The following is a 1,132,456-nucleotide window of genomic DNA, read 5'->3' on the forward strand; positions in this document are numbered from 1 at the left end:
ACTTAGTTGTGGAGGGTGCCGTTCAGCTTCAAGTTGTTGTCCTTTCAGTCTTAGTTGTGGAGGGTGCAGCTCAGCTCCAGGTCCAGTTGCCGTTGCTAGTTGCTAGTTGCAGGGGGCGCAGCCCACCATCCCTTGTGGAACTCGAGTCGTTGAACCGGCAACCCTGTGGTTGAGAGCCCACTGGCCCACGTGGGAATCGAACCAGCAGCCTTCGGAGTTAGGAGCATGGAGCTCTAACCACCTGAGCCACCGGGCCGGCCCGAGTTCCGCTTTTTTAGAGTCCACATTTAAGTGATATCATATAATATTTGTCTTTGGTGTATCTCACTAAGTGTGATGCCCTCAAGATCCATCCATGTCATTGAAATGGCAGGATTTTCTTCTTTCTCATGGCTGAATAATACTGTGTGTGTGTGTGTGTGTGTGTGTGTGTGTGTGTGTGTGTGTGTATGTACCACATCTTCTTTATCCATTTGACTATCGATGGACACTTAGGTTGTTTCCATGTCTTGACTAATGTAAATAATGCTACAGTGAATACAGATGTGCACTATCTTTTCAAATTAGTGTTTTTGTATCCTTCAGATAAATACCCAGAAGTGGAATAGCTGAATCATATGGTAGTTTTTTTGGTCTTGTTAATTTTTTGAGGACTCTCTATACTGTTTTCCATAGTGGCTGTACAAATTTATAATCCCACCAACAGTGCACGAGGGTTCCCTTTTCTCCACATCCTCGCCAATGCTTTTTATTGTCTTTGTGATGATAACCGTTTAACAGGTGTGAGGTGATATCTCATTGTGGTTTTGATTTGCATTTCCCTCATGATTAGTAACATTGAATATCACTTCATGTGTCTGCTGGCCATCTGTATGTCTTTGGAAAAATGTCTGTTCAGGTGTTCTGCCCATTTTTAAATTGGATTATTTGGGGTTTTACTGTTGTTGAATTGTACGTGTTCTTTACGTATTTTAGATATTAGCACCTTGTAGATACATGATTTGCAAATATCTTCTCTCACTCAGTTGGTTGCCTATTTGTTTTGTTGATGGCTTCCTTTGCTGTGCAAAAGTCTTTTAGTTTCATGTAGTCCCGTTTGCTTACTTTTGTTTTTGTTTCCTTTGCCATTGGAGTTAAATCCACAAAAATATTGCTAAAACCAATGTTAAGGAGATTACCACCTATGTCTTCTTCAATGTATTTTATTGTTTTAGGTCTTATGTTCAAGTCTTCAATCCATTTTGAGTTAATCTTTATGTATGGCGTAAGATAGTGGTTTATAGTTTCATTCTTTTCCAACACCATTTATTGAACAGATGCTTCTTTCTCCACTGTATGTTCTTGCCCCTTTGTCATAAATTAATTGTCATACAGGTGGGTTTATTTCTGGGATCTCTATTCTTTCCCATTGGCCTATGTGTCTATTTTTCTGCCAGTATCATACTATTTTTATTATTGTAGCCTTGTAGTATAGTTTGAATCATGAAGAATGATGCTTCCAGCCTTTTCTCAAGATTGGTTTGGGTATTTGGGATCTTTTGTGGGTTTTTACACATTTTGTGTGTTTTTTTGTTGTTGTTCTATTTCTGTGAAAAATGCCATTGGGATTTTGATAGGGATTGCACTAAATCTGTAGATTGCTTTGGGTAGTATAGACATTTAAACAACAGTAATTCTTCCTATCCATGCATGAGCACAGAATATCTTTCCATTTCTTTGTCTTCAATTTCATCATGTCTACAATGTCTTATGGTTTTCATTGTACAGGGCTTTCATCTCCTTGATAAATTTATTCCTAGGTATTTTATTTTATTTTTTTGTAGGTGTAAATGCGATTGTTTTCTTCATTTCTCTGTCTGATAGTTCACTGGTAGTAGAAACACAATAGATTTTTGTATACTAATTTTTGTACCCTGCACGTTTACTGTATTTTTTTTAAAGTTTATTGTTAGTAAAGTTACATAGATTTCAGGTGTACAATTCTGTATTACATCATCTATAAATCCCATTGTGTGTTCACCACCGAGTCAGTTCTCCTTCCATCACCATATATTTGATCCCCTTTACCCTCATCTACACCCCCTCGCCTCACATTTACTGTATTTGTTTATAATTTCTAATAGTTTTTTTTTGTGTGTGTGGAGACTTTAGGGTTTTCTATATATAAAATCATGTCATCCACAAATATTGACAATTCTGTCCAGCGCTTTCTAATGTGTTCACCTCACTTAGTGAGTTCTTCAGCTTCAGAATATCTGGTCCTTTTGTAGAGTTCCAATCTTTTTGGTAAAGTACTCTTGTTCATTAAATTTATTCCTGAGCTCACTGAACTACCTTTCTGAGTTTCTTCAGGAAAGCCATTTCGAATTCTCGACCAGTTAAATCAAAATCTTTCCTGACTTTACCGGTGGTTTCTGGAGAACTGAGGTTTTATTTTTGTGATAACATGTTGCCATGATTTTCACTGTGCTCGGTACGTTGTTCCTCTGCCCTTTGGGAGTAGGGAACACTTTTCTTTTTTTTCACCCCTTGGCTGCCAATTCTTTATTTTGCATAATCCTTTTTTTTTTCTTACATAAAAACTGAAACAAGGAAATTTTGGGTTGGTATGCCCCTGTGGGATGACAGCATGATCGACATGTGTGTAATAAATGCAGACTTCTAATGTACAGATACAGTCACACTTTCACACTCTGACATTTCCCCGCACCCCAGACTTACATGTTTTTTTTTTTTCAGATATGTTATTTTTTTATTATTATTATTTTATTAGTTTCAGGTGCACAAGACAAAGCAAAACTTAGACGTTTATCATTTATATCCCTCACACTGTGTGAACCCCCCTCCCCCCATCCACTATCCCTCTGTACGTTCCCCAAATTAATTTTCAAAACCCTGTGGCCATCTTGTGGTTACCGATTATTTTCTAAACCTCTCACCTTCCCCTTATCCCCACCCCCCCGCCCCTCTAGCAACCCTCAGTTTTTTCTCCATGTTTCCAAAACTGTCTCTGATTAGTTCATTCACTTATTCTTTTCTTTAGATTCTGCATATAAGTGAGATCATATGTATTTGTCTTTCTCTGTCTGGCTTATTTCACTTAGCATAATGTTCTCTAGGTCCATCCATGTTGTTGCAAATGGTAAGATTTCTTTCTTCTTTATGGCTGCATAATACTCCATTGTATAAATGTACCACAGTTTCTTAATCCAGTCATTTCGGTTGTTTCCATGTCTTGGCTACTGTGTATAATGCTGCAATAAACATAGGAGTGCATAAAGATTTTTGAATTGGAGTTTTGGATTTCTCCGGATAGATACCTAGGAGTGGGATTGCTGGATCATAAGGTAGTTCCATTTTCAGATTTTTGAGATACCTCCAAACTGTTTTCCATAGTGGCTGCACCAATCTGCATTCCCACCAACAGTGCACCAGCGGGGAACACTTTTCTTATTCAGTTAAGCTGTTTACCTACTTTGATTCTAACAGTTGAAGTTGGTAATTAGAGGCCTTTTCCAGCAGGGGGCGCTATAGCACAAGATTTCGGTTTCTTTTACCTGCATTGCCTCTGTATTTGAGCCCCGCTTTCCACTCTGACCGCCTCCGCCAGAGGTGCACTGGTACCCTCCTCCCCTCCGCTTGTGCCCCCGGGGTCGCTGGTACCTTGCTGCTGCAGCTGTTTCTGCTCGTGTCTGCGGGATGTCGCGCCTAGATTGGGGTGGGGGAGGGACCTGGAGGAGGAGGGTGTGTGGAGAGTCAGGGTTGCAGGCTCCTGGCTTCCTCCAGAATTGTGGAATTTGAAAGTGCCGCAGCAGGAGGGGGGACCTGGGTCGTGGGCCCCTGACACCGCCTCTGCTCCGTTCTCTGCGGCCACAGGCGCTTCTTCAGCCCGGGGGCGGGAGTCGCGTGTGCCACCTTTCTGCTGCTACCGGCTTCTCTGGGGGTGCGGGTACCGCCGCAGCCTTTGGGAGCGAGTCCTGGCGCCTACCCTGCTGCCGCCTTTAAATTTTTTTTTTTTGGGGGGACCGTATTGTTTGTGGGTGCGGGGGTTGCTGTGTCTCTGTCACTGCTACCTTTTTTCCCTCCGGCTGCGGGCTCGGCCATCATGGCTGGGCCGGGTCATGGCACAGCTTTGGCTGTTGCAGTTTCTGTCTCTTCTGTGTTCCAATCCACTCACCGTCTGATGTACAGGAGTGTTATCTCCCAGCGTCCTGGTGTGTGAGCAGCGGAACCTTTTTGAGTTATGCGTTTCCTACTAGGTAGACGCAGACTGAAGGGGAGAGATAAAAGGTGCATCTCTTGCTGAAGTAACTGTATTCACCTTTTGAACAAGTAAGTTTCTCTAGGGAAGTTGCCATAGGCCCTGTAGCCAAGACCAATGATATTTTCAGTAATTGAGCAATTTCTTTTGAAAGTTCAATGTACTTTTTGTTAATAAGCAAACAATTAGCTTACATAATGAATTAACATCATTATGATTTTCAGGAAAGCAGAGGACTGATCACAGGAATTAATTAAAAATCTCAAGTTTGCACTTAGGGACCAGATACTGATTATTCTTCAGAAAGTCACATTTCAGCTTCGAGGAACCGGGGAAATGCAAACACCGATGGAGATTTTCCTAGGTGACCACCAACTGCTAAAGGGAAGCAAGGTGTTGCTCTGAGCAATGATTCTTAGCAGACAGTGGTGGAGACTGGGGGTGAAGATAAAATTACCCGCTGTAAATTTTCCATCTAAATCTCTGACTCTGACACAGCCTCCTTGGCAATGGTTCTTAAACTCAGGCATGAAGAAACAGCTAGGGGTTTTATAAATGGGGCTGAGGCCCTGGTTTCAACCCCACAGACTAATTCAGTAGATTTGAGGCGAGGCCTTAGGTCTTTAACAATTGAGAACAATACTGTCCCAAGGGTGGTGTGCACGTCAGTGAAACGCACTTTGAAAAACAGTTGGGTTAAGACTCACTGGAAGGCAAATATATGGTGATGGAAAGAGACCTGACTCTGGGTGATGAACACACAATGTGACATATAGATGATGTATTACAGAATTGTACACCTGAAACCTATGTAACTTTACTACCCTAATAAACTTTAATTTTTTTAAAAAAAGAATCACTGGAAGCTTAGCAAATGATTGGCAGATGTGGTGTACCCTCAGGTGTGTGGAGGTTGAGAACAACAGCTGTAAAGAGAAAACAGCTTCAAAGTCAGAGGAGTCAGTATTAGTATTAAAATAATTTGGTTTTCAACTGAGCTCAAGTACAAGTCTGGAATAATGTAGACTGTGTTACAAAGTCAGGCTCTTTTTCTGGGTTGCACTATTTTACTAAGTACTTACTGTCTGTGGAAGACCTGGTACACTTGGCATGAGGATTCAGCCTGGTCACCATTTAGGTAATACCAGCAGGAAGGGTGAGGAAAGGGACTTTGGCTCTTGTGAAAGTGTCCATACTTAAGAAAATCCCACCTGTTGGCTGAGGTTCTAGCCAGTCTACCTAGCGTGATTATGTTTTTTATTCTTCAAGTCTGAACTAAGAACAAAACCATGCATTTCACTTTGGCTTCCTTCGTGGATAGTGCATGCATAGAGTGTTACATTGTGAACGGGTCCTGATAAAGACAGGCGATTCAAACGTTTTAAAGAAAATTTAATGTGCATTTTTTAAATCATGAAAGTGAATTAAAAAGTGAATGTTTAAGGAATGAGGGTTATGCACCAACTTCTGGGAATGACCCGAATCCCAAAAGCAGAAAGAGGAACTTCATCTTTGAAAAAACCAGCCAATCCCTCAAACTCTATTGTGATGAGGCGATGCTAGTTCAGAAAAGTTGAAATATGTGGGAAAATGCCCAGTGTGGGTGGTAAAGCACACCTTGATGGGAAAACCCAACCACCCAGGTTGTCATGAGCTTCCCCCAACTAGTCTATTACCAAAAAGACATGACAGCAGCAGGGCTAAATGACACACTGACAGCCCTATGTACAGGAAGCCATCAAGAGGCAAAGTGACCTGGAACACAGAGATTCTGCGTGGTGAGCAGCATGGGAGATGCTAATCTCTTTTGGTTGTGAGAAGGAAAAACGTACATGTCACTCACTCACATAATCCTGCCTCACAAGGGACTTCCTGCCTGCTTGGAACCTAGTACTGGCCTTTTCCAAAACTCCTGCAGAGTTGCAGAAAGAACTCATCTCATTTGAAGATCATTGATAGTCAAAAAGGATAGCATTTCAAAACAGATACAAAAGAAAAAAAAAAAGAAACAGGAAAAACAAGTGGCAGGTAAGGATATCTCACGAGAAAAAAATGTTACCGAAAAACATAAAAATGTAGAACAATCATCTCATCACATAATCTAAATCCTTTTTATCTAAACCTGGTTACAGGTAAGCAAGTGGTCAAAACGGAGAAAGGCTCCGGAAAATTAATGCTGGTTAAAAAAAAAGAGATGAAATATCTATCAGAAATGGGGTAACGCAATGAAGAGTAAAAATTTTTAAAAGGTGTTTTGGTTATCTGTTACTACGTAACAAATCATCCCAAATCTTAGAGGCTTAAAACCACAACTAAAGAATGCTTGAGAATCTGCCATTTTGCTTGGGCTCGACAGAGATGGCTTATCTCTTCTCTACATGGCATCAGCCATACAGCTCACGTGAACTGGAGAATCCACCTCCAAAACGGCCCACTCACTCATGGGGATGGAATTGGTGGCTGAAAACCAAGATAGGTTTGTTGGCCAGGAGTGTTGGCTCCTCTCCACCTGGGCTTCTCCACAGGGCTGCTTAAACCTATTGGTTGCAGATGTTTGCACAACATGGTAGCTGGGTCCTAAAAACAGTGTTTGAGAGTCAGAAAGTAGAAGCTATTGGTCTCTTAAGACTAGGTCCTGTAATGTGCAGTGTCCCTTTTATCATTTTCGATTGGTCAAAATAGTTACAGAGCTTACCCAGGTTCAAGGTGAAGAGGCTTAGACTTCCACTTTTTAAAAAAACTTTTATTTAAGTGTGTTTTTTCAGGACCCATCAGCTCCAAGTCAAATAGTTGTTTCAATCTAGTTGTGGAGGGCGCAGCTCACAGTGGCCCATGTGGGGATCGAACCGGCAACCTTGGTGCTAAGAGCACTGAGCTCTAACCAACTGAGCTAACCGGCCGCCCTAGACTTCCACCTCTTATGGGTGGGATATCAAAGGCACTGTGGCCATTTTTAATCTGCCACAAAAGACATTGTGGAATCAAAAATAGAGATATTCTGAAAAGCTGGTTAAGAACCATGGAGGACAAAATTGAGAAAGAGGAACAAACTAAAGTATACAAAGTTAAAAGGAATTAGAGAGAAAATTTTGTATATGGAGTCCAGACATAGGCAATCCAAAATAGGCACAATTGGTGACCATGAAGAGAATGGAAATAGAAGGAAAAATATATAATTCAAAGAGATTTCCATATTTGGCAAAATTCATAAATAAAAATCCTGAATATATTTCAATTCTAGAAGTATAAAATCTAGAAATAATATAACAAATGTTCTCCATTTAGAAATGTTTGTATTTTTGTTCTCATGGCTATCCTTATCCAAAGCCTTTTTATAAAATTCTATATTCCTCTTTTAGTCACTATTGGTGCCCTACCTTGAACAAGAATGAAGTTAACCAGTAACATTTTTTTCCCATCCCTTACCCAAGTTTATCATTTGAACTAATGCCCACCTATAAGGAAATTAGTGAATTTATTCAATATATTCTCTGTCCTCTCTTTATTTTAAAAAGTATATTGCATCCATACTGTCGGAGCACATAATGATTACACACTAGTCTGTAACCCTTATTTTCACAATTTGAACTTGGGTTTTTCTTTTAATTGAGGTGAAATTCACATTACATAAAATTAACCATTTTAAAGTATACAATTCAGTGACAGTGAGTACATGAACATTCAAAATGTTGCACAGCCAAAATTTCTACCTAGTTTCATAACATTCCCAACACTCCAACAGGAAACCTCGTACCCATTAAGCAGTTACTACACACTCACTCTGCCCCCAACCCCTTGCAACCACCAATCTACTCTATGTATTTACCTATTCTAGACACTTCTTTCACTTGGAATGCTTTTGCAGTCCATCCATGTGGTAGCATGTATTAGCACTATTCTTTTTTTGTGGCTGAATATTGCATTGTATGCATATATCACAATTTGTTATCCATTCATCTGATGATGGACATTTGGGTTTTTCCCACTTCTTTGCTCTTATGAATACTGCTATTAACACGCACATCCACGCATTTATTTGAGTAGCTCTTTTCAGTTATTTTGGGGGATATACCTAGGAATTCAATTGCTGGATCACATGGTAATTCCACACTTAACTCTGAGCAACCACCAAATTGTTTCCACTGCAGCTGCACCATTTTACATTTCCTTATAGATGTCCAGGGCTTCCAATCCACAACCACACTTATTCTTTCTTTTTTTTACAATGATAATCATTCTAGTGAAGTGGTATCTCATTGCGGTTCTGATGTGCATTTCCCTGATGACTAGTCATGTTGAGCATCTTTCAGGTGCTTGTTGGCTATTTGTGTTTCTTTGAAGAATTATCTTTTCAAGTCCTTTGCCCATTTTTAAATTGGGTTGTTTGTCTTTTTGTTGAGTTGTAATTCTGTATGAATTTGAGGATCGGCTTTTCCACGTTTGCAAAAAGGCCGCTGGCATTTTGATAAGGATTGCATTGAGGCTGCAGATTGCCCTCAATTATAGTGCCATTTTAACAATATTTTATTTTCCAATTCATGAACATGAGATGTATTTCAATTTTTTTGGTCTTATTTAAGTCAGTGATGTGTAGTTTTCAGTGTACACGTATTTCCTTTGTTAAATTTATTCCAGTGTCTCCACTGTAGGTACCCCCCACCCGTTAGTCACTTAGTAGCTGTCTGGGTTATTACAGACTGTCACGGTATTGCAGGGCTTGTGTTCAGGTAACCCTTCTTTTACTTAATAATGACCCCAAAGTACACGAGTAGTGATAGTGGCAATTTGTATGTGTCAAAGAGAAGCAGTAAACTGCTTCTTTGAAGTGAAAAGGTGAATGTTTTCAACTTAATAAGGGAAAAAAAAAACAAAACACCTGTACGCTGAGGTTGTGAAGATCTACAGTAAGAACAAATGTTCTACCATTGAAATTAAGAACAAAAAAGAAATTCATGCTGGTTTTGCTGTTGCACCTCAAACTGCAAAGATTATGCACAGTGCGTGGTAAGTGCTTACTTAGGATGGAAAAGGCATTTAAATTTATGGGTGGAAAATATGAACAGAAATACACACACACACACACACACACACACACACACACACACACACATATATATTGCCATTCACTCATGTATATACTAGGGGTGCCAAAAAGATGTATACATATGACTTGTATTCATCTTTTGTTATTGGTATATATTGAGTATTACAATTTTAATAGTTTTTTCCTTTCTTAAAATGTGTATATATTTTTTGGGCACCTTCTGTATAGAAACAAACCATTTGGTACTATGCATGGTTCCAGGTGTCCACTGGGGACCTCGGAACATATCAGGACTATTGTACTGTGTGGTCTCACTTCCTTTCAACTTGAATAACTTCCTTTAGCATTTCTTGTGTTTCCTAAAACTGAATTATTGAAATTTGAGAATGTCCTCATTTTGCCTTCCTTTCTGCGAGTTTTGCTAGAAATAAGATTTCTTAGTTGACAGTTTTTTTCCTTTCAGCACTTTGCATGTATCTCACTGCCTTCAGGCTTCCACTGTTTCTGATGTCAACTATTAATCTCAATGGGGTTTTCTTATACATCATGAGTGGTTTTCCCTTTGTTTTCAAGATTTTCCTTTCAGCATTTTTATTCTGACATGTCTGGATGTGGTTCATTCTACTATAAGAATTTGCTGAGCCTCTTCGATTAATGTTTTTTCATCGAATTTGGATTTTTAGGTATCATTCGTCTAATAATTTTTCTGCTCATTTTCTTTTTCCTCTCCTTTTAGCACTCCCATTATACATATGTTGATGTTCCACATTTTTCTGAAGCTGTTTATTTCTCTTCATTTTTTCCTGTTCTTCAGATTGCAATATCTGTATTGACTGATCTCGACATTTGCTGATTCCTTCTACTCCAAGTTCAAATCTGTTGTCCTTCTAATGAATTTTTCATTACAGTTATTGTACCTCCCAAGTCCGGAGATTTCCACTTGGTTCTTTTAAAATAATTTCTATTTATTAACATTCTCTATTTGATGGAATATTATGCCTTTCTTTACCTCCAGCATAGTTTTAGTTTAAAAAAAATGTTATTTATAATAGCTGCTTTGAAGTTTTTGTCAGCTTCCAACATCTGGGTTCACTCAAAGGTAGTTTCTTTTGATTGCTTTTTTCCCCCTTGTGAATGGGTCAGTTTCCTATTTCTTTGCAGGTCTTACAATTTTTGTTGAAAACTGGATGTTTTAGATAATAGAGTAGCTCTGGAGACTCATCCTCCCCTCTCTCCCAGGGCTTGTTAATGCTCTGTTCTGAATAGCCAGTCCCCTTATGAAATGTGGTGAAAGCTGTTTTGAGAGCTTGCTTCTCCCACTGGGCAGAACCTCTGTGCTATTCCCCTGTAGATGGGGGTGGGGATAGTAGAGCAGTGGCTGGGAGCCCCTGGTCTTCTCGGCTTGCCTGTCCGTGTGTGGAGACTCCATCCTAATCACTATTGCTCCAGCTTATGAGTAAATCAATTGTTCATCTTAATGGGGTTATGAATAAGCTGGGACAACAGTGATCAGGAAATAGTATTTGTGGTCTGTCTGCCATTCCTGGGGTATAGGTTCTGTGCTACAAGGACTGGGTGGAAGAGAAGTGCGAGCAGTCTGCTCCTTCTAGGGAGAAATTGTAGGCTGAGGTTGGCAGCCAGGAGAGAGGGAGGATGCAGAGTCATGGCTCAAATACCACAGAGACTCACCATTCTTACCAAAATACAGTATTTTCTTGAATAAATGTTTTTGTTTGCTGTATGCTCTTATGACAATTTCCAGAGACTTTAAGTTTTTTTAAAAAAAGTATTTACCACATATGGTTATTTCACTGAGTGTGTAGATCTCCTCAGACTGCCAGTCCAAAAGTGCTTCCTGGCTTTTTTTAATGCGTGTCTTAAAATACAAGCAACAGGACCCTTTAAATAAAGCAATCTGTTCACAACCTGAAAAAGCTTTTTTCTGCCATCAGTTGATTCAACATCAATGTGCAGCATACAGAATAAGCAGTTCTTTAATAGTTATTTAAATATATTCCAGAAGTGAAGTGTTTTTATAATTCATTTACAAGTGCAGTCTGTTACACCAGTAAATGTCACTTGACCTGTTGTATAAAGTAAATAATGTGTGAGAATTAGTCCTGGAATGGTTTTCTGAATTTCTATGTCCAATCCAGTAGATTAAAAACACAATTGTGAATGGTATAAAGATGCAAAAATCATATTGTGATAAAATCAATCACAAAAACAGAATCCAGACCCTTTCCCCAAAATTTAAGAACTCAGAAGTTTTCCTCAACTTAAATATGAGCTCCTCACAGAAAATATTAAAGATGTCTTTCAGTGTGATGCAAGTGTATAAAACTCTAGAGTTGGACTATTAGATGACCAATGTATCAAAATCAATAGAGTTTAGAAAACAAATCTAATTCTAAAGTGAGCAGAAATAAAAAGACAATTTACAAAGAATTATAACTGATCTCTAATCATCATCAGAGTCTGAATCATATTTCTTGCCTCGGATCGTTTTCTTTTCCAGCTTTGTGAAGTTTGTTCCAAATTTCTTTTGGCTCTGAAATGGTGGCTCCATTAAACTTCCACTAAAAATAAAGCAAATATGAAATGCATTTATCATTTATAAGATAGTAGTTGACATACTAAACTGCACAAAAATCTACCTTTTCTTCCTCACTGTAACATATGGAATTTAGTAAAATTTTCTTAAAAATGCTGGTGTCAAGGAAGAGGTACATTATTCATACTGATGGTTAATAGTAGTAACCTTATTTTGTACAACTAAATGTTTTAGATCAGTGTTTTATTTTTTTTTATCATTAATTACTGATGAACATTTCACAGGATACACCAACGGAATTTCTGACTGAAAAGTATAGAAGGAAATCAAAGGTGTTTTTCCCAGGTGTTTTGGATATGCTGAACCTGTACCTGATTAGATTCTTTTTATTGTGAGAATGACAGAAAAATGGTGCTCTATTTCTAATAGCCTGTTGTGACTGGTTTGATCCTGTTTAACATCTTTTAATATTTAGATTTCTACAGATATCAAAATTCATGGAATTCATTATCATCAACCCAGAATTAGTATGAAACTCTTTTCAATGATGCTTGAGAAATAAGTAAGACAATTTCGTCTTTCCAAAATAGATGGGAATATTCCTAGTACCTAGATCTTGGTTTTGAAATATTATCTGCCACTGAAAGGAACTGTGGCTCCTTGGAGAAAAAGCCAATGCTAGGGAGAGTACAACATGAGTACCCCTAAAACATCTTATTTGTACCAGAAAGAACGTGCTCAAACAATTATGGGGACATGTACAAAGGACATAGAAGCCAGCATGAAAGTGGCTCTCATTGGCCAAACCTGGGACAATCTGAGCTCCCAAGTAAATAATATTAGCAGGGCTACAACCCATTGAGTAAAATAATCGATAGCTGATTCTAATATAAATAAATAAGAAGGTAAGTTAATGTGAGATATGGAAAAGTTCTTCCTTAAATCACCATTTGGTCTGGTAGATAACTGGTTAACCAGTGCTTAGTTATCACCACCAGAAATGAGACAAACCATTATATGCCTCCTGACATGGTGTACTGTGAAGGAAGAATACATCACTTCTACAATACACCTGTAGAAAAATGCATAATCTGAAATCTACTCTTGAAACATTATATAAAACAAAATTGAGGGTGTGCTATAAAATAAGTAGCTTGTATGCTTCAACAGTGTCATAGTACTGAAAAACAAAGGCAGGTAACAAGTTGTCACAGGTTAATGGAAACTAAAACACATACTAACTAAATGCAACATATTTTTTTTTGATATGGAGGACATCATTGGGACAAGGGCAGAATTTGAATAAGGTCTGTAAATTACATACTTCCTTTTAAATAATTGTACTGTGGTTATATAAGAAAATATCTTTGCTATTAGAAAATACACACAAAAATATTTAGGAGTAAAGGTACAATACATCTACAACCTCCATTCAAATGGTCCTGGGAAAAAAAAGTGAGTTTCTAGAAAAAGAATGATAAAACAAATATTAAATGTTTAAAATTGGGGAATATGGGTGAAGGGTATACGAGCATTCTTTGTATTGTTTTCCAGCTTGTTTAAAATTTGAAATCATTTCAAAATAAATATTAGTATTTTATTTAACATTCATAAAACAACACCTAAAACTCCAAAATCAACTTCAATGATGTAGGAATGACTCAGGCATATGTAGGAGTGATTCAGAGAAAAAGGGGGAGGGGAAGTGAAAAGATGAGAGAACTCTATTTATTGAAAGGCACTATAACTATGCAATGGTAACTGCATAGTTTTACCTGTTATTCTTGCAAGTCAAGATCAAGCACAAAAGATGATATGTTCTAATCTGTGGAATTAGATAAATTATTTGTCTGGAGAAGTGGACAAAGAGATGAATGAAAACTGGAAGTTGGCTTTTAGATTGTTTTCAAACTGAGAGTGTTCCCCATAGTAAGTAACTTAAGCTAAGCATAGAAATGAGATTCTATGTATCTGATCAGTTTCCACAAGTGAGATAGGAATATCTATGTTAAAGATCTAATGTCATTATCAATTTGAATAATTTGGTTCAAATCAGGCGAGAATCAATTGTGTCATTTTGCATTTCCAGATGACTACAGCATTAGAATTGGACTGGATCTATTAGGTTGAAAACTTTTATAGCTAGGTGTACTCCAAGACTTTATTTATAACTGATTTTAATGTGAGGCCACACGAATAATGTACATTTTAAAAAATATGCTTTTCCTTTGTGAAAGTTTTCTACATCTCAGCCAAAAATATCTAGTCCCATTAAAATAAGTGCTAACATTAAAAAATCCTCTCTACATATATCAACTGAATATGTGAATTAAAATACATTTATTGTTTGGTTAAAAGTTACCTGTAGTTAAGAATATCAGAACAACCGAGCCTCCATTCTAAAGTTTCTGTGGTGAAGTCATCGGTATTTCCTAAGTCAGTGAATCCGACAACATAATCTTGTGTTTTTCCATCTTTTACCAGTGCTAGTGTGGGAATGACTTTGATACGCAGTCTCTCACAAAGGAAAGGTGCTTTTTCCACATTCAGCTTCAAAAACTTGGTTTCAAGATGTTTCTTGGACAGTATCACCAAGTGTCTGTCTAGTATTTTACACCTGTAAATAACATGTAGAATATCAAAAGTTAAAACAACAGATTTCTTTTTAAAAATAAATATCATGAAGGTACATCTAATTTTATGCTTTTTCTGTCTGAGTCTCATGATCTGGCAGCCAATCTGTGCTGGTATCAGATGGCCTCGTTCCCATTTCATAGGTCAGCTGCCTGATTAGGACAGGTAGAAAGGCAATTTAATATTGTAGAAAGTCAGATTCACTCTAATGATATTTATAAAAAACAAAACATTCAATACAGAGGGTGCCAAAAAAATGTATACACATTTTAAGGAAAAAACTATTAAAATTGTAATACTCAATATATACTGATAACAAAAGATGAATATAAGTCATCGTTTGACTTCTGTAATTACAAGAAGTGCTCAAAGTGGTTCCCATCAGTGTTCAGATACTTCTGAGTACGGCAAATTGCTGCTTGAGCAATGATGCCCAAAGTGTCCACTTGTACACATTTTTTTTGGCACCCCTGGTATGTGCTTAAGTTGTAGGTGGTTCACAAAATTGCCACGTTTATGGGAAGAACAAAAGTTCATTGTCATTGCTCTTATGTATGTTTCCTGGTATCTCATACAGGCAGCCTGAGGGGTGACTTGACAGAACTCAGAAGAGACTTCTCAGAATTAGAAATGTACATATGGAGCCAGGTTTGGAAGTCATTAGGAAAGACTAACGAATGGTGTTGCTGAGAAGGAACTCCTCTAGCTGTACGACTCCGTCACTGAGAAGCACATTAAGGTTAAGGCTGTAAATATGGTCCCTATGGTTCCAAAGAAATGAAAAGTACCAGAGGCAACTTTCATTAAGCCACCTTCAATTGAAGAGGACAATGGAAGTGACATTTCCTTTAAAGTAGAATGTATTTTAAACTGGTCAATCCTCTAACGTTTCTGAAACAGACTACTGCAATCATCTTTTTGAGCAGCAGTTCTTAACTGTTGGTGTTCATTACAACCAACTTTTAAAATATACAGAGCAATTCCAACTCCTCGGGAGTGGAGCAGGGAGACATGCAGGCAAGTCTCAGGCCCAGTAAAGTTGAGAACCACTACTCTGGATGACTAAGACACCAGATGTTTCAGAGCTGTTTCTACTAGGCTTTTGGGGCACTTCTTGGTGTAGTATTTCTTGAGTGAGGTTTGGGCCCAGCGAGTTTCCTGTATCCTTAATGCCTCGTCACTTTCCCTCTGAATATATCTTTTCATATATCACCTACGTAGCATAGCAATGAGATTTCAGTAAAAATCGTAGAACAAATTGTTCAATGGTATTTGAATGAAACTCAAAACAAATGATAACTGTTATATGAGAAATATGTTCTTGAACATTTGTATATAAGTCAACTCTATGGTTTTACTGGAGTAATACAGAACCTATTTTAAATAAGGCTATATACCACTTGTCAATCCATTTTTTAAAATACAGAAGTAGCAGTCATGGTGTAGTTAAAATAGCATTAGGTTTGAATCCTCTTATCATACAGTAACTGAGTGACATTACGTGAGTCACTTAATCTCTCCAAGTCTTGGTCTCTACATATGAAGCATAGGAATTATACCTACTTACCTCAATGGGTCACTAGGAATATCCTAGGATTTTATATATGAAAATATGCAGCCTATTATGTGCTGGCAATGTTCATATATGTACAGGGGGTACCAAAAAAGTGTATACAAGTGGACACTTTGGTCAACGTTGCTCAAGTAGTAGTTTGCTGTAATCAGAAGTATCTAGACACTGATGGTAACCACTTTGAGCACCTCTTGTAATTGCAGAAGTCCAACGTGACTTGTATTCATCTTTTGTTATCGGTATATATTGAGTATTACTATTTTAATAGTTTTTTCCTTCCTCAAAATGTGTATGTGTTCTTTTGGTACCCTCTGTATACATAAATTAACTGATTATTTAAATTTTGACTTCTTCAGTTTTGTTTGGAGGTTAGCACTCCTGGTGCTGCACTGTTTATACACCTATCAAATATATTTACTGAGCACCTACTACGTGTCAGCCGTTGCCACTCTAGAGCTAGGAACCCGGAGCACAGTGGGCCATAATACACACAAACTTCCTGCCTTCATAAAACAAACAATCTTGTGGGCGAAGACATCTAATAAACAAGTGAACAAATAATATCACCTCTTCATATATGTCAGAGGTGGTGTGCCTTTGGGAGATGACAGTGTACCGCAAAGGCAGAGGGTTTCTTTACCTTTCTAATCCCTTCTCCCATGATTCTACCTTCTCAATATTTTCTTTTATTTTTGTTTTTTAGTCAGTGAGTCTCAGCCAATCAATCCATGAAAGGTGTTAATAGCCAAGTTGTTGGGTGGTGAGACTAAGACAGGGCCAGGCAGACTATCAAAGGAAGAGGCATGGCTGAGATGACAGTGACTGATGGAGACTCCACACTGGGATGTGTGACCATCTAAGAGCGGCAGCTCTACTTAGCATCAGCAACTGCCTTCATATGGAATTCTAGATCTATTATTACCAAGTTTGCTGACTTTTAATTCTGAAATCTAAATTTTCAGAAAATGAAATCTTTCTCAGTTTTTAAATGTTGGCAACTAATCAAATCTTGGGGCTCCAAAAAAGAACGACTTGAGTCCTTTGGTTTAAGGTACAACTTCTCCTGGAGGTGTTTTATTTTACAAGGGATCTGCCTCTGTAGAGAGGTTTGCGGACCTGGGCTGGTTTAAGAGAAACCACTTTCTTCTCCTTCCAGCCAAACCTGGCAGTTCCAACTTCTGGGGAAAAGCCTGGCCAAAATCATTGTCTCCTCATGGCTACATCATTAAAGTGGGGCAAAAAAGTATAAATAATTCTTGTTCCATTGATAAAATACTCAAGTGTACACTTGTAAGTTGTTTTTCAAGTTAGTGAAAATATAATTTGGAAAACAGCCACTTCTATGGAGTCTTGGTTTTCAATAATGTTCATTTATACTTTTGTATGTCACTGGTTTTTAAGTTAATCTTTAAAATAAAAATGACCTAACTTTAATGTGTAGACTTCTAGTACAAAGCAACAACTTAAGAAGTAGTTCATTTTTCTTAATTTCTCTATGTAGTCAGTGTATCTCTCTATTCAGATCTCACCATGTTTAAAAAAGTCACTGAAGGAAACATAGTTACCTCAATGTGGAGTCTCTGTAGAAATGGCACACCACTTTTTTACTCTCCTTGACTTCTTGAAAAAAGTCCCTCTCACTAGGGATTTCTCTGTATTCCCCATGTCCTTTCGAAAGCCATTCCTAATTTGAGGAAAAGGGAAATATTACACATTTCCAATATCTCTTTCAGTACCACTTTACAGTTTGTGTCCGAATCACCCCAATATTTTGTAATGAAGTCGATTTTACCTTGCAGAGAAATAAATTCCTTTTAGTGATTTCCTTTCCTGTTTCTAGTGTCGATGCAAAATGGTCTGCAGTCACTATCTCCATAGCATGGCTCGCATTTAACACAATTATCTGTCTTACTAACTTAAAACATATCGTTTTCTTAGAACTTAGGAAATAAAAAGTTAAGAGTCAAGAGACTTAGAATGTAAACATCCATTTCTTTGCATGCAAACTATTAAAATCAGAAGCACTTGGTCCAAGTTACTACAAAGCTTTTCAAAATAATGCTCATGAGATAAAGCCAGTCAGCCTGTGAGGGTGGGGGTGGGGCTGAGGGAGGGGTTACTGTAGCTCTGAAGCTTCTTTTCTATTTGTTCTTGACGACCTCGGAGAGCCAGGAATCTCTCCTATACTGGCCACCAATGGGCAGTATCCCAGGAAGCAAAGTTGTCCACTCACACAATGGCCAGAAACAGTAAGGATCTCACAAGTCATCTAATTCAACTTCCCAAACCAATGTATCAACCCTTATCAATCATGCCTAACAGACCTTTGAGCCTCTTGAAACTGTCCTGTGGCGGGATGGTTATCACCTCAACTGGAAGCTTGTTTCTTTTTTCAGGCAGCTGGTTTTAATAAAAAGGAACACTGGACTTTCAGGCAGAAGGCATGGGCTTGAATAATTAATTAATTGTTCTACCACTTACGAGGCTATGGACTCTAATAATCTGAGTCTCAGTTTCCTCATTTGTAAAGTGGAGATCAAGAAGCAATGATCTCATTGAGTAGTTGTGAAAACAAGACAACATGAAAATAACTAAAGTATCTGGCATGTGCTTAAAATGCATCTGTATATGTACTCTGTAATTTTCAGAAAGGTCTTCTCACACTGAAGTACCATATATGTGTAACTCTGGTCTGTGGACCCCAGCTTGGATCTAAGATTAGGGAGCAAAGTTCTAATCTCTCTTTCACATGTTAGCCTTCCAAATATTGTTTCTTGCCTATGTCCTCCCTTCTGCACACTGAAATTTCCATTTCCTTTTGACTGTTTCTCGTAGGAAACAATTATCTAGACTTCTTATTCTTCTGATTGTTCTCTGAATGGTCTAATTCCTCCATGTCCTTTTAAAATGTGGCAGACATCTGAATGCAACCCTCAAGAAGTGGTCCAGCTGGAAAGGGGCCAGTGCCATCTCCAGTCTTCTCATATTTGAACACAGCCCTCACGCAGTAATAGTTTGCTATCCATTTCACATCGGCTCACACTCAGCTAACACTCACAGAAGGCTCCGGTATCTTCACCTCATGTGACATTTCTTTGGCAAAGCTCCCATAGTTTAAACTCTCAAATACAGTTCCTTAATGACATGTGACATTTCATGATTCCTTTCTTGACTCGTCAATGACATGTGCCCTTAAAAAAAAGTGTTTGTTTTTTAAGAAGCTGTTATTTCTTTTCGTTATTTATTCTGTGTTTAACCAATAGGCTGAAGACCTGAACCTGCCTCAGAGGGAGGCCAGCCCACCGGGAACCTGCACCAACGTGCGGCATCTCTCCCATGTCACTCTGCACACGTGGTGCAGTTCTACAGTTCCCTCCACAGAGCACATGTGCCACAGATACATGCGGATGGGATCAGGCAGGATGGGCGCAGGTCACAGGTCACGGCTGGAGCCTACCTGATGCCTGGCCGCTGGGCAGCACCTGGTTCTTACTGGCTATCACCCAAGGCCTCTGGAGGGCTCCTCCTATTTCTCACCTTGTTCTCCTGCTCCCCAAGTCCTACCCTGTTTCCCCGAAAATAAGACCTAGCCGGACCATCAGATCTAATGCGTCTTTTGGAGCAAAAATTAATATAAGACCGGATATAATATAACATAAGTACCAGGTCTTATATTAATTTTTGCTCCAAAAGACGCATTAGAGCTGATGGTCCGGCTAGGTCTTATTTTTGGGGAAACACGGTACATCTCTAGCTGCCATAACAGAAGGAAGGTGCTTGGATAACTGATGAATGTTGATTAACACAGGCCTATTAAGTGCTTATGTCACTGCATACACTGATTTCTCCAATACTCTCATGGATCAGAAAATCAAAATTACTATACAATCTATACTACTCTTTTAAAAAGAGTAGCCAAAATACCATTAAGGTTTCTTGCCTGCTTCCTCACTAAACGTTTTAATAAAAAAAAAATCTATTAAAATGCAATGAAAGCTCTAAAATAAGGCCCTCTAGGTACTCCACGACAAATTCATTTAACATTGATTAGTACAGTATTTCAAAAAAGCCCTAAAGGCTGCCTGCCTCAATTCGTTTTTAGCTATAAATACTCAAGACTATTTTTTTAACTGCTGACAACTTCATTTAAGGCATTAATGTATGTTCCTCACTGCAAATCAGGTGGATATGGACTTTGTACAAAAATATCCTAGTTATGACAACTTTTTTTAATTGAGCATTAACAATCAGTAGGGTGCTTAACTGTGATCATGAAATAATGAGTTTGTAATAGAATCTCATTAGCATCATATTAAGAAAAGTAGCCCAGTTTCAAAACCAGATACACGCCCTATTTCAGAAAACTCAAAATCGAACTCCGTCACATTATAAAAAGAGTCTTTTCTTTTGTAGCGATTCTTCTAAACAGTGAGGGTATGAACATTATCAGAGATGCAGCACAGACAAAAGCTTTCTTCAGAAAAGCTAAAGTTAAGGTTTTAGTCTCAGCCAACTGAAGAGGAACCAGAGCGCGTGAGAATGTATTTCAATTTAACTTAAACCTATGGAAACCATTTCCATTTTTAATCCTAATTCAATTTACAGAACTTAACCCATCAGAGTCTACAAGTCTTTCCCCACTCACACTCTAAGAGGTCAAGGAGGATAGCACTGTGGTCACCTTTCCTTGTGACCCAGCCTGCATTCTTTTGAATAAGTAAGCCACATAATTCAACGATACACTGGAAATGCCTGAAATAATTTCTTCCATGTAAGTTGCCTTACAGCTCTTATTTCGCTTGCTTTGAGGACAGCTAAATTATGAAAGGTATTATACCACCTAGAAGGGAAACCACCGACTCCTATTGCTCTCAGTGCTCTTTTACTCCCCTCTCTCCTCAAGCACACTAACCTGAGCTCAGAAAATGGTGCTGGGCACATGTTTCGTTTACTGGAGATTAATATAGTAACCAGGCTAATTTTCAACGTGTCTTTAAAACTATTTTTTTTTTCCAGGCAAACTGTTAACAGCGATAGGTACTTTCAGGCCAAAAAAACCTTACAAATTGGACTGAAATGAACTATTGCCACATGCGTAATGTAAGTGGTCAGGCGCATACTGTCAAAGCAATTTCAGAAAGCAGGGCAGAGAGGTTACTTGTTTCTGCTGCTGAGCTTTCCTCAGCGCCTCGAGTCTCTTTTCTTTGAGGTGTTCCAGTTCATCCCCGTCCATCTGATCCAGTTTCTGAATTTCAGAATCCAGATGTTCTTCCACTAGCTTGGTTGTTTGCAGCAACTGATTCTCCAGGACTTTTGAAAACATGTTGACAGACGCATTAGCTTCCATCCTTCTAAATGGTACAGCTCAGCCTTGCTGCTGGGCAGAAGGTTTAAAAAGGAAAAAAAGTGCAAACAGTATGTGAGGTTTCTCTCTTACTTTCAAAAATTCTAGCAAGTGCATAATTTGTAGTCTACAAAGTATGCTGCTGACAGCCAAGGACTTCACGTTAGGCTTAATAATTTTAGTTAAGTGTTTTAAAATTTAACTTTCAATACATTATACCATGCAAAATAGTCACACCACTCAAAACCTAATTAGAGCAAAGTTTAGGTGCTCCTGATTTTGTTCGTGTTTTACTTTGTTAAAGCAAAGTCAAGTCTTTAAGACCATCACCGGACAAGAGAGAAATGGGTAGTTGGAGTTATACCCAGTGATTACAATCACTGTTCTTTACCGAAGGAAAAGGGAAGCAAAGCAGAAATGACTGTGAACCCTGACCAAGTTGAACTGTATTGAGGTTTCACAAATACACATCAAACTTTGATTCAATACAGAGCAGAGTTGAGCAAAAGACACATTTTTCATGGCCTTTGCCTAAATGATTTTCATTTTCTTTTTAACTCCTATGAGGGCCCATTACAATTTATGTAAAGAATGGAACCTGGTGTTCCCTAAGCTTCAGTTCCCACTCCTGTTCTCCCGTTACCTAACAAAATCTAAGACCACAAAGATTGATATTGGTATTGATTTACTGACTCAGTGTTCTTCACTTTGATGTAAGACAATATAATTGTAAATATTAAAAAGAGTATCAATGTATTCTATGTTAGTTTAAAAACAGAATCTAATTGAGATTAGAAAGGAAGACCTCTGTCAATTACCTATTTTAAAAGAAATGTAGTTCTATTTTCCACCAGCAACAATCAGATGGCAATTTTATGTTTACTTCTGGCTTATTATCATAGAAATGTGATTTATAATTTGCCTATCAAAGCAGGAGACTGTTGCATCTCAATTAACTATGATACATTTGCAAACACTAACCAAGCACTTCAAAAAAATTTGAATAAACTGTGAACTCATCCATCCAGCTTCTGACACATAGCCTGGTCCCCAGAGACCTCTATAAATGTTGAACTAAAGAGAAACAGTTTTCTTGCAAACTTCACTTCTGATTCCTTTTTCTTCACAAGAAAAGCAGTTGAAACGCATACTTGATTTCACCTTTGTATTCCTAGAGCTAGCAGTGCCTGGGACACAGCAGGTTCTGTGTCAAGAAAATGTTAACCTTGAATGAACCAAATTGTAAGTTTCCCACAAATGCTGTAAAATTTTAAAGGAGCTGTATTTCAAATATAGTAAAAAAAAAATTTTACAATCCCTACCTCCCAAGAAAATTGTCACTAAGATTGTGACCTTCACTTTTGGAGCTGGATGAGGCAGAAAGCTGGATAGTAAATCCTAGCCTGCATGTCAGAACCTGTTCTTACCAGGGACACGGCGGATACTTATCCCTGGAGTTTTGCAGTATGAGCTCAGAATTTAATGTTGGGATAACTGGGAGCAGAAGCGATTAACAGGGCACCTCTGGGGGCAGGTTGGTGGTGTTCTAACGCATTCAGAAAGAAGAAAGGAGATGCTTTAGCGATTCTGATAATTTTCCATTTTTCAAACCTCAAGCCTCTGATTCTTCCTTTTTTCAGTTCAACTAGAATGGTGGCAAGGGCCTTGTCCTCAAATTATCTAACCATTTCCTAGATCCCCCTACGTGCACCCGCCGAAATAACCAAGAGGCCTCCTCCCTAACTGCACCCCAGGTACCTTCTCAAAAGTATGCTCGTCACTCCGAGTCCGCCCCCCACCCCCGACCCACCAGGGACAGATGAGGGCAGAGTTCAGGGGCCCCGACTTCAACGCCTCCCGGGGCGCATGCGCCAAAGCTGCCGCCGCTGCACTGACACCCGCATCAGGGCGGCGCCCACCCCTGCCCGGCCCGGATGTTGAGCGGCGGTGTGTCCATTAGCACCGGAACCCGGTGGCCGGTTTCTTCACACCATCTCTGTCTCACCTGAACTCTGGATGATACCTGAGAAGTGACGGACCAGTAGCTCCAAGAGAACAGTCTACTCTGGCTTCAGCCTCGCAACAGCTGCTAGTGGCGGCGAACCGGCCGTGCCTCCCTCCTCCTCATTGGCTGATGCCCTTGCGTGATACAGCCTGCGACGCCAGAGGGAGTGATGGGAGGGGAGGGCGGGCCTGCGACGAGAGCCTACGCGCGTGCGCCTCTGTCGCCGCGGCCTGGAACCCGAGGTGTCGAATCCATTGCCCAGAGGGCGCGGGAGCAAAGCATGCTGGGAGTCATAGTTTTTTATTGCTCAGCCTAGAGTTGTCAGACTTATTAGGCTCAGATTCTCTGCACACGCAACGTTAAGTCAAATGAGATAGCTACGCTCCTGCTCAGGAGTGAGTCTCCAACTTCGTTTACATCCTGTTTATTGAATATTTTCCTTTCCTTTTTAAAAACGTCGAAGAGTAACATACAGCACGATTAGCTTTTGTATAGTTAACACCCGTAATATTACCGTCCAGATCCTGAAGTAGAACATTTTCACCACCCTCGTGAGTTCCCTAACAAATTTTTAGAACTTGCTCTCCTAAACATTAAGACCCATTCAGAGGACTTAATGGGTATCCCCTTGTTTTATATTTTTAGTGACTGTACATTCATGGACGTTACCGAGGACCAATTTTGTCCAGGGTTTATCTGCTTTGGGAATAATCAGAGCGCTTATCTTCGGTTCATTGTGGTACTTCACTGAACTTCCTGCGGCTGAGAATACAAAGGAGTAGAGGTTGAAAGGTGAAGGGAAGCCTAAGGTCTACCTCTGACCAAGCTCCAGTGCCCACGTCTGCATTCTCTGGCGAGGAGGGGCGGATGTGGGGAATCTTCAGCCTCATTGTCCGCTTGTGGTTCTAGAACCTGGAAACGGTTCGGACATCGGTGCGCGGCGGACGCTTGCGGGAAGGGGGCGCTGGGGCTCCCGCCTGGCGAGCTGGTCAACTGGAGACGCTCTACCCGAGGGGCAGCTCTCGATGAGCCGCGCCCTGCGTCCCCACGCCGAGGCGGCGGGGCGATGCGCTTGCGCACTGCGAGCTCACACCATATGTGCCCTGTCCCAGTGCGCGGGTCTGTGGAGAGCCGGGTGCGAGCGGCGGCAGCGCGGGGGGAACGGAGCCGAACGGAGACCGAAGTCTGTGGGATCTGTGAGAGACCGAATAGAGGGGCTGGGACCACGAGCGCCGCTGTCACGCGATGGGGAAGAAGCAGAAAAACAAGAGCGAAGACAGGTAGCTAGTGGCTGGGTTTGCAAGGCGGCGGCCAGCACTGCTTAGTGGGTCGCGCGGGTCCTGCTGGCGCGGGGTGGACTGACTGAGGTCGAGGCTCGAGGCCAGTCCCGCGGGGAACCGGGCCTGGGCCTGGAGTGGGCGGCGCGGGGCGGAGACCCCAGTTCCGGGCGGGCGCGGAGGGCCTCGGTGGCGGGCGGGTTCTCCCAGCCGACACTCACTCCCACCGCTGCCCCTAGCCCGCCTGGGGAAGAGGGGTCTCTGGCTGGAAGAGTTGGGCAGTGGTTAAGGGGTTCCCAGCCCCGCGGGGAGGATCTCCCAACCTGGTCGGGGCGAGTGGGGGTTGTTTTTACGGCGCTACTATTGGCGAGGGTCAGGAAGAGTTCTCTTTACGCCTTTGTACCTGTGAATCCTTGGAGAGGGAGGGGAGTTTGAATCAGCCGTACCTACTGCCAGGGTTTTCCACTCTTTGAGCCGCTCAGGTAGGTTGAGGGTTTAACATCTGACTCTGTCTTAACTTCATCTAATTTGGATACAGTTCTCAGTTATTTGAGGACCGATTGTCCAGACTCCATGCTTTTCGCTTTCCTTCTTCCGGCCTGTCTTTGGTGATTTTTTTTTTTCTCTCTCTCTCTAGCACCTCCCCTAAAAAAGGAGGAGGAGATGAAACAAACCAACCGGGGTCGCACATTCCTAATCATACTTAAAAGGTTTTGGGGGGGTGGGAGTATAAGGATGTTTGTAGAGTTACATACCCCGAGATTTTGGGAACTTTTCTGTGTATCATATTCGTTTGAGACTTGTACACTTCTCATTGAAAGCGATTACTTCCTAGGACAGAACAGCATCTGTTACTTTTCACCTTTGTATACCACCCACCAAACTTAGTTCAAATACTAAGGGGAGAATAAGTTAAAAAAACAAAAACAACCCGTGGTAGTTCATCTTTCTAACTCAAAATAGATTTGTGGTCTTGAAGTTAAAATAAGCTCACCTGGCACTCATCTAGATATGAGTGGAATTAAAAGACAGCAAGGTGAGTCTTGTATTTCAGTTACAGGTCTACTGGAGGAAGTTAATTGGCTTGAAGAATAGAACTTATTGTTAATTAAACCAGAGAAATAAAAATATGCAAAATCCTGGGTGATTTAGTGGGACAAAATTTTTTCTACTTTTGACAGGATGTTTTGATGCATAGGAGACCTTTTTCTTCAACTGTATACAAAGAAGAGATGAATATAGTAAAGCTTCATGTACCAATTACCCAGCTCCAACTATTGTTATTACATGACCAATCCTGTTTCATCCACCTGTTGGATATTTTAAAGCAAAAATCTCTGAATCCTTTCACGTGTAAATCCTTCAGGTGTATCTGAAAGATAATACTTGAGGGAAAAAAACAAGCACAATGCCACCACCACCAAGCCTGAGGGAATTTTGAGAATGATTTCTTAAATATTATCAAGTAGCCAGTTAATTTTCTAACTTCACCGCTTGTCTTATTAAAAATTATTTTTTAACAGTTTGGTTCAAGATTACAGAAGTCTGTTCTTTAGATTAAAAAATACATGTATATGTTGTTATTTTACTTGGTTTTTACTTTATAGGCTCTTTCCCAATGGAGAAAAGCTACTCAGAGGAGAGAGATTTATTCTTGTCTGTTTATGTTTAGAGAAAAATGTGTCTCTTATTGATTCATAAAGATTTTCATGGATGATGTAAAGTTTAAATTGCAAACAGTAGAGCCTGTTGTTAAATGTTTGGTTTTAGAAGGAATGCTAATGTTTTTTTCCCATGCTCAAGACTAATTTCTAGGCTTTATCTTTGGCTCATGTTGAAGGGAAATGGTGGCAGCGAAATTAAAAAACAGTTATCTCATGTCATGTTTTTAAAAAAATTTTTTTTTATAATGCTTCATGGACTCCTTTGCTTGAATGTCTTTCAAATTGTACCTAAGAAATCCTAGGGTTTTGACCAGAGCTGCTTGGACTTTTTACTTTGATGTCCCATGTAAGAGACTTTGGAGGGGGAGAGGGGCATGGAAGTTTCACTGCTTTGTGAATTAGTTTGCTTTGAACTTTTGTATGATTAGTACAGGCAGACCTCATTTTATTGCGCTTTGCAGATACTGCGGTTTTTACACATTGAAGGTAAGACCCAAAAAGATTATGACTCGCTAAAGTCTCAGTTGGTGGTTAGCATTTTTAAACAATAAAGTATTTTTAAATTAAGGTATGTACGTTGTTTTTTTTTAGATTTAATGCTATTGCACACTTAATAGACCACAGTATAGTGTAAGCATAACTTTCGTATGCTCTTGGAAATCAAAAAATTTGTGTGACTCGCTTTATTGTGATACGCACTTTACCACGGTGGTTTGGAATCGAACCCGCAATATCTCCGAGGTATGTCTCTCCTTCCTTCAAGGGTATTTTAAATATTTGTAAAAGGAACAAAACACAGTCTGGGAAGAAAGTCTAGAAGGAGAAAGTTCTATTTTAGGATTAATATTCTTTGTGTAAAATGAGTTATTGATCTGGTTTACTCTCTTGCATAAAGATCCCCACTTTTAAAGATTTTACATTTATCTCACGTCCCCTTCCCTTTCAAGCTGTCCTAGCCTAGCATGTTTCTGGCCAGGTAGAACTGTGTGAGAAATGAGCAGCTGTTTATCAGTTCTCAAGATGAGGCACTGAGCCACTTTTCAGTTCGAGGAAAGAACATAAAATACTTGACAGTCAAGTATTTGATTAATTAATCTTTATATCAGTCCTTATGTTTAATTAATCCTTATTTTAACTTTTTAGCCACTCAATGTTAATTTAAAATTAGATTTTATTATTTAATCTGAGTATCTAATTCTATTTGGATAGCATGTTTTGTCATATCAGTGACCTTTGTTGAAAGACTAAATTACAGAATTTTGTTCCAGCTTGTGTAATTCTGAGAATGAGGTTTTGATGGGCTGCGCAGCAAGCTTCCCTGACTTTTTTCATTTGGGGAAACTCTTGAGACAGGGGGTAGGATTTAATATTAACAGATCATACAAAATATAAGGCCAGTATTTTCATTTCTTCCGATAACCTTCTCAGTCATCAGTTTACATAAGGGGACCTTATGGGAGTTTGTGTGCTCTAGCGATGGCCTACTGTTTCCTTTTACACAATAGGATGGATTTTCTTTTACTGATCTGTGCAGAGAAGACAGCATCTGGATTATCCAGATTTTCACAGTTAGTCTTCAATTCTTCATTCTAGTCCCTTTTTTTGTTTTGGATTTCCTAAATGTGGTAGTTATATTTTTTGGGTTATAAGGAATCTGGTGTATTAACCCTCCCTTCCCCCACTCCCAGGGGAAAAAAAGGACATAGAGGGAAGAAAGATTACCTACCCCATGGTCAGATATGGAGGTGGGGATATCATTCAGGAACTAGAAGGTCTTTTAGGATGCAGTAGAGTTCTGGGATATCTTCAGCATCAGATTATTTGTTGCTGTGGTTCTCTATACCAGTGGTGAGCTGGTATAGTGACTCCACTATTCTTGGCTTTTAACTACAGGTAATGCTCCTGTCATTATTGGCAAAACCCCCTTTCTTGAGAGTTCTGGCTGTCTGAGACAGCTGTCTGCCTTTAAGTGATTGCCCTAGTGTCAGACATTCTTCCTGCTCAGTCAGGGTAGCATGGTCCTTCCCTTGTGATAGAAAACGTGGTGATCTGCTTAAGGAGCCTGTCCAGGAGCTGTGAGGATAGCAATACTCCAGAGCTTCCCAGAGAGGGAGTGGTCCAAGTGGCAAATAGGCTAAATAATCTAATTCAACAAAGAAATTTCCCATTTGTATATATTAATAAAAAACCTCTATCTGCATACAAGGTGTGACAATTAAGTTCGTGAACTTGTTGCAACGATGTCGCTAACCTTTTTTGATATCAGAGGGATTATTCATTATGAATTTGTACCAACTGGACAAACAGTTAACCAAGTTGACTATTTGGAAGTGCTGAAAAGGCTGCGTGAAAAAGTTAAGACGAAAACGACCTGAACTTTTCACCAACAGTTCATGGCTCTTGCATCATGATAATGTACCAGCTCACACGGCACTGTCTGTGAGGGAGTTTTGAGCCAGTAAACAACTGGATTGGAACACCCTCCCTACTCACGTGATCTGGCCCCCAGTGACTTCTTTCTTTACCTGAAGATACAGGAAATATTGAAAGGAAGACATTTTGATGACATTCAGGACATCAAGGGTAATACGACGACAGCTCTGATGGCCATTCCAGAAAAAGAGTTCCAAAATTGCTTTAAAGGGTGGACTGACGCTGGCATCGGTGCATAGCTTCCCAGGGGGAGTATTTGGAAGGTGACTGTAGTGATATACAGCAATGAGGTATGTAGCACTTTTTCTAGGATAAGTTCACGAACTTAATTGTCTGACCTCATACTTTAGATCAGAAAAAGAAAAAGGATGCATAGTCTGAGAATTCTCTTGGCTTAGCTTGTTCCTACATTGTACTTTGGGAAATTATTAGGTGGCAGAAGAGGAAGACCTAGTTTGCTATAAATGAATAAGCAGATGATAAACTTTTGTTATTATCTTGTTCTGTACTGGTGAACTCTACGCTGATACATCTGCTTTTGATGTTACTTGCCCATCATTGTATCATTGTGCTTTTTTAGTTATCCTAAGCTTATGCCAGTCCTGCAATTGATCTATAAAGGTGGGCAAGGCATTGTTTAACTGAGGAACTGCACGTCAGTGGTTAGGTTAGAATAGCAGTTCTCAGATTTTTTGCCCTAGGACCGCTGTACATTCTTAAATTCCTAAGGAATCCCAAAAGTTTTTGTTTATGTGGGTTATATTTATCAATATTTACCATATTACAGTTAAATGGAAAAGTTCTTAAGGTATTTATTAATTAAAAAATAAACCCATCACATATTAATAACATTGTTAAATAATCATTTCAAAAAGTAACGAGAAGAGTGGTATTGTTAAATATTTTTGCAAACCTCTTTACTTAGTAGACAATAGTTTGTTTCTCATCTGCTTGCGCATTCAGTCTGTACATAGCAGTATCATACCTCGTGTGACCTCTGGAAAACTCCACAGTACGGTTGGGAGAAAGTGAGAATGAAAAGGCTAATAGTCTCTCAGTATTATTTTGAAAATAGTTTAGACCCCCTGAAGAGGCCTTGGGGATTACTTTGAGAAATGCTGGGTTAGGGACTCCTAAACCAGATTCAGGCATTTATGAGACACTTTCCAAGCTGGCTTGCCCATCAGGTTCTCAGAGTGCTTGCGGATCACTCAGGACAACGTGAGACACCTGTGGGCATGTTACTGTTCTTGCTCTTTTACCCACTTATATGTATATTTTTAATGTAATAGGTGAATTTATCAAGGTTATTAAACATCTGTTGGGGTTGATTTTAATTGGGAATTCCATTAAGATTTTAGATTATTTGGGATACTTGACATCTTTAGGTATTGAATTATCCCATTCAAGAAATGTATTGGTCTACTTGAGTACCAGATACTGTTCTAGGTACTGAAAATATAGTGGTCAAGAAATAATATGACAGGCTTCTCTGTTTGGTCAATCTTATTTTCTTTACTTAGTCTGTAGAATATTTATTTTTATTTATTTATTTTTAAAGATTTTTATTGGGGAAGGGGAACAGGACTTTATTGGGGAACAGTGTGTACTTCCAGGACTTTTTTTTCCAAGTCAAGTTGTTGTCCCTTCAATCTTAGTTGTGGAGGGTGCCGTTCAGCTTCAAGTTGTTGTCCTTTCAGTCTTAGTTGTGGAGGGTGCAGCTCAGCTCCAGGTCCAGTTGCCATTACTAGTTGCCGTTACTAGTTGCAGGAGGCACAGCCCACCATCCCTTGCGGGAGTCAAACTGGCAACCCTGTGGTTGAGAGGACGCGCTCCAACCAACTGAGCCATCTGGGAGCTCAGCGGCAGCTCAGCTCAAGGTGCCATGTTCAATCTTAGTTGCAGGGGGCAGAGCCCACCATCCCTTGCGGGACTCGAGGAATTGAACTGGCAACCTTGTGGTTGAGAGCCCACTGGCCCATGTGGGAATCGAACCAGCAGCCTTCGGAGTTAGGAACATGGAGCCTTAACCGCCTGAGCCACCGACCCGGCCCTGTAGAATATTTCTTGTTTGGCATTTTTCTAGGTATCTTACAGTTTTGGTTGCTGTTAATGTAATAAGTTTTCTGTTTTTGGTAAATAGGAAAAATATTTTTCAAGATAGTTTTGTTTGACCAACTTATTGAATTCTGTTATTAGAAGACTAAATCGTGATTAGGTTGTTACTTTGTAATATGTAAATAGTAAAGTGGGGGAGAGTAGGGAGAAAATTAAAGATATTACAGCAACATTCAAACATTTTAGTGACACACAGATAACTTCTTTTTCCCGCCTTTTCTAACTTATGCCTTGTAACAAATATGTGCTATTGAGAAATTATAGTACAAAATACACAGTGGCACGTCGGTTTTCGAATGTAATCCACGAGTTCTGAAATGTTCGAAAACAGCCGACAGCTAGGCCTCAGGATCTTGCACTCAGCGGAAACTGTGTGACATGTTTGATTTCCGAGGCATGTTCCAAAACTGAAGCATTTAATTCCGGTTACAGCGTTCGTAAAGCGAAATGTTTGTCGATGGAGATGTTCGAAAACCGAGGTACTATACAGGTATTTTGAACCCTTATTAAACAGTATTGAAATAATCACAGTACACTATTTGCCCTAGCAGTAACCACAATATTCACATAATTTCAATAATGAAAATACTTAAGATAGAACCAATAACCGTGCAGTAACTAGTCTGAGACACTGAGCGAAGGGAAAGGAATAAAGATCTAAGAGTTACTATGTAACTTACATAAGTGGAAACTGGGACTTAGCCTAATAACCTTCTTGAGGCTTAGAACCTCTCAGCTGTGAAGCCAAACCTGACTCAAGAACCCATGGTTTTGTTTTGTTTTACTATGCTGTACTACATGATTGAAGAAATCTTGATATTTCAGAATATAGACTTTAAATATCTACATAGGAATTTTACTGGTGAAGCAACTGTTAAAGATTAAGAATTTAAAGAAGGAGGGAGAATAGAAAAATGACAGCCATTGTATATAGGTCAACCAGTGCCAAATTTCTTTTTTTTAAATTAAAGTTTATTGGGGTGACAATGGTTAGTAAAGTTACATAGGTTTCAGGTATACAATTCTGTAAATACATCATCTATATATCACATTGTGTGTTCACCACCCTGAGTCAGTTCTCCTTCCATCACCATTTGTTTCGAGAATTTCTCTCTCAACCAAGTAGCTCCCTATCTCATAGCCTGTCTGTTTAAAGTGAAGTCAGTGATGATTTAATGTTTCATTCCTTCACATTACAGACATAGTATATAAAATTTCAGATATTCTTTCAGAGGAATGCATACTTTTCACCCAAGTAACTCATTTATTTAGAATCATTGATTTTCAAACCTCTCTTTGCTGATAGAAATATACTTTCTATTGTTATTTAAAATGTTTGGTTTTTCTGTTTCTGAAACTTCATTTAAACCATGAACTTTATATAGCAGTCCCTGAAAGTACAATTGTGTACTGTTTTAACTCAATTTAATTAAATTTATGTCATTAGGTTTTAGGTACTGAACTCTGGTGAAGCTAATAATTGTTACTGATGATAATTGCAGTTGGAATTTCTTCTAAGTCTGGAATCATATGTATTTTCTATTATATAGATATACTACATTTTTATCCCTTCATACGTTGATGGACATTGGGTTTTAGTTTTGGGCTGTTATGAGTAATATTCCTGTAAAAAAATCCCTGTACACATTTTTGTGTGGACACGTTTTCGATTCTTTGGAGCTGTGCAACCCTTTTTATGTGTTCTTGGATTTGGTTTGCTAGTGTTTTGTTGAGGATTCCATTTCTTTACTTTTAACCTTTCTATGCAGTACTTGTTTTAGGTCTGTCTTTTGGCAAACAGCGTAGAATTGAATTTTTATAAATATAATTTGGTAACATATCTTTAAGAGCTTCAAGTCACATTGCTGCTTGTGATTCATGGTATATTTGACCTTATTTATTCACCTGTTTTGTTTTTATTTATGCCAATTCTGCCATGCTTTCTTTTCTTTTTTTCTTTTTATACTAGGTTAGAATTTATACATGCTATTTCTATTTTTTAAGTGGTGAGACTTGAAATTTTACCTTATATATATACACAGTCACATTTAATGACCTGTAGAACAGTACAAGGGCGGTAGTGCTGTTGTCCAGTATTTTAGTTTTATTTTATAGTCCCCCACTCCAGCTTGGTGACTTTTTACTTAAGGTTGGATGCCATTTTCCTTAAAGGCAATACTTGTAAGGACTGAACCTAGGAAAAAGTAGACACATGCTTAGTGGATTTTCCATTGCTCTCTTAAGAATTTAATTCTCTACAAAGTCAAAATGATTATGGAAAATGATTTCCTTGTTTTAGACACATTAATAGCTAACAAAAGTTTTAAAGAAATGAAAAGTTGGGAAGGCACCACTTTACCAAACTCTGGAAATAATGAGTCAAAGTGTAGTTACCTGATTCAGACCAAGGTTTACTTTTGGTTTATGCAACTTTGTAACTGTTTTAATTTAAAAATTTAACTTTTGTTACAAAAATTTCAAGCACACAGAAAAGGGAATAGTGTAATGAACCCTGATACGAGGTCTGACGAGTTTGTGAACTTGCCCCCATGCGCTTACATTGGCAGCACTGTGCAAACAACTCAGTGGGATCTCTTAACCATGGTATGTCCGCGTCTCACAACTGTGTTAGTGTCTTGCTGAGTGGCGTTCATTATTGTTGTTGCGTGTCTTTGTGTGCTGTTGCGAGAATGTCTAAGCTTGAAATAGAGCAATGAACAAACATTAAGTTTCTTGTTAAACTTGGCAAGAGTAGAAGTGAAATCAGGGACATGTTAGTCTGAGTTTATGGGGATAATGCCGTGAAGAAGAGGGCAGTGTACAAATCGATTAAATGTTTTTCTGAGGGGAGAGAACGTATTACTGAGGAAGAGTGGCCAGGGCGGCCAGTAACAAGCAGAATTGATGAAACATTACAAAAATTCGTCCAATTGTGCGTTAAAATTGTCGGCTGACTGAGAAGCATAGCAGACCAAATAAATATCAATAGAGAAACAGGAAGATCTTAACTGAAAATCTTGGCATGAGAGAGGTGTGTGCAAAAATGGTCCCTAAGGGGCTCACCGAGCAAAGGAGAGTCGAAATTTGCCAAGACTTTTTGGAGAGGCAAGACGATGTTTTGGGTCGTGTTATCCCTGGTGATGAAACATGGGTGAACCAATACAAGCCTGAAACAAAGCGTCAAAGTGCACAATGGAAGTCAGCCAGTTCTCCACGACCAAAAAAGTTCCATTAGTCCAAATCAGGAGTCAAAACGATGTTGCTAACCTTTTTTTGATATCAGAGGGATTATTCATTATGAATTTGTACCAACTGGACAAATAGTTAACCAACTTTACTATTTGGAAGGGCTGAAAAGACTATGAAAAAGACAAAAATGAACTGAACTTTTTGCCAACAAGTCATGGCTCTTGCATCACGACAATGCACCAGCTCACATGGCACTGTCTGTGAGGGAGTTTTTAGCCAGCAAACAAATAACTGTATTGGAACACCCTCCCTACTCACCTGATCTGGCCCCCAGTGACTTCTTTCTTTACCCGAAGATAAAGGAAATATTGAAAGGAAGACATTTTGATGACATTCAGGACATCAAGGGTAATACGACGACAGCTCTGATGGCCATTCCAGAAAAAGTTCCAAAATGGCTTTGAAGGGTGGACTAGGCGCTGGCATCAGTGCATAGCTTCCCAAGGGGAGTACTTCGGAGGTGACCATAGTGATACTCAGCAATGAGGGATGTAGCACTTTTTCTAGGATGAGTTTGTGAACTTAATTGTCAGACCCCGTGTACTCATCCACATTTAGTCATTATTAGAATTATTGTCCCCATTTTTGTGATACATATTTTATAGTCATCTTGACATTTTCTCTCCAAGTATTTTCTTTTATAACCACAGTACTCTTATTCACCTAGTGCAGTTAGCACAAATTCTCTTAATGATTAATATCCAGTCCATACTTCAAATTTTCAGCTCCACAATGGCTTTTCACAGTTGGTTTGTTCAAACCATGCTGCAACGTTCATACTGCATTTTATTATGTAGCTCGAATTTATAAGTCACATTTTATTATAGATATCTGGCTAAAATTGCTTTTTTTTTTTTTTCTGTGTAAATATTCTCTTCACATTCTCACTCTGAGAATTCTCAAAACTTGGTTATATCAGCCTACTGGTAATATAATTGAAGGGGGATTCTTAGACTTGTAAGTGGCAGTTGCATTCTGTGCTAGTGTTTGGTTTAAGGACAAAATCCGTATGCAAGCCTACAAACTGATCACTCCTGAATGATGAGTAAAGTGTTAAATTATATTAATGTACTCCTATTTGGGTTGGTGTGAAAGAAGTAATTGTGAGAAATTATTTTGGGGGAATACGAAATTCATGTAACATAAAATTACTCATTTTAAATGCACATTCTTTGACATTTAGTACATTCACAACGTTGTGCCATCTCTGATCTAGTTCCAAAACATTTTCACCACCCCCAAAGGAGATGCTGTATGCCACTCATTAAGCAGTCAGTCCCCACTGCCGCCACCTCTGAGCCCCTGGCAACCCCTGGTCTACTTTGTCTTTTCCATGTACCTATTCCGGATATTTCATATAAATGGCATCATACTATGTATGACCTGTTGTGTCTGGGTTCTTTCACTTAGCGCAATGATTTCAACGTTCATCCATGTTATAGTACATTTTGTTTAATTTATGGCTGTATAATGCTCCATTATGTGTACCACAGAATGTTTATTCATCTCATGATGGACATTCTGATTGTTTCCACCTTTGGGCTTTTGTGAAAAGATCTGCTACTGGTACGAACATTTGTGTACAGATATTTGTTTAAGTTCCTGTTTTCACTTCTTTTGAGTATATACCTAGGAGTGGAATTGGTGGGTCAGATGGTAATTCTATGGTTAACTTTTGGAGGACCCACCAAACTTTTCTACAGCAGTTGCACCATTTTACATTCCCACCAGCAATGTACAAGGGTTCCATTTCTTCATATTTTTGCCAACACTTTTTTTTTTAATAGTCACCCTGGTGGTTGTGAAGTGGTGTCTCTCTCTGGTTTGGATTGACATTTCCCAGGTTCTAATGATGTTAAACATCTTTTTATGTACTTTCTGGCATTTGTATAGCTTCTTTGGACAAATGTCAGTGCAAGTTTACTCATTTTAAAACTGGTTTGTTCCTCTTTTTGTTGAGTTGTAAGACTCCTTTATATATTCTGGATACTTGACCCTTATTAGATACGGTATATGATTTGTAAATATTTTCTCCCATTATGTGGGTTGTCTTTTCACTATCTTGATAGTACCATTTTTACAAAGATGTTCAATTTTGATGAAATCCAATTTACTTATTTTTGTTGTTGTTGCTTGTACTTTTGGTGTTGTAGTTAAGAATCTATTGCCAAGTTCAAGTACTGTAGTGTGAATTTTCTTAAATGAGAAATTTCAAACGTGCAGAAATAGAATAGTTTAATGAACACGTGTCTGTTAACTCAGCTTCAAATATTACTGATTCATGGATGACCTTGTTTCATCTTATCCTCTCCCCATTATTTTGCAACAACCCCAGACATTTGTAAATACTTTAGGAGTTTACATAATTAATTAAAAGAAAGGTTTATATCTTAAATATAAATTTTAAAAAGTGGTGCATTTCCATGCATTTGGAAAATTCACATACAGTAGAATCCTTGTCTGTGTTGTTAAAGGAAATGTTATGTACTTTTCTCTCAGTGGGCTTTTAAACTGGTATTTGAAGTTATTATTCAGAAAATTCAGTTTGGAAGTTTTACTAGGATCAAAAGTACAGGGACTGTTATAGCGGTGGACATGATTTTTATTAAGCTGCTGTGATGAAACTGTTGTGTGCAAGTGGTGGTTGCCATTCCAGAATAGAGTTTTTTCTTTGTTTAATAGTCCCTATTCGGAATGGGTTACAGTCCCTGCTGGTTGCTAATTGCAGAAGGGAGGTGAATTGGGCATACAAAAAAGGAGTTTTCTGTTCTCAAAGGGTCTTACATTTTAATATAGCAAATAGGTGTATGGACAGACAGACAGAGAGGAGATGAAGGGAGACTGTGGAGTTGAGGATAAGTATGGGAGTGCCACCCATGAGATTTCAAATTTTCCCTCCTAAAGTTACTGTGTGTATCTTTCAAATCCCTTTCCAATTAAATCTGCCATCAGGAGAGCAGGCCAGGTGGGAAGGAACAGGAGTGTGCAGTGTGTGTCTGTCTCCTGAGTATTAAGGGTTGATGAGGATCCAAGAGCTTCAGGTGCCTAATCATTCTGTACCCAGGAGCCGCCACACCGTTCTGATGATGGTGTGCAGCAGTTGGTCATTGAGAAGTACCCTCTCCTGAGAGTAGTTACCTGTGTCAAAGTTTTATTCACTGTCATTTGGTTATGCCAGGCGCTATAGAAAGTAAATTGGGTGGAATAAGCTTTTAAGAGTGATTAAGGATGACCGGAGTTACTTATACAGAATACAAAGACTATGAGTCACTTTCATTGAGCGCTGAGTGGTCAATGTGATCGATTAGATTAGAGCATAAATTGAGTCCTTTCTTGAGGTGTTGAGAATGTTGGCCTAAGTTATCAATATTGCCGACATGTGTACAGCCATAATGCTAGGTATAAACTCTTATCTCTTATGCAATTATGAAACCCAAAATACTCTGACATCAAATAGTAACAAATACACATATTGTTTTTACAATTGAAGTTTGCAGCATTGATGCAAAGGATGATACTGTGTTGATTCTAAATCGGTCCTTGTCAAAATGGAATGTGCGCCTGGTTCACCTGTGCGTCTTGTTAGAACAGAGATTTGGGTTAATTAACTCTTGGGTGGGACCTGAAATTTTGCATTTTTAATGAGGTGACACCAGTGCTGCTTATCCTGGAATTCTTTTTTTGAGTAGTAGGATCTAGATGGTCATTTTATTGTGAATGTATTGCTTCCAATAATGGACTTCTTTTCAGTTCAGTGTGCTCGTACATACTAGGAAGGACTCAATTTTTTTAATACCTTTTTCAGGTTGAACTCATGATTTTGAGCTTTGCATTATATCACCTTCTCTTGGCAAAAACGTTTAGTTTACATATTAAGTCCGTTCTGATTTGTTCTACCAACACGAAGCAACTTAGTGGAGGTTTATAAATGAAAGCTTGGGTTGATGCTCTATCATAGTACACCATGATAAGGTGGCCATCTGTGGGGTACACGGCATGTGCATCTTAAATCTTTATCATCAAAATTAAAAACAAAGATAAAAGTTACTGGGAAGTCGTTTCAGGCTTCTGAAATCACCCACAATCCTATGTGTGCCCCCCCGCATTGAGGGTCCTCACTCCAGTTTGAACAAGCCGTCCTAGACAGATTTTATAGTCAGACACGTTGGAACCTATAATATGTATGAACTTAGGTGATGTATATTTGGGAGTCTACAAGATGATGCTTATACTTGCTCATGTATTGTCACTTTGACGTATCAGGTGTTTAGAAAGTAGAGAATTGGGCCGAATTTTTGGGAAGGTAATAAGACACATTCTGCTTCCCTTGCGTTGTACAATGTAAGGAGCAGTGTGGTTTCATAGCCCTTTCACAGGTGTCAAGACTTAGTTCACAAGGAAATTGTAAGCATAGAGGGCATTTTTTTTTTGAGATGTGAATAAATTCAAATAGCTCTGCATTTATTAGTGGGTCATAGTACTTAAGGTAAAACTCCATTGAGGGAGTGGGAGTGAGAAATGTTGGGGTCCGTGGTTGTGCAAGTGGTGGCAGCTAGTGAGGAGCAAAGGCGTCTGTGCCTTTCCTTCTTTGTCGTGTTTTCCTTCTTTGCATCTGTAACTGTGGATGATCACGGAGTGAGTGCTGGGTGAGAAGGGGTGAAGGTTGGCGGAGATGAGATGCCAAAAGGCCTCTGGAGGAGAAGGCAGGACTGGGGTTCCCTGTGTCCCTCATGGCTACTGGCGCTACTGGGATAGAGTTAGGCGCAGAGAATGGGATTCCTCCTTATGCTTTTTCTCTTGTTTGCTGTTAAGAGTCAGGGAGGAGCAGAAACCAAAGTCAAGTGAAAAGGGGTAGTAACCATTCCTTCTCTCAGAGATTACACAGTTTATGATTGTCGACTTGGGGGCTGGAAGCGAGGAAGGAGTGGTGTGGTTTGGATTTTACCGCCTTTCATCATCGATGCGCTTTCTGTTTCTATACGCCCTGGTACTGATTAAGAATAGGAAAAAATATATGGGTGCTCCAGTTATTATTGTATCATATCAAGTCCTCCCAAACTTAGCTGCTTAACAATAAAAATCATTCTCTCTCGGTTCTGAGGGTTGACTGTTCTCACTCAGTGAGGTGGATCTCACTTGGGGTCTTTCATGTAGTTACAGATAAATGGTAGCTGTGATGGAGTCATCTTAAAAGCTCCCCAACCTCACTCACTTTCTCACGCCTGGTGGTTGAAGGTGGCTGTTGGTTGGGACCTGAGCTGGCACCACCCACTATATTGACCTCTCTGTGGCCTCACAGCCCTCATTGAAGGGGAGGGGATGTAGACCCCTTAACTCTCAGAGTGTCAGAGAAATTTTGGGCCAAGTTTTGTAAAACCTCCTCAGGGAGTAAAGAGGTACTGGAGAAGAGGGGTTGGTAGGAGAGTCTTAGGAAGCTTGGAGATTTTGAATTGTTACTGATTTGGGAAAGGAGTTGGATTTCCTTTGTTCTTATCTAACTTTGCATTAATTAGACAACTTTTCAGTGGAAAATGCCTGTCATCATGAAGTGATGTTTGCCAAGTTTGGAATTGAAGATGTTTGCACATAGGTTCATTTTCTGTGCAGTGAAAAAAATTTTTGTAATGTTACATGTCTTTAAAAGGCTTTATACTATATTGCTCTCAAAATGAAGTATGTCTTATTTTCATGTATGATTTTTATTTAATTATTCCGAAAAGCCAAACACCAAAGTTGGGTACATGCTTGCATACATAATTAATAAATACCATGTTTTAAAAAGATTTCATCATAATAACATCATTTTAGCTATATATTACCCTGTTAATAGAAATTAAGGTATTAGGAAAATATTACAGATTTATTCTTATTTTGATAACGTATAAAAATGTATAAATGATTTATATTAGGTTTAAATAATTTTAACCTGTTTTCGGTAAACTGATAAATGTATTCTGTAACTTTTCAACTGTTTTTATAATATTCCTAGAAATTCAGATTAACACATTTTTTTGAGGTGTGTAATTGACCTAAAATTAAATTCACAAATTTCAAGTGTACAGTCGATGAGTTTTGATAAATGTGTACAATTGTGCGTCCTTCAGCACAATCACTATACAGAATATTTCCATTACCCCAAAAAGTTCCCTTATGACCCTTTGTAAATAGTTCTCTCTCACTACAGCTGGCTTTGGCCAGAGATCACTGTAACTTTTGCCTTTTTTTTTTTTTTCCCCCGGTTATCGTAGTTTTCCGTTATCTAGAAAATCATGTAAGTAGTTGAAGCCTTGCTTGATTGGCTGGCTGGGTTTCACATAATATACTTTTGAGATTTATCCATGTTGGTGTGTGTAACGTTAATTCTTTCCTTTTATCATTGTGTGGATAGATGACAATTTGTTTAGCATTTACCTGGTAGGTGGATATTTGCGTCGTTTCCAGCTTCTTGTATGACTAAAGCTGCTATGAATATTTGAGTACAAGTCTGTGTGGACATATGTTTTCATTTCTCTTAGGTAAATACCTAGGAGTGGGATTGCTGGGTCATATGGTAAGTGTATGTTTTACTTTAAGAAACTGCCAAACTGTCTCTTCCAAAGTGGCCGTGCCATGTTTGCATTTTCTATAGGGATGTGTTCCCGTTGCTCCACACCCTCTCGCAACACTTTGTGTTGTCGGTCCTTAATTTTAGTCATTCTGGTGGCTGTGTATTGGCATCTCATTGTGATTTGCATTTCCTTAGTAGTTCATGATATTGACCATCTTGTCTATGTTTGCCATTCTTTTATCTCATTTGGTTTTAAGTGTCTGTTCGTATCATTTGCCCATTTAAAAAATATGTTTTACAACACTGGATTATAGGAGTTTACTACATATTAGACAGATCCTTCATCAGATTTCTGTATTGCAATATTTTTTCAGTCTATGGCTTGCCTTTTTATTTTAACATTGTTTGATTTTTTAAAATTAAACTTTGGAGATAATGTAGATTCACATGCAGGTGTAAGAAATAATATGGAGAGTTCCCTGTACCATTACCCATTTCCCCTGTGGTAACATCTGGCAGAACGGAGCAGTCTCACAACCTGAATGTCCACCTTGTACAATTCACTGATATTCTGCAGCTTTGACCGGTTTCACTTGTGCTGGCACATGCCCGTGTGTGTTTAGGACTCTACACTATTATCAAGTGTAGATTGTATATTTACTACCGCAGTCAAAATGCAGAATGTCACTGTAAGGCTCCTCATGCTGGCCGTCTGTAACCATCCCCGCCTCCTTGTGCACCTCTCTTCCCTTGCGTGTCCCTGACCCCTGGTATCTATAAATCTGGTCCACATTTCTCAGATTTTTTTCTTTATGTGTGTAACACTTGGGAATTGGCCCCTTTCCACTCAGCCTAATTCTCTTGAGATCTACCCCTGCTGTTGCATGTATTGTTATTTCATTCCATTTTATTGCGGAGTAGTATTCCATGGAATGGGGATGAACCACAGTTTATTTAACCATTGACCCACTAACGGCCATGTGGGTTGTTCCCAGTATTTCCCTATTGCAAAGGAAGCCACTACACACACTTGTCTACAAGTTTCTGCATGAGATACATTTTCATTACTCAGGGATCATTGTGTAAGAGCATTGCTGGGTCAAATGGTAAGTACATTTTTAGTTTTACAAGAAAAGGATGGACTCTTTTCCGGACTGGCTGTTCCACCAGCAATGTATGGGTGATCCACGTTCTCCACATCCTCACCCATCTTGCTTATTATCACTGTTTTTTGCAGGGGGAAGGGATTCTGATTGGTGGGTAGTGATAGCCCATTGTGATTTTAAGCTGCATTTCCCAGATGGCTAATGATGTGGCACATCCTTTGTTTGCCATCTGTAAATGATCTTCAGTGCAATGTCTTTTCATACCTTTTGTCCATTTCCTAAGGATTGTTTGGACTTTTACTGTTGAGTTTCGAGAGTTCTTTGTATAGTCTAGACACTAGTCCTCTTTTAGATATGTGGCTCGCAAATATTTTCTCTCATGCTGTAGCTCGTTTTTTCATCCCCTTCATATGGCCTTTGCACAGAAAAAGTTTTTTATTTCGATGAAGTACAGTTTTTTGGATTGTGCTTCTAATTTCAAGTCTTAAAAACTCTTTGCTTAGTGCTAGATCCCGAAGATTTTCTACTTTTTTTCTGAAACATGTATACTTTTAATGTTTTTCATTTAGGTCTGCCATATATCTTGAGTTCATTTTTGTGTAAGTAGTGAGGTTGAAATTATTGTTTTTTTTGTATGTATGACTGTCCATTTACTTCAACATCATTTGTTGAAAAAGGCTGTCTTTTCTTTCCTTCAATTGCTTTATTGCACCTTTGTCAAAAAACAATTGGCCATCCTTCTGTGGGGGCTATTTTGAGGTTCTCTCTTCTGTTCTGTTGGTCTCTGTGTCTGTCCTTCAGCCAGTACCACATAATTTTGGTTATTGTAGCTATATATTTAGTCTTGAAATCTGGTAAAGTGTTTTCTCCTATTTTATTTTTTCAGATTATTCTAGCTATTTTAATTCTTTTGGTTTTCCATATAAATTATAAAGTAGTCTTGTCTATATTGGCTATGTCCCAAAAATCTGCTGGGATTTTGATTGGAATTACCTTAAACTTGAATGTCGTTTTTTGGACTTGATGTTGAATTTTCTGGTCCATGAATATGGTATATCTCTCCATTTTGTTTAGGTTGTTTTGGATTTCTTTTATCAGCATTTTGTAATTTTTAGCATATAAGTCCTATGCATGTTTTGTTAGATTTATACCAAAGTATTTTATTTTCTTTGAAGTGACATAAATGATATGGTGGGGTTTTTTCCCACAGGTTTTAAAATTATTTTTTAGAAGTTTAGATTTACAGAAAAATTGTGAAGTACAGCATCCTCATATATCTCATACCCAGTTTTCCCTATTATTCATATCTTACGTTAGTATAGTACATTTGTTAAAGTTTAGGAGACAATATTGATGTTATTAACTAGGCTGCATACATTATATAGATTTCCTTAGTTCTCCTACTGTCCTGTATCTGATCCCATACAAGATAGATACCACATTACATTTTAGCCTTTTCTCCTTGGACTCCTCCTGTCTGTGATAGTTTCTCAGATTCATATCACTGCTGTTGACCTTGATCACCTGAGGTAGTATTTGTCAGGCTTCTATACTGTAAAGTTAGTCTTTTCTTTTTCCTCACTGTACTTCTTGCAAGGAAATTACTGTGCAGTCCAGAAGTGGGAAATTACAATCTACTTCCTTGAAGGTGGAGTGTTTGCAGACTAATTTAGATATCTGCATGGGAGATTTGTCTCACCACCATTTATTCAATCCTTTATCTGTATCATAATGGATTTGTGGATAATATTTTATACTTTGGTTTATAATCTAATGATATGTTAACTTGTTGCTTTAATTAACAGATTAATTTGTTTCTGTTATTGGCCAGTGAGAGCTCTTTTAGTTGGCTTCTACATTCCTTTTGTTATACACTTATCATTGTGTGTGTGGAGGACGGGAGGGGTTAATCACGTCCTTATTTTCTGACATTACAAGATGCTCCAGGCTTATCTTGTATATGTCCTGCTCCATGCTTAGGATCAGCCATTTTGCATTGTCACCAGCAATTGATGTTATCAGTTTCTTGGACTTGAGCCATTCTGATAGGTGTGTAGTGCTGTCTCCTGCTTTCATTTGCATTTCCCTAATGACAAATGATGTTGAGTATTTCTTTGTGACTGTTAAGATCTTTACCCATATTTCAATTGGCTTCTTATTGTTGAGTTTTAAGATTCTTTTTTCTATATTTTGAATACAAGTCCTTTAGCCAGTAGTGTTTTACAAATATTTTCTCCTAGTGTGTGGTTTGTGTTTTCATCTTTTTTATCAGTAGCCTCAGAGCAGAAGTTTTTAATTTTAATAGTCTAGATTATCATTTTTTTATGGTTCTGCTTTTCTTTTCTTTCTTTTTTTACATCTTAAACCTCATTGCCAAACCCAAGGTCAACAAATTTTGCATCTTAGTTCTGTTTTTCTTTTTTGGCATATGGGCAACCAGTTCTTCCTGCACCAAATAGTGAAAGGATTATCCTTTCTCCCTTGAATTGCCTTTGCGCCTTTGTCATAGATCAGATAACAGTATTTGTGTGGGTCTATTACTGAGCTGTCTGTTCTGTTGCATTGACCTACTTGTCTGTTCTTTCACCAATAGGCTTCTGTCTCGCTGTTAGTTTTATAGTTTAGTCTTGAAATAGGGTAGTGGGTGCTCTGACTTTGTTCTTCATGTTGTGTTGATTATTCTAAGTCTTTTGTTTTTGCATTTAAACTGTAGAATCAGTTTGTTGATATCCACAAAATAATTTACTGTGGTTTTGGTTGGGAATGCATTGACTCTAGATTAAAGTGGGAAGAATTGACATCTTAACAATGTTAAGTTTTCCAGTTCATGAGCGTGGACCAGCCGTCTGTGTGTTTAGGTCTTGATTTCTATTTCTTGTTTACTGAGTGTTTTTATATGAATAGATGTTGGATTTTGTAAAATGTATTTTTCTGTGTCAGTTGATATGATCATGTGATTTGTTTTTTTTCTTTAGCCGGTTGATAACATGGCTTTTTCATACATTGAACCCAACCTTGCATTTCTGGAATACATTCTACTTGCTCATGGGTATAATCTTTCTTTTATATGTGGCTGGGTTTGGTTTGATAGTATTGTTGAGAATATTTGCATATGCATATAAATTATTCATCTGTACTTTTCTCGTGACATCTTTGTCTGGTTTTGTTATCTGGATAATATCAGCCTTAGTTCTCCTTCCCTCTTTTTCTTTTTGTTGGTCGAGTTTGTGAAGGACTGATGTTAATTTTTTTTAATGTTTCCTAGAATTCACCAGTGAAGCCATCTGGCCCTGGGCTTTTCTTAGTGGGAAGTTTTTAAGTTAATAACTCAGTTGCTGTACTTGTTATAGGTATATTCAGATTTTCTGTATCTTCTTGAATCATTTTTTTAGCGGTTTGTTTTTCTAGGAATTTGTCCAAGTCATCTAACTTACCTAATTTGTTGGCATACGGTTCACACTATTTCCTATATTCAAACCTTGCACATCTGGAATAAGTCCCATTTGATCATGGTGTTAATTCATTTTGTACATTGTTTGATTCAGTTTGCTAATGTTGAGGATTTTCACATCTGTGTTCATGAGAGATGTTTGCAGCTTTCCTTATACTGTTTTTGGTTTTGTTAATGGGACTATGCTGGTCTCATAGAATGAGTTAGGAAGACTCTGCTTCTGTTTTCTGGAGAATGCAGAGAATTGATTTCATTTCTTCCTTAAATTTTTGCTGTAATTCACCAGTGAAATTATCTGGGCCTAGTGTTTTCTTCTTTTGGAAGGTTATTAATTAGCGACTCAGTTTATTTATTAGGTATGGGCTTTTTTCAGGGATGTAATTTTTTCAGGGATGTATCATTGTAGATGTACAGCAAAAGGATAAGAAGAAATACTATGAATAAGTCTCTCTACGGACATTTGATAACTTAGATGAAATGGACTAATTTCTCAAAAGTACTGTCAAAACTCACCAAAATGAAATAGACAATTTGAATAACCTTATACCTGTTAAAGAAATTGAACCCATAATTTAAAATGTCTTGAAAAATAAATCTTCAAACTCTGATGGTTTTACTGGAGATTTCTATCAAATGTTTAAAGAATTAACATCAACTCTGTATAGTCATTTCCAGAAAATAGAAGAGGAGACCCTCCCAGTCTTTTTATAAAATGAGTATTACTCTGATACCAAAGCCAGTCAAAGATAGTATATAAAAAAGAAAACTACAAACTGATATCCTCTATAGATAGCAAAAGTTGCTAATAAAATGTTAGCAAGTAGAATTGAGTGCCAATACATCTTAGCATTATGTAAAAAGAAATATATATCATGGCCAAGTGAGTGAATTCAGGGGTTGCAAGACTGGCTCAATATTCAGAAATTAATCAGTGTAATACATCATATTAAAAGTAAAGAGGAGGGCCGGCCTGGTGGCTCAGGCGGTTGGAGCTCCGTGCTCCTAACTCCGAAGGCTGCCGGTTCGATTCCCACATGGACCAGTGGGCTCTCAACCACAAGGTTGCCAGTTTGATTCCTTGAGTCCCGCAAGGGATGGTGGGCTCCGCCCCCTGCAACTAAAGATCTAACATGGCACCTTGATCTGAGCTGCCACTGAGCTCCCAGATGGCTCAGTTGGTTGGAGCGTGTCCTCTCAACCACAGGGTTGCCGGTTCGACTCCCGCAAGGGATGGTGGGCCATCAACTAGCAACGGCAACTGGACCTGGAGCGGAGCTGCGCCCTCCACAACTAAGATTGAAAGGACAACAACTTGACTTGGAAAAAAAAGTCCTGGAAGTACACACTGTTCCCCAATAAAGTCCTGTTCCCCTTCCCCAATAAAATCTTTAAAAAAAAAGAAAGTAAAGAGCAAAAATTACATGATTACACTGATTGATGCCGAAAGCTGACAAAATTCATCACCCATTCATGATAAAAACACAGAAAACTAGGGATAGAGGGAAACTTCTTCAACCAGACAGAGAATATCTACCAAAAAATTCACAGCTAACATAGTGGGGTGCCAAAAAAAATGTATACAAGTGAACACTTTGGTCAGCATTGCTCAGGCATTAGTTTGCTGTAATCAGAAGTGTCTGGAAGCTGATGGTAACCACTTTGAGCACCTCTTGTAAATGCAGAAGTCAAACGTGACTTGTATTCATCTTTTGTTATCGGTATATTGAGTATTACAATTTTAATACAGTTTTCCTTAAAATGTGTATACATTTTTTTTGGCACCGTCTGCATTTAGAAGTGAAAAACTGAATGCTTTCCCCTGAAATTAGGAACAAGGCAAGGATATTTACTTTTACCGTTACTATTCAACATAGCACTCTATAAAGTTCTAGCTCATGCAGTAAGGAAGGAAAAATAAAAGACATGGATCTGAAAGTGACAAATAAAACTGTTCTTACGTGCAAATGTCATGATGTACGTATCTAGAAAATCTCAAAGAATATTATAGAACTCTTAGAACTAATAAGGGAGTTCAACAGGGTGACAGTGTACCAGATCAACAAAAAATTCAGTCACACTTTTGAATATTAGAAATGAGCATGTAGAAACTGAAATTAAAAATATACTTCCAATTAAAAAATACTAGTTTTGTGAAAACACTGATGAAAGAAATGAAAGATCTAGATAAATGGAGAGACATTCTGTGTTCATGGATTGGAAGACTCAACATAGTAAAGCTGTTAGTTCTCTTCAAATTCACATACAGCTAACATAATTTCTATTAAAATATCAGCAAGATTTTTTTTTTGTAGATGTATACAGGTTTATTTTTAAATTATTTGAAAAATCAAAGGAATTAAGAATAGGTAAAACAGTCCCGATAATGAATAAAGGGGAAGGAATGACTGCCTGATTTTAAGGCTTCTTGTATAGTGATATTAATCATGACTGTTACTGCCAGAGGGAAAAACACACATATAGATCAGTAGAGCAGAATAGAGAACACAGAAATAGACTCCACAGGTACCGCCGATTTTTTTGACAAAGGTGCAAAAGCGATTCAGTGTAGGGATGAATAGTCTAAAATGTTGCTGGAACAGTTGGGTGCCCACAGACCAAAAAAAAATCAAAGTGGATGATAGATTTAAATATAAAATGTTACGGTATGCAGTTTTTAGAAGATAATATACGTAAAAATCTTCACGACCTATAATTGGTGAAAAGTTCTTAGTCATGACACCAAAAGCATGATCCATAGAGAAAAACCTCGATAATGATACTCATGAAAATTCAGAATTTTTGCTCTGATTGAAAAAACCCTGTTAGTGGAGGAAAAGGCAAGCTACAGACTGGGAGAAAATATATGTGAACCACATATTTGACCAATGACTCATATATAGAACATATAAAGAGTTCTTCAAACTCAACTTCAAAAGAAAACCAGCCCAATTAGAAAATGGGCAAAAGATAGGAGACATTTCACTGAATAGTATATATGAATGTCAAATAAGCACATGAAAAAATTTCATTAGCCTTTAAGGAATTGGAAATGACTATGATGAGATATCACCACACATCTATTAGAACAACTTAAAGGAAAGGTAGTCATAATACCAAACACTGGCTGGGATATGGAAAAAATTAATACCTCCATATGTGGCTGGTGTGAATATTAAATGGTAAAGCCACTTTAGAAAATACTTTGGCTGTTTCTTAAAAAGCTACACATACAATACAGTATTTTTAATAGTTTCAGTTTTTAAAGCCATTAAGTTGTAATGTTTTTCTATCTTAATGGAAGAATGTGGCATATGAAAACACTGAGTTGAATACAATAGAAAATTGCCTTTTATTCCTGTATGTCTGTAGTAAATTTAGAATGAAGGATTAGGGGCTGTAATGGAAAATATTAATAGGAATCTTGTAGCTTTGATAAAGGAAAAAGTAAGTGGTCTGCAGGAAGACACACCTGCAGAAAAATATTTTTACAGATTCCTTAAAGATTTTAAAGCTTTCAGTATCAGCATGAATGTATTTTACATTTGAATCTAGTGTCCTGAAAGCTTAAAGCTGTAGTTTGTAGTGGGTAAGTACAGAAGTAGGTAGAGTATGGTTTGAGGTTTCAAATTAAGTCACTGATTTCATATGTATGTCACCATCATGCTGTCAGTAACATGGTTGACTTTAGGACCCTGTGTCTGGGGCAGGAAGCGCAGTGCACATTGAGGGAACTCTTTAGAAACCATTGTAGTTAACGTTAAGTCATGTTGTATGTCACTGATACAGTTTGTAGCTGTGTTTGAATTTTTCAAACAAATAGTTTTCAGAAACTTGATGATTTTCCATTGTATAGGAAGGTAGTATAATTCTGGTATCAGATTTGGGCTTGAGTCCTTAGTATGGTACTTTCTAGATGAGTGGCCTTTTGTCAATTCTTTATCATTTTTAAGCTTAACTTCATAGAGTTGTTATGAGCAATAAATGACATACAGTATTTCTAGTGGTTGGTGAGCACAATGCCTGATACACGACAAGCACTCAAAAACTGTTAATCTTTTACTACTGGCCTGAAGACTTTCAAAGTCAACAGCATACAAGTGTAGTACTATATATCATGTTATTCTAGAGATGTTTGTTAACGACTACGCTGGAAATACAGCCAATCACTGTTGTGATGAGATGCATATAGTTTGGGTGAGGGCTGGCAAAGTTTTGGAGGTGAGGTGTCAAGCTTCAGTCATTAACCACCTTCCCTTCACCCTCTGTTCTCAGAAGCTGTGAAATGTTGGCAGAAATGTTTTTGGAGACACTGCTGGTTGATGCTGGGCCAGACTTAGGTGTCTGTTACTGGTGAGACCTAGGAGTTTCCCTTGACTCTTCCCTTCTCTCTCTACGTCCTGTCCTGTCCCGTCCTGTCGGTCACCTCAGTGTTGCGGTCACCTCAGTGTTGCCGACTGAGCCCCTTCGTATTTATCTGACTCACGTCTTCGTCTTGCCTGCCGCTGCTGCAATCAGGCGCACATCGCTTCTCCTCACAGTTAACTGTGAAAGCTCCCTCACTGGTCTTCCTGCTTCCTAACTAGGTGGCATTCTGCCCTGCCTCCTATTAGACATAGCTTCCTAAGACGCACATTTGATGACGTCAGCAGGGGTAAGAGCTCTTAACTATAGCATCAAACTTTCCGAGTTCAAATCCTATCTCTGCCTTGTGTGATCTGGGCAAATTATCTGTGCTTCAGTTTCTTCTTTTATTAAAGAGTAACTGTTCAAATCTGACCCACAGTCACCTGGGATAGCTTAAAAAAAAACATGTTGCCTCGCTCTCACCTGTTTCTGGTTTCCTAGATTTTGGGTGGGGACAGGAAATATATAACGTATAACACGCCTCTCAGTTGGTTCAGATATCCTTTTACGAGTCCTCCTGTGGCCCCATGCACGTGATTGCCTCTAGGTATTTGTACTCTCCGTGTCTGGCCAACAACTTATAAAAGCATTAAATTTCTTTATGGCATTTAGCATTTTCCAATTCCTGGTTTACTGGTTTGCTGTCTGTCTCTTCAAAGCTTCTTGAGGATCAATCCTGTATCTTCCATGTCTTGTAATGTAATCTTAAAATTTATACAGTTAAGTCATTTTCTTGAGAAATTCTCTTTACTGAAATGAAGCCTCTTTATAACAAGGTGTCCATCACTGGGGGCCATGTTGCATGAGGTCTTGGTTTTCTTACTGTCTCATTTATTTGGATTCATCTACCTTTTCTACTGTGCATCTCTGACTGATCTCCTTGGTTTTCTGTAGGTTTTAACTGAAACTTAGTTGGGTTTACTTCAAGAAATATTGTTAGGTGAGGACATTGTATGATGGAACCAGAAACAAAAGCAGAAATGTAAAAGGTTATTAGCTGGTTTGTTCTGAATATTTGGGTATTTCGTGTGTTTTATTTAGTGTGGGGTCATGTTTTGCTCAAGGCGTTTAAACTTTGTGCATCTTAGTTTTCCCATTGGTAAAGTGCAGTATTAGACTAGCTGATCTCTAAAGTTCATTCCAGCTCTAAAATTTCCATTATTCCAAGTAGAAATGCATAGGTGTCCAAATATTTAGGTTATTGATAAATTATTAATAATCACGTAATAAGGCCTGTTTTAGCTTTTAGGTTTTCTCCGTTACGTAAATAACTCCAGATACACACAAAAACTTTGGTATTAACAAAAGTTAATTTTCCTTTCTTAATTACCTGGAGCACTTCATTATAGCTCTTTCTGATTTGAATGTAACTCAAAAATTTTATTCAAGCAGATGGAGCAAGGCTGATAAGTGGTAATAACTCAAGTTGTCATGAAAGAACTTGCCAAATGGTTTTTTTCAGTGGACTGCTGACACATGAAAAAGATTAAAAAAAAGTCTCTGTAGGTGAATGTGCTAGTTTTGCCCTTGAGTAACATTTAGGTCTTCTTTGTTTTCATTTAAGTGCCAAGGATGACATTGATCTTGATGCCTTGGCTGCAGAAATAGAAGGAGCTGGTGCTGCCAAGGAGCAGGAGCCTCAGAAGTCCAAGGGGAAGAAGAAAAAGGAGAAAAAGCGGCAAGACTTTGAGTAAGTATATTTCAAATACTTTTTGAGTATTTCAGATTGCTTTTTATTAGATTTGGTGCTGGATTCACTTACTAAGCTAATTCAGTGCCTCAAAATATATTTTAATCTTTTCTAGTGAAGATGATATCTTGAAAGAACTGGAAGAATTGTCTTGGGAAGCGCAAGGCATCAAAGCGGACAGAGACACCACTGCAGTAAAGGTGAAAGATGGTTGCTCTCCCGCTGGCTGCCAGTGCCGGCCTTAGGGAGCTGCTTTTGGAAACTTGGGGCAACGTGTATATGTCAGTTAAAAGTTTCTACAAATTCTGATGCCAAAGGGGGAAAGCAATTTTTGGAGTAGAAGTAATGTCATTTAAAACCTTTCACAGATAGAAAGATGCTTTATTTGGGAATCGAAAGATATTTTGGGGTATGTTACCTATTCATAAAATTGTCACTTTTGGAGCTAGAACATTTCTCACCTCTACCTCCGATTTTCTGTATTATTTCTTCTTCATCCTTTGAATTTGGAGAAACCTCAAAAAACTGGGAAAGTGATAGATCTTTTTTCTTCTTTCAGTTTCCCCCTTTGGCTTTGTGTGCCCTTTAAAGAAGGTCGTAGATGAGAACTGTGATCAGTGCTGGCTGCAGAGCACCTGGATCTGACAGTCTCAGTGAATGTGAAGTGTGCCCGAGGCCTGGGCAGCTTCTGGTGCTTGGTCGAGTTTTATATTCTTTTATATTCTTATGAAAAAGGACCTTATTTTGGAATTATTTTGCGAATTTTTCCATGTGTACTTAATGAAGTACATGACTCTGAGGAGTCTTATTTATTTTTAAAAATAAAGTGTAATTCTAGTAATATTTCTAACAATGGAAATTTTTTAGCCAACAGAAAATAATGAAGAAGAATCCATCTCCAAACAAGATAAAAAAAAGAAAGGCCAGAAAGGCAAAAAACAAAGTTTTGATGATAATGATAGTGAAGAATTGGAAGATAAAGATTCAAAATCAAAAAAGACTACAAAACCGAAAGCGGAAATGTACTCTGGGAGTGATGATGACGATGATTTTAATAAACTTTCTAAAAAAGCTAAAGGGAAAGCTCAAAAGTCAACTAAAAGGGGGGATGGGTCAGAAGAGGATGAGGATAACAGTAAGAGAACTAAAGAGCGTGCCAGAGTAAATTCTTCAGGGGAAAGTGGTGACGAATCAGATGAGTTTTTGCAGTCTAGAAAAGGACAGAAAAAACCCCAAAAAAATAAGTCAGGTCCTAACGTAGAGAGTGGGAATGAAGACGAAGATTCCTCCTTCAAAATTAAGACAGTGGCCCAAAAGAAGGCAGAAAAAAAAGAGCGTGAGAGAAAAAAGCGAGATGAAGAAAAGGCCAAACTGCGTAAGCTGAAAGAAAAAGAAGAGTTAGAAACTGGTAAAAAGGATCAGAGTAAGCAAAAAGAACCTCAGAAGAAATCTGAAGAGGAAGCTATGAAATCCAAAGTGACTCCTGACCCTGGAGCAACCCCTGCCTTTGACGAGAAAGGAGAGACGCCCACAGCTGCTGAAGGTTGGTGATCTGTTGAGGAAAGGCAAGAGGTGTGGATTCATACTTAGTCTAAGTTTTGATCATTATGCCCCAAAGTCATTTCCTTATTTGTCCTTGGTTATAAAGGTGCTTAGTTGTAAGAAAGCCTTTTAAAAATGACATCTAAATGCTCTGAATTGATGTTTATTATTAAACATTTAAATATAGTCTAAAATGTCTTTCAAATGGTTTGTGCACAGAGCAGGATTTTTATAGAATTTCACTTTGAAAAACAATTTTTTGCTGTTGATGGAGAGTAGAAGTTGCCTAATGAAAAATTTGTTCTTCCTTTTGATAACTCAATATCAGGTAATATCTGAATTCTTTCTTGTTTTTAAAAAACCCAATTCAATCTATGAAATCTAAAAGTAAAAACATGCTAAAATTAGTTAACATCTTTTCAGCAGTAGTGAGCCACTGTTTTGTACCAGAATCAATTAATGAAAAATAAGCTTTCTAGCTAAATGTCCTCGTCTTAGTTGGAATAAAAGTAGTTAAAGATAAAATGATTCACATAGTGTTTCTTTAGACTAGAAAACTTTTAATGGGAAAATTGACAGGTTTTTTTAACCACTCGAATTATTATCTGGACGTATTTGAGGAGAAACACCAAGAAAGTAGCTTTATAATCTTTAGTGTTTTAGCATAATGCTGCAGAGTTCTTAGAATATAATTATGTTTTTGTATTCTCCTAATATCTCCTTAAAGTGGGCCTCAGTCATATCATCCCCATCTTATACAGATTCAAAACCAGCTCCAGAATTGAGGCAGGAATTCTGACACCCTGGATTAAGAGCTACGTTAGATACAGTCTATCTTGTCCCTCCTGTCTTCTTGTATCCCTCAGGACAACTCAGAGCAATGCCAGCATTGTAGGCTTTGAAGGAGGCCGCCTGGGTTGTTCTGACCTGTTCTGGGCACACGGGGACTCACAGGTAACTGGAGGCTTGTGCCTGCTGCTGGCGTGAGCCGCGGCCCATCATGGTCCCAGAATTCTGGGGTTTGCGCATCCCCTCAGGAAGAAACGTTTTTTAAAAACACTTTACCACTATTCTTTCTTTGGTAGATGACTATGAAGGAGACAAAAAGAAAAAAGATAAGAAGAAGAAGAAAGTAGAAAAGGAAGACAAAGAGAAAGAGAAGAAAAAAGGGCCTAGCAAAGCCACAGTGAAAGCTATGCAAGAAGCTCTGGCTAAGCTTAAAGAAGAAGAAGAGAGACAGAAGAGAGAGGCGGAAGAGCGAATAAAACGGCTTGAAGAACTGGAAGCCAAGCGTAAAGAAGAGGTACGTTTTCATGAACATACGTTCATGACGTTACATTGTGTTTAACCTAAAAATTGCTTCTCTATAAAATTTGTCTAACCACTAGACATTTCATAATCGTGTGACAATTCAGTTACATTATTGTTCTGATTTAAATAATAATATGAAAAGGTACAGAAAGTCCTACCTCTATTTCCTCAGGTACAGACAGAAGTTGCAGTGTATCATTGCCAGCACACAGTCTGCTCTCTGTGATACTAATTAATAATCATTATGTACAACATTTAAAATATTTTCATTTGGAATCTCCTAACATAATACTTTGCATGTACCTTAAAAGCTTTGTTTGGCATTTGGCTTGTTTACATTTAAGTTTTATAACTGATTCAGCCAGTACAGTTTTGTCTGACATGTATTCTTTTATAGGAAAGATTGGAACAAGAAAAAAGGGAAAGGAAAAAGCAAAAAGAAAAAGAAAGGAAAGAACGCTTGAAAAAAGAAGGGAAACTTTTAACTAAATCCCAGAGAGAAGCCAGAGCCAGGGCCGAGGCTACCCTCAAACTTCTCCAAGCTCAGGGTGAGTAGTGTTTCCCCTTACCAGCGTGGTCTAGACACTTCTTGTGTAATTACTACGTCTCAGATGGTCAAAGGAGAACTGACCTGAACCAGAAGGCGAACTCCTATGAAATGCTGTGAAAAAGTCCAACAAAAGTGTAAGCAGTAGATGAGATAATTTCATTATTTAATGAGGTGACTTCTACAATAAAAACATACGTGTAAGTGATAATATGTTTATAAGTAAGTTTTTTTGTCTCTCCAAATGAAGAGAAATAGAGAAGATAGTAAAATGAGTCTCCGTGTACCCATCACTCAGTTTCAACACTTGTCAACATTTATCATTCTTGTTTTTTCCCCTTCCACGTGCTTTTTTCCCCCTGGAGTATTTTAAAGTAAATTTCAGGTACCATATTATGTTACTCGTATTTTACTTTAGTATGTATCGAAGGACATTTTACTTTTTAACATGAATAGAGTACATATTACATCTAACAAAATTAATTCCTTGATACCTGATTTTCTGTCTATTTTTAAGTTTTTCCTCTTGTCTCCAAAATGTCTTTTATAGTTGCTTTGTTCAAATCAGGATCCAGATTAGATCCATGCATTGCATTTGGTTGATAGGTCTGTCTCGCTGATAGATACCATTACCATCCTGTGTTTGGCATGCCATTTATTTGTTGATGATACTGGATTATTCTCTGTGATTTCTCATAGTCTAGATTTGTCTAACTGCGTTCTCCTTGTGTGGGCTAATAGCCTTCTCTATCCCTTGTAATTTATGAGATCTGGCAGCTAGGCTACTTCCTAGTGGTGCTGTACACTTCCTGTTGCCTCATTGATCTTCACTTCTGTTGATGTCAAGAGTGATGAGTGGGTTTAGCTGTTGGCAGCCTTGTCCATTATAAAAGTTCACCATTGCCTTTTCACCTCGTAATTTTAGTGTCCTGTTGGTGATCATTGCCTATGTGCAGTATTTCATTAGGAACTGCAGAATTGTGATATTCTGTCACTTCTGCATTTATTAGCTAGAATATTTTTCTAAAGAAAATCTTTCCCTGAAATACTGTTCATGCAGGAAAACCAGGATAATTACTTCATTTTTTCCCTTTCTTTATTAATTTTCAAAATAATAGATTGGTGTTCTAGCAACCTCTAAGGATGACCAATGAGTTTAATTTTGTTTTGAGATCATATCATTTTATTTTAATAGAGTTTTATACAGTTGACATGTTTTCATCTCATGAAGTCATTAATGTTTTTGATACTCAAATTGTACCATCTTTGGCCAGTGGGAGCCCATTCTGACTTGTCCCGTGACTGTCACATGACCACAGTATTCTTTGACCTCTTCCTTGTTTTCTAACACAACAAGATATCTCAGGTTCATCGTGTACATTTTATGCCCAAGACCTGGAATTAACTTTACCCAAAGAGCCCTGGTTCCTTTTAGTTTAGAGACTGCAATCTGAACATATAATTATGTTTTGACAGGTGAGATGCTTTAAAATAGTGTTTTTGTTTCATTGAGAAGAATTATTGGAACCTCCCTTAATTTCCTATCCCTACATTCCAGGGACTTTTATATTACAGTAATTTTGGTGCTTTTGCTATGGTTACAGTGATAGCTACTGTTTATTATATGTTTAGTATGTAACTAATGCTGTAATAAACTTTTGACATTGTTTCCTCATAAAAATCATACAGATATTTTTCCTCATAAAAATCATACAGATATTTTTATTCTCATCATATAGATGAAGAAATGGAGACTCAGAGAGCTTAAACAGCTTGCCCAAGGTCCTAGAGCTGAGATTTAAACTGATCTGTGTGACTGCCTCTTTATTCTGCATTATTATGTTCAGCTGGGAGCAGTAAATGTAGAGAAACACAGTACTTAGATTTCAGAAAATTTCATGCTGAATTGGGGGAAAATTTCATTTGAAAAATAAGAAATTAGAGAACAAATTGGAGTACAACTAGCACTCAAATCGTCAGGTTTGACTGGTGACTGACTATCTGAAAGACTAAACACTCTCATGCAGTAATTAAGATGGGACCAAGCAGGAAGTAACTTGCCAGTCTCAGAAGTGCTGTTTTATGGAGTAGTTTGACTTGTACTTCTGAGATTGGAAGAAGATTACAATATAAAATGATGAATTTAGCATCAGTCTTTAGGACGGGCTTGAAAGAGATGGCCTTTCCTGTGGCCTGTCTGGCCCCAGTCTCCTATTCTTCACAGTGCTGCCTACTGTTTGCCTTCTTGTTGGCTCCCTAATGTCTATTAACAAAAAGGCCAAGCTTCTTAGCATGATGTTAAAGACCTTCTGCAGTCCACTCACTAAGTCATCTCATGGAAAGATACTGCCGTGTTATGTGTCACCATATCTCAAAGCAGCCGTGTTTGGTAAAGATCACTTACCACATTCATTACCTAGAATAATATAAAATTTATTCATTGAACCCCAACTCTGTTCTTAAGAGAGTGTAAGGTATCTGCAGGTATCTGTTTTCAGGTATTTACTCTGAAATGTGTAGCAGGTTACCTTTTCAATCTGTTTTGTAGCTTGTAACTACTAACCATATATAGCAAGTACTTTATAAGTAATTTGGAATTAACTCACTTCAGGCAAAGAGCTTCAGCAAGAATTTGATTCCCTGTTTCCCTGAAAATAAGACCTAGCTGGATCATCAGTTCTAATGCGTCTTTTGGAGAAAAAATTAATATAAGACCCGATCTTATTTTACTACAAGCCAGATCTTGAAAAAAATCAATAAAATTGATGAACTTCTTGATTAAGGAAAAAAAAGACAAATTATTGATACCAGGAGTGAAAGGGTAGATAGGGGTATCATTACAGATCCTACAGGTATTAAAATGATAAGGCAGTACCCTGTGCAACTCTGTGCTCATAAATTTAAAAGCTTAGGTAAAATAGGGCCATTCCTTAAAAGATGCAAACTACCAAAACTCACAATGAAATATATAACCTGGATAGTCTTATATCTACATTTCTCCCTTTAACTTCAGAGGATACTATCCCTCATGAACAAATATGCAAAAGTTCTCAACAAAATGTTAGCAATTTGATTCTAGCAATACACATGTGTATATGTGTGTATGTGTATTTATACGTATTTATAGATAAGGATAATCTGTTATGACCCAGTGGGTTTTATCCTGGGAATGCAAGGCTGGTTCAGTATTTGAAAATCATTGACTGTATTGACCATACTAACAGACTAAAGAAGAAAAAGACATGATCATCTCAATAGATGCAGAAAAATCATTTGACAGATTTCAACATCCATATATGATAAAAAATTTAGAAACTGGGAATAGAAGGGGGGTATCCTTACTATGATAAAGGACATCTACAAAAATCATAACTAATTTCACTTAATGGTGAATGACTGGATGCTAAACCCTAATATTGTGATTAAGGCAAAGATATTTAATTTATAAATTAGGCATAGCAAGAGATTAACAGTAACTAATAATAAAATACAACAATTAATATACTGTTATAAGAGTTATGTGAATGTGATGTCCAGTTTTAACCACAATCATTCCACATTGCACTGGTATGTCCTTAGCTCGAGCAATGAGGCATATAAATGGAAGGAAGAAGTAAAACTGTCTATTCACAGATGACAGTTGTCTACACAGAAAACCCCATGGAATCTACACTCCAAAAACCTCAAAACCCTACAGCTGGTGAGTGAGGTTGACAAGGTTGTAGGTAAGGCCAGTATGCAAATATCAATTGTATTTCTGTATGCCAGCAAGTAACAACTGAAAATCAAAAAATTTTAAATATTTACAGTATCAACCCTCCAAAAAGAAAAACATTGAAATAGTTATAATTCTAATATTTGTGGAATTTATCTGCTGCAAACTATGAAACACTGGTGAAAATAAAGATCTATATAAATGGAGAGCCGTTATATTCAGGGATTGGAAGAGTTGATATTGTTAAGCTATCAGTTCTCTCAAACTGATTTGTAGATTCAGTGCAATCCTATTTAGAATCCCGCAGGATATTTTGTGGCTATATATAAGCTATTTCACAAGTATACACGAAAAGATGCAAGTATTTAGAATAGCCAAAATATTTTTGTAAAGGAAAAAACTTGGAGGACTCACAGTGTCTGATTTTAAGACTTACTATAAAGCTGCTATAATCAGTATAGTGTGATATTGGCAAAAGGATAGACAAATAGATTAATAAAACAAAACTGTACATAGGTGGTCTGTTGTTTTTTCCCCCCTTGATGGTAAAAGGCAATTCAGTAGATAAAATACAGTGTTTACAACAAGTAATAATGGAACAATTGGACATCTGTATACAAGAAAAATCTAGTCCTAAGTCTCACTCATTATTTAAAAATTAAGTCAAAATGGATCATAGATATAAATATAAAATACACAGCTATAAAACTTTTAGAGGAAAACAGGAGAAAATCTTTGTGACCTTGTGTTAGGAAAGGAATGCTTAGTTACAACTTTAAAAGCATAATCCATATAAAGAAAAAAACTGATAAAATTGAAGTCCAGTTAAACACTTTCTTTCCACAGAAGATACCATTGATAGAATTCAAAGACCATACCTGAAAATATCATATCTGACAAAGCATTAATATCCAGAATATATAAAGATAAAATTGAACAATAAGAAAACCAACAATCTTATTTGAAAATGGGTGAAAGATTTGAACAGACACTTCACCAAGAAGCTAAGCCCCTGAAAAGAATGCTCAGTGTCATTAATCATTAGGGAAATTCAAATTAAGACCACAATGAGATATCACTACACACTTATTAGAATACATAAATTCTAAATACATTAAAAGACACCTGTGTTTACCAAAATGCCTGCAAGGATGCAGAACAATTGGAATTTTCGTACATTACTCGTGATAATGCAAAATTGTAAAGCCACTTTGGAAAACGGAGCCGTTTCTTACAAAATTACATATTTATCTAATGTCCCTTTATCCCGACTCCAAAATATTTACCCCAGAGATACATTTGCACAAAAACCTACATACAAATATTCATAGCAGCTTTATCCATAATTCTCAAAAACTAGAAACAACTCAAATGTCCTTCAACTATCTATTGAATAAAGGAACTGTGGTCCATCCATACAATGGAATGCCACTCAGCAGTACAAAGAAACAAAGCATTGGTACGCACAGCAACGAGGGTGACTCTGAGATGTCTTATAATGACAGCAGCCAGACTGTAAGATTTTTGTTCCTGCGGCATTTTGGAAACTGCCAATCTTTGGGGGTGAGAACAGGTCAATGGTTGCCAGGGGTAAAGGATGTGAGTAGGATGTGACTCACAAACACCTGCATCTTCATTGTGACGGGCTGCATAACTACGTATTTATCAAAAGCTGTAAAACTGGACACCAAAAAAAATGGAATTTTAATGTGTGTAAAATATGAAATACCTGATACAAAAAAGAGGTTTTTCTGTGAATGTTCTTTTGTAGTTTAGGGTTTGTATCTCTGAGGTGAATAAAATGTTACCTGTTTAGCACTTCTTAGGTGACATACAGGTAGTAGAAATCTGATCTTTTCCATTTTTATCCCTCAGGTGTTGAAGTGCCATCAAAAGACTCTTTGCCAAAGAAAAGGCCAATTTATGAAGATAAAAAGAAGAAAAAAACACCACAGCAGCTAGAAAATAAGGAAGGTTTGTTGTATACAAAATAGCCTATGATTTAGAAGCAATTTTATTTGCCTTTTCCCACACTTTTAAAACAGAATGTCTTTTAAAAAGAAATCAACAAATCAGAATTGCATAATAAAACTTATTCCGTATTTCTGATTATTGTTGATCATTCTCAACTGATTCAAATGACAGGGTGATGGAAAAGTACTTTTGTTTGAAAAATCTGGATCCTACCCTGTGAATAACTATCTTTAACTCTGAAAAGCACAACTATCATTCTTATTTTTTCTTTGTTTTTTTCTCAACCTTCTGTAATTTTGCATTCTTTGAGCAGACAGAAAAACTGCTGATTCCTGTAAAATACATGACTGATATTTAAACATTTTCCAAACTTGGTAAAGAATTTGGGTTTACACTCGTTGTTATTCATACTTAACAGAGTAAGTATCCTAACAAATTACACACTGCAAAAGTATTATTAACTTGGTTTCTGCCCTTTATTCAGTGTCTGAACCAATAGAACTAAGTGCTGCCATAGAAGTTGTGGAACAAGGAGTGCCGGAAAAAGAAGAGTCCCCACCTCCTGTTGATCCAGGCCAGTAGTGTTGGCTAATTAATTCCTATTAAGTAGTGTTGATGTATAACAAGGTGGCTTAGTTATCATTAGTTTGGGGAACCAAACATCTGGCAGGATGGCCTTCTTTCTTTATGGTTCTTTCTAAACCATTTCTTTTCATTTCCACTTTGGAAAAGTGTAGTAGTAAGATTTGAATCAATCTTGTTCTTTTCAGAGGTGATAGTAAAATGTTTTGTAGAGAGGATCGAGGTTTTTGGATTTTCTCTGATGTTTGTTTATGGGTCAGAAATCTTGGGTGGTGCCAAGAACACATGAAGATCTTTAATCCTTCTGAAGCAAATTGGAACATTTTACATTAGAACTTAACAGTCATAAAGATTGGGATTTTTAAACCTTAGATATCAGCCTGTTTTTAGTAAATCAATAAGAGGATTGAACTTGTTCATTGTATGTGTGTGTTTTGAGGTTGGAGAAAGTCTCTGGCTTTCTTTCTCATTTTTAAGATAAACATTGTACTAATTCATGAGACTGGTTACTGATAGGAGATCTAGAGGCTATCCTAATCAAGGTAAATCCAAGAGAATCTTGAATGTTTAAAGACAGGAGTGGAAGTGAGGTTGTAAGAGGATGTCAAGAGTAACCCACATTGCGGAAATTATTGATAGTGCCTTTCTTTTCCCCCCTCCTATTCTCAGTGTAAAAAGGATCATTTACCTGGGCACATCTTCACTTAGCATGATGAAATTAGAGAAATTCAGGTTGATATGCTTAATAGCAGCCCACTGATTTAGGTGACATTTGCAGCAGCAGAAAGAGCTGCTAATAGAAGGAAGTTTTGAGCACCTGCTCCTGACTCATTTCCCCCTCAGCATGACTTACGCAAACTTTGGCAAATAACTGGTTATTTCAGGGAAGCAGATACCTGTGCAACCCTCATCTTCTTTTTATTTGAGAATAGTGTTTGCTTGATTGAATCCCAGTAAAAATAGAGTCATTGTTAAGGAAAGGAGTAAGTTTTTAATATTCAGAGTTACACGTTTCTGGCAGTTTTGGGTTATACACATAGTATTCTGTTCTTACTTTCAACTGGAGTAGAGATGTAGCTTTGCATCTCCAGCTATGTGATTTGAGTAGTATTTGTATGTATCTATAGAGGCTAAAACAAAATAAATAATAAATTCTTAGGTATAAAGTTGAAAGATCAAAAAGAAGATACATGTGAAATTTCATTTGTTCTCAAGAACTGAGTGATCATGTGCCCTTTTCAAGATCTGAAGTACCAGTTTAATGCCTGAGTTTCTAGTATTTCAGTGACCTCAAATACGAAATCTGGGTTAAGTTTAATATGGTATAGTCAAAACACTAGGAAATTGTGAGGCATTTAGTAATAGTAAATTAGGACATGGTAGCTATATTGAAAAAATAGTTCCAAAGGTAATGAAATTGTATACATATTTTCTATATAGTGAAAACGTTTCTTTTTATGGTAGCATAATTTTCTGCTTTTTTCTGTGTTTTTAATGAAAGCTTTTATTTACAGAAGAGGAAGAAGACACCGAGGATGCTGGACTGGATGACTGGGAAGCTATGGTCAGTGATGAGGAGAGAGAGAAAGGTGAATAGCTCATTAGCACACGCTGATAAATCCAGTGGTATTACAGGTGTTGAGATGTAAAGGAACAGCCGGTCTGCTGATGATAAGCCACCTGAGCATTCCTGTGCAGAGGGGCTGGTCCTGCTCGCTCCATTGCCCTGGTTCCTAAATCCTCGTGTAGAGTCTTATTTTATGAGTAAATGGGTTTTCAGCAAGTCATTTGTAAGATAACTGCCTGGGATTTAGAATACATTTTTTCAGAGTGATAATGTTATAAATAGTGTTAGGTTATTAAAGCTAGCCTACAAAAAGCCCCTTTAAACTTAAAATATAATAATACAAAGATAATACAAATAATAGTATAGTTCCTAACCACTACGTATGAATAAAAATTGCCTTTCTTTGTCATTACTTTCTGTCTTTTATTACTAAAATCCACTTTCTTTGGGTTTAATTTGCTGCCTTTTTCCCTAACTCCTTGAGGTGGATGTTTGTCTCTGGTTTTTCAGCCTTTCTCCCCCCAATACATATTTTTAAAACTGTAAATTTTTCATTAATCGCATGGCTTTAGCCCAATTGCACAAGTTCTGGTATGTTGATATTTTAAAATTTCCATTTTGATATTTACTAACTTATACCTATGATTTATTTAGAAGTGTATTAATTTACATGAGTGGGAACTTTCTAATTATCATGTTACTTCATTGTGATCAGAGAACATATGTGGTTCTATCCTTTGCAAGATGTTGAGACTTAATTTACAACCCAGTAAATGGTTGATGTTTATAAAAGTTTCACATGTGATTGGAAAGTGTATGTTCTGCAGTAGTTGGGTGCCTTGTTTGCTGTATTTAGTCACGTTTGCTGATCATTTTGTTCTTCTTTATGTTGTTCTGAGTTTTCGTCTGGTGTACTTCTCTGTTGCTAACAGTGGTGTGTTAAAATCTCTCATCGTGAGTGTAGGCTGGCTGTTTCTCCCTGAGTTCTGTTAATTTTTGTGTCGTATATTTTGGTGCTATATTATTAGGTGAATATGGGCTCTAGCTGGTGAATTGACTTTTTTTTATCATTGATTTATTATTTTGTTTATATTATTATGTTTTATTTTATTTATTCATTCTTAGCAATGCTTTTTGCCTTAAAGTTTACTTTACCTGATAGTAATATAACTACACTGTCTTTGATTTCCATATCTGTTTCTATCTTTATCTCTTTCTGTATCTTAAAGAGGATATAGTTGAGATTTTAAAGTCTAGTTTGTCGGTTTTTGTATTTTACCTGGTGCGCTTAGCCCATTACATTAACATTTGATGTAATTAATGAAATACATTGTTTTTATATTTATCATCTTACTAAGTCCTTCTTACTTGTTCTGTTTTTTTTTTTTTCTTTCTTTTCTAACCATATTTTAGATGGTTGGATTTTGTTTTTTAACATTTTTTCTCTCCTTCCATGAGCTTGGAAGTTGTGTACTCTTCCCCTTACTTTCAGTGGTTAATTTAGAGACTTTTTACATGGATCTTTGAACTATCAATATCCATTGTTACCCTCTCTCCATACAATGCAAACAGCATTGAGTACATGACAACAGTTATCAATTCTCAATTTATGTATCGTTCTCATTTATTTTAATTCTCTATTTTAAACCTCATAATAACTTAATTGTTCTTTTTTACAGTCAGTATTTACGTTTGCCCATATTCTTAGCTTTTTGTTGTGTTTAATTTCTTCCTGCATCTCTGACATTCCATTTGGATCATTTCTTCCTGCTTGAAGAACTGTTAGAATCTTTTTAATATGACATTTGTTAATGAGGCATTCCATTTTTGCTTTTCTAATAATGTCTATATCTTTTTATCTTTATTCTTGAGGTCAGTTTTTCCTGAGTGAGGAATTCTTTGTTGAAATTCTATTTATGTAACACTTTGAAGATATTATTCCCTTGTCTTGGCTTTCATTGTTTCTATTGAGAATTCAGGTATCAGCCTAAGTTTTTCATGTGTCTTTGGTTTTTAGCAGTTTCATTATGATGTGGCCAGGGTTGATTTCTTTTTATTTATTCTGCCTGTAGAGCTTTATGAATGTATGGTTTTATGTTTTTATAGTTTTGCAATGTTATGAGCCATTATTTTCCCTCAGAGATTCTAGTTATGCCTACTATGATAGATAGACCTTACTATATCATTGTATCTTTTCTTCTTTTCTGTATTTTCCACCTTATTGAGTCTCTGTGGTTCATTCTAGATTATTTTTTGTCATTTGTCTTCTGGTTCATTAATTTTCTCTTCAGTTGTTTTTATCTCCTGTATTCAAGTTTTAGAATTTCCATTTAACTATTTTTTATGGTTTTTATTTAGTTTCTGAAATTTTGAATCTTATCTTTTGCTCCCTGGATGTTAGAAACTTTGTCGTTTTTAAATTTTAGTTTTGTAACTTCAGTATGTGGAAGGCATGTTGGTTTCCATGTGCTGGCTTTCCTCATGTGAACTGTTTTTTCACGTAATTTGTTATTTTTATATCTTGTGCTGGATATTAAACTTGTAAAACTATGAAAATAATGTGTGGTCAAGGTGTTTTCTTTCTCCAGAGAATATTTATGTGTACCTCCACCAGGAGTCTGAGGGAACGCAGGAGGGAACTCCAGGAGGGAACGCAGAGAGAGTCCTGGTGGAGGTACATATAAAAATCCAGCAGTATGGAATCACCTTGTTCCAAATTTAGAGTTGAGAGAATCTGGAGGTGTTCTGCAAGAATGGGGAGGTTCTGTTTACTTCCTGTTCATCCTTACCGATCGGGTACTGCTTGCTTCAGGATTTCACCCACAATCAGTGCGTTACCGAATGTTGGTCCACCTTGTCCCCCTGAATCCTTGGGAGGCCTGAACTCCTAATGCCTGGACCCGTAAGCACTGAGGGTCTAGTAGACGCTCTGCCTGGCCTTCAGGTGCCTCCGCCTGCATCAGCAAATGACCCCAAGGGGAAGGAAGTGTTTACCTTGTGTTTACATTGTGTTTACCTCCCTGGTGGCTGCTCGCTCTTGTATCCTGGCTCAGTAAAGCTTTTTTATTACCTCACGCATGGATGGGGGCAGTAAGTTTTCACTGGTCAGTGAAACACTGTAGCAGTTCTTCATGGTAGCATGTAGGGCCTCCCTTACCTAAGTCGGAATGCTGACTGCGTCATCTTGTTTTTCTTGTGTTCTCCAAAGTTTAATGTGCTCTTTGAGTGACGGCGTGTAGGTATGTGTGCAGAGGTATTCTCAGCACGTGCCCTCTCATTATGCACATTCGTTAGACCCTTTGCATTTAGGATGCATGACGTTAGTCTGGAATTCCTGATCCAGTGTGGCTGCCTTAGTGGGTATACTTTCAGTGTTGCTTTCACGGTCTCTCTTAGCTTGATGGAAATCACATTTTTAATTTTCATTTATTTTAAAATGTCCCTGTTTTTCTGAAGGAAACACGGTGCATATAGAAGTAAAAGAAACCCCTGAAGAGGAGGAAGAGGAGGAAGAAGAGGAAGAAGAAGATGAAGAGAGTGAAGAGGAAGAGGAAGAGGAAGGAGAGAGTGAAGGCAGTGAAGGTGAAGAAGAAGATGAAAAGGTGTCAGATGAGAAAGATTTGGGGAAAACATCAGATAAAAAACCCAGTAAAGAAGTGAGCTCAGAATCTGAGTATGACTCTGATGATGATCGAACTAAAGAAGAAAGGGCCTATGACAAAGCGAAGCGGCGGATTGAGGTATTTCCCGTTCCCTTTGCTCCTTTCTCTCTACTCCCCCTCTGTGATCCTTAGAACTGCACTTGGAAAAACGTAGTCTCAGAGTAGCATCTTGTCCTGTCCTATTTCTGTAATGTCGAGACATGATAGGTCTGGCAGCCCCTTACCTATGTCAGCGTGCGGACTGCTGCATCTTATTTTTTCTGTGCTCTTTGAGTGATGGTTTCTAGACACACACAGGCGTTCTGGGCACATGCCTGCTAGTTATAAGCATCAGGTAAGTGTTTGCATTCATTGCATATTTGCATTAGTCACTGGGAGGCATCGAATCACTTAAGTTGTTTGGCTTCTATCTATTAAAGTCCACATACCTAGCAGGCTTACTACATTTTTGCTACTTAATGTAATAGGCCTCAAGAGAAAGTTTCTTTCATTATGTCAGCTTAGCAATAATACACTAAAAACGACTTCGGTTTGTTTGAGGATGCTAAACTATTTTAAAGCTATGAACTATTTTAGCTTTCCTTTATCTTTTCATGTATAATTCTAATTTTCATTTTTTGTTTTCATACCTATATATCAGTGTTTGCCTTTTCCTTCTGTAAAGTCTAGACAAGGATACAGTTTCTGAATTTCTACAGGACTAAGATCTTCTGTTGTACATTGGGGGCTCTCAGACCCGGCCGGCACTGTTGACATTTGGGGGCCAGATCATTCCTAGTTGTGGGGAACTGTCCTCTTCATTGTCGGGCGTTGAGCAGCATCACTACCCTGTGCCCACAAGATGCCAGAGCGTCCCCGTCCCGTCCCCCGACTGGGACTGCCGCTTTCTGCAGCACGTGCTCTGGCAGCTCCCTAGCTCTGTGTCCAGTTGTGTGAGAGCGTTTGTGCTGCGTTTGATGATTTAAAAACAGCAAACAGAATGGGTATACAGCAAGAAGTAAAAGCTCCCCCATTATCTCACTCCCCATACTTGTTCATAGTTCTGTGTATGAGCTGCAAGTTTTTAAAAATGTTTAATTAAAAGTAAGATAATTTTGTAGAGACATTTTTTTTTCACGTAACAATATGCGGTGGACGTCTTAGCTCACCACATTTTTAAGCAGCTTTGTTGAGATATGCTCTGTTTTAACTGTACAGTTCAGTGACATTTTATAAATTTACAGTTGTGCAACTATCAACACAATTTAAATTCAGAATATTTTCATCACCCCAAAAGATTCCTTGTGTCAATTTGCAATCATTCCCCATTAGCACTAGCCCCAGGCAACTGCTAATCTACTTTGTCTCTATAATCTCTGGAAATTTCATAAAAATTCAATAATATGTGGTCTTTTGTGTCTGTCTTATTTCACTTACCCTGTTTATCTGTGTGGTAGCTGTATCAGTACTTTGTTCCTTTTTATTGCCAAATAGTGTTGTGTTGTATAAATATACCATATTTTATTATTATCCATTCACCAATTAAAGGACATTTGAATTTTTTCCACTTTTTGGCTGTTCTGACTAGTACTGTTACAAAATTCTCATATGAATGTTTGCATAGAAATGTGTTTTCATTTCTTTTGGATATATTCCTAGGAGTGAAATTGCTGAATCGTATGGTGGATTTGTGTTTAACTTTTTCAGAAACTGCTGAACTATTTTCTATAGAGGCTGCACAATTCTGAATTCCCACCCGCTGAGGGTCCTGGTCTGTGCATCCTCACTAACACTGTTACTGCCTCTCTCTTCAATTGTAGGCATTCTAATGGGTGTGAAGTGGTACGTCTCGTTGTGGCTTTAAATTAGGCTTCCATTGCCCCTACTGATGGTTGGTAGATTTTCCTGAATGAAATGTTTATCAATTTCTTACGTGCCTTTGGCCAGTTTGTAGAGTCCATCAGTGGTTTTGACTATTTTGTCCAGTTTTACCTTTTCTTTTTGGGGAGAGGATTTGCTGAGCTTCTCATTCCATCATTCAAGAAGTCCTTCCTCAACACCTTTAACAGTTACATATTGTATTCATTTTCTAGGACCCTAATTTAACTTTGTATTAGTCTGCTTGGACTGTCATAACAAAATACCACAGACAGGGTGGCTTAAATGACAGCTATTTATTTTCTGACAGTTTTTGAGGCTAGAAGTCCAAAATTAAAGGGCTAGCAGGGTTGTTTTCTGGTGAGGGCTCTCTTCCTGGCTTGCAGAGAGCTGCCTTCTCACTGCGTCCTCCCATGGCCTTTCCCCTGTGTGTGCTGAGAGAAAGAGAGGGAGAGATTTTTTTTATTTTTCCTCCTCTTATAAGAAGACCAGTTATATCAGATTAGGGTCCTACCCTCATGACCTCATTTGACTTTAATTACCTCCTTTAAGGCTCTCTTTCCAAATACAGTTACATTGGGGGGTTAGGGCTTCAATGTATGAATTTGGGAGAGATGCGTTTCAGTCCATAACAAACTTCATGGTTCCCAAACCCCAGACTTCTGAGCAAGTGTCATCATTGTGGATTGGGGTCTCCACTTCCATGATTCTGTGTAGACAGATAGGTATCGTCAGCCTTAGGTTTAGGAAACACTCATTGAGAAATCCTCCACTAAAGAAGATAAAGTGGGGCTGGCCCGGTGGCTCACGTGGTTGGAGCGCCGTGCTCGTCTTTTCAATTCCCACATGGGCCTGTGAGCTGTGCCCTTTACCCCTAAGATTGTGAACAACAGCTCTCCCTGGAGCTGGGCTGCCGTGAGCAGCCGGAGGTTGGTGTGGGTTGGCGTGAGCTGCCGTGGGCTGGCTGCTGTGTGGCCGGCAGCCAGGGAGAGCTGCTGTGAGCGGATGACTGGCAACCGGCTGCCTCAGCTGGGGGAGCACAAGGCTCATAATCTCAGCAGGGGCCAGGGAGCTGTGTCCTACACAACTAGACTGAGAAACAACGGCTTGAACCGGAATGGGGGGGGAGAGGGGAAGGTGGAAAAGGCGTGAAAAAAAAGATAAAGTGCTTACTAATTTTCACTATTATAAACAACACTGTAGAGAACAAATACTGTTTTATGGGTGCATCTTTGTGTACTTGTCGTGTTGTTGCTTCAGGACAAATACTTAGGAGATAGAATTTCTGAGTTTTAGTCTATACTACATTGCCTTCCAGAAAATTTTGACGCTTTACTAAGTATGGGTGAGAAGGTAATTTTCAACCATATAAAATCCTAAGGTCACGATGTTTGTATTTGAGTTGTACATACTAGTCTTTGTTTTATTAGTCTTTGCTAGTAGTAATAAATACTCGCGTCTTACTTTGACATTCCAGAACGTTTTGCATTCCAGTTTCTACAGAAAGATCCAGTGTCTGGTGGTAGAAATGAAAGTAAAGAGTTCTTAGAAAGAAGGTTTTTAGATGGAAAGTAGTGCTGTAAATGACATTACTTCAGAATTTGGATGAAAGTTTTATCTCATTTGAATGCCAGCTTTGTTGTGCTTGAAAGGTTTTCATATGAAAGAAGAATTGCTGGCATGTGATTTTGTTTGGTTCTCAGAAAGCTGAAGTGTTTGGGTCAATGCTACAGAGAAACATTGTGGCTCAAGGACAAGCTTTCTCCCCCTTAGTGGTAGCTTAGGAAGGTAGGATGGGCCCTTGGATGTCTTAGGCTGAGGCCTGAGTAAACTTGCTCCTAATTGAAAGGCTTTATAGTGTTTGTACACTGGATAAAGTTTTGAAATAAATTGCTTTAAAATGTTTTACAACTGAAGTTCTAATGAAATTGTTTGAATGCAGGAGTATACCCATTTTTATATAACCCCTACATAAGTTAGAGGTTGTACTGTATAGTAAGGATGACAGAAAGATCAATTCCTTTTCTATTCATTATATTCCATTAAATTAGCCATGTGCAGAAGTGTTCAGAAGTTTGAGCCCACACTTTACACCATTCTTATTCATATTATCAGTGCTGTTCTGAAATTTCCTCGAACCAGGTTTCTCCTTGTGCAGAGGTACTGTGATGGGGATTAGACTGTGAAGCTCACATTGTGAAATGTACTCATATGTAGTTGTATCAGCAAAGAACTTAGATGAAGGTTGTGGCATTTTCTTGACAAGGCAAAATAATTTAAAGGAAAATAATGATAGGGTTTGAAATAATGAATTTTGAGAGCTTTTTTTTTCTTCCTAGAAACGGCGACTTGAACATAGTAAAAATGTAAATACGGAAAAGCTAAGAGCGCCCGTTATTTGTGTACTTGGACATGTGGACACAGGGAAGACAAAAATTCTGGATAAAGTAAGAAAATACTGTTTTGCATTGATACAACTTTCAATAAATGGATGATATCTCATAAAAAGCTAATAGAAACCACAGCACGCATAGGCGATTCTGTTTACAATAAATAAGTTACTACTTATTGCTTTGCTTCGTTTTGCATTTTGAAATACAAATCTGAATGTGCTGTCTTATCCCAGCTCCGTCACACGCATGTACAGGATGGTGAAGCAGGTGGTATCACGCAGCAAATTGGGGCCACCAATGTCCCCCTGGAAGCTATTAATGAACAGACTAAGATGATTAAAAATGTAAGTATACTGTGTTTCATGTGTTTTAACCTCTAACAAAAATGAAAATACAAACTATTTGAAACAGAAAAAAAGAACAGAATAATATAACAGACCCATATGCTTACCATTCATAATTTACATTTATGCAATTTTGCCCTATTTGCTTCCAATATTTTTTTAAAGACATAAAACATTAGATGTAGGATCTCTCACATTCCATTTCCTCCCCTCTTGCTCCAAGAGGCAATCGCTATTCTAAAGTTAGAGTATGTCATTCCCTGCTGTATTTTAACATTTTTGCCATAGATCTTCATGTTTCAAAATTGGGTTCCCTCCCCATTCGTTTTTTCTTCTATCAGATTGATTATATTTTTTATCTCTCTTATTTGCTCTGTTTTGGAGATACTCCATTTATTTATGTTAAATTGAACACTTTACAGAAAACATCAGATCAATGCACCGCTTAATGAATCATTATGATTAACGCAAACACCCTTTGTGTCGCACATGTGAGGAGATAAAACGTTGCCAGTCCCCTCAGAAGCCCTCTCTGTTCTAATCAAAATCCTCCTCTTCTACCCAGGAGTAACTTTTAAAGTAATCTCTACCTTTTAATGTGTTAGGGGTTACAAAATGTTGATATTCCAAGCCCATATCCATCTTTATTTATTGGATTACTTCTCTAGAGAAATTGGTCAGATTACTTCTCTAGAGAAACTACCCAATCTACTGTTTTGTTACTCAGTGACAGTATGTCTAAGAAAGGCAAAATAGCTGATCCTTTACCTTTATTTGCCAGCTTTTATAATAGTGTCCACTTTGGTTTGGTTTTATATTACAAACTCCTGTATTCCAACATTTACTGTGGGTTTTTTGTGTTTTTCTTCATATTTACTGTATTTTAATCCATCTCAGTTATATTATGCTGAGATTGTCCCATCTTTGCCAGGTGGTTGGCTTCTGAGTCTTTTTGATATAATTCCGGTGGTTTTATTGGTCTGTGCTTGCTGTCTGGCACAGCAAGATGTTCTAGGCTCATCCTTTACATAACATGCTCCAGACCTGGAATTGGGCCTCGTAAATAATTCCCCAGTTCCATTGTCACGGAGGAGGTGACAGTGGTAAATTAGAACTGAGAAGCAATGCATAAGTGACACATGTAGCATGTATTATCACATGTGACCCTTACTTAGTCTTACTTCTATACACAAAGGGTCAATGACCTTGTCTCTCCCGTTTTGTTTGCTTGTGTTTTATGAAGCTCGTTTTCTGGTAGATTCCTAAGGAATAATGGGAATAATATTCATTGAGTTTTTTGAATATTGGAGAGTTACTTTGTGGCCTTCATCCTGGAAAGTCAGTTGGCTACAATAGAATCCTTGATTCCCATTTTCTTTCCTTCAGTATCTTAAATTACTCCAGTTTCTCACATAAAGTGTGGCCTTTCAGGTTTGATCACAGGCTGATTTTCATCCTCTTAATATGTAATGTGGTCTTTTTTTCATCTTGGTGTTGGTTATTTTGGATCAGTTTTCCAGTTATGTGGTCTTCTATTTTAGTATGTAGTCAAAATCTGTATTTTAGGAATTTTCTTTAATTATAGTTTTTCAGTTGTAATTTCAAATTTATTTTGGTTGCATTTTACCTGGTATTTCTTTGTCATTGGGGAACGTATAACAGCTTATTTCACTAGTTGCCAGAACTTGAAGTTTGGTGTTATATTAGAACTTAAAGAGCATGACTTTTTATTAGGCCTGTATTAAAGTTCTCCGGATAATATTTATCTGACAATTGTGTTTGTATTCTAGACACTGGAGTGGAAATAATTATGGTGCTCAGTGAATGTTGGTTTAGGATCACCAGAATGCAAATTGGAAATGTTTTACATTTGAATCACTTTGACCTAGATGAGGAGATAAGATTTTGAAAGAAATCTTTTGAAGATTGTCAGAAAGTATAGATAAGCAAAGTAAAAATGATTTTGTGAGTTGATGGTCGGTGCTACTCTGGAGCTTAAAAGAGAATGTTCGTATCAGGCCTGTCCTAATGTTTCCATTCATTTATGTACTTTTGTCCAGAAAATCAAGTGTTTGTCATGTGATTTGAATAAAGCAGAATATGAATTTATTCTTTAACATTTTAAGTTGGGGTATTTTTCATAGTTTAGAGTGGTTTTAAAATTGGACCAGAGAAATTTTCCAGATTTTGAGAATGTCTTCTTGCAGGTCAGCTTTTTCTAGATAATCTCTCAGAGAATCACTCTGCGTGACTGCTCTGTCGTTGTTACTGATAACTCTGCTCACATTTAGACTACATCATAGTTTTATGACCTTAACAAAGGGAAGATTTTCTTATCTCTGTTTTTTTTCTGCAAAATTCCTTTTTGTATGAATGAAAATATTAACTTGTGCTTTGCCGGTTGACTCACTGTTTTCAAAACAGTTCATTCATTTAGAAAAGGAAGTGGTGAGAGTTTCAAGTTCTCAAGGCAGAATAATTGTTTTGTAAAGAAGCTGTCATTGTTCTGGCTTCCTTCAGCTCTCCACTTTCCCCCACTTTTCTAGTTTGATAGAGAGAGCGTGCGGATTCCGGGGATGCTGATTATTGACACTCCCGGGCATGAATCTTTCAGGTAAGAGCAAAGTGAGTCTTGTCCCCAAGCAGCCTGCTTGAAACCAGTGGGAAGGTGTGGCTGGGCTTTAATCTTTGGGTAGTATTTTATCTGCGGTAACTGCCAGCCCTCCCCTGTGCCTTACTGATTAGTAGTAGTTTGTTTGGACACGGTTTTTTTTTTTTTTTTTTTTTTTTTTAAGAGAGAAAAGTCTTTTCTCCTTTGAGAGAGCAAATCCTAATACATTCGTGAACTATCTCCAGTTAAGTCCATTACAGGTGGAATTTTATCTAGTTGCCTCTTGGCCATATTCCTTAGTGCAAAAGCTTGGTCAGTACAACTGGCAGAAATACTGCAGTAACTTCTGGAACTGACTCATTCCACGTGACGTCACTTCACTGTCAGATAAGCATTTGGCAAGTGAAGGGCTAATGACACTTGAATTTAATGCATGTACTTCATTTTGTTCTTTTTGTTTAGGTTTTACAAAGAAATTAAAATTTTAAGTTTAAGTAAAATTATTAATTTCAAGATTTCTATTTATTCATCCTTTTCAACAGTAATCTGAGAAACAGAGGAAGCTCTCTTTGTGATATTGCCATTTTAGTTGTTGATATTATGCATGGTTTGGAGCCCCAGACAATTGAATCTATCAACCTTCTGAAATCGAAAAAATGTCCCTTCATTGTTGCACTCAATAAGGTAAGTTCTCCTTCTGAAAACTTAAAGTGTGAAAACATGCTTCTTAATTTTTTGTGATTAAATAAAAGTAGTATAACTTTCAAGTAAGAATGCATTTGTGCTAAGTTCAGTGTATTTTGACAGATTTATAAACACACACATACCCACCACCATTCAGAATATAGACCACCGCCATATTCCCAGAGTGTTCCCTCAGGTTCTTTTGCAGTCAGTCTGCCCACTTCTCCAACCCCAAACAAACTGATCTTCTTCCTGTCACTATAGACTAATCCCGTCTGTTTTATAATTGTATGTTAAAGGAATTATACAGTATGTAATGTTTTTACGGTTCATGTTATTATAGAATTCTCCATGTTGTTGCGTGTGTCATAGGTTGTTCCTTTTTGCTGAGTAATATTTCATCATCTGAGTAATAACACGCTTTATTTACCTGTTAGACATTTGGATTGACTCCAACTTTAGGTTACTTATTAATGAAGCAGCTGTAAACATTTGTACACAAGCCCTTGTGTAGCCATTTGTTTTTGTTTACTTTGAATAATACTTAGGAATAGAATTGCTGGGTCATATGGTATATGTATGTTCAAGTTAATGAGAAATGAGAAAGTGAGTAAATTTTCCAAGGAGATTGTGCCATGTTACATTTTAACCAGCAGTGTGTGAGAGTTCGTTTCTGCACGTTCTTCCCAACGCTTGCCCTGCCTGTAGCCATTCTATTAAGAGTGCAGTGCTAAATTGTTGTGGTTTAATTTGCATTTACATGATGACTAAATGGCATCAGACACCTTTTTTGTACTAATTTGCCACCTCTTCTTTGTGAAGTATCAAAATTCTTTGCTTGTTTTTTAATTAGATTGTTGTTTTAGTGTTGAATTTTGAGTTCCTTAGATATTGATATAAGTCCTTTGTCAGTTATGTATATTGTAGGTGTGTATTTTTGTAGTCAAGGACTTGACTTTTCATTTTCTTGATGTGTTTTGAAGAGCACAGATTTCTAATTTTGGTGAAATCTGATTTATGAGAAATTCTTGTGTTCTTATAAGTAATCTTTTTCTACCCCCAAGTTTGTGAAAATTTTCTTCAGTGTTCCTAGATATCTTAACTTTTAGATTTGTGATGTTTTTAGCTAATTCTGGTGCATGGTATAAGGCAAGATTCAGAGTTTACTTTTTTCCATATGAACATCCAATTCGAAACCCTCTGTTGAAAAAATTGTATTTCCCCATTGAATTGCTCTTGAATCTTGGTTGAAAATTCATTGGCTGTGTGTATATCCATCGGCCTACATGTCCATCCTAATGCAGCCACTGCCCGCCTCCATTACTGTCGTTTCATACGTTAGGTCTTCAAAGCAGGTGGGGGTAAATTCTTCATCTCTTTGTTTCTCAAAATTGTTCTGGTTACTTTAGAGTCTGAATTTCCATGTAAAGTTTAGAATCAGCTTCTTAGTTTCTGCAAAAACCTTTCCGGGATTTTGATTGGGATTATATTTAATGTGTAGATAAATTCTGGGAGAGTTGACATTTTAACAAATTAGAGTCTTCTGATCGATGAACACAGTTATCGCTTCATGTTCAGGTCTTGTTTACTTGCTCTTGGCAATATTTTATAATTTTATTGTCCATGTGTTGGCCATATTTTTCTAAATTTATCCATAGTTTATTATAGTGTCATACAGAGTAGTTTCACTGCTCTAAAAATCCTCTGTGTGCCTCCTGTTCACCCCGACCCCGCCTCCCATCCCCTGACAACCACTGATCTTACTGTTTCCCTAGTTTTTACCTTTTCCAGACTGTTGTATAATTGGAATTACACAGTATGTAGCCTTTTCCGATTGGCTTCTGTCACTTAGTAATATGCATTTAAGGTTCCTCCATGTCTTTTTGTGGCTTGCTAGCTCATTTCTTTTTAGCGCTGAATAACATGCCATTGTCTGGATGCCCCACAGTTTATCCATCCATCCATTGAAGGATATCTTGGTTCTTTGAAGTTTTGGCAACTATGGGTAAAGCTGCTGTGAACGTCCGGGTGCAGGTTTTTGTGTGAATATGTTTTCACCTCCTCTGGGTAAATACCCAGGAGTGTGATGGCAGGACCCTATGGTTAGAGTGTTTAGTTTTGTGAAGAAACTAAGAAACTGTCTCCCAACGTGGCTGCACCATTTTGCATTCCCGCCAGCAATGGATGCGAGTCCCTGTGTCACCACATCCTCACCAGCATTTGGTGGTGTCCGTGTTCTGGGTCTTGGCCGTTGTGCTAAGTGTGTAGTGGCAGCTCATTGTTTTAACTTGTGCTTTCCTGGTAGGCAACGAGATGTGGAACATCATTTTATGCTCTCATTTGCCATCTGTGTATCTGTGCTGAGTTGCCTGTTAAGCTCTTTGGCCTATTTTTAAATTGGCTTCTTATTGTTGAGTTTTAAGAGTTCTTTCTATATTTTGGATACTATTCTTCATCATAGATCTTTTTCATGTATTTTCTCCCAGTGTGTGGCTTCTCATCTCTCTTGACTCAGAAGTTTCTAATTTAATGAAGTTGGAACTTATCAGTTCTTTCTTTCATGGAACTTGACTTTGGTGTGACCTCCAAATAGTCATCACCGTAGCCAAGGTCATCTGTTTTTTTCTGTATTACAGAGTGTTAGCATTTTTGTTTTACATTTAGGTCTGTGGTCCATTCTGAGTTAATTTTGTGAAGGTGTAAGGTCTGTGTCTAGATTCAGATTTTTGCATGTGGATGTCCACTGGTCTGGCACCATTTGTTGCTTATTATTAATTTTTTTTAAATGTTAAATCAACCTTGCATTACTGGAATAAACCTTGGTCATGATAACTGTATTTGGTAATGATATATTTTTCATATATTGCTAGATTTGATTTTCTAATTTTTTGATGGTTTTTGTGTTCATGAGTGATTTTGATATATAGTTTTCTTGTAATGCCTCTTGACTGGTTTTGATATCAGAGTAATGATGGACTCAAGATGATTTGAGAAGTATTTCTTCCTCTATTTTCTGAAAAAGTTGAATAGAAATATTATTTCTCCTTTAAGTGTTTGATAGAATTCACCATTAAAGTCACATCAGCTTATCGTAAGTAGATGTAGGTTATTTAGGTTTTTAAAATTTTTTTTGTTATTAGAGAAATTTGTGTCTTTCGAAGATCCAGCTTTTAGTTTTGATACTCTCTGTTGTCTGTCTATTATTGTCATTGATTTCCAGTGTTGATTATATCATTTCCTTCTTTTTACTTTGTTTTCATTTCCTCTTCTTTTTCCAGTTTAAGGTGAAAGCTTAGATTGTTGATTTCAGATTTTTTTTTCTAACATAAGCATTTAAAGGTATGCCTAGCACTGTTAAAAGTGCCGCTTAGAGATGTTGTGTTTTTGTTATTTAGATCAAAATATTTCTAGATATTTTCATTTAATACAGAATTGTAGGGTTACAATATGTTTTTTTTCCGTCATTATCATGGCTTTCTTGCTTTTATCTCTAGTCATTCTTTGGTCTGCTGTATGTATCTTTTTCTGGCTGCTTTTAAGACCTTTTTAATGGTTTTGTCCATGAGATTATATAATAGTTTGTTTAATCCTATTTTGTTTTTCTCAGATTTATGAATTTATAATCGATCTAAAAAATTCTCAGTCATTCTGCCTCATCCGGGGGGTGGGGGATGGAGGTGGGGGTGGGGAGCGTAAGGCTCATAATACCAGAATGGGCCAGGGAGCTGTGTCCTACACAACTAGACTGAGAAACAACGGCTTGAACTGTGTGGGGGGGAAGGTGGAAGAAGGGGGGAAAAATTCTGTCATTATTCAGATATTCTTTTGTTCCCTTTTCTCACTTTAAGTGTTTGATAGAATTCTAGTATTTTTTTAGAACCTGAGTTACTTAATATTGTCCCATAAGTGACAGAAGGTGTTTTCCCCTTCATTCTTTTTTCTCCATATGCTTCAGTTAGGATCATTTTTATTGTTATATCTCCAAGGTCACTAATGTTTTCTTTTACAATATGTAATTTGCTGTTAAGCTCATGCAGTGAATTTTCCATTTTCAGTTTATATATTTTAGTTCTACAAGTTTTATGTTTTTTCTTAAAAGTCATTGTGTATATTTCTAAGTATTTTAAGGACCTTATATGTTGATTATATCATCTTTGTCATTTCTGAGTCTATTCCGACTTACCAATTTTTCTTCTTAGTAGCATTCAGATTGGTGTGTTTCTTTATATTATCACCCTAGACTAGGCCAACAGGTTATGATTTTTAAAAACTATTAAATAATTTTCCTCTATATGCATTTATCACTTTTTTGAAAAGTGAGGGAAAATAGGTTATTTGATTAACCTGATTTGAGCAATAAAACAATTAAAATGGGCTATTTTCTGCGATAGGGAATATTTTCCATTTTTCAGTATATAATTTTCCTGGTGATGGTACTTGCTGTAATTAATCCTTGTTCCTATATACTGTTTATCCCAAACCATTTGGAATCAAGCAAGTTAGTGGTCCTAGGATCACTCCAGGATCTCATCTTTTGCAAATGAATATATAATGTACATGAATATAAATGAATATATAATGTACAGTAGGAATTTTCTGGAGTCTGTAGCCTGAATTAAATTTCTGAGTGTTCTGAATGTTTTAGAGACGCTTCTGATGAAAACCCTTTCCCAGATTGATAGGTTGTATGATTGGAAAAAGAGCCCCGACTCTGATGTGGCTGCCACTTTAAAGAAGCAGAAGAAGAACACGAAGGATGAGTTTGAGGAGAGAGCAAAGGCGATCATAGTGGAATTTGCACAGCAGGTAGGAAGAGCCTGTATCACAGAGACATTTGTTCTTTCATTTACAAGGTCTTTGTAATAAAGTCAACATTTTCATTAATATTGGGTCTTTTCTCCAGTTAGTGGCAGTTAGTGTTTTTCATTCTTTTCCCTCATTCATTTTCCTTTGTAAATCAGAAAGCTGATATATCAGAGCTCTGCCTTTGCAGTCTGAGTGTTTAAATTTTAAAAACCAAGTTGACTTGGAAAGGGACTATTTTTCTGTAACATAATTAGTGCCTCCAGGGTATGTCCGACCTTTTCTTGAGTGTTTTTGAGGAGTGTCAGAGTGGTTAGCCATTTGCTCACCTAGATCTGGTTCGTTGTTCCTGTCCTGGATGGATGCCTCCTTCCACAGCTTGGCCTTTGAGGTGATTTTGCTTTTTATGTCTTTAGGGATTGAACGCGGCTTTGTTTTATGAAAATAAAGACCCCCGCACTTTTGTGTCCTTGGTACCTACCTCTGCACATACCGGTGATGGCATGGGAAGTCTGATCTGCCTTCTTGTCGAGTTGACCCAGACCATGTTGAGCAAGAGACTTGCACACTGTGAACAGCTGAGAGCACAGGTGATGGAGGTAATGCCGGCTCCTTAGTTTATTGCCTTTTTATTTTTAACAGAGAATTCTTGGGTGGGGATGTTTACTGCTTTTAGATTTAATCAACATGGTACACTGTAGCGTGTATTTCACCCCCTTTGCAATAATGTCTTTTAGGTCAAGGCTCTCCCAGGAATGGGCACGACTATAGATGTAATACTGATCAATGGACGTTTGAAGGAAGGAGATACAATTATTGTTCCTGGAGTAGAAGGGCCCATTGTAACTCAGATCCGAGGCCTCCTGTTACCTCCTCCTATGAAGGAATTACGAGTGAAGGTAAGCCAGGTGGGAGGCGGTGACATGTGGGGACTTGTACCATGTTTGGGGGTTCTGCTGAGGGCGCTTCCTCACTTGGAGAGCTGTTTGGCTTACTACACACACACCGCTCACTCCTCGTTTATTTCCAGTCTTCATACAGGAGGGACCATCTGAGCATGGCGATGTGTGATTTCATAAAAATTCAAGCACATTGTGGTTTTACACTGCTAATTTTTCAGTGACATTTTTTATTGTGAAATAAAACATTCATATAGAAAAGTACACATAACATAGAAGTTAAATTGTTAGGAAACAGATGCCCAGGTCAAGAACCAGAACATTGCCGACCTCCCCACAGCCTTCTGTGCGCCTCTTCCTGGTCGTAGCTCCTCCCTCTAAGTTAACCTGCTTCCATTTTTATGATAGTAACTAATACCCTTGCTTTTTTTTTTTAATTTTTTTGTTGGGGAATATTGGGGTACACTGTGTTTCTCCAGGGCCCATCAGCTCCAAGTCGTTATCCTTTAATCTAGTTGTAGATGGCGCAGCTCAGCTCCAAGTCCATTTACTGTTTTCATTCAATCTTAGTTGCAGGGGGTGCAGCCTACCATCCCATGCAGGGATCGAACCAGCAACCCAGAGCTCGTGCACTCAACTGAGCCATCTGGCTCCCCTTTTTTAAAAATGTATAGTTTTAATACCTGAGAGTGCACCCCGAAACATATATGTGGACTTTATATGGATAGCGTCATTCTCTTTGTTCCTTTGTATCTGCTTCTTTCAGTCAAAAAATAATTTTTTTTTTTAAATTAAAGCTTATTGGGGAGACAATAGTTAGTAAAGTTACATAGATTTCAGGTGTACAATTCTGTATTACATCATCTATAAATCCCATTGTGTGTTCACCACCCAGAATCAGTTCTCTTTCCATCACCATATATTTGATCCCCCTTACCCTCATCTACCACCTCTCTCCCCTTACCCTCTGGTAACCAGTAAACTATTGTCTGTGTCTGAGTTTTTGTTTCTCATTTGTTTGTCTTGTTCTTTCGTCATTTTGGTTTATATACCACATATCAGTGAAATCATATGGTTCTCTGCTTTTTCTGTCTGACTTATTTTGCTATACTCTCAGGATCCATCCATGTTGTCACAAATTTCATCTTTTTTTTTACCACCGACAACAAATAGTTCTAAGATTTACCCATGTTACATATAGCTATGGTTCATTTGTGTTGCGGTGTCATGGTTAATTTGTTCTCCTGATACCGGAACGTGTAGGTGCACCAGGTGAACGTTTTCATTACTGGTGCTGTTGCTGTGGGCGTTCTTGAATGGTCTCCTGGTGGTTGCGCAGGTTTCTCCAGGTGTGTGCCGAGGAGTGAATGGCGCGAGTTACTACCAGTGCTTAGCTCCAGTTTTACTAGAAAAGACCTCACTGTTGTCCAGTGAGTGGAATGTTACACTTCTATTCCAATTTTTAGAATTTCCCGTTATTTCATCTCTTCATCGGCTCTTTGTTGCTGTCAGACTTTCAAATTTTTCCCATTGTTGAGGGTGTATAGATTGTTGCTGTTCGGGTTGGCACTTGCCTGATTGAAGTATGGCTGGTCATTATTTTATGTTTATTAGTTATTTAAATTTCCTCCTTTGTGAAATGCCTATTGTGCTCTGGCATTGTCTGTCTTTAGTACAGATTTATGAGTTGGTTTATATAGTCAGGATACCAGTCAGTTATTGGTTGGTAAGTGTTGCAGCATTTTCTCTTACTCTGTGACTTGTCTTTTTACTTTTCTGTGGTATCCTCAGAAAGAAATAATTTTAATGCCGAATTTATCAATCTTTTATTTTGGCCTTTGTGTCTAGTTTAAGAAATCTTTCTGTACCCCAATGTCATGAATATACTGTCTCTTTCATCATCTCTGACTGCTAACTGCCTTTCAAATAAAAGTGGTAACACATGCTTTGATCTCTACAGAACCAGTACGAAAAGCATAAAGAAGTAGAAGCAGCTCAGGGCGTAAAGATTCTTGGAAAAGACCTGGAGAAAACGTTGGCTGGTTTGCCCCTCCTGGTGGCTTATAAAGAAGATGAAATTCCTGTGCTCAAAGTAAGTTATTTTTTTCTCCTCTGAAGCTATTTGAATTGTGTCAGGTGTCAGGAGGGCACACGCTAGGAGTGGTGGATAAAAGGGGTACCTTTGTCTTGTGAAGCCTTATCTGGTGGCCTCTTAGCAGACAGTTGCTGTTTTAAATTACTTCAGTTTGTGCAATTACATGAATTGGTATAAATAATATATAAATGACATGTACACTAGAATTCTAAAATATACCTTTTATTTAAATTAAAAAAATGAAACAAAAGCTAGAAGTTGTTTATGTTTTAGATAACCTGAATATGTGCACAGAATTAAAGAAAACCTTATTAGGAGTCATCCGAAAGCCCGAGTCCAGCACCGCTTCATGAAAGCATGTGGGGCCAGGTTATTTGTTCACGTGCCTAAGAGAAGACAGCGCTGTTCCCAGCCCAGGGCTCGTCTAGGTCCTGGGACCACCGTGGTTCTTTAGCAGCATCAGGTCGCAACCCTCAGGGAGTCGGCCACCTTGGGGCCACTGAGGGCAGGGCTGGATTCCCTTTTTGGCCAGTGGCAAGGATGGCATGGACTTCTGCATCTTACTGGCACCAGCGTGGTGATTTTACTTAGAATCTCTTCATCTCCAGAGGAGCGATGGCAGAGGAAAGGGCTGCAAGCTCAGGGTATTCTGTAGTTAAGACCATCAAGCAGGGCGTTTGGGTATCTTAACACATTTCATTTGTATCCTGCTTTTAACTTTTAAAAGATTCGTATTTATTACTTCATTCCGCTCACCTATCTACCTTATTTGCCACGTGGAACAGAGGTGAAAATACCAGGGGTGCCAAAAAAATGTATACACGTGATTTGTATTCATCTTTTATTGGTATATATTGAATATTATAATTTTAATAGTTTTTTCCTTTCTTAAAATGTGTATATGTTTTTTTTGGCACCTTCTGTATATTTCAATGTTAGTAAACCTCAGACAGACACAGAAGGGGATACAGCTTGGATACAGCCCCAAGCCCCTCCTTCCCAGCTCAGGTGCTGCTGTGCCTCGCTCTTTGTAAGCTGTGGTTTCGTGTTTTCAGATAAGTACTTCATGAAAAAGAGAAACACAGCTTCATTCTAGGCTGCTGATGACAGAGATGTACTTACAACCTTGTCAAATCCGATTTCTTTTCAAGGATGAATTGATCCATGAGTTAAAGCAGACACTAAATGCTATCAAACTAGAAGAAAAAGGAGTGTACGTCCAGGCATCCACACTGGGGTCTCTGGAAGCTCTACTTGAATTTCTGAGAACGTCAGAAGTGCCCGTAAGTAGCCACGCCCAGCCGCGTCAGGGGTTGTGTGGTTTGTGGTGTCACTTCTGTCACTGTCACAGGAGCTAACAGTCAAACTCCCTCTCTGCAGTACGCAGGGATCAACATCGGTCCAGTCCATAAAAAAGATGTCATGAAGGCTTCAGTGATGCTGGAGCACGATCCCCAGTAAGTGCTTTCTCTCCTGCTGCAGGCTTGTTGCCCGCCTGCTGTCCTCGCACTCTCCCTGACACGCCCCTTCTCACCGCTGCTCTGTGATGTGTTCTCACCTTTCAGGTATGCAGTGATTTTGGCCTTCGATGTGAGAATCGAACGGGATGCACAAGAAATGGCTGATAGTTTAGGAGTTAGAATTTTTAGTGCAGAAATTATTTATCATTTATTCGATGCCTTTACGAAGTACAGACAAGACTACAAGAAACAGAAACAAGAAGAATTTAAGTAAGTTGGTGATTTTAACTTACTTTGGGTTTTGGGTAATGAAGTTGATTATTGAATTACCAAATACCAGAAAGGTGTGGCAAGTGTGGCATTGGCTCCTCTGCCCAAGGCTGGATTCTGAAATGGTCTGACGTACCCCAAGTCCTGCCCACCTGCCACGGTCCTACAGTGCTGGGACAGTCCTTCCTGGAGCCTTTCTGGTTGGTTTTCCATTTTTAATTTGGCAGACCTAGGTCTCACTCATGGCGAGTAGTTGCTACATTTGGTGCCTTTGTCTTGCTTTAGTTCCTTACTTGGGATTGCATGCAATGGAAGTAACAAAATTAGTGTGGAAAATCGGGAAATGAGGCGAGGCATCCGTGGGAGTAAAGCTCATCTGTCCAGCAAACTTCACCGAGTGCCCAGTGCCAGTGGCGCTGTGCAGGCACTGGACGACTCAGCAGTGACCCTGGCCAGGTCCCCTCCTCTTGGAGTGCAGGGAAGAGAAAGTGAGCAATGAGAAGTGGGATGATTGCTGAAAAGCGAAATAAAGCAGGGAAGGGCTAGAAAAGGAGAGGAGAGCTGTGACTGGTCGTGCCATTGGGAGGCAGCTCGCCTCTGAGGAGAGATCTGAAGGGAATGAAGTGAGCTGCCCAGACACCGGGGTGTCTAGGCAGGACGGCGCTGGAAGGCTGTCCTTAGGGACCCATGGGGAGGTGAGGTCAGTTGGCAGGACCCAGAGCAGGTTAGGTCCCTGTAGCCATTTTAGAGTCAGCGATGGATGAGACCGTCAGGAGGTCAGATGCGCTGATGGCTAAGGACAGAGTGGCCACAGGGAGGGGTGGCTCAGTCAGGGGCATTTTGATGGTGACCGGTGAACATTAGGATTTTGATCGGGACACCTACAGGGCGACTTCAGTTTGATGAGGCACTGCTAGAAATTGGAGGCACTTTTAGCATAGGCTTGATAAGCAGGAAACAGTGGCATTTTGGATCAGCTGATTTGGGAACATGGTGGGGACGAGGATGTGTTTTGGTGCCCGTGTGGTCCCCAGTATAGACCAGACATGTGCCACACCCGACAGGAGGTCCCCCCGCTGAGGTGCTAAGCTCCATCCTTGGGGCAGGGCTCAGCCTATTAGTCTGGGTACCAAGTGCTCCTGTGAGGCGGCTCTGGGAGACTTGGGAAGCACCCAGGGGACAGAGTGTGAGCCACAGAAGGTGGCCATGGAGGTGCAGCCTTCCCGTGGTTCCTGGGGTCGAGGAAAGGTGCTCTACCTCATGTTCACCTGGGTTTGTGTGTCGTTATGTCATCTTGAAAGTTTAAAAATTCTTTTTCCTCCCTTGTAGGCATATAGCGGTATTTCCCTGCAAGATGAAAATCCTCCCTCAGTATATTTTCAATTCCCGAGACCCGATAGTGATGGGCGTGACGGTGGAAGCGGGCCAGGTGAAGCAAGGGACCCCCATGTGCGTCCCTAGCAAAAATGTAAGTGCCAGTTGTACTTGAGAAAAATGTGCCATCTCTTAAAGCAGTAAATGGGAGTCAGAATGGTGACGGACAAAAACTTAAACCAAGCAGAGCTTGTTACCTTTTGTAACTTATTCCTCTGGCTTGCTAAATATCAGCGTTGATTCTTAGCACTTGATACCAGTGCTTCAGTTAATGAAAATTGCAATTTACAGGCCTCATTCACATTTCACCAGCTGTCCCCCAAATGGCTTTAATAACGCCCCCTGCTGACCTGGTCAGGACCCCTTTCAGGTGCACTGCCTTTGGCTGTGACGCTTCAATCTCAGTCAGGAACAGGCCTGGTCCTTTTTGACGAGTCCAGACATTGTGTCAGATTATCTCCCAGCTTGGATTTGTCTGACCATTTCCCCACGATTAGACACAAGGTTAATTAGCAAGGACCCTGCACAGTGTCCCCTGTACTTCGTGCATTTCACTGTCACTGTCGCTGACACTGACGCCTTAGGAAGGTGCATGCTGTCAGCATCTGTTAGAGACAACTTTCCCCCTTTGTGATCACTAAGTGATCCATGGGGTACTTTGTGTCCGAGTCGCCGGTTTCTCAGCCTTTGTCCCAGAAGCTTCATTAACATTGACAATCCTTGTACAAATCAATTATTACGTAAGTGGTCGTCCTTCTGTAAAGGACGTTTGTCCCTGTGACCTTCCTTTAAGTATCTATACACCCAGTTTTAAAAAATCTGGTTATGTTACAGTTCAGTACAATATGCCAGATTGGGAACCATTCAAGCTGGCTCCTGTACCCTTGCCACATGCTTTGGCGTTTTCTTCCTTTCTGGGGCAGTAAGATACCCCCGACCCAGTTCCTTCGGTGGTGAAGGGTAAATGCACTTGGGACCCATCACCCTGGTGCCATTTCAGTGGGCTGAGCTAGGATGCTCATTGCAGCCATGACCTCCTGTGGGGCTTTGGCCAAACCGAGCTCCCTGTTCTCTCTTCCCCTCCTGGGTGTCCCAAGGCAGGCAGCAGAGGCAGTCCCCGCCCGCCCAGAACTGTAATAGAATAGGTTGGCCATTACTCTCAGAAGGAAATGCAGAGTTCTAACCACAACCTCCAGGGCTCACGTGTCCCCAGCTGCCTCTGACTGTCCCTGCTCCCTGCCCCCACTTCGAAGCTCATTTCTGCTTGGCCTGCTGTTTCCTTTTGCTACGGCACCTGTCATGTTGGATTGACAGGGCACTTTCTGTTTCCCAAAGCACATCAATGATCCCCTTTTCCCCTGTGGAGACCCTGAGTGATTATGGAGGGTCACAGAGCCAAAGCTTTGAACTTGCCCTCTGCTCAAAAACAGCTTTGATCTCAGCTCTCCAGCTAGGGTGCCTGTGACTGGCAGGACTTCTGTGCTCACAGTGTAGTTTCTGTCCTTATTTTACAGTTTGTTGACATTGGAATAGTAACAAGTATTGAAATAAACCATAAACAAGTGGATGTTGCAAAAAAAGGACAAGAAGTCTGTGTCAAAATAGAGCCCATCCCTGGTGAATCTCCCAAAATGTACGGGAGACATTTTGAAGCTACAGACATTCTCGTCAGTAAGGTAAGTCTCCGCCCAAGTGGCTGTTTGAAGGGGGTGGGGGAGTCAGCTCTGCTCTGGTCACCATCTCTGGTGCAGCTCTGAGGGCTGGGAGTCCTGTGCTTTTTCTCTGAGGAAAGTGCCTTAGACCTCCTCCTGGACTCACCCAGCAGAGGTGGGCAAGGCCGGCAGCACACCTGGGCTCCCTGTGTAATGAGCAACACCAGGTGACACGATGGGGCCACCTGCTCTTCTCGGGCACTTGTTGGTTACATTCTGTCCTGTGTGCTGTTTGTTGCGGACCTTGCAGATCAGCCGGCAGTCCATCGACGTCCTGAAGGACTGGTTCCGAGACGAGATGCAGAAGAGCGACTGGCAGCTTATTGTGGAGCTAAAGAAAGTATTTGAAATCATCTAATTTTTCCACATGGGGCAGAAATCGGAGAAAATGCAAGAAAAAGACAAAAGAGAGTGGACATATGTGGACACTGATGCACTTAAGTAGGAAGGAGAAAAACAGATGTATAAACGTTTTCCATGAGAAACCAAGACACTTACACTGGTTTGACAGTGGTCGATTACATGTCCCCACAGCTCCAACTGCCTGTGTGCGCCCAACCCTCTACTGGCTGCTGTTTTAAAGTTTGCCCTTCCCCAAATTTGGATTTTTACTACAGACGTAAAGCTCTTCCAATTTTATACTGATTAAATCAGTACTGCAGTATTTGACTAACCAAGCTTCTACAGGTTTTGTGATTATTGGGGCTTTTTTGATGTAAGAAATACTTCTTTATTTATGCATATCCTCCTAGTGATTTCCCCCCCAGCATTCTTCTGCCACATGCCCTTAGGAGTTTTTTAAAATAGAAAATTAGGCATTCTGGTATTTTCTTTATCTGCCTTGTGTGAAACCATGGTGTAAAGCATAGCTGGCTGCTCTTTACTGCTTGTCTAGTCAATGGGAGTCCACTGTAATGAGCACAACTCTGAACCACCAATAAAGAAAAAGATCGTCACCGGTGAGCTGTTAGGCTCCATGTTAGCACAGCTTCTCCCCCACAGTCACCAGCTCCTTCTAAGGAAGAGAAGTACTTTATTAACGATCCCACTGTGTGCAGTAGCACATGTTAACACGAGGAATTTTTATACACCAATCTTGGTCTATTTTGTCCTAGAAAATTCTATTGTGCATATTACATTTTCTGATGAGACACTTCAGCAGGGAATGAACTATTTGGGCTTAGTGCTTCTAAGTTTTTAGATCATAATGATTTAAGCCTATTCCTGATCTAATTAGAGCTAGTTTGGTTTTCCTGCAGAAAAGTGGAAAGTGGGTCCCCATGAGGATGTAGTCCTTTCCCAAATGTAAGAAATCTATTAGCACTAGATTAATCCTTATTACATCTCTAATATCTGACTACCTATTTAGCAGTGTTGAATGAAGTCAGAGTGGGCTGTTTGAAGAAAATATCCCCAAGTATTCAACTGGCATAGAATTATAAACTGTTTTTGGAATGTGATGGCATAACGTAGCATAAAAACACTTGATTCACATTTGAAAATCTCCCATTCTTCATTATCATTGCAGTTTCTCAAGGGCCAATAGAGGCAAACGTAACACCTCTCCACTATCTGTGGGATATAATTTTCCCAGGAAAAACAACCTTTAATTGTGTGTAGTGTTGTAATTCAACATATGTCAATTCCTCCACTGGGAAGAAGTAAAGATTTTCTTAACATGCTCCTGTGTTCATGGATAAGATTGTTTAGAAGCTTTACCCTCACTTGGAAGATGTGAAACCCCAGCCTGGGACCTCTCAGGAATAATTACAAAGCTTAGCATGGAGTCTAACAGTCTGGCTTGGAGGTTTTCGGCCTGTAAGTATAATAAACAGTTCAGGATTTGTTTCCTAAAGGATTCACAAAAAGGAACCTGTACAAAATATACATACAGTTCTTTATTAAACAACTGTAAACACTTCACTGTAAAAATCCATAAAACTTTATAAACAAACATTTTGTAAATAGAATCTATACTACAGTAAAAGAATTAACACAATTATTTACATGCAATACTGACAAATTTGGCACTTATTGAAAAGAAATGTACAAAACACTTGCTCAAAAAGAAATTTAAAATTATAAAAACTTGGAGCATTACTATCATGCACTTTGCAAATACCGCACAAGCACTTATGGCACAGCCAGCGGCGAGCACAGGCGCTCTGGTAATATTCAGGTGACTTTTAATGTGCTCCCATAAGTTTGTTGTAAAACCACCTGAACATTGTCAAGAATAAAGTCAAACGCCATATTCCAGACCGATTCCACTGACTGCTGCATCAACCTGAAGGTGGGGAAAGAAGAGCGTCAGGAAGGACTGGATTCCCTCAAGCATCAGGTGAACAGAGCTTAGAGTGTAAGGCTTTTACTGTTTTACTTTCTAGGGTCTTAAACTACCTAAACCTCGAGGGGAATGACCTCATTTTGACCTTATTTACTAACCGGTCAATATTACAGTCTTTCTTCCTCCTTTTTCATTAAACCTAAAGAGCAGTTAATGTAACTGATGCCAGAAAGTACAAACCTCAGCACCTCACCTCCCTCGATTAGCCCTTGTGACAGGCCACTTCTTCCTTCTAATAAAAGTACTAATTACCTTTTCATATATTTTATGACTAGGTCCAGTTTTTCCAGGTCTTTCTCCTCTATGAGGTCAGTACAGTACTTCACAACTTGCAGAATGTCTTCTTCCATTGGCTCTAGAGAGGGGAGAAGTCTAGTGAGCAGCAGCAAGCTGCAGGGTGACGGAGACCATGTCCCACCCATGGGCTCCGTGAAGGCCCAAACCTGAAAAGGCAGCTGGCTGCTCCAAGCTTATCAGGTTTAGGACTGCGCTCCCTGTGCAGCACAGCTGTCCCTGTCCTGGAACCCCAGCACCATTACACACGTCACTTTGCAACTCCCGCCCGTCGTCCAGGCCAACCTGAAATGGTGGTGATCCACTCTCTGAGCAACGTCTTCACGTCACTGAACTCCACCGCTCCAGCCAGGTTGGGGGCCGGGGGTCTAGTGCAGCCAGACGGCACAGGCTGCAGATCACCAAGGCCTGGCACGCCGGACGGGGAAGCGGAGCGTTCTCCCTGTGGAGCAAGCACGGGAGAAAGTGTTACGCTCACGCAACATCAAGTACAGTAAGACGCGGTAAAAGGTCAGTGTAGAGAGCGTAACAAAAGTATTACCAGAGGTTTCTCAGGAATAGGACCTTCGTGTTTCAGAAAGCCATCGATCAGCTTCTGGGGATCCCCGCAGGCCCCTGGCACAATTTTAGCAGGACTACTCGGCAGCTTGTTTTTCAGAGGACTCTGAATCTTTTGGGGGGAACTCATGGGATTTTTCTTCTTGTTTCGTTTCTTTTCTTTCACTGCTGCTGGTTTTAGCTGAAGTAATGGATTCTTTGGCACTAAAAGAAAAGCATAACGCTGACCCAAAGCTTCTGGACAGCGCATGGGTTCTCTCCTCCCAGGTGCAGCCCTCCTCGCATGTGCACACCCAGCAAGGCCTCGGGCAGGCTCTCTGTCTCCTAGTGTCCTGTCACGCCCTCACCTGCCCTTGGGAACACTGCTGCTCTGCAACGGGGTGCTCAGAACGATGAAATGAAACCCAGCAGCTCAGCAGGCATTGTTTTTACAGTGAATGTGTGTGATCCAAAAACCTTCAGATTTTGTTTTCAAACTACATCCTTTGGCGGATCAGCCTCAAAGGACAGTGGGCTTGACAAGTATTCCAGAAGATGTCTGGTAATATCTTGTTCAGGTTGTTTTTAAGTCGGGAAGTTAAAGATGCAAATCTAACGGGGACTGGACTTCGTACCCACGCTGTGTACTTAAGGAGCTCTTCCCCCAATAGAAAGGGCTCTTAACATGAGTGACAGGCAGACTTGGGCCCTCGCCACCACAGTGATCACAACGCTCACTCCATCTGTTACGCGTCGCTCCGGGGCTTACCGGCCGCGCGCTCAGCCTGCCTGTGTCTTTGCTCACACGCTGCTTTCAGCTCCCTCTGAAGATCAGCGGGAAGAGCAGCGAACACGTCAGGGTCCACCTGGTGGGGAACAAGGTTCCGTCAAACCTGAGTTGGTTCTGGTGGCAGCTGGCGGTTCACAGAATAGATTGTTTTTAAATCCCACTTCTCCGACCTGTATGAATTCTTAACAGGCCCTCAATATCAAGGCTCATTAAATCCTCACAAGGTTGTAAGATGAGAATAAGTAAAATTTTGAATATGAAATTAAAAACACAAAACCAAAACCACAGACCGACCAGGGACAAGAAAGCAGGCCCATGTATGATGTTTCTGAAACATCCGACTTGGATTGCTCTTGTCCCCAGTGTGGGTGACACGCCTGCACCCTGCTCTGTGTGAGTACAGCCCAGTGGTCTCTGGCCTGAGGAGCAGGATGTGTCTTCTGGGGGGAAGGCATGAGCATTGCACGCCACAGCCTCCCTCGTCTGCCCTTGGCAGCCACACGCGGTTGCTTCAGGAGAGGCTGCTGTGACTCCTGTAGGTGAGATGAGCCAGTTCCTCCCCCAATCCCCAAGGGGCCTGGTGTGGACTCCTTAGAGTTTGGGGTGCAAAGGAAAGGGGACATGCCAGAGCTGGAGTGGGACGGGTGAGAATATTTAAACTATGGCAGGAGGCCCCGAAATTGAACTCACCTGTGAAAATGCTGGAAGGGTTATTACATTAATTCCTGTGTCACTGTTAGATTCTTGAGGTTCTGGTATTTGTAACAAAACTGTCCCAACTGGTTGAGGCAAAATTCCTGTACTACAGCCATTTACTGGTTCTTTCTTTCTGTCGCCACGTGGTTCTGCCTGCTGCATGGCACAGACTTGCTCTACTTGTTCCCGGAGATCAGGGGGAAGTGCTTCTAGAACGGACTGATCGAGCTGTAACATACATACGTATGGTCTGCAGTTAGGCCGTGCTCAGAGTTACTGTATCACTTCCAGGTGCAGATAACCAGGCTAGAAAGCATGTCTTTGCAATATCTCCGCCTTTGGCCACTAAACCCAAGTATGATGTGTGGCCTGGGGAGATGACCAGTGCACAGGACCAGGTGAAGTCCAGACACGCTGAAGCCCACAGGAGGAGCAGACAGAGCCTTCGTCAGACCCCACCCACGGCGGGCCCATGCTGAAGGCATACGTCACCTTTCTGGGTCAGGAGTTTACCTTTCAGACAGGAAACTGCCCCCAAATCCAAATAATTCTAGTCTCATGGCAACCAGCTAGAGAAAGGTATTCCAGAAGCTAACTTCTCTGTCCTCCATACCAGAATCCTCTGCTCCTTTGGCCAGGTCTTCCCGCTGCCCGTGCATGCAGGTCGCTCAGGAAACACACAGGCCGGGCCCTAGGCTGGGTCCGCTGGGAGCAACCATTTCGGGGTAACTCCCAGCTTCCCTAGTCTCAGCCTCCTGCTCAGTGCGGCTTCCAGTGCTCAGGATGCCAGGAGTGAGCATCCCAGCAGTGCCCCCCTCAGCGCCCACAGCTGCCAAGGGAGTGTGTCCATCAGGAACATTGCGCTCTGAGGGCACGGCTGGCGTGTGCTGCGAGAAAAGCCTCTGACCTACGGCCTCCGCGAATCACAAAGCTGCATGTTGTCACGAAGGGGTGATGTGGCTGTGACATTTCACAGAACTAGTGCTCACCAATGTTTTAAAACTTGCAGGAGTTGCAAATTTACAAAAGCACCATCTTTCATCTAAACTGATTATTTCCCTTTTGGAATTCAGCAACACCATGAGCCATCCTAACAAGTCACCCTCTTTTCCTTCCTTGACTTTACTGATAAAGAAATTAAAAGTACTGTAAAGCTACTCGAGCACTTAAACTGTATCTAGAACTATAGAAATATACCTGGGAAGGTGACGGGACCTCTATGCTCAGGTTAAGTCTTGATTTGAAGCTGACAGGAGAATGCAGACCATTCCACTTTCCCGAGGACTCGGCTTTGCTAGTGGCAGGATTAGTACTTGGCGTCACATGTGTGGGAATAGATGGTAAGAACGCGCACGTTCTGGAGGCCGATGATATTTCCAGATCCGTGGCGGCCACAAATACTGCAAGGACAGGAAATACATAAAATAGTCTCTTTCGATCATTTGGGAAAATGGGGGTCCTTCAATCAACAAGTGTCATTAGTGTTCCTAACGCAGGGGACAGTTTGTTTCTTAAAGGTCACACAACCACGCCAGACGACTTTTACGTTATCCGCCTTCCTAAGGATGAAGAGGCACCGAGACGAAAACCACTGACCTTCCTTGTGCTCCCCTTCTGTGGATTTCTTAGCTTTCTGAACTTGGAAGAGATCAAGGACAGAATGAGACCCAGCAGGAGACTGGCCTGGCTGACCTGCTGGGCGACTGGGGCACGTGGATGCGTTGGGATTAGCTGGGACCAACTGGTTCACGTGAATCCCAACCTGGAATCAAAGAAAGAATGTGTTTCTAGGAGAACTACAGCAAGACAAGGTATGAACTCAATGGAACAAGATTCTCAGCTAATCCTTCTTACCTCTTCTAGATTCTGTTTCTAGAATATAAGGTTAAATGAAAGTATTCAAAAGCCTCTACATGATTACAAAAACGACTTCTATACTAGCTAGTAAGCAATTATCGCCCTAAATCATCAAGTAGCCATTTCTACCCAAATAAACCACAATGTCTTCAAAACCAGAAAATCCAAGAAAATGGGATGGTGTATCCACTGAACTTCTAGCCAGCTAAGTTTTTAAAACAAGATTACATAAAATTTATATAGGGGACAGTGTATACCTGCAAGTTTACTTCATATAAAATGCCATGAAGCTATGGGTTGATGGTGGAGTGGGCACCTGTGCAAGCAAGCGCCCCGACACCACCATAAAACCTTAGGACACTCCTGACAGGTTTAGTCATGGCTGCCTTAAGCAGCTTTTTAATCCTTCCACAAAACCCACACCAAGCCAGTTAACTACCCTTTACTTGTGTACACAAAAACACCTGCACTGACCAAGGTTAATCTTTTAAGAAATTAAGGTGTTCATGTTTCTGATGCCTTCACACTCATCTGTTCCAAAGGCATCTTCACAAGCCTGTGGTGACATCTCCCTTCTAGATCACCCTTCATCAATTTATGCGAATACATTTCTGATTTAAAAGGATCTTGCAGGTACAAGAATTTGCAGATTCACTTCTCCCAGTTCCATCTACTTCTAGGGGAACGTGAACAGGATGCAAGATAATGTGTGTAAAGTAAGTCCTTGGTTAATTAAAAGAAAGGTGCTGTAAAAACTCAAGATATAAAATTACTATTCTAGGTGGAAAACAGTGTTCAGAACAAATTTGACTCTTCTCTGAAAAATAAGATCAGGTCAGATGAGAAAGTTAAGTTTTTCAGTTTCTATTCTGCTTGCATTATATCAAAGCAGCTGAAACCTACACATAAACACCTACCCCACCATAACGGTTCTCAGATCAAGTCTGAAATGACAAAAACATCACAGAAAGGATTTTAAAACATTATATACTCACCCCTCTCATGTCCGATATATTTAGTTTCATTGTATGAAACATGCTCAGTGTTGCCTTTCCAATTACTTTTACACTATCTGTTGCCTGGTCAAGAGTTACGGTCCTGTAAGTGGTAGAATTAACTTTTTAAAAGGAGCAAAAGCTGCATTCCATATGTATTCACTAGTATCTCAGTAGTACTGAACTGTTTAAAGAGTTACAGAAAAGTTGTAAAAAGAAGCTACAAAAATTTAAAATAATTAAAGTAACTAAATATAATCCTTAAAAAGGAATGAGATAGTCTTCCTTCAAGGAAGCCAGTAACACCAAATTAATTACATTGACAGCAAGAGGAGAAGAAAAAGCATATAGAACATTGGGACTTTAAGATAAAAACTAATAGGAGACCTGATCAACTGAAAATAAGTTGGTACTTATTTTTTAAAAAGATGTATTTTAGTTAATACATATACAAATTTAAACATAACATGTTGCAACCAAAGCATGAATGGTAAGTACAATGTTTTAGATTGCAACCAGTTTTGGGTTCCAAGGTTATCTATGTTGAAGTCTGGCTAATATTCAGAAAAGAAAGATGAATCCCCTGTATTTTAGTTCTTGACACTCTTCATTTTGTCGGAGGTAAAGCCTTGCTTAAGTTCAACGTGTGAATATGCTCATTACAATCCCACTTCCTGTCGGAGGGTCTATAAATAGATGAAGGTGCAGAAAGCTCTGACGAAGGCTATGGCGGTGCCCTGTCTAAGCCTCGGGAGGCTGGAATCAAGTTCTCAGATCTGTAAGGATGCGCCAGCACTACTAGGGGCCACAACACAGTTACTATGTTGTTTTTTTCACGACACTAAGTATTCATCTATGAAAAGTACTTGTTTCTTTAAGAAAACCATTTGCAAAATATTGATTTGTTACCTAATAATTACCTTCAATTTATTTCTCACAGATAAATACAGAATAATTTAAAAGCAAAATTTTTAGTGGATCACAGTGGCTTAAACATGTTTATCTTCATTTCTTTCTAAAATGCCACTGAACTGACTTGAAATGATTTTTAAAAGGTATAAACTCTTAAAAGATAGAAATGGGAGAGGAAGAGACAAGAGAGGAAAAAACACTAACCATAAATTACAATACTGAAAACAACTCAGTAAACAGGAAGCTGCCAAATGCCTGCTAAAAGCCTACAGCCAGGCACCAACTTGAGATGAGCCATTTTAGGCGCTGTAATTAGAGGTACCAGGTTATCTATGAGAAGAGGGGGAGAGAACGGGGGCTGAGAATGTACAGAAGTGGCTGCTCACAGATCCCCTCGCTCCTTTGTGGAAGACTTACCACGACCAACAAGCCCTGGGACCTCCCGCACAGCTAAGGCAAGAGTGAGGCACCTCCTGTCACAAGACGCACCCCCCTCCCCATCCAGACCCCCTTTCCTACTGGGTAACCAGAATGCACCCAGCCCTGAGGCAAGAGACCGGAGGTTTCATTCTGGGGAAGCTGATGAGCCAAACAGAAAAGATGGAGAGGTGGCCAATTGGTTGTGGAAGCCAACAGCATGCCCCTCCCAACCGTTCCCTATGCGGAGCCCATTGTCTACACCTCCTACCAAGAGTCCAGAGGCTCCACAACATCGCAGCAGTTCACATATGAAGAGACAGCCAAGAACTATTAGACAGATAAATCGGTGAAGAAAACCTCCCATATAAAAGACAGCAGCCAAGACAGGCAAAAAGGAACTTGGAGAAAGTCTGACAAAGAGGACTAGAAAAGTATTTAAGAGATAAGAGAGAAGACTGCATCTGTGAAACAAGACATGCTAGGAATGTTTAAACATCCAAAGAATAAAAGAAAAACACTCAGAAATTTAAAATGTTACTAGAAACAAAAAATTTAATACTGACAAAATACCTGACACAAAGACAAAGACCAAACAATAACATTCCAGAAGCCCAGAGATACAGAGAAGATCCTAGAAGTTCCCGAGGGAAAGAACCAACCCTGTAAGAAACGCAATCAGAAGAGCACCGCCTGTCCAGTGGTGATCCTGAGAAACGACGGAGCCCTCACATGGTCTGAGGAAGAGCGATGTCTAACTCTAAGTGACATTTATAACCGTTAAGCCAGCAAAACCAGTGAGCGTGAGGACAGACACACAGCGTGAAAACAGTTTACATTCTTCCTTAGTAAGATACGAGGAGGAGGACAGGGATCCAGCACAAATCACAGAGAAGGGACCCGCATGACTCCCCCTTTGCAGGAGGTCTTAAAATAAACCGCCCTAGACCGGAGCTGCGGAGCTGCGGGCAACGAGAGGCCTCTGGAAAAAAGATCAAACCAGTAGATTGCTGATATAGTGAAACGTACTGGAAGGGAGTTGGGGGCTAAACGGCAAGTTCACAAAAAAGCAAACAAGCAAAACAAGACACTCAGTAACTCCAGGAAAAACCAATTCAACAGGAAAGGAAAGTGACCACAGTGGACGACTCGATCAGCTCTGTACAGTATGCACATGGTCATAACAACGCAACACTAGACAGTAACTGAACCAAAGACTATCGACTTCACTGGGGCAAAGGAAACAGGCGCATAGGGAAAGAGCAACAGCAATGGGAGAGAATAAACCCTCATCTACAGTAAGAAAGTCAGTAAATAGCTGCAAAAGTGAAATAAGCTAGAAATAGCAGTTGAACTATGTATCTAGAAACATGGGATGTAAATACCAGAAGAAACCATTAGAAAGTTGAAAATGGCCCCCAGAACTGGGACTAAAAGCTCTGTGTGTGTGTGTGACACCTTTTCAACTGCACTTATTAGAAACATATACACAAAAGAACTCTAAGGGGGAAAAAATTCTTTTCCTACAAGGAAAACAAAAATTTTCCTAAGTGATAAGCCACAGACCTCAATGTACAGTGGCTCTTTGACATGCAACTGAAAATCTGTCACTTCTGTTACAGTATTATCATGTATCGGGATCTGTACGTCACGACTGCCATGTAGCGTCTGAGTAAGGCCAGTTACAAGATGACGGAATGACAGAACGTGGAGCAGACTCCTTTAGTTACACTACTGCAGGGGCCCACACGCTTTTCTGTGAAGGGGCTGGCAGTAAACAGCTGGTGCCTAGTGGTCCCTTTCCTCATTCTTCACTTTTCACAACCGTTTATGTAAAAAGCATTCTCCCTCACGCCCATCATATAAAAATAGGCCACAGGCTGGATTTGGCTCACAGGAAGTAGTTTGTAAACCCGAGTTAGAGGAAATAGAAGATCAATATTATAATATTTCATAATCGCTCACCTGAAGCATTTATGCAGTTATATAACCCCAGCATGATGTCAGGTTTAAGTTAAAGGCTTATGATTGGTCTACGATTTGGTGACACTGATGACATTTGTTTCAATTAATCATGTACCCCTTTTGCATCATCACGTCTCATCCAAAGTTAGTATTTTAAGGACACAGCAAAATATAGTTTATGACTGAGTGTACTAAACAGAGTCTTTACCTGGTTAGAGAGAAACACTGAGATACTGTGAAGAAATGATACAGCACCTGAGATTTGCTTCACAGTAACGGGGAGGGGATGAAGCCGGGTGTAGCGAGCTAACAGCTATCACTGGAACCAGGTGATGGGTGCATGGGGGTCATTATACTATTATTCCTACTCTTGTATATTGTATGTTTCAAGTTTTCATAAACCTTCCCCCCCGTTCCTCTGCCTCCTCACCCCCACCCTCTGGTTCAAGCCGTTGTTTCTCAGTCTATTTGTGTAGGACGCAGCTCCCTGGCCCATGCTGGGATTATGAGCCTTGTGCTCCCCCAGCTGAGGCAGTTGGTTGTCAGTCGGCCACTCACAGCAGCTCTTGGCATCTCTCGCCGGCTGCTGGCCGCTCACGCTGGCCACCGGCCACTCCTGGCAGCCCATGGCAGCCCACGGCAGTTCATGCCGACCTCCGGCTGCTCATGGCAGTCCAGCTCCAGGGAGAGCTGTTGTTCACAGTCTTAGCTGTAGAGGGCGCAGCTCACTGGCCCATGTGGGAATCGAACGGGCGGCCTTGGCGTTAGGAGCACAGTGCTCCAACCACCTGAGCCACCAGGCCAGACCAGCACACCCATTTTTTTTTTTTTTTAACGTTTAGGACAAAAAAGGAACAAATACCAACAACAGCAAGCAGATATGTGCTCATAAGAGCTGAATGAATATTATCCTGAGTTAGGGGAAAGACAGTATAATTAATCCCAGCTTGTTAAAGGTTGTAGCTGAATATTTGGAGAACCTGGATTTTCCAAAGAGGATGACACGAAGGCTGGTTTCTAAGTAAGACGTGACAGGGTGAGCCCCCGGGCCCTGCTGAAGGCTCCACGGCGCACAAAGCTAAGTGACTATGAGACATTTAAAACTGCAAATACAGCAACAGGAAACTACCTACTACCAGTTCTCCTCCCAAAGGAAAATTACTTCATTTCTGGATGATCCTGTCCATGCATTGCGGGAAAAAAATAATAAAGATAATAAAGCTCCAGATTACATTCCCAGAAAAAGTATTATACACTGGATCTGATTTTCCCATAGAAACCATGTTTATGAAGAATTCTATCCAGAGTAAGGTCCTAGTAACCAATGTATAGAAACGACCATTTACACTGTATTTAACTACCATTTGAAATATAGGTACATCAAAATGTTCATTAAAATAGGTAAGTTCAAGATTCCCAAGTGCATAAAATGTATTTTAGAAAGTATGTTGTTTAATGTATAATTTAGAATCCCTGTTTTCCTGGGGAACAAAAGCATTAATGATAAAGTTGGAAGTTTTCTGTTTCAGAGTGTCACTTCATTACTCTTAGCCACATCACGATAAATATGGGAATGTAATATATATGGTTGGCATTATCGCTAACCCTTAATTAAAATATATTTTAGAATTCCTTATATGGCTTTCAGGGTCAAAAGTCTCTCAAAGCTTTGGTTCACTGAGAGAGAAAACACTGTGCATAGTGGTATAAAATGGCATGCAAAACTATGTATTTTCATATTGGTCACAAATCTTAACTGAAGTTTTATACTAGTCACCTTCTCATTAAAAAACACAATACAAAACAAAAAACAGGGTTTTTAGATGCTTTCTACCAGTTTTCAGAGACTACAATGATCAATCTTTTCACAAACCAAAATTAGACCTCCCTAAACGGAGCCAATGTCTCCTTCAAATCATTTATTGAGTTACTATACTGAAATTTCCCCACAGGCTCCTTCCCCCAAGTTCACAACCATGTCCATGGTTGCAGGTGTTGTGCTTCTCTCTTTCTGTCCATGCACTAAAATCAGCCTGAAGACCCCAGAGGAGGAACATGACAGGCTGACCTGCTGCTGCAGGCTCACGTGACAGGCATTACCATAATTCAAATGGCCTGGGCTCCACAGAATATCAACATCAAAGCTTACAGATCTTTATTCATATTCTTCCTTGGTTTCTATTAATTGTCATGACCTACATTGAAATATTAATATCCAATATCCTTTTGAAGATAAGCTTACCTGGTGATGTTATCACAAATTCCATGACCTCCAAATTTTGCTGTTTCTATAGGGGCCCCTGGCTTTCGTACCATGATTTTGAGAGTCAGGCGTTTACCCTTCATGCCAGCAGCTTCAAGTCGTCTTTGAATTTCTTCTGAAAGGTTCAGAAGAAAAGCTTCTGCTTCTTTTGGCTATGGAAAGAAACAAAAACTCCCATGTTATTTTCCTATATACCCAACAACTCTTCAAGTATTTTAACTTTCAGTATTAAACATGTACATTACTGACTATCCTGAGAAGCAACTGTTAAACACACAGATTCTGCACACTCTGGGAACAGCAAGACTTAAGACTTAATTTCAGGCATCAAGAGACCGGTGTAGTTGACAAGACAGAACTATTTGACAATATAAAGGACAATATGAGGTAAAGCCTGTTAAGAAGTCAGTACCTGGGTAAACCTTATTCCATAGTTGATCTCGGCTGAAACAGATTTTCTTTCCTTTTCAGTTCGAACGGGTCTATCATCCAAGCCACGGCAGAACCTATAAAGCATCTGACCTATTTTGGGACCAAATTCTTTTTGGAGTTTTGCCATGGTCATATGTTGCAAATCTCCACAAGTTTTAATTCCCAAAGATGCCAATTTGGATTCCATCGAACGGCCAACTCCTAGGAAAGGGGATTTATACAGTTGTTTTATTCTGCACATAAACTACTAAAAACAATTTATCAATATGAAATAACTATCATTTGTACATAAAACAACTAATTTAGAATAATCTCCCTTGAAATTCGTAAGTGACATAACTGAAGCATCTCAGAGATTAAAGAATTCTTTAGCGCAAATCATACTACCGCGTTTCCCCGAAAATAAGACCAGGTCTTGTATTAAGGTTTGCTCCGAAAGACGCATTAGGGCTTAGGTTCAGGGGATGTCATCCTAAAAAATCACGCTAGGGCTTATTTTCCAGTTAGGTCTTATTTTCAGGGCAACATAGTAATAAAGTTATTTCTAGAATCTTCTTCTCAATCTGGGCTCCACATATAGGTGAACCAGAATTTCTCAAATACATATAAGTTCCTTCTCAAAAGAATGTGATTTTTTCTAGTACTAACAGCAAGATTCCCATCATTCACAAAGTCAACAAAGTTCCAGACTTGTTTAAACGAGTCTATAGTATGACTTACAGAGGAGAGGAAACTCACGGAGGTTAGGGTTCTACTACGATTTCACTGAGGGCCAAACTTTACCACATAGCCTCAGCCACACGTTCTTTAAATAGGAACCAGAACAAGGATTTACGACACAGGCCCAAACCTGAAAATGTCACTTACCATCAGAGTGGGCAAATCAATAACCTGGGGATGGTGGTTCCGAAGCAAAGTGGCCACGGACAAAGATTTCTTTTATTAACGATTATCTCCCTGAAAAGGCCCTGCCATTCCTATAGCTAGGTGAGCAGGCAGCCGTCCCTGTGTCAGTCACACTTTTTGAGACGCAAGATTTGAGCCTCACCCAAAGGATGCTGATGGGTGCTGCTGTTCTCATTGTGCTCAAAAGCTTAACAAAAGTCTACATATCTAGGAGAGATATTTAAGAGTGACCTAGAGAAATGAAAATTCTTATTAAAATCGGTATTTTCTGTTAATGAGGAAAAGTCTTCAGCAGGATCTTATCAGAGCTGACTGCAGTCTGACATCTCCGCTCGTCACTGTTACTTGGCGCCTACCCTCTGAGTGTCTTCAGTAGCAGGAACAACCAGTTTGGTCCAAGTTCTGCCAGAACCTCTTGAAGCAGTCATGCACCGCACAAGGTTAGGAGGTTAATTCAAAAGACCATGGAAGGGGGCGAGACAAGTTTAAACCAACGGAAGTTAGATTAAAGGTGTTAAGGGCACTGCCTCCCATTTGTGCCATTTTGTTTTATTTTTTTAAGTTTATTGGGGTGACACTGGTTAATAAAATTACATAGGTTTCAAGTTTACGTTTCTATAATACATCATCAATGTATTGCATTGTGTGCTCACCAGCCAGAATCAGTTCTCCTTCCATCACCATATATTTGACCCCCTTTACCCTCTTCTGCCACCATCCTCCCTTACCCTCTGGTAACCACTAAACTGTTGTCTGTGTCTACGAGTTTTTGCTTGTTTGCCTCGTTCATTTGTTGCTTTCAGTTTTATATCGCACATGAGCAAAGTCATATGGTTCTTGACTTTTTCTGTCTGATAATCTCAAGCTCCATCCATGCTGTCCTAGATGGCAGTATTTCATCTTTTCTCATGGCCGAGTAATGTTCCACTGTGTATATATACCACATCTTCTTTATCCAGTCATCTATCTAAGGACATTTCAGTTATTTCCACATCTTGGCCATTTGTGCCATTTTAAAGTTCAAGTCCAAACAAAGAACAAGTAAGAATACCAGAGTTTGACTTGATAGCAAAAAAAAAAAAAAATCCTCCAGAGGCTTATTATTCACACAAAGGTGAAATTCTGAGTGAAAGCTACCCGAGGATTTTTCAAGGTGGGGAAGAGAAACCGAAGGTGAAGAACAACTCATATGTTAGGTTAGCCAAAGTCAGACAGACAAGGCAGACACTTTCCACAGCTATTCATGTTCATCAGGGAAGGATCTGTCTCTACTTTTCCCTCCCATCATTGCCTTGCTCCCCACCCTCGAAATGTGATCATGACCTTTCCTTAGAGACCTGGGAGCCGATCTGTTCTGACTTGCAAAATCAGCAAGAGGTAGTAATAATCCTGGAATTGTGTGGGGAGAGGTTGAAGGGTCGTGGGTGTGGGGGAACCTATAGTTTTTGAGTATCTTGAGTACCAAAAAAGAACTATTACTAATAGGTACAAAAGAAATGCTATTATATTAAACATCACCAAATTAGCCACAACCAACCTGACCTCACTGAACTGTCCCTGTGGGTAAGGAAAGACTCGCCACTGCAAGCTCATCTGTGCAACAGGGTGGGCCTAGAATCAAGTGTGGGAGGAGGCGAGGGGGCATCTAGCCTCTCACCCTTTCACCTGGAGCTGGTGGGAATGGTAAGCTTGGAATCAGCACCGAGATCCCGAGAGGGTGGCTAGTTTACCTGACTGCCTGCATCATGTAAGTGTTTATACGGAAAGGGGGCACATCTAAGGACAGTAGCAGGGTCTTAGGGTCACAGTGAGTGCAGCCACCTCCAAGGGAAAAAGTGAAGAAAACGCTAGCTCAGAACCAAGTCTCCGAGAAGGGGAGAGGAAAAACAAAGATGTGGAAGCTCCTGGTCAAGCCACTGGGACAAAGACTTGGTTTGTGTCCTTGAAGGGGAACAATTACTCAGATGAGAAATGGCCAATCAGGTCCTCCCTGGCAGCCGGAATGTGACGGCCCAGCAGAGACACAGACAAGTTTCAGGAATAACGTTTTCACCATCTCACCATCTACATGAGCGCTGTCCAACAGAACTCCTGTGCTTACCTGGTTAGTGTGGAGCTGGCCACATGTGGCTACTGAGCACTGACATGTGGCCAGTGCCACCGAGGAACTGGATTTTAGTTTCATTTAACTTTAATTTCACTTTAAATTTTACTAGCTTCACTTGGCTAGTGGCTACCGTGTCAGGACAGCGTAGATCTTTACATTCACCCCAGGTCATGGTGTTTCTCTGAGAATACAATGAAGGCATGGAAATCACAGGCCGGGTGCACAAACCCAGCGTAGGCTGAACAAGGTTCAGAAGGGCCTTAAATTAAGGGCACATGCACAGGGTGGAAAGCCTTGCAAAGACGCAGAAAAAACGCAGAAATAGCTATTGTACTAACATGGTTTTTGGGAACAATTCTGTCTTTCATTAGATAAACAGCTCTCATCGGGTAATTTATTTGTTGGCCTAACATATAATCATTACTCTGTGGAGTCCCCTAAAACCACCTTACTAGTGTGTTTTCCTTACGTCGCTACAGTAACTGTAGTACTGTGTGTGAGGCACACTATGTGCTCAGAAAACACTTATGGGCACAGAGAGCGAAAAAGCTTGTGGAGGGCAAGGAGCGAGGTGTGGTAACTCTATTTCCTCTGGTTACTGGTTAGACAGCAACATTTCCTTAAAGTGTGTTCCAGAAGATAACAGGCGTTCTATTCATCTTCAAACCCCTTTGTGAGATTACTAGTTTTTAACAAACATAAATAGGTTTCTTTATGTTAAGAGTCCTCAGAACTTTTACCGTGTGGATCCTGTCCCGCAAAGGGCTTCCACACTTACGTGAAGTCCCTTTTTAAAGAAAAGCTTGTGCTCTGTAGCACACATTTTGGGAAAAGATGTGGATTACAATGCCATTTTCAGGACAGGGATAATGACAAAGCTGACATTTTGCACACCTGAAATGTTCTCAATTGATTAAGAATTGGGGGATTTCATAAAAGTTGAGAGTTTAAACACATGAAAACCACTGGTTTTGAAGGAGGAGGCTGCGTGAGGAGAAGGTGGCTGCTGGAGGACACCCACCTTGCTACCCCATCACTCAGATACCCCTTAGGAAATTCAAGGCTGAGCCTAAGAACTCAACTAGGTGATGTAACCTCACACTTGCCCTTCAAGAAATGAAGCCCCTCCAGCCAGGAAGCAAATAAAAGTGAAAGGTAAGAGTACTAGGTTGAGGAACTAAAAATTCTCTATTTCTATGTAAAAAAATCCAAGAAACAATAATAATAATAAAAAGATGGTGTTATGGACTGAAATATGTTTCCTCAAAATTCCCATGTTGAAATCCTAATTCCCAAGTCCTCAGAACTGTGACTATACTTGGAGCTAGGGCCTTGAAAGGTAAAATGAGGTCACGAGTGGCCCTAATCCAATATGACTGGTGTCCCTATAAGAGGAACAGATTAGGACACAGACATGCACACAGACAAAAGACCTTATGATGCCACAGGGTGAAGATAGCCACCTACAAGCCAAGGAGAGAGGCCTCAGGAGAAAGCAACCCTGCCGACACCTTGACCTTGGACTTCTAGCCTCCAGAATCTTGAGAAAATAAATTTCTGTTGTTTAAGCCAGTAGGTATTTTGTTATGGCAGCCTGAGTAAACTAATAGGGATAGCTAGTATCATAAACTCAAACTCAAATTTCATATGCAGCCTTAAATATACTGATTCCTTTTTATATAAAACTGCAATAAGAGGTGTAATTAAACTGTTTAAATTGTGTTGTCTAGGAAGGTACCATGAGTCCTCACTCACGTCGTCGACAGTCTTGGAAATTGTGACTTTAAGTGAAATAAGGTATAAGAAAAACAGTTTTACCCTACGCTAATTGACACTGTGTTTCCCCGAAAATAAGACCTAGCCAGACAATCGGCTCTAATGTGTTTTTTTGGAGCAAAAATTAATATAAGACCCGGCGTTATATTATATTAATTATGTTATGTTATACCAGGTCTTACAGTAAAAGAGCTGATTGTCTGGCTAGGTCTTATTTTTGGGGAAACATGGTAGAAACAAGAGTTACGTTCCTATGGCATATTAGTCACAAAAACATCATCAAACTTCTAAATAAAGACCCAAGACACTTCAAATATTAAACATTAGACTAATGTGAGCTAGATACACAATGAAGAAAAATGAGTGAAAAAAAGCAAGACCATTCTTTTCCAACCCACTGATTCTAGTTCAGGGTCATGGTGGCTGGAGCCTCTCTGGGCAGCTCAGGGTGCCGGGGGGACCCACCCTGGACAGGACGCCCTTCCACCTCACGGCCACTCACACGCCCCCACTCACTCAGACAGGGACAATGCAGACATGCCAATTCCCCTCACTGGCACGTCTTTAGGGTGTGGGAGGAACCTAGTATCCCCGGAGAATACCCACGCAGACATGGGGAAGACATGCAAAGTCCACACTGACAGTGAACTTGCCAGGAATCGATTTTTGGCCTCAACGTTGTAACGAATCAATGATGAATGAAATGATGTTATTTGAGGACCTGTTGTAATTTGCTACCTTGATTTTATAAGATTAATTATTCAAAATGTCGTATTTCACATTTCTGACACTAATACATTCTTTTGAGTTATTTACTAGAGAGTCAGGAAGCCTTTAAAGCTAACCCATTGTAAAATGGGATTTGGGTCAGTTAATACTTTATGGCTCATAACGGAAATTTCTTAGTTCAGATATACTTTTATTAGGTTTAAGAATATGCATCTAAAAATACCACTAAATCTACTTTTAACAAATCAATTAAAAAAACTTTCATCAAAAATGTGCCTTGAACTTTCCCCACCACAAATACAGGGAGCTTTGTGAAGCTAACACAGGCTGCTCTTTGGCAAACAGGAGACGGTTATCTAAAATAGTATCAGGACTGCTATACAGTTTAGAGACACTGCTTAGAAAAGAGGCATCTACCACAGAAAGCAAGTCTGAATACTCAGTAACTGTGAGATGAATTGTCCTACGACAAAAATTTATATCTATTCAAGGTCCTTTAAAAGGCAACCATTTTTCAGTTATAATTAATAATACTTGATTTCTCCATAGAAATATTTTTACATGCTAGGTTAATCACACAGTAACTCTACAAAAATATAAAATAACTGAACATCCTGCTCCTTAGGCCAAAAAGATGTAGATGGAAGTTTTACATTAATCTTTGAGTTAACAAAACACAGTATTTCATCTTTAGGTTTTACTCTTCCAAATATGATTCATGTATTTTATACTTTTTGGGGGCATTAATTCACATTTTTTTTATTAGTTTCAGGTGTACAAAACAACATAATGATTAGACATTTACACCTCTCACAAAGGCATTTTATACTTTTAATTAAAACTATCTGCTTACTAAATTCAGAAAACTGTCATTATAATTTTGTAAATAGAGGGCTCAATGCTCAAAATTTTAATCTTTGGCTTAGAAATACACTATTGCAATTATGATTTATTTAAAGGATCAAAAGTCAATTTCATCATATTCCTTTAAAATGATTTCTTAGAATTCTTTAATTTTGCTACTTGTGAAATACTTAAAGTAAAACACTTCAGAAGAAAAACTAAAATGTAATATTAAGGTCCTGATAAATCAAATGAGGAGATAGTCAGTATGAAATTTCAAATTTTCTAAAGATGTTCGACATCACTAATAATCAGAGAAACGCAAATCAAAACCACAATGAGATATCTCCTCACCCCAGTCAGAATGGCTATCATCAACATGATAAATAGTAACAAGTGTTGGAGAGGCTGTGGAGAAAAAGGAACCCTCATACACTGTTGGTGGGAATGCAGACTGGTGCCACCGCTATGGAAGGCAGTATGGAGGCAAAAAATTACAAATAGAATTACCATATGACCCAGCAATCCCTCTCCTGGGTACATACCCAAAAAGTCTGAAAACATTAACCAGTAAAGATATATGTGCTCTAATGTTCACTGGCGCTTTACTTACGGTGGCCAAGACAAAAGAAAACAACCAAAGTATCCTTTGATAAATGTATGGATAAAGAAAATTGTGGTATATATACATAATGGAATACTATTCTGCCATAAGAAAATATGAAATAGTACAATTTGCAACAACATGGATGAATCTTGATTATTATGCTAAGTGAAATAAGTCAGACAGAAAAAGTCAAGAACCATATGACTTCACTGATATGTGAGATATAAAACCGAAGGCTACAAAGGCTACAAACCAATAAAGAAACAAAAACTCATCGACACAGACAATAGTTTAGTAGTTACCAAAGGGTAAGGAGAAAGGAGGGTGGTAGAAGAGGGTAAATGGGGTCAAATATATGGTGATAGAAGGAGAACTGATTCTAGCTGGTGATATACAGGTGATGTATTACAGAATTGTACACTTGAAACCTATGTAATTTTACTAACCATTGTTATCCCAATAAATCTTGATTAAAAAAAAATTTCAAATTTTCTCATGGCACTCAAAAATAAACAAAAATTTTACTTCATGTTTTGGAAAACAGATACATTATAGAACATTTAACACTAGTAAGTGTTTACAATAAATAATTATTAAAAAGAGAAGATTTATATATACCTGGTAGATTAGTAACTAGCTGACCTCTGATAAAATCATCTACTTCTTCTGGTTTTAAGTGGTACTGGCCATCTGGTTTTGCTTTTCTAGTTGCCATTCTAGCCAAGAGAATATTAGAACCTATAGTAGAAAACAAAACAAAAAGTTGTTCAATAATTCACCAATTATTTTTGAAAATTTCTTAACAAATACATCTATCTATAGACAGGTTACTGACCAATTTCTAAAAACAATGAAAATAATTAATTTGCAATTTTGATCATTTCAACTACAGTACAAAAGTGGGTGAATTTTGTTAGGTGTCACAGATTATAAAGCAGCATTATTACTGGACAGAGGTAACTCTTTGCTCCAAAGTAAGTGCCATTTCAACATTGCCTACCCAGGTTTAAAAAAAAGGTGAAAGCAGGCCTACCGACTGTGATGTATAGGAAGTGAGGGCAATGATCAGAAATGAGTGCATTTTACCAACCAACAGATCCAGGCTAGGAAGGGAAATAAGGCCAAAGGAATGCCTTTGGACTGGGGAAAAAAGAAAGCCCAAAGAACCAGAAGTCTCATTGTAGGATCAGAACATGTGTAGCAGAAAGTGAAGGTACAAGAGTCTGAGACACAGAGACGGGTAGGGTACTTGACAGAGGGGTCCACGATGTGGGTGTGGACTCGGAAACTAAAGCAGAGCAGAGGAAAAGGCTACTGGGAACTGGGAAGGTACCCAGAAACTAGGACGTCAGGTGAACTTGTATATATATAATGACATCTCAGAAATTATGAAAGACTTATGTAAGAGCTACTGCGTTTCCCCGAAAATAAGACCTAGCTGACCATCAACTCTAATGCGTCTTTTGGAGCAAAAATTAATATAAGGCCCCGTCTTATTTTACTATAAGACCCGGTCTTATATAATATTATATTTTATAATATAATATAATATTAATTTTATATTTTAATATAAGATCCGGTCATATATTATATATTAATTTTTTCTCCAAAAGACACATTAGAGCTGATGGTCCAGCTAGGTCTTATTTTCGGGGAAACAGAGTATGTGTTTTCCAAGGATAAACATATAGATATCCATGAAGATAAAAAGTTCTAGAAAGTCATATCAACATGATAAAAATGGTGAGCTCTGAAGAAGAAAAGGGGCTGAGGAGTGGAAATACCATGTGGGATTTTTATATTAATTATATGCTTGAACTTAAAAGAATGTATTCATATCATCACAGCTGTAAGGAACTAAGCCCATGCCTGCCACTGGCATACAGCAGGTTAAGTCCTACATGAGTGATGAGACAGAGCTGTAGGCCTAACACCAGGGAGTACACTGGCAGGCAGGCCAGGCAGGGGGGTGCTCTGAATGCATGAGTCATGTTGTTCAGTTTCTGGATCTTACAATGTTCTGGCATCTTAAGTCTTGCTGGCTGGCAGTACGCCCTCCCAGGGCTGGCGAGAGAGAAGACAGCTTCCCTGGAAGGACGCCTGTCAGATGCAAGAGCTCCTGCAACCACCTCCTTATCAAACTCACACACAAAGCCACTAATTCTCCTGCCTTAAATCATCCCAAGGCCGGGTACCAAGCAACTAGAGACCACCCCGATAGCCCTAAGAACACTGGAATTATCCCAAGTAGCCAATCCTGAACTGCTTACTCTGCCCTGTCTGGCCCTTCCCTAAAAAACCCCAGTAGTGACTGTGGCCTAGGACTGCCCCTCACTCCTGCTTCTGCCTCCTAACCAAAAAACCTCGTGCTCCCTCATGGGGTCCTGTGTGCTGTGGCAGGCCCTTTCCTCCCTGGGGGAAATGTAAATCATGAAAATCTTCCATCAATAGCATTGGCTTGTGTGTCATCGCTCAGTTTCTCCATCAATGAAAATCCCAAGGGTACAAATGAAGACAGCTGAAGAGCCAACAGAAGAAGGATAAATGGCAGGAGTAACTGAGGAAACCAATTGCAAGGCTTCAAGATAAAAGAGATAAGGGGTGGGAGAGATGGGACCCTCACTGAGGGCACTTGTCAGTGAAGGTGGCTTCTGGGACGGCGAATGAGCAGGACTGGCTGAGCATTCCAGGAAGCTGAAGTTCTGAAAGTAACTGAATTACAGGCTCAAACTTAGCAATACAGAACTCCACATTCCCCCCACCCACCGCTTTAAACATGGCTTCTGTCCACTTCTAGAAAAATAAATTGTTTACAAATACTAAACTCAGTTCTCCCCATTTGTGAAGAACAAGAAATAGTCCAGCTTGTTTATGTCAAAGATATTATCAACCATTTACTAGCATTTCTGACATTTCTATCTCATGTATTCCACAATGGTGGGCAATGCTAAGACTCGTTTTAGAAGAGGCCTATGCAGTAAGGTAACAAAAACAAGATGTACAAACCACTCCTAAGAATTAAGTGATATTCAATGACTAAAGCAACGCTTTGAGAAAAGTGAATAGTGTGAGATGAGCTGGACACTAACCAATTCCAACAGAGGCGGCACATTTAGTCTGCTCTTTGATTTCCATGCGGACAACATTTGCAAATTCATCAGGGGTGAGTCTGGTCTCTGCCAGGATTTCGGTGATGTCCACCAGTGCTTCATCACAGCTGACTGCTTCGATGTTATGTGTGTAGCTGTCAACACAAACACACGCAATGACATACAGCCACAGCTTGCCATCCAGAGACACAGTGCTGCAAAAAGTCTTCCCACGGTATCTTTCTTCAACATGCCCTCACAAGACTTAAGATGCTAAAAAATAGTAAGTAGCATTTTCATTAAACTGGCCCGCTTCAGTGCCATTTTTAGTCACCTTTTAACCACCAAGTTAAATAGTATTTTCTGTTTTTCCATATTATCTACCAAAAGCACAGCAGAAATTATCACTGCAGTTTCTCTATACTGAGAATAACTTTGTAAACCACTGAATAGTTGAAAACTGGTGGGTGAGCTAGAACTGTCAAAACATGTAATCTAAAAAATTTTCAAATATGGTTTACCAGATCCTCACTGAATAGGAAAAAAAAAAAAATCACACAAATCAGTTAAATAAGTAATTATTTAATTACTTTTACTAATTAATTTTAGTAATCTATTAGATTACTTTTAACAACAAGTAATTAATGCTGTTCTAAACAAAAATACCACAATTAAATACCATTCACTGTAGCAGGCCTAAAATACAGGATATAATAACGGCTAATCACCTCAAATGCCTGTCTAAAAGGACAACTGTATGTGGAAATATATTGGGGTTTTGTTTTTTGGTCATGTTTTAATTAGCTAGAGAAGAGGAAGGGGAGAGTTGCCATTTGGCTCTAATGCTAACTAAACACGGACTACAAATGAGAAGCCACCAGAGAGGCCTCAGGAACTAAATGTATCTTCAGGAATCCACTTGGTAACAACATATACTCAGGACAAGCCTCATCTTTCATCTACACCTTCCTGTAGGTAACAATTACAGTAATTAATATCTATATTTACCCAAGAAATGAGTGTTCTCTCTCGCTCGTAAGCCTGTGGCATACCGTGCATGGCAGGGACATGCACTGTTTACATTAAATAAAGGGTGACATTTGATGGAGCAGAGGTTACACCTGACATGAGGAATCCTGCTTCAGAGGGAAGGGTGCCCTGAGGCCGGAGGCTGGGAAGCTGAGGCAGGATTTCCAAAGCGTGGTAGGAGAACAACATACATGCTATCCCCCCAAATAGGCAGATGCCACCCAAAATATCTGGACAGACTAAATCTCCATCAGGACGAGCTGTGCATGGTTTTCCCTCACCCTCCTGCTCCAAGGCTCACGCTGAGGTTGTGCTCTGGGACGGGAGGACAGGCACTCCGTCTTGTCACCCACTCCCGGCCCTAGATCTCAGCTTTGGAACGGGATTTAAAAAGCACGCTTTTCCCTTGGCAGTGGCAGGGCTGCCGTACTTGGGTCTTGAGGATAGCTGCGATGACGCTTGGCTCACCACGCAGCACTCAGTCCTACAGTGATGCCAGGTCACTTCATCTGTTCTTTCTGGTTTCTCTCTACTGCTAAGGAAGCGCCCGCAAAGGCAGAGACCGGATCTTATCCTTCCCTGCGGACTAGCAGCATCAGCGGTTGTCTGGGTTAATAAAGACTCAATCAATAGGTATTCAAAGCGATGCGTGAGAAAGTCATGCAAGAGGTGCAGACAGAGGCAAGACGCCTCTCTCAGAACACCAATACATCCCCAGGTCGACACACCTGGCCCACAGTGCAGATGCCTGTTGCCATGAAGACGCGATAGGACACAGCCATGCCCCTTCACTAACATACTGTCTGTGGCTGCTTTCGCTCCACACCGGAGCGTGAGGAGTCAGAACAAAGACCTGACTCGGCCCTTTATAGAAAAATGTGCTGATTTCGGCTTTTGAGCACTCATGGCCTGGCATCTTTAAATTTTGAGTTTTGAATTAATGTTAAATATACCCACAATGTAAATATTATATAAGCTAATCTCCTTTTCTCAAGCCAACTAATCAGTCACTTTGAAATTCTTACTAAAAATTAACTTTTACAAAAAAGAACTCTTGCCACACCTAACAATTTTAGAGGATAAAGAGTTTTAAAGAGTCTCTACATGTTAACAAAACTATCATTCAAATGTAATGAAAGAGAATGACTAGGTTAAGAATTCCAGTCCTTTATCTGTCTGGTTCCACGAAAGACTAGCAGTTAGGCAGGCAATCAAACCTGACGTCTGATTCTGAGCATGTGCGCAGCACTAAAAGACGAGCTACCGATTACGGGAGCCGCTCAAAGACAGGAGAGGAGGTCGTCATACTGGTTCCTGAAAGAGAGGACAGTCCAGCAAAAGCGACCCTGACAATCCTAAAGAAGCTAGACTCAGTTTAATATCAGACAAAGAAAGTAGAACACACACACACAGTGATGATGACATATACTGTACCTTGCCAATGTTTCATACAACGTGCGTGCTACCTCCTTATATGCATGAAAATCATACGGCACAGCTTGAAGACTGGGACAAAGTTGTTTAGCGTACCCAAAAAACATTCCATTCTTAATACCAACTTGTCTAGAGGAAAAATAAAACACAATGAAGGTTACACTAAAAAATTTTAAATGCAAAAATATATATATCAAATATGTTGATATCATCTCCCCATGCTACTAATGTACAGTTTTCATTTAACTCCATTCTCATGAGGGGTAAAAATAATCAGTAAGAAAACTTACAGGTTCGTATACACCCCAAAGGAAAATTATACAATTGTCTGATTAGTGTAAATGATGTGTAGATGTGCCAAAATGTCTTATTAAAAGACCAGGCTCTTGTCTATATCAGAAGATTTCCCCTAAGACTCAGATTTCTGGCCCCTTTGCAGAGGTGCCAGCTGCATATGCTGGTGATATCAACCACCACAGAGCAGGAATGTGCTGCCCAAAACTGGTTTTCTTCCCCTGACACATGGCACAGTTTGGCCAGCGTTCATCCCCCGAAGACAAAGAATATAAACGAAAGAACGACACAAAACGGTGCTATGTGACTGACAGACAAAATGTACTCATGCTATTACCACCCAATCCCCAAGTGACAATTCCATGCTCTGCAAGTGGCCACAGCGGTGAGATGCCAAGAGCACTGTGAATGGCAGGACATCACTGTGGGCTGGAGCCAGGGTTCCACAACTTTGAGGGACCTAACTAAAAATGGGAAATTTTAAATCTTTTGTGTCTCAATGCCCCATGTTACCTTTGACATTTGGAGCATTCAGCCCAAAAGTATAATTGTGGAATTATACATAATTAGTAAAATTCCATTTTACCACTCTGCAGTGAATCAATAAAAACATATTAAAGTAAAAACACAAGCAAAATAACAGTAACATTTTCACCAGATTACACACTCCTATGGAAATACACAAAATGATTGTTCTTTACTTTAATTCAATAGATATTCACTAACTGCTCATTTAGTATGGAGGTGTGCCCTGTTTTAAGAAGCATATACAAATGGTCCTTAATTATTCTGAGGCTTCTGGCACCCTCCCCATCTCAGACCACCAATACAAACCAAGAAGGAAAAGACCCTCCAAGTTACTCAGATAGAAAGTAAAATCACATGCATTTCTTATGTATACAAAGACAGTAATAAGGTATCTGACTGCAGTGCCCCTAGCACAAATACCTAATGTAAGGAGAAATGATGGTGAAGGAAGTGATGATTGATAAACATGGTAAAAAAAAAAAAAAAAAGATTTCATTCATTCACCAAACCTTATGTCTTGGGCATTATGCAAGGTGTAGGTAAAAGACGGTGAACAAAATGAACTTGAGCGCTCAGAAAGCTGGCCTTCCCTCACCCTTCTGGATGGATTACAGTCAATGCACCTTGTTGGGTGAGGCAGGGAAGCACGGATAATAGAAGTCTATGTAGAAGTACATTAATAGAAGACATTTTCAATAATGCCACACGTATATGCTCAGCATGGAAAAGCTAAACTTACAAAGATAATTATTTTGAAAGGAATGGTACATAATTCCTATATCATATTCTTACGTTTACAATGATTTCACTTTACAAGGTTCCACTTACACAGAACTGTTCAGAGGCATGTCACTTAGAAAACTAGAACACACCTGCTCAAGTACACGGCCACATATACATCCTGGAGGGGAATGTTTAGGAGCCACGAGACACTATAAGGAGGGAACAAACGAACGAGCAAGACCAAAGCTTCCCCACCACCCACAGAGGTAAAGTACCATGAGTCGATGGTTGGGAGGCGAGATTTGTTTCACATAAAACAAATGAGTCAAGACAATTACAAAACAGTGATTTGCTATTCCTTCCATTAACTCCCACACAGGGCACACCACCACCTCCTCCTGAGTGGGGCAGAAACTGCCTTTCCCACTTTCCAATGTACACTGCAGGGAGCCTGCTCTTCCTTGCAATGTGCTATGCTCGGACAATTGTTCTTGGTGCTGGATTAGACAATGTAAAAATTTGCCACTGAATCACCATCACTGTCCATTCAATAGACTAGTAGACATCCACATTGCTAATTAGGAGGAGTGGAGGGACCTTACAAAAACCTGTGAAAAGAGGTTTAAAAATGATTTGACCTTAAAAACCTGTGATTCTAGGATATTTGTGTTACCATTATGTATTCATCCATACATCTGCCTTCTCGCTCACACACAAAGCTTGCTCTTTGCAGTAAGTATTGATGGAACTACTAAGAGTAACGCGTACTGACTGACAACCTATCTTTCTGTAAGTTCTACTACCTCATGTTCCCTTTCCACCTTTTGCTGACCCCACGACTAGTCCATCTACTGAAAACTCACCAATGCAGGAAACTGGGGTGACCATCCCCACAGTCCAGGCCCCACCACAACCCCAGAAACATCTGATGCAATTGTTAATATGTTTATTTAAAAAAAATCTCGCTTAAAGAAAATATAACTGTTAAACACCCACAACAAAAGGGTATCCAACAATTATTCTCTGGAGACCTTCGTTAGCATCAGCCTTCTAGAAAATGGAAAATTACAACTGAAGGACAAAAATCCCATTGCTGTGGGTTTTGTAGAGGCTATTTTACAAAATACACTCAAATTCATTTTAATCATTTTCTGCATCTCTAAAATAAACATTTGCCTTTTAAGTGGCACTTAAAGGGCTCACTACATATTATTTGGCCCTCATAGATCATCACCCTAATTGTTTTATAGAACACTCAGCTTCACAATTGCCACCTGTGACACAACACAAATGCATCATCCAATCCCCAACCTACACCTAGAATCCAGACACAGCTGTGGCTACCAGAATCCAAACCACCAGGAGATGGTAACACCCCGCATCAGCTTGGGGGGCTTAGTGACAACAGAACCTGCAGAGGCAGCACAGAAAGGGTGCAGCTTTCAATTCACCAACTAGCACAATCCAAGGACTGAGAGTATCTGGGCTTCACATTCTCCAGATCCAGAACACACTGTCCAGCCACAGAAGCACAAGTCACCACGCCATAACATGGCGGGGGAAAGGACTAGGATACTGAGCACAACAAACTAATAAAAACATAATAATCCCAAATGCATTTGTGTTTCACAATTTTTTTATTAAAGTAAGTTTCAATTCTTTGGCTACATTATCAACTAACAGTGAAAAAAATTAAAACAATTCTGTCAATGAGAAAGGTAAAGGTAGTCTGGGAGTAAAAGTTTGACATTTCATAAGTGGAAAATAATTTAAAGTATTTTATAATGATGCATGTGTGGATATGATACTTTTTCCTTATTCTTTTTATAAAACAATTGGCAAGATTTTAAACAAACTATTCCAGTTAGATGACGCTGAGTCGAAATATTTTTTGTTCAGATTAGACTTAAACTTGAGTAAACCCACCTTTTGATCTAGACTGAAAAATGTTATATATATCAAATCATTATGTTGTGCACCTGAAAAAGGTACGTTATGTCAATTATATCACAATTAGAAAAAAGTATGAATGACAAAGCCATAAAGACATTACCTAACCTCTTTCTCAAAATAAAATAAATAAATAAATAAATAAATAAATAAATAAATAAATGGGAAGTCTGAAAAATGTAACTAAGACGTCGTTTTTTTTAATTATTAAATTAAGTACTTTAACACTTGCCACAATGTGTAAATGCCTGCTGTGTTACAGAGGTAAAAATGTCTGTGCTGGGTTATCAGGAAATGAAAAAAAAAAAAAAGACTGCTCTTCTTAATTAATCAATTCATTATTACTCCCTTTAATTTTACAATTATTATACTAGATTACTTTTAAATGACTGATTTTTTTTTTTAAAGTATGAGGAACATATATATAGTATGTCTGTTTCTTCTCGTAGTGAGTAGTCGATTGTAATTAGAGTTTAATGTTACTGAAAAACAAAGATCGACACACCAAGTTGGTGCCACCAAGTTGGCAACACTGCAATGTTATATTAGGTATGCCAGTATGGACTTATTGACTTAAGGGGCAATTAAGTTTTAACAGCATTTAAAAAAGACAGTGATATTAAGAGGTTTAAATCACAAGGGATTTTTCTTAGCTGTTAAAGGAATGATTAAATAAAAGCCCTCTCCCATTCAAAAATATCTACTTCTTTAATTCCGTGCTTCAAAAGACAGTGGTTTAAAATGACAGTGTCCAATTTCTTTTGGTTTCCACTGAAGGAACTACTGGTTCATCAGGAAACTAGGTATTTATTCAAAATTATCTACCATTTGTGAGGTGAAAAAAAAAGAGAAGGAACTGAAGGAATTAAGGCTAGAGACATTTTCTTTTCATAAAATGTCTGTAACATATTAAAACATAAGCCTGACCAGCATGTCTGAATTCACTTAAAAAGTTTATATAAAAATAATTAAGTAAACAATTATTCCTAAATATTACAACACACTTAATTTCTACGTACCTGGCTTCATAACTACAAGATGCAATTTCAGCCTTTGACAAAACAGAATCAATTCCATTTGTTTGTGCAGAATCTTGATTCTCCCACAGTGATGAATCTGGTATATCTGCTTTAAAAATAATAAAATGTAATGATTACATGTTAAAAACTGGTTTTCCTTAACTTCCATTCAAGAAATATATTTTCCATTTCTTTTCTATACAAATAAATTTATAAAAAATAAATTTGTATGTAAGTTTAATAAATTACAAATACAGCTATACCCATGGTATTTATCTCCTTATTTAATAAAAGAAAATCTGTAACTCTAAAATGGTTTACTTCCATTAAGTTCTTCCCCAGCAGTCAGATAAAAACTTAGAATAAACTGAAAACATTTTGTTTTAGTAATAGTTTTTTAAAAACATTTCAAAAGATAAATATAAAATGTCCCCTGAACCCAATCTCCTGAGATGGACAAGGATGAAAAGTGATGTGGAAGACCAACGCCCTCCTATAGCCTTAGAAGGTTTATACAGCTCTCCGTAATGGGAAACATGTTAATGGGAAATATAAATCTCTCTGAATGTTCTTTGTTATTTCCTAAAAAGAACTATCTGCAAAACTTAAAGCTAATTAACAACATGTTCAACAAACATCAAATTCCTACAAGTCATTTGATCAAACAGTAATTTAGTAGGTCACATACCATAAAGAGGTTTCATCCTAAATTTAAGATTGGTCTTTTGAAAACTCATCAGGTAAAAGAGCGTCACACTGAAATCCTACTTTTGGTTTAACAATGCACATTCAATGAAATACATTCAAGTGTGATCAGAATACCAACTGCTTCACAGAATACAAGTCTAGCCTGAATAGTACAGCTCACTGATAGGTATCTCTTCACATCCCAAACAAATTTACAGCTTTACACAGAGTATAAAAGCACACAGTGCAGAGAGCCTACAGAATGAAGCCACCTCACTTCCTTTACCACCGTCAGCTTCACTAATAATTGAGAAATAGATTAAAACACAACTTTGGTTATAAGTCTCTTAGGACTATTAAGTTCCAAGAACAATATGCTTTAAAAAGAGAGTCTAACAACACAATCTCAGCCACAGTTCTATTATGAACAAAAACACCATCAGTTAGTAAAACAAGACCAAGATACACCATGTTACCTAATTTTAGACAAACCTATTCTGGGTACATTGCAATAATATATAACAAACTCAGTATTTTCTATTTGAGACATAATCTCCAAGAAAAATCAGCCAAGTTAAAGCATCACCAGAAAAACATGGCAAAATGTCTCGCTTTGTGGGCTAAAAAACTCTTCCTGGTTTGACTCCAGTAGTGAACATCGTTTACCCAACCACGCAACCCATACAAGCGTTTCTGGATTCCAGCACCTATACACACAGAGCATAAATGCAAATCTAATTCTGAGGACTGCCACCTTAATGAGGTCAAACCCCACTTGCTCCAAAACTAAAAACAGCTGAGTATATAATATGAGCTATGATTTCTGATATATTGTGACTAACATATGCTGACTATGAAAAATTAAAGACAGAATGCTGAGCAGACTAGCCAGTGTTTCTGAAGGGCCTTGGAAGGCTAAACACCCACTTTAATAGTCCATTATTCTAAGCTGAAAATCTTTTAAGAATTTCAGGATTGTGAGTACCACAGTTCAAGAGGCTGCTACTAAACCAAAATAATAATAATAATAATAATAATAATAATAATAATAACAACAAAGAGCTAAAGCTTGAATGGCCACAACCAGCTTCCTTTCAGAAAGGTATAACCATGAGTTATGCATTAAAAACGGGAGCTAGGTGACTTTATTTGAAGGGCTAGTTAAGTAAGATTCCTGTCTTGACAGTTACAGACAACCATGCTTGAGGTGAGAACAGTGTGAGTTCCCTGCGCTCCCAACGCCCTGCCGGAGGGGCTGCGCCTTGGGTCCCTCTGGCTGGGCTGGCTGACCTTTTCCACAGTGCAGCAGAGTGCGAGGGTCCCTCCACCAGCGCAGTGAGTTGCTTCAAGGGAGACTCGGGGAAATGCAGGGACACACTGTCCTCACTGGAGGGCAAAGTAGAGAACTGCTCATCAAAACTTGACAAACTAGACGGGCACATGGAGAAGGTGGAGGAACGGTTGGAGAAATCAGAGGCCAGGACCCAAGTCTGTGAAAAAGAAATCGCTGAGAATAAATCTATGGCCAGTACGATTTTAAAAACTGTTGTTTTTAGAATGAGCACTGAAGGGCTAGGAAATATGTGCATTCTGGAATCCAGTCACGAAATCTCGAGAATCAAAGGATTCCAGATAATGAGGTCATCAATGAGAAGTGTCACCGCTGAACCCCGCTCAGGAGGCAGCCAGCTACCAAAGGAAGCCACAGATGGAGAGCCCCTGCTTGTCCTGTCTGTTTGACAAAGAGTTTCTGAATATGACGAGTAAGAAACTAAAGCTTCTACAAAGGACTAAAGATGCTACTTATTCTAATGCTTTGCTAGACATATAAGCCAAAACATTATAATTGGATTTTTTTTTTTAAAAAACAAGCTAGTGTGCAGAAGCTTAAGATTCTAATTCCTAAGTTGATCCACAATATTTTTAAATTTGGTGTCATACCTAATAAGGACCCAGAGAAAGAAAGATAAGGAATAAAAAGAAAAAGGAACAAAGGTACTGAAAAAACAAGTTCTAACTACAAGCTTAGTTGCAACCAAACTTTATAGTACAGGACAATCTATTCATTTTATATGTGGCAAATATTTTGGTAAGCTCTAACTGGGCCAAAAGGCTTAGGACATAAAAGTGAATGACATCAAGTTAAAGAAAGAATATAAAATACAAAGTACCATATTCACCTTTTCTAGTGACAGGAAAATCTATTGACAGTTTTCAAGGGCAGGTGAAATTTTAATACTTCTAATATTTACCTTCTGGTTTACCACCCATACTAGAGGTGGAGGGATGTGAATTATAAAAGGTCATTACAATGTTATGAAAATCCAGTGGCTAAATTGATGAAGACAATTAAGTAACTAGTGACAGTAAGTATTCTGTTAATAAACTGTTTATAGTCAGATCATTTGTGATGGAAGGAAAGACATAAGAGGACTGGCTCTCTGCTACTCCTAAGAAATGTGCACTTGCCAAGGCCACAACTCCAGATGCAGACTGCTGAAATAGGACGCGTGTAGCAAACACAAGATTCTACCCACTGGAGAAACTCTGAGCACTGAGTAACTGAGAGATGTTAATAAACGGTTATGCACATAGTACTTTTTCCTTCTTTCAACCTTCATTCAGTAAGGTTTTACTGAGTGTCCAATATGTGACAATAATTGTGTATTTTCCATCAAGCTATTAATTTGTTGTTTAGAACTTAAGATTTCATCTTTGAATGTCACCAGAAAAATAAAAAGAAAAACCAACCTACCACAAAACCATACTACCAATACCTAAGAAACTACCCATATTGTCAAATACAACAAGACAACTAAATTCCAATGAGCTCATATTAGTCAACATCTACTCATAACATACAAAATGCTAGAATCTCAAAAATCTCTTAAAAGATTTAAAGACCAAAAAAAAAACTTTAGGAAATTTGGAAAACATGGATACACATGAAGCATAAATATGTACAATTATTTTCTTATGTACTTATATCATGTAAACAGATGACCACAACAAAAAGACTGTAATCCCAAAAAAACGTCCAAAGCGATATCCACTAGCTTTCCTTTGGCTTTAATTTCATTTAGATTACTGCTAAAATCAACCCAAGATTTTCAGTTTTATAACTGAAAATTAGGTACCTGAAATTGGGCTGAAATTTAACAGCATGCCTTCCATTCCACTGTGTATCTAATTTCTGGCTACTAGATTCTGATTAGTACTTTTCTCAAAAACTAGTTAGAAAAATTTTTTGTGGCTTTGCAGACATCCACGAGGAAACTGATCAATGTCAAAGAACTCAATTTCTAAGCAAATATTTCTCAGGGAATTCACTCATGGGAATAAAAAAAGATATGAAAATCTTAACAGCATTGTGATTAGTATAAATGTATGATTTTTATTTATTAGTAGCCAAAATTTAAAAGCCAGAGAGGTAAGAAAATGTTTCTCATATGAAATGGGTTCAACAAAGGTATGAGGAATGATTGCCGGTATTTATCTTATTCCAATAAACTAAACTCCCACCGTTTCTTACAGCTCTTACATAAATCTTTAGCAACACAAACTTTAGCGTCTTTACTGTCATCAGTGACCAAACAACTAGCAATTAACTCTCAAGTCTAGAAGCTTCCACAAAATAATGTACATGATTTTCCTCCCAACCTAAATTTCTACAAACTAATCACAATTTTTAAAACATCCTTTACTCTCTGTCCCAGGAAAATATCATCATCTAATTCAAAAAAGCATAGCTATAAACCAGTTGTTTGTATCATTACATTCGGATTTTGCTTTAAGTTGTCACTGACATCCTTAAAACCCTCGAATAAAAAAGCTGATTATTTCAGCTCTGCTTTCGTTTCTGTAATAATACCAACAGCAAAATCCAGAAGTCTTCAACAGCAGCACTATGACTTCAAAGAGAGCTCGTTATGTGTACCTGCTTTGCCTTTCAGGATTTTATTCTGGTAATACTGCCACTCCAACTGGGGGTTAGCGCCAGGACGTAAAGGTGCCCTTCCCGTGCCTCTATTACTTGTAACAGCCACTGGTTTTCCTGTGTTGAGGAAAAGAATAAAATTATTTTTAAATCTAAGTACAGGGATGTTAACAACACTGACAGCATGTAAGGAAAATTTTTCAAAGGATTTTGAAAATATGGCATTTTCTCTTTAGCTTTATTTAGGTGTTAACCCATAAAAGAGCTATTATCTCTAAAGATTATCATGCACCCCTACAAAACTATTCATGATCATTTGGATGCATTTCTTCAACTTGAAAGCAACACTATCACTTAACTTTCCATGGTTTTTATTTGGTTTCTTACAGTTGGAAAACAGGTAACTTAGAGTCAGACTGGAGGGGTGGGGAGAGAAAGAAAAGCTAAGTATATTTAGATTTTTAATATTTCTGGTTATCAAAAAAGTAAGGTAACAACTAAAATAATCTTTAATTTTACAGCAAGAAACACAAATTAAATATATATGCAGAGGAATCACAATCTGACCTACTATATAATACAACATGAGTACACAGTCCTTAGTTTTTGGTTTAGTTATAACATTTTTCATGTATCACTTCCCTGTGTGTAAATTACAAGATAACTATAACTTCTGAAGCGATACCATGAAAACTTCATATATATTACACTGAATTCATTGTTTTAAGCAAAAAAAATAATGCATCAAAAAGTCACTCATGGGATAAAATCCATTCTTTAACATTCTAAATATTCCTTGCAGAGCTGAAGTTGCAATCACTCAGGACAAAAATAAAGCCCCAGTATTAACCCCAGCAGCCTCCGTGCTTTTCTTAAAGGAAGAACTGACTCTCAGAAGAAAATGCTAACAGTTACATCTTTCAGAAACAGACGGAACCACTGAAAAATCCAGAATAAGTATTTAAAAAAGTACTGATTAGCTTACAAATATCTGAAATTCCATTAAAACAAAGACCGCACAGATGACAACTATTTTAATGGTATTCAGTAACAGTTATTCTACAGTCAAAAAGTTGGAATGTTCACCCTGTACAGGACAGTTTAGTCAAGAGAAAGCCTAGTGACTACAGTTGCAAAGACGCTACCATAAAATTCCCATTTATTGGGGCCGGCCCGGTGGCTCAGGCCGTTAGAGCTCCATGCTCCTAACGCCGAAGGCTGCCGGTTCGATTCCCACATGGGCCAGTGGGCTCTCAACCACAAGGTTGCCGGTTCAGCTCCTCGAGTCCCGCAAGGGATGGTGGGCTCTGCCCCCTGCAACTAAGACTGAACACGGCACCTTAAGCTGAGCTGCCGCTGAGCTCCCAGATGGCTCAGTTGGTTGGACGGGCTCTCAACCAAAAGGTTGCCAGTTTGACTCCCTCCAAGGGATGGTGGGCTGTGCCCCCTGCTACTAGAAACGGCAACTAGACCTGGAGCTGAGCTGCGCCCTCCACAATAAAGTCCTGTTCCCCTTCCCCAATAAAATCTTTAAAAACAACAACAACAAAAAACCCTCCCATTTATTAACAAATAGTAAATATAAAAGAAAGCAGGTCCCTGCCTACATTAGTCTCAGATGACAGAGCCTTCAGCTAAAGATGAGTGTTCTTCCTTAAAGATCCAATTTCTATTGGGAGAAAAAAACTTTTCAAATTTCCCTACGTCTTTCTTAACAATGAATATTTGGAAGCAGGAATTGATTCTGCCAAGGAAAATTAGAATATTTCCTTAAAAAGATTTTGTGATCCCTTAGAATATATATTTATAACAATGTATCAATTTTCTTAAAACATAAACAAGAATACAGACCTTTGAGATCTGGTCTATTTCGTATACCCACTGACACAAAGAAGCAATCCATATCAACATGCATTATACAGCTCTGATGTCTGGGTGAACTCAATACTGACATATTTCCTAGAAGGAAAAAGAAAATGTTCAAACACCAAACTAGTTTTTAATATATACATTAAAAAAATCAGGTCTAGTTAAATTTTAGAAATTGTGTTTTTAAATGCTTACAAGTAGAATGAAGTCTTAAAAAAAAACCCAGACTCTATTAATCTTCTATCACCTCAAGAAAAGTCAAATTTGTTTCTTTAGCTCTAAAAATAATTCAGAGATCAGAATGAGCTTCCAAACATAATTCAAATCAATTCTGAAGATATTAATACCATGTTTCCTAATCTATATTCTAATAATTCTCTAATTAAAAGTTTGTCTAAATACTTATACTAAAATTATTTGTGTGTCATTTTATAAAGATACCTAAAGATGTTTTCATATATTTCGGTAGATGGAGCTAAGTAACTTTAGGTGGACACTATTCCATGCAGTCTACAAACATTCCTTGGTAAAATAACAAAAACTGCTACTATTATTGAGTGCTTGGTAGGTGTCAGCCACTGTTGTTTCAATAGCACTATGAGACAGGTAATCCTATTATCCCCATTTTACAGATTAATAACTTGCCTAAGTCATACAGCCAGTAAGAGGCTGAGCTGGCATCTAATCCCAGGCAGTCTGATTTCAGAGCCCTCAAACCACCACCCTATTGTTCTAAACAAATAAACTTAAAAAACAGTCTATAAAGCAAAAATCTGTGTACAAATTCTCCTTATGCCATTAAACACAATTGAAAATCAGCTCTGAAGCTTACATACCACTTTTAAGGAGATAAAGATCAGTGTCCTCTCCTAACGTCTCTGGTTTCTAATTACCTTGAGCTATAAGGAGACTCATCAGAGTTATTTTAACAGGTATCCAGCCACAACCAAAGCTTTCTTCTCCATCGCTCTCGTCCTTTTCCTTTCCCTTGGTCCTCTAAGACACACAAGTCTTGAAAATAAGAACCCTGAGCTTGTAAAAAGTTCTGATCTCCTAAAAGCGTTTTCCTCTGCTGGATTTAAGGATACTTGTACTGAAGGTTACTCTTCATAACAGGCTTTGACAAACTTATATTTACTCTCCCAAAAGGTTCAGATGACTCCATTCACTAAGTTGTGACTGAAAGCATTTACCTAGTTCTCAATACGTGTGAGGCCCTGAGCCTTGGTTCATGTCATCTTCCTTAAGCTCACGGCCCCACCAGGGCAGCAGCATGGACTACCGCTCAGGCCACTGCCGAGGGAAACTGAGACTCAGAGAGGTGTCGACTTGCCCATGGTCCTGCTGCATGCGAGTGGCAGAGCCAGGACTGGGGTTCAGGCTATCCTACCTAACTTCAAAGCCACACCCTTCCTGGCTCCCCTCTATATTACCTTGAGAAATAATTAGTACAATAAATCTTAACAATCATAATTCTGCTGTATAAAAGTATTACATAAACACAATGCAAACAACCCAAAACAATGACTTTGAACATTCAAGCAGTACAGGAGGCATATACCAAATACCTACTGAATGCTTTTATACAACACAAAATTTCCTCATTTAATTCCCATTCACGGAACTAATGCATAAGACGTCTTTGAAGCTCTCAAAATTAAATGGCCTTTAGGTTACAAGGCTAAGGCATGATGTCAGGATAATCTAATACTTACAATATTATTCTGAAATACTTCATAAATAACAAAAGCATTTAGAAACACATCAAACACAGGACAATATGACAGAAAAAGCCCACACGGAGAGGCTCTCACTTTCTAGGACAGAACCATGAGCTTCTCTCTGCACCTCAGTTTCCACAGCTATAAATTAAAGGGTAATGTTAGAGATTCTCTGAGATCCCTCCCCTGGAAAAAAAAAAGTATAATCTGTAAAAAGAACTAAAACTTCAAACCAGGTACCAATTTGTAACTGGCACAGAAATATAGCCTGTAACTGCTGGTTTTGTTTGTTTTTGATGACAGGTATTAAAAACAAAACAGAATTAACCAATCTACTTAAGTATGAAAATACTTAATCTCACTCAAAGTTTACCACTATAAAGATAACAGCTATGTCAGTTACTTAATTACTTAAAAATCATTAAGATGCAAGCTTCTTGAAATCAACAGTTACTCTTACCAAACCAATTCATTCTTACAGGAGTTTAAGCACTGAATATAATACACGTTATATATTACAAAGTTCAAAACTTCAACAACTTATAAAGTCTACATGAGGAATGAATGTTAAGAATCCCAAGGCTGTTACTGTTTAAATTTAAGAAATATCAATTAGCCACACTTAAATCTAATTAAGTAAAAAGTATTTTCACAAATAAGAAAGTTTTCTATAATCCATTATACTTATTGTAACTTACATAACCTGACATTCCTAAAGACTTTTAGATTATGAGAGCTTGATATTAATCCGAATACCAATGATAGCTTAAGAACAAAATGAACAAGCATGACTGTTTCTTAAGAAAACAATTTTAGTAAGTATCTACCTGTGTCAGTTACAAGTGCAGACCTGCCTGTTTTCATTTTTTTTAACTTTTCCCTTCCTGGAAAGATACCATTACTTTGTCTTTGTAGGGTATTGACAAACTCAGTCAATTCACACTTCCACGTTGATATGTGATGCAGTCTTGAGTGAGAATAGAAGTCTGAAATAAAACTGCAGTCGGAGGGTTTGAATGGCACTGAAGGCGTTGCCTTGCTAAGAGCAGGTACCGAAGAAGTGCTTTTTGTGCTTGAAGGCCCCTGGACAGTGGAGTGGTGAGCACCATTTATTTTTGTGTTAGTGTGCAAAGATGACAACGAGGAGGAACTAGTTCTGTGTGGATTCCGCAAAGCATCTGTGTCTCTGGTGGAGAGTGACACCTGATGCCCACCGCAGTCTCTTAAATCAGAGCTGCTGTGCTCAACCTTCCCCTCCTCCTGGGCAGAGTCTGGGGACAGCCTGCTGGCAACACTGGTGCCCATGGGCACCAAGCAAGCCTGTGTCTTTAAGGCACCGTTAGAGCTATGAGTGTGTCCATTAAAAATGGCAGGGCTGTCTCTGTGATGCGGAATTCCGTTTTGTTTCCTTCCTGGAAAGATCTGCTCCAGCTCTACAAAACTAAAATCATTATTTGCATCTTCTTCATTGCAACTGTTCATTCCATTGACTTTGACTTCGTTTTCTGTCTCAATCTTCTTAATTATATGATTTCTAAAGCAGGAAAAAAAATTGTTCGTAAATTAATGATGCCTGACTTTAAAGCTAAAACAATTTTTCATTTAAATACTGTCTTAGTAATACACATTTTGACATTTCCCCCAAAACACTAAAGATGAAGCCACAAATTTTATATTCTTTTTCTTGAGATAATTCTTTGCTAAACCAAAGTAGCAAAAGAAGTAGGAAAATTCTAGAACATTAACAGTCTTTTAGTTTTGTTTTTTAAAATAACTTCACACACTCCCAAAGAAGAAATATAATGGAAATCTTTTAAGATTGAAGAAAAAATCCAAAAAAATTATTTCAATTACTTTTCCCACTAAAATTAATTGGGTTCTGTAAGCTCTAAATATCCAGTTTGTAGCACAGCATCTGGAACATACTACGTAGTCAATAAAAAATTGCTGAATTAACATATATTCATTATGGGGCCTTAATGGGGCCAACTGTTGCACAACTAGAGAAAAAGAAAGAACCAGGTCAATGTGTATAGGTAAGTCAGTAAAGTTGGTCCCTAGAAAAATGAGGACGTTTGCCCTAATAACAAGGGAAATGGCATTTCATTTCTAAGAAAAGCATATTTAGATGCCAAGGAGGTCCAAGGCAACCTGGACCAAGTTTCCTGATGTCAGGTTTATAAATAAATGCAGGTCCTATGGCAAATGTGATGCTAAATTCACATTCTGGCTCCTCTAGAGGTTTGCTTGGTAGTACTCTATAATAAAAACATAACTAATTTGCAGTCACAAGAATCATCTAAGTAACAAAAGCAAAAACCTGAAGTACAGAGCATTAATTCATTCTCAGAAACACCCAAAGCATTAATCCAATTCTGTTTCAGGCTCCAGATGAGGGTACCATACACAATACTAAGGCATAAGAGAGATTACCACATTATTACCAAGTTTGATCTAAAGTCCCTCATCCTAATACCAATGTGGTATATTAGTGAAGGCAGTCTGAATACACTTAAAAGTCATGCGAGTCAGATGCTAAACATTACCACCCATTTCTGGGTTGGCTCTAGCTGACCATCTCATGGAATATGACGGCCAACTCTGAGTAGGTCCAGTCCTCACAGATGATCACACAGTGAAAGGGAAAAAGACGACCAACTGGAAACAATTAAAAAAGGACAAAAATCGAATTTGTTACATGTCAGAGAAAGTCTGGCCCTTGACATAAAGACAAAGGGAGCAAAAAAAAAAAATCACCTGAAAGAATTTCAAAGAAATTTGCAAAATGTATTGAACATACCAAAAAATAAGGATCACAGAAAGCAACAAAAGTGAAGTCAGAAAAGTCTTACATCTATTTTTCTGTGTCGCAAATATTAAGATTCCTTACATTTATAGTAGCAATACGTGCAACAGAAATGTGTATACTGGCAAGAGAACACAGTGCAAATATACATTTTTTTCTGTACTATAGTTTTTTAGCCTAGACAAATGGATATATTTACAAAGTATTGGAAACATGTCACTGGTAAATATACATTTATTAGGCAATAGAGTAAATATATGAATATCAAGAAGTAAAATCTAATAGGTAAATTCTTCCTAAAATTGACACAAAGAAGAATTTCAAAAAACACGTACAGTAGTCCCCTCCTTATCTGCAGTTTCACTTTCTAGTTTCAATAACTTGTAATTAGCTGCAGTCTGAAAATATTAAAATGGAGAATTTCATTTTAAAATACAAAAATATTAAAGTATTAAAATAAATAAAATTAAATAAAATATTAAAATAAATAAAAATATTAAATGGAGAATTCCAGAAATAAATAATTCTTAAGTTTTAAATCGTGTGTCTGAGTAGCCTCATTACCTAGGCATTTTATCATCTCACATAATCATAAGAAGGGTGACAGTACAATAAGGTATTTTGAAAGAGAGAGACAAACCTTATTGACTTAACTTTTAATACAGTATATTACAATTGTTCTATGTTATTAGTTGTTACTCTCTTACTGTGCCTAATTTATAAATTAAACTTCACCATAGGTATATATGTATAGGAAAAAACGTAGTGTACATGTTTTTAACATAGTATACATTATATTCCAAGACTCCCCATGGACAGTATTGAACCGTACCATCCACTGGGGTCTTGGAATATAATCCTCTGCAGATAAGGGAAGCTACTCTATTTTCTACTTTTATTAGTGTGGGAAAGAAAAAAACATGAAGTTGTGTATCGAAGAGGTTTTCTAATATTACTTGTATATCTTCACGATACTAAAACAATTAAAAGTTTTAGGCAATGTAAAAACATTTGAATATGCTTAAAGTGGGTACAAATTAAAGAACAAATGACAACAAAAACTACAGAAAGTAGTGATATCGGATCCTCCCAGATTAATTAGACTCCTGGTCTTTTGGAAAAAATATATACAACTCCCAAAGCAAGCAATTTCACAAATAAGGAGAAGGCTGATGATAATGAGCCACCTGATAATACAAGTTAAGGTCCACACCAATTAATTGTAAAACCAATTTACCTAGGATTATTGTAATTAAAGCTTAAATAAATATATTTTTAAAAATCGGTCTCAGGAATAAACTCTAGATTCACCTCTAACTCTGTAACAACTAAATTTTAGGGTCAACAACTACATTTTCATTGATATAAAATATTTACAAATTTATAATTGTTATAAATTTAGAATTTTTCAAAAACAAACTAGAAATGTTAATATTTTTGTTAACTATCTTTATGCATGGCACATAAAAATATAGTTGGTGTAATCAGTTCATTTTCTGAGAAAGCAACACTCTATAGCAAATTTCTTGTGTGGAAATACTTTCAGGAAAATCCATGGAAAATTTTACTTCTAATTCAAGGTCCATTAGTTTAATGTGAGACTCTAAAACAACTGAAAAAGCTTCCCTATTTACATTTGATTTATGGAACTTTCACGATAAAAACAATTTTTAGGGAAGACACCCACACACCTATTTCAACATGTTTAACACAGATGAATGGCCAGGTTTCATATTTGTTTCCCTCCTCAGCAGAGCAGGGGCCATACCCACTGCTAACACCCAGCTCGGTAGCCTTCCCTCTCCAGACAAACTTACACCCTGCTGTTGAGCTGTTTGGCTCTATTGCTTGGACCAGGGACGGGGTCCTCAGGTTTGCATACAGGATTGAAGCTGAGAGCTTTCTGCACAGTGGACTGCTTGCTGTACAGCTGATAGGGGATGTAGGACAGGAGTCGTCCAGCTTTGATGCTGAAACAAAAAAGTAACACCTATTTAAGAGTTCAATACTAGGGGAAAATAAGCTTCAAGAAAAATCAGTGTTCTTAATAATGACAGTATTTCAACAAGTCACCTGTTTTCCTAGTTTATTCCTTCTCCCTCTGCCTTAGTGGTCCTAATATAATCTTACTTAAACACTTAAATTAAGAATGAATGACATTCCAGTCATAAAAAGATACATATGAGATTTAAAAAATGAGTGGCCAACAATCCTACATGAGACAAAAACAACTGTAGAGTAGGATGAGCAAAACTACAAGCAGAGTTGAACTAGTCAGTATTTTCATCATCATGATTTTAATATTTACCACAATTCTCCCTCAAGCAACTGACACAGAATCACTAAGCCTTTCTCAAATCCCATCTCACATACTAAGGTTTCCCAGAATAAGTAAACTGGATGATGATTCTCAATTTCCACAATTCTTGTTAGTTCTATTAAATGTGAAAAATTACAAAACAAAAAATAGGACAAAATAAACAACCTCAACTTTAATAGTAATAAATAATTTATACTATTCTTATGTATTTAAGACATCACCAGAAAAGACCAAGGCAACACCTGGATTACTGTAATATTAAATGATACTGCTGTCACATTAATTCCAAACACCTCTTTCCTCTGTACTTCTTCAGAACTAAAACTAACTTGATTAAGTGGTCTTAAACTAATTTCTGCTTTCTAATAAATTGATTTATACATGGTTACTATACTGTTTAAAATATCATTTTTCAATTCAAATTTTAAAATAGCCAACCAATATATCTATGCTAACATACACACTTTAAAACAGGCCCCTTAAGTATCAGGAAATATTCCTAAACACATCTTGGGCTTTAAACCTAAAATATACCCGAAGGAAGTCGTATTTTAATTATTCTGGAAGAAATTATTAAATAGACTGAAAATAGTTTTCAAGAGTTTTGACATTTTAATTTTCTCAAAGGGCACTACAGAAAACATTTATTTAGAAAAGTAACAACCAGGTAAGAAATGACTGAATTGGCTTACAAAAAACCAATTTAAAATACCGAGTCAACTGTGAATACAGGAAAACATATATACTCTAAAAATGGAACTACATAATGTTTCAGACTATGGCCTTTATATATTAGTAGGTAGTTAGTCATTCTACCTCAAGTGCCTAAACAGTATCCAAAATGCTAAAACTACTAACTTATGATGGTAAAGAACATACTAGTGACAACACCTCAAGTTTCATTTACTTAAATAGACTTATTATTGGACTAAGTTAGTTTTATGAAGATTACAGATTATATTCAAATATTACAATCAAAATCCTAAAATTAGACCATTTATTACTTTATTCTGTATCAAACTTTTCTTCCTTCAGCAGCTGGTCTCAACTGTTGTGATCTCTCTCTTCCGATAGTATTCTCTCTCACTTGCCCTCGCCTCCCCCCAGAAATAGAGGCACTTAATACCTGAAGCAGGACCCTAACCCTAGCCTCGCCTCGCACCCTTCTCCTCACATGTAGCTGTAACTCAGGGGAAGCAGAGAGTGAAACTACACCTGAAGGAGGCCAGAGGGCAATGAAGAGAGGAAATGCCTGTGATCGTGCTCGTTTCTCCCACCCACTGACAGCACGCTGGGGTGACGCGGCCTTTCAGGGTGCTCTCTACTATGGTCAACACTGATCACACACAGGGTGTAGGACCTTGTCCCACTCCTAACAACAGCCATGTCTCCCAGCAGAATTTTTAGGCTTATGTAACTAAGTCCATGGAGACTGATACACAATGAGAGCCAATTTAAATACTGCAGGTCTCAAATCAGATCTCCTCAGAGACACCTAGTAAAAGGAAGTAAAGCCCAATACACTACTGTTAGACAAGAAATTCTTTTAATCTGAAGCTAAAACCACTACATATTCATTGTATACTGCTAATCATTCCTGCTTATCTATTTATCTATCTACAGATACACAGCCAGAAACATAATCTGAAAGCATATTTTTAAAAGATCTTCTTTAATATCTCTCAGGGATTAATTTGTAACAGTTTTTAATTTTGCCACTTAGAAAAAATAGAGCCAAATATCAAAATCAAAATTTCAAAAAGGAGCTTCATTTTACCAAAAGACGACTTCCTTACCTACTGAGCTTTCGATGTACTGTACACTGAAAATATATTCTGATTTTTATGAGTTTACATTTCATACAATGGATCAGACACATATTCATTGTAAGTGAAATACTCACCTACTTTGAAGAGTCTTAATTTAGTTCTTGCTTGGTCCTACAGCCCACTGCATTAAAGTTATATCTAAAACAAAACTTTGTATCTAATAGTTCTCTAAACCATATCCTATTTCTACCAAATCATAATGAATTTACACTGACAGTTATAACCAGATTTTGGGAAATTTTACAAAAATGAAGATGCAACAAAATCATCACTACATTAATTTCTATTCCAAACCTTTCTTGCTGGCTTGTAGTAATAGCACTTTCTTTATAGGACACAATTCTGTCCATCAAATGTGTTTACAGTTTCAGTCAATGTCACGGTCATCTATTAGAAAAGCAGCATCTAACATTGGTATCCCCATTGTCTATCCATTCAGGTATCCAAATTCTTCCATGTTCAAAAGTGATTTAAGGTAACAAAAGATGTGATTATGTGCTAAGGAAAAAATGAAGCTGTTTTTGCCTATTATTCCAGTATTATGCAAAAATCATCCTGATGTATCAAAATTAAAATTCCCTTCACCCCACCTCCACTACCTAAACTTTCCAACCACTCACCAAGACAAATGAGCTCAGAGAAGGAAATAAACAGGTATGAAAATATGTACATGACTTCTTGCCCTTTCTCCTACAGGGTCCAGATTGTATTTTTTTAGAGTCATGCACATTTGCTATGGAGAATAAATTGAGGGAAGACACAAAAACACAAGGGAAATGAAAAAAATCATGAAAGATAAAGTTGTAATCAGGTGAGTTGAATAAGCGCTGTAGTATTGACACTGCATGTAATTAGAAACAAAGTTTCAACCCATATGAAATATGGACCCTCAGAGTATCTGAATATATGACAAATGTGCTAACACAGAGTTTGGGAACTTAAAAAGGACAAACTGAGACTCAGTCACTCCCATGGAAGACCCCGGTGAGCGGCAGAATTGGAACAATGGAAACCACAGCCCTCCACTCACAGCAGAATCACGAGAAGAACCTAACCACAGGAGGCAGGCTCATATGCTAAGAAGACAACATAAAATGAAGAACAAAAACAAACTCGACCTGTAATAACTTAGGGCGATGTTTTCAAACTGTGTTCCATGGCACTCCTCAGGCTTGATGAGGCCATGGGTAGATCACAGCAGCTTCTCATAAACTATTTACTCTACACCTCAAATTTCAATGTAAAATTATTTGAAGAAAAGGAATATGGCAAAAATGTGAGCACTACTAACTTATACTATATGCAAGTGCAGGATTTGCAGGGCAGAGGTTTCAGTACAATAATCTCAGGCCTCACACTAATGCACACAAGGCTTCTTCTCATTAAGGACTGTCCTGCCCCTCGGCGCCCGGGGCCCTGTAATCATGCGTACATTAACTCAGGTTTCATGGCACACGCACAGACACCAGAGAATTCTAACCAAAGCCAAGTAATCACCCCACACACTAAGAAGTGGTAGTTGCTTTTAAAAATACTCAAACTAAAAACAAGAAAGGTAATCATAGAAATACTATCCTGTGTCATCCATTAAACAGCTAATACAATGTCGAAAATTTTAAGTAGAATAAAATCTCGTTAAAACACTGCTTAGAAGAAGAGATTAACAAGACTGGGATTAGAGTGCGCAAGAAAGCAGCACTGTGATTTAACCAAAAGGTCCCATGTTATGACACAGTAGCCACCGGGCATTTATTTTATGTATTAAGGTATATGCGCAGACTGATCCATTTCCACACGGGCCAGTTCACCTACAACAAGCTTAATTAAAGGACAAAGAACAGACCCAAGTAGGAGACAGAAAATGTGGACCCAAAGTCCTGCTGCTCTTGGGCAAATCAGGTAACCTTATTAGCCCTGCCTTCACATATATAAAATGAAAGAAATAGGCCATGTAATCATGATATCTTAACTCGCTTCAGTTATTTAAAAACAGATGATTAAGCCTGATTTCCCAGTAAAATGAAATCCATTAAGGTGAATTTAAAAACCTGTAACTGCCACAGTTGCTTTTTCTATTGCATTATTTCTCTAGTTGCATTCAACGCCAGAAGAAAGGGCAGGTGTAAAGAAAACAGCTGTAAGAAAAACACATTTTCGAAGCAAATCAAGTCCTACCCAGCAAGAGCCCTCTTTACCCCCATTTTCCTACTGTCCATGGATCGTCCCATTCCCTCCAAAGCCAGACTAGTATCTCCAGATCCAAATTCGAGACGTAGCACAAGGACAGGAGGGGAATGTCTGCGTGTGACAAGGCACAGCTGACTCTGGAATGATCCTTCTTATACTGAAAATGCCACCGTTCCTTTTAAAGGAGACACACACAGCTCAAGGCCATGCTCACTGGTTTTATATAATGAATGGACAGTGGTGCGGTCTTGAGAACACAGCCCAAAGAATCAGGGAGATGCTCTAGGGATGGGCCTTCAACTTAATCCCCCCAGGTTTAAAAAACCCTTAAATCTATAAAATCCATTTGGCTTTCTGGAAACCAAATGAACTTATTTTAAAATGTACTTTTCACCTTTTGGAATTTATTTTTTAGTATTTACTGATGTCTACAGAATAAAAATAACAGCAATTACTTCTCATATATACGCCTCTGCAATGTACCAGGCGTTGTGCTAGCTTGCACAAATTATTTCCAGTTCTCACATAACCATAGCAGGTAGATATTAGCCTTCCTTTACAAATGAAGAGATGAAGTACAGGATGACTGCATAACTCTTCCTAAAGTTACACAAGATGACAGGGACACTCAATTCCTGAGTTCTGATGTGAACCCAGGTGTTTCCAGGGCCCAAGCCACAGCCCTCCCACTGCTCTGCTACTTCCCACTGAGTCTGCGCTGCTACACCTGCTATGCAAAGGAACTGAGCAGTACTAAATCTGCTGAATAAATTAACAGAAAGTGTCCAAGTTAGTGGAACTTAGGATTTAAAACAAACTGAAGTTGACTAAAACGAATAGTTTTAGTCAATTAGCACTAGAATTGTTTCACTAGCACCCCATTATACAATTTGACCATTCTTTCATAAAATGATTACAATCTATTCATACATAAAATTATGATTTTTAATATTTTTACTTTCAATTTTTATAAATCTAGCAATCACTCATACAGTAACATACCATTTCAAAATATAAGTCACTTAAGTTATGGCTCATGTCCAAAGGTACAGATGACATATAAATTTAGGTAGTTATGATGAATGGCCAACACCGACTTACAACATATCAATTCCAAACCAAAAGAAGAACCATACTATAATAACTAAGAAATATATATTAATACTGCAAATTGTTCTTCCTCTTTGCCCTCATTCCTACACATTACCTTGATCTTCTTTTTCCCCCTTAGCATGTGATACAGTTTACTCATTAACTTTTAACATGTGATAGTTTACTCATGAATTAAGCATATAGTTCAGTATCTGTTTCCCCCCAGTAGAATGTAAACTCCAAGTGATAGAGAAGAGATCTGTTTTGTTTGCTGATATTTCCCCACTACGTGGAGCACTGCCTACCCCATAATAGGTGCACAAATATTTGTCGAATGGATGACTTGCTTCATCAGCTCCCTCCCATCAGTGCTTCCTGCTGCTTACGTGAGTCATCGCCCCTAATTCCTGGCAGCTGAGGTTCCAAGAACACTAACGTACTACTTGACATCAAATCCTAGGCCACCGGAATTACCAATGCGAGGTTAAAGAGTATGGTAGTGTTGTTTAAGAAATTAATTACTTTTCACTCTTAAGGTAAAAGGCAATGTAAGTATCTGTAAGAGAACTAAAATGTATTCCAATTTTTAAAATTTTTTAATTAAAAATATTAAACTTACCTTTCCACAATCCATTCTGGCCGAATTACTTTTTCCCCCTTTAATTCTTTAATTTTGGCAGTAGGAAGATTTGTGGCAATAATGTGTGTTGTTTTGGATCTGGAATAATACACATGGTATTGGCCTCCATGCAACATCATTAGCTTCCTCAATTCCTCAGCAGAAGGATCTGTAAAATCAATTATTAAAATATATTAAGAACTTTATATATAAGAAAGCGGAGTCCTAGCTGAATGATCCCCTAAACAGGCCATTCAACATTATCACTGGTTCACTTTCTCCTGGGCTGTGTTGCCAGTAAATGAAGTCGGGAGGTAAATCACAAGGTGACAAAGCTGTTTTGCCTCAGCACATCCTCTTCCTCTGGCTGCTGGAGACAGCCAACCAACACAAAACATCTACTGCCACGAGGTGCCTAGAAGAGCAAATAGGGACCTCAAGTAATGAATCAAATACGCATAATGGAGCAAGTATTTTTAAATTTTGACTACATTTAGCAACATGATATGGTACCTTATGTTTTTAAAAATTCACAACTATAAAGTCATTTATGGATCAGTTTACAGAGACTCTAATCCTACAGCTCCTTTAGAATATAGCAGGTCCTCAAATAAGGTCATTTCTTTATTAAGTTGATGAGATGCCCTACGAACTTAATTCTTGTTTGTATTAATTAGCCTGTGGTAAAACTGGTTTTGTTATATGTCATTTTGCTGAAAGTCACAGAACCTATCGATGACATTAAGTGAGGACTTATTTTAACACAGTCGTTGTCAGATAAACTGCTCATACTTACTATGAGCAGACTTACTGTAAGGTTTTAACAACAGACTTCACTCCTATGAAATAATTTTAAATTTTAAGAAAATATAAAAGCTAAAATAATCTTATTCAGTTTCCTAATATGAATTTGCATCAAAGCCAAAAAACAAAGTTCACCAATACAGAAAAATATACTGCAGACCAAGAAACATAGCTTTCTTAATTTTGTTTCAAAATACTTTATTCTTAATAAAACCACGGAAACATAGCTTAAAACAAGAATCAATGTATTTTATGCTTTCCCATAAAAAGAAAGTTTTGACTCACTAGTTTGACTGACATTCACTATTATCACATTAAGCTAATTATTTTCAACAGAGTTTCTATTCCTTTCACCTATTATCCTAATGAAAGCTCTAAATCACACCACCCCTGGCAACAGCTGTACCCTGGTGGAGGTGGGGTATCATAGGAGGCTTATATATCTACTTTGCTATTCAAGCAACATATTTTCCTCAAGCCCAAGCAACACAGGTCCAAGTATTTAAATGACCACTTTTATAATAATAACTATCTAATTAGGTGAGTTCTGGTCTTTAGAAAAAGGGAAAAAACTAACAAAGCACATATAGATATGCCAAGCTTTGATTAATTCTTGTAAATTCTTACACCGTGGAATTCATTTTATGTTATTGATCACATATACTGGCAACTGTCTGATAGAAATATAATGTGACACAGAAATGCAAGCCACATATATAATTGAAAGCTTTCTAGTAACCTCATTAAAAACAGCAAAAGGTGCAACTAGTTTTAATACTATTTTTACTTAACCCAATAGATCCAAAATATTATTTCAACACGTAATCAAATACAAAACATTGGGATATTTCACATTCTTTCTTTTCATACTAACTCTCCAGGAATATAAGTGTATTTTACATTTACATCTCAATTTAGACTAGCCACGTTTCAAGTGCACACATGTGGCTAGTGGCTACCAAACTGGACAGAGCACCAGAAAGAGAAATGAAAACAACTTTTGAGTGAAATTAATTCAGATTCTTAATGGAAGGTTTTCAGGGCTTGGGGATCACAAAATCTAAACCAGAGCATCACAGTGACTTAATGTAAAATGGTGGAAATTAAACAGCTAGCCAGCCAGGAAACTATAGTTTACTTCTTTCTTTCCCTAAGACTAAAGAACCTGGCTTACCTTAAATCTACAACTTTCCTTAACCAACTGCAATTGCATTAAATGAAATGGAAAGTAGCAGGCTGCCAGGAACACATTACCTTTGCATATACACACTCATGAAGCACTCTGCCTTCTACTAGGTGCTCTTTGCAATCTAATGACTGTAGAAATTTGGAACTGGAAAACCTGGTGAGTTCCTTGTCCTTTTACGGGATGAAGTTAAAGTGGCTCCTTGAAGTTCAATTTTGAAACTTCTTACATTTCTTCAGTTTGAAGTGGACCATGAAAACCTACCTATTAAAAGGTGAGATCACAAACTATGGTGTCAGACTGACATGGGTTTAATCTTGACTTTAACATTCTTTAGCTGTGTGACTTTGGACAAGTACTGAATTCCTTAAGCTTTCTTCTCTTCCTTTACAAACAAACAAATAAGGCCATAACGACAAAGTAAGTTTGGCACATAGGAAGCACTCAATATAAAAACTGTTATTGTAAAGCATGATGAACATCAGAACTCCTTTCAGGCAATGTCTAATGCTTGAGACTACTGCCCTAGACCCTATGAAAAATGGTGGAAGACAGTACATATGCTGACCCATGGTTGGTGGCGCTGTCAAACCAAACAGAACCAACAACGGTGCACTATGGACAGAGGCCAGGAACCACTCCGTCAGCCCAAACAGCCTGGCATACATTTAGGGAAATTCTATCCTCCAAATCTTTACAGTTAGTGTTACACTAGAGAATGTCAGAACTAAAAGAACATTTAGAGATCTAATAACCATTTCATTTCCCACATTGGTATAAACGAGATTAATCCAGTTAAACCGACTGGACCAATTCAAGTAGTTAGTAAATAAAATTCACATTCCTCAAACCTCATTACACATCTTCACCATGCGTATTAAGTTCATTAGAGTATTCAAAAGGCAACTGAATCACCAACAAATATCATCACCACTGATTATTACTGACATTTTGGTAAAGAAACTTTAAGTAAAACAGTGTCTCTGAGGCTTGGCAGCTCCCAAAAATACTTTATCAGAAAAAAAAAAAAAATTGGTTCTCAAAAAGATTTTTAAAGGGACATGTGCCAACTGAATTATTTCCTTAAAGTTCTATTACATTTTTAAACAAGCAAATTATTATTCATTAGTGCACTTAATAAAGTTTCTTATAAATAACATAAACTTTAGGCAGATTAATGTACAGAAAAACAAATCCAAGATTGGAGAGATTAAGGTAATTTTCCAAAGTCACACACAGCTAGTGGGAGAGCCACAACTCAGGTCCAGGTTTGTGTCTCCAGAAACTCAGACTTGATCAAGCTCCACACGATGCAAGCCTGGACAGAGGATCTGCTTTCCAGCTGCAGGTTAACACTGAAAAGTCACTGACATCTTGGCAACTGACTCGTCATGAGGAAACAGTCTCAGTTTCCTCATGGACAAAATGAGAGGCTAGACTATATTGAAGATCCCTTACAAAGCTACAATTATAAGCACTAAAACCATTACCGCCAGCAAACAAAATTTGAAAACTATTTCACGAGTTTATGAGGGAAAGCAAAGCAAGTCACATCACACCCAATTTTACAGATAAAAAAACTAAAGCAGAAAAATGTAAATGAGGAAAAACATACACACATACAGAAATTAGCAAGACACTGGAAAAGGCAGGTTAACAACTTACATATCTTGATTATCTAATAAACTACAATGTCTTATACACAAAACAGATACAAAATTTAAGAAGTTTAAAAGTCACAGAACAGAAAGTACTTACAGCAAATATTTTCTCTATTCTGGCCAATAAACAACATGATTTAAGGGAAAACACAGTGAACAGGAAATCCAAAGTCCTGAGTCTAGTATGGCTCTGCCATAATCAGCCAGGTGACATTAAGAAGTTTTCTAGTATCTTTGTGTTTTAGTGTGACAGAGGTCAAATGGGATGATTGAGCACATGATCTCTAAGGTTCCTTTTACACCTCAACTATTATAAATCTATTTAGCTTCTAGACAAATTCTATGTTTTACCGCTGCTCATATTCCATTATAAGTAGGTTCCATTACATCAAATACTATCACAGAAAACAAAATCAGTATTACAAAACCAACTCTACAACCCATCAAAAAGTCAGCAAGAGTGTTCTGACAACCTGGTTAAAGTAAACCATCTTTAATGACGTGTGTATTATCAGAGCCCCAGCTCAATTGAGTTCATCCTCTATAACGGAAGTTCTATATCTGATAGTACTGGATACTAAGAATATTTATGAGTAGAAGGCAAAGATTTAAGGGGTTTTCACTTCTACTATTCCCTCAACAAGCAATATTGTCCACATTATCATTTGTAGATATGCATGCACTATGTATTTGTGTATCTGTATGTACATATCATCATACATCCCTTAACAGCCTACACCAACTTCCAGAAAGTCTATTAAAACACCAGTACAGAAGATCTAGGACATTTGAAGAGAAGGTGTAACTATTGTTTATATTTGTGGCTTCACGACTGAGTCTAGGCAGTGGTGGTCTGAAACACGATCAAGAAGCTGAGAAAATCTCCTCTATGACAAAGCAATTTGGCAATCATTTTTACTAGCAATAATCCTAAATATTTGATCTAGAAATTTAAGATTAGTTATCAGTTTCCCTAAGCCATTATATTTAACAAAATATGTTTTTAAAGAGATACACAATACTTGGCATATCCTGTTATAAAGTCGAGTGCTTTCAATACATGTTTACTAAACAACATAATAAAGGTAAACTTTACACATGACAAAACTTAAAAATATTATTTTTTTATTTCCTGTAGGCACTAGACACTCATGTGTGTCCACTCATGTCAATCTTATTTAGAAAAAATCCACCTCTTTATAGAGCAAAATAACAAACTGTCAATTTTATAACCATGGCAGGTAAAGAGAACCGAGAAAAGAAAATTAACCTTCACTTTGCGCCTATTCCAGTCGGGTACTTTACATACTTGATCTCACTTAATCCTCACCAGCAGTGATTCCTTTATGGGACTTCAACAGTACAGTCTCAGAACCACGAGTTCTCTGTGAGATTATTAATGTCACTTCAACACTATGCTCATGAAACAGACAAACAAAACCAAGCGCTTTGGGGGATCACTTGGATAACCGTTTCATAACTAAGCACTGCCCCATGACTGCAGTGCCCAGGTTTTGTTACGAAGGTGCTGGTGCCCTCACATGCACTGCTTTAAATGGCATGGACTCCTCTGGCCTGTACACACATTGGTGTATTATTCAGCCTTAAAAAGGAAGCAACTCTAATACATGCCACAAGGCTCTGGATGAAGCTTAAACACATTATGCTAAGTAGAATACGCTAATGACAGACACACACTGTATGACTCTGCAAACACTATATGATATTTGGAATAGTCAAACTCATAGAAAAAGTAGAATGGTGGGTGCCAGGGGGTCGGGGATGGAGAACTAGGGAGCTACTTAGTGGGTATAGTGTTCCCCTTTTGCAACAAGGAAAGGCTCTGGGGACCAGTTGCAAAACAAGGTGAATATAGCTAACACTACTGAACTATAAACTTAAAAATGGTTCAAGTGGTACTTTATGTTATGTATAATTTATCATAATTAAAAACTTTTTTAAAAACCACACTTGGGCAGCCATTCCAAACACAAAAGAATACACAATGTACTAGTTAGTACCACATATGCACTGTAAGCAGCAATTTTGTTTCAGCAAAACAGTATCACTCACGTTAATATTAACTTGAATTTTAGCCATATTTAATTTTCAATTCTGCAAAACCCATAATTGTGAGAGCTTGATAAAACACTCTTATTACTACTACCATTTTAGAGATGCTTGTGGAAATTAAATAGGTTAAAAACCTCAGCTGTAAGAAAAGATGGGATTAGCTAATAAATACAAAAGACCTGGAATTAAACTCTTGTCTTCTGATCCCATGCTTATTCTCCAATTTATTACCTCAATTAATTTTTTAAAAAATCCATATTCTGCACTGCAGAAAAAAAGTTTTTATGCAAAAGATCAATAAAAATAAAGGGAGCCACTTGCAGAATAAAAATTTCTATATTAATCCTAGAATCAGCACACACTCAATCAACTTCTCTAACTTTTTAAAACTTTGATACTCTAACTGGAGAACTAGAATTTGCTACATGAAAACTTACTATAATATTTCAACAGAAGTGAAATGATGAGTGTTTCTCATTACATCCTTTGAAGCCAAAATTCTTAGCTCCTTCAGTACCCTGCATGGTTTTGTAAAGCAGACCAACTTCAAATAAAAGGGGACTGTAATACAGCAACGTTTTCAAGTCTGAACAAATTTAAAAACAGGTTCTATAACTATCTTACATCTTGAGAAGACACATACTCCCCTTTCTTTGCTATGTACACTTATAATGTGCACCCTTTCTTGACAAAACACAAGATCCAGCAAAGAACAACTGATCAACAAGAAAATGCTTTTCATTTAAAACTGTATTTCACACTGAAAGGATGGTACAATTTAAGAAACTTACAAATATCTTAGAAAGCTTTGCAAACCTGTAACGATACACTTTCTAAGGACAGTGTTGGTAACTCAGCCAATAAAACACCACCGGAGTGCTGACTGACTGAAGAGAAGAGGGTCTGTCTCCTCTACGTAGGGGGAGGTGGGTGTGCCGCTGACTGCGCTCAGCTGTCTGCACAGTACTGCAATGCAGGGCTTGATAATGAAGAACACAGGTGGCCACATTTCTTGGGCATCAGAATGGGGAAAGTTGTTAACTTATGCAAGAGACAAAGGAATTTTGGTCAAAAAATACCTCAATGAGAAAAATCTAACTCAAAATTAAGGTTGCCCACTTTATTTTAAAACAACTGTACCATTTTAGGATGTAGGGGAACTGGTACAATGGCAACATGGGAAAAAGAAGTCTCAAATACCTGAGTTAAACAAATGTCTGTTCCTTTGTTTAAAATTTAGCCCCACGAGGCTCTTTTCCCTCAAAACAGTTTTGTCGGATGATGCCCAATGTGGAGGGCAGAACAAGGTGGGACAGTTCTACTCTACTTCATGTAGGTCAGACTATGCACCTCAAGAATTTATTCCATTTATGATTCAATGTATGCAAGGCCCTGACCAATGTCATCAGAGAAGTACAGTAAAAATCAACCAGGAAGAGTCCTCTACAGACCTCAAGCCAAGTCATACTGGCTAATAAGCATTTACTGATGTTCAGTCATGTACAAAACACCAAAGGAAACAAATTAAGAAACTGCTTGGCCTTAATGAAGAAGACAGATGGAGACATTTAAACCAGGGATTTTAAATTTTTTAAAATAGCAGAACTTTTATTTCAAGTGAAACCCCAAAATACCAAGCAAATAAAAGTAGTATTGTATAAGACAATTTTATTATGAAAATTCAACTTATAACTTGCTAATAACCATTCTGCATTTCAGCATAGTACTGAGAAAATTCTGATTCACACACTTCAGAACTATTAACATTTCCAACTATTTAAAAGATTCCAAGGTCTGCGTAAAAACTATTAACCTGACAGCAAAAGGTAAATAACATATTTGAGTATTTGTTTATCTGTTTTCAGTATACTTAAAAATACTGTAATTTTAAGACTGAAACTGTTAAGGCATTTTGGAACTCAAGTTGATAACCAATTCAAAACAACCAGCAGCTTTAACCAGGCACCTAATAGCATTCATTACTTAATGTTATCTGGAGAGATAGGAACCTTATTTACTTATGAGTGTATCCTTAGTACCCATATTTTCAAGCATCCCACTTATAATTTAGTCAAGATTCTACAAATGATTTTTAACACAAGTGAATAATATGATACATCAGAAAAAAAGGTTTATGGGCACATAGAACTGACAAACATTTGATTGGGCTGAACCTGAAACTAAGCTGGATTTTTACATTAAGATAAACTGAGGAAAGATGAACAAAGCTTTAGGGGCCTGGGGAAAGATGTGGCCATAGGGTTCAAAACACACTTTCAAAACACTGGGAATAATCTAGTTTTGGAGGGTTGTGGGGTGAATTAGCATGAAGACCAGACTGAGAGGACATGACAGGGTTTGGATCTATGCTGGGGAGTCCAGAGAAAGCACTAGGACCAGTGGAGAGAAGTTACAGAGAGGCACGCTAGCTCACTCAGACAATCACACCTGTTTGACCTGGCTTGCCTCCCAAAAGGTAGAGCACCCCTGGAGTCATTTCAAGAGGCTAAGTGTGGTCTGTCAACTTATCGACGACAGCGAAGAAGGATACTCACAGAGACAATGATTCAAGTCCCCCGCAACCCCAAGTTTCTGAGCCGGTGATCTACAACAAGGGTCAGCCAAACCCGGCCCACCTGACCTTGTAAATGGAACTCTGCCACTCTCATCACTCACATGTTGCCTCGGGATGCTTTGGGGTGACAAGAGCAGACCCGAGTAGCTGCGACAGAGTGTGCATGGCCCACAAAGCTCTGGACTTTTACAGATAGTATGCCAACCCCGACCTAAAATACAGCCAAAGATGACCACTTTAGGAGACCCAACGCGAAACATACTATTTGATTTAAATATTTCTCTTAGCTACCATTTCAGATTTCGCTAAGAGAGGAAAAGGGCAGGTTATGCTGCAGTAACATACTCATTTGACCTCAAAATCTCAGTGACCGACAGCAAAGGTTTATTTTGGAGCATGTCTAGCTCATGCTCCAAAATGTCCATGGAGCTGTGGTTCCATGTCATCTTTACTCCAGGGTCCAGGCTGATGGAGCAACCTCTATCTGAAGCACAAACTGGCTCTTAAAGCTTCATCTCCAAAGTGATACACTATACCATTTCTGCTCGTATTTTGTGAACAGGCCAACCCTGACTTCAGCAAGTAGGGAAGTAAAATCCTCTCCCAGGAGGGCAAGCAGATTTTGGGGCGGGGGGGGAGGGGGGGAATACAATCCACCATACAGTGTATTCAGAAAAATTTACATCAGTAATTTGTTTTCCTTATTTCTGCAACCTATCTGATCAGTAGCATATTTCTATTTCAATGTCTTCAGCCTACAAGCAAAAATGGCTCTAATGTCATTTCATGTTTTTTAAGACAAATAATATTAATGCTCAGAATTATTTAAAGGTTATTCTCTATTCTAATAAAAGATGCCTAGAAAAGAATTTGGAAAATAGCAGAAAATACATCACTCAGATCTATGCCCAAAGAAAGGAAATACGGGGATATATTTACTTCCAGCATTGTTTTCTGTGCTTTTCTTTTTTAAGTTGGGTGATCCCCTACTTTTCATCGTACATCCTTTCCTCATTTCCAGTAAGTTTTGTTATTACAAATTATACAGTTTGCTTTTGTTTTAAATCACCTTGTAAATGGTATAATTTATAACTAAATTTCCATTCTTATACAATGCTTTGCTTTTAAATAAAACAATGTGATGAGATTATCTCTTACATAAATTGTATACTAGGGGACCAATTAGGCTTATTGCCTTAGAATGGACTCTTAGAGTAATTACTGAAAGTGGCAGCATATCAAAGGCTGTTCATATATTTCATACATTGACACTTTCCAAAGGAAGTCTACCGTTATACTACTACTCTCACTCCAACAACGAATGGAGCGGTTATTTCATCATCCATGCCTATACTGGGTATAATCATGTAATAATTTTTAAAAATAAATAAACTTTGCAAAAAACCCATCTTGATTCGTTATGCACTTCTCTATTAATGAAGTGGAACCTACTTCTATGTTTGCTTCCCAGGTCTACTTCCTGAAATATATTGTTTCTGAAATCTGCCTTCTAATCAGTTGGGATCTTAGTGTTTTATTTCCTATTATTTTGATATATAAGCTTTTTCCAGTCATCCAATTTGTTGTAACAAATTGTATTAAATAATCCTCCCATTTTCCTCTCTGATCAATGGAAAACTCTTCTGTAACTTAAAATATTTAATATAGTGCTGATGTGTTAGGCTGTTCTAAGTGTTTTAGAAATATTAACTCATTTAATTTATAACAAATTCATATATACACCGAGATCTAATTTACATGTCAAATTTATATACATAGCCTAAGCTACTCTAAACCACATATCTGTCTATTTTTATACCAGTTACACAAAGTTTTAAGTGCGTATAACCTTCTATAATAGGTTTTGAGATGTCAGAGCTAGTTCTTCTATCTCTGTTCTTTTTTTTTTTTTTCATCACTGTTTTAGCTAGTCCCACCTGCTTTTTAAGGTAGACTATTGGGGAAAAAATAAAATGGAAACCAGACAATTTTCTATAGCAGGTTGGCTAGTGGCAAATGGCACTAACAAGGATGAAAGTGCTGGGTTTGAAGAACCATCACTACGGCAATAAAAGGATTTCTAACATTGTTAAAAGCTTGAACTACTCAGTAGACTTTCTTACATAAAATAATGGGTGTTCCTTACACAATGAAGGCACTCTAGGATACTAAGTACCTTCTAAATCAAGTTTAAAATTATATTCCATGATATTCCTACTGTGAATCGCACAGAACATTCTGTATGTAATGAAATTTCAGGATTAACTAAAACAAACCACAGTAAGTAATAGACAACTAACCATGGTGAGAGTAAAAGGCACATGTCAAGCACATGCCCTTATATAACACCAAAGAGCCACGTGAAGGCCACTCCCACAGCTCCAGCCGCACCTTGTAAAGAGTTTTGCTCATCTGGTTAAAACAAATTCTATAAACAATTTTTACACCTCGTACAAAGCTTTCCTTGATACAATTCTATTGAGAGAACATTCGTTTTGTCACCATTCCATTCTGCATAGCCAAAGAACTTAATTAAATGCGGGTTGTGTTACATACATGGCAGAAAGAAGTAAGACAAATGGCTGCTTATACCTTCTTTGGTCCTACAGTAGTAATAGCCTTCATTATTTCATTTGAGTCTCACAATCCTATGAATTAGAAAAGATAATTTTGCATAGTTACTGATAAGGAAATAGAGGAAAATTAGGTGACTTGTCCATAGTCACACAGCTATTACGCAAACCCTTTTGTCTTCGACTCCCATCCACTACTCTTCCTCCAATATCCGTACTTCCTCTCTTGACTCCTTTCCTCCCTAACTGCCTCACTTACCACATTCAACTAAAAGCCACAATGAAACAAAAATGGAAGAAGTTTCAAAAGCCCAGAGAACACATTTTGGAGTACCTAACCGATGCAAATACCTATCAGACACTGGCAAAATTACAGTGGGTTGTATTAATACAGCAAGTCTGTCCCATGTTGGAGGTTAAATTCCTACATCCTCGATTTACAAGATCAGAGTCTCACAGGAAATGGAAGACATGTATATATCCATAGAAAATAATTCTCAGAAGGCATTCCTTTTTAAAAAACTAGATTCATCAGCATTAAATGGACTCTTTTCCTAAATCACAAGCATATGCTCAGAAAACACTAACATGAGGTTAAGTTTTCAAACACATCCCCATCACTTGGAATGTTAAGTCTGTTACACTTGCACGGTCCCTTGTCCATTATGCAAATCATACCCAAGCATCTGCCTATCCACCTGCTTCTTCACCAACGTTGGCAGTACCAAAGTCACTTGGCCTGGTCTTCTATCTACATGTTAAAAAAAGTAGAAAATAACCAGAATACCTCTTTCCGTATCACCTATCCTGATCCCACTCCACAGAAGAGAGCAATTAAAGTTCACTAGACTGAAGCACTAGCTCACCTTGGGAGTTTCCACCCACATAAACATGCCCAAGGCCTACCTCCCAGAGATTACAATTCAGTAAGCCTAAAATACAGCTCATTTCTTAAAAACTATAAATTCAAGAAGACTGAGTTGAATTAGCATATGAGTGACAATACTCATGCTAATATTTTTATTTAAAATACTTTAACGTTCCAATGTATGAGGGTCTACTCTTTCAAATGAATGAAAACCCTGTTACACATTCACTCACTTGAATAACATTTATTGAGAATCCTACAAAGTAAGTGCCAGGTAGGGTTCTAGGCACCTGGAATACAGCAATGACAAGACTCAGATCTGTGCTCCACAGAACTTCAACTTCACTGAGCAGACAGAACATAAGTCAGATAAATAATACCATTTCAGGTACAAATAAAGTCTATGAAGAGAAATCTAGATAGGGTTAGAAAGCAACTGCAGGGCAAGGTATACCTATTTTAGATAAGAAGTCAGGGAGAGTCTTTTGGAGGAGGCGATATATGAGCAGAGATCTGAATGATGAAGACCTAGAGAAGGCAGAAGAAACAGAAAATGTAAGGCCTTATGGCGACATCTCTGATCCATGTTTGGCTAGGGGCTACTAAATAAAATGGACTTTCTGATTCCAAAAAACGAAATACGTAAGACCTGACAATACAAGACGAAACTCGCGTGTTAAAACAAATGTTTCTAGCAATAATGCTATGACATTCTAAAACTATGGAATAGCTAAAACAGGGAAGGAGACAAAATCTAATTTAATCTGGGTCTTAATGAATGAATATAATTCCAGTTCACAGAAATGATGGAAGGAGCTTTTCATCAGAGGCAAAAGCACAAAGAGAAACACGGAAACGAGAAAGTACAAAGACAAACCTAAAATATCAGATAAGCCTATTGATCAAATTAATAAATGTAAATGTGAAAATGTAGGTTAGATTTAGGACAAGAATGTCTTTACTCATTTTCAGCTAGAAAACACCTATTTATGCAAGACCCAGCTAACAAAGTCAATTTCTCTATGAAGAAGGATACACTCTAACTGTCAATTACTGCTCTTCTGTGTTGTCCCCCACGTCCCTCTGGTCATGTCTATCTCCCAGAGGTTACTTGTCACAAAAATCAACATTCTCCATTAACTGCCATCTCTGTTCAAACACAACTCCTAACACACAAGCAGCATACAAAATATATTTGTTCAATCAACTAGAGTAAAATAGGATGGAAGGTCCATAGATTGGAAAATTCAACATAGTAAAGATGTCAATTCTTCCTAAATTGATCTACAGGTTAATGTAATTCCTATCAAAATCCCTGCAAGGAATTTATTTTGTAGACACAGACAAGCTTATTCTAAAATTTATATGGAAAGGCACAGGTCCTAGAATACCTAAAACAATCTTGACAAAGAAGAAAATGTAAATAATCACTCCTCCCCAACATCAAAGCTTACTATGTAGACACAATAGTCAAGATCATGTGGTGAAGAGACAGACATGAATTGATGGACTAGAACAGAGAACACAGAAACAGACCCACGCAAACATGCCCAACTGATTTTTGACAAAAGTGCAAAAGTAATGCAATGGAGGAAGAATAGCTTTTTCAACAAATGGTGCTACAGCAGCAACTGGATATTATTCACAGGCCACACAAAATTATTCAAAATGGATCATGAACTTAAATGTAAAACATGAAGCTATAAAATTTTTAGGGAAAAAAAAAATCTTTGGGACCTAGTGCTAAGCAGACTTTTGACTTAAAAGCACAATCTATAAAAGGAAAGATTGATAAATTGGACCTCATCAAAATTAAAAATTTTGCTCTGCAAAAAACTGTGTGAAGAGGTTAAAAAACAAACTATAGACTGGGAGAAAATATTTGCAAACCACTCATTTGACAAAGGAGTACTATCTAGAATACATAAAGAACTCTCAAAACTAAACAATAAAAAAACCAAAAAATCCCATTAGAAAACGGGCAAAAGACATGTACAGACATTGCACTGAAGAGGACATATAGATGGCAAATAAACACATGAAAGGATGTTCAACATCATTAACCATCAGGCAAATGCAAATCAAAACTGCAATGAGACACCATTACACATCTGTTAGACTCCCTAAATTAATTAAAACACAGAACAAAAATGCTGGTGAGGACGTGTAGAGATTGTTTTACAAAATAAAACCACAATGAGATATCACCACATACCTACTAAAATATTTAAAATAAATACACTAAATACTGACAAGGATGCTGAGAACCTGGATCACTCATAACTTGCTAGTGGGAATATAAAATAGTACAGCCACTTGAGAAACAGTTTAGCGGTTTCTTTTAAAAATATTAAACATGTAACCAGCAATTGCACTCTTATTTACACAAATGTTCATAGCCAAAACCAGGAAATAACCCAGCTGCTCTTCAGTGGGTGAATGGTTAACAAACTGTGGAACATCCATATAATGGAATACAACTCAGCAATAAAAAGGAAAATATTACTGATACATACAACTTGAATGACTCTCCAGAGCATTATGTTGAGTAACAAAAGCCAATCCCAAAGGTTATCTTGAAATCAAAAAAGTATAGAAAAGGAGCCCAGATTAGTAGTTGCCAGGGGTTAGAGGGGCTGAGAGAAGGGAAGTAGGTGTGGCTATAAAAGGGCAGCATGAAGGCTCCTTGTGGTGTGAAACTCTGTATTTTGACTGTATCAATATCAATTTTCTGATTGATATTGTTCTATGGTTTATAAGCTGTTACCATTGAGAGAAATTGGGGCAAAGGGTTCATGAGCTCTCTGTATTACTTCTTATAATTACATGTGATTCTACAATTATCTCAAAAAATTTTTTTTAATTATAAAAAAATGGATGGAAGGCAAAGAAGTTAACCTTAACAAGGATAAGATGCTTTTGAGGGGAAAAAAGAGAAGAAAGAATGGGTTGACAGAGGACGATTATCCAAAAGGCAGGGGTATCTTATCTGTAAGCTCAAGCTCAATGCTAACTGGGTTAGAAGAGATGAGGGTTATCAAAGAAGCTCTGAGGGCAGAATTGGGAGCTTTAAAATAACCAAGAAAACTTGGAATATTAGTCTGTGGGGAGCATGGTTAAGAATTAACAAAACAGCCTTCACTACTTGTCTTATAGCATGTAAAGCACTTTTCTTCACTTGCTAATTCATTACACAGATGTTGTTGATTCTGTTTTATCTATAAAGCTGTTTGATCTAAAACAGAAAATTTTTCTAAAAGCATTGTCACCACAATTTGCATGTCCCTATGCAATTCTACATAATGGAACTTTACCTGTAGAATTGTAACATAATCCTAACAATAACAAGAGTAACAATCAGTATATTATCCTTACCCTAAAGCAAGGGATAGGGATAACAATGGGTCCAAACAAAATGGGTTCAAAGAGAAAATGTCTTACGGTCACACAAAACTTAGTGACAAAAGTAGAATTAGATTTCCAGATTCTCAACCATAGCAGTGATTACTACAACACTCATTTTTTCTCCCTCCCACAAATAATCTCTTTTTCTTCCTCTTATGTGAAAAAGGGTACCCTGTGAATTGTGGATTGCCATAACTAGCTAACATAACAAGCAATGTTTATTTTTGTTAATATTGTAAATATTTTATAGTGCATCTCGGGAAAGTGTGTGGAGCTTAAATGTTCCAGGTTACCTAAGTAGAAAAATCACATGTGAACCTTTCCAAAGTTGTACCTGCAGTTCATTTTAAGATAACATTCGTAGGCTAAATGCATTGTCAGTGATACCTGATAAAACTTAACTAGGCCAATGTATCAGTTAATTAAAACTCAACTTTAATTCAACAAGTACTTCCTGAGTGGTGACACCCAGTCACTATAGAAGCACTGAGAATACAGCAGTAATGAAAATACAAAACGTAGCTCTTGCTCTCATCTAATAACAGGCAACTATAATAAGATCATATAAACGCTAAGATGCGGATAAATACAAGGAACCACAGCCTCACAGGAGCATGAGACGTCAGCCACACCAGTAGGAAGAAAGCCAATCAAGGGAAAGCGTTGTATAAACAGAGACCATAAAGATAAACAGGCATCAGCCAGTTGAGAAGTGGAGAGGGAAAAAATATAATAGACTGACACAAATATTAATATATGCAGTCATTCACTTCAAAAATACACTAAAATGATCTTAAGAGGAGATCCTAAACAGAATGAAGAGAAACTTGGGCAGTAAAATTTGACAACCAATACACTAGTGGTAATTGACTTTATAGATCAGAGAAAGAGCTAAGCTGGCTTTGTGGAAGCCCAGAAGAGGCTGCTTGGTACCAGTGAAACCAAGAAAAACTTAGGAGTCAGCAGGCACTTCCAAAGGTGGGCATGGAAAGGTCATAAAACAAGAAGTTCCTGGTTGAAATTCTGTGTAAGAGACAAAATTCCAGATACCCTCTCCCACTGATGAAGAAAGACTATCCTGTCCCTTCCAGATACTGGACTCAGTGACAACAGGCATAGCAGAGGGGAGAAGTGATATAGGGGATTAAAAAAAAAAAAATAGGGAGATTAAATAGAATTCTACTTTCTAGACTGTGAGAATTCTGGCTCTTTCCTTCTCTGTTGGCAACCAAAGTGCTGGCAGCTAGGTTTACACCCATCTTTAAGCAAGATTCCGGGAAATCTGACACACACACCACCCGCTTCCTCCATCAGCCCAAAAGGACCTATGGGTTATTACAGTGGGAGATTCACCAATGAGGTGGCCTTATTGATTCCCCATATTGAAGCTCACAGTTTACAATCCCCACATGTGTGTGATAGCTTCCAATCAGCTACTTAAGCAAGACCACTACTAGTTTTCATTTTAAACCTCATTTGACTTTTTAAAACTAGGTACTTTGATAAAAATTAAAATAAAAGACAATGGCAGATACAGGTGGGATGGAAGAAAAAGTGAAGGATTTTTATCATTTTTATGTACAAGATAAATAATTAAAAACAGAATTTAAAACAAACCACTCTCAATCTTAATACAAGTGCATGCCAGAAAAGGATACCTAAAAAGTAAAAAGTACTCAACCTGTGTATCCATTAACATAGATGGCAACTCCACTGAAAATCGTAGATGAAGTTCCATCCTTCTGCAAAGCAGCATCTGATCGAAACTGTTCCTCCAATTTCTGGACCTTGGCAGCCATATAGCCACCCTAGAATTAAAGAAAAGGTAAACTAATCACACAAGTTGTATTTTCTTCTCCCGCTATAAAGAAACTTCTATTTATAAATAAATAGACAGAAAAAAAAGACGGACCTTATTCTGTGCTAGTGACCAAGGTATAATGATGACATAAGTTATAATTTTAAACATGAACCATAGGGAAGGCAATAAAACAGGCAAGTCAAGGAAGACTTTTCCCTCTGTCAACTCAATTTTTAATAATTTTATCACATTCTTATGAGTTACTTTAAAAAGAGGGAAAACGTAAGTCAAGAATAGTAACTTTATTGCCACAAAATATTATTCTTACCTATAAAATCAAGCAAATGTTACACCAAAGTTTAAACCAATTAAAATTTGACAAGTGGTCAATAAGAGTATATTTCACATTCCACTATCTTCTGTACATAGGAAGCTTAAAATTAATAACTTCAAGTAAAATAAAGCAGTGTGACAAACTATTAGTCCTCCATACATGTAGATAAGAATACATAAACCATTCAGTGGCTAAATTCTGGATCTAATCAATCTATTTGATAGTAATACTAATTTTCATTAGATAACATGAACCTCAAAAAGAATATAAAAACACTATTATTTTTCCTACTACAGACCTCTACAAATCTATGAATTCAGCTACACTTTTCCTGAACACTGAAATAAACTAATTGACTTGAATTATCAATTCTTTATTGATTTATCTTTATCAAAAAGAATTATCAATTAAGTCTTTGAAATAAAGTTACAGGTAGGCAGAAGTGGTATTTATTATTTTCAAAATGGAAATGACTTTATTGTTACTGATTATTTGATTACCACATGCTCACTGTCAAAAACATTCCCCCCCCCAGAAAATATAAAGAAAATTTAAATTAGCTATGATGCCATTCATTGTTAACATTTTGGGATTTTATTTTCAAAGTTTATTTCTTTGTCTCAGAGCATAGTGGTTTTACAAAAATAGAATCACATATATATGATTCATATGATATATATATATTCCTTTATATATAGAATCATGACATATATATTCCTTTATAACATAACACATTTTATATAATAGAATCATATGATATATATATTCCTTTATAACATAACACATTTTTAGTCAAGGCCATCTTACCAGGTTAAGAAATATAAAGCTAAATAATGGTTGCAGTGTTCCACTGCATAAAGAAAATTTATTTGACCAATCCCCAATTATTGGTTATCTATGTTTTCCTGTTTTTCACTTCAGTATTACTAGCAATGCTGCAATACAATTATCATACAATAAATGTTGTGCACTAGAATATTTCTTCAGATAAAATCCTGCAAGTTTAGGGGTTAAAGTTTGATCTTTCAACACACTGTGAAAACTCAGAGTTGGTGTCTAAAGTGATTTACAAATTAGAAAATGCTTTACACCACATTATAAACTAAAAAAATGAAAAATACCTAGACTGTTCAATATAATTATTTTTATTCTTTTAAAACACACCCAGTTTTCCCAGCCATCATTTTCAGCTCGCCTCCTCCATCCACCCCGTCTCATGGTGGAGCTTCTGTATTAGGGGAAACAAACAAAAAAAATGTCAATTTTATAACATAATGTGTCAATCAATAAAAATGAGAAATTAACATAAATTCAAATGTTGAATTCGTAAAAATTAAAAGTATAATAGTGAGAAAACTTTTTCCAAAGCATATCATTCTCCTGATTCACAAGTCAAATTTATTCCTAAAAACACCCTCCATAGATAGGTATCAACTTTAAATCATAATTACTTTAAATTTTAACAGAAAAAACTTTTATGCATTCCTGAGCACCAACCCTAACACCCACTTACATAAAACATCACCAAATCAGACTAACATTGTTGCACTTACTTGTAAACAATTAATTAGTGTTAACAGAACCTAAGAAAATATACTTCTTCATGAATTCACTTATAATATGGCTCTCAAACTCTGTCGTTGCTATTACATACTGGACACTTAAGAGGGCACTCATAGTGTAATTCATCGACACAAAAATCTCTAAAAGAAGTCAATTAAAACAATGCATCTAAGGGGATATCATGCAAAAGACTATCACTGATAATAAACTAGTAATTCTGGCATTTTCCTTAAGGCAACACTTGACCAACTGAGTTATAAAATCATCAACATGACCAATGACATATCATCTCAAGTGTCAGCTGCCTTAGTGGCTAGCAAGGCATAAAACAATTCATAAGTCAAAGCCTAACCCAAATGGCTACATCATGAGACATGACTGCATTATCCTTTACAAAATTAACATCGTCTTCATTTAGGCATTTTTCTTCTAGTAACTGGATATAGGTTAATATCAAATGGTTACCATATATCACTGGAGAAGCCTTATACATTATCCAAGTCAAATCAGCTTTGATACGGTTTATAAAAATTTGTTACTGAATACCTTAAAACATGACACTTTATTCACACACATCAGCAGATACTGTCTTTCAAATATGTCTATTTTTGGTATATTGTGAGATGTATAGTTTCTCCTTGCTGACATTTATATTAATTATGAATTTTTCTGTCTACTCTTAAAAGGTGCCTAAAAGATATGTAGAGAGATGCTCAAAGAGTTAAATTCAACAGAGAGACAGGAACATGAGCTCTAAAAACCGGAGGCAAAGTGATTAACCCTGATTAGGTGCTGAGGGAGAGAAGAGTTTTGTTTTTTTGAAGGCTGACAACGTAGGGGCACGGCTCCCCAGTGTTCATCATGAGTCCCAGAACTGCCATCTTTGCTCTGCTAAATTCTTGTTTTCAAAAGAGGCTTTGTCCAGTCCCTCAAGACTTCTCCCTTACCATAGAGGAGTCAGGGAAATGTGCTAACAAAGTTCTTGACTTCATATAAACTGAGCCCATACATCTGCTCTAACAAGTGAAGAGTCTGGAAGTTCTGGCCATTACAGGTTAACGCTGCATACTCACAAAAATTAAATTGAACAATTAATCTGTTAAATGAGGTAAATTAAAGAAAACATATTTTTAAAGTTTAATTCATTTTCCCAATTATTTAAGAGCCTCACTTAAGATCTATTAGAGGTATCTATTGTGAAAGGCCAGTAAGAAAATTCTTATCAATGGCTTAATGAGGGTAGGCAAGTATGAAACAAAGCTGTAATAAATAAAAAAACAAACAAACAAAAAAAATGATTTTAAAGGTTCTTTCCCCATTCCCAAGTAATAAAGCTGTCCCAGACAAATGTTTAAAGGTTTGAAAAGTAAAAGAAATGAAGGAGTGAAAATAGTAATTTTATCATTTCCTCTAATTTGACCCATGTACAACAAACTCCCGTTGGTCCAGGATTCAAATAAGATCAAGAAAAGGGGAAAAGGAAACAAGAAACATACTTCATTTTACACATTCAAATCCTACTTTTGGGAAAATCCCGTAACAAATAGTAAACTAGATAATTTGGACCAACCTTCCTGCTGAGGAAGAGGAAAGCTACACAAAACATTGTTTTTAAAAACTTGCCTCAAGGCAAAGAAGGCCTTAGCAAACAATGAAAAATTACTGGGCCAAGATTTAGAAGATGACAAAGGACACCAGCCACCTCACCTTCCCTCTTCTTCCCAAACTGGGACAGCTTCTCCTCTGAGGGTATTTGTCAATTCTAGAAGAGTGGGTGAGAGGCTGGGCAATGTTTCTGAGAAGCACAGTGCTAAGGGAACAGAAGTTGGAGTTCAAGGGTTTTCCAAAGATATAAATCGGCACACTTGGGATGAGGACCCTAGTCGTGAGAGTGAGCTGACAGTAGGAAGACCACACTTTGCAGAACATGTATTTTGCCTTAGACTATTTCAGTCTTTGAAAGCAAACTGAGGTAATCCTGGACTGCCAGTGCCCAGAGCATGTGGTGGCACAAATGTAAATCCTCAGTCAGAATGACAACAACATCCTAAACTGTACATCCTTCCGCAAACAATTTTGCAATTAGAATGTCTGGCACGCAAATAAAAATAACCAGGCACACAAAGAAGCAAGATCACATGAGTGAGAACCAACAGGAACAACAAAATAAACTCTACATAGTCAAATTAAAATAGACTTTAAACTAACTATGCTTACTGTGCTCAAGGAAATAAAAGACAAGTATTGGAATATTGGTAAAGAACTATAAAATATACAAAGTAACTAAATGCTAAAAATAGAATTGAAAGATACAATACTAGCAATAGGTAAGAGTAAGTTAACAGATAAGAGCAAATAAAGAACAGCTGAAAACTAAGTCATTAAGAAAATATCCCGATAAAGCAGTGGCACAAAAGGATGGAGAACATGGGTGGGGAAAGAGATACAGAGGATACCTGAGAAGGTCTAACAAGTAAATTTGGGGGGAAAGGAGGAGAAAAGCAGTTATATTTGAAGAAATTATGACTAAAACATTCTAAAACTCATTAAAGACATCAAGCCACAAATTCAAAAAGCCCAATGAGTCCCTAGCCGAAAAAAATCGAAAGAAATCTTTATCTAGACAAATGAAAGTATGGAAAAACAAAGACAGAAAAAATCTTAAAAGCTGCCATGACTGGGAAGAACAGGGAGATTCCATTCAAAATACTCCAAGGAGCAAAAATTGAACAGCTGTTTCTTTAATAGAAACAACAGAGCTAGAAAACAACAGAGCTGAAAGGAAATACTAACTAACTTAGAATTCTATACCCAGAAAAAAATTCAGTCAACAATGAGGAAATAAAGGTATTTCAGGCAAATAAAAACAGAAGCTAATGCCACGAGCAAACTTGCACTAAAGGAAACCCTAAAGGATATCTCTCAGATGGAGGGAAAATTCTCTTACATGGAAGGTCAAAACTGCAGAAAAAAATGCAGCAAGGAAAACAGTAACTATCTGGGTACATCAATGTCAAATACTGACTGAATAAAGATACAATAATGACAATCAGTTATAGCTTGTAGCATAATATACAGCACAAGTGAATAAAAGATCATGAGAAAAGACTAGGGGTACAGGCAACCATTTCCAGTCCAGTCTCAGCCACTAACTGGCTTCACCGATCTCTGGTCAATTTTCATTTCTCTGGGTCTCAATTACAGTATTATCTGGGTCTCTTACTATAACTCTAAGAGGTTTGGGTACTTGAGTTCTGTCAACCTAAATAAAGAGGTAAACTGAGGAAAGCTCGAATTACCAGAAACTTGAGTTTATTTGGGAATGGCAGAGGAACTGCATGCTGTAGCAAGCTACAGGCGAGTCCGTTGAGGGATTGGAGGTGAGGGAGCTATATTTATGGGCACAGAGTGTAAAGAGGGGGAGTCCAGCCAGAGTCCAAGCAGCAAATTCACTGGCTTGAGGATGAGGAGCAATTCTCGGCAGATGTTCACTGGTCAGGAGCTAAGTCTCAGTGTTCTGTACATCAGGCATTTACAGGAAATCAGTATCGCCGTTCTTAAGTTCGTTCTTCTACAAGATACTTGCACAAGATTCTCCTTCTCATACCTTTTGGTTCAATTTTAGATTGAAATCCTTTCACAGTTCCCTTTGGTGCTCTACACAAGACACATTCAAGGCCTATTTTCAGAAATTAAATATGAAAAGTGAAAACCACTACATCCGTATCCTTCAGCTGCAGGAATGTGCCTGTGTACAGTGCTGGTGCTCTTCAGCTGTGGTTCATGCTGACCCCTTTACTTATTTCAGAAAGGTTTAAGGCAACTTTTTCTATAGCAAATTCATTTAAATAATCTACGTATAGACTAAGATGGCCTATGACAATATATTCGGAGTAAAAACCTAACTGTACATCTGGCCTTTACTGAACACCAGGAGTGGTAACTGATCAGCCCTGTCACTGTTGGATGACATCAACTGTGCAACTTTTTTTTGTCAGATGACAGATGCTAGATAGTTCTGTATACAGCTGTAGATTACATTTAGCACAGATAATTATGGCGTCTAAGAAGTAATCCAGAGCTCATGTCTAAGAGACACCACACTAGACGACCTTAGATCACAGAATACGACTGTGTGTAAAGCACTGTACTGTACTAGGAACTACCGAGACAAATGAAAGAGGCATTTTTGTATGAGTTTTAAACTAGCCCTATACACTTAAGGGAAAGAATTTAGACTGGAAGAGTAAGGGGAAAAACAAACAAACCCTGGAGCACAAAGCAAACTACGTGACCCAGATCTATAATGCTGGCTAAGAGCAAGAACAGACCTACCTGGCATGCAGCATAGCTACCTGCAAACCTGAACTGTACAGCCAAATAAAAGGCTGACACTCAGGTGACAGGATGTAAACGGTAAGTAGGTTTATCACACTGCTGTTGATATGTGCATAGCATCAACGACTGTTCATACGGCACTCATTTTGGTTAGACCCACATTCATTTCCTTTTTGATACTCCAAACATTTTAGAACGGAAATATGAAGAATATGTTATACATAAAAAATTGCCATTAATCTTGTATATGATAGGAAGTCAATAAGTTCCTGTTGAATAAAGAAAATGAACGTATATGTAAAGCATGGTAGCAACAGTAATATGTCCCAAGTACAGTGTACCCCAATGTATCAATATTCAAAATTCTACCTTGCATATTTAGTTTAATCTACTATTTCTCTTGCTTTAAAACAGCTTTCCAAAGACTGACAATAGAACTCCGTACTGTTTAATGGAGAGCAATATGATAAACACTCTGTCCCCCCAAAAGTGGCACACAGACAAGATTAGCAAATGATACACACACTTTTGGTGCTAACAAGAACCACACAACAGGTGGGATTAAGTATAAATCCTTTAGAGGGTTCTAAAGACTCCAGTGCTTCCCTAGTAGTGTGAAATCAGAAAGTAGCCAACATAAAACAGTATTCTCGGAAACTGGTATGCCATAAAGGCTTATGTTTCTGCAAACCAGGAAGGATCTTCAAAAAAGGGGCTTTGCCAATGCCTCTGAAGCCATATCCAGGGCAAGAGTTCTCCACTCTAGCTGATTTACTTCTTCAAATAGGACTTTCCCTAGCATGGAGGAGGGCAGTATGTCAGGATTTCACAGCTGGACAGAAATAACCCTCAGAAATAAAACTCTCTCTGTTCTTACCCTCTCGGTTCCCACAACCTTCTGAATCACAATGTGTCGTCCTGACTAACCCCATTCACTAAGAGGATGCCCTTTATGGGCAAGCCATCCAATTACCAAGGCAGACTTGTAAATAAAAATTGCCTTCTAGTTTTCAGATGAAATTCTTGCAGACTGGGTTCCCAATTTAGCTCCAGTGCTTCATGGCCTTAAGGAAAGTGAGAAACATTTCTGAAATTGTAATGTGCAACCTAAAATAACCTACCAACTTCTCCTTATCCAGCAGCATTACTGTAGAAGGCAATTACTGGATTTTAAAAAATTAATGAAAAAAATGGATGAAGAATGAATTTGTATATGCAAAAGTACCCTTAGCCCCAGCATTTAGGGTATGCCCTACTCACTACTCATACTATTATACTACTCACTCACTATTATACTAACAAACACTATGATATTAATCTACTCTGCCAGACCAGAGTGGAAATCAAATGAGAGCATATTATGTGGATACCTTCTGAAGATTGTGAAGTACACAACACGGTTATTTTAAATAAGTCAATGGTCTACCACATAATGGAAGAGCAATAGATTCAGTGACACAAGATCTGGGCTCTCATCCCAGTTCCACGCCTGCCTCGCTATATGATTTGGGGTGAGTCCAACAGCATTGAGGCTCTCACCTCCACCTATAAAACGAGGTCTCACTGATTAGCACAGAGTAGAGTCCCTATGGGGCCATGAGCTGGGTGCAGGGTGCATGTGGCGGGAGGAAACAAGAGTTGGGGGCAAAACAACAATCAAGTAAGATTCCACTCTCTGAACCCACTTCAATTTTGGCAGCCCTGCTTTTGTAAGTTTTAGATTATTTAAGGTCTGAATAACAGTATTTTTGAAGAAAAAGCTCAAATTGGAAAACATGAGAACTACAACTAATGAACTAAAACCTAAGTCTAAAAACTATGGGCTCTGTCCTGTGTTTCTATACGTGACTACAAAAAGTAAATGTCACAATCCTTGAAAGGGTCATCAGCTAAACTCACCCATAAGTCCTCAAGCAATGAAATAAAAAAGACCAACCAGATTAGAGGCTGTCGGTGCAGTCAGGTCAGGCCCCCGTGTCCACATGAACAGCCAGCCGGGAGAGCCAAGTTTAAGACCAGGGAGAGCAGCTCTACCTATAATGAGCCCAGGGACCCTGAACACCTACAATGGAAGATTTCCTGAGTCTTCCATTCTCCTCGTAGGGATGTTCTATGAGGAGTCTCATGAAGGTCCTGCTTATTAAAAAACTGTATCAAAATTATGTATGCATACTTTTCCCTTAAGTTTATTTCATCTTTTGCTGGAGCACACTGTTATTGTTTCACTCTGGACTTCCAATGTGCATTTTAAGAGGCTCATCAGGGCCGGCCCAGTGGCTCAGGTGGTTGGAGTGCCATGCTCCTAACACCGAAGTCCAACGTGAGCGGCCGGCAGCCGGTGAGAGCTGCCGTGAGCCACTGTGAACGGCTGACCGATGACCAGTGACCAACTGCCTCAGCCGGGGGAGCGCAAGGCTCATAATCCCAGCAGGGGCCAGGGAGCTGTGTCCTACAACTAGGCTGAGACACAACAGCTTGAACCGGAGTTGGGGGGGAGGTAGAAGAAGGGGAGAAAAAAAAAGAGGCTCATCAAAATCCCACTAAAGAGAACTTCCATTGTTTCTTTTTACTGATTATTTATGGAGTTTAATATCTACCCCTGGAATGATGTTAATCACATGGAGCAATCACCTTCATGCAAAAGCAGTATTTCATCTATTTCCTCAAGAATTATTCACATTAGAAGGTTCCAAACAGTTCATCACACACCACTCAATTCCCACTACATATCCAGAAAATGCCCTTAAATAAACATTCATCAGTGTTAATCTGCTGGTTACACATTTGTAACTCTATAAAGTATACTATTAAGTAATGAAGATGACTTTGAGTGGCTTTTATTCAGTCTCATTATGGTAGTCATATCTACACGTATGAGTTTATCTTCAGTTACTTAAGAAACAGTTGCAAAATGAATTGTTATATACAAATGAACATGCAACGAATGAATGAATGTGCATATTACAGTAGTATAATTATTCATGAATATGACATGAATGCAAAGAAAGCAGCCTGCGGCCACCCAGACCATCACTAGGCAAGGGTGAAACAAAACGTTTACCTTTGGCTCCCTCCCATATTGCGGCTACTCAACACCACTTTTCTTCTTCATTGTCTTGTTCTTTACCTTAGTTAGCTGTCAATTTTCTGCTAAGGCATTTACTAACAATTAAGGAACTGGTTAATAACTGGCTTAAGGTATGTTCCATCCCAGGGACATGTGTATTTAAAAGGACTTCTCCACAACCATTCAATGAGGGAAAGAACAGCCTTTTCAATATATGACTCTGGGAAAACTGTATGTCCACATGCTAAAGAATGAAGCTGAACCTTTGCCTTACAAGACACACAAAAAGTAACTCAAAATGGATCAAAGACCTAAATGTAAGACCTAAAATTATAAAACTCTTAGAAGAAAACATAGGAGAAAAGCTTCATGACATTGGATTTGACAGTAATTTCTTGGATATGACATCAAAAGCATAGGCGACAAAAGGAAAAACAGATAAGACTGCATCAAAATTAAAACTTCTATATATCAAAAGGACACAATCAACTAAGTAAAAAAGCAACCCACAGAAGGGGAGAAAATATTTGAAAACCATCTATCTGATAAGGGATTAATACCCAGAATATATAAAGAAAGCCTACAACTCAACAATAAAAAACAAATAAACCAATTTTAAAAATGGACAGAGGATCTGAATAGATTCCTCTAAAGACATACAAATGGCCAATAAGCACATGACAAGATGCTCAATATCACTAAGCATCAGGGAAATGCAAATGGAAACCACAATGAGATACCACCTCACACCCATTAGGATGGCTACTATCAAGAAAACAGAGAATATCAAACATTAGCAAGGATGTGAAAAAATTAGAAGCCTTGTGCACTGTTGGTAGGAATGTAAAATGGTGCAGCCACTATGGAAATTGGTGTAATAGTTCCTAAAAAAAATTACAAATAGAATTATCATATGATCCAGCAATTCCACTATGGTATATACCCAAAAGAATTGACAACAGATTCTAGAACTCATGTTAATAGCAGGATTATTCACAACAGCCAAAATGTGGAATCAGCCCAAGTGTCCAGTAATGGATGAATGAATAAGAAAAATGGGGTATATACAGAGGGTGCCAAAAAAATATATAAACATTTTAAGAAAGGAAAAAACTATTAGAATTCTTAATACTCGATATATACCGATAACAAAAGATGAATACAAGTCACGTTTAATTTCTGCAATTACAAGAGGTGCTCAAAGTGGTTACCATCAGCATCCAGACACTTCTGATTATGGTGAACTACTGCTTAAGCAACGTTGACCAAAGCGTCCCCTTGTATCCATTTTTTTGGCGCCCTGGTATATACAATGGTATTATTTTCAGCCTTAAAAAGAAATTCTGCCAGACCCTGCAACAAGGATGAACCCTGAGGACATCTTGCTAAGTGAATTAAGCCAGTCGCAAAAAGACAAATACTGTATGATTCTACTTATTATATTAGGTACCTAGAATAGTTACATTCATAGATACAGAAAGTAGAATGGTGGTTGCCAGGGGCTAGGGGAGGGGGAAATAAGAAGTTGTTTAATGGGTATAGAGTTTCAGTTTTACAAGATGAAAAAGCTCTGGAGATTGGTTGCATAACAGTGAATATACTTAACACTATTGAACTGTGTGCTTAAAAATGGTTAAAATAGTATTTTATGTTTATACGAATTTTACCACAATAAAAATTTTTTTTAAATAAGACAAATTTTAAAAAGAAGAAGGAAAAAAAGACTTTTGGCAGTGGCAACACTCCACAGGCAGCCGGGACCACAGAGACAGACTGGAGGAGAGCTACAGGGAAGGGGCACCTGGGACGTTCAGTTGGGAGTACAGACCTGGGAAACAGGCTGCTTCCCCTAGAAACTTGGAGGCATCGCTTGTATAGGATAAGTGTGACTGAATCACAAACGAGCCATGCAACCTTATCGAGCATTTTGGCCTTTTCACCCTAGAAGGCAACTGTGTGCAAAATAACTGGTACTTGGCCTACCTGCTTCTTCCGCAGATGTGCTGTGAAGATCCCTTTGAAAAATAAAGCACTATGGAAATATAAGATACTACTAGGGGTGTGTTTAAGTTCAAAGAATTTAAATTTAAATGTTAAAAATTTTACTGAAACGAGGAAAATAGAAAGTTATCAGTCAACAGGTGAATTTTTTCAAAGATTGTGGGAACGTGGGCTATGCCTGTACACAGTATCTAGGATTTTTTTTTCTTGGAGGGGAAGGCAGAGGTAGACGGAGTATTATCCTTATAAGTGACAAAGTAAATGAAGTACTGGCACAGTTGCTAATGAGGTCAACAATGCCTGTCCTAAAGTGCTCTTGTTTGTCCTTAAATGGAAAAGGCTGCAACACCAGATAAACAGCTTGTTATATAACATTTAGAGATGAAAATACAGCTGTTTTGATGCCACCACAGAGACCATCACTGCCTAAGGTGACAGTCCCCAGACTGCTGAAGTCCTCAGGCACAACAGAGATTCTTGAGTTTCATAACCCAGGGAAGTACTCATAGAACCTTCTTCCAGCCCCATCCACACACTGCAGTCAGGTTTGACTTTGAAAAGACCCTCACTCACCAAGCTATTTAAAACAAAAACAAAAATCAGACACTTAGGTGAAGGAAATGAAGTCCTTGTAACAGTTGCCAAGAAGCACAACTACTGGCTCTAGTCTTTAGCACATACTTTTAGGGATAAACCAAGATGACGGTTTACATTCTAAGAACAAAAGCTGTGTATTTATTATCCTAAAAAGCTGTATTTCAGAGCAGCTGGTTGGCTCAGTTGGTTAGAGCGCAGTGCTCATAACACCAACGTCTATGGTTCGATTCCCATACGGGCCAGTGAGCTGAGCCCTCCACAGCTAGACTGAAAAAACAATGACTTGACTTGGAACTGATGGGTCCTGGAAAAACCCTATGTTCATCAATATTCCCCAATAAAAAAAATAAAAAAAGAACTGTATTTCATGTATTTAAATATATATATATAAATATACACACGTGCAAGATATTTAAATCAGATATTATTCCTAACCTAAGAGAACCCTTAATATTTTTAAAATTTATTTTAACATGGTTTCTTCACCATCAGTATACTGACACACTTTCCTATTACCCATTTTTCCTGCTACAACGAAATAATTCCTGAAACTAATAAAAAAAAAAGACCAAATGAGCCCCCAAGATGAAAATCTACCCAAAAAGATTATTTTATAAAGTGAAATATATTCAGTAGAAGTGTGCTGAGGAAAAAAAAAGGAACTAATTCCTGCACTATATTACAAATCATCTCGATCAACACCAAATAAACATAGCATTCAAAGAACTTTAATCCACACAATAAAAGTGGCTATAATATATACAGCACTCTCTAAACAACGAATTATACGCTTAGATACTAAGCTTTTCTACAAGTGAGTCAGGTCTTTCTACCTTTCCTTGAAACATTCGCCATTATCTCCCAGTTACTGACTTGTGTTTATACACCGCTCTGTCATGCTGCCAGTGTTCATTCAGTCTGCTAGGTACTACTCTTCAAAATTAGTATTTCCTGCTCTATTTATAAAAGCACATGTTTACTGTAGAAAAAGGAGAAAACACAGGAAACAGAAAAGGTGAAAATTACCCACATTCCCACCATCTTTGAAAAACTTCACCTATTGACTGATACTGTCTATCTTCCTCCTTAAAATTCCTTAAATTTTTAACATTTAAATTTAAATTCTTCAAACTTAAACACACCCCTAGCAGTATCTTACATTTCCATAGTGCTTTATTTTTCACAGGGGTCTTTACAACTATCTATCTTCACAGCACATCTGCGCAAGAAGCAGGTAGGCACGGACGTACTGGTTATTTTGCACACAGTTGCCTTCTAGGGTGAGAAGGTCAAAACGCTTGATAAGGCTGCACTGCTGGTTTGTCGTACAGTCACAATTATCCTTTACAAACTACGTCTCCAATTCTTCAGGGGAGAAATTAACAATGCTATAAATACAATAAACTGTCGAAAAGTGAGTAAGAACACTGCTATTTAATTGAAACAGCCTAATACAATTCCGATGCGTCTTCATCGGGGAAGCTAACACCTGTCTGGGTCACACACAGTAGCTGTCATGAATGTGACAGAAGGACGAAGGAAGAAAATAATGCCCTATAAACTGGTTCCATCTAGACCCCAACCGCAAGTCGTCCATATTCATGAGAAGTAAAGACCCAGAGACAGTACCAACTTTGTTACTAACTGGTTCTCTGACCTTAAGCAAGGCACAAGCAGTCAAGTCAGATCTTCGTTCTTTCATTTGTGGACAGAGTTGGAACTGATAAATTCTAATCTCTTGTTTTAAAACATGTATGATTCTATGTATCTATGCATTTTTTAAAAAGGGGCTTGTAAGAGGAAAAGCACACATATTATGTAACTGTCTATACTTTCAAAAAACAAGATATGCTTATCTACAGATATGGCTGTATAGTAAAGAATTAATCTTACTCAGAGAGGTCTAGGTGATCGCTAAGCCCTTGGAACATCCTCCCTGATAAATGTCTTTATTTATCTAGGAGTTAGGAGCCTCTCAGATAGTCTAACAATGTGATTTATGCCAGCCGTGCACTATCAACGTCCTCAGAGGCTGGAGACTAACGGTCAACCACACGAGAAGTTAACTATATCTATATGGCCAAACTCCAATAAAAACTCTGGACACTAAGTGTTGGGTGAACTTCCCCGTTGGCAATACTTTGTACATCTTGTCCCTTGTTGCCAGAAGTTAGCGCTGTACCAGACTCAAATGGGAGAGGACAACTGAGTTCCACACATAGAACTCTGCCGTGTGCCCCATGCATCTTTTCCCTTGGCTAGTTTTAACCTGTATCCTTTCAATGTAATAAATTGTAATTATGAGTACAACAGCTTTCAAAAGTTCTGAGTCCTTCTAGTTATTTACTGAACTTGAGGGTGGTCTTGAGGAACCCCCAAACTTGCAGTTGGTATCACAAGTGAGGGTGGTCTTGGAATTCCCAAAATATGGAGTGACAGAATGACAACTCTCCTCCAGTACTGATTCTCCCTTTCTTTCTTTTAGTAATAAAACACCTCTCCCACCCCTCTTAGAAGGGAGCAGGGTTGCCAATTAGAGGTTACATTTCCTAGGCTCCTTTAAAATCAGGAGAGCTCATGAGCAGAGTAATGTAACAGCATACAAAAAACAACATGCAAAAATCTGTTCCATATTCTTAAAAAAAGTTGTTCACTTCTTTTTCTGGAACGCAGCTGAGAGGTAATTTGGCTCAAACCATGAGAATGAGGACAAGCCCCTAAGGGACAGCTCAGCAAACAGAAGACACCTGGGATCCTAAATGACCTAAAACAGGGGGGGAGAGGGAACTCACCCACTGTAATGTCCCAGTCTGAGGATGATCTTATTAAAAGGAAAGTTTCTATTCCAAACAACTCAATGTAACAGAATTTTCTCTCTTGGTTATTATTCATAACAACAAAAATAAAAAAAGATGATTGATTTAACAAAACCAGTCATTTTGTAAGGGTGCAATTCAGTGAATCAATAATGCAATTAGACTTAGCTAGTTTGCAGTTTAACTCACCGCATAGCCTGCTATCTAGCCACTTAGGTTTAGTAATTAAACCTAGCTAGTTTGCAGTTAGATCCGCCCTGATATTCAGCTATTTCCTCTTTGTTTCTCCCAGCACTGATTAACTGAAGAACTCTGTTTTGTTCCCTTTCTCAAGGCTATACAAACCTCGTTAATCCATTTAAAATCCTAACCTGGAAAGGGCAATTTCTTAATCCTCAGGCGCCCATACGATGGAATACACATAAAGCCCCAGGCCGAGGTGACTGAGTTGAGTTGGAGTTCAGAGATAATACAGTGGTACCTCGGTTTTCAAACATCTCTGTCAACAAACATTCTGGTTTATGAGCGCTGCAAACCCGGAAGTAAATGCTTCGCTTTTCATACACGACTTAGAACATGTCACATGGCTTCCGCTGAGTGCAAGATCCTGAGGCCTAGCTGTCGGCTGTTTTCAAACGTTTCAGAATTCGTGGATTACGTTTGAAAACCGAGGTACCATTCACTGTATTATCTTAAAACAGACCAGACCCCAGGAAGCATGTCAGCCCTCGGACTTGCCTGACTGACTCCCCCTTTCCTTTCTTCTTCCTGTGTCCCTATAAAACCTTCTGCCCGTTCTAGGAACGGAGGGGTGGCCTTTGGACAGGAGTCCACCATCCTCCCAGAATGCCGGCATTCTTAATAAACCTACTTTTCTTTCCACCAAACACGTCTCTTGATTTTCAACTGTTTCAATCGGCAGGCAGCTGGACCTTCGCATGGTATCAATTTGAATACAAGCTGAAGGAGACCTTCTAATAATTTGCTTCCTTATAGTCACCGATTTCCACAGAAGGGAAAGGGAAAAAACAAAGACACTGTTTTAATAAAGTACAGCAAACTGCCTTCTTTGGTTTTCAAGCAAGCAGCAAAATTAACTGGCCTCCAAATACCTTCCCTCAATTTCTCTGCCTTCCTGACCTCCAATCCACGTGGCCCTAGTTGCTTATCAAGCATTTTTACTAGGATGTCCCACATTCACCTCTAAATCAGCATGCCCAAAACTAAGGATTAAGCTACAAAGGAAAACAAAAAGAATGTTCTGGAAATGACATGATAAAAAAAGAGTACAGAAGGAGGGAGCAAAAAGCAGTGGTCTTCACCAAGGAGCAGTGGTCTTCACCAAGGAGCAGTGGCCAAATGATTATCAGTAGAAAAGTGCAAGGTTTCAGGAAACAAAGAATTCCAAAGACCACTGTAGAGCTTAGTGGTAGGAACAGAAGTCAGCTGGAGAGTAAAGAAGGTAATGTCAAAGAAGAGGGGACTGTCTATGTCCCGAGCAGCGGTTCTCTACTTTAAGAGGCATCAGAATCACGTGGAGGGCCTGTGAAGATGGAGACTACGGGGCTCTAACTCCCAAGCTTCCCACTCAGTAGCTTTGGAGTGGGGCCAGGAATCTGCATTTCTACAAAGTTCCCAGGTGTCATGCAGGATGTCATGTGGGGTCTCGGCTCCCGCTCCCCACCTAAGAACACAGGACATGGTGAGGCCAGAAAGGAACACCCACGGGGCCACGGAGCCACAGACGGGAGTCATACCACTATATTCTTGCCGGCAGCTGGGTTGGAGACACAGGGAGCAAACATCCACCAGTACCCCAACAAGGGGTCTTCCTTAACCCCCGTCTCGCTGGCGGCCGGGCAGGACACTGGAAGTAGAATCCACACCATCCGCATCCCCTGTCCGCTTTTCTGCCTGCCAACCAACCCCACTTGCTAACTGCAATCCGCGTTTGCTAGCTCAGCCACCATCGGCTGCTAGCGTAGCCACAGCAGTTATATTAGTGGCCAATGGCTCACTGGTTACAGCTGATGGCCAACTAGCCACAGCTGATGGCCATCTACTATGCAAGTGAGCACCTTTCCACGTGAGGCCGAGAGCCTGGAAACTGCACTCCTGGCTCTGTCCCCACACCAGATAATGATGTCGCTGGTGTGAGGCACATACTTTGATAACCACTGATTTTGCCTGTAATGTATCTAGAGTGGGAAGTGAGAAAAACCAGTATACAAGTTCACAGGTAATGTCAGAATATGTAAGTAGAAAAACTATTGCTACAATGTACGCTAAGTAGAAAGAATTTTACAGTAGGACCAAATGCAACTCACCCTTTGAAGGCTCTGATTAAACAGGTGACACGATCTCTCGTGTCCTGCCTCCCATCCCTTTTCCCCCAATTCCAGGTATGATCTAATACTTTACCCCACATTCACTGAGTATTCGTTGTAATTTGCAGTTTTCAAGGTAAGAAAAGTAAGTATAAACCACAATTCAAAGGTGTCAGAGAAAATATATTTGCAATAATAAAACTACAATACAGGAGCCTACATTAGGGGCACTGATAAAATGCAATAAATCCACAAAGAAAATAGCAATAAATCTCCTTTCAGAGAAGATATCCAAAAAGGCTTCACTGAAGAGGTGCATCTAAGCTGAGAACAATGAGTAGGATTTTAATGGGCAGAAAGGGGTCAGAGGGAGATTTCATGAAAAAGGAAAATGCATGATCAAAAACAAAACAAAAGATCGATGTTTAAGGCAAGATTTGGGATTGACTGGTATTTCGGACACATGGCCAGACAGTGATAGAGGAACTAATAAGGTAGTTGATGAAATAACAGAAGGCCCTGAGTATCTTACTAAGAAGTTTGAGCCTTCCTCTGTAAAAAGTTTGGAAAGGAAGTGTAAATGTGTGTACATAAATGGTGAGGAATGGGATGGCTGTGGGAGCAGACGTTCTGGCTCCACTACGATCTGAAGTCTCTCCCAGCAGAAGTCCTCACCGTCTGTGTGCCCTAGCCACATACGCCTTAGCGCTCTGAACTCACAAGGTAAGCCGGCCCACACAATGACACACAATGAAAAACAAATCCCTCTGTGGAACTGCAATTCAGAAACATGGTCAAACTCACTCGTTTCTAGATCTATCAGTTCCATCTTTCACAAGTCTCTCCTCACAAATCCTAGTATTAAATGTAACTGCAAGTGAAAACAAAGGGAGTAACAAAACCCCACTTTTTAAGATGATATGACATTCTAAGGAGACGCTACATTCTTCAAAAGACACTAGAAATCCTATTCAATGTAACAGTTTATTTAGCTCTCTATACCTTAACTAATAGATTCTGTTTCTGAGAAACATTCAGTGAGTTCCAAGAGAAAGTAAGGTAACTTTTATGTAACAATTAGAAATAAGATTTTCCTGTTGGACATAAACAATATGCAAAAGAACATTAACCTACACCTGCAACATTGTAAACTTGAACTAGAGCTAGTAACTTCAACTCAAGTGCTAAAATTCAAAATGGCAACTAAGTTACTAAAATGTTTTACAATTCGAACAACAAATACATTATCAATCCACCGACCTCCAACAAGTCTCATTTCATAGGTTTATATTTCCTTTCACTTAGCAGTATGAGTAATAAATAAAATTCCCAATTCCAAAATAAATACTCCAAAATAAAACTTTTCAGTCAAAATTATAGAACTTTTAAAATACCAAAAAGTATGTAACCCGACCTACAACACAATTTATGTATTTGGCTCAAACAAACATTAGCCAGTTTTAAATACTATTGTATCAATTAAAAAAAAAAAGTTAGATTTTCAACAGAAGGCAATCCTTCTGTATGCACAGTAACCTGTTCCAATTTTCAGTATAATGAAGATCACTAGGCTACAAAGAGAGATCACACTACAAAGATGTGTTCTAGCTTCAACTGTCACAAACTGGGCAAATCTCCTACTTCAGCTATTGCTGTATAATAAAGAACCTGGATGGCCTTTGGCCCTGGTTCCTGGGAGGGAGACTACAGATGCTTAGAATTTTACAACTCTTAGGAGTGTCTCTGACATTCATGGTGGGACACTGGGACTACATCTTTTATATTAATAGGTGACTCCCAGTGAGTCCCTAGTTTCAGGATGGGCTGGATCATGACAGAAAGGTCAATTATGTGACTAGAGGGTTGGGGTTTTGTTTGAGCTGTACAGCGGCCGGACCTCCTGGAAGAGGAAGGGGGCTGCAGGCTGAACTCAACCATGCCTATGTGATAAAACTCCAATAAAAACTCTGGATACTAAGGCTTGGTTGGGTGAGCTTCCCTGGTAGTCATATATCAATGTAGTGAGAGGATGAGAGCAAAGAAGCTCCATGTATGGGACCCTCCCAGGCTTCTCTCCATGTATCTCTTGATTTGGTTGGTCCTGATTTGTATCTTTCACAATAAAACCATCAACTGCAAGTACAGCACTTTCCTGAGTTCTGTGAGTCCTTCTTCCAGTGAATTATGAAACCTGAGGGGGTACCGGGAACTCCCAGATTTGTAGCCAGTTGGTCAGAAGTGCAGGTGGCCTGGAAGTCCTGGAGCACACGACTGGTATGTGAAGTGAGGGGAGTCTTGTGGACTGTGCCCTTAACCTGTGATACCTTGCCGAACTCTGGGTAGTTGTTGCCAGAATTACATTGCAGCTATAAACTAGGATATAGTGCCCTACCTCTTTCCTCAGGACTCTTAGGGAAACTGAATGAGAAAAAGTCGAGTAAAAGAACTTTTTAAGGCATAAAACAAAAAGGAGAGGAATTTTTTGGTTATGCTCAAAAATATTAAAGGAGAAACTGTTAAAATATTTTTAAAATTCAGGACTGTCCAGCTTAAATTTTTAAAAAGGCTTAAACTAAAGAGCCAATAGATCAAGAAATAGAGCTTATTGGGGTGGCCAGATGGCTCAGTTGGTTAGAGAGCTGAACAGTTCGATTCCCACAAAGGCCAGTGAGCTGCGCCCTCCACAACTAGATTGAAGACAACGAGCTGCCGCTGAGCTTCTAGAGGAGCGGCTGGATGGCTCAGCTGGTTAGAGCATGAGCTCTCAACAAGGTTGCTGGTTCAATTCCCCCCATGGGATGGTGGGCTGTGCCCCCTGCAACTAAAGATTGAAAATGGCGAATGGACTTTGAGATGATGGGCCCTGGAGAAATACACTTTCCCCCAATATTTCCCAATAAGATTTATAAAAAAAGAAAAAAGAAATACAGAGCTTATTATAAAATTCAGAACTTTGAGGAAAACCATTTAAAAGAACAAGGAATCTAAATCATAATTTCAATTACATAATTAAGACTAATGCCTAAATGATAAAAATATATTGTCCATTCTTATTAATCTCAACTGTAGAAATAGAGTTTAGAAAATGTAAGATTCAGGTATTTTCCGATTAAACCTACGAAAAGCTCATTTTAGCCTTGGCTATTACCAGGAATGATTGAAGTCAATAAGCAACATTTTGGTTACTCAGATATTGGGTTCAAATAAAAACTATTCACATCACAACTGACTTCGTGCATATCCCTAACTAATCTTTCAATTCTAGCATAAAGCCAAGAAACCAGACTGGTCTTTAAAAGATTTCTCAAACCACCTTTTGTGCCTAAGGCAGCTACCTGCCTACATGAGAAAGCATAATTTCTAAATGCACTATGGAAGAATTTTTTTCTATTATTTTAAAGCCAGTGATTAAGAAAAAACCCTCAAGATTTTAAATCACAAATTTACAACAATATACTGCTCAATTTTCTACCCTCTTGAACATAAGATACTAAGCACACACTGATCTTTCTGTGGGTGACAAAGGGGGGCAGTTTATTAGTGTAGCAGAAAAAAGCATGGCCTTACAGTAAAAAACAAAACCAAAAAAAAAACACCCATTAGGTTCTAGTCCTATTTCTCCTCTTCATCAAGTAAATGACTCCTTTTTATCAGGTGGATGACTCCTATAAAATGACTTCTCATTTTCCTCCAGGAAAATATAAAGATATGGTCTACAGAATCTGTAAGTTTCATTCTAGCACCAGCATTCTGAATCTACTTGTGTTGGAAGTCAACAACTCATAATTTAGATATTTTTCAAATTTTAAGTCTCGCAAGTAGATGTCAAAAATTAATAAAGCTCACTATGGTGCAAAAATGTTCTAATGTGTCCCTCCTTATTAAAAATAGAGCTAGCAAAGATTTGTTCCATAATCAGCAGAAATACATCATTAATTTTTATTAAGTATGTACTTGCTACCTAAAATTTATTTTAGCCTTAAGCAAATTTAAAGACATTCATGTTTTCTTAAATCTGATGTATCACATAATTATATACAAAACCTTTTCAAACTATTTACAAAGCTGACCTACCATGATACACAATGCTTTGACTTATTTTTAATGAGAAAAAAATAAATGACTGTGCATATCATCAGCCTATTAAAATGTTTCACACTTATAAATAGTATAGTGCTTAAATCCAAAAAACTTAGCCACAAACGATGATGAAACTGCCAGTAGTTAAGAGGAACACCACAAATAATGTGATAAAATAACTGGTAAGTTTCCAAACAGAAACCTTGTTTTTAGGTGCCTCATAGCAGTGGTTATGACCTTGGGTTATGGAACCACGTCAAAGTAGACTGAAATCCTGGCTCTTTTCTTACCTGTGTGACCTGGCCAAGTCATATCATCTCTCTAAATGTGTTTCTTTATAACTGTGCCTACTTTACGAGGTGCTTGTGAATATTAAATGAGACACTGCACTTAGCAAAGAGCCTGACACACTGTAAACATTTAATAATTTAACAATTATTATGAAATTTTGGAACAAATGTTACACAGAAGGGCAGTGTTTTGATTTCTTTTTACATTTAAGGCCCAAAGATTAGGATCCTATTGGCTGAGGTTCAAACTTAGAAATAAAACATAATGAAACAATGTTCCTACAAAGAGGCATTTTACTAAAGAGAAGAGGACTGAGTAAAAACAACTGGTTTGATGCAAGCGTAATTACCACAAGCAGAATCTTAATTTTTAAGAATAATTCAAGGTGCACTAGCTCAAAGGAACTATTATTACTAAGTTGCTTGTCCCCATCAATTCTTTCCCCTCGATTTCTGTAAATGCTAGAGAAGAAAACAAAATCACATTACAAAAATAAGAGAAAGGAAAAAGAAGATATGAAGCACAGGGGTTTACTATAAGCTTTAATTAATAACCAAATGCAACTGGGGTGGGGGTAGGTGGGGGGAGACCTATAATGAAAGGCAGAAATTGAACACACTGAAGATGACAAAACATCTTTCCTTTCCCAAATACAAGACTCATACTTCAACTGGATCTTCAAGGATACTCCTGTTTTCAGCCTCCAGCAAGTCCTTTCATCACCACAATCATATCTCCAGCTGAACTTCAAAGGGAAATATATAAAAGCCACTCTGGTGGGCAGCTGTTGAGATAATCACTCTTAGCATCTTCTACAGATCTAAGAATAAAAAGGGTGACTTACACATTAAGACCAAATACTGGTCATCATTCTCAGCAGTTGATTTTGTAATCTGTTCCAGACATCCACAAACTGTATTTATTTTAAAAAAGTGTTCCATAAGTATAACTTTGGTAGCTAAAACAATTCAGCAAAAGTAATAAATATAAAATTCAAGATTACATTTTTATCTCATACAAAAACAAAAAATCTTAAGCGATACTCCAAGCTAATTCCAAACATCGTTTTTAAAAACTATAAAATAACCTGGTGCTAAGCACTTTACATATATCAACTCAATTATTACTCACCATACTCCTACGAGGTTGATAGTATTATCCCCATCTTACAGATGAGCAAACTGAGGCACCAAAAGACATTTACCCAAGACTACATAATCAGTAAATGGAAGGAGTCAGGATTCGGACTCCAGAACCAGTGTTTAAATCAACTACACCAGTCATTTATTTAACAAGTTTTACTGAGAACCTACTATGTGACAGGCACAGTTCTAAGCACTGGGGACAAAGCCATGGACAAGTTAGATGAGGCCTCTGCCCTTTAGTGGGGGAAGGGGCCTTGGAGCAAACAAGTCTAATGGAAGAAATTGATAAAAAAGTGAATAGTGTATCTTCACCTAGTGTAATAATAAATACTATGGAAAAAATAAAGTAAAATGAAAACAGCAGAAGGCGACAGAGGGAGGGGCTGGCTTCTATTTTAGGGATCAGGGGAGTCCTACCTGAGGTGATGACATCTGAGCAGCAAACAGAAGATATAAAGGCAAGAAAACTAGGAGGAGGGGTGGCCCAGCTAAAAGCACAGCAAGGATAACACCTCTATGGTAGGATGTTTGGTTTGTTCAAGAAACAGCAAAAGAACCACAGGCCTGAGGCAGAGTGATGGAGTCATGTGGGAGGAGGTAAGGGTACAACTGGCATCTGCCAAATCACGTAATGCCCTGATGGGCTGTGGTAAGGAGTTCTGATTCAATTCCAAGAGTTATAGGAAGCTTGGGGAGGATTCTGAGCAAGAAAATTGATTTATGACTTTAAAAAGATCACTCTGATTATTATGTGGGGGATTAGTGAGGGAAGGTGCAAAAACAGGGACAGCAGGGAGGGCACTGTTGCAACAATATAAGGAAGAGACACTGAACCTTAGACTAGGATTCACGTACAGATTATATGTAGATGAGATACTAAAAGAACACGAAACCTATCTCTAAAAAAAGACTTTTTTTATATTCCTCCTCCCTTCATCCCCCATTCCTGACTTGAAAATCAGATTCTTCTTTTTCAATATCCATGTTAATGCTTCAGTTGGTGCTATTCTAGGAGGAAAGGAAGATTAAAAGGTATTTCCTTCATTTATAAATGTCCTGTTTAATATACTCTATGATATATAATACGCCACACACTCATACATTTTTTTTTTTTTTTTTTTTTTTGACTTCATTGGGGAATAGTGTGTACTTCCAGGACTTTTTTCCAAGTCAAGTTGTTGTTATTTCAATCTTAGTTGTGGAGGGCGCAGCTCAGCTCCAGGTCCAGTTGCTGTTGCTAGTTGCAGGGGGCACAGCCCACCATCCCTTGCAGGAGTCGAAACAGGCAACCTTGTGGTTGAGAGCCCGCGCTCCAACCAACTGAGCCATCCGGAAGGCAGCTCAGCTCAAGGTGCCGTGTTCAATCTTAGTTGCAGGGGGCGCTGCCCACCATCCCTCGCGAGACTTGAGGAATTGAACTGACAACCTTGTGGTTGAGAGCCCACTGGCCCATGTGGGAATCAAACCGGCTGCCTTCGGAGTTAGGAGCATGGAGCTCCAGCCGCCTGAGTCACCGGGCCGGCCCACATACATTCTTGAGAAGTTGAAAGAGGGTTACTGCGATTTAGTTTAGGACTTGTTCATTTATTTGGAGACAAGAAGAGGTATGTATCACCTCTTTTGATTAGCTTTCTTCTCATGCTTTGTCTCCAGCACATCCTGGTTCATTCTAGATTGTAAATTTCAATAAAGAGGCATTCCAAAGGGAATATGTATGTACTAAGCATCATCGTCTAACAGGGACTCACTAGATGCTTTACATTTAATCTTCAGCTACCCACGGTGGGAATGAGACCTTTTCTACGAGAAAAAAATCAGAGATATTAAAATTTTAAATTGTCCAAGGTCACACAGCTAATAATGGACAGAGCAGAATTTAAATCTACATCTAACTCCGAAGTTCTTGTTTTTCTACTACAGCAGCTATCAAAGAAAGGACTATCAAGTATGTATTATACGAAGCATTCCTAATTTATTGACTAGGTAGTTTCTGGTGAGGACAGGGTTTCTTTCTCTTATGTAAAATCTGAGTTTTGAAGTTAGAGGTGAGAAAAACGATCTTACATATTCAAGCACATTATTTAAAAAATATTTTCTACTTTAAATTTATCCTAAAATAGTGATTTGCAAGTTAAATGTTAAATATGTATTGTTTAGGAAAAAAATCTTAAATATATATTGTTTACCATAAAACAGGTGAAAAGTTCTATGATGAAAGACAAGTGCAGTTCAGACTCTGCCCTCGAGACCTATAAGACAGTCTGAGAAAAACAGGATGTGGATGAAAAGATAACCAAAAGTGGCAAATAAATAGCCCAAGTACTGAATGGAAGATATCCTTGTAGATGGAGAAGGATTCCTGGAACAGGAACTTTGAGCGAGCTTGAGGAGTCCAGCATAGGAAGTATGGGGAGAGAACATGCACCGGTTAAGACAAGACTATGTGGGAAAGCAGAGACGGGAAGTTTGGAAAAGAGGGAATAAACAGTACTACCCTTAAGATGGGTTACTGCGCATGCCATAGGAAGAACCAAGGTTATGCTCTGTCCTACCCTATCTACAGAGGAAATGGCTATTTCTCCAAGGCTGAAGTGGAGAGACCAGAGAAACCAGGCTGATACGCAGAATTAAGAACAGTTACATAAAGCCCTTAATAGCTGCAAGTCCTTTCATGGTATGTGCCGGTCCATATTTTTACCTAAACGATGCCATTTCTACTCTGTACGTGACTTGAGCAGACGTGGAAGACAGAAAGAGTAGACTTATACCATCTGCAATTCTTTTTTAAAATAAAGAGGAGTCAATTAAGGAGTGATATATTAAGGTATTTCTTTACAAGCTGGGTTTAGGTAGTAAGAGCAGCGAACTACATAAGGAAATGTCCCTTTCCGTCTATAGTTGGGTTGACTTGTTTCAACAGTGAGTGCAAGTATGAAAGGGACTCTCGTACGGACAGGTGAGGAAAGGTGCCCTTCACATGAAGGCAACAGATAAGTAACAAGGAAAAACAAGTGAATAAAAGGTGCCTTCGGGAATTCCGACCCCGATTCCGGGATCCAATGGGGCGGGGGTGTTTGATAGAGAAGTAACGGAGAGGAGACGTAGTGGCGGGAGATGGCAGAGAACACCGCGCTCGGCCCCCGCCGACACCCTGCGCTGCTCCAAGAACCAGCGACCCAACGCGCGCACCAATGAATGGCGCGACGCTGAATGGCCGGCGAGGCGCCGGCGCAGGAAAGGGAGTTTGCGGCGCAGTCGGAGTGGGGCCGGGAGGCGTCCGCCGCGGGCCGCGGAGGGCAGGGCCGCGGGCACCAGTAGTCGCGCGGCGCCTCTGCGGGTGGCCCTGTGAGGGGCCCGGCAGGTCGCGCCATGGAGGAGGGGGAAGGGAGGTCACCGTTACATAACACGGCGACCGCCGCTCTCGGGACGCGGCGGGCCGTCAGGCCTCCAGAGAACGGCCGCGGTGTCCGGCCGGCGCGCCCTCTCCGCCCCGCCTCAGCAGTTCGTGTTCCGCCGCCGACGCCGGGCGGGTCTGCGGCGCTTCTGGGATGCGCGTGTCCGGTTCCGCCCCTCCCCCACCCCGCCGCCGGCCGGGGGTCGCTCACCTTCTGCTTTGCCCCAGACCACCATGCCCGGCACAGCCGCCTCGTCCGGCTTCGCGGACCCGGGCGCCGCCGCCGCCGCTGCCGCCGCACACTGTCGTCGCCTGGGCCGGGAGGAGGGCTGGGGAAGGAGTCACACCGCCGCGCCGCGGTCCACGCTCGCCCCACGCTCGCAGAGGCCGGCCTTGCGCGCTCCGCGGCGGTCCCCGCCCCTCCCCCTCCGGCGGGCGCGCGCGTCGCAGCTCCGCCCCGCCCACCTCCCCTCAGCGGTCTGCGCGCTCCCTGGCTCCGCCCTCACACCGCCCCCTGCGGGCCGTGTCCTGCTCTGAGCGCGCGGCCGGGGAGCGGCTGGCCCCACCCCGCCCGCACTCACCCCCGCGCGGCGCACACGCTCGCTCGCGCCCTGCCCGAGGCGACCCGGAACGTCGGGCGCGGCGCCGCAGAGTTCGGCAAAGGCCGCCCCGCCCCTCCCCGGGCCCGCCCTCCTCTCACGCAGTTGTCCGCGGAGGCAGCGCCGCCGCGGCACGTGACCGTCTCGTTGGCGGGGGAGTGGGAAAAGCAGCGCGGTCCCGCCTACCGCGTCGCACAGCGGGTCCGGCACCTTGCGACCTCCGCACTTCGCGCTCGAGTCGCAGCCTGTGACTGGGCACTGCTTTCTTTCAGCGGGTCCCCGCCGCCCCTGCCCCACTCTCCCCAGTCGGAGAGGGCAAGCGCAGGGACTGACCATGCTTAAAACCCTGGTGCTCTCTGAGCATACTTAAAACCATGGGTTCCCCCTCCACGAGCGATTGATTTACAGTGACATCTAGTGGAGAAAAGGACACATGAACTGACACTTCACAATGTCGGAGAAGCTGAGAGTCACCGCCCACATGGGTTGGTGGGAATGAACACTGCGCCGACGGGTGTAAGCGATTCGTTGTCAATTCCCGCAGGGGCACAACAAACTCCTTTCCCGGTCCACCTGGATATCTGCAAACTACGGCGGATATCCCATCTCACATGCAGCACTGGGGTTACACGCGAAAGCAATTTTCTGCTAATATTAAAAAATATATGTTGTACACGATGTAAGCTTAAATACAATTTTAATTGAGGGCCTTCTAGCAAGACGGTTGTCCCATAAGGACCATTTCCCCCCTCTTGGCAATGTCGATTTGCCAGGAGATCCCACATTGCCATCATAATAGTCTTTATTGTTGTAATGCACAAACGTGAAGCGAACCTCGGTGCATGACGACACTTTCCCCCCTTATTCCCTTACCTAAGGCACCCGAAGAGTTTGCAAGTACTTATAAAACAAACAGTACTCTTTTGAAAGCTGATTTTGCGGAGCTGGGAGAACATTCACGTGGCTTGTTTTCTTTTTCCAAGTCCTTTTGTTTTGCCATTTGATAGACTTTTATAAATGCGTTTCAACTTCAGTACTTTCGTCTCTAACCCACCAAATTCAAGTTGCATGCTTTTCTGAGACGTCATAATTTAATACAAATTGGCGTAATTTCAACAGGCTCACAAACAGCTGTCCACTGCACCATCAGGCTATGATCTACTGAGATGCCCCAGAAAAACAGGGGTAACCCCTTATTATAATAATTAAGTTTTTTAATGTATATTTCTAAATGTCAGTATTTCTATTAACAAGAAATGACAAAGCTCGATTTTCACATTGAAAATAACCTGTGAACTCTATGGGAAATGTACCATTGTATTTAAATTTCCTTTCCCACTCTCTCCTTTTCCAGTCAGCAGTATTTTTTAAATGTATTTTTCTCAAGAAAGAAACACAACATTGAGCTAACTGACCTTGGCAGCACCTTTATAGAATATAGTAAGATGGTATTAACTGAACTTTAGTGCAAACTAGTAGGCAGCCTCCAATTCACACTGCTTTCTAGATAAATAGGATAAAAAGAGTGATGAAGAGTACATAAATAAAATGTATACCAACTCTAGAATCTTGGTACAATTTAGCCCAAGTTTTATTTTTGTCTATTATAGAATATTATGTTATGCTATCCTATATATAGTACACAATGTCTGAAGAGGCTTTTATTTCAATTTTACCCAATCACCTACATTCATTCATTCATTCATTCATTCATTCATTCATCTACTTCCATTTATTCTCATGAGGACTATCTTTCCCATTCTAAGGGGGGGCTGACCTGACCTTTCAGGTAAGGCAACTGAGATGTCCATCCTGGACTCCCACATTTCAGGGAGTGCTTTGGGGCACTCCACCTTATTCTTCTTTTCTGAACTTCATTAAAATTCATTTTTGAAATTTATATTATTACTGACGTCTCAAAGGACCTATGAAAGTGCAGACAAGTGACCCTTGTAGGGACAGCCCTGGGTAAGGACATGGTTCTGCTATCCTTTAATTGGCAGTAAACTTTTCTTGGAAACCTCCACATCTAGTCTCTCAAATACCAAAAACAGAAAATAAAAACATGAAACCATTAAAGAACAGAGGTTTGTACACAGGTCCCTTGGGTGATGTACACACAGTAACTCATGTGATTTACTTGTAGGAAAGAGCGATAGTGGTGATTGTTATAAGTCATTCAGCCCATTATGCTGAAATATGATATAATAACAAGGCAGGATGAGCACAAGCCTACAGAAACTTAGAAAGGAATTTGGAACCAGAATTGGCCAGAAGAGAACACTTCCAAACTCGTTTTATGAAGTCAGACAAGGGCAGTAGAAGAATAGAAAATTACAGGCCAAAATCCCTACAATATATGATTGTAGACATAAGAGAGCAGACTTTGATCATTCTCAGCGCGCGCGTGCGCACACACACACAATGGAAACTGTGAGGTGACAGATACATTAATTAACTTGATTGGTAATCATTTTAGAAAGTATACATATATCAAATCATCACATTGTACACTTCAAATACATATAATTTTATTTGTCAATTATACTTTAATACAGCTGGAAAAAATTTTCTTTCCTATTTTCTATTTGTTCTGCCTTCAGTGAGATTTCCTCAATTTTGTCTTCTAAATCTTCAATTAACTTTAAACCTTCCTATTGTATGTTACATTTCAAAGAGCTACTTTTTGCACTGTGACAGTTCTTTAATTGTTTAAAATTACCATTCTATTTGTATTGCTGAGATCTCCTATTATACCTCTACGGATAGGAATGATATAAATTATTTCAAAAGTTTTCTTCTGTTCCTTATGTTGCTATTTCTTCTCCTCACTATTTGTTTTGGTTTGGTTCTTTGCTTTCACATTAGACATTGTATTAGTCTGCATAACAAAATACCACAGATGAGTGACTTAAACAACAGAAATTTATTTTCTCACAGTCTGGAGTCTGGAAGTCCAAGATCAAGTGCCAACAGGGTTGGTTCTGGTGAGGCCTCTCTGATAGGTTTGCAAACAACCACCTTCTGGCTATGTCCTCACATGGCCTTTTTCTGTGCATGTACATTCATGGTGTCTCTTCCTCTTTTTATAAGGACACCAGTTCAATTGGATTAGGGTCCCACCCCTATCTATGACTTCATTTAACCTTAGTTACCTCCTTAAAGGCTCTATCTCCAACTATAGTACCATTTTGGGTTAGGGCTTCAACACATGAATTTGGAGAGTGGGATACGATTTAGTCCATTGACACCTTCCACAAATATTGACAACCATGGCTATCTGTTCATATTTAAGCATGAGGCCCTAAAAGTGCTGTCTGGCATGGAAAGGCCTTTTGAGTGATGGGTTTAATTAGCAGACAATCAGAGTGTCAGCTGACTTCTTGGCTGGGGACATTCCAGTCCTGCTGAGGGAGACTAAAGTTCTGCTAGCTCTATGGTACAAGTGGAGCAGGACGGGGGTAGGCAGGACCCTGGGCATCTCAACCTCTGCCATGTACACTTTCATTCAATCCCATTTTTATCCAGGCAGTCCCACCTTCAATTTGCCTTGTATCCTTCAATCCTGCCTTTCTGTAGATCAGCCTCTCCAGGAGCAAACTCTTTTTTGTTGTTAAAAAAATAATAATAAATTTTTTAAAAATTTACTTTAAGTATGTTTTTCCAAGACCCATCAGCTTCAAGTCAAGTAACTGTTTCAATCTAGTTGGGGAGGGCACAGCTCTCCCTGGCGCGTGTGGGGATCGAACCGGCAACCTTGTTGTGAATAGAACCGCACTCTAACCAACTGGGCTAACCGGCTACCCCACTAGGAGCAAACTTTTATTCTTCCTCTGGGGGCAGGGAATGAGCAGCATCTGAATGCACCAGCTGTGAGGCCATCGAAAGGGCTTAACTGATTTTTGGTAGATTCTTCCTAGGTCTGTTCTGACTGTTGGAGACATGTGGCCGTGAACAAACTGAGTGAAGTCCCTGTGCTGCTAGAGCTTACTTTTTAGAAGGTAAAGGTGATCAATAAGCAAAAAGCTATGTCAGTGAAACATCAGTGCTAGGTAAGAGCTAGGGAGAAAGGTAAAACAGGAAGGAGGATGGGCTGGGGAAGGGTGAGTATATATACAGGGGGTGGTCAGTAATGCCCTCTCTGGTCAGGAGTCTTTGGTGCAGAGTCCAAAGGCAATGAGAGAAGAAACCATGCAGGTATCTTGGAGAGAGGCATTTCAGGCTCAGAGGATAGCGAGGGCAAAGGCCCCAAGTTGGGACTATGCCTCAATATTTAAAGACAGTGATGCTGGATAAGAGTAACCAAGAGGGGATTGGTTGGAGATGAAGCCAAGGGGATGGCAGAAAGCCAGTCGTGTTGGGCCCTGGACCTATATACTGAGTGTCATGGGGTTTTGAGCAAAGGAGCGATGATAATCTGATTTACTTTCTAAAGGAATCCCTGTGGCTGTCATATGGGGAAGACTGGAGAAAGAGCAGGTTTTAGAGGGAAGAATCAGGAGTTTTGCTTTAGTCACGTTAAGTTTGAGATGTTTACCTATTAGATATGAAAGTGGAGGTGGCGAATAGGCAGTTAGATATTCAATTGCTGAGTTTGGGGAAATGCCTAGACTGGGGTACACACATTTTTGGAGTTGTTAGTTTATGGTGATGTTTACATGCAAACAGCTAGATCAATCAGGGAATGGCTGTAGAGAGAGAAGATGTTTGATGACTGAAATTTGGAACATTTTGATACGAAGATGTTGTTGGTATGATGGGGAGCCAGCAAAGGAGGCTGAGAAGGGGGAGCTGCCAGTGAGACAGAAGGAGAAGGGAAAGAGAGCAGTGTTCTGAAAGCCAAAAAAAAAAAAAAAAAAAGGAATGTTTCAAGGATGAAAGGAAGATCAAATCAACTGAGTCACACACTGCTGATAACCAAGAATGGACACTGAACTCAGTAATATGACTAGTGACTTGGAAAAGTCCTATGGTGAGGTGGGGACAAAATCTTGATTGATGCAGCAGGAAATGAGAGGAGAGGAAGAAGATGGATGCAGGTGAGAGGTGATGTTGGCTTGATCGAGGCTGGTTGTGGTGGAGGTGGTGAAAAGTGGTCAGATATGAAGATGGTTTTAAGATGAGTCAATAGGATTTGCCCCATTTAGCGATTGGGAGAAAAGAGGAGCAGACTTTCAAGCAGTCTTCCTGTTTGCAGTCTCACCCTCACCCCTGCCTTCAGAGGGGCTGAATGCTTCTAATGCCTGAGGTTTCTCAGATTGTTCCTCCTGTCACCCCACTGAAGTCACTTAGCTTTCAGCTTCTCCTGGTCGGCCAGGTCAGACACCACGCATCCTTCTGATTTCCAGCCTCCAAAGTGTTGTTGACATGTCTTCCCTCCCATTCTCCTTTTCCTTGTGTGTTTTAAGTACCTTTTATGTAAAACAAAACAAAACAAAAAATCCTTTTGTAGTCAATTTTGTGGGATTTGACAAGGGACAGGGAAAATAACATATGCTCAATCCAGAGTTTAACAGGAAGTCTCCATGTTTGACTTTTTTTTTAATTAACATGATTTTATTCCAGTTTGGTCAGGTCAGTTGGTCCTTCAGAGACTATGTTTCCTGGATGAGAGAAATCAATAATCTTTCTGAGTGACGATTTTCTTCCTGCCTTTCTCCTCTCTCATTTTCTAATTCTCCTTCTCTTGAATGAAGCGGCATGTTCTAATTATGAATTGCTTGGGAATACTACCACTGGGCACCAGCCTGGAAAAAAGTATGCCATGCCATTTAAAACCTTGAAGAGCATTTACTTAGGCAATGTGAGCTTGTGTGAGTGTGTGTGGGCTTATGTGTATGTTTAAATTTGAGGCTATGCCCTAATGAACATTTATCCTTAAGATAGAGTCACAAAGAATCACATATATTTAACTGCATTCCTCCTCAATTTATCATAAGCGCTGTGGGGGGGGGGGGGAGAGGGGGGCGGGTATCTCCCTGGGGCATTCGACCCTGGGAGCCTATTCTTGCAGATTCTTGCAGATGATTCCTGGGCTCCCTCTCAGGGCTTTTCCAGGCCCTGGCTTCCAGCCCCATCTCTGCCCTGAGCAACAAGGACCCGTGTCCTTGGAGTGGATTTCTCTTTCCGGTTTGAGCTGACTCGAGTTGCTTTCAGTAACTTGCAACCAAGGGGTACTGACTAAGATTAAAGATCTTTGTCTCACTGATCTGGAAGGTTGATCAAACTTTCCATGGAGAGTTAAAGCAGTCCAGCTCTTCCTACTGACATCATAAAGATCCAAGGCCTGAGCTTAGGACCCACAGCTCCAACACAAATTTCCTGGGGGCTAGCAAATTCCCATGACCTTGGACAATTCATGGGGCTTTAGAAGAACTTGGTCTCAATGACTAGCCATGTCTCACCATATGGAGAAAGCTGCAAAAGGATATAGGCCGAATTTATCAGCATTTCCCTTCCCCCTTCACTAGAACAGTAAGCAAATAGGAACATTCTAAATTGCCCTGAATCTTGGGCTTAGTGGGAGAGGATTAGGAATGTACTCCTAACGAGCATGGGAGACATGAGGATCACATTTCTGGATTAAAAGTAAGTGTATTTCCCCGGATTTAATGTCCTAAAAATGCTACATATCTTGTTTTTAGACTGTCTTTGACGAGGGCTTTAATAAAGTCTGTCTATAACTAGAATCCAACACATTAGGAAAGCCCAAGGGGAAAATACTCCCAAAATTATACAACAAATCAGCAGGAGAACCAAAAATAAAGCCCAGAGACTTTTACTGCCCACTGTATCAATACCGACTCCCGAGACCTGCACGGACCTTGAAGGATGGAGTCTGTGGTTGATCTAAGGTTACTCTTTCCTTTTCCTGTTGTAGGATGAGTTGTTGAAACTGATGTGACAGTGGCTTTGCAGAACATTTAAGACTCTGGAAAGGATGCATTTACATTAGCCAACTGCTATACAGGCAATTACCAGAAGCACAATGACTGTTGGTTGCTGTAATAGGGCTTGAAGCCATAGAACTAGATTATGAAACCCAGGCAACGAAAGTGTGTCCCATAATCCACCTGAGTGTGTTCAAGAGAGCCAGATGGCTTTTCCTTTTAGTTAGTCATAGACTGTTCTGTTTACCCTGGAGTATTTATATAGGCACAACAGAGTGTTTACTATGGCACCAACTCCCTCTTGGCTGGCTAAGAGGAAATTAAGGGATAATACGATTGTCCATGACAACTCTAGCCAGTGGGTCTACATCAGCTCTTTGGGTTTTCAGAGGAGTTGTGTCATTTAAAACTTCTGCTAAAGGTAGAGACAAGTCTCAACCCACTTTTCTAATTGTATCATCTCTATTGTGGAATGCCCTTGGAAGTTCTCCCCAATAATCTGTGCTTACCTCATTTTGGAAGCTTTAGGTATACTTCTCAAGAAAATAGGATCTGGGCCGGCCCGGTGGCTCAGATGGTTGGAGCGCCCTGCTCCTAATGCTGAGGTCGCTGGTTTGATTCCCACATGGGCCAGTGAGCTGCACTCTCTACAGCTACGATTGTGAACAATGGCTCTCCCTAAAGCCTGGCTGCTGTGAGCAGCCGGAGGTTGGCATGAGCTGCTGCGAGCTGCCGTGGGCTACCGTGTGCTGCCACGAGCGGCCAGTGGCCAGTGTGAGCGGCTGGCAGCCAACGACTGGTGACTGACTATCCCAGCCGGGGGGAGCACAAGGCTCATAATACCAGCAGCATGGGCCAGGGAGCTGTGTCCTACACAACTAGACTGAAAAACAACGGCTTGAACCAGAGTGGGGGCGGGGGAGGTGGAAGAAGGGGGGAAAAATAGGGTCCAATTGCTCTGAATATACAGATCAGTGAGTGCGTGGTAGAGAGGCATGAGCCTGAGGGTCCATATAAGAAGACAGATTGAATTGGGAGTGTGTCATTTGTTATAAGAGGAGTGAGTCTCTATTGTGTCCCCCAAGATGAATGGATTTCTTGAGTGGAATTCCACAGTTTCTGCAAAGGAGGCTAAAGTTATCTCTGAAGAGAATAAACGATCATGATCAGGATAGCTCCGATATTAGTGCCTATTCCTGACTGACTAGGCTTTGCTGATAGGATTGTAATGATCTCAGCAGAAACATTTAATGATGGAAAGGTCAAAGTCCAACTTTTGCAAGATTGGAGGTTGGAATTAATGATGTGAAGGAGATCCAAGAACCAGAAGGGATCTGTTAAAGGGAATTTTCCTTCTAAAGGATTTAAAGGATTAGCTATTAAGTTTTCATCAATGGGGTCGGTTAAGGAGTTACAGATCCAGCAATCCATTGGATTCAGAGTAGCTGCTATGGTCTGGAAAAAACATGTAAGAGAGTTTTGCTTTTCCTTAAGGGGTAGAAGAAGGCCATGGGGAATGGGGGTCAGAAATAAAAGGATGGAGATAAGAGGGATTATATTAGTGTTTTGTTTTGAAAGGTGTTTAAGTAGAATAATAGGCAACCCTGTGTAGTAAAGAGAAATCAGAAAATTCTTGAGGAATCTGAAAATTCATCTTGTTCTATCAACTTGAGTGGGACTTGTCCACTTCTGAGGTCCATTATTTGTTCCACCCTCTTGGGTAGACCCTCTCAATCTCTGAAGTTGGCAACTTCTGGAGCATTGCCAAGAACCCTTGGTTTAAGGTCTCAGATAGAATAAATGTCCAGTAGTCAAGAGGAAGTAACGTATATCTTTTGACCTGGGAAGCATGAAACCAAACGCCAATACCTTGGATGGTTTTTGTTTGTTTGTTTGTTTGTTTGTTTGTAAGTTTTAATCTCAGATGCCTTTAATAATGATGTTCCCTTAAATAAATTGCAACAAAACATAAGTCAAGCAACAACAGGTAGAATCTAAGATTGGGGATGAAGCTTGCAAGCACATGGGGTAACCTGGTGCTTATAAAGAGATAATTTTTGGGTTTCATCTTGTAGACATCAGAGCGAATGGCAATACTTTAGGCTATAGGAGTTAAGGGTTTCTGAGAGCTTTGCTTTGGAATTCCACTAGTTCAAAAAAATTTTTTTTGAGGATTGTGGACAATTAGTTTTAGAGTAAAAGAAAACTTTACAGAGTTTGTTAATAACAATTCAGTAAAACAAATGTCCCTCTGACTAGAGAAGTGGGAATTCTCCAAGTTGGAAAAACAAAAGCAAGAATTTTTTCCTTTCTTTTTTCTGTTTTTCTTCTTCTTTCTTTCTTTTTCCCTTTTGCCATAGTTACAGCAGTAGCTCTCTGGCCAGAAGATTCAAACTGCTCTGAAAATAAACAGACAACAACCAGAATATACTTATACCCCAGTGCAGGAGGCACTTATAGGAAGTCCATATGGAGTGTTTAAAGGGCCATTCAGGTTTGGTTTCTGTCCACATCTGGTCTTCACAGTTTTGCCAGGATTGTGTCACTGGCTGGTAGGATGTATTTTGGAAACATCCTCTTGTGCCTCTAAAATTTCCCCACTAATGTTAATTTAACACTGTTGCCAACTGATTTCTATTATGTGTAATATCATGAAGGGTTTTTGGTAAACTCCATTTTCAATTTTTTTTCATGCTACCAGTTGACCATCCTGAGTGCCAAATGTTATCTATGTGCAGTGAGCATCCTGCCTCTTGCCACTTGCATTTTTATAAATCAGGGGCTTGTCTCTGGTAGTTAATAATAGCCTCTTTGAATTTCGCCATGGTCTTTCTTTTCTGTGTGATTAGAGGAGCAATTATCTTGGTTAATGTTGCCCTTTTGGGCATAGTGGTCAGCTAAAGCATTTCCATGAGATTTAAGGTCGTTGCAGTTTGACTGACCTTCCACTTTTATTGCAGCTGTTTCCTTAAGTAAAACCAAAGTGTTCAAAGTTCTTTAATCTGTCGTCCGGTTTTCATAGGGGATCCTGTCAATGTAAGAAAACCTCTTTGTTTCGGAAGCATCCCAAAACTGAAGTTGTAGACTACTCCAAAAACATACCATCAGTGTAAATATTTGCTCTTTTATTCTTTTCCAGTTGGCGGCCGGGATGAGGACCATTAACTCAGCCATCTGGGTTGATCTGATTTCTGGGAGTAGTTTATGTTCCACAGGTGAATTCAAGTTTGTGATCGCCTGACTTGGTTTCATATTGCTTTGCACTATTTCGTTTCCAATAAGAAGATGACCCCGGCTTCAGGGAAGCCACGGGACTGTTTCTGTTTTCTGCTCAGAAATGCATCAGTTCAGCCACATCTAGGAGCCTCCTGGGCAATCCAGTTCTTCCATCAGTATCGGGGGTTGGGGGGTGTGGGTGGGGGCAGGGTAGAGGAGGAGGAACTTTTGCAGGTCCAAGGGGATTTTGAGCACTTAACTGATGAAGCCAGCAGACGGCTAACACAGATCAGAATGGAGTGAGCAAACGACAGTAAAGAGCCAGTGTGGGGGCAGGGCGTGCTCAATGCAGGAAGTAGGTCTGAGGGGCCTCCATAGTCCTGGCTGGGCACTGAGGGGGTCCCCCACCTCACACTCAGAGGCAGCCACCAGGTCATCACTGCCAGGAGCACAATAGGCAAGAAGGGACACCTGAGAAAGGTCAGTGTTTGAATCTGGAATAAGCAATAATCATCAGGGAAAGGGTAAAGTGCTTTGGCTGGGATTTGAAAAAAAAAAAAAAGAAAAAAAGCCCAGCAACTGATGTCAGCACTAAAGGCCTCACTTTATTGACATATATAGTTTTTATGAGGGACCAGCATTTATTTTTATGGCTGAATTAATGGACTTCTAGAAATAAAAATTGACTATAGAGAGGAGAGCAACATTTACTACTACTCATGTAACATCAGAAAGATCTCTAACAGCCTTTCTTCTCCTTTCTCTCCTTCCTTCTCCCCCCTCCCTGCTTCTCCATCTTTCCCTCCCTCCCTCCTCTCACACTCATTTATTCAATATCTATTAAGTGCTAGACATTGTGCTTGGTACTGCAGATCAAGAGATAAAAGACAGGGTCCCATCCTGGCCTCGCAGTCTAGCTCTCCATCTGGTGTCATAAAAGTTTGCACACAGGTGATTGCCAGGTAGTGCAGGCAGGGGTGGGATGGAACCCTGAGCAAGGAGCTTCAGGAGTGCCAAAGTGGGCCCCTCACCCAGATGGCTAGAGGGACAGAAGTAAAGGAAGGTTGGATTTGGAGGTGGGTGAGCATGTGTGTTTTGAAAGAAAATAAGGAATGGGCTGAGGGAAGTTGGACAAAGGTGGTCGAGGAAGTGGGAAGAAGGTGGACAAAGGAATGGAGGCATTGGAGTCTGGCTCAGTTCAAAACGCTCAAGTAGGCTCAGCGTGATTGGAGCCTCCTAAGGGGGGGAGTGAGTAGGCTGAGATGAGAGACAAAGGCCAGGTCACTGAGTGTCTTGTATAGCAAAAAAGTTGGACTTTCTTCTAAAGCAGTGGTTGTCAACGTGTGGAGATTTTGCCCCTCAGGAGACCCTTGGCAATGGTTGGAGACAATTTTCATTGTTACAACTGTGACTTGCTCTTCTGCCCTCCCTCCCTCCTCTCCCTTCTCCCTCTAGGAATCAGGAGTGTGTGACAGTCAGCAGGTCTCAGTAAATGGCAGGTGTGTGTGCGTGGGTGCATTACCTGAAAGGCCAACATGGGAAGGGAGCACAGGGATCATATAATCCAACCGGTTGACCTCCCAGATGTGGAGACCATGGTCCACAGAAGTTATTGCACTTTTTCAAGGTCACAGGTAGTTTGAGTCCTGGCACCATCCCCTGGATATTAGATGTCTCCGCGAGAATTCTTAGTGCCCCCCACATGCTTGGAGCAAATAAATCGAAACCATTTAAAAACCTGCATTCGTGTCTTGCACACATTCTCGGGGGTGTGTTTTGGCCATTGCTAAACTCGAGGTTTGAAGCTATCATTTTCAGACCAAAACAAAACAGAATAAAACAAAACAGCCTATTCAAGATGATTTACAAATCAAAGACAACTCATAACAATACCTGGCAGTTCTGGAGAGCTTTTTATCTGCAGTGTGCTTCTCGGACAGTAACTAACGAAATGTCTGACTCCCCCTAGGAACACAGACACACGCATTCCCACATGCACCAGCAATTTAATTTACATGAAACGAAGAAAAAGATGTCCTGAAGTGGCATTCCAGAAAATCATCATTACAACCTCAAGCCCAGGATAAACGTGTTCAACCCTCCCACAAAGCCCACTGGGCAGTTGCCACTTAGATTCCAGTGCCGAGGACAGAGCAGGAGTGTTCACATAAAGTCAACTATCTCTGGGATCAAGGTCCCATTTTTAAAGGCAACTGACCTTTGGTAAATGACTTGTTAAGGAGCAAAGGCGGGAGCAGTGGTCAGATTTGACTGTGGGCCTTCCTCCTCCGCTGGGCCTCTCCCCTGCTCTCTGCTTCAGGCCTGTCTAACCTCCCTGGCATTCCCACCTCTCCACAGTCTCCTCCTGCTAATCAGGGGAAACAGTGTGATAAGATGTCAGGGATGTGTCAAGACTTCCTGTGGGACCCCTGTGGGAATATGGGCTTTTACAAAGAGGAGCCCAGAGGTGGACTTCCAGGAGTTTTCAGTCACCGAGGGCAGTACATACAGCCGTCTGCCCAGCACTCCACAAACCACACCACCTGGCTGTCACCCACCTCCACTTCCCCAAGTTCTGGTGCTGTGGTGCTGTGACCAGGCTCATGTGTCCACCTTCATGCTCAACACCCTGGACTCTTTGCATGGTCCTTGCCCTACTTACCTTGCTGACTTACTCGCTTTGAGATGACAGCAGCCACCAACTGAGATGGCTCCAAGTCCTATGTCAGAAGTGTCCTGGGCTAAATGGCGGTTCCCTTAGGGGCACAGTGGCTGAATGCAGAACTGCCCTCCAGGTCAGCATGCTTAGTCAGGATCATTCTGGTGGAAAGGATAGAACCTTTTACTTGCTCTCTACCTTTCAGCCTTTCCCTTCCCATGGCTGAGGCCACGTGACCTCCACCTGCAGGCCACCTACCCCAAGCTCTGGTCTCTACGCTATCGAGAGTCACATCTCAGTGTCCGGACAGCTCACGGTCGAGTCCTCTTGCTGCTGGCCCAGCTCTTGGGTCACAGCACTCATAACTGATTTCTGTCATTGTTCCCAGGATAGGTCCCTGCTTTAGACCAGGGGTAGGATGCCTTGTGCTGACCAACAGTGGTTGGAACCACCTGGCCTGACTTCTGAGTATGGCTTTTTCAAGGCCAGTCTAGAAATGGTCTCAACATGGACTATGATGGGAAGACACTTGTTTTCAGGGGGCATTTTTATGGCTAAATTAGGGGTGGATGCCCCAAATCCACCTCACATTAGACTCATGGGTGTGGCAGAGACAGCAAAGACCAAGTGCAGCCAGCAGGGAGGGGAGGCCTCCTATAGGTCCCACTAGGTGTACTGACCAGAGCCTTGGGAGAGCAGCGGCAGGAATGAGAAAACCAGAGCTTGTTAGCCAAGGGGGCAGCCAGGGGTGGGGGGCGGGCAGCTCAGTGAGGCTGTCAGCAACGTGGAGTCCAGAAGTCCAAGGCCATGTCAGAAAGTGAGTTAGATGGAGTGAGAAGGAATGCAGACCACAAACATGCTGGACAGCCCATCAGAAAGCCTGACTTGCATCAAGCTTATTCCCTATATGGAAATTCTCCTGCCACTGGCAAACATTAGGGCTCAATTTTATTAAAGGAGAGAGAGAGAGAGAGAGAGAGAGAGAGAGAGAGAGAGAGAGACAGAGGATCAAGATGGCCAAAGAGATATACTACTACTACTAGTAGTAATAATAACAATAAATCCACAACTGCACTAAAAAGCAAGAAGGAGTACCTTAAAAGGTCCAGGAACTTTGAAGGATAGGTCCAGGATATCTGAAGGAAAAAGGCTAGGATCATCAGGGAGAAGGAAACCACGATCCTGAGGTTTCCTCAGGACTAAAAAGATGGAGGGCTGCTCCAGGATGCAGCGAGCTTGGAGGTCAAGATTATTGGGAGGGTCTCTGGTGAGGGGGAGGGGTAATCACTTGTGATATCATATGGGAGCCACCTCTCCACCCTTAGGACAAGAAGCAGGTGACAGAGGTGTCAGTTTCCCATATGGAGCAGGGGGTTCAGATGGTTGTGATGGAGGGGCTGAGTGGGGACCTGGCAACACCCAGGAGGGATGGGGTGCTCGCTACATCCAGGAGACAAGATGCAGTAAATACAAGGAACATTGGCGGAAAGGCTGAAAACTCAAATGTGAAGTTGAACACAGCCAATAACCCCGAGACATTTGAAAAAAGCCATAAAAGAGAGGTACGAACCCCAAGAAATGGAAAAGTTTACATTCAAAGAAGCAGAGTTAATAGAGCAAACGGAACAAGAATTTGGCACATATATAATTAGAATCCTCAGAGAGAAATAAAATGATATTGCACCCATAAAAAGGAATGTTTTAGAAATCTTGGAAATGAAAAATTTGATGATTGAAATAAAATTCTCAGTAAATGGGCAGAAGCATTGAAGCTGATAAAGGGAGTAAGTAGAAAGGCTGAGCCAAGGAATTTCCTCAGAACAGCAAAAACGGACAAGGAGACAGAAAGTATAAAAATAGTCAAGAGAATTGGAAAATAAAACCCCAACGTTCCTAACATTCATGTTAACAGACCTTCGGAAGAACAGAGACCATAAAGGAGAGAGTATACTCAGGCAGGCAGGGAGAGGACAGACAGTGTCCCAGAGTGAGCGTAGGCACAGGGCCCAGTGTGCAAGTGCCCAGGGACAGCTGAGCAGAATCAAGGAGAAACAAGACAAAAACAGACTCTTATTAAGCAATGTCCTGGTGAGATTCCCAACATGAACACTAAGGAGAAAACCCTAAATGCTCCTGGGAGGAGGGCATGGGGAGTAGAGGGAATATATTACCACATCGGTAACACCAGATACAAGAAGAAACCAATGCAATAACTTCCAACTTCTGAGGAAAATCCTTTTGAATTGGCATTCCACAACAAGCGAAACTAAGACACAAAAAGGAGGGCCCAAAGGGAGGTATTTTCAGACATGCAAGGATTCCAAAGGTTTACATCTTAGATCTGATCTGAAAGAACGAACTCGAGGAATATGATACAAGAAGCAACAGATCAACTGGGAAGCCTCATGGTTAAGTCTAAATAAGTATTGACTACTTTGAAAATTGAAATATAATTCACATACCATGAAATTCATCCTTTTAAAGGGCGCAATTCAGTGGCTGTTAGTATATTCACAATGTTCTGCAACCATCACCATTATCTAATTCTAGAACATTTTCACCCCCCCAAAGAAATCCTGTTCTCATCAGAAGTCACTCCCCCTTCTCCCTTCCCCCCGCCATTGGCAACCACTGATCCACTTTCTGTCTCTATGGTTTTGCCTATTCTAGACATTTCATGTAAACGAAATTATGCAACAGGTGACCTTTTGTATTAGGCTTCTTTCACTTAGCATAATGTTTTCAAGGTTCATCTACCTTGCAGCATCTATCAGTATTCCATTCTATGGGTATACCTATTTTGTTTATCAACATGTCAGTTTAGAGACTGTAGAGTTGTTTCCACTTTTTGGCTATTATGAATAATGCTGTTATAAACATTTGTGTACACGTTTTTGTGTGAATATGTGTTAATATATGTTTTCAGTTCTCTTGGGTATCTATATAGGAGCAGAATTGCTGGGTCATGTAATAGCACTGTGTTTAATTTTTGAGGAACTGCCAAACTGTTTTCCATAGTGGCTACACCATTTTATATTTCCAACAGCAATATTAGGGACCCAATTTCTCCACATCCTCACCGACAATTGTTATTGTTTGTCGTTTTGATTGTAGCCATTTTACTGAAAGTGAAGTATGAGCTTATTACGGTTTTGATATGCATTTCCCTAATGACTAAGAATGTTCATTTCATGTGTTTATGGACAATTTTGGTATCTTCTTTGGAGAAACCTCTATTCAAATTCTTTGCCCATTTTAAAATTGGGTCATCGGCCTTTTAGTAAGAGTCGTTTGTATGTTCTGACTCTATTAGATATCTGACTTGTGGATATATTCTCTGGGTTGTCTTTTCACTTTCTAGATGCCGTCCTTTGAAGTATGAAAGTTTTTAATATTCATGATGTTCAATTTATCTATTTATTCTTTGGTTGTTTGTGATTTAAGTGTCATATCCAAGAAACCAGTGCCTAATCAAGTGTCACGAAAATTTACAACTATATTTTCTTCTAAGAGGTTTATAGCTTAAGCTCTTACATTTAGATCTTTATTCCATTTTGAGTTAATTTTTGTATATGTTATGAGATAGAGGTACAAATTCATTCTTTTGTACATTAATATCTACTTGTCTTGGTACCATTTGTTGAAATGTTGATTATTTTTAAAAAGTTCGACCTGGAACTAAAAATTCCCAAATGATATCAATATGGGAGCTTGAGGTGGGGTCACCTCAAATTTTTTTTATTGGGGGTCTATTTTAAAAAAAAAAGATTTTATTGGGGAAGGGGAACAGGACTTTATTGGGGAACAGTGTGTACTTCCAGGACTTTTTTCCAAGTCAAGTTGTTGTCCTTTCAATCTTAGTTGTGGAGGGTGCAGCTCAGCTCCAGGTCCAGTTGCCTTTGCAACCAACAGCCATCCGGGAGCTCAGCGGCAGCTCAGCTCAGCTCAGCTCAGCTCAGCTCAAGGTGCCCTGTTCAATCTTAGTTGCAGGGGGCAGAGCCCACCATCCCTTGTGGGAGTCGAGGAATTGAACTGGCAACCTTGTGAATGAGAGCCCGTCCAATCAACTGAGCCATCTGGGAGCTCAGCGGCAGCTCGGCTTAAGGTGCCGTGTTCAATCTTAGTTGCAGGGGGCGCTGTCCACCATCCCTTGCGGGACTCAAGGAATTGAACTGGCAACCTTGTGGTTGAGAACCCACTGGCCCATGTGGGAATAGAACCGGCAGCCTTCGGAGTTAGGAGCATGGAGCTCTAACCGCCCGAGCCACCGGGCCGGCCCTGGGGGTCTATTTTTATTGGGGGGATATAAATATTAATTCTAGGCACTGACAGAAAAACATACAATTATGTTTGTGTGTTAAAATCTAAGAAGAAACCCATTAGAGGAAAAATGGAAGAAATAAAACTAGATAAATTCAACAAAAGACAGAGAAGAGAAAGAAATTACAAAAAAGCACGGCAAATAAACACATGGCAAGATGGCAGGAAAATCCAAACACATCAGTAATCACAATAAATGAGGCCCTGTGAAATTCATCTATTAAAAATGTGGACATACTCACAGTGGGTAAAATCATAAGTCCAATTATATGCTCGTTTCAACCATTATGTAACAGGCAAATCTAAAGCAAAATCACAGAGGAAAACAACTGATGAAAAAATGATACGTGCAAGCTAACATAAAGAAAGGAGCCATAGCAATATGACATGGGACAAAATAGAATATGAGGGGTGGCCATCTTGCTGGGAGCTGAAAAGGGAGGCAAATCTCATGGTCTCATGAAGCCCTGATCAAAACCACCCAGGTCTTCGTCCTAGTTTAACAAGGTGTTAAAATAGGGCTCCTTTTCTCTCGTTAAGAGTTGTTAGTGTGCTGTATGTCCCACTCCATTCCAGGGCATTTCTCCTTTACCTCAAATATAATGAGAGGGGCCGAGTAGAAAGCTTAACCTGTGTGCCTGCAGTTTGGGGAGCACAGTGATTTCTCACATTTGCAGGTGTGGGGCCCAAACCTTCTGTGGCAGCAGAGACGGGGCCATATTTGGGAGGTAACTGCTGTCTGTCACACTTGGGTCAAAGATGGGTCCACATGCACGAGACACCCAGTGTGGGCTTGTCTGAGAGCCTGGCCTCCAATCCTGCCCAAGGAGGCCTCAACAGGCACAGGCTGGGGGTCACGCCAGTCGAGCCTCCTCCCGTTGCTTCAGGCCAAAAGAGTTGGAAATCAAGGAAGGAACAACAGGCAAGGAAACAATGGAGAAGCCGACCAAAACTCTTTGCCACCTGTCCACCTTCCACTGGACATATAAGGTGGGCCCTTTAATGACTAAGATGAGATAGCTCTTGTAATTAGATGACTAGAGATTTCTTATTATTAGATGACCAGAGATTTTTTATTATCTGAGGGGGCCTGGCGATGTTATGGGATCAACCCTAGATCTCATCCAAGGGTCTAGAAAAACTGACCCTCTTGAGGGGGCTTGAATGGGCAATGGTGGGTGGATGCTGGAGGTTGGAAGTAACTTTTCCTGATGGTTCCTTACGGATTAATTCATTGTCTATGTTCCCATATACTAGCAAGGAAGCAAAATCCACATCCTTGATGATCACAGGAGAATCTGTCAGACTCCAGAAAGATCTGGAAAAGTGGCCAGGAAGACATAAAACATGCATGAAGCAAAAGTCCTAAAGAGATATGAGGTCAAGCCTGCCATCAAGCCCTAGGAAATCTGGCAACCTCAGTCACATTGAGCCAGGTGGTGCCTTTGAGTAGGAGAGAGTGACCAAAGCACCAGGCACATACTGGGTGAGGGAAATCTGAGCAGGGAGCACTGAGGCAGAGGGGAGCTGCTGGCGTCTGGAGACAGAATTACTGGAACAACTCTGTACTTCTATTGTACCCTCAGAAATATTTATGACATACATAAAATGCTCCAGCTTGGTGGGGGACACCCAAATACCTGCCCAAGAACCCTGGGATAGGCCTTGCCTCTTGGAGAAAGGCGGTTTTACTCAGAAGTTCTAGGAAGAGATAGGATGTTTTTGACAATGAGTGATGTTGATTTCACGGTTTATTAATATATTAAAAAGTAATCTCCTTGAGGCACTAATATTTACTTTTAAATATAAAAGTGCTTATTCTTATAAATCCTTAAGGCTCGTTCTGTTACAGTGTGATGTTTTCCCAGCAGAAACTGTGCTGCATGCGTATCATGCAAAATCTCCAAACAGTAAAACAAATGGTCAATGATTCTATCATCTTTGTACATGGTAATTTAAACTCAGACAAAATATAAGACCCCCTAGACACATGTTAGACAAACTCCATTCCTTCCTGATATCTTGTCAAAAGAATTCACTATTGAATTAGTCACGATTTGACTGGGGGTTTTTGTTTATTCGCAATACGATAAACGCAGCAGAGTGGGAGCAACTTTTACTCTTACACGACAGGGAGACAGAAAAGGGGGAACTGACATTTGCACTTCCTTTATACAGATATGAGCCACCACCAAAGTGAAGCACTCAGGCTCCAGGCACGCAGACCACTTAGAAGCAGCCTGGGAGAAGAGACCCTCTTCAGGGGTTGGAGATCTGGGGTACCTAGTGGGGATCTACTGGAATTTCCTTGGAAAAAGTGTTCACAAATTTTGAGAAGCTGAAGGGAGGGATCCTTACTAAAGCCACTGGTCTTTATTAATTGCTTGGGTTAAGGTTTTTCTCACATACTTAAAAGCACAGGGAAGAGCATACAATTTCATCAGTAGTAGTGGTCTGTAATGTCTAATGATGCTTAGCAGACCACTGCGACTACTTGGATTAAAACTATCTGGGGCGGCCGGTTGGCTCAGTTGGTTAGAGTGCAGTGCTCAGGTCACCGGTTTGATTCTCACATGGGCCAGGGTGCTGCACCCTTTACAACTAGATTGAAAACAACGACTTGACTTGGAGCTGATGGGTCCTGGCAAAACACAGTGTTCCCCAGGATTCACCAATTAAAAAAACACAAAACAGTGACTATCGGTACAGATTCTGGACTTTCTCCATAACCATCTCCAAATGCTCTAACAAGGAGCCCAAAATGAATATACATGACAAAAACGGACTTAAGTTATTTTAATATTGAATAGCTAGACAAAAATGAAAATGGCATTGGACCTTATAAACACAGCACTTTAATAAATGCTACACTGTGTACCTTTTTACAGCATAAGTTACTTTGCAGAATTGGCCTTTTAAAAAATCTTCTTCAAGTCTGGAAACAATTCTAAGACCAGTTCCTGTAAGAGGAGAAGATGAAGGCCCTGCCATTTGGTTTTGTGGCCGCTAAAACTGGATCCCTGGAAAAGTCCTGCGGGACATTAGCACGTTCCCGAGTTGCTGACAGCTTCCTCAAGACCAAGACGCAGAATTTGAAATGATGTTTGATGTGACACACGAGGCCTTTGATGTGGGAATACTGAATTAGAGTTGCCAGCTCCATGAATAAACATCCAAGATGACACAGCATAAGAAAGTGATAGAATTTTAAATTCTTGCTCCAATAACCTGGGAGTCTTTAAACTTGGTTCCACAGAAGTGTAGTACAGCTAAGCCGCCTCATGTTAATAAATCTTGTGTTACCATTCCACAATGTTTTACCTAAATACCTGGAATTCACACTGGATAAGGTGTTGTGCTCCTGTGGAAAGGGTGTTAGAATTAATTTGGGCTTAAAACATTAAAAGGCTGGATCTTTTCAGGACCTTCAGCCACTGCTCTTTTGTACTAAGAAAGGTTAGCAAGGGCGTTTCCAGTGAGTATGCAACACAGGTTTCCTTCTGAATGAGTTCATAATTATTTTGGTGAAACTCAAAGCACTGGTTTAGGGATACAAGGAAGCCCTGTGTCTAAATAATATAAATACTAGATGAAAGCTGAAAACTTCACTCCACCGTTTAGGACCTTGAGCTCAGTGGTACGAAACATTCAGATCACTGGTCAGATGTTTGGGGCTCAATGTTCAGTCTCTAGTTGGGCATCACGAAAATCACTAAGTTGACTTTTCTCCTTGTACACTGACTAAGGTTTAGCCTGCAATTAAGAGATCATGTTGAGGCAACCACCTAACTCACTCAAGAAAAAAGATCCATTCATTTTCCCAAGAGAGGTTTCCTTTTTCCTGAAGCTCATGACATACCCAAGTCCCTTATGACAGCTCTCCTTCCTCAGGGACAAACCTCCCGGAGCAGGTGTCCTCCAGACCCTGGCCCCAAACAAAAGAGAAAATTACCATCAGAGGCACAAGACCCACGTGAAGAGAACCCAGCCTCCTGACATTCAAAGAAACACCACAAGAGCACAGGAAGTGAGACTGTGCTGTATGAGGATGTTGGAAGCAAGGTGTTTAACAGGCCAGTTATTTCCTCACGGCAGATACCACATATTGGAGACTGTGATGTAATGGTCCTTTCTCCCCTTTCCATTTGGATACCCCGATTTCTGAAGGCTGGGATTGGATGAGAAAAGAGGATGGTGGGATTGTACCACCAAGTCTGGGGAACTTGGCATCCCTGTCGCTCCTGGCAACAGACCACCCCACCCCCTCACTGGTCCATGAGAGCTCTGCCTACAGGTAGGACAGACTCCAGAGTGATAACAACAAAGGCTGAGCAGCTCCGTCACCCTCTTGCCCCACAGAGGACCTCACTGCCATCCTCTTGGTCCTCCTGAACCTACTCAGGGCTGGGACAGGGTATTATCTCCCACATCACACATCTCTACACAATGATGCCCTTCCATTGTCTGTTCTGACAGTGATGTCTAACTCCTGCTGAGTGTGACAGCTGGGATCTCAAGACGCTTGCCAAGATCTGAGGTAGTCAGATGTTTTGATTACTTTACAGAGAAGACGCTAGCATAGCGAGGAGCTTTATTCAAGGGTTGGGTACAGCAGGCAAAGCAGGAGAGTGTTCGGGCACCCGTTATTTTCCTGACTTCACATCTCCAACATTAGTAAGTTCTAATATTGAATCTTGGTTTCCTTAAAGCCCCCGCTACCTCCAACCACTGTTTTTCTAAACAAGTCAAGATACTAAATCTGGCTTACAGAACTGAGTAGGAAAAAACCCCAAAAGAACATGAAAAACAAACAAACAAAAAACAACCCAGCTCACAGAGAAGGACGTTCTGGCTTGAGTGGGCAGTTCTGGGAACTGCAGGGGATGAAGCATCAGTTTGCAAATTACGCAAAGGAGAGTGTTAATGTTGCTATTTCTGCACACAAGGGGGGCCCGGAGATGGCTGGTGACGCCATGAAAATGTCCACCACTATAGATTGGCGTGTTCTATGCTTAGAATTTTTGACATCTCAGTGACACAGCCTTTTTTTTTTTTTTTTTTTTTTTTTTAGGCTTTGATATTGATCACTCACGCTGTAGGATGAAGGTAACAGAAGAGACTCAAAGGGTGTTCTTTAAAAAGTCATGTACCTTTGACTACTGTGGGTAGAATGCTGTTCAGTCAAGTAATGCACTTTCCTCAGTATTAAGTATTTTCTCTTTGCTCATCTGGACTTCTAGAAATAAAAAGATGATAAATACTGGGGGGAAAATCAGTTTTATGAAAACTAAAAAAGTGTTGAACAACAATATGGAAACTCGAATATCATAATTAATTTTCTAACTAGACAGTACTGTTTGAAAACCCTAAACATTGGTTTTATTTTACATCATACTTGGATAGAAAGATTCTCTGATGAGCTATCCCTAGGTTAGAAATGAGTGGCAAACAAGTCCTTCATTCAGCTTGTCAGGCCTCACCAACAACTGAGCCATCCGGGAGGCAGCTCAGCTCAAAGTGCTGTGTTCAATCTTAGTTGCAGGGGGCAGAGCCCACCATCCCTTGCAGGCCTGAGAAGTTGAACCGGCAACCTTGTGGTTGAGAGCCCACTGGCCCACGTGGGAATCAAACCAGCAGCTTTCGGAGTTAGGAGCATGGAGCTCTAACCACCTGAGCCACCGGGCTGGCGGGCCAGCCCCAGGGTAGGTCTTTATGTACTGATAACGAAGGCTGCCCAAGACATTATTCAATGATAACAGCAAGTTTTAGAACACAGAAAAGCATGCACAATATGACCCTATTTGTGTAAATACACACACACACACACGAATGTGGACAACTACATTCAACTGACAAAAGTAGCTCCCTTTGGGTGGAACTGGATGGGAATTAAGGGGAACTTTTCTCTATTTGTAGTACATACATTTTTAAAACAAAAACGTATTCTTGTATTGTTTGAAAATAAATTTTAAAACACAAAAAGGGAAAAAAGGTAGTGAACTAAAAATGGCCTCAGTCAGTCTTAGCATCAAATATTTCCAATGTTTGTTTGTGTTCTAACCCCATCACAGTGTAACAGTTCCCACTTGTGCACTGCTTTATAGTAAACAAAACTTTGACATGTAAAAATCCAAACAAAACAAAACACTGAAAACTCTTTTAGCAAGAATATTCCAGGCTCTATCATAGGTGGATTTCTTTTTCACTTTAAAGTGACACCTAACATTTCCTGCCAAGAGCATTTTTAGAAAAAGAGCCTTTTCTTTAAAATGTTATCTTCCATTTTTAGTATTTGGATGGATTGAGGAAAATGTAGTTTGTCACTAGCTGACTATTTTAAAAACAAACTACTGTAACACTACGGTGAGAAAGGCGGTTTTACTCAGAAGTTCTAGGAAGAGATAGGATGTTTTTGACAATGAGTGATGTTGATTTCACGGTTTATTAATATATTAAAAAGTAATCTCCTTGAGGCACTAATATTTACTTTTAAATATAAAAGTGCTTATTCTTATAAATCCTTAAGGCTCGTTCTGTTACAGTGTGATGTTTTCCCAGCAGAAACTGTGCTGCATGCGTATCATGCAAAATCTCCAAACAGTAAAACAAATGGTCAATGATTCTATCATCTTTGTACATGGTAATTTAAACTCAGACAAAATATAAGACCCCCTAGACACATGTTAGACAAACTCCATTCCTTCCTGATATCTTGTCAAAAGAATTCACTATTGAATTAGTCACGATTTGACTGGGGGTTTTTGCTTATTCGCAATACGATAAACGCAGCAGAGTGGGAGCAACTTTTACTCTTACACGACAGGGAGACAGAAAAGGGGGAACTGCCATTTGCACTTCCTTTATACAGATATGAGCCACCACCAAAGTGAAGCACTCAGGCTCCAGGCACGCAGACCACTTAGAAGCAGCCTGGGAGAAGAGACCCTCTTCAGGGGTTGGAGATCTGGGGTACCTAGTGGGGATCTACTGGAATTTCCTTGGAAAAAGTGTTCACAAATTTTGAGAAGCTGAAGGGAGGGATCCTTACTAAAGCCACTGGTCTTTATTAATTGCTTGGGTTAAGGTTTTTCTCACATACTTAAAAGCACAGGGAAGAGCATACAATTTCATCAGTAGTAGTGGTCTGTAATGTCTAATGATGCTTAGCAGACCACTGCGACTACTTGGATTAAAACTATCTGGGGCGGCCGGTTGGCTCAGTTGGTTAGAGTGCAGTGCTCAGGTCACCGGTTTGATTCTCACATGGGCCAGGGTGCTGCACCCTTTACAACTAGATTGAAAACAACGACTTGACTTGGAGCTGATGGGTCCTGGCAAAACACAGTGTTCCCCAGGATTCACCAATTAAACAATGAAAACCAAAACAACCACGGTCAGATATCATTAGTTTGAGAACAGAGTTTTATAATTTTCCTCATGCCAAGCAAACAAATTCACCCCGCTGATGACAAATACAGAATCATTCAGTTTGGACAAAGAACACAAATCTCAAGTCTAAACATTTCTTGTGCTGTTTGTCAGGAAGTTGTATTATTGAAAGACTGTGCTCTTCTGGGAACGTGAAAACGAGGAAATAAACTCTGGCTCCAAATTGTTGGAAATGCAGTTCATGTTGTTTTTTTCCTTTCATTAAAAAAAAAAAAAAAGTCTTTCAAGACTCCAGTTGATCCAGGTTTCATCAAAAATGTGTTACTTCTTAAAAATATGATTCTGATAAGAACAGACTTCAGCTGGGTAGTAGGCAAAACTGCGTAAGAGAAAGACAGTTCTTGAAAGACTGCTGGGCGTCTCTTTGCCCAAATCATCTGGGAAAGAGTAGCAAGTCGGTGGTCCCTGGAGTAAGCATAGCCAAGTCCCCGGTCCTGGCCATCTTTGGGGGTGAGGCGGTCTCCATGGTGATGCAGATCTATGTTTCTGCTTCATGACAAGGCATATCTGAATCTAAGGAGACGGGCTGGGTCAAGTGAAGTAATCAGGTTGTTTTTGTTGCTCATTCAACCTCTTCGCTTAGTTTAGTTTGGGGAAGAGGAGAATGAAAACGTAAAGAGAGAAGACTGAAAAATGAAGTTAACCAAAAACCCTCCCACCAAGGGGCTCTATCATGGCAAGCCACTGGTCTAGTGTTTGCACCTATTAGTTCAAAATTCTCTTCTTTTCATCCACCAAATATTACAAATATTCCACCATGTAGGTTTGAGTTGGAAAAACCCGGCACACACAAGTCACGGAATTAACCTGTGTCATTCAGGAATGTCGAGTGGAAGTGTGTCCCAGGGCCACTGGTTGGACAGGCATCAATGCAGTCGTCAATATGAACCCCTCAAGCCTCCTACTCAGTGTTCGCTGGGACCTTGGGTGTATTCTCATGCACACGTGCGCATGTGTGTATATGGGCTGGGAAATGGGAAATACAAGCAGTAAAAAGTATAACTGTAACGAACAAAAACATACTTTTTCTTCTCATGAAAAATAGCAGACTTGGTAATGACAATCTGTGGGAGCTACATTAAAAAAATTCATGAAAACAACAAGGTCACTCTAAAGAGATTATGACCTGGGGACCAGAATACTTACTCAAACATATTTTGATTCTGAAGGTGACTTGTAAAAATATTCACAGAGAATGGTGGATGTTTTTTACGTACAACTCAATTTCTCTCGTTTACAACATAGATCATTTAATGTAACATTTGCAACCTTAGGAAGGCAGACATATTTAATCCAAGTCAGTTTATAAATTCCAATTTCACATGGATTAAGAACTGCAGATAAATTAAGTCACAATAATATCCTGTACATGCATTAAGGCTGGTGACTGCTAAAGTCTCTTGGGTATCTACAAACAGGAAATCACACACAGATTACTGGGTCTGAAGAGTGTCTATATCATTAAAAAAATCTAGTTTTTTTTTTTTTTTTTTTTTTTTTTGGTGGTACAGATTTCAACAGTAACTCTGGAAAACTGTGAAAAATGTTATTTAAAAATATATATGTATATACTACTGCACAGTTTCAAAGATGTGATTCATAAATAATGTTGGCTGCACTGATTAATTTTATAACAATTACTGCACTTCCAATGTGATGCGAACACGCAGTGACTTATACTCAATATTAGGCACTAGTAATAGCCTTCAGGCATCCTACAGTTTTATGGTAGCTGTATTGTACATATATATTTTTAAATGTATGCATTTATACAAACTGTGTATATCATGTATGGGATGTCAGAAATGTACACATCACTGTTATATAATACACACATCATTGTTGTACATACGAGGATAAGTTTGAGTGCATAAAGTCTCATTGCATTGTGTTCACTGTGTTCAATCTAGTACACAATTTGTCAGCTCTTCAGGTTGTTTTTCCAGTACGTTCCTCTTTAGATAGTGGGTCCAAGTTTCCATTTGCAATTTGCAAGTTTCCAGACATATCTGTTTTAACCAAACCTCTCTGTCCAGGCACAACTCTGCACATAAGTCTGATCTATGTAGAATAGTAACAAATCCCAAATTTTGATCAGGAATGTATTTGGGTTACTTTCTTTGAAAGGTAACTCTAGCACTGTGATAAAACATGGCATCCATTCAGGTCATGGAAGGATAAGGTCAGTTGAACTTGTGTTGAACTTTTGAGGAAATAATATGTTTTCAAATAGAAAAAATGACAATAGACATTATGTATTGAAATGGGAGAATCTCTAGAAGGATGTACACAAAACTGTGAGCAGTGGTTGTCTCTTGGGGGTGGGACTTATCACCTTCTACTTTCTACAGTTCTGTATTGTCTGAATTTTTACAATGAGCATGTATTGCTTTTATAATTAAAAAACACGAGATATTTCTACTTTGAACAAAGATAAATAAAAGGAACAGTTATGAATGACTTTCACAAGCAATGATCAGAAGATGGTTCCTTACCAAAATCATCTACGTCCAAGCAAACAGAAATCACGGCCCAGCATTCTCTACCGAAGAAACACAAGGCAGTGAGAGGAACTGCACGCTCTGACCATCCCCGAAATGACCAGTGGTGTTTGGTTGGGAAACATCGGTCACCAAAGGGCTGATAAAATGCCACTGGCACAGTCACCTAGAGGCTACATGTGTGTCAGCTGGAGGCCATCATGTGGATACCACACAAGGCCTGCAGCTTTAAAGATGGAGGAGGCCAGCAAAACGCCCTGGGGATGCAGGACAGACCCTGAGGGACCCTTTATGTGACAGTTTGAACATTTCATCAGAATTCAGCAAGAGCAAGCAGAACTAAGCCTCAGTCCTCCAAGAAAACAATTTACCATTTCGTAAGTTCGACACAAATTTCCAACATCAAATGGGACCATAAACTCTGCGAACAACAACTAGTAGGAGGGATGGGAGAAGCACCTCAGTTGGATAAATGCAAACTAGAAATTCTGTTAATAGTTCAAGATGCTTGAAGGCCAAAGCCATATGCAAATTTCATAAACCCTTGACCTGCTCGTTTTAAATGAATTTCAGATCACCAAAGTGCTTCAATCATTTGTACAGTTTTGAATCAGTGTTTACCTAGGGAATTACAGCAATCTTATTTCCCACCTATGATCAACTGACAAAAATGCTAGCGCTGCAAGCAGACCAGATGTAGGCTTCCACTGAAGGAAGGTTGTTTAATGAGACCACCAGTGAAAGCATACATCCATATCTGTTATAAATGCTTTGTGCCACCATCACCTTGAAAAATGGATTGCTCCACTTATTTTTCTCAGACTGTCCTGGTACAATGTTGTCAAGCGAGAGGCCTCAAGGACTTTGTTTTGTTTTTAAAGTGTGGCAAGGGATATCCTTTTTGTTTTCCAGGAGTTTTTCTTTTTAACCAATATTTTTATATCCAAGTATATTTCACAAGAAGACTAAATCTAGGGCGTGGCAAGAGACTATCAAAGAAACAAGTTTCAGACAAAAACTAAACAAGATGTTAAAAAACAAACATAAACTTAATCAAAGAAAAAAAAAAGAAGAGAAAGGAAAAAGGAAAGACTCAAGGGCAAGACAGAGCAGACGCACGGGATGGAAGTGCAATGTTCTGGTCGTTGCTACCCAAACAGCATTGCGACCACCACAGGAATAACTCCCCCTGGGCAGTAAGCAGCTTGCTCATCAAAGCCTGAAACATACCCCCCAGTTCAAAATGCATTAAAGGGGCACATTCTGAGAGGGTTAGATAGTACCATGACAGCAAGTAGTTCTCAGCCAGATAAGCAACAGATACAGACTCCTAGTGAAGGGGCCTTCTAGGTAATGTCCTAATTTGGCCAAGAAAATTTGTAAGAAAGCTATTATGGAAAGAAAAGACTTGAAAAAATATCAGTGGACAAACGCCACGTGGCTGTACAGCCGCCATATCACAGTGGCAGGAAAAAGAAACAAACACATGTGCTGGGCGGGTTTGTTGCTACATGTGCAAAAGATTTCAATTCCTAACTCGGCTCCAAGATGCAGCTGTTGCTGCTTTCATGTTGGTTCACGGTCAAAGACACTGAGTCCTTACCAAATCTCAGTGCCATTTTCATACTGTTTGGGGGGCAGGGAAGGCCTGTGGGAGTTGAGCCATTTGCTTATAACGTGTTTAATTGATAATACAGGTGGGTGAAGGGGTCAGGTGTCTGATGAGAGGCAGGGTATTTGGTAACATGCAACCTAGTAAACATCCAGCACAAAAATAACTGACTTATTTTCATTATTCAATTACCCATTAATATACACAATTAAAAAATAATTGGGGAATAGTATATTAATACTGAAAGTAATCAATAATATAAGGACTAGGTTCATCCTAACTGGCAGTTAAGCTTTTGGCGTGGGGCACTGCACCTGGCTAACTAACCCATCGGATTTTGGTTGAATGTTCTAAGAAGTCATGGTTGAGCTTTGAAATAGAGAGTGCGTGCGTGCGTGCGTGAGAGAGAGAGAGAGAGAGAGAGAGAGAGAGAGAGAGAGAGAGAGACTGATTTTGTGTGTGTATGTGTGTAAGTGTATTTTCTCTAATCAGAAAGCTCTGATCACTTTGTCTAGCCTGGGATTATGGAAACCAGACAAAGAAAATGTGTTCTAAAGAACTGTGTATCTTACATACACAGGCAGCTTCTTCTACACCCACACATACAAACACACATGCCCTGGGAAAAGACCATTGTTCGATGCTGAGAAATAGTCACTGCAGTTTGATAAATGCTGGGGATTTCAGTAGCACAGTGTCCTGAAACATTGAGCCATCTGTGGAGAAGAGAGCACAATCCAGCTCAAGGGCGAGGTCCCTACGACAGGTGGGTGCTGTTCCGCAGCCAGTGCAGGCCCTGCTGGGAGTACTGGACCAGGTGTTCCATGCTGCTGTGCAGGGTGACAGGCCCCATGAGCAGGTCCAGGTCGTTGAAGAATTCTAGGGGACAGAGAGTCGTTAGCGTGCCACACATGCCAAGTGTGCTACCCTGAGACACCTGGGTAACTTAGGAAACTATTCCATTCGTGGTCTATGAATCACGCATTCTAGGTTCCATCATGTGACCTTAGCATGCAGTTGTACAGAATGAAACCCAAAGGTGGAGAACGTGTTCCATATCCATTCTATCGGCCATTTTGAATTCAAATGAATAATAGTTACTTAGCCAAACAGCAAAGAACACTGATGTCCTCAGACTGTGTTCTCCTCGTGCAGTAACGCATCCCTCCCTGTACGTGGGCTCTGTCATCCTGTATCCTGGACTCAGCTGTGGTGTGTGCTGAGCCCCTGGAGCGAGTCTAGGCTCCTGGGGGCAAATAAGAGATGGCTCTGACACATCTCTGCTGAGGTCACCTCCTAGTCCTCGGATATTCTCTGCATTTGCCCTGTCATTAAACACTTATTGTGTGCCAAGGCATTATGCTGGGCACAGAGGCGGGGGATGGGGGGGTAGAGGCAAAGAGTGTGCCAAGATGAACCATCTCTCTCAGGAGTCACAGCTTAGTGGCTAACAGAGACAAATAAATTCATATGGCTGCTATGCTGTCATAACTGGATCATGGAACACTACTTCCGAAAGGAAGGGATGGGAGAAGTTTCTCAAAGGTGGTGATCTATATGCTGGGAAGACAAAGGAGGGGTTAGAGAAGACCCCTGTCCAGGTGGCTGGGGAGGTGGCCATGGCAGGGACCCGGGAACAGGACAGGGAGGAGGAGCGGGTGGAGAAAATGCTGACTTCACGTTGGACTTGTGGCACTGAGCCCTCTGGTAGGAGACGTCTAGCGGGCAGCTGGCAGTACCAACTGGAGCCTGGCCTGCTCAGTGTTTCCCAAATGGGCCACGTAAAATTTTATACATTTGTCCCTGCTGTTTTGTGTGCCTGTGACACCCACCCCACTGCCTCTCAGGTACTCAACTACTACTTGCTTTTCAAAACCCTGTTCCATGCTGGCTTCCCATTGGATTTTCAGGGTCACCACCTGTGGGCTGAATGTCACATACTATCTGGCTTTATTATCAATTTCATGCAGTCAGCATATCTGCCTATCTGTGCCATAAATTCCTCATCTCATTGTGGGCATCATGGTCTTGTCCTCAGAGGCTTATGATATCGTGGGAACAAAATTTGCATTTAAAGGTTTGACGTGACCTCAAATTTGTACTCTCACCCATTGCTAAAGGGAGAGTAGTAAGTTGGTGTAATCCTTTGGGAAAAAGGTTAACAGTATATACCAAGATATTTAACAATATATATTTTAAAAGAATCTATACCTCTTGACCCCAAAATTCTACTTCCACAACTCACTCTTATGGAAATAATAAAAAATATGGACAATGATTTATATAAAAATATTTGTAACATAATTTGTAACAGTGGAAAAAGATTGGAAGTAACCTAAATGTCCAGTAACAGGGGAAAGGTTTGAGAAATCATGTTTGTTTATGAATGCATAACCACTATTATAACAATATTGTAAAACCATTATAAAGGATATTTTTGAACTAGTTAGTGCCATGGAAAAACACCTAATAGAAAGTTAAATAAAAAAGACAGGATATAACAGTGTATATATACTATGATCTTATTTTGGCAAAAATCATGCATATTCAGAGGAAACTAGACGAAACTTAAGTTAGAATGTTAACAGTAATTATTTCTTGGTGATAAGACTACTATTGATGTAAAAATTTTTTTCTCTATAGTTTTTTGTACTTTATAAATTTAGCCATGCAAATTGTAAACATGTATTCCTTTCAGAATTAGTAAAAACAAACATTTAAAAAGAAATATAGCTTACTGCTACACGTAAGACAACCTCTTTTCAGTGGTAAGCAGCTATCACTTAAACAGCTAGTAATATTCATACTCATTAATCAATCAATCAGTAGTTCAGATCTCCAACTGTATTCTAGGTACTGTGCAGGTCTTGGGAACACAAAGTAGAATAAAATATAATCCTTACCTTCAAGATGTGGTCATGTGTGTATCTATCTATATCTGTATCTGTATGTATTTATATCATCTGTGTCTATACCATTTTTACCTCTACCTTTGTCTCTAATTTTCTACAGTGAAGACAAAGGTAGGTAAAGGCATAGGAGGCCCTGAGTGAGGGGAAGAGGTTGGGACAAGTTTCACACAGTAGGTGACAGCTTCTACGATTTCTTCTTGGGTGAATGATGACTTGTTTGAAGATGCCTAAGGCTCACGCTGTCTCCCTGAGCTGTGGCCGAACCATGCACACACTCCCAGAAGCACACACCTCTGTTTTCCTTGGCCAGGTTGTCCGCCATCTCCCAGTAGTCATAGCTATGGAGGATGCTGTTGGTGATGCTGACGTGATTCGCTGCCATCTGGTGGATGCGCTGCGGGATGCTGACGATGGTGGAAGGGGAGAGGGTGCTGGTGCTCGAGAGGCTCCCCTGAGATCCCACAGAGCTGGTGGGGGAGGGGTTGGGAGACATGGGGGATGGGGTTCCAGTGCTCCTGGAAAAGCAGAGCGTAAAAAAACAAGGGTGGAGAGGTTGGCACCAGGTGAGGTGGGGCAGCCCCTCGGGGCATTGTAAGCAAAGCAGCACGCTGCCCAGCATCGGGCACTGACTTATTTATTGCCTTTACTTAGAAACAAATGAACTTACTTTCCACTGGCCCCCCATGGAGATGGGGCTTGGGCAGCTTTAGACGAATTCTGCAGGAAAAGAAAAACATTGACAGTGAGTCATCTGCTGAAGTTTAAAGAGCTAGCAATAACATGTGCTCAGGTGACAGCTGAGAGAAGTCATGGCAGACACGGCAGATAAAATGCAGATTCCTGGAGACTGGATCTGGGAAGTCACACACAGTTTTTAGGCTGGAACCTGGGCAAGGGCAGCTGCCTGACCTGTGGGGTTCCACAGCTCACCCCACAGCCTGGGAGTTCCATGCACCGAATGAAATCATAATCCGGAGGGGCTGCTGAATCCTGAACCAGTCTAATTCTTTCATCTTAAACTTACATTTAACTGCCATAACATTTAATGCCTGAAAATATACGAGACGTCAAATTCCATTATTTTAACTTATGAGGCTTAAAAGTATTTCTCCTAAAGGAAGTTGCTCTTGAATATTTCTAAAGAACAGATTAAAATATATTTCCCTGAAAGATAGGGTCATCAAAAATCCTGCTTTACCTGAATAGTCTGATTTGGGGTGTTAGGTTGAACGAGCCAGCTGTTGGCATCAGGCCATTTACAAGAAGTTCTGCCTTAGCAAGGAAAGTTCCTAAGTGTACAAACAGATTTCCTCTCTGAGAGCCCAAGAATGCTTTCTTGGATCCAAGTCTATGGGACTGTTAAGGAAAAAAAACGGTCTTTATGATGCTGATGTGAATTTTTCCTTCCAGAGACATAAAGAGTCTCAGGCTGGTTCCCCAGAGACAAAGCATTTCTTTTGGTTAAAAAGAACTTTATGAAGCAGCGATTGATTTTTGGTTTTCAGTGGGGGTATTATCAAAATAGTAAGAAATGGCCATCCGGGTGGCAATTTTGTAATTGCCTTCAGGCTTCTTCCACTACCACTAAAAAACCTGGGTGGGAACAAAGGCCTCTGTATAGAGACAGCTCCATACCAAGAAAGCACATTCATTATGGACAAATAATCATTGTTACCTGAGGGTTTCATAATCTCTGAACTTTAAGAAGCATTTAAATAGCTTTTGATTACAGACAACTACCAATAACTCCTGGATGAAGAACTCTGATTTCTAAGTTGTGATCTCTCCCCATTCTGTACGTATTCACGGACTGCACACACACAGTAATAACTTCTTGTAGTGTTTAAAAGTTCTGTTGTAAATTCTGTGGCCTACAGAGCTCAGATTCCTTCTTTAGTCAAGCATCTGTCTTGACTTTCATAACTCTTCTTAGTTATCAGCTCTCAGACCCAAAAATTTTGAAAACGACGTCGCTCGACCTTAGGTACCCAAAGTGAAGGGAAAGGCTTTGTGTCAGTTTTTGTTATTATGACACACGATGGTCAATGGGCCAAGACAGTCATCTCCTTGGCTGAGTACCTGTTTACTCTCCACTCATGACCAGGAGGGAGGCGACATGCTGGACACAGCCCATGAGAACCCCAACATAGCCTGGGCATCAGAGATACTCTCTAAGAAGTGGAGACTGGGGATTAAAGGAGCTGAAATGATGGTTGTGTATCTGACAAAGGGTTGGTGGAGGTAGAGACGGAGTAATTGCTTGCTTCTATAGCCAAGTGGACAGCGAAGAGGCGCAGAAACCTCCAATTAATTATTAGTTTAGGTCCACTTCACCATGGCACATCAGAGAAGGTTTTCTTGTTTTATTCTCTCAGTGAAAATTATTTCATTCCTTGAGACAGGTGAAAGTTCTAATTCTACCTTTATAGTCACACATTGCTATTGTCCCAGTGCCTCTGAGTTCTAACAAGTCATTTCTTATCATTTAAAATAACAACTTTATTAACATTAAAGGAGCTCCTGGCGATAGCTGAGAGGAAGTTCTAAGTAGTTACTTGTAAGAGATAGAAGCTCGACGTGAACATGAGGAATTTATGTTAGCTATCAAGATGAATTTCCTAGGATATGGAATGGGTAACTGGATCTTCTTTCTCTTGAAGCCATAAAAATACTTGGACTCAAGGCAGGGAGATAAATCAGATGGGTTCTGAAGGTCATTCTCTGAGCCCTGAACACCACGGGTATGCATAAATGGTGTTAATGTGGGTGTCAGAGGGTCCCCGGATCATCCCCAAAGCTATGAAATCTACCAGGCTCCTCAAAAATGTCCTTGACAAGGAGACAACTGAATATAAGGAAAAATGTCACCCATTAGCCAGACAGTACCTTGAAATAGTCGATAAGTGCTTTTGAATACTTTACAGCATGATCCCTTTTGAGGCGAAACATCCGCCAGTACAGGAGAGCCAGGCATCGATAACTGCAGCAAAAGAAGAGAATTGAGCCCTGAAAGCATGAGTGCGTCCTTTGCAAACAAGACTTGAAACAAATCTTGTTCCAAGGCACTCAATATTTATACCATGATATATATACAATCTATCTATCTATCTATCTATCTATCTATCTATCTATCTATCTATCTAATCTATCTATCATCAATCATTCCTGTACATAAGTATATGTCTGTAAGTATTCCTTTTGTTCAAAATTTCAAGGAATTACTCCCTAAATACAGAAGGTGCCAAAAAAAGTATACACATTTTAAGAAAGGAAAAAACTGCATTAAAATTGTAATACTCAATTTATACCGATAACAAAAGATGGATACAAGTCACGTTTGACTTCTGCAATTACAAGAGGTGCTCAAAGTGGTTACCATCAGTGTCCAGACACTTCTGATTACGGCGAACTACTGCTTGAGCAACGTTGACCAATGTGTCCACTTGTACACATTTTTTTTTTTTTTGCACCCCCGGTATATTTACCGTTAGGTCACTTAGTACTAACTCTATTACTTTGTTGGGGCGCGGGGCTGGCCGTTTCTTCTTTCGCCACTAGGGGGCAGTGTCTCTCCGTTAGAGGAGTGAGGAAGCTCGAGAACACAAGCTTTCACCGCTTTTTGGGGGACTTTCAGGCCAGAGCCACCTTACTCGGATTTCCCTCTGAGTCCCTGGACTTCTGGCAGCATTGGCTTTGCTGAAAGGTAGCCTTCCACCTGTTTTTATTCCTTTACTTTTAAACGACTTTATTGGATTACAATTAGTTCAAATAAAATGAACAGATATCAAAGTCTTTTATAAACAATAAAAACTCCATGCTGAGGGGTAGTTACCATTATTTTATTTTATATGTTTATTATTTGCATATTAGTATGCTGATATATTATTAATCATCATTATTAATCCTAATACATAGCTTAAAGTTTGAAAAGAGCACAGAAAGCATGTCCTGAGACATTTCCTCTTTTCCTGGGCTCTTTTCCTTCACAGTTATTTGCTGATTCAGGTGTGGTGTTGACATGCTAGATTACCACCATGCCAAACACAACGCAATGGTTATTATTATCACATAACCATTATTATTGTAACCATTATAGATATAGAAAAAAATCTATTCCATGTTAGTTAACATTTTAAAAGAAATGTTTTTATCATCACAGTGTAGTGAACTTCTCCTCAGTTCAATGTGGTGAGAACTTGAACGCGTCACCTTGACTGAGTCATACTGATCCCACATGTAGAAAGGCAGAGGAATTATTTTCATTGCAAGTAAGATGTTAAAACAAGAGACGAGTTACATTTGGCCCAATCCACATTCAAATAATTAACACACACACATACACACACTGAAAAACTTATCTTTGCATTGTGGACCTGTCTAATGCCTCAATGCACACCAGGCCTGGTACAGCGGCAAGCAATGGGGTGGGCTCTCCCAGGCCACCCTGAGAACTGCATTAGGTTTTGCATGTTAGCGGGCACTAGAAAAAGTTATGCATTTCAGCACCTGATTTGCCTATGAAGGTATATGGGCTGGGGAGGTTATTTTAAGCTGATATGATGCACTCACCATAATGCGGCCAGTTGCTTGTCCTCTGGTGTGGCATTGGGGCCAGAGTGGGTTTTTAGTCTCATAGCATACCTAGAAAAAAAAGCAAAGAAAAGAAAGCAAAACTAAAGAAATTGAAAAAAAAAAGGCTCTCTTAGTCACAACAGATTTCTCTCTCTCTGTCCAATACTTAAGTTCTCCTAGTGCTTGCTCATAATCCTTTTCTTTTTTTTTTAAGCTTTTATTTATTTTAAGTGTGTTTTTCCAGGACTCATCAGTTCTAAGTCAAGTAGTTGTTTCGATCTAGTTGTGGAGGGCGCAGCTCACGGTGGCCCATGCAGGAATCGAACCGGCAACCTTGCTGTCAAGAGCACCGCACTCCAACCAACTGAGCTAACTGGCTGCCTCTTATAATCCTTTCTTAAAAGCTAGCTGATGCTGCCCATTTTCCTTAAACATCATATTATTATGATGACTAGAACAAAATGACTTTTGTGACCATCTAGCAACCTTCTGCTCTTTAACAATAAAAGTTCAAATGCTACAGAGGTGAAGAGTGATACCAATTCAAGCATTACCCACGTATATGGTGACACATCCATTTTTACAAATTTTGATTTATGGCCGAGTGGCTGACAAGATGGAGGCAAAATTCAATCCTTCCAGGTCAACCTCCAGAAAAAAATATTCATTTGTTGTACCTCAGATGGATGCTTGGACTTACCCTTTTTTCATTATGATGGAATGCTTACTTTGACAGCAACATAAGTGTCCCGAGTGCATAACTAGTGGCTTTTAGGAATTTTACTTAATCCCACTTATTTCTCGGCACCAGGGGGACTATGGCCATTTTTTTCTCCAATAATTACTAAGTTATTGCAGACTCTTGGAGATAGCTGAGGCAGTGTGTAGAATGGTGAAGGAGTTCTGGGTTCAAATTCCAGGTCAGACACTTATTAGTTATAAGAGTTTCGACAAAGGAATGTCTTTAAGTCTCTGTTTCTTTACTTATAAAGTAAGAGTGATATTGCTAATAACAGTATTGTTGTAACATTCACTGAGACAGTATTTGTAAAGCTTTTGGCATAGCAGGCTGGCTCCTTGTAAATTGTTCAAGAAATGATAGTGTTATTACACTATTTCCACAACATGCAGATTTGTAGTGTTTTTGAATGTATCTCTTTGCATAGTTTTCCACAGTGGTTGTTCTGGGTATTATAATATATGTTAAGTGACATCACAATTTACTGGTATCAGCTTTTCCCACTTTGGGTGAAGTGTGGAAACCTTACTTCCATTTAGGTCCCTTTACTTTCCCTACTTTTAAATAACACTGTCTTGAGTATCAGATGGTGGTATAAGTTTTGTTTCAATAATCCAATATGATTTCTAAAATTAATCACGACAGTTTACTGCATGTATCCCAATTTCCGTTTTTCCATTGCTCTTTCTTCCTTCCTGATGCCCCAAGATTCCTTATTTTGTCATTTACTTTCTCTGTTTGAGGAACTTCTTTTAGCCAATTTATAAGGGTGGGTCTGTTAGAAATAAATACTTTTAGTTTTCCTTAGGCTGAGAATATTTTTATTTCCTCTCCATTCCCAAAGAATGAAGTTTCGCTGAATCTAGGATTCATGGCTTGACAGTTTTTTCTTTCAGCACTTGAAAAATGTAGTGTCACTCCCTTGTGGTATTCATGGTTTCAGCTGAGAAGTCTGCTGTCACTTGAATTGGTGCTTCCCGCTAGGTAACATGTTATTTCTCTTGGCTGCTTCAGGATTTTTCTCTTTAGTTTTCAGGAATGTAGTTATGATGTGTCTTCACGTGCATTTCTTAGGGTTTATCCTATTTGGGTTTCTTCTTGAGCCTGTAGGTTTATGTCTTTTGCCAAATTTGGCAAGTTTCAGACATTACTTCTTCAAATACTCTTTCAGTGCTACTCTCTTTCTCTCCTACTGGAACTCCAAAGATACACATGTTGGATCTTTTGTCATTGTGCCTGAGGCTCTACCCTTTTTCCTTCTTAGTCTATTTTGTCTCTGCTGCTCAGTTTGGGTAAATTCTACTTCCTGTTCATTGATTTTTATCCTCAGTCATCTCCACTCTACTACTGAGCCCATCCAGTGAGGTTTTCGTTTCTGTTAGTTTTGGGAAGAATTATTTTACATCATGGTTCTAGACATTATCCAGAGCACTTGAACTGGCTAAAAACATAAATCATATGACAAAGGTTCTCAACAGGGTTAGTAGAGGAAATTCCCTTAGTGGTTCATTAAAGAGACATTAATGATGTGCCTTTCCAGGCCTCCGTCATGGATGACAAGCATCTCCCATCAACCCTGTGATGTGCTCCCATCAGAAACCCTGCTCACGTTACGTGTCTTTATCCAGGTTTGGGGAATGATGCTCACACCCAGATCTTAGAGAACAACGCCAGGACCCTCTGAGATAGTACAGCATACAATGAATTTCCTTTCCTAAAATCCCCATGAATTCTCTTCCCCTTCATTAAATACTCCTGAGTTGTGTTTTGGTAGACTTAGGACTGAGAGTATACTAACCTGGATTGGATACAGAAAAAGCAGCATAGAGGTGGAATGAGTTAAAAATCTGTCACTTCCTAGGGTGAAGTGGGCATTCCTGGGTGAAGTGGGCATGTCATGTCTCATCAGACTCAGCTTCCTCCCTGCAGGTTATTGGAGCTGCCCTACCTCACTCACAGAAGAAAGGAGGTGGGTGTGTGTGTGTGGCAAAAGCTCCATGCAAAACCTCACAGTCTTACTTTTTGTTGGTTCTTGGTAGCTGAGAGTGCAGGATGACATTCTTTTCTCTGGCTTCAGAGGACTCACATACTTTCCTCACCCCCAACCCCTAGCACGAAAACACAGTGCTTACCTGATGAGCTCCACTGTTTCTGAATACATGGTGTAAGGAGATTTGGATTCCATTGGGCCCTGCTCCATTGCATTTCCACACTCAATGAATGACAAGGCCGCTTCGGCGTAGTTCAAGGCCTTTCCAAACTTCTCCACCTGATCAACAGAATTAAAACAGTGTTTTCCTTAAGCATACAGTTTTTAAAATGCCCTTGTCAAATAGTCTACACATTTTGAGAAACCTGACTTTTGAGTTCTAAAATCTTGTGAACGGAGCTGAGAGAAAAATAGGATACTTCCTTCTCTAGTTATCTGCTACTGGTTTAGGCAAGTGAGCGAATGGCTACATACAGAATTGTATCAAATCTTTATAGTGATGGCCAATCAGAATTGCTTAGAACTTCACGGCTGCTCTAATCTGTTTCCCCCTTATAACCCCAAATAGCTTCATTCCTTGTCTTTCCATGCAAAGCTAATATACCGCAATGTTGCTGTGTCTGATTCCACATAAGAGTTTTCATACTTTTTTGGGCATACTCCAATTTTGACAGTTGACCGGCGTTGGTTATTGTCTTTTATAATATCTTATAATATCTGTGACATTTACATCTCCATGCCTTTCTCTTATTGTGCGGGTTTTTATTTATTTATTTATTTTCAGTTATTTTACCCTTCACTTAAGGGTGAGAGTGAGGAGAGGAAAAGAGAGGAGATAAAACCCAAGGCACTATTTCAGCTTAGCTAAAATGCGACATAAGAGTTGAAATTTAATAAAAAACATTATTTTGGATTACATGAGGTTGTCTAAATTGATGTTAACCTTTCCCCACATCAGCCCAAATCAACTTTATATTCTTAGGTCCTCATAAATCTAAACTTACCCATCAAGTTCCTGGTTCCCTGTATTGTTACTCTCTGTGGATAACTACACATCTTAAGTTTGAATGACATAATCTCCCCAGTTTTCAAATACTCATTCATCATTCAAAACAGAATGACACAAATACTGTAATTACTAATGTAAGTCTTGCCTCTAAACAAAAATCTCACTCATAACGATGCCTTAGAAAACAGAAATGTAGAGCACAACTCTTCCTCATTAGCAAATCACATTTTTAAATAGCTTATAACCCTAATAGGATACTGAGCAATATTTCTTGGCAACGCTTTCAGATGAAGGAAGTCATTTCATTCAGTAAATATTTTCTGAAGCACCCAATTCTGTGCTACGCACACTTGATACACTCAAGTTTCCTCCAGGAACATAGAGTACATTTGGAGAGAAAAAATGTGCACCCACAAGACAGTTCACAGCACAAGGCAGTCTGTGATTAACTAACAAAATGCAAAGCCAGGAGTCCAGGGCACAAGAGATGATAGAAAGGGAACAAATGATTGGGCTGCAAAGAGGCCTGGGGAGGAAACCTGACAAAGACACTGGGAAGGAATGGTACCATTTGGCTGGCTTTGGGGAGTATGCTGAAGGTGTGAGCGTACATGAGAGTGTGGGTGAGTATGAGAGTCTACAAGTGCAAAGGTCCGGTGGCTGGGTGGTATCAGCAAGGTGTGCTTAGAGGCCAGTAGGGGACCACTCTGGCTGGAGCAGAGTGTCGGGCTGGGCAAGATGACACTGAATGAATAATCCTGGTAACCCTTGGATGATATAGGCAGAAAATTTCATTCTGCTTTCATGTTCAATGGTCTTCTGCTATAGCGGCCAGGCCGCAGCTTCTTTAGGTGACTGGCCCTCGCCAGAACTGCACCTTCCATTTCCCTTCTCTATCTTCTGACAGTCAGGCTATTTCCCCTGTCCACTAGTGAACCGAGGCAGTGACCTTCATCCAATAAATATCTGACGGGCATCAGCAGCAGCCCTGGGAGAAGCGTACTGTTAGGGTTTGAAAACCTTCAATACTGGATGAGAACAGCGAAGGGCATCTGAAATGCCGTATTCATCTCCAGCTGCCCCCCATCTCAGCTATAAACGCTGGAGGGAATCAGAGCTGGCATTCCCAGGCAGGTAGGAGGCCCTTTAGATGAGACCTCAAGATGGAATAACCATATGATTTACTTCAGGAAAAAACAGAAGTTTTTTTTAAATCTAATGCCTGAAAAGCTTCAAGCTTTCCAAAACAGGAGATTCTACCAGGAAGAAAAGCTATTTTTTGTAAACATCAAATCGCGGTGACTTTAGAATCTTATGTGCAGTATAACAGTTTCTGTGCCATACAGTTTCTGAGAGATATTCATTTTGGCAGGTACACACGAAGAACATGAATCTTTTTGCAAAGGGATTAGATCCTGGGACCAAGCCAAGGGTTGGCCAGGCTAACGAGACAGAAAAATGCAAACCTAGATTTCATTTTTAAAGGAAAATAATACTGCCACCCACTGACTCCACTGCCTCTAGTTACTATTCAAACCTTAGGACTAAATCAAAATACTCATTTATCCAGAACTTTCTCCCAGTCAGACATTATTGGTTGAAGTAATAATTTATTGGGCTATGAGCACTTGATTATATATAAACATTTCTCCATGTAACAGACCCAGCCATCCTTGTAATAGATTTTATAATTACCCCAGCTTATATTGTCCCAGTGATGAAGGTGCAATACAAACATAATTTGGAAGAACGTATCTGGAAAGAAAAGGAACATACCATTGCATCTGCTTTATGCTTCATCCGTTTAGCTTCTTGCATAAAATAATCTGCACTACGTGGCCTACAAGGAGAGGATGATATTAAATGTCATTATTGTGGAAGTGTAAGATCTTTTGAAAATAACCTTTCCTTTTGCTCAAACCTGAATCACAATGTAAAAACTCCGCTTAATACAGAATCAGGTACTGTATGCATTTCCCAATTACTGCCCATATATAAAATATCACAATTATATTTCTCTTAAGTTAGCAATTTAAAACACGTTCAGTACATGCACATCGTTTACGTTTACAGTGATTTTTAACAGGGTTCCCAGTACCTAATTTGGGCACCAGGTTTTTTATTGCATAGTTAAGAAAACAAGTGAAGAAATCTTATTTCACATGATACTTACAAAAAACACTCGCTTTTTAATGTAAAGATTGCAACTATGCCTCGTAATAACTGTATGCGCATGTTTGGGTGAGTATATGCAAGTATCCTTATGAAAATCAGTGCCATTTACATGCATAAATGGTACCTAGAGTTGTATGTATCTATCCATATATAATTATTTAAAGCTTCATGGTGAGAAATTAAAAGAGGGAATGCCGTACGATTACACTGCAGTTATAATGAAGTTCATTGTAAAATGATGTCTGCCTTGTAAAGCTGCCAATGTGGCATGTATTCTCTAGTGCACTGATTAGCTGACTGGTAAACATTCACAGCAGACATGTGCATTATTACAGCAATAACCCTGGCCAGCACTGATTCTGCTGGGAGATGAAAGCAATTCACCCAGAGACTGATCTGAGTGGGTGTAATGACCACAGGTTACAGAAAGCTACTCACCAGACAGTATTTAAATGCTTGATCTGAGAGATTTAAAAATATCTGAATACTTTAGGTGCCATCAGCCTAAATTTTTTTTTTTTTTGGGTGTATTATGGGTCTTTATGTAATCAATAACCTTGATCTGCTCATGAGTATCCAATATAAGCCAGGACTCACTGAAAGGGAGGTAAGATGGAAGCAGGGATATTAACTATGGGCTATTTAACCCATGCTTATTTTGAACTGCCTTCTTTCACATGCTAATAGGTCTTTCTCCTTACCTGCAGTATTAGGTTGTCAGAGCATCCTTTTATCCAAAAGAGGTCAAAATGCTTAGGAAAACCACGAATACCAGGCCAGTAACATTGCAATCCAAAGCTATTATTCTCATGTTAATGGTTTTAATCAATCAAACAAATAAACAACCCGGGATCACAGCAAATAATTAGTTTTGGGTCCCGGGTCCCAAACCACGGAATCAACAGGTGTTGGTTTTCTATCTCTTCCCCACAAAATACTGTCAGGACTGTGGGACCATGCTGGGTATATTTAACTTCTCCAACAAAGAAATAAGGACCACAGTTGCAGGATTTCCTTAATGGATATAATTAAACTCCTATTTTTGGCTCGTCATCCTGTCACCATTCTTCCTGCCACTCAGGAAGGCCTGCGACCTTCCATCCACCTTGGTGGGTCTTCACTGGTGGGTGAAGCCTGCAGTGTCCTTCACAGGAAGACGCTGCTCCTACTGCCTCTGCTTTCTCTAGTTCATCTCCTATCTAGGAGCCCATACTGCTTCCATTTGAATGGTTTTAGTGTCCTTTACGTGGTGGGCTTTCCTTCTTTGCCCACATACTGACCTTTGAATACATATTGACTGTCTGGTTGGTCTTTGGTTCCAACTCTGGCAATTTACATTATTTTTGTTGTTGTTTTTGAATGGACTTACTGTATGTTTCTAGAGCTGTCTTAGGTTGACAGTAAGCAGTGCGTAAAGGGTTTTCCCAGGTATCTCCTGCCACAGCTTCCTCACAACCAAAACCTCTCACCAGAGTGAGACATTTGCTACAATCAGTGAACCTACACCGACATGTCATTATCACCCGAAGTCCATAGGTTACATTAGGGTTCACCCTTGGCATTGTATCTTTTATGGATTTTTGACAAGTGCATAATGACATACAGCTACCATTATAGTCTCATCCAGAGTAGTTTCACTGCCTGAAACATCCACTGCATTCTTTTCTGGTTTTCCTTGTGTTTCATGCCCCAAAGTGGAAGACTACCTCTAGCCCAAACCCAGATCAGACTCCTGGGCTTCAGATGGGGTCCCAGAGCTGATGTGTTCAAGAGAGGAGTTCAGGTATTTCCACCCATTTCTCCCGTTATCAAATGCCCTGAATGCTTCCTTGTAAAATTCCTTCCTTTTCCTAATGAAACATCCACCACAGAAGCCGAGGTTGTCACCACCTTGCTTGGATTATAGTTTCACTCCCCTCCAGTCTATCTTGGGCTTTAACTGTTGACCAATGTTTGTAAAATATGGCTTTCATTACATCACCACTCTACTCACAGACCTAAATTAATCTCCAGGGCCCATGAACTCTCAGTTCAGGCCTCCAGTAAACTTGCCCAACCGTCTTACCCATGTCACTTACTCACCAAGGCCCTCACCCAAAGGATGTCTCCTTCCTGTCTTGTAACATGCTGGCCCCATCTTAGAAGCTCTGCTCATACTTTTCCTCCTGCCTGGAACATTCTCCTCTCTGCTCATTCACAGAGTGCTTACTCACTGAGGGCCTACTATGTGTCAAATGTCACCATCCCTCAAATTCTACTGCCATGAAGCCATCCTGATAACTTTGGTCCATGTTCATGTCTGTCTCTGGTGATTTCAAACGCCGGTTTTTGTTTGCACTACACTTCTGGGCATTGAATTACCTTCTGAGCTACAGCCATGGTGTATGTGCTACTTAGCAGCTGGCACACTTTCAGTGGGGACTACGTTGTAGACCTTGTTGATCCTCCCAACCCTGCAGTTTTAGGCACATGGGAGAAGGTGAACGAATCCCCCCTGAATAGCACTGAATTCATTTTGAGCTTAGAAGAGAGTGGTGGCTTCTGATGGGATGCAGCATCACAGCCAATGAGCCAGGGAACGTCTCCATGGCAACCTGAAATTCTCTACATCATTATCTGCTCTACACCCCAGTGTATGAGTTTGGTCCTTTTTTTCTTGCCCTGTTTGGTAGGCCTTGTCACTAACGGATTATCATTTCAAATGCATTTCGTTTTCATGAAAGGATTCTCTTGGTAATAAGCTATGGCATCTTAGTTTTTACGAGCTTTCTAAGTTATCCTTATGGATGGCAGTGGGTCCTAATTTCTAATATGGGGTCCTCAATGAATGTCGTTTTTATCTGCAGCGTATGAATGTATTTTTAAAACCTGATATGGAGGCTGAGTCACAAACTCTCACAGTAGTATATGCGGATAAGTAACACATCTAATTTTCTGACTGTATCATAGAAGCTACAATGGAGACCTGAGAAACTGGGGGGGGGGGGGTGGGAGGGGGATGAACCAGCCAGAGGCCATTTATGAATCCATTAGTTAGAATTCTTTCACTACATAATGGAGGGCTCACTACACTGAGTCACTGAAGATTGCCTGACGATTGGCCCATTTTCTCCTTTTAGGTGATTTCTAGCGGCACGCTCCTAGAACGGATCATTATAAAGGCGAGGGGACCAATGGGACATCATGGGTTGTCCAGCCGGGCAGTGGATGCATGCCAGCATTAGGGCTCACTCTGACGGCAATATTCAAGTCAGTAGGAAAATACAATTGATGTCACCGGTGTGGCAGTTATAGACTATCACATATGGCAAAGGTACTAAAATGAAATTGAATTATCGCAGTGTTCAAACAGATCCATCATCGAATCTTTTTTTTTTTTTGTAACGTGGACGATCTAGAGTTTTTGTTACTCATTTAGATAATAATATTCTTCACATTGTTTCTCACAGTGATGGTATTTCATGAGGATACATGAGCAAACCTAATAAAAGTTCAATTAAACATCATACATGTAACTGTGCATCTTGGGCTCTTCAGAAAGGGGGCTTGAGGGATCTAAAAGGCAAAGCGTAGCCACGTCTGTCTTTTTTATAAGTGCTCTCTGCAACAGAAACAATCTGAGCACTTGATCCAAACAGAATCCATCCTTTGCCTCACCCTCCCAGCACCCCCACCTACAAACACAAGGCTTTAGTTTTCAGCAGCAGTGGAGTTTGAGCTGCCCCAATATTTCTTCTGGCACAGGAGGATGAAAGCAAGCTTGCTTTTTGTTCTCCTTTGTGGCTGAGATCCAGCTGAACGGTCCCCCATGGAGAGGCTGGCAGATTTCTTTCTGTAATTCCTACCCCTGTGAAACACCCCCCTTCAGCAGGGCCAGCCTGTTTCGTGAAACCTGGCAAGGATGAGAGCTCAATGTGTTTGAACAAACAGGTTCCTTGGCACAGCAGAAATCTGGATGATTTTCTTAGGGAAGCTGAAATCCAAATCAGGCAAATAGGCAACTGCATACCAAATGAATTCATCATCTGACATCCTGTCAGCTTGTCATTTGATAAGCCCCAGAGGTGTGACTGTGTCCCAAGCTTTGAGGTACTTTCTCCACAAAGAAGAATGTGTAAGAAGTTAAGTGATTATTTTGATGCACTGAGTAAGTGATACTATTGACAGGGCACTACAGAGTCAGTGGCTTTGGGTGGGGCGTTGGCTCTGAGCGCTTCCTGAAGGAAGCAGGACTGCATTTGGGCAGCAAGGATTCAGATGCAGGTTTTGTGTCCATAACCTTGATGTTGGCTGGGACCCCAGAGTCCCTGCAACCTGGCTTCGCAGAGGCACCACCGATCATTCATTGTCTCTTACAGGCCACAGGCTCTGGCTGACGACTGCTTCCCTCTTGGCCACGCACAGAACATAGCATGTGCTTTCCAGGATGCACAGGCGAAGCGCTGCAGGGTTTTGTCATTCAGTCAAAAGCAACTTTCTGGTGAAATGGAAACTCATCAATTCGATGGTTGTTCTTCTCTGAGTGTGGCACTTAAAATAAAATCATTGTACAAAACCCTTAAAATGTTCAGAGAGCTAAGATTTCAATCAGGGAGATGTGAATTCTTTGTGTCCCCGACCTCACATAAGCTTAGTCTTCTCTCTCTCTCTCTCTCTGTTTTCGTTAGAATAAAACAAGAACCTGGCTGAGAGACAGGGACCGTAATTCCCCGAAAATAAGACTTAACCGGAAAATAAGCCCTAGCATGCTTTTTCAGGATGCTTGTAATATAAGTCCTACCCCAAAAATAAGCCCCAGTTAAGATCGTCAGCCAGATGGACGCATTTAGTATGTCCGTTGCAACACATGATGGACGTATTGAATTATAAAACAATATTAATATATAATTAAATATAAATAAATAATATTGACATTAATACTTAAAATAAATGATAATATAAATTATAATTAAGTATCTGTAAATACCCAAGCGAGCGCCTTTGGACAAGAAGTAAACATCTATGTAAACAGATGAACTCAAGACTTATTGCCGAATGACCAATCGGAGTACAGACACAACACATAAATAATGTGCACATTTGATAACGAACGGACGTGGTTTTGTGTAATATGAATCTTCATAATTCAATATGTTGTGTGTTCTTATGGACGTACTTAATGCACTCGTGTGAAATAAAGAAATGTTTTCTGAATTTTGGTGCTTGCAATTTTTCGTCGCTTTTGTGTGGACCATTATTCTTAACTGTCGTTGTTTTTATTGCCACTGCTGTCTTGTAAGTCTTCAATTAACAGTTAATTTGATGGTAGATTTTAAGGAAATAATATTTTGACCTCCAGACAAGATGAGTGCAAAAAGAAAGAGCTATTCCATTGAGTACAAGAAAGGAATTGTGGAGGACTCCCAGGGCAAGAATCTTACAGCTTTCTGCGAAGAGAAGTTGGATCGCTGAATGGTCCGAAAATGGCGAGCAGAGTACGATAACCTCAGTCAACAGGTAGATGAGGGAAATGCTAAGAAGCACAAGTGTGGATCAGGTTGGCAACCATTATATCCTGAGCTAGAAGACATCACCTGTGAATGGATTGCTGACAGGAGAGCAAAGGCTTTGGTTGTGCGCAGGGCTGATATTCAAGCACTTGCCCTTGCAATGGCACCACAGTTAGAAATATCCCCAGAAGAATTCAAAGCACAACAACACTGGTAGGATGGCTTCCTTCAGTGATATGAACTGTCTCTAAGAAGATCGACAACGCTGTTCAAGCTGGAAGATACTGAAGTTATTAAACGTGCACTTGCATTCAAGTCCTTTGTTGAGGGCATCGACTTTTCTAAATACCAACTCTCCAACATGATTGCTATGGGTGAAACTGCAGTGTTTATGGGCCAAGGATTTCAAATGACAATTGATCAGAGGGGTGCCTCGTCAACCTACATTCCTTCTACTGGTTACGAAAATGCATGTGTTACCTGTGTTTTGGCAATTCATCTGGATGGAAAGAAGCCCCACCTCTAATCATCACTAAGGGCAAGAAAGATAAGGTTGAACGTGTTTCAGGCATTTATGTTCTTGAAACCAAAAAAGCCCGGTGCACACAAGCAGTTATAAGGAAGTGGGTCGATTTAATGCTGCCATTTGTTTTGTGAGGTGGCCAAAGAGGTCTAGCAGTTGGATTCAGCCAGCACTCACCGTGCTAAACACATGAAAAACTTCCTTGCAGAGAGAAGAACAGATCAAATAATGATTCCTGCAGGAATGACTGCTTATCTCCAGACTCTTGATATTGCAATAAACAAACCATTCAAAGACCATTTACGCATGGAAATCAATGACTACATTGAAAACAGAATGGAGAGAAATCAGTGTGGAAACTGTGAAGCCTAGTCCGCAAGAGGTCGTGACTTGGGTGAAGAATTCATGGGATAAAATCACTGACAGCTGTGTTGCCAATGCACTACGAGCAGGACAAGAAGTGCTCATTTAAGGAGAGCTCTATGGCTGGACATGAGAGATCGGGGCCAATGGTTCTACAGGGAATGGAGTCGCAAGAAATTCAAGCCGGAATTCGGGGTTTGGAGATTTATGACGATATTCCAGAAGAAGATGACATCACTGTATTTGAATAAATGTAAATTTCTGTACATGAATAAGTGAATAAATGTAGATTGTTGTACATGAAAAAATAAGACATCCTCTGAAAAAAAGCCCTAATGCGTCTTTTGGGGCAAAAATTAAGACCCGGTCTTATTTTCGGGAAAATAACGGGATTTCATACAGAAAAAATTCCATATGAAGAACCTGAAGGCGTACTAATGGTTTATCGGGAAAGGTGGGATCCAGCTTTGAAGCAACTGGGAAAGGGAGCCCCTCAGGAGAATAGCAGTGGCGTCGGCAAGCCCTCCATGGCAGTGCCTTGCCTTGAGGTCACATCTCCTACTCAAGGATTTCAGTTGGTGGCCTTTGAGTAAATCATGTGGCCAGAGAGCCCACCTTTCACACAGGAATCTTCCCATTTCCTATAAAGTTAAAATCCTCTTAGCTGTGAGACTGCTGAGCATAATTACATTACAAATGCCGAGTCCTCTTCCTTCCCCACGGCCATGTTTCACGGCCACAGTGGCTGACGGGGGTCTGTTCTCACTGTCACATGTTTATGGACAGGAGCTGGGCTCCTGTTACTGGTGCCATGGGGACAGATGAAACGTTGGGTAGTTTGGCTGAATGCGATGATCGTGACTGACTCTCACATCCTCTGGGAGTGCAGGCAGAGCTGGCGCGAGAGGTTCGCGGGCTTCCCAAAGCAGCAATATGGTTGGTGGGAACAGAGGCTGGATTTTCAGCCAAGCATTTCACCACCGAGCTCTGCTCAGGACTACTGTACTGAGGCCTTCATGACACAGTTGCTCCCTCTCAATCTTCCCTGGCCAGGAACTCGCCGGTCACTAATTAGGACACCAAGCAATTTACAGATCATGGCTTCGCAATAATAAGATCCATTTCTTGGCTTTGAGTTGAATGAAGTGTTGTCACTCCTTGACATAAATTCTTATGATTTCTTTTTTAAATAAAATTTTGGTAATCATACCAGTGTCACCTTAGGACCCAGGCTACCAAGTAGTGAATGGCATGTGTGCCTAAATGTCAGGGGAGGAGGCGTGGTCACAGTGCCACCAACCTGAGCCTGCAATTGACACAGAACAAGCTGACCTGGATCATGTTTTTAAAATAAGTGTTATTTTGCATCCTGAAGGCACAGACTGGTGCCTGTTTAATTGGTGAGTCACACAGGAAAAAGGGCTTGGAAGCCTATGAATTTAAGGTTACCTGCGTGCAACTCCCTTACATTCATGGATAAAGAAAAAAATGCAGGCAGCACCCTCCCCCACGCTGGGTTCATTCAACACTGGATTCAGCTGTTGTTTGAATCACATGTTTATTCAACCATTAATGAGTATTTATAATAACAAAGGAATGAGTTTACTTGTTTTTAAGAGCTGCATGATGTGGCTTTAAAAATTAAATGACAGTGTGGCATCTGTTACTTTCTGGATCACAGTAACTGACTTCCATCAATGCTACATTACTCCAGTGCCAATTCTCTAGCTCTGTCTTTCCTTCTCCTGGTGGCCTCTGTGTGGTCATTTCACTGCTTGTTGACACCATCAGTGAGAAGTCAAGGAAAGTGACTGTCAGCAAGCCTGCTGGTGGGGAAACTGCCTTAGAAGGTACACCGGAGTGGAGAGGGAGCAGGAGGAGGCTGAAGTTTTGGGGTTCCAGGGAACCTTTCTGGGGAGGCCACCCATGTGCCTCCCTCTCCCCCGAGTTAATAACTGAGAATTAATTAATCGCGTCCCTAGCTCCTGCCACTGTACCTGGTGCTTAGTTAGTGCTCAGCACACACCGACTGAACCTGGGAGGATTTTATAAGACCTCCTCGCCACTGATCTCTTAAGGGAACTTATTTTCATTGTTTCGAGGAAGAGGCAATGCCCATTTTTGCTTTTCAAGCATGAAGCACCTTCCCAGGACTTTCTTAGGTCAGTGGTTGAGTGGCTGTTTGAGTCACATGTTTATGTCACTGTTACGGATTTCAAATCAGTTGGGACACAGAGCAATTGGAAGATGCCATGTCTCTCTCCATATGATGGATGTGGAACGGTGCTTTTTTTTATTCAATTCGATCTATATCCATAAAAGGAGAAACAGTTGTATTGTCGCTGTCAGCCAGAAAAATTAGTCATACTGCTAACGGGAAGAACCAATGACAACAGGCTCTTCACTGATACATAGTGACAAAATTATATTAGCCTCAGCCCCAGCAGATTGAGAAACACTTCCTCTTGTAAACAGCCCCAAGAAACTGCAGATCCAAGCACAACTGTTTAGTTGTTGCTGTTTCTGAGTTAGCTTTCTAGTCCAAACATTAGAAAATTCCTTACATTTTAATTTTCCGTGTGTGAGTGTGTGTGTTTAAATACCATGCCCGTAACAGCACCTGCTGGAAATGTTTAATGTTTTGACCACCTCAGTGTTTAATTGTGTTTGATCAGGTTGTTTGATTATGACTTCCGAATGCAAATTTCCATGTCATCATTAAACACAATTCTAATCTCCTGTTTTTACAAATGGTTAAAGCCCATGTGAATACTTTATACCACTGAACCCTCATTATATTGGTAGTTGATCAACTGATTGTACTTCCATTACATGTCCCCCTCCCCCCCACCCAGGGGATTAATGATGACAAAAGAAAAATTCTGAGATGTCTCCTAAAATAAATTACAGCGGGTGGAGAGGAAGGGATGATTAATTAAGCAGTTAATAGCAGTGGGCCAACTAACAATAGACTTCTCACATTCCCAAATGTATGTTGGACCTTTGAATCAACTTCTGTAGTGACCACCGGATGCCACCGAATCCCGCGTTAAGCGTGAACTTCGGGACTGTTGCCTGTAACCAATCAAAAGGAGTAAATATGTCTTCCTTACTGACTGTGCACCTGTCCTAGAACCAGCCCCACTTCACTTTCTCCTACCCACCTTATCTGCAGCCAGTGTAAAGTCTTTCAAAACAACTTACATCTTTCTGCCCCAAAACATAAGGTATAAAAGAGCCTGTCAGCTCCAGGATGGCAGACATGTTGCCAGCTCTGTCCAGCCCCGCTGCTGGTGTTTTAGATTGTACGCCCCAGGACCTGGTCCTTTTCTGGCTTGCATTTGGCTCAATAAACCCTTTCTTACAGAAAAGCTTTGGACCATGAGAGTTTCTTGTTTAATAATGACTACCTCCCTCGCTGCTTAGGGCAGTGGAGAAGAGGAGGGAATGGGCACATGGTGAGGGCCAGGAAGAGAGCGTGTGTGGGGTTGCCAGGGCAGCTGCAGCAGCCATGGGAAGAGGAGAACACCTGTCCTCCTCGGCCACCCTTAACCTTTCATAAATTCAACTATCTTGGAACACAGCCAGTAAATGAAACACAAAAATGCAGATCTGTCTTTCAACCCCCAAATTCTGTGCCCGAATTAGCTTATTGAGGCCCAGGTAATGCCTGAGGTCCACGACGTAGTCCCATTTCTCAGAGACGTCTACAGAGGAGACAAATAGATCTTGTCTCTATATGGGTGAAATGAGGGCTGGAGAAGAGGAGGGGAGGAAGGTGAGGATGGAGAAGCCATCACTCTGCACAGAGTTTTCATTTCTCCAGACCAATACTCTTGCCAGAGAGTCCTAGGAGAACTGGGTCCTAGGAGAACCCCTGGGAGACAGGTGTCACAAATACGTTTTTTTCTGGTAAGGAAGCTGGGACTTACAGACATTTAGCACCCTTTAATTTTCTGACTTTGCGTGGGGTTAGCGGTTTATTGTCTGTCCCCTTAGCCAGACTGAGCAATCTGAGGGCAGGATTTCTTATTGTCACACGCTGCTCCACCCCAGCGGTGCCTCACACAGACAGGTACTGGGTGCTCAGTGAACAGCTAAAGCTGAAAACAGGTGTCAAGCAAACTCTAGAAACCATGTCTTCCGCCTTCCAGGCTTGTCCTTGACCTCGACACGTATTATTTCCTTAAGAATCTAAATAATTTCCAGTGTCATTTAAATCATTTCTCATTTGTCATTTTCAGCACCACAAGGGCATTCTAGGAGGTTATTTTTATTCATCTGTTTCTCTTGTTTCTGCTCCTTTTAAATTGATGCTGGGAATGGAAGTTATACTTGGGTTTTAGTGCGAGGACTGGCTGAAGGGTGACAGGGTATTTTTCTCCTGTATAAGAATTGTTTATAGTGTTATAAAGAATATATCATTTTAGAGGAAGGGAGCTTTCATGAGTAAATCACTATCATTCTTTGACTGTGATAATTTACAAAAACAAAAATGCTTCTCTTGCTGGTAGCATACAACCACCATCAGTCCCCAAAATGCTTGGAAATGTAAGACTCATCAGTGCCAACTGCCTTAGCTTTCTGACATTCTGGATGTGACCCCATTAAGACTGGTAGTTCTAGCTGGTCAAAAGTCGCGCCAGGACCCAGGGGTCCATTCAAAGTTAAGCTGCAATTCCCTTCGAGGAGGGAACAATTCAGTGACCAAGCCACGCTGCACATGGCCACAGTGTAATTTCTACCTCTGATGTTTCCATTTCACCTTGCCCCTCACCGTATCAACAAAGAGTCCACACTTACATGTCATCGAAGATAAGCCTCTGCCTCTTGCAGTCCCGGTGGCCGTTGGAGCCTGGAGACCACGGCTCTGTCTGTGGCCGTGACTTGTGCAGCACGTTTTCTGAATTGTTGTGAGTTGCCTTCTAAACAACAAACAACACACCAGTCTTTCAGAAGCTGAAAGGAACAACCCATTACACAGACTATCTTGTGTTCTGTGTTTTACCTTAGAATTGATGGTGCTGTTTTGTTTAAATAAAGAAAAAGAGATCATGCGTACCAGTTGTAGAGCTGAGGGCTTTCACACATGTTTTCCTGTCATTCTCACAACAGTTATCTAAAGGGAAGTAAGTCTCAGAGTGGCCAACCTCAGAGGTCCAGTAACTGATGCTTGTGAGGTTAAGGAATTTGGCCAAGCTCAAATCGTGGTTGAAGGTGGAGGCCCAGAGCTCAGCGCTCAGGCCCCTACTTTGCCCAGTTGACTAGCCCCGTGGCTCAGAATCACCTGGGGGCTGGTTAACACAGAGACAGCTGGGCCCCACCTGCAGAGTCACCACTTCAGTCGGTCTGGGGTAGGGCCTCAGAACATGCATTTCTAACGAGTTCCAGGTGAAGCTGACCCAGGGCCAAAGCTCTCAGAGCCACTGAGCTGTAACCTACAATCCCTCACAAAAGAGAAGTCACACAGGTCGCAAATTGACTGGTTCTCACTCACTGTCTGCGAAGACTAGAAAAAGCCAAAGGGACTTATGAGAAATTATTTCAAATGTGTTTTAAGAAGGAACACTATTGATCTGTGGGAAAATTAAAAAAAAAAAATCATTATTTCCTGGGGATAAAAATATTTACAGAGCATAGCATCCACTGTGTGCCTAACACATGGATCAGAAAACAACCATCTTTGGTCATGAAATTCAAATCGACTCCTCTGAGGTAATTAAAATTGAGTGTATACAAAGGCTTCTTTAAATATGGACCGATTTTATGTGTCAATCAAATCTCCTTGTTATAAGAGCCTCTTGTAGTCTGTGCGTTTCCTTCTTGGCAGGCATGGCCGTCAATTACAGATGTGTGTGATCCCTCATCCAAGTCATTGTCCCCAGTTAGGCTGGCAGGTGTATGTAGGCATGGACAGAAGTCATTAGGGCATCACTGAATCTCCGCTGCTGGGCACAGTGCCACACAGTAAGTACTTGCTCAATAAAAATCTGCACGCTGAAAGGACAACTAAATAAAGTCCTTAATTTAATTTTATTTTTTTTACAATTCTCTGCACACCACAATTGCTTGTGACATAAGGATCTAGAGGCACAGAAAGGTCTGGTTTGCTTTTAAATTTGAATTGGTAGCTTTTTATTTCAGGGTTTTCTAGTATGGTCGTCTCAGATTCTTGCAGCTTAGAATTAAAGATAATTGTTCCCCAATGAGGGTACATAAGGGGGTTAATTGCCTGATGATACAATAAGATTTAGGCTCTTGCAGGACCTTCTACCAACTCCTTAGCTGTTTAATTTGTGGGCTGAAGCATCAAATACTGCCTCCCATCTCTCTTTGCAGGGTCCTGTTCTCAAGTTGCCTCTCTCACTGCCTCACAAAGCCCCACTGGTTTTGACAGGCACTGTGACCCAAATAACTGAGTAGGGCGAGTTCAGAGTGAACTAATGTACCCCAGAGGAGAGGACGCCTGGTACAGGGCCCCAGCTGGCAGACAACGGGGCGGGGGGGGGGGGCGCGGGGAGAGGGCAGTAAAGAGGAACTAACAAGTGGTGTTAGTTGCACAGGTCCATAGGTGTCAGGTTCTTTAGATAGTACCATTTCATTTAAATCTCATGACACCGTTTTGCAAATAAAACAGGCTCAAAGTGATGAAGCAAGTGGCCCAACGTTACGTGGTCACTAAGACACGAGGCTAGACTGACTGTGGACCCAAATCCCCGGCCCTTCCCGGGCGGTGGGGGGATCTGCAGGGCTCTAGAATCACCTGAGGAGGTCGCTGGAAGCAGGGCAGTGGCGGGGGTACCACACTGTGGCTTCTACACTGGTCGCCAAGGGCAGAGAGGGAGCCCCGACATTTTGGCCTGGGGTTTCCATTGCAGGTTTAATTCTATCCTGGGGCAAAGAATCTTTTCAAGTGAAAAGGTGGGTTGGTCTAAAAGTCCCCGTATACTTTGTGAATATAGTATTTACTGGATAGTGTTCTAACAGTTTGGGGGGATTTCTTTTCAAACTAAGAAATGAAATCCTACAAAGAGGCTTCCTCAGCAGAAGCGGCTAGCCTCCGGCCCCTCCCCACAGCTCGCTGTGGGGACTAGGAGGGGGGACAGAGGGGCATACTCCTGTGCTAGGACTTCCCAGAGCAGCCTTGGGGATCCTCTCTGGGACCTCCAGCTTGTGATCTGACTGTGCTGGGCTGGAGATTCAGCACAGGGGTGTGCACAGCTTTTTATTTTAATCATCGGGACGGGAAGAGCATCAACGTACCGCGACGTCTCCAGTGTGAGCCTGCAGCTGGTTCTCAGCCTTATGCTTTTTGTTGGAGGTGGCAGAAGTGAACAAACCATTGCTGTTGGATCTGCTGGAAGACGTCAAGTCGTCACTGGAGTATTTGTGTTTAGAGGAGTCGGAGAGGGGTGAGATGGGCGACCGGAGCATTTTTTCATTTTTATTTATGGGTATTGCCAAGCTGAAAAAGGAAATCACAGTAATGGAATGTCACCCAGGCAGTACAGGGAGAGGTAAATGTTTTATATATGACCCAAACCTCCTATTTAAAACCTGCTGGTAGGAAGACGTTTACGGGGAATTATTATACCAGGAAACAATTTTATGGCATTAGGACCATAACAAACAATAAGCAAATTTCACTCACTGATTCTTTCACTCGTGGGTCCTACAGCATGAAGAGGAATTCTGCAGTTAAATGACTAAGAATAATAAGACTTTCATTTTCTGAGTTTTTCATCTAAGGATTTCAAAATCCACAACAAACAATTTCCTGTTTTCCTAGCAAGTGTAAGCAGCAAGTAATGGGGAAGTCAATCAAATGATATATGCGTGCCCCATTTCCAAAAGGACTTTTGCTAACACCTGAGCTGGTACTAATTATTATGTGGAGAATCACAGAATGACCTGCAAAGCAAGAAGCAAGTTTCAATTGTTAGGTTTCAACTTTCATTATGAGCTAACCAGGCACTGATCCGAATAACCACAGAATAGAAAACTGTCGCCAAAGTTACATTTTCTGATTCCTATCTGCTTATTTTACCTTCAAAACTACTGTCTATAACTCTCCCCAAAATTAACCATAAGAGAAGGGAGTGCCTTCCATTAGAGTCTTAGCAACATATATTATATCGATAGAACTCTATTACTTAACTTTGAAACAAAAAATAATTGGGGAAAGACACATTAGCCTGAAATAAACTCAAACACTACTAATCTGGGATGCTCACAGAAATCACGTGACAGAGTCAGTTAAAAAAAGGTAAATCCATTTAACAAAGATTTAGGACTTTGTAATTGCATGCGTTGGCTATCACTGCAAACAAGCCATTAAAATCACTTCAAAAAGCGATTTCCTTCGTTTGGTGGGGACAGTGTAGAAACAAACACAGGCCTCCAACGATAAAGCCAAGGTTCTCAATGTTATGCAAACAGATATGTGGAGTGACAGAACATGTGGTGCTGGATTTCTAGTTCAAAAAGCGTTGGATGTCTAACAACTCAAGTGGGAAGACACATTCTGGAAAACTGCCCTGGGCCAATCAGCCAGGGATGAGGAAGGCACTGATGCTGAGGATGGATGAACATGTCCAGTATAATTTTTTCTTGACATGGGCGTGAAAGATGTCCTCTTTCTAAGTCTCTACTCTTTTCCACACTATGTGATTTTAAATGTTCATGAACGCTAAATGATTACATTAAATATTATGGTCATGGATATATGATCATTTCTTCTTCATTATTATAAGTTGATATATATTCAAGTTGGCCAAAGAAAGTTTTGTTGGATCTTCTCTTTGGGACGGGCGATCATCTTGTATATGTAAGATGCGGGTGTCTTACTTATCACCTGGGTCAAACCTGACAGCACAGTCAGCACAGAACACCTCTCCGAGACTGTCCCCAAAGCACTTTCATAAGCATTGTTTCCTTACTTAATGTAAGACCATTGGAGCAGGCAGGCTCTGCCTGGCAAAGGCTCTAGAACAAGAGCTTCTATCCTGGGGTCCAGGAACTTGGATGGGAAAAAGTTACATCCTCACGTTCATGAACCTCTCACTGACATCGGACATATCCTTCAATTATGAATGAAGGCAAGAAACCAGAGGAGTGGTTTGGCAGGAGCAGTACTGGCAACACTTGGGACTGTGTCACCGGTAGAAATCACCGATATATCCTGTCACATGACAGTTGTTTCAGACGTCTTGAAATAGGGTTTATATTCGTCACTACTAGAATTTATGGCAGTTACCAGATCTGCTAGTTATTTGATGCATTAATGAAACCGCACATTTTTGAAAGATTACTTGGAACCACATTTTCCCCACTGACATTTTCCCAGTAGTGTGGGGTACCATCCACTTGGCCCAGAATCTGTGGGAGAGGCCAGCTTCATGTGCAGCGCCCCTCCTGCTCAGACCCCCGGAGCCCTGGTCTTCTGTGATTCTGACCCTGCAGGGGGCCTGGCTCCAGTGCCCTCGCTCTCCAATTTCCGCTCCGGGTTTTAGTGACACTCTACATCTTTTCCTAACCTTCCAGTTTACATTTTTATGTGTTGTGCTGAAGCATTAATCTCCCCTTAAAAATTCTATGTACAAGTCAGGGAGAGTGAGGGGTGTCTTGGCTGAGGGAAAGTGGTTTCTGAGTTGTGGTATTTCTAAACAGAAAGAGCTTCTATGACTGATGGTAAGCTACTTGCTTATCATAAATACCTGGGACCTTGCCTTGCTAGAAAGACATTTGTCACAGAGGATTCAGTGCAACATGGATCTGCCTGGCACCCCTGCAGAGGAGTCACTAGGTGTCCGTTTAACCTTGGAGACACAGATCCTGTCTAACACCACAATTTTAGTCCAAATCTAAGCACTTTAGAGTCGTCGTATGGAGGTTCCATTCAAAGTTTATCTTTCCTCCTCTGTGTAATAAGCTTAGTGTTCTTACAGGTTTAGCAGCTGTTAAAACAGTGGTTTAAAAATTCAGTTATTAAGTTTTCAGAGGGAGGGTGTGTCTTTGCGGGTACAGAACTGTGTGTAACAACAAGTAACTGGTCTGCATTATTAGCCTTGGGTTCAACCAAGGGAAGCATGTCTGGAGACCCAGACCAGAGCAGTCATTAAAACATTCTGACTGTCCCCCAATATGGATCATGACATTCAGACCCAGAGATCCCTCCAGCTCACTTCTATCTTCAAGGGAACATGCATACCTGTTGACGTTCATGTTGCAATGGTTAGCAGACAAAGCATTACTGGCAGAGGTGGTCAGTCGTGAAGAGCTGTCCTTGTCTCCCTGGGCCTTCTTGATGTCCCTGTAGTCGTCTTCGTTGTCACACTGTGTGGAAATAAGCAAAAACCAATCTGCTTTGGATCTCAAGGGCACGTCATGAGATCCCATCACCAACTTCCACAAAGCAGGCCTCCCAGGAGACTAGCTCACCTGGCCTCTCTGGAAAGCATCCAGCAGCATGCCTGGCCCTTGGCCCAGGTTACCAGTCAGTTCCTCAATGAATAAGGATGAAATCTGTCACTTTTACTATCGACTGTTTAGTGAGAGGGAAAGCGTGGCACTGCAGAATATTATGGAATTTATATGTATATCCTTCCACACATTTCTGTCTCTCTATATCTATGTATACCTACATAGTTATCCATATTTCCAATATATGTGTTTATCAATTTCTATCTATATATATTTTTCTTGTATATATATATATATATATTTCTCTCTCTCCCCCCCATCAGTCTATCCATTTATCCATCAATCCCCACGTGAATAATTGACTGATTCATTCATTAATCAATTAATCACCTGGGGATTGATGGATAAATCAATCCAAAAGTAATGAGGGGGGCAGGGTATCTAGAGGACCACAGAAAGACAGAGGGGTAGGGAAGTAGGGAGCTGACCCGTATTACCTGAATTATATTGTTTGTATATGACATCACCCCTGCAAAGGTTGACACCATTTTACAAATGAAGAAAATGAAGTATAGAGAAGGTAAGGTCACCTGATTAAGGTCACCCAGGAGGCCAGAGATGACTACATAATTTGCAGGTTCAGCTCAAAATGAAAATGCTAGGCTCCTTGTTCAAAAAACAGGAAAAAATTCTTGTCGTGGTGATGATTTTTTTGTATTTGACACCAAAAGCAAAGGCAAGAATAGCAAAAATAAACAAATGGGACTAAATCAAACTAAAAAGCTTCTGCACAGCAAAGGAAACCATCAACAAAATGAAAAGGCCATCTATGAAATGGGAGGAAGTTTTTGCAAACCATATATCTGCTATGGGGCTAATATTCAAAACATATAAAGAACTCACAGAACTCAACAGCAAAAAAACCAGACAATTTGATTAAAAATGGGTAGAGGTCCTAAATAGACACTTTTCCAAAGAGGACATATAATTGGCCAACAGACACATGAAAAGATGCTCAACATCACTAATCATCAGGGAAATGCAAATTAAAACCACAATGAAGTATCTCCTCACACCTGTCAGAATGGCTGTCATCAATAAATCAAGAAACAAGTGTTGGTAAGGATATGGAGAAAAGGGAACCCTGATGCACTGTTGGTGGGAATGTAAACTGGTGCAGCCACTATGGAACAGTATGGAGATTCCTCAAAAAATTAAGAATAGGACTAGCTTATTGATGAGACAAGAGTTAACAGGAGTGGGCTTGTGAGCTGGCAGGAACGACCTTAAACATTAACTGCTTGGCTCTGAATCCCCTGGCTAGCACTGCACCTGCAAGCTGACAAACACCTTACATCCATCATAGGTGGGAGCAGAACACTTCATAGGTGGGAACAGAATAGTTTCCAATCACAACAGCAACCCCATGCAAGCTGACATCCATCATAGATGGGAACAAGACAGTTCCCAGGAGAAGACAATTGTAACGGCAGCTCCCCTGTAAGCTGACAAGCATCCTACATCCTTCATGGAAAAATATAAAACCCCAACACTCCTTCTCATTGGTGCTATTGACCCTATAAGACTCTGCCCTGATAACACTCCTTTTGCCAGTATTTCTCTTCCAAACAGAATGTTCTCTCTCTTTCTGTCTAACTTTCAATAAATCTTTTTTTTGCTCTTATAGAGTCTTGTGAATGCTTTCACATTCTGCGAACAACCAGGGGTTAAATCCATGCCAATACACTTATAACCCAGCAATTCCACTTCTGGATATTCATTTGAAGAAAATGAAAATACTAACTCTAAAAGATATATGCACCCCCATGTTCACTGCAGCATTATTTACAATAGCCAAGACATGGAAATAAACAAAAAATTCATCAGACTATATATGAGGTGTGATCAAACAATACTTCCAGGACTGCTTCAGAAAGTGTCAAGAACGATGGGATAAGGGTGTTCGAAACAATGGGGAGCATTCTGAGGGGCATTAATGGCAATGTGTCTTTTACTGTAATAACTTTTTTTAAATTTAAGCATTCACTGTATGTTTTGATCACACCTCATAATTACTGTATTGCATATTTGAAAGTAGCTTGGAAAGTGGATCTTGAAAGTTCTCATCTGGAGAAAAAAATATTGTAACTATTGTATTTTGCCGTGTATAATGCACACCCATGTTTTTGGCCCAAACTTTCAGGGAAAAAAATCTTTTGTTTTTATTTTTCAATTCAAATTTTTATTTGTTTACATTTAGGTACTGGTTTTTTGTATTATAAAGGAATTTTAGCATTTCTTTTTTAACATATTATGGGACAAGAAATTTTATGTACTGGTAACAAATTTATGATATTTATGCATCACAGAAGGTCAAGAACTCTTTGTCGTTGCGTTTGTCGTAAGTTTGAGAAAACCAATTATCGTATTCCAGAGTATTATTTTGCATACAGATATTGTTATTGATTTCTAGAGTTACACTTTTAACTCATAAGCATAAATAAAAGAATTAAAACATTTATACAGATACGGACTTAGTACTACCCATATATAATGTGCATCCTTATTTTTCCCTCACAAATTTGAGCAAAAATGTGTGCATCATACATGGCAAAAAACAGTATGTATGGTGGTGGATGTTAATTGGACTTATTATGATGATCATTTTGCACTAGACACAAATGCATCATTACATTGTATACCAGAAACTAATATAATGTTATGTCAATTATACTTCAATTTTTTTTTGTTTTTTAGAAAAGCAGGAAGAGTATTGTATAAAGTATTAAAGTAGAAAACATTTTCCCGTCTTTCAAAGGCTCTCTCTTGATTTGCCACAGTGGTGTTTATTTGCTGTTTTATATTGTGCTCCTTGAGGGGTGGGGATACCTGGGGTGGGGGTGGTGAGTACAGACTCAAGTGCCCAGGGATCCTGTCCTGTGAATGGGCACATGTGTGGTCCAACAGTAGAGGGTTTCCACTGCCCACCAATTGTGGAACCCACCTGTAGTGGGGTCACTAACTCCAGTCAGGCATTTCCCCTTTTCATGACCCACCCCCCAATCCAGGTGAATTGGCAACCCTAGGGGACTGCGGTCTCCTCTCTGAGACCCCTCAGTACTTGGATTGGGGTTGGGCAAGATGTCCCTCCTGACCCTGGCTCTCACTGTGCCTGCCCCTTGGCCCCTGGGAGGCCAAGGCAGCAGCCCCGTTTCTGGAAGGAGATGGGGAGGGAAGGCTGCACAGGACCAGGCATACTAAAGGCCAAAGGGCAGGTAGAACCTGTCCGGGGGAACAGGGGGACTGTACATGGGTCAAACTCCACATGCCCCCACACATGCTCTATTGTCCCATCATGCTTCACTTACCAAACACAAACTCGAAGATAAAATGAAGAATTTCAAGATGGTAACCACAAGCATTAAACTGCAAGCATGAGCCCTCTGAGCAGGGGCCCTGTGGGTAAGTGCTACACAAATCTCAGGCTGATTTCTTATTGTAAGACCCTGAGTCAGACAACCTTAGTTCATTTTTGGATCTGTCCCTTATCACCTAGTGAACCTGAGGCAAGTCGCTTTAACCTCTCTGCCTCAGTTTCCTCATCTGTAACATGGGCATGACAATAGTATTTGCCTCATAAAGTTGTAAGAACGAAATGATTTAATATGTACAGAATGCTGAGAATAGCATCCCTCATAGGGACATACATATGTGTTAACTGTTAATGATTTTGCCCTAAATTTGGAACCATCCACAATTATTGCAACCTGTGGTTTGTGCCCCATTTAGTTTTCACTGTGGTCCAAGTTACTTTTGAAGGTACGATAATAGGAGGGGATAAAAAGCATCAAAATTGGCTTTAATTTATTATGAAGTTACTCTCATGTTCAAAAATCTTCAAAAACTGCTGAGCATTTGGGTCTGCTTCCAGATGATGTGTCTCCAGCTCTCCCTGTACGTAAACTGCCTTTCTCACTCCCGTGCTTCCCTTGTTTCCCCTTTTCCCCATTTGATGCAATTTAATCCCTGACCCTCTGATTATACTCACGTGCCACATAACGTTTTAGTCAACAATGGAGCACAGATATGACAGTCGTCCCATAAGATTTTCATGGAGCAGAAAAATTCCTATCGCCTAGTGTCATTGTAGCTGTCCTAACGTCACAGCACAAGGCATTTGTTGTGTTTGTGGCGATGTGGGTGTCACCGCATCAAACCTACTGTCCTGCCAGTACATGCTACTTGATAATAAACGACTATGTATTTACCATATTACATTTTTTTCATTAGAACATATTCTTTCTACTGATAAAAAAGTTGCTAAAACAGAAGGCCGTGTTACGCCAGCAGCAGCCTCATACATCTAGTGTTCACCATGTTTCTTGATTACATCACTTTCTCTTGTGCTGGATTGAATCCTGTGTTGCTTTGAACAGTACATGCTGCACAGGCTTGGAGCCCAGGAGCAGCAGGCTAGACCACACAGCCTCGGTGTGCAGTGGGCTAGACCACCCGGGTTTGTGTGAGTGCACTCTTGAGCAACACCACTCTTGATGCTCTCCTTGAGCACCACCACCAGGAGCAACGGTGGCTGGTTCTCTGATGCCGTCAACGTCACCTCTTCCCTTCCATCAAAGAATGGGGTTTACACAGTGTTTTGCTTTTCTACAGGCCCAGCAGCCTCCAGCTTGCCTCAGCACACTTGATAAAGATTTCCTGTATGCCTACTTCAACATGCAGTGGGACAGGAATTATTAATCGAGAACTGTAAAATGGGAATCATAATAGTACTTCCCTCCCTGGGCGGTTCTAAGGACTTAACTGAGTTACTGTATGTCAAGTGCTCACAACAGTATCCGGTCTGTATAAGGTACCATATGAATGCTTGCTGAGTAAGGACATGCCAGACTAGCAGGGGACTCGCGCTCCACTACCTCACCCAAAAGTTCAGGGACAGCCCTCCTTCCCGGCTAGGCCCTCAGCCCCAAGCCTACCTTGCGTTTCCTCTTGGACTTTGGCAAAGCCTTTTCCACGGGTGTGTCGGCTGGATGGCTGGGTGGTGCGCTTTCAGCGTCCTTGGCTGCAGGAGCACTTAAGACCCCCGGCTCTGGGGGCAGGTGTTCTGGGATCCTGGACAGAAGGGTCAGGTCAATTTTGACCCACAGAGACCTGACCTCGTCACTGTCCTTCAGTGGGGAGAGAAGTTCGTTGCGGCCAAAGGGGACCAGCGTGTAGAACTGCTCCTCCAGCTCCTTGGCGATGTCACTGGTGGTCCTGGCGTTGATGGAGCCCACAGAAGCGCGCGTCCCACTGCCACCGCTGATGTTGCTGGCAGCCTCCTTGAGTCTCTGTTCACTCGTGGAGGCAGCGGTGGCCACCGCCTGCGCTTTGGCCAGAGGGTACACCTCCTGCTCTGACTCCAGGTCCGAGTCCGAGGAGGAGGACGAAGATGAGGACTCTGTCTCAATGAACTCCTTGGACTTGGGAACGATCCTGCTCAGTCCGCGCGTGCGCCGCTTCTCGCAGGTGACTGAGGTGCGTAGCTCCTTGCGGTGGCTCGTTCTGCTGTTGCCGCAGGGCCTGGCTTTGGTGGGCTCCGCAGGGATGGCCGTGCCAGCCCCCAGTGCGTCCGCGGGCTCCTCAGGCCGGTGGCAGTTGGCGCTGTCGCCAGCCAAGGTCCTCTCCGTGCGCCTGGGGGGCTTCTTGCCCGCAGACCTTCGCGCGGGCGCGCTCTCGGGTGGCGCACCAGGGACCGCAGGCGGTGGGGCGGCTGCAGTCACGGCCACCGCCACGGCCGCTGGCGGGGACTTCTGCTTCACACCTTTAGTCCCGGGGGCCTTGTTCGCTGTCCTTGGCCTCTGCTCCTCCTTGCAGGCGCTCTTGTCCTTCTCTCTCACGCCGGCTTGGCACCCGTCAGCGAGTTTCCCACAGTCCTGCACTTGGTCTTTCCCCGGGGGGTAGTACTGATTACTCTCCGGCCCGTGGCTTTCATTTTGGATCAGAATAGGAGGCTTGTGGGGATTAACTTTGTTGAGCCATTTATCCAGCTGCCACTTGTTCGAGGACGCAGGCTCCGCCTAAAAGCAGAAAACCAGCAACAAACAAAACATCTTTTATTACAGACTCACTTAAAAGGGCCTGGCTGCTCTTATCTTCACTTACTCCTTTAGGCGTGTGAGCAGAAAACGCGTGGGCTGGAAGCAAAGGAACATGGGCACAGCAAGGGTGTGGGGCAGCTCTCAGCTGGCACACAGGATGTGGGATGGTGTCCCTTTCCTGTCCCCGGTCACTTAAATGTCAGCGCCGTTCTTTGAAGCCTATTAGGAAAAATTCGGGGATAGCACTGTGCTTCGTTAGAACCCACTTCTAGCACTTCTGAGTGTTACACAATGTATATTTTTAATAATTATACATACATACATAAACTTGAGATCCCTCAAAAGTTAACTGGGAACTGTCTGAGGGCCCTGAGTGTTACAGCACTCACTTTTTTCTAAGATCTAACATTTTTGGGGGAATTAGAAGAGGGGGATAAGTGGAACGTATATAATCCCACAAAGAATTAACATATAGTTTATGTGGTGAAGGCAAGTGGGGCGTAGTTGTTTACGAGTAGAAGCAGTAACTTTGGGAAGACGGTATACCATTGTTTAGTGGTACAGAACTCCTATTTTCAAGGGACCGGGTGTATGTCCTGTGGGCTCTGGCAGCTGAACTTGGCTAGCCCATCCTCAACCTGCTTTGCCAGAAATGTTTCAGACATGGAAATGACGATGGAGACCTTTCCGGTAAACAGTTTTGCTGACTTAGAGCAAATCATGGATATGACAGGTTTCAAACTCTGCCCCATAGATTGGTTTGTCACTGAATGCCCCCAAAACAGAATATGAAACGTTGTGTAGATGCATTTTTCCAGGAGAAGGCCATAGTCCTACGTCTCATAAAAAGGTTAAGAACTGATGATTTTATGGGGAGTAACTGCTTGATCGGTTGATTTCTAATAAAAGTCCATTTATCCAGCATCTACGATTATTAATAGAAAAGAGGTATATAAATGTAGAAGTCCAGACAGAGTGATTTTCAGTTTGTGACTATATGTAAAATGGGGGAAATATTTTGAGTGATTAAGGTGATGTATTTTTTTCTACGGCCTCCCACCTTCTGCTGTGGCAGCCATTGCTTCAAGGGGAGAGTATATACCAGCCTAAAATAAAGAAGACATTGCATTTCCAATATAATTGGTTAAAGTCTAGATCAAGTCAGGCTCCCTTGTAGGAGAAAAACTTTTTTTAACATAATAATTTCCAAAAGCTCGCTTTTATGTGTCAAGATCTGCTTTTCAATAGTGAGGTCCATATTAAGAGCAGAGCTTGGGGTATAACCACATGAAGGGAGTGAAGAGAGGGCAGGGTCTTAGACACAGGGGTCCTGGCTGAGTCTGGGGGAGTCTGGGGCGTAGCTCAGGGAGATGGGAAGTGTCTGATGGGCCAGAGGAGCTGGGGGCCAAGACGGAGAGGACACAGAGTATGGGCGCCAGGCACTAGAGCTTATGGCAGGGACCATGGTCATCCTGCTAGTTCTTCCAAAACTGATGAGACCAACTGCACTTCAGGGAACCCCAGCATGGTGTCCAATGACTGAGAAGGACAAGTAACACTTCACTGGAGGCCAGCATGAGGATCCAAGGCTCTTGCCCTGGGGATCTGGGATAGAAAAGCTTCACTCTGGGACACAGGTATGGGAAGGGAAAACCTCATGGCCCCAACGGGGAGTCTGGTCTCTGACCTGAATTTTGCTATGTTTGTTTATGTACCAGAAGGACCAGGGCTCTAGAGTAAGACGCAAAAGAACAAAAAGATCTATCTTTTCGGTGCCCTTGAGAGGTTATATGTAAATCTTACCTCGCTTTACTTTGGCTTCTCCAGAGAAAGAGAGCACACGAAACATACAGAATGATAGCAGATGCATGCACTGGAGAAAGTGGGCCATGGAATAGCTTTTGCCAAGGGGAAGCTCCCACCTTCCCTGAAACTAGCTGAGTGTGGCCGAAAGCTAATATGGTGGCAAACAGTTTATGGCTTCTGATATTGTTTCCTCCCGCCCCCATTTCTCTCACTATGTGACCACCGATGAGTCAGTGACTTGTTTGCTTCAGTAAATAGGAATGGATGCTGAAGGGCCTCTTGCAGAAAGGGGACCGATACTGGGAGAAGGGGCAAACATTTAAGGCAGAGTATACCATTCACATTGGCCCTACCACCATGTTTAACACTACCTCTCCTTCCCCCTACCATCCCCAGCCTTTCTCAGCTCACATCTCTGAGGCGAGAGCACACAGATGATTGCCTGGAGCGAAAAACAGCTGCACATGGGGAGATTCGCGCTAAGACTTCCTGGTGGGAGCGTTAACAGCGGAGGGGAAAATTTAATAAATTTAGTATCGGGCCCATTGCCTGATGTGCTTTAGGGTCATTTTTTTCTGCACTTCACAGCTGAAGAAATCAGTCTGAAGTATCATTTTCAACACATCACTAAATCACACTTCCTTTCTCAAGGATCTACGAAGACCTCCTACTGCCTCTCAAAGGAAATCCAAATTCCTCGGGCTGGTGTTCAAGGGCATTCATCATCTTACAGTCAGTTGTCTTCCACTGTGCGACACCCGCAACGTACCTCCCACTGCACGTATGGCATCTAATTTAATCCATGCTGGTAAGAAATATTATCAGTCCTAGTCTGTAGACGAGGCTCAAAGAGGTTAAGCGACATGTCCAAAGCTGCAGAGCTGTCAGGCACCAGTGAGACGAAACTCGTATTTGTCGAGGTTGAAATACCAGGTTCTCTCTCCTGCTGCCTCACCTGAGCTCCCATCACTGTCTGGCACAGCTTCATGGAAGGGGCACCTCATGCCTTTGAGAAATGTCAGTCTTCAACCTAAAATGATCTAATTAGGTCTGATTTGGGGAGAATACCACTAACTTTCCAAACAGTACCTGTGCCCTTTATTATCCTCAAAGGCACAGTCTTTTCTTGTTCATATCTGCTTCATGTGTGTATGACATCTGACAATTAAGTTTGCGAACTCATCCTAGAAAAAGTGCTACATACCTCATTGCTGAATATCACTACAGTCACCTTTGAAATATTAATACTCCCTTGGGAAGCTATGCACTGACACCAGCACCTAGTCCTTCAAAGCAATTTTGGAACTCTTTTTCTGGAATGGCCATCAGAGCTGTCGTTGTATTATATTACCCTTGATGTCCTGAATGTCATCAAAATGTCTTCCTTTCAATATTTCCTTTATCTTCGGGTAAAGAAAGAAGTCATTGGGGGCCAGATCAGGTGAGTAGGGCGGGTGTTCCAATACAGTTATTTGTTTACTGGCTCAAAACTCCCTCACAGACAGTGCCATGTGAGCTGGTGCATTGTCGTGATGCAAGAGACATGAATTGTTGGCGAAAAGTTCAGGTCGTCTTTTTCACGCAGCCTTTTCAGCACTTCCAAATAGTACATACACTTGGTTAACTGTTTGTCCAGTTGGTACAAATTCGTAATGAATAATCCCTCTGATATCAAAAAAGGTTAGCAACATTGTTGCAATTAAGTTCACGAACTTAACTGTCAGACCTCAATGTCTTAATGTTGGGTCTGCAACAAAGCCAAACACTTCTTTTAGGTGGGGGCTGGGTCTGTTTCTTTGTGTCCTTTGCAATGTCTGTCATAGGTTAGGGAGGCAGATTGCCATGACTGTGCTCCTACTAAGCACAACTCGTAGTGGATACAATTTGATAATCAAATTGTATTATTTATTACTCCGGACGTCCTCACAGATTAGGCCACACAGGAATATCTGCCATTCCGGGGAGGAGGCAATTGTGGCTAAGGAAGGTTAAATGTGAAAAGTGGCAGTGAAGGGGGGCAAACTCAGGGCTTGGAACCCTCATCCACGGGCATGCTGCTGGTATGGTCAACCTCCTGAGCTGTCCACCAGGTTCTGCTCAGTGTTTTGTTTGCTCGCTCGCTGCTTTATATTTTCAGCCACGACTCTCCTCCGTGATTAATCTCTGTATTCATGCCTAAGCGTCCACCGTGCACTGTAGTTCCTGCTTCATCTCCATCCTTCACAGCACCCACTGCCATGTACCCCATGGACACCTAATTAAGGAGAAGCTTGTTGGGTCATTGAGTAACTTGCATCACACTTCTGCTGATTTCCATGGTCAGTTAAGGGAAATGCACAGTGGAAAACACAGCTTACCTGAGCAACATTAAGGGCTGGGTGAAGCCCTAGTGTAAAGAGATGGGTTAAACCTACTTAATCTCGGCACGCCTCAAAATCATGGGACCAGGCTCTTGTTTCCTCCAAGTAGTACCTCTGATGTGGGGAGCACTGGTCTGGGGAGCTCCGTGTGCTGGCTGAGGGGTAAGGCGCTTTGACATGACAGGATGTACCATGCCAGGAAAGATTAGTCCAAGAAAAATGAGGCCCTCATTGGGCCATCGAGAGGGGATCTGCAGAGATGGAAATACCGTGTTTCCCTGAAAATAAGACCTACCCTCAAAATAAGCCCTAGCTAAGATCGTCAACCAGATGGACGCATTTAGTACGTTATGACGATGTTCCAGAAGATGACGACATGAATGTATTTCAATAAATGTAGATTGTTGTACATGAACAATTAATAAGACATCCCCTGAAAATATGCCATAATGCGTCTTTTGGAGCAAAAATTAACATAAGACCCGGTCTTATTTTCAGGGAAACACGGTAGTGTTTGCAGTGGTTCTTCTATGCTAGCTCGCATATATGGCATCGTATATACTACTTTGGAGGTTCAGCTGAAATGCAGTGGTTTTTTACAACCACAGCCATCAAGAACAGTTCAGATGAAACTCAGTGAAGCCCCACAGGTTTCCAGTGCTGGCACATTAAAGGGGAGAATGCAGGTGGTTTGGAACCTCATGAGGGTCTCCTTCTATCCCCCTACCCGCGCTCTCCTTCCTCCCCCCGTCAGGATGTTACCAGTAGGGGAAGTGACGGCCAGAAACACTTTGCTTCAAAGCAGAATAAACTGGTGTGCACAGTGGAATGTGAGGTGTGGGGCTCTACAGAGCCCCCCAGTCACGTGGGGGTCAGGAAAACAAGCCTCACTGCTGTCTGTGAGGTGATGTGGGCCAGTGTAGTCAGAGGGAAACAGTGACACTGTGGACAGCCAGCTAGAAAATGCTACTTCCCTTCTTTGCGATTTTCATTCTGCAAAGGTGCTTTGTTTCCAAAGGGCGTGTGTCTGCATTAATCTTGGGGAAAATGTTAAGAGACACCTGACTTTTATTCCCACTCGTACATTTCTTTCCAGCAGAAAGAAGTGGTGGGCAGCAGGGCTAACACCTCCCTTGCCATTTCTGCATTGTCTCCGCAGAGAGAAGCAGGAATTGAAAACTAGATGTGACCTCAGGCAACCTAAACTTTTAGGCTGGCTTTAGTAGACTGGTGCTCCCTCTCCTCAGCCAGGGGCCTCTGACAGCTGCTGGAAGAAATGACAAGAGCTTCCTTTCATCACCAAGAGGTTTAAATCTTTGTAATTATCTCGGTGACATTTGGAAAGAATTTGCTTAAAGCACCTTATAACTACTTTTCTTAGGCTACTTTCAGCCTCATTCATGAGCTCTAGAAGTCACAGTTCAGCAGGAAAATAAGACTCAACATTCATGAATTTAACCTTCAAAGTCTCAAAGAAAAGCCTGGGGGGTCTTCATAGATACACTTTTTGTCCCCATCCACTCTCCTCCTTGGCTGTTGCAACGTGCCTGGAACCCAGTTATTTCTTGTAATACTATTCTGGAGTTTCTCAACAAGTTATAGCATAAAGCTGACTTTGAAGAATCCTGTTTAACTCCTCAGACTGAACTCCTGTATTTTTTGTTTGTTTGTTTCAAATTACTCCCATTGTTATGCCAGTTCTATGAAGACCTTTCCTGTCAAATAATTGTTGTATCCTGGAGCCAAGCTCCATGTTGGTGGCAAATGCTTAATAAATATTTGTTGAATGAATACTGAATGACTGAATGAATGAATAAATGAAATTATAAAGAAGGAATCATACTTTAGTTTCTGGGACGAGCCAGGGTTATAGCAACCTCTGGCTTTTATAGGTTAAAGGTGCTAAGAGCCTTCCCTCTACTACAGGTAGGTAGGTAGATAAGTAGGTAGATAGGTAGGTAGATAGATAGATAGATAGATAGATAGACAGATAGATAGATATAGCAGAGGACGTAAGCCTCATGGAATGGGGAGAAAAGTGTTGGAGAGATGGCTTATTTCAGGATGAGTGAAGAGCTTTTGGTGCAGAGCAGAAAGGTGCTGGAGGAGAAATGAGGAGTGTGGGGAAATATTCTGTCCCTGGGTTTCTCAGGGATCCTGCCCAAAGCCCCAGCTTCCCGAGAGGACACCGGAAGGGGGAAAATCCGAGGGAATTTAAGGGAATAAACTCGAAGGACTTCAGATGAAAACACCACTGCTTTTGGGTGTGATAACATCCGAAGGCACAGGTAGAAAAGCTGGGAACAGGACTTGTGCTCCTCTCTCACCACCGTGATTTGCCTCAGGGGCTTTAGTTTTATTTCAAAGCCTATTTAGAAATGTGGGCCCCAAGTGGTAAAGAGGATTGTAGGCAAAAAGTTGAATCTTACTACCCATGGTAATGCCAAAGGTTTATATACTCAGGAGGAAACTATTTTATTCCTTCCTTGGAACTCAGTCTACTCCTACAGAAGCACGGACTTGAGAAATCGGCTCCCAACCCTCTCCCAAGAATCTCTATGCTCTGAATTACTCTTTATTTTTCCCCTTTCCCCTTTGAAGTAGAAATAGCACTGTTTTTATTGGTGCCTTATAATGTTTTTATATGAGGCACCTAAATCTTCCACACAGATACTCATTATAGCTATAAAAGGTTTCATTATTATTTGTAGGTTGATGCTAATTTTTCTTTTTATATTTTCACAAAGAAAACACAGTTAAGAAAGTTTTATTAATATTTATAGCTCTTGTTCTTCTAATCCGTGACAAACTGCAAAAAAAGTAAGATTATAACCATGTTTAACCCATAAAAACTCCTTTCCCCGTGATTTATGGGTGACCCCATTTCCCAGGCGGTAAACTTCCCTCGCTGGTTACTTCCTCGCTGACCCTTAGGGAGACTTGATCCATAGGGTATTTCCAGTCAGTGGTAATTATAGAATATTTGGAAATTTCTGGAAGTCAAGAGAGAGCTTTTTGGACAACGAAAGATGAAGTTTCTGTACTCCCAAGGAAGCTGTGTAATTAGGAGAACTGTGGGGAGGGGACAGAGTGAGGGAAATGATGTCCAAACAAACCCTGACAGGCTGCCCAGGGGTGGTGGCCCCAGGGGTCCCAGCTGTCACAGCCCAGAGTCCACGGGGGAGAAGCCGCCAGGGCAGGGGCTCAGGGGCCAGTGCAGGTCTTACCTCGGGGCTGGAGTAGTGGGCAGTGCCCTCGCTCTCACTGGAACTGCTCTCGGTCTCTGAGTCTGATCCGGAGCTGCTCTCTGAGTCGCTGGACGAGCTGCTGCCGCTGCTGCTGCTGCCACTGCCGCTGCCCTTGCTGGGAGGCACCGAGGCTCTGCAGTTGGCCTGCTGGACTACAGCACTGCCAGCCCACAGGGTCCCCAGGGAAAGACAGGGAAGGAAAGCCAAGTGAGCAAACACGAACACCACCGAGCACGCTGCCACTTCAGCACAGCAGACGGGGGGCCCAGGCCACACATCTGTCAACCATCCTTTGGCCCATGAAGAGTGATCACCAAGGTCAAAAGCATTCTAATGGTTAAAAGAAGTATTAAATAAAATTGGGAGTGAAAGTTGGTGTCCCTTGGTGGTCGGGCATGTGTTCTTTGCGTGGCCATTTTAGAAGGGGAGGTGGTGTAATTCCAGAATGACTGTTTCTATTTTGCTGCTGTTGTTGGGAATGGCTTTTCCAAGGCACCCCAAATCTAATCATCTACAAAACTGCAAGGAAATCCAAAATGCCTGAAATATTTTATAAAAAATGAAAATGTCTGTTTGCTTTATTTTTGGACGTAGGCTGTGAGGACACGCACAGTATTTTGCTCTGTGCTTTCATGGCCTGCTGGAAGGTTCTGGAGACCGCAGGACCGGCAAAGTTACAGTCTGGCTGCCCACCTCTTCCTGCTCACAGACTCGAGGGCTGTTTCCCTTATAGGAGCTGGCTTGTTAAACAAACAGTCATCTTCCTTTGAGTCCTTTATTAATGAAGATCCATTACTTACACATTTTTATAGATTTCAGGCTTTAAAATTCAACCCCAGTACAGTGGCTTAAAGCAATAGCATTTCAAATGATACTTGATGTTCCCACCTACACTGGAACTTGCCAGGAAGTTATACACTCCAATTATATACTCAAAGAGAACAGGAAAATGGACACTTTCGAATGGTAATTAATTTACCACAAAACTTCAAATAGCACACATCCACCCCAAAGAGAGTGTGAGCCAAAAAAAGTTTCAGTACTCACATAACATTCAACATCTGCAAAGTCTGTATTAATTGCATTGAAACACACCTGAATTTGTTTTTTTGAGGTCAAATTCTAAACCCAGAAAATGCAGTGACTACGTTTTTTTTTATGTTGAATCAGCATATAGTTGCTTGTCCTTTTCAAATGTGACTACTGCTTCAATAGGACTGAATATTAGTGAAGGCCATGGGCTGGGGGGCTTGTCAGGGTTTAGGGTCTCAAGTGCAAAGCAGCCTGGACAAGGTAAAGGGCCCGTTTTACCCTCCCCTTAAATCTTTGAGCAAAAAAAAAAAAAAAAAAAAGCTTTGCCCACGGACAGATTCTCATAAATCCTCAGTGGGAGGGCAGCGAGGGGGTTAATACTCATTGGAGCCTGGCTTCTAGAAGAATGAAAAGACAAGAAACTGTCTTGCAGGATATATCTGGAAATAAAAGCACCTTCTGGAACTGCAGGGTTAGGGAAAGAACATGTTGGAATATAACCTTCCATAGTGGTTTTTCTGTCCACCACCAATATCATGGTCCATACCTACTGTGTGACAAAACTCTTCAACATCAGACAACATCTGCACGTTTATGTCTTGTCTGAGCTGAAGTGATTTCTTTGGCAGCCTCTCATTTATGTCTGGTGTTGAGTGAGGAATCCTGGCTCTTTAGACAGAGGCAGGGAAGGGGAGGTTAGTGACCAAAGGGCTGTAATATCGCTTTCTTCCCTTATGAACTAAACTCCAACAACCCCCCCTGCCCCCCGGTCATAAGACCAAACCCCCAAATCTCCCAAAGTGAAGCAACACATGGTGGAGGAAAGGATATGTGCGCCCCCACGGTGCTTTGGGTGACACTGCCGAAGACTGGGAAACTAAGATGAACAATCAGCATTCTGATCGGTGTTGTGTGACGGCCCAAGGCTTTGATCACAGGGCACTACAGCCCACCTGCTTCCGCTCAAACAACGAAGCCCCTGTGATGAGGCTGTGGTGTGTGCACGTGTGAGCGCAGAAGCAGTAACACGTGTGTGGTTCCCTGGGGCTCGCACTGCAAAGTGGCTGCCTGCCTTTGGAAAAGCAGCACTCTAACTTCCGGGAAGACGTCCATTCACCAGTCACCGCACGGCCTGCCTTTTCCAAACGCCTGTCCTACAGGAATGAGACACTGGCCCAAGGAGACAGAATCTCTGATCAGATGTAGCTCAGTAGAAAAGCCTTAGGCTTTCATGATTTCCTTCCTTAAACCAGGAAATTCACTTCCAATGAGTTTTACTGGCATAACTATTATTTGCTTTATAAAACAGTTGAGCGAGCCAAGAGTTTTAGGTTTTTCTTCATGCTTTGCTTGTAAGGGCTGTGGGGCTTATGATGCCTCTGGGGTCAGGATTGAATATGTTCGTGTTTCTGTGGTCCAGGTAGAGAATATGTCACCAGAAAGAATCCATGTTACACACCCCTAGCCTGAAGGGCTCTGGTGGCTCCAGTTGTGAGATCAAGAGAACTACCCTACATCCATTCACTAGTCTTTGTGTGGGTCCTTTCGGGCGGGGGGGGGACTGGTTGTTCGGCCTCAGTGTAATGACCCCTCTTGTCGGGAGCACATGAGGCTTCTGTGCTTCCGCTGGCGGGTGGCAGGGTAAAGCCTAGAGAGCCGGTGGGCATCACTGCGGACTAGTGCTAATGAAGGACTGGCTCAGCTCCGCCGGCAGCGCTCTCTGGGGTCACAGAATCAAGAAGGTGAAAGAGCCTTATCGGAAAGACCTTCCTGAAAGAAAACTAGGCTGTATATATTTAAAAGGGCCTAATGAAAACTTTAGTGTGCCAGCGAGGTGTCATATTGTTGTACCAAAGATGGTAAAAAAAAAATTAAATTAAGAAATTTTAACTTTTCCCTGAAAGGATAACATAGATTGGTTGACATGATGACACAGCCTTCGATAATTTTTAGGAGAATTCTTAGACCTCATGCCATTCCAGGAACATGGTGCCATTGAGTCTGCAGACATGAAAACATCAGTGAGATCATGGAATAAGTCTTTTTGTCACCCAACTTAGCACAGTGCCTGGGACATAGCAGTCGTTCCCATGTGATTACTAAATAATAATAATAAAAAGCAATAGAAAAAAAAATCCATCATTGGGTAAGGTTTTTTTTTTTTTTTTCCTCTTAACCTTTCAAAAAGGTTAGTTTCTCTTTTCCAATAAAAAAATATTTAAGGGGATTTCAGCACCTCTGTACTCTTCCAATTTTAACACTTCTTCCTTTCAGAGAATATTTAAATGTTCTCTAAATTTAATCTGCTGTAATTTAAGCCCAGTTCTCTTTTGGATGGTGTATTTAATTTCTGCATTTTGATTTCATGAAATGTTTTGCTGGTTTTGTGAGTGGTCAAGACCAAGTACACCTTTGAGAGAGTCCTGGCTTTACTCTAAATGACCTGTTTGCTGTGTACCTTCCTTTGGCTACAGCAACATACTCCTTTCAGAATCTGGCCTGGGATAAGTCTGAATACAGACAGTAAAATAAAAGATCTGGAACCTAAATGACAAATCCTGGCTCTCACAGTCAAGGGTGCTCCTGCCTGCCAAGTGTATTGTGGGGCCTGGATAAATATCCACAGTTGTCCACAAGCTTTCAACCAACAAGTAGCTGGGAGGCAGGCTGTCTGCCTGGCTGGCATGGTGTGCATGCTGTGATGCCCAGCATGGTGCCTTGCCTCCTGTGGGCACTGCACTGGTCTTGGCCGAATGATAATATTATGGAAGAGGCTACAGCACCTCCTCTGTTGGCCCTCAGAATGAACTCAACAAATGCGTAACTTGCAAACTGTCATCAGTCCCTTGGCAACAGCAGTCCTGCATGGAAAGCATCTTTGTTGATATGAATTGATCTAAAACTATAACCACATTACGAGAAGAGAAAAATGGTAAAAGTTGGCACCAGAAGGTTCACTGCTGCTGGAATTCCCTTCCAAAAAACAAAACTGATAGGACCATTGGTTCCGATCTAACATTTCTGTTTGCTCTGCATTACCACCAGGAACAATTGTTCTGTGAAACGTGGCTTTTGGAGCTCTTCATGGTCTGGCCTCAATCACAGCTCCAGCTTACCCTCAGTGGGTCCATCTCTAAAGCACAGCCATGACAATTTATCATCATTTTGACAATCTTCGGGTATAGCTGGGTGTCTTTGCTCATGCCATTTCCTGTGCCAGACAATCCTTTCTCCCTTTCTTCTTCTGGTTATTTCCTACTCACTCTCCAGGACTGAGTTGCAATGCTATCCTATTCTGTGAAGTTTTTGCCAATTTCCCCACACATAATGGATGTTTCCTCCCTGGGCTCCTAGCACATTGCCCATTTCTCTGTTGGAACCCTTACCATATTAAGGATAGGAATTATCTAATTTATCCTTGTAGTCCCCAAAGCTAGCAGAGGGTCTGGCATAAACAGACTCTCAACAAATACTGATTGACTTAATAAAAAATGATTCTTGATACAGTTGTGTAAGTCCATGTATTTTGTTATACTAGCCAATGAGATGTTTATATATACAACATAGGTATTTTTTTCTGTTGCTTGGTGCTGTCTAGGATTTCATAAAACAGAAATGTTTAGAAAGCTACCATCTATATTACAGATTACAAGGGCCAGGAAAGTACCGTGTTTCCCCAAAAATAAGACCTAACTGAACAATCAGCTCTAATGCGTATTTTGGAGCAAAAATTAATATAACATCCAGTCTTATTTTAATATAATATAAGACTGGGTATAATACAATATAGTATGGTATAGTATAATATAATATAATACTGGATTTTATATTAATTTTTGCTCCAGAAGACGCATTAGAGCTGACTGTCCGGCTAGGTCTTATTTTCAGAGAAACACGATAGCATACATGAGTGAAGTGTCCAGGTATGAAAAAAAACCAAATGCCTAACACGTGAAGATAAATGATAGTGGACCCTTGGCTCCACGGTGGGGAAGGTGTCAAACTGGAGAGCCCCATGTGGTCTAACACTGCTCCCCATGCCAGCATCTCTGACAAGTGGAAAGGAGACCCCAGTGTTACCAAGTCCTTTGATTTTCTAGAGGAAGCCCCAAATCTTGGTGTTTATAGCCAATCTCCTGATTTTTAAAATGTTTATACCTAATTTGAAAGATTCTAACAATGAGAAGTTCCATTGTATTTTAGCAATGAAACACATGTGTAGGGTAGATGAGGCCTGTGGAGCACCAGTTGGAGACCCCTGAGCTCTGTTCTATTATTACACATTCTGAAAGCCTCAGATGGTTCCACTTAAAAGTGATGGACAAAACGGACCACAACCAGGAGTTTTTACTCCCTTAGGGATTTAGATTAGCAGGGACAAACAAGAGGTTAACCACATCCATGCACTCTCTCAGTCCACTTATTTAAAATTTGAAATAATTACTGATCCACCAGAAGCTGCAAAATCGTAGAGATGTCTCATGTACCCCTCACTCAGCTTCTCGTGTGGCTCCATCGTATGTAACTATGGTATAGTATCAAAAGTAGAAAACTGACAATGGTACAACGTGTGTATGGTTCTGTCATTTGACCACGTGTGCAGATTCATGTAACCACCACCACAGTCAAGATACTGAACTGTCCCATCACCATAAGGACCTCCCTCTTGCTACCTCCCCCTTTAGAGTCACACCCATCTCTCAGCCCCACCTATCCCTAATCCCTGGCAACTACTAATCTGTTTTCCATCTCTAAAATTTTGTCATTTTAAAATGGAGTCATATCATGTGCATCTTTTTAAAATGAGATATGATTTAAATATCATAGTATGTACCTTTTTGAGATGCGTTTTTTTTTTTCTTTTTTTTTTTTTTTTCCGGTCAACACAATGCCCAGAGATCCATCCAAGCTGTTAAGTATATCAACAGCTAGTTATTTTTTATTGATTCCATGGTATGGATGTTTAACCATTTGCTCATTGTTTCACCAATCAACCAATGAGGGACATTTTGGTTGTTTTTAATTTTTGGCTATTACAGATATGTCTACCATGAATGTTTGTGTATAGGTTTCCGTGTGCACATATATGTTCATTTCTCTGGGACAAATGCCAAGCAAAGAATGTGACTGCTAAGTTGAATGATTCATGTATTTTTCAGCTCTGTTGTTTGGTGCATACACATTTAAGAATGTTATGTCTGAGTGAAAAGGGTGAAGGGATTAAGAAGTACAAATTAGTAGTCACAAAACAGTAAAGTACAGCATAGAGAATATAGTCAGTAATGTTGCAACAACTATGTATAGTGTCAGATGGATACTAGACTAATTGGGGGGAATCACTGCATAAATTATATAAATGTCTAACCACTATGCTGTGTACTTGAAATTAATATAAAATAAGATCATATAAAATTAATATCAAATAATATATTGAATGTCAAATGTAACTGAAAAAAATAAGTAATATTAAAAAAAAGGCATATTACATCTTTTTGCTGGCTTGACTCTTATACCATTATGTAATGTCCCATTATGGCCCTGGTAATTTCCTTTGCTCTGATGTCTACTTTATCTGATAGTAATATAGCCATTCTGGCTTTCTTTTCATTAATGCCTTCATGGTATATATTTTCCATCCTTTTACTTTTAACATACCTGTATCATTTTATTTGAATTGAGTTTCTTGCAGACAACAGGTAGTTGGGTTATTTGTTTAATCCTCCCTACCAATCTGTCTTTTAATTGGTAAATTTAGGCCTTTTACATTTAACATAGTCATTGATATTGTTAGAGCTTACACCTGCCACTTTACTTTTTGTTTTGTTTGATTGCTGTTTTCTTCTTCCTGCCTTCCTGTTCTTTAAAACATGTTTTAGAATTACACACGTATGTGTGTGTGTGTGTGTGTGTGTGTGTGTGTGAGTACATATTTAAATTCAATTTATTGAAACTAAAAAACAAAACAAAAACAGCTCACCAATTTCTCCCACCACTCGCTTAACCTCTGGCAACCACCAGAATGAAGCAGAATTATAAAAACATAAAATACAATTATATTTTGATTTACTTACAGTGTTTTTGAATGTATATCTTTGTACAGAGTTTTAAATCTTTTTTCCAGATGCTACATTACACATAACTTATCATGATCTACTGGTATTGTCATTTTACCAGTTTGAGGGAAGTGTAGAAACCTTGCCTCCTTAATTGTCTTAAGTATTTCTTCTATATAGATTGAGAACCACATCAAACAATGTTTCAAAATTTCCTTCAACTGTCAAACACCTTTAGAAAACCCAAGAGGAGAAGGAAAATTTATTGTATTTTCCCTACTTTTACCCTTTCCATTGTTCCTTTTTCCTTCTCGACTATTATTGATTTTATCAAGGTTCCTTCTTTTTTTCTAATTTATTGGGGTGACAATTGTTAGTAAAATTACATAGATTTCAGGTGTACAATTCTGTATTACATCATCTATAAATCCCATTGTGTGTTCACCACCCAGAGTCAGTTCTCCTTCTATCACCATATATTCGATCCCCCTTACCCTCATCTCCCACCCCCCACCCCCCACCCCCCTTACCCTCTGGTAACCACTAAACTATTGTCTGTGTCTATGAGTTTCTGTTTCTCATTTGTTTGTCTTGTTCTTTTGTTGTTTTTAGTTTATATACCACATATCAGTGAAATCACATGGTTCTCTGCTTTTTCTTTTACAATTTCTTTTCTGTTTCAAGAACTTCCTTTAGCCATTCTTTTTGGGTAGGACTGCTGGTGACAAATGCTCTTAGTTTTCCTTCATCTCAGAATGTCTCCATTTGTCCTTCATTCCTGAAGGAAAATTTTAGTGAATATAGAATTTTGGGGTTAACAGTTCTTTTCTTTCAACACTTGAAAAATGATGTGCTATTTCCTTCTTGCCTCCATAGTTTCGAATCCAGTGTCATTCAAATTGTTTTTATTGTTTTACCCCTACAGTAAGGTGTTATTTCTCACTGCTTCCAAGATATTTTTTGTCTTTTGTTTTCAGAGGTTTGACTATAATGTATCTTGGCATGAATTTATTTGGGTTTATTGTTGGGGTTTGCTCAGCTTCTTGAATATGTAGATTTATGTCTTTTGCAAAACTTGGACAATTTTCAGCCAATATTACTCTGAATAATTTTTTAGCCCCACACTATTTCTCTTCTCCTTCTGGGACACTGAGGACACAAATGTTAGGTCTTTTGTTATAGACTTACAGGACATTGAGGTTCTGTCCTTTTTCTTTTCTTTAGTTTATTTTTCTGTTTTTCACATTGCAATTTCTATTGTTCCATCTTCAGGTTCACATGTTCTTCCTTCTTTTCTCTTCATTCTATTGTTGATCTCATTCATTTTATTAAAAAAAAATTCAGTTACTGTATTTTTCAGTTCTAAAATTTCCATTTGAATCTTTTTTACATCTTCTCGTTCTTTGCTGAGACTATTTTTGCATTTGTTTCAGGTATATTCTTAATTGCTTGTTGAAGCATTTTATAATGGCTCCTTTAAAATCCTTATCAGATAATTCTAATATTTATGTCATTTCAGTATTTGTTGACTGTCTTTTCTCATTCAAGTTGACATTTTTCCAGGTTCTTGGTGTGATTAATGATTTTCTATTGTATCTTGAACATTTTTGGTATTATAAGACCTTGGATTTAAAAAAAAAAGTCTGCTTGTTTTAGCAGGTCTCCACTAACACCAGACCAGCAAGGATGCACAGGGGTCTCTCCTTACAACTGGGCAAGTATGGAAAAAAATCTATGCTTCCCAGTTGGCCTTTGCTGATGAAGATGGGCCACTTTGTTTTTTCTTTCCATGGTGGTTGGCTGGAATAGAGCAGTTATTGTCTAAACGTTTTCTTTTTTCTAGGATACCCATTTCCTGTTTTTTTTTTTTTTTTTTTTTTTTTTTGACAAGAGGTAGCTGGATTTCCTGGGGTACTTAAAACTCTGTGCCTGTTGGCAATTCCAGGTTGCCAACTTCTCTAGCAGTCACTCTGGGCTATTTGAGGAAAAAAGAAAACCCAGGGAACTCATTGTCATGTCTTTTTAGCTGTACTTAGCAAGAGGAATAGGGAAAAGTACATCAGTATCTTGTCCCAGAAGAGGTCCACCCACTTGACACTTACCAACTGGAAAGGAACCCTCTTTCAATATTTCCAACCTCCTGCTCTGGTTAATTGTCTCAAAGGCTGATGAAGGAATCATGCAGATCTCTGCTATAAATCCCTGCCCATTTTATCACCCAGTCAAATTAGGCATTAATTCATTTACTTAAAAACCACTGATTGTGGAAATGAAGCTTAGGTTTTATAACTATGTGTTCAAAGCTAGAAAGAACATGTGTCAGTAATGATGCGTATAGCCTTGTGAGAAAAATGACTCAAGTGAAATGAGGCTATAAAAATGTTAAGGACAAAAAGGTGAGTACTTTAAAAGTTATGTTAAGAGTAAATGGCATGGGGGTAAGAGATGATATTGCTGTGACATTTGTTAACAGACCACTTTGTGCCAGTACATCAGAGTGATAGCACGTGTGTGTGTGTGTGTGTGTGTGTGTGTGTGTGTGTGTGGAGGAGGGAGGTGACAGACACCCTGCCATGTACAGAGCCTGGAACAGAGGAGTCAGCTGGTCCAGACTTCTCCAAGGAAAAAACCTAACCACCAGACACAGTTTGGAATCATAAAGAATAGATGAAATAAGCTATGAAAACTATAAAGCAAGGTCCAATACTGCTTGTTGACAATGCAAAATTGCACATTTTTCATCTAGAAAAACCAAAGAAAAGCTCTGTAAGTCAGAGTGGAGCACCCAGTACCCAAGGGGAGGAAAACAGTCATATTCCTACACAAAACAATGACTCAGGACAATAGATAATACCTCCCTCCCTCAAGATCCCAGTGCCCCAGGATTATTTTTGTTACTCTATGCCTTTGTTGCCTCCTTATAGGGTATTATTCTGCCACTTTATAGGTGAGGACAATAAGGTCCCTAAGAAGAGACATTCTACTTCCAGAAATGTACCCTATGAAAATAATCAGGGACATTTCAAAACATTTATCTACAAGGATATATGCTTTTATGTTATTTGCAATAGGAAAGCATTTTTAAACAACCAGAGTGCTCAACTATAGGGGATTAAATAAATAATGATACGCTTTTATGAAGGACTACTTTTCAGCAGTATGTAGTCATTATAAACACATTAGCAGAATACTTTCTATTGTGAACAATTCTCACAGTATATTTGTGAGGAAGTGGGCTTTTCAGTATGCCAGTTGTCTGAGGGCACAGAAATTGATCAGGAATACCTAAATTTTGACTCTGCTTTTTCGCTAGGAGAGGATGGGGTTTTGATGACACTGGGTTTCTTAAGAATCAGAGGGTCCCCATGACTACACACATGCTCTTACATGGGATTATTAAACACACAGATTATGTAAATCTTCCTGACTAGTTCTGTGAGGTCCAAGCATCAAAGGACTGACGTCTGAGCATCCTTGAGGGGTACCTGGGGATCTGTGATGGTGCATGGTGCACCTGTTCTGTGAGGCACCTTTGCCTCAGCTGTGCTTCTGTATCCTTTGACAGATAAGTTGAGGACCTAACTTAACCTAACTTAAGGGTATATGTGTGTGGTCTTTCCCTGTTGGCTACAAAGCAGCATGATCATAATTACATTAAAAATTTATACATACAGAAAAAACACTAGAAGGATATATACTCAAATGTTAACTGTGGATACTTTTGGGTGGTAGAAATATGAGGACTGAATATTTTTCAACTTTCCTATGTTTTCCAATTTTTCTACAATAGAACATATGGTACCCTTTTCAAGTCTATTTGATTGTGGAACTGATTCTATTAATACAGTATTGAAATTAGCTTGCTGGTATTTATTTAGGAATTTGGAAGGATCTATATTTACCGGTGAACTTGATATATATTTACATTTCCCTATTTTGTACTTTGGGGGCAATTTTTGGCAGGTTTTGCAGCATGGTGGTCTTAGCTTAAAATAATAAATTGGATAGAGTTTTACCTTTTCATAGTGTTTTAGAAAAGTTTAAATAGTATAAGAATGATCTGTTCTTGAAAGTTTGGAACTTACAATCAGTAAAACCATGTAGTCCTAGAAACTTTTAGAATGGCAATTCTTTGGTACCTTTTGCAATTTATTTCTTGGTTATTGTCCATTTCTTCTTTCGGCAACTTTGCTAATTTGTATTTTTTTCCCAAAAAATTCTATTTAACTTATATTTTCAAGTTTATGTATTTCCTAAAATTTATATTCTCTTGAAACAGAAAACATTGCATCTAGTATATCACTTATCCTAAATTTTGCTTTCTCTTCCTTTTTACTTCATTGTATTTGCCAGAAGGTTTTCTATTTTATTTTATTCTCAAAGAAACAGCTCTTGATCTGTATAATAATTCTAGCATTTTCTGGCTTTGCTTTCTTCTACATTTTTTTCAGGTCTATTTTCTACTACTTTTCCACATTTCTTGAATTGAACGCTTATTTCAGCTATTTTTATTGTTTCTTAATAATGGACACACTTGAGACTATCATTTTGCCTCTGAGTGTATCATCCTCATTATGTTGTGTTTTTATTTTCTTTACTTTCTAAATAGATTGTTGTAGTAGTTTTAAATTCTCCTTTGATCAACTAGTTATTTAGAAGACTGCTTTTCAATACAAGACAACATTTAAGAAGGACAAACACTACATTAAGGTCCAAAAAATAAACATGGGGGATGTAGCATATGTGAACACTTCAAGTGGAATGGTGGCTTTGGCCGGAAGGGGACATCTTTTTCTTAAAAAAATTATTCACTTATTTTTTCAGTTACAATTGACATTCAATAGTACTTTATTTTACTTTCAGGTGTACAGCATAGTGGTTATACATTTATATAACTTATGCAGTGATCCCCCTGGATTAGTCTAGTACCCACCTGACACTATCCATGGTTGTTATAATGTTACTGACTAGATTCCCTGTGCTGTACTTTACATCCCTGTGACTATTTTGTAACTGCCAATTTGTACTTTTTAATCCCTGAAGGAGAAATCTTATTGCTCAGGTAAAACAATCTGGCAAAGATGAGAAGAAAGGGACAGGGAGCACAGCTCCGTTACTGTGAACTAGGATGGGATGGGATGGGAATTGGGAATGGCCTGGGGAAGGGATTAAGGCTGTGAAGAAAACTTCTACAGCACTGGGCATATCCCAAAGGTCTCCAAAACCTTCTCGTGGCCTTAGGGGAGGATAAAAGTCAACAGAAACTGTCATAGTTAGCAGGAGACAAATTCAGTAACACAGAAGGGCTATGAACTTGGACATAAATTATGCCTCATCTTTCACTGCTGATGCTGTTGTAACACATGGAATTATTTCTGTCACATACCAAAGAACCCAGAGGCCCTCCTGAGGGGCCAACTGGACCATTTACATAGTCCTACAGAGAACAAGGGACTAATGTCCAAATTCCACTTCTGTGAACAACTTTGGAACATAAGGCTTGACCACTAATTCAGATACCAGAGCACAGATGTCACCTCACGGGGCCCTTGTCATTTTCTGGATTTCTAGCCTTTATGACATCACATGACATAGATGACAATAAGCCATGAATTCTTAACCAGCTGCCTGCCGCTCTGCTCCCCTAGCTTAGATTGGGGCCATGGCTTCAGAATGTATGTGAACAGCACCACAATTCTTGAGTTTAGGATTTCTGAATTTACAGCATTACCACCTGACTAATGATACTTGCTAAGGAACATAAATTCTTTTGTACTGGGGTCAGTCCTGCTTTTGGATTTATCAGATTTCCTTTTTAGGATGGGTGAAGAGTGTTCTCTTCTAGATGGGCGAAAACAAAACAAAAACAAAACAAACCAAAAAAACTCCAAAAACTATGGCTTGGAGTTCTGGGTCCTATTTGGAACAAAGTTTTACTTTCCATTGAATAAAGACTCACATGTGACCCAACCAAGGAGAAAGGCACTTCACAAATAAAGGAAAAATACAACAATGTACACATATACATTGGTTCCCACATATTCCTGAGCTTGTTGATAGATTTTGTCTATTTCTAAAATAATGTTTTATTTATCTATCTTTAACTAAAGGCCCACCAGAGAACATTCTCTACCCAGCTATCTTCTCTGGACTGAAAGCTCTGAACAGGGTGGATCCCTCTGGTTCTTTCTTCAGATGGAAGTGGTCTTGGTGTGGGGGCATGTAAATATCACTGGGAAGCAGAGAAACATCCGCACATCTTGTTAGTGTAATGGGCAGGATTTAAGCTGGGAGCCCTGCTGGATGAGGGCCCTAGAGGATGGCGGGCTTGTGTCCATGTGAAATGCTTCTACGAGGTCTGACAATTAAGTTCGTGAACTTGTTGCAACGACGTTGCTAACCTCTTTTGATATCAGAGGGATTATACATTATGAATTTGTACCAACTGGACAAACAGTTAACCAAGTTTACTATTTGGAAGTGCTGAAAAGGCTGCATGAAGAAGACAAAAACGACTTGAACTTTTTGCCAATAATTCATGACTCTTGCATCACGACGATGCACCAGCTCACAAGACACTGTCTGGGAGGGAGTTTTCAGTCAGTAAACAAGTAACTGTATTGGAACACCCTCCCTGCTCACCTGATCTGGCCCCCAATGACTTCGTTCTTTACCCAAAGAGAAAGGTTATATCAAAAGGAAGACATTTTGATGACATTCAGGACATCAAAGGTAATATGACAACAGCTCTGATGGCCTTTCCAGAAAAAGAGTTCCAAAATTGCTTTGAAGGGTGGACTAGGTGCTGGCGTCGCTGCATAGCTTCCCAAGAGGAGTACTTCGAAGGTGACTGTAGTGATATTCAGCAATGAGGTATGTAGCGCTTTTTCTAGGATGAGTTTGCGAACTTAATTGTGAGAGCTCGTAAGAAAGCCCTGCCTGAGTTTGGCCGGGCCAGCTCTGCACTGCATAGCTAAGCAAGACCAGCTTGCAGCTGCCTTTCCATCCTGTCCTTGGGCACCATTTGAAAGACTGCACCAAAAAGCACCTGCCTTCTGGTGACATAAACTTGCTTCCCTTACAGTCAGGTGGGTGGCACCACCAGTGACACTGATTTGAAATGTCCTTCGTGGCCCAGAGACCACCTGAAAGCAGGTAATTCAACATCCTTTTTTTGACAATTGGGATGGGAGAAGCAATGTGGCAACAACTCTGGAAGGCCTGGGCCCAACTGCCAGAAAGCTAAAAGACCCAGTAGCACAACCACTCCCCTGGCAGAAAGGGCTGAAACGTGGGTTAGGTGAAGACCACCTGGATGGGAGTGAGGGGAGACAGAGTGGGTGAAATGAAAGGGTGCCGGCCTCTGTGAAGCTCAGCTACCTGGGTGACTGGTGGGGAGGGTGCTCCCAGGGGGTGGTGGGGTGCTGTCAGGTGGGGAGGGTGCTGCCAGGTGGGGAGGGTGCTGCCAGGTGGTGGTGGGAGGTGCTGCCAGGTGCTTCTAAGAGCGACTGGCCACCCAGATGAACAAGCTCAGCAGTGTTTCGTTTGACCTGCTCACAAGATAAAGGCCGCTCTTCTGACTTCCTCAGCGTATTTTTTCCCCTGACTCTTGGCTGCTGGATGTGGATGGGGAACCTTCCAACTCAACTGCTTTTCAGCCATCTGGTCTACAATGCAATGCAGTGAGATTTGGACCTATCATAATTTAATGCTAGCCCAGCTTCTTTCTCACCCTGTCGTCAGGGGTAGGTGAAAGCATGTTGTGGGGACATGCAGGACCCCACTGAGTTCCATGCTTCAGGATGACAGTCCCGGAAGAGAGAGGTTCTACTGTGAAGAGCACCTCTTGCATTGTCAAGCAATTTAAGTATTTTAAAGCAATAGCTCATCAGGGATCCTACTACCCATGTGCTTCCTTATCTAGTTCTGAAATTCACTTATGTATATTTTCAGTTCATGGAGGCCTTTCCACAGTGCAGCCTCACACAGCGGCCCTCATGGAGACTCTATCATCCACGTGGCAATAAAATTTCACCTGAGCTCCCTGACTCCTTTTTAAGAAAATCAGCTTCAGTGAGATATAATTTACATGTCACACAAGTCACCTATATAAAGTGCACAACTCAATGTGTTTTAGTACATTCACAGGACTGTGTAACCATTATCACAATATAATCTTGGAATATTTTTGTCCCCCTTTAAAGGAACCCTATACCCAGAAGCAGTCAACCGTTCTCTCTCCCACCTCACGATCCCCTTGTTCCAGCGCCAGGCAACCACGAATCGACTTTTTATTGCTATGAATTGGCCTATTCTGGACATTTTATATAAATGGAAGAATACAGTATGTGGTCCTTTGAGATTGGCTTCTTTTCCCGCCATAATATTTTCAAGGATCATCCATATTGTAGCACATATTAGAACAATATTATGGCTAAATCATATTCCACTGTATGGATAGATCACATTTTGTTTATCCATTCGTCTGTTACTGGTCATTGCGCTGTTTCCACTTTGGGGTGATTATAAATACAGCTATGAACATTTGTGTACAAGTTTTTGTGTGGACATACATATTCATTTCTCTTGGGTATACAGGTAGGAGAATTACTAGGTCCTGTGGAAACTCTATGTTTAATCATTTGAGGTATTGCCAGACCGTTTTTCAAAGCAGTTGCACCGTTTAGCATTCCCACCAGGCGTGTATGAGGGGTGCAATTTCTCCACATGCTTGTCAACACTTGTTACTGTCCATCTTTTTGATCCTATCCATAGAGGTGGGTGTGAAGTGGGAGCTCATTGTGGCGCTGGTTTGCACGTCCCTGATGACTAATGGTATTGAGCATCTTTTCATGCACTTAGGGGCCATTTGTATGTCTTTTTTGGAGAATGTCTATTCAATGCCTTGCCCTTAAATGATTTCTTATTATTGATTTGTAATAGTTCATTATATATTCTGGATCAAAGGCCCTTATCAGATATACAATTTTCAAATATTTTCTCCCTCTCTGTGGGTTGTCTTTCCACTTTCTTGATGGTATCACCTGCAGCAAAAACATTGTTAATTTTCTTTTTAAAGGGTGTTTTCCCAGGATCCATCAGCTCCAAGTCATGTAGTTGTTTCAATCTAGTTGTGGAGGGCGCAGCTCACAGTGGCCCATGTGGGGATTGAACGGGCAACCTTGTTGTTAAGAGCACTGCGCTCTAACCAACTGAGCCAACCGGCCACACCAAAACATTTTTAATTTTGATGTGGTCCTAATCTGTTTTTTCTTGCGTTAATTGTCCTTACTGACTACTTTTAATAGTATAGATGCTTCACTTTATATGATTCTTTAGCATTTTTCAAAGCATTTTCTTTTTAAGTCCCTCCTCTGAGCTTCACAATAAACCTATAAAATAGGAAAGCCAGGTATCATTATGTCCATTTTACAGAAGGCAAAACAGAAGTGAAATTGCCCACCCAAGCCTGCACACCTGCTTAGTGTAGGGGAGAGGCTGGAACCAGGTGTTGGGTGCCTAACGCTAAGCTTTGCTCTCTGAGGAGCCAAACGTTCCCAGCAAGTCGGGTAGATCATCAGCCTTTTAGGCCTCAGTCACGAACATTTAGATAATGTTGCCACATGAGGCAGAATGATGTGTAAACTTTAGAATCTGACAGACCCAGATGGATATTTTACTTCCTCTGTTTGATGGCTGTGTGACCTTGGGAAAGTTACTTAACCTCTCTGAGCCTCAGCTGCTTCATTGGAATTAAGGGGGTGATAACAATGCCAACCTCATAGCATTGCTAGGTGAACTAAGTGAGAAACACATGTAAGGTTCTTAATTAGCACAGTGCCTACCGCACAGCAAGTGCTCAATAAACACGAGTCAACATTATTCTTTCATTTTTGATAACTGCAATAGTTCTTCCAACATGGTAGCCTCGACAAGTAGGAATTCCTCCAGGTTGCCTGCATTCTTATCTTGCATTATCCATCGGGTCATTTCACAGGATTATAAAATGTTTGATCAGGAAGGAGCCTGGGCGCTCAGCTAGTCTGACTCCCCAGAAAAGGGAAGTAGCATGACGTGTCCAAGTCCACACAGCATGTGGGCTTTCCAACACTACTTGCTAGAAGTCTCCTCTTTCACTTCCATAAACCTGGCTGTTTTAGTGCAAAGCTCCAGACAGCTATGATCTTGAACAAGGTCAAGGGAAGCTCCCAAGGGAGGTTAGAGGGGCCCAGAGAGATGGCAGCACCCCTCTCGGCTCTGCAATCATGTTTGGCCCCTGAAAACCCTCCTCCTAACCCAACCTCTATCTGAATAAACCCATTCCATTCCTCTCGTGTTTAAAGCAAATAAAGTGAGCTTCTGAATGTCAGCAGCATGTGGTGTTTAATTTGAATCTCACCAAGGAACACATGACTTAAGGATGATGAGCAAAAGGGATTTTTATGGAAACCAAATTAGAGCATCTGAGACGTAGGCTTGTGGCCATACCAGCTCAAGCTGTGATCTTGTTAGCGTCGTAAAGCAGGTTCCTTAGATAAAGACTCTCAGGGAAAATGTGTAAAATGCTATTCAGGTGTTTCTGCGGGAAGTGCTGGTCCTCAGTGTCTTTTCAAAGGCCACGTAATAGAGCATAGCTGATAGATTGTTCCCAGATTTGGGACAGCGACCACAACTGAAGTAAGCAAAAACACAGGAAGGCCATGCGTGTCTCTTAATAAGAAGCCCCGAGGAGAGGCATTTCCAGGCCACGCTAATTCAGAGGTTCCGGGGGCTCCTCAGGGTCCAGGTTCTTTCCATCTTTGCTCATTGCCCTCCTCGGCTTGTCTCGGCTCTCTCCTCACTGTCCCAAGATGGCAGCTATAGTCATCACACGCAGATGACGATGTCCAGAGAAAGGAACATTTCTCTCTGGTTTCCTTTGTTAAGGAGACCACCCCTTGGGCCCCACCGGCTTGAATTACAACACACGTCCATGACTAAACCAGTTCCATAGCAAGGCTAACAAGACCTCTGAGATTGGCGGACCATCAAGGCTCAGCCCTCAGCACTGGAGATGGACCAGCCTCCCCTGAAGAACCTGGCACTCAGTGTACAGTGAACCCAAAAGGGGCTCTCTCTGCAAAGAAGAGGAGGGTAACTGTTGGATAGGCGATCAATGGTGTCTTCTTCCTACAGAAAGCCTGCCCCTCAGTGAGATCCTGGGCATATGCAAGGAACCCCGCTAGCCCGATACTGGCTACATGACCAACAAGCGTAGCTTGGCAGGTCATCCCAGGGAAGATTCCAGGAGAGCGCCGTGCAGCTTTAAAACCTGCACACCTGGGCTCTGGTCATAGCTGTGCTGACAACGTCCCTGGGGGTGTCCACCTTGTCATCTATCAAGAGATGGGCTTGGACTAGATGTCTAAGGTGATCCTCATTTCCAATATCCTGTAACGAATCCACAATTAATTAAAAAGAAAAAACCTGGTGACGCTCATTTTAGTTACTCATCCCTACAAATGCCTAATATCAGAATTGCTAACTAGAAGCAACCTTAATTTCCTGTGTTAATGCTTTTCCTTTCCCCTGTTCAGGATGATGAGTGGTGGGTGGACCAAGAAAAACCCAGAGAACACTGGAGGCGGAAGGTACGGATGGTAGTTCAACCAGAGCTGACTGTAACAGGCTGTCCTGTGTTCTCCTCCTGACTGTGCACGTAGAATGACTTTGTTACCATTAAGCCTATGCCGAACGCCTAGCCTCACCACTCTTGGAGTTTCGGTAATCAATCAGAAACACTCCCTTGGCAGCAATGCCCTGAGCCTCTGATATGCCAGGCGCTGTGTTGGGCGCTGGTGAGTCTTCTCGTGCTGTGTAAAGTGACGTGGAGGATGCGCCAAAGGCATTATCTGCCTGAAACCCAGTCACTTCCAGAGCGCTTTTGACTTTCGTTTCAGGTCAGTGAGGGTTTTTCTGCCATTAAGGAAGGACAGTGCCCTTGCCTTGTACTGCTGCTTAGCTCTCGCTCCCTGCCTGGCACTGTTCTGAGTGCGGTGGGGGCAAGAAGCACCACGTCCACCCACGGCCTCAAAGCTGGAGGGTTCGAAGGAGGACAGTGCATAGCAAGTGCTAAATTCTGATAAAATACTTCATGCTCAGCGTTTAGAGACCAGGGGAATGATGAGGGCTGAACTTTTCAGGCCAGCAGTCCCTGGAGGAAGTGGTACCTGAGCAAGGCGCTCAGTGTGACGCAGGATTTAGCTGGGAGAATGGAGAAGGGGTGGGATTAATGGGTGGGAAGCCAGAGCCAGCCATGACATGGGGACTCGGAAGGCAGACGAGCAGGGTGAAGTAAAAATAGTTCAGACCCGGCGGTGGAACCACTTATCCTTTGATTTTATAGAGTCTGGCACCAAAAAGCCCTTCTATTTAGACATATGGGTGATGATGAAAAAAGCTAAAAAAATAGATTGGGAGTGACTGATTTCCTATACCATGGGAAACGGAAATTCTATAAGGAAATACATGTGATTTAAAATAGGAAGATTATTCTGAGTGGACTCTCGTGGGAAAAACGCTGGATCAAGGGTCTCCAGCCCCACTTGGGTGCGGCCACTGCTGGAGTGGGAGGCAACTGAGTCAAGGAGGTGGGTTCTCCTCCAAACACTGTGGGCCCCCCAACACACTCTGCGGAGGCTGAGCCCCCAATGCAATAGATTGACGTTCATGACACAAAGCGACACCCATATGCAGAAGCTGAGAGCTGAACCTGGGAGAGGGAAATTATGACAACGAGGTTTTATTCAAGGAAAGGAACATCAGAACCAGGCCTTTGCTTCTTTAAGGTTTGCTGACAATAGAAAGGTTGTTTTAAGGGCAGGCTGAGCAAAGAGGGAGAAAGGAAGGGAGGAGGTAGCAAGAAAAAGAAGGGGAGGGGAGAGATAAACTAGAAGGTGGTCAATAGAATTTTATTGGCTTTATTATTCCTGAGTATGGTGCCAATAAGTCTGAGCGCTGTGTCTCTCCAGCTCCACAGTCACAGAGAACGGGAGCAATCCTGCTCCTGGAAACGAGCTCTCCACTAAAGGGAGCAGCATAACCAAGCATCGCACAACAGTTCAATGAAACCTCAGCCCAGGCCCAGCCTGATTTCATGGCATTCTCCCAGCACGGTCTGAATGGGCCCATGCATTCAGGCCTGGGGACAGGCCAAGGCTGAAGGGCCTCTTCTCTCGCTGAACACACCTCACTGGCTTAGCAATGCGTCAGGCCCCAGCTGGGCTCTGGGGATCGGCAGGTGGGCTGAAATGTACTGGACAAGGTCCTTGCCTACGGGGAGTTTCCCACTGAATCTTTGGCTTGTTGCCTCTTTGATAAGAATTTCTCTGCTTCAAAGGTAGTCCCACTGTTTTTCTAATGAAGAGCACATGAGTTAGGGAGTTCACAGGGGCATTTGGGTGACAGGAGGAAGAGAGGACAGGAGGAAGGACGCAGTCAGACATCAGAGCATGCCTGGCAGTGTGTGCCTCAGTGAATTCCAAGGAGCGAGTGCATTGGGGAGTGTCATATGAGAGAAAACACTCCATCAGAATCTTAACACCTTAAAAGGCAGGCCTTTCCAGATGCTAAATAAGGACAGTGACACAGCTTTCCCAAGCCTTGGAGCCAGGACCTGCCACATCATTTGCAGGGCCCACTGCAAAAGGAGTATATAAGCCACTTGTTCAAAAAAGAAGGAAAAACATAGAGTCATTACAGGTACTAAAATATAAAGTTTCCTCCTTTCTTCCATGGTTTCTCCACTGGCCACGGCATTTTGTATTCGCTGTTTCCTGTCACGCTCTCTGGGCACCGGGATGCTCACGAGTGGGGATGGGCCTTACAGGCATCTGGGGAACTCATCATGCAGTGTCCTGGCCGGTGTGTGTGTGTGTGTGTGTGTGTGTGCGTGTGTGTGTGTGTGTGTGTGTGTGTGTGTGTGTGTGTGGGCGTGAAGTAGAGCCAGACAGCTTCCCTACCCACAGTCCAACACCTCAACCAGCCTGGGGAAGGCTAACCCCCAAGGGTATTGTGACCTTCTCACCAGGATGTACTACGCGCCTGCATCAGGGTAGGGGAGAGGCTCACTCCTGGAAAAGCCGCCCATTGAATGGGCCCCAGCGCCGCCAGCTTCGGGCAGAAAGGGCCACCACAGTGCCCCAGGCATGGGTGCCCCACCCCAACCCCTAATGTGCTCACACTCCCCTGGGGGTGCAGGATGGCAGCAGCCGCTGTGGAGAGTGGAGAGGGGAACACTGGTGGGGCCAGGGCGCCGGGCAGGGGCGTGCACAGCTGACAACCCAGCCCTGGGTGGCGGGGCTACACGTGAGCCAAGGTTCCAAGCCACTGCAGCCTGCTCTCCTGTACCATTAGACTTCACTCATGAAACACAAATTCAAAGATCAAACTATTAAGAATCTCAAGAGGGCAACCACAGAGTATGAAGCCCAGTGTGGCCCGTCTGTGCATGGGGCCTTATGAGACTGCACAGGTTGCTGGCCCGGGATGCTGGTCTCGCCTGGAGCCACAGGTTTCTTCTACCTGCGTCATGCTCTAAAACAGCATGCCTGCCACACAGGTATCTTCCAGGCTCCCGGGATCCTAGTCTCCTGAAGGGCCAGGTCCCGCCTATAACCTACCCAGCCACCTCTCTGCTTGCGCTCTCCGAGTTGCTCACTAGTGTCAAGATGGAAGAAAATTTCACAGACTGTCTCCAGGTCACCAAGGTGGTGACAGTTTTGGAAGCTCAAAGAGGCTCTGTGGAGACAGGATTTTACACAAGTGGGAGTCTCGTGTAATTAAAATAACTCTGAATTAAAATTGCCACTTTGGTAATTGATTTTATCTTATAATATTTATGATCACTGCCATTGTGTAACTTATTAATTACTATTGGAGAAAAGTTAGGCAATGAATAATTAACATGATGTGATAACCGAGGGAGTCCTAGTGCTTAAGAAACAGAACTTGACAGTGTCACCCATGCCCAGTGCTGTGAATGACAGCCTCACAGCCCTGCGGGCCACGTGCTGGGTGGTGACACTCTTGGCCTGTCACCTGCAGTTCTAGGAGGTCACCAGAAAGATCTCTCTGGCCTCATTGCAGATGCAGAGGAAAGGTCAGGAGTTCTCCTCAGTGGGGGCAAGAAAAAGCTTCCTTTATCAAAACAGACAGCACTTGGTACAAACAACTCAGTGAAATACAAATTAGAAATGGCGCCAATAGGTCAGTATGGCGCAGGGACAACAACCCATGCCCACAGAGTAGATGTCTGATGTTTTCCATCAGGATACACATGGTAGGAGTTGGGGCAGGGAGGCCGAGTTCAGCCAGATGCCTCCACCCTGCAAATGATACCTCCCCCTACTAGATTTCCAAACAGGCCTCACACCTGCAGCAAGTATGACACACACCATTTACACAAAGATACATGTACGGAAAATTAAGAGGAACCACTGTGCACAGCTTCTACTGAAAGTAAGATGCTTATTCTACTGAAAAGAGCAAATTAGTTTTTAAAGGAGCCCTCTTGTAGAGTGAGACAGAATTTTGATTAAAGTTGTACCTGCAGTTTGAATACAGATGTCCCACCAAGGTTTTGACCTTTTCTTATGGAACGTCCAACAAAAATCCAATACTTTTACAGGACCTTTTTTTCTTAATGGTCTTTCAATTAAAATATAGTTTGTGTAGGATTGCCACATAAAATACAGGGCACCCAGTGAAAGCTGAATTTCAGATAAATAATGACTAATATGTAAAATTAGGGATATATTCATACTAAAGAATTATTCATTGTTCCTGTATTTTTATTTGGTAAATCTAGCAACCTTAGGTGTGTGATTTTCTTATCCATCCAAGTTAAAAAAAAAAAAAAAGTATGGTGCCAAACACTGAAGAGACACTCCTGGAAGGTTTGTGGATGGATGACCCAAGGAAGATGAATGACCCCTGGCAACAGTATCACTATTAAATGATGTGCAGTGACTTCTTGCTTGCAAGTTCGTAGTGTCTTCTGGGTTATATGACAGCATCCCAGACGGAATGACACGTGAGAGGATTAATTACAGTTAATCACAGATGGAAAAGTTCGGTGACCTGGCAACTCATCTTAGGTTGCCAAAGCTATATTTTAAGAGCAGTGTAATACAACAGACATTATGATGGAAGAACAGTCAGAAGTTAAAAGTAAGGGGGAGATAAAGTATCATCTAAGTCTATTACAAAGTCACAAAATTCAGGGTTAAAATCCTGCCTAAAATCCTGCAGTTTAAAGCTTTTGAATGAGTTGAAAGGGGTAGAAAGTGAGCCTACCTAACCACTTTCCCAGTGAAACAAAACTTGTTTGTATCTCCAGAATTGCTACACCCGCCAGCTAATTTAGGATCCTAAAGTGGCCATATAAAGAGATGACAATTTCTATGAAAAGAAAGGTAGGGAATTGCCTTGCAGTGCAGGTATAGAGAGTGCCAACACCAAGGGTCTTTAGTGAATCCTAGGTAGCCAAGTTCCACTGTGCAAACCTGCCTTCTGTAGCATTTGGACAATAGAACATTGAAAGCTGTCATTTTAGTTCAACAGGACAGGTTTGATAACAATGTTGCAGTTAATAGAGACCCACCCCACAACCTTGGGGGTGTTTTGCTGAAGCAAATTGGTATCTGCAAACTTAGAGTCCCACCCTCATGTTGTTACTGTTGCCAGTTTCATTCTCATAATGCGTAAAAGGTAGAAAATTCCTTTGGGAAGCAAATCATCTCCTTTCGACCCTATTATTCAGACCTTCCTACTGCACTGGATGCAGCTTACCGGTCTGAGAATAGGTAGGTAGGGTGGACAGATGACGTTGTCTACACACACCACGTTTCTCACTCTAGCCCTCTTTGGGCAGGGGACCCCACCCCTCAGAAATGCGAAAATGCAACTATCAAGGAGCAGAGAGCACCTGCATTTCCCTTAGGATCTCTGTCTGTACCAGAGTTTCAGCATGAAGACCTCCCACAGGTGATCTTCACCAGAAAAGGCAGAGATAAGGACATGGATGAGGACGCCTCGCATGAAGCTTGAAAAGGGGGAAGGTTAAGACGTAGACATGTTAAACACCAACTAAGGAATGGCAGTGGCGTTAGAACAGAGTCTACAATAACTATTGAACACCTACCACAGAAATCAAGAGAACTCGATGACAGCGTCCTCACTCTTCCTTCCCTCAAGAAGTTAAAGAAGGGGATTAGGCCAGTGGACAGAGGGCCACAGGCTTAGGGACAACCCACAGGGTGCTTTGACACAGTTGTGGTACAGCTCAGGGGCCTACACCTTGGAGGAAAGAGAAAGGCCTGGCACGTCCTGGGCTCTCCTCATGGACGAGGGGACCTTTTAGAGGGCATGGGGTTCTCCGTGGAGCTGAGATGGAGGAAGGCATTTCAGAAGAAGGCAGCTGCTGACTAAGTCTTGAAGACATAAGTCCTGGGGGCTGTTGCAATCGTGAAGCCTCATTGAAGGCCCCACCCACACAGCTCCTAGGAGTGGCCTGGATATATGCTCCGCCCCCTCGACCCTCCAAAGTCTGGGACTCACACTCTAGAAACTGCAATGAGCCTTTCTTTCCCAAAGAACCCCAGCCCCAAGTCAATGAAAGGGTAAGTCGGATTTCCCCTCACTGGTGGCCTGATTCTTGTGTGAACTGCTCCTTAGCGTGTCACACAATCTGAACAAGTGTCCTTTAAACCCACTCAATCTGCCTGCCTAGAGGTGAGATTCCTTCATAAGAAGAGCTTTTTATTCCCTAGTTAGAAATAAAAGGCCTCCATTGAAAGTGTTTCCTTGAATTAACACTGACTGACACACAAATTCAAAATTAATTATAATTAGGTTGGCCACACAATTTATGGTCTAAACCAGGTTACTTGGTTTTGCTACCATCACCACTAGCCATCTCTAAAATTCTTCTTATCTTACAAAACTGAAACTCTACATCCATTAAGCACTAAGATCCCCTCCCCCCCACCCCCAGCCCCGGGCAACCCCCATTCTACTTTCTGTGTCTGAATTTAACTACCCTAAGTACTTCACATAAGTGGAGTCATACAGTATTTATCATTTTGTGACTGGCTTATTTCACTTTGCATAATGTACTCAAAGTACATTATGTAGCACATGTCAGAATTTCTTTCCTTTTTAAGGCTGAATAATATCCCATTGTATGTATAAAACATACTTTGTTTATCCATTCACCCACTGATGGACACGTGGGATCCTTCTACCTCTTGGCTATTGTGAATAATGCTCCTATGAACATGAGTGTGCAAATCTCCCTTTGAGACCCTGCTTTCAATTCTTTGGGGTATATATCCCAAACTGGAATTGCAGGATCATATGGTAATTCTATCTTTAGTCTTTTGAGGAACTGCCATACTGTTTTCCACAGCGTCTGCACCATTTTACGTTCCCACCAACAGTGCACAACGGTTCCGGTTTCTCCACATGGCTTGATTGTAGCCAGGTGACATCTCATTGCAGTTTAAACCAGGCCACTTTCAGAGTGAAGGAGGCATTACGCATACACGGGGCACCGCATACACTGGGGTGCACGGTGACTATGGCTACAAGCAGCCCGGGGACTCGCACGGGACACGCTGCTCCTATGGCCTCCGACTGACTGTGGCTGGGACACAGAGAAGCCCAGAGTGCACGGCTTTGGAGAAGAGCCGCCTAACAGTCTTCTGAGGGGCCAGGTTCCACCTGTCATCTTCCCAGCTTCCTCTCCGCTTGTGCTCTCCGAGTTGCTCACTAACGTCAAGACGGAAGAAAATTTCACAGCCTGTCTCCAGGTAACTAAGGTGGTGACAATTTTGGAAGCTCAGAGAGGCTCTGCGGAGACAGGATTTTACACAAGTGGGAGTCTCGTGTAATTAAAATAACTTTGAATTAAAATTGCCACTTATAAGATAAAAGTAATTGCTTTTCTCTGGTAATATTTACTACCGCTGCCATTGTGTCACTTATTAATTACTGTTGGAGAAAAGTCGCCAGCCGACCCTAGCTTGGAATGTAAAGGGTAAGGGGAAAGGAGGGAACAGGGTGTTTTGACTTTACCCTTTGTTACTCATCAAGGGTAACGGCTGATATTCAAGTTCTTTTCTTTATTTTTCTCTTTTTTTTTGTACAACTCTACTACTATTAGTTGGTGCAAAAGTCATTGCGGTTTAAGAGGTTAAAAGTAATTGCAAAACCGCAATGACTTTTGCACCAACCTAATCAAAGCGTGTAGTTTGTAGTCAGCTCTTTGTTTCACGTAGTTCTTTCGCAAAACTAGTCTCCTAAGGCCTGACAAAGGCTTCCAGGTGGATAGAGCGAGTATTATTATCTCCACCGAACAGATGAAAAGGACTCAGAGAGAGCAGGTCGGCCAGGAAGTGTTGAGGCTGACGTGCCAGGCACTGCACTAGGTGCCAAGATGTGACAGTCACAAGATGCAGCTGGTCTTCCCTGGGAAGGCGGGAAGTGAAGCAGCTCATTACAGCAGCGCTGAGTGGCAGCATGAGGTGGGTGCCACGGGAGCAGATGGCAAAGGGAGGCAGGCTTGATGGGACCCAGGCTGTTTAGGCTGTCACCTGCAGGATGGGCAGGAATAGGCCAGGAGTGGAAGGGGGAAAGGAGGGATAGCGTGGGTGCAGGTGTGGGGGGAGAACGCAAGCATCTGTGCCTGGACTCACAAAATGAGCCTGTGACAGAGCCAGGGCTTGGTGAGGACATGAGGTGTCACGGTGGTTGAGTCCCTACTGTCACAGACCTTCTGATATACAGAGACAGTCTGTGTGGCCTCCACCACCCTGGGGCTTTACTTCTCTTGGCTGAGGCCAAGGAAATGGGTGACGGATGACGGTGCCCAAAGGAACTATATGTGGGAAGGGTTCACAATTTACAGGCCCATGGGGTACAGAGTTGCTGTAGAGACGTGAGCACAATTTGGCCTTGATTTTGAAATGTTAGTGAATAGCTAATATTTCTCCAGCCAGCTGGAAGGAAAGAAAACCTTTGAGAAATATAAGTCTTAGGAAATAGCGTTGGCTTGGCTCCCCTTTCTTCATCATATAAATCTATCTAACATGACCACAGCACTTTTCAAGTTTTTTGTCATCTTCTATTGCAAGTGTAGAACATAGCGGGGGGAAGGGGGGTTGGAAGCACCAGAACTACTCTCTTGGAGAGAACAGCACTAGATAAGGAAGTTTCTACCAAGCCAGTCCCCAGCAGAATCCTTCATGGGTGCACGTTCCTTTGAGTCACATTTGAATGTGGAGTGAACCAAGAGTGCCCCCTGATTAAAGGTGACTATGCTTTGACATGCGGGGGAGAGCAGCCCTGGGCCCTGTGTGCAGGGCTTACACCTGTGCTGTGTGAGCGCACGGCAGGGCTGGATTTTGTCCTGTTTTAAGGGGATGCAGTGGGATGCAGCAAGGATGAGGCCCTTGGGCCACCACACAACGAACAGCGTGCCTTCGCCACCAGCTCGGTCTGCCAGGCCCTCCCTGCCCAGGGCCACACTACCACCTGGAAACCTGGGCCCCAACCAGCTCGAGCTTGTGATCAACCTTAGGCAAGTGATTCCATCACTCCAGGCTTCAGCTCTCCCACGTACAAAATGGGGACCATGGCACCTACTCCCCGGTGCTGCCGTGGCATTAGACAGCAACACCAAGTCCTATCAGTGGGCCCAGTGCAGCAGGCGCTACTCTGAGAAGCAGAGGGAAGAGAAGGCTCTGAAGACCATGTGCCAAGGTCAGAGAGGGTGGGTTAGCATCCAGCTTTGTGTTCAGAGTCCAACAGCGAAGGCCCATGCCGGCTCTCCTTTTAGAATTACATTAAAGAGCTCAGTGGCTGGGGCAGTGACTCAAAGAAAATAGGGACCTCCTTCACATCCTCCCTCAGAAAAGGAACCAATACCCAGTTCTGTGCCTGTGTAGCGCTCAAGGTTGGACGTACCCACACACACATTCCTTTCCTTCTCTGCTCCTAGCACCAGCATTCAGTCCGCTACACAGGGGTTACTGTGTCCATGGCCTAGGGTGCTTCTCTGAGTCACTAGCCAGGAGGAGGGCAAATGGGGCCACACGAGGCCGAGTGGAGAGCTGCAGGCCTTCAGTCTCTTGGCCTGGGCTGGGCGGCCTGAGGTCTCGTCCATTAGCCTGACCGCGGCCTGCAAGCAGGCAGACCTGGTCTGCAAAATGGAAACAGGGGCCATGAGCTATCCCTCCACAAGTAGTCGGTTTGGTTTCAACACTTAACCTAACTGACCTATAATTAATTAAGAAACACTGACATACTGAGCACTGCCTCTCAGGATGAGGGGAGCGAGAGGGCTCAAACCCAAAGCTGGAGAATTTCAGAGAGAGGAGGGGAAGCTGAGAAATCTGCTCCGAATTTGGCAGCTTGGTGATTGTCCTCAATGACAGGGATGCAGATGGCCGGGCTCTGATGCTGGCTGGTGAGGGCAGAGGTGGGCGATGCATCCTGCAGGCTGCCGGGGCACATGGTGTGGCAGCTGGCCCGCCAGCCACTTGCCTGAGAGCCAGCACAGGGAAAGGAGTTGGACGGAGTCAGGGAGGTCAGGCTGCTCCAGCTGACGGGGAGCACATTAACCTTTCAACAGCAGCAGGGAGCTTATCGGGCTGCAGAACAGTCAGTAAAGGCCAGCTGGCCAGCTCGGCCAATGCTGGCCCAAGGCTGCCTTGGGGAGGCCAACTGGGCAGTGGAGGGGAGGCAGGAGGGGCAGGCCCTGCGCCCAGAGTCAGCAGCTGGAGGGGCCCCTCGTTCCAGCTGGCTCTGGGAGTCTGAAGAGTGAAATGGCCTGGGTGGAATTGTCTGGTAGGAATTTCCTGGGGAAGGGGGGATGGAGGGGATAGGAGTGGTGGGTGGTGCTGGCCTGAAAGGCTCTTAAAGCAGAGAAAGGCTCCAGGGCTTTGGTTTTCCCCAATAAATGGAGATTTAAGAAACTAAAGCAAAAAACAATGGTGCGTCACAATTTAAATAAACTTCATCAAAAGCAGCTAAGTAGTTGGGTTGTAAGCAAAACAAAGCAAAAAAACCAAACTGAATCTATCCACTAGTCACCCAGCCAGCCACCGCAAATGTTTCTCCAGCTGGCCCGCCACTTAAGCACAGACACAAGTGATATAGCCAATGACAGTGGCATCAGTGTGTTGAGAAGTTTACATGTGTGTTAAAAATGCATCTTTTTTGAATTTTCTTTCTTTCCCCCCGTAAAATAAATATATAAATTTCTTGCCATTGGGTTTCTTTTATGTTCACTCCAGTTTCCCAGAAGGGATCAGTGAGAATGGTGACCACATATGCAAAATTTGAAAAGTGGGGAGGGAGAGACTATAGATTATCTTCATTTGTAACTGGTTTAAACATTTTAATAGAGCTGACCACTAATTAATCAATGGCATATTCGGTGAAGGACAACAAGTGCTTAATTCAATCTACGTAGTTATTCAAGAAGGTACAGGTGTAATTCTACTTCAAAAATGTATATTTTGGGGGCGGCCGGTTGGCTCAGTTGGTTAGAGCGCAGTGCTCATAACACCAAGGTCGCTGGTTCAATTCCCACGTGGGCCAGTGAGCTGTGCCCTCCACAACTAGATTGAAAACGACTTGACTTGGAGCTGATGGGTCCTGGAGAAACATACTGTTCCCCAATATTCCCCAATAAAAATAAAAAAAACCCCACAATTATTTATATATATATGTATACATATACACACACACATATATGTATATATTTAAAAAGTAGACAGCAGTGACAAATATTGATACTATGTTAATTACCCAAGAGTTTTATTTCTCTTAATTCCAACTTTGAGATGTCTCATTTAAAAGTGTTTTTGGCTGCATTAAAAATTAAACGAATACCAAACATCCGACACACAGTGTACCGTTGTCCTTGGTCTAGAAGTGACAGTGACACAGTGTTCAACAGGAGTATGATACAGTGGTGAAGACTTTCAACAGAAGTAACTCCGAGTTCTTTTGTTTACATTTTACCTCTAACAACTTTATCAACTTAGAGAATGAATCCAGACCAAGGCAACACTGTGTGGATGGCAGTGGGTCAAAGCGAGTCATTTAAAGTATGGGCCTCCTTGTCATGTCACTGCTCTTAGGGGGTGTCTGGTTCCCTCTGGCCCTTTTCCTGAGGTTGGTTAACTCTGGTGATGTGGATGATTAGCTCACAGGAATAGGGGAGGGCTGGTGGGTCCCCCCTCCCCCCGACACACAAGAGACCAGGGTCACCTGCTAGAGTCCCTCTCCACTAGCAGAGAAGGAAGAAAGATACCGCCAGGCTAGAACGCTAGTACCTCAAACCCGTGACAGAGATAACTGCTTCCCACTCCAGACATGTAAGAAAGGGGATCATCCTGAAGAGTCTGGAATGTTAGTATGTGCAGAGATGTACAGTAAACATTTTTTTTATCATGGTAAAATATGTATAACATAAAATTGACCATTTTAACCATTTTCAAGTGTACAATTCAGTGGCATTAAGTACATTCACACAGTTGTGCAGCCGTCACCACTATTATTCTTTTTTAAGGAGATCAAACCCTTTTAAGTCTGACCCATCTCGAGTCACCCTATCTGTTACTGAAGGCCCGTGGCCATAGTGGGCTTTGACTCACAGAGTTATAACTTACTTTTGCCCAGAGGACCCCCCTGCTCTGTCCTCTCTGCCCAGCCTGCAGGCAGCAGATCCACACGAATCCTCGGGCATCCCCAAACCCACTAACCCATCCTGAAGGGCAATTCTTGGCTTCATACAACTTATTTATTACTCAAAAGACGGTAACAGTTTCTTCCAGGCTGCACTGTTCTATTGTGTAAAATGCAAGTTTGGGACCTTTTAAAGTGTGTTATTTACCTGATAGAATTTAATGGCTTCTCTGGAGCTATTCAGTTTTATTGGGGAAATTAGTGCTAGGGGGGCTTTTTCAAAGCTGATTTTTTTAGACCTGATAGCCTGCATTTGCTCACGCTGTTAATGCAGTCGATTAAGCTAACAGCCACCAAAGGGCCACGGTGAGGAACACTTATGTGGCCTCTCCAGGAGGGTGAGGCCGAGGTGTCCACTTCTGTGAAAACAGATGGGTCTCACCGGCCCCGTGGGAGAGGAGAGTGCAACCACTGGCTCAGTGTTTTTTCTGTCTTCTCACGGCCCTCAAACAAATCTCTACCAGCGACCCCCCCATGTTATCTGAGAATTCTGGTTTGCTTTTGAAAATAATAAGAGTTCTCTACTTTGAACTAATAAAAGAGAATAATTCTTTGGCCGTCAGCTGGACAAGGTGTCAGGAAATGCCCCGGATGACTTTTCCAAAAGAGTGAAATTGGGAGATGGTTTGGAAGAGAGGCTGTAGCCTCCTCGCAGGTGCATGGGACCCTCACCGAGGACCCAAAGACCCACGGGTGAGCTCGCGGGGCAGAGCGGGCTGGATCAGGACATATTACAAAGTGGGGATGGAAGGAGCAATGGCAAGGATTTGTTGATACTTATTTTTCTATAATGTTGATGTAAAAACTTGCCCCACACGATTAGTGATTCAGGGTTTCATGTGTGAAATCCATACCGATATTTTGCTTTTCTTGGTTTTTAAACTTCTTGGTAGAACTGAAAGGTACATAAATGTTAAATAACTATGGTGTACACCTAAAACTAATGTAACGTTGTATGTTAGCTGTATTTTAATAAAAATCTTAAAAACAAAAAGAGTATCTCATGGTATCCTGGTGAGGGGCTTTTCTATGTGGTGCAACAGAGTGTTAGTGTATGGCTAGATCAACAAAGCTATTTTTCTACTTGTCACCTCATATAATCTGTCCATGAACCTAACAAGGGGGGTACTCTCATCATCCTGTTGATGCAACTGAGAAAGTTCAGACTCAGATGGGTCAATACTTTGCCCAAAGCAAATTCCAGCCCAAATTTAAGGATTCAAAATCCCCTGCTTGCTTCATGATATCTTGTATTGTGTTTCCCTGAAAATAAGACCTAGCCGGACCGTCAGCTCTAATGCATCTTTTGCAGCAAAAATTAATATAAGACCCACTCTTATATAATATAAGACCGGGTCTTATATATTATAATGTAAGACCGGGACTTATATTATTTTTTGCTCCAAAAGACTCATTAGAGCTGATGGTCCGGCTAGGTCTTATTTTCAGGGAAACACGGTAAAAGAAAGGGAGATTACGGAAAGCCAGTCTGGAGCGTGGTATTTGTTCTCTCCTTATCAGGAGAGCAGAGATGACTGGCATAATTGGAATTCTTGGTCTGGCTTGTTGGAAAGGCACTTGGTAAGTCATTACAGAGCAGTCATTTTGTATACAGCGCTACCTAAAAGTCAAGATGTGATTCCCAGTTGCCAGTCTGTTGTTGAGACCATAAATTCAAAAAGGAAACCGAGGGCAGACGCACGCCTGTGTCAGCAATTACACGAGATGCTGGTGGAACAGCTGTGGGAGTCGGGTAAGGTTTCCGTGGCAGGTGAGGCCTGATCCACATTTGAAGGAAGCATGTTGGTGCTAACGGTGACCCCCCACCCCCGCTTGGCCTTGGCAGCTGTCCAGAGCTGCTTCTCAGACACCTTTCCTCATGATGCCCACACCTGGAGTCAGGAAGGGCCTGCTGTTCCTTGCTCACCTCTGCAGCCTTGCCTTATCAGGCCAATCTTTCTGCAGAGAAGGCCGGCTCTTCCCTTCTCCATCCTGGGTCACTTGATGCGACCCATCCTTCATGTGCCACCTCAAATGCCCCGTCCCTGCTCTCTCTGTGCTCTGAGAGGACTTCAGTGTTTTACCTGCACCCCCGCCAGTGACATTTACTATTTCTTCATAATTTGATGGGGGTGGGGGGTGTTCCTGAAGCAGGATGTTGCTGACATTGACTAGAGTCAGACCACTCTGGGCTTCATGGCTGGAAGGCTCTGGATAAGTTATGTATCTCTGGAAACTCGGCTTCACTAGGATGTTAGGGAGGGTATTTGGAAAAGGAAATGAAATCAAACGTCATTGAAAACATCTCTTTAAGGCCCTAATGTTGAATTCCTCCGTTTTAGCTGAGATGGTATTTGTGAGAATTAAATGAAGTAATGTATGAGGTGTGACAATTAAGTTCGCAAACTCATCCTAGGAAAAGTGCTACATACCTCGTTGCTGAATATCACTAAGGTCACCTTTGAAGTACTCCCCTTGGGAAGCTATGCACCAACGCCAGCGCCTAGTCCAGCCTTCAAAGCAATTTTGGAACTCTTTTTTTGGAATGGCCATCAGAGCTGTCGTTCTATTACCCTTGATGTCCTGAATGTCTTCAAAATGTCTTCCTTTCTATATTTCCTTTATCTTTGGGTAAAGAAAGAAGTCACTGGGGGCCGGATCAGGTGAGTAGGGAGGGTGTTCCGAAACAGTTTTTTGTTTATTGGCTAAAAACTCCCTCACAGACAGTGCCATGTGAGCTGGTGCATTGTTGTGATGCAAGAGCCATGAATTGGTGGTGAAAAGTTCAGGTCGTTTTCATCTTTTTCAGGTAGCCATTTTCAGCACTTCCACATAGTAAACTTGGTTAACTGTCCAGTTGGTACAAATTCATAATGAATAATCCCTCTGATATCAAAAAAGGTTAGCAATATCGTTGCAACAATTTTGCGAACTTAACTTCGTGTGTGAAATGCTCAGCGTAGTCCCTACACATGACGGCTGTGCTCATGACACCTGGGATGAGGTATGTGTATGTCAACATTGAATGTACCCAGTCGTTATGGGGTCCCCGGTAATGAACTTTTGGGTCTTCCATAGAGACCAGCACAATGCCTTTCCCAGTGTAGGAGCTCAGAACTGTAATGTGCACCAACTGAATGAAGGGTAAAAAGAAGCATTAATAATTGGTGGAGACAAGATAGATGGGGGAGCGTTTTAAGTGTGAAACACTGAGTGAGGGAGGGAGGAGTCCGAGGTCATGGGCTTCACTCCCTCTCCCTTCAGGAAAGCTCTCCACGGCGACACACAATTATCTTTTGGTTACCGGTTTCTAATTTAATTCCACTCTAATTTAATTGCACTGGGTGATTTCAATCTTTTGAAGTTTTTTTCTTGAGGCTTTCTTGCCTACTTTTGGAGTGATTTTTAAAAATCATTCCATTCACCCCCTCTGTACCTGTGTGGCCATTCATAGAGTTTCTCAATTCTATAGCCTCTTACAGGTGTGGACACCTGCTTGAAACCCTTACTGATGAGCCCCTGACCATCCAACTCTGCCTCCTGAGGTGGTCGGCTGCAGTGGCAGACAGCTACAGTTTCTGAAAAGTCCAAAGGTGCCATTCTTTAACCACAAAACATTGGTCCTAGCTCATTTGTTCATGTTCTCTTTCATTCATCAAATAACTTATTGTGTCTCTTAATTGTCAGGAACTGTGCTCGGTGATAGGGATAAAAAGATAACTAAGCCAGACGTGTTGTGATTATTGCAACTATTAGTGGAAACAAAGAAAATTTTAGTGCAGACGGAGTAAACTCTTTGTTAAGATGTGGCCTGAGCCACCTGCTGCTGACCCCTGCTTTGTGCTGTGTGATGGACAGGAGGAGAATTACTACACACATGGTGAGTCAGAGGGCCTGGACTCTAGTCCCAGCTCCGCCACTTGTTCCCTTGTGACCTTGGGTGAGTCACATCACCTTCTCAGGCTCAGTGTTTTTGTCTGTAAAACGGGCCCTTCCCATCTACAGGGTGCTTGTGAGGATCATAAAAGAGAGTCAATGTGACAGTGTTTCTAAACTCTAAAGCCCTTAACAAGGTTTTGATTTACACGGTGCACCAAAAGAAGTCCATTACAAAGAGCCCTTAGCAGCGGCTGCAGGTCTCCAGGGTTGACACATCCTCCAGATGCTTCCTGGGCATCTTCCAAGTTGGAAATTTAGAACTTTCTTTAAAAGTACTCCCCACCTTGCTATGGGGCCATTTCCAGTCCTGCTTCCAGAGATAGATCAAACTCCCAGGGAGGTAAAAAAAAAAGCCCCTTCATTTTAGGCTAGTCCTCACTTAGTTACTTTCATTACATTCTCCCTAATGGGAAGAGGAGATTTGATAGATGACATTTATTTGAGAAAGGACAAAATTGAGAGCAGCAAATGCATGAGGCTGAAAAGGTCTTTCTCTTTCCACAACAAGCCCCACTTTGACGGGGAAGTCCCGAGCAAAGGTGAAGGGCCGCTTCTGCTCACCCTTGCACGCCTGCTGCAGTACAGCGCTGGGCGGTGCTCACAGGGCGCGCCCAATAAATACTGGTGGCATAAATGAATAAATCAATGGCAGCTGTTTGGATTTCAATATAAATGGATCCAGGACTGAGATATTGCCAGATGGGCTGACAGGGTACAGTCTAGCGATGCATCACCAAGGCTATAAAAATGTAGCCATTTCTGGAATCACAGGCTGACATTTCAGAAGGTGATTACATGCACAATTTAACGACACGGCCATCCGTGCCCTCCGAGTGCCATCGCTTCAACAACTGTTTTCATGTTGGCTTTCTTGTTCCTTCTCTGTTTTTAAGTTGAGCACAGTTTTTTTCCCCCAGCTCCTCACATTTCTAGCTGAATGTGATTTTTTCACATGAAATTAGGCTCCATTTTTATAAAACCTAAGCTACTGCCGACGATGCTTGAGGTTTCACAGCAAATAGGGACTCCTGGTCGGCAGCTGCACAGCACCGCTGCTCGCTCTGCAGTGGCAACGTTGCTCCAAGACAGATGGAAGCGGTCCAAGGGATGATTAACTTCTGGGTCCTCTCAGTGTCCTCACGCGCGACTTGCCCTAGATTTCAAGATTGACCTCCAGCTTCTCTGCAAACGCATAGTTGCTGGGCTTGATAAATCACACGGATCCTTCTTTTGATCACAGTTATCTACTATTTACTACTCAGGAAGGGAAGTTAATCACACCCAGAGGCACTTCATATGCTGCACACACGCCCTCCCTCCTCCCCCAGCCCTTCACACACACTACCAGCTACTCTGTGGCATTCTCAGTGCTGCCTCCACACCAGACACACCTTTAAAAGTGACCCTCAGGCCCACCTATCCCTGTTGTCTTCTGCCTTTGTCTACCTCACCCTACGCAATCATCCATAAGAAGAAAAGATATTTGATATATAGATGATACATTACAGAATCGTACACCTGAAACCTATGTAAGTTTACTAACAATTGTCACCCCAATGAACTTTAATTAAAAAGAAAAAGACACTTGAGAGGCACATTCTAAGGAGTAAGGAGCAGGTAGGAAGGATGGTGTCTCGTTGCAAACTGAGGGTTTTTTTTTTTTTTGTAATTGGCTTGTTTACCTTGTTGGGAATTTTGCCCCCTTTTCCTGCACTGGTGTCCTGATATTTTCTCATTATTTGGGGCAATCAGTGGGCCTCTGGTAGGCCAGGTGACGCTCAATGGCATCAAATAGACAGATGAAAAACTCGGCAGTCAACAGAACAAAAGAACAAAAACAGTGCCATCCCACCTACAAAGGATGACGCTTCCTGTCACTGCAGAGGATTGGGGTGGGGGGGTGGGGGAACACAAGTGAGTTGGGCTGAAGCAGATTTGCCACTGGGATTCCATGTGGAACCATGGACACGGGCTGTTTTGGCTGAATCATAAATTAAGCCCGTTGCTCAGGCAAAACCAAACCAGGCCAGAGGTTTTCTTTAGGGGTGACCACAGATGAGTTTTAAATTAACACGTTGCATACGGATCACGAGAATCTTCACAAGGGATTTAAACCCCGCCGTATGCAACGTGTTAAGTAATGAACTACCATAGTTTTAATTGATCAGGGTTGTGTATTAATTACTGAGGACTCACTGAACTTAATGCATACATTCTTAACTGCCAGATACTGGGTTCCTGCCAGAGCGCCTATTTAAGCCAGGAAACCGGAGAAGTGAAAAGACAGATGAGATTGGCCTTCAGAAAACATCTGGATATTCTCTCCCCTCTGACACCCGACAGGGATGAGCTTTCTATGGCCCTTAGAAAGGAAAAGGAAATGCCACCCCTCTGCCTTACAACTAGTCTCATTTGGTCTGAGGGAGCCTTGGAAGGAGGCTTTCTTCGGGGGAGGCAGAGAACAACAGGCTTCCTCCACTGAAAACTTACATCCCCCCACAACCCCTAGTCACCCAAACTATTTCATCACCAATTTGCACATCTTGAAACAAAACAGCCCCAACTCCTGTATGAAACGTACTTGTGTTTAGCAGGTACTCAAGGCTAAATGGAAGGGGGTCGGGCCCACCGCTGAACCTCCGAGACAAGGAGCCTGTGCTGGCACAGCTTGAGCCAACCTGGGCTACTCTGTTCAACTCCAGAACGCAAAACTCAGGAAGCACCTGCGGGGGTCTGAAAGTGCTTTCTTTTTCTAGGACAAAAGTGAAAGTGCTGCCTACTCGTTATGGAATTTTATATCCAGAGGTGATTCACAGACTGAAAAAAAAAAAAGTTCAGGAAACCAGGATAGTTTGTGTAAGTGAATGTGTAATAGATGAATACCACCAGACTGTAAGTGACCAGAAATATCGGGGTTAGACCTCTACCTTAGGAGGGTCACAACCTGGGGGGAATTTTTTACTCAGTTCCATTCCCAACCCTGAGGTACTTCCTCTGACAGACAGAACAGTAGGCAAGTTAGGCAGTGGTCTGAGCAGGAGTCATGTCGAGTATTTTCTAGAAAATACTGGTTTATTCAATAGACTAGGTAAGGTGATAGAAACTGACTTCCGTCGCTTGGTAAGTTAGCATTCTCTAATTTAAGCAACTAGAAAACATGAATCCAATCAATGCAGTAGGTGTTTTAAGCCCTTATTTTGAAGAAGAGTTTTAAATTGTATCTTCAAATGGTTACCGATGCTTCTCGCTAGGGAAATTACTCGTGTGGCCCTGAATGAGTGGGAAACATAGAAGAGAAAAAGCACAGAGAAGGTAGCTTTATTTACACAACCGCATTGTTAGAAAGGCACATTCAACTCATTACTTTGAAGTGAGCCAAGATCTCCCAGTTTTGAACAGAAAACATTGTTAGATTTACGGGGGAAATGCTCTATTACATTTGAAGACAGAGACATTTGTAAGAAGAGTCCTCACAATGGGAAGCTCTGTTTCTGTTTCTAGGGAATGGACTTTTTTCTCACAGTCTCTGCACTTAGCAGTTAGAGCATCAACAGGGGCTGAGATGCTAACTTACCAGTTCATCAACTCTTGGGCTTGACCGGGGTTGGAGAGAATATCAGAAAAAAGTCAAAAGGAATAATGTTGCTCATCATAAAATCCAGGCACAGTTTCTACCCAGGACAGGGTCAAACATCTTTGGGATGGAGCCTCAGGATATATTGGTTCTAGTTTCTGATTTGTGATTCTATTTTGCAACCAGGTCTTCAAAGGGAGTCCATACTTTCCTAAAATAGGTTTCTATTCATTCTACCAGAGGTCATAGTGACATTTCATATCTACATAGGTAGCTTTATTGAAATATATCTTATACACCATAAAGTTTACCCATTTTAAAGCGTGCAAGTCAATGATTTTTAGCATATTTACAAGGTTGTGAAACCATCACCATAGTATAATTTTACATTTTCAATACTGCAAAAGAAACCTTGTAACCACTGGCAATTACATACTGAGGGCTTTCTCTCGCTTCTCAGTGCATTTTGTTGAAGGAATCACTTATTTAAGAAGTCAGAGAGAAAAAAAGAAATAGGTAGATGAAAGGAATTAATGTGTCAGACTTTAAATGTTTTGATCCAGTCTCTCCCCCTTCTACCAACAGACTCAGAAGCAGTACAGTTGTCAGCTTTTGTGAAAACCCCAGAAGGAATTCCAGAAGATCCTGTGGCAGCCACTCTTAGAGCTCACAAGCTTGTGTGGTTGTCATGGGAAGGTTTTTCAATTGAAATAAAAAGACTCAGGCTCAGCCTGCCATCAGAGGACACGCTTTCCACCCATGCACACAGATAATTTGCTTAAGTGACAGGTTTTACCTTGGAGAAGCTGAACTGAGCTAGTTGACAGTGTCAATTATTGCTCATTCCACAAACTAAAGAACTGGGAAAGAAGGGAGGGCAGTGACAGGTCGCTAGGTAACACTGAGGTGCTCACCAGCCAGCCAAGGGGACATTTCCAGCTGTTTCTGACACTGCAAGAACCTCACTTGTGGAGAGAAACAGGGACTTGGTCTTTACCTCTTGATAATCCTTTAAGAAACGCCCCCCCCCTGCCCCCAACCTTAGCAAATGAAAAAAAAAATAATAAAAAAACAACCAAAACAAAAAAGGGTCTGGTCTGTGCTAGAAAGTAACTTTCTCTATCCCTCTTCCACTTTCTTTACACAGCAAAGTGGGATGTGAAATACAACTTGACTATGTTAGTTGATTAGGTTTATACATCTCATTCAATAATACCATCCAAAAAACCCAGCTGAAGCACGGAGTAAAAAGACAGGAACGCAGGACCATGAATTGGGTTATGTGCATAAAGTATTCCAAGAGAGAATCTCATCAAAACACAGATAGCTCCCGGGGAAATGAGATGGAAAAAGTCTGAAGAAAACACCTCAAAATAAATGAAGTACTTATTGCTGAAAAATGAGTTTACATCTCAACCAATTCTAAAGTTCAGAATGTACTGTGCCATTCAGGCCTTTTCCTCTAGTTCCTTGTCTCTTGTTTCACTGTACAACGAGGACCTCGCCACACTTTCTGTGAAATACAACAAGGCGATTTTTGCAGTAATAAACTCCACACGTGCGTGACAAATCCAAGCACACAAAAACATTTAACACCCCAGTTCCCAGACACTTGAGGGACAAAATCCGATTATGAATTATATGCCACAATAAATAGGGCTCAATGTTTCATAAAGCAATTTATAGTTCATAAAAATGACAGAACGTACCTGTCAGACAGAGCGTGGAGAGCCGTTCTCTGGGCTGCCTGCTGGAAGAAAGGGCAGAGATGTTTATTTAATATTCTGACTTTTAAATTATGTGCTCAATCAACATTTAAAAAAAAAACCAAAAACCGGTGTCACATACATTTTTGCAGTATGGCCAAATATTAAACTACTAGGAGCACAGTAAGACTCCTGTCATGCTATGAAAGGGACATTCCTGAAGTTAACTAAAATCCCTGCAGTGCCCACCTGCCATTAGGGGGCAAGCTTGGGGAGGCAGGAAGTACCAACAGGTGAGGTTGGACAGGTCTCAGGAGACCCAGTGAGAATGAGAGCTGTTTCAATTTTACTCCCTGAAATAATTTTACCATTGTTTTATTCTGCAGGGCAAAAAGATGTGTTTTGGTTCCTTTATAGTTTTTCTCCCAATGAAGGTGTAATTTTTGACCCAATTTTCAGATTTATTGAAAAAAGTCACCACAATTGGAAATTGGAACACTGACTGAAAAACGTGATAATATTATGAGATTAATGATTTATTTTAGGCTTAGTAATGATTTTGTGGCAATTTTTAAAAGAGTCTTTAGAGAGTCATATTAAAATATTTATGGATACCAATTTTATAATTTTTTGGGATTTGCTTTAAAATAATATATTTGGAGGGAAGAGAGAAAGGATAGGCATATCCGAGTGAAACAAGATAGCCTTGGGTTGCTAACTGTTGGAACTAGGTGATGAGTGCACTGGGGATTATTATATTATTCTAGACATTTTCGTATGTGTTTGAAATTTTCCATCAAACAAAAACTAACAGAAAAAAGAAAATAAAAAGTCCTCCATTTCTCCATCAGATTATTCCCATTTTGTACTCACTTTCCTTTTGTCTGCCTAGTCTATATTTTTGTCCATTTGCCTTCTACTGCTGAACACTCTGAGACTTTGGAAGGTCGAAGGAATACTCTGTTATGTTTCAGAAGTCATAAGTGGGAAGGGATCAAAGCATGGCCTGTAAGATCGAGGCTTACTCAGGGTGCACCAGGAAATAAGACATGTGTACGGTCCGTTTTCACCTTGTACACTACCCATGTCAAGTTCACTGTTTACCAGGGACACCAAAATGTATCTCATGCTAGTCCTCACTACATTTGGATAGCAGACAAAACAGATAGAATCTTAAAATTAGGAAAAACATGACCCATCAGAAACATGTTCCCTCTTGCAGAGATGAAATCTACCCTTGGTGATAAATGCATGTCAGTCCAACAGTCTCTGAATTCCTACCACATGGAGACTGTTGCACCGGGCTCCAGGAAGGAGAAAAACAAAGCAGAATGCTATGGAAGGCAGTGTGGAGATTCCTCAAAAAATTACGAATAGAATTACCATATGACCTAGCAATCCCTCTCCTGGGTATCTACTCAAAAAATCTGAAAACATTTATCCATAAAGACAAGTGTGCTCCAAGGTTCATTGCAGCTTTATTTATGGTGGCCAAGACATGGAAACAACCAAAATGTCCTTCGATAGATGAATGGATAAAGAAGTTGTGGTATATATACACAATGGAATACTATTCGGTGGTAAGAAAAGATGATATAGGAACATTTGTGACAACATGGATGGATCTTGAGAGTGTAATGCTGAGCGAAATAAGTCAGACAAAAAAAGTAGAGAACCATATGATTTCACTGATATGTGGTATGTAAACAGAAAACAACAAAAGAACAAGACAAACAAATGAGAAACAAAAACTCATAGACACAGACGATTAGTGGTTACCAGAGGGTAAGGGGGGTGGGGGGTGGGGGGTGGGAGATGAGGGTAAAGGGGATCAAATATATGGTGATGGAAGGAGAACTGACTCTGGGTGGTGAACACACAATGGGATTTATAGATGATGTATTACAGAATTGTACACCTGAAATCTATGTAACTTGACTAACAATTGTCACCCCAATAAACTTTAATTAAAAAACAAAACAAAACAAAAAAACAAAGCAGAAGAAGCAGTCATTGTCTCAGACGAGCTCAATCTCCAGGCAGGAAGTCAGAACAGAGGTCCATGGATGGCTTGAAGACACTTGTGAAATAGCACGCAAACACAAAGATGAAGCTAGGACCGTGCCAGGAAGGTGCGGATGTGAGCGGTAACTGATGGTGGGTAGGTCAACAGCAACTCAAGACAGTAGTGTCTGGGACTGTGAGCTCAGCAAACATCCGCTGAGTGAACGTTAAAGAATGACTCCATTAAGTAATCCTTCCCGCTAAAATTTGAACAAAACTGTAAAGACAAGGAGGGATGAGGCCAGGGAGAAGAGGCATTGGTCGTACTGGACGAGAAGGCAGAGCAAGGGCTGTCTGAGCCTCTAGCAGTGGTTCTGAATTTGAGGGGGCACCCCTTCCCCCCAACCCCAGGGTGTCTGGAATTGAGTAGGGGTGTTTCCGTGCATCACATTCACAAGGGGGAATCACTATTGGCAATTAGTACCTGGGGCCAGGGATGCTAAAGCCTTTCAAAAATCAGAACTCCTTGTAAGAGGAATGGGCCCCATAAAATGACGAGGGTGTTTCTGTGGAGAAACATGGCAGCAAAGTAGATCTGACAGAAGTGACACAGGGAACATTAATTTCTGGGCCTCGCAAAAGGAACGGAAACTGAATTAATAACAGGAACTTAGATAGTTTCCACAAATGAAATAACCACACTGATTTAGGAAAAGCCATAAAATCTGTTGAACTGGGCATGTGAAAGTCTTCCGTTCTGGGAGACGTTCTGCCACTCATTTATGTTATGGGTCCTGAGTCTGGCCCTCAGTCTATGTCTCAGCTTCCAAACTGCTCTTTCTGCCATGAATGGGATGATGAGGAAGCTAGTCTGCCAATGACCAGGCTACGGTGGACCATCTACGGGGTGACTGCTCCTATTCCCCTGGATTCCAGTGAATTAAGGCCCCAATGCCCTGGCATTCCAATGTCACATAGTCAGTTCAAGAGAGGAAAGAAGAATACTTGCAGAGCTTTCTCTTGATGAGGACACCTGAGGCAGTAGAATGAGGGGAGGGAATGAGGTGAGAAGCCTGAGGAAGGCTTGGAGACCAGGAGACTCCTCCAACACCTCAGAGGATGGGCACTTCCTTCTCTTTCCTCTCACTCCTTTCTCTGTGCTCTCCCAGAGGGCCAGCCCAGGAGCATGCTCACCGTAAGCACCAAGCAGGTGGCGGGGCGGCCATCATTGTTCCCACGTCTGTCTCCTAAAGGGTTCTCCTACCACTCAACAAAATGGCTTGGCTTTCACTTTTGGAAACTACACTTGAAAAGAAGATTCCTGACTCTGTTTCGCTAAATATACACAAAGTATTTGGAACTTCCCAAAGAAACGGTGGCATGTGTTATTAGGACAGTCTCTTAACACCCTCTCAGCAGAGGCTTTGGACACAGACTCTTCCTGGAACAACCAAAATCATGACAGATGTGACTGAAAGTTCAACAGAAATCTCCAACATGGCATCTCAATTTTCCCCTGGCCAGGGCTGTCAGTATTTAAAAAGTCTGTTCCCTTTTTTCTCCCCTGCCTCCAAACATTCCCCGCTGACTTCTGTGATAATGAAACAGCGCTTGCTGATGTGAAGACTATAAGAAAATGGTTTCAAAAACAAAACAAACAAAAAAGAAACAGCTGCTCGACCACCACTGGAGTGGTGCATCCCAGACGGGGTAATGGCGTCAGACTGCTGTTGGCTGAGTCCTCTAAAGAAGCTGAGCTGGGAGCTGAGAGCAGGGCTGCTTTCCTTAGCACATGGACGTGATGTTGGGACCAAAAGGTCCTTGGGGCTTACACTTCGGGCATCCCACCAGTCACTAAACAATGACTTTCTGTGAGTCTCACCCTTTAATCTGTCCCCACGACGTATGTTTCTGGACACTTAACACCATGGTAACTTAGCACAATCACCTGCCTACACTACAATTTTTAATGCCTGATTTTGATTATGCTATTTAATTTGCAGTTACTCTACATTATGAAAAAACCCCGCAGTGGACGACTCATCATCCATCAAGAAAGGAGATGAGAATATGTTAGATGTTTTGAATACTACCTTGAGGGAAAAAAGCTCTATGTCACTAAAGTTATATGTCATATACCAAAGCAAAGACTGACAAGTTTGTATTTATTTACTTTCTCCTCTTTTAAATATATTTTGGCTTTTGGACACTATTTTATTTTTTACGGTTGGAAAATAATAAAATAAATAAACACTGGAATTAAATCTCAGAGAAAAAATTACTTAGGTGACTCATAATTGAAGCCTGAAAAACAACTCACAGTAAACTAGATGAATTGCCCAATTTCCTTCTTTCAAGAGTTGTATGTTACAGCAACCATATTTCTCTCTTTCTAAATCATCATCCCCTCTAGTAGCTCTCCTCTCATCCAGTTCTCAACAAAATAGGTTGAGAGGGTTAAGCGAATGCTTCATTGATCTTTCCTGAGTTCATTACTCATTCATAAATGACTCTGAAGCGTAAGTCTATGAGACAAAACAAGTTTTCTGCCAGAAATAATAATTTTCCAGGCTCTCTTCAAGAGATAACATGTTTTCTCTGTCTTTATTGTAGCAAGTTTGTTCCTTGGGAACATAATCAGTAGACATTCAGGTTTCAAGGTATGCTAAAAAAAATTACCAGTCACAATCTGTTATTGAAGGGCAACCAAAGAGGAAATTAAGTGCCCTTATTGTAATTGAGTCGAGAACAGGACAACCCATTGCAGTGGGGAGAACAAAGGGAAGAGGCTGAAATTCAGAGGGGTGCCAGGATGATCCCTGTTCTTTCTCACTTGATAGAAACAGAACTAACAGGTGGACAGCTCCGTAATTCAATCTGAAGTACCTATTCTGTGCAGGTAACAGGCTCGGCTTGGGTGGCAATCAAAATAGACAGAGCCCCTCACCACATTGTACCTAGGGTCTAGAGGTGAGTCAGACATAAAAAGATAAACATACACACACATTCAAGATTACAGGGGCTATGACTGAAGAGGAGAGGGTGCTATGAAATAGATTGTGAAGGGGACCTCACATGGAGTGTGTGGTCGAAGAAGGTGCACTAAGTAAGGGGTAACATACCTAGCGGGAGCCTGAGGGATAAAGAGCTATTGAATCAGGGAAATGGGAGGGGGCGGGGAAGAAAGGGCTCCAGACAGACCTACATCCTTGCATCAAGAACTACAAGAAGGTCACTGTGGGGGAGCTCAGTGAGTGGTGGGGATACTGGCAGATCCCAAGGGTTTTGGAGGGCAACTTAAGTGTTTCTGATACTATCCACGGGGCAGTAAGAAGTCTTTGAATGATTTACATTAGGAGAAACTGGGTGAAGGATGAGACCTGCCTGTACACTCTATGCATGTTCTGGTGAATCTAAAATCTAAAAAAAAGGAGTGGGGAGTGAGGCAATATGATTTACATTTTCCAAATATTGCTATGGCTTCTGTGTGGCGAATGGATTTGGGCAGGAAGGCACAAATTTTGAGGTTGTTGCAGTAATCCAGGCAAGAGAAGTGCATGGTAGCACTGGAGATAGAGTTTATGTTACATTTTGGAGTCAGAATGGAGGAAATTCATGATTGACTGGAGGTGGCAGGCCAGGGGAGGTGGCAGGAATGAGTCCCAGGTTGCAGCCTGAGACCCTGGTATGAATGGAGAGCCATTGACTAGGATGGGCAAGATTGGGGCAGGAGCAGGGGGCAAAGGTAGTGTTTAATTTTGGGTGTGTGAAGTCCCAGTTGCTTCCAGGACGTTCAAATGGACATGTTGAATAGTAGATAGTAGGATACATGAGACTGCATCTGTCAAGTGCCAATGAAGTACAAAACATCAATATATTGTTAACAAATACGTCATAAAAAAGGAGATATAAGAATTAATTTTCTGGATCTATATTTTTGCTACCATTCTAAGAGAAGTAGTTTTAGGGTTCAAGTGGTTGGAAAGCATCTTTGTTTCTCCATTTCATATACATGTAACCTCCATCTTTGCTAGTCACAGTGTCAGGTTTATTATACTAACAATAAAGGTGGCACCTCTATAGCAGGGATTTTAATCATTTTGTTCCACTTGTGTTAGCTTCTGTATCCACATTCAATTACTTGAATAAATGCCATCACAAATGGCCTAATCTTAAGCCATTTGAGTTTTGCTGTTATTGAGGCATGCTGGGAAATTTAGATCGAATCCCGTATCTTTGTAGGAATTCTGTTTGAGAAGGCCTCACTTTTTTTCTTGCCATTCTTCTTAAGTTTAGACTCGTATTTATTAATTTATTTCCCTCTTTAACTTCCTTCTACATCTACTAACGCATTTTAGGTTTCATTAACTTAACTTTAATGTGGTTGATTTTCATTTGAGTCCTAGTTAATGAACCTCTGAACTTTTTGTGTTATGAGCTTCCATTTGGTGTTTTTCAATCCATTCAGTAACAGGTACAAGACAAAGGAAGGAGTCTTATTCTCTATTTTTTTCCTCTGTAATAATGAGTACTCTGCATTTTTAGATTTCCTAGAAATGCTGTCTAGGAAGCATTTTGTTCAGTAGACTTTGACCTTATTCTGTTCTCTGCAGGGGTCAGGCTGAGTCAGGGGTGACAATATAATTTATCATCCATATAAAAATGTTTTTGAGAGAGAAAGGGGGTGCTAACTAGTTTGGGGCTAGAGGCAACGAGAAAACACTGTTTTTCTGAGCACACTGGGCTGTTTGGCTGCTCTACTAACAACTACTCTGTGCAACTATAAGTAAAATCAGGATGAGAAAATAGGATTGCAGAGGCTGAGGAACTTGTCAATAAAGAAAGCAAAATTAATATATGGTGATAGAAAGAGAACTGACTCTGGGTGGTGAACACACAATGTGAGATATTGATGATGTATTACAGAATTGTCCATCCGAAATCTATGTAATTTTACTAACAACTGTCACCCCAATAAACTTTAATTTAAAAAAAATTGAAAAAAAAAAAGAAAGCAAACAGCTGAATGGGGTGGACAAATTACTCTGATTCTTGATGTCTCCGTAAGTCAAGACAATGCTTATGCCATTTTCCCATTCTGTCTCCAGCTGCTCCTCCCTTTAGATTCTGCCTATAAGTGTTCATTGCTCACTCAACCTTTTGCGGACCTTCCTCTCTCTCAACTCCTTGTCTAGAACATGGACCAGCACTGGGTTCTTTTCTTTCTTGAGGAGTTTGCCATCTGCTTCATGAGAATTTTAGTCTTGGCTCCTCAAGTCCCTTGAAGGCAGAGATCCTAGCTCATTCCCAGCCCCCCGGCCCTGCCCCCCATCAGAAAGAGCTTCCTCATGACTGACAACACTCAGAGTGTGATTCACAGGCAGGATATGAGGAGGTAACTTCTGCAGATGACGACAATCACTACTATTTGCCATGGCTCCAATTGGCTGAAATGCATTTTTTTCCCTCTCAGCTGTATATTCATTCTCCATTTTACTTTTTTAAAAACTAGGGTACACTTTCATCTTTGGAGAAACTTTGACTAGTTTTTTTCCCCTGGATTGCTTAGATTTGTTTATGTCTACCAAAAAATTGATAAGTGATAAGCATTTATTGAGCACCTATTATATCCTATGGAAATGCTGATTAGGGTCAGCAATACCGGATGAAGTTTGCCTCGATAACATTATCTCATCATTTGGATCCTGTTACCAACTGACTGACTTGGGGGCCTTGTTTGAGGTCAGACTGTCCGTGATGGTCCTAATTTAGCAACTCATGCCTAAGAGGGATTAAGAGCATTTCCAGGACATTTTCCTCACGAGACACACTATGAACAAGTTGTGACATCTGTTGTGTGGCCCCCTCTGCTTCCAGGCCCTGGAGGTTTTGGCCACTTTGATTTAGGGGTGTGTGTAAACCTGGAATCCTGTTGAGCTACCGTGTTTCCCCGAAAATAAGAGCGGGTCTTATATTAATTTTTGCTCCAAAAGATGCATTAGGGTGTGTTTTCAGGCGGTATCTTATTTTTTCATGTACAACAATCTACATTTATTCAAATACAGTCATGTCGTCTTCTTCTGGAACATTGTCATAATGTAATAAATGCGTCTGTCTGGCTGACGATCTTAACTGGGGCTTATTTTTGGGGTAGGTCTTATTTTTGGGGAAACACGGTAGTAAGGTAGTGGTGGTCCTGACAAATAGGATGTGTTCTCTGATAAGCAGGATGTCTTCCTCCGTTCCCTGGCCTTTAACAACAGCTCTGATTTAGAGGTATGTGTAAGCCTGGAATCCTATTGGGCAGCTGCAAGGGGTCTTGACTCAAGTAGGAGCTGCAGCAAGGGGTTTTCTCACTGGGGTTAAGTCTCTCCTCCTGCTCATTTCTATCCACCCACCTAACCCATTACCATCACAAATGAAAATGTTGGGCAGCTGTTAGGACTTAGGAGAAAGAAGGGAAAGGTGTGGGGACAACGTGAGCACGTCATGGGTCTGTACCCCATCCACAGTAACTAACATCAGACTACTTCCAGAGGGGCTGGGGCTCCACTTTGGAAGATATAAGACACCCTAGATGGTGGGCCACACTGGCTGCCACAAGGGCAACGCTATGGGTCAGAGGGTCCCAGTGGGTTCCTGGAGGTCTGTGGGGCAGGGAGACTGGTGTGGGAGTGGTAAGAAGTCAGTCTGCAGTGCAAGGATGATGGTATGAAGACCCATGGCCATGCGTGAGGCTATTAGTGTTCGCCACAGCGTAGGGGGCGTGTAGAAGTAAGCTGGGTGACATCCAGCCCCAGGCCAGGTCGTGGGGAGCAAGTGGTACTTCAGGAGATGTGGCATCGTCGTCCCATTGGAAGTAGCTGTTTCCACCTGGGCAGCTGGACACTTACCCCATACAAGGCACGATGTAGGGAGGGTAGATACCAGTTTCTTGAGGACAGGAAGTGGGTACTGATAACATTATTGAACAGCCCTTGGTACAAGTTCTAACCAACAGCTCAGGGCACACAAATGCTTGACAAATATAATATCACCAGATGACCAAGCCCTAATGGTGCTTCTCCTGAGCCCCTGATGGGTAATGTATTAGCCTTCATCTCATCCATTCACTCAATTTGATCTCATTCCAAAATCCTTGTTACAGAGAATGAGAACTAAAAAACTGGGCTTTAGTCTTTAACATAGGCTCTAATGTTTATTCAAGCTTCTGTTACTACAGTGAAAAACCAAGCATTCTGTTTTTTTTTTAAGGAATGAACAACAGTATTTTGCTTTTACATAGCTACCACCATCCTTCAATTGTCAATTACCCTTTTAGGTCAAAGGACCTGACAAATCTTTGCTAAACTATTATTTTGTTAAAAACCCAAACAGCACCCTCTATGAAACTGCTTTCCTTACAAGAAATTAAATTTTTCCTTGTTGTGTTTTTCAGCAACAGCTTCTATCAAGGTACAAAATAGGTGACTATTTGGAGCCCCCACTGGACAGGTGGTAAATTACCAGTCTCTAACCTTCTGTTCCAAACATAAATATTTTGTCCTCCTAAAGAATATGTTCACAAAACTATGTTCAGTCCCCATTAATTATGGTCTTGGTTCTTTTGTTACCTATGTTCTCAAAATATTTGGTTGCTTTGAGAGAGAGAGTTGACAGTTATGCAGAGAACAATGCGTAACATCTAGCCCAAACCCTTCAGATTTCAAACTTCATCTGCGTCGTATACATGTGACACATAATCAGGGGTATGAGTTTAAATTCCAGACCCCTAATTTTTATTATAATTTTCAATTGTCCAAGTGTTATATGTTCATTATAAGAAAAAGGAATTAGTATATATACCAAGCAAAACCCAAAAACCAACAAACCAAAACAGAAAACAACCTCCATTTCACCGCTGGGGTGACAGCTACCACTAGCAGATTGGTGTGACTCTCTCCCTATTTCACCTGTAACCCAAATACTTCAGGGCTGTCTTGGGGCCAGTCTGAGCGTGGTGTTGCATGGAGAGAAACACAAAAATGCTATGAAATCCTTGAAAAATAAGTACCAAAGATTCTTGACAAGCGAGGGTCAAGGGGGTGTAGGCTGTTAACACCCTGTAGAACACCCTCAGAATTTTCTTTACTCAGCTGACTTCTCACCATGGGGCAGTGCCTTGTCTCCTTCTCCTCTCTCTGCCTCCTCCTCACTCTCTCCTCTAAACCACCAGTCTCTCCTCCTCCTCCCACCTTCTAGATCCAGTCTTCTACAACTAGCTCCTCGCCTTCTCTTATATACATCAATTGTCTTGTAGATGATGGTGGCTATTTAAAAGCAAAATATCTCATAGTATTTTCTGTCAATCTATGGTAGTATTTTTGTCCGGGTACATTAAGATATTAGAACAGAGGTTCAGTAAAGTTGGCTGGCTCACAGTTACAAAGCTGGTATGTGATGGAATCAGGCCGGCGAGGCCCCATGGCACACCCAGCCTGGCCTCGGTCTCACTGGACTATTTGGGCAGAGGGCGAAGGGAAGGGGACCAGATGAATTTTGAATAATGCCAGTCTCAGTGTGAAGAGGACCAGTGGGACCCTGAGTGGATGCTAACACACACAGGGCAAACTTTCTCTGGGGCTAAAGAAGAGGAAGCATAGGCGCCATGTCTTACGTATTTGCAAAGGAGATGGGAGGGATTCAGGTTTCTGAGTAGAATTTCTGTTCCTTAAGAGGTTTATAGGTGGAAATGTATTGTCTATCTCAGAGCCTGCCCAAAACTCCTGGGGGAAGAATTCTTTTTACCCCTGGGCTCTGCTTGACAGGACTACACTAAAGGAAGTGCCTGCCAGGGTCAGGTCCGGGCAGCACAGAGATTGCTGAGGCTTCCTCAGGCAAATGGGGCAAATCCACAGCTAACGTTGGGTGATGGTGGAAGATCTAAGCTGGGTGGTCAAGTCTCAGAATTGGGAGAGGGACAGAAAAATGTAGACTCTGGGACAGCATGTTGGCAAGGCAACAGTGCTTCCACGTGAGGGAGTGTGCCTGTGCAGTGTGCAAGCACTTGTCCAGCATCTACATTTTCAAAGTGAAAGCAAACACACCATAGTAACCATTGCAGCTAATGATGGCTGAGCTGCTTGGAAATACTCTACAGGGAGCGTGTGGATTTAAAATCCTGGTTCTTGGGAAAAGAAGGGCAAATTGGGGTTTGGAAGTTGATGTGCTCTAAGCCCTGCAGGCTGGCCCATGGCTCTGGGGCCTGCCATCACCACACGCTCCTGGAACTCATCTCGTAGGCCAGACCCTGAGCACCGCCAACATGATGATGGCCTGTTCGTGACGCTCATCTCTGGCACAGCAGGTGGATACTGGGTTTAGTCACTTCCCACTTGGTTGCGTTTGCCAAATGCCTCTTGGAGCTCTTAACCAAGTCCTTATGTGACCTCGATATGATGCTTTGGTGGAATCCCACTCACTTTCCGTGGGTCTCGGTAGGTGGTTGATTATTTTGAATGCAAACGGAGCCCAAGTTGTGGAATGCAAATGTTACTTTGTATAAAGACAAGATGGAAGTGACATAAATGTTTTGATTTGTTAAATATGCAACCAGTGTTTGAAGAACTAAAATCTAAATCTGGCTTTATGTTTCACTTAAACATCTCTTTCACTCAGACAAAATAGTGATGTTTGAAGGTAAAAACAGGTTTGTAATGGTTAGGAAAGATTCTCATAATTGTGCCTTGCAAATCAATTACATAATATTAGAGAAAGCTGAACCAGTTGAGATTATTTTATTACTGGTGTTAGAATGTTCACCTCTCAAGTGACCACTGCTTTATGGTTTATGCATGAAAGTGTTTTCACATATAATATGTTGTAACCACATTCTCTTCCTTGACCTGCTTGGACTTTTAAGAGTGAAGAACAGGTTGAATGGGAAGGTACCCAGAGACAGGTTGCTGACCTAGATCCCCCGGAGAGAGATTCTGGCTCATCGCACTCCCACACTTTTCTCGTGTGGAGAGGACCACGTCTGGCTGCCTGCCGTTTCAGGGGCTGTCTGGTCCACCTCTTAAAGATAGTCTTGTTTCAGTCTGTTGGCTGCAGATCTGGTCAGGAGGGAACTGGGAAGTGCCAAGGGGTGCTGCATTACCACAAATGATTGTGCTTCTTGTAGAAAGAACAGGCTGGGAGAGTCTCCTGAGAAAATGTGCTCATGAGATAACCAGCCCACCTGGAGAAGGTATGGGAAAACACAAACAAAAACAAAACTTTCCAAGTGCCTATCTGGACCGAACACCTGAATGATTCGGGTAAATCCTTTACTATACGAAGCCAGCCAAGCCTGGACCTGAGTGATAGCATATACTCCAAGGAGCATCCATTCTTGAATGGCTCCCCTTCTGAAAAAACTATTGAAGAAAAAACCCACTAAAGTCACAGGACATAAACAGCAATGTCCCCTGGAGGGAGAATTCCACTTCCTCTGCCAACCAGCAGCCCTGCTGGCAGTTGTATCTGAGAAGAGCATGCCTATCAATAAATGATGCATGGCCCTTCTTCTGTCTTCCCAACGGAGAGTCTATAGTTTGGAGGTACCGATATGCACCATTAACAAAAACTTGGCTTAGCTTAAAAAATTTATCTCCTTCCATGAATTCTTCAACTTAACAAAGCAATGATTCTCCGTTTTTTTATTCATTATATGTTTGCCCAAATTTAATGGATCATCTTTTACTTGTATATAATTTTCCAGATTTCCACTCGGGGTCCTCAGACTGAGATTAGTCACAATCAAACCTACATAAAGGAGGCATGAGAAAATGTTTCAGGCAACAGGATGTGGGCCTTTGTACATCTGTGCTTGGTGACATTTAAGCTGGCCGACCATTTCAATTTTGGAAACTGCAGCTCATGAACATGAAAAAAAAAGGCAAAAAGGCAATTACATTTTTGTGTATCTCCACCTATGCGAGTGCTTTTTACAAACATTTATAGAGTGGCATGATATAATACAATTGGCCACCTTAAGAGAATTTTGCATTTGCTTCTGGTGACAGTAACATTTTATTTATAAAATATGATTACTTAACTAAGTTTTAGGACTTAGAGAAAGAAACGAAACCCTTCTGCTGAATGTGTGGGTTTCACTGATTGTGACTGAAGGTTCAAATGTATGATCACTTCATATACAGATGACAGATCTGATAGGCAATAGTTTTCAATTAGAGTTACTATTGTTTTTATATTAAAAGTAAATAAATTTGTCAGTATCATGAAATTGGGTATCTAGTTTAGGCAAAACATTGATGCAAGATTAAAAATAAACTACTTTTTTTGGGGGTCTATTTTGCTATGAGGTTTACTATATGTAATACTATATACTTATTCTGTATAGTCATCGAGGGAAGGGCATTTCCTGGCACTTAAAGTTTACTTTAAATTTTTCAGGTTAAATTATCATAGTCTATATTACTAATGTGTAAATTCATCAGGACCAACAAGCCAGCATCTTGCATTGCAATGTTTGATGCTTTGTAGGCATTCAAGATTATTCTCAGAATGACTTTTACATAAAAATTTTCTACCTCATGTTTGGCTACAAATCACATCTACAAAACCGTTCATTTCTAACGCGGGACAAACTGCATTTTGGAGCCTTGCCCCTCAAACCTGGTCCTGATTACTGCTTCCACTCCTGTTTATATAATTCTCTACAATGTTGGCAGGATTCAAGAGCACATACCAGGGTGTTGGCTTTTAATGAATCTCCTGGGATGTGAATGTCAGGCTGACTGGATGAACTCTGGCCACAAATCCCAGACAAGCACAATGACTCTATTTATTCAGACTTGGCCGCCTGAATGCAGATTGACTCTGTGGGTAATAAATTTTCACAGGCCAAGAACTTCAGCATCCAGCAAGCTGATCCCGAGAAGAAAAATGCACCCAGGGAAGTGCAGTTGGGCTGCAAAAGCCTCCAATGTTTTTATTCCACGTCTGCGTATCATCCAGCTAATTCGTTTGGCTGATGATTGACATGCACACCCAGAGGTTCTTTTTAAAAGCTCTGCTTTCTGTTATGCAGTTGTCAGACGAGAAAGGAACAAGGGTAAAAATGAACAGCGCCCATTGTGGTGGTCAATCGCTTTCAATATTACGCCCCAAAGTGATGTTCGTTACCCAGTGACCTCTATGGTAAAGAGCAGGGAACTGACACAGGAATGTTCCTTGTGCCTCTCCACCAGAAACCCAAGGTAACAAAAAGCAAGAAGAAGAGTAATTCAGTACTCAGAGCAACCTCACCTACAATCCTGACATCTCGATGCAGCCAGGCTCTTAATTCATACTCAGATGCTTGTCGAGAGACCCAATTAGTACTCCGTGCATTAAAATAAGAAGAATTGGCCCTTTAACTTGAAGATTTATGTTAACTACCTAGATCTCTATTAAATTAATCATGCTCTCCAAATATTGATTGGGGATTAAAAGGGAACATTTCTTCATGGCAGGAAGTAAATTATGCCAGTAGGAGAATTTCCCTGTACAGATGCTATCCAGTGATCACGGCCTGCAACATTACAATTGTCAGTTTAAGTGGATAAACCATGCTCATTTGAAGAGAAAAATGCAGTTCTATAATTAAAATGAAAAGACTGCCTAATATGTGTGGATAATGTAATTACTGGAAGCTGCAGGCACATACGTAGCCATGCAATTTGGATCCTGCTCCCTCACTTTCCCTGAGCTTGTGTATTTGCCATCTCTGAAACAGTCTGCAGCTGACACTATCTAGGCTGCTCCTTGTTGGGAGCCTTAATCCCGTGTCCCTCTGCTTGTGCTGTAATAATTTCATCTAGGTATCTGCTGTGTCCAACCTCCCAAGCTTACCCTCACATGACAGGGAAGACATGCAGTATATAATGCATCTCTCTCCTCTAAATCCATTTTTAAAACTCCTTTAGGGACTTAGTACCTTTAGGAAAAATTTTGTCTTAAACCTTCTAATTTCTTCATATTCTCCCAGGGAAATGCTGGCCTTTGGACTTGTTAAAACCAAGAGTGACCGAAAAGGGGATTAAACAAAGTACTGCATGTATCACGTGTCCTCATTCACCCAGACAAACAAGAAAACCAATTCTCACATCATTTGTCCTATTTCCGGGATGAACCCCATCGACTATGAAAATTATAGGAGCAAATATGAGAATATGCTTCCATTTCCATTATATCTCCAAACTTTCTGGGTAAATCCTGTCACAATCCCTGCTCTAGAGGTTACAAAGTTCTGCTTTCCTTGAAAGGGAAGGCTGTGGAGAAACCCATTCTCCTGGTTTTGGAGACTTCTGTTTGAGGTAACATCTGACAAGTCACAACTTCAATACAGCTTGGCATTAAGCATATTAAAGAAGCAACGACAGACATTTCCATGGAGATTGAATAGACGTTTTTCTCCTCAATAGATAGATTACTTGTACATTAATCTATATAGCCAACTTATGCTTTTATCTTCCCAGCCAACAACTTGATCTTTGAATGAGACTAATTTGAAAAATCACAGTGTTCAGTAAAAGAAAGAGAGGTAGAGCAAAAGTCATCTTTGATATTGGACAATGGGCAGCAGGAAATATTCTCAGTTCATCTCAGCCCTATGCATTTACTTACTCATGCATCCATTCAGCAAGTACTTAGCTCCTCTACTCTGCCCGACACAGCCCCCCACAGGAAACACTCAGTCTTGTTGGTATGGATAGATATCTTAAAAACTCAACACAACACACAACTAGAATTATGAGGAGACTTAAGAAGAAGGGTTAAGGTTATTGTGAGAAGGCCTAACCAGGGGAGGATCCTTGAAGAAGTGAAACATAGGCTGTACTTACTAGATAAGTAGGTGTTGGTTGGGGAAAAAAAATGAAGGAATCGAGGACTTGGCGGCTATGAGACACCTGAGTTGGAGGAGCTGAAAGAAGGCCCGTGTGGTTGAAGGGCCATGAATTAGCTCAATGTTAAGTGACGGGGAAGAAGTGGGTGAAGCCATACTATGGGCTCTGGATTCTTACCCCAAATGGAATGGGAAATGTATTTAAGATTTTAGATAAAAAAATGACTTGATCTGATTTACATTTTTAAAAGATCACTGCGAGAAGAGTTGTATTTTAGAGAGGGATGTAAAGAAATATGCTAGTGTCTACTAGACTGGTTTAGATTAGCCAGGATGGACTAATATTTAATTTTGGAGGTTAAATTTATAGGATTTAGAGATAAAATTAAAATTTAAGTGAGGAAGAGGAGTTGTCAAAGATGAGCCCAATGTTTCTAGGCTTGAACTACTGGGCATCTGGCAGAACCACTTTTAAAAATGGAAACAATTACTAGAGGCAGATATCTGTGTGTAGGTGGATGAGAGGTGGTAAAGACCAGAAGTTCATTTTGGCACAAGTTGAATGGGAAATATTTGTGAGACATCTAAGGTCTGTGAGACATCCAATGTCTGTGAGATATTCAGGTAGGTCTGAAGTTCAGAAGAGAGGTCTGTGCTGATGATATAACTTTAGAAATAGTAAGCATATACAAATTGAAGGTCATCGGAATGGATGAGATCATCTAAAGAGAGAGAAAGTGGAGAAAAGAAATCAGGGATAAATCTGAAAAGCTCCAACATTTGAGATTGGATAGAGGTGAAGGAGTCAGCAAAGAAGCCTGAGAAGAAACTGTAAGAGGGCTAGGAAATAAACCAGAAGAGTTTGGTGTAAGACACCCAAAGAAAAGTGGGTGACCAATAGTTTCCAGTGATGTACGTCTTCTGGTGAGATGACAGACTGAAAGAATTCAGCACGTTGAGGTCTGTGGAGGTCACTGTTGACCCAACAAGTAGTTCTGGTGGACAGGTGGGGCAAAAGGAGTAAAGGGAATATGACCCCAAGTAACTGAGAGGAAGTGGGATGGATTTTAGATAAGAGGAAGGCAGTGTTTTCAGTACTAGGAGGGAAGGAAGAGGATGAGTGAGGATAAAGGTGGTTCTGTGAACCTGGTTATGGGAAGATAAGGATTTCCAGTTAGGTGCCAGTCAGCCCTGGTAGGCAGTAGGGAAATAAAGATGAATAAGATACAGACTAAAATTTAGGTTGCTCACCCAAGAAGTCAGAAAGCTAGAAAATCAAATCCCATGTTATCCACATATTATCAATTATATGATGGAGGTACTTATAGGATACCAAGAGAGAAAACTTGTAAAATGCCATCACCAGTGAACTGTTATAAGTTATGTATATGTAATACAAAACATAGAACAGGCACTAAAAAGCTACACAAAGAGATACACTCAAAAACACTATAGATAAATAAAAATGGAATTCTACACAATGTTCAAGGAACCTACTGGAAGCCAGGAAAAAGAAAGTAGGAAAAAAAAAAAGAGAGAGAGCACAAACAGAAAACAAACAATAAAATGGCAGACTTAAGCCCTAATGTAGCAATAATTACATTAAATGGAAATGGTCTACATACATCAATTAAAAGATAGACGTTGGCAAAGTGGATAAAAAAATAGGATGATTCCATGCTGTCTATAGAAACTCATTTCAAATATAATGATATAGGCAGGTCGAAAGTAAAAGAATGGAAATAGTTACATTATGCAAACATTCATTAAAAGAATGCAGCAGTGGCTATATTGATCAAGTAGACTTCAGAACAACAAAATTACCAGAGATAGCGTGGAATATTACAATGATAAGAGGGTCAATCAAACAAGACGACAAAGAAATCCTGAATGTTATACACCAAATAACAGAGCTGCAAAATATGTGATACAAAAACTGATAGAATGGAAAGGTAAAGTAGACAAATTGACACTTATATCAGAGACTTCAACACTCCTCTATCCAATGATTGATAGAGCAAGTAGACAGAAAATCAGCAAGGATATAGATAACTCAACGACATTAATCAACAGGATCTAATTGATATTTATGGAACACACCACCCAACATCAGCACAATACACATTCTTTCAAGTGAGCACAAAACAGATATCAATATAGACCATGTATTGGGTCATAAAAAAATAATAAATTTATAAGAATTGAAATCAGACAGAATGCATTCTTTGACCACAATGGACCAAACTAGAAATCAATAAAAGTAAGATTACAGGAAATCTCCAAATATGTGGAAATAAAACAACACATTTCTAAATAATCTATGTGCCAAAAAGGAAGTCTCCCTAAACTGAATGACAGTGAAAATACAGCATATCAAAATTTGTGGGACCCAGTTACAGCAGTGCTGAGAATGAAATGCATAGCACTAAATGCTTACATTATAAAACAGGACAAGTCTCAAATCGATAATCTAAGCTTCCTCCAGAAACTAGAAAAAGAACAGCAAAATGAATCCAAAGCAAGCAGAAGGAGAAATAATAAAGATAGGAAATCAATGAAATTGAAAGCAGAAAAACTGATAGAGAATGTCAATGAAGCAAAAAGCCAGTTCTTTGAAAAGATCAATAAAATTGATAAACCTCCAGTAAGACTGACAAAGACAAAAATAAAAAAGGTCAGTATGAAGAATGAAACAGAAGCTATCACTATAGCCCCAGAGACAGGGCAATAAAGAAATACAGCTCTACACACATAAATGTGACGACTTAAATGACACGATGGACTAATTACCGTAAGAGCATATACTACCGTCACCTACCAATGTGAAATAACCTGAAGAGTTAATAGCCTTGAACTATTAAAAAAATAGAATTTGTGAGTTTTTAAAATCTCCAGGCCCACATGGTTTCAATGGAGAATTCTGTCAAACATTTAAAGAAGAATTAACATTAATTTTATACAATATCTTCAAGACCAGGAAGAGCAGGGCACTTCTCAATTCATTGTACAAGCCAGTATTTCCCTTTTACTGAAACCAGAGAAATACAAAAAAGAAACCTTTGGGACAATATCCCTCATGAACATAAAAAGACAAACGTGAGGCTATAGAATAACTGGAATTCCGTTACATTACTGGTGGGAATGCCAACCGTACAACCACTTTGGAAAATGGTTTGGGATAATCTACATAAGTTGAACACGCACACACCCTACGGCCTAGTATTTCTACTGTTGGGCACAGACCCAACAGAAGTGTGCCCATCTGCTCACCAAAAGATGTGTACAGGGAGGTTAATAACAGCACAATGCTAATAGCCCCAAACAGCCTCGTGCCACCAGCAGAATAGGCACAGCTTACGGTACAGACACAGAATGAAATACGATCCAGTAATAAAATGAACGAACGTCAATGACATGGAACCTAGATGAGTCTCACAAAGATACCGTGGACTAAAAGAAGCCAGAAATAAGAGCGCACCTCTGAAATAATGATGCCTCTGATATACAGTCCCCAAACAAGCAACGTTATGGCGTTAGAAAACAGAAGGGGTTATTCTCCTGAAGGGTGGTGACTGGAAGGGGACACAGGAAACCTGAGAGGTTGGTCATGTCTGTATCTTGCTCTGGGGCTGGGTACATGGGTACTTTAGTTGTAGTGTGTGATTTATGAATATTCATTAAGTTGTATCCTTGGGTTATGTGCTTTTCTCTCTGTATGTCTTATTCAATTATAAGTTGACTAAAAGAGGGGGGAAAAAGCCTGTTGGATCTGGAGACATGAAGATAACAGGTGAGCACAAGTTCAGAGGGAGTGGCCAGGCTTTGGGGACCTCACATCAATTCCTGTTTTACAAATGGTGACACTGGAGCAGAGAGCAGTTTAGGGACTGGGCCAAAGTTGCAAAGCTACTGAGTAGCAGGCAAATATTTGAGCCCAGGGAGCAGGGATGCTGAGCCAGTGCTTATCTATGAAACTACCGTGTTTTTATCTCTGAGAGCACAAAGGCAATAATGACGAAGAAAATATTAGGCAGCAGAGTCTGAGGCTACTTTAGGAAGGACAGGCAGGTGTAGCAACTTGACACTTTCATGGATGTCTCTTTATCACAGTGGCTGTACAGGCCAGCGACCAATGTTCACAAGGATGACCAGGTATCATGTAAGAAAAACAGTTTAGTATACTATGTTTACCAAGACAGGGAAACATACAATATATTTTTGAAAGGCTTTGGGTTCAAAAGTATAGTTAGGGATAAACTCTGATTATATTAGAAAAAAATCATTTGTGTTAATTGTTTGTAGCTCCCAATGCCAGAGAAATGCAGTGTGTGTTTGTGTGTTGCACGTGTGCATGGGCTCCATGCACTCTTTCAGGCCACATGTATATTTTGGTCTTGGAGAGAAAAACAAACAACTGTATTGTTAGTCTTTTTGAGAAGCATAGGAATTATGGATCTGTGATTAGGCCAGGGGATAATTATAGGCCAGAGCTGGATAACTTAATATAATTAGTGGTAGCCCAATTACTGAAGCTACCACAGAAAACCACTGTGTGCGGCCCTAATTAAAAGAGGAGATTACTGGATAAAAGTCATTGGTTCTGTCAGCTGCTTTCATTGCAGAAGGTGGGAAGGTGCACACACACAGGAACCAAATGCAAGAATAAAGGATCTGACCTGTATATTCACAACACAATGTTATCAATGGCTGCAGACTGGAAAGACATCACTGCTAAAGGCAGATGAGCCAACTAAAAGTTCTTGCTGCCTTCGAGAACGTGTCTAATGCATCCTCGACAAGTAGTTTTTTAAAACTGAGTTTGCAGTGGAAATGTTTCCTGGAAATAACTCAGGAGATTCTGTCCAAATTTAGAAAGGCTTTCTGAATGAAACAGCATGCAAATCCCTCTTCTAATAGAAAGTGTACACAAGCTATACGTTGGTCGTGACTTCACCCACAATGCACCTATTTGAACCTCTCCTTGGGGAAACAGACACACACAGAGATGAAATCACTTGCTTATCATCACTTAGATGAGGAACCAAAGTGAGGCGTGAAGTTGTTCTCCCTTTCTAGCAACATAGCTGTATTATGGATAGCAGAGTGCCCTGATGCATGTACCTAGCGTGAGTGAATCCATCTCGAAACCCAAGACCTGAGCCAGTCTCCTCGCTTAGTAACCTTCCTTCCCTTGGTGTTTACTCTGTGTGTCAATGCAGTTTCCAGATTCACCGAGTTCCAGCTCATGTCCAGTCCCTTCTTTGGTGTCCAACCTTCTCCCACAAGGTGAGCAGACACTTCTGTGAGCTCTCAGCCACCTGCTCAGATGCTCTTCCTGGAAATTTTCTTTGACTTATTTCACCTCTGTACACTCTCTCTGTGCATTATTTGCATTCGCATGTCAAGATAGCTGCAAGTATTCCATGATGCCTCTATATAAAACTCTTCCAAGATCAACTGAATACACAAGTGTCTTGTACTGCATCTAAAAATGACTCATAAAAAACTTCTCTGAATCGTCTTTATACCTCTCACATTTATCCAAACCTGACAAAATACAATACAGGTAATGAGAAAAAGGAGACAGAAGTGTCGGAAAATCTGTCTTTAGTGTTTTCAAACTGGTTTTAAAATACAAACATTTCCTGAAGTGCAGAGGTGAAAGTGATGAATGTTAAGTGGATATTTTTTCACCTTAACTCACTGATCAGAAGAATATTTATAAACCCCGACTCATGTCTCGAGCTGATAAATGGTTTATTTCAAGCTCATTTATCATTTAAGACAAACATGCCATTCTGAGCACGATTATTTTTTATTCATCATTTTAGCTCACCTTTACGGTTGCTTCTTCTCAAAGTTAATAATATCTGTATAAGACTTCTAAGACTTCTCAATATTTAATGCTTACAGCTTGTCTGTTGCATGCCAATGAGCTTAAGATTACAGGTTTGATTTCCAGAAGACCAGTTAGGTTTTCAAAAAAGGAGGCTCTATTTCACGTTGAAGCCTGCCCCCAGTCAGCTTCTTCATAAATAGCTGTTATTAGTTTCTAGGCCATAAAAAGCACAGAATTACAGTTTCAAGGGAAATTAAGGCCAAGATATTTTAACTGACTGGCACAATGGCATAGAACCTCGTAATAAGCAGAGGACACCCAGCACCCTAGAGCATGACAAGTCGGTATTTGTATGACTCAGTTAATACCCAGGAAAGCCTACCAGGTTAATGTCATCAAGTCACATTCAAACAACACAACAGAAAAGATAATCTTACCTGTTCATTGTCCTCTTCATCACTACTTAGCTTAAGGTCATCTTCTAGCATTCTGAAAGAAGAAACAAAGAGGTACAGAAACTTAGCAAATGCAAAACAATTTAGCACCAAAATATTTTTATTAGAGCAATGTTTGAGCAATAAGTCTATTTGATTTCCTAATTAAAAATTTGTTCCTTTTAGACAGGTTGGCCCCTGTCACCAGTGTTATTCAACATAGTATTGGAAGTCCTCGCCAGAGCAATCAGGCAAGAGAAATAAATAAAAGGCATCTGAATTGGGAATGAAGAAGTCAAATTGTCACTTTTTGCAGATGACAGGATTCTTTATATAGAAAACCCTAAAGACTCCACCAAAAAACTATCAGAAACGATAAATGAATACAATAAAGTTGCTGGTTACAAAATCAATGCACAAAAATCCATTGTATTCCTATATACTAACAATGAAATTTCAGAAAAAGAAATGAAAAAACACACCCCACAAAAAACAACAACACAGTTCCTTTTGCAATTGCAACAAAAAAGAATAAAATACCTAGGAATAAACTTAACAAAGGACATGAAGGACCTATACACTGAAAACTATAAGACATTCTTAAAAGAAATTGAAGACACAAAGAAATGGACAGACATTCCGTGTTCATGGACTGGAAGAATCAACATAGTTAAAATATCCATATTACCCAAAGCAATAAACAGATTTAATGCAAGCCCCATCAAAAATCCCAATGGTATTTTTTTAAGAAATAGACAAAAAATCATCAGATTTGTATGGAATCACAAAAGACCCCAAATAGCCAAAGTAACTCTACAAAAAAAAAAGAACAAGGCTGGAGGTATCATACTCTCTGACTTCAATTTGTACTACAAAGTTGCAAAAATCAGACACACAGACCAATGGAACAGAATTGAAAATCCAGATATAAACCCACATATATACTAGCAGATAATTTTCGACCCAGAAACCAAAAACATACAATGGAGAAAAGAAAGCCTAGCCTCTTCAATAAATGATGTTGGGCAAATTGGAAAGCACACCCAAAAGTATGAAACTAGACTGCTATCTGTCACCATATACCAAAATTAACTCAATATGAATTGAAGACCTAAACATAAGACCTGAAACAATAAACTGCATAGAAGAAAGCATAGGTAGGTACTAAATTTATGGACCTTGGGTTCAACGAGGATTTTATAAATTTGACCTCAAAGGCAAGGGAAGTAAAAGCAAAAATAAATGAATGGGACTATGTCAAACGAAAAACATCTGCACAGAAAAAGAAACAGTCAACAAAACAAGAAGGCAACCAACCGAATGGGAAAATATATTTTCAAATGATACTTCCAATAAGGGGCTAATATCCAAAATATATAAAGAACTGGTACAACTCAACAACAAAAAAACACAAACCATCCAATTAAAAATGCGCAGAAGACCTGAACAGACACTTCTCCCAAGAAAACATACAACGGCCAACAGATATATGAAAAAATGCTCAACTTCACTAGCTATTAGGGGAATATAAATCAAAACCACAATGAGCTATCGCCTCACACCTGTTAGAATGGTTATCACCAATAAGACAACAACAAGTGTTGGAGAGGCTGTGGAGAAAAAGAAACCTTCAATACACTGTTGGTGGGAATGTAAATTGGTACAGCCACTATGGAAAACAGTATGGAGGTTCCTCAAAAAACTAAGAATAGAATTATCATATGACCCAGCAACCCCAGTCTTGGGTATCTACCCCCAAAAAATCTGAAAACACTTATCTGTAAAGACCTGTATGTACCCTGATGTTCACTGCAGCCTTATTTATGGTGGCCAAGACATGGAAACAACCAAATTGTCCTTTAATAGATGAATGGATAAAGAAGATATTGTATATATACACAATAGAATACTACTTGGCCACTACTGCCGTTTGCGACAACATGGATGGATCTTAAGATTATTATGCTAAGCAAAATAAGTCAGACAGAAATAGTCAAGAACAATATGACTTCATTCATATGTGGGACACAAAACTGAAAGCAACAAAGGAACAAGACTAACAAACAAATAAGCAAGAACTCATAGACACAGACAACAGTTTAGTGCTTACCAGAGGGTAAGGTGGGGAGGCCGGTGGTAGAAGAGGGTACAGGGTGTCACATAAATGGTGATGGAAGGAGAACTGACTCTGGATGGTGAACATCCAATGAAATATATAGATGATGTGTTATAGAAATGCACACTTGAAACCTATATAACTTTACTAACCAATGTCACCCTAATAAATTTAATAAAAAATTTGTTCCTTTTAAGTCCCTTTCCTCTGATGCAGTTAGAAGTAACAAATTGCCACATCATGAAAGTTAACCTTCACAATAGGATAAGATGGTCTGCTTCAAGAATCTGAGGCTAAAAAACTTAAACAGGTGCTTTTCCTTGTGACGTTTAATTCTACAACTATGTGCTCAGTGTTTTCCATCTGGTAGGTGCTGGGCTATGTCTCCACTTCCATTTATGGTAAACAGAACAAGAGGTCAAGAATGATGCCGAGAGGTGAAACACAATACACTTGAGTGTGAGAAGCAGCTGCTTAGGTCTTCCACCAGCCAGAGATCTGGAGAAGACATCTGCCCAAAGATTCTGCTGGATGAGGAAAACCAAATAGGAGGGAACTTTCTGGAAAACTTCTGAAGGCAACTCCCTAGTGCTCCGTGCATCCCTCAGATTCATTCTGGCAAAGCATAGTTTTGGGTCCATCAAAGTTAAAAGTGAAAAAAGAAATAAAACTTCAAACCCTATTATTTCATGATAAAATGATATTCTTATCAGCATTGCTGGATTGTTTCTTTATAGAATAGTAGTTTTCAGATTAAGTCATTTCAGAAGAAATCTCACTCAGAAGTGCACTCTATATATAACACAAATGCAGGGCTGTTCTGTCGGGGGCGGGGGGAGTCCATTTCTCAGAGACCTCTGGGCGCCAGGGTTCGGTCTGAAGGTCACTTAGCCCATGTACTTAAAACACTCACTGTTCTCCTTGAAGTCACCTTCCAAAGACTGTCCCCTAAAATGTGCCTCGATTCCTTTAAAAGCCAATTATAGGACTATTATCACTATATTCCTCTGAATAATTTTATAAGTCATTTCAGTGACTTTTGGGGTGCATGTGGGGTAAAGACCTGCCAGGGTGAGGCATGGGACGAGTTCTGCCCCAATTGGCTGCGTGTTTGGGGCAAGTCATTTAACTTCCTCAGTCCCGGTCCCATAAAATGTTACGAATATTTCCCTATTTGTAAAATAAAGGTGATTCTGGGTAATCTCTAACGTCCAATCCTGCTTTAGATTCCATGAGTCTAGGAAATACATTTGCCCCCTATTTTGTAAAATAGGAAAACTCCTGCATTGTTCTAGAGAGCACACGGGGGATTGCTGAGCACTTCTGGGGTACCACTAAGGCCTTAACCATTAGGACGCTTTATCTGTATCCCCATGGGCTACGACTCTTCTACCAGTAGGGAGAAGTATCGCTCTCTTATTATTTAACCACAAACAAACAAACAAACAAACAAAACATTAGCAAAGACTGCAGAGCTGTATCCCCAATTGCTCTTTACCTGCTGGCGTGCCATTCATTTCCCTTAAGACCTTATACACTGGGCTTCAAAGATAAGCGACATCGTGGGGATTTACTGGAGCACGGTTTGGGAAGAACCCAGGAAGGGGACTGTGTTTTCTTTATCCGTGAGTCCCTGGTGACTAGCACAGTGATGACACAGGGTACAATGCATTTGCTGGCTGGGTTGGGGCACCTTCCCCAAGACTATTTTCCTACCAAAAGGTACACATACATGCCTTTCTGATGAAAAACACCAGAGGAGCAGGGCAGTTTCTTGCCTCCACCCCTCACTCCCTCTCTTGGGGTAAACTGCCCACTGCAATTTGGTTTAACCTCACGGCCTGCCCTGTGAGCACAGGCTGTTCTAAGTGTGGGTGGTCTCATCTGTGGGTAGGAAAAGGGAGCAGGACACACAATCGCCATTCACAACCCCCTTGCTGTTACACGGAAGTCATGTCGAGGCTGACTGAGACGTTTTCTCTTTATACAGGAATCGCGTACACAGATTTCAAGGCCGCTGGAAACCCCAGCAGCCCCAAAGCAAGGGACCTTGTGACCCAGCCGTGTGACTTGGTCACCACATGAAGCTGGCATTGCTGAAAGTAACCACAACAGTAAAAACAATGTGCAAGGGTTTCTTCTAAGGAAGGGAGTACAGCTGAGTTTTGTTTCTTGTAAGCATGCTCTAAATGTGTACGTAGACACATAAACGCATGTCTGGTGGAATCTCACACTGCCTCTCACGGCCCCTGACCTCAGGCGAGTTGCATCTGTGAGCTTCGGCTTTGTCATTTCTGTAGTGAGACTCATCTACGTGGTCATCGTTTCCAGAAGAAAAGCAGATGTCCACCATGCCTTGTGAACAGCAATCACTCTGTCACTGAATTCTGGCTGAGATCCAGAAACAGAGGATCAAATGGAAAACGACTCTGTATTCAAGAGAGACTTCAAGAGAAGTTGGAATCCAATGAAACGTCAGAACCTCTCGGAATTCGAGCAAATGGTAACGGAAACGGTAAGCCAAACAGACACACACCCATCCCACAACAATCTTGGATGTGGCTATTCCAACACAGGCAACGCAGGCCTGGGATAGACAGTCACTGCCACTCTGAGACCCCAAACCCGACAGACACCCTGCCGAAGTAAGGGAGGCTTAGGCCATCTGAGTACGGGGCCCTGCCACTCCGCTTTGTTCTGACGGTCACAGCAGAGCAACTTCCAAAGCACAGCGCTACTTCCCATTCACCATGCTCTTCAACTCTGGTCTAACGTTCACAACGCGCCCACTTTTAATGCTGGAAACATGTAAGTGGCCTCTGAGGGAGCCCGGGATGCTGAATTGTATCTGCGGTTATAGCTGAACAATAAAACATGGTTAGAGAAGAAAAGAGAAGAATGGTGACACCCACGGCAGCCTAAGAACTGTCAGGGTTTGGTGTGTGGCACGTGGACTGAGGCCGTGGGTCAACACACATCAGTGGCACTGCTGTCATTGTGCCCCCAACTCCAATTTCACCCACTTGACAACATTTTTATCGTTTGTCTATTTCTAGAAGGAAACAGATTGGCATAGGTATATTAAACAAGAACAAACAACAAATAAAGTTGTAAAACCAAGAGGAAAAGAAAATGCAAGTAAAGGTAGGTTAGGCCATTGGATGGGTAGGCATCCGGGGATCTCTGAGGCCATTTTTGAAAAAAGGCAAAGGCTGATGTTCAGAAGGGCCGGGGACAGTTTGGGATGGGTCATCTGCACATAAGGGCATAGCCTGTGCTTTGGCACCACACTGGCTCGTGTGGGCATCCTGCTACACTCCCATATCTGAGCACCACCAGCCTTCCCTGGAGGATGGCACCCATCCGGAGCCACACCCCTTTCATGTTCCCTTAGCCCCTCCCCTTCATGCCCCTGACAGCCCTCAGAGATGACTCATCTCCCATCAAATAGTAGCAGCTCTCAAGGTTGAATGGATATTTGGGCCAGGCTTGCTAAGCGCTTTCTAGATGTGCCCTCATTCACTCCCCACAGCAACTCCTCTGAGGTGGGCAGCAGGCTTGGCAGTCAGACTGCCCAGGTTGAGTCCCAGCTCTGCTACTCAACTAGCTGAGACTGCACACCTGCCTCCAAGGGTTTTCCAGAGAAACCACTGCACAGTCATTGGAATGAACTTAGCACAGAACCTGGCACGGGGTAAGCATTCAACAGATGCTCGTTTTCATTAACTTTCCTCTTTCACCATTGAGGGTGATGCCTTAGAGCTTTTAAGACACTTGCATGGGTTTCTTAAATTTAGGCAACAAAGTTGTTGAGGAGATGAAGATGTTTCTGTAATAAAGCCTTAAACGAAGCCATTTGCTCGACTTTCAGGCCCTTTTGCAAAGAAAAGATGATGTTCGGTAGAGGCTGTGGAGGGGGAATGTAATTTAGGTTATAATTGCTGCCATGATTGGTTGATCTGATGTAACTTGGCCTGAGTGCACAGGAGATCTGCCCAGGGAGCCAGTGGTCAGCCACGTGGCCAGGAGTCCGTCAGCAGGACACACTGTCTGATGACAACAAGGACATTGGAATAAAATAGACATTAAGATCGAACCTTGAGAATTCAGGCCAGAGAGCAGAGGTGCAGCCAGCAGTGCAGAGCTCCTGGACTCATGCCCTGAACGCCTGAGGAGCTGTCCGACCGCTGTCAGGAGCACGCCACGTCAGGGCCGGCCTGTGACTTCCCAGTGGAGTTTGCACCAGGCAACCAGACCGGAGACATGTAAAGGGCTCAAGCAGGATTTTGTTTAAATTAAATTTATTGGGGTGACATTGGTTAGTGAAATTACATAGGTTTCAGGTGTACAATTCTGTGATACATCATCTATATATCACATTGTGTGTTCACCACCCAGAGTCAGTTCTCCTTCCGTCACCATATATTTGACCTGCTTTATGCTTTTCTACCTCCGCCTCCTCCTTTATCCTCTGGTAACCATTATATTGCTGTCTGTGTCTATGAGTTTTGGTGCTTTCAGTTTTATATCCCATATATGAGTGAAATCATATGGTTCTCAATTTTTTCTAACTGATTTCACTTAGCATGATAATCTCAAGCAGGATTTAAAAAAAATGCAGTTAGGTGATGGAGATTCCATCCACTTTTCACGGGGGAACTATGTTAGATAATAGTTTCTTAACATTATTGTTCCAGGCACATTATAATACCACCCCTTCCTCATCCATCCCATTCCCCCCAAAATACAACTGGTGTAAAGGGTCAAAAAGTTTCTGAATGGTCTTAGTTTTCACGGAGGGAGAGAGGGCCTTGCATGAACTGTGTAGAGGGAAGGGTGTGATGGGAGACTGCTCAGAAGAAATCAAGTATAAATACTTCCCCTTGTAGTCTGCCAAGGGCCACGTCAGGGGGACCGCTCTCTGAAAGTGGAAGATGAGTGGAAACTCTGCCTCACCACCAATGGTAGAATCAGCATGCAAGCTCCTAAGCATTTCCTCACTCACTCATGTGGGTGGCAGGAACCTGTCCATGGAAAGCATCTGTCTCCCAGGGCTGGCTCCCCTCACACACTACATTCAAACCATCATTGCCATTCTAGCCATTTTTAAGTGCCTTAAAAGTGTGAAGCTCTGACATACCTAAGAGAACCCAACTGCGTCATCTGAAGATAATCTTCCTTCACTAGCTCTCAGGAAGGGAGGAACCCAATACTATCCTTGCAACTTTAATATTCGATTATGGTAACGTCCCCATGCGTTACTATTTTTTAATTAAGCAATAGACAAATTGATGTTATAGCTGGTGCTATCATTTTTGAGGCCCGAGGTTTCTCAGGAAACAGAAATAGTAGCCTGCCTTTAACAGATGGCCAGCTGCTTCTCACGCGCTTTTATGTCTTACACAAGTATTGCAAACAGGCACTTTACCTACCTGCGGATGTAATGGCAGTCATTTCACAGAGCAGCAGTTTTTAATTAATATGATTTCCCTGGAATTCTTTGTCATTTGGGTCCCTTATCAGCTGTGAATCGTTTAGTTCTTGAAAGTTCATTTCATTTTGCTATATCTTAGTGGCTTTTTAAAAATATGAATTTTAATTGGGTTGTTTGATTTGATTTGCAGATTTGTTTCTACAGCAGGTGCCATTACTATCTCCGCCTATTTGAGATTTAAAGCCAGAGACAAAATGTTTATGACTCCCCATTAAACATTTTCATATGCAAATATCTATTCTGGCCATTAGCAGTGCATGACAGCCTATTCGTTATGCAAGTACACCCCTCTGAAGGGATTCCCCAAGCCACCGTCTCCACTGCTTGGAACACAGGAGGGAAAGTTATAAAACTCATTTCATTCTTTCTGGAGTCCACTGCTCCGGGTCAGTGCTACCATCTCCCAGGGTTTGTTTTCATAAACGGTGACCACCTTCCTCTCTGCATTTGTTCAGAAGAGTTTAGTTCATGCAATTCCAGTTAACTGGGAACCGGAAAGGCTAGGATAGGCTTGCACTGGAGGTTGGTGATCTAGTGTGTCCAAGACTCATGAAGTTATTTCGTCTGGAAGCCAATGGAGCAATCAGGAACAGGACAAAGGGGTGGTCTAGGTGACCTTGGAGTTCCCGACTCTGGTGTTCTCCCATCCAGGTTGTCATATCTACATCTTCTGAGGCAATGGTGGTGCACAGGGAGATGGCATTTGCTCACACTTATCTCCTTCCTGAACTCCCTCTACAGGATCTGTTCTGGTTGTCGATGAAATCACAAAGGATCTCCTGATTCTGGCCAAAGTCTCCCTGGGTGAAGGTGCACTGTGTCTCTTCTATGACTTGTTTTTACTTAAGGACAGTAAGTTCCAATGGTCCTTTTCTCCCACTTAAAGGCTGAGTCCACCTGCCACCCTCTGCACAGGCCCGTCTTCACTGGTGGACAGGATTTCATTTCCAACCACTTAAGACCCTTGAAGAAGGCAGCCTTATTTAGGAAACCTGCCAAATGCTGGTGAGATACAGAAAGAACATGTGTCCTCGAAATTGTAATCAAGCAACGGCCTTTCTCAATGGTACCCGATTCTAGTATATTAAAATAAACAGAAATCAAAGGAAAATGAAACTCACTAATAAAAAGACACGGTCAACGGCAGTAGAGTGTGGGGTGGTGGAATGAGTGCTGAAATGGCAGCCAGTAGGCTGGCCAGCATTTCAGTCTGAGTTCTGTCCCTAACTAGTTCTGGGAACTTAGGAAAACCATTTAATCTCTCTGGACATCATTTCTGTATCTCCAAAATTGAAGTGTGGATAAAATGAACTCTACAGCCTCTTGTTGCTCTGAATTCCAAGGCTTTGTACCTTTACTAATGGGTGCAACATTGGGGAAAACTTCTGGAGTATTAGCAGGGACACTGATACAACTAACAGGTTGGAATTTGAGTAAATGGCCCAAGAACCAGTACTGGGAGTCAAGGGCCTGGGATGAAGTCCTGTCACTTCCTTAAGCTCTCACTTCCTCATTTGTCAGGTGAGACATTTCAAATGGTTGTTCTAAAAATTATAGAGAACATGGACATGGCGGTGCTTTTAGATGCTCGAGTCCTATATAAATACAGAGGGTTTGACCACTTTATGGAAAACTTTCCCATGCGATATGGTGTGCAGGAGAGCACCTCTCCTTCAGGCACCAGCATTGTAACTGTGTAATGCTCAAGGCTTCCTGGAGACCAAGAGCAAGGGCAGTAACTAGACTGCAGCCCAGTGCCTCTGTGCCAGGTGGCACACAGATGGACCTGGGAGATGGTGCCAGCTTCCCACCTGGGCTGGAAACCAGGAAACTGTTCCTTCCTCCGTTACAAATGAACCAACTGGCTTTAGGTATTCTCTAGACTCTTTCTTATCATAGTGAAAGGTGACCCCAAACACACATCTAACAGCTTTTGGATAGTTTAAAAAACTACATTCATCTTTTTCTTTTCTCCTAAGAGGATCAACACATGAAATCAGATGACATATAAGAAAATGGTGAACAGACCAACAGAGCAATTTGCTGAGGCCCCTGAGGAGCCGTCACCAAGTTCCACCAGAAGTAGATGTTCTCTCAGACACTGTGTCTGTGTGATCCTTCATCCTTTCCAAACACCACCAGGAAGACACATTTAGGAAAGCATGATGTCACAAAATACTCTTCAAGGTAACTGAAATAATAGGTTGGGGGCTAAGTCAGAACCTCCTCAGGAAGTGACCTCTAGTTCCAGTTGCTGGGTGAGCAAAAAGTGCCATAGAAGCATTAGGAGTAAGAGTGAGACCAGCGGGCCTCAGACTTCAGCCTGCTTAGAATCACACAGATGGCTAGGCTTACCCTCAGGGTTTCAGATTCAACAGGTCTGGGGTGGGGGTCCCCCAAATTTGCATTTCTACTAAGTCCCCAGGTGATGCGAAGGCTGCTGGCGCAGAGGCCACACTTTGAGAACTACTGGACTAGGCCATAACCTCCTGCCCACAAGGGTTTATTACATGAGGGGTCAGCCACTTAAAGGAGCTAAATCTTGCCAACAACCACACGAGTGAGCCTGGAAATGGGTCTTTCCCCAGGCAAGCATTGAGGGGACCGCAGCCCCAGCTGACACCTTGATGGCAGCCTTGTGAGAGACCCTGAGCCAGAAGACCCAGTTAAACGACACTCAGATTCTGGACCCACAGAAACTGAAGGATACTAACATTTGGGGGTGATTTGTTAGGCATCAACAGGTAAAATGGATATGCTGGTGGGTGGTATTAAATATCCAGTGTGATGCCAACTGGTTGAGCTAAAGCATTCACCGCCATCATTCAAACGGTCCAACACAAGTATAATGGGAGCCTAATAGAAAATTAAAATTTTATAATAGCCGTATTAAAAAGAGTAAAAAGAAATAGGTAAAATTAATTTTAAGAATGTTTTACTTAAGTCCACCTATCATTTCCACAGGATAACACCCACATTTCCAGTGCTCAACAGCCTCATGCGGCCAGTGGCTCCTGCACTGGACAACACAGGCTCGTACATTTTGCAGGAGGTGAGGGGCATTCAGATCTCCAGGGGGCTTTATGTTTTTCCCACCCCGTCTCAGCCCCTTTCAGTTGTCCCTCTTCTCTACACTTCCTGCCTAATGGGGTGCACTGAACAAGCCTGTGAGAGTAAAGATGCTGGTAACTTAGAGTGTGGAGGAGGTGAAGGAGGAGATCGGAGGCTCTGGACAGAACTGATACAAATGCTTACCCCCTCCCCACCCAGTGATTACTCATGGTGGAGACAGGATATCAAAGGCCAATTCTGTGCCATTGGAATGTGTCAATGACCCATCTTACTTCGAATTCTGCTGACGCAACTTCCTTGTGGCATGGCACTCCACCAATGTACCTGTGAGCTGCTGACTTCACAGAGGAGCTGGAAGGCAGGGACGCACAGCTGCAGGTGGCCTGCAGAAGGGGTATGCTCATGAGCTGCAGGTGGCCTGCAGAAGGGGTATGCTCAGGAAAACAGAACAAAATGGGGGCAGCCTTGCAAATGCCACACCTTGTAAAAGACTGCCTATGTGGCATGGGAAGTCTGTATATTACGGTAGCTCTGATTTATCGCATCCCCAAGTCTCTTAGATGTAGTAAAGACACATCTTACTGAAGTTATTTGAAACATCGTTGGTTTCTTTTGTTTTGTTTTGTTTTGGTCTTGGTTTGTTTTTTGATTTTTAGTTGCGTAGTTTAAAAACTCTGCTGGCTGTTCTTTCACTTGGAATTGCAATTCCGGCTAGGGCACCGAGCAGCCCAGAGGGAACTCTTTGTCTAGGACAAACGGAATGCTGGGCCCTCCTTCCTTGAACATGCCATGACTCTTTCTGCCCAGAAAGATGGAAATATCCACACAATATGACTGTGAAAATATGAAAACGCTCCACCTTTTCCATTTAGGGCAATGCAGTCCATGCTGATAAAGTAGCATTCTCTGAACGTATTAGACTTTAAAATTGGTTCCTCCTGAAGGAATTACAGGGAAAGAGGGCTGTACGTACTCTATCATTTCTACCAAAAAACAACCGAGGCTTTATAGACAGCACGCTTTCTCCTCAAAGATGGTTTTAAAATTCCTGTCCTTATTCCTTACAAGGACTTCTAGAAAATTAGTTTCTGAACTCGATGTTCTTTGGACCCGAGATTTCATTTCTCAGGCTTAATGAATTCAAGTGCCATGTGTGAAAGAACAGGACCCTTTTCTGAGCAGATGCTGGAGGAGAGGTCAGAGGACCCTGAGAGGGAACAAAACATTTTCTTGGTTGCACAGATTCGACAATGGGCATTTCTTTGCTGAAAGCTGTCTGCAGGGTACACTGTACCTAGAGGCGAGCTGAGGTTTGTACATATTTGATTCAAGTCTGTGATGTCAAATATTAATTGCTTGTCAGTCAATTAGTAAGCTGACTGCCCATTCTATTTGCTGATGACTTGCTTATTTAATGGACAACTTTTGAGAGTAAGAATGCATCGACTCTAGAAGGGTCATAGTTAAGATTTGTTCTTTGGTTCACAACACTCGTTTCTGCATTTTTGTGGCTATTGTTATCGACAAGTTAATTGCTAAGACAGCCCCTAATTAAGAGACTTATTTGAACAGATAAATGGTGAGGATTAGAAAAGAGAACCAAGCATAATCTCCTAATTAGCAGATGCATGTACTTCAAGCTACACCAGCCTCACGTGTTGCCGAGGATGGCACAACACCGTGGTCTCTAACCTTTACAGCACACTGGAATCACTTAGGAGCTTTAAAAGGTACTGATGCATGGCTCCCACTCCCATATTCTGGTGTACTAGGTTTGGGGTGTGATCAGGCACCCAGTTGTTAAAGGCTCCTTAGGTTATTGTGGATTACAGCAAAGTTTGGGAACCACTACATAACACAGAATTGGACAGAGAATCTGAAGAGCTGAGGGCCTTGAAAAGCCCTGGCCTTTGGATAAAGTCCCAACTCTGAGCTTTAGTTTGTCTATTAATGGGATGAAAGTTGAGTCCCAAATGAGGCAACAGAGGTGAAAGCAGGCTGTACGCTGTCAAACCTCCTAGGGGTTGCTCAATGAGGGGTGAACATTACCTGGGGTCCTCAAATGCTGATTCATGGGCCTCACCCCACAGATCATGACACCCCACAGATCACTGGCTTGGGATTGGGCCCAGGCACCAGGATTTTGACACGCATCTCATATGATCTGCTATTCAGCCAGAGTTGAGAACCACTGTCTTAATTCCAAGTGAACTATCACCTTCTCCTTAAAGCCAACTCCAATCCACAGCACAGACTTCTCCACATCTCATCTAACTTTGCACAGAACTAGTGCGTTGTACGAGGACTGTCTACCAACTTATCTGCCTCCACCTTCCCTCCACGTTCCACTGAGTAAGGATGCTTCAGGGCAGGGGTGTGTTCCTCCACGCCTAGGATTTCTCTCAGGGACACTCAACTGCCAAATCAAATGGACACCTTTGTTTCTTGGTCTCGTTTAGTCCCTGGTTTATGTGACATGTATGAGACTCTTTCCTTGAAATGTTCCTTGCACAGCTTCTCTAACTTTCAAGGTTCTCTTTTCCTTTGATGAACTTACCCCTTCCCACCCCTGTTCACAAGTTGATGCGATCCCAGGCTCCTGCCCCGGCTCTCTTCCCATCTGTACCTTCTCATCATTTCATCTCCTCCCAAGGATGACAATTCTGACCTCGTCCTCCAAGAGCCAGCTGCACCCTGGGCATCTCTGCCCTATGGCTTCCCATAGGCTAGAGCCCATGTTTTCTTTCACCGGGCATCTTCAGGATCTATTAAAATGCCAGGCATAGAATAACCACACAATACAAGTTTGTTGAGTGAATAAATTAATCACCACTTGGATGTGCCTCCACCTTGATGTGTCCCAAACCAGTGCCCATTATCTCCCTGTTTAAAATCCAGCGTTCACTGCTGAACTCGGTACCCAATGAATGGGCACTGGTCTGTGGTACTGCCACTCACCTGGTTCCTCTCTCTCCTCCTTACGACAATAAAACTCTTAGATGTGTCTGTCCTATTTCTTTTGAACTCAGCTCTTTCTCCATCCTTTACCCCCCGCCCCCGCTTTAGTCCACACTCCCAGGTCTCACTAGAACAGTGTACTGACTCCTCCCTCTCTCCAGTCCTCCCTCCAAGTCTGGTTTCCCATCTTGCTGCCGTTCATCTTCAGTCTAAATTCAGAGTCTCTGCTGCTTCCAAAGGCAAGGCACACCAGGCTCTTAGTGGCTGGGCCTCAGCTCACTGCAGTTGCTACCCTGCCCTAGCCCTTGAACTCAATCCTGGAACAATGCAAACTACGCATAGTTCCACTTGTCTGCATCGCGGCCTGCCTCTCCTGCCTGATAAGCCTCTCTTTCTGCTCCCTATTCTCATCTGTTACCCTTCAAGTGCCATCCCAAAGGGCCTATCTTCTTGGGGCTCAGTGACCTTAATTATAGGTTGGTGCAAAAGTAATTGTGTTTTTTGAAATTCTTTTTAACTTTTAAACCGCAATTACTTTTGCACCAACCTAATAGTTTCCCTCTTTTGTACACATGTCCATTAGTGCATTTGCCACCCTAAGTAATACTTGCCTATCTGCAAGTCTGTCTTAGCTTCCTGACTCCCTGAGGGAAGTATCTGGCCTCAGTCCTTTCTGTGTCCCCAGGGCCTGGAGGACAAAGGTTTTAATTTAATTGAAACAAGCACATACTCCTTCATCACAGGAGCCAAGACCTCAAACAGTACACAAAATGGAATGGAATACATTTAAAATATGCCCATAGTGAGCTGAAAAATGAGCTCAAAATAAGTTCTATAAAAACTTATTTACAAAAACACTTAAATTTATAATAGCCACACATTTTGAAAGCTCATTGTCTATTAACTTCAAAAACAAAAAAGTGGTCAGGCACATTTGCCTACTTCAGAGTCAGACCAACAACGGACGGACACAGGAGAACCCCAAGGCTGCCATGGGCTGAGTGACTAAATGGACACACTCTGCTGTTAAAATTCTCATAGGAAAAGGTGACACGCTCCTTTTTATCCCCATCTTTCCCAGTAAAAGTTTGGCATTTAGCAAATATATTTCGGCAAACACTATCCTAAGACAGTGGAATATATATTTTAAAGAAAATTTGACTTGTGTTTGGAGAGTTTCTACACAGGCTTGGTGGAGTTTCTCTGTTTGGTTTTCTTGGTGGAGAAGGTAGAGCAAGGAGTGAAGACGCCAGCGTGCTGCATGGTGTCGGCAGACAGGTCACGTGTCTGTCTGAATGTCTCGGTGGAGGGACACAGGAATAAGCGACGAAGTTACGTCAGGGATGTGCATTTAATGGCGTCACCCTCACTTTGCTGTCACTTTGTTTGGGGCCTAGCGGACCAATCCCTTAGGAGGGCTGAGGCCCGGCAGGTCGTTTCTCACCAGGTCAGAGGCTCCCTCACTGCCCTTTCTTCACCAAACCAATCGGGTGTTACGGAGGAAATGACGAGTCGCCTTTGTCACGAGAGCTCCATAGAGGAGGCTTCACTGTATCTGTGCCCAATGATTTTCATGAAAACATGCAGACACTACGGTGTAGGTCTTCCTAAAGTGCATGTACCTGCTGAATTTGTGCAGCCTGCGCTTGGGACAGAGTGCTACACCAGTGTCACAGAGGCTCTTGTGCCCTCGTCCCCACCTGGTGTCCAAAATGGTAGTTTCCTGGCTTTCACTGGGCTGCCTTCCCCAAAGGGACCCTTCACCCAAAGCCACAGTCAAAGGACCCAGACTGTGGATGAACTTGGGCACCAGGAAAATCCTCTCCAAAGGGATTTTAGGTGATGACGCTTTGGAAACAATCGAGACCAGTGGTTTATAAACATTTGTTGTTGTGGTTGTTGGCACCCCAACCCTTTCTTCAAAGGAAAACCCATGCATGAGGGCAGGGGCCCCAAGCAAGCCTCATCAGCCACTTACCCCTCGTGCCAGGAAATAGCCCTGGGACAATGCAGGTAGTCACCCTGCCATTAGTGAGAGGGCACAGGACCCTGGGACAAGCCCTGCAGAGCCTGTGAGGGTGTGACTGAATCAGGAGAAAAGTGAACTCAAGGGCAATGCTCTGTAACATAACAGGAGGGCTGTTGGATAGAAGGCAGACATTCAGTTTGAGGGAAGTCTTGTTTCTGGAGGCTATTTAATTGGTGACTAGGGCCCAAGGAAGGATGGACTTCACGTAGTTCACAGGTGTAATCTAAAATGTGAAAGGCTTTAAGGACATTTCTGAATAGCGTTTTCACCCTTCTCGGTGGGAGCTTTAGGAAGCAGTGACTTGTCATCAGCCTCCAGGGCTGGGGCTGAGCCCAGCCGCAGTGACAACGTCAGGACAGCTCTGAGGAAGCACGGGGAGGCTGTGGCTGCTGCTGCCCGGGCCCACACCCCGTCTTAGCTGAGGCCTCCTCCTGCCAAAGGCAGAACACTGCTTACTCTCTTCCCTGCAGGACAGAGGCCCAAGGCACAGAAAAGCCCCAGTGGCTAAATCCCATATCAGCCCTTGCTGGGGTCTCCCATCGGCGCGGGTGCCCCCTGTGGCCTGGGAGACAGGACAGTGAATTCTGCTTGTCCCTCAGATTGGCCCATCTTCAGTAGTATTGTTCATTATTCTCACTCTCCTATCTTATTAATAGCAGCAAGAGTTAGGAAGAGGTTACCAGGCTGTGGAGGACGGAGATGGGGCTGTGGCTGGGATATGCCACAGGACAGGCTGGTGAAGCCTGGAGGAGGTTTCTAGGAGAGGTGAGGCAGGAGCACGGGCCAAATCCTGCAGTGCCGTGTTGTCCTGGGCAGTGCCAGACCTCCTTCCTCTGCATTTGAACTCTACACGCCTTTGAGGGTCCATCCCAAGAACCAAGCCTCTCGGAAGTCTGCCAGACAATCCACCTTCCCCCATCTGCCCTCCTCTCTGATCCCCATCCAGGGGCTGATGTCCTGACTGAGTGCATGGTCTCCTCCCTCCTCTAGCCTTTTGAGGACTGATAGGATGCCTGAAATGCCTCCCTTTGGAGAGTGGGGTGGGACGAAGTAGCAGGTTAAATGCAGCAGGAGGAGACTCTGTGCCACAGCCTCGAGTCTCCTCAGCTTCTCAAGGCTGGAGTGGCCGCTCTCTTGTGCCAGGGACTATGGGGGCTCTGGGCCAGTCTGCATGCCCACCTTTATCACAGCCCTGGTCAGCCTCTTTCTGCTCCCGCCTCACCCCTGCAGGGGAAATGCCTTTTGCGCAAGGCCCATACCATGTTCCCATGCTCATTTCCTTAGTATTTCCAAGCCGAGCATGGGCCCTGGGCAGACCAGGAACCAGATTCCCAACTGAACCAAAGGACAGACTGTTGTGAGATTGCAGAGAAAAGAGCTGGGCGATAGATAAAAGGCAGACATGAAAATTCCATTATTAACTGCAGCTCAAGTCAGTATTAACTGGTAGTAACAGTAACATTATTATACCGAATGGGTAACTTCAAATGTGATTCGGCAAGAAAAACTTGATTTTTCTCTGTGTTTATTTTAGTCGGATTCTTGGAAATGAAGGTTTTTTTCCCCCTAGATATTGCAAAAACTGGATGTGCCATATTGAATTTTTATATGGAAACAGTTTATATCTCACTAGGATTTCTTATCTAGCATCATCATTTACAGTAATTCTATACTTTGTTCTATTAAAGGAAAACAGTTAGACTTTTTGTTTTAGTTTTTTTTTTTTTTTTTTTAAGAAATCAAGGTTATTTCAACCAAATAAAAATTAAAGAGTTGGTGGGTATTACAGTTGGTGGGTATTCTGGATCCTATAATTTGTCAGTCTCAGGTTTACTTCTGGTTCCTGGATAACAGGAAATGGCTACTGTATGCTCCCTGGCATAATTCCTTTTATCCTGTGATATCAAGTACTTCTTTGTGTCTTTCCCTTATTACTGAAAAACAAAGTCATTACTTTTTTTTCAAACAATAAATACGACAGCTAGTGATTTTGGTACCTTATTTATAATCTAAGTTGGGAAATGAGAAAAACACTCAGAACACCTCTTTGATTTCCTACTGCATCACTATTTCCCATGTCATGATGTTTTATATAAAAACCAGCCTTTTTGCTGTGTAAATACATTATCTCTCACTCCTCAATGCTTTTTAGAACTCTCCAGCCAAGAAACTAGAGGTGGATGCTTCAGACTTTCAAAGGATTTTATGGACTCAAGGCCAAATTCTGACTGAAGGAAGACCATTTGGCTGCCCTTGCCCCGGACAGCAGGTGTAAAGACAGGGGCGCAGTTAGTGGGAGCCCTGAGCGGTCAGTCCACGGGCAGCCCAGAGGGCGTCAGGTGCTCTGTGTATAGGTCCTGGGTTACTTCCCAGCATTCTTTACTTGCTTGGTGACCTGGTAGTAATAGTGACTGTCAATTTTCTTCTCTATAAAGGAGCACATAAAATACTCTCTCGGAAGTGTTGTATTTGAAAAACAGTATGTGCACAAAGGCTTTTGTCCTCCCAGGAATAAAACGTTACCATAAGTTGTCATTGGTTCATACGATACACCGCAATCGCAGGACTATGCAATTTATTTATCAAAGCCTTCCATGCACCCTCAAAGGGCATCGCCCTTTCCTACACCCACAAAGCACAGCTCTTTTAACTGATCTAGCACCCTGGGTCGTTTCTGCTGCTAACACTCATAAATTATTTGCTGCCTCCCCTGCTCCATCCTGCCGTTCCACATGCTTGGGGCAACCTTTCCTTCACAAGTTTGGGGTGCCGTTTAGATTTTCAGCCTGTTAAGATTTATTCTGGATAGTGGTTGAATGTTGCCAAAACCGCTTTGGCAACTAGTGAGGAAAAGTACATTTCCGGGCCAGGAGTGGGCATGCATACATATCTCCTCAATGACCTTCAAATCTCCAAAACATCTACTTAAAATAAAACTTTTTAACCCCTTACAGCTTCCTGTAATACAGGAAGTCGCTGACTGCTACACTGGAAAAAGTGCTGTATTTGGAGTTAATTTGAGACTTCTGACTTTGTCACTTACTAGCTCTGTGGCCCTGAGTAAATTAGTTAGACCTTTTAGGCTTCTACCTCTGAACTGAAATTGAGAATGGATAACACACATCCCCTCAACTTTAAAGGATCAATGAGGAATTGAATAAGATAATGTAAACCAAAGTATGCTGCAAATTTTAAAGCACAGAATAAATATGAAGGGTTATGAGCATGTAGGCTCAGAGCCTCGTAACCAGTAGAACCACAATGGAACTGAATTGATGGGCTACCATGTACCCACCACTAATTCCTCTAGCAACTTGATATATAGTTCAGAGGCGAAGGAGGGGAGGAAACAGAGTTGGCAGATTAATTTTGGGCTCTGTATGCTCCAATCAGCTTTCCTGACACACGGACAAAAGCAACGAGCTTCAACATCTGGTTACATGTTTCTAAGGAATCGATTCCTTAGAAATGACAGAACACAGGGAACACATTTTATTCTAGAAGGTGGTATCCTTTGGGGTATCCCCTGAGACCACTGGAAAGGGATTTGGTGCCAGGTACCTATATCTATAAGCAAAAGCATATTCTTTTTAGTCTACTCTCTTGAGACAGGCTGGAGGTGTGCCCTTAAACGGCAAGGAAAAAAATCTGGGCAATGCATTTTCCTGTAAAACCCTGATTTTCCCTGCAAAACCCTGATTTTCCCTGCATGCCCATAACTCCACAGGATGGAGGAGGCAGGCCTGACTGTGCCCCACTCTTTTTCATTATAAATGAATATGTTTAGTTCCAACAATGCAATAGGTAGAAGATTTCTCAAACTAACAACACAGCATTACATTTTCACATTTTTTTTTTTTTTTTACTGGTAAGAGGGGATTCCATTTTTCATGTGTAATTCTGAGAATCCACGGACACTTATAAGTACTTTAATGCCATAAAATAAGGGAACTGATGAAGAAGCTGAAATAAGGCATCTGTAAAAATGAAGGTCAGTCACCGAGTCGTTTTCACTAGCCAAAGAACTCGCCAGAATCTGTGGAAAGATTACTTCTGTGTGGGGGGCACCCAAACCACTCCAATAGGGTACTTACTAAAATAAACATCAGTCATCAGCTTCCCATGGAGGGCATTACACTTAGCTCCAAACCTATTCAAACAAAATTGACTTTTTTTTTTTTTTTTTGGGTGAGGGGTGCAGATAAAATACTCAAATGAATTGCCTGAGAAATCAATTTGATATATTATCACATACAATCTTGGCTGCTTGGAAGCACAGTAAAAAGTTCCATTAACATAGCTGTGTTCTCCCCCACCTGCTCACACCAACATCCCAGCATGTCACAGCATCAAGACTCAGGTGGTTTATACACAGGAAGCCAAAGTCATGGCATCTCAGCCGAATAGTAGGCGATTTCAAGACTGTTTATCCTCTGCTTCTATTATTTAAACTTCACCTTGCGTTTAATGTAAAAGGTCTAATCCAGGGTGAGCACTGCAACCTACACAGCTCTATCTGCACCCACTTTGTCTGCCACAAGAGGAAAAGAATCACGTTACACTCATTATTATACTATATTATTATTTCCTCTTTCCATATGAGACATGTAGTTTCTGGAAGCCCAGATCTTGGACTAAGGAAAGCTTTGCCCGTCTTATAGCACAGTGTGCGGCCTCTAGGTCCTGGTGGAACTCATGATGGTTGCGGAGAAGGAGTCGGCCAGGCCTGCTGTTCCCTCTGCTCTCCTACCATCTATTTCTGCTGAGGGGGTGAGGCCTTGCCACACCTTGATGATGTGAAGGCATCAGGACTCTTAACCCAGCTTTTCTTCCCTGGCTTTATAAGCAGAGATTAGAAGAAGAAAGCTGGTGAGGGGGGTTTCACCCGAGTTCGGATCAGGTTCCGGCAGATTTGAGAATTCTCAAAGTCGTGAGGGTCCTGCCACCCACTCAGCTGGGCGGCTCTGCAGGCGGAACGAGCTGGCCTTCTGCCCATCCCTTCTCTGAGTGTGGGGACTGGTGTTTATGCGCGTGTGTATAAGGTGTGATTGAAAAATACGATAAATGTTTACATAAAAAAATTTATTACAGTAAAAGACACATTGCCATTAATTCCCCTCAAAATACTTCCCTCGCTTCGAACACACTTATCCCATAGTTCTTGCCACTTCCTGAAGTAGTTCTGGAAGTCCTCTTTCATGACTGTCTTTACTTCATCCTCCATCATGACAATACTCTGTGTCCCACATTGCTTCTGGTATATGGCAATTTCTGTCAAATAAAAACATTACGGTGTGTCCTCATCCACCTCATTCACTGAATCTGACACGTGCGACTTCTGGCTCTTCCCCAAAGTCACAATGATTCAGGTCGAGGCAGCCACGACAGTGCAACTAAAGACACTCACAAAAGAGGACTTCCAGAACTGCTTCAGAAAGTGGCAAGAACGATGGGATAAGTGTTTTCGAAGTGAGGGGGAGTATTGTTAGGGGGATTAATGGCAATGTGTCCTTTACTGTAATACATTTAAAAAAACTTAAACATTCATTGAATTTTTTGATCGTACCTCATATGTGTATGTGTGTGTGCATGTGTGTTTGAGATTGTGGATATCCGAGCTTGAAAAAGCCTTTCCAACCCAAAAACTGTTAAGAGCCCGATTTTTTTTTTTTTTTTTTTTTTTTTTCAGAGAAAGCAGGTTTCAGGTCTATAGAGAGAATGGAGTAAGATGATGACTTAGGTTTCTGTACAAACTTCCACTGTGAAGGATAATTCTTTGTTTTAAACGAGCAAGGCATTCTGCTCTTGTTGAAAGGCCCTTGGGATCAGAACAAGAGAAAAACAGGTCCTATGAAAGTATCAGGCCTGACAACTCCTTTCAGGGTCTGAACTCTGAGAATCAGTAGCTCCGAGGACCTGAGTTCTCCTGGTTCTAACGTCAACTACTTTGCCATCAACTTTCTTGTGGTTTCTTTACAATGGGAATAATAAAACCAACTCTGCCTCCTTCACAGGTAGTTGTTGAAGACAACATGATGTAATAGCACTGAAAGTGCTTTAAAAACATTGCTTTATGAACACCAATGAGGCAGTAAACAAATACACAACTTGGTGAGTTTGCATGCTGCCAATGTCTCTACCACCTGTATCACAAAGTCTCATCTGCGAGGTTCCAGTATGTCTACCCGTTTCTTCTCTGAAATGTCTCTGCATATTCTCTGGCTGTTCAAAAGAGAATTCCAAGTGTGTTCCATCTGCAGGGTTGGGCCATGGCCGAGTGCTATGGTATTACTGGACCTCACCCAGAGTTCCAAAAACCACAGCATCTCTCAACATCTTCCCAACTTGAAAACGCTAACCTAACATATGCAACCATCTCTACCCAGGCATCTCTCATCCTTGCCTTGGGGCTCCTGGCTTAGCAGCTTATTTGTGTTTGTAAAGCTCATTTCCCTGCCCCCAGGACCCACAAATCTTCCAACACAACTAATAACGGGTGGAGGGGGGTGGGGGGGTAGACGGGGGTGTGGGTGTGGAGGGGGGTAAACTGGGCTTCTCTTCAGTGAGCTGACTGTCCAAGAGTCCACTTGTGACTCATGCCTTGACCTGCCCAGCATTGGGGTGCTGGGGGGCTGTCACAAAATATTTGCAGCATTTGGAAATTCTGTCTCAGGCTCAACTCCAAGGGTGTTAATCCTGGCTGACTATGTTTACGCAAAAGCATCCAGCACTCTGACTCACTTTAGGGATCTGGTGTTCTTGGATTTTTGATACTGAGACACTGGAAAACTTTTCTATCAGTATAGGTGCTGCCAATAATTTTATCCATCTAAGCACTCGACCTTTTATATATTCACCCAGCAATTTCCAAGATACACCACTGATGCGAATGAGCCTTCTCTGCAAGGACAGACTGCTCCCCAGTGCCGACAGACATGCTTTAGTAGGCACCACGTGAGACCAGCTTAGGCATTTAGGCATCAGCATTTTGTAGTCTTCATCACAGAAACTCAGTACACATTTTATTAGAGTCACACCTAAGTACTGAATTTTCTCTGAAGCAACTGTAAATGGTAGCATATTTTTTATTTTCGTTTCTGCTTGTCAGTATGTACAAATGTAATTGAGTTTTGTGTGTTGTTGATCTTGTATCCTGTAACCGTACGACACTTGTTTATTCTATTTTATTGGTTCTTTGGATTTTCTGGTTAGACATGCTGTCTATAGAGACAGTTTTATTTCTTCTTTTCCAATATGTATACCTTCCATTTCCTTTTCTTGTCATACTCCAGTGGCTAGAACTTCCAGTACTACCTTGAATAACAGAGGTGACAGCACATCTCTTTATCTTGCTCTCAATCTTAGAGGAAAGCATCCTCTCTCCCACTATTAAGTATGACACTACCTGTTAGCTCTAAACACTCTGTAGATGTTCTTTATGAGGGTGATGAAGTACCCCTCTATTTCTAGTGTACTGAGAATTTTTATAATGAGTGGGTGTTGAAATTTGTCAAATGCTTTCCTTGCATCAATTGATATGATCATATGCTTTTTCTTCTGTATCCTGTTGCTATAGATTACATTGGTTGATTTTCAAATATTGAACTTGCCGTGCATACCCAGAATAGATCCTCCTTGGTCATGATGTATTATTCTGCTTATACACTGTTGGATTCAACTTGCTAAAATTTTCTTGAGAAACATTTTTATGTCTAAGTGAATGAGAGCTATTGGTCTGTAATGTTCTTTTCCTTTTCTTTTTTGTTTTGTTTTGTCTTTGTCTGGTTTTAGCATCAGGGTAATACTGGTCTCATATGATTTGAGAAGTGTTCTCTCCCTCTTTTTTTTCAGAAGAGATTACATAAAATTAACATTAAATTCTCCAGTGAAACCATCAGTGCCTAGAGATTTCTTTTTGTGGGGAGCTTTGAAATTACAAAGTAAATTTCTTTAATAATTATAGGACTATTCAGGTTAAATATTTTAACTTGGATGAATTTTCATAATTGTGGTTTTTAAGGAATTTGTCCATTTCATGTAAGTTGTCAAATTTATGTGTGTACAGTTGTTTATAGAATTACCTTATCCTTTTGACATCTGCAGGGTCTGTAGCAATATCTCGTTTCATTCCTGATATTGGTTATTTGTATTTTCTCACTGATTACCTTCAATTTCACTAGAATCTTATTAATTTCTTTAAAACCCACATTTTAAAATTTAATTTTCTCTACTGTTTTCTTGTTTTCAATTTCATTGATTTCTACTCTTTAGTTCCTTTCTTCTGTTTGCTTTGGGTTTATTTTGCTCTTCTTTTTCCAGCTTCTTGAGGCAGGACTTAGATAATTGATTTGGGATCCTTTATCATTGAATGCTGCAAATTTCCATCATAGTGCTGCTTTAGCTGTATGCCACACATTTTGATATGTTGTATTTTCATTCATTTTTATGTATATTATAAATTTCCTCTTTGACCTATGGGCTATTTAGAAGTATGCTATTTAATCTCCAAGTGTTTGGAGATTTTCCTTTTTTCTTTCTGTTATTGATTTTGAGTTTGATTATGTTACGGTCAGAGAACATACTATATGTGATTTCAATTCTTTTAAATTTGTTAAGGTTTGTTTTATGATCCAGAATAAAGCTTATCGTTCCATGGGTGCTTGAAAAGAATTTGGATTCTACTGCTGTTGGGCAAAGTGCTCTATTAACGTCAATTAGATTCTGTTGTTTGATGGTATTGTTAGTTCCTCCACATCCTTGCTGATTTCCAGTCTAATAGTCTATTAATTGCTAAGAGTGGGGTGTTGGAGTCTGTAACTATAAATGTGGATTTGTCTATTTATCTTTTCAGCTCTATCAGTTTCTGCTTCATGTATTTTGAAGTGCTGTTGTTTCTACCTACACATTTCAGATTGGTATATTTTCTTTTATCATTATGTAATTTCCCTCTTTGCCCCTAATAATTTTCTTTGCTCAGAAATCTACTTTTTAAATTAATGTAGCTACTCCTGAAATTTCATTGATTTTTGCATGGAGTATCTTTCCAGTATTTTTACTTTTAAACTACCTATGCCATTATGTTTGAAGTGAGTTTTTTTGTAGACAGTAAATAGTTGGGTCATTTATTTAAAAAGTTCACTCTACCAATCTCTGTCTTTTAGTTCGTGTATTTAGACTAGTTATGTTGAATATCATTATTGCTTTTGTTAGGGTTTAAGTCTGCCAAATGATTCACTGTTTACTGCTTGTACCTTTTGCTTCTCATTCTTTTCTTCCCCCTTGTCTTCACGTGGGTTACCTGAACATTTTCTAGAGTTTCACTTTGATTTATTCATAATATTTTTGAGTACATTGCTAATTTCTATAGTTTCATTAGGGGTTGCTCTAAGTATTGCCACACACATAGATAACTTATTACAGCCTACTGGTATCTGCTTTGAGTGAAGTGTAGAAACTTAACCTCAATTTAAGTCCCTTTATCTGCTCCACTGTGAAATAACTATCTTCAACAGCTCACCTGAGGTAAGAATAGAGTTTCAGAAGTTTGGGGCTGAAATATGCAAGCCTTGTGGTCCCCAAACTTCTGGTGTCACCTTCAGATCTCAGAGCCATTCCTCTTTCTAGACTTAATACCCCACTGATATAGGCAGGCCTCAGGCCTGCAGGTATCCCACATAACACACTCTATTACGCCTATGTGTGTACCCTAAAACATAAGATGATAACCATCCACTATGTCTCATACCTCAGAGGTAAGACAAGAAGGTCAGCATCAATAAACAGCATCCTATCTGTGGCTGCCACTGGGTAAAATGAAGTATTGGGTATTGGAAGGCATGGATTCCACCATGGAGAGCCACTCCACTTTCTGGATAGCTGCTATGCTATCTCTGATTTCTGGAATTTAAAACCAACATGCCCTTCATTTGCTGTCCCATCTCCTGGAGCACCTAGTTAGTGGATTAAAGCACACAGTTCTGCATCACGGGATAGTATTATGTTCCCAGGTCAGTGTGCTAATTCCTGGCTAACCCACATTTCAAAATGTCCAGGCAAAAACTAAGGTGAATTTCCACTTTGTAGTGATTTTACATGCCTGTGATATGTTTATAACTAATATATTCATTATATTCTGAGTAAATATATTAGGGGCAAAATCAGGCACCCAGTGTGGTATAATGGTAGAGGTAGAAACAGAGCTAGACCTTGAAACCCGAGTATCATTCTCACAAGTGAAGTAGGAGAACGCACGCTGAGCAGAGAGAATGGTAAGAACAAAGGCATAAAGAAGGCAGATCCCAGAGTGTGATAGAGGAAGAGCAAGCTGAACAGTTTGGATGGTGCTTTGCGTATGGGGGGGCTGGGAGTAGGTCGCAGGAGACAAAGTGAGAGAAATAAATGGGGCAGAGAATGACAGATTGCAAAGTCTGGACTTAGACTTGGAACTTAATTTTTGGGAGCACAAAGCTAGCAAACATTTTAGAGCTGAGAAGTGGCATGAGCAGAGCTGTACTTTCAATGCATCAATCGGGCAGCATCATAGGGCGGGAATGAAGAAACTGGTGGCAGTGAGGTCAGGTTTGTACAGAGGACAGCGAATGGGGCAGGACGGCCGACAGTGTGGCCATGGGAACTTTAAGAAATAGAACTGTGTAGGAGAAAGCGTGGAAATAGAATTTGGGAGGACATAGCAAGTGACTGAGTTTGGGGGCCAAGGAAGGGAAGAGAATCCACAGTTTTGTCTAGATGGTATCATTAGCGAAAGTAGGTGATAAGAGACAAAAAGCTGGGTGGGGAGTGGAGGAGGGGAGGAGAGGAATGTGAGATTTCAAACACGTAGGGTTTGAGGTCTGAGTGGATGTCTGGAAAGACTGGTTAGGAGCTCAAGGAAGACATGAGTTGGGAATTTTCATCTGGGAGGCGCCTGAACAGACACACAGGAATGGATGAGCTCACCGTGAGAAGGATGCAGCGAACGAAACAAACCGAAGACTGAACTCGGGTAAGAAAACCAAGAAAATGCAGTAGGGAAGCAGAGCAGGGATAAATGGCTCGAAGACGCATGATCAACAGGTCACAGGCTGCAAAGACCTTAAGGACGTTAAGGACTGGGAAAGGGCCATGGATGGAGGGCCCTAGAGAGGAGAAAGGGCCGACATAAAGAGAGAGAGCTCAGTATCTACAATCGTGGATGGATGTGGCTGTTTTGTTTTGTTTGGGAAAATATGACCATGTTATAGGTCCAAGTAGGAAGAGTCCTTGGACAAGATGAGCCTGGAGATGGAGGGAGGGAAGAGCTGAGGTCAGGGGCACCGGAGGAGAAAAGAATCAGGCATTTTTCCCTCTGGGATGGAAGAGAAGCAGGCAGGATGAACCAGGAGAAAGTTTAGGTGAAAACAACGGAAACACAGGAGGCTGCTCCAAACGCACGGTACATCTGTCTAGATTATTTTTCTTCCTAATTGTCCCTCCCCCACTCTTTCGCTGAAATTAATGTTTCGGTTAGGGCTGAAGTGGTTTCCAAAGCCAACTAATCATCAAAAGTAATTAAGAAACTGTCCAAAAATACCGATCCCTAGGCCCAAGCCCTGCCACACCAAATGAGAATCTCTGCGGAGGGGCCCAGGAATCTGCATTTTAAAAGCTCCTTAGTGATTCTGATGGTTACGTGGTTTGGGACCTCCCGAGTATGGTTTTCAACCAAGGATGTGCTTCAGAATCACAGGGGCAGGCACTGATTGACCAAGATTCTGCAGAGCACAGGCATTATCTTAAAAAGCTCCCCAGGTGATCAGAGATGCAGCTGGCTGAGAACCAAGGCGAGAGGATTAAATTGAAAACACAAACTCGTTGGACAGGACACTTGAATACACCACACTGATTGGTGCTCTGTTTCATATGTCACTTGGCAGTTTCCTTGGGACATTTCTCCTATCAAAAATAGCACCTGCTTCTAACCTCCTGTCACAGGTGGGGTGATGTGGCTCCCTGCAGCATGTCCCCAGGCAGCCAGGCCTGTGCAGACATCCACTCCCGGCTCTTGGGAGAAAGCCGACTTTAGAATTTTTTGAAGCCTCTTTAAGGGAAATAACACTGTTCTCTCTCCGAACTAACCCCATAATGTACTTTTAAAAAGAATCAGAAAGACACAGAATGGAGGAAAGAATGGATAGAAAAAGTAATGATGGCTCACTTTTCACTAATTTGAAAGAGAGTATTTTCAGGCAGATTCAGAATTAATTTGATCAGAAAATTCCTTGCACTATCAGGTCCTTTTTTTTTTTTTTTAAACAGCAACAATACAACAGCAACCACAAAACTGAGAGCAAGATTTGAAGATAAGATGTAAGCCCATTCTTTAAATGCTTCTCAAAGAAATACAACATTTTCTTTTATCCAAAAGGATGGCACAATCCAACTCCTGCTCCAGCAGCCCAACACTCATCTGAGACGGAAACTGACAACTCCTTTCCCCTTCGACGGGACATTCCATTTGCACACTCAACAGACAGTACACATTCAAAGGCCATACTCCCCAAAACATAATAAACTTACTTTGAAATACGACAGATAAAATAGTAACATGAAAATATTCTTACCCCGATGAAGGCTGGCTCCAGCTGTGGCTCAGTAAGTCAAAAACTAGTAAATTTGCTTGTAATAACATCCTAACATTTCCAAAGGTTATTTCCCCCCATCCACAGTTAAAAAGCCATGTTCTACAGAAGTGTCACATCTGTGACGTGTCCAGATCAAAGCAAAAGGTTTCTTGCTCATAGTAACTTGTCTGGTTAGACAGCAAAGAAAAAAAAAAAAAAATCTGTCTTGAAGCTGTCAGTTAATATTTTCTATAAAAAAATTGTCATCATCCCGCTTCACAGCAGAACGGTGTGATTTTTAAACGGATGTAAATTCTTCTCCATTATCAGGTATCTAACAGTTTTTTTGCATTTCAGTGCAAAGCGAACAGACAAAAGGTCACCGCGAAGTTTCAAAGGCGTCTTAGTAACACAAACTGAAGTTAGTTAGCTTATTTGACATTGAATTACTGAAGCTTTTCACTGAAAAACCAAAACTCTCCTTGCAATTAATAAAGAACTGTGGTATTCTAACAAAGCTGGAAGCTCAGAATCTTTAAATTCCAAATCTTTCCATTCCTGGATGAGCTTTGGTATTCAGATGTTAATAGGATGCCTTTCTTTTTTTGGCTGATGTTCAGGCTAGAGTCTGTGAAACAAACTTTTTCCGTCCCATGACCTCAGTTTTAGGATTTCTTTCTTGCAAAATGTTAGTTGTTTGACTTGGCAGGTTGCCAGAATTCACTGTACTTTCTCTTTTTCTCCTTCTATTACTTTATCTCTTCTCTTCTCTTTTTTCTCCCTTCTTCGCTTTATTTTCTATTCTTCAATATATTATGGATTTAAATTTAAGTCCAGTTAGATACATAGTCTATGTGGTGTTTGGTAGGGTTGCTAGAATTAGCAAATAAAAAAATATAGGATGCCCAGTTAAACTTGAATTTCAGGTAAAAAAGAAAAAAGGTAGTTTTTTTTTAGTATAAGTATTTCCCAAACATTGCATGAGACATACTTATACTAAAAAATTATTTCCAAATATTGCATGGACAGACCTACATTCAAACAGTTATTCCTTGTTAATCTGAAATTCAAATTTAACTGGGTGTCTTGTATTTTATCTGGCAATCCTAGTTTGGAGGTTAAACAGAAGGGATTAAAAAATGAACAACAAAGACATCCATTTACAACTTCTGGAAGAACAGAAATTTCCATTCCTATCCTGAATGCTTTTTGTCTAGGTATAACCTTCTCTATGGCGTTTCTTTAGTTTATTTTTGACCCATCAAGTTTTACTCAAAGCTCCACTGAGCATACCACATCCTGGTAGTGAAGAAGTCCACCTGGGTTTCAGCTTTCACCCGCACCACCAGAGTCCAGAACTTCCAAAATCTGTCCCCCAGGCAACATACGATCTTAGTTCAGCCACAAAACCATACAAATACTCATTTGAATTGATCATTTTTCTTCAAAAATTGAACATCAAGTGTAATATTTCATATTTCAAATGAAAATTTGAAAAAGTATTTTCAAAGGCACTGAGTTTTCCCTTCATAGTTCTCATTCTAAGGCAATTTAGCACGATTAGTAACAGCAACTCCTAGAAAAAAATAGAATTCAAATGTACTTCAAAGTATAATAACATGATGACCTCTTGGACGGGAGGTCCATGGGAAAGGGAAGATGAAAATGCTGATAAACTCCAGACATTTAAAGATAAAAAAGATCTTTATTACATTAATTATTGATTCAAGTGTATTTTCCATCATCTATGTATACTCAGGGGTGATAGGTAATTCGAAATGCTATTCTCTTATTCAGAGACATGTTAATATTCAGTATTTTGGAAAGATTTTGAAATCTATTAGCTAAAAGGGAGATGGCATAGAAGCATGGTTAAAAGCGCGGTCTCTGTCACACTCTAGCTGTGGGACTCTGGGCAAGTTATTTACCCTCTCTGTGCATCATTTCCATTATCTGTAAATGGGAATAACCATCCCAGAAAGCTATAAGAATGATATGAGTAAAATGCTTAGAATAATACCTAGTACATAGTAAATGCTTAGTAAATTTGGGGGGTGAAGGTCATATGACCTAGCCCAAACTGTCAACAGGAAAACAAAACAGAAAAATCAAGAGACTGTTTCCATTTTAACAACTGGCTCATGAGAAAAATATGTTTTTTCTTGTGATCAAACGGATAATGTGTATTTTTTTCAAAATTATGAATAACAATATTTTACATATTTATCCATGAAAGAAAATCTCTTTGTTTTCAGAGCAGACAACTTCCGGGCTTGTGTGAAATTAGCATCATATTGTTTCAAGAAATGAAGCTATGTGGTTAACAGTTCTACCCAACAATGGTTGTTTTTCGATCTTTCTGTAATCACTCTGCCGATTACTCTGTCAACTCGCCAAAACTCCCAAAGCAAACGAGTCACACTCCCCCCCGCACCCCCAAAAGCCAGTTGATCTAATTCAATCCTCTAGCTTCAGTGTTAAACAGACGTTCAAAAGAAATAGTCCCCTGCCGCTGGGTTTGCTGCCATCTGGCACTTTGAACTTCATTTGTTTGTGTTTGGAACCGGCAACGGAGTCCAGCAGTGCTAGATCTACCCGACGGATGGCACAGCTCAGGTGGCTGAGGCAGTGTCGGAGGCGGAGTGCTTTCAAGGCAGACCCCTCAGGGGTGACTTCCTGGTTTGGCCACCTAGCTCTGTGAGCCCTCTGAGCCTCGGTTGCCTTACTAATAAAAACGGAGATTCTAATGCCGTCTACTCTTCTGTGTTGCTACGAGCATTTAGCACACAGTTTGGCATACAGTTAGGACGCGGTATTTTAATCATGGTAGACCAGCCCTCGGACTATTCTAAAGAAATGCCTTAAATCCCAGAGTCCTCCTCATTTTTAAAGCAGGAATGGTCTTTTTTAATGTAGAAAGGTGAGTGTGTGCTTGTGTGTGAAAGTTTGGTCAGCTGCCCATGATCCCTGCATGCCCTCTCCCTTTGTATATTTCCATCATTTCAGAAGCTAAAAGAGAAGGCGGAATGCTCTGTGGTAGGACCGTGAGGGCAGAGGCCTACATATTTTACATGCTTTGGTGGGATCATGTGAGCACTGCTTCACCAAAATACCCTCAGCCAAGAGCAGAAGGCCCTCCGAGGTGAGCAGGTAGGCCAGGACTGGGAAGCTGTCCTTTCATTTCTGCCAGCTCCTGGCGGGTGAGATGAATTCCAGCCTCTGCTAGTTCCAAGATCTCCATTGCTACGCAGAAATCCCATCTTTACTCATTGTCTGTATACAGGCGCCCTCACGCCTCCTCCCCCAAGCTTTCTTACAGGCTCTTTGGGACTCCATTCTCTTGACAATATGGAGGGAGGGCAGATATAAAAGGCTCTGAGGGACATACCAGCCCTTTTTTCAGAAACAGAATTTTGTCCTCAATCTCTCTACCACTTCCTGTGCCCTCTGCACCAGGCCACAGACCTAAAGCGGTGCCCCCATGTGGCCCTGGAGCTGACCTGGCCAGTATCTCAGCTCTGCCACTGCCAACTGCAGAATCTCCACAAGCCAGCTCACTTCTCTGAGACCTTGACCTTCTCTTCTGTAATACGAGATGTAATGATGCAATAATACACCTCATCAGATTGTTGTGAGAGTTAAATAAGACACCGCATCCAGCAGAGTACCTGACACAAGACAGGTCTTGAATGCATGGAAGTATCATTCCAGTACCAGGCTGGCTGGGGAGGGGTGAGAGTTAGAGCACGGAGGTGCAAAGAGAAACTGTGACATGGGGGCAGGGGAGGGAAAGGAGGAGAATTCAATCTATACATTTACAAGCTCTGCATTTGGGAGGTTTACATCTTAATGAAAATCTGTACATGAGAAAGAACAAATCTAGCTAATGGTGTTTCTGAAAGAAGAAACATAAAATGCACAGCAAATATACTCGGCCACGCTCGTGTTATTCTGCATTCATTCATTTATTCATGCTAATAATTTTTTGTTGAATAAGTATTATGTTCTAAATGCTGGGCAAGGCTTCAACACAAGAGCATGAAGAAGCTCAGAAAGAAAACATTTGGAGGAAGTATACTCAGTCTGTTCATGTCGGGTGATGTTTATTGATTACCAACTGCAATCAATAAATATGGTAACATTTGTTGATTTACCACACTTTCCCACAGCCTGAGTGACACCTCGGGAAAATGTTGCCATCTGCCAAAGAGCCACAGTGAATATAGAGTAGCTACAGTTTAATTAGTATCTCTGTGGACTGGAAGAACTCACTGCAAAGGTACCAAACCCACTTTTAGAGACTCCGACCACCTTAATCATTGCTAGGTAAAGGAAGTCGTTGCTTACGTGGTCTAATTAGGAGTTGCTAAACAACTTTCCCTTCTCACATGACATACACCCCAAATACCTAATTCTTGAGCCTGTGAATTAGGTGCTAAAATTTCCTGTGGTGCCAGTCCTTTGGGTTAAAGCTTTCCCCGGCCCTGTAACAATGTGTGTGGCTTTTCCGAGGGGAGAACTGAGGGTGACATGTGAACTAGTCACATTCTGGCAGTTGGGCCAATCTGAGGGGGGACATACTCACTGAATGCAAATCTTTGGGCGTTTCTCATACCCTTTCAACCTCAGTTTCCTCATCTGTAAAATGGGGAAAAGAAGAACTCTCTTTCAAGGCCATCAGCAGGACTGATGAGGTCATTTACATAGTGACCTCTAACTCTGGCTTAGAACATGGAGGGCTCAGTACACGTCACTGCCTTCTTCTTCCTCAGTCCTTTGGCACAAACTGTCTCATTAGTTGGTCAGAAACCTATATTGTGTTTGGTGAACATGTGCTGAGAAAAGTAAAATTGTGTGGTTTGACCTGCATTTAAAAACATTATATAAAAATGGAAAATGTCAGAGTAATAATAGGTAATGTTTTGTGACACTTGGTTTAATACATTTACTCTCATAGGGTATGATGTAAAATGTGTTTTTGACTAGGTAGGTTATGTTTAGTCTAAGATGGGTGTACACCCAAAATAACTGAAAGCAGGGTCTCGAAGAGATATCTGTACACTCATGTTCATAGCAGCATTATTCACAACAGCTAGAAGTAGAAGCAAACCACGTTTGCTTCTTCCACGTATGGATGATTGGATAAACTAAACATATACACATGCAAAGGAATACTACTCAGCGTTAAAAAAGGAAATCCCTTTTCTGAAAAAGAAAATTCTGACACACATGCTACAACACGGATGAACCCTGAAAACACTTTGCTAAGTGAAATAAGCCAGTCACAAAAGTGCAAACACTGTATGATTCCATTTATATGAGGTACCCAGAGTAGTCAAAATCATAGAAAGTAGAATGATGGTTGCCAGGGGCTGGGGACAGAGGAAAATGAAGAGTTGTCGGCTATGGCAATTTATTGATTTGGTACATTAATGGGGACAGAGTTCCAGGTTGGAAAGATGAAAAGAGTTCTGGGAATAGATGGTGGTGATGATAGCACTACAGGGAGAATGTACTTAATGCTACTGAACTGTACAGTGGTCCCCCTTATCTGTGGTTTTGCTTTCTGCAGTTCTAGTTATCTGTGGTCAACTATGGTCCAAAAATACTAAATGGAAAATTCCAGAAATAAACAATTCAAGGTTTTAAATTGTGCGCTGATCTGAGTAGCACATGAGATCTCACGCCTTCCAGCTCAGTCCTGTCCAGGACATGAATTGTTCCCTTGTCTAGTGTATCCATGCTGTATGTCTACCCGCCCGTCAGTCACTTAGTAGCCCTTTCAGTTATCAGACTGACTATTGTGGTATGGCAGTGCTTATTTTACTTAATAATGGCCCCAATGTGCAAGAGTAGTGAAGCTGACAATTCAGATATGCCACAAAGAAGCCGTCAAGTGCTTCCTTGAAGTGAAAAGGGATGTATGTATAGGACAAGAAACACAGTGTATATAGAGTTTAGTACTATCTGTGTTTCCAGACATCCACTGGAGGTCTTGCAACATATCCCCCATGAAAAAGGGGAGACTACTGTACACTTAAAAATGGTTAAGATTGTAAATTTTATGTGTAGCTATCACCATTAAAATAAACAAACCTCATTAAATTACAAAAGTTTGAGAAACCCTGACCTAGGTAACACTGCAAGAAAGGTACATTTGGATGGAGCCCCGTGCCCAGAGGAAAGAGAAAACGAGTCTCAGGGAAACCAAAGAAGGGACAAGGGGACAGACTCCCTAGTTCTGCTGCTGACCTCTATTTTATGACCTCTGGGACCATGGTCCCTCCAGTCTGGCATAAGAAGACGGAAGATAAGGTTTGCAATCTTGTTCTGTGACGGCATAATTTCCAATCCACATTCCTGGGTTTGTGTAGTGTTTTAATCTGAGAGAATAAGGAATACCACAGCAGTGTCGCATTTCCCTCTCAGGTAAAACTGACAAGAGTCTCCTCACATCTCTTCTCCCCCACTGGACTCCCCCATTGGTACCTAAATGCTGGGTCAAGGACTTCCTTCTCAATCCATCAGAGAAGCCATACCTCTCCAAGGCCTTTGGTCTAGTTTGTTCATCTACGCATTGCGGGCTTCCAAGGAACCTTAAAGACCCTTTCTATGTTATTTCTTATTCTTTGTGTCTAAGAGTAGGAGTTGGAGAAACAGGATCTAGCCGATTTTCTCTAGGCAAAGCCTGTACACTAGGTTTCTCACTGTCTTAGCAGACAGGATCCTGGCAAATTACTTAAACAGATACGGAAAGGGAGTCCCTGGGGACGGAGACCTCATAGACTAAAAGAACAGCCATAGTACATCATTTTAGACTCGGATCGCCACAGCCAAAATAAATATCAGGAAGGTTTCAAATTACTCTGAAAAAAACCTCTTTCTGTAACAGTTCTCAAGTTGACTTTGATCTCTCAACTTCCAGAACCTATTATACGACCAGTTTGTGTAACCTTATTATTAAACACACATGCATAAATGATAGATTTCTTCATATGTTGGTCCTCTGTATATATTTTCCTCCTTATTTAACATTTTCTAAGATAGCTCCATAATAGGCATCAGATAGTTTTAATGAATACTGTTATGGACTATGAATACGGCTGTCTTACCCCCAAATGCGTATGCTGAAATTCTAACCCTCAATGTGATGGTATTAGGAGGTGGGGCCCTTGGGAGGTGATCAGGCCATGAGGGTAAGACGCTCAGGAATTGGATTAATGTCCTTATAAAAAGAGACAGGAGAGCCTGCTTCCTGTCTCTCCGCCGCCACGTGAGGACACAGTGAGAAGACGGCCACCTGCAAAGCAGGAAACGGGCCATCAACAGATACAGGGTCTGCCAGTGGCTTCACGCTAGACTTCCCAGCCTCCAGAACCGTGAGAAATCAATTTCTGTTGTTCATAAGCCACCCGGCCCGTGGTAGTTTGTTAGAGCAGCTCAACTGACGAAGACAAATACTTTTCGTTGACACGAGCATATTTCACCTTGCATCTTTATAAACGACTCACAAAATTCCACATTCTACACCTGGAAAGGAGCTTTGTGCATTGTCTGGACCCACTCTGTTCCAGCAATCAATGATATCCAAGTCTTCGGAGCCATTTGAAAACAGAAGTCTGTGGTGGAGGTGAATTCTTTAGCTGCCTCCAGGCCATGCATGCTTCTCGGGGAGAGGTAACTCCTGTGCTACCTGCCCTGCAGCCCATCATCTGAAGGTTTGGAGAAAAGCTCATTTTGGGTGAAATCTTTGCAGTAAACTGACCACTCTGCCTTTTTTCTTCATAGTCCCAGCTTCCCTAGAAGACCTTTATCAACTTTTGTTTTTACCACCCTCAACCCTTTTTAAGTTTTCCACTTTTTTAAAAAGGAGAGATTAAAATTCTAATGAAGTCTGATCGTCACTAACTGCCCAGGCAGGGCTATTTTCTATGTTTTAGAAGTCATGAACTTGGTTAGGATAGCAATCAGTATTATTTATTGAGTGCCTATTAGGTAATGGGCACTTTCTATATATTAATTCTAACTACCGTATGAACTTTGGAGAAAGAACATTTCATTGGTCATTCTAACTCACTTTGAGCATATAGTAATTTCCAGGTCCTTTACTGTACATAGTACACCCCTAATGGACCATTTTCCTTCTGCCTCATTTTATTTTTTTTTCTCCTAGGCGTTGGATGCTTTGTGTTTAATCCCATTTCTGTAATGTATGAAGGTTATTTCAAATCGTCATTTATTCTTTAAATTTATAGTTACTTTGTTCAGTTGAGGGTCATCTACCAATGCAGAAGGCTCCTCCCTTAGGCTTTTTCTATAAGCCTATGCTGTTGACCTCTGACTTCAGAGTGGGTCTGGTGGTGGGCAAATCTGGATTAAGCAGGCACAGTGACCCTGCGACATTGCGGCCTTTGGAGGATTTTGGAAATCCCCATTTGCTCATTATTCCTAGAACTTTCTTAGTATAGATTACTTTCTAGCAGGATCTCAGTCTACTCATGCTCTGCAGGCACTGCCTTACTTCCTTGCTCTTCCTGGAATGGTGACTGACTTCAGAGCAACTATCTGAGAGCTCTGAGATGGCGGCAGACTGGGACGATGGTTAAGAGCGTGGCTTCCAGGGTCTGAATCTTGGGAGCAACTTTGTCACTTCAAGCTCTATAAAGCAGGGACCTTAACTAGCCTCCTTTTACCTATAAAATAGGGTGCCACTGAAATTTTGTAAGAATTAGAGGTGATAAAACATGTCAAGTGTTAAGACTAGTCCCTGGTCAAGGTAAGGGCTCAAAACGTGTTGACTATTATTACCAGGTAGAAAAGCTGTCACATAAATATTTATCCTTTTTGTAAATTTATGTTTTATTTCTTATTTTCTTAATTGAAGTAACACTTTTGTGTGGATGTAGTTTCAGGTCCTCTGGGTATATATACCAAGGAGCATGACTGCTGGATTATATGGTAAGAGTATGTTTAGTTTTGTAAGAAACTGCCAAACTATTTTCCAAAATGGCTGCACCATTTTCTATTCCCGTCAGTAATGAATGAGAGTTCCTGTTGCTCCACATCCTCACCAGCATTTGGTGGTGTCAGTGTTCTGGGTTTTGGCCATGCTAATACAGGTATCTTATTATTTTAATTGGCATTTCTGTGATGACATATGATGTGGAGCATCTTTTCATCTGATTAGTTGCCACGTGTATGTTTTCTTTGGTAAGATCTCTGTTAACTGGGTTGTTTGTTTTCTTATTGCTGAGTTTTAAGAATTCTTTGTATATTTTGGAAATAAGTCCTTTATCAGACATGTCTTCTGCAAATATTTTCTCCCAGTCTTCTCATTCTCTTGACATTGTTTTCACAGAGATAGTTTTTAGTTTTGATAAAGTTCAGCTTATCAATTATTTCTTTCATGGATTATACCTTTGATGTTGTATCTAAAAGTCATCACCGTACCCAAAGTCATCTAGGTTTTCTGCTATGTTATCTTCTAGGATTTTTACAGTTTTGTATTTTACATTTAGGTCTCTGATCTATTTTTGAATTAATTTTTGTGAGGGATATAAGGTCTGCTTTTAGATTTTTTTTTTTTTTGGCATGTAGATGTACAGTTTTTCCAGCATCATTTGTTCAAAAGACTGTCTTTGTTCCATTGTATTATCTTTGCTCCTTTGTCAAAGATAAGTTGACTATATTTTTGTGGGTCTATTTCTGGGCTCTCTATTCTGTCCCATTGATCTATGGTTCTGTTCTTTTGCCAATATCACACTGTCTTGATTACTTAGTTTTACAGTAAGTGGAGTTGGGTAGTGCCAATCTGCCAACTCTGTTCTTCTCCAATATTGGGTGGGCTATTCTGGGTCTTTTGCCTCTTCATATGAACTTTGGAATCAGTTTCTTGATATCCACAAAATAACTTGCTGGAATTTTGATTGGGACTGCATTGAATCTATAGATCAATTCGGGAAGTTCGTTGGTTTTTTTATTCGAAGCATTCCATTGTACAAATATACCACAATTGTTCATCCATTCACCAGTTGATAGTTCACCATATACGCGTAGGTCTATTTTAGACTCTGTTTTGTTCCATTGATTTATTTCTCTGTCTTTATAACAATGCTACACTATTTAAATTACTTTAGCCTTACAGTAATATTTGAAATCAGGTACTATGAAGCATTCGACCTTGTTCTTCCTCAGGACTGTTTTAGCTACTTAGGTCCTTTGCTTTTTCTATAAAAGTTTTAGGATCAAGTTGTCATTTTCTACAAAAAGGTCCTGCTGGCATTTTGATCAAGATTGTGCTGAATCTACAGATCAATAGGAGAACTGACATTAAAGTGGAGTCCTCTAATTCATGAGCATCTCTCCATTAATTCAGGTCTTAAATTTCTCTCAATGTTTTATAGTTTTCAGTGTATAGGTCTTTTATGTTGTTTGCTAAATTTAAGTATTTTGTCATTATAAATGGAATTGCCTTTTAAATTTAATTTCCAATTGCTAATAAGTAGAAACACAATTGATTTTTATATATTGACCTTGCTAAATTCATCATTTATTGATTCTAGTAGTTTATTAGATTTCTAGTATTTTCTCTAAAAACAATCATTCTTTTCAATCTTTACTTCTACTATTTCCTTTTCTTGCCTGATTGCATCAACTGGAGCCTCTAGCACAGTGTTAAATAGAGGTGATAAATGTAGACATCACTGCTATATTTTTGACCTTAGGAGGAAAGTATTTGGTATTTCACCATGAAATACGTATGTTAGCAGCAGGTCTTTTAGTAGATGTCTTTTATCAGATTGAATAACTTCCCTTCTTGTCCTAGTTTACTAAGTTTCTTTTAAAATCATGAATGTTAAATCATGCCAAATGCTTTTTCTTCATCTATTTAGTGGATAATATGATTTTTCTCTTTTATTCTATTGACATAGATTACATTAATTTTTAAATGTTAAACCAACCATACATTCTGTGATAAATCCTACTTAGTTATAATGAATTATATCCTTCATATATTACTGGATTATACATGCTAATACTTTGTTAAGGAATTTTGCAGTGTTTATGAGGGACAGTGGGTTATAAATTTTTCTTATAAGGTTTATGTCAGATTTTGGCATCAGGGTTTCTCTAGCTTTATACAATAACCTGGTTAGTTTTTCTTCCTCTTCTACATTCTGAAGGAGTTTGTAAAAGATTGGTAGTTCATTTTTTGGTGTTTCATTTGTATAAACACTTCTATTTAAAGTTCTAGTAGAATTTACCCATGAAACTAAGTGGCCCTGGACATTTTCTTTGTGGAAAAATTTTGACAACAAATCCAATTTCTTTAATAGCAATCAGGTCATTCAGATTTTCTATTTGTTCTTGTGGAAGTTATGGTAAACTGCATTTTTCAAGGAAATTGACTATTTCATCTAAATTGTCAAATTAATTGGCATGAAGTAGTTTATAATTAGTTATTATTAAATTTCTGTAGAATATGTAGAGATGTCCCCTCTTTCATTGCTGACACTGGTCATTTGTGTTTCCCCTCCTTTTTTCCTTGATTAGCCTTGTCAATTTTATGTTTTAAGGAGAGTGCAACTCACAGTGGCCCATGCAGTGATTGAACCGGCAATCTTGGTGTTATCAGCACCACACTCTAACCAACTGAGCTAACTGGCCACCCCTCAAGTGTTTGTTTATTTTATTAATGTTTTTAAAGAACCAAATCTTGGCTTTTTAATTTTCTCTATTGTTTGTTAATCTCTATTCCTATCTTTATTATGTACTTCTTACTAATTACCTTTGATTTAATTTATTCTTTTTCTAGCTTCTGAAAGTGGAAACGTAAGTTACTGATGCTCATCTTTATTCTTGTCTAGTATAAGCATGTAAAGTTACAAATTTCCTGTTGTTGGGTTTATTGTTTTAGCGAATCCTATACATTTTCATAAATTGTACTTTCATTTTCACTCAGTTAAAATTCCTAACTTCCCTAGTGATTTCTTCTTTAATTCAAAGGAGTGTTATTTAAATCTGAACTATTAGGAATTTTCTACGTATCTCATTGCTATTGACTTATAATGTAATCATGATATGATCATAGAACATGTTTTGTAAAATTTTAATCCTATGAAATTGAATGATACTCCTTTAATTGCTCACAATAAGGTCTATCTTGGTGACTGCTTCACGTGTGCTTGATAAGAATCTGTATCTTGAACTCGTTGGGTGTAGTGTTCTATAAGTGTCAATTAGGTCAAAAAGGTTGATAATGTTGCCCAAATATTCTATATACTTGCTGATATTTTGTTTAATTTTTCTACCAGTTACTAAAGAAAGGGATGTTAAAAAACTCTAATATTATTGTAGTCCTGTCAGTTTTTGTTTCATGCATTTTGAAGATCTGTTTTATATATATATATAATTGTCACATCTTTCTTAATAACTGACCTTTTAGCATGATAAAATCTCCTTTTTATCTCTCGTAACACACTTTGAATAGAAGCCTATTTGGCACTATTAAGAGTAGTGTCACCCAGCTTTCTTATGCTTACTATTTTCACAATCTATCTTTCCCATTCTCTGGCTTCAACCTATTTGTGTTTTAATATTTGTGTTTCTTGTAAACAGCAGACAGTCTTGATTTTATCACCAGTCTGACAGTCTTTGCCTTTTAATTGGAGATTTTAGTCCATTTACTAAATCATTAATAACAATTAATGCAATTATTGATATGGCTGGGTTTAAATTTACTATTTTTCTATTTATTTTTGTATTGATACCTTCTGTTTTTTTGTTTGTTTCTGTTCATTCTTTCCTGTCATTGTTTGTATTAATCTATTTTTTTGTATTTTATTTTAATTACTCCAATGACATTCTAGCTATCCAACTTTTGTACTTGCTTTTAGTGATTGTTTTAATGGGTATTATACTATCCACCTTTAACTTATTACTAGACTACTTAAATATAGTATCATACCACTTCATATAAAATGTAAGAACCTTGCAGTCAGGCAATTACATTTGCCTTCTCGTGTTCTCTGTGCTATGTTGTGATATATTTTACATCTAAATACATCACGAATCCCACAAAACAATATTTTATCTTTACATTAAATACTCTTACATTTACATATATATTTATTTCTTGTAAATACCTCCTTCTTGTAGGTCTGAGCTTCCATTTGATAGTATTACCTTTCAACTGGGTAATAATAAATTTCCTTTATCATTTATCATATTTCCTTTATCATTTATTGTGCAGGCCTACTGGACATGAATTCTCTCAGATTTTGTGTATCCAAAAATGCCTTTATTTCACCTTCCATTTTGAAAGATATTTTTGCTAGATTTAGAATTCTGGCTTGACAGTTCTTTATCTTTTTTCAGTCTGTCAGCACCTTAAAGATGTTCTAGCCGCTGTAGTTTATGACGGGAATCCTTCAGCTAATTGTTTCACTGTTCCCTGCATATATCATTTTCTTGGGCAATTTTCAAGATTTTCTCTTTATTTTTAGTTTTTAGCAATTTTACTATAATGTTTCAAGATGTGATTTTATTTTTATTTATCCTACTTAGGGTTAGTTGAGCTTCTTATATTTGTAAGCTAATGTTTTCATATAGTTTGGGAAGCTTTCAGCTATTAGTTCTTCAAATGTATATATATATTTTATGGTGTGTTTAGCTCTGTCCTCTTTCTGGGACTCCAATTACATGTATATTAGACTACTTGATATTGTTCCATAATTCAATGAGACTCTGTCCATTGTACTTTAATCTTTATTCTTACTGTTCTTCATATTGGATAATTCTTATTGGCTATCCAGTGAATTTTTCATTTCAAATATTCTACTTTTCAGTTCCAGAATATTCATTTGGTTCTCCTGAACAGTTTTCATGCCCCTGTTGAGATACCCTTTTTTTTTCAATCATTACGACCATGTTTTCCTTCACATCCTTGATTATAATAGCTACTTTAAAGTTCTTGTCTAAAAATTCCAGCATCTAGGTCACCTCAAATTCTGCTACAGTGAAAACTTTCCTTCTTGAATGTGGATCACATTTTCCTTTCCCTTCACATTACCCTTTAATTTTTGATTAACGAATATTGTTATAAAGACTATAATGTTACAGAGACTGTGGATTCTGTTTTCTTCCTTTAATCAGTGCTGAATTTTTTGTTCCATCAGGCAACTAAATTACTAGCTGATCATCTTGAACTTGTGGCTGCTTAGTGTTATGTTTTGTTATGCTATGTTCTGGTTTTGCCCTTAGTTTAGCATGAATCCTTTACCAAGCCCCTCTAATTTGGGTGGGATTTGAATTCCAAACTCTATAGGTAGTAATTATAGCCAGTAGGCAGCAGCTGAAATCTGTGTTCAGATTTTTCAGCTCTCTAGCCTTCCCACTGGGGTCACTGGCATCTCCTCCACACACAGGCAGTTGAGGGGTCCTCCAAAGATTGAGGGGAATTTACATACAGAATTGGAGCTCTCTTCTCTATGGCTTCCTCCTTTCTGGAATTTCCTTCCTTGAATCCCAGACACTTTGGTGGCCCTGCATTCCGTCCTCTGCCACTTTAAGCCAGTATGATCGCAGCTTTCTCCATGAGTTGTTGCTCTTTATGGATTCGGGAGTGCCCTCAGGGGAGAAGTTGTATAAATGTAGATCTCACCCCATCTATTTTTCTTCCTTCAAGGATCAAATTCCCCACATTTTTTGCCTTCTTTTAGTCAGCCTCTAATGCCTTCAATTAGTTTAAAAAATACTTTGTCTAGAGTTTATAATAGTTATCTGCAGGAGAGTTAACGCAACATAAGGTCTTCCATCATTATCATAACTGGTACTCTACGGACATTCTAATTCATGTTGTGTGTGTGTACACGCGAGTGCGCGCGTGTGTGCACGCACGTGTGTGTGTGGGTGTGTAAGAATAAACTACACTTTTCATCTTTATGAATACTCATAGTATCACTGAATAATACATCGTTAAGGGATCCTAAGGTGTTATCTAGACTACTATGTCCTATCTGTCAATGATTATCTAAAACTTATCATGATTAATCTGCTGCTTAATTAATCTTCAGTGAGGAAAGACTTTTTCAGGAAATGAGCTTGTTCTCTGGAGACTTCCAAGTTTGTACTTCAATTTAAACCCATAGAATGGCTTTAAATGGCTTACAGGGTCATGGAATTATACAGACAGAGGGATGTCAGGCGTTCCTGACGCAGAGTTGGTCCCACCAAACTGTGAATGTGGAAGTGGGTCTTTCCTAGTAACTGTGTGTATGTTGTTGAGTTTTCTTTGCTCTGCTTTGTCCCTTCAGCTCCCATGGAGCTCACTATTTTTTATCTGTTTTACCATTCTCTCCCCTTGTTCTATCTCTTGGCATCCCAGCCTCCTGGTTCTGGCAGCCTAGCTTCTGAATCACTCTTATTACTCCAACCCTTGATGTTATGAGTTGAGTTGTTCCCCCCACACTGAAATTCGTATGCTGAAGTCCTAACCTCTAGGATCTCAGAATGTGACCTTATTTGAAGACAGGGTCTTTATAGGGGCAATCAAGTTAAAGAAGGCCTTTAGGGCGGGCCCTAATCCAATACATCTGGTGTTATTATAAAAAGGGGTAATCTGGACAGAGACACGCTCAGAGGGAAGATGATCTGAGGAGACACTGGAGATGTCCACCTACAGAACAAGGCACCAGGCTTGAAACAGACCCTCCCTTCACAGAAGAAACCAACCCTACTGACTGATCTAGGACTTCTGGCCTCCAGAACTGTGAGCCAATACGTTTCTGTCACGTCAGGTACCCAGTCTGTGGTACTTCGTTGTGGCAGCCCAAGCACATGAATATACTTACCACTTAACAAATAATCTGACCCCAGTTTTTCCACTTGATTCTGATTTATGGCTTTGTTTTGTCCCCTATGACCCACCAACCCCTCAGTATGGTAAATGGGCAAAAAGCAAAATATCCAAATATCTGTGTTCTACCATGTTCACTTAAACTGAATGGCTATTCTGGCCCTTAGAGTCCTTCTATATAAAATAAAGATATTGTCGCCGCCCTACTATCTGCGTGCCTAAATAAAGCTCCAATAAGGTACTGCCCAGAGAATGTACAATGCTTACAAATCTAAGGCCCCCTGCGTCCTTGCTCTTTATTCATTACCTCCTCTCCCTCTTACCCAAATACAACAGAACCACTCTTAGAGGGCTCTCTGAGAGGCTCAAGTACAGTTCTCGCCACGTTCAAGAGAGATCCTTGCCACCTCAGACTTCATTTCTGCTATTTCTAGTTCAAGAGGCAGGTGAGGCAGGAGAGGCAGTTCACTAAGGAACTGCTTTGCTTAAAGAGATAGGAGCATGGGTTGATGCTTCAAGCTTTTACTGTCCCCAAATGTCCAGAGGGTTTAAAGAATTGCTCAGACAACGTATTTATTTTCATAAGGTACTGAGGTATGGAAACCAATTCTTTTAGAGAACAGACTTTTTAGAAATGTGTGAGGGAAGAACTTAAAACTGCATTAACAAAATTGGCATCTACTGAAGGTGGTTTTAAAATTTGTGAAATTAAATGTAGGATAGTAGCAGTTTCCAACATATTTTGTATGTATCTTTGTCTATTTTTAAAATGAGTTTGTTAATAGGAATTTGAAAAATTGTTGTTTCTACAATAATTAGCACTTTTATAAAATTATTCATATATAAAACAAATCTTACTCCCAAGTTGCTTACATTCTAGTTGTGTAAATTCTTATCCAGTCTCAAATGTTATTCAAAAGAATCAAATTTTTAAATGATTCTACCTTTTTCAGTTCTCTAGAATGCCTCCAGATGGCATTAAAACCCTTTTCTCATATTTTGTAGCATAAAAATTTAAAAATTAGTAATATTTTAACCATTTAAGACTTGTCACATTCATTATATCCTCAGAAATCATGACAATGTTACTCTTTAGAACTAGGGTAACATCAAGAAAGACAAACATATAATCATATCTTCCATGAAATACACAGCTACCCTATGCAAGCTGAAGGATCTTTCTAGACTGAGAAATAGAACTTGAACAAAATAAGACACTTAGTAATATTATATCACAAACTATGATATCTAATGAATAGCATTTTAAATGCTTAGTAATTAAGAGTGCTGGTCTACGTGAAGATAAATTCACAAAGGTGTCTTACGATAAGAAAACAAGTCACCCCTCAGAATGATAATAAAGATTTTCAAGGAACAAAACTGTGAGTGACTCCCCTGGAGCTGAAATAATTTGTTAGCTGGTGAATTATTTCACTTAAACTTTGGTATATAAATTTGGTATCAAATGAATCATTAAAACATATTGGATTCCTTGAGTACAGAGTGGAAGAAGGCAAAATAAAGACTGAGGAAAGTGTATTTTATAGAAGTCTTTTCTTATCTTTGAAAAACTGTGTTTGCTAATTCAAAATCGTCAACGCAGTTGAGAGTCCCAAGATCTCTGTAATTGTATTTTTCACATAATTCTGAGGTGAAGTCACATATGGCAGGCTTTTCAAATGACCTTGGTACTTCACAGGTTGGTGCAGGCCAGAGTCTCTCCCAGTACGTGGGAGTTGTACAGTCATTTATGACAGTGAGGAAAGTCGCCGGACACATTCTAAGGGGTTTCCCTCCCTTCTCCCCCCACCATATGCACCTTCAAATCTCATTACGTTTACATTTTATGAAGAGGAGCATTTGTGTTTTCAAGATTATTCTCACTGTGCTAAAGCATAAGCCCTCCAAAACCATGTGTGCTCAAAAGCATTGAAAAAGACATTATCATGCAAAAGAGAACCACAACCTTCCTTCCATTATTATTATTATTATTATTATTATTATTATTATTATTATTACTATTACAAGATACGTGTACTATTTCATATTATAGGCACATTAAAGAACCACCATTGCAAATAGAAAAGTGAAAGACTTACGATGTATTCGAAGTGCCATTGTCTGGACTCTCTGGCTCAGCATTACTTTTCTCTTAAAAAGGAAGCAGAAAAAAATACCAATATGTGAGTGTTACCGTCTTTAAGAGTTAAGGGAGATTAAACGTATTTCCATGCTCCTATTAACAATCTTTCTAAATGTGCACCAGGAGGCTTTTCAAACATCTTTTTATTATCTGAGAACCAGATTTGCAAAATCATTTCTTCTCTGTTATACAACTGCCCAGGCCTGGATCTGTGAGTCGGTACTAAGAAGGTGTTTGCAAACAACCAGAGGCTCAGAGTGCAGGCCTCGCCAAACGCTGAATATCTTACAGATGGAACCTGTTTTCCTCCCCCTTCCGTTTTACAGAAAACTGGGGGAACAAACCTCATTAGCATTCTACATGCAAGGCATTGTGAACTTTGATCCTTTCCTCTAACACAGACAAACCAGGTCTGGCTGCATCGGAACTTGGAGGAGAGAATTTTATTGAGGTTGCACCCTAGATGACAAGGTCCCCAAGAATGCTACCCCACCATGAGCCCTGGCAGCAGGTTTTGGGCCCCCCGAGTTAACACAGAATAAGATGTAAACCAGAAATCCTTCCTGACTATCTGAGAGGTTAGGTAAGCAAATGTTTCTGGGGTCTGTAGTCATCAAGGATTTAACAGTATTTAATTAAGGGAGCTTGGAACCAGTTCAGTTTTTGTAGTTTTAAAGGGCAAATTCTTCTCGCAATAGACATAATGTAAGTCTTAGGTCCTTGATCACTGGTGGTTTGAAGCATGCATCCTCACGTGTAAGATGCTTCTTTTTATTTTCTGGAGGCCTGGGGATAGAAGAAGGGTCTTGATTGTCAGTGCGAGCTGGCTGTGGTTACAATGGTTGTGTCGTGCTAATCATTTAATAAAACCCAGAGAAGACCACGGGTTGTAAGACATGGACCTGATGGTGGCAACCTGCTTTGCTTAGCTCTTTCGAGTCAGGCCTGGAGCTCTCACAGAATCCCCTAGTATACTGTTTAGGGTCACATTCTGAAGATATCATCCAAACTGAACCCAGAAGTAAACTCGATATTTTCTTCTTTTAGGAAATTAAACAGTCGTGAGAAAAAAAGACAGATCTAGTTCACACGTCTATCTCAGATATAACTCGATGCTAACATGTCTACACAGCACCAGAACCACGAGGGACAGCCACTTTGTCAAAAAGCCACAAAACCTATTTAACTGCCTCGGTAACAAATACATATGAAACCTTGCTGACGTAAAAGTAGAGGCAGCAAATTAATAAACTTGCTTTAAAGCTCATACTTTTATGTTATGTCTTCCAGGCCTGGTCTGTGGTGTACTCACTTAAGAGACATGTTAGGCCTTGTCAAGTGGCTTTAGTGCTGGAAAATAACCCAATTTAGTCCTTTCCAGAATCATTTTTCCATGAGTATCCACAATTCCTGCCAGAACCCCCAAATAGAGCTATAACACCTGCATTATTAAGACAAAACTAAAGGGAGGTTTAAAAGTCAACATATTGATCTCCTCCCCACTCCCCTTTTAGAAGAAATTGGTTGCTTTCTTCAATCTGTAGCCACAGGTAGTCACAGCACACCCCTTCGCAATCAAGACTGTGGAATGGCCAGGCTCAGAGCAGCTGGCAATAGTAAACATCTCCACACAACTTATGGCAAGAACACAGGAAATCGAGACTACGAACAAAAACACTGTTTGACTGTTTGAATCAGTAAGTTTTACCTTGAGCAGTAATGCTGCCAAAGAACCCACAGGTCGAGAGGACACAGGCTCTTGGGACGTGGGGGCTGCAGGAGTCGTGGGCTGGACCAGCGCAGGGACAAAGCTGTGGCTGGTTAGCAGCACTTATGTTGTGGCAACAGGGAAAACAGTAGATTCTGGCAAATAGGAAGGATACCACGGGGCCAAACAAGACCTTTATGAACAGCCTGAGATGAGAGTGAGTGTTCTCAGCACCTCAGTGCTGACAATGAAGGAACGTTTCTGGGGAAAAAGTAAGTGCAGGATGGAGACAGGGATCTAAACTATTTTTTGTCCTTCGGGAAGAATGAAACGCAATATTCTCCCCAACATCTGGCTGTTTTAGGTGATGCAATTACTGAGGTTCATGTGAAATGTTTACGTGCCTGAGCCATTACAAATCATAGCTCCTTTATCATGACCGAAGGGAATATTATGCATGGGAACTAGAAAATTCTCAGTAAGAGGTTTTTTAGTTGGGTGCTGAGATGTTTCTGTGCAGCCACCAAAGGAGGACTGTCCGGTGTCGTCCTGGTGATGTCAGCTGTTTTCATGATGGACACAACACTGGTTTCTTTGGGGGAGGGAACCTGCACTCATCATGAAGAAACTGGGCATAAGAGACTGACCTGGGTCCTGTGTGGTCATTTTACATGTGGAAATACAATTAGAGAGGAAGAGGGGAAAACAACTGAGCCAGAGAAAGGACATACACACACAGACATGTACACACACGTGAATCATGTATGTATATATGTACATCACATGTGTACTTTAAACTTGACACACCATTTTTGTCTCTCTGCACCTGGCACAGTACCTGACTACACACCATGCTCAGTGTCTGTCTGTCTGTCTGATGACCTGTCATCCATACAGAATCCCACACTACAGTGGGAGAAAGGAGTAAGGTACATTTGCTGCCGTGATGGACATACGATTTGAAATATTAAACAGCTTGACGGCTCCGACAGTCACATAAAGATAAATAACATCAAATTCATGCCCTTTGAAGGCTTCAAGGGACTGCACGGCTGGAGTAGCGCCCTCTCCATTAATAGAGCTATGATAGGGACTAAAGAAGATGTCTGAAGAGGGAATAAATCCAGACCCACGTTAGGCTGGATCCTGCTGCAGAAAGGTTTGCTATACTGAACTTCTCTTTATAATAAAAGTAATCCATGTTCATAGTAAAAAACAGAAACAAAACCATTGCTTGCTTTGTTTTTTAGTTCCGTGAGCCTGTTGACCATTACTGGAGGTAATAGACCTATTTCTGAATATATCAACTTTAGATGGTACCTAAGGATTTCTGCTATGAACAATGAGAGATAAGGTATTTAATATACTATCCTCCCCTCTCTTTACAATTTTCATTATTTCCATTATTACTTTCACTGCCTCCAGTGAGTATTTATAACTTTAAGTACATTTAATCTATTTCTTGATTAATCAACTTCTGACAGTATCTTTCTCTCATACTCTGTCAAAAGAGGAAACTCATCCATCTATCCTTCCCCCACCTTCTCTTCCTCTAGTACATACGCTGTACAACCATACCTTTCCTTCCACGTAGCCAAGATTTAAAATATTTATGTTCTGTTTGGTAATTATTCATGAGTCATTCTCATTCATATTAATTAATAATTTAATTTCTAGAATCGCCAATAGGCTGCTTAGAAAAATTACAAACCAGTAACAGAATTTACAATACTATAACAATATAAATATTAGTCAGAAAGAAGTGGGACTGGACCTGTACAGAAGGGAACGTCACTAAACCTGAATGAAAGCGACTGTTCCCGGCATTTAGGTCACATGGATTCTCATTCTTAATTTCATCAGGCCACAGGTCACTCTGTCTCAAGTAAAGGCTATGCTTTTCCTAAAAACATGTTCAACAGAGCATGCATTTAATGTATATAAAAATGCATCTGTACATAAAAATGTATGTACACAGTTTTAAAAAATTAAACTGGATTAACTGTGAAAACACCTTCTGGGCCAGCAATGAGGCAGTGCCAAGAAATAACCCAGAAGTCTTTGAGTGTGGGTCTCATCCTGCCCTCCCCACTAATGATCTAGTAAAGGAATTTCATGTTAATCATTCTCTTTCTCTTCTTGTGAATTTTACCACCCATGTATTTATTAGTAAATATTCTTCAATTGTTTTTCTGATTGTGAAATTGATACGAATGGAATCATACTGTATGTATTCTTCTGAGGCTTACTTCTGTCCCTCGACGATGTTTTTTAGATCCCGCCATCATATTATGTAGCTTTGGTCTGTTCATCCTCACTGCTGTACATTTTATAAAAAATCTACCATGATTTTCTTATTCATTCTACTCCTGGTGGACATTTAGGTTTTTCCCACTTTAAATGACACAATCATCAATATTTATGAATATTCTTTCTCATGCACATGTTAGGAGTTCTGGACCACAGGGCTTACACGTGTCCAACCTTACCAGGGAATCCTGAACTGGCTTCCAAATTCACTTATGATCAAACTTTGAAAGTTTTTCTAATTTAATAATGCAAAGTGCAATTTCAGTGTAGTGTTTGCATTTTTCTGAGTACCAGTGAGGTAGATATTTCGTGCTTGCTCTTCTGTGACATTCCTTCTCATTTTTTAAAAAACATTTTTGTAATTTTTTTTAACTCACAGAAGCACGCTATTGTCTTGATACAAATCTTTTCACACACACACACACACACACACACACACACACACACACCTCAAATAACTTTCCCAGTGTGAGTCTTTTTTACCTTTTCTGGTACCTGTGGATGATTATAAGTTCTCAATTTTCATGTACATGAATTTATCAATATTTTTCTTTATTTGATACTTTTTTGTGCTTTATTTAAGAAGCACATCAGAAAGATGTTCTATATTGTCTTTTGAAAGTGTATAATTTTACTGTTCACATTTAGGTCTTTACAAATACCTAGAATAGTTTTTGTATGTGATATGGGGTAGTTAACTTTATTTTACTTGTTATGGATAACCAATTATTCCGGAAATATCTACTGAGAAACCCATTGTTTCTCCATTGGTCTACATTATCAGCTCGGTCATGAATCTAGTTTTCGTATATTTGTGGGTTTGTTTTTAGGTCCTATATTCTCTTCCATTGCTCAATTCACCTGTTACTGTCTGTATTACTTAACTAAAAATATATACTTATTAATTTTTAATATTGTTAAGGCAAGGCCCCAACCTTGTTTTTCTTCCGGACTGTCTGAGCTTTTTTGGGCCCTTTGCTCTATGACATACATTTGAGAATCACCTTGTCAGTTTCCACGTACACTAAAGTGAAGTTATAATTTCACTGTCAGCTGGCTCCCACTGCTGCTGTTGAGAAGTCAACTGGAAGTTTAATTGTTGCTTCTCTGAAGGTATTAAAAGATATTTTAAGAATTTTTTTCTGTATCTATGTGGTTTGCAGATTAGTTGTAATACATTTAGCATGGACTTTCTTATTTACCCTGCTTGATATTTATTGGGTTTCTTGAATCTGTGGGTTCGTGTCTCAATTCTAAAAAAAAAATTTCCAGCTGTCATCTTCCTTAATACTTCCTCTGTTCCCTTCTCACTTTCTGAAATTCTACTTAAATCTGTTAAATTGTCTCACTTTATCCCCCATGTTTCTTAACTTCCATTTCATATTTTTCATTTCTGTCTCTCTAGGTTGTATTCTAGACAATTTCTTAATTTCAATTTCCAATGCATTTTTCCCGAGCTATGTCTAATCTACTGTTTAACCTGACCAAGAAAATTTTAATTTCCGTTATTATTTTTCCATTTCTAATGGTTCTGATTAGTATAATCCTTTAAATTTCCTTGTTTTTAACCACATTCTTAATCCTCTCATTTCTGGAAGTTAAAGTAAGCATTCTTATTTTATACTCTGGGCTTATTTTATATTTTGATATTTGAAGTCCTTACAGGTCTATCTACTTCTCTGCTGTCTGTTGTTTTTCCTCACTCTTGTTCATGGTCTCCTGTTTCCTTACATACAGTGTTTCTGATAATGGATTAAGCATTCTTCTTGGAATTAGAGTTCTATTATTATTTATTCTTCTTCATTTTCTTTTTCTGGTATTCCTATTAGCTGGATGTTTTCCTTTCCACCTTGATTGATCTTCCACGTATCTTACCTTCCTTTCATATTTTCCATCTGTCTTTTGGTTTCTATTCAGAAAAAATGTTTTCAACCTTATATTTTATATTTTAGAATTCAGCTATTACTCGTTTCTATTAAATTTTTAAAATTTTGTTGACCATACTTTTAATTCTCCAGTGCTCATTTGCTCTGTAACTGCTTCTTTTTCACACCAATCTGTCTCTTTTAATTTAATACAAATAATTTCAAATGTTTCTGAAGACCGTAATTACACTTGAAATTTTTTTCTTCTGTTCCTTGAATTAAGCAGATTTCCTCTGGAGTCCCTCTTTCTCTTTGGTGCTCATTGGTTATATATTCATATTTTTGAGTGATAACAGGTTGGTTAACAAAGGTAATTAGTGAGGATTTCCTGTATTAGTAAATTGATCTCTCTTTCTAACACATATCTCCTTTGTAGGGAAGGGCTGATTAGAGCTCTTTATAAGTGGACAGAGTGTGTTAACTGGGAGACTTCATTTAGGGTTCAGAAGAGAGGGCTCAAAACAAGCTGGGGGAAGGCGGACACAAGGGGAATTGTGGGGTCTGAGACGGTTCTATTTCTTGCTCTGAGTTCTGGCTCTATGACGCTTAATAACTGTGAAATGTATAGAGGTGTACTCATAATTTGCATACTTTTTTGTACGTATATTATATATCAATAAAATGTTTATTAAAAAAAATACAAGCTGGAGCCCTGACCCTCTGACACCCCCCTCCCCCCAAAAAATAGGAAGCACTTTACTCCCTGGGTGTGTAGCATTTTTATTTCCTTCTTGAAACAAGTTATCTCTCTTCTACTACTTGTATGTCTGTTTTTAAGGTCTGGTATTATCTCAGAATATTGTGCTTCTCTCTTAGGCATCAGCTCCCAAGTAGGACTTCTAGTCAACTGTTCACTTTCTTAGAAAGCATTCTGGTTTTTTGGTGGTTTTTTTTTTTTTGGGGGGGGGCAAGGGGCTGGAGGGAGAGGAAAACCAGACTGAAAGCTCTGTATGAGAACCAGCTAGGATGGGGATGGAGGGACAATAGGTGGAAGAACAGCCCAGGTGCCCCATCGCTGCCTGTACTCCATGCCTCTTCTCTGTGGGTTGGAGTGGAAATCTGAAGTCTCTCTTGGAGCTAGTTCTGTTTGTTTCATTATTTTCTTTTTCAGGGTCATGACTGTCCCTGCTAAGGATTATTTAATAGGAGGTCCTATATACTCTCTGTTTTCCAGAAACTCAACTGAATTTCTGGTTTGTTGATGCATCCCTTTCTGTTCTTTGTTCTGTTATAGATTTACTTCTATTATCATAGCTTTATGGTTAAGTGGGGATTCTGAAGGGAGGAGAAGAAATGCTTATGCTCAGTCTGCTACTTGAACAGGATATTCTTAAAACTTTAACAAAATGTAGACACACATCACCTATTTTAATATTTAAGTTTCTCAAGGCTTAGTAAGCTTCCATTTTACAACATTAAACTAAAATAACCAGTGATTCAGCAAACTGACTAAAGTATCTTTTAAAAGATTTGGATGAAAAATAATTTTCTGTTTCATTTATATACTTTTCTTTTAGTAGCTCTATAACATAGCTCTCTAATTTCAAAAAGGAAAAACAGCACTGACCTAACACAGTGAAAACTAGTTAATCAATCCACACTACACATTTGGTGTTTGGTTTCTCTGGAGTCCTGTTTGCTTCTATTTCCTACATATTTACTAGAGTCATGATTCCAAAAATTGCAATGATTCCAAACCCCATACAAGAAACAGCACAGGAAATGCTGGTGGGACCAGCTCTCCTAAAGTTTCATATGTGCTATAATATACAGAATGCTTCGATTTTTAAATAGTATATCACCTTTACATAGGTGTGCTTGGCTTTTGGGAAAAGATCTATTTAAAAAAGGAAACAAAACCCCCAAAACACAAAAAACTAAAAACAAACCAAAAAAACCCCTCTAGCCCCAGAAAAGAGAAAGACAATCACAGATTTCCTTAGGCGATGAAATGCCAAAGGGCTTTATACCACAAGGCAGGTGCCACCTCACATTCCTCAGAAGGTGGGTCTGCTTTTTACATAATCTAAATTGCAGTTTCAGCATGTGAATGTTATGGCATACTATAAAAGTATGCCGGGTACATACAAAAATCACCGACTATAGTTTTTGGACAAGAATTCAATCTCACACTGAGGTGACAGAAGCAACTTTCTTGGGGTCAAGGTAATGGGATGGAAAGTCTGTTTTCTTTGGGCAGTAATCCCCAAATTCCAATCCTAGCTGTCATTTTTTAGCCATGTGACCTTAGGCTAGTTATTAACCTCAGAATCTCATTTTCATCATGTGCAAAATAGGGATTATAATGTCTACCTTACACAGCCATTATTGGAATTAAGTGAAATAACATACACCAAGGTGCTGGCACCCAGAAGAGACTCAACAGCGATTTCCTTTGTTCTTTATGTCAAAAAACTGCAAGCTGAGAGAAGGTACATTTATTCACCTATTATAATCTCCCTTTACCCTGAGCTGTTTCAATTAAAATGGAAAGGAACAGTGAGGAAAGTAAGAACAATTTTTCAGTATGCTCTAGTCTTTACATATGATGCTGACACTGCACATCTCATGACTTAACCATGCATTTCTTCATACTACTGAATTTATTATTTTCTTTAGATTTCAAGCCCCTTGGTATTTCTCCTCTTCACTGGTGCCTGTGCTCACAGCAAATTCCAACAGAGAGTGAGATGATTAAGTGATATTGCCTATGCATCATTATGCCATCATCCCCCTACCCTGACCTTTCTTTAGCTGTGCATGAAAAGTCTGGGGCTTCCTAACACATTTGTCTGGGTGTCTTTTCTCCTCAACCCTTCTGCCCTCACAGATGCTCAGTGGGTGAACCTCAGTTCTGAAGACACACCGACTAGCTCAGAGTGATTTTCATGTTCAAACATAGCTTTGTAATTGGCAAAGGGTGCTCTCAGCTGACGAGCTGGTCATAGGCTAACAAAGCCAGTCTTTGTGGATGTCTTTCATGACACAAATGGGGTAGCTTATGCATTTTTAATGCTCAAGAAACATTAATACCAATTAGCAGTGCCAAAGAAGAGAATTAAAACACTATGTCATGGAATGATAACATCCTCTCTTTGACGATGAAGCCGGCATATTTTATTAGACACTGGATTCAATAAAGAATCCCTTCCTAGACACTTCAGTCTGTCCGTCTCTGGAAGAGGGCATGGTATCTTCATGGATTCTCAGGCCATTAATCTTGAGGTCTTCTGATTGGTTCTCTTTACTCACTTTCTTTCAATTTAGATACTATATTTTCCCCAAAATAAGACCTAGCCAGACCATCAGCTCTAATGCGCTTTTTTTGGAGCAAAAATTAATATAAGACTCAGTATTATATTATTTTATACTCAGTCTTATATTATATTAAAATAAGACTGGGTATTATATTATAAGAACTGGTCTTATGTTATATTAAAATAATACCGGGTCTTATATTAATTTTCGGTCCAAGAGACACATTAGAGCTGAAGGTCTGGCTAGTTCTTATTTTCGAGGAAACACAGCAACTCATTAGTTGCCTTTAAAACGTTTTTCCCTTCTACATGTACCAGAGACAGCTGTGGTGAAGTATGATGTCCCTTCCTCCTGGGATTGCTTTGAAATTCACCATTTCATATTTCGGCCCTCCTTCCCTTGAATAAAGATGGAGGAACACTCAAGGTCACCATGACTCTTATTCATCTGGGCAGTGATTGAACAAATGGCCCTCTTTCCCGCCATTTGATATGTTTTTCAGTGAAATTCTTTTAAACCAACTGCCTATTGCATGCATCTCCCCTCCTCGTCCTTTTTACCCCCCACATAGAAAGCTGTAGAGAGAAGTTTTTCTTACTTGGATTATTGTGTCCGGAGGAAACGAGCTGAGAGTCCTAAAAGAACAAGAAATATCAATTAATTTTCTTACTCTGACTTTCAAAATCTAAGTTGAATGTGAGATACATTACTGGTCACTCATAACCTCATCACTGATCAGGTACTGTAATGAGAAACTTTCACACGAATGTGCTCGTCCAACAGTTCTGGTAATACAGCTTACAACCACTTCCCTTTTGTTTTATGGACTTTTTGTTTTGTTTATTGAGTGAAATACATGTAACATATGCTTAGCCACTTTAAAGTGAACGATTCAGTGGCATTTTAGTACATTCACAGTGTCGTACAACCATCACTTCTATGTAGTTGCAAAATATTTCCACCATTCCAAAGTAAAGGTCCTTACCCATGAAGCAGTGTCCCTGCGTTGTCCCCTCCCTTTGGTCCCTGCAACCACTAAGCTGCATCCTATCTCTATGAATTTATCCATTCTGGACATTTCATAGCAGCAGAATCATATAATATGTGGCCTTCTTTCACTTAGCATGTTTTAGAGGTTCATCCATGTCGTACCATGTATCAAAACTTCATTCACTTTTATGACCGAGTACTATTCCACTGTGTGTATACACTACAGTTTGTGTATCCATCCATCTGTTAATGGACATGTGGGCTGCTTCCACCTGTTGGTGACGATGAACAGTGCTACCATGAATGCATATGCACGTGTACTTGTTTGAGTCCTTGTTTTTAGTGCTTTTGGGTAGGAGTGAAATTGTGAGGTCACATGGTAATTTTATGTTAAACTTTTGGAGGAACTGCCAAACTGTTTTCCACGATGGCTGAATCATTTTGCACTCCTCCTAGCAATGTATGAGGGTTCCAATTACTCCACACCCTCACTAATATTTGTTACTTTCTGTCTTAATTTTAAAAATTTTATGATAGCCATCCTAATGGATGTGAAGTGGTTTCTGATTGTGGTTTTGATTTGTATTTCCCTAATGACTAAGGACACTGAGCATGTTTTCTCTTTTCAACTATGACTCTTGAAAAAAAGAAAGCAGAACGAAGCATCTTTATTGAGGTATAAATGATATAGCATAAACTGTACATATTTAAAGTATACAATTTGATAATAAGCATCTTTAAAAGAATGCTACTATGATTGTCTTGACTCAAGGATGGCTCCATCTTACTAAGTAGCACTTACCATTCAAACAAAAGTAGTATCTATTCATTAAAGAAAATTCAGAGAAATGGGAAAGTATAAAAAAGTTATCTGTAATCCCATTTCTAAGGTTAATGTGTGGCTTTGATCTCCCAGTGTCATTTATGAAGTGTGTTTCATCCTGCAGTCATGAGAACCCATGGGAGAACCACCACTTCTGGTTACTTAGAAGAATATTTACAGATAAGAGTTTATTCTTCTCCATCTTTAAATCCTGAATTCCCTAAGACTGAACTCTTGTTTGGTAGATGGGAATCCTTAAACTTCTTAATATGTGGTTTATTTAGTTGGGCATTAAAGTTTGTCCAAATCATTTTGCTGAAGACAGAAATAACTAAGCTCACTGGTATTCGAGAAAGTCCTTCAATGAAGCACCATAGTAAATACTGTATTTCATCAAATGGAACATGGCATCAAAATTGTATGAGGCTGCATTATCTCATGTACTACTAGGAAGGATAACTGCCACCAATTGATTGTAAGATGCCACCAACTGTAAAATAAATCCTGATTTTAGGGAACTTAAAATGTGAAAAAATATGCACCTTAGGTCAATAAAATACAGTCGTTCTTAAGCCACGGTGTTGACAGAGGATGGCACTTATACTGTGAGGGTGTTACTTAAAAATGGCTTTTTGGAACCATTTGAGAACTGGATCATTCATACTTCTCCTTGTTTATCTACCCATCCATCTTTAGAACTATAAAAGGCAAGAAATAGAAATATATCTTCTCTTATTTTCAGACCCCATAGCCAACCAATTACTATAGGAAAAAGAACCCCATTTGGTATGGTCTCCCTTCACTTCCACAATCACTTTCTTCTCAATCTTTTTCTGCAAAGCTCAAAACTGCTGAAATAATATAATTTACAATGAATTTCAATGCTTATTCTGAGGCAATGCTTAACATGAAGTTTTAGTCCGAACATTTGGCGGTACTGTTTGAACATGCTAGTAACCCAAAGAGGGAGGTAAACTTCCCAACTTCAAAGCACTTCCCTTCACACCTGCTGGCTTTCATGCTCCTTCTGGGGCACAAAGACAAAGGCAAGAGGATTCTTTCCCATAACGATGCTAGAATTCTTCTGTATAATGCTTTAAAATTAATCCGCAAGAATAGTTTCAGACCAGGTCTAACCCCACCAGATTCAGAGTCCATTGCCATGGGAAATGCTTGTAAGATGCCATTCAGTTTGCCTATATGCCTTCTGAGGATGGCAACAGTTCTACCATTTTGAGTCCCTTTATTTGCATTTCAAAACTCATGAGATCACTACAGAAATGAAAAGAAAAGGGCAAAGCAAATTTTTTTTTTCCTTCGTTGGAATACCTGATAATAACAGCCAATTTAAAGGAGTTATGCCTTCTTTTCTTTACCAAATTCAATTACTTTTGAGATTTGAAGAATGAGGCAGTCATGTCTGGTAGTATCTGTCTAGCGAACAGTGACTCCAAATTAAGTCTTCAGAGAATAGAAAAAAATATCCAAGTTCAGTAACAATTGACTTTACTATATATTATGTCCTTCAATACCCAGACAAATTGGGGAACTTCTCGGAAGTATTTAGCTAATTAATTTAGTGGTACTGGCAACTAAGATTGCACAGTTAAATCGACTTTCCTTGTGAGGTCAAATTACCCCTTTAATCTTAATAAGGGCTTAATTTCATTATTTATTGGTCATCTAGGAGATTTTGCCCCTCCGATTCCATAAACAATTCTAGCTCCTGCACAATAGCAATAGAGTGATAATCTCAAACGGTAATAATCTAATTAAGGAACGGTGAGTTTCCAGTTGTCAGAATACTAATTAGTTGAGATTCAGGTTGAAAGAAGTACCCTGTGTGTTAGAATTAATGACAGTCTTTGTAGTAGGCAGAACAAGGGCCCCCAAAGACGTTCCTATCCTCATTTCTGTGAATATTAACTCTCATGGCAAAAAGGGGTTTGCAGGCGTGATTAAGTTAATGCTTTTGAGATGGGAGATTATCCTGGTTTATCTAGGTAGGTGCAATATAATCACAAAGGTCCATATAAGAAAAAGGAGGCAGGAGAGTCAGGGAAGATGTGATAAGGAAGGGAGAAGTCAGAGTGACAGGTAACAAGGGCAGCCTCTAGACGCTGAGAAAGGGAAGCCAAGTTCTCCCCTGGAGCCTTCAGAGGGAACACAGCTCTGCCAATACCCTCATTTCAGCCCAGTGAAAATGATTTTAGACCTCTGACGTCCAGAGTTTGTAAAAAATAAATTTGTGTTGTCTTCACTCATTAAATTTGTGGTAATCTGTTACACCAAAAGACATTAACGCAGCCTTATTTCATTTGTACAAATTACTTATTGGGAGCTTTTTGAAAGCAAAGCATTAAAATCATGAAATTGTTCCTACATTTTGTAAAATTATTTATTCTTGCTTTCTTGGGCAAGGCAAAAAGATCTAGAGGTGAAATAGCTCCGTACAAATCATATAGAAGTCCTAAAGAAGACACATTTTTCATTTAAATTTGAAATTCTATGCCCTATCTGATAGTTAATGTAACTTTTGGGGTGGAAAGTAAGATACTTGTAACTTTCTGCCTTGAAAAATGAACTTTCATACTAATGTAATGTAATGATACTAAAGTAATGATAGGTTACTGCTTAAACTTAACTATTCACATTCAACAAAACAAATTTGCACAATCCTTTTGGAAAAGTCACAATCAAATATGTCTTGGGATATATACTCAATTATATCAGAAAACATACTTATATCACGGATATGTTTACAGAACAAAAATGCTTATCTGATTGTACTTTGGGTTAAGCCATTATTTTGGTTAGATTATGTACAAAAATTATAAGGATTATTGCATTGTATTTTAAGTGTGGGATGCCATCGAAAAGCTTCGAATACAAAAGTGACAAGAGACGATTTATGTTTTAAAACGATTTAAAAACTATGGTGTGGAGAACAGGTTGTGTATTAGGGGCTAAGGCGAATGGCTGTAGAACTGTTACAGTCCAGGCTAGAGGTGATGATGGTTGGAATAGAATGGTACATGGAGCAAGTGTGGAAACGGGGGACCAGTTAGGAGCTATTGCAATAATTTATGCAAGAGATGATGGTGGTTTAGACCAAGGTGGTAGCATGACGGTGGAGGGGAGCATTTAGACTCAAGATATATTATGAAAGCAGTGTAGACATGGGTTCATGACGGGTGGGATGTGTAGTATGAAGAAAGAGTCAAGGAAGATATACTGGGTTGAACAATGTTCCCCAAAAGCTCATGTCCACTCAGAATTTGTGAATTTGACCTTATATGGATATAGGGTCTTTGCAGGCCACACTAGATGGCAGTAGGTCCTCCATCCAACGACTGCTGTCCTTGCAAGAGAAGAGAGATTTGGACACAGAGACACACAGAAGAAAGACAGTGATGTGAACGTAGTGGCAGAAATCGGAGTGATGCAGCTACAGGCCAAGGAATGTGACAATCACTAGAAGCTGGAAGAGGCCAGGAAGGATTCTATCCTAGAGCTTTCAGAGGGCATGGCCCTGCTGACACGCTGACCTCAGACTTCTGCCTTTCAGAACTGTAAGAGAATACATTTCTTTTATTTTTAAGCTACTGGTTTGTGTACGTTGTCACAGGTGCCCTACAAAACTAATACAGATGGCTCCAAGGCTGGTGGCCTGAGCCAACGGCAAAGATGCAGGAGTTACTTACTGAGAACACTGGGATAGGTCTGTGTGGGGCTTAAAAGCTCAGCTTTTGATATATCCAACTGGAGATGTTTGTGAGATATGCAGGAGGAGAGGCTGAATAGGTAACTAGAAATACAAGTATGGAGTTAGGGGATGCAGAAGGGACTAGAGATACGAATTTCGAAGTCATCAGCTTGGCATGCAGAGTATTTAAGGCCTAGATGCGATCACCAAGGAGAGAACAAACACGGAGAGGAGTGGGAGGACTCAAGACAAGTGCAGAAAAAGTCTATTAGAAACTTTAGGTCAAGAATGGACTAAAAACCTGCTAGAAAACAAACCCTAGCAAAACAATAAATACACTTTAAAAAGAGGAAGACTTGAGACACAGAAACAATTAATGAATAAAAAAACCTAACAAACAATTGTCGAGGCCTGACACTAAAAAACAGTCATAACAACAATAATTTGAAAATTGAAATATTGTAGATAATGTCAAAGTGAGAGATGGTGGTGGCGGAGACAAAAGTAAAACTGATTGTTTCATATTTGGGGATAGGAGGTAGGTACTGATTAATTACAGGCATTGGTCAGAATAAGTTTCAATAGGTTAGTATATTACAATTTTAAAAGAAATTACTATATTGCCTTTAAAATTATTATGAGTATTACATTATATACACATTTGAAAACATAATATTATGTGTATTTTTGAAAAAGGAACAAAGAAAGATGAATTAAGCTAAGAAGAGGTAGGAAATCTGAATATGCCAGTAGGCATAGCAGAAAATGAGTAAGATAGTTAAAGATCTATTCTTAAAAGAAAACTCTACTTACAATGAGTTATATGAATCAACTATACCTGATGCCTTTCAGGAGGAAAAAAATTGGCATGTTATATAAACTGTCCCAGAATACAGAAAATGGTAGAAAGCTAATGAATTTATTACAAGAGGCTATTTCATTCCTAATATTGAAACTGAACAAGCATACACAGAAAGATAACTAGTTTCAAGTTCATTTATGAAGACAGGAGTAGAATTCCTAAATTAAACACAGGCATATTAAATCAAAAAAATGTATTAAATGAACAATATGCCATATGTAAGGAAATTAATCATAGGACTTTACAGGTGATTAAAAAAACTCAGACAATGTAATTATTGATACCATTTTCTGTATTAACAGATTAAAGAAAAAAGCTATGCACATCTCAACATAAGCTGAATAAACAATTGAACTAAACTCAAACGTGTTCCATTTATACGTATTTGGAAAACAGCTCAATGATTGCCAGTGATTGGGGCGTGGAAGGGGCTGACTACAGAGTGTCCGAGACAATCTGGGTGTTGATGGAATGCTGCTGTATCTTGACTGTGAAAGTCTCAGGAGCATAGGTGTCTGTCAAATCCTGCAGGATACTAAAAAGGGTGAATTTTACTGTTTGTAAATTATACCTTAATTTTAAAAAATGAAATGGAAATTCAATGCTTTAAAATGTTCAGAAAGCTAGAAAGAGAAGGAAGCCACCTCGGCTGGACATAGAGTAACACCCTGGAATCACCTTCCTTAATATCAGGGATAAGGCAAAGACGCAGAGGTTCTAGCAGACCCAGTAAGAGGAATAAAATGGAACAAGCTGGCTATCTGCAGAATTCTTTACGACTTCTCAATTCACTCAGAGCAGAGCAGCAGAGTGAAGCCCCAAGTCCTTTCAGTGGCCTGACAGTCCCTGTAGGTGATGCTGCATTTATTTCTGTGTTATTTCTGTTCCTTGCTCGGTTTGCTGTACCCTGGCCCCACTGGCCTTGCTGTTTCTCACACATCCTGGCATGCTCCTGCCTCAGGGAGCTTTCACTTTCTCTTCCATCTACCTGGAACTCTCCTCCTCCAGATATCTGCATGACTTGCTTCCTCCCTTCCTTTAGGGAGTTGCTCAAATGCTGTCTCCGCAGGCAAGTCCTTCTTAAGCTCTTTATTGAAAATTCATCCATTCGCAGTCCCCATCAGCATTCATTATCTTCTTTTCTTGATTTCTTTTTCTTCAGTACACATCATCATCTACCATGTTATATATTTTACTGCTATTCATTCTATTTTCCCCTATTTGAAAAATATAAGGTCACCAAAACACTTACTAGAACCAAAAGGAGTTCAGTAAGGAGATATATGAAACCCAGTAACTTTCCTTCACTCCATCGGCGACTAATTAGAAAACACAAAAACTAAAAAAAAGCTCACTTAAAGAGAAAAGTAAGCAAATAATTTTAAATATCTGAGGATGAGCTAAGAACCAACGTGAAAGACCTACATGAAAAAGAAATATGTTTACTAAAGGACGTGAAAGACGACATAAAAAAAAAAAAGGAGACATTCCCAATTCCTGGACAGGAAGATGACCCTGTTCTATGGATACACTTTCTTAAAGTTGGAAACCAAATAAATTCCAAAAAAAATTCCAAGAGGATTTTTTTAAGGAGCAACAGGTAATCAAGATGATTCTTAAACTGATCTGGAAGAGGAAAATGTAAAATAGGCAGGACTTTTGGAAAATAAAGCGGGAGCTTGACCTGACCACATGTATATATAGGCCCCAAATTATCCAAAATTTAAAGTAGGAGTCATCCAACCATGGCCCAGAGGCCGAATATAGCCCACCCTTTGTTTTGCTTTAAGCAATTTAATGGCTTTTAGCATACTTGGAGTTTATCACCATAATGAATGTTAGAACATTGTCATCACCTGAAGAAGAAACCCTTTACCCTTAAGCTATCACTCAACCCCACCTCCCCACCCCTGAGCTGTAAGCAACCACTAATCTATTCTCTGTCTCTCTATTTTTGCCTATTCTGGACATTTCAAACATATGAAATCATATAATGTGTGGTTATTTGTGACTGGTTTATTTCACTTTCACTTAGCATAACGTTTTCAAGGTTTGTCCACATTGTATCAGGTATCAGCACTTCATTCTTTTTTATGCCTGAAAAATATTCCATTGTAAGGGTGTATCACTTTTGTTTATCCATTCATCAGTTGATGGACATTTGTGTCGTTTCCACTCAGTGGCTATTATAAATACTGCTGTGAACATGGGTGTATAGTTTTTGTGTAGACATGTGTTCTCATCTCTTGGGTATATACCTAGGAGTGGAATTGCTGGGTCGTATGTTAATGTAATGTTTGAGGAACTGCCTAAATATTTTTCACAGAGGCTGCACCATTTTAGGATCCCACCAGCACTTGCTATCAGGGTTCCAATTTTTCACACTCTTGCTAACACTGGTTATTATCTGTCTTTGATTTTAGCCATTTAAGTAGGTGTGACACATTATCTCATGGTGGGTTTGTTTTGCATTTCAGTAATGATTAATGAGTGATAGTATCTTTTCATATACTTATTAGCCATTCGTAGATCTTCTTTGGAGAAATGTTTGGAGAATGTTTGCCCATTCTTAAAATGGGTATTCCTTTTATTGTTGAATTATGAGTTCTTTAAATATTATACTACCATCTGTTTCTAAATAAAATTTTATTTGAACTTGGCCATATTCCTTCATTTACGTATTGTCTGTAAAGCCTAAACTATTTACTATTTGACCCTTTATAGAAAAAGTTTGTCTACCTTTGATTTAAACAATGAGTTACTGGGAAAGAAGTAGATAAATATACTGAAAAAACAGCACAGACAGTCTGGAAACAAATCTATGTATGTATAAGAAATTCACTTGTTGATACAGGTAGGATTTCAAAACAGTGAGGGGAAATATGGGCTAATTTGTTAATAGTGTTATAATAACTTACTAACCATTGAGAAGAATAAAACTAGAATCTTATGTTATATCATCCACACACACAAAAAAATGTTTTTTTAAACCTACCTAAACCCCAAAACTATAAAAGACTTAGAATAGAGAGAACATTGTTAGAATGTTAGGGTAGGGAAGGTGTTCTTTTTTCTGACATAAAAATCAAACACTTTGCTAGTATAAAAGGTATATAAATCAAGTTACAAGAAAATAGTTGTATCATATATATTAGACACATGAGTAAGATATAAGGAGTTCCTACAAATTATTTTTTAAAAAGTGGCAATGGACAGGAATAGGCAAGTTGCAAAGGAAAAATGGTCAATGCTCAAACTCAGAAGAAATTGGACAAATGCAAATGAAAACAATGATATACCAGATTTTCATACAGAAACAAGGATAAAAAACCAGATACTGTCAAACACTGGCAAAGATGCATCAAAAGGACTCTTGAAACACAGTCAAGGGTAAATATGGCCTCCAGCACCACAGTTCCTGTTCAGGGCATCAGGACTACAGACATTCAAGAACAGGCACACAAAGCCATCTACAAAACATGTTCGTTGGAACAGTGTTTGTGATAGCAATCAACCGGAAGCAATCGGAATGCCCATCAAACGAAGCCTGATTTAATACATTACAGCAAATTCATACCATGAAATATTTTGCTGCTGTTAAGAAGAATGAAGAAAATACATAGTCACTTGGAAAGCTCTCCAAATATACTTCATTGAGGGAAATAAAAATGAACTCTTAGAATGGAAGTTATTCATTGTGATAATTATAATAACTATTTCAATAATTCACTGTAAAAAGTGGTGAATATTTTGCAATGATATTTATGAATTGTGCGTATCTGGAAGAAAAGTAACTCTTAGAAAAATGCTTTTAGAACTATAATTTATGAATTTTAAAAACTGCATATGCCCATATATGTATATAATGCACAGAGAAATGGCTGAAATGGTACACTCAAACTCTTGACAGTAATCTCTGAGCAGGGAAATAAAATCTGGATGAGAGTGATGGGGATTTTCATATTTTACTCCTTTATTTGCCTAATTTCGTCTTTATAATGAGTATGTATTTATGTTAGTTGTATGGTTAAAAAATCAAATAAAAACTATGGCTCATTTATAATTTAAATATGTTTTGTGGCTGATTTTTTTTTCATGTGCCTGTCCTTAGAACATATGGCAATCTTTTTTTTTAAAGTCTTAGAAAATATTTGAAGCATTATAGAAGATATCCAAGAGGAATTAAATTTTCCATGTCCTCAATTCTAACACATTGATTTTAAGACATATCATTAATAAAAGCTTTTCAAGATAAAACGAGACATACAATTACAGTGAATGTATAAAATGATTGTGTAAGTTGCATTTCAGCCTCTAAAATGTTTTTAGATAAAATGACAGTTATAATATGCATCAAATTTTGCAGAAAGTATGGAAGCGTAGGTAAGTAAGACTGAAAGCCTGATTTCTCCTTTGATGAATAAATATATGCTTGCAAATTATTGAAAAGCAGATCCATATGTCTCTGGCAGTAACACTGACAGAAGAAAAGAAAATCAGGGAAAACCCAATGTCCAGGAAAAATCTGTGTGTGAGTAAAGCTTATTGTTCATGAATGATGCAAGATCTCACCTTATTTGGAAATGAAAATTTGCTTGGTTCCACTTTGCTGGGAGCTTGAATAGCAGAAAGTGGTGGAAGCCAGGTCATCTCCTAGAGGGGGGAGAAACCAAACAACATTTGTAATACAGACAGAATTTAAAGTCAGTAGCATTAAAGCAGCTAGACCAGCCTGCCTTAAGAAGGCATGGAAGGGGTAAGGAATAAACCAGAAATGAATAAGGAATGAGAGGGATTTTTTTTTTTTTAAACTTGAAACCCATTTTTATGATTGTTTTTTCTAATTTTACCAATTCTTGGTTTCATGGCTATCCTCATGCCCCCTTTATACCTTAAAAGATCTACAGTTAATCTTCAATTAAGTTTCTGAGTACAGGGACACTCCAGTACTAAAAGTTCTATGGAAATTGCCCTACAAAGGGGGCTGCTTCCCTGGGATGTGACCCCACAACATTTGCAGGGTTGCAGGGTTTGTGAAGGGTTGTATAAAGCACTTTTCACTTTAGGGATAATTATTAGAGGAGCTGTTTATTTTATCAGGAAATCTTATTACTGAGTTTCCATTAAGACCCACACATCACTTTGGTCTTCATAAGAATGTCATTCATAGAGAAGTGTAAAAACAAATCACAGGTATAAAATAAGGAGAGTGTGTTGTGATTTTTATAACAGTATTAAGAAGGCAACTTTAGCTTAACATGTAATAATCTGTCATATGCTTTTTGACATACACTTTCACTACTGTGAGACAGAGAGGCAGGGCTTGTTTTAGTCACTTCCAGCTCCTAGAAGATATGTGCATTCACTAAATGATAGTGCAATTAAATTGAATCGATTTCTGATTACCAGAAAATTGACTTAAGACTTTCCGAGGTTCTGGAATAGGTTCTGAGTCCTATTCCTTGATTTCCTTCCACTTCTAAGCCTCAGCAAGCACAGAAGCAGTAGTTGATCCATCTTAAGAGAAGTGAGAAATTCTCTTTAGGTGAAGACAATTTCTCACCCCCTTTGGTTGGGGGTGGGGTTGTTGAAAGGGATTCTGCCAGGCTGTTGACATGAAAAGCTTTCTTAAGGATGGTCTTGTGCCTTCTTTCCTTGGGTAACTCCCTCTGCCCCTAGCACTCTGATGGTGCAGACCCACCCAGGTAGCAGAGGGAGAGCAATCTTGTTCAAACCCCTCCTTACAAGGATTTACTGACCCTCCACCATCTCTTGCCCACCATGACACGTGCCATGGGGGGTTAAGCTCAATGCATCTGAGGTGTCCCTTCTCCATTCTGCTGGTACCAAGGGTTCCCCAATGGAAAGCAAAGGAAGACCCAGTGACTCTTTACATCCCTCTCTCCTCTCACCTTGCTCCTCAAGTACCTGCCCCTCTAACCTGTCTCTATCCCTCTTGTCTCTTTTGAGGCGAGTTTGTCCCGGAACAGAGTGGGTGCTCAGCCCATTTCTGAATGAATGCCAGATTGCACCATATCGCTGCCATGTCTCTACCTTTCTTTCTGGTCACCTGAACCAGCATCCTAATCAGACCTTCAGTATTTTTAACCTGAATTACTTTAATAGCTTTCTGGTTGGTTCTCTTTCTCCTGTTACTATTAAGCCATCTTCCACACTCCTGCCGACTTAATTTTCCTAAAGTACAGGTCCCAACGAAAAGCTCCACTGCTTTAAAATCTTCCTACACCATCACATCTGTAACAATGACGATGATACTGGCGGCAATGATACCTTCCGCTGCGCTTGACAGTTTCCGAATACACCCCACAAAGGTGGGGTGTAAAAGTTACCTCATTTACACCCCACCTTTAAAGAAATTATCATTATTATCTCCACATTGCAGGTGAGGGAGTCAAAGCTCAAAAAGATGAAGTGATTTGCCCAAGTCCACTCAGTTCATAAATGCTACCACTGACATGCGCACAATGCACACGTATCTCCTTCCTCCCAGCCCAGTGTTTGTTTTCACTTTACTGCATTTGTCCCAAAGACAAATAGTATTCAAGACCTTCTACACCAAGGTCCCAGTTGTTAGCCTTGTACCTTTTTATTAATCGACAATCCTACCACGTATAAGAAACACTGCGGTCTCCACTCTTACTTACCCTGCACCCTCTGTGTGAGCACGCCCTGTGCTCAAATGCATTTTGGATTCCTACCCGTCAGTAGGCTCTCCGTGAACATAGCCTATGTTTTGGGGCCTTTGTGGATTCTCCTTCTACTTCAATATGATATGATAGTTCCCTTCTCATGCTCCCCCAAAGCACGTGTCTTTTCTCTCTCACGTTGGAACTCTTAGATTGCAGAAAACACTCTGTGTTTAGTTTTGTAAGTATTTACCTCAATGTGCACTCAACCATTTCTCTGTCTTCTGATACCCATCCCCAATGTAGAATAAAACTCATACTAAGGAATCCTAATAATCTCTTTCAAGAATATTCACTTTTACTAAACGTAATCCCCAAGTAGGAATCCTAATAATTTCTTTCAAGAATACTCAGATTTAGTAAACCAATCCTTTAAAGAAGAACTGGAAATTTCTTCAGAGGGGTAATGTCTCCTCACTTGTGTAGACAAAGCACCTTACAGGTGAAAGTGCTCAAAATTAACTTGTTGAATTGAACTGAATGCCCATATTTTAATGCAAAATTGCTTACTAACATGACTTTAATTCTAGCTAAGTATTTCCATGTGATTTGTCCATATAATGAATCCTGCTATAGATAGATATGAAGGAGTAATAAAGATAGTAGGGTTGCTTAAAACATTGAAATCTATTATAATTTCCAAAAACATAAGATTTACATGAATTAAGTATATTTGTTTTTAATAAATAAATGTGCAATCCCTTTTTAAGATTGATTATCCATTACATTAAAATTCTCCATTAGGATTGCATGGGAAAATTAAGGGCAAACAGACTATTTCTATTTCCTCTTCTGTCACTTACTAGCTCAGCGAGTTTAGTTAAGTCACATCTTAGTGATTTCAAAACAAAAGCTTGAGAATCAATCAGATCTCAGCTTGTGGTGTCTGAGAACCAGAGGGACTGGAGATGTGCACTAGCTCATGACTTAATCATGAGCATTAAATGAGATAATAAACACAGAGTATAGCATGGCTCCTATGTTTAATCATTCAGTAAAAGACAGCGCTGGTGAGCAGCAAGCTGACTTTCAGAATTCTTGTCTCTAAAGTGAGAAAATGGAACTTCTCTTTGAGCTTTAGATGTTGGGAGTCTAGGGATAAAAGAATACATGGGAAAGTGTTTTTATAGAAGAATGACGTACTGTGCAAATGTAATCTATAATTAAGCTAGCGACTATTAATACAAACTATATATTACTAAAACTGAAAGTCATTTAAAGAGATTATTACGATTCCTAAGTGTGATTGCTACTTCACACTGGAGAAAATGTCCCTAAGTTTTCCCATGGGAACAGATCGCTGATGCAATTAATAGCAGTCGGTGAGATAAGATTTGATAAAAAGGTGTTTAATTTGTACCTTATTCTGGATAGTGATTTAATATGTACGCAAAGGTAAAATTTTTCATAATGGCTAAAATTTCACGTCGCTTACCTCACTTCACAGGGAAAGAATGCTATTTTGTGGCAAGGCCACCAATCCCAGGCCTGTGTGTGTGCTGTTCCCATAGCCCATGTCCCGACCTGTCTTTACCATTCTGTCCGTCATCACTGCTTAGCTCCTATATCCCCCACCTGGCTGTCCTTTAACCACCTCCTGGACCACAGGTAAGACAGGAAGAGAAATACAACGTTTAAAGCCAATTACTCCAAAGTCTAGGTAGCAAGCTACCTTCTGATCTTAAAAACTCCTCCGTCACTTCTTTGATATGCTTCCTTCCTTCTTTTTGATTTTCTTGTCACCTAGAAATGAGGCCACACGCCCTCCTCAGCACTGAGGGGTCCTCAGTTTTGAGCTTTGCTTCCTTAGCCAACCGATGGGATTAAGAACCAACATATCTGCCTTAACACAGTCTCACCCTTCCCATCTCCCTCAGCAGATGCCTTGTTACCCAAGGGACATATTTCAGGGTATCTTCTTATTTCTTAGACAGGAGTAAAATGCCAAGTCTCTTTATAGCAAATGTACTTACTTTTCTCCTAAATGAAAGAACAGATGGTGAAATGATAAAAGCATATAGAATTCCACATTTCATTAACTGTTCAACTTTTCTTCCATCCCCCAAACACCCGTGTTCAGAGGTCTATGGGCACATGTGCAGTTTCCATTTTCCTGTCTGCTGTACAGCGAGACTGACCAGGAGTCCCAACAACCCATAGCTTTGGGCTCATTTGGCACAACCTCTTCCCTCCAAGTAGCTGCCCCCTTCCTCTGATGTCACCTACATCAGCCTGTCTTGGGATAATGGTTGGAGGCCTAGGGCATTGTAGCTCTTTGTAATTTGAGAAGAAACAAAAATGAAATGTTAGCCTGAAGTCGAATCTTGGATTCAAAATGTAGCGTTAGGAGGATCTGCAAAGTATGGTTAGTTTGCAAACTGATTGCACTAGAAAAATTTTAAACAATAACACTGTAATTTTCCTATTAACATCAAGGACCAGAAAAGCCCTTTCCCTGGTCTCCCTGCCTATCTACTGTTTCCCTACGCAGTGTCTTGGTCACGGCCATGGAAGTATTTTATCTAACATCGTCACAAGGCTGCACTCGCTGAAATGCTTCCAGTGACCCCGCTTTAAACATTCAAGATGCTCTGTCATATGGTGCCATCAAGGAATGCTGCAGTGTCACTCCCTGTTCCTTCTTTATGCAGTCCTTCCCCAAGCCAGATGGCTGACACCCCTATTTCCTCTTGCCCTGCCCTACATTTTCCTGTCTTGACATTTTTTGGCTTTCCATTCATGCTATTCCAACTTCTCCATTCTTTCTCATCCCGGCCTCTTTCGGAAGGTCGCTGACCGGTGCGACCCTCAGCCGGGCTACACACTCCCCTGTCCATCACACACTAAATGATTCTAAACTTTTTAACCCCTCCTAGATTATAACCTCTTTGAGACAAGGGATCATGTCTTCTAACGCTCTTGTAAATCCCCAAAGGCCTCGCACAAATGGGAATGACAATAAGAATTCATTTACTCTCTCTGGGTTCTCTTTTTTCACCTATAAAATGAGGACAACAGTAAATCATACTTGTCCTACCAAACACATAGGACAGTTGTCAGGACCGAGAGGGATCAAATTACTTCCTTCTCTTTCAGCAATGTCTCAACAACGGGCGGCCAACTCAGAAGGCTGCTGGAGAGACCTATCTCCCCAGGCCCGGCAAATGACCACAGTTGACTCCAGAGTTCTTTGTGTTTAGAAATGTATTCTTTTCTAAATAAAATGCTGGATTAATTCTGTCACTTGGGAATCAAAATGGAAAGTGTCAGAGTCGATTTTTCTGTGTGGCAGTGGCTGCTGAATATCAAAGCATTATTTTGTTTTCAGTTTCCATATCAGAACCATCATTCAGCTTTTCAGTTCTTTTACACATATTATCCATGCTATGACACTCTGATCAGATAAGTGCCACCCACAGGAGAACATGGTAATTTTTATTGCATTGCACATCCTTTAAATGCTGGCAGCACACATGGGCACCGACGTGGTAAAGGGAAAATGCTCCTACAGGCCTGTACTCGGGAGACAGAGCACCGGGTCTAGAATGGATGAAGTGGGAGAAACACTAGTGGGACTAGCCCATACGTTCTAATTGTCAAGCCATCCTTGACCTTTAACCACGACCTCCAAGGTCACACTTGAAGGCTGGGCAGATTTGGGCTCAGAACAAGCTCACAGCCAAAACCTCTATGTTTGTGCCTAAACCAACAAAAATCCGAGAACAGTCTCATTCTGCTATTACAGCAGAAGGACCTATGGTTTGAAGAGTAATAGCAGTAATATAGTACCTTCAGGTCTACTGATAGAAACGACAGTCATTATTTTGGTGGAAACACTACTCATGGAAAGCTTTTGGAAAAACAGTAGCTGCTGAAAAAGAAAGTCCGTTCCCATACTAAGATTTTTAAAAATCTATTTTTCATAGTATAACTTAGGCTGCTAAAATTACAAATAAGGAAATAATGAATAAGAACCTGTAATGACACCATTACCAAAAATCACAGTGAAATCTCATTTCTTTAAGCAGAAAAGCCAGGAAATCTGATTTGAACCAAAGTCGACCTGAGAACGGGATTGCCAGGCGCTGTGTGTGTATTTTCTGGTCTTGTGCTGGATTGGAGAATCTCAGATTGAGACACCAACTAATCTAACTCACTGCAACTCCAGAGTCCTTATTGATAATCCCCTGATTCAATGAGGTTAATCCCCAAAGGAGAGAATGGAGCGTGCGCCATAATCTTTATTAGTGGAATTGGCTCTCAAAGCAGCTTTCTTTGCATTTCACAGCCTGAGAAAGACAAGTGTTCACACGCACAGGTAACAGCATGGCCCCATGGGCTTACGGCAGTTAGGCAAGCGCTGGCCACTGGGGAATACGAAAGGAAGCCTTCAAACTGGCTCCAAGGGCACCTCACACCTATGTATCACACGCGTTCCTTGGTCCATAAGATTTCTGGTTCTCAAACAGCTGAGGCCCAGTGGTGTCTGGCCTTTCACTATTTCTTTCCTACTGTAAAGAGTGTTGTTCATCATAAGGAAATCAGTCTTGGGTAGCCCCCTCTCACCTCCCTGATTTCATCGGTCCCTGTAAATTCTGGACTCTCGAGGGAAAGGATAAGAGTACTAACTGAAGTTGATACAACTGCCCCTCGTAAGAAAACTATCTCATGCCGGATTTTGGACTTTTCTGAATATTTCTTGCTTGAGATGCAGTTCTATTGTCTTGGGGCAGGAAGATGGATGTGACCTGTCTGATTTCTCGTCCCTGTTCCATCTATTTACTTGGGACCTTTTGGAACAATAAAAACCATACATTTCTTAAATTCCTTTTTAGATTCACCTGGCTTCCAAGGTTCACTTTATTTCTGTGTTTCAAATGCACTCTCATTCCCATTCTTTAATTTGGGGAATTGTTCCCAGTACTGAACACTGTATTAGAACGTTAAAAGTAGTACAGTCTACACTGGGTTCTCAGAGTTTAAAGAAGAGGGTTTTGATGTTGAGTGTACAGCTGTGGGAACTTAGTGACCCTTGTTAAGCCCAGGTGACAGCTTCACCTCTGAGGTCTTGCTGCAACACAGACACCTACTCATCTCCTGCACTCTTACAAGCCTTGTGACCCTGATAACAAGCACTAATTGGCCTAATTTTAAAAGATGCTTTTAAAAAAAAGGAATAAAGCATTTGAGGGGTGCTAAGAAGATTTCCCAAATTGTGAATCTGGGGCTGGAACTGATCTCTTCTGAGAATAAATCATATTAGGTCTAGGTGGTTAAGAAGTGAACCAAATTTCTGACCAGCTTGTGAGGAAGGTTGTGTTATGAGGCCACTGTCACCTCATTTGTGATCTGTGTTAACACCTTTTAGTGGTAGCGCGAACATCCAGAAATAATCCCCTTTAGCGGACATACAGATTATACCTAGTCTTGGAACGAGCTTTGGTTTGCAATCACCAGAGGGCTTTATCATCTGCATCTAAGGGTAAAGATGGTTTATTAGGGCACAAAGGAAGACTGGAGGCCAGAAGGGGAGGAGGGTGATAATGACCTTCTTGGCCACGTTCACCACTTAACACTTCCCCCAGCCCTTTCCACAGAAGACAATGTGGAAATGTACATTTGACAAAACCCGAGTCTCAATTACAGAGAAGCAGAATGGCAGGACAGAAAGGGCTTCGAGTTGGCATCTGAGAAGCCTTGTTTAATTTTGGCCCTGCCATGGACCAGTAGAATGACCCTGGGCAACTTTACTTTTCTGGCTATTGGTGTCCTCATCTGTAAATTGGTGTTAATGACCCTATCTGGCAGGATTAACGGTAAATGCACAAAGGACCTAGCGTGGCGTCTGGCACAAAGTGCGTGCTCCACAGAATATAATTATTGCTGTATTACTACCTATGTAATTAGTGTCGGCAGCTTCTGGCGTGGACCTTGTGAAAGGAGGAGATGCATAGAGGAGAAGGCATTTATGAGTTTGTTTTTAATCTACTTCGCTCAGTTAATTATTTAATATTGAACTGGTAAATTATTCATAGTGAAATAGAAGGCATAATGGAAGTCTGCTTATTTACTAAACAATAATTTCCTTCCCTAACTCTCTTTGCCACTAGAGCTCCAAGCACACAAAGGGTGCCATCTCAGTGGCTGGTATTTCTCTTGCCTGGGATACTTACCAGTAAGCAGGATGCATCCTCTTTCCAAAAGCTGATTTGAGGTCCTAAAGAGTTTAGAAGCTTCACTTTTATGCCTATAGACTGCCCCGGGGACAACAGTTAGGGCAGTTGAGCTGGTAGCCTGGCCTGCGAGCTCTTCTCAGGTGACGTGAAGGAGCTGATGGGGACATGTGAATGTACAGGAGGAAAGCTACTGTGCTGTGGTAACAGGACTTAGCGTCTGGGCAGGACACAGAGAAAGGCAGGCGAGGCTGGACGAGAACAGACCCTGAAAGCCACTGGGGCTGACATACAAGTCCCTGGGATGGCGGCACTTCCGGTCAGCAGAGGGGCAGCAACTCCCAGCGGCTGTGTTGCTGCGAGCACTGTCCTGCTGAAGACATGTGTCATCCTCCCTCTCAAGCCCTTTCCCAGATAAGTTCTGGCCGAAAACACAGACTTGCGTCTACTAGCTTTGCCCAAGTGCTTCTTCTCAGCGTGAGAGGCGATTTATAAATCACTGATGGCACTGTCCTAGTCCAGCCGGGATGGCTCCTGACCTTAAGGATGAATGTGAAAGGCAGGATGACTTTACAGGAGATAGGAAATGCCTACTGAGGTACTCCAGATATGGACAGCCAAGCCCAGCGACTGGAGGAAAGCTGTCAGGCTTGGAGACACCATGGTTTGTTCTTTTTTTTTTTTTTTTTTAAACCATGAGGTTATAATATCCTTGAAAAGTAGAAGAAGAAGATTAAAATGCTTTTCCCTCAAAAGATCATAGGTCTGCAAGAGAAGAGAAGTTATGGCCCAAATAACAACAGGATGACCACTGCTTTTATTAGAAGAAAAGGCATTAAAAAGGACTGAGTTACTATAGCCTGATAAAGAGCTCAACCCTTGGGAAAAGATATTCTGTGAGAACAAATAAATAAAGATAAAAGAGGAAGGCACCAAATTAATGATGTCTAAAACAGACAAGATCCTGAACTCAGCTGCCAAATGTGTCTTTAAGTGGGGAAAGGAAGAAAAGACCTTTAGGAAATTAGGAAGCAAAGAAGATCTTCCAGAAGTCTCCATGGGGAGAACGGGAGAAGGAAGGGTCAGAATACACAAGGGCAAATGAACCATCTGCAAATTTCAGACAGATGTCTCTGTTCTGTGATCCTCTCTCATAGCACAGACGTAGCTCTCCGTCTTGAGAAGGCGTCTGATTTCATGCGACACAGTTGATGACTTATAAAGCCAATCCTTTCCGTTTCTGCTAGAGCCTTCCACTGAACACATGTCTGAGCAGCCATTAGGTGCCAGGTGGCTTCAACACAGAATATAGCCGACATGACCCTGCTCTCAGGAAGCATGAGAGACAGGCAACAAACAACAAACAGACAACTGTAAACACAACGGGTCCATATTCCTCATGGTTGTTGCATTTTTTTTCTTCTCTTTTTGGTGTGTGTGTGTGTGTGTGTGTGTGTGTGTGTGTGTGTGTAATGGAGCTGCTCCAGCCATCAACACCCATCCTGGCCTTAATGGGCGATGGGGGAGGAACCATATTCCTCATGGTTGGTGCACTGGTCTGTGGAGTCTAATTAGTGTTTTGGCAGAAAAGAAGCATGAGGGGTGTGGTTGCTGTATCAGATCTCTGAGGAGCTGCCTGGTGGAACAAACGTGATGTGTGGCTTATGGAGACAAGAAGCACATATGCAGTTGACATGTTCAAGCTACAGGGAAGAGTCTGTGCTTTATAAACTTTCTAACAGTTCCAGTCACTAAATATTCCATAGGTGCTTTGTGCTAAGCACTGTTTTAGGAGATGGGGACATAGCTGTAAATAAGGTCCCTGTCCTCATGGAAGCTACATCTGACAAAAACGAGATAGTAAACATGTACGTAACATTATGGAACATATAATACAATGCAGTGTAAGTGGGCATAATGTATTATGATATAACACAATAACTACTAAATCTACCCAACAGTGAACTGGCCAGCTCTTAAAATGGTGAGCTGCTTATCTCGGAAGCATTTGGGATCAAAAGCAGTGTGAGAGGTCTCTGGGAACCCCAAGTCTGGAGCACCTGTTTCCTCTGACTTTGGTGGGGCCACATGAGGGGCACGGGGCAACCCACGTCCTCTCTGTTTGTCTCTAATTGCTGACTCAATGAAGTTCTTAACTACACATGTGATCTCTGGTAGCCTGGGGACACAGGATTTCATTTTACTTTTTAATTAAATTGAGAAAGTGTCTTCACTGCCCCTTTCTGCTCACATAAATAATATATGCTTCTTGTTAAAAAGTTAAACATTGCAAAAATACAAAACTCAGAGAAGAGAGAGTCATCCAGGACTCTAAGACCTACAGTGAACAGGTTTAAGCACTGGGTACTTATCCAATTTTTATATACTAACATAGGGATTATACATATATTTTTAATGAGGTCATGTTATGTGGTGATTTAATACTTTTCATTTCTTCTTTTCCAGCAAAACACACAGATGTATCTTCTTTTTAAAGGCTACATAGATCATCCCACTGACTTGAAGTAATATAGTTTATTTAATCAAGGAATGAAGACCTGAGAAGTTGTTTGTTAATCACTATAAACCATGCTTTGGCAAAAATCCTTGTACCTGATCTTTTCTTGGTTCTGTAGGTGAATTTGTGGTATAGAATTTCTAAATCAAATGGCATGAATATTGCAAATTTTAATACATTGTCAAATTGTTTTCTAAAAATGTTTTATCAATTTACATCTCCAAGGGTATATCAGAGTCCCTCTTTCTACACACTAATACTCTTCTTAATAATCATATTTGAAGTAGCTTCTGGACCAAGATGGTGATACAGGAGGCTCCTGAATCTCCCTCCTCCCATTCACTGAATATATACTTACACATAGAGCAATTTCCTCTGAGAGAAATTCAGAAACTAGATGAGTGACTCCTACACAATGAACAACAGAGAAAATGCCAACATCAAAACAGGTAGGAAAGGTTGAGACAAACTCTTGCCATAAACCCCACTCCCAGCCCAGCAAAGTATAATTGGGAACAAACCCTGTAACTCCCAGCTTCTCTCTGAGTAGTGAACCATTTGGACTACACATCTAGTGCCCCACAGAGCTATAGCAAAGAAAGAAGCAGTTGATAAGGGGTGCAGAAGAACTCCCGTGGCTATATCCCCAGCTTAGTGCAGAGAGAGCAGGCAAAAACACCCATCTCCCAGTTTCTCCCTGAAATGGGTTTGATTGTGTACTTTCCCAGCTGCTGCCAGAGGGTCTTTCTGATTAGCCTACATCTAGGTGATGACTACAATCCTCCCCTTTGGGACAATGACAGGTGTTAGCATGCTCTCAACTACTGGGAGCCACTGAGAACAAAGATCACAGCTTGGACAATCACAAAAGTTTGAAAGGTAACCAGGAGCTCAGACTGGGCTGATGGATGAGGTTCATCTCCTTTTTGAGGCCAGACTGTCAAGACTGGGAGAGGTGGCTGTTTTACCTAATGCATAGAAACCAACAGAATGTCTCAGAAAAATGAAGAAACAAGGGAATATGTTCCAAACAAAAGAACCAGATAAAGTTTCAGAAACCGATCTTAATGAAAAATAGATGATTTACTCAATACACACTCATAAAAATGCTCACCAAAATTAGGAGGTTATGTAAGCCTCATGGTAACCACAAAGCTAAAACCTATAGTAGATACACAAAAGATAAAGAAATCAAAACATATCATTACAGAAAATCATCAAATCACAAAGGAAGAGAGAAAGAAGGAAAGAAAGGAAAAAGGAATTATAATACAGCTAGAAAACAATGGACAAAATCACAATAGTAAATCCATAACTATCAAGAATTACTTTAAATGTAAATGGACTAAATTCTCAACTTAAAAGACACAGAATCACATAGGATTGAAAAAAAAAAAAAAAGACCCAACTATATGCTGCCTACAAGAGACTCACTTCAGCTTTGACATACATAGACTGAAAGTGAAGAGATGGAAAAAGATATTCCATGCAAATGGAAACCAGAAAAAAGCACGGGTAGCTATACCTATGTTAGATAAAACAAATATTAACCAAAAATAGTAACAAGATAAAAAGAAGGTCATCATATAATGATGGAGTCAATTCATCAAGAAAATATAACAAATATAAATATTTATGTACCCAGCATCAGAGCACCTAATTATAGGTAAATATAATCGACAAACCTATAGCTAGATTAAGAAAAAAAGAGAGGAGACTCAAATAAATATCAGAGTTGAAAAAGGAAGCATTGAACTGATACCACAGAAATACAAAGGATTATAAGAGACTACTATGAACAATTATACATCAACAAATTGGATAACCTAAAAGATAGATGAATTCCTAAAAATATACATACCTCCCCTCCAAGACTGAATCATGAATAAAAAGAAAATATGAACAGACCAATTATTAGTTAAGGAGCTTGAATCTGTAATTAAAAACCTCCCAACAAAGAATAGTCAAGGACAAGATGGCTTCACTGGTGAATTTGACTAATTGTCAAAGAAGAATTAATATCAATCCTTCTCAAACTGTTCCAAAACATTGAGTAAGAAGGCACACTTCCATACTGGTTTTACAAGGCCAGCTTTACACTGATATGAAAGCCAGACAAGGACACTACAAGAAAACAAAAACAAAAACAAAACAAAACAAAAACTACAGACCAATACCTCTGATGAATATAGATGCAAAAATCTTCAACAAAATATTAGCCAACTGAATTCAACAACACATTAAAAGGACCCTATACCTTAATCAAGTGGAATTTATTCCAGGGATGCAAGGATGGTTCAACATAAATCAATAATTGTGTTACACCACATTAACAAAATGAAGGATAAAACCATATTATCATTTCAATAGATGCAGGAAAAAAACATTTTACAAAAGTCAACATCCCCTCATGATAAAAACTCTCAACAAATTGGGTATACAAGGAACTTACCTCAACGCAATAAAAGGCCATGTATGACAAACCCACAGCTAACATCATGCTCAATGGTGAAAAGCTGAAAGCTTCTCCTCTAAGATCAGGAACACGACAAAGATGCCCAGTCTCACTACCCTTATTCAACATAGTATTGTAAGTCCTAGTCACAGCTATTAGGCTAGGAAAGGAAATAAAGCATCTAAATCAGAAATGATCATGTAACAGTCTATTTGAAGATGACATGATATTATACATAGAGAACTCTAACGATTCCACCAAAAATCTTTTAGAACTAATCAACCATCTATTGTTAAAAGGAGTTGAACGCAAGGACGTTAGGGTGACTGCAGCTACGGGGACGGTCATTAGCTCCGATGCCAGATGAATCTTCCCTGAACACCTTGTCTGTTACGTCACCTGCTTCCCTCAGTCTACTAGATCTAAGAGGGTCCCTGGTCATACGTTAGATGAGGTCCAAGTTCTGGGCCTTGTTTCAGGCCCTGCCTGACTTGATGTGTCCAGCACGTTCCTCCCAGGAGTCTCCATTCAGGCCAGCTGGGTTACCCCTGCCGCTCACAGGAAGGGGGCTCTGTGCACCCCATCTGCAAGCGTTGCTCAGGTGTTTGCCCATCTGCCTTCCCTTCCCTGCCATATCCTACCCTTCCATCACATCTTAACTCAGACCCATAATGTTCAGGAAACATCTGCTCATGTTCTCCTTTTCCTAACCTTTCCTTTCTCTGAATATCTGGAGCACTAATAGTTTACAGCACTCAGTCAACTCCCGACTAAGACCATGGTTACACCCTCTGAGGGCAGAGACCCCTCTTTTGCTAACTGCCCCATCACGTGTCTAGTGTGGTGCAGGGCCCATGGCAGGTACATGTTAAATAATTATATGATGAATGAGTAGTTACTGAATGTATGAAGCATGATGGGTAATGGGGCTGACTGTTCAACTACCCTGCTGTAGCATATATTCACGTAATTTTTTTTTTGTCTCTGTCAGGCAGGTGAGTCTGTTCGTCCAACTGTGTTGTGATAGCTCAAAATGTTCCTGAAATTCCTCTCTAGGAATTGTTGTACATCACAGTCCTTTGAATTCCTGGGGTGCGGTGGGAATGAGGTGAGGTAGGGCATCTCAGCAACAAAAGTGGATATGAATTCAGAGAGAAAACTCACTCGGAGTCAGACTTCAATAAAGTGGCTGCTCGAGCGAAGGACAACTGCTTTTGGGTCAGAACCCAAGGACGGATACTTGTTCTTCACTGTTCACCCTCCTTGTCTCCAGAAGAAAGGAGTTCTAGCAGGAATGTTTGAGAGATGACATCATGAGAACGACTAACTTCCCAAGATGCCTTTCTGAAGGACAATGTGTGATCCCTCCGAATGTGTTAAAAAAAAACCCCAAACGTGAATATTTCTTTTGAAAAACGAAACTAGCAACTAAGCACACAGTAGGAACTAATTCGACACCCGCTGACCTAATTGTACTTACAGTTATGGTAGAACACTAGTTTGGTTCTGTGCATATATGAACTTTAAAATGAATGTGATGCTTTCTAAATACCAAGCTTCTAGAGTAGAGCAATAAGAAAATGCCACAGTAGGAGACATATGGAAATGCATGAGTACTTCTCAGGAGGAAGGGAAAAGTGGGGAACTTTTAAATTACAATTCTCAGAGGGGTTTCAAATAACACTGGGACAAAAAGGAACACACTAGATGTTTCTGGATATTTCTTACAATTGTGCCTTTTTGGTTCCCAACAAAGAATCAGCAGCAGAGTCAGGATTATTTTGGGCAAATTTCAAGAAATTAAAACAAAGGTTAAAAAAAAAAAAAAGGAAGAGAGGTCAGTCTGTTTACCTCGTACAGACAGATGGTTGTATTTATGTAGTTAGAGGAGTAACACAGAAAGATTTCCAAAGTTCCATGAGGCACATTTGCCAAGAAAATGCTTCAGGTTGGCAGAAGGTAGAAATCCTGTATTGGGTAAATATTTAGCAACAGTGACGAATTTTTAACACTAATATCTCATTTGCAGTGGAATATACTTTATAGTCTGAAATCTCTTTCCTCATTCTGTTTTATAAGTGCTCATAAAAATCAAAACATAGTCACCTGTCAAGGATGAATCCTACACCTGTGAAAATGTATGTCAAACAGACCAGCTTCTGAATTATAAGGGCGAGGGCAGTGGCATGAGAAAGCGTGCTCTTGCCACATTCCTGCAGTGTCTCCAGGCTCTCAGACCAAGGGCTGTCGGTACAATTGCGACAAACTGCTAAAATCATCTTTTATTATTCCTGTCTGCACAACCAGCTCTGTCTGGGGCTCAATGTAGACTCCAGTCAAACTTTAAGAGGGCTCAGCTCTGAGGCATCTGAGAGCAGCCCTGCCGAAGGTACAAGCCAGACCACTGTGAGAGCCATGATGACAGGGCTGCAGAAGACAATGGAGAGCTGGCTTGTGCATGGTGCTGGGCGAGCGTATCAGGGGCATGGAAAATTGGAATCATGGATTCTGCTGGAGCGGGCTTACAGTGCAGTTGGGGAGATAGGAGTCTACAAATACATGTGTGCAGAAGCAAAACAGTTTCTCGGGCATGTGTGGCAAACTCCAAAGGCAGGGACGGGCAGTGATGCCCGGAACTGGGTGAGAGGCAGTATTCACTGTGAGCTGGCATGCTCGGGGCTGCCTGGAGGGCTGCCTGGAGGAGGTGGAGGGTGCACAAGCCAGTACCAGAAGTGAGATTTGGGTAATCCCAGGTACAGGCTGACAGGGTATCTGAGCAGGGCTGAAGGATGAGTAGAAGTCAGCTGGGCTCGAGTGGAGGGCTGAGGAGAGCAGTGAGCATGGCCTACAAAGGGTTTTGAATGCCAGCTTGCGCCATGGAGGGAGTGGGGTGGCAGCTGAAGGTCAGTGAGGATTTGAACATAGAGGGTCACTCGTGTCAGGAGCTGCGTCAGGCAGAGCAACTTGGCAGCGGCCTGCCAGACAGTTTGGACAGGGGACAGCGGGAAAAGGAAGACAAGCTTCTGGGAAGTAAAGCTTTTTAAAAGGTTGAGAAATATAATTACAATAGGCTAGGAATGAGGAGGTGGCAGGCTCCAGGAAAAATCAGATGCTTTCACCTCAGAGTGAGGAATTGCTTTCAGAGGACAGAGAGTGTGGGGCCAACTTCTGATCTCAGAACCAGTTTCTTCGAAGGCAGTTTTGAGAGCACACTGTGCTCTGGGCTCAGAAGATGACTGTGATGCAGCAACCAGCCCCCCAGGAACTGCCAGGGTGGGATGAGCTCCCCTTTGATCTCTTGGGTTCTCTTTTTCTTTACTGCAGATAGGAATGGACCTGGTCAATTTGTACTTGAGTTATCAAACAAATAAAAAATGCATACCAATTTGCCTGATCTATTCGATTGCATTTACAGGCTTAATGTGGTCTTTGCCTGGCTTCTGGCCACCCAGAAGAAACTTGAAATTTAGACTCTGGAGACCTGACGAACATGCATTAGTTAGTGAGCATCCCCAATGGCATGTAATTTAGGGCAATGTTACGTACTTTGGATCATAGGGGCTACAGGAGTATAGAAACATTCAGAGTTAATGACCAAACAACGTAAAAAGCACAAAGAGAGCCTGAATATGAGCAGGGCAGCCTTCACTGAAAGACCCTTGCCCTCCTCTTAATGAAGATAATGCTTTCAAACAGAGGAACTGATGGGCTTTGAGGAAGAGGGAAATGTCCAAATGGACGTGAAGAGCAGACAGAATAATGGAACGGCCAGCGCAATCATGGAGTCCTCTTTAGCTGGAAATTTCACATCTAAAATTACAATTCAAGTGTGAGCCTGGCACGTTCAGCTCCCAGGCTACTGCTGACCAGGCGTGAACACCAAAGCCACCATGTCCAAAGCCACCACGTCCTGAACGTCACTATGCCAAGAGTCATGGTGAGCACTTCCTCTATCATCACATGCAATCCTCGGAATAACTGTCAGGGAAGCACTATTGGCCCATTTTAAAGATGAGGGAACTGAGGATTTGAGAGGTTCAAGTGGTTGCCCAAGGTCACACAGCCAGGAGGTGAAGGAGTGATACCTCCATCTGCATCTGAGCCACCCGGTCTCTATGCCCACCTCCAGTGGGGACGGGACTGCCTGGGTTCCACCCAGGAACACCGGTTGTTAAAACTGCTCCCACTGCCACTGGACGCAGCTGCCGAGCAGGGAAGTTGGGAGGGGGGGTTCTCTGAGGTTCCACAGTGAACGCTCCCAGAGGGGACATCTGCTTTCCGGTAGTACAATTTTATAAGCACAGTTAGTGGCAGAGAACGAGGTACTCGAAGACAGAGACTATTGGCAAGGGGGTGTGCTGGCATGAACTCACCTTTAGCCCAGATCAAGGGGCCTATGACTTTCTGAATAAACAGCCTGGCTTTCTATTAAGTTGTAGCCGAGGTGCTTCTGTTTTTAAAGTAACATTTATTGAGCCTCCGGCATGTGGAGGTCTGTGCTCCATCCTGCACAGGTCTTGGGAAAGTGCTCCCAGGAGCCCCCAGCTGTCTTTGCACAGAGGAAGCCTTCCATTCCTCCAAAAGCTCTGACTTGGTCCTCCCTGGCTCCTGGCCAATGCCCGGTGTCCTCCCTGAGGGCCGTCCACCAGCTGACCGCAGACAGTGGCTGGTGCAGCCTTGAGGGCAGGCTGCTCAGAGCAGTGAGCCCCTGGGTCATGGGCGTCTGCACAGTGGCCATGCTGGGTCCCGGCCAGTGGTCTCCCAGTTGCCCTCAAGGAGGCGAGATGCTGCACTGGACACCCAGGCCTTCGCTTCACCATGGTTGGGTCAGATATTCCAATTGCCCAGCATTATGAGCGTCTCTCCCAGATTTAAATACCGGGTTCCTCATTCCTAACTCTCTTAAATTATGTTAGGTAAGGATTGATAACTCAAGACCTTCAGCATCTGGCAGGTTTTCTACTCTGTTCCTTTCCTTTCTGCAGCCATGAGAACGCCCCGAGGAACAGGTCTCTGCCAGGCAACCTCCTTGCAGCCCCACTTCGAGGCACACAGACATGTCAGCCAGCGGCACCAGCTGCACAGAGGAGATGCCCTGCCCCCTCTGTGTCCTGCTGGGCCTGGCCCTCAGAGCACTGCAAAGCAGGCCAAGGGTTACTTTACAAAAACAAAACCAGAAAACCTGGGAAAGGTCATTCCCACACTGCCAGTTCAAATGGGCAGCCTGCATGTCCATATGGCCGGGCCCCTGCAGGTCCGACTGTGTAATAAAGACAGGTTTCGGGGGTTCGTTCCAGGCCTGACAACGCAAGCCAGGGTGACGACTGCGCTTGTGCAGAGGGCACTGCCTCTGCTTGGCTCACACTTCTCTGGGGTCCTCCTCCTCGGCTCTCACCTCCTACAGGCCCGCGGCAGTTCCCTGCACCTTACACAGCACCCAACAGAGCGACACCAGGCAAATATTGTTCAATGAATGAATGTATCATTGATCCAAGAAAGGGATGAAGCAGGGGTGTCTCAGACAGGCAATTACTGGGATGGAAGGTGAAGGACACAGAGGAGATTAACGCAGTTGTAAAAGGTGACAGAAGTATTCGTGAACATATATTACAACACGATTCCTCCAATTCTCAACAACAATGGCTGGGATAGGACTGGCAGCCTGTGTCTCTCCGACCCCTACCTCCATTTCTCTTTTACACGAATATCAGTGCCATCCATATGGACGCCCATCTGTCTGTCTATCTATGTGTCTATCTATGGATCTACGTATCCAGCTATCAAGTATGTTTTGGGAGGACATCTCTGAGTGTACCATATATGTGTGTGACACACACACACACACACACACACACACAGAAACTTAGAAAAGCCATTTCATTTAAGCAGTTCCTCTTTAAACATTCCAGTACAAGGATACCTTTCTGAAGTCAGAATTTTGTGGACTTGCAGTTTTTAAAATTTGTTGACAAAGAAATGATTAAAAATTGTATTAAAATAAATATTTAAATGAACACACTGCATTTAATAATCAGAAAAATAATGACATTTAAACAAGCATAGTCTCTCCTTAGGGGCCATCTTGAATTCAGTGATGAGAAAAAGAAGCACTGAGAAAAAGTCTCAATTGGACCCTCACTGACGAAATGGTAAAATGAATTACTCTACTGGTGGCTAACTTTGGATGTCCAGCAGTGCTGTTAAGAATCGTAAGTTGTTTTCAATTCTAATTGCTATAGAAAAGCACGTTGATTCATGACTCCCAGAAACTAAAATTGAGACAGGCTTTGGGGAAAGCAAAAGATGATAATGAGCCTCTACGACTAAGCTGATCACAGATGGTTAGGCACTTACCACAGAACTTCATTTCTTACGTGAAAGCTTTTTGTTATTTTTTTCTCTAAACTGTCTACCTTCACAGTTCAAAGAAAGTAAATAGTAGGAAAGAAAAAAAGTTGGGGGTTTGTGTGTATGAGTGTGTATGTGTTTAGCAGAGGCCCACCCTGGAGAACTTGGCCACTTCCCAAAAAAGCATACACTACAGTGGTGTTTTTCTGGCATCTCAGAGCCTGAAATCCCTATTGTGTTGTTTTTACTAGAAACTACAAAATAATTTTTAAAATACTGAGATAAAATTCACATAATATCAAATTCACTATTTTAACCATTTTAAAATGCACAATCCAGTGGGTTTTCGTTACTTATAATGTTGTACAACCATCATGCATTTCTAATTCAAGACCCTGTCCATCATTCCAAAAAGAAATCGTGAACCTTCCAATTCTACTCTCCCCTCTCCCCTGGCAACCACTATCTATTTTCTGTCTTTATGGATTTGCCTGTTCTGGACATTTCATATCAATGGAATCACACAATATGTGGCCTTGTATGTCTAGCTTCTTTCACTTAGCATAATGTTTTCAAGGTTCATCCATGTTGTAGCAGATACGAGGTCTGTCAATTAAGTTCGCGAACTCATCCTAGAAAAAGTGCTACATACCTCATTGCTGAATATCACTACAGTCACCTTTGAAGTACTCCCCTTGGGAAACTATGCACCAACGCCAGCACCTAGTCTACCCTTCAAAGCAATTTTGGAACTCTTTTTCTAGAATGGTCATCAGAGCTGTCATCGGATTACCCTTGATGTCCTGAATGTCATCAAAATGTCTTCATTTCAGTATGTCCTTTATCTTCGGGTAAAGAAAGAAGTCATTGGGGGCCAGATCACCAGATCAGGTGAGTAGGGAGGGTGTTCCAATACAGTTATTTGATTATTGTCTAAAAATTCCTTCCCAGACAGTGCTGTGTGAACTGGTGCATTGTTGTGATGCAAGAGCCATGAATTGCTGGCGAAAAGCTCAGGTCGTCTAACTTTTTCATGCGGCCTTTTCAGCACTTCCAAATAGTAAACTTGGTTAACTGTTTGTCCAGTTGGTACAAATTCATAATGAATAATCCCTGTGATATCAAAATAGGTTAGCAACATTGTTGCAACAAATTCTCGAACTTAATTTTCTGACCCTGTATTAGCATTTCATTCCTATTTATGGCCAAATAATACTTAATTGTACCACAATTTGTTTATCAACTTACCAATTGATAAACAAACATGTGGGTTGCTTCAATTTTTTGACTATTATGGATAATGCTGCTATGAACAAGTGTTTGTATAGACACAGATTTTTAATTCTCTTGGGTATATATCTGGGAGTGGAACTGCTGGGTCATATGGTAACTGTGTTTAACTTTTTGAGGAACTGTCAACTGTTTTCCATAGTCCCTGCACCATTTTATAGTCCTACTAGCAATGTATGAGGGTTCCAATTTCTACACATCGTCAACACTTGTTTTGTTTAATTTGGTGTGAAGTGGTATGTCATTATAGTTTTCATCTGTATTTTCCTAATGACTAATGACAAGTATCTTTTCACATGCTAATTAGCTATTTATATATCTTCTCTGGAGAAATGTCTATTCAAACTGTTGCCTCTTTTTTAGTCAACTTGTTTTTTGTTTATTGTTGAGTTGTACGAGTTCTTTATATATAAGAGTTCTTTATATATAAGTTCTTTATATATAAAAGTTCTTTATGTATAATACATAGATCCTTGTCAGATACATGATTTGCAAATGTTTTCTTCCCTTCTGCGGGTTGTCTCTTTATTAGTAGTGTCTTTTGAAGCCCTGAAGGTTTAAATTTTGATGAAGTCTCACGTAGCTATTTTTCCTTTGTTTCTGCTTGTCATCTCATATTTAAGAAACAATCACCTAATCCAAGGTCACAAAGATTTATACCTGTTTTCTTCTAAAAGTTTTTATAATTTTGGCTCTAAAATTTCGGTCTTTAATCCATCTTGAATTAATTTTTGTGTATGGTGTGAGGTAAGGGTCTGCTTCATTCTTTTACATGTGGATATCCAGTTGTCCTAGCACCATTTGTTGAAAAGACTGTTCTTTTCCCATTGAATGGACTTGGTATCCTTGACAAAGATCAAATGACCATAAAAGCAAGGGTTTAATTTGGACTCTCAATTCTATTCCGTTGATCTTTTATTTTCATTTTCTTGCCTAAGTGTCCCACATAGTACTTCCAGTACATGTTGAATGGAAGCAGTGAGGGCAGACATCTTTGTCTAATTCCTTATTTTAGGAGGAAAGCTTTCAGTCTCACCATTAAATATAATGTTAGCTTTGGGTTTTCCACAGATATCCTTTAACAGGTTGAGGACCTTAACCTATATTCCTAGTTTGTGTTTTTATCATGAAAGGGTGTTGGATTTTTGTAAAACGCTTTTTCTATACTTATTGAGATGATGATATCATTTTCGTTATTTATTCTATAGTGATGGTGTATTATATGACTTGATTTTCATATGTTGAACCAACTTTTAATTTTGGGGATAAATCCCTAAAAAGTAATTCTTAAAACAGAAGAAAGACGATCAATATACTTGCAGTATCACATACCAGTGCGGTAACTCACATTTTTCATGGAAATTTCACAAACAAAAAATCCCCGGGAAAGTGACCCCAGTGTTATTACTGTTAATCTTCATTTTACAAATGAAGAAACTGAAGCTCAGACACTCGCCCAAAGATACAACATTGGCGAATGTCAAGCTGGGTCCAGGATTCAAACCTTCTCATTTCCAGTCTACACACTCGGTCCCACACACATGAAAGTCTCTTTTAACTACACTGAAAAGATAGTCACAGCATCATTATTATGAAATGCATCTCATTTAAAACCAGAATCCCGACATTGGAAACACCACTGAAGTTTTTCATGGCCATTTGTTCATAATCCCTTTCTGTGGGTTATTTCTACTACTCCAGAAACAGCAGAAGTCATCTCCCATCTCCAAACACTACTCTCCCTCGACCCCACAGCACGCTTGAGCAACTGTCCCATTTTTCTGCTCCATTTTATAACAATACTCCTTGGGCTACCTATACTCTGTGTCTCAACCTCCTCTCCCCAGTCTCCCGATTGCCATCACACTGAGATGACACTGCTTCGGCTTTCCGGGGCCGATACTCAGTCTCCATCTTACTGGACCTCTCAGCAGTCTTTGTTTCAATGGCTAATTCTCTCCTTCGTGACTCACTCTGCACCCAGCCACTGAATCACTTTCTCTTAGTTCTTCTTCCTCAGCAGCTACTCCTTCCCAGTTTCCTAAGAGAATTGTGCAACCCAGGGCTCAGCCCCACGGCCACTTCTCTTTTCCCAATAGACTTATGTTCTTTCGAGGTGATCGCCTCCCAGTCGCATTTACTTTGCTAACCTATATTTTCCCTTGTTTTCCAAACTTGTGGATCTAACTGCTTCCCATTTACCTCCACTTTAATAGCTGCATAGCACCCCAAATTTAATACATATGAAACTGGGCTCTTGATTTCCACCAGGGAAATTCTTTTTTCATAGGCTTCACAACCTTAATGGATTGCAACTTCATTCTTCCAATTGTTCAGATCAAAACCTTGGTGTCACCTTGACTCTTCTTTCTCTCACACTGAATATTCAGTCTACTAGCAAATCCTGTCCGCTCAACCTTTACAATGTACCCTGCTCCAATCACTTCTAACCTTCATTGCTACCATGCTGGTACAAGCCACTGTCATTTCGCATTTCACTTTCATTCAAGTCTCTTGCTTCCACCCCTGACAAGTCTCTTCTCCATACATCAGCCAGAGTGATCTTTTAGCTGAATATGATAACCACTACACTACGGAAATAGATCAGAGTGATCTTTTAAAAACACAAAACTGATCATGTCACTCACTCCTCGGATGAAAAGCTTCCACTGGTGCCCTATCTTGTGGAGAATAAACCGCTAGCTCCTTACAATGGCCTTTAAGGTCCTATATGATCTGGCTTCTGGTTCCCTCTATGACTCAATTCCCATTATTCGTCCTTTACTTTACTCTAGTTACAGTGGCCTCCTTGCTGTTTCTCCAAGCAACCTCCTGCCTCAGGACCTTTGTACTTGCTGTTCCCATAGCCTGTCCAGTTTATCCCATGATAGTAACACCGCTTGCCCCTCATTTGTCACTTCAACAGAGAGGCCATCCAGCCTGCCCTGTCTTAACTAACACTCACCCAGTCTCCCTCTGTCCTCTCACCTGCTTTATTCTCCTTAGCACTGTGACCACCTGACATTTATGTATTTGTTGTTTATTTGTTTTTTGTCTCCCTCCACTAATGTGTAAACTTAAGGAGAACAGAGAACTTGCCCCATTTAGTTCACTGCTCTATCACAGAGCAGCACCAGTGAATAATGGTCTCCAGATCAAAGTGGCCTATCACCTGTCCTTGTAAATAAAGTTTTATTGGGACAAGGCTCTATATCCATCAATTCACTACAGTTGTTTGTGGCATCACTGCAGAGTTGCAACAGAGGCTGTATGACCTACGAAGTGTAAAATGTTTGCCACTTGGCCCTGACAGAAAAAGTTCGCTGATTCATTTTTTGAGACCTAGAAGTCCATGCTGGCATAGGGTAAAGGTGCTGAACACACTTGTTCAATGAATGAATGAATGGAAAGGAAAAAGAAAGAAACAAAGAAGTGGGGTTAAGAAATATCATCTCAAACAGACACTTTCATTTGTTGTTATACTCGATTAACCAAGTATAGCGAAGTATAAATAGTGATTTGAACATAATAAAATCCAAATATATATAAAAGATATTTTATAATTCTGGTTTTTTTTTGGTAAATTGAGACTACAATGTATTTTCTTTGATGTGATATGAGAGAAATGCTCAGATGAATACTGTTAGCCTATGTGACATAAAAGTTCAAATAGATCTTTGTTATCTGGAAGACTTCAGTCCAAATAAACAAATGCACACACACCGAAAACGATTCCTTCTGAAGCCTGAAAAGAAAGGTGTTTTTTTTTTCTTTTTCTTCTTTAAATTATTCTGGTCAGTGTTTTGATTTTCCATTTCCCCTTGGGTATGAAGACAGGCTTTTGGATTTAGGGTCCTTACATTGTAATAATTGTAAACAGAGTACACTTGAAAGGCTTAATCTAGAGGTTACCAAAAGCTTTGTAGCCCAAACATCTGTAAATACTAGAGAACATTACAAAATAAAGTAACAGGATTCCAGGTTTATGATGTTATTTATTTTTTTTTTTTTAAAGGCACCAGTTCTGCCAACATGAGAAAGAGAAATGAAGGAATAGAAGCCAAAAAGGAAAAGGTCAGTGTTAGAATTTTAAAAGTCCCCACGAAACACTTAGGGGACATGCTGCTTGAGCTGTGACCTCTGCTGTTTCTGTAGTATGAGGGGCCTACACTAACCCTGCAAACATTTTTCATGGTAATCCACTTGAAAGTGGCCCTGAAACTTTCAACCTTGACCTGTAATACTGGTTCTTAACAGTTCTGGATCGAGAAGCATCTACTCAATTCCTTCTGTGCTTTAGTTTTAGCGTAACATCAAACTGGTTGTTTAATTTGTGGACGAATACTCCCCGCCCAACACACACACACACACACACACACACACACACACACACACACACATCTCTGTCTTTCTCTCTCTCTCTCTCATATTCCCTCTCTCATGGCGAATTCTGAGACAAGACTTCTGAAGGTGAAACTAGTGTTCCAAAGCCCCATTAACAAGACTCAGAATATTTTAAACTAATGATATTTCGATATCCAGAAGCAAAAAAGACACAAATGCTTATTTTGGACTGCAAGTGTATAGAGGATCTGTTTGCTTAAGTGTGAATATTTTCCAGACGATCATTTTCAATATCCAAAAAGTCTGTTTCGCCTTGCTCTTTTAGACAAGTCCTGGAGTTTTAGAGAGGTGAATGGGTACAAAGCCAGTGGTTTGTCAAAACCTGAGCCCAGGCGGACTCCTTGTCTCTTGGTGTCTCTTCTGCAGAAGACAATGGTGGATAAAATCAACCACTCACAGAAGGAAAATAAACAATGAGCAGAGACTTAAGTGACAGTACTTCACTATTTGCCCAACTTCAAACTGGCAATAAAATTGGAGGAGTGCTATGCATCACCAGCCTCCCTCCTCCGAATATTCCTTAATATCTCCCTCTAAACTTGAGGGATTGGAATTCCCTCCATCTTTGGCCCCAACCACAGAGATTCTGAAAAGCTGTCACATACCACTCCCTTCTCTGGAGTCCCTGTGCTGTGAGGGGAGTGGCTGTCAGTGCCCAGGGGCTCTCTGAACAGGTGAAAGGGGTGGAGGTTATACATGTAAACTCTGTGGGTTTTGTGCCAGAGCCACATTGTTCTGAAATGTGAGAGAACTCATCCTGCCTCAGGGTGTGTATAACTCAGACCTCTCTCCTGAGGGCACTTAATGGCTACTCATTGAAGACACCATGTGACAGCAAAGCGTTAAACACCGGAACAGGATTCACTTCAACCTTACATTGTCCTAAGGACTAAGTCAAGCTTGGTCACGACAAAGGATGAGTTCTTTCCCCAACACAATCACCTCTTTGTCCAAAATGTGTGTAGGAAATCATTTAGGCTGTCTTTCTAGAATCCAGGCACACTTGGTGACGTGGAAATTTGTAGAAACTTCTAGAAAAGGAAAGAATGGTCAAGAGACTAGCCTGAAGGTATGAAACTAGACAATTTTCTAAAATAGTCTCTTCTTCCTCTGATAGTATAAAATAGGCTTTCATGGAAAGGCAAAGGGATTCAAGAGTCTTCCATGTTGGATTAGAGTAGTGAATCAAGTCTCTTTGGAGAACCTACTGTCTGCTAAGCACGGAGACTGTACTTCATCAACCACATGTCATTCACTCAAGTACCTCTGTAGGATGCATTAACTCTGATAAAAAATCAAGGTGACCTCCACAGATGCCCTGCCGAAAAGGGTGGATTTACCTCATCAGCTGCTTTGGCCTGAATGGTTAGCAAGGGGTAGATTTAAGCCCCAGGCCCCTCGGGGAATCTGGGCTAGTCCAGAAACTCTGGAGGCAGTATGAGAACAGGCCCACACAGCCTGGAGTTCCCAGGGCTTTGTCATCTTGGATACTTCCCTTCCTGGAAACAAGACTTTGGGGAGCTGCCACAGGTCTGCCATCTCCAGCACCCTCGTGGGCGGTCCGGGGTCATTCTTTGGGTTCTCAGCCTGTGTGTATCTCAGTGCCGTCATCCCCTGTGGAGCCTCTGCAGGATCCAGATCTGATTGAATGCCAGGAGTCCCACAAAGGGCCCATGGTGTACCCCACAAAACAGAGATGACGGCGTGGGACCTACATGCTTACAGGGGCCTGGAACAGACTTGGAGCAAAGGATGGACTGAAGGCCACTGGGCTGGCAAACAAAACTGCACATACTAGGAAATTACGTCAGTACACAGCAAATACGAGGTCTGACAATTAAGTTTGCGACCTTGTTGCAACAATGTTGCTCACCTATTTTGATATCAGAGGGATTATTCATTGTGAATTTGTACCAACTGGGCAAACAGTTAACCAAGTTTACTATTTGGAAGTGCTGAAAAGGCTGCATGAAAAAGTTAGGTGACCTGAACTTTTCGCCAACAATTCATGGCTCTTGCATCACGACAATGCACCAGCTCACATGGCACTGTCTGTGAGAGAGTTTTTAGCCAGTAAACAAATAACTGTACTGGAACACCCTCCCTACTCACCTGACCTGGCCCCCAATGACTTCTTTCTTTATCCGAAGATAAAGGAAATATTGAAAGGAAGACATTTTGATGACATTCAGGGCATCAAAGGTAATACGACGACAGCTCTGATGGCCATTCCAGAAAAAGAGTTCCAAAATTGCTTTGAAGGGTGGACTAGGCACTGGAGTCGGTGTATAGCTTCCCAAGGCGAGTACTTTGCAGGTGACCATAGTGATATTCAGCAATGAGGTATGTAGCACTTTTTCTAGGAAGAGTTCGCGAACTTAATTGTCCAACGTCGTACGGCATGATGTCAGAGTAGTATAAAGCTTTATACAGTATTAAGATCTTGTGAGCTTTAAAATGTTAAGCTGTCAGTATGTGAGGAACAAGCTCTATGTGGCATTAAACACAGAGCCATTTTTATTGAATAATGTGGACTCAGTGCTTTTAGCCATTTTTTATTTCAGGCTCCGAAGTAAGAATATACCAAATGCAATTGCACTGCCTTAGAATTTAGTCCATGCCCTTTCAATTACCTTTAGAGGCTGTTTCTGTCATGAGTACATCCCAAGTTATTAGAGTTTAAAAATTAATAATGAGCTGATAAGGAGCTTGTATTAATTTTCCTCTTTGCAAATCTGTTCTCGATTCTTTTGCATGTTCCTTCATTCCTTAACTTTAGCTCTGAAACTGTCTATTGAGGGAATGTGACTGCAGTTTCTTACACTGCTTGCATCTCGTTCAGTGTCTATGCACAGAGCTGACATTGGGACCTTGAGGTTTTATTGTCTTTATCCTCATTTCCATCCCTGCTTGTGCTCTGGAGACCCAGAAGGCACCCAGGTGGAGAGAAGTAGAAGAATGAGTTGGAGCTACGGCAGCTCAGCCTGAACTGGTCTGTGTCTAATCAAGCTCTGGCTAAGCCACTCCAGGCTCTAATCTATGTGGACCTTTATAATAGGAAGAGAGTCAAACAGAGAATTACAGTAATGGAGTCTATGAGGAACGAAGTTATATACCATGACCTTCATGCCAAGATCCCATTAAGTGGTCATTTCTAAATCTAAAATAATAGCACTGAAGTGGATTCTACCTGCCTTTAAAAGGACAGTACTCGTTCAAAAATTATATCCAAATCTCCAACAACTACCTGTTAAAGTTATAACTACCAAAGAGGGGAAGATGAGCTACAAAGAAGAAAACGTCACTCTCTTCTTCTTCCTTTTCTCTCTTTACAATGGACGGAATCTTATCAGAAGTCCTACAAGGGCAATGAAAGGGGACATTTTATTTTGCTTCAGGTTTCTAGAGGATACTTACAACACATTCTGAAAAAATATTATGATGAAAGGTTTCTCTGCTGTATCTTCTTCCATTGAACACAGGGAAGCATTTAGAACTCTTCAGAAAACTTCCGACTATTTCTGTCACTCAAGAAATCCTGGGAGCTGGAGTCAGCATAAACTTTCAAGTTATTTCTGGAGTTATTTAAGAACTAGTTCACCTTGTGCAATACACCCACGTATTCCCTGCAGTCTACGCCACACACATCACTGAGCACCTGCTCTGTGCCTACTCTGAAACTGTGCACTCCCCCAGCACGGTGCCCAGTGGGTTCCACAGAAAGACAGTAGGAGGTGAAGAATTTGGGCTCCATAATCTGACTGGCGGGGTATGAATCCTAGCTCCTCCACTTTGCTCTGTATCCTCTGGAAAGTTATTTAGCCTCTTGGTCCAGTTTCCTCATCTGCAAAGGGGGGATGGATAACAGCATTTGATTCACGGGCCAATGGAGGGCTAAATGAGATATCAGCATAAAAGCACTGTCAACACGCTAGCTCCTTGTATATTAAATATTATCCTCAAATGTTAGTCCTTAAATATTCATAGTGGCTACTGAACTTATTACTACAAACTGAAGTGGTCATAAAGTAAAGGATATACTATTGGCTATTCAGATAGTGTTTCGTCTTCACAACGCCAAGTGTTTAGAAAATAAAAGCAAGATTTCCCACGTTCTGCTTCCTGTTCCTGTGCGATAAAGGCGTGAGTGTGACTCAGCAATGCAGTAAGCAATCGGGCACGGACACGAGTAGCAGTCAGGGCTGTGGGAGACAGTCAATAGAACCAACACTGGAAAGCACTGTGGTTTGATGCCACAGTGCTATAAAGTAAGAGAGCAAAAATATAAACAACTTCAAATTAATCCTTTTATGCCAACTTTCTGTAAAATATTTAAAGGATTCAGGCTGGGTTTAGCGACAGATTCAGTGCACCACGGAGCTTTGTCCTATACCATGCTTTAGCTCCTATGGCTGGCTTCCCACCACACCATCTGTTCCTGACACTTGGTCTCATTAGCACGCCTATTTTTATTGATACACGCAGCCATGCTCCTCATAGCGCCTTAGCTAAGCATTATTTATTGCATCTATATATACAACAATATTAACACAGTTGAGCACCAGCATTGGACTTGAGGGCATCATTAAAATCAGCCGGTTTTCAGCGAGAGATTTAATGATGGATTTAATAGTATTAAATGGGAAAAAATGCCCTTGGCCTTTACATTCTCATTTAAAAACATATAAAAGAGCAGTAATTCAGGCAGTTATACTTCTCTCAAAGATTTCGCTCTAAATCACAGATGGCAAGGGGAGGCCACGGCTGTGTGCTGGCTCCCACCCACTCACTCTGACCGAAGCCAGAAGAGTCTCCTGCGGTCACAATTAGCCAACTGCCTGCGAACTCACCTCTTTAAATCAGAGGCCTGTGAGTGCCAGGCAGAAGCACAGAGGGTGGAAAACAAGCAAAAAACGATGATCTAGGTTTCTCTGGAGGCGGCCTTCTCTGTAACCCCACGTTTCAACCTCATTCCTGAGTAACACAGCTGCACGGGTGCCGGGTGAGGTGGGTTCTTCGATTTCTAAGAAAGCCTCATGGTTCAGCTCTTTGGTTCACAGGGCTTCGAGCTGCGTGCATCCCTGGACTAGCTCCTGCTCGCCCCTCGCTCCTTGCCACAAAAAGGTCATCCATTTCTGTTTCGGAAACTCATAATTTAGCCAACTAATTATCAATTCCCCATGATGTACACATCCTGGAGAGCTCTGATTGGGGGCTGCTGGTCTGCAAGTCTAAACATTTCTGATTAGAGACCATTAGGCTGTGTTTCAAATTTGGATAGAGACAGTTTTGGCAGAGCAAGAAAAAAAAATCTTGGATTTTACTCAGAGGCCTGGCTTTGCGTTTGATCAGTTATGCAGCGGCTCTGCGATCGGGGCCGGCCAACCTCCAAGTGCGTTCTCTCATCTGTAAAATGCCTCCCAGAGTCATCTGAAGCTTCCCCTAAGTGCTGAGGACTCAGGCCACTGGTACTTGCCTTTCTAGAGGCTCCAGAAATAATGGAAATGTGACCAGAATGACAATATAGCTGCCCTTCCTTGGCACTTCTGGCAAGCATCTCTGGATACCAGCTGGGATGAACAAGCAGTGGGGGAGGCCATGACTCTTCTTGCCTCCATCATTAGGAGACACTTCCATTTTTGGAACACCAACAGTCAGCGCTAAGAATGGGGCATGAAGGAGAAACTGGTAGAGCTACCACCCCGGGACTCAGGCTGCCTCCATGGGGACATTACTTCCCACACTTCTTAAAGGCTTGTCAGGAAACATAGACATCAGTGGCAGAAGCACAAGCTCTGCAATTTAAAATATAGCTACGAAATGATCTTCTTTGCATTTTAAAGCAAATTACAGAATCACTCAACTAATTTCAACAATGAGAGGAATGTAGATCCAGTCAAAATCACACAAGCACGGACGTTGGTGATGACACCTAAAATTAGATTCTTGGTGGCAGCTTCTGCAAAAATCGTGATTGCTCATCAGAAAATACATACGTTCTGATGTGAAACGCTCTTGCCTGAGATAAATTCTTCCAAAAAGTGACGACTCAAGCATCTATCAACCTGCTTTAGAAAATAGTGCAAGCTCATGTTTCTTGTCCAAAAATGTGTATACACCACAGATAGGGAAGTAATGTGACAGCAACATTAGAGTGTTGAACTGTCTAAAAAGCAATTGAAGTGCCAGTAGAAACATAGTAGAAAACCAGGTAAATATGGTAACTATAGTATCTGACAGTAGCACCCAAAACAAAAAACTAAACTTTTATTAGTAAAACTACCACATTCTTTTCAACATCTAGACACAATAGGCCTAATACTTTGGAAAGTTTGAATGAAATGTACTAAATAGAACCTTCTGTGGATGAATGAGAGATCCAAGATTTGCTTCTCCCTGGTAAAGGAACTCAAGAAATATTCACACAGTGAAGATAAAGTACGAGGCATGATCAAAACTTATGGTGACTGTTTAAACAAAAAAAAATTTATTACAGTAAAAGACACAATGCCATTAATCCCCCTCAACCCCCCCCCACACACACACACACTTTGAACACACTTATCCCATCGTTCTTGCCACTGTCTGAAGCAGTTCTGGAAGTCCTGTTTCATGAGTATCTTTAGTTGCTCTATTGTGGCTGCCTCAATGTCCTGAATCGATTCAAAACCTTTACCTTTCATGGTCATTTTGACTTTGGGGAAGAGCCAGAAGTCGCACAGTGCCAGATCTGGTGAATAAGGTGGATGAGGACACACCACAATGTTTTTATTTGACAGAAATTGCTGTACCAGAAGCGATGTGTAACACGGAGACTTTCTGTTGTGATCACAAAATACAGTAAATGCTGCTGCCGAGTGCCATCCAACAGAAAGGCAGGGATCTTCAATAAGTGGTGCTTTAAACCTTAGTAACAGTGTGTGACAAGTTTCAACTTGTTTGGTGCAGTTTGTCGGGTGTGAGCTCTGGTTGAGAGAAGGTGTGTGTTAAAGAATGCCATAAATCAACCTCCATCATGACAATGCTCCATGTCACACATCTCTTCTGGTATAAGGCAATTTCTGTCAAATAAAAACATTATGGTGTGTCCTCATCCACCTTACTCACTGGATCTGGCCTCATGTGACTTCTGGCTCTTCCCCAAAGTCAAAATGAAGCAGCCATGACATTGCAAATAAAGACACTCACGAAAGAGGACTTCCAGAACTGCTTCAGAAAGTGGCAAGAATGATGGGATAAGTGTGTCTGAAGTGAGAGGGAGTATTTTGAGGATGATTAATGGCAATATGTCTTTTACTGTAATACATTTTTTAAAATGTAAACTTTCACCATATTTTGTAATCACACCTTGTATTTCCTTTACTGAGCACTGTTTGCTTTTACAATTTTATTATCGAACAACACTGAGCGGCTACTAAATCCTACAGTGGTTTTCAACCAGGGGCAATAGCTAAAGACATTTTTGGTTGTCACGACTGAGAGAGTACTACTGGCATCTCATAGGTAGAAGCCAGGGGCACCGCTGAACACCCTACAACACACGGGACAGTCCCCACAACCAAGAATCATCTGGCCCAAAACATCAATAGCATGAAGCCTGAGAAACCCTGATCAACATACAACCCAACAATTGTACTCCTAGGTAATGACCCCACAGAAATGAAGACTATGTCCATGAATGAATAGCCACAAATGAATGGATGTGAATGAACAGCCAGATGAAGAGACACAGGGTGAGGTCCAGGAGGAGCACAGGAGCTTCTGTCTCCAGCATATGGATGAGTTCTTATTCAGCAACCTAGAAGCTCTCTGAACAGGGCCCATCCTTTTGGGTTTTTATGAAAGCCTCATTACCTAGGCATGGCTGATTAAATCATTGGTCACTGATGATTAATTCAGCCTTTAATCCCTTTCTCCTCTGGGGGGTCAGGAGGTAGGGCTGAAAGTTCCAGCACTCTAATCCCGTGGTTGGTTCTCTAAAAATCACTTCATTAACATAAACTCATGTATGGTTGTAAGTTTGCTATGAATAACAAAAGAAACCTTTATTTCTCTTATCACTTAGGAAATTCCAAAGGTTTTAGGAGCTTTGTGCAAGGAACAGGGAAGAAGATCAAATATATACTCGTATTTCTTATTATAAATCAAAATATCGTAGTGGTCATTCGCGAACTTGCCCAGAACAATGAACAATTTGAATTGCTCAATGTGCATGTTCCCAGCTGAGGTCTAAGAAAGTGACGCTCTGCCTTCTTTCAGCTCTCTTACGATAAACAAGTGTTCTTTGTGAAGTATATTCAGTGCCATGTGTTTTTGCATTTTTGTGCTTTTTGTTGGTGGTTTCACTGTTCAAAATAGCCACCAAGTGTAGTGCTTAAGTGCTGTGTAGTGTTCTTAACCGCAAGAAAGCCATAATGTGCCTTTCAAAAAAAAAAAAGTTGTGTTAGATAAGGTTCATTCAGGCCTGAGTTAGTGTTGGCCATGAGTTCAATGTTGATGAACCAACAATACATATTAAATAAGGTGTCTTAAAACCGAAAGACACGTAAAACTAGGTTATGTATTGATGGGTTGATAAAATCTTGCAGAAACCTAACATTGTATTTCCCATAGGTTCAGTGTTTGTGAATTCAGTATTTACGGTAACTTTATAGAACAAAACTACTATGAATAATAAGAACTGCACATGTGGGTTTTTTACTAGACTTTATTACACTTACATCTCTATCTCTGTGTCACTGCTTTCCTATCAATCTCTCCATTTATTTAGGTTTTCTTTAATTTCCCCTTAATAATTTTCTTTAGTTTTCAAGGTATAATTCTAACACGTCATTTGCAAACTTTATCAATATGTACTTTACAATTTTGATGCTATTTGAATGGACCTTTTTATTTGAGTTTTGTATTGTTAATAACTTATATATAAAAATTGGCAACAGTGTACACACATCTTTACTTTATTCATTACCTTAGGAGGAAAGCATTTGTTCCCTTATCATTAAGTACAATGTTACTACAGGCTTTTTGAGGTTTTCCTTTTATCAAGCTGAAGTTCTCTTTATGTTCCTAGTTTGCTGACAGTTAGTATTTATTCAATTTTGTCCAATGTTTTTTCTGCATCTATTGAAATGATATGGTTTTCTCCTTTATTAATATGGAAAATTACATTGATTGATTTTTGTATGTTAAACCTTTCTTGCATTCCTGGATAATTTACTTGGTCATGGTATGACCTTTCTTGTATATTTCTGGATTTGTTTTCATAAAATCTTATGGAGGATTTTTGAGTGTATGTAAATGAAGGGTGCTAGGCTACAGCTTTCTTTGGTTCTGACATCAGGCTAATGCTGGCCTCATATAAGTATTTGGTAAGTATTTATTCCTGCTTTGTTTTCTGAATAATTTTGTAAATGATTAATATTACTTTTTCCTTAACTGATTGGTAAAATTTGTAAGTGAAGCCCAGAGTAATTCTTTGGGGAATTACAAGTCCAACTTCTTTAATACAGTTAGAATTATGCAAATATCTGTTAGTTTTCTGGTGTCTGATTTTGGAATTTTTATTTTTAAATAAATGTGTACATCTCATTTGAGTTGTTGAATCTATCAACATAAAGTGGCTCATAACAACCCTTATTATTCTTTCAACATCTGTAAGATCTGTGGTGATGTCCCTCTTTCATTGCAGATATTGATAGTGTTTTCTCTTTTCTTCTTATTAGGTCACTTAGAACTCTATTAATTTTATTGATATTTTCAAACAATCAGCTTTAGATTTCATAAAATTTTATTTATTCTTTGTTCATTTTGTACTTAAATGAGTTCTGTTCTTTATTAATTTGTTCTACTTCCTTAGGGTTTCATTTGCTCTTTGTACTCTAAATTCTTAAGGCGGAAACTTAAATAATTGATTTTCAACCTTTCTTCTTTTGTAATATAAACAATGACAGCTATAACATTTCCTCTAACAAGACTCTAGCTGCATCTGACAGATTTTTATGTTACAGCTTCATTAGATTCAACATACATTCTAATTTCTCTTGTGATTATTTTTTCTCTGAACCATGGGTTATTTAGAAATGTGTTGCTTAATATTCTAACATTGAGGAATTTTCCAGATATCTTTTTGTTTTTTATTTCTAAATTTATTTTGTCTTAGCCAGAGAATATACTCTATTATTCAACGCTTCAAAATTTATCGACCTTCATTTTACAGACCACCGTGTGGTCTATTTTACCAAATCCTCTATTTGCATTGACAAAGAACATTGGGCGTAGAACTATTGGGTGTAGTGTTCTGTAAGGTTCAGCAATAAAACTATTGAGTGTAGTACTATTGGGCACACTGTCAAATAGGTTAAACTGGCCGTTACTGTTTTAAGGTCTTGTATAATACTAGTAATTTTCTGTCTACTTGTTCTATCAAATAATGAGAAAAAAACGTTGAAATGTCCAGCTAAAATTGTGAACTTGTCAATTTTTCCTGGCAAGTCTACCAGCTTTTGCTTCATGTAATGCAAAGCTATTTTGTTAAATGTATACATACATAAAGTTGTTATGACTTGTTGCACAATTTTTATCACTTTAAAACATACCACTTTATATCCCTGAATTCTACTTTGGCTGATAAAATATAGCGCCTCAATCTTTCTTTAGATTAGTATTTGCATATCTTTTTCATCCTTTACTTTGCCGATCTCTCTTTATAGTCAGAGCATGTAGACAGCATATAGTTGACTTCTGCTTTTATCATATTCACTCTAACAATCTTGATCTTTTAATCAGAGTGTTTAGACCATTTCATTTAATATAATTCTGAAATTACATTAATTTAATATTAAGTGTACATTATATAAGGCTTTGGTTTAAGTCTCTCATCTTGATAGCTGTTTTTCACGTGCCCTGTCTATTCCTTGTTCCTTTTGTTCTTTTTCCCTGCCTTCTTTTGTATTATTGAAGTCTAGTTAATATGTGTCACAGTGGTTACAGAATTTTTTTGTGATGAGAACTTTTAAAGATTTATTCTCTTAGGAACTTTCAAATATGCAATATAATATTAACTGTAGTCACCATGCTGTACATTACATCCATATCATTTACTTATTTTATAACCTAAGTATTATTTTTTTACTCTCTCTACCCCATTTTGCCTGAGCTTTTTTTTCTCTCAATTTTTGATTTCTTTTATTTCTTTTAAATTTAGATTCCACAAGTAAGTGAGGTCATATGGTACTTGACTTTCTCTGTCTGGCTTATTTCACTTAGCCTAATTCCCTCAAGGTCCATCCATATTGTCACAAAGGTCAAGATTTCATTCTTTTTTATGGCTGAATAATATTCCATTTATATGTATGTATGCATATATATGTATGTATCACATTTTCTTTATCTGTGCATCCATTGATGGGTATTTAGGTTGTTTCCACATCTTAGCTAATGTAAATAATACTGCAATTAGCACAGAAATGCATATATCTTTTTGAATTCATGCTTTTGTTTTCTTCTGATAAATACCTAGAAGTGGGACTGCTGGGTCATATGGTAGTTGTAGTTTTAATTTTTTTGAGGAGCCTCCAAACCGTTTTCCACAGTGGCTGCATCAATTTGCAATTGCACCAACAGCGCATGAGGGTTCCCTTTTCTCCACATCCTCACCAACACTTGTTATTATTTTCTCTTAACAGCCATTCTAACAAGTGTGCATTGGTAATTGTTTCAATGTTTTTCTTTCTTCAAAGATTGATGGAGTTTGTTATTTGTGGATCAGATTTATCCTTACAAGGCTGAATTTTAAAAGTTTGTTAAGATGGGTCCAAAGTAGCCGTTACTCTGGGGCTATTTTAGCCTTTAGTACTAAGGCATGACTCTTCTGGTGTCTCCACTTCATGTTCTGGTTATTCAATGAGATTTCTCCACTATGGCATGTGAGAATTCAAATGCACCTCTGCCCAATGTGAGCTCTGGGAACTGTTCAGTTTATAGCTCCATGGACATTTTTATTTGCCTTGTGGAGCTTCACGTTATGTATGCGAGGACTGGTATTCAGGGAAAGGCTCAAGGGGCTCCCATGAAGATTTCTAGAACTCTTTCTTTGAATGTCGCCACTTTGTACTCTGCCTTGCAAATGACAGCTCTCTAGGCCTCTTTCCCCCGACTCAGTGCGACTCAGGTGCTGCGTGAAGCTGCCTGGAAAGCACCTCTGAGCATAAACCTAAAGTGACTGCAGTCGTCACTTAATTTCTTTTCCTTCTTATAGAATCACAATTCTGTACTGACTGTTTTCCAATGTCTAAAAATAGTTATTTCACATATTTTGTGCAATTTTCTATTTTTTTACGGCAGAAGACAAATTCTAAGCCATTTATTACTTCATCAGAGGAACCGAGTAATCATTCAAAAATACAGACCTAATGATGTCATTTTCTAGCTTAACATCTTTCAATGATGACTATATAATTTAGTGTCTATGCTGGGATTTTTTAAGTGGTAAAATGCTAATCAGAAGGGGTACTGTGATGATAGGCACAAAGTAGTAAGATCACAGGGAAACTGTCATCCATCTTGGCTTAGCTTCTAAGCTCGCATTACATTCCCTCCCTCTTTATTTTCCAACTTTTATTCCTTAAGCTGTGATATCTCTACAGTGCTCTTTCCTTTGCTTGTGGCATTTGTCTTCTCTTGTCCAGCTAGTAAATTCCTCTTCTTCTCTTCAAGTGGTTGAAACATTATCTTCCTCTATGTCTCTTTGTACCTCACTTGGCATGTACTTCATGGGATTGTATTAATTTGCTTATATGTTACCTCCTCTTGTAAACTAGGTTTCTGAGGAAGTGAGTGTAAAACTCAAAAAATATGTTTTAGAAAAAATTAACGCAGAAGCAGTATTTGTGAATAAGTGGATAAAGGATGAGTGATAGAGGCAATTTAGGAGATTGTTCAATATGTATAGTCTCATTTAATATCAACTTTCAAAGTTAAAGAACCCAAAAGTCCTCTTAATACTGAATCATCTGACTTCTGCTTAGACTCACAACCACAGTTGAAACCTATTCAAAAATTCGGAATTTTAAAATGTGAAATTCTCAGTATAGAGATTTTACTATTTGTGTTTTATTCTCTATATTTTATGATTGAAGCAAACCTGCCAAAGTTTGGTGAGTTTTAATGTTGGGAAAGTATCTGCAATTCTCTCATTGAACTATATTTAATTTCCTACTATAGTATCCATTGCAACTGACAGATATAACACACTGTGCTAATAATCACATTATTTGATACAAAACCCTACAGTTTAACATTGTGTCATGATTTTTTTCCTTTTAGAAAACATATTTTAATTCAAAAAGTTTCCCATTTGGGAAAAATACATAAAGCAAAGGTTTTCAAGACACTGGATATTAGCCTACCAACCACACTAAATCCCAGGAGATAAGAAACAAATGAGGGCAGCTGTACTACTTCCCCAGCCTACTTCATTAAGATAGTTTCCAGGCTATGGTACAGACAGAGAACCCAGGTAGAGCCCAGTGGACACCCTGAGCTGAGAGCCTGGGTGAACAAGTTGATTAGAGTTTGCAGGACAGAGTGTCAGAGAGAAAACTGCTGCTCAGAGAGAGCCCTGGACATCTGCAGAAGGTCCCCCTTGAGTATTCAACAGAATCCTGAATAGCACAAGTGTATGAAGAAACAACCAGAGGCTGGGGAAAGAATCATCTGAAAAGATTTGAGAGAAAACACCAGGTGCTCACACAGGTCAGAAACAATAATTGTTTTCACTAGCTAGAGTGAAATAATTAATGAGGCATTAGATACAGCACTGAAAAGAATCTTGCCTCAGTAGTGGGCAGTAATTAACTATAGATAAATGCTGCTCTGTTTTCACCTAATGAATTATAAAAACAAGACCCCAAATAATCAATATTTTTTCCAAGCAACTTAACTGCACTCCAGAACAGAGCTCAAGAAATTTGTAGAAAAACCAAAAGGTAGAATTCTCACGGTCTAACCAAAGATTACCAGACCTGCAAAGAAGAAAATACAGTGTAAAGTGAAAACAATCAATCAAAACCAACTCAGAACTGCCACAGATGTTAAAATTAGCATATAAGGATATTAAACAGTCATGAATTGTAATCTACATGTCCAAAAAGTTAAGTAGAGACATAGAAGATATTTAGAAGACCCAAATCAAACTTCTGTAGATGGAAACTACATATTTGAGATGAAAATATACACTGATTGCAATTAATGGCAGAATAGAGATTGTAGAAGAAAAGAGTAGTGAATTTCAAGACATAGAATAGAAACTACACAAAATGAAACACACAGAGAAAAAACAGTAAAAAACAAAATCAAAAGCCTATCAGTGAACTGTAGGAACGCTTCATGTGTGTTCTAATGTACATTAAATTGGATTCCCTAAAGGAGAAAAGAAAAGAAAAAAAACACACACCACAAAACAAAACGTGGGAGGGGGGAGATAATATGTTTGAAGAAATACAAAAAATTCAAATGTGATGAAAATTATAAATCCATAGATTCAAGGAACTCAATGATCTCTAAGCACAGGAAACAAAGAAAGCTACGCGGGGACACAGTCTAGTCAAATTGCTCAAAATCAGTGATTAAGTATTAAAAGCAGAACAGTGAAATGAAGATAAAGATTACAGCAGATTTCTTGTTCGAAACAATATAAGTAAGAAGACAGTGGAGCAACATCTTTAAAATATGGAAATAAAACAAATACCAACACAATGATACATAACCAGCAAAAACATCTGTAAAAAACTAAGGTAAAATAAAGACAGTTTCAGGTACTCAAATGCTAAAAGAATTTATAACCAGTAGATGTGCCCTATAAAAAATGACAAGTTCTTTAGAAAACAGCAATAAGATAAACGTAATCATAACCATATCAACAATCACATTAAATGTAAACATTCTCAAATCCCAATTAAAAAACCAGAAATGGTGAGACTGCATAAAAAATCAAGACCCAATTATATTCTGCTTATAAAAAACACACTTTAAATTACAGATCAAAACAAAATGATAGAAATAAGTATTATATACTAATATTAATCAGAAGAAAGCAAGAGTGGCTGTATTAAAATCAAAGTATATCTCAGTGCAAGCCGGGATAAAAAGGCTTATATCCTAACATTCAAGGAGTCAATCCAGCAATAGGACATCACAACCTAAATGTTTATACACCTAATAACAGAGTTTCACATTGCAGGAAGTAAAAACAACCTGATACAACCTCAAGGAGAAATAGACAAGCCCATAATTATAGTCAGATTTCAATATCCCTCCCTTAGTCACTGACAGAATAAATAGGAAGAAAATCAGCCAGAATGCAGCGTTGAACAAATACTGTGACAATACTAGGATGGTCTAGGTAAAAAAGACAGTGAAATCTCCAAAAAAAGCTACTAAAATTAGTGTTAGTTCCACAATGTTATAGGACATAAGATCAATAAACAAAGCTCAGTACTATACCTATATGTTAGCAACTAAAAATATAGAAATGAAAATTAAAGAATAAATTCCATGTACCATAGTATCAAAGATATGAAATAGGGATAAACCTGACAAAAGATGTTCAAGTCCTGTACACTAAAAACTGCAAAACGTTGCAGGGAGAAATTAAATGAGATTTAAATAAATGGACACACACACACACACACACACACACACACACACACACACAGTGTTCATGGTTTAGAAGAATCAATATTGTTAAGCTGTCAATTCTCTCCAAATTAATCTGTAGGTTCAATATAATCCCAATAAAAATCCCAGCATGAACTTTTTTCTTTTGAAATTGACAAGCTGATTCTAAAATTACATGGAAATGCAAAGGTGTTAAAATAACGAAAACAACTTTGAAAAACAAGAACGAAATTGGAGAACTAACACCACCTCATAGAAAATCTTATTATAGAGCTACAGCGACCAAGAGAGTGTGATATTGGTATAAAGATTGATAGATAGGAACAGAATAGAGAATCCAGAAACAGACCACACATATGTGGACAATTGACTTCCAGTAAAAACACAAAGGCAATTCAAATGAGAAAGCACAGTATTTTCAATAATTAGCGCTGGAACAACTGGATATCCATGTGCAAAAATTGAATTTGCATTCATAATTTAATGTGTATCTTAAACCCAAATGTAAAATCTAAAACTGCAAAACTTAAAAAAGATGTAGGAAATAAATCTTTGTGACCTTGGATTAGGGAAAAATTTCATATTTGGTTCTGACGCCAAAAACATAATCCATAAAGAAAAATATATTAAATTGGACTTAATTGGAATTAATGTTAAAAACCCATCATCTTCAAAAGACACTGTTAAAGAGAATATAAAGAAAAGCCCCATACTGACAGAAAATATTTGCAAAGTGTGTATCTGCAAAGTATAAAGACTTGTTTATAGAATATATACAAAGAACTATTCAAAAATCAGTAAGAAAAAAAAGCCAACCCAATAAAAAAAAGAGCAAAAGTTTTGGACATCCCACCAAAGAAGATATATGGATGGAAAATAAGTGCAGGAAAAGATGCTCAACATAATTAGTCATTAAGGCAACATAAACTAGAACCACAATGATGTCATTACACACATTAGAATGTTTAGGATTTAAAGGACCAAGTGTGAGCATGGACGCAGAGGAACCGAAACTCTCATATAACGCTGCAGGGAATGCAGAATAGTACAAACACTTTGGAGAACAGTTTGGCAGGTTTTTGGAAAAGCTAAACATACTACTTCTACCATTTGCTCCAAACATTCCACTCCTGGAGGTTTACTCCAGAGAAAAGAAAACATAACTCCACTCAAAGATGTTTTGTATGTTACAAACATGTGCACAAATGTTTGTAACAGATTTGTCTGTAATAGCCAACAAGTGGAAACAAGTCAAATTCCTTCAAAAATGAATGGATAAACAAATGTTGGTATATCTATACAATGGAATACTGCTCAATAATAAAAGGAATGAAGCAAAACCATGGATGGGTCTCAGAATAATTATGCAGCGTGGAAGAAGCCAAACAAAAAAGAGCACATACTGTATCATTCCATTTACATAAAACTCTAAAAAAATGCAATCTCAGCTATAAGGACAGAAAGCAGATCACTCGTGGCCTGGGGATCAGTGGAGCATGAGGAGAAGAGTAAGAGGGATGAGTGACAAAGGGGTCTGAGAGAAATTTGGGGAGTGATGGATAGGTTCGTTATCTTGATCGTGACAATGTGGTCACAGATGGAAACCCACATGGAAACTTAAGTTGTCATTCTAATTATGTGCAGTTTACTGTATGTCCAGAATACCTCAGTGAATAAATATAAAACTAGTATTTCCTATTTCCTTCCACTTCTATGCAATTTAGATTTGATACATGTAATCCTTTCTGTAAGCTCCCAGCAGTGTCTCTTTCATCAAAACCAGCTAAATAATTTTGAGGAATTTTTCAGAAATTTCTAGGTATGTTAACTTCGATTACGTCTCATAATTTAATAGGTTCATTTTCTTCTCTAACCTTCATGCTAATGTGCTACCAGGCATTTTCTCATGTTTTCATTAACCTGAGCTTCTCTGTCACAGACTTCAGTGACTGGTTCTTTACAGTCACAAAAGTGAACCAACGGCCTCGATAATTGAAAAGGTGGACCCCGGAGTAAGGCAGCCACTGACTCAGCAGGAGATTCCTGTACAAGGAGTAGCAAGGAGTGTCACCGAAGCACAGGACACATACTTCTTCCCATCAGGAGAATCGGGATGGAGGCGCGTGCTCTGTCACAAAGTGTTCACCAGTTATGTCCCTATGGTGACATCTAGTTACAGGATCTCTCATTCTGACTCATCCCCCCGAGTTCCAGCACTTCAGGGCATACATTTACCTCTCACCAGCAGAGCAGAAATCATGAACACAGCTGTTGTAGCATGAGTACTAATATAGTATAATCAATCGTATGAGGGGTTTCTATGTTACTTCGAGTCATTAATTAGCCAAATTCCTTTATTTTCTGCAAGTCAATCCTCTTGTGACTCTTCCCATAACTATCTCCCTCAAACTATTTCCTTTGTTAAATACATGCTTACACAGGCTTTTACATGTGTATTATGTATCAATTATCATATAATCACATAATTACTGTAATCGAATTTAACTGCATAATTAGAATGTATAATCACATAATTAAAACATGTAATTACTAAGTTTAAAAAGTAATGGAAATTATTTTCTTTCATGAATAATGCATGGATGAGTCGGCAACTATGGAAGTTCACGACGCAGGCCTTCTAAAAACCATTTTAACTGAAAACACAACTTGTAAACCAGAACCCAGTTATTTCACTTGATGTCTTGAATACTTCCAAATACTTTAATGGACTTTTTTATTTCATGAAAATATTATAAATCTTCCAGACCTCAGCATGTGGATAAGGAGGAAGGGACAAAAAGGCAGCCGTGGTCATGAAGTGTAGATGAGGTCTGAGCATATTATTAACTACTCTCTCAGACGTATTAAAAGTTTCCTTAATGCAATTGACTGCAAATAATTAGTGATGACGAGTAGGAAAGTCATGACCCAGCTGGCATTTTTGTGACTCCAGGAAACAGTGTATCCGATTGCCCCCCAAAAGTCTATGCTTGGTCTCAAAGGCATGATGTTACTTGAAGAAATAAATGTTGGTTATATAGTTGCTTCATAATAAGAAAAATCCACCTCTGTTCATGTAATTTCAACTTGAAGAATAAGAAGTTTGTAAAAGTTAGAAGTGTCTTTTCTCAGTGGAATTAAGACAGTAAGTCAACGACGTATGCAAGACGCTGGAGATACACACAGGGATCGGACGTGTTCCACGGCCTCTGTTGCTCAGACAGACACAGAAGCCAGTAAATAAGACACGGAGAGAATATTGGGCAGTAACAGCTTTTGAAAACTTTTAGTCTAATAAGTCATAATTTGGTGTCTGAAGAAATAGTCCTCATCATCTAAACCAGCCATCAATTATTGATTTTTTCTGATCCAAATCAGCACACCAGTTGATTACTTTCTGTGCAGGAAAATCCCTACTACTCTGCAGACCCAGAACACTTTGTACATAATAATATAGCACCTATATCGTAATTGTGTACCTGTCTGCTGCTTCTTTAGAATGTCAGTTCCAGGAAACACTTTCTCACAGGTGTTGAATACTCTCAGGATGGACACACACACACACACACACACACACACACACACACACAAAATGAAGGACCACTTGCCTGTTCTCATGGGAACAGAATATGTGTCTCTTAACAACACATGCAACCAGTATATCTTGCAAAACCTAACAGTTTAGCCTGAGAGCATATATAAAAATCATTCTCACATGGTACCTTATTCTCGGACATAAAAAGGAAACACATGCACAAAATAAAAGATGAGCTCACAGAGATGGCAGAAAAAAGTGAGCAGAGTGGCCAATCACAGGCTACACCTTTATATGACGTAGCACACCAGTCATGAGAAGTAAGGTCTGCACGTGTGAGAACCAACCAGCCTGGGTTCAAGAGTAGCCCAGTGTCAGCAGCCTGCACCATCGCTGACCATCATGTGAGAGCATCTGCAGCAGGTTCACGTTCAATTCATTCATTAATTACTCCCACAACATTTACTGAGCTTCTGTGTACTACCGTGTTTCCTGGAAAATAAGATCTAGCCAATAAGCTCTAATGCATCTTTTGGGGCAAATATTAATAGTAAAAGAAGACCGAGTCTTATATAATTAATATAACATAATATAACATAACATAATACCGGGTCTTATATTAAATTTTGCTCCAAAAGACACATTAGAGCTAATTGTCCGGCTTGGTCTTATTTTCAGGGAAACACGGTATATTTGAAGCACTGCGCCAGGCACAGGACATACAACAAAGAGCAGGACATAACAGCCCGTGCCTGCATGGAGTTTGGGTTCTGGGAATGGGGCAGACACATAGGCAAACATAACAGTGCGTGTACTCGGCCCAAGGAGGACCGTGTGAGCCACGGCCATGGAGCATGAAGGAGGACGGCACCCCTGACAAAGTCAACGCACCACACCAGGGAGCCAGCTCCCTGTGGGTTTCTCCCAGGTGACCACTCCAGACCTGATGGGGGTAATCCAAGTGGGACTTCACATGACAGAGCAAGCAACTTAGAAAACCCGATGTCCCTGCCCTGAGGAGTGCATCCACCAGTCTCAGGAGTCCCACTCCCTCTACAGACACCTGGTGCCACCCACCCATCCTAATTCCAGATGAAAATTCACAGGCGTTATTCTTAATGGGTTTTTGTTGGGAAACAATCTGCTAGGCTGGGTCCAGCATGTTGCCTGGCAAAGAGCAAGCATTCCATGTTGAATGCTGAATGCTTACCTGGGTGTCACCTATCATCTAGGGCATAATACGTTTGATTGATTTTTTTCAATAATTTTTTATTTCTGAAGAAAGGCATACTAATGGAATGTGGTAGTACTTGGAAGCCTCCTGGTTTATCATATATCATGGAGTTGGTCAGGACCTCAGGAGTTTATTGAAGCCCTGTTTAAGGGCTCAAAGCTCAGCGGAAGCTTTCAGGCTGAGAAGGGTGGCATAAATCTTAGTCTAACCCCCAAACATTCATTGCTTTGTTTGTGGGGTGTTACTGGCACCACCAGGGCTATTTCTTGCATCTATCAACAAATACTGATAGAAGGCCACTGTTTACATGTGCGTGAATTGAAACTTGTCACCCAGGAATGCCAATATGGTTCCTCAGATTAGCTACTGTCACCTCAGAAATGAGGAATAGGGTCCCGGGTGAAAGGGGAGAGAGCATAGGACAGGTGAGAGAAAAACAGCCTGGTATATGGGGTGCTGCCTGGTCTGTTGGTTCTTGAAGTCCTGCAAGATGACAGGTTCCAAGGACTCGGAAGGACACCGACTAACCATGAAACGAATACATGAATCTATACCAACACACCCAGTTTCTGTTCTTCGTAGGATGGGGAGCGTGTTACATCCCCAGAGAGGCCCTTCAGTCTTCCACATCTCAGCTGGTAGGAAAGTTTTCTTGATAAACACCAAACTGCAAATTCTACTCCTTGGTTCCCTTTTTATTTTTGCCCTGAAGTCAGAAGGACCAATCCAATCACCTGCTGCTCTGGTGTGAGACCTGAAGTTAAGATTCACTCTGATGTGCTGCCTTGACGTCTGGTGAAATCAGGAGGGCTTCACATGACCTAACCTCAAGTCCCCCACCTACTCTGCCACGTGGATGAGATGTCCTACCAAACAGCCCTCCTTTCAAGGGGACCGAGTGTGGTTCCTGCTTGTGTCTGAGTAGAGGATTTAGTCCCCTGACAGTCCACAGAATTATTCAAACAAGTCCATCTCACCTCTGTGGGGACCTCACCCTCTTGTTACCACACAGCCTGCCTCTCAAAGCCCCTGCTGGGTCACTGTTCTGGAGTGCAGCCCCGTGTGACCCTGCATCCTCCTCCCCGGGCTGTGACTGTATGTGACTAATAAAAAGCTGTCGATCTCATCTGTCCAGTGTTGGGTGTCATGTGTTCAGCTATCCCCATTACCATGGGGAAGGAACCCCTCCCTCACTAGTAGGGTGAAGAGGACGCAATAAAAGCAGCTGCCTGTTGGCAGGAGGCCTTTGGAACCCGGGAAGTGGAAGTGAGTGACAGGCCAGAACTCGACTTCGTGGGAATTCAGAAATCACATATCCTCACACTTCCCGCCCCCTGGAATCCCACTCTGAGTTTTCTTAGGTGACTGTGGGTATGGCTGCTGATGTAGTGCGGCAGCAAGAACACACAGACAGAAACAGAAGAGTCATACTTCCAGAAAAAGAAAACAGAAACATTCTGGGGCCTCAAGACCACCGGCGACAGAACGCTCACTCCAGGACATATGCATAATGATGCATTTAATTCACCAGCACATTCTGTGCACATCTTATGCTATTTCTTTGAACATTGCACCCCTGGGTATGGAACACGACCTGTGTCTGTATGAAAACAAAGAGTGATGAGCAAGAGAACTAATGATTAGTACTAAGTGTGTGTTCTCGTGACAAACGCCAACCTGTCTCCCCCTCCTCCCTCCTGCCCAAGCTAATGGATGAAGTTCAATCAATACACCCAGGACAGACCACAGAATCAATAACGGGGCTAATTTCATGGAATTAAGAACTGCTTTTTTTTAAAAAAAAAAAAAAAAAAAAAAAAGCAGACACATTTGCAATAACCACATTCTCATGTCGCCTAGCAACAAGATATAAAATGATGCACAATGTCAGTAACTTATTTTCACAAACAAAACCATCCCCTGCCTTGGCAATGCCATAATGTACTTTCCCTACCTAGAACTCCGCGGAGACTGTTAATGCTGCCATTTTTCATAATATACTCCGTTAAACAATCATGTGTTTTCGTTAGTATATTAAACCAGTGAGTTTACTTAATGACGAGCCAGTGAAGCAGTAGATACAGAACAGGGAGAAGTCTGTCTGTTACTATTTTAAGCTCACAGGTTCATTCCCTGGGCAGAGAATTCAGGAGATAGCAAAGGTAATGGATCAAAACATAGGAATTCACATATAAAAGGTGAGAGAACTGGGCAAGCAGTGGTCATAATATGTGTATGTGTGTGTGTGTGTGTGTGTGTGTGTGTGTGCGCGTGTGTGTAAAGGGAGAGTAGACAATGAAGTTCAAGAGCAGTATTAGCGTTTCTTGATGATTTTTTAAATGTTTCTTTGGAATATGAAAGAAGTTTCTGGAAGGTAGAAAGCTTTTGTGGCTCCAACGTATGTCTTGGATATAGGAGTGAAGGTGCGATGTTAGCTGAGGGGCTGGGAGAGAAGGGGCAGCTGGTGTGGTGCTGAGCGGTTAGTGGCCACAAGAGCAGGCTCCCAATACAGGGAACCGTCACTCGTCACGCAGCTGCTGCCCTGGCAGGTGGGGAGGGGAGCAGGCTCAGCCCGAGCTGGGCTTCCCATGTATTATTGCTTGTCATCCTCCTATGATGTTAAGTCCATTTAACAGAAGCAGAAACTAGGCTCCAGGAGTTAAGTGATTTTCCCAGCATCACTCAGCTAGTAAGTAGGAAAACAGGAATTCAGAACGGGACCTGTCAGCGCCACCCACCATCCATCTTTGCCTCCATTGGTTATTATTGATTTCCAGCTGTGGGGAATGTTCTGGGATCCAAGGAGCTAAGATGGGAACCTATTTCCTCAAAAGAAGCGAACAAACATGAAAAAAACGAACTTTCCTGATAAGCCACACGTCACACTGCCCTACATTAACTTGCATGTTTCCATGATTTTTTTGCAAGTTTCTTATTCTCTGTTATGTGGGATCATCAACTCCTTAGTTTAGGGCCATGTATTATATTTAAAGAATCTGTTTTCTGCTGAATAGAGCATTTTGTTCAGGAGACCTCCAGTAACTGGCAAAGGACACCGAGTTTTATAAAATCTTTGGGAGAATGGATCTGCCTTATTCAGAGTGTCAACTGTAACACTTCTGCTGGAAGACAGTAAGTGCTCATGAAGTAGGTATAAAATCACCTTTATGTACCCATGAATTTCAAGGTTTCCCTACCAAGCTGACTGACCAGTGATTTTCACTCAGGATCCTTTGGGACTTGAATCAATACTGGCACCTGTGACACAGCCTCAGATGAGCAAAAAAGTGGATCCGTTACACTGGATGCTAATGTGAAGTGGAACGTGTTGGGTAGTAGGTTAGTAGGGAGGGCAGGTGATTGCAGGCGAAGATGACTCGACGGCAGCCGAGCATCCTCCTGGTTGCTATGACACCCCAGACAAGTCCCTGTCTTACCTGGCCTTTCTGACCTCACCTGTTTCTTTATGTAGGAAATGATTACAACACTTACACAGTCAGAGTCAACAAATATTTATGGAATACCCACAGGGCACAAAGCAATCGACTTAGAGCTTAGTTAAGCCAGGAAATAAAGCTAAAGCAAAGCCCAGAATCCTGGGCAAACCAGGCACAAGTAGAAGCATGAGTCTCTTAAACCCTCCAGGGGATTGTGGCCATATACAGTCTTGGTATTGGGTTATTTTAAAATTACTTTCTGAAAAATCTTGGATACCTGTTCTAGTCAACGTGTGTGTGCACACGTATGCACGCGTTGGTTTCTATTGCTGCTGTAACCAATCATCTCAAACCTAGTGGCTTAAAATAACACAAACTTATGATCTTACAGTGCGGTAGCTCAGAAATCCAGAATGGGCTAAAGTCAAGTGTCACATGGCAGGGCTGTGATCTGTTCTGGAAGCTCTAGCGCAAGACTGTTCCTCGCCCCTTCCAGCTTCTACAGGCCACTCACATTCCCGGCCTCCTGGTCCTTTCTTCCATCTTCAAAGCCAGCAGTGCAGGGAATTCTCTGTCATAGTCCCACCGCTCTGTTCTCTCCCTCTGCCTCTCTTCCACTGATAAGGACGCTGTGATTACATTGGATCCACCCAATGTTATCAATGGGGATAATCTCCCCGTCTGAAGACCAGCTGATTAGCAGGCTGAATTCCCCTTGTCATGCAACCTAACACATTCACATGTTCTGGGGCTGAGGCTGTGGCTGTCTTTTTTGGGTGGTTGGGGTGGCGGGGGGGGGGCATTATTCTGCCTACCACAGTGTATGTGTGCATATGAGTCATTATTTGTCTATCAAGACCAATGATGGGTTCATGGAGTCTATGGGTACAGCCCAGTGACCTGGGTAAGACTGTCTACTGTCTTGAGAACTTTATGTCCTAAGAAAGGTAATACATACATAAAATATTAACTACAATTTAAAAAACCCTGACATTTGTAACATGATCTATAGTTTCCAAAGAACTTATGACACACATGGTTTGGAACTGTGTGAGTCTGCTTGTAAGTGGATTTTTTTTTTCAATAAATGCTATAAATGTATTTTTTCTTCCTTATGATTTTCTTAATACCATTTTCTTTTCTCTCGCTTACTTTATTGTAAGAACACAGTATAGAATACATATAACAGAAAATATGTATTAATCAATTATTTACATTATCCATAAGGATTCTGGTCAACTAGTTAAGTTTGGGGGGGTTGAAAGTTATACACAGATTTTTGACCGTGCAGGGGGTTGGCACCTCTAACTCCTATGTCATTCAAGGGTCAACTATGTATTTCTTATCAGACCCTCATAACTACTTTACAAGACAGGCAAGGAAATTATTATTATCTCTGATTTATAGGTGAGTAAACTGAGGCACACAAGGTATTTTTTTTCCTTAAGGCCAAAAACACAGCAGATTCAAACCCAGGCACGCAGAGTTCTGGCCCAGAGCTCTTTCCACTGTCCACCCTGCGAACTCCTTACTGCACGTGTCACATCACACATACGGCCCAAAGAAGCAGCGAGAGACCGGGTTTCTGTTCTATGACAGGAAAAACATATGAGATTGTTCAGAAACTTTAATAAAGATCCATCCATGTGAAATCAATGAGACAGAAAAAGTCGAGAACCATTTGATTATGTGGAATATAAAACTGAAAGCAACAAAGGAACAACATAAACAAATAAACAAAAACTCACAGACAGAGACAATAGTTTAGTGGTTACCAGAGGGTAAGGGGGGTGGGGGGTGGCAGATGAGGATAAAAGGGATCAAATATATGGTGACGGAAGGAGAACTGACTCTGGGTGGTTCTAGTGATATATAGATGATGTATTACAGAATTGTACATTTGAACCTATGTAACTTTACTAACCATTGTCACCCTAATAATCTTTAATTTAAAAAGAAAAGAAAAAAAAACTTAATAAAGAACACAAAGGAAGTCCCTCGCAGAGTGGAGGGGATTCTCTCTCTATTAATTTGGTGCTTATACCTGATGTGTGCTGTGGACAGTGACACAATTGTGGAGCGAGAGGTCAGGAAGCACCGCGTCCCTGAGGCTGGGGAAAGCAGAGCACCGTGTGGTCTTCACACCAGGAGTTCAAGGGCACTGTTTGCGCCATGGTTCGACGCTCTTGGTATTAGTGACTGAACAGCACTATAGGGCAGCACTAGCCTGTGGGCACAGTGGCAACAGTGAATGTAAGCATAGGGCACCAGAGAGGCTGGAAGTGGTGTTAAAATCTTGCATTCCTGTTCGCACTGCGTGTTATTTTACTCTCCAAAAAGGTACGTATAGTACCGGAGAATCTGAGATCATTCTAACCACGATCTCACACATTTGTTCTGATGTTGTACCTTAAAAAGGGGGGTGGGGATGATTCCTGTGTCCCACCAAAGAGATGTGCTGATGATTAATGAAAGGTGGCCACTCCTGACGGCTGGGTTAGACATCTAGGGCCAGTCTGCAGCGACTGCGTTCCGCCACTCTCTCCAACTCTCTCCATTTAGGGCCGCCCACAGTGGCCTCTGGAAGTAAGATATCACCATTTTCCTTCCAGTAACCTATGAAGACACCTCGGAAAGTGAAACACTAACAGAAGCTGAAAAGTCACCACCACCTGCTGGTATGTCTAACAAAGGCACAGGGGACACGCTGGCCAAGCCGTATCCTGACGCAGCATCCTCTGAAGGGAAGACCTTCCAAACTTCACTGCTCACTACCTCATGACGTGACTCTGACGGTTAAGTTGGTGACAGATAAGAAAAAAGATAGTCGCTGGTATAATGCAGTAAAATACACAAATGTAAATGCATAAAGGGAAGTTGAGTGTGACTCCCTTTCTTAATTGCCTCACACAATTCCCATTAGATGCATAAATTACAGTTCCTATTAACAGCACCATGAATAATAATCAGTTTACTTTCTGACTTGTATCTAAATATACTTGCTATATGATTTCATCTTTTATTCAGCTGTTTAAAAGCAGAACATCTAATTACAGTTCCTATTAGTCAACATTAATTTTTTTTTCTTTTTGCCATAGAGCATGTGTGATGACTGATTTTCTAAAAACAGAATTCTTTAGCATATGGAACAAATCATGTTGTTATTAATGCAGTCCCAAATGACTCTGCATTTCAATTTCCTAAATTATTTAGTCATTGCTGATTATGTCTTTTTACAATTCATTATCTCACTTCTTGCAGCGTGGGCATTTTATTCATTAAGTGTCAAAACGAAGGCTTTGACCTCATAAAAACAGATAATCAGGAAATACTGACATATTTTTAAAAGTCTGTGCTTTCCATCTTTAACATTTTCCTGCTATGTGATGACACGCTCCCAACAACAAGGTTTTCAAGGACATCGTTAGGTACTGATGCTAATCGGTGTGTCGTGACAGACGCTGTTGGCAGAGGTTGCAGAGCAGTCGAGGAGGGGTGGCTGGGGACTTGCTCACCCAATACATCTCTCAGGAGGAGCCCACACTCCTTCTAACTACAGCTCACTCACACTGTGATGGTCTCATTTTAAACAAACACACTATTTGCGTAAGTAGACTATTGTACTAGTTTTATTCAAGAGCTCAAAGGATCTTTTAAAAATAGCTCTTTAAGTAGTACTGGGAAACACAGAAAGAGAAACACTTACTAAATTAAGAGAGAACTAGCTCTATTTTAATAATAAGAATGAATTTTGTCCTCTGGCTGATCCTACTGAAGTTACAGAACCAGAGTCTGACTTGGACCAGTTAGTACGACCTGGGCACCACGACCTACATGCAGAAGGCGGCTCATGATTTCAGTGAGGTCTGTGCACCTTTTCTGAGACCAAGTTCATTGAAAAAAAAAAAAAAAGGCAAAGGAAAAGATGAAAGGATTAAGAAGGCTGAGTACACGAGGAAATTAAAGAACACACATACTTATTTGTACAGAGCCAAAGCCTTGTCTCTATCCGAGATGTCAGCTGGAGCTAGGGGAGACCTAGGAAGAACTTCCCCGGGCTTCCTCAACAACGATTTGTAACCTGGATGGTAGCTAGACCAGTAACACAGAACAAAAGGGTAAACCTTTTAAGTGTACCTTCTAGCTAAACGTGCATCTCCGATCACGCTCCAGTTGAGCGTTGCTGAACAGGCTGTGCCAAGGGAACTCGCTCTGTCTCTGTATTTTTTATTTTGAACAAACAATAGATACCAAATAATCAAAAGGACTTGCACCTAGGCAACGCAAAGCTTGCAAGAGAGGGGCTCAAAAGGAGCTTAGGACCGTCTGCTCAATAGTCATCTGAGGCTGAGAAAGAGGATGTCTTTGGGGAAAGTTGCTGTGATACTGTGATATTTTCCTTCCACCATCTGAAGTGGGTGAGGGGAGAGGAGATGGTTTCTTCTCACCTCAAGCCTAAGTGAAAGGGCTTTTAAACACACAAACACAGGACTTTATATTTGTTCGGGGAGCTTGGGGGATGCCTCACTTAAGCCTGAAAAAACCAACAGGAAGCGGCTGACTGAATGGCCATAGACGGCAGCCCAGAGGTGATGCCAGATGTGGACACTTCCTCCCACAGAGACACCAAAGATGCCACTGATGGGGCATCGTCAAAGGAGCTATACATGGTGTTCACAGTGGGGATCACAGTGGGGAAAATTGTTTTGAAGCCTTTAAAGAATCTTATGAGTGAAAGAGAATCCTTCCTTTCCCAAAGAGAGACACCTGCCAACCCACAAGAGTGCCAGTGCCTGCGCACGTGGACTTGCCGAGCATAACCTCTTTGGCCCCTCACCACCCTTTGCCACCCTAACTCTTGCTCTGGAGGAGCCAGAAACACCAGCTGAAAAAAGGAACGAGCAGGCCTGTGAAATGGAGAAGGAACAACCATGCCCCTCCTTTCCCGGTAGGATTCCGGCCTGAAGGAAGCTCACGTTGGGGGAAGAAAACCTTTAAATGATGTTCAGAGCTCTGACGATGGCCTATGACTGGGCATTTTCATTATGAAATGAGAAGTTCTCTTGTCACTAAGAGTGAATGGACTTTTAAATCATTTAATAGTGTCTGGGAGCTACTGAGATTTGATGCAGGGGCAAGGAGAGAAGTGGCCATGAGAAGGGTTTCAAGAGACTTTATGATCCTGAGTGCTCCTCGGATAATAGCAGTTGCATTTTTCTACTGTGGTAAAAGACACATAAAGTTTTCCATTTTAACCAGTTTTAACTGTACAGTTCAGTGGCATTAGGTACATGCGCACTGTTGTGTAACCATTGCTGTCATCCATCCACACAACTTTCTCATCTTTCTCAAGTGAAACTCCATCTCCATTAAATAATGTGTAATAAGGAGTAAACAAAAAACTCAGCATAAAGCCTGGCTCCTGGCTTCTGCAATTACTTGCTGTGTGGCTGTTTCACTGTTATTTATTCCACTTCTAACACTATTATTTCTGCATATATAGATCTGAGTTTCTGACCATATCACATTCCTTCTGCCTCAAGAACTTCCTTTAATGTTGCTCGTGAAGTAGGCCTGTGAGTAATGAATTCCCTCCGTTTTTGTTTGTCTGAAACTCTCTTTTTTTTTTTTTTTTAATTAAATTTATTGGGGTGACAATTGTTAGTAAAATTACATAGATTTCAGGTGTACAATTCTGTATTACATCATCTATAAATCCCATTGTATGTTCATCACCCAGAGTCAGTTCTTCCATCACCATATATTCGATCCCCCTTACCCTCACCTCCCCCCCACCCCCCTTACCCTCTGGCAACCACTAAACTATTGTCCGTGTCTATGAGTTTCTGTTTCTCATTTGTTTGTCTTGTTCTTTTGTTGTTTTTGGTTTATATACCACATATCAGTGAAATCACATGGTTCTCTGCTTTTTCTGTCTGACTTGTTTCGCTCAGCATTACTCTCTCAAGATCCATCCATGTTGTCACAAATGTTCCTATATCATCTTTTCTCACTGCCGAATAGTATTCCATTGTGTATATGTACCACAACTTCTTTATCCATTCATCTATCGAAGGACATTTTGGTTGTTTCCATGTCTTGGCCACCGTAAACAAAGCTGCAATGAACATTGGAGCACACGTGTCTTTATCTCTAAATGTTTTCAGATTTTTTGGGTAGATACCCAGGAGAGGGATTGCTGGGTCATACGGCAATTCTATTCGTAATTCTTTGAGGAACCTCCACACCGCCTTCCATAACGGCTGCACCAGTCTGCATTCCCACCAACAGTGTATGAGGGTTCCTTTTTCTCCACAACCTCTCCAACATTTGTTACTATTTGTCTTGTTGATGATAGCCATTCTGACTGGGGTGAGGTGATATCTCATTGTGGTTTTGATTTGCATTTCTCTGATGATTAGTGATGTTGAGCATTTTGAAACTCTTTTATTTCTCTTGAACTTTTGAAGAATATTTTTGCTAAGAATTCTGGGTTGACTTTTTTTTTCTTTTTAGCACTTTAAAGATGTCCCTCCATTGTCTTACTGCTTGCCTGGTTGCTGAAAAGAAGTCTGCTGCCATCCTTATTCAGGTTCCTTTGTTGGTAATGTCTTGTTTCTTCTGGCTGACTTCAAGATTTTCTGCCTTTGGTTTTCAGTTTGATTATTACATACATTTGGGGGTGTATGTGGGTGCTTGTGTACTTGTCTGTGTATTTAGCTTGCTGGGTATGCTCTGAGCTTGAGCTTCTAGGACATGTGGTTTGGTATCTCACTAATTTTGGAAAATTCTTGGGCATTATTTCTTCTGCCCATTCTTTTTTTTCCTCCTTTGGGGATTCCAGTTACACAAATATTTGACCACCTGATACTGTCCTACATGTCTTGGACGCTCTATTCGTTTTTCCACCCCTCACATTTTTCTCTTCATTTTCAGTTTGAGTAACTTCTGTCGACTTATCTTCAGGCTCATGGATTCTTTCCTCAGCTGTGTGCAGTCTGCTGATAAACCCATTATAGGCATTCTTCATCTCTGTTTTTCATTTCTCAAAATTTTTCACTTGGCTCTCTCTTCTAGTTTTTATCTCCCTAGTAAAGTTACCTATATGGTTTTATGTGCTGCCTGCCTTTAGCTTTGAGCCATTAATATATTAATTGTAGCAATTTAAGTTTCCTGTCTGATAGTTCTAATATCTGTGTCATATCTGATTCCAATGATTGCTCTGTCCCTTCAGACTGTGTTTCTTGCTTGCTTTTTTAATATGTCTCAAAAGTTTTTGCTGAAAGCCAAATATGCGGTACAGAACAATAGATTCTGAAGTAAGTATGTTCTATGCTTGGAGATGAGAACACCTTCCCTTCTGTTAGGTCTTTATAGTGGAGGTTTGTGTTTATCTAAGTCAGGAGTTGGGCTGGTTGTGATGTTTGCTCTCTGTTTGGCTATGGGTCTTCCCACTTGGCTATGGGTCTTCTCTTTGTACAGCTCCCCTAGTTGTATCCCACTGTTGTATTTAGTCAGTGCTCATGAGTGTGGTGGTTGGAGTGTTGGGAAGGTAAGACAGTCTGTGCAGTTCTGATTAAGCCTTGGTTTTAGGCAGGCACGAGTGAACACAAGTGTTGATGGTATGATCTTCCGCCAGGTGTAATGGGATGTCGGGTAGCACACATTTCTGCCCCTTTCCCAAGGATAGAGCTTTGTCTTTTCTCCTATTTTCCACCCCCAGGTACAACGGGTTTCCCAGGGATGTCAGGATGCATTTTGGTTGCCCTTCCCACCAAGAATTAAGGCTTTTGTTTCTTAGAAATGACAGGGGAGATGGGTTTGAGTTGAGTTTTGGTGGTGGGTGCCCTTCCCCTCCCCCAGCTGTAGGGGATCCACTGGTGTGTCCAGGCTGTAGTTCTGTGCCTCCATCCTGCAGATGAAGACTTTGTATCAGTAGGACAGAGAGAAGAGATGGGTCTGGGGAAGGTTCAGCACAGGCTGCTATTCCCTTCCCAAGCCAACACCACAGTGCAGGCCTGTCAGCACACTCGCTCCCAGGTCTTCCCTGTGAGCACCTGGTGGAGGAAAAGCCTGAAATACAGTGTGAACCTCTCTGTGTATGCGGTGCCCTCCTGTGAGCCCACATTCGCCTTTAGCGATTCATTACAAGTTTCTCGCGGAATCTTCTCACTGGCTGATGTGGCAGTGGGTAGTGTCCCATATAAGCAAATGCTCAGGTCTTGTTTCTTCCAGAAGGTGCCTGTCTCTCTTCATATTTCAGGTTAATTGGTTGCCCTGTGACTTCGTGGGTTTAATAGACGTAGTCAATTTGCTGTTTCTCCAGCTTTTTCCCTGCTGTAAGCGTGTAAGCAACACTCTTTCCAGCTGTCTACCTTCTGTAGCTCTGAGCTGGAACATTGCTGTGAATAGCACTTTACCAAGTTGTGTGCCATCCCTAATCTCCTTTGCGCTACACAACCAGCCTGGGTGAAGCACGTGATAGGTGTCCAGGCAGAGAAGAAAGTCATTTAGAAAACTCACTATTTACTATGCTGAATAAGCACGCCAATTCTCATTTTCAAGTAACCATAGGTATCATTATAAACTGCCAATTCAGTCATGAGTAGATTACTACCAGAGGCAAAAACAAAGTTCATAATTTTAAGTGTCTTTGAGTTCCTACGAAGACATGAATTTTCCATATGTAAAATTACAGCTCTCACTCATTTCTGGACCTTAGAAATCACCGGCTTTTAAAAAAAATAGCAATAACTTCAGGCACTGAATACAATTTAACAAGTACTATGTCCCATATTTGAAAGTATATAAGATATCTTTAAATATGGAATGAATAAGTTTTCTCAAGAAGTTAGATTTTCAATAAATCATTCGAGTACTTATTGAGATTATTTCTGGGTGCTATAAAATCACACAGAAATGAAGGCAATCTCATTCTAATTGAAATTAAATCTATACATCGATAAAAAATACAATATTGAAAAGAAATAGATAATCTTTCATACATGGTATAGGAATGTCTTCCCACTTCCCTTCCTGTGTCTTTTTTTAAGGGTCCGCGTGAAGGCTGAGGAGTTTGTGAACAACCTTTGTGGAGCCCTCCACTATTTTACATTGCTCTCTTCAGTTGCATAAGTCTTCGTGTAGAAAGGATTTATATTGAAGCAGGAGCGTTCCATGTCATTTGCCAATAAGCAAGAGGGCTATTTCAAGCAATCCACCAAGTTTGTTTTGATATGAAAATACTGCTGTAAGTTAGAAGTTATGCATGAATTTTAATCCTTCGTGAGCTCTCAAGAGGAGCCTTTAGAAACACTGTAGACTACGACATATATCATAAAAATTACTTTGCCTGGGTAATCTGATTCATAATTAGGCATACTTAGTATAACCACATACTTATAAAGGCAACTTATAGGCATAAGCTGACATAAATGAACATAGTTTTACAATCAACTAAGAAGGCAAAGAAATTAAATAAGCACTTTATCCTTAAAGAGATAAAAAGCTATCAACAACCTATCAAACAAATGTTCCACCAGGGGGTGTAGTCTGCATTTATTCCCCTTGCAGCCACTTAGTACGTGTACCAGAACAGTTGTACAGAAAACTATATTTTTGTAAAGTGATTTATAATGTCCTGGTGGCTTTCATTTTTATTCTAAGGAAGCTTTGTCTTTGTATTTTATTACTGTTTGTCAATCAAACTCAAAGTGATATCTATTTTGGTTTTTCTATTAATGCTAAGCTTTTGGTTTTTCTTTTAATGCTAAGTTTTGTTTTTTCTATTAATGCCACGTTTTAAAGAAACTGTAAGCAGATATCGAGAGTCTTTAGGGGAGTTTGCTATTAATCCTAGGTTAATACTTTCCTATATATAGCTAGGAATCCTTTAGCAAAGCAATTGTTTCTTAGCAATAAAGATAATCTTACACATATCCTACCACTAGATTTTATAGACTGAGATTTCTTTAAGTGAACCTCATCTCTAAGGAATTTGAAAACACTTGCTTATCCTAACAAGAATAATAGCAGCAAATATAGTCACCAGTTCCAAAATAAAATGTTTATTTCGATTGCAGACTTAGAAAATTGGTTTAACTCCAGAACCCCATTTGATGAACGGAAACATTTTTAGACATGTTGACTCACCACGATATGCGTATTCACATATTTATCCAGCAATAGATGTTACATCCATATCAAATAATGGGTGAGAACAATCGCTTTTTTCTTGGCAAAATGTGCACTGTATTGAAATCTCTACTGGCTCAGTGTCACCCAGCCAGTCAATGCAGAAGTGGTGTTGAACACAGGCATGTCAGAGGCAAAAGCTCAAGTTCCCGTGGAAACTCACACCCATGCCATCAGGGGTGCTGTGGCTTCTGCCCCCAGAACTAACTCTTGGTGTCTCTTGACTCTCCATCTTGACCTGCAACTCTTCTGGGGACGAGGACAGCGTTGACTTGTTGCCTTTCACTAGGGCTAATACTAGCAGGAGGCCTCCACTAGGAGGGGTAGTAACCCAGAGCTCCATGGAAAGCAGCATAGCACACGCTGATACAAAATACCCAGCGTTTCAATATGTAGTCCTCAGTAACTAGGTTACACATGAGTGCCACTCGAGATCAATTTGTAAGGAACTGTCACAGGTATTTCTGTGCTCACTGTGCACCCCTCGTGGCACACTGCAGCCATCAATCCTCAGTCTAACTCTTCACAACCCTTTGCAGCTTCTTCCTATGGAAGCAGCAAACACCGCCATGGATACATCCCCTCATTTCCTCAGGGCTGTGACAAAGAGGTGGTACAAATACAAGAGTCTTGATGCATCCCCACAAGAGGAATTTGCTCAATCTTCCATTTTGAACAGATTCAGATTAAAAAAAAAAAAAAATCACACTGTATCGTGTTTATTACTTGGGCTCAGGAGTCTGGGAGACATGAATTTAAACCATAACCATGTCTCTTAATTGCTGGGTTAACCTCTTTACAGCTCAAGTTCATTTTCTGTAAGGTGGGGATGATGCCATACAGGGGTAGTGTGAGGCCTGAAAGATGTGACGAGCACAGTAAGCCATGAATACCTGCCATGCGATGCCGTCAGTGTTGTTTCTGTTGTGCTAAGTCACGGAGTTGGCTCTAGTTCAAGGAGGCTGTTCAGAGCCTTTGACCTCAAAAAAAGGGAAGCTATTCTGCACTGTTGACTTGATTGGCTCTTGATTGTTTTTAGTGATAAAAAGTCCGAGGCACATTCTGTGGGGAACTCAGAGTTTCTCCAGTGCTGCTAAGACACTGGGGGGTGGAGGGTAGGGTGGGATGAAGGAACACATTTTGTTAAAGGCTCAAACCAAAATTATTGCTGATCTGATTTCCTAAACATTTGTTCTAATTCACCGAACATTTTACTCACTGTCTTTTCATTTTCCTCCATTTGCATGTGCTTTGCTTTTGATGTGGCGTACACTTTAGAAATACATTATTAAGCAGACAAGCATGTCCCCCCTGGAGCAGGCACTCTGTCCCGTGCTTATTCTTAACAAATCTCCTTTTGTGTTCTTTTGTGCTGAAGTGATTAATCATTTCAACTATCCAAGGGTTGCTGATGATTTTCCAGTTTTGATGACCCCTCCTCCCCCACCATTGACACTGTTTTAAACATGTCAGGAAATTTGCTTTTGGGTTTCTTTTCATAGCACAGTGGGCTCCTCGTTGCATATAATAACTAGTGAAACTCACAAAGAACTCGATGTTCATTTCTTGCCTTTTTCCAGAGTTTGAGGTTAGGGTATGTGTGGAGGGGGTAGTAACAGACTTCAGTGAAAAAAAAGGAGATGGAAGTTAAAAAGTCAGAATGATAAATGCTTATGATACAGACCAGAGGAGAGGTTTTTATCTCACAGTCTGGAGAGAACCTGTTCTCTCTCTCTCTCTCTCTCTGTGCAGTATCATCCTCATTGCATTGTGGCAGGGTTTTCTTTCTCCATGTCCCATAGATTTGGGGTCACTGTATTTTCATTTTCATTTGTCTCAAGGTGTATTTTGATTCCTTCCTTGATCCCATTGTTAACTCATTCATTGTTTAATAGCATGTTATTTAGCCTCCAAGTGTTTGTGTGTTTTTCAGTGTTTTTCCTTCTAATTGATTTCTGGTCAGAAAAGCCACTTGATAAGATTTCAATCTTCTTAAATTTATTAAGCCTTGTTTTGTGGTCAAACTTGTGGTCTATCTTGAAAAATGTTCTATGTGCACTTGAAAAGAATCTATATTCTGCTGCTTTGGGGTGAAATGCTCTAAAAATATCAATTAGATCCATTTGTTCTAATGTATTATTTAAGGCCAGTCTTTCCTTGTTGATTTTGCCTGGAAGATCTAGCCATTGATGTCAATGGGGTGTTAAAGCCCCCTACTATGACTGCATTACTGTCGATCTTTTCCTTCAAGTCCATCAATAAATTTAAGAAGACTGAAATCATATCAGGTGCCTTCTCCAAGCACAGTGGTATGAAATTAGAAATCAATTACTGGATGGCTTCACAGGTGAATTTGTCAAACACTCAAAGAAAAATTAACACCTATTCTTCTGAAACTATTCCAAAACATAATTCATGAGGAGGGAAGGCCATATAATAAACATAATAAAGGCCATATATGACAAACTCACAGCTAAAATCATATTCAATGAGGAAAAGTTAAAAGTATTTTCATTAATATCTGGAACAAGATAAGGATGCCCAATTTCATCACTTTTATTCAACATAGTAGTGGAAGTTCTAGCCACAGCAATCAGACAAGAAAAATAAATAAAAGGCATCCAAATTGAAAGCAAGAAGTAAAACTGTCACTATTTGCAGATGACATGATACAATATAGATAGAATCCTAACGATTCAACCAAAAAACTATTAGAACTGATCATTGTATTCAGTAAAGTAGCAGGATACAAAATTAATATTCAGAAATCAGTTGCATTTTTATACACCGATAATAAACTATCAGAAAGAGAAATTAAGAAAACAATACCATTTATAATTGCCTCAAAAAATACTTAGGAATAAATTTAAACAAGGAGGTAAAAAACCTGTAGTTGGAAAATTATAAAACACTGAAGAAAGAAATTGAAGAAGATACAAATAAATGGAAGCATATACTATGCTCATGGATAGGAATAATTAACATCATTAAAATGTCCATGCTACCCAAAGCAATCTATAGATTCACTGCAAGCCCTATCAAAATACCAGTGGCATTTTTCAGAGACCTAGAACAAATCATCTTAAAATGTATATGTAACTACAAAAGGCCCCCAAATAGCCAAAGCAATCTTGATAAAGAAGAACAAAGTTGGAGGTATCATACTTCCTGATATCAAACTATACTACAAGGCTATAGTAATCAAAACAGCATGGTACTTGCATAAAAGCAGTCACATAGATTGATGAAACAGAATAAAGCCCAGAAATAAACCCACACCTATATGGTCATTTAATCTATGAAAATAGAGGCAAGAATATACAAAGAGTTAAAGACAGTCGCTTCAATAAATGATGTTGGGAAAACTGGACAGACATACGCAAAAAAATGAAACCCAATCACTTCTTACACCATATCAAAGAACAAATTCAAAATGAATTAAAGACTTAAATGTAAAACCCAAAACCATAAAATTCCTGGAAAAAACAAGCATAAACTCTGACATTGCTCTGAGTAATATTTTTTCTGACATATCTTCCTGGGCAAGGGAAACAAATGAAAACATAAACAAATAGGACTACATCAAACTAAAAAATTTTTGCACAGTGAAGAAAAACATCAACAAAATAAAAAAACAACCTACTTAAAGAAGAATATATTTGCCAATGATATATCCAATAAAGGGTTAATATTCAAAATTTAAAAGAATGCATACAACTCAACATCAGAGAAACAAACAATCCAATTAAAAAATTGGCAGAGGATGTGAATAGACATTTCTCCAAAGAGGACACACAGATGGCCAATAGACACATAAAAAGATGCTCAACATCACTCATCATCAGAGAAATGCAAATAAAAATCACAATGAGATAAAAACCTCACTCCTGTCAGAATAGCTATCATCAATAAATCAACAAAGAACAATTGTTTGTGAGGATGTGGAGAAAAGGGAACCTTCATACACTGTTGATGGGATTGCAAATTTGTGCAGCTACCATGGAAAACAGAATGGAGGTTCCTCAAAAAATTAAGAATAGAACTATTTTATGACTTAGCAATTCCACTTTTGGGTATTTATCTGAAGAAATCCAAAACACTAATTTGAAAAGATATATGCACCCCAATGTTCACCGCAGCGTTATTTACAATAGTCAAGATATGGAAGCAACCTAAGTTCCCAGCAATAAACCACTGAATAAAGAAGATGTGGTACGTATATACCAGGGAATATTACTGAGACGTAAAAAGGAATGAAATCTTACCACTTGCAATGACATGGATGGACCTGGAGGGTTATGCTAAGTGAAATAAGTCCGACAGAGAAAGACAAATACCATATGATCTCACTTATATGTGGAATCTAAAGAATAGAATAAAGGAACAAAGAAAACAGAATAGACTCATAGATACAGAAAACAAACTGATGGTTGCCAGATGGGAGTGTTGGGGGGGGGGGGAGACTGGGTGAAAAAGGTGAAGGGTTTAAATAGACGTTGGCAGTTAGAAAATAGTCAGGGGGATGTAAATACATCATAGGGAATACAGTCAGTAACATTGTTCCAAGAACTGCTTTACACAGAACCTATGAGCAGTGGAAACAGCTTTGACTTCCAGCCCTCAATTCTACTAGTAGCAGCAACATGGTAATTAACCAAATTATCTCTACAAATTTATTATCTTGATTTCTCCAACTTGTGCATTACACTCAGTATCTATCAAAATGAAAAACTCAGGCTCATGAAACATAATCAGAATACAAGTGGCAGACACAAAGGGTCTGAGTTTCCCGATGTGTCCACCAGCAGTAGCTGCCGGACTCCTTTTCACTTCCCACCCTCGGGAGTTGGGAGGTGGAATCGATCTTTCTCGCACTTGTGCTAACTGCTAATGTGTTCTCATGCTCCCGGGTAACACCCCAGCCTTGGCAGTCCTTAGAGGCTGATATTTTAAGCGGACAACACCTGAAACTTTTTTTGTTGGAGGATTAGAAGGACAACAGGCTGAAGAGGAGAAACAGACATTGAGCAAAAGGTCAAAGTCATTCATTCATTATTATTCGTCCACTTATTCAGTATTTGTAAAACATCTATTATGTGCCAGTCGTTTTGCTAGCTCCTGGAGATAGACGGTAACAGCTTAATGTGGGTCAGAAAGACCACTACGACTCAATGTAAGAAATGAAATGAGAATAAAGGGTGCCTGGGAAACACAGAACAGAAGCATGTAAGTCAGACTTTGGGAACCAGAAAGACTTCCTGGAGGGAAGGTGTGACATTTCAAGTGAGGCTTGGCAGATAAGCAGGAAACAGCCGAATGTGGGGGCTGGGGGTAGGCAGAGCGTGGTTTGTGGGTAAGGAGAACGTGAGTTAAGACCAGAGGTGAGGGAGGGAGCAGTGGCACCATGCTTCTAGAAGTGAGGTATGAAGCATGAGGTGGGCAGTGGCGAAAGACGAGGCTGGAACACAGGCAGGGCTGGCGCATGTGTGGCCTCTGCAGACACATTCAGGAATGTGACTCTACCCTGAGCCCAGGCGAGTCATTGAAATGTTTTAAATAAACATGCTTTGGAAAGCTGATACAGCTTGCATGGTAGAGAGCTTACTGCAGGCAGAGAGTAGGCTGGAAGCCAGAGAGGAGGTGTCCGGAATAATCTATGTGGGCAAGGATGGTGAGCTGAACAAGGAGAGTGGCACAGGGAGGGAGAGAAGTAGGTTTGAGGGAGGCTTGGGAGACGGAACTGACGGACGTGGTAAGGAACTGAATGTGGCGAGGGTGAGGAGAAGACGAGTCTCAGGCCTGAGCAGCCGTGTGATGAGGACAATCCACGCTGGAGGGAGGGTCGGGGAGGGGCGAGGTGACCTTAGGGAGGAGGTGTCCATGACACACTAGGTGGAGCAGTGGGGGGACAGCTGGATACCAGAGTGTGAAAGTCAGGAAACAGAGCTGGGCTCGTGACACACCCTTGAGACCCCTCACGGCACAGTTGTTAACAGTCGCCGGGAAACTAGCCTATGAGAGAAGAGATCCAAGCCCAAAATCTCAGGGAGAATTACTGGGAGAGGAAGACCTGATGAAATGCCCCCCAAGTGGGGACAGCCCCAGGAGGTGTAGTGTCAGATGCCAAGGCATGAGCCTGTGGTTAGCAGCATCGAGTGCCCACCAAGAGATCATATGGCATTTTTCACAGAAATAGAACAAGAAACTCTAAAATGTATATGGAACCACGAAAGACTCTGAATAACCAAAGCAATCTCGAGAAAGAAGAACAAAGTTGGAGGGATCACAAGAGCTGATATCAAATTATTCTACAAGGTTATAGTAATCAAAACAGCAAGGTACTGGCATGAAAACAGACACACAGATCAGTGGAACAGAATAGAGAGCCCAGAAATAAGCACATGTTTATATGGTCGATTAATCTATGACAAAGGAGACAGGAATATACAATGGGTTAAGGACAGACTCTTCAACAAATGGTGCTGGGAAAACTGGACAGATAATGGGGAAAAAATGAAACTAGACCATTTTCTTATACCATCAACTTAAATGTAAGACCTGAAACCATAAACTCCTAGAAGAAAACATAGGCAGTAAATGCTCTGACATTGTTGTTAGTAATATATATATATATATATATATATATATATATATATATATATATATATATATATATATATTTGATATGTCTCCTTGGGAAAGGGAAACAAAAGAAAAAAATAAACAAAGGGGATTACTGCAAACTAAAACGTTTTTGCACAGCAAAGGAAACCATCAACCAAAGGAAAAGACAAGATACTAAGTGGGAGAAGATATTTGCCAATGATACATCTGATAAGGGGTTAATATTAAAAAAATACAAAGAACTCATACACCTTAACACTAAAAAAACAAACCGTCTGATTAAAAAATGGGCAGAGGACCTGAATAGACATTCCTCCAAAGAGAACATACAGATGGCCAATAGATATGTGAAAAAAGGGTCAACGTCACTAATCATCAGAGAAATGCAAATTAAAATCACAATGAGATATCACTTCACACCTGTAAGAATAGCTATCATCAATAAATCAACAAATAAGTTTTGGAGAGGATGTGGAGAAAAGGGAACCCTCGTGCACTGTTGGTGGGATTGCAAATTGTTGTGGTCACTATAGAAAACAGTATGGAGTTTCCCCCCCAAATTGAAAATAGAATTTCTATATAATCTAGCCATTCCACTTCTGGGTATTTATGCAAAGAAAATGAAAACTAATTCAAAAAGATATATGCACCCTCATGTTCACTGCAGCATTATTTACAATAGCCAAGATATGGAAGCAATGTAAGTGTGCACTGATAGATGAATAGACAAACAAGAGGTGGTACATATATACAAAAATATATTAGTCTGCCATAAAAAAGAATAAATCTTGCCAATTGCCACAACCTGAATGGACGTAGAGGGTATTATGCTAGGTGAAATAACTTAGAAAAAGACAAATATCATACGACTTCACTTGTACGTGGAATCTAAAAATCAAATGAACAAAAACAGAATCAAACTCATTACAGAGAACCCATGGATGGGTGGAAAAGGGGAAGAGATTAAGACATACAAACTGGCAGTTACAAAATAGTCCCGGGGATATAAAGCACAGCACAGGGAATACAGTCAATAATATTGTAATAGCTGTGTATGGTGTCAGGTGGGTACTAGACTTACCGGGGGGCTCACTTTGCAAATTATATCAATGTCTAACCACTATGTTGTACACCTGAAACTAATACAACATTGGATGTTAATTGTAATTGAAAAATAAATTTGAAGAAAAAAGTTTAAAAATTAAGTATATCTTTGGGGAACTCATACATTTGAAAGTATTACCAGATATTCTCATTTTACATGTATGAATATTTTCAACTCTCTATACTAAAATAAAAACAATACTGTAAATAGTGAGCCTCATTTATTGATAAAGAATTTGCACTTTTTTCTTCTACATGATCCGTTTAAGTACTTATTTTTCTGAAAATGAAGACTACCTGAAATATAGACAAGTAAACTACTACAATGTTGCCGTGGAAACCTGAGTAGAATAAATGGATGACACTGTGTTGTCCAATGGACCACGTGTGCTCTGTGCCAGTAAGGTGCCATCTATCCATTTCCGTCCCGCCCTTCTGCACTTTCGTGCTGCTGGGCTGGGCTTTGCAAACCACCTTTCTAAGGAGGACTGGCATTGAGGACTGTGTCTACATTGTTTTGTCCCCGACGTTCTCTCTCTGACTCACTCGTCCTCCATAAGCACAGGATGAGTCCCTCCTGCGTGTCTGGCAGGTGTTCGAAGGCACTGAGTAAATCTACTCTTTTTAAGTTACAATCAATCTTACCACTTCTCTGTTTGGTTGATGTGCCTTCCGAGGGCGGAGCAATAGAAAACGTAACAAAGCAAGTGAGTGGAATGCCTCAGTCCTTGAAGGTAGTGCTGAAGTTCTCCCAGTATCGTCTTGAGAACCTGTGAAGCTGTATGGTGGCCATCACTCCACCTGTCTAGCCAACACACTTGCCTCGCACCTCTCCTCGTTTTCGCCAGCCTGGGTGGAGCAGGAGGCGGGAGGCACACGGCGCCACTGGCTTCCATGGTATCCGGTGGCATCCAGCTTTGGTCAACATTTTTTACGAACCTCTTCCTTTCTTCCAGTTTACAATATTGACTCTCGTGACAAGATATTGAAACCTTCAGGCACTCAGGCTGCTAACATTCCCTTGGTCTCTATCCCCGTGGCTGTGTAAACGCCTTTGTGATTTCTAATGTACACGTTACAATGAGAAAAATATCGAAACGCAAAGCCATTCACTCCAACAGAGGCTTCCAGACCTCTGGGGTTCCTTTGGCCATCTCCCCAAAACCTCTCATCTCAGACCAGATACTGCATGACAGCCACCTTCTGTGCCAGGTCTGTGAGAAAGTGAACACCTCGGAGTCATTAGAAAGTCTGCAGAGTGCGGCCAAACACCCAGAAACGTCAGTGCTGGCCGTTGGACATGCTCACAGGCCCCAGGATGCCTTTGGCAGGCAGAAATGGAGCCATTTAAGTGAGGCTTTTGGTTTCAGCCAAAAGGACAAGGATAATAACATCTATTAAAAAGAAAAAAAGAAAAATCAAAAGAAAACACTACCAAGCAAGGCTAATTTATCTTGGATAAGATGCGTCGGTTTTGCTCGGTGAATTTCTCTAGGCTGACATCCTGTTGACTTTTGCTTTGATTTTACTTTACTACAACAGGTAATGGGATGTATTAACAGGGTTCCTCTACAGTTACACCCGGGTTGATTTTGCCACTTATGGGCTTGGTTTTGTCACTAGGAAAATCTACAGTTTGAAGCAAATGACATACCATATTTTGCGGTGTATAATGCACACCCACATTTTTGGCCCTAACTTTCAGGGGAAAAAATCTTTTGTTTTAATTTTTTAATTCAAATTTTTGTTTACATTTAGGCACTTGTCTTTTTTGTATTATAAAGGAATTTCAACATTTGTTTTTTAACATATTATGGTACAAGGAATTTTATGTCACAGATAATTACAAAAATAAGAACAGATACAAGGTACATGAAATTTTATGCACCAGTAACAAATTTACGATATTTACACATCATAGAAGGCCAAGAACTCTTCGTCATTGCAAGTTCGTCGTAAATTCAACAAAACTGATTACCATATTCCAGATATCGTTACTGATTTCTAGAGTTCCACTTTGAACTCATAGGCATAAATAAAATAATTAAAAACATTTATATAGACACAGAATTAGTACTACCCATGTATAAAGCACATCCTTATTTTTCCCTCACAAATTTAGGCAAAAAAGTATGCATTATATACGGCAAAATACGGTAATTCATAAAGCCATGAGTAGGAGCTAGAAGAAGCCTGTCTGGTTTGAAGCAGGGGAGATTTGACCTAGGTCCAGTTCTGCAAATGTCCCAAATAGGTCACTTAAAACAAGTGCACTCTTTGTTCTCTCCCTTCTCTAGAGTGGCTAATATATTTTCACTTGGGTTAAGGAGCAGACATTTAAGCACATGGTTCCCCTTGGCTCACCATCTAGGGTCTGAACACATGGCGAGGGGTGGGGGTGGGGGGCACAGTGACGTGCATTTTACGTGACAGGGCTCTCAATTCTCTCCTCACTCCCAGGTCTCCCACAATCACACTGGACTCTTGCCCAGGAGGCTCCTTAGTTTCTAGAAAACCAAGGAAAAGGAGCTCCCTTTATCTGCTGGAAGTCCGTTCAATTACAGTGCCAGGAACCTGGTTTGGGTCGCTAGGATTTAAACAAGTACCAGTTACCCCTTTCACATAAACAGAAACGCAAGTCTATATAGATACGGATTCACTATGAATATTTCACAGGACATTGGCATTAACTTAGTAAGTAAAGATGAAAGCCAAGAAGGCAATTTGCTCAGATGTTGCACAGAAATTGTCTCTAAATTTGTCCCTTAAGTCCAAACCAGAATCTCAAGCGCTGGTCTCTTATCACAAAGCCTGGCTCTGGCATGCGTGCTGCCCCTCAACAAAACTGCCATGGAAAGCTGTCTTGCATAAAATGTGTGCATCCTGGATTCTAGCCCTGCACAACCCCATTAAGTTGTAAATGGATTTTATTTGCTGAACAAATGTTAATGCCGTTCTACGTTAATGGATAATGCTACGAAAAGCACCTAAGTACTACAGTGCTGGAACTTTAAGGATGAAATATTGTGTAACTTAGAAAGCTGTCTGTTATAAACATATGTCAGCTGTGAGGGCTTCCAGCCCTAATCGCCCATCTTCACAGAACTCAGTTATAATTTCTCCCTCGGTTAAGTGAATTTTGCAATAATACACAGATTTATTAGGTCCCAGGATCAAAATTCTCCAAGTAAGAATAAAAAATAATTACACTTGAGAACATAATGTAATATTCAAATGACTTGAAAACAGTCACCTCAGCAAAAATAAGAGACGGGAGAGAAAAAGAAGTTTCAGGTGAGGTTGGTAACGCTAGCCATAAAAACTCTCTGAGTTCAAGTGCACAAATGCGTGACCCGGCGCTTCCAAATCATAAACACATGGAAACGGGAAATCTCCTATTCACAGCAAAAGGGTGCCTCGGTGGATCCATTAATGAGTGGGGGTGGGGGGAGAAGGGCTCCTAATTTAATAAAACAGCATAGTCGTTAGAGACAAAGGGTGCTGCTCCCAGATGGTGTTTGTTAAAATCCTAGCTCTACCTCTTACCAACTCTGTGACCTTGGACAAGCTGTATTTAACTTCTTGCCTCAGTTTCTTCCTCTGTGAAATGGGGATGCTAAGAGTGTCTGCCCCTCAGGCGGCTGTGATGGCTCAATGCCTTAACACATGCAAGGAACTTAAGTGTCTCATGCATCATAAATGTTAGCTCTTTATCATTTGGTAGTTGTTATTGTATGTAGGATTTACTGCAAACGAAAAGGGACCTAAATGGGACCCATGACCTTTCCTCACACACCTCGAGGTCTCTGAACTCAGTGACTCCATTTTCTCAAGTCTGGCTTCCGCCCAGTCTCCTCCACAGAACCAGCACTCAAGTAAGTCCCCAATGACTTGTCTCTCTGTGGTCCAATCCACTAGGTGGTTTTCGATCCCCGTCTCTCTTGTTCTCTCAGAAATTCTGAGGACTGTTTGAAACTCTTGAGAGCTTGAAACTCTCTTTCCATGGATTCTATGACTTTTCACTGTCATAATTTTCCCTCAGCTCCTCTAGTCACTCCCTCTTATGTCCAGTGGAGTTTCCTTTCACTGGCCTTTAAATGATGAAATTAAGACTTCCCCTGCTCTCATTCTCTAATCTCTTTCTAGGCAAACTTACTCATTTCTATGGTTTTATTACCAACATGTTAATTAATCCAAAATGTTGGCTTATAGTCAAAAATGTTCTGAGCTCCAGACCCACGTATGGATGTTCATTTACATTCTCCAAGTTACTGGAACGTCTGTCTCAAAGGTACTTCAAACTCAACATATCCAGAAATGAATTTACGATCTCTTCCCTCCCACCCTCCAAAGCAGTATTCCCCTGAATGTTCCCCTGTCTGTGAGGATCCCATAAAGCATCTCTCATCTGGACGTAGGCAACAGCCTCCCGCTCCTCATTCTTCTTCCCTCTTCCCCTCAATCCACTCTCCATAGCAGCCAGAGCTGTGCATTGAAATTGCCAATCTGACCACACTCCTCACTGGTCAAATCCTTCACGGGCTCCCTGTGCTTACAGGATCTGGAACATGGCCGAGAAGGCACAGCATATTCGGCTTCTCCTGCCTGGCTTTATCCACCTATTCTCTAGCCACTCTGGCTTTCTCTGTCCACAAGCCAAACTCTTCTATTTCCCCTGCTTGGAACCCTCACCAGTCTTCTACTGAGGTTGATTTCCTCTTCATCCTCCAAATATAGTTCAAATGTCCCTTCCTCAGGGAAACTGTTCTTGACCCCAAACTAGGTCATGAACCCTACAGTAAGCTCTCATAAAACCCTGAGATTGCAAACAAAATTATACATTTGTTTATACGATTTTTAAAATGTTAGTGTCTATCTCTTCCGGCACATTGTCAGCTCGTAGAGGGCGTCACGTCTGTCTGGCCCACTACTGTTCTTCCAGTATCTACCACGTGGAAAGGGCATGCTAGTACTTGCTAAATGAATATCTCAATTCTTATCATTTGCAGGCATTTTTCGTGATGCTGCTCTTCCTCGGTATCAACAGAAAGCCACTTAAATACAATGGCTACAACGTAACAAGAACCTCTGACGAACTTGGCTACTCAGCCGATCACAGGGGAGAAACTGGTAAGGAAAGTCAGGCTCCACAAAGACTGTCCATGGGAACCCAGTGCTAAAAAGACCAGTACATCGTGTCCACGATTTACAGCAAATGAAATGTTTGTGAGCTATCAGAATGATACTCATCCTTCTGCTCTAGAGGGTTCTTTCAATCACTCACCCGTTTATTCTCTTAACAAAACTGTGAACTCTAAATAACAGACACAGGAGCCACAATGTGGAAGGAATACTGATGTGTGACAGATACACAACAGAAACAATAGGCTGTAGCTGAGAAGGAGCCCTGTGCTTGTGTTTGGAGGACAGGACATGCTTAGGAAAAGAGGGGAAGATGATCTTGGAGAATGATGGGTGTGAGTGAGGCAGGGTCAGCCAGAAAAAACAGTCCAGGCAAACCTGGGAACACTGACGTGATTCTCTACGAAGTCCCTAAATACCAAGGACTACTACTAGCATCTTAGGACAGGTGACGACAGAGAGGAAAAGGCTCATCTGGATAATACCAGCACCACCATCACCTCTGTGCCTCCAAGTCTATAGTACCTCCCATCCTAGACCACTCCTCATGGGCTCCACGAAGAGTGAAGCTTAGAGAGAGCTCAGTGATCTTCTAATGAAGCTGTCATCTCCACTACCCTTAACCTTGCTTATGGACATAAGTCGGTTATCTGGTTGGTCCAGGCTTTCCCTTCAGTTCCACGCCTGATTCAAGGCGCACTGTGGCAATGGCAGACCAGTGGTGTGATGTACTAGGGCTCAGCATCATGGGAAGATAGGAAGGGGGCCAGGGGTGTGTGAGGTTCCCATCAGCTCTCTTAAGAAAAAAGAAATAATGCTTTAAAGTGCTGGCAGCAGCATTCAGTTTTATTCTAATTAGGTGAATTTTATATTACCTAAATGATATAATTTTGGTACATGAGTTACTCAAGCTCTTATTCAAACTTCAAGCTCTGCTTGGAATATGGAGAAGAAAGGTCAAATGACAGATTCTTCTACAGCCTCAGGAAAGGTAAGAAAGGATAAGGAGCATTAGGGTTTTTTAAATAGCAACACTAAAGAAGGGATTGGTGTGCTCTGGTATTATCATTCTGTAGACCTAAACACCATAATCAATCAAAGGCAGATGGCCTAAACATTGAATATTTGGAACCAAACATGAAAGTATGTTGAAGGAGAAAAATAGGAAAAACATACAGTATCAGCATTTTACACTACCTGTTGTTTAATCTGAAACAAAGTCCCAGGATAGAGATAATATAGATATAAAATACAATACCCTGTTTCCCTGAAAATAAGACCTAGCTGGATAATCAACTCTGATGCGTCTTTTGGAGCAAAAATTAATATAAGACTTGGTCTTATATTATATAAGACCCAATCTTATAGCAAAATAAGACTGGGTATTATATTATATTATAATGATATTATATTATATTATACTATATTATATTATATTATATTATATCATTATATAAGACCTGGTCTTATAGTAAAATAAGACCGGGTCTTACATTAACATAGCAGAACAGCCTGACCTAAGTGAATCTGGGTGTGAAATGGCTCACGGAGGGGATCCACTAGAGATGATGATGATGAAAAGGCCGAGCTTACAAGAGTAACAGGCAAAATAATAACATGCAAAACAATAGAGAAATACATTTTCAGATGGCGAGACACCTCTTTGTCAGAGTGCTTCTGAGTTGAATTAAGTTCAGGAGAAAAAATAACAAGGCCACCCTGCCTGACTGAAAAGCGGACTATTAAAGGATGCGTCCCAGTAGCAGAGTGATTAATGGGGACATTCCACTGGTCCCTGTAACACGGTGCCACCTCAGCCCATGCAAAGGCACCAGGCTGAGGCGTAGACTTCTTAAAAGAAGTGTTGTTTTATAAAGCGTCATTTAGGCAACTCACGTGCTTACCCTCAGGAAAGGTAAATGTTGGACAACAAACAAACACCGGGCTCCCTTTGACAACGCAGCCACATGACTCCTTTCTATTTGGATCTATGTCCAACCAGTTGCTAAAATTTGTAAAACAGTATTCTTACCCGGATTATTTCTTCCACACAGCTGTTGGTTTCTCCAGATCTATTCTCCTGAAAGCAAAGGAAAAACAAATTAAGCCTGACAGACCTCCTTTATGAATTCAAAGAAAACATGACACACAAGCTTCCAAACTTAATAGACTTTGGACTGGGGAATGGCTAAACTATGCTCCTTTCCTTAATGGGACAGCTCCCATCGTGGCTGACTGCTCCCCTCCCCGCACTGTGCACCGTGGGCAGCTCAGCCAGGAGCACCGCACACGCCCCAGAGATCAGTTCTGGGTCCTTTAACCACGTCGATGCTAAGCCGCGCAGGCACCTACGAGTATGAGTATGACAAGCAGGTCTGAGTTCTGTTCACCTTGGGCTCCAGCAAAGTGTAGAAATGGATCCAGTTCACCCACCAAATGCATACAAGGGCCTGCCATATACAAGGGTTGCTATGGCTTAAGGAAAATTCTGCTAGTTCCACTGTCCTCAAAGCCTAGAATTACTGGTTTGATGGGCCCAAACCCGAAAGACCAAAGGAGAAACATCCTCTCGACGTTCGCATCGCATGCTGGGTGCGATCCTCCAGAGTCACCTGCTCTGTAACCACGCTGCCCTGTGCGGTGGAGATGTCAAGGGCTCTGAGGAATGGTGGCTTCAGGTCACAGCTGACTCTGGGGAACCATGTGAGTTCCAGAGACGCTGTGTGGTGACTGCGGGTTACACAGCCTGGAGTACAGGAGGTGGCTTTGTGGGGACACAAAATCAACTTTGGCTGGTAGAAGCGTCTACTGGGGTTTCAGGGAGACAGTCCTTTTGGCCTTTTTAATTCAATGACATTGACCACAATTCAGCATGACATCCTAGGCTTTCATCACCCTGAGATACCATGTCCATTAAGCAAGAAATCCCCTCTCTCTCCAGTCCCTGGTAACCACTAATCTACTTTCTGTCTCTATTCTGGACATTTCATATAAATGGAATTGCACAGCATGTGGCCTTTTACGTCTGGCTGGTTTCACTTAGGATAATGTTTCAAGGCTCATCCATGTTGGCAGCGTGTACCAGTACTTCACTCCGTGTCGTGGCTGAATAATTTTCCAACGTACGGACATACCACCTTTTGCATACCCATTCATCAGTGGGTAGGCATTTTGGTTGTTTCCACTTTGGCTACTGTGGTAGCACTTCTGTGAACATCTGTGTACAAGTTTTTGTTTGAACACCTTTCAACTTCTTTTGTAGTTCTTTTGAGTATATAACTAGGAGTTGAACTGGCGGCTCATATGACAATCCTATGCTTAGGTTTTTGAGGAACTGCCAAACGGTTTTCCACTCTGCCTATACCATTGTACATTCCCACCAGCAATGTATGAAGCATCTAATTTCTCCACACCCTCACCAACACGTTAGTTTCTGTTTATGTTTTTGATAGTAACCATCCTAGTGGGTATGAAATGGCATGTGGCTCACTGTGGTTTTGATATGTATTTCCTTAATGACAAGAGATGTTGAGCATCTTTTCATGTGCTTATTGGCCATCTTTATATCTTCTTTGGAGAACTGTCTATTCAGTGCCTTTGCCCGTTTTTAATTGGGTTATGTCTCTTTTTACTATTGAGTTGCCAGAGTCCTTTATATATTCTGGATATTAGAGCCTTATCAGATATCAGATATTTGGATGTATTTCCTTCCCTTCTGTGGGTTGTATATTCACTCTCTGGATAGTGTTCATGGATCTACAAAATTTTTGATTTTGACCAAGTCCAACTTATCTGTATTTTGTCTTTATTGCTTTGCTTTTGGTGTCATATCTAAAAAAAAAAAAAACATTGCCAAATCCCAGGTTACAAAGATTTACCCATGTTTTAAGAGTTTTATAGTTTGAGTTTTTATACTTAGGTCTTTAGTCCAACAGTTTGAGAACTTTTAGGTGAAGTTTATTTCTTAATAGATTATCGGGTAGGTTTTAGTTAAAAGAGAAACATTATCTCTGTATAGATTACTTCATCCTAGACTCATTATTAAAAGATCAATAAGGAAATGTGTAAGGCACAGCTACTGCTGCTAACAGTTCACGAACACAACATACATATCTATCCTTATAAATCAAGGAAAACACTGTTAGGTGTTATGATGAAATTAAGAGGCCCAAACGCTTTTACTAATATTTCATTACCCTTTCTTACAGCCATCCCTCCTTTTGTTTCCCTAAAAGTTCCAGTTTGGCGACAAACATCTAAATAAGCCCCCAGTCCCATCCCCAATGACTTATCCCAGGACTGCTCTGGAAATGTCACTATTCTGACACTTGAATCCAATAGCATCAGAGAGCTCTTTTGGGAACCGCCCCCCTAACCTGCTTCCTTTCCAGGGCAGCCTGAGGCAACTATCCCCAAGGCTGCTGGTAAATTCTGTCAGGTGAGGGTTTGATGGTCCCCTGGAATCATCTCCTTTGGAATTCAGTGGTGGGAATGAGTAAAAAATGTTTCCTCAAGCCCATAACCATTTCTCTTACCCTACTTCCAAGTCCCAACCCTTATCTTCCCATGTAACATACTGGCAGAGCAAATGCTAAATTCTCAATGTACTTCCTATTTTCCATCTTAAAACAGTTAATGAATGAAAATTTGACTTCATGTTCTTCTGATGGACTCACTCAGGTACACAACACACTAAAAACATTCTTCAAATTAAAGGTTGGGTTTGACTCCTTAAAGCAAAGCTTCCCCTGAATACCACACTTGAATTTTGTTTGAAGTGATTTATGTAAACAACGGATTGCTCTTATGAGTATCTCCCCTTATAATCCTATAAATTTCCACAACTCTACTCTGAACAGGGAATGCACTGAGAGAGCAATGCAGTACAGGTGCCCTGTTAAATACTTTCCACGTCACTGCAGCTGGAGTACGTAGGATACTACATTGGGTCATCGCAGTGGTAGCTCCAACCATGAGCTCTGATGGTCTGGGGTGACATCAGGTCATTCCCTACTGGGAGGGCCCTTGTAAAGCTGAGGAGAGATGAGAAGTGAGGCCAGGACACAGGACTTCCAACAACAGTCTCGGGAAGTTCTGTCCTTAAATTACAGCATGGATAGTCCTTGGCAGAGGGAAATCTTGTGCCTTCTCTGGAACATTTCTGACTCCTTGGGACTCCTGAGGATCTCAGAAGAGTGCCACATTGAGTTTGAATCTCCAGGGCCCCATCTGGATTGGAGTGGATGCCAGAGGCACAGTATATAGAAAGTTTGAATTACAAGGAAACTTAGAGCTCATTTCAGGCCAACGCAATGCCTTTAACAGATGGAGAAACTGTGGCCCAGAGAAGTAGAGGGCTTTGTCCAAAATCATCCTGGCAGCAAGAGGCAGCAGTCAAGATAGAATCCCCCCACACTTCTGCAACAACATTTCAGTGACTTTTCTACTATCTCAGGCTCGCTCTCTAAGTTCAACCCTTAGAACCAGCTCAACTTGAGGTCGCTGCCATACTTAAAGTGTGGAAATAAGAGAATCTGGATAGTAAATTTCCACCTTCCCTTTCATACTGGGAATCCTCTGACACTTAAGCCACTCTGTATCTTACTACGCTCCAATATCACACACTCAGACCAAAGGGGGAAGTGATAGGAGAGGAAGTGGAAAGAAAGGGTTAAAAATATAGTCCCTTTGGTGACATCAACAAACGAGAGACAAGCATTTGTGAGCTCAGAAACCGGAGGACAGAATACCACCTCTTTTCCAAATCCACAAAAGGGGGTACATGGGTAGGACTGGGTGGGCAGGGTGTGTTTCTGGGGGAAGGCCTTTCACCTTCTTGAGGTCTTTCTCCAATCTGGTTTCAGCTGCAGTGGTGTACTTTGATTATATTTACATTTTAAAACTCTCAGTGTTTATGAACAAGATTAAAACATGCATGTAATTTACATCTCCAAATTTGTGTTTATATTTCCCACAATGAAGTTACTGCTTTCCTTGGAAAGGTACCCACTGAGAAGGAGGGATGCACAATGCAAGTTTTAATTATTCTGTATTTTTTGAAGGTTTGTAGCTGTTGCTTCATGCTGAGTTGCTGAGCCGTTGCTCTGTATTTACTCCAACTTTGATGAACCCACTCCATTTTGCTATCATTATATTTTGAAATCTGTCATAACAGTCTCACCTCATTGAACCTCCAACTAAACTTCAATTAAAAGCTAGCAACCCCAGCTGATTCTCCTTCTCTATAGCCTTGTCTATCACGTTTCCTTGTCACGGAACTGCTTTCCCCAAATCCTACCACTTAAGAATGCACAACACACGCTCTGCCAGGAAAATATAAGGAGCTAAGTACAGCGGGTCCTTGAATAATGTCGTTTCGTTCCACATCATTTTGTTATAATGTTGATGGGATGCCATAGGGACTTAACTCTTGTTTGTATCAATTAGCCTATGGTAAAACTTTGTTATAGACCATTTCGCTTAAAGTCACAGAACCTATTGACGACTAAGTGAGGACTTAATGTATAGCTCAAGAAATAGTAGCCAGGAGCATCCTGTCACTGAGAACTGAAGCCCCTAATTACCATGCCAAGCACAGAGCATTAGAAGAACCAAGCAAGGCGTAAGGAGAGAAGGTTGATCAAATCAGTGGGAAATGGTATTTCACTGCGGGGGAGATGATGCCGCACGGGTCCTATTTTCAAAAATAGTTTAATTCTTCATCAGGCACATTTATCGCAGAACTTTCATTCTAAAATAATACTCCTTTAAAGTCATGCTTTTATCTACAAGCACTCAAAAGGCCCTCAAGCATTTAGTGACTGTTTATCACATGCACATTCTTAAATACTTCTGCAGAAGTATTCTAAAATAAGTCTTACTATTCCTGATTTATAAGAAAACTGGGATACAAAGAAATTAGGTGTGCCATCAATGCCACCAAAGCAGTGAGCAAGATTCTGAGCTCAAACTCAGTGAGGATCTCAGCTCAAATTCGGGGGTTATCATAATTCTGTGCGAAGCCCCATTCAATGACTGTGTCCCCAGCCTCAACTGAAGGTAGGGTCCCCTGTGGACAAGAAGGCAGCCAGCCAGTTGTCTTCCAAATTCAGCCTGTCTTACACCCAGCCTAACACATCCCTTTCCAAGCGCTTCACTCTGCTCCCAATCACCCAAGCTGGACGCCTGGCTTCATCCCTCATCAGTCCCCGTCCTTATTTCCCAAATCAGCCTGGCCCATGGGGTCACCTTTTGCCCTGCCACTCACATCTATCTCTTCCTCTCTGATCCTACTGTCACCACCACCATCTTGACATTTATACATTGAGAGAAAAAAATGAGCCAAAAAATAATATCATAAAAGAAAGATGTATAAAGGGATGTCATAAAAATGTAAACAGAATGACAGCAGATGATGGTAATATTAATATTAACTAAAGGACATTTCATAGCAAAAAAAAATAATTGGAGAGCACAATGCAGAATGAGTGAAAATAGGGCATTAATAAAGCATAAGAATAAGGTATGCTACGAAAAAGGAAGAGAAATAGAATTATTACAGCTGGAAGTCTTTAACCCACCCCTATTTTTCCTAATAGACAAAAGATCACCCCCCCAAAAAAAACCCCAAAACAAAACTATAGAAGATAGAAAATTTGAAAAATGAAATTAAATAGGGCTAAGTTGATAGATATAATGAACTTAGAATGCTATGAAGAAACTTCAACTTTTCAAGCACGCATGATATTTACTGAAGTGGTCACATACTCAGCTACAAAAGAGCTTCAAAAAAATTCCAAAAAGTAACTGTTTTATAGCATAGACTCTTTAACCACAAGTTATCAAAACAATAAGCTATGATTTAAACACGGTGTAGAAAATAAAAATCTCCTAGAATTATTAGAATAAAATAAATACCACACATTTATAAATAACTCTCTATATTTCCAGGAAAAATAAAAGTAAAATACTGTAGAACAAAATCATGGGATGCCCCCAAAGATATTCTTAGAGGCAAATTAATACACTAAACTCTTTCACTATATTTTGAAATGAAATTCATGTGCTAAGAAATTTAAAATCAAAAGAGACATACAAAATGAAGAAAATCTATAGGGAAAACTAATGAAATATTTTTAAGTAGAATTTATAAAGCCAAAATATAATTTCTTAAAAACCAAAACAGAATACGCTACCCAAAACAGTAGAAAGTTACTTAAAAATCTGTTCAATAAAAAGCTCAAATAAACATCTCTGATATAAGGAGAAAAATAAATGGAAATGATAATTATAAGAAGACATTGATATTAATATTAAAATAGAGCTACTAATAAATGAGAAATTTTGATGAAGTTGGCAACTTTCTGAAAAAAAAATTACATATGAAATAAAGAAAAATGAGATTAAACCTATAAACCTGAGAATGCAGATTAAATTAAATGAAAAATATCTTTAAATAAGGCTTCAAGCCAGATAATTTTAGCATGAAGTATTTCAAACAATAAAGGGAGAACTAATTCCCATATAGTAGAAATTCCCATATAGTAGAAATTCCCATATAGTAGAAAGTAATGGAAAGCTATGTGATTTATTTCATTAAATTACTATAAAAACCTAACGTAAGAGAATAAATCAGTATCTGTCATGCAGGGTCTCTGGTCCTGCTCCCTGCACAAGAATGTAGGATATGGTGAGGCCAAAAAGGAACACCCACGGAGCCACAGATAGGGGAGTCATACCACTGTATTCTCACTGGCGGCTGGGTTGGAGACACAGGAAGCAGGACCCACACGATCCGCAACCTGCCGTCCGCTTCTCTGCCAACCAACCAACCAACTCCTTGCTAACTGCAATCCGTGCTCGCTAGCTCAGCCACGGCAGTCATATCAGTGGCCAAGGGATAACAGGGTATAGCTGATGGCCAACTAGTTACAGCTGATGGCCATCTACTACCCAAGCCAGCACCTTTCCACATGAGGCTGAGAGCCTGGAAACTGCTCTCTGGGACTCTATCCCCACAATATTCCTTATGAAGATAAATGTAAAATCCTCAAAAGTTATTAGTAAATATAATTCAATAGACTATTATAAGAAGTAGTAGGAATTTACTGAAATTTGCCTCAGGAATGGAAAAATGGTTTAATACTTAATATTAAGACCCTTTTAAAATATTGTGCCACTAAGGAAAACGTAAAACTGGGATCATCTCAGTTTGGCAAATTTTTGAACATATACCTAGAAAAATCCAAAAGACTCCACTGTTACTCTTATTAAAAAGGGAGGTTAAAAAAGTGGTTGGATATAAACCAAACAGTCCAAGCTCAATAGCTCTTCTGTATAGTAGCAAAAAACAATTTAAAAGTATGAAAAAAAAAATCCCACCTACAATATCAAGAAAAATAAATGAGGAATAACTTTAAAAAGAAACAAATGTTCAACAAAAACGTCAAATTCTACTGAAAAATACAAAAAATACCTGAAAGGAACTGAGCTAGACTTCTCAAACACCTTCCAACTCTTACATATAATACAAAGCCAAATAAATATATCAAGAGAAACCAACCACAAACTACATTAACTTAAAAAAAAAAAAATTGAGATGAAAGCCACAGAACAGAAAAGCAACCATTTAAAGTGTACAATTCAGTTGCATTTAATATATTCACAATGCTGTGAATTACTATCACCTCTAGTTCCAAAACATTTCTCCTGTACCAAAGCAAACCTCTGTGCCCCTTAAGTACTTTCTCCCAATTCCCCTTTACATTAACTTTTCAAACATGATTTTATATTAACAAATACTACATGGAACTAAAAGAACAAAATGAGAAAAATGATGAGTATCACTTATTTGTATTAGATTTTACAGTGGATATGGTACCTCTCATTTATGTATTTATGACCCGTTCTTAGAAGATTACTTGGTATCATATAGTAGGCATTCGATGGTGTTTGTTGAATGAATAAATAGCTAGTCAATATACTAAAAAAGAAAAAGAAAGGAAAAACAAAGACTATTTAAAAAGTAATATGGCTGGTCATCTACATGACACAGGGATGCCTGCTTTATCAAAAAAATAAAAAATAAAAAAATCACCAGTTATCTTAAAGACCAATTCTTAGAACATCAACATGTATTTACTTCATAAAAATTAAGCTTATACCCATGATTACAGAAGCCATTAGGAAGTTATATGACTTCCCTAATCTCCACATTGGTATCTGTCAATTAGAGAATAAGTATTAGCCTTCTAGCAACAGGCAATGTTGTTAAAGAGTTAATAATCGATTTTCTATCAGATTCTTAGCCATAGGACAAGGTCTTTCAATTATGTTATTATTTTTATAAGGAAAATCAGTGATCTCAATCAGAGCTTGTGGTGAAAAGTGTATTTGGTTTTCAGAAAGTTAAGTGGTATGTCAGTGCGCTGACCTTGTCAAAAAGCTATTGACGGCATAAAAGGATTAGAACCAGAGACAGTCGCTTCACATCCTGATCACTAATTGATATTGAGTGCTTTTCCGCAGGGTCATGTCTCAATAAAGTGCCCGAGCACTGTGTACTGGGGCCATCTTCCACAGTGTCCTGTCAATGCTGGGGAAAGAAACCACAAAACAGTAATAATGAACACATGCTTCCCACTTGTAATCTGACATTGACAAGAACACTTCAAGACCTCTTCCTGTTCCTTCATCTACAACTGTGCATTACTTTTAGCAAGAGGAAGACCACGCGGGCTCAGGCAAGAGAGACGATGCTGATCTGACATTATCTAAGCCTCACTTGACAGGCGGACATCAGTGAGGTGACTAAACCGGACCATTTCCTGTTTAACATTTTCCTGAATCCCGTCCTGCACCCCATCTCTGTAATCTAATAAATAATGTTATGTGTAGGAAGCAGAAGGCTTGCCCATAGGCTGACCACATATCCGTTTCTTTTCTTAAATGATGGAGAAAGGGTGTTCTGGAAAAACACATCTGATTATCATTTAGAATTGGGAACATGGTTTGCTTTTTTGATCGTGAAATTCTCAACACAAAAGCTTGCGGGATGGAGAGACTAACCCAGTGGGGCTTTAAAAATTAACTAATTAAAGATGCTGAGGCCTGCTCTAATTTGTGTCCCATGGTAAGACAGATAATCAATTCTCTTTCAGCCATAAGCTGAAGTGACTACTGAAAATGGTAAAACTGGTGCTACGTATTTGACAATATTCTCTTTGGCACATTCTATCAATTTTACTTCAGCATTTTGCTAAAAGAAATGAAGGACAGACTCACAAATAACCCTTAACACTATGTGAGGCTCTTATGAGACTTTCCCTCCATTATCATCTCACCTTTCCAAAAAGATGTCAGGTCGGTCTGATTCCCAGAATAGAGTTCATTCTGTGTGTGGCCGACATTACCTGTTTTTCTGTAGGCTCTCTGAGGAGACAGGCTATAAATAAATGCTGAATAAAGAAATCCAGCTGAAATCAGCTGGGGTGCAGGGGAGAGGGCTTACCTGAGAGGTGGGAGTGTGTAGCACTGGGAAACACGAGTGAGAAAGTGGTTATTTTTATTGGCTGGTGAGAATTTTTTAACACTCCAAGTTTTCTATTTTTAAATAAATCAGTCTACAATGCTACACTTAAAGATTTTCTTCTTTTTATTATTTTTCTGTGTATATTTATAGAATTTTCATTCTTGACTCTGCTGGTGTAGCTTTACTGTTAGTCTTGGGACGTATTTGCTGGCTTGTTGGAAGGAGAACCGTCATAGTGGGAATGGATCTTACCCTTTCCCTTCCACTCCCATAAAATGCTCAGTTCCTTCAATACCTGTACATGTCCCCAGTGTAAGGCAGAGTGAGTTTGTTCACCTGTGGAAGTTGGGGTACCTGGGGCTGAACCTGGATATTGGTCCACACACTTGCCCTTTCCTCTAACAGGCCAGGCCTCAGAGGCCCCTGGATGGACTGGCTGACCCTTGAATTTTCACATAAAACGCCAACAGAAAAAGCAATGCTCTGGTGGTTGATATCCAGGGACAGGAGAGACACATCAGCTCCCAGGCCCCTATCATAAAGAGGGCGGACTGTCTATTATCCCTACTCCAAAGCCTCTGCCTGAGGCCCACGGCAAGACCCCTTTTCTTATCTTCATATCCTCACTATTATCACAAAATCCCTTGGACTGCAATCCACAGCCAGAAAAACCAAAGTTTTACAAAACCAAAAGTTTGATAAGAAATCAATGCCACATTGTAACTGCTGTGGTGCTTATGGCAAGCTCCCATGCTGATAGCTTGCAGACACTCCCTCTTCCATGTTACCTATCTGCTTGTGCAAGACCCTCCACGTACCCGGAGGAGTGGGGTCACCTTTTGATTCCACAGCCTTTGGCTTCTTTGACTTTTCTCAGTAGATTGTTACAGTGTGGAATTAGTCATAAGGCAAATTTCTGTACCAAGAATGCCTCTTTGCAATGGAGCAAATTTTTAACTATGTTTATTAAAACAAACTGGAAGTCTAATTAAAACACAGCCAAGATTATGTTGGAATGATTTAATGAAAAAATGATCATTTTGTGATAAACACCAACAAGAGCAGTCAAATTAAGTCAGAAAGTGTGAATGAAAATTAGTCAAGGTTATGTCCCCTCTATCATTATGGATTAAAGGTCTACAGAAAAGGCAAAAAAAAAAAAAAAATCACTCAGTTATCTATTAAGCCTCCTCTCTGACACAATGACCAATGACCAATGATTAATGTGCAGTGTTTGTTTATGGACTCGATTTCTAGTACTGGGAATGTAGGTGATGTTTAGAAACTCCTTCCTTTAGGCTAAAGCAAAAGGACACCCATAAACTTACCAATCGTAAAGAAATAAATGATACAGATGATTTACGTAACATGCAACCAGAGAGGGGACTTGAAAAATTTGTAAGGTAGTGTAAAGAGTAAGACAAGGCCACTGCTTAGGTGGATGGAGTATTGTGAAACGACACAAAATCAAGAGATGACAGAAAAAAGCATGATTCAACTTTTATTATGCTTCTGCCTTCACACCAATAAACCATCTTCAAAGTTATAAAGAACAGAATAGAGAGAGAATTTACACCCCAGTTAGGTGACAATACTAAGAGAGTGCTTTTAACCACTTTACATGGCAGCCCCAGAAAAAAATGCACTAATGGCAACAAAGGAAGTTGCTGATGGGGTCACAGACCCGCCATCTTAAAGAAATCATGGCCATATCAGGAAAAGGCAAATGCTCTAGCGCTTCCTGAGGGAGGGTCCCCACACTATAAAGTATGTTCTAAGGTCCCCAAATCACAGCAGTGGTGTATGGTGCAGTAGCCAGGAGCACGGGCTTTCACAAATCCAGTCCTGCCATTTGTCACACGTGTCCCCCCAGGGGAAGTTACCTAAGTCTCTAGATAGATATCCATTTACAAAAAAAAGGATACTAACAGTCCCTACCAAACGTGAGGACTAAATGAAGGGAATATATTCATAAACCCATAAGGCATTTGGCAGGGTGCCTTCCGCATAACAGCTGATCGCTAAACATGAACAATTACTGTATTTTAGAATTATATAGAGTATTTTAGTACTTAGAAAAGCAATGATTACTAGGAGCGAACATGAGTTCACAGAGACCAGATGATGTTCTCGCTACAATTTCCCATGGTCTTACACATAATGCATCTGCATTTCTGCAAGGCATTTGTCAGGGTCTTATAAGATCCCCCAGTGGGTGAGATGGAAACGTATGAATTGGTTGGTAGTACAGAGAGATGGACTGGGAGGTAACTGAATAGCCATACCTGTAAGTATTGTTCAACAAGTATTTACTGAGTGCTTACTCTGTGACCAGCATGTGCAAGATACTAGATACTGGATATAATGGACAAAAACAATCTTGTTCTCGTGGGATTTAGATTTAAATGAAAGGAGACAGTAAAATAATAAACAAATTGTACCGTACACTAGAAGATGCAATGTTACGGGAGAAAACTAGAACAGGGTAAGAGGGTTGGGAATGTGGGATGGGGCACTACGTCTGTATTCTTTTTTTTTTTTTTTTTAAAGATTTTATTGGGTATGGGGAACAGGACTTTATTGGGGAACAGTATGTATTTCCAGGACTTTTTTTTTCAAGTCAAGTTGTCCCTTCAGTCTTAGTTGTGGTGGGTGCCGTTCAGCTTCAAGTTGTTGTCCTTTCAGTCTTAGTTGTATTCTTCATCTGAGGAGCATATTATAGACCTGGGCTACGTTAGCCCCCTCCCCTACCTCCGTCCCTACCTATAAACCTGTATTTTTTCCTTCCACGATGAGAGTATTATTACTCTTAGTAGTATAATTACTCGTATGTATTTAATGTTTACCTTTATTGCCGAGGTAAAAGCTCCACGAGTCTAGAAAAGGGCGGTAAGGCCTAAGCACTTGAGGAGTAGTTGAAGAAAGTAGAGACAATTTATCATGTGAAGGAGAAGAGTTAGAATGGCCACACTAGATGTCTTATATACCTCAAGGGCATTGTTACGGAAACAGATGTAAACTTATTCTCGGTCATTCCAGACATGGGAGTTTGCACAAATGGGGGAAAGTACTGGGAAATTCTTTTTCATAATTAGAATCATCCAAATAGAGAAATGGGTAGGACTGATTACGTGTCCAACCAGAAGTGAAATGACTGTTTGAGTGGAAGTGAATTAACTCACACATCTGAGTGTGAGATTCGTTCTAACTTTAAGACTATAATTCTGGTCATTTCCGAACAATTTTTGATTAATACAATGTTGAATGGTCAATTGCTATATCTTCTGGTTTAGTATAGTACTGTAAGTCTGTATGTGTTATTTAGGAAGACAATCCTTAAAGAGAATAAAAAGAACATTCTCAAAGTACCAACCTGTAAGTATGGAGTAAGAGTTATTACAATATCCAATAAATTAAGTGGATTAATTGGGTAGAGATTTGAGAAATTTTAATTAACAATTAATAAAAGTATTCAACATCAAAATCTATTACAACCCTGTTTACATTATTTAACTTCAAGCACTTCAGTTCTGTGTGCTTATAATTAGCAAGCTATAAAAGATGCCATCCATGGAAACATAATGAGAAGAATTGTTTATAATTATAATTAGTATTCATTTTCACAAAGAGGAAGGTTACATGGCAGCAGGTTGCAGTGAACAAAGGGTTAAACTCATTATTGAGGAAAATACTACGTAGGCAGTATTTATTATATGCTTAATCTTATCATGCAAAGCCTTGTCTTAGGAAATACATCATAAATGAAGCCTCATGCTGAGACAGGTGAGATTTCCCAAGGTGAAACGAACTTTCATACCGTCACTGGACTTAATTAATCCTACCATATTGATCCTGATTAAACTCCAGCTGCTAACTTTTACGTTCTCTTCCTGGTTCCTCAAATTTTACCTGCATCAATGTCTCACAAAAAAATATGTTCTGTATTGTGAAGGCCAGGAACAAAATAAAATTAAAAAAAACAAGTTTCATTCCTGCCATTTGGGCTGGAATTCATTCATTCCTCCTCTGAGCATTGTGGGAGGCTTCTCATGGGCTTGGCAGTGGTGAAATCTAGGCTCAGAAGTGGGAAACATAAACCCCGAGTACAAAGACCCTCCATTTTCAAATCCTTTTGTAATTCTGGCTTTACAAAAATCAAAGTTTTCATTCAGCAAAGATGCAGCTCTGCCCCTTTTCACAGAAGCTCTAATATCTACAAAGACCTACTTGGTGAAGCTGCAAATGCTTTCTAGAAACATGACTGTAGCAATAAAAGTGTTTCTTCACCTCTGACTATACCTCTGAGCTGCAGGACAGAATTTGTTGCTCTACTGATAACATAAGCTGCAATAATTAGAGCACACAGTCCTTTTCTCAGCACAGAGTAACCTTCAATATGAAATGTGTCCTCTACTTGTTCTATGACCAAGGCTAGGGCTGAACAAATCGTAGACTGGTTCCTGGCCTGAAGTCACGGAGACATTTACATGGCTGGGCCCAGCCACAACCCAGGACAAACCCAGGTAAATGTGAGCCAGGAAGCCAGCAGTTAGACACCACCCTCTGAGTCAAGTAGGCACCCGAGTAGTCCCCACTTACAAAGAGAAAATCAAAGAATCTTAATAGAGATATTGGTGGGCTTACCTTCCATCCCATGCCTTTAAAAGGAAAGGCCTAGAGTCCACTCTGATCAATACAGCCTCTCCTGCTTCCTGTATCTTTTCAATCTGTTAAGCAAGACAATGCCTTCATGGAGGCACTGTGCCCTCAAAGGGAAAATAACCTCCTGAGGGAATGTCTATTTATAAACACACAGTCTTTTTTTTTTTTTTTTTTTTAAACAACATTGAAAACAAGGAAGTGAACATTATGAAGAGTACGTTCCTAGAAATACCCTCTGGGAAACATACGTGAGTCAAGGAAAACTTAAAAGATTCGAGAAAACCATCATGTTCAGGAAACCCCTCTTCTGCTTGTGAAAGAACTCCAGTCCCTAGAAGGTCACTTATTAATTACTTCTTTGCTCATTCCTTCATTCACAGATGGTAACTGGGCACCAACGCTGTGCCAGGACAAGACAGACAGGGTCCCAGCACCATGGAACTGATCCCATTTTATGGTGGAGCTGGACAACAGATAAACAGGACAATTTTGCATAGTGACAAGTGATTACGGAGGAGTAAGCAGGGTGATGTGAAAGCGCTGGGATAGCCATCAAGATTGTCATCAGCACTAATAATGTTACCTCATCTTTACCCATTTCACAAAGGTATGAGGATTTTCAGTCCTTTGGATGAAAGGGGCCTGTTTAAGATGAGTGAGTGTACTAGTACCCGTAGGTGTAAAACCCAAAAATATGTCAACATAAAATTGAAAAGCAGCAGCCATACGCGATCCCAATTTCTACCACATCCTCAAGACTCTGGGAAAAACCTATTTACAGTTTCATCGCAGCCATTCTGAAAAGGTAGAGAAAGAAGCACAGGTTTTTGATAAGGAATTTTGCAAATAACATGGCGGTATTGCAAAATGCAAATGTAAATGCCGCTGAGCCATCTGTTCAATATTACGGCAACAGTGGGAAAAGGCTCTGAAAGAAATGATGTTTGAAATCATTAAAAAAATAACATGTCAAGTTTAAAATACTCAAGAATCTTAAAACCCGCATCAACACATTCAGCGACCATATGGCCCTACAGCAGGTTAAAAAAAATTCGCCCTGCTTGCATTTTCTACTTCAGCCCAATGGTTTGTAAAACATGTTTCTTTTTCTCATTTGAGTACCTTTTTTTTTTTCCTGTTGATTTCCTTGGTGTTTAAAGCTCCTTGAATTCTACCTAGATTCATAATGTTCATTGCACCCTTTCTGAAGCAGGAGATAATATAGTGAGGAAGATTCAAGTCAACTGTTCCAGAGAAAACAGGACAGCTAGCTAGGTGAGTATACTATAACATGCTGAACACATCTTGTTGGAGGGCTGTTGACTTACCCATAGTAATCTCCCTCAGTAATAACAGCCAACTTCCCCGAGTGTTATGATTTCCCAAGCACTCTGCAAAGCGCCTTACATTCAGCATATCATTCCATCATCACAATTTTACCAAGCACATACTGTTACTATCCACACTTCATACAAGAGAAACTTCCTCAAGGTCACAGAGCCAGCTCGTGGCAGGGCCATTGTCCAAACCCAACTCTAGGGGCCAAATCTGTGTTCACAATTGCGACTGCATGCAACACAGGAGTGTTCAGATGTTTGCGTGGACAAACCCGAGTTGACGTTTCCAGTTTAAGAAATAAGCAATATACATTTAGGATAGAGCTGCCTCCCTTGTCTCACCAAGAAGGGATTCTTGGAGAAATGCCTGAAATTAAACTCTGAAGAACAGAGTTTGTAGTCTCCAGGAAAATTCTTCTAGAGGCAGAAGACAGAAAGACAGTCATCGAGTTGGGAGAACCAGGAGCAAATGGAGGAAACTGAGTTAGTTAATGCTGCCAGTGTGGTTTTTGAGAAAGGAGTTAAAAGAAGATAAAGATTAGCAAAACTTACCTTGCTCCCCGCCCCCACCCCCAAATAGGTCAGAGACCTAAAATTTCAATCTAACTTGCAAAATAACATTTCCAAAGCCATTGTTCCCATTGTTGGTAACAGATGGTGTGCCCTACTACGTAACCCTGAGAAGCGACTTTACCTCAATGAGAGAACGGGAGTTTATGTGAAAGTACACTTCCTAGCATCATCCAAGGACAGGCGAATTGCACCTACCACATTGGCTGACCCGCATTGCAGAGATGTGTGTCTGTCAAATCAAGCAAAGAGTCCGTGCTAAATATTTCAACCTGTGAGATGGAGAAGCAACCTGAAGCCCTTAGGTTGTGTTAGAATTCATAACTCATCTCATAAGCCAATTCCAGTATTTGGTAAAACTTACAAAATTTATAACAGAAATCCTTGGAGTTTCGAATGAATTAAAAAACTAGTCGCATTCAACTTAACATCCTTACAGAGTGTCTTATGGATACAGCGGGAACCGATACATAATTACATGGGTTAGCAGCATTAACTTGCATGTAAAAATCAGTATTACCTCAAATGATCAGGGTCTGCTGCAGACATTTTAAATCCTAAAGTTGTGTTTGTATCTGGACCATAGAAGACTTTTTCTAAAATAGCAAAGCCTACTTAAACAACTTGATGAATAGTTTAGAAGAACCCAAAGAAAGTCAGGCAAGAAGAACGTCTGCCTGACACTATAATTCTCTAAATGTCATGATATAAATGACATTAGAATTGTAACCCCACCAAATGCAAAAATGTACAAGGAATACATGTGCACATATTTCCCAAAATTCTGCAATATACATTGCTCTTTAGCTGTGCCTACAAATCATCCAGGGAAGGGGTCACTAATATGTGACCGTGAGAATTAATGTCAGGGCTGAAGGTTAGTTACAGGGTCTTAAAAGACACTTTCTGAAAACTTTTACTTTACATTCACCTGTCTATTGCTTTGGACCAGGGGTGTCCAAACTGCGGCCCGCGGGCCAAATGCGGCCCGCAATCCATTTTTTATTGGCCCGCAGCAAATTCCAAAAATATATTTAGTTTACTTAAATAAACCAGGTGAGGCAATACGTACTTCACCTCGAGTGAGTGGCCCGGCTGTTTGTGTATTTTACCACATATGGCCCTTGGTGAAAAACGTTGAAAAAAGTTTGGACACCCCTGCTTTGGACTAATGATTTTTGTCTCCTGACTGATTAGCAATCTTGACTGTCTTAAGTGATCCTAAATCCCATGTAGTCAAAGAACAAATCAAATAAAAAATAAATAACCACAACAACAGCTTGGGCAAAAATGAGTCAGCATGATAAGCAGATGTGGAGTCACAAACTTATTACAGAAAAATCCATACAACCAAATCCACATAAATATAGACACATTAGTTACAGCTCACCACCTCCCACCACTTTTGCCTTTTGTTCCCTAATTCAGGACTCTTGGTAAAAATCTCTGGCCTGGAGTGGCATTTTATTTGCAAAAGATGAAGATTTATGAGCAGAATATAGTTGCCTGTACACAGAGCTTGGCCCCTTTCTCCTCCACTCACCAGGGAGTCCTTACACAAAAGATAAGGTTTCAGGTGCCAGAATTGGAAATATGTTCCTTTTTCTTGCCTACATGCTCTGCCTAGGACTTCCAGTACTATGCTGAACACAAGTGGCTGGAATGGGCACCCTTGTCTTGTTTCCTGATCTTAGAGGAAAAGCTTTTAGCTTTTGATCATTGAGTATGATGGTAGCTGTGGGCTTGTTTTACATATATGGCCTTTATTATGTTGAGGGACATTCCTTCGATACATAATTTATTGAGAGTTTTTATCATGAAGGGTGTCGAATTTCGTCAAATGGTTTTTCTGCATCTAGCAAGATAATGCTATTTTTCTTTCATTTTGTTAATGTGGTGTATCACATTTATTGATTTGTGTATGTTGAAACATCCTTGCCTCCCAGGGATAAATGCCACTTGATTTTGGTATATGATCCTCTGAATGTGCTGTTGAATTAGTTTTGCTAATATTTTGTTGAGGATTTTTGCATCTATGTTCATCAGGGATACTGGCCTATAATTTTTTCTTGTAGTGTCCTTGTCTGGCTTTGGTATCAGGTAATGCAGGATAAGATGAGACTGGAAGTGGGCACTCTTCTTCAACTTTTTGGAAGAGTTGGAGAAGGATTGTTATTAATTCTTCCTTAAATGTTTGGTAGAGTTCACTGTTAAAGCCATCTTTTGCTTGCTGGGAGGTTTTTGATAACTGATTCAATCTCCTTACTTCTTATTGGTGTGTTCACATTTTCTGTTTCTTTATGATTCAGTCTTGGTAGGCTGTATGTTTCTAGGCATTTTACAATATTAACAAAAAGTTTTAAATGAAGGTTAAGAAATGGATTTGAATATAAATGGTCAATCTATTTTTGAGGAAAGTAATTTGTTAAAAGGTAATTCAATGAGGAAAAGATAATCTTTTCAAAAATGGTGCTAGAACAATTGGATATCCATATGCAAACAAATGGACCTTGAATCTTGCCTCATACCACATAAACTGTCTCAAAATGGATCTCAGACTTAAATATAAGTTCTAAAATGCAAAATTTATAGAAGGGAACATAGGTAAAAATCTTAATGACCCTGGGTTAGACAAATTTTTCTTAAGTCACAAAAAGCACAAATTATAAGAGAAAAAATACATTTGACTTTGTTAACATTAAAACCTTTTCTTCTTCAAAAGACATTGTAAAAAATGAACCGATAAAGGGTACAGGGTTTCTTTTTTGGATGATGAAAACAGTCAGAAATGAGCTGTGATAATGGTTGCATAACTGTCAATATAACTAAAACGCATTGAACTGCACACGTCTAATGAGTGAATTATATGGTATATGTTTATCTCAATAAAGTTATTACAAAACAAAAAAGAATCCAGTCTAGGAGAAAATATTTGCAAAACATATATCTGATAGAAAACTTGTAACCAGAATAAAGAACTCTTACAACTCAATAAGAAGATAAATAACTCAATAAAACATGGGCAAAAACATAATGATGGGGGGATAACAAAAGGACACAGGAGACCACGTGAAAGTGCTCCTAAGGACCAAATCCAGAACAGCAAAAATAAAATAGCATTGGATTATAAATCAAACTATAAAATAAATATTCATGAGTCCATACTGATATAAACAAATGATTGAAAAACTAAATGGGGAAGACCAGATAAATCTGTGCACAAGAATTAAAATAATTTAGGTAGCTAATCTGCCCCCAAGGAGATGGAGTATAACTCCCCACTTTGGCAGTATGGGCTGTGCATAGTGACTTCTTTCTAAAAAGTGTAGCATGAAAAGGGAGAAGAGGAATAACTTTGCAGGGAAGAAACCTGGCAAACACAACTCCAACTCAATGATCAAGGTCAACATCAACAGTGACAAGTCATGTTGACAGTATGTGTCCTTGATGTGATGTGATGAGACGGGCACTTTACCTCTGTGGCCTTGTTCTCCAAAATCCAAAGCTCAGTCTAATCATGAGAAAAAGTTCAGATAAACCGAAACTGAGGAGTTTTCTACAAATGCCAGACCCATATTCCTCAAAACTGTCAAAAACAAAAGAAGTCTGAAAAACTCGCAGTGTAGAGAAAACTAAGGAGACATGACAACTAAATGTGTGATATCCTAGATGGGTTCCTAAACTAGAAGAAGAAAATTAGGTAAAAAGGAAGTAAATCTGAATAAAGCATTGACCTTAGTTAATAATAATGTATCAATAGGGGAACCTGGGTGTAGGGTATAGGGAATAGTCAGTACTATTTGTAACGTTTTTGTAAACATAAAACTATACTGAAAGCAAACGTTTATTTTCTTTAAAAAATAGGCAAAGATTTTTTTTTATTTTTTTTTAATTAAATTTATTGGGGTGACAATTGTTAGTAAAATTGCAAAGATTTTTGAAACATACTTTGTCGAAGACATAGGGTGGCAAATAAGCACATGAAAAGATAACCAACACGACTGGTTAAAAGGAAATGCAAATTAAAGCCACAATGAGATCGCATTATGTATCTATTAGAAAGACTAAAATTAAACAGACTCACTTCCAGTTGCAGGGAAGATGGAGTAAACTGACTTTATCGTCTCTCACACTGAGTGCAGCTAAAGAACCTGACAAAATGCATGGACGAGAAAATTAAACAGCAGCAGGCTGACTGGCAAAGACCGGGAACCAAATTGTCAGTCAACCATTTTCTTTTCCTCTGGTATCTCTTGGTCTGTCCTCCAGAAAGCTTGAAACCCACAAGGGGGCACTGTGTGGCGAGAAGGAGAAAGAAAACCAGAAGGCTGAAAGGGAGGGAAAGGATTCTCCTGACACTCAGAAAGTGTGCAGAAATTCCCCCATTTATTTCCTTTTCTCCATTTCTCACGTCAGTCACGCAAAATATCCATTGTTGGTGATGGCATTGACAGTGGCAGCAATGGGAGCCAGCAAGAACCTAGGATTGTGATAAAGAACTTTCCTCTCTGATCAGAGGAATGTCCAACTGACATTAGCCATATGAACGTAATAATGGAACATATATACACACAAGGCCCAGCTTGGATCAGATCAACCTTCCTAAGAACGTGAGGCAAACCCCTGGGTAGAGTTATAGGAAATGTGTGACAGGGTGATAGAAAGTCCCAGATTTCTGGCAGAATGTCTAAAAAGAGGAGCCCCAGGGAACCAGGAGATTCTGGGGGGACCAGAGAGGGAAAAGATTGGAAACTTAACCTTATAAAGTTTCTTACGATCTCCTGGGCTCACCTCTGAGCTAAATATACTTGGATCTAACTCTGAATGGCATACCCCAGACTCTGAGATCTGAACTCTGGAACATTCTGGTCCCAGACCACACAGTGGATGGCACACACACAGGACTGGTCTGAATAGTATGCAAACAACTTGAACACAGAACTCACGTTGAAACTAAAACTCACAGAAGGCACTTCAGAACTTACAGCCTGAATCCAACCAGGTTGATTGTCTGCTGAAACAGAAGTATTAACATTCTCCATACGATTTAAACAAGAACCAGAGTCTATTTGCATAATATTCAAAATATACCAGAAGCAATCCAAAATTACCAAGCATGTGAAGAACCAGGGACTCTCAACTCACAAGGGAAAAAGACAACAGATGCCAATAATGAGATGACACAGATGTTGAAATTATAAAAATTTGTTGAAATGTCCATTTAAAATTGGTGGATTTTATTATGCATAAATTATGCCTCAAAAATGAACAAAAGAATAAGTGTTAAAAGGAGGATTGATGTACTTGAAATACATTAGTATTGGCTTGGATATAATGTGAGATAAGTTAATTCTTATGGACTACTCTGGAACTATTTGTAACATTATTTGAGAAATTATGTTTTAAGTTTCAGACAGTCAAAAAAAAATCTTTTGGCACCTAGTCCTTTCTTAAATTGATGACCAAACATTTTAAAAAACGTGGTACCTCACAGATCCCATCTTAAACCCAGGAACATGAAACTTCTGATTACTTGGGGATCAAATTATATGTAAACATGTCTTAATGCTATTAACATCTCTCAAGGGATTCTGGAGACAGTCTATTTGGAGGAAGCGAAGGCTTTTAGAAAACCTCCAATGATGACTCAGCTGTTGTGCTGACATGGGACATGTAGGAGAGACTATTAAACTCCCTCCCTCCCTCTGGCATTGAAATTCTGTTAGATATTAATGAGTTCTTGCTTTTAAAAAGTATCTTTCATCAACTTCTTCAGTCTTTCCCTAGAAACAGCCATGGAGACAAATTGTACTTAGTTTTTATTTTTTACTTACTACTAAATTATTTGGAGAGGGACATATATATATATATATGTTTCAAGAAGATTGTCCAAACGAATATTTATTTTCTCAAAGGGAGAAATCTGTGAAACTGATTACCTTTCACTCTAAATAAATGAATAATTATAATTGGTATCTACGTTTGGGAGCTCGTTAGCAAACTGCTCCCATAATTGTGCCCAGTTGAGTGAATTGGAACACAATACTGAACCCTGCTATTGGCATTCATTGTGATAAGTTGTCGCAGTTTGTTTATAAGACTGAGTAATTTTTAACCCTAAAATAATTATGCTGGTTATCAAATGATTCTGTATTATTTAGATTTTTTAACATTTAGAAAATGTTTAACATAATCACTGCATTCGTAGATCCTGAACTACAGAGCTTTTTATTTCATTGTGTTTGCTTTCGCTTCAAGAAGTCAGAGGTATTTTTCCAAGTCATTCTGTCAATAGTTCATTAGAAAAATAAACTAAGGGGACCATATGCTGTGATTTTTAGGTGCAATAAAAGTTAGGATATAGAAATGTTGCACTGGAATCCATGTACACATAAATCTCGGCTTGGGTCAGAAACTTACTGTTTGCTATCTACCCTAAGAACCCTACTCAATTCAACCTTCCTGGAGGGTCCTAACAATCATTAATCATTCCCTTTTATGTTCTCCCAAAGTACTTTGCCTATGTCTCCATTGTCACATTTCTCCCAGCCTACCTTTAATTGGGTAAATCTTTCTTCCCAACTTGACCTTGAACCCTTCGGGATCTCATTAGTAGCTTTTTTTCCCCTGACATAAACTAAAAGAAAATCTCTCTACTGTGCTATTTTGGGTTACTGTTCAGAAAAAATTCACTCCCCTTTCTCTCCTACTGTGAGTGGAATCTCTCCCCCACCCCTTGATTTTGGTTGGCTAACTGACTTGCTTTGGCCAATGGGATATAGTGGACATGATACAGGCCAAAGCTTAAAATGTGCTTGTTAGCAGAACTTGCCCTTCTGAACTCCTGCTATCACCATGAAAAGGACACATCCCAGGAAGTATGTGGTTGAAGGAGGATTAACTCTTAGAACAGATCTGAACCTTCAACATGGAGCTGGGTCCCGCCTAGACTGGCAGTCCCAGATAACAGGAGCAAGAATAAATGAGTGTTGTTTTAAGGCACGAAGATCTGGGGTGCAATGTCCCTCAGTAATGGCTTATTAATGTGGGTGTTCATCCTCTATGAGTTTGTCTAGGTTAACTTAGATTTTGGAATAACCCCCAAAATAAAACAGCTCAGCTTTTCCTATGCCCTAAGTACAGTGCTACATCGAGTCTGGATTGCTTTCCACTGACGGCATTATCTTACACTTGCCTATATTAAGGCTAATACTTCTCTTTTCTGTTTAGTCTCTCCAGATTTTCCTGTGACTTATCCTTACCGCTCTGGTACACCCTTCTTCAGAAGAGCTGGAGTTAGCCGCAAACATGTCACTCTGAACCTGTTTTCTAGAATCATGTAATTTTTAGTGTGTACGAATTTTTCTTTTCTTTTCTTTTTTTTTTGGAATGATCTGGGACCATCTGCAGCACAGTTGCCAAAACTCTTGTTAAAATTATCAATTACTGGGCCTTCTCCAGACCTACTGAGTCAGAATCTCTGGGGTGGGATCCAGGAATTTATATCTTTAACAAGCTCCCTAGGAAATTCTTATGTTACAATAAAGTTTGTGAAACACTTGAATACTATGAATATGTTAACTAACCAGATCCTAAGCCAACACTGAGTCCTAGAGGATTTAAATGATTATCTAGCATCATCCAGAAATGACTGTTTATCCTTCATTTTTGTGTCTATATGTTCATTTTCTATCTATTTTAAAACATTACTTTTTCTTCCCTTTACTTTTTTTTTAAATTAAAGGTTATTGGGGTGACAGTCATTAGTAAAGTTACATAGATTTCAGGAGTATAATTCTGTAATACGTTATCTATATTTCACATTGTGTGTTCACCACCCAGGGTCAGTTCTCTTTCTAGCACCATATATTGGACACCATTTACCCTTCTCTAGAGCCCCCCTTACTCTCTGGTAACCCCTAAACTATTGTCTATGTCTATGAGTTTTTGTTTCTTCATTTCTTTGCCTTGTTCTTTTGTTGTTTTGTTTTATATACCACATATCAGTGAAATCACATGGTTCTCTGCTTTTTCTGTCTGACTTACTTCGCTCAGCATTGTAATCTCAAGATCCATCCATGTTGTCACAATGGTCCTATTTCATCTTTTCTTACCACCGAATAGTATTCCATTGTGTATATATACCACAACTTCTTTATCCATTCATCTATCGAAGGACATTTTGGTTGTTTCTTCCCTTTACTTTTAATCACAAGGTACATTTTTTTAAGTAACCTTGGTACAGAATATTTTTAAAGGAAGGCCTTTTGATAATCTAACTTATTTCAATGCTTTCTCTCTATTAACAAACTGATACTTCCTCTCAAAAAGTTAGTCAGATATTTTCCCTATGGAAACTACCTACTTCCCAGCCCTAAAAAAAACTCCCTTCACATTTTGCATTCAGTGACCTTCCTTGTTAATGGGGTACTGGTTGGTCTTACGTGGAAGTGACTCACAAATCTTAATTCATTGAGTTTCTTATGGAAATTAGTTAAATTGGTAGCTGACCAGGCTTTTAGCAATTTGCCAGTTAAATGATGGGTTTTGGTCAGTAGTCTGCAAATCGTGTTGCCATTGATTTGTTTCATCTGTGGCTTCCGCCCTCTCAGATTCAAAAGACAATAGGATCTTTTCTATGTAAGAACCAATGAGACATGTTATTTAGTCTTTCTATTGCTATATGGCTGGTACAGAAAGGGGCCTCGAGCAAGGGCTTTGGAGCCAAAGTGGCTGGCCATGCCCTGGGTCTCAGTTTCCCCCACTGTGTAAATGGGGATGACAATGACTTTACCACACAAGCCTGTACATTACATGAGTTGTGACATTTAAAAGTGCTTGAATAGTACTTGGTTCATGAGAAGTCAAGATATGCACGTTATTATTATTATATAATATAATATATTATATAATATGTTATCATATAATATATAATGTTATATAATATTTTGAAATCCTTGAGTATATTCTTGGTACTATTATAAATCTTTAGCTGGGTTCCTTTGTATTTTACCACTTCCCGTCTTCTTAAATGTTTTATTTCAAAATATACCATACATACAAGAGTGTCCATAATGCATATGAACATTTTAAAGATAAACAGTAAAATATCTATTTGTGTCTGCAAACAGCTGAGTATGCAGATTTAAAACAAGACATTTTTGGAACCATTGGCCTCCGTACTTATTTCATCACCTTCCCTTCACTATCCCAAATGGTGTGCTTGTCATTCTCACACTTTTCTGTATAGTTTCACTACCTATTTGTTTACTACTATTTTTAAATAAACTTTGCAAGTTGCTCATAAATTCTTTTACGACCTATTTTCTTGTTAACACTCCCCATCTGCCATGTTTTTTTAGGCTCTCCTTTCTTCTCAAATGGAGGACTGTCATAGGTTTTAAAAGATGTTCTGTTCCCCACAGTGGTCAATTTTTTTCTGCACTGCTTAGTTTTGGAAGGCTTCCTCCCCAAGACGCCCTCATCTAATTTTTCAGCGTTTACAGTCATGGTTGCGAGTAACGCCCAGCATCGTTACTTGGCCCCAATACCCCCCAGTGTGGTCCTGACACTGGCCTGAATTACCTCAGCAGGGAATACCCACCCACAGTCTCATCTCATTCCTTATGCTCTTTACCCTGTGCAAGGGCTGAGTAAAAAATAATTAATATTTTACCAACATAAAAGGGATCTTTGAAACCTATTTGATGTGTTAGTGTGCTAAAGGCTAAGGCTTTGCAAAGACACCGAATGAGTTGTGATTAAACGTATTGAGTTTTCTCCTCTAAATTAAAATCTAGTGCCAGATACCAAAAGGTTTCCTTTTTCTGTCCTTCTCCTTTTAAGTAGTTATGATGGCAATTAAAAAGACCCCTTTGGTCACTCTACACTATTCTGTACTTGCTATCATCTAGCGATGCTGTTTTGGCAAACTAATATTACAAGGATTTTTTTTTTATTAAAATAAATATAGTTTTAAATGGAGCCACTCAATAAAATATCTCAACAGATGTTTTTCCTGCAAAGGAAATGGAACCACAGAAATTCAAAGCTAATCCATCCACCTTGCTCAATAAAGACTCCACTGTTCATGTGCTATTGCCATTGATTTTTGCAGGTTATAACAGAGGTGGAGAAGAAGTGAGCTTTTTTAAAGGTGGGTGTTTTTGTCAGTCACCAAGGAGCTTCTTCTGCATGGCCTATTTCAGACTCAAGAAGTAAAAATTTATCTTGTGCTAAAAGGGTAACTATCTCAAAGTAAAAGTAACACTTTGGTGCTATGAAGATAACTATTTCTGTGTAAATATACTACTTTTCTCCTGGCCTATGGAGTCAGGTGACGACTGATTTAAACTATACAAACATCAGAGTCAGACTGTTCTATTTATTTTGTCTCCTCTTTTAAAAGAAGTTCAGAAAAGAGTTCACATAACCCCAACCCTAATCCTTTAGCCACCAAATAAAGCATCTTAAATAAATGTAAGTATGACTTAGGGACATTGGAAAATATTTGGATTCCCCTACTGATTTATGTTTTTTACATGCAATATTATACAGAATCATTTTAAAATGGACTGTTAATATATATGTTATGCTTTGAAATCAAGGTTCAAAAATATTTTTGAATGGAGACTAATTCACCCAACATAGCAGACCCTTTTTCTTTTTTTTAAATCAAGGTTATACGCAGAAGTTACTGGGACGAGTGTGGTGAGAGTGCATGAGCCAGCTGACAGCATCCTAACTGAGCCCCCCCCCCAGGTAGATAAACATCAAATAAAAGAACATGACAGGCTCATGATCAATTTTCTTTTGAAATCCATATGCCACAAAGATGCTGCTTCTTTCACAATGGTGAAGCAAACTCTCCATGTTGGAAATGACAAAATGTTGGAAGGGAAGAAAGAGAAATATTCTGAGGAACTTCTAAGCCATCAGAGTAACAGGAAAGTGCAGTAGACAATCAACTACCTACTTGCAGCTTCAATTCCACAGAATCGGCTTCCCGAGGGAAGTCCAGGAAGCCAGTTGTCGCTGCGGTCCTGACAGACAGTTTACTACGACTGCCAATGTCTGACTAGATGATCTACTTCCTAATCTCACCCACCATGGCCTTGGAGAATTATGGTTTATACAGTTTTTCAATACGAGGAACGGGATGATGGCAGCCGAACACAGACAGAGGATAAAATCCACGATGTGTGTTATCACTGCTTGGATTCCCGGGTCTTCATAAGTTTGTCTGATGATAAAAGTCCACATGTGTCTCTAAAAGTCTACCCTAGTCTTTTTCATGACCATGAGGCCAGGAGGGGCAAAAATGTCTCAACAAGCATTGTCCCCATCATGCCTGGTAAAGCAAGAGTTCCATGATGGCTTCCACTTTGTCTTATCTATTCGATACAGTTATTTTAAAAAGCACAAACACAGATGTTCAAACTGGTATAACTGTGCATCTGGTCCTTTGGAAGAATCCTTCAAGTTAATAGGCTACAAATGTCATGAAAAGTCCTTACGACCATTCAACCATCCATATGACCAGCTATTCAAAGGCTGCCTGCCCACAACTGCTGTGAATGAAACCCACTCTCTAGACGATACAACCACTTTGCTGTGAAGGCACCTACAATTAGCAATGAGAAGCCTGAGGTTCACATGTGAGGCAATGCCAGGGTAGCCTGTGAGCAACCAAAGAGTTTGTCAAGGAAAGAGAGTAGGTGCCTTGCCTGAATTCTGCTTCACAACCCAGTGTGTTCACTGAACATGAAATATTACAAAAGAGCTGACAGGGTCCTTGGGTTCACCACCATCAAGGCCCCACAAAACTCCAAATCAAGCAAAAGGGCAAAGAGTCATGCCTTCTTTGCAGCTGGACACTTAGATGGGACATGGATGTCACTTGTTACTTCTCAGGCATTTTAATTAGCACCCTCTACGAACCGTCTTTAGCATGAGATAGAAAGAAAAGAGATTCTTAAACAGAGTCAATCTGACAGCACTGCAATGATATTTGCTGAGCCCAGACTGCTGAGAACACGTGGAGGCTGGGTGGAAACCAGACAGTTAAGCAACAGCTACATGAGATGCCAAATGGAAGTGAACTGAAGCTGGTGGATAAATGCTCTAAGGGCACGATGGCAAAGCGTCAGTCACTGTGGCCCAGCCACCATGTGCTGGGGGAGACACAACAAGGGACCATCCTAACCGTTGGAAAGTGGAGGGCTTCTTGGAGCACACTGCTTGGAAGCTTCAAGGAAAAAAAGTGGGCAGCTTTGACCCATGCGCAATGGACTATGGGGATAGAGAGTGGTTAGAGGAAACCAAAGAATGATTTACATGAGCACGGAAGGGACTGGCTGTCACACTGCTTATTTAGCCACACATAGTTCATATGCTTGATGACAGAATTAGATTCAGAAAGATCTCATTAAGCTGGATGGGCCATACCAACAAAATGGAACTTAATAGAGATATATGAGAATTGTATTGAGGCTCCAAGATACAACTCTAACAACACATAACTTATCGCTTAGGAGCCCCATGTACATAAGACTTAGAAGTTACATCTGGGAGTCAACCATGAAGCAAATTTGACCAACAAATTGATTAATTATGCAGAAGAAGAAGAGGACAACCCTATTTATGGACCAAATGTGCTGGGTTCTGGATGCACATGAAGTCACTGAAAATGCTCTCTCAGGGGTTGTGAGAATGCAAAGAAGGGTTTTGCTGTAGACAAGAGACTGGAGTATTCTACGAGGCGATTATGGGCAAAATCAGAGCCACTGATGGACGTTTCCATTCAATCATTCATTCAACAAACATTTGTGGAGCTCCTACTATGTGTCAGACATTGTGCTAGGCAGCAGAATGGCAAGACAAGGGAAATATTCCCAATACGCAAGAGTTTTCCAGAAACAAACCTGTTGCCTTATGGAGACAGTGAGTACATAGTCGCTGAAGATACTAAGGCAAAAGCTGGAAGCTACATCTCAGTCTGAGAGTGGTTGGAAATGGTAATAGATGAATTTTAGCTCCCTACATCAGAGTGGTTTATGATCATCCATGAAGCCCACTAAGCATCTTTTTCAGTTCTTCCATGTTCTAAGAAAGAAGCTAACTCAACACGGTTTTCAGTAGAAAACAACAGAAACCAACATTGGTTAATTTAAATAGCAATGGCATTTATTAAAGAAGATGTTGGGTTTCTCACAGAGTGTGCAGGAAACCTGTAAAAAGCCAGGCTGGAAGACCTCATAGTCAGACAAGGTCCCCCGTGTGCACGGCCGAGCTGGGGTGGAGAAGACACCTCCGCTGTGAATGAGGGGCTCACATCACTGCCCATGGGTACTGACGGTGCTGTCAGAAAGCAGCAGCCAGGACCACAGGAAACTGTCACCACTGTGCCCTCCCTATGGGCATGAACTCTATGGTTCCTGCGTCCTTGCATCATTCGCTTCCAATTTAACGTCTGGAGGATCTGAGGTGAACTGGCCGAGCCTGGATGGTGTGCCTAAGTCCTAGCTCTGAGGGAGGAGGGAGGAACAAGTGTGTGGCATGTTCCGCTTCACTAGGTGGGCCCTGCCTCATCAGGCAGGGGGTCCTACCACAGTGTTCAGAGGCTGAGAGCCCTAGGAAACTCATGCCATAAAAACGCTTAATGGAAGCGGCAGCGATTCTTCTCCCAATGACACTTTAACAGAGCCAAATAACTGAAACAGAAGGCCAAAAGGTAAAATAAATTACAGTGGCAAAATAACTTCCCTCATAACACTTTCATCACAGAAGTGTTTGCTTCTCCGAATCTCTTTTTAGGGAGAATTCTGATAGTCATGGTCACGCACAAACATGGTTGATGCTGACTGGCAACGGTCACAGTGAGTTTGAATAGAACTGATAAGAGACGAAAAACCAAAGAGAAACTGAAGAATTTCAGGTTGTATTATGGCAGAGGGGTGTTTACATCAGCCTGAGGGAAAATTAATTACCACTGCAGTGACCAAGAATAACTTACTAGGATCACAGGACTGGAAGAACCCTCCAGCAGTCAGGAAATCCATCACACAGTGGCCACAGGGCCTGCACTTCCAGAAAAATGGCTGGCAGCCCCCTTTCTCTGAAAGCTTCCAGAGAAGGTCACTGGATAACCTCCCTAGATAAGCAAGACTTGCCGATGTCTTAGAGCTCAGGGTCAGAGTGCTCTTTGACAATGCCTGGCTCTTTCCATCCACACCCCCACCCCCAGTAGTGACGACAGAGAGAAGGGGCTCACCATCTCTTCCATGAGTTTCACTGAGGTTTCCACAGAACAGTGCTGGGGGTTAGAGCCTGAGCGACCTCACATGCTACAAACACCAACACGCATCCACTGGGGCATTGCGGACTCTGGGTGACACTTCAGAACGCCAGATTTCCTCCAGGAAGTGTGAGCGTGCTAATCGTGCCCCTGGGACAGGTGGGCACGTGCAGAACGAGATTGGCTTTCCCCACAGCTGTCAAGCTGGGGCCCTCTCATTAACACCCACGTTTCTCTTTCTTTCTTCCTTTTTTTTTTTTAGGTCCTTTGATGGCAGCTCATGTACTTGAAGTATGTCATTGAAAAATGCACAGATGGGATCTACCAGATCACGGGAACACTTTCGCAGCTTTGGAAAGTGTGCTGGGTTTCTTTCCTTAAGGAGGAAAAAAAAAGCCTGTATTCTCATTTCTACCCATTTCCCACTTTCGTTCTGCTTTAGAAATAGATGGTTACAGAAGCCAATGTTCCAGGTAGTAATAACCAATAGGGCAATAACTAAAATGTAGTGTTTTTTGTTGTTGTTTTTTTATCCTAAAGTAGCTAATTGTCTCTGCTAATCTTGTCTTCATAGTTCACAGAGAGGGCACAGCATCTAAAATATATTCAGCATTTTCAGCTGCAACCTACTGAAATTCAATGTCGGGCCAGAAGGGGAGACAGCAGGGCAGGCAAGAGGGGCGGCTGACAGGTGGTGCCCTGTGGGGAGATGTGTCCTGAAGCAGGAGGGATGTGGGGAGGGGTTTTAGCTTGTCACGAAAGTTCTAGAGAAGGGGTGGGCATTTTGTATAGAAATGGCCAGATGATGAGGAATGGAGGAAGAGTGCTGAGGCCATGTCTGTCTTGGATGACCCTGTGACTCCTTGAGCATTTTAATCAGTTTCATCTATGGTCCCCTGAACAACAGCAAAGTGGCAAAGAGGATAAAGTTACTGTTCTCTGGGTGGACGCTGTGTTCTCTTTCTAGGAAGCTGTCTCTTTGTAATAGGGAGCTATGCCAAGATCCAACAGTTCTATTTTTAATATAAGTTCCCAATTCTGGACTTGTAGGAAGCCCCTGCCACCGCCACCTGGCCCCAGCCCACACAGGGGTCTCACCAAACAGTCCCACGCAGAGTGGGCCCCCCAGTAGTCTGTCCAGGGAAGACTGTAATCTATACATTTAACACATGTCCAGGGTTTGGGACAGGTGAGATTAGCAATCTTCCCAGCATATACCTAAGAGAATTTGTAATGACTTGGCTGATAAAATTATGGGACATGTTAAATCTCAACAAGGGCCTTCCATACAAAGAAGGCCCTCACTCAATAAACATTTACTCAGTACCTACTCTGTCCACGTGTCAGACATCGGGTTAGAGGGTGGAGGTGGGTGGAGGGGAGGGAATTAAACATGATTAGGAAAGCGTTCCTACTGCACAGAATTCCACAACATAAAGAGTCACTAATGTAATCTTGGAAATTATTACTATCTCACCTGAGGAAGTATTGGGACTGACAAAGGACTTTATTGACTCATAAGAAATGCTGAACAATAAGTATTCAAATATGTTAGTTTCTCTCCAGCCCAGTGGGGCCACCATTGAGCGCCCTTTCAAGAGACATCACAGTAGCACAGCTTACCCTGCGTCACCCCAGGTGATGTATCAGACAGCAATCAAGTCAAAGCACAGGGACAGAACTTTGACCCAGAGGGTCACTTCCATAGGATGATCCAGGGGCAAAAGTTATATCTTCTGAAGGGATTAAGAAGTACAAATTGGTAGTTACAAAACAGTCACAGGGATATAAAGTACAGTATGGGGAATATAGTCAATAATATTGTAATAACTATGTGTGGTGTCAGATGGGTACTAGATTTATAGGGATGATCACCTCCTAAGTTATATAAATGTCTAACCACTATTCTGTATCCCTGAAACTAATATAATATTGTGTATCAACTATAACTAAAAAATTAAATAAATAAAAAAGTCACCAGTGAACACAAAATTCTACTTTTCTCTGTGAGCTAATTTCATGCTGCTCCTGCAAACTGAGAAAGAGTAGGAATCTCTATGTTCAATGAGAGGCTGGCTGTACAACGGGGGGCTGCCCCATGGAGTTTTCACCAGGCACAAAGCAGCTGTGGGGGGCTGTACACGTGTGATTTCCTCAGTACATCTGCTACAATGTTTTCAGAAAATGAACTATACTGTGAGCCTGGTGGTCCTGTGGGTCAACGCCAGTATTGAGCCAACTAGCCTCTGAAACAACCCCTCCCCCCCAAAGTTCCTCCCAGCCTCAGCCTCTGAACCATCTTCTCGGCCATCCTCTGCCTCCAGGATCTGTCTGTGGCATCTTGTCACTGTCCAGCCATGAGCCCTCAGATCCAACAGCACAACCCCTCGCAGGGTGAGACCACTGCCAGCTGCCTGCTCAGCCTGCCTCGGCCTCCTATGCTTACGTTGCCTGGGCCTACACTTCCACCCCGAGGGTGTGGCCTGGGGGGGCATGAGCCTCTTCCCCCTGTTGATGGAGGCGAGCAGGAGGACCCTCTCCCACCATGCAGGAAGCTGGCCAAGATGAATGGAGTTGCACCCTGGCCATCCTAGCCCTGCAAAGCGCTGCAGCCCTGGGGATCTGCCCACACAGACGGCATCCCCGGGACTTCCTAGAGAATCATTCCTCGATGAGGAGATGCGCGGCCACCTGACTAGCCTCCAAAGGCTGGCAGACCCCCCACAGGCTGGGCGAGGACCCCTGAGGAAGGTTGGTCCTCAGGGACTAGGAGCCCAGTCCTTTCAGGGAGCTCTTTAGCCACAGTGGAGCCCTCTCTCCCAAGCTGCAGCATAAGCGAAACTATACAGATTTTGCAGGAAAAAAGGGAATTAGCGACCATAAGTAGCAGTGTTTGAAAAATGATCAGTTACACAAAGAAACCACTTGGTCCCTTAAAATGCTTTAAATTCCATAAAGTGGAATTAAATTTTGGACTCTGGAAGTACACTGCCTAAATTTAAATGCCGGGTGTGTCACATAATACTTACGTACTAAACTGCTTTTCATCTCAGTTTCTTCACCTCTGCAGTGAAGAATGTAAGACTACCTGCCTCAGGTGCGTGTGAAGTCCTGGGCACACAGTAGGCACTCAACTTCGATACACATTCGCTATTATTATATTATTAAATGTTTATTTACATCGCGACACTATGCTTTGTTCCATTTCTCATCTCAATGAATACTCTATGACCCATCCTGAAAACAGATTAAAAACCTGGATAAGTTGAATAAAATTAGTGTTTACCTTAATGTTAAGGAAACGCTCACAAGACTGACTTATTTTACAGATGTTTCTTCAACACTGACTGTCCATCAACAATTAATTGAAGGTGGTATTGTAAATATTTTCACGATACATGGCAAAAATATTTTGAGCAATAATAAATATAAACAATAAAAATAATGAATAAAAACATGTGAACTCTGCAATCACAGCAACAAACTTTCCAAACTGTTACATTAAAATCCACAGGTCTACCTGTACTTTGAATGAATCTTTTATACATGCACAATTTTGTAACGTTATGCAGTGGTCACTTGGAAAATATTGATTCAATTGAGTTACAAGTACCTTCCATGCTAACAAATGTCATTATAGAACATCGAAAAAATCCTATTTGTTTATATCACCACCAGTCTCATCACAAAAGTCTTTAAGTGCTTAAGTTGAAGAGTCAAGCTCCTGGTGGCAGATACAAGGTTTTCTAAAATTCTAAGTTCTGCTTGACAGCTCAGATTTTATCATTAGCATCAAACACTGCCAGTTATTTATCTTGAGGTAACACTTTCACTTCGTTTACTTTTGAGAACCATTGTTTGTCTCTCAGCTATTTTTTTTAAAGTAACCTGTGTCCCATTCTACCTCAGGGCCACTAAATGGCTTTTCTCAAGACAGCCATCATTCTTGGGTCGGCAGTCGAGTGCCTTACACACATTCCCACTTACTGAGTATTAGAAAGACATGTGCTCAGCTGTTGAGAGCTAATAAAATGAATAATTTTTGCTTCTTCAAGGACATTCTTAAGTGAAACTGGGAGTTTCTTGTTTGTTTGTTTTTAAAAACTGAGTGCATGGCAGTAAATACAATGACGACTAATAAATAGTTTGGTGGCACTGCTGCCATTCATGCTAAGGCACCTGCAGTCTTACCCACCATTGTTTTTACACCTAGTGTAATGTTGACGCAGTGCCACAAATAACATTTCTGTATTATTGTGAAGATAGCTTTGATGATGTACCCATTGTAAAGGTCTTGGGCCTTCAGAGAACACACTTGGAGATCTACAGCTTTTGGTAGATTGCTTTGCCTCTCAGCCTTGGTTTTCCTATCTGTAAAATGGAGATAATCATAGGACATATCCCCTAGAGTTGTCATGAGGACTGAATGGAATAAACCACGTAAAGACCAAGGAATAAAGTTGGTCTATGGTAAGTGCCATGTAAAGATTGGCTACAAGGGGACGATGGATCACTCGAAACCCTTGGTTCATTCAGGTGTGATAAGAATAACCATCTCAGTGGTTGAATAAAAAGAACATTATCATCATTTCCACTGAAAAAGTTCTTGGTTATTTCCCTGAGGTAAAGATTGACTGCTCAGAGACTCCTTCAAATGCCTTTCTTACAACAGCTGTCATTGCTGAAATTTCCTGTGATGTGGCCTGAGTACATTACCCACCCCACCTCTGCATAGTGTTCTCAGCATCTCTTCCTGGGGGCTGCCTGGAAATCACTCAAGGCACTGGAGAAAAAAGCTGACACTTGTATTCACGTCTTCATGTGTGTGTGTGTTCTCAAAATACAGTGAACACCGAGAGAAACGAGAAATTGCTTGAACCCTGAACCTGCTATGCCATATTGGCTCTCTGCAGTTCAGCATGGTTTCCAAAAATGACTTGGGGCACAAACATCTGTCCCTATGGCCCACAAGATAGGAAACTGACTTCGGAGCTTGTGTTTTCCTGACGGCATTAACGTGATTTTTTTAAAAAAATTAAGGCAGATACAGATGTGCAGTGGAACAAAATATAAACTTGCATGAATTTTTTTAGACAATACATCGTTTTGCTTTGGGGGTGAGCTTTTTGATGCTGCTGATGTCTTGGGCCTCATCCTGAACCAGCCCCATCTGTCTCAGAGCACTACAGCCTGAGCTCCTGCTCTGCGACCTTCAAACGGGCCTGGATCCGTGCTGCCTGAGGCCCGCTGCTCTGTAGGCCTGACACAAGCCCCAGGCCATGCTCTTCCCAGGGCCGCTCCTGCTCAGAGGCCTGGTCCGACCACCCCGTTTAAAGGAGCTCCCTCACTCCCACCCCAAGTCATTCTCTGTATCCATTCCCCAGTTGTTGTACGTGTGTTTTTTTTAAATAAAATGATCAGTATCTGAAATTATTTTCTTTATTTGCAGTTATCTATCTTCCTACAATACAACTATTCTCCATTGAAAGATCTTGTATTTTTGGTCACTACTACCTTCCTGGTAAATAGTGCCAGAAACACCGTTGGCACAGACTAAATATTTGTTAGCTGAGTGGTGTACAGATGTCCTGAAGGCCTGCTGACCCTAGGTGTTCAAATCTCTCCACCATTAGGGCTACTGGGCACATGGAGTACTCAACATATATTCGTTGATAGTATGTGAACGAATGAATAAATGAGAATTTCTGACTCTGAAAAGGACTAGGTTTGGGAAGGCTAGTGACCTCACTAATTATACACAGAAGCTCATACGCAGCTTGGCTGCATAGAGTCTGCCAGGCACACGCTTTGACATTTACTCTTCAAACAGCAACCCCAGTCTGGTTTTTGCCCTATCATTCCACAAAAGTTACTCACATGAAAGTCACTCGTGATCTCCATGCTGCCAAATCAAACAGGTTTTTCCAATCTTTATCTCTCTTGTCATTCTAAGCAGCGTGGCAGAGTGGGCCCCTCCTCCTCCACTGACCCCATTCTCATGACTCACAGGGCAATGGGGATTTCTGGTCTCTCCCTGACTCTCACTTGACTTTGCCAGCTCCTCCCCAATCACTTAATGTTCCTGGTCGTCCTGAGAGACTCAGTTCTTCACTTCTCAGGCCACACTCATTCGCTCCACCACATCATACAGTCCGATGGCTTCAAATATCGTTTGTATGTTAGGTCCCAAATGTGTATCTCCACCCAGATCTGTTGTTGAATTCCAGGCTCATTATCCAACTGCCTAGTTGGCAATCAACTTGAACATCTCACAGAAATTCCAAAATGTCTATAACTGAAGTCTTGATCTACTAACCTTCTTCCATCTTTCTCACCTTGGGAAATGGCCACCCCACAAACCCACTTGCTGTCCGACCATCACACCCACTTCATCAACAGTCACGTCGATTCGACCTCCAAGAGCTATTTTATGTCCACATAGTCTGATCCACCTCCAATGCCGTCACCTCATCCTAAGGTATCATCACTTCTCACCTCTTTTAACCTGTTTCCAACTTCCCTTCTCGCTATTTCTCAGCCTGAAACACGTTTTCTCCAACTTTTCTGCTCTCTGAATCTTCCATAAGAACCTTGGTTATATTGGGCACTATACTGAAAGACTTTAAGCAGGAAAAATGCTTAAAACCAAATCTGTATTTTATAGTGGTGAAAGAATGGAAGATGAATTAGAGTGACGAGGATATAACAGTGACTCTGTTGAGATGGGGTGTGTAGGATGAGACGTAATTGGTACATAGGGTGGGAGGAAGATAATGATCTCTGTTTGGGGCATGCATTCGGGACGTCAGTGGGGCATCAGAAAGAAATGTCCATCACCTGCCATGATGGGGGCTATGGAAGGTGCTCACAGGTTGGAACTTCCTCTTTGAGAAACCAGAAAGGGACCTGACTGGAAACATGAAGAAAGAGACCCTGAGAGCCCATGGGTGGTAGAAGCCACTGCAATTGTTGGCACCCAGATGAGGGAACTTCCTTCATATTGAGATTGTCACTGGCAGTTTATTAAAGACCATTATTCTGTAGCCATACGTTCATGGCATGTTCACAAAACACATGAAGCCAGCATGACTATTTTTGGAACGCAATAAAAAGTAAGTGAAATATAAAACTATTTTACAAGCATAATATAGTACTTTGTTTCATAGCAAACTGTAACATTTGCTTGCCACTAGCCTAAATGTCACTAAACAGAGACTAGACACCATTATCTTGATAGATGTTAATTTCCTTCCATTCCAAAACAATGTAGTTCACAAAAGAGTGCACTGTTTGTTCAACAAATATTCACTGAGTCCCACTGTGTGTCAGGCGCTATTCCAGATGCTGGAGATAAAGTGGCAAGGAAGACAGACAAAAGGCACAAAATGCATATTGAATGAGTGGGTCCAATCAAATCACACTATTATTACATCACACTGTCAACACTGCTTCCCAGTTTTACAGACATGATACTGTAAGTCAGAGAGCCTTGATTTGCTAGCAAAGGTACCTATCAGGTAAATTCTACGTTAAAACAGACACCCAATAAAATGCAATAATATGTAATAATATGTAGGGGAAAACAGAAAGCAAGAAGAGGAAATTGGCCATATTCTCCAGGTCAACAGCGAGCACTAATTGAGTTGAGGAGAAAAATCATAGCTAAGCAATTTGACCTTGGAACAAAATTCTTTCGGGTGAATTTTAAGTGGCTAAATTACACGTTTTGGGAGAATAGTTCTTGTTATGGAACGTTCTTCTCTGTGTGATTCAACTTAATCTCAACGTTTTGTTGTTGTTGTTGTTGTTTTTTTTTGTTACGTCACAGTCGGGAAAAGTCCATATTATAATCAATCACCTATTTACTGCAACACACTGAGTGTTTTCACCCATTCGTGAAAGATTTTTAAATGCTCAGAGCCTCCTACATCTCATGATTTCTCTTTCTAATCTGGTACTTTACAATAAGTAGATTTAGCAAAAACAAAGAAAAAAACTTGTGTTGGAAGGCACTTCTAGTTCTTTCAATTCTCATGCTCTCTGGAGCTATACTTTTATATACAACCTAAAAATAATCGATGATACAGTGTAAATTTAAGAACTTGTTAGACATTTCAATCAACTGTTTCAGAAAGCTATAACTCAATTCTTGATTTGGAAATACGAAGTCTCTCAAATAGAGAACAGGCGGATGGGTGATTCCTGACGCTTGCCAGCAAGTCTGGTTTTTTTCACTTCGATTTAACTGTATCTTGATCAATCTACCATGTTTCCCCGAAAATAAGACCTACCCCCAAAATAAGCCCCAGTTAAGATTGTCAGCCAGATGGATATATTTAGTACATTATGACGATGTTCCAGAAGATGACATGACTGTATGTGAATAAATGTAGATTGTTGTACATGAAAAAAATTAGACATCCCCTGAAAATAAGCCCTAATGTGTCTTTTGGAGCAAAAATTAATATAAGACCCTGTCTTATTTTGGGGGAAATATGGTAGTTCATCTAGATGTAAGCAGTAATTCTTTTTACACACTTTGGTTCTTTAAGTCTATGGAGTAACTTTCAAATATCTGAATTAAATGTGGGCAGAGTTAAAGAAAACTAGACAACCCTAGGGCCACAGACTTCAGAGAAGATATCAGGTTTTCCTGTGCACATGAAGTCTACATCCATGGGCAGCCCGGGAATTTGCTGGATAAAAGCAATCAGTAATCACATAGGGCCAAAAAAAAAAAAAAAAAAAATGGTAGAGCTGGTCATGGTGATGGAAACGCAGAGCATGCAGCTCAGAAACTGTTCTCCAGACTGTATTCTTTTAACAAAGACACCTACTATTTATGCTTTTGAAAAAAAAAATCGGTGACTTCCCTACACAGTCCATAATGAGTTCTGCAGATTCATGGAATTCCTTTCTTGAAATCATTTCCTTTAGCTGAATTTTTCTGTTTATACTATCCATCTCCAAGCTTATTTAAATTCAGACTGTGAACAGGGACCATGTTTATATCTTCTGAGCTGTGCTCATCAACTTCCCAGTAGCTCCATAAATGTCTGTGTAACAAAAATATTAATAATATTAATGAAGCATTTCATAAAAACTACAGAGTGTGGATCAGTTTTTCTTCCATTTCCTTGAGGTATAACGTGCCACCTTTGGAAAATTTCTCTATTGGGAGGAGAACAGTCAGAGGTTCCCTATGAAGGTAATTCGGACCCTTTGGATAGCTTACCCAGAGTCAACTGGGTATAAACAACTGGTCCTCTATAATCTCTTGTATTTTGCAAAAGGCAGCCAAATAAATTGGGCATCATTTCACATATGATCAGGTTTACAAGCCATCAGGTCTTGCCAGTTGTGCCTAAGGGCCACATCTGTGTTGTTGCCCTTAGTATGGAAACCCTGGCCTTACTACCGTTGTTTCCCCGAAAATAAGACCTAACCGGGAAATAAGCCCTAGGCATGATTTTTCATGAAGGCATCCCCTGAACATAAGCCCTAATGCGTCTTTTGGAGCAAACCGTAATATAAGACCCGGTCTTATTTTTGGGGAAACACGGTATCTTTACCTCTTCTGTAGTTTTTATGTCCTTTTCGATTATGATTAATGTCCATGGGAACAGATAAAGTAGCTACTCTTTCAACAGGCATGAGCTATCATCAATTATCACTGTAACTTTCATTAAAATATTAAAGTAGTTAAGGACCAAATAGAAACAGTTTCCCTTATTAATTTCATTTAAAATAACAATGAAAGTGGAAAGATGGTTATATGTTCATTAACTTGCTAATGAAGCCAGGCCAATAATTCAAAGCTGGATTGCCTGCCTGATATCGATCTGCAGTATCTATCACCAGCAGAGATCACTTGGTAAGAGGGACTTAAAGTAAGTATCAGGATTTTTCCTTTCCGAGAATTCATCTTTGGATTTTTGTGGCTGGTTGTTTTCTTTCCAGCCTGCTGGAAACGGAAGATCCCCTGAAGCAAGCAGGCGTGAGTGTAGCCTGGGGAGTGAAATCCTGATGAAACCTTTGGACATCATATTAAAGTGGACAGGAGCACGCCACACGCCCTCTGGTTCTGTCACATGCCCGGATAGAGCCCGACGGGGTTCTGGGGAGGATCTCTGGGGACATGGCTCTCTCTGAGGCTCTGACTCACAGCACCAGGGCTGTTTTTCTTCTGGGGAAAGACCAGACACTTGCCCTTTATAAAAACCTCTAGGATGAGTCACAAGGAAAATCAGCTGCCATTCGGGGGTGGTGGGTGGAAATCCAGGCTTGAAAATGAGGCCACGGGATGGGCCGAATGGTCCTGCGGCTGCAGCCCGGGTAGTGTGGGCTGGTTTTCATGACTGTGCCACAGGGAGAATCCCATGTGGCCCTCATCATGCATGTCAGACTCCTACTTGATTTCAAAAGGGTGCTACCCACCCTGGAAAAAAAAAAAAACACAACAAAAAACCTAGCCCACTGAGATGGGAAATAACACAGCCAGGGAAACAGATGGCTCAGGAAGAAGCAACGTGGTATAACAGTGAGGGTGTGGGAGTCAGAGTGTAGGCTGGGCGAGGCGACCCGGGAGGAGAGAACGGGCATCAGTATGTGGCGACAGATGACAGAGTGTTGTTTGGGAGGAGCAGTTGGAGGAGGCAAGGGAAATGGAAGTGATGTATTGATGCATAAGGGCTGTAGCATAATTAGGAAAAATCCCCCTTCTGTCGACTCCATCAGTCCTGCCTGGTTCAGGAGAGAGCGCTGGCTTCGCTGAGGAAACAGAGGTCACACGCAAGTCCAATAGGCCTTCTCTTTCTGATGGAAACAAACCCGAACTGAGCTCATTTGTGTACAGCTGGAGGCAACATAAACATGGCTGCGTAGAATGCTTTATAGAGTACCCGCCTTTGTACTCCATACTTCACCGAAGTTAATAAGTAGGTGTCAAACTCTGAATTAAAATTCCCAGAAGAGGACACAGCACAAAGGACAATAAAAATGATTTTTAAATAATCATAGGGATAAATAGCATCCACTTCTGACAAATGTAAGTGCTGGCATAAAATGTTATTAGGCTACAGACATCGTCTTTTGTTCAGGAAGTATGCCTTATTCTCCAGCCATGTCATTCATCTTCCTAATGAGCCCTCGAAATGTAAATTAAATAGCAAAGACGGATTCGTTCGAGAAGCATCTTTGTGCTAGGTGTTAAACCATTTTTCTACTTTTATTCTTATATGCTGGTTCCTTTTTTTCATGGTGGGGGGAAAAGCCCTCAATACTTGAACACTTTATGGGGCAAGTTCATGTAATTTGTATTTTCAGTAAACAGTTCATTCATTCTTTAGTACTTTGGGATCTGCAATTTCAAAGAAACAAAATCTCATTTTAAAATGCTGTGCCCTGTAAATTATGTTTGATCTGGAAAATCTTAGGAACCTGGGTATGCATTTGCTTTCTTGTTTTATTCAGAAGTGATTTGGTCTAGGGAAGCCCTCAATGAGAAAGGATTAGTGAAAATTTCAAACAGCTTTAGTTTACTGAGCTGAATGCATTAATGGCTAGTCAAACACCATTTCAGCCATTAATGATAAAAGAATAAGGTCATGAGCCAAATTAGTTGCGATTTCTTGTTATGTATTGATAAGAACATTACCCGTTCCTCTGATGAATAGAGAAATCAGGGTTTTGTACTTGACCTGAATTTATGCATGAGCACACACAACAGGAGTAACTGAGCAGCACCACTAGGGAGGTATCCAGGAAAAACACACTGAGAAAGGAAAATAGCAACAAATCATGCCTCATTTTGGCCTGATTGGTCCTCATTTGCCGCTCTGTCTCTCTCTCTGTTTCTCCCCCCACCCCCCACCACACACACACACCCCTATCCTCTCTTATTGCAACATATAAATCATTCTTTGCACTCTCTGACTGTTCCTGTATATGTGAGAGCTCAGCTCATCCGCCTGTTTCTCCAGCTCTTAGCTCATTCATTGTGTGTGAGTGAACGTATACAAAATGAAGATACAAATAATTGCCCTGTTGAGGTTTACCTTCTGTCCAGGGAACAGCCATTTATCTGCCCAAGGGGGTTTCTGCAGCCTCAATCTGCAGAATAAATTATCATTAACCAGTCTTGGTATTCTAGAGACATTATATTTTATGAGGTCAAAATGTTGGAGGAATACCCAGAGGGCGAGCTGAAACCATCCAGCTGGGAAAGGAGTAGGCTGGGGAACAGCATTATATGAAAGACCGAGTTCTTACAGTGGCTGTAGATCAACTGCTGGCCCCGCCTGAGGTCAACCCTCAAAGCCTGGCTGGCTCACTGGGACGGTTGACTTTGGGAAGCAGCCATACCCTTGGGGCAATACCCAGTGATGGCCCACCTCTAGGTGAGGGGCCTCTCTCTTTGAAGGTCTGGCTGATGAAAGCATATCAAGATAAGTGGGAGCTCACAGGAAAGCCTGCATATTCCATTCTGATCTATCTTATTTCATTAGTTATTTTTAATGGGGACTGTTCTTTATAACAGGACCAAGTTGAATGCAATGCGAGGCTCAAAACTGTCAACATGACAGTTGGCTGAGCCCAAGCCACGGACATTTCATTTCTGCCTCTCAATTTCCTACTAATGCACATTTTGATCAGGTTATGACCTAACAACAGTACTAATTAGTGGGGGAGAAGCTAAGGCCTTGTGTCCATGGGCCTGAGAAGTTTTGGGGTCGGGGGGACAAGAAACAGGGAAGGAAGCAGTTTGAGTGATAAAGTGAATGTTAACCCTGACAAAGCAAAACAAAGCTATACAGATAGCTGGGAAAGTATTATACCCCGAGAGACATATTTTAAAGCACAATTTAAGCCTCGTCCAGAGTCCGGAAAGATTAACTGCTTAGGATATCGATACATTTTTTTTATTTTCGACCCCAGGCAGGAAAAACAATGTATAGTCTAGGAACTGCAAGGTGCCCTACTGTAGAGAATGTGCTTTTTAACCTTTGCGATATGTTAATATAAATTCACACCAATAATATACTCGTACATGCTCACACATAAAACCTTTCAAGTATAAAAGAAATCAGCTACTCCCTGTTTTCTGAGAAAATTCCCAGTGAAGAAGGATCTCAGTTGGAATGCACAGATCTTCAAATTCCTGCAAATGGGTCCCATGTTAAATGACTGACAGTATAGGTAGGAACTCCACAGAATAAAATCCATGCTTCATTAGTCCCCCAGCTGAACTCAGAATCCCCTGGCTCAGAATATATCACAGCCTTTAAAAATAAATTCTCTCCTGAATTAACATCTCAGAATCATTCATCTTTGCAGTGACCCTTCAATTTCCTTTGGAAGAGAACTACTGCATTTCACCAAGGTCTTTTTTTCTTTTGGCAAACCATGATTTCATGGCGAGAAGACAAATAACATGCTCCTTCTTTGATCATTTCCCCATTCTCACCCACAAGGTGGCTTCTTTTTCCTTCTCAACGGAAACAGCCTAAATCTACAATCAAGAGACAGCCATCTACTGAGTCAGGAAGGGGCTAAAATTTAATTTTAGGTATAATGTGAAAACAAAAACAAGGCTAGATAGAATTATTATAAATTTCAGCAAGAAGGAAGCATTGCAGTTAATAAAATTTTGCAACATTAAAAATGGTTGGGATCTTATTCTTCATTGCAAGGGCCTGGTTTATTAAGTAGACACCAAACTCAGCTTCATTATTTCACGCAGTCACCACCAAATATTAATAATGTTGACTTATTTATTAGGCCAATGAAGGGATGAAGTCTGTGTGCAGTCAGGATATGCTGCCTCATTCTACCCAATGCGTGTGACACTAAAGATACAGACATCATGTTTAAACACATTAGGAGACCTTGGTCTAAAATATCTCTACTATAAAGCCTTCTTAAGCAGAGAACCATTTAGAAAGCAAATAATTATTCCTTTATTTGTTTATTTGTTAGTTGAGATTTTCAAAGTGAGGTGTTTACTTCTGGCAGAGTATGTCTACCCTATCCCCAGTTTTCACTGTGAAGACCGCATAAGCCAAATTCCAAAGGAGACCTATTCTGGTTTAGGGATGGCTGGGTTTACTGTATTTGCTTCTCCCACCATCTTCCAACTCCAGTTCTTCCTTCTATCAAGGGTATTCATTTGAATATTCCATGTGGAGTTCACATTTTCATTTCACATTGGCCAGAAGTGGCTTTCTCAAAGCTACCCACCTCTTCCAAATAGCTCTATTACTAGGTTAATCTTACAAGAGAGCTCTCACCATTTAGTTCTCCATGTTCACCCACCTTTAATGGCTCCCCATCACCCAGAGGATAAATCTATAGCCCACGGAGCCAAGCTCAGCCCCACACGCAGCCTTCCTGCCGGGCTCATTTGGGCATTTCCTTCTGGACAGTGTGCATTCCTGCGGAGAGGTCCTGCTTTCTCCCCCATTCAAATTCTTCCTCTGAAGATGTGCTCGAACCCTACCTCACATATAAAGACTGTCTCTCATCTTCCTCAAAACCCAGTGTCTGCACTCCTCCTGCTTGATACTCACTCTGAGTGAGCTCCTTCACGTTCCACTTGCCTAATTTTTACCAACATCTCTGAAGGTCCGCCACTGTCATGGGTGTAGCCTACACAGAACAGACTGCCTTATTGTGGGGACAGAGCCCCAGAAAGTAGTTTACAGGCTCTCGGCCTCATGTGGAGGAGTGCTGGCTCGGGTAGTAGATGGCCGTCAGCTGTAGCCAGTTAGCCAATTAGCCGCTAATATAACTGCTGTGGCTACGCTAGCAGAGAGAGGAGGAAGAATGGGGCTAGCAAGGAGATGGCGGCTGGGCTGGCAAGCGCGGATGGCGGTTTGTGGACAGTGTGGATCCAGCCTCCAGTGAGAGTATAGTGCCGCCAGAGAGAATATAGTGGTATGACTCCCCTACCTATGGCTCTGTGGGTGTTCCTTTTTGGCCTCACCATGTCCTGCGTTCTTGTATGGGGAGCGGGAGCAGAGACCCCGCCGGACGCCCTGCATGACACTTATCCATGGTCAAGACCAAATAAAATGAATCATCTTAAAACTGTTTTCCCGTTCCCACTTTCAACTGGAGGAAACGTGAATTCCAGGGAGATACTCCAGTCCCTTAAAAGTGTGGTTGTGCTCAGTAGTTGAGGTTTCAGGAATGAAAGTGCAGGGACCTTTTTGGTTCAGAAAATTCCATCCTTTGACCCCTCGTAAGTTTTAGAGGTAGTAAGAGATTTGGAGCCCTTCTGGGTCCTTTTCAATGATCACCCACGTGTCTGCAGTGCGTGCTCATTCATTATGCCTTCCTCCGAATTGGGAGACAAACTCCACCACTTGCTTGAGCCACTTGAATAAGCTAATTTCGGGGGAAGACCTCACTTTCGGGGCCGATCTAATCTACAGGGTCAGCTTTGGAATCAATCATGTGACCGGTCTCCTTCTCCTCCCCTCTCCTGTTACAATGCTGGCAAGGGTGCTTACCTGTTAACCAACTTGTTTTATTTCATCTCCTACTGTCTGGAGATCTGCCAGGAGACACGGGAACAGGGGACATATAGATAGTAAAAGTTTATTGATCCACTTTACTCTTAGTGATTGATCTGGAGAAGGGGGAATGAGGCCTGAACCAGGAGTGCAGTTCTTTCTTAAATCCTCAAAATACATTGACAAATCTCCTTTAAACACGCCTCTTATGCACTGTCTGCCTGATATCCAGCCCTGTTCACTTTTTGTTCAGTTATATCTTAGCTTTCAGGTTTACTATCTCTTCCTACTTCAGAAGGGTTTACAAGACCCTAAGATGGATGTTCAGCTTCATGTTAGCTATGTCTTATCATTACTTTCCACCCACACATTCCAAGATTGGGAGAACACCCATCTTATCCCCGGTGAGCTGTTGCTGGGGAACCCTTTCTGCAGGTTGGCCTTAGCCTACCCCAATCCATGGATGCTGCAAGATGCCTGTGGCTATATTAAAGCTAATACACTGGAGTCATTAAACAAAAACCTTTCTTAGGAACAAAGGAGGGATGTGCAAGGTCAGATGGCCCCCTTAACATAGGATGGACACATTTTCATGACAGGCCTGGGCGAAGTCTCTGCTAGAGACTTCTTCTGCTAGAAAATGCAAAGGTTGCAAGTTTGCCATCAGGAAAATCTCTAATTGCTTTTGGACTATTTTAACTTCAAATCCACTGGGTTAAGGTCCTTTAAAAAGGGTCTGTACACCATGCTCCCTGGAAGAAATTCTATTAGCCAAATTGAAAAAAACTAATGACAATAAGGCAGACATATATTACCTCAAAATGACCGCTGTGGAAGAAATTCCATTGTAACATTTGATTTGTAGATTTCTTAAATGGCAAAAAGAACAACAGTACTCATGAAAGAATTTAACTGTATGAATTTGAGATATTTTCTTAAGTTTGAGTTTTCAAAACACTTCAATTTAGAACAACCATCTTTAAAATATATTGACTTCCACTTGTACCTAATGCTATAGGAAATAGCAAATTTCTCTTAATTAAATTTCCGGTGACTCCTAATTGCAAAAATTTCATCACTTATCACCTCTCAACTTCTCTTCATGGGATGGCTGAACTAGCTCATGTACGCAAATACGAATCACCAGTCAGTGTTAGAAACAGAAATGCTGGCAACACTGGTGTGTCCCTCACAGGTGGCAGCCGCCCCCCTCCTCTGGGGGGCAGGGCACCTAAAAGCAACACAGGTGTGCAGACAGAAGCCCGCTGAGCAAATCCGTTCACCTGTGTGTTCCCATCATGTTCAAGCTGGCCTTGATCTCTAGAATGTAAGAGGTTGACGGGAAAGAGCAACTAGCCAATTCAGCCCTAAGTCAAAGAACCTGTCTGAGAATCCAGAAGAGGCAAAAATACACCCTTTCCTGACAATTTTTTAGAAACACAAAATTAGTGGAAGAAAAACTCCACCATTGTTGCTAGAATCATCTTTAGGTAAGAAAGACAATAAATACTCCATGTATTCTAGGTCTTTTTTATAACTGATATTCAGGGTAGTGTTAGCACCGTGCTCATTAATTCTGCATCTGCTTGGTTTGTGAAGTTGATTCTTTTTTTTTAAGCAATGCGCTATCCCTGCTCACCACATATCAGAGTGTAGTCACAGTAATGTAGTTATATTATGTGATAATTATTGCTTAAATACATGGACTCTTATCAGAAAATATAAGCTAATGTCAGGATTTAGTCTGACTTTTAAAAAAAATCCTAGTTGATAATATAGTATCTGGAACATGGTTAGCATTCAATAAATATATGTTTTTATTACTGTTGTAGTTATTAAGCTATTATAAGTTATCGAGTACTGAGAGCTTATTGCAAAAGGCACTGTGCTTAAAGTCTTCCCGTACTTTATCTGACAATCCTTCATCACATCCCTATGAGAGGGGAATTACTTCCTTCTGTTCACAGATGAGTCAATGGGACGTGGTAAATATGCAACTTGCTCCAATTCAGCCAGATGTAAAGGGTGGAGACTGGCTTCCGTCTGGGTCGGCACAAATCCCAACAGGTAGGTTACTGAGGGCTGCACCAACATCCATGCACATTCATTATTCTAAGAGCTAGCTCGCTGCACTTATTATTTGTAACCACATTCAGCAAGTGCTGTGTTAAGAACATCACAGACACTGTCATACACAGTTCGAACTCTGCATCGTACATCTTGGTAATGAACCTCATATGAAAACTTTAGATAATTCCAAAGCAAGGAATGACAAAGTACATTCCCAAAAAAATACTGGGATGGAAGTCGTAACTCTAAAAATGAAATAGAGTAAAACTTCCCTGAAACTTAAGGACAAATGAAGAGAGTAAATGATGGAAGCATTGGTATAAGTTAAGGGAATTTCACTGATAAAATTCAGCGTAGAGATAGATATGTAATTTCAAGTGAATGAAAACTGTCAATTAAACAGAAGCTTTAGCATATGTATAATGTTTGAATTTTGCCTCTTAAAAAAAGCATTTCATTTTTTGTACCACATTAAACACTACATTCAGGATTTCACAGCTATGAGACTGTAAGTGTTTATTTAAATTAAATGTTATAATTACCTTAGTACCTGTAGATAAGTATATTATCGTTCCCTGTATTTCTTCCTATTTTGTCAATTTCTTTTTAAAAATTGTATGAGTAGAGTAGGGTTTGAAAGTCACCATCTGACAATGACTTTTAGTCGTAAGCATTTCAGATGGACATTTAACCCAACGTAACTTTAAGAAGTCTTTCTCTTTTATGTATTGTAATCAATCACTCCTACTTCTGAAAAGACTTAAGCATGTACATCAAAACTGTATCTTTTTTAAAGCACGCAGCTGTCTTTGTCAAAGCGTTGCATCTTTTCAAGGAAATGTCAGCAATGTTATTCTTGGGCCTCCCTCTGCCCTAGAGGCCAATGAGGGCTGAACAATGAAGCCAACAAGACAGTTAATCAATAGGAGTCACAGCACCATTTTTTATCCTCTAGAATCTTCATTTTCAATGAGGTTTACATCATTAAAGTAAGAAAGCAGGACCGTCAATCTCCATTGGTTTCAAGTGGTAGATGAAAGAATTAATTTGACTGTCATAAAAGTAATGATGCAACTGTGCGCTTTAAGTCTTTAAACATTCGTTCATAGGTTTAAAACTTAGGACAGACATATTGCTGAGAAATAAAATCACTGATGTATCAATTTGTTTCCTCACAGTCCAACTAGATTTCTAACAGATCTGAATCTTGGAAAGAAAAGCAAAAGGTTTCAATACAAATCCTTTAAGGTGCTATGAATAATATATTTGAAGTACATGTATTAGCAGTGGCACCGGTGCCATTGTTTCTGAACAATGTTGACACATGTAGTCTCAACACATCACTTAACACCCACGTGACCCCCTGCTAGGTTTAGTGGGTCCAAAAGCCTATCAAGCTCTCTTGAGGAAAAAAAAAAGTAAAATTAGGTCCAGGGGCTTATAGGAGGACCACACAAGCCAGCAGCCCTGAAACTGAATCTTGATTAACTTAACGGTAAATATGCCCCAGCCTCATCCACTGAAAAACACGAGTGTCGTTTTGCTCACACACTGCAAGTTCAGAATGAGCTGGGATTTTCCTTTGGTCTTCGTTTTCCCACGGCAGCCTCCTCTGACCTCCCTGAGATATTGTGTACTACTGTGGCAGAAGGTGGGTTGAGAAAGAAGCATGGAGACCCCAGCCCAGCCCACGGGGTTCTGTGAACATCTTGGAAAACTGCAGGCAGCCACCCTCACCCAGTGCAGAAGTAGCGGCGAGGGACTGCTTTCTGAGCTTTACACAATTTAGGGACTGATGGGATTGTCATTAGGTGTTTGTATGTTCAGGGTTTTCAGAACTAGCTTTACACATTTACATGTTATGCTTCTAATCATTTGTTTTTGGTACGAATCTTCAATGGAAAATCCATCAGAAATGCAATAAGGAATGGAGAGGAAGAAAAAGTCAGAAGGGATCATGGACTTTTAACTCTTGATGAAGGTACATGTGTTGGCACCTCGTTTTTTACTGAAACACAAGCAAAGCAAGCGCTGTCTAAGACATCACGATGCCTGACCGGGCAAATGAATGTTCATGTGTGTGAGCAGACAGAAGACCTGGGGTGGGAGGAGGCATGTTACTTCTATAAATTCGGCACTTTCTCACAACCATGGGTTCTCACGTGCTGCACACCAGCCGCCCTTCCCCCACCCGTCCTTCAAACAGCAGGGGTGTCGGAGACAGGCTTTGGTGTTCCCGTTCTGTCTGGGCAGAAGTGACCTCTGTGTGCCCCTGGCCTACCAGGTGCAGGATCAAGGGCCTGTCGCTGGATCTCCCCCACCTCCATCAAGGGCTGAGAGTTAGTCTCCTGGCTCACTGGGGCCTGCTTTGGGGCTGATGTCTTGTACATGTAGGTTTTATTATTGTTCAAGTATGGTGATAGGAGACAACAGGTCAGGAGACTGTTGAAAAGATAGTTTGTTAGTCACAGATCCCAAAAGAAGGGGGTGCTCTACACAGGGGGGCCACATGGGGAGGTATCAGGGTCGGTCAGGAGGCAGAGGGCGTGGGGGAAAGTGAGCAACAGCCTTTATTGTGGTTTCTGAAGGAAGGAACAGGAGAGGCAGAGTAAGCAGGTGTGGCTCTGGCTAGTCTGACTGACTTCAGCGGGCTCTGGGGCATAGGAGCGGTCCCCAGTTGTCTAGTACCAGGCCCTGGGGTGATTAAGGCAGGGAGATAGTGGCCTGATACAGGAGGTGGCTGTGGGGTGGACTCCAGGTTACCTGGTTTGCATCTGAAAGGTGTGCTCCCAGCAGGGGAGTCCACTCACTATCTCTAGAAATCAATTAGCTTTGGGGGGGGGGGGGGGAGGGCAGGTCCTTCAACGTCAGCTAGGCTCCAAAATGTCAAAGCATCAAAAATATAGCGCAAAAAGACATGATTCATACAAAAGAGAAGCAGGCAGGTAAGAATGTCCCAGCCACAGTCCCAATCCAGCTTCCTGGACACTGAGGCCAGAGAAGACAGACTTCCCTCACCGTGCTTCAGGTTCCGGCTGGGAGGGCTGCTGAACCTTCCACCGTGGTCCCTGTGACCTACGGAGGACAGCTACAGGTGGGTGCCTCACTTAACACAAAGAAAGTAGATATGATATTACCCCCATTTTACAGATGAAGACACTGAGGCTCAGAGAGTTTGAAAGCGCCCTTCCCAATATCACCTAGCTAGTCAGGGTTTGTATCCAGGCCCAGGAACATTCTGTTTCTTAGACACTGGGCTCAAAGTCACCAGCTTTTTCAGGTGCTGCACAAATACTTGAGGGCTGAAGAAGAAAAATATAATACATGGGCTTCTGAATAAAAAGAGAAAGCTAAAATGTCAAAATTAATAAAGGTTTATAATGAAATGTCAAAAAACCATATTCAGTCATTTTTTGTTGTTACGTTTAGCATTCATTTAAAAGCCCTCTACACTTGGCAATAATGTGTAGGTAGCTTAGATTTTTCTTTACTTCCCAAGAATTCCTGAGTTTGCCTGATGATTACAGAGAAACCAATTACAAATTAAATGAATTAGCTATAGTCATATAACTTCAAAAGCAAAGTTATAAAAGCCTTTCAACAATTTTATGCCATTATAATAAAACAACAACAAAATGTATTTCATGTGGGATATGGGTATACTTTAATGTGTTCCATAGGACAGGGGTGGGGCCACCAAAAGGAAGCAGGCCTTTATAAAGGCTTGGAGGTCTTTAAAGGGCCGGGCCTGAGTCAGCCTGCTCCCAAATCCCTGCTCTGGCTTGGTCCACTCCCATGCCCGCCCCTCCCACACAGGGCATGTGAGGTGGCTCAGTGACCCCTGTGGGAATGGGCCTATTACAGACAATAGCTCAAGAGCTCTGCAGCATTTGATACCTTCAATGCTGTGGGATATAATACCAAGTATTACAAAGGTAGTGAGAGAACATTCGAATACACAGAGACACCCATTGGAGTTTCTGGAATGTCTGTCAAGAGCACCAACAAGGTCTGGGAGTGAGAAGATGCAAATCTTTTAGTGCCACCATTCCCTGGCTACCTGGGCGAGTCCCCCTAGTGGGCTGGCACTTATTTTCCTTATTTATGAATTTGAGGATTTGAAATATATTATATCAGATCGCAGGGTCCCTGATCTTTAAAGTCTTTCATTCTATTCTAAAAACATACACAACACTTTGCAAAAGGGCAAAATTCTCGGAACAGAATGGCACACTCTAATAAGCTGATAATAATAGTATTTATAGGCTTAATTTAAATAGAGGCCACACAGGGCAGCCATGGAGACCAGGCTGCCAGACTCCAGAGCCAGACTGTCAGATTTGAATCTTAGTAACTAAGACGTTTGGGTAATTTCCTTAACCTCAGCTTCCTCATATGTAAAATGAGGATAACACCACACAGGGTTGCTGCTGCTATAATTAAATTTAAATATTTACAATAATGCCTGGAATACAGTAAACTCTCAGTAAATATTGATGTTGTTCTTAACTTTTAAAATCTGTTTTTAACTTTTATAAGGTAAACTCCCCAACAATAAAGATTGTATGTAAAAGTCACTGGAAAAAAATAAATGAAACAGTTTAAACTCAAGACCCTTGGAATACACAGGTTTTGTATTTTTATTGGTTCCTTGATTTTAAATGACTATAAATTCAGAACTCCCTGGTCAGGTTCCACCCTAAATCAGTGCCTCAAAAGTGCATTCATATTCTTGTAAGTTTTACAACAATGGCACTCCATCTACCAGGAGTCAGAAAAATACACAGCTATAGAACAAATCTCCCTGTAGTGTATATATTATGATGTCTATCATAGTTATGAGACTATGAAATTAAACATATACAAGGAATAGGATGTGAAATTAATATTCAGAAATCAGTTGCATTTCTAGACACCAATAAGGAACAATCAGAAGAAGAAATTAAGAAAACAATCCCATTTACAACAGCATCAAAAAAGAATAAAATGCCTAATGAGTATATTTAACCAATTTGGTAAAAGACCTGTACTTGGAAAACTGTAAAACACCGAAGAAAGAATATGAAGAAGAAAAAAGTAAGTGGAAACATATACTGTGCTCATGGATAGGAAGAATTAACATCGTTAAAATGTGTATATTACCTAAAACAATCTACAGATTCAGTGCAATTCCTATCAAAATACCAATGTCATTTTTCACAGAAGTAGAACAAATAACCCTAAAATTTATATGGAACCACAAAAGACCCCAAATAGCCAAAGCAATCTTAAGAAAGAACAACAAAGTTGGAGATATCTTACTTCCCGATTTCAAACTAATCTACAAGGCTATAGTAATCAAAACAGCATGGCCCTGCTAGGCATAAAAACAGGCACACAGATCAATGGAACAGAATAGAGAGCCCAGAAATTAACACACGTCTATATGGTCAATTAATCTATGACAAAGGAGGCAAGAATATACAATGGGGTAAGAACTCTTCAATAAATGGTGTTAGGAAAACTGAACAGACACATGCAAAAAAAATGACACTAGACCACCTTCTTATACCATATACAAAGTAAACTCAAATTAGATTAAAGACTTAAATGGAAGACCCCAAATCATAAAACTCCTGAAAAAACATAGACAGTAAACTAACTCTCTGATATTGCTCTTACTAATTTTGTATTGATCTGTCTCCTCAGGAAAGGAAAACAAAAGAAAAAATAAACAAATGGGACTATCGGATCAAAGTAACAAGTTTTTGCACAGCAAAGGAAACCATCAACAAAACAAAAACATGACATACTGAATGGGAGAAGATATTTGCCAATGATACATCTGATAAGGGGTTAATATCCAAAATTTATGAGGAACCCATACAACTTAACACCAACAAAACAAATGATCTGATTAAAAAGTGGGCGGTGGACCTGAATAGACATTTCTCCAAAGAGGACATACAGATGACCATATCTAAAGATACTCAACATCACTAATCATCAGAAATGCAAATAAAAACCACAATGAGATATCACCTCACTCCTGTCAGAATGGCTATCACCAATAAATCAACAAACAAGTGTTGGCGAGGATGTGGAGAAAAGGGAACCCTGGTGCACTGTTGGTGGAGTTGTAAATTGGAGCAGCCACTACAGAAAACAGTACAGAGGTTCCTCAAAAAGTTAAAAATGGAACTGCCTTATGGCCCAGCAATTCCACTTCTGGGTATTTATCTGAAAAAATCCAAAACACTAATTCAAAATGACGTATGTGCCCCTATGTTCATTCCAGCATCATTTACAATAGCCAAGATAGGGGAGCAACCTAAGTGTCCATTGACAAACGAATACATAAAGAAGATGCAGTACATTTATACAGTGGAATATTACTCAATCATAAAAAAGAATGAAATCTTACAATTTGTGACAACATGGATGGACCAAGAGGGTATTATATTCAAAGTTAAATAAGTCAGAGACAGAAAGACAAACACCATGTGATTTCACTCAAATATAGAATCTAAAAATTAAAATAAATGAAGAAACAAAACAAACATAGATACAGAGAACAAACTGATGATTGACAGATGGCAGGGGACTGAGTGAAAAAGGTGAAGGAATTAAGAAGTACAAATTTCCAGTTATAAAATAGTTACGGTGATGTAAAATGCAGCATAGAGAATCAAGTCAATAATATTGTAATAACTATGTATGGTGTCAGATGGATACTAAACTTTTCGGAGGGATCACTTCATTCGTTACATAAACGTATAACCACTATGTTGTGCACCTGAAACTAATATAATAGTATTCCATGTCATTTGTAATTGAAAAATTAAAAAAATATATATTGGGAGGGAGGGAGGGAAGAAGGGAGGAAGAGGAAGAAAGGAGAGAGAGAGAGTGCGCGCTGCTCTTACCACCTGTACAGACACGATAGGGTGAACCAGCTTTGCCCCCCAAATTATTTTAAAAATTCAACTAAACCACCTTTGTTACCTGTGGCTGGCCCTGCCTGGCCCCTGGTACTGGTGAAGCTTTCTGCTCAGGATGATGATGGTCACACCTTCTCGAAACCTCCCCCACAGGAGTAACTTCTCTCATGACTATATCTGAAGCACTTCACACTGTGCTACACAAGTGTTGAATAAATGTTACTGATGGGAAGTTCAACAATCTCTACAGAGATGGTGCTATGGACTCAATATTTGTGCCCCTCCCCAAGGTTCATACGTTGAAGCCCTCACCCCCAGTGTGATGCTATTTGGAGGTGGGGCCTTTGGGAGGTGATGAAGGTTAGAGGAGGACTTGAAGGTGGGGCCTTCATCACAGGATTGGTGCCCTTAGGAGAGAAGAGACGCCAGTGAGTCGCTCACCTCTCTCCACCATGTGAGGACCCAGCGAGAGGGCATCAGTCCGCAAGGCAGCAAGAGGGCTCTCACCAATACCCACCTGTGCACGCACGCTGATCTCGGTCTTCCCGCCTCCAGAACCTTGAGAAATAAATTTCTGTTGCTTAAGCCACCCAGTCTTTTGTCATGGCAGCCCAAGCAGACTAATGCAGATAGTTTATACATATAAATGCCATTTGATTTTATTAATTCACACAGAGGGACTAGGCAGAAAGACCTAGAAATTGCTAAAGACCTTTATCATTATCCTCACCTTTTGACTTGAGATTTTTATCTATCAGCATTTAAGGGATTCAGTTTATATCCTGTTTTGTCACTTTTCTCATTTTTTAAGGCTCCACCTCTCTGAACTACAAAGGGTCCTCATCTATAAAATGGGGCAAATAACAGGATTAAATGTTTCATATAATGTGCGTAAAAACACTGTGACTCTCCCATACAATGAAATACTATGCAGCTGCATAAAACAATGAGGAAGTTTCTAGAGAGAGAAGTCCAAGATAATTGGTGAGTGAAAAAATTTAAAAAAAGACGAGAATAATACTCATAGATATGTGACTTTTTGTAAGAAAAGAAAAAGAAAAAAGGAGGAGGAAAAATAAGAATGTTCACTCCTATGTTATTATATCTGCTTAAACAAAACTCTAGAAGGATACATAATAATAAATACAGATATCTGTGGTAGGTTGAGTGTTGGGGGAGGCAGAGTGGGGCAAAACAGGATAGATGGGACAAGGGGTGTGAAATTTCATTGTATAGTTTTTTTATATGACTTATATTTGAAAAAATTACATATTCAAGAAGGGAGAGAGGGAGGGATGAAAGAAAGGAAGGAGGGAGGGAGGGAAGGTAGGCGGGTACCTGCCAGGTTAGCAAGCATTTCAATTGACTTTTTTTCTAATGAATATCAGAAAAATATTTTTTAAAAGCTTAATCACATAATACATAAGTATATGCCTTTAAAAAATCTTGACACAGAGCAAAAGGATATAGATTTTAAAATGTAAATTCCCCCTTTACTTCTGAACCAGTTTGTATCTCTCTCTAAAAACAACCAAGTACTAATAGTTTTGGGTGTCACTATTTAAAAATGAAAGTGGCATCATACTATATATATTGGTTTTGCAATTCCTTTTCATTTGACATTTCTCGATGTTCTTTCAATGAGAGCATGTACAGATTTGCTTCACTTCATGTAAATGACGTACAATAATCCCCAATATTTTAACACCACAATGTAACTTCTTCCCTAGGAAGGCATTTGGGCTGTTGACGCTTGTTTTCTATTACAAATTCTCTGTGCTCGTCCTTGTGGGCACTTCTGCCAAAAACGATCCTAGAAACGGACCAGCCAGCCTAAAGGGCTCACACTTTCAAATGTTCGCAGGTGTTGCCACATTGCACTCTGAAAAGACGATGGCAGTTTACGGCCTCACCCCCAGAGCATTTTCCTGCACTTCGGAAGAAAACCAATATAAACACCCATTTTAACAATGTAAACATGTTTCTGAAGTTGAACTGCAGTGCAGTAACACACTGAGAAACATACCTTTGGTTTTAGTAAGATGACATGTTGAAATTCAGATACGCTGAAGAGCAGAGATCTTGTGGGATAAGGATCAGAACCTTCACTTATATATTATTCAATTGCATCTATTCACAAACGTTTCAAAGTCAGGTTTTCTACAGAGGCCCCCCACGCTCACAGCAGACGGGATCCTTGCCCCTGGCAAAGCCTGACCTCTGACACTGGCATACAGAACCCGCTCACCACGGTGCCAGCTGCAGTAAAGGTTTGGGCTGCACACTCTACAGATGGTCATGAAACAGGACGGGACTTGGGGGAAGTGACTTAAGGTGAATTTGATTAAAGTACGAAACTGTGTTTGTACACTGCTAGCTTTTCCTCCAGTACCACTGGGCTGCCTCTCTTCTTTCTCTTTCTTCTCTTTCACTTACCCTTCCGTCTCCCTCTTTGGATCTCCCCCTTTCTTAAACTAAATCTCAATTGAGAAATCGTCTGGCCACAGAAAACTCAAGAAAACTCTGGACACCTTAACTTTCTGAATAAACAATGAGGGAACACTAAGTCAATTGTATAATAAATACAGCATTTATCTGAGATTTTAAGTTTGTACTAAACTGTACTTTGGACATCAAGGAGTTTCCTGTCAACACCATCTAAAGTACTCTCCTATGATCTCCAAATTCCAGAAATGCAGAAAAGCCCATCCCGACCTGCTGCCATGCGGTAGCCGCTTACCCGCAATGCCACCCGTGCTGCATCTGCAGGCATCTCTGGTTCTAGAAGTATGTTCCCCGTCAATACCTGATGCTTTTTGCATAAATCTTTACCGAAGAAACTGTCAGATGTTTCCATCTGAAGTGAGCAGAGTCAAGTACTTTAAGTTGCTAGTCAAGACGTGTCCTGTGGTGGGAATCCTTTTCCCTGTCAAACACACGTTCTCACTCAGTTGTTCTCTATCCTAGATGTAAATAAACTGTGTTGCAAACACACCTACACATTTTAAAGAACTGATCTACTTTTATTTTTTGTTATTTATTATTATTTAATATTTTATTTTTTCAATTGTATTATGAAGATTTATTCAAAAACGGAAGAATGGTTGGTTACTTTATCTGCCAAAGATAAGTGAAACAGACATTTATTATAACATCAACAGAAAGGTGAATTCAAGTAATTTATCATAGGTATGATCGCATGTTAGGACAACAGAGAAGACCGATACGTAAACGGCATTTCAGAATTTCGTACTCAGCTACGAATATAAGACAAACTGCGTTGTACACATATATATTCAATTTAATTTTCAGTCATATGCAATCAATTGATTCTGTTTTAAAAAGCAACCTCCATTCACTGCTCCCCCCCAGAAAACCATTCCAACAGATTCTCTTGAAAAACAAGAATGAAACGGATTCCCCACAGCCCGTGGAAATGAGCCCCTTGCACTGATCCAAAGGAGCTCTCTGCCAGGTGGGTCTGCCCAGCCTTCCCGAAGACTCGGCCCAACCTGCTTCCTCCCCCATATCCTCACCTCTCTTCACAGGCTGCCCACTGTGGGCACTGCCCAGCGGGGTACCGGGGAGGTCCCTTTAGGAAGCCTTCTCTGACATTTCAGCACACATTTCCAACTTCTTTCACTCCCTGGAGTGCTTACCATCTACATACCACTCTTTTCAGTCCTTACTCATTTACTGTTTCACATCATTTTAGTCTTGTCTTTCTGATAAGATACACTTTAGGAGTAAAATACACATCTTATACAATTTTATTTGTCCAGAATAGGGACGACCATATTGTTGGCAAATTCAGTAAATATTGAATTGAAATGTTTAGTTGGGAGTAAACGATACAGGCACAGCAAGTGAATATTACACATGTAAGAGCCGGACCCACAAAGCTGAATTACAACCTGCCAGGTTAATAAAAACACATGAACTGTGAATTAATTAGAAAAAAACAAAGTCTCAAATGATTAACTTTTGAAAAACACCGGAGAACGTATCTGATAAGTTGGATCAACAAGCCGTAAGAATTTTCTATTTCTAACTCTCTCTGCCATTTCCACTGAGCATATTATAAAATTATAGACAGAACCCAGACAGAAGTGGATTCTTTCCCCTCCTGTTAACTCAGAAATGTGTTTGCAGAATGAGAGAGACCTAACTTCTCATCGACTTAGCTTTTGTTGCAGCTTTCCTGAGAGTTAACACTGTCCTCTATGTACTCTTCAAAATAATAACTTCTCACAGGGTCTGAGCACCAACCCCGCGCCCACCATGGTGTCAAAACGCGTCTACTGTGTGATCTCATGTAATTGTCACTCCAGCCCTAAGGGACACAACTTGCATGAGGAAGCCGAGGCACAGAGAGGGCGGCCCCTAGCCAGCATTCTCACATCACCGTGGGAGTCCAACGCTCTAGCCCGGACACTGACCATAGCACTCTATGACCCCGGTATCTCCAACCCCAAGAACAAGCTCACGATCAGGAAGAGCACGCCATAAGCAACCCCATCTTGGACGCCTTCTCTTTTACCATCTCCTTTTCTCCCCCGGACATCTAATCACTTGTGTCGCCCTCAGTTCTGTGCTTGTTTGTACCAACACTTTGGTCCACCACGTGTGGCCTCCAGTCTGCATGGCTGCACCCAGCTCCTGAAGCCTCTCCCAGCCATCTACTCTGCATACCTCCTACCACCAGGCCTATTTTTCAAAGACACATTTCCATCTCAGCTTAAAATTCTGAAAGAGCCCCCGCTGCCTCAAGGCCCTGCTGATTGGGACCCTCATGTTGTTGGCCAAGTTCATTTCCCATCACTGCTCCTGCCCCTACAAGGATGCACCCCTCCCCTCTGTTCCCTTTCTCCTCCTTCCACACCAGCCTCCTTCCTGCTCTCAGCTCCTTCTCTTCTCTCAAGCCACTGCTTATGCTGACCTCATCTTCAAAACCAAGACTGGTCCTAATGCCTCCAAAAGGACCCTGAAAAGGTTTTGAAGGCACAGGATGTCTTTAATTAAAGCACTGTCTGGCAACACAAAAAAGAATGCAAAATGTGGAATATTTAAGAAAACAAAAAAGTCCACTTCTGGATGCAAAAAAAGCAATAAAAAAACAAAACCCACAGCTTCTTGTTTTATTTTCTTTCATCTCACATTCACAAATATACACAAGTCTTTCCAACTCCCCTCATCTTGGCAAGTTTACACTGCAGTTCTGTGAAACAAAGGTCACTTGCTCAGCTACAGATAAATAAAAATTCACAAGCATCTCCAGGAAAATCAATACAGGTACTAAAAAATCTAAGTTGATAATAAATTTTAGTTCCCCTTGCACATAGCTCAGGAATGTCACTATTTACTGGAATCACTGTAATATCAGATATTTCAGAGGGGTATTGATTTTGCCACTGAAGTGTGACTAAAGGGATAAATAAACTGCTCCTGGGGTCAATCGATCCATTTATCTTGACTGGTATTTTATAAAAAGTCAAAGTAGCATAAACTTTGATAAATAAATGTTATCATAGAAGAAATATTGCTGACATAAGGATTTGAAGAAAAAAAGAACCGACATGTCTGCTAGCTGAAGAACCACAATTGGCTTAAGATGTTAGCAGTTTTAATGAAAGCGACTCGCATAGAAGCATCCTTCATCACCGTTTCTCCAGAATCCATGTGGGCCCCAATAAAGTTCTGAACTCCAATGGCCAAGAAAAATAGGGGCCACGAGTCAGGCCCCCTGTGAAACAGAAAGGTAAGGGAAACAAAGTTTTGTTTTTCTCCTGTTTAATCAGAAAGTAAGCACTAACAGTCCCCTAAAGTCGACAAATGTCTTTGGATCTTTTGAAAGTACGTTTGGAAATAACAGAGCTATTTAGACTTGAAAAAATCCGAATGAGGCACGCTCTGAAGTGGCTTTTCAGGGCTTTATTGTTAAACGACGTGGCACCAATAACCATTTAACTGCACCACGATGACCCCATAACGATTTCAATGCGAGGCTGTGGAAAATATACAACATCATGGCTGGAACAGATATCAAGGCTCCAAGAGAATTTTAATGCAAGTGTCGGAAGAGTGGGAACCCTGTGAGGAGGCTATAAGTTACCAGGAGAAATTATACTAGCATGATTTGACTGCAGGAGTGCCGTCTTGTGATGCAACAAAATGACGATGATGAAAGGACATAAGCTGATACTGTAATTCCAGCCCAGTGATGACTGCAGTTAAAGGCCCATTCCCCAGGGAGACGCACAGCTTTCAGGATGCAGAGACTGCTAACCGATTATCAACCTCGTTTAGGTGACCTCAGAAAAGGATCTCGAACTTGAAAAATTTTCCAATCCAAATATGCAGCTTTGAGAGGCCAGCCCGCCCCTGGTTCTTTCCTCATTAACGACCCAGAGCCTATTCAGGAGCTCCTTGTTTTTCCTCTTTCCTGCACACAAACCACTGCTGCCTTGAGAGACCCCTGCCCAGAGGGGCGCTTTTCAGGGTTCAGTTGGAGGAAAGCCTGCTGAGCACTGGTGAGGCCACGAAAAGGAATGTATCTCCTGCGGGCTGGGGCATTGCCCAAGAGGACACAGTGGGCCTGGATACAATGGCATTTACTGACTCAAAGCGTCTGGGTGGCCAGACCAAGCCTGGGATTCTCTGATGGTCACAGGATGTTGGCAATGAGGTTCTAACAGCTGCTAAAGCTACCCTGGGCAGGAATAGCGTGGTAGCCATGGGGACAGTCAAGGGGGGCAATGCCCATGACGAAAGGCTGTCTGGCAGGCGTGGACGATCTCCACGAAATAGGTCTGGCATGCTCCCCTCGTGGCAGGTCAGGAGAGACCACAGAGGACACAATGCGACTCATTTTCCTCCTCCCGCAGAGCCAGAGGTGCAGGATCAGCTACAGACGTGTAGAAATGCATGCCTCCTCCAAGGACAACGTCCCGCCTTGTTATGTGAGGGAACAGAATATGTGTGTACGCATGTGTGTGTGTGCATGCATGCACGTGTGTGTGCACACATGCCCTCCCGCCGTGAATGTATCGCAGTAAGCCGCTCTGATATCATGGCACTCAAGAAACAAGCAAGGTTTTGTTTGGTGGGAATTTCCTTTCCTTTTCTTTCCCCCCAATCCTTCTGAGGTATCCTAGACTTGCCTTCCCAGTGCAGATTATATGAGGGTTCTAGTCCTCTACCCGGATGTCGTCCACACGTGGGTTACATAGCACAGCTGCAAAACAGCTAAACATAACCGGGCAGACTGGGGCTCGGGCTGTGCAGCAATCTGACTTTTTCCATCCTGCCCTCTCGCAGGTTCCAGTGGGTTCTGCCAAACCCTGATGGCTCTCCCCCTTCTCTCTCCATGGCCAGTGGGACATCTCCACTTGGACTGAACACATTCTCTTGACCCCCCAGCCCCCAGCCTGCTTTTCATCATATGGTCATTATTTCTGAGAATGGCAGCACCGTCCTTCCATCTGCCCAAGCTGGGAACCTGGGACTCAGCCTCAGCTCGGGCCTCGTTTCACCCAGTGCGCACTGCTCTCTGTTCCTGCCGTATCTCGTCCAGCTCACGCCTCCATTCTTTCTCTCTAACTACTGCAGTCGGCTCCCACCACATTTCCCCATAGCCAGCCCAGTGCCACTGGGTTCTCTTTACAGCCCCAGGGATCTGTCTAAAGCACTGGCCTCATCACCTCACTCCCTGCTTGCAACACTCTCATGGCTGTGCCCTTAGAAAGAAAGGCCAGCTGCTTGTCACAGCTGAGAAGGCATTTCAGGAGCTGGCCCAGAGGTACCTCTTTTAATTCCCTGCACAGCTCCAGGCCCAGCTTCTTCCAGGTCTCACCTACCTTCTAGGTTTTGCTAAGGTTTCTCCCTTCTGCCCTGTGCATCATTTCTGTCTCTGCTAGGATGTAATTTTCTCCTCGAATCTGAAAGCAAGGTCCCTTTAGGTTCTCTTACAGAACTCCGTGTGCAGTGGGCACTAATACCGCTCATGAAATACAGGGTTTACATCTATCTGGAAGTATATTTGCCCATGATGTTGAAACTGTAAGCTCATGCATTAAAAAAAAGTATACACTTCGATAAACAATATAAATGATTTATAGCCCTATAAATTCTTAAAATCTGGTAGTCACATGCTACAATTAGTACTGACTTGTTATAAATACACAAAGAGGAAATATTTCTCTTTTACATTCAGAGAAACTGAACATTTATTTAAAATCAATGAGTGATAAATTCTAATTCCCAGTGGGCGACTCTTCTGAATAATGTTTAAGTAAATACGTGCAGCGTACTATGTGTTTTTGAGTTTATTCAGCTGAATTCAATTGTTGACTCAGTGCAACAATGCGAGTGTATGTACCTCATTTTAATGACAGCCAGGCTTTTAAAACTGCATGCAAACTGAATTTCTGTGACTCAGATTCGATTATAAATGTGCCATTTGAACTAATTCCGTTCAAAGGGAAGAATAAGCTCCTAATTTAACTTTCTTGAATAATCCAGACTCTCATAACTGGATTTACTTATAGCAATATTATAATGTAACTAAATTGATTTTAGTCACAGAATAAAACACAAAGAAAACATAGTAATACAAGATATGTACGTAGACGCTGCCAACATCCTACGTAATACAAAAACTGAGATGATTAAGCTGTCATTTAAACCTCTCATGCATAATGAGGGAAGGAATATAGGAAAGTTTAGTATTTATATTCTTCTGTAACCCATTTTAGCTACTAATGAAAAGAACTTTTTTACTCTCAATTTACAACTATAAAGGCCACACAGAGCTTTCTGTATTGGAGCCATTTTTTTCCTCCCAGAGGCACAGAAATTAGTTTCTTGGAAGAATGATCTCAGTTCTCTTAATAAATAAGTATGAAATAGTTGCTGAGATACACGGCATACATATGTGTAATTATAATTGTATCATTACACTCTGTTTCAACAATTATAAGATGCTATCAGTTGTGATATGCACTATGATATTGTGTGCCATTTAGAAAGAAAAACTTATGTCAACCAAATTATGACACATAATTGATTGTAAGACACATTCCAATTCAGAGATGTTAAAATGTAAGAAAAAATGCATCTTGAAACCAAAAATATATAGTAATAGATTTTTTTCTGCTTTATTTGGAACAGGTTTGGCAACAGTAAACACTCTGTAAGTATTTATTGAGTGAATAAAAAAATAGTGAATATTTAAAGTATAGCGAAACATATATCTTGCATATAAGAAAATTATGATAATTGTGGGCACTGATCAAAAGTTTTGAATAGTGGGGGCCGGCCCGGTGGCTCAGGCGGTTTGAGCTCCGTGCTCCTAACTCTGAAGGCTGCCAGTTTGATTCCCACATGGGCCAGTGGGCTCTCAACCACAAGGTTGCCAGTTCAATTCCTCGAGTCCCGCAAGGGATGGTGGGCTTCGCCCCCTGCAACTAAGATTGAAAACGGCACCTTGAGCTGAGCTGCCGCTGAGCTCCCAGATGGCTCAGTTGGTTGGAGTGTGTCGTTTCAACCACAAGATTGCCAGTTCAACTCCCGCAAGGGATGGTGGGCTGTGCCCCCTGCAACTAGCAATGGCAACTGGACCTGGAGCTAAGCTGTGACTGAACAACTAAGACTGAAAGGACAACAACTTGAAGCTGAACGGCACCTTCCACAACTAAGATTGAAAGAACAACCTGACTTGGAAAAAAAAAAGTCCTGGAAATACACACTGTTCCCCAATAAAGTCCTGTTATCCTTTCCCAATAAAATCTTTATAAAAAAAAAAAAAAAAGTTTTGAATAGTGGTTATTTAATATACCAAATAGTCACTTCATTTAATCTACAGCTCAGGAATTAGAATATAAATAATAACCTCTTTACAAACTACAAATGGATACCTGTCAGGTTTAAGATATGCAAATAAAATCATACAGAAATTTGATGAGTTTTTTTTTAACTAGATTTTTAATTGATTGCCTGCTATGCCGTTCTGGCAAAATTTGCAATAGATTTTCCCCTGCGTTTTACTTTAAGCTCATTACTTGTATCAGACTTATCTCAAAGGTCTGGGGTCTCTTAATGTGACTGAACAAATACCCCTCAGGCTTATACCTTGAATCATGTCACTGTGAATGGAAAATGCCCTATTTTACATTTGCTGACAACCTGCTGATGCCACCAATTACAAACCTTCTTTCTAAACATGTTTCACGAACAGCTCTTCCTCTATTAGACTTATCTTCCTCTAGCTGACATCATTTTAAGCTATTCCCAGCAGACAGCACTTTTATAAATGAAGAAAGACTTCAATCACTTATTTGTTACTTAAATTCGCTAGATTTTAGTTAATCACTTTGCGCATCTTCTTTACGAAGTCTACCCTTCGTCTGAAAACTTCCCTTTTCTTCCTCACTTGTTCTGCTTTCATGGGCTCATCAGTGTGACACCAGAAATTGGTTATGTCACTTCTGGTAGTTTTGTCATCTGGCACTGTACTGGGATTGGAAGCAGTTCGGCGTCCCCAAGCCTTGATTGTCATGTATAAACGCTGGGTCCGTCAGCTCTGAGATAAACCCATGTGTCCTCTGGGCTGATGCACAGTGTAACACAGGGTCAGAACCCCTGAAGAATAACTAAGCAAAGACACTGTGTTCGTTCTATCGTTAACAATAAAATGTGTATCTACCATTAAATGGCATCCCTTCATTTCTAAAGGTTGAGTAGGACAGTGCTTATAAATGAATTCCACTTGGTTAAATTAAGAACGTAGAAAATAAGTTGTATCCCAAAATACACTCTGGCTTGGAGCCCTTGTCATTTGATTTTGAATTAATTGATTTTACACACTTTCCTCGCAGTATCTTGTGAGGTAAACACCAGTTGATAGAATACGAAGCCCTGAAATCTGAAATACAGGCAGACCTCCTTTTATGGTGCTTTGCTTTATTGCACTTCTCAGATGTTGCATTTTTTACAAATTGAAGGCAAGGCCCTTCACCAACAAAAAGATACAACTTGCTTTCCTGTGACCCTGGCTCTACTGCGACACTCACTTTACTGTGACCCTCGCTCTACTGCAACACTCGCTTTCCTGTGACACTCGCTCTACTGCGACCCTCGCTCTACTGCAACCCTCGCTCTGCTGCGACCCTCGCTCTAGTGTGACCCTCGCTCTACTGTGACATCCACTCTACTGCGACACCCGCTCTACTGGGACCCTTGCTCTACTGCGATCCTCGCTTTTACTGCAACACTCACTTTCCTGTGACACTCACTCTACTGCGACCCTCCCTCTACTGTGACCCTCGCTCTAGTGCGACCCTAGCTCTACTGCAACACCCCCTCTACTGGGACACTCACTTTCCTGTGACACTCGCTTTACTGTGACCCTCGCATTTACTGCGACACTCGCTTTTACTGCAGTGGTCTGGAACCAAACCTGCAGTATCTCTGAGATGTGCCTGCACCTGAATGCTCTGATTTAGCTGCCTTGTAGAGTTTCTAATTAAAAAGGGGGTTTTCTTTTTATTGATACATTTTCGATGCAAGCAATACTGGTAACAACCTTTCCCTGTCTTGTTCACTGTTTTGTTTCTTCAATAATTGACTTTGCTGTTGCCTCTTTCCCTAGACTCCCCGTGTGTCCCTCTTGCTTTAGAGATGGAAAGAAGGTCCCAAATGAGTTTGGCCAGTTCTACAGGCCTGTCTCTCTTAAGACGGTCTGGATCACTAACATAATCTGTTTGGACCTCTTTCCCACATTCCTTTTAGGGTCTAGACACTTACAGCCATCTTCACATCTCTAGAGCCGGCATCCCCCTGCAGCCATGCCCACCAGCTGCTCCAGAATGATGCCGGGTGCTTGCTGCTCACCATCCTGTCTTCCTATTCCCCCCACACCCCCGGTCCTCCTCCTCTGGGCTTTTTCTGCATTTCCTCCTCCCACTCTCTCTACCACACTACACTATGGCCAGCTGTCTACAGGTTTGTGGGCCCTCTGATGGTGACGCACCATCCAGGAGGCTCGGCTGCCCTTTCTCCCTGGTGGTGACTAGGTCTTCAAGGAGTAGCCCAGAATATGCGTGTTCAAGTTCCGGCCAGGCTAACTCTGCCAGCTGGGGAAAAGCTTCCGGTGGGAACTTAAATAAGAGACCTCTTGGTCATGGTGACCCTTCCCCACGTAAGGGCAAGAACTTCTGAGCACATGCCTCCTAGTCTCGGTCCAAATACTCCTTGCCTGCCCCTCTGCCCGCCCTCCCTCTCTCTCAGAAATTAAGATCACATTATCAGTTACACTTTCCTCTCTTTTCATCTTAGATGCTGATTATTATAAAATGCCAAGGAGGTATCGCCCTGGTTAATTGTCTCTTTTGCTCGCCTATATTTGTTCCTTGCTTCAGATCCACAAAGAGAGGTACTTCATGCATTGGTAGACACAGTAACATAAGGCTTTTGCTTCAATTTTTTTTTTTAAAGATTTTATTGGGGAAGGGGAACAGGACTTTATTGGGGAACAATGGTCAAATTGTTGTCCTTTCAATCTTAGTTGTGGAGGGTTCTGTTCAGCTTCAAGTTGTTGTTCTTTCAGTCTTAGTTGTGGAGGGCGCAGCTCAGCTCCAGGTCCAGCTGCCGTTGCTAGTTGCAGGGGGCACAGCCCACCATCCCTTGCGGGAGTCGAACCGGCAACCTTGTGGTTGAGAGGACGCACTCCAACCAACTGAGCCATCCGGGAGCTCAGCGGCAGCTCAGTTCAAGGTGCCGTGTTCAATTTTAGTTGCAGGGGGCGCTGCCCACCATCCCTTGCGGGACTCGAGGAATTGAACTGGCAACCTTGTGGTTGAGAGCCCATGCTCCAACCAACAACTGAGCCATCCGGGAGGCAGCTCAGCTCAAGGTGCCGCGTTCAATCTTAGTTGCAGGGGGCAGAGCCCACCATCCCTTGCGGGACTCAAGGAATTGAACTGGCAACCTTGTGGTTGAGAGCCCACTGGCCCATGTGGGAATCGAACCGGCAGCCTTCGGAGTTAGGAGCACGGAGTTCTAACCGCCTGAGCCACCGGGCCGGCCCCTGCTTCAATTTTTATATTTAAAAAACTATAACTGATATTCATGAGTTTAATTTAACTGTCTACTTACTAGCAGCCATGCTTGTTAAGGGCTGCAATAAACCAACTGAAAAATTAAGCGCTCCACTTCCTCGCACCCTCGGTAATACATAATTTTAAGAGTCCCGTCATTATGAATTCAGTTGGTACTCATACCAGCAGCCTTGATCCTAATGACTCCATTTGGTATTCACACAGATGTTCACATGTATCATGCCCTCCACTGCCATCAGAGAATCATTCCCAGTCACTGTTGTTGTTTTTTATTCCCTGTGTTTGACAAATAAGCTGATAATCTTTGCTCTGCACAATAAAAGAATATTAAAACCAGGCCTGACTAATATGTGACTAGAGACCGAAGAAGAAAGAAACTTATAAGCCCCGACACCAAAATACTCCAACTTCTTTCCTGCTATTCCGTTCAGCTAATTTTCAAGAATTCCTACATTTCTGGATTCAAAATAATGTGAAGATAAAACTCTCTAAATTGCATTAACCCTTAAAACATACCAAACTATGATAGCTACCTTTACCTGTATTTTTATCATGCCAGATATTCACTCGATCATCCTAAGAAGCCCAAAGTGCGAAGTGAGAAGCCCATTTTATATATGAGGAAACGGAAGCAGAGAAGATACGTGCTCGACAGTCACAGAACTCAGACGTGGTGGAGCTGAGCTCCAGATCTAGACTCCCCAACTCCCAAGGGGTGCTTTAGGACCCACATGTCAGCCCCAAACATAATCCTACCCCTACCCATCAGGGAAGGTCAGTTATGTGCCAGCAGTGGCTATGATACAGCCCCCAGTTATTGGATCAAACACTCACCCAGGTGTCGCCTGACGGTATTTGGAAGATGTGGTTCACATCCACAGCCAGTTGGCTTTATCTAAAGGAAATGATCCTGAGTAATGTAGGTGGGCCTGATCCAATCAGTCAAAAAGCCTTAATTGCAGAACCTAGGATTCCCAGAAAAGAAGAAATTCCACCAACTCCACAGGTAGACTACAGCATTAGCTCCTACTCAAGAGTTTCTAGCCTGCTCTTCCTGATGCGCTGCCCTGTGGATTTTGTACTTGCCTGTCAGTTACTCACAAACATATAAGCCAACTCACTGCTATCTACCTATCTATCTATCTATCTATCTATCTACCTATCTTTTATATATACACATATATTTTATATATACATATGTGCGCGCGCGCGCGCACGCACGCACGCACACACACACACACACACACACACCCAGGGGTGCCAAAAAAGTATATACACATTTTGAGACATGTTATCGATGTAGTACTTTTCAAAGTTGAATTGAATTATGGTAGCAATGTGTAGTATGATGTGTGCTCAAAAGATGGCATTAATCAAATGAATGCTGGCGTCACCATGCGACAGGCAGGACAGTCAAAGAAAATGGTGGCAGCACGGTTGTCATTCCGAGAAGCACAAGACCACCGAGACATAAGAGCTTTCCTCGGTGAGAATTTGCCAGGACAATGGATAGGACGAAGAGGTGTGGTTGAGTTTCCCCCATAGTCTCCTGACTTGACACCCCTTGACTTCTACCTATGGGGGACCTTAAAAGATGCGGTCTGGCTACACTAGCGGTCCTTCAGAAGGAAACTGAAACGACATGCACAGCAATACGACCAGTAGTTTGCTGTAATCAGAAGTGTCTGGACGGTGATGGTCACCACTTTGAGAACCTCTAGTAATTGCAGAAGTCAAACGTGACTTGTATTCATCTTTTGTTATCGGTATATATTGAGTATTACTATTTTAATACAGTTTTCCTTTCTTAAAATGTGTGTACATTTTTTTGGCACCCTCTGTACACATATATGCATATATCTCTACTGTTTCTGGAACCCTGACTGCTACACCATCTAAGAACTGCATTGAGGATTAAGGGGGTATCATGAGCCAGTACTGTGTTAGGTACTCTCACCGACTAACGCACAGCAAGTCTACACATATAGCACATGCCAGGCAAATACTGGACACACCATGTCCTTGACAATCAACCTCCTCCAACCCCTTTATGGCAATCAATTTAACTCTAACAATACATACAACTATTTCTCCCTTTGAATTTAGGGTTCCTTTTATCCTTTACAGAGGTGGAAAATAGCCTTTTCCTCCTCATATAGTTGAAGTCACTCATATATTTATGTCATAAACAAAGATGTTAAAATTCTATGAAATCTGTGAAGCTGCCTAATACTAGCCCAATTCTATTGCATTGTATACAATTTTACCACTTTGCATAATTAACAAGTTCATGCAAAAACTCAGTCCTTCTATGTGCAAGTTTAAGGTGAAGGATTTCCAGTATTACCAAAATATTATTTCTCAGATGCTAGTTTGGAAACTCCTTTTCTTCTCTTCAGCTTAAATAACGTGCATTCCTTTCATGCTTCACTGCGAAGCATGAAGCCAGCCTTGCAGGTACTTCAGTGACTTGCCTGTGGAGAACAGACTACTGGTTTTTCCCTCATCCTAAGTAGTTAACATTGGATTCAGTCTTCTAATAAGAGATTCTGAACATCGAGGAACACTGCTCTTAACATGAAGCAAATGTCTATGGACCACGTGCAGTCGTGGGGTCACTACACTAACCTTACACCACCGCAGTCCCCCCTTGCATCTCCGTCCAAGCAGAGGGGATCTTGACTCTTTGCTCTCCATCTTGAGTCAAATAAATACTGGCCTTAAGCCCATGTAATGCTGACAGCTTATCTTAGGTCTTCAACAAAACTGTCTACCTGATACTGTTTCTATTCAGGGGGCTTAGAGTTGCCTGTTACTCCCATTTCCCATAATAATCTTGAATCTGTGTTGGCTCTTTTGCCTCCTCCTGCCTATTCATCTAAAACCAATGATCGGTGGTCTATGAGCCACTGGACATAATTTTCAACCCTTCAATCCTGTCACTGATCAAAAGATGCTTAAGAATTCGCTTTTCATGTACAGCAGCCATATGTTCCATCCGAGACGAGCTTTGCAATACAAAATGTGCTGATCTGGATTGAAAGGAGCGTGGCCGGTGTTCTGCGCTGCCAGAGAGACTAATCACTAGATACTAACTGCACGAAAATGGCCACTGAGGAGAAAAGCATTCTTAACGCTTGGTTTGGGAATATCAACACACTTCTGTTCAAGCAACGATAGAAAGCTGCCCTTCCATGTCACTAAGTATTGTTCCTTAACCTTTTCATTGTTCACTTGTTTTTATTCCCAAGCATATTTTCAAAAATTAGACTTGATTAATAATTTAAAATACTATATCGTGTAGTAGCATTGGGATATTGTATTGAAGTATTAAAGAAAGATCTAGATAGGAGAGAGGTGAAATAGCAACATAATTCATCCTCCACCAAGTGCTACCATGTTTCCCTAAAAATAAAACCTAGCCGGACAATCAGCTCTAATGTGTCTTTTGAAGCAAAAATTAATATAAGACCGGTGTTGTATTATTATATTATACTATATTATATTATTTTATATTATATTATACCTAGTATTATATTATATCTAGTATTATATTATGTTATGTTATAGTATATTATACCTGGTCTTATATTATAGTAAAATAAGACCAGGTCTTATATTAATTTTTGCTCCAAAAGACACATTAGAGCTGATTGTCTGGCTAGGTCTTATTTTCGGGGAAACGGTATATTTTAGCATTTTGGTCACTATATGAACAAAGGGATGCAACAAAAGCATCTAGATTAAAATGTCTAGTTATTGCAACAATGTTACAGACATCTTGTTTTCTATATCACTGTTTGAGGACATAAAGAAGTGACATCTCTTGGACCACAGCATGAGGAAAATCTCTGCATCTCCCAAGTGGCTAAGTTTGTATTTAAGAGAACCTTCAAGTTTCTCTTTTCACTTTGGCTGCTAGGAAACTCAGAGTCAATTTACAGGCTACTTTAATTTACTGTGTAATAATTGTGTGGATTTTAGTCAGCTACCTTACATCCTTTTCTGAGTAAGAGAACTCGTGCTTTGGTAGACTAAGTCCAATGTGACCATTACAGGCTCTGACTGGCTTTGCTGGGTGGCTGGGCAAATCACTTGATTAGAGCCAACATCACATATCCCTCCAAATACTGAATTAATCCAAGGCCACTCTGATGGTTGGTGAAGTTTAACTGAAGAATCTTAAAAAGAATGCTTTTACATAAATGTTAAGGAAGGCATAAAAAATGCTTTTGATTTGTGTGTGCAGTATAATAACGCAGCGCGGTGCCTGAGTCAGAGCTGCTGGGGTGTAGGCTCCCTGGGGTGGGGCATATTGGTCCATTTATTCTGCCAGCTGTCTAATGCTTTGTCTCTGGTAGTGGATTGGCCTGTATTGCACGAAGTGTGGCATCGACGGTCTGTGGTTTTGTGTGTGTCTATCACATCCCTATCTTTCAATCATTGCTGGATCTATTATTTCTATGTTTTCTTTTTTGTAAGACTGAGAACGTACCCAGATTTAGTACAAAAATATTTTATATATATACTGTATATAAGAAAAGGATTCCTCTCAAAATCTCAGTAGAAACTGGAAATTACAGACTAGCTGCCTCTATAGATCAAAACTGGTTTTGTTGAACATTGGTGCCCGTTTAAAGGGTTTCACTTTTTATGTTCACTCAGCCAGGCAGTGCAAAGGAGGTGGGTCTGGCTGCTCTGGCAAGTACTGACCCCTCTGATATGGCAAAATTCCAAGCAGGAATGTTGATTAGTCATTAGAGGTATCCTGTGCCCCAAGATTCATAGGGAATTTTACTGATCAACACTTGAACTGCATAAAAAGTAGACTGCAAATGGGGGTGTTATGGTTTACCGCAGAACGTTCCTTTAAAAGAATAAGCTGCTGTACCCAGCAGCAGCTGCCATCATGCACCTGAAAGGATGCTGAGTGGCAACTGAACGGGGTGAACTGAGTTCTGGCAGCCAAGGGGCTAGAAGGAAAGACATACAGACCTGGGAAATACCTGTGCTAGGCAGTGAAGAACCAACCCCATGCTGTTACAACTGTGATGAGAAATTCCAAGCAGAACAGGGTCTTTGAAAGCAATTTAACATTTTAAAAGCTCTAGATGGTAAAGGTTAACTTTTCTGATGATTCATCAGGACTGTCTCATTGAACTGGGCAGAATTTATAAGCACAAAATCATAGCTGGCAGGGGAAAGTGCCCAAATGAAAGAGGACCAGAATCCATCTATACCCAGGACACCAAGCCTGAGACACAGCATTCCTTGGCATATGGAAGTAATTCAGAGATCAGTGGGAGTAACAGATTGCTCTTTAGCCCAGAGGAGAATGAGGCCATCTTCACATTACTGAGGAATGGTGAATCCTGATTTCTCCAAGTGATTAGCCTGTAAAAGGAAGACCACTCTATTTATTTGCGTAAGAACCTAGCATTATTGGAGGCTTAGGACAAAAATCCACTGTGACCCATGGGAAAATATTTGCTCAGGAAACTCACAATCAATAGTTCTACATTAAGCTCAAGTTTTATACTTGATGACAAACACAGTCCATAAATGTTACTTGATAATTTGCACTAGTAAAAATTATTAGCCAAAAGTCACACTTGGGGCATCCGTGCTTCCAAATATCACATAACTTCTTACACCATGTTCTCATATTTATAACTATGCTGTATGTCCCCATTAAAACCCGATAAATGACCTCTGCACCACTGATCGTGAAGAGTTCTCTTCATTAAGGTATCTTCTAATCATACGGGGCTTTCAGAAGGTCATATTTTAACCTGAATACATGTAGCTGTATTTCCCACCAAATGATCCCTCAAGATCAGGAATCACTAGTGTATGAAAGAAACTTGGGGTTACATATTCAATGAGGAAACCATGAATTAATTGAGGGGCAAAATCGCACTGGGTCTTACATCCCCTAATGATAATACAGGGAAACAAATTCGCAGCTTACACTTTCTATTTCGGGGATTTAGTTTTTGCTCTGCCAAAATTGCATATCCATGAGCAAAATAAATTAATACGGTTATTGAAGCCACTTAGTTTTCTCAGGTAAGGAAACTACAAAGATCTACCTGAGAGGCTGTCTCCTTTGCAGAAACAAATACTATGTAGTATCAAAACAGGGAAGAGAAAGGAGAACCTCCATTTGCATTCCCAACATCTTATTTCTCACTAACCCCACATCACATCCTAGCCTGAACTCTCTAGTCCTTTGTAGGATCTGAAAACACTGGGGCAAAACCAAATCTCACTCCATCCATTCATATAGGAGAAGGAGGAAGAGTTAAAGCAATTTAATGATAAGAACAATGTCTTATTCAGCTACACCTATTATTGTGCCTAATACAGTAGGAACCTTACGTAAATAATTATTTTAAACACATACTGAATTGTTGATAGCATGTTTTTCTCAGTTGCTTGTGATAGCAATTTTGAAACTATTTTTTGTGCCTTCTAATATTGAAAAAAAATAAGTAAATATATTGTGGATAAAAGGAACCAAGTTTCTCACTGTCAGAAAAGGGAGTTATAAATACAGAAAGAGAGAAGACTAGGATGAATCCTGTAGAATTGGATTGGAATTAGGGGTATAGGAATAAAGCCCAATTTTTGTTGGATACAAAGGTAGATAAATAGATACGTGGATGGATAGACAGACGGATGGTAGATGTGAGATAAATAGGTACTGAAATAGATACAAATGTGTATATGTATATGAATGTGTGTCTATGTATATTACGTATATATTGTCTAGTAGCTCTGTCCAATGAAAGGGCTTATAATAGAAGCAAGGACACACAGGTATCAATGAGCACACACAGTGTCTAAATCTTTGTGTCTAAAAACCATTTCTGCAAAGAAAGGAACCACGGCTCCCTGCAGAATGGCTGATTCCAGGTCTGGGGTTGGAGAGTCAGAAAATGATTCTAGAACATCTTGTTGTACCAGAAGAAAGGAACAATGAGGAATCCTGGGACTATGTCAAATGGAAGGAACCCAGCTTGAAGGGACTCCCACTGACCAAACCTAGGAAAACCTGGGTATTAAAATAATGGGAATAACCAATTATAAAACCACTGAATAAAATAGAAATCCATGAGTGCATACTGACTAAGTAAACAAGGTAGAAGAGAAAGTTCCCCCTTCCAGGGGAACGCCAACTAATAAATGTAGAAGCAATGGCACAATTAGAAAAGCACTATTTTCCTGGCATCACTGTAACAACGGATTCAGGCAGGAAACGTCAAGGATGGATGCTGAGACTAGTGAGCGGAAGCATGGTGAGAAATAAGATGTCCCTATAGTTTCAAAGATACTTATTGATAATACTTATTAATAACATCAGAGCAGAAACCTGGCAAATACCACGTTAACCAGGTGATGACGTTCCCACCCCAGTAATGAGGCAAAGTGCTCTCGCGGGCCTCTGGACGTGATGCTTTGAGAAGGATCAGCACCTCTCCCATGGCTTTCCTGTCAAAAATGCAAACTTTGCATCTCATCACTAGAAAACACTAACCAAACCCAAACTGAGGACCAGTCTATAAAATACTGGCCTCTGGCCTTCAAAAATGTTAAGCACGAAAGACACAGAAAAAGACTGCGGAACGGATACATTTAAAGAGACATGACAACAGAATGCAGTGAAAGATCTTGACGTGATGCTGGACTGGGAAAAGCCAAGAGACATCATTAGAACCATTTGAGAAATGAAAATAAGGGCTGTGGATTATAGCATTGTATTGACATTAATTTCTCAATTTTGATCACAGGGAATGTTTTTGCTTTTTGGAGAAATAAATATAGACGTATTTAGGAACAAATGAGCATTATGTCTGCAACTTGTTCTCAAATGGGTCAGAAAAAATTATATGCACATATGCTGATACATATTTTCTATTGTACATACACATAAAAAACGAAAAAAAGAGAAAAGAAAACGGGAAAAATAAAGCAGTGTGGTAAAGTGTGAACATTTGGGGAACCTGAATGAAAGGTCTAAGGGAATTTTGACTCTTCTTATATGAAACTATTTTAAAATAAATGTTTTAAAATTATGTAGACGTGGAAAGAGTAAACATTCACTCAATAATGGAACAGATCAATTAAAATATCATATATTAACTTCTATCAGCAGTTAACATGAAAAATTACAGAGCCATATGTGTCAATAGGGACAGATGGTAAAAACATGTTAAGTGACAAAGGCAAGTGACACTATGTCACGGGCAGCACAGCACCATCTATGTAATTTAAAACATATACGTGAAACATTACTACAGCTCTTTAGTGAAAGTCTTAATTTTTTAACATGGGGCCCCACATTTTCATTTTTGCACTGGGCCTCATACATTATGCAGCCCCCATAAATTGCTGTAACATTTTACTTCTTCCATAAAAAAATAACGAAAATGAAATCATTTATTCTGGATAGCACATGCTCCAGTGTTTACTGTATTAGTCTATGTACTTCCAGTGTTTTTTTTTTTTTTCCCAAGTTAAAAAGGATCTTTTCTCAAGTTCATCATAAGATGTTAGTTAATGCACTCTGTGGTGATAAAACTAAAAAAGAGACAGAAACAAAAACAATATTCAGCATTTCAAGGTTGAGTTCAGTTTGAAAGAAGAGTTCGGATGTTCCTGCTTTGTCCGAATCCTGGGCAGTAACTTCTCTGCTCAAACATTCCCTCTTCCAAAGGTTTCTTCAGCCACGCCACGTGCAACCCCTCTCTTCCTTGGTAGCCCATCAGTGCACCCCCTCACTTACATTACCTTTCTGGCGACACTCCCTCTGAAATGCTATCATTTATTTATGCAGTTATGCATACTATGTTCTCTTCACTAGAATACAAGCCCAGGGAGGTACAGGGCTCTGTATTCCTGTCCCCTGATACATTCCTGGCACCTAAAACAGGACCTGGCACACAGCCTGCATCTAATGTCCATTAAAAAAAAATGAACTGAGAATGACAGGCAGAGAAAAGAGACAAAGATCTGCAGAGATGAAGAGAAGCCTGAAAGCGTCTGTGCTCTTGGCAACAAGCTCAGAGCAAGATTTCCCAAGAGCCTGTGGGATCCCAGGAGGGCGCAAGCGCAGACCTGGAGGTGGCCCGGGACACCTGGACCTTGAGAATCACATTCTCCAGTCACGCGCTCAGTAAATAATCCAGGCTACACCCGAGCAGAATTCTGAGCCGCTTTGAAGGGACAGCAACCTCCTTACCTCATCAGCTGCTGTCACCTCACATCCTCATTTTGGGGAGACCCAGAGAGAATCGCATCCTTGTGAGGCCAAAAGTCAAAGATACCTGCAAAGGTGAGGGCCTGACACTGAAGCCAGGATTTCCCTGGGGTCCCCTTGGTAAGACTAGAATCACCAGAGACCTCGAGAAGATTTGCGCCTGATGGTGTCTGCTCTTGTTCATGTTGCTCCCCGTTTCTAAAAGCCCCGACCTCCAGGCCTGACATAAGCTTTCCCTCGTAAAACCTGTCCAACACACTGGAGCTCACTGGCTAATCAGGGTCCTGGCAGACGAGGTAAGCTAGGACCTGGCAGGTCCGAGTTTAACAGAAGGCCTGTTTGCCTACCCCACTGCAGGTGAGAGCAGCACCCTGCCCCAGGTTAGGAATAGCAGGGTGCATGACTGCCCTTGGCCTGAGGGGCCAGAGCCCAGAGACGTTAACAGTGGCTGTGAAGGGGTAAGGGGAGGAGATGAGACCTCACGTTCCTCCCTCCCTCTGATCTCCTCATCTGCTGAGCTCAAACAGAAGCCAGAGGGCAGGAGAGCCTGATGGGATCTAACCGGTGGGCTCCCCTGGCACTAAGCATGGGGAGAAGAGGGGGAGAGTGGAGCTGAGAGGCAAAAGGAAGAAACTCCAAAGACTCACAATGACCTCTGCTGCTCCAAACACTGATGACAAGGAAGTGCCCAATTCTATCCTGGTTTCCTGTGCAGCTGGTCTTGTTTCTCAGCTAGACTCTCAGCCTCTCAGGGGAAGGGACCATATACGTGTATTCTTTTCCCTGTGTCTTCTGAAGAGCTTATCATAGAATCATATCATATCATATAGTCACAGTAATTTAGTGATCATATGATAGGTTACTAAACAGGCTGTCAGATTTTCTGATATTAAAAATAGCCTACAAGTATCAGAATTTACAATCCTCTAGTTATATGTGATAGCAATGGGTATCTGTCTCATTAATAGTAGCCATAAGTCTGTACCAACTAACATACATTTCTACAAAAGATACATTTCCCAGTAAGAAAAGTAAATGATGAAAGTAGTTTGCTGTTTGACAAGGAAGCTGCATTATGTGCTCCACAAAAAGCCTAAAAAAATTTCTGTGGGTATTACTTGGCCATTATATGAAAATATTACAGAAATAAAAATCCTAGGAAGAGAAAAAAATCCTAACAAATTCTTATAGGACTGAATAGTAATATGCTAGTGTACAATCAATTCTGATACAAAAAGGGGGGAGAAAAGCTTTTCTCTTTCAGTGTGGTTTCTTAAAGGGAATAAATAATTTACCATTCCTTCAACCAAGCAACCTCTCCCATTATTTGAAAAATATATTCTGGTTGCAGTTGCAAAACAAAATATAGAGTGTGTTTTTTTCTGGCTTTCCCTTTACTTGGCTGTATGTCTTTCAAGAATGAGCATAACTCAGAAGTCAGTAAGAAAAGTTTTCAAAACACCATCATCTTTCTTTGGAGACAATGAGGAAAAGGCAATCAATCAAAGTTTGCAATATCCTGGGAATATCTGAGGTCACTTAAAATGATCTAAATTAGATGACTTGTACCTTACATTTATGTTCTTAAATATCTACTAATGAACACCCCCATTTCCCGATTCCTAGTTTCCTGGGCACTGTGGAGGTCAGAATTACTGAGCACGTCACCACCACCGCCTTCCACAAAGACAATGCCACAATCAGAAAGCATCTATCCTAGCATCAGTGTTTGTAATATTAATTGCTCCAATCTTTAATACATTAACCACTGGGTCATTGCATTCATTCATTCTGACAACAAATATTTATGAGGTGAGACGGTCAGACATAACACAAAACCACATCAAACGACCACCCTCAGAAGAGCTAAGCTGAAGGCTACCTTACAAAAGTGGTACTTATGAAAGTGCAGTGTGAAGGATAATTCTTCCTTGAAACCAAAACCTAACAGAGAAGCAGGAGAAGCAGCTTCTCCAGGCTTTGGAGCAGCTCCAAAACCTGGAGAAGCAGCCTCCAATGGCAAACTTTATGGATGTTGCTTCCAAAGGTTGTTATGAAAAAGAATAGCAGCAAAAAATACTAAATTCCGTAGAAAAAAAATTTAGTCTGAAGACTACACTTGGCTATCTTAACTCCTTCTTTGTCATTCAAAAGCACTTGTGCTCAAAACCACTATATCCTCCTGTGGCCCCACAGAAAAGGTGGTTTTCATCTGGGGCATGAAAATGCTTGCTCATTATGCTTTGAAAAGCAGGAGGTGCTATTACTCCTCCAATAATCATTACTGTTATTGCTTTATGGTACACCTTAGGTTACTGTCTGGTTTTTATGAATACAGACAATAATCATTAATTCCCAGTAGTAGCATAGAATCCATTCCCCCCACTGTAATGTTCTCCCTCATTAAGGATGTGGATGAAAAACATTTGGGGCACCTAATTCTTTTGTAGATGATCCATGAGCATAAAACTATTAATGTTTATCTCTTAAGTGTAATTACCATATTTCTCACGTCAATGCCCACGGTTGAACATATCAATTAAAACTAGATGTGTAATTTTCATGTTGTGAATGAATCTAATTGTGTGAAGAAGATCTGTTTGTATGCCCTCTTGTATATATCTTTCAGGAGGCATTACTTTGCCAGTTCTACAAAGGGTTGTGTAATATGGGATGGTTCCTTCTATGAAATAATGCAGTCCTCTGGGCAGCTGCCATCAAGATCAGAGCAGTCAAGCCTGTCCAGATTATTTTAGATCTAATCAGTGAAATTTGCTTATATTTTGAAAACTGATATCAAGTTCATTTTACCTGTAATATTTTTATAAGAAACTATTCTTTATTTTAAAAATGTCATACGAATTAATCTTTTTCCTTACTAACTAGTAATTCCTTTAAGACTAAAGATCATTCTCCAAATTAAACCCATAGTAAATAGAAGACAGAAAATGATAAAAATAGGAAATAAAACAAAAAATTGACAAAAAAAAAACCTCAACAAAGAGTCAGAAGTTGGTTCTTTAAAAAGATTGGTAAAATTGATAACCATCTAGCAATACTGATCAAGATTAAAACACACACATACACACAAACCCACAGAAAACAGTGGACATGACTACAGATTGTACAAAACTTAAAAGCAGAATGAGGGGATATTATAAACAACTTCATGCCAATAAATTTGACAACTTGGATGAAAAAGATGAATTTCTTTAAAGATACAACTTACTAAAACTGACACAAAAAGAAACAGAAAATCTAAATAACACTGTATCTGTTAAAGAAATTGAATTTGTAATTAACTTCCCAAAAGAAAACTCTAGGACTAAATTTCGCCACTGTTAAATTCTTCCATAAGTTAATAAAAGCAAGAATACCAATCATACACAATCTTTTAGAAAACAAAGGAGAGAATACTTCCCAACTCATCTGGTAAAGTCATTATAATTCTGGTACCAACACCAAAGATGTAATAAGAAAATTATAGACCAAAATCTCTCATGAACATCAACGTAAAAAAATGTTAACGAAATATTATCAAATCACTTACAAATATATAAAGAGGATAATATACTATAATCAAGTAGAGTTTATACCAGGAATTAAAGGCTGAAAATAAATTAATGCAGTTCACTATATTAACAGATTAAGGGGGAAATTCATGTGATCATTTCAGTAGATGCAGAATAAGCATCTGACACACCCATTTATGTTAAATAATAACCCATTTATTTGTGTTGCAACACCCATTTATGCGAAAGACTTTCAGCAAACTAGGGTCAGAACTTCCTGGACTGTAATGGACATAAAAAAAAAAAAATCTACAACTAAAAACACTTAACAGTGAAATAGTAAATGTTTCCCCTTAAGGTTGGGAATAAGACGGAAATGTCTGCTCTTACCACCACTACCGTGTTCACCTGAAAATAAGACCTAGCCGGACCATCAGCTCTAATACATCTTTTGGAACAAAAATTGATATAAGATCCGGTCTTAGGTTATATTATTTGAGACCCAGTCTTATGTTATAGTAAAATAAGACCAAGTCTTATATCAATTTTTGCTCTAAAAGACCCATTAGAGCTGATGGTCCAGCTAGGTCTTATTTTTGGGGAAATGGTATTTAACATTTTTTTTTTTTTAAGATTTTATTGGGGAAAGGGAACAAGACTTTATTGGGGAACAGTGTGTACTTCCAGGACTTTTTTTTTTTGTCTAAGTCAAGTTGTTGTCTTTTCAGTCTTAGTTGTGGAGGGCGCAGCTCAGCTCTAGGTCCAGTTGCCATTGCTAGTTGCAGGGGGCGCAGCCCACCATCCCTTGCAGGAGTCGAACCAGCAACCTTGTGGTTGAGAGGACGCACTCCAACCAACTGAGCCATCTGGGAGCTAAGCGGCAGCTCAGCTCAAGGTGCCGTGTTCAATTTTAGTTGCAGGGGGTGGAGCCCACCATCCCTTGCGGGACTCGAGGAATTAAACTAGTAACCTTGTGGTTAAGAGCCCACTGGCTGATGTGGGAATCGAACCAGCAGCCTTCGGAGTTAGAAGCACAGAGCTCTAACCGCCTGAGCCACTGGGCTGGCCCGGTATTTAACATTTTACTGGAGGTCTTAGCCAGTGCAATCAGACAAGCAAGAGAAATGAAAGGCATGCAGATTAGAAAGGAGGAAGTAAAATTCTCCTTATTCAATGATGACATGTTGCGTATATAAAAAGTCCGAATAAAACTACTTGACCTGATAAGTGAATTTAACAATGTTGTAACATAGAAAGTCAATACATTAGCAATAAAAACTGCTCAAAACACTATTTTCAAAAATAGCAAATACTTGGAGATAAATTAAACAAAAGACACATAAGATCTTTATAGTAAAAACTCTAAAACATTTCTGGGAGAAGGTGAAGAAGACCTAAATAAAGAGAAAAATATACCATGAATGCATACATTGAAAAACTCGATATTGTGAAGATATCGATTCTAACCAAACTGATCTAAAGATCTAATACAATTCCAGTCAAAATCCCAGCAGGCTTTTTTCAAAAGAAAATGCACAAAAATAAAATCTGAGACAACCACAGACCTAAATGTAAAAGTTGAAACAAAAAAGCTATTAGAAACAATGAGAATACATCACCTCTGTAGTATTCACTCTTCCCAATAATCCATAACCTCAGAATAATGATGAGAAAATTTTTAGATAAACACAAAGTGACTGTTATTCTACAAAACTCTTGGTGTAGTTGTCAAAAGTATCAAGGCCAGAAAAGACAAGGAAAGGCAGGAACTATCACATTTGGAGAAAACTGAGGGCTCACGACAACTAAATGCAATGTGGAATGTAGTATCCTGGGTTAGACCCTGGAACACAACAAGAACTTTAAGGGAAAAACTGGTGAAATCTCAACAAAAGCTGCAGTTTATTTAATACAATGCACTGCTGCCAATTTCTTAGTTTTGATAATTGCATCACGGTCATGCAAGATGTTAACATCAGAGGAAGCTGGGGGAAGGGTACATATGCACTCAATGTACTATCTTTGCAACTCTTCTGTAAATCTGTAATTACTTCAAAATAAAAAGGTTTTTAAAAGCTGTTAGGAACAAGTATAGAATAATACATTCATGAAGCTGAAGTAGGCAAAGATATCTTAGAGAGAATACAGAAAGGCATAAACATAAAGAAAAAAGTAATTTGGATTCTATCACCATTAAAAAAGTCTGTTCATCAAAAAATCCTATCTAGAGAATAAACAGGTCAGCCACAGAACGGGAGAAAATATTCGCAGTGCAGATATCTGAAAAATGACTTGTATGTAGTATATATAAAGTTCTCTCATAGCCAATAAACAACAATGACAATACAATAAAAGATGGGCAAAAGACGTGAAGCGACACTTCACAAATGAAGATAAGCAAGTGATCAGTAAGCACATTAAAAAGGGTTCAACGTCATTTCCATTTGGGAAATGCAAATTAAAATCACAATGAGATACCAATATTCACCCACAAGATGATTAAACGAGAAAGACTAACGCCACCAAATGTTGGATTGGATGTGGAACAAGCCAGACTGTTCAGTATCGCCGGTCAGGCATAAGATGATACATCATCCTGTAAATCTCTTTGGCAGTTTCTTAAAAAGCTAAACACACATCAACTCTACAATCCACTAATTCCACTCCTAGGTATTTATATAAAAGACATCAGACCATATGTCTGCAAGAAGCCCTGTACTGCTATGTCCATAGCTGTTTTATTCAATAATAACCACACCTAGAATAGCCCAGATTTCCATTAAAGCAGGGGTGTCCAAACTGTGGCCCGCGGGCCAACTGCAGCCCGCAATCCACTGTTAATTGGCCGGCAGCAAATTCCAAAAATATATTTAGTTTACTTAAATAAACCAGGTGAGGCAATACGTACGTCACCTCGAGTGAGTGGCCCGGCTGTTTGTGTATTTTACCGCATATGGCCCTTGGTGAAAAACGTTGAAAAAAGTTTGGACACCCCTGCATTAAAGGATCAACCTACTGTGGGACCTTCATACAGTGGATCACTACTCAGTAATGAAGAAAGGAAGGATGGATGGAAGGAGGGAAGGAAGGAAAGAAAAGGAAAAGAAATAAACATTACTGATGCAGGCCACAATATAGGTGAATCTCAAAAACATTATGCTGCATAAAAAGAATCCAGAAAGAAAGAGTACATATGTATAATCACATTTCTAAAAACTTCTAGAGTAGGTGAAGTGAACCCATGGTGACAGAAATCTAACGAAGATTTGCTTCCGGCAGCGGGGGAAATGACGGGAAGAGGCATAGGGGTGGTGCCTTCAAACTTTGCATTTATCCTAAGCGACTGAAAGGTACACTTAATAACTGAGCATTTCACTGTGTGCAAATTATACCTCAACTTAAAAAATGGTACCACGGTTCCTAAAACTTAAGAACCATTTAATGTTCTCAAGTGAACATGTTTTTTCCTTTATGCCTAGACTCTTTCCTTCCTCTGGGGATGACGTAATTCTTTTTCACAGTTCCAGTCCTTTGGCCACTTCTCATGGAATGGTGGTGAACATTTTTTTGCCCACCTCTTTGGAGCGCTCACCTAGGAAAGGCTACTGCTCTACCAGGTGTCCCAAAATACTTCTCAATGGTTGCAAACTACATCCATGCATGTGCCAGTCATTTCCAGCAAATCCATCCAAACCATAAACCTTCTAAATGTTTCACATTTTATAAACATTTCAAAACACAGAGATGTCCACTACCCCCTCACCATTAGAAGAATTTTAAGCTGCCATGATCAATACAGTATATTTTAAACAAACTTTTCCTCACACCACAGGAAGCATGGCAGTAACCTAACTCCATTCTAGATATGATGACATGGGGGAAATCTGAACACAAGACAGATCTGGGGTCCTGTTTGAGCTTGATCCATCAGTATCTTCTCACAGTTGCTATCTCTTCAGACCAAATGCTAAGTTGCTCAAAGTTAAATGGCTCTTAGGGAGTTACCGGACAAAGTGTTGGTAAGGGCTTGGGTCTGAACCACATTTGTGAAGCTCACCAGAGTACAGGTTGTCAATTTCTAGATCTACGCACTCAGTGCTGAAAAGCATATGTAACAGCCGGAAAGAAATATACATTGGGCTCAAGAATCAGCAAAAGCTTTATTTCACATTCTAGCCAAGAATTCTCAACAGCCACAACCACATGTTCTGTAACCTAACAAAGTAATCTGTATTTCTGCAAAAGGAACAATTAGAGATGACTAAGATCTTCGGAATTCTAGCTTGGTACACACTAAGGTCCAATGAATTCATTCAAAAGAGAGAAAGCACAAAGTGACATTAGTTGTTCACTGGCACGTAAGAATAGCTATCATGCTGACTGTGTTAAGTCATTTGAATCAGATATTTTAAAAGGACTTGTTCCACTGTTCTTTTGCAAAAACAAAAACTCAATTTTGCTTTGGGAAAAACATTCCCAAAACAGAAAAATTTTGCATCCTTGGTTTCTGACATTAATATAGCTAAAAAAAAGGAAAGAGAAAACAGTGACACGTGTGCTCCAATGTTCATTGCAGCTTTGTTTACGGTGGCCAAGACATGGAAACAACCAAAATGTCCTTCGATAGATGAATGGATAAAGAAGTTGTAGTATATATACACAATGGAATACTATTCGGCGGTAAGAAAAGATGATATAGGAACATTTGTGACAACATGGATGGATCTTGAGAGAGTAATGCTGAGTGAAATAAGCAGACAGAAAAAGCAGAGAACCATGTGATTTCACTGATATGTGGTATATAAACCAAAAACAACAAAAGAACAAGACAAACAAATGAGAAACAGAAACTCATAGACACAGACAATAGTTTAGTGGTTGCCAGAGGGTAAGGGGATGGGGGGTGGGGGGTGGGATATGAGGGTAAGGGGGATCGAATATATGGTGATGGAAGGAGAACTGACTCTGGGTGATGAACACACAATGGGATTTATAGATGATGTAATACAGAATTGTGCACCTGAAATCTATGTAATTTTGCGAACAATTGTCACCCCAATAAATTTAATAAAATAAAATTAAAAAAAAAAAAAGAAAACACTGAGCTCTATTGACCCCAGTAGGCACAGACTGGACATACTGAATGTGTGTGTAGCCTCTGTATAGAACTCATTTTTAACGCTGCAATTCTTACCATTACAATTAAACCAAGGTACAAGATAAAATCACTAATAGCTACAGATAAAGGGTAGGCACATCCACTTGAAGAACCATCTCTGCTTCTGACCCATCTCCACTTGAGACTCAGAGCAGATAGCTTTTGTGAAGGTGACTTCGTGGGAGATGAGCCTGCCTGTCACTCAGCCTGTTTGAGAGGACTCACAGAAGAAGGACATCAGACACTTACCCAATTCAAGCTACTCTCCATCAGTTTGTTGCAACATGCCCCCTTGAGCTGCCCTGCCCCATCCTTCCTCCAACAAGCACCACTGAGCAAATGTTTGTGCTCTACACTGAACTGGGGATGGAGGCAATTTCTTTTTCCCTTCCTCAAAGATTTAAGTTCTTTTGGAAAGAAACACACACACACACACACACACACACACACACACACAATATGCATTTCCTCCCACTTAAATCTTACATACCCTTCAAGGTTCTACCTGTATGTCACCTCCTTCCTTTGAGGTGCTTTCTTAGAGTCCCCAGAGAAACTGACCTTCCTACTCACATCACAATTTGCATCTCTACTGTAGCTCTTATTCGATCTGCTATGATCTCTAGTTTATGTCTAAGCTGCGTGCAGGGCACTCTGAAAGTCTCTCTCTTCCTCTTTGAATTCTGCCCACAGAGCTTAGAAGAGCATCTTGCGTGCAGTTAGTGATCTCTAAATAACAGCTGAATTCCTGCCCTTTTCATTTAAGACTGAGAGCTGGAAGGGGACTCGCACTCTCAGGAAGATGAAGGAGGGAAAACTCTGCTTCTAATTACTGTCACCATTCTCCGGTCTGGCACGCTCCGGAGAAGCTGAAACCTTACTTGACCTCCGCCTACTGATACCAACTCAACATTGATCTGGCAAAAATAGCAACATGGCGAGGTCACGCTATCATATGAGATGGTTCAGATTTAGAGACTATGAGAATGACACATAAGTCCCAAATGTTACTTCATCAACTTAATTTTCCCATGTCCACACACTCCAACAGGGAATTTCTATTTGAGAACTACAGCGTCAAAAGCAAATGACTATGGTTGTTTTACGATTATAATGATGATGATGATTACAGATTTTTTCCTTTTGCATATACTGGTGTTGATAAACAATCTCTATTTTTTACAAGCTCAATAATGACATTTTCCTACAAAATATGTTTATTATTATAGATGAATTCAAGCCCTTCCAAGGAATGATTCTCATTGATCTAGGAATTAATTTATGTCTATTGCTTTTGATCTCCTGGAGGTCAAGGTCCACATATTAATGTCTTGTGTTCTCAGCAGACAGCACAAGACTTGGCACATAGGAGGTGCTCAAAGTTTGCAGTGGAGGCCCTACAACCTGTCTTTCGCAGATAAACGGATGACTCAACATGAACAAAGGCAGCAGGTCAAAATCTCAGCCTTCCCCTGCCTTTTAGTGCCTTTCTATGCTTCCCCAGGGGTCCAGTCCCTGCCATCTCTGAGGCTGTCCAGCAGGAGGGCACAGGCAGGACAGGGCAGCAGACCCGGCATAAGCACACGGAAGACACTCAGCACATGTCTGCTCAGTTGGATGGCTTCCATTGTTCTAAGGCTCACGCGCTGAGCTTCCTTTCCCAGGGAGTTTCTTTATTATCAGGGACTAACTGAACCCAGAGCTCACAACTACAGATCAGGAACCAGTAACGCTGGGAAGTGAGCTGATGTCCCTTTCATGCTACAGGAAACTGTGCAGTCCTTGCTGACTTTTCAAATGAAGTCATCACTCATACATTTAGTAAATATTTATTGAGCCCCATCAAACTCAACTGTGAGAGTCAAGAATACACAAATAATTTGTCCTTACTCCTCGTGAAGCCCCCAGCCATAGGGTCACAGTCATGATGTAAACCAATTAGTACAATACCAGAATCCCAATGTATATGCCTGGAAAAGAAACAGAGCGAGCTGGTGAGAATGAGAAAACATGTGGGTGCAAGAGCATAAAAACACAGGCACACCTCAGGGATATCGTGGGTTTGGCTCCAGACGACACAATGAAGCGAGGAGTACCATAACCTTTTCACTGCTGGAGGGTCTTCCCTTCAATTCATTAAAAAAAAAAAAAAAAAAAAAAAAAGTCATAAAAATGGCAGTGTGAGGTGAGCCTCTTGAAATCTCCCCTGGAATTTACAACAAATTGAACTATAATTCCACAAAGGACTCACTGCACAGCAGACAGGCAAGACTAAGAGGCACACAACTGAAATCATCTAAAGATGGGCAAATTGGGCGAGCGGGGGAGGAGGGGAGGTGGAGTGCAGAGACACGGGCGGCGCAGGCGCAGGAGCAGACCAGAGCTCACATCTCCAAGCTCCCAGCATTCTGGAACTACTGCGGCTGCAGGAGAGGGAAGAACTCGGACTGCTAGGGCTCTGCTTATGGCCCACAGGGCTGAGGGGGCAGCATATAACACGGCTGAACCCAAAGCTCACGGCAGAGACCTCGGAGAAAAGACTGAGGGAAGAAGGCTGAAAATCATGATTTAAGCCCTCACTGCCGCAGAGAACGGAAGCCTTAGGCACTGAGACTAGCCGCCCCCTCCCTACCCTCCCAGAGCTCGCCCTGCGCCCACCTGCCCAGTGCTAGAAGCGGAACAGTAGCACTGTCAGATCTAAAGAACAGAATATTTGCAGTTCTGAGAACTGTGGTCCGCAGACACAGATTTGCAGCCCAACTAGTTCTGGCAAAGGGGAGGGAGCTGTGGAAGCAGGACCGGCTGTGGTTGTGGTCGCCGCCATTGCTCTGGGCCACCTCTCACAACTCACCCCGCCCCTGGCCCCACCTATCTGGGCGGATCCCTGCAGGACTAAATATAGCTGCTGAAGCATACGGGCTCTGAATCTGGTGCAGGAAGAGATATGGAACTTCAGAAGCTCCCCATATCCCCCCACGGAGGCAGTGCCCTATTACCCAGGTGAACTGTTCACAGAGGAGAAGCCTGCCATCCAGGGAATCCCCCCATTGGGTGAGAAGCTGGAACAGTGCAGAGAAAACATAACACTACAGTGTGAGAGAGAAAAAAAGGGCTGCAGCTGGAGAGAAAATAAAACATTCTGCAAACACGTACTGGAAAACAAAAGAAAGACCTCTTCCTATCAACCTGTTGTAGAACCCACTCCTGTAGATACCTAGAAAGAGAAACAATAATTCACTAATTGTCATGAATAATCAAGGTAACAAGGCAGCTCAGAAAGAAAATGAAAAGTCTCCAGAAAATGAACTTGAAGACAAGGGAATATGTGACTTAAATGACAGAGAATTCAAGCTTGCAGTTCATAAAAACTCAACGAGATGCAAGAAAACACAGACAGGTGGTTTAATGAACTCAGAAACGCAATCAAAGAACAAAATGAACATTTTACCAAAGAGATTGAAATTTTAAAAAAGAACCAAAAAGAACTTATGGAGATTAAGAACTCAATAAAAGAAATGAAGAATGAAATAGCCAGCTTAGGTAGTAGAGTTACCAGATGGAGGAAAGAATCAGTGACATTGAAGATAGAAATCTGGAAATGACACAGATGGAAGAAGAGAGAGACTTGAGAGTTAATAGACATGAAAGAACTCTACAAGAACTTTCTGACTCCATCAGAAAGAGCAATATAAGAATAATAGGCATACCCGAAGGAGAAGAAAGAGAGAAGGGACCAGACAGTATATTCAAACAAATAGTTGACGAGAACTTTCCAAATTTGTGGAAAGAAGTGGATCCTCGAATCCAAGAAGCAAATAGAACACCTAATTACCTCAGTCCCAACAGGCCTTTTCCAAGGCACATTGTATTGAAGTTGTCTAAAATCAACAACAAAGAAAGAATCCTCAAGACAGCCAGGCAAAAGAAGACGATAACCTACAAAGGAAAGCACATTAGATTATCATCAGATTTTTCAGCAGAAACTCTACAAGCCAGGAGGGAGTAGAATCAAATATTCAAACTAGTGAAAGAGAGAAATTATGAGCCAAGAATAATATATCCAGCAAAGATATCCTTTAGATATGAAAGAGGAATAAAGACCTTTCCACACATACAGAAGCTGCAAGAATTTTCTAACACACGACCTGCACAAGAAATACTGAAGGAGGCTATTCAACCTGAAACAAAAAGCAAAAGAATACAAAACCATGAGTAGTATTACAAACAGACAGAAGCAGGAAATGGCAACCCCTGCCCCAAATAGGACATGATACACTTAAACATAACATACAGGGTAAGGAAGGAAGAAAAAAAAAAACACTTATAAAAAAGGAAAAAGACAACTTGCTACTGAAGTGCAGAAATCAACTCACAGTATAAATAGCAATAATTTGTAACAACAAATACATAAAAGGGGAGAGAGTCAAGGTCTAACCTGGCACAAGGGAATGGAGAAAGGAAGCATGCTGAAGGAAATGGAATATGCTAAATATCAAACTTTCTTTTACATAAACTTAATGGTAACCACTAAAAAAAAAACCAAAAAACTAGAACTGATATAACATAAAAAAAAGAATAGAGGGAAAAATCATAGAATACCACCACACTGAAATAAAAGCACCAAAAAGACAAAGAAACAATGGAGACACCATCCTACCAGAAAACCAAAGATAGAATGATAGGAAATCCTTATATATCAATAATCACCCTAAATGTAAATGGACTGAACTCACCAATAAAAAAGCACTGAGTAGCAGCCTGGATAAAAAAAAACTAAACTCAACCTATGCTGCCTCCAAGACACACATTTCAGCTACAGGGACAAATATAGACTCAAAGTGAGTGTAAGTCAAGCGAGGGCAATGCAATGTGATGTCAGGAAAATGCTTTGTTCTAAGATGGCATTTTTCTGTAAGATGTGCCTCGAGTAATGTGGTTTTGTGAGACGATTAATATGAGAAGTCCTGGGGAACAAGGAACCAGATTCATTTTTTAAAAAGTAACCGAGGACAGCATAAAATCGCGCGAAAGAAGGCAGGCAGTCAGACTTAATGATAAAAATGAAGGAATGTGCTGTCTCTTCTTGAACTGAGTTGATTGAGAGACTTAATTTTGATTATGTAACAGTTGGTGATGAGTTTTCTCATACTTACTTCCGTTCACTCATGCCATTTTTTAAATCATAGCCTGAAATGTATTGAACTGGTCTAAAATATGTTTTGTACATCTTTCAAAGGGGGGTTTTAAAGTGTAACATTTAACCCGAGTCATGAAAGTGTGGTGTCAGCAGTATTTATGTGATTTGTGCATATCACACTGCCACACAAGGTGTTTTGTGATCAGAGTTCTTACGGGCAGAAGCTCTTGCTGCCCCAAGGGGTTGGTGTGAACTTACTCTGGACTAATCCGACAGGTCCCTTAAAGTTGGGATGATACAATTCTTTGTCCAAGTGAATTGAGGTCATCACTAGCCACAGCAAAATAAGTCAGACAGAAAAAGTCAAGAACCATATGATTCCACTGATATGTGGTATATAAAACTGAAAACAACAAAAGAACAAGACAAACAAATGAAGAAACAAAAACTCATAACACAGACAATAGTTTAGTGGTCACCAGAGGGTAAGCGGGGAGAGAAAGGTGGTTGATGAGGGTAAGGGGGATCAAATATATGGTGATGGAAAGAGAACTGACTCTGGGTGGTGAACACACAATGGGATTTATAGATGATGTAATACAGAATTGTACACCTGAAATCTATGTAACTTTACTAACAATTGTCACCCCAATAAACTTAAAAAAAATGCAACATCTGTGAAGCGCAATCAAATGAAATACAATAAAACGAGGTGTATCCGTATTAAAACCAAGCTCCTGGTATCGCCTGCCATCCCACTACAGTAAGTGTGGATGTCCAGAGTGGGAGCCGGACCTGCGATTCTCCACCAGTCGGGCACACGTTCCTCACGCTCCTCAGCTTCCCACACTGAGCTGTGCTCTACTGCATAAAGATGTACTTTTCATACAACAAAGCCCCTAAGCCCACAGCACCTTCTTCACACATTGCTAATTTATACATACACAGTATACGTTCCTGCATCCATGCATACATAGTATACATTCATACACACATAGTGTACATTCATACGTTCATAGTATACACTCATACATACACATTACACGTTCATACTTAGAGGACGGGATACACGAGAAAAGGCGTAAGCTATTTTTAGTGAGAAATGCCGGGCCTCTCAAAAGCAGTTTGGATGAAGTGCAATTTTCATCTCATACACTGACTTTGAGTCTTCTGGCCCCACTGGATGTGCAAAGTGCTTCAGACACCCAGGACCTGGGCGCAGGGGGCAAGACCGATGTCACTGCAGGGCTGTAGAGAATCACAAATGACCTGTACTTTTACTATACAACAACGTGCGTCAAGCACACCATATACATTTAATGCTTCCCTCCACATCCTAGAAACCTGATTTCTTTCCTCTGCTCCTGTTAACTGATTAAACAATTAAAAAAATAAAGTAAAATTTCTGAAGTCAAACACAATCAGGTTTTTGCCCACAAATGTAAATCTCCAAAAAGTCTAAACCAAAACATTGTAGCCCGGACGTGCCAATGCCAGTGCATTTCTCCTGAGCCTGCCACCAGCCCAGAGGTCTCACAGGCTCAGGCGGGAGCTGCTGTGCAAGGTGGTCCCAGGACTCTTCAGAGAGCAGCCTCCTGCCTCCTTGTATGAAAAGATGTGACAATAGTCCCTTTCACACCTCCCTACTTCTCAGCATGCCTCTGCTCATGCAAGAACATGCTCGCTTAGAAGTCAAAAGCTAGGAGATGAGCAATCAGACAATTTTCCAAAGGTTTCCAAATGAGTCTGAAGCAATCAGCCCCAGAGCCTCTCCAAGGCGCTAAACCTTAAAAATACTGACACCTCGAGAGAGAACCACGAATGCACTGATAAGCCACAAAGCACGTGGGAGGCAAGTTCATACTTCAGCGTCTGTAAAGCTCTCGTGGGACAAATGTCCTAACATGGAAAAGGAAATCAAAGTTTAAAGAATTCAAGAATTTCACAAAAACTTCAAAATGGTAGTTAAATAGCATGATGTCTTTTGACTATGCACGGCCTGAAGCCAGGGGTCCATCCTTGAAGGCTAGTTTCCTGAAGCTCTTTGTCCTCACGGCTGTGTGCAGGTGGAGGCTGCTATGTCCAGGTCACGGTCATGGAACACCCTCACCTAATTATATTTATGGAACTAGAAGAAGCTGGACTTTGTCTGCCAGGAGTATCAGGTGGATCGTGAAAGCTACTCCTGATAAAAGGCTCTTCCTTCAAAAGCTCAGTAACTCGATCTGCATAAACTATGTGAGGTTACTCTTTTTAGCATCTCGCTTGGGGTATACGAGGTCAGTGCCACTCATTCCTCAACAGGAAGCCCAGAAAGAAGGCAGAAGGCAAGACACAGTTCCTCAGGCAGGCCTTGGCGATCTGAGGGGGGCAAGTCATACCACTGTGGCTTGGGATGACCTAAATCCACCTGCACGAAGAATTTTATCATTCCAACTTTAAGGGACCTGTCGGATTAGTCCAGAGTAAGTTCACACCAACCCCTTGGGGCAGCAAGAGCCTCTGCCCGTAAGAACGCTGATCACAAAACACCTTGCGCTGCTGTGTGATATGCACAAATTACATAAATACCGCTGACACCACACTTTCATGACTCAGGTTAAATGTTACACATTAAAGCCCCCTTTGAAAGACGTACAAAACATATTTTAGGCCAGTTCAATACATTTCAGGCTATGATTTAAAAAAATGGCATGAGTGAACGGAAGTAAGTATGAGAAAACTCATCACCAAATGTTACATAATCAAAATTAAGTCTCTCGATCAACTCAGTTCAAGAAGAGACGGCACATTCCTTCATTTTATCATTAAGTCTGACTGCCTGCCTTCTTTGGTGCAATTTTATGTTGTCCTCGGTTACTTTTTAAAACGAATCTGGTTCCTTGTTCCCCAGGACTTCTCATATTAATCGTCTCAAAAAACCACATTACTCACGGCACATCTTCTTACAGAAAAATGCCATCTTAGAACAAAGCATTTTCCTGACATCACATTGCATTGCCCTCGCTTGACTTAGATTCAAGTTCATAGTGTAATAAAACAAAAAGCAATTCAGAAATTTTAAAACAAATATGTGTTGAGTATAACATTTTACAACCCCGAAAGCTTTAAAATACCTTTGGAAACAACTAAAGAGGCTGGACTGCCGACAAATGTCTGCACCTGAGTATCATTTTACATATAGTTTGACATATTCAGTGAAGGAAAACCAGGGGTAGGTACGGGTAAATGCACTACCACACATTTAGAATTGTATTTTTTCAAATGAGCATCTGACTTCATGATATGTTTCAAATTCAGGAAAGCAGAAAATCCTGGGATATTAAAATAGATAAACTGTTTTCAGGATTATACAGAGATTGCCACAGACCTGAACATTGGCCTCTCTCTAAACTTAAAGAAAATGCTGATTCTGGGTTACGAGAGTGTTCAATGCCCCCGTGAGGTCTATAGGGCGAGCTCACTTTATCCAACCCCTGTGCTTGCCGCCAAGAAATGATAAAAGAATGCTTCATGTCTGAAGAATGAAACAAGCGCCGTACTTCCAAGGATTGCAATCTGTTAACAAGATAGACAAGCAGAGCTGAACCAACAGCTGGTCTGCACGAAGGGCCCCACGGTGCTCACAGCTGTGTGGGTTCAAAGTTCTCAGTGGTCCTGAGCCCGCAGTGTCAGCTATGTCCTCAATGTGGCCTCCGCAGGCAGGGCTCCTTAGTCTGAAGAGTCCAGACTGAGCCTTCACCCCAGCCACGGACGCCATGTGGTCATGTGAATAAGCCAGAACTTGTTCTGGAAGGAAGAGAATTCCCTGGGAGGTTGTGATAGGCTCCTCTCCCTCCCTCTTCCCTCCCCTCCCCTCCCCTCCCCTCCCCTCCCCTCCCACCAGGACCCAGGAAGCTAGCCTCAAAACATTAGCTCAAATTAACTGATTTTCCAATCTATGGTTATCAATGGCATGTTCCATTTTTATGAGGTTTTAATGAGACCGGAGAGATGGGCATTTAAAAAAAAAATAGTTTTATGGGAGTGACATTGGTCAATAAAATTATATAGATTTCTATAATACATCTGTATATTGCATTATGTGTTCACCACCCAAAGTAAAATCTCCTTCCATCACCATATGTTTGACCCCCTTTACCTCCATCTACCTCCCCTCACCCCCTTTTCCCTCTGGTAACCACTACACTGTTGTCGGTGTCTGTGAATTTTTCTTTGTCTGTTAAAGCACACATTTATAATGGCTGTAACACCTGGGTGTGATCTAGTAACCTGCTTAAGCTTTTCCATGCTAGAGTGCCAACCACCACTAGTTTAAGATTTAGAACTGAAATTCATATGGAAGACGGCTTAAAGTCATGGGACGAGTCTTTACTTTTTTAAACTTCACAATCCTATAGATGGTTCATAGTTTTAAGACATGGAATAACCATGGATTGTCATGATCCTAGGGCCTATTTATTTTGTAACAAAATGGTGAAATAAAATATAACGGTGTCTTCCCTACCACACTATTTTTCATTGGCTTGTGCCTGGGGTATGATGAGTCAGGACCTAAGATTCATCATTTGCTGAGTAGCTGTTGGGCTCACGCCACTTTCTAGGATGTTAAGAAGAGCAAGCCACACACTCTGCCCTCATGATGCAATCAGTGTCTGGCCACCAAGGGAAACCAAAGTACTGAGGTCTTTTTTTAGGGAGAGAAAAGGTATTGATCTATATGGCCAAGAGTAGAGTGGACCTGGGTGCAAACCCAGAAGGAGTCGAGCTCTGAGGGTGGGGTGTCTGAGGGACACTCATGGATTCTTTTTTGTTGTGGTTGTTCATTTCACTGAGTACAAAACCAGAGTTATTTATGGGACACTGTGTAGGGATCACCGTGAAGCTTTCATATATAAACATGCTGTAAGTATAAATAATTTGCATCGTAAGGTTTGCTATGTATCCTCTTCAGTCCACAAAACCCCCAAGAACAAGAAGTTCATCAGCACAGTCTTTGTAACTATGAAGGATACATGCATTTATCTTCCTAATTCAGAGGACTCTGCTCATTTTTCTCTTTGAAGAAGAGCATTTCAGAAGATTTTCTTCTTTCCCAGTTTTACGATGACTAAAGAAACAAGATTTGGAAACAGAGCACCCTCTGGTTGTCTGGGGTAAGTCACAGCCACCAAGAGAATGGTATACTCCATGGGTGTCCCCTGTGATAATGGACTTTCCTGTACCCTGACCACCATGGCACCACCAGCAAACTGTGCCAGGGACCAGTCAGATGGTGCTGACCTTCCTAGCTTGGGGACAGTATCATACACGGAAAACTATGTCACCTTACAAACTCCACAGCAGTTTTACTGATCTCTGTGCAGCTAAATTGTGAGAACCTGGAGGGTAAGGACTGCATCTTGCATATTTATCTGTGTCAGGCATGTACCAAATGCTATGCAGTGTCAGGTCCATACTCTTAGAATCAGTGAATGCACTCTCAAGAGTGTATAAAGGGTACACAGAGAGGCAGCAAGGTAAATGGTGTTCATGTGACCCCCATGGACTGCTCAGTTAATCCTATTTTCCAATTAACTTTTCCACCGCGCCACACAGACCTTGCTCTACTCCCGATCATAATGTACAGTCTCAACAAGTGAGCTTTCTACTGACATTAAATGTGCTCCTAGAAGTTACATGGCAATGAAGTAATTTCACAGAAAGACAACTAGATTTGGCTAATCTGGATCCGAGATAGGCAGACACACAGACAGATAGAAATCCATGGAGAGAGCTAGAGAGAGAGCTTTCCCAGATGCTTGGAAGGAAAAGGAAATATAACCCAACATGCTTGAGTTTTTCATTTTTTATTCCCTCCCCACCCCCGCTTCTTCCTTTCTATCCTTCAGAGACTACAGCTTTTGGGGAAATGGATTTGGGTATTAGCTGCGTATTAATTAGAGGATCTAAGTGTGCTGGTAGGAAGGATTAACAAGAGCGAGCCCCACGAAGCTGGCTAATCTCTCACCTGGGGCATCAGGAGCAGCCATGGCCCGGTGGTGCTGGTGGTGCTGTGTGGGCACGAATTTCCAGGAAGTCTAGGCGATCATTTCCTGACAGCTTCATGCGCTGGGCGTCAACACCTGGCCTGTTTTCATGATGGGTTTTACCCTAATCAGACCACCCAGGCACTGGAAGCCAGCTGAGAATAAAGGCATTCCTGTTATCTGTCAAATCCACATACATTCCTACATAGATGGGAGGACATCCATCTGGGGCCGTGTGCTCGTGCAGTTTACAGCCTGGAACTTCATGTTCAAAGTTTTTAGAACACCAGAGAGAAGTTATACAATACTAAAGGAACAGAGTCCAGCTTTAAACTCAGGCATCCCTAGGAAGGAAAAAATAATTAAGGTGCATTAATTTTGTTTGGAGATGCTGGCTCATTGGGAGAAATTACTGGACTTATGAAGTCTAAGCACACTTGTCAGAAAGGCAAACACTCTTTAAAGTACTAATACTAAGCTTCATCATGAAAAGGTTTTTTCCTTTGATAGTTATTGGCACATATTTTCTGCCCTTGGTCCAGACACCAGAGTTGGGTTACCTGGCACTGTCCATAATCGTCGTAGGTGCCACCTCAGCATGTGTGGTCCTCAGAGACTCAGGTAGAATCCAAGGACACCTAGGACTGTTTAATGGGTCCAAAAACTCAAAAACAATGTTCTGACATGATTGTTTATATTCGGAAAGAAAACAGAAGAAAAATACAGTGTATTTCATGGAAGACAAGCATAGGAACCAGTGAGGTCCTGATGTGAAAGGCTGGTAGAGAAAGGAAAAAGGAAATTCACGAAGACACACAGGAGCATAAAGAGGAGACACAGGTGTGAAGGCCACATAATTTAAGCGACTTGAAGGGCTTTTCGTAGAACAGATTTGAGAACAGTAACAGACTTTATTTAAAGAGTGAAAGTTGAGTGATATGAGGTATACCAAACATGAGAGTCTTTATGACAGGGTGGTCGTAAGTGGGGAGACTCTCCTAGAATATTCAGAATAGATGGTCCCTGGGTTACATGGAAAAGGTAACAAAAAGAAAGTAGGCAGTCATTTATGTATTTCCAGCATCATCTACCCTTTAATACTATGGTATTATTCTTTTAATACCTAGTAAATTTCAACAGCTGTTTCAGCATCACAAGACTTGGCTGTGGAGCCTGGCTCTGTCACGTAGAATGCCATGATTCTGTTCAGGTTACTGACTTCTCAGGGCCTCAGTTTCCCCATTACTTAAACTACCTACCCCCTTATATTAAAGATCAGAGTACTTAACCCAGTCCTGACACGCAGTACCTGTTCCACAAATAGTAACCATTTCCATTCACCCAGTAAACAACTACAGAGCACCTCAAAAGGAGAATAATACCAGCTCTGCCTTCAAGGAAAATCTACAGGCCAGACAGACACATGCACAACTGAGTTAGACCAGCTAGAGCACTGCAGGCATGTTATTTGAACTCGCAGACTGCAATTCTGTCATCTGTCAAATGGTGAAAGTAAGAGTATGTATCACACGGTTGTGATGAGGACCCAGTGAGTTAATACACGCAAAGTGCTTAAAATAGCACTGGATACACAGTAAACGATGATGATGGTGGTGATGATGATGGTGATGCAATGATCAATGTAGGTATCAACTTGGCTAGGTCACGGTACCCAGATATTTGGTCCCACACTAGCATAGATGTTGCTGTGAAGGTGGTTTTGGATAAGAATAACACTTAAATCAAGAGATGTCGATAAAGCAGATTACCTTCCACAGTGTGGGTGGGCCTCACCTGATCAAGTTGAAGGTCTTAAGGAAAAAAGATCGAAGTCTCTTCGGGAATCTTGCCTCCAGATTGCCTCTACAGTCAGCCAGACTGCACCATCAACCCCTCCCTGGGACTCCAGCCTGCTGGCCGGCCCTGCAGATTTTGATCTTGTCAGCCCCCACCATCACAGAGCCAATTCCTGAATATAAATCTCAATCAACCATATATGTATATGTGTGTGTGTGTGTGTGTGTGTGTGTGTGTTTACACACACACTCACACATCCTACTGGTTCTGTTTCTCTGGAGGACCCAAATACAAACGCTATTATTTTATGGGCAAGAAAGATGAGAAATGCAAGAGATCAATACCACAAACAAGATTTCATCTTGATGAACGTCTTTCACAAGGACCATCCTGTTTGATCAGGGCTCCCCGAGATGGCTGGCAGGATGTCAAAAGGGGCATTTGCTTAAGGAGTGCCTGGTTGATTCCTTTCCCTTAGAAAATAAATACAAATGCTTACTAAGATAAACTGAAGTAACATTCCTGATGACACCAGGGGGCAAAGATCTTTACATTGAACTCACCTAATCACAAAAACAGAACGACTTAAGTTCTTCCAGGGAGCAGAGAAAAAGGCCTCTCTCTGTCAGTCCCTTTCTCTGTTAAGGAACACGTAAGCTCCTTCCCTACAGAACAGTTCCTTTCAATGTAGATTGACACTGTAGCTAAGGAACATTTAAATATTTGCAAGAAATTGAAATGAATTACCCAAGATAAAAAATTCCAGGTCTACAAGCAGCTTTAGAAAGGCTATGATGTATTAAATTAGAAACTAACAATTTACTTTAATATGTCCTAACTCCAGACAGCGATAAATACAGCTATTTGTTAAGCTAAGCTTCCTGAAACATTTGATATTCTGACTACTTCTGCCGGATTCATGAAACCCTTGAAATGGAAAAAGGGAAATCTGTATTTCTTTCATCGTCTGTTTATGGCATTAGTTTGCTAATTAGTCTATTGTCAGTTTTCTATTGGGATAAGTCTAAGGTGTTAAAGTACATAAAAGCTTTATATTTAAGTCTTCTTCTAGATGACGACTATTGTTCCAATGGGGTTTAAATCATTGAGATTAGAGTTAGATGTGTCGTTTCTGTATTGAGCTAACAGCTAAACTGGGGGGGGGGGGGGAATACCCCTCTACAAACACAAATCTTAGATTTCTCATTAAAGACTCCCCCAAAATGTATATGTCTGACGTGGCAAATGACTCGTGCTGTCAGGATCCCCGAATGCTCCATGGCTTCTGTGTATGTTTGCATGTGAGCGCGTACGGGGTGTGTGTGTGCTGTTATATGCGCTTTCCTCTGTGATTATAAAATATTTTACACAAATTAAGCAAATTAGAAAAATATCCCTCCGAAGTGGATAGAACTTGTCCAGTTTTCCAGGTTATCTTCCCAGATAATTTGCCTTCAGAAACCAAAAGGAAAACCAGGAGGCAATTCCAATTGGCCGTGTTTTCTGTCTGTGGTACTTTACGATCGCCATCAGCACCCCCCACTCCCTGTCACTAACGTTCCAGATTTCTAGGCCCACTGCAAAGGGAGTCAGAGAAGGTCCACAGAGGCTGGAGCGCCTGTGGAGAAGCAGCATCCCCGGGACGTGCCTCTGGGGCCCTTGGCAGGTAAATGAGCTGCTGCCGCCGCTGAGCGCAAAGCTGGATCAAGCTGGCCCTGCCGAGAAGGACAGGCCTGAGGGCTGGTCATCAGGGTGTGGGCAGTGACCAGGAGAGTTTCTTCAGCAGTCTGAGAAAAAGGAACTGCCTGAGCCCTGCTCTAAATTCACAGGGCCTGTCAGAGATTCCTTAGAAGACTCTGCAGCCATTCCTGCCATGAGAAGCTCTGCCTAGAAACTTTTCTTGGGTAACAAGTTCCTGCTGTTAGATGCTATGCTTAGAGCAGCCGCGTGCACTGTGTGCCGCAAACCTGCTGGTTTGACAGAACCTCAATTATACACGGTGGCAGAGACTGCTGCTGCCGATCTCTATCATGTCCCCTTCCCTTTTTACTAACAGGACCGGATACTGTAGATGAAGCAATGCACCCACTTTACAAACCACATTTGCCAATTTCTGCTGTGACGACTCATGTGACTAAATTCCATTCAGTGAGATGTATGAAGTTATCTGTTGAGGCTTCTGAGAACGTTCCTTAAGTGGGGACTTACTGAGCTAACAGCCTCCTTTTGTCCATCCTCCTCTTCCCTCCTCCCTATCAGGAATAGAGACGTGATGTCTGGAGCTACAGTAACTACTTTGTGACAGTGAAGCAACTTTGAGGATAGAAGCTACACAATAAGGATGGTAACAAAAAGAATGAGCCTGCGGCACGGATGACATCATGGCTAAGCAGCCTGTCGGTATCAACCAATCTTTTAGAGATCCATACAGTTTCCCTGCCCTGTGTGGTGCAGTCAGCCCTTTCTCCAGTCAGTGACTCAGCACTTACTAAATGCCTAATGAACCAAGTACTGAAGGTCCAAAGATGAGCGAGCCAGGGCGCACGTCCTCAAGGAGCTGCTAGTCTCCTGGGGAAAAGTCAGGTAAGCCGTGGAGGACGTGTTATATTACAGTAAGATACAGGTTACCCACCTATTCAAAAGATGTCTAGTAGGCACCCAGGACTACTCTTCTGGACACTCTTCTAGGGAAACGATAATGAGTTTATATTCTATATGGCCTGGGGGAGAGCCCGTGGAGGGAGGGAAGCAAAAAATGTAATGATCAGGACAACTTCAGAAAATAAGGGCGATGTGATAGTGAGTGACTGTTGGGAGCTCTTTTAGATATGGTGGCCAGAGAAAGCCTCTCCAGACAGGCAGTGTTTAAACTGAGATCCTCAATTAAGAGAAAAACTGAAGAGCTAGGAAAGAAACATTCTTGGCAGAAGGCAGAGCAAGGGCAAAGGTCCTGGGGCAGGATCGAGCTGAACATGTGGGGGGATGGTGCTGACTCAGAGACAGGAGCACTTAGCTTTAACTGTGGGGAAGGGAAAAGTCAAGGAAAGTTTCCCAAGTTGGCCTCTGCAGCCAGAGTCCTTCTCCTGTCTAGACCACAAGGGATTCCCACCAGAGAAAGAGTGCAGTGACGAAATCCTCTCTCCACCCATCCCACCTCACACCTGCCTCAGTGACTCCACTCTCCGGGCCTCACTGCCAACATATTTTCGCTCCCTGAGACATAATTACGGGGGACTTGGAGGAAAAAAACAGAAGAAACCCTTCCTTCTCCTTCTGTACAAAAGGAAACGACATTTCAGCAGTGCTGCCACTTAAAAAGCAGTTGTCATGAATAAGACCCAGCCTGTTCCAGGATCAAAAGCTCACTGACACCCCCTCCCTGTCAAGGTTTGCCAGGCACCTCAGTTCAAAAGGTCAACTGCATCTTAACCAGCTATAGGCCAAGCCCATGTGGAAGAGAAACAGTCCCCAGAACCTGGCAGCCACAGAGAGCACCAAGGCAAGAAAACCTGATGCAATTTCGGTTCCTCCGAACCCTAAGTCAGTCCAAGGGACACGTGGGACACACATGAGCAGCTAGACAGTGTCTGTGGTCCCACCACCCTTCAGTGGCTTCGTGACAAATACCAAGAAGACAATGACATCGCCAATCTTTTGGTTTAGTGACCATTATTGAAACGCTGGGAAACGTAGCAACACACTAGTCCACTGACTGCAGAGGTACAGACCTAATTTTCAATGGATGATGATGTTATTATATGGACGTGAGTCTTTGATCATTAAAAAAAAATGCGACACTGTCCTCTTCTTAAACTAAAAAGAGCTCTTTTCCTCTGGGGGAAAAAAAATAAGAGTTTATCAAGTGACCGTGTTTTTCTTCATTTTAATGACGACCCTATCTTGTATTTCATAGATTTCCTGCACTCCATAATTTTCAAATCATTACTTGGTGATCTGTTTCTAACGTGTTCTACTTGGTTAAAAAAAGAAGTCGAATGTGGAATAATAATTTCTCGCTGGTTTTCTACTACCCCTCTGCTGGTTGTCACAGTCTCCCATCTAATATTGGAGCAATGACAGTTTTGTGGCATTTTCTGCTGATTTCCCACTGGTATGTTTCTCTCAGTTAGGTATTCAGCAGTCCCAGTAGCTCAGCCTGGGACAATCGGAACATTTTGCCCACTGAAGTCTCTACAGTTTTTGTCTCGATGTTCATCTCGATTAGACTGAAGGTGGGCTTTCAGCCTAATCCATTTCTATCATCCCTGAGTCCTCCGTGTTTAAAATAAGCCTCCTTGTGTTGACTTCTTGTGCTAATGGCCACAACTGGGACTGGAGATGATTATATTGGGCCAGAGTTGGTAATATTCTCTCTGTGTTGTCATGGTGTGATATTTCTCACTGTAAAATTAAAGCTACTTCAATGTGTTACCTGTTCCCCTATCAGTAATAACATCTGTACTTAGTGGGGGTCCTAAGAAGGGGGCTGATTAGACAAAAACTCAACTTAAGACAAAGCACATGTGAACGCTGGGTGGTAGAGAACCTGAATTGTCACTTCTTCAGAAATGCAGAGGTTGGGCAAAGCTTCTCACCTCCATCCAATGACCACTGTGGCCGGCCAGCTCTGAACAGCGCATAGCAGGAGCCAGCCCTTCCTTCACTGCGGGTGAAGAAGTTTACATTCTACGAAGAGTCAACACGTTCTACTGCTTTTTGCTTTTTAAATTTGTCACACTTATGTGCTATGAACCACGCTTGGCCCTGGAGTTTCAAAGGAGGACGAGCCAAGGCAGTGAGTGACAGAACCACCAAGGAGCCCATCTCTAGCTGGGGTGACATACAGTCAATGGCCCATGGGACCCATGTCCACAAAGAGTTTTCTTTTCCAAGCTAAAACGTAATAATCTAAAACTATAGTATGCAATTAAGGAATGGACCTTAAGAAGTTATCTGTTGGATTGTTTAAAATAGACGTAGAGAAAATGGAATTGTGGGAGTTTGTGAATCTCTGACAAAAACTCACAAATGTGAGTATTCCACAGGCATTAGACACCCAGTGCAGGCAGGCAATGTGTCAGTGCTGGAGTGGCAAAGGTGAGCCACGCTCCCTGCTCTCGAGGAGACTTTGTCCTCAGAGATGAGCAGACGTACAGCCTAAACCACAAGGCAGGATGGTAAGAGCCGCTGGAGAGAGACAAACCAAGCGTGGAAGAACCAGCGATCAAAGAATGACCTTCAGCTGGTTCTCGGAAGACAAAGGTGATCTCTAAGAACTGGATGGAGTGCCATTAGGGCACTTTACCTTGGAACAGACATTCTTCCTAAACAACGGTCCTCATTCTGCCTTTGTTAGACACGCTCAGGGTCACATCCACCACGTGTGTTTGCAGAAAACACAAATAAGTCTCTGTGTGTCTAGTGTAAGCAAAACAGGCAGCAAGAACCCAGCTCTTTGACCAGGTGAAACCGCGAGGCTAAGGGAACTATGAAGGGAGTTTTTGTGCTTTCCTTGAAGACTCCCAGCAAATAGCACTACTGTGCCGTTCCCACACATGGGGTGTCAAAGAGTCTCACTGAGTCTTCTCTGTTCCTGTCACACCTTCTCAGCTAGGAAGTCAGCCTGCTAGCTAGGCATCTTCTAGTCCCCACCCAGGGCAGTCGGCTCGGTCCTTCCTCTCTCCTCTTCATGAAGGCAGTGCACATGAAGGCAGCTGGGAACAATTTCTGCCTTTCCACTTGCTCAATTCTGTCCCCTGCTATGCATCTGAGAAAGATGAGGACCTTGCCATCTGTGTCACCCTCACTGGACAACTACAGGTGATCTGTGTTCTGCAAACAACGATTCCTTCAAACAGTTTCTTGCTGACCTAGAACCTAATGTGCAGGTACTTTTTAGAGATGCCTCAGCTCGAAACTGCAGGATAAATAATTGGGATAGGAGCCATGCCCCTGAAAGCGAGCCATGTACATGAAAGACACTTGGGGGTTAGAACACAAAGGCCGTCGACAGAAGTCTTACCAACCACTCAGCACCTCTCAGGAAAACTGTGGGGGACGTGACAGAGGGCTCTGCCACACCTCAGCAGAAGTCTGGATGGTACCCAAAATATACTTGCTGGATGATGGATATAAATGACTATGTATGTGCAAAGCCAGTTAACCAAATTTTGACTAATGTTAATTTCTCAGGGACTTGTATAATGATTTTCTAAGTGTTTCATAGAAAATGACATTCAAGAAACACATGCCCCTCACACAGTCCTTGCCCTCCAGGCTCCGAGATGCAGGCCTACCGGGAGGAGATGGAGCTGGTCTAGGGGACAACGCAGGCCCCGATGGGGACGGGCCCGAGAGGGGCCCCAACACCCTGCAGGGATCCAGATGCACCACTTCTCCAGAACTTCTCCACAACACACCCCGAGCTCAGACGTGAAGTTGCCTTGCAGACTGACAGTTCTCAAGAATGGCGGAAAACAAATTCATGTGGACCACCCTAAGCAGACATCAATAAGATATGAAGAGGAATTGGGCCAAAACTGACATGTTTTGATACTTGTGTAAAATGATTTGTATAAGGAAATACAGTACCCTGCTTGGTGTGCAGGCGCGTCACTGTGGCGTACTTAGGAGAATGGAGTACAGGTTTCCCCTGCTTTTCAAAAATTCCCTTTACACCACTTCACTGATGGAAGACCTACATACCAGTACCTGTTTTCACGAACCGAAAGAAATCCAAAAGGACTTTCACTTTTACGAAAAAAGGTAAAAAGTGAAAATGGTGATCAGCAATTGCTTTGCACACGCTGTTAACAGAGGCAGCGGCACCCAGGGCAGCGAGAGGGGCCCCACTGAGCTCCTTCCTGGAAACACGCTCGGCGTCTCAGCACCCAGCCCCAGAACCCTAACTGTGTCTGGGAGCACTGGGCCTTCACCTCCACTGATTCTGTGCGTCCATTAGCAAGATGGGTCCTTGGGGATCAAAAAAGCCTGAGAGCTCGTGAAGGTGTGACGTTCAGCATAAAACTGGACATAAGCATATCTGGTATGATTTGGTAGATTATTTTTTGGCTCTGGGAATGCTCAAAACCTTTTCCATATAAATGAATGGTAACTGCTTCTCCCCTATACAGCATTGTGGCTTAGGAGAGGTTTCGTAGGAATGCGCTACTTATGGATAGCAGGGTAGCTTTTAATCCCCAATTATGTACGAATAACTAACAAACCAAACCACAAACCATTAAGGCAGGGACTACGTCTTTTCATTTGTGTATGGATGGGGGCCTTGCACTGCATTCCAGATAAAATGATCTGTATTAAAACGTATCACTTATGGGCTTCTAGTTGGCAACATTTCGTTCACCTCATACAAAAGAACGTGTTCTTTGACATAGTCTTTCATTAAGTCAATATTTATTCAAGACCGGTCTGTGCAAAGCCCTGTAGTAGATATTGCAATAGAATGCTAGGACGAACAACACGTCCAAGCAAGTACACGGCACATAAAGTCAAAGAGTGAATATATGTAGACAAACTGTGTGAGGCTTCCAGCGGAAGTGGCGGTTGCATCTGACCAGCCTGGCATTTAGGACCAGCTTGGGGAACACCTACGACTGGGCGTGTGGGGAAGGGAGGGCTGCAAACCAGCTCAGGCAAGGTGGAAAGCACGGCACTGGGTGCACAGCGACACTGAGATAGGTGTTCACTTCTTTCAGGGCATGGAATACACAAAGCGGTTGGTCCAAGATACACCTAGGAAAGCAGAATAGGGGCTTAGCTCGGGGCCTCCTGCAGCCAAGATCAGACTTCTGGATTCTGGCTGTCAGCGTGAGCAGCTGAGCTCTTTTAAGCAAGGGAGTCACGAAGCTTGTCTTCAAGAGCACTAACACCAAATTCGTTTTCTGTAACTTAGGGGACTCTCATTCGGGTTGGCAGACTTCTGTCCCCAACACTGCTCTGCATTAACACGACTGAACTATAGGGTCACCAGTCCGGGGTTACTCAGAGGACCCTGACCCCTGGTTGAGTTAGATGCTGATCGCGACTGTCTGTGCCCACCGCCGTCCCTGGGCAAGCCCTGCCTGTCCGCTGCCACACAGCTCACCCCTTTATGAAACCGCAGGCCTTGAAGAAGCTTAACCAGTCCTGCAACAACTCCCCATGTCGCCCCAGGTTCCATCCATCCGCCCCATTATGCATTTCAGCTTCCGCAGCAGTCTGAGGACATTGCTTGGCCTTCCTTATATACAAACAGAATTCTTCTTTCTTTACTGCTCTATTCTATCATTTCACTTGGAACAGAAAAACTCAGAGGAAGGAGGAAGGAGGATGAACGTGAACAGACAGGAGAGACAGTGAGTGCCTTGTTGAAAGGACACCTCCTGCCCCTTCCCCCAAACTGCCTTCTCTGAGATGCTCCTGCTATCCCCACATGGACGGACGGAGCTCCCCACCTAATCCTGAGAAAGAACAGAAGTCCCAGGGACTCTGCCTGGGAAGTCCAGGGCACAGCTACCAGCGCATGCGCCTCCTCTCATCCCAAACCAGCAGTCTGTGTAGGGAAACACTGGACAATTAAAACCACTGTGTCAACACACACACACACACACACACACACACACACACACACACACACCCCAAACACAAAACAAAAACCTTGTTTTCCTTACTAGTAGCTCATGACAACATCCAAAACCCAACTACAGCAACGTGAATACCGGGAAAGAAACAGGTGGAGAACCTCTGCTCATTGCCTCAATTTACACTTGACCCTTGAACGTGGGTTTGAACTCCACAGGTCCACTTATGCAGGATTTTTTCGTTAAATATGCTGGCAATTTTTCTGGAGATTTCCTTACTACCATGAAGCAATCGTGTTGATTACACTAGGCTACCATGAATCGTTAGACCTGTAAATAAATATGAATTTCTTTTTTCCATCAGCTTTCATTTCTGTTGTCTAGTGTTAGTAGTATGTTTAGCACCTACAGTGTTTTGTGTCATGTGAGACGATATTGATGTCGTACTGATAGGTAATTCATGTTGTAAACAGATGACATAAACTTACGATATGGATAAGTACAGTACAGTATTGTAAACATATTTTCTCTTCCTCGTGATTTTCTAAAATTTTCTTTCCTCTAGCTTACTTTACTGTAAGAATAAAGGATATAATACATATAACATACAAAATATGTGTTAACCAATCATTTATGTTATTGGTAAGACTTCTGCTGAACAGCAGGCTATTAGTAGTTAAGCTTTGAGGGAATCAAAAGTTATATGCAGTTTTCTACTGTGCAGGGGTCAGTGCCCCTAAACCCTGTGTTGACTGGTCAAATTGTAATTCCTCCAAAATAAAACTGTAGTTGGAAAAATGAAAGTACAGACGTAACAGCGGTCCTCTGTTTAAGTTACCAATAACATTTTCAAATAAGCTTCTATTTGTTGTAGTTTCAGGAAATAGGTTTGGTATCTAGCAGAGTTTTATTTCACATAGGAGGCCATGCTATGGCAGCATGCTGGGTCCAGTCCACAGACCTAGGGGTCAGAACAACTCTGAATTTCAGTCCTGACTCTGCCACTTTCAAAGTGACCCTGAGCAAGTTACTCAGGCTTCAGATTCCTCATCGGTAAAATGGGAAAGTAATAGTACCAACCTAATGGGACTGTCAAGAATTAAATAAAATAATGCATATAAAAGCACCCATCCACTGAGTAGATCTTATTGCTGCTAACATTCAGGTATCGCAACTGTTTTATTTACTTAACCATTTCCATCTTCTTAAGTAAAATATTTGTTTCCTGTTAGTTCCCCAAAAGGCAGGAAAAAAGATAAATCCTCGGGGAAACATGTGAACTCCATTTAGTGGATGAATGCTCTAAAATACTTATGGGCATCTATCTATGTCCTCTACAGCTCTTAAAGTAATGTTTCAAACATCAAATAATGGAATAAACTGGCTTTGCACACAATAGCCATGAAATGATATTTTTTACTCTTCCCAAGTACTTTTAAAAAACACTGTTTCTTATATTTTCCCTAGCCATGACAAAGAAATTTTAAAAATCAAATTTCTAAGAGCAATTTGCTTCCTAAGAGACAGACAACAAAGCATTACTAACAAAATGATTATATAGTTGAATCTTAATTGCATGTGCAACTGTATCAATTCAGTTTGGACAAACAATTACATGATAAATCGTGCAGTAACATGAAATGTAACATCACAGTAACATTAAACGTATTATCTCTATTCTCCTTCCGTAGCCGAGTATTCCTGCATTTGTGGTTAGGTTTCTAGGGTTTGTTTTTGTTTTTTACTTGTCGAAAATAAGAGGGAAAGAAGTTAAAGGAGAATGGGTGTGTGGGCGAACAAGTGACAAAGATTCCAGGAGAGAAAGAATGGAAATATGTGATAGATCTGAATACGTAAAAGAGACACAAAATCACTATATTCTGTACCCCAGTGCCTGGGGCACGAGAGGCAAATAAACGTTTGTTCCTTGAATGATCATAGTAATTCATTATGACTAATAGTGATGAAAATAATATGGTCAAATAAAAATTTAGTGGGTGTTTTCAATGAATTGTGATATCCATGAAATAAATTTATTTTATAACCTCATGATTAGAAGAGTGGGTTTAACTGCCCCAAATTCATAAATGGAGAGTGTATCTGTGCCTTTAGCAAGTACTTCTTAAACACCTACTGTGTGTAATTACAACAGGAAAATTAGACTCACATACAAATCTGTTAACTTAAAACTGTGTATTTATGTTTCTTGCCCTACAGTGCTGCGGTAAACTCTTCAGAATTTTGTGACATATTTCCCATCAGGATAGTAAATAAAATGTAATTTGTAGATATAAAACTAATGTTCAAGAAATTAGATAATAATTAGAATATTATCTGTGCCTGTGTGCACAGATGTCCCTTATTATCTGATTTGGTGCCAAAAAGGGGCTAGGTGAAATGAAGCTACAGACAAAAGAGGCTAAAGTTCTACATAGTGAAATAAGTTCTTACGTCGTCTCAAAACTAAGAAAGAGAATTTATTTTATAACTTAACATTTTTTATCTTCTAATTGTAAGCACACACTCAGTCTTAAACAAAGAATGAATCAAGTCATAATTATTCTTCAAAATAATTTTTCTGACAAAAATTGTATGATTGCCCTTGAGAATATCATTCTGATTTTTGATCCATAACGAGGATTACTTTTGCAAAAATAATTGCAAGTGTCTGTGATTCTTCCAAGGATTTCTGTTCTTTTCTAAAACACCTACGATGCCATCGTCCCAATTGATTTTCCCTCTAATTACTAACTCGTCTGACTCTGCCAAATGCACATTTGCCAGTGGCTCCGCCTATGATTCCAGCAGTTCTCCGACACCACTTTCCTGGACATCATGAAATCCCTCACTTCGGCAATATTTGCACGTCGCATTTCTAAACTGCACTGTATTTGCAATTTAGTGTCATGTTTACAACTATCTCTTAGTGAGAGGCAAACAGACAGAAGCCAGGTTAGGACAGATGTGTAAGTGGGGGCTAATTTAACAAATGGTCAGTTCATTAGTAAATACTGTTATATGGAAACGACTTGATTTTCCCCACAGCCCTGGCATTGGCTGAACTGTCTGTCGAGAGTGACCAGAGGATTTAAAGGGAGGCGCCCACTTGCCTTGTTTAGAAAACAAGAGGTAACAGTTGAGTTCAGTTTCTCTTCCTGTTTCAGAAAAGCCCTTTGTTTTCCAAGCACCCAAGCCCTCACTTGGTTCTTTCTGTCCCATGGCCCCACCCTGCAAATGCTCGCCTTGACCGGCCCTCCACGGTCTGCTCTTCTTCCTTCCATGATTTTCCAATCCTGTCTATTATTATTTCTAAGCTTTACTATGAAAATAGCTCCTTATTATTAAAAAAAAAAAAAAAAATTTTACCTGAACTCCTACTTAGGATTGGAAAGGGGGTGTGGGTGCTTCTAGAAGCCCCCTCACAGGACATTTTTCCCGTACCAGAGCCCTTTCACTATTAATTCGAAGGACTAACCCATGCAGGGCAGACACACCCTCGGGGTGAGGGATGCACGTGTTGCGAGCAGGTGCCAATCTTGGTTCCCTAACGTACTATGTGACCTCGGGTGAGCTCTCTGCTGTCTTTGTGCTTTGGTTTCCTTACCTATAAAATGGGGGTGATCGCAGTGCTGTACCCCACAGACGCAGCCAGAGGACTGATGGAGTGAGGTAATATGCAGCAAGTGCTTCAAACAATGTCTGGGACCCAGGAAGCACGTCGTGTTCGTCCTTACTGAGGACTTCAGGCCCCATCACGTACTCAGTTAACACCAGGCCCTCTGTATCTCTGGGATACAGTGATACTACACATGTCCTGGGCCCTGAATCCGAAAGGGTTCCCTGTGGCAAGAATGTCAAAGGCCCCTCACATTCACAGGCTCAGAGATTTGGGGGTGGGGAAGCGGAACAGACAGCCATCCAGCGCTGCCTGTGCCTCTCGGCAGCTGTATGACTCTAGACTGCATGTTTCATGTCTTCAGACTCGTCTCCTCCACTGGGAAAAATGGAGACAAGACTTCCCAACTCACTAGGTTTTTGCAGTGAATGCACGTAAGACACACTTGAGCAAGCATCTAAAACAGATGCTCACAGACACTCACAAATATTCGTGTCTCTTCCCTTCTTTTATAAAAGTGACCATAAATTCAATTTGCAAATACCTAGAAGAGAATGGGCCATTTAAATAAGTCACTATGGTTCATTTTAAATCTTTGTATGTCCAAACTACAGGCCTTTGAAGACAGAGGATCAGTAATAGCTCTAATTTTTCATATTCATCAAAATTTATTATTTTATCCTAGCTAACCAGTGAACAGAGAAAGTTATATATTATGATACCTTTTCTGGGGCTGTGTTTTATATAGAGCAGGAGGGAAAATGCCAGTTGTTAAAAATAGGCAGGACAATTATGTGACATGAGAGACCAAGGGGTGGGTGGCAACAACTGTAGAACTAACACAGTTGGCCTGCAATCATGGGAGAGGGACAGAATGGTGTGGAAGGACCCACGTGAGGAGAGGGGCTTCCTCCTCCCATGATCCTCCACTTCCTTTGACAGTCCAGGGGGAGAGACCAGCTCTTACCCACACAGCTGAGTGAGTCCCTGGGGAGACATAACAAATGCTTCGTGAGAACAGAGAGTCTACCTTGTAGGTTTGACCGCCTGGCTACGGTCACGACTTAACTTGCCTCGTGTACTATTTCTGGGGACTTTTCGTGAATGTGTGTGGAGTGGTGGAGTGATTCAGATTCTTTCCCATATTGCACATAAACAACCTCAAATCCTCAAAGAATAAGTCCTGTTGATGGAGTCAGTGATGTCTTTCCATATACACTTAGCATTATACAAATGCAGGGAAATTAAAATGCTGTGGTACGAAAAGTACCCATTTAATTAACAATTTGCCATTCTGATAATTACACACAGAAGGCATTGCTTTGGTATTTTTGTATCTTCAGTCACATTTTAGGGCTATTCTGGCTTCTAAGTATAGAGAAGATAGATGTCACATATTTTTCTAATACACGATGATATCCATATATATGCATATATATAAAAATCCTGACACTTTGCAGAAACGCTAACAAGATAATAGTACGTACACACAAAACACTCTGTGGAAGTACAGTGTTTAGAAATGCTTTCATTATCACCTAGGTGATGTAGTAAAATGAGGATAATAAAATATAATTAAACATTAATTACAGAAATGATCAAAAATAATTGACTTGTACAAAGCGCAGTACTCCTATTAAAAAAGAAACTGATGGATAATAAAATATATACAGTATTCTGTCCTTTAGACATAATTACTTCAAGGCAGCAATTAAATTTACAGAAAACTGTTAAGTTTCTTCTGTGACGCTTTACTACTGTGAACTCAAGACATTCTGACTGAGAATTGCCTTCAAAAAAATTCTTATGACTGTTTACCATCTTAATAGGAAACACTGCCATAAACCCAAAGATGTGTGTTATAAACCAACAGAAATGAATTTTAACACAGTTAGGACTCTGCTGCGCTTGTCGCATTTCGAGTGTCCACAGAACAGACCTTTTTTCTCCCATTAGAAATGTCTAATGCTCATCTAGCCAAGGCCGAACACAGTTTCATATGAAGAAAAAAATTTATTTTATGCAAAAATAATATTCTGTATCAAGACTGGCAGAAGAACATGTTTTTACTAATAATTACCAAGCCAAATTTTTTACGCCAGTCGGCTTCCCCATTTGAGGAAGTAGGACACCATTCCATCAAGCCACTCAATGCCCTTAGGGGAAGCATTACATTTTTAAAAGGGCATAAAAATCTCTCCTTTTGGCCTTTTTACAGCATATCCAGAGAGTCCCGAGAATTCTCTACATGTAGGCAGCTGTAAACACAAACTTCTCTTCCTTGTTGTGGGGTTGAGGGTGGGGGAGGCTATTAGGATTGCAAATTTTTCACATGGATACATTTTTTCACCCACTTGAAAATGGTGTCAAAATAGGTGAGTTTAGGTGCAGCAATGGGCAAATAAAAGCAAAAAACATGAGAATTCTATATGTGTGTGTATGTGTAGAACAGTTTTCAAAAAACCCAATTGTATTTAATGTTTCCTTCTCATGTACTTTTCTTTTCATCCACAGAAGATGCTTTTAATCCAAAAGATGTTTTAGTCCAAAGCCACCTTCAGCACAAGTGAAGACAACATGGCAGGGACATGTGTGCCTGTGGGGAGACGAGCTGAGAGGGAGAGACTGGGAACAAAGGGGAAGACTCTGCTGGCAAGCATGGGGCCTCCGTTATTGATGTGAGAAATAAGCCTGAGTTCCAGAATGACTCTCTCCTGAAGCAGAAGTGAAATGGAACCGTGATAGATGTGTCACGTAAACCACTCTATAGAAAGCCACTAAATCAGGGGTTATTTGTCACTGCAGCATAACTTAGCTTAAGCTGACTGACACAAAGTCTGACATCTAGTTTTTACAAGCAAGGTAGGTTAGAGGACCTGATTTTAAATGCATACAAGAGTTATCCCTCGCCTGCAAAGCTCTACCTTTTACATTAAAAGAAACTGAAACAATTCGGCAACAATCCTTAAGTTCACCTGACTTGGACCACTCAGAACTATGTCACTAAAAAAATTTCAGAGGCACCCGTGCTCATCACCCATGTCTATTCATGGCAGGACATTTCAGCGTCACTGAACAATAGGAAATAGGTTGTACCCAGTGCTGGGCAGTTTGGGCCAGGAGTTGCTAAGAGAGGAAGGGGAAATGGAATAGGAAAGAGGGAACTCATTATATGATAATTCACCAGTTTTGTCTTTGACTGAGGAGGAAACACGGCTCCATGCCATAAGAATCACAATGTACAAGTAGGTTAAGTATCAAACAAAATAATATAAACACCTACCCACAAAAATCACAATTTATGGAAGGTTCAGCAGACAGTTGAGAGTGCTACTTAATAAATACCAGGCCCCAGGCCAGAGTTTCAGGATAAAGAGACAATATGCGTTCTCCTGCCCACGAAATCTGAAAAGGAGTCTAAAATGCATGCTGTGCACAGACCCCTACATTCACAGGCCGTGTGTGTGTGTGTGTGTGTGTGTTGGTGTGTGTGTGTGTGTGTGTGTGTGTGTGTCCGCATCATTAGGTAGGTACGTATCTTAATTACAGGTGAGGTACCTTTACTTAATTCAAATGTTTACCCCTAAAGATGTGGGAGGGCATTTCAGAGTTCTTTTAGAAAACATACCACTCCTTTATAGGAAAGGGACTAATGTTTAACACCTCAGGATTGCATGCAAAAACAGACTAAGATCAAAGGACAATAACCCAGTGTGATACTTCAATTTCAATTTACCTCCACTGCCTGTCAAATCAGAAAATTCACTCACATATGTGTGTGAAATGTGGAAGGAGGGAGAGAGGAGGAAACGGAGTGAGTCGGTGTATTTCTTCACAGAGTGAAAACGGTACAGAACCGAGTCACAAAACACCCGCTTTCTGGTTGTCGGCCTCAACAGAGAGGGTGTTCAAAAGGCAGTGCTGTCCCCAGAGGTGGTGGGAAACGTGAACAGGGCCTTCCAGGTTAGACACCTTGCAGATAAAGTTTTATGCGGCAGGCAGAAAGGAAGCCAGCTCTCAGGACTGGTGGCCCCTCAGGTGTGCACAGGAACTCCTCCACAGAGGAAAGTCACATGCTGTGTTTCCACAAAGGGCTGTATCTGTTCTGTCTGATGGAGTCTCAGTATCTAAAGCAAAGGAGGCAGGTGAGTCTTCCAAGGGTAGATCAGTAGGCTGTGAGCAGCAGCTCGGCCACCAGGCCTGGCAGTGTGACTCAGGCTCACTGGGTGCCCAGAGAATCCGTGGCTGACTTGACTCTCCCATGAAAATTAAAACAAGATGACACTCAGGTTGGTGGGTAGTTTTTCCTCCTGGAAGGAGGAAGTGGGTCTCTGTGCTGTAGAGCGGTGCCTATAAAAACACAGTTTTCAGTTCTGGACACACTGTAAAGAGGGACAATGTCCAAACAAAGATAAGCAGAAGGCTTTGGACATATTGAGTCTTAAGGGGAACTGCGGATGGATAGCCTGGAAAAACTGAGCAACAGCATAGTTAGCCTCAAACACGTGACAGTGTGTTATAAAACATAATTCATTAAGTACTTAGCAAGCAATTTCCCTGGAGGAACACAGAGCTGGGTAGGACAGTTCTGTCCTTGGGGTGTGCGATCTAATGCAGGCGGGGGGTCTGAGAGTGAACAGCGCACACAAGGCTGGCTCCCCAAAGCAGAGCGGTGGGGACTGACGGGGGAAACGCTGCTCACGAAAGGACGTTTGGCGGATGGATAAAGTTCTGACAGCCAGAGATTTTTTTGAGGAGAAAGGAAGAAATAAGGACATTACCAGAAAAAGGATGCACAAAGGGTTGGAAGTGGAAAATCCAATGTGTGAGTTTGGAAGAAAAAGCCTAGTCTTGCTAGGAAAAAATGGTGTCAGGAGGGAGGAAATGGAAGATGGATATGCCAAATTCGTATTTCCAAGGCATATGTGTACATAAAGAGAAACGTTATCACATTACTGTAATAGTCTCATTTTAGAGTTAGGAAAATGAAGCAGAAAAATTCTTCCTCACAATCCCTCAGCTCGAAGCCATACTTTTCAGTCTGGCACCTGGTAAACACCCAATAATATGGTGTTGAATTGAACAGAGAAATGAATTGGTATTTTTAAAAAATAATGTGTGGAATGAAATACAGATGAGATTATGAGCATATTTCTTCCTAAAACCATATCAAGTCATATATTTCTCCCCTTTCTATCTGTGTGTAAGCACAGTCCACTCTTGTTCAATGGACACTTACAATACTCGTATGTGCCCCAATTGAAACTCCATACTGGCTTCCTCTTGACGCTCAGCATAGTTTTTGGCTTCTCTCTACCACACCCCGTCACATCCACCCCCAAGCAGAAGACCACAGATACTTGAATAGTGGCCTAGACAGAATAAACAAGGACAGGGTGTTTTTGCGTGTTTTGTTCACTTTTCCATTCCCAGTGCCTAGAATAGAACCTGGCACATAGCTTGTGATCAATAAATATGTTGTTGTTGAATAAAGTAAACAGATTTTTAACTTATGCAGAATAAGCCAAAATAAAATTGTATTTTTATTTGTTTGCTTGTTTAAGATTATCCATGATTTTAACGCAGTGGCACAATTGAAAAGGGTAAGCTCTTTTTCTTTCTGGGATGGGAACTAGAGTTAGTAACATCTAAGCAACTACTCTCCCAGCACTCATCTTTAAATTTTTACCTGTCCTTAAATAATAGTAACAACCACAACAATAATAACACAGGTTTCTCTACTGTGATTTTTAAACACAGCTAGAAATGTCAGGTCATATAACGCCACACTTTCTTAACTATTAAAAAGAAAGCAGTCTTTGTGGTGTTTCACTTAATATCACTATTTACAATTCTTTTCATGTTTACTGAAAAAAATCCACTAGCACCATATGGACTAACTTGGAGATATCCTGCTGTGATGTCACATTTTATTATCAATAACGCGAAATGCTATTATCCTTATAATAACCGAAACATTTTCCTTTCTATCAAGTGCTGTGCTTCATATTACAAAGCATTTATTGAAACATCAACCTTGCCACCTATGTTTCATTATCTTTTATCCCTGCCTTCCCTCCTCTCCCCTGCCCTGTTTGGCACCCTTCATATACCACCTACAACAGGGACCCTCCACATAGGATCGGGTGCTTGGAGCAGCTGGGGAAGGGGCATTTGCAGGTTCCAAAGAGGACCGGTCGGCAGCAGCTCACATCAAAGCGGTGGGCCTCGCACTCTGATAGGCTACTGCAGGTCTGGCCCCCACCCTTGGCCAGTCATCATCACGCTGTGCTGTTTCCTTCTCAGCTGTCTTGCTAGAGCTGCCAAGCCTGTGACCTACTTCTACACAGCCCTGCGCTTCTGGCTTTCCCCACTGTCACATGCCCTTCCACATGGTGGGCTTGCTACCTGTTTTCTCAAAACTAGACATCACACTGAGCCAGCCACTTTCTGCAGCGTATTAATCACTGCCTTCAGGGTTTTAGTCATTTTGAAATCCATTATCCCAAGTTTTCCCCATCTCTCGTCTCCCCTGATATCTCATCACCTGCTTTCGACCTCTCCCTTCCCCCAGTACAAGGCGAAGCAGAGCATAGCTAACTTGGGGGAAGGTGACTTGTTTTAAGAAGTTACTTTCTATAATAGCTGTCAGTTCCATATCACCAGCTAGAAGCTTCTTTAATCTGAAGAGCATATCCTATGGGCGTCACAACCATTGAAAAACTGTGGTGATTAATTGCTCAGGTCAGGTTAGGGGACGCATTGATCTTTCCTCCCTGTGAGTCCCCAGTGTTTCTTGCCCATGTCATTCACTTGGCAATTAATCACGTTTTGCCTGGAGACATCTGCGGTTTCACTTTTGCCATTTTCTATAGCTCTTTGTTCCCAACTGGCCATTCCACTTGACGCACAAAGGTTCTGTAGATTATGGGTCTCTGTTTTCCACAAACTACACTGGGTCTCAAAATATCTGTGGACTCACCTGCAGATGTCAGGTCTGGACAAGATGATGTAGACTCATTTCTCCCTGTTTCTCTCTCCAACCACAACAATGAACCCGGGTAATAATACAAAGAGCAACCAAAGGAAAAATCTGAACGGTGACAAGAGTGAGGTGAACTGACCTGGGACCCTGGGTCCAGAGGTGCTTAGAGTGACAGGCATCTGAGGACCACCCCACCCAATAGGAAAAGGTGTCCCAGTGCTGGCATTTCCCAATCCACACCTCACGGCAACAGTAGGCAGCCCAGGGGTGCTCATTCCTTCTGTGACCTGATTCAGAGTCCTGCCAACAATGCCAGGTAAGGCAGAACTTGTAAGAGGAATGAATCAGACTCTCCACTAACAAAATCTGGCCAGGAGAGATGTCCTCCTACCCAGCCAGGCCTGAGACTGCCCTCCCCAATCCAGACACACCATGCAAGGGGGATCCTGCCACAAAGCACCCAACCCAGAAAGCACTCCTCACCCACGTCCTTCCCATGGGCCAGATACTCCCTTCCCTGACCTACGGGCATCAGAGAACCCAATCTGTGGAAACTCCTTCCTTCTCCTCAAGCAGCACCAGGACACAAGATAAACCAAGCAGATCAAAATAGCATTATAATCGCTCTAAATATTAAATGTCATTGTAGCCACAGCCCACGAAAGAAGCCTACGTGCTAAAGCTAGAAAAAGAGGTTCTTAGTAGCCAGAATGTCCAAGATAAAATTTAAAAATCATCCATCATACTAAGAAGCAGGAAAGCCACAGGTGAGTGAAAAAAGATAGTCAACTGGGGCCTACACTGAGATGATCAGATATTAGAATTATCTAACAAGGATTTTAAAGCAGTTATCAAGAAAATGTTTCAACAATTTTACAAGCAATCAATAAAGTCTCTTGAAACAAAAGAAAAACAGAAAATCTCAGCAAAATAATGCAAGTTATAAAAATTTAAAAACATTGAAATTGCAGAATAAAAAACAAAACGGATATAAACTCACTGAACAGGCTCAACAATAAAGTGGGAGTGACACTGGATAGAAATCAGTGAACTTGAAGACATATGAATAGAATTTACTCAATCTGAAAAACAGAGAGGAAACGGACTAAAAAATAAACAAACAGAGCCTCTAAGACCTTTGAGACAATAATAAAAAATTTAATATATTTTATCATCAGAGTGCCAGAAGGGGAGAAAAAAGTATGGGTGAAAGAGTATTGAAAAAAAAAAAAGTCTGAACACTTCTTAAATTTGGTGAAAGCCAAATGTACAGATTCAAGAAACTGAGTGAATGTCAAATAAGATACAATTGAAGAAATCCACACCAAGACACATCATAATTAAACTTTTGAAAGCTAAAGACAAAGAAAAATATTGCAAGCAACCAGAGGGGAAAAGAGGGAATAATGAGTTATATGAAAGTAGATTTCTCATCTGAAACCATGGTGGCCACGAGGAAACAGCGCAACACTTTTCAAATACTGAGAGAACAAAACTGTCATCTATGAATTCTCTACCTGGCGACAATATCCTTCAGAAATGAAGGGAGGAATAAAAACATTCTCAGACGAAGGAAAACCAAGAGGTTCTGTGCTGGCAAACCTACCTGCAAAGTGGCTGAAGGAAGATCTCTAAACAGAGAAGAAAGCAACAGAGAAAAGCTTAAACTTCAGAAAAAACAACATCAGGACGTGTGAAGTGGTTGGTCTCGTGCACAGTGTATAGGAGAACACTTGAGACAATTGATTAAAGCAAGGGAAGGGTAAAAAAAACACCCAAATGGCACTGAGGTGTCTACATTCCACTTAGAGTGGTACAGCATTGATACCATTGGAATATGGTGAGTTTCACGTGTGTATTCCTAGAGGTATACCTAGAGTTACCACCGAGAAAAATATATAAAGAGATACACTTTTCAAAAAAAAACCACAAAAACTATAAATAAAACACAGATCATTTATAAAATGCTCACATGATCCACAGAAAAGTAAGAATAGAGAAACAGAGGAATAAGAAACAGTGAAAGCAAATCAGAAAACAAATAATAAGATGAAAGATTTAGGTCCAAGCATGTCAATAATTAGCTTAAATGTAAATCATCCATGCAAACCAATTAAAAGACAGAGATTGTCAGAGTGGATAAAATAACAAGATCCAACAAAAGGCTGTCTACAAAAAACTCCATAGGTAGACTGAAATAAAAGGATGGGAAAAGACACACCATGCAAATAGTTATCAAAAAAAGGCTGAAGTGGTTATATATTAATGTCAGAAAATGTGGACTTCAGACAAAAGAAAAATATGAGAGACAAAGAGGAATATTATGTAATTACAAAATAATCAATCCACTGAGGGAGCATAACAATCTGCAAAATGCCTCAAAATGCATGAAAGAAAAACTGATAGAGGTGAAATGAGAAACAGATGAATCCATAATTATAGCTGGGGACTTAAACATCCCACTTCCAGCAACAGGCAGAAAATCAAAAAAGATACAGAAGAACTGGACAAAACATTTAACAAAGATCTAATTGGCATATACAGAAAACTCTACTTACTAACAGCAGAATACACTTTTTTTTTCAAGTGTCCATGAAATATTCATCAAGACAGAGCATATCCTCTGCCGTAAGGCAAACTTCAACAAATTGAAAAGAACTGAAGTCATACACGGCACATAATGGAATCATACTGGAAATCAATAACAGAAAGGCAATAGGACAATCTCCAAAACCATGCAAATTAAACAACACACTTCGAAACACTCCATGGTTCAAAGAAGAAATCCCAAAGGAAATTAAAAATCTATAGAATGGAATAAATATGACAACACAACACATCAAAAAATGTGGCGTGCAGTAACAAAACAGGACTGAGAGGGAAATTTATGGCACTAAAAGCCTGTATTAGAAAAGAGGAAAGGCCCCAACTCAAATATTAGATGCAAAAATCCTCAATAAAATATTCGCAAATCAAATCTAGCAACATATAAAAAGAATTATGCGCTATGGCCAAGTGTAATGTATTTCTGGGATGCAAGCGATACCTGAGGGGTCTTGGTGGTGATGGGGCTTTCTGTATCTTGATTGTACCAATGTCAATATCTTCGTTGACACATTGTATCACAGCATTGCCAGATGTTACCATTGGAGGGGGGTGGGTAAAGGGTACGCGGAATCTCTCTGCATTACTTCCAATTGCACATGAATCTACAATGATCTCAAACTACGGCATGTAATTAACACATTTGTGGGTGCTGAATGCAATTCAGCTCAAGAATTAATCTTTACAGTCTTATGTTATGGAAGACTGAGTGTGTCGTGGCTGTTGGTCCGTAGGGTTTAGTTAGACTCCCCCAAAATGAGGGCTCGAGACTGTTCTCTGAGATTTCAACTTTATGAATGACACAAAATGAATGAAAGATGAAACAGAAAATTCAAAAAAATTAGTAAGAATGCTAGACCTGTGAGACTAGACTGTAATCTGATAGAAGCTACCTAGCTAAAGAAAGGCCATATGCTGAGAGAGAGAGAGAGAGAGAGAGAGAGAGAGAGAGAGAGAGATCCATCCATCCATCCCAGCCCTTTTCAGGGAAGCAGAGACAAATCTGTTCCTTACACCCTGTTTGTAAGGCATTTGCACCATTGAGACAGAAGCACAGAATTGTACTTCATGGACTTCAAAAACTGCCCTGCTTCCCATCCCGGGGTACGTGGTAGATAAATCAAGGTATTTAGCAACACAAGATAAAAACCTGGATCTCATGTAACTAGCTGAAAGTGACTGTTGCATACATGTTTACCTTTTGCTTTTTTCCCCCTCTAAACCAGTCAGATCTCAATCCTGTATTCTTTCCTAAATGAACACATGGACATTCTAGTTTCACATATTAGGCCTTGCTACTTTAGATTACGTGAGTTCAGTCTTAAGAGTTTGGTGGCAAAACCAGCTTTCTGAGCCCAAGGTCCAGCCTACGTGCTGTGGCAAATTCACTACTGTAATGCCACTAACCACAAGTGGCCTCTTAGAAGCTGGGTTGACGCTCATGACAATGGATATGCCTTCCGCTTGTCTTGGGGCACAATGTGGTTTTTTTGAACCTACTAGTCAGTCTTTCATCAATACTACCCAATTAGATACACTGTGTTCAGATTCTTTGACTATATTAACACAATTGTTGCAGGACAAATAGAAATATGCATGAGATTTTTATTATTATTTTGACTAACGTGTTTCCCCGAAATAAGACCTAGCTGGACCATCAACTCTAATGTGTCTTTTGGAGCCAAAATTAATATAAGACCTGGTCTTATATTAAAACGAGACAAGGTATTATATTATGCTATATTATATATTATATATTATACCCAGTCTTATATTAAAATAATACCGGGTCTTATATTAATTTTTGCTCTAAAAGACACATTAGAGCTGATGATCTGGCTAGGTCTTATTTTTGGGGAAACATGGTAGCAAATGAAGTAGTTTGGTGTTTTTCCTTATTTTAAAGCACTATGACAATTTAAGATTTTTAAATTCTTATTATAATAGAGGAAATGAAATCACTTTTTCCCAATAACAGACTTTAAGGCTTCTGTTAACTAACTCTGTTGAGTTACGACAAGACTAGAGAAAGACCTTTCCAAACCATTTCATCTTCCCCGATGAGGGTGCTTGTCTCGTCTCTAAAAGCCCTGTGCTCAGGTGAGCTGTCAGGAGAAAAGAACTAATTTACAGAGGCTTAATGGTTTGTACTTAAAGACAAATAAAACTTATGTGGCTATAATGGCGACAGACTAAAATTTATACAGATGAAATACTGTCTGAAGGATCAGCTGCTGTTAATGGTTTAAAAGTATATAAATATATATATGTGTCTCCAGGGAAACTGGACCCAGAAACGATGGCCTCGAAAGAAAAGGAACGGCAGAGGATTTCATCAGTATCAATATAATCAGTAACTCAATAGATTTTTTTAAAGTTATTGATAAACCCAATCTTTATCATGATATTTATGAGGAAAATAATTGATCCTGATTTAAATAACTTCATTAAGATAAATATGAAAACGGGAAAAATTGGAAACAGATTAACAGCACTCTATGGAAAATTGATTACGGGAAGGAATTAAATTGGCTTAATGATGCTCCCTCAGGAACTTCATGAAAATTAATTCATGCTGGGCCAATTCTGATTAAAATGTTATGTTCATAAATTGGGAGGCAAGACATCCTATGCTCCTGATGACATCATTCTGTTGCTGGGACTCTCTGCTGTCTTAGATCCTGCTATCCTGCCTTCTCCGTTCTCACCCTGCCCCCCCCCTTCTGCTGCTTTCTCTTCCCCCGTCCTTCACTTCGTTTTTATTTGCCACAGCCCACCCCTTCTACATAGGTGTGCCCAGGGCCCATTCTGAGCCCACTTCTGTACATTCTATCTCCCTGCCTCCTGCCCTCTCCAGCCACTCTCCTGGGCCTCACTCCCCATGTTCATGCTGATGACTTCAACATTGCCTTGCCCTCTCTTGAATGCCAGATAGAAATAAGTTCCCCATGACTGCTAGACTCTTTCCACATGGAGGTTCCACTGATATATTAAATTCAAGCCGTTCAAAACAGGACACAGCATCTTTCGACACGGTGCTGTGCTGGAGCCGGCTGGACCCAGCCTGTGCATGGCTCTGCACGTCTTTTCTCAGCTCCACACTCAGGGCCCTGCCGGAGCTGCTGCAAGTGGGGGTACCTACACTGCGGAAATCGGCAAACAGGACTTCTGTGCTTCCTTCCTTGGCATCCCACTCAATGATACCGCTTTATTCAAGCCACCACCAGCGTGGGCGACTACTGCCTTGGTGTCCTAGCAGGTCCCCCTGACTTCTGTCTGATCACACGACCTACCCCTCAGCCAGCCACAGGATCCTAGCCCTCAAAATACAGCCTGGTACATTCAGTTCTGCTTCAGTACCTCACCACTTCCTAAGGGATAAACTCCAAAACACAGCGGATCTCAGGAATATGTGCCTACCCACTTCCACATGTGATTTTTTCTTGTACTCCCTTAACCTCAAATGTCCCGACCCTCGTCCTCCTCTCAAGGCCCAGTCAGCTGAGAAGCCCTTTTCCTGATCTCCCCAGTAAGAATCACCTATTTCTTCCTTGGTGCCTAGACAACCTTTGTTTGCATCACTATTTGTTCCTCTAGCCCTATGCTTCCCTGTCTCCCATTTGCCAAACTGGGCAAGCAAGCGATCGACTTGGTTTCCATCTGTTTTTAAAACCTCCTTTCGCCCTTAACGGATGGAGATTCTATTTTCTTTTCAACCCTGTATTTCCTTCATGTTGCTTCCCTAACCCAATTTAATTATCTCCAAACCATAAGCATTCACAGAGTTAAGAATGCCTACTCGGTCTGTCACAATCATGCAAGATGAAAGGATATTTAACCCCAGGCTGGGTGTTCCAAGTGCCTGCAATTAAAGCAAATCTTTTTTTCCCTTTGGTAGGCTCTATGATTAAAAAAGAAAATGATTTCATTAAAGATAATTTAGTTGACATTTCTGGTTTGCTACAACTTGGAGTTGAGACGGCTTCCATTCCCTGGAATAATTCAGCACGCAGTAACATCAAGGAACTCGGAGCGGGAATGCCCTCAACATCTATGAGTAATAGGTAAACAGGAAGTGAGATAAGTGGCCTCGAGGAGGTTTGGTTTGTCATCAAATACCTACCTACGGGAAGCCGTGATCGCTTCTGGCGAGATGGCGACTGTACAATTTTTCCGCTGCCCTTCCTTCCTCAGCCTTTGCTGCCCGCTACCTCTTTCGGCCCTCCCCCTTCCTAAGGCAGCCGAAGCCATACCCTCCCAATTGTGTACCAGCGTTTAGCAATGTGCCATCGCAACGGAAGAGAATCACAGACCTGGGGTCAGAGCTGAGATGAGATGAAAATGAAGGCCAAGGGAGGTGACAGTGGACAGAGCACAGGCTCCGGGGGGAGCGGGACTCGAGTGCTTCCTGCCCCACACCTCGGCTGTCTTCCTAAGACCCAAAGAGGAGTGGAGGGCAGAGCAGCATCCCGGTGTCTGTTCTCCCCTTTGCCAGGGCACAAAAGTGAGGAGAGGACTGAGATGCCCTGCTCAGCTGTGCCGTCAGCATCTCCTCCTGTTCTAGACTCCCCAGGGATGGCAGGCCACAGGGTCCTCTAGTCCCTTCAAACTCTTCCGAGGTAACGCTAACATTCACTTTCTTTTGGTGACTGGTGACCTCACGACCTTGAACAAAAGGTACTCACGGGTGGAAAGATCCATGTTGGGACCCCACCCACATATGCAGGGAACTTCAACTCCTGTGTCTATGAAGACAGGTTATATTTTAACAGAAAGCTATTAACCTGAAAATCCATACCTTTTCTATCAGATCATATAGGTCCACATTTAAAAATTAAGAAAAACCTACCAAATCAAATCATTTTAGTATTTCTAAGCCTGAATATCTATTTATCATCTTTTATAAGTAGGACCTTGGGGATCTAACACAGAATTATCACCCTAGCAGCATACATTTATATAACATTTTCCTCCAAGGAAACAAAAAACATTTACACGTATCATCTACCTCAGTCTCAGTTTCTGCACCACCCTTTGGACTGAAAAGAAACATAAGATCACATAATAGCGGACAAATGGTCCCTCTTCTCTGTGAGAGGTGAAGACGTTTTCTGATAAGGAATGAAAAGGGAAAAAATGGCAAAAGGTGAGATATGAAAAGATATGCTCCATAGCTTTTCTTCAGGGCATCTGCTCTACAAGTATAGGTGACAACAAAACACAGTTCTCCTCTCACAGTCCTGAAGGAAGAATTGTCCCTTCTTGTCCAGGGTCAGCCTGGGACCCAGAGCACACCCACCTGGACCCCGAGCACATCCCTTCTCTTTCCTGTCTGTCATCTTGACCGTCTCCTGCCGACCGTTCCTTCTCTTCCCCTTTCAAACAAACACAGACCTTACACAGCTTGAGAAACCCACTGATTGATCCTGCTGCTTTTCTTGAAACCATCTCCCCCATCCCTTCTCCTTCTCTCCTTATCTCTCTCTCTCTCCCCCTCCCTGCATCCCTCCCTCCCTCCATCATTCTTCATTACTAAACTTGGTTCAGAATCAAAATCTCTATTTCATCATCACCCACCCACTCAATTTGAAATCTTGTACTGCCTGCCCTAGGATTTATCAAACTGTTTTTCTATTTGTACTATACTTAAAAAGTCAACAAGGACCTTCTTTTTGCCACGAGAATGAGCCTCCCCCATAACCTCTTAAGGCATCTGACACTGTTGAGCCCTGCCCCTCTCCACAATGACATGCTCCCCTTTCTTCACTTCCAAGGCACGACACACCCTTTTTCTCTTCCTCCTGCAGCCTTTCCCTGTTGGGGTCTTCTGTTGCATTCCATGACACAAGCTCTCCGAGGCAGAGTTCTCAGCTTCCTAGTCTTCTTGCTCTAATTCTCCTTCCCAGAAACTTAATTTCATTGGTTTAATTATGTCCAGGACTTCTGTCCCAAGCACCTACCTTATCGCATCAAATGCTTCCTCAGCATTCCACTTAAGATTTTCTACCATCAACTCAAATTTGACATATTCAGATGAGAATTTATCACCTTCTAGGCCAGGTCCCAGAGAACGTACGCTACATGCCAGCTTCTCTACTTTTCCTAGCCTTGCATTTTCTAAGCTTTCTGAGTGTCAACATCTATGAGAGTCAAGTATCTTTCCTACCTGGTCCAGAGGGTTATTGCCATGATCAAATGGTTTTAACATCTATAGACGTTAAAGTATTGTCCTATCAATTCTCCCACCACCCCCATTACTCTAAACAGCCCTTTCTATTATTAAGTCACAGGATCAACGTCTTCTCTAATTTGTTCTCCATTTCATCTCAGTGGATGGTGCATCTCCAGGTTCTAGAAATTTCCTTTGAGATGGTCACAGGTTCATTCTTTCATTCTCGTCCACTCTTCCCCACTCTTGCAGCCCAGGCCTTCTTCACCCACTAAAGTTTGCTTCCTGCAACAGCTACAGACATTTCCCGTCTCCCTCCTCAATCCATCCTGCTACCCCCAGAATGATCTTCCTAAGATTTAACTTCCACAACATCTCTTCCTATTTCCTAAATTGATTACGGTTCCCACTATACCCAGGAAAACATCCAAACTCTTCTGGCTGACTTCCAATCCCTCCACAATCTAACCTCTTCTCGCCAGTCAAATTTATCTCCAACTAACTCAAAACCACAACCCACTCCTCCTAAATATAAATGCTATGTCTCCCCTCAAGGCTGAAAGCTCCTTGAACATACATATATTAAAAAAACATGCCTTTGATTTGTTTTGTGTAATTCACACTGTGTAGTCCACCGTTGACTGAGCATGTAGTGTTTGATCCATCTTGTACTGAAAACTCTAAGCAGGGTAATATGATCATAAAATATAATTTGAAGTCCACTGTGGTTTATATAATAACTCATCATCTAGCCCATTGAGGAGTCAGGCTCATGGCCAAACAGAAAAATGAGCAACAAAAGTCAATGTATTAGTTGGAAGTTTCAGCTCAGTATGATTGATCTGGAAACATATCTGGAGGCCCAGTTAACAAAACTTTATGGTGGATAAAACAAATTGATTTCCACTGTCTAAGTCATGAGCAAGAAACCAAAAGCATTTGACATGTCTGTGCATTGTAAAGACAGAACAAGCCTAAATCCATTAACAGGTGAAGCAACTCAAATTAGATCCACATCAAGCCAGTGTCCTTCCCTGTGGCTCAGAAATCTCCCAGCTTAGTGTTGGCTGACCAGAAGCTAGCGGTTCTTTTAATAAGACCACTGGGCACTGAGAGCATGGGATTGTAATATTGGATGTCACCCAGTATATACCCCAAACCTTGGAGCTGGGGTCACTGAGGGTCTAGTGCGGACACCAGGTGTGTGCCAGGCTTGGGAGACACAGGCTGGCCTTACAGACACCCACGTGTCTATCCTTAGATTCCAGAGGCCATAGGGAGGCCACAAGATCTGTTCCCAAGATCTGGACAGGAGCAAGTCAAAAAAAAAAAATTATTGAAACCCAGAGCTGCAATCACTGGTTAACTCTTGATTCAGGTAAGTCTCAGGCCATGTCCTTTCCTGTAATGCTGTAGGAATCATGAGGAAAGGGTATCAGATAAAGACAAACAGTGAGTCCATGCAGAGTTTCATGGGATAGCTGGAGTCCCTTGCTTCTCATTATGGATGCTATTTTCATTCACTCAACAAACAGTTATTAGCCTTTTATCGCATGCTCGGCACTGCTGTAGGTGCCCCGGATAAAGCAGTAAACAAGACAGACACAGTCCTTAATATATTGAGGAGGAAGGCAATAAACCAGAAAATGAATAAGGTAATTGAAGAGGAATTTATAAGTGATAGGAGGAATTTACAACAGGCTAGAGAGGGTGGAGAATGGCTGTACAGTGGTCAGGGATTCTAAGCACAGTCAATGGAAAAAGCAGAGGGGACAAGAATACATCCCAACCTCCTTCTCACCACCCCTCACCCAACTCTGGAGGTGGAAGCCACCTTGTCTCGACAGCTCTGCCACCACTTCTGCTCAGCAGAAATATCACATTGCTTCTTTATTCCTTTGTTAAACCTGGCACCACCATAACAAAGCAATGCCTCGCCACCTGTAAGTGGGTAAGTATATACGAACATGCAAACTCTTCTCCTCTGGCAACTTTATTTAGGGAAATGGGATGCTTTTGGACATACTTGATCTGATCAGAAATGGACCCTAAAACAACACATGATACCTTTAATTTTTTTCCTCATATACTTTGTACAATTTCCAGACTCTTGGGTTCACATGACCCTTAGCTGCTCTATGCTGTGTTCACTGTAGATAAAGCTGTTCTCAGCACTCACTAGAAGCACTTACCTCTCACTAACTCAGCTCCTTTGTTTCATTATTACTGCACAGATGCAGCTAAAAAGCAGTCCACACACTCACTAGAAAAACACTTCTTTGTTAAGATTTGATATGAAGAGGGAAAGCACAGGTCCTCAGGAGCTCTGGTGAAAGTGTTTTAAGCAAGGTGGAAAATGGGAGTAGATAAGCAAGAGATGGTTCTACTTTCCCACCACCACCACCGACTCAGAATGCTTCCTGTAGTATTTTTTTACCCATAGATTCAGACTGACACTTAAGACAGATGGTTATATTTTATTCTGTTTTATGCACAGAGGAAGAAAAAGATAATTTAAAAATGGACCCAAATGTCTCCTAAGTTTGGTGCCCCAACTCTGTGCTGCATCGAATTATAATCATACATCCAGCTGCACTGAAATAATTCTTTTTTTTTTCACTTTTTTTTTTTAATTAAATTTATTGGGGTGACAATTGTTAGTAAAATTACATAGATTTCAGGTGTACAATTCTGTATTACATCATCTATAAATCCCATTGTGTATTCATCACCCAGAGTCAGTTCTCCTTCCATCACCATATATTCGATCCCCCTTACCCTCATCTCCCACCCCCCACCCCCCGCCCCCCTTACCCTTTGGCAACCACTAAACTATTGTCTGTGTCTATGAGTTTCTGTTTCTCATTTGTTAAAAAAAAAAAAAAAAGAAATAATTCTTAACGTTTTGACCTGGATATACAAAATGGCACTGCATAAACCCTAACAGCCTCATTCTAATTCTCCATGTTTTCCTCTTTCTAGGTAGCATCTTCTGTTTCTTAAAAAATGAGACCGTTAAAGGGAAATTATTGCTACAGGTACAGGTCTTCTATTCCCTTTGTGTCTCTGCAGCCATTATTTTAATTGGTTTGCCCGCTCGTCAGTGGGCCTGCTGCTGTGGCCGGCTCTGTCTGGGCCAGGGGTGCCCACAGAGGGTCTTCTGCTGGAGCGCGGGTGTTAATGAGCCATTTCAGTAATCAGAGCCCTGTCCTCAGCCAAGAGCCGGAGCACCCGAGATGCCCCAAGGAGCAGAACTCATGAATTTCGGAAGCTGCCTTTTCATTTGCATTTAAACATAACTCCCGAAGAACAATTTCACCTGTGATTTTCTGAGCTGGGGAGTAAGGGCGTTTAGATGTCGAGTATGTGCAAATTATGCTAATACAGTAGGGGTAAAGGAAAGTCAAATGTGTTATTAGGTACAATGTATACGTCTTGCCTAAATGTTTAATTTTTACCCTTTAGGTGAAATGTGATAGAAATTTCTTTGCATGAAGTAAAACTTGATAATTCCTATTTGATTGAAATGATCTGATTGCCCCTCATTTTCCTGTAACCGAGACCAGAAACCTGCACAAAAGGAGCATGAGTTGGCGCCGGGCGACTTCATACAAGGGGTGGAAACCAATCTAATTTAACACCTGTGTGCTCATCAATAAGTGTACTCAAGCACAAAAGTGAGCGCAGTGTTGAACGACTGTGACATGACTGCATGACAACCACAGACACTGTATCCAAACACCGGCAGACAAGAAGCTAATTGCAGTGATGAAAGGCACACCACAAAAAGCACGAGTAACCGTTGCCGCGATCCACACAGAACCTGCTGTCCTACCACAGGGCCTTCGGCATTTATCCAAACCTGTTCTGCCCAATCTGATTTTTTGTCCCTCTGACCAATGAAACAGGAAAATGATTTTTCATTGCCACTCCTGCCACAGTGAAGGGTCTCTTCCACGTGGGGAGATTCGGTTCAGCAGTTGAGTATAACATAGATGCAAAAGCTGACATTTGTCACCACACTGCAGACACGCAAGGCTAATTAAGGAGACGTGTGTGTGTGTGTGTGTGTGTGTGTGTGTGTGTGTGTGTGAAGCCCTCCACCACAGTCCACGCCGTGGTCCCAGTGGAGACTACTGACACGTTGTCTTTCCAAGTTGTGACACACGTACCAGGGCCCAGGGTGGCGTGGGCGACGTGTCGCCGTGCATCGTAGCAGTGGTATGATGACACAAAGGAAGTATGCCATCAGGCTGCAGCCCCAGCTCGCGGTCATTAATAATGTACCTCCCGAAATACACAGCTTCAACCACTCAAGGAATGTGAAGATTTCTCACTTGATATGGAACTTAAAATGACAGAGGAAATGAGCCAACCAAGAAACCTGCTGAACTGGAAGGCGTTCTTACCCTGGCATCACAGTCACCACACTTCTTCCAAGGGAAACTTGATTTTAAGTGTCACCAAACTCTTTCGGTCTTTTCTCTCAGCAGCCATCAGGATAAGAAGCAATACACACCTGACTAGAAGCTGGAATCTACCCAAACCCACCAAATCACTGATCTCCCATTTTAACCTCAATGAATTAGGGTAGAATTGGGCATTCTGAAGTATCGCACAAAGCAGAAAAACTCAACAAACTATCTACACTACCCAACTGTCTGGCCTGAACAATTTCGTTTGGACAAGATATAACTGCTTATGAAATACAGTGGCAGCAGGAAAGTCTGTCGATTTCAAATGTATGGGCGCCAACATCTATCATGGAACCATGTATATAAATTAGTATCTGTAAATCAGGTTATTTACTATGGCATTTTGCTAACATAGTGGGACAGAAATGGAGAAAACTATTTAGGAAATCTGGATTCTCACACCTCCTGTATCCTTAAAGTGTGCACGTGAGCTGGGAGAGAGGAGCCATCTGAGTTTCCATTTTACTGTCCAGTGTTTGGGACCCGGTTGGCTGAGATGGGATGAGTGACACGTGTGCTTTGATGAGCAATTGTGGCCACTGTCCTGTGTGCCAATATCTCATTACACTCTTTCCTCCACAACTCATTTTTTTGCCAAGCTGCCCTACCAGATGATACAAGTGCTGCGCAAACAATCTCACCAAATTCTGGAAAAGCACAGCTATGGGGATGGAAAATGAAAACACAGAAAAACAAAGCTAAGAAACAAAGGCTGAAAGCAGCATTGTACAGATAAGAGGGCCCAAGAGGGTGACAGATGTACCCAGGCAGAGGCAGGAGGACAGCCCACGGTCCTGGCGCCTGCCTAAGGTTTCCTTGCATGACTCACTGCATTATGAGCAGGTTAACACCGACTCTTATTCAAAAATAAATTCTGTTCGATATTATGGATTTCTGGTGGGAATACTTCAGAAATGAAAAAGCATTTTCAATTTAAATTAAATTAAATATCCAATTATGTTACAGAGAACTATACCTCAATAGGAACCTGTTTTACTTTACCCTTTTACAAAGAGGGGGAAAAAAATCTCTTTTTTTTTCTTCTTGGTCATAATTTAAGAGTTTTATGAAGAATGACTCATTTTCACTTCTGATTAAAATGCAGTCTGTTTTAGGTTTGGGGATTAGAATCTGAGATCCAGAGACTCAATGAAATTGTATGGAATAGTTCCTGTTTCTAGGAAAGGGATCTTAGTTTTTATCAGATTTTCAAATGGGTCCATGACTCTCCCCAAAGATTAATAACTTCTGTTCCAGAGAAAGCACAGGCTTTGGCAAAAGTAAGGAATCCTTACTCCATGATCTTGTTTCTCTCAATAGCTCCAAATCAATTCAATTCACAAATTTGCTTTTAAATTCACAAAGAAAACCCATAAAACCTGCAAAGAAAAGTAAACTCTGGCTCTCACTGGAGGGGGGATGGACAGCCATTGATGAATTCTGCATTGATGATAATTTAATATAAAGCTTTTTACTTCATTTCAGCCAGAACCTCAAACAGGACATCGTCAGCACAGAAACTTCTCTCTCTCTCTCTCTCTCTCTCCCCCCTATTTTTTTCCCCTTAAAAGGGGGCTTATATTTACTTGATTTGAATTTCCCTAGCAAGTTTTTTCTTCTAAATTCAAGTGACTGGAAGTGAAATTATCCCACCTGGGGAGAAGAGAAAGGTGAAAGAAAGCCAATTTAATATTGGTTTTCAAATACATGAAGGGAACTCAGAGAGGAAGATCGCCAAAGGAAATGGTCTTTGAACTAAACTATGAGGAATGTGAGCTACATTTCCTGACATGAAGAGTTCATAACATCAAATAGAGAGATTGAGAGATCATTTTGGGAGACTTTACAAATAGGAGAGACTTTTAATGTCTGAGATGGTTTGGATGTGGTCCTGCCTGAAGTGAGGAGGATGGATTTTCCCACCAGTGTTCCCTTCCCGGAATACAGATCTAAGGGTGTGATAAGCACATCAGCTAGAACACTAGCCCAGGATATCCAGAGTTAGCTCTCTAACAGGGGGTGGGAGGTAGGCACAGCCAATCAATAAACCTCGAAAGCTCACCATCTCTCTAACAGCCACCCCTGCCACCCACAGGGCAACTCGAGCCCTGCTCTTGCCTGAAGAGGGAAGGGGACTCAAAGGGAGGACAGCTCTGCTCCCTAAGTCTCCCCCAACCCCCACTAATCCCATGGAGCAACTAAATTTTCAAGAAGAACAGAAGTAGATGTCAGGTGTGGTGGGAGAAATTACATGAATGCCGCCAGTCTTTTAAAATCCATGTTTAACTTTGCAGCACATGTTTTTTCTTCTCGGCTTCCAAAACAACCACCTGTAAGACTGGGCTGGTCTTTGCCTTTCTTTTCCCTTTTTGCTGGACAGTCCTGCCCCAGTTTAGAATGGAGGGGATGTCTACAGCCTTAGACCTGCAAACTGACCTCAGAAGGAGAACCTCAAGGAGCTGGAAGTTCAGCTTCGCCCACCTCCCCCCACTGCCCCCTACCTCCCACCTGCCCTGTTATCACTGGCTCAGAGATGCTGAGCTGTTCAGGGTCCTGGAAAACATCTGATCAACCCTTCCCTGCAACACATGCCCCTATACGACAGCGCCCATGCGATCTCCCAGCTCAGCACCTCCAAGCTGTCCATCACAAAGCTGTCCTGCTCGAAACAAGACAAAGAGCTCAGCTGACCTCTGCCTCTTCCTCTTCTCCAGACGTGTCCATGTCCACTTCACACAAGTCTATGAAACCTCACTCGGAGACCTAAATGCAGGGTATTCACCTGGGCTATAAAGTTCAAAGCCAGCTGCAACGCACAGTCCCTCTGAGGGTCAGGCGCAGAATTCCTATAAGGTCACGGCCATCTCTCTCCTTTTCTAAAAACAAAATAATCTGGAAAATATGTCTGACTATACTTCACGAGTGAAGAGTGCTCAGAGAACTCTGATCTACAGGAAAACAAAACAGGGTAAAATGTGTATCTCTATATGGGTGCCCATTATAAAGCTGAAAACCAGCAGAAACCAGAAAGAGGCTAATAAGCGCAATATGGACAAATATTTAGAGAATGCTCACATGATGGTTTTATGGATATTGCCAAGATCAAAATTACTTATTGGTTAATAAAAAACTCAAAGCATCAACAAGAACAACAAAAGCCTTTACTGGCTTTTCCCTGAGAGCACAGGCTCCGCAGCTGACCTGACCAGTAGAAACGCTGGACAATATCCCAAGAATGAGGATGCCACCCTCCTCCTGACAAAGCCCTGTGTGTACCTGACACCGCAGGGAAGAGATGGACAACTTACAAAGTCAAGGACTCTGCAACTAGAAGAGATGAGTACGGGAGGGAGTGAATATGATTTAAGTCTGTCCCAAATCTGAAAGGGTGTAAATCGGAGTATTTCATTAATAAACACATTCGTTCTCCCCACTAGTCTCCTCAAAGTCAAGTACGGGGACTAAGTCCATCTTTGGATTACCCAGAATCCCTGCAGGCCTTGTACACAGCAGGTGCTCAGCACACATTTATACTGAACGGGGCTGCATTTTAACAAAGGAAAAGTCAGTCAGTGTCTGGCAACCAGCTCGTTTCAGGAAGCGGTTTTCTGTGACTCTCACAGTCTTTGTAGAAAAGGATGGCTGATCACAAGCTCAGAGCAGCTATGCATCTAAGGCTGCGTGAGAATATCCAGATTCAGGGAGAAGTCTCATAAGCCATGAAAGGGGACTATTCAGCGTCCATAGAGAGAACAAAAATCCTCTTTTTAAGGTGTCTTTTTTCTTCATTCTATTCTTTACCATTAACATAAAAATCATTCCTTAATTCTACTACCTGTACATTAAACATTTTCTTTCCCGCTGCCAATCAACTCCGAACTCTGAGAATCACTAAGGTCTTGAATTTCATAAAGTACAAGCAATGTAGATAAGCAAACACTGCTCTGAGTATCTTACTGTGTCTACTGCTCAGCATCTGTGGTTTTCAGCCATGCTTCTTACCACAATCGTGTGTCCCTAATTAAATATAACTATCTGGCCAATTTTTTTTTAATGTATAAACTCACGACAATGGCGTTGGGTTTATAGCCCCATTATCGTTATAGCAGGCTATCCAACCTCAGCTATTGTTTGACTTAAGTTAATAGAGGGTTTTGAGTTTCATATTCATAGCAGTAACACCACTTGTGGAAATAAAGAACGTGCTGTTTGCCTTTCCCACCGGTTCTGCATCTCACCGCAGCCTGGAGGGCTGTGTGGCGTACTGGACCCTTGGACCAGGACAGAAGACACGCGATAAGCCCTACCAGACACAACGTCCATGTTTTCTTCCCTCTTACTATGGATGTAATGACATTCTGGTATGTGTGTGCAGGAGGTGGCAATTACAGACAGGGTGCATCTCAGAAACGACGATACAGGAAGGACACAAAGAAAGACAAGGGTTTCTCTTTCCCAATACGTGGCAATTTTTAGACTCCAAAGGAATAATAGACAGATAGACTCTCTGAAGGGATTTGATTTGTGGCCATTGCTTTTCTCTCCCAGATTCCATGAATGCCAGGTTTGTTGACCTAAAGCGGGGGCCAGGTATTTGGTATTTTCCTCGTGTCCTCCTCTGGGCAGCTGTTATTGGTATCAATTTTCTCTTATCCAGATCAAGTCTATGAAAAAAGGTGCCTTTTAGTCTCTATTTTATTTAACCAAAATATCTGTTGGCATAACATGTTTTTAGTCAGTCTAAGGGAAGTTGAAGTCACAGGTTATTTTTCAATTACATGAGCTATTTCTGATTATAAAATTCATGCTCATTGTAAGTACAAATTCAAAAAGAGTAAAAAAATTTTAATAATCCATCATGCCACCAATCAAAATAATCTCTGATAAGAGACTGTGCATTTATAAAATTGAGACCATCCTTTATATACTGGTTTATATTCTTATTTTTCAGGTAACATCGTGAACATTTTCTCATGACAGTAAGTCCACTTCAAAATCGTTATTTTAATATCACATAGGGAAGAGAAATTTTTCCCCCAATTCCTTGATGTATTAAAATGAAACTATGATACACATTCCTGCAGGTAATATTTTAAATTTCTTCATCCATAGTCCAAATTGCTCTTCAGAAAGTTAAGAATGGAAAGAATCCTACAATTCTATAAGGCTCTTACAGGAATGTCTGCTCTCCAATCTTCACAGTTTTTAAACTTTTGTCAATTTGGTAGGGAACACGTTATGACACCAATATTTTCATTTGTATGTCTTTACGTTTATGTTTCTTTTGGGGAGGGGGTGGCAGCTGGATATCTTCTTTTGTGAAATGTCTGCTCAAGACCTTTACCCACTATTTGTTTAGAGGACTGTGTGTGTTTTTTTCCTGATTGATATTTACCAGTCCTGTATGTCTTAAGGATATTACAAGACTGCAATTTTCCCCCCGTTTGTCATTTGCCTTTAAATCTGGGATCATGCTTCAAAAACTCAAACGAAGAGGAACCGGTGTCTGCGTCATTTCTCAGATGAACTTGAAGCTGTCATTGGAAATCGCTCCACTGACAAGAATCAGACGTATTTTATGTTCTGAACTTGTCCACTGACTGTGGACCACCTACCACATACAACCACTAGAACCACTTCAAAAAGAGAGCCCTTGGCTAACAACCAGCAGTAGACAGAAAACAACCGTACTTTCTGTTGCTTTTGGTATTAATGATATCAGGGTTCAGCCATGTCCCAGGATATTATCCCTGCACACGGCTCTTCCCCAAGCCGCAGGAGCCACACACAAGTGAGCAAAGGCAGTGCGGGACCACAGCACCCTGGGTTCAGCTTGGAGTTCGAGATGACAGAACCGTAAGGGCATAAACAGAACAGAAAAATGCCAGCACGCTTGCCGCGTCGCTTAAATTTCAGAGTCTCATTCTGGCATGTTACCTACTGGAAATATTCCAAATGAGTCTCCAGGGCTGGTGTTCCAACTCCCCTCACGCCGTGGACCCAGGATGTTACATTTACTGGAAATTTGCAGAAAGTGTTAAACATGGAGTATTTAACTCAAAATGAAACTGAAAACCAAGGAATCAAGAACAGAGCTAAGACCAAATATACAGAAAATCAGAAAGGCCAGAAAAAAACAAAAATTTCCTAAGACAGGGGAGGATTCAACAGTGGACGAAACTGGAAACATTTCTGGGTTCCTAAGTTATGTTCAGTCACCTACAATTACTCGGGTAATTGTCACATACAGGTAATGTCCCTGAGGGATAGGAAATAATCTTTGTCACAATGTGTAAGTACTAATTCATACTTCAAGTACCTAACCAGGCATACGTGGGATAATCCACAAATCATTTATTAATAAAGACAAAAGTCTCAGCCCCTTAAAGACTCACTTGTGTCTGGGCTGATGAGAACTCAACCATAAGATGTTAGAAATGTGCAGAAGATGCTAAAAAAATGTAAACACATTTTAAGAAAGGAAAGCTGTATTAAAATTGCAATATTCAATATATGCTGATAACAAAAGATGAATACAAGTCACATTTGACTTTTGCAATTACAAGAGGTGCTCAAAATGGTTACCACCAGTGTCCAGACACTTCTGATTACAGCGACCTACTGCTTGAGCAACACTGACCAAAGTGTCCACTTGTACACATTTTTTGGCACCGCTGGTTATATACAATGTCAGATAAGTAGTAGATTGGGGGAGGAGGTTATCACTTTGTGAGGGTGTAAACGCCTAACTATTACATTGCTTTGTACCCCTGAAACTAATAAAAGAAAGAGAGAGCGAGGGAGAGAGAGAGGAAGGGAGGGAGAGAGAGAAGGAGGGAGCGAGGGAGCGAGGGAGCGAGGGAGCGAGAGCGAGAGCGAGAGCGAGAGCGAGAGCGAGAGCGAGAGCGAGAGCGAGAGCGAGAGAGAGAGAGAGAGAGAGAGAAGAAAGGAAGAAAGATGAAGTTTTAAGTTCTGCCTCATCAGATGGGCGTAGTACCAGAGTGAGATTCACTCTGTTATCCTTAGTCACCATTTATCCCAAAAGCAGAGGGAAGCCTACTTTTCACCTGGCCCATTTCCTCTATCCTGCTTCCAATGGTTTACAACTTCTCAGTAATTCATAGACAATACAATTCATTTTTTGTGGGTCACTTGTGAATTGTTTTTAACCATCTTTGTTATTGCTATTACTGTTAATGTTGTTAATATATCCTGAAACGATGTAAAACACTTGAAAAATCTCTGTTACGCAGGCGGACTAGACCAGCAAGGGTCTGGAGTGGTTTGCCATCTGAGGGGAGGGGAGGAGAGCAGTGGCACCAGTGCCTTTTTATCTCCTCACTTCACAGGGGCCAGAAGGCACAAACATCATTATCTGGACAGTTCAGGTGAGCAAAATTCACTTTTCCCTGAGTTCTGTGTGTAAAAGAGGCTCTAATGAACTGAATTACTCATATAATTGTTCTGGTTGGTCTGCGTTTAATTAAAATAAGAAAAGGGACACTGTGGCCAGGCTAGCGAGCAGTTTTCGGTAGGTTCAGAGACAGAGTACTCCAAAGGTTTTGCAATAGTACTACAGGGCTCCAGAAAGTGCCAGCAGAGCAGAAAAACTAAATAACATTAGTTTTAATTTCACTAATTCCCAAGGAAATCCACTTCACAAAGTTTATAAAACCCCGGTTTTCAAGCATGAGAAAGAAAAGTTATTTCTTCTTCTGCATAACATAAAATACTGTTAAAGTGTTTTCCTCCCCGTTTCAGAGTAAGCTTTGTTTTTGCACTTTTGTTTCTTTTATTTTTAAATTTTACAAAGTCCTGTAAGTTTTCTTTAATATTTAAAATGTCAAGCTTTGAGCACAGTAGCCACAAGGCGACTGTGGCTAGAGCTGAAATGATACGAGAGTGAACAAATGCATGCTAGATCCAATTTGATGTATGGAAAATCAATTGCTTCCAAATAAAATCATTGACTTCTGTAAACGGAAGGAGCCTATGAAGATTTTAAATTCAGTCCTCATTGGAAAATTTTAATAATGAAGGATCCTCTTCCGTCGGCTTCCATATCAGTTTCCTCCAAAGTCCTTGTTTGGTACGCCATGAAATACCTGGAGAAATTAAATAGCGGCCCCTCTGTGAAGGCCCGGGCCCAGCACTAGGGCTGCGCGGGGAAGAATGTAAAAGATGATGTCACCGTGTTTTTGCTTTGTGTTGGTACCCTACAGGATCACAACGTGCTACAGCCCCGTGGATGTGAAAGTACCGGATGGAAGTGGAAAGAGGTGTGCTCACAAATCCACAAAGCTGAAAACAGCACGGTGCGTTTATATCATCTGTTCCCGTTCTGTACGTCCCACTCTGCCACCCATCAGAAGGACCTAGTTAATTCGCATGAACTGCCTCCTGCCTGAGAGTCTTGCCAGAACACTTAACAGCCCCTCATTTGTTGGGTGGTTTTATAGGCCTCTGGTGCCGAGCAGAGGTAGGGCAGCTTGCAGTGAGGGAGGAGGACAGACAACGACATCCTGCTGTGCAGATTTAGTCCATTTGCACTGGCTCTGGCACAGAAAACAAATTGCAGCCTCTCACAAAGGGACCCTTTTTTGCACTAGCAACCCTGAAAAATGCCAGCAAAAAATAAGTGAAGCAGGCAACTTCACGTGAGGAGGGGGAAAAATGGCTACCACTCCAACAGCTGCTCTCATAATTAAGAACAGATTTCATCACTAAACTCGTGCTGGTTATGTCTGCAGCAAAACAAATACACAGATGTGAAGCATTTACATGCTGGAAATTTTGTACTGGGTAACCAAACCAAAGTTACCTTTTTTGCTCTAAAATATTCTCTTAAAAATGTCACCCAGTCAATGATAAAGTATAGGCAACGTCCAAACCTTAAGTACAACTGTATTTCTGTCATCTTCTTACAAAATTTATTTTGGCATTCTACCAGATTCGCTTTCTTTTTACGTATTCAGAATTGCAGTGGACCGCCATGGATATGACCTCTTTTCAAATTATGAAAATGTGCTACCAGCTTCTTTGACTCATAAAATTTGCTTAATTTATTGCTGCCTCATTTATCCATGTTTTAAAAGATTGCATGCCACATGCAGTAAAAAGAATAGCATTTGACCTTTTTAAAGGCAAATTTGTGTGCAGTTAAATCAGAGAAATAAAATTAATGAAATGATAAAAGTATAATACAAACGAATAGGTAAGGACAAATTAATGGAATGTCACCCCACAGCAATGAGAAAGTGCAATCTACAATTCACACAACATGGATGAATCTCACAAACACAATGCTGAACAAGAAACCAATAAGAGAAACTACAGAAACAGGCAAAAGTAATTTTGCTGTTACAAGTCAGGCTGGTGGTCATCCTGGGGGAGGTGGGGTAGTAACCGGGCGGGGGCGCACGAGGGCTTCTTGGGGTCTGGTAATCATCTGTTTCTTAATCTGGGTGACGGTTACACAGATGTGTTCAAATTGTAAATACCCTTCAAGGATCACTTTTCTACATATAAATTGTACTTCCACAAAAAGTAAAAAAATAAAGTCAAATTACAAAGATGGGCGACGCACGCACTGAACTTCATGATTTTCAATGTCAAGCATAAGCACCCACCCACCAATTTCAGCCACAAGCTCTTCACATGCCCCAACCCATCCAGTGTTCACAAACTACCTGACACTGTTACATCACCACCCTTATTAACAACCTTTAGCAAGTCATAAGCTTTTCTTTTTGAATGAGTCAACTGGACAAATGTTTCAGCTCACATCAGAAGATGACAGTCTCCTATCTAATGTATGAAATTGATCGTCCTTCACAAAGGTGTGAATGTTAAATAAATTTTTATTGTGGTTTTCATGATCACTACTATAAAGCAAAGAAGCAGTTCTAAACATGTACTTTACAGTAAAATGTGGTTCTAAGTGCATTTTAAAAATGATATTAGGGAGGGGGGTGGTAGATGAGGGTAAGGGGGATCAAATATATGGTGATGGAAGGAGAACTGACTCTGGGTGGCGAACACACAATGGGATTTATAGATGATGTAATACAGAATTGTACACCTGAAATCTATGTAACTTTACTAACAATTGTCACCCCAATAAACTTTAATTAAAAAAATAAAATAAAATTAGAATGACATTATTACGCTGTTTCACCTAAGGAACAACAATCCTTATAAAAATCCACAGATGTAAATAAGCTAATGCAAAGGTGAAAAATGCAAGATAATGTCTACTCCAGTTGACCTAGTTCTAAGAGTCTGAATACTAAAACTGGATTAAAAACACTACCACTATATATACACAATGGAATACTATTCGGCGGTAAGAAAAGATGAAATAGGACCATTTGTGACAACATGGATGGATCTTGAGAGTATGATGCTAAGCGAAATAAGTCAGACAGAAAAAGTAGAGAAGCATATGATTTCACTGATATGTGGTCTATAAACCAAAAACAACAAAAGAACAAGACAAACAAATGAGAAACAAAAACTCATAGACACAGACAATAGTTTAGTGGTTACCAGAGGGTAAGGGGAGAGAGGTGGTAGATAAGGGTAAAGGGGGTCAAATACATGGTGTTGGAAGGAGAACTGACACTGGTTGGTGAACACACAATGGGATTTATAGATGGTGTAATAAAGAATTGCACACCTGAAATCTATGTAACTTTACTAACAATTGTCACCCCAATAAACTTTAATTATAAAACACACACACACAAAAGAACACTACCACTACCAAAATACCCAGTATGGAATTCAGTGATGTCTGACTGGTAGGTTAAACAGTGGTGGAGTTTTTAATTTAGAATCATAATTTCAGAAGTTGAAATTATGTTATAAATAAGCATTAAACCATTAGAGTACTTAGAGAAGTAAACTTACGAATGATGACAAGGGTGGTGTTTTCCACACCCTTTCATCCCAGTTAATTCTTTGGGAAACAAAAAGGCTGATCATTACAAACATGATCACATACGCTTTAAGTGGCTTCACAGCTGCACTTCTCAAATGGTGACCATCAGTGCATGTGCTGGGGTCAAACACAGAAAGAGACTTTCTTTACCCTAAGAGGAGGTTCTCTCTGACCTCTCCCTTTATGACTGTTCGTCTGTTTCAACACTGTTGCAAAGGCTGAATTCTCTTCTGATAGCTTGATCCTACACCGTAATTAACGTTAAACCATTACGCCAAAAAGAAAGAGGTATGGACACCTTTACCCACAGTCTTTGCATTGATCTATGTGGTGTCCACATGTATCAGTGAGAGCCCTGGAGAACTCATACCAACCGCTATGGAAGTCTCCACAAATTGGCATCTGTTGGAGTGAACTGAAATAGCTCAACATCCGGTTTCACTTTCACGTGCAAACTCCACACACAGAAAGGCATCCTCGTACTGGGATTAGTGTGGTAAGCTACTGTTAGTTTACATCCATCTACAGACGCTTCCATTAATGTCATTCTGAGACTGAGCTGGGGACCCAGGACAGTGCAGAGCTCATTTAATCTTCATTTATTCTCAACTTTAGCTGGAATGAGCAACATTACTGGGACTTGTGCTTATATCAGACTATGGGTATTTGTTTTCAAGAACTCTTCTGTGGCCAGAATTTAAGGAAACTAGATCTGTATCCTTAATGAAATGATAGGATTTCAAATTCTTATTCAGACTGTGGACACTTCTCTACTGACCATCTGCTACTCCAGATGAAGGTTCTATCCAGGAGTTTACTCTTGCACCACCCATATCTTTTAAAAATGTATCCTCTGGTATTTAAGAACTTAATGTCCAGCCAGAATTCTGACAGGGTGCAAGATATAAAGCATATTACTTTCTCAATCTCCAGCCTGGGATAACACTTGCTTCTAAAACACTATGAATCCTTCGTGAAAAGAACTACTATAAGAGTTTTAAAGCTTTATTTAATTTGACATTAATTTGTAAAGCACCTGCATGGCAAGCACTGTACTCAGTGCCAAGGGTATGAAGGTGAAGAAGACGGGTGCCAGCCTGACTGGGAGCTTACAGACGGGTCCAGGAGACAACTAGGTGAGCCTAATGGAAATAAAAAGATGGATGGAGGGAGGATGGAGGATGGATGGAGGATGGATGGATGGATGGATGGATGAATAATAGATGGGGGGAAAAGAGTGCTCTGAAGGAACATAGAAAGCAACTCATTCCATTAGTAGAGGTTTCACAGAGATAATAAAGAAGGTTTTGTGCTGACTGGAGGAAATCAGACAGAGAACGACAAATGACACGCTTTCACTTATATGTGGTATCTAAACAACAAAATAAATGAACAAATAAAATAGAAACAAACTCATCGATACAAAGAACACTGTGATGGTTGCCAGATGGGACGGCGGTTGGGGGGGGCTGGAAGGAAAAGGGGACGGGATTAGAAAGTACAGACTAGCAGTTACAAAACAGTCATGGGGATGCAGGGTGTAGCATAAGGAATACAGTCAATAATATGGCAATAACTCTGTATAGTGTCAGATGGGTACTAGATTTATTGGGGTGATCACTTCATAAGTTATATAAATGTCTAATCACTATGTTATACACCTGAAATTAACACAATATTGTATGTGAACTGCAACTGAAAAATAAATTATTAAAATTTAAAAAACAATAAAATAGCTCAGATTTGTAACAGATTTGTATCTATTAGGATATAAATAAATGTGATTGTGAGATAGAAAATTATAGTTGGTAGACTATAATAAAATGGAAGAGATGTTTCAAGATTTAGAGAGTAATTATGGCAAATGCTTGTAACATTCAACTGAAAAAATAACATTCCCTGGTTATATGATCATCAGGAAAAAAAAAGAAAGAAGAAGGTTTAGTGACAGTGGTCTTGATGGGACAAGGGTGACTGGATACAGAAAATTTCTGGTGTGGAGAAATGGACCGTAAAGCACAGAGTTGTGAAAGTACGTGGTATATTGCGGGGACAGCAGGCCAATTCTGAGCAGCTAAAGTGTAGTGTGTTTGGCTCAGTGTTGGGAGGTTAAAGTCAGAGGGGCAAGCTGGTGTAAGATTATGAGGGTCTGTATGCTGGGTCCAAGTATCTAGATTTGTTACCTCTTAGGTTAGTATTTTCCCATGTATGTATCTCAGAATACTAATTCCATGAGTTGCTTTGCAAAAAAAAAAAAAATGTTTTGTTATTGGTATGTATTGAGTATTACAAATTTAATCCAGTTTTTCCCTTTCTTTTTTTTAATTAAAGTTTATAGGAATATTTTGTGATCCAGTTTGGAAAATGCTGCATCCTATCGTCTCCTTTCAGAGATTCATTATACACAGGCAAAACCAGTTTACCTTGAACACCATGTTACAGAACTATTGTCATCCCCCAAAACTAATGTTCTGCACAACACACATGGGGGATACTGAAAGCTGTTCTAGGAACGTAGGGTGACAAAGGCAGCTGTTGGAGCAAGAATGTGACGTGATCAGGTTTAGCTTTTCCTTTTCATTTCCTCTTCTCAGAAAAAAAATACACATACCCATTTTAGCAGTGCATGTCTGGTAGTGATGAGAGATGAACGGCAAGAAGCCGAGAGGCGAGGAAATACAGGGATGAGGGATCCCATTCGAGTGACTTTCTTAGATAAAACTGAAAGCAACAGAGGAACAATGCAAACAAATAAAGAAACAAAAACTCCTAGACACAGACAACAGTTTAGTGGTTACCAGAGGGTAATGGGGAAGAGGGGGGAGGTAGAAGAGGGTAAAGGAGGTCAAATATACGGTGACGGAAGAACCAACTCTGGGTGGTGAACACAGAAGGCAATATATAGATGATGTATTATAGAACTGTACACTTGAAGCCTATGTAATTTTACTAACCACTGTCACCCCAATAAATTTAATTTTAAAAAAAAAAGAACTAATGGTGGCATAGAGGTGGAATGCTGGGAGCACAGCAAATGAGAATGACTCCAAGGTTCTAGCTTAGAGCCTCAGTGGAAGGCTCTCCTTAACCACTACACAGAATTTCAGAGGAGCTCTGTCTGCTGCTCGCTTTCAGGATGGGGTGTCTACATAAACTTCCATGAGGGCACATCAAGAAAGTAGTTAGAAATAAAAAGGAAGGTTAGGACTGGAGATGCATATTGTAATCACATAGATGGTATATGAAGTCATCGGAATGGATAAAGCTCCCTCCCCAGGAAAACAGGAGCGCAAAAAGAGCACAGAATCCAGAATGCCAACATTTCAATGTATAAAATACAAAATTAATCAATCAGCCTTATGGACATGGGACATTTTTTGATATTGTAATCTTAAGGTTTTTTTTAATAGCAATGTTAAGGTTTTATTGTAATGTAAAAGTGAACCTTTTACATTATCCAGAACAGAATATATTGTGCTAAGCCTGATAATGTTCCTTCCATATTATATTTTTACTTTGGTCATCGGTACATCGTGTAAAGTAATCAAAATATGTTTGGAACAGAACAGGGTCTAATTAAATACATCTGAAAGCCAGAGAAGGTTGAAATTAGAAGGCTGAAAATTAGTTCAAAATACGGTGTTCTCCTCTCTCAAATGCTTGTTTCTGAAGCATTTGCGAATGCAAATAAAATCAAGTAACTCACCTGAATAAGGTCATTAATAGACGTTAGAAACCATTTTGCTGCTTTCATATGTTCTCTTTTTAATTTTAATTGCTCTGTTATGAGAGTGTTAACAATATTAGCTATTTTTTTTTCTTGATGTAGTTGAATTGTGTTTCATTGGAACATCATGCAATTAGCCTGTATACTTGGAAGGGTGGTCGGGAAAAGCAATATCCTGTTTCAACAATGGCCTTATCATCCATCACAGCCGGTCAATAGTACCAAGTGTCTAACATGAGTGAGGCACCATCCTTCCTCGTGTCGGAGACACAGGGAAAAGAAGACAGAGCAGCACAATTACAACTGAGCACAAGGAAGATTCCAGTAGCTGCCACTTAACTGCATATAATGCTTTCAATTGACCGGTATGAAATTCTTCAGTATAAAATACTTAAAAAACTGTGTTAGGTGTGAGAGGATTTACAACTGTCTTCAGTGTGGAGGGAATAAAACTTGCAAGAATTACGAAATATTGTTGCACAATGTGAATGTACTTAACACTACTGAACTGTACCCTTCAAAATGGTTAAGACGGTCGATTTTATGTTATGTGTTTTTTACCATGATTAAAAAAGTGTTTAAAGGTTATTATATATTCCCCAAACTGTCTTTTGTATCCGCGCGGCAATCTTGTAGTCACAGGATATGGAGTACAGCATAGGGAATAGAGTCAATGGAATTGTAACAGCTATATACGATGTCAGAGGGGTAGTAGATAGGGGGCGGGGGGTTAGATTGTGAGGGGTGTTCTATCTATCTAATAGTCCAATCTAACTATTATATTGTTTTGTACACCTGAAACTAATAAAAAAAAGTGTTTAAAGGAACTGTGAAATTAAATTATTTTTAAACAACTTGTATTTGTCCATAAAACATTTGTTCTATGCCCAGCAAGGAATAGGGAACTTGACAATATCTTTAGCTGGAGAAGAAACTGATGAAATTGGATCCTTAGGGTGATTAATCAGATAATGCTGCTGGTGGTTAAAGAGAAATTGACGATATGAACATTCAAAAGCCAGAAAAGCTAGCATGAAAGTGAAATAGTTAAATAAGAAGGTAGCACTGAGATTTGGAAGAATATGAGAGACTTTTGGAAAGATCAATTAACAAGACATGCTTTGAATATAGAAGCAGAGGCTAAGATGATTGATTGCAGGCCGTCAGGCTCCAGTGAGAACATGGTTACATGTTCTTATGTCAACCTGAATCTGAACCATTAAAATGAAACTACCCAGAAAGCAGTTGGAGAAAGGAGACTTCAGCTTGGATGCTGTTTAACCACCAAGGCCCCAGAGATACCAGTTGTGACAATTGCCAGAAACTGGAAGCAGACTCTTCAGATGGCTTTACATAACCAGTTGAGTCATTACTTTTTCTCTCAGAGAGGTTACCCGACTCACCTATTTCTACCTATTCTTCACTTGAAGTTTATCTGGGGAGGAGACAGGATTAAGAGAGGAAGGTAAACTTGAGACAAACGAAAATGAAAACACAACAACCCAAAATCTATGGAATGCAGTGAATGCAGTCCTAAGAGGCAAATTCACAGCAATGCAGGCCTACCTAAAGAAACAAGAAAAATCTCAAATCAACAGTCTATCTTTACACCGAAGGGAACTGGAAGAAGAATAGCAAAATAAGCCCAAAGGGAGTACAAGGAAGGAAATAAAAAAGATCAGAGTGGAAATAAACAAAATAAAAGATCAAAAAAACAATACAGAATCAATGAAACTAAGAGGTAGTTTTTTGAGAAGATAAACAAAATCGACAAACCTTTAGCCAGACTCATGGAAAAAAAAGAGAGAGAGGACCCAAATTAATAAAATCAGAAATGAAAGAGGAAAAGTGACAACACCACAGAAATACAAAAAAAATTAAGAAAATACCATGAGCAACTATACGCCAACAAATTAGACAATCTGGAAGAAATGGATAATTTTCTAGAAGCATGCAATCTTCCAAGGATAACTCAAGAAGAAACGGAAAATCTGAATAGACTGACTACTACCAAGGAAATTGAATCAGTAATCAACCAGCTCCCAACAAACAAAAGCCCTAGACCAGATGGCTTCACAGGTGAATTTTACCAAACATTCTAAAAAGAATTATCACGTATTCTACTCAAACTATTCCAAAAAATCTAGAAGGAGGGAAGGCTCCCAAACTCTTTTTACGAGGCAACTATCACCCTGATCCCAAAATCAGACAATGACATTACAAAAAAAGAAAACTACAGGCCGATATCCCTAACGAACATAGATGCAAAAATCCTCAACAAAATATTAGCAAACAGAATTCAGCAATACATTAAGATCATAGTGAATCTCACCATGATCAAGTGCAATTCCTGGTATGCAAGGTTGGTTCAATACCCACCAATCAATTAATGTGATACACAACATTAACAAAATGAACCATAAAAATCATATCAATAGATGCAGGAGAAGCATTGACAAAATCCAGCAGTGATTTACGATAAAAACTGTTAGCAAAGCGGGAACAGAGGGTTCATATCCCAACATAATAAAGCCCATATATGATAAACCCACAGCCAACATCATACGCAATAGGAAAAAGCTAAAACCATTCCCCTTAAGGTCAGGAACAAGACAAGGTTGCCCACTTTCTCCACTTTTATTCAACATAGTTTTGAAAGTTCTAGCCATGGCAATCAGACAAGAAAAAGAAATAAAAGGCATCCAAATTGGAAAGGAGGAAGTAAAATTGTCATTATGTGCAGATGACATGACTATATAGAGAGAACCCCAAAGACTCCACCAAAAAACTATTAAAACTGATAAATGAATTCAGTAAAGTAGCAGAATACAAAATTAATATTCAGAAATCAGTTGCATTTGTATACACCAATGATAAACTATCAGAAGGAGAAATTAAGAAAACAGTTCCATTTATAATTGCTTCAAAAATTATAAAATACTTAGGGATAAATTTAACCAAAGAAGTAAAAGACCTGTACTCAGAAAATTATAAGACACTGAAGACAGAAATTTAAAAAGATACAAACAAATGGAAACACATACCATGGATATGATAGGAAGGATTAATATAGTTAAAATGTCCATACTGCCTAAGGCAATATATACATATTCAACGCAATTCCTATCAAACCACCAAGGGTATTTTTCACAGAAATAGGAAACATAATCCTAAGATTTATATGGAACCCCAAATAGCCATGGCAATCTTGAGAAATAAGAACAAAGTGGGAGGTATTACGATACCTGACATCAAATCATATTACAAGACTACATTAATCAAAACAGCATGGTACTGGCATAAAAACAGACACATAGATCAATGGAACAGAATAGAAAGCCCAGAAATAAATCCATGCCTACATGGTCAATTAATCTATGACAATGGAAGCAAGAATTTACGGTGGGGTAAAGACAGTCTATTCAATAAAATGGTGCTGGGAAATCTGGACAGACATATACAAAAAAATGAAGTTGAACCACCTCCTTACACCATATAGAAGAATAAGTTCAAAATGGATTAAAGACTTAAATGTAAGATCTGAAACCATAAAACTCCTAGAATAAAATATAGGAAGTAAATTTGCAGATATTACCCTTAGCAATATTTTTACTGATATATTCCCTTGGGCAAGGGAAGTAAGAGAAAAAATAAACATATGGGATTACATCAAACTAAGAAGTTTTTTCACAGCAAAGGAAACCATCAATAACACAAAAAGGCATCTTACTGAATGGGAGAAGATATTTGTCAATGATACATTTGATATGGGGTTAATATCCTAAATTTATAAAAAACTCATTCAACTCAACACCAAAAAAAACAAACAACTCAATTAAAAAATGGGCAGAGGACATGAAGAGATACTTTTCTAAAGAGGACATACAGATGGCCAACAGACATATGAAAAAATACTCAACCTCACTAATCATTAGAGAAATGCAAATGAAAACCACAATGAGATACCACCTCACTCTGGTCAGAATGGCTATCATCGATAAATGAACAAACAACAAGTGCTGGCAAGAGTGTGGAGAAAAGGGATCCCTCGTGCACTGCTGGTGGGATTGCAGATTGGAGCAGCCACTATGGAAATCAGTACAGAGGTACCTAAAAAAATTGGAAATGGAACTACCTTATGACCCAGCAATTCTACTCTTAGGTACCTACCCAGAGAAATTCAAGACGCTAATTCGAAAAAACTTATTCACAATAGCCAAGACGTGGAAACAACTGAAATGCCCATCGGTAGATGACTGGATTAAGTAATTGTGGTACATTTATACAATGGAGTATTACTTGGCCATAAAGAAGAATGAAATCTTACCATTTGCAATGGTATGGATGGGCCTAGAGAACATTACGCTAAGTGAAATAAGTCAGATGGAGAAAGACAAATACCATATGATCTCACTTATATGTGGAATCTAAAGAATAGAATAAATGAACGAACTAATCAGAAACAGTCTCAGAGATACAGAGGAAAAACTGAGGCTTGCTAGATGGGAGGGGGGATGGGATGAGGGAGAAGGTGAGGGGATTAGAAAGCACAATCGGTAACCACAAGATTGTCACGGGGATACAAAAGTCAGTTTGGGGAATATAATCAACAATGTTGCAAAGCTTTTGTAGGGTGTCAGATGGGCACTTGTCTTACTAGGGAGACCACTTCAGGGACAGTGTAGATGCCTGACCACTGCAGTGTACACCTGAGGCTGAAGCTGAATAATAACAAATGTTAACTATAATTTAATATATATATATGGTCACAGGGTGTGGAGTACAGCATAGGGAATAGAGTCAGTGAAATTGTAACAGCTATATACGATGTCAGAGGGGTAGTAGATTGGGGGAGGGGTATCACTGTGAGGGATGTAAATGTCTAACTATTATTGTTTTGTACACCTGAAACTAATTAAGAGAAGGGGAGAGAGAGAGAGAGAGAGAGAGAGAGAGAGAGAGAGAAAGGTAAAAATGATTTCACTTCCAATTTGACGGAACTAAGGAAACTTGTAGATGGTTAAAAGACGCTCTTCTAAAATTTTGCTGCACTCTAGGGAAACCAAATAGAATAGAAAAATTAAACTCTACAGACTTCATGCTTTTAGGCAATCTGACAATTGTTGCTGTTCCTTCCATAATGGATCTTAGCACTGAAGGCAGAAAACTCTTGCTTTGGTCTGTACAAAAGGTCATCTGGGGTTTCCAGATCAATCGCTGTGGTTTCCATGCACTAAAAGAGCAGATTAAATTAATCTTTGGTGTTTGACATGTGCAGGGCCTGAGTGTATCTCCTCTCCATTCCAACACTTGGGGGTGGGGGGACGCTGAGGCAGGATGTCATTATACTGAAGTTGGAGACTCTTACTGTGATGCATCGTATTAAAAACAAACAAAAAAGAAAACTCAAGTTTTTAATTAAAACCTTCAGAACCTTATCACAAAATGCTTCAGCTTTTGCAGATCAAATGAAATTTTTCCACTTAAAAGAAGCATAGCCAATTTCTAGGGGGGAAAACAGTACTCAGAAAAGCAAAATGCATTTATTTTCACTGGAATCCATATATATTTATACTATCTCACTTATCTCTGTCCTTTACATTTAAGCTTATTTATTTTCCATTTAAAAAGTGGGCATGTTTTTAATTTATAATCTAAGGATATTATGGTTTTCTAAACAATTTATTTCTTTTACTTCTGCTAGCAACTTAATCTGTGAAATACAGCTCAGGAAAAAAAAAATTCAGTCATAAAACCTGTTGGTATAAAGATAAGCAGTTTATTTAGCATCTAATTAAATGTGGTCACCAGAGAAATCGCAGCTTAAGAAACTTTATCAGAAAAAGATTAATCCATTTCAGGCTTAACCCAAATGTCAGAAGAGAACTCATGAATTTAGATAGGAATCCACTTATTATCCTAAGTCATTTTCAAATTCAGTAAAAAGAGCCTATAGTAATCACTATATTTATACTTACTGCCATCAAATTCATGTACTTTGTAACTATCATTTATTTCAGGGATAATTATCAAACTAAAAAAACATAATAGAGAGGCTTTTTTGTCAAAAATTTATAGAATGCTCTAAAACACTTTATGAATTTATACGTCCCATTTTTCCAGAAACACAAAAATTTACACAGACTGTCATTTTAATTCAAAACAACAATTTACCAAAAAGATTATTAACATGTGTTGGACTCAGGCACTGGGAAAGTGAGGAGGGGAAAGGCGATTCCTTCCTTTGAAAGACTCACAAAAAGCATGAGAGATAAACCCTCATATATACAGCCACCGATATAAAGTAAGAACTACTGTAGGGCACAGGCTGTTTGTTTTTCCACAATATCTACTCGTGCCTTTTTCCAAAATAATAAAAAAATTGTATCTGGACACATGTTGACCCAGCATAACAGCTGGACCCATTTCTCACCCTTCCCTGAAGCTAAGATTGTCAGGTGACTAATTCTGATCCATGGGATATGACAGAAAGTGGTTTGTTCTTCTTCCAGGTTGCATCTTTAAAGGGTAGGATATGCCCTCGCTTTTCCCTTCCCTCTTCCAGAAGCCTAGAAAGGAACATGGCCCATCTTGGATCATGGAGATAAGCATAAATCTCCTCTGGGTGATAGAACAATAGAAAAAAAAAAAGAAGGAGCTTAGGTCCAATACAGGCTGTCACAGGACAAAAGTAGCATACCATCTCAGACTAATAATGAAAGAAAAATAAACTTTTGCCTTGTTTTCAAGCCACTCATTTTAGAATCCATTACATGAAGCAACACCAAGGTCTAATTAATATCTAATAGAGATGCTTCTTTTGCTGAGTGTTTTGGTACTGGAAAATGCCCGTTTTAAAAAAAAGAACCCAAATTTAATAGTGTAAGTAGAGGAAAGTTTGATTTCTAACTTTTTCAGGAAAAATAAAACACTGAATTATGACAATACATTAATAAAAATGAGAATTAAAATGTTGTAAATTCTTAGAAAAGAGTGACTTAAGTAATCATTGGATGTGGCATAATTTTTTAAACACAACTTTGATCATGGGATAGAACTAATGAAAAAAAAATTAGAGGCAGTAAGAAACAGAAGAGACAGCAAAAACTGAATTACTGACATACAGGAAAAGCTTAGAAAAATAGGGAGTGCACGTGAAAAAACATAGATTAAAGCAATCAGAAAAGAACTAATAGATATGAAAGAAAGACAAAGATGATTCAACATGAGGGTAAATCCTTTAAGAGGCAAATCAAAAACAGGATGTGAAAAAGTAAACAAATAAGACTTAGCTTACATCAAAATAAATTCCAGATACAAAACTTTTCATCTAGTTCCCCAATCCGTTTCATATTACGGATTTAACTTTTTACTATATCTATGGAAACAGCCTTTTAAACCATAATTACAAAGAAAGAGATCAAAAGAGAGAAGATACAAAATGTAATTTCTCCTTTATAAACAAAGGTTAATCAACAAACAGGGAGAATGACTTATAATATATTTAGGAAAGGTCAATTTTCTTAATATTTAAGAAACTCATAACTCAGTAAGAAAAAGTACTAACACTTCAACAGAACAATGGGTAAAGAACGTGAACTAAATTCACAAAAGAGTATATATGAAAACCTTTTGTTCATTTTAGAATAAATGAAATGCCTAAGAATTTTTCCTTGGAACATACCACATCAACACAAAATTTACTTATTAAGTTCACTCATTGCAGAATAATTTATAATAGCAAAAAAACTGAAAACAGCTTTCTGTAAAGAAATTATGGTGTCACTGTAGGATAAAACCAGTTGGTTTCACAACTGAATGTGATACAAAGGCAGGCCATAGGCTGGCTGTTGCCAAAGACTGTTGAATGGCACGGTTAAGTGGTTTTGGTACGTAAGGAAAGTAAAGGGAAAACAGCCATATATAACAGCTTCATCCCAATTCAATAAAGAAGGTCTAATAGAAAAAAAGAACACGAGGATCTATATACCAAAACCTTCACTGTGATTATTTCCAGATTGCAGAATTATAGGTGATTTTTTTTCTCTTTTATGTTCTTAATTTTATTCAAATTTTTACAATGAAGACATATTGCTTTCAAGGTCTTCGCTGCCCTTTGCAGCAAAACTTCTGGAAAAGGTTGTCATTATGTAATGTCTCTAATTTCTCTTCTTGATTCTCTCTTAAACCTGCATGGGCTTTGGCCCCCAAAACTCTCCTCGAGGTACCTGGTGACTCTGACGTTACTAAACCCAACATCAGTGCCGTATGATGTCACTAAACCCATATGACACTGGTGATAATTCCCTTCCCTTCTTGACACCCCTTTTCCTGGAAGCTTCTAGATACTATGCTCTGTTCTCTCCTACCTACGATCATGTCTTCTCTGTGTCCTTGGCTGATTCCTTCTCTTCCCACTAGCCCCTTGATGTAGGAAGGCCCGGGACTCAGCCATCTCCCTGGGTGACCTCACCCAGCACACATATGCTGACAACTCTCAAACCTTCATCTCCAGCTCAGATACAGATTTCTTCCCCCACCAAACTCCAGACTCCTGGCTCCAATGCTCATGCCTGCTTATTATGTCCACCTGGATGTCTAATTGACACCTCAAACTCAAGAAGCCCAAACGAACTCCTGTTCTTCCCCCCAAAATTTGCTTCACATGTAGCTATTTCCGCCTCACGTGAGATCAAGTTCCTCCTTTCAGTTGCTCAGGTCAAAGATCTTTCCTCAGTTCCTCTCTTTCTGTCATCCCAGCTACCAGCCAACCTCACTGGCTCTCCTTCAAAATATATCCAGAATCCAGGCTTCTCATCATCTTTGCTACCACCTGGGGCCTCCCCACTCTCGTGCTCCCGGAGGTCAGGGCAGTAATCTGCCAGCTGATCTTGCTCCTACCCCTGCCTCGTGCCAGTTTATTCTCAGCATGACGGCCAGGCTGATGCTTTTATTACCTACGTCAGATCATGACTCTGCTCAAACCGCATCAATGGCCCCCCATTGTCACCCACAGTAAAGCCAAGTCCTTCCTGTGGCCTGACGGCCCTCTCCCATTTCCTTCCTCCTTGCACACCCCACTCCAACACTCGGGTTTCTTGCTCTTCCAGGGCAAGGAGGCATGTCCCCACTTAGTCTCTGCTCCAGAAGTCCCTTCTACCTCGCACTTTCTTTCGCCAGATGCATCCCTGGCTAAATCCTTCACGTCACAGCCTCACGCTCTTCTTGTTCAATCCTCACTTTCTCAGTGAGAATGAGAAGCACAGGAACCTCCCTTTTCAATATTGCACTGGCTCCCTACCCTCCATCCCCCTGCCTCCCCCAGGCCCCTTTCCTCTGCTCTGCTTTGTCCTTTTTCCATAATGCTTATCACAAATTGTAAAAGTCAAATGGTAAAGGAATGATTTAGGTAGGCCACGATGAAGCGAGCGAGACTACCCTGACTCGCATGCAGAAATGGACTCGAATGCCTGTTTATCGGGAAAGCGGCGGCACGGCCCTGCAGGAAGAACTGTCTGAGGCGCACGATGGGGACCTCATCTACAGGAATTAATGAATAAAAAAGAAAACTGAAATAGCCCACAATTTAAAATCCCAGTGGGCACAACTAAAGCTAAGAAGCGTAAGTTACAGAAAGTTTGATTTGCCGGGTGGCAGAAGGAAGGGTGAGAGCAGTCCAAAGATGGGAAGGCGATCCGGGATGTGGTAAGTTCCCTCCCAGCTACAGGGCTGGAGCACAGACAGGATGAGGCTTTACGGGGACATCACAGAGAAAGGTTCAACACCCCATCACGGATGCTCTCTGTGAGATTTTCAAGGCATCTAAGCATGGGGGGGAGGGGGGTGCTGATCTTTATTTGTTTTCAGGGCTTGTAAAAATAGCTGAGTGCATATATTTTTCTATTTCCACTGTTTATCTTTCTGTCATACAGATAAGGGGTCAACCATTTCCTGCCTGTTCAAGGCACACCAAGGGCTTTGTGGACCCCAGGATTATTTTTGAAGGATATGTCTGCAAGACAACAAATTCACAGAGCTCCAGATAAATAGGTGGATTACGTTTGCGTAAATTATGAAACAATGCATTCCCATGAATAAGAGAAATAGATATTGTGACAGAAAGAGGATCAATGAAGTATGCAACGACACACAGAGAAAAAGGGCCATGGGACATTGGGGGGGGTTCGGTACCCACTCGAATCAAGGGCTGCCTCTAAGAACTTCATGTTTTCCAGGCCATTTTAAGTCCATCGAAATGCAACTCATGTGGCAGAAAGTTTAAAAATTGGAGCCCTCTCCTAGAGTCCCCTGTCCCCTTCATCCCCCTCTCCTTGCTCCCACCTCCTTTTGCTACAGCTCATGTCATGTGACCGGAGAACACAGCGTCTGTCTGCAGCACAGACACAGCTCAGGACACCGACTGTCCCCAAGCCAGGGCTTCTGCTCAGGAAAACCAAACAAGAGAGAGGAAAACGAGGCAGAGAACACACTGCTGGCACAGCCCCTAGGTCAGCACACAGCAGCACGGTTTATTTTACACAGGCTGTGTTTACATACAGCAGTAAATATGTTTCCCATTTCTCTCCATAACAGCAGCTATAAATTCTATGATGGAAGGGTTTGGCTCCTCTCTTCCCATAAAAGGTTTGGCGGGAATTACTGAAGCCCCTGAGAGGAGATCAATGATTGGAGAGAGTGACTTCTTTCACTCATATCCTTGAATGAATGAACTAATTCAGCAAATCTCTATTGAGCACCAACTATGTGCCAGGCACAGCTGGGGATGCGTCCATAAACTAAGTAGTAAAAACAAGACAAAAATCCTTGCTCTTAAGGCACTCATATGTTAGTGAAATTCATCTATCTCATCTCGATTTCCAGATTCTGAGCTCTCAGACCATGTAGGGTTCAGCACATAAGGTAAGTATGAAGCAAACAGAGCCACTATAAATAATTATAATAATTATGAGTTATTATTGTGGATTTAATTGAGTGCTTACTATGTGCCAGTCACTACTGTGAGTGCTGTACAAATATTAGTTTATTAAGCCGTCATAAAAATGCTACTGACAGGTACTATTACATTGAATTGTGTCCCTTGCAACTTTAAATTTTAAATAGAGATGGGGTCTTTACAGGGGTAATCAAGTTAAAATGAGGTCATCAGGATGGGCCTTAATCAGATATAACTGAAGACCTTTCAGAAAGGGGAAATTTGGACAGACACACACAGAGGGAAGACGATGTAAAGACCCAGGAGAAGACAGCTCTACAAGCCAAAGAAAGAAGCCAGGAGCAGAGCCTTCCCTCACAGCCCTCAGAAGAAACCAACCCTGCCGACACCTTGATTTTGGACATCTGGCCTCCAAAACTGGGAGACGATTAATTTCTGTTGTTCTAGGCCAACTGATTTGGGGTACTTTGTTATTGCAGCACAGCAAATGAATAAAGGTACAACCATGAATCTCTGTCACAGACAAAGCCACTGAGACACTAGGTCATCTGCCTAGCAAGTGAAGCGAGAGTCAAACTCAGACAGTCTCGCTCCAGCAACCACACTCCTCCTTCTGCTCTAACGTCGGCCCATTTGTGGCAGAGTGATAGATCCTGAGCAGCAGGAAGAGTCCGTTTTCTGCCACGAGAAAGGTTTTACTGATGCTGGCTAATCACGTGGGTAAGTGACTCCACAGCTCAGCCAATTAAATGTGCCATTTAAAACTCTGTGGCTTCAAAGAGCTCTGTTTCAATGAGTCACTCTCATACTTACTGCCTGAAATTTTTAACATTTTTCCTCAGACCAAATCTTGTTGATTCTGTATTTCACTGAACTGAAAATAAAGCTCAAGAGTGATATGGCCCATATAAACAATAAGGGCTCAGAAAAGCCAAGTACACAGAAGAGAGAGAGAATTCTCTCCCAGCCTTGGCAATAAAATCTCAGGAAACGGAGGCCTAGTGACTTGCTCCTGCCGGAAGGCTCACAAGTGGCAGAGCCGGGTGTGAACCCCGTCCTTGCTGGTCTGCAGACCCCGGACCCTTCCACTGTGCTCTGCGCCTCCCTGAACACCTGAAAGCTTGCACACGATTTCCGACCCAAGACGGAGGAACTACAAAAGCAGCAGCTTTTCTCACTGGGCTGTAGAGTGACACTGTTCCAGGGGAGGGGCGATGCTGGATCACACATGTTTTCAAGTAGCTCCAAACACAGAGGGGTCTTGATTAGCCCCAGGGTTGGAGTCAACACAGGAGATTACAGTTTAAGGAAAAGCAGCCCGTAATCTGTCCAGATGCTTTCTGAGAGAGGAAGCTTTGTGAGAACTGAGAAAATACACAGGGAAATTCAAGTGGGGCCTGCTAACAGCCTCCCCCTGGGCTCCGGGTCCTGCCCTCAATGCCTCGAGCTCTGGGAGTCCTCTCCCACCTGACAGCTAGAAAAACCAGCTTCATAAATGACTCTAAAGGAGCAGTGAGAAAAAGGGGGTGGAACAGGGCACCAGCCCCTTCACACAACAGGACACATTTTAATATGCGTTCTTCAAATGTTTCAATAAAGGGTTATAGAAACTGAAGTTATTATTTTTTTTAAGTGATGAAGTGCTTTACCATTTAGGGCCCCGCTGGCTGAACATAAAAGTACCAAAAAATATGGAAACACTTCCACTTGCCCGCCTTCGCGACGACCTTCAGAATGACCCTTCTATGATATGGAAAACAAGTGCTTTCATCCAGCATCTGAGATCAACGTTTTGAGTTGTCCCTCTTCTCAGTCTACCCAGGACTGAGGAAGTTCTCCACGTCCTCGCAAAGAGAGTGGAGGACACTTATTCTGTGGACAGTAGGGAACGCAGAGCGTGACCACCTGGCTGTGACTAAGCCACACTGCCCTGTGCATGTGGCCTCTGTCTGCAGTCGCTCCAGGAGGTTGGAGGTGAGGGTGATGGAGAGCAGAGGGCCACAGCAGATGGGACACCCGTGTCTCCAGCCTGGCCACTCACCCTCACTTCCTCAATGAGCAACCAGACAGCATGCTTGGACTTGAAAACATTCTACATCTCAAATGTAATTAAAAACCTGAGACTGGCATGAATATGTAATGTACACATTGCTTTTCAGATGCCTTTTTCGTCCGACAGGCTGGTGCCGACTTTAATTTGGAAGAAATCCATTTTCATACAAAGGTAACCAAGAGTGACAGGAAATAGGAAGCCTACACCATTTATCTTCTGTGAACTTTAAAAAAAAAAAAAATCAGTTAATTGCTTTTCTAGGAAGCTATTTTGTAGAATCACGGTACTTTATCTTCCTGTTCTTATTCGTGGTATAAATGGTGATTTTAAAATGCCCGTTATGACAGTGCAATGGTTAATCAATACATCTTATACTATTTAATTACTTATTTTAACAAATAAACTTCTGATCAACCAAAAATGGTGACTCTGTTCTTGCTGATGAATTTTCAACCACAACCAAAACGCCTTCTATACAGTGACATTCAAATTTAAGTGTCTCTTGCCTTATCACTGACGAAGCTAAGGGCAGCAGCCACTGGCTTCCTCCCTTCCGTGGCTTTTCAAATGCATTCTATTTTCAGCCATCAGAGCCCTCTGCGTGAGCAGTTTCAAACCACGGCTATTTACTAAATGAACAGAAAACAGAAACTAAACTGTGTACGGTTTGGAATACCACTGCTGAAGCTGTAACTTTCCAAACAAACGAGTTCATTGCCTTTGAGACCCATATTTTGTCCCAGGGGCACTGTATGTTAAGCTTTTTCAAAGCATTGTCCAATTTTTGCCTTGCCTCCATCACCTAGAATTAGATATTATTTTTAAATTCTACCAAGTTTGAGGCTAATATAAAGCACTCTCTTCAGGTCTAAAATCATCATTTTAATAATAATGTATCATTAGTCCATGAGTCAAAGACAGATACACTTCGAAGCTAATGACACATAAGCTTCAGGGCCTCCTGAGCAGAGGTTTCTCATAGGCTCCAGGAGGGGCCTTAGCAACGTGTTACTATTTGTGTTTATAAAAATTTCAAGTATAAGATATTTTCTGTTCTTTTGCTCCTAAAGAAGACCCCAACCCACCCCCAAGATGGTATAAATTTTAGATCCCACAAAACCTATATCTGGCCCTAGAAGTAAACAGTTCCTAACGCCTGAATCTTGAATTACATCTTAATGGCAAAACATTGTTTGTGTGTTTGTGTGTGTGTGTGTGTGTGTGTGTGTGTGTGTGTGTAACAAAAATAATTCACTTCTTTGGAAATAAGATTTAGTGTGCCCTACCCTAGAATGTTCTAGAACGCATGCTTCAGTCATTCATTAAGTCCCTTGTCTCTCATCTAGCAGTAGTCACCCTTCCGAGTGACACTCCAGGGAAGGTTCACTTAATGAGGGGTGGCGCCAAGAATAAGAGACTCAGCTATAACAACAAAAATATGTTTTTCATTAAACACAAAACTGAGCTGGAAAAAACAGTCAAGAGGCAGGTGTATCAGTCCAGGAATTCCCTTGAGGTCTTTAACTTCCACATCAAATTACACTGAATTTTTCTATACTAATTACCTATTATTGAAAACCAAAGAATTACAGCAAATAATTTGCCATGGCAGCAGATAGAATGCAGATGTTGTAAGGGAAAGAATGAAGAATTTAGAAAGTGTAAAATCAGGCAAAAGACATTCACGAATTCTCAATTTTTAAAAACGACAATATTTTTCTACCACAAGGATTATGAAGGTAAGGGAACTTTCCTAGGGCTAGAAGGACATTTTTAGATTTAATTTGGACTATAAGTGACAGGAATTGCAAGGTAAAAGCTATGTGCTGGCATCTAATTTATTCAATTCATTGTAAATTTCTCGGAGGCATAGATCACATCTCAGACTTTTTTTCCGTTTCTCACATCACATGACACTAGTCCCTGGTTTGATTTTCTCATGTGGAATGACCTACACAATGCCTACACAGCTATATTTGCACCTTCCGTGCCTGATGTCATTGTTACCTAACACTGCCTTTTAGCCCCCCAATTCTTCATACTGTCATAGTGAGTCTTGCTCTATAGCCAACGTCCTGAAAAGGTATAGTCAAGAAATAAAAATATTTTTTTTAAAAAAAAGAAAGAAATGCAAGTTCCCTTCAGGTCACTCCCTTTGTCAATTTCCCTAAAAAACACATTCCCTACCTCACTGGAAGTCAGTCAATACTATTCAGACGACCTGTTCTCACTGGTGGTATCTGTGTAAACAAATACAGCCACGGACATTTTTTAAATTGTTTGCCACATTGAATTGTTTTATTCTCCCCCCCCCCAAAATAAAGCAAATACTCCCTCAAAAGTAAAATCTGATTAGTTGGTAATGTTCTTCAGTTTCTATGTTGTGAGTGTGGATTTTATAAACTTGCCCTATAAACACTGAATGATACACCTGCCAAATTTCTTAATCTCTTGGAGGAATGTAAAAAAAAATCCCAAAACAAAAAAAACCCTTTGAGTTTGAAGGATAGTGTGGGGGCGGAGCCCCAGAGAGTAGTTTCCAGGCTCTCGGCCTCACATAGACAGGTGCTGGCTCAGGTAGTAAATGGCCAACTGTGATTGCATGGCCATCAGCTGTGGCTAGTTGGCTGTCAGCTGTAACCAGTGAGCCATTGGCCACAATATAACTGCTGTGGCTACGAAGAGAGAGAAGAGAAGAACGGGGGCTAGCAAGAAGATGGCGGCTAGGCTGGCAAGCGTGGGTGGCGGTTTGCGGACAGTGTGGATCCAGCCTCCAGTGAGAGTATAGTGCCGCCAGAGAGAATATAGTGGTATGACTCCCCTACCTATGGCTCCGTGGGTGTTCCTTTTTGGCCTCACCATATCCTGCGTTCTTGTATGGGGAGCGGGAGCAGACGCCCCGCATGACGCCTGGCACGACAGATAGGAAACGTAACTTGCAGATACCACCCTGCTACTAACTGGAACACAGTCATTTTGATAGTGGACTAATTAAACACAGCAGTGTTACAAAATTCAAATGACCATATGTTCCATACTTTGCAAAGCTTTTTGATAAAATAAGAACTGTATACCTCTACCCCCTCCCCAAAATTCACCAATTACAACTTTGTCCTGTGAACGACACTTCTTTTTGTTCTTCTCTGTCGATGCACGATGGCTCTCTTTGAAGTACTCAGTACAGAATGTTAGGACGGGAGCTGGCTACCTGGTTCAATGTCATTACACGGGGGGGAAGTGAAACACTTCCTCTATAAAAGCTCCAATGTCTGTCTAACGCGACTCTCTAGCTCCGGCGTTTCCCTCTTTCTGTGATAACCAAACACGAGTCTGGGTCATTCCTGACCTGGGAGTCCTGGAAGAGCATTCTGAAAGTATCCACGTTACTAGCGACATACCCAAACACCGAATGAAAACTGTATAGTTATCTGTACAAGGCTAGCCCGGCGATCAAAAACTGGCTTTTAACCAGAGCTTTATCAACTCACTGGGCTCCAAAGTAATTAAATTATTAGGGAATAAATTTGAAATTTCTTTTGTACATAATAATCATCTTAACAAGGAATCAATTAGGATTAAAATTATAAAAGGATTCCTGACGGTTGCAGGCACTGCTGTGGAAGGATAAGTCATGCTTTATTTGCCATTACAGGTCATTTGATAATGATGACAAAAATCAAAGTGCTTGATGAATTTTGTAAGGTGGTACCTATTATGTGTCCTACAAACTTTAAAGAACATGAATGCTTGCAGAAGTTAGAGTTTTACTTATATTAATTCCTAGTGAACACTTTCTGGGGTCCATCATTAAAGAATAATCAAAAGAAGTTACTGGTACACATGCCATTAATTTCCTCAATAGAACCTGCATAAACATCTGCGTAATATATTGTTCTCCCAATTGGTGCATGGTGCTTTCTCACATGGTGCTCAGAAATGGTCAGGGTGTCTTGTGAGATATGTAACAAGAAATACCCAATCATTTGTTTCATTTGGTTATTCAATCAAATTAAGATACAAAGAATATTCCATGTTTGTTACTCTATCTTTAAAAAAGTATCCAAAAAACCCCAAAACTGAATAGTTCCTAAGTACAGTGTTCTAGAACTCACCTTTGTATTTCAGTTAGTATACCACGTCATCGCAAAGCAAAACACATGTGCAGTCGTATTTCTTCGTCGTGTGCTTGTGACAACTGTCATCAATTTGGAATACACTGTAAGAAGTGCTTCTCTACCACAAACCTTCATTTTCAATCCAGATTTCTGTTCAAGAGACTAGTCATGGCCTTTTTGCTATCTCTGTGATTATGTGACTGGCTTGTTTTCAGTTCTAATATTCCATACAGCCGATCTACATATTTGAATAAACACTTTAGAATAAAATCAAAATGCAAATCAGGAGAATCTGAACTACAAGATTTCACTAGATTCACACAGCCTGAGATTTTTTTTTTTTTTTTACAGGGCAAAGGGAGTCCTTACTTGACTGACATCAATGGACCTGGGTCTTAAATACTATCATATGGACGGGACAAGTGATATATTTGCATATTCACCATAATCAGCATTGAATTGTTTAACAATTAAAAAGTCATTCTGAGATTAACTTTGTGAAGTTTGTCCTGGAACAATTCAAACTGACCACAATGTTAAATTTCTAAAGTCTTTTACGTGAAAGTTAACCTCTACATACGAAAAAGTACAGCTTTTGAAGTCCTTTTATTTCTAGTGTCTCCTATTTCTGTCAACACTGGCTTGCACAATATCCCCTGAACTGTATTAAAGAAGACATTTCTTTCTGAATTAAGAGACACACACACGACTGCATTTGTTGGTCCTTATAAAACGCTGATTTGAATCTACTTGAGATTCTTAAGACAGCATTATTTATGTGTACGTCCTCCCTTACTGACTGCTACGAATCCCACCACATGCAGTCAGTCAAACACTGAAATAAAGAAACATGGGAACTGAATCCACAGCTGTCAGGTAACCACTCAGAACTACTCAGATGCGTGTTAGCAGGAAGAGGACAAGACTCACCTCCGTCTGTTTGGGGATGCTGAACTTAGCAAGCTTGGCCTTGGCTCTGGCCGACTCCGACTTGGTGGCAGGGACACCCCTGTAGGACGTGCAGTGCACGCTGGTTTCCGTGGACGACTTCAGCTTCGGAGACTCATCAGGGGCCTGATCTTGGCCATCCATGGGCCGCACGTATGCGGTCGGTTTCTGCTGAACCAGGCTGGGTTTTGAAGCCAGGGACGGAGGAAAGTTCTGAACACAGTGTGCACTGCCACTGTGCTTGGCTGCCATAGCAGGTGGCCTTTCCTGGGTCTGAAGACCCACCTCTACATTGCAGACTTGTTTGGCCCGTGGTTGCTGTCTGCCAACACTATCTCCAAGGAGGGTCCTGAGAGAGCCCTGTTGTGCTGAGTTGGAAGAAGAAGAAGAAGAGGGAGGTGAGGGTAAGGAGCTCGATACACAGTGATTAGGCTTTTTACCATGGTTCTCTGGCTTAGCGGTTCTGTTCAAACCAACCACCCTGTGTCCGTACTTACTTGCTCTCTGTTGGCCATCGGGGGGCGGGTGCCCAACCTTCTGCCAGCCCACGGTGGTCCTCTTACTCTGCTGCCCGGGGACAGCTGCTGGTGTGGAGGAGGCAGTGCTGCAGACTGACGAGGGCTGAGGCTGGGCTCTTGATTCGGGGACAAAGTGTTCATCCATCTTGTTCACAGGAGCCTGAGCAAGCCCAGGCTTGGGAACACCAACTAGGTGACTCTGATTGGATCTATCAGTTAAAAAGTCTTTCATTTCATCGTAATTGCCGAGCGTATTCTGGATCCGGTTGGAGAGTTCGTCCCCCTTGTTTGTCTGGAGAAAGAAAAACATACCCACTTGTTAGAGACAAAGGAAACATAGGAAACTGTGGAGAGGGGCCTGGACGGACCACAGAGCCAAGGTCACCGCATGCAGAATGAGGGCTGACACATGAAATCAAAATTGCCGTCTCGGAGGCCACCTGTCAGCGCTCTGCGCCACACCAGACCCAGAAACCGTTAAGGGCCTCATAGGACACGAAGGCCCCAATCCTTGGCTTGTGCGGCCGCTGAGGACATCAGCACGCGCCCTACTGTAACTTCACAAAACGGTCCAGATAAGGATCTCCAGGACTGGCTTTCCTTTTCTGTTTTTCTGCTCCCAGCAGAAGCTTTTCTTGAAAATTCAGATTTGGCTCAAATTGTTCTGCTTCCAATTTGTAAATACGTAATTATTCTTGTCAGAAACCCCAAGTGCGAGGCAAGAGAAGTCAGAGTGAAGGGTAAAATGCACATGGGGCTAAATGTGCAAGAAGCCAGGAGCCTGAACTACCTACAGCTCCATGCAGCCAAAGACACCAGTGACGTCTGGGAAGACACCTCATTTGGGAGGAGAGGTTATATTTCTGGCCTTTGGGTAAATGAAAGACAATCCCAAAGTTTCTTTCTCATCAGCCCCAGCAGGTACCCTAATACTAACGTGGTCCACGTGTAACACATATGTAACCCAACCTCTTTTAAGAGTGTTTGTTTCCTAACACCTTAGAACACAGAGCACATGTCACTGACTTTGAAAATCAATGCAGAGATGAAGTCTACGTTATTCATAAAAATCACAGCAAGTTACACTTCACTGACAGAGTGGCCAGTAAAGACATGTGAACTAGACACCAAGCTTTGTGTGCGAAGACCCCACTCTTAGTGGCTGAGCCACCTTCCTTGGGCTAACTAACGTTTGGTCAACTCTTCAAGTCAAGACCATCACCCGGGGGTTAGAGTTACAAACGAGTGAGGGGTGGAGATGAACAATGGAAAACCATCTACCTTATAGGGTTCACTGAAGAGGGAGTAACTTGAATTAAATGTGCCATCATCCTGTTGCGTTTCCTGATTTCTTCTTTCTCGTTCTTTCCTCCGTAACACATTTCTATCTGGTTCATAGACACTGCATCAGAGAAAGAAAAGAGAACAACCCCACACACACAAAATTAAAGGCTAAAGCCCAATCTCACATTCACCCGAGAGCAGAAGTCTGGTTCATGGACAAATGGTGACGATGACAAGAACATTCTAATCAAGCAGGATGGGCTCATGTGTCTGATAATTACATTCTCCAGGAAGAAAAAAATCCTTAGCACAAGTTCCAACCAGTACTAGGCCTCTCTGCCTGACATGGGAAAGAGGAAATATCTAAGCCACCTTGACAGGGAGAGACTAAAAGTAATCTTCAGGCAGACGGTAATTATTGTGACGTGTAAATAGAAATTATGAGCATAGTTCCTCTTATGACATAGCCTGCGAGTGTTATATGGGAATGCTCTTGTTCTTTTCGTTCTTCCTTTTTCTTTTTTTCGCATGGCTGTGTTTCTGTAGTGATTCTTTCATTAGCTAACTCCCTAAAGAGCTGTTAGAACTCCATGTTGCAGTGGCTTTCACAGCTGTGAGCCCTCTTCTGATCTCTGCTAATCAGTCAAGTCGTCAAACTAGGACAGAATCAACTCTTCCTTCTGATATATTTGACACTATCACTCCTCCTAACCATGAAAAATGTGCCAGGAGGAAGGGGTGTGGACAATGGAGGGAGAGCACGGGAATTGAATTATGGTATGTCATCAAGGAACTCAGCCTTTTTGTTGAAGAAAATGAATATCTATTCTCCTAAAACGCAATTATTAAGTGACCAGACACCAGATAACTGGGAGGACTGAGGAAGAAACAGTGTTCTTTCTCCCTAATAAGGAGAAAATAAAGGGCCTAATTCAGCTAATAATAAGGAAGTGACCCATGTAGTGAAGGAAGGAAATACACTGTTGTTTTGTTTTGTTTTTTCTTTTTCAGCCCAGTAGATAAAGAAATCTGGCCTTGGTGTAAACACAGAACTAACACTACCAATTGTAAATACCTGACACGTCCCTCAGAATGAGCACTGTCTTCATCTCCTGGCAGAAGCATTCGTTTAAGGGGTCTTATCATCACCTTGCTTAGAGCTCCCACTCGGTCCAGCGAGCAGATGCCTGAGCTGGGATCCAGGGCAACCACCTACTGACTGTGGTTCGCCCCCAGCCACCAACATGATGATGGGAAAAGCACATGCTCTCTCTGCACCCCAGGCCTTCATTACAGCGCAGCGTGTTTCACGGTGGTGCTGTACGGTTTAACCATGAACACAGTCCATAAAAAGGGCTCCAGAATGGCTTTCGGTGTCAAAATCCAATGTACTGCTATTAAATGTTGTTAATAACGAAAGGATCTGTGGGTGTTTGAAGGAACTTGTAGAAATAGGAAGGTTTTGTTTTGGTTTGGTTTGTTTTTTTCAGCCAAATTGCTACGCTGAGTAAAAGAGAGACTATCTGTGTCACGTAGCTATAGAGGACACAAATAAAATAATCATAACATAAACATCACGTATCCTCCTAGCTCTGCCCATGTGGCCAGAATATACTTGAAACTTGCTGTTTAAGGGGCGACGCTAGGCTGTGTTTCCAGCAAGGCTGTGAGACACTGCATTTCAATTTAAGAGTAAGGAATGTTAAAATACCCAGAATATGCAGACTGTTATCATTTTAACTTATCCTTAGTACATTAGCCGAGGTTATTAGATTTGGGAATCCAACCAGTGACCTTCATAGAAAGGGCAGCTGAGCCACAGCGTCACCAACGGAGAGGCTCACAGCTCAAACATGGCCCATGGTCACTAAGAACTCTCTGGGGTGGCTGTGGCAACCCTGACTGGCATTAGGGAGGCACAAGATGGAAACGACACTCTTAGTCTCGGAACCAGGCTGGTGGTTCAAAGGAGAGGGTGTGACTGTCCCTCCCTGGTTGTGGACATTCAGAATATGAAACCCCCCACTTTCATGAAGACTCCATGGATTTCAAATGGAGACTTCTGTAAGGACACACGACTCATGCTGTGGATGGACATGAAGTGAGCTTTAGCCAGGAGGAGGATTCTGCTTTCACCATTGACGTGCTAACTTTCAGACCAATTCCAGCTTTTGCAGTCAGAAAAAAAAAATAAAACCTTGCACTGCCAGCATTACACTTTTCCCCCCCTCCAGTCTGCACAGCCACCTGTGTGGCGCCTACTGTGTGCAACTCACGCACAGAGACGCCCACAAACATGCTTGCTGCCCTCAGCCAGGTCAAGCCAACCAAACACACAAGACTGGTGTGATGTACGAAGTGACCGCATGTAACATGGAGCAGGCAGGGGGCATTCAGGATGACTGCGGCCTTCCGAGATGGCCCCATGCCCGAAATAATACCTCCTGCACCGGCTGGCTGACGACTGAAATTCCACCACTAGCGAGTCGTTCCTCTGGTTTAAGATGTCTTCACCCCTGTAAGAAACGCAGACACCACAAGAGGGAAAACACTTGAAACCTGTGTCCTCATGTGCCTGGGCTTGTCTGCTTTCTTCCCCAGGGCCAGGAGGAAAGGCTACAAGGACAGCAGTGTGCAAACTGGAGGCATGACAAAAAAGGAAGGGATGATGTGGAAGGCAGGAACAAAACAAATCTATCAACCCCACCTGTGCTGCAACACGGCTTAGATGTGTAAGACAAAGCCATCAGGGTAAAAGCCATATGAGGTAGACAGGTATTGAACTCACTGTGGTTCCAGCGTCAGGTGTAACGATCACTCCCGAATACGGAGAAATTGGAGGTGAGGAGGAAGCCACTCTTCCTTAATTAAACCTGCCTCATTTCCCAACCCCTTTAAGCTTGAAGGTAACCAAAAGCACCCCACAGGCAGCCCACTACTAGCTCAAGTCCTCCTAGGAGGTCCCATGGTTTCTAATACTAAGAAGGACTCAACACCCTCAGGAACAACCACACATCACCTCCTAATAGAAAGGAACTGGCCATCTTTTATAAGACCACCACAAGGCTCGCGCTGTGCAGCAGCCTCCACACCATCAGATGAAACCATGATGACGAAAAATGACAATCACCCCTCCCACCCCCGGCTTTCTCCAGAGAGGACCGGAAACCCATGGAGGGGGTGACACTTCTTCCATGTCTTCCTTCCCAGCTGTTTCTCTCCCCCTTCTGTGGTCGGCAGCCCCGTCATTTCCACTGAGCATTCAGCTCTTCCTAATGGCAGCCCATCCACTCCTCATCCTTAACTAGAACCACAAGCCCACGTGTTACCTCAGGCCTAGGAAGACAAAATGTTACCTGAGTAAAGCAAATGTCATTGTAAGAGAAAGTCTGGACTTGCCATCCCCCATCTCTCCCTAAGCATCTGAACTTTGATCTCTTCTACCAACACTTAATGTTTTGACTCATAAAGAGAGTATCTCCTCTACAGTGAGTCCACCATTCCACTAATTGCGTGTGAAATCTATGCAGGTCTTCCCAACCCTGCAGGGTGCCTTTCTCTTGATCTGTCACCATTAAAACTCAGCCTTCTTCCCTCCTCTGCCATTCCAACCATGTGAAGCCCATGCCGTTGGCGTTAGAAGCAAAGGAACCTTTCCCACGACATGCTGCTAGTCAGGTCAGCATCCCTGGGGACGGGGACTGAAGCGGTAGAGAATTCCAAATCCTGGCCTGCCAATATATATATGTCAGACTCAGTAAAAGCTTTGTGTTACGAGCTATGCTTCTTTGTTACTAGCAGATGGTAAAATTTCTATCATCTGTAAAGTTGTTCCAGATTTCTGTGAGAATTATAAGAATCATACTCCTCAAGTGTATGTCACCAAATGTATTTATTTATTTTGCAGGGAAGTGGAGGCAGCCAACTGCTACAATATTATTTATTCTTGGTTGCAGATGTATAACATTTCAGAAAATTGGAGCTTTTAAATCAACTCTTTTTAAAAGACATTGAATTTTAGAGTTTAGAAAATAGTCTATGAAAAATGTAAAAACTTTCTGATCATTTCCCATTTATTTGTTTTTAATCTACAAATTGAAGTATCATGCAGGCTCAGGTAAAAGCCAATTATGGGGTTAAGTCGGAATAGATGTCAAAACATGATATTATCATCCTTTCCAAAATGAGGATATTCTGGATCATATGGTATCAGTAGCGAAGTAAATAATGATAATACCTTTGAACCTGATGGCTTCTCCCTTCCACTGAGCTCAAAACATTTCACATATATGTCCCTTAATTATAGTTACAATGTCCTTTGGCGAAAGACAGGGATGGTAGATATTATTAGGTTAACTTTTTTAAAGATCATGCAACTCAGCGTAAGAGTCTGACCATTCAGACGATGCCATAAAGAAAACATTATGTAGAAGGAAAAGCAATGTCCAGAGTACTAAAGTACTTTCTTCATGTCTATCTGGGGAAGAGGTACTGTCCCTGAGCCACGCGGCGGCCACACTGGCTACACCCTGGTGTCCATCATCCTAGGGTTAATGAAGAGTGAACATGAGCCCCAGAGCAGCAAAACAGGACAAGGAAAACAAAGGGAAGCTATTTCTCATGCAGAGAAAACTAAAAGGAGAATTCTGGAACAAAGGCTGGGCTGTTAGAATTTTTACATTTCCAGAACAAAAGACAAAAGTCAGTCTCTCTCCACAGCACACACATAAAAAGGATAACCATGTAACATATTACAGAATACTGGAATCGAGGACAGATGAATGAATAAAGAAATTATAGATTCTAACGTAAGCCAGCGAGGGCTGATGGTATCACCTTTGCCAGCAAATCCCGCCCATTCATCAGCCTGCTCCGATCCCGGCCCAGGGAAAGATGCTGGGGCTCGTGCAGCCCGCCCCTGCAGCTGAGTCCCAGGTTTGACCCAGAGACCCCACCGGCCAGGAGAGATGGCCGTCCTCCTTCCTGCACTGAGCCATATGCAGCCGCTTTCAATCTGAACATTGGCTCCAAGCAAATTGCATTTGCCACGGAGGAGGCTTTCAGCCAAGCGTATACACAGCTAAGTGCTCCCCTTGCCTAGAATCTTCATAATGTTTTATTCTTAAAAACAAAACAAAAACCCATCATTTTCCTACCTACTTGTGTGTCTCCAAGGTTGGGGTCTAGGAACAAGTCAATTCGATGAGAAGAAAATGAACAACCTCTCACCTATTTCTGAAGAAAGTTCTGTTCTCCATGTTTAAAAAATACTGTCCTCTTCAAATAGCAAATTGAAATACAATTCACTTTAGTCCAAAAGCATTTCCTGAATGCCACGGTGTTAGATGCTGGCTAGATGCTGGCGACACAATTAGGGCTGTGACAGGCCTTTCCTGCTGCTGAGAAGCTGACAGCCTAAGGGACAGGGGGAGAAGTGGGGAAGGGGAAAGGAGCCCATTCTAAGCTGAGAATGCCGATGTCATGTGGTCACGGCACTGCAGAAGGGAGAACGGGGCATCAGGGTTGCTTTCTGCAAGAGATCACCTTCGAGCTGGGTCTTAGAAAAAGGCAGGTGGAGGAGAGGGAAGGGAAAAAGAAGCGCTTAAAAGTACAAGATAGATAAATTACTATCAAGTGGCCTTCGAGGGTATTCAGGGGATGTGACCCTTGCCCTCCCCATAGCATCTTAGTCTTTAACCAGCTAGAATTTCACATTTAAGGTTCCATTTCTTTGGTTTGCTTCACTTCTAACCCGTCATTCCTACAGTACCTCATAAGTTTACCTGATCCCTTCCTGCAAGCAGGTTTGGTTTGGAGTAAATAAGTGAATAAACTTGCTTTACAGTTTGTATCAGGCCTGGCCTTGATCGGCTGATGTGCAGAGGAGACAGTCTTTTCCATCATGGAACATTTACAGTCCTGGGACAACATGCCAACCTGCCCCTGGGGTGTGGACTGGCAGCCACAGGGCAAACAAGAAGAAAAAAAGGCACTAAGTGGGGAAGAGAAGAATGTTTCCCAGGAACTCTCCTCCTTTTTGGAGCAGCAATAGCAGCAACTATATATAATTAAAAAAACTTAAACACTACAAAATTATAACAATTGCTTTAAATTTAATGAGACAAACTAACATCCCTTGTTATTTATAAAGCAAATGATAAAAGATCAGTAATCCTTTCTTAAGTCAGAGAAAAGCAAGGCTGATGAATTTCACTTACAAATCCCCTCCTCAGTCCATAGGCAGAGCTAGTAGGCTAAAAGATAGCTGGTCAGAGAGTGAGAAGGTGAGAGAAGAAGTCAAGCAGAGAGAAGATGGGGCTGGAATCAGAGCTTGATAAAGAGGCAAGGATTCTCCCAACTGGAATCCTTCAAGGCCCTGAGTTGTTGTAGCATGGTGCCAGTGCTGGTGATGGTGAGGCGGTGGTGGTAGAGATGGCGAGGGTGAAGGTGGTGGTGGTGGTGGTGATGGTGGTGGTGGTGGTGGTGGTGTTGGTGAGGGTGATGGTGGTGGTGGTGATGGTGGTGGTGGTGGTGGTGGTGGTGAGGGTGGTGAGGGTGATGGTGGTGGTGGTGGTGGTGGTGGTGAGGGTGATGGTGGTGGTGGTGGTGGTGGTGGTGGTGGTGGTGTGAGGGTGAGGGTGGTGATGGTGGTGGTGGTGACGGTAGTGGTGATGGTAGTGGTGGTAGTGGTAGAAAGTTATTAATGGTTAAAGACACTGAGGAGTGACAACCAGTTATCAGTGCATAAAACTAAGCCTTAAATTTTGAAGTACATTACTATCCCCCTGCTCACTTATATTAGACTTTTCTTTTTGAGTCAAGGAATTCTAGTAACCACGCCTATTCACTATTTTTCCGCAACAGCATTACACCACTGGTTTACCATCAGTTTTTTAAGTGTGACCCCCAATATTATTTCTACCATGGATACTCTGAAAAGGTCAGTCCAACCTTATTTGTCTCTGACCACAAAAGTTACCTCAATTTTAATTCAATCTTGAAACCCTGAGAGCAGTTACAAATCTCTGCCTTAGGGTTGTCAATCTGTTCTACAAGAATGGGAATAGAATTGAGGGTGGTTTGTGCCATAATCACATCTCCTGTACCACAGCCTTTGTGACACTAGGAAATAGAAGGGAGTCACAAAGTAACAAATGCCCATAGACGACTTTAACCCACAAATATGCCACAGAAAACAGCCTTAGGGATGATTTATGCCATCTTCCCAGACCCATCAGGCCCATATTAAATTTTGCTAATAACAATAACTCCCCTTATTACTACATGCAGACACTGCACAAAGCACTTTACATGCCTTATTTCATTTACTAGTCTTCAAAACCCCAAGAGACACTATCCTCATGTACCAGTGAAGAAGTCACAGGCTCTGAGGTTAACTAACTTGTCCAAGTGTCACAGCCAGTGAGCGACAACGCTGGGGTCTGAAGTCGGGCAGTCCAGCACCAGAGACCGAACTCTTAAGACTGCTCTGCTGGTTCCCCAGGGAACTTGCTCACTGACAGGCTCTGATAAATGGGACCCCCATCCTTTGTTAGTAAATGCCAGCCAGAAGGGTGTTAATTTTCAGATCATGACCATTTCAATTTGTTCTTCTGAGATCTGCTAAGCCTCCTTGGTTGATATACATTAAGAATTCTTCTAAAATCTATAAAATATAACTGGCATAAGCAATTCAAATGAATCAGCAGTGGCAATTAACTAACACTCCAGGCCTTGAGTTCTGTACAGTGCATTCCTTAAGGATTATGGAGTGCAGCTTATAATAGAATTAGCATAGACGAGTCACTGTTACAATATGGTACTGGATACTTTTCAGTTCTTTACTGATCATTTACTGAGTCCCAACTCCATTTCTAACTCAGTGGACATGATGGTTGCTCCAAATCTCTCTCATAAATACACTCCAGTGAGTTTTTCAAGAAATGACAGATAAATAACAGCTTTGACAGCCAAGAGTTAAACGCTTTTCCTGAGGGACCCTTAGTCTTGGTGCCATGAGAACAGGCATTGGGTTCTAATGGAATTGTTCCATGACAACAAACCGCCAGGCTGTATGACAAGCAGTTTTCAAAGAGGCTTTGCATACAGTATAAACAGCAGAAGTTCGTTTGAGTTTCTTAACAGGACCTTTTCCCTTTACAATATGAAATGCCATGGGATGAAGCAATTACTCTGATTTACCATCTTCTCCTTGGTAGAATATAAAGATGCAGCAGAGTCTCACAAAAGCAGTCTCTTAGCCCAATGAGACCCACCTGCAAAGTCCCTACTATGCTGTTTCCAAGAGCTCACTGCCAGACAGCTGCACGGGGCTGGCCGCCATTGATCACAGGGTCCACGAGGAGAAGGAGGCTCATTCCCAGGGCTTTTCATGTTAGAGCCAATGAATTACTTTTCCTCCACCCAACACTCAGTTACATTTCATTTGCACTTTACAGCATCAGTCTCTAAACTTCAGCTCCTAGGAATTTCTAAGCCATATACAGGAAGGGTCTTATTTTAGCGCATGCTGTTTTAGCCATGATGCCCTTCCACACAACCTGGTGGCCACTCGGGGACACAGAGGTGGTGGATGAAGTCAGAGGGCACAAGGGAGGCCACGTCGCCTCACACAATTTCCTGATGTCAGCTGGGTCCGGCTCCTGGACACAGAAACCCGGGACCCCAAATGTTAGCCAAAAAAGAATGGCTCTGCTTTTCCTGCATTCAACTCCTTAGCTTTTTTCCCTCCCAGAACCACTAGTGAGAAATGCACTATTTGGTTAGGAGGGGTTTCTGAGAGAAGTTAGAGTCCAATTGGGCTACTGCCATCTGTTGAACTGAATTAATTTACCTGTGAGATAAAGAACTAGCCCAAGGCTAGAAAGAAAACAGAGCTAACTTTGCAAGAAGGTAGAATTCAAGGGGTATGCATGTCTTCGAATGCCTTCTGGTGTCTATAATAAGACAGGCCAACCGTTAGAGTCTTCCATGTAGACAACAACACAGATGGAAACTACTATAATAGAAATTAACATATCGAGAGACCCTCTCTGAAGATGAGAATGACGTGTTTTAGAACAACTTAACTGTGAGTCTCAGTGGGTAAGGAGAGCAGGGAAGAGGGAAATAAGACACTAAAAATCCTCATTATCTGAAAGAGATCACAGAACCCCCCCTGCAAGGATGGAGGCAGGATTGGGGTGTGACAGCAGGAGCTCAGTTCCTGGGTCACAGAGAAACAGAAGCCAATGGGCAGATGTTCCCTCAGCTTCTCATCCTCCAACATTTCCCACTCACCTGCCACTTCCGGCCTTCACACCCTCTCCTCCTCCCCAGGCTCTGAAGCCTATGTCCCCCAACCCCCACTTTCCCATAGATGCCACTTTCTCCTATTTGGTCATCATCTTGGGTCTCCTTTTTTCTGATCAGGAAATAAACCCATTCAAACAGATGGCCAATAGACACATGAAAAGATGCTTGACATCACTAATCATCAAAGAAATGCAAATTAAAACCACAATAAGATACAACCTCACTTTTGTAAGAATAGCCATCATCAATAAATCAACAAAAAACAAGTGTTGGCAAGGATGTGGAGAGAAGCGAGCCCTTGTGCACTATTGGTGGGATTGCAAATTGGTGCAGTCACTATGGAAAACAGTATGGAGCATCTGCAAAAAATTAAAAAAAGAACTACTGTATGACCCAGCAATTCCACTTCAGGGTACTTATCCCAAGAAACCCAAAACACTAATTCGAAAAGTTACATGCACCCCTATGTTCACTGTAGCATTATTTACAGTAGTCAAAATATGGGAGCAACCTAAGTGTCCATCAATAGAGGACTAAATAAAGAAGAGGTGGTACATATATACAATGGAATGTTACTCAGCCATAAAACAGAATGAAATCTTATCATTGTGACAACATGGATGGACCTGGAGGTTATTGTGCTCAGTAAGATAAGCCAGACAGAGAAAGACCACATACCATATGATTTCACTTATATGTGGAATCTGAAAAGTACAAATGAACAAACAAAAACAGAAACAAACTCATACGGGGGACATTTATTTTTTAAGAAGCATTATATAATAGTTTAATGGGAAATACTTTTTTGTGGTGACACAAAAAAATAATGGTACATCTTATAATTTATTTTTCCTAGGTTCAGTTAAATGTGGTTTTCTCCCTCCCTTCCTTCCCTCCTTCCATCTCTCCCTCCCTCCTTCCCTCCTTTCCATTCTTCCTTCCTTTGTTCTTTTGGTCCTTCCATCCACTTTTTTTTTAATTAGTTTCAGGTGCACAAGACAAAGTAATACTTAGACGTTTATCTTTTATATCCCTCACACTGTGTGAACCCCCTCGCCCCATCCACTATCCCTCTGACATCGCACAGAGCCATAACATTTCCACTGTCCATACGGAGAACATTTTGATGGCTGCCAAATGGGAAGAGGGTTGGGGGGCTGGGTGAAAAAGGTAAGGGGATTAAGAAGTACAAATTGGCAGTTACGAAACAGTCATGGGGATGTAGGGTATAAGAAACATAGTCAATAATATGAGATGTGATCAAAACATACAGTGAATGTTTAGACAAAATTTATTATAGTAAAAGACAGATTGCCATTAATCCCCCTCAAAATACTCCCCCTCTCTTTGAAAACATTTATCCCATTGTTCTTGCCACTTGCTGAAGCAGTTATGGAAGTCCTCTTAACGTGACTGTCTTTAGTTGCCCTGTCGTGGCTGCCGCGATGTCCTGAATTGATTCAAAACGTTTTCCGTTCATGGTCATTTTGACTTTGGGGAAGAGCCAGAAGTCGCAAGGTACCAGATCCAGGGAATAAGGTGTAAGGACACACTATAATGTTTTCAGTTGACAGAAATTTCCATATCAGAAGCGATGTGTGACACGGAGCATTGTCATGATAGAGGATGAAATAAAGACACGAAAGAGGACTTCCAGAACTGCTTCAGAAAGTGACAAGAACGATACGATAAGGGTGTTCGAAGTGAGGGGGAGGATTTTGAAGGGGATTAATAGCAAAGTGTCTTTTACTGTAATAATTTTTTTAAACATTCACTGTATTTTAAAATCATACCTCATAATATAATAACTATGTGTGGTGTAAGGTGGGTACTAGACTTATCGGGGTGATCACTTTGTAAGTTATATAAATCCCTAATCATTATGTTGCACACCTCTGCAGAGACTCTTGACAACATTTCTCTAACTTCTCATGGTAAGAACTCTGCAGTAAATTAAGCTTGACTTAGAGAAAGATGTTAAGAATTATGAATCATTTGAACTCTACAGTTCTATAATTCATTCCGTGTTAGTGACACTAAAGATGATTAATTCTAAATATCCATATAATACAGTGTCAGAACACCAACAGGTCTTCCTATGGCTGACGTGCCACTCACAAGTTCCAATTTTAATTACACATGTAATCTATCATAAAAATATTTTACTTGATCCCTAGAACATTAGGAATCTTATATATTATAGGGTTGCCTACAAATGACCATTACCATGATTCTTTAAGAAATGTTGCAAAGAGGATACCCACCAAGTTTACTCTGACAACATGTTTGCTTCATGTTATCTTGAGCTGTCTTTACCCCTGCCTCCCCTTTTCCTTTCCTCTCTTCCCCCCATCCTTACTCTTTCCATCTCTTTTTATGTTGCCCATATACACGCATACACAGCAGAGTAAATCCAATGTCACAAGATATTAAGATACATTTATTTATGTGAAGGAAGCCTATGAAGAAGGCTCTTCTTTCTCAAAATGCTGTGCATGGAACAGAATTAGGTAATCTAGGCTAGATAGGGTTGGGCCGTTGGTGTCATCACACAGGGAGAGATGGAAGGCAACATCTCACTTCTCTCCTCATCTTTGATCTCTGCCAACTCAAAATCAAGCAGCCTTCTGCTGAGTTAACAGGAGGAGGATTCCATTCTGTGGACTTCCATCTTGATTTCCCAGCTCTGGGCCCTCAGGGGTATCCCCTCCACTGTATTTTAGAGTCCACGCCTCTCAGAATTAGCTGGGAACATGCCTGGATCACACTGGGCACTCAGTTACCATTTGTTGAATGAATAAATGGGTGGATGGATGCATACATGAGTCACCAACCCCCCTTTCACTGAATAGCTAGCCAGTAAGGATAAGAAATACTGTGAGTAGATTTGTCTGGTTTTCTTAGGACAGTAAAGCACATGCTATGATACATAAAGGCCTTTCATGTACATTCTGAAAGAAGCAGTCTCAAGGAATTGATAAAGCTAGGCTTCACCAGATAATTCTTTAATGATTTGCACAAAGAGACATGGAGCTGTCACGTTGTGCTTTTGCAATTAAAAGTCTACGTGCATTAACAGAAGATATTGTCCTATCTCTATGGAAAACATACTGGAAAATTACTGAACTTCAAGCTTTCCTGAATCAGAAGCAAAGGAATCAGGGCCAACTTGTAATTACAAAAGTGCGAAGGCATAGCAAATCTTCCCATTGAACAAGAAGAATATTTTCTACCACTGAGCCCATAACTTCCAAGGACCTTCAAAGATACTAACACTGGGCCTGGAATGGGGAGACCCAGGTAAGGTCCAGCCACAGACAAGTTAGGAGCCACTCCGTGTCTCAGACCCTCATTTCAAGCAGGGTTATAAAACCAATCCATACATTGATCAGCGGTTGGTAAGAAGCAAATGAGGTCATGAACGCAGAAGTCTTTGAAAACGTTAAAGTGTTCTGCCAAAGTGAATTATCATTAATAACCCGGATGGAGGATGACTAACTACCCACAATGCAGAAAGAAATGCCATTCCTTACCCAGCTGATAGGTGCCTAAGCAGGCTACTCTTAAAAACGGACTTTGACCCAGGGATTTCGTATAGGAACATGGCACTCATATTTACGGTTTCACTGCAGCATTGTTTAAATTGCAAAACAAAAACAAATTTCAAACCAATTAAATATCATACTTAGAAGACTGGCTAACAAATCACAGCACTTCATTCATGGAGGCCACATAGCCTTGGATGGAGGGGAGCGATGTGTACAGACATGGAGACTATGCAACACATATACCAGAGGTGAGGAGAGTGAGCTACAGAAGAGCATGGGTGATATACGCTCTTCTACATACAACGACGTGTATGTTCATAGATCCATGCAAATTTAAAACTAGTGGTCTCTGAGGTAAGTGATGGATGGCACGGATGGGAAGGACTTTAGATTCTCCTGTCTTGCTTGGATGTTTTACAAGGCCATGTTACTTTTTAAATACAAAGCACTTATTTTCAAAATACTGACAGTGTAAAGTTTTAATGTGTTCTTCCCCTTCTAAACTACCTATAAACATGCAAAACATAAAGCAATGATCAGCAAGTATTTCTCAGGATGATGAGCTATCCTGTACCAGGACCGGGCTCTCCCACCAAGCCAGGCCTTTCCACGCCCCTTCCCTCCCACACCCCTCACTCCCACTCCCCAAGGATGAACTAAACCAATCTTTCCACAAACCTAACCCACAGGCTTTAATCCAACCAAACGCAACGCTGAGCAAGGATTTCCTGAATCTCTCAGTAATTCCCCTGGTGGAGGCACAAGCAACAATAATAATCACCAACACATTCATCCTGACACCATCTAATTGCATCCACTCTGGCACAATCCAGGTCTCAGACAAATACCCTTCGTGATTCCCAAGGATAACTCCGAAGACGCCAGGTCATCAGATTGGGAACGTCTCATGAACTCAGCTTGTCTGCGTCTTCCAAGAGATACAGAACCACAAGACTATGAAGCTGGGTACAGAGGCATCTGGCACTTCCAACTGCTACCGGGCTAACAACTGACCTCAGAAAGGGTTTCCTGAACTGCCAAGGCCTTCCAGGAACTCTGAACATCTCCTGGCTACAGAGTTATTACGTGTCCATTCCCCTCCCTTGCCCAGGCTCCCCCCTCACCCCCCTAACCCCATCTTCCCTACCTTCTAATTTCATCAGTACTCTTTGGGGTTTTTATGTGAAACTGTCTCCTTTTTTCTCATCGAGTCAAACTTTGCTTGCTGTTTGAGAAATACTATTTATTATATTTATTATTTCTTTTCAAGTAATAATAAAATTGGAATTTTAGATAAAAAAGAATTGTTCTTCAGATTATAACGTGCATTTCCTCAGTTTCAAATACTTGTATTTTAAGCAGTTGTTTCTGACTAGTATTTACAAGTCTTATAGGGCAAGGAAATTATCATTAATAACAGCAAAATCATCTCTTAATATTAATATTAAGCATTGTACATTTTCTTAATCATTAAAGGCTGTGACTAATAGCATCTCCTTATACTTTGAAAATGCTGGTAATTCCACAACTTCTATGTGCCATTTCCTATCCACATCAATTATTTTATCGCACATATTAAATTCACCAAAGAAAGAATGATAAATGTGTAAAAACTGCACACCCTCACCAATAATTAAAGAAAGGCAAACCAAATCAAACTGAAACCATTTTTACCTACCCAACTGGAAAGGTTTTTTTGTTTTTTTAATGAGTTGGAAAATTACTATTCCGTCCTGATAAGAGTTGGTGACAGTGGTGTCTCCCACGTGGCGGGAGAGAGCGCAGATCAAGACAAAATTCCTGAGAAGAATTTTGCATTTTGCTAATACATATTCAGAGCCTTTAAAATGAATCTTTCACCTTGTTGATCTCATGCTAGGAATCTGCCCAAAGCATAATACCAACAACACAATGATGGGTATATGTGAAAGGGAGACAGGGGCCAACTGAAAAGCCTTCCAATGGTCAAAGCTGGTATAATTTGAGCAAAATAAATAAAGCAGTATTGGATTATAAACCAGATTATAAAAGAAATATCCAGGAGCCCATCCTGATATAGAGAAATGACTAAATAAATAAATGGGAGAGAACAGATAAATCTCCCATGCAGAACAACCCCAAATAATTGATGTGAAACTCCACGTTTAGGGAAGTGAAGCATAACTCTACACTCCTTAAAACTACAGCTACAGGCAACACATAAATAAATCTCACAAACGTAATATTGAGTGAAAGAAGCAATACAGAGAAAAGCACTATATAATTCTATCCGTATGATGTACAAAAAGAAGTAAACATAAACCATAGTGCTGGAATTCAGGATAATGGTTCTCCCTGGAGAGAAGAGAGGGGGTAACGATTGTTAGGATACCCAATAGAGCTTTCTGAGATTCTGGCCATATTCTAGTAAACTTGACTGAAGACCTATGTTCCATCAATGACCTAATCAACTCAGTGAATTAAACCTGACCACTACCTCACACTACACATGAAACCAGTTTCAGTTCAGGGAAAAAAAAAAAAAAAGAAAGAAAAAAACCATGAAACTGATTTTGCTGTAATGTAGGGATCGGTTTCATTTTTTCCACATGGTGAGCCAAATGACCCAGCACTATTTGAAAAGACCATTATTTTCCCAAGTGTGGTTCTGTTCCTCGACTCTCTTTTCAAATCCATCTGTCCATCTGCCTAGCCGTATGCTAACGGTATATGTCTTAATTACTACAGGTTTATAATAAAGTCTTGCTATCCAGTAGAATAAGTCCCACAATCTTACTCTTTTTCAAGATTGTCTTGGTATTCTTGACCCTTGGTATTTTTCACACATATTTTGGAATCAGCTTGCCAATTTTCACACAATTCCACGCACAACTGTTGGGAGCTGCTTTGAGGACAAGTATGCATATCCTTGCATATGTCATATCCATATTTCCTCCCTTGTCAAATGGGGACGCATAAAGACGGGGCTTCCCTTCACCTGGGTCCATGAGTCAATCTCACAAAGAGCCCCCACACCCATGAACACATTATGAACATGTAGCACGAGCATGAAATAAACCTTGATTATTAAAAATTCTTTGGCCTTGGGATAGGAGGAGGGGCTAGAAGAAAAAGATTAAAGAATACCTCTGGATTTATTTTAAATAGCTAAGCTACAACAAGCTTATTGCATGCATACTCACACACACAAACATGGGATATATGAATCGTGAATTTTGGATGGAACATCTGAGTTACTTGCAGCTCTCTGAAATTAACTCATGCCATTTACCAGATGGCAAATTCTGGAAATAAAAGTAAAATATGCAAAAAATATACTGTCTGACTTTTATATGAAACACAGAATACCTAATTATAACTTCATATTTTAATTTTGAGAAGAGGAAACAATATAGAATTTTTATTTCTAATATCAGCTTTGAATGATCACCAATTCCGGTTTGCAAAAAGGGCTACGCTTTCTAAGCCAGTCAGCATTTCCCATTTGCGATTTTTATTGGACAATAAAAGCCATATGGGCTAAGAATTCATCAGGATTAATAAAAAAAAGATGCAAATTCTTATAATACAATGTGCCCGTAAACTTTCTGAGAACCTCTGCAACAGCTTTTTGTGTATATCAAATTAAGATTTACTATATAATAAAATTATGTAGTGATAATATACGATCTTTATCTAAAGTCATATGATTCTGCAACATTTATCCTTGCTACACTACAGCACATAAATCATGCAAGGGAATTCTCATGATACCTATTATATAGGGCACAGAATTATTTTGATTTAATTCCCTGTAAGAAGTGAGGCATTAACTTGTTACTTTAGACTGGCAAATCAGAATCAAACGCTCGTTCTAAGACTGGGTATCACTCTAGTCATGCAAGTAGCTTGAAAAACTGAAATAACAATGGCAGAGAGATTGCTCTATTTGGTTTCCAAAGGCTTTCCTGTGTGACTCTATACTTAGTTTTATGCCAAAGAAAATCAATGTCTTTACTCAACTTGTCAATCAGAAAACACATACAGAAATAGTGATTTTATTGGACCACATAAAAGTACACTGATAACAATGAAATATGAAATGGAAACATAAAATGGAATTACAAAGAAAATACACACGTAACAATATTGTTAATATGCACATATCACAATTAACATACATATGAAAATATACTTAAATGCAAAAAATATATAGAAATTTAAACTGACAAAAATCAGTTGATCAGATTTCTTCCCATATTTAGTGTTCGAATGCACCAATCTCTTTTTAATTTGGGATGATGGATGGATCTTGAGATCATCATGCTAAGAGAAGTAAGTCAGGCAGAAAAAGTCGAGAACCATATATGACTTCACTCATATGTGGGATATAAAACTGAAAGCAACAAATGAACAAGACAAACAAACAAACAAAACCTCATCAACACAGACAACAGTTTAAAGGTTACCAGAAGGTAAGGGGGGAAGTAGAGTGATAAAAGCAGGTAAAGGGGGTCAAACATACGGTGATAGAAGGAGAACTGACTGGGTGGTGAGGACACAATGCAGTATAGAGATGATATAGTACAGAAATGTATATTTGAACCCTATATAATTTTACTAACAAATGTCACCCCAATAAATTTAATGAAAAAAGTCATTAGAATAACTAGCTTTTCCCATTACAATGAAAGTCCACAGAAACCTAATTTTCCTTTTTGTTTTTTTACCCACAAACACTAAACTTTCTACCAGGATGATAATGCTGGCACATTTACATCAGAATACCAGTGAAAAAGCATTTCTCTTTAAAATGAAGAGACCAAGTGACTCCAAATTACACTTTACGTAACACCCAAGAAATATAGATGTCTGGCTTTTGATCAAGTGCCAATAAAAAGAATCCCGGAAAGGTATACATTGGAAACCAAGGTAGAAAGCACATAATACATTGGTCTAATTATTCCCTCATTCCATCAAGGTCACTCAAGTTCTCCATGCACGAAGAATTAAATGCCATCCACATCAACTGCCTCATGTGAGTTTCCTTTTGTTTTAATGGAGGAGTATTTTCAAGAACTAAGTCCTGGCTCTAAAAGGTGAAGTGTGGTTAAGAAAAGGAGTCGGATTCTTCCTTGTCCCACTGTCCATCACCTGGTGATCATGTCCCCAACCTGAGCACCCTCAAGGCCACCCACAAAGCAGTGCACTGCTCCATACACGCCTGTGTGCCCGCTATGGCTTTCTTCACTATGGCTGACGGCCAACTTCCTCCATTCCAATTTTAGCCTTCAGGCACTTGGGGAAGCACGTGTGTGGAAGCACACACGTATGCGCAAAGTGGAACATGTTCTGAGGACGCTCAGACAAGAGCCAACCTTCCTTTACACCAACTCTGTCAAAACAAGGATGCTTAGGAAGCGTTATTTCACCCGAGGAGCAGCACTCTGCATCCCGCTATGCTAACAGAACCCTCACTGCAGAGTCAACCTTTCCCTATCCAGGAATACTGTTGGTGTGCCAGGAGCCCCCAAGTGTGAATGAACCATATTTATTCAACAGGGGTAACAGGACACACCAGTTAGGAATAAAAATGACTGCCGCATAGGATGACGACTCCCCAGAGAACCCACGAAGATCAAGTTCCTACAAATGGAGCAACCTCGTCACTGCTGACCAGTCTCAGCTGAGAAGCTTATGGGCCCATATACCAGAAAGTATCGCGTAACGGCAAGAGGACTGCATGGAGTCACAGGGTCTGGGTTTTACTTCCAGCTCTGCCTTTTACTTTACTTAGTGCTTGAAATGCGGGAACCTTCCTTTCCATTGGGGCACCCTCAGTACCTAACAGTGCCCGGCACGTTACGGGCCTTCGGGGAGTATTCGTTCAGTGAAACAAATACTCCTAATGTCTTTCAATATATGTTTCTAGATCTTTAAAAACAAGGACATAAGAATGCACACATGCCTTCCACAGTGGGGTGTTGTGAGAACCAAGTGAACAAATAGGCATTAGTTATATCTATTGAAATAGCTCTGCGTTAACCACAAAGTACGTTACAAAGGTTAAGTTCTAAGTTAAAAGGCATTATTGGACTTGGGGTGTTACTAGTCAGAGGGGGTTCTTCAAGGAACAGGGCCTTCAAAAGCCCAGATTTCTCATCTGTCCCTTGAACCACGTTGCCCACCTCTTGGCTTGCAAACATGTTCAATCCACTCAGAGAGATCATTGCTACGGCTCTAATCAAAGCTGAAAGTGTGTATCAGGCTCTGAAAAACATACAAGTGCTAAAGAAAATTTTTCAAGCTCTTCCCTGACAATGGTCTCCCCTCATGAATTCCCCATTAACATGCACGGCACCACCATCCTTACAGGGCCCTGGGTTGGAAGTGCTTGCTGTTGATCTGTCATATCCAATTCCTTCTATGTAATAACCCTGGGATTGCCCCCACATATTGCCCTAGGCCATTACTATTTTACCAACTTTTTAAAAACTTAACTTCATATCATTACAAATCCACTTTGGGGTTTGGGGATAATAGGGAAAGTATTTGGAGGAAAAATGGTTTATCATACCTCATGACATATTCAAAATAAATTCCAACTGATAAATAATTGTTTGAAAATGAAGCAACAATAAAACAAGAAAATGTAAGTATATATTTATGTGATCTTGAAAGGAGCTGACATTCCTAACCATTAAAGCAATGAAAGTGAAGGCAAAAAATTTTATTTGACCATGTAAAAATTATGTACTCTATACATTATAAAAGTCCCACGAAGTTAAAAGATTAAAGATAAAATGGGGTAAGGCTATAAAACACATAAGAAAAAATTATACACATAGAGTTCTTTATACACACAGAGTTCTTAGAAATAAAGAAAATTGTTTTTTAATAATCAGATAAAAGTGACTTAGGAAGTCAGGCTGAGACAGACAAATACCGTACGGTTTCACTTAGATGTGGAATGTGAAAAAACAAAACAAACAAACAAAAACAGACTCACAGAAACAGAGACCAAAGGGATAATTACCAGGAGGGAGAGGCTGAGGGATGGGTGAAAAGGGGAACGGGAACATAATCAATAACATTGTGATAAGGTTGCCTGCTGACAGCTGAGTACTAGAATTAGTGAGGAGAGCACATTGTTAAGTATAAAAATGTCAAACTGCTCTATTGCACATCTAAAACAAATATTATATTGTATACCAGCAGTACTTAAATTTTAAAAATTAAGTAAGTTAAGACATCAACAATAGGTCACATAAAAATAAAGGGGGGAGGATGAGAAATAAAAATAACCAGATAGGGGAACAAAACTCAGATCACCAGTAATTAAAAAAATGAAAAAACACATAACAAAGAAATACTATTTTTCCTACCAAATAGGCAAAGAACGAAAAAGTATTCTCTTTAATCCCAACAACTGTATAGGGAAGCAGGAGGTCTCATATGCTCCTGCTGGTAGTAAAACAGGTCAAATCTTTCTGAAGGGAAATTTGGCACCACATCAAAAACTATATAAGGGTTTACATCCTCCAATCAGGAATTCCAGTTTTAAGTATTTTTGCTAAAGGAATTATCAGTGAATCTGTGCTATGAATTCTATACAAGAATGTTCACCATAGCACACCTTCATGTAACAGCTAGAATACTAAGAGGAAAAAACCTCAAAATGTCCAATAAAAGGATGGTTAAACAAGTACTTCTCACAATGTTAGTGAAAATTCAAGATTCAAAAATCTACACAGTGTATGGTCCAAATATGGGGGGAGGGAAAATATGAAACCACACATTTTATACATATAGCTCACTGAGAAAGTCAATGATGGTACACTCAACTCAACCTTCAATGTGTTTGTGGTTTTCATTTTGTTTTGCAATTGTTTGATTTGGGTCTCTGCAGATTCTGAAATAGCAGGGGTAAAAGAAAGACTGTCAAAGTCAGTGCTTCAAATTATGAAACTCTTGGCTTTATTTCTTCTCACCCAAAAAATCCTTATCAAGTCATTAAGGGAAAAGAAATTTTTTTTTAAAGGAGGGGAAGGGAAAGACAATAAAGGAATCATTCTTGTGCAATGAAGTGCAAGACACAGGACAGAAGAATCACCAGCCCCCCGTGGGGTCCTCCAGAGAATACTGGACACAGCAGAGGACCCATGGACACCTGGTTGAGCCAGAGTATCTATGCCCTGCCTGTTTTCTCACCATGCTAATGGCATCATATGGTCTTACTCTCGCAGATTTCAGCCAAACAGACCACCTGGCCCCTTATCTCATTCTCTCCAGAATTCCAGCCTTCCAGCATCAGTCAGGTTTCCTGAAATTGAAAAACAATCTGAAGGGATCAATAAAACCACCCCCAAACCACGTCCAAGTATGTACATAGCAAAAAGAGAAGAGCTGCACAGAGGAAAAGTGTTCTTACAGGAAGACCCAGAAGAGTAAACAATCTCAAACATTTTGTGGACTAATAATACAAAGAGAGCTTAGATTTTATTTCTCATATATTTTATAAACACTGGAGAGAGCAAGTGAAAGACATCACGCAGCTTGCAGTTGGGGGGAAAAGAGGCTGGGCTCCAGTCCAAAATCTTCCCATAATTTCACCCATGACACATGCACACACAGAAAAGACTGAAATGTAACAAAGCATTCAAAGGATTTCGTTTCTGTGGGTCATGGGACTATGTAACATGTTTATTTTCTTCACAGTTTTTCTACTTCTGAATTTTTCTGCAATTAATCTATTTTGTTTTTATGAGAAAAAAACTGTTATAACAGAGCTTAGATTTTTAATTAGGGAAACGAAATACCACCTTCATTATGTCACTGTCCTGAGCAAAAATCTATGTCTTCCTAGTAGCTCGAAGCTAGCTCCCCAACCAAATTCACACTCCTCTTTCACAGGAAGCTCACCCTCCTTGACCACACTCTGCTGGCCCCGCCCCCCAGACACACCTCTGTCCTTACTTTCTGCTGGACCATTCTTAATCTACAGTCATTTTGACCCTGTTTGCCCAACATCATTAAGTACTATGCTAACTATTGCTTAAGAAAACGTGACAAATGACTTGGAACTCCATTTCCCGAGTCCTGACACAGTCCTCCACACAAAGACAGAGCTCCCCACCCAGTGACCACAGCATTCTTTCGCTCCAAGAAAGAGTCCAATCCAGCTGAGAGGCCATCATTTTACTAGTTCAGCCATATATGTCACTGAGTTTCAAAAGCTCCAAACGGTCCTGGGGACCTCCTTCTTGTCAGGAAGGGGCATAGGGAGAACCATAAAATGGACAGGCCCCTTTCCTAGTGGTCAGCAGAAGATGTCCTCGTCCTGCATCCTTCTCACTTGCATCATAGGACCCCCACGCAGCCCTGATGACAGCAGGATGTTCAGTCAGTGGCTAAGACTGGTGTCAGCATTGCCAGGTCTGTGGCACCTGCCTGGCGAGAGCAATGCAGACCTGGCATTCTGAAGCACCTGCTATTCACCTGATACTCATGGGCCAGCCTTTTCTTTAAAGCGTTGTCTCATGAAGCATCACAAGTGAAAGCAGTCCTAGAAAACAGTTTCAGGGCTTTGGGGAAGCCTTGAAGTGTTGTTTTGTGGGACCGCCTGAAAAGTCAGCCTGAGCAGTGATGACACAGACGCCCTGAGAGGAGAGGACCCACTGAGCTGCACAGCTGGAGAACAAGGGGGTGGGACTAAAGGGTGGAACCTCAGTCAGCAGGGGAATGTGCTTTGTGACGGGTCCGACTGTTCTAACTGCAGTCTGTCACGTACTGTGGCAAGTGTCTTAACACGTTGCGTACAGATCACGAGAATCTTCACGAGGGATTTAAACCCCGCTGTATGCAACATGTTAACCTCATCACGTTTGCCCCTTTATTAACATTTATAAAGTGAAAAAAAAAGAGTAAGCAAGTGCTCATTAAATGTAAGAAATACAGATGTATAAAAAATTTTTTCTTCACCTTTTCCCTCTGTTTTTTCTGTGTGTCCTCCATTCAACAGAATAGGGCAAGAATTATGTCCTATCAAATTCTAATCTAAGAATTCCAAAAAACACACTTCTGTCTCAACATAAATAGTCCCTAATCCTGAGGAAGACTGTATCCCTCTTGACCACCTTGAGCTTCCTAATAAACCATTGCTAAAGAAATCATGAAACACTCTAGATTAATATTTACTATCCCATGCCTCCCTTCTAAACTGGAAAGACTTCAACTTTATTGACTTTGGCACTTAGCAATTTCTTCCTGCAAACTGAAAGGCAGTGTGGAATGGTAGAAGAAGCACAATGTTTAATGTCTGCACGTCCAGAATGGGACCCAGCTACACAGCTTCTCGATACCTACCTCAGAAAAAGTATCAATGTCTTATCTGTCAAGTGGGCATAAAAATGCTGATCCTACACGCTACTTTCTGTACTTTTGAACAAAGTGAGAAATTGCTCCTGCACTGTGAAACATTATCCAAGTAAAAAAAAAAAAAAAAGCTGTATAATACAGTTATGCAATGACAAAAAAACTGGTACGAGTAAAAAAAAACATCAAAATCTCTACGACAAGTTCTGTCGGGGGCTGTGTGTGTTTGGCTCAACTACTACTAAGTTTTATTACTAAGATTATTAAAAAGTAATCAACTTTCAGAATTTAAAAACACATACCGTTATTTCCCCCAAAATAAGACCTAGCCAGACAATCAGTTCTAATGCATCTTTTGGAGCAAAAATTAATATAAGACCTGGTTTTATTTTACTATAACATAAGACCGGGTCTTACATAATATAATGTAATGTAATAAATATAATATAACATAATATACCAGGTCTTATATTAATTTTTGCTCCAAAAGACACATTAGAGCTGATTATCTGGCTAGGTCTTATTTTCGAGGAAACACGGTATGAATTACATTGCAATGTCTTAGGAGTGTTTGAGTGGCAGATCCTCCTAATGGTGCTAAAAGGGTCTAGACTACCAGCTGTGACCATCTCAGCATCTTTATTCCTCTTACTCCCTGGAGGTGAGGAGTAGACAGACTCAACACCACCTCTCAAGCAGAGGGGCCTATCCCGGTGGGCTCTAGGCTCACAGTTCACCCAGTCAAATCCTCATCAGGGTTATAGCTTCCTTCTTCATCACTCTGCACGTTAATCCAACCCAGGTCTCTGGTCCTCAGAAACAGAGCCAATCAGAGCTAAAACCACGTGCGAAGGCATCATCTCATGAGAATGAAGTCCTGTGTGACTGATGGCTCTACCAATGGCGTGTCCGCCCGAAGTGCAGCAAGAGACTCCTGAGCACACGGTATTCTCCAGTTCCATAAAAGTAGCAGATAGGTTCATATGGAAACTACAAAATGGGCCTCACTGCAAAGGCATGGCTTCCACTGCACCTGAACTTCAGGGAGCAAAGTGCTTTTGAAATACACCTTGGAAAGTAACTCACTCGTAAGGAAGGATCATATATACTGAGCACTGTCAATGCTTATTTAAAAGCCAGTGCAATGTGAAACAAAATATTCTGTTAACAGTAAAAAAAGTACCATGATTTTAATGCTGGAATGCTAAGTCAAGTCATCTCCAATGTTTTGTGTTCAGATGACAGGCAGGCGGCCAAGCCAGAGTTTCTGCCGGTCCAATTAATCAAATAACCTCCATGCCACTTATTCTTGGAATTGGCATTAGAAAAGCCCCCGTGTGCCTCCAAATCATGAATTCCATGGTTTCCTATTCATTAAATCCAGGATGGCCTATGCTGATATGTCATATTTTGACATGTGGTCACAGGGATATACAAGCAAAATTAAGAGGCAACCTCAGCTCAAATTGGCATGTCCCACTCCAACGAACAATTTATGCCCACATATGGATGCAAATATATATAGATCATCTCCAGAGGATGAATATTACCGTAAATTGTAAGAAACACAGAGATGTGTAATTCATTTGTTCATTTTGCATAAAATATTTCTTTTAGCTTTCAACCAAACATATGGAAGGAATGCTCACATCACAGCAAATACACAGGCGATTATTACATGTAATTACATACAGATTTTCAATACTACTATCATCGTGCTATTTATTGAATAAACCTGCAGTGCTGCTAAAATCTGATTTGTTCTCTTGCTTTAAACCCTCCTATGGCTTCCCTCTACATTTGGAATAAAGGCCAAAGCCTTCACCATTGCCTCCAAAGTTCCAGCCTTGCCCGCTCTCTGAGCCCATCTCATAGCACCCCCACCCCATGCTACCACTTCTCCACTGCCTGGCTCTGCCCCCACGTAGCTCATTCTGCCCCTGGCACAATGGCCTTCTTTCTTTGCCCCATTTATGAGCTGAGAGAAAGGCCCTTGTCCCTGCTGTTTCCTTTGTTTGAAAAGTGTTTCCCTAGACCTATGTATAGCTAACTTCTCAGTTCCCAGGTCAAATGTCACCTCATCAGTGGGGCTTCCCCAGCCACTGCAGTCACTCTCTATCATGTTCCCTATCACTCATTTCACTTTCTCTGTAGCACAAATATATTTCAATCTGAAATTGGTTGATTATCTGGCCCACAAAAACGTAAACCCCAATAGGAAAGCTGTTTTCTTTCACTGCAGTGTCCAGAACTGCGTCTGACACACAGTAGGTGTTTGTTCCACAAATGAATGCCAGGCTAGAAGATGGGTAGAGCAAGTTACAGACATGGTGATCCAAACCCCTGAAGCTATGTAATGACTGAAAAATAAATGGACAAACAGCAGTCAAGGAACAGAAAAAATACTCAAGAGTTGCACACTAAATTATGATTAACTAATCCAAGTTAGCTGAAGGACGCCAACATGAATAAATTATTTAATAAAACAAAGGAGGGTCACGTGGAAATGTAAGTGGCCTGAGCTGGGAAGGCTTTCTGAGGTTTGATCATGAAGAATTTGATGAACTTTCTGACATGGTGTTATGGGTTGAATATTTGTGTCTCCCCCAATTTCCTGCTCAAGTCCCAACCCCCAGTGCCATGGTTTTGGAGGTGGGGCCTTTGGGAATGGTGCCCCTATGATGGATTAGTCTCCTTATTAGAAGACGAGACTTCAAACTTCTTTCTGCCATCGAGAGGACGCAACCTTCTGCAAGCCAGGAAGAAGGATAGCACAGGAAATCGAATATGTCAACACCTTGATCTTGGACTTCCAGCCTCCAGAACTTTTGAGAATTAAATGGCTGTCCCTTAAGCGACCCAGACAATGGTGGGTTTGTTACACAGCCCGAGCTGACTAACACACAGCGTCTGGTATGCAGCTACTGCCTGGAACATCACAGTTGCTCAATAAATATCACTGAATTTTGAAGTATATAAACTAAGAAAAACTTGAAATGTTATTTTAGTTTTCTCAGTGAATATTTTTCAAGGCCACATCTCTATAATCCCCAGTGATGTTTCTCTCTGGCATAAACAGCAGATATGTGGATATTAAAATTAGGCAGTTGAAAAATCATTCAAGAATGCAGGTATGACACAAGTCGGAAGAATTGTTTTCTAAGTAGGGAAAAAAATTATTTTCAGCCTTACAAATTTCAAAAAGACTTTGCAAGTGCAAACAGACTTCAGCTTTTTCACATTCCTCATGCCCAGAAACTGGGACATTAAAATGCCAGGAACCCTTTCAGTATCAAAACCATGTGATAAATGCAGGAGAAACTCTCAAACGACCAAGATAACTTCTGTGGAGCTGCCAACGAGCCAGATGCTTCTTTCAAAAGGATATCAATTTGGCTTTGAAAACTACCTGGGGCCTCAGCCCCAAAAGCGAAGGGCAGGTAGGATGACACCTTGTGTAATGTGTGCCCCCAGTCCCCTCAGCAAGCACCTTCTTCTGACAGCAACGCTGTGTGACTACCAGGCTTGGTGGCATGTGCAAAACGCAAGCTCTGCTGTACATGAGGACAGGAATTGGAAGGATTTGGTCTGGGGCCATGCACAATAAATTCCGTGCAGTTACATGGGGAAAATGTGAGATTGAAAAAAATGCAAAATAGCTTCATTGCACCTGAGATTTTCATTTTCAGAGAAATTGAACACAGATGAAAGGGGGGTAATAGCTGTATTCAAAAGAAGTTTCATGATGCAGGATACTAGAAAACTTCTTTTAACCATTACATACAACAAAGAGCAATTGTGTTTACTATTGCGTCTACCAAACTATCAACTGTGTGATCTTTTGCCTTAACTATGAGTTTTTAAAAGGCCCTATTCATGCACATTGATTTTCACACACTCCTGTGAAACTCGCATGATGATTCGGCTTGCAACATTGAATTCAGAGGCTTTTGTAGTTGTGGTGGAGATCTGCTTGTGTTTTATTTTTTAAAGAAAGCCTATACTGCGTTCGTATATTTGTAGCCCCTCATGGAGTTCATCAAGTTCAAATTTGCTGCCAAAACGATTTTTTTCCATATCTTTAATGCTGGTCGGCCTCCTGAGAGCGTGTGTGCCCTGGGCTTTCATAATTAGGCAGCTTGCACCTGAGCATCTCAGCTCTGGTAATTAGATCTCCCAGCGCCAGTTTCCTTCCTATCAGGCCACGGTGCCAGGATGGAACACATTTGGGAGCTGTGACTGCGGGCAGCGTCCCCAGCTTGCCCTTCCTGGCCATCTTACCAATGACAGAGCCAGTGCCTGCAGGGCAAGGATGCATCCTCCATGCGTGCCCTCCCTGCACACCTGGCAGAATCCTCTCATGGGAGACAGCTCGTAAACAGTCATTTCCCAGCAGTAATAGCGTCTCCATACTCATAGACAATTCCATGTTTTGAGTGAAACAGCTCTGTTTTCATCTGCTTCTGCCCTCTAAGACACAAATACTGGGGATGGCACAAAGAAACAAGCTCCAGATGAAAACACGGAATTCATTCAGAATTACCCTTTGTCTGTTCTCCGTATCGGTCTACGTGAGTTATAGAGTGCAATGAACTTCAAGGCCCTTTTTCAAGATATTTTTCATTCTCCACACCCAACATAAGTTTCACTTTCCTGAACCGACGTAGTAGCCAGCAGCTCACAGACCAAAATTCCCTGAGCAATAAATAGAAACACGTACTATCTTCTTTTTTCCTCTCTGGGTTGGCAGGCTGTTTGCTGGTTCACTGGCCAGTGGCTGTCTGACAGGGCATTTGGTTTTGGTTGATCTCTGAGGTTGAGTGTGGGGAAAGTTGATATGTTTATAATCCTTCAAAAGGAATCTGCAGGTGTGCCAAAGAGGAAAAAAAAACAGTGCTGTCCATGCAAAGGCCCGTCGCCCCTTTCTGTCCCACTGCTGTGTCACTGCCTGGCAAGTCAGACCACCACATTAAGCAGCGAAGGCCACATGAAAAGACTGACAGGAACAAGGTGGGATGGGGGCAACAAGTACAAGATGACAATCTGCTCTGGGTGACAGCGCCGCAGACCAGAGGCTCCCCGGCACCTTCCCGGCCTAACCAGCCATCTTCCTGAAACTCAGGGCTGTCCCAGCGCTGGTTTGAAAGGAGAGGAGGGGGAAGGAACAAAGCATGGCAATGGTGGGGGGGAGGGATTGGGGGAAGGGTGAGGATTTGGCTCTTTTCTTTAATCAAATGGCCAGTGGTGGCCAGAGAAGACTGTGAAATCACCTCAGAATCACAGGCTGTCGATAGGTAGGGAGCCACTGACTGTCACCAGTTACTACCCACAAGCAGCAGTCCTATTTCCACCAGTGTTCATCTGCCGCTAAGAAGCACAAAACACAGCCAGGCAACTACAGACAAATTTACTTCTTAATAATAACAACAGCTATCATTACTGAGTTCTCACAATATGTCAGGCACTCTGCAAAGAACTGCCTTAAATCTTCCCGATAAGGGTACCAATAAATATTTACTTTTCTGGGAAATATAAATATATAAATATTATTTCTAACCTACTCTACAATCATGCTATGTTGGTGTATGAGTCAGCCTTCTCCAGAGAAACAAAACCAACTGTGTGTGTGTGTGTGTGTGTGTGTGTGTGTACGCGCGCGTGCGTGCATGTGTGTGTTTAAAGAGATTTATTATAAGGAATTTGCTCATGCAGTTCTGGAGGCTGACAAGTCCCAGACCTGCAGGGAGAACCGGCAGGCTGGAGGCCCAGGAGAGCCCACGGTGCAAAGCATTCGTTGCTGTAGCTGTCCATCTCCCCAACAAGACTGCACAGCTGAGTGGATGCTGAGTCTTAGAATTCTCCAAACATTACTGGGTACCTTCAATGTAACAGGCCTAACAAGAGCAGAGCACAGACTCTGTCCTGATAAGCCTTTCCGTCCTCTACTTCTAGGATAAACTCCAAAACATCCTGAATAAAACAAACTGAAAATTGAAAAACAAAAAACTAAAAAGATAATCCATTGCACATGTCCCTGACAATCTCTTTTTTAATTCAGTCAGATGATTAAAATCTTGAGTTAAAAAAAAAAAAGTCAACTGCGAGCTCTAAGCCAATGCTTATCAATGCAACCGCGCTTGACTCCTTCATTCAATCATTAGCACCCTGATGAAACACTCTGTAAGGAGTAAAGCATCATGTCCTTTGTGACAAATTAAGCTGCAGGGCTGTTTCCTCTGTTCTCTGGTTTCTCGCTTATATTAACGAGCACCATAAAAGAAAGCCTTTAAGATAATATTTATTTGCAGAAACAAACATCGATTCAAAGCACTTAGAAGCACATATGTGCATCAAGGGGAGACTCTCAAGGGAATGCTAGCATTTTATCACGTTGTGGATATTATTACTGTGGTACCTGCATATCTCCATACTCAACCCACTCTCAGTATTTCATGCCGTCGGCGTCCCCCGACCAAAGCCGTCCTGGTGGCACCCCTGCACGGCACCCACAGTAATGACAGCAGTAAACATCACAATTCACCCCTTGTCAGAACTGCCTACGATTCCACAAACAAGGCGTATTTAAGAAGAAATGCATCTCTGTTGTTTACAACTTAACAAAGATAAAGCCACGACAAATATCAGAAGCTATAAATAAAGACGTCTAGCATTGTACTACACTTTATTATTCATCGCCAGGTTGAACAAATGTTAATTATACAGAATTCAAAAATGAGACTTGTTAATGTCATCTTTAATTTAGCATGTTACAGTGTAAATGTTTTCCATTGTGTTAATTTACACCTGTTATCACAAGCTTCATTATTAGGTTTATAGTGGAGCAGCTCCCTGTGACTCTGAAATTTGCTTAAAATGGCAGAAACAATTACTAATTAGAGGGGCATGTTTACTTTAATTACGTTTATTTCCTAGTCTAGTTTTATATGTAATGTACTATGAAAGTATATGATTTAATTAGTGAAACCCATTTATCACAAGCAATTTCTCAAATGAGTACTGCTTAAAACATACAAGAGATTCGTTGAGAGTTTCATAAATTCCTTGGTTGATACAGAGTGAGACATCTACATGGAGATCTTTCCCTCACAAACTGAACATTTCCCTACTTGTGTTCCAAATACTACAGTAACTACCAATAACAAGAACTCAACTCTAAAATTGCTCATGTGAATTTTAAAATATAGTGTACAAAATTTAGAAACCTATAAGCTCAAAATTTCAAAATCTGCACTCAAAATTAACAAGTTTTTACTTACTGATAGCCACACTCACAAATTTCACTTAAAACCCTATTTTCAATATACAGAAAGCAAATTCCTTCATATATATATATATATATATATATGACATGCTTTTCTTTCTCCCCAGTCCAGTCTCTCGTACCCAAAGTACAGCTGACTTTTTTCTTTCCCAAACATCGGAGCAGAGTACCACCAACGCAAGGCAAGCACACCTGAGACACTGCAGACCACTGTCATAAAGCAAGTGTCATGAAACCTCAGGGGTCACAAAACTGCAAACATCGCAAAACTGCAAGTCCTAATCTTTTTGCTGTGGAGTGTCTTGCCTCCAGTTTGTAAAAAAACTCACCACCAGTGAAGCGCAGTAAAGCTCGGAGCAATAAAACAAGGTATGCCTATAATTAGGGTTTCCAGGTGGGAATTCCTGCCCATTCTCAGGAATCTTTTTCACTTTCCCCTTCCTGAATCCCAAGATATAAGCTGTTTTCTGTTCTCCATGATGAATCATTTCCACAAAGTGATGGCCAATACTACCAACCACCTGGATTCAAGGAGCTGATTTTCCCGATTTACTGACCAACTTTTCTCAGGATTCGGGAACGGGAAAGCGAAAAAATTCCTGAGAACAGGCGGGAATTCCCGCCTGGAAACCCTACCTATGATTGATGCAGGCAAAGACTATCAATAGATGTTAAAACTCACAGGAAAGACTCCTGGAGAATGGCATATTCACCTGGTCTCAAAAGGTTACTCCATGGGCTAGTTAACCACAAAAAGAGAAAAGTGCCTTTGGAGTGGAAAAATCCAGTTCACACCACCCTAACAGCATGACCAAATCCAACGCCACCACTGAGGGGACAGACTGACTGCACATGTTCCCTGAGGTGCTGCTTTGGGAAAGCAACTCTCCCTAGGTGGCATTCTTGAATCTTATAAAACAATTGGCCATATACAGACTGCAGGATATTCCATAATAACTAGTCTAGGCTTTTCAAAATAGTCTATGTCACAAAAGACTGAAAAAGCAAAAGGACTAGCCTAGATTGAAGATGCTCAGGATATGTGACAACTACATACAATATGTGATCTTAATTGGATTCTAGATTTTTAAAAAAGCTACAAGCAAAATTCCTGAGATAATTGGGGAAATTTGAGTAAGGTCTGTATACTAGATAATATTACACTAAGGTTAAATTTTCCTGGTGTTTTAATGGTAACAGACCAAAACATCTCTAGAAGCAAAAATGACAAAACTCAAGCTGTCCTACTTTGGGGCACATCATGAGAATATAGGGTTCTCTGGAAAACGCAAGAATGCTGGGAAAAACATAAGGCAGCAGGAAAAGAGGAAGACCAAATATGAGATGGATGGATGCCAGAAGAGAAGCCATTGGTTTAAGTCTCCAGGAGCTGAGCAGGGCTTTGGGGGACAGAACACTGTGGACGTCACTTATTCACAGGGTTGCCAGTAGTCGCAGGCGACTCACCGGAAGGCAACACAAAAGAGCAACACAAGAGAATAAACTAATTCTTAGGAGATACACCTGAAATACAGGATGAATTCTTATGATTTGCAACATTCTTTCAAATATTCAGAAAACAAAGTGAGGGCTTTGAAACAAGTGGAGCAAAATGGCTGATGAACCAGGTAAAGAATATTTTTCAAGTTCATTACACCCTTGTTTCAACTTTTCTGTAAGCAGGAAATCAAATGTTCATAACACATAAGTGGTCCAATGGGCAGAGTGCGAAGCCAAGTCCAGAATACTCTTCATTCTGCTCACATACAGACTTTCAAGAGATTCACTGCACCAGTGTGAATTGAAGCTTTTTAACATGACTATTAATATTAAACCCATTAAAAGGGCCGAGTTACACTTGGTAATGGCTCCACAGTTTCCCAACCTATTGCCTCACAACATTTCTGTGAAGCACAGATTCCAGACACCTTACATTTTTAGACCCCAGAAAGAATCCACCCACACAGCAGCCAAGACTTTTCTCATACAGACTCATGCACTCCCACCAGCCTGCTGACCGTTCCAGTACTTGGTTTTGTTAGAAAAGATGTATCTACAGAGTGTTTTGTTTAATTTTAAGATACCACTTTCTATTAAGTTCCTTGACACTACACTTTTATAAGCACACTTTGTTAATAGACATTGGTACATATAGGATTTTGCCTGACCAAGAGACATCCCCAAGAACCCCAAAGGGCAAGCGTCCCCCACCGGTTCCCAAGCAGTCCCCATGCCCTTCCTACAGATGCAGATGGGCTGGACCACACTCACCAATTCCCATAAAGCAGGTGATGCTGACAGGGGAAAATCTGCTGCACTTTGATTAACGTGGATCAATATCCAATGAGGGGACAGTCCCACTGAAGGAAGAACATTCCAGGGTCCCTGTCTCAATTCTCCCTTATCCAGATAGAAGAATTACAGAGCATGCTCCCTGCTACTCCTTGAGCCTTCCACCAGGCTTTCCAGTAACTATGGCATTTTTAGGAATGCTGGTGCTGTTATCTTTTAATTCAATTTCTGATTTCTGCTCATGGCAGGGTCTTTTTCTTCCAACTCCAACAGTCATTTTAGCAGTCTTCTTTAAATATGGTTCTCCTCCTGGTTATGGTGGATAACAAGCCAGTTTGTTTAACATCTGCCCACTCCCCCTGCAAGCCCTGGATTTTAACCTAAGGAGTAGACCACTTCTAACTAAGGAAGTAAAAAGAGTTTCCAGAACAAGCTGGAAAACCCAAGCTGAGCCAATGTAATGTCCCTCGGGAAGGTGCAGAGAGCTGCTAGTAAGGCTAGTTAAGAGCTAGTTAAGACTGGGTTAAGCCAATCCATGGACAGCTGGATAGCTCAGCAGCTTTTAACGACAGTCTTCATACATACTGCACTGGCATGTTCTGAAACTGAAAATAGATCTACCTCCAGAAGAGGGAAGAATTAGGATGAGGCAAAGCTTGTTAGGAGAAACAAGAGAGGCTAGCAGTGAGCCGGATTACGTAGTAATGTCTTCCTACCACCCTTCACTAAGCTGTGAAAGGTTACATAGAAAAAACTAACATGGCTCACACTTCTTAGTTACCCTTTAAAAAGAGAGTCGAAATTAAAACCCAGGGAGTTTTACAGGCATAGATGATGTGTGTGTGCGCGCCTCCAAGTTTATATATGTACAACACACAGTGTACCTGTGTTTCAAGAAGGGACAACCAGATAAGGAGAGGCTGCTGAAGCAGGGTAAGTTTTCAGCAAAACGCAACCTTCTCCTTAGAAACCAGGAACCCGAGTAATGAGATTACAATCTTTCCAACACTGTGGGAGAGATTTGATCAATTAGGGCCACGATCAGTTACATTATTTGGTTTACCTAAGTAATGGACCCTTAAATGCAATCAATACTTCTCCAGGCTGTGAGTCTTCAAGACCTGAGATGCATTCAACAAAAAACACAAATGGATTTTCAAAGCACCCTGGGATATTCAATCACAGAAAGGGACTGAGGGGGGATTGGGGAGAAAACAGACTTTTGAGCCTGCTGTATGGAGTCGTCCCTTCCTTACCTCTTGTGGAGGCTCCTGTCCTGTTTGTTTGGTCGTTCACGTGGGAATCACATTTGTTTTACCAAAGAGCCTTATTTTTCCATGGGTGAGCAGCCGCACCACTCAGTTTCTTTTTACAATTTCAGTATTAAAACTAATTTGACAGCGGGGAAAAAATAAGATTAAGATTTCTATTTACATTTTAAGAAGTCAGGAAAACATAAGTAATTGTAAAGCTATGAAGAAAAATGACAGACGTGACTCGAGATTAGCTCTCTCGACCTTCCCTCCCTGTCACCCCTCCATGAGTGAATTTAGGGAAGGGCAATAGGGGTGTCCTGCCTAGTGTGTCGGGGGCTACCTAGAGCATCCTTCTAGGACTATGCTTACTTAGAATGGATCCACAAGGGTCGCGTGTTAGCACCAAACTCTCCGACTGCTGACACACCCTGTCCAGGTGCAGGAGCTGTATTTAGAGACTGCCATTCGCCTCGGTGGGTCCATTTCCCAATTCGTATGGTTTAGAGCCTCTGAATAATGTATTTGTACGAGACAGACATCCTCAGCATTCTTTCCAAGTCCATTCACTCTTACCCTAACTTAAGTCTCCAGGAGGGGCGGTGCGAGCCGGCCCCCAGCGCTCCGGGGACATTCCCTCCAGCAGCCTTCTCGCGGACTTGCTCGTGCATGGGAGCCTGCAACACGCACGTCTCTCACCAGTGAGTTGTTGAACACACTTGTAATAATTAGAAAGTTAATCAACTAATTCCTGACTTCCCCAAGAGCAGGGATTCTGTTAAAGGGTGTGCGGGGATGTGACAAGAAAAGTGGGAAGAGGGAAATTTATACTGAGAGGCTCTTTTGCATAGCTTTTACAGCTCTGGATAATGAGGCAGAGAAGCAGAGGTCACCTAAAACAACGGAGACATTTATATTTACCTTTTACCATTAATTATCTTCCCCTAGGCAGCAGCTGAAAAATTATGTTTCACTCAAAAGTCGGCCTATTGACTTTATTTCCACGACACCTGAAGTGTGCTGGGTGTCAGCATGTTAGCCCCCGTGGAATTTCAAATTTTGCTGTTTGACAGTAACTGAGAGTTGACTCTGAAAGCAATACATTAGAAACTATACCATTTTCAAATCTTTTTCTTCCACAATGAGGAAATGCATCTGGAGCTCCGTCTTCTCATCTGCGGAGTGGGGATAACAACGTGTAACCCGTACAGGCGTCTTTGGACTGGGAAAAATAAGGTATGTGGCTCACCTGAAACAGCCTTGGACACAGGACAGGTGTCCCACTTAGCTTCCTGTGAGGGTTGGCAGGAGCGTATCCTAGAGGAAGAGCTTCCCTTTGAGCATCTTGCGACTTTTTGGCCAAGTCATCTTCTGATTCAACCAGAGGAAGCCATATGCTGAGAACACGGGGACCTCCCCCTGTGGAACTGCGGACGGTGAGTGACCTCACGCACCTGACTACGCCTGCCAGCGTGGATCCTGCCTGAATATCCCTCCTCCTCATCCTCTTGACAGATTAACTAGCACGGGGTGCTCCCTGAAGAGGCTGAAGGGTGTTTATGAAGAATATCCAAGTACCTAAGCCTATGGCTGTCACCTGGGTGACCACTGACCGCCTCCATATCTAGGGGATGCACCTCCAAACTGCACCCTACTCTTCCAGGAGCTGCCATTTCGTCCTGGTGAAGGCTTCTCATTCCTAGGCATTACTTCTTCCCTTTCTTGCAGCAGAGCCAATCTAATCCTAGGAACTGGAGAGGGCCCTCCAGGTCACCAGTAGGCCCTCTGAGTCTACTCCACAAGCTGTGGGAAAAGCAAGCCTGTGGGTTTGGAAGACCTGAATCCCAGAGCTACCTGGGCCACTAGGTCACCTTGGGTAAGTCGTGCCCTCTGAGACTGTTCTCCTCCACAAAATGCGGATGTTGCACTAGCCAGTCCTGGTGATGGTGAATTTTATGTCAACCAGACTGGGTCACGGGGTGCCCAGACATTTGGTCAAACACTATTCTGAGTGTTTCTATGAGGGTGCTGCTGGAGGCCTGAATAGAACAAAAAGGCTGACCTTCCCCAGGAAGACAGAACTCTTTCTGCCCAACTGCCTTCAAACTGGGACATGTACTGGGACATTCAAGTGCCTTCAGCCTTGAGCTGAAACATGGACTCTCCCTGGGTTGAGTCTGCGGGCCTTCAGACTGGAACTTACACCATCGGTTCTCCTTGCTCATAGGCCTTAGAACTCCCATCATTGGCTCTTCTGCGTCTCCAGTTTGCCTACTGACCCTTCAATTCTTGAGACTTGCTGGCCTCCATATCAGATGAGCCTATTCCTTACAATAAATCTCTTGGTTACACACACACACACACACACACACACACACGGGCACACACCCTACTGGTTCTATTTTCCTATAAAACCTGATAATACAATCACCAAGGATATTTTCAACTCTAATCCCTGCCAAATGGTCATCCAATCTCTGCTTGAACACTTCCCAGAGACGAAACCTCCTGCCTCCCATGGCAGCTCATCCTGCTTTATGGAGGGTGGTACTTGAAAGGTCCCACCCTGGGAGATTCCAAGGCTGAATCAGCCATTTTCTCAGCAGTCAGAAGCTTGTATCAAACATGTGATCTGACCTGAGCAGAGCACAGTACAACTTTTAGCCTTGCTTTTTGTTATAATTATGATAATGTAGTCTGAGACTACCTTGGTAGTTACTGTTAGTTGTGTCAATTAATCCATTCATCACCCAGTTTTACAATGGTTATTGCACCAAATATAATGTCATCCAACTATGTTACCACCCAGCTCACACTTCTCCATCTTTTCATTCATGAGAGACTCTCAAATGGCTTGCTGAAATCAATATGCACTCGCTGACATTCCCTTCCTGTGTCACACTAATGATCCCATCCAAACAGGAACAAACCTGTTCTTAGAGAACCCTTTCTGTCTCCCAGTAGTCACTGCTGCCTTTTATATGTTCACAAACATCTGTTTAATATTGCTTCTAGAATTTCATCCAAAACTGACTTAAGCTCACCCATCTGTAGTTTCTAAACCATGCTTTACCCCCCCTGGAAAAGTGGTTATGTTCACTGAAATCAGTCGCAATCTTCTGGCATTCTATTCTCCTCGACTCACGAAGTATTACCTAAAGTGGTTCCACAGTCACACATCCAAGCTCCCTTGGTGCCCAGGGGACCTAAATGCACTTTTAGCAGCTCTCATTGTCTCTTCTAGCTTAGGCTTTAATTTCTCCTAACCATGTTTATTCTACCCTTCCCAAATTGAAGATCATTTTTCCTGATAAATACGCTAAAATCAAAATAGGACTCAAGCAGTTCTGCTTTCTCCATGTCATCAGTTGACACTAGGCCATCTGTTCTAAATAAGGCTATGTCTTTTGGGGGAGGGGAGGGTCCAAATATAATTGCTTTAAAACTTGTATACAGGTGACCACAATTTGGGTTTGCCTTGGACAGTCTGGTATATAGCTTTCGCCCTGAAGTAAGTGTTAATAGAGGCCTCTTCACTCTGAAAAGTATCCAGTTTGAACAGCTGGTCCCAGAGGAAAAGCTGAGGAAATGGGAGTAGACAGCATTTCATAGTCTCAATGGGTTCTCACATCTGTCATACACTCACAAAAAAGAGAACTCCGTCTCTGTTGAAGTCTCTAGCCACACTGGATTCACTTCCTAGATCTGCCATTTACTACCTGTGCGACCTTAGGATGAGTTATTTAACTATCGACTCGATTCTATGGACTCTCTCTGTACCTATTCAATGACTAAATATATGATTAAAGCACTTAGCACAGTGCTCATGTCACATAGTAAATGCTCAGTAAACACTACTTATTATTACTACTCATATTATTAGTGTTGTTAGTGTCCCTCAACCCCCTCCATGGCGTCTCAGTATTTGTTACTCTCTATTCTGTTGGTGCAGTTGTCCTTCCTTTTTCTCCCCAATCTCTTGCTAGTAGTTTAAACTCAACTCTACAGCCCCACAATCTCCCACTTTGTTGAAGAAATCTTTGTCTTCACTAGAATGCTGGATTACTCACAGGCAGTTTGTCCTCTCACCAAGAAGCCACCTGCATTTGTAACCTACGTAATTTGTGAGCTGCTCTAGCAGGAATGCAAACATATATTCCATGAATCCCTCAGCATCTCTGTTTCCTGGAATCAAGATAAACTATCCATCATGCATCCTTTGGGAACACACCCTGAAACTTGGGGAGGTTTCAACTCTCAAATAGCTACAGTAAATCACACTAGCTAGAAAATATAATAACTACATTAACTTTCTGAGAATAAGACTGACCTACGGCATATTCACATAAGGGCATTAGAAAAAGGATGACACAGAAAAAAAATGAGTGATAGCTGAAGTTCCGGTATCATCTACAGAAATAGCAACTGTTTATTGAGTGACTACTATGTGCCAAGAAATGCTATACTGGGCATATTACAAATGGGATCTCATCTATTCCGCTCAACAATTCCGCAGGAAATTGAGGCTCAGAGGCCTCAGTCACCCCAGGCACAAAAGAGGTAAGCCGCAGGAGCAGCATTCACCCAGGGCTTGTGCACCCACAGTTCTTGCTCCTTCAGATACACCACACTACTTTTTATGAAGACAATCCCAAGTTTTAGACACAGTTTTAAAAAGTCTCCATGAAAAAAGCATGATAAGCTTTACATACATTTTTAGAGAAGTGTATACACCTTGTTGATGAAGTGGATAGCTGACCTTCTAATCAACAATTCTGGGTGATGAAAGCCAGATATCCAAGGCTGCTTTTTCCGAGTACACAAGACGTACATCATACACACACAGAGCGGGCAGCTTGAAGTAGGTGACGATAATGAAGTACACGACCAGCAAATGTAAGGGAGGTACCACTTTGATACATCCCGTCCAGAGAGGAAGTGAGTAGAACCATGAAGTGGCCTAGAGTTGGTCCTAAATTTAGAACATGGGGTTCTCTTACTGACTGAATGTCTGTGCCCCCCAAATTCATATGTTGAAACCCTAATCCTCAGTGTGGCAGTATTTGGAGGTGGGCCCTTTGGGAGGTCAGTAGAGTTAGATGAGATCATAAGGGTGGGGTTCCTGTGATGTAGCATTACTGCCCTTAGAAGAAGAGGAAGGAAAGAGCCCCCTCTCTCTCTGCACTATGCGAGGATACAGCAAGAAGGCATTCATCCACAAACCAGGAAGAGGAGTCAGTGGGCACCTGATCTTGAAAGTCTCGTTCTTCAGAATCATGGGGAATAAATGCCTCTTGTTTAAGCCACCCAGTCTGTGGTATTTTTGTTACAGCAGCCTGCACGATGACAGGTTCCTGTGTTAGTCCACACACTTGCTACCTGTATAAATACCTTCGGTGCCCCTGAGCTTTCAGGAGTTACATTTCTCTTTGAAACTACATTTCTCTTTCAATAAATGATGCTAGGACAACTGGATATCCACATGCTAAGGATGAAACTGGACCCTGTGGCGGGCAGCCCTAAGACCACCACTGTGTTCAGATATTTGCTGAAAGGACACAGACTCAGCAAATACAGTGGTACCTCGGTTTTCTAATGTAATCTGTTCCAGAAGACCATCCGAGTTCTGAAACATTCAACAACAGCCAACATCTAGGCCCCGGGATCTTGCACTCAGCAGAAGCTGCGTGACATGTTCAACTTCCGAGGCGTGTTCGAAAACCGAAGCACGTACTTCTGGGTTTACGGTGTTCATAAACCGAAATGTTTGTCAACGGAGACATTCGAAAACCGAGGTACTACTGTACTTATATTAATAACTGAGATTTATTACGGCCATGCAGTGAGGATACAAAGCTGGATCATAAGGAAACAGACACACGGGTAGCCTGGAAGAATCTACCTGCAGACTTCCTCTGCTCTCTCCCCACCCTAAGAGGTCACGCAGAGCACACTTTTCTACCAGCAACAAAAAGGCAATGATATGTGGACAGTCTTCTGCTCGGGAAAGTCCCACAGAGACTTGGAATCCAAGGTTTGCATTGGAAGCAGGTCATGGAAGCACCCCCTTCCTACTACACACCAAAATTACAGACCCCCACCCCCATAAGAAGGAAAGCACGGCATCAAAAAAACGCAAAAGAGATCACAGATCTAAATGTAAGAGCTAAAACTATAAAAATCTTAGAAAATATAGGAGTAAATCTTTATGACCTTGATTGGAAAAGCTTTCTTAGACATGACACCAAAAGTATAAGTAACAACAAAAAATAAAGCAGATTTCATCAACATTAAAACCTTTTGTGTTTCACATAATATCAAAAAAGTACAAAGACACACACAATGGGAGAAAATATTAGCAAGTCATACATCTCATGAGGGAGTAATATCTAGAATTATAAACAATTTTTACAACTCAATACTAAAAAGTAAAACAACCTATTTAAAAATGGGAAAACTATCTGAATACACATTTCTCCAAAGAGGATACACAAATGGTCAATAAGCACACAGAAAAGGTACTCAACATCATCAATCATTGGAGAAATGATAAAAAAGTAAAATGCTTTTAAAAAAATAGTTTAAATACACTTCTTAGCTTCTCGTGTTTTCAAGTCAGAGAATTACTGTGTTTGACATGTTCTCATGAAACAGTGGTGCACATGTAATTTTAAAATGACTTTCAGATTACTAAAAAGTTCTTTGCTAGAAATCTCTGTGAATTGATTTTAAAAAATGAATAAATAATGGGAGCTTCAAAAGAAAGAAAAAAAGAAAACCCACAATGAGACACCACTTCACAAGTACTAGGATGCCTACAATCAAAAGGACAAATAATACCAAGTGGAGAAAAATTAGAACCCTTCTTCTATGTTAGGAATCTAAAATGATGCAGCCACTTTGGAAACCAGTCTGGCAGTGCCTTAATCAGTTAAACCACTGAATTGCTGGTTACACCATATGAACCAGCAATTCCATTCCTAAGGTATGTACCCAAGAAAATTAAAAAGACATACCCACACAAAAACCTGAATAGAAATGTTCAAAGCAGCTTCACTGTAACAGCCAGGAAGTGTAAATCAACTGATGAACAGATAAATAAAATGTAGTCTACACGTCCAACAAAATACTATTCACCAATAAAAAAGAATGGCATGCTGATATATGCCATGACATAGACAAAGACTAAATATGTTATGCTAAGAAAAAGAAGACAGACACAAAAGGCCACATAGGATATGATTCCATGTATACGAAAGGTCCAGAACAGGCAAATCTATAGAGACGGGAAGTAGATTCGTGGTTTTCTAGGGCTGGAGGTGGGAGAAGTTGGGGGTGCTAAAGGGAACAGACTTTCTTTGGACATGAAAATGTTCCAAAATTGATTGTGGGGAGGGCTGCACAAGTCTGTGAATATCCCACACTTTACAGGGATGAGTTGTATGGTGTGTGAATTATATCTCAATACAGCTATTTTTTTTTTTTTTTTTTTTAAGAAAACCGTATGTCCTTCTTTCTTCTAATCCAAGGTAAGTTAACAAAAGGGCAATGAGAAAAAGAGCGCTAATTCTGATCCAGCACCCACATAAATGCCCCCATGTGGCTGAGGGGTCAGCCAAGAAGCCAGACATCAGGGCTTGAAGACCATGACCCAGCCTGGCACTGGGGCCTCACAAGTGCCTTTGAAAGAGGACAATGACATCTCATCTGGCACGAAACACAGGAGCATCCATAGAACAAGCATTATGATGCCAGCTACATGATGTGTTGAAAATCATTAAAAAACTGTGTTTTGCAATACCAGAAACCCCAAACCCATGACTAAATGTAGTAATCTGATCCATTCATTAACACTTAGAGAGCACCCAGAGGGTCCAAGATACACGAGTGACCGTGTCATTACTGAACACTGTGGGGTGGGGAACACACTCTCCATCCTTGTTCATTTCAACGTTGGCCTCTGAGGACAGATAATTTCCTATGAACCAGCCTGGCACAGAGTTGCCTTCCAACTTGTCACTCTTACAGTCATTTGTGCAGGCGGGAAAAACGTTGGGAAGATAGAGTGAACTTCGGGTGCTACAACAGGGATTTGGGGTATGCCAGGTGAGCTTCACGTGTGTCACCTCATTAGTCCTCACACTCACCCAGTGTGGGATAGCAATTCTGCAGATGGGGATACTGAGGCACCGGGCTATGAACTCGCCTCAGGTCTCCCAGCTCAGAGGCATAAATTGGGCTTCAGACCCAGTCAGTCTGGCTCCAAAGGCTATGCCCTTAACCACCTGCTCCATGCTGTCTACTTACCTGTGATACCTACCTACCCACTGCAATTTCTCACCTCTTCCTGTCACAACCAAGGAACCAACCCTGGCACACTACTTATTAAGTGAACGCCACACTTACTTTGGGTTTTACACCTTTTCTTCCTAATGTCCTTTTTCTGTTCCAGGGTTCCCTCCCACTACACTTCGTAGTCGTGGCTCCTTCACCTCCTCTCACCTGTGAGTTTCTCCGACTCTCCTTGTTGCTGAGGACCTTGACAGTTTCGAGGAGAACTGGTCAGGCATTTTGTAGAACGTCCCTCAGTTTCAATTCTACTGCTGCTTTTTCTCATGAGACTGAGATTATGCATTTTTAGGAGAAGAGCAGAGAAGTGCCAGCACCACTGTCACCACACCTCACAGAGGCCACATGCTGTCGGTGGGACTTACCACTATCGGTGTGAACCTGACCACCTGGCTGAGGAAGCATTTGCCAGGCCTGTCCGTCCCAAAGGTACTTTCTCCCCTCGCCACACACTACTCTTTGGAAAGAAGTCATAAAGGGCAGCCCTCAGTCTAGTGATGGGGAGTTAAGTCCACTTCGGGACAGGGGAGTGGCAGCCATATCAACATAATCTGATTTTTAATGGAGTTAGTCTGGCATGACAGTTTTAAAAATACAACATGCCAAAGGACAGTCTATGGCCTGGCCCTGTACAAGTGACCCTGTGGTGGTTCTGAGGGCTCACTGCTCTTCATTCTTATGTCTCAATCACAGTGGGGAAGATGTATTTTCTGCAAGGTAACAAAAGAGTAAACCAACTGGCTACAGAGAAATTAGGAAATCCATTCCATTCTAGAACATGTTTAACAAACAGGGGGTCAGAAGAATGAGAAAAGTGATCCTGTGAGAGGAGGTGATGCATGCTGTAGACGTTTGCATGGACAGAAAGTAAACTGGAAGTTTCGAATGAGCTACCAATCCACAACAGATACAAACTTCCAAAGTGAGGTGTCAGGCTCCTTAAAGGAACTTTTCCAAGTTAACGTGTCATAACTGATTTCATGACTCTTTACACCCTTCGCCTTCTCTGAGTCAAAAGGGAGGTCAGGAGAGAATTTCGTCTTTGACAGGAAAGAGCTGAGTTGTGATCTGTACCACCCATGGGCTAGGGTAGCATGGTGGGACCTCAAGTCCAGTGACACAGGCTCTAAAGCAGGAAAGCGCAGTGCTTGCTACACTTTCCCTAGAATTTAGGAGGCATCCCAGACTGGCAGCTGCCACACACCCTCAGGACCACACTAGCTGAAATTGCACCGGGAGGTACCTGCACCCCATTACCCACTCCAAAGTGGAACAAAGGTGACCCAGTGTAGGGAGCCAGATGTAGAATTTCAGGGGGACTGCTGGTCAGAGCTCTTCCTGTCCAAGAGACTTCTTCCAGGGGATGAGGTGACTCCAAAAGGGGGTAGAGAAAGCAGATCTCTGTAAAATCAGGAGCCTGGGCACAGCTCCAAGGAAGGGAGCTGCAGCTGGAGGGCCTAGTACAGGCCCCAAACACATGCCCAGGTGAAAGCTGCTTTAAAATCAGCCAAGGCTTCCAGAAGTATGATAGACCCCCCCCCCCCAAATAGGAAGGGTCCTACGAGGGACAGTGATGCTTTCAATGTGGCCTTAGGTCAGTGGCTGGGTAGGAGAAATAAACCAACCCCCGGTTACACTGGGGCACCTGAAAGGGGATGAACTGCTGTCAGGACAGCAGCACCCCATGTATACTTGCAGAAAACAAAGCAAATACTCTTCTAGAAAAGGCATCCTTTTTCTACAGATTTCGATCAATCAAATATGAGCTAGCAATCAAGGCTTACTAAATACACATGGAAACAAAACACCATGTGTGAGCATCAGAAGAAATAACAAACAACAGATTTAGATTACCATGGACTTCAGCTGTTTCAACTACTAGATACGGACTATAAAATAACTACATACATACGACGTATTAAAGAAGCAAAAGACAGCATCGCAGAAATAAGCAACAAGTGACTGTCAAAAATGACCAAGCAGTTTCCATTTTGCAAAATGAAAAGAGTGGTAGCACAACCAAGAGAGTGTACTCAGCACTACTGACCTGCACACTTACTAATGGTAAGGATGGTCAGTTTCGAGTTATGTTGTGTCAGGCGGGGTCTCAGCTCCCGCTCCCCACACAAGAACGCAGGACATGGTGAGGCCAAAAAGGAACACCAACGGAGCCATAGGTAGGGGAGTCATACCACTATATTCTCGCTGGCGGCTGGGTTGGAGACACAGGAAGCAGGAGCCATACGATTCCCAATCCGCCATCTGCTTCTCTGCCAACCAACAACCCCCTACACAGCCACGGCAGTTATATTAGTGGCTAATGACTAACCGGTAACAGCTGATGGCCACCCCGCCACAGCAGATGCCCATCTGATTACAGCTGATGGCCATCTAATAACCGAGCCAGCACCTTTGCACGTGAGGCCAAGAGCCTGGAAACTGCTCTCTGGGACTGTCCCCACATGTGGTTTTACCAAAATTTTAAAAAAGACCAGCCAATTTATGAAGAACCAAATAAAACATTAAAAAAAACTATAGTTACTGCAATAAAAAAATTCACTATCTAGATTATATAGCATATTAGTCAAAGCTGAAAATGAATAAGCTGGAAGGAAGAGCTTAAGAAATCGCCCGAAAGGCAATACAGAGAGACAAGGAGATGGAAAACATACTAGAAGAGAGGTTAATCTGTATGGAGAATACAATGAGAAGGTCTAAAATAAATCTAATTAGAGTCCTAGAAGCAAAGAATAGAAAGGATAGAGGAAAGGAAATATTTAAGGAGATAATAACCTGAGACTTTCCCAGAGATGGTAAGGCCTGAATCCATGGATATACTAATCAGGATAAACAAAAAGAAATCCAATCTAGACATATTGTAGTAAAACTGAAAAGCACCAAAGATAGAGAGATGTTATACAGCAACTAAACCCAGGAAACACAAAGCCAGCCTATGACCAGACCGGTCAAGAAATCCTTTCTATTTCTTACAATTACCTTTCTTTCCTCGACTTCTTTTCTTCCCCAACACAGACGCAATGAGAAAGAGCAGTCAGAACACAGGGGGCAAATGAAATAGACACCAAACCCCCTTCTCCCCCATAATCAGGATAGAGGCCTACAGAGCCTCAGATGGGCAGGGAAAGTCTCACCTTTGAAATGAGTCAAGTTTCTGAAGTTTTCATGAACGTGATAATATACTTGATTGAAACTTCCCATTGCTACTAAATTGAGACAGTGTGTTTTCCACTTAACACAAGTGCCCAGTGTAAAAGTGGTAAAAAGAGTGTAAACACAGACCTGTGAGTGAGCCTTCCTCAACAAAAAGTGTGTAGTATGTTCCTCTCACTTCTGTATTGCAAGCTGCCGAAGAAACCAAGAATTTCTCCCACCGTTTGCTGTCCCAGGGCCAGAAATCACAGTTGGCTTGAAAACCACAGCCTGGTAAATACCCAAATATGCCATTATGCCGGGTCATTTCCATGCCTACACTCACCTTCACTCTCATTTCTAATGTGCAAAGGACTAATCTGCCGACTGGTTGTGAAAAGCATCTATGTTGTGCTCCTTCTAAATCCTATAGATGTATTTTGATTAGATGCTCTCCTCATCCAGCAGCTAGCCAGAAAAGAGGATGAGATAATGAATAATACCCCAGGGAAGGAAAATCCCTTTTTCAGCTGGTTTAAGACTTGCCGATAATGTGCACACAGCATTTTGCATTTACCATAAAACCCTTCAATTAGTTCACAGACAAGTTAACCTTCTAACTCCCAGAAAATATAATTCATGCGCATTTTATACCGTGCAGCATCCTGCTAGCTATTATCCATCATTTACAAGTGTTATTTGTCTATAAAAATGACACTAAATTTTTGAGAAATGACACCGCTCTGCCTGCTTCTGGCTGTGTTTTAACAAATGGTACCACTGCAAAAGGCTTTAAGTCGTATAAAAAGCAATTAGTCAAAGAAGCAATAAATATTTTTTAAAAGGATATAAATGATCGCTTGTCCAGATAGCCAAATGTCTAAAGGCTGATACACAATAAAAGAAGGGTTAACATAAAAGAGTACACTTCATTATTTATGGTTAATAAAGTTAATCAAATTCAGTGCCTCTTACTCCTGCACGCATTTCAACAGAAACACGAATATGATATGCATATTTATAACAGCCCCAAAGATTATTATCTCTAAAAGAAAATCCAGCTAAGAAAGATGCATAAAATGTTGCTGTTATCCTATTACAACATAAACTGTTTTGCTTAAAACACACACATTTATTTTTATTAAAAGTATTAAGCTAAGTAATATTTTCCACAAATGACGAGCATGACTAAAACATGAATTCTAAGGTTAATATTAAAATAATTTATTGGAAAGAGAAACACATAGTCAGAGCCCCTCAATTTTTCTTTTTCGAGTACCTCATCCACCTATCCTATTTTTGTTCTTCTAGTCGAAAATCTATTCTCAAAAGATATATTGGGATCTTTTTAAAACAAAATTAGATAAGCATAAGTTCATCAATCAGCAATTTCTAAATGCATTATCTTCTAGTGGCTTGGACTGTTATGTCACTTATCTGCTTAAAATTAAGTGTAAAGGGGTTTCCAAGGAAAGAAAATAGAAAATTAACTTCATTTCATAACAAGTTCTCCAATCACACCAGCAGAGAGCTGACATTATTACAGCTCACACTTATAAATCAGTGATTACAAATCCCAGTTAAGCAAGAAAAGAAATGAAGAAGGCAACTGTACAGTGGGGACATTGCCAAGAAGCACATTTGTAGTCAATGTTGCTACACAGCAGTTCACTTGTGGTTAAAATTAAAAGAAAAACAAAACAAAACAATAAAACCACCTCCAGATATTTGAGGGGTAGTGACTTTTGAAGGGAAGAAAGTAGAAAATCTACACAATTTGTCTTACAAGCAAATAGGCCAGCACGCGATCAATAAATTGTAATTCCAACTCATTTTATTGTTTATTTTGAAGTTGAATTCTAAAACTTCCATATGTCATTAAACAATAACATAGCATTGAATCAAAGTGAGCGCAGAATGTTTGGGGAGGAGGGGTGAGACCCAAATATATTTAGTAACGAGTGAACCAGCAGCAAATAAAGACACAGGAAACGAGCCCATGGAGGCTTCCACGCCCTCTCCTGCTCCATGCCACTTGAACAAGGGCCAAAATGCCACTTCTAATCTTATTTTCCATTTCTTAGATGTGTTTTATTAACTCCTCTTTTATTGCACAGTTAAATATTCTAATCGGCACATTGTAGACATACAGCTACTAGATGTCGATTATACTTTAATGTGTTTGTAATGGTCTGTAGTATTAAGGTTCTGGCAGACTCAGTGAGGTCCCATTTATTTCTTCACTGAGAATGACCGCCGGGTAATATGACCAGAGTAGAGCTTCAGAACAAAGGAGTTAGTGTCGTTCCAAGAAGCGGAGCATTCTGTCGTCCATCATCTTTACATTACTTTGAACAAATGAGGTATCTTCTCTACTCAGTCCGAGTGAGAACCAAACGGTGTTTATCATTTCTGAAGTACCTTTGGATTTTCGAAGCATTTGCTAGTTATCTGTAGTTAATTCCCTAGCGCCTCTCTGCAAAGAAAGCCACAGGAAATCTTGCCCAACACTGACATTTCACCAGGGAAAACAGAACAGGTCTTCAGAAAACTTGAGAATGGTCTGAGAGCTTCTACAAAAGGAATCTGAAGAAGACAACACGTTTAGTCCCCTCTTCACCCCCAATGGTACACCCTGAAGGAAATACGACTCGTGATCCTGGGAACTGCAGGTCACTGCCTTGTGTCTTCATCTAAACCATGCTTCCCATAATTATTTCCCTCTTAACCGGCAAACTTCAAGATCCGGTCATACTTTCACTTGCTAAAAAAAGGTGTTTGCTCAAAAGACCAGACAGATAACCCGAGACCACCCCTTACGTCTCCCAGTCCACCCGGCAGCCCAGGAAAGAGCTGGATAACCTGCAGTGGGAACCGTCTCGCCTCTGTTTCCTTCCTGAGAACAAATGGAGCCAGCACACAAATGCGAGTGTGTGTGTGTGTGTGTGTGTGTGTGTGTGTGTGTACGCCCCTCTCCACACTCATCTGAGATGGATTCAGAGAGTTGTTTCAGAGTGCTCAGTCTGTTCCCTAAAAGGTCAGGATTTCCCGGTAAATAGTTTTGATCATTCCATCCTGTCTAAACTAACAGCAACAGTAAAATTAAAAACTAAATAGAATGCTAGAGAAAGAGTCTAAATTCCACTAATACGCCGACAGTGGCATTACGCATCACGGCAATTAAATATTCACGGCAGCACTGCATTGTTTTATGGAACTCATTTCTCTGGACATCTCAAGACTCTGGGTAGCCAAGGTTTAGCATCCCTCTCCACAAGGTACGGCAAAAGTACTTATTAACGCTATTCCATCGAAGAACTTTGACCTGGAAAATTCAGACTTGTCTAAGGTATGAACTGGTGACAAAGTAGAGACATGAATTCAGGTCTCCAAACTCTCTAACTAAATAGCAGCCCAAAAGAGTCATAGAAAAGTCAACACAAACAGACTGTCAGCTGTTATTTACACTGCCTACAATAAATGTTTGTTCCAGAAAAAGAGTTCAAACAAGATGGGAAAGAGTTTAAACACAAAGGGCTGAAGGGTTCAGTACAGGAGGAAAATATGTTTGCTTTTAGTACATGGAGGAGCTGTCAGGAACAGCCTGTTCCTTCTGTGAAGGCTGGCCTCGTGGTACTGAGGACCACAAGATCACAGGCTACGTAGCACTGAGCAAAACTCACTTCTCTCTTAACGCCCTAGGTTCCCGTTCTTTTCAATCCTTAAAATCTCTGACCTGGAATGTGAGTGATCTTTTCCGACAAGCAAACTTTAGATCTGTGTTATGAACAATGACCAAGTGTCTTGCTTCTTACACAGAGCTAAGTGATAAAGAAGAAAAAGAAAACTAACTGGGGAATCTGGGAGGCTACGCAACGAGGGATACTAGAGAAAAACAGCCATAGCACAAGCTTTCTGAGAAGCTGGGAGTTTCATGGTTGTACTGAGAGGTGCGGTGCGATTTCAAACTTGGCACCTAGTCGAGAGTAGGAAAGCCGCTGTAGGAAGAAGCTGGGTTTCTTAGAATAGCACATAGGCTGTTGTGCAAAAGAAGGACTGGATTTATTCTGGATAGCTCCAGGGGGTAAAACCAGTGAGTGACAGGCAGGAATGTAAGTGCTCAGAGTACAGTGGAACTTGCTAATAATCAGAACTACTCAGCCATAGCAAGGGCTCCTGAGAAAATCAGAGCCTCAACCCTGACCCACCTCCAGCAGAGGCTCAGATGCCCACAGCCAAGGATGTTGGGAGGCAAAGCCCACACTGGGAAAGATGTTGGGCAAAAATAAAAGCTAGGATTCTTTCAAATGCTAGGATTCGATGGTGGCTTTAAATGTCTGTGCTTGGGCCACCATCATGGTCACCTCTATCGCTTCACAGCTGTGTGACACAAGGTGGCTCTTCCAACCAAGTGTGGCTTCCAAACCTATGTGTTTATTAGAACCAACTGGGGAAACTACTTAACCAAAAAGGTACTCAGATCCATACTCTAGAACTTCTAAATCCTACTCTGCAGAAAGTGGTCCAAGAATCTCTATTGTTAAAAAGCTCCCACATGACTCGCTGGCAGACCAATTTGGGGACCGGTGGTAACCGTTTTCAGCCTACGTCTTCATTGGGAAAATAGAGGTAATGGTATTTTTTAACCTAAATGGGTCATAGAGATATTTAAATAAGATAAAATGTGTAAAATACTTAGCATGGTGTCTCTAGTAAACACAGTCTCGAAAAACTGTGATCAAGCCTCAGAGCCTTTGTTGACTGAACATGAGGACAGCCTGGCTTACGCAGAGTTAATGCATGGCTAGCACCTGTTTCCGTGTCTGTGTTCTCATCCTATGTTCTTTGGGCAGCATGGATTGAATCATTTCAATAAAAAGGCTTATCTATGTGAATATTACCTTAAAATTAATTTAACACACAGAGTTGCATTTAAAAGTTGAATGTAGTCCTATAGAAAGCCTGTGAAGTTTTGCTCTTTTATGCCAATTAGAAGCTCAAGATATAAATTCTCTACAAACATGCATTTAAAACTCATGTTTATTCCCATAGACTCAGGTAAAGATAAAAGACATTGTTTCTCTCCCCTGTAGCAGGCAGTCATACTCACTCATTTAAAATCCTGCAAGGCACTGAAGTGCAAGTATTCTGTTCTGACGTTTATATCACCACAAACAGCTTCAATTCTTTAATTGTAAAGTTGCTTCTAGATGCTAGGGTGAGTGTTAAAATACCCCCAGACAGAAAGGAGGTAATTGGAGCAACTTATATCGGGTGGAAAAAATGTCTCCCAGATTTCTGTATTCCCAGTTACAAGTTATTCAACTGTTTCTGTTTGGGTGGTGTTATACAAAAAGGAAAAAAAAATTGTAAAGCGTGGTTGCTTAAGTACATCTAAAGGTTAAACTCCAAGCAGCTAATCTGTACGTGAGAACGAGGTACTGTCAAACACTTCACCTTTCGCAGATTAAAACCGTCTGACTAACAGCTGTGAAATCACTGTTGCTGTAATTGTTATAAGTAGAAATCTGAGCATTTTTAGAAGATACATCACTTTTTGGAGCAGTCATTTTATGCCGCTGGGTCAACCTTCCCGTTCATGACGAGATAGAATCACTGCCTTTCATTTACGCTCACACTCTGGTACCCCGGAATTACCATCGTGTTCATCATTATTCTACAGATGTGTTCTTGAAAAGCTCTAATTTGAATTCTAACCATCAGCTATATTTTCGCATTGTTCCACACATGATACTCTTAGGAACACAGTCACTTCGTTTCTGAGTGATTCTAACTGGCCACAGCTTCTGAGGTTCTCTGCTCCCTTCCACTTCTCCATGCCCATGTCTGGCACATAATTAGACGTATCTGGCTCATAGGTGATGCTCAGTCAAGATCTACTCAAGTTATCTTTAGCACATAAAAGTTCTACTCCCTAAAGAAAGTCTTTGCTCAAGTCTTTTTGTATTATAAATTGCCATCTCTAGTGAACTTGCTTAATAGTTTTAAATTTTAATAAAAGGTTTTTCTTAAAATGGAACATACTGTTACTGGTTTTCAGTTATAAAGTTACTGATAGGAATGAACATTCTATAACATACAAATACGTAATAGTGTAAAATTACAGTTATGTTCTTGTCCAGCACAGTGGAGGTTTTTTTGTTTAAAAAGACTACATTTTAGAAATTACAGCATTAAAACATCTGACTTGCAACATACTGCAATTTAATAATGTAAATTTCTTCTTATCAACAATGGCTGGTAGTAAATGATCTGTTTCTAAAGAGAAACAATGTGTGCAAAAGGTTTTATTTTAATTCTCGAAATCATCATATAAAATAGAGAACCTTTCTAAAAACAAAAATGGCTGACAGGAGAAAAGTTGGAGGTTTTCTGTTTGTTTTTTACTTTCAGGTGTACAAAACAACATAATGATCAGACATTTATATCCTTCACAAAGTGATAACCTCAATAAGTCTATTACCCATCTGACACTGTACATAGTTATTACATTATTATTGACTATATTCCCTATGCTGTACTTTATATCCCCGTGACTATTTTAATTATAGTTGACATTCAATATTTTTTATATTAGTTTCAGGTGTCCAGTGTAGTGGTTAGACATTTATATAATTTATGAAGTGATTCCCCCCGATTAGTCTAGTACTCATCTGACACTGTACATAGTCATTACCATGTCACTTTGCATATTCCCCATGCTGTACTTTACATCCCCATGACCAATAAAGTATAAAGTACACAGGAGGAGGTCAGAGCTACAAATTCTGACCTACAAACATGGGCTTAGGTTTGCAGAAACAATCACAGTGTAATAAAGCACACATACACTTTACCCCAAAATCACATCTGGAGAGAGGAAGTGTGGTTCTGTGAGGCTCCTGGTCTGAAGGAAAAAACCTCCAAGCTCTGGTTCCAGCCTAAACCTGGACAAATGAGGGGTCTCAATATTTGGGTCTTCCCTTAAAGGGCTTAACGTTGGCCTGGGTATTAGAAGGAAATGCAAGGAGCACCCCTAAAAGTGCTTTGAGTAAAACCATCGATAAACACCAAATGGTGAAGTAAATAGGCCGGTTTTTAAATAGGTTTCTTTAAGAAACCAGAGCTGCTGTTTTTCCTTTTCTGTCTGCGAATCTACTGCCTGTTTCCTGTGAAGCCACTCTCCTGGGTTCTGAGTCTCGGTACGTATACATTTAGGCACATGCTGCCTGCACAGCAGATGTGGTTATCCGCAGGTAGGAAAGTCTGTAAATCCAGCTTGCTCAACTAAACACCGTTTATCATGTATTGTCATGCCTTCTGACGTCTGTTACTAAATATAAACAAGGGAAGAGTCACTGACGATTGGAGGTTTCTAGTCCATGAGACGGGATAGCCAGGAAAATCAGCTCCATTTTAACCACCAAGTGAGACATTTTGGCCTCGTGTCCATATACTCAGGCTGTCCTCTAAGTGACCTCTTAGTCTTTACAAGAACACGCTGTGGACCTGTGGAGAGCAGGACCAGTGGAAAGAAGAGTCCTGAGCTGAGCTGGGGCAGGCTTGCTGGCTGGGCCACACCATGAGGGGCCTGACCTGCTGGGAAAGGCTGCCGCCTCAGGAAAGTGCCAGTGTCAGACTAGGGACTGAAACATCTTCAAATACTGATAGCTGCACCTTCGTTTTTCTTGTTTATTAAGTGTAGGATTGCTGCCATGAATGCTAAGAATCCACCACATCACAAATACTGAGCTGTTGGGTCTTATTACAACGAAGTGTATAATATACTTCAGAGATTTTCTGTGCTCAGAAAACTCCATTTGAAACATGCTCCCAAAATCACTATCATTGCTGTTTCTCCTTATTTGTGTTTTCTTTATCTTTGTCATCTGATATTCATTTTCCTCTTTCCTACCCTTCCTATTACCTAAATTGAATCCTTTTGTTCCCTACGTCCATTCCCATATGAGCTGACTTGGCCAATTAACTTACAGAAATGTCATTTTTCAATGAAGTGCAAGATAAAGTCCAACACTTTACGTCTAAATGTTGAGGACAGATTCCCTCCCCTCAGTCTTGGGGAATCTTACTATGCTATATATAGTCTGTTGCGGGTTGAACTATGTCCCCCAAAATCCATATGTTGAAGATCTAACTTCCACGACCTCAAAATGTGACCTTATTTGGAAGTAAAGTCATTGTCGATGTAATTAGTGAAGATGAGGTCATCCTGGAGGAGGGTGGCCGTCACCCAATATGGCTGATGTCCTTATAAAAAGGAGAAATTTGGCCACAGACACACATACACGGGGAGAAGACCGTGTGAACATGAAGACAGAGGTCAGGGTGACATGTCTATAAGCCAAGGAACACCCAAGACTACTAGCAAGCCACAGGAAGCTGGGAACACAGCATGAACAGACTCTCCATCACAGCCCTCAGAAGGAGACGATCCTGCCGGCACACCCATCTTGGGATTTCAGTCTCCAGATGGGAGACAGTACACTTCTGTTGTTAAAGCCCTCCAGTCTGTGGTCCTTTGTTACAACAACTCTTGTGATGCATTTTATCTGTTTGCCCAAATGCTCAACAAAACGTGTGATCTAGTCAACTCAAATTCAGCACACAGCCAAATAAATAAGACACGAATGTTTCTCAAATAAAGGCAAGTTCATATATCATGGTCAGAAGTTAAAAATGAAAAGAGTGACTGGTATCTATAATTCAAACATTCCCGTCAAGAGCCTTCAGATGGCCGCTTCATGGAAATAACATTCTAAGTGTCACAACAAAGTTTAAAATTGTAAATAAGTAGCTTAGTGTGCACAAAGCAGCATTTTACATCCATCCATGATCTAATAAAGAGATTAATGAAATGAGAAATATTTTAAACTATAAGAAATGAGAACATGTGGCCTAGTGGGGTACTGTAAACAAGTCATAGCAGAAGGGCCAGTCTTTCATAGACATGAAGGAGACTGAGAAGAAAATTCCAGAAGGAAGACCATTACCAACCCCTATCATGGCTTGGCCATGGATCAGACACTTAATCTTCTAAGCACTGGCTTCCTCGCAGTGTATTTTACTCTGTCGACCACTCATCCTCGAAACTTCCCACTTCGTGGGCTTCTGGACTTTTCTGCCTCCTGGCTCTCCTGCTTCTCTGTCTATTCCTCCTCTACCAGTTCACTCTCATCTTGTCACTCTCCATGCTCCCTAGGGAGCTGGCCCACCATTTCCAAGCCTGTATTTCCATCCTAACCTCTCACCTCCCACACAGCGATCTCTAGGAAAACAGCTCGGATAACAATCGTGATTATACGCCTTGTTCTTACATATACTCATACGTATACTTTTGCCAAACAGTATTTTCACAGTTGATCAACACAACATGAAGAAATAAGATGACTTGAAAGATGGCTCGTTAACAGATTAGTCTCTTAAAGAAAGTTAACTCATTCCAACCACTTGTTTTTGGTTTAGCTGATGCTTTTATCTCATTTTACTTGGTGAAAAGTTAAAGCCCAATTTGTCTCTGAATTCTGCATCAGAGGGGTACAAAACAGGCAACGTGCTTTTAACAGGATCGGACACAATATGCAGGTCCTTCCTGAGAGGGAATAACCGGGAAGAACTAAAGAATGAGGGCCCCACAGAATGCTCACTGACCTTGTTTCTCCTGATAACACAAACTCTGACCTTGGAGAATTAAGGACTATTTTGGAAACAGTCACTGCCACTTGGAGGCAAATTAAAAGCCCACCTGTGAGCACTGGTAGAGAGGAAGGTAAGGAGAGGCAGCAGGAAGCCTGCCTAGGTAAAAAAAAAAAAAAAAAAAAATTCTAATTTCAACATCCAAAAAGACCATTACAGGATCTTAATTCCTGCCAGTACATAGATCATTTCATTATATGACAATGCGCTATACATACAACCTGCCTAGAAAAGAAACACAGCATAGAGCTCTGTGCTCCAGGGAGCAGCCTTCGCTTTCACAGAACACCACGAGCTAACCCCTCATGTTTCTTGGTGGGTGGTAAGTTTCAAGAAGACCCACTTAGGGAACCACAGGTACCTGGCCATGGCCCAAGTTAAATGCCATGGCTCCCAGGTGACACATGGCAAAGGGCTGTCTCCCAAGTCCGCCCCTTCTAAACCATCTCAAGAAACATGACCAATGCCTTCAGTCAGTAAATAAGTCATTTAGACAGCACAACGTCGGTATCTGGAGCAATGGTTCTGCTGGTCTAGCAGGGGTCTTCCTAATTTTAGAGCCCCAAGAACTGCAGGGAAACTCACGATAAGAGTAACAAATGACTGTTGAAGCTGTTTGCTTCTCTTTCTCAAAACATTCCATCAAGACCCTTCACTAGACACCCATCCATGGAGCAGGACCAAGAGAGAAGGGGGTAAGCACTGGCGATTCCTGGACACCGTCAGGCCAGAGCAGGCCTGGCTCTAGACATGGCAAGAGCAGTGGCAAGAAGCTGTCCATTAGGGAAATAACTAAGGAAATTTCACTGTAATTAGGGAAAAATCTCAAATTCTGGTATTTTCTAAATGTCTCTAGCCTTCAGTTATTTTTGAATAGGTTCTGGCCAAATTCCTAGCATGAATTTCTCTGATGATGTTTCAAGGGACGGCAAACGCAGAATTGCTATTGCAGTTTTGTTCCCACTGCTTGTTTCTCTGTGGGTCCCTCCTCTGTCAGATGTTTGTGCCCTGAAGGCACTGCGCTGTCACTACGCCTTGGGGCCGGGTCGTGGAGCCCTACACCACCCGGCTAACTGGAAAAACACCCAACCGCAGCCCAGATTCTTCGTAAAGCACAGGTCAGTGCTGCTGGGCCACTGGCCAGGGAGCGTGAAAGCTGGTTATGGGGCAGGTTAGCACGTTCGTAATCAAAGCAATTTGAAAGTCAAAATGGACTGGAGAAATGTGAATTTCTTCACGAACGAGATGAGTTTCTTATGGTGACATGAATATCTCTGCCAAATCAGAGTGTGAGTGCAAAGTTGCTGGAGTTCATGGCAAAATGAGATGTGGCTTCAAGTGTCACTGACGTGTCCCCCCGAACTCTGCCTGGCCCTCCATCAATTATGTCTCCAACCATAAAGCAAGATAACTTCTTATCTAATGCAGTGAAGATTAAAATGTCACCCCTGAGATACTAAGACTGCTTCTGCTGCAGAGGACTATAAACGCTGCGAGTGTCACATTCAGACTCTACACAGGAGTTTCTTTCCCATAGAGAACTTGATAACTTCCAGTGCTTTCACAAAAGCCTCCAAGGCTGGAAAGTAAGTGCATGTTTCCTCAACACCGAATGCAAGGCAGCCATTGCAGGGGAACAACCAGAGAATTTAAAACCTAACATCGCACCAAGTTTCCTGAGAGACCAGTCTCACAATACCTGCAGTTCTGGCCCTGGGAACCGGTCTGCCTTTTTCTCTGCACAACTGAATCAGACTACGTCTTACCCTCGCCTTCTGAAGTGAAGGCCTTGCTGTTGACTCCATTTGAGTGGATAAAACTGCCTCCCAACTGTGTAGTTCTCTTCCCATTTTCTCCCCTTTTTCCCTTTAATAAACTCCCTGCTGAGGCACAAGAGGCTGGAGCAGTGCAACTGAAGGTTCCTCATGAATGCTAAAAATGATTTAATCTGCTGGCAATCTTTCTTTCAAGAGCAAGAAGCAGGCTCTCCTGGGCCAATGCAATGCTATCAACATTATATATGTGCGGCAGGTAGAATAATTGCCCCCAAAGATGTCCACCTCCTACTCCCTGGAACCTGTGAATATGTTAACTTATGTGGCAGAAAGGGCTTTGCAGATGTGATTAAGTTAAAGATCTTGAGCTGGGGAGATTATCCTGGATTATCCCAATGGGCCCCATCTAATCACAAAGGTCCTTATAAGAGGGAGACAGGAGAGTCAGAGAAGCAGAGGTCAGAGTGAGGTGACGGCTAGCTTTGAAGATGGAGGAAGGGACCAGGATCAAGGAATGGGGAAAGCCTTCCCAAGTGGGAAGAAGCAAGGAGACAGATTCTCCCTTAGGACCCCTCCCCGCCCCCCAGAAGGAGCACAATCCTGCCAATACCCTGCTTTCAGCCCCGAGAAACCCATTGCAGACTTGTAACCTTCAGAACTGGAAGATAGTAAACGTGTGTTGTTTTAATCACTAAGTTTGTGGCACCAGCAGCAACAGGAAACTAATACATATGTCACTTCCTCCCTCGTGATCTAATCCAATTGAGGAGTTTGGGGAAACAGGGAGCAAAAACACCTGGCCAATCCCCAAATTCTAATCCTCTACTACCCCAATCCTCTACTATCTTTTCCATTAACAGAAACTAACCAGGTGAAGTGTCCTTTTCAGCACTGCAGAATTCCAGTTTTACTAGTCTAGAGGGCATTTAAGCCAAACCTCTACTTTTATCCAAGAGGAATCTAAGAACTCAGAGAGGTTCAAGGAATGTCCGCCAATGGACGCTCAGTTAATTGGTGACTTTTGCTGACACTCTAACCCAGTTGTCTACATTTCCTGTCTCCTGCTTATATTGTGAACAACTCTGTCCTTCAGAAACACATTCTTCCTTCTCCCCTAAATCAATTCACTTGGCAAATTTTTCTTTGAAATAAATGTTTCAATTAGCACAATGTACATATTTTTTATATTCCAACTAGGAAGTAACACAGACCGGCTCAGAGAACTTCAGTTCACATCACAATGTCAGTTCATAGCTAAGATGGAGCACAAGGTTGCCAGAGATGGGCATCTGGAAGCCAGGTGAATCAGCTTCTCCTGAAATGTAAACATACTATCAATCAACATACAGGTTTGTCAAGTTGTAGGTTCTATGAATACCATCCAAAACACTGCGGAAAGTTTTTACCACCTCAAACTCATGGCTGTACAAGGCTTTTTATTTTTATTATTTTGAACCAAAAATCACACGCAGTCATGCACCACTTAACAAAAGGGATGCGGTCTGAGCAATGTGCCATTAGGTGATTTCGTCACTGTGCGAATGTCACAGAGTGCACTCACACAAACCCGGATGGTCTAGCCCACTGCACACCTAGGCTGTGTGGTCTAGCCTGCTGCTCCTGGGCTCCGAGCCTGTGCAGCATGTACTGTACCAAACAACACAGGATTCAATCCAGCACAAGAGAAAGCGATGCCATTAAGAAACATGGTGAACACGAGATGTGTGAGGCTGCTGCTGGCGTAACACGGCCTTCTGTTTTAGCAACTTTTTTATCAGTAGAAAGAATATGCTCTAATGAGAAAAAGTATAGCATGGTACATACGCAAACCAGTCATCTGTCATCATCAGGTATGACGTCCTGTATGTAACGTATGCGACTGGCAGCGCAGAAGGTTGGTTCACACACATCACCACGGACACGTGAGCAATGCGTTGTGCTAAGGCGTCAGGACAGCTACGACGTCATTAGGCGATAGGAACTTTTCAGCTCCGTGATAATCCTTTAGGACCCGAGTCATATCTGTGCTCCATCCCTGACTGAAATGTCGTTGTGCTGTGATGACTGTATTTAGAGCTGGAAGAGACTTAGAGATCATTCCTTCAATCCTTCATCTAGTCAAAGAATTCTCTCTACAAGACCATGCACAGATGCGTATGACTGGGTCTTGACCGAGAAGCACAAACCAACATCTCAAAAGGCTCTGTTCAAGTCTTGCTTTTAATCAGTGGCGCAAATGATGACACAGAACAGGCTTATTTGATTGCAGACTGAACTGAGTGAAGTGAACTTGCAAACATCTCCCAATGAAAGAATTAAAACCTCAAATTAAAAATATTGTGTCAAATGGGGGGCAGCCAGTTAGCTCAGTTAATCAGAGCGCAGTGCTCTTAACAACAAGGTTGCCGGTTCGATCCCCACATGGGCCACTGTTGAGCTGCGCCCTCCACAACTAGATTGAAACAACTACTTGACTTGGAGCTGATGGGTCCTGGAAAAACACACTTAAATAAATAAAAGTTTGGGGGGGGGGGGGAAAACATTGTGTCAAATGGAATTAAGTGTAACATACAGGAAAGTATACTTAATCTGAAAAAAAAAAGAAAAAAGCCAACTAGAAACTAGCAGAATTGAAGTTTCTCTAAGTTGTAAACTCCTCAGGGAAGACACCATCTTAACATACTTCTCATTCTTGCCTTCTGCCCCTTACTTGACAGTGGTGCACAACCAGTGCGTGTTGAATTCAGCTGGAACGCACAGACCCTGCTTAGTTCCAGCAATGGGGAGATCTTCTAGAACACGTTTACAAAATGAATTGTGCTACTGTACCTCCTTCCAGCCCTCCAATGGAACTCAAAGTTCCCCAGCTTCATAAATCCTTGCAGATAATAATCTAAACTTTTCCTGGTGGTCCAGGTCCTAGACGAGGGTTTGCTCCTTGATTTGAAGCTTATTTTCATCTGGGTCCAAGGTAAGTCTGATAGTTAGTTGCATGTGGTATGTCTTGAGTACTGGATGAAGGGGTGCTACGAGGCTGACTCATTCGTTATAAGACAAGATGAAGAGGTCAGTCTCCCTGAAGTTCCATGTTCCTTGAGCTCCTGGCCTTGAACACAGAACAGCCGGCCTTGTATCTCCTTGCTCTTGACTACCTACACACTTCACTGCCATTCTTGTCGCTATGACTTCCGTAGGGTATGACATACAGTGCCTGCTCCAGCCGTCCAGCACTCAGACACAGCAAACGGACCAAGAATAAGAGCCACAGTTTACAGAAACAGTTTAAGGGAGCTGCCGTATCCTTTAAAAGAGGGAGAGAGAGGAAACACCTGCTTGGCTCTACAATCAGAATGGCACTATGTCCTTTTCTCACACTTGAACTTAAACCCAACTGTGTCTTGGTTTCCTCATCTGCCTGCTGCGGCAGGTTATGGTGATGACTGGAGAGGATGTAGATAAGACGCTATTCGTTATTAGTAGGTCTTCACCATTATTGCTACTTGTATAGTATTATACGGCTGCTTACAATTTTGTATAACTGTCAAAGGATATACTTCTAATTAAAACATTAATATAATTCATCTTAAACATTTTCTGTTCCTCTATACTTTTTATCTGGAACTTGAGCTGAAACTAAAAAACAAAACCCTCTGCAGATCTGTCACCTCTCTTATACATCGTTTTCCTGACACCTGAAGACAAGAGGCAAAAGTAAAGCCTACCATCTCAGCTACATAAAGAAAGGGAGGAAGAGAGGGAGGGAGGGAAGGTTTATACATCAGGGGGGGAAAGAGAGTAAGACTCCAAAAAAAAAGCACAGGTTGGCACCCAGCACTAACAGTGTGTCTCAGTTGTTCTCCTTGAAGGAAATAATTTGTATTGTTTGGACTAAATGGCTGATTTATTGATGAAGATTAAGAATCAGTGCATTTTGGAGGCTTTTCTGACAAATTTCTACTTCAGAGCAGACAGACCAAGAATCTAACCCTGACTCCAGAACCCTTGGCTATAACACTTAGGCACGTGGTTAACCCTTCCTGCCCCAGGTGTCCAGTGGGACCAGAGAGCGGCTACCATATCGTACTTATCTGTATGATAAGCATTCAGAGTAACCTGCATCCCGTCAGCCTGGGTCACCCACCTCAGCCCCTAGGACAATACAGAAATGCTGCTCCCTGCTCCACGGTGCTGCCAAAGGACCTGAAGAGTGAAGTCTGTACTTCTCCAAGAGAGAATGGCTCTGATGAAGGTGGAAACCGAGGATGACGGTGAAGGCAAAGATGGGAGCCACACAGAGGTCAAGAAAAGGGAGGCTCAGAAACTAGCAACGCAGCCTGCAGAGCAGTCAGAAGCCACCGCAGCACTCTCTCCCATGGCTTAGGACTGGTTTGGCCCACACTGCACCCACGTCCTAGATTCACAGAGAGAGGAGAGAAGGGACAACTCGATGAGGTGACAGGACCTCTATCTACAACTGACTGATTTACCCGTCGCTCCTTCTGATGCACAGAAGCATTGGAGAAAAAAATAGTTGTGCATTTGAGTGCTGCGTGTAAGCTACTGTCCTGGGTTCGCTGTGAGAAGGCATTCATTTAATTCTCACACCACCCCATGAGGTAGACAGGATAGTATCATCATCCCCACTTTATAGATACGGAAATAAAGAGTCAGATTCCAATGAGAGGCATGGCCAGAGGTTAAGTCCACATTTGGCCTCTTGTTGATCAATAACTCTCCCCTAACAGTCAATAGCCAGGCTCTGTAAAGAAATTATGTCTATTAGGGGGGAAAAGTGAGATGTAACCTAATAGCTCTTGCATATATGTGGTTTCTTTAAGTTCGTTTAAAGAAAGTAATTCCTATTGACATTTCTTTCCTTGATTTAGTAATTTTTAATATCTGGTTCTTTAAAAAGCTTTTTAAGATGGTTTTGCCCAAGTATGGGTTTGTCTCATCAAGAATTATTCAGATCCTTCTAACAATGTCCCATAAGTAAACCTAATGTCAGGAAAAACTGAGACGGGTTGAAATATGAATTAGTGAACAAATGAACAAACAAACTTGAAAACAGTGCAAACACTGTCCTATATGCCTAAATTATCTAACTTTAGCTGCAACTGTGACTGGAAACTCCTAGCCAGTGACAGCCCCACAGTGGTTTCTGGATGCTAACTATAGATCAGGTCCAAATTCCCAAAGTCTCAGCCTGGCTTTATCACACATACTTGGCAAAAGAATGTTATTCTGATAAAGCCCTCCTGTCTGCCCCTGGTTACTTAAGTGCCCCCAACATGTACTGTCTTCCGCTTCACTGCCAGGGAGAAATGGATCACTTCTGCACTCTGGCCAGACTAAAAAGTCTTTGATCTTGCCACTGCAACAAAAAGTGCACTGCCATCAGTTGTGTTAAAGCTACTGTGTTCTAAATCTGAATATTGCATAATGGAGGGAAAAAATCGAGGGCTACATTAGGGCTATAAAAGGGAGATGTGAAGCTATTTGGTCATGATTTTGTCATCGAGTCGTGACCTTCAGGATAACTCAAATTGCAATTAATACTTGAAAAGCCCTTGGCATATAGTGTGATACGTATTCTTATAAAATGGCTCTTGCAATCATGCATTTGAATTCCTAAGTCCTTATACAACACGTGGGCCCCCTTAATTTTATTTTAAACACAGAACACCAGCATTTTTCTTTTAGCAGTTATGAGAAAGGCTATGTCCCACAGCTCATTTGCAATTAAGACAAACCAAAGCCACCTGACTCCCCCCGCGCCGTACGTGAGAGCCCTACAGGCTCTGAGTTCTCCCTGGCTGACATTCCAAATCGTGGCCTGCACTGTCTGCAGGCTCCAGCTATGTGACTCTAAGTCTCGGCTTGTTCAGACAGTCAAGAAGAGATTCCGCAGCGTCTTCATGATAAAATCACTGTGCCTGGCAGAATGGCTTTGCCGAGCTCCGGGGTTAGTGCCCACTCTCCGCTGCAGCCGGGAACACTAACAAAGGAATACAGTTCTTACACTTCTCCCCAAGCGCCACCCCAGCTTCTGCTTGTGATGGAAAACGGCTGCTGCCACAGACGCTTCCTCCCTCACACAAGTGGGGTCACGGATGCCTTTGGGAGTCTGATGAAAGCTGTAGGCTCTCTTCTGAGAAAAGACCAAAACGAAAGAAAGAAAATGTACATATGATGTGAGGGGGTTCCCTGACCTCCAGTTTAAGAATCCCAGCTTTACAAGGCTAAGAGAGAAAGAAGGGGATTGATGAGGGAGTTGTTTCTTTCTTTGGGAGGGAGCAGAAAAGAGAGAGCGAGAAAGGGGAGGAGGAACGGAGGGACACAGAGAGAGCACCAAACCAAGTGACAGAACAGTGAACACAGTGCTCTGGAGAGAGTGACTCCTTTCTCTTCTCTCCCAGCCTGGGAATCAGGGGGTCTGGGTTCTGGTCCAGCTTCTAACTTCCCTCTTGAGCAAGTTCTTAAAATAAGCCCATCAATGTGTACAAGGAACGGCATTTACTAAGTCTCTGCAAAGCACTTTACACATGTGAACTCATTTCATCCTGATGCCAATCCTTTGTGATACCGTGTTTCCCCAAAAATAAGACCTAACCTGAAAATAAGCCCCAACCTGAAAATAAGCCCCAGTTAAGATCGTCAGCCAGACGGACGCATTTAGTACATTATGATGATGTTCCAGAAGAAGGTGACATGACTGTATTTGAGTAAATGCAGATTGTTGTACATGAAAAAATAAGACACCCCCTAAAATATGCCCTAACGTGTCTTTTGGAGCAAAAATTAATATAAGACCCAGTCTTATTTTCGGGGAAACACGGTAGGAACTGACTATGCTTTTCCAGAGTTCGCAGGTGACAAACAGTTATCCATAACAAGCAAGCGACAGAGTGGGCGCCAGGACTCATAACATCTGGTTCAGAGCCAGGATTAACTCTTAATTACTCCTGTGTTCCTGCCTCCAACCAAGTCACACACCAGGGAGAACTGTCACCATACAAAATATACATATGTGTGTGTGTATGGCATTTTGACAGTAAAATGAACATCCAATTGTGTTACTGCTTCAGACATTTACTTGGTCTTCTTAGCCCCTGAAGGTATTTGAATTTGTCACCCTGTGCTAAATAATTATATTTACATATCTCTACAATACAAATAATTATATCTTACCATCATGAAGTCATCTTATGAGCACATTCACATTACCATATTTCATTTTCTCATAATCCTGTTTACTGATTAGAAAACTAAGTCCCCATGCCCCCCCCCCCCGCCAAAAAATGAATGACTTGTACAGGTCACAACCTAAAACCTGAATGTGACATATAATTTAACACCATGTGGGAATTCTGAAATTTGATTATCACTTAAAGGACAGTCATTCAGAATATGTGCAGAAATGAAGCTTCCATATTTCCATGGGGAAGGCCTGGGAAAAACACATTTCTTTATTTTCCTCTCCAATGTTCATGAGCTTCTAAAATCAAAATGAAATTTGAGAAGTCTGTTTTCAAAAGAAGTCATTCAACAAAGTACTGGCAAAATGAATCCAGCAGTGTACAAAAGGATTATACACCAGGACCAAGTGAGATACTCCAGAAATGCAAGGTTGGTTCAACACACAAAAATCAGTCATTATAATAAACAACAATAATAAAGGAAAAAAATCCACATGATCATCTCAATAGATGCAGAAAAAGCTTGAAAAAAATCACTCTCTCATGATAAAAACACTCAACAAATTAGGAATATAACAGAACTTCATCAACCTGATAAAGCGTATGGAAACCTACAGATAACATCATGCTTAATAGTGAAAGACCTAAAACTTCCCTCCTAAAATCAGGAACAAGACAAGGATGGCTACTCTTACCACTGCTATTCAACATTGTAGTGGGGGTTCTAACAGGCCAAACAGGAAAAAAGAAAAATTTAAATGCATCCAAATTGGAAAGGAAGAAGGAAAACTATATTCACAGATGACATGATCTTATGTAGCTAGACTCCTAAGGAATACACACACACACACAAACACAGTCACACACCTATTAGAATGAATGAATACATTCAGCAAGGTTGCAGGAGACAAGATCAATATACAAAATACAAAGTAAAAATATCCGTGATTAGTGTTTCCATCAATAAACAATTACTAGCAACTAAAAAGCACTAAAAAGCTTGCTCTGCTAATTTCATTAAGCTCAACCTGAGATAGAGAAATATAAAATTCAGAAGTTCCTTTGGCTTTTTAAACTATCCATGACATTTGGGTAAGAGAAATGTTTCCTGGTATACACACAGTTCTAGAAAATGTGGCAGGATAGATACTTTTGTTACTATAACAAAGAAGTTGAAGCGGTGACAATTAGAAAAGGCTTTGCAGCAACAAAAGATCTTCTGTTACGCCCATTAAAGAACACTAACCTGTTCAAGTTTTAATTCTCTTCTAATGGATTTTCTTCAGAGCACTTTATACCAATTGCAACCAGTTCAAGATATTACATCTCGATGCTCACACAGACTAGAAAGTAATGTCTACGTTTTCACTTATTTAGTTCATAGTTTTACTTCAGCCTCGTCTCCCAGAGATTTGTGACACCATGAAGCACTTCACGATATTGGTGTGGACTCATATCTTCTTCAATTTCCTCAGAATTAACAAAGCAATGATACCTGATTACAACAATATTGGATGTGCTTCTTTGTAAGTGACGTAAACCAAACATACACAGAAAGGAATACGGTTCTCTGTTTCAGAAAAGCATGACATTTATTTCTTTCCTGAAGACTTGAATATAGACCCTGCCTATACCAAGATCCGGGAGGCATAAAGTGAGCCAAGGTTAAGCCTCAGCTCCAAGAGATCCTGTTAAGTTCCAGCAAATGCCTTTCACACCTCCTACCTCAGGATCTCAAAAACACTCATTTATTCATTCATTCATTCACTCATATCCCTGGCCAATTATCATTCCCTCTGTCTCTGTATGTTCCCACATCTTCTTTTGTTGTTTAAATCTTCCCAAAAATCAAAACTACCATGTTTCCCCAAAATAAGACCGGGTCTTATGTTAATTTTTGCTCTAAAAGATGCATTAGGGCGTATTTTCAGGGGATGTCTTATTTTTCATATACAACAATCTACATTTATTCAAATACAGTCATGTCATCTTCTTCTGGGACATTGTCATAACGCACTAAATCTGGTTGACGATCTTAACTGGGGCTTATTTTTGGGGTAGGTCTTATTTTCGGGGAAACACAGTCAGCTCAAATTATAAGTAAATATTTGGTTAAAGAAAACATTAATGAGACTTTTCTTTTTCTGCAAAATTTATTGTCTGGATTCCCAATCATCCACAATTTGATTCTAATTAGTCAGAGGCAAGCAAAGTCAAGTTATTAATTTAAGAATCAGAACCTAGTAACTGAATTAAAGTACTATTCTCTACATGGTGAAGGCAAATTGTTTAAAGATGAAATTCTGAGCACATTTTCGAAAACAATTTCCCTAATGTTTTAAGCCTGTAATACGGAAACTTTGGCTCTTTGAATGAAAACATTTTCATCAGTCCCCCTTTTTTGCAATGAAAATTCAAGAGGTGGTAAATTCCATTAAAAAGAGAATGATGGGCCAAAGGCAGAAATCTTCTATAATATAAAAGGACATGCATGCTACCAGACAGTTCTCTAAGCTCTTTTTTGAATCTTGCTATTTTTCTTTAATTTAAAAAATACCGATAAACAAAAAAATACTGATCATAGTAGACTGTATTATTGCTTCCAATTTTTCCATGCCCTCCCTTTAGGCTGCCAGGGGACATGCTGGCCGTCAAGGTGACGCTTTATGAAAGGAGGATATTTCCCACACTACTGATGTCAGGTTTGGCCTTATGATTTATTAGGCCAATGCAACAGGAGCCATATGACATCTGCCCCATCCAGCAAGAGTTTCTTTTTACCCTCCACCAAGAGGACAGCATATTCCAAAAAGGTGCACTCTGTCAGCCTGGGTCTTAGAACGCAAAAGACACTAGCGCACAGCTGACCTTTAACTGGCATGTAACGTGGACAAGAACTACACTTGGAAACGGTAAGCCTCTAACATCTGGGGGTTGTTTATTAGCACAGCATCACCTGACAAAAGCTGATACATACGAACTGCCATCCTAACGTTTAGCCCTCCTTGTCACTTGAATTTATCTGTAAGTAGACAAACCTGATAAATGTCATAAATTACCCTTTGGGGATGTTGATTTCACAATTCAGTATGAAAGAAATATGTAATGACTCATCACCAGGTTTGCCAGAATCAAGTGATTTGATATAAATCTGCCCTACATTCTATATCAGCAATTAACGCAGTGATGACAGAAGAAGGTAAATCAAGACCAAGAGCAAAGAGCACCCAAATCTGAAGTCTACAGAAATACTGAATCCATGACTTAGGTTCGTTGTATCAAGACCATAGTGGGCTGGTATCCAACTGGAGAATCTGGGATCATTCTCAGTTCAGAAACTGGGGAGCAAGCATGTGGACGTGGATCAAAGTAGAGATATGAGGTCAAGGGGTAGCCACCCATCCAAAACAGGAGAAGGACTATCGTTTGATACTGACAGAAAAAAAGAAAAAAAATTACTAGAAATTTCATCACTTGGGCTATCAAAAGTCACTGCTCCTAAGTTCATCTAAACTAAACAGTTTAATAATACAATTGCTTCACCAATTTTCAAGTTCTGTTTTGTGTTTTAATCAAAATACATATAATAATTTTTATAAACAGACATTTCTTAGCGCCTACATACAATGCATAGGGCTCATTATATCAGCACTGAGCAGGATTTTCAAGTCAATAAGAAAGAGTTCTTGTGTGCAATGGAAGAAAGTATTGGACGACCTTCCATACCCGACTGCGATAGTCATTAAATAAAGCAGACCTCGAAAAAACAGATAATCAGTTTTTTACAAAGATACAAACTGAAATAGTGACTCACATAAATGCCTGTGAATATGTTTTAAGTGACAGAATGATACAAATATTGAATACAACTGCTAATCAAAATATTCAGTAACCATGAGAAGGAAAAGAAGAATTAATAATAAAGTTACCATTTTTTGAGGCCCTCCTATGTGCCAGGCAATTTATGTTTATTATCTCATTTAATCTTCGTGACAAATCAGTGGCGTAGGCACTACTATCTCCATTTGGTGCACGAGGAAACAGGCCCAAAGGTTAAGTTACTTGTTTCAGGTAACACACCTCGTAAATCACAGTCCAAACCTGAGCCCGCTGTATGCTGGCTCCAAACCCCTTTCCCTTCTCATTATCAAATCGTCTCTTTCTGGAATTCAGCCAACTGAATATTTTAACTTACCTTAAAATTTGTCTTATTCTCAAGGATTTTTAAAGAAGACACTGAAAGTAATTTTTGTCATGTGTTTCGGTATGTCAAAATTCCTTAAGCCAGGAATCTATTAATTTTCCTTCACCTAAATATCTCATGACATAAATTAAGCCCAATTACTCTTTCTATGTCATCAAAGCAACACTTTTTATTGAGTCAGTTATACAGCCATAAGAGACAGTTTGTTCTTATGTAGGAACAAAAAACCGCAAGGTAATCTACCTGAAACAGAGTCACCTTACACACAATTTCAGATTCCTTTCCTCAGGTACTTCTACTGACTGCAGTGCCACACCCCCATTACTGTTCTCCGTAGAGTGACACTCAGGTGTGATGTAGATCTGACCAGCTGTGGTGAACAGTTGTTACCATATTCTTCCCACAGAAAACTTTGTCAAATGTGTGGTTTTATGAGTATAGAAATGATTAAGAGAAGATATATAGATAGCATATTTTTATACATATTAAACACAGACAAAAAGCCATACCTAAATGACAATGAATGACAGATGCTCCTTGCATAGGAAAGCCTGTTTAATTCGAATGCCACTAGTCCAAAATATGTAGTAATTTGGACACAGTATATTATTCATTCTGGGTTTTAAAAAAAACACAAAGTAAATCTCAAATGTTTTTCCATACACACCTCATTTCCACACAGACCATATAGGTGTACCTATATGCATATGTGTATGCTCTACATACACACAATCATACATGTTTTGAGGTGGGAAGGAACCTCTGAACTCATGCCCTACAATTCTGTCACTGAGAGATATTTCTTATAGGATCTAGGTGGCCACGTGTAAGAACTCTGGAGCCCCAATGCCTGGGGGAAAGCTCAGCTCTACATGTACCAGCTGTGGGTCTTTGGGTAAGTTATTTACACCTTTGTTTCCTTCCCTATGAAATAGGGACTAGCAGGACCTACCTCATAGGTTATGCAGAGTAAATGAGACATGGTACGTGTAAAGGACTCACTACACCTCCTCACACATAAGAAACCTTGAGGCCAGATGACTGAGTGGCCTTCTGAGGAGATACCACCATGAGATGTCGGAACATCCTGGGGCACCTGCCAGTCTTGCGGGTTTAAATACAATTTTTAACAATTCATTTAAGTATACTAATGATGTGTATGTTTGTTTTTTTATCAGTTTCAGGAGTACAAAACAACATAGTGATCAGACATTTACACACCTAACAAGTGATAACCCCACCAAGTCTGCTACCCATCTGACACTGTACATTGATATTCCAATACCATTAACCACATTCCCTATGCTGTACTTTACATCCCATGACTAAAAATATATGTATTTTTAATTATAGTTGATATTCAATATTTTATATTAGTTTCAGGTGTACAACGCAGTGGTTAGGTAATTTATGAAGTGAACCTCCCAATAAATCTAGTATACATCTGACACCATACATAGTTTTTACAACATTATTGACTATATTTCCCATACTGTATTTCACATCCCCATGACTATTTTTAACTACCAAATTGTAGTTCCTAATCCCTTCACCTTTCTCACCCATCCCCTCAACTAACCCCCGCCCATCTTGCAACCATCATTTTGTTCTCTGTATCTATGTGTCCATTTCTGTTTTGTTTGCTTGTTTATTCTATTCTTCAGATTCCACATAATCAGTATACCAAAAAAAAAAAAAAAATCAAAAAGTTAAACCTGATTTTAAAAAAAAAAAATCCATTTAGGTAGTCCACAATTAGGAAAGTCCACAAATTTTTCCTGGCTCTGTAGCCTCATCCAATTACTTCTGAATCAAAAGTATTTCTATAAACACTTAAATTATGGATGGTGTGACATGAATTTATGCTCAAGTGGCTTATGCAGGCTTTTCATTCATTCATCACTGATCCAAAGACATCTATGAAACACTTATCACTGATATTTTAGAGGCAAATATTTGACAGTACCCTCTTCTCTGCAGTTTCATTCTCTGCAACTTCCATTTCTCACAGCTCTGTTTTTTAAAGTTTCCACTGCCCCCAATATATCTATAACTATACCCACCCATATGCTATTCCTCTTCCTCTTCCTCTTCCTCTGGGCCTGGCCCACCCACTGCCTTCTCTGAGACCTTCCTCCATCAGTGTGCTCGCCTTTCCCTTCGAGAGAGAGAGCATTCAGACTGTCCACTCGCCCACCTCCCATTTATTCTCTCACCCTACTGCCAACTCCACAGACCACATCAACCTTCTCACGTAAGGTGACTGACTGCTCTACAGCAGCTGACCATGGCCCCCATCTCTCCTGGTCTCCAACCTCCCGGACCACTTCTTTTTAACCTCCTTCCGGGGCTGCCTTCCTTCCCACTGCCGTCCCAGTGTCCTCAGCCTACCTCTCCTTCTCTCCTCACTCTTCCTGCATAATCCCGTCCAATCTCGTGACTATCACCAGCATCTGTGTGCTGATAACTCCCAAATCTGCTTTCCTGTCCTAACCTTCTTCCTAAACATCATTATCATACAGCAAACTTTCTGCAGGCAGTTCTACCAGGATGGCCCACAGGTACTTCAAAGGCAGCATGTTTAAATCCAAACATGTCATCAATCTAGATGTCACTTTCTCCAGGAAATCGTCCCTAAAACTCCATACCGAGTAGGGTACCCATAGTATGCCATAGGATTCCTTATTAGAGCACATAAAACTCTACGGAGATTATTTTAAATAATCTGTTCCTGGCTAAAGTACAAACACATCAAGAACTAGAAATGGGGTCTATTCACTTCTGCTTCTGGCTGGATACATAGTTGTTCATCTCAACCCAGAAACCTATAAATCTAGAGGAAGAAAGTTATAAAGAGCAACTTAAAGTATCCATACTCTGTTACATCATTGTATATAATACAGAGGGCACCAAAAAAAAGTATACATATTTTAAGAAAGGAAAAAACTGTATTAAAATTGTAATACTCAATATATACCAGTAACAAAAGATGACTACAAGTGACATGTATACATTTTTTTGGTACCTCTGGTATTTAAGGGCTTTAAAATATCATTTTTGTCCTGCTGAGGGATAAGAGTAAGGAAAAGAATACAAATTAATTTATGTAACTAATTACCTACCTAAATATTAGAAACTAAAATACCCATACTCTCTTTTTAGACTATAAATATTTAATATATATACACAGAATTTCTTAACTCAGCCTTGGAGTTTTAATTCAAGAGGGGGGGTTGGGAGCAAAGAGGCAGGGTCACTAGGAAGTAGGTAAAATTCACCAGCTTTTCCACAAAAGACTGTCAGCTGTTCTGCTCATATTAAGAGATGAAGCTCTGCTTATTAAAAACACACTCTAAGGGAAAGTCACCTCAAAGGTTTAATTCTCAGAAGAGGCTGTGCCATATTCCGGGAAAGGACCTATCTTCAGTGAAAGAAACCCAAACAGGAGTCCACATGGCCCTCTCCTGTGCGTGGACATGCTTCTGAGAAGGACACGGCGGGCTCTGCACACAGCATCTGTCCCGAGTGCCAAATATCCCTCAACAGTACTGGCGCTCAGTCAGGCACAGCATCACCCTAACCTGAGCATCACCCTAACCTGAGCCCTGACAGCACAGGCCAGGCCCAAGTCTTCCCCCTAGAGCCACACAGCTCGGGGTGCAACTGGTATACCACTGTAAAATGGTAAGCCATTTGATTAGACATCAAAAAGAGAAGGCTCTTACACACGGATGCTTTCTGGAGTAGCATGGGCTTCCCATTACTGCTGATGCCGCAGTCTATGATGGACAGCTCATATATTCTGCTCAGAGGGTCTCTAAAGCTACACCCTCCTGTCAGGTGAACCCACCACCACGTCAGACCAGGAGAGGGGCTAGGCAGGCCACTTCAGAAAGTGGAGGCAGCAAACTTTCTGAATCTTGAGCCTCTGTGTCAGTCAACTGCGGAGTCCACAGCCAATACCTGCCTCTTAGTCTGAGGTAAGTCCTTAACCCCCAGTGGCCCTTTCCAGCCCGGCAGTCCTGAGGAACGACACCAGCGGGCTCTCAGCCATGGAAGAGGGTTGGTATGAGAAGGAGCAAGCAGGGCCATGCTGACCGCCTGTCTTCCCAGTGAAGGCTAAAAGTCCAAATAATGCAACCGAAGTGCAGAATTCAGCTGACTATCATCAGTTGCTTTTTCATTTGTTTGTGTGTGTTTTTTATAAGGAACAAAACAGGTGTTCCCCCCTCCCCGAAGCAAACCACTGACGCTGAGAGTCCTTTTTTGTTTTGCAACAGGTGTCTAAATCACCTGACTACTCCATTCTTTGTACCAGATATTGGTAGCCAATAAATAGTGTTTTCTCCCATGTGAAAGAAAATGCATGAATTTGATGACACTAGTACAAACCAAAGCAATAATCAAACACTTGCTTTCCTTACTACGGGCCTGACCCAAATCCATGCTTGAGGGTAACAGCCGCGCTCTCTCCTCCCAGTCTGAAGAAGTTACATTAGAGGGACGTAATATTGCAGATCACAAGAAGTGGTTAAACACAATTAGTCGGGTCACATAATGGATGATGATGTAGAAGGCAGTCTCGTGACCACCAGAAGCACAAATAAGAAGTCCTGCCCCAAACAACGAATGGGTTAGAAGGCACTGCACACACTTCCTCTGTAGGATCACACGTCCCAAGGCTGCAGTTAAATTGGTCACTACTAGTTCTGAAAAGTCAGCTTTCTTTTCCAAATCTGAAAGTCACAATTGTTGAAACCCAATCTGGCTTTCTCTTGTTGGCAACAGGCTTGTCTTCTGTGCCCATCTCAGAGAATGGAAGTGTGTGTGAGTGTGTGTGAGCATGTGCGTATGAGAGTGTGTGTGTGAGTGTGTGTGAGTGTGTGTGTGAGTGTGTGTGTTTGAGTGTGTGTGAGTATGTGTGTATGAGTGTGTGTGAGTGTGTGTGAGTGAGTGTGAGTGTGTGTGAGTCTGTCAGTGTGTGTATGAGTGTGTGTGAATGTGTGTGTGACAGTGTGTGTGAGTGTGTGTGAGTGTGTGAGAGTGTGTGAGTTGTGTGAGTGTGTGTGTGAGTGTGTGTGTGTGTGAGCATGCGCATACACACACAAACCTTCATTAAGAATAAAATAAATAAACCTCACACCAATCTCATAGCAATTCAGTCAATTGTGCTGTATTTACTCACATAATCAGTCCTGTCTACACGTATTTTTCTAATGAAATAAGATGGGAAATGAAACAGAGAGTGCGGCTCAGTCTCACCACCTGATGGACTCAGGGCACTGTGGTGAGGGCTGAGGGGGAGGATGGTCAGCAGTGCTGCGACAGGTGTCTGACACTTTCCTAGGACACTAGGAAAGGTGTCACTTTCAGCTATGGCCACAGGGTAATGCAGTAATTCTGCAAAGAGCTGCCTGCCCCTTCTGGGGCATTGGCGAATGCCACTCCCCACCCCAGTTCCCTCCTAAAGAGAGAATGTGGACATCTGGGCCGAGTGCTGGGCTCCTACGGGAGTTATGGTGAGATTCCTGACAAATCCAGAAGTGTCTATAAGAGCATCCAGGCCCTCAGCATTCTCTCCTGATGCAGAAGGAACCAGCCTTTGAAGGACTGACAAGAACTGTAAAGCTCTAGAAAGGGATTAGCCTATTTATTACAAACTGTGTTTATTTAGGTTTTCGCGTTTATTTCCCACTATAGCCCCACTAGGATACAATTAACCACCCCCTCACTCATCAGAAATATTAGAAAGACGCACAAAAATAAAATAAATGCTGCATCTAAATGTAACTTCCCAGAATTATGGAATTGTAATGTTATTATACAAAGCCACCCCAAAATAAAAAGGAAGAAAAATGAAGTATTCTGAAAGAGCTTCTTTTTCAAAGGAATGTTTATCCCTTTAGTTCTTGCTACTCAAAGGTAAGTCTGTGGACCAGCTGGTTAGAAATGTAGAATCATAGCCCCACCCTGGACCTATTAAAACAGAATTGATATTTTACCGATATCCCAAAGTTATCTGGATGCACATTCAAGTTTGAGAAGCACTAGCGAGCCTGGGTGACAGTTAATATAGAGAGCATACTGACCTACATCCTCAAAATAGTTTGCTAAGCTCTGGTTCTCCTCCTCCACATGATTTACTTCATAGAAAAACAAGTATATTTTGAAATTTGAAAACAAAAACAGATTATGTCCCAGAACTGGAGATGATCCACTGAAGTCAAGCCTGTTTCTATCTAAACTGCCCAGTAAGTAATTAACTTTTCAATGAACACTGACAGAAAATTTGTTCTGTCACTCCATAACTCAGGTAAACAGTACAGGTATGACAGGAAAATTTTAACTAAAAGACTCACACTACAACACTCCAGAGGATTTTTGAAAACTAATTTCCTGTCCACAAAAAAGGAAAAATAAAATTATTTTCAGTATCAAGTTAAGCACCTAGCTCGAAACTGAGTTGCTATGTTAGTCACTTTTGTTTCCCTCAGCCAACAATGAACCTCCTGGGAAGAAACTACGCGAAGAAGTTTAAGTACCCTCTGCCTTTCTCCACATGTGAGTGGAGAAACTCCAAAGGGAAAGAAGACACAAGTACCATTAACGACTTCTGCACTTTTGGATTCTGCAACCCTATGAATGGAATGATCACAGAATGCTTAAGGTGGAAGACCTCTGGGAGATAACTTATTGCGGCTGGTCCACTTACCCAGGAATCTCTTTCTACAAAGTACCTGGCAGGGGGTCTACAGCCTCCTAGAGACAGGAAATGGTTACCTCTAAGACAGCCTAGGACAGCCCTATCACAGAGCTATTAGATACTGTCACACCCACTGTCTTTCTCATGCCCTTGAGCAACCCAGAACAACTCTATTCCCCACTTCCCAACTCCTTCAAACACTCTGAGGGCCCCTCTCATGTCCCCAGGTGTTACGTTTCCACAGACTCAACCCCTTTAGCTTCTTGGATGGTGTGGTATCCTCTTACCCTAGTGTAGCTGTGTATTTTGTTTCTATTGAAACTAAATTATGATTAGCCTGACATAATTTAATGAGACCCACAGTGCCAAATGAAGTCATTTGATGTAATGGGTGGTAATTCAATACATTCTCCATGAAACATCAAAGATTATGTAATGGTTAATATATCTACATGTTAGTAGTACAACATAAGTAAAGGCATATTTGTCTGCTAGACTATGATGTACAACTAAGAAAAACGATCAACCTCTGCTCAAAAATGTCCCTGCGTGCCATCTCCAGGCACAGAACTCTGCACCACATGGATGACCTGACCCAATGTGGCCTTTCTGTATCCTTCCTTGTTTATGATGAAGAGGCATTTTTAAGGAAGCAAAGGGTATAAAAGAACTACATTTGGCATTCACAAAGCAATTGACACTTTTATTACTTAACATCACAATCTTATGAGGTAGGCCAGTATAAGTGCTGTCACTTTGTAAGTGATTAAACCAAGACTGAGAGTAGGAAATGAAAAAAATAGTGAGCTGCCCAGGGCCAAACAGAAAGCAAGGCTGGAGACAGCTGAATTCAGAAACTTCAGTTAAATTCCCAGACAAAAGGGAACAGGCAAAATTGAATGTAAGTTTTATGGATTTCACTTTGAAATAAAGCAAGGAAACATTATGTTACCATTAAATGATATTAAAATCGTTTTTTATGGCCTTGATTTTGCCACCAAGGCTTCATTCCCAAAAGAAAGAAAATTTAAACAGGCAAAGTTACTCCAGGTTACAAATTTCATTTACACACACACAAAATCTTGCATTCCATTTTGAGAGATTAATTTTTTCCCCCTAATTTCACTGTTACTTTAATCAATATTATGCCAAAGGGCCTCGTCCAAGTTGTTAAACCTAAAGTGTCAATGATTAGACCCATTGGTTCAGAGGGACATTCTCCCAAAATAGATTCTTAGCATTTTCTAACCCTCCTACATTTTCAAAAAAGAGAATCTGGAACACAGGAAGGAATCATTTCCCCACACGCAACACTCATCTTCAGCGTCATCAAAAGGCATCTGGTTAAAACCCATCTGAACATCTTATGCATTCCCCCAGTTATCCTGGTGGCCCCGAGCCAAGCAAGCTCGCGTCCTCGGCACCCTCAATTACCTGTCTCCTCACCTGGCTTGCTCCAAAACACACCACCTATGGGCTGGGTAGATGTAGTACTCAGCTACCTGCCGCCAGCACTTCACTGCTTCTCATTCACACATCCCTGCCTTCTCCACACTGGCCACCAGCTCCTTCATGGCTGCAGCCCACAGGCCCTCACCGTGGAAAGCCGCTCTTCTTGGAAATACATTCACCCTGCACTTGCTGAGTCCCTTTCCCGAGCTCTGGGGCTCTCAGCCAACGAGAGTCCTGCAGCCAAGCACAGAGTCACTTCTAGCCAATGAGAGTGAGTGCCGTCACCTTCACTGCTCTAGACCAATCTGCTGCAGAACCAACACCAGGGCTCAGTCCTGCTAAGTGAAGGTGGTGGTGCCTCCACCCACCATGCTCCCCAACTTCTGCCCTTTGTGTCCTGGTGCACTGCCTTGTTCCCTGAAGGCTGATAAATGGAATGGGGGTAGATCTTGAAATATTTGCTTTGCTGGGACTGGAGGAAAGGGAGTCGAGGTACCTGAGGGTCAAGATCAGGGGTCTGAGGTAGTTTGCTGACACTGTGAAGGGCCAGGAAGCCTGTCTAAGGAGGTCTGGAGGAAGCTATGGTCTGAGCATGTCCGCCAGCGGTCGCTTTGAAGAGAACCAAGTGTGTAGATCAGCACTCCTGGAAAGCACCCACTTGGAGACTAAATTGTCAGTGCTCTGCTTCCCCCCCCGCCAGGAGTGCAGGCCATGTCCACCCTGTGTTCACTAAACAAGCTCCACACTTCATTCCTCCTTATTTCTATTCACAGTCTTTCCTACGGGTGGACTTTCCTCCCTTTTATTTTCTCCTTCTGAAATTCTGCTTGTCCAGGGTCCATTTCAAATGCCACTCTACCATGAAGGTCCCACTCTCTCAATTGGATGTGCCCGCATCCTCTGAAACTGGCTGTGTCAGCTTTGTATTGCAGCTATTTATGTGTATGGCTTATTGCCCTACAAGTTCCCAGCAAACTCTCTATCTTTTCTTTGCATTCCCTACAGTAGGGTGTTTTGGGTTTTTGTTTATTGTGTTTTTTTGTGTCTGTGTGGTGTTTTTTTTTGAAACTGCATGTTTCAACCCATGAATGGGAAATTTTAAAAAAATGAAAAAGAAATAGAAATTGTCAAAGTGCACCATACATATCCATCATACATGGATAAGTGTAATTTCATGACACTTCTGTTGCAGGTACGTATGTGTATGTGTGTGCAGGAATGTAGTAGGTTGTAATGTTAAACGTATTTGTTACTGTGAGTCATGGTCTAAAACATTTGAAAGCCACTGCTCTACAGTACCTACCCTATAGTACTGCCTAATATTCTCTGTTATTGAATTGAACAAATTGATGAGCATGAAACTATCCATTTATTACAGCTTCAAATGGTTCAAATTTGAAAGATTATAAAATGCCTAGCTGAACAGAAATAAATGGCTTCTGGCCTACATGAAGCTATGTGGGGGGGCGGGGGAGGAAGGGGGTTGTAGAGAGGGATCTGAATATTTACTATTGTATTTCAAATAGACTTTCTCCCCAGTAACTAAAATGTGTTTATATTTAAGAAAGAGTAAATCTAATTTGGACTAAGTTCCTTTTGGAAAACTTCTCCTTCATTGAAAGCAACTCACGATTACAAAGTTCTGCATCTTAAGCCTTTGTTCAAGTGCTTTCTTTGCCCAAGATGCCTCTATGTCCTCTCAATACCCCCCACCCCCACAGTGTGTAAAAATTCCATTTATCTTCCAAGAATCAGTTCAAAGGTCATCTTTTCTATGGAAGTTTTTTTTTTTTTTTTAACTCAATTTTTCTTCTTTCCCTCTTCTACCATCCACCCCACTCCCACGTATGGTCTTTCTTCTGAATCAAAAATGCTGAAAACTTCCTTTTTCACCCTTCTCATTCCTCTACTAGACAATAACATGCACAACCATGGTTATTTATCTTTGTATCCCCTACAGCAACCAGCATAAGGTCTCGTACTTAAGAGATAATCAATAAATATTTGTTAAGTGTATAAAAGCAACAGTTAGCCTGTTAAAAGGCCCTGAGGAATGGCTTACATGCCCAGCAGCTGATCAAAAGCTGGTGGAGAACAGGAAGAAGAGCAAAGAGATGGAGGGGAAGGCTGAGGACAGGCGCTGCTCCTCTGGACATCTGCCCCCGTGAACCTACTGAATCCCCACGTGTCCAGGGATTCAACTCCACAGAATGAAGCTATGGAGCTGGGTACAGAAGGGGTATCTTCGCCTTACTCCAAATTCTCCACTCTCACTTCAAACCAGAAATGGGAAATGGAATTAGAGGTGGAAGTCGGTCTTACCTTTCTCAACTTTAAGGTATGGCAGAAAAGAAAAGTTGAAACAGCTACCTGGAGGTCAAAAGACCTCCCTTGAAAAATAAGTAGAGGTGTTTCTGAGTGGGGGGGGGGAGTATATAAGGAGGCAGAGAAGATGGTTCTTGAATTATCAGCTGATTGTCTACATCGATTATATACAACAGCACCGAGTTTTTCTTTTCATATTGTCTCTACAGTCATATGGGGACTATACAGTCATATGGAGACTATATAGTCATATGGGGACACTTTCTGTGACCACTAGACTAAGCCAGCTCAGGTTCAAAGCCACAGTCACAAGTAACAAACTGCAATTGGTTTTATTAGAAAATGATGCCCACCAATTGGAAAAAAATTGTTAGGAATTAAAATACAGTTTCTTTTCCATTAAACTATACCTTCCCCCAACCTCTCAAAAGAAAAGTGTTTTTTCTATTTTTCTATAATTAAAGGAAGAAGTTTTTAGTGGTCTTTAAATTTATACATATATATGGGTATGTGTATGTGTATGTATGTATGTATGTTAATTCATATAAAGCATAATTTCCTAAATCATGGTACTTTGTCTTCAAATTTTTAGTTTTATATCATTTAGGACTTTGACCTTCTCTTTCTGAACTGCCAATCCATCAAGGTTTTGTTTTGTAATTAATTTCAGAGCAGCCCACATAAACTGGGAGTCATCTGCAGTAGTGTGGGAAATGCAATGGATCTGAAACCAGAAAACTGAGCTTTGAAATTAATGCCTAGTTCAAATACATTGCCTCCAAGTCTAGATGTGTGACCTGGGGCAGATTACTTGATCTTCCCTACCCTCGATTTCCCAATTTGTAAAATGGGAATAACAACAGTACTTGCTTCCTAAAGTTGTTGTGAGGATTAAATGAGCTAAAACATGTACTCTGTACTTAGAACAGAATTAGCACGTCATGTACTTAGAACCGTGTCTGCTAAATGTAAGCGTGCAGTAAATGTTAGTTAAAAAAATTCTGCTGTGGTTTGTTTTATGGTCTCAGTGAAGTCATTTTACAGTTCAAAGCCTCCATTTCCTTGTGTATAAAATGGGACTACTACCACTTACCACCTCCAGGACTGTTATGAGATTCAAATAAGAAAACAATGGATATAAAAAAGTCTGACACGCAGGAAGTATACAAATGTTAGTTATTGTGGATTACTCATAATTTAAAAGTAACCATAAACTTAAAAACTTGTAAATTTAAACATAAGCCATTAAATTGAGTTAGAAAGAAAATACCATCCATAACTGAGAAAATTCATCCATAACTGAGAAAATGTCTGTGTTAAAATGCATACTCAAGGAGTTTGGTTTATCTTTATCAGAAATATATAAGCTTCTGTAAAATGTTATTTCCACATCTGCAAGCTAGAATCACTCTCTCAGTCGAGCCAAACTGTCCTACTATATTGTAAGCAAGAGGCTGCACACTTTCATAAGGCAAACATAAACTGATGCCTTGATTAAAATCTGACTGCCAGTATAGCAACTTTTTAAAACTGCGTAATTTTTTTCACTTTTAAAAATAGTAAGTATACTGTAGCTAATGTAAATTTCAAGTAAATTCAACAGACATTTGTTGTATAACTGTGCTCCAGGTAACTCACCTGGGAACTAAGGATGCAAAGGGAAATAAGGCTCAGGCCCTGTGCTAGAAAAGCCCACGGATTACGGCTGATAATTTCAAAATATTACTTGTAAAAATCATGAAGGGGTTTCAATGTGAGTCAGTACGCAGACAAACAGCATGAAAATATGCCAAAACAATAGGTTCTCCCCTTTAACTGAAAAAGTGCCATTGAAAAGCAAAAGTCATTTTTAAAGCACAGTTTCTATCTGGAAACCCATTGAATTTGTGCCAGAAACCAACATTCCTAAATGTAAACCTGTAAAGTAATAGGTATCTGTAAATGAAAGGCTGAAATAACCCCAGGAGCAACAACACAGTAATTAGCAACTTTTATAGAGTAATAACATGTTTCATATTCTTTCGACATTGACTCTTTGAAGTTCCCAGTGTAATACATAAAAGTTTTATTACATTAGGACCCATCCTTGTGTATTTTATAGGTGCCCATGTTATGCAGAGCAAGCTGTACTTAGACATCTTTGCACCTTTTATTAAAATCTGCTCGATGAGGCGCTAGCTTTGTGTCTAGTTTAGTTTGATAAACCTGGCTTTAGAAGGCAAAAGTCACTAGAAGCCGAAATCATTGAAAATACACACACATCCACACATCAGCTCAATGACTACACGTCATAAAGCAGCTTAGCTTTACATGTTTACATATTCATGTGCATACCACTTGCGGCTGTAGACACATGTGGACTCTCTACTGAATTAAAGAGGAAAAAAAAGCCCAGCTCTACAATAAGTGATGACCAGCGGCAGAACAGAGTGCAGTTAATATGCTTGTTTCAGCAGATGTTCATTGCCGTAAATATTAAACGTAACACAAGTTCCTCCAGGAATATGCAAGCACTGATTTTACCACCTGAATAGGGCTGGTTGGAAAAATTTAGGCGTGGGGGGTGGGGGGGAGATAAAAAAGATGCTGAAGCAGCCAATGGGATTTTTAAAACACCCACAACTGGAATTGAACTGCTTCTAGCGGCGATTTACCTACAGCAGCTCTTCAGTGTGAGAACCTGAGCACAGAACCCGGAGGGCTCCCGGGGCTGCGGGCCGTGAGCGGGGCATAAAGGGATACAGGGGGCGAGAGGGGACAACTGTAGTGGGAGGTGTGCAGAAAGGGCCCAAAGGAATTGGGAACCTCTAGGAGATGAGTTTTCCCGGGCCAAGGCCTCTGGAATTCCCGCACAGAGAAAAACACTCGTCCCCCTGCCCTGGTGCTCACTTTCCGTGTCGAGTGGGAGTGGGTGGGAGGGGACAGAAAGGACGCAGCCGCCCAGACCTGGCGCCGACACGCAGTGGCTGGAGCATCCTCTAGGGCACTTCGCTGCAGCCCCAACTCCAGGGGGTCGATGGTGGGAACCAGAGGCTCTCGCAGAAGAGGGAGGGGACACAGGGAGGGAAGACGGGGTACGGGGTCGAGGGGTGGATCCCGGGCACTAGTGACACGTTCTAGAAATCGGTTCTTTTTTTCTCTCCACGGCTGCGCTCTGTCTGTCCCCTGGCTCCCCGAATCACCGGCCCCTGGGCTGGGGCAGGCAGCACCGGGGCGAGGGGGGAAGGGGACAGGAAAGGGGGCAAGAAGACGGGAAGGCGGCCGCGCATCCACCCGGGGGAGGCAGAAAGGAGCCGGCGCCGCGGGCGCCCCGGCCCACCCCACCCCCACAGCCAAGCCCCCGGCCCAGGTGAGGCGCTGGCCGCCGCGGCCGCCCCTGGTCTCTCCTGCCTGCCCCAGCGGCCGGCGCGGGGACTCACCACAGCGACTCGAGGTCCCATTCCTGGAGCAGGGCTAAGTCGAAGCTGTCCATGGTGGGATGTCTCGGTGTCAGCGCCGCCGAGGCTCGGGCCGCCCGCGCGCTGCAACGAAAAGCGGCGCTGAAGGTGCATCCCAGTCGCGCCGGGGCCGCCCGCCGCCCCCCACCCCAGGTTGGGCTCCCGGCGCCCCCCTCCCCGACGCCGCCGGGCCGGCCGGGCGGCAGCCGCCGCACTCACCCGCTCGCCGGCTCGCGCGCAGGCACACTCGGGAGAGCGGCGAGCTCGCCGCGCCGCGCCGCGCCCCCCCCTCCTCCTCCCCGCCCCGCGCCGCCTGCCGCCTCTTTCTCCTCGGGAGGCGCGTGTGCGCGGCGAGGCCGAGGCGCGCGCACCCTGAGCCCCGCGCCGCGCCCGCCCGCGCGCCCCAGCGCTCCCGCACCGCCCCTCGGGGTCCCGCGGCGCCCGCAGGCCGCGCCGCCGGGCTCCCCGCACCCTCGCCGCCCGCCCGCCCCTCGGCAGCCAGGGGGCGCCCGGGGCGGCTCTACGAGCGGGGCGGATGGCCGGGCGGGGGTGCCCAGCGGGGATGCCGAGCGGGCCGCCCCGCGCACCTCCCGCTGCCTGGCCCGGCCCGCGCGCTCCTCCTGGTCGGCACGCTCTCCTTCCGGGCCAAGGATCCATTTGACCCATCCGTGCGCTCCGGCAGCGGGGAGGATGCAGACCTGGATTCGGTGCTGGGAAATTCCGGGCCGCCCCAGGCCCGTGAGAGTTAACTGTGCCTCCTCCAGCCGCGCCGTAAACAAACCATTTAAAATATCTGGAGTCAGTAAGTTAAGGGAAATAAAGGGGAAGCGGAGAAGACAGCTCTTCTGGCAGGACCTGCAGTTTGGCCTGCAGTGGGGGGGGGGGGGGGGTCCCACCACCCTCCAGCCGGCCAGTCCCTGGAAACCAAGCTCCCCACTTTTTATTTCTTACAGGGAAGGGGGCAGGCCTCTGGGTGTAGACTGCAAACTTCCCGCCCCATCTCCAGTCTGGAGAGTGGCGTATTGTCAGCTGGAAGGATGCTATAGTGTCACTGTGGCTCCTAAAACTCGAGTCCTTATTATTCTTACTTCCTTGATGTTAAAAAACACTTTCCTCTCTCTGGTTTCTATAGACGCGCTGAGAAGCCCGCATCTAGATCCGTTTCTCCAAATCCGGGAACCCTTCCTCCTTCCCGACCCTCCTGTCCTCTTGACCACAGCTCGGGGAGCCTCACTCAGGATCCCAAAGGCTTCCTGGAGAGAGCAGTGCAGAGCAGCGAAGCAGGGTCCCACCACTTGCACCTACCCCCTACCCTGCCCCACACACATACACACATACACTCCCTGCCATTGGGAGGCCTTTCTGGTACTCTCCCCTTTGTTCTTTCTCAAGAAGAGCCACTGACTGGGGCCCCTGGAAATCTAGACCCCTAGGTAGAAGGCACAGGATCCCGCCAGGGCCAAGCCTGGGAGTCACCCTCCTCACCTCCCTGAATGAGGATTAACAAACAAAGTCTGGAGAACATGGAGAAGAAGAAAAGACCAATGAGAATTCCTGCCTATTTGGGGTTGGATTACAAAATACTCATCCACTCGTCTTTCCCCCAGCTCTGAAGCAGCCCTTCTTTTATTAACACCCGTAACTAACGTGCAGAATGTAAAACAGTAAATTAAGGCAGAGGGAGCTTCTACGTAGCTTGAGAAAACGGAATTGTTCTTTTACAAGCTGACAATTCCGGTCCCTAAAAGCCTCCCTCATTAGTTGAAGGTAGTACCAAGGCTACAGGAGAACAAAGAGATTCTGAACAGGAGAAAGTACAGGTGTGAAGGGCTGTCTTCCCAAATCCCTGTCCACAGTGTATTTGGAGAGAAGGAAAAAAAAAATCTGTGTTCCTAATATCTCCTTAGCATACGCTTGCGGGAAATGTTTGCTCTGGCAAAAGTGAGATGCCTGAGCCATCCAGACAGCATTCCCAGGAACAAAGGATGGGGGTGGAGGGTGGAGGAGAGGAGGGAACAGCCCCTCTCTGGAAGAACTGCAAGTTCCAACGCCTGAACAAGAAATGCATCCTGTCCCGGTGCTGGGGGCTGCAGCTGGGAAGCTTCCAGAAGCAGACCTCCCACCCCTCGCAGAGACTTGGCTCTCCTTCGCTTCCCACCACATCTGTTTATACAAAAGAGGGCTGCTGACGAACAAACAGAACCGTGTTTACTGGGAGTCCCATCCTAGACTTGAAGCTCAACATACGGATTTGTCTTCATCGTGGAGGCTGAAGATAAATAGATATTCCCAGGAAAGAAAAGAGAAAGCATTGGAGGGTATGGAGCTGGTGGAGGGGTTGACTCATAAAAGGCTTCTCCCCAAAAGCCATGTAGTAATGGGGAGATTTATATTTGAACCTAAACATGGTGCCTTGTGTTAATACATTAGTGTTTTTGAACCTAAAGCGCTTTCACTGTGGGTATTTACTTTTTTTTTTCCATCAGAAATAGCTCCTATTTTCTTTTGGGGGCCTCTAGCATGGGAGAAGTTGCATTGGTACTTTTATCCCCAGTGTATGTTTTTGTGTAGCATGTCCAGTTGGAGAATAGAGCCTTAGAAGAAACCCAAATAGTTGTAGATACCATTTTTACTAAGTTGTCTTGGAAATAAATCTAAATGAATAGTATTTACAAGTAAAATGTATAACATTAATGACAGCCTTTATAGGGAGGTCTTTATTATTATTATTATCTGGTTTATTAAGATGGTCACATCATTCTCCAGCCCCTAAGTACCCTCACCAAAACAAGTATTTAATCTGGTTGTCAAATTTTTAAATCCTTAATACAAAGCAAAAAAGGGGGGCGGGACTTGGACTTCTTGGAATTAGAATGTCAGAACTAAAGGGGAAGAATTTTTGTAAAGGAGTAAGAGACTATCTAAATTAAAAATAAAAACGGGTGTTTCCTATGAAGCTGATGAAGGGCCTATGCACACTAACGGCCTTGAGACTTGAACAACTTTTCTCCTGAGACAGATCTGGCAATTCTGCAGACACTGAGTGAAACCACCCAGTTCCCAAGAGGTGTGGGGTAGACAGCTCCGTGAGGGGAGCTGCTGGCTTCCTAGGTCAGGTCTGTTTGTTTAGGTGAAAAAAGTCTACAAAGGAAAGGGACTAAGGAATGATTCCTGCTTAGTCTGGGGTATGCGTACAAGTGCATTTAGCAGGGGCTCCACTCACACCCCCTAAACCTGAATTGGAATCCTCCTAAGTAGACCCAGAAGCAAATCTATGGCGTCCAACTAAAATCTCCTTTTGGCTATGAATGGAGAGAAGAGAGCTTGCATGGCTTTATTTATTCATGCCTTATTCTAAAGACATGGGTGCAACTCAGAGGTCGCCTTTGTGACCAGGTGGGGGTTTTCCTTTTCTAATCCCAACATTCCCCTAGAAAAAGATGTTTGGCCAAAAGCCAGCTGCGCAGGTGGTCTTGCTGGAAGGTGATGGGAGCCTCCACTCCACCTCCAGCATGGTTTGTCACTACACCTTCTTTCCTGTTCCAGCCAGGCTGCTTCTCCTTCCAGAGGCTTCTTGGGTGTTTGTAACTGTATCTACAGATTGCAGGATAAGCTCTCTAGGCTTTCTGCTTGCAAATTACATGCTAATATGTCGAGCCCCAGGACAGCTTCGGTTTTGATGCACCTGGGAACTCTAATGTCTTCAGGCCTCTGCCTCTCCATTGGTATCTCAGAGTGGTTCTAGCCTGGGATCGAGGTGCCTTTCTGTTTCTATTTTTTTCATCATTCACCAGGTCCTGAGCAGATGGTGTGGCTGTGCTGGCTGTCATCACTCCTCCTATGTTTCCATGGAAACATGGGGCATAGGGACCATCTCTGCCTTGGGCTCTCTGACAGTATCCTCCGGCAAGAACTTCAGCACTCTGGCCCCCTCCCCCTTGTCTGCCCACGTCCTGGAGAGTTGGAGAATGTTGTGGGTCATTCCAGGGATCATCTAAGCACACGTTCCCCACAAATGGTTGTGAAGTGACCAGGAAAGGGGCTGGGGTGGGGCATGCCTGTCCCCCCATCATATGGCTAAGGCCGATTTGCAATGGTGGCATATTTGAACTATTTGCCACTCAGCCAGCTTCCATAATGGCTGATTATCACCCAGATGTCAAGAGATGCTTCTAAGGTTGCATGTGCTCATCACGCAACAGATACTTAATGAGCGTAAGGGTGTTACTGGTGTTTCACCCTTTCACTGAGATTCTGCCCCCTCCACCTGCGTTTCTTTTCTTTTTCTTTTTTTTTTTTTTTTGTACAAAACCAGGTTTTCCCTAAGGAATGCACCTTCCTCAAAGTTTCTAATGTCCTCCTGCCTACATAATTCACTTATATAGCCACTACGGCATTAATTAGATTCAGAAGTCCATGGAAACAGCAGAGCTGGGCAGGGTCAGAGGCCAGACAGGGCAAAGAAAAGAATGAGGAAAATGACCCTTGGGAGAGGGCAAGGAAGTGGAGGGAAATGTTTCATGCCATTCAAGTAGCAGATGAGACAAAGATAATTTCAAAATGTGATCAACTACCATAATGCTGTTGCAAGAATTAAAGTAATGTTCAATTAAAGTGTTCTTTAAAAAAAAAAAAAGATCTAGTATAAGAATTCCATGCATGTCTTTGGTGGCAGTTCCTCCTCACACAGCTGGTATGAAAGACTAGTGTTTGAAGCTCACCACGTTTTTAAAAAGTACAAGAAACAAATGCATGAAGCTGCCGACACAGGCCATTCACATAAGTGCACCAGAAAAGTATTTCCTATCGCAGATCGTGTATTTTGTGCCATGCTGATTTACTTTGGGGATAATCCCATTATTTGTGATATGAGAAGATCCCTTGGTGCTGGTAACAAGAACCAAGCATCCTGACTTAACACTTAATACCCCCACTGGCTCTTTGTTGTGCTTCTTCAAGGTGCGCATGGGCCATCGTGCAAGATTCAAGGACTCAGAACCTGTAACTAATCGTGGTGACAGCAAACATTTCTATGTTATGATGTGCTGGGTACTGTTCTATCAACTCCATTTATTCTCCCTGCAACTACTGTTTTAGATTTACATTGCTGCCATTGTTTTCATTTTACAGGTGAGTAAACTAAGGAACAGCTAAGTGTCACCTACCAAAGCATGGCAGAGTGGGCATTGGATCGAGCAGCCACAATACCACAGCACCTCTCACAGCTTTTTATCTATAGCACTGGGTAAGCACCCATGCCTGCGGGCACTTAAATGATGAACGCAATACAGACCTAATCAGAAGATGAGAGAGAGCCCTCTACCTCTCTCTGTACAATCCTCCTTCCTCTAGTTTTGACACCAGCGCTCTGCCATACCACACCTGGAGGAAGGCACTAATTCCTTCAAATGTTGGTGTTCTCCTCTGTAACATGAGAAGGCTGGGCTGGACATTCTTTGTCTCTGTCAGTTCTAAAAAGGTTGGAGTTCTGTTTTCAGTTGCCTCTTCTGTGCCTGTACCAGACAGAAATTCCTAGAGTACGTCAGGAGAGCCATCTATCTTGTTTCAAGATAGGACCTTCTACTCAGCTTAAACAAATCTCAAGGTATTGATTGGTCTGTTCCAAAGAGGAGTGCTTGTTCTTTTAAATGTTAACAGCCAGCAAGACCACAATGTCCAGGAGAAGGTCTGGGAGGAAGCTTAAATCTGGGAGGAAACGTGGGGGAAAGTCACAACATGACTGTGAGTGTCAGACTTTTCTCTATGGCGGCACCAGAGAGTATTTAAGTATGCAGCTGATAACCTCCGTGAGACCCCTGGAGGACACTGTAGTTGTGAGTGGCTCAACTATGGCTCACAGCCTGAAGACAGAAACTTCCTAATTATATCGCATGGACTTAAACATTGAAGGGCCAAGGGCAGCCCTGTAAGAGCCTCACCAGGTCTTTCAGATAGAGGTAGGGTTTCCGGGCGGGAATTCTCACCCGTTCTCAGGAATTTTTTCACTTTCCCGTTCCTTAATCCGGAGATATAAACTGTTTTCTGTTCTCCGTGATGAATTGTTTCCACAAAGTGACAGCCGATACTACCAGCCACCTGCGTTCAAGGAGCCGATTTTCCCAATTTCCTGACCAACTTTTCTTGGGATTCGGGAATGGGAAAGTGAAAAAATTCACAAGAATGGGCGAGAATTCCCACCCGGAAACCCTAGGTAGAAGTATCTCCTACAACTCAAAGTCCGTAGTGGAGATCCTCCAGTCCAGAAAAAGAAGAAACAGAGGGCAGAATCTATCTCAGCAGAAGCCTGAAACACATAGGTGATGGCAGTCACAGATGGTTACCTAACCAATATCCATCCACCCTCTTTACTAACAATCCCTGAGTTTGGTATATCTTCAGGTTCAGCAAGAACCAAACATGTAACACAGTTTGGTTCAATGAGACCATAAACTTAAGTCAGCTGGAATTTCCTGGAAAGTTTTGCTTTCCTGGAATAGGCACCACCCCTTCGTCTACGTCACTTCCTTCTTCTTTCTGTCCAGAATGCAACTGAAGGCCTGAGGTAGCTCAGCCATCTTGGACCTTGCAGGCAAAAACCACAGTCTAAAATTGGCAGATCTGAAGTTAAAGGGAGACTACGTCCTTGATGGTTTCTTCACACAATTGTACCACCTTTCAACCACCTATCTAGCTCTAGACTTTTGGGAACAAAATAAGACACTATTTGGCTGAGCCACGGTAGTCATGTTTCGATTATCACTGGCGGAGGAGTCCTGATCCCTCCAGTGTGCCCTGCACACTGCCACATACAGTCAGGTCTACCAGATGTCCCAGGCTCGTGCCCCTGCAGGGGCAACACTGCAAACATAAATAAATAAGTAACTGTGATTTGGAAGTTCTATGTTTGCTTTCTTAAATATCATCTTGCCTTCTGTGTTCACCGCAATTGTAAGAAAGTCAACTAATAAGAAACCCATGTTTCATTGTTTGAAGATTGATTAATGTGGCTCCAGCATTTTTGAATATTCCACATTAATAATTCTTTCTTTATGTTCATATTATTTATTAACCTGATTAAGTTACTGTTACATCCTCACAGGGACACTAGAAGATCTCATTTCTGGAAAAGAGTGCAGGAATAATAATAGTCAGCCTTTCTTGTGTTTGCCACATACACAAAAATATGCATGTTGCAGACCCTGTCATTGTTTCTACTAATAAACTAATTACCACTGTATGAAGCTGATTTACTTCAGAAGGAGTTTAGAAAACAACTAATTAAGTACAGTATTTTGAAATATAAACTGCATTATAGGGTTAGAACCCTATAATAAAATAACAGAAGCTTGAAAGTCAAGAGAAACCAGAGAGACTCTCTTTAGCTAACCTCCTACCCAGTGCAAGAATTCTGTCTCTATCAGCCCTCATACGCCCAGCCTACACAGTAACATTTCTAGTGATAGGTAGCTCGCTGTCTCAAAAAACTTCCTACTCCAATCTTAAGGAGCTCAGCTCTGACTGGAACATTCTTCCTTATATGTAAGAATCCCAAATTGATCTTCCTATGATTTCCTAGCACATCACTGGCTTACCACAAGCATCCCATCAGTGCCCAGTTTCACTCAATTCCTTCTCTCGGTCCTCCATGTAATGAGACTGTTCACCTCAAGTGCTTTCCTTTGACAGAGAGAATTCCTTCTGCAGTTGGGAATTCTATACAGAGAAGAGGAGCCAGTCTCCTAAGAAGTACCACACGGACAGGGGAACAAGAGACACCCCCAACTTCTTCCCACGGGGAGCTGGTTTCTTGGGGGAAGGGAGTTTCACAAAGAAGCTGGAGCTGGCCTCAAGAAGGAACACGCCCACCACACGATAAGGAGTAAGGACACGCCTCAAAAGGAAGATACTGCCCTGCTGGTTCTCAAGGTAGAAGTTGAACAGTGGGGGCGGGGAGTGCAAAGTGGGAGGCCAGATCATGTCAGGAGGATGAGAGCAAGGACAGGAAGAGTCCTGATTAAAGCTCTGAGTCCAAGGTCAGGCCCACTCCTAAAGAAGGTCAGCAGCTCTTTCAAGGGATGATTCTCAGTGTTTTTCCAAAGCTCAAACTCTCCTGTGATGCTTATTATAATTCTATGTTCTTGGCACAGACAGTTACATTTTTATGAATTTAGCATTACTTTCTGCCATTCTCTAGACAACAGTATGAGGTTTATTAAAACATCATGGAAAATTCATACTCTTGGGCCTGAGTGAGTGTCAGCCCACATTGCCATGTTGTCATCCTGTCATCCTGCTTTGAAGAATGCAATCTCAAGTCAGGGATGAAGTCACTGGGGGTACCCACCCAAGCCCAAGTCTAAGAGGCCACTATGAGATCGCAACAATCACATCGATTTTTTTTTTAACTGAGAAAACATTAATGAGTACCTCATACATGCCAATCAGTGAGTTAAGAAATAAGAAGAGAGAAAGAAATCAAACTAAGTTTGAACACCCACAGTCCAAACGATAATGCACATATACCTTCATTCACTTACTTGTTAATGGCTTGAATACATATTTATTGAGCCAGGTATGTGCTCAGAACTCAGCTAGGCCCTCGGGCCACCATAAGGGAAACAGACCCGGGGCACCGATTATATGATTAGTGCTACCATGAAGGAATTGCAAGCACTCAAGGAGATCTGTCTAGAAGGAATGGCTGACTTATATGCCAAGTCAAGAACTGATTTATCCAGAATATGGTGGGTGGGAGAGAATGGAAGGTAAGACCAAATCCCACGTGCCATACTGTTACTGGCTAGGGCAGAGGTGGCTTCAGAACCATAGGAACAAGGGCCAGTGGGCAGTGACTTCTGCCTGAGGTGCTCTTAAAGGGTTCGATGCAGAAGATGACATCTGGGATGGGTCTAAAAGAATGAGAGCCAAAGGGACAGTGGGCAGTGGTGACAGAAGAGCATTCCAGACAGAAAGAAAAGCACACGAGAGAGCCCAGAGGCATGAGGCATGTCACATTCCAGTGACAGAGAAGTTTCCACGTGGTCAGAGTGGTGCCTTGGGGTGGGCGGTGGTTGGAGTTGCCGGCCATATTCAGTGTGGGAGCAGGAGGTTGGGGCCAGATGCTAACAAACCCCGTTTTGCTGTTGTGAAAACATCTAAAGTGAGCAGGAAATGAACGGGAGAGATTCAGTAGAGCAGTCAGTGAACACCCAGCTGCCAAACCCAGGGGCACAACTGAGAGCTAAAAAGAGGAAATGGTTTCTGAGAAACCAGAGAAAGGATTTCACAGGGCACTCAGCCCAGAGGTTTGACCTTCTGGGTTGTAAAATCCAGCAAGACTGTAACCCTCCTACCCTCAGCCCAGGGGTGGCCACCATCATTGGCGGGGCCCAGAGCAAAATGAAAATATATAGCCCCTCGTGCATAAACTATCAAGAATTTCAAAATGATGACAGCAGAACATTAAACCAAGCGCAAAACCATTCCAAGTGTGGGGCCCCGTGTGACTGCGTAGGTGGCACGTCCATGAAACTGGGGCTGCTGAGGTGTTTTGTGCTAAGGGGCACCTCTGCACGAACAGGGTGAGTGTTTGCAACACACTAACTCCCTGCAGCCTGGTGTCCAAGGACGGGTTAGACAGCACATGCAGAGGGCAACACTGCCCTCTTACAGTCTGTACCACGCAAGTCACCCCTGCACTTGAGTTTGTGCCAAAATGGAAAGCTTCTGTTTTTCCTGATCATACTGAAAATATACACAAAGACAATTCAAGTCATGCACAGCAGTATGTGACAGGGGAAAACTTTAAATTACCATAAGTAGTACTTTCCAACTTTCCCCTTTTTATAAGAGTGAGTCCTCAACACGCTTTCTGTTTGGTAGGCGAGGTGATGATAGAGACGTAAGTTAGGGAAACTGAGGGAAGGGGGAAATTGTTCTGTAAACAAAAAATCCAGGAGTACAGGAAGAAATGAAGAGCTAGGCCAGAGAGGGAAGGGAAGGGAAGGGGCATCAGCTGCTGGGAGGAGAATTTAGGGAAAGACAGAAATCTCTAAATGGGATGTCAGAAAGTTTTGCAATATGATGTAATCACATTCTCTATCCTCCTTATGAGGCTTAAATAAAAAACTGCATTGCTCATCAAAGTTTAGGGAGGCAGGGAGGGAGAGAGAAAGAGAGACCCTGACTCAGAGAAAGCCATCACACAAGTGGCCAGAGAAAGGTGACTCTTCTGGCCCTGACCCAAGACGTTTTCTTCAGTGACCCTGTCATTTCCATTGATCTATTCACCTATCCTTGGGTTAGTTGCACATTTTTAATTACTGTAGCTTTATAACCAATGTTGATGGCTGGTAGAGCCACTTACTGCCACCTTGTTCTGCATTAAGATAATCTTCTATTCCTTGCTGTTTGTTTTTTATTATCATTTTGGAATCAGCTTCTCAAGTTTCACACACATATGCACACACACACATGCACACAAGAAAACCTGTTAGCAGTTTGAGAGAAATTGCTTTGACTATGTAGAACAGTTTGGGGAGAAGATGCCAGCAGTTTTGACTCTTTTGATCCATAAACATGCTACATCCCTCTATTTATGTAGTTTTCTCTTTACTTCTATCAATAAAGTTCAGTATTCTTCTGCATCGAAATCTTGCATATCATTTTTTAGATTTTTTTTCTCTAGGTATTTGATTAAAACAACCTACTCAAATAATTTGTCTATAATTTTATTTCCTATGCACACAACGATCCAATAATACCATATGAATGATGGCTGCTTTTGTTCCCCTTCTGCAATCCTTACACCTTTAGTTTCCTGTTTTCACTTGCCAGCAGAACTCGAAACACAATTTTGAGTAGAAGCAGTAATGGGCAAGCTTGTCTTAGTCCTGATTTCAAAACTAGGAATTTTTGGTAGGCTCTTTACCAGATTAGGCAATTTCCCATCTACTCCTGGCTTGTTAATAAATAAAGTTAATAAATTAACTCCTGGCTTGTTAATAAATAAATTATTATTTTGTTTATTAGAATCATGGGTTGATGCTGAATTTTATAAAATGTTTTCTATGGCCTGTTGAGATAATTCTATTTGACTCCTTTTTTTCTATGCATGGTTAATGTAGGAACTACACTGATTGATTTTCAAGTCAAACCAGCCTTGTACTCATGGCATAAACACAACTCCATGGTGATGCATTACTTTTTATATATTTATTGCTCGATTCACTGTGCTTCTTTTTGAGTGTGTGTGGGGGATGTCTGTACCAATGGTCGTGAATAAATGACTTTTCTTACTTTGAAGTGACCTTGTTAGCTTTTATTAAGAAAGCCCCTCCTCGAAAATGAATTGGGGAGATTTACCTCTTTTTCTTTTTATTCTCTGGGTTTGTTTGTGTAATAGTGGCATGATTTCTTCTCTAATTATTTAGTGGTATTCACCAGCAAAGTCATCAGGGCCTAGAGTTTTATTTGAAGGAATATTCTAAATTATAGGTTCAATTTTAATACTTTTAAGTATATTTTCTGTCAATTTGGGTAAGTTGTGTTCTTCTAGAAAGGTATCCAAATCATGAAAATTTTCATATTGATTGCCATAGTTATGATACTTACTTCATATCTCCTGTTATCTTTAGGATCCACAGTTATCCCATTTTGCATTCCTTACAACCCTTAGTTATGGCTTCTCTCCCTCTCTCTCTTTTGAAATCAATCTCACCAGCACTCAGTTCTCTTAGCAAATTTAGTTATACAATACATTGTTATCAACTATAGTCACCAAGTTATACAATAGATCCTCAAACCTCATTCACCTTATAACTGAAAGTTTGTATCCGTTTACCAAACTTCCCTATTTCCCCCACCCCTGATACTACTCTATTTCTATGTTTTGTGTTTGGTTTTATATTCCATTTATAAGTAATATCAAGCAGTATTTGTCTTTATCTGGCTTATTTTATGTAGTCTAATGCCTTCCAGGTTCATGCGATCACAAATGACAGGATTTCCTTTTTATTTAAGGCTGAATAATATGTCATTGTACATATATGCAACATCTTCTTGATCCACTGAGGGACATTTAGGTTGTTTCCATGCCTTGGCTGTTGTGAATAATGCAGCAGTGAGTATGGGAATACAGATATCTCTTCAAGGCAATGGTTTTGTTTCCTTTGGATAAATACCTAGAAAGGGAATTACTGGATCATATGGTAATTCTATTTTTAATTTCTTAAGGAACCTCCATACTGCTTTCCACAGTGACTGCACCAGTTTATACTCCCACCAACAGTGCACAAGGGTTCCCTTTTCTCCACATCCTTGCCAGCATTTGTCATCTCTTTATCTTTTTGATAACAGCCCTTCTAATAGGTGTGATATCTCCTGATTTGCATTTAGTTTGCATTTTCCTGATGATTTGTGATGTACCTCTTTGCTATCTGTAGGTCTTTTTAGGAAAAATGTCCACTCAGGCGTTTTGCCCATTTTTAAAATTGAGCTATTTGGGTTTTTGGTATTGGGTTGTATGGGTTCCTTATATATTTTGGATATTAACCCCTTATCGAATAGATGGTTTGCAAATATTTTGTCCCATTCCAGTGTTTGCCTTTTCATTCTGTTGGTGGTTTCCTTTGCTAAGTAGAAGCTTTTTAGTTTGCTGTAGTCCCATTTGTTTATTTAGGTTTTTGTTGCCTTTACTCTTCGAGTCAAATCCAAAAACTCACTGCCAAGACCAATGTCAAGGAGCTTACCTCCTATGTTTTCTTTTAGGAGTTTTATGGTTTCAGATCTTATGTTCAAGTCTTTACTCCATTTTGACTTGATTTTTGTGTAGGATATAAGCGAGGGGTTCAGTTTCACTCTTTTGCATATGGCTATCCAGTTTTTATGACATTTATCAAAGAAGCTATCTTTTACTATTATATATTCTTGGCTCCTTTGTACAAAATTAATTGACCATATATGCATGGGTTTATTTCTGGGCTCTCTATTCTATTTTACTGATCTATGTGTTTGTTTTTATGCCAAATATCATTCTGTTTTGATTACTATAACTTTGTAATATAGTTTTAAATCAGGGAGTGTGATGCCTCCAGATTTGTTCTTTGTCAAGATCGCTTTGGCTATTTGGAGTCTTTCGTGGTTCTTTACAAATTTAGGATAGTTTTTTTCTATTTCTGTGAAAAATGCCATTGGAATTTTTATAGATATTGTGTTGAATATGTAGATCACTTTGGGTAGTATGAACACGTTAAATGAAAATCCATGAAAACATAATATCTTCCCATTTTTTGTACCTTCTTCAATTACTTTTATCAATGTTGCATAGTTTTCAGGGCATAGATCTTTCACCTCCTCAGTTAAATTTGTTCTTAAGTATTTTATTTTTTATTTAATGTAGGATTATGAAATATAATAAAATAATTAGTTGAGGAAAACCCAAAAACACTATGATAAACTATATACAGGTGTCCTACCTAATACTTCATAAGCATAGATTGCTAATTACCTATTCTTGACTAATTTGTAATCTCTTAACATCATTTATTTTTTTACATTTCACTCATTCAACAAATATTTATTAAATGCTTATTATGTGCTACCTTATTCTTTTGAGGCTATTGTAAATTGAATTATTTTCATCATTTCTCTTTCTGGTAGCTCATTGTTAGTGTACAGAAATGCAACTGAGTTTTGTATATTGAATTTGTATCTTGCAACTTTTCTGAACTTGTTATTAGTTCTAACAGTTTTGGGATTTTGTTTTTGTTTTGTTTGTTTGTTTGTTTGTTTTGGTGGAGTCTTTGGGGTCTTCTGTATAGCATACCATGTCACACACCAAGAGCAACAGTTTTATTTCTTCCTTTCCAATTGGGATATCTTTTATTTCTTTTTCTTACCTAATTGTTCTGGCTAAGACTTCCAGTAGTATGTTGAATAAAAGTGGAAAGAGTGGGTATTCTTTTCTTGCTCCTGATCTTAAAGGAAAAGATTTCAGCTTTTCACCATTCAGTATATTAGTGGGCTTGTCATATTATATATGGCCTTTATTATGTTGAGGTACATTCCTACTATAACCAGTTGTTGAGAGTTTTTATATGAAAGGTTGCTAAATTATATTAAGTCCTTTTTCTCCATCTATTGAAATTATCTTATTTTTATCTTTTATTCTGTTCATATGGTATACCTCAATTGATTTATGGATGTTGAACCATCTTTGCATTCCTGGAATAAATCCCACTTGATCATGGTGTATGATCATTTAATGTACTGGTGATTTGGTTTGCTAATATTTTGTTAATGACTTTTGCATCCATCAGGGATATTGACCTGTAATTTTCTATTCTTATAGTGTTGTCTGGCTTTGCTAATCAGGGTAACGCTGACTTCATAAAATGAGTTTGGAAGTCTCACTTCTTCTTTAGTTTTTCGGAAGAGTTTGAGAAAGATTGGTATTAATTATTTAAATGTTTGGCAGACTTCACCAGTGAAACCACCTGATGATGGAATTTTGTTTGTTAGATGTTTGAATACTGATTCAATCTCCTTATTAGCAATTTGTCCTTTAGGTTTTCTATTTATGATTCAGTCTTACAGGTTATGTGTTTCTCTAAATTTATCCATTTCTTCTAAGTTATCTAATTTATTGGTGTATAATTGGACACAGTGATAGCTTACGATCCTTTGTATTTATGTAATAACCATTGTAATATTTCCTCTTTCATCTATAATTTTATTTGAGTACTTTCTCTTTTTTCGTAGTAAGTCTTGCTAAAGGTTTGTCTAATTTGTTTATTTTTTTAAAAATCTTTTACTTTCATTGATCTGTTCTATTGTCTTTTTCATCTCTATCTCATTTCTGCTTTGATATTTGTTTCCTTCCTTCTAATAATTTGGGCTTAGTCTGTTCTTTTTCTAGTTCTTTGATGGTAAAGTTCAGTTTTTATTTCCTCAATGTAGGCATCTATCACTACTCTGAATTCAGTAAGTGTTTTGTTTTCAGTTTAATGTCACGAGACTTTTTTTTTCCTTCTTTGACCCACTGGTGTTTCGGTACACTATTGTTTAATCTCCATATATTTGTGAATTTTTCAGTTTTCTTCTTGTAAATGATTTCTAGATTTATACGATTGTGGTCAGATAAGATGTTTGATATGATTTTAATCTTCTTAAATTTATTAAGGCTTGTTTTGCAGATTAACATGTGATTTATCCTGGAGAATGTTTTGTGTGTACTTGTGAAAGATGTACATTCTGCTGCTGTTGGATGAAATAGTCTATAAATATCTGTTAGGTACTTTTGATCTAACATATAGTTTAAGTCCAATACTTCCATATTAATTTTCTGTCTAGATGGTCTATGCATTGTCAAAAGTGGGACATTGAAGTCCTCTCCTATTACTGTACTGCAATCTATTTCACCCTTCAAAACTGTTAATACTTGCTTTATGTATTTTGGTGCTCCTATGATGGGTGCATGAATATTTACCAATGGTATATCCTCTTGACTAATTGATCCCTTAATTGATCCCTTTATCATTATATAATGACCTTCTTTCTCTCTTGTTACTCTTTGGCTTAATGTGTATTTTGTCTGACATAAGTATAGCTATCGCTTTTTTTTTATTCTTTTTTTGTGTGTGTATTTTGTTTTTTGGGTTTTTTGTTTGTTTGTTTGTTTCCATTTGCACAGAATCTTTTTCCATCATTTTACTTTCAGTCTATGTGTGTCTTTAAAGCTGAAGTGAGTCTTTTATACACAGCATATAGCTGGGTCTTGCTTTTAGCTCCATTTAGCTATTGTATGTTTTTTTTATTAGATAATTTAATCTCTTTACATTTAAAGTAATTATTGATGTATTTGGACTTACTATTGCAATTTTACTGTTTTTTTATTGTTTTGTACTTCCTATGTTTACTTCTCTCTTGCTCTCAATCTTTGTGATTTAATAATTTTCTATAGTAATATGCTCTAATTCCTTTCTTTTTGTAGTATCTACTACAAGTTTTTCCTTTATGATCACCATGAGGCTTACATAAAACATATTTATGGCAGTCCATTTTAAGCGGATAACAGCTTCACTTCAAATGCATATAAAAGATCAACATGTTTACATTTTTCTTCATTTTTGTTTTTTTCAGGTGTACAAACTCTTTTTTTTTTGGGGGGGGGTGACCACTTTATATTGTATTACGTATGCATAACATCTGTCTTAAATTTTTAAATAATTTATTTCATTTATTCCCATATTCTGGGGGATAGGTATGAGCCTCACATATTTAACCATTTAGTTAACACACATTTATTACACATGTTCTGTGCTAAAATTACAGCAGTGAACAAGAAAACAAGACACATGGAGCCTGCTTTTGTGGTGCAGTCTGATAGGGAAAACAGACATTAAGCATAGAAATGGTTCTTTAACACTATTTTTATTTATTGTAGCACTTCAGGATAAGATGGTCAATTCCATATTAATCATTCTACAACTGATTTCCAATTTAGGCATATTTGGATATACTTTTGGCAGTGTCTCAAAATACAAAGCATATTATTTCCAAAATACCTCTTTGTAGTATGGGTGTATTCAGAAAACATTGAGTGTGTAAGATCTAAAGCCTAAAAAGAAAGGCTTACTTTGTCATTTAGTATATAAAATAAGCACAGGGACCATGGTGTCTTGTCTTGTTTACCATAATATTGCATCCTACTAACACATAGTAGGAACTCATTAATTATTAGTTGAACAAATGAGTGACGAGTATAATATGCTTATTAGGAACTAAATATCTCATTTTCATGTGGAGGTTGAACAAAAGATTATCTAGAGTATTCCATTTTCTTCAGCATGCCTACTTTCTCCTTTCCCATATTCTGGTTCAGGCCTTTACCCTCCCCCTTTCCATGTTTTGGTTGCCATAAATTGTCCCTGTTGATGGTGGTCGAATAGCCTCCTTTTGTATTTCTTGTAGTGCAAGTCGTGTATTAGAAAATTTCCTCAGCTTCTGTATGTCTGGAAAGGTCTTTCTTCCTCCTTCACATTTAAAGGATATCTTTGCTGGATATATTATTCTTGGCTCATAATTTCTCTCTTTCAATAGTTTGCATACTTGGTTCCACTCCCTCCTGGCTTGTAGAGTTTCTGCTGAAAAATCTGATGATTATCTAATGGGCTTTCCTTTGTAGGTCACCATCTTCTTTTCCCTGGCTTCCTTTAGGATTCTTTCTTTGTCGTTGATTTTAGACAGCTTCAATACAATGTGCCTTGGAGAAGGCCTGTTGGGATTGAGGGAATTAGGTGTTCTATTTGCTTCTTGGATTTGAGGATCCAGTTCTGTCCACAAGTTTGAGATGTTCTCTTCGACAATTTGTTTGAATATATTCTGTTCCCTTCTCTCTTTCTTCTCCTTCTGGTATGCCCATTATTCTTATATTGCTCTTTCTGATGGAGTCAGAATGTTCTTGTAGAGTTCTTTCATTTCATTTAAGTCTCAAGTCTGTTTCTTCTTCCATCTGTAATTTCCAGGTTTCTGTCTTTGATGTCACTGATTCTTTCCTCCATCTGGTCAACTCTACTACCTAAGCTGGCTATTTCATTCTTAATTTCTTCTATTGAGTTCTTAATCTCCAGAAATTCTATTTGGTTCTTTTTCAAATTTTCAATCTCTTTCGTAAAATGCTCATGTTGTTCTTTGACTGTGTTTCTGAGTTCATTAAACTGCCTTTCTGTGTTTTCTTTCATCTTGTTGAGTTTTTTCAGAACGGCAATCTTGAATTCTCTGTCATTTAAGTCACATATTTCCATATCTTTAAGTTCATTTTCTGGAGACTTTTCATTTTCTTTCTGAGCTGTCTTGTTGCCTTGGTTATTCATGGCAATTACTGATTTATTATTTCTCTTCCTAGACATCTACAGGAGTGGCTTCTGCAACAGGTTGATAGGAAAAGGTCTTTCTTTTGTTTTCCAGTACTTGTTGGTAGAATGTTTTATTTTCTCTCCGACAGCAGCCTTTTTTTCTCTCTCACATGGTAGTGCTATGTTGTCTCTGCACTATTCCAGCTTCTCACACAATGGGGGGATTCCCTGGGAGATGGGTTTCTCCCCTGTTAATAGTTCTCCTGGGTCACAGGGTGCAGTGCCTGTGTGGATATGCAGAGAGCTTTTGAAGTTCCAAAGCTCTTCCTGCACCAGATTCAGAGCCCATATGTTTCAGCAGTTCTGTTTACTCCTGCAGGGATCTGCCCAGATAGGTGGGGCCAAAGGCAGGGTGAGTTGTGAGAGGTGGCCCAGAGCAATGGTGGCGACCAACACCACATCCAGTCCCACCTCCACAGCTCCCCACACACACCCCAGAAGCAGCCAGGGTGCAAATCTGCATCAGCGGTCCACAGTTCCCAGAACAGCAAATATTCTGTTCTTTTGATCTGACACTGCTACTGTTCCGCTTCTAGCACCAGGCAGGTGGGGGCGGGGCGAGCTCTGGGAGGATAGGGAGGGGGCGGCTAGTCTCAGTGCCTAAGTCTTCTGTTCTCTGCTCGGCAGTGAGGGCTTAAACCACCGTTTTCAGCCTTCTTCCCTCAGTCTTTGCTCCAAGGTCTCTGCTGTGAGCGTTGGGTTCAGCCGTGTTATATGCTGCCCCCTCAGCCCTGTGTGCCACAAGTGGATCCCTAGCAGTCCGAGTTCTTCCCTCTCCCGAAGCTGCGGTAGTTCCGGGAAGCAGCGAGCTCAGAGCACTGAGCTAGGTTGGTGTCCTGCGCCTGCGCGGGTCCATCTCCACACTTCTCCCGTCCCTCCTCCCCACTTGCGCGATTCTCCCACATTTAGGTGAATTCAGTAGTGGGCCTCTTCATCTTGCCTGTCTGCTGTGCAGAGAGTCCTTTGTGGAGTTATTGTTGTTCGATTAGTTGTAAATTCCAGGGGAGCTTTACAGAGGCTCACCTCATGCTGCCATTTTGATGACGTCTCCTATAAACTCTTTAACAGACAAGGCAGACAGATTTATTTCTTCTTGGACAACCCACAGTGTGGCCTTGGAAGCCGGTGGTCTTGGTGTGCTGGCCTCAAACATGAAGTCCCCAGAAGTGGTGTAGCCCTCTGTGAGCCCAAATTTTCTTCAGTTGCTCTGGGTCTTAACAGAGCTTGCTGACCAGACCATTGGCCAGGACCTAGCTGTGTTTTCCATCCTTTACATCCTTCTGTCTGCTCAAGAACCTTCACATCCTTCTGTCTGGGATCTTGTACCTGTGTGGATTCTGCATAATGGTGATCACACATTCCACTCCATCCTCCGTGAGCTCTCCTTTCCTTTTGGTGATGTCAATGTCTGCTTTCCTCAACACCACATGAGCATTATCTTTGCCCCACACACTTAATCGCAGTGGTGACAAAGGCTGTTTTCAACACCCATTGATATTAGCATTGAGCACTCACAAAATGCACTGAAACTTTTCTGGGATCACTAGAAACATGGTGGCAGCCCCAGTGGTAGCATGTAGGCCTCCTGCGGAAAAGCTCCCCATATTTTATTTTAATATCACAACGTACATCTTTTTTTACATTGTGTCCATTAACAAATTATTGTAGTTATATGTATTTTTAATAATTTTGCATTATAATATTTATAGTAGTTATAAGTGATTTACCCACCATCATTACAACATTAAAGTGTTCTTAATTTATATTTTTACTTTTATCAGTGAGTTTTATACTTCATATATGTTCCTGTTACTTGTTATAGTACTCTTTTGTTTCAGCTTGAAGCCCTCCCTTGAATATTTCTTATAAGGCCAGTCTAGTGGTGATGAACTCTGTCAGCTTTTGTTTGTCTAAAAAACTTTTTATCTTTCCTTCAATTTTGAAGGACAACTTGCCGGGTAGAGAATTCTTGGTTGGCAGAGTTTTTGTTTCAGCACTTTGACTATATCATCCCATTCCATTCTGGACTGCAAGGTTCCTGCTGAAAAATCTGCTTCTAGTCTTATGGGGGTTCCCTTGTATGTAACAAGTTGCTTTTCTCTTGCTTCTTTTAAGGTTCTCTCCTTGACTTTAACTTTTGACAATTTAATTACAGTGTGTCTTGGTTTAAGTCTTTTTGAATTCATCTATGGTACTGTTTGGGATTCCTTGATCTGGATCTCTGTTTTTTTCCTCAAGTTAGGACAGTTTTCAGCCATTATTTCTTTGAATAATATTTCTGACTCTCTTCTCTTTCTGGGACCCCTATAATGTGTATATTGGTACTCTTGATGATTTCCCTTAAGTTTCTTAAGCTATCTTCACTGTTTTTCAGTCTTATGTCTTTTTGCTTCTCTGACTTGATGAACAGCACCACCCTGTCTTCATGCTCACTGATATTTTCCTCCACTTGATCGGTTTGCTGTTGAACCCCTCTATTGAATTTTTTCATTTCTGATTACTGTATTCCTCAGCTCTGTGATTTCTGTTTGGTACTTCTTAATATTTTCTATCTGTTTTTTAAAAATCCCCACTTTGTTCATGATTGCTCTCTTGACCTCAGGGGGCATTTTTATGACTATTACTTTGAACTTTTCATCAGGTAAATTACTTATCTCCATTTCATTAAGATCTGTTTCTGAGATTTATTTTGTTCTTTTGTTTGAAACATTTTCCTCTGTTTCATTTTCCTTGACTCTTTGTGTTGGTTTCTGTGCATTAGAAAAAAACAGTTTCCTCTCCCAGTTTTCTCATTTGTGTAGGAAATGAGTTTTGTCAATCAGCCCAGCCTGCACACCTGGTTGCCTCTCAAACCTTTGTGATTATCCAACTTGCCCTCTTTGTTATTAGTGGCTCCCAGTAGTTGAGGGTGAGTCAAGACCTGCTAGTGCCCCAAAGGGGAAGATCACATTCAGCACCTAGATGCAGGCTGATTGGAAGCGAGACCCTCAGACAGCAGCTGGAAAAGTATATAGTTCAGCCTCTTCCAGGGAGAAACTGATAGTGTTTTTTGCTCCCTCTGTACTGGGCCTGGGTGTAGATCCATAATGGGGCACTCTACTTGTGAATGAAAGCCCCAATGGCTATCAGAGTCATCTGGGGATCCCTCTATTCAGTGACATTGCAAACACTGGAGTACAGACCTGTATGCAAGCTTCTTCCAAGGAGATACTGCAACTTGGAGTAGGCTAGAGGCAGAGGATGAAGGAGGTGCCTGCTGGTTCCCCAGTCTACAGGGTAGATCACAGCCAGCCTCTAGATGTGTGCTAAATTAGAAGCCTGATCCTCAGGCATCAGCTTTCAAAGTATGCAGATGGCTGCCTTCAGGAAAAGACTGGAAGATGGGTGATTTTCCCTGCTCCCTCTGGGCTGAGCCACAGGGTGGGTAGCCCTGGGGCGATAGTCACAGTGAGTACCATTAATAACTGCTTCCTTGTTTGCTATAGCCTGTGGGTTTCATGGATGCAAGCCCCACTGGCTTTCTGAACTGAATGTTTTGAATGCCTGTCCCTCAGATGGGAGTCTTAAAAGAAGAACTAAACACGGGTTCAAACCCTTCATTTCTCAGGAAGATGGGAGTTGAGAGTTCCCTCCTGATTGTGTGGCACTGTGACAGAGGCGGGGTTTATGGCAAGAGCATGTCTCAGCCCTTCTTACCCATTTCAATGTGGGTATTTTCTTATTCACCTGATGTGTAGGATTTCTTTGATAGGTAATTGATCTGTGTATAATTGTACATTTGGTGTTTCAATGGGAGGAGAGAGGTTGTCTCCTGCGTCGCCATCTTGGTTGGACTCTCTATTTTACTTTTATTATTAATGGATATTTTTGCTACATTTAAGATTCTCAAGTTGACAGGCCCCACCCCCACCCCAGCAATTTAAATTTATTTAAAAATATATCTTGTCTTTTGACTTCTATCATGTCTGTTGAAAGGTCAGCTGTCAATTATATTGTTTCTGAGAAAGTAAAGACTTTTTTTCTGATTGTTTTTAAGATTCATTTTTGTTTTCGGGTTTCAGTAGTTTGGCTATGATGTCCCTAGATGTAAATGTGTCTTTATCCTAGTTGAGATGCATAGGGTTTCTTATCTGTGATTGATAGCTTTCATTATTTTTGTTAAGTTTTTAGCCATTATCCCTTCAGTTCTGATTTTGACTCATTCTTTCATCTCCTTCTGAGACTCCAGTTTTATGCATGTTAGAATTTCTCACTGTCTTCTCTCTTTTACTCCATCTTTTGATATTTTATGCTTCTTTCTGAATATTTTCTTCTAATGTATCTTCCAGTTAACTAATTCTTTCTTGAGCTATATGTAATCTATTGTTAAACCCATCCACTAAGTTCTGAATACAGAGTATCATGTTTTTTGGTTCTAGAGTTGCCATTTGAGTTCTTTTTGTAGTGTCTCATCTTTTGTTAAAATTCTCAATCTCATCTTTCTTCAATTTGGACATTGTAAGCATAGTAATTTTAAGTTTGTGTCTAATAACTCCTTTATCTGGAGCCTCTATGAGTATATTTCTACTGTCTTCTTTTCCTCCTGATGTTTCATTTTACATTGTTACCTCCTTATCCAGTTCTTTTTTATTATATGGTGAACATTGTATTTGCAAAATAATTTACAAAAATAATTGGAGGCTTAGGGTAATGTTACCTTTCTCCAGAGAAGTAAGGCTCTTAGAAGCATTAACAATTCAGGATTACCTTTATATAATTTTACAAATTGGGGTGATTTTAAACTAGGGACTTCAGTATATTTGGGGGGCATATCTACTTTCAAGTCCCCATTTCTTTTAGGGTCAGTCCCAATGATGGGGATTCACTACTATCTGATTTTCCTTTGTAGACTCTGACTTCCTTGTTATCACCTAAGCCTGAGAAGGTTGTCAACAGCTTGCATTAGCCTCTTGACCATTGCCTCTAAACTGGGATGGGTCTCCGGGGAAAAGTGGTCCTAAACACTAGCATCACTTCCTGTAATCTCTGTCTTCTCCTGGAGCTTGGCTAAGAAATCATTCATTCAGCTTTTAGATCTCTAATGCCTTTATATTCTAATGATTCAAAAAAATTCTTTAGAAGAGCTGAATAGATATATACAAAGTTTTATTTGGATTTGGGTAATTTTCTCTTCCAGGCATCCTCACAGAATGGCTGTCAACTATCCTGTGTATTGGTAAGACCACGGGATTTAGAGCCAGCAAATCTGGTTTAAATCCTTGTTTTGCTTCTATTAGCAGTGTGATTTTTGGCAACTTACTTAAACTTCGATTCCTACTTCTCTCAGTGGTAAAACATGATGATTATAGCTTCTTTGCTGACAAATAAATGGACTAATATTGCAAATACATAATACAGTGTTGGCATATAGTGTAAGCACTATTCTTATTCAGTATGAACTATTTAAATACTTAATATCATCTGCCAAAGATTACTATTTGAGATTTGAAATGATTATAATTGTGGGATTTTTTTTTTTCCAGTGTTGTATTTCAGGCTGGAACTCTTAGGTCATGACTTTGGGGTCCTGGCAATACTTGCTTTGTAATTTTTCCATACCCAAAGTTTAGCAATGTTCATACTGTAGAATTTAGGCACCCAGTGGAATACTCTCTTGCATTCTGGGATCAATCACAGACTCCAATCAAGGAAAGTTCTGGCTTTGCCTACGTGTAGCCTTAAAGCATACATCCATGCAGAGATGTGTGAGATTCCTGGTTATGTGTCTCAGCTGCTACCATTGTCCCAATTGTTTTAATGTCTTTATTAAAGACCTCTTCACCCACAGGTGAGGCCAAAGGTGCATTAGGAAAAACGTCCCCATGACTACACTCAGTGGCCTCATTGTTACGCCCTACTTTAAACCACTTGGCCCTGTTTTACATCTAGAAGTTATCCCACTCTTCAGGAGACTCTTCCTGCCAGTGCCGCCTGTTGGGTACTTGAAAGCAGGTTCATTTAAACATCAATAACTAGAACTCTTCATTGACCTCATGCTGCTTAATTCCTAACCTAGTCTTGACCCCAGAGTCAAAACCGGGTAAAAAGTCAATAAAAGTAGCAAACAATGTTATGTTATTCTTGGCAGACTGTGCAAGACAATGAGAGGGTTTAACAATAATTAATTATGGCTTAATAGTTGCTAACAAGAATTGAGTGTTTACAATGTGGCAGGGAATGTGCACACATGCTCTGATTTGATTCACATAACAACCAAATGAGGTAGGTACTATCATTACCCCTTTTTTACAGGGGGGACTGTGGTTTATAGAGGCTAAGTACTTAACCTGAGGCCACAAACCAGCTACTAGGTTCATGCCAGCCATTCCCGGAGTCTGTGTGCTCTCCGTGTCAAATATTGGATTGAGAAACTCAGACTCTCAGTTTATTATGGAGGGAGCTGATGTGACATTTTCAAAGAACATCTGGCAAACTAATAGGTCTGTAGTTAGTCTACAGAAGTGCTCTGTTAAATGGGATAGGTTGTGCTTTTAAAAACTACCCTGATGAGAATAGAGCCTGAGGATCTAATTAAAACAAATAGGTTAGCAGACATCAAAAACAACCCACCAGAACAGGGTGAGAAGAGTCTGAAAGCAAAGGGCTATCATTTGGTTGTGTAAGTGATAATGTTTAATAAATAATCCATAAAAGGAGTCATTAGCAGGTCTTGAGAAGAAGCTTCCTGGAGAAGCTTACAATTGAGAAAATGAAAGGTAACACTCTTACAAGCCTGTGCAAAATTAACCTTCCAGTCTGAACTGGCCTATGTGTTTCCACAGGATCTCTGAGTAGACACATTTAGTGGGTAGCCACGTTACAGAATTTACCCTGATTAAGGATTCTAAAAGCCCAACCCAAGTCCTTCCACAGAAATCATTGCACTTGAGGATCTTTTATGAAGGTGAAATGAACTTATAAGAATAAAATTTGGTAAATTACTTAGTAGTCCAGCTGCCTTGCCTACTTAGACAAGGTTTTGTTTCCTCCCTGTGAAAACTTATCCAACCATAAGCCTGAGGCCTGAAGGGTGAGGCCCACATTTACACAAATAGTTCTGGTTACCCTCACTTATGCAAGGAGAGGAAATACATTTCCCCTTACCTTTTTAAGACAATTAAAATGTATCTTCAGAAGATTGTCATGAGATTGAGGAGTCTTTCACTTCACCTCAGCCTTTTAACCTAATCTGACCAGTTTAAGTACGGATAGAAATAGATTCAGGGACTGCTAATGTCCAAGTTTAAGAGTGAAGGTGAAATGGTCCAAAACACCAATTCCGAAATGATGATGAAGGAGAGTGGTCATAGTCTACAGCAGTGGCTTTCCACAGTGACGATACATATGTTAAGTTCCTGCTCTGTATTCTGCCAGTCAGCGATTCTGGATAATGCCAGGCACACTAAGAGCTCAATGAATTCTTATTGGGTGAATAAAGTTGTTTAGAAAGTGGCTGAGCTGCTCAAGGCTTTGAGCTGGATCTTAAGGGACGAAGTTGACCAGAGAAAGGATTAAGTTCAAATCAGAGTGGAAGGCAGATACAAAGGAGTAAGGATGACTTTGAAGTTCTCATTCAGGCTGATGTATGGGCAGAGGTGCCAGAAACTAAACAAGATGGCGGGCGGAGGAGGTGTCAGTCAAATTAAGAGCACAGGCATGATATTGTGCCTCAAATTGAGAAAAGTCATGTTCAAGAGGCTTGTGCATCTTGATGAGTGCTACTGTCTAAAGTTGCCCTTCTCCATATTTACACAACTGGGATTCTCTTGTGACTTTTTTTATTGGTACATTTTGTGACTGTCCTAGAGCTCAAGTCTTTGCATATTTTCAATTTTGTTGTTTACCACAATGGAGTATTACTTACTAAAAATGGAGGGGATCATGAGAGAACTCCCCAAAATCAGGAATTTTATTTCAAATGTTTTATCATCATCTTTATGTAATTGGTAGGCTACCATTTTTCTTTTTCACAGTCTCACTAACGCCTAATGTGTTTATGTGTTAATATTTTGTAGATGAGGAAACCAAGGCATTAAAATAGAGCATTTTTCAAGGAAAGGGGGTGAGGGGTTGCAAAATTAAGGTTAGCCAACCCAAAGTAGTAAAGACTGAGTATGACGCTGGAATGAAAAGCTACATGGCTGGGGGGCATGACTCAAGCGTGAGTAATTGAGATCGCATCTCTAGGGAGCAGAAGAAAGCAAAATGGGTCTTCAATAAATGAAGTCAACGTCTCAAAATGTGAGTTTCCTAAATTGAGCATTCCCCAAAATATGCATTTCCCCAATTGTGAATCTGTTACAGAATCACAATGTGTATGAGCAGTGAAAGACCCTGAGAAGACCAACAGCAAAGGGACGCTAAATTCATTTAACCCAGATCTCATCTTATTTGACCTTGGAATGCATTTTTCATGGGACATCTATTCCCTTATCCCAGGAAATGTGTGGGAAATGTTGAATTCAGAAATCGATGTTTAATCGCATAGTGTCTGGCATATATTAGGTGACCAATGCATGCCTATTTTTGAAGTTTTGGAAGTAATCCTCTAGTAACAAATTTATTATTTGTTGTCAGTTTTTTCTTAAAAACGTGAATTTTAAAAAAGGAGCCAAGACTTTTGGAATCATGAAAATATCTTAGAATTAGGAAGAATGTGACTCTCTAAACATCTACTCAAAATAATTTTAAAAATTTCTACCATCTCATGACCTACCCAATCCTGGGATAAATTATTCCTTCAAGTTTCATATCACATAGTTTCTCTGAAACCGATAATTCTGCTTAGATGCCTTCTGAGTGTGAGTGAAATTTAATTATCTCATTTTCTTTACTAGCAGAGAGTAGATTAATTGCTTAAAAGAAAAAAAAATGGCTTGTTACATGGGTAGAAAGTGTAGAGTCCCTGGTGTACTGCTCAAAAAATGACCATTATAGTGGAAGCTTAAACTATATATTTTGTATATTTATTTTAAAATAGAGCTAATTTTTCATATAACACTATTTTTCAATTTGTTTTGAAGTTTATTTGCCTTTGAGGAATGAGAATAAATGTGTTCATCAAGCAAACTGCATTTCAAATTTTGGCTCCATCACTTACTAGCCATCTAACCATAAGCAAGTCTCTGAGCTTCAGTTTCCTCTTTGTAAAATGGCAAGAATCCTTTTGGAGTATGAAAATAAACCTTCCTCATTTTAGCATTTAGAAATCTTCAGGATGATTGTTGCTCACTGTCATCCTACTGTAAAGCAAAGCTTCCTAGCAGACACCCCACTCCATCCCACTCGGAGTTCTAAAGGACAGAGATCCAGCGAGGAAATAGACCTACTAACAATTAACACATGAGATGCCTATAGTCACGTAATCCTTCTCCCTTAAATGGAAATGCAAAACTCGGAATCACCTGGCATACACGGACAACTGTCATGTGAAAAAGAAAAGACCAAAAGAAACAAACACTGACCCAGAAAAAAAAAGAGAGACAATTAGGGAACAGAAAACAACATTAAAACACTCTAATAAATATGCCAGGGGAATTTTGGAGAAAGTATTGTATCCCTCAAATTAGAACAAGAGGCTAAGAAAAAGAAACAATTAGAGAAAAAAAGACAGTACTTACAGGTCAAGAAAAATAAGACTGGTTGAAAAATATTTTAATTAAAGAAGGGCCAGAACATAAATGCAAAGATTCTCTCAACTCTCTAAAAATGTAGGGGAAAAAAGACAAAGGAATGGAATACTATGAGAGTAAAGATCAGTCTAGAGACTAGAAGATCAATCTAGGAGGTTTTACAAGCAGAGCTGGAGATGAAAAAAATAGCAAAAAAAAACCACAAACAAACAAAAAAAAAAACTTGAAGAAAAAATGTCCAAAGCTGAAGGACAAAATTCTTCAGAATTAGAAGAGCTTCCTGAGTGCCCAGAACAATTAATGAAGAGAGAGCCATTCCTAGATACATCTTTGATGTGTCATAGTACCAACGATAAGAAGTAACTTCCAAAGCCTTTTATCCCAAGTCAGATATCAATCAAGTATGAGGGCAGAATAATGCTTTTCGACAGAAAGATCTCAGAAAATTTATCTCCTATACACCTTTTCCTTTAAAGATATTTGAAGATATACTCTAGAAAAACCAAAGAGTAGAATCAGGAGTTTGTGGATTCTAGGAATCTGTGGTTCTAATCCAGACTCCTAAAGCAGTGGGGAAAATTTACAACAAATGCATATCATGCTTAGAGGGCAACCAGGACAGACTGGAGCAGAAGGACGGTGAGGAGATCAGTGATGGGGGTCTCCAAGAGAAAAGGGACTTAATAGAGCACACAAGTTTGGGGGAAATTAATCACAAAAGTGAATAACGCAAGAAAAGCAGCAGCATCCATTGGAAACTCCAGGGATCAGTGGTAAGGTGGAGGAATGTATAATGAAGGAGAAGGCATAATAAAACTACAATGTGGCAATATTGGAGGATAAAAACAAAGAGAAATTCCACTGAATCTTGCTGCTGGGAACATCCTTCCTTGATTGGCTCAGGGGTTATGTCAGACTTATTAAAAAGAACGTACTCTTAACACATGATTTGATCAGTCTACGGATAAATCATGGAGACTTGATTGCCACTTGGAAACCAAATGTAAAGAAAATGTTTATCTCATAAAGTGAGACAGGGAAGGCAGAGAAAAGGGCAGGGGCATCAATAACTTTGTCTTTTAAGTAAGAACTAGATAGACTACCATCAAAAGTTAATGAAACTAGAAAGGTAGTTTTAGTATAACACTTTAAATTACAAATATAAACATGGACAAACAAAGGTAACAATACAGATGTTAGACATCAGAAGTGTCCAGGGTTCTGGTAGGAAAAGAGTTGTAGTGCTGAACTAAATACCCAACTTTCCTACTGAGGAGTCTGTAAATAGTATCTTTTATTGGTAAATTAAAAAAATAGTTATAAGCATGTTGTCTATACGGGGGCAAGAGCAGAAGAATTGAAAATGGAAACTACCTCTTAGAACGGGGACCCCGTCTGTCTCACTTGTTGGACACTGTACCCCTAGTGCTTAGAATGGCTCCTGGCACACTTGCTTGATAAACAGTGACTAAAAAGAAGTTGACTCTGGAAAATGGTACTGGGAGTGGGGAGGGGAAGGGCCAGAGGCTGTTTCTTCCCAACACTGAATGGTTTCCAGATGAAAGTATTAGTTTGATGAAAAAAAATATCATTGTGAAAGTACACAGAAGAATGGGGTATGCCATGGTTAGTGGTGGTTTCCTTGAGGAAGTGACCAATAAGTTTAAACCTGAAGGAGGAATCAGCCAAGCCGAGGGAACACCTGTGAAGACTTCAGGGAGCAAGAACTTCAGGGACAGCGTAGGGTGTGGGGGGGAAGCTCCATGAGAGCCTGGGGAAGAAGGCAGGGGCCAAGTCTAAGAGGGCTTTGTAGGCCACACTCAGGATGCTGATGACCTTCCCAAGAAATGCGCCGTGAGACCCACGGCTTGTCTGTACTTCATTACCATTCCTGCTCTGTGAGTGCACTGGGGACCAGGGCTTCCAGAGCACTCCGTTCTTGACTTCTCAGGAATGAACTGGACTTTTGGGTTGATTTTCAGTATCTAGTAACTTTGAGATACCAAAGAAGAAGAAAATACTACCTATTAGATAATTGAGTAGAGTATGGTCAACTTGTTGCATACACTGTGTACTTAAGGCAGAAGCTGAATGAGACATACTGAGAATATTGGGGGCAATGGCTGGATTTCCTCATTGGGGCTTGTCGGGAAGTTGCGATGCCATTTTAGCAGGGAGGCAGAAAAACACTATCAGGGCAAGTTAGGCATCGGTGGCAAAGCATGTTCTAGTCAAGAAGCCAGAAGAGTGTTTCCTGGGCTCTCAGGAACAGGGGACTGGGCCAGATGCCAACCATCACTGGAAAGATGTGGGCTCTACCCTGGAGAAGTGCCTGTTCTTAGAAGACAGAAAGAGACGTGGATGAGCCCAGATCCAGATTCTCTCAGAGCACAAAGGCTGCACGGGGATCAGGCCTGGTGCTCTGGGAAGCCGAACAAACTCTTCCAATCCACCAGGGTCCTTGTTAGTGCATCGAAACAGTAATTTAGTCAATGACGAGAGTTCATGTCGCTTTCGAAGGCACTTAACTTCCTCCCAGGATGTTGGTTGCACACCAGGGGAATCCAGCTCACTAATCTTTAACACTTGTCATAATTATTTTTCCTTCAATAATACTATTTCCCCCCTGAGAAACCCAAAATTATTACATAAGGAATGTAGAAATAGAAGTGTGTGATATTTTTTAATAAAATGTAGTCAGTGGCCCCAGGGAATTTTTCTTGCAAAAGCCTCTCAAATCAATTATATTTTCTCATTTCTAGTTCCAATAATTGCGTATTTTATTTCTATATTTATTTAAGTTCTTTCAGAATGAAAAGGTGGAGTTGTGTTGACACACTGAGAAAGGAGGGTATTATTAATTAAAGTTGTTTAAAGCCTGAGATGAAAACAGTGCTGACGCATATCAATTTGCTTCAGTGAGCTGTCAGGCCGCTGTGTGAGGTTACAGGAGTATTGCTCGCAATTCTGGGTGCTGGCCCCCAAGTGCATCATCCCCTCCTCTCCGGGAGGTAGGTCTGCAATCACAGCTCATCCATTCGAAGAAAAAATAAATGATGCACCCAGGTGTTTAGGACCTGTCACTCAACTCTTTAGAAGATGCAGGACAACTGACCTGCATTTGTCATATTTTAATCAGACTGTTCAGTCCTGCTCCCTCCCTCTGTCACTTCAGTGGGGCGCTCCTTGTCATTTACTTCCACTGTCTCCTCTGAGTCTAACGTCTCTGCTGTGACACAGTTGGAGTGGCAGTGGTGGGGTTCTTCCCCTTTAATACGTAAGGAGCACCAGGTTCGGAAAGGTTGAGGACACTTGCCCAGGGTCACATGGCTGCTGGGTGGGAGAGCCAGACCAGACTGGGGGGCTTTTGATCCCTGACCCCAGGCCTTACTCTGCCTGCCCTCTGAGCTTCCACCATTCCTCCACAGCCCTGCTACACAGTGCTCTGTGTGCCTGAGTCAGCAAGGCTTGAGAAAAGAACAGCCCAAGGAGATTCTTGCTTCCAACTAGAGCCTGGGGATGGCGTACCTCTCCCTCTTGTGCAGGAGTCGGTATTAGTCAGAAAACAATGACCCTCTCTTACTAGTTCCCATTCTCAGCTGGGGGCCCCTTCACAATAGGCACGGACAATACCACCTCTAGTGTTTCTTTCTCAGTCTCCTCCCTGCCCCCCCCCCGCCTCCCCCCACCAGCTTTCTTCCCTCCCTCCCTCCCTCCCTCCCTCATCCATTCTCATAGGGAAAGCTCTCAAGAGACTTCGGATGTTTTCTTGTGGTTGGTTAAGAATGACCAGAGTGACCCACTCAAAGAAGGTTAATTTCAGAGTTCAATCAATGAGTTTTCCAGAGCCTGCTTCTTTTAAACGATGCCACTGGAGACTAGTAAATGTTGGTTATTATTATTTGGCCCAGAGGATGCACTGAATACAGAGAATTATGATCTGTTTGCCTAAGTCAATCTCATAGTCTTTTATTTACTCATTGTGACATCAGAAGGCAAAATGGGAAACAGGGGTCGAAATTACAAAGAAACTGGTTAGGGTTTGAAATGAAGGACTTTCAAGCAATTGGAACTCTTTGAAAAAAGAATGGCCACATCAGGGGCCGTGAGATTTCTGTTGCCAGAGATGGTGAAACAGAACCGATGACTACTTAATCAAACTACGCTGGATGAGAAGAGAAAGGTTAGAACAGATGACCTCTAAGGTCTCAACGCTGAGATTTTTAATTTGTTTATCCTTCCTACGAACACGTTTCTGGAGTTCAGAGAGAGGGAGCTGGGTCAGGGGTCGGGGCAATGGTCAGGCACCTCCAGTCCATCCGTCACCTTTGCTAACCCAAGCTGTTCAGCCACTACATCCAGCCAGGCATGTTCAAGCTGTGGCACTGAGGACAGCAGCGGGGTACAGCACAGGTCCACAACTTACAGAACACAGGTCAGACTCTCCATGATTTCAGCTGCAAACTTAACAGAAGCAACCACTTAACTAAACCAAAGGGCTTATTTTGATGAGATTCTGAAGCAGGAATCCCTAAAAATTCTTCCCTCCTCCCCCCCAGAATCACAGGAAAACGTGGCAGGGGTATCATCATATCATTTTACTGTGTACCCACTTGCCAATTACTCTGGATTGATGCTTACCTGTGTAAAACATCAACTAACCATAAACTCCACATCATGTATTTGACACTTTATACAAGACAAAAAAAAGATTGGCTATTTAGGCAAAAGCATCAGCCTCGTAGTTTTCCTCACAGACATGCAGTAATTACACACACACACACACACACACACACACACACACACACACAGAGAGTTCACATTATGAGTAAGTAATGGTCAGGCAGTTCCAATGGGCAGTTTACTCTCCAGGAAACAACAGGCGCTGTCCTACATGCACACTCTTCCAGGTTATTCAAAGCCATTTAGAAAATTACTGTTTTGGTTCACAAAATGCTCCACCAATCTGAAGAATTATCCCTTTTCCCCAAATGGCTAATTTACTCATTCTTTGAGTAATTGGCATGTTAAAGTTGATGTGGGTCCAGTGTCTGAATAATAAAAAATAGCTACTTTCTACCGAGTGTTTAGTATGTTCCGGGCATTCTGAATACATTACATACAACCTCATTAAGTTCTCACAACAACCTGGATGTGTGATGTTCTCCTTATGTTCACCAAAGAGTAAACTGAAACTCACAGAGAAAAGTAATTTACCCCTGGTCATACAGCTCTAGTGTCTAGTGCACAGGAAGTGCTGGATGAACGATCATTAATATTATTTTATACTAGGAGGCACAGCTGGGATTTGAGTCGTGGTCTCAACACACATCAAAGCCTTTACATATGGCTTCTATATTGTTCTGCCTCCTACAACATGCACTGTCCACAAGAAGGAGGTATGTCATGGCCAGGTGTCACTTGCAGGGATCCTTGTCTTAAAAGAGGCCACATATCACACTTTCAGTCACTCCCTATTGGTTCAGAGCATATACCAGGTAAAACAGAATGATTAAGACAGCAGTCACCTCCAAACTTGGTGGGGGGGGAGCACAAAGAAATTTCTAGAAGTTTCTAGAAGCTCATCAATACATGCAGGGTTAAGGGAATCTATGGCTAGATTCTCAGTTTGCAGATGTCATTCTTCCTAAAAGTGATGTGCCCAAGATTGCTCTCTAGGCAATGCTCCATGCCAGCTCTCCATTCCCATCTCTCCCACACCACGGATCTCTGCCATGCCAGACACTCCCGTCACCTGCATAAGACACTGGCTCTGAAGGGTGCAGCCCTGTGGGCACAGGGCTTGGTGAGATGCTGGTACCTTTGTGAGAATGAGAGAAAAAGGTATCTTTTCCTCCTGGCATACAGAGTGTGGGCTGGACTGGAGTTCCTTCCCATTTACTCAGCAGTGTGCCCCTGTGCAGGTCTCCGCCTACAGAAATCTTACCACAGTGCTGAGCGTGTTCACTGCTGGATATGAAACCCCGTGCACCAAAGAGGCAGTTTCCAATCTCAGTTGAGACGACAGAAGGACATTTGCCAGCTGAGAAGGTTAATCACTCACTGTTTATTTCTAAACAGAGATTGTCAAGCATCTCCTAAACTACGAAAAGATAATTGCAGGCCATTCAACAATAAAGATTGAATAATAGACTCATAAAATGAATGGCCAGAAATTCCACGGCAACATTTTCGGCCCAGAGTTTCTCTGGCCCCAGATTGTAAACTTGCTATTTGAAAAACGAAATGATGGGTTCAGCATTTCGGTCCCTGTCCCCTTAAGAACAGGCAGCCTACTGCTCGGTGGAAACCCAGACCCCAGGGCCATATGTCATGATTCCTCCTCCACCTGAGGAAGTGCTGGCTCCGGCTCAGTGTGGCACAGGGAGCTTCCTCCTCAGCCCTGAAACCACTTGAATTAGGGGGATTTTCAGGTTAGTATTACTGATACGCTATAAATGCAGTTTTCCTGGGAGAGGCTGCTTTTTAAAACAGATTTCTTGAGAAATCCAGGGCTCCGGTGGCACCTTCTTTTCATATTTATATGTCAAAGGGGGGAAGAAAGCAGAGTGTTTGCCTCTGAAGCAGGCACCATGCGCACGCCCGGGAATGAAGGAAACAATGAATGAAATAATGAATAAACTTTAAACGCCAATGGATACTAAGCACCGACTCTCTGCCAGACACTGTTCTAAGAAAGGCACACATATTCGTTCCATGAATCCACATGACAACCCATTTCCAGAACTGACTAGCTTGCCCACCACACAGCTGGTGGGATTTTTACTTCCAAATGCTTAGGAGGCATTTGTATTTTTTTCTCCTCTGAATTTCTTTGACAGAGCTCTTTATATATTAGGAATAGCATGCGCTCATTATATATTGAAGTAGTTTTCCATGTTTTCTGCTTTCTTTTTATTCTTTTTTTTGTGTGTGTGGTGTTTCCGACAGAGTCAAATCTACCTTTATTTTCACTTCTACTTCTTTTATTTAGAACCAGGCTTACAAAACACTTTCTCACTCCAAGATTATTTCATCTTTACCTGAACTTTCTCTAGTAAATTTCAAGCTTTATTATAATACATTAAAATCTTTCTGGAACTTATTTTGGTTAAATGTACTAGGTACGCATCTGATTTTATTCTCCCCCCTCCCCCCCCATACCCAACAGTTTAGGAACTATGCCAATGTCATTTACTGAAAAGTTATTCATCCAATCGCTCATTTATTCAACAAATATTTATCCAGAACCTACAGTGAGCAGGCATTTTTCTAGGGGATACAGCAGGGAGCTTACATTCTAATAGGAAGAGTCAGATTATGCCAACAATATATGTCATGCAGTGGACTAGGAAGGGCTGGAATGGCCTTGCACAAGGAGCTCAGGGGAGGTCTCTCTGAAATGTGACATTTGGGTTGAGACCTGAAGGAAGTGAGAAGTGGCAAGGGCACTCCAGGCAGCGGGTGCAGCAGGCGCTGGGCCATGAGGTGGGATGTTTGGTGTGTTCAAATAAAGGTGAAGGGGCCTCTTCAGCAGAAGCACTACCACAAATGAGGGGAGAGGGCAGTGGGAGGAAGCAAAGGGGTGGCAGGAGCCAGATCATATAGCCTCTGATAGGTCATGGTAAGGACTTTGGATTCTGGTACTGGGTTCGTGTTGTGGGTGGCATTTCCCAAAGATGGCCACAACAATATCCTGTGTGCACTTTGCAATATGACACTGCCATGCCCCGATCAGAAGACAGAGTCTATCTCTTGACCTCACTGAACCTGGGCAGACCTAGTGACTGCTTTGGACAATAAATTATGGCAGAAAAGATGCTACGCCAGTTGGGAGAGTAGCCCTTAATCAGTCTGGCAGCTTCTTCCTCCTGCCTCTTAGAAGACAGTCATAATGGAAAAGGTGCACATACCCCGAGAATGCCACTCTGAGAAGGCCAAGCCACCTGAAGTGCCCTGGAGCATAAGATGCCACGAGGAGAGAAGCCAAGGAGCCACAGGCACCAGATATGTGAGTGAAGAAGCCATCTTGGCAGGGCATCCTCCCGCCCAGCCAACACCAAACTGCCCAGACTCCTGACCTGTGTTATCTTGAATAAAATGGAAGGTTGTTTTGACCCACCATGCTTGGGGGCAGTTGGTTATGCAGCAATAGATAAGTGGAACAGTGAGGTACAGGGCCCCTAGAGGGTTCTGAGCAAGTGTACAATTTCAGTTTTACAGCAATTCCTCTGTGTCTGTGCTGAGGACAGAATGCAGAAGGGAGAGTGTGGAAAGGAGACCCGTTCACAGAGCAGGTAAGAGGCAGGGAGGTGGAAGCGGAAGGGGTGGGAAGGGATTCAATTCTAGATCTATTTCAGAGGTCACATGGGATCAGATGGGATCTGCTGCTGGATAAGATGTGGGATATGAAAGAAGGGAGTGAGAGATGGCTTCAGGCTGCTCGCCTGACACTGAACAAGGAAGGGGACCTTTACTGCCATGTGAGAAAGCTGCAGGAGGAGCAGGTTGGAGCTAGGGACATCAGGAATTCTGCTCTGGACATGTTAAGGTTACGAGGCCGAACACACATTCAAGCGCACATGCTGAGTGCTGTTGGACAGCTGGTGTCTGGGCAGAAAAAAGGGCCCAGGCTGGGACATAGGAGTCTGGGCCTTGCTGGGGTTTCCATGGTCATGTTGGACCAGGTCACCTGGGGAGTGAATGTAGACGGAGAAGTTGGAGGACTAAATCCTGGGCACTCCATTATATAGAGATGTGGAAGAATTGGAGAAGGAACCTGAAAAGGAGGCTGAGGACGAGCAGCCAGTGAGACAGGAGAGAAGAGAACAATGTGAGAACGATGTTTGGGCTGGGGGGGGAGGGGTGCCAATAATGAAGGAATAAATTACTGTGTCAGAGCCGCTGAAGAACAAAGTTGATGAAGACGGACCATTCTTATATTACTGTGCTCATTCCTGACCTCACCGACTTGGAAAGGTGATTTTTATCACATGTTAAATTTACACACGAGTGAGAATGTGTGCATGCATCCTTTCTCTCCTCTCCCCATTGATCTGTTTATCTATCCGGAGCCGAAAGTCGGCTGAAACTTTCACACATGACCAGGCAAGCACCATGCCTGCCCCCGACCTTTTCTTCTTTTTTCCAAAAATATCCTGGTTGCTCTAATCCCCAGGAATTTTATCAAGTCCCCTTCCTCCCAAAATGCATAGGAAAGCTTAATATATATATATATATATATATATAATACATACATATATATATGTATAATATATAATATATATGATTTGCATACAAATTGGTTTGGTGAGTGTTAATATTGAGTCTGCTTATCTACTCTCCACATGGTATGTGTTTCCATTTATGTGTTTTACATCCCTAAGTAGATTGTTTTAATATATAGGTCCTGTGTGTTTTCTCTTAAGATATTTTCTAGGTATTTAAATTGCAGTGGCTTTTGTGAATTACAGGTAACCCCCGTATAACACGGTTGTGAGGTTCCTTAAAAATGTCGTGTTGTGCGAATCCGTGTTGTACGAAACAAAGAACTAATACAAAAAAGGTGATTAGGTTCCAAAAATTTTAAAAACATACTATTATATTTATAATTAAGAGAAATATCTTTATTAATGCAATTTTCACCAAAAGCATAACATATTAATATGTATTAAACAATGTTTTCTCCGTCATCATTACTAAGCACCATTAACCAAAGGCATTTTCTTTTTGACAAGATCTCTTCATCCTCTGAACTTTCTTCAGCATTATCTTGACTTCTAGTCTGTATTTTTTGCAAAAAATCTGTTATTTTAGATTGTTTGCTTTTAGCTGAGAGATCTTTATAAATTTTGTTATATGGTGCTAAGCACTTGTGATGATGTCTCTTAAACTTTGTGCTTCTTTTAGTGGAAGGATCTTCATTAGGAAATACAGCTCCAACTCTTTGGCTAAGTCTAGGCCTTTCTTTACGCTTTTCAGAGTCAAGTGTTTAACTTCTTCGTTTTCACCTGTGCTATCGTCCTCTGAATTATCTTGGCACAGTAATGTTATGCGGTCTTTTGATGCTTTAAAACCTGGTGCAACTTTTCATTTTTTGAAATAAATGTTCTCTTGGGCATTTTTTTCCACCAATGGCCGGTCTCATCGGCATTCAAAACCTGATGTCTTGAATAGCCACCCTGTTCAATAATTTCTTGCAATTCCTTTAGGTAAGTTTTGGCAGCTTCTTTATCAGCTGATGCACTTTCCCCTTGTATTTTTAGGTTTTGTAATGAAAAACGTTTTCTAAAACGGTCAAACCACCCTTTGCTAGTAACAAAGTCAGGGTTAACAGCAGATTCTCCATTTTCCTTTAATTGTAGATTTTTAAAGCTTTCTGTTTAATAACCTTGGTGTCCTGTGGAATCTATTTTTTGAATAGTCATCATTCCAGATACTAAGGGCTTTCTCCATCTTGTCAATTATTGGTGCTCTGGGATGAGATGTCATATTTGCAGAGATAGAACAACCAGCAGCAATGGAAGCTCTAATTTTATGTTCATTTTTCTGTTTAGTCCGGATTGTTGCTTCATTAAATCCAAGGTTTTTGCAACATATGATACTTTTCCCCTCTTTTCAAGCCGATCCAAAAATCTGTAATTTTTGTTCTAGCGAGATGAAATGCCTTTTTAAGAACTATTGTTTTATTTCCACCAGACATAGTTCAGGTCTACAAATTAACTCACAAAAATGAAAAACATAATTACCATTTCTTTAAAAAAGGTTGAATAACATTTACCCGAAAAATTTTAAATCTATGTATAATGAAGTAAAAAGAAAAATACAAAGTTTTAAAATATATGTACTTAATACTCCACGATCTAAATGGATTTAAAATTCTAATAAATTTTAAAATTCTGTAGTCAAATCTGATATGACATCCGAGCTCGAATGAAAAATTTCAAATGAGATAGCTTTTGCTTTTAAAAGCTTTTATTACGTTCCATGTTATTCGGGGATTTTCCTAATTTCGAATGAGATATCTTTTGCTCTTAAAAGCTCTTATTACTCTCCATGTTGTTCGGGGATTTCTCTAATTCTCAAACCGTGTTAGAGTGAAACCATGTTCTAGGATGCCGTGTTGTACAAGAGTTTCCCCCAATTCTTGAACCATGTTAGAGCGAAACCGTGTTATAGAAGTACCGTGTTATACGGAGGTTACCTGTATAACCCTTTTTCCCATTGTATCTTCTTACTGGCTATTTGTGCTATAAGAAATCTATTTCTGTATAAAGAATTCTCTTATTGTTTCTAATTATTTCAGGTGATGAAACAGATTTTAACACCTTTGTTATTTTCATAGGCATGAGATCTCAAAGCTGTGGAATAATATAGCCAGAGTATAAAGCTGTCCTAATTTCTGCTGATAAAATCTTTCCTAGTTTGAAGAATAGGGTTTAATATGTCAGTATTTCAAAGTGTTCCCCAAAGAACTCCATGATTTCTAGGTGCTCTGGGAATGATTGTAGCCACACATCTCAAATTGTCCCAGTTATTCCCAATTTCAAATATTTTTTCCCTTTGTTAACCCATGAGTCAGACCATATGTCCTTTGATCTTTGCTTCAAAAAATATTGTCACGGTATTTAGAAACAGGGACAGCCCAGGCAAAGTTATAACATATGGGATGTTTTTCCTCTGAGCCCTTAACTTTCCCCTCAGCATTCTTCCTGCTTATGTGGTGCCTGGAGCGTGTACACACACACACACATACACACACACATGCACGTGCATGCACACACACTTGCACATATACTCACACGCAGTGGTGTCCTGGAAGAAAGGGATTTCACTCAAATAATACCACATGTGCATCCACTGTGCAGGCTGGGACAGTCTTACCCTGAGGCTGCATAGTGTGGGAGCTCTTAGAGATGGGCAGCCTGCATTTGAACCCCACATCTAATGGCATGCACTCGGCCCGCTCACTTAGCCTCTTAGAGACTCTGTTCTCCATATGTAAAAGGAGTGTGTAATGTCTACATTGCAGGGCTGCTGTGGGGACTCAGAAAATGACTGTTAAATGTTGGACATAGTAGGAGCTGGAGAAACAGAACCCATTACTTTCATTTAGAAGGGAGTTCCATACTATTGCTCAGGTCTTTAAGAAAATCCCTTGGTCTCATATCTACTTCCAGCTGTAGAAGCCAAGTGACCAGAATGAGACTGTGGGAAGCAGGGGGGTCTCAGCCTAACTCTCCCTGGTGTACACCTGTCTGTACAGACAAACCGCCAATGGCTGACCTCTCCAACTAACCAGCCTCCACTCAGAGGCTGCCGTGCAGTAGCCATGTGGAAGACATGTCATTTTTTTTCCTGCCACTTCCCAACCATCCATCCCTTCCTATTACCACTTCAGTCTTGTTTTGGGGGGTGCCTCCCTGTGCATAGCTTTGGGAGGTAGGGCCTGAAGTCAAATGGATGGATCTGACCGTTCCCTGGGGGCAGGCATGTGGCCTAGATGCAGCATATCACTCTCTCCCTTCTTTCTAGGATTCTGTATTTTACATAAGTGATACCCCAATGTGGGGACAATTGAGGTCATGTCTGTTAGAGCGGTGGCCACATTATGTGGCCCAGGCTGTGCCCACGTTTCCATTACTGTGGTTGTTAATGGTGTTCTTACTGGTTCTGGCTGCCTGAGCTTCAGACTACCCCCCACCCTTGCTGCTCTACTTCAAGCCTGCTCAGGCCCAAAATTGTTCCAAAAGACTGCCTTTTTGAGCACTGCTCAATTTGGTTTCTCTTTCTTCTACAGGAGCACTGTTTGATACAGCCTGATTCCAAGAGGAAAATAAGAAAAGAGACTCATCCCACTGAACAAGAATTCTGTCTTTCGTTGGTCAACATCCGGCACCTGGGAGAAAGGTGAAATCTTAACAACCCATGAGTCAACAGGACATGATGAGTGAGTTAAAGTTATGCACCTTCACATTGGAGAGGATTTCGGAACAGAATGCCTTTCAGTTTGCAAATTTATCATGAAAGGGGTCAAGAGGATGGAGGGGTGGAAAAGGGTTAGCGAGTATCAACTTATACAACTACCCGCTCCAACAAAGGTTCTCTGTGCTTTTGGGAGAACTTAAAACAATTCCGTTTTTGAGGATGGGGAAAAGTGTTTCCTCTGTACTTTCTCTCTTCGTTATCCATTGTCTCCGCACTGCCCCTTGTTCCTAAGCTGCCACAAAGCATTTTACTAGTTATCTGACTATCACCCCACTTAACATGTTCCGTGGTCTGCTGGCTGATGGCCGTTTAAGCAGGATCTAATTGGTAACATACTGTCGACTGAATTAAGTGCCATGTGATAGAGATTTAAACCATGGTAATTTTTCCATAAAGAAAAATCTGTCAACAGGCTACAGCAGAGGAACAGCAATAAATCAAATTGTCATGTTTATTAGTTATTGCAGGAGTCTAGTTGTCTTGTATTCATTATAACCACCCCCCCCATTTTTAGCACCGATAAATGCTATAAAGAGAAATATTTGTGCAAGGTGCTTTTTAATAGGTTTATATCTGTACGTGAATACCTGATTGAATTTTAATCATGAGAAAAATGGTGCTACTTCCCTTTAAAAGGAACATTTATTTTGGCTGTTTTCGGGATGAGGGATAATGTTTCTAGCTTTTTGCAAAGCTGTGTTTTAAAACGCTGGGAATCAATTCACTAATAATCACAGAAAAGCAAACAAAAACAAAAACGATATTAATACCATTTGCTTATCAAGTTTGCAAAATTAAAAGACCTGATAGAATGATTGCACTAAAGGATCTGTAGAACACTCATTGCAGTTTGATTTGGAATATTAAAAAATGGAAATAAATTAATTTTCCATATATGGGACTGGTTAAACAGATTATGGAATATCATTACCAGAGAGTGCAAAGCAGCCATTTAAAAAATAAGTGAAATGATATTTAATGATGCATCATTAAGAACCAACATCATTTGTCCTTTTCCTTTTCTTTTAACTTGCCTTTACTGAAAGTTACTTTCACCATTTTTTTTATGTGAATCGGAAATATACAGAGGGTGCCAAAAAAATGTATACACATTTTAAGAAAGGAAAAAAAACTGTATTAAAATAGTAATACTCAATATGTACTAAATACAAAAGATGAATACAAGGCATGTGTATACATTTTTTTGGCACCCCTAGTACAATAGAACTTTACACAGGTAGCCTCACTAGAATCTCATAAAACCCTGTGAACTATGTAGGATGGGTTATTATACCCAGTTCACAGATAAAGAAAGTGAAGTGTGGAAGATAAGGCGACTTACTGGAGGAGTCCCACATCTGTCAGCCTCAGGAGGCGGGATGCAAGCCTAGGGGGTCTTCCCCAGAACCGCAGAATAAAGGGTCTAGAACTCAGAGGCCACCTTTAACTCTTAGTGTGACTTTGAACTTATTTCTTAATTCTCAGGGACTTCCTTAATTCTCGGCTTCCTCATCAGTCGTGTTTCACTACCACTTAACTCGTATTGTAGAGGCGATATATGAGGCTAGGAGCAGAGTCTGGAGACAGTCGGATCCCAACTCGGCCATCCCCCAGCTCTACAGTCTCCGGCCAGCGATCAACCTTTCCTCTAAACATCTCACAATCATAAGGGAATCTGCTACAATGATGTGACAGAAGGTATGTAACACAAAAGCACATGCTTTACACATGAGAGGCACTAAACGTGCCATTTTCTACCGCCCGGATGCCACGGCTACATGTCCCTACTTTCTAGGCTGCTGTGCACGTGGACGTCGGCAGTGTGTAAGAGCTCGGAGTTCCAGCGCTCGCTCCTATCCAGAGCGGGACTCCAGGGAGGCGCCCGGGCTCCTTTCCCAGCCTCCTGCTCACCACACGTGTCTCTGAGGGTAAGGACCCTGCGTGTTGGTGTCGCTGCTCTGACTGCTCATGGATCTCCTTCTACGCCCACTTGCACATCCCCACCTCCCGCCTTCAATCTTGCCTACCCTCCTACCACTTCACTTCAAGTCTGGCAGTTCAATTGCACAAAAGGTGGTGATAACAACAATAGTAACAACAATAATAACAACAATGGCCACTAACCCTTACCGAGCCCTTTAAATGTAACAGAGACTCTTCTAGGCACTTTATATGTATTACCTCACCTAATCCTATTGAAGAGGCAGAGATTATTAGGGTACCCACTGCACAGACGCAGAGAGGTGGAGGGACTTGCCAAAGCCATGGTGCGTGCAAGAATTGGGCCTTGAACCCACATATCTAGCGAAGGAGCAGTATATATGGTTCCCATTTAAAAAATGCAAACTAAATAAAAATGTGCACGACACAACTGAACACTGAGAGCAGGGAATGTCCAGAGCAAGGAAACAGCAGCTGACAGACACAAAACCAAAACCTTAGAACAGGGAGTGTTCGTGTTACTTTCCCTGGAATAATCTCACTTGAGCAGCGAGAAGGGAAACCCTGACAGCCCTAGTAAGGTAGGGTGGCCTTCCTCAGCTTTGCACCAAGGGCACATGCTTTGGATAAAAGCAGACACCACAATTTTTTTAAAATTGATTATTTGGTGCATAGAGCCAAGACTCAAAGAATGAATTGACTGCCTTCCTTTGTTGTTGTGGGCACTGGTTAACATTTGGCCCTTAGCTGTTCTCATTGCGAGATCAGGTGTCAGACTGAACAGTTTTCATCTCGTGGAACTTTCAACCCTTTGAACGAAAGGGATTATGAAATGCATATCTAGATATAATTTCTCCTTTATGGATGTAAGACTTGAATAGCAAGGAATTCACATGTTAGGAAACAAATTCTTGGTCACACCTCTAGTTCTCCGGCTTCACAAACATGGTGAAAATTGCTATATTGTATTACATGATACATGTGCTTATATGCGTGTATGTATATATATACATATACATGTGTGTGTGTGTGCACACATGCATACATGCACATACGGTGTTTCCCCGAAAGTAAGACCTAGAAAGACGCATTAGAGCTGATTGTCCAGCTAGGTCTTACTTTCGGGGAAACACGGTGCACAATGAGCTAAGGAATACAGAGACGGCACAGCTAGCCCTGACGGTGAGGAGGTCTACCAGAAGGCTGGAATCACTCACTGGTGCAGTGCACTGGAGGCCGGTCTGTGGCCGTGTCACGGGTTCTTTCTGAGGTGCAGATCATGCCCTACCTGAGGTTCAGACACACTTTCCTAAGGCCCACAGGCCCAGCTACCATCCTATATGTGTGCAAGCATGTGCACACCTGGCTTCTGCATTTGTTACATGCTGCACCCACATGAGTTCTGGGACTTTCCTGATCACATTCCAAGGCTCCCTCCCTAGTCTGCCCAGCTGTTCACCAAGGCTGGATTATCCCCACAAAGCAGGCTGCAGTACTCCATGCTGCCCAGCCCCTAGGAGCACAGACCGGGCCGGGCTACTCCAAATGCCCCCTGCAGGGTTACTTTTTTTCCACCCAAGGCAGCCCAGATGCTCTCTGGCTTCATCTTACCTCTCAGCTCACACGCTCCTTTCCTCTCTCTCCCAAATAAGTCGTTCAGCTTCTTCCTTCTGAGGCTGTGTGTGGCGCTCCCTTCTCACTGGCAGCTTTCTGAATGGCACTTTCTGCATAAACAGGAAGAGCACGTGTGGTCACAACTCAAGTGTGCAGGTGTTGATAGAGGATGTGAAAGTGTGGAGGCGAGTGACTAAACCAGCCCATGGCATTTCCCTATGAGACACCTACTTGGCCTCCTCTTACCCACTGCAGGGCCAGGTCTACCAGAAGGCTGGATTCAGGAACCCGGACCCCACGCCAGGGCCCACCTGACACAAACCAGAAGAATGTGGTCATGGAGGCCGAGGGACAAGTTCTCTACTGCTCTGCCTCTCCCTCACTCTATACAGACTCCTGAAAAGAGTCCCTTTAAAGATATTCTTATTATCAGGTATGCTGATTTAAATGGCTTCCTTCACTTGTCCAAAACCCAGCTGGTTCCTTAAACTGCCTAGACATCCAAGAGACCAGAACCAAAAGCCTAATTCTCCTGTGTACGGCGATGCCTTCTAGAACTTTCTAGGACAGAGATGCATCAGGAGAGGAGAAAGAGCATGAGATGGGGAATCAGATGAACCAAGGCTGCTCTGTTGGAAGGGTTCCCACCTCCCACTCACTAGTCAGCCCACAGCAGCAGGGCTCCTTGTCCCCACATCCTTCCCTGCCACCCACTGTCCCTGGAACAGCTTTCGCCAAGGTCACCAGGGAGCTTACCAACGGACACTTGTTCAGTCCCTGTCTTACATGTCCCCCTGTAGTGTTTGACACCAGTGATCACTCCTTTCCTTCTGGAATGCCTCCCTTGGCCCCCATGACTCCACATTCTCTTGGTTTGGGTCAGGTGATCTCTCCATGTCTTATTTTTTGTCCTTCCCCAGGGTTCCATCTCAGTCCAGGGGTTCATGTTCTCCATGGTGGCCTCTTCCACCCTCAGCATGCTGCTCCCCAAGCCCATGTCTATATATCACAAGCTTCTGCTGCTTTCCCAGGATGTCCCCCAGGCACTCAGGTGTCACTGGTCAGAATGAAGCCCTGGTCTGTCACTCCCCTGCTGCAAGATTTTTCATGTGGCCTGTAAAATACTTCCCGCCTTGTTCCTAACTTGCCCCTCGTTTCTCGTTCTAGGTTTGCTTCCTTCTGGACTCTTGCTTTGCCCATGGCTGATGTGGCTTCTTCAGGTCTGACCCTCAGTTACCCTCATCCAAACAGGGCCATCCATCTGTATCCTCAGGCTGGATTCACATCTCGTCATATCTAGAAACCGCCCCCATCCAATCCTATGCCAGCCACTGGGAAATTATCCCAGTGCTGGCCACATCCAGTCCACAGCAAGGGGAAAACCTGTCTTTCTCCTATATCCAAATCAGAAGTGGGGAGTCTCCTTGCCTTCTTCCCTGTTTCACATACTCCTCAGCCTTCCGTGACCAAGCCCTGTCCATTCTGCCTCGTAAACCACGCCTCAGTGCTTTCTCTTCTCCTTTCCCACAGCCAGGCCCTGACTCCAAGGCCTCGTCATCACTGCCCAGTCCACAGAGGGGCATGTCACCCAAGGCCTGCAAGAAAATGCACCGAGGTGTGGGAAGAAGACTCGAGTATCTACTCATGCTTATTTGTGTATTTTTATTGACATAACATTCACGTAACAGCAAAATTAACCATGAACCATTTTTAAAGGTAGAATCCAGTGGCAGTGAGTATATTCACAGTTTTGTGCACCCACCACCTCCATTTACTCCCGAGATTCACATTGATTTTCAGCGTTTACTTTTTGTGTACATATTAATGCATGTAATTATACGTGTGTGTGTATGTATATGTGTATATATATATATATATATATATACACACACACACACACACACACACACACACACACACAGTTGTACTGTGATCATTTGTGAACACTCATACATCTGTTGGGAATATGTGGTGAAGACTTCTTTACCAAGGAGGGTGCACGACCAGAAATGTGGACACATGTGGTCACCAAACTCATCGCCCAGGTGACAGCCTCCAGAGTATTTTCTAAAATGCCTCCAAACCTTCTTTGTAAAAGACAGCAAAAATGACAACACTACACAACCCTCACCCCAGGCCCCGTCCTTAAGCCCATCAATGGCTCTCCACCACCTACAAGAAAATCCCACAGTTCCTGGGTAGACAAGGTGCTCGGTGCAGGAGCCTCTGCCTCTCCTACATCATCTCTTGTCACACTCGCTACCTACCTGCCTCCTCAGTACCCAGCAATAGCACACCGCTGGTGAGTTCCTGGACACCCAGCCTACTTCCGGCCACTCTTTTTTCCCCCCATGCTGTTTCCTCTTTGGGGAATGCCTTTACTTCCACTGGCTGTCTGGCAAATCCCCATGACACAGAAAACCCTTCCTTACCACGGCGCTCAAAGGCAGAATTCATTCCATGTGCCAGCTGCCATCGAAGCCATTGTCTCCATCCTGGATGGTACTATGGGCGATCTGGTGCTGAAGAGGCTCTGACATCAGAGAGTCCTGGGGCGGAATTCTGCCTCTTCCACTTACAAGCTGTGGTCCCCTGGGTGTGTCGCTTACCTTCAGCTTCCTCATCTACACAATGCCTGCCTCACAGATTGTAGAAATTAAACAGCTCCGTGTACGCACAGGATGTAATAAGTAGTAAGTGGTGGGAAACAGCATAACAGCCATTTTGTTCGCCTCACTATTTTGAAAACTCCTTATAAAATTCATAATTTCATACCCAAGGAGAGCTACTCCCAATAAGGCAGAATGCCTTCATTAAAAAAAAAAAAAAAGAAGTTTTATATTTCACATGAGTGAAATCATAGGTTTTGTCCTTTTCTAAACAAATAAACTAACAAAACAAACAAAAACAAACTCATAGATACAGAAAACAGAATGGTGGTCACAGAGGGCTGAAGGGGGTGGGAGGCAGTGAAGCATATCAAGGGGGGTCAAATACACGGGGATGGAAGATGAGACTCTGGGTGGTGAGCACACAATAGAGTACACAGGTGTCGAATTATAATGTTGCACACCTGAAAATTATATCATGTTGTTAACCAATGTTACCCCAATAAGTTTAATTTTGTAAGAGGTTAATTCTTTCATGTACATTTGTAAGAGAAGTTCAAAGAATGTATTTTCTGCCAGCTGTTTACATGAGCACCCCAACCATGCCACCTCCATTTTCCCCTCGGCTCACCTCCCACTGCTCACCCAGCAATGACCCGCCCCTGGCGGGTTGCTGAGCACTCGAGCCTGCACCCTGCCACGTGCTTTCGGAGGAGTACTTAGCTGCCCCGGCCCTGGCAGGGGGCACTCAGGAGAGCCTGCCTGTGTTCCTCAGCGAGCATCCCCACGTGCCCCTCATAGATGGCCCCACCCCGGGGGAAACGGAGGACAGATGAGAAGACAGACAGGGAAGGATGTAGCAACGGGTCCCTGGAGGCAGGGCTAGGCACGGATGAGGTCATTTAAATTTACTTCCAGCCTCTGGCAAAATATCTGGAGCAATGTTTAATAAATGGACTGTGTCTGCCACATAATTACAATCAATGACACAGTTGGGCATCCTCCCGGGAGACGGGAAGCTTTGCAGGGTCGAGTTGGCACTGGCCCCATCCACACCTCTCTCTCCATGATCTCCCACACAGTAGGCTGTCACACAGGGACTCATGCGGGGTCTCTGGTCCTGCTCCCCACATAAGAACGCAGGACATGGTGAGGCCAAAAAGGAACACCCACGGAGCCACAGATAGGGGAGTCATACCATTATATTCTTGATGGCTACTGGGTTGGAGACACAGGAGGCAGGAGCCACACTATCTGCAACCTGCCGTCCACTTCTCTCTGGCATCCAATCTCACTTGCTAGCTGCAATCCGCTCTTGCTAGCTCAGCCACCATCTTCTTGCTAGCCCCCATTTGCTGTTAGTGTAGCCATGGCAGTTATATTAATGGCCAATGGCTCACTGGTTACAGCTGACAGCCAACTAGCCACAGCTGATGGCCATCCAATCACAGTTGATGGCCATTTACTACCTGAGCCAGCACCTTTCCACGTGAATCCAAGAGCTTGGAAACTGCTCTCTGGGGCTCTGTCCCCACAAGGCCCTCGATAAATATTTGTTGGGTGAGTAGATGAATGAAAGGTCATTACACTGCAGTTGGGTAAAACCCATGTTGAGCCCAAACTCGGCCGTGCATTACCCTGGTCATGCTGTGTGTGTGCCCTTGAGCAAGTTGTCAAACCTCCGAGCTTCGGTTTCCTCACCTATAAAATGGGAAGCACAAGACATATTCTCCCATTGGAACAGGACAGTTACCAAAGCAGGTCGTACACCGCAAAGCCCTTTACTAGAGTGACTGCTAAAAATCACGGCTTGTCCTGTCTGCCAGGACAAGGACAGCAGCCCACACGGCCTGCACTCACTGGACACTGAGGGGACACATGAGTGAGTCTCTCCATGCAGCTGGGATGGAGAAGTGCATTTGGGCATCGATCCAGTAATCCCCTCTTGGGCCAACGGAACTGCGGAGCTGGTAGTAGGTGACAAAGCACCAGGGCCTTTGTCATAATTCCCAACCAGAGAGGGTGCCAGGTTAGCTATGGAGGATGGGAACTGAGGGAGGAGGCCCACTGGGGCCCTCACCCGGGAGGAATGTGCCAGGTCACGGATGCACGTCTGAGAGCAGAGAATCTCCATCGTCAGCCCTCACCCCTGAGTGCTAGAAATGACCCAACATCACAGATAATTCATGAAAGAGCTAGGGTTCAAACACAATATTATTAGAGTCTCTACACACAGAGAGACACACACACACTGATACACTGTATTCACGTACACTTGTATGTATGGGCAAAGGCAGGCATACACACTGTGTTTATATTTACATGTAAATCTACATGCATAATGTTGGTTCCTGGCATGACGGTCCCACATGAAATTTTCATTTGCTTTCTCAGCCTTACTGAGCAACCCAAAACATACCCATGTACCCAAAGTAATTTTATCTCCTATTTCAGTACCACATAAATTGAGCGGAGGGAGGGAGTGGGCAGGGGCTATGCTAGTGAGTTGAACAACTTATTTCTGTTAGAACCAAAGACTTCTAGCTCAAAAATAAACAAATAACAGAAGGAAACGTGCAGAAGGAAGAAGGACCAAGTCTCAAACATTTGGTTGGGAAAGTTCTGGTAAGTAGGTAACACTTTAAGGGGAGAAAGCTGGAGCAGCTTCGCACCCGTATGAAAAATTGCTGCTGGAGCCACCCGGTAATTCATGACTAGAACATGAAGCAGGGACGGCTGGCTGTGGTGACATAATAAGAAACAAACAGGGTAGACTGGGATGAGGCATAATTAAGGAGACACTCAATCCACTGGTAGCATTTACCAGAGGGTAACTTGCATACCAGAGAATTTGCATACAAATGAGATGCTGAAAGCACAGGAACAGGACAGTGATAAGACCGTATACATGTTATTAAAGCATGTCAGTGGGAAAAAAAATCATTACATTGATACGATGTAGGTTTAACTACATTCTATTACCAAAATAAATCTTAAATGGCGTCCTAAGCTTTAAAACAGGTACGGGGCTTCCAATTCAGAATGTTAGCTGACATTTTGTGTGTGCCCATGTCATTATGTTCATTGCTTGGACTTACGTATTTGAAGTATTATTTTTAGGAACTTATATTTTAAAATAAATACTGAATTATTAAGTGTCCTGCAGGCAAAAGTAATCATTTCTTTTTTTTTGAACTTGATCGCCTTAAAATTTTTACTTTCTATATTTTGATACTGTTTTGGGGGCACATAAATGCTCCTGCCTGCTTTAATTTTGTTATTGATGATACTTTCTATCATGTATAAGATGAATCCATTTCTCATCATAATTATAATGCATTTTACATTGAATTTGACTTCATATAAATAAAAATACCATACCCCCGTCTCCCTTATGTTTAGTATTTTCCTGAGAGTCTTTATTTATTCTTTTAATTTTAATATTCCTTTGCCATTCTGGTTTATATATTAGGAGCCTAGTAACTCAGTTAGAGTTTATGTTTCACCTGATAGTTGCCCTTTAGAAAATGATTTTTCCCCTTTTACTCTTACTGTGTTAATTTACTGGACTTTTCTTCCATTATTTTTAAGGCTTTTCCTTTTTTATATTTCTTGCTACTTCTCTTGTTTTGATTTTTCTACATGAATTATGTATTACTTCCTTTGAAAGGTAGAGATCCTGTTTTAATTCCACTAGTCTTTTATTTTTTTAGTTTTAAACTGGCAAAAACATAAGCAATATTTACTGTTTTAATTTTAGCAAGACATACAATGTTTAACAGAGCAGCATATTAAATAGAACTACTAATGGCACAGTAATTTTAGTAATTCTGGTAGGAGCTGATGTTAACTGAGTGTTTAGCGTGTACCAGAAGCCTGGGTTAAATGCTCCAAAGGCATGACTCAGCAGTGGGGTTCCCAGGATGCTGAAGGCCTGGCCACAGTCAAAAGGGGAGAGCTGAAATCTGAACCTCAGGCTGTGCGATTTCAGAGGCCAACCCCAAAATTGAAGGGATGCCCTCAGAAATCTTGTAAGGAGCAGATGTCCTCTTTCCCCCCCAGTGGCCTTCTGCAGCTCCAAGCATGTTCAGAGGTCTTTTTAGCCAAAGATAATTGGATTGGGGGAAAAGTCACTTATAGTGAATCCACTAAAGTGGGGACCAAACTACGACACTCAATAGAGAAATAAGTTTGACTGTGACTTCATCTTTAAAAATAAAGTAAAAGTTATTAAATAAGGTTAGCTTACATTTATTAAATGTAGGTTGCAATGGCAATTGTGTGCTAATTCTTAACACGTTGCGTACGGATCACGAGAATCTTCACGAGGGATTTAAACCCTGCCGTACGCAACGTGTTAAGACAAACAAGAAGTAAACTGAGTCCTATTTGGGTGGCTTTTCGTGCAACGTTCCTGACAAAAGAGTAGGGTAACATGTGAAGACATCCTTTACTTCAGTTTTATGGCACAAACACAAAGAAAATGTCTCTCCTATTTAAAAAAAAAAAGAAAAAGAAAGGAAGAAAGCAGCAAAGGATTCATCTATTTTCTTAATGCCTCTCTTAATCCTTTGATTTTGAAATTGCTCTTTCAAAGTAGCTAAGTGTTGATTTTTAACTGGAGAAACTCTGATAAACCACATGAGATAATGGTTTTCCAAGTGATTCGAACAGTCCTCCAACACCACTTTCAGTCGCTTCATGAAATCCCACCATCTTTTGCAAAATGTGTAATTTCATTCTGCAACTGACTCACACGGCATATATGGCATTGTCCTGTCCTCTTACATCTGACAAATGGGGAGGGGGAACCATACCAGTCTTGGATCCTACAGGAAACAGATGGCATACTTACTCAGGCTGTGTAACTGACGAGAGTTCAATAAAGAAACCTTAAAAAAATGTACTTGGGCAGGGTCAGGGGAAACCAGTAAAGGATGCTGGAGGATAACAGCAGGAAGTTATTACCAGCCACCCCCCACCTGTGACCCAAATAGCATAGCCATAGCCTGAGGGGAAGGCAACCACAAAGGAGCTGTGATTTGGGTAGAGGAGCACAGGTCATTTGCAGTAACAACCAAAAGGGATCTGGGAGAGTAATTATCCCTGCATCACGCTTTTATTGTCTTCTGGTCTCCTGCCAATGACTCCCACTGGCCAAACCCAAATGGAATCCAGAGCAAGGGAGCCCATTGATTACATTTATAGAGTAGCCTCTCAGGACACAGGGAGAAAAGGGAGAAACTAGATCTAGAGGGAGAGAGAAAAATATCTATTACATTGACCAAAACAGGTGATTTTGTTGACTCAGTAAAGTTTGATGTGAAGTGGAAAGGGAGGTTGGAACGAGAATACACTTTATAGGTTCTCAATTCATTTTGGATCTTACAATTTTAGAGCTTGTCTTTGCTATATGACATCATAACTGAATGACCTGGAGGATGGATACTGAGTTAATGTGATCTCCTGGAGTGTCCCTTCTAAAGGAATGTAGGAGAAAGTGTCCCTTCTAGTTTGAAAAAAGCTGTAGAATATGAAGTCAGACAATTAAGTTCACAAACTCATCCTAGAAAAAGTGCTACATACCTCATTGCTGAATATCACTATGGTCACCTTCGAAGTACTCCCCTTGGGAAGCTAGGCACCGATGCCAGTGCTCAATCCACCCTTCAAAGCAATTTTGGAACTTTTTTTCTGGAATGGCCATCAGAGCTGTCATCATATTACCCTTCACGTCCTGAATGTCATGAAAATGTCTTCCTTTGAATATTTCCTTTATCTTTGGGTAAAGAAAGAAGACATTGGGGGCCAGATCAGGTGAGTAGAGATGGTGTTCCAATACAGTGATTTTTTTGCTGGCTAAAAACTCCCTCACAGACAGTGTCATGTGAGCTGGTGCATTGTCGTGATGCAAGAGCCATGAATTGTTGACGAAAAGTTCAGGTCGTCTAACTTTTTCACTCAGCCTTTTCAGCACTTCCAGATAGCAAACTTGGTTAACTGTTTGTGCAGTTGGTACAAATTCATCATGAATAATCCCTCTGATATAAAAAACAGCAAACTCGTTGCAACAAGTTCACAAACTTAATTGTCCAACCTCATAAAAGGGAAATTGTACGTGTGTATTTTGGGAACATATTTGTGTACACAGATTAAAAAATGTCACCTCTATAGCATGAGTGAATTTATTGAGTCATGCTCTATAGCAATATATTTGCAATAATGGACATTTCAACTGTGAGAAAATGCTTCCTGGTATTTTGAAGCCAAGAGGCCATATTTAAGCTTTCAAGCCTTAACTTAATCACCAGTTTCATAATCTCACTTGATTTACAAGGTCTAATGAGTGAGGTGTAAGTTTCAGAAAGGAATTAAGTTGGAAATCATTCCATTTTATTTCATACTTTAGAGGTTTAAGAAAAACTGAAAATCACAGTTACTTCTGGCTCCTTTCTGAAGTCTTTCAGAAGATCTAAAATGGATGTCATCTAGAATAATCATTAAAATCTATTTGCTTCTATACAGTCAGGATAATTTCCCTGTTTTTAAACATTCTGGTGGTTAAATCAGGATACATAAAGGCAAAAGGAGCAGAATACCTGATAAAAAGGTCTGTCCAGTCTACACTTGCAAAGAAAGGCACGAGTTTTTAGCTGGTGAGTCACTCACTAATTTTCGAGATAATAGCTTATCACTCCCCATCTAACTAGGAAACTGACCACTCACTAGTGTAAAAGATTCTTCTGAATTCAACACTCCTTCAACAAACATCCTGTGAAGTTGGCCACGGCCCAAAGCCCTCATCATCCTCATCCTTTCCTCTCTGAGTGTCGTTATTGCCTCTGCTTGCTGCTCGGGAGTCAACCCTGGTGCAACTCACTAGTCTAAGCATGTCTTAGTTTGGGTTTCTCCAGAGGTAGACTCTGAGACAAGAATTCTAGCACAAATTATTTCTTTGAGAAGTGCAAAAAACACCAGTGGGGGAGTTGGGAATAGAGGGAAGGGAAAGCAGCCAAAAGGGAGTATTATCGAGCCTCTGTGGCCAAATGGAACTTGACTTCTGGGAAAATGACCTGGGAGCCATTGTAAACCATACAACCCAAGGATTTGGGGCTGGAGTATGTATATATTGACTTCTATTTGTCATTGGTTGAAGGCTACTTGCTGGGGGTGCCAGTTCATCAGCACTCCAAGTCTGCCAGAGATGAAGGCAAAGAGGGACTTGAAGCCCAGAGGAAGCCCTCAGGCAAAGAAGTGCCAGTATTGGCAGCTGGAAGTCAGACTGGTGTATTCTAAGATAGGTAGTTAGTACCTGCTATGCCACAGCTCTCTCCCTCATGACTCTCTCTCTATTGCCACCAACTCAGAAATTATTTTCTTGGAGTGGGGAGACCTCTACGCTCTCCAGCCTGCCTCTCTCAAGAATTTTTCTGAGGCCTCACATTCTCCAAGTTATCCTAAAGGCCTAGGCTTTTAGAACACCAAAGTCAGAGACTGACAGGCCTCTTTGGCTCTGTATTCCATTATATCCTCACATGGGACAATGGACACAGAACCAACTATCGGTATCAGTGGATAAAAGCAAAAGGTGGAAATATTGGGGAGTTAAATATGTCAAAATTTTATCCTTCCATAGAATCTACCATTGTTATACCAACACCACTATTAGTTATTTTATTACTATAAACACGACAGAATATATGATCATGAGAACACTCGTGAAAACTAGTATGAGGAAATGTGAACAACTATCATCAACTCAAAGTAATATACGATCTTCATATTTTATCTGCGTGCTCACAATTCAAACTGGTTTCATTAAAATCCTACAGAGCATTTCTCTTTAGGCTAGGATGGAATGATTTGTAGTAGACTAATACTAAAGCTGAAAACAAGTAGAATACAGAGTAAATTTGTTTAGGGCATTGGAGAGATGCTGAGATCAGTGCCAGGACCTGAACGGCTAAAGTCCTAAAGAAAAGGGAAGCTCACTGAAGAGAACTCAACCATTTTCATTCCACTCTTTCTCTTAGGACCTTTGCTGATTCCTGACACACACAGAGAAAGTAAGGTAGAACGGGGCAAAAGAAAGCTACCAAGAATCAGATAAGCCAGAAGAGCTACTGATCATCTCACAGAGACGAAGAGGCAAAGCAGGAGTTCAGGTGGCCAAGCCAAGCAACACTTGAAAGGCCAAGTACTCAAAAGAAAAATTCAGAAAAGTGAACCTGAAAACTCCACAACAGTTTTTCCCTTGCGGCATTTGCTGATTCTTCATTTGTGCAATACAAAAGGCTCAGACACCTCTGAAAAAAACAGCTGGAAAATACAGCAGAAGATTTTAGTGATCACATATATCTGGGGAGACAGATATTCGTGTCTAGTACCCTCCAAGTTCTAGCACACACCCAAGTTCTCAGTGAGAGTCTGGAATATACACGAGATGTAGGTTTGAATCAGAGATATACTCAGTCCTCCAAAGGTTGTAACATGGCTTTGAACCAAAGATGAAGGTAAATTGCCTATATTTGAACTGTCTGGCAGAGGATAGCATTAATCTTCTCTGAAAGAAGAAAAATCACCTCCAGCCTCTTCAATTTTTCATAATGTTTGACATTTAATTTTCAAAGCTGAAACATATATGAAACAGGGTCAAGAGAAAAATAGGCAATAGAAACAGACACAAAGGAGCTCAACCTATTTCAGTGATTATACATATTCACATTTCTGATTAATATGTGAAAGTGGGTGATAAGAAGTATTTCAACATGAAGCTCTAGCACATTAAAGGGAAATTCTAAAAATTAAAAATATAATTGAAGTTTAAAAAGAACTCAATAAATAGGTTTAGCAGCCCTTTAAAAACAACAGAGGAGAGCATAAGTATATTTGAAGATTGGTCAGTAGAAAAATACACACAATGAGACAAGGAGAATATAATGGAGAGAAAAAGATTTTTTAAGAGTTTTAAGAACATGAAAATTACAATCAAAAGATCCAAAATATGTGTGCCTGGAATTTCAGAAAGAGAAAATAGAGAGATTGGGGCAGAAGCAATATTTAAGGAAACAATGACAGTTTTCCACAACTTACAAAAGACATCATGCCACAGATTCAGGGATCACTCTGACCCTCTAGCAGTATAAATAAACTAAAAGAAATAAAACCCACCCTATACACCTATATTCATCATGGTAAAAATGAAGAAACTTAAAGACAAAGGGGAAATACTAAAAGCAACCAAAGAAAAAAGACACAGCACTTGCAAATGTGTAATAAACAATAAAGGTAATACCTGACTTCTCAACAGAAACTTCAGAAACCAGAAAACAATGGAAGATATCTGTAGGTATTGAAAGGAAGTAATTTCCAAACTGGTAATTCCCAAATTTGTACTCAGAAAATATATTCTTTAAAAATTAAGGAAAAATCAAGGTACTTTTGGACATACACAGAGAATTTATCACCAGAGGTCCCTACACAAGAATCACTAAATTGGGCTTTTCAGGCAGAAGGAAAAGAAACCCCAATTAAAATATAGGAAGGAAGGAGGAAAAAAGGAAATAATACACTAACAAATAATACACTAACAACAATAACTCATGTGATTTAAAATGTATATACAACTAATGTTTTGTGACAACTATATCACAAAAAGCAGAGTAAAGAGAGTTAAAAGTCCTAGCGTGAGAAGTGGTAAAAGAACTAACTTATACCGAGCCTTAAAAAATAAAAAGCACAGATAGTAGTCTCTAGGGTAGTCATTTAAAAAATAGTACAGGAATACGTAACTAAAAGCAAGATGAAAAGATTAAAAATGTGGAATAAGAAAACATTTTTAATTACCTAAAAGTACTAAAAAGAGATAAATAAAAGGTCTATAAAACAGATAGAATGGAACCTACCCAAGGAAATTAGTAATAGAATGGATTGCAAAAAATAAACCACAACTATATGCAGTTAACAAGAGACACATTTTAATATGAGGATAAAACAAAAATGTTAAAAATTAAAGGATAAAGAAAAATGTACCATACAAACACAAACCAGAAGAAAGCTAGGATAGCTATATTAATCTACCAAATACTAGTCAACTGGCAGAGGAGACTTTCAGTTAAGAAACATCACTAGAAATGAGGACAGACTTTCATTATAATAAAAGGGTCAAGCTCCAAGAGATATACCAAAATTATAAATTTGTATTTACTTAATTACATAGTTGCAAAATATACAAAACAAAACTTGACAGAACTAAAAGTAGAAATAAACAAACTCTCTGGTAAGGGGGGTCGGGGGTGGGAGATGAGGGTAAGGGGGATCAAATATATGGTGATGGAAGGAGAACTGACTCTGGGTGGTGAACACACAATGGGATTTATAGATGATGTAATACAGAATTGTACACCTGAAATCTATGCAATTTTACAAACAATTGTCACCCCAATAAATTAAAAAAAAAGAAATAAACAAATTCACAATCCTACTGGGACATTTAAACATGCATTTCTTATTAACTGAGAGAACAAGCTGACAAGAAATTCAGTAAGGACGTAAAAGACTTGAACAACATGATTAATAAATTTGACCTGATTGTTTTATATAGAACACTACGTCCAAAAATGACAGACCACCTATCCTTTTGAAGTGCACATTGAATATTTACCTAAATTGAACATATTCTAGTCCAAAAAGCAAGTAGTGAAATCATTCGGAGCCTGATATCTGTCAGTGAAATTAAGCCATAAATCAGTAACAAAAGATAACTTAAAAATCTCCAAATATTTGGAGATTTTAAGAGTTTCTAAATAACTATGGGTTAAAGAAGAAATCAGAATGGAAACTAACAAATATTTCGAAGAGGTTTGGATTCCAATAATGGTGGAATAGCCCATATTGGATTAACCCTCCCACAGATCAAAATTGTAAACTCTGGGAAAATACAACCTCTAGACAACAACAGCAACAAGAACAAATGACTATTTGTTAATTAGCCATATCACAATCAAATTCCTTAAAATCAATGTAAAGAAAAAAATCATTAAAGCTTCCAGATTAAAAAAAAGAAGAAATTATGTACAAAGGAAATGAGATAAAGCTGATAACAGATTTCTTGGTGGAAACAATGCAAACTGAAAGAAGATGGAGCAAAATTTTATGCACTGAAAAAAATGTCAGTGTAGAATTCTTTACTCAGCAAAAATAAAGACACTTTCAGACAGACAAAAGCTGAAAGAATTCATCACCATCAGATTTGCACTGCAATAAATATTAGAGGAAATTCTTCAAGCAGAAGAAAAATTATGCAAGTTGGAAATCTGGATCTTTACAAAGGAATGAAGAACACCAGCAGAGGTAACTGTATGGTCAACATAGAGACTTTTTCATATTATTGGAATTTCTGTAGAAGAAAAATAGTACCATGTTTCCCCAAAAATAACACCGGGTCTTATATTAATTTTTGCTCCAAAAGATGCATTAGGACTTATGTTCAGGAGATGTCATCCTGAAAAGTCATGCTAGGGTTTATTTACCAGTTAGGTCTTATTTTCAGGGAAACACGGTAACAGTGTGTTGTGGGGTTTATAACACGTAGAAGTAAAATGTATGACAGCAACAGTACAAAAGCCAGGAGGTAAGAAATGCAACAGTTTGTTGAAAGACTCTTAAACTGTATGTAAAATGTTACGTAATATCATAACTAAAAGGTGTGTACTAGAAGCCCTAAGGCAAGTACTAAAATAGCACAACATTAAAATATCAGTTGTAGCTAATAGCCAATGAAAAAGATAAAGTTAAAGAATAAAATACACTCAATCAAAAAAAAACAAAAAATGCAGAAAATGAGAGGAAGAGAACAAAACACTGATGGACAAATAGAAAACAAATAGTGACATGATAGAGTGAAATTCAGTCATATGGATAATCATTCAATGGTATAAACAGCTCAATTTAAAGGCAAAGGTCAAACAGGACCAAAAAAAAAAAAAAATCAAGACCGATATATATTCTGCTTATGAGAAATCTAAATGAAACGTAAAGACTCAAATAGGTTTGAAAAAAAAGAATGGAAAAAGATATACCACATTATAACTAGTCAAAAGAAAGCTTGAATTGATATGCTAATATATGGTGAAGTCCATTTCAGAGCAAAAAATTACCAAGGACAAAAAAGGTCATATATAATGATAAAAAGATTAATTTATCAAGAGGACATACAATTTTACCATTTATGTTTGTAAAATAGATCTTTAAGATATACAAAGCAAAAAATTGAAAAACTGCAAGGAGAAATACACAAATTCACAATTATGGTAGAAGATATTTCCATTATCTTGACTGTGGTGATTGATGATAGTTTCATGAGTATGTATGCGTATTCAAACTTTTCAAATTAGTCTCATTAAGTATATGTAGTATTTTTTTTCTATCAAAAATGCTTTAACAAACATACTTAATGGTGAGATAGTGAAAGCTTTCTGCTTGTGATCAGGATTGAAACAAAAATGCTCAATATCATTGCTTCTATTCAATACTGTACAGCAAATATGGCCAATACAACAAGGTAAGGGAAAAGTTACAAGAATTGGAAAGGAAAACAATAAAACTATTATTCACAGTAGCATGGTTGTGTATGTAGAAAAGCCAAAAGACTACAAACTCTTAGAATTAATAATGAACTTAGCAAGACCACTGAAAACAGAGTCAACATATAATGATTAAACTTCTACAATCAGGAACAATCACAAAATACAATTTTAAGAAGCTACCACTTCAAGTAGCATCAACAAACATAACTAAAAATAAATTTAATAATTTTATAATTATTAATATTATAATATAATAAATTTAATAATTTTATAATTCCTCTGCATTAAAAATTAGAAGCTAGCATATGGAGAAATTAAGATAGATCTACATAAACAGAGGGATATATCATATTCATTTTTTTATGCCCTAAAAATCTCATTATTTCTCTTTGATTCGATGCACTTATATGGGAATGGAAGGGGCCAAGAAGAATCAAGACAATCTTGAGAAGAAAGCTGAAGTTCTTACTCAACCATGGACAAATTCCTATGGCACACATTAGTGACTCTAGAACCACATGTCCCCATATACTGTCACAGATTTACGACAAAGGTGACACTATAATAAAGTTAGAAAAGATTGTTTTTGCTGAGAGCAGTGCTGGACCAATTGGATACCACAGGGGACAAAAATATATCTTGACACCTACCTCACACCATACAAAGAAACCTATTTTAGATGAGTTAAAGATCTAAATGTGAAAGGTAAACACTAGCACTTCTAGAAGAAAACATTGGAGAATGTCCTTGTGACATGAAGGGTAGGCAAAGGTTTCTTACATAGGATACAAAAAGCACTCACCTCAAAGAAAAACTGGTAGACTATGTTAAAACTAAGACTTTCCCGTCCATCACCCATCAAGGGACAACATTAGGGCATTAAGATACAAATTTGCAACTCATGTCTAACAGAATCCAATACTCTTCCCAATCAATAAGAAAAATACAAACAAACCATGGACAAAACACGTGAGCAGCTACGTCACAAGAGGAATATGCAGTTTCAACAAAAATATGAAAGAATTCATCTATCGTGTGTCATCAGGTCAATCTGAACCAAACCACAAGGAGCTAGTACCATGCAGACCAAAATGATTAAAATTAAAAACATAGACAACACCAAGTGTTGACAAGGACGTGGAGTCACCAGAATTCTCCATCACTGCTGGGGAGTGTGTGAATTTCTACAACTGCGTGGCGGTCAGTTTTAATAACAGCCCCTATCTTCACAATTTATGCCACCATAATTCCACCTCTGGGTACACCCCCAACAGAAATGTGTACACATGCACACCAAACTGCAAGGGCAGGAATGTTTATAGCAGCACACCTCATGACAGCTGGAAACTAAAGACATCCCACTATCCCTTGGCAGCTGACCCACTGGTTATAGTCATACAACACAATACTACACAGGACGGGTCAGCCAACCTTTTCTGGCAAGGGTCAGAGAGTGAATATTTTAGGTTCTACAGGCCACATATTGTCTCAGCTGCATGACCTCCTTTGTTATTTTTTTACAACTCTTTACAAATGGAAAAGCCATTCTTCGCTGTGGGCCATACAAGAACAGGCTGTAGTGGCATGTGGGCTGATTTTCCATGAAAGAACACTAAAGAGTGCATATTTAAAATTTTAGGCCAAACTGATGACAATAGAAGTCTTGATAGTGGTTACCTTTGGGGGTAATAGAAATGATGAAACAGGACGGAGAAGGCTTCTGAGGGGCTGGCAATGTTTCCTGTTCTGGGTGGTGGTGACACGTGATTTATTTGACACAAATTCAATGAGTGATACACTTATGATTTCTGTAACTTTCTGTATATTATACTTCAAAAATAATTTTGCTTAAAAATACTAAAAAAAAATCATGGAAATTCAGTTTTCTCCCCTGCCACCATTCAATAACTTTCCTCTCACTGCCATCTTATACCCATTTCTTTTCAGCTATCCAAATGAGTAAAAGCCCTAGCCTGCCTAAAAAGTCTGCCAGTGACCCAAAGGAAAATTGTATTTTGGTCATAGTCACTGTAATGTTATTAAATAAAAGTACTCAAAATACTGACTTTCCTTGTCATGAATGTGTGTGTGTGTGTGTGTGTGTGTGTGTGTGTGTGTGTGTGTGTGCATGAGAGAGAGAGAATAGCGCCTTGAGAAGCCACCCCAAGTACAGCAGGATGATGGTTTTGCCATCTGGCCTGCGGTCTTTCTTCCTGTTCATAACACTTACATTTCGGTAGAAGAGAATTAAGAGCACAGTTTAGCCAAAATCAAAAAGCCTAGTTGAACATGTTTTTCTCATTTGTGCTTCATCCTAAACATTTGTAAAGATTTAGCAGCTCACCCCAGCAAGCCTTTTTAATTCACATTCCAGTAATAAGAGTTTTCATAAATGCTTTTCAAGGACATTCTTATTTCCCGGCTTCACCAGAGTCACGTTACTTCGCTCTCTTAGGGGGTGTGGTAAGCCTTGTGATGGTGACCAAGTGGGCAGACAAAGAGGTGATTCCTCTAAGTGTGATATTGTCCTGTCTGGCCCAGCATTCCACCAGAGTGGGGGTTAGAGGCGAAGCCCCAGGGTTTGGACATGAGCAGAAATACAACAGTGGTAAAAGTGGTTTTCCACCGCTGGGAAATGCTGCTGTGTTTCAGATCTGGGTTGAAAAGTAATCTGTCCTGACTTCCCTTTCAATTTATAGTCGAACTGGATATGTAATAAGATTAGGTTTCTTTGAGGGGAAAAAAAATGAGTTTTTTCAGAGAGGAAAGAGAGTAAGTGCGGGTATAAAGCGGGAGCATAGCATCAGGTGACTTGTGACGCCAGGAAGGGCAGGAAAATGTTTAACACGATCAGAATGCAGAGAAGTGGCAGGGGATCAGAAGTGTATAGATAGGCAAGAAGAGGATGGAGAGAAAATACAAGCTGGATATGGGGAAAGAGCAACAGAGAGAGGTGAAGGGCGAAAAGGTAAAACAGTGTCCGGGAAAGGTCCTAGGGTCGGTACACCATGACCTGTATTAATCAGCCTCGTTCCCGGTAGGTCAGCAAGAGGCGAGGATGTCAGCTTGCAGGTGACACTGCACACTAGCCTCCCAAGGAAAGAATTGCCCCTCCTTGACTAAATGATCTGAGCCCCTCTCTACATTTTAGTACACGATGCCTATACCTACACATGTAAGAACCATGGAGGCAGAAAGGGAGGAAATAAGAATAACAACATGTGAGGGTTCCAAGGAAAGTAACACACAGTTATGTAACCTGCCAGTAGTGGTATAGTTGGGATTCTAGGTCTTCAGATTCCAAAAAAATTATCTTCCACAAATCACCAAAATTGATGATGTTCTTAGGAGGTCTTTTCTAAAGCATATTCCATTTTGATTGCTAGTCCTTCAAGTTCTACCATTGAAGCCTTATTCCAGCAAGATCTGAGACAAAGAACTCCTACCTAAGCACCTCACGGTTCAAGCCAATGGCTCTCAAACTTCAGTGTGCACAAAAGCCAAATGGGTAGGGGTGACAATAACAAAGCAGGTGTCAGTCCCTGAGTAGCATTAGGTCTGGGGGGGGGGGGCAAGTGGCAGCATGGGTTGAAGTGTAGGTGGGGGTCAAGTATTGGGAAATGGGTGACTTGGTTCTCAGTTGCCATAGCAATGGATTAGTTTCTTAGGGCTGTCATTTAAAAAGTATCACAAATTAGGCAGCCTGAAACATCAGAAATTTATTTTCTCAGAGTTCTGGAAGCTAGAAGTCAAAAATCAAGATGTCGTCAGGCCGTGCTTCCTCCAAAGGCTCTAAGGAAGAATCCTTCTTTGCCTCTGCTAACCTCTAGAGGTTTCCAGAAATCCTTGTTGTTTCTTGGCTTATAGTGCGTCACTGTAGTCTGTATGTGTGTCCAAATGTCCCTCTTCTGATAAGGACACCGGTCATATCGGATTAGGGCCCACCACAATCCAGCATGACCTCCCTCTCACCTTGATTATACTTACAAAGACTCTGTTCCCAAATAAGTTTATGTTCACAGGTTCCAGGTGGACACGGACTTTTTTTGGGGGGGAGGGGGGCCCACTATCCAACACAGTGCAGGCAACAATGATGCTTAGAAGTGATATGGGCTCAGGTGAGTGCCTTTGATAGCTCTAAGGAGTGGTTGCGTAGAAAAGACAAAATTAAAATGAAACCCAGAATTCTCAAATGTCAGAAAATCTCTACGGCAGCATTAAAAAAGTCCCTTATTTCCTACAACTGCAGAGCAGGCATGGCTGAGGACCAAGGCTGAGGTCCTGGTTGTACAGCCTACAGTGCTGCCACGTCCATTAAGCCCAATCCCTCCATGTCTCTTACACGGAACTTCCATATGTCATTACGCTAGGACACCGTAAAGAATAAGATGAACCCTGAGAAATGGAGTGGGGACATCTGGGCACTCATGCAGAGGTTGAGAGCTTGGAACTCCAAAATCCCCCTTAATCCTTTGACAGTGGCAAGCGGACCCTCACTCCTTCCCCAAACACCTTCCATGCAGCCTGTCAATAACTTTGGCTGGCCAGCTGTATCACAAGACCCACGGCCACCACTCCTCACTGCCTGTAGACCCTGAAGAGAGTTCCATCCGAAAGTAGCCCCAAGAAAGACAGACAAGATGTGCAACCCAAGAGCGTTGCAGAACTCTGCTGAGTTTTATTGGCAGGAGCCTAGGAAGCATGTGTGGAAGGGAATTCTGAGGATGTGAAGCCAAGGAAGGAAAAATACAAAACATAAATGGGCCAAATGAACTAATTTGTACACCTACGTGTACTCACTCAGGATCTGGGATTTAAAGTGTTGATTGGTCCCTGAAAGAGACATAAGTGTTCGTTAGGATTAACTGAAGCCTTGACTTAAACGATAGCCTGTGGTCGGTTAGGCTGAGTCCTCCTGGTAACGCTCTGCAAACTCTGATAAGCTTATTAAAGCAGTTCCCTGGGTCTCATCCTCCAGAGATTTTGATGAATTAGATCTGGCTTAGGACCTGATAACCTAACAAGCTTCCAGGCAATGCCCATGCTAAAGGGAGACTTTGAGTTGCACTGTAACATTCAAAATGTACCTGAAAAGAAAGGCGGCTGAAGATTAAGGGTGACAAGAGTGATCTGATGGGTTTACTAAGTGCCACCTGTTCAGACATCCCCTAACTCTAAAGCATGGGAGGACCCTCCCTTCCTCAATGCCGTAAGAGGTGCATTGGTGAGAGGGACCCTGGAACTCTGAAGGTTGGGGATATTGTTCGATACAACAATGTATTGGGTTTTCTGATCTCAGTAGAAACCAGGTGGTGGCATTTAACATTCAGAGACAAAATAGGTGCAATGACCACAATAAGCAACAAAGACAGAGCTGTCCCTAGAATATTTTGACCTGCATATGGAAAGAGGTGGGCCCTTAGGGCCCCCAGGAAGGAAAGACATGGGCGGCCTCCTAGCACGCTGCCTGACATATGAGTACATAGGTGAAAAAAATCTCGTTCTGATGGGTAGAAACCTAACGTGAGTTGCCATCGTGGGAATTCCAGGTCTCTTATGCATTTCTCAGACACTCTCCATTGAGGGGGTGACTGGGTTCCTGTGAAGAAGGATCTAGCAATATGTACAAAGAGGTACAGCATACTGTGAATATTCTTCCAATGGTCCCTCTGGGGCCATTTTCAGGACTGTGCCCTGACATAACCAGACTTTCCAGGAGTTATTAAATATTGGCTCTGAACTGGTGCTAGTCCCCCGAGAACGAAAAAAAAAAAAAGACCACAAGGGGGGCATTTTGAGGTAAGTGATAGATGAAGTCTTCTTTCTAGTTTGTTTTACAGGGGGTCTAGAAAGACTATGAACGCATCTTGTGCTTAATTTCTCTACTATCAGAATTAGACTGGGATCAGATATACCAGCAACTGGCCAAATCTCAACACTGGTTCCCTGACCTATGGAGTGAAGACTATGATGACAGGAACAGACAAGAAGAAGTCCCTGAAACTGCCCCCAACCCCATCATTAAGAAAGTAAAGGAATGCCATGTCCCTGGGACTTGCAGAGATCAAGGCTGCTACCAAAGGTCTGAGGTATGCAGGGGTGGAGACCCCAGCCATGTCTCTATTTAAATCACCTGGCGGAACAACCCAATCGCTCCTGGAACATAAGCGAGATGCTCACAGACTTAACCAGATGGTAACGCTGATCACAGATGTGTTGCTGGGTGTGGTATAATCAGCAGCAAATCAGTGTGGTCCCCGGCATCTGGTACGTAGCTGTAGTCCTAGTATATCTGCTTCTCCCCGTCAATGCCAACAGAGATGATCTGAAACAGTTTGCACATGTAGGAAAGGCACGTCACTCACCTGCCTCCGTCTGTCATGTCTCCCACTTCCTGCTGAAATACAGTCCAGAGGGAACTTGACTTTCTCATCTCACATCACATCATGCTGATCCGTAACACTGTTGACAGTATGATCATTTGAAAAGCAATGTCCTCATTTGTTGATACATCTACTGGAAAAGCAGCTCCTGGCATGCTACTGAGTCCTAATGGAGACCAAACACCTGCACGTGGGAGCGCTTTTGTTATCTATTGCTAAGTAAGTTGACTTAGTGGCTTAAAACAACAACCACTTATTATCTTTCAAGATTCTTTCAGTTGACTGGGCTTCGCTGGGCAATTTTACACCCCATATGAGCTTGGGCTGCACCATCCGGGAACTCAATTGACCTGGAAAGTCCAGGATTGCTCACCAAGTCCAAGGTGGTTGGTGGCTGACGTTGGCTATTAACCAGGTCACCTACACGTGACTGCTCCTGTGATACTTGGGCTTGTGACAGTATGATAGTTGGCTTCCAGAGAGGAAGGGACGGAAGAAATGAACGCTCCCAGTCCTTTTAATGTCCAGACCTATCACCCAGTGGCACAGAAACACTTGACCACATCATCTTGGCTGATCAGTCTAGTTTCAAGGGGAGGGGAAATAAACTCTACCTCTTGATGGGGGAGAGTGACAAATACTTTGCAGACGTTTGTAATCCACTACAGATACCAAGGGACCATGCAATCTCATCTGGCTCCATGCATGAGGTGCTACTTCATCTATCAAATCATAAAAAAGGACATGTATAATAGCATTCCTTGTAAAATGCAAAATGGTAAATACAGAATTGAGCTAGCACAGGTCTGAAGGGCATGAATAATAATATGCTGCCCAAGCCAATGGATCGTATTCCCATAGTACCTGCTCCTCCTCTTTCCCTCTTCTCCCTAAATCTACGGCCTCATGGGGAGCTCCTTGTGATCAGTACAGCCAGGATGGCTGGGGAAGGAGGAAGTAGATGGCTGCTGCAGTACAACCCCACTGAGAGTGGCCTTGACAGACAATGGGGAAGTGAATTCTCCTAGTGGGCAAAACCTTAGGCAGTACATCTGGGTGTCCACATCACGTGGAAAGACGAATGGCCTGCAAAATGAACTGGCATTTACTGAAGTGCAGTGGCTATTGGTTTGGCTGATTGGTGAAAGATTTTGAAAAACACAGGACTGGAAGATTAGTGACAAGGAAGTCTGAAGGAAAGATGATGAACCTCTTGGAAGATAGCCATGCCCCAGTGGGTACCCACTGCAGAGGCAGCTCTCAATAACTGAGTGGACAAGACACATCTGGAGATGTCACTCAGACTCTTTCCCCAGACCTCGTGGTCTTTGCTCGAGGGGCCCACTGACAAAGTGGCACCGAGATGAAGGCTGTGCATAGCTGCGACAGCAGCATGTGCTTCCCGCCACCAAGGCTGAGCTGGCTGCTGTCACTGCTGAATGCCCAACCTGTCAATTGCAGGGCCAGAGCTAAGGCCCTGGTACGGCAACAATCTCTCGGTGGATCATACATCCAGTTGGTGGAAATTGATTACATTACACGACATATCATGAAGGAGCAGGGGTTTGCAGTCCTAGGGGCAGATTTACCTTCCTCACCTGAAGCACCTCTGCCAGTGCCACTGTTCATGGCCCGAGAGAACAGTTTATCTGTCATCATGGCATCCCACACGACATCTCTTATGATGAAAGGACACATTTTATAGCAAAGGAATTGGGACAATGGGCTCATGGCACAGAATTCACTGGCCCTCCCACGTGTCCCATTACCCAGTTAGAGCTGTCTTGATAGAACGGTGCGATGGGCTGCCAAAAAGCCACCTACTGGGGAGAAGGCACTCGCCAGTGCTATATCCAATAAGGGGTTAGTATCCACAACATATTAAGAGCTCATACAATTCAACATCAAAAACAACAACAAGAAAAAAACACATAATCCAATTAAAAATGGGCAGAGGACCTGAATAGACTTTTCTCCAAAGATGATACACAGATGCTCAACATACAGACACATGAAGAGATGCTCACCATCACTCATCGTCAGGGAAATGCAAATCAAAACCACAATGACATATCACCTCACACCTGTCAGAACGGCCATCATTGATAAATCTACAAACAACAAGTGCTGGCAAGGATGTGGAGAAAAGGGAACCCTCATGCACTACTGGTGGGATTGCAAACTGGTGCAGCCACTACAGAAAAGAGTATGGAGGTTCCTCAAGAAATTAAAAATAGAATTACCGTACAACCCAGCAATTCCACTTCTGAGTATTTATCTGAAGAAAATTAAAATTATTCGAAAAGATATATGCACCCCTATGCTCACTGCAGCACTGTTTACAATTGCCAAGACATGGAAACAATGTAAGTGTCCATCAATAGACACCTGGATAAAGAAGAAGTGTGTATATATATATATACAATGGAATATTATTTAGCCATAAAAAAATGAAATCCTGCCTTCTACAACATGGATGGACCTAGAGGGTGTTGTGCTCAGTGAAATAAGCCAAACACCATATGATTTCACTTACATGTGGAAATCTAAAAAAAAAAAAAAACAAACAAAACTGAAACAAATTCATAGATTCAGAGAACCAATGGTTGCCAGAGGGAAGGGGGTGGAGGAAGGGACGGAAAGGAGAAGGGTATTAAGAATTGCAAACTTCTAGGTATAAAATAAGTCATGGGGACGTAACATATAACATAGGAAATAGAGTCAATAACATTGTAATAACTGTGTACAGTGACAGATGGTCACTAGATTTATTGTGTTGAACACTTTGTAAAGTATATAAATATTGAATCACTGCTGCACAGCTGAGACTAATATAGTATTGTGTATCAGCTATAGTTAACAATTTTTTAAAAATCTGGGTCACTCTAGCTGTCTAGCCAAGATGGTGGCAGAGGGAAAGGGGGAACCTGGAATGCATGGAGGAAGGAGAAAGCTACCAACTTAGGCCTGGGACCAGCTACAAAAGTGGGGACCGCAGCAGATGTGTTTGTTAGTAAATCGCTGTTACCTCTGTTTGCACCCCTCATGAGGAGTACTAGTGGTGCTAACATTTGAGGTTTCAGCAGGGAGTATGACCAAATTGACCCCCATACAGTCACTGAAAGGTATTTATGTGTCACTTGGTTGAGAATACCAGTAATTTCCCAAATAAAAGTGAGGAAGCTACAGGGAAAAAGGAGTGAAGTCTTGTGGTTATTTCCCATCATCCCTCTAGATCCCTTCTCCATTCTTCTCCTCCTGCTCTGCGCCTGGAGACTGGCCTGTATGGCCGGCACTGACAGACATGCCGTGTTTCCCAAAAATAAGACCTAGCCGGACCATCAGCTCTAATGAGTCTTTTGGAGCAAAAATTAATATAAGACCCAGTATTATATTACATTACATTACATTATATTATATTATAGACCTACTATACTATATTATTATAGTAAAATAAGACCAGGTCTTATATTAATTTTTGCTCCAAAAGACTCATTAGAGCTGATGGTCCGGCTAGGTCCTATTTTCTGGGAAACACAGTACTTGCCTTCAGCCTGTGGCTAACTTGGCCAATGGGAGGCACCCGCAAGGTATTGCAGGTGGGAGAAGAGTGAGGTCGACGTAGTTTTCTGCCAATTCCTTTGGTCCTGGATTGCCTTGGCTTGGTTGTGCCCCTCCCTGAAGAAGGCCACTGTTTCTATCAGGCAGAGCTCGCCACAAACCACCACTCGCTCTGGGTTCTGGTCAAGCTTAGGGCTGGTAATGGCTGTTTCCAGTGCTTGTACTGCTCTCTTCTGTTGATTTCACTAAACTCTGCCCATATCTTTACAAATAGCTTCTTTACTAAACTGTCCAACTACCCAGTTTGCATGTATTCTGTGTGTCCTGCCAGGACCCTGACTCATATATAGATGAACAATTTCCATCCCCCATCTAGGGATGTTTGGGCCTTTGATAAGGAGATAGGGGCTGCAGCCACAAACGCCACTGCCACCCTGTGTGTCTCCTTTCCTTCTAATCACACAAGGAGCTGGAGAACCAGAAGCATCCACCCAAGCTGCATATCCCCTGCCTCCTACCTGGCCTGGAGTTTCTTTTTATGGTCCTCTTCCTTGGTTTTCCTCTACGATGGGTGTGCTGCCCCAAGATCCAGTCCACCTGGCTATTCGAGTCTGCCCTCCTCTCGCCACCCCCATCTCCAGTCCATGGCTCCAAGGTCCCCAAACCTCCTTCTCTAGATGCCGTGGGGGTTTTCCGGGAAGCAGGACTCAGTATTCCTCTGCTTTCTTTTGGCTGCCTGACTGGTCACTTAGAGCTAATCATTTCTAAACTCAGAACCACGCTACCCAATCCAACACAATGCCTGACCACAAACTGTTTTCTGAGCCAGTCTCTCCCTTCAACTTCCAGTTGATATTTCTTGGCCTCTGCCTAGCCCCAAATAGTTCACATTTGAGCTGCCCTACTCCCCCCCAAGCAGACACACACTCACTCCAAGGCCAGAGTTATGTTTTATTTGCCCCTTGCTGTACTTGGTGGTAATTCGGGGCTTATTTCACAGCACCAAGTGCAGTCAGTGCCTTCACACAGAAGTGCCTCATTCAATGAAATGACATGTCAGGAAGTATTCCATAAACTGTAAACGCCTAGGGACAAACAATAGTTGTAATGTTTTGTTGAATAAATTAAATGACCACGTACACCAAAGGTTTGCTATTTGATATTGCCTTTCATGTAGTTGATATTTGTAAAGTGACAGTGAAAAAAAACCACACATAATTTCCTTTTATAGGCATCTTTTCTTTTTCCTTCCTAAAGGTTCATTAGGAAAAAACCCACCTTTAAATCCATGTGGAAATGACATGGCAGAAGCGTTCCGCCATGTTCTGTGGGAATGAGCTGGAGTCTATACAACTCACTAGGAGTGTGGTACACAATACTGTATGTTTGTGCATGTGTGTGTATATGTGTGTGTACACATGTACGTGGCGTGTACATGTATGTGTGGTGTTCGCACATGGGTGTGTTTACGTGGTATGCATATGTGCATACATGTGCGTATGTGGTGTGTAAGAGTGTGTGTATGTGCTGTGTAAGTGTGTGTATGTGTGTATGTGTGTAGGAGGGGCAGGTAGAGCCCTAGAGTAGAGACAGAAAACAGCAGGCAAAGATTGTTGAACTACAGGTTAAGGTGAGAGCTTTGGCAGAGAGGCTGTTAGGAAGTTGACGGAAGCCTTTCTCTGAGCAGAATGCAACAGATGCAGCCAGAGGATATGAAAAGGTTCCAGGCTAGTGCAGAGTCAAGCAGAAGAAAAAAATCACATTCTTAGGTCTCAATGAAGACACTGTTCAATGGCACAGGGCTTACCACAGGTGAGTACTGACGTGAAGGCTAAATGTACACATCGGAGTTATGTTTACTTAACCCTTGCTGTGCTTGGCGGTAATTCTGCGCTTACGAAAAGAGAGAAAAATGATGATGATACCTCAGATGTATTAAGCACTTACTATGTGCCAGGCACTGTTCCAAGCCTCTTGCATGCCTTAGCTCATTTAATTCAGATAACAACCCTCTGAGTAATGCTTTACTATCATCCCCACTTTGCAGATAAAGAAACTGAGGCACAAAGGGACTGAAAGGTAACTTGCCAAAGTTCATACAGTTAGTAGGTGCTGGTGCCTGACTCCAGAGTCACTGAGTTCTACCTGCTAAGTTGATTCACCGGGATTTTACTCAGTTCATTTATTTCTGTAGATAAAATTAAGGGAGTGAATCATCTGTTAGGTTTTTATTATCCATGTCTGAGAAACTTAACCCCAAACCAGCTATTCTGACATGAACTAAAAGTAGGGTGACCAACCATTCTGCTTTGCCCAGGAGCTAACACTGGGAATCCCAGGAAAAACCAGTTGGTCATCCTAAAAGGTTTGCTATTTAAAAGGAATAAATTGCCGCTATGGACTTCCACCACTTTACGTTGTTTTGGCAACAAAAACATCACCAGGGTAATTTCTGCATTTCGTCTCTGGCATCAATTCATAGCTATCATTTAGGTATAACGGCCCTCATTCGTTTTTCATTAAGCAGTGGCTTTCTTCCCAGGCATCCTGGGATGGTTTTGCCTTGTTGTTGAGTGAAGGAGAGTGGGTGAGGGGTCCCGGGCTCTCTAACTCACTGCAGGTGCAGGAATGTGGGCACAGCTGGGTGGAGGGAGAGCTCCCCATGGACAAGAAAGGCGTCCAGGGGTGGCGGAAATCCTCCAGGAGGTCCAGCCTCTGCCCTTGCAAGAATTGTCTCCGTGGCTCTCACAGTGCAGGCCTGGGACAGGATGCTCAGTGAAGGTCCCAAAGACGCCCACAGGCAGCCCCTGCATTCATTGGACACTGGGCTAGCCGCTCCCTTCGCAAGTCACTCCAAAACCCAGTGCCAGGTACGCACTCAGCACCTCTGACTCTCTGTAGTAAATCACTCCACTGCTGGTGTCTCTCTCACCAATCCCCTGTCCAGCCTCAGAGCATCTTTCCCACTGTCCCTTTAGTTTTCTCTGTCACTTGGCCTCCTGCCACCCCCTGGAATCTTTTCCTTGAGTGATTGGAGACACACGTTGATGCCTGTCTCTGGTGAGGGTTTTTTTTTTTTTTTAATTAGCTTCAGATGTACAAAACTACCTCAGCCCAGTACACGGCCTCGTTTTATAGAAGTCCCATGTCCAGCTAGGAGTAAAGCCCCACTGGCTGGCTTGTTCCAGTTTATCAGGCCAGGCCACAGTCAACGTGAAGTGACAACTGCTGGAGGGTACTCATTTCCTAAGCCTCAGTTTGTGCCTGCTAGTGAGGTAGTATGTGGGCTGAAGCCTGTAGATTTGCAGAAATCAACCCTAATGGCTGCTGACGTCACGTGGGATCAACAAAGTCACTCGGGCAGAAAGGGGGCACGCAGGTGGCATGAAATGTATGGACAGTCTATAGCTAGGATGCTTTTAAACTCAATTCATTGCTTAAAAGTGAACGATAAACAACTGAGAAATAACCTGGGATTCAAGGTTGCTTGGGAACAGTTCTATTTGCATAGAAAGAACCAGAAACTCTGATCTTGTAGCTGGCTAAATCGTCCCACGTGAAGATCATGAAAACGGAACTCTCCATAATTTCCTGACGTGTTCATGTCTGTTCCGCATGAGAAATCAGTTCACAAATCCAAACTGCTCTTCAGAAAAAAAAAAAAAAAAATTATATATATATATATATATATATATATATATATATATATACACAACTAAGTTATTATTTTTTTGTCTCTGGAGATAAAGTGGCACTACTTCAAGAGACACACAATGAAATCATTTAAAACTCCCATCTTAATCCAGCAGAAAACCATAACAGTACAATTCTTCCTGGGGGTAAACTAAAACCTGCTTTAAGGTCCCTGCTTATAATTATTTTACCATTAGAAACAGAACTCTATTTCTAAAACCTGGTGTTTACTGTTCTGATCTATTTGTTTCACTCACGACCATCAGCTGCTTCCCAGTTACAAAGATGAGCCTGGAAGGAAATTAAGGCCTTTCTAAGAACTCATAAAAGACCGTCCCTTCTGCAAGATGGGGTTTGTATTATGTTTGTCATCGTTTGGCTGGGGGAGACGCTAGGAAATGAGAAGGAGATGATTACACAAGAATACATATCGTAGGGAGAAATAAAGACGTGCCCATCAATTCTATGTCCTGTCCCAGAAAGTGGGAGATACAGTTCCAAGATGCTCAGGGATGTTCCTTCATTTGCTCAGGAAAGAAAGAAATTGGGATTGAAAGAGAGAGAAGGCAGCTCCGCCCTAAGCCAGCCCCATTATGCTGGGCCCTGGCACCCCACTGAGGACATCCCTTAAGAGCTTACAATTAACTTACAAGGAGGGTTCCTGGCAGTGCCTAACCTGGCAGAGTCTCCCATCTGAAAAGGAGAGGAAGTTTCTTTTCTGTCAAGTTTTGCTGAATGGACCAAAAGAAATCATGCCACAGGTCCAAATTTAAGAGTGTTTAAAGAATACTGCCTAAAGACTTATTAACTGTGGGCTTATTTATTCCTCACTTCCTCCTCTTTCATGAACTCACAGCTCTGCTCTGAACCGGCAAAGTGGCGGGACAGCTCTGGGTGATAAGAACATGCTGTGGAGGACAAGGGGTGGCTGTGGGTGGAGTGGTCCCTTCTCACCTCCCCCCAGCCTGGGCAGCATCTCAGACAAGCCCCGCCTCCCGGAGCAGCCTCCTAGCTCCACATGAATCCCCCAAACAGCCTCATTCTGCCCCGCCTGTGTGCCTAGCCAGAAGGAAACTCTTCTCCTGCCACATTTTCATTATGACACTTCTCCCACCCATAAACCCAGAATGTTGACTTACTGGCTAGTACATTAGGAAAGTCCAAACTCAGCACCATTGTCAAACCCAATACTAGGCAGCAGTGTTGCCAACCTATCTATCGTGCCATGGCCGGGCACAGTATGAGTCACTGATTGCCATTCTCTGAGGCTCCAATCCACACAGCCCGCCAAACCACCCCTCGCTACTGATGTGGGTTAGCAAGACTGCTCGGCAAGTGTGTGGGGGTCCTGTTATGTTCCAGGGACCTCTGCTAGGCCCCGGGGACACAGAAGAAAACACAACAAAGGCCATATCCTCATAGGAGACAGACAAATAGACTTACTTACGTCCGGTAGGGGAAATAATGTAACGAAGGAAAATTAAAGCAGGGTAAGGAGATGGAATTTCGGGGGGAGTGATTCTGCTCATGTTGACCAGAGAGTAGAGAGCAGAAAGAAGTGAGGGAACCAACCCTGCAAACACCAGTGGGGGATTCTTCTAGACAGAGGGACTGGCAAATGCAAAGGCCCTGAGGTGGGAGCCTACCAGGAATCTGTTTGCTGTCCCTGCCCCCTCCCCCTTTCCACTCTTGGCCAGGGCCAATCAGTGCACAATCGTTGCTCACCTGTGCCAGTGCTGGTCCTTCTCCCTGGGGTCTCTGAGCCTATGGTGACTGTAAAGTGCTGGCAAGTCATGTTGAGATGGCTGATATCCCTCCCAGAAGCTGCGGGAATTCAGAGGCTTGTATGGAGATTATGGAAAACAACCCCTCGGTTGTGCTTTCTGGCTAAATGTTGACCCTTCTTACTAATGTAAGGAGATCAACTGGTCACAGAGAAGGGCCACCTGACCTTTTGGGCATTTTCTCCTGAACCATATAGGGAGGTCTTGACCCTTCTTTAGGATTCTTAACAAGCTTCGCTCTACCAAGGTTAAAGCAATTCTTTTTGACTAACTTCCCTCCCTCCCAGCTTTCCACCTGGACTTGTCTCCCCTCCCTCACCCTACCTGGTGCCCTGGGATGGACACAGTGACCCAGCTTTGGGGTGGGGGTGGGTGTCCTCGCAGCAGGGCTTGGTGGGTGCGGCTTCTGTTCCCCAGCCTCACACTGCCTGTGAGCCGCAAAGTGGGGGCCTTGGAGTTTATCCTCCCCTCCTTCCTGGGAAGACCAGAGCAACACGCGCCCCAAGCTCCACCCGCGCCCTGCGAGCCACGAACAGCACACCTAAGACGCACCGGAAGCGCCAGAGGCGCCCCACATGCCCCACACCCCACGCCCCACAGGGAAGCCATCCGCCCCCCCTCATCCCTGTTTCTCCTGTCAGGTTTGCGGTCTTATATGATTGAAGATTGACCGCAGGTGAGCGCTACCTCACAGCACCTGCGCAGCTAACACCCAGCTGTGCGCTGCCTTGGTTTCTTTATGGTGCTGCTTTATTTTATTTCTATAGAACAGGTTCCATTCAGAGTCAACTGCGTATTTTCTGGTGATCTTATTGGATGACGGAGATCCTTGGATGTGTGTGTATCCTGGGAGGGCAACATGAAGGCGGTTTACTGTGTCAAATATTCATCTCAGCTCTCATAACAGACCACATCCGAATCCCCAAATTCTGAATCCTTATGCTCCTGCCGCTGGAATGCCTCCCTCCCTGCCCCCCTTTTTTTTTGGTCTGTGCCTCAGGGTCCATGTCAATGATCTCTCCTCTGATCTTTCTGCATCTGAAGAATTGTCACTGAAGTCATACTTTGTTTTTTGTCTTACTCAGGGTAGGCTAATTATCAAATAAACAAAACAAAATCTGAGTAGTTTACCAATGCCCGCATCATTCTTGCTCGCGTCACAGTCCACTCAGGTTGGGCAGCACCTCTCCAGACGATCGCCCAGAAATGAATCACCTTCTATCGTGGCACAGCCATCTTCAACCCACAGCCTCCGAGGGCGCCATGGACAGGCCCAGAGAATGGAGGGCTCAGTGGGATGTTTCAAGGGCCAGCCTGAAAGGGACACACCTAATTTCTGACTGCAGGTAGGTTCTGACCACAGTGGCTTGGTCACAATCATTCACCTGGACCTAGTTATCTGCTGGAGACACTGGGAAATGTAGTTGAACTCCCTGCCCAGGAGAAAAGGGACCCATTTGGGGACACGCAAGCACTGTCTCTGCTACCTTCTTGGATGCCTCGCTTTGATTATATTTTGTCTAATTATTTCTGCAGATGCAGAAAAGTAATAAGGGACCTCAGAGGTTTAATTCAAACATCTCATTTTACAAACAAGGCCCAGAGCTCGTACCAAGCGACTTGCCTGGTACAAAGTTTAGATTAGAACTCGGCTTTTCAGATTCCTGTTACAGAGTTTACAATTCTCCCTAAGCATTTTGCATTATTTTTACCTGAATCTATACATTCACTGAGGTCAAGAATTAGGTCTCTAATCCCAGCTCCTGTAATAGTGTTGGGCATGGAGTAAATCCTAAGAATTGATCAGAGGTGAGGTTGCTGAGTACAAGATTTCCTCTTCAAAGCAGAACCTCTCAAATGAGCCTTTTTCATATGGAAGGAGGAGGTGAAGGTAGGCATATAGCAATACTACACGGGTCTAGGATGCCAATAACTGAAAAATGTATCATTACTTTAAATGCCAAGAAAAAGAAAAATGCTGCCAATTAACTGTCAAAGGCTTTCTTATCACTTAAAATTATTTTAAACTTATTAATAGAGTTTGTATAGGTTGGCTAAGGCACAGATTTTTATTGTGGTAAATATACATAGCATAAAAGTTCCATTTGAACCATTTTCAAGTGTATAGTTTAATGGCACCAAGTGCATTCACCTCCTCACCACCTCCCTCCAGAATTTTTCACCTTCTCAATCTGAAACACCACCTACTAAACAGTAGCTCTCCTGTCCTCCCTTTCCACAGCCCCTGGTAACCACTATTCAACTTCCTGTCTCTGTGAATTTGACTAGTCTGGGTACCTCATGTAAATGGAGTCATTACAATATTTGTCCTTTTGTGACTGGCTTATTTCACTTAGCATAATGTCTTCAAAGTTCACCCACATTGGAGCATGTGTCAGAATGTCATTACTTTCTAGGCGTGAATAATAGCCTATTGTGTGGATATAACACATTTTGTTTAGACATTCATCTGTCAAAGGACACTGTGGTTGCTTCAACTTTTTGGCTACTGTAAAGAATGATGCTATGAACAGGTGTGCAAATATCTATTCAAGTCCCTACTTTTCATCCTTTTGGGTGTATACCCCAAAGTGGAATTTCTGGATCATATGGTAATCCTATGTTGAATTTTTTTGAGGAACCATCATATTGTTTTCCACAATGGCTGCACCATTTACATTCCCACCAACAGTGTACAAGGGTTGTAATTTCTCTATATCCTTGCCAACACTTGTTATTTTCTGTTTTGTTTTTCTTTTATAGTAGCCATCCTAGTTAGACATAGATTTTAATCATATATCATTCTTGTGTATCCATAAAAAGGAAAACATAAGTGAAATCAATAGTTTCGGGCATTCCTAAAGCTTCTTCACATTCAGTCTGTCTTCCTGCCCAGTGTCACGCTATGGGACCATCCAGCTCGTTGTTGATAGGGAATTTTTTAAAAGGCCCTAAAAACAACTAGTAATGGTGCTTTTCTGTAGATTCAGCCTACTCATGAGTCCTGCTTTGGGGATGTTGCTACATGGGCTGGTTTACCACCTTCCCCATATGTCCTGACATGTGACTTGTGACATTTGACATGTGACATGTGACATGTGACTTGGTTCCTGGGAGTGCAGTGCTCCACTGTGATCTCAGGATTTTCCTCCAGGTCACTGATCCCCTTTCTGCAAGTTTCGGTGCTGGTGCTTTCAATGTCAGTGCCTACCCAGGTGATGGCAGCTGTGTCATAACCATTGATAAAGAACGTAAGATGTCACCAAGTGCGAGGCGTATCTTAATTCCAGAAAGTTTCAAATAAAATTTAAAAAATAACTTTGTGTCATTAACATGATGACACGTATTGATAAAATGGGATAGGTGAGTATGTTTTGTACCTGGATCACTCAATATGAAGACTCTATTATAGTACAATTTCCTCATTTTGAAATTCGCATGTAATAACTAAGTTGGATGAGCAAGGAGTACGCAGCCTACCCATCAAATAAGACTAGAGCCCTTTCATCCTAGACCCACAAGAGTGCTGGCCCCACAGCTGGAGGATGCATCCTGGGTCCACACCAGTGGGGGGGGGTGTGCGTAACCCTTCTGTTAGGATGACTGCCGATCCTGTTTCTTTTAGAGAGAGGGATGGTTCTGGTCTTTCATCGCAAAACAGAGCCTATATGGGAATAAATACCTGAGGGTCTCTTTTGGCCGTGAGGGGGCAGAATGGACATCACTTGTGCACAGAACAGATTCGCTCATGCTCTGTGATGTGTAATACCGTTCTTCCTTGCTCTGTCAATGCTTTTGGAGAAGGTTAACCCTTTAACTCATCCGTAAACTCTATTCTGGGTTTACTTATTGTGGGTAGGATCATAGAGAAATGTGCAATCTGGGACTGGTGAGTCTGAATGATTCCTGAAACATTAGAAGGGAATGAATGAGACAGCAGAAACACTCAAAACAATCACAGAAAGAAAAAGTTCCCAGGAGAGGGGAATTTAGAAAATTCATTAGATTCACAATGAATTTATCACTCGCTTAAATTTGTGTAATTGGAAAATATAATACATACGGATAGATAGAAGTGCATAAAAATATAAATTTGCAGTAAACTATAATTACAAAGCCTCTTAAGTCAATAACTAGAATGTAGTCAACACCCCAGGGACCCACCCCTGCGTGGCCCTCCCCATTAGCTACCTTCTTATCTCACTGCGTACCCCATAAGCTGAGGCTCTTGGTTCCAGGCAACATTGGTTTCATGGGTGCCAGACCTGAGCAGTCCCACAGAGCCCCACGCTCAAAGGGGTCCCCAGCTTGAGATGTAATGCTCTGCTCTTACCATCTTTAAATTCTTAACAATTCTTTGAATTTGCGTCTTGTAAATGAAGTCCAATGGAGCATGCACATGAGCAGCGGAGGTATGGTAAGAAAGGAAAAACCTTTATATTTCAATATCTTTAGTGACAGTTTCCTTTCTTTTGGGACAAAGGGCCCCACTTATTCATTTTGCAGTGTGCTCTGTAAATGATGCAGTTGGCTCTGGCTACAGGAATACTGCATGCCTTTCAAGGAAAAAAAAAAAAAAGAAATTATAAAAAGAAGTTAACTGGCAATTCTTGGCAATAACCTAGAGGCATTTCATATGTGACACAGCTGGAGGCAGTCAGAGAAGGAATATAACCACTCAGCAGTTGACCTCATTCACTGAACAAACACTGAGTGCCAACCAAATGAAAAGCATTGTGGGAGATGAATGAAACACGATTCCTACCCTCAAGGAACCTAGAGTTTCCTGAGCAAAATGAAACATACATGTTTCTCCCTGACACCAATCATTTATCTTCATTGCAACCAGACTGATCCTTCTAAAACTTGGATCTTCATGTGACACTTCTCTCCATACAACCTGCCAGTGGCTTCCAAGTACCCTCAGAATCATGTTCCAACTCCCTGACTTGGTGACTCACTTCACATACTTCCTGCGGTAATTATCAGATGATACCACTCATAAAGGGCCAACAGTAAGGAAACGGACTACCTCACAACAAGAAATCTCAGGAAGAGAGGCTTTAGACAGGGTTCCTTCATCCACGCAATGACCTCGTCATGAATGTAGGGTCTCTCCGTCTGGCTGCTCTGTCTTTCTGGCATATTGATTCATCTTCTGGGCTTGGTTTTGCTTTTGATCCCCAGATAGCAGCTAGGATATAGCCACAGGGAAAATAAAAAGGGGAAGGGTGTGTTTACTTCTATGTGACTCTCTTAATGAGCAAGAAAACCTTTGTAGAAAGCACTCTTGAGCCTGTCTCATTGGCAAGTATTGCATGCTTGCCAAGCTGAACCAATCTCTGAAAAGGGAATAGGATTACTGTGATTGGCTTAGACCCGGGTCTGGGGCGGGGCTTTCCCTCCTATCAATCACATGCTGCCTGGTGGTAGCTAAACAACACAGAGATTGCAGTAGCAAAGGAGGGCTAGGGGTAAGGTAATTGGCAGGGCTGACCACACCAGGCCTGTGAGATCCTTCATCATCTGGCCACGTTTGCCTATCCAGCCTCCTCTATCGCCATGTCTCTCTCACATTGTATTTTTCAGTTACACGAAATTTCTCAACCTGCCAGACTGACATTGTTTTGGATATCTGCATATGCTATTCTCTTTAACAGGAACCCTCTTTCCAATGAAGCACCTAACATGCATGCGTGTAAACACACACACACACACACACACACACTTTCACCTGGTTAACTCTCGCTCATTCTTTTGACCAGTAGTTTAGGCCAAGAATGGGAAGCTGTCAGTATCTGGTCTGTTGACATGTTTTTGTTTGTTTGTTTCCTTTAATGTTTTTATACTTTTGGATTGTTTCTGGACATTTAAAAATAAAAATCCATCTTTCTGACTTCTCTTAAAATTGGGAACAGACACTGGCCCCAGATGGACACAGGATTCCATTTGCTCAAGCTGAAGACAGTGGCCCCTTTAGACGGGGCTTGCTCCCACCTGGATGGGTGATGTCACTATATCGCCTGTCTGGCTCTGTAGGTGTTTGAGGTTGCCAACACTGCCTTAGATGGTCCCTGACTGCCCACTCCCATTTTGCATTGGTTTTTTCTTGGATGTTTACAAAGCACCCTCCCCTCCCCTAGTCAAAGCACTAATCACACACTATTGTAATCACCCATTTTCTTGTCAGCCCCCTGAATACTCCCTTTGATTACAAATTCCTTGAGGGTCAAGTGTGTCTGTCTTGTTCCTGGTTCTGCTTCTATCACCTAGCATAGGCTCTGGCATGTTGCAGGTGCTTAATGAATGTGCAGACAAAAGTGAGAAGTAAAGTGTATGTAGTTTGTCTCAGAAGAGCATTTAGACCCAATTTATCTAACCTGCAATTACATGTTCTTTCAAGCAGCATCAATTAACTGCCCATTATAAGCCTGATAGCGTACTAGGTGCTGGGGGTGAAAGGTAAACAAGTCAGCCTTTGCCCTCAGTGAGCCCATTGTCTAGTGGGGAGACCAACAGAAATCTAATGACTACAGCGGAGGTAATATGTGGAATCTAAGAAAAATGTGGAAGGGCACTGGTGGGTAGTTGATTAATTCATCTTGGGTTGGTAAAGAAAATCTATGTCTGGGTCCCAGCAGGAAACAGAATTCATTCCAGATCATTCAAGCAAAGCGTTTAGTGAAGGGGCCAGACACTGGGCTGTGGGCAAGTTAAGAAACCAACAGAGGCTGTTGTTGCAGCACTGGGAAGCCATTACTTCTCCTGGGGCTAAGGGGCAGCAGTAGAAACAGGGCCCTTGGAACAAGTGACAGCCGGAGTTGTGGGACCTGGTTAAAATTAAACACCTGGCACCAATATAGGAAGGAAGAAATATACCAACCTCTGTCTCTTTCTTCCTGCCTGCCAATCTGCCAGTCTCTCCCATTGGCTGAGTCCAACCAGAAATCCACCAGATAGGGTGCCAAGGTGATGCGTCCTGCAGAGGTCAGTCTCCTGGAACACAGAACAGTGGGAAGAAGGGACCAGCATGGGCAGCAAACAGAGAACAGCTAGTGCAGAGTCTTTCCAAGAAAGGGTTACTGTAAATCAAAATAAACTTTAGACTGTAATGAAAAACAAAAATCATTTATTCGAGCAAAAGGAGTTGCACCCTGGGAGACACGGATTCAAGTAACAGCCCAAGTTGCAATCCAGTGAAAACAAAAAAAGCCAGAAGTTCCAAGGTGTACTTCTACGGCAAGCACAAAAGTCCAAAAGTCCAAACCTCATCTGGATGCAAATGTGTGTAAGTCTGACTTCCCCAATGACCGCCTGACCCCATTTAGATATTAGTGACTCTGTGTTAGTTCACATCACCCTGGAGTTGAGGCTGAAGTCAGGAAGAAAACTATTGTTTTCACCTCGTTGAAGGTTTTTTGGTTGGTTGGTTTGATTTATTTGTTGGTTATTTTTTGGATACACAGACATTTCTGCCTTGTTTGCAGTTATCACACGTAAATAGCTGAGTTAGCTACCCTTTGTAAACCACGGCTATAGGTTAATTCACTAAGGCAGAAGATCTCCAACCATTGGCCTGGGAAATAAAAATCTAAATGAAAGTACTCAGAATCTGAGGGTTTGGTTTTGTGTCTTCAATTGCCTAACACATCAGCTGGGGTTCAGGTATCAGCAGTTGCGTGTGTAGAACGCGTTGTTTTCAGTACTACTGGGAAGGCTGGACATTACTTCTGCAATTAGTCTAGATTTCCCTGTAGCTCTGAATGAAACAGAAAACTTGCCTAAATGTCCTCATCTCAGAGTTTAATTCCCTTAAAAAATGAGATTTGGATCGGTTCGGCCCTTCTATAACATTTGCTCATATAAAAGAAGGAACCTCTGGAAGGATTCGGTTCCTGTACCTTATAGGAAGAACAGGCGGGCAGTGGATGTCTGTCCTTAGGGAATGAAAAGGATGCTGGATTGGAGGGATTTAGGTGCTCCTTAGTATTCAAACTGGGCAAGTTTCAAATGTAAAATTTGGAACCGATTCCTTCCTGTGATTCCATTAGAAAACTCTCAAAGCCTACTCTACTCTACGTGGGCCAGAACAGCTGGCTGAAAAAGGAGACCAAGACAACAGTTATGCATTTTGTTGCCTCCCCAATAAAAATCTCTGGCTGGATCGGCAGACACACCTGGTGACCACATCGAGGGGCTCAGCGTGGCACTGCTTGCACATAGAGTGCCGTGAGAAGACAAAAGGTATCTAAGGATCTTGAAGGTAGCAAGGTCCTTTCTAAAAGGTTTTAACAGGTGCTTATACTGAAGTGTTTGACCTGGCAAATGGATTGATTTCCAGTTCTCTATTGGTTTGTGCTGTCAATACTGGGCAGTCTCAAGGAGGATTTTCTCTGTATGTTATAATCTTTAAGTTTATGGAGACTCAAAGAAAATTAGTTATCTGAGTCCTTGCCAAGTACATTTCAAAAGGATATTCTTGACATCACTCTAACAGGCAGCCTATATCCTGGGTGGGACCTTGGAAAATCCATCGGAAGGGGAGTCCAGGGACCTGTGATCTAGGGAGGGCTTTTTTTTTTTTTTTTAATTTATTTTTTAAAATTTATTGGGGTGACAATTGTTAGTAAAATTACATAGAATTTCAGGTGTACAATTCTGTATTACATCATCTATAAATCCCATTGTGTGTTCACCACCCAGAGTCAGTTCTCCTTCCATCACCATATATTTGATCCCCCTTACCCTCATTTCCCACCCCCCACCCCACTTACCCTCTGGCAACCACTAAACTATTGTCTGTGTCTATGAGTTTCTGTTTCTCATTTGTTTGTCTAGTTCTTTTGTTGTTTTTGGTTTACATACCACATATCAGTGAAATCACATGGTTCTCTGCTTTTTCTGTCTGACTTATTTCGCTCAGCATTACACTCTTAAGATCCATCCATGTTGTCACAAATATTCCTATATCATCTTTTCTTACTGCCGAATAGTATTCCATTGTGTATATATACCACAACTTCTTTATCCATTCATCTATCGAAGGACATTTTGATTGTTTCCACATCTTGGCCACAGTAAACAAAACTGCAATGAACATTGGAGCACACGTGTCTTTATCTCTAAATGTTTTCAGATTTTTTGGGTAGATACCCAGGAGAGGGATTGCTGGGTCATATGGCAATTCTATTTGTAATTTTTTGAGGAACCTCCACACTGCCTTCCATAACGGCTGCACCAGTCTGCATTCCCACCAACAGTGTATGAGGGTTCCTTTTTCTCCACAGCCTCTCCAACATTTGTTACTATTTGCCTTGTTGATGATAGCCATTCTGACTGGGTGAGGTGATATCTCATTGTGGTTTTGATTTGCATTTCTCTGATGATTAGTGATGTTGAGCATTTTTTCATGTGTCTATTTGCCATTTGTATTTCCTTTTTGGAGAAATGTCTCTCCAGGTCCTCTGCCCATTTTTCAATTGGGTTGTTTGTTTTTTTGTTGTTGAGTTGCATGAGTTCTTTGTATATTCTGGATATTAGCCCCTTATCGGAGGTGCTGTTTGCAAAAATCTTCTCCCATTCAGTTGGTGGCCTCTTTATTTTGTCAATGGTTTCTTTTGCTGTGCAGAAGCTTTTAAGTTTCATATAGTCCCATTCATTTATTTTAGCTTTTACTTCTATTGCCTTAAAAATATGGAACACTTCACGAATTTGTGATGGCTTTTGACCCTAGACAAATGGCTGAGCCTCTTTGGGGCTTGATTTCTGAGTAAGTCACCTAAGATACACATCTTCACCTCACTTGTTTTATTGAGGGCCCGCGGGGACAGAGTAAGACCATGTACAGGTGCCTGAAGGAGCACAGGGCATCATACAAAGGCACAGTATCATTCATCTGCCTTTCTGGCTGTCTGCCGGGCACACCTGACATGCAGCATCCCATGCAGCCAGCAGAAGGGCTCTTGGAGGGGCTGGACAAAAATGGAAGTATTGTAGGAAAAACAGTGGGGCAAGGGAGCTAATAACAAAAAGAAAAAAAAAGAAAGGATTATGTTTAGACTAGAACACTATTTTTTTTTTTTTTTGGTGTGGGGTGGGAGGGGAGAGAATGGCAAGGGTTTTTATCATGCAGATTACCTTTTCTTTCTATGGGGGATGGAGAGGGCCCATGTGACAGATTACCTTACTAGGGCTTGACCAGAAAATTCCAGACTGGTTGATTAAGGTTACACTTGTGGGAGAGGTTGAATCTGCAATTACATCAGCTATTAAATCTAGGTTTGGTATCATGGGCTTTTAACACGAATGACACCATTCTGGGCCTGTCCATGGGTGTCTCTTTAACACCACTAAAGATGGCACATGGTAAGCCCTGGGAGACCTCCGGACTAGACACCCTGAGCTGTAATGCTTTTCTTCCATAACAGTTCTGTTGCCCTGATGTAAGAATGTACGGATGGGGCTCTCAGACCACAAGAACCGGACGGGTGTGGTCAAGGGGATACAGGCCTGCTGGCTCCTCAGCCTGCCACTCGCCCTGTTTCCTCACAACACACGAAAAGTCCTCTAGATTCCTCACAGGGCTCTGTGGTTACTTACACGTGTGTCCTCTGGGGCCTTTTATCCCTGAAAATTGGGAACCTACTCTTCCCTGGTCACTTTTCTGAGCCCCAGTGCCTCTGTCCCTTGTGGGGCCAGTGACGTGGTGTGGCCCTTGTATACCTTTAGGTTTTGCTGTGGCCTTGACCTCCCTTATTAGTGACGTCCACTTAGTCATGCCTCTGATTACCAGTGTTGACCCCACCTCTTTCACTCTATGGAATCCTGGTCACACGTCTTGGGTAAGGCAATGGCTCTCCATCTAATGGTGACTAATTACAAAAATTTAAATCATGAAATAGGGAGGCTTAGAGTCTGACGGTGACCCTAGTGCACAGCTCTTCTTTTTCTTCACCTCTCATGTGAACAGAGTCACCTCCCCTCCACTGGCACTTGGGCCTTCATTTAAATTCCCTCGGGGCTGAATTAAAAATGAGTCTTTCCCCTCTATGCTGACTGGACACCAATCAAAACTGTAGTTCTCAGGCCTTCAGTGGGTTCTTTGTCCCCATCCAGTCTGCTCCCAGAAAAGCAGAGGGAAAGCCCTTTCCTTGTTATCCCACGTATGTTGGGGGTGGGGTCCCAGTTCTGGGGTTGCCATGACACCCCGGGTCCTGGAAACCTCTCTCTCCATTTGGGTGCCAGATACATAGTATTGGACCAATACACTGTCCTTTAAACTTATCCTGCAGATTTAACTTCAGACCAAGACAAATATGGAGTTTTGAGCTCAAACGTATTAAAGGGATTTATGTGTGACTAAAAATAGAGGAAAATTCATTACATTCTTTTCTTGTAAGAAGCTGGATTTACTTTGCCAAATGTGTCTCAGAAAGTGCATCTTTTTTTTTTCCTGTCAATAGTTATATTTGCTGCTGTTCCCAGCAGGGCAGATTGTCCATTAAATAATCACACATTATAAGGGAATCCTCAATCAAATACAATTTTAGCACAGGAAGACATAGGTATGCCTTGTTTTAAATAATAAAGATGTTCTTCAAAGTGACTTTTCGGTAAAGCAACTAAGAAAGACCAGAAATGCACCGGAAGGGAAATGAAAAATGTGGCTCAGTCTCTAGACAGGAGGGAGAGGGGCTGGGAGGGCGGCGGGCGCGGCAGCCCGGGGGAGGGGCACGGCTGGGCTTCAGCCCCGCGGTGGAAGGAAGCCTGCTCCTGTCTGTGGCTCCAGACCGCTGGGGACTCTTCCTGCCAACGGGGGCCATTGCCAGCAAGCCAGGGGCTCCGTGCGCGCTCCTCTCCCCGCCCCCGCCCTTGCCTGCTTTGCACCAGGACCAGCCAAAGGCAGAAACAGCTAGAGGTGGGACCACGCCTCGGAGATGATCCTAGAGCCAATAGGAAAACAGCCTTTGCTTCCTGGACAATTTACGGCGGCTGTCTGAAGCACAGATGCTTCGGTGATGCAAGGTACAGTGAGTACAGCTTGGAGGAGAGCATTTTATGTACCAGACGTGTTCTGTGCTGAGCTTGAGAAGCTGCCTCTCAGGCACACCAATTGCTTATATAACCCAGATGTCAGCTGGGGCCTCACTGATCTTGGAGTGGAGGTAACCTTGGATTCCCAAAGCCCCAGCGGCCTCCCGCTGACTCCTGAACACCCCCAGATGTCCTCTCAGTCTGGATGCTGCCTGCCTGTCTCCTGCATCCTCTATCCTGATGTGGGGCCAGATGTCAACGCCCCTGGGGTCCCCCTCTGGAATCTGCTTATGTAAAAGCTACAGGAGCTGCTGAGAGGACCCGACTAGAAGTGATGGTTGGGGCAGGGTTTGGGTTACGTTATGTACGTCACAGCTCACAATTTTAACCCCACAAGGTCTCCTTTGGGGGTGACGGAAATGTTTTGGAACTAGATAGAGATAACGGCTGCACAACATTGTGAATGCACTAAGTGGCACTTTCACGTGGTTCATCTTACATGAATTTCACATCAATCAAATACAAAAATCAAATAATCAAATACCATCCCTCCAGCCCTTCCCTCGGCACAGCCCAGGGTCCCACACCGCCAGTCCTCCCCTCTCCCAGGCCAGGCCAGCCCTCCCCTCTGTCTGCAGGGCCCACACCTGCCCTGCCAAAGGTCTCAAGGACATCAGCCGTATAGGACCTGGCCATGGACACATCCACCCCCAGTGAAGGTCAGTCAGAGAAAAGTGACATTTCTTTCTGTTCCACTGACTTAAGTGAGGAGTGTTGAGAAAAGGGTGGCATGCAGAGGAAGGGTCACTGTTTGATGAGTCAGTGGCATTCCACCCCACATAACTGGCTCCTCGTGGGTAGGATAGACAGCTCTTCCACCCCTCCGGACCTCCTCAGGCTTTCACAGAGCAGAGTTAGGCCATCCACAGCCTATGGCCAGGTCCACGTAGACCACACTGGGCAGTGAGCTGTCTTTGCCACTGCCTTGTTCCATGACCTTGAGCTAGTCCTTCAGCCTCTGTGTGCTTTAGTCCCTTCACCTGTAAATGGGGTCCTAACAGTATATGCTGGCCACTGCTCATCTGATCGTGAGAAGTGCTAGGTCATGAGAAATGGCCAGCATGCCCTGAGGGACAATGACAGCTAAGGGTAGAGACTATGGTTCCTGCCACCTCAGAGCATGGCCAGCAGAATCACTTGGCTTGGTGGAGTTTCAGCTTGGAATGCCTATAGTATTCCATAAATATTCACCTTTATTCTCAGCACTCCCAGAGAGCCTGCCCAATGTGGACTCAGAAACTGGAGTCCCTGGGATGGCAAAGGTGCCTGGCTTGAGATCTCTGTGCCTAGACACAAGCGTGTTGCAACTCGACTGGAACTTGCTTAATTGCTTAGATTTGTATTAATTACAGTTTACAAAACACTTCCACAATAGATTTGTCACTTGTTTTTACACCCACCACAGGAAGGAGATTTCACCCCCCTCGTTAGAAATGAGAAAGCTGAGATTCACGAAGGTTAGGTGACTTGCCTAATGTCACACAGCAAAGAGGGGAGGCAAGAGTCAAAACCAGGCATTCTGACTTGTGTGTGACTTCCCAGGCCCTCCCCACCTGCACACTGACATGTGCCCAGCACTGGGCTGAGGGCTGTCGAGGGGTTTGGGGGATGGGTGGGTAGGGGGGACAATCAATGGAAGATTCACATGTGTGCTGCCCCCAGGGAACTCACAGTCTGCGGGAGACAGCTGAAGTTCTGCAGCTCTTGGTCCAAATGGTTGCCAACACGTATTCCTCAAATCTCCAGGACATTTTGTAATGAATTATTTCGTCTTCGAGAGCATATGACACTGATGAGCTGTGCCCTCTGGTGAGTGTGCGAAAAGGAGTTATGGCCAACTCTCAGTGTGGTGAGGCAGGTGGCCCAGTGGAGAGGACACCCAGTCCTAGGCAGACGCAGGGCACCCAGCTCTGCAGCTGGGCAACCTAGGCTAGGTGCCCAGGCTCTCTGAGCCTCAGCTCAGTTTTCTCATCTGATAAATGGGTGTCATCAGAATGCCTACCTCATAGGGTTATGCTAAAGATTAAATAAGAAAATCTATGCAAAAAATTCGGCACAGTATCCAAAATTATCATTATCATCCACTTAAGCAAACTCTATTCCACTCTGACCATCTCCAATAATAAGCAAAGTGGACAGTAGCTAGCCCTCCATGTTTTGTGCAATGATTGTGTCCTAGGGAAGTAACCACAATTAACTATTCAAAAACGGGATGTCTTTTATTCTTCTACGTGTGTCTATATACAGACTAGAAATCTATGGAGCACTAAAAACACCATCATGATGAATGGCAGGCATCAAAACTACACTCTGAGTGTCTTTTCCATCTCAGTCACAAAAGAAATTTGGGGGAGAAAAATCTAGTCATGAAGACTTTTATATCTCTTATTTCACTTAAATGTCAGACTGAGGAATAAATCTTCGTTATAGTTTGTAATAAGTTTACTTGACCTCTGTTTCATATACATGTATAGGAAGTTTTGTGAAAGCTACTAAAATACAGTAAAATAGGTGAAGAAGGTGAAAAGGTTTTGAGGAATATACATGGAATGACAATCTCCCACTCGCACCTTTTTGCTCATTATCCACAGACATTCTCAAAAAAAACTTAAAAAAAATAAAAATGTTCAAAAGAGGGTGCTCCTCAAACAAATATGGAAGGTAAACTAGTCTTAAATGCCAAGTTGGCTCTGTCACCATTTTTAATAAAAGTGATTAATGACGAAGCGTGAACAAAATAGGGAAGTGAGTAATCGGGTGGAATTTATGTTATTTTAAAGCTGGAATAAAAGTCTATGGGATGGAAAAAAGCCTCGGGGGCTTTGGCAAAGTTCTTAAATAGCCCGGAGGCTGAGCACAGAGGCTGCTGTCAGGAATCAGCGCCCAGATGCACAGACAGAGCCTATTAAAAATTAACCAAATAGCTTGAGATGACTATTCTAAGCATTGTGAATCGGCAATGGCAAATACCTAGCTGAACAGATGACTGGTCTTGATTCGTAATAGCCGATTGTAAAGGAAATGGACCATGACAGGCTTTCAGTCACAAAAGTGGCTACCGCACAGACTGGAGTGGGGCACATCCAGCCGTGAGGATCCCAGGTCCCTAGGGAGCAAACAGGCAAGGCCAAGATTTCCCATCAAGTGCTGAGCTTTTCTAGCAAATTAAAGGTAAGTGCAGGTCCGGGGTGGGAAGTGACAGGGTCCTTGGAGAGGGTGCTAGGAATGGGTGAAGCCCAGTAATAGGGGAGGCTGACTATTTTAGGCATTATTCAATAGTTTAGTGATTTGGGGATGGGGGTGGTTGACCATTGTATTAATCATGTTTTTTTAATTATTATTATTTTCTGTATTTCCTGATGCTTTGACATCTTGGGTAAACCTGGAGAAGCCTGGAGGGACTGCTTCTCCCCAGGGCTAGCCAATTCCTAGCCTGTGGGTGTACCTTTCATATACAAACTAACCTGTCCAGAGCCTACACTCACTCCCCAGCCACCTCCTCTATGGGTCTTTCACACTCAGGGTCCACTATTCCCCTGCTCTCATCACCCCAGGGCCCGGTACCAGACAACCTGGGACAGCCCATACACACCAGGGCCCCCTGAAATTATTCAAGCTGCCAGCATGAAGCTTGCTTACCCTGTTTACTCTTCCTTGCCCATGCCTTCCCATGGGACTCAGCATAAAGGCTCTTGCCCACCTACATTTGCCCCTCACACCCTCTGCTCCGATTGCCCCTGGTGCTTCCCCTGTGGCCCTCTGTTGTGTGGCATGACCCCTCCACTTGGGAACTGGAACAAACTATCTTTTCAGTGGGTCTCCTAATCCTTGGGCTTCACTATACCAGAATAATAATAATAAAACATACATTTTAAAACAGCCATGTCAAATGTCCCTGGCATAAAAGAAGCCCCACCAAAATGTCGTGTACCCAGAAAAGACAAGGCTAAGAAAGTCAGTTTGGGCTTCATAATGCAGGGCTTCCCGTGCCTGGGCCAGTCACCTGGGCTTCATTCCATGGGCAGCGGGGACCTCTACAAGTTCCTGACAGAGAAGGAATGATTGCAGCTACCCTTGAGCAAGATGGAGCCAGCCTCAGACCTTAGGATGCTGCGTGGAGGCGGGGAGGCCAGGGTGGAGATGGAGGCGCTGCTGAGGCCAGAAAGCCGGACCCCAGACCACTGTGGAGGAAATAAAAAGGACACTGTAAGTTAGAATAGGCCAGGTCTGCCAACTCATGAGATGTGGTGAGCCGCGGAAGAAGAACGGAAAGGATGTGGAGCTTCCAAACGCCGACCTTTCAAATGAGAGGTAACAGGGGCAGCAGTGAGCGACGGGAAGAGGAGAGGGTTTAGAAGCTGAGGGATAACTGACTTCTTCATGCTCTCTTTTTAAATTGGGGTGCTAGACACCATGCCGTGTGCCTCCATCAGTACCTACGCACTTGCTGGCACCTCCCAGGCCTGTCCTAGGTGCTGATGACACCGTCATGAAGGGACAAACAGCGCTGGCCCCCTGTGCAGACCTTCCATCCTAGAGGGGAAGACATTCCAAACACACTGCTGTCCCTTGAAAGAGCGTTGGAACCCAGCAGTTGCGGGCCAGAGAAACTCACCGCCCGTCCTGCCTCAGCGGCTGCTGCTTGGTTCACCCTTGAAAACAAGCTCACGGCTGCCTCATCCCCCCCATTCACGCGGCCCTGAACAGCCTCAAGGCTGTCAGCAGCCAACCCGCAGTCAGTTACAACTAACTTAGGAATCCGTATTCATTTATTTTCCCCTTCGCTTATCAAATAAGTGTTAGTAAAAAAAGGTGGCAGAGTCGTGTGGGTACCAGACGCGTGTGAGAGAGTCAGCGGGCCCAGCGACAGCTGTTCCTTCACTGTTTGCCCGTTCCTGGTCCCGAGGTTGAGAAGCCCTCTCTTCTGGCCGAGGACCTCCCTGGTTCACAGCTGCTTTTGTTTTCCTTCTGCAGAATCACCATTTCATTTCCCATTCCTTCTCCCACACAAAGCCTGGGAGTCACTGGTCAACCGCAAAAAAACACAGACTAGGAACAAAGAGAAATGCATCAGATGGGCAAAACCATGCAAAGCGTACAGGCCAATATGAATCGAGTGTTTCCGACCAACCACCTCACCTCTGCCCTCTGACAGCTTCTCTGGCTGCAGGTGAAAGCTGCTGCATCCCTTCTGTCTCAGTCACCTGAAGCTGCTGGAACAAATAGCAGCTTAAACAACATTTATTTCCTACAGTTTTGGAGGCTAAGAGTCCAAGATCAAGGTGCCAGCAGATACGGTTCCTGGTGAGGACTTGCTTCCTGCCTTCTCGCTGTGTCCTCACATGGCAGAGACAGCAAGATAGTCTTCCTCAGGTCTCTCCTTAATAATGCCCATTTTATCATCCCTTAGCATAACTTCTTCTGACAATGTTATCATCACTTACAAAAACATCCATTAGGGTAATAAGGCATTAAGTAGATGTTGATTGTAAATAATCTGGTTACTTTTAGCAATTATATGGAGACTGATTTTTTTTCCTGTTTAAAATGTAATTTTAAAACATCACTACTTCCTAAATACAGCCATATCAAAGTAAGGAGACAGACTGTAGAGACAGAAAATGAGATTTCTGTACATTTGGCAAGTGCCTGATTACAAGATGAAAATAAATGAATGTCAGTGACTTGCTGTAGTTGCTTTGGTCTCACCTTCTCTCCCTCGGGGTCAAATTAATATGTGTACTAGGGACAGGCCATTTTATATAGCTGAAGACGTTGCTGCCCAAATGCCATCTCACAGAGTGGGGATCGCCCCTGAACACACAGTCCACACAGGTGATTCAGTATAAATTGCCACGCTCTGAATTTTATGAGTCTTCCATACCTGAGAAGTGCTGGTTTAAGAAAGGAGTTGAGAGGCTGGGGATACATTATATGTTATCTAGGGCTGGTATAAAGTTTTGTAAGGCTGTCCATTATAAGCTGGCTTTCAGATAGCTATCATAACTCAATGAAAATAAAGATATTTCTACTACTAACAAACTACTACTTGAATATTGGCATATCTGAACCCGATTCAAATTATTTGTTTCTAATTTAATAAAACATCCTTTGGTGATATTTAAGTTTATAAGATTATTAATGATCTCCGCATCCAAACCAGAACTGGACTATGAGAGACGAAGGCCTTTTGGGTTCTTATGGAATGAAAATGATTTTCCTTTCATCTATAGACATTTTCTAACTTACTTTTCAGTAATATCTTCAGATCTTTTTGGCTCAGAAGGAATAAAAATAACTCAGATTTCAGTTAAAAAAAATGACAATGACAGTTTGCATGGTGCAGTGTTTTCCACTATTTAAAAACAATTTTATTTTCTCACTCTCTCTTTAGAAAATCCTGAGCATTAGGACATGCATTATGTGTTATACTTCATAAATTAGGCAGCTATTTGCCCCATTTTACAGATAAGAAACTGAGGCTCAGAGAGACCACATGACTCACTCAAGGTCACACGAGTGTCCCCATTAAGATTAGAAGGACCCAGATGTCCTGATTAACAGCCTTTCAACCATAAGACATGAAATGTGGGAAATGCACACCACTCCATTCACTCCTACCTCTTAAAAAATACATACTTTCATCACAATCTCCCTGAGACTGAATCTGACGTAAGCACATGACTTTTACATAACAGATGGTGTCCAGTTCTGCAGTTACCCTCAGATCAATGTGAAGAGACGTCTGAGACAGACACACTATACTGCCAAAGATTGGTGAGTGGGACACACTTGAAGTGGCCTCAGGGACACCAGCTGATCCACCCCCATCCCTCACCAAGGGCCTTGAGGGCCACCTGCTCACTGACTCTGCACAGAGAGGTACCTCCCAAGGTGCACCTCTCTCAGTCACTCTGGTTTTCCTTCCTAAAAGCCATTAAAGATGGGGTGGGGAGAGGCATACATTCTGTCCCCAAAAAGGTCTCCAAAGAGCCAGTAAAAAAATAAGCATAATTCAAATTTTAAAGGACACTAAGATTTGAGCTTGTATTGTCTGACTGCAAACTGCTACCTGGGGGGGGGGGGGGGGTGATAATTCCCACCGACCCGCTGCTTGATATTTTATTAGGAGAAAAAGGTCAAGAAAGTTTAGGAAGAAAATCCTAGTCTAAGAAGGGTCCAGAAACTCCTCAGTACAAGAAGTTTCCTGTTTTAGGCGAACATGATAACCACTACACTACGGAAACCTGTAAATAATGAATGTCAACTACAATTTTATATATCTACATAGTTACAAGAAGCGGAGTACAGCATTAGGAATAGAGACAGTGGAAATGTAATGGCTGTGTGCGATGTCAGAGGGGTAGTGGATGGGGGCGGGGTTGTCACTGTGTGAGGGATACAAATGATAAATGTCCAACTATTACATTGTTTTGTGCACCTGAAACTAATAAAAAAAAAGTTTAAAAAAATGCTGCCCCCCCCAAAAAAAAAAGAAGTTTCCTGTTTTGTTTTATTTTGCGTTGTTTTGTTTTGTTTTGTTTTATTGTAGCCTCTCCCATCTGTATATACACCCCACTGTCAATATCACAGAATCTAAATCCCCGGGTAGTTCCAAAGCCAGGGGAAGTAAGATTTGTTTCTATCTTGCTGTGAAGAATGTTAAGGTGTTTCCTGCCCCTGCATTCTCCTCTTTTCTATCGCGAGTTGCATTTCTTAAGCTATACAAAGGAATTACCTGGCTTTCCCACGTGTAAAATCAAGATGAGGTTTTCTTGTTTTTTTTTTTTTTTCCTTGCCATGTGTTGTCTTTGGGAGTTTAAAGGTTGTGGCAATGTCCCCCCCTCGCCCCCTCCCCATCATCGTATTTACTGAGCATCCTTTGCAAGGGTTCAAATGAACAGATGCAGGCCCTGTGGTCCCAACACCACACCGACAATCTTTATATTAACAAGAACATAGGTCTAATTATTCCAAATTCTGCTAAAATGAGGCCCAAATGTTCAATTTTCCATGTGTTCCTTTTAATTAAAAGTGAAATGAAAAAGAAAAAGAAACCACCAAAATTATATAAATAAAAGCAGATGGAATGCAGTATTGGAAGCTGTTGTCTATAATAACATTCCCTTTAATAAAATTCATTGGTTAATTCGGTTGATAAAAGCAGTGTTAAAATTAAATAAGAATTAACATACACTTGGGTAAATATTTGTAGTTTCCTTCATGTGCTACCCTGATAAAGGTAATTTAGCTTAAAAGCAGTCATCATCTTTCTTCATAACTGATAAAGCATTACTAATTGTGTGTGTTAATATGGTACAATATGGAATTGAATAGAGATTTTATCTTAATAACGTCTCCATTAAATTAAAGACAGTGTTGTATGACAGGAAAGATAAGTTTGCTTATTCCGACTAGCACCTCTCCCCAACTGTGGGGACATGGGGCAGTATCTAACATTTTCTATATCATTGCGGCTGGCGACATTACATTTCCAGTCACTGCTGTAAACAACACTTTTTGGGGGGGATAATCAAGATAATGTTTCATTGAGGACAGTGATACTTTATGTGCAAAAGATACTGAGCTTCTCCTTTCTGTGTCTGATAGGATATTTCTATAAACAAGATGCTGGGTGGAAAATGATGGGACTCCACTGCAATGAAATAACCATCCTTCATGGCAATTGTGTCACCCCTGAGCCTGTTAGCATGCCACGAGCGGCCAAGAAGAGAACTCTCCAGCTTGTACAAGTGAATAATAAGGACTTAACTGCAAGAATGTTGGAGCTGTGGGGTAGCTCTTTCCTCCAGACCCCGAGTGGTCTGTCACTTGTGTGGCCGTAGCATGCAGGACTCCACGTCCACCCCATGGTGGTGGTCACAGCTGTGTTCCCGCTAGGCTAGGGTGCTAAGCGGCTGAAGGTCTCCGGCCTGAGAAGCCAGCCCCTTTCTCCACATGGGTCTGGGCAGCTTTGCCCCAATAAACCCATCATTGCCATAGCGCTGGCTGCCCTGCAGGACCAGCAGATGTTCTGAATGTCAGTGATTTTGTCCATTAATGTGTTTGTGTATTAAAAGCACATTCCCCCCACTGCCTATTCGGAAGGCTGTGAGTTTTCTGTGAACGTGAGACCCTGTACTTTGCTTTGTGGACATGCTCCCATGTCATGTCCGTGCTTCTGGGGGCACACAGCCCAGCCCCCACACGTGTGCAGAGCCTTGGAAGACATAGCCCTTTACTGCTGACTTTGTGCACACATGTCAGTCACACAGATGTGTCCGACACAAGGCAGCATGAGTGTGAACCACCAGAGTCAATAGTGAGTACCAGCTCAGAATGAAAGCAGTTTGGGAGTAATTACAAACCTCCCCCCAAAAAATGCTGTTTAAAAAAAAATTCAGTCTGCAGAAGTGATGCCAGCCCTATTTTTATACCAACCCCGGGAAAAAGAAAATCATAGTTTAACATCAAGTGGGAGATGTAATAAATAATAAACTGCGCTAACAGCTCAGCATCATAAAGAGACAGATGGAAAACTTCTCTCCTGAGATCGCTGCTTCCAAAATTAGAGAAAGGGCTTCTGGATGTGTTCAGGGTGGATAGTTCAAGCCTGAATTTCAATGAGGTGGGAACATTTTTGGGGGTATAACTGCAAAATTTTCATGCCTCCCTTTAGAAAATACAGCAATGCAGGCATTCATCCGGGACACTGGATCCCAGGTTCTCCCAGCACATTGGTGTCATTTAACCACGATGCTGATGAGGCTCTGTTTCCTACACAAGTGTGATGGTGCCATCGTCTGTCCTGGAAAAGAAAGGGCCACCCCCATCCATGTGTTCAAAGTGATCCTAAAATTGGAGCCTTGAGAATAAAGGAATTATTTCCATGAGAAAAGCACGACCAGCCATTGGCTCATAATGGGTGCGAAGGCCAAAGAGTCCCTCTCAGAGACCCCAAAAGCCTGGTGTCTGGGCCCCACAGCTGAGTTGGCATGGTGCAGATCACAGAGCAGGGGTGAGGTAGGCAGTGTCGACCAGCCCATTCTGATCTGCTCCACCTGGGAACAGGACCGACTCCTCAGCTCATCTTCACTCCCCTCCTACGAAAGAGGCCCATTCACAGATGGACACACTAAGGCACAGGTAATTTGGGGAGCTCACTTACCACAAAATCCTGGCCCATCCAGTTCTCTAGGGTCCCTCCTTCCCTAGCTGCCATCGTCACTGAAGTTATCTGACTGTACTTCTTTTGGAAAAGCAGGTGTGAGCCTGTGTCATTCTGTCCACTGGTTGGAAACTCTACATCTGGGCTTAAGCTGCCTCTGCCTCGATTCCAATAACAATGGTATTCTTTAGACGTTCAATCCTCTGCTGTTTCAAATGACTTCTCTTGGTATCGTCATCATCATCTTGCCAGTATGGTTTTCATATTAGAATGGCTCTGAGAAGTCTTCAAGAGAAAACAATGTGTATAAATATATTATCAAAACTACTCTGATTGGGGTTTGGAGACCATTCAGAGCAAGTGTGGACCACCCAGAGGAGGGTTTCTCCTGGTAGACCTGAGCCGGAAGGTGATCTGAGACCTCATCACAATGATAGGCCAGCTCATTAAGTAGCCCTACTCTTGCAAAACCCTACTGACTCTTGACAGAAGTCATGCATTTAAAAACAGTGAGTGTGTGCTCTCTTCTTTTTGGAACACTGCAAATAATGGGGCACTCCAGTTTCTCCACAATGCCTCTGATGAGCATTTCAACCCACAACACTTAAACACAAATGAATAGAAGCATGGATATTCATGGATATTCAACCCAAGTTCCAAATGTCAGAAAATAGGACATCAGCATAAGATTAACTTACCTCTTAATCGCAGAAAAGGACAGGAAATTATGACATTAAAGACACATCGTTCAAAAACCATGGCAGCTTGCTTCTTCAGAACCAAGAAGGCAGTGGGAGACTCTAGCAAGATGGGACTACAGTCTTACATGATATGATCATGGAATGATGGCCCTGTCATCACGTACCTCCGGTCACTGTTACTGTATAATGTTAGTTAGAAGGTCATAGATCCTGCCCCCTCTCAAAGGGAGGGGATCACACAAGGCAAGAACACCAAGAGGTGGGGGTTATGAGGGCCACCTTAAGTGTCTGCCTGCCTTAACACACAATTACTACATTCAAGAAAGTTAATATTGGTACTGGCCTTCTCAGTGTATCAGTACCTGACGTCAATGTGTCCCATTATTGGTGATAGGAACTCTGATCGTTTGGTGAAGGTATCATTTACCAGGTTTCTCAGCTGTACATTTACCAATTTTCCCTTTGTAATTATTGTCATCTTGTTCCTCATCAAATTTTCACCCAATAATTGTAGCAAAATTGATGATTCTTTGCATGAATCAATTATCATGATATTTGGAAAATGGTGATTTGTTTAAAACTCCATCACTCTTTCTACATTTGTTAGTTGACGTTCTGCTATGAGTGCTTTCCCTCTTCCTGTCTGCCTGTGGGTATGTATTTATACAGGTATGGACTCATGGATTCCTATTATTTTAATGGTTTAAAATCTATTCCTGTCCTTATTTATTTTGATGCTCAAATTGTCCCAGATTTGATCAACGGAAACACATTCAAGTTGGCTCCTGAGTCCTCTTAACACCTCCCCATCACTCTGTGAGTGCTTCCTGACTTTTCGGCATGGCAAGATGACCCAGGTCTAACTTGTACGTCCTTGTCCCTGGGATCAGTCATTTTCCCAAGGAGCCCTGGTTCCTTGTATTGGAGAACGGCATTCAGAAACCAAGACGAGTGTGCATGAGAGGGTTTCAAACAAAGAGATGGACGACAGAACTTGGAGAGGCCACCACAGTGGGTGGGATGGTGGGTACCAGCTGTGCTGAAGGTTCTTTAGAGGCTGAGAGCCCAGTTGTAGGCAGTGTTTCTCTTGAAGGCCCGGAAGTGATTAGAACCATGCGAGACCCTTAATGGGTCCTCTATAAACATCTGGTAGATTGATCCATTCATTCATTGACTATATTTATTGTTTGATAATAAAGCCAAAGTTAATTTATGACATGTATTTTCATGAACTTTTTGCAATGGGTAAAATAAAGTGCCTAAGCAGCTTAGGGAGCCTCCAGGCCACCCTTCCATTTGGTTAATGAAGCCCCTTGCACCTCAGCGAGGGCAAGCCCGTCTCCAGGTCACACCCTTGGCCAGCAGCAGAACCAGGACTCTAGCCTTTGGGCTCAGAGCCCTGCACATCATACACCTTTCATCAATGTTAGGTCTCTGAATGTTAGAGACCTTGTCTTCATGTTAGGTCTCTGACTGTTATGTCTCAGAGACCTTGACTTACAGACAGAGCCATGTCTGCCAGAAAACAACAAAATGTCTGTTGGCCTGTACCTGCAAACAGAGCCAAACTTGCGATAACAGAAAACGCCACAAAACAGCTACTGGCTTGCAGGCCGTCAACATGTTCTGTTCAAACAATGCTACCCTGTCAACACAGCCCCTATAAAACCCTCCTCACATTCTCCTTTGGGGCTGCAAGTCTCCTTTAGGCGTGCAGCCTGGACTGTAGCCGTCTTTGCTCAGTCCGACATACAATAAAAACTTTAACTTGCCTGACCATGCGTGTTCCTTTACCGGCCGACCTATCATTTGGTGCCGAAACGCGGGAAGTTTTAGGCCAGAGAATGCAGGATCACCCCTTCTCTTTTTCCTCTCTCTCCACCAGGGCTTGATCCGCTCTCTGGCTACCCTCCTGGACCTGCCATAAGGACGGGACTCGGGACTTTCTCCCTTCAGATGCTGACATCCCAGACAACAGCAGGCCAGACTCTCACACCGGGTGAGTGAGGCTTCCTATTCTCGTCTCTGAGCTTCTGACTCCCTGGTTTTCCGAAAGTCCTAGCGCTAAGCCAGAAGGTTCCCCGGGTCGGGGGCCCATTCTGAGGACGCTCATGCTGAGGAAGTGATCTACCGTATCCGTATCCCTGGAGGACGAACACCAAGATTGGGGGATGCCTCATCTCCTGTTCTCCTCCCGAAATAGGAGGCTCCCTCCTCACCCTTTCACTCCATCTCTTCCAACCATTGGGACCTCACATTCGGTCCCTGCCAAAGCTATGCCTCCCAGTTGTCTCCTCCGCAACTTACATGCCCTCGGGCTCAACTTACAGGAGATCCGACCCACATGACGTATCTTTTACTATAACACTGCCTGACCCCAATATAACATCTGTCACCGCAACGGAAAGGGGTCAGAAATTCCCTGTGTCCAGGCCTTCTTTACTCTTTGAGCTCGACTCTCCCTCTGCCAAACCTGCAACACTTTCCAAATTCTCCTAGCTCACTCTAAGCCTTCTCCTCCTCCAGATAAAACTCCGTCCTTTGACGCAGCTGACCATCGGGTCCCTCTTCCTCTGCTATCCCCTGCCATCCCCGCAGCCTAAGCCTTCTCCCCCACACTCCAGCTCCTCATGTCAGGAGGATTTGGTTCTGTCAGTACTCTGGTTTATGTAACCTTATTTGTTTTATTTGCCTCTGGTCTATCTTTTTTCTTTTCCTTTTCTATTTGTGTCTTAGACAGCAAGCTGATTGGGAGCTCTGTATCTATACCTTCTGTGAGCCCCCTAAGTCGTGTATTTAAAATTGTTTTATACACCAACTCTATATTCAGGAACTTGACAAAAGTAACTCTTAAAACATTTCTCAAATTCTCAGTATCTTTCAAGGTCTCACACATAACCTCAAATGTAAACAAAGGGCTGCTGCAGCCTCTGCTTGAGGCTGAGGTAACTGAAGAGAAAAAAAAGAGGCACTTTTAAACCCAGGCAACAAGCCTCCCCGCCACACACACACACTCCTTATTACAGCCTCCTGAAGTTACAAGGACAACTATAAGATTTAGATCCTCTCTACAATTGTTAGTGGTTCTGTTTACATATATAGTCTCTAAGGTCTATACTTGTCTATGTTTTATGTGTATTATAATGTTTTTGCCTCTGGATGGTATTGCCAGTTTATAATATTTGATTGACTAAAAATAAGAGAGTAAGTTCTTATATTAATTAAGACAATAAAAACTAACTCAGCTACTTCTCAGGATCATGTGATCTAAGAAAATATTTGATACTAAGTCTGGTTTCTTGGTTTTACTAAGTTGTGTTAAATGATAAAAGTTACTAACTATCTAGGTATTTCAAAAGAACAAAATAGTGAAATATCAATTATTGGCTAGGTCTGAGTTTATCCGTTTCTGGCTTCTTGTCACAGGAACATTAAAGGATAAATTAAGATCTGTTAATGAATATATCATGTATTCCATTACAAAAGCCTATTTTTTTAAAGGTTACAAAATATATTCCTCAATTTACCAGGAAAAGTGCTAATTACTTGCTTTTGGTTATCAGTAAAAATTAAGGTTGTAAAGCTAATACAAAATTCGAGTTGAGTTTTCTCTCTCTACTAAGTAAGACAAAGTTTATTAGACTATTGGTCTACTACCAATATAAAAAGTTTTCTACATAAAAAAAACAAAGATTATATATGTCATCACAATAATTTTTATATTCTAGGACTACTGGTGTTCATGTGCCCTTTTCATGTTAGATAAAACCAACTATAAAAAAAATAATTTACCTGTTTTTACCAAAAACCTAGATAAGTTAGGGTAAATTCATTAAGCTTGGCCTAATATTTTCCCTCACCTGACAGCAAATTATAGTAATTCTGACTCAGTGTTACATCTCAATGAAAAGCCACAGAATCTAGAGAAGGTCAGGAAATTTGTTTAAATATCTTTCACAACTGAGACAGTAAAAACAAGTAATAAAGGAACAGTGAGACTAGAGACAAGGCCAGAGACAGGCCAAATTTTTGGCCGCAGTTATAGACAACCCAGGGCTGAAGCCACCTCAGGGCCCCCCAGAAACCCTGCAAGAGGGAAGCCCAGGCCACTGGTGTAAGGAATGTCCTAATCCTCCAAACCAGCCGTGCCCCTTGTGCAAACTAAAAGGCCCTGGAGGAGGGATTGCCCCCTGTTCTGAAGGGAGCAGGGACCAACTCCCTCCCCACAAATGGCTGTGATCACTGTTGGGCCTTAACTTCCCACCCGCTCCCAAGCTGTTCTCATCACAGGGGTGGAACTGTGGTTGACCCTTGACGTGGCAGGTGAGCCTGTTAATTTCCTGATTAATGTAGAAGCCATTTATTCTTTCTTGACCGCTCACTCTGGACCTATTTATTTCCTCTAAGACCTACTCAGTTGTAGGATAAAAGCCCTAAATTTGGGCTCATTTTACTCAGCCTATTCCTTACCATCAGCCTATGCCTCAGGAAAAATTTAAAATAAACAAATCAGACTTAAAAAGGACTCTAAAAAAGTTTTGTCAGGAGACCTCTAAGCCCTGGCTCTAATTGCTGCCCATTGCTTTGGCTTCTGACCTCAATTCTGTGATTTTCTATATTATTAACTTGGGAAAAGGACAGTTGTCACTCAAAATATAAAGACTGGCACCTCTCCCAGGCCGACTCCTCTACACATTACAGCCCCTTAAAGTCATAAAGTTATAAAGTCGGGACCAAGTACTGTTAAAAGCCTAGAGGGGGACGGTTCTCTAACAGCCCAGTTAACTCCTAAACAGAAGGGACTCTTCACAGTTCTCCCAAGCACCCCAACTGCTATCAGGCTGACAGAGTCAGCAGCTGGGTCCCCTTTCCCTTCGACTCAAACCTGTTTTATTCAAGTCTCCACACGATTCCTCCAGAAAAAAAAGACTATTGCTTCTGTTCCTGTGAGCCAACTGAAGACCTAACAATCAGGACCATGTGAATCCTTTCCTTTTTAACAGAAAAGGTTTTCCAAAGCCTCACTCCTGACTTTCCTAGTGTGACTTGGCCTGGGAGCCGTGCATCTTGCCCAAACCCATAGTGGCACACATGCCAGGGCCACTGGCTCACAGGTTCCACGACAGCCACCAGATCCACGTTGCGGCAGACAGGGGGTCTAAGCTGCGGATTCACACCTGGCTTTGGCCTCGGCGAGTTCTGAGCATGCGCACTACTGGCTCCAAGTCCATTTGTAAAACTTTCTTGACCCCTGAAGACTATCTGCAGGGCACTAGGTTCTGGGGACACGTCCCCATCTCTGCCCTGAGGTCCTCAGTGTCTATTTCATGGTCAGAGTAAGCAGTCTTACTCCTTACTCATTAAATAATAATAAATACAATTTTCCAACAAGCTAGACGCGAGAGTAGCGGCGGGTTACCGAGACCTCACTCCGGGCTGGATCTTTTGCCTGCTTCCTCTGCAACCGGCAAACCACCCCGCCAAGAAGCTATAATCAGTGGAAAAACCCTTCCAGTGGAACAACCTGGGGCGAAAGACATAAGCAGCCTCATCCAAAGACGCACTAAGGGTGTGGAAATAAGAGCCCGGGAGCTGCCCCCGACCCACGCTCTGAGGCAGGACTCCACACACTCATACCCAAAGGGCTGAGGTGAGGGGCCAGCGCCCTGTCTCTGCTCCTGAGCGTGGCCTGCCTGCCTTCCCGGTCGGGGCCCTGCTGGCCCTCCCACCTTGTCCCTTAGGCTTCACTGCCAGCCCCAGCGGGCGCCAGGTGGGGCTGGTGGGGCCTGGGGCTCCCCCGCTCAGAGCGGCAACATCTACATTGGCTTCTTGCCACCCTCAAAGGCCTTAGTTTCGGCTCTTAGTTTTTAAATCCCAGAAAATCTTCTGGCAGGGCTAGCCGGGAAATGTCCCCAGCTTGGCTGGAGGCAGCCGTCAGCCCCAGCAGAGGTTTCGCTCTGGAGCTGAGCCTGGAGTTGCTTTCTAAGGGAGAGCCTCGCCGTGTGGACATGAGCCCTGTGCTGTGGCAGATGTTATTTTGGCACCTTTCCTGGGGAACGCTTCTGGGACAGCACCTGCTGTGGAAACGGAAACTCCGACTCAGGACTCGCCTGGGGGTGGGGGGCTCTGAAATACTGAACAAGCAGTAATTTCCACTGTGGGACCAACATTCAAACAAGAACGTTCTAATGACTCAAAATAAGGCAGACAGCAGGGTTTCCCATAGCGATGAGGAGGCTATGAAGTCAGTTCTGGATGCCCATGCCAGTTCTACCCTTTACTAGCAGTGGGACCTCGGGCACGTTACTAACCTGAGAGGTGCCTGAATGCACCTTACTCCCTCCCTGGCACTGGTCTATCTTAAATGAATGAAGCTGAAGGTTGTTGTAGTTGTAATTTTGTATCATTTATTTGACCCTCAAACTGCTTAAGCTCCAAAGACTCGGATCCATTTCTGGCCCTTTCTGAAGGTTATTGTCCTATTTGAAGGGACAGCCCTTTGTCCCTAAGGAATAAGTACCAGTGGTGGAATTGACAGCATAAGGGAGCATGGAGCCCCAGGCGCAGACCTAGTTTTCTTTGGAATGGAAACCTCCCTGTCACATGGGCCTTCGGGCCCTTGCTCCAACGCCTCCCCTTCCAAGTCTCCTGAAATCGTGTGGGTGGAAAGGTTTGGGTGGCAAAGTGCTGTTCAAATGTCAGACGGAAGTAAGTCCCACCTTGTTCAGACCTTGTTCCTTAGCACAGCGGACCCCCACCTGGCACGCCCTGGAATCCAGTGAGAAACGCGGAGAATACAAATGCCTCCCCCTACTCCACGCCAATTACATGGAGTGGGGCTCTGGCATTGCCACTTGGGTTTTAGGTTCCTCAAATGGTGCTACTGTGCAGCCAAGGTTGGGAACCATGACCTTGGAAGGCCATCTCAGGCCTCCCAGATCTTGTGCTTCCAGAATATTAATTCAGGAATATTTATCATTGCCATTCATTTGGTGCTTAGCGTTTGCTTCCTTGTACTGTCATTTGTCATTTTGTTTTTCCCTCTCAGGATAGGAGGTGAGTACCTTTACAACCCTTTTATCCTGCCTCCATCCCCAGCCCCCACCCCTCTGCCCTAGCTCTGGGCATTGAAAGGTGCCTAAAATACCATGTTTCCCTGAAAATAAGAGCTAGCCGGACAACTAACTCTAATGCATCTTTTGGAGCAAAAATTAATATAAGACCCAGTCTTATTTTACTTTAATATAAGACTGGGTCTTATATAATAATATAATATAATACTGGGTCTTATATTAATTTTTCCTCCAAAAGACTCATTAGAGCTGATGGTCCAGCTAGGTTTTATTTTCGGGGAAACACAGTAGTGAGCAGGAAGAAGGAGCTAACTGCCTACTGTGCACCCAGGCCCAGCTAATCCCACTGGAAGACAGGAGATGGGCAACCACTGTTCAGCCCTTTCTGTGCTAGGAGATTCCATTCTTGGAGCCCCATCAGAAATCGGTCATGGAAGGACCTTATTAGCCCATTCTACAGGTCAGGGAAGTGAGGCAAGGGGAAGTACAGCAGCTTGCCTGAGGTCACAGGGCCCCCTGTGCTGGAGCTGGGATTCATACACCCGTCTGTGTGCTCTGAGCACCTGCTTTTCTCTGAGCATACCACCCGGACTAGGTTCTCACTGAAGCAAGGTCTCATCTGAGAGAAAGTGTTTGGGTTCAAGGCTGGAGGCCAGCTCAAATGTGTCAAGTGTGAGTAAGGGAACTGTAAAACTGAGATCTCAGTTTCACTGCACAACTTCCTGAAAGGGTTCATGTTTCTTTTGTGTGGCCAGGCTTAGAACTGAATGACTAGCTCAGCTATAAAATTTGGGTGCTTTCCCGAGTTCCTGCTAAAATAAATTAATAATAAGGTGACCTATAAATATTTAGTGGTCAATTGGAGGTTTTTCCATTTTTGGATGGGAACCAACATCTTTTGATAATTGCATTTGAAAGTTGCAAATGATCTCTGACCCCCATGTTTTTCAGTATAACCTATGTAAATTACCTCTTCAAAAAAAAAAGTGTTTTGAGGAAAAGGCCCAGCAGGACATGTGAACAGCAAAACCACTGAAACCTGGAGGTCATTTCACTCTGATGGTATGAGGACAGCGTGCTGGGCCAAGAAGAGTCAGGCAGTGGATGCTGACATGCTCTTAAATGAGGGTTGTGTCTGAGAATGATTTCTCTCTAGGCTGCTCCTTGTCTTCTTTCTTTAGGCCCAGAAAAGCATCAGCCAAATCCCACACTGGCTTCCACTGACTCAGAACTTTCTGCCTCATTGTACCTGTTGCTGGAGGTCCACCTTCTAGGGCACCTGTCCTTCCTCAGCAGTTGGAAGGATGCTGCTGGGCTTGTAAAAAGTGCCGTCCAGCAGGTCTGGTTCAGTGGGTCTGGGCTGGGGCCAAGGTAGGCTCAGGAACCTGCCATATTAGTGAGCATCCCAGACTGCTTGGGGCCGCGAGCCATGCTTTGTGCAATGCAGACTCAGATCACAGACTCAGGACACCCAAAGGTTGTCCAGTCTTACCTTTGGAAGAAGACAGTCTTCAAAGAATCCCCAGATATTAGATCTTCCTCCTTTTTTGTCTGAACCCCCCTCTCATCCCCACCACCAGCGGTCTTCTGGGCTCTTCTCTGGCCTCCTAGGATCAACCTCTGTGGAAGGGAAGGGAAGGGAAGGGAAGGGAAGGGAAGGGAAGGGAAGGGAAGGGAAGGGAAGGGAAGGGAAGGGAGCAGGACTGGATGGGGTGAGAAGCTGAGCTGCAAGCGATCTCAATGACAGCCTCAGCCAAGCCCGCAGAGGACGTAGAAGCAGGAAGGGCTCTTCAGAGGTGTCCTGTGCCAGGTGAGTGGAACTTTGTACCCCTGCACTGATTTGTTATCCGTGAAGAGGCCTGAATCCAAGGGTTGTCTTAAGCAGCACTCCATCATTTGGGGGAGTAAGTACTTCATCCCTGCAGGGGATCTGGGTGGCCCCTCACCATGTCCACCATGGCTCATGAACACCAGCTCTCATCCCCTAGCAGGAGTCTTCACAACTCAACACCAGAATGAACCTCTTCCATGAGCTGAGTGAACACTCAGCCCCGGACATCTATAGCCCCTCCCTGTGGTCACACTCTACCTCTGAAGACACTCAGACGGGCTTTAATGGCTCTCCCATATAACGGTCGTGCAAATATTTGAAGGTGGTGATTCATGTGGGGCCAAAGCCAAGACATGCCAGATGCACGTCTGGCCTCTGTGGGCCCCTTTGTCTAAGGTGGCTGTTACAACTATCATATCTGGAAAAACTTTCTATGCGCCAGGCCCTCGGCTTAGAAAGTCCCCATGTGTTCAACCTTCACAACAAACCCATGAAGTAGAATCTACAAAATCATTATTCTCATTTTACTGATAAAGAGATTTAGGAGGTTCAGAGACACTAAACAACGTGTCCCATGTTGCTGTGAAGTCGGTGGTCAAGCCTGATGCAAACTCAGGTCCCCCTGACAGACTGCTCACCAGCGTTAGAAGTACTCATTTCGAAAGCTGGGTCCCAAGTCCCATCTGTGAAAGGGAAACCAGCTGCAGAGAACCAAGCACTGCTTTTGGAAATGGTCACTAGAAAACCCCCTCTCAGCAGCCAGGAGGTCCGACGGCCCACTTGGACGCAGAGCCCTCACAATCTCAGCACAAGGTTTTGACCATTCTTCCTCTGACATCTTCATGCTCCAGACTTGTCAATGCAGAAAAGGGTCTTCAGGGAACCCCCAGATATTAGATCAAGCAGCCCAAGCCTTCCTCGTTTTATTGCTGAAGAAACCGAGGCCTGGGGAAATGAAGTCACATGGCCAAGGTTACCTTACACTCCTTGGAAGTCGGACTCTTTTAAGGTGTATGTCTTAAAAATACCCAGATACTTCCATAAAAATACAATGCCACATGTGTCCCTTTGTTTCCCAGAAAGGCTTTTCTCAGACTTGAATGTTTTAATAGGGGCAGGCAGGAAACGCTAAGACCACAGAAGAACTAGCCAGCAGCCAGCAGGCATGGGTGTGACACCCTTCAACCCCATCTTCTGTTTTCATTGCCGGAGTCCTAACGAGGGTGGAGGACCCCAGGTTTCACCTCGGGCTCTAATACAGGGGTGCAGATTCCAAACTGCATTGCTGAGTGAGCACAGTTTACAACAGTGCTCAGCACCCCCAGACTCAATGCCCACCTCTCTAGGCCCAGTGGGGGCCTGCTCCCGGCCCCAAGAGGCCCCTGTGCCAGTCAGAGGAAAGGATGGAGGTGACCAAGGCCTCCTGATGTGAGGATGGAGTTCGTGTGTGCTCAGGAAGGTTTGGGAGGGTCCCCCCACCTTGGGGGCTGTGTGCTGTCCCTTCAGTGTCTCCCAAGGTTGCTGCTTATGAGGGAGGAGGACCTGAGACTGGCATGCTGTCCCGTTGGTCCTTTCTCCCATCCTACTCCACTGTATCCCACCCCCTACATCAAATGCAGTCACGTGCTCAATCACCACACCCCTGTGTAACAGAAACACGCACAGTCCTGATTCTTGCAGCTTCATTATCAAGCGAGCCCTTAGGTAGGCAATGACCTACATAGTGTTTAATATGGAAATTCAAGAATGTTTATCTTTTTTAAAAAAAAAAAAAAATCCCTGACCCACTTTCAGGCCACCAACACAGGTGCTCCTGGATAAGGCAGATTCCTGTTGACTGAACAGCACAAATGCTAATATCGTTAGCATTTCTCCTAGGATGGGTAGTAATTCAATCAAAGCCCTCCCCCCCACCCCGAGAAGGCCAGTTCTAAACCATGCCTTACTTCACTTGTCAGAGTGTGGCTGCTGCATCAAGGGCTTGCGTTAAAACAGCAAATTCTCACACAGGGGCTCATGGCACAGCAATTTTATGCAGCCTCAACAGGATGTGGCCTGTTGGGGGGTGGGGGGATGAACTGAAGTACCCTAGTGATAAATGTATCAAAGGGGCCTTGTCATTCTTCTTCCCTCCATTTCTCAGTTGATCTAAGAAACTCCTTTAACATTATTTTTAAAAGAATGATTGTATCATATTACAAGGTACTAGCTGCGATTTAAAATCTCTGTCTGGGAAAACGTAGACAGAACAGGCTCCTTCCACATTCGTTGGCAGAGAACATGATTTTGAGTTCAGAGACCTGGGCTTAAGTCCAGGCTCTACTAGTTAATGGCAGGGTGGCCTTGGGGGTGCATTATCTTTATGTTCCATTTTCTTTCCCTGAAAATGGGAATCACATTCACGCTTCCTTCGTTGAGTATTTATAAAGACAAAAATAAGATCATGGATGTGCTTTACCAACTATAACACCTTATCCACGGATAACGAATCTTCTTTATTTTTGATTCACGAGTAGAGGGGTCGAAGTCAGCACAGAGTAAGTTCATTTTCATCACGCTTTGCTTCCCAGTTTATCTTTTATCCTCAGAAGTACCCAATCTCTTTCCATTTTGATCACTGTGTATGGCATGAAATGGATTATAAATTCAATCATATAAAAGTGTAAATGGAAAAAAAAAGTGTAAATGTCTCTCACAGGGACATTTCCTTGGTTACAGGAGCCAAAACTTTAATCTAAACTGCTAGAGTTCTCTGAGTGATGGACTGAGGGACTAATATGGGGGGGCAGGGAGGCATATGGGATCCCCTAAATTCCATTAATAGACAGCTGCCTCATTGGGGCTATTTAAGGACACACCTATGGGTGGCAGGGGTGTGATCTGAAAGGAGCAGTTTTCCACAGGAACCCAGAGTAACTTTCACCAGTCTTTGAACCCGTCCCACAATACACCTGCTGGGAATATTTACCTTCCTGGGGCCACTTGCAGCGGTGGTCTCGTGGTCTCGAATGTGAATACCCAAACTCTGAGAAAGCAATTGGAGGCTCTTCTTTTTGATGCTATTATGAATGGAATTTTTTCTGAATTTTACTTCCAGATTGTTCACTGCACATGTATAAAAATAACAACTGATTTTTATATAGTGATCTTTTATCCTGCAACCTTATGAACTCATTTATAGCTCTAATGGCTTCTAGTAGACTCCTTGGGATCTTCTGTACACACAAGATCATGTCCTCTGTGAAAAGACATGCTTTACTTCTTCCTTTCCAACCTGATGTTTTTATTTCTTTCTCTTGCCTGACTGCCCAGGCTGCAAGCTCCAGGACTATGTTGAATGGAAGTGGTGACAGTGGCCATCCTTGCCTTGTTCCTCATCTTAGGGGGAGAGCAGTCAGTCTTTCATAAGTATGCTGTGAGCTGGGGGTTTCACAGATGCCCTTTGTCAGGCTGAGGAAGTTCCCTTCTAACCCTAGTCTGTCAGGGTTTTTATAATGAAAGGTGGTTGAGTTTTATCAAAGACATTCTTCACCTTTATTGACACGATCATGTGGTTTTGTCCTTCATGAATATGGTATGTACACTGATCAATTTTGGGACGATCAATCAATCTTGGCATTTCTAGGATAAGGCCTACTTGGTCACGGTGTATAATCCTTTTTATTGTGTTGCTGGATTTTATTTCCTAATCTTTGCTGAGGATTTTTGCATCTGTATTGATAAGAGACACTGGTCTGCAGCTTTCTTTTCTTGTGCTGTCTTTGTCTGATTTTGATATTGGGATTACACAGGTCTCATAGAATGAGTTGGGAAGCGTTCCCTCCTTTTCTGCTTTTTGGAAGAGTTTGTAAAGCAGTGGCAGTAATTCTTCAAATGTTTGGTAGAATTCACCAGTGAGGCCATTTGGACCTGGGCTTTTCTCACTGGGTAGCTTTCTGATTACTAATTCAATCTCTCTGTTTGTTATATAGGTCTATTCAAAGTTTCTATTTTTTTTCTCAATTGGGAAGCTCTTAAAAGAACCATGTCACCATTAAGCATGAACAATCTCAGAGACCTGAGTTAACACTTACAGCTGAGTCCTTTTCCTTCTTCCAAGCAATTATATTATGGTCGTAACATCTAGAAACTTTTCTTGAGCAAGTTGAACTCCCTGGACCATTCGATCTAAAATATAGGCTTGTGAATGAACAAAAGTATGATAAAATTAAGTCCCATCATTTTGCAGTCCCACACAAAATGCAGCAGGAGTTAACAGATGCCTGTAGGTCTTCTCTAAAGCCGGAGAAGGCTGTGTGACATGACCTGGCTTCTTAGAGGTGGTCAGCCCTTGGGAGAAGCATACAGAGAGTCCTTGTTTCCTATTCCTCTTGGAAAGTTCAGAGGCCTCTGGAGAATTATCATCAACAACAACTTCTCCTTACCCCATAGGACCAGAGCCTTCCAGAGTTGTCACCATGGACCCTGTTTCTTGTGATTTCTTTTCCACTCCCACCTGGCTGCAAGGAAGTTGCAGTTCCCTTGACTTTATTTCCTGCTATCTCTGAGAGGCACTTTCATTGTTATTGCTAATCATTATACGGAAATGGAAGGAGGGTGCCAAGCTAATAAACATGGAGACTGCAAAACTCAAGAAATCCGACCAAGTTCTCACAGTCCTGCCTGGACTATAGTTATTGACTTCCTTTCCTTCATGGAAACCAGAGGCTCTTCTTTTTCACTTGTTCTCCAGGTTTATTCCTGAGAGGAGACGTTTTCAAACTGCCGCCATATATTAGACTCCCCTTGTCCCTAAGGTATGTAGGTCTCTTCCTCCCTGGGGTCCACAAAGGTAGACTGAGAAGCGTGCAAGAGGAGTGAATGGCGTCATGGCTTCCTCCCTGCTCCTAACCACCATCCCCTCTTGTCAGGGTAACTCCAGGGCTTCCTGCTTCTGCCCTCACAGTCTATCCTCACCACAGGAGCCAGAGTGCTTTTGTTAAACGTAAGTCAGATCACATCAATCCACTGCTAACATGAGTCCAATGGCTTCCTATCTCACTCAGGAGAAAAGCCAGTCCTTACTGTGACCCACAAGGCCCTCCTTTTCATTTCTTTGAATTTTAATTATCAATTCTGCAATTGCCTTTCTTCCCGCTAGACTGTGAGCTACATGAGGGCAGAAGTTTTGCTATTTGTTCACTGAAGGGATTTGGATTGAATAAGGACACCCTTTACACTGCCTAACATTTCACCATTCAAGCAGCTGCCAGTAACACCTAAAGGCCTGCTTAGCCCTGTAACAGAGTCTGTCCTGGATCCACGCAACCAGCTGAGAGAAGCCAGGGCCACCATGTTGCTTAGGCAGCTTCACGGGAAATCTTTTCTTCTCCCAAGTGGAGACATAAACACATCCAATGCCCAGAGTATCACTACCTTGCCTTTCAAAGACATTATTCATGGGAGACGTCTTAGCAAAGTTCGGACTTAACTGTTAAGGCAATTTTCCAAATTCTCTCCTTCCTTAAACTTTCCTAGCTTTAAGTTTAAGCCTCTGGAAAGGCATGGCTGTGATTCTGGCCTACAGATGGGAATGTGGAAGAAGCTGTACTCATGGAGAAGATCACAAGAGAGCCTTTAAAGTTTTCCTCCTTCTTTACTAGGCTTAGATTCCAGGAGAATCCATCATTCCTCTCCTTATACCCTGGACTCTCGGGCCCTCCCCCCCTGCATTCTGCTTGCCTGGCAAACCCCCAAACGTGATGAAATACAACTTCCTGTGCACCTGCAACCAACAGCTGAATGGAGATGAAGGCAACCACAGAGCCAGTGAGCTGGTCTGACTAACGTCCTGACTGCGGACTTCAGGGGGCGCCTAGTGCTTCCAGCAACCCTGCCCTCCCCTGGGTCACTCGCTCTCTGTTCTCCTCGACAGCTGTTCACGCCTTCCCTCTTCTCCGACCATCCTCTCCGCGGAGGAACTTGCTTCGTATTCTGTTGAAAAGATAGAAGCAATCAGAAAAGAACGTCCACAGGCTTCCACCAACATACCTGCTAACTAAGCTGAATCTGGACCTACACATTCTACCTTCACTCCTGTTACCATGGATGGACTGACCGCGTGTCTTCGCTGGTTCCGGCTGTTATCACAGAAGATCAAAGACTGGGTTTCTTCAACAACAAACATTGATTTTCCACAGTTCTGGAGGCTGAGAAGTCCAAGATCCAAGTGCCAGCCTGGTCCTGGTGAGGGCTCTCTTCCCAGTTTACACATGGAGGCCTTCTCACTGTCTTTAGGTGGCAGAGGTGGTGAGCTCTAGTCTCGTTCTCTTCTTAGAAGGACACGAATCTCATTATGGGGACTCTGCCCTCACGACCTTATCTAAACCTAAAGACCCACCTCCCAATATCATCCCACCGGAGGTTAGGGTGTCAACATATGAATTTTGAGTGACCACAAACACGAAGTCCACAACACCATGTCCCTACCTTAGGCCACACCTCCACAGGGCATTGGATCCTGTCCCTTCTGAATGACTCCACACCAGCCATTAGCCCTCTTTTTAACAAATCACACTTTCCCCCTCTCTACACGAACATGCAAATATGCTGAAATAACTCTTAAGTTAAAAAAAAAAAAGAGAAAACTCTCTTGGAGCTCATCCCCTGTGAGCCATAGCCCCATTCCTCTGCCCTTCTTTATAACAAGACTCCCCAAAGGGTAGTCTACAATCCCTCGCTCCACTTCCTCTGCCACTCTCTCTTTTCAGCTCACTCCAGCCAGATCTTTGTTCTCACCAGTCCACTGACAGCTCTCGTTAAGGTCCCTGCTGACTTCCTTGTGCCAAACCTAGCTCTCAGTTCCCAGACCTCATCTTACTCACCATCTCTTCTTTGAAACACTTTATTTACCTTGTTTCTAGGACACCGCCCTCTCCTCTCTCCTCTTACCTCGTCGTGCCTTCTCAGACTCTTTCGCTGGTTCCCCTTTATCTATCCAACCTGGAATGCCCAGCGCTTGGTTCTCAGGTCTCAACTCCTCTCTCTCTGCACCCAGTCTGTAGGAGGTACCATTGCTTCTCATCGCCCACGACTGCTGAGTGTACCTCCAGCCCAGGCCTCTTCCAGCAGTGGCAGACACATAGCCAACTTCCGGCTTGGCATCTGCCTCCAGAGCAAGCATTGTGTCAAACTTACTATGTCCAAAGAAAACTCGCAGGCAAGCATGCCACTTTCCACTTCTAAATGAACGGTACTTTACGCCAAAAAAGTCTTTGAGCCATTCTTGATTTCTCCCTTTCTCTCACATGCCACGATCTACCCATCATCCAATTCTTCAGACTACGTCTAAAATGCAACCATTTTGTTCATCCTCTACACCGTAACCTTGCCAGGAATATTGCAATGGCCCATCTGGTCTCTCCCGGTTTCCCCTTGTGCCCCGCTATAATCTAGTCTCCATTAAGTAGCCAGCGTGGGTCTTTAAAAATATATATAAGCCATATGATCTATGTCATTTCACTTCTAGGCCCCAAGTCCAGCAATGGCTTTCCATTTCGCTTATGGTAAAATCTGGTTGCTGGCAATCTCTATCACCTCATCTCCTCCTGCCTTGTTGCATGCCAGCCATGCAGGCCTCCTTGGCCTTTTTCTAAGACGTGCCACAGAGCATTTGCATCAGCTATGTCCTCTGCCAGGAATACTTCCTACAGGATATCTGCCTGGCTTGCTCCCTACCTCTTCCTAGCCTTTTAGTAGTCAGACCTTCTCTGAACACTCTTTGTAAAATAGCACAGAATCCACCTACCCACTCCCTTGTCTTCTCCTTAACCTGTTTCTTTTTCTTCCTAGCACTTCGGCCCTACTGACATATCACATGCTTATCTGTTTAGAGTCTATCTCCCCTACCTACAGGGGAATGTAAGCTCCTTGAAAACACACCCCTTTGTCTGATTGATTCCCTGTATAAACAGTGGCTGACACATAGCCACCCTGTTAACATCTTCCGTATGAATAAAAGAATTAATTTATAATAGTAGAATTCATAAACAACTTGTGTGCAAAGGCAGAAAAATGATTAAGTAAATTATAGTTTCACTTCCCAATGGAATTTTAGTCAATAAAATTGATGGAATCACTCATAGGTATTACTCAAAGGACACCAACGATTTTCAAAAAGGACTTCAAATTGTTAACAGACACACAGGGGAAAAGTATTACCCACCTAACAACCAAAGAAAAGCAATTTAAAAGAACTACGGGGTACCGTTTTCCCGTTACTAAATTAGCACATGTTTCTCTTTAAATGTACACCACCAGATTCTGGAAAGGCTTTCTGGTGGTGAACTCTCCTCTAGGGGATGTAAATTTATAAAACACCTTTGGGGGAAAAAAAGTTGGACAAAAATGCATCATATTACATCAAGATGTTCATTCTTTTTCATCTGGTAATTCTGCTGGGAATACCACATGAGAACATAACAAAATACGATGGAGATATATGTGTATATAAATGCAGATAATCTATATGTCTCATGGTTAAGAAAACGATGATGTATCTACTCTATTGGACATGATAAAGCCACTAAAATTATGTTTATTCAGGGTTTTATTGATGTGGAGAAATGTTTATAACATAATATGATACTAAATTTTTAAAAATCAGCCCTGGGGAAGACACCAGGATATCCACATAAGGACTGAAAGCCATCCACAGAGTTCCTTAGGAACTGTGACTTCTTTACAGAATTCCTGACTTGATGTTTTCTCTTTCTGTCTCCAAAGGTTTCATTAAGTTTCTCTTTACATAATGCTTTGGCTGAGCTCTTTTTATTTACAAATGAACAACAAACATTTCACTTGGCACTCCCTCCGGCAATCCTCCATGAGTACTATCCAGAATTATGAAAGTTGATCATAGTATTAGAGGTTGGAGGTTTAATTTTTAACTGTCAAGAATTATTAGCACCTTAATAAAAAACAACACTCCACATCTATTAATATGAACACACAATCTATTTGATCTTTACCACGACGCATCCATTTTTCTCATGAAGGAAACCAACAGAAACAACAACAGGAAAGTATAACCTACAGGAAAAGCCTCACCTGGATCAAGGTCTCTCTTCTTAGGACCGATCCAGTGGCTGTGTGTGCAGTGCTGGGACCAGTGGTGTCCGGAAGAGGACATGTGACCGAGACGGGTTCCATCTGGCATTCTTGGTACCCATGACTCAGAATCCAGTAGGAGCTGACGGGGATAGCAGAGTGCCAGGAAGACACATGGACTCCCCAAGTCATAAACACTACAACCTGAGGCTTTCTTCTCTGTAGCACACACGTGCGCCTGCACACACACAGCCCTACCTCCCATTGTCCAAAGAAGTGACTGGCTCACTTTTTTTTTTTTTTAAAGCAATTCAAAAACGTTTGAGATAGTTGTAGATAACAGGGAGACTACTTCACCAAGTTTCTGCCAGTGGGAACATTTTGCAATACTGTAGTTCAGTACCCCAACCAGCATACAGACGTTGATACAATCCACTGATCTTATTCAGATTGCCTCAATTTTACTTGTACTCGTGTGTGCACGCGCGCTCGTAGTTAAAACTGTGTGCAGTTTTAACACATGTGTAGGTTCCTGCTTCCACACCGAAGTCAGGATACAGAACAATTCCCTCACCACAGGAATCCCTCTGTTGACCTTTTGTGGACACACCCTCTTCCGTCTTCTGACTCGCCTGGCACTAACCTGTAGCAACTACGAATCTGTTTTCCATTTCTTTATTTTTGTCATTTAAACAAAATTACATAAATGGAGTTATATGTGGTGTAAGCTTTAGGGATTGGCTTTTTCTTCACTCAGCATAATTCCCCCAGGCCCATCTGAAGGATTCATCCACGTAGTTCCATGTATCCATAGTTGGCTCCTATGAGTATTATTCTATGGTATGGACGCACCACAGTTCTTTAACTATTCACCCACTGAAGGATACTTGAGTTGTTTCCAGTTCTTGGCTACTACAAATAAAGCTGCTGCGAACATCCATGTAAAGTTTTTTCTATGAACTTAAGTTTTCATTTCTCTGGGATAAATGCCCTAGAGTGTAATTGCTGAGTCACATGGTAATTGCATTTTAGTTTTATAAGAAGCTGCCTAACTATTTTCTAGAATGGCTGGACCATTTTACATTCCCACCAGCAGTGTATGAGTGATCCAGTTTCTCCACCTCCTTACCGGCATTTGGTGTTGTCACTTTTTTAAATTTTAGCCATTCTGATAGGTTTGTAATAAATTTGCATTTTCCTGCAGGTCAATGATGTTGAACATCTTTTTGTGTGTTTATGTGCCATCTGTATACCTTTTGGTGAAATGTCAGTTCATGTCTTTTACCCATTTTTTTTATTGAATTGTTCTGTTTTTTGAGGTTTCATTTTTAATAGAAGTTCTTTCTTCAGAGCAGTTGTACGTTCATAGCAAAATTGAGCAGGAAGCACAGTTTCCATATACCCTGTCCCCACACAAGCATGGTCTCCCCCACTACCAACAACCCCTCATCAGAGGGGTACATTTGTTACAATCAGTGAACCTACACAGACACATCATAATCACCCAAAGTCCACAGGTTACATTGGGGTTCACTCTTGGTGCTGTACACTTTATGGGCTTGGACAAATGTATAATGACATATACCCATCGTTACAGTGTCATACAGAGTAGTTTCACTGCCCTAAAACTCCTCAGTGCTCCCTCTATTCATTCCCCCTCACCCTGAACCCTTGGCAACCACTGATCTTTTTACTCCCACCGTAGTTTTACCTTTTCGAGAATATCATATAGTTGAAATCATATAGCACATAGTCTTTTCATATTGGCTTCTTTCATTTAGTAATATGCAGTTAACTTTCCTCCATGCCTTTTCATGACTTGATTGCTCATTTCTTTTTAGCACTGAATAATATTTTATTGTCTAGATATACCACAATTTTATTTATTGATTCACCTACTGAAGGTCATATTGGTTGCTTCCAAGTCTTGGCAATTATGAATAAAGCTGCTGTAAACATCCACATACAGGGTTTTGTGTGGACATAAGTTTCCGGTTCATTTGAGTAAATACCCATGCTGCCTTGTTGTTCCTCCAGTTTTTGGTCTACAATCAGTTCATCTTCCTCTTTCCACCTTTCAGAGCTCTCCTTTGGTTGCCTCTTACATTAAAGAGAAAAATTTTGAGAAGTGGGGACAGACAAAGAGTTCTTAGACTTGACACCAAACTCACAATATAACTGATAATTTGGACCACATCCAAATTAAAAACTTTTTGGGGCAGCCGGATGGCTCAGTTGGTTGGAGAGCAAGCACTCAACACCAAGGTTGCTGGTTCAACTCCCGCGTGGGATGGTGGGCTGCACCCCCTGCAACTAAAGATTGAAAACGGCGACTGGACTTGTAGCTGAGCTGCGCCCTCCACAACTAGATTGAAGGACGACGACTTGGAGCTGATGGGCCCTGGAGAAACACACTGTCCCCCAATATTCCCCAATAAAAATTTTTTTAAAAAAATTTAAACTTTTGTTCTATGAAAGACCCTTGAAGAGGATGAAATGGCAAGTTCCAGACTGGGAGAAAATATTTGCAAAAGCCACATCTGATAAAAAACTGTTATTGAAAATATAAAAACAACTCTTAAAACTCAACAATAACAAAACAAACAACCCAAATAAAAAATGGGCAAACACCTGAACAGACACCTCACCCAAGACACCCAAGAACATTTCCAGATGTCAGAAAAGCATATGAAAAGATGCTCCACGTCACATGCCATCAGGGTCACGCAAATTAAAACAACACATTTCCCAGTCCCCAACTTTGCACTAGACAATGGCCCAGGCAGACTCATTCCTCCTCTGGATAGAACGGGAGTCCCATCCCACAATGCCAAAAGGTATGGATCCAGAATCCTGTGATTCTGGATGAGCAAAGGGAAGTCCTCTCCTTTCTGGCTGGCTTGAGACCCTTTTCATCCACTGAGAGACACCAGGAAGCTGAACAGCACTGACAAGGCAGCCAAGAAGTTGTGAGCCCAGGAAGCCTCTTTGTCTTCTGACAAAGGCCTGAGACTCCTCTCCCCCACCCAGAAGCACCAAGTGGCAAGGTGGTACCAGCAAGGGAGAACCTGCCACAATAAGCACCTGGCCCCCAAATCACTCTTTATTTCCAGATCCTGGAGGAGCCCTTCCCTGATCTAGAGGCCCAGCCTAGAGAAATTCCTGTCATTCCCCGTGGAAGCACCAGAAAGGACTAATGGGAGCCTCAGCAGCAACAGGTAAACCAAGCAGACCAACAGAGCCCCATGAAGAACTGTGAAAATTAAATTGTTATTGAAACCACAGCCCACAAAAATCACCTGGGTGCTAAACCTAAAAAGACAGTCTGCTAACATAATAGCTAAAATGTCCAGGACACAATAAAAAAAAAAAAAAATCACCAGTCATACCAAGAACCAAAAAAATAACAACTGAAGTGCAAAAAGACAATCAACTGATGCCAATACTGAGATGAATCAGGCATTGAGATTATTGCACAAGGACTTTAAAGCAGTCATTATACAAATGCTTCAAGAATCAGTTACAAATTCTATTGACACAAATGAAAAATTTTTTGAAATCTCAGCAAATAAATAGAAGTTATAAAAAAGAACCAAATGGGAAATTATAGAACTGAAAAAAAACAATGAGAGTGAAGATGTGAAAGAACAGAATCATAAACTTGATGAAACATTAATCGATTTTACCCAGTCTGAACAACAGAGAGAAAATAAACTGGAAAAAAAAAAACTAAAAATACGTACCTGTGTGACAATAACAAAAGATGCAAAATTTGTTACATCTGAAAGATGAAATCCTAAAAATTGTGCAACTCATCTACAAAAAGACAAGGAAAAATGAGATAAATGAGAAACAGAAAAGATAACAAATAATAAAATGGCAGACTTGGCTCTAACATATCAATAATTTTAAAAGCAAATAGTTTAAATGCACTAATTAAAAGGCAGAGATTACTTTAGGGGATAAAATTAAGTTTCAAACATATGTTGTTTATAAGAAATTCACTTTAAATTCAATGACATACGTAGGTTGAAAGCAAAAGTACGGAGAAAGATAAAACATGCAACAAGCATCAATAATACGATAAACAAAAGAAACTATAGCACTATCTGATAAAGTCAATTTCAGAGCAAAGAAAATCACCAGGGGCAACGAAGGACATTATATAATAGTTAAAATTACATAATAGTTAAAATAGTTACCAAGAAAAAATAATGATCCTAAATAGGTACTCACCAAATAACAGATCCTGAAAATCCATCAAGCAAAACTAATGGAGTTGTAAGGAAAAACAGATAAGTCTACAGTCATTAGCTGGAAACTTCCATACCCTCTTCTCAGCAACTGATAGCATTTCTAGAAAAAAAAAAAAATCAGTAAGAATCGCGATCTAAACAGCAGTCAACCAACAGGCTCTATTGATACATACAGAACACCCCACCCTAAACACCATGCACTGTTTTTCCCAAGTGCTCCGGAAACATTCACCAAGACCTACCATATCCTGGGCCATACGACAAATGTCAAAAAATTTAAAGGCACTGAAATCATATAGATTATGTTCTCTGCCCATAATGGAATCAAATTAGAATTCAACATGGTAAAAGAAAACAGGAAAATCTCTCAACACTTAGACATTAAACAACATACTTCCAAATACTTCATGGGTCACAAAGGAAGTTTCAAAAGAAATTTAAAAATATACACAGAACTGCATGAAAACGCTCACCAACTTTTAAAGGTTGAAAAGGCTCATAAAAGAGAGAACTTAAATGAGCTTTATATTTTTTAAGTCGCTCGCCAGGGTCTTTCTTACCCAGGCTGAATTATTCCAGTGCGTCTGACCATTTCATTTCCTGACCCCTGGATCATCTTTTGGGTCCTTAGCAACAGTCTCTCCTCCCCCATGACCACCCTCGACAAGTTTTTAATTCATATTATAGTCCACAATATTCTCCAGCAGGTATGAAAATGTAAGGAATTTCTGCTTTCAGAGAAGGTGTCAGAGAGCAAATGTGTTCAAAAGTGTTAATAAAATCCTGATTTTAGGAATGGCTTCTAAAGAGAAGTGGAAAGGGTCTAATGGGGTATAAAATCTGGCAATTAATTCCTGAAAGAATGCTTGAGAAACTCTAATGAGCTTTGCATGTTTCCTCTTTTTATAAGTGGGGTTGAATGAGTTATGTTATTCACACTTTTCAAGTGCAAATCTTAGCTAAAGGAGCCTTAATTATGTTTAGGCCAAGAAGTATGAAAGCAACATGGCACTCAAAAACTAATCTTCAGAAATTAAAGAAATACATGTCATGCTACAAACGTGAGCATTTTTCTTTAAAAAAAAAAAAAAATCAGATAGAGTTGCCGGGTACATGAGTACACATAGTCTTGCCTTCCTTCAGGCAGGGTCCCTGGCGAGGGTGATGACATGTTAATTTCAGGAGTATGTGTCTGAGAGGAGAAATATAGAACATGTTTTATGAGAAGTTTCAGGCAGGGGCAGAGGTCCAAGCTGGCTTTGGGGGTGGTCCTATGGCCACCTGGACAAGTCAGATTTCTTGCCAGGTCTGGAACTGGCTCATTTTCAGGTCTCATTAGATGAGGTTAAATTGGAGCCAGTGGGAGGGAGAACAACAGGTCAAGCTGTCTGGGGAATGTGCACAGAGCGGACCCCAGTGCACAGCAGAGATCCAGGGTGGTGTCAGAATTCATCCAGCTCACAACTTCCTTCTCCTCGGCCCCAGCACCCGCCACGGGTGAGGTTCAGTGAGGTTGTTTGGGCAACGAATGAAGATAAGATTTGGTCTTTGTCCTCAAGAACTTTACAATCTTATTGCAGAGGGAAGACCCACAGTCAACCAAGGACCGATCTGCCAGAACATGCCTTGTGCAGACATGGGCAGATGGAAAGGATGGAGGTGTCGGTAGGCTAGCGGGTCTGAGGCTCCACGACTGTGCCTCTGTCCCCATGAGTTTGATCTGAAGTGGGACATCACGCTCTGAATGCTTGTCGAGACAGCTGCCTGACTGGCTAGAGGAAAGACACCCCCCTATGGGACAGAAGCTTCCACACATGCTCTCATCCCTTTTACCGTCCTTCCTGTGATGTCAAGGCAGCCAGAAAGTGTCTCCGAGATGAGATGCGAAGATGGTTTACTGACTTAGCGAGGCTAGTGGCGGCCGTGGTGGTATCTCTGGTCTAAAAGTCACTTCATCTCAGCTCTGAACTGCAGGGTGTGGATGTGAATCTGGTTTGTCTTTCTGGTCAGCCTTTGCTGAGGCTTCTATTAGAAATTCATACAGATGTTGAGGGATGAGAAGAGTCGAGAAACACAGACTGGCCAAGAAGGAGGAAATCAGCCCGGGCCTGGGAAGCCACTGTCCCAGCTTTCCTGAGGAAATCACCAAATTATGGAAATTACACTACAATGACATATTGTTTCATGTATCAGATTGGCAAAACTGAAAATGGGCTGGTGAAGACATCAGTGAGGGCATAGGAAAAAAATGGGCGCTTGGGAACATTTGGTCCAAGTGTAAATCAGAATACCTTTTTGGCTTGCAACTTAGCAATATCTACTGAAATGCTTCAAGTTCATACCTTTTGACCCAGTATTTCTACTTTTAAGATTTAAGCCTCCAAAACACTTTTATAAGTGCTCAAAGGCCCAAGAATGTTCCTTGTGGCTTTGTTTAAAAACTTAAAAGTATTAAAAACATAGAAGTAACCCAAATGAACTCTGAGGAAGATTAAATAAGTGTGAGGACATCCATACGATGGAACTCTGTATCTGTCTGAAGAATGAGTTAGACCTCTTTGCACTGAGATGGAAGTGAAAAACGCCAGCTCACAACAGCACTGATGGTATGAGGCCATAGCCATATGAATCTAGCAACAATAATAGAGTGAATGTCAGTGTAAATAAGAAACTAGAGATTTACATGCCAGTTGTTGGCAGTGTGTCTCTAGAAGTGAGGTTGTGTACTTCCTGCAAAGTTTGGAACTTTCCATAACTGCATCATTTCAGCAGAAAAAAGGTAGGAGCCATCTTAGTGTGATTTTCAAAGACGCTTCCATTCAATGAATATTTGCAGGACTTAGTCATGACATCTGTAAACATGTGGGCATATGAAGTGATACTTCGCAGAGGCTTTTAGACACAAATTTCCTGTGTGAATAAACAAGGGCAGTTAAGGCCTCTGGGACAAGGTTTATTTACAGCCCCACATCAAGGGTTGCCATTGATTGGGGTCTTTGAACAAATAATTTTAAGTCCCTTGAAGTCTTGGTTCTCTTATCTGCAACTTGCAGTTGGGCAAGGTGTCCTTTTGAAGGTCTCATTGGGGCGGGTTCAGCACACAGGTGGGTGGAGTGGAGAAGTGATTCTCTGAGCAATGGCAGGCATGCACGGCCCACATCTGAGACCAGTGCAGAGGGCTGGCAGACCTCCTCTGAGTTTGTTCAACACAGACTCTTCCAGAATAACCTAGGTGTCCTTTCCCACTCCAGTACTTTCTCTCATTCACCCAGGCCTTCTACTTCCTCAACTATATTTGACTGACTGATGAAAATTAGAGAGGGAGAGAGACAGAAGGAGGGAGGTGGAGGGAGGGGGAGGAGCAAGAGGAGAGAGAAAGAGAGAGAGGGGGAGGTGGGGGGGAGAGAGAGAGAGAGAGAGACAGAGAGAGACAGAGAGAGACAGAGAGAGACAGAGAGAGACAGAGAGAGAGAATTAGGAAGAAGGAAATATGATTATGAATGGTGAACGGAACTGGGTCAGTTAGGAGGGAGGGCAGTTAAAGATGCGTTACCGGAGGTGCAAAGCATATAACAAAAGTTTGAAAAACAGACCAAGGCCTGCGGAGGTGATGACGGACACACGACTCCAGAGCCCTGTGCTCCAGGCCGCCCGAGGGCCTGCTCTACAACGCAGCCATTGATGCAGCCCAGGTGCACGGCCCGGGCCACTCTCATTTCCTCTTCCTGCCCATGGCCTCCCCGCTGCTCAGGACGCTGTGCAGCCCTGGCTCTGCCTACACTACTCAACAGCAGGCCAGGAGCCTGGGGAGTGGGGGCTCCAAACCCATTCTCACGGTAACAGCAGCTTTTGTGGCAAAGACAAGTTCACAATGATTGAGTGAACTTGGGAGAGTCTTGCAGGGCTCATGCCTTTACTGCCAGCCAGAGCTGGGCCCAGGGAGACAGACGAAGTAGTGAAGGATATCGGAGCCGTTATAAGGCACTTCACGGGCCCTCTGTGCCAGTCTGTCCTCGTAACAACTCCACGATGGGCATTGAATGTCGCCCATCGTCAGGGCTGGTCAGAAAGGTCAAATGACTTGTCCAAAGTCACCCAGCGGGAAAGACACTGGGTCAAGATTCAAACCCAGGTCTGCCTGGCTTCTCCCGCGCTGTTACTGCAGACTTTGGCTCCTCCCAGGGGTATCTGCCCTCCCTGCCTGTGCTCACAGTGTTCTTGCACACGTGCAAGCCACCCAGTTGGAGAGCTGGACCTCCTGAAAACAGGCTTTCTTCATCTATCTCTGTTTGCGGTGCCCTTTGGAATATATTAGAAGGTTAATCTTAATAGACACTCAAAACTCAATTTGAAACCTTGGCAATAATTGCGAAGTGACGGCCCCTCCAATGTCGCGTTGCCTCTCTGTGCCTGAGAGCGTCAGTGGTAATGCAGGTCTCAGCCCTGCATCCCCATGTGTGAGACCAGCTGCTGCTGTCACACATTCAGGAGGCCAAGTGTGCAAGCCGGACCCTATGTCCTGCCTCCGAGCTCTTACTTGGCCACGTGATGCCAGCTTTCCCACATCTCCTGGGCCCACCAATCCAACGTCGCTTCTGAGAGGTGACAGGATGAACACACCGCTCTATAAAATTCCACACGCTGATCAGAATGTGGCAGAGAAGATGTGTGGCACACAGGTTGAGAGCCACGGCGCCCCACAGTGAAGTGACAGTGGTGGATAGAGACCCTCCCTGGGCATGCCTGCCATCTGCATGAGACTACTTCAAGAAGGAAAGGGACCAATGTCCAAGGGTGTGCAGATACCTGTGGGAAGAGCGGGGGAAGGGGCAGGGAGGGGGCAGGGAGGAGAGTGGCACAGGGGGAGGGGTGGGAGTGGCCTTCTCAGTCTCTTAGATCATATAGCACAGGCAAAACTCTTTATATCCCTCCTCAAATGTGTATGTTAAAGTCCTAACCCCCAGTACCTCAGAATATGACCTTATTCATTGCCAATGTAATGAGTTAAGATGACGTCATACTAGAGTACAGTAGGCCTTAATCCAATATGACGGGTGTCCTTATAAAAAGGAGAAATTGGGACACAAATACAAAGAGAATGCCAGGAGAACGCGCAGAGGACCACGTACGGGCCAAGGACAGAGGCCTGGAGCATATCCTTCCCTCCCCACCTCAGAAGGACCCCCTCCCCCCCCGACACCTTGATCTTGGACTTCCAGCCTCCAGAACTGGGAGGTGGTACATTTCTGCTGCTGAAGCCCCCACCCAGTCTGTGGCAGTCTGTTATGGCAGCCACAGCAAACAAATATGACAGCTCATTTTCAAAGTTCTGCAAAGAGAAACCTGGACAGTTCACAATAGTTCCCAGGTGTGAAGCTACACATTAAAATAGAGCAAAGCCAGAATTATGTGCTTTCAACCCAAAATGGGACGACAGGCCTTCTGTGACATGTCCCTCATTTCTCTGGAAACCTTCCCCAAACTATGCATATATTGAAAGCAGTACTGTGTCACCTGCAGATATTTGTGTCCTAACTGACAGATTTTAAAGAAGCACAAAAACCAAGAAGCTCATGTTATAAGCATAAAGACCCAAATATAAGGTAAAAATTAAATGCATATAGATTACATTCAACCATGTTTTAGTTCTCTATATAATCATCAACTGGAAATCTATGCGTCTGACAGAATGATCTAATGTTTTCACATACCATTCTTACCTTTTTCTAGCTTACTGAAGAAAATGTCCATAGAATACGGGCCCCAAGACAAACGGAATCAAACCAAGACATTTTCTGTTTAAGGAACGTATTCTGAATTAGAGCCATGAGAACACGCACAATTTTGTGGTTATCGGGCAAAACCGAATTTACCTTGATGACGTCATAAAACTCTGCACTGTAATTTCACCTACAGACGTTCGATATTTCTGTAATCTGATATGCGTTTTGCTGGGAGAAAGGATAAACATGAATTCTTTCTTGCTTTCCCTCCCCCCCATCACTGGTACATGTCACCCAACACCCAACAGGCAGTCAGGACACGAGGTCACCCAAGGTGGAGCTGGTGTTTAATTTACTTCGTGCAGCATGACACGGCCTTAGTGTCACACACATGGACATTGCATACTTCATTCATTCATTCAACAAACTCACCATGCTCCTTACTGTGGCAAGGTGAGAAATCCTGCAGGACACACTAACAACCCTGGAAGGAAAGATGTGTGGAGCTATTTTTCTCTCTCTACACGTTTGCACACGTAGTCTGCACTTGTGTATTCACTGTCTCCTTTAAGATTATTTGGGGCAAACCCTAGAGGCCAGTTTTCGATGTGTTCTCTGAAGGCCCGGGAAGGCCTGGCTCGGTGGTGACAGCACACCATCACGTCTTCTTGGCTCCTTCCTAAGGATTTAGCCCCAGGACAGAGGGGAGAGCTGCTGCAAGACAGTAAAGTCTTTTCTAGTTTTCTGCTTTTGACTCAAATGATAACATTCGCTCTGACATAATGACTGCACCAATTAGACTGAGGCAAAGAAAACACTCTGATGGAATAAATTTAGTTGGGGGAATGAAAACCTCTCCACAGGTCCCTGCAGTAATTATCTGTGTCCTCCCAGGGGCTGGGTGACAGGTGGGGAAGGGACCGGAAGTCCACAGGGAGGCCCAAGTGTCACTGAGCCAGGCGTCCTTGTCTCACCTCCTCACTGGGCATCTCATCTCACTTCCTGGGTCGCCTGCTGGGAGGAGGGGCCCCTAGGGAGGGCTGAACAGCAGGAGCCGGAAGGGTCTCAACAATCCTCAGGCTGACACTTCAAGTCTTCCAGGAAGAGAAGCCCTGAGGGCAGGGCCTCAATCTGTCCAGCTGTGCACACAGCAGGTACACACTGAATCATGTCAAGGACCTTAAAATAAAACCATTCTTAGAGCAGCCTAAGTCCTTTGGGCATCTGCATACAAGTGGGGGGGCTTTTCCAATATAACCCCCTTTGTGTATAGAAGACCTAAAGTGGGGTGTAGGGCTATTGTCACAATTTCTTGGGGTACCGACTTAGAAGTCAACAGCCTTCAGGCATTTTCTGGGTGGGCTTTACAAACAAACAACATAAAACAGGTTCCATAGAAAGTAATTTCAAGTTATTACTTAAAATTACCAGTGTCCCTCCACTGTGGCCAACAGAAACAAGTGTTTGTTCTGTTTTGTTTTTTAGATGAAACTGTCAGCCAAGTTGAAAAATCCCTGTATCCCCGGCTGCTGCCTATGAGGACAGACTGGGGCGGGCAGCTGTGCATCCGTGTGACACTCAGCAAAGCCGTGGCCCCTCCCCGGGGATGCTATTAGTGTCCTAGGTTCTTGTAAAGACAGGGAGGGAGACACGAGAAGCTGATTACTATTCAGATCGGCAGCCAGGCCCAGGCTGTCTGGAACTTACCTCACCAGGTAAATAAAAGGGCATCACGAAGGACTGAGCACCTCCTTCCGGCACGCCGAGGAAGAAGTGTGCGCCTGCACCTACGACAAGCGTGGCCATCTTGCGGAAATTGTCCCCAGCGCCCCCAGGTGCAGAGGCACGCTTTGTACATGGTGTAATCTACTGTTTCGTGTCACTTAGCACCCCCTTCTCTCCCCATCATCGTTAGCAGTCAGGTTCCAGGCCCATTCGGACCTACCTAGCATTAGGCAGGGCTTGATCAGGTCTGTTTCCTGGTTGGGTCACTCATTTCCTGCGTTTTGGCCTCTTTGTATGTGGCAGTGTCCAATGGTCAATAACGTCCTGTATCAAACAATAGCACCAAACCCACTGGCTCTGTGGCTTAAATGAATTAACTAAATGACTTCATAAAATAGTTGACACTCACTGACCTCTGTCTGTGTGTCAGGGACTGTGCTTACTGTTCATTATTTCACAATGAGCTTCTGAAGTTATTACCTTCATTTTACAGGTAAGTGAGCACAGAGAGGTTAAGTAACCTACCCTAGGTCACACAGCTAGTAAGTAGGGTAGCCAGGACTCAAATCTGGTTTGTTTCTGACTTCACACAGCCTCAGGGTAAACAAAGCACCTAAGAATTCAGATTGCATGGCAGGTTCTTTCCCAAGTCCTCCCTCCCCAACCTCCTGAGGGTTAGCACAATCCACCAAGCTGTGTCAAGTGGTTTCTCGATCACATACAAATTCGATTTTCCTTAAGTATCAACCCAACTTTATCTAAAAACCCATCTTGAAGTTAACTTGCAGGGAGCTGAAGGGGCTGCGGCCAGGTGGGAGGTACAGGGTCTCTCCTGGGAACGTCTGCGGTAAGACTAAACCCTGCCATATAAATCCTGTCCAGGAAGAGAAAAGAAGCGGGGCTGTGCAGGGGTAGAGTTACTACAGCTGCGGGACCGCTCACAGACTCCACTCTAGGAGAGGAGATCAGAGGGGAGCCAGGCCAATTTGACTCCTGGCCCAGAGGGCCTGTGTGAAGCCAGCCTTCTCAGGTTTCCAAGGAGGGAAGGCTTGCTGGGGAGCTGGGAACGCTGGATTGCAGGATGAATTCACACTGTGTGGTTCCTTAGATAAGCTGAGGGCGGCAGACTGGATAACCAGCCAGACTCCTTTCTACCTCTGATAAGACTGAGGCCTGTCTCTGAACGTGTTATTAATACTCTGTTCCATCCTCTACCTGGGAAGGGGAGAGTGCTGTTTTTGTCCTGCAGAGTGAGCCAGAGGGACAGGGACGTCCCCAAGGTTATAAACCCAAGGAGGGAGGGAACTGACAGAGCCAGGACCAAGGACACCTGGGTCTACTGTGTGTCTGGGGAGCTCAGCCATCACAGCGACTGTCTCACTCACAATATAATCACATTGAACAAGACGTGGATACTGTACGATAAATACTGCTTTTTCCTACATCTGTTGGTGAGATCAAGTGTTATGCTTGAAAACATGAAACAGGCATCAAAATCTGTCACAGCCTCCTCTGCTCATTTTACATAAACCTTAACCTGTGCGAATGTTTCGGGGGTAGGACCTGGACTCCACAGAACACCCCAAGCTGTTCCTCCGTGACTGAGATTTGAGCAGAACGTGCTAAAGGAGGCAAGTTAACCTCGGGGGTTCCCACGCCCTGCACCGTCACCCCCAGAAACATGTTCCCTTTCACGAGAGCAATTACTCTGCTTCCACCACACCACTCCCAGCCGGCCCCATCTGTCCCGCAGCAGCCCAGCTCGCCTGGGTCCACAGCGTCCCCTTTCATCAGTCCCTGGAAGCAGCTTCCTCATGCTTCTCTGCTTCCTTCAGAGCAGAGGGTGGGTATACGCCAGGCGCCTCCCTGCAGCCCTCACCCGCCCCCCACCCCCACCCGACTCCTGTCGTCTTCCAGGATACAGCAAATAATGTCACAGAACTCGTTAATTCCACCACACACTGTCCATTTCACAAGCCCGTCCGTGTCCTCGCCAACCTCTTCCTCCTTCTCTTTCCCGTGTAACTCACTGAATTTCTCCAGGAAAATCTAGCCACGTTCTAACCCTCCCTTCTTTCCATTTGGGAGCCAAATGTTCACCCAAATTGCGGCAAACGTGACGTAAAAGTGGTGTGGACCTAACCGCAGTATTGCTGATCCAAGGACATCTGGGAAAGAGATGTGCCTGTGTTTGCCACGGCGAGCCCTGGGGTTGCCCATCTCAAAGCTCTAGAAAGTACTCAGAGGGGCCTTTCCATCTCCACAAGTCTCCAACTCCCACGTCCCATTTCTCCACAAAGAGCTGCCTTCCTCAAGTACTAACACTCAAGAGAAACTTGCCAAAGCCCATTCTACCGGGTGCGGTGGCTGTTCTGCCATCTTCCGTACCAACAGCCTCGGTGTCGTTCTCCCTGTATGTGTGCTGGGCCGCAGGGTGCGCCAGCCTCCACTTCTTCCTAACGCTCTTTCTGTGGAGAGCTGTGCTCTGAACACCAGCCGCCTGCCCTGCGCTGCCGGGCCGTGCCTGTGAGGGGAACACTTTCGCGAGTCACCTCAGCTCCTCACGGCCTCCCCTTCGTCCAGGCACTGCCTTGCGAACCAGGGCTCTGCAGGTGGCAACTAGCTTCACACAGGTGTGAACTGCCTGTGCCTTGCACACCTGCCTCAGGCCAAGGCATGGGACACCGGTGAGAAGTGTCTCACACACCTCACCTGGAAGTGCAGTCCACTGACCTGTGGGGGGGGGGGGGGGGGCGGTGCTCCCCGTTTGCTGCTCAGGTGACAGTTCTGAGTCTTCACTTCTGAAGATTCTTCAGAGAGAGCTCCAAGGAGAGAGGTGTCACTTCTCTCCCCTGTTTGCTCTCCTGTCCCTCACGCCTGCTCCTGGTGATCGCAGCCCTGAATAAACCAGTTCCATCAGCCCTTGTCTCAGGATGTGCTTTGGGGGGACCTAGAGGTTGCTTCTAAATGTCCTACTATGCACGCAGATTTTCTGGAGAACCCGACAGGTATACAGTTTCTTAAAGGGACACTCTGTACACAAGATTGTTGGCTCATTTTGCTCCTCTGGGCACCTGAGCTAGGAATACATTTGTGACACACGCCAGAAGACCTTCCATTAGCATGGGGTTTCGTCAAGATGATTCAAGGAATAGAGCTGGCCCTTGCTCTAGAACGAGGACAAAAGACTGTTATATCGTTAACTCAGGTATGAAGAGATTCTGATACTGATTTCCAGTCTCGCGCACCACCAGTTACGAGCTCGTCTGAAACCACTTGTGCACAGGGGGAGGCATATCTGCCCTGAGCTGGTCCAGGTTTCTGGGGTTCTGTCTTTTCTCTCCCCTGGAGTTTGCTTGTGCTGAGGTGTCATTTCTAGGATCGGGTTCAAAGCTGAGCCACAGAGGTGGCAGGGGCAGGACGGTGGGGAAGGTGTGGTTCCCCCAGACCTCTCTGGAAAGTACCTTCCTCTCTCTGGAGTGCCCTGTGGTGCCCCTTCAGCCGGCCCAGCCCTGGGCTGTCTCTGATCCTTGATCCAAACACAGCTGACCTGCTGTTGACAAGACTCGAGGGGACATTCATGCTCTGCTCCTGGCTGATGCTTGAGCTGACAAGGGGTTCCCCCTGGGGAGCAGAGACAGGTGGCCCCCTTCCTGCCCTTAGAGCACCCTCCCTGGGCAGCACTGCAGATTCACGGACCAACTTTTCCTACCCGAGCAGTGTCACCTACAGGTGGGAGCGGCCATCCTGGTGGTGTGTGCTATGAGCTCAGACCTCTGGGAGCCAGGCGGATGTGACCTGTTGAAAAGAACAAGAGGAGATGACAGGAGGGGATAAGAAAGGGAGCCAGCCATCTCCTCCCGGCTCTGAAGAGAGCTTCTGTCCAGGTGTCACAAAATGTGACACAGTGGGGAGAGGAATGCAAATGCTGGACAGGCCTCACGCTTTTATAAATATTCGAGTTCCGTTGCCCAGAAAGAATGTAAGATGGAAATTATTCTACTTCAAGAAGAGAAGAACGCAAGGCCGAGCAGACCCTCTTCAGCGGGACTCCCCACTCTGAGGGGGGCTGGATGCTTTCCTACCACTTCTCTCCTCACTGCTGGGAAGTGTGGCCTCTCAGAAGTGCCTCAGGACAGGCTCAGGCCCCTGCTCCGGGGGTCTCCGTGTTTCCAAGGCGGACGTGTGGGATGGTGGCCTTAGAGCGCCACCTGGAGGCAGAGGTGGCTCCCTGCTCAGAGGGCACTTTCCCCACCTTCATTCATTTGTGCCAGGGAGGCCCTACCCGGGTTCCCCAGCCCCGGGCCTTGCTGTCCCAGGCTCACAAGGCCTCAAACACAATCTGGACACAGGGAGAGCCCAGGGAACCCCAGAGTTCTCTTAGCTTCCCCTGGATTTGGGGGTTTTTGTTCTTTACTTACCAAATGTGTTCCAACCCTATCGATTCTTAGAACTCAAAGAGGAAATGCTGATTTTGATGAACTAAGTCAATGTAGACTAAGTGGAAAATCCACACTTCTTGACTCAAATGCTACCATTTCCCTTATTTCTTCTTTTAAAGAATCTACAGTTCACCCTTGAAGAACACAGGCTGGAGCTGCTCGGGTCCACTCAGACGCGGCTGTTAAAAAATAAACACCTGCACTGTTTTTGATGCATGGTTGGGAGTCTATGGGCTGACTCGCAGCAAAGGGCTGACCGTGTGCGTGGATGTACGCCATTACACAGGGGACTTGAGTATCTATGGAGTTTGGTATCCATGGGGGGTCCTGGAACCAATTCCCCTGCAGATACTGACAGACAACTTCAGTTTTGGGGGAGGCAAAAGTGACATGTGGATTTTTGACTGAGCCAGGGTTCAGTGCCCCAAACCCAGTGTTGTTTAAGGCTTCACTGTACTTTGGACCCAGCTCGAAGCATAACTTATTACGGTAGTTCCCAGCATAATGATGGCTGGCGTAGAAAACACTATTTTGACCACGTAAAACACTCCCTCATGGGTTTCAGAAAGAGTTATCAAACTCCTTTTCAGTTGGGTGGGCCCCGTCCACAGGAGGACTGAAGGTACCGGTGCCCAAGCTCACTGAGCTACAACCTCAAGGGGATTGGAGTAGACACTGAGTCTCAGGGGGCCTCAGAGAACTAGTGGGGTGGGGGTGGCTGGTGGGACTCGTCTCTGGGAGTCCCCACCCTTAGAGAGACTGGAGCCTGAGGCAGGGCGCTGACACAGAGCCTGCGTCACTGAAGCGGGAGGTAGGGCTTGGGCCTGGGTACAACCAGGGAAGAACAACTTTTCTGTTTAACTCCCACTTGCTAAGCTCTGGCTGCACATTTGTGGTACCTGTTACAGCTGTCTACTAATATGTTTGCTCTCCACCTCCTAAGGACATGGTAGGGTTGCATTCCCTGCCCCCTGTCATTGGATAGGGTCATGGCACTAGTCTGACCAATGAGCTATGAGAGCCAGTGCACAGGTGCCTTCTCTCCGAGCCCATAATTACTGGTGAAGACCGTGCAAGTTCGCTCTCCCTCTGGCCCCATGTCCAGTGTGGCGACACTGGAGACGAGGGGCCCAAGTCACTTATGAAGAACAGTGTCCCCTTGCCTACCTGCAGTATCTGTGACACTAGAGGGGCATAAACGTTCACATGGTTTTAAGCACCTGAGACTTTGGACTTCCTGATGCCGTAGCACACACCGGCCTGATGCTTGCCGTCTTGGCAGCACATCAGGAACATCAGGTGGTCCTGACGCCCAGCTCCCACGCCAGACACGCTGACTTCATGGTATCACTGTGCTGGAAATCAGGATCTTAAAAAATAAACTTTTTGCTTTGGAATACGTTTACATTCACAGGAAAGTTGAGAAGGTGGTTCAGAGAGTTCCCATACGCCCTTCACCCAGTGTTGCCTGCTGTGAACACCTTACATCCCTGTGGTCCCTTTGTCACGACTAGTGAGCCAACATGGGCACACTGCTAGTAACTAAGGTTCACTCTATAGTCAGAGATCCCTCATTTTTACCTAATGCCCTTTGCTGTCCCAAGACTCCACCTAGGACATGACCTGTATTTTGTCATCATGTCTCCTGAGACTCCCCTGGACGGCCACTTCCTCAGACTAGCCTTGTTTTTGGCGACTTGGACAGTTTTTTAAAGAGTCCAGTTCAGGTATTTTGTAGGCTGTCCCTGAATCTGGGCTTGTTTGATGTTTTTTCCTGGTTAGACTGGGTGAACGGGTCTTGGGGAGGAATACCCCAGAAGTGGTCACCCATGACTTACCACCGCTGATGTTGACCTTGACTGTCTGCGGAGGTTGGGTGGGTCAGCTTTCTCAACTGTCATTATTTTCCCTCTTTTTATTCTATATTCTTTGGAATTCATTATGCACAGCCCACACTGAGGGAGTGGGACTTACATCCTACCTCCTTGAGGAAGGAGTATCCAAATAAATTATTTGGAATTCTACTCAATGAATATTGTATACACTGCTTATGGTCCAACATTTCATGGCTCAAATTGTTCCAGTTTTGGCCATCGGGAGTTCGTTCAGCTGGCTCCTGTGTCCCTTTGACATGTCCCCATCATCGTGTTCTTTGAGCACTTCCTTCCTCTCTGGCACCAAGGATGCTCCAGGCTCATCTTGTCTTTCCTGCGCCGGCCCTCAAATCAATCATTTCTTCAGTGAGCCCTCGTTCCTTTTATTGGAGGATGGTATTAGAAACCAAGGTGCTTGGTTGGGCATCAGGATTTGTCATTGAATGTGCAGTGAAGTTTGGGAGCCACTGGCTGGATCCCAGTGGTTCTCAACCCTGACCACGCATGAGAAGCACCTTGGGTGTCGGCTACAGCATGGCGGTGGTTCCTCTTGGGTCCAGGGGGCTCCGTGCCATACAACCCTCTACCATGCATTGCAAAGTATTTTGCATGTAAGATAGGCTTGCAATAGAAAGTTTTTTCTTTATACTAATTTGCAAATACTGTTTATATCAACAGTATTTGCAAATTAGTACAGCATCTTAGCAGAACGTATGCCCTGTGCTACTAGCATTCTCTCTGTCCCTGGGGCTCCGTCCTTCTCTCAATGACCAGACCATCTGGAAAGCAGAGAATTTACTCTTTCAAAGTGCCAAGGTCGGCTCAGGATCTAACCCCAGGCTTCTGAGCTCAAGACAATGGGGTGACCACCTTTTTTCGGGACCAGGAAGACAGCTCTAATTTGGCTTGAAGTGTGTGTGTGTGTGTGTGTGTGTGTGTGTGTGTGTGTGTGTGCATGTAAGTTATGAGTGTGTGTGAGCATGTAAGTTATGAGTGTGACAGAGCAGGTGAATGTGTGTGATAGAGAGTGTGCAAGTGGGTGTGAATGTGGTCAGCTTGAGATTGTGTATGAGTATGAATATGTGTGAATGTGAGTGTGATTTGTGAGTGTGCGTGTTGAGTTGTGTGAGTTTGGGGTGAGAACAGGTGACACTCAGTCCCTTGTGGGGCATTAGACCCCAGTGGCACATGCCACTGTGACCCCCCGTCCCCCGTCGTCCTCATTCCTCTCACCATCTTGAACTTCCCAGTTGATGCCTCTGCTCCAAACTCTCTCCAGGAAAACAGAGTCCTGGGGGCCAGGGGCTCCCAGCCTGGCGTAGTGCCAAGCCACGTCTCTCGAAGCCTCCTGAGAACCTGGATGCAGCACAAGACAGTCAAGCATTCTCCATTTTTGTCATCACTAACAAGAAACCCACAAGTTCCCAGCACGCTGTGTTAGCTCATCGCCATAATTAGCAATTTTCTGATATCATACTAACACTAGTTAATTATTCCCTCAGAGACAAAGCAAATTCATGGGATGTGGCTGGTGAGTGGACAATTTTGCTCCAGAGAGAAGCCCAAGCACTTGTGTGTTGGTCACACTGTGGGGCCGCCCCAGGAAGGGCCTGGTGACCTGGAGGGGCCCTCAGCTGAGACCTGGCAGGAAGGCCTGGGTCGCCACGGGGGTCCCCAGGGCTTGCAGCAACTCTGCCTCACAAATGCTGGAAGCTTCGGGAACCTGTTTCCCGTGTCTGTCACTGATGCTGTGACCGAGCTCATGGCAGCTCCTGCTGGGGCCCTGGTATAAAGGAGGGAAATCTGGCATCTCCTCAAGCTGCCTGTGCACCCAGTAACCCCCTCTCAGTAAAACTAACCTGACTTCACCCCGTATCCTTAGGGCGCTGCGGTGTGTCTGCTTCCCCCCTCAGGGACATGTGAGTGTTTAACAATGGGGTACTTGGAATTCCCACCTGCGGCAGGGCCTCCTGGAGGGGCAGTTAGATGGTGAGGGGCCCAAGCGGCCACTTCGCCTCCCAGGGCACCTCTACCCCTTGGTGAGCACGAGAAGGGGGAACTGAGAGTTCTGGGGATACATCCCTACACGGGACAGACCACAAACCCTCTCAAAGGCTCGTTTGGTGAAAAGAAGAAAAACAACCCACAGGCTATTTTTGCCTGGGCCGTTCTAGTGACTGGGTTTTCTTGCCTGAGTTACTCAAATAACGACCCTGTGGTGTCTTCCTTTCGTAAGTGAGAAAGTCCCTCCTCAATGGAAAGTTTAGGCTTGAAGTCTTTTGCTTGTGGCTTCTTCTTAATTTCGAAAACCCAGAGAGCGCTGCGGGTGTGCTATGAGGGTGCGTCCCAGCAGGCGGGGGGCACTCATCTCCCCCTTGCTGTCCCCAGCATGGGGCGTCACAAGATTCTCCTGTCAGCCACGTCCTATTTGTTTGAACCTTTACCAGTCAGCCCCGCCACCAGAAACCTCTCGAGCTCGCAGTCTGTGTGGTGATGGCCACGCTGAGCTGTGGTTTGGTATGTTCTGTCGGCCCAGGCTGCTGTCTGCACGGTGACAGCAGGACATGACCCGAGTTGCTGGGACAGTCCCAGGTGACAGACACCTGTTGTCCTGCTTAACAGCACCCCAGTGTGTCTTGATTTGGACAATAACTGTGGTCACCCTACCTGGTGAAGAAGTTTTGAGGGCCAGCGCCATCTCCCTGGCCTCCAAAACCTGGCCTGTCTGACGAGGGCTCGGCTTATGTCCTGAAGCTCCAGGAAAGCCAGTGTGAGGTGAGGGAAGCAGAGGTGCTGAGGACAGTAGGCTGCCCCCTCCCCATGCCGAGACCCAAAAGGCTCTTGCCTCACACCCACGTCTGGTAAAATCCAGCCCAGCCCTTCCCATGCCACCAGCGTCCTGAAGCCTTCTGTCCAACCCAGGGTTTTCTCTCTGGACCTTCACATGCACCCTGAGCTGCTTCCACCTCCCTCCTCACGTTCCTCCTGAAACGCCGGAGAGGCAGCAGGGAGCTGGGCATTTGCTCTGACGTGGAGGAGCTGTGTGACCCGGGGAAGCCTGTCACCATGAGAAGCCTCAGCTTCTCCACCTGTAAAATGAGTGACAACAGTACCTGCCTCAGGGCGGGTAAGACGATCCGACCAGCAATGCCATTGGATGCCGTCTAACCCAACTGAGCCTTAGCTATTATTTTACTACATTTGAGTTTCTTTTCTAGATAGTAAGCCTTTCCTCTAAAAAGCAAAATTCAGGCATTTGTTGAGTGACTGTATGCCAGGTGCTTTCACAACCACTGTCCCTGCCAACTCTGAGAGCTGGGAGGTCATGGACCCCATCTCACAGGTAGAGATGAGAATGTTCAGAGAGGTTTGCTAATGGGTCCTGGTGACAAAGCTTAGTAGTTAAAAGGAATGATTTCAAACACAGACCCTTCTTCTGGCTTGTCATACATACACATACACACCACCATCTCCCTTCGCAGAAACCTCACAATGACAAATAAACTGTTGTCCTGAAATATATGGCAGTGTGGCCACAGATGTTTACAACAAGGGACGTTTAAAATCAATTGTGCTCGTCAACAAAAAATTAAACAGATTCCAGGTAGCATCTGAAGAGGACAGTCATTTGGGTCGTACTTAGACAACCCAAGGAGCGTTAACAGCTTCAGCCCCAATGAGTAGGTTACTGGTCCTGGTCCTCTGCCCTGAATACATGCCATTGCATCTGCTCACGGCCTTGGCTTCTGGATTAAAGGAAAGACATTCAAACAAGGTTTGGTCTTGGCAGAAAGGGCAAGTGAATGTTGTTTCCGGTATAAGGGTTTGTTTCTAGGAAAGGAACTATCACCAGTCTATCTTGGGTTCTGCCACTTCCCCTCTGGGGGCCTCAGAGGTCTCCTCTGTACAATGGGACTGTATGAGATCTTCTCCAGGACCCCGACAGCTCTTTGCAGGGGTCCCTGAATCGCACATCTTAGCTGCTTCAAACAACCTCTGCTTTCTAGAAGTATTGCCTGAGTTGGGGGTATAGTGGGCTGAATGTTGGTCCCCAGAAGATATGTCCACACCCTAATCCCCAGAACCTGCGAATGTGACCTTATTTGGATAAAAGAATTTTGAAGGTAAAATTAAGATCTTGAGATGAGATCATCCTGGATAACCTGAGCAGGCCCCAAATCCAACGACAAGTGTCTTAGACGAGAGACTCGGACTCACAGAGGTGAGGCCACATGAGGCCGAAGGCAGACATGGGAGCCAACCAGCCGTCAGCCCGTCAGTCTGAGTGCTGACAACCACCAAAGCTGGAAGAGGCACAGAATGCATTCTCTCCTGCCGCCTCCAGAAGGAGCTCAGCCCTGCCACACCTTGATTTTGGACTTCTGGATGCCAGAATTGTGAGAGAACCAATTCTTGTGGTTTTCAGCCACCCATTTTGTGTAATTTGCTTTGGCAGCTGTTCAGGAATGAATACAAATAGTTTTATATGAACACAACTTGGCGATACTCATGTTCACTTTCAAAGCACACGTCGGCTTCACCTGCAAAGGTTTCTAAAAGAACTGTTTAGTGGAACGACTGCACCTGAAAGTAAGGCGAGCCCCATTCCAGGAAAAGCTGCAGGTGCCTGAGGAGTCCACTGAACCAATCCTTCCAGCTGTGGGGACAGTTTATACCTTCACTGAATGTTTCCTGTGCTGGGTCATTCTGTTGGAACTACACTCACCCCATTGGAAGATTCTCGAACATGTCTAGTCCACGTCGGGGGCCGATACGCACTACAGAGCTTAAATCCAGTTCAGCCGAGTGAACGTCACACAGTTGTTTGCTCTGTGACACAGCTTGCAGCCCCTGGCAACCCCATCTCCCACCAGGGGCAGGTCACCCACGCTCCAGGAGTGCATGCTGGCTTTGTGTTGGCCCAAGCCAAACTACCAACCCGCCCTTCAAAGCCACCTGATCTCCCTGTCACAGTCTGGTTCGTTTCCCCCACACTCCCCAGGGCATCTTTCTCCAGGTCCACAGCCTCCCTCACCACAACCCAGTGGAAAAAATGGAGGCCACCGGGCATGAGCTCCTTCGATTCCCATCAGCCACCTCAACCTGGGGAACTGTCATCCCTTCTTCCCTTCCTGGCAGAGACACGTTCCTCTTTCCAATCTAAACATAATCTTCCTTCTCCACTCTGGGTGCCATCTCCTCATGCCTCCTCAGAATCTTTGTTCACCCCGAGCCAGTATCTTCATTCTCTCCCTCTCCCGAAGGCCGCCTCTGGGATAGGAGCACGGCTGACAGACACACTCTGACATGAAGAAACTATCCAGACCAAGGGCACGACCGGCAGCTCACAGAAGGAGGAAGACCAATAGCACATGAAATGGTCCTCAGCCTCGCCAGAAGCAGGGGAATGCAACTGGAAACCACAGTGAGGTCCCATTTCAATCACATCAGGCTGCCTTGAGATTAAAACCGCCTCAGAATGCCCAGGGCTGGTAAACCACATTAACGATAGCTTCCGTTAGCCCGGGAATGGAAAGAACCCAAGTGTACCTCGGAGAGGACGGGTGTGTACACTGAGGGGAGTCACACAGTATGAATTATCCATGAAGTCGAGCAAAGCTGCACTTAGTGGAAGGGCACGCATGGGACAGCGTGGAGGGCTCGCCGGGTTTGAGAACGCACGCGTGGTGAAGGCTGCTTTCTTCTGTTTTGCTGAGAAACAAGAGAAGAACAGTGCAAAGGATCTACCCAAGTTTAAAGACAACGTGAATGGCTGAGATTCCTTTTTTACCTGTTTCATTCTTCAAGAGAACCCCACATTCCATGGAGGCTGCCATGCTGGAGGGGGTCAGAGCCTAGCGTTCACTACCTATGTGTTGAGTGTGTGTACACGTGTGTACACGTGTGTACATGCAGTCTTTGGAGGAAGGATACACCAGCACTTAAAGGCTGTTATGTATCACTTTTCATTTCTTAGAAATAAATATGCACCAAACATGGAAACCTATCAGGATTTGATTGAGTTGACAGTGGGGCCAATGGTGTAGAATGTTCCTCAGGGCTTTTCTGTATTATGCAATATTTCATTTCAAACATCTGTCCCCAGGTCCTGTCAACTTTCCATTTGCCTTCTCAAGTAGAAGTTAGGAGGTATAGGAACTTGCAAAATCAGGAATCTCTGTAAACTGACCTCTTTTGTGGAACCCCACCTCTTGTCACAAGGGTTATCAAAGCAGTTTTGGAAACCAAAGAGTCTGGTATATTTGCTATAGAGTCAGAAGTAGGGATAGAGGGCCTGGAGCCCACAGCCTGCTCCACAGGCAGGCTTGGAGAAGACAGCACCCAGAGTTGGGGGGACCGAATGCCCGAGATCTGCCATGGTAGAGAAGCCGGCACCTACCACAGCCAGGGAGCTGGTGGGAGCACAGCTGACTGGCCTTACACAGCTGTGTGGGGATGGGACTGGCTGCTGCCCCGTCTGTCCCTCCTGCCCTGCCAGCCTTTTACTTCTCGGTTCACTGACAGGAGCTTTCTGCATGTTAACGCCAAACCAAGGCAGATATTAGGTTCCCCACTTTATAAACAAGGCTGCAAGTGAAGCCTCCCCCAGGCTCACCAGTCGGCATGGGATCCAAGCCTGTGTCCGTGCCGCACAGCCATCCTTGCCCCCCCTCACGCTGCCTGGAGCCCCCAGCAACAGGCAGAGCCAGGCCCTCACTCACCATCAGGACCCTGGGAGGCACAGGCTATGACCTTGATTTATTGTATTGGCTATTTGACCTTTATAGACAGAGGATCTATAGTTTTCATCAGCTGTGAGCCAAAACAAAGATTACGTAGAAATTCCAAAATTCTATAACAATGCAAATAATACTAACAGTCATTATTCCAGAAGCCCGTTTTCTATGTCAAACACTACACCGAGACTCTTCCTTCCTGATATAGGGAGGGATGCAGTTCTGCCTTGGGCTGCTCAGCTTTGCAGACAAGGAGTGTCTTCCATCCCTTCCACAGGCAGCTCCTTTCTAAAATCCAAATACGGCTTGAGACAGGTCCTAGCTGGGTGTCCCATTCTTGAGTGTGCAGTGCCCCCATGTGGTCATTTCCGGTGTAGCCACTTGCTGACGTGCTCTGCATCATGTGAAAAATCACCAGGTTGATTTCTTCTGTTAGTTTTCCTTGCATCCCACTAGGAAGGAGAGGCGACAGAAGCAGCTCTGACTGGGAAGAGGTACGCTGAACTTGCCAGAACAAACATCCTTCTAGCGCACCAACCACGGAACCCTTGAGCTCAGGAAGTGGACTGAGTGTGTCTCCTTAACGCAATATTTGGGGGACAGCAATACCGGGATCTCGACAGCTAACCTCAAGGTCCACTTCTGCCTTTTCTATCGCCCCTTCACCTGTCCCATTTCCCCTCCGCCCAACAAGACTCGGGAGGTGGAAATGGGGGCCTGTATGTGAGTTGGGAAAGTCCATAGGGGTTATCTAAGCCACTCCTTCATTTTATAAATGAAAGTGAGGGCCAGGGGTTTGATGAGGTCTCTCCTCAAATGCAACCAGCTAGGTACAGCTGCCATTAACACATGTCGAGTCTCTCACATAACCTGAAGCCCCTCAGAGGTAGGTGGGCCAGGGCCGCTATGGTGGCTCCAGTGTCACCTCAGACCCCAGCTCCTCTGCCGTCCACTTCATCAGTTCTGAAGCACGACTTCTACCCATAAGGTTACATCACGATCACAACACGGTTGCTAGAGCCCCACCTATCAATTCTGAGTTCCGGGCAGGAAAAACAAAATGGACAAGGGCAGAAGCTCATGTGCGGAGGTGTGAGCTATCTTTTAAGTAGCTCTTCCTGTTTTCTCAATGACTTTCCTTGTCTCTTACTGGCTATCCCTACCTACAGCGGAAGCTTGGAACTGTGGCTTTGGAAGCTGGGCGTATTCCTAAGAAATAAGGGGGAGACAACCAGGTGCCTCACGTGTGACTAGTGGTGAGAACGACAGCGGCTGCCTTCGGTGCCTACGCTGTTTACTTGCACTGTCTCATTTATCCCCATAATAACCCCGCCGGCTAGAGTTTGATAGTCCCATCTCATAGGTGAGGAAAATGAAACTCAGTGAGGTTGTCACCTGCACTACAGCTAGTGAGGAGTGGAGACAAAATCGGAACCTAGACTGACTCCAAATTCCACGGTCTCCACATTACAGCCTCCGTCGAAGGGGAGGAGCCACAGGACTTGCCCAGCGATTCTGCGCCAACAGCAACTTCCAAAGCTGCTCCCTCGGCATAGTTATCGTTATTGAAAATGGAGAGAAACAACATGAAAACATTCTTCTGGAGACGAAGGGTGCTGCTGCCACCACTGTGGGAAGGGCAGAGTATTTAACAGAATGGTCTGCGTCTAAATAAGCAAGCTTGCCCATGTGCACTCCACCCAGACCCTGCATCCTTTTTCTGCCCTGCTGCTGACCTGAAGATCTTGGGGGGAACCTCCCACATGACTCTGGGCCATTCTGGGTTAACGTCCCATCAGTCTGTCATCTTTTACTCTTTATATAGTTGGGTCTAGAAGTTTTTAAATAATCATGTAAATGTATGAAACAGATAAATCCTTTTGCTTTGTGAAAAGGCTCTTGGATTCATAAAAGCACTCACTCTGAGGTTCCTTTAACTGAAGGTCTCCAGATTTTTAAGTATAAAAAATTTTAAGTATTAAGTAGTTGGCAAAATGGCCCAAGGACAGAAAAACTTAAAACTAGATTGTGTGATATACTGCCAATTGAAGACCAACCGGAAATCACTATACGTCACAATATAGACCAGTGGAAAAATACAGTTGCATTTATAACCAGAGTTTTCCCACTCTCCCATAAAGGGATGTCCAACTCGGCCTAGGATTCCTGATAACGAGGAGAATGGTCGAGAGTGGGCCTGTGGAAGCACTCTGCTCCACAATCAATTGCCTTGTGATTGTATTTGTTCTTTTGAAGCCATCTGTCATGGGATCTTGGCTGATTTTATTATTTTGGTGAAATTCTCTGAAAAAGCATCAGGCATGGATGGGCTGAGTGCCTGACGGGAACCCCTGCCCCTGCGTCTCAGCCCTTTGCAGTACTGCAGAGCGTCCAGCAGACGGCGCCAAACATCGCTTGTCCTTTAGAACTTGACCAAAATGGCTGCTCCTTCCCGCATCACTCCTTTCCTCCCTTCCGTTCCTCTCTCCCTCCCTTCTCTCTGTTCCTTCCTCTCTTCCTTTATTCACTGATTCATAAAATATCTATGAAAGCCTAAAAGCTGAGCTCTGTGCAAGATCATTATATACATAATGAATATGAGAAATACTCCAGCGCTCTAGGAAAACATGGTTGGGGTGAATATTTGTTCAATAGTTTTTGAACACCAGTGAAAGAGTAAAGATCTATCAGGGCTGAAAGAGTAAAAATCATCTTGGACTGAAAAGAGAAAAAAAGCAGCCCTGCTGTTCACCAGCCTGGGAGGACAGATACGCATAAAGCCAGGAGCAGACTTCACAGGGAGCATTTCTTACAAGGTCAGGCAGCAGCAGGGAAATGCCATCACCACCACCTTGTTGAGTCACCACTGCTTTCTTACCCCTGACACCCCAGACCTGCTTTGCTACTCCCATCGCTGACTAGGGACACCCAAATGCAGAGCCATCCTGGCCTTGTGACGACACCCACCCCTTAGCAGATCCTTTTCCACTTCTCCTAAACCCGTCCCAGAGGCAGCAGGCAGGACATGACTGCCACTTACCTTACACCCTCCTCAGATCCAGCAGGAGGGGCCTGGACCTTACCAAAGAGGCTCCGTCTCCTCCAGCAACATTCTTCCAGGCTCTGGCAGTTACCTGCTGTCGTGTCGCCTCTATTACTTTGGAATTCTATATCTCCCATTGCCTTCAGTGGGCTGGGTTCTGCAATAGCCATTCCTATCACCAGCTCTGGGTTGGGTTTTAGGGTTGCTGATATTACTTTCATGAGGGTCCCCTTCCCATCTCCCGGGGTCCTGGCTAGTGTGGCAAATAAATCCTGAATCCTAGGAGGTTGCTCCCAAATTTATCAGCTTACTCAACTCGGTATTCCAATCCTTTTGATGAAGTGCCCTCAAAACCCTGCCTATGCATGGCGTCCCTGCCTTCCGCGGGTACATGTGGGCTATGTCTTGAGTTTCTTTTGGGATCTAGAGCTCTCCCTCACCCCTTATCAGGCTCAGAGTGTCCCTGGGAGAGGGTCGTTTTGATTTAACCCCAGTTACAGGCTCAGTGACCTGGAGGGAAGGTGAAGGCAGATCATGAGGGGCACATGTGTTAACCCCTATGGGAAGGAGCCTTCGGATTATCTCTAAGCTACTTCTGTAGGTTCAGAAGGCTCAGGGGAATCTGGGTATTCAAATTTTTCAAGGGTCTTGACGGGTGATTAATTGTCCATAGCATCGTATCTTTTTCTAGAGTATCCATCAGCCTTAGTGACAGCCACCCAATTCCACTGTCCTTATAGCTATTTATTCCACATTTCTCAAAGGCCTGACACAGTGTATGAACTAGTGTATTTCCTTCTACTAGTGACCATCCCAATTCACCACCAGTGAGTTTTAAAACTTAGATGGTCACTTCATGCCAGGGGCTCTCTGGCCACTGATGGGGCTCTTACCTCCAGAAAGTAGTAAGTGATCCAGCTCCAGAAACCCACTTTATCACTTGATTTTTTGGCCCACTCCTGAACCATGTAGTCTGGCTCCAGAAGCAGACTCTGAGACAACAGTTTAGCTTATGGGATATTTATCTAGGAGTGCCCTTGGGAATAATACCTGTGGGATTCATATCCAGAAAAGGAAGAGGAGTGGACCGAGGGAGATGCTCAGCTATATGACAGATGCAGTGGCCTCAGCTGAGCCCCCAGAGAGCTCTGGAGCCACTTGGCCCTTCAGAGTTGTCCTATGTTGAGCTGAGATGGCCAGACCTTTATGCTATTACTTTGATTAGTCACTGCATGTGAGTTTCCCCAGGAAGGGATGTGACTTTGGGTGAGGTGGCCCTCTGAAGAAGCTGACAGTCAAACGTTCTCCCAGCAAGTGAGGCCACCAGGGGACCTGAGCCGTGCTCACCATGGATAGGTATGCCGTGTTAAGTAAAAAAAATAAATGTTTGTCATTAGAAAACAATGAGACTTGGGAGGATGCTCATTACTGTAGCATCACGTAATCTATCCTGACTGATACTTCCTGCTGAAAGAAGGAAAAAGATCTCGCAAGGTCTTAAGAACATAAAAAGGAACCTGTTCCAGACCCAGACGCCTTTTCTTTTTTTAAAGCTGTTGATTCAGTGGGCATTCTGAGCACACACAGGTGGATGAAAAGGACAATTTTTTTCATACCTCCACGTCCTTGGTTAGTTTCACCAAATTCACTGGCTCAGGCCCCAGTCTGCTGACACAGTCACTGGTTCTGGAGGGAGGCCCAGCAGGGGACACTGAGGTGGGCCACAGGGCTGGCAGTGGGCGAAAAGCCAACGGTTAAAATTACATTAAATGAAGAATCCCCTTTCCCAGCCACACTAATCACATTTGAAGTGCTCAATAGCCACCCGTGGCTAGTGGTTACCACAACACAGAACATTCCAGTGGGCAGTACTGAAGGATGTAAGATTATTCACTACATGAGATGCCTTGAAAAATGCCTGAGTATTACAGCTCATATATGAAAGAATCTCAGCTTAGGTTTTTCCAAATGACAACAACCCAAATAATGTAAATAACATTGCCAATAACAACTTGTAAAAACTGAAAGAAACTTCTAAATCATAAATATTTTTCAACCATGCTAGAGAAAGAATTTAAGTATCATTCTCTCTTGAAAGACTAATACAACATTGTCGTAGGAAAAGGTGATCAAAGTATATACAATGGAAAAAAAAGCAGAAGGAAAAGTATCATAAAGGTGACAAGAAGTTAGTAAGTTTTCAGTATTTTATTATGAGTGTCATTTGCCAGCTTTTAAAAATTTCAATTTACCCCTTTTAAAATTCTAAATAAATATGCATTTTCATACCTAACTCTGTTTGCAATTTTTTAAAGAAGCACTACCCTGCCCCACCCCCAAAAACCTATTTAAGCTTCAGTTCCTACAAAATCTTATTTTCCTTGAATAAAACTAACCTTAAAAAGTAATTTTCAATTTTAAGGCAAAGTCACCGAACCTCCGCCCTTACTTCTGGACCACTGAAGTAAGCTGGAACAGCTCCACATCTGCACGAGATGGAATAGTGTTCCTCCAAAACTCATGTCCAATTACAGCCTGTGACTGTGACCTTCGTTGGAAATAGGGTCTCTGCAAATACAATCAAGTTAAGGTGAGGTCCTGCCTGATTAGGGTGGCTCGAAGTCCCATGACTGGTGTTCTTATGTGAGTAAAGGGAGATTTGGACACACAGAGAAACACAGGGAAGAGGCCAGGTGATGACAGAGACAGAGATGGAGTCCTGCTGTCACAAGCCAAGGACTGCTGGCAGCCACCAGGAGCTAGAAGGAACTAGAAGAATTCTTCCTCAGGGCCTCCGGACGATGTGTGGCCCTGCTGACACCTTGATTTTGGACTTCTAACCTCCAGAACTGAGAGAGAAGAAATTCCTGTGGTTTTAAGCCACCAAGGTTCTGGGAACTGGTTGGAGCAGCCATAGAAAACTAATATAATACCACACACATTGATATGATCTAGTTTCCAGTCATTCTACCCTACTACTTGGGTGCAATTATTTATTAAAGAACGTTTACAACACTGTAAGTTTTATTTACTCCAAATACCACATGTTGATATACAATTCCAATGAATGAAAATGACTAGCACACAAATACATGAAGTAAATACGGCAACATTTCAGTTTGGCCTCACTTAGATAACAAGAAATGCCAAGTAGTGTTATTACGTCATTAACCCTGACTTGAACTTAGGAAATAAAAGGAAGGCAAGAGGCACGATGCATGTTATATGAATGTGATAACACTGCCTACCTCTGAACAGGTAAAAGCATGGTTTTTAAGTTTATCTACATCAACTTATTTGTTCAAACCTGCTCTCCTAATTAAATAGAAAAAAGTACACATCAAATTCTTAACTGGTAAAATCATTCCACAACTATAAATTAAGAGGCTACTGACATATCCTCGACTAGCAGGAAATTGCAATGTACGAACAGCGCTTTCCAACCTCTCTATTAACAGTTTTTGTTTTTTTCCCCCCAGAGTTCAGAGGGAAACTGTGTACATGTGGTGGGGGGATAAGCAGTATAAGAGATGAGATAAGCCAGTCACTGATCAAACTGTTAGCAGTGCCAAACTTGGCTAAAGAGGCCAAGAGTATGGTACATACTGACGGTCCTAATGCAATGCCGTCAAATGATCCCTAAAAGTGAAAGGCTGGAGAAAAGCCATTTTGTCCTCAGGGCCACACATGCCAACGCAGCCTGAGGATGTAGGGAAACTTCTCAGTGCGTTGCTTTATGATTGGGGCTTGATCTTTCCACCTGGGGACGTCACATGCCCAGGGAGTCCCCTGCTCTTCAGGGCTGCTCCTTGGCTGCACGAATGCCGCTGTGGTTCTGCCGCTGAGCTTCTGCACACACAGGGCTGTGCCCACGGGCCCACGCCGCCCCTCTGCAGAGACAGAACAGGCCTCTTAGAGAGGCTGTAGCCGGAAGTGCGAGAACAAGCTTGTTTAATGGGGTTTTTTGTTTGTTTTTTACATTTGATGACATTTTGACACCTTGGGCCCCCCCTTTACCCCCGACTGGGGAGAGACTGCCCCTCCTGGCTAATTCTTAGAGACAGCAGAGAGCAGGCCTTTCACATGAAAACCAACTGATCCAGAGCCCACACTGTGAGACGCCCCCTCTGCCTGGCTCTTACACTCCAGGAGGCAATACTCCTCTGCCAGCTCCCCCAGACCCCAGACCAGACAACTAGAGACCACCTGAGAGCACAGAGCCTGCAGCATTACTCAGACTCACCAGTCCTAAGCTGCTTCTGCTGCCCTGCCTGACTTCCTGGCAGAAACAGAATGAGGGCTGCTGTCCCTGTGCTTTTTCCTCGTCCTGCTTCAGCCCCCTGACTGGCACTGGTGCTTCCCATGTGGGCCCCATGTGTCGTGCCATGCCTCTCCTTTTGAGGGGAACTGTGAGTAACAACAAACGTTTCTTTCAGTGACACTGACCTCTCTGTGTTGTCACTCAGTCACCTTTATACATTCGGACCCGGGCACAAATCGGAGCTAATATCCCATCTTGACCAAGTGCAATGGTGACACTTCAATTTCGTCTTTAGTTTATGCTACTGCAATTTTCTAATAGTCAATATTCTAATATTCACCTAACAGCTGATCCACTACTAAAAGCTGCTTTATGGGATTCAGCAGCTTTTGGTAAAGCTTTTTTTAGCAGTTGAGAGGTGCGAGTTAAGGTGCAGGTAAGGTGAGGAATTGTAAAAGTGAACAGACCTTCTCCTAGGAGTCAGAAGTCAATAGCCCGGCCCTAGTAGAGAGGAGGGGATATCCAGCAACATTCAGGGTTCACTTTTCTCCCTGCGTGTGGCTGGCATAGCTCACCCTGTCCATTCAGACCTAGCTTTCCCAGGTTTTGGTGAAACACAGAAGCAGAAAGGGACCTTTGGGTATGGATGGTGCTAAAAGAGGAAGAGCTTCCTGCTGCCACTGTCACCTACGTTAACAGTGGAAACTGGAGACCACCCATCCTGTTCCACAGGCATATCTGGGGAAAACTAAACCTCGTGCTTCCAACAAAAAGAAATGACCCAACTTATTTTCCTCCTAATGGGCTATCATCTTTGTATCATTCACTTTTATTATTATTATTATTATTATTATTATTATTATTATTATTATTATTTCATAGGTAGCACCTAAATTTTAAAGAGTGGTATTCACCAAAGTAATTTAAGTGGTGGGAGAAAACACAAAAGCAAGGAGGAAGAAGAAACAGCTGAGCACTTTTTAGAAAGCAACTTAAAAATCATGACTTCTATGTCAAGCAATGGAATATTTCGATGATAACAATGGCAATTTCAAATAATTCTATGACAAAATGATAGTGTCATCGTTCATGATAATTCTACCACCTATAACTTTGTTCCTTGATGATTCAAAAGTCCTGTGTGAGACTTAACATATGTTAAGAGTTGAGATACAACTTATTAAACAAACAGTCTTGGTGGGTTGTTTTGATCTGGGTGTTGGGTGGGGGTGGTTAGAAAAGAAAGGACATCTCTGTGGTCATAAAAATGGGATAATACTCAAAATTTTGGCACATGAACTTATAAAAAAATGATTGTGGTTGCATGGATACATCTTACATTTTTAATTGTTTTCATTTGGGACTCTAAAAAATACTCTAACTTTCAACTCTGAAGACAGGGACCGAGGGGATGTGATCACCCTAAAAATCTCATGGGCTTTCAGAAAACCGCCTGTCAGGATTTCAGCTACGTTTCAAAAATATAGGCAGAGATGGAATTATGAGTCAAGCCACTTAGGAGAGTAAATGGAAAATTACCAAGCAGAATGTACTGTGTTAAGAGAAGGATCACTCCCCAAAACTGTTATTACTCTGAGTAGATGGTTTTATTCTGATGTAACTAGCGCATCAGTGCTGGAATGTTTTCAGTAAAATTAAACTGGGATGCTCTGACTTTGAAGGAGAGATTCTATTATTTTCTGAGAAATCCTTAGAAATGACGTCTCCGTGACAGAAAGGAGGTGGGGTGGGGAAGGCAGGAAGAAGAAAGGGAACTGTGCTGTTTCAACTAGATTTGCAGCCAACTGGAGTTTGGGTTTCTTCCCTTTTTTTAAAGCTTGTAAAAGGAAGCTTCCTTCATAATACGACTTGGGATATTATTTCCTTGGTTCGACTTCCTGATGAAGAACTTATTCTAAGTGCTCAGGGAGTACCGATCTACCCCCCTTTGTGCTGTGTGGACGTGGGATGCTGGACAGAGCATGAGGTGATCACAGTCTCTTCCCTGTGGTTGCAAGAAACAAAAACAACAAAAATCGTGTTGCTCCAGTTTGCATCATTACTGTTGAACAGGCTTTTACGTGAGAACACTCAGAACGAGAAGATGACTCAGGAAGAGGCAGACAGACTCAGAAAGAGGTAACTTGATGGTTTGGGTTACAGAATGTGAGTTACTACATTGAAAGAGGAGGGTTGAGAGAGCAGTAGCTTCCCACTGTTATGGGAAAAGCCTTAATACTCTGAGCACAGAAACATAACTTCAGGAAGGCTCCTGGAGAAATGAAGGCCGTGTGGTTATTTGGACACCCTGAGTGGAAACAGCAATGGCAACTGTCCAGATATGGATTTAAGGTAGAAAAAGGTTTTCTAGAAGAGGAAGAGACTGGTCAATGCAGACCCATGTTCATGAACCATTTCTCATACAGGTCTTCTGGAATGCTAGATGAAGTGTGTTTTTTGTTTTACATGATCAGGTTAGATTATCATGTCTAAGAAAGCTGGATACTATTGTTAGTACAGTACATGAATTATGAAAATCATTTGGGAATCACTTGGCCAAACAGCCTTTCTTTAAACCATGTTCAAGATGCTATCTGAGATTCACAGTTATGTGAGGCACTGGAAACATCTGATTGGAAAATACTTTCAAATTTTCTCTTTATGACTAAGTAAAACAAGTATAATACTTTCCAACCTCTGGGATGAAACTGAGTTTTAGCTATTGAAACTACACTTTTTAAAACTACGATTATAAAGTCTTTCTAATAAAATGTGTGACGGATGGATAAACCACCAACAGTTGGTATTATGACATATATGTTTTAAAACTCAAAAATTGTATACCTTGAATGAATAAAGCAAAACTTATAGCTGTGATTTGCTCTGTAGCCTGGTCTTGTCACCTTTCCGTTAAGAATGTCCACCTCACAGACCAAGAAGCCAATGAAATGTACCAGCTCGTTTGGTTATAATTCAGTATGTCAGGTTCAAATGGTTACTCCAATCAGTATTACCAATATGCATTAGCGGTTGGAAGTTATACGGACTGTTCTTTAATAGATAATACCTGCTCTGATCATTGTAAAAGTTCTTCTCAAAAAGAAGAAAAATGATAATCTTTAGGTTGGTGTTGGAGAAAAGCTTGCTGAATATTTACATCTCACGCCGCCTTCTGTCTCCTTGAACATTCTCCTCTTATGGTTTCCTTGAACAGATTCTCATTTCATATGCAGCTTTTAATGTCTGCATATTATTAGTGCATGGATGGTGAGCTCAAATTTATTGATGGGCCTAATTTCTAATGCAAATCCTAGTAGAAAAACATGACTATTTCCTAAAGGCTTAGTACCCATTGAATCCATGTTGACAGGGATATGCTTTCAAGAGAAGCTTTGCACTAGTTGGGATGTACATTTGACATCCCACTGCACGTACACTCTTTGTTGAGGGTGTATAAATTTATATCCTCAAATGAACTATACTGGCTTCAGATATTTCTACATCCCAGGTACACCTTCGTGTATGTTGACACTCACCTGATTATAACATGCAATTTATAACATCTTGAACTACTGCAGGACATAAAACACAGTTCTATCCGGCGGCTACTACTTCTTGGGTAAGGCTTAATTTTGGCTCCTGCACTGGAATGTTGATTTGATTCCTTAATTTCACAGACAACTTCACAGTGACACACGAAGCCTAAACAAATTTTTGGTTAGCCTGTGCTCTGAGAAATCTGCTTCCAGACAAAAATGTGGTTTCCCCCTTCTTGTCTGGCCCCTGAAGCATGCTGCTTCCATCACGTGTAACAAGGTGCTGTGCTGGGAAAGGAGTCCTTCTTTCTTGTAAAACCTAAACCTCTTGTAAACCTTCTGTGGTGTCCATGCTCTCAGGGGACTGACATGCCAGAAGCATCTGCTTCAAAGACATGTTCTTTGGTTGCTTCCCAACCATGGGCTCCATTCAAACATCAGGCTAACCTCGTACAGAGTCACACGGTACCAGGCACAGACTTTTAACTTTTGCATAGGAGTCAGTATTTGCTAAGTGTCCCATTCTGTAACCCTATGAACAAGCACTTTACAAAGCGCTGTGAATGGGACGGGATGCTGTTCGCCCAGGCCTGGCTCTCCTCATGGAAGTACAAGGGCATCCAGAAACGTTGACAAACAGAGAAAATCAATTATTTCTCTCCCTGCTATTAACCAGCTCTTGCCGAGTATTCATCTTACGCGTGATGATGACTAATATTCGCCAAATGGCGAGCAGACGCTCCTTAAGTGAGGTCATGCCAAGGATAGCCAGCTGAGCCTTGCGTTCCAAGGGCAACACTGCCAGGACCCAACAGGACCAAGCAGGTCCACTAGGATTGCTCTGCAGGAGAAATAAAAGGAAAACACAGCATTACGGCCTAAAATACAAGTCTGTTCCCTCAGTGCTGTCTTTCGTTTCACCAACAGACGTATGAGCAAGAATTAAATGCCACCTCCTAATTCAGGTCTACTTCACAATTCATTCAGCCCTCAAAATACAGTTTACTCTTATGCTACACATTTAAATGTGGGGGAACTCACAAAAGAACCTGCAAAGAAAAGCATCTTTGGTGGAGAAATGCTGTGAATTAGTTGATTCTGTTCTCTCAAGGCTCCAGTTGAGAGTGTATAAGGGGCAGAAGAAGAGACCATAATTTTTACCTCTTCTTTCCAATGTTCTGCATGATTGCTTGTTAAGTTTGAAACATGCTATATATATAGCATAATATTACAAAGGCTAACATTTGTATATAAGTTTAAGTATTATAACTAAATAAATCTTACAATAAAATCAATGTGATAAATGTGCATACTCGTATATGTGAAACATCTATATGTGTGACTTACTATTAATTACAGTCAACCCTTAAAGAACACAGGTTTCAACAGCCTGGGTCCACTTATATGTGGATTTTTTCAACAAATACCTATACTGTTTTCAATCCATGGTTGGGAGTCCACAGATGGGGAGGGCCAACTATAGGCCTGGATCTACCCCATTTTATATAGGGGCCTTGAGCATCACGGATTGTGGTATCACAGTGGGAGCGTGGGGGAGTCCTGGAGCCAACTCACAGCACACACCAAGGGACAACTTCAGTTTGGAGGGAGTCAAAGTCTTACGTGGATTTTCAACTGTGCACCCCTAACCCCCACGTTATTCAAGGGTTAACTCTATGTGTGCGTGTGTGTGTGTGTGTGTGTGTGTGTGTGTGTGTTAGAGGAACCACATGCTCTCGGTCACAATCCTAACCGGTTCCTGCCTGCTCTGTCACCTGAGAGCACAGGAGAGCAGTTGTCTGCACTTGGAGATGCTTCGTAAACCTGACGCCCATCATGTGCCTAAGGAAGCAGCTTCACCACGAGCCCTTGTGGGGAGCCCGAGGAAGCCCATGGTGATGGTAAGATGGGTACCACAAAGGAAGAAAAGCTTCTAACTTCACAAGAGTTAGGGGATTTTCCCTTCACTTATTCAATACCTGTGTATCAGGTCAAGGCGACGTGATGTGTAAAACATAGTGTTGATGTCAACAAATTAAGTTTCCTATTTAAATCTTACGATGTGGGTGAGAGAAGTAAGAGTAGAGAAGCTGACAGCCAATCAGAAGAAACTGATCTTGATAGGAAAGAAATGACCTTCATATAGCATTAACCAGAAAGCATTTATCGTTTTGTTCCAAGGGGCACGTGCTACTCTGCGAGGTGCTTCTTTGGGCTGTTAATAAATGAACTGGTGCTTAAGCGATCATAATGGGGCATGCAGCATAAACTGCCCGATTCTCCTTTAGGATCACGTGTCTTAGCACACTACAGCATGAGCTAAGAACACTAGGAAAGAAAACAAAGAGAATATACCTGAGGTTCAGGTTCCCTGTCTGGCATTAACCCAAAATGACTTAAGATTTGTTCTCTCGTGTGATCCGGGAGCGAAGTAAACCAGGAAAGAGACTGCTGATACACTGAGTCATGAAGCGCAGTCAGTTCTTCATACGCTGGACCTTCCATCTGATCAAGGGAAACAGAGGACCATTAGAGGTTCATTATTACATACAGAACGCAGTTAGCAGCCTCTGCTCCAGCCCTTCACAGTGTCCGTCCTCCACATGTCCCTTACACCTGGGCTACTCAGGACGGCATCCTTGGCTGCTCATGTATCCCCCACCAGAGCCCTCCCAGGTGACCTTACCCACCCTCATGGCTTTGTCATTTGTTTGTTTAGTTTCAGGTGTACAAAACAATGTAATAGACATTTACACCCCTCACAAAGTGATAACACCCCTCCCTCAATCTACTATCCTTCTGACGTCATCTATGGCTACTTCAATTCCATTGACTCTTCCCTATGCTGCACTCCACATCCTGTGACTATATGTATATATAATTATATGAGGTCAGACAATTAAATTCGTGAACATGTTGCAACGCTGTTGCTGTCCTTTTTTGATATCAGAGGATTATTCATTATGAATTTGTACCAACTGGACAAACAGTTAACCAAGTTGACTATTTGGAAGTGCTGAAAAGGCTGCGTGAAAAAGTTAGACGACCTGAACTTTTCACAAACAATTCACGGCTCTTGCATCACGACAATGCACCAGCTCACACGGCACTGTCTGTGAGGGAGTTTTTAGCCAGTAAACAAATAACTGTATTGGAACACCCTCCCTACTCACCTGATCTGTACCCCAATGACTTCTTTCTTTACCCGAAGATAAAGGAAATATTGAAAGGAAGACATTTTGATGACATTCAAGACATCAAGGGTAATACAATGACAGTTCTCATGGCTATTACAGAAAAAGAGTTCCAAAATTGCTTTGAAGGGTGGACTAGGTGCTGGCATCGGTGCATAGCTTCCCAAGGGGAGTACTTTGAAGGTGACCATAGTGATATTCAGCAATGAGGTATGTAGCACTTTTTCTAGGATGAGTTCGCGAACTTAACTGTCCGACCTCATAGATGACATTCAATATTATTCAGCTTCAGGTGTAGAGAGCAGATTACTGGGATTTATTGTTTTGAACATTCATTAGTGTTTTGTAAACAAGATTCTACTCAACAGAGAATCTCCATAGTGGAGATTCTCCCTTCTATTATAATATCCTGACTTTTCTGTTAACACTACACTATGAGGACACATCCCATATCATTATGAATAATTTTCAATGGCTACATGCAATCATATATTTGAGTTATAGCACTGTTTACTTAGCTAGTCACACAGTTATATTTATATTGTTTCCAATTTTACAATTTTTAAAATAACACAGTAATATAAATATTTATGCAAAAGTGGTTTGAGGGGATTTTGGTGGTTTTTCTGTGGTAACAGAAGGGGCTGTCATTCCTTCAGGATAGTTTCTAGAAGTAGAATTACCAAGTCCAAGAGTCAGACATTTTAAAAACTGTATTCCGTATCACCAAATTATGTTCCCAAAGGCATGTGACAGTGACATACATTCACTGCACCGCCCTGCGTCAGTGGCGGGCATGCTTTGCTTCAGGGTGCCTACCCTGCTGCCCAGTCACTCATTTTAATGTCTCAGTTCTACTTAGGAACACCCGAGTGGGAAACGCAATAGACTGGGGACCGGGGACCAAGTTCTTTCTGGCTACATCACTGACTCTTGCGGAAATATCAATCGGTTGCACAGCCTCTTTAGAATAGACTGTTCTCATTTGTGAAATGGGAATAAACAATTCAGGTCCCCTATAGTTGTACAATTCCAGTAGCTATGAAAACTATGGTAAACCAAGAGATTAGATTGTAATGCATATAGCCATTCTCAATTTGATTTATACACATCAAGTATTCATAGGTAGAGGAAGGTTTCCTTTAAAAAACACAAAAAACCCTAATATTATGTCAGGTTGCAGCTATGTAGGCTCCCACTTTTAAATAAGAACATTCACCCTCCAAAGCCATCATCCACAAGAACAGCCCACAAACCCTCCCAGTGCAGCAGAGACCCTGAGGAGCATCTCACTCACTGAGTCACAGCCTTTAAGTCCGGCTGCCTGCCTGAGGTCTCGAAGTGCGACCCACTGGGCCTTGCCCTTCCACACTGGCGCCCTGTGCTCACAGACAACCAGAAACAGCTTCTCGAAAAAAGGCAGAGCTGGCACCATGGGTGGGGCTCTACCCACAGGTGCCACGAATGGACACTGCTGTCCCTAGGGTGACTTCTAGTGTTATGTGAGACAGTTGGGGCTCTCCCAACGGGAACCGAAGAATCCAAACGAGGAATATGGTCATTCCAAGAATTCCCTCCTCCTAGACATTTTTCATGTTTTTGTTGCAGTATCATTCACATACATCTTAACATTTACAAACGTCTTAACTGTTTAGCTCAAAGGGTTTTGTCAACCATACACTACAGTGTACTTACCACCCTATCCCGGGTAAAAGACTGCCGTCACCTCAGGCTTCTGCTGCACCCCTCTCCAGCCAGTTACAACCCCCACCCCATTCTCGGACCTCCATCACCAGAGTTTTGCCTGTTGTTGGGAGTTATGGAAATGGGGTCCCACGGTATGTATTGCGTGTGCCTCACTTCTCTCACTTGGCATAATGTCCCTGAGACTATTTTGTGTCTTTCTGTGGGTCAGGAGTCTGTTTCTTTTAATTGCCAAGTAGTATCCCACTGCGTGATTGTACTACAATCTGTTTATCCATCACCTCATCATGAGCAGCAGAGCTGTTTCTAGTTTCTGGCAATCCATGAATAAGGCTTGTTATGGTCATGCTTGTACAAGCCGTTTGGAGGATCCCTTCAAAACACTGTTAACCTATCAAATTATATGGCCTGGTATTTCTATGAGACACATACATAATTGCTAAGGGGTAAGAGATGCCAGCCTTTTACATTTAGCATTAGAAGGGAATTTTTTTAGCACCATTGTTTTGCATTATGTCTCATTCTGAACTAATATCAGTATCGAGAAGAATTGACTATTGTTTACACGTCAACTCCTGTTTATCATATGTGTTTGTAAACAACATTTTGCTGGACACCAGATATGCTGATTCGTTCACATACTGTCTGAGGCTGCCTCTTGCTGCAATGGCCAAGTTAAGTACTTGCAACATAGACCGTATGGCCAGGAAGGTCTACAGCGTTTACTGTGTGGCCCTTTATAGAAAAAGTCTGCCAATACCTGGACTAGAACATCAAAACAACAAATCCCAAACCCTCATGTCAATGTGCAGAAATAAGGTGATTGTTTCAGGAGGAGAAGATTTTTCTATCAGCTCCAATACATGTAAAAATCCACTGATAATAAATAACCTAAGTGCAGAATAAAGGAGGAAATAAGTAATACTGTCATTAAACATCTGACCTAGTTTCTCAACAATGCAGAGGGAAATAAGGTGACTGACCCTTGAACGTATCCCAGTAAAATAAACCTCACCTTTTCATCTTCCAGATACTCGATGTCTGCTGTATTGTAACCATCGCGGTGACGGTGGCTTAGGACTCTGAACCGACTGATGCCAATTGCGCCCACAACTGAGCTGCCATCCGGAAACGTCCTGACATCGTTGATCTCCAGCATGCAGCCATACTCGGAAATCCTGAAAGGACAGGCAGGAGAAATAATCATGATTTAACAATGCAGGGAGTCTTCATTTTTCCCTCGATGGGTCTGGGTCTTACTAAATAAAACAAACAAAACGAACGGTGTCTCCACATTGGACCAGCACGGTTCTTTTCTCTGAGACACCTGCAGGCGATTCCTTGTGTTAAATGGAATTTCCTCGTGCACTGTGGCTGCAGAGGACAGGCTGGCGCTGAGAGTGCCATGCCTCAGTCGTCCACCACTGAGCCAGTGCTTTCAGAAGGACCCAAGAGGTGGGGAGAGACAGAACCTTAAATTACCAGCCCCTGGGCTGTCCTCCCCCACCTCCATGACGCTGGCCAGCTCTGCCCTCCCTGCTCACTGCTATGGAAAGTCGTCACAATCACAGCCTTTGTCTCCCTGTCTCCGTTTTGCACCTCCATACCCCAGCGGGAGTCACAAATGACTTCGGCATGACCCACTGACCTGCTGCTGACCCAACACCCTCTGCTGCTCTCTTTCACCCTCCCTGACCCGTCCAGCCCTTCACAGCTTCTGTCCTCCACATGTCCCTTACACATGGGGTGCCCAGGACGGCATCCTTGGCTCCTCATGTATCCCCCATCCAGAGCCTTCCCAGGTGACCTTACCCACCCTCAAGGCTTTTTTGTTTGTGTGTTTGTTTAGTTTCAGGTGTACAAAAGTAAGTAATAGACATTTATACCCCTCACAAAGTGATAACCCCCTCCTCAATCTACTCCCCCTCTGACATCATCTACAGCTGTTTCAATTCCATTGACTCTTCCCTATGCTGCACTCCACATCCTGTGACTGTACGTACAGTTAATTATATGAGGTCTGACAATTAAGTTAGAGAATGGATTGCAACGATGTTGCTAACCTTTTTTGATATCAGAGGGATTATTCATTATGCATTTGTACCAACTGGACAAACAGTTAACCAAGTTGACTATTTGGAAGGGCTGAAAAGGTGGCATGAAAAAGTTTGACGACCTGTACTTTTCACCAACAATTCATGGCTCTTGCATCACGACAATGCACCAGCTCACACGGCACTGTCTGGGAGGGAGTTTTTAGCCAGTAAACAAATAACTCTATTGGACACCCTCCTTACTCACCTGATCTGGCCCCAAAAGAGTTCTTTCTTTACCAGAAAATAAAGGAAATATTGAAAGGAAGACAGTTTGATGACATTCAGGACATCAAGGATAATACAATGACAGCTCTGATGGCCATTCCAGAAAAAAGAGTTCCAAAATTGCTTTGAACGGTGGACTAGGCAGGCGCTGGCGTCGGTGCATAGCTTCCCAAGGGGAGTACTTAGAAGGTGAACATAGTGATATTCAGCAATGGGGCATGTAGCACTTTTTCTAGGATGAGCTCACGAACTTAACTGTCTGACCTCATAATTGATATTCAATATTATTCAGCTTCAGCTTCAGGTATACAGAGCAGTGGTCAGGCATCTACAACCGTTCTCATGGTTCTGACTGTAATGTGTATCCTGATGATATTGATTGTGCCTATTGAGTTTATAGTATGTGCTCATTCGAGCTTCACAGAAACATGGAGGCTCAGAAAAATTAAACAATTTACGTAAGTCCCCAATAAAGTTTAGAGCCAAGTTCTGAACCCCAGTCTATCTGGTTCTGAAGTCAGTGAACAATTCAGTGCACACCTTGAAACTATTCAGTGATGGTTCCAGGTTACATGCCTGCATGAACTGCCTGCTGAATACCTTTACTGAGACCTCTAATAAAACTATCTCTTCCTGGTGACCTAAGGGGACTGTCCTATCTACAGCTGTGCCGTGCATGGGGGGCACCCTGAAAATCCCCTTCAAGTGAGGACTTCCTGCCGCAGCTATCAGCTGACACTTCCAAATGTCACCTCGTCCATGTCTATGTCAGCTGCAGAGCCGGTCTCTCCAGCGCGCACCTCGCCTTGCCCTGGGACAAGGAATGCGAGTGGGTGCAAACTCCTCTGCACCTCTGGCTCCCAGCGAATCTAGGCTCTCGTGCTTGTCCACGTAAGGCCATTAGAAATTTGGTTAAAAAATTAGCTGAATGCTTCCTACACTTACAGGTCTCCTTCTCCTGGGCTCTGCCACAGGTGAGCCAGGATTTTGGTCTATTCTCTCCCTAGAGGGACCAGTCTTTCCTTTACCTCAAGCAGCCTCCACTGTCTGACGGGTTCAAGAAACTTATGTTCTGTAGTTTATCTGGAGTCACATAACAGTCTACTCAGCGTTCTGTATCCTTGTCGAAGTGGAACTTTTGGCACTTGATTTGTCACTTTGCTTTTGCTGATTTTGATTAATGAAATTTTGATATAGTCAAATGCATTAATCTCTTCCTCTATGTTCTCAGAAGCTTGTGTAAAAAACAAAAAATCTTTCCCTACTGTGTTTCCCCAAAAAGAAGACCTAGCCGGACAATCAGCTCTAATGCATCTTTTGGAGCAAAAATGAATATAAGACCCAGTCTTATTTTACTGTAATATACGACCGGGAATGTGATGCGATGAGATGCGATATAAAACCAGGTCTTATGTTAATTTTTTCTCCAAAAGATGCATTAGAGCTGATTGTCTCCAACTAGGTCTTATTTTCTGGGAAACGGGGTACTCCTAATTATAAAGATAATCCCCAATATTTTGTCTTAAATGTTTTTATATCGTTTTTCACATTTCAGGCTAGAAATACAAATGTGTTATTTCGTGTGTATGGTGGAAGACAGAGATTTCTTGGCCCATTTTGATTACCCACTAATTTTCTGAGTATTTTTTATTGAGTTTCTTCCTTTTTCTCACAAAATTACATATAACTTTGGAGTCTACACATGAGTAGATCTGTTTCTTATCTCTGTATTGTTTAAATGGTCTACTTACTATGAATTGTAAGTCTGACACTGTAGAAATTCTCTTCTCTCACTCAGCTGGGCAAAAGGTTTCATGGTCTTAGCCTTTGGCTTTTCTGTACTGATTCTAAAATCAGCTTGAGCAACTCCACGGAAAAACACTCTTGGGATGTTGACTGGAGCGATCTTGTATTTATAGACTAATTTGGGTAAAACTGGCATCTCCATGACACTGAGTCTATGCATCCATGACATGGTATTTCTCTGCATTTATTTAGATCTTCTTGAATGTCTTTCAATAAAGTTGTAGAAGTTTCTTCATAAACGTCCTACACATACCTTTAAAGAGATGTATTTCTAGGTACTTGTGGTGGAAACTAGTGGATGTCCCTAAAAATCCATTCTCCTTTCCTTCCTGGCACATGGACTACATTTCCCAGCCTCCTTTGCTGTAGGTGTGAGAGGCAGCCATGTGCCCCTTTTCTCCAGAATCCTGTAAGAGCACATGTGCCTCTTCTACCAGATAGTATTTTAATGTAGTGACCTTACCATGACCAAGCAGTGCTGACAAAGCCCTAGGGGGTTAGGAAGCCAAGACGTGGGAAGGATCTACAGGCCCCAAAGGTGCCCATGGAGGGGAGCTGTCTGCTGATTCAGAACCTCTGCCTAAGACAATGACGTAAACTAGGGGAGGTAAAAACTGAAGTAGAGAAGGTTTCGTGGAGGATGTTGCCCTTTAGACCTTAACAATTTAACAGGTTTGTCTGCATAATGACGAGCTAAAAGAGAACTGCAGGCAGAGGGAAGCGTGGAGGTATGAAGACACGAACTGTACTTAGAAAAGTGTACCCGCAGGTACGACAGTTGAAAGGAAGGAGCAGGACATGAGGCGAGAAAGAAGGCTGGGCTCACGTCACGGACCGCCTGGAAGTTACCCTCTGTGATGCAGTGGGAGCCACTGGAGATTTTCAACATCCTGCCTTGTTCTTCAAGAAAAATGACAAATTATAAATTTAATTAGGACCCTTTGAACGCTGATGAGTCTTACCCGGCGTGCTCAGCGGATAAACACATGCCAAACCGTTTGGTGCCAGTTTCCATGCACCTTCTTATCATAAGCCGGCAGCGGGGCTCAAAGACGTGGAGCGGACACGGGACGGTGGGGAAGGCCATGGCTCACACGAAGATGGGGACGTCTCTGGTCAAACTGTAGGGTAAGGGGAAATGTGAACTTAGATGGGGGAGCTGCTAGAAACGGAAGGGAGTACTAGGCATTACGAAATAGCAAAGGCCAGCCAACCTCAATTCTCTCATTCACAAAGTAAAACCCTCAGTCTTGCCTCAAGGACCACAGCAAAGCTCCCAGCTCACCTGGGTTTCCTGCCAAGCCCGTCTGAATTTGACCAGAGAAAACACACTGAATTATATTATTACTTGACTTAAAAAAGTTGTAACTTAGGACCACTATACAAAAAATTCTGACGAAAACAAAAACTACACAGTAATCACGGGTAATGAGTTCTACATAAAAAAGAATGGAAGAATGATAAGATCTCAATACTAGCTAACGGTTACTACAATGTAAAACTTTAATCACTTTAAAAGATAAAAAACAACTCTGAAGCCTATTTTGAGTGTTACTTCTGTTTTCCCTTCTGTTTCTATATACTAATATACTGTGATTTTCAAGTCTGAAAGAGTCAGTATTGCTTATTTAGATACAAAAAGTAACTATATAATTTTGTTAAAACATACTTTTGAATCATTTCTTATAACCTCTTTCAAGGAAATGTCCATAAACACTTTGCAATTATTTTTTCTACCTGAGGCTTTCTAATTTCTCTGCCAAGAAGGGAAAACACTGAGCTAGAGCTATGAGGTTAATAAGGATTTTTTCCTTTAATCTGGACTCAACAGCACGTGCATAAAGCCTGAAAACTTACTTTGACAGTTCCGTCATTTCTTCATCATAAATTCTCTTCCTATCAGACAGTTCATCCGACAAATACCGAAAGATTAATTCTTCAGCCAAAATAGTTGTATTAAAATTTCTGCTCGCCGACAACTATAACGAAAGGAGAAGTAAAAAAAAAAAAAAAAAAAAAAAAAAATTAGCACATGGTCATTAATTCTAAAGGACAAAGCACTGTGTTCCCAGGCAGAAAGGTCAGCTGGGAGGTGGAGGGGTGGAGTTTCTGAGAAGACAAAAGGGGTGGGGCTGAGAGCAGGAGGTCCTGTGGTGGGAGGGGCCAGCCGGTGCTCCACAGAGAAAAGGGCAGGAGAAGGTGTTCACCTGGGGGAAAGATGAGGCCATTCCAATCTTGATGCTGCTACATTTCCAACCAAGTATCATAATGTCAGGGAGGGGAGAGGAAATGAGTACGTTGTTGGGAGAGAAGAGAAACATGAAACAATCATCTTGGAGCGTGAAAAACTAGAGCTACTACAGAAGAATAGTACGAATAACTACTAATGTTTTGAGTCTAAGATTTAAGATTGTGAATTTAAATGGAAACCAATCTTCCTAATCTTGTTGTTGATCTCTAGCTTTGCTACATTCCTTACACAGAAAGAGTAAACTTTCCTGAGATTGAGGAAGAGAGTGAGGGACCAAGAAATTAAAGCTGGATGTGAAAGGAAAGTCGGTGGAAACTGAAGGAAAAAGTGCTGGGATCAAGGGGCTGAAGGGTCGAATGTGGCTGGAAAGCTGTTACTCTGTGTGTGTGCATTGTTTTCAGCTCAGGTGCAGGAATGTGCAAATCACAGCTCTTGTTCACTGACATCCTAATATTACAGCAGGTACCAATGGCAGATGCTTCATATAAGTGAGGCCTTAAAACAGTAGGTATTGTCTACACTACACTAACCAAGTACCTGGGTTTCAGAAAGGTTAAGGCCTAGAGCCATGGTGGCACCCCAGGTAGGACCGCAGGCTGGTAGGTTTCAAGGTGCTGCTGTTTCTTCGGTAACTGACTGCATGTCTGGGCCTGGGTTGGCCCTACATATTTCTCACACTTATGCCTGGGGGAGTGCGCAACATACTGCTAAGCTTCCCTTTAGCTTGTGTCAGACAAGCTAGTGCATTGCTGGAGTTGACTGAGAACTAGGAGCTCAACTTCTGGAAACAACTGTGTTTGAGAACCTCAGTCACAAAAAGAAAGCAGAAACAAGTGTCACCTCATTCACAATACTCCTTCATAACTTCATTATTGATGACATAGGTATTTTATAAACCATTGGTTTATGGTATCCTTTTACTGAAGGGGAATACAGTAAAATGTGCTTGACTTGGCATTATGTTAACCCAGACTTCTGTAAACACATAGTGATCGATAATTCATGTTTATAATAATGCATGTGAGGAAGTCTAAGCTCATGAAGTGATTTCTGCATTGAAGAAAGATCAAATTATGATTCTGAATTTTAGTTAATTTTATCATATTCTAATTTATTATTCTGTGTACAGCTTGCCTGTAATCATTCATTCATTCATTCATTCATTCATTCAACAAAGATTTCCTGAACCTCTAGTATGTATTCTGGTCCCTGGAGATAGAGGGGAAACAAGACAGAAATCGGTCTGTCCCTGAAGAGCTTATATTCCAGTGCCCACCCCCAGGCATTGCTTCATCGCACAGCCTCCTACGAGGGAGCATTAACCACAGAAGCTAATGGAGAGTCTGTGCTACAAACGGTGGTCACAAAGACATGCATTTTCCTCTAAGAATAGGTGAGCCACCCCCAGACCCCCTGGCCCAGATGATCATGGGTACAATGAGAGAGCAGGCCAGACGCCATGTCTGGAAGCAGGAAGAGACAGAAAATACCATGGAGTAGAACAGCAAGGGAACCAACAAAGGAAACTGCTACGAGGATGCAAAATGCATCCACCGTCATGACACACAGTGCAGAGTACAAGGGTAGGTATTTGTAATGAGAACCCTGAATAACTTGGAAAGATTTAGTATGTATGCAATTTAACAAAGCAAGTGTGTACATATAATGTTTCCAAAACATTTCAATTATAACAACTTAGTTTAACAAGTCTTAGCGGTAAATTAATGTTACAATTATTTAAACATTCACTTAAGTATAATGTTTCCTTTGCCATGGCAAATTTAAAAATGAATTTTATTGCATATTTGTTTTAAAAAAAAAAAACACTTTATAAAACTTAAATCCATTAAATAAGTTTAATCTCCAGGAGGTAATTAAGGCAAATATTATTTGTATCATTTTACAGATGAAAAAAATCCTCTCCCCCCAAGAAGTTAAATAATTTGCTTCGTGGAAAGTTAATGGCACCAACATGATCTGACCTGAACCTAATATAGTTCATACAGACTCACTATTTGAAAAATTGATCAGAAAGCACTCAGCTTTTAAATGTTGTTTATTGTATTTACTGTACATAAACTTTGGATTGATATTTGGTTTATATTTGGGTTAGACATAATTAACTCCCCCCATGGAATCTAAGTTTTACTGGTTTTGATTTCAGACCACAAATACTTAAAATTGACAATCCACCACAAAGGACTTCCCAGTAGTCAGAGACAATAAAATCTTCAATCCTTTGCAAAACTGAATACTGCAAAATGACTCTACCTTAAGATGAGGTAAAGGAGATAGTCATACATTAAGTATATCGTATGTCAACCTTTTACGGTTAACATATGGTTAAGGACGTGGCAACGTTACCTCAACTGTTTATAATTAACACACAGTAACAGCTCCAATAATGTCAGCTATTTTTAACATATCTCAACTACAATTCATATCTGAAATTTTCCTTGAAATTTAGTTGTTTCTGTGTCTAACTTCCCCTGTGCATTTTTTGAGAACTCAGAGAGATGGGAAAAAGACCTCTCTGTGGAGAAATCCAACTTTCTGTAACAAACAGGTAGTAGGAGCTAAGCCACCCTGGAAATGAGCATCTATGGAGGAATGAGAAGAGGAGCTGAACTGTTTGCTGTTTCTCAAGAAACACTTACTTCTGAAAGTTTTTCTTTGCACAGTGGACAATGCGGGGCATGGTCGAGGCAGCGTTCAAGACATTTTAGGCAAAATGTATGTCCACATGGCATAGTGACAGGCTCAAAGAGCAACCTAGGGGAAAAAAAAAATCTTGAGTTTTCAGCAAAAAGTGTCCAGAAGAGACTGTCAAATAATCTATTTGTTTTATAATAAAAATTCCTAGGCAATTCCCTTAGTGTTCCAGAAATCACTATCGCCACTTCCACTTACATATTCCTTATCAAATTTTTAGAAATCAATTATTACTGAGATATATATATAATCTCTCTGATAAGAAGAAGCCCATTACAGTTAGGATATAAAACTCAGAAAGGCTCAATTTTTCTGAGTTGCATCAATCCTCTGTCATCCTACCTCATGCAAAGGGCACACTCAAAGTCAGTTACATCTATCACGAGCTCTGGACTTCCTCCTATGTCAGAGTCCATGTTCCTTTGAGGTGAGGAATCTGCCTCTGAAAACATTGAAAATACTATTGTTAACACTTGCACATCTGGTTAAGAGCATGCACTATTTCCTCTGGATAAAATGTGTCACATAACAAGTCAAGCTGGGCAGGAATAGCTCTGGTCCAAGTAACAGTATATAGCAATGACTATCTGGACAGTAAGCAGGAGTCAAAGTTAAAGTTACCCCAAAATATTCTAAGCAATTTTGGACTACAAAGTCCTTGTAGGATTGACTATTTAAACTCTTCTGTAATCTTAAAGCTGATATATTCATTTCATTACTAATTTTAAGCTGTGCAAATTTTTAAAAAATAGACTAAATATTAGTTAACCTTCTATCACTTGGGAGTCACACACGCTGTGACAAAACAGCCTCCTGACCTTTCTTGGGAATTTTTCCAGGGGCGTCACTCAGGTCCTGTGCATCCTCCGAGCCATTTGGAAACTGTCTCTTTAGACCAGTGCTGGGTGCTACTGGAAGGATACATTCTAACATTGCTTTATCCTCTTCTTGGTGTAGTCCCAGTATAAAATATAACACTGAAGGACTGGTACTTCTAAACAGATCAGATTTCTCTGGTGAATTCTGTTAAGTAGGAAAAAAGAATCCTGAATATTAAAGAATATTATCTTTCTCACAGCACGAGAGAAAAAAATTCATGCAGTCACCCTCCTTAGAAGGCTTTGGAAAAAAGAGGGCTTGCATACTTTTCCTTCACAGTTGGTTTCATCTGTTAACTTTCAAGATGAACTTTATACACTTTTCATGGTAAAATGCTGGATAGTTTCTTCCTGCAACAGATCAATGGAACATCAGTCTTCGTATATTTCAAATCACACCCCTGCTTTCTTCTCTCCAAGCCAAAAAATAATTTCAAGTCTCCTGATGTTTGGAGATGTTGTAAAACTTTCTTTCAATCTTCAGTCATTTTCATTACTTCCACGAACTTTCATCCCTCAAGTAGAGGAGCTAGAACTGGCCTTGAGAAGTACTTCAAACATAATGCCACAGTCTGAATAACTTGTAAACATTCAAAATGGAGGCATGACATAAAGCTTAATCAAAATAATATTGACAAACACAAGCACCTCATACCTGAGATCTCCCGCATCACCACCTTCTTGGGTGTTTATACGGCTGTGATGCTGAGCCTGTAATGTGCTGTTCAACAGTCTGCTTTGGATGGAAGGGGTGATATTTTGACGCACATTTTCTGAAGCTGGAAAAAACACCTCACACATTACCTATAAAATTGCCAAGAAGAAAGAATACTTAAAACACTTCTGGAAAATATATACTATGCCTTAAAGATTCAGAAGAAGCTATGAGGCAAAAATAGGCCTAAAGTATTGAAAAGAGTAATGGCCATATTCCAACTGCCAATATTTTAAAATTCAAATGTTTCAAAGCCACAGTCAATGTTTTAAGCATTTTACCTCCCCGCTCCTTTCCATCTTGGTCTTACAAAATATGAGCATTACAGTTACTTCCTGTCTGGTCTTTACATATCTGCTACAGAGAATCTCCCCCAAAGTCTAATGGGTAAGAGAGAAAAGTAGGGTGTAGAGGTTGCAGGGGGTCCTGGGTTGAGTCTAAGCTGTGATCACCAGGACTGAGACATTTCTAGAGGACGGATCAATTTATAAGAAAGCAGACGAGCCACCTAGTAAAGCACGTTAGAAGAAGAGGAGGTGATAGTTTAAGAACCATGGACCAGCTTAGCTTTTGGTGGTGGTGGGAAGTAACTGTCAATTGCTCGGTGGTCCTGCCAAACCTCATGGACTCAGCTGAATCCATGGGCTTAAGAAAGGCAAAAGGCATATGACCCAGCAATCCCTCTCCTGGGTATCTACCCAAAAAATCTGAAAACATTTAGAGATAAAGACATGTGTGCTCCAATGTTCATTGCAGCTTTGTTTATGGTGGCCAAGACATGGAAACAACCAAACTGTCCTTCGATAGATGAACGGATAAAGAAGTTGTGGTATATATACACAATGGAATACCATTTGGCGGTAAGAAAAGATGATATAGGACCATTTGTGACAACATGGATGGATCTTGAGAGTGTAATGCTGAGCGAAATAAGTCAGACAGAAAAAGCAGAGAACCATGTGATTTCACTGATATGTGGTATATAAACCAAAAACAACAAAAGAACAAGACAAACAAATGAGAAACAGAAACTTATAGACACAGACAATGGTTTAGTGGTTACCAGATGGTACGTGGGGTGGGGGGTGGGGGGTGGGAGATGAGGGTAAGGGGGATCAAATATATGGTGATGGAAGGAGAACTGACTCTGGGTGATGAACACACAATGGGATTTATAGATGATGTAATACAGAATTGTACACCTGAAATCTATGTAATTTTACTAACAATTGTCACCCCGATAAATTTAATAAAATATATTTTAAAAAAAAAAAAGAGAGAGAGGCAAAAGGAATGACTAAACCCTAACAAAGAATCCCATTTGTTCATGTGACAAGTGAGTCCACCATAACCTGTGACCTCTGCAGCAGTGAAGGACAGCAGCTCAACAGGAACCCAGTGTCCGCAGCACTGGCTCTGAGGCGCTTCAGCAGAGCGGTGGGAGGCTGCCAGGGTGGGTACCAGGCTTCCTGGGCATCAATAAGCTGCTATCGTTTTGTACTGTCTCTCATAGATCTCTAACAGCCACAAAATGCTGGAGGGGAAAACATCACGTGTGAAAAAGCACCCGACAGACAAGAACCCACAAGACCTAAATTCTGGTCCTGGAACCTCTGGGAATCTGTTTAGCCTCCTCGAGCTCAGGCTGAATTCTTCATGACACTGTTGTAAAGATCAGTTGAGATGAGATATGTTAAGATTCTCATGAAATTTGCAGGTGGGACAAAGCAGGCAGAGATGGTTAAAATAGCAGAATTGGAGATCACTATTATTTTGACAAGTGGCAACAATGGCCAAAACCAATGAGAGACAATTTAACAGGCTTAACAAAGACTAATCAACCGCACAAGGAAAGGATAAACATATTGCTAAAAAGTTCTCATTTAAAAAATCTAGGCGTCTTGGCTAACAGTTCAAATAAAAGCCAATGGTGTGATGGTATCTGGCTAAAAATAAACACACCCCATGATGTGAACACAAGAGAAGGTAAAAGTTCACTGTTGGATGTGGCTGCTGAAATTTGGGGTACATTAGAATGCACCCAGAGGCGGAACCCTCGCAAACCCTTGTGTAAGAAAAGAATGTTTGGTCCAAAGTATGACTTAACACAAAGGCAACAGCTGCTCTCAAATATCTAAGATGGCTTAAAATGAAGGAAGCGGAACAGAGTCATTTTCTCTTGCTCTAGAAAATAAAACTAGAACTGTTAAAAGGAAATGACAGGGCAAATGTATGGTAGAAGTTAGCAATAAATAGTGTTAAAATAGAGAAACACCGACATGAAAACAAGAGCTCCTGGTCACGGGCAGTGCTGAAATTGTGTTCCTACTACACAGGCTTCTCCAGAGAGTAGATTCCTACATTAAGTGTGACAATGACCTCTAAGAAGACGGAGCGAATGATCTGCATAAAAGTGCAGGTATTTCTGCATCGTGCTGGTGAAGCTTCACTGAAAGGGTGAGTCAACCTATGAAATTGAATTGCTCTCTTTTGCATACAGCACAACGTCTTCTATAGGGCCCCTACACAAACGATCACACTTAAAAGTACAAACTCTAGGAAGCAACACTTTGCTTCCCCAGCCACATATATCAACCTTGCCTCACCAAAGACGTGCCATTCTTTCAACGGAATTGAGATAAGTGTGTGCTGTCTCATGAAACATTCTGCTTCATCGATGGGTGAAAGCTACTGAATGCATGAACCCTACCATTACTGGGGGTTTGACAATATCACTGTCATGAATATTCAGAATTGCATTTTCGTTCATTTTATATATAAAAGTTACTCAGCATGGATACGAAGGCTATAAATAAGAGAAAGAAAAAAGTCATTTATAAGAAATCACACCTTCTGTGCTTCTTCTTCACTGAGGTACATTCAGGATTCAAAGCAAGGCAGTAGAGAAATTCCTGCAACACTTCCTTACTTCTTCCCAATCCAGAAAGAGCCTGAGCTTTCACACGATGTCCCTGGATTCATCAAAAGATTAGATATACGCTTTTAAAACGGTGTGGTTATGAGTACACTAACATACAAACAGCCCTGAAAAAAAATCACTAGAACTATTAGTTTTACTTTCATATTAAGTAGAACAAATGCCAACCAAGAACGGCTGGAGCTCTGCTACCTTAGAAACGGAGCAGACTTGAAAGTCTCATTCACAGAACCCACTATCAGGACACAGGCATCATCACCCCTGGAATGTGGGCCCAAAGCAGTTCCCACGGGCACGCGAGCGGACTGGCTGCCTACCAACTTCAAATTCATTCCGTGATCACAGGTCATGACCACGTTCCTGTCTTTAGGGAGTGTAGTCTCATGAAAGAAGACAGACAGGACAGGAAATAACCGTAACATAAGCGTAATATTCAAAGTGTCATAACAAAATTAACAAATTGCAATATGGATCAGTACTTTCCAACATTGTTTTTTTTTTATGGGTGCAATATTCTCTCAAATTATTAAAAATATGGTGGCTTATTTGTTTTACTAGATCATGTGTTACATGTCCATTGGGGTCTGTTGCTGTCATCATCTATTTTAAGTCTTTTTCCTCTGTTGGACTTTTTCTTGTTGATCCTGGGTTCTATGTGCATATGTGAGAAAGATGGACTGTTTCCAGCAGGTTTTCTCTGATACTCAGTCAGAACCTTTGTCCTCGTAGACTTCATTGCTGAATGGAAGACACATTGGGTCCTTTGTCTACATAAGTGAGACCTACTGGGGAAATTTCATTTTCAGGTGTGTGGCAGGGGAGCCAGGCCTTAGCTGGGAGTCCCTCATACCAGGATTTAGAGGGACTTACTCAGGAGGACCCACATGCATTGGCAGCCATACTTCCCCCAGGGAGTTTGTCTAAATGCTTTGCAGAGGGACGCCTGTGATTTTTTTTCCTCTACAGCTCTGCATAGCGGAGTGAACTGGCACTGTCAAGCAAACCTCATTTCTCACTCCTTTCCCCTCGAGCCTCAATCACATCAAATCCTCTCTCAAGACTGTATTACGACCGGAGTTTAATCCCCATTTGAAATGTAAGGTCTTCTACTTTTTCCTCCACTCATGCACATTCCAAACATTCTAATCCCATTCAACATTCCCCAATCACTTCAGTTATGCACTTACCTTTGTTTTTAATTTCTGTCCCATTTTATTAAAGTATAATTTATATATAATAAAATCCACCCATTTTAAATGTGTAATGTGATGAGTTTTTCTAGTTTCATAACACTGTGTTCACGAATGGCCAGATGTAAAGGCCTATTTTCAGGTCCCTATCTTAAATGACTTCTTTCTCTATTGTTTTAAATGCCATAAATGTGCCGATGGTGACCAGTTTCTATCTCCAGCACCAACATTTCTAACATTTGCTAATGATCTAGTCATTGTATCACTTATCTTCCAGCTCTCTGGGAGATCAGCCATTTCAAAAGACATGACAAACATTTTGGACAATATGCCCTCTGTATTATCCTTGAGTTCCCCAAAAAGCCTAAAATGTACTTCCAGCCATCAAAGATTCATTTACAGAATTCTTTTAATTTTTGGTCAACATTTGAAATTTTAGTAGTTTTCTTATTCTCCTTCTAAAAGTGGGTCCAGTTTTTATGCAGCCTGAAGCTTACACAATTTGGAATGTCCTTTTAAAGAAAAAGTATAAAATTATGAATAAGAAGTGCCCAGGGCCCCTCCTAGGCATTATGCAAGTAAGGGGACCTGACTCTCAAGCTTCAGTAGCTTCTAAATTTACTCTGTCTGCTTATCAAAAGTTTTAAGGGAATAATACTGTCTTATACACAGAAAGCACTTCACAGGTTGAAGTTTTTCACACAAGTACACATACTGTCAATCAGTATTTGCATTTTTGACATTGTATCAATACATGTCTATTAACTGAATTAACTAATTTGCAAACAGTTTTAAATCTTACAGGTTCCCTGTTTGGGTAAGATCAAAATTACCATGTGCCTGTTTATATTTCTGTGTATGGGCAAATATTCTGTTACCAGTGGCTTGTCTCCATTAGCTCCAAAAGCTTTGAATCAGTATGAGCCATGACTGGCTGCTTACAAGAAGAGTTTTGCCTGGGTGAAACACATTGCTGTAATAGCCCCCGACTGGAATCTTGATGTTGGTTCTACAAGTGCTTCCATGTCACCTCACCCATAGTTGGCGAATTGCCTCCTCCCCTCAGTCCTTTCAACTTACCTTCCAATGTCACTCCTTTATCCCGCAGTAATCATATTAACCTGGAAATAAATGTCTATCCTTTACTATCTTAAAGTGATTTATCAGGGTACGTTTCTGAAGAAGCTGTTCTTCACTAGGCATTTCTCAAAAATTGAGGTCCATAGATTTGCAATAAACCCTAAAGATATTACCAAAATCCCAAAGGCTAAAGATTCATTTGCTGCCTCTCTAACATACAATTGCCATGTAACTTTTTAGTAATTAAGTCTGTCTTTTGTTGGAGACACACTGCCAATATTTTAGCTCAGAGATCAATACTGTGGAGAAGAATCTAGCTTCAGAGGCTAGTAGGTCCACTATCAGTCAGAAACACTACACTTACACTTCACAGCAATTAAGGTTCCATCGTTACCGACAGAAATTACCTCGGAAGAATAAAAGATCTAGGGATAGGGGAAAAGGCATTAGAAAAAAGGAGTAGAGATGTTTTTTGAAGCAAACAAGCAACAAAATAGATTTGTGGGTTTGGTCCAACAAGCATTTGCTTCCCATCCTTCATTCATCCCCAAATCCAATTTAACACTCAATATCATCTGAAAACATTTTGATGGTTAGATGGGAGGAAAAAAGGAAAGAAAGGAGGGAGGGAGGGAGGGAGGGAGGGAGGGAGGAAGGAAAGCTACATCCATCTTATTTATTAACCAGGGTTAGTGCTTCTTCAACGTTTCTAAAATAAAGATGATAAAAAGTAATATAGCAGGAGAAAAACTATTTTTATTATTAGCTCATGGAGCATGCTATAGGTATTAATTTCATCACAAGTTATTTAAAACGTTAAAATCTCTTATAAGAGTTTCAAATTCAAAGATTCGTGAAAAAAGCACCAACTTTTATCCTTTGCCTTCTTGCTCTTCAAGGACAACATAAGCTATCACTCATTATCAAGTCAGCAAAGCTTATTTTGTGTCATCAGAGGAGGAAATATTAGAGCTTTCCAACACAAAGACTAAAATTATTCCAAAACACATAGAAAAAGTTCACCCTTTTCCTAACACCCTTTATATGCCCCTGGCATCTTAGGGCCGTGGTGTTAACCATGATTCTGACATGACCTTCCTATTTAAAGTGTAATTTTAAACATTTTCTCTTCTCCTACACATGTCTACAATTCTAGCATTTTGTTTATAGCTTTATTTTGTGCAGAAGGCATATTATCCAGCTAAATAACTGTGGAGAGCAATCTAAATTTGTGTTTCTTGTGTAGATGCAGTTGGAGACTCGGTCTGTTACTCTGAGTTGTTTTCCTGTGAAGTGGATTGCTACATTTAGACTATTATAATTTGAGGGAAGGTACCTAATCACAGTGATCTTACTTTATTCTTAAGAAAATCGCATGAACTTACATTTATTATCCCAAAGCCAACCATACAAATACCTTAGTCAAGAAAGGTACATTCTGATAAACAATATTGGCATCCTGTAGAGCCTGCTCGTAGTTCTTCACGGTTAAATATAACTCTGCTCTCAACAGCAATAATGAATTATCTCCAGGAGCTGAAAGACATGAGGAACAGAAACAAATAAAAATGACTGCATTTAAAAACCAATCATCTTTAACTCCTTCAAAATACTAAGTTAGAAAATAAACATAAAGGCAAAATGAACAATTCCTTCCTCCAACACTATTTAGAGTTGAGTAGTTTGATACATATATTTTACATTGCTTCTTTCACTCTCTGTGTATAAAGACACACAGAGACTGAAAGTGAAGGGATGGAAAAAGATATTCCATGTCAATGGAAACTAAATAAAAGCTGGGTAGCTATACTTATGTTAGACAAAATACATTTTTTTAAAAGACTATAATAAGAGACAAAGAAGGTATTATATAATGATAAAGGGGTTAATCCAGCAAAAGGATATAATTAATATTTGTAAATATTTATGCACCCACATTGGAGCACCTAAGTATATAAAGCAAATATTAACAGATCTAAAAGGAGAAACAGACAGCAATACAATAATAATAAACGGGCTTTAATATCTCATTTTTATCAATGCACAGATCAGCTAGACAGAAAGTCAGTAAGAAAACATTGGCCTTAAACAACACATTAGACCAGACAAACTTAATAGATATACGAGCATATATAGGACATTCCATCCAAAAGCAGAATACCCATTTTTCTCAAGTGCACATGGAACATTCTCCAAGACATATCATATGCTAGACCACAAAGGAAGTCTTAATAAATTTAAGAAGACTGGAGTCGTATCAAGCATCTTTTCCAACCACAATGGTATGAAACTAGAAATCAATTACAAAAAGAAAACTGGAAAATTCACAAATATGTGACCATTAAATAATATGTTACTAAACAACCAGTGCCTCAAAGGAGAAATCAAAAGAGAAATTAAAAAACTCCTTGAGACAAATGAAAATACAACATTCTAAAATTCATGGGAAGCAGCAAAAGCTGTTCTAAGAAGGAAATAGTGATAGATGCCTACCTACATCAAGAAACAAGAAAATTTTTTCGAATTTGAGTTTTGGATTTCTCCGGACAGATACCTATGAGTGGAATTGCTGGGTCATAAGGTAGTCCCATTTTCAGATTTTTGAGATACTTCCATACTGTTTTCCATAGTGGAAATTAATTTTTAAAAACTATTAACAACAACAACAAAAAAATAGTAGAAAACAACCTGAACTAACTTAAAAAAAAAGAAACAAGAAAAATCTCAAGTGATCAACCTAACTTTACATCTCAAGCAATTAGAGAAAAGAGAACAAATACAACCCATAATAAGTAGGAGATAAGAACGACCAGAGCAGAAATAAATGAAATAGAAACTAAAAGACAATAGAAAAGATCAACAAAACTAAGAGCTGGTTTTTCAAAAAGATAAACAAAATTGACAAACCTTTAGCTACACTCACCAGGAAAAAAAAAAAAGGACTCAAATAAATAAAATCAGAAATGAAAGAGGAAATGTTACAAATTATACCACAGAAATACAAGAGATCATGAGTGACTACTATGAACAATTATAACCAATAAGTTTTACAATCTAGAAGAAATGAATAAATCTTGCACCACTATCTTATACCATCCACAAAAATTAACTCTAAGTGGATTAAACACTTGAATGTAAGACCTAAAACCATAAAACTCCTAGAACACAGGCAGCAAGCTCCTTGACATAAGTCTTGGCGATGATTTCTGGGATTGGACACCAAAAGCAACAGCAACAAAAGCAAAAACAAGTAAGTGAGATTACATCAAACTAAAAAGCTTCTGCTCAGCAAAGGAAACCATCAACAAAATGGAAAGGCAACTTTTAGAATAGGAGGAAATATTTGCAAACCACATATCCAATAAGGGGTTAATGTCCAAAATATATAAGGAACTCACAACTTAACAGCAAAAAGAACAAACTATCTAATTTAAAAATGAGTAGAGGATCTAAACTGGTACTTTTTCCAAAGAAGAAATACAGATGGTCCACAGGAACATGAAAAGGTGCTCAACATCACTAATCCTCAGGGAACTGCAAATCAAAACAATGAGATATCACTTCACACCTGTTAAAATGGCTATTAGTAAAAAGACAAAAAATAACAAGTATTGGTGATGATGTAGAGAAAAGGGAACTCTTGTATCCTGCTGGTGCACCAGCAGGATACAAGAGTTCCCTTTTCTCTACATCGTCACCATACTATGGAAAACAGTACGGAGGTTCCTCAAAAAATTAAAAATACAACTACCTTATGATCCAGCAATTCCACTTCTGGATATCTATCCAAAGAAAACAAAAACACGAATTTGAAAAGATATATCCACCTCCAAGTGTCCATCAATAGATATTCATTTTTTATGGATAAAAAAAATTGTATATATACAGTATTTTTCAGCCATAAAAAAGAAGGAAATCTTGCCATTTATAACAATATGGATGGACCTTGAGAGCATTAAGTGAAATATGCCAGACAATGAAAGACAAATACCATATGATCTCACTTATATGTGAAATCTAAAAAACAAAACAAAACAAAAAAACAAGTTTAGAGAAAACAGAGAACAGAGGTGCCAGAGGTGGGAAGTAGTAGGTGGGGGAAATGACTGAAGTGGGTCAAAAAGTACTAACTTCCACTAATAAAATAAATAAGTCATGGGCATGTAATATACTCGTATAGCCTGGTGACTCTAGTTAGTAATACTGTATTGCATATTTGAAAATTCTTAAGAGGATGGATCTTAAAAATTCGCATCACACACAAAAAATTTATCACTATGTATGATGACAGATGTTAGACTTATTATGGTGATCATTCTGCAATAAATACAAATATTGAATTATGCTGTAAACACGAAACTAATGTTGTATGTCAATTATACCTCAAAAAAAAGTCAATTGGAAATGTTCATCTGTTGATTATGATCTGTAATGAGATTTTATATATTTCGTCTTTGAAAATACACATAGGTCCTATGAAATAACTGATGTCAATCCACATATGATTTCAGATTGAACATTTCATTGCTTGGAAGACATTTATAGAATTCTGTTAGATTCTTTTGTTAAATATTTGTCTTTTTAGTATGTCATTATATACTAAACATAATTGCAGATTAATCATTTCCAACTGAAGATTAAGTGAAGGCTCCTCATTGCACAGTTAAATGCATTTTGAAATACGGAAATCTCATTTGGAGTTTTTTTGGAACTCTCAAAAAAAAAAAAAAAAAATGCTGTTGGAACTATAGTTTGAGTTTGGGAAATATACCTGCTTCACATTTGCGTGAGAATGGAGGTCTTCCAGTCTCTCATCTTGTTCCCACTTTGCTAAAGGTGATTCTCTTGAATCTTCAAAGTAATCATATCTCATGCAAACAATTAGCTTTGACTCTTGCATTCTAATATTTATACCGATTGTTTCCTTTTAACTCTCATGTCGCAATAGTGGTGATAGTGGACATTTTTCTCTTATTGTTGAATTTTAAAAGAATGTGTCTAAGTATGTTTGCTATAAGCTTCTGAGAGAGAATACCAAATTTGATAAGTCCTCTCGTATTTCTAGCAATCTATGAGGGCATTGTAACAAGTAGGTGTTGAATTTGATGGAATACTTTTTCAGCATCTCACTCTGTTATTATAGTGAATTACATTGAAAGATCTGTCTAATGACTGCATTATCCTTATATTCCTTGGAAAAGCTCTTCTTTTTTTAAGTTTTATTTTTTATTAGTTTCAGGTGTACAAAACAATGTAATAGTTAGACATTTATCATTTATATCTCTCACACAGTGATAACCCCCCCCATCTACTACCCCTCTGACATCACACACAGCCGTTACTTTTCCACTCTCTCTATTCCTAATGCTGTATTCCACCTCTTGTAAATATATTTGTGTGTGTGTGTGTGTGTGTGTGTGTGTGTGTGTGTGTGTGTGTGTATATATATATAAAATTGTAATTGACATTCATTATTGTTCAGCTTCAGCTTCAGGTGTGCAGTGCAGTGGTCAGGCATCTACATCATCCCTGAGGTGGTCTCCCTAATGGGACAAGTGTCCATCGGATACTCTACAAAATCTTTACATTATTGATTACATTCCCCAAATTGACTTTCGTATCCCCATGGCAATCTTGTGGTTACCGATTGTGCTTTCTAATCCCCTCACCTTCTCCCTTATCTCCACCCCCTCCATCTAGTAACCCTCAGTTTTTCCTCTATGTCTCTGAGACTCTTGCTGATTAGATCATTAATTTATTCTTTTCTTTAGAATCCACATATAAGTGAGATCATATGGTATTTGTCTTTCTCCGTCTGACGTATTTCACTTAGCATAATGTTCTCTAGGTCCATCCATATTGTTGCAAATGGTAAGATTTCATTCTTCTTTATGGCTGTGTAACACTGCATTGTATAAATGTACCAGTTTCTTAATCCAGTTGTCCACCGATGGGCATTTCAGTTGTTTCCATGTCTTGGCTACTGTGTATAGTGCTAAAATAAACATAGGGGTGTGTAAATTTTTCTGAATTAAGAGTTTTGGATTTCTCTGGATAGATACCTAGGAGTGGAATTGCTGGGTCATAAGGTAGTTCCATTTTCAGTTTTTTGAGATACTTCCATATTATTTTCCATAGTGGCTGCACCAATCTGCATCTCACCAACAGTGCACAAGGGTTCCCTTTTCTCCACATCCTCTCCAGCACTTGTTCGTTGATTTATTGATGATAGCCATTTTGACTAGGGTGAGGTTATATCTCATTGTGGTCTTTATTTGCATTTCTCTAATGATTAGTGATGTTGAGCATTTTTTCATATGTCTGTTTGCCATCTGTATGTCCTCTTTAGAAAAATGTCTCTTCATGTCCTCTGCCCATTTTTTAATTGGGTTGTTTTTTTGGAGTTGAGTTTTTTATAAATTTGGGATATTAACCCCTTATCGGATAGATCTTGGCAAATGTCTTCTCCCATTCAGCAGGATCCCTTTTTGTTTTATTGATGGTTTCCTTTGCTGTGAAAAAACTTTAGTTTGATGTAATCCCACATGTTTATTTTTTCTCTTACTTCCCTTGCCCAAGGGGATATATCAATAAAAATCTTACTCCGGGTAATGTCTGTAAACTTTCTTCCTATATGGAAAAGCTCTTCTCGACCTCAACTCATTTTACATTGCTGGATTTAAAATTCTAAAAAATCTGATTAAGGTTTTGGCATCTATGTACATAAGTCTAGCCTATAATTTTTTGCTGTGCAAGTGCTACCTGATTGTAGTATGAAGATTATACTAACCTTATGAACTGAGATGAAAATCTTTCCGTATTTTTCTATGATATGAAATCAGATGGGAGTTAATTGTCCTTGAAAGTTTGAAATTGAAATGCTACTCATGGATTTTCTTGTGAAAAATGCACCAAGGCTAAGCAATAACTTTATATTAATTTCTTTTATGGTTCCTGGTCCATGTCAGGCTTCTACTTCCTGGATCAATTTTGGTAATTTATAGTTTCCTTAAAATTGTCCTTTTTACATAGGTGTAAAATCTGTTATATTCTTTTATATCTACAATTATGTTTCTTTCATTCCTGATGCTATTTGTGCTTTGTTTCTTCGTCACATTTGCCAAACATTAGTTTCTTTTACTGGTCTTCGCAATGAACCAGTTTCTGACTTCTTAACCCACTCGTTTTTTTTGTTTGTTTGTTTCACTGATATCTTCTTCATTATTCCTTTGTTTATACTTTATGTTAGCTTAATTGATCTTCAGAAAGTTTCCTGAGTTAAAACAAACCTTTATATTTATTTTTAATCCTTTTCTAATGAAGCTTCTACTCCTCACATTTTAAAAGCTGCTTTTACTAAAGTCCAAAAGCAATAAAATTTGTTTCCCATGCAGACACTGAATGAATCAAACTGCTTTCTTTGTTGACTTCCACCATTTGGCAATCCATTTATGAAGGCAGCACTTCATAATTTAATCTTTTAAACATTTCAAATAAGTCTCTACACGTCTTCTAAACATTAAGCCTTAAGCCAAATAAAACTAAGAGAATTTACTGAGGAACCACTCAAAAATAAACAAAAGAAGAAAAACCTTAAAATTCTTTGTGTGGAGAAAGCATACAGAAGACAAATGCACATGTGGACCTTCCAAAAACCTGACATGTTTCAGAGGGTTTACCAGTTACCCCTGTATGGGGAAGAGTCAAGCAGAGGACAGTATGAGAACCAGGCTTTGTGAGGAAGATAAGAATCTAATCCCAGTGTTTGTGCTCAGGGCTGATCAAAGACTCTTCTCCAATTCCAACCCAGAGCCATGCTGTGCTGGGAGCCAGGGTTACTGCTGTAAAATCTGCCAAATGAGTGGGAAGAGGCGAGAAGCGGAGAACTGTACAAGTGTTATTTTTACAGGGTTGAATGGATTGACACACAAAGCAATGACAACTGGGCGGTGTCCCTGGTGATTAGAAAGAATGAATGGCAATACTCGTTGGTTATTTGCTCAAACTGATGTTGGACCAACAAAATCAAATCGACAAATCTTGAGTATGTATCTTGAACTTTTACATATGTATACACCCGTGTAATCACCACCCAGATCATTTCCAGGACCGAAGACGGTTCCTTTTGTACACTTTCCCCTGAGTACACCTCTCCTAAGGTAACTACCATTCTGGCCTCTATCACTATGGATTACTTTAGTCTGTTTTTGAAGTTCTTATGCATGGAGTTATATAAGTGAAATATACTCTTTTGTATCTTTCACTCAGTGTCATTCTGTGAGATTCATCCATATTGTTGTATGTCTCAGTAGTATTTGAAAAAATAAACTGCTGCGCAATATACTGTATGACTTATTTATTCCTACTGGTGGGTTGTTTCTCAAATGTTTTTGGCATATATAAATAAAGCTATGAACATTCTTGTACAGTAAGTCCTTACTTAATGCCATCAATAGATTCTTGGAACTGTGGTGAAACAACATAAAACAAAACCAGTATTACCATAAACTAACTAATATAAACAAGAGTTAAGTTCCCACAGCATCTCATTACAACAAAACGACTTTGAATAAAACGATGTTATTTAAGGACTATCTGTCTTCTGGTGGACATAAACATTCATTTCTATTTGGTGTATACTCAGAAGTGGAAATATGTTTAGCTTTAGTAGATACTCCCAAACATATTTCTTAACTTGTACCAATTTACACTTCCACCAGCAATGTAAGAGTTTCAATTGTTTCAAAACTAGATACTGTCAATCTTTTTCCTTTTAACCATTCTGCATGGTACATAGTAATATCTTACTTTAGTTTGTTTGCATTTGATCGCTATTTATGTTGGTCACCATTTCATGTTCATTCCCCATTTTGAGATCTAGTTTTATAAAGCATCTGTTCAAGTCTTTGCCTATAATTTAGACAGACTGCCTTTTTTGTTTTTGAACTGTAGGCCTTCTTTCAATATTCTGGATTTACATTTTCAATAAGATATATATAACAAATACACTTCACCTTTTCACTTTTGGAGGTCTCTGAGGAACAGAAGTTCTTCATTTTAATTAAATCCAGTGTATCTATTTTCTTTATAATTATGCTTTTTGTGTTTTCAGAAATAATTGCCTACCCCAAGTTCATGAAAACAATCTCCTATGATTTCTTTTAGATACCTTATTATAATTTCAACGTGTGAGATAGGCATCCAGGATCATTTTTTTCCCCATCTGGATAAGCAAATGACTCAGACTATTGAGAAGACTTTTTTCTCCCCTGAACTCCACTGGCATCTTTGAAGTAAATCAAGTGGACTTGCACATGTGAGAGTCAGTTTCTGAGTGTCTACCCTTGGGCCAACACAACTCGGTCCTAATTACTGCAGCATTATAGTAAGTCTTGATATCTTATAATATAAATTTTCCAGGTTTGTTATTTTTCTTCAGTATCACTTTGGCCATTCATCAATTTCTACCAAAACCATTGGCTGAGATTCTGCCTGAGGTTGCACTGAATTTACAGTTCAGTCTTCAGAAAACTGGCATCTTATCAACAGTTTTGCAACCCATAACGTATCTTTTCATTTATTTAAGCCTACTTTCATTTCTCCCAGAAATGTTTTGTGTTTTCAGTGTAGAGGGTCGTGCACATATTCCAGATATTTCAGGAATTTCTTTGTTATAGAAATGGGCTATTTTAAAATTTTGTTTTCTATTTCTTTTGCTAAGTATATATAGGTATCATTGATCTTCCTATATTGACCTTATATTCAGCAATCTTGCTAATTCACTTATAGTTTCTAATAGTTCCAATATTCTTCTGGAGTGTCTGTGTACACCATGTCATCTATAAATACTAGCAGTTTTATTTTTCCAATCTGGATACCTTTTTATTTTCTCCTTATTGCACCGGGATCTTCAGTACAATGTTGAACTGCAGTGAACACACTTGTCACCTTTTTCTTTCAGTGGGAAAACATTCACTATTTCATCATTACTATGATTGCTATCGATTTTTGTAGATACTCTTTAATATATTAAGAAAGTCCCCTTTTATTCCTAGTTTCCTGAGAGATTTTTAACGTGGGTCATGTGATTTGTCTCCTTTATTGTGTAGATGTGGTGAATTACATTGGTTGATTTACAATGGTTAAACATAATAACATTCTCCTTGATCATGATGTGTTGTTCTGTAAGTGTTATTACTGGATTCAATTTGCTAATATTTTGTTCAGGATTTTTATATCTATGCCCATAAGAAACATTGGAATGTATTTTTTCTTTCTTGTCATTGATTTTCGCTCTTTCCTTTATTTCCTTCTTTCTACTTCCTTTGGATTCAATTTCCTTTTCTTCTTCTAGCATCTTGAAATAGAAGTCTGGAGAGCACCAATTTTCAATTGTTCTTTCGTACTATAGGCATTTAAAGCAATACATTTCTAAGAATGGTTGCAGTAACCTCCCATAGTTTTTGATATTTGTAGTTTTATTATCATTCATCTAAAATATTTTCTAATTTTCTTTGTGATTTCTGATTTGACCTGTAAGTTACATGAAAATGCACTGCTTAATTTCCAAATACATGAAGATATTCTAATTATTTGTGACTGAATTTTAGTTTAAGTCCACAGTGTTCAAAGAACATGTATTGTCTGATTTCAGTCTTTTAAAATTTGTTACAACTTGTTTTATGGCCTAACCCAGGGGTTGGCAAATATAACCACAGGCCAAATCCAGTCCACTGCTTATCATCATGAGAACGTGAACAGATGGCATATTCTGCAGTAGTGTATATGGCACCATATACTAATTAAACCAAAATGAAGTATGTTGTTCCAATCTATGTCCTTACTTACTTTTCTATCCTTATTTTATCAGCTACTACAAGTTTTTTTCAAAATCTCCAATTATCTCTACTATTAGTTTTGTCCCCTCTAGCTCTATGTATATGTGTGTGCACATGATTTTGGCATACAAATCTAGGAATGTTCCATATTTTCTGTTGAATTGACCTATCGATCATAAACATCTCCATCTCTCATGATACTCCTTGCCTTAAAGAGTACCTTACCCGACAGTGATTTCACCATATCAGGTCTCATTTGGTCAGTCTTTGTACACTATCTTTTGCCATCTTATTAATTTCAACCTTTTTGTGTCCTTATACCTAACATTTATATCATGTGTACCTCATGCAGCAGTGTTTTGTTTAATCTACTGTGCCAACATTTGTCTTTTAACTGGAATATTTAGATCATTTACATTTAATGCAAATGAAGCCCCATTTTTCTATTTCTTTTCCAGCTGTCCCACTGATTCTCTGCTGCTTTAGTCTTCCTTTTTACTTTCTTTTACGTTAGTCAGTATTTCTTTATTATTCCAGCATAGCTTTTTAATTTTATCTTCTTTTATTGTCCTTTCAGTGGCTACCCAAGAGATTACAACATGCAAGTTTTATTTATCAGTATATTTTAATATTTTTACCACATCCAAAACAATGCGCAGGCCACACAACAATAACTTTATTTACTCATCCTGGCTTTGTGCTATGGCTACATGGCTTACTTTTACATATGTTATAAATATCACAAAATATTGTTGTTGTCACTTGAAATAATCAATATTCTCTTATACTTATTCATATATATTTACCCTTTCTAGTGGTCTTCACTCTTTTCTTTAGTTCCACGCTTCCATCTGGATCACTTCCTTTAACCTGAAGAAGTCCCCTTGGTACCTCATGTAATACCATTCTGATGGCAATAAAAAGCCTTCAGCTTTATTTCTTTGGATTAAAACATCTTGATTTTGTCATCATTTCTGAAAGATATTTTCAGCCAGGTAAAGAAATCCAGGTAGGCTTCCCACCCCACCCCATCCCCTTCAGCACCTTATATATGTTATTGCATTATCTTCTAGTTTTAATAATTTTTTGTAAAGTCAGCTGTCAGTCTTATTATGACTCCTTTGAAGGAAAATGTCCTGTCTTTTTAAACTGCTTTTAAATTTCTCTTTATCTTTGATTTTCAGTAACCTGACTATAACAGTCAGATATGTTGTTTGTCGTGTACATTTTTGTGTTTATCCTGTTGGGCTTACTGAGCTCCTTGACTCAGTGAGCTAAAGTTTCTTGTCTGATTTGGAAAATTCTCAGCCATTTTTTCTTCAAATATTTCTCTTGACCCTTCTTCCTCTCTCCTCTTCTGGGATTCAAATTTCATAGATTTCAGAACTTATGTCCCACAATCTCTTACACTCTGTTTTGCATACTCTTTTTCTCTCTGTGATTCAGTTTGGATATTTTCTATTGATTTGTTCCTGAGTGTTCTCTTCCTGACTCTGGCGTATATAGTCTGGTTTTTATAATCCTTCTAAGTAATTCTCAAATTCACATATTATATTTTGCAGTCCAAAATACCTATTTGGTTCTTTTTTTAATTGACAGTTAACTACTGGATTCTTTATCTTTTCATACATTTATTTTTGTTTTAACATATTCATTACTTATTTTGAATTCCACCAACAACTTATTGGCCAAAATTAGTCACATGGCTCTACCCAACCACAACAGGCCAGGCGTGCTATTCTACCTTGTTTGGGAAAGGTATAGAGATAGAAATATTTGGGGAACAGCATTAATAATTACCACACTTGGCTAGGATTACATTTAAATATGTGTCAGCCTGGGTTTAAATACAGGCATTTCGGATTCCAAATACTTCTGGTCTTTGTATGAAAATTTCTTCAGAGGGCAAATTTATCATGAAATTAAATTTTTTTCTAATGTTTAAACTAGGGAAATTTGGCTTTCTTTTCTAATCTTTGAATGGAAAATGAACACTGAACATAGTAAGTAAAAGCTCATGATGAATTAACTGCAACAATCTATGTTTTCAAAGCTTTTAAATTAAGATCTAGTCTATATGTGGAAACATGACAAATCATGAGTATACTGTTCAATGAACTATCCCAAAGTAAAGACAGCTTTGTATCCATCCGCTCCGTCAAGAAACAGAACATCACCACTACCCCACAGGTCTCTCTCATACTTACAATAATTATCCTCTTTTTCTTCCCCAAAGGTAACCATTTCCCTTACTTCTAACATGGTATGGTAATTTTGCCTGTTTGGACTTACAGATAAATAGAATCACATGTTAGAAATGCTTTTGAGTCTGGCTTCCTTCACTTCACATTATGTTCATGATTCATCCACATTATAGTGTGTAATTGTAGTTGGTTCATTTTATTTCTATATAGTGTTCCATAAAGACATCATAATATATTTACCCATTCATTCTATTCTTATTTGATGCTTGGGTTGTTTCTACTTCAGCACTATCTCTAACGATGATCTATCTATTCTCCTGTACATTTATTCAGTGCATATAATACAAGGTCTGACAATTAAGTTTGCGAAATTGTTGCAACGATGTTGCTAACCTTTTTTTATATCAGAGGGATTATTCATTACGAGTTTGTACCAACAGGACAAACAGTTAACCAAGTTTACTATTTGGAAGTGCTGAAAAGGCTGTGTGAAAAAGTTAGATGATCTTAACTTTTTGCCAACAACTCATGGCTCTTGCATCACGACAATGCACCAACTCACATGGCACTGTCTGTGAGGGAGCTTTTAGCCAATAAACAAATAACTGTATTGGAACACCCTCCCTACTCACCTGATCTGGCCCCCAGTGACTTCTTTCTTTACCCCGAAGATAAAGGAAATGTTGAAAGGAAGACATTTTGATGACATTCAGGATATCAAGGGTAATACGTCAACAGCTCTGATGGCCATTCCAGAAAAAGAGTTCCAAAATGGCTTTGAAGGATGGACTCGGCACTGGCGTCGGTGTATAGCTTCCCAAGGGGAGTACTTTGAAGGTGACCATAGTGATATTCAACAATGAGGTATGTAGCACTTTTTCTAGGATGAGTGTGCAAATTTAATTGTCCAACCTTGTATGCATGTACCTCTGAAACTGCTTGGCCAAAGGTCATATTTAACATTTCCAGATACTCCCAATTTCCAGGAATATAATTTGCAGAATGAAATGGGGTTAGTACAACAAAGGAACTGATTTATTAATTTTATTTAATTTGAATTAACAGAAATTTAAATTTAAAAGCTGATACTGTATTCAGTTAGTGGAAGACTTTTAAGGTAATTTGAAACAACTTCAATATGTAAGTCTACTTCTTCAAACCTAAATTTTATGAAACCTACATATAGAGGGAGGTATTTCTGATGAAAATTTAGTGTCTGAATTGGGGTGGCCAGTAAATGAAAAATCACAGTGGATTTCAAAGATTTAGTTTTTTATAAAAGTAAAATCTGGATTTTTTTTTACATTGAAGATATGTTCAAATAATAATATTTGGATAAATAGGTGTCATGAAGGGTGGCATGCGGGGTCTCAGCTCCCGCTCCCCACATAAGAATGCAGGATATGGTGAGGCCAAAAAGGAACACCCACGGAGCCATAGATAGGGGAGTCATACCACTATAGTCTCACTGGCAGCTGGGTTGGACACACAGGAAGCAGGAGCCACACGATCCGCAACCTGGCGTCCACTTCTCTGCCAACCAACCTCACTTGCTAACTGCAATCCACGCTTGCTAGCTCAGCCACCATTTTCTTGCTAGCCCCTATTTGCTGCTAGCGCAGCCACAGCGGTTATATTAGTGGCCAATGGCTCATTGGTTACAGCTGACGGCCAACTAGCCACAGCTGATGGCCATCCAATCACAGTTGATGGCCATTTACTACCTGAGCCAGCACCTTTCCATGTGAGGCCGAGAGCCTGGAAACTGCACTCCTGGCTCTGTCCCCACAATAGAATTAAAAAATATTCATAAAATAAATGTCACCTGCTTCTTTTCACGTTTTTAAAATATGGCTACCAGAACATTTTAAATTACATATGTTGCTTACATAATATTTCTACTGGATCGTCTACTCCACCCCATATATAAATAAACAAAAGAGTTGAAAACTCGAAAATACACAGCCTGTAAAGTATGGATATGTTGGTTGCAAAAATGGTACAAGATATTTGTTACATAAAGCTACTCTAGTCCAGCAGAGAAGTCCCCAATTTAGATATAGGTGTGCCTTCTAAAAGAGAAAACCTTAACCCTGTTTAAAATAAAATGCACACTGACTATAACATACAAAAAGACTGTTAGTAACGAAAGATTAAACAAAGTCTTGTTGACTAGTGATTTTAATCATATATACTGTTTCAAAACCAGTGAATTCAGAAAACAAATAACCTTACACACACACACACACACACACACACACACACACACTCTTCTACGCCCAAAACAACTGTCAATAGAGCATCCTCATCCAGAGTTAAATACAATGACCTGAGTTTGGTCTTTCTTTCAATTATATATTCTTAACAGGTGAGGGATGAAGGGGGGGCGAGGAGGGAGCCTGGTGCTGGTCACAGACTTTACTAAATAAATAATACACATGTACTAGTTAGTCTAACTATCTAATAAGCTTATTATATCATAACAAAATGGAACGGCCTCTGAGTGAGAAAGGAAGAGCCAGACAGCATGAAGCGGTACAGACAGAGTGGAAGGGTCCCCTCCTGGATTCACTAGCTGAAACCCACAGCAAATCCTGCCCCACACCACAGCACCCTTCTGCACCTCCTCGAGCGGTAGTTATCTGCATTTTCCTGTAGGACAAGTGAAACACTTTGTTATCCCACTCCTCAACAGCTGACATGGCTTGACAGGTAGTCTTGGCCTTACTGGGCTGCTCTGGAAGGCTGTGGAAATCCTGGAAAAGACACGGGGGTGCGGTACTCCGCTTTTGACACCAGCCACCCCGGCTGCATCTGCATCTTACCATCTTCAGAAAGCAAAATAAACCCCGACCGTGACAAACCTCTCATCCCAGCCCTGCCGCTCGGCAGGTGTATGGGCAGGCGGGCCAGCTCCCAAAGCAGGCGACTTACCCATATCCAGGGCCTGGTGACACCTGAGCAGCGCGGCCTCGGGCTGCTGCTGGCGCTGCAGACCCCGCGCCTGGCCGGCCAGCCTGCGTACGCGGCCCTCGTCCGGGAAGCACTTCTCCAGCAGGCTGCTCAGCACCACGTTGACGCGCCGCGCCTGCGGCCGCCCGGGCCCCAGCTCCAGGCATCGCCTGCACAGTGAGCCCGCTCGGCAGGGTCACCGGCTCGTGGAGCAGCGGCTGGCAGTGCCGGCAGCCGAGCAGGTCACGGGGTGCCCCGCCGGCAGTCGCCGGCCACTGACCCAGGGCGCGCGCCAGGCCGCCCGTCAGCTCCCCCGGCTCCTCGGGCCGCAGCGCCTTCAGCCGCGCGGCTCCGCGCAACGCGCCCAGGGCCTCGGGGAGCCGGCCGGCGCGGGCCGACGCGTCGCCCAGGCGCAGGCACAGGTCGTGCTCGGGCTGCGGCAGCCCGGCCAGCACGGAGCGGAAGAGCTCGGCGGCCTCCTCGTACTGGCCCGCACGGAAGGCCTCGTCGCCCTTCTCTATCCGCTTAGCCAGCGGTTCCCCATGGTCGCCGCCGGGACACGGGGATGGCGGCGGCGGGACCGGTTCGGGGCTCATAACCGCGGGGCTGCGCCCGGGCAGGCCCAGAGAGAGGGCACCGAGGAGGGAGGATGCTCGGCCGCCTTCGCGGAGCACACGCGTCTGGGGGCGGCGCGCTCGAGCCGCGGCGGCCACAGCGGGGGCGGGCGCAAGGTGGGAGCCTGTCCCCGCGCGGCGTGGGCGGCCGGGCCCGGCCCACGCGAGGACTTCGACTCGCTGCACTGCCTTATGTAATCCAGTCGCCGGTGGGAACGCGACGACCCGCTCGCCCGGGCAGCATCTCCTGCACACCCGCCCCTTCCTCGCCTCGGGCGGCCCCGCGCCTGTGGGCGTGCGTGTTCTCTCCCCGCCGCCCGGGCCGCTTCCCCTGAGCCGCAGCGCGGCGCCTGGAGCAGGTGTGTGGGCGACCGGGTACCCACCCCTCCGGCCCTGTCGCATCAGCCTGTCCCTCGGGGCCTGGCCTCCAAGACAACCTGTGGCTGTGAGGAAAAAAAGACAACCAAGGACACGTTCCCAAGTGCATCTCGTAGTCCTAGCGCTGAGGTAGGAAATTGTCTTAAATGGTGGGAAACCTGAAGTCGGCACTGAACGAATCTCATCACAAGCTTCTCTGAACGGAGCTCTCAATTTAGACAGGGACGTTTCAGAACTCTGATTTAGACAGACCAGTCATTTTAATAGAGAACGTGAAGAAATACCAAAATAGGTGCTGAAAGAGGAGGAATTTGAGAGATGGACAAATGTATTATTCCTTGGATTAGGAAGCAGAAAGAATTTTTAAATGTCTCCTGACGTGGAGTACTCCAGATAGAAACTGCTGGAAGGAGGGAGTTAAAAGCCACATTGGTGTATAAGCAAGGACTAAAAATGTCCCTTCTGCGCTCATAAACCAGTTTTTAGAAGCATCATACGTAGCCTGCTCTTCTCTCCCCAATGTTCCACCATCTACTTTATTCTATGTACTTGAATACAATAAAATGCATTACAATGTTACAGAATCATACTGTTCATTATTTCTAGTCGAAATTTCCATATTCTAAATTTGTGATGTTTTTCCATATCTAAAACTGATGGCTCAAGAAAATATAAAATACTTTGAATAAATCCGTTTGGGAAAAGGAGAAATGCCTCATTAAATGACGAGAGAGAATTTTAGACCATTCCTAAAAGGGTACAGCGAACAACTTTGGCCAACACTGTATTCCTGCAATAAAGAAACAATGCAGGGCACACCACTAGTCCTTTCCATGAACGATTTCTCCCCTAGCTGTCTATTCTGACTAACAGCTGCAGTCAAACTAGGTTTGGATATGTTTCTTATCATTGAATTATCTCAAATTCTCTTTTCACTTTTGGGGTTTGGATTTTTTTTAATCGATTTTTTCCATATAGTAACAATTCACTTATGAGCATATATATTTGAAGATTGCTTATCCAACAAATTCACAACATACAACCAGGAGCTAGGAGGAAAACGCTTCTGAGTAGTTAAATTGGTGCAGCCAAGACTATACACTAAAGATTACGAAACCTTTGATCTCAGATCCTATTTGTTCTTATTTTAGACAAGTTTCTAGCAAGAGAACAGAAAGGAGAAGATTGTTGGAAGTGTGCCTGCCAGGAGCAAGAAGTATTTAATGCAAAAATAGTAATGTATTGTGAGGTTTATAATATATAGAAACAAAATGTTTAACAAAAATAGCACAAAATCCAGAAGAGAAACAGAAGAATACTGCTGTAAAGGAACCACCTAAATAACACAAATAACTAGAGCTAAAAAGCCAACAAAGGAGATTAAATAAAGTTATGTTTTAAAACTCTATTAATTCAAAAGAAAGCGGAAAAAAAGGGAAAACAAAATACAGATGAGACAAACAGAAAACAAATAGCAAGATGGTAGTGTAAATTCAACTGTGTCAATTAATGTTAATTAAATATTAATGGTCTGACCACCATAATTAAAAGACAAAGATTGTCAAATTGTATCCAAAGATCCAAATATATGCTGCCTACCAAAAAACTCACCTTGAATAAGAAGATACAAATAAGTTAAAGGTAAAATGATAGAAAAAGATGTTCCATCATAACCCTTATCAAAATAAAGCAAGAGTGACTATATTGATATTTGACAAAGTAGATGTCATATCTAGAAATATTGCTAGGAGAAAAGATGACCATTTCACAATGATAAAGGGATCAACTGGTCAAGAGGACATAACAATCCTAAATAGGCATGTACCTAATAATAAAATTTCAAAATATATGAAGCAAAAACTGACAGAATTGTAAGGTGAAATAGATAAATTCATAACTATAGTTAGAAATTTCAATACCCCTCTCCTAACAATCAACAGAACATGTATACTGAAAATCAGTAAGGATATAGAAGACTTAAGCAGTACTATCAACCAAATGGCTGATGTTTATAGAACATTCTACCCAATAACACTAGAACATACATTCTTTTCAAGTGAAACACTTACCAATATAGGACATATTTGAGCCATGAAACAAGTCTCAATAAACATAAAAGGATTCAAGAAGTCAAGTCATAGAAAGTGTGTTCTCTGACCACAGTCTATTGAAAATAGGAATCAGTAATAGAAAAGTATCTATAAAGTCCTCACATATTTGGAAACTAAAGAGCACACCTCTAAATAGCCTGTGAGATGAATAATCGGATTTCTATATACTAGCAACAAGTGGAAATTGAAATTTAAAAACAATACCATTTACAATATCATAAAAAGCATGAAAAACTTTAAGGATAAATATGAAAATATATATATATATATAAGACCTACACACTAAAAACTATAAAATGTCACTGAGAGAAAATGAAGAAGACCTAAACAAATCAAGAGATACACAGTGTTCAAGGATCAGAAGACTCAATATTGTTCAAAATGTCAATTCTCCCCAAATTTATCTATGGATTCAACTCTGTATCAATCAAAATCCCACCATGTCTTTTTGTAGAAATTGACAAGCTGATTCAAAAATTCATATGAAAATGCACAGCACCTGAAATATCCAAAGCAACTTTGAAGTAGAACAAAGTAGTCTCCAAGACTCATAAAGCTACAGTAATCAAGACAGTGTGGTTCTGGCATCAAAATAAACAAGTAGATCAATAGGACAGGGTAGAGATTTATATATGGGTAGAGATTTACAGGATATATATATATATATATATATATATATATATATATATGCAATTGATTCTCGACAAAGGCTGTTCAGTGGAGAAAAAATAGTATTTTCAACCAACGATGCTGGAATAATTGGGAATCTATTTGCAAAAAGAAGGAGGAAGGGAAGAAAAAACTGATCTATAACCTAGCATCTTACATGAAAATTAACTCCAAAAGGATTATTGACCTAAAAGTAAAAACCATAGAACTTCTAGGAAAAGAAAACACTGCATAAGCGAGAATCTTTGTGAACTAGGATCTCAGATATAACAGCAAAATCAGGATTCATAAGAGAAAAATAAAAGAAAGGAGAAAGGAGCCCCTTACATCCGGGAACTGGCCTGCCACTCACAAGGCCTCAGTATTATTACAAAGACGGCCTGATGCTCACAACTAGTTAATGCTGTTCTCCTGTTGGACACAAACAACCTCACAGAACATCAACATCAGACAAAGTCACCCTGATTCCACCATAAAGTGAGACAAAAACAAGGTCACTGTGCATACCACAAAATATCAACCATCCCCCTCTCTCAGCTAAAATGAATAATTACTACTTCTTTATCAATTACAGTTTTATTCTCACTCTGGTTTGCCCTCCTTATAAATAACATTTATTGAGATACCCAATCATAGAATTGCATCCGCTTTCTGACAGCACTCAGTTAGATCCCCCTTCCTTAGATTTTCCTCAAAATTACCCACCCAAAGCCCAAACTCCACAATAGGTTCTTTCTAATACCCTCTTACCAAGACTCCCCATGGTTCCCCATGGTAAGCGTTCTCCCTCACCGCAATGAGCAATAAACCAAACTATATATACTATCCAGTGTTCCTGGTGGTTTGGGGCAGTAGGGTGTTAATGAATTGGTAAGTTGGATGCACCAACATTGAGAACTTCTGCTCTTCAAAGATACTGTTAAGATAGTCCACACACTTGAAGAAGACATTTATAAGTAATATATCTGATCAGTGACTTGTATCAAATATATATATAAAGAACCCTGAAAACGCAACAATAAAAAGACCTATAACTGAATTAAAAACTGAGCTAAAGACTTAAGCAGTCAATTAACTACAGAAGATGTATTGATGGCAAATAGGTATATTAAAAGGTGCTTAGAATCATTAGTCCTTACGGTAATCCAAGTCAAACCAAACGAGCTACCACTGCACACCTACTAGAATGTCTACAAAGACTGACAATACCAAGTGTTGTCAAATTCATGGAGCAGCTAGAACTCTCATAAGCTGCTGATGGGAATGTAAAATGGTGCAATCCCTTTGGAAAACAGCTTCACAGTTTTAGTACCCAGCCTTTCCACACTTAGGCATTTATCCAAGAGAAATGAAAACATACGTCCGTTCAAAGACTTGTACATAAATGTTCATATCCACTTTATTTGTAATAGTCAAAAACTGAAAATAATCCAAGTGTCTATCAATAGATGAATGCATAAAAATATAGTGGTCCGCACAGTGGAATCCCACTCAGCAATAAAAAAGAATGAGCTATTGATGCTTTGGATCAACATGGATGAAACCCAAAATAATTATGCTGAGTGAAAGACTCCAGGAAAGAGAGAGTACGTACATATAAATAATTCTACTTATATAAAAATTCCAAAAATGCGAACAATCTACGGTAATAGAAAGTGGATTAATGGTTGTGTGGGGCTGGGAGGAGGGATTACAAAGTTGAACGAGGTAACTTTCAAGAACCATGAGTATATTCATCATCTTGATTGTGTTGATGGTCTCAGGGGTATATTGATGTGTCAAAACTTATAAAATTATACACTTTAAATACTTTATTATATTTCAATTACACCTCAGTAGGGCTGTTTTAAAATCTGTATAGATTTAAAAAAAATTAAAAATGTGTAAATATGTGAGATGCATCTAAAGCTATATCTTGCAGGAAATCATAGCCTTAAATGCTTATATCAGGAAAGAATAAAAACTGAAAAGCAACATACTAAACATTAAACTCAAACAGTTGCGGGGGGAAGTAACAGAAGTAACCCAAAAACTAGTAAGAAAACAAAGGAAAAAACTAGCGAATGGTTCTTATCTTATTTAAAAAAAAAAAAAAAAAGATACAGCTATCAAAAGTCAAGAAAAGTGAGTAAAGGGGCAATAAAATGAAACACTAATTAAGGTGACTAATTAAGTCCAATATATATCTATAATTATAACAAACTTAAACAGACCACACTCACCACTTCATGGTGGAATATGCCAGATTGGGAAAACATCCAGTCCAACTGTATGTCATTTTATAGAGATGCACCTAAATTATAAGGACAAATATACATTAAAAATAAAAAGATGTGAAAAATTAAGGTAAATACTAATTAAAAAAAATTAGGGTGGCTATATTAATAGGTGATAAAATAGATTTTAAGACAAAACGCATTATTAGTGATAGTCACACATAATGATAACAGGTTCAACTCACCATGAAGATAGTAAATTCTAAGCAGGTATGCAACTAATAAAAGAGCCTCAAAACATATAAAGAAAAAAAAACTGATGGAACTACTTGGGTAGACAGACAAAACTGATGGAACTACTTGGGTAATGAGGGAGAGTGAAATTCTACTTTTTTAAAAAAGATATTTTTAAGTGCTTTATTATAGAAGAATTCAAGCATATAAAAAAGTAGAGAGGATTGTAATAATGAAACTCTGTGGATCCATCTCCCAGCTTCAGACATCACATTATTTCATCTATAAATAACTCAGCATGTAGCTCCAAAAGATAAGGAATTATTTTAAAAAGAAACTACCATGCTTCCATCACACTTAAAAAAATAATGAACCAGAGTTCAATTGATATCATCAAATATCCAGTCAATTCACAATTGTCTGACTGTCTTAATTTTTTAAAGTTTTGTTTGTTTGAATCAGAATTCAAACAATGTCTACACATTCCTATTGGTTTACACATCTTTTAAGTTTCTTTCAATATGTAAATTCTCCTTCATCCTTTTTCCCCTTTCAATTTTTTTGAGAAAGAGCCCAAATTATGTTCTGTAGTTTGCTGAGTCTCAATTTTGCTGTGTTCTGGTGGTGCCTTTCACTTGTTTCTCTGTCCCATATATTTTCTGTTAATTAATACTAAATTACCACTACCTAGTAAGAATGAAATACCAATGCTTCTAACACTAAAATACTACTTGCTAATGATGGATTTTGAAGTTTGATCAGATTCAGATTCATCTTTTTTTTTCTTTTTTTACAAGACTACTTCATGGGTGACAGTGTATTTCCATTGCAGACACGAAATATCTGATTGCCCTTCTTTGTGATGTTAGCAGCCATTGATGATCATGGCCCAGATCCCATTTAATTTAATAGGAATTGTAACAATGGTAACATTTTGATTTCTTTCAGTCATTCTTCAAGTCCTATTGCAATACTTCTATAAAGGGAAACTCAAGTCATTATCTATTTACCCCAGGTACAATTTGAATAGGAATTCTTTTATTATCAGTGTAAAATAACAAGTTGGTTTCCTAGCATACTCCAAAGGTAGCAGTTTTATTAACCATTTTAAACACATGGGTTTAAACATTTTGATATACTTTAATCCATTGCCATTATAATCCCTATGGTCCAAGTGGAAGCCTCTTTAGTGGGGTCCTGAGATTTTTGGACATGACCTTGAGTAGTCTTTGAGAGCTTCTTTGTACTCTGGAATAAGATATTATCAGCTCATTGTGTACATTTTCTGTCCCTGGTTTGGATCCAGCTGTTTCTCCAAGAACCCTGGTTCCTTTTGTGGGATATGATATTCAGCAAACAATCTGTCCTGAGGATGCTTGTTTTTTCTGGGTGAGTCATTGTTTCTGGGCCTTTTCAGTGGACAGTGCTTTTCATTTTATATTTATATATGATGTTTTTGAAAAATATGCATAGATATTACTGTTTTTAAGTTCTAGGAGTTATCTAGATTATAGGATATGTTTTACATTAAAAATATAGTACCTGTTTAAATGTATATAGTATTCAACTTTATGCTTTTTTGTATTAAAATATAATAAATGTTGTTAAAAATATATATGATATCCAACTTCATCCTACTTTCCCAAAACTAAAATATAAAAAACAATCTTGCTTAATTCTTTAGTACTGAATACTCTCTGACATTTCAAACAAAGCAATAAACATCTACCAGACATTGACACTCACTGCCTTTAAGGATAACTAAAATAAGCCAATAGGAGTTCCCAGAACTCTGATTGTCATTCTATTTAGAAATTTGTTTTTTAAAGAACTGATGGTTGTGAAACACTTGCTATGAAAAAGGCCACATAGCTTTGTAATTAATTCCAGATAATCTGGCAAGCAATATTATTTTCTCAATTACAAATAATAATATCCTAAAGGCTGTGATGTGTCATGTCTGAAAACTCTGGAATCAAAGATACAAGTCATAAAGAGAAGGTATTAATAACATGTTCCAAACAACATCTCGAGTTCTAAGGAACAGCCAACAAATGTAATATTTACATGGATGGTGACTGGTAAAAGTAAGTTAAAACACTTTTATGTTTTTTTGTGATGAACAGTGGAGTTTAGGTTTTTTTCAGCTAGAAGCTTCTTAGTCGCAGTTCCTTTCTAAATATTTATATCACAGGCTCCTCATCTCACTTTTCTGTGCCCTCCTGTATGAAAAGAGAATAACAATAATATACCATTCATTCCTTATAATTATGAAGATTCAACTGGAAATTATATATGAAATGTCTTCATAGTGATATCTTTGGGAAAATATAACTTTTAGATTTCCTTTCTGCACATTCTAAAAGTTGTTATGGTATTTGTATTCTGGAAAATGTTTGAGGGTAGCAGAAAGGGAATTTGGTGTTTGAAAGGACCAATAGTTGACTAGAATGGAAGACAAGGGCTCATGCACATGTCAATCTCCTGACTCTGCCCCCTTGAAGGGCTCCACTCTGTTCCTTCCTATAGGAGGAAAGACTCCCTCCTGATATACCCAATCTTCTCATTGCAAGATCCTCTCTGATAGTTTCCCAATCTTGTTTTATTAGTGAACACTTCTCATGGAAATATGGTCATTGTGTGACCCCCCCCACCTTTAGGGCATCTCAAAATGGTGTAATTTTTGCAAAATCCGAACAAAAATGATTTTAGGTTAAAAAAATTTTGTGAACAGGATTTGATTTTAAATTGTATTATAAAATTGATTTTAATACCATCTATAATAATAAAAAACTGTTTTCCTAATATTAAAGACACATATCTAATTTAATTATGTAAGAAAAGAATGATTCATTTACAAATTTAAAAAATGTACATTGTTCTTATTCTCCTAAATGAATGTGTATTGTACTGAAGTGTAGATTGTTAATTAGGTATTTAGGCCTACAAATACACAAAAACTGTGTTTACATCTTAATGTTTGAAATTCATGAATTTTGTGCTTTAAAAAAGAAATCTACAGGTTTTTACTTATAAACTATGTTTTGTTACTAAACAACCAGATAAGAAAATTTCAGACTTCTTTTTATTATACTAGAACTTTCAGCTGAGAACAAAGTTACAGATGTGGATGGTTGCCCCTCCCCCCATAAATAAACAGCAAATTAGAAATAATTGTCATTATAGAGTAAAAACTGAAAAGCAATATGCTAAACATTGAACTCAAACAGTGGGGAGGGGGGTAGTAACAGAATAAACCCCCAAAGTAGTAAGAAAACAAAGAAAAACCTGGTGAATGGTTCTTATCTTGTTTAGAAAAAAAGATACAGATAACAAAAGTTAAGAAAAGGCTGCTAACTAGCAAAGAGATTTTCCTGGTCACTCTTCACTTGAGCAAACTAACTAGGGGTTACCAAAGCAAACAGTTTCAGTTATGTGGGATGATCTGGAAAACCTTGAGAGTTTAAATGATAAATGTGACAAGTGGCCTCTGTCCTTCTAGTAGCTGCTCCACTTTAGATAGGCCAATGTGATATCTTTCAAATCGATTTATTTTCAACAATTTCCTGGAATAACTGAAATTTATTACATATACACACACACACACACACACACACACACACACACACACACACACACACACATATAAAATACGTATTTCTTGTAGGGATATATGTATATATCCCTACAAGAAATATAAGAATGGTAAAGTAAAATTCTGTATTACTATTTTCTGGTTTCCAGGAAAGTTTATGTTGGTGCTAATAAATCTCAGTCGGCATGATAACACTCACAGGAAATCTGGCAAACGCCGAGGACCAATGAGAAAATCCTACCTCAGCATCAAGCATGGTAATGAGACATTGATACGGAACAATAGTTTAGAACTTGATTGGATTTAACGGGTATTTTATTTTCTATTTAAGTATATTCTGACCCTAAATATAATTATTTTAGTTATTGAACAAGGGAAAGGAAGAACCCTAGCTGTGCCCTTCCATGGCCCAAGGTGGTGGCAATCTGGCCTCAGGGACACGGCAGTTTCCCTGACTTGAAAAGCATTCACCTTATCTGTATACTGCCTCCCCATCCAGAAGTGCAGGGGAGTCTGAATGTCAGCCTGGCCTTCAAGGCTTCCCCTCGGCTCTCCACCTCCCTCTTGCCTGCCCAGTTTTGCACGTTATTCTGCTTCCTATTAGAGGAATTTTCCATCTTCCCCAGACTCTCCCTTCCTGAGGAGCTGGTGCTAACCCATCTTGCTATATCCAGTGATATAGCAAGCTTCTTTCCCAGTTTCCGGATTTGTTAAACCACACTTGTATATACCCTAACGCTACATAGGAAGTCCATTGTGCTAAATAATGTTTACGAGCTCATACATTCATTGATATGGTTTAATAACAGCTGAATGGGAGTCAGTAAGAGCTCTGTGAATGTTACAGAAATTTCTTTACCATTCATGCACATTTGATATTGATGTGAGAGTTTCTGAATAAATACAGGTTAGAAAAGAGGTTACAGTAGACAATAAGCCCTTATCTGATCCCAAACTTCTCACTACCTCTTGCCAAGCCTAGGCATATCTATATTTATACCTTTTTCTTTTTTGGTTTCTTCATACAGATTATAGTTGCCTAATACAGAATGTAAAATTGGGACAAGTGAAAATTATCACAGGAGTGCATTATTTTGGCAGCTGCTGGAAGTCTGCTCAAGCAGAGTGTGATTTATTTTAGGCAATTTTTTTTTCCACTCAAAAATCATGTTGCAAGTTAAGGCAGTGAGCAGGAACTTCTGTTCTGACCTTAATTCTAATCTAAGAGGAAGGACTATTTGGCAGAGTGGGAGTGATGGGAACTTGCGAGAAATTCCTGGTTATGTCCGAGTGAATTACAGACAAGGAAACAAGGAAAAGAGGCTGGCATTATTTGGTCCTGTGTCTTAAATCTTAAAAGGCATATTTCAAAATTTCCAGAGAAAAGATAATCACGAATTCACAATGAAACTTTATAAAAGAAAGAAGGTTCATAAACATGAATTTCTGATCATGTATTATTACTTGACATCACAGTAATGGTGGGAACTGGGGGAGCTTCAGATTATACTCAACCTCAGAGGATGTTGTGGAGACTTTGGCTTTTACCTTGAGTGAGGCAGATTGGAGGGTTTTGAGCAGAGAACTGACTTACAGTTGAAAATACGTATTCATGGGGTGGCCAGTTAGCTCAGTTAGTTAAAGCATGGTGCTAGTAACATGAAGGTTGCTGGTTTGATCCCCACATGGGGCACTGTGAGCTGCGTCCTCCTTAAAAAAAAAAAAAAAAAAAAAAAAATGTGGGGAAAAAAAGAAAATACGTATTCATGATGGTTGCTAAGTTAACTTACGATAGGTTATCACATCACCTCAGTAGTAAGGCAAGCAGCTTGAAACAATACACTCCTATCCTCCACCCCACCTTTTGGGGTATAATGTCCTAGATTTTTTTTCTGAAAAAAAGTATTTTGCCTTTATTTTTGAAAACTACTTTTGATGAGCACAGAATTCTAAGTTGAAAGTTACTTTTTTTCAGCACTTTAAAGATGTGATTTCATTGTCTGACTTGCATAGTTTCCGATAAGTCTGTGATTTTTCTTTGTTCACCTTTATGAACTATGTCTTTTTTTTCCTTCTGATTGCTCTTAAGTTTTTCTCTTTATCACTGTTTTCAGGAATCTGAGGTGTCTTCATGTATATTTCTTTGTGTTTACCCTTCTTGCAGTTTATTGAGCTTGTTAGGCTTGTGGGTATATAGTTAAAATCAAATTTGGGGGCTTGGGAGCCATTATTTCTTCAAATATGCTTCTGCCCTTCCTTTTCTCCTCTGGTATTCCAATTGCATGTACTTGATGTGATCCCACAGGTTACTGAAGCCCTTTCCATTTACTTCCAGTGTTTTTTCTCTCCATGCTTCATTTCAGATAGTTTCTATTGCTATCTTCAAGTTCACTAATGTTTTCTTCTGTAGGGTCTAATCTGTGAATTTTCTTTCAATCCAGTGATTTTTTTTTCCCATAGGTTTTTTATCTCTAGAGATTCCATTTGGTTCTTTTATATACATTTTCCACTTCTTTCCTCACTAGATCAATATTTTCCTCTAAACACTTAAACATAATTATAATGACTGATTTTAATGATTTAATGACCTTTTCTGGCAATTCTATCATTTCTGGATCTGTTTCTATCGTCTGATTTTTCTCCTAGTTATGGATCATGGTTTTTTTCCTATTTTTTGGCATGTCTAGTAATTCTTAATTGGATGCTAGAAATTTCAAATTTTATTTTGATGAGTATCTGGATTTTGTTTTCTTTAAAAAAATAGGGCATTGTTCTGGTAGCTGGTTAAGTTATGTTTGGTTCCTTCTGAGGCTTCTTTTAAGCTTTGTTATGATGGATCTAGAGCTACTTTTATTCTAGGGTTAGGGTAGCCCCACTTATAAGATGTGGGTGGCTCTTTTGGGTACTGCTAAGCTTCAATAATAGTTAATCCACAACACATAGCCTGATGATGTTGAATGCCTGAATGATTAAGGACTCTTTACTCTGGTTAATGTGAACTTGCATAATTCCTAGGACTGTGTGAGCTCTGGGAACCATTCATCTCATTACTCTCTGATCTCTACTTGCCCTACCTCATGGGGTCTTATCCTGTACGTCATATTATTCTGTAAAGACTCAAGGGAACACCCATGAAAGTTTCTGTAGTTCTTTCTCTCTTTAATTTTGTATATCTCTGTATATCTCTCCTCTCTTGTACTCTGTCCCACAACTTCCAGTTGCCTGTACTCCAATCTCTTTTTCCTAAACTCAGAGGATTCTGCTCTGTCTTTGGGATTCCCCTGCCTGCCCCATGGTCCAGAATGTGCCTCCAGACAGAAAGTTGAAGTGGACAGGTGGAGTATCCCAGAGAAAAACATAAATTTTTGAATGCATGAAATAATAGAGAATAAACTGTCCCAAATACACAATATTTATTACTGAAATAAAAACAATTATTATACTTTCTTAAGATCAGTTTAAACTTAATATGGAAAATAAGGGAAGTAAACTCATGGAAGAAAACTACTAAGGCAAAGAGCTTTTCTTCCCCCAGCCATTCCAAAAGGAAAAAGAAACTGGTGTTTTAAGTTTCCCTCAGGCTCTTCACTCAGCAAGATTAATTTAAAACTATTCCAGGACACTACAATGGACCATAAGAGCAATAGACAACCCATGCAATATGACGGATAAGATGACTTGCCTGGGAATAAGCAAACATGGATTCCAGGCTTGATTATAACTATTATGTTATATGATTGTAACTATGTGACTTGGAGCTTCAATTCCCTCATCTATAAATGAGGCAATGACCAGTGTAATATTCAATCCCCAGAGTTGTTTTCAGCATCAAATGAGCTAGTGTATATGGAAGTGCCACATAAAGTATAAAGGACCAGATAGAAAGATTACCGTTATTAGAGTGACCAAGATTATATCATGTTTGGGAGTAATTTAAGGCAGCCATAGTGTATGGGCCCAATCAGAAGAGGCCAGATTACACATCACTAGCACAGTAGGGGTCAGCAGACTTGACCCTCCCACATAGAAATTCTGGGCAGAGCAGTGGGAAGCACCCCAGGGCCAGATTGCAGGAGCCCCTATTTTGTCACGATGGGTTCCTCAGAAACCCACCTTCAGGAATCCCTTTACTGAGTGCTATCACCTCTGCACTGTGTTTGGGGCTACCTGTTGTGGATTAACTATTGTTGAGGCTCAGCAGTACCTGGTGAGCTTTGTCCTTCCTGGTTAGGGCTCATGGCCAGTCCCGGCGCCTTCCCAGAGCAGCCTGGGCTGACCGGGCTTCAGGTCTCTCCCTGTTGTCCCTCCTCCACAGACGAGTGCCATTCCTGGGCTGCCCACCCAGCCAGCTGGCTTTCTTCTCCAGGGCTGTGACAGTCATAAATTCATTCGAATTAACTGCTGACTAATTCTCAAGCTAATTAAGGGTGCTGCTGGGGGGGTCAGCCCCTCTGATCAAGTTCCTTCTGTACCTGTCACAGTTAATTTCTTCCTGGATAAGCAAGGGCTGACTGTGGTCTAGTTTTCACCATGATGTTTGGTTATCTGTAAGTTGGCTTCCATTCAGTCACCTGGGAATTAGGAGTCTCCTGTGCGGTAGGGCAGGGCAGGGCACACTCCTCAGATAGTGCTGCTCAGCATATGCCACACGTACACGCCATTATGCCAGGCAGTGTCTGAACGGCCCATGTCCACTATCTTTAGCACAGGAGCCGACCATTCGCACTTGCCTGCCCCAGCCAGTGAGCGGGGAATGCGGCAACTGCCTGTGCTCTCTGGCTTTAGCAAGGCAGCAGGACAGTGTCATGACGGCTTCTCTGCTGGGCCTGGCAAGGCAGGAGGAGGGTGCCAAATCCGAGCTCACCCACCTGTGCTAGCAAGGCAGGTGGAGATGGAGAAATGGCATTCGCCAGGGCCTCTGTCTCCAGAGTTTCAACTGTCCCCTACCCTCCAGCAGATGCTTTCAGAGGAGCAAATGAATCTCCTTCACATATACTCTAGGTGTTCTTCAAACTTCTGCTTTTGTGCTGGATCACGAGGTGAGGGACTGCAGCCAAGTCATTACAAAGGAGAATCTCAGTTTGCTTTTGCCCTTTGGGCTCCTTAGACATCAGTCCCATTGGTTTTCTAAGCCAGAGGTTTTGGGGGTTCATCTCTCTGGTGGCGATTCCAAGTGTTGAGGTGCCTGTGGGGACAGAGTCCCAGAGAGCAGTTTCCAGGCTCTGGGCCTCTTGTGGGGAGGTGCTGGCTCGGGTAGTGAATGACCATCAACTGTGATTGGTTGGCCATCAGCTGTAACCGGTTAGGCAATTGGCTACTGATGTAACTGCGGGGCTGCATTGATTGGTTGGTTGGTTGGCAGGCAGAGAAGTGAATGGCAGACTATAGATCGTGTGGCTACTACTGCGTGTGTCTCGCCCAGCGTCCAGTGAGCCTATAGTGGTATGACTCCCCTACCTATGGCTCCGTGGGTGTTCCTTTTTGGCCTAGCCACATCCTGTGTTCTTATGTGGGGAGCAGGAGCTGAGACCCCGCAGACAGCCCCGCGCGACACATGGCACAGCAAGCAGGGTCCCCCGCACGACACACATACTCCTCGCTCCTCTGGGAGAAGCACCGGACTGATGAGATCCCTCCATATTGTGTGTCCCAACCTGGGGTGGGATATTTTTTTGGTGTGAGCATGTCTCTCTGCCTCCTACTGATTGTGACATGGTCCTTTTATCTTTTGTTGTAAAGGGGCAGTTCATCTAGGTTTCAGAGGGAACTGGTCCATATACAGTTATCGATTCTTTTGTCATAAAGGGGCAGTTCATCTAGGTTTCAGAGGGAACTGGTCATGAGAGGAGATGAGTTCCAGGTCTCCTAGGCTGCCATCTGGGACCGCTTCCCTGGATGGTTTTTTAAAATCAGACACAGACTTTACAGGATTCGTAAAGTGTAAAAATAAAGTGTGGAAAACATTCCAAACATCTGTGACACAGTGAGTGGGAGGTGGTAGGGATTTGTGTATAAAGTGACCAGCAGTCACTTCTCATGCTTGTAACTTGTTGCCAAAAGCAGAAACAAGCCATCATTACTATTAATGGAGTTATTGGCTGAGTGCTAATGAGGCTATTGATCAGACAAAAGCTCTGGGGCCCTTGCAACTCCGTGAACCTGAGCATATACATTACAATGGAAATTTCTCTGGACAAATCCTTTCCACAATGTCCTGGTAAATCTTCTTCCCAAAGTAATTCTTATATATAACTCAGTTTCATATGCCACCTCGCTGTGGTTTCCATTCTGCACAATCATCTGGTGAAAAAGCAGGCAATACGCTAAAATAAAATTCAAGACATAAAACAAACCTGTCAATTCTGCCTTGTCAGCATTCACAGCTCTTTCTGGGCCTAGGACCCATGTCTCGGCCCCCTCACTATACACCTCCCTACTTTTTACTCTTGGCATTAAAGGACTTTACCTCCCCAGGTAACTGCATTCACAGGTGGGTTCCCACCTACAGTTTTTAAAGCCATCCTCCATTAATATTGAGAAGGAGGAAGCAATGGGACGCTGTGGCTTCCCTGCAGGGGAGACAATTCTATCAGGTGACAGGTTGAAGGCTGTCAGTGGAGTGTATACATGATAACAGGGGAAGTCAAGGTGTGGAGCATAAAGCTTTTAAAGCAGGAAAACTCCAGTGTGTCACATAAAAAGAAAGCACACATTTGATATCTGTTTGCCAAGAATGGAAGCTGTAGGCTTACTGAAATTAACCTAAATTACACATAGGTATAGATATATGGATACGTGTGTGTAAGTACAGATAGACACACATGCACACACAAATATATATATCTGAATACACACAAAAAGTTTTTTTGCATATCTTGATTTTACTATGTTTTCTGGGTTCTTATTAAGCAGGAAAACCTTTCTATAAGATAATTTGAAGTTTGAACAGTTGCTGAATAGAAAAATTACTCATGAAGCTACGTGCCTAGGTTTTGTCGATGCTGGTAAGTGTGCAATTCTGGGGAAAGATTTCTTTTTATGAAACCCCCACCAAAGTCCCGAGGAGTGTGCGTTCAGGCCAGGCAGCTGAGCCCTCTGTGGCAGACAGTTGCTTTCCTCACTGCAGGTGAAGACAGCCCTTCACAAACAGAACAGTTGCTCTGGACTCATAGTAGGTCCTCATTCTTTTCAGAACAAGACACAGGGAGTTATCTTGACTTAGTCCAACTATCACTGGGGCAAGTTCCAGCATGAGGAAAATCATGGTGAAATTATACAAACACCAAAGAAAGAGGTCACAGATTTAAAACTAACCACTAGCACCAGCAACACAAAAATTCTTCAGGCTTTTTGTAGCATTTTACTAAGAATTATCTTGTGGGATGGGAATCTTTCCACTGTTTTTAGAGCTTATGATTTAACAAAATTAACAAATTTTTTATTTCCATAGCTCTGAGATTTAGTTTGTTTGATTTCTTATTCTCTACCTGCTCTTCAGCAGAGAAAACCTAACCATGTTTGTTCTGGGCCTAATTTCAGTACAGTAGTATTTTGTATGTCATCATTCTGTCATTTTAAAATTATTATTTTTTAATTTTTCAATTACAACTGACATTCACTATTATTTTATATTAGTTTCAGGTGTACAGCAAAGTGGTTAGACATTTATATAATTTACGAAGTGATCCCGCAATTAGTCTAGCACCCACCTGGCACTCTATGTAGTTATTACCATATTATTGACTATATTCCCTATGCTGTACTTTACATCTCTGTGACACTTCTGTAACTGCCAATTTGTATTTCTTAATCCCTTCACTATTTTCACTCCACCTTCTGCCCCTCCCATGTGGCAACTAGAAATACCTTAGTGAACGTCCCTGCTCTCATAAAGGGAATCTGGGTTAGCGGGAACCAGAATAGGAAACAGTGCTCCACGGAGGAAGACAGTGAAACAATGCTGGCAGAAAAACTGCTGCAACAGGACATCTTGTGAGTAAGGGGTGGCCCGAGGACCCCCTGAACTTGTGCAGCTCCTCTTCTCTGATGTCCCCAACTGCATAATGGGTATTCCCACTTCTGCCATCCCACCAAGTATAAGTCTTCTTATACTTCAAAGTGTATATAACGGTGTGCAGGTCGGACGTCCTCGACCCCTCCCTCCAGTTTAGATTTACCCCCAATTGATGTGTTTCCACATTTGGCTATTTTCAAGATCAGTGAGAGATACCATAATGGAAATGTAACACATCAGAAAATTAATTAAAATTAACCATAAGGTTTCATGCAGATATTCTGGGGGAGAAGTAAAAGGGTTGCCAGAGCATATGTTCTGAGGTCTCCCAGCTCTCCTGGCCGGGGCAGACTGACTGTACTTTTCTGTGGGGTGCTCTCTGGCCCAGAAGTCCACAGCTTTGGGTCATAATTATTTAATATCTACTGACCAACTGAAGACTAGAAAATACATGGCTGCTATTTTTATTAGTATCCTTCAAGTTTCTAGATAATTTCGCCGTGTAATTGCTTATGACTAATTCTTCAGCTTTAATCTGTATGTAACATGAAGGTTGGTTCTAGTTTTGTTTTTTTGGGTTTTTTTGCCCTTGAGAAACATCTTTAAAGTCATAACATTGGTTTATCTTTTCCTTAAACAATATCTATGATCCACAATTCCACGCTGAGGTATATACCCAAGAGAAATAACATGGATCTACAAAGACTTAGATGTAAGTGTTCACATAAGCGTGATAAGAGCCAAACACTTTAAACAATCCAAATATCCATGACATAGTGAAGGGATAAATAAAACGTGGTATTTCCACAGGACGGAATACCCACTGAGAAGTACAAAAGAACTAAATACTGATACATGGGACAATATAGATGAACCTAAAAGACTATGCTAAGGGAAGGAAGCCAAACTCAAGAGTTTACATAGTGTATGATTCCCTTCCTGTGAATTATCTATTAAAGGCAAGACTGTAGAGACAGAAAGATCAGCGGTTGCCTGAGGTAGGCACAGGGATTGACCTCAAACGGGCATGTGGACCTTTTTTGGGTGATGGACATGTGCTAAAACTAGATTGTGGTAACAGCTGCATAACTACATACATTTGCTAAAAATCAAACTGTAGACTTAAAATAGATGCCATTTATGGCTTGTACATTATATCTCAAGCCGAAAAACAACAAAAAACCCAAATTGAAAAAAAAAATCTATCACCTCTCGTTTCATGAAAACCATTATACTTAAAAAAAAAAAAAGTTATTTTGATCAATGAGCTTCATGGTTATTGAATTAATTTATTGACTTTAGGAAATTATTTGGGGCATGCTAAGTGAAATCAATCATGCCAAAACTTGGTTAGCCAAAGAATACCACTGTTCAGGGTCTATCAGTCAGGCTTCTGCCTAAGGGGAGGGCATAGCAGGTACTGCAGAGCCCCAGAGGAAGCATCACGATCTAGTGGGAGAAGTCCAGGGCCCAGGGACGGTGACTAACGTTGGTTCAGCATTCCCATCCATAACCAGGTTTGGGGTTGAGAACAGGTCTTCAGGTCTGAGGTTCTGAACAACACATGGTCTAGAATCCAGATACGTGTCTGAGCATCAAGACGTCAGGGGCTCAGCCACGGAGCTGCATGAGACCTGGCTGGAGCAGCAAGAGGACTGTTCTAAGCTTATGTTGACTTTGTATCTCAATGTCAGCTTGATAGCTTGTTATTGAGATATGAGCATATTTATTCATGTAAGGATATGAGTCATAATCATGAACTTAGAAAATATAGCTCCTGCATTGATACAGAACCCAAAGGTGTGTGAACCAGATACTTCAAATCCATTGTTGCAGAGGAGACGTAGGAGGAAGGCAAAAGGAATATTTTTTCCTTAGCACCTGGATTTTCAGAGTTTTCCATGAAGACCTCAAAACAATGGTCATGAAGGAGCGTTATCATCCTATGACAAAGCATTACTCTAACCTATGAGGCAGCCAGAGGCAACTTGGCTGACTCAAGATGAGATTCTCATGTTCTTATTTCCAAAGCACTGTGACCTGTCATTAGTTGAGCTGCCAAATGTTCACAGATAATTTTACTATCATATACAGGAGGTCTAAAGTATATCTCACACTTAAGTTACTTTAAGAGATTAAAGAGAAAATTGTTACTGTTCTTTGACAAAATTGTTATTGTCCTTTCCTAACGAAAAAGGAAAATGATAGACAATAAGAGCACATTTAGAAATTGGCTAGTGTGTGTGTGTGTGTGCATGCATGTTTGTACACGTTTCTTTATTTAGCATCCCTGTCCTAAAGCAATGGAATGGGTTGGGCAGGAAGTAGAAAAGCTGCTCATGAATCTTCAGGATGGGGGGATGGGGTGGAAGCACCTTCCGTTCATAACTTCCTCCCCTGTTGAATGCTGGCGGCTGTGGAGAAGGGAGGCCCGGTGGTTGCTGCAGCCATGCTGGGGGTGTAGAGCAGATGGGTAACAAAGAGGGTCGACAAGTGTCCCTGTAAAACCACTGTGCTCAGTGACTACACCAAGTCAATCCAGCATTTATGGAGCACCTACTGTGTTCAGGATCCAGACCTTCAATTATAAATGGAAAAAGTCCCTGAGCTTGAAGGTCCCCCGGTCTTGGGTGGGAGAAGTTTGGGGTGAAGGAGAGCAGGAAATGTGAGGAGATACATCCATTTACAAAATTCTTTCCAATAACGTATAACTGACCTGAAGCTTCCTTGCAGGGTGAACAGGAGTTAGGGTTACTTGATCCAATGTTCTGTTGGCAATCACAGCCAGCGCTCACAGACCTGCAAGAGAATGACCTCGTTTATCCACCTTGACATACATGTTACAGGTGTGGAGAGACTCTGCTCTTCCTAGAAACCAAACTTGGTTCTGTGATCCTTTGATGTTATCTGCTGTGGGAAGAGGACAGGTGACTGAAGTTAATGAATAATGTTTTTCTTGGTTCTGTTACTCACTAGTTGTATCATCTTTCTATTCAAAATGGGTTTGTTATAAACACATGTAGTTGGGTCTTATTTTTTATCCTCTCTGGCAATCTCTCTTTTAATTAGTGTATTTTGACCATTCACATTTAAAGTTACTACTGATATCATTGGATTACTGTCACATTTATAACTTCTTTATTCACTGTGCTGTTACTGCTTTTTGTTTGCTTTCTTTGGTTTTGAACACTTTGATTCCGTTTTATCTCCTCTTAGAATATTAATTCCATTTCCTTTTTATGTCCTTTAGCGGTTGCACACGTTTGCATAGACGTGTACAACTTACCTAAGCTCACCTTCAAGTAACACCGTCCTGCTTCATATGCAGTGCTTTCTGCTGAGAAGCCCATCAAAGGCACTCTTTGTTACATTGTTGTGGATTTCTAGCATTTCCTTTTGATTTTTCCTGGAGTTCTGATCTCTCTGCCTACATTAGCCGTCCGTTCTTTCATGGGGACTACTTTTTCCATTAGAGGCCTCACCCTATTAATCAATTATTTTAAATTCCTTGTCTGATAACACCAACATTGGTGTCCTATCTGAGTCTGGTTCTGATGCTCTTCAGATTGTGTTTTTTTCTTGTCTTGTAGCATGCCTTGCAATTTTTTTGTTACTATTCAGACACTTGTAAGAGATAATAGGAACTGAGGTGAAAGGCCTTTCCGTGTGAGGATGTACGGTAATCTGGTAGGAGGAGTTGGGCTGTTTGATGTTTGCCTTAACTGTAGGTGCCAGAGGCTTGTTTTGAGTGTCCTTGTTGCTGTCTCTCTGCGGCCTTCAGGCTTCCCTAAGAACTCCCCCTTAAACAATCTGCACTCAGTTATATTTGATTCCTATTGATGTGGTGGCATGGTGTGGGGGAGGGGAAGTGTCCTATAATTTTAATGATTCAATCTCAGTCTTTTACTGGGCCTGTGTTTCTGGGCTGTGACCTTCACAAGAGATTCTTAGCATTTCTTCACCCTGGAGGTGAGAAAGGAAGGCTTGAGGTGGGTGGAATTGGGTAAATGTCCTTCTCCCATGTGGGATAAGGCTCTGGTAAAGTCTTTTCCCCTAGAGGAGGCTTTTATCATAGAGAATATTCTGGGCACATCTCAAAATGATGGCCTTTTGCCCCCACCTGCCAGAGCCAGCAGGGAATTTTTCTTTACTCTTCGCCATAAGAAACATGGAGTCCCCAGGAAAATCTGGAGAACACTCTAAGACTGGCCTCCCGAAGTTTCTCACTCTCAAGCTAGCCCACACTCAGTCCCCAGCAATTGGTCAAAATCACCATACAAGGGATCCTACCAGCTTATGGTTCCAGCAGCTTCCGCTCTAGGTAAGCTGATCTCAGCTGTGAAGCATCTCTGTATTCACACCATCGCTCCAGATTTCAGGCCAGCAGTTTGCCTTGTCACCTCGGTTCTCTGATGAGTACAAGAAAAAGCGTTTTTCTTTTCAGTTTTGTCAACTTTTTTCTTGTTAAGGACAGGTGTGACAACTTCCAAGCTCTTTACACATTGGACCTAAAACCAGACAAATAGTTGTATAATCCTGAGCAGGTTGACTTTTCTGAATCCATTTCACCCTTTATGAGATGGAGATAATGAAACTGCTAAGCCTACTTCCTGTTCCTATTATTTACATTAAAGCTTTATAAATAGAACACTACACTTACATAGGGGGTTATTATCTGTCAAGTTGGTGAAACTGTCACCAGGAAACAAGGTGGTGAACTGTCACCAGAAAATGTCTATTAAGCCAGAAATATTTCTCATCTCCCTTTGAAATTCCTGTGCTAAAAGAACGTAAAAGGCATGTGTCCCAATTCCACAGCTGGTCCATAATGTCCCCAGTGCTCCGCCATGCTCTTCATCTCAAGACCTTTGGATATGACAGTCATAAAAGGAAAAAAATCCCTGCCTACAAGGAACAGACCATTGGATGGTTATGTGTGCAAGAATTAAGCATGGTAGTACGTCATTGAAATCCCGATGTTTATTTGTTACAACAAGTAAAGTTACCTAATAAATTGGTATTTTGACATTGGGGCTGCAGTTACAAAAACTTGAAATACTGACAATAGTTTAGTGGTAAGAGGTTGGATGGCAAAGAAAAAAAAGATACTGTAGCTCCAAAGACTGAGACTCAGGTTATACTGTGGTGAAATACTGAGTGAAACCGTCACCTGCGATAGTATGGATGACAGAGAGAAAACAGAGGCCGCTAGGGAAAGTGGCAGGAAAAAGGCCAAATGAGAAAGTGTATGGATTGTTCCCCTCCATATTTACCAAGGGAGGGCTGAGGGGGGAAGGGAGGAAAAGGAGGGAGGGTGGAGAGAGATTGGAGGAGAGGGAGGGGAGAGGGGAGAGGGGAGAGGGGAGAGGGGAGGGAGGGGAGAGGGGAGAGGGGAGAGGGGAGAGGGGAGAGGGGAGAGGGGAGAGGGGAGAGGGGAGAGGGGAGAGGGAGAAACAAAATTCCAGGCAGAAACAAAAATTCCAGAAATTTGGGCCCTTGCTGTGTTACAAACATTGAGCATTATAAATTCCAGGCAATAGGAAATAAGAATGAAAAAGGCTTTGACCAAGGCCCATTAAAACTTACCAGGTAAACAAAGTGACTCAGCCTTGAGCAAAACAAAGATTATGGAGGTGATATTCCCACCCAAACCTTGTTTTGGACGGCTTCAAGGTAACTAGTAGTAAGTTGACAGAGTTTGGCTTGGGGGCAAGGAAGACAAATTAACTCCTGCTCTCTTCTCTAATCCTCCCAGTGTACCTGCTGCCCCTTCGGCTGGAAACCGTCCCCACTCAGCCTGGGCCTGCAGCCCTCCCGGCACTTCCCACGCGTCTCCTCTCCTGTGAGCTGTTCTGCTCGGCTCTGGAATAAGCTCAATGTTACTCCTAGACTTTTCCCACCAGCCACCCTCTCTGGCTGCCCATCCCTTCACCTGGAGTTGTCTCCTCTGCTTGGGAATGAGTGGGGCACCCTGCCCCATGGTGGCACCCCTGGCTCACTCCCATCTTGGCACTCGGCCCTGTGGTGGCCCTCCAGCCCCGCCCGTGACAGGTCGCCAGTCAGCCCAGAAGGCCCAGGGCTGAGGGCATATGGCTTCTGGAACAGCTGAGGGCACAGGCTAAGTCAGCTGTCTGCGTGACGACGCCTGCAAGGTGAGGGTGGTCCCCAGTGAAGTCAGGGCACTCGCTGCCAGGAAGGACATGGCCAGGTTGGCTCCAAGTCATGTTTGTAAAGCTCGATCTGGGTAGCTGTGTGGGGAAAAACTGCCGCAAGTGACAGAACTGGACACTCACTCTTAAGGCCCGGAAGGAAGTGGATTTTGGAGATAGAAGAAAAGACCTCAGTGGAGGGTGAGGGGCTGCGGAATTCCAGGGGTGGCTGTGAAGGGTCAGGAGCCAGTGGGTAGCGGTGGGGATGGGAAACCCATTATTTTGGACATACTGTGACATGTCTAGATGTTCTGGTGATCTCTAGTTGTTTGGCAAAATCTGTTAGGAAAATGACGCAAATGCCAAAAAAAAAAAAAAAATCTAAAAGTCAAAGGGGTTAGGGAGTCAAGGAGGGACCCCAGGTGTCCAACCTTTATTTCTGAGAGAAAATGGTCTTTTTTTTTTAAATTAGGACTAACTTTAAGGCCTTAAATTCACACGTTATTCACACTGTTACATTTCAACTAGGAAAGAGGTAATCAATCAGCTCATTAGGTGTGAAATGATTTTAACAAGACTTCGCTAAAAATTTATAGAAAAGTACCGCACGTTACATCCTGTGTGTCAGTTGAGGATGAGAGGTTGTATCACACTGTTGACCCGCCACCCCCCACCCCCAATAAAGGTTGCGGTCGGTTGCACTTGGGCCTTGCCTCCCTCCACGGTCCTGTCACCAGCAGCCATCCGTGCAGGCCTGCGCCACCCATCACTGCTGCCAGGCCTCGGGGACCGTGCATGGCCACACAGAACCTTCCCTGGAGTTGGAGCACAGGTCAGGTTTGGCACGTTTTTATTTTACTTTCACATTTACAAACTCAAGCAGCCCTTTTCAGAAAGGGAGAGCTGAGGCTGCCTGGAAGAAAAGCTGGGCTCATGGGCAATGCACAGAGTTGGGCACTTGGGTCTTTTCAATTGGGAAACTGTCCCGTATCTCAAGGGCCCTCATGGTCAGATGGCATCTGGTGGCCGTGGCTTGCTCCTCGGTGCATGGGAGATGCGTTACTTGAGGCTGCCTCTGTCCAGGGTTTTATTGCTGGTGAACCTCGTTATCCAACTTAGAGTCTGGGATGATCGCATTATCAGAAAGGGGTCTGTCCAGTGGTTAGCGCTTTGCTGAGACGAAAAGAAACTGAAACGTAAACTACGCTGACTCTGCAATGCTGCCAAGCTGTCTGGGTTGCCCTGGAGGAGACAGGCAGAGAAGCCCCCGTTGCCCCCCCAGGTGGAACGAAGATGACAGGGGGACAAGGATCAGGACGGACATGCCCAAATCCACAGCAGCCGAGCGCCAGAACCCAACCAGCTCTTCCTTTTGCTGTGCCACATTCTCTTAAAACCCCCAAAGATGTTCCCCTTCTCGGGTCGAAAGAACCTACACTCCCCTCAGTTTCCAAAATTGTATCTCTTGGGCTGAATGAGACAATCACTTGGCAGGCAGAGGTTCACAAATAGGGACTAGCGGTACACAGGCATGTATTCTGGACAGATGGATTGCCAAAAAGTGCCCTCGGCTCACCACTGAATTTCACAGGAAGATAGTCATGGAAAAAATGGTTTGCCTCTGTGGTTACAGCAGCGCCAAGATGAAAGCCAGAGGTGTAATTTTATTACTCAGATGTGGTCCTGTATCAGCCCCTGCAATTTCTGTGAACCATTAGCTTCTCATGTCTCCTGAAAGGACTGGGTGCCATTCCTGTAATCCCTGGGTGACAGGCAGGACCACTCCACCATCCAGGGCAGCTGCAAGGGGAGCTGCCCGCCTCCTTAACAGCTAAGGGAAGGGACTCCTAATGCTGTATAATTTTTCCTCCTGGTCTGTCAGGCTGCAAATGTTTTGTCCTTTTCCCCTTCTAAGGAGAGCACAATGGCATTGGCAGGGGTGGTGGGCGAGGCCCTCAGTGCACCTGATGTTCAAACTAAGCCGTAACGGTCAGGGTGCAGCTTCACCGGCTGAGGCACACACGGGCCCGTTGGAGACTGCAGGAGTCTTCCAAGGAGTGTCCTTTCTGTCCTCGTATCTCCACCTGCTCAGCCTCTGCTCTAACAAAGATATCTGAATTCACAGTCCTATGCATTAGTTGAGCAAAAAATCTGGCTTCTGATACCCAAAGAGCTTAAAGTCCCCTTCGAAACGAGCATACAGGCGCCGGATGTCTCGTTTGCTGATGCCCAGAAAGTAGAGCTCCACCTTGGTTTTATTATACACGGTGATGCCCGGTGGGATGGTGGGGTACGACACCAGGTGGTCTATGCCCGCCTCCTTTAAGATGTATGGGGCGTCGTCCTCCAGGGTCTCGTGGTGGCCAATCACACTGTATGTTATCTCGCAGGGTGCACACAGTTCTACGTATGTCACCCAGTGGATGATGTGGTCCCCAAATTGAAGGTCCAGCCATCTATGGTTTGGATCGCCCAGGTAGCGCACAAAATCTTCAAACTGGATGCCCCTGGTCTCCGTCCGGTTCCTCCTGTACTTCCGGATGATGCCAGGGGCAATCTCATGCCTGTACCAAGGTTCAAAGCGGGGGTTATGAACAAACTTATCCTTAAATGCAGAAATCAGTCTTTCGAAGGGATCTCTTACGATGAAAAACTTGAAATATGTTTTCAAGCTAAAGGAAAAAAATGAAGAGAAACGAGGTTAAGCTGATGCTGTTGGTGGCAACAGCTGTGGGAGTGGGGGGAGGAAAGGACAGCTGGAGCAGCTATCATTGCTTCCTGAATCCTCACGGGGTCCCAACACCAGTGCAACACATGCATCTCTTACTTAATTCACTCAGCCGTCATCCGAAAGCAGATCCTGTCATTAATGCCTTTACAGGAGAGGACATGGGTCTAATATACGGTGATGGAAAGAGAACTAACTCTGGGTGGTGAACACACAATGTGAGACATAGATGATGTATTACAGAATCGTACACCTGAAATCTATGAACTTGACTAATAACTGCCACCCCAATAAACTTTAATTAAAAAAAAAAAAGAAAAGAAACTTTAACTGTCTAAGGCCACAGGACCTGTCCTCGTGGATCACTGAGAAAGCATCTCTTTAACCATGTTTTGTTTTACGTATTTCAAAACTTTAAGAATGTTGAAAAGTTTTGTTTCTGGGCAGAAAATCCTAAGGGCAGGAACTCTGAGTCAGGAACAGCTGAGGCCAGAGAAAGTTACTTTAAAGGTTTATCTTTAAAAACTCAATTCAAAATTGACAGGACACGGGCGGGAAAATAAGAGGGGGTGGGTAAGAGAACATGGGCGAGCAAGGCTTCAGAAGGCTGCAGCTGGCAGGAAAGGTGGCCTGGGAGAGCTGCGGGCAGTGGCAGCGGTGGCGCAGTGGCACCAGTGTGAAGGGCCCGCGGCAATGACGGTGACAGCACAGGGAGGACACTGCTGTCATAACGCTGGAAGGGCCCATGGCAGGGACGGTGACAGCACAGCGAGGACACCGCTGTCATTATGCTGGAAGGGCCCGTGGCAGGGACGGTGACAGCACAGCGAGGACAACGCTGTCATTACACTGGGAGGGCCTGCGGCAGTGATGGTGACAGCACAGCGAGGACACCGCTGTCATTAGGCTGTGCTGACGCTCAGGCTCCGCACGGCTTCAGCCGTTCCCTCACAAGGCCCCAGGAGTGCTTAGGAGGGTGGCAGGAGGCCCTGGCCCGGAAGCACCTCTGACCTGAAGGTTCTGTACAAGCTGGGAAGACCGGGTGACTGGGGCAGAAGGATTGAAAAGCAGGTGAGGAGCAAGAGGCCAAAGTTTGGTGGATCCCTGACATTCTTATTCCTTTTAAACCTTGTTCTACGGGGCCATTTCATAGCTAATGAAGAGAACATTTCAATTTATTAGCTAAGTAATTTTTTAAACGCCAGCGTCCACTCCTGCCGTGATCGCTGGGGTCTGCCTCTTGGGTCTGTGTGGGGCCCAGTCCACACCACCCCTCAGGCAGCCACGGTTGGAAGCAGGCATAATGCCTTTGGGAAAAATGAAAAACGAAGTGGGGTTTCCCCGCCACCTAAATCCCTTTTTCATGAAATAACAAGCACACTCAATAAGGAGTCCATAAAACACAACCAAAGCAGAGCAAAAACGACCACTCATTTCTATTAAGAAAATGACCAAACTTTCATTTTAAAGGACTGCGTGAAGGTGAGGGCAGAGAGGCGTTCTGAAATTCTCATCAAGATTTGTGAATTTAAAGGCACTGAACACCAGGTGTACTCAGCTGTCTCTCACGAATGCAAACCAAGAGCCCCCAGGATTTCCTGGCGCACTGTGGGGTACCTGGCAAGTACAGCACCGTGTCCAGGGTTTTGTAATAGCAAAATCCCCTCCTGTAGGAAACTGCCCCTACCGCTTCTGAATTTCTGCATCACTGAAGGAGGAGAGACGGGGAAGGCCGTTCTTCTCGTGGTCATGAACCACGTTTTCAGGGATCTCTTCGATGGAAGGAAAGGCTCCTGGGAAGTAAACAAGAGAGAAGGTGAGTTGGCTGGTTCAGTGCCACCCTTAACGAAGATGCCCATCTCTTAACTTGGACCCACATTCCCCACAAGCCATTCCCGAAATCCACGGCAAGGCCTTTGAATTCCCATGGCTTCTCCTGGCAGGACGAGAGAGTGAAGAAAAGCTTTTGGCAATCTGTAAGCCAACAAGGAAACACGTTAGGGGGAGGTCAAGGGAGGGAGGGAGCACGGGAAGGAGATAAGGGCAGCATCTACTGGTAACGCACGCACCCGGGTTGAAACGGCCATGAAAGAAAGATCCCTGTGTGCAGACAGAATGCCAAAAACCAGGGTACTTATTCTACTACGAAACGGGGGAGATGCCAGACTACGCCCACAACACCCTCCCAACAGGCGAGGTGCTCCCAGCACCCCCGCCCCCCACGCCTCAGGTGGCTCCTCGGGAACCTCACAGCACCCTGACTGGCACGGGGCAGGGATGTGCTGGGACTATCCGGCTATGTGGTGGGGCTGACGTGACGCTGAAGCAGGAGCACAAGGAGTGACTGAGGAGAACACAGGCCAGGGGCAGGGGCCACAGGGCCTGAGCCAGGCTGATGAGGAGCCTGGGGGGCCTGGCCTTGGGATGGTGCGCGGAGCAGACTCTCTCCTCTTTTCTCAACTGAGACAAATGGAAATGAAGAGGCATGACCGGAGGTTTTAGCCAGGCCACTGCCACCTTCACGTCCACCGTGTTAATCTTGTGCTACACGCAGAGTCTGGCAGGGAAGAATCTCCGCTGGGCCATCTCAGCAACGGCCACAGCCTTGTCTGTTCTAGTCATTCCTCCCCCAAACACTCACACACCAACGCAGGGCTGTGCTAGGTGCTGCGGAGGGCTGTGAAATGAGCAAGGCTGGAAATGAACCAGCTCTGCAGATGTGCACCCGGACCTGCTCAGGCACCTGTCCCCACCCAGGTGGGCCAGGGACGACGGCAGACAGCCACAATGGCAGCCCGTTTTCTATCAAACTACCTGGCAGACCCACTCCTCTTTTTGTCCTGCCCTTGTAAGTGGGTGTTTTCTTCCTTAGCAGCTGATACTTCATGCTGTGGTAGCAGATTTGTTAAGACTTTCATATATTCGTTGTTTTAAATTTGATTTGTAACCTCAGTCTACAACGACAAAAATCCAACATGCTGTCCGATTACTCAAGAAGCACATTCACTGCATACCAAAAAATGAGGCCAGTGTCTCGCTTTTCTCCAACCAAGCAGTGAAAAGGCCAAATGACAGCAAGCTGAGCACTGTCTCTGAGAGCAGCAGCAGCAGGGGGAGGCAGGAGGACAGAGAGCAGGGGCCACCTCCCTCCGTGCTCCCAGGTCTCATGCTTGATCCAGGAGTCAACTGCTGTGGTCTGCAACTCGGGGTCTTTTCAAGCTGAATTTAACCAGCAGAGCCCATAATGATCTTGGACCAGTTCAAAGTGGAGTTTAAACTAATAAACAGTGTCTGAAAAGCATGGTAAGTAATCAAAACTGTAGTGTATGAGGTCACTTTGCTCATAATTTGTTCCTGAGGAAACATCAGATTTCCTGACACAAGGCAGACACACCCTCTGAATATGGACGCTCGCTGTGAAATGGGAACCATCTCTTCTTACCCAAGTGGCACAGAATATTTTGTCTGCGGGTGAAGACGCCCCCAGACCCACCGGCAGGGCTCCCCTCCCAGGCACTGTGTGTGGGCTCTTCTCACTCCAGGAAAGGCAGCTGTGGGGGCAGCTTCCTGGTGGCTCAGTGAGCCTGGACCCTTGACTTACAAGGACAGAGCCTGTGACTAGTAAGAAGCAACGCCATGACTCTGAAGGATGACTCTGCTGGGTGGGCAGGCTGCCTGAGATGGGGACCCTGCAGTGAGAAGTGAGGAGACCCTGGCCTTCGGGGAGGCCCTTTGAAAACAGGCAGGATCTGAATGAACCAACTCTTGAAGGATAATACCGACAGGAAAATCAGAGAACTCTCTGTAAGGTCACCAGCCCTCTCGGGAGACGCCCCGAGTGACCCTCCCGGGCCCAACCCCACGGACGACGGCACAGCACTGCGGCACGCACCATTTAACACGATCAGCACTTTCTTCCACTGAGTGTTGCCCACTTTGGGAGTCTGGCAGAAAAGGATCTTGTGCTTGTCACAGACGAATATTCGGTCGAGGACGAACTTGGACACTGCCGTGTGTGAGAGGCTCTTCAGGGCCTCGTCCCGGCAGACGTTTCGGATGAGCTCCAGGCGCTCCATATAGACCAGGGGCTGAACAAGCCGGCTGTCCGAAAGCATTTTCCCAGTCGGCTGCAAGGAACAGGAGGCAAAAGGCGCTCAGACTTCATTACTAGAAGACAGGAGGCCCCCACGAGGCCCTGCCGAGACCGCCAGGTCATCCAGAGAAGCGGCCTCACAAACACAGCAGGGCTCTCTAGCCTGAGTCTCCCTCGGGGGCCTGAGATTAGGCTCTAAGGGTATGTTGGACCAGAGCTCAGAGACAGGGAACCTTCATTCCTTCAGCCTCAGCTTGGACAAACCCAGGAGCGGATGGGTGGGCTGTCTGCCTGTCACTCTGCTGATGGCATATGGCCCATCATTTCCCAGAAACAGCGGGATATTTTCACTCGGGGGTTTTAGTGAAGGCCAGTCTCTGCCCCCTTCGTTCTTCCTCGCATTACCCCCATGTGATTCTGAGTGTGCATGTGTGGACTACACCTAAGGACAAACTGTTTACACACACGGTGACTGTCCTGAAGATATTTTGGTGTAACAGTATATCTGGTCTATTGAAACAGTATATCTGGTTTATTAAAAAACAAAATACCTTAGGTCATTACGTTTTAAAAATGCAGAACGCATGACTCCATTTCCTCAGTGACCAGAACATCACGCTGCTTCTCTGTAATGCTAGTGAAGGAGGGGGAAGGTTTTGCTCGGCACTCCTGCCCATGGGACAGAGGTTTAGGCCCCATGAGCGAGTGCAGGAGCACACTGGCGCTGGTTTGTCCTCCAGTCGTCAAACCAGGTGAGCAAAGTGTATGCACTGTGGGGTACAGGCTATGATGCCAGAAACCCTTGCCTACCAGGACAGTGAGCCCAAAAGCAAGCAGAGGTGGGCGTGCTGAACACCCACCCCCATGATCACCGAGTCTGCAGGACAGTTGGGAGCACAGCGTCGGGCTGGGGCTCTGAGCTAGGACCCTAGCTGCATGAGGGAAGAGCTGTGCTGCTTTTATTCTGTGATGTCTGCATTTCGAAGTGAGGTTTTGATCATCTCTGCATTATCTGGAATAGGTCTTTGAGTAGGTTTTTTTCCCCCCCTCAAAAAAAAGAAAAAAAGGATATAGTCAGTGGCACTTCTAGCCCATGTGCAGCTAAGACAGGTCCTCTGTTGCCTTCACATAGAATACAACTCGAGGAAAATACTGGAGTCACAGTTCTCCACAAGAAATTCTTGAATTGAGGCCTCACTGCGTACTGACTACTGCAGAGAAGTCCATGACTCCCCTCAACCCCCAACTGTCATTTCTTTCTAGGCAACCCATTTTTAAATACCTGAGTGGCTTGTAGCATTTTTCCTCTTATGGTTCTAGCACTTTCAACATTTTACCAGGGTATGTCAGTGTGGGTCTTTTCACTGATTTTGCCTGGAAGGCAGTGAGCCCTTTCCACCTACAGCCTCAACTCAGGAAATGTCCTTTCATTGGGATGTTTGGGTGGGGAAGGAGTTTATTTAAGACAGAGGGAAAAAATACCTTATGTTACTGTGTTTCCCTGAAAATAAGACCGGGTCTTATATTAACGTTTGCTCCAAAATACCCATTAGGGCTCATGTTCAGGGGATGTCACCCTGAAAAATCATACTAGGGCTTATTTTCTGGTTAGGTCTTATTTTCGGGGAAACACAGTAGGAGGCCTATGGGAGGAGTTGCTCCAGCATCACCCACAGGGCCTAGACTCTGGTGCCACAAGGGGCCAAGCAAAACCCTGCCCTTTCCTCAACAGTTACAGAGAAACATAACTGTGGTAACTGTGTGCTTATCTTGGGGAAATGGAGTCACAGACCACATAGATACACACATATACATATATACATATATGTGTGTATGAGGTGTGATCAAAAAATATGGTGAATGTTTAAACAAAAAAACTTATTATAGTAAAAGACACATTGCCATTAACCCCCCTCAAAATACTCCCCCTCGCTTCGAAAACACTTTTCCCATCATTCTTGCCATTTTCTGAAGCAGCTCTGGAAGTCCTCTTTCGTGAGTGTCTTTAGTTGCACTGTTGTGGCTGCCTCGATGTCCTGAATTGATTAAAAAACGTGTACCTTTCATGGTCATTTTGACTTTGGGGAAGAGCCATAAGTCACACAGTGCCAGATCTGGTTTGGATAAGGTGGATGAGGACACACTGTAATGTTTTTATTTGACAGAAATTGCTGTACCAGAAGCGATGTGTGACATGGAGCGTTGCTGTGATGGAGGATGAAGTAAAGACACTCACGAAAGAGGACTTCCAGAACTGCTTCAGAAATTGGCAAGAACAATGGAATAAATGTGTTAGAAGCAAGGGGGAGTATTTTGAGGGGGATTAATGGCAATGTATTTTTTACTGTAACAATTTTTTAAATTTAAACATTCACCATTATCTTTTAATCACACCTTGTACATATATACATATGTGTGTGTGTATGTATATATATATATATATATATATATATGTGTGTGTGTGTGTGTCTACATGTATAACGCCTCAACAAATGGTTTTGAAAAAGGAAATATACAAAAGTTGATGTTTTTTAATTTCAATTTTGTGTATTTTTAAAAATACACAAGTATATATTACTTCTTAGTAAAATACTTGATTTAAAAATATTGGCTGGGGGCGGCATGTAAAAAGACTTCTAGGAAGTTCTAGAAAGCTCTTCAAAGTCCTCCATTAATTATTTCTACCATATTTGGGTATTTTCTGTATCCAAAGGCGGCTCTGCAAAGACAGCACAGCATTTTTCTCTCTTCCTTCAGCTCAACCTTCCACTAAGTAGAACCACAACCCTCTACCAGAGCCCCCTCTGGATTTCCTTGCAGGGCTGGTGTGTCCCTTTCTTTCCATCCACAGGTCCCTTCTCTCCTTCCCTTCCTCCCTTTTTCTAGAGTGACAACCACTCTTTCCAGCCACTTCCTGAAGTCTTCCTCAGGGCCTTCGCACTGCCCAGTAAATCAGAGATGAATCATACAGCTGGCAAGGAAGACCCAAGATGGGCTCATCTGATTTTCCTTCTCAAAAGAAGGCTGACTTAAGAAAAGCCAAAAAAGCTCCCGTTCCCAATTATGGCACAGACCCTTCGGCACAGCTTTAGAACTCAGAGTGTCTGTAACACAAGAGGCTGTGTATTAATGCTCAATTCAGAATTCTACTGCTTTGTTAGGGAGCAGAACCATTTGTATGACAAACATTTACTGAGTCTTTATTCTGTGCTTAGACAGTCACAGCCTTTCGTGGAGACACCGGGAAAGCCTCCATTGAGTAAGAACACACGTGCACACGCATTTGTGTGTGTGTGTGTGTGTGTGTGTGTGTGTGTGTGTAGGTGAGTAGGTGAGGGAAAGGCAATTCTGAGCAGGGTGGCCATTTCCTCCACTGTCACCCCTCTGGCCACCTCTAGGTATGATCCTGTTTGTCAGCGTTTTGAAATGTTTCTGCTGCTATGTCTATTTATTCCCTTAAAGTCACACAGAACTTCTCCCCAAGATTTCAAAGCAGATGGTTCTTCTAAATTAATTTTATTAAATGGGCCAAAATGCCCTTGTTATTATAGCTGTTAAAATGCTCTAGGCTTGCCAGACAATCCATTAACGGTGCAGTGGTATCAACCTGTCCTCCCCGAGGGACTGGGCCAGTTGCAACATGGGAAAAGGATGTAAGCCTTCTAGAACACTCAAGAACAGGCGCGCTGGAAATGCCCTACCCCTAACCCTAACCCCCACACCACCCGCTCCCTGCTCTTCCTCCTGGATCTACTCGAACCAAACTCCCTGACACCAGGCCCTCGTCCAGGACACTCTCGCTGTCTCCGGTGTTTGACAGAATTTCCTGGGTGCCCCTGGTGGAGGGAAGAATGTCCTGGGGATTCCTAACAGCTACTTCTTGAGGTGAAGACGCTGTGGAAGTGAGAGTGGGCACTGCCGACCTACCCCCTCTGCTCCTTTGCAGACGGACCTCTGCTCTTCCCCAAAGAGCACCGCCAGCTGCCGGGACCTCACACGTCTCCAGGGACCAGCACCAGCCACCTGCCTTCCTGCTTTGATAAATGGGGTCTAACGCAACCTCATTCTCTCATGGACCCCAACACTTGCTCACTTATCCAGAGAGTCTCTCCTTTCTCCTCAGTCTGTTCCAATGTTTTTAAATCTCAGATCTAATCCCAATCACAAATAACACTAAGGAGCAGTGCATCATGGGGCAGCACCTCCACACAAGTTCTACTGAGAAACTGCAGAAAAATCTCTGTCACTTTTAAATTTGCTTTTCTTCAAGCTTAAATATTAAATACAAAGAAAATAATCGTTCTCAGTCAGGTGTGTTCTCTCACTAAGAGCGATTTCTATTTTTTTCCTTGCACATATACAAAACCAATTTTAATATCTGATACCATTTCCTACTATCTCCCATTCAAATATTCAGCTACATTATGTACAAAATAAACTTTTAAAGGTAAGCTATGCATCCTGGTCTCCTTCAAAAATCACCTTTCTTTTGGGAAAACATGCGCTGAATTTAACGTCATCTGATGACTCCTGGTCTCAGAGAATTGTGTCTGACCGCTGTCCCCATGTCCCTCTCCTTATATGAGTTTTCTCCTTGCAGCTGAGTGTTATGAGAATCAATGGGCTGGGGCAGCAGGAGGAGACAGAGTACTGAGCCGAAAACCCAGACCCACTACTTTCTGTCCACGACATAGTCAAACCCAATGAAGTGCTTTGTAAATTGTAACGCACGTGGAGGTGTCGTCTTTTCAGCCACAGTGGCTTCTGGAGGCCAACAGTCTTTATAGGAACGCGTGCCTCCCCCCCAGGATGCTGTTTTTTCCTATGCAATCATTGCTGCTGCAGCATCCAAGCGGTGCCCTGCCTCAAAGCACTTTCTTTATTCCTCTTGCAAAACTCTCACCCTTCCTTGGTGTCATTATTGATCCAAGTCACTAAACATCAACTTCCTTATCTCTTCCTATTAGAGCCACCCTCCTATTCCTACAGGTTTGTTTCTTATCTCTGTCCATCCGCACACTCCTTGCCCTGGGACACATCTTAACCGAGAAGCAACACTGCAGGCCTATCTCATAGGAGCTGTGCAGACTGGATCTTTATTCCGTCCGTGTCCTGTGTAGTTCACGCCAGCAGCACGTTACTCTGGCCAGGTGCGTGCTTTTTAGCCTTTGCTGGGTTCTAAGTTGTTGTCCTTACACTGCAAGTCACCGACAGGAACTGTCCCTTCTCTGTGCTTTAACTCTGGGCTGATTTACCTATTTAGAGTTTGCTCTACCCACTTCATTCCTTCCGGCACAACTGCACCCTAAATCTTCCAGACCCAGAATGGGGGGGGGGTCAACATGTGAGAGGGGATCGTAAGAGGACACCCCTCATTTTGGCTGAGGGATGGCGAGGGATTTATGTGCAAAAGGAGTCTGAGGAGAAAGATCTGGGTCAGAATGTCACGGAAGGTGAAAGCTGGGGACAAGTCAGCAGCCTTGGGCGCTACCACTAACTCCCGCGGAATGTGGGAAGATCAGCCTTTTTCCTAAACTCAGTTCTGTCATCCACAGCACTCCCAGGCTGAACTAAAGCTCTTCTGCCCAAGACCCCTTCTAACTTTAAATTTCCATGATTCTGGGGCAGATCTTCTCCCATGCCCTTGGCTTTCTCCTGACCTTGCCCAACACCCTCCACTCCCCTGGCAAGGCTCATTCTCGGCTGGTCAGGAATTCAGCACAATCAACATTTACAGAGCAGCCGTGATGTACAAAGCACTGCGAGAGACACAAAAATAGATGTGGCCGTGCCTCCCCCAAAGAGAAGCTAAAAAGATGAGCAGAAACATGCAGAAGTGACAAAAGCAGTGACTGCAAAGCAGAACACAATGGTAAGTGCAAACAGCTGATGAGCACACAAAGGGAGGAGAAGCTAGTGCCCACGCATCAGGGACTGCAGGCAGGTAGCAGGTGAGAGGGAGACCCCACTGGTAAGAATGGGAAGAGGTGGCCCTGCTCCTCTGCTGACCGGGCTGGAGGGGACAGTGCCCCTGCCTTGCTGTGCCCACCTTCAGTTCCTCGGGGACGTGCTTCTCTCCCGGCAACCTCCCCGCGTCCGGCATGGCTGTCAGGAACAGGAACTCCTGTTTGGCGCTGTAGGCTAGGAGACAGACAGGTTAGAACATCTTGTCATGGAGGAGTAGACACACAGGCTGCTGCGACAGAAAAGAGGCCCCAGAAACAGATCCACCCAAACATGCCCAACTGGCATCTGACATGTGCAGAAGCAATTCAGGAGAGGAGGAAGTCTTCGCGACAAATGGCGCTCGAGCAACTGGACACCTAAAGGCACATAAAACTACAGAACTTCTTAAAAACATAGGAGAAATTCTTCGCAAAAACTAATAACGTGAACCTCCTCAAAATAAAAAATTTGCTCTGCAAAACACCCTATGAAGAGCATGGCAAAGCAAACTGTAGACCAGGTGAAAAATCTGCAAACCACATATCTGACAAAGGAGTAAGTAGGATCTAGAATATGAAAAGAATTCTCAACACACAACAGTAAAAAAGGAAAGAAAGAAAAAATCCAATTAGCAAATAGGCAAGACATGAACAGACGTTTCACTTAAGAGGATATATGGGCGGCAAATAAATACATGAAAGGATGTTCAACATTGTTAGCCATCAGGCAAAAGCAAATTAAAACCACAGTGAGACACCACTACATACCTATCAAAATGCCTAAAAAACAAAATAGTGAAAATACCAAACACTGGTGAGGATGCAGAGAAAAGTGAATCACTCATACATTGCTGGTGGGAATGTAAAATGGTCCAGCCACTCTGGAAAACACTTTGGTCATTTCTTTAAAAACTACACATGTAATACCATGCGACCCAGCGACTGCATTGCCAGTCATTTATCCCAGAGAAATGAGAATTTCCAAGTTCACGCAAAACCCTGCACACAAATGTCTGGAGCAGCTACGTTTGTAATAGCTCCAAATTGGAAACAATCCAGATGTTCTTCAACAGGTGAACGATTAAACAAACGGGGTACTTCCACCATTGACTACTACTCAGGAATAAAAAGAAACAAACTATTGATACACACAAGTTGGGTGAATCCCCAGGGATTTTTTTTTTTTATGGTGAGTAAAAAAAGCCAGTGCCAAAAGGTCACATACTACATATACTCTTGAAATGACAAAATGGTTGAGAGGAGAGACTAGTGGTTGTAGGGGGCGGATTGTAGAATGTATAGCTGAGTGTACAGCATTTCTCACAGAAATGTGAGAGGGAGGAGAGTGTAGCTATAAATGGACGATAGATGGGATGCTTGACTGTATTAATGTCAAAACCCTGCCCCCAATGCTGCACCATAGTTCTGCAAGCTGCTACCACTGGGGGAAACTGAGTCACGGGACACAGCACTCTCTCTGCTACTTCTTACAACTGCACGTGACTGCACAATGTTCTCAAAATAAAAAGTTGAATCAAAAAAGAAAAAAGAAGTTACATTTAGTGCTTACTCATTAAAAATTCATGAGAACTGAGGTGAGACTAGAGAAACCCTACAGACAAAATGCTAGTCCAGAGTAATAATTTACAGCAAACTGATTTCTGGGAAACCTCTGGGGCAGAATTTGAAGATAATTTTCAGATCTCTACAATCAAAGAAACATTTACTTTCAAAATTTTGCAACGCCTACTATGTAATTAGAAAGAACAGATATCAAATAAAAGCCTAAAAATCAGCATAACAAAGCACGAACAAAGGCGCAGTTCATTTTTTAAAACAAATCAAAACCTACTCCTCTTAGGTCGCTAACACCAACCCTTTGCACACTGTCCTGCAGCACCCCCTGCCCAGGTTACTGTTAAACATTGCCCCCCCCCCCGGCTCCCCCGTCCCTTCCCAGGCAGAACAGCACCTGTGACCTGATGTCTTCCCTGCATAGAAAACACCTTCCCAGCATCCTGACTACAGGGATCCCATCTGCCCATCGCCCTCTGAGTTACCTGCTCCAATATAAACCTCTCTCCCACACACCCTTATGAACCCCACTGAAATCTTTTCCCCATTTTCTCTGTTTGAGTTAAAATGCAAGTAACCAAAGCTGTGCACAGGAGCTGTTCTGGGCCTGCATGAGGACGAAGTGTGCTGTGTACGGTGCAAAAGCAGAGGAAAGCATCAGCGCCGTCTGCTGAATGCTCTGAGGGCTGAGGGACCAACATCTGTCCCTCTCGTCATCCTGAAGCACTGATGTGCTAATAAAAAGGTCACAATCCACTCCCATGTGGTCATGTCCTGTTCCAACGGCGTCTTCTACTACTAGCTCTGCTGCAGGTTCAGTGGGTTTCGTAGAAACCTAAGCTTCCTTAACAACATTTTACATAGGACAATGTCTCCTGAATTCTAAACAATCGACTTACGATGAATTTTTGACAAGTAACCTATTTCACACACTCAGAAGCACACAGAACAGGCTTCGGTAGCTGTGGAACGTCTCACACCGGCCAATCATCTGCCAATTTTTATGATTTTAAGCCTCCTGGTATTCGCTCCCCTACTCCCCTTGGCCCTGATTCAACCAGGGTCAAAAAAATCTCACAGCACAACTTATGTCTGGTTTTTCCATTGCTTTGCCGACAGCCATTTATTTTCAGCAGATGCCATTACGCCCACTGTGATCACAGAGTGGTTCCTTTCCCCACCCTGACTCTCAAGAGCAAGACTCCAGCTTCCGGACCAAGGATTCTGATCCTCCAGGAGTGGCCAGGTTTCTTCATAAAGCGTTAGCTCACTTTGGTTACAGGCATCATTATACTTATAATGTTTTACAAAACGTTTTTCAATTTGCCAGGGGACATACTGCCTAGTTTTCCTAGAAGTGCTCACAGGTACTCATCTCCCCAGGCATGCTGTGCAGCCAGTCACCCAGGGCCACCATTCTATCGCACGCTGGGCAAAGACAGTCAGGTCATGGGCTCTACAGCAGCGGACAGTCAAGCTGAGGGGCTCAGTGCAGGCAAAACACTGGAAGAGGAAGTCACACAGATAGTAGTAGCACAGCAGATGTACAAGGATGTCATTTCTGATTTCAAGTCTCAGGATCCCACGCCATGGAACTGTCATCACTGAATGGGATTTATTTCCGAATAATAAAGTCGAGTTATAACATCTGACCCTAGTTCAACATGAATTTGTTAACCAAGGATGAGTCACTGCCACAAATATCACCATGGCTTCCTTGCTGAGCTGAAGCAAGACTGTAACACTATTTAAAAAAAGGTAAGCGCTGCCTTAAACAGCAGTTCAAGACCAAACTGCTCTTCCTATCGGCCTAACTGGCAGAGAAATCATTAGAAACAGGTAGGTGAGGAGACACACATCCACCGAGGGATTCGGGAACAGAGCCCACTTCCCGGAGGACAGAGCCAGAAGGAGCAGCCCCACAGAAAGCCGAATTACAACCAGCCGCTGGACGCTGAGACCAAGGACTTGGCATCTGCGGTACAGGAAGTGGACTTTCATCACACAAGATACACTGTGTCGTCAGTTATTTCCTCGTGATGATACTCCACACCGGGCTCTTGGTGCAAAAGCAAAAGGACTGCGAACACCAGTGAAGTACATTCTAACATGTGAGAAAAATCTCCTATGGCCACATGTGTTTACAAAGCTCTTTCAGTTTCCTGCTGGGGGTTTAAGTGCCGCCCCAGACAGAGGGGGCCCTAAGGCTAAGGGACCGTCCCCACTAAGCGCCAGTGCTCAGGGGCAGGAGATGCCACGACACCCGCCGGGCCTCCAGGGGCTGAGTGTTTGACTCCTCCCAGGTGCTCAACCATCCAGACTGGCAAGACCCTGCGTGTGGCTCGCTGCCTTTGTTCAGAACTCAGCCAATCAACACCCATCTTTGTGGTTGTAACCAAGTACTTAGGGACAATTGGGTAAGATCCTCAGTGGTCAGGAAAGGCCAGGCTATGCCGTGGGCCTGACAACAAAGGGTTCTCTCTCTGAGCTCACCATTGCGGGGCTGACACGGCCCTCACCAGGGACACACCTGGGGGGCCCTCTCCATGCCTCCCCGAGTGGGAAGGGGGGGTGGGGCCAGGTGTGCGCCAGCTCTGACGTTCCCACCTGGAGCAGCCCATGCCCACAGCCCTCACACAATCACACGCAACCTCAAAGCACATGAGGACTCACCGCTCGCCTTGAGCTGGACAGGCTGCGGAGCAGCATGAGGCCCACCTCAGGTCTCTTCTCAGGGGGAAAATCCTAAGTAAAGCTTTTCTCCTTCTCCACAGGTTTTCCCTTCTTTCCCTCTAATTTTTTGCTCCCCTTCACAAAACCCTCTGAGCATCTACACTTCTCTGAAAACATTCGGCATAAAACTTGCCACATCAAAGCAAAATAATCACTTATTTATCAGATACCACTGAGGAATGAGGTGCTTTTTAGAGATTATACTGCCACAGAATATTACGACTCAAACACACATCGAAGTAATTATTTTTGGTGGAAGTCTCATAAATACATTACCTATTCTCCTACTTCTTAAGACAAAATAAACAATTAACAATTTAACATCATGACCTGACTTTTAAGTGCCCTCCTTTCCAGGAGGTGACATTTAAAGGAATCGTGAATAAAATGTGTGGACTTAGTAACACGGATTTCATATTTTCAGCAGCTCTTTTGATTTCCCAGCTTTGTTGTACACTTGGGTTCTCGACTGGGCCCCACTTCTAGGTTCTAAGTCACTAGGTCTCTCTCTGGTTGCGCCCAAGCAGCGAGGTCCACAAAGAACTTCAATGACTCTGAGGCACCAGGGGAGGAGACCCACTGCTCTAACTCTTACTCAGAGGCCTCCATTCTCGGCGACGCATATAACTGCGCTGGAATAGTGGGCGAAGTGTCAAACTGTCAGGCTGAGATCCTGGTCTCACATTCCCACAACCCTCCAAGTTTGGGCCCCTGCTGTCCTGACAGAGGCCCTGGTCCCTGGGGTGACCGGGATTACCTGTGATGCCCCTGGCCACCTGGAGGTGTGACACCACCCTCCCGAGGCTGTGAGACCCTCAGATTCTGACATGGAGCCATGCAAGACGAAGGGGTACTTGTGATAACAGCCCGTCGGGGCCCCAAGTAATCTACCAGTTACCCGAAGGCCTGGTAACTGTTACCGAGTGGCAACTGCGGAGCTGAGAACCAGCCCTCAGGGCTGATTTCAGAGCCACCCTCTTCTGCCTGCAGATCTGCCTTCAAACCTTGTTCCTGGAGACAGAGGGACTGGGAGCAGGAGTGGGGGGCACGGGGCAGCCCTCAGCACTGCAGGGACACACGGGAGCTCTGGGGCGGCATAGCAGAGCCAGCAGCCTGTGGTCACATGGACGGCACAGGCCGCACAGCCGCCAGGAGGAAACTGGGAAAACCGCTCATGTGGATGCTTCTCTAATCTCCTTTCCTGCGGGGCCGCCATCCGCAGGAGGACGTGTGCAGTGTGGGCAGAATGCAGATGCTGTGCACAATCCTGGTCCCAAGCAAGCATCCTCCCTCAGGCAGACGTCCTCAGGCCAACGGAAAGCTGCTCGTAAGCCACCCACGTCTCCCCTGTGCCGCACCTCACTCTGCCCCTGAAAGGCGTCACCTCGAGGTTCAGCGAGACCATCCCTGCAGCTGCTGACATGCAGCAGGATCACCCAGAGAGCCTCCCAGCGCTCGGCTCAGTCTTGGAGGCTTTCAGAGCACGCAGCACGTCCATCTGCCAGAAAAACCACCGTGGCCCAGGTAAGCAGGGGCCAGGAGCAGCAGCTGGGAGTGGCGTGCTGAGGCTGGCCTCGGCACTGTCCGTGTCCCCCTCGCCACCCTTACATCAACCTGGGGAGTTAAAAATCCTCAGATACCACCCAACACACACATGAAAGCACCGTCCTGGTGCGCAGAGGTGACCTCCGTCCATGTGGCCAGCAGCACGCAGAGCCAGCGGGCACACAGCACGCTGACTGATCACGGCAGCACCTCACAACGTCACCAAGTCAGCTGACTTCCCAGATGCTGAGCCTGGGGGACACCACGCAGGAGGCGCCAGAGAACCCACAATGAAAACACGTCCTGCCCACCCCCGGGGCTGTGCTGGGAAAATCCTCCCTTCCCTGTCCACCTCCTCCTAGCTCCTCTGTAACTGGAAAGATCTGGATGCCGTGACCTCCAAGGCCCCTTCGGGCATGACAGTCCTTGAATTCTGTGACACAGGTCAGTCATGCATGTCCCCAGGAACTATCACAGCGGCATCTGGATTGGCCAAATACATTCCACACGGCAGCGTACCTACCGTCGGGGTCTTTAAAGGTCAACGTGATGAATTTGCTGGCCACCATGAACATGAAAATCACCCAGAAGCATGCGGCCAACAGAAGCCACTGGTGGTGCATGTTGTCAAACGTCAGCCATTCAGTGATTCTTCCTGGAAAACACAGCAAAATGCACCCACTGCTTACAGTACGTCAATTAAACAAAAAGTGATTAAAAACAACAGAAGATTTCAGTTAATAGTATCAACACAAGTATTTTTTTTAAAAAAGTTGTTTTGATACAGAGGGTATTTTGACTCGGTACTTAACATTTTACTTTTAATTAATAATACCTTTTATCACTTTGATAATTAAGTCCATGTAAAACCCCCAAACGGAAAGAAGCCATTGCTACCTGTTTGGGAATGCAAGATAAGATTTCACTTTTGCAGATTCGCCTCTTGACTCCTTTCTCGCCCAGGCTAACATCAAAATGCGTTTCTGATCCCAGCGCCCACCAGGGCCTGGAAGCAGGTGGACAGGAGGCCTACGATGGGCTAGCCCTTCAGAGGGCAGAAGCCACCCTGGGGGATGACGAGCAGGCTGTTCAGAATCCTGCCTTGCTGATGACACGGGGCCACACCCAGGGAATCTGGACAACAAGAGAAATGACATCAAAGCTTCTGTCTCCACTCACTTGCCTGCAAGGGCCGGTGCGGAACCTGGGGGGTGGGTGTTTTTCATGCTTTCACTGCCTGGGAGAGATGCAGGCCACGTCAGTCCTCAGGTCACACAAGTCACACTCTGCTGCAGGGGACATGTAAAGAAACAGGAAGTCACAGTCAGTTCTCAGCAAGAGAGACAAAAATGAGTTTCATGTCACCTTTAACACGGTGCTTCTTTAAGCCAACCCAACCACTTAAAGTCACCAAACCAGCTGACTGAGGCTACCATCAGTCCTGGGCAGTGGGGAGAACTGGTCCTCCCCACACGTGCTGATGACAGAGGACCCCAGAGAGTCTGTGCAGGCTGGATGGGACAGAGCTCCGTGAGGGCCCACGTGCTCAGCTCTCCTCCTCATCTCAACAACGTTTGTTTCCTAGAATCTCACTGGAACCAGGCCTCTGAACCCCAAGTGCTCTCCACTGAGTGCTTACCCAGCCTGCACCTGAATACACGCTGCAGCGGGAGCTCACCACCTACCATGCAGCCTGTGCCTTTCCAGGGTGGCTCATGCGTCACGCTGTCAACTGCAGCTGCCCATACATCAGGCCCAGTGAGCTTCCTGGAGTCCCCAAGTAGGGCTGCCGGATAAAACAAACAAAAAACCCAGTTAAGTTTGAATTTCAGAAGAAAAACAAATTACCTTTTTAGTATAAATGTGTCTCAAATATTGCATGTCCCAAATATACTTAAGAAAAGCTATTTGCTTTCTCTCTGAATTTCAGATTTCACCGGGTGCCCTGTCTTTTATGTGGCAACAATATCCGACAAGGGGAGTGCCAGTCCCTCTCTACCTGCCTGAAGCCTACCTGCCTGAGGGTCCCTTTCTTCTTTGTCATCCTCCCCGGAGGCTACACTGCACAAGGCAGAGAGCCCTGGGTGGTTCCACCCTCATGGGCTCTGACTTAGCAAGTGAATGAGTCTCTCCAAGCTTTGGTTTCCCATCTGAGACCAGGGTGGTCACGAGGAGTAAGTGACAGAACGCATACCAAGGACCAGCACCCACCTGGCCTGGAGCAGACCCTTTACAAACACAAATTGGCCGGTGCCTCAGCACCCTGTGACCTTCCGATTTAACCTCCATATACCCTTCGGAATGTGACGGCCAGCAACTAACACGACAGACTGATCTTCTCCAAGGAGAGGAAAAGCAAGGCCCGACTCATCCCAGGTGACTCAGGCTACTAGCCCTTCCCTGTTAGAGACAGTGAGGCACAGCCTGTGCCCAGGGGAACAGGGCACCGCAGTCCTGAGCCCACTGGACTTGTCCCTCCAAGACAGTGACACTCAGTGGGACCCACCCTCACTGGTCACAGTGGGAGTGCCCCACTGAGAAAGCCCCACGCAGGCCTTTTCTAACAGAGGGGTGGGGGCCACGTGGGTCGGGGAGCGATCCAGAGAAAGGAGGCAGGTGCCCAGGGGGTGGTTGCAACCGGAACAAAGAAGCATTCGCCCCCCTGCACTGGTTCTCGGGAAGACGCAGAGGCTGAGGAAGAGGGTCTGTGGTGAGGGCCTGGAGCTCGCAATCCACGCTTTGCTAAGCGCTGTGGACAGTGAACAAGGATGAGGGGAGCCCCCTGGGCCCCCCCCCACACGCAGACACACTTCCTCTGCAGAGTAGTGAGCAGGACCTGCGGGCACTGCCCACTCTCAGCTTCCTGCTCTGTTCTCACCTGCGTACCTGCGGGCACTGCCCACTCTCAGCTTCCTGCTCTGTTCTCACCTGCGTACCTGCGGGGCTTCCACCCTCCTCAGCTTCAGGAGATTTTTATGGTTTAACTTTCCAGGGGGAAGTAGTCTTTTGACGGAATCTAACTTGAGTCTTCCCACTGAGCTTCCCTCTAGATAAAAGTAGGGAGATAAGGAATAAACAACTTACATGAAAATGAAGACCAGGACATGTGCTCTCCAGGAAGCCCGGTGGCTTAGGGACCAGATTTCTACACCTGGACTGGTTGAAAAGGGAGACTCGCACTGTCCTACCCTGAAGCCATGCCCGCCTCCCCAAGTCTTGGATCCCCATTTGAAAGCAGGAGCACCCAGCCATGGTGTCACGGTGCAGAGGAGGCTGCAAGGCTCCCCCTTCTTCTCATCCCCTCATGACCCCTCTGGACCAGGCTGGGAGGGACTCTGCTGGGGGATGCAGATCTGGAAAGCCTCGCGTGCATAAACCCTGGCCCCTGGCAAAGAGTATAAGCCCACAGGCCCTCACGGGGGACTTCCACACAGCCACCCCAACCAGGCAGAGGCCTCAGCGATCCCGTACCCTGCTGCAGGTCCCCTGGCAGGCCTCAGCACCTGTGCTCAGGCAGCCCGGGAGGCAGCAATCTCCTGCGGCCCCTGGGCTTCTGTAAATTCAAGGTCAGCAGCGCCTGCTCCTGTCCCATGACCCAGGCCCAGCAGAGGAAGAGTCAGCTCTCCCCGATCAGCCAGCCCTTCCTTCACTGCACCCATCACAGGTGGATGCGTTCCCTGGCTGGCCATTTGTGTCCCTGAGTAGAATGTAAGCCCGGGCTGGATCAGTGCCGCCTGTGCGGTCAGTCAACCATCATTACTGGCGGCAGGACGGCGTCAACCAAGAAGCGTCTCAGCAAAACGTGGGAGAGTGGAAAGGCATTTTGGGAGATACCTCATCCACCCTTCTACCTGAGCATTTCCAAACTAAAATCTTTCAATAAGAGGCCCCCTTTCAACCTCAAAATATTTCTCCAGTCTCCATATGAGAACAGTTATATGAGTAAATTTAATATCCATTAACTGAGATTAGAAAATAACCGAAGCTGCTACTAGGGCTTCAGGATTACTTGAAAATAAGTTATATTTTTTATAAGTCACGGCACTTACGTGCATTTGAATAGACACACAACCTAAAACTGCTGATTTTATTTCTTCTGTGTAACTTTTTTCCTACCTCATTTTTACCAACCGCAGTTTCCTTACCACTTTGCAAAGTGTGGGAAAGGATGGGAAATACTTTCCTAGCCAGGAAAGAATGGGGCGAAATGACAAAGTCACTACGTATGTATCTGAATATCTGGCAAATACAGCTCTGTCTTCCTTACTTTTTAGTTTTTAAAATGACTACTTAAAACATGAAGTACAGAGAATAATGTAACAAACACCAATGTACAGCAACTCAGCTCCAACAGCTCTGCTGTACTTTCCCGAGTTGTTTTAAAGGATGCAGTGTTGCAAACAGGCTGGAGCCCGCCGTGCCCCGCCTGCCCTGGTCCCGGCCCTCCCCGGGCAGCTCCATCGGACTGATCACCCTTCTTCCAGGTCAGAGGCGGCTCCTCTGGTGGGAGCATCAACCAGGGCTTAGGGACGGGTCTTCTCGGCCCAGGAAAAGGCAGGGCCGCCTGGGGAGGGTGGGAAGGCGTGTTTACCCGTGGCCTGCAAGGAAATACTGCGCTCCGTACAGATGCTTCCATTATGTCAGGAGGCAAAGGCCCGTGGTGAAGCGCGGGGGGGTAAGGGGGGGATGTGCCCTATGTTTAAGCCCCTAACTTTTTCTCTCATGGTCTACAGCAAGGAAATTAAAAATTATACACAGATTCAAGTGAAAAAGCTGTAAAGGTGGGCAGATTAAAATTTTAGATAAACTGAGATTTGTTTTCCAAGTCACATGGTATGTGAGCCAACCAGGACCAGTATGACGAAAGCCTGGTCCTTCTCAAAACACCCCCTCCCTCAGGTCCAGTATCTCTACAGTTTACAACGTAAGACACTCAAACAGAGGTAGATGACCACCTGCATATACCTTGAAGGACACAACCTAAAAATAATTATTTATTGACTTCATCACCCATCGGACAGAACAGGTACAGGGATGTAACACTGAGTCCCCAACCAAACACACACGGCTCACGTCCTCATGGAGCCTGCAGTCTGTCAGCGAGACCCACATGCACGGAAGAATCTATCCAAGAAGAGGGATGCGGTGCTGTGAGAGGAACACACAAGGGGTCAGGACCTGGCTGGACAAGTCGGGGACAGTACAGTCACCTAAGGAGCTGAAGGGGCAGGATTTCAGGACAGGGCAACAGCATGGGGTAGGAGGGAGCAAGCTGGGGGCCCCCGAGTAACAGAAGGAAGGCCGTGTGTGGTGGAGTTTCCAGAGCATGGTCAGATGAGCCAAAGCAGATGTGGGCCTTCGAGAGCTGTTACGGAATTTGGTTTGTACCTTGCCAGCAACGGAAGGCCACTGGAGAGAGTTTTACATGAGAAGAGGGGTGGCAGTACTGTGACCTGACTTAAATTTTGAAACTATTTCCTTGGCAGCAAGTCAAAGATGTAAAACGCAACTGTCCACTGGTCCACGGCCCAGTCTCAAGGCCATTTCCATCACTGGAGCAGGAATATTCCAACCAGGCACCACCACGCCCGACCCAGTGTTCATCACACGCCATCGTCTGGGTCCCTAAAACCAGTGAAGGAACCAGTAAGATCCACAGTATCTGACGGGCTGGGTTTTTATGAGCCCTAGAGGTTGGTATGTCCCGTTGGCCGTGGCATGTTTTTGCTTTGAGACTGCATACATTCTGAACCTAGCCAGCTACTGAATAGTGTCAGACTTTATGTTGAGGGCAGTGGTTCCCAGCCCTCAGTGGACACTAGAATAATCTGGGGAGCTTTTAAAAAATATAGCCATGCCCTTGGCCCCAAGAACACCAGGGCCAAGACAAGACACCCCTCTGGAGACGGATCTTGGGCAGGTTTTCAAAGCTCCACCCAGGATTCTAATGAGTAGCCAGGACTGAGAACTGCTGGCCCAGGCCCTCTGCCCCTCTCAAATGTTAACACCCACAGGAATCCCCTGGCAATCTTGTTAACAATGCAGATTCTAGGCCATCTAACATAATGGACAGTTTCCCATTACCTCCTTCAATTATAAGAAGGAAAACTGGTAGCAAAAGAGAATCTGTCAACTAGAATCTATTGATGACCTGATTTACACGAGCTCTGGAAAAAGTTTCAAGAGGTTTAATTAGAATCAAAGACCTCCATCAATGTTCCCATTTACCCTATTTTCTGGCCCTCCCAGCAACAGGTAATTCACTCCGTAGAATTAGGGTTTGGTCTGACCTTGGAAAAATGATAATTTGCCCCAGTTTTTTAAACAAAAAGAAAGGCATTCCAAACTCCCTTCACCCCAGCTCCTCTCAGCCTGCCCCACTGTCTGCACTGTTTCCTTGAGTGCACCAGTTCTCCATGGGGTCTGCCTCCTGCCCAAGGATGACCAGCAAGACTCACTGCTTCTGTCCGCAGAGACTGCCCCAGAGTTCTCCAGGGCTCTGCCAAAGGCCACTGCTCTCCCTGCAGCCCAGGGACAAACGGCCTTTACAAAGCCTGACATTTTCTGTAATTAACTCTCCTTTGTTCAAGGAGCCAAGACAACTCTCAAAGTGCCTCTGGCAGCTAATGGGGGCAAACCTGCAGGTGGCCCAGGTCCCCTGTGGTCATGGTGTGCTGCCCTGAACAGGGCCCCGCAGGCCCCCAGCTCATCCATCCACCCTCAGAGCTTTCCTACTTCTGGTCATTAAGAGGGATTTTCATGTGTCAAGATGGCAGAATCTAAACCAAACTCACAGGACTGGGCTCTTCAAAATCCCCTAAGGCAGAACTGGTGGTTAAGAAACTTAAGACCTTATGGGGAAAGCAGGGGCAGGGAAGCAAGATCATAACTGGACTTACAAGAAATCCTAACCTTTTTCTCTCTCTCTCTAAACTAAAAGAAAGCAGGCATTTTACATGTTTGTAATTACTAACAACAGGATTGGCACTATTACCATCTTTTGGTGCAAAGTCTCCCTCCCTGCATTTTCAAAACGATGCTTGTAAATCCATTTTGCTCAGCTGCCAATAACACCCCCGCCACTCCCCCAGTGTTTGAGTTGTCACCCCAAAGCACAAAGCCTTTCTGAATCTGTGCTGAAGAGCTCGATTCTCATCTGCCATGTTCCACTTTTGCCATGCACATTCTCTTATTAAAGGTTCTGGAAAGTCCTGTGGTAAATAAGCCCACCTAACTCTGTCTAAAACAGCTTTTTTCCCCAAACGTCATCCATTCAGCAGTATTTACCAAGTGGCTGCTCTAGGCCAGGGGTGGTTCTAGGCCCTGGGGATACTTAAGGCAACACCCCCCCCCCGCCCCTCCCATCTCACAGTGCTTGGTTCTCTTTAGAGGCAGACGGGCCATAAACAAACAGAGCCATTAATGTAAAGGATCACACCAGGCACTGAGAGTCATCAGTAGTAACAAAGAAGAGCAAGGCATAAGGGGAAGGCCTCTCGGAGGGCACGATGTTGAGAAGAGGCAGAACAGAGTGAAGAGACAAATCTGGCAGCCACGTGGGCAAAGAGCGTGGTCTGGGTCCCAGAATCCACAAAAGCAGCAAGGCGGCCAGTGTCTCTCATGCACTGACCAAGAAGGGAAGGACGTGGCCCCAGGGAAGAATCCTGTCAGTGGCCCTTTACTAAAATGGAAACTCCTGGATCCCCACTTCCATCACACATGCACCCCAAGAGAAAGATCACGTGTCCAGTGTTCAGTTTTTAAAACATTCTTTCAAAACATACCCAGATACGAAAGGAAACTTCACAAAAATAATCTGGTCATGCCCAAGGAACTCGTAACCCTGGGAGGAATCACGGGGAGAAGGGAAAGCAGACAGCTGAAGGCTAGAGCAATGGGGGACAGTCCACAAAGCAAATCAACCTTTCTATACCCTTTGATTATGAACTGATCAATAAAATTATTAAATTACAACCTAAATGAATTTATAATGTATATAAAGTTCAGTCACTGTGATTTTCAGGTTCATAGTAAAGGTTTCCCTCGATCTAAGTTCAGAGATTTCCTTTCGAAGGATCATCCTTAGTTACCAGAATGAAAACTCGCTCCCAACTCTGGCCAGCAGCAGAACGCATGTGAGGTTGACAGATTTTCATGAATAACAACACTCAACACCCAATACCTGTGTGAAGCTCACGGCAGGGCAGGCATTGCTCTTCGCAGAGCTCAACTAAACCTAGCCTGAGAGTTTACTCCTATTATTTTACTTAAGAAAACATTTCTTCTAAGTATATGTATACAGGCTCCTATTTAAGGGTTTTACGTTTCCTAAAATCTCCACACAAGCAAGAAAGGAGGCGGTAAGAATACTGAATGACAAGAACCTCAAATAACTAGTGAGTTCCCATTCTCCTTCACATACCTTCTGAGGTTTGGGGTCCACGTCCCTGCAGTACTTCCTTTGTTTGAGGTTCCTGGTTCCTCCTGTCACTGTATAGGACAATTAAAAATCCAATAAGCACCATTAGAAGTGACAAGATTAACTTACTTAACCCAACTTGGTTTACACTCAGGAAATAGTTAACCACTTTGATTATTCAAGCATATTTTGCACAACAGGTCTCTTACAGAGGTGGGTTATATTTGGATTTCTTGGTGAGTGAATAAATAGTCTAAATGTACCAAAAGAGCTAGCTGTTTAAAAGACTGCCTGCAACATGAAACACGTTTTGAAAAATGCAGTATGTTTCGTAGCAAAAGAAATCAAATCCTATTATACTGGTTTCACATGTCTGATGTTGGGTAAAGGACTCAGGTCTAAGACGATCCGCACATCTTCCAGTACAAGGTATTCTCTGGGTTTTGTATTTCTTCAAGCGTTGACACCCTGGCAAATTCTAGCCAAATGTCACATCATGAATGAGTAATTGGAAATAAGTCAAACTCGTGGAATTAAAGCGATTACAGATTTCATAGAGTTAACTGGCAAAATAAACATACAAACTCATGTAACACAATACAGCCTGAGCTGCCTGAGGTGTGTGTAGCACAGCCTAGCTGGGCTTCCCTCTGCTCTTAGAACTCAACGTGAAGATCAAAAGCCATTTCATGTTACATCAATTGAAAGATTAAGCTTTCCGTATTCACACCCAGATTCTTCCAGACCTGTATCAGGAGAAAACAGGCTCTCTTGGCTTCTGCAGTCTCTAAGGCTCTGCAATCACCTACCTTTCCCCCATGTGCATTTCTGGCTCTCCTACCTTTTACTGTACAACCTCAAGGATTTAAAAAATGATCTGAATATAACTGCAAATGGCCTAGGATATTTACTAATTCTTTCCTTTCTTTGTTCAGTTTTGCAAGCACTTCAGTTTTCATTCCTGGAAAGAAATTTTTTCTCCGGTATTTCTTTGAGATTCTTTTCTTCAGGGTCAAGAGCAAAGATGGAAAGATTTTTCTTTCCATCTTGAAATTTCTATTTTAACCCAAGATGGACTATGCCCTCATTTGAATGGGGGGAAGGGAGAAGACTATTTCTCTTTGTGTGTCTTCTCTTTCAGCCACCCAATCACTTAAAAGGGAGATCAGCGAGCAGGAGCTAAACTCAGCTGCCTAATTTTAAGAATGTCTGAGACATTTCTCACCCTGGCAGTTAAAACTGACCGATACCCAACTCTTTTTGGCTCAAAGCCCCAGACTTCGGGTGTTTCAGACAAAAAACCCTTTATGACAGCGCTCCTGCTTAGCTAACCAGAACCTGGCCGCGCTGCTTTCTATTCACTGCTGGCCCTTTCCTGCTTTTAGCAGACTTGGAAAACAAAAAACGACAGCTTTTGGAAAACCTGGTTGATCTTCCCAGCCAGAAGTGTAGAAATGTATGCCTCAACCTCCAACTTCTGACAAGCCTCTCCGACTGTCAAAATCAGACCTGAGAACACTCTGGAGCCTGTCTGGCAGGAGACATGCCATGCATTTGCAGCCATCCCTTCCCGCTCACCCACCAAAATTGTGGGTGAGGCTGCACATGGTACCTCTTCTCTGCATGCTCCTTGCACCCAACTGGAACATTTTCTTCCTCTTTCCGCCTCCATTTACAAGTGCAAAATCTCAGCCAAAGATGAAAAAAAGTAAATTATAGATCACCACCGAGTGACCATATTCCAGCAAGTCCAGCATCCCGCGGCCAGGAGGCCACTTCGTTGCATAATTAACGTGAGGAAGGTTCTTCCCATTAATCCCGTCAACTACAGAGGTCCTCAAGTCGCCAAACACACTGGGAGGCTAGCTGCTCACAAAGAACAGCCGGTTCACCCCGGTTTTCCATCCACCCGGGTAAGGTGTCTTGGGGGATCTGTAGAACCCACCCCCCTGGCGGCACCGCGCTCACCCTCGGTGAAGTCGGTGCCCTTCCGTGGCTCGGAGGGGAAGCTCGGCTCGGTCTCGCAAGCCTGGGGGCGAAGCGCACGAGTCCCGGCGTCCGGGAGCGCGGGAGGCCCGCCCGGCCCGGAGGCCCCGCACCGCCCCCGGCTGCCTCCACGCCGCCCGACCCGCCCGGGATGAGGCGTCCGCGGCGCCGGAAGGAAGAAGCCAGACGCGCCAGGCCCTCTCCCGAGGCGAGGCCGCCGCCGCCCCCTGCGGCCCCCGCGTGTCCGCAAGCGCCGCCTGCGGGCTATGCGCGTCCCTGCTGCCGTCCCCGCCGTGCACGCGCCGCCTGCCCGTCCGTGCCCGTCCCCACCGTGCACGCGCCGCCTGCCCCTCCGTGCCCGTCCCGACCGTGCGCGCGCCGCCTGCCCCTCCGTGCCTGTCCCCGCCGTGCGCGCGCCGCCTGCCCGGCCGTGCCTGTCCCCACCGTGCACGCGCCGCCTGCCCCTCCGTGCCTGTCCCCACCGTGCACGCGCCGCCTGCCCCTCCGTGCCTGTCCCCGCCGTGCGCGCGCCGCCTGCCCGTCCGTGCCTGTCCCCGCCGTGCGCGCGCCGCGCGGGGCCGCCTGCAGACGCTAGGAGGTGCGGCGGAGGGACCCCAGGATCTGGTCTCTCGTCGGCACGTCGCCGGAGCCGGATTCCGCGCAGGGCCCTTGCGCCTCCCTACTTCCCCCTGAAAACAAATTACTTCCCAGGAAATTACAGAGACGTGCGGCCGACCACGTCCCACCAGGTCTCCAGCCAGAGCATAGGTTTGGTATTTGAAAATGGAAAAAAAAAAACCCAAACTTGGAAAAATGAGGTACCTCCCAGCATTTGCTAATCAGCCTACCTAGTAAAAGCTGGACCTTCTGTTTACAGAGTGCACCTGGGCTGGCATCTTAGGAGATGTAACTTTGTTGTCAAGGTAAACTTGATTCATAAACAACTGAGAAAGGCCAGAACAGTGTACAACCCTGTGGAGCTGTAACTTAAAAAAACATTTTTTCAATGACAGTTGACATACAATATTATATTAGTTTCAGGTGTACAAGGTGACGGGTTTAAGAACTACAAATTACCAGTTGTAACTTCTTAACCTGCAGAAGTGGAGAAGGGGCAGAACTTCAGAGCCTGGTACAGAAGTCAGTCCCAAAGGTGTTGGAGGTTTTGTTGCCCTGGAAAAGGTAAAGTCGTTTTGTTTTGATCGACCCTATATGTTTGTTAACTACCTAACTGCATCTATATCTATTTAGCAAACAGGGTAATATAGATATGTGTGCACACGTGCACACACACAAGATTTTTGTCAGGCTTTCAAGGAACCAGCTGTTTTTGTTTTTTTGTCCACCCTGTGGGTTCCCTCCTCAATGAGGTTTGGTATTTGAGAACGAAAAAACAAACCAACAAACAAACTTGGAAAAATGAGGTACCTCCCAGCATTTTCTAATCAGCCTACCTAGTGAAAACTGGGCCTTCTATATCTATGGGGTTCAGAACCCTTTCAGAACTTCACTTTAACATCGTTATTAACCATCCTGGTTTAAAATGGCAAGATGTTTTACTTGGCCTTTTGGTCACTCATTCAGATGTTTAGCCCTTTCTTTGGGCACACTGGGCGACATAAGACATTTGCTGTCTCCTTGAGGATTCGAATGGACACACATATGAGTACATGGAAGAAGCACATTAGGTAAATGCAGAGCTTAGACGTGACATAGAATATTAGGCAGGATTTCAGGGCCTAAGCTCTGGAAATTAGACCTCATGGGATCAAATCCTTATTCCACTATATCTAGCTCATAACCCTATCAAGTCTTTTCATCTCTCTGAGCCTCAGTTTCATCGTCTATAAAATGGGGATATTGTATAGTAGTTACCTGAGTTTACTACTGAAGAATAATGGAGGGACTGCAGTTAAAGTACATAGTGTAGTAGGTCTCCCCCAGTAGTAAACCTTGCAACAAACATGTTACTTTCATTGTTACTATTTTTCATTTATTGCGTTCCCAAGATGCTGTTCAAATATTAAAAGATACAGTTCTTTCTACGGGCTTACACATTGGCAACTAAGGTAATTGGGTATTTTTCTTGGGATTTTTAAAAATTATTCCAGTTCCTCTTTTTATTTCTATAAGTGAACTTCGGGAAAGTTTCAATCTTTATAACAGGAGGATAGTTTCTGAAGTAGTGGCTCTCAAAATGTGACCTGTGGATCCCTGGAGGTCTCCCCAGGACCCTTTTAGGAGGTCCGCAATGTCAAAAATGTTTTCACAATAATACTAGGACATTAGTTTTCTTCACTAATCAGACATTTGCTCTGATAGTACAAAAGTAATGATGGATAAAACTGAGGACAGCATGAATCCAGGCAGTGGAACAAAATGGACTTGGCAGTCATTGCATTCATCACCACCATGCACTGCAGTGAAAACAGACATATAAACACAAAGTGTCACTGAACAATGTCCCCTTTGGAGCAGGACGGGCAGTGCACATAAGCATTCCTGCTGGTATGGTGGTTGTCTAGAGGCAAAGCTCTTGGGTGATCGATGGTTTGCAGTGCAAAACAGCTAGCTGCTTTTCTTTCTTTCTTTTTTTTTTTTTTTAATGGAATGCCATTTTTACTTGACAGAAAAACTGACAAACTGGGGTTCCACAGACAGGTATTTGGCAGACATTTTTCTCCAAAATGAATGAAATGAGTCTGTCACTTCAAGGAAAACAACTGATAGTGTTTGTTGTCAATGGTGAAATTCAGGCTTTCAAGTGAAAATTCAAACTTTTGGAAAACCTGTGTCTGCCACTATACGTTTGACAGCATCCCAATATTTAAAGATTTTTCTGATGAAATCGGGTGATGCTAACAACCATTTTTTTATATGGCGTACTGACAGGTCGATTGCAGCAAAGTAAGACATATGTATATTTGGCCTTTCCCAGATTCCTGGCACAGAGCTCTTTAAAACCTTTGTAATTTACTAAGTGATAGGAATGACAGGATCATCTTTTTTTCCTTAATCTTTGGCCTTTGTTCCTGGTTCCTGACAAAAAGCTCCTACTCCCTTAGAATTTCCTGGACAAGAGGAGCATCTTTTGTTCTAATGAGACAACTCTGGGTGGACCCTTATACAGCTTCAGTTGGGGACTAGTCACCACAAAGACCAAACCTTGATTAGAAGCCTGGAACTTTCAGCCCCAGCCCCTCAACCTCTATGGACAGAAGAGGGCCTGGAGATTGAGTTAATAATCCATCATGCCTATGTGATGAAACCTCCATAAAAATGTCTAAATGACAGGTTTTGGAGAGCTTCCCAGTTGGTAAGCACATTGAGATGCTGGGGGGGAGGGGGTGGCCATGTGGAGCAGACATGGAAACTCTGTGCACCACCCCCGACACCTGGCCCTGTGCATCTCTGCCATTTGGCTATTCCTGAGTTGCATCCTTTATAATAAATCAGTGATAATAAGTAAACTGTTTTCCTGAGTTTTGTAAGCCATTCTAGCAAAATCAAAACGGAGGTCTGGAGGGTCGTGAGAACCTCTGACTTACAGCCTCGTCTGACAGAAGTGTGGATAACGTGGGGACCCAATATTTGTGACTGGCGTCGGAAATGAGCCCTTCACACCTGGGGAGTCTGATGCTTTCTCCAGGTGGTGTCAGAATAGACTTGAATGAAAGGACATTCAGTTGGTGTCTGGAGAATCAGAGAATTGGTTGTTGGTATTGGAAAACAACCCAGGCTGATGAATTTTAATGTCACAGAGTATGAAAAGTTCACTGATAGGGTTGTGGATTCTACATTGTACTAAATGTTAAGAAACTGCCACTTGCTGAGTTTGGATGTCATGTTAAAGAAAAATACCCCAAATTATCGGAAAAGATTATTAAAATACATCTTCATTTTCTGCTTATCTGCACAAGGAACAATTTCTTCATATTCTTTGACCAAAATAACACTGCAACACATTGAATGCAGAAACAAGTGTATGAATCCAGCTATCTTCTATCAAGTAAGACATTAAAGAGATTTGCAAAAGGTAAACAAGACTAATTTTTTGTTTTGGGAAATATCGCTATTTTTCCTTAAAATATGTTATTCATGGTAACATATAATGGGAATATTATCATTTTCTATGAATTAATGTTTTAAATTTCTCAGTTTTAATTACTATCTTGTAAGTATAGATAGATATAATCCAGATTAACAAAACTCTTTGGATTCCTCAATAATTTTTAAGGCTGTAAACATTGGAGAACTGCTGTTTAAAAGAAACCCAAATTCTTAAATGAAAGAGAAAAATACACAGATTCTTTTACCCTCCACTGCCCAGGGTGCATCTTTAAAGTCAAGGCTGGACGTGGTACTGGGGAATGACAGGAGTTAACCACTGACCAAAAACTGTTGCCATCTGTTTGAACCAAACCAGTGGCATAATCAAATAGATACATCTAGAGAAACCTAGCTGCCTCTTGCAGGGGGTGCAGGTTATATGGAGAACCATCATTCTACAGGAGTAGGAATTTGCCAGTTCCTCTGCATATTCCGTGGTGTTCATATTAAGATGTTATAAATGTCTCTCCAGGTCTTTATTTTGAGTTAAGCTAGTATGCACTTGGAGTGCCTTAGTGTCCATGCTAAAAATGGACATTGTTTTCCTTCTTGTATCTTACAGCTCAACCCCAACTCCTAGCTGTGCCACAGGGGGGCTCCGGCAGTACTGCCCCTCCTTTTCCTGAACTCTCATCTCCTTATGCGCAGTGGACACCCGCCACTCACAGGCTGCCCTGAGGTTTCTTTAAAAGAAGTGGGTTTGGAAATTATTTCTGAGCTACCCGGGCCTGGAAATATAATGGTAAATGGCACACAGAGGGCGCATATCCCAAGTCTTTTTCCCGAACCCACTGAAAAATTGCACTTGGCTCCCGTGATGGTTATATGAGAACACGCTTACAGAGTTGAAATGACATTTTGTTCAGGTTAAGGCTATAGGAGGGCTGTAGTGATCACAACCTGGCATTTCTATGTAGTTCTGGAACTGAGATGTTCAGTTAAGTAGAGGGCTCTTCTCAGTGGACATGTTGTTGGAGGCAGGGGTTCTAAAACCTCACACAAATTGACTTCCCTTTCCAATTTATAGATGGCTGTACAAGTCAAGTTTTGTTGTTTGTTTGTTTGTTTGTTTGTTTGTTTGTTTTTAACCAAGACGTGGCTGAGTGAAACAGACTGGATTCCATATTCTGGCCCTTAGAAAACCTCAAATGATTTTATTAGGGTCTTTGTAAGGGGCTGTTTTGTCTTGTTAAGAACTTCTAAATTTGCTAAAATATGATAGGACTTCATATTTAGAAAAGTTCATCAACAGGATTTATTTCATATTTTAAGCCAGAGGCATTTTTGAGAACTACATTTTGAATTGTCAAAAATATATTTTAAATATTACTAAGATGGGAAAAAAAACAAAGAGGTGTTGAACTCTTGATAACAGAAGAGACCACAGACACCCCCTTTCGCCCCCCGTCAGGTTAAACTACATCCTCAATGTAATAGGCTAAGGATAGAAAATTATATTGGAAGTAAAGTGACCACACAGAGTAGGTTTGGGCCATGTGACTGGGTTCTGGCCAATGAGATGTACACAGAAGCGATCTAAGCCATCTATAGGTCTCACCCTAATGAACCTGCCATGTGATCCTGAAGTTTTCTTCCCCTGACATGTGCCATGTGTTTTAGAAGGTAGATGGGAGCAGCTGTGATCCCTGAGTCATCATTTGGAGAAAAATTGCAATACCAGAATAAGGTAAGCAATAAATCAGCAATCATTGTTTTAAGCCAAAGATAGCACAGGGTATATGCCTTATACAGCACAGCCTATCCTAATACAGTATTCTAATTTAGTGATAAAAACTCTGGACTCAAAGTCAGGAGATTTAGGTCTACGAGGGTGAACTATAAGAAAATGCTGATAATCAATAGTTTTTGATGTTCAAGAATGAATGGCAATCTGACGTGATTTGCCCTTATAGTTCCACCTCTGTGACCAGCTAGATATGTGACATTGAAAAATCCACTAATCCCATTTTGATCTCATTTTTCTCATCTATAAAAATCAGACCTAATAGACCTGTATAAAACACTCTACCCACTAAAAGCAGGATACACATTCTTCTCAAAGATAAAGCAGAATACACATCCTTCTCAAAGATACATAGAACATTCTCCAGGATATGTACGATTGTAAAACAAGCCTCAGTAAATCTAAAAGGATTGAAATTGTACAAAGTATGTTCCTTAACTGCAATTGGTCTAGGAGGAAATTTGGGAAATACACAAAATAAAATAACACAGTCCTAAATAATCAATGGGTCAAAGAAGAAATCACAAGAAATTAGAAAATACTTTCAAATGAATGAAAATGAAAGCACAACGTACCCAAATGTATGGCATACGTTAAAAGCTGTGCTCAGAAATGTATAGCTATAAATGGGAACATTAAAAAAGAAAAAGATCTCAAATTCAACCTACCCTTCCTCTTAAGAAACTGAAAAAAGAAGAGCAAACTGAACGCAAAGCAAGAAAAAAAGAAATAATAAATATTGGAGTGAAAATAAAGAGAAAAACAATAAAGAAATCAGTAAGTAGATTTTTTGTGTGTATGTGGCATATAGCTAGGTAATTAACTATCCATCTAGTTGTTTGAACCATACCCAAAACTTAACTCAAAATGGATTACAGATAAGACCTGAAACCATAAAATACATGTAGGAAAACATAGGTGGTAAGTTCCTCGACACTGGTCTTAACGATGTTTTTGTGGATTTGACTCCAATGGCAAGGGAAACAAAAGCAAAAATAAACAAGTGGGACTACATCAAACTAACAAGTTTTTGCACAGCAAAGGAAACCATCAACAAAATGAAAAGGCAACCTACTGAATGGGAAGAGATATTTGCAAATGATACATCCGAAAAAGGGTTAATATCCCAAATACATAAAGAACTCATACAACTTAATAACAACCAAACAACCCAATTAATAAATGGGCAGAGGATCTGCATTTTTTCCCCAAAGAAAACATACAGATGGACAACATGAAAAGACGCTCAACATCACTAATTATTATCACTAATTATCAGGGAAAAGCAAATCAAAACCGAATGGGATATCACTTCACACTTATCATCAATAAATCAAGAAACAACAAATGTTAGTGAAGATGTGGAGAAAGGGAACGTCTGGACACTGTTGGTGGGATTGTAAATCGGTGCAGATTGTAAATTGGAAAGCAGTACGGAGGTTTCTCAAAACATTAAGACTAGAACTACCTTATGACCTAGCAATTCCACTTCTTGATATTTATCCGAAGAATATGCAAACGCTAATTTGAAAAGATATGGCACACCTATGTTCTTTGCAGCAGTATTTACAATAGCCAAGATACGGAAACAACCTAACTGTCCATCGATGGAGGAATAGATAAAGAAGCTGTTTCATATATACACATATATGTGTGTATATAATGGAATATATAATGAAATATTATTCAGCCATAAAAAAGGTGAAGTCCTGCCATTTGTGACAACATGGCAGGGTATTATGAAGTGAAATAAGTCAGATGGAAAAAGACAAATACTGTATGATGTCACTCATGTGGACTATAAAAAGAAAAACAAAACAAACAAAAAAACCCAGACTGACAGAGGCAGATAACAGATTGGTGGTTATCAGAGGGGGAGGGGAGTAGGAGGAGGGTAAAACCGGTAAAGGGGATCAATATTATGGTGACACATGGCAACTAGACGTTTGGTAGTGAGTGTGATGCACTATATAGAGATATGGAATTATAATGTTGCACACCTGAAACTTATATAATGTTATCGACCAACGTTACCTCAAAAATACATATATTATGTACTGTTTTCTCTCCAATCATGGAAGGATGAGACCTATTTTAATGTCTCTTACTTATGATAAGGAGAATGCGAATTAAAGTTACTATTATCTTTTTTTCATCCAGAGTACGCTGCTCAGAATGCAACAGTGGAACAGTGGGACCATCTCTATGGTAAAGTAGTGCAGTGAGAAATTGGTCCTGACTCTCTTCTATTATGAAGTTCACAAAGCATAGAAAAATATGTTCTTCTCAAATGAGACCTATTAATAACAAAGCATGAATAAACTGTGAGTGTCAATGAGTAACAAACTCCTGCTGACTTATTGCTAAAGATTGTTTTAGGATTGTTACCAGAAAAAGCTGTACATCAGGTGGAAAGTTGGAAATTCACCATGCATGTGCTCTATTTTCTCTGTCATCCAAATCTTTCCCGAGTAATATGTTAGCAGCAGTGGGGGTGCATTGATTCTTGAGACCATGAGGAAAGCACTTGGTTCCCGTCTGCTATTGATTCTCAGACTGGGATGACCATCGGGGCAGTGTGTAAAGAAAATGCAGATCCATGGGCTCTGTCCCCTAGAGAGTCTTACTCAGTGGGTCCAGGTGAAGCTGGGACACCCTAATTTTTAGAAGCTGCCCCGATGAAACCAATGAGCAACCAGATTTGGGAACACTGGTTTAACAAAGGCTCTGAATTACTGGGTATCCTTAGCACTGTCTGTATGATACTAATTTAGGAACAGCTTCTGTGGGCACAGAATAGAGAAACACTTCATTAATTGTACTAAAACCCTTTCTTTTTCAGTACCACATTCAAAGTTTTAGCCCAAGTCTTCTTTGTTTCCAGAGTCTAAAGGTACTCCTGCATCCCTGCTCAGCATCGTGGAAAGAGCTGTCTGTTAGTAACCTGTGCACATGAGCTGAGAACTCCTAGGACTAAGTAATTCTGAACCACATCAAAGAATGCTGCTATTTTATTTGTATTTGCCATTTGGTCAAAATCTGTTTTGTTCCCCATCAGTCCCTTAATTGAATCACTTATGACTGGATGTTGAAAAGCTCTTCTTCAAAGTTGGCCAGAGGGTTTTGACAGAGTAATTCAGTGCATTGGAATAGACGTTGCAAAATATACATTGGGCACAACAACCTCTCCTAGCTTTGGAAATTCTGTGATCCGAGAAGTTTGATAATCCCCCTGCCTTTGATTGACTTGCGTTTATACCCATGGGGCCACCAAAGTAATTTACCTAACAGGTGACAATGGGCAAACAGGTGCCTTGTCTGAACAGCAGGTTTATACATGTGCAGCCAAAGACAACTACATTACAGCGTTCTCTTCTTTCTGGTGGCTGGCAAATTTCTTTTGCTGTCAGTTGTAAGAGGCAAACATTGATCTACGGGACACCCTCGTTCCTTGTACCTATAAGACCCGGTCTTATTTTCAGGAAAACACAGTAAGACTCAAGGTAAAGAATGTCTTAACAGGGGATACTACTCCCAACCTTCTATTGAAACCACTCCATTAAAGGCCACTGGTAACCAAATTCATTCTCTTAGAGACATTTATCAAGTGCTTACTACGTGCCAAGTACTGCACAAGTGTTGGCAGTCCACAGATGAATAATAACAGCAAACATTTATATAATGACTACTATATGCAAGCGATGTTTTTCACACTGTACAAAGCAACCGATAAGTGGGTCACAAAATCAATTTAGTGCTTCCCAGCCATCATTTGAAAGAATAGAAGGGAATCGAAATAGCAGAGTACTTTCATATACACTCACACATCTATGTGCACTGGGTCAGAATATAAAATGTATTTCCTATTGTTTTGGTCAAAACAGTTTTACAATCACTGATCTAGATAGAACATTATTACAAGAAGTGTTAATGTGCATTTTTTCACATTTTTAACTCTCCTCAAACCAATATGCTTCTCACATTTACAAGAAATGAAAATTATAGATCAATATTTCTAAAAAAAATACAGAAAAATCCTAAGTAAAATAATACCAATTTGACTACAACTATGTATATAAATATATGTATATTACTACAATACATATATAATACTATTATATATATATATATATATATATATATATATATATATATGATAATATATGATAATGACCAAATGGAGTTTATTTTAGAAATGCAAGGTGGGTTTAATATTTGAAAAGCAATCAATGTAATTCAGCATATTAACAGAATAAAGGAAAGAATCATATATCATTTCAATAGATGCAGAAAAGGCATTTAATAAAATTCACTTTTGATAACATTCTCAGAAAACTAGACACAGAAGAGAATTTTCATAATATGATAAAGGGAATCTGCAAACAGACAAACAAAAACAGAAACAAAAGCAAAAATCCAAAAATCTTATAGCTAACATACTTACTGGGTGAACAAAGCAAAGATATACAATATCACCATTTCTATTTAACATTGTACTGGAGGTTTTAGTTTAGAGAGAAAGAAGTAAAATTATCTTTATTTACAGATGAAATGATTGTGTATATAGAAAATCCAAAGGTTTACATATAATTTATTTAATTCTCACAACAACCCTATGATGTAGATGGAGATTTTGTAAGAGTGATATTAGTTCTTCCTCAACGTTTGGAAGACTTCACTAGGACAGTCTGTTGCTAGTTCTCTTTGTGAGAAAATGTTTACTTATGGGTTTAGTTCAGAATTTTTATTTATTTTTATTTATTTTTAAGTTTTGCTTAGTTGTTTTTTTGGGGGGAAATTGTCCATTTCATCTAAGTTTTCAAATTTATTTGCATAAAGTTATTCATAATATCTTATTATCTTTTCTTAATATCTGTGGAATAGGCATGAATGTCTCCCTTTTCATTCCTGATGTTGGTCATTTGTGTTTTCTCTGTTTCTTGTCCAGTCTTGCTAATGTTTAGAATTTATTAATATTTTTAAAAAACTAACTTTTGATTTTATTGATTTTCTTTGTTGTGTGTCTACTTTCTATTTTATTTATTTCTGCATTTATCTTTATTGTTTCCTTCCTCTTCATTTTTTTATTTATTTGCTGTTCTTTCAAAGATAGAAGCTGAGATCATTTATTTTCACTCTTTCTCTTTCCTAATTGTTACATTTAAGCTATAAATTTCCCTTTAAGTACTTCTTTGGCTGCATCCCATAAATTTTGACATGTAGGTATTCTATGTCATAACTAATGCTTGTTTCATTTGGGTAGTTTTCTCAGTCAATGTGCAATTAGTGTTTCTTTTCTTTCATCTTGCTGAGATATAAAGCATAATTTTGTGACCATCAGGACAATACTCACATAGTTTCCCAAATCATTTTTACTTAAAATATATTTTACAAAACATTGTTTGACATTGAGTCTTCTGAAATAGTTTTTGTAAGTAGAGCATATTTAGATTCTTCCCTGTTTCTATAAAATCTATGAGAAACACATCTACAACTCTTTTTAAAATATAAACTATAAGTATCACTTGTTCTTAACCTCCTTGTATTTGGGTAAATAAGGATGTGACAATTATCTTCTTTTGTCTTAACAAATAAAACTCAAAGTATTTAAACGTCCAGAAAATGGAGATGCTAAATATTATAACCAGGGCAATATATTGTTAAGACAACCAATTAAAATTATAGACTTTTTAGACCTAAAATTTTAGAGTGCCGAGACATGACACAGTTGTCCCAGCTCCATGAATTGACTAGTCTTTCCCCATGATTAGTAACATCTCCCATACTAAAGACCCCTAAAGGCTAAGGTCTCTCTATGATTACAAGAGCTATTATCAATAACATGAAACAGACATCTTCACATGTTGGCCCTCTTGATTTTGGTTTGTGGATTCTAATGTCCAAAGTCCGAATGCTTCAAAGCTGAAGTGAAAAAAAAAAAATCCTCATTTTCTTTTGACAACACTCTCCAGTTTTTAAAGATTCATATAACACAACCCAGAGCCTTTCTATACAGATGCCTAATGGTATGCCATGGGCTTAGCCCGTGGACTTGTGCCTTCTGATAAATACGGTGGGGTCAGATATGACAGCTGGGTAATTATAATTGCAAGCCATCTGTAGCCTTCTCACAGTAGGAAACCAAGTCAGTCCATGAATTAATCAGCGAACTCTCCAAAAAGAAAGTTACTAACGAGAAGTGGAGGATAAGTGTATAGTCACAGTCCAGTTTTATTTCCTGTGAATCAATTGCTTCCTCGGAAGTGGGCAATATGTAGTCTCAGTGCCTTCTGGGACACGTGCTCCTAAAGTGTTGGATAATAAAAACACAGAATCCTGAGGAAGAGCATTGCTACATAGTTTTAAGTATGGCCCCAGGATACAAAGTAAAAGATAAGCTTATGACATCTGACTAATAGGGAGATGGAGACTTGTAAGAATTATTCATACTGGGTTATAAAATGAAAATGCCAAGAGGCTCACCAAGTAGGCAGCCAGCAGCACGGGAGGGCTGGTTGCTCACTGCTTCTCTAAATGACAAATTCTAGTCATCAAAGCCTTCTCGAAACTTCCCATCCACCAGGACTGCTGAGGCAAGTGCACAAATCATGTTTTTACACATACAGATGGCTGTGCACAGATCATAGAAACGCCACAGTCACAGTGCAGCTGGTCTGTAACACAGGTCACCCAAGACATTCCACACAACTTCTGGGGAGTCCTCTAGTTATTTATTTATTTATTTATTTATTTATTTATTTATTTATTTATTTATTGCATAAGATGTATCTTTGTCAGTGTAATGTTGTGATTTATAAGAAATATGTGTTTGGTCTTCATCCACAGTTTCTGGCTCATAGCTCCAAAACATGGAATTTTCTAAGTGATGAGAGCATAAAGGTGTCTTTGGTTATGTTAATGAGGTGACTTTTGGAAAGCATCTAAAGATGGGGCTGGTTGCCAGAGAAGGCAACAAAACTATTAGAGGGTTGGAAGTTTTAGTACCACCAGCCCTCCCCCCACACCTCCAGGGAAGGGAGAGGGGCTACAGGTTGAATCAATCACCAACGGCCAACGACTTAATCAATCATGACTAGATAATGAAGCCTCCATAAAAATCTGAGAGGACAGAGTTTGGAGAGCTTCCAGGTTGCTGGGCACGTGGAGATGTGGGGAGAGTGGTACCCTGGAGGGGGCATGGAAGTTCAGCCCTTTCCCCATACCTTGTTCTACACGTCTCTTCCATCTGGCTGTTCCTGAGTTACATCCTTTTATCATAAACCAGTGATCTGGTAAGTTAAATATTTCTCTGAGTTCTGTGAGCTGCTCCAGCAAATTAATTGAACCGAGGAGGGGGTTGTGGGAAGCTATGGTTCATAGCCACTCGGTCAGAAGTACAGGTAAAACCTGACTAGCACTCTGAGTTGGAGGAGGTTGTTGGAACCTCCAATTTGTAGCCAGTGGGTCAGAAGCCCAGGTAACAACCGGGGTTGTGACTGGCATCTGAAGTGGCAGGCGGTTTTGTGGGACTGAGCCCCTTACCTGTGGACTCAGATTCCATCTCTGGGTAGATACTGTCAGAATTGAATTGAATTCTCATTTATCCTGCTGGTGTCTGAGAATTGCTTGTTGGTGTGGGAAAGCCACCCCCACACACACGTTGGAAATGGGTCCAGTTTGAAACCCTTTTTAGTGAGTACTTTTTCCAGAACCAATATACAAATACCTGTGCGTGTCCTGCACGTCTCTAAGGTGATGGAGAAAGAAAAGCTCAGGACCATGCTGGCTGGAGACAGAAGGCAGAAAGAGCCCAAAATGGGCTGACAAAGAACTGTTGAGTCAACAAGAGAAATTGCCCAGTTCTGTGTGAAGTGAGATTCTTAACCCGAGGTTCCTAAACCCAGAGGCAAGGCTTCTCCAATTCAGATTGCAGCAGACCCCCTAGGAAGGTAATTTATAAGGTGGATTTTTGTGCACCACACCCAGCAACCCTGATTTAGAGAGTCTGGAGTGGGACCCACAAACCTGCATTTTTCACATGCACCATAGGTATTTCTGAAGCGTGTGGTCTGGGGACTGCCTTCAGAGGAACCCTCTCCTGAGGGTGGTGGTTTGTGAAGGGGGTTCATGAAAAAGGGTGTGGGAAGAACCACATGCCCAAGCCTCTGAAATGGTATGAAAACATGGGCATTCAGATGTGCCTGTGCGTTTTTCAGAGGTGAGGATCCATAGCTTTTCTCCTATGTGCAGAGGGACCCGTGTCCTCTCAGAAGTTACAAACCATGATGATAGCATGTGGTTGCCACAAAGCTGATGATCGAATCTCTCTTTCCAAAGGAGCTGTTTAACTTCACTTCCAGCCTCAGATCTTTCCCCCAAATCCATCCAGCATCTCAAAGAAGTATGCTAACTGCTAACTCCATTTCTCTCCACTGGCCCTCGACCTGACATAACAGCTCAGTTCTCGGATCCCTTTCTGGCTTCTGTTCTTCCCCTGCCCTTGAGCACTGATATTCCCCAGGGTCACTGGTGTAACGTTCCTTCACGTATTGTCCCACAGTGACCTCATCTTCTCCAGTGACTTCAGCCACCAGACCTGCTCCTGATGCTTAATCTACACACATGACCTAAGCCTCTTTCTTAAGCAGAAGGCGTTCGTTTCCAGCCACATCCTGGATTCCTCCATTTTCACCCCCACAGGCATGTATCCAACATGTCACATCAACCCACTCCTTCCAACCTGCATCCCCATCTCAGTCAAGCCTGAGCCAGTCTCTGCTCTGCGTCGCAGGCCGGACCCCTCGGAGGCCGTTCCAGCTCCTCCCTGTCCTTCAGAATCCAGACAATCATACCCAGCCCCTGCCAGTCCTCCAGTTAAAATGTCAGAGTTGACCCCCTCCGTTCCATTCCTGGGGAGCCACTGCCTGGGATCTGCCCTCACTGTTACTCACCTGCAGATGCCTCCGAACAGATGTCCCATCTCGGGTCTCACTTCTCACGTAAGCTTTTCTCTGTAGCCACAGCTGGTCCGAATTACAGCCTCCCTGCTGCAAACCTTGCAGACTTCCTGATACTTACACAGTAGTACATGCCCCAGTCCTGAAATGGAGTAGCAGGCTCTTCGATGATGACATTCCATGCCAGCCCGTCTCTAACCAGCGTGTTCCTCTCCCTTTCACTTCCCTCCCTCATCAGAAGTGAGGTCAAGTTCTACCATCCGAAGATACCCAGCTGGCTGTGGGCAGCTCTATTTGCAGATGGGCGAGTAAGCTTGTAAAAAAGGCCCCGCTCATTTATAACTCTCTCTGTGAGTCGGCTTCCCCTAACATCTTTGTCATTGTCCTGACAACCTTCCCAAAGGTGCCACAACTTTCTCTCTTCCCATTCCAGCTGTCAGCCATGCTTCTGTCCCGTCTCTGGAAGCAGCAGACTTGTCTGATGCTTCCTCACCTCCATACCTTTCATATTGCTATTCCCCTCCCCTGCCCACTCTGCTTGGCAAACTCCTGCTTGTCCTTTAGACCTCCTGTCAAAGCCAGATCTGCTGGAGCCTTCCCTGCTCCCTTCCCCTGCAGTGGATGCCTGTTACAGCACTTCCCATACGTTCTTGTGGGGAATTGCTGATGCGCCATTTTCCCCACTACAGTGTGACCTCTTTGAGCTCAGAAATTTATGTCTTATTCATCTTCCTATCCCTGGTGCCTGGCATATAGTAGCAGCTCAATAAAATGTTGTGTAGAGAAATGAATGAGCGAGTGACTGGATCACTGTCATTTTTCTGAGTGCTGTGGAAGAGCAATAGAACTGATAACACAGCCCCGACCTCCTGAGGGTTAAAGGTAGTAGTAGGTAATGCTGTGTGAATACATAGGAAACCCCTTAAGATGGACAAAACAGTGGCATCGACCAATTAATAGCGAGGCTGAGAGGAGGAGGCCCTGTCTTAGGCTTACTCCACACTCCAAGGAGGAGTCATTCCCTCCCAATTTGGCTGACTTCTTTCTCCTCCAGCTCTTGAATCACCAGACTAGAAGGACCCATGTGCCAGCTCACAGCAAATGGACTCATCTCACCCACCCACCCCAATTACCCGTCCAGAAGGCATCGGCTAGGGAAGCCCTTAGAGCCAGTGCTGTTGTCACTGCCAGATTCACTGTTCCCATCTGCTCAGTCTGTCCTGGGGCAGGTGGGCTGCTCACAGCCTCTGCTTCCCTATGATTTGTGTGCTTTGTTGATAGACTATTCAGAGTTTAGTGCAAGTTGTTTGTGTTTTCTTGCCTTCAGTTAAACTCTTATTCTAATCGGTCCCTATGAAATTTCTCATTCAACGGTGTCCTCACATAGAACTATGATATAAGCCATTATATTTCCTATTGATTGCCATTCCTATTTGCACTTCCTTGTACCGACTCTCCCATTACTTAGTCTCTATTTCCAAACACTGGTGATTACTCTTCTCTCTTACCCTTAAATGTTTCCCATTCAATACTTCTAAACCTTCCCCTATGTGTTTGCTAGAAATTCTTTTCTTGTTTCTCTATTTCTAAGCTTCAAATAGAGTTTTTATTGTCTCATTTTATCATGGTCACTGACTGTCTAGACATGATTCTTGATTTTTGTTCTTTCATAGCCCTGAGAGCTTTCCTCTCAATAAGTCATGCATTTATGAGTCTAATATATATTGAGTGTTGCATCACTCAATTCTTATACTGAGGCAGCATCCAACTAGGAAAAAAGAAATCACTAGGTATTCTAAACAGGGGAACTTTAGGGAATCAGTTACAAAAGTGTTGGAAGGAGCAGAATAGCTAAAATTAAAAGCGTTAACCATACCAAATATTGATAAGGGTGTGGAGCAACAGGAATTCTTATGCACTGTTGGTGGGAATGTAAAATACCACTTTGGAAAGGTACTTGGCTGTTTCTTAAAAAGTTAGACATACAACTACCCTACGATCCAGTCATTCCACACATAGATATTTACCCAAGAGAAATGAAAGCAGATATCCACACAAAGACTTGTACACAACTGGTCATAGCGGCTTTATTTGTAATAGCTCAAAACTGGGAACAACGCAGATGTCCATCAAGGGGTGAAGGGAAAAACAAACTATGGGACATACATACAATCAAACACTACTCAGTAATAAAAATGAATGAATAAATCAAGCATACAACAACTTGCATCCGTTTAATTTTTTTGAGTAAAGAATTCAGTTTTTTTTAAAGGAATACGTGCTGTATGATTCCATTTATATAAAATTCTAGAAAATGCAAGTGATAATGACAGAAGGCAGATCAGTGTCAGGAAGGGGAGGGAGAGATTACAAGTGAGCAAGAGAAACTTTTGGAGGTGGTGGGTATGTTTGTTATTTTTATTGTGCTGATGGTATTGCAGGGTATACATATGTTAAAATGTATCAAACTATACAGTTTAAATCCATATAGTGTACCTCAACAAAACTGTAAATAAATCGTCCTGGAAGGAGGCTGGAATTGCAAAATGGTGGAAGGGGACACGAGCCAGAGGTTGGCAACTGCAGAAAGCCCCACCTTCCCCGGGGCTTGAGGAGCATAAGGAAAAATGATGTTCCCAGAGCCCATGTTCCTTGGTCCCTAAGACAAATGAGGTTCCTACTGACGCTACCCTTTCAGTTATCATCTCTACTTCTCTTCAGGAAGTGGGGAGCATGCACTGTCCACACTGCAGGACCGGGGAGTGGGAAGTCACGTGTAGATGCCGTACTGGAGTCAGAGCCTATGAGCACTGCTTCTGCTGGATGCATCACCCACCGCAGGAAAAAAAAAGAGAAATGGCTCTCCCTTCCGCCTTCCAAAGTCCTCTTCCACTGACAGAAGGCAGCTGGGAAGAAAGTGTATTTCGCAGGCTTCCAGCAATCCATGACCAGAGTGGAGTAACGACAGGTGTTGATGGAGCAGAAGGCCAATGACCAAGTAACTTGTCTGATATACGACTCTTGACAAAGGAAAGTATAAAATCGGTGAAGGTGTGATTCTGATTCTCATGGATCTTGTCTGTTAGCACGTCCTGGTTCCACTGAGGTCACATGGCTCTCCCATCCCCTGCCGCTACAGAATAGCGAAAAGGGTGTATTCAAACGAGTGGGGAAAGTGCCGTGTTTCCCCGAAAATATGACTGGGTCTTATATTAAGGTTTGCTCCAAACATATCCGGGCTTATGTTCAGGGGATGTCATCCTGAAAAATCATGCTAGGGCTTATTTTCTGGTTAGGGCTTATTTTCGGGGAAACACGGTGTTAGCTGATGCGGGTGGGTAGCCTTTTGTGCCACCAAACAGCGTATTTGGGGATTTGACAGCCAGCCTCTGAAATAAACCTGTCACTACTTTCTATGAAACCCTGCTACATAGATAGCAGCCCTCAAACATCAAGCCCATACCTGCCTCTTCATTTACTTTAGACTGAAGGGTTCTTGACAAACGTTGGGTGCCACAAGAACTCAGAAAGTTATCCTTTGAACACAGAAACGTATAATCAATTTTGAAATTCCATTTTTTTATATCCTACAGATTCAAGTTCAGTTCTTTAAAAGCCTGCTGAGCTTTATTGTAACAACCATTTGTGAAGTGCAAGCTAATTTAATGTGGGAAGGAGGAGGAATTTTTAGTGTAATTCTCTGGCATTTGCTTCTATTGCAAATGGTGTGGGAAGTCCACATAGTAAGTTGATTTATTTTCAAAAAATATATCTAATTAAATCGGCGTGGCACTGACAAATCCACTGGTCACGACCTTCTCAATAATGCCTAACGAATAAAGCACTTTGGAAAAATAAATGTAATGAAATAAAGAAAAGAGTTGATCTTTCATATAAGTAAGTTCAGGTCTTTATATTAATTCATATACTGATAATAGTGTACAGAGTTAGAAATTTAGTTTTAATTATACAAATAGTTCATAAATAGTCGATGTAAGTATTCAGAAATACAGATATGCAAAAGGTTTTTATGACCCCCTCACGATCCCATTTCTCTAGAATCACTGCTGTGTGTGTGTGTGTGTGTGCGTGCGTGTGTGCATGTATAGAATCCCGCCCTTTTTCTTTGCATTTACCTGCACAGGTTCTTATGGAATTACATGTGCCATTTTGAATAAACTTGTACGTAAGTGAAGGTTGGTGGATTACAAGATTGGCCATACCACTTTTCTACTCCTTTCATTGACAGATGCAGTTTATTTTCCCCACCCCTCGAATCTGGCTAGCCTTGTGACTTGCTTTGACCAATGTAATGCAGAAGTGATGTTGTGCCAGGTCCAAATGTAGGACTCGAGGCCTTTGTAGCTTCTACTCTCACTGTCTTAGAACTCTGAAACTAGCATGAGAACAAGACTGGGTGAGTCATCTGGAGAATGAGAGACCACATGAATCGAATGTCCCAGACACCCCGGTCTATTTACCAGATGAACACAATTGATCAGCTGAGCCCAGCCCAACCCATAAAAACTGGCAAACTAAGCCCAGCCCAAATTACTGACCTGCAAATTTTTGAGCTAAATAAATGGTTGTTTTAAACAACTAAGTTTTGGAGTGGTTTTTATGATCAGAAGCAAACTGATACTAGACCAATACGGTGTGTAGCTTTATAACTTTTTTTCTTTACTCGTTGTGTTATAAAGAATTTGACTTGTCAATACATATAGAGCTATCTTACTGTTTTTAATAGCTGCATAAATTTTCATGTTATGGGTATTCCACAGTTTAATATTTTCTCTATGCTGGACATTTAGGTTGTGTCTGCCTGCCTTCTTCCCTTCCTTCCTTCCTCCCTTTTCCCCTCCCTCCTTTTCTCCCTCCCTGTTCTCTTTCTCTCTCTTTTAGTATAATAAGTATCTTTATAGTAGTTGCAGGATACTTACCTTACTGTCTTTTCACTGCTAATATTGGTTAAGGTATTGTTTTCATACAGCTATTTAAAAAATATAATCCAGTTTATCAATCTTTTCCTTAATGGCTTCCTTATTTTGAGTTTTGCTCAATGGCAATTTTCCAATACTCTATTCCCCTCCTAATACAGCAGTTTCTCTCTCTCTCTCTCTCTCTCTCTCTCTGTGTGTGTGTGTGTGTGTGTGTGTGTGTGTGTGTGTGTTAGGTTTAATTAATTAATCTTCTGGAATTTAATTTATGGTGTGAAATAGGGAAATTTTTTTTTTTTTTGCTAAATGGGTAACCAGTTGTCTTAGACATCATTTATTGACTAGTTCATCATTTTTGCACTGATTTGAAATACTATATTTATATTAAACTGATCTGCTTCAGGACTCTATTCCATTCGACTGATGTATTTGCCTGTTAGTGGATCAATAACAAAATGTTATGACAATTAGTACTGCTTTATAGTACATTTTGACATTGACAAACTATCATTCTCTTTGTCAAAAAATTATTGCATATTCTTGAATATTCTCTCTCCTAAATTAATTTCAGAATCACTTTTCAAATTCCATGAAAAGTTGTTTTGGAATCTTAATAAGAATTACATTGATTTTATTTAGATTAATTTGCCATCAGTAGAACTTTTAACATTGAATCTTGTCAAGGACCATAATATGCTTTTTTCATTTATTCACATATTCCTTTATGTCCTTCAGTAAAATTTTATAGTTATTTTTTAATATATTGCACATTTATTCTTTGATTTAGTTATCAACAATATACTTTTAAGGCTATTTACATTTTCTAATACATTTTAAAATTTATTTTTGCTTGTGTCTAAGAAAACTATTCATGAAAATAGTTTTCTTTAAATCTGGCCATTTTGGTAAACTCTTATGCATTCTAATAATTTGCCAGTTGATTCGTTTGATTTCTTAGGGTAGATAATCATATCATTTGAAACAATGAAAGTTTCCAACTTTTACTTTTCATTTCATTATTTTCTTTTTTTATTTGAATTGGCTAAAAATCCCTGTATTTCTATTAGTTTGCTTGAGTTACCATAACAAAAGACCACTGACTGAAGGGCTTAAATAACAGAAATTTATTTTCTCATAGTTTAGAGTCTAGAAGTCCAATATCCAGGTCCAGCAAGATTGTTTCTGGTGAGACTTCTCAGCTTGCAGGCAGTGCCTTCTTGCTGTGTCTCTAGCCTTTGCTCTGTGCATGCATGGAGAGAGAGGGGGCACCGGTAAATAAGTCTTCCTTTTCTGACAAGGACACCAATCAGTTGGATTAGGGCCCCATTCATGTGCCTCATTTAACTGTAATACTTCCTTAAAGGCCCCAACTCCAAATACAGTCCCGTGGAGGGCAGGGCTTCAGCATATGAATTGGGGAGGGAGGAGGGGAACACAATTTCATCCATAACAAGGTTGTTGAATGCAGATTACTGTCTTGTTTTTTTCCCCTTTTCCCATTTCTGAATTAGCATTAAAAAATAACATTTGTATTATTTTTATCCTGAATATGTGAGAAATAAGGCGAAATATGCAAAGGAAATATAAAATAAATTTGGTACAAATCAGAGTTCTCACAGAGGTTTATTTGAAAAAGGTATGTTTGCATATAGCGCACCTAGTTCACTGGCAGACACAGACCGTATGTTCAAAAAGTACTTGCTGATTGACACTTAGTAGAACTGCCACAAACCTTGCTATTATGTATGTGTTGTGTGTCTAAAATGTCCACAAATAGTGGTGCTTAATATCGTATAAATAAGTGGTTTATGTTCAAAAAGCATTTTTTCTTTCGTTCAGTAAAGACTTGCTGCTAGGCAGTGAGTATATTTTAATACAAGAGAAGTAGTCTCTGCCTGGTGTTTAAAGACCTTAGGTTATTCTCCTTGAACCAAAGTGATAAACCCTATAATAAATGGAAATCTCTACTTCTTGCTGGTTCAAAGTAGGCAAAATATTATGACTATAAAGTAGTTCAGAATTCCCAGTCTGTTATGAACTGGAAATTTTTCGTACAATACCATATTTTAAGCCATAAACAGTCTATTTTGAGCAGCTCCCATCCAAAATTATTCTTAAAAAGTTCATTCATTTAAAAATTATATGATATGACTTAAGTAAAGTATGAACATGTTTAGGCACATTGCAAGCATTCAACTGTTGTTAGTTACCTCCTGTCCTTAAAAGAGCAAAAATTAAAGATATGCATAATGAAACAAAATGGAAGATATTTGTTTCATGTATGCCACATATTCCTCTTTTGCAAGAAATAGCAAACCTTATTCATTCCCCTTCTCTCTATCCCATATCCAATGTCAAAGAGGCTCTTTGAAGAAAAAATTAACTTATCAACTGTAATTGAGCACCCTTAAAGACATATCTGGGCTCAGATACACTGCATCCAAATTCCCGATCTGTATCCTTGATGGCTTGGTGACCTTGGTCATATTCCTTAATCTTTCCCAGTCTCAATTTCCCCATTCATAAAATTAGGATAATAATACATTGCTTATGGGTTTTCTGTGAGAATTACATGGAATCACCTATGTGAAATGTCTAAAACAAATAAAAGCTTAGTAGATGGAGTATCATTATTATTATTATTATTATTAAATTGTCATGTTTTCTTGAATACTGACGTAAGTGGATATATTTAACTTAGTCATATAAATCTAGCTGGAGAAACCTTAAGGAGTCTTATTTCCAACCATGATGTGTGTGTGTGTGTGTGTGTGTGTGTGTATATATATATATATATTTTTTAATTTATTTTTAAAGACCCCTAATTGACCTTTTCAGTTTCTTGTAATGTTACATCCAGGACTCCCAGTTTTGTCCTTCTCAGATGCACCAAAGACTACAAAAGATCCTCTGTCAATGATGGAAAATAAACAGTTTCTTTGGAAACAAGCCTTCATCATGCACGAGTTTATAGATTTATGTCCAGTTCTTTGATTAGAAAAAAGAGAAAAAGCTTTTCTTGAGTCAGAAATGTTTCTCAAACCACTATAGAATAACAATTATGACTCTCCATTTTTTATTTTTATTGGCGGGTTGAAAAGATGACTCTCTACAATGTCTACACCAGGAGGATATTATTCCACAAATAAGGGCTCAGCGTGACATTTATGAGAAAGCGGGGGTCCTCCTGTGCAAAGCTGATTGGTGCTCAGCCAATGGGCTCCAGGGCGTCGCAAATAAAGGCACCTTCTTTACTGGGTTTATCAGCTGCAGGTCAGAGGGTTGCCTCTTGCAAGCGGAACTTCAAGAAATGTTCAACTAGCAGCACACATCTGTGGCCAGCAAAGAGAAACTGGACTTTGAAGATGAGACATCTTCTTCTCCAATTCCCTTCCATCTTAGCCATCTATTGCTTCTGCCTACTACAGATTCCCTCCTCAGGTAAGGGGACTCCTTCATCAGACCCCAGTTGGCCTGAGCTCTAAGAAGGACTGAGACAGACCTTGATCTTTCAGGGCAGTTCTGGAGGGAGGCAAACTTTATTCCCTCACATACCCCCATTTCCACCCTTTCAATTTCTGGCTTCTCATTTGTGTCTAACCCTTCAGAGAGGGTGGACAAAGCTAGATGCTGCAGCCTTTTAGCAGAAGACACTTTCCCCATGTGGAACTGTCTTTAAACAGCACCTACCCCAGGGCTTTCCTGAGGATGTGCCGCTGAAACTGTGAGGGGTATGAGTTGGGGAAATCCCAACTTCTTAGCCATTTGTGCTCCCAGAATCCTGAAGGGACAGAACAAGGGATGGTAGAATTGAATTTACAGTCCCAAGGACTGGGGGTTGAGGGCACAGGAAGAAGGAATCTTTTCATAGCCGTTTTGTGGGCTCCCAGGAAGCAGGATCCCAAAGAGCCCAGGGAAGACCCCATGGCTTCCTGGGTGGGTTCGCTGTCCGAGGTGCTGACCAAACACTGGCGTTGCTTCATCAACTTCTGAGAACAGTGCATTTGTAGGGAACCAGGGATGAGATATAGGGTCAGTAGTCTGAATCCGTTACCCATCTCCAGTAACCCTCCATTTGATGTGGGGAAGAATGTGGTGGCAGAACAGCTATGGTTGGAAACACGAACTATTTCAAAATTTTAGATTTTCTATTAGAATTTTGATTTAAGGGGGTAGAAAATCTTTGAAGATATTCAAACAGAATTTTTTTTTGCCATTTCCTGTAGTGTAATCACAAAACCTAGGCATTGCAAGAAACTGTGGAGGTCCTTTGGTTAACCTCCCAGGGAGAGCAGGGATCGCCTCTACGGCTTGCCTCTTTGATTACTTTCAGGGACACTCAACTCACTACCAGCCTAAGACAGCCAGTAGCTGCCTCCTCTGGGCTCCAACAGAATCTCCCTTAAACTTTTGTAAATTTGTATTACCTTTCTTTATTGGTCTATATATTTATATTCACCTCCCTCATCTATGCTCCCTGAGGGTAAGGTCCCTATGGTCTTTATCATTGTATAGTTAATCCAGAACCTTTTCATAAATCCTTATAGGATTGGCTTGAACTAAGTTGCATTTTTGAGTGGCAACAATCATCAAAAACTACTTTACACTAAGCTGAAATCTGATCACATGTAACTTCTAACCATTAGCTCTAGTTCTGCCATTTGGGCATATGCAAAATAAGACTAAGTTCAGGGTTTCGTATTTATCCCATTTAATTTCATCTGGTTAATTTTGATCTATCCAGTTCATTTTTTTCAGTTGCAATATTAGCTGTTCCTACAAGTGTTGTATCACATGCAAATGGAAAGAAGGCTTCATTTAAGTCTGATAAAGGCTGACTGGTACAGTATCCATCTGCATCCTGGTAGCCACCTTCCTCATGACTCCACCCCTGGAGAGTCTGATGAAGAAGATGGACAGGCATCCATATTTCCTAAACGTTCCAAGAGTGATTCTGACACATGTACTTTTTGACACCATTTCCTGATATTCCATCCTTATGAATTCTATCAATTTACAAATTAAGTCGTTACACAGACATTTTTGCTTTTTTTTGTTTGTTTTTTTTTGACTTGCTCATTCTTGTACTGTTAACTCCTGGTAAATTTTTAAAAACATGCTATTTTTAATTAATTTTAATACAAATCTCAGATCGGCTAGTGGAAGGTAAAGTATGTTTTCTTTGTCAATCCTATTTTAACAACATTGTATTTATAGAATCTCTATATGTTTTTCATGGTATGGATTTAACAGTTAATTTAAAAGAGGCTATCTCCTCTTTTCTCCTAATTGATATTTTTATGATTTCTCACAATAGGATTTCCTCGACCTTTAGCTGATTCTCCAGATGGCTTGGATATGGTGCAACTTGAGGTACATTGTTGTTCAGAATGTGAGGTTTTTATTTAGTCTTGGCCTTGAAAATACCATATGGATAATGTTCACGTAAAACTATTTTAAGATCAGATTCTTGGTGGCAGCAGGACTCACTGTTGTCATTTTTATGGCCTCATTTAAGGCATCCTGAGACTTATGTTGAAATTCACTGCCAGTGTGTGAAAAGATAATGCAAGGTTCATAAACAGGACAATTTTAGAGTTTTACGTGTTGTAATACAATTCTATTGGCTAAGGGATTTATACTTATCTTTAATTTTCTTATTTTTTTTAGCGGCTGGCATATTGGGCAACTCTTTCTAGCCAACCTAAGGCTATATATATATATATATATATATATATATATATATATATATATAATTCTTTTAGTTAAAACAGTGTACATATTTATGTTGTAATTGATCTCCGTAATAACCACACTGTTTTGCTACCTACATGAGAATTGTGTGTGAGTGTGTAAGAATATAGTTTTAGAAAATAACAAGTGAATCTCTTAAATATAAATTCTGTAAAATATTTGTAGTTCATCTGCAGTCTTACAATGATCATAATCACATATACATATCTAATTACATTATTTGTTTATGTCATAACTTACATTACAAATTGATATCCTAGTTCTCCAAAACAATGATCTTATGTAAAGGACCTGTTGTCAGTAACTATATTAACCACAACGTAAGTATTTCAATGGATACAAAGTAAATGTTGATTCAATAGAGGGTGGTATTAAGGTCGTGTCCATGATTCTTAGCACAGACTGTATGTTTTCACCTTTGGCCACATCGCCTCTTCCCTCACCTCCCCCAGCCCACAGCTCACCAAGATCCAGCTACGTTGAACTTCTCACTATTCCCCACACGCACCAGGCTCTTACATCTTGCACAGGCTTTTCCTTTGCTGGCTGTGGTTAACAGCCCAGGCTCTAAAACAAAAGAACCTGGGTTCAAAGGCCGCATTTACTTACCCTTAGCTAGTTTCTTAATCGCTCTGTGTCTCAGTTTCCCCACTGTGATATGGGAATAATAGTCTTATGAGCCTGACAATATTATTGTGAGGATTGTTTTGATATTTGTGAAATGTTTCCAACAGGGCCTAGAACATGGAAAGTGACAGCATTTAGGTGCTAGCTGTCACCATTCTCTCTCTATGCAACTCATTTTTATTCTTCAAGACTCAAACATCACTTTCTCTCCTAAACTTCATAAATATGCCATGCCAATTTCTTATTTTCAGTTTACCGTTATGCATATGTTTGAAGACAGTTGACATCTCTCATCTGTAGAACTAACCTTTACCACCTTGCTACTCAGAACCAAAATTCAGGGTGAGAACTCAGACTTCTCCATCTCCTCGCCACGGCCTCCTTGCCTCACAACAATGGGGCTTCCCTGTCCCTCACGTGAAGGCTGTGAGCAGGTCCCCTGCGTAAGCAGAGGAAGTGGAAGTGTGGCTGTCACATGTGCCACCTGCATATTGTGTTGTGTGGGTCCCCACATGCAAAGGCCCACTTAAAATGAATTTCCTTCCACTGTCTCCATTTCCCCAAAGCTGATCCTGTTCATTGTTTCCAACTGCTGGAGAGCAAAGCATTGCTCATGAACAAAACTACCAATATTTTAAAGCTAGTCATAGAGAGACCAGGCTGACCTTTGGCATGTCACGTCCTCTCCTGGGGCTTTGGTTTCCTCAACTATCCAATGTCTAGATGAGTGACCCAAATCCACTTCCAGTCATGGTGCCCAGAAGTCCAGGTCTGTGTCTCCAGGGAGCTCTTATCTCAAGACCACTCAGAAAGCATTCCATTCTGCAACGTAGTGACACCTGCAAAACTCTTCGTGTTTTGTGTTTCTGGTTATGACTGTGGATCAGAAGGTTTTCATGGGGAAAAGGGCAACAGATTCTTGTGAACACAGCCCTGCTAGTCATCCATTCACAGAAGGTATTTACTGAAAGCCTGCCACGCAAAAGTGCCTGCTCTCGTGGAACGCATATTCTGGTGAGGGAAATAGGACGAAGATGGGTAACTGTAACACGTTCTGTTTTCTCTAAAAAGAGAACATTACAGCAAGGAAGGTATATATAAAACGTGGACAGTGATGTTTAGTAACTGGAAAAACATCTTCATAGTCCTTATTTTGGGGACTGAAAAGTAATGGTGTAAAATTGATGAACATGGTACCAAAAAAAAACAAACAACTGTGTTCCCAGTAAGTTTTCAGAACACACACACACACACACACACACAGAGAGAGAGAGAGAGAGAGAGAGAGAGAGCTATCAGCCTGTTCCACTGCAAAAGCTCTCCACAAAGTTTGTAGGAAAATGTAATCATATTCACAGCAACACAATTAGAAATGTTATTAAAAACCTTCATTTCTGTCTTAATTGAAGTTTGAGCCGATTGAGAACATTTAAACGTGAATGATCAGTGACAGCCAGATCAGCACATGTAAAACTCGTCCCCAGTAACCATCTCTAGCAGTTGTAGAACATCCAGACATAGGACTCTGTGCTTCGTTTGGTAAGATGCCTCCTTCACAGCACCCCTGGGGACAGTGTGCTGCCCACGCAGCTCTTCCTGGGCTTTCATCTATGCAGATAAGCGCAAGGTGGTGCTCTAACAGGGACTTAGAGACGAAAGGGCTGTGCTTTCTGCAAGAACACTGAAGGTTCATGGAGAAAGCTTTGAGGAAAGAAGTGTTAGGGAAAAAGGTCAATCTGAACCAACCATTTTTTTTTTTAAAGCTGAATTCTAGGGCACACCCTGCAGCAAATTAAATAATTGCAATCATTATATTATTCCAACCCTTAGTCAAATGGTTATCTAGAAGTTGATTATGGTATTACTTCTATGCATCATAGGGTATGCTTTCCATGCACAGATTGAAAAGGTAAAATGCGATTAAATTTTAAAATAATGATGTATTGCTGGAACTTTTTTCTCTTGTAAGATCCAGTATCAACTATATAGTCTTATTAAGTCTGTGTAATGAATGTCTTTTTAGCTTGCGAATTGATTTCATAGTATTCAGGTAAATCTAACAAGGTCTGTTGTGTAACTTATACTGAAAACCTTGTCAGTTGCCCACCCCAGTAAAATTCCATGTAACTTACCCTCACAATTCTCTTCCCAGGATAAACACGACATATACAAAAGGGTGAGTACTGCCCAACCCAGTAGCAAAGACATGCAACTTCCACTTTATAGGAAGTGACACTCAATACTAAAATCAACTTTTGTTCTCTTATTCAGTTTTTATTTCACTACTCCCGAACTCAGGAGCCAACACGTCCAGTTAAAATTGGGGTCAGTATTGTATCATAATCACCTTTCTGTAAAAGTCCCTGTCTTCTGCATGCCTTTTCTCCCTTCCTAATTAATATGCACAGATCAGTAGAAAAGCAGGGGGCCTCAGACACTCTCTGTGCAATAGCTTCCAAGGTGCCTTTTCCTGGGGCTGCAGGGAGTATGGGTCTCCCTCTCTGGAGTGCAAGTGGGGGAGGCTGACAAATCTAAACAGCTAGAGAATAAATTATGGAAAAGGAAAAATAAGAAATAACTTTTTATAATACACTCAAACAGATGTGCAAGAAGACCCTGGAAAATACTACTGAAGTCTATTTACATGGTTCCATGTAACTTTCTGTTTTTCAATTTTGAAAAGTGCTTTGTGAAGTGCAAAGCACCTCCCCCCTGTAGTGATGCATGGCTGTGCCTCTTCCATAACCAGCAAGGGCGTGTGTGTGCTGGGCCAATGAGAAGCATCACGGCTAACTTTCTTAGTATAAACTTGAGTTACCCTTGGAGCAGGTTGTGTAAGTGAATTTCTGCAAGATATGATTTGAGGAAAATTAAGAAGATCATAGAATGAAATTAATTGAGGTGCCCTGTCACAGCACCTGAAATTTTACCATTAGAAAGTCACTTATTTATATAATCAAGGCTTTCCAAATCTTCAAGAAGATGCTTAAGAGACAAATACCTAACAAAGTGTTTCTTTCCCTAAGAGGCAAGGACTCATCAGTAGTACAGGTTCAGGAATGGGGAATCCAGTAATGATGGTTATATTATCAAGAAGGACCAAAGACACTGCAAAGGGAGAAAGGACAACGGAGGGGAAAGATAAACCTGTTCTGTGGCACAAGTTAACTTTACTGCGAGCCACACTACTCAGGGAGAATTCACAAGACTAGATAAGACCCGGGTGTTAATGTCTGAGTGTGTACGGGCAGTCACACACACACACACAGGAAAACCAAATGCATCCAGGAGAGAGGGTTAGGGGTGCTGCTCTGTGGGCTGGTCCCTTCGATTAGGAGAGCGCACCTGGGGAGTGAGAAAAGATCTGTGTGGAGATACTTCTGCGGAACAACTCCACACCAGAGGGCGGAATGAATGCGGTCAATGCAGATGGAAAGTCTGATGTATCCTAAGGGAATATATTTAAGTGATGGGTTGGAATTGAAACCTGCTATCAAGGCAGGTGATTCTTTATTGAAAACATAAAATGTCAAGCTTAGGCTGGAAATGGATTTTGCTCTGAAAATGAAACCCATTTGTAAGGGAGTGAGTGGGAAGGATGCACATAACCCCAGGCTATGTCCCAGTGCTGAGTCTGACGCTCACGGCCCCTCTGTGTTGCAGTTTCCTCCTGTGCACCCGTTAATGCGTCTGGCCGCCAAGCTCGCCAACGGGAGGATGAAAAGGTTTCTACAGCGCGTATGTGCTTTTTTCTTTTTTCCCCCAACTTGGTTTCCTCTTTATTGATGTGCCTCTTACCTTCCCCCCACAATTTCAGTCCCTTCCATCTACCCCAAAAAGATAGTGAAAGGAAAGGATTATTGGGGTTCTGAGCCCCTCGGGCAGTTAGAAAGGGAACAGAAACCAAAACAATCACTGGATGTGACAGAGACTGATAATCAAGAAGTCTAAAGCAGAGTAGTGGGAAAGGTGGCATAACAGGGGGAAGAAAGGGGAAAGGGGAGGTACCAGAGGCCGTCTCCCTCCATTAACCCTCCTGCTAAGAGGGTCTGGAAAGGAGCCTCAGACATTAGGAAGTGAGAAGGGAGGTGGTGATTGAGCCTGAAGGAGGAGGTGGTCCAGGAAAGGGGGCCACCTCTCTCTGTAGAATGGGACACCTCCCCCCATTGCAGGGGCAGCAGCTTCACAGACCATAGACACTTTCGTCACTGTACGCGATGTACAGAAAGAAGTCTTCGTGCTGTTCCTGGTATAGCTGACCCATCGAGGCACTGGTGGATGGAATGACATTGTTGACAAAGAAAAACAAGGCGTCCTCAGCTCGGAGATAAATTTGATTCCTGATCAAGAAGTAGAGCCAACGTGCTTTTTTCCTCCACTGTGTTTTATGCCCCTAAAAGTTCACTTAAGCAGGGTAAAGGCGTGTCCTCGCCTTGGGGCTCACTTGCATCCTCACCAGAAATCTAAGTCTCCCCCTCGGGAAGGCCCTTTGACCTTGCACAAGTTCCTTAACCTTGGAGCCTCAGTCTCCTTTGTGGAACCTTCCTTATATGCTGGCCCAGCATGGTTCCATCCTCTCCTCTTCTGAGCTCTTCATCCACATTTTAGCTTTTGTGTTGATGTCTCTCTTTCACTGTCCCTTCCTCTTCCTCTTGGCATGAACGTTTGCCTTGGTGATATCTCTGTTTCCCATTGCTTCTGTCCATATGAAGTTTAGAAACTGCCAGTTTCCGTAGTAGCTGAACATGTTCAGATTCTTAATCAAGGTTTTGTTGCATGAAAGAGAGAGAGAGAGAGAGAGAAGAGGGGGGAGAGAGAAAGAAAAGGATGGAAGGAAGGAAGGAAGAGAAAAATGAAAGAAAACTTCTTTTGGACACTGTGAGCCCACGCAGGGTGACCAACTCATCCCAGTGTGCCTAGGACTTTCCTGGTTTGAGCTCTGAAAGTCCCAAGACCCCAGGAAACTGCTCAGTTCCTGAGAAATCAGTTGGTCATCCTAAGCCCAGGGAGCAGTGTCTCTGGTTTGCTGCTAACCCCAGCTTTCCAGGTTGAGTCTTAGGCCACATCCATAGGCAAAGACAAGCTGCAGAAGCTGAAATGGCTTATCCTGGAACCTGTGCCTAAACCAAGGGTCAATTTCAAGTTGAGGCTGCTGGGAAGAGGAAGCAAATACAGTGGTACCTCGGTTTCTTAACGTAATCCATTCTGGAAGTCCGTTCGAGTTTTGAAACGTTCAAAAACCGAGGCACAGGTTCCCCATAGAAAGTGATGCAAAATGGATTAATCCATTCCAGACCTTTAAATCAACCCCTAAAACTGCAAGTTTAGCATGAATTTTACTATCTAATGATATCATAGATCCATAAAATTTACAGCGTTCATAAATGTTCGTCAACGGAGACGTTTGAAAACCGAGGTACTACTGTATAACACCATCCTGGATGCAAACAGAACTCAATCAAGGAAGCATGCTGGCCTTCCTTAACAGAAATCGAAATTGGCTATATGGTTTGCTGCTCTCCTGAGCTGCTATTTTGCACCTGACTTCTGGCTGCCTTAGAGTGGAACCAGAGAGGTGCAGGACCACAGCAGAACGACTGCAAGCCTCGAGCATGCGGTTCCTGCTAAAGTAACCCATGTCTCATTCCCTCGCAGGATTCAAGGGCTGCGGCAGTGGACTTTACCAAAAAGGTATGGAAGCCCTGTGGAGAATAACCCCCTCCCACAAGAAAGAGCTAGGAGTAAAGGACAGGGAAGTGCTTGGAGCTGGGCCAACTTGCAGCCTCTTTACAGCACTTCTGGAAAGAACTGGTCTCCCAGTATGTTCCTGAAAATCTTCTCTGAGGCTGAGCATTTAATTTTAGGTTTCCCTGGCCTTGTCCCGGGGCCGAAAGGGATCATGGGACAACCCTCTGGCTGTGAATGCTTCATCTCTAGTCTTGCAGATGAGTAAAATTCCTGGAATTTTATTTCTCTGGCTCAGGGGACTACATGCCAGTTGTACCAACTTGGGGAGAGGTATGACAAGTGGTGCAGACCCCGTATACCGGTGCTTCTCCCAGTAGACAATGCATCATCAATCCCTGGGGACCTTGTTAAAATCGAGAGGTTCAGTAGGAGCCCGAGAATGTGCATTTCTAGCAAGTTCCCAGGTGGGATTGATACTTTCGGTCTGAGGACCACACTTGGAAAACCGCTGCCACAGACATCTTTCAGAGACCTCGGGCGAACGTGTTGCGTAATGCTTTGTGTTTTTATGTTGCAGGGTCATGCTGCCATCTGGGGACGACCATTTTTCCTTTTCAGGGTATAACATGTTTCCTCTTCTCTGTTCTTAACCCTACTTTCCTCCTGCCACCCCAATTATGGATTTCTTGCAGAATGAGTCCAGCCAGACCACCCCAGAAAACTGGTGAACTATTTTGGGGACTCTCTCACCCTTTACTTAGTGGGGGACTCTCAAAGTCTCCTCCTACAAACAATCCTTGTGAAGGAAAGGGGTCCACCAGGACACAGGCTGAGAGCACCAGGACTGGGACACAGGGACTGGAGGTGGGAGTTCTGCTGATGGACAGACACGGAGGCCAACCAGAGTCTGAGTCCGTGCAGATTCTGGATACCTGGCTCCAAAACACACTGGCAAGAAAACTGCCATTTTCTCCTTCTTCCCAGGGACTCGGAGTCTCTTGCAAAGGTCAAGGAGTTAGAGAGTTGCCTTTTAGTTTTTGACTGGCCAGTCACTAGCTATGCTTCACCCCCTAGATCTTAAGCATTTGTATCAGAAAACTGTGCAATCATACTGGACTTGTGCCCTTCCAACTGCATTCTGTGGGTCACTGGTGCTAAGGGATGCTATGCAAAGATCAAATAAGATTGAAAACACGGCACCCCACATTCTTGAGGGTTTACAATGCGTCCCGTGGGAAGCAACCTGTTTAACTTGACTTAATCATACGTTGTTTCCCAAACATTTTTGTCCATGGAAATGCTTCCCACCCCCATGTACCTTTTTGACCTGCATGACCTATTAGTGGTTGTTCTCTGGAAATTACTTTGAGAAACAGTGGGTCTGTATGATGTCTTTAGGGTGAGAAGTCCTGTGAGGAGTGGTTTGAGGACCATCCTGCCACATAAACAGAGGCTAAGGGGTGGAGTGGTGGGGTGGGGACAGTGTCTGGGCTGGGGGAGCAGCAGAGGTCCTGCTACTCTGCCATGCAAGACCTACAGACCAGCACATGGCTGGGGCTCACCAGGGAGCCCCCAAGGAGACTGTTGACAACTTAGGAGAACAAGGCCTTAGGGCCCGTAGAGAAAGGATAGGAAACCAAGAAATAGGGGTTGCAAGCGGTTTTGTCTCAGTGTCTGTAAGCTGCTCCTTTTTGTTTTTTCCAGCCAAGGAATGGAAGAAACACTGAAGATCACACTCAGTAGGATAGTCCAAGGTCAGCTCATTGCAGCTTTTCTCCTCCAAGCAAATGGTAACTGTCTGACTGGGGCGAGTGAGAGGCAGTGAAAGGGGCGATAGTTCAAAGAAAAGGGGGGCCACGTGGAACCCGAGGACCTTTTGTACCTGCCCTTTCTTGCTCTCAGAACCACAGAGCCCCCACCAATGTGGCAGAAGCAACATACCCCAGGCAAACAGTGCACTTCACATCAGGCCGGCTCTTTGCAAGTGTGCAGACCCCAGCAGTACCTGGGAGGGGCTGAAAGCTCCAGCCAATGCCTGGTGACTTCTCCCCTGGCCCTTCTGATAGGAAACAACCACCCTGGCATGCTTGCTTGGGAGGGTAGTGTATCTCCCTACAGTGGCACACTTCAGAGTACAGCCAGCCTAGGCCATTCCCTCCATTCAGTGATGCTCTGACTCCCAAGTTTCAGTCTGGGGAGGTTGCTGGCCTTTGGGTCTGTGGACAGAAGTCTACGCCCATGGGTAGGTCTGGGCCTCCTGTCTCTCATGATGATGTGAGTCCCAGAGAGATGAGGCCACGGTCCTGTGGCAGCATCACAGCCTTCGTCCGGGAGCTGACCCTGATCTGCTAGCAGCCGCCAGGGCCCCAGCAGGCCAAGGTGACAGAGCTGCCCAGGTGACAAAGGGAAGGTGTTCCCTAAGGCCATGGCACGCACACAGACCTAATGGGCTAATAAGACACAGCGAAACCAAATCTTATAAGTACCTACGATTATGGGCATTTATGATACATCAAATTGAGGCATAATTTAATAATGTTATATATTAACATGCCTGTGGGGTCTCGTCTCGATCCTGAGAATGATTTCATCTGAGTTGTACATTTTTCTTTTCTCTTTCAGAGTTCAGTGGCAAAGGGGAGCTGGATCAGATGAGGCAACCCAGCAGTGATGTTGAACAAATGTCAAATTTCTCTCTGTGAGCAATATTTAAAGATAATCCTCTTGCTCTGTGCTCACTAGAATATTCAGTTGTATAAACAATAAAGTAGCATTGACACATTTTCATGTCTTATTGGAAAGTCTTGGGGGAGAGATCGGTCCATTTTTAAAATAGTGGCACATATATATATTTTTTTAAATACTGTTCTGGGGTATTGTTTTAGCCCCAACCATCTTGTTATTATTGAGAATTGAGCACGTGAGTTTAGGATAGACTGGGTGCCTTCAAATCCTGACTCCCCCGCTTCTTAGCTGGGGACCTTGACCTTGGGCTGTTCACTGCCCACCCCTGTGCCTCAGAGGCTCCTCCACGATAAAATGGGGTTGGTCATAATAGCACCTTCGCATAGTGTTTGTGATGACGGAGGAGGGGTCCATGGAAGGGGCTTAGCGTGGTGGCACACAGCAAGCACTCAACAGTGTTGTCTTGAATTACACTCCAAAGATGATTTTCACTTCACAAATAGTACCAAAGGGACTTGCCGTAACGAAAGCTGCTTCTATTGCTGACCAAGGGCTTGAGTCACAGCATTAAGTTAAAGCATAACAACTCCAGGCTCCTGGAGGAACCATAAGGCTCACACCTTTACCTCTCAGGTCCTCTATAAATAGTATTTGATTTCCACACTCCTAAGATTGTCCAGAGTACATGGTGACGCAGAAGGTGGGCATGCAATGCAATGAGGGACCCTAATGATACATGCGATGAACCTAAACTGCACCGAGCCTTCCTTTAGGGCGCAAAAGTGGGTGCTTTTATTAATCTTCATAGCCCTGCTAAGTATTGTATTTGAGTCATGCTAGTTACTGCAACAGATAAATCTCAGAATCGTGGTGGCTTAGTCCATCAGAATTTCACTTCCAGCTCTCCCACAGTCCATGGCAAGTGTTCCTAGTTCAGAGTCCAAGTTCCTTCCACACGGTTGTCTCTGCCCAGGATGGGCTCAAGGGCCTCCAAGCTGTCTCTGTCAGTGAGTGGACGGGGAACATAAGAGGCTGTCAAGAGGGAGGCTATTTGTGAGCCAGGCCATTCCTTTTGGTGCAGCGCAGTCATATGACCACGTCTGACAGGAAAGGAGCCTGGAAACATAACCTAGCTGTGTGGCCTGGAAGGAGAGGCAGCTTTGGTGAGAAGCCTGCCACTCTGCTGTAGTTCATTTAGTATTATCTTCAGGGCATGAGAAAACTGACACTCATAAAAATTAAATACTTGCCCAAGGTCTTTCATTAAACGGCAGAGTTAGAATTGAGACCCAGATGCAACTGACTCCAATATTGTCACCAGCATGGGCGTTCCCCCAGGGACATGGAGTTAGCCCTTGGCTGGGGACAGCAGTTAAACGGGATGAGGGTACACAGCTGACATGTACACGAGGTTACAAAGCTACCATTCCTGCCACCGCAGCCCTGACTCATTCGGTAGAGGTGACATACCCAGTGCAAGAAGAGTGTGAAGCAAGTTTTCACCACAACCAAATAATACAGGGCTTGATTTGGGGCCCAGGTGGGACCCGGATGAAGTGGGAGAAGTTAAGCAGGGCCCCTCCCCCATCTTTGCTTGGGGCTTCTTGTTCTTTCCCAATTCACCATGTTCAGACATTCTGGTTTACTTAGTCTTTATGAAGGTATTTATCTTGTGTATCTCAATATCTGAAAGAACAAATACGCCTGGCCCAGACAAACCCCTTTGGAGAGTTGGAAAAATTCCACTTCTGGACAATTTCATCTTTTGCTCAATTCTCTGATCTCTTCACTGACTCTTGGTATTTTAGTTTCATATTAAAACCATCAATTTGCCTCGAGATTCAGTCACAATCAATAGAAACCCTGAAGGAAAAGGAAGTAGGACTTACTTTATTTATACTCTTAGTCTTGCAGACACTGGTAAAATGGAACGTAGGGAATTGCTGTAATAAAGCAGAGCCCAAGAGAAGAGGCCTTCACTGCATGGCAGCTACAAGGACGCAGGGGCACTGGACAACTGGGCAGTGGACTATGTGGCTACAGACTCAGAAAGAGAAGTGGCCAAGGGAAGAGCCACCATTTGTCACCATTCCTGGGGGAACTCACCATCACCTCAAGCAGGTGAAGAAGAGTGAGGAGGAGCATTTGTGGGCAGGAAAGCCACAGGAGAGGAATTTAAGCTTGAGCGGCGCGTAAGAGATGGATGGAGTTATAAAATGCACCTTTTCATCAGGTGATAGGGTCCTCTTCCACTGAGCTAGAAAACACGAGAGGCATTTTGGTAATGGGACTTGTATTACTTGTAGTCACAGTGTGGATAACCCAGATCAGCGGAGCAGCTTCTAGCCTTTGACCCTGAAAATCACTGCCCCACGATGCCCTGTCATCAAAGCTGGGTTGTCACCAGTGTGTGTGCTCCAGCACAACCTCTAAAGGCCTGGGCCAAGAAATGCAAACATCGCTTCCCTCCGTCGGGGAGAAATCTGCAACAAGACCACACTCAGGGGATGTAGTTTGTGCCTGGGTGGCCCTGTCCCACGACAGCCCTGCTGCCTTAGATTTAAAGGGAGAGAAGGGTTCTTGGTGAGCAACCAGCTGACTAACACGGAACTCAAGTACTAACGCTGTGATACGCTAGGGGAAGAGAGGTCGATAGTGCAAAAGCCTGTCGGGGCTGGTACATCTCTACCAGCAGGATCCAATGGCCCCCCTTCCCCACCTCAGCTGCGTGCAACTGGATGAACTGAATGGCTGTCTTCTGAAACGGGGGGCCAAGAAGAAGAGGTGGGATCCTGTGGACCAGACTACGCAGAAGAGGGAAGAGAGAGGGTCTGGAGGAGAGGGATTTGTGGCCCAGTGACTGCAAGAAGGGTCAGATGTGAGGAGCTGCCCTGGGACACTGAAGTGAAGGCCGTGTATGGGTGAGAACAGACAAGCTGAACGGTAAAGAGACTCTACTCCGGAACATTCCTGTGAACGTTCTCTGAAAGAATGAGACGGTGTGCTGGAATCTGAAGTCAAGAACTGCTTTGCAATTCTTCTGGATCCTGAGTGCGTGAGTGGGCTTGGGCTGTTCCACCCGCTTCCACTGTGGGTAGGTGGGGGTAGCACACTGGGGGGCTACACTTCTCTAATCCAGCTGAGCCAGGGGATTCTCAACAGAACTCTGTTGACCCACACAAGGCAGATTTCCCTGAACATTCTCCTCCTGTAACCTGCAGTTGACCTTCGTACCACCTACTGCTCTTATAGTTTCTGATTTAAGGTCTGTCTTCTCTCCCAGACATTAAAACACCATGAGGACAGGAGGGCATGGATCCCAAATGTCTAGGTCAGTGCTTTACATAGTACTTAACACATGCTCAACACATAGTAGGTGCTCAATGAAATTTCTGTGAGGCCCTACTATGGCTTGCTGCCAAGCAGGAGAATGGCTTGTGATGATGCTAATGGAGAGATTGCCATCTAATGTATTTGAGATGCTTCTCGGGGCAGCCAGAACACTCCACGGGGTTCAGAGCCACCTCTGGCCTCAACCTCAGGACTTTAGACAGGGTGCCTGACCTACCAAGGCCTTGAGCCCCCCACCCAGGCCAATCACACTGCTAGCTGCTCAGACTGACAACACGGCCCAGTGACTCAGCCATTAGGACTCCTCAAAACAGCACAACCCCACGGACCCCACCCATATACTTGGCCACGGTACACACTGCCAGCTGCTATAGCCTCCACTCAAGAGGAGATAAGCACCATGCTTGCTGCCTCAGAATTGTCCTTCTAGCCATTCTTTCATTACCTCCCTCTCCTCCAGGGCCACCCCTCCCTATGAGCTCTCTAGACTTTTGGACCGGGATAAAAACCAGTCTTTATTGGCAGTTTCATCCTTAAATGCTGTACCCCTACTTCGTTGCTCTTTCCTGAGGACTTCCTGGGGATGGCAGTGGGCTGGGAGACGCTGCTCAGGGTCCCGAACACCAGGTACCCAGGGTGCCTTGAGGGGAGAGCCTCCTCCCTGCCATAAGTATTCCAGGCTAATTGTCCCCCATCCTACCCCCAAACGTCATACTTCTTGGTGACTCGTTTCCTCCGACTAAGCCATCCTACCCTTCCTCAGTGCTGTCATCTGCAGACATCCTGGCAGCACTCCCCCTTCCCTTGGGATCTGGGAATTTGTTCATGGTCCTCCTCTCTGCCTCATGTCCCGTGTCCTCCAGGTTTGCCTCAAAGACCCTGTAGACATCTGTCTGGCACTCTGGGCTTGGGGCTCTGGACCTCTTCATCAACAGAGCTTTACATCTCTTCACTCTGGCTGCCCACTGGTTCTCTCCCCAACTGCAGTGTAAGCTTCCTGGAGGCAGGGGCCGTGTCTAATTCATTTTAAGTTCTGAGACCTAGGACAGCGTTCGAAGTACAGTCAGGCTCTTGAAAAATGTTTGAGTGAATGGATGAGTCAAGGAACATGTAAAAGGTGAGAGTGCCTAGTCCACATTCAAGGTAGTGAATATACTAGCTCAATACATCAGAAAGACTGCATTAATCAAGTCACAAAGCTCTCAACTCTTGTTTGCTGCAATTATTGGTGCCAGTTTCTTAGGTGGAGAATGCCAGTATTATTAATAACTTTAGAGATTATATTTGATGCAATGAAAGATTGCTGTGCTGGATGCATGACTGATAATATTAGATCTTTGCATAGGGCTGTGACAAGAAAATACCTAATAATTATGGGGAGCCAAAGATAGGGACTGATTTGAAATGTGATGAGAAGTAATCACAGACAATTTCACGGACAGTCAGTCCTCTGGCTTCCTTTCCGTGACCTGGGATCTAAAATTGGTAATCAAGTCAAATACAAACAAATAAACAAACATCACCACCACTCCTCCTCCAAATATAGGCCAACAGGCCATTTTCCTTCTGTTAAAGCTCAATCAGACAAAGACCACCTGGGATACACCTGTAGTCCAACAAAATCAGACTTATGGACTTGATGCAGTGAGGGAGGCTCTGGAAGAGCCACAAAGCTCTGTGCTGTAAGAGGGAGGAGATTTGTAAGGTCATGGCTCCTCCCAAAGGATCTGAGGAGGGTCTCAAGGAAGTGGGGGTCAGTTCTGTACTAGTTGCAATTTCCAAGACAGAAATAGGAGAACTGGGGACTCACTAAGGGTTGTATACCATCGTGAGCCAGGCTCAGCATCTGGGAGTCCCTTGTAAAAAATGGGTGCAGTAAAGCAAGTCTATGGGGCCTCGTTGGTAAGAAAGCAGTGGTCATTCAAAGTGGGCGTTGTTCTGGCATTTTACAGCTGCGGCCAGAGCTTGGGAGAAAGGCTGGTCTCTGTGAACTCTGCATTTGGCTTTATCTGAGTCTGTCCTCCCAGCCTGACGAATAGCAGGGCTGCTTTTACTCTTTTTTCCGTCCAAGTTGATTTTCACTCTTTCAGGCCTGGATACGTTTTAGCTCTTTCAGTTAACTGGATTTAGCCAAAGTTTAAATATCCCCTTTTAAATTGCACTAGAGCCAAAGGTCTACATTTCCCTTTGCCATTGTGACCGTCAACCACACCCTGAAGCAAAGTCCTACAAAGCCTAAGGTGGCAAGTGCAGGACAACTGCAGGGTGGTTCATTAAAACAACTGGAACTAAATAAAATTCAGGCTAAAACCGGACGTGGCTTATTTCCAGCAAAGCACGACCAGCTTCATGGGACTGGTGTTGGGGAGCAGTTTTCTCTAATAAGACCCTAAAGCATTCGCTAAGAGAAAGCACTTATTAGCTCCTTATCTCATTACTTATTAAAAAAAAAAAAATAGGGAAACCACCTAGAATCTGGACACACAAAGAGCCCAGCTATTATAGATGATGAAAAACAGCTCTTACATTCCAGTGGTTCTCAAACTTCAACGTGCTTCAGAAACACCTACAGGACTTGCTGAAACTCAGGTTGCAGCGCTCCATCCCTAGAGATTCTGATGCAGTAGGGTAGAGTGGCACCCAAGAATTCACATTGTTAGTAAGCTCCCAGGTGCTACTGATGATGCTGGTGCAAGGGCCACATTTGGAGAACCACTTCTCTAACTCAAATATTCCTCAGTGCCTCCACCATCCATACTTTTGTACTTTCTGTTTCTCCTACTTGAAAGGCCTTAGCTGCTCTCCATCGACCTGGTTGCTTGTCTTAATTTAAGTTCTAGCTCCTTGCTTGGCCATTGTATTTGTTATCTATTGATCTATTGCTGTGTAACAAATTACCCCAGGTAGGATCTCCAGAATGGTAGCATGAGGTGTTCAGGGAAACCATTCCCCAAGAGAGACACCTATTAAGCTGGTCAAGATTAACAAAGACAACCATTCAAAATCTTTAGAGATTGACCAAAGGGTGTACAACTGAGAAACACTAATTCCACAAACTCTATGGAAACTTACAACAGTGGAAATGCATGGTACTGAAGCTAGGGACTGCATCCATCTCCCACAGCTCTACCTTCTGGAAGAACTGTTCCAGTGAGCTCAGCAACCAAGTGGCAGCTCACCATACCGCTGAAGAGTAAAACCTCCCTTTCCAACATAGCTCAACCGTTGCAGTAGATATGCTGTCATGGGTTCAACAGGTGAATGACAGCTCCCATGTCCCCCAGCTTCCCAGGGCTGAAGCCGGGTAGGTTTGGCAACCAGTGAATTTCAGATCTCATCTTCCTTGGATCTGTACCGCAGAAGATCCATACTGGGGACATGCTTGGGAGTGGCCGCAGCCTTGTGTGGTCAGAACCTCCATAGTATAGAGGTTTGGCCCAGGGCGGAGGACAGAAAATCTCCAAGACGGCAACACCAACCCAGATGTCTTAAGGTAGAAGCCTGGAGCCCAGCACCTGCATTTTACAATTCAGACTCCGCTGATTTTATTCCTACTGTGTGCCCCTGTAGGTCGAGCACTTTTACAAATATGAATCACCTTAGGCTCAACCAGGTAAATGACCTGTCACCTTTCTGGTTCTGTCTGTTGCGATCACTGCCATGTCCGCAGAGCCTAGAACAGTGCCGGGTATAAAATAGGCCCCCAATAAATATGTGTCTTATGAATGAACTGCCTTATCCGATGCTGAAATTATAGTGAATTCCAGGTCACCCTGCATCGTTTTTAATTGTAACACTGGAGCACTGAAACATTTCTATTTCTGACTTCTTGGGCAGAGACCTTTTCTACACAATTAGGTATAAAGCTGAAAAAGGCGCACTGCCACTGGGTACCTCCCCACCCAGCCCCACTAACCCAAGGCCGATGACCTACCCTAATAAGGTAGCGCCCAGGTTTGGCTCCGGGTCACGTGAATTTTGCTGCCCCGACCGACGGTAGGCGTGTCCTGTCTCGCGCGTGCGCACAGCTTCTGCGCCTGTTTCAGGAGAGGACGCGCTCAGAGGCCTCGCTTCCTCCCTGGCTCCGCCCAGCTCACTCCTGGAGGGCGGGGCCGAAGCTGGGCTGAGAGACGAGGCGGGGCGGCGGCTGTGCGCGTGCGCGGAAGAGAGTGAGGGGCGGTGGCGTCGCGGCCCGCCTGGCTTGAGTTATCTGCGACAAGATGCAGGTGAGCAAGCCGGGGGCACGAGACCTGGAGACTGCGGCGGCTCGTTTGCCCCGTTGGGTCCCCGCCGGCGGCGGACTGTCCCGGCCGGGCCGCGGGAAGCGCCGGACGCCACAGGCACCCGCAGGCCACGCGAGTCGAGGCCCGGCGCAGACGCAGTGTGGGAGGGTGGGCGTGGTGCCGCCGTCTGGGCGTTCCCACCCATGTGGGGTCCACCCCCCAAATCTCCGTCCTTTGGGGCTACCCCTCCTTGAGGTCGAATCCCCCCTGGCAAAGTCACTTCCTACTTATTAACTCTCACACCTGAGCAGGTGTGTTATGGAACCGTTGCGTGGATCGGGGCGCTTGGAGAAGTGAAGCGTCCTGCCGAGGGCTCCATGACACAAAAGTGGCGGCATCCGTGTTCCTGACTCCACTTAGAGCCGGGGGAGGGGTTAGTTACACCCTCCTCCCGCGTGTTCGTGTTCCGGTTGAGGTGCGCTCACCTGACCTCCAGAGCTGAGCCCGAGGGTCCCTCTACCCAGTTACCTTCAGTCTTAAAATGGATAAAACTAGATCCCCTAGTTTTGTACTTTTATTGTCTGTGGAATGTGCTAATGGAATTTGATTAAAACCCAAACGGGAAAAAAAATGAATGAAGACACCATGAAAAATGGATGCTTTTATGAGCAAAAATCTGACAACTGAATTTTGTCACTGTGCGAGGACCCTCTTCCAAAGGCCTTTCTCCTGCCTCCCAGATCTCGCTGTGGCTGAATTGTCTCTGGCTTGTTGGCAAGTGGGAAATGGAGTTCGTGTGGGTTTGTTTGGGCCAGAAGGTATTGGGGGCTGGAGAGGGTGATGGTTACAAACACAATGTGTCTGCCACAAGCCAGACACTCGTAAATGATGAAGAGGAAGGTCCAGGGCTGCCCGGGCCTCCTTTGCATTCTCTGTCCTTTTTGTCCCTTCTTAAAAATGTCACCTCTTCAGAGGCCTTCCCTGTTGAAAGAATTCTGTTCCTTTTTCTTTTGAAATATCTCAGCAAGACTCGGAGCTGGGGCTAGAGCCTGGTTATCTCAGTGCCCTTTCCTCAGTGCTCCTTGATTTCATGTTTCAAACCAGGTCCTTTCGCAGTGTTCCTGCCGAGCCATGCAATACCAGTGTTTGGCTGGCTGGGTCCTGGAGCTAAGAGCCCGCTTCTGACATTTCTCCTTCTGACATTTGATCTTGGTTAAATCTGTCTTGTTCCAGCATAGCAGACTTCATAAGTGCCGTGTCCCGCAGGTACAGGTAAAGGACTTAGAAACGTTCCCAGCGCCTAGTACTCAGTAGGTGTTAGCCCTCGTGGCCTATTCCACTGGGGTCTCAGCTCTCAGGTTTGGCCATCAGAGGGTTTGTCAGCCAGCATCATGCTCTCCTCCCTCTGATTCTAATGCAGCCACTCATGACTTTGAGATGCTCAATATTTCTGCTCTTGGGCACTTTGCACATGCTGGTTCCTCTACCTGGGAAGTAATTTCCTAAGTTCTCCTCATGTCTGGTTCCTTTTCACCTTCCAGTGATGGTTAAATGTCACCTCTTCTGAGAGAGCGTCCCTGCCCATCCGTGGACTGCGGGCCTCCTGTAACTAGTCAGCAGCCTGTTGGTCATTGCACTTACAATTTGTATTCTATATCTGTTAGTATATTTCATTGTTCATTGCTTGTCTCTTCCTCTTGATTAAAATAGATGGTTCTGGCACTCACCATGCGTCCCTACCATCTAGTGCAGTAATTTACATATAGTAGGTACATATACTAGGTACTTAATAAATACCCGTTGAATGAATCACTCCAAGTCATTAATAAAAATATTGAGCAAACGTCAGGTCAGAGCCTGTGCATCAGACCCTAATTTTTACCCCAGTACTAGCTCCACTGTAGGGTTGGGAGCTTTGAGTACGTGACAGGAAGAATGGAACAGGGGCTGTGGATCTTTTGACACTTTCTTAGAAATGACATAGAATGATTTGGTTTGAATTTTTCTTCCCACCACCTTTCCCATTTGACCTCTTGCCCAACGTGGCACCCTCCATAGTGGACGTTGCTCTCACGGTATCCTTGGTCCCACTGCTCTAGGACCCCAATGCCGACACCGAGTGGAATGACATCTTACGCAAAAAGGGCATCCTGCCCTCAAAGGAAAGTTTGAATGAATTGGAAAAGGAGGCAGAGGAGGAGGAGGAACAGCGAGTCCTTCAGCAGTCCATTGGTGAGATAGCTTGTATTCTTTGTTCTGTGTCTGTCTGGGTAGGAAACAACTTTCTGTGCCTCTAACTGCTCTGGTGGAAGGATCCTCTGGGCAAGAGTTGGGCAGCCAAGGTTTGGAGTGCTGGACCGGACACTGTGGGACCGCAGGCAAGTTGCAGAAGGTCCCAGCTTGCAACTGTCTGGGCCACAGAATGAGGGGACTTCAAAGGCCCCTCCATTGCCGCAGTTCCTTGTCTGTGTCAGATGAGCACGTGACAACCCCAAAGAAAGGACTTTCTTGTCGTGATTCCCTTGGTAGACTGTCATGGCGATGCGCTCCAAGGTTTTAGTGTTTGTGTTCTCCTTAGCTTATACTTTATTCTCTTTGTGGTTTGATTGAGAATATTCAAAGCGTTTCATTTGGGGAAGCGTAAGATGTTTGCAATGTGTGGGGTCTGAGAGAGGGGTTTTCTCAAAAGTGGTTATACCATCTGACTCCGAATCTTTTGGGGTGCTTGTAAAAAAACCCAGTTCCTACTGAATCAGCATCTCTGGGGGCGGGGTGGGTGGCAGTGGCCCAGGAACCTGCATTTTCAATAAGTGCCTCAGGATTGCTGACTCACAGAGTCAGAGTTTGAGAACCACTGATCACAGGGGTAGTACTTTTGTCCCATTTACATGTTAGAGCTCATTTAGAGGAGGCTTTATTGCAAAGCATTTAACCATCGAGTGTTTACTGCACGATGACTGTGTCAGGCGTTGTTCTAAGCGGGGGGCTGTCACCATGCACAGACCTGATAAACATCCTTGTCCTCATGGAGCTTATATTGTCGTGAGAGACAGGCGATAAACAATACGCAAGTGAAATGTAGGAAAATGAAGCAGGGAAAGGGTTGGAGGAGGGCTAAGTATACTTCTCGATAGGGTCAGAGAGCACCTCACTGGGAATGATATTTGGGTAGATCTGAGGGAGGGGAATTGAGCTGCTTTAGCAAGTGAAAAGCATGTTGGAGAGCTTACAAAGAAGCCAGTAGGATTAGGAGAGAGGAGTAATAAGTTCAGAGAGGCAACTAGGAAGCAAACCATTTAGGCTCTTGTAGCTTCTAGTAAGGGCCTTGATTTTACATCTAATGAGGTGAAAGTCATTGATGGTTTGGACAGAAAAGTGACACGTCCTCCATGTTGACAGCACCATCCTGTTGCTGCCGTGGACTGTGGGGGGCAAGGCAGGAAGTAGGGAGACTAGTCTGGAAACTACTGCAGTAATTCAGGCACGAGATGCTGTTGGCCTGGGCCAGCGTGGGGGGGTGGGGGGGGACGTGGTGAGAAGTGATCACATCTGGATATATTTTGAAGGTAGGGCCAACTGAATTTGCTGATGGATCCTATGAAGGGTGTGAGAGAAGTAAGTCAAGGGTGACTGCGGGGATTTGGGTTTGAGCCACCTGAAGGCTGGAGTTACCCAACCGAGATGAGGAAGGCTTGGAGAGGGGCAGGTCCGGAGTGAGATCAGGAAGTCTGTTTGGGACATTGTAACTCTGAGATTTTTTTATTAGACGAATAGAGATGGTAAGTGGGCCATTGGGTATGTTTTTCTCCAAATCAGAGAATACGGGCTGGAGGCATCAGTTGGGGAGTTGGCAGCATATTGGTAGTATTTAAAGCCATGAGATGCAATCACCAAGGGAGTGGGCAGAGATAAAGAAGAAAAGGAGTCAAAGCAAAGGGCCCAGAAGAGGGCCGCCTTAGAGGTGGGAGGAGGCATCCTGGAAGCCAGAGGAAGGCAGTCGTTCACAGGAGGCAGTGATGGGTTGGATCAGATGCGCTCTCAGTCCAGGAACGGCGGTCACTGTCGACCTTGGTAAGAGCAGTTCTGTGTAGTCATGGGGTGGGAGGTCAGGGACAGAGCCGATTTGATGGCCATAAAAACAAAATACAGGTGTCATAGCTGTTCCTTAAAAGAAAAGATCCAAGCAGGAGAGAATACCAAGAGTCAGTGATAATCCCTTTAACTCTAGGAAGAGTGTGCTCGCTCTACCTCCTGGGAGACAGGGAACTGTGACCCACCGTCCCTTAGTGTATGTGCTTGAAGGTCAGACCAGATGAGTCCAGGCAAATACAACTCTTGTTTTATAAACCTGGGAAACTTCTCATTCCTCTCCTTACTATGGGGCGGAGGTAAGAGAGCCTGCAGACACCAACATACTGATTCTATCTTTTTAAAACACCATCGGCTTCTTCTATTAGTGTAATACCTTAAGTATTTTGCATTCTGCTTTTGTGGCTTGGGAATCTTTTGGGTTGCATGCACACCTCTGGGAGAAAAGTAAAGAAAAGAAAAACAAACGTATATTTGTTCATCCTTTAAATTTTTTTGGTTTTTGCCAACTTAACTACATTCAGTGAAAACATACGAAGACATGACTTTGGAAGAACTGGAGGAGAACGAAGACGAATTTAATGAGGAAGATGAACGAGCTATTGAAATGTACAGGTTTGTGCCACCCAGGGGGACTGTTTGTTTTCTGTGTGGCACTAAAATGTGTGTCCTTTGAAAATGAATTTTCTGGCTGACGTAACATTTAGAAAGGACCATAATTAAATAATAATATTGCAGATGTCAGCAAGCTCATCTAAGACTTTTGCCATGAGGCAAATAAATCTGGACCTTTATGAATGTTGTTGTCAGAAAGATGTACGTGTGTGTGCGCGTGCGTGCGTGTGCCTTGTGCCTCTGTGTGTGTGTGTGTGTGTGTGTGTGTGTGTGTGTGTGAGTAAGATGTCTCTCTCCTTTTCTTGTGCAGGCAACAAAGACTGGCTGAGTGGAAAGCAACTAAACTGAAGAATAAATTTGGAGAAGTTTTGGAGATCTCAGGAAAGGACTATGTTCAAGAAGTCACCAAAGCTGGAGAGGGCTTGTGGGTAATCTTGCACCTTTACAAACAAGGGTGAGTGACCTCATACTCTGTCTTTAAATGTTCATTTGAATTTGTATTTTAAGCATCTTGGGCTTGATCCACATCAGAGGGTGTTTTATGTATTTCTGTTGCTGATTTGCCCAAACCTCAGTGCCTAATTTTTGTTTTAAGACTTTCAAGTTAATATTTGTGACTCACACAGATGCCTTTGTTATGGTGTAGCAATGAAGACTTTGTTTTTATTGAAAAGAAATTGTTATTTATTCCTCTAGAGAAACTCTGGCTTTTTGGAATTCCATGTAATGAATCACTGTCGTAGGTGGCAAGGGTGACCTTTGTAATAATTGTCCGTGGCAAATGGTACAGTGGTTCTCCAGTGTTTCTCACCTCCAGGCTTTTTCTTGGGCTGTAGAGTCTAGTGCTTGCGTAGGAGTTTCTTTAGAGCAGGAAATGCTTTCTGACCTGTTTTACATATTCTAAAATCTTGAATGTTCTCTCATATAGATAGGCATAACAATTATCTTTTACAATGCAGCTGGTTTTCTGACTTATTGTTGGGTTAAATTAAATTGGACTTTGGATTTTGAGTTCTTCACTTTCCCTAAACATACTAGAAGTTTTTAAAAACTGGCTGGAGTAGCAGAATCACTTGTGAGGTTTTGCTTAGGGCAGAGGGTAATTGAGCTTTGGTGTGTCCAAATGCAGAATCGCAGTCGCTTCTGTTTCTATTTTCTAGGATTCCCCTCTGCGCCCTGATAAATCAGCACTTCAGTGGACTTGCCAGGAAGTTTCCTGACGTCAAGTTTATCAAAGCCATTTCAACAACCTGCATACCCAATTATCCTGACAGGAATCTGCCCACAATATTTGTTTACCTTGAAGGTGATATCAAGGCTCAGTTTATCGGACCTCTGGTGTTTGGTGGCATGAACCTGACAATGGATGGTAAGGGCCTCTTTGAGGTGGCCAGTGCATGGTAGGCATGGCCAGGGCATATTTCTGTTGAAGAAGAGCGTGCCTGTTTCCTAGACACGTGTTACGGTGATACAGTGATTTGTCGAGTTCACCTTTGCTCCTGTGTGAGGGATTGTTAAAAGGGAAGACGCAGATTTAATCGCTCACCTTGGACCAGTCAATAGGGACAGTTACAACTGGGCTCTAATAATTCTCAGTGAAAAGAGAACACAATGCACTATAAGATATATGTATTTAATATTAATGTCTAATATGTTTTATTTGTCCCTATACTTGAAAATGTTTTAAGTTATAGCTCAAGATCACGTCATTTTTTAAATTCACGTGAACATATTAATGACAGATGCTTATATGTATCTATATGTGTGTGTATATATATATAAAATTACCTCTATAGAAATATTTTCTCAGTTGAATATCTTAGTAACTTTTAAATTAAATTAAAAGTTTATTTAATTCTGCCTCTTAACACCTGAATATGTGTCTTTATTCCTTTCCACCTGTTACACACAGAGGTGTCAAAATATGTATACATGCATTATGTGAGAGAAACTGAGGCCTGAGGACTTCCTGCTAGGTCCTTTATACACTATATACTCAACAAGGAGTGTGTGCTGCTTTATATACTCCTTTATATACTATAACATACTCATCTGGGAAAAGTATAAACATATACACACATACACACACGTATGTGACATCAGTTATACGATACTAACGTTCAAAGGCGTATAGCATTTCAAACCAAATATACCTTTGCATCTTAATTTGGTCTTTTTGTCTATACCATGGGGGGAGAGAGATAGGTGCCTTTATTTGTAGAACAAGTCTTATTTAAGGATTAGTGAACTTATAAAACAATGATTACTGTGTATTAGTGGATAATAACATTAATTACATACACATATGTATGTGTGGATCTAAATGTATTCTTGAGTCAAGAATCAGAAATCTTAAGTTTTGTGTGTTTTTTTTAAGAAATTTGAAAATTCATAAATTTAACTGAGGTACCTACAGCTGAAAATAACTAGTGATACTCATCTCCATGAGCACTTCATTTTATTATTATTTTTATTAGTTTCAGATCCATGTGCACTTTAAATGACTGTGATTTGGTTGTCAGAGTTTAATGGAAGTACCTCATTGGCAGAGCCTGACTTTTAAACCAGGCTATTCGTTATAGAATCTCAAATCGAGTCCCTCAGTTCTGCTTGGGTCCTCTCTGCAGTGGAAAAATGCATCACTTGATTTTGTTTCATAAGTTCACACCCATGTGGAGTTTCACCGATTATAAGAGAATGAAATATAGGAACTGAGCCTTTAGTAACTGATTCTTCGTTTTGTGGTACTTTTTTTGTTATTACTAGGAACAAATGTATCAGTTCTGGGAGGTCATCAGACGTTTGTCCTTTGATAGATTGAGATACTGGACCTGAGGCTTAGGAATTTCCTTTTGTAACTAAAATTATATTTATGATTAGATTGCCAGAAGCACGGTGAAAACTATTTCCTTTAAATGTTTCATGCTGATTTTTTTCCCTGGAAATTTTACATTCTGAGAAACTGGTCGTTAGAAGATGGGTTTACTCTTTGTTCTTTCTTTTAATTACCATATAGGTTCGAATGTATGTAATATCTCATTTAAGCTCATCTTGTGGAAAAGTATTTTTGTTTTCTTTCTTAAAGGTCTGATTTTTTTTCCTTTCTTCTAGGCACTAAAAGTGGTCATCAAATGTTGATGATTGTCATTTATGGTTAGGAAAAACCAGTGGCTTGATGGACTTGAGGGTGAGGGCCGTGTGCAGACTGTCTTAGGTGATTTGCTTTTTCTTTATCACACAGAGTTGGAGTGGAAATTGTCTGAGTCTGGAGCAATCAAGACAGACCTGGAGGGAAACCCTAAGAAACCGATTGAAGACGCCTTGCTGTCCTCGGTGCGGGGCTGTGTCCCCTTGAGCGGGGGCAGCGACTCCGAGGAGGATTGAGGCTGCGGGAACCTGCCCAGCGATGGGACAGATCATCTGGATCTTCTAAAAAAGGGAAAAGGAGGATTGAGTCCTTTGCTTTTCAGCCTTTTATAATTATGTTTTAAATCTTGTAGGTCTCAAAAAGTATCATTGCTGGGAATCCTATTAAATTTCATGGAACTCTCTTTTTTAAATTAAAATATTTCCTTAAAAAAATAAAAACCAGCTGTTGGTATGGGAAATGTCTGTTTTATTCACTTATATTTTAAGGAAACTGTAGAACTATTCACTGTTTATTCACATATAACTACAAAGGAATATGGAATGTAAAAAAAACAGTGTGAATAAGTTTTACAGTGGAAAATTGCAGCTAAGCTTTACAGTTACATAATTGTTTATTTTTGTTCTTTTATAAAGATAGCAACAGGTTTATTACCTCAAAATAAGGGAATGATTGACAGGAAAAACATCTTAGTATTTATCCTATTTTGGAGAAATGGGCAATAATTTTTATAAAACACTCATTGTCTTACTAAAGCAATAACAAAGATCTCAATTTATTGCCATTTTCGGTTAAATATTTTTTTCTAGTTTAAATAATTTTTTGTCTGAGATTGTTGCATTGTCAGCTAATCTGGATTGCTGTCAAAGGCCACCTTAAATTATTCTGGAAATAACAGATATAAGCACACGTGTAAATAAATAAACTGAATCTCAGTCAATAAAAACATCAAGCTGTTTTCCGACGAGGATCCTTAGCATTTATCACTTCTTGTCAAATTGACTTTAACAGAACGCTTAGAGGAGATAACTACTTGATATTTGTGTTGAATGATGTAGCACTTAACGCTGGTTTGAATCTTAAGAATCAGATTCTTGAATCAGAGGGCACAGAGTTCTTTTAGATTATACAGTGAAATTTATTTTTGCTGTAATTCAAAGAATGGCGAGCAGCTGTGACCCATTTTATCTGTCAGAAGTGTCTATGTCAGTATTTGTTTTCTACATACATGAGAGCCATTGCTGCTGATAAAAACATACTCTGTGTAGCAGTTTACCTTGAAGGATGTTTTGTGAAATTTTAATTAAAGGGTTAATACAAGGTTGGTCAGTTCCATCACTTGTATGCTGACTCCACGGTTTTTATGGGGGGAGCTGCTTTCTTAGATTTTCTGTGGTTGGCTGACATGAAAATGAAATGCTGTGGGAAGAACAAAGGTGAAAAGCTTGAGCATTGTGTTTGCCTAAGAGCTGCGATACACACAGCTCCCAGGAAGAGGAGGAACTGTGCTGGGACGTCGTGGAGCGGGGTATGCAGTCTCCACCGTGATGGAGCCCATACAGGGTATAGTTATAAACATTTTTTGTGCCACTTTGAGCTGTGTAAGTGCGAGAACTGCCTCATAATCTTGCCTCCATGCCAGCTCCATGGAGCTCTCCATGCCAGTTGGAGCGCAGCAAAAGCTCAGGTGCCCATGGACGTGGCCCATGAGCGCCCTGTGTGGCCATGCAGCACCCAGGCCCAGGCCTCTGTTTAGTCATGCCGACTGAACTTGATTTAAAGAGAGAGAGAGAGACGCATCTCTGTCCTAAATTAGTATTGTGATTTGGAACCTGCCCTGCAAATTTCTACAAGTTAATTAATTCTGGGAGACTTCCCTATAAGATTCCCCATTAACTTCTCTTTATTTCATTTGGAGCGTTTGAGATGTGACAGAGGTGATGCAACTGGGCGCTTAAGCATTGAGTTCATCTAATTCCACAGAAGAAACGCATAGCGACCAGGGCAAAAAGAGGAGAATGCTACCTAGAGCCTGTCTTCTGGTGTCCGAGGAAAGGGCCATGGGGAAGGGTGTTAACAGCATGTGCCAGCCTTTTCTTCAGTGATTTAAATTCAGTTTTCTTACATAACAAGCTGAAGTGTTGACTAAGTGTTCTTCAAGTGTGACAGGCCAAATATGTTGTGATTGTGTTGCCTGCTTTAGAAACACGTTTCTATGAAAGTGCCTTTGTTCTGCTGATGGAAACCAGTTGTTACTCATACATAGAGCCTTTTGACAGGTGGCTTTCAACGTGCATCCTTGATATCGTTTACATTCACACAGCAGGTGGCCAGGCTGCTCCCCACTCAGCCCCTCCACAGGACACTTGTCACTTGTATGCTGAGAGGACGCCTGTCGGCTCTGGTCTCAGCACCCCAGACCGGTCGGTAGCCTTGTCTTCCCTTTCTGTTCGTTCAGTCTCAAGTGAAGACGTGTCTATTCCAAGCCCAGACCCTCCCCCTGTGCTTTTGACTCTTCTCTCCCACACTGTTTAGGACTTTGCTTCAGTAAAACCATCATCTTGATTTCAGTCTCTCCCCTGATACGGGGCCTCAGGCAGTGAAAGTGTTTCGGTCCTGAGGCAGAGACAGCTACTTGCCCGCCGAGTATCCAGGATTCTCCAGCTCCACTCACGCCGCAACAGGACCAGCTCAAAGGTTAAACTCCCTGCCTCCCTTGGAGCTACGGATTGCCAGATGGAAGTGGGCAGAAGTTGGCTGGGAGTTCTGGGCCAGCTTCGTAAGAGGGACAGACAACCGGCATGTGCCTTTTTGGGGCCTAACCCCCTTCTGCTTTCTGGCTGACGTGTAGATGTGATTACAGCCTCCTTGGGCCCTCAGGCATTCTTATAGAGGAAGCAGTAGGGATCGTATTCCTGATGCCGTGGGGCCACTAATTCAGCTCTTGCCAGCGCTCCTTGGACTTCTGTTCTTGGGAAAGAAGCAGCTTCCATCCTGGTCTCAGTAGCAGCTGATGCATTTCCTGATAAAGCCACCTGCCCATTGCCAAAGAAACCTCAGCCATTCCAGCTTGCCAGTCCTACGTTCAAATTGCTTGACAGGACAAGGAGCAGCATGTCCTGTGCCTCTGCTTCATCATCGCCTTTGGGCAGCTTCCTGAGTCAGACCTTAGGACTTCCATTTCTGGTGTGTGAAGGGTTAGCTCGTCTGAACAGCCCACCTGATCATAACTCAAAATGTTGGATAAAACTTAATCTTCTCAACTGTGCCTCTGCATTGGCAAGACAGAAGCATTCTCAGTGGCCAAAAACAAAGTGAAAGCAGAACTCCAGGGAGATAAGCGAGCACTCAGCTTGTTTTCTCCCCAGGGGCACATACCAAATCTTGGTGATGCTGAACTATTAGAACAGACTTGTGGGGTACAGGTAGCAAGAGACAAGCCTCCAGTGCATCAAAGTTGGGGAATCTTAGTAGGAGATCCCCCAAAAAGCTGGAATCCCAAAGCACTGCCTTCAGTATTGGGGGGAACTGGCACTAGTTGGGAAGGAGAAAAACACAATTGTCCCTAAGAAGTCACAAGACTTCTGGCATGTGGGTGTGCTGTTTGCATTCTCACAGTATGTGTGGTCTAAAAACTCAATCCAAGTTCTTAAAGGGGTGCTAAGCGGGCAATGTCCCTGAGCTCATGGCCTAAGCAGATGCATAGCCACGCTGTAAGAACCCAACTGTGATTTAGTCCTCAAATGCTGACTACAGATGAAGCTCTGAGGAACATGAGCTCATAGTCATAAATCACAAGCCCACAAAATTTCAGGATGTCTCAAATAAGGCTTCCTTTAGAAAGCCTGCAGAAAACAGTACAGTCAGACCTGCAGACACTTGGGATAGTGGAATTTTCAGATATAAAATATGAATATATTTAATATGTTTAAAGAAAGTACAGGAGTTCCTTGTATAAAAATAAATCCCTTTTAAATATAACCAGTGGAAGAGAGAATTAACGAACTGGACAGTAGAGCCAAATAGTTACCCAGTAGGTAACACACAGAGACAAATAGGGAATATAAAAGGTTAAGAGATGTGGAGGAGAGACTGAGAAGATCTAACATGTATCTTCAAGTTTCAGAAGGACAGAATTGGAAATAGATAATATTTGAAAAGATAAAGACAGATTTTTCCAGAATTGGAAAAGACACCAACCCTCAGATTAAGAAAGCTATAAAAATTCAAAGTGAGTTAAATAAATTACACCTCCATGTATATGTATATAAAAGAATATCAGAGACATTTATAAAAGCAGTGAGTGAGAAAAATCAGATTACCTACAGCACAATAAGACTCACTGACTTCTGAACAGCAGCGATGAAAGCCAGACAGCCTGGAGTTGTATCATCAATGAACTAATAAGAAGCAACAACAGCAAAAAAATACTAAGCAAGAATTTTCAGTGAAGTCATATTTTAGGAATTAGGATGAAATAGACATATCAGACACAGTGGGTAAGATTGTCACCAACAGATTCTCACTAAGGGAAATTTAACTGCAGAAGGATAATCTGATGAAAGGCCTGAGGTTCAAGAAAAACATGGTGACCAAAAAAGAAAAGGTAAATCTGAATGAGCATTGTCTAAAAAACAATACAAGTAATGTCTTATTTGTGACATTAAGAGAAAGACAGAATTAGAAACAGGACAAAATGGCATACAGATTGAAGGGGGCTTAATTGGAATTCAAATATTCTTAGACTCTGAAAAGCTATTCGAGAGGTGGACAAAGAGACACATGTAAAAAATATTCAAGAAAAAAAGTGTGTAACTTTTTTAAGCAGTGGGGCAGGGGTTGGGACCTCAGTTAATTCAAAAGAAGACCAGACCAGAAGGAAGAATAAAAAGAAACAGAAAAAGGAGAACCACAGAAAATCCAAAATAAATCTGAAACAGTAATCATGATAAATAAAGATGGATAATACTGTTAATATGTCTCACTATATGACCCAGAAGTCATGCAGCTAGCTAATTAACCAACTGATTTGAAACTTATGTCCACACAGAAAACTTGCACACAAACGTTTATAGCAGCGTTATAATCACCAAAAACAAAATCAAAATGTCTATTAAAAGATGAATGAATAAAACAAATTGTGGTACATTGATACAATGGAACACCAACCAAAAAAGAAGCAACCTCAAGCCACAGAAAACATGGATAGTAAGTGAAATAATAAGGCAGTCTGAAAAGGCCGTATGCTATATTCTAATTGTATGGCATTCTGGAGAAGGCCAAACGGGGATTTTAAAAAGATCAGCGGTTGCCAGGGGGTTGGGGGAGTGTGGGAGGGTTGATAGATGAAGCACATGGGATTTTTAAGGTAGTGAAACTATTCTGAATGATACAGTACTGGTGGACACATGACAATATGCATTTGTCAAAACCCATAGACCTTTGCAGCACAAAGAGTGAATCTTAACGTACGCAAATTTTAAAATTTCATGTAGGGAGTTTGGGCATCTTTTCAGAGAATGCACGATGTGACACAGCAATCTAACTATTACAAATGTATAAACAACCTAATGGAAGGAGTTGGGGGGAAAGGCTCTGACCTAAGTAATCTTGGAAATGAGTTTTTCAGATGAAAGGCAAAAGAAACTGCATAAACACTGTCCTCTAGCTGATAAAGTTCTTTCTCACAGTAGTACAGGTTAACAATTACCATACAGTGCGTATAAACTAGAATCAAAGAATTAAGTGAATGGATAGCAGATGGTGGGAGCCAGGTTCCCGCTGTTACAGAAAGCAAGGGGAGGACGTTAGAATGATCCATGTGGCGATGAATGAAAGCGTTGGAGATACCAGTATGAATGCATGTTCGGCTTCAGATACAGATGATATATTTAGACAGTGTACACAGGTTAGTAACATATTTCATTGCTCTGTCAACTGAGGGGGCCTAAAAGTAGTGACACCCCAGGACCAAAGACCACAGCTACCACTTAGCAGTTTCAAATACCATTCTCCAAAACATGAACTAGGGGTCTTTAGAGAAATGGCTGATTCTCAAACTGGAGCAGGAAATACACAGAATCAGCCTGGAGGATCTTATAGTGTGAGAAAGAAGTGCTAAAAACAAACAAAAACCCACAATGATACGAATTGGTGAAAAGGAGGCAGGAGTCAACTGAAAGATCTCCTGATATGGTTAAAGCTGGAATCACTGAACGACAAAAGAAATACTGGATTATAACCCAGAGCATTAAGTTGAAAATCCACGAATCCATACTGATCAGTGATTGAATAGACAAGTAAGTGGGGGAGAAGGGCCCATCTCCCATGCAGAATTCTAAGTGATTTATGTAAATGCTGTGGACGGAAGGTATTCCACTCTGTAAGTGTGGGTGACACATAGTGACTTCCCACCAAAGTGTGCAACGTGGAAAGGGGGGAGAATAACCTGACAAACAGCACCAGCCAAGTGTTTAAGTTCCCGTCAACAGTGATAGTCATGTTCACAGCAGGCACCCTGGATATGACATGATGAAAACGACGCTTTACCTCTTTGGTCTTCCTTACAAACACCTGACACATCCCAGTTGAGGACCATTCTGCAAAATCGCTGACCAGAACTCAAGGCTGTCAAGGTCATCAAAAACAGAAAACCTGAGACAGCCCAGAGGTGCCTAAGAAGACATGACTGCTAAATGTAAGATGGTGTCCTGGATGGGATCCTGGAACAGAAAAAGAATGAAAAGAATTCTGAATAAAGTACGGACTGTAGTTAATAGTTGTCCCAATACTGAATCATTAATTGTAACAAATGTACCATACGAAGAAGAGATGTAATAATAGAGCAAACTGGGTGCAGGGTATATGGGTACTGGCTGTACTATCTTCTTACTTTTTCCCCCAAATCTACAACTATACTAAAAATAAAGCTTATTGGAAAAACACGGTGGTTCATGAATCACATCAAAAAGGAAATTGTACGTGACATAAGGTAAGCGGTGCTCTGCTCTTGGTTGTCATACGTCTACGGTACAAGAACTACAGGACACGAGTCTCCATTTGGTTCTGCCCAAATGCAGACCCAGGGCCAAGGACTCGAGTGGAGAGTTTGAGAGGATGCAGGAGTGAGAGCTGAGTGAGGGAAGTGGGGAGGAGTGGCTATATAAGGGTGCGAGTCTGAGGTCAGTGCTGTAGCAGCAGGCACTCAGTCCCCTTGGGACCCCTGAGAAGCACAGAGTTGTCCACCTACAGATGGAAGCCTGAGTTATTTATCTCCCCATCCTGGCCCGCACGGCTTCAAGGCTGCTCCCAGGTTGCTTAACTCCCCTGCTCTTCTGGGCTGTGCTTGTACAAAGGCTGAGGAAGTGTCTGTGCTTGGCAGAAGGACATGGGCAGACAGACACGGTGTGTCTTTCAGGTGCAATGCTGGCGGTGCAAGGTGAGTCGGAACTTGCATGGACGTTAGTTCTAGTTCATACATTTGAAAGAGCTTGCTTAGACATATTCAAACATAGATTTGTTGTCATATATCATGCTGGGTATACATAAAAAGGAAAACAGAAGCAAAATCACCGGGTTGAGGTATTCCTAAACTGTTCTTACAAAGTGTCCAGCTCTCATGCCTCGTTCTGCCAGACTTGATGTGGCACTTCCTTGATCCAAACAGAAGGTGGCAGGCAGTGACAACCTGATCACTGCTGCTGCCTGGCCAACAGCAAACTGCAACATGCACCTGAAACTAATTTAAAAAATGTTAATTAAAAAAAAGATGCACCGTGGCCTCAGAGATGTTAAAAATGACAGGACATGAGCTTTAAATTGGTGAAATGAAGTAGTTAGAGCCTACAGTGGATGAAGGAGCATTAATTATTTTAACTTAACTGTTCTGGCTTGTAACTTTGAAAGCAGATTATTAACTCCAAATCTGTTTATCCCTGTTCCAAATGTTGAAAATACCAACTTCCTGGTGAAAAAAAAAAAATGCTGCTACTCTTCCTTGTATACCCATTAAAGTGGATATGGTTTTTTAAAATTAAAAACCAATATTTCTCTTTGTAAGTAACTTTCTCTGAGATGGTGATTTAAAAAATTTAAAGTAACATTTCAAAGTACATACCTACTTCATAAAAAGTTGTAGTAAGGAAAAAGTTGAATAATTAATCCTTTTGCCTTTTAGCACGTGTTATAGAAAAGAATAAAAACTTGGAACTTTTTGTTCTATCCTGGGATTTGAGCGATCCAAATGAGATAGTATAATACACACACACACACACACACACACACACACACACACACACAGCTATGCTGTAGTGGACTGGACTATAACTGAGTAACTAAGTCAGGGTACACCTGTCAATCAAAAAGCCTTCCTGATTCTGTTTTGGTTTCCCAATGTGACTGGGAAGAAAAGATGAGAAGTCTGGTACACTTGGCAATTATATTTCTTCATGCAAATTAATGCATTTCCCAAACTGTGCACTGAGGTGCCCCAGTTTCCCGCAGGAAGTTTGCAGGAGCATGATGTCACGTTTTCAATGGAAACGCAGCAATACTGCACATGGATGAACACCACAGGAACTCTGAGCTCCCAGTAGCTTTCAGTCTGCATTAGCTACTCTGCCTTCTTTTGGTGATGTCATGTCTTTCCAGAGCTGCGGTTCTAGCTCTAGCAGTTGCTGTGATAAAAGCAGGCACAGCTGAAGACTCAACATGGAGCAGGAAATGAGTGACAGAGTCCAATAAAATTTCAAGGCTGGATTAGTTCATTCATTTATTCTTTTCTTTAGATTCCACATATAAGTGAGATCATATGGTATTTGCCTTTCTCTGTCTGACTTATTTCACTCAGAGACATAGAGGAAAAACAGGGTTGCTAGATGGGAGGCAGGGTGGGGATAAGGGGGAACGTGAGGAGATTAGAAAGCACAGTTGGTAACCACAAGATTGCCACGGGGAAACAAAAGTCAACTTGGGAATGTAATCAATAATGTTGTAAAGATTTTGTAGGGTATCTGATGGACACTTGTCTCATTAGGGAGACCACCTCAGGGATGATGTAGATGCCTGACCACTGCACTGCACACCTGAAGCTGAAGCTGAACAATAATGAATGTCAACTATAATTATATATATATATGTACAAGAAGCAGAGTACAGCATTAGGAATAGAGACAGTGGAAATGTAATGGCTCTGTGCGATGTCAGAGGGGTAGTGGATGGGGGAGGGGGTTATCACTGTGTGAGGGATATAAATGATAAACGTCTAACTATTACATTGTTTTGTGCACCTGAAACTAATTAAAAAGAAATTTAAAAACAATTTCAAGACTGGAGAACGTGTACCAAGCCCAAGAGACGCTCATATCACATTAAAAAAGAACAAAGTAAGTATGTTATTTTTCTTTCGATTTTCATATATTTTTCAAACAGCTACAAGTGTTTAGGACACAAATGCTTATTAAGTTGCTTGGCCCTACCTATTTAATGAAAGAGACTGTTAGCTACTTCTTTTGACTTAAGGGGCACAGTGAAAAAATTACCGAGCCGTGAACCAATGGACGTTGAGGAAACTCTAAGTTCATCAATTGGTGTTCTGGTTTAAAATTAAATCTAAAATTATGTTTATTGGTACAAATCTGTCCCTGAGACTTGATTACCTGTGGGTTAACAGAACAAAGGATAATCTTGAATATGTCAGGCCGAGGACTACAACCTGGGGTGACTCCAGATTCTCCCCAGAAGGACCAACTTCCATGGAGCAAACAGCTTCCTCTTTCTTGTCACCTGCTGCACAATTGGTGGCTTGTCAGGTGCCATTAGAGTGTGTTTAGCCTCTGTGTGCCTCAGTTTTCTCATCTGTAAAAAGGATCCAACTCCTATGGTCATTGTGAGAACTACCGTGTTTCCCCAAAAATAAGACCTAGCCAGACCATCAGTTCTAATGCGTCTTTTGGAGCAAAAATTAATATAAGACCTGGTCTTATTTTAATATAAGACCAAGTATAATAGAATAGAATAGAAGACTGGGTATAATATGGTATAATATAATATAATACCAGCTATAATAATTATAATATAATATAATACAATACAATACAATACAATACAATACAATACAATACAATACAATATAATACAATACAATACCAGGTCTTATATCAATTTTTGCTCCAAAAGATGCATTAGAGCTGATGGTCCGGCTAGGTCTTCCTTTCGGGGAAACACGGCAAGTGAGATAAGGTTTGTCAATAAAACAGTTTGCCTCTGTTTTATTGTTGTTGATGTGATAATAATAGTCATTGTCAACATCACCTTCAGTGTCTTCAGCATCCTAATTTCTGAAGGCATTGAGGCTTTGGCACCATGATATATCTGCTCATTTGAGATTAACTGCTGGGTCCTGATACTTGCAATTGTAAACTGGGCCTCACATGACCCAGGAACTCTTAAGGTAAGAGGGTGAGGGGAGAAGGAGGAATGATAGAAGAGGGCAAAGGGGTCAAATATATGGTGATGGAAGGAGAACTGACTCTGGGTGGTGAGCACACAATGTGAGCTATAGATGATGTGTTACAGAATTGTACACTTGAAGCCTATGTAATTTTACTAACCATTGTCACCCCAATAAATTTGATTAAAAAAAGAAAGGAAAAAAAGTGTCCATACAATTTGGGAAGAATCTTAAATTACCCCTTTTAGCATTCTCATTAGAGGAACTTCATATAGTTTTCTTCCCTTTTATATGACTACTGTTATACAATCGTCCTTGTGTAATCTACTTTTTTTCCCCCTGCTCTTTTACATTTTTCTTAGGATGCTAAGAAACCCCCATCTCTCTCCCTCTAGGTTCTCCTTTACTTTATCGGTGTCCTAGTGAGTGGGAGTCTCAGTATAAAGCATAAGAGGCTTTTATGTTCTCCCACTCTGACATTTATCACTTTCCAAGATAACTCTCCTCCATGTGGATGAAGTGCTGTGTTTTTTGCATTGATTTTTTTTTTCCTCTAATGTCCCTTGCATAACAGTTGATTGGGTGATCTCAGAGTGTTCACCAGCCTTACTAGATGCACCCTTTAAATTACAAGAATGGCCTCTACCTGGAAAACAAGAAAGGTTTTGAGCAACATCGGGCCACATGCTGGGTTACATCTGGGTCCTTCCTGGGCTCATCCAGGATTCTAAGACCGGAATTCTTGTAGAATAACAGGCAGCTCATCGGAGGCACGTGACCACATTCAGAGACGGTAAGATGAAGGTCTCTGGGTCCAAGGCACATCTTCCATTTTTCATTGTGTCGAACGAGTATGAGAGAGAAAAACAGAATCCGATCAGAGCAGGACATGAAGCAAAATGACAGTTCTCTGACCTTGAGAACTCTCTCCCCAGCTTCTTGTTTAATTCTCTCCTAAATTGCCAAGGCAGGTCCTGCCACTTATATTCTGCCCAACATATTCTGGGCAGTGAGAGGTCTTGGGAAAATGAACTTCCAGTGTTAGTGGATACATGTTTATGCTTATCAGTAAACAAGGGATTGGGAAGGTTTCTTTCCAAAATGAATTCTAACTCATATAGGATCTGCCTCTCACGGTCTTGTCATGTGTTGTGGCTTCTGTCAGAGGTGGCTTCTGTCTCTCGGCACGCCCCAGGCTTCACTTGTGTTGTGACCTTTCGCAGTTCTTACCCTAAACCCGATAAGCACGTAAGTTTAGGGAAAGAAGAAAGGAAGTGAGGGAGGGAGGGAAAGAAAAATGGAAAAGGGGAGGAAGGAAGGAGAGAGAGGGAAGAATCAATGATGTGTGGAGGCCCTGTGATGGGAGTTATTTTTAAGTTAATGAGTTTGTCCCTTTTCTACTGCAGATAGAACAGTAGGAGGGTAAGAAGCCATGCCATTTTTATTCAGGGCTTTTATTTATTTGGAAAGGATCAACCATAAGGATGCTTTTGTTCATTTTCGATTGCTACCTAGAGTAGAGGAGACTCCTGCAAGGGATTTTGGCGTGACCTCATCATGGCACCGCAATCAGAGTCTTACCCCATGGTCCTAGGAAAAACTTTTAAATGGCAGAAGTAGAGTTTAAGAAAAAGAGTTTCTGCGAAACAACCACAAAGCATTCTCTTTTATTGATCAGGATGTGCTCGTGGGCACTTAGAAATGGTTACAAAAGCGAAGAACTTGACCCCTAAGAGCTCCTGAGGGCCTGTGAACACCACTCTCCTTCCTGCAGCGTCCTCCTTTTGAGACTGCATGCCAGCTGCAGGAAGCACGCAGGAACTCAGGGGAACGCTGCGTGTACCTGAATAAAACCACTGCTAAGCTGGGGCTTGTAGCTCAAGAAGCAATTTCAGGCTGCATGGGTGGCTGCAGCACTGTAAATTAGCGCCGGCCTGGGGTGTGCAAAAAATCAGGTCGGCCCTGGGAGTTATCATGAAGCTGGTCTGAAAGGTGCTTAATGAACTTGCCCTTTCCTAGGGAGAAAGTGTCTTTTCAGTCGGTGTTTCTCCATGCATGCAAAGTAGGTGTGTTTGCCTCGAGCATCTGATCCCATCTTAGCAGCAAGGCAAGGCAGAAGGAAACAAAGAATGCAGAGTGGATGCCGAGGCCCATAGGTGGAGTAGTCGCACAAAATTTAGGCTACAAAGATTTGGGCAGAAACGAAGTACCTACAAGTGGTTTAAGAGTGTGCATTCTAGAGCTAAAGTCCCTCAGGCTGAATGCTGCCGTGTGACTTTAGGCAAGTTACTTAACTTCTCTGAGCTTTATTTTCCTAAACTGTAAAGCACAGACAATAATCGTATAGACCCCACAGGGCTGTTATAAAGGTTTATGATACATATTAGTATTTGTAGCCTCCTTAGGACAGGGCCTCGTCCATACTAAGCGCTAGGTAAGTGTTCGGTAGGTGAACTCATACATCAGACCTGGAGTTCCAGGTGCCATTACTGCCCAACAACCCGCCACAAACCAGGGGACATAAACAGCTACTCTTTTATTATGCTCACACATTTTGTGGATCAAGACCCAGTGGGCATGGCTTGCCTTTGCTCCACAATGTTGGGGGCCTCATCGGGGAAGACTGAAAATGCTGGGAGGCACTCAGGTGGCTGGGGCGTCTTCACTCACACATCTGGGGCCAGACAGGAGTGGCTCAAAGGCTGGGTCGGCTGGGCCCATCTATCGGAGCACCTGCTTGTGCGTTGGTCACGGCCCCGCTTTGCACATCCTGGTAGCTGGGTTCTGAGAGTGAGGAGTGAGTGCTCCAAGAGCATGTGAAGAGAGCCAGAAGGAAGCTGTGCAGCCTTTTGTGACCAAACCCCAGACATCACAGGAAATTACCCCCACTACATTATAGTGGTTGAAGCTGTCACCAGCTGCAAAGTGAAGTGACATAGGCTCCACCTCTCCGTGGTATTGGATGGGACAGGAGAGCCTCCACAGCCCCATCTGCTCTGGGCATCCGTGTGCTCTGCTTGAGTAGGCGGGACTGCCACCCCAGGATTCTTCCAGAGGAGCAAAGCCCTGGGTTGACTTTCGTCACCCACCCTGGGTGGGCCTGACCGAAAAGAATTGAAGAATCGGTGCCCTTTTTCATAAGGACTGTCATAGGCGCAGGGCTTTGAAGTGACTTGGAGGCCAAGGAGCCAGGACCAGAAACCCTCGGTTGTTGTCCGTCCCTGACCTTCCAGCACCGTGGCGGCTGTATCCTGTTACCTGGATTCCGGGCTGAGCTGCTATTCTTAGTGCACTGAGGTTGCTCCGTGGCTTTAATTACAGGCTGTTAGTTCATTTTAAAAATCAGCGATAGGATTAAGGGTACTGTCATTTTAAAAGCCAGGCTCCTGGCCTGAAAACTCGTCAGTGAATCAGAGGACAAATGTTCCCATTGTGCTGGTTAAAAATAGGAGCTATGGAAAAAGTGACAGAATGAGATGAATGCCATTAAAGTGTAATTACATTTACTGTAAATGCGAGCCTTGGGAAGAGTCTATTCTAGGCTCTAGGTTTCCTGGAGCCCGGTACACGGAAAAACCCAAAGCCTCAGCCGATGGCTGCTTTGATGCCGTGAATTTGTATACTGTATATTGTCACGGATTGTCCTGTGACCACTGGCCTGACCAGAGGTGTGTGAAAGGACGGTGTCACTCCGAAGGAACATAGGAACCATGTAGTTCACCTTGAATCTCAGGATGCAGCTTTTCTGTTGTTCTCACAAGCCAACATCTCTATACACCTATATACCTACATGTTTCTATATGTCTGTACATCTCCTGCCCCAATAGTCAAGTGTAGTAGCCGGATTGGACATATATGAAAGGCAGAGCTGAATTGGTTTTCTTTTTTAAAAATGAAACTAGCTTGAGTTTTTCTCATTTTAAAACAACACATTCTTGCCACATAAAGTTTAAAAAAATATACAAAGAAAGTAAATGATCCTAAATCCAGCCACACACACATAAAGCACTGTTAACATTTTGATGAACATGCTTTCAAACCCCAATCTTTTTGTGGATTTAGAGATAGGTCTAACATTTTTGTTGCCTTGGTTAAGGCCCAGCTGTATATTCCAGACCTATTTTTATGATAATATAGTCACATTATCGTGTCCAATGGCTAACCTGGCATTTCAAGGATCAGTACACCATAATTTATTTATTGAATAATGACAGTAGGTGTTATAATGAACCAAGTAAAGTTTTGGCTCATAGCTAAAAATTATTCTTTTACATTATTGAAAAAACAAATGATTTCAAGTTTAAATATATGTGTGTGCATATATATATGTGTATATATATATATGTATGTATGTATGTGTGTATATACCATGCTTTAATGAACATGTTGCATATGCCTCCTTATGCAGTTGGCCAATTATTTTCTTAGTATATGTTCTTGGAAGTGGGGTTGCTGGGTAAAAGATGTACACATTTACTATTTTGATATTTCAGTTACCAGATTTCCCTCTGGAAACGAACCAGTTTACACTCCCGCAAACACTTTTGTCAGCCCGGGTATTATAAATCTTGATTATCAATCAAGGAAGTAATTTTGATTTAATTTTCATATAATTGGCCATTTGTATGACTTTGAACAATTACCTGTTCTTTACCCATTCTTATTGAGGTATCCCTTTTTTTAAAAAAAATTGTAATTGTTCTTTGCATATTAAGGATACTAGCATTTTGTAATGTGTTTACTCTTATTTTTTTCTGTTTATCTTTGTATTGAAGTTGTTCATTTTTTATTTCACTTTTGCCATGCAAAAGTGTTACAATGTTAAATGTTTCGGTTTTTCCTTTATGACTTCTGGTTGTGTGTAGAACTTACCTAGGCCTAGATTATTTTTTTTAAAGCCACCTATGGCTTTTTTTCTGTATTAATATTTTCATTTTGTTTTATTCTATTACAATTTTAGTATAAGAAACCCAACTCTATTTTTGTTTCCTGAGTGGTTATCCAGTTAGGATTTTTTTTTTTTTTAAGCGTTGATTGGAGAGGTAGAAGAAAAAGAGGCTGGAGAAAACAGAGGCTGCAAAGCAGGGCTGGGTCCTCTGTCTGAAACTCCCTCCCCAGCGCCCTTTCTCAGGAATAAAGGAAGCAGGGTGGCTTCAGCTCTTGCTTTCCAGGAATGTTGGCTGAAACCAGAAATGAAATTGGGACAATACCCCGAAACTTGGAACCCCGGCTTCCTCTAAGGGGATGATAAACAGGGTGATAAGAGGTAACTCATGTAACAGAAAGAGTTTCCACTCCCCCCGGAGGCCGCCCTTCTCCAGGCTGCATCCATGACCATCGGAGCTTAAGCATCCTTCGCCTCTCGCGGCCGTGGTGTAAGATTAGTGCCTGTACCGACTGAGGTGCTGAGCAGCTGTTGGGAGCGCCTGTGAGGGCAGTCGCCACATTGCAGTCTCTTCCTGGAAGTCAAGGGGACATTAACCCCTTGGCAGGGCCTGACGTCCCTGTGTCGTACTCATGACGTGAGTGGGGAACAAAGTCCCGGCACACAGGTTCAGATAGAGTGAGCAACACAGCTTTTTTGGGGAACCAATGTCCCTCCAGAGACCAATGCTTTGGTAAGCACAGAAGGTTATACAAGATAGAATTTAATAACAAACCAAGTTCCAGAGTCAATCTGGATGGAGAAGGTTCCTGGTCCGGGAGAGAAGACTGGGCTCACAACAGGTCTGAGGCAAGCCGAACTTTGCAAGGAAGAACTTGGGAGAGTCTGGGTGGCTTGCACCTCGCAGAGGGTCTTAGCTGGAGCTCCCAGTCGGACCACTCACAGCACTGCTCTGGAGTTCTGCTTTTATCTTCTTTTCCTTGGACTTATTCACCTCTTAGGTGATAACCAGAAGTTGCCAGTTGTTTACCTCTTAGGTGAGAACCAGAAGTTGTTTTGGTGAACGTGTTTATCATTCAATTTTGTTATGCTCAGTTTCACACAAAAACATGTTTTTCACTTCACTCTTACCTATCTCACACATGTGTGGCTCACGTCCCTACCATAATGAACTTGTTTTGCAAACCTCAATCCAACATATATAATATATTTTATATGCTCTACACAGCAGCGCTCAGTGCTTCTGGTCCAAACCCTTAGGGACTGGTACTGACCAGCTCACCCAAGTTCCCCCTGCACTCATCGCTGAGGTCCCTGGCTCATTGCTGGCACTCAGAAGACCTTTGCTGGACAAAAGGAAATGCCCTGTGGTACCATGTTTCCCTGACAATAAGACCGGTCTTATATTAATTTTTGCTCCAAAAAATACATTAGGGCTTTGTTCAGGGGATGTCATCCTGAAAAATCATGCTAGGGTTTATTTTCCAGTTAGGTCTTATTTTGGGGGAAACACGGTACTTAGGCTGATTTTGTTGGGTCCACAATGGAGAGTAGTCACCACTAGGTGTTATGATGAGTCAAGCAAAATTTGGGCTCTTAGCTAAAAATTATGCTTTTACTGGTTCCATGTTTATGCATGCTTTCACCTGTTCAGCAAGCACGTGTTGTGTCTACTGCACAGAAGGCTCTGGGCTGGGTCCGGGGGATCCGGGTGGGAAGAAAGTCACAGGGGGAGCTGAGACAGGGCAAAAGCCTCACGAAGATATGCAGGACGGGTACTTACCGTGCTTGAGGAGTCAGGGGTGGCTTTGAAAATGAGTCTTAAAGGATAAAGACAGGTAAGAAGTTCGTTACTTGCATTTGTAAAAAACACTTCCGCCTAAGGAATTCAGGGCAGAAGGGTGGTCGGAAAGCTGGTCCAGATTTTGTTAACTGTTGAGAACTGAGCTGTTCAACTTGTCAGGACACTTAGGCAGAGGCTCGCTTCTGGTTTCTTTTTTACATCTGGACATCTGCCGCGGTTCAAAGTTTAGATTTCTAAGTTTTCATACTATCAATAAGACAATGATGGAGTTCACCTCATTGGGCCTTGACCGTTGTTAGGAAACAGTGGAAATTGGCTGGGTTGGAGGGAGTTGTGTGGTCAGCTGGCTCAGCGCTAGGCTGGGCCAGAATCCTGGTCAGGACCCGAGACCAGGTGCCCCCCCAGTGGGACTGACCCAGAAACCTGGTCCTGCCAGGGACAGGCACCGTGATGGTGCCAATAAGTGGCTTGGTGGCACGGCAGGCCTGAGCTGGTGCCTGAACCCCAAAGCAGATAAATTCACTCGCAGGGGCCTGTGCCAGTGTGGGTCTCCAGCCTCCTGAGGAAGCTCCTCCCCCGGAGCCCTGGGTGTCAGTGATGGGGCGCAGCTCAGTCTCTTGCGGAGACCCACCTGCCTTTCCTGGGAGGAGGCTGAGCCCTTTGGATGGGAGGGAGCCTGCTGGTAGACCCTTCATGGCACTGAACTCTGCACTGCGTTCCTGTGAGCAGAGATTCTGGCCAGAGCCGTGAGAGCCCCCGGGCAGACTAGACTGTCCCTGGTGAGATGGAGCCTGAGAATACCATGCTCAGCGAGGGTAGTCGGGCAGAAAAAGTCAAGAACCATGTGACTTCACTCATGTGGGATACAAAACTGAAAGCAGCAAGGGAGCAAGACCAACACACAAAGAAAAACTCATAGACAACAGTTTGGTGGTTACCAGAGGGGAAGGGGGGAAGGGGGTGGTAGATGAGATTAAATGGGGTCAAATACATGTTGATGGAAGGAGAACTGACTCTGGGTGGTGAGCACACAATGTCATATACAGATGATGTAATACAGAATTGTACACCTGAAACCTATGTAATTTTATTAACCAATATCACCCCAATAAATTTAATTAACAAATAAAAAAGATGCTCACCCAGGCTCTGTGGGAACCTTCTCAGTAACAGGAAACTTGCCAAGACAGCCCATTCTAGTTGGTGCACGTGGTTCTTTTTTTAAAAAAAATAGTGGTAAAATACATATTCACATAAAATTTACCATTTTTACCATTTTTAAGTGTACAGTTCTATGGAATTAAATACATTCACATTGTTGTGCAACCATCACCACCAACCATGTTCAGAACTTTTTGGTCTTCCCAAACTGAATCCATGCCCATTAAACAACAACGCCCCATCTTTCCTCCGCCCAGTCCACAGCACCCCAATTCTATTTTCTGTCTCTATGAGTTTGACTACTGTGAGTACCTCATACAAGTGAAATCAAGCAATATTTGTCCTTCTGTGACTGGCTTACTTCCCTTAGGATGATGTCCTCAAAGTTCATCCATGTTGTAAAACGTGCTGGAATATCCTTCTGTTTAAAGGCGGGAGAATATTTCATTGTGTGTATAGACCATCTTTTGCTTACCCATTCATCCATCAATGGACACTTGGGTTTCACCTTTTGATTACTATGAATAATGCTGCTATGAACATGGATGTACAAATATGTGTCTGAGTCCCTGCTTTTCAATATTTTGGGTCTATACCCAGAAATAGAATTACTGGATCAGATGGTAGTTCTATGTTTAATTTTTTGAGGAACCACCATACTGTTTTCCACAGCAGCTGCATCATTTTACACTCACATGGGCTGTGCACAAGAATTCCAACTTCTTCACACCCTTGGCAACACTTGTCAATAATGTTTCCAGTTGTCCACATGGTCCTTTGAATTGAGCTGAGATCTAATACCCTTCAGCCTCCTACTACTGTTCTGAGTGGTGAACGCTGGATCTCTGCCCTGAAGTCCGGTCTTCACTCTGCAAGAAAGCCATTCACACATTACTGAAAAGTACTCCCGGTGGTCTGTGTTCTCTGAAAGGTCTCTCAGGAGTGGGGACAGATCACCCGATGGCATCTGATCCCCCCAGAGTGATGGAGAACCACAGGTTCCTTTGTCCTGGACACTGCTTATCGTTTCTACAAATTTGCATGTCTTTTGCCAACAACCTGGCATGTGCTTGCCCATAAGGAGCTGTATCAATTAAGACATCCAGCCCTGTAAACAGGAACTGCTGTTAGACCAGGTAACTCCCCAACCCACATGATGCAATTTTTTAAAGTAATACTTGACACATAGAGAAGTACATATGTAACGAATGTGAACCTAAATTATGAGGCATAGGAATCAAATGGTTGCTCATGAACTTGCCATCAGCCTAAGGACTAGAAACGACCAGTATATTTGAAACTACACTGGGCCCCATCTCAGCCCCAGAGGAACCCACTCTCCTGGATATTGTTTTGTTCGTCATTTTGCTCATATAAAAATAGCTTCACCACGGATGTATAGCTACATAATATATCGTGCCATTTTACTTATTGTTAAGCTTTGTAAGTGTGTTGTCTTCTGCAATTTCTTTTCCCCACTCAACCTTATCCTTCTGAGATTCAGCCATGTGGTTGCGTGTGGCTGGATTCAGTCATTTTTCACTGCAGTGTACTATTCCTTTGTGCGTCTCTACTACATTTTATTTATTTATCCTTTCAAAATAGATGAGCATTTGGGTTACTTCCAGTTTGGGGCTAAGGCAAACAGTGCTGCAGCTAGGTGTCTGTTTATTGCATCTCAACTCCAAATCCACGCTTCTCTACACTTTCCTTTTGTTAGATCTGTCACTAGAAGGTTCTAGAGGGACATTGCAGAAGGAAAGGGCTTCTCTTCCTGGTTCTGGGCGCCTTCCCCCTTCTTGCTTCTCTGTCATGGCTGCTAGTGAAGCGTGTGACTCCCAGGGGCTCTCACCTTCCAGCGAGTTTTGCTGACACCCTGGCGACATCGTCTTGCTCACCAGCCTTGGCTGCAGGCCAGAGGTGGCTCAGGAAGCCCTGGGCACACCCTGGCCCTGAGGTCTGAATCCCAGCCACGTTTGCTCCTTCTTGGAGCTCTCCCTTAGCCTTGGGTACTCTGTACCACTCGTTCATCCCTTTTAATTAGCAAGTCTCTTGTTACTAGGTAATATACCTTCACATTACATTTTCCGTGTTGAAATTACTGGTGTGATTTCTGTCCCCTGTGTGTCCCCTCTCTGCCCCCTGACTGATGCAATTCATACATAGGTTCTTTGGTGCCCTATTCATCAGGCAGAGCTGAGGGAGGTGGGTTGTGCCTGAAGGTGGCAGGTGCCGTGGTCCCAGTGTACATGGTGTCAGACTGGCTCGTCCCACGGCCTCTGTGCCCTTGGAGCTGGCAGCTGGCACCCTCAGGCTGGCTTTGAGCTCCAAGTTCTCAAGAAGTATACACTGACTGTTGCCTTTTAACCACCTCAGTCATTATTGCAAAAAACTAAATTATTCCTGTGATCATTTTTGAATTTCCAACTTTTAAAACTCATTTGTAGCTAATATCCGAGATTTGCAACTCACTGGGTTCTGGTCACTTAGTAATGGTGTGATTCACCATGAAGGCTTGGATTCTGGAAACATCATCAGCAAAGGTAGGGCAGCCATGCTAGGCTGCATCATCTTCTGAAAGATGTCTGCTCGATCTCACTTCCTGCCAAGGTAGGGAGAGGATAGGATCCCTAAACACACTCCTCTCAGGAAAGCCAGCGAAATGTTCTTCTGGACAGAAATGTCCTCTTGCTTTGCTTGGGATAAAGGAGCACTGAGGTCACAGCAGCTGGGCTTGAAATCTTTCATCCAGGGTTTCTGTTCCTTGTCAGCTTAAGTGCCTGGACATCTTATGTATAGCCCAACATCTTTTTAGAAATTATCTCCAGAGCCCAGGCTCTGATGTCTGACAGCCCTGAATTTGCATCCCAGCTCTGTCACCCAACCAAGTTGCTTGACTCTGAGCTCCCACGCCCCCAGAGCAGGGATGATAATGGGATGAACTTTCCAGATAACTGTGAGCACACAGGACAATAGCAGAAAGTGCTGGGGGAGGCTGACAGCACTGATCTGACTGCTTGGGGTAAATGCTGAGTGCCCAGTGTCCTGCGCCAAGGAACAGAATTTGACCAGTTGGGAAATCGCGCCTACAGGCATACCTCCATTAATGAATTCCTTTTACACGAAAATTTCCGTTGGGGAGAAAAGAAAGAAAGAAAAGTTTCTCAACCCAGGCACGTGCTCAGATTTGTTAAAAGCGGATAAGAAGGTCATTTTTTTGGCTCATTCTACTTTTCCATATATTTGTAGCGTTTTTCATAATAGAAGAAATAAAAACTTATCACCTAAAACAAAAGAATTCATCTGAAATATGCCAGTCCTTTTCATTTCTTTTTCTTATGTTAATAAATTCAGTGAAAACCAAATTTAATAATTTTCCTTTTTCAAAAGCTGTGCACTAAAATGCCATCTTATAGAATTATTTCCAGAATTCTGTTCTTCCGCGTATAGGTTTAGGGAGCCTCTGGAATAACGTTCATTTAAAACATTTTAAAGTTATTTCTTGGTGGTGGGGTATGGGGTAATTGTAACTTTCTATTTTAAATTTTTTCCATTTTTCGAATAGTTTTCCAGAAGCTAAGTTAAATTTAGCAAACACACAGGGAGAAGTAGAAATAAAAAAGCCTTTCTCGCGGAGGCCAAGCCAGCGAGGGCAGCAGAGTTGGGGGACCCTGGGATCCAGGTTAGTGGCAGGAAAGGGGGATAGGGAGTCTCAGGACAGGAGCGAGAGGGACCGGGCCACCGGGCGTGGGCACGCCCGGTCCTGTCTTGGGGAGCCTGGGGCTCGCCCACCACGTGTTCCCAGACTCGCTCAGAACCGCACCCCGGCACTTATCTCCCGCCTGGTACCCGCGGGCGGAGCTGTCGTGCAAGGAAGCGGCCGCGCGAGGGCGCCATGCACCTGGGAATCGCTCCGGCCTCCTCGGTGGGCCGGTTCTAATGTAGGCACTCACTGGGTTGAAGAAGGGGGCGCAGGGGAGCCTGGGAGGTTTTTTCATCTGTCCTTTCTAGGCATTTCTTGATGCATTGGATCTTTTTTGCAATATTGCTCGTAACTCGTTAGTGCCCCATAAACTTGATGTGTTTAACAACGGTGCCCTGCGCTCATACAGTGCAGTAACCACCCGACAGCACCTTCATGGCTGACACTACATTTCACGCAAGGACGGCCTCACCCTGTACCTTACCCCATTCTGCAAGAGAGGAACTAAATTTCAGAGAGACGAAGTATTCCGTGCCGTTTTATTAGCAGAAGCAAGTCTAGAGCACCGATTACCTGACTTGACTGAAACAAATGGCAAAACGCTTCCCATGTTGCATTTCATTCTTTAAACCTTTTCAACGCTCTGTTCCCTTTGCTTGGATTATTCCTCTCCCACTTGTCCATGAAATTCTGCCTGTTCAGATCCCGTGTCTTTATGCTGGTCTCTGACATCCCATCCTTCGCCAGCGTAGGAATCTGACGAACCGGTTTGTGACTTGGGTTCTGCCCCTTAACTGTGTGGGTTGCCTGGCTTCTGGGAGCCTCCCATCCCAGTCCCCTGATGGGAAATGGGAGTGATGAGCCTGTGGGGGTGGGGGGCTCATACAGGTCCCAGCTGGTGCGCTGCACGGGCAGCAGCAATCAGTACCCTCTGAGGGCTGGGGCGGCACGGGGGTGGGGGGTGGGGGTGTGGAGAGAACTAAACCACAGGTGTGGACACCAGGCACCTCCTCCCTGCACAGCTCAGGGCTTCATCTGCCACTCCGTCCTGAAGTCTCTTTGTCATTGTCTCCCCAGCCAGATCACAAACGCCTGGGTGTGGGACCCTCTGCCTTCGCCCTGTCTGCTCTCTGGGCGCTTGGAGACATGGTTTCATAGGTTAGGTGGTGGCTGTCAAGCACTGGGTTCCGTTTGTTTTCTTGTCTCCTAAGTTCACAAGCAAGAAGCAACCCTCATGTCCTTACGGATGAACTTGGAACTGAGGCCACACAAAACTCATGGGGAGTCACAGGCCCTTCCTCCCTCGCACTGTTGGAGCAGAGGTGGCTGGGTGGGTTCCCGCACCGCAGTATGTGTCAAAACCCTTTAAATGCTGAGGGTTCTTCCAGCACTGGCTGCTCTACGATCCCCCTTTACCATGGCAACACCTCGGTCACCATCGCCACGTGGGAGGTCTATGTGTCTCCTGACTGCCATGGCCACCTCTGAGCCCTGTTACCTCTGCCGTGGAGGGAGGTGGTGGCCCCCCCCTGCCCCCCCAAAGAGGAGGATCCAAGCTGCACATCGCAAGGCTTGGGGTCTTGCTTAGAAGTTACTACAGGCCCATGCATTCTGGACAAAAAGTCTGTGGGACACTCGCCTCAGTGCTACAGAGGCTCCTAGAAGACAAACTCTTGCTGGGCAAGGAAAGGAGGCTGAGGAGAGGGTTCTGCCCTGGGAGGCACCGAGTGGAGGGGCCACCTGCCCTCTGGGCTTTACAGAGAAGGGTGGGAGCCAGGGCTGCCCCACCAGGCAAAGGGAGGGTCTGGCTGAAGCCAAGACCGGGCGCAAAGACTGCATTGTCCTTTGTGCCAGCTGGTTAGGATAAGTGTGAAGGGCACTGGGGAGGAGCCTTTCACCCCACAGCCAGCAAGCTCTGATCACACATGCTGGGGGACCCTGTGCAGGAGGACAAAGAGAAATGTAAGGGCCAGTGAGCGCCCGGGCCCAGACTTTCCAGCTTTGCTAATACTGCAGGCCACCCAGGAAATCAGTAGCACAGTGTTCACTCTAGCAGTTGAGGACAGAGGCTTGGAGAGGTGCAGTGACTTGCCCAAGGTCACACAGGGTTAACACAACTTCCCACCCACTCCGGTTTCTACTGCAGCATGCTGCCCTGCTCACCCCCACCTGGCCTGCTTTCTCCTCCTCCTCCTGCACGGTTGCCTCTGTGGGTACTGAGCTCAGAGCTCAGCACTTTCCAGCCTGGGAACAGGCTGCAGAGAGCGGGCAGTGGGGGTGGGGCTGAGGTCTGAGGTGCTGGGCCAGGTAGCAGCCAGGTGGATGGTCTCCCGGGGGTTCTCAGAATCACAGACTCCCTGTGGAGGGGCTCAGGAAGTATTTTGTGCAAACTCCCTCCCAATAAGTGACAAAGAGCTATCAGTGCCCAGAGCTCAAAGCATCTGTTCCTGTTGCCTTCAGCAAGGGCAGAGACAGGTAGGCTCACCCACACCAGAGCTGTCACCGGAGGAAGTCCTCTCATCTGCCAGGTTTCCAAGTGCCCCGATGTCTCCCAAAATCAGTGCATCCCAACCCAGCCACGCCACCTCCTCTCCATGCCTCTCCCAGGAGACGCCACTTCCTCCCTGTGGCCCTGGCGGTCTGAGCCTCCCCTCTACCCCGGGTTCACAGATCTCACTTCCACGCCTCTCACATCTGTTGGCTCTTCTCTTTCCCACACCTCCAAATTCATTCAGATCTACATCCTTCCGGTTTACTGCTGTGCCTTGATTGGTTTCCTGCTTCCAGTTTTGTCCCCTTGCAATTGATTCTCCACAGGCCAGAGGGTGACTGGTCTAAAATACAAGCCTGATAACAGTCACCGTCTCACTCCAGCCCTTCCACACCTTTCACTGCTGGGCTCAGGGCTCTTCTCTGGGAAATGTTCCCACCTCTGCAGCCCAGCCCACCTGGTGATGGTGGATGGTATCGCTCGCTGTCTGTGTAATGTTGCTTTGTCATTGCCCAGTAGGAAGGGCCTGGAGGGCAGAGGTGGGTCGTTCTCATCCTTGTGCCTGGCGCAGAGTAGGTGCTTAACAATGTTACCCAGAGTGAGTGTGAGGACCTAGGAATGAGCCCATCTGTCGGGGATCAGGCCTGGTCCTGGGGGCAGTGGCCACACAGGGGACCAGCAGTCTTCCGTGGTATCTCACAGGCTTTTTTGGTCATTTGATATGGAGTCAGCGTGTCTCCCTTTCAACATCCTCCCTCATAGAGCAAGCTGTCCAGCTACTGATTCAAGCACACTTTATTTTCTTAGGTACATAAAAGGAAGGAGGGAAGGACGGGAGGGACGGAAGAAGGGAGGGAAGAAGGAAGGGTCTAAGTCTGGCAAATCCAAAAGACTGGTTCTCTGACATGAAGCATGGAAACTAACTCTGCTTCCATCTTCATTATGAAACATTTCCAAGGATTGAAGATGATTTTTATTTTGTCTTCTGTTATCTGAAGCCCCTTAGGATGCAATCTTCTCCATGGGGGCCCCATATTGGGGTGACTGCGTCTTTGGACCCTCTCCCTCTCGAGGTGCCCACAAGCCTGGAGTGTTCAGAGCCCCCAGCACAGACCTTGCGTCTCAGCCCTGAGTCAGGTCACCCTGCTTCAGTAGTCACATGAAAAGCCCATGAATCCTAATCAAGGTCCAATGAATCACACAAGCTCTTGTCGGAACCAGCGGTTATTTCAGAAGATGATCCCACTGCCCCTTCATTCAGCCTAGTGAAGAAGCTACTCACATCCCATTTGTTCTGGAACAAAAGTGACTTCTAATGGACAGAGCTGGTAATCGGATGCCCCTGGGCTTGGTGCCGAGCTCACCACCCAGGAGAGGCCGACCTTGGCAAGTCCTCACAGACACACGCAGTGACAACACTTCCTCATGGTCATTAAGGGTCTTCCAGACCATGGAGCCAACAGCAACCAGGTCCTGTTGGGAGGGGGTTGAACTGAACTATTGGCATTGCCCCAAACAAAAGCTTGGGACCTGGCCAGAAATGTAGACATTCACAGGCAAGGGAATCACAGACTTGCGGAGAACCTCATTCCAAAGTCAGCAAATTGACCGAGCTGTGGGTGAGGCTGCTTTTCCTTGTTTTGCATTAATACATGTGTTGGAAGAATGCAATCTCAAGATGCATATAAATTCCACCCTGATTCCTGCACATCCTGTGGCAGCTGAGCTGGGTCCAACCATCAAATCAAGGGGTGCTTGTTCCCATTGAAGTTTCATCAACATGAGAAGGAATCTAATTTGTTCCCACTTATTCATCTGTGTAAATGTTCTCTGATGTCTGAGGACAAGGTCACCTGAATCTATGGCCGTAGTCATCTGCTAACATTTTCTAGGAGAGAGGCCAGGGCCATTGAAGGCAGTTTATTATGAAAATTGCCACCTGGACTTATTTGGATAAAACCATTTTCTAACATAGGAGTCCTGTGCCTCCAGAAACTGAAATCCTGAGAAGCTATTCTCCTGATTTTGTGATTTTCCACATTAGGTCACATGCCCACTGGAGCCTGGGGTAGTGGGGTCCACCCAAATCAGATTAATTGGATCAAGAATGGGAATGCGCTGATGCATCACTGGGAAATCAGGGTGCTGTTGCCTGAAGAAGGTGGAGGGGATGCTGGTCAGGCACCCCCTGAGGCTGGCAAGATGCAGAGTGGGGTTCGTTCACTGTGCCTTGCTCCTAACCCCAGCCTTCCAAACCCTCAGCCAGATAACTGTTATGCCAGACTCTGAGGACACCAGCTTTGTCCCCTCGTTCATTTATTCAGCAATCACTCATTGCAAACTGACTCTGGACAAGGTCCTGGTCTAAGTACAGCCAAGGATGCAAAATAAGCAGGATGTGGTCCTCGTTCGTATAGAGCTGAGCTCGTTGAGTGGCTTGTCCTCATATTCGTGTCATGAGCCATGAGCCAAGGGTGATGATGCCGTCCCTTGCTGGAATTCCTTCATTTCCTCTTCTAGCAAAGAGAGACCTGTCTTTATACAAGAGGCTTCTGATGTTTGCTGAGACAGTCAGCTGTCCTGTGACTCGTGGAAAGGTAGTTGCAATGACAGAGCACACTGTGGTCATCGTAAGTGGGACCAGCTAAGGTGGCAACACAAAGAACGTGCTAACTCATCCTGTGTCCTGGTCTCTGTACCCAGGGCTACACCTGCCCCACCGGAGCCGGGGACCAGCCGTGACCACAAGGTGGGACCAAACAGAGGGTGAGTGTTTGCTGGGCCACAATGGGAGTGTTCCCGGCTCCTTCAGTATTTTGTTCCCTTCACGCCAGGCATGTTTTGGATTTTAAAAAACCAAAACAAAAAAGACGATGTGTGTTTTTCTTCTTCCAATGAATTTATCCATGCTCTTTAAACTTCAAGGTGGAAAAATCAAAGTCAGAATCCATGAGTTTCCCAGGAGTTCCTGACCTACTTTCGGAGAAACAAATACTTGTTGGTTTCCCAAGGTATCACGCAGCGTACCGTCGGAAGCACACTGGAAGCTGGGCCCTCTGGGGGCGTCTCTGAAAATCAGTGTGTGAGCAGTCATGTCCAACCCTCTCCTTTGTGGGTTTTACCTGCACCGTGTCCAGACCAACGCTGTAGGTCTCATGTGGGACCGGCCAGGTCACGTCCTCCCAGCCCTGCTCCCACACCTCTCAGTGACCTGCACCTCTCACTGGCCTGACTCGGGACACTGGAGGAGCTTCTCATACGGAAACAGGGGACTCAGTGTCCCGTTCATCTTTTTCTTCTCTTGGAGCTCCATACTCCCAGCTGGGCTTCTGCCTTTCTCCTGCCAAGTTCTCACCTTACTGCCACCTGGGTAATGGGTCTTTGTTCTGGAACCCCTGCCAGGACACTCTCTCGGTTCCCCAGCCTCTCCAGACCCTGCCCTTGCCTGTGTCTCCTGTCTCAGGCCCAGGAACCAGAGACCCACTCCTGTGCCTCTGCATTCGGGGCCTTGCCCTTCACCCCAATGACACACTGAGGCTGTGACGTGGCCTATTCTCAGACGTCTGTCAGGCATGGCGTTATTCTCACAGCTCCACCCTGCGTTCCAGGGCCAAAGCCAGCAACCAGCCCTCTTTCCTGCCTGTTATATCATCAGTGTACTTTGTAATCTCGATGCTTCTCTCCTGGGGAAGTAAAATTGATTTTCACTTGTGTGATTTCCTCTGATGGAGTGGAGTATTCACATCATGCACACTCACGATGTGGGAAGCCAGGAAGTGGAGTTGCCAGCGAGATTCGTACTTGCTCAGTACTCACAGCTCTAAAAGCCACCCGGCCATAGGTGGAGATTCATCCCACTTCATGCTCACAGGGGGTTCCATTGTGGCCCTGAGTGAGAGCACATTCTGACTTCCAGAAAGTTCTGGGCATTGGCTTCCTGCATATGAGATTGAGCTGGCCAGGACTGTGGTGTGTGGGTTGTACACGCTTTCAAATACACCTCCTGCCCAATGGGGCCCCTGTGGGCACAAAGCATGTATCGCTGAATGTCACTGTTGTTATTCCCAAGGTAGACAGATACCCACTGGCCCACAGGGGTGGGTAACACGCACGTTGACACGTCTGCAAAATGGACCCTGCACATGCTCTGTGTTGTCTGTGGGTTATACCCTGAAGGCAAGGCTTCCTCGGCCGGGCTTTCTGGATCTTTTCATACCTGACTCTCTGGCTTGTTCCACAGCGGTGGGGGCTGTCGAGGGGCTGTAGAGAGCCCTCCCACTCCGTGTCCAGGTGAAACCCAACTGCCCTGGGTTTGAGAGACCCAGTTCAAGTCCCAGTGCAGCTGGGAGACCTCGGGGGAATGGCTTCACCTTCCAAGTTCCATGTCCCCACCTTTGATGTGGGGACGATAGTGCTGGCCTTAACGACTCACTGAGGTCGTTATGGTGACATGTGCAGCACTTAAATCCAGCTCAACAAATGATGGCGGCTGCTTCCGAAAGTGACTTTGCCCTACCCCTGCCTATCGTTGTTATCAATGATATCTCTGTAAAGCTCTTCGATGAGGAGAAAACAAAGGAAAGCCCTTGAGAGAAACCAATATCAGGAAGAAAGTCATGGGATTATCTTCAGGGGGGTTCCCACGGCACAGCCCCCCAATCTCAGGAGTCTCTCTGCATTTGTATGAACAAGGTCACTGGCGTCTCCTGCAGGGCTGGCCATGCTGTGCGGCTCCCTATCCTGCTCACATCTGCTCTTGGCTTCTGTCCTTATCCTGTAGGGTTGGAGGCTCCTTCAGGACAGAATCCCTTTCGAACAAAGCATCCCACAGGCCATCTCTGCAATGTAATCTGCTCTGTGTGTGATGACCTGGGTCACTTCTCCGCTATGTATGGTGTCGCTGAGTGATGCTGGGTGTGAAGGCGCCTTGATTACTGGTCAAAGCCGCAGAACTCCAGCTTGCATGAAGGGGCCTCTCTAGGTCCCTGACTGGCCTTCTGCCTCTGTTAGTCGTCATCATCATCATCACCATCATCATCTATCCATACAGCAACCATGTCACTTGTCACTCAAACTGGGACACTGTTGGATGTGAAAGTGGGTGCTTCAGGAAAACAGATGGGTCTAGATGGGATTGTCACCCTGTTTATTGAACAAATACTACGTGGAAGACTCCATGCTAAACACTTTGCCTGCCTTATCTGTAATCATCAAAAGCTGTTAAGTAAGTCTATTTCCATTGTGTGGATCAGAATACCGAGAGAGGAAAGAACCTAGGTCAAGTTCATACCCCCTGTGCGTGGCAGAACCAGGATGTCTGCGCCCAGAGCCTGGCCCCACCTGCTGACTTTCTGCTCGCTTAGTACTTCACTTGGGCTGTCACACACCCAGGGAGTAGCCACATTACACAGGTTGAGTACTGAGGCTGCAGGGTAGCACAGAACTCTGGGCTCCCTTGTCAGGCTGGGAGTCAGACAACTCTCAGTGCCCTTTGTTTGTCTAGCTCTCATGGACCTCCCAAGCTAAGTCACAAATGCTGGTGTGATCATGGCACGACAGCCCTCCTGCCCTCTTGGGTCAGGTCCAGGAGCTGTCCGTCCCTGGTCAGTTCCACCACTGGGGCATAGGACATCAGACCTTGTCAATGTTCCCAACCAGGGGAACTAGAGACAGCTCAGGCATTTGTCAGTCTTGTCCAAAGCAGGAATCAATGCTTTTGGCCACAGTGGCCCTCTGTGGTGCTGCATGTCCAATAACACGGACTGATGGCAGGGTACTATGTGGTCTAACAATTAAGTTCGCGAACTTATTGCAATGATGTTGCTAACTTTTTTTGAATAGAGGGATTATTGATTAAAAATTTGTATGAATTGGACAAATAATTAGCCAAGTTTACTATTTGGAAGTGATGAAAAGGCTGCATGAAAAAGTTAGACGACCTGAACTTTTCTCCAACAATGCACGGCTCTTGCATCCCGACAATGCACTAGCTCAAACGGCACTGTCTGTGAGGGAGTTTTTAGCCAGGAAACAAATAACTGTATTGGAATTCCCTCCCTACTCACCTGATCTGGCCCTCAGTGACTTCTTTCTTTCCCCAAAGATAAAGGAAATATTGGGAGGAAGACATTTTGATGACATTCAGGACATCAAGGATAATATGACTGCAGCTCTCATGGCCATTCCAGAAAACGAGTTCCAAAATTACTCTGAAGGGTGGACGAGGCACTGGCGTTGGTGCATTAGCTTCCAAAGGGGAGTACTTTGAAGGTGACCATAGTGATATTCAGCAATGAGGTATGTAGCACGTTTCCTAGGATGAGATCGTGAACTTAATTGTCCTCATGGCCATCACACAGTGAAGCTGCAGCAGCTCTGTACACTTATCAGAACAAAGGCTCCTGGCAACTCCGTGGTTCTGTAATCCACCTGCTGTTCCTCCAGGCAGACTGCTCCCAGCTCCCCTCTATTTGCAGCTCTCTCCTCTCCTCTAGTAACCAGGCAACCAGGGGAGCATGCATCCCAGGGCCTGTTGTGCTCTACAGTGGAGGTCATGACTCCTCAGGATTTTCTGGAAATGCTCTTACCCATAGTGTCAACGTATGAGCAGGCAATCAGGAAAGACGGCACAAGGAAGTACTACTGTGAAATTTAGAAAGGGGGAAGTGCATGGGTTTTCCTCACATTTATATTTCTAGGTAATTGAGTCACTAAGTATAGTAATTATCACTCTATCCTTGTCCTTTGGGCACAAGTTTCTAATCACTCTTTGTAGGAACTTTTTGAGCAGGATACACTATTTTTGTCACCATAAAGAGCTTTTGTCACATAGATAACCAAAATATCCCGTGATTTTCTGTTGTGTATCCCCATCAGGTGTGGGCTCTCTGAGCAAGGGTGCTGAGCTGTGCCCCAAACAGTAGAAACTCCACATCGTGCATGCCTCATCGATACATAGCACTGAAATACACTACAGGAATTTTACATATTCTCCTCCTTTCTAATTCCATAATGATATTATTATTTGCATCACCGCTATTAGCCAACACATATACTGACTCTGTGCCAGGCACTGTCCTAATTCCTTTGTATTTATTAACATAGTGAATGTTAGAACAATATGTTCCCAATACCTCTGTGAAGTAGGGTTTTAGTGAGGATAACAACTGCTGCTTTAAGAAGAGATGCGAAAATGCGACAGCTCTAACCAGGTTGAAGATTATATCTCTCTCCTGTGACAGTCTGAGTTCCAATTTGGCAAGGCGACGTGGTCAGGCTGATGGCTACCTTGCCATTGTTTCTGTGTGCCTTCCAAAGTCATTCTGGTCGCTGCTGCTCAAGCTACCGGGAGCAGAGAACAAGAGTGTGGCATTAGACACCTGCTCTTCTAAGGCCCAACCTGGAAATAGCATGAGTCATTTCCACAGATTCCATGGGAGAGGATGAGGTCACATGACCATGCTGCAAGGGAAGCTGAGAATTGTGGTACAGCCACCAGCATCTGCCAGCCACAGTTCTACTTACAGAGAAGGGAAAACAGTCAGGGACTTTCACCACAGAGAGGTCCTGTCCTATTGAGGTTTACAGACAACGAAGCTGAGGCACAGAATGATTAGGAAACTCCTCCAAGAGCAGTGTGGCACTGGGATTAGCACTCATGTCATCTGGCTTTAAGTCCATGCTCTCAACCACTATGCTCCATGGGATTTATAACACAATATGAATTTTAACAGACAACGCAGACCTTCACATTTGACCACCTGTTGTATTCTCCTGTCCCAAAACATCAAAGCCACTCATTTGACAGGAAAGTACCTGAGATATCTGATGTTGGGTTAGAGAACTACATGTCACCTATACTCTTGAATTTGGAGGGAGAGCCGGGACTCAGCTCTGGTTAGAGCCCTGTGGTGCTGGCAGGGAGTGGGTGGGCAGCTGGGCACAACCTGCTGCTCAAGTCTTTGTAGGGAACATCGCCTCGTTCTCCCTCAACTCTGGGCATTGGGCTGTTTCCTGCTGCTTTAAGACACAGGATGGCTACAGCAGGAACTGCTGGGGGTACGAAGGAACTGACAGCAGCAGCAGCAAGCCCCACAGTTAACACTTCCTTCAGCAAGGCAAGGGTCTGGGAGGTATCTGCTCACCTCAGAGTGATTTTCAGAGAATCGCAGTCTTTCTTTTTTAATTTTTTTATTGGAGAATATCGGAGAACAGTGTGTTTTTCCAGGACCCATCAGCTCCAAATCATTGTCCTTCAATCTAGTTGTGGAGGGTGCACCTCAGCTCCAAGTCCAGTCGCAGTTTTCAATCTTAGTTGCAGGGCGCAGCCCACCATCCCATGTGGGAACTGAACCAGCAACCTTGTTGTTGAGAGCTTGCACTCTAACCAACTGAGCCATCTGGCCACCCCTCCGACAGCTCAGGGGCAGCTCATTGTCTTCAATCTAGTTGTGGAGGGTGCACCTCAGCTCCAAGTCCAGTCGCAGTTTTCAATCTTAGTTGCAGGGCGCAGCCCACCATCCCATGTGGGAACTGAACCAGCAACCTTGTTGTTGAGAGCTCGCGCTCTAACCAACTGAGCCATCCAGTCGCCCCGAGAGTCTCAGTCTTAAAGAGCTCATTGCTCCTCTCATCAGCTTCATCTTATCGGGGTCTCATTTTATTTCTCTTCTTCCCTTTGCGCACCATCACTGGTACAGGATTAGGAGCTGGAGAAATTGGACATCAGAAAAAGAGAGGAACCAACAAGGAGTCCCTGTGTGTGGGTAGAGTGGGAGAGGAGGGTCGGGAGGGACAAAATCAAGAGTTCTGCTTTAGACCCGTTTTCTCGGCCTCTGAGTGATCCAGGCTGAGATGTCAGGTGGCGGTCCAGCTTCAGGCTGGAGGAACAAAGTTGAGAGCTGTTGTCTTCTAAACCTGTAGAGCCAAGACCTGGAAGAGATCAAAGAGGTAAGGGACCCACTACCTTTCTATGAGTATGAGAAGGACCCAGCACAGGAGACGGAAAAGGACCAGGCCGTGAGGTGGGAGGAGATCCTGAAGAGTTTGAGCCCCAGAAGCCAAGGGCAGTAACAGCTTCAAGAGGGTGGGCGTGATCAACTCAAACAAATGTTGCCGATACTGCTTACGTGAGAGTATCTTTGGTTGACCCGTGAACAACGTGGTTTTGAACTACGCAGGTCCACTTACAGGCAAAAAGTTTTCAATAAATATATGTAGTACTGTAAATATATTTTCTCTTCCTTATGATTTTCTTAATAACATTTTTTCCCTCTAACTTACTTTATTGTAAGAACACAGTACATAATACGTATAACATACAAAATATGTGTTAACTGACCGTTTATATTATCAGTAAGGCTTCCGGTCAACAGTAGGCTATTATTAGTAAAGTTTTGGGGAAGTTAAAAGTTGTGTTCATATTTTTGACCAGGTGGGGTTGGCGCCTCTGACCATCACATTGTTCAAGAGTCAACTGTATGTGTGTACATGTATATGTGTATGTAAATACACACATACACACACACACATATATTCACCACCAGGCATGAATGCATAGAGAGTTCTGGAAGAGTACAAACTAGGGATTGGGTTGAAGGAGGAGGTAAAGGGAAGTTCCCCAGTTCCTCTTCACTCTCCTACCGTATATTCTGTCTGTGTGTTACTTACGTGATTTAAAAAGAACAGTGCATCTCGAAGGGGGGACATCGCCAGTGCAGAAGGTCTCTCCCTCCCTGGGCTGCCTGCCTTGCACATCCCTTCCTGTAAGGAGGGCTCAGGGTGCTCCAGCCGGCCTTCTCCCCGTCACTGGGCGAGTGAGTGCTTCTGGCCATCACAGGCCCACCCCTTCGTCCCCCTTGACCTGGGGCTGACTCGTGTTCCAGTCCTTGGGCACCCCTTCTCCCCTGTCTGATTCATGGCAGCTGTCTTCATCCAAGCCAGTTAATACAGGCAGGAAGAAATAATCCCACAATTGGTTGCAGTTCTCCGTGAGGTATAAGTAATGTGTGACGCTGCGACATTTGTGACAGACTGCCACAGTGATTAAGTTTTGTCTGTGGCTGTTTTATCAATGAGATTTTTCCAGAGCCATTTCAGACTCTGTTTTGTGCAGATGATTGAAAACATTCTGGAAATTTCTTTCTTTTTGAATGATTCATTCCATCCAGATATTCCAGCCTTCTGCGGCAAAACAGATAACACACACACACACACACACACACACACACACACACACACACACACAGACTTTTTCAATCTCTGTCAAGCCGAAACTCTCAGGGTAATTGAGTCAATTTATTTCATATAAATATGAGAGCAGGAGAAGCAAACGTAATGGACATGCATGAGAGAACACAGAGCTGGAAGCTAGAAAAAAAATAAAGATGAATTTGTCACACTGCTCATGATAAATGATGGTGGTGCAATTAAACACAGCCAACCTGCTGGCCGTGAACACTTTGATGCATTATATTGTTATCTGCAGGCCCGTTACCCTCCTGTTTCCTGTCATAGACTCTAAGCATCACACACCCGTGGAGGAGGGGTGCTCTGACTGCCAGGACTCTGCCTTATGCCAAGCCGTCCCACAGAGAAGTAGGCCAGTGGGTCACCATGCAAACCTGAGCGGAAAGGAAGTTTGTCTGACCCCTGCAAGGCCCAGCACTCCCAGACTCCGGGTGATGCTGATGGAAGCCCTGGACGAAGGAGGCTGGATGTGGGCAACCTCACCTCACGGAACAGGAGAGCCCTAGGAACACGAGAGGGAAGTAGTCTTTAGGGGGAGATGCAGGAAGGGTGGAAGATGATGCTGGAAGGACCCTCAGCAGCTATGCAGCTGTGGACATCTATGGCACATGAGGGAGAAGCATGTTTGCTGCCCAGAACAGTGGGTGCCCAGGTTTGGAGGGCTGGCTCCCTGATGGCTACAGGCTCTGTGGACATTGCTGGAGTTTGCTGGAGAGCAAGGAGGTGACTCCTGGTTTAATTCAGCCTTTCAGAGCTGAAAGGGAGCTTGGGGTTCCTCTTAGCTCAACCTCTCACCCAGAGTGGGAATTCCCTACCAGAACCCCTGACAGAGCACTTGAACCACCAGCTCCACCCAAACTCAAGGACTTATAGGCCCTCAGGGAGGTGTGGGTTCCATTGCAGTCTGTCATGCTGAAGCTTCTAGGTGGGGTGGCTGCAGAGTCTGACCCTCCCACCCCGACCCCGGGAGTGAGTGGGGCTGAGCCGATGGGCCCAGCAGTGCCCCTGCCTTTCTCACAGTACATGCACCAGCCTATTGTGCCTGCAGCTTCATGCACAGCCTGCCCATAGACGTGCCATCCTTCTTGGGACAAGTATGTGCAGGTGACTGCACTCCCCTGTGGAAACCTGCGACGGGCTCAAGGCCCAGTTAGGTGACACTGACATCTGTTCCTCAGCCTCCACATGGCCACCTGTTGGTTCTGCTTCTGTCCTTGGAGCTACCGGGATGGCACCCTTGCCCCTCCAGCCCCCCAGTAGCCCCGAGTCTGCCTGCATCACGCTGCTCTACCTTCCCGCTGCCCAGCCCACTGCTGGTTTCCGGTGAAACATGGTTTTGGGCACTTTCCCCATCCCGGTCACCTTCTGGTCAGGCCACCTTTCAGTTCCCCAAGTGTGACCTGTGCATGGAGAGGACAGGGAAGTATCACCCTTCTGCAGTCAGCACTTGAGCATGCCTTTTTTATTTTTTAAACCAAACCGGAGACATGTAAAACTCCAGAATGAGGTTTCGACTGAAACAGTGTAAACGGTTTGGGTGATTTTCCAGGACAGGTTGATCAGCAGCAGAGTCTCTAGATCTGGGGGGCTTTGGCTCAAGAGAAAAGGGACGCTGCTGTCTCTAAGCAGGAATCCCCCTCACACCTGGGAAAACACTCCAATTGGGAATTCGTGCTCCCATGTTGGCGCCATGGGCTTTGTGGAGACCCCAGACCCCCCACCAGGCTTCCTGTGCACCAATATTAGTCAAGAAAGTAGATAAACGGCACACCTTTCCACTGTGCTATTATTCCCTCTGGAAAACTAAATAACTCTTTATTGCTTTGTTTAGACAAAATATACGAGAGCTTCAAACTGATGGTTCTAAAGGTTTTCACCTCATATTTTAAGTGGTGACTGATTCTCTATCCCCACGCAGTTCTCTGTGCAGAGGACAACTTAACACCAGGCAGCCACTGGAACTGACACACCCGGCTCTGCCAAGGCCCAGGGTCCATGGTGGGGCTGCTGGTCACGGAGAGGACTTGGACCTCGAAGCAGTTTGGACCCCAGAACAGGAGTCCATGGAAGGTACGCTCTATGTCACAGCACCACGGAGCTGACTCAAAGCAAAGAGGAAAAAGATGCTGTGAGCTGCAAGATGTAATCTCTGCCTCCCTGACAACAGCCCCCCCTCCCCAGGAAATGGGGGACCCTTCCTCAAGATAAGAAACAGCAACAGCTCTGACACCGTTCTCACACCAAAAGTGGTGGCTGCTAGCCCGCTGGATGTGCTTGTGTTGAAGGGGGTCGTGGCAGTAACAGTGGGGCCTCAGCAGGTCTTTCTCTGGGCCCACACCTGTCATGGGGAGCCAGGGGGAGAAATATCCTACAGGAGAGCCCCCCTAAAACACTCCTCCTTCTGTGGCTTTGCAAACAGCCAAGTGCAGGGAGATGAACGCCGTGAGGAGGGCAGATGTGATTCGTGGGCTCAGCTCACACTGTGCTTATCCCCAGTGAATGGCCAGTACAAAAGCTGGTGGCGATGTCAGTAAAGCCTGCCCTAGGTGGCTGTGAAAGGCACCTCAATGACCACAAGGCACCTGTTAGTGGCTCCCTAGGGTCTCCTGAGCCGTTCACACTCATCTCTTCCGGTCTGTAGTAACACAGGTCCCACTGCCCTGTAATCTATCTGCATGCATGTCTGTCACCCCCACTGGACTGACAGCAGCTCAAGAAGAGGGCTTAGGTTTTCTTCCTACCAGCTAAATCACAACAGCCAACACTCATGAAGCATGTATGATATGCCAGGCTCTGTGCTGCACAGGCCACAGGCCACAGGCCGTCCCTTCTACCACCCTCAGCAACCCTGAGTGCTGTGTAGTGAAGCTGGGGCTCTGCCCAAGATTACCTGCTGGTAGGTGGTGAAGCCGGGTCAGGTGGGACAGGCTGATTTGGCGAGCAGGCTCTTAACCTAGAGAGCCCACAGCTCTCAGTAAATCTGGGCCTCTTTCCTCCCCTGACTGGGAAATCACATCTCCAGAAGTCCCAACACATCATATCACTAACCCTTACACTAAAGCCAGTCCCTTCCTAGGCATTGGCACAGAGACCCTCCGTGTGACCGCAGCTGCCCGAGAGCAGGAACCACTGTTTACTCATCTCTGCTGCCCCAAGAGATCCTTGGTTAGTGCCCCGTGTACACAAAATGCTCAGCACTTGTTTAACTGAATCAAGTGTAACCATCTCTCATCTAGGATTGATTATAAGAGGGCCCAATATACGGCCCTTTGAGACTAAACAACATTGATTATTTCTTAAATTGTAAACACTATGGGCTTGATAATCCACTAAAGACAAACACAAGAAAGAAACATATTCCTGGCAGAAGCTGGACCTCATGAGTCACATTCCGTGCGTTGTCAAGTACACACGTGAAGTGGCTCTTGGATGGTTGCTATGAGAACCATCGCTCAGGACTCCTGTTGCCGTCGTCATCATGCGCTGTCTTTGCAGGTGAGCTTGTGATGTGCATGTGTGACATACGCAGAGCATGGACTGACAGCATGCGCCAGCGGTCTTCACAGGTAAGATTGTCCTTGGAAATGGTGAATGCCAAATAACGCACTTTTCCAAGTATCTGTGGATAAAGATCCTGATATCCTTCCATGCCTGTCTCATCAGATGATAACATCCACCGTAAGGGCATTCTCAGGCTTCACTGAGAGTCTACTAAATGAAGGGCTCTGTGCTAAGTATTTTGGGAGAGGTAAAAAGCCAAAGCAGCCATCCTCGACCTTGAGGAAATTTGAGTCCTTTGATAATCCTGAGCCAGGAAACAAATCCTCTGTGAACTCTGCTCAGTTTCCCCAGTAGCAACATTTTGCAAGACTATAGTATATCACAACGAGGATACTAACAGTGATATAGTCCACTGGCTTAACAGGATTTCTCAAGGTGTGTGTGTGTGTGTGTGTGTGTGTGTGTGTGTGTGCGCGCGCGCACTTGCTTATGTACACACTGGAACCTATACAGTTTTATCACTTGAGTAGGTTCATGTTTTCACCACACAGTCAAGACGTTGATTGGTTTCAACATCATAAAGGCCCCTCAAGTTGGCACCCATCTCCCCCACCCCGATCCCTGGCAGCCACAAATCTGTCCTCCTTTCTAACATTTTTGTCATTTCAAAAGTGTTATATAACCGAAAGCATACAGTATGTAACCTTTCGGGTTTGGTTTTTTTTTTTCACTCGATATAAGTCATTGGAGATTCATTGAAGTTATTGAGTGTACTAATAATTTGTCCCTATATATTGTTGAGTAATAGTCCATGGTATGTATGTACCACAGTTTAACCTATGGAAGGTTATCTGGGAGAGTTTGAGTTTGGGGCTCTAACAAATAAAGCTGCTATGAACATTCATATACAGGTTTTTGTGTAAATGTAATTTTTCATTTCTCCAGGACAAAAGACGAAAGTATAATTGCTGAGTCATATGGTAGTTGCATGTTTAGTTTCAGAGGAAATGGTCAAACTGCTTTCCAGACAGGATGTACTCTCTGACATTATCACCAGTAATCTTTTTCTTCATCTTTGTCTGCTTTTGGTATTGTCACTGTTTTTATTTTAGTCCTTGTGATATACACGTAGTGGTATCCCTTTGTGGTTTGAATTAGCATTTTCCTGGTGGCTAATGATGTTGAACATCTTTTCATGTGCTTATGTACCATTTGTACATCTTTGGAGAATGTCTAGACATGTCTTTTGCCCATTTTCTCAGTGAATTTTTTTGACACTTGCTGTTCAGTTTTGTGCTTTCTTTATGTAGTATAGATACTGGTCCTTTGTTGAATATGTGGTTTGCAAATATTTTCTCCTAGTCCGTAGCTTGCTTTTTCATCCTTTTAACGTGAGCTCTCAGAGAACAATTGTTTTTAATTTTGATGAGGTGGTCCAATTTGCCCATTTTTCTTTTATGCATCATGCTTTGGTGTCAAGTCTAAGAACTCTTGGCATTGCTCTAGTTCATGAAGATTTGTTTCCCTACAGTTTTCTCCTAAAAGTGTATATTTTGCATTTTATTTTTAAGTCCATGATCTATTTTGAGTTAATTTTGTATCAAGTGTGAGGTTTAGGTCATTTAGATCATAAATGACCTAAATTGGCCTACACACATCCAGTTGCTGCAATGCCATTTATTGAAAAGACTATCCTTCCACTGTTGGATTGTTTTTGCATCTTGTCAAAAATTAATTGGACTGATTTATAAGTAGGTCTATTTCTGAGTTCATTACTGTTTCATTGACAATATGCATCTAGCCCTCCGTCACTACCATGCTATTCGATTACCATGATTGTGTACAGGCCTTAATAATGGGTAGAACAATTCTTCTCACATTATTCTTCTCTGTCATGTTTTAGCTATTTTAAGGCCTCTACTTTACAATATAAGTTTTAGAACAATATTGTCTCTGTCTACTGAAAACCTTGCTTGGATTTTTTTTTTAGCAATTATGTTAAACCTGTAGATCAATTTAAGGAGAATTGACATCTTCACTCTGATGAGTGTTCCGATCCATAAACACAGTGTGGCTTCCCATGTGTTTAGATCCTTTTTATTTCTTCCATCATTTTATTTCCCTTTAGACTTCCTCTTTGACCCATAGACTGTTTAATAAGTGTGCTGTTCAATTTCCACCTATTTAATTATTTTCCTGTTGTTGGTTTCTTATTTGATTCCATAAAGGCCAGAGATGAAACTATGATCTTAATTTTTTTTTTTTTTTCCAATCTTAGTTGTGGAAGGTGCCGTTCAGCTTCAAGTTGTTGTCCTTTCAGTCTTAGTTGTGGAGGGCGCAGCTCAGCTCCAGGTCCAGTTGCTGTTGCTAGTTGCAGGGAGCGCAGCCCACCATCCCTTGCGGGAGTCGAGGAATTGAACTGGCAACCTTGTGGTTGAGAACCCACTGGCCCATGTGGGAATCAAACCGGCAGCCTTTGGAGTTAGGAGCATGGAGCTCTAACCTCCTGAGCCACTGGGCCGGCCCCGATCTTAATTTTTTAAAACGTGTTGAGGTTTGTTTTATGGCTCATCATGTGATCTATCTTGGACATTGGAAAAAAATGTTTATCCTACTGCTGTTTGGAGGAATGCACTGTATATGCCGACTAGATCTTACTGTGTAATTGTTCAGATTTTCTGTATCATTGCTAATAATCCGTCCAGTAGTTCTATCATTTGCTGACAGGGGAATGTTAAAGTCTTCAGCTGTAATTGCGGATTTTTCTATTTTTCCTATTATCTCTCTCAGTTTTTGCTTCATGTATTTTGAGGCTTTGCTATTTGGTGCATTCACATTTAGGATTGTGATGTCATCTTGATGGATTGATCCATTTACTAGTATGTAATGTTCATCTTCATCTCTAGTAACTTTTTTTTTTTTCTCTGAAGTCTACTTTATCAGATATTAATACAGCCAGTCCTACTTTAAAAAGAAATAATGTTTGCATGGTTTCTTTTTCTAATCTTTTACCTTCAACCTACCCATGTCTTGGAATTTGAGATGAGTTTTCTAAACAGCATAGAGTTGGGTTGTTTTTTAAAATCCAGTTTGCCAATTGGAGTATTTAGACCATTTATATTTAAGATAATTATTTATAGGTTAGTGCTTAAGTCTGCCATTTTATTATTTGGTTTCTATTTGTATCTTATGCTTCTCATTCTTCTGTTTCACATTTGGCTTCTTGCAAGTTACTTAACAATTTTAAGATTCCATAGTGACTATTTATAGTGTTTTTTAGTATATTTCTTTGTATAGTTTTTGTAGTGATTACTCTGGGTATCACAATATACGTATGTGATTTATAAAGTCTACTGGTGTCAGTATTTTACCTTCAACTAATGTATGGAAACCTCAACTCCATTTAGGTCCCTTTACCTTCTCTACTTTTAAGCATTGTCTTGAGTATCAGATGGTGCTATATTTTTTGTTTCAATAGCCAAATATGATTTCTAAAGCTCATGAAGAAAAGGATAGTCTATAGTGTTTATTCATATTTCTGCTCTTGTCCTTGTTCCTTTTTCCTTCCTGGTACTCTAAGAATCCTTTTTAAAAAATCATTTCTTTTCTGTTTGAACAAATTTTTTTAGTCAATCTTTCAGTGTAGGTCTATTAGCAATAAATTCTTTTAGTTTTCCTTTGTTTGGGAATGCTTTTAATTTCCCTCTTCATTCCTGAAAGATAATTTTTCCAGATACAGAATTTGCAATTAGCAATCCTTCTGTCTCGACACTTGAAAAATGTTGTACCACTTCCTTCTGGATGCCATGATTTCATATGAGAAATCCACAGTCATTCAGATTGCTGTTCCCCTATAGGTAACGTGTTGTTTCTGTTTGACCGATTTCAAGATTTTTCTCTGATTTTAGTTTTAGAAGTTAAATTATGATGTTTTTGATGTGGATTGCTTTGGGTTTATACTGTTTGGGTTTCATGCAGCTTTTTCATTTGTGTCTTTCACCAGATTCAATACATTTTCAACCATTGTTTCTTCAAGTATTCTTTCAGCCATGCCCTCTCTTTTTGGGGCTCCAATGATATAGATGTTGGGTGTTTTCTTTTCATTGCCCAGTTCTCTGAATCTCTGGTCATTTTTTTTTTTTTCAGTCTATTTTCTCTGTTTTTTCAGATTGGGTGAATTCTATTGTCTGCCCACAAGTTCACTGATTGTATCTCTGTCATCTTCTGTTCTGCTGCTGAGCCCATGCAGTGAAGTTCTTCTTATTTCTGTTATTGAATTTTCAGTTCTATAATTTTCATTTGGTTCTTTTTTTTATAACTTCTACCCCCTTACTCAGACTTTTCATTCATTTCAAGAGATTTTATAATTGATTTTTGACGCATTTTTTATAACGGCTTCTTGGCAATCCTTACCAGATAATTTCAACACTTCATTCCTCTCAGTGTTGGTGTCAGTTCCTTGTCTTTCTTCATTCAAGTTGTGATTTGTTTGTTTGTTTGTTTGTTTGTTTTGGCTCTTTTCTCTGACAGGTGATTTTTGTTTACCTTGGAAATTTTATCTATTGTATTTGGAAATTCTAGGTCCTATTTAAATATTTCATATTAGCAGTTGGATACCCTGTTTAGGTTTACCATATGTGTCTTGCCATATTTTGTGAGCTCTGCTTTCAATAACAGTTTAATTTTCAGAGCCTTTGGTCTACCTGGCTTACCTGGTGCCCTTGGACTACTGCTGGTACCTGCTGCTGCTGCCTGGCAGGTTAGGAAGGCTTCCACCAGGCCTGGATGCTAGGTTTCTCTCAGTGGGGACAGGCTCCGCCTACCAATGCTCTCTAAATAACTTGGTATTTCTGGGCAGGGCAGGAAGTTCCCTTAGAGAGCACCAGAGGGGGGAGAAGAGAAAATGACTAGGACCAAGCCCTGAGGAACCCCAACATGTAAACATTGTGCAGTGGAAGAGTTGCTCGCAATGAAGAAGGAAGGACAGAATTGTAGAAGTGCTGGGAATGCAATATTCCAGAATCAAGACAGGAAATATTTTATGAAGGAGACAGTGGCCGGCCTATACCAAAGGCTGTTAAAAAGTCATATGGAGTGAACACTGTCAGTTTCCATTGGATTGGACTGTCTAGTAGTCATTGGCTAGGGCAATTCTGATAGCGTGGTGAGGTGGAAGCCAGAAAGGAGTAATCTGAAGATTTAGATATCCCATCTAGTTAGGGCGGCCACGCAGCAATACAAGGCTTCTAGCATGGACAGCGAGGAGAGAATGATGTCTGGAAATAAAAGGGATCTCTCTGCGTGATCTGAGGAAGAGCTAATGGTGGGAGAGAAGGAGAAAGACAAGGCTGCAGCTATTTTCATTAAAATGAACTCATGCATGACTCTCCAGTCTCCATAGCCATGTACAGTCACCTTTCCTGGCCCTGCCCTGACTCCGCCCTCCAGTTCTCCACATCCACCCCTCTTCACTATTGCCCTCACGCTTTCAACATCCCTGCAGCCCTTACACCCTCTGCCACTGGATTCACCCCCCAATCATAAATGGTTTCATGCTCCAGCTTCCCTTCCCCACTGGCCTGCCAAGGTTCCTACGTCACCAATCAGCTAATGCAATGTTTAAAGAACTCAATAGCTACTTTTAGAAAGGAATCCCCTCCAGCATGACCTTAAAGGTCACTGCCTATTCTAAGAACATTGACAGAAAAAGAAATCACCAATTAGGTTTCCTCTGCACAGCAATTTTAAGAGATGGGGTGTCACGCGGGGTGTTAGGCGGGGTCCCATCTGGGGTCTCTAGTCCCGCTCCCCACATAAGAACGCAGGATATGGCAAAACCAAAAAGGAACACCCACGGAGCCATAGACAGGGGAGTCATACCACTATAGTATCGCCGGCGGGTGGGTTGGAGACACAGAAAGCAGGAGCCACACTATCTGCAACCTGCCATTCACATCTCTCTGCCAACCAACCTCACTTGCTAGCTGCAATCTGCCATGCTAACTGCAAACTGTGCTTGCTAGCTCAGCCACCATCTTCTTACTAGCCCCCATTTTCTGCTAGCATAGCCACGGCAGTTATATTAGTGGCCAATGGCTCACTGGTTACAACTGACAGCCAACTAGCCACAGCTGACGGCCATGCAATCATAGTTGATGGCCATTTACTACCTGAGCCAGCACCTTTCCACGTGAGGCCGAGAGCCTGGAAACTGCACTCCTGGCTCTGTCCCCACATGGGGCTAATCCCACCTATCTCCCCAAAGCTGTGGTACATTCTAAGAAAGAATAGCAGCCATTGTTTTTACAAGTTTAGTTAGTGGATTTTACCCTGAGCACATTAATTTTAGCTAGATCAACATGAAAAAGGAGACTGTTATGCAGTAGGAAGACTAGTAGCCATTGCCACAAACTTGTAGGCCGTGTACAAATACCCCTTCTCCAGGACCTTCTTGGAGTGTGGTGAAATGGAGCGTGTCTAGACTATTTGGAAATGTAGGTTCTCTTCTTAGCTCTATACCAATTAGATAGGTTATTATAAACATTGCACATAATTACCTGGATCTCGTTTTTCATTTCAAAAATGGATTCAATGCCCCTGAGTAGTATACTTTAGCTCTACTATTATAAGACTTTTCACACAATTTCCCTATTTAAAATGATTAAAGATTTGGGGGTATCTTTGCCTTTAACCACATGCTGTTGTTTTATCTGATGCCTACTTTACTTGTTTATTATTATTTTTAAATGTATTTTTAATTATAGTTGATATGCATACAATATTATGTTAGTTTTAGGTGTGCAAGATAGTATTTAACATTTATGTAGCTTACACAGTGATCCCCACAATAAATCTAGTCACCATCTGTCATCGTGCACCGGTACTACGATGTTATTGACTCTATTCCTTATGCCCACTTCTTGACAAATCACAACCTACAACTACTAATGCTTTCCGTAGGGAACTATGGAAGTTTCCAGAAAAGCAGGAACACTGCTTCCTTAGCCACGCAGCACAGAGATGGGCTCCTAGTAGGAGAACCTCGTCATTGAGTGAAGCATGTACAGGTGAGTGTGGGCTACCTTCCAGGGAAGCATAACCAAGGCGAGGAACCATTTAGCAGAGCTACATGCTAGTCCAGCTTTCTCGCTCTCTCCCTTCCTCTCTCCTCCGTCCCGTATTTGTGAAAGAGAGAAACACAAGATTGCATGAGATAATGCCTGTAAACCACTGGCCGCCATCATGATAGCCCAGCATGGAAAGCAGCCACATGGTTACGTCCTGGAAGGCAAGAGCAGCAGCACACGTGGTAGCCTGAGTGTGTGGAGCACACCCTTACCTAGGGCAGCCCGGACGCTCACACTCACACCCAGGACCCATGGGTGTACCACGCTATTACTGCATCCCTCCTCCCATTAACTCCTAGCTCAAGGGCTCTTCCTCCAGTGCATTAGTTAGGATTCTTCAGAGAAACAGAATCAGTAGGATGTATTATCTATCTGTCTGTCTGTCTGTCTGTCTGTCTGTCTGTCTGTCTATCTATTTATCTATCTCTATCTATCATCTATCATCTATCTATCTTCTAAATATACCTGTATCTATATAGAGAGCTAGAGAAAGAGAGATTATTTATATTTACTATATTATCTATACAAATAAACTATCTATAGAGGTTGTCAAGTCCAAAATCTGCAGGCTCAGCCAGTGTTCCATTCGGGTCTTCCCCTGATTGGATGAGGCCCACCCCCTTTGTGGAAGGCAATCTGCTTTACTCAAGGTCCACTGATTTCAATGTTAATCTCATTGAAAAACATGCCCACACACACACCCAGAATAATGTTTGACCACATAGCAAACGTGGCCCAGTCAAACTGACACAAAAGTAGTCCAGGCAGCCTTGAATTCAGACACCTCGAAACCTATCACCTTGATCCGAATGCACCTTTTATACCTCCTAAATATATTCATTTCAGCAGCCAAGTTTCCAGCGTGGAACAGGTGTGTGTCAGAACAGAAAGAGCTGGGATGTTTCTTTTTAGAGTCTCTGACTGTCTGAGGCTCCCCTGGGTAAAGCCTGCCCAGCAGCCTTGCTCTGACACAGCTGGGGTCCTCAAGGGGGTATATATTGTATAGAACCTGAATATATAGCTGCTCACCTCACTGGGTAGAATTACCTTTTAGAAATGGAATTCTAAGATCACGTGTTTAACATATGAAAGGCTCAGGGATTGGCATTCATTCATAAGTCAACTGTGACAACAGCCATCCCCACACAAGATATTTCCCCTTTAAAAATTTCATGCAAATTCAAAATAGCTTTACACAATATGAGTGCTTCTCCTGGAGATGGTTTATTTATTTATTTCTTTTTGTAATCCTTGACCTACTTTTTCTCCTTGTGCAATATGCCTAATGAGTAATAGCAACGTCAGAGGGTAGCGCCAGAGGAAACAAAGTTGAAGGAATGGCCCTGGAGCCCTCAAACTCAGCAGACTCTTTTCAGGGCAGAAATGAAGGCATCCTTCTGAACAGCAGGTTTGCTGAAGATTCCCACGGTGTCCTGGGCCCGTCAGATGGTCGGGGTATTGCAGAGGTGGCTCACAGAGGAGCCAGGCAGAGGGGCTGACATACACACACACACACACACACACACACACACACACACACACACACACTCACAGACCCACCCCACCCTCACCCAAGCTATGTGGTGCAATAAGGAGACTCCTTCAGGGTCTAGCACATCAGCTACTGTCTAGAGAAGCTTTTCCAGAAGAGAGTCCCTCGAGATGACGTGATCTGTGCAGAAAGGGAATAGGGACACTTACCCGACCCTGGAGCCATCAGCCTGAACCCCAGAAGGTTCGGGGCAGGGGAGAAGCAGCTACACATGCTCTCAGCTCACACACCACTCTCTAGTCCATTTCCAGTGAAAACAGCTGCTGCTTTGGGCCGTGAGGAGATGCCAGTCCCCTTGATGGGAAGTGGGAAGAGGTGCCCATCCAACAGGAGATGGGGTTCTTGAAAATCATGTGAATCAGTATCTCTTCTCTCCAAACCATTTGTCCCTTTTCTTAGCACGATATCTCCCTCTGAGCAGGCTGAGCAGGCTGAGGGAGGCTGTAGGTGAGGTCAGTCCTGACTCCTGCATTCCCAGCGTGTCCCCCATAGAAGAAACACATGGAGCTGCATTTACTGAGCGCCTGACAGTGTCAGGCCCTGGGCTGGGAGCTGAGAGGGGCTGCCTTAGAAACACTCAGACCCAGGTTCAAATCCACTTCCGGCAACTACCTGCTGTGAGGCTTTTTGGGGCAAGTCGTTCCAGTGCCTCAACCTCCCCATCTGTCAGAACATGATAGTAGCACCTCCTTTCAAATGTGATGAGGTCCACTCTGCACATGAAATGGCCCCAGTAAATGGTGCTATCACAATATGCAAGACGTGGTCCCTGCATTCAGGCATGGCAATTCAGTGGCCTTGGGTACACCTACAAGGCTGCTGGGCCTGAGACAGACCCCGAGGCTTTCTCGGCCCAAGACCAGGGCCAAGAAGCAAAGCTGTGTGTGATGGGTGTGGCTGGGAGATTCTTAATGTGTGTGTTTGCATTTTGTCCTCACTTTCTTACCCCCTACCCACCCGCACCCCAAGTGGGTAAGGAGTAAGAAAGTGGGGACAAAATGCAAACACACACATTAAAAGTGGGGACAAAACCCCACCTTCCAGCTGGCAGCCTGCTTGACTTTACCTAACCCTCCTGGCTTTTGTTTTTCTGGAACCTGAGCTTTCCAGAGAGAGAGGGAGAGGGAGAGAGAGGAGAACATAGTTAACTCCCATGTCTGCAAAGCACAAGACTCTGAGGCTCTCCTGAGTGGGGACCAGGCCCTGCTCTGTGGGAATATTCTGGCAAGACGGCAGCACCTCAAGAAGAAAGATGGTGGTGTCATCCAGAGGCGCCACAGCCCCCACAGCCCTGCCCTGAGCATTAACTCGCTCTCTGGGACTCGGAAGCACTGAAGCAGAAGCTCTTCGCATCCCCTCACCTGCCCCACAGGGAAGAGCCCCTGGGAGGCACCAGGTTCTCTTCCTGACCCAGGACTCCTGCCTCCTGACAGCAGCGAGGCTTATGTGGCCCTCGGCTTGTCACAGCTGCTTCAAGGAAAATGACCCCTTTCCAGGCTGAAAACTCAGTGAAGTTGTAGCCTTTCTCTTGGCCCACCCAGCACAGCAGGTCCCATCCAAACAGCAAGACGTCACCTGCCACAACCCCATTTCCAACAGGTGCCCTGTGTGACAGGTACAGGGTAGCGTAGACTAGGATTTTGTCCCCTTCCCATAGCTGTGCGTCCTGGGCTGGCTTCAGGTCCCTGGGGTCAAGGTACCAGAGCATACCCCTGCAGGCCCCTCCTTAATGACTAGTGTCCTCGAGGAGCTAATATGCAGGAAGAAGTGACAGTAGAGAAAGCACATGATGAAAAAGGAGTGAGGGACGTATGCCTGGAGCCAGTGGTCTCCTTGCCAAGAAACAGGAACTATTTAGTCTGCTTGGGCTGCCAAAACAAGGTATCATAGACTTGGCTTTAAACAACAGACACTTTGTCACAGTTCTGAAGGATACAAGTCCAAGGTCAAGGTGTTAGCAGGGTTGGTTTCTTCGGAGGCCATTCTCCTTAGCGTGTCATCATGGTGTTCTCCTTTCTGTGTGCCTGTGTCCCTATCTCTTCTTATATGGACTCAAGTCATATTGGACTAGGGCCACCATAACGACCCATTTTCACTTAATTGCCTCTGTAAAGGTTCTGTCTCCAAAGAAAGTCACACTCTGAGGTACTGAGGTTAGAACACTAATTGAAACCTTGAGGGACTCCACAATTTCAGTTTATTCATGAAGAATTCAGGCCTTCTAGAAAGCACTGCGTTTCCACATTCCTTCCAGGTCTGTTATATCATTAGGGCAAACACTAGGAAAAGAGAGAGTGAATCATATATGTGTCTGTTTTTAGTAGACTTCGAAGAGACCAAACAACCCCAACGATGCTGCTTTCCAGCCATAAATGAGGGTAGTTCCTGACTAATTGACTCTTCTAGAAGGATTTCTTGGCCTACAGATTAATGTCTCAGCCCCTAACCCCCTGAGACCACAATTCCTATTTTTCACCCTTTTAGATTTAAGCCACCCTGCTCCCCCCGCGATCTCCACCCCGTTGGGACTCCCCCTTCCAGAAGGGGGTCCCCATCCCACCATAGGAGTTGGCCCATATGAGGACAATTGACCCCCATATCCAACTGGGTTAGGCCATCTCTTTGCCACCTTTTATCTCCGCATCAAAACAGTGCTTTTATCAGAAGATGATGTTCTTGCTCTCTACTTTGAAAATACTTTCAGAGCCTTTTGATCTTTGTGTCTGGGGGAGGGGGAAGGAAACCAATATTTATTGAGTTTGCTCCATGTTTTAGGCTTACTGTTAGTGGTTTTACATCTGTGGTTTCTTTAATCATCACATCAACCTAGGCCACGGGATGTATCAGGAACAAATTGTTACTATGATGTGTAAACCCACCAACCCCACCCTACTGATGTGCTGCACAGAAAGAGGATGGGGCAGAGACCCAGAGAGGCTGAACATCAGGTTACATTGATGTGCAGAGCAAAGGGCACAGAGAGCTCAGGAAGAAGAAAATATTCTGAGGGGGAGTGGAAGGGGGAGGTAGAGAGGAGATGTGGAGAGAGGGGAGAGAGCAGGTTCTATGAGGAGGGTGACTGGGTGAGTTACAGAAAGTCACGCTGGGTATTGCTGTGTGTTTCCCTGCTTACTATGCTAGAAAAGGCTCTCAGTGATGTCTCCACAGGCCTTGTTAGATTCAGGTACAATTGCTGTGTGCATCATTTTATATAATTTTAGGAAGCCACAGAGCTGAGAGTTCAGGGGCAAAGCCCTCGTCACTCAGCTGTGTTTCCTAAGCAGGCTGGGAGGCCAGCGCCCCTGAGAACGACAGACGACAGGCTTTATTCAAAGGTGTAAAAGTCTGTCCTCAAGCATACTACCTAGTGGTTGTCTGATATTCCATTGTGTGAATAGAGCATCAGTTGAAAACCATTTCCCTAGTGTGGAACAGTTGTGGCATTCCTGAATTGTCAGTGTATGGAGCTGGAACACGTTTGTGTTTACACCACCGTCTGCCCATACCTCTCACTCCTCCATGGCCGGTGAACCCCGATCAATCCTATGATGGAGGTGGCCTTCCCTCCTGACACCGCATCACCCCTGGAGGTGGCCCACCTCCTCACCATCCTCCCCCACCGGCCGCCACCATCTCAGTCCCCACAGGACACACATGAGGATTGGGCAGGGGCTTTAGAGAGGGTTACCAGTCAAAGTACAGGACACCTGGTTAATGTGAATTTAATGTGAATTTCAGATAAACAAGCAATGAGCTTTGGTATGAGTATGACCCATACTTACACGGGACATACTTACAGTAACACATTTTTCCTTGTTTATCTGAAACTCAAATTTAACTGGGCACCTGTGATTTTATTTGTCCACCTGGCAGCCCCATCTCAGAGGCGTTTCCTCTCTTTGCAGCTTTAAGAGCTGAGCACCTTGTGATAGCCAGATGCCCCCTACCGGGAGTGGGGCAGTGGGCGTGGGGGAGGGGCTGGCGCACTTCACGAATTAGAAGGTAGTCGTCCTCGGCCTCCGAATTGCTACTTTTATTCCCTCCCGCACCCCTTGTTTGTCCCAGCTCAGGGCCCAGGCTGGTCATTTCTATCCCTTAGGGTTTGAGAGCTTGTGCTTGCTTCCGTCAGGGGACGTTCATTGACCTCTCCCGGGCACATCCCTGATCAGAATTAGGTGGATGAGAAAACACGTTACCCCGCCCGGCTTACGCCCTCTGGTGGCCCCTTGACTTGCCTGAGAGTCACAGCCCTGCAGGGTAAGGTTCAGCCAGGCAGGGCCCATCGTTTGGAAATTGGGCTCTTTAGTCACCAGTGGAACAGCAGGCCTTAGGAATGAGGAGTTAGCATAAACGAGGGGGGCAGGACAGACAACAGCCAGGCCCACTTGGTAGCCTATTGCTGTTCCCTACAAGTACCGGAGTGTCCAGAGCCCTCTGAAGCTGGGTCAGCATGCATCTGTTCCCAGAGAAAAAGGGTGGAGGGGGCTCGCTTTTATTCTCCCACCTCTCAGAGAGAGCGTGTGTGCCCCAAGGATGCGCTGGCTTTGCATGTGAGCTGTGTCTATATGATCACATGATACCTGAACGTCCACTTGACGTCAGTTTGGTTCAATGCATCTTTATTGAACAACTACTATGTGCCAAGTGCAATACCAGGCGCAAGCTACAAGGAGGCCGTCCCTGCCTTTAGGGAACACATGGAGAGGACAGTTCAGCCCCAAGAGGTGGGTGCTATGGGAGCCCCAGATGGCAGGTTAGGGACACACACCTGGGCTGTTCTGCCTGCCTCCGAGAGTGAGATCTTCCCCCAGCCCCTCTAGGCCCCAGGAAGCACTCCGTGCCTGTCATTTCAAACCATGATATTGAGGAAAATGCTCTTTAAAAAGCCTGCATTTTCAGGAAATAACAGCCCAACCTCCCCGGCGGCAGCTTTGGCCTGTGGAACGCCAACACAGGAAGCTGTTTGTTCAAAAGCTGGTTGCACACAAGCACCTATCATCCCCGGGCACCCTTCCTGTGCTCGTCCCTCCTCCTCTTCAGTGAGCTCCCTCTGCCTGGGCTGCTTGGACTAACCACGGAGCAATAAAGGGTCCAACCTGCACGTACTGGCTCTGCCCAGGGCTGCCCAGGACGTTCAAAGGGGGCAGGATGGGAGAGGAAAACATGTTTTTTTCATTATTTTACCTACAAGATTCATTTGCATGTGGGGAAATAGGCCCTTTGCCCTGACTAGCTTAGTTATATGAGACCACATTTTCCTCATTAATTTTCAATATGTCAATTGGGGAAGGTGGTAAAAGTGAGAACGAGTAATGAGCCGTGGTCCTGGGAAAGAGAAAGCACACACAGGAAATGGGGTGGCCCCCGTACCTCCTGGACACAATCGAGCCTCCCTCACTAGCTCTGCAGGGAAGACAGGCTCTGAGGGCCATTGAGCAAGGCTACCCGGCTTCTCCCTCAGGCAGCGGGTCCAGTGAGGCCTGATCAGCTGGCGATTACTGGACAGTGGTTGGGACTTTGCTCTGATGAAGCAGGAACGGGAGGTGAAATACCACAGGCTCTTGGCCGCCTCTGAGGTGGCCGAGGGAGGCATAGGTAACGGTAAGGGGAGCATGAGCCTCTCGGTCGTTACATACTGCCGCCTGTAGGCACCTGGCGAAGCTGTCGCCTGTATTAACTCATTTGTCTTCTCACTACCTGTGAAGCAGGCAGGTCCACAGTGGGTTTAGGAGAGGAAGGCTGGTTGGCTTCTTAGAGCAGCCGAGAAGTCCAGCCCCTGGTACCAGCCACAGGTGGTTGTGTGGCCCCTGCAGAAGGGACAAGAAGGCACTGAGGAGGGCGTGTCATCAGGAGAGGGGGCCGGGGTCAGAGGAGAGCTGCCTCTGTCCTGCTTCAGGTCACCAGGTTAATCCAGAGCACAAGAAACAGGGTGGCAGAAGCAGTCTTTACCATTAGTTTTTTGTCCTCTGACGCAACACCTACCTCACACAGCTCGTGAAAGAACTGGTTGTGTCTGCTCTGCCCGAGTCCCAGGGGCCTGCTGAGGTCATGGGCCCTGCATGGACACAGGTTGAATTAACCAGTTCTTAAGCCCTAGTGGCCACAGCGCTGGAAACAAGCTCTATAATCCCCACTGGAGGGGGCTTTTTTCAGGCCCGACTGCATACTAGTCATTCAGAGAGCTTTCAGAAAAGGTTACTGTAGAGTTAAGACTGCTGGACACACAATTAATTGAAAATGATGATATCTAGTCCCTCAAAACTAAATTAAAGCAAATCAACACTCAAGGAACATTGGTCGATACACTAACTCTGGAGAAAGCCGTGAGCAGGACAGGCAAGGACTCTGCCTCAGACGGAGAAAGAAACAAAATCATTGTAGGTGATGATTTTGAAGGCTTTATGAAGAAGGTTTAAAAGGTCAACGTCATGGTGATGGACTTCAGCGTATAATTCAAATTGGGAGGTCAGGAAAGGACTCTCTGAAGAGAGACCAGTTGAGCTGAAAATTGGACCAGAGGAGGGAGCTCTGCGGAGAACTGTGGGCAGTGCTATAGGCAGAGGGAGCAGCCCGTGCAAAGCCTTGAGGCAGCCAGGCCTGGAATTTCCCAGGAAAGCAAGGAAGCCAGTGTGGCTACGAGAGTGGCAGGGAAGGAGGAGGGAGATGTGGGCAGTGGCCAGGTCGTAGGGCCGATGGGCATTGAGCGTGAACTGTACCCTCGGTGTGACGGCAGGCCACAAGCAGACAGAAGCCAAAATCAGGGCGTGATGTGGTCAGGCGGCCGGGTAAGGAGCAGACCATGGGGCCAAAGTAGACGCTCGCTCGTGGAGCCGTGGATAACTACGGCGCTCACACACTTGGGCGCTCTGCAGGAGCACTTGTCCCTTCACAGGCCTGGGGCCAGGCCGCTCTCACGTCTCAGGTCACAAACAGCATTTTGGCAGCTCCTGGGGAAGCGTCACTTCCTTTTTCACAGTTCTGAAGTGAGCCTGTTTGCCACTTGGCAATTCTCTGAATTATGAGCCTTCTAGCTGTGCATCTTGGCAAGGTGCTTGAGGAAGCTTCTAATGAGGTAAAGAGGGGAGGGGGCTCGGGAGTTGAGTCTGGCGATGTGTCCAAGGGCACCCACCCAATAAGTGGTGTGAGTCTGAGGTCAGCAGTTCTGGGACTTTGAGCAGGACACAACTTCCCAGAGCCTCAGGTTCTTCTTCCAAACTCTGCATCATTGTCACATGCACTAAATAATTTATGACATGCTCCAACTGTGTGGACGTGTAAGACATTGCTTTCCTAGCCTCATTCTAAGAGCAGCTCAACTTTTGCCTATCAAAAGCCCCTTTGCCTCGATCAGTTCAACAGACATGCATTGCCCAGGTCTGTACTAGACACAGATGGAGGTCATGACACATGGAAGTCATAAGTCCAACAGTTTCTGTAGTGGGAGAGGCTGGAGCCAATACTAGGTGAAGGTAAGAGAATTTGCTAGAAAGGCTCGTATCGGCCCAGCAGTTCAGTGCACAGTGGGACCTCGCTGCTGGTCTGGCTTGCCTAAAACCCCCACACCTGGCTTGTCTACCTTGAGGCTCCTGAAGGCAATGGCTCCTCACCTTTTGGGGGGTTACGTGCCCCTACAGAGCGTCTTCCCAGATGATGCATAAACATGCACAGTTTCAGGGCTTATGGTCACTGTAAACCCTCAGCATAGCCCAGGTTGACGTGGTGCTTTATAGGGAAGCCTGGGAACTTGGACTTCCTGACAGGGTTCAGGGGAGGGTGGCCCCAGTCCTCCTGGATTTGATGACCTGCCCTCACAGGATGGGGTTTGCATTGAGCATGCACGCTCAAAGGCATCTTTTCCCTAATTTCACTTTTGTAAGTGGGTGGCGCTAGTCAGCTTTGCCAGGAGAACACGTCACATTCAGCATCATCGTGATGCAGTCTCCAGAGGGTCTGCACCTCAGCAGCTTTCTCCTCTCTCTAGCCCCCATGGGCTCTGGCCATCCCAGGCCACTCAGCCTCCTGTACACCCAGAATCCTCTGGGTTTCACCATGAGCTCTGCCGGGGCCTGGCCGTATCACTTTTCAACACCCCCTTCCACAAGCCCTCACATCAAAATAAAACCTGGCCATGCTAGACAAGCCTCAAACAAGCCTCCTGGCGGCGCCCTTCTCCTCCTGCCCCTGACTGAGGCAATTCGCTGTAATACTCCACAGGACCATTTTTCCCCAAATTTCCACCCAAGAGCCCATAGCAACGGTGAACCTGTGGGGTTTGGGGTACGGACCAAAGCTGCCCAGAGCCTCCGAGTTGTTGGAAGTCTTCTGTTTTCTATCTGGAAGTTATTTGCTGCTTTGCATGTCTTTCCACAATATTGACAAGTTCACGTAAACACATAAAAAAGGTTTCTGCTGTTTGCCATCAAGTAAAATTTGTTCATGACGCTGTACCATGTATTGCCTGCAGCTTGTCTATGCTTCCACCCAGCACCCTGACTCCCCTGGGGAACAAGCACCTCGATAGTAGGTGTTTCTGGCTTGTGGCTTATCGTTTATTCATTTGTCCACTCTGCACATATTTGGGGAGGATGGCACAGAAGTTAAGCTCACGCGTTCTGAGTCAGGTGGACTTGAGTTCCAATCTCTGCTCATGTGCTAGCTGTGTGACTTTGGGCAAGTGACTTACCCTTTCTGAGTTTCAGTTGCATTATCTACAGCTGTAACAACATCTGTTACTCTAGACCTTTGTGAGAATTAACCGAGATAATATCTGTAAAGCTTTTAGTACCTTTCAGTACAGTGTCTCTTACAATGTTCTATTGCGTCCAGTATGAGAGCACAAGACAGCATCTCCTATGGAATCATTCATATGGAGTTAACTGAGGTATTAATAAAAATGTTAAGTGGGGAATTGTAAACAATGATACAGATACTAAACTTACGTCACGTAGAACACAAAGATACACACGGATTGGCCTGTCTTTTGATGTAGGGTCAAGGCCCTGGTCTGATGCCTTGTCTTTCTGATTCCAACTTCATATCCTTTTCCCTACGTGAATCACAAGTGGGCTACGCAGGCTGTACTCTCCAGTCTTGGTTCTAAAAAGGGAGCAAAGAGTTATAGGCATTCAAGAAGCAAAGTGCAGAATCATTTGCAGACTTGGATGTTCTCCCAATCGTGTGCACTTGTCTTGCTCACACTTATTTCAATACCATTGTTTTCTATAGACTCGCCTTTCTTGTATCTTTTCAACAACAAACCTCTTCATTTTCACAGTCATGTTTCATGTATTTGTCAGTTCTGAAAGAAATAATGTGACTATGAGAGCAAGCACATCCAGCCAGAATGGGTCTGGGAAGAATCCTTGTGGCTCTGGGTGAAGAGCAGCTCCACCAGTGGGAGCAGAGGGAGGTGGTCTAAAGACGCCCCCTGACATTGCGTGAGTAACGCTGAACCCCAGCCCATAAACGCATGCCATATGCTAAACGCTTAAAAGTTACAAATGTAACCCTAACATAGAACACAGTCTTGCTCTCCCGACATACCCAGAAAGACAAGTTCTAATATTGAATTCTTGGATTCCTTAGAGTTTTATCCCAGAGAGGGCCAGCTTGAGGCCCCCAGCCCAGCCTGCCTCCTTTGCCACCCACCCCAGTCCTTACACAACGAGGGCCTGGCACTGACGGTGCTGTGTAAACTCCACGTCTGCTCCCTGCAAACAGTCACCCCTTGGCCACCCTCAGGAGGCCTGGCCCATCTTCAAGAAGAAAACCCAGAGAAGAGGCCCCGCAGACAGAAGTGGCCAGGGCCCTGATGGGCGGAGAATGTGGGGTCCCAAGCACACTAAGCAGGGTCTAAAACCTGGTTGGCAAATATTTCTGTCGATGGCTGAATAGCAGATATTTCAGGCTTTGGAGCCATGTGGTCTCTGTCACAACTACTGAATCCTGCCGAGGTAGACACTAAGTTAATGAAAGGACATGGCTGCCTTCCAATGAGACTTTACCTATGGACGCAGAAACTGAATCTTATGTAATTTACACATGTCATTCTTCTTTGGATTTTTTCAACCATTTATAAATATAAAAACCATTCTGAGCTCATGAGTTGTATGAGAACAGGTGACAGGTATACTTGGCCCACAGTCTGGAAGGTGAGGCAGGGACTCTGGACTGACACACCCACTGGGTCCCAGCCCTCTTCCCCGTGGGGTACGAAGTGGGGCCCTTAGGGATACAGGGCCAGGAGCAGGAGCCCTCTTTCCTGGGTGTCAGGCTGGTGCTAAAACACCTGCCAGGCATGAACAGTCCTGCCATTCCGCACAGGTTAACGAGGGAGGCGTCTGCAGTCTGCAGAGCCACATTGATTGAGACTCTGGACCAGGCCTGCTCAGTGGCATCTTCCTGAATCCTCATGCCCTCACTCATCCACTCACCTTTGCCCTCTCTGACCTGCTATTATCAATACTCCAGGCCTCCTCGGGGATGGGAAATGTGTGGAGGGTCTCACTCTCTCTGATAAATACAGCCACGGTTCATTAACTACTCGACTCCTAGAAACCCACTCTGGGCCCACAGTGCAGTGGGACTCTCGCCCCAACCCCCCACCTCCTCACAGGGAACACGGCCGACCAGGAATCATCACCACAGCCCACGCAGTCCTGAGGGCTTCGGGCGCCACCGTGTATTCCCTTCTTCCTTTTGGGGTCATGCAGCTGACGGCTGTCTGAGGAAAGAGCATTACTTTTCATTTCAGTTCAGTGGCTGGATTTAGGCCCTTGTCTCAAACGCTGGTTGACGTGGTTGCTGGATAATCTGTTTTCCGTTTGCTCGCTTACAAGTGATTTTCTAAGGCTCTTGTGGAAATCATTGTTAGTCATCCCTATATTTAGCCTCGAGCTGAATCAATTTGGATGGCTTCAAAACAGAGAGAGGGAGAAAGAGAGAGAGAGAGAGAGAGAGAGAGAGAGAGAGAGAGAACTATTTTGATAAGGATGCACTTTTCCACAATTTTCCCTTTTAAAAAATAGCACTGTATACTCCAGAGGTAGGTGTGGTTTTTTTTATAATAGATGCACTCAGATAAAATGATTTAAAATCGCATTTTATGTCTAGTTGACCTTGCAGTGACGGGCTGCTTCCCCCACAGTTTAACTCAAATTACCATGGGAACAGCCTGCATCCTCAGAGAACATCTTCAGGAGCAACGCGTCTGGCAGCCCAGAGCTTCTGGCCCAGCCCTGCCTTCCCCCAGGACTGAGCCCGTCCGTTCAGCTCCTCATGCAGGACGGTCCATGGCCCTCCAGAACAGCCTCCTGTTTCTAAGGGCCAGGGCACTTTGGAGGTCCCGGGTAGTCTGCGGATGAGAGAAGTCATTTGGTGCAGGATCCTAGGTCAGCGTTTCCAGAGCATGACTGAGCTCCCAGCAGACCGGTATCACGTGATTCTCGCCCGTCTCTTCTTTTTGCACGTTAGAGTTCAACTGAGTCCCGCTTGTTCAAAATGGACAAGTCTTTCCTCCTGCCTCCCGCCCCAGCCTTCAACCCTCTTCTCTCCTCCCCACAGCGCTTACCACCAGACCCCTACCACTCAGGAAGCCGCCCCAGAAGGTCAGAGGTTATCGAGGCCCAGCCATGCCCCTACATTCCCTTATGACAAGGACTTACATTCTGAGGCCTCACTGCCACCCACAACCCTTCTACCATGCAGGTTCTATACAAGATGCACCTGGAGGAGAAAGAATGTCTAGGGGGTGTGGACCCGGCTTCTGTCATTTGTAGAGTCTCCCGGGGGGATTTGCATGTGCAGCCCAGAATGACAGCTGCCATGTTAGATGCAAAGATAAATGACCGTGTACCCAGAACTCTCACCCCAAACATGCAGCGAGCTCCAAACCTGTGGTCCGCCCTGCTCCCTATCTCAGCAGATGCCCATGAACAAGGCACTGCCGTAGGCCTTCCTGTTTTCACCTCCGATTCCTCTGTAGACTGTGAGGCCTTTAGGGCAGGGGCAGAGTTTATCTTGTTCATGCAGCATGACACCCACCACTGGGTAAGGCCTGTGTTTTCCATCAGTGTGAATCGATGAGTGAAGGGCATAGCTCTCATTCTAAGAAATCACATCTAGTCACCTTGAAGCATTTTATCTTGGCCAGAGGCAGACCTAGGGCTTCTAGTCCCCAGCCCAGCAGGCCCACTGGCTGGAAGAGTGCCTGCTTCCTCTTGGACCGTGATGTGTGAAGGAGCGGGCTAGGTGGGGCTCTGTTCGGGTGCCAAGTCCTTGGCTGGAGTCGTTTGTCACCATGGTTGCTTCTTGGCTTGACAACAATCAGAGGACCTCAAGGGAGTGATGACCGAGACTCTCAGAGTTGCCTGTACCCCTCTGCTAGTCTCAAAGGCATGAGGCATTTCCTCTCTCACCTATTATGTTCCTATGATGTCTTCTTTCCCTGTTAGGTTCCTGGAAGGCAGTGGTTCTCAGCTCTGGAATTCTACCCACTGGAATTGCCAGGGAAGCTCTGAGATATCCTGGTGCCCAGGCTACTGCATCCTGTTTACATCGGAGTCTCTGAGGTGCGGCTCAAGCACTCACAGCTATTCCAGCTTCCCGGGTAATTCCAAGGAGCAGACAAGGCTGAGACCCACTGGGCTAGGGTTTGGGCTGAGACCCAAACATGGGCATGTTTTAAAAGCTCCCCAAAGGGATTTAACAGCCAGCGAAATTCTCAGACTGGCCGTAAATAAGGGTGCCTGTGTCCTGTTGGTTTCTAAGTAATAATAACAGCAAACATTTATTTATTAAGCATTTACTATGTGCCAATCACTGTGTACCCGGATGAGGAAATAATTATAATACTAATGCTTATTTAGCCCTGGGTATGTTCCAGGCACTGTACTGAGCACTTTACCTTTAGTAATTTATTGTATTTATAGATGAGGCAAACTGAGGCACAGCATGGTTAAGTAACTTGCCTGGGGTCAAAGGTTGGGAGGTGAAGGATTTGGGATACTGTCATGCGGGAGACCCTGCTCGCTGTGCCATTTGTCATGCAGGGAGGCCTGCGGGGTCTCTGCTCCCGCTCCCCATACAAGAACGCAGGATATGGTGAGGCCAAAAAGGAACACCCACGGAGCCATAGGCAGGGGAGTCATACCACTATATTCTCTCTGGCGGCACTATACTCTCACTGGAGGCTGGATCCACACTGTCCGCAAACCGCCATCCACACTTGCTAGCCCAGCCGCCATCTTCTTGCTAGCCCCCATTCTTCTTCTCTCTCTCCTCTCTCTGCTCGCGAAGCCACAGCAGTTATATTAGTGGCCAATGGCTCACTGGTTACAGCTGACGGCCAACTAGCCACAGCTGATGGCCATGCAATCACAGTTGGCCATTTACTACCTAAGCCAACACCTTTCTATGTGAGGCCGAGAGCCTGGAAACTACTTTCTGGGGCTCTGTCCCCACAGATACTCACCCAGGTAACCTGGCTCCAGTGCCTGAGGACTTCATGTACAGCAGCCTGGGTAGAAGATGGGGGACCAAGAGTTTACATAAATGAGGGACTAAGAGGGAGGGCCTCAGCTCTGACGTGAGATCCGATGGACGCGTGCTACCCGCTTCACTTCCTCAGAGGAGGAGCCAGACCTGGGCTCAGAGTCTCAGGGCGGCAGTTGGAGAAGGGCTGCGTGGCGGGCCCTGCAAAGGGGAGCTGTTAGGAGCCGCAGTTCTACCATAGCAGGAGGCACAGGAGGAGCATTCTATGGTGTGCTTTTCTCTCCCCACTGCCCCTGATTTCTGAGCCATGTTGTTTAGCACAAATATACACATACATATCAGTGAGCTACCAGGCCTCCTCAGAGTGGGAGAAACAGGCGTGCTTTCTATTTTCCTCACCTGATAACTCAGAAAACCTAAGGATTTAGGGCAGACAAGAACTGTTTGGCTGAACACTCAATCTTTCTTGCCTCCTGGGTCAAGTGACTGCCCAGGCTGATACCATGCAGGAGAGGTCTGAGGGCAAACAGTTGTGGCTATTGGGCTGAGCACCATGTGTTTCTGCCTGCCTAGCATCTATTTCCCCCTCTATGGAAAACAGCCCCCACCCCATTTGGGCCATGAGGCTCAGATGTGTCCCCTACCCACCTCCCTGACCCCAGGGAAGCGAGACCTTGACCTAAATGTGGCGACAAGATTTGTTTGGGATGAGAATGGCTCCCAAACCAGGCCAATAATTATAAAACAGAAGTGTTCTTCCTGCTGGCACAGCTGAGCACTAAGATGGAAACTTGGAATGCTGGCAGTCATCTTGACCCCACAAGTAAGGGCCAGCCTGTTTCCCCACTAAACAGCCACGATGAGGTCCTACGGACAGTGCATCTGGACCCAGCTTTGTCTGAGTTCACTGTGCGTCACTTTCTTGCTACGCCAGTTTGAGTTGGGTTCCTGACAAGGAACTGAAAAGGTTCTCATCCAGGTATTAATCCCAGCATTGCTTTGTACTAGTTATTTAATAGCTCTAAACCTCAGATTTTTCATCCATAAAATGAGAGCAGTACAATCTACCTCAGAAGGTTGCTGAAAGAATTAAGTAAGATGACATATATAAAGTTCTGGCAAATAGTAGGTCCATGATAAATGTTAACTCCCTTCCCCTGGTTCCAAATGTAAAACCAAAATCTAGAGCTAAGTGACACAACATGTGGCATGAATTAAGAGAAGACAAAAAAGTGTAACAACGTGAACCTCGCCTCAGGAAACAGAATATAACTTGGCCCGAAAAGTTCAGTCAGTACGAATCAGATCCCAGTTAGACAATTAGCCAAGTTTTAAAGCTATCCTAAGTTCCCACAACTTAAATCTGTAGGTAAGATGCACTTAACCTGTAAAGTTATCCACTCTTTTAAGCAGGGACTCCAATGAACGTTGCCTGCAGGGTAAGGAACTGGGAGGAAGAAGGAGGGGGGAGGGGTGAAGGAAGACACCCCCCCCCACCACCCGTCTTCATTCAACTGATTTCATTATTTCATTTCAGTCCTTTTCATGCAGTGTTGTTTTGTTGTTATTGTTTCTATTTGAGTAGTTTTTCTTTCATTCAAGAGCATTTCCTTTTCAGTCTTTCTTGAGGTTTATACAGATATCAAGAAAAAAACTGATCAACTCTAGCTAATAAAAATGTCAATTTGAAATGCAATATTTTGAATTCATAGAAAGTTTGAACTGGGCTTAACTGAAGATTTATGTTTCAGTCATCGGGAAGGAGCTTACAAAGCAAATCAATAAAGACTGAAAAGTTGCCTCAGTTGTCCTAGATCAGCAATCAATTACACCATCAATTATCAGTGATTTGTTGAGCACTTATTTATGCCCACTGTGGAGACAGAGCCAGGAGTGCAGTTTCCAGGCTCTTGGCCTCACGTGGAAAGGTGCTGGCTCGGGTAGTAAATGGCCATCAACTGTGATTGGATGGCCATCAGCTGTGGCTATTTGGCCGTCAGCTGAACCAGTGAGCCATTGGCCACTAATATAACTGCCGTGGCTACGCTAGCAGCGGATTGCGGATTGTGGATTGCAGAGAAGCAGATTGCAGTTAGCACAGCGGATTGCAGTTAGCACAGAAGCGACGGCAGGTTGCGGATCGTGTGGCTCCTGCTCCCTGTGTCTCCAACCCAGCTGCCAGCGAGACTATAGTGGTATGACTCCCCTACCTGTGGCTCTGTGGGTGTTCCTTTTTGGCTTCACCATGTCCTGCGTTCTTATGTGGGGAGCAGGACAAGGGACTGTGCATGACACCCTGCATGACACCCATACTATCCTGGAAAATGTGAAACAAAGACAGCATAAGGCGCTTAAAATATGGACGGGCAAGGAAGACAAAAAGATCTCCCTTCCCCAACTTAAAATCATGAACACAGGGTGTTCCATAAAATGAGAGCAATATCCTCTATCTCACATGGCTGCTAAAAGAATTAAGTAAGATGACTTATACAGAGTTCTGAAATGGATGGCTGGTTGATTCCAGTAGGATTTCATGGATAAGCAAAAAGAGATGCTGACGAAATGCGAAGGTCAGAAACAAAATGCTTGCCGGGTGGGGAAACTTGCTCGTGAAAAGACCAAAGCCCAACAAGGAGAACACTCATGGGCTGAGACTGGTTACACCCTCGGCCTCCAGGTACCCAGCTCTGGTGCTTTAAGCTGAATTGCTTCCACCGCACTCTCTCCTGGTAGGTAGGAAGCACCTTAGCCGCAGGCAGCCTCCAACATTCACACTATTTCACCCACTTCAGAAGTGCGTGCTCTTACCTAGAGCTTCCTTAATTACAGAACAGAGAATAAGGGGGCCGGTAATTCATAACTTCATTGCTGACTTACATTTTAGTGAGATAAGGGGAATAAATAGCATAGCTAGAGGAAGGAAAGGTAATTATAGAACTGCATAGTGATTCAGAGATATTAATAACACCTGGACTCACCAAGTGCTGTTGCCTCAAAATGCTTTATAAGCAAAACAACTCAGGCTTGTCATGTGCGTGGAAAGAGACAGAGTAGCACTTGTTAGTTACCAACCCCCAGCTCACTGTCTGACTAGGGTTGGCTCACATTGGCTGGGCCCATCGCCACTGCACCAGGCACAATGCTGAGCTCGATCATTTGATCATCGTAAATCCCTCCCCAAAGTGAGTGCTTTTCTCCTCTTTTTATAGGTAAGAAAATGAGGGTATGGATGTAAGATCAATCAGTTGGTAAGTGGCGGCTGACCAGACCCAAAGCCCACCTGGTACGCTTTGCTATCCAAAGTCTCCAAAAGACTGAAGTCCTCATACAGGACACAGCAGGGATGAGAACAGGGGGCTCCCGCTGCCTGAACTGCCATGCTCTGATCTGATGTGAAATGCGATAGAGGTTTGAAAATGGAGCTAGGAATCAGGGCTCTGCTCAGGATTCTGACATTTATTGCCTGAGTGACCTTGGTTTGGCAAAGACACATGAAGTTTATAAGCTTCCTCACTCCCATCTGTAAAATGGGGACTAATGGAGGCTTCCAGTTCAAACCATGATGCAATATTGGGAATCACACTTATCTCCTCAACATAAGCAACTAAAAAAAACTGAAAAGAAAAAAAAAAAAAAGCAAACAATTGTTTCCAGCCATTGGATGACAGTACAGGATTATGACCCTTGAGAGAAGCAGGAACATGGAATAACATCACATTTATGCCAGCTCTCTGCCTGAGAACACTTTCTAAATTATGGCATGGAAGCGGAACTGAAATAGAGAGTAGTGTTCCCATTGGGTGGAGGAAATAGATTAGAATTTGTGCTGATTAAGCAGCTGGAATTTGGGAGGCAGGATATCACAGAAGAAGAAGCTATGCAGGGAGAAAATGTCCCAGAAAACTGCATAATGGTCGTCTTGAGTCTGTGGACACACATGGTGTACTAGATGACACATGCACAGGTGAGACCCCACAAGGCCTTGCAGAGAACAACTACCCAGAGCTGAGAGGTGAAAGGAGATTCCAGACATGGCACAGTGCTGGGAAATGTTGGAGCTCCAACTTGCCAGAGGGGAGAAGCTTTACGAACTTCCTAGGCACTCAGTTAAGACCCCAGAAAAGCCATGCCTTAAATTATGGGCTACTCTTTTTTATCCGACCCACTCTTAGCCTTTTCTATCAATGTCTAAAACCAAGCTGTGCTGTCAGTAAATTAAATGCCAACCCCTGCAAATGCAACACTCTTTAAAGGAAGAAAACATAATTCAGGCTCTCAACAATAATGCATTCACAATGTACAGCATACACTAAAAAATCACGAGGCAAATGAAGAAGCAGGAAATATGGCCTAAAACTAGGAGGAAAAACAGTTAATAGAAACAGACACAGAGATGACACAATGAGATGAGCAGACAAGAAATTTTAAACAACTGTTACATATTTGTTAAAGGATGTATAAAGAAAATATGGATCTAATAAGAAAATATATGGGACTTTCTACAGAGAACTTGACATACATTTCTAGCATGTTTGTACTGTAGTCTGAGAAGGGGAGGCAAAAGATATTAGAGCAAAAAAAATTTGAAAATATAATGGCAGAAGTTTTTCCAAATTTCACAATATATATCTACTCTACAAGTTTAAATCCAACATGCTCAGCAAATCCTGAGTATTATAAACAAAAAGAAGACTACATTTTTGGGTAAGTGAGTAAAATTCCTGAACACAATGACAGAAAAATTTTTAATTGGGCGGAGAAAAAACACACACACACTGATACAGACAAAAATAAGATTGACTGCAAGTGGAATTGCATCTTTAAAATACTGAAGAAGTTAATTTTTGTATATGGTGTGGGGTAGAAATTAAGGTTCTTTTTTTTTCTGTATCCAATTTTAGCACCATTTATTGAAAAAATTTCTTTCCCCATTGAGTTGCTTTAGTTCTTTTGCTAAAAAGTACTTGACCATGTAAGTATCTGTCTACATCTGGACAATATTTTGTTTCATTGATCTATTTGTCAATTTGTGTGTAAATATCATACAGTTATGATTTAATAGTTTTTTAGTATGTCTTGAAATGAAATAATATACAAAATGGGTTGCAGATCTAAATGTAAATGCTAAAACTATAAAACTTCTGGAATAAAACATGAAAGAATATCATCATGGGAGGCAAAGATATTTTTAAATTGAATTTTCATCAAAATTAAATAGCATTCCTAGGAACTGGCCTGGTGGCTCAGGCGGTTGGAGCTCCGTGCTCCTAACTCCGAAGGCTGCTGGTTTGATTCCCACATGGGCCAGTGGGCTCTCAACCACAAGGTTGCCAGTTTGATTCCTTGAGTCCCGCAAGGGATGATGGACTCTGCCCCCTGCAACTAAAATTGAACATGGCACCTTGAGCTGAGCTGCCACAGAGCTCCCGGATGGCTCAGTTGGTTGGAGCGCGTCCTCTCAACCACAAGGTTGCCAGTTCGATTCCTCGAGTACCCCAAGGGATGGTGGGCTGCGCCCCCTGCAGCTAGCAATGGCAACTGGAGCTGAGCTGCACCCTCCACAACTAAGACTGAAAGGACAACAACTTGACTTTGAATAAAGTCCTGGAAGTACACACTGTTCCCCAATAAAGTCCTGTTTCCCTTCCCCAATAAAAAATCTTTAAAAATAATAAATAGCTTTCCTAAAAATGTATCGTAGACTGGGGAAATTATTCCCAATGCATATATCTGACAAAGGCACTGTATCTAGTATTTATTTTAAAATTCTCATTCAATATTTTTTTAAAAATAGTGAGATACCAATATTACCCACTGTAATGTCTATAATTTAAGAAGTCTGACAATACCAACATTGATAATATGGTGAAAGTGTGGAGCAATTGTGAGAATTTGGAGCAACAAGAACTTTCTTACATAAATTTGTAGAATGATGAACATACTTTGGAAAACTCTTTGACAGTTTTTTATAAAAATTAAACATGTATCTCTTAAGATACAGCAAATTGCATTCCTAGTTATACCAAGAGAAATAAAAAAACACATGTCCACAAAAAAGACCTGCACAGAATATTGTAACAGTTTTATTCATTTTAGCCTAAAACTGGAAGCAATTGAATTGTCCGTCAGAAGGGTAAACAAACCGTAGGAGAGCCATACAAAGAAATACAACTCAGCAATAAAAAGAACTACTAATACAGCTAACTACATGCATGAATCTCGGAAATGTTATGCTGAACAAAAGAAGCCAGACACAAAAGACTACTCCCTGTATGTTTTCATTTGTAGGAAGTTCCAGAATAGGCAAAACCTAGCTATGAAAATAAATGATGCTTCTTGTGGATGGGAGAGAGGAGGCTTGACTGCAAAGAGAAACCCAAGGCTACTTTCTGGAGCAACGTAAGTGTTCCCGAACTTAATTAGGAGTACATAATAGTGAGTTATACAATGGTATGCATTTGTCAAAAGTCGTCTAACTGTGCACTTAAGATCTGTACATTTCACAGGAGGCAAAATTAATTCAAGTAATGCAAATTAATTAAATAACAGAAAACATTAAGTAATTCCTTCCCTGTCTATCTCACGAGAGTGCATGTGAACACTCTTTGTAGTTATTAAGTGCGTCTTTCTGTGTAGCAATTTTGGTGTCTACAAAGAAGTTAATGCTTTCAGAGGATTCTGGAACCATTTATAGCAATGCAGTATTTAGAGTTGTTGCAGCTTTTAGAGACTCTTTAACCAATTACTTCTGGTAGAAGGTGGAACAGCTCAAGAGTGATTATATGCAGAGGTGGCCATTTTGATGTCACTTCTCGAAGCAAATGCCATCTTACCCTGCCAGGTTGGTGACTCTGGTTCCCACGTCACCACCCAACTCCTACCCCATCTTATTTGGCACGCCTGGGGAGATGAATCACAAGAGCCTTCTGATTTGGGGGAAAATCACTTCGTTTCATGGGAACTTTCACCGGGAAGGAGTGAACCCGAGGGTGCCTGGATTATGTGCTGACCCCCTCCGATCAGGAAGCTGATACTCCTGCGTGAGTTCCTCTCAGTGCATGACAACCAGCTCCTTTGGTCAGTGAACATTTTCTGGCCGCCTCTTTCTATACCCTCGCTCCCAATAAGTAAGTTGTATTGAAATTAATCTCAGACTACCCTCTGTCTTCATATGTTATCACTGGGCCGTGGTGAAGTAAGAAGAGCAGAAACACGTAAACAACTGTGATTGGGGTGAGAGTGAGCCTAACAGATGTGAAAGTTCAAGGGTTTGGACATGCATTCCTAAATGTACCCACTGTTCCTCTGTTCCCAACGTCCCTCCCCCAAACTCCACTTAGACACACTGGTACAGGAAATGCGTATGGGGTGCTTCCTGTGTGCTGAATTTGACAGCATTTTAGTTCATTGTCTTAAAGAGAATGAAATTTAGTTCTTTCATCCTCTGTTTTTCTTTCATCTAGGTTGATCAGCTGTTGTTGGTAGTTAGAATAACTTAATATGCAATCTTCAAGGAGATCACCATTTGTTATGTAGTGTCTGGGGTGAGTATGCTCTCTTCCTGAAATTCTTTTTTAAAATGCAAATGTTCTTTGCCAACTCCTGTGACCCAGTGCAAAAATCAACCATTGCTAAGGTGGGGGCGGGGGGGGCGGGTGTCAAGCGAGGCTGCCCCTGAGCCCACTCCCCTGGACCCAGGCACACTATTAAATGCCCTTTGAGCCCCTTTCATAGCTGAGCTCTTGGGGTGAAGCTAAGTCCATTGAGCTGTGCCCCGAGGGACAGATTTCCAGGACTGACATGTGGTAGCTTGTGTGGCCACCTTGGCTGTTGGCATTTCCACCAGCCTTTGGTGAAGTGGGTAAAGAACATAGCATGGTACCTTTGCCACCACTCCTGTCAAACCCTGGAGGCCTGTTTGGCTGCAATTCAGCTCTTGGAGCTGGCAGCAGTGGCATGGAATGGGGTGGGGGTGGGGGGAAGTGCCAAGGGGAGGGGGGACAGTTCTGCATTCATTCCCAGCTCTACCACTACTGCACAGATGAGCTATGTAAGTGCTTAGCTTTATTTTTCTGATTTGTAAAAGTGGGAGCAAGACTATATACTTTAAAGGATTTGTTGTGAAGATGCAGTGACATAAGCAATACCTAGTACAGGATTTCTCAAACTTTTTTGACCACAAACCATACGTTTTTAAACATATTTAGGAAGCATCACAAATATATATATTTGAAACAAATACACTATGTGTATTGCACTGTGACTGCTTTCCTTTCTCTTCTTTGCCACAGTAGAGGAAGAACTCAGTTTTTTCCTTCCTATGGAGGGAAAAAAGCAGTTCTTCCCTACTATGTTTCTTCCCTGTGTGTCTCCTGCATATTTCTTTCACTACTCACACAAAACACTTCACTTCTGGCACTTCTGGTCACCAAATATGTGGAGCTTTTTCCCCACACCAAACAATTCTCTGTGACACCAGTGGCATGTCCTACAATTTAGCCAAATTCATACATTATCTACCCAGAGAGCATCAGATCCCACAGGTTAAGAGCTCCGTCCTATAGGACTGCCGCCCCCCAAAACACACACACCTCAGATGCCTGTGCTTCTGACCATCTGGATACAGATCGGACATTCCCACAACCCTCTCCTTGGGTTTGATTAATTTGCTAGAGTGGCTCACAGAACTCAGGGAAACACTTACTTACTTCCATTTACCAGTTTGTTGAAGGACACAATAAAGGACACAGATGAATAGCCAGATGAAGAGATACGTGGTATGAGGTCTGGGAGGGTCCCGAGTGCAGGAGCTTCTGTCCCTATGGAGTTGGGGTGTGTCACCCTCCAGATGTGGATGTGTTTGCCCACTTGGACGCTCTCTGAACCCCATACTGTTTGGATTTTATGTAGCTTCCTCGTGTAGGCATGATTAATTATTAAGTCCATTTTCAGGGCCTCCTCTCTTCTCTCTGGAGGTGGGGGTGGGGTAAGGCTGAAAATTCTACGTTTCTAGTCAGGGTAGGTCTTTCTGGTGATCATCCCCCATCTAGAAGCCACCCAGAGTCACTGCAATAGAGCAAAAGGTACTCCTAGTGTTCTTATCATGTAGGAAATTGCAAGGGTCTCAGGCGCTGTGTGCCAGGGACCAGGGACAGAGACCCATATATTTATTTTCTATTATCTCACAGCTGCACGTTTTTATTTCGCTCTATTTTATTTTGTTAGATGAGGGTCTGTGTTCGTTTTGCCACTCATCGATGGGTTAAGACCCACCATGTGGAAACCCCAGCCCAGCCCCTGCCCGCTCGCTCCATAGCCCCAGGGGCTCCCAGACAGGGAGCGCTGGGAGCACAGGCTCTTTGCAGTCAGGTCAGCAGTGCAACCCTCAGTCACCCACCTCGGGCTCATCTTCCACTCGTCCCAAAGGGCCAGTGACTCAGTCTCCTAGGGCTGCCATAAAAAAAGAAAAAATACCACAGAAATCTACTCTCTCACAGTTCAGGCCAGAAGTCCATAAAGGGGGTTCCACAGTTCTGTTCCTTCTTGGGGGCCCAGACCAGCAATCTGCCTCATGCCTCCCTCCTAGCATCGGGCAGCTGCCGGCGCCCTTTGCTGCTCCTTGGCTGTCAAGGTCACCACTCCCGTCTCTGCCTCCATCGTCACAAGGTGCTCTCCCTGTGAATCTGCACACCATCTGCCCTGTGCGTGTGTCTGTCTCTGTGTCTCCTCTCTTCTTACAAGGACACTGGTCATATTGCATTAAGGCTCGTCCTACTCTAGTATGATTTCATCTTAACGAATGGCATCAGCAATGGCATCGTCAACCATGAGATTCAGGGAAGGACATGAGTCTTGAGATCACTAGTCAATCCAGGATAGCCAGAACTTTTTATTTTTCCACTCAGAGCCCAGAGGCCCACCAACTACCCTGGCCATGCAACCCGGAATGGAGGGCTAGTGGTGGCTTGGCAGGAGGGAGGTGTGCATTTCAAGGTTGTCTTCTGAGGCACCCCGACCCCTGGGTGGTTTGAGGTTTAAAGTCAAGAATGTTGGAAAGCTCAGGTCTTGGGAGTTATTTAGGGGAAGGAGCTGTGTCTGCATCCGGGGGGCCACCCACTGAGCCTGGTGATCTCAAAGGTGGGAGGCAAAGTCCCTTCAAGGTGAGATTCACTCCCCAGGAAATGCTGCAAAGTAGACTTATGCTGGAGCAGCAAGCTAGGGGACCAGCTGCAGGACAATAAGAGACAGGCTGGACGGGGCCCCACAGGGGACAAGATGCAACTGATGGGGGCAGGGGTGGGGGAATGTGGGGTTCCCGCAAGACAGTCCCACCTGCCAAACAGACCACACTCTCCACCACTAATTTTAACAAAGTGCACGAGCCCATCTTTTCAGGAGAGACAAATGAGCAGAATGGAGCTGCAGGAACGGAGCTCTCTAAAATATGATTTACTAACCTATAATTCATGAGCAACCAAGTGCAAGGGAGGTGACTAAGAGCTCAGAGCCACAGTTGAAGAATTTATTGGAGTCGTTGTAAGACTGTCTTGGGATGCAAACCCATTTATTTCCCAGATTGTAAATCAAAAACGTTCTGGGTCAGGTAGGAGAGCTAAATCTGAGGCTAAGAGCTGCTGTGCGTAAATCAAAACCAAATTCACTGTCAGAAATTTAGGAGCTCAAGCGCAAGCTCAGTTTATTTCCTATTTCCTCCACATACCAAGTCCGACTTATCCTTCCAGCCTCCCCGCCAACAGCCCTGCCTCCAGGAGGCCTGCCCTGTCCCCTGGACTGGAAGGCGGTCCCCTACCGTAGAATCCACAACATTCACCTCTTTGTCTCAACACTTACCTTACATGTAGTTATGTATTTGATGTCAGTGTTCTCCACCTGGCTTTCTGGCCACTTTCCGTGAGAGCAGAGATTGTTCACTTCTGAGTCTCTAGTGGCCGTGACATGGGCCATGGCACGTAGTAGGTGCTCAACACATGACTGCTGAATTGACTTCAGTGACTCAGAAAAGCTCACTTTCACTGGGCACATGCTATATGCCCATCACTGTACTAAGTACTTTCCATATCCCCGTTTCACAGATGGGTAGTGTGAGGCACAAAAAAGTCCAGTAATTTGTCTGCAATTACACGACTGGAAAGTAGAAGAGGTGTAAGGAGGATATGAACCCACTTATTTTGACAGCAGAGGGCAAATGTGGGACTATGACACTGTACAGTCTCCTGGGACCTGGGCTCACTGGAATCCTAGACCCTCCACTTCTCCACAAAAGAAGACCTGTTCACTAAGAGGGGCACACACTCCAGCAGCCTGTCCAGACTCAGAGCCCATCGGGTCTGGGAAACAATGTCCCTTTGAGTAAAGACCGCACTTGTTACAGGATCCGAACTTGCCCTGGCTCCCCCATCAGCTGCCATTGTGGCCTCAGGCCAGCTACTCACTTTCTCGGGCTTCAGGGTCTTTGTCTTCCACGCAGGACCAACCCCTCTCAGGGGATTCTTCAGAACACCCACACCACGTCTGGACTTAAGCTCTGCCACTCCACATAGCAGCGCTGTGACTCAGAAACATGGCAAATGACATTTTGAGCTCCTGCCCCATTACTACAATGGGTAGAGTGACCGTCAGACCCTCACGTGTTTACAGCAAGGACGTGTAGGCACTGACAGAGTAGGGGGGCGGTTCACAGTCCCACAGCCTGTGGTGGAGCCAGGGCTGGGCCCTGTGTGAGAACTGGAGAACAGGAGCCAGAGAAGAAGCTGGCTGCCGTCGTCACTGGATGGACACCCCCCGCCCCCATACCCTCCTCAGAGCCTGGCTCCATCAGCTGTCACCTTTCTCTTTCCGCCCTGTGGCTACATTGCCTGTCCCTGCACACACAGTCCAGGCTCTCCCATCCAGGGACAATCAGTCGTCAATATTTTCTTTCCAATGGACTACTGGCCAACACATTTCTTGTGAGAGCCGTCTGTACCTCTTCCTTCCTCCTTGTGTTCAGGATGACATGTGACCCTCAGCAAAGTCACAACCAGCTCCGACTCCCCGATCCAGGCTCTGTCCTGGGCTTTCCCTCATATCCAAATCGTCAGCAGCATTGGATGACCACTCCTTCTTGCAAGTCCAGCTTCCCTGCTTCCCCAGGGCACCTCACTTCTGGTTGTCTTTCTCCTACCTGCTTTTTCTTCTTCCTCCGACTGGTCTGCAAATGGTATTAACCCTCCCAGTATTCCACAGACAGGCCTCTGGTCTCCTTTCTCTACAACGCCTACCTGCTTCCGCCCGCTTGCAGCTTGAAAGCACACTCAGATTCTCCGTTCTCAAATGCAGCTGAGCTCCAGACACCAGGTCTCTAACTGCCCGCTAGACAGTTGTCCCTGGAGGCTGGAAACCCTTCACATACCTTAAACTGAACCTCTTCAAAATGGAACCTCCTTATCTGTCCCTCCAATGAATTATTGTGGTATCTGGTGAGGTCACGCCTTCCTCTTGTCGGTCTCTAAATGAGTGTGTAGTTTGGGCCTATATGGGGCAGGTAATCACCAACACTGATTTCTAATCACAAGTGAGTTGAGTCACAGTGCAGATCAGCCAAAATGAGACGAGAATTCTAACCCGAAAATAATTTTTATGGAAAAAAATTTACCATGGCTACAGGCTTTTAAACTCTTCTTCTTCTTTTTCCCCCCTGCTAGGTTATTTACTACTAAGTGTCATCCTGGTCATCAAACCCATGCACGATGGGGTGAAATGTCTCCATCGCATGCCAGGTCTGTGTTGTACAACCCTCTTCCCTTCCTCCACATGTATCAACAACTCGCCCATCCCCGCCCTTCCAGCTCATTGCCGCCCTCTGTCTGACACTGTTTATGGACAGCACCTCGGAGCACCCAGTTATTTGTTCTGTAGTTTGCAGACCCGGGTGTCAGTCACAGACAGATTACAGGGGAGCCTTCTCGACAGGTGACATTTCTGTTCTGTACCTTTGCGCAGGAAGGAACGGTATGGATTTTGATCTCGTTTTCTTGTGGTGTCAGAGAAGGAAGGAGGGTAGAAAAACATCCAGGTGCCTCCAGCTGGAACCATGGTAACAACAAAGGAAATTCATTTTCTCACCCTACTTGGTGCATTGATTTGTGTACTCAAAGAGACAGACACACGATGGAATATAAAAATGAGAGCCCACAAAAGGATTTTAAAATGGTGTTTGCGTTCCTATTTAAGTTCAGTGCTGATGTCACAGCAGGAAGGCAAAATCATGAAAGTACCTTATGTAGTTTAGAAATAATAGGGCTGCTGCAAAGTGAAAGGAGGAGGGGTGGGGCAGGGGAGGAAAAGACGCTGAGTGGGCGTGCGTGGGGAGACAGAGGACTGCTCAGCAAGGCAGCCTCGGCAGCCCCTCTGTGTGTGCGCCCCTGGACACCTTCCCTTTTCTTTCAGAGACAGAAAATTCCCTTTTGGAGAACTGCAAACCCTAGGACTACGAAGAGCAAGAATTGAGGCAGAACAGAATTCTTTCAAGTTGTCAGCCCTTCGAGGCCCTTCACTTGATGTCCTTGTGACTCTTTTCCTTTTTTGTGAAATAGGGTTTGTAAGGAAAACAAAAATCTTTTTAACCCTCTATAACAGTTTTTCCATACGTGTCACCTCTGTGGTAGACATGAGGTGACTACAGCCTCCACGGCCCTTGAATCTGTGAGGGAATCCAGGGCCGGACCCACAGCTGGTACCTGGAGAACGGCTGGAGCGCAGCCAGCATGCTGCCGTGCAGAATGAAAGGCGATTTGCCAAATTCATGAACTGCTGGAAGGTGTCAACACACAATAATTGCTCTTTTGGATGCTTCAAAATGAAAGAGGGGATATCATTGCAATCCAAAGACTAAGAAAGAGGTCAGTGGTCAGCCATGTTCCCGTGGGTGAGCCAGGGATGGAAGGAAGCCCGTGGCCCTGAGGGTCCTGGAGGCTGAGAGCCATTCTGTCACCACTCGATTCTGGCATCAGACAGCCCTGAGTTCAAGTCCCAGTTCCACCATGACTAGCTGCAAAGCCTGAGTCCACACGTCACCTCTCCAGGCCTTTCTTCCCCACTCTAGGAAATGAGAGTGACAAGGGACACATCTTGTAAGATTAAGTGCTTATCTCAGTGTGCCTGATACAGACACACTCAGAGTACTCAGTGCTGCCCCATCTCTGGACTTATTCCCTGCAAGGTGGTGTTGAGGGGTCATCTCTACGTCCACCCCAGAGAGAGTCGGTGTGAGGGTGAAGCCAGTGGGAGGAATCAGAGCTGACAGACGGGGGAGAATCGAGAAGACTCCTCCGGCGCCCTGGGGTCCGGCCGAGCTAGACACCAGCACCACACACTGAAACCTTTCAGTGTAAGCCACTCTAGGTTGGATTTCTTGGTCTTGCCACAGAAAAGTCCTGGCTAATGCCTACCATCCTCCTCCTCAGGGTGGAGAGTGTGAACAGGGCACTGAGCAGCACCATGGCTGTGGTCAGTTCTGGTGATGCACCCAAGTCACCTCCAGGCCTTTCAACATTACAGTGGAGGTTCCATCCCTGGGGATTCTGATGCAGTATAACTGGAGGGGCCTGGGCACCCTTCTATCGGAATAAAGAAAGAATGCCGACCAGGCACCTCCAGGAAAATGCTTCATTCCATGGAGGCTTCATTGCATAGACATGCTTGATTAAATCATTGGCCATCAGCAGTTGAACTCAATCTCCAGCCCTCCCTCCCTCCCCAGAGGTAGGTGGTTGGGACTGAAAGTTCCCAGGTGGGTTCCAATGGCAACCAGCTCCCATCCTTAGGTGCTTCCAAAAGTCACCTCATTAGGAATTCAAATGGTTTTAGGAGCCAGAAACAGGGACAAGCACCAAATGTGTATTTCTTCTTATAAATCACAACATCACAGTGGTCTTGCCCTGTACCACCTCTCAGCCTTATCCAATCCCGAGGTTAGTGCCTCTTCATCCCAACCCCTCAGACGCCTTCAAGTACATGAACTCATGAGTACAATTTACAGGGCACTGGCTGCAAGGTGTGTATGTGTGTGTGGGGGGGGTGGGGGGGTGTCTCAAAATGGAGTCCGGAGACTGTCCACACCTAATTGCCTGGAGAAACTTGGTTGGAAATAAGATAAAGCCAGATCACATTCCTCTTCCTGTCGCAGACCCATAGAATCAGAGCCTTTGCGGAACTTAGGTTCAAAGTTGGAGAATCTCTGATAAGAGGGCCCCTGCCTCCTCCGCTCTCTCCTCCCCCCACCCAGTGTTAAATAGTGGAAATCAGACAGCTGGGCCACAAGCAGGCAACAGGAGGAAAACGGGAATGCCGCCTGTCCTCCCCGGTCATCTATTAGGAGGCCTTGGATGAAAGGCAAGAAGGGAAAATGGGTCTTCCACTAGGTTGGTGTTTTAGAAAACCATGTTTCAAATACCCTGAATTTTGAGGCCTAAAAAATAGTTATTATTTTTGCCCTCATTGTCTTCTTTTCTGATTTAAAATGTAATCCTCGTCAGAGAAGCCGCTGCCCTGCAGGTCCCTGCCATAGCCTCACACAATAGACACCAAAAATAGGGCACTGCCTCCCAGTTCCGTGAAATTCTCCAAAAGGAAACATATACATACATCTTAGAGGTTTGTCCTGTTTTGTCTACTGACGTTCATGTTGCCTTTTCTTTTTCCAAAATAGTCTTCTTTTCTGAATGACCTCCTTTCCCTGATGTATGTTGGTCAGGGGTGCAATGTTGGCCTGGTCTCACCCCTCGGCCACTTTTCTTGGGTTTTCTATTTCAATTCATGATCCAGTTACCACTGAGGACAGAGTTGATCCATCTGGAACCTTCTTGGCACTCGTCAGACTTGCCTGCAGCTGTGACGATACCATCCCCACCCTGCCCATCCCTCACATTCGCCCGCCCTGGTGTCACAGCTCAAGTCCCAGAACTGAGAGAGAAATTGTAAGGGAGAGAAGGCCACAGAGGGACTTCACAAAGGACGATGCCGAAATAGTAAATGTGAGCGCCCAGCGAAGCTCAGTGTCTGGACGGCAGGGATTCGCATAGGCAGACATATTGCCACTTTGGCGTGCTGGCAAATTCTAACACCCAAAATAGCACAACTTCTTTTAAATTCCTCCTGGCATCTGCCCACAGCACCCACACCCAGGAAATGGTGGGTGGGATCTGTTTGGACCCACTGCAGTGAGCTAGAATGGTTTCACTAACTTTGGAAAAAAATATATTGATGCAGGAAAATGCAGGGCTTTTTGATGTAAGTCTCTGGCTTTTCCTGCTGTGACTGGAGCCCTGCTGTGACCCTTGCTTGTGCTGTCACACAGCCCCACAGGCTCCACTACTGTGAAGCCAAGCCACTCACCCCACCCCTTCCCCTGGACCCATCAGCTCAATCCTGTAACCTGGCATCTAGAAGCCACCTTGTCCCCGACCTGTTGCGGGCTTGCTCCAGGGCAGGGATGCCAACACTTCTGCAGCCCCCCTCGATCTGGACCTGGTTTTCCTCTGTGCAGCACCGTCCTGAGGACCTCACGGTCGCTCTGTGAAATGGGCTGAGCAGGACAGGGCCGACTCCACCGTGGTTTCATTATTGCGAGAAGCCGTGGCCAGTCATGTTAGCCCAGCTTAATGCCAGTTATGCCCAGACCTTTCCATCATCACCTCTGCATGCCTCTGGGCACACTCTCTCTGCTACCACATAATGGGTATGTTCCAGGAAAGATCTGTGTGAGAGAGATTTTCTAAATCTGACCTTGTGCTAAAAACACATAATTATTTGAGAAGTTGTACAAGTTTTGTTTTTATGATTAATTCTCTTAACCTGTGGCTCACCTGTGCAAATTTTCACTGACTTTCCAGAGACATATATGCCAATCATATATATGCCAATTTTTTCAGTTATCTGCTGTGTAAGAAACCACTTAGATTTACCGGCTTAAAATTACCATTTTATTATTGTGATCCAGTGGATTGACTGGGCCTCGTCTGGCAACTTCTGCTCATCTTGAGTGGGGTCACGTATGGGCTGCAGTCAGATGACTGGGACATCGAGGACCGTTGCTCACATGACGGGTGTCTCACTGGTGTTGGCTGGAAGTCTGGGCCCTCTTGTCCATTTCCCAGTCTTTCCATGCAACCAGCTGGAGCTTCTTTACAACCTGGAGGCTGGCTCCAAGAACAAAAATTCCAAGAGGATAACCCTGTTTTGCAAGCACCTGGTAAGCCTCTGCTTGCATCCCTCTTGCTAATGATCTTTTATCCAAAGTCAATCCCATTGCCCAGCCTGGAGACACCGTGGACCATCCCAGTATGCAGCGTTCCTTGGGAGCTACAAATGTTAACAGGCTGCCACCCCAACCATTCCACAAACGCAGCCCACGTAGGGATGACCAAGTCTGACACACTTTAAACATCATTAGCAGATTGTGGTGTCTAGTTTTCTCAGAAGAAACCGGAACAACCATGGAGCCATTCGGTGTAACACAAAGAGCTGGCCAGATCTCCTTCACAGGTCAACTCTCATCAACGCCAAAAGAAGTCGTAGCATTCATTTGGTCTATTTCTTTTTGTTGTTTTGGTTTTACTAACTTTTTTAAAAATAACATTTTAATTGAAAAAAATAACACATGCACATCATAGTTCATTGTTTACATTCCTTCAGATCACTGGGTTTGACTGATAATAACTCTTTACATCCCCTCTTGTTTCCTTTGAGCACACTAACACTCACAGGTTCTCTTGTATAGGTTTTTCAATTGTCATTGTTTTCTAAAATTTCTGCTATTTTAGTATGTATTTCTTTTTGACCTTATAGATATTTGGGAGAGGGTTATATCTTTTTTAAAATTTCAGATGGAAGAATCTTTCTGTTTTTCTATTTTGTTATCAATGTCTGGGTTAACCAGTTATATTATGATCAGGGCTTTAACTGTGCTGTTTCTATCTTTGGGAATTTGTTGAGGTTTTCATTATTTATGTGGTCAGTTTTCATGGGTGTTTCATTCACTCTTGAAAAAAAATAAATTCTCCGTTTTTAGGATATAGATTTTGACACATATCAAACAGATCAACTTTTTAAATGTTTACATATTTTTGTATCAAAAATTAACTTTACTCATTTTTGTATTGTTATTTGACATTACTTCTGACATGAATTAATAGGGTTTTAAAGTTTTCTACTATATGTGTGTTTCTTCTGTAACTTCTGCCTCATGGATATTGTTGCTACGTGATTTTGCACATAGGTATTCATTACTCTATCTTTGTTGTGTGATGTATCCTTTGTAATGTCCCCTCCTGTGTTTCATTTGATGGTTTTTGTCCTGAATTTCCTCTTCTTTGAAGGTAAACTGATAACAGTGCTTCGTGTTGCCTGGTACACCTGTTCATCCTTTTCATTTCCAACCTTTATGGTTCACTGTTCTAGACATGTCGCTTTTACACAGCATAAAATTGGCTGTGCCTTATGATACCAATGTGAAAATCATTTAATCCCATGTATGAGTTAATCTCATTTATATTTGTGGGCATGATAGATGAGTTTGATCTTACATGTGTCATGTTATTTTGTTCTCTGAATATAGTATTGTAAAATCTTTCCACATAAGGTCTATTTGTTTTCTGAAGTGGGGCGGGGTGTGGAAGAAGAGAGGGAAAAGAGGGGAGGGGAGGGGAACGGAGGGGAGGGAAGAAGAGAAGGCCTCAAAAGAAGGCCTTCTGATATTTAGGAGGATTTGTAAGACTGTTCTAATGATTATCTTTACAATTGTGTTGTCATAGGCAGCACTTGAACATCTGCTTTTTAAACAGTATTGAGCAATAATAAATTTAGTGTGTACTTTCTAACCTTTCTCCTACGTCTCCTCCACTTCCTGACTTGTCAATAACATTATCTCTATCAGTTCTTACTTTGCACCCTTAAAAATGTTAATGTGTCTACTATTGGATTCTTTAGCTTTAAATTCTTTCCTTTGTCTTTCTGATTTTATAGATAAGGCAATTACTGGACTTCCTGTCATCTTTACCCCCTTTTCCATCCCAGTTTTTGTTAGTTGTATTATTTCTATGTTGTCAGAGCATACAACATTTACACTCTGTCTTGTTACTCTAACTCCCACGTTACATTGACTGTTAGATCTAAGCCTAAATATAATTAATGCTGACAGTCAGACTTTTGGCTGGTGTCTGTAGCTGACTCTCAGTTTGCCAAAGTTTATTTTCTGGTTGTTTCCTCAAGGGTTCATGGGATCAATACTTCCTGAGTTCTTGCAAGTTCAAGTGGTTTGCTGTAGCCTTTATAATTGTTGAGCAGCTTGGATGATATAAAATTCTTGGTTTGCACTTTCCTTAAATATCTTCTAAATGTTTCTCTATTTTTTTCTAATGTTAAATGCTATTTTGGTGAAGTCTGAGTTCAACCTGATTTTTTTCTTTTCTCTTTGTAAGTGACTTAATTTTTATGCTTTACTGCCCAAAGGCTACTTCAAGTTCAATAACTAGACTAGGCTACGTCACATGTGGTGACTGTGCTGACCAGTTTTCTCTGGTAAGTGATGTGAACATTTAATAAATACATTCAAGTTTTGTTTTATTTAGGAAATGTTTTGAATTTGAATTATATTTTAAAGCGTGTGTTGCATTGAATTAGTTTGCTTTCTTCAGGGACCCCTATTTTGCATATGTTGGTTTTCCTTTGACTTCTTATCACTATCATTTTTTTCTCTAATCCTTTTAAATTCCTTATCTCTGTTTCATTGAGTTTGCATTTCGTATTTCTATTTTCTGCTTCCCTCACAGTATTTTCTGCAGTGCCTTTGCTCCCTTTTTTCCTTCCAATTTAGTCTTCATTAGTGTGATGGCTCAGATTTTTTTGTCTACATCTTTCCTGAGCCTTTTAGTCCTGTCTCATCACCCCTCTAATACCTTCTCCTGTGTAATTTGAGTTCCTGCATTTGGGCTTTGGGGTTTTCTTTCAGGGGTCAAATTGTTTTGTGATGGTTTGGGGGTTTTGTTTTGTTTTGTTTCTAATTCTTGGTGAAAGGTTTGATCATAATTTTGTTTCTTCCTGGCCACATTTTTCTGGTGCATGGTTTTTCTGTTGACATGATTTGATGCTCTTTGTATCAGAGTAATTTTGTTTTCTTTTTCATTACTTATAGAGGGTGTGGGATGAACTTTCCTAGATAAACTTTGCTGGTGGTTCTAATCAGGGGTGGGTCAAGGACAGCTGTCTAGAATTCTTAATCCCAAAGGACCTCTTTTTCAGTTTCCACAGAGACAGACTGCTTCCTGAAAATATTGTGTGATTCTTTTAGAGGCCTGCCTTCTCAGCTTCTCTGAATCAAACCTAGTCCACATGGGCCCTCCAGTTCCTTCACCAGCCAGTGCCAACACAAGGCAGGTAAGCAACTCACCTTCAGGAAGTGTGCTTCTGCTTAGCTTTCTAAGTCCTGCTGCCGCTGGCCTCAGACACTCCTCAACTTCTTGTTAGGTTTCTGCTAACACATGTGGCAGCTCGTACACATGTTTTGGATTCTACACATAACACCTGTCCCTAAGTTCCAGTTCAAATGGAACTCCTTGAAGCCGTGTACGATTTCCAGGAGCACCATGACCAGGCTCATTTCCAAACCTGGTAATTCGGGGGAATTGATGCTAAGCTTCCATGTTCTCCTTCCCAAGGCTTGTAGCAAGATGCAACTTGAGGCATGATGAAGGTATGTTCTTCCTCCATCACTTTCCTTCCCCCTCTCTGGCTCCTGCACCACTGCTCAGGCAGGTAATGGGTAATATATATTAGTGAAGGAGGGCAGGGGGTCAGAGGACATCCAGGAGTGGTAGAAGCTGTAGCAAAGCAGAGAACACATGTGTCATCTAAAAGCATTCAATATCAATTAATCTCTCTCTCTCTCTCACACACACACACACACACACACACACACACACACACACACGGTGGCCCTTGGTGTACCACCTGGTCTAGGTCATCTCCAGGTCCTTCTCTACTTTCTTGTATTAAGTGTCCCCACCATGACTGCACATTTGCTTGGTGGCTTGTCCACCCCTCCACCAACTCCTAAGGCTACTGTTGATGCTGACATCACTTGTGTCATGTGTCTGCAGATAAGCCTTGATATTTGCATCTACACTACAACCCCACTTTTGGCCCCGGTCCAGGCTGATCTCATTGTCTTTAACAGGCAGGTTCCCTTGCATCATGCAAGGGCTTAACCAACGCATCTCATTGCAAGCTGAAGTTGCCCTGGGCACGTGTACCACACTCGAGGCTCTTGTAAGCTGACCACCCCAACCTCCCACTTCCCAGGCCTACACACGGTGTGGAGGCAGCAGGTTGGGGCAGACAGCTGTGTGAACTGAAAGGAGGAGATGGAAGAATGCCAAAGTGGCAGTGGCCTGGGTGGGCCTGAAGGGAAGCTGAGGACAGGTCCAGAAGGGAGACCTGTGTCCCTGTGTGTCACCCGGGGCTCTGTGTGGAGATTTCTGGGGATCTGTGAATTCCAAATACGCTGGAACAAAGTTGGAATGTTGTTGGAGAGCTGCCGTGCAGGGGTAGGGGCCAAGCGTTCTGGATACTTACCAGAAATAAACAGACTGCAATGAAATAGATCAAGAATCCATTCCAATTAGGACAGTTGTGTGGGTTTAAAAAAAATTTTTTTCCTGAAGTCAGAACGGGAACAAAATGCAAAAATCTGTTCTTTTCTTCCAAAAGACTTTAAGTAGCAAACAAGCAAGGTGTCAGGACTGGGAAAGCCTTCTGTCTAGGCTCTGAGTAAATGAACTTGCCTTTTCATAAAGAGCTTGAGTTAAAATTAAACAGATACATATGCATAGCTTGCAATAGAATGATCCTGCATGCAACGCCTTACAAAGAAATGTGAATATTTTTCTGAGTAGGGCAAGCAAAGAACGGGACAACAGTCCGTCCTCCAGAAATCCATAAGCAGCCCCTCTTCCACAGCAGGGGGATTTCTCAAAGCGCCCCAGCAAATGTTCTCATGATATGAAAGTAGACGGCACAGGTCTTTCTCTGGGCACTCCCAGACAAGGACTGTCCACCCCCATGTCCACCCCCACCCCCAATGGAGTCTTCAAAGTCTGTAGAAACACCAATGATCTGTGTTGGCCTGAGTTTATGTAAATTTGAATCCAGTTTCAAACTCCAATTTAGATTCTGTATTCTCAGGATCTAGAGTAGTGCCTGGCTCATAGTTGATGCTCAGTATATTTCTGATGCACGGATGAATCTCTCTGCTTTGCTGTCACTTCCAGTCTTCTAACTTCCTTCCCTGCTCTGTCTTCAACTGTAATTGACCCTGAAAATGTGGCCCCAAAGAGGTCAGTTTTTTTTTTTTTTTTCAGTATAGCCACAGGTACTACCCAGCAGAAGGTTGTCAATGACCTTAGAGGGGGCTAAAGGAGCACTTGGATGACACCCACAACTCTTCACTCTACTAGGAAAAAGGACAATGTCACGTTTGCTTTAGGGACATTGGCAGATAATGGAAACAACCTGAGCAATACAGATTTAAATTCCTTTTAGAGTGAACTCATCACAGGCTGGCAGGGCACAGGCTGCCAGCTAGAAATTGGTTTCCCAGCCTCCCTTGCAGCTAGAGGTAACTAGGTTAAATAACTAGCTAAGTAACTAGGTTTTGGCTAATGAGGTAACGGACCCTCTTATACCTTTTGTATTCTTTCTTCCCTCCTCCTGGAGGGGGCGCTGGTGAGCTACTGTCACGGATGAGGACAACTGGAGCGGGCGGGCACCTTAGGCCAAAAGGGAACAGTCACCTGTTGAGGAAAGCAGAAATGCAGGGCCAGCTGGCAACCTGAATGACCTCATGGAGCCGAGCCCAACTTTCTGCCCTGGACTGTTAACATGAGAGAAAAAGAAACTTTGAACTTATGTAGGCTAATGCATTTTATGGTCTCTTTGTTAGTTAGAGCAGCTGAATCCTTACCATAATTAATACACCCATTCATTGTAGAAAACTATAAATGGTGAAATAAAAGTCACCCAGAGGCTCACCACTCAAGAGACACACACTTGGAACTCACCTTGGTCCTTTCAGCATGCTACTAACATAATGTTAAAAAAAAACCTGTCAAAGAATATGAGCTTGTCTGGTATTGTGGTAGGTTTTTTAAAGAATCCTGGAGTTATAGATAAAGGGATAGAATTACTTTTCAACCCTTAGTTTGCAGTCACCTCCTCTAGGAAACACCATTGTCTGGATATTGCACCACTAATACATGACTACTTGATGCCACAGCAAAACCAGATTTGCAAGCAATTCCTGCCAAGGACATGTTCCTGTACCACCCCTAGTGAAAGGAATTTGTATAATATAATAGCTAAGAGCTTGTTCTTTGCAGTTGGAAAGCTATGGGTTCCAATCCCAGCTGCGCTTCTTACTACACATGTAACCTTGGGCATATGTCTTAATGCCTCAGAATTTCAGATTCCTCTTCTCTAAAATGGGAATAAATAATAGCACCTTCTTCATGGGGTTGTTGTGAGAATTACATCTGATGATGGACGTATAAGTGCAGTACAGTGCCTGGCATGGAATAAGTTCTCAGTAAATGGAGGTTTTCGCTCGTTCATGCATGCACCATGTGCTAATGAAGTGCCTGCTGTATGCCAGGCATGTTTCTGGGGAGATGGCAGTGAGTGACACCAAAAAGATCTTTGCTTATACCTTCCAGGTAGAGGAGACAGACAAGAAGCAAAATCTGAAAATAATCCCAGATCTGAGGAAGTTAAGATGGACAGGGAGTGACTTATTGTTAGTAATGACACTAGCTCTGGCTTGTGTGAGAATGTGTGGATCCAGTTTTTCCCCTCAGTTCTGCAGGGTCTGTGGAGAAAGCTGGCGGGGTGGGTGTGGGCAGGGAGGACAGTATCGGGCTTATACGGGAGAACTCGTGCAATGCAAAACTTCGTGAACTGTGGTTAGTGCCCCACTCTGGCCACTGAGTTCTCCCTGGCCAAGTCTTCACCTGCCAGAGCACTGCAATTACAGGGCAGGTGGCAGAAGAGCATGGACTTCTAAGGAAGCAGAAGTCTGTGGCACACCAGCGAGGTCAGACTTCCTGGCCCTCTTTCAGGAGCACAGGGAGCCCCCTTTTGTGGACCACTACCAATCAGAGTTAACTTTTTTTAACTAAGGGATGGCAGGCTGTTTTTATTGAGAACGAATTTCTCTATCCAAGGGTCAAGAACTAACTAATCCTCAACTCTGGTTTTCAGCAGAATCCCTTCTCGATCTTTAAAAAAACAACACCCGAGCCCTCTGTCCCCAGAAATTCTGCTTTGGTGCAGCTCAGGGATGGAGACTGGGTACCCTTGTAGTGTCCCAAGGGGACTTAGATGTGAGTTTAATGTTGAGTACCACTAGATCCAACTTTCATCCTTTCACCAAATCACGGACCACCTCTTGCCCCCAGGCAAGAATGGCCCAGACGCTGTGCCATTTTAGGACCAGCTTGTCACTTCCCTCCCTGGAGTCTAGTGAAGCATGGCCATGATGGGAATGGAACTAGAAACATTGCCATGGGAGAAGCAGGGTGCTTCCCAGAAATGTAGAGTTCACTGGTCATGCTACCTCTCTAGCTTGAAGCGCTTGCTCTTTCTCCTCTCCATGCCTCACCAAGGTCCAACCAACCTTCGGGCTCTCTGCTTCCAAACTTCCTCTGTGACAGCAGTCCTCAAGCACCTCTGCCTTTTTTGTAATCTGGCCCCTCTCGGTAATAATTGGGTCTTAGAATTTATAAAGAACTATTGTGTGTATATGTGTTATTTGATATTCTCAGAACCCAAATAGGAGGTGTGATTAAAAGAAATTTGGTGCATGTTTAAATTTAAAAAAATATTGCAGTGAAGATACATTGCCATTAAGACCCCTCAAAATACTGCCCCTCACTTCAAACACACTTATCCCATCATTCTTGCCACTTTCTGAAGCAGTTCTGGAAGTCCTCTTTCGTGAGTGTCTTCAGTTGCACTGTTGTGGCTGCCTCGATGTCCTGAATCGATTAAAAAATGTTTACCTTTCATAGTCATTTTGACTTTAGAGAATAGACAGAAGTCACATGGTGCCAGACCTGATGAATAAGGTGAATGAGGACACACCATAATGATTTTATTTGACAAAAATTGCTGTACCAGAAGCGATGCATTGTCATGGAGCATTGTCATGATGGAGGATGAAGTAAGCACATTCACAAAAGAGCACTTCCAGAGCTGCTTCAGAAAGTGTCAAGAACAATGGGATAAGTATGTGTGAAGTGAGGGGGAATATTTTGAGGGGGATTAATGGCAATGCGTCTTTTACTGCAATAAATTTTGTTTTAATTTAAACATTCACGGTATTTTTTATCACAAGTTGTAGAACCATTTTACAAGGGGAGAAGCCAAAAATTTAGAATATTAAATGATTTAGGAGCAAAGCCTCCTTAACCTGAAACCGGCAGATCTGTAGCCCAGGTTTTCTTCCTCCAAAGTGATCTCACTTTCTACCCTACCTGGCAGATTCTTCTAGGCAATGTCCTACCACCTAATCACCTAATTTCTATAGATGTCAAGGTTGTTAATTTAATCTACCCAAGTGCTTGATCATAAAAATGGCATTTTGTTTTCCTCCAGTGTTGCCCATTGTGGTAGAGTGGTTCATTCATGTTAGTACCCATTAGAATGAATTAACTAAACATACATTGTTCTTCTAGTGCCTAATTGAAAATGACGTTATTTACAAGAAAACAAAAAATGATGTTCATTTTCTAAAAAAGAATGACTGCACGAAGTAAGGGACACTCTTCTAGCTTCAGCTCTGGGTTCTGAATGGAGAGAGCCAACAGGGACATGGGCAGGGCCGAGCCAGTCTTCCTGATTGGTTTGCGGTGCATATAGGAAGTTTGGGTAGTGTTCTGTCTTTAACAACACCCTTCACGGAGTCACACCTTTCCTAACGCAAACTCCTGCATGGCATTCATGTAGTACAGACGCTAAAAGTTCTCAGGATAGCAACAAGGCACTTTTCTGGAAGGTCATCAGCCCCATTGTGTGTTTCACATTTTCTTGCAGTAAAATCACAAATGATCAATCGAAGACACAGTCATCGGGAAGAGACACTGAAATCATTTGCATACGGAATAAAAAACATTGCCTTTGCTTCATCTTCTGGATGAATGCTGTAGGACCCACGACTTTGAAGTGCGTTGTTAGAGATTATCAGCACGCAAATCGTGAGGCAATTGTTAATTTCATTCACATCCCAAGGATACCGGCACAATAGGTTTGGCCAGGGCCATTTCCTATTTTCCTGTCAGAGAGCTCAGATTTCTCCATCATTCACAACATTCTAGTTAAGCAGCTCTGTTGCATAGAGGGGACTGGTGGGCTGCCAGCCGTGGCATTGTGTGGACCTGGAGATATTTCCAATTAGATGATTGCAGGAGGCTGCCTGACAGAGGAATGGGAAGATGACTACTCCCTTTGCGCTATGAAAGGGGAGAGAAGTTGACCCTCTGGGGAGAGCATTCACTGCTGAGAAATAGCCACATTCCCATTCAGTTTCCTGTAAGGATTCATGCAGCAGACGAGAATATAGACCTGGCGTTCGCAGGGGCTGAGCTGCAGGTGAATGGGGAAACCACACCGAACCCCTGCAGTTTCAAGTGCCTCCCCCAGCTGCTTTTGATCTCTTAACCTTTGCACAGTCTCTCCCTTTATGCCGGATGGGAACAGTAGTGGATTAGACACTGCAGAAGAAAAGATACATGAACCTAAAGATGAATACATAGCAAACAAACTATCCATTGTGTGGGGTCAGACAGCCTGAACCAAGCTATCCTGTGGTCTTCATAAAATTCCCCATTGCAGACTATGCATTCCACCCTGACTGAGTTGTTTACAGATATATTTCTGTGTCACGTTCACGCCGACGGACAACTGTGATCAAAACTGTGATGCCAGACGTGGCCTAAACTGAGTAAAGGAAACCATCTCCCCAGCTTGTTTCTGTCTGGGCAGCCTACTCCTTACACTTGACAATTCCCAGCCCTGGTTAAGAACAGCTGGATGAACTTCTTTTCACATTGCAGTTTTAGAGGATAGAGGAAGGTTCTTGCCAAGTCGTCCCAGGCAGAATTGGTATTCCCTTCTCCTGTGACCCCCAAAGCCCTTTGTTTTTACCTCTCATCCGACATTCAGATGATGGGATTGTCATTATTGCTTGTGTATCTGACTCTCCGTAAAGGGGGAGTAAAAATCATCTTGTTCGTGTAGTTCAAACATTTCTGAGTGCCTGTTGGTTGCTGGTTGGCTGGCATTGAGCTAGACGTATCCCCAGAACACTTTATTGAGCACATAGTAGGACTTCAATAAACACATGCTGCGTATCTCTGTGGCAGGGATCCGGTGATGGTCGTCCCTTAGAGATTACACTTGCTGCCTTTCAGAACAGCAGTTACTCCTGGCCTGCCCAAGGTGACCTGACCACTAAATAAAATGCAGTGATTGTTAAAGGATGCATAGCAGAGACAACTATAGCTGCTTTCTGCAAATCTCCCTTTCCTTCGTCTTTAGTTTGGAACCTGGATTTTTACTAGGGCACGTTACACTTGACTATTTTTACCCCCAGACTTCTTTGAGGCTTCATGTAACCTTGTGATGTAAATCTGGTAAATGAGATATAACCAAAATTTTTATACCAATTCCAAGATTTCTTTGAAGAGAACGGGCATCTCCTTCCTTCACCCTTCCCCATCGGCCACCTGGAATAAAGATGTGATCATTGGCGCTCTAACAGCTATTTTGGATCATGAGGATAGAGGTCAAACAGTAGAGATGGTAGACTGGTGGGAACCTGGAGTCTAAGGATTTAGTGAAACTCTCATGTGAACCCTGGACATGAGGGTTCACATGAGAACCAAGCTATCCTGTGGTCTTCATAAAATTCCCCATTGCAGACTATGCATTCCACCCAGACTTCTTTCATGTTTGTGGAAAATAGGCTTCAATAATGGTCGTAGCCACTTTGGGTTTCCAAAAAGACAGTACTTCGCCAGGAATGATACTATAATTCACCTTTAGACTTTTCATCTTTGACCTAAAAATTAAAAGTTTTTAAGTAAATGCAGTTACAGAGACCTCCACTCAAGCCTGAAAGGTATCCTGCATCTTGAAATGTATGTAAATGAGGGAAAGAAAATTGTGTAGCTGGCAGGAGAGAGAAGAAAGACATACATTAGGACAGGCTGACATCTAACTATTGCTGAAAATGTCATGCTGTTGTGCTTTGCACACTACCCTCCTCCTTCCCCAGAATCACAAGGTTGTATGTGATCAGCCTTTCTCTCCAACATCTTCCCCTGTTCACATAATTCCAGCCACACTGACCCTCCCTCTGATCCTTGCAATACTTCATGCTGTTCCTACCTCAGGGCCTTTGCACTGGCTGTCCCACAGCCTGAAATGCTCTTCCCTCAGCTCTTCACATGACTGGCTCCTCCTATCACTTTCTCAGAAAGGGCTTCCCTGGTGCAGAGAATAGCCCCACTGATGCTTTCTAATTTACGTATTTATGTATTGTCTGTCTTCCCCTCCCACCAATGGAATGGGATTTCAACAAATCACTTTATTTACTCTGGGCTCCACTGTGCCCCAGAACCTCAAACAGCGCCTGGTACGTGCCTGTGTGTTGACCTCGTGTTGATGGATTGGACACAAGACTGAATGTGAAAGGCCTTTCCCTTGGGAGCCTGACGCTCTGCTTTTGCTTGTCCCTGCTTGGCTTTATGTCTTTAACACATTTTTCCTGCATCTCAAAAAAAGTATTATGTGCCAAATGGAGCCATTTCTTTTGGGCCCAGTTTGCATAAACCAGTTGTTCTATAAGCACTGTTGATGTCTAGCTACCAGCCTATATAGTGCTCTGGACTGTCATAAATTATTTAAACATCAGTAATAATCCATGTGTAAGATCCTTTGCTAAGACTGGTTTTTAAGGGGATCAATAGAATGTGAGAACTTGGTCCTCTAAGGGGCGGTAGCACCACCAAGGGGAGAAAACACACAGAAAGGGGAAACTGAGGTGCAAAAAGTTGAATTTCTAATGCCCAGCTTGCACAGCCTATTAAGTTAGAGGTGAATGGAGAACCAACAGTTGACCATGTAATGCTTTATGTCCAATACAACATGAAAGTTCAAAATTAACTTAAATACCCATCTCTTCTGTGTTTTCAACTGTTAGATAAGATTTCCATCTCCCCCATTTGCTTACGGTCCCTGAGCAGGCTGGTCTGGCTCCTTCCCCATTCGGTGGGGGTGGGTGGGGGGGAGTTAATTCAACTTTCCATCAGAGACACTACATTCTCTTCTCCTGTGTTTCTAGAGCACGGACAGGATATAGTCCGGGTAAGAGCTGCTTTGGGGGTGCCGCAGGTCTGTGTGTCTCCCATTTGGAAAGGCAGCTCACTGAAGATGTGTAGGCTGAGGGGAGCCCAGGAGCCAATGCTGCAGTCATGCCCCATAGCCCTTCCTCTGTCCTCAGGTGACCTGCTGGGACAGCCACGCTGGATCCAGTCACACATCACATATTTTTATTAGGCTGGTGCAAAACTAAGTGCGGTTTTTGCAATTATTTTTAACCTTTTAAACCGCAATTACTTTTGCACCAACCTAATAATAAATGCTGCAAATCTCTCCCCAAGCTCAATTCAAGTCGAAATGTTATGTTCCCATCTACCACAAGGGGAGGTCAACACACGCACAAGGGCAGACGGGCTCTGTTTCCTGGCCTAAACTGTCTATGTCACAAAATGTGTTGGCTTATTGACTTGCCTCCCTTAACCTACTGCAAGACACATTACACCTTTATAGAACTCGGGGCTAAAAAGAGGGTCTCTTGGGGTGCCCTAACAGCTACTGAAAACTTAAAAGCCCTAGTGGGACTCATGTAGACCCAAGAAGCAAATGGCTTAGCAGCTGTAAAAATCAAAGCCAACGGGAACTTGGCGATCTCTTTTTTCTCCAGCCATCACACGTGTTGGGGAGCCATCTGTGCTTGGGCAAGATGCCAAACACTGCTGGGACAGATGGACCGAGTCCTGTCCTCGTGGAGCTTAGCACTCATCTTTAAATGTCAACGCGAGCCACACTCATTCAGTTCCAGTTTGACCTAACTGAGACCCAATCCTTTTGCTCTTGGTTACAGCAGCACCAATCCACAGCCCTCTGACCCCCAAGGTGGTTGTCCCCCAAATAGCCCAGAACTGAGAGGTTTCCCCGGATGTAGGACTTTTACTGCTAACAGCAGGATGTCCCAGGCAAACCAGGCTGCTTTGTCACCCTACTTTGAAATAAAAGGTTACCTTCCAAGGAAGGAAAGTGGAGAAACTTGAAGAGGTTTCTCACCTGGATGACCACAGTAGGTCCACACAACTCGTACAACCACAGCTTTCCCCACAAGACCTGTGTCCACGCACACACGATGGAGTGGAATGTCATAGGCTGCAGTCTAGAATAGGCCTCCACTGATGGCTGTAGTCCGGCCACTTTCCCACAGCCAGTCCTGCTCACAGTGGGTCCTGGTGGCCTGACTCACATGCCCCTCCCCCCACGCCTACCCTCAGCGTCACTGTCCCTCCACCCTCCACACTCACATAGCAGTCCCAGAGCCTGCCAGATCAATTGGGACCTCCACACAGTTGCTTAAATGGCTCCCTCAGCCAGTTCTACGAGCTCCTCACAGATACTCTGCTTCATTTCTGCCCTTGCTTTGGCGTCCACCTCTGCTTCTGTCACTGTGTCCACTGCCTCTGGGAGGCTTTGGGGTGCGGAGGTGAAGAGCAAAAAGATGTGGGAGTCAGACACATAGGGTTTTCGATATGGCTTCTTTCCAGTGGGTAATTGGGCCCATTAGGCTTTTCAAGCCTCGGTTTCCTCATCTGGAAAATAGGAATAATAACATCCACTTAACAAGATAATACCTCTGTATGGGGAGTGACACAGGTAAACCCTCAACTGACATAAACACTCTAATCTCGTGCACCCATTTGTTTACAAACCTTGTCCTTTGGTCCTAACATCCCCCTGGCACTGTGATGTTTGTTGACTGAGGGGAAGGGTGCTGAAAAATGAGGGTTTGACTTCTGCTAGAATTGGTTTCTGAGAGCGTATACTCAGTAACCTTAGGATACTGCGAGTGACAGGTGGTGCCTTCTCAGCTCAGAGGCATGAGTGTCAAGGACGTTGTTACACTCTCCCCATCTTAGAGTGGAGAGCAATTTGGCACTTGTGTAATGAAAGCTTTCAAAATACTCAATTCAACAGTTCACTTCTCGTAATTTATGCTAAGGAAAGCATCAGAGATTTATACGACCTATTTGTCCACACAGGTTGTTGAGATCAGGGTTGGTCATCTGAGTGAGACTTATAAATAGCATATAAACCACTTATAAACAGTAGTTGGTAGTTAAACACGTAAATTAAAACATGCCCAAGAAGAGTGACTGAGAAGCCAGGTCCTGAAGCCGGACGGCCTGGGCTCCAGCCTGGTCCTGCCCTTTCCAGCTGTGCAACCCTGGGCAGGTCCTTAACATCTCTGTGTCTCTGCCTCCTCATCTGTAAAGCAGGACTAAAACCCCTGCAACTAATAAAAAAGGAGGAGAAGAAGGAGGAGGAGGAGAAATAGGAGGAGAAAGAGAAGAGGAAGGAATACAGATCTGGTATGTGTTACGGGTTAGCTGCTAAGACTATTTTCCTACCACTGAGAATACCTTCAAAAACACAATAAATAAATCAAGATGGAATTCTAAAAAAGTTCAAGTAATCACGGGAAAGCAAGAAAAGAAAGAGGACAAACACCAGCGGAAACAAATAGAACGGCAGACTTAAGTACTCATATGTCAATAATTACTTGAAATGTAAATAAACGCACCGACCAAAACATAGCCTGACAGAGTAGCCAACAAATTAGGACCCAGCTATATGCAGTTGACAAGAAGCTCATTTTATTTAAATTCAAAATAGGAGGAAACAGAGCCCAGAAAGTGGAAGGTGCCTTGCTTGAGTCACACAGCCAGCTAGTGGCAGAGCAGGGACTAGGATCTAAGTCTCTGTCACCCCCATGCCACCTTGCCCCAGCTCAGAGCGCCTGGTCAGTTCACCCAGCTGTCTCTCTCATCTGTATTCTTGAGGCAAATGTCCCTGTGCCTGTAGCAGGCGTCGGGCATGGGAGGTGGTCCTTTACGTTCAATGAGACTTGAAACAGAGAAATATCGTGCATGAGGAACCTGGACGCAGCTCCTTTTCCTCATCTGGGTTTCCTGCCTCGCAGAATTTTCTCACTGGTATCACATCACCGTGTTGGATCCACACTCTCCCTCATCCCTAACTCTCCTCTGTCATCCCTCAGATCAAGGGTGACAGTCCCCAGGTGACAGGCTCCAAACTGAAGAAACCGATCATATTTCTGACAACTGCTTTGGTGCTGCTTTGTGCGCTGCTGACGTGAGGTTGACGTGGTGTCACTCCATCGCATGTGGAACTTCCTTGCTTGGAACCACTCTCCCTGTATGGCTGCAGGATGGAGGCTGCAACCAGAGAAGCTGGAAGCTGGAGGAAGTTGGGGGCAGCCAGCAGGCGTGAGGTTCATGGCAGCTTCCGGGTGAGTGTCACTGTCCTAGAAGTGTAGGTCGTGGACCGAGTAGGTGGCAGCTTCTTAAGTTGCTGTAGATAGAGAGGGTTGGCAGGATCTTCCTGGAGTTTCCTGGGGCTCTCACCAGCTTCCAGGTGAGCTCCTGAGAAGCTGTGCCTGCTGAGCTTGGGGCTGAGGTCCTTAGAAGCGGCTTCCCTGCTCTGTGCTCTTCCGGTGATTGTAGAAGTCCCAATTCTGGGTTAAAATGCTCCATTTTGCAGTTCAGTGTCTGCTTTCCTGAGCTGTGGTGTCACTGGTTCCATTCACTAAACGTTTCCATTTGTCCTTCTTGCTGGGCACCAGGAAGGATTGTACTGTCATGTGATTTGTGTTGATCATTGGAAGGCGAGGGAAAGGGACATAGGATCCTTCTAGAAAGGTCTAAGAGCCTCTGCACCATATGCCTTTCCATCTAAGGGCACTGATAGAGTCTACGTCATTGGACATGTGGCACTAGTGAGAAGGGAATGTGCCATGTCGCTGAGATGTGGGCGCTACCTTGCCTCTCCTGACTGACACAGAAACAATAAGTGTAGAAACAGGCCAAGACCGTGGGGAAGACATTTCACCTCACTGTGCAGCTTGAAGGTGGCATGTAATTTCCAACTACAGCTTATTTTGTTCTATTCAGAACAAAAAGGCTGAGCCTCCCACCGGTAAGAAGGAACTCCTCTCTCTCCGCTTGTCTTCAAGCTGGGACTTTGGTCTTCTGCTGCCTTTGAACCTGGACTCCTACTGGAACTAACATCAGTTCTCCTGGTTCTCAGGCCTTTAGACTCAGACCAGAACTATACCACCCGCTCTTCTGGGTCTTTAGCTTGCCGATGGCAGATCGTGGACCTTCTCAGCCTTTACAACTGCCTGAGCCAATTTTTATAATATATATGTTATATGAGTGTGTGTGTGTGTGTGATATACATTACAGATAATGTACTATATGTATATATAGTATATAGCATAGTGATATATAATTGGTTTCATGTTTCCGGAGAACCAAGACTAATACAAAGCATAAGGAATGTAGACCAACTGATATAGTAAACACACAGCTGGACCCATATTTCAGGTGCTCAGGCGAGTTCCTGACTTGGATGCATTTCTTATTTTAACCCAATCAATCTGAATTGATGAAAAGCTCATTGTGAAAAACAACAATGTAGAATTTGCAAAAGAAACTTATACAAAACCAACTAGAATCATGTCAGGTGCAATTAGTACTTTGCATACTGTTGTTAGAAGGTGAAATTGAAAACATTCAAAATACCTATGGGTTCACTGAGAGTTATCATAAAACTTAAGACATGAGTATGTTTTAAGAATGCTTTTTATTCCTTTTATTTTTAGCAATTCCCATTATTGTACCTGAATGGATCACTTTTGAAAATTAAAACAAACATTATTTAAGGACAACCATGGCACAGTTAGTACCTAGTACACAAACTCAAGCAGATGAAAAAAAACAAAAAACAGAGGTTGAAACTTATTGATGATGCTGATAATGTCACGTCATAGCAAAGACCACCGAAGTTTATCTCCAAATGTTAAATTTAGTATCTTTTGCTTTAAATTTCAAATTTTTTATGTCCACAAAGTATTTCGTCCAGAAGAAAGCAGCATGGTAGTAGCAATGAGGGTATGTTCCTGGGTGTGGCAAAACGAGCGCTTGCTGTTTGGACCAGGACCACCACAAAGGGCTCCAGGCCCCTTTCACTGGCCACTAGCTGGGCCACACCGAGTACCATGATGCCTTCCCACTGCCGCTTGCTCTGATCCGATCCAGCCCCTGGCCCTGCCTCCCTTGCTCCAGCAGCTCTGTCACACAGCTCGCTCTCCCAGGTTTCTGCCACCCAAACTCCAGGAGACCTCAGCCAGGGGGCTTCCTCAGTGGAGGCGTTTCTTGCTGCAAGACCTTGACACAGTTGTAGCATCTCTCAGTCCCTCCTAGGTAGAGTGGCAAAAAACAAACCTCTTTTGCAGAGCTTTCGTGGGAATTAAATGAGGTTGTAGGTGCCTAGTATGGCGCCCAGCTTAACACATAATAGAGCCTTAATAAGTGTTGGTCTCTCTTCTGTTCATTATTCTCACCTCATCTTAACAGGTAAACATGCCTCCAGCCTCCTGCCTCCCCCTGCACCCCACCCCAGTTGACCCTCCTTGGAGCAGCCTCCATGATCTTGCAAAATACAGACCTGGTCATAGTTTCCTCCATCTCAAAAACCTTTGGTAAGTCCCTATAACCTACAGAATAAAAATCAATCTCCTTAGCCAAGCATACAAGGAATATCTACTATTCTGGACACAAACAACCTTGCTTCTCCTTATGCTATCTGCACATTTACCCCTTACTCTACTGGGCCTCTTAATTTTCCCACCTCCAGCCTTTATTCTGGTAGCTTCCTCAACCTGCAATGTCTAGCTCTCTCTCTGGACCTTCAAAGTCCAGCACATGGGCCGCCTGCCCTGGTCCAGCATGCACATCATTTTTAGGGTGCATTACTCTGTCAAGCTTGGAGAGTAATTAGTCATGAATATTTCTTCCTCCACTGCTTCCTATAGCTCTATTTGCTTTGTACCTGTCTCAGAAGGAGGGCCACTAAACGAGTGAAGTTGAAGACCCGAGGAAAAGGGAATTCTAGAGAAGGAAAGAAAGATGCAAGGCAGAGAAACGCCTTGGATATTATGCAAGAAAAAGAACAGATTTCCACATCCTTAAACAAAAAGGTGTTGGGAGGAAACTACACATTGGTTCCATCAGTGAATTATCACTATATAGGACTGGGTAGTGCCCTTTGTCGTCCCTGGATTACAAACTTCTAGGTCCCATTGTCCTTCATGACAACCTCCTCCCTGGGGACGCAAAGCCACGGGCCTTCTAGGAGGTCCCTATCTCCCCCTAGCAGCACCTGTGTATTGTGTAAAACACCTTTACGCAGATGCTGCCTTATCACACAAGGCAGCCTTTGTTTAGGACAAGGTGGTAACTCATTACCAAACTGATCCTAGGAATGAAAAGCAAATCAAGGCGTTTAAAAACCTTTCCTATCCTTCAAAAGTCTGAATGTCCCAGAGTTGTACTTCAACTGGTTTCCGTCAGTGACAAAGTGTAATTTTTTTCCTGTTTTAAAGAAATGAAAGATAGTAGAAAACCATTGGAGAACATGCTACAGAAAGAACAGAAAAAACCAGTTCGCTCCAATCATTTGATTTGTCCTGCTATTTGTCAGACACACGTGCTGGGTGCTGCAGGGGCCGGAAGAATGATACCACAGAGCCTGGCTATACCGGCCTCCTACAAGTCTTACAGAGGCTCCGAGAGCCCTGCTCACTTTGTAAAGTCAAACCCACAGGGCCACAGATTCCTAATATTCATGGAATGAACGAATGTAAAAATGCCATTCCCTGGATATGACATCCCATCAATTATAGAAGGAAAGATGTGACCAGTCAATTGCCTATTCTATGACAAGAGCTGTGTTATTTCCTCAGTCTATAGTACAGATTGGATAAAATGTTAAGCCTTGTCAGAGAATGATGACAATTCAAGAAATGGGTTTTATTAATCAGATTTCTGCACACAAGAACTGTATCATTTTTGTTATATGGTGGCAGCAGTCTTCGGCTCCAATGAGCTCTTGTTTATATTTGAATGACTGTCATTGCAGAGCACTTTAAAATATGTCATATCTTTATTCCACCCAATGAAGCTGTGAGATATGTATTTTTATCCCCATTTTGAAGCTGAAAAAAATGAACAGAAAGTTTAAATGGATTGCCCACGCACGGCACTGGAGCCTAAATACCCTGCCTCTGTGTCCGTAAACCTTGTCACTTAAATTCTCCAAAAGGCCGCCACCCTCAACTGGGGTCCAAGCTGGTTGCCAGATTGTTCTAGAGTCAGTGCTTTCTCTCTTAAAGTTTGAAAGCAATACATAAAAATGTAAACAAAATGAGACCTTGTGATCCCAAAGCAAATCCCTCCTCCATTGCTAGTTAGTGGGTGCTAGAAGCCAGAGGAGAATGAAAAGGAAATAATAAAACAGTTAAGTAGAAACCAAAGCTCTAACACTGGGTTCCTTCAGGAGAGAGAGAGATTCTGAAGGGGCTGAATTTGGCCCCCAGCACATCCCAGCCTCACTCTGGAGACAATTCAGGCAGGACCCCCAGTGAAGAAGCCACAGGTGAGGCAGAAGGACAGTACCATCCCCTGATTTTCTATTCCCTCTCTTCCCCTCAGGAGTCCATTCCTTGATTTTCTACCTTTCCCCAACTTACTATGCTATCCCAGAATCCAATCTCTGTCTGACTTCCTTGCACAGAATAATCAGAGGATCCCCGCAAAGCTCCCTGAGGACTCAAGCCCTGCCATAACCACCCAAGGTTGGAGACACCAGAGTCAGCTGCCCAGCCCACCTTCTTGGCTAAAGTGTGTGACCCTCACAGAGAAACTGGGAAACCTTCTTGAAAGTGGAAAACAACTTCATTAAAGATAAACAACAAAGAACCTTGTCTTTATGCTGTAAGCCTCCACCGGAAGACAGAGTGAGAAAGTGGTGATAAATGTCTCTTGTGGGCAGTACCCGGGATGGTCTCTTGGATTTTCCATGCATACAAATAAGAAGGCTGCTCACTGAGCTGCTCACTTACATGGGCTTTTCCATCTGTGGAGTTTCAGTTTAAAACACTGACAAAGCCATCCTTGTGAAAATGTTCTCTTGTGTTTGTCTCTTCCAATTCACTTAAATTAATTAATCTGTAATTGTCCTCACAACTGTAATGGAGAGAATTTCTAAGAATTGAGTTTCTTCTAAGAACACGAGCTTACTTGCCTATTTGACTTGCCAAATGCAGCAAGGGACATTTTCTCTACACTTCCTCAAGATTTATTACGGGGCTACTAATTTATTCTCTGTTCAATTGGGCTTCTCTAATCAGAGAAAGTTGTTAGAAAATGAATAGAAGAGAGAGGTGTGTAATCATACAATGTGAACAGAGTTTACCTGAATTAATTGAAACTTTTAAAAACATTCCTCAGAATTTTAGAAATAACAAGAAACGAGCAATGGAGATGGAGCATGAGATGATGACAGCTACCCGCAGAGTGGTTTTCTCATCTTCAGAGATATACAATCAGCACAGTTATCCCACCCGACTACACCTCACCAGGCAGAAAAAGAGTCAAGTGCAGTCATTCACATGTAGGGAGAAACAGAAGAGAAGATAAGGTTCTGTACCTGGGTAAAGGCTATGTCAAGGCCCAGCCACATTGTCAGTGGTTTCATAAGAAGAGCAGAGCTGTAAGTTCAAGTACCCTCCATATTGGTTAAGGTGGTTAAGAGCTGGAGTTCAGGAGCCACACTGACAGGGTTCAAATCCCACCTCCACCTCTTACTGTGTGGCCCTGGGCAAGCTGTTCACCCCTCTGCACTTTCGTGTCCTGCATGGAAAAATGACAATACTAATAACAGCCCTCATAAGAGTAGTTCCTGTGTGCAGTAATCTGATTAATAAAACCATTTCTTGAATTGTCATGATTCTCTGTGAAGGCTTAGTATTTTATCCAATCTACACCCACTTCTGGGTATATACCAAAAAGCAAACCGGTATCAGCTTCCCAGACAAGTACCATACGAGTACATGTTGTGACGTATTTCCTTCCAGTATTTTCTCCATATGTAGAATTTACAACTTAATATTGTTTTTACACTAGAATTACATTACATAGAAGACTTGTCATCTTCCTCTGTGACTGGAACCTTACAGCATAAGCACTTTTCTGTGTTAGCACCAGGCTTCAAATCCCATCTCATAACTCAGGATTTGGGGTTGAGTATCTGTTCTTTTTCTGTACCTCATCTTTCCATTGGAGATGAAGAGGCAGCCCAGCTCCAACCTCCAGATGTGTGGATAACAAAACGAGATTAATAAAACGTTATCGTTAGAGTCCCCAGCACTTTCATTGACATCTCAATGTATGAGTGAAGTTATACATGCTAATGCTGATTTTCACCAACCTTGGCCGTGCTAATGTCCCAGGTGGTCCACGCGTGTGGAGGACTGCACTGATTAGCTCTGGCTTCTGTAACAACCACAGACTGGGGGGCATAAACAACAGAAATGTATTTCCTCATAGTTTTGGAGGCCGGAAGTCCAAGATCAAGGTTATGGCAGGGTTGGTTTCATTTTGAGGCCTCTCTCCTTGGCTTGCAGATGGCTGCATTCTCCCTGTGTCTTCACGTGGTCTTCCTTCTGTGTGTCTGTGTCATAATCTTTTCTTATAAGGACCCCAATCAGATTGAATTAGGGCCCACTTGCATGACTTTATTTAAATTTAATTACCTCTTTGAAGACCCTATTTCCAAATACAGTCACATTCTAAGATACTGGGGGTTGGGACCTCAACATATGAATTTTTGGGGGACACAATTCAGCCCATAACAAGGATCTCTTAGACTTTAAATCAGCTATTATAAATATATTCAAAGACAGAAAGTGGATTAGTGGCTGTCTAGGGCTGAGGATGGAGAGATGAAGAGTAACTGCTGATGGGTATGAGGTTGTGTTTTTTTTTTTAATTTTGATATGACGAAAATGTTCCAAAATTAGGTTGTCATGGTTGCACAAGTTTGTGAATGTACTAAAATCCATTGAATTGTATGTATGGTATGTAAATTATATTTCAGTAAACCAGAAAGAGAGAGAGAGAGAGAGAGAGAGAGACAGAGAGACAGAGACAGAGACAGAGAGAAAGAAAGAGAGAGAAAGAAAAAAGAACAGCAAGCTCTGTGATAAGAACGAAAAGGTGAGACGTTAGGAGAGTGCTTGGCTTTTTTCACAATGTTGCTTTGGGCCAGCGCTGGCCAGAATTCTATGCCAACTATCCCTCTGTCCCCACACCTACAGCCTGATCAGTGCTACAGAGAGAGGAGTGACTGACACTCTCTGGAAGAAACGGGAGAAGGAGTTGATTTTGGCATTGGGATAAGGATGCCTTGACCTGAAATGTGGAGAACAGCAGGACAGGGGGCCAGAAAGAGCCACACTGAGGCTGGGTGGAGCCAGGAGTGAAGCGTGTCAGAGGGTGGGCAGAAGGACAGACATGTGGCCAGGCGCAGGGGCAGGACAGCTGGAGAGGGAAGGAGCCCTGGGGGCCTCCTAAGATGTGCCAAGGAGGTTAGATTTTTACCCTGATTTGGGAGAAGCCAGCAATGATTCCTAACAAGAGTCGGATCTGGTTTTTGAAAGCTCATCTTGGCTTCAGAGTAGATGATAAATTGGAAGGGTGGAGGAGTGGAGAGACAGCAATAGGGAGCCTTGATAGAAGCCAGATGCCGCTCTCCTTACAGGAGAGAGAAAAGCGGCTGGTAGATCCTAATCAGAAGGCAGCATTCGAGAAATTTGCTCTTTTAATACAGGTTTCCATCTACAATCTAAAACACTATGGTTCGGGCTGTCAAAAAGTGGTACTCAATTCGACTACCCGAAGAGTACATCACTCCTCCCATCAAGATTTGAGAGGAAGCTGTACTAAAAACATAACAAGCGGAGAGAGAATGCAATATTCTGCATCCCCTGAGTCTTATTTTACTGGATACATTTAAAAATTCTATCCTTTAAACAAGTTTAAATTCTGTGATGGAAAGAAATGTCATTTTCACCACTGTTTTAATGGAAAGGCTCATCTTAGAGGCAAGGAGATACTTAGACAAATGGATGTAGGAGGCTTGGTATGTCTAATTTTTTTTGGGGTGGTGGTGGTATGAATTTTTGCAGGCCCAGTTGCTCTAGAAGATTATGGTCTGTGCTAATCCAATTGAACAGCTTCAACTGCTTCGTTTCTTAAGGCCTCTATTTTTCCAAATGCTGAATATATCATGGACGCTTGGCACATACATTCAGCAGCACTGTGAGAATTAATAAACTTCCACTGGTTGAAAAGATAGTGCTGAGGGCAATAAGTAAGAGACTTTAGCAGATAGTAAGTACCAACCTTTATGAAAGTCAGACTCCCAGAGAAACTGCCAGTTCACTGGAGGGCCCGTGTGGAAATTAATGGAGGCATTCTAACTGCCGTTAAACATTGAAATAGAATTCTGAATGCTTTGAAAGAGAGGAAATCAGCTGTCAGAAAAACACTGCTAAATAACTACATGTATTCTTCCCAGGAGAGGTGGCAGACACTGGAAGCTGAAGCATTAAGAGCTGTGATTTCCTTATGAAAGAAGAAAGGACCATCCATCATACCCATGTTTTGATTTGTTATGGTCAGAAACAGAGACCCATCTGAATGACCTCAAGAAATAGAGGAGTTATAAAAATATTGTCATACTATTTCACATTTTCAAGCACTTACCACGTACCAGAAATTGTGCTAAGCCCTTTATGGTATCATTTAGGTCTTGCAATAATCCTGTGAAGTTGACTATATCACCCTCCCTATAACACAGCTGGAAAGATGAAAGTTCAGAGAGGTTAAGGCACTCGCCTGAGGTCACACAGCTTGCATGAAGCAGTGTCTGAATCCAGGACAAAGTGTTCGAGACCCTGAGCCCAGACTCTGAAAGACTAGCTTAAATTGCCTCAAATTATAAAATGCATGTGCACTGGAGCTGGTGCCGTGTGAAGAAATGTCTCTCTCTTGGCCTTCCCTCTTCTGTTCACACTTCCTTACCCTGTACACTAGCATTTCTGCTCCCTCGTAACTTTGACTCACAAAGGGTCTGTCCTGCCAGGGCACAGAATCAACCTCAGAGCACTGTTATCACGGGAGCCCTACTGCCTCCCAGAGCCCAATTCCAAATTCCTGTGAAAAGACTCTTCTCGGTCCAATTCATCCTTTCAAAGCTGGGCTCACAGGCCCTGTGTCCTCCAGTCCAGTCCAGTCAGTGAGGCTGAGGCAGGGTCCCCTGGGGCAGAACACAGCCACCTAAGCAGCAGGTGGTGGGATAGGGTGGGTGGCCCTGGAGGAGAGGGGCTAAGCGGGGGTCACACCTGAAGGGTGCAGCATTACTCATCAGGACATACTCACCGAATCCAGCCTCCTCCTTAAGAAGAGGGGAACTGAGAAACTACACTGTCTACTGGCGACCCGATGTCCGAGACAGAAACAGGACCATTGGGGACTGGTCAAAATTCATCAACACCAGCCCTTACTCCAAACTCAGTGACTACCCCTGTCAACATCTTTTCCTCCCGTCACTCAGACCTACAACGGCAGTTCTCCTCATTCTCCCCCTTTCTGGGCCCCGGAGACTAACCAGGTTTATTTGTTAATTCTCCCTAATGAATATTCAAGAATCCACACTTGGTTTTTGAGCCCAGACCCATATCTCTGGTTGCAGCCACTGAACATGCAATAGTATTAGGTTGGTGCAAAAGTAATTGCGGTTTTTACAATAGTTTTTAACCTTTTAAACCGCAATTACTTTTGCACCAACCTAATACCACAGCCGTCACAACAGTTCTATGAGGTTGACTATTATCACAGTTAAGAAAACCAAGAGGTGAAGGAACTTGTCCAGTCACACAGCTTGGCAGCCGTAGACCAGGGCTCAGAGCCCAGCAGAGTGCTCGTAAGTGCTCTGCCGAGAGCCTTGTGGATGCCAAGTGCTGGCTACAATGGGGAACGTGCAGATGAGATCCTGCCTGCCCACAGCTTACAGTCTAGTGCATGGAACAGCCCATAGAAAGAGACACGGAGAAAAAGTTCGAATCACACGCCCTGTGCAGAAAAAGAGTTAACCAGGCAGACCTGAGACTGCTCTGCGTAGAAGGCCCGCCTGCAAGGTCGGGCCCCAGCCGGCCTTTGGGAATGTGGCTCCTGGAGAGTCTCTTGTCAGCAGCTAACTAACGGTGGCTCCCTGGGCCTCATCTGTTGTGTAGACCAGTTGTTTGTGCTGAAAACCTGCTTTTCTCCTGGGGGGCTGCAGTTTGTGCTAGGCAGAGACCAATAAAAATCTCAGGGGCCGATTCTCTGATGGGCTTCTCTGGGCAGACACGTCATACACACGTTGCTGCATTTTCACTGGTGGGGAGGGGGGCTGTGTGGCCCTCATGGGAGGGAGAGAGCATGGGAAGTCTGCAGGTGGATCCCTCCACACGCCACCTATCTTTTCCCTTAGGATCCAGCTGTGGCCTTATTCTGTCCCTGCAGTGAATCTTAGCCATGAGGACAACTATATGCTGAGTCTGTGAATCCGTCTAATGAGTCTTCGAATGTGGGGGTGGTCTTCGGGCCCCCAACACATAGACTATGATAAATGGTATGAAGGAAAAACACAGGTGACACGCAGGAAACAGTAGGAGCCCAGCTGACGTGGGGACTCTGGGAAGGTCCCTCTGTGGATGTTCTATTTCAGCTGAGCCCTGACGGAGTGAAGGATGTGAAGCGCAGGAAGACTGTTCCAGACAGAGGAAAGGCAAGACCGAGGATGTGACAGGTGACAGTGTGTGGCTCACAGGAGGGACTGAACGTGTGCAGTGTGGCTGCGGTCCTGGAAGCCAGGAAGGCCGTGAGGTCTGAGCCGCAGACTGAAACTGCACGTGGTGGCCTCGGGTCTGTGTGTGGGATTTCATGCTAGGCCTGCTGGCAAGCTCTGAAGGATGTTAGCAGGGGAAAAACATGATCGAGTCACTTTTTCAAAGGTCATTCCGACTGCCATGTGGTGAATAGATTATGAAAGTGAGAGGTGGAAGTAGGGAGGGCAGCTGAAAGGTCATTCATGGACCAGGTCTCTGCAGAGAGAGGATGGGCTCAGGGGGCATTTTAGAAGAAGTTCTGGCAGCGGCCTCCCAGCTGTCTCTCCCACACCCAGTGCTCTGCCCAACCCAGCTCCCCGCCTACCCCAGACCTCAGTCTGTGACCCCAGCCCACACCCTCCCCAAGGCCCCCCTTTGTTGGTGGCAGAGCTTGTCTGTGTAGCCCACCCACCTGTGATGGTGTTCTCAGTCTTGGGCAAACGAGTGATAAAGGTTACTGCCGTCCTTTTTCGAAAGTATTGTCCTTTATTTTGACATTTTGTTCTTCCTATTTTTTCCCCAAGAGTGTTACATATCTTTTCATTTACGAAAGCACTAGAATAGTTATGGGAGTTCGGTGTGTGTGTGTGTGTGTGTGTGTATGCGTGTGTGTGTTCTTACATAATAAAGTTGGTAACCCACCTTCATCCCTTTCCACCTTAGCTCTACTTAAAAACAAAAAATTCAGTGATCTGTGGAATCCAGAAGTCTGGTGACCACTTAATTGAGGGTCAAGTCCAAACCCCTATCCCTGCCTGGGGCTCTCTGCCTGTGCCTTTCTTTACCTTCCAGAATCCCCTCTCACTGCACCTTCCCCTCTGCTTCTGGTTTTTCACCCCGAGCCCTTACAGCCCAGCCCCTCCTTCCCGGTCCACCTCAGCCCACCCCCATCTCTCACTCTCCCAGTGACCGCCTCCCCGTCAGCTCCGTCCTCTGACGTGGGTGGCCTACTCCTCCCATTGGGCCAACGGTGCCCTTTCCTGCATTTCTACCTGTACTCCAAACCCTCAGTCCTCGAGGCTGGAACTGCCCCATCTCCAACCACCCTGTCTCTGAGTACTGGGTCTGCCCCCTGCCACCCGCCACCCCTTCGGGGTGCATCTCACGAGGGAGGTGTTGCATGCCCACACTGTCCCCTGAGGTTAGAGCCAGGAGAGGAAATGAGTTCCAGGCTTGAAAAGCAGTCGTGACAATCTCTCGGGGGTGCAGTAAGCAGTAATCACTGCCCTTTGGTCCCCCCTTGCACTGTCCTACAACAAACCGGCATCTTAATTTCAGGGTAGAAAGAGATGGCTTTCAGGGGATTAGAAACGAGCTTCCCACATACGGGTGCCTGCTCCCCAAGCGAAGCATATCCTGGGAGCTCCCATTTTCTCAAGTGGCAATGTCATTTTCCTAAGGAAATAGTTAAAAAGGAATAGGTGAAAGGAACCAATCCATCAATAGGCCGGCTATGTACTGAGCACTACATGCCGCAGAAGGCAGACTTACTGGAAGCTGGGAGACAAGAGAAGAATAGCAAGCACAATGTAAAACGGAATATTCCACATGCTTCTGCGCAGCTGGCATTGTCGGGTGTATAAGTCAAAGTCCTTTACATGAGGACTTGGTGATAAGTTCTATCTCAAATATAGAGCCAAGAAAATTGTTTTCTAGAATGATAAACGAGCCTTCCCCCAGGGAGGACCGCCCACACCAGCCAGCTCTCTGCACATACAGTCCCTCAACACACGCTTCCGACCAGGCCTCGTTCATGGACTCGGCCTCCCAGGCCTGGCTGCCGGTCTGCTTGCCTCCTCTCCTGACTGCGCAGCTCTGCGCCCAGTGGTTCCCTCTCCCGCAGACCTTCGTCTCAGTCTACCTGCACCCCATTTTGCCCTGTTGTTTTGTGTCCCACAGCTGGGATAGGAAAGTATCCTTCTCTCTCCCCTACCCCCAGGCTTCCAATCACAGCCTGGGTAAAGCCACAGCCCCTTCTTGCCGGGTGGGGAGAACTATACTGAATTGATCCGTACTTCTGCGTTATCCACAGGAAGCACAGAGAAAAATGTGATATTCAAATGCCTAAGTGTGTAAACAGAGCTTTCTTTCCCTTTCTTTCTTATTTATTTCATTTTTTCTTTTACCATTTTATTGTTAAATAAAAAATACATGGAAAACTGTGCAAAACAAATATGCAACTAGATGGATTAACGGAGGACGAACCCCTGTAACCAGTCGTCCCACCGCTCCCTTCCAGTCTCCCCACCTCAGGAAACACAACTCTCTAGTGACCGGCGTCTTTCTTCATTCTGCTCTCTCCCTCAGACCCACAGCCAGGCCTGGTCCCGGTAAGGCCACCTCCCAAGGTGTCCTGTCTGAGGGCTGAGCCTCGGATCCCTCACCCGCCGACCACCCCCCACACACACCCCTGTAGGCTGCATTCAGGATCCCAGGCCATCATCTTCCACCTGGGCGCAGCCATTGGAAGCTGGGTGGGAGATGGAGTGGGAGAGCAGGGTGAAGCCCTGGGTCCAGCTGAGGACAGTGGACACCGTGATCCCACCTTCTCCTTCCTCTCCTGGTGTATGGATGGTGGTGGCTTCCTACCTCCCCACTGTGTTCGCCGTCTCAGCTCCTCTCTCACCACTGTAATTGATCTCAAATTCAGTCCCCTCATGTGTAGATAGATACAATCCACCCTGTCCCCCCACCTCCAGAGTCACCATCCCCACCTCTTCCTGAAATAGCCTCCTTGTGGTCTCCAGAGTTGCTTTCCTCTTACCTCCCAAATGTAGGTGACCGTGTGTCTGGTTTGACGAGGACAAGCCTTTGTACATTGTCCTGCATATGTATTCGCTCAAAATTATCCTGGTTGGAATGGTAAATTACATGCCTTTCATTTTCCACTCAGCAGCCAGAAGGAGGCTTCAAAAACACAAAGCAGGTCATGCCACCCCCCCAACTCAGAATCTGCCAGAACATACACATTAGAATGGCTGTTACCAAAAAAAGAGAGAGAGAGAGAGAGAGAATAATAAGTGGTAGTGAGGAGGTGGAAAAATTGGAACCCTTGTGCACTGTTGGGAGGAATATAAAATGGTGCAGCCACTATGGAAAACAGTATAGTGGTCCCTCAAAAAACTAACCATAGAAATTATCATATGATCCAGCAATACCACTTCTGGGTATATGCCCCAAAGAATTGAAGGCAGGGTCTTGAAGATATCTGCACACCCATGTTCATAGCATCATTATTCACAATAGCCAAGAGACAAGGAACTCAGGGTCCGTGGATGGATGAATGGGTAAGCAAAGCGTGCTCTATGCCTGTAATGAAATGTTATCCAGCCTTAAAAAGAGGAAATTCTGGCACGTGCTACAACATGGATGAATCTTGAGGACGTTATAGCCTCATTAAATAAGCCAGTCACAAAGGGACAGACATTGTATGAGTCCACTTATATGAAGTGCCTGGAGTAGTCAGATTTACAGAGACAAAATGGAGCGGGGGTTGCCAGGGCTGGGGGGAGGGGAGAATGGGGAGTCAGTGTTTAATAGGTACAAGTTTCAGTTTTACAAGATGAAAAGAGTTCTGGAGATGGACGGTGGTGATGGTCGTATAACAATGTGAACAAATGAATACCAATAAACCGTGTGCTTAAAAATGATTAAAATGGTCTATTTTATGCTATCTATATTTTACCACAAATTTAAAAATAACTTTCCAAAGGCTTTTCATCAAAATTAGAACAAAATCCCTGAATGAAGCTGAGGCCTGGAGGGCCTGCCTGCCCTACCTCTCTCACTCAGGCCAGCGTGTACGCTGTTTCTGCTTCCTGGAGTCCTCATGCGGGTAGCGTCCTGTGAGGCTCCCTCACACCCTTTGGTCTCTGCTGAGATGCGGCCTCTTCAGAGAGGCCTTTCCTGACCACCTTCTCCTTTCTTTCTAACTTCATTCTTACTAACTAAATTGCTGACACAAATAACATGTGTGAAAGGAGTGTGGGGTAGGAGGTCAAGGACAGCTAAGGCCATCATGGGAGAGGACTGGTCCCATGGAGTGGGCTAATGGAAACAAGAAATGAACTGAGAGGCAGGACAAAATGGCTGGGAGGTCTGTGGGGCATCTGGTCGCAAAAATTACCTCAGATGTGCCTACAAAAATTACTCAGAACACAGCAGACACCACTGCTGGATTTGTTCACCTGACTTCAAGATCGAGTGTCTCCACCTAGCCTATCTCTAATACCCCAGTAAATAGTTTGAAGTCCTCTAGGCAAAAACGTCCTCCCAGGTGAGGGTGTGTCTGCCCCATGGAAGGAAGGAGGATGGTAGCTGGTGAGAAAAGGTCTGGGATGCAGGTCCTGGAAAGGATGGAAGTCCTAGGTTGCCCGTGGCAGCTCTCTGGGAGATGTGATTTCTGGTCCAGTTGACATTCGCTCGCTGTCATTGTCTCTCATGCTGCAGAGCTGCGGAGACCACTTACCTCATTTTGAAGGTCAGTCCAGCCCATACCCCCTGAGCTACTTGCCCCGCAGGACAGCAGGTGTTGACCAACTCCCAACTGATATCTATGAATGTGGGTCTTTGAGTTCAGCATCTTGTAGATCTAATGATGAATTTGGAACATAAAACGAGAGGGGAAATCTTGTCCAAATTTGCGCTGAACCATGCGATGTTTGCTTCATATTCAGAGATGGGAACAAACTGACTACCAGATACTCAAACAGCTGGAAATGAATAATGACCAACGTTAAGCTTCCATCATGGGCCAGTCACTTTGTATCCATTTTCTTCAAATTGCATGAAAACCTTGAGATGTGAGACCTTTACAGATAAGGAAACTGAGACTCAGAAGGGTTTACAAATTGGCCTGAATTCTTACTCAGGGTTTTTTCTCCTTGCTTTTGCCTGTTTACTGGTCTCACAGCAAAGGCTGCTCCATCAAATCTTGTGCACAGCCCATTTTGGTACTTGAGATACAAATCAACCAAAATGATGAACCATTTTGGTTGATTTATAACTTTGTTGTTGTTGTTGTTGTTTTACTATGAATCTATAATTCTTTTTTTTTTAAATTTTATTAAATTTATTGGGGTGACAATTGTTAGTAAAATTACATAGATTTCAGGTGTACAATTCTGTATTACATCATCTATAAATCCCATTGTGTGTTGATTTATAACTTTTAAAGTGTGACTCATCCATCACAAAAGCTGATCAGACCACCCAGGTCAGGCCTTGGGAAATGGGTTTATTGGCATAGAAGGTACTTATTCAGCATGTCTTCAAGGCAGGGCCCGTGTCAGGAACTGGGCAGCCTGTGAAAAAAAGCAAGCCTCCATTCCTGGCTTCCAGAGCTTCAAATCTGGTCCCCCTGCACACCCAGTGGCCACCGTGTCCTGCAGCCTGTCAGTCATGCTCTCCCAGGCACCTGCCAGGCTAGTTCTGCCCCCTGAGCTCTCAGATGTGCCCACGAACTTTGTTTGAGCTTCAGTTGCTTTATCCACAGACTGGGCCGATGATGTCTGCCCTGCCTCTCTGGTGGAGGTGCCAAAAGATGAAATAAGGCGATCGAGGAGATAGCACTGCCAAGTAAAAAACATTGTCCACATCTGAAATGTTGTTATTGTCATTTCCCACTGGAAAACGTTGCCTTATGCTTTAGCGCCAAACTTGCTTGGTTCTGGTTTGAGCTGAGGATTGTGGTTATCACAGAACAGACCCCCATGGATGGAGCTCCTGGTTTGTGTCATGTGCATAGATGGTCTCATTCAACCAGCACAGCAGCTCTATGGCATCGGACCACTGTGAGTGTCCCCATTTAACCAATGAGGAGACAAGATACAGAGAGCTTTTCCGAGACCGTGCTGCGGGTCCCAGAGCTGAGAGGTGACTGTGGGTCAGTTGCTCCAGAGCCCATGTTGTGCCATCAGGATCTGGCGCCTGAGCAGAAGCAGCTACCTTAGGACTGGGGGCAGATGGGCATTTTTTAACCACTAAACACTGTGCTTAGGCAACCACAGACAGGCCTCTTGCTCTGGGTGCTTGCTGGAGAGGGAACCGGGTCAGCATGAATGGTTCTCCAAATACAACACCACGGGCAAGCAAGGGTGCCGGATTTAGAAAAGCAGAGCTCACATCATCACATCCATCTCCCCTAAAACCCCAGTGTTGGGTGTGAACAGAGACCTTTCCACTTAGAAACACAGAGGTCAAGGACGCTTGGTTGGCGTGATCTTGTCAGGTGACTCAGAAACTTTTCTGCGTGTGTCATTTTAGATGTTTGTTTTTGCCTACAAGCTGGGTACAGTTGGTGGGACAAATTATTTTATAGCCCTCACAGATAAATGCCGTTTTCCCAGTAAATAAGGGTAATTGGCTGCCGTCACTGTATTGTAAGGCGCTGTGTGCTACGTCCCTTCTTCCTGTCTGAAACTGTTCAGCTATAGAAACATTCCTCCTCGGCTTCAAAAAAAAGAATCAAGTTGATTATTTTGCTGAATTTGAATAGCAACCAGAAAAGAAGGCTGTTTTAAAAGAAGCAACACAGGATGGGATTGTAAGTAAATCCTCCCTGGGCTGAGTATGGATGATTCATTGTGAGTATATAACATTCTGGAAAGCACGTGGCCAAGGTATTTTTCTAAATCACCTCCAGTGCTAGTGGAGTTAGTCTTTAAATTGCATGCCAGGGACATCTCCTAACTGGTACTTCGCTTGGCAGGCACTGAGTTATCACCACAACATGAATTTTCCTGCAGGCAGAGCCCGGCCTTATTTTGACAGTGGTTTCTGCTACTTTCCACTTCTGCCTGGAAGGACCTCACAGCTGCAGGGGCCTTGGGAGGGATGTGCTTGGTGGGCCCCACACTGTCAAAGGTAACTCTGCTTGGTGGTAGGGAGTCTTCTCTGTGTCCCAAGGAGCTGCCTAGGACCCTCTTCCAGGAAGCATCCATCAAAATAATGAGGAAAGCCAGGTGACTGTCTTCTCAAAACCTCCTTCCTACAGCAGCACTCCCTCCCCCACCCTACCACACCACCCATCATCCAGATGGTTCCCCAGGTTGCAGTCAGGTGAGTACACAGTGACTCTACTTGGGATTAACAGGTAGGTCCTGACATAGCAACCTGACCCCAGCTAAGGCCAGCAGAGTCCTTTCAAAACCAGGCTCTCTAACTCGTAAGCCACAAAAATGGAGGAAGGTGCTCTCCAGAAGAAAAAGAGAATTGGCGAAATATGTAGATAGGAGTAGAACTAAAGTCAGAGGGAGAGGGTTTGGATAGTGTCTGGGTCCCTGGTCTCGATTTTCCCTGAAGCCCAGCTATCCTTAGATCCTGCAAGACACCAGACTATCCTTAGTATTAGTTTCCTCTTCCCTTAGGCCAGTTCACGTGGAGCTTCTGTCTCTTATAACCAGAAGATTCCTAACAATGTCACCCAGCTCTCTTTTGCTCACGGCCTCACTGTGACGTATAAAACCTGTGACTACACTTGGTCTACCTCAATAGGCACCTTATTTATAGGTGGGCTCACTTTAAGAAAGCTTGATGGGTTAAAATACAATCAAATCTGAAAAGTTGATGGATAAGTATTCATACCCCCAAAAGAATTGCTTGTTTCACTAAAAAGAACTTACTGGAAGAGATTCTTTTGATTCCAGTTTGCCTACTACATTAAAAATATTCTTCTGGAACCAAGTGTCCATCAAAAGGACTAGAAACATAAATGTTGATGCATCGTGTATATACTTGGCTTCTGAGGGCTGCCAGAACAGAGTATTACAGACTAGGTATTCTTAAACAATAGCAATGCATTTTCTCACAGTTCAGGAAGCTAGAAGCCCAAGCTGAAGGGGGTGGCAGGGTTGGTTCCTTCTGGGGGCTGTGAGGGGAGGATCTCTTCCTGGCCTGTCTCCTTGGCCTATAGATGAATGCCTTCTCCCTGTGCCTCTTCATGTCACTTTCCCTCTACGTGTGTCTGTCTCTGCGTTCAAATCTCCCCTTTTCGTACGGATACCGGTCATTTTGGATCAGACCCCATCCTAATGACCTCACTTTATTTCAACTTGATTACCTCTGTAAAGACCCTATCTGTAAATAAGATCATACTTTGAGGTACTAACAGTTAGGACTCCATCATATATTCTGGGGGATGCAATCTAGCCCGTAACCCCAAATAGTGGAATGCTATGCATCCAGCACAAAGAAAGGGCATGTCTGCTTGTACTGATTGTAAAAATCTCCACAGGTATTATATAGAAAAGCTAGTTTTTATGTCTGTATATTTTGATCCCCCTGTAAATTATTTGTATGTGAGTTTGTGTGTGCAGTGACATTAACAGTTATACATATAGGCATTTTTTTTTAATTTCTGGAAGGAATCAGGAAAATTTCACAATTGTTACCTTTTTGAAGAGAGACTTGAAGAAGAAGGGAAAGAGACTTTCACTTTTCATTTGTACATCAAAGACTTTCTATTTCTGTATTGTATGAATTTCGTGTAGATATACTAATATATCTGTGTGTGTATATAAATGTATGTATACATATATGTATATGTGTATGTATATATATATATATATACACACTAATACAGAGGGTGCCAAAAAAAAATCTACACACACTTAAAAAGTGTATAGATTTTTTTTTGGCACCCCGGTATATATATACACTTTTTTCTTTCTTATAACTTTCTGTATTTTATTAACAATATAAGCTTTATCTTGTCTTAAAAATGTAAGTTGATTTATATATATGTTTGTACAATTAGATTTTATACGCCCAGCATAATGTCTGTACTTGTAAGCTCTTAAAAGGTTATGTTTGTTCTTACCCACATACGAGGATGACAATTAATTTCGCAAACTCATCCTAGAAAAAGTGCTACATACCCCATTGCTGAATATCACTACGATCATCTTCTAAGTCCTCCCCTTCGGAAGCTATGCACTGATGCCAGCACCTAGTCCACCTTTCAAAGCAATTTTGGAACTCTTTTTCTGGAATGGCCATCAGAGCTGTTGGCATATTACCTTTGATGTCCTGAATGTCATCAAAATATCTTCCTTTCAATATTTCCTGTATCTTCGGGTAAAGAAAGAAGTCACTGGGGGCCAGATCAGGTGAGTAGGGAGGGTGTTCCAATACAGTGATTTTTTTGCTGGCTAAAACCTGCCTCCCAGACAGTGCCGTGTGAACTGGTACATTGTCGTGATGCAAGAGCCATTAATTGTTGGCGAAAAGTTCAGGTCGTTTTTGTCTAATTTTTTCACGCAGCCTTTTCAGCACTTCCAAACAGTAAACTTGGTTAAGTGTTTGTCCAGTTGGTGCAAATTCATAATGAATAATCCCTTTGATATAAAAAAAGTTTAACAACATTGTTGCAACAAGTTCACGAACTTAATCGTCAGTCCTCGTATGTGGTGCTTAGCACAACCAGCCAGGAAATCAGGTCCTTTCTAATGTTCTGGAGACAGTGATAGGGAAGAGAGGATGGTGATGGTAATGGTGATGGTGAAGAAAATTAGGTTGGTCATGACTTGGAGACCCTTCCTTGCATGAGGAAAGAAAGATTTTTTTCCTTACATACCAGAGAGTTTAACAGGTAAGGCCTTGGACATACCACAGGTTCTTATTCCATTCTGATACCTGTGGTGTTTTTGTAGGTCCAAAAAGAAAAAAAAAATGTCCTTGGAAGGAATGAGAAGGTTGAAATTTGGTGCATCATTTTTACTTTTTAGAGCCCTTATTTTAGACCAGTATTTCTTAATTTCAGTTCCAGGAGAAAAGTGAGCCCTAATATCATGAAACATCCATTGAACATAGTCAACTTACTTTTCCCCTGTGCAACTAGAATGGTCCTAGCTAGGCACTGCTCTTGGAAACTAGAGGAAATATGCACTCCTGTTGTACTGTGTAGGGCATAATTCTCTTGAAGAACCCGGTTTAAAAGAAATGCCCTAGACTGCTGCCTCTGCCCAGTGATTCTACCCCACAGAATCAAACATCTGCTTCTAAAAAAGAGCTGGGATTCTATAGCCCATGTAACAGATAACAGACAGGCCAGAACATCCTGTGGGTGCCCAGTAGGGAGATGACCATGGCAACAGTGGAGAGAGCCATAACTGGGCAGTTGAAGAGTGTTGATGTGGTAAACTCAACAGAAATTGGGGATGGTCTCAACATGGGGGAGAGGAAGCTCTTCCTTCTCGGTAGCCACATGTCCCAAACCTGACCTCCAGCCCCAGTATCCCCATTAAACATGGAGAGGAGCCTGATGTCTGTATTTATCTGCTTCATAGTAGTGGCCAGACAGTTCTGTTCTACTGAACAGCCAGCATATTCCCCCCGTCACTTTCTCCCCCTAATAAAGTAAACAATAATGTAATAATATAAAAAGGCATTGAAAGATCTGTAGGTCATACCATTTTTTTTTCAGAGAAGAGTGCAATGGGACCCAGATGGAGACAATCTCTTACATGATGTATTGGTTGAGATGCTTAAACACAGGGGTTCATCACCTCACTTAATAAGGAGGTCAGAGATAGGGGGCAGTTTGGTTCAACAACTCAACCAAGTGGTCAAATCCGGGCTCTGCCATCCTTCCCACATTAACTTGGATTTTAGGCTTGTCATGTCATGGTCCCAAGATGGCTGCCATGGTTCCAGGTGACACACGTCATCTCAACAACAAAGAGGGTCATTTCTCCTCTTTACTTACTTCGTCATTCAATACCTAAACCACTCTGGCCTTAAACTGCTCTAAAGTAGCTGTAATTTAGTCCCAAAATGCTTGTAGCATTTCAGGTTGCTACTTTGGGACAGAGTCAAATGTAGCAAATAACATCCAGCGTTGGGGCAGGGTCCCAGCAGAGCTCACCAGACCACTCAGATTAAGATTTGACCTGTGAGGGAGGGATCAATACAGGAAAGATGGCGCCCGCCTGCTGGCTGCAAGAGAAGCAGACCCCTCACTGGGAAAATGCCGACTGTCCTCTAGTCCTCCACTTAAGCCACACTCCTCAGTCTGCACCCCCCATACATCCCCGAGGTTCCCTGAGTCATCATCTCTCCGCCAAAGCCCAGGGTGAGTGCCTGAGAGCAAGCAAGTCTGTATGCGGGCCCTTTCAGAGGACGTCTGGGTTTCCCACCACCTTCCGTCCACCCAGATTGTTGGAATCCCCACCGTTTTTCACAGCCAATTGTTTTGGGTCTCCTCTTCCTGGCACCAGTACTCCAGACTGGGGAGACTGGTTTGTGCCAGGGGACCCTCACTTCTCCTGGGGGAACCTCCATGGCTGAGATATCTCTCCTGATTCTCAATCACCACACAAAGGTTTGGGGCCCATTCCGTGTCTCTGCCACTGCTACCAGTATCGGCATGACTTCTTTATATCCTTAGTTGTAAAACCTCTGCTTGTCAGACCTCAAATGGTTCTCCAGGTTGATTTTTCTATAATTTAGTTGTAATTTTAATGTGTTCATGGAAGGATGCAGGCAGTTTTTATATACTCTGCCATCTTGGATTTAATCCCCTCCTTTTCTTTTCTTTCTTTCTTTTTTTTTAAAGATTTTATTGGGGAAGGGGAACAGGACTTTATTGGGGAACAGTGTGTGCTTCCAGGACTTTTTTCCAAGTCAAGTTGTTGTCCTTTCAGTCTTAGTTGTGGAGGGCGCAGCTCAGCTCCAGGCCCAGTTGCCATTGTTAGTTGCAGGGGGCGCAGCCCACCATCCTTTGCTGTAGTCGAACCGACAACCTTGTGGTTGAGAGGATGCACTCCAACCAACTGAGCCATCCAGGAGCTCAGTGGCAGCTCAGCTCAAGGTGCCGTGTTCAATCTTAGTTGCAGGGGGCGGAGCCCACCATCCCTTGCGGGACTCGAGGAATTGAACTGGCAACCTTGTGGTTGAGAGCCCACTGGCCCATGTGAGAATCGAACTGGCAGCCTTTGGAGTTAGGAGCATGGAGCTCTAACCACCTGAGCCACAAGGCCAGCCCCAATCCCCTCCTTTTCTTGATGGTGGGAAAAGAGTCATGCTCACCTTCGATCATTTTCAAGGGGCCAGGATCTTCCCTGGGGCCAGGAAACATCATTCTGCACAAGCATGAGGCTGTAACATGGCTTCTCTCACACCTGCCTTGCCAGGAGCCCTCAGAGCCTGTGGTGTGTCATCCTCCCCCCATGGCACAGTGTCTTTATCACAAGTCTCACTCAGAGAACCAGGTGGAGCAGAAAGCCAGTGGAGAACCCTTGCAGAAGGGTGAGGAAGCCATCTGGTGCTGGCCTCATGTGCAGTGGGCCTGAGGGAGGTGCTGTGTGCAGTGTCAGGTTGCAGGTGAGAGAGAGGGAACTCATGGTAATCATTGGGGGAAAACCCCCTTCCTCTCCCTCCCATTAATATAATCGACTTCTGGTTTGAAACCATCGCAGATGCAGAGCAAAAGGAATAGGTTTGAGTCTAACTTCTCTGAGCTTTAGAGATACTCCCTGGAAAATGATCCTCTGCCTGCTCTTTCTGCCTCTAGAAACTGCGCAAACCAAACCAGGTACTGCAGGTGGAAAAGGCTTCGTAGGTGGAGAAAGCTATACACATGTCAGTTGTTATTTATTATTATTGCTGTTAGCCATCTGTTAATTAGTGGAAGCACCTCAAAAGCAGGAATAGTTTGTTATGGGTGTGATGCAGGGTCGGCCGTGTCCTGTGTGCCACCAGTTGGATGGAGAAGCATGATACAGGAATGAGTGAAATTTGCACAAGAGGCAGCTTCTCCTTCTCCACTCCTGTGCCTGCCAAACCTTTCCTTCGCTCTTGGCCCCTTTCCTCAGGGACCAGCCCTTCTCAGGAAACTTTGCCCCTGGCTGAAGTCCAACCCCCAAGGACTACAACACAGAAAGTTGCTCCCTGACCCCATGGACTCTGTCCAGACATGACCAGTGAGATCCACTGGGGGCCACTCACTCATGAAATGACCTTGTGCAAACCACACAATCCCCTTCTTCATGGTATTCAGGCACAGCATGAGCTAACGAACAGAAGTGCCAGCCCAGGGTGAGGGTTGCGGTCGGCAAAGTCAGGGACCATTGGTTCTTCCACACAGATGCTTCATAAAGTCTGCCCTGCTCATGTGCCCATCAGTGTTTCCTAGTTCCCAGGAGTTTCAATTATAGCTATTTTGCCCCAGGGGGCAAATAAAATGCATGTGTACAGTCCTGGCCTGATTTCTTCCGCTACCCTGGCTTGGTTAGGGTAGCACAACAGGATAACAATGGGATAACTTGCCAGGTTGTAAGATCTCGATTAAAAAACGCAACATCCTACCTGCCATGCACTGTTTGGGTTAACAAATATAGATTTATGTAAAATTCATAAAATGTACACAAGCCCTTACACAGATACATACACACATCCCTCACCCCCATACCAAACCTCCCACCTCCATCTACACTTGTTCATGTCTTTACACCAAGAGAATAAGACATGTAGAAAAAGAACCTCCTTTCCAAGAGTCACAAGAACTGAACTGGATTTTGGAGCTGCTGTGTCACTTTAAATAAGTCACTTAACCTCTCTGAACTTCAGTTTCCCCATCTATAGATTGAGGGTAATTAAACCTAGCCTACGAGATGGTTAGATATGTATAAAAGATGCACAGCATAGTAGAAATAAGCTAATCATTGCTGTTGCTTACCTCTTTCAAATATATCCATAAAATATATGAACCTGGGGATTTGTATGAAAGCCAAATAAGAAGAGAACAACAAAGAAAACTTAAAAGGAATAGTTATACCACCGCGACATGGTTTTCTCAAGCTACACATGGAATTAAACAAGCCTGGTCTTATATATTCCACTTCAGACCCTGAGGTGGAAAGGACAGGTCTCCAGCTTGGAGTAGAAACAGCTGCCACTGTCCCAGAGTCGGAACCACCCAGGAGAAGACCTGGGCATGGTGGGGGGAGTAGCAGGCAAGGAGAGGGACACTCCAGAAGCCTCTAGATCCTTTGATGGGGGAGAAGAGGTCATGAGCCCTCTCCAGACAGAAGACCCCACTGATGGAGCTGTCCTCAGACCTTCTTCCAGCCTTGCTTGTGGGATGGGCCTGGAGGAGTGCCAGGCAGCAACTGACCAATACCAGCTTCTCACCAACTAGTTTGTATGCACTCCCTACACCAGGGACCATGTGCTATCAAATTCAGCTGAAGGGGTGTTTCATTTGGTTCATCTCCCTCCCATCTACCCTCCCCACTGTGTGCTGGTCTGTTTCACACGTGGTAGCTACTGTGGATTGAATTCTTAGCCTCCATTTTCATCCCATTCTAATGTGCTTCCTGCATGGAAAAAGCTAAAAAGCTAAAGTTCACATTTCGCAGACTTCTTGGCAGCTGGGGTTCAGTGAGACTTGGGACCTACAGATTGGATGTGGGTGCAGGCAACCCGGACTTCACATGGAGGTATGTGGGGAGAGGTGGGAGAGGACACGTTTGCTTGCAAGTGTCAACCCAGACAAAGGTGGCACAACCTTGGGCCAGAAGCTGTGGCAGCAGCTTCCTGGTCTGAGAGAAGTAGCAGCAGCTTTGGAGACTGACTCTGTGGTATGAACTTGGAAATTGTTTCTGTTAGTTTATTATTCATCCTTCTCAACAACTCTGACGGCTAGCAATATCCCTTCATGAATCTCTTTCTGCTTAGGCAATTGGACTAGATTCTATTACCTGCAAGTAAAGAGCCTGGACCGGTAGTCAGTTACAGTTTTCAGATCCCAGAGATAAAACATGCCCTTCAATGTGCCAGGAGAGCTCTTGCTTAGAGAACCACCCTAGGAATGTTTTTATGAAGTGGTTCTGTTTAAAAAGCAAACAAACAAACAAACAAACAAACAAAAACAATAAATAACCTGGCATCAGAAGGTTGATATATTATGACATGTCTGGCACCCAATGTAAATAAATATAACCAAGACATCAAAAATTTGCCTGAGCCCTCAAGGTAAAGTTAATTTACAGAGGCAAGTAGGAAAGGAAAAAGTCACAAAGACGAAGGGCTGTACACAAGTGGCAACTGAAAAGGTTGGTGTTCATTGGCCTCTTACGATAGGTCATCATTCAGGCCTGGCGTGTATACATCTCACTGTTACAAATGAAAAGTCACGATTCGAACAGAGAGGGGGTTGCAGATCATTTCAGCCTCTCATGTCAGACCTCATTCATATCTGCTTTATTTCCAGAGCTAATACCATTCTAATGACCGCCTTCATTGTTTCTGTCAAGTACGTATATGTAATTTCTTCTTCTACGAATACCACGCACGGGGGGGGGGGGGGAGCAAGTGATACTAAATAATTTTTGTAAGAGACTTCTTGGGCATTTTTACGAAGGCATTTTGAATTTTTAAGTTGTGTGAGACAGCCTGTTTCAGGGCAAGGAAGTGGGCCTACTTGCCTGAACGTCTTCTCTGAATGGAAAAAAGGTTTCTATCCTGGGCCTGGCCGCATGTACCCTGCAGTGCTGACGCACAGAATGTTTTTGGAATTAGAAAAGGTAACTTGGGGAAACGAAACGCCTGAGTCTCTGAACCGTGAGAACGACCTTGGCGTCCACACCCTAGGTCTTTCATGACCCTGAAGCCATATATAAAAAGATAAGATGACTGTGAGGTTGGGGACAGAGAGATGTCTTTTTGATACGAATAAAGAGAAAAGAAATAATGACTTTCTCTCTGAAAACCTAACCGGTCTTACGGATTAAAAACTGGACGAAATTCTGCTTACCGTTTGGAATTTAATATTAAAAAATTGCCAAGCCACTAGCAATCATAACAGAAAACTACCATATGGAAAAGCAATCAACATGTCCTTTTTGGAAGCAGAAAATCACTGCAGTGTTTTAAGTATCAAAAAAGAAAAAACAATCCATTAAACATGTTTCTGGACATTTTTCTTCCCTTTGGGGTGAGAACAGCACTCCCATTAAGGTGGGGTGAACTATTCGTGTTCTCAGAAGGGGTGATGGGCTAATTGCAGATGAACAATATAAATTTGGCTCGAGAGCCCAGGCACAGCTCCCCCAGCCACGCAGGGGCCCATGCCTGTTGGTTCAGGACTCAGATGGGAGCATCACCTCTTTGTTCAAGAAGCCCTAGTGGGGAGCTCAGGCCCGGCACACAAAGGGCCTGGGTAACTGTTCTTTCCCAGCAGTCATTGTAACCCGTTCCTAGATCCGATTGTTCCGGAGTGGCAGCTGCAGGCAGTTGTGAGGGTGTGTGTCAGGATTTCAGACAAACTTCATTATTTAAAAGTGGCCTTTTCTTGTTTTCTTCCCATGGCTACAGCACACTGCAGATTGCTGTGATCTGTCTTTTCAACTACCACAGGTCGGGAGTCGAGATAAGATTCTTAATCACTGCGTAATGGGACATCAGTCCACAGAGACATGCTCACTGCGGTGAGAGGCGGGGTGATGGAGGCACACCCCCCAATCTCCAGGAGAACGAACGAGTGTGTTCCAGGGTCCTCGCGGTGAATGTGGCCATGACAGCCAGGGGTTGCCCGTGGTGAATGTGGCCATGACAGCCAGGGGTTGCTTGCTGAGGGAACAATGCATCTCTGCTCCTCTCATTCCTGCATTATTCCACACTTCAGTTCTGTTACAATTGAAGTGTGTGCAATTTCTCTCTCTTTCCTCACGGGGCTACAAATGCAGCTGGGAGAGAGACTCGTTGGGAAAACCTAGGGAACAAAGACAGGAGAGAATCATAGCAGGGTTCCGAGTGGGAAAGTTCTCCAGTTGGCAACTCAGAACAAATGGCAGGTAATTGACAGCTGATAGCAAAGTCCTGCCCTATGAGAGAGTGTCCCAACCCCAGGGACCAGCTAGAGGCTGCTGTGTTTAGAGCCAAGAACACAGCCTGGGCTGCAGTCCACCCAGGAACGCCTCTTCCCATGGCCAGAACTCCAGGCTTCCACGCCAGTGAATCCTTAACTGCAGTGCTCAAGGATTCTCTGAGCTGAATATAAGGGCTGTGCTTTAGAACCTTTATTTCTTTCTGGTGAGAACTGAGCATCTATTTTATGGGAGGGGGTAGTGGGGGGAGGGAGGGAAAGAAGGAAAATGACCAGCACTAGATTGCCAATAACTGCTTTGGATAAAAGAGCAATCTCGTCCTTGGGAGTAGGGTACCAAAATTGGGGCCAGATCAAAAAAACTTGAAAACACTCGTTGCTATCATGGTGATATTAAACACACATCCACAAGACAAAGCCACTGTTTTCTGGAGTAGGAGCCAGAAACCATTGACTTCTCAGAGCTCTCTTTGAAGTCTCACTCAGGAGGAGCAGTTAACCCAACTTTCTGCCTCCCCTCGACACTGGAGCCTATCTCCTGCCTTCAGGACAGGCTGAGTCACCTGTGCACCTCAGTGATGGACCAGCAGTGACTCTTTGGGTCCCATCACTTCTGAGCAGACGGAAGAATTTCCATTTCTCTGCTCACAGCAATCTAAGGAGGCTGCCACAAAGGAATCAAGGAAACTAAAAGGTGTTCAGCATTAATTTTAAAATATATATGCAACACCCATTAGGATAGCCATTATTAAAAAAAAAAGAAAATAATAAGCATCAATGAAGATGCGGATAAATTGGAACCCTTGTGCTTTGCTTGTGAGAATGTAAATTGGTACAGCTGCTGTGGAAAACAGTATGGTGGTCCCTCAAAAAATTAACCATAGAATTACCATATGATCCAGCAATTCCACTTCTGGGTATACACTCAAAAAAAGTAAAAGCGAGGTCTTGAAATGATATCTGTACACCCAGGTTCATAGCAGCATTATTCCCAGTAGCCAAAAGGTAGACGCAACCCAAGTGTTCATTGATACATGGACAGATAAACAAAATATAATCTATCCATACAAAGGCATATTATTCAGCCTTTAAAAGTAAAGACATTTTGACACATGTTACAACTTGGATGAACCATGAAGACATCATGCTAAGTAAAATACGCCAGACACAAAAGGACAAAATTGTACCATTTCACTCAGATGAGATACCTAGAATTGTCAGATTCATAGAGACAGAAAGTAGAATGGTGGTTGCCAGGGGCTTCAAGAAGAAGAAAATGGGGAATTGTTCAGTGGGCACAGAGTTTCATTTTGGGAAGATAAAGAGTCCTGGAGATGGATTGCGATGACGGTTGTATAATAAGGTGAATATACTTATTGCCACCGAACTGTACACTTAAAAATTGTTAAAAAAATAAATAAATAAAAATAAAAAATATATATATGCAACTGCCTGAAGTCTTCTGCATTTGGATTTGGGGGATATGGAATCTCTAGCTGGGTCACTGACCCCACTTCATTCCTTTCCAGGCTTCATTCCTTTCTGAAGAATACAGAAAGCCGGAGGCCTGACAACAAGCCAACGGGGCCGCCCTTGCACAGAGGGGAAAGGAACAACCTGCCCACCCTCCCTTTTACAGACTCAGAGAAGTTAAGTAACCTGCCTGGGTGACTCCTGGTGACAATGGGACCTGAAGCCAGATTGGTCTGCTTCTAAAGCCCTTGGTCCCGAAACGGACTCTACTTCTCCCCTCCTGCAACATAGATCACCCTTTTCCAAATCTCCCTGCAAAGGTTCCCACATTCTGCCATTGGCATCCTCTCCCTAAAGTCTTCCTGAGTTTTGCGGGATCACTAGTCTATGCGGCCACAGGCCCCGAGTTGTGCAGTGCACGACGTACACCGCTGCGTGCTAGAGCTCTTGTGAACACTTTATGCGATTTAAGAAAAGTAACAGTTCACCAACATGTGAACAAGATTCCTCTACGGAGACACTCTCCTCTGGCAGAGAACGGGCCCTGCTGTAGATGACTAGGACATTGCACCAGTAAGTGTGGGTGATCAAGGGTCAGGAGTAAGGGTGAGGTGATGCCAGAACAAGCGGTGCCACTGTGTGTCTACCCAGATTCACGGCACAATGACGGAATGCTCCACGGCATCGGTGCCCGCTTTTAGATCTGACAGGAAGCGCCCCCCAGTCGCCTCTGTGCCCCTTTGTCCTACCTGCCCCCTACTTGCTTTTCTTCCCCTCAATAATAAAAGCGGGATTGAAATGCTGCTTCAGCGATTTCTCAACTCATTCATTTGATTTCAACGCAGTTTCCAAAAGTTTCCAACACAGTCTGCCTCTGCCAAAATCCTGGCATCAGCAAATCTGAACCCGGACAACCCCAAAGATGTCAAGTGATTGTGGTGGTGACCCGTGTGTAGCCGGGCATGAAGGGGCATGGCTGGACCACAGCTCCTCTTAAAGGGGAAACACACTCTCTGGAGATAAAAGGAATGACAAATGCTATGCATAGGTTCACAGGCCGGGAGGATCAGGTAGGCGGATGCCACCAAGCCCCCCCAATCCCAGGACTTTGAGAAGGAGAAAGAAAGCGGTCAATGAGCAGTCTGGGGATGGGAAGCTATCCCTAAAAGAACCAGGATCCAGAACTCAGGAGGAGGCTAAGTGCGTAAGCCATGTATAGCTCCTGACACCTTCTGGTCTACTGTGTATATGGAGGTCTACTGTGTGTATATCGCCTCTCTGAGCCATCAACAAAACGGGGACAGATGTACTGCAGGGGTTCTTGTGAGCGTTCGGTGAGAATGTACATAACACCTGCACGGAGTAAGAACTCTAGTTCTGAATACGATCTCTAGGTCTCCTGCACAGAGTGGACCACCATGTGTGCCATGCTCAAGGTCATGTGCCAAGTATGGTGTTGCAAAGGACAGGAAGCCCAGCCCGTGACACTTCTGCCCCTGACGATGTTGGAAGAGGTCACTGAAACTGAACAAACTCTAAAATCCTCAGCTCTGTGTCTGGGATATAAAATGCAAGTTCTGGTCCACTGACAAGTCCTAAGAGAACACTGATTTTCTCTCTTCCAACGAGGCGCTGACCTAGACATGAGACGTCCTTGCTGCAAACCAGTTCAGGACAGCTACGATGGTCACTGTTTTTTTTTTCTTTTTTTTGAAATTTAATGTTTTGTTTTTTTCACTTTTATATTAAAGTTTTAATGTACAGTTAGAAGGTTTATGATACAAGTTCACCCTTTACTTTTCCATTTGTTTTTGCTTCATATTGTACTTACTTTTTAAAAAAAATTTCTATTAAAATATAGCTAACGTACAATATTAGATTAGTTTCAGGGGCACACCATAGTTATTCAACACTTATATACCTAAAAAAGTGATCACCTTGATAAGTCCAGCAACAATCTGACACTGTACCTGCTATCACAGTATTATTGACTATATTCCCCATGCTGTACATTACATCCCCGTGACTTATTTGTTTTATACCTGGAAATTTGGATCTCTTATTCCTCTTCACTGTTTCCTTCCTTTTAAAATTTTCCAATTACAGTTGACATTCAATTATCTTATGTTAATTTCAGGTGTACAGCATAGTGGTTAGACACTTATATAATTTAAGAAAGGAGCCCCCTGACTACCCCCCAACACTATACGTAGCTATTACTATATCCTTGACTATATTCCCTGTGCTTTACTTTACATGCCCATGACTATTTTGTAACTACCAGTTTGTACTTCTTAATCCCTTCACCTTTTTCACCCTGCCCCCAACTCCCTCCCATCTATCACCCCAAAAAATCATAGTTAATACACGAAACTTAGTTATTATGACACCAAACATAGTTATCACAGTATTATTGACTATATTCCTTATGCTATACCCTATATCCCCATGGTTACTGTATAACAACCCATTTGTACTTCTTTTTTTGTTTGCTTTGTTTTGTTTTTATTATTATGGGGGAAGAATGTGTTTTTCCAGGATGTCAAGTCGTTGTTTTTTCAATCTATTTATGGAGGGCACAGCTCACTGGCCCATGTGGGATTCGAACCAGCAACCTTGGTATTATGAGCACCGTGTTCTAACAACCCCTGAGCCAACCAGCCACCCATCGGCGGCTCAACTCCATGCTCAATCTGTTGCTTCTCACTGGACCATGTGGGAATCAAACCTGCAACCTTGGTGGTATGAGCAGTGCGCTCCAACCACTGAGCCAACTGGTCGCCCACCTGTGGTTCAGCTCCAAGCCCAAGCCATTATTTTTTTCAATCTAGTTGTGGAGGGCGCAGTTCACTGTCCCATGTGGGAATCAAACCAGCAAACTTGTTAAGAGCTCGCGCTCTAACCAACTGAGCCATCCAGCCATGCCCCATTTGTACTTCTTAATCTCTTCCCCCTTTTCATTCATACCCAACCCCCCTCCCATCTGGCAACCATCAATATGTTCTCTGTATCTATGAGTTTGTTTCTGTTTTATTTATTTATATTGTTTTTTTAGATTCCACATATAAGCAAAATCACACTGCATCTGTCTTTCTCTGCTTGACACTCCACTCTGCACAGTACCTTCCAGGTCCATCCATGCTGCCACAGATGGTGAGAACCCATTCCCTTCCATGACCAAGCAATATTCCATTGTATATATGTACCACCTCCTCTTCATCCATTGTTGCATCAACAAACACCCCAGGCTGCCTCCACATCTTGGCCATTGTAAACAATGCTGCAATGAGCATATGGATGCACATGTCCCCTTGAAATAGCATTTGGGTTTCTTCAGATAAATACTCTGAAGTGGGATTACTGGGTCCTTCTTTGTCTCTTGTTATAGTCTTTGCTTTTAAAGTCTATTTTGTCTGGTATAAGTATTGCTACACCAGCTTCTTTGTTTTTGTTTCCATTTTCATGAAATATCTTTTTCCATCCCTTTACTTTCCATCTGTGTGTGTCTTTCAATATGAAGCGATTCTTTTGTAGGCAGCATTTGTAAGTGTTTTGTTTCCTTATTCATTCAGCCCTCCTATGTCTTTTGAGTAGAGCATTTAATCCACTTACATTGAAAGTAATTGTTGATAGCTATGTAGCTGTTGTCACTTTATTATTCATAATTTTGATCTCTTTCTTTTTTCCATCTTAAAGAAGTCCCTCTAACATTCTTTGTAATACTGGTTTGGTGGTGATGAACTCCTTTAGCTTTTTCTTGTCTGGGAAACTCTTTATCTGTCCTTTGATTCTAAATGATAGCTTTGCTGGGTAGAGTAGTCTTAGTTGTAGGTACTTGCTTTTCATCACTTTGAATATTTATGCCAATCCTTTCTGGCCTGCAAAGTTTCTCTTGCGAAATCAGCTGGCAATCTTATGGGAGCTCCCTTATAAGTTGTTAGTTGCCTTTCTCTTGTTGCTTTTAGGATTCTCTCTTTGTCTTTAACTTTTGCCATTTTAATTATAATGTGTCTTGGTGTGGGCCTGTTTGGGTTCACTTTGTTTGGGACTCTCTGCACTTCCTAGACTTGTATGTCTATTTCCTTCACCAAGTTAGGAAAGTTTTCAGTCATTATTTCTTCAAATACGTCCTCAATCACTTGCTTTCTCTCCTCTCCTTCTGGTACCCCTATGTTGTGAATATTGTTTTGCTTCATGTTGTCCCAGAGGTCTCTTAAACTATCCTCATTTGGGTGTTTTCTGCTACCTTGTCTTTCAAATTGCTGATTCAATCCTTTGCTTTGTCTAGTCTGCTGGTGATTCCTGCTAGTGTTCTTCATTTCAGTTATTGTATTTTTCACTTCTGACTGGTTCTTTTTTATGATTTCCATGTCCTTTTTTATGCTTGTTATCTCTCCATTGAAGTTCTCACTAAGTTCCTTGAACATCTTTATAAACATTGTTTTGAACTCTATCCCTGGTAGGTTGCTTGCCTCCATTTCATTTAGTACTTTTTCTGGAGTTTTCTCCCGTTCTTTCATTTGGGATGTATTTCTTTGTTTCCTCATTTTGGCTGCCTCTCTGTTTGTTTCTATATATTAAGTAGATCTGCTATGTCCCTCAGTCTTGGCCAGGTGGCCTTATGTAGTAGGTTCCCTGTGGGGCCCTGGCACAGTCTCCCTGGTCCCCTGCTCCAGGCACTCCAGGAGTGTCCCTTGTGTGTGTTGTGTGTACTGTCCTGTTATAGTTCATCCTTACTTGCTATTGGCACATCACTGGGTGAGATTGACCTTCAGGCTGATTGTCTGGGGGGTTTGGTCATGTCCACAGCTTATAGGCTGCTGTGCAGTGGGCTTACCCCACTGAGTATAATTTGCCCCGGAAAGCTCTGGTGCCTGTTGAGACCACCATTTATGTGTGCTGCTTGTAGAGCTAATTGGGTGGTGCTCTGCTGTGGCCTGAGCCAACCTCCAAGTATGTTGGTTCTGGGGCCTCTTGCAAGAGGCTCCAGTGTAGGCCCAGGTCACCCACTGTCTGTGACCAGCCAGGAACTACTGGTAGGAGCTACAAAGTGATCTGCAGTTGTTCAATGCCTGTGGTAACTCTGGATGCACGTGGGTGAAGGAACACTGCAAACCGAGGACTTCAGCCACCTGTACCAGTCCTGGGGTAGCTTCACAAAATGCCAGGACATCTCGAGTCCTGCTACTGCCAGCTCTCTTAAGGTTCAGCCATTGATAAAGCCTTGAGAAGTATGCAAGTTGGGTGAGGCAGTGTCTCAGGGAGTCACTAGAGTGGGAAGAGTTGTGGTCACCAGTTTAATGTAGACTCTGGTTTAGTGTCAGTGCAGTGCCTAGAGCTATTCAGCAAATGTCAGCACACTGGGGCCAGTCGCTGCCCACCTGGAGCCTGTGGACTTGGATAATTTTCCAAGAAAGAATGCTATACAAGAGGGGCTGGCTGCTCACAGAGAAAGTGCCTCTGGTGGTGGGAGAGCTGGGTGGGGTGGAATCCCAGTGTGTCAGCAGGGTGGAACTAGCAGAGCTTACCAGGCCAATCAGATTCAGATTTGGCTGTAAGTGTAGCGGGACGGCTCAACACAGGGAAGATGGTGCCTGCCTGCTGGCTGCATGGAGGAGAACACCACACAGTGAAAATGGCGACTATCCTTCATTCCTTGCTATGAAGCCACACACCTCAGTCTGCCCTCGAATGTCTCTGATGTCCCCCAAGTTACTGTCCCTCTGCCAGAGCCCAAGGTGAGTGCCTGCGAGTGGGAGAGTTTGTGTGCAGGCCATTTAAGAGGACACCTTGGTTTCCTGCAGCCTTCTGTCCCACCTGGATGGTCAGAATCCCCATCGTTTTTTGCAGCCAGATGTTCTGTGACTCCTCCTCTCAGCACCAGTACTCCTGGCTGAGGAGCCTGGTGTGGGGCTGGGACCTCCTCGTCTTCAGTGGGGAATTCTGCCACAAAGGTGTCCCTCCCAGCATTCAACCATTATCTGTGGATGTGGAGTCAGCCCATTTCACATCTCCACCCTTCCTACCAGTCTTGACATGGCTGCTTCTTTATATGTTTAGTTATAAAACTTCTGTTCAGCTAGAGTTCATATGATTCTCCAGGTTGATTGTTCTATAATTTAGTTGTCATTTTAATGTGTTCACAGAAGGACTTAGACACAGTGTTTATCTATTCTGCCATCTTGGATCTTGGATCTCCTTTTTTTTTTTAATGGAAGCTGTTAAATAAAATGTTTCACTTTCAGACACAGTGCAGCTTACAACCTTAAATTAAATAATGTTTAATTTAAGACATTTAAGTATGAGATAGGGCAGGGAAAGGCTGTGAATTTTGCCTATGTTGGATGCCATGCTCCCACGGCTTAAGTTAAGACTCAGAAGTTTGCCAGGCAAACCCATGAGGTGTACAAGGCTAGTGTTACCTACCTGGGTGCCATTGACCTGGTGGTGGACAGGACTCCGAGCCATGAGGTTGTGGGTTAGATAGAGGAGAGATGGAGAGCCAAGCTGTGGAAGCAGAGTTGGTTTCTATTCCAACATCCAAAATAACCTCCACTGATACAACAATTTTAAGTTACAGGGCCATAAAAATGGAAGTAATGCATTTACAGATATAAAATACATTTACATATGTAAAATACATTTACATATATAAAATAATATATACATAAAAATACACAGACATATATAGATGTATGTGTGTGTATGTACATACACGAGAAAGGAAAGGTCATTTCTGGCAGAAAGACTCAGAGTTGACTTCTTGGAAGTGGTAGCATATGAACAAGGCATCGGGGGACAGGAGGAATTTCAGCCAACAGATGAGGGAGTGAAAGGCAAAAGCAGAGATGTGATGTTCAGATAGAACAAATTACAAGTCACATACTGGAAATGCACCATAGGGAGTAATGGAAAATCGACCTGAAAACTAGGTTATGGTCAGATTAAGATGGGTCCTGAGAGTGCCAAGGAGCATGAACTTGGTTTGGAGACCACTGGAAAAGCACCAAAGTTTAGCCCAAGGTGGTTATAGAATCAGAACCATGCAATGGCACAGCCACCAAGATGGTTTCTGGTCACTTATGGTAGGAGTTTCTGCGAGTCATGGGACACAGCAGGGAGGTGAGGTGCAGCCAGGAGGCTCATGACAGTGGCTGTTTATAAGTAGTATGTCAACCACTGGTCTGGCTGTACAAGTGTCCACTGGCTCAATAGCAAGCCTGTCTATGGGCTCTCTAAACCCACACCCTTGGGCATATGTTCCAATTTGCCCAAGATGACCTGCTTCATTAATTAATGGGCTTCTTTCCAGGCCCTTGGGTTTCACCTTCTTTTGTACAACCCTCTTGTGAAGTCTCCTGCATGGAGCTCAGAGCTGGAGAGTTTTGAAGCCTTTCATTTTGGTTACAACTCTATCTTCTTTTTCTTCCACAATCCACATTCTGCAGTTAATTATTGCCAGTTAGAATGCTAGTGAACATTCCCAATTAGGGCTGATGTACAGACGAGAGAGAGAACAGGAATGGGAAGGAAGAAATGAGCGAACACAACATTTGGAAGCAAAGATCCATTATGATTTAGTTACTGACTGACAGGAGAAGACAGAGAGCACTTAAAGGCAGAGGTCAGTTTTCAAGCTCAGGTAACTGGGAGAAAAGTGACATCATTAGTAGGACTGGGAAGTCGGGAGAATGCACCGAGGTAGGGAGAAAAGGCAAAGATCCAATTAGTTTTAGACAGGTTAAGGTAAAGCCATCCAAATGGAAATATCAGCAGGCAGCTGGGAATGTGGGAGTAGAGACAGGAGAAGAGATAGGTGTTAGAACCAGAGATAAAGATTTGAAAGACTTTGGAATAAGAACCACAGGACTGAATTCTCCCAAGAAACAAGGAGAAGAAGAAGAGGTTGAAAATAGAGGCGTGCAGACCCGCCCACTTTTGGAAGAAGGCAGGCAGAAGGAAAGGAAGAAGGAAGAAGGAAGGGGGAGGTATATGGTGAGGAGGAGGAAGGAGGTCGGGGCCTTGGCATGAAGAAAGGAAGCATGATGTTGAATGAATGAATGAGGCTTCAAGAAGGAAAAATGGGGCAGATATAACACTCTTAATGAGTTTTCCCCCCATTTTTGTTAAGCAATTAAACAATTTATAGTGCACAATTCAGTGGCTTTTAGTGTATTTACACAGTTAGGCAATCATCACCACAACCCATCTTAAAGAATTTTATCACCCCCTCCAAAAAACTCCATACCCTTTATCCATCACAGCCCAAACCCCCACACCCCAGCAACAGACAACTATAATTTACTTTCTGTCTCTATAGATTTGCCTATTCTAGACTTTCATATGAGTAGAATCCTCAGTTATTGGTCTTTTGTGACGTCCTTGTTTTACTTAGCATCATGCTTTTCAAAGTTGACCCAGTTATAGCATATATCAATACTTCATTCCTTTTCATGATCAAATATTATTCCATTGTATAGCTATATACCACTTTTTTTTTTATCCATTCATCAGTTGATGGGCATTTGTGTTGTTTCCAATTTGAACCACTGTGAATAACGCTGCTATGAACATTCATAGACAATTTTTGTGTGCACATACATTTTCATTCCTGTCGGGTATATACTTAGGAGTGGAATTGCTCGTTCAAATGGGAACTTTATGTTTAAATTTTTCAGGAACTGCCAGTCTGTTTTCCAAAGTAGCTGTACCATTTTACTTTCCCACCAGCAGTGTATGAGGTCCAGTTTTTCCACATCCTCACCAACACTTGCTATTCTTTTAAAAAATAATAGCCAACTTAGTGTGAAGTGGTATCTCATTGTTGATTTAATTTGCATTTCCTTAATAAATCATGATGGTGAGTATCTTTTCATGTGCATATTGCCATGCATATGTCTTCTTTGGAGAAAAATCTATTCAGATGCTTTGCCAATTTTTAAAAATTGGGTTGTCATTTATTATTGAGTTGCAAGTGTTCTTTGTATATTTCAGATACAAGTCCCTTACCAAATATATGGTTTACAAATATTTTCTCTCATTCAGTGGGTTATCTTTTCACTTTCTTGATAGTATCATCACACGTTTTTACATTCGGTGAAGTCCAATTTATCTATTTTTTCCTTTGGTTGCTGTGCTTTTGGTGTCATATGTAAGAATCCTTTGCCAAATCCAAGGTCACAAGTTTCTTTTCTAAGAGTTTTATAGTTTTAATTCTTTCATTTTTTTCATTTGATCTCTTTTGTTATTTTTTTATATATATGGTGTCCTGAGGTAGGAGTCCAATTTCATTCTTTTGCATGTTGATATCCTGTTGTCCCAGCACCATTTGTCGAAAAGACTCTTCTCTCCTCATTGAATTGATCTTGTCTCTATTCTATTTCCTTAATGTTTTATACTTGCCACCCATGCACTAGTCTAATGTTTTTTGTTGTTTTTTTACTTTTCTGTTAATTTAGAGTACTAAATTTTATTTTTTGACTTGTTGACGAAGGTCAGTGTAATTTTCCTTATACCACCAGCTCTCTGTGAGTTCAAACAACGCCTACTGAACCTACCTTGTATGGTGGCAGGCACAGCTCACTGTGGTTAATAAATCCCCTTTGGTAACGTGCTTTTTAACTTGATTTTCCTCCCTGCCAGCTTCCCCTTATCTGAAGGCCACAATCAAGCCAGCTGGCTGTGTGTCTCCACACAGCCTGAGGTCACCAGGTCTTGGCTCAGTGCTATGCTTTGAACCTGGCCAAACTGGATTCTGATGAAGCGCTAAATGAGAACAAAATAAAAGATAGGATGATAATATTTTAAAGCAGTTTATTTCCATGGAGCATGGTAAGTAGGGAAGAGAAAGAGAGAGAAGAAATGACTAGAAGACCCTGAGAGAAGGGGAAGGAGTAAAGGAAAAGGAAAATGCAGAGAAGAACTGAGGAAGGGAGCGCATGAAAATTTTTCAATCACTTGGCTGAGTGTGCCCACAGACTAGCATGAGTGCAGGGTGGCAGAGAGACCCATGTCTGCATCCTGTATCACCTGTGCAGGTAAGTTACCTCCTTCTGAGCCCCTAGTGTATCAACTATCAAAGGGACTAATAAGAAAACTGCCCTCAGAGGGTGGTTGTGAAGATTAAATAAATGAACGCATGCAATGCTCTCATCCCAGGGCCTGGCACAAAAAGTGCAATAAAATTAGCTTAAACTATATGAGAATTGGACCGTCGCCTACCTGGATCATCAACACTGTCTAAACCAGCGGTTCTCAAATGTTATATACATTCGAATCTCCTGAAAGGCTTGTTAACACAGTTTGCTGAGACCCATCCCCAGAGTCCTTGACTCAGCAGGTTTGGGTGGGGCTTGAGAATTCGAATTTCTAACAAGTTCCCAGGTGGTACTGGTGATGTTGGTCCAGGGAACACTGTTTGAGAACTACTGCTCTGAATTATTAAAGGTCAAGAAAACAAAATGCTGTCCATGGGCATCTTATTGTCAAGTGAAAAGACTCAAATAAAGACTCTAGTGCTCAGTCAATCCTTGACAGAGACGCTCTAACTCTCACTAGTATCATAGCAAGGACAAATGGCTTTAATTACCAATTTCTAGAACGTGAAAATACAGTCAAGCCCAGTTGCCATGATGAAGGCATCTTTCATTTGAGAGCAAACCCTCATTTGCCTTGAAAGGAAGAAATCCAGAGTGACGTACAATAGTACGTGTACACTGAAAACATCAAATGAGATTGTCTTTCTTATAGAATCATGTTCACTGTCAATGCAAGTGTTAGATTGAAGCCATTGAGGAAAGCTTCTTTCTCACCAGAACCTTGCAACAAAGCATACTGATGAAAGAATGATTGCCCATACAGGAAATTTGTAGCGTGCTGCCTACTTGGGAGGGGCTATAAATAGCTCCTTGGAGAACGTTTTTCTATAATTAGCTTTTTTACTTCCAGTGAACTATGTGTAATGAATTTCCTATCACTAAATGTTTTTCCTGGGCAAAGTACATGGTAGATTATGTATTGGTTAGTGTAGAAATTTAACTATTCAAATGGCATCGCACAGAAATCAGAGCATTTGCAAAGGAGACAGAAATGGAAACCAGTCTGGGACACTAACTGAAAATGCCCATTTAGGGTCTGTGTGCTTTTACAAACAGGCACATGGAAACACATTAAATTACCTCTTCCTAGCTGCATTAAATAGGACATGAGCTGTGAACAGCGAAAGACAATGGCCACTTGTATGTCAACACAGCTGTCATTCTGTCCTGTGTTGAGAGGGGGTTTCTCTCACACTTGGAAAACTGCTGTGCCTTCATGACGTGGGCCGGGAGCAGACGCCTCACAGAGGTGAAGCGAGTCTTCTACACTGTATGTGCTTTAGCTCTGACTCTACAAGTACTTATGAAACTCTCTCAGCTAATTGCAGGAGCCAAAAAAACACCTCCCATCCTTCTGGCATATTTACGTCTCTGGAACCTTCGTCCCTCCAGCTCCCAACACCCTGTACACAAAAGACTTTTCTTCTATTCTATTTTCTACATGCTTTGGAGCTAGTGTTCCCTCCACATGCCACAGGCTCACCCGTGAAGGCTGTTAGTTCAAAGTGGGGTCGTCTCAATACTTCCTACATCCCCGGCTACTGCATTAACCAGAAGGATGCCTAGAAGTCACAGCTGAGCCAAGCCCCCTTCTTGGGCTGGCCTGCACTGGTCCCCCCACTCACAGGCCAGAAGAGGGAGGCTTGACCCACACCAACACTTGCCCTTTCACTGGAGAAATTGGTTTCCTTTCCCAACCTGCGACCTAAAGTTGGTTCAAAGTCACACTTGTTTACAAAAGGACACTCCCATTCAAGCTATCACCAAAGTACAAACAGTGCCCTTGGCAAGATGCCGATATGCCAATAACACATATCTTGACCCACTGACTTTATTTCCTTCTATGAATTATCAGAACCAAGTGTCACTCTTTGGCCAACCCTGATCCTTCATCCTGGAATTCTATTTCAAGCACTTGGAAGACGGCTGTTTCAAGAAGGGAGTAAAGATATTAATAACTGATGTATTGAGAGGAGAACAAGAGAAAACAGACAAGAAATGTGCAGCGACGTAGCAACACATGGCTGCTTTGGCATCAGCTCGTTACCCAAGATCTCATGGAAACTGAATGATGCCACAAATATCTTCGTGTTGGCATCCGACACAGCACAGCCGAGTGCTGGATCTGGCGGGAGGGAGCTCGTGCCTGACAGTTATGGGGCCGCCATCAACCCTGCTCTGCTGCATATTTGCCAAGCAACTGGGGGCACCTTGAGCCTCTGTAAGTCAGATTCCTTATCTGTCACCTGGAAATCATAAATCACTTTTTTACAGGGCCTTATGAAGATGAAACGAGGTAAATACCTGGCATATAAGTATTAGATAAATGTTACCTTTTATTACTGTAAACATTATTTACTAAAGTATCATTTTAAAACCTTCTTATCCAGACAATGGAATAGTATTCAATGCTGTAAAGAAATGAGCTATCAAGCCATGAAAACACATGGAGGAAACTTAAATGCATTTTACTAAGTGAAAGAAGCCAGTCTGAAAAGGCTACATACTGTGTGATTCCAATTATATGACATTCTGGGAAAGGCAAAACTATAGAGACAGGAAAAAGATCAGTGGTTGCCTGGGTTTAGTGGGGAGGGAGGGATGACAAGCGGGATCATAGAGGATTTTTGGGGCAGAAACTACTCTATATGACACTATAATGGTAGATACATGTCATCGTACATTTGTCCAAGCCCATAAAATGTACAGCACCAAGGATGAACCCTAATATAAGCTATGGACTTTGGGTGATAATGACATGTCAGTGTACATTCATTGATTGTAAAAAATGTACCCCTCTCGTGGGGGGTATTGGCAGTAGGAAAGGCTGGGGTGCAGGGGAGTATATGGGAACTTGGGACTTTCCAATCAATTTTGCTGTGAATTTACAACTGCTCTAAAGACAACAACAACAACAACAACAAAAAACAAAAAAAAACACACAACTATTTTTTTTAAATATCCTTTTAGAAGAGAAACAAATGGGACCTAAAATCAAAATTTATTATAGAGAAAATGTACATGAAAGGACTTCCTCAGGGGCCTTAACTAAGGAAGGAGTCTCAAGGGCCCATGCTCTCAATCATTTTATCACCTTTTTCAGATCAACGTGCATGTAGATCGTATGTTTGCATACTTGTGCATAGGCGTGTACCATCTCCTCCTGTGGTCCTCAGAAGCCTTGCAGTTAACTAGTGGTGATTAGCTGAAGCCTTGGAGCTTTGTCACCTCCAGACGCCTCCAGCCCAGATTTGCTCTCTGGGCCCTCCCCACCAGCTTTGTAAGGAAATCTTACTTCATTCTTTAGTTTGCCAACCACATGATCTAATAGGCACAAATGCCAAGTCAAGTCTTAACTCTACCAGGCAGGCTGCACAAGGCCTCGATTGTCTCCTGGTAGCATCCTCAGGCCCACGAGACAGTCCGGCCGCAGTGAACAAATCAGCCTCCTGCACTGTTCGGCTGCTCTGAAGCTTGTGCACCGAGGCGATCAAGTCCTAATCCTGCCGTTTCAAACATAGGGTGGAAGTTTTCCAATCTTTCTTCTATAGGTGGCCTCTGAGTCAGTCGGTCTCCAGTGACTGGGCTCCAGGGTCTCTTCTTCATCCTTATATTGACTCAAATTCCCCTTCTGCCTAGGTTGCAAGAGTTTTCTTCTCTAATATGACATTCTACTTAATGATACATGGTATTGTGTTTTATTTCTTTTTAAATTTGATATGAAAACTGCTAAGAGGCAAGAATATACGAATGGGCTTCTGGATATTCATTTTTTTAAAAAGTCCCTTATATCTTATAATTAGTCACAGAAACTGATTTCATCTGCCATAGAACTGCTTGTCTATTCTGGGTGTGTGTTTAACTTGCTGTCTCTACATGGCTGACGTGGGCCCCAAGCCCTGAGCTCATGCTGTAATTACTGTAGTAGGCCCACACATTCTGGCCCATATGCAGTGCCATCTATGAACACCTAGAGTGTACCTATTTTGAGAATTTGATTATAAATATTTTTAGTCGGTGGGAGATGAGGGTAAGGGTGATCAAATATATGGTGATGGAAGGAGAACTGACTCTGGGTGGTGAACACACAATGGGATTTATAGATGATGTAATACAGAATTGTACACCTGAAATCTATGTAATTTTACTAACAATTGTCACCCCAATAAATTAAAAGATAAATAAATAAATATTTTTAGTTAGGATGTGCCACAGATTCAACTTCCACAACAGAAAAGAAATGTCCAGTTAGAAGGCAAACATTTCAAATTGTTCCACTGATACCTTCAAAGATTGATATAATTGACTATAATTAAACATTTTGATCCTCCCCTCCATAAATTTTGATTCTTTGAAAAATATCTGCAGTTCCTGGATACATCATTGCAGCTTTCAATTAATAAAGCCACGTTCTGTAAAAGACTAACCACATGAGATCTGAGAATTTCTCCAAATTGGCAATGTAGTTTTGAAATTGTTCTTTTGCTCTATGCTGCACATTTTGAATGATGTGTAGATTACAATCTAGTTTGACTTTCTTATCTGGTTAATGAAAACTCTTAGCATCAATGTCATCTCCTCCAGGAAGCCCCTCCCGATTCCTTCCTTCAAACCCATGTGGAGCTTTGCCTCTGGCAGTAGCCCTATTTGGCTTCCTCTTCATCCTTGCCTCTACATTGTAAACACTTCTTGGACAGAAACTGCTGCTGTCAACTTTCCCTTGATCCCTCACAGGCCCAACCCAGCCTGATTCATGACAAGCCAACAAATGCCAAAAGGAAGTGAACCGTCAAATGCATAGAATAAACAGAAGGTAAACGTGCCTCTTCAACTCTCCCCTATATTTAGGGGCAAGGGCACATTCTTTGGAGGATCCTGTTGTGCTCTCATCCTGAATGAGTTCTGTGCTGCAGACTTCAGTCCCCTTAGGGTCAGACAGGTGTCCCACCCCAGTGGGACTGACACCAGGAGATGGGATGGAGTCTGGAGTGAGTGAGTACAACTATATAATATTGATTAAAAGGCAGAAAGCACACATTTACTAGGATCCTACTAGACCACAGGTAAAAACAAACCATAGCAAAACTACTTGTTGCACTACAGAATTCTTTGACGTGTTATTACTATAGGCCATTTGTTTCCTAAAAGATCATTTAACGACTGTTCAACTAGTTCCCAAAAGGAAAGAGTAAGGAGTTGGAATCTGTTTTCAAAGCAAGAAAGGAAGGGAGGTGGCTTTGAATTCTGCATTAAATCCGGTTAAAAGCACACAGCTTTATACTTTAGTGGATATTAGTCATGGCCATGCTTTAAGGGCAGGGCGAAACCTACTTGCCTGAAGGATACTGTAGGAGGTGATAGAAAAACGAAGCAAAATAAAATACATCCAACAATTTTTCTCCTTGTGGAATGGGATGGGCTTCAGAATCAGAATCTGCCAGATGCCTCCTCCTTCTTGAAAAGCCCTCCAAGTCAGAAGCAAGCTAAGAAGGGCAGCTTCTCTCAGGATATGCAAAGCTCCTTGCAGCTGATTATTTTTCAGGAGGAGAATTAGACAAAAATAATACAAGTGGGAAATAAAGAGAATGACCTACTTTACAGGGGGGGAAAAAGGAGCTCTGTGTGAGCGTTTTGATCTAATTGACAGTGTGGGGTTGCATGCCCAAATAAGGCGCTGTTGGTCGGGTCTGCGCGGGCGACGGCCTCTCTTGAATTCGAGGGAGTAGAGGATAAAGCAAGGGCCCTGGAACCGAGTGTGTGTGGTGTGTGTGTGTGTGTGTGTGTGTGTGTGTGTGTGTGTGTGTGTGTGTTGCGGGGGAAGACCTCAAGTTCACTGCCCCATCTAGTGTTCAAAGGAAACGCCCTCGGAGATTCCTCCTGGCCACCAAACCAAGTATGATAAAAAAGGACCGGCGGGGGCCCATTGCTTTCCAGGGTTCCTTGCAGGAAGGTGCAAGGGACCCAAGGATATCCCCCAAAGGGCTGC

The 1,132,456-nt window shown here is 42.0% G+C and overlaps 8 protein-coding genes, 4 long non-coding RNA genes and 1 pseudogene across 36 annotated transcripts; 6 read left to right on the forward strand and 7 right to left on the reverse strand.

Annotated features, from left to right (window-relative positions):
* Nucleotides 1–10,336: 10,336 nt before the first annotated feature.
* On the reverse strand, nucleotides 10,337–24,416 carry TXNDC9 (thioredoxin domain containing 9). Of its 5 annotated transcripts, none has more exons than XM_019753828.2 (5): nucleotides 23,416–24,416; nucleotides 21,225–21,440; nucleotides 17,632–17,750; nucleotides 14,222–14,476; nucleotides 10,337–11,884 (listed from the first exon to the last, which is right to left on the reverse strand). In XM_019753828.2, the coding sequence occupies exons 2-5, from the start codon at nucleotides 21,411–21,413 to the stop codon at nucleotides 11,767–11,769; spliced, it is 681 nt and encodes a 226-aa protein (XP_019609387.1). In that variant the 5' UTR covers nucleotides 21,414–21,440; nucleotides 23,416–24,416; the 3' UTR covers nucleotides 10,337–11,766. The 5 variants fall into 5 exon arrangements, with proteins under 5 accessions (XP_019609387.1, XP_019609388.1, XP_019609389.1 ...); XM_019753829.2 differs by having other exon boundaries at nucleotides 21,225–21,443; nucleotides 23,416–23,528; XM_019753830.2 differs by lacking the exon at nucleotides 23,416–24,416 and adding an exon at nucleotides 23,169–23,278.
* Nucleotides 24,417–24,467: 51 nt separating this feature from the next.
* Nucleotides 24,468–87,433, forward strand: EIF5B (eukaryotic translation initiation factor 5B). The gene is made up of 24 exons (XM_019753827.2): nucleotides 24,468–24,695; nucleotides 51,229–51,354; nucleotides 51,470–51,554; nucleotides 52,222–52,897; nucleotides 53,982–54,199; nucleotides 54,605–54,755; nucleotides 60,345–60,443; nucleotides 60,928–61,017; nucleotides 62,540–62,614; nucleotides 66,049–66,332; nucleotides 70,451–70,558; nucleotides 70,738–70,848; nucleotides 73,395–73,462; nucleotides 74,002–74,143; nucleotides 78,818–78,949; nucleotides 79,363–79,545; nucleotides 79,684–79,845; nucleotides 81,806–81,937; nucleotides 83,092–83,223; nucleotides 83,321–83,397; nucleotides 83,506–83,670; nucleotides 85,000–85,138; nucleotides 86,559–86,720; nucleotides 87,007–87,433. The coding sequence occupies exons 1-24, from the start codon at nucleotides 24,661–24,663 to the stop codon at nucleotides 87,112–87,114; spliced, it is 3,660 nt and encodes a 1,219-aa protein (XP_019609386.2). The 5' UTR covers nucleotides 24,468–24,660; the 3' UTR covers nucleotides 87,115–87,433.
* A 1,201-nt stretch (nucleotides 87,434–88,634) lies between these two features.
* REV1 (REV1 DNA directed polymerase) lies at nucleotides 88,635–179,609 on the reverse strand. 6 transcript variants are annotated; one of them, XM_074332372.1, is made up of 24 exons: nucleotides 179,473–179,609; nucleotides 154,807–154,870; nucleotides 153,189–153,315; nucleotides 148,557–148,630; nucleotides 136,363–136,531; nucleotides 130,133–130,285; nucleotides 126,337–127,043; nucleotides 123,771–123,878; nucleotides 121,920–122,036; nucleotides 117,296–117,404; nucleotides 112,782–112,910; nucleotides 110,319–110,473; nucleotides 107,848–107,967; nucleotides 100,242–100,462; nucleotides 99,809–99,981; nucleotides 94,273–94,375; nucleotides 93,017–93,182; nucleotides 92,618–92,820; nucleotides 91,415–91,648; nucleotides 90,704–90,800; nucleotides 89,939–90,159; nucleotides 89,683–89,839; nucleotides 89,356–89,458; nucleotides 88,635–89,043 (listed from the first exon to the last, which is right to left on the reverse strand). In XM_074332372.1, the coding sequence occupies exons 5-24, from the start codon at nucleotides 136,500–136,502 to the stop codon at nucleotides 88,932–88,934; spliced, it is 3,528 nt and encodes a 1,175-aa protein (XP_074188473.1). In that variant the 5' UTR covers nucleotides 136,503–136,531; nucleotides 148,557–148,630; nucleotides 153,189–153,315; nucleotides 154,807–154,870; nucleotides 179,473–179,609; the 3' UTR covers nucleotides 88,635–88,931. The 6 variants fall into 6 exon arrangements, with proteins under 6 accessions (XP_074188473.1, XP_019609381.2, XP_019609380.2 ...); XM_019753822.2 differs by lacking the exon at nucleotides 148,557–148,630 and having other exon boundaries at nucleotides 117,296–117,401; nucleotides 179,473–179,603; XM_019753821.2 differs by lacking the exon at nucleotides 148,557–148,630 and having other exon boundaries at nucleotides 179,473–179,603.
* A 24,737-nt stretch (nucleotides 179,610–204,346) lies between these two features.
* AFF3 (ALF transcription elongation factor 3) lies at nucleotides 204,347–747,630 on the reverse strand. 8 transcript variants are annotated; one of them, XM_074332380.1, is made up of 24 exons: nucleotides 703,599–703,960; nucleotides 703,362–703,463; nucleotides 623,470–623,544; nucleotides 621,026–621,146; nucleotides 619,724–620,036; nucleotides 619,209–619,594; nucleotides 455,182–455,229; nucleotides 380,882–380,962; nucleotides 370,527–370,563; nucleotides 360,684–360,735; nucleotides 314,464–314,515; nucleotides 292,317–292,357; nucleotides 252,193–252,373; nucleotides 243,696–244,778; nucleotides 238,490–238,614; nucleotides 235,543–235,744; nucleotides 233,083–233,204; nucleotides 221,506–221,569; nucleotides 218,863–218,999; nucleotides 215,989–216,060; nucleotides 214,306–214,399; nucleotides 212,087–212,136; nucleotides 211,711–211,934; nucleotides 204,347–209,386 (listed from the first exon to the last, which is right to left on the reverse strand). In XM_074332380.1, the coding sequence occupies exons 2-24, from the start codon at nucleotides 703,412–703,414 to the stop codon at nucleotides 209,265–209,267; spliced, it is 3,735 nt and encodes a 1,244-aa protein (XP_074188481.1). In that variant the 5' UTR covers nucleotides 703,415–703,463; nucleotides 703,599–703,960; the 3' UTR covers nucleotides 204,347–209,264. The 8 variants fall into 8 exon arrangements, with proteins under 8 accessions (XP_074188481.1, XP_074188484.1, XP_074188478.1 ...); XM_074332383.1 differs by lacking the exons at nucleotides 623,470–623,544; nucleotides 703,599–703,960 and adding an exon at nucleotides 747,505–747,630; XM_074332377.1 differs by lacking the exon at nucleotides 703,599–703,960 and adding an exon at nucleotides 747,505–747,630 and having other exon boundaries at nucleotides 619,209–620,036.
* On the forward strand, nucleotides 704,040–714,464 carry LOC141571581 (uncharacterized). The gene is made up of 4 exons (XR_012496421.1): nucleotides 704,040–704,181; nucleotides 704,512–705,697; nucleotides 708,510–708,624; nucleotides 711,066–714,464. It is a non-coding gene; the product is annotated as an uncharacterized LOC141571581 (long non-coding RNA).
* LOC141571847 (small ribosomal subunit protein uS13-like) lies at nucleotides 721,383–723,442 on the reverse strand (annotated as a pseudogene).
* Nucleotides 747,631–812,994: 65,364 nt separating the features above from the next.
* LOC141571582 (uncharacterized) lies at nucleotides 812,995–826,705 on the reverse strand. Its single transcript, XR_012496422.1, has 3 exons — nucleotides 823,314–826,705; nucleotides 822,821–822,893; nucleotides 812,995–815,963 (listed from the first exon to the last, which is right to left on the reverse strand). It is a non-coding gene; the product is annotated as an uncharacterized LOC141571582 (long non-coding RNA).
* A 22,361-nt stretch (nucleotides 826,706–849,066) lies between these two features.
* LONRF2 (LON peptidase N-terminal domain and ring finger 2) lies at nucleotides 849,067–892,053 on the reverse strand. Its single transcript, XM_074333917.1, is given in 14 exon segments — nucleotides 849,067–855,515; nucleotides 857,030–857,179; nucleotides 860,588–860,750; nucleotides 864,662–864,820; nucleotides 865,557–865,678; nucleotides 868,608–868,722; nucleotides 869,005–869,104; nucleotides 869,481–869,685; nucleotides 870,189–870,344; nucleotides 872,617–872,704; nucleotides 873,106–873,227; nucleotides 876,881–876,999; nucleotides 891,440–891,633; nucleotides 891,635–892,053. Coding segments are annotated over 14 exon segments (2,307 nt in total). The 3' UTR covers nucleotides 849,067–855,320.
* A 24,217-nt stretch (nucleotides 892,054–916,270) lies between these two features.
* CHST10 (carbohydrate sulfotransferase 10) lies at nucleotides 916,271–944,715 on the reverse strand. Of its 9 annotated transcripts, none has more exons than XM_074332392.1 (10): nucleotides 944,444–944,715; nucleotides 942,479–942,546; nucleotides 935,742–935,842; nucleotides 935,240–935,345; nucleotides 934,954–935,122; nucleotides 934,580–934,711; nucleotides 928,308–928,399; nucleotides 922,058–922,292; nucleotides 919,853–919,958; nucleotides 916,271–918,109 (listed from the first exon to the last, which is right to left on the reverse strand). In XM_074332392.1, exons 6-10 carry the CDS (start codon nucleotides 934,677–934,679, stop codon nucleotides 917,572–917,574), a joined length of 1,071 nt encoding a protein of 356 aa, XP_074188493.1. In that variant the 5' UTR covers nucleotides 934,680–934,711; nucleotides 934,954–935,122; nucleotides 935,240–935,345; nucleotides 935,742–935,842; nucleotides 942,479–942,546; nucleotides 944,444–944,715; the 3' UTR covers nucleotides 916,271–917,571. The 9 variants fall into 9 exon arrangements, with proteins under 9 accessions (XP_074188493.1, XP_074188492.1, XP_074188488.1 ...); XM_074332391.1 differs by having other exon boundaries at nucleotides 935,236–935,345; XM_074332387.1 differs by lacking the exon at nucleotides 934,954–935,122 and adding an exon at nucleotides 936,993–937,102.
* A 187-nt stretch (nucleotides 944,716–944,902) lies between these two features.
* On the forward strand, nucleotides 944,903–952,636 carry LOC141571583 (uncharacterized). Its single transcript, XR_012496423.1, has 6 exons — nucleotides 944,903–945,384; nucleotides 945,497–945,643; nucleotides 948,382–948,497; nucleotides 949,134–949,313; nucleotides 950,192–950,258; nucleotides 952,476–952,636. It is a non-coding gene; the product is annotated as an uncharacterized LOC141571583 (long non-coding RNA).
* A 14,808-nt stretch (nucleotides 952,637–967,444) lies between these two features.
* NMS (neuromedin S) lies at nucleotides 967,445–979,337 on the forward strand. The gene is made up of 9 exons (XM_074332393.1): nucleotides 967,445–967,650; nucleotides 969,527–969,582; nucleotides 972,743–972,766; nucleotides 972,862–972,915; nucleotides 974,254–974,328; nucleotides 976,246–976,281; nucleotides 976,856–976,897; nucleotides 977,983–978,068; nucleotides 978,901–979,337. Exons 1-8 carry the CDS (start codon nucleotides 967,575–967,577, stop codon nucleotides 978,019–978,021), a joined length of 402 nt encoding a protein of 133 aa, XP_074188494.1. The 5' UTR covers nucleotides 967,445–967,574; the 3' UTR covers nucleotides 978,022–978,068; nucleotides 978,901–979,337.
* Nucleotides 979,338–986,400: 7,063 nt separating this feature from the next.
* PDCL3 (phosducin like 3) lies at nucleotides 986,401–995,709 on the forward strand. The gene is made up of 6 exons (XM_019753912.2): nucleotides 986,401–986,540; nucleotides 988,637–988,769; nucleotides 991,151–991,241; nucleotides 991,552–991,695; nucleotides 992,402–992,610; nucleotides 994,483–995,709. The coding sequence occupies exons 1-6, from the start codon at nucleotides 986,535–986,537 to the stop codon at nucleotides 994,623–994,625; spliced, it is 726 nt and encodes a 241-aa protein (XP_019609471.2). The 5' UTR covers nucleotides 986,401–986,534; the 3' UTR covers nucleotides 994,626–995,709.
* Nucleotides 995,710–1,070,218: 74,509 nt separating this feature from the next.
* On the forward strand, nucleotides 1,070,219–1,093,433 carry LOC141571584 (uncharacterized). Its single transcript, XR_012496424.1, has 6 exons — nucleotides 1,070,219–1,072,053; nucleotides 1,074,312–1,074,380; nucleotides 1,075,101–1,075,235; nucleotides 1,087,279–1,087,530; nucleotides 1,089,659–1,089,783; nucleotides 1,091,877–1,093,433. It is a non-coding gene; the product is annotated as an uncharacterized LOC141571584 (long non-coding RNA).
* Nucleotides 1,093,434–1,132,456: the final 39,023 nt, after the last annotated feature.

The sequence above is a fragment of the Rhinolophus sinicus genome, linkage group LG05 (assembly GCF_036562045.2).
Source record: "Rhinolophus sinicus isolate RSC01 linkage group LG05, ASM3656204v1, whole genome shotgun sequence".
In the NCBI taxonomy this organism is placed as follows: Eukaryota; Metazoa; Chordata; class Mammalia; order Chiroptera; family Rhinolophidae; genus Rhinolophus; species Rhinolophus sinicus.

Excerpts from the sequence above, each read along its gene's own strand:
- EIF5B (XM_019753827.2), top strand. The coding sequence starts at position 24,661 with ATGGGGAAGAAGCAGAAAAACAAGAGCGAAGACAG. Across the intron at positions 74,144-78,817 it reads TCATTGTTGCACTCAATAAG|ATTGATAGGTTGTATGATTG; the intron begins GTAAGTTCTCCT and ends ACCCTTTCCCAG. Across the intron at positions 86,721-87,006 it reads CAGACATTCTCGTCAGTAAG|ATCAGCCGGCAGTCCATCGA; the intron begins GTAAGTCTCCGC and ends CGGACCTTGCAG.
- CHST10 (XM_019753903.2), bottom strand. The coding sequence starts at position 935,282 with ATGAAAAACACCCACCCCCCAGGTTCCGCACCGGCCCTTGCAG. Across the intron at positions 934,712-935,239 it reads TTCCGCACCGGCCCTTGCAG|GAAGAATCACTGAATGGCTG; the intron begins GCAAGTGAGTGG and ends TGTGTTTTCCAG. Across the intron at positions 919,959-922,057 it reads AGTGCTGATCGTGTTAAATG|GAGCCTTTCCTTCCATCGAA; the intron begins GTGCGTGCCGCA and ends TTTACTTCCCAG.
- TXNDC9 (XM_019753828.2), bottom strand. The coding sequence starts at position 21,413 with ATGGAAGCTAATGCGTCTGTCAACATGTTTTCAAAAGTCCTGGAGAAT. Across the intron at positions 17,751-21,224 it reads AAGCTCAGCAGCAGAAACAA|GAATGGCTTTCGAAAGGACA; the intron begins GTAACCTCTCTG and ends TCCTCAAATTAG. Across the intron at positions 11,885-14,221 it reads TCTGATATTCTTAACTACAG|TGGAAGTTTAATGGAGCCAC; the intron begins GTAACTTTTAAC and ends CTTTATTTTTAG.
- PDCL3 (XM_019753912.2), top strand. Across the intron at positions 991,696-992,401 it reads TTGCACCTTTACAAACAAGG|GATTCCCCTCTGCGCCCTGA; the intron begins GTGAGTGACCTC and ends TCTATTTTCTAG. Across the intron at positions 992,611-994,482 it reads CATGAACCTGACAATGGATG|AGTTGGAGTGGAAATTGTCT; the intron begins GTAAGGGCCTCT and ends TTTATCACACAG.
- NMS (XM_074332393.1), top strand. The coding sequence starts at position 967,575 with ATGAGACATCTTCTTCTCCAATTCCCTTCCATCTTAGCCATCTATTGC. Across the intron at positions 969,583-972,742 it reads TGGATATGGTGCAACTTGAG|GATAAACACGACATATACAA; the intron begins GTACATTGTTGT and ends TTCTCTTCCCAG. Across the intron at positions 972,767-972,861 it reads AACACGACATATACAAAAGG|TTTTTATTTCACTACTCCCG; the intron begins GTGAGTACTGCC and ends TCTCTTATTCAG.
- AFF3 (XM_074332377.1), bottom strand. The coding sequence starts at position 703,414 with ATGGACAGCTTCGACTTAGCCCTGCTCCAGGAATGGGACCTCGAGTCG. Across the intron at positions 238,615-243,695 it reads AGTCCAAGAGGAAACGCAAG|TGTGACAACGAAGACGACTA; the intron begins GTAGGCTTGGGG and ends ATTTCCACACAG. Across the intron at positions 212,137-214,305 it reads CACTTATCGACTATTTCAAG|AATTCGTCTAAAGCTGCCCA; the intron begins GTACTGTCTGGC and ends CTTTTCCTGCAG.
- REV1 (XM_019753821.2), bottom strand. The coding sequence starts at position 154,860 with ATGAGACGGGGTGGATGGAGGAGGCGAGCTGAAAATGATGGCTGGGAA. Across the intron at positions 130,286-136,362 it reads CCAGAATGGATTGTGGAAAG|CATCAAAGCTGGACGACTCC; the intron begins GTAAGTTTAATA and ends TTTTTGTTTCAG. Across the intron at positions 89,840-89,938 it reads CTATTCCTGAGAAACCTCTG|GGAGAACGCTCCGCTTCCCC; the intron begins GTAATACTTTTG and ends CTTGCTCCACAG.